General features: G+C 38.4%; 4 protein-coding genes, 1 long non-coding RNA gene and 1 pseudogene across 13 annotated transcripts; 2 read left to right on the plus strand and 4 right to left on the minus strand.

The window, feature by feature from the left end:
* Positions 1-4,348: 4,348 nt before the first annotated feature.
* Positions 4,349-82,331, minus strand: LOC109558385 (E3 ubiquitin-protein ligase RBX1 pseudogene; annotated as a pseudogene).
* Positions 82,332-125,069: 42,738 nt separating this feature from the next.
* TMEM117 (transmembrane protein 117) lies at positions 125,070-731,475 on the minus strand. 3 transcript variants are annotated; one of them, XM_070789240.1, is made up of 9 exons: positions 730,567-731,475; positions 726,626-726,786; positions 706,788-707,092; positions 614,362-614,494; positions 421,753-421,852; positions 338,448-338,545; positions 240,531-240,690; positions 139,904-140,033; positions 125,070-126,830 (listed from the first exon to the last, which is right to left on the minus strand). In XM_070789240.1, exons 3-9 carry the CDS (start codon positions 707,062-707,064, stop codon positions 126,184-126,186), a joined length of 1,545 nt encoding a protein of 514 aa, XP_070645341.1. In that variant the 5' UTR covers positions 707,065-707,092; positions 726,626-726,786; positions 730,567-731,475; the 3' UTR covers positions 125,070-126,183. The 3 variants fall into 3 exon arrangements, with proteins under 3 accessions (XP_070645341.1, XP_019816310.2, XP_070645342.1); XM_019960751.2 differs by lacking the exons at positions 726,626-726,786; positions 730,567-731,475 and adding an exon at positions 716,582-716,849; XM_070789241.1 differs by lacking the exons at positions 706,788-707,092; positions 726,626-726,786; positions 730,567-731,475 and adding an exon at positions 569,250-569,548 and having other exon boundaries at positions 614,362-614,479.
* Positions 731,476-737,292: 5,817 nt separating this feature from the next.
* LOC139183112 (uncharacterized) lies at positions 737,293-757,072 on the minus strand. The gene is made up of 2 exons (XR_011566594.1): positions 755,408-757,072; positions 737,293-745,932 (listed from the first exon to the last, which is right to left on the minus strand). It is a non-coding gene; the product is annotated as an uncharacterized lncRNA (long non-coding RNA).
* Positions 757,073-757,113: 41 nt separating this feature from the next.
* TWF1 (twinfilin actin binding protein 1) lies at positions 757,114-770,376 on the plus strand. Its single transcript, XM_019960754.2, has 9 exons — positions 757,114-757,236; positions 759,063-759,140; positions 761,119-761,297; positions 762,797-762,892; positions 764,369-764,473; positions 766,132-766,257; positions 766,507-766,657; positions 766,828-766,949; positions 768,260-770,376. The coding sequence occupies exons 1-9, from the start codon at positions 757,212-757,214 to the stop codon at positions 768,428-768,430; spliced, it is 1,053 nt and encodes a 350-aa protein (XP_019816313.2). The 5' UTR covers positions 757,114-757,211; the 3' UTR covers positions 768,431-770,376.
* Positions 770,377-787,203: 16,827 nt separating this feature from the next.
* On the minus strand, positions 787,204-816,100 carry IRAK4 (interleukin 1 receptor associated kinase 4). 4 transcript variants are annotated; one of them, XM_019960758.2, is made up of 12 exons: positions 815,974-816,100; positions 810,133-810,302; positions 807,346-807,491; positions 806,382-806,567; positions 805,831-805,991; positions 804,681-804,745; positions 800,234-800,348; positions 799,678-799,787; positions 794,189-794,372; positions 793,004-793,066; positions 788,464-788,622; positions 787,204-788,348 (listed from the first exon to the last, which is right to left on the minus strand). In XM_019960758.2, exons 2-12 carry the CDS (start codon positions 810,291-810,293, stop codon positions 788,313-788,315), a joined length of 1,386 nt encoding a protein of 461 aa, XP_019816317.2. In that variant the 5' UTR covers positions 810,294-810,302; positions 815,974-816,100; the 3' UTR covers positions 787,204-788,312. The 4 variants fall into 4 exon arrangements, with proteins under 4 accessions (XP_019816317.2, XP_070645338.1, XP_019816318.2 ...); XM_070789237.1 differs by lacking the exon at positions 810,133-810,302 and adding an exon at positions 807,150-807,256 and having other exon boundaries at positions 815,974-816,070; XM_019960759.2 differs by having other exon boundaries at positions 815,868-816,018.
* PUS7L (pseudouridine synthase 7 like) lies at positions 815,637-839,240 on the plus strand. Of its 4 annotated transcripts, XR_011566593.1 has the most exons (10): positions 816,146-816,276; positions 819,522-820,447; positions 823,102-823,261; positions 824,868-825,060; positions 827,738-827,836; positions 828,706-828,787; positions 830,580-830,860; positions 833,466-833,646; positions 835,343-835,396; positions 836,570-836,638. XR_011566593.1 is itself a non-coding variant. In XM_070789236.1 (9 exons), the coding sequence occupies exons 2-9, from the start codon at positions 819,535-819,537 to the stop codon at positions 836,894-836,896; spliced, it is 2,109 nt and encodes a 702-aa protein (XP_070645337.1). In that variant the 5' UTR covers positions 815,637-815,759; positions 819,522-819,534; the 3' UTR covers positions 836,897-839,240. The 4 variants fall into 4 exon arrangements, 3 of the variants coding, with proteins under 3 accessions (XP_070645337.1, XP_019816314.2, XP_019816316.2); XM_070789236.1 differs by lacking the exons at positions 816,146-816,276; positions 833,466-833,646 and adding an exon at positions 815,637-815,759 and having other exon boundaries at positions 836,570-839,240; XM_019960755.2 differs by lacking the exon at positions 833,466-833,646 and having other exon boundaries at positions 836,570-839,240.
* The last annotated feature ends 167,371 nt before the right edge of the window (positions 839,241-1,006,611 follow it).

Below are 1,006,611 nucleotides of genomic sequence, written 5' to 3' on the forward strand. Positions count from 1 at the left end.
GAGAGACAAGAAGGCCTTCTTCAAAGAACAGTATATAAAACTAGAAGAAAAAAACAGAAGAGGAAAGACCAGAGGTCTCTTCAGGAAAATTGGAACTATCAAGGGAACACTACAACCAAAGATGGGCACAATAAAAGACAGAAGCAGTAGAGATCTAGTAGACACTGAAGAGGTCAAGAAGAGATGGAAAGAATACATGGAAGAACTGTACAAAAAGATCTTCATGAATCAGATTACTATGATGGTGTGGTCAGTCACTCAGAGCCAGACATTCTGGAGAGTGAAGTCAAGTGGGCCTTAGGAAGCACTGCTGTTAATAAAGCTAGTTGATGTGATGGAATTCCAGCAGAACTATTTAAAACCCTAAAGGATGATGCATATGCCATTCAATATGTCAGCAAATCTGGAAGACCCAGCAGTAGCCACAGGACTGGAAAAGGTCAATCCTCATCCCAGTTCCCTAGAAGGGTAGTGCTAAAGAACGTGCCAACCATTGGACGATTGTACTCATCTCCCATGCTAGTAAGGTCTTGCTTAAGATCTTGCATGATAGGCTTCAACATTAGGTGAACCAAGAATTCCCAGATGTCCAAGCTGGGTTTAGAAAAGGAAGAACTAGAGATCAAATTGCCAATGTTCGCTGGATCATAGAGATATCTAGGGAATTCCAGAAAAACAACCACCTCTGTTTCATGAACTACCCTAAAGCCTTTGACTGTGTGAATCATAACAAACTTTGAAAAGCTTTTAAAGAGATGGAAATACCAGAACATCTTACCTGTCTCCTGAGAAACCTATATGCGGGTCAAGAAGCAACAGTTAGAACCCTGTGTGGAACAACTGATTGCTTCAAGATTGAGAAAGGAATATGACAGGGCTGTCTGCTGTCACCCTGTCTAACCTATATGATGAGTACATCATGAGAAATGCTGGGCTGTTTGAGCTACAAGCTGGAATCAAGATAGCTGGGAGAAACATCAATAACCTCAGATAGGCAGATGATACCACTCTAATGGCAGAAAGCAAAGAGGAATTAAAGAACCTCTTGATGAGGGTGTAGGAGAAGAGTAAAAAAGCCGATTCAAAGCTAAATATTAAAAAAAAAAAAAAAAAAAAAAAACAACTAAGATCTTGACATCCAGCCCCTTTACTGCTGCTGCTGCTGGTGCTAAGTCACTTCAGTTGTGTCCAACTCTGTGTGACCCCATAGATGTCAGCCCACCAGGCTCCCCCGTCCCTGGGATTCTCCAGGCAAGAATACTGGAGTGGGTTGCCATTTCCTTCTCCACCAGCCCCTTTACTTTATGGCAAATAGAAAGGGAAAAGGTGGAACTAGTGACAGACTTCCTCTTCTTGGGCTCTAAAATCCCTGTGGATGGTGACTGAAGCCATGAAATTAGAAGATGATTGTTTCTTGGCAGGAAACTGATGAAAAACCTACACAGTGTGTTGAAAAGCAGAGGCTTTGCCGACAAAGGTCCGTATAGTCAAGGCTATGGTCTTCACAGCAGTCACGTACATTTGTGAGAGCTGAACCATAAAGAAGGTGGAGCACCTAAGAATTATGTCTTCAAACTGTGGTGCTGGAGAAACTCCTGAGAGACCCTTGGACAGCAAGGAGATCAAACCAGTCAATCTTAAGGGAAATCAATTCTGAATATTCATTGGAAGACTGATGCTTGAGCTGAAGTTCCAATATTTTGGTCATCTAATGCAAACAGTCGACTCATTGGAAAAGTCCCTGATGCTGGGAAAGATTGAGGGCAGGAGGAGAAGAGGGCATCAGAGGATGAGAAGTCTGGATGGCATCACCAATGCAATGGACATGAACTTGGGCAAACTTTGGGCGATGGTGGGGAACAGGGAGGCCTGCTGTGCTGTAGTCCATGGGACCACAAAGAGTCAGATATGACTAGGCGACTGAACAACAACAGACAGTGGGCTGACAAAACTCTGCAGCCCCAAGGAGGGCACAGCCCACTTCAGATGTGCCAATGAGGAGAAGAAATGAGGAAGAAAATTCCACAGGATAGAGGCAAGGGGGCACAGAGCACAATGCACAAAAGAATTCCTTCCAGACAGCTGACTCGGGGAAGAATCAAAGATCTTCCCCTGCTCTGTGGGTTAGGAGCCTTCACAACACTTGTCCAACTGGACCACCCCTGATGAGTAATGGCTGTGTCTCCTTGTTTTACCTTTCCAAATGGAACTGTTCTTTTTGATGAACACTAGGGATGGACACTCGGAGAAGGCAATGGCACCCCACTCCAGTACTCTTGCCTGGAAAATCCCATGGACTGAGGAGCCTGGTAGGCTGCAGTCCATGGGGTCACGAAGAGTCGGACACAACTGAGCGACTTCACTCTCACTTTTCACTTTCATGCATTGGAGAAGGAAATGGCAACCCACTCCAGTGTTCTTGCCTGGAGAATCCCAGGGACAGGGGAGCCTGGTGGGCTGCCGTCTATGGGGTTGCACAGAGTCGGACACGACTGAAGTGACTTAGCAGCAGCAGCAGCAGCAGCAGGGATGGACACTAAGTACATAGTCACAAGTCTATGACAATCTGCATCTGACAAGTTGTAGAGCACATACATTATCTAGATCCCACATACATTATCTATACGTGGGAAACTGGGAGAGGATGAAAATTTGGTTACCAGAAAAAGCAGGCAAAGGTGAAAATACTAATGTTCAGCAATATGCACATTCCCTTTTCTTGGACACATAGAAAAACTACATTTCCCAGTGTCCCTTGCAGTTAGGTATGATCAGATAGTTGAGTTCTAGCTAATGGAATGTGGGCAGAAGTGAGGTAGTCTAATTCTAGGCATAGTCCACATAGCATCCGGCAGAGGCCTCCAAAGGCCTAGAATAAAGGTAGAAAACAACAGCCCACAGGCCAAATATTGCTGTCTATTTTTTCAACATATTTTTATTTAAATTAACTTTTTAAAAACAAAAATCATTAGAAGAGTGGCGTTTTTGCCTTTTATATTTGATTTAATAGAAGACAGATGGGGTCTCTTGTCAGCTTCATTTGAACATATTTTGGTTGAAATATAAGGAAAAGTGGACCCCATACAGCCAGGCAGTTGGAAAAGAAATTTCATGAACCTTCTGAAAGTGTTTCAGGTACCCCAAGAGTCCTCAGACCATACTTTGAGAAAGAAAGAAAGAAAGATAGTGCTAAGTCGTGTCTGACTCTTGTGACGCTGTGGACTGTAGCCTGCCAGGCTGCTCTGTCCATGGGATTCTCCAGGCAAGAATACTGGAGTGGGTTGCCATTTCCTTCTCCAGAGGATCTTCCTGACCCAGGAATCGAGCCCAGGTCTCCAGCACTGCAGGAAGATTCTTTACCAACTGAGCTAAGCAGGAAGTCCCAATACTTTGAGAGCCAGTGCAATAAACTGTACTTTCTCAGTTAAGGACTATATTGAATCAGTTTTAGAAAGGGTGATTCCTGCTATGGGCAAGACATTTTAAAGAAATTGCAAAGAGTGGCAGTGGGGAAGGAAACTTGTATTCTCCCATTAACTCAATTTAAATGATATCAATTTTCAACTTAAGTTCATAAATTGCTCTTAGCTAGCCAAGATTACATATTAATTATTTTTCCAAATTTACTTTTTCAAACTAAGAAGAGAAAGCAACAGGTCATACAAATGTTTACATTTTACAGTGGCTTTATAGATTATAAAGCCTCTTTCTGCATCCACCTGATGTCATTTATCTCTTAGAAGCTGCTTTATATAGGAGGAAACCTTGGAGCAGAGAGGGGACTTGCCAAGACTGCCATCAGTAACCAGGCTTCCTTGTGAATAGCAATGTGCTCATAGGACAATTCTGCTCTGGCTCTAATGAAAAAAACATCTCTCTTTCAAAAGCTGGCTTTCCAACCTAGGAACAGGGGACTCTTTATTTATTTTCACTTTTCCAAATGCAAGATATAGCAAATATAAGAGACATGAACTTGACATTTCATTTGACACAGCATGTATTATGGCTGCAGGAAGAGCAGACTGAAAAATACAAAGCAAAAAAAACCAGAATTCTATCTGTTTTATAATTAAGGAACAGTCCGGGTAGTGGTAGTAGTAAAGAACCCACCTACCAATGCAGGAGACTTAGGAGACTCAGGTTCCATCCCTGGGTTGGGAAGTTCCCCTGGAGGAGGCCATGGCCACCCACTCCAGTATTCTTGCCTGGCGAATCCAACAGACAGAAAAGCCTCACGTGCTATGGTCAATAGGGTCTCAAAGAGTTAGACATGACTGAAGTGACTTAGCATGCACAGAGTGAATCATTAAATGAATAATGAAATAATTGAACTTGTAAGAATTCTTTTCTAGTGCCCATACTTTTGGAATTCCCACTCTCTGTCATCCAGGGGACACACCTACCATGTTTTGAGACAGCAGGAGAAGCAGTGGAAATGAAATCATGGTCCCAGATTCCCGATGCAACAGTGCACTCTTTAGAAGTTGCAGATACCTGGTTAGCTCAACATTTTATGGAACGATCATGATGTGGTTCCCGCAGATTGCCTGGTCATCAACCACAATATTCCAGGCCCCAAAGCTACTGCATTCCACTTGTTTCACTTCAAAGCTCTTCTTGCCCATGTTGTCCATGGCGCCACGGGGGGTGTCCACATCCATCACTGCTGCCACATTGGAACCACGCCCTCTGTAGTCCTCACTGCCTTTTTTTGTTCAACCATGAAGGAAATTTAAAAAAAAAAAACAAAAAACCCTGCTTCATTGACTACACTAAAGCCTTTGACAGTGTGGATCACAAAAAACTAGAAAATTCTTAAAGAGATGGGACTACCAGACCACCTTACCTGCTTCCTGAGAAATCTGTATGCAGATCAAGAAGCAACATGTAGAATCAGACATGGAACAATGGACTGGCTCAAAATTGGGAAAGGAGTATATCAAAGCTGTATGTTGTCACCCTGCTTATTTAACTTATATGCAGAGTACATCGTGTGAAATGCCAGGATGCATGAAGCACTAGCTGGAATCAGGATTGCTGTGAGAAATATCAACAACCTTAGATATGTACCTGATACAAATTTAATGGCAGAAAGTGAAAAGAAATGAAAGAGCCTCTTGACAAAAGTGAAAGAGGAGAGTGAAAAGCTGGGTTAAAACTCAACATTCAAAAAACAAAGATCATGGCATCCAGTCCCATCACTTCACGACAAATAGATGGGTAAAAAGTGGAATCAGTGACAGATTTAATTTTCTTGGTCTCCGTAATCACTGTGGATGGTGACTAAGCCACAAAAGTAAAAGATGCGTGGACCTTGGAAGAAAAGCTATGACAAACCTACACAGCATATTAAAAAGCAGAGACATCACTTTGCTGATGAAAGTCTGTATCATCAAAGTAGTCATGTATGGATGTTGAGAGTTGGTCAATAAAGGAGGCTGAGTGCTGAAAAAATGATGCTTTCGAACTGTGGTGCGGGAGATCTTGAAAATACTTTGGACAGCAAGGATATAAAACCCAGTCAATCCTAAAGGAAATCAACACTGAACATTTATTGGAAGGACTGATGCTGAGACAGAAACTCCAATACTTTGGTCATCTGATGAGAAGAGCCAGCTCACTGAAAAAGACCCTGATGCTAGGAAAGATTGAGGGCAGGAGGAGAAGGAGGCGACAAAGGATGACATAGTTGGATAGCACTACTGACTCAATGAACATGAGTTTGAGCAAAGTCAGTGACATAGTGAAGGACAGGAAAGCCCGGTGTGCTGCAGTCCATGTGGGCGCAGAGTCAGATGCAACTTAGTGAACAACAACAAATGAGCTGAAATGGCTTTACATTTTAAAATTATTTTTGAAAATAAGAGTAATAATATTCCACAATGTTCAGAATTATATGAAATTTAAATTCCAGTGTGCAGGTGGTGCAGTGGTAAAAGAATCCACCTCCCAATGCAGGGGGCACAAGAGACATGAGTTCAGTTCCTGGGTTGGGAACATCCCCTGGAGAAGAGAATGGCAACCTACTCCAATAGTCTTGCCTGGAAAAATCCACTCACAGAGAAGCCTGGTGGGATAGAGTCCATGGGGTCACAAAGAGTCAGACAACATTGAGCGCACACATGGCAATGGTCATAAGCAAAGTTTCAGTGGAACACATTCACATTCATTTCTGTCTTGTTTAATGCCCACTTTTATATTATAGCAGAGTTGAATCTGTAACAGAGACCATGTGTGGTATCGTCAGTTCAAACCCATTGGCTGTCTCAGTGTATTCTACATTGCAGTGATGCAGTTATAAACAGCGATCTATATCACTGTACTGTAACTTTTTTTTTGTTGTTTAACTAACTGCATATTCATCAGGTCAGAACTGATGGACTTCATATGGTGCGTGTTTAAGGCTTAGTGGAGTGTGGATTATTTTGTTATCAAATTAGGTGCCAAAGCATTGTGTATTTTCCCAATGACATTTTAGTTGGGTAGACAAAGTAATCCCCACTCCCATACCCCAGATGTGAAGTGAAAGTCATTCAGTTGTGTCCAACTCTTTGCGACCCCATGAACTATAAAGCCCATGGAATTCTCCAGGCCAGAATACTGGAGTGGGTAGCCTTTCCCTTCTCCAGGGGATCTTCCCAATCCAGGGATCCAACCCAGGTCTCCCACATTGCAAGCAGATTCTTTATCAGCTGAGCCATAAGGGAAGCCCAAGAATACTGGAATGGGTAGCCTATCCCTTCTCCAGTGGATCTTCCTGACCCAGGAATCGAACCAGGGTATCCTACTTTGCAGGCAAATTCTTTACCAACTGAGCTGCCAGGAAAGTCAAACCCTGGATATCCATACTCTAATCCCTGGAACGTATGAATTTGTTATTTACATGTAAAAGGAACTTTGCAGACATAAAGTAAAAATATTAAGGAAAAAAAAAGGACTTTGCAGATGCAACTAATTTAAGTGTCTTGCAATAGGTAATTTAAAATTTAATCTCTATTCAAGACTTTATTTATAAATGTTTAGATTAACAGCATTTTGTACATCAAATCAAGGGCACAACAGTGTGAATAAATCCTGTCAGAAAAATAAGACTCTTTGTAAATAAGGGAACTGCATGTCTATAAGCCAGTCTTGAGTTGCTTGACTGATACCTTGTAACTTTTTTTCTTTTGTTTTTGCAAATATATACACACATCAGCAAGTCAGGGTCCCTGGGGGAATCCCTTGGGATGCAACAGTGTAAGCAAAATAGATCGCTGTTAATGTTTTTTTAACAGAATGCACCAAACTGCTCTAGGATTCCCATTATAAAAAGCAGAAATCACTTGCATTTCTATACAACAATGAAATTGTTGCATTTCTATTTTTCTAACAATGAAAAATCAGAAAGAGAAATTAAGGAATCAATCCCATTCACCATTGCAACAAAAAGAATATCTAGGAATAAACTTACCTAAAGAGACAAAAGAACTGTACACAGAAAATTATGACACTAATGTAAGAAATCAAAGTTGACATAAACAGATGGAGAGATATTCTATGTTCCTGGGTGCTGCTGCTGCTGGGTAGGAGAATCAATATTGTGAAAATGACTATACTACCAAATGCAATCTACAGATTCAACACAATCCCTGTCAAATTACCAATGGCATTTTTCACAGAACTAGAACAAAAATTTCACAATTCATATGGACACACAAAAGACCTAGAATAACCAAGCAGTCTTGAGAAAGAAAAATGGAGAAAGAGGAATCAACCTTTCTGATTTCAGATTATACTACAAAGCTACAGTAACCAAGACAGTGATGTACTGGCACACAAAAACAGAAATATAGACCGATGGAACAAGACAGAAAACCCAGAAATAAACCCATGCACCTATGGGTACCTTATTTTTGACAAAGGAGGCAAGAATATACAACGGGGCAAAGACAGCCTTTTCAATAAATGGTGCTGGGAAAACTGGACAGCTGCATGTAAAGGAATGAAATTAGGACACTTCCTAACACCATACACAAAGATAAACACAAAATGGATTAAACACCTAAATGGAAGACCAGAAACTATGAAACAGAGGAAAACATAGGTAGACACTCGATGACATAAATTAAAGCAAGACCCTCTGTTACCCACCTCCTAGAGTAATGGAAGTAAAAACAAAAGTAAACGAGTGGGACCTGATTAAACTTAAAAGCTTTTGCACAGCAAAGGAAACTATAAACAAGGTGAAAAGATGATCCTCGTAGTGGGAGAAAATAATAGCAAATGAAACAACTGACAAAGGATTAATTTCCAAAATATACAAACAGCTCGTACAACTCAATGCCAGAAAAACAAACTCAACCAAAAAGTGGGAAAAAGACCTAAACAGACACTTCTCCAAAGAAGACATACAGATGGCTAACAAACACATGAAAAGATGCTCAACATCGCTCATTATTAGAGAAATGCAAATCAAAACCACAATGAGATTATCACCTCACACTGGTCAGAATGGCCATCATCAAAAAGTCTACAAGCAATTTAAATGCTGGGAAGAGTGTGGAGAAAAGGGAGCACTCTTGTACTGTTTGTGGGAATGTAAATTGATACAGCCACTATGGAAGATGGTATGGAGATTCCTTAAAAAACTAGGAATAAAACCACCATATGACCCAGGAATTCCATCCTAGGCATATACCCTGAGGAAACCAAAATTGAAAAAGACACATGTATCCCACTGTTCATGGCAACACTATTTATGATAGCTAGAACATGGAACCAATCTAGATGTCCATTGACAGATGAATGGATAAAGAAGTTGTGGTACATATACACAACGGAATATTCAGTTCAGTTCAGTTCATTGCTCAGTTGTGTCTGATTCTTTGTGACCCCATGAATTCCAGCATGCCAGGCCTCCCTGTCCATCACCAACTCCCGGAGTTCACTCAGACTCACATCCATCGAGTCAGTGATGCCATCCAGCCATCTCATCCTCTGTCGTCCCCTTCTCCTCCTGCCCCCAATCCCTCCCAGCATCAGAGTCTTTTCCAATGAGTCAACTCTTCTCATGAGGTGGCCAAAGTACTTGGAGTTTCAGCTTCAGCATCATTCCCTTCAAAGAAATCCCAGGGCTGATCTTCAGAATGGACTGGTTGGATCTCCTTGCAGTCCAAGGGACTCTCAAGAGTCTTCTCCAACACCACAGTTCAAAAGCATCAATTCTTCGGTGCTCAGCCATAAAAAGGAATGCATTTGAGTCAGTTCTAATGAGGTGGATGAACCTAGAATCTATTATACAGAGAGAAGTCAGAAAGAGAAAGATAAATATGTATTCTAACATATATATATGGAATCTACAAAAATGGTACTGAAGAATTTATTTTCAGGGCAGCAATGGAGAAACAGACATGGAGAATAGATTTACGGACATGGGGAGAGGGGAGGAGAGGGCGAGATGTATGGAAAGAGTAACATTTGTAAAATATGTAAAATAGATAGCCAATGGGAATTTGCTGTATGGCTCAGGAAACTCAAACAGGGGCTCTGTATCAACCTAGAAGGGTGGGATGGGAAGGCAGATGGGAGGGAGGTTCAAAAGGGAGTGGATATATGTATACCTATGGCTGATTCATGTTGAGGTTTGACAGAAAACAATAAAATTCTGTAAAACAATTATCCTTCAATAAAAAAAAATTTTTTAAGAAAGCTAAAGGCAAAGATAGAAATGAGTCTACAAATTAATCAAATCTTATTTTCCGCACACCCCAAGTTTGGGTTTTATTTAACATTAACTCTACAATATCACCCTATTACTCTATGCATGTTTGCAACCCAGAAAGATGTATTTTTTACTTTGGTGTCTGTTAAAATGGATTTTAAATATATAACTTAAATACTGCAGCTGAGCTAAGTGCATTATATGCTGAGGTTTACTTGTCCTATTTCAAACAACTTCTCAATTCCCAGCCTGAAACATGAAGTCAATTAGAAATCCATGAACAGAAGTGGAGAACTTGTTAAAATATAAGTTTATTGTCTTAAGAAATAAGATTGCTTCCTTTCAATACAGTATTCTCTCAGTGGCCAAATCACCTAGTACAAAGTAATAACTTACTTTGTATCAATATAAACACTGAAACACCATTAGAAACACTTTCCTTTTTACAAAACAATTTATGCTGATTTTATGATGTAAAATAGCCTCTAATACTAAGAACACAAAAAGTATCTTAAATTATTTCCCTGAAGTGTTAAAAATGCACAGTTTAAAATCCCTTAATGAAAGACCTTTAGTAGTTCTGGCTGTCTGGTTCAGAATCTCATTATTCCAAACAGACACTGAGACCATTATTATCCTAGTGGTTCTAAGGTAATCACAATGGCCCTTATTAAAGGGGAGGAAAGATAGTCAATCAGAGGAGAAAATGGAATGATGGAAGTAAATGTTGGAGTAATGTAATTACTGGCTGAGGCCACAAGCCAAAACTCCTCTAGAGGCTGTGAAGGTCTGCCTGCAATGCAGGAGACCCTGGATTGCAGGTCAAGGGTCTTTTGCAATCTTGCAATGCAGGTTCAATCCCTGGATCAGGAAGATCCCCTGGAGAAGGGAATGGCAACCCACTCCAGTATTCTTGCCTGGAGAATCCCACGAACAGAGGAGCCTGGTGAGCTACAGTCTATGGGGTTGCAAAGATTTGGACACAACTGAAGCAATTTAGCATGCATGCATACAGAGGCTGCGAGAGGCAGAGAACTGGATTGTCCCATAGAACCTCTGTAAGGAACATAGACTTTGATTTTAGCCAGTTCGACTCACTTTGAATTTTTAATCTCCAGAACTGTAAAAGAATAAATTGTGTTGTGTTAAGTCACTAAGTTTGTGGTGTTACAGCAGCAATAGGAAGCTGATATTGTGTGTCTTGATATTACCAGAGTACACACTGAAATATTCCCAACTGACAGGAAAATATTGTCCAGAACAATTAGAAAGTTTAAAAACAAAATACCTTAACACAGTAGAGTTCCTTCACAAAAGTAAAGAAAAAATAATTAGGTTGCAACCTAAATAAATTTTCCAATGGCTCATTTGTTAGCCAAGCAAGAAAGCTGTTTACTTATGTTGAGTTAATTAGATTGTGTTTGATTATGGCTGAAAAAAAATGCATCCAGAAAAAAATAATTCAAAGCTATTACCCTTTTGATGAGAACAATTGCTCAAAAAGTTAAGGATGATGGAAACTGAAGGAAAGTTACAGAGCTCTAAATAGCCTGGAGTTAAAACTCCCCTCTGGGTCCTCCCCACCATTGTATACAAAACAAAGAACTCTCTCACCCGAAGGAAAAAAAAGGACATTAAGGTTGATTACATCCAACTCCCAGCAGGTCCCAGCCTCTGGCCTATCTCCAGAATTCCTTGCCCCAGCCGTTTAAGAGATAATTAACCCAAACAACCTTGGAGAAGAACAGACCCCCTTAAGACAGTAGATTTCCATGCCTATATGTACTTACTCTTTTCTTGGGTTAGTGCAGCAGCTCACTAATCTGACTGCTGCCTCTTCCTGCCTCATTAAAGGTGATCTGTTCCTGTAAAGTGCCGGTCTCATTTTTCCAAACCTTGCCTTCTCTACCCTTAACCCTACAGAAACAACATCAAGAGTTGACAAAAACATTAATAATAACGTAGATGATTTTCAGTGGTTTGTTCTTGATCTTTGATAAGTGAATACTACCTGTGCTACCAGCTGCTCATTGGATGTTGAGTTTTAAGCTACTGAATCATCTGAGTAGAAATACAGGTGAGTATCTTTCCAGAGAAGTTGAGAAAATAATAATTCAATACAACATGAAGTGGAATCTTCTAAGATGTATTACAACTGATGATGGTAAAAATCTGTGTGGATCAGAAAAAGGTTCTGTGCACAAATGAACAAAAATAGTGAAAAAATATTTAAAGCCTATGGCTGTTAATTGTCTTATTTATGAGCAAAGTCTTTGCAGAAAGTATTTGAATCTATTATGTGTTGTTGGAACATAAGTATCAACAACATATCCCATTTGCTTTCATGGATTTATCCATGATCACTTCCATACATTTCTGTCAGGAATAGAAACTGGATTTCTTACATTTCCCTACTACATGGTAGTTTAGCAGTGGATGGATGGTTTAGTAGCTTTAATATTTTACTGTCAAATTAAACAGATTCAAAACTGAAATTTTCCTGAATAAGAAAAGCAGTGCTCAGCCACTATTGTCAAAAACTAAATTACTTTGGAAATCCACTTTTTCCACAGAATTGATAATGTTTACTGAATTCAACCTAGAATTTGAAGGCAAAATACCACTTAGGTATGAAACACATACACTATGAAGTCATTTCCATAACACCCTAATGTTTGAGCCACAAGTAATGTCAAGCTGCTTTATATACTTTCTGTACTGTAAATTTAAAACAAAAAACCAAATCTCCACTCCCACACAAATTTGCAGTGATATACTTTTCCAGCTCAGACTCCTGTAGCAGCAATATTTTAGACATAGCAATGCAAGTACAAAAATTTCCTTATTTCAAAATCCATACAGTTGATTTAAGGAGCTTCCTTCTAATCTTCATCAGAAGTGATTAGTTTGCAATGTAATGACAAGTTAAAAGGCAAGAGAAGAATCTAATAGAATCCTAAATCTACGTCTTAAGATATGAATATGGCCAATTAAAATCATACACTCATGGACTGATATCGGTATTGGCAGAACTTATCATGTGAAAAGATGAAATATGAAAAAATATCTTAATACAGAGCAGCATTACTCTACTCTGCAACCATTTTGATTATAAGGAAAGTAATTTTAAGCCTCAATTAAGCAAAATTATATCCCTCAACAAAATAATCCAATTTTTCTCACTGGGAGGCTTGTATTACAAAGAAATATACTTAGTTATTATATTTTTGAATTTTATCAGAACAGTATTTGCTGAAATTTATTTTCTCTCTTGTTCAGTAAATACCTATATAATATATTTGATTTTTCCTCTTGACTGGCAAGGCTTAAAATATTTACTGTCTGGCCCTTCAAAGAAAATGTTTTTTACTTTGATATAGAAGAGGTTGAGCTATCCGATACCAGGAGACTAGAATGCTAATCGCTAGATGGTGAGCTGATCGCTCAACACTCAGTTGGACTGCTGAATAAGAAATTAATTTTCATTGTGGTAAGCCACCAAGGTTTGTGGGTTGTTTGTTGCAACAACCAGTGCTACTTACCGTGACTAAAACAACCTTTTAATTATGATTGAAATTCACATTTAAGGAAACCTCAGAAACCATGAGAATTTCCAGGAAATACTAAGTCACTTTGGGAAAAAGCTATAGATGCATTATCTTAGCAAAGTATTAAATCAGCACAGGGAATTCATCTTTCATTAAGTCAGCCAACATTGTTCAAGGCACTGTGAGGAAGGTTATATGCAAGGTTGATTTGATATTTCTCTGTGAATTATAAATTCCCACTTATTTTTGAACTGAGTAATCTAATGCATTTAAATCAGTTGATCATTAGAAGCCAAATGTAATCATTTGTTCAATGGAAATCTTCACTTAGATGAAGAAAGAACATGCTTTTTTGCTCTTCTAAATGAGGAATTTCTCATCCCTTGGAGTGATGCTAAACTTTTCCTTGCTTGCAAACTAGACAAGAATACATTGTGAGGTCTGAATAGGACATTACTTTGAGATACCCCCAGAGAGAGCACTGGGCAAACTTCTGTAATAAAATGCAGCCACCAAATTGTCAATATTTTGTCCAATTGCATGGAGAACTAGGGAAAGCAAATCACTGAGGAAAGAATTTTTTTTTTCCATTTGGCATTGTGAAGTGAACAATTACCTGAGGTGATAAGTATTTCACTTTCTGATTCAGAATAGAGTCAGGTCCATAAAATTAAATCATATAAGCAAAGCTCAATGTTTCTTTTAAAACCACATATTTTAAAACTATTTTCTAGATGTGTTTAATATGACTATGTATCCTAGGTCTCATCCTGATAATTCTAATGAATTTTCCCCCAAATGTTCCTAAGTATGAGAATCCATTGGGCAAGTGTTTTTTAGTATGTCTGTTTTGGTACCCAGAAACGGATTCATTAGGTCAAGTGAAAGTCTAAGAGTCTGTACTTTCACAAATTCACCTTGGAGGTTAAAGTGGATGTTGCATAATATGAATTGGGTTCACTCAGCCTGCATTTTGCCTTCTTCGACTCTTACAGCTAGAGTTCTGGAGCAAACTATTTGACTATTTAAAATGAACTTGCCGAAAATTTGGAAGGTGAAAGCAAAGTGGAAGACATCTTTCTACCCTTTTTCGGGTACCCTATTTCTGCCCTCAAGCATGGTTATAGTCATGAGTTTTCTCGGGTAATATTTCATTTTCTGTTACCCAGTTTTCTGTGTGTTAAACAGTGGCAGTTTCTGAGGTAATAGTGGGGTCCCTTTTCTCTGGCACAGTTCCAGTGTTGACTTACAGTTCTAGAATGTTACTGGAGGCCCAAACAGGAAAGTATCTGTTTGTATAACATCTAACTATTTTGTAGGCATCTAATTCTCTGCCTCATGTCAGTTCCTGCTTGAAATACCCTGAGCTGTTTCTGTTTCTTAAACTCAACTGTGACTAATAAAGAATATGACATCAATGTTAACACCATGCAGCAGTGAGTTCTAGAGCAGTACAATTGTTTCTATCTCTTAGAAACATTCTTTTCTCACTGTACAGGGATGTGCTTCTGAGAAGATTCATTAATGGCACCAAGATGACCTTGAGATCCTGGGTTGACATTTGGGCAGCAAGTATGCTAGCCTGCTGATTCCCTACACCACCTCCCTTCCCAGCACACACCTCAGAGCATCAAGGATCATAGTAAACCTTTTTACCACTGCTTCCAGGTGTAGAGAAGACCATTAGGCAGAAACCACAGACCCGTACTAGAAGAACTGAAAACTTGATAGATATGGGAAGGCCATCCAAGTATAAACTTCTTAAGGGCAGATAATTTTGACTGTTTTTTTTAAATGTTATAATCATCACACCTAGAACAGTGCCTGACAGTCAATTATAATTACATAAAGCATTTTATTAACTGATGAACCGTCAGTAAAGATTTCTTGAACAATGAATTAGTATGTTATGCCTCGTGTAGTCACTCATGTCCAACTCTTTCCCACCCCAGGGACCATAGCCCACCAGGCACCGGTCCACTCCATGGACTCTGTCCATGGGGAGTCTCTAGCTACCAGAGAAGCACAAGAATACTGGAATGGGTAGCCTATCCCCCCTCCAGGGAATCTTCTCGACCCAGGAATCAAACCAGGATCTCCTGATTTGGATTCTTTACCAGGGAAGCCCAATGAACTAAAAGGTGTATAGTATACACCTATATATAGTATAGTACTAAAGTATAGTACTTTACTTTAGTATAGTATAGTACTAAAAGGTGTTACTACTTCTTATCAAGGTAAAAATTCCAGAGCCTTGTCTTTCTTCAAGGCTTGGATGGTATATTAGGGCTTAAAAAAAAAAAAGGAACGTTCAGGGTATAGAAACAAGCATTGGATATAAGTAGCCTGGAATTTTATTTACCAACCTAAATCTCTGAGTACTATGATTTCCACCTCTTTGCCTTGCCCACTGGGCTGGCCACTCTGAGATCCTATGTTGTGTTTCAAAGCCACTCTGAGTTAGTATTGGTCACAGACTGTCCCTCAAGTTATGTCCTAGAAATGACTCTGGTACCTTCTATTGGAACCAAGCCTAGCTTTGCATGGTTTTAATTTTCTAAGCCCCTTACAACTAAGTAAGTGAAGTGGGTATTGAAGTGAAAGCTGGTCTTAGTAACAGGAACAAAATCTAAATTATCAAAATCAGCATGCACATTTAGTGTCAAGTTACTATTAGGTAACCTAAAATTAAGGCCCAGAACACTAGGCTAGTGCATAAATCCCTTTTGGCGAAGATCAAGATTATCCCAAGAAACTTTCATATGGCTGAGGATTGGTGGTGGACATTGAAATATAAGAGCTAAGATAAGAAGTAGGTTATACAAGTTGATATAAACTCTGCTGCAGAAAATTTTATTTTATTCATTTATATCAGTCCCATTTGCTGACCTTTATCATCAAACATGAATTCCCAGGTTTGAATAGAGGGGAGCTCTGAGACAAGAATACCCAAGCAATATTTTGTCTTGCCAAATGATTTGAATCTTTCTGTTGGGATTCCCTCACTCCCATTATCATTTCTGTATTTACTCTTTAAAACCATGGTCCAATGTGAAAAAAAAAAAAAAAAACCCTTCAGCCCAGCTGAGCTGTATTGGCATTTAAAAAATGACCTATGATTGTAAGATAGATAAAATTAAACATGAAGAAAATATAAACCACATGTAAACTATACATTTCCCTGAGAAAAAACTCCCTTCTAGCCTTCATAAGGCCTGATATATTTTCACCTAACTTGGCTTCCAGCTCTCTTTGATTCATTCTTATTTCCATGAAACAGAATGCACCTGTCCTCAGATATGCTGATAAATTTCCCCATTTTCTTACTTTGGCAACAAATCTTCTATTCTGGTGAATATTAAAGTTGCTCTTATACAACTCAGTCTTTCTAAGGTTTGGCTTCCCTGATGGCTTGGTGGATAAAGAATTCACACGTTATGCAGGAGACACAAGAGATGTGGGTTTGATCCCTGGTTGGGAAGATCCCCTGGAGAAGGGCATAGCAACCCACTACAGTATTCTTGCCTGGAAAATCCCTTGAATTGAGGAGCCCAGCAGGCTACAGTCCAAAGGGTGGTAAAGAGTCAGACACATTGAGTGAGTATGCGCAATGCATGACAGTCTTTCTAAACTGCTTAGCACACATCAAAACAAAAGGCTAGACTTAATTTTTGTGATTCAGTTTCCAACCACTGCTTGAACTTACCAATCAGTGTTTGAATAGCAAACATTTGTTGGAATCCTTACAGGTATCAAGCTTTATGCAAGGTTCTAAGCATATGATCATGAGTGGCCACTGCCTTTCCCATCAAAAAGCTGTCTGTGGTACCATGGATAGAGCCACAAAATCAACTAAAAGGCAAGGCATGATATGACTTGAATTGGGAACTGAATTATCAAAATAATTACCAAATATGGCAGGTTTTGCAAAAATTAAGGTTTAAGATCAGAAGTAAAGAATTAGAGAGTGAACTTACGGTTGCCAGAAGGAAGGATTTGGGGAAGGGATAGCCAGGGAGTTTGGGATGGACAGGTATACACTGCTATATTTAAACAGAATAACCAAAAATGACCTACTGTATAGCACAGGAATTCTGCTCAGTGTTATGTGGAAGCTTGGATGGGAGGGAGTTTGGGGGAGAATTGATACTTGTACACGTATGGCTGAGTTCTTTTGCTGTCCAGCTGAAACTATAACAACATTGTTAATCAGTTATATTCCAATACAAAATAAAAAAGTTTTTAAAAAAATGAAGGTTGAGATTCTTCTCATAGAACAGAGCATTGGATATAGCAAATAGCCATTGTGACATTTAAATTGCAGCAGGACTGGACTGTAATATCTGAGATAGAGCTGTTTTCTAAATCAGATGACACCAGTTTTGAAAGTGGTTCTTTGGTTGTCCAAAAAAAAAGAGTTGATTTAAAGGTTTATATGACTTTGGTCATCTTTCTATTGTTTTATTTTAAATTACACACAAAAATTTCTTTTCTTTGGACAAGGGATAATTAACATATAGTCATAATTTTGACAGTGTTATATCAATATTTTTAAACTTAATATTAAAAATCCAGGGTCACAGTGACTTTAGATAATTTGCATTTAAGTTTTTTATAATCTCTTTGATTTCAAATGAGTAACCTATCAGTAAAACACTGGACTATAGGTATGCAAAGTATTTGGAACTTAAATTTTAATAACAAATAGGTTCTACTGACCTATTCTTTCCAAATCTCTAGAGATCAGGAATGAAGAATGCAGTCAACTTGCAAGTTTTTATTAAATATTCTCTGTACTGTTTAGTGTTTTTGTTAGGGGAAGCCCACTGATTGAAACTGCCCACCCTGGCCAGGCACCATAGTAAGCATTTGCATGAGTTGTTTTATGACAGGAGATCCTGGTAAGGAATATGGAACTAATAAGCCACCACCAACCGGAAGAGTTCAGGAAAGGTCGAAAGGGGACACCGCATGTCCATCCACTTCCCAGAATCCCTCTCACTAGCATCCATCTTGGCTGAGCGATGCGTGCACCACCAGGAAAGACTCTGAATTAGAATGATTGGTCAAAGACCACCCGGAAACTAATCCCATCACCATAAAACCCGACATTGCGAGCCATGTGGCAGAGCTGTTCTCCTGGGTTCCCTTACCTTACTGCTCTCCACCTGGGTGCCCTTTCCCAATAAAATCTCTTGCTTTGTGAGCACACGTGTCTCCTCGGACAATTCATTTCCGAGTGTTAGACAAGAGCCCAGTTTCCGGCCCTGGAAGGAGTCCTCCTTCCTGCAACATTTTTATTTTCAACAATAGACATATTTTCATTAAATATGTTTTTTCATATATTATATATATTTTCATTTCATTAAAAAGTTTATTTAAAAATAATTCTTACAAACTTTCCTCACTTGGGTGCTAAATATTTCCTCTCAGTTTCTCTAACCATGAAACCATTTCACTTGTATTTGGCAAGACAAAGGTGAAGAGTTTTGTTACAAGTCATTGTGAGAATGCATACAACTGTTTAAATGTTTTTGAAACTTTTAAATTTGCTGTCAACACTTACATGGCATCAATGAATAATCCTGGGAATTTTTGAATACTGTTTCCTCATTTTCCTTATGAGATTCAGAAAAGAGAACTGACGTACATAGGAGGATATACTTCCTTAGTTTATGACAATGGGAATATAACCCAAAATGTTAAGACACTTTTATAATAACACAGCTGTCTCTTTAATTAGTTATGAAATAAACACAGGTATCTTTTGAAACAAAAGTTGTAAGTAAAAAATTCCTTATATCCCAGAAGTATAAATAGATCTGTGATAAAAATGATACAAAATCTCAATGTTCTACTTTAGGATATACTAAGAAAATTTTGTTTAACATCAGTGTTGGACTTGAGTGATAAACAAGGTAGCATCTAATCTTAAGTCAACATAATACCCTAATAATATATTACAGTTTTTTTCAATCCATAAGCATTTAAAATTAATTTTTATGTTAGTTTCTGCTGTACAGCAAAGTGAATCAGCTATACATGCCCATCTTTTTTGGATTTCCTCCCCATTTAGGTCACCAAAGAGCACTGAGTAGGGTTCTCTATGCTACACAGTAGGTTCTTACTTTTTTACCTATTTTATACCAAGCAGTGTGTAAATGTCAATCCCAATCTCCCAGTTCATCCCACCCCCTCCCACCCTGGTATCCACTCATCCATTCTCTGCATCTGTGTCTTTATTTCTGCTTTGCAAATAAGTTCATCTGTATTGATTTCCTAGATTCTACATATAAGCAATATATTATGATATTCATTTTCTGACTTACTTCACTCTATACGACAGTCTCTAGATCCATCCACATTTCTTCAAATTCTACTATTTTATTCCTTTTTATGGTTTATGGCAGCAAAAACAAGACTGGGAGCTGACTGTGACTCAGATCATGAAGTCCTTATTGCAAAATTCAGGCTTAAATTGAAGAAAGTAGGGAAAAACACTAGACCATTCAGGTATGACCCAAATCAAATCCTTTATGATTATACAGTGGAAGTGAGAAATAGATTCAAGGGATTATATCTGATAGAGAGAGTGCCTGAAGAACTATGGAGAGAGGTTCGTGACATTGTACAGGAGGCAGTGATCAAGACCATCCCCAAGAAAAAGAAATACAAAAAGGCAAAATGGTTGTCTGAGGAGGCCTTACAAATAGCTGAGAAAAGAAGAGAAGCTAAAGGCAAAGGAGAAAAGGAAAAATATACTCATTTGAATGCAGATTTCCGAAGAATAGCAAGGAGAGATAAGAAAGCCTTCCTCAGGGATCAATGTAAAGAAACAGAGGAAAACAATAGAATTGGAAAGACTAGAGATCTCTTCAAGAACATTAGAGATACCAAGGGAACATTTCTGCAAGGATGGACGCAATAAGGACAGAAATGGTATGGACATAACAGAAGCAGAAGATATTAAGAAGAGATGGCAAGAATACACAGAAGAATTACACAAAAAAGATCTTCCTGACCCAGATAACCACGATGGTGTGATCACTCACCTAGAGCCAGACATCCCAGAATCTGAAGTCAAGTGGGCCTTAGAAAGCATCACTACAAACAAAACTAGTGGAGGTGATGGAATTCCAGTTGAGCTATTTCAAATCCTGAAAGATGATGCTGTGAAAGTGCTGCACTCAATATGCCAGCAAATTTGGAAAACTCAGCAGTGGCCACAGGACTGGAAAAGGTCAGTTTTCATTCCAATCCCAAAGAAAGGCAATGCCAAAGAATGCTCAAACTATCGCACAATTGCACTCATCTCACATGCTAGTAAAGTAATGCTCAAAATTCTCCAATCCAGGCTTCAACAGTATATGAGCTGTGAACTTCCAGATATTCAAGCTGAATTTAGAAAAGGCAGACAAACCAGAGATCAAATTGCCAACATCCAGTGGATCATTGAGAAAAACATCTCCTTTTGCTTTATTGACTACACCGAAGCCTTTGACTGTGTGGATCACAACAGTGGAAAATTCTTAAAGGGAGGGGAATGACAAAGCACCTGACCTGCCTCCTGAGAAATCTGTATGCAGGTCAAGAAGCAACATTTAGAACTGGACATGGAACAACAGACTGGTTCCACATCGGGAAAGGAGTACCTCAAGGCTGTGTATTGTCACCCTGCCCCTGCTTATTTAACTTATATGCAGAGTACATCGTGCAAAATGCTGAACTGGATGAAGCACAAATTGGAATCAAGATTGCTGGGAGAAATATAAGTAACCTCAGATACACAGATGACACCACCCTTATGGCAGAAAGTGAAGAAGAACCAAAGAGCCTCTTGATGAAAGTGAAAGAAGAGTGTGAAAAAGTTGGCTTAAAACTCAACATTCAAAAAACTAAGATCATGGCATCCAGTCCCATCACTTCATGGCAAATAAATGAGGAAACAATGGAAACAGTGACAGACTTTATTTTTTGGGGCTCCAAAATCAATGCAGATGGTGACTGCAGCCATGAAGTTAAAAGATGCTTGCTCCTTGGAAGAAAAGCTATGAGCAACCTAGACAGCATATTAAAAAGCAGAGACATTATTCTACCAGCAAAGGTCCATCTAGTCAAAACTAGTTTTTTCAGTAGTCATGTATGGATGTGAGAGCTGGACTATAAAGAAAGCTGAGCACCAAAGAATTGATGTTTTTGAACTGTGGTGTTGGAGAAGACTCTTGAGAGTCCCTTGCACTGCAAGGAGATCCAACCAGTCAATCCTAAAGGAAATCAGTCCTGAATATTGGAAGTACTCATGCTGAAGTTGAAACTCCAGTACATTGGCTAACTGATGCAAAGTACCAACTCATTGGAAAAGACCTTGATGCTGGGAAAGATTGAAGGCAGGAGGAGAAGGGGACGACAGAGGATGAGATGGTTGGATGGCATCACCGACTTGATGCACATGAGTTTGAGTAGGCTCGGGAGTTGGTGATGTGCTGGGGACCTGCCCCAGCTGATCCAGGGTATTCGAAGGAGAGACGGCCTAGGCGACTATTTATATGCTAATTAGAGATATAGAGAACAATAGAATGAGGATAGCTCAGTAGGAAAATTCAGTGGAGAAAAGAAGCTGAGTAGCTTGGTTTACGCGGGAGACCAATAAAACTTCAAGACAAGAAGTTTGCACCACTTACGTAGGCCGCAGGCGCCCTCTCGAATAGCGGAAGGTGCCTCACCCTAGACACCTTCTCGAGTGGGTCTTAGAAGCCCAGGCATAATTAATAAGCGTGGTGGGTTCCGCGCTCCAGATGGAGACTCAGCTGGAAGTTAAAGGGAAGAATGACATGGGGAGACCAAGCATTGGTGAACAAGGCCCGTAGCTTTATTTTTAACAGGGGCTTTTATACCCTAAGTTACCCATAGAGGATAATAGGGGATGCAAAGTCAGCAGTCTTTGATTCTTATCAAAAACCAAGGTTTCTTTCCTGCAAATTTATCGTATACAAATGGTTTAAGTGATTTACATCATCTTCTGGCCAGAAGGCCTACTAACATTTTATGACTCTTGACAAGGACTTATCAACAAAGACTTATTTTCTCTAAGAGTAATTATTTTAAGGTTTGGCACCATCTTCCAAAGATAAAATTGCATTCCTATAGGGCGGATGTGTAATGGGTTTACAACAAGGAAAATAATTTATTACCTTAAGGGTCTAAAGTTACTAACACCAAGGCCACTACTTATTTTTTTCTATATACCAACTATTAATTAATACACATTCAAGGATACAATTCAGGGGATGTGAAAACTTGGCAACAAGCATTGACTCATCAATGAAATCCTTTACTAGTTTATTCTGACAGTTTTTAACTCTCTGAGAGGCTCTAAGCTATTTGAATATCTTAAGCTTCCCGTGCCTCTGGAGGCTAGGAGACTGTAAACAATCGTATGCATAGCTGCAGGAGTCCGGGTAAACTTGTCAGGCGAGTTAGAGAGCCATCTGAGGGGCTTGGATTTAAACACTCCTAATTGCCCAGGAACTTTATTAATTGGAGCTGTAAGTTAACTCTTTGACAGAGAGAGAGAGAGAGATGGTGGTAGGGGACAGCCCCCAGTAAAGTCAGAGGTGAGAGCACAAAGCAATAAAGTAGGCAGACTCTGGTTTTTTGGGGGAAAATGCTCGAGAATATCCGGGTGGACTCCTGAGGCTCGATCCCGCCTTTGCGTATGCCGAGCCTCCTTCCTCATGACCTTTGTCATGAGTGGAATGCCTCACCGGCTCCCCGCAGTGATGGACAGGGAAGCCTGGTGTGTTGCAGTCCATGGGGTTACAAAGAGTGGGACACTCCTGACAGACTGAACTGAACTCAAGTGTACCACATCTTTATCCACTCTTCCCTTGATGGGCATTACAAGGTTTGGCTCTTGTAAATAGTGCTGTGATGAACACTGCTGCTGCTGCTGCTGCTAAGTTGATTCAGTCGTGTCCGACTCTGTGCGACCCCATAAATGGCAGCCCACCAGGCTCCCCAGTCCCTGGGATTCTCCAGGCAAGAACACTGGAGTGGGTTGCCATTTCCTTCTCCAATACATGAAAGTGAAAACTGATAGGGAAGTCGCTCAGTCGTGTCTGACTCTTAGTGACCCCATGGACTGCAGCCTACCAGGCTCCTCCGTCCATTGGATTTTCCAGGCAAGAGTACTGGAGTGGGTTGCCATTGTACATAAGTCTTTTTGAATTATGGTATTCTCAAGGTATATGCCTAATAGTGGGATTGCTGGATCATATGGTAGTTCTATTTTTAGTGTTTTGAGGAACCTCCATACTGTTCTCCATAGTGGCTATATCAATTTACATTCCCACTGATAGGGTAAGAGGGTTCTGTCTTCTTTATACCCTCTCCAGAATTTATTGTTTGTAGATTTTTTGATGATGCCCATTCTGACTGGTGTGAGGAGGTTGCAGTTTTGATTGGCACTTCTCTAATAATTAAGGATATTGAGTATCTTTTCATGTGTTTATTGGCCATCTGTATGTCTTCTTTGGAGAAATGTCTATTTAGGTCTTCCACCCATTTTTTGATTGGGTTGTTCATTTTGCTATTGAGCTGCATGAGCCATTTGTATATTTTGGAGATTAATCCTTTGTCAGTTGCTTCATTAGCAAATATTTTCTCTCATTGTGAGGGTTGTCTTTTCATCTAGTTTATAATTACCTTTGCTGTGCAACAGCTCCTGTTTCTCTAGGTCCCATTTGCTTATTTTCTTTTCAATTTCATTACTTCAGGAGGTGGGTCAAAATAGATCTTGCTGTGATTTATGTCAAAGAGTGTTCTGCCTATGTTTTCCTCTAAGTTTTATAGTATCTAGCCTTACATTTAGGTCTTCAATCCATTTTGAGTTTATTTTTGTGTATGGTATTAGGGAGTATTCTAATTTCATTCTTTTACATGTAGCTCTCTGGTTTTCCCAGCACCATGTATTGAAGAGGCTGCCTTTTCTCCATTGTATATTCTTGCCTCCTTTGTCATAGATTAAGTGACCACAGTTGTGTGGGTTTATCTCTGGGCTTTCCACCCTGTTTATTTCTGTTTTTTGCACCAGCACCATACTGTGTTAATAATCGTAACTTTGTAGTATAGTGTGAGGCCAGGGAGCATGATTCTTCCAGCTCCATTTTTCTTTCCCAAGATATCTTTAGCTCTTCAGGGCCTTTTGTGTTTCCTAACAAATAACAAAACTTTTTGTTCTAATTCTGTGAAAAATGCCCTTGGTAATTTGACAGGATTTGCATTTAATTATTTAAAGTAATATAGTCATTTCACAAAATCTATTTTTTTAATCCAGTACATAAGTATGTTTTAAATATTCCTGCTTGCAGAGCACTATCTTACTTTACAGAGAAAATGGTTGGGGGAGTTGGAGAGGATTAAATGAAAGTAAAGGACATCGTGTTTTTATTTAAATAAAATCTTCAATATAGAAGTAGGGGAGTGGGGAAGCCCCATGAACAAATTAACTTTCTTGCCAATTAAAAAAAAACAATTTTGTTATTTGCTAAGATATAGTGAAAGACAAAGAACTCCCTAACTTCTCTCTTTTCCGTGCATCCTAGGTTCCATTCCAAGTATAAATATTATACCCCAGTCTTAAAAGAGTTCCAGAATCTTATCTCCTCTTACTACCTCTCCCATTAGGTATCAGTAGCAAAGATCTGGACTCCATTTTTGGATGTCTGACTACTTACCCTTCCCTCTTGCCCTTCTTCCCCAGGTGTTCTCCCTCTGGCACCAGGGGAGAGGCAAACCATGTGTGGGAGCCCACATTTCAGCCCCCTCTGTCTAGCCTAAAGCAATGTCCTTTTCCTGATCTAAGCCATTTTTGGACCATCTCGGGACGCCTACTCAGTTCTCTCCACAAACCTTGTTATATAAGCAATAAACTTTTCCATGCCCCCTCTTAATGTCTGTTGGTGGGGTGAGGGGGTGGGCTGATAATCATGGCTGACATCTGAAATCAGTTTTGGACAGAGGTACAGCCAATGGAGTGACCACAACATAACCCTTGTTTAAGCTACCACGACCTCTTGCCTCAAGTATTGCAATAACCTATATTTTTGGCCTCCCAACCTCAGCTCTTATCCAATTTTTGTCAATTTTTTTGTCTATTTTTTGTCTATTTTTTTACCATTAACCAGGGTAATGGGCTTCTCTCATGGCTCAGATGGTAAAGAATCTGCCTCCAACACAGGAAACTCCAGTTTGATCCCTGGATCGGGAAGATCCCCTGGGGGAGGGCATGGCAACCCACTCCAGTATTTTCAGTTCAGTTCAGTTCAATTCAGTTGCTCAGTTGTATCTGACTCTTTGCGACTCCATTGGCTGCAGAACATGGAGCTTCCCTGTGCATCACCAACTCCCAGAGCTTGCTCAAACTAATGCCCATCAAGTCGGTGATGCCATCCACCATCTCATCCTCTGTCCTCCCCTTCTCCTCCTGCCTTCAATCTTCTCCAGCTTCAGGGTCTTTCCCAATGAGTCAGCTCTTTGCATCAGGTGGCCAAAGTATTGGAGTTTCAGCTTCAGCATGAGTACTTCCAATGAATATTCAGGACTGATTTCCTTTAGGATTGACTGGTTGGATCTCCTTGCAGTCCAAAGGCCTCTCAAGAGTCTTCTCCAGCAACCACAGTTCAAAAGCATCAATTCTTCGGTGCTCAGCTTTCTTTATAGTCCAGCTCTCACATCCATACATGACTACTGGAAAAACTGTAGCTTTGACTAGATGGACCTTTGTTGGTAAAGTAATGTCTCTGCTTTTTAATATGCTGTCTAGGTTGCTCATACCTTTTGTTACAGGAGCAAGCATCTTTTAATTTCATGTCTGCAATCACCATCTGCAGTGATTTTGGACACACACACACACAAAATAATAATAAATAAAGTCTCTCACTGTTTCCACTGTTTCCCCATCTATTTGCCATGAAATGATGAGGCTGGATGCCATGATCTTAGTTTTTTGAATGTTGAGTTTTAAGCCAACTTTTTCACTCTCCTCTTTCACTTTCCTCAAGAGGCTTTTTAGTTCTTCTTCACTTTCTGTCATAAGGGTGGTGTCATCTGAATATCTGAGGTTATTGATATTTCTCCCAGCAATTTTGATTCCAACTTGTGCTTCATTGAGCCCAGCATTTTGCATGATGTAATATGAATATAAGTTAAATTAGCAGGGTGACAATATACAGCCTTGACATACTCCTTTCCCAATTTGAAATCAGTCCATTGTTCCATGTCCAGTTCTAACTGTTGCTTCTTGACCCGCATACAGATTTCTTAGGAGGCAAGTAAGGTGGTCTGTTATTCCCATCTCTTGAAGACTTTTCCACAGCTGCGATCAACACAGTCAAAGGCTTTGGCATAGTCAATAAAGCAAAAGGAGATGTTTTTCTGGAAGTCTCTTGCTTTTTTGTTGATCTAGTGGATGTTGGCAGTTTGATCTCTTGTTCCTCTGCCTTTTTAAAATCCAGCTTGAAGTTCACAGTTCATATATTGTTGAAGCCTGGCTTGGAGAATTTTGAGTGTTACTTTGCTAGTGTTTGAGATGAGTGCAAAGAATGTTCACACCACCTCACAATTGCACTCTGGTTCCTCTGCCTCTTCTAAATCCAACTTCAATATCTGGAAGTTCCTGGTCTTATTCTGAGCATAATTTTTGCTATGCAAGAATTTCAATTGACCTACCACCTCTGCAGGGAATGTAAGGCTACAATCTTCAACTGAGAGCCATGAGCTGTGTTTACATTCAGTAGATGGGAAAGGAGAATCCTGGGATGAGTTGGTCCTCTCTTACATCAAGCACTGCGGTAATTAACTAGAATTATTATTCTACCAGTTGTTTTCCGAATGCTCCTATACTTTGTTTAGATTTCTACCCTGCAATTTTCACATGGAGGGGCTTGCAGGATGCTATTTGAGAAGCTGCAGGTCGTCTCAACTGTTTTCTTTTCATCCTATTGAGTTGACTCCACATGTCAGTCCTTTGAAGTTAGTGGGAGCCCTGTGTTTGCATCCCTTCCAAAGATACGCAGTCTTACTGAAAGCTCATGGGAAAGGGTATGCATTGACTCTTCTTCCAAGCAAGATGGTTTCCACAGAAAACTGCATGAAGTAAGGGTCTCACAGGAACTTCAAGTTTTTACAGTTTAATCTTCCACATATTTCTTTTTGTTAAATCATAATTTAAGAAATAGATTTCAAATCATTTTTAAATGCAAGACTCAAGTATGTGTGATGTGCTGACTAATAGGCCCCATGGAGATATGGTATTATTGCACTTTAAACTTGTGCAATCCTGACACTGGATGTGAAATAAAAGCCTGGCTTTCTATCACCCTGCATTTGAATTAGTGACTTTTAATTCAATTTTTCATACTTTAGCTTTGCCTTTATTTGTAACTCTCTTTGTGACACTTAGCATCCTATGTCTTTATACTTTTACATCTACCATTTTTTATCATGCTATGTCTGGTATTGCAAGCTGGTCTTCCCCAGACTGTAAGCTGCTTGAAGGCAAAGAAGATATTTTTGTGTCATCTCCTTAACAGTAGGCTATATCCTTCACCAATCGAAAATTTCTCTACATGGTGTAAGTCAGCACCCAGGGTTTCTTGGCCTCCATCCCAATTTTCTCTCTATTGAGAAATAGTCACTATAAACACAATAATAATCTTTACTCAACCCCAGATGTCAAAGTAACTCATATTAGGGGCAGAGAGGGGAATACCTCTAGCAGTAAGATTCCATACCCCATACTTAACCCTGGTTCCATCAGCTGTTCTTAGTTAGTGGAGTGAAGCCAAATTCTCCATCAGGAGAGTCAGTGGCTGTTCTCACCATGTTATTAGATTCATATATTCTTGTGAATTATTATTTTCTTTTATGGACTGTTTCTCTTCATCTCTAATAATGCTCCTTTTTTTTTTTTTTTTCTTTTTTCAGTCTTAACATCATCTGATGGTGACCCCATCACGGTTTAAGTGTCTGTATTATAGATTGTTTTCCTACCTTTTGTCTTCAATCTTACATCTAAACTTACTATATCTAGTAAACAGCATACACTTGCTTTTTCGTTTTATAACTAGTGAGAAAACTTGACTTATTACAATATAGTAAAAATGATTACTTTTCCACATTTCCCTAGCTAGCTGTAAGTTTAGAACTTTTAATCTGTTTCACTCCCTTCACATTTGTGTGTGTGTGTGTGTGTGTTACTCTTTTTATGTGAAAAAATATCACTTCATAGTCTTCTGGCTTCTATCATTTCTCTGCCATATTAAAGCAGTCAAAATATGGCCCTGGCTATCTAAATGCAGTTCTCTTGTCTTTGTTTTTAAACTGTTTTATTGTGATATACTTTTATGTAGTTTCTATTTATTCTGATGGGGGTTCTTGAATGAGTGGCTCAATATATTTCATCAATTTTATTGAAAATCCTTGTCTATCATCTATTTAAATATTGCATCTTGTCCATTCCCTTAGTTCTTTCCTATTGAAATTTTGTAAAATAATTATTTTCTTTAATCTGCATAGCATCTTTAACCCTAAATTGCATTTTGAGTGACATTAATATTGCTGTTCCTGCTTTGTTTTTGTTTGTAACTGACTGGTATTTCTTTATTCATCCATGTCCCTTTTTAATAAAATAATTGCATTATTATTTTATTTTATGTAGGTTACTTATAGGGCTTCCCAAGTGGTACTTGTGGTGAAGAACCTGCCTGCCCTTGCAGGAGACTTAAGAGACATGGGTTCAATCCTTGGGTCAGGAAGATCCCTTGTAGGAGGGCATGGCAACCCACTCCAGTATGCTTGCCTGGAAAAATCCCATGGACAGAGGAGATATGGGACAGACAAAACCCCATGGCAGGCTACAGTCCACGGGGTCTTAAAGAGTCAGACCCAACTGAAGCAACTAAGCACACACACACACACACACACACGTTACTTATAAACAATAAAAAGTCAAAGTGTTAAGTGTCAAGTTATGTCCAACTCTTTGTGACCCCATGGACTATAGCCTGCCAGGCTCCTCTGACCATGGGATTCTCCAGGCAAGAATAATTGGAGTGGGTTGCCATTCTCTTCTCCTGGGGACCTTCTGGACTCAGGAATCGAACCCAAATCTCCTGCGTTGCAGGCAGATTCTTTAACGTCTGAGCCACCAGGGAAGCCCACACACCACACAAACACATGTTACTTATCAACAGTAAGTAATATAATATATAAAATATATATAGTCTAACAATTTCTGTCTTCAAACCTTTCACTGGCATATAGTGTAAGAATTGATATACCCGATTCTATTTCTTCCTTTTAATTTATTGCTTCTTTTTTTCCCCCACAATTTGCTTTTTCCTTTTTAAAAACTATTGATGTTTTATTTAGTTTGCTATTCATTCCATCTCTTTCTCCCTGTTTATTTGGAAGTTCTATTGTTCTTTATCAGTAAGGTAGGATCCGCACTGACCTTACCCTAGCGATCCATACACAGATCTCAATCTGTATTCATCAGCTGAAGTACTAACTCTTTGTCTCCATGCCATTAAGCAATTGCTTACTTAGACCACAGGAGAGGAAGCCCCTTGGGTTTTTTCTCCCAGGACCGCAACAGAACTCAAGACTCCCTTTATTCCTACTTGCCAGTAACTTATGGCAGCTGCGTGAATTCGGAACTAAACAGCTCAGAGTCGTTCAGAAGAGGAAGGAGGCTGTATTCAGGTAACCCTGTTTCTAGAATCTCAAGTGCCTCTCATATACTACTTCATTTGATCCTCCCACAGAACATCTTCACAGAACATTCATTTCCACGATGACTGCATTAGGAGAGATAAGCCGTGCTTCACCACAGAGTGGCACACATCTGTCTTTGGAGCTGAGCTATTGGTTTCAGACTACTTTTTCAGGATGCACTCCTTGGGGATAATTTGGAGCCTATTCATTCCTCTCCGGAACTGTCTCTATTCCAATTAATACTCAGATTGGATTAGTTGGGAGTCCTTTCTGTGTAATCTCTCTGTGTCACCTAGGTTCACATCCACACATAGAGACTTCCCATTCCAAGGACTGCTGTGGGTGTGCAGGACAGATATGACAGTGATAACTATTATAGTTACAGCAATCATTACAACATTTTGGTTACTGATTACTGATTGCTCACATTACAACACTGGGCAACTTAAAAAATATATGGTTAATCTTTGCAACTTTACAGGGCAGTGTAATTGTCCTCTTACTACAGATGAGCAAACGAGGGCTTCAGAGAGTTTAAATGATTTGCTCAAATTCTTTTAGATTTTCAGTGGAAGAGCCTGGGTGCTGACCACCTTGGTTTGCCTGTCCTTCCCTCCACTGCATCTCAGGTGCTCAAGCTGGGCTCAGACAAGCTGTTGGTTTCTGCGGAGCCGCCTTAGGGGAGGGAAGGACTGAAGTAGTGTGGTTACAGCACCATCCATGACCCCACCAATGCAGCTCAGAGAGTTCTCAGAGTGAGGATGGGAAGTAGGTGAGAACTGGAATGGAAGACTTTCTCAATTTCTTTGGACTTTGTTCTCTCCGTTAGCACTTCCTGTGTCTGTCTGCCGGGCCATGTGCAATGTAAAGCTATTTTCCTCCTTGTCAGTGTCCCTCTTTTTCTTCCTTTCTCTGTTTCCCTGCTTCAGTTCTGAGCCCTATGTTTAATTTCAGCTGCTAAAGTAGCACGTGATCTCTAGCAAAACTAAAGCTTCAGGAGACTTTCCAGATAAGTGAGAAAACCTCTTCATCTAGCAGAAGTTGGGGCAGTAACTGAGGCCTTGAGAGGCAATGGGGCTGACTGGAGTGAGGTTCTGCTCATAGCTCTGCTCCCCCACACAACATACTACCTTGTTAAGACTAGATGGGGTAGCTCATAGGGCTTAATGTATGTTCTCTCTCAGAGGTACTTAAAGAAAATTCCTGAAGATGACGGCCAAATGGCAGGCTGACAATTGGCCATCCTATCACTCTTAAAAGGGTCTAATCTGTGCCTTGAGGAAATGAAACTCATTCTGGTATGTCTCCATTATATGGGGTAGAATAGACACAGCAAAGATGAAGGCTGTAAAAATTAAATGTGGTATCTGCAGGTCTACTAACAGCTGTTACTGGCTATCAGTTGATGTAATTATATTTTCATCTTTAACTACTCATTTGTACTTTAAAATTTAAATGTATTAACAAGTAACTAGAATTTTTCCTGGAGGCTTTTCCTGGTGTGTGAGTATGTATTTTTAAGCAGATTCATGTTTATGCCCCAAAGTCATCAGCACTGACATGAAAATAAAATTACTGCTTTGGATTCAAGCCCTGAAAGAAATCACTATTGGTTTTCTTAAAAAATATCTTATATCCCTAGTCATTTTTTTTTTCCTCTTTTTTCCTGCATTCATCAGAAGCATCTTCTGCAACCCGTCAAGAGTCTCCCTCCAGGCATATGTAGATACTCCCAGGACAGGAGAAAAGGTGATTTTCCCTAACTTCAGATCAGAGCAGTGCACCATGAACTATTCGTCAAACAAGAGTATTTCCATTAGACTTTTGGTTGCAAGCAACAGAAATCAACTTTAGCTAAATTAAACAAAGAAAAGTTACAGGAAGGATTTGGGGAGCTCACAGAATCCTTGGGAAAAAATGGAGAATCAGGCTTGAACAATACATGAAAATAAAGAAGACTTGGCATCAAGAAACACAAACTGGTGGTCCCATAGGTCAGTCCAGTTAAAGATTTTGTGCAGCCACCACCACTACTGGATCCTTTAGACTTATAACCTTCCTTCTGGAAGTATGGTATCAATTATCCCTGTCTTTTTGTCCAGTTCTCTCAAGATTCAAAGTCCAAGGTGAGAGCATTTGACTGTCCAAGTCACATGTTTGTTGCTGGAGTGTGAGAAGAGGTAGTTTCTGACTCCTTACTCTTCCCCAGTTGGGAGATCCTGCACTTAACGCACAAAGGGGCCATCACCATAGTCAGAAGGATATTCAAATGGTTGGTAACCAAAAAATCCACTTTGGATAGTCAACAATTGCCCAGTTCTGCTTTATTGACTATGCCAAAGCCTTTGACTGTGTGGATCACAATAAACTGTGGAAAATTCTGAAAGAGATGGGAATACCAGACCACCTGACCTGCCTCTTGAGAAATCTGTATGCAGGTCAGGAAGCAACAGTTAGAACTGGACATGGAGCAACAGACTGGTTCCAAATAGGAAAAGGAGTACATCAAGGCTGTATATTGTCACCCTCCTAATTTAACTTATATGCAGAGTACATCATGAGAAACGCTGGACTGGAAGAAATACAAGCTGGAATCAAGATTGCCAGGAGAAATATCAATAACCTCAGATATGCAGATGACACCACCCTTATGGCAGAAAGTGAAGAGGAACTAAAAAGCCTCTTGATGAAAATGAAAGTGGAGAATGAAAAAGTTGGCTTAAAGCTCAACATTCAGAAAATGAAGATCATGGCATCCGGGCCCATCACTTCATGGGAAATAGATGGGGAAACAGTGGAAACAGTGTCAGACTTTTTTTCTGGGCTCAAAAAAATGGTGACTGCAGCCATGAAATGAAAAGACGCTTACTCCTTGGAAGGAAAGTTATGACCAACCTAGATAGCATATTCAAAAGCAGAGACATGACTTTGCCAACAAAGTTTCATCTAGTCAAGGCTATGGTTTTTCCAGTGGTCATGTATGGATATGAGAGTTGGACTGTGAAGAAGGCTGAGCGCCGAAGAATTGATGCTTCTGAACTGCAGTGTTGGAGAAGACTCTTGAGAGTCCCTTGGACTGCAAGGAGATCCAACCAGTCCATTCTAAAGGAGATCAGCCCTGGGATTTCTTTGGAAGGAATGATGCTAAAGCTGAAACTCCAGTACTTTGGCCACCTCATGCGAAGAGTTGACTCATTGGAAAAGACTCTGAAGCTGGGAGGGATTGGAGGCAGGAGGAGAAGGGGACAACAGAGGATGAGATGGCTGGATGGCATCACTGACTCAATGGACGTGAGTCTGAGTGAACTCCGGGAGTTGGTGATGGACAGGGAGGCCTGGCGTGCTGTGATTCATGGGGTCGCAAAGAGTTGGACACGCCTGAGTGACTGAACTGAAGTGAACTTAGATAATTATTCCAGCTTAATTTCACACTATCTTGATGAATCCATCAGATTTCTACACTCCTAGATTAACTGGATAAATGATAACAGTCTGATGTGTCTATGTGTCTATGAACCCTGGCCAAGTGGGGATAGAGGCCCTTCCTATGGGACATACACACATGAGACATCAGTGCAATAATTAGAGTACTTCCTTCTCAAAATAATTCTATGCCCAAATGGCCTTAAAGTTTAGTGAAAAATAAGTGTTTACACCCACAACTTTGAATTTTATGCTTCCTATACAACAATGCCCAATAAATGTTTTTTGAATACATACTTATAAGAGCTACTTTTTATTTGGCACTTAGCTTCATACCAGGCACTGTGAAAAGCAATTTGTATGCATTATCTAATTTAATTGCCACTATTATTATCCTTATTTTACAAATGAGACATCAAGTATAATGAGGTTAAGTAACTTCTTTAGTGTTGCAGACCTAAAACGTGGCAGAGTCTCCAGAACCCTAGTCTGTCTAGAGTGAGCTGGGTATTGAGATACTTCCTCAATGTGTGCTCTGCTCTGAGCTCCCAAGAAATGACATTTTATTTTGGCTGTGCCAAGTGGCATGTGGTAACTTACTTCCCTGATCAACGAAGGAACCTGTCCCCCTGCAGTGGAAGCTCGGAGTCTTAACCACTGGACCACCAGGGAAGTCCCACTGCTGCCATTTTAACTGCAGCTCAACCATCTTTGGGCTCAGTTTTATTATTATCATCAATATAAATGTATCATAGGATAGAACAGAACAGAAACTAGAAATTGTTCTGCCTCTCTCTCTGTATCTATTTTTTTATACAGTCTATCTATACCTTTCTTTTTTTTTCCCCTGGTGGGGTGAGGAGGGTTTTGAGGGGAGCAAATACTATCATCTGCGCTGTGTATGTGCTAAGTCACTTCAGTCGTGTCCTATTCTTTGCAACCCTATAAACTGTAGCCCACCAGGCTCCTTTTTCCATGGGATTACTGGAGTGGATTGTCATGCCCTCTTCCAGGGGATCTTCTTGACCCAGGGATCGAACCAGCATCTCCTGCACTGGCCAGGGGATTCTTTACCACTAATGCCATCTGGGAAGCCCCATACTATCATCTACAAGAGAACAAAGGACTTTGGGACACAATTGGGATTGCTATTTCAAGGAACAGGAGGAAATAGAATTTTCCACTTGGATTTAGAGAGCTAAGATGTCCACATACATAAACCAATTCCTGGACATAAACTTGACATAGAAAAGAATCCATGAATCTTGGAGAGCTTTAAAAAAGAGATAGAAAGAGAGAGAAAGAAAGTTGACAGTTGCTAATTGGTTAATTAGTGCTTCATTAAAATAACTCCAAATTTGAGTGCTCCCAGATGAATAGTAGGAAAAGTAAGCAGGAAACACATTTAATGCACTTAATGAAGTGAAATGCATGTGACTGTTAGTCAAACAAGTAGCTGGTCTGTATTTTCTTGTCCACCCTTTACAAGGTAAGGTTTTCCTGCAGTAATATATGAAAATGCATAGATCAAAAGGGATACTCAATAAATATTCATTCACTTTCCTCCTCCAACCCACTTTACCCCTTCATTCCACGTTTGCAAGGAGAGGACCTGAGGCCACTCCATGTGTTATCAGCAGAGAGAATTCATGCATGCATCTGGTCACTCAACAGCAATTCCTGGAGAACTGCTATATGTCAGGGACTATGCTTGACACTGAGGAAAAACAATAAACCAAACAGACATGGCTCTTGTTCTTATGGAACTCATAGCCTTGCACAGACATATACTTTAAATCAGTTCAGTTCTGTTCAGTTACTCAGTTGTGTTCAACTCTTTGGTACCCCATGGACTGCAGCATGCCAGGCCTCCCTGTCCATCATCAACTCCCGGAGTTTACTCAAACTCATGTCCATTGAGTCAGTGATGCCATCCAACCATCTCATCCTCTGTTGTCTTCTTCTCCTCCCACGTTCAATCCTTCACAGCATCAGGGTCTTTTCAACTGAGTCAACTCTTCGCATCCCAGATGAATGGTAGGAAAAGTAAGCAGGAAACACATTTAATGGACTTAATGAAGTGAAATGCATGTGACTGTTAGTAAACCAGTAGCTAGTCTGCATTTTCATACCCAAGTCCTGGACTTTAAATCAGTGATTGCTTAACAGCTGTCATGATGTGTGCTATGAAGACACAGAATCCAAGGAGTGGAAAGGAAGGGTGTCCAGATCTAGAAATAGTCTCCCTTCTTTCCTCCTCCTTCTTTAGCTATGGATCCCACACCTGATATAATTAGGCAAGAATAGATGAATAGAAGGCTTCCCAGGTGGCACTAGTGTTAAAGAACCCACCTACCAATGCAGGAGACATAAGAGATGCAGGTTTGATCCTTGTGTTAGGAAGATCCCTTGGAGAAGGGCATGGCATTCCACTGCAGTATTCTTGCCTGGAGAATCCCCATGGACAGAGGAGCCTGGAGGGTTACAGTCCATAGCGTTTCAAAGAGTTGTACACGACTGAGCAACTAAGCACTCACAGAGAAGAATATAGTGCTGTCATTGTGCATGTTTGCTGAGTTGTGTCCAACTCTTTGAGACCCTATAGCCCACCAAGCTCTTCTGTTCATGAGGTTTTCCAGGCAAGAATACTGCAATGAATTGTTGTTTCTTCCTTCAAGGGATCTTCCTGACCCAGAGATTAAATCCACATGTCCTGGGTCTCCTGCATTGACAGGTAGATTCTTTACTGCTTGAGCCACTGGGGAAGCCCAGTGTGTAGTACTGTGTGTTCGCATGAATCAGGTTGTGCCTTGCCTTCAGCTCAGGCTCAGACCAAAGCCTTGAAAGGAATTCCACCCAGAGTCCTTAGGGAGTGTACACATTGTTGGCTACTTTGGATTGCCTCAGTCCCCAGGGAAGCTCCTGGCAACACAGTCTGAGCCAGAATCTCAGGTATCCTTAAAATAGGCCAGTGAATGATGTCTGAGATGGCAGATGCTCTGGTTTTAATGTCAGTGAGGATGATGAGGCTGTGTTGTTACACTATATTTTCTGTGTTCTTAGATTTCCACGTGGCTTTATAGCTAAGGAATCGTTCTTGTCCTAGCACTGGGTTTTCAAGAATCTTTGTATCATAAGTATAGAGACATATAAGTGCTAATATGTGTGAGCATCCAAAAACTATTTCTTGACAATAATAGCTAAACTTTTATGAAATACTTACATGCTAAAAGATTTCAGACTTGATCTCCTGAAGGCGTTATTATCCTACTTCATTGAGACCATGAGGCTGTGGGAGTTTTGAAATTTAGTTCAGTTGTTAAAGTGAAAGTGTTAGTTGCTTAGTCATGTCTGGCTGTTTGTGATTTCCATGGACTGTAGCCCACCAAGCTCCTCTGTCCATGGAATTCTCCAGACAGGAATATTGGAGTGGGTTGCCATTTTCTTCTCCAGCGGAAATTCTTTCCTGACCCAGGGCAGATTCTTTACCACTTGAGCCACCAGGGAAGCCCCAGTTCAGTCCCTAAGAGCTTAAATATTTCACTTTGAACAGAAAACTTCAAATCAGGATCTCAGAATTGTATTACTATCAGGGCAATTCTTTTTACTATGTCACCTAAGGCAAGTTATTTAGCTCCTTGGGCAATGGTTCTTAAAGTGAAGGGGTTAAACTAGATAAACTCTAAGATCCTCTCCAGTGGTGCCATCTTTCTAATTTAAACAGATGAATTCTGCCTTCTAATACATAGAAGAGATGTCATTTCCTTCTCCAAATGATGGTCATAAAGAGTTTTAAATCATTTGATTTCCTTATTCAACAGAATACATGAAAAGAAAAAGCTGATGTTAATGAAATCTAGACTGAAGCAGTATTTAGTTTCATTTTTTTTTACAAAAATATTTTCTAATTCCCCGTGGATATTCTTTATACCTGGTTAGATAGAAACTTCAAAAGTGAAACTCAAGTCTTTTCCAATGACTCTAAAATGAAATCCTAATGAGAGTATGTTCTATTATATATGAGTGAGAATTGGGAGGGGGGCAGCTTTCCCCAACCACATTTGTTGCAAGCTTTTGAAAAATGGCAATTTAGATAAAGTTTGTCAGTCTTCCCACTGTGGCTAGATTTCAGACCTCCGGGAAGTTGGAAATGATTATTGTCCTTTCAACTAGAGCATAAGACCAAGTTTAATTTTCCCTGCTTTAGCCAAGATTTGGGGGCAATCATGAAAGAAAAAATATTAAAGTGCCTCTTACAAATTTTTCTGCCTCCAAAGAGAGAAAAATAAGATATTTCATGCTGCACCAGAGAACTGTATGAACTCATTCTTATTTGTAAATGTTAATCAAATAATAAGTATGGATACCTGCAAAGTATAGTTTCTCTCTAATTTGAAATTGGCCAGGTTATTGACTGAGGTCTGAGTACTGATTTTCCATGGACGGAGGAGCCTGGCAGGCTACAATCCACGGGGTTACAAAGAGTTGGACTCGGCTGAGCAACTTCACTTTCTTTCACATTTCAGAGTACTGATCACAGTTGGAGTTTGGTGTGTAATTTGATGTCATTCTTCCCTTTGCATTAATTAGAAGCTGAGTGGGAGCTTTAGGGCTTTCAGTGGAGACAGTGCCTATAATGATTTATTTAAATTCTGACCGTGTTTTCTAATTATGTAAATATCCAATCACCTCTATTGCTGACTTGACTCTTAAGATGTTGAGAACATTTCCTATACATAACATTTGGCAAAGTTTCCAGGCTCCTATGCATTAAAAGCTATGGGAAAATATGTGTTGCAGGGAAAAAAGAATCAAGTTGAGTGCTTTTTTAAATAATTCAGCATTCTTTTGGAGTGAAAATCCAGCAGTTACATTTTGACGTGCTAACCATACATCCAGCTATGTTGAAAATGCTTTTGTTCACTTGGAAGAGCAGAATGTGTCATCAGACCCTCAGTGTCTTTGCATGCAGTAGCATGTAGGGTGGCAGCCATTTCAGGGCAGGAAGTGAACATTGGGTGTTGACTGAATTCAGTCATAAATTTGGAATAACCATATTTTTTAATTTCTAAAATTATTGTCTTTTATTATGTGTTAATACTGGAGCTAATTGTCACCAATCTTTGTTGCATACAAAGTAAAAATGTTACTGAGGGGAAAGTCCTATACAATTATTCAAACTATAGAACAAACTCCTGGAGTTTTTGCAAGATAAATTTGATCCAGCTTTAAAAAAAAAAAAGTCCAGCTTTTAAACATGTCAGTTGGGCAATTAGATTTGCTTATTTATCCTACCTTCAATATTTTTAATGACTTTAAAACTTCCACTCTAGTAAAAGAAGGAATGATTCTAGTAAAAAAAAAAAATCATGATTTTAATTAAATTTTTGTATTATATCATTTTTATTAAATTAACCATTCTGTGCATACAATTTTGTTTTTTAAAATCAAGTTATTACCCTTCTAAAAAATCTCAAACATTTTCTTAAAGGATAAAGTTCAAATTTCTCCATCTGACAATTAAGATCCTGTACAAGTTGGCACTGACTTGTGCTTCCTGCCTTAGTTCTCACTGTTTTGTTTTGTTTTTTAATAAAATTTGTATGTATTTAAGGTGTGTTATGACATCTCACTGGGCCTAAAATTTGCATTTTTCTAGTGATTTTGAGCATGTTTTCTTTTTTTTTTAAATAGTGTATCTTTAAAGTTATTGAAGTAACTATCACAAGTGAGGCATAAATAGCAACAAAGATTAAGAATTTCTTTAGGGAATGGCCACACCTTTTCATGTGCAATTCCAAGAGCAAAAACCAACTGTTAGCAAGCTCTAGTTATTTCTTATCATTATACCCTGTTATTGCTCACTTCTTCCCGAAATTTCTGACTTGCATCTCTTAAAACTCTCTTCTCTGCTCACTGTGTGGCAGTGGCTTTCTTGTTTTCCCAGACACCATAAGGCACAGGCCAACCAACTCCCACCCCTGCCCAAGGGCAGGGCTGCGAACCTTCCAAATGCTGCCCAGCTTGGTCCCACTTCCTGCAGATCTCAAGTGCCACTTATCAGAGACATCTTCCCTGTGCACAGGCCTCAGTCATCCCCTTCCTGCAACCCCTTCCTCACTATCAAACTCTATCTCTCCAAGCTGGTTTATTTTCTTCAATTGATAATATTATTTGACATATATTTACCTATCTTCCCTAACTTATTACACACAACTGTTATCTCAAACTGATATTTTTTTTATTGAAGTACAGTTGATTTACAATGTCGTGTTAATTACTTCTGTATAGCAAAATGATTCAGTTGTACATATATAGACATTTTTTTTTGTATATTCTTTCCCATTATGGGTTTATCATAGGATATTGAATATGCTTCTCTGTGCTATACAAGAGGATCTTGCTGTTTATCCATTCTATATACAAAAGCTTACCTTTGCTAACACCAGCCTCCACCCCTCCCTCAAGCCCCATCCCCTGGCAACCACTAGTCAGTTCTCTACGTCTGTGATGCTGTTCTGTTTCATAGAGAGGTTCATTTGTGTCATATTTTTTATTCCATGTGTAAGTGATTTCATATGGTACTTGTTTTTCTCTCAAAGATAAGTTGGCACAGCCACTGTGGAAAACAGTATGGAGGTTCCCGAGAAACCTCTTTGTTTTGTATGTATTTTATCTGTCTCCTTCGGTTCTATTCTCAGTGTCTAGAACAATGTGACAGTCATTCAACAAGTGCTTATTGATTAAATGAGTGATTGAATTACGATTGATAAAATTCTCTTCAACAATGTGTGAAATGTCCCTATTACTTAAAACAAACAAAATAAAATAAAAAACCCAACAAACCAAAAACAAGAACAGAACAAAAATCCTACCAACACCTCCCACTCAAGCCTTCAAGCTCCACAACTTTTCAGCATAACATTCCAGGCCTCCGGCAGTTGGGCTCCCATCTCCTGATGTAATCTTAACTTTCATGGTGTATTTGCCTCCTGGCTCATGCAATATCAGCTCCACTCCTAAGGATACACCCAGCATCTTGGGTGTATTTCTTCTCACTCTAGGTTTTATTCCAGGAGTAGTATGCATTTCCTTATTTACCTGATTAAATCTTCACTTTCTGCATTAGTTTGCTAAGACTGCTATAACCAAGTATTACAAATTCAGTGGCTCAAACAACAGAAATTTGCTTTCTCACAGTTATGGAGGCTGTATGTCTGAAATCATGTGTCCACAGGATCAGCTTCTTCTGAAGGCTTACAAGGAAGGATCTGTTTGAGGCTCCTCTTTCTTAGTTTCTGGTGGTTTATTGTCAGCCTTTGGTATTCCTTGGCCTCTGCTATACTGCTCTGATCTCTGCCTTTATCTTCTCTGGTGTTCTCCCTGATGTGTGTCAGTGTCCAAATTTCCTCTTTTTATGAGGACATCAGTCATATATATCAGGGCTTCCTTGGTGGCTCAATGGTAAAAGAATCCGCCTGCCAATGCAGGAGACACAGGAGACTGGGGTTTGATACCTGGGTCAGAAAGATCCCCCAGAGGAAGTAATGGCAATGTGCTCCATTTTCTTGCCTGGAGATCCCATAGACAGAGAAGTCTGGTGGGTACAGTTCACTGGGTTGCAAAGAGTCAGACAAGACTGAGTGACTGAGCACACACACAGTCATATGCATTAGGTGGGACCCATCCATTCTTCCCTGGTGGCTCAGATGGTAAAGAATTCTCCTGCAATGTGGGAGACCTGGGTTCAATCCCTGGGTTGGGAAGATCCCCTGTAGAAGGGCATGGCAACCCACTCCAGTATTCTTACTTGGAGAATCCCCATGGGCAGAGGATCCTGGTGGGCTACAGTCCATGAGCTCACAAAGAGTTGGACAGAACTGAGCAACTAAGCACAGCACAGCACACATCCATCCTACCCCAGTATGACCTCGTCTTAACTAATTACATCTGCAATGACTTATATCCAAATAGGATACATTCTGCAGTATTGGGAGTTAGGACTTTAGCATATGTATTTTTAGGGGATACAGTTCAACCCATAGTACCTTCCTTCAAAACCTAGAACAAATATCACTTTCTCCAAAATGCTTTCCTGATTCTTTTAGTGAGAGTCCCTCTCCCTTCTGTGTTCCCATTATGTTTTATTTATAGCTGTATTCTTCCATTGACAACACCTGTTTCACTAACTCATTCACTTATCATTCAATCTTTAAGGGTTTTTAGCTTGTCTCTGGGAACATGCTTTAACTAAGATATGCCTTCTGCCCTCTTGGAGCTCTTAGACTAATGGGAATGAGAGTCTAAACTCTAGAAGGACAGAGATTTTAATCCCTTGGTAAAATTTGGTTGATTTCAATATTTACTCTTTAATTTAATATTGCCATGATAGATACATATAGAGAAGCAATGGGATAACAAAAGAGACAGTTTCCACAGAAGAGACCCCTACTTTTCTCTGGAAAGATCAATAGAAATGTGGCTGACCAGATGGGAAACAACAGAGATTTCAAGCAGAGGTGGCAGTAGTTTGGGGCAGGCATGAAAGAACAAGCCATGCTTGGGATGTTGCAAGAAGTCAAGGATGTTGGTAGTGTAGAAGTATGGGGAAAGGTGGGAGGAGTCATCAGAGAATCAGACTGAGTTCTTCTGAGTCATGATTAGGAAATCAGAATGTTGACTATAATTCTTGTTCTCTACAATTTTGTCAAAAGTCTCAAAATTGAGGGCAGCTGTTAAGAGGAGCAACAGACATCTTGTGAGATCTTATTAAGATGAGTCCAAAAGACTCTTTCTCCCCACCCGACTCCTTCCAGATTGTATAAGAGTTCGGTTTATTGAAGAGAGGATTGATAAAGGCAAGAAATCGTGTGCTTAGAGGAATAGTGTGCCACATTTCTTTTTTCTCTTCATCTTCCCATACAGGAAAAAAGCAAGACAGGTGGAGAGAGACAGCATGAATGAGCAAGAGACATTCAGAGAGGCTGAGAATGCCAGCAAAAAGAAGAAGCCAAGGAGATGCAGATATAGAGAACAGACTTTTGGACACAGTCAGGGAGAAAGAAGTATGGATGATTTGAAAGAATAGCACTGAAACATATATATTGCCCTATGGAAAGTAGATAGCCAGTTGGAATTTGTTGTATGACACAGGAAACACAAAACCAGAGCTCTGTGATGACCTAGAGGGGTGAGAATGGGAGAAAGGTGGGAGGGAGGTTCAACAGGGTGGGGACATATGTGTATCTACGGCTGATTCATGCTGGTGTATGCCAGAAACCATCATAATATTGTAAAGTAGTTAATCTTCTAATTAAAAATAAAATAAAAGACAGTAAAACAAAACAAAAAACAAAAACCACAAGAAGCCAGCATTTTACCCCTATGCTGATGCTTGTTCAACTACAGAAATTCTTAGGCTCTTCCCAGTGGAGGGGAAAGAATTCTTGGGAAACATATGTGAACCTACAGGCTGCATATATTGATATTTCCTGAGCAGAGAACCCTGGAGATGAGAAGATGGGCAGAGCTCCACATTCAGGCAGCAAGGCTGGGAGCAAGGAGAACATCAGTGCTGGTTTCCCACCCAGCTTCAGGGTGGTCAAAAGTGCCTTACAGATGTTCACCCAGGGAAGGGTGAGGGTGCCTCAGGGATAAGACACCATGTGTTGAGTTGCTGGGCAAGTGCTGTCAAGTAGGTGGGTGAGGGGCATGGAAGAGTCCAAAATAGGTTTCCAAGAGAATGCTTCACCAACTGTGAGGATTGTACACTGTGGAGATCTCTCTGAAGAGACCACAAAAATGCTCCACAAGAAAGCCAGCATCTGGATGCTGCTACTGGAGGGCACCACCGGTGATGAGAGAAAGATATGCTTCCTTATGTGATTAAATAACTCTGACCTCTTGTTTTTCTCAGTCTCTTTTCCAAGGAAAATAAAAGACAGACTATGCTCCTCCGTCCCTTTCCTGCTACAGGACCCCTTAACTCAAATTTTAACTCAGACTGGGTAGACGTGTCTTTCCATCTGAACTGCAAACTGGATGTATCATCTTATTCAATCCAATGGATAAGCCTACTACACAGAGCTTATCTTACAGTGGATGCAGAGTTGCTAAAGGTTTTCAGTCAAGGAGATGTGTACTCAAGCTGTCATTGGAGAAGATAACACCAGTAAAATTCTACTGTTCTTCCACAGCCCAGTCATTACTTTGTCAGGTAAGCCTCCTCTTCCCTCACCTCAGTCAATTCTGCTTCTAACATTTACCCACATAGCAGTATCTGTCTCTCTTTCAAAGAGGCATGGGCTGATTTTGCACTTATTATCGACATTCTTTGATAAATGTGCTCTCCCACACGTGTATGGATGGTTAATGAGGATGGAAACTGCCTGCATCTTCTCTTTTGTGCTATTTTATTTTTAGGGCCTAGCATTCGTTCCATAAAAATAATAAATAAAAAGAAAAAATACCTTGTTTTATTGTGCTTTGTCTATTGCCTGCTTCACAGATATTGAACTTTTTAAAAATTGTAGGTCTGTGAAAATCTTGCATCTTCAGATGCTAATTAGCCATTTTTAACAATAAAATATTTTAAAATTAAAGTATGGAATTTTAAAGGCATAATTATATTGCACACTTAATAGGCTACATGCATGCATACATGCATGCTAGTCGCTTCAGTCATGTCTGACTCTTTCTGACCCTATATACTGTAGCCCAACAGGCTCCTCTGTCCACAGGATTCTCCAGGCAAGAATACCAGAGTGGGTTGCTATACCCTTCTCCAGGGGATCTTTTGTATGCATGGGCAGACCAAAAGTTCATGTGGCTGGCTTTATCTAGATATTTGCTTTGTTGCAGTGATCTGTAATGTAACCTGCAGTATCTCCAAGTCTGCCTGTACATATTTGCTATGACTAAGCTGTAAATTCTCTGAAAGTGGAAACTATGCACTATTGGTATTTATGTTACTAAAATTATCTAGAAGATTATTGCACAACTCTTTGTTGAAATTAGATTAATTTTATTAATAAATTACCTTTAGTGATTTTGAAATCCAAGGTATCTGATAATTCCTACATGTTCTCTGGAGTCTCAGGATGTTCCCCTGTCTATTCTGCTCTGCTGGCCTCAGTCAGGTTGTCTTATCTCCTCACGGTTTTGTTACATCTTTGACTCCGTGTGTGACTTTGATTTGAAAAACTACTTGCAAAAAAAATTCGAGGTATGAAACAATGTATTCCTTCAGGAAATTTTTTATTTGCTCTACAGGTACCTGGAGGCATTAATATTCAGGGATCATTTTACGGCAATTTCAGAATTAGATTCTCTGAGTGATATAGATGTTTTTGTTACCAAACAAAAGAGCATGTTCCTGACTTGCAGTGAATCCAAACAAACTGAAACATTGGACTTTAGAGGAGAGAACGGTTTCTTGAAGCCCCAAGCAAGGAGAACAGGTAGTTCACCCTGTGTTCAAAACCCTGAACTCCCTGGTGGGTTTGGGGGAGGAGTTTTTATAGGCAAAATTTGGGATAAGGGCTGTAGGGTATGTGGCTTTCTTCTGACTGGTTTTGTTCAGTCACTAAGTTGTATCCAACTCCATGGACTGCAAGACCAGGCTTCCCTATCCTTCATTATCTCCCAGAGTTTTCTCAAACTCATGTCCATTGAGTCGGTGATGCCATCTAACAATCTCATTCTCTGTCACCCACTTCCCCTCCTTCCCAGCATTTGGGTCTTTTCCAATGAGTCAGCTCTTCACATCAGGCGGCCAAAGTATTGTAGCTTCAGCTTTAGCATCAGTCCTTTCAACGAATATTCAGGGTTGATTTCCTTTAGGATTGACTGGTTTGATCTCTTTGCCATCAAAGGGACTCTCAAGAGTCTCCAATACCACAGTTTAAAAGCATGTGTTTCTCGGTACTCAGCCTTCTTTATGGTCCAGCTCTCATATTCACACATGACTACTGGAAAAACCATAGATTTGACTATACGAACCTTTGTTGGCAAAGTGATGTCTCTGCTATTTAATATGCTGTCTAGTTTTGTCATAGCTCTGTGGACATTTAAGGCAGTGAAAATTTTGTTTAGTCTTCAGCCGTCTCACCAGGATCAGCAAATGTTCCCAGGGCAGACCAGCCATTAGGGGTCTCTTTCTTTTGCCAGTGTTGGCCTGATATTCCTCACTCTGTTATCTCTCTGAACATTTAAGCAGCTCTCTCTCTTTTTTTTTTTTAATCTTGTGTCCATTTTTCCTAGTTGTTCTTAGTGACAGTCCTCAGAGCTGATCCAATTGCCTTCTCAAGTCTATCATTACTGGTTGCTAAATTTTGAAAACCACAATGTTGAACTGATAATGCATTTTGCAACTTTAAAAGAGTGACCACTGGCTTTGGCAGATTTTCAATTAGCCATAGTAGGAATCTTGGATTCTTGCCTGACTACTGGGTAACATTTTGAAAGCTACCAGGAAATGTTAATAAAAATATCAGATTTCAGAGTTCAGCCAAGTGCCTCCTGAACTTCAGAATTAAATTGGATAGATTTAGCTTCAGAATAGATTTAAATTTCTATGCAAGTCAGTCTTAATTCCCTATGAATCTATTTTCATCTTGGTTATGATAAAATGTGAGTAAGAATTAACACTGTGGTAATTTACATAGTTTCCACATTGACTCCACTTATTGAAACAGTAGGATATGTGAACAGGAAAAAAGGAATGGAAGAGTGATGGCCAGACTCTGTGGACAAAGCTTCTTTCTGTGGTGACTATAAGATTATTTATCCATTAATTCATCCAACATTTATTAGAACTCCAAACTGTATCAGGTATGATAAAGGATGCTGGAAATGGGAAGGAAAATTGAAAAAGAAAGCCATGGTTCCTGTCCTCTCAGCAACCGCTTAATGTACAATTTCTCTAAGAATATTCCAAAACTTTCTGACACTCATCAAGAATGTTTTATTTGTTCTACTGCTGAAACACATTTGGAGCGGGTCCCAAAATTAGCACTTCATGGCAACAAGAGATGACCATCTCAGCAAATGCTGAGAGCAGTGACCGGGGTGTCCTGGTCCATGCGCAGGTTGGAAAAGAATTTCCAGACTTGAGGCAAAGTGAAATGAGAATGAAGTTTATTAGAGTGCGAGACGCTGCAGCGGGCCAAGCTCAAGGGAGAACCAACATTGAACAGGGGTCCTTAGTTCATTTTTATACCCAGGGTACAAGGAGTGGGATAGGGGTCTTTGTGAGTCATTTGCTGATTGGATGGAGCCAACACCCCATCCAAGAGTAAGGCCAATACCTTCTTCCTATGGGCTAGGAGGGGAGACAGGTTATACTGCTCAGGAGGACCTGAAATCTATTAATAGTTATAACAGGAGAGGGAAGGACGATAAGAATCTTTTTTTTTTTTTTTCTGTTCCTGCATTCCAAGGCCCTCCTTGGTTTTTAATTTTTTTTTTTTTTCTGTTCTTTCCTCCTTGGGACACCACACAGGGGAAGGAAATGAGAAAGAGTTAGCATAATGGGAGGAGAGTTTGCTGCTGTGCTGTTTGGGTTGGTATGGGCAAAGAACTTGGTCCGCAGGGTCATCCCATGCCCTAGCTTCCACTCCACCGTTTTCCCGTTGTGTTGAAGGACTATTCCCTGGATGAGAATTCCTTTCTCCTACTTCATTTCTCCTCTTGTAACAGGTAAGAACAAAATCTGACTCTATGTTTTATCTGTTTCTTTAACCTTTGCTTTTTGTTGTTTTTGTTACTATAATCACTAAAAAGATATTCTCTATAGCTGTAAGTATACATAAAGGCTGCCTTGGGGAACCCTGCCCCGCTGCCTGAATGTTAAACTAAAGTGCCTTTGTTCAGCTCAACAGGGAAATACCCTGCCCCTGCCCACTTGTGAATGTCTGCAGGAAAGAAGAAATTAACACACCCACTCCACCAGGCTAGTCAAACCAGGAGGTATTTTGCAAGACTTATTGCCTTTTTACTTTATTTCTTCTCCTCCTCCACTTCTCTGTTCTATAAAAACTGGCATCCAGACCCTGATAAGGCAATGGCACCCCACTCCAGTTCTCTTGCCTGGAAAATCCCATGGATGGAGGAGCCTGGTAGGCTGCAGTCCGTGGGGTCGCGAAGAGTCAGACACGACTGAGCTACTTCACTCTCACTTTTCACTTTCATGCATTGGAGAAGGAAATGGCAACCCACTCCAATGTTCTTGCCTGGAGAATCCCAGGGATGGCAGAGCCTGGTGGGCTGCCGTCTATGGGGTCGCACAGAGTCGGACACGACTGAAGTGACTTTAGTAGTAGTAGTAGACCCTGATAAGATGGTATTCTAGGACTCTAGTCCACCATCTTCTCGGATGCTTGGCTTTCAGAATAAAGTCACTATTCCTTGCTCAACACCTTGTCCTCCAACTATTGGTCTGTCATTTGGTGAGCAGACTTAGCTTGGACTTGGTAACACTCGATGGGACCAAAGCAAAACATCACAGTGAGACTTATGCTCAGATGGATGCATCTGTAATGAGATCTGGGTGAGACATAGCACTGTTCCTGACATTTTAATAGATCAGAAGCTTTCATGAAAAGCCAGAAAGAATGGAAATTGTTCAAACTCACTAATTTTGCTTACACTTTAGATTTTTTCAAGGGATTCCTAGAAAGAAAGCAACTGTTGAGCCAAGCACATTTACTAAGTTTGAAAGAGAATTAGAAAGTTAAACAGACTAGCCAAGTTCTGCAGAAATTAATCAGGCTCCTCATATTAGTTCTTCTTGTGTCTTAAAACCAGGGATAAGGCCTGGAAGTCACAATGTCTCTTGCCTTTCTCTCTACTGTAAATAATTCAACCAAAATGACATATCTTGGTGAAGTTTAAATGTTTATGAATAAGCTGCTTGAACAAACATGCCTTGAGCTTGGATGTGGAAACTGCTGCTGCTGCTGCTAAGTCGCTTCAGTCATGTCCGACTCTGTGTGACCCCATAGACAGCAGCCCACCAGGCTCCCCCATCCCTGGGATTCTCCAGGCAAGAACACTGGAGTGGGTTGCCATTTCCTTCTCCAATGCATGAAAGTGAAAAGTGAAAGTGAAGTCGCTCAGTCGTGTCCAACTCTTTGTGACCCCATGGACTGCAGCCTACCAGGCTCCTCCATCCATGAGATTTTTCCAGGCAACAGTATTGGAGTGTGGTGCCATTGCTTTAGACAAATATAAATGTTGTGATTCGACAGAGGCAATCTTCCCTGTTGGCTCAGCGGATAAAGTATCTGCCTGCAGTGTAGGAGACGTAAGTTCTATTCCTGGGTCAGGAAGATCCCCTGGAGAAGGAAATGGTGGCGCACTCCAGGATTCTTGCCTGAAAAATCCCGTGTACAGAGAGGCCTGGCAGGCTATAGTCCATGGGGTTGCAAAGAGTTGGACAAGACTGAGAGACTAAGCAGCAGCAACAGCAGAAAATAAGAAGTGGGAAGATTATAAATGTGAAAGATTTGAGAATTAAAGGGCTAAAATATGAAAGTAAATTCAACTGCCTTAACACCACTGTAGTCCCGAGGAAGCTAATCTGATATTGTCTGTTTTAATTGCAAAATTGTACTGTTTTGTTGTTGGTTTGCTATTATATTAGGTAGCTGATTAATTAATTAAGTAATTGAAGTGAGCTTGGTTGTCCAATTAAATTTTAATTAATACAATAATTGGAAGCAGTCAAAAAAACACATTGCTTAGCAGCAGCCCTCTGGGACCTGCTTTTGAACAGATCAAAATGATTTATAATTAGATGTCAATTATTTACACTGCTGAAGAGCCTGAGGACATCCTGAAAAGTTTATTCTGAAGAGGCATAAACTCCTTTTCACCTGCAACTTCATTTATATTTATTATTAATTTTCTTAGAAAGATACATCCACAGAGAACAAACTAGATCTTTGCTTGTTTTAAAAAATTCTAAACTCATGGCAAGGGAACTAATAGAATGTTCTTTTTTTGGGTTTCCCTCGTAGCTCAGTTGGTAAATAATTTGCTGGCAATGCAGGAGACCCAGGTTCGATTCCTGGGTCAGGAAAATCCTGTGGAGAAGGAAATGGCAATATTCCAATATTCTCCAATATTCTCGCCTGGAGAAGCCCATGGACAGAGGAGCTTGGTGGGCTACATTCCATAGGGTCACAAGAGTTAGACAGGACAGTGACTGAGCATGCCTGAGCATGCATGAATGTTTCATCAACTAGATTGGCTGATTTGTTCCTTCCCTTCCCTCCCACCCCCCGTTTTTTTTTTTTTGGTCTTTCCTTCCCTCCTTCCTTCTGCTATGATCAGGCCACCCAAGATGGCTGTTCTCTTGCTCTCTGTACATTCCCTGCTCAACCAGCCCCTGCCTCACTTACACCCTACTCACATGACTGAACTTCCTCCATGCCTTCTTGCCCTCTGCACATTTAGTGACTGTTCTTATTTTCAGGTCAGAATATCTTCACTGTGATAGTTTTACAAAGAGGTATTAAGGTACATGCTGCTCTACTGGTTTTGCTGGTAAACACTAAGACAACCAGACATCAGTTTCCCTTATAACTGATAACCTCCTTCTTCCCCTGAGAGCAGATGGCTGCCATGTCTTGCCTGCCCTCTGCCATCCACAATGGGCTGTTTCCCCAGGATTCTTTTTCCTCCAATGTGTAAAATACCCTACCCAATATACTACTGATGTATCTGTCACTGTTTCTGAGCTCTTTCTTCTTTCCTGTCTTCTCTTTCTTGCTGCTTCCATCCCTCCATCTTTTCCTTCCTCACTGCTACTTTGTTGGAAGGTTCTGAGCCTTTCTGTTTGTGTGTGGGGATACACGGATTGTTTGTTGAATGTACCTTTCATCAAAGATATTTTATACTCTTGAACTATCATGAGTGTAAAGGAGAACTTGCATGAACATTTTCTCCTTTAATCCTCACAATGTAATGATACTTAGAGAGAACATTTTTTTTTTCCACTTTACTGATGAGAAACTAAGTCTCAAAAAAGCAAAGTATCCAACTCAAGGTCAACTGTTACTAACTAATTGAATTTCTACTATTACAACATGCTCACCAATATTCACCAACTTTACATGCCATAAAATTACAGAATAAAATGTCTGTTAGATGTTTCATGATTATGCTACCTGAGCAGATGGCGGAGTTTAGCCTGCAAATATTCTTTCCCTCTCAGCTCATTCTTCTCTTTTCTATCTTCAGTAGCTAAGAGAATATCAGCATCTCTCCATGTTAGATGAACTTAAAGACTCCACCAATTACAATCTCAAACAGAGAATCTTCTGAAACCCAATCAGAAAAACTCAGAAAGTTTTAAATGGTCTTCTAACTCTCTAATTTTCCCTGCAAAGTTAGAACATTTTTGTTCTAATGTAGATTTTCAACCCAGAGGTCAAAGTTTTTTATATCCCCTATAAGATAAGATGTGGGTCCTTATCTAATGCTTCTTCCATGAAAGTAGACAAAAGAATCACACAATCTAAAGGTAATTCTGACTTGTGATTTTGTTAATGCATCCATGTTGAACCACTTCACCTTGCCCATTATAATTTTACATTTGTACTTGTATAAATGCCCAGACCTAAGCATTTTTTCATTTTAAAAAGCAATTTCTAAAATTTAAAGCTATTTTTAAAATCTAAATCTAAGCTATTTTAAAACTCTAGGCTATTTTTTAAACAAGCACATGATCTGTATTCTTATTCCTCTTTCTGACAATGTTAAAATTTCCTAACTTGATAAATTTGTGAATTTAAAAAATAATCAGTGGGACAGCATGTCCTTCATTAACCTAAGACCAGGTTAAATCCTAAAACAAAACCCCCCAAACTTGATAATAACATTCCATGGAAAGAGTTCTGAAGAGTCAAATATGGTCACTGTTGAAAGAGCTGATAAAGAAAATGGAGATATGACTTTTAAAATACATTAAAATACATATGCATGTATATATTAATGAAAAATATATAACTTTGCATATATATAAAAATATATATATATCAGATCAGATCAGTCGCTCAGTCGTGTCCAACTCTTTGTGACCCCATGAATCGCAGCATGCCAGGCCTCCCTGTCCATCACCAACTCCCGGAGTTCACTCAGACTCACGTCCATCCAGTCAGTGATGCCATCCAGCCATCTCATCCTCTGTCATCCCCTTCTCCTCCTGCCCCCAATCCCTCCCAGCATCACAGTCTTTTCCAATGAGTCAACTCTTCCCATGAGGTGGCCAAAGTACTGGAGTTTCAGCTTTAGCATCATTCCTTCCAAAGAAATCCCAGGGCTGATCTCTTTCAGAATGGACTGGTTGGATCTCCTTGCAGTCCAAGGGACTCTCAAGAGTCTTCTCCAACACCACAGTTCAAAAGCATCAATTCTTCGGCGCTCAGCATTCTTCACAGTCCAACTCCACATCCATACATGACCACAGGAAAAACCATAGCCTTGACTAGACGAACCTTTGTTGGCAAAGGAATGTCTCTGCTTTTGAATATGCTATCTAGGTTGGTCATAACTTTCCTTCCAAGGAGTAAGCGTCTTTTAATTTCATGGCTGTAGTCACCATCTGTAGTGATTTTGGAGCCCAGAAAAATAAAGTCTGACACTATTTCTACTGTTTCCCCATCTATTTCCCATGAAGTGATGGGACCGGATGCCATGATCTTCATTTTCTGAAGTTGAGCTTTAAGCCAACTTTTTCATTCTCCACTTTCACTTTCATCAAGAGGCTTTTTAGTTCCTCATCACTTTCTGCCATAAGGGTGCTGTCATCTGCATATCTGAGGTTATTGATATTTCTCCCGGCAATCTTGATTCCAGCTTGTGTTTCTTCCAGTCCAGCGTTTCTCATGAGGTAATCTGCATATAAGTTAAATAAACAGGGTGACAATATACAGCCTTGATGAACTCCTTTTCCTATTCGGAACCAGTCTGTTGTTCCATGTCCAGTTCTAACTGTTGCTTCCTGACCTGCATACAAATTTCTCAAGAGGCAGATCAGGTGGTCTAGTATTCCCATCTCCTTCAGAATTTCCCACAGTTTATTGTGATCCACACAGTCAAAGGCTTTGGCATAGTCAATAAAGCAGAAATAGATGTTTTTCTGGAACTCTTTTGCTTTTTCCATGATCCAGCAGATGTTGGTAATTTGATCTCTGGTTCCTCTGCCTTTTCTAAAACCAGCTTGAACATCAGGAAGTTCATGTTTCACATATTGCTGAAGCCTGGCTTGGAGAATTTTGAGTATATATATACACAAATATATATATATATATATATACATATATGTATATATATACACGTTAACATCAGTTCAGTTCAGTTGCTCAGTCATGTTCGACTCCTTGCAATCCCGTGGACTGCAGCACGCCAGGCTTCCCTGTCCTTCACCAACTTCCAGAGCTTGCTCAAACTCATGTCCATCAAGTTGGTGATGCCATCCAACCATCTCATCCTCTGTTGTCCCCTTCTCGTTCTGCCTTCAATCTTTCCCACCATCAGGGTCTTTTCCAATGAGTCAGTCCTTTGCAACAGGTGGCCAAAGTATTGGAGCTTTAGCTTCAGCATCCCTTCCAATGAACACCCAGGACTGATTTCCTTCATGATTGACTGGTTTGATTTCCTTGTAGTCCAAAGGACTCTCAAGAGTCTTCTCCAGTACCACAGTTCAAAAGCATCAATTCTTTGGTGCTCAGCACTATTTATAGTCCAACTCTTACATCCATACATAACTACTGGAAAAGCCGTATCTTTGATTAGACAGACCTTTGTCGGCAAAGTAATGTCTCTGCTTTTTAATATTCTGTTTAGGTTAGTCATAGTTTTTCTTCCAAGGGGCAAGCGTCTTTTAATTTCATGGCTGCAGTCAAAATCTGCAGTGATTTTGAAGCCCCCCAAAATAAAGTCTCTCATTGTTTCCTTATCTATTTGCCATAAAGTGATGGGAGTGGATGCCATGATCTTCATTTTCTGCATGTTGAATTTTGGGCTTCCTGTAGCTTAGCTGGCAAGGAATCTGCCTGCAACACAGGAGACCTGGGTTCAATCCCTGGGTTGGGAAGATCCCCTGGAAAAGGGAAAGGCTTACCCACTCCAGTATTCTGACCTGGAGAATTCCATGGACTCTATAGTCCATGAGGTCACAAAGAGTTGGACACAACTGAACAACTTTCACTTCACTACACATTAACATAACACACATACAAGAATACTCTAAGATTCCATCATTTCCAATTAGGTAGGGGGAATATGTTGGCTGATTTACTTGGTAATAGATTAGAGGAGGGCTTCTCCAGTAGCTGAGACAGTCGGACATGACTGAGCGACTGAACTGAACTGAGATTAGAATCAGATGGAATGTTTTGAATTTGGTTCCTTCCTATTGCTTTATTATTATACTTACATTCAATTCTCATTTCTACAATTGGCTAAAACCCTAGTAGAAGAAATGGGCTCGGAAACTGGCAGGTGTCACAGAATCCTGAAACTGCGTGGACATGCAGTGGATACAGGCAACTGCATATATTATAATTGTTGTTCAGTTGCTCAGTCATGTCTGACTCTTTGTGACCCCATGGACTTCAGCTTGCCAGGCTTTCCTGTCCTTCACCATCTCCTGGAGATTGCTCAAACTCATGTCCATTGAGTCAGTGATGTCATCCAGCCATTTCGTCCAATGTTGTCCCCTTTTCCTCCTGCCTTCAGTCTTTCCCAGCATCAGGGTTTTTTCTAATGAGTCAGCTCTTTGTATCAGAGGGCCAAAGTATGTTCTTATTAAAAACTGTAGAAGATTGTGGCTGCAGAAGGAGGTCGTCAAGAGGACATGATCACCAGTTGACCAAAAGGCCAGACCTAGCTGGGCAATCAGGGGCTCCTCATCTCATCGCCTGGTGTTCAGTTCGGTACAGTTCAGTTCAGTCACTCAGTCGTGTCCGACTCTTTGCGACCCCATGAATTGCAGCACGCCAGGCCTCCCTGTCCATCACCATCTCCCGGAGTTCACTCAAACTCATTTCCATTGAGTCGGGGATGGCACCCAGCCATCTCATCTTCTGTTGTCTCCTTCTCCTCCTGCCCCCAATCCCTCCCAGCATCAGAGTCTTTCCCAATGAGTCAACTCTTCGCATGAGGTGGCCAAAGTACTGGAGTTTTAGCTTTAGCATCAGTCCTTCCAAAGAACACCCAGGGCTGATCTCCTTCAGAATGGACTGGTTGGATCTCCTTGCAGTCCAGGGGACTCTGGAGGGTTCAGGATGGGGAACACGAGTATACCTGTGGTGGATTCATTTTGATATTTGGCAAAACTAATACAATATTGTAAAGTTTAAAAATAAAATAAAATTTAAAAAAAAAGAGTCTTCTCCAACACCAAAGTTCAAAGCATCAATTCTTTGGTGCTCAGCTTTCTTCACAGTCCAACTGTTACATCCATACATGACCACTGGAAAAACCATAGCCTTGACTAGAGAGACCTTTGTTGGCAAAGTAATGTCTCTGCTTTTGAATATGCTATCTAGGTTGGTCATAACTTTCCTTCCAAGGAGTAAGCGTCTTTTAATTTCATGGCTGCAGTCACCATCTGCAGTGATTTTGGAGCCCCAAAAAATAAAGTCTGACACTGTTTTCACTGTTCCCATCTATTTCCCGTGAAGTGATGGGACCAGATGCCATGATCTTCATTTTCTGAATGTTGAGCTTTAAGCCAACATTTTTACTCTCCTCTTTCACTTTCATCAAGAAGCTTTTCAGTTCCTCCTCACTTTCTGCCATAAGGGTGGTGTCATCTGCATATCTGAGATTATTGATATTTCTCCTGGCAATCTTGATTCCAGCTTGTGTTTCTTCCAGCTCAGCGTTTCTCATGATGTACTCTACATAGAAGTTAAATAAGCAAGGTGACAATATACAGCCTTGACGTACTCCTTTTCCTATTTGGAACCAGTCTGTTGTTCCGTGTCCAGTTCTAACTGTTGCTTCCTGACCTGCATACAGGTTTCTCAAGAGACAGGTCAGGTGGTCTGGTATTCCCATCTCTTTCAGAATTTCCCACAGTTTATTGTGATCCACACAGTCAAAGGCTTTGGCATAGTCAATAAAGAAGAAATAGTTTTTCTGGAACTCTCTTGCTTTTTTGATGATTCAGCGGATGTTGGCAATTTGATCTCTGGTTCCTCTGCCTTTTCTAAAACCAGCTTGAACATCTGGAAGTTCATGGTTCACTTATTGCTGAAGCCTGGCTTGGAGAATTTTGAGCATTACTTTACTAGCGTGTGAGATGAGTGCAATTGTGCAGTAGTTTGAGCATTCTTTGGCATTGCCTTTCTTCAGGATCAGAATGAAAACTGACCTTTTCCAGCCCTGTGGCCACTGCTGAGTTTTCCAAATTTGCTGGCCTATCGAGTGCAGCACTTTCACAGCATCATCTTTCAGTATTTGAACTAGCTCAACTGGAATTCCATCACCTCCACTAGCTTTGTTTATAGTGATGCTTTCTAAGGCCCACTTGACTTCACATTCCAGGATGTCTGGCTCTAGGTGTGTTAGAGGATATGTTCTGCCCACAGTTCCCACAGTGGAAGCTATTTTCAAGAATGCAGACTTTAGAGAGTAACACCTTGTTGAAACTATCTCGATGGTGTATGTGACTGAATCCCATCAAGGCCTCTAGATAAACCTTTAAAATTCTGGCAGTTACCTGGGTGGAAATCTATTCATCTCTTGGCTGCCCAGGGCCAGTCTCATATGTAAGCTACCTTGCTTATCAAACCTGCCAACTCCCAATCTGGAATGGTCTGTCTCTTTCTTGGGACTCTCTTTGCATGCCATGTATGAGGACCAGTTTCAGATTTTATCTGGGAAGGTTCTGATGTTTTGAACCCACAATGGCTTGGGGGTGTGTTATCTCCTTAAAGGCCGTTGGACAAAACAACTGACAACATAAAAACTGAGTCAAGTTTATTCAGTGATTACTGGCTACTATAGCCTGGGAGACAACCTTTTACAAAGCTCTGAAAAACTTCAGAAGAGGTAAGGGGGACGGTGAGTATATATGTGATTTTGGCAAAAAGGGTACATGCAACCAAGCTCACATCTCAGGAAAAGGTTGCTGCTAGTTATGAGGAACAGGAATCTTAGTTAATGGTTTTAGTGTTTTTCTCAGTATGGGAAGATGTAAGAAACCAGGTTCATAAAAAAATTTCCTCTGAAAATATCTATCTGAAGGCCTGTTCTGCCAGTTTTTCCAGAGTACAGAGTGCCTCATTTCTGATCTCTACCCTGATCTCTATCCTTTCCCCATTCCACCTTCATCTAAATACTCAGAAGATGGAAGTTAAAGTAGGGAAAGATTTCCTCAGGTGGCATTAATGGTAAAGAACCCTCATGTCAATGCAGGAGACAAGTTTTATCTCTGGGTTGGGAAGATTCCCTGGAGGAGGACATGGCAACCCACTCCATTATTCTTGCCTGGAGAATTTCATGGGCAGAGGAGCCTGGTGGGGTACAGTCCTTGGGGTCAAAAAAAGTCAGACATGACTGGGGCAACTGAGCACACACACACTTTCTTGTTTATAATAATTTAAAAACAGAATTATTATAAATGAATTTCATTGGGTCTTTTAGCCACTTGTAGATTCAACTCCTGCAATATTCACCCTCAAGTAGTTCTAAGAAACCCAAAGGACTGCTGCATGTGTTCTCACAGACAATTAAGCCCCCTTGGGACTCTGTTATTTCTCCATTAGGTTCCAAAGATCCCTCTGGGCACAATAATCTTCTAGTAAACTCTTCCATTGCTCCCCCAGGCATCATTGCCAGTGCACTTTGGTCCACAGTAGATAAAAGTTCAGGGGCTGGAACGTCTCTTCCCTTGTGTTAGAATTTGTCAGAGGGGTCCCCAAGCAGCGCTGCCTGTACACAACACTTCCAGAATTTGTATATAAAACTGCTCTTTCAGTTTTTAGTTATCATTTCCTCTCTCTCTAGACATGCATCTGGGCTGGAGATGTATTTGAGTGACAGCCACTATGTACCCAAAATGTTCGTTCTTTTTCAAAGACAAAGACTTTATGGAGGTGTGTCATGCCTGCTTCCTTTTCCCCTTTTTATGAATATGTTTCCAGGAGGCTTCTCAGACCCTGTGAAGAGACTTCCATTAGTGCCATGCCCGAGTATTCTAGACTTATCAGAATGTCAGCACTAGACATAGATTGGACTAAAGATGAAGCCCTTGCTACAGAAATAAGAACACATTGATGGACTAGTAGAACTGAAAAGCTAGTTGGTGCTCTGATGCTTAGGTGAAAAAAAAAATTAATGACCATTTGAGAAGAGAGCAACTCAGTGCCTAATGTCATATTCCTTTGGGGGAAAAGAGTCTGAGGGAAAAACTCTATAATTGTGAGCTAGCTTGGAGCTCCAAATCGACTCCCTCCTATTGACTTCCTCCTAAATGAGGAAGATAATTCTGGATATAGAGGCCTGGTTTTGTCACTTATTGAGTATGAAATCTCTTTTATCTTTAATTTTCTCATCTGTACAATGGAAGATCCTAATAAAATTGGAGAAAACCATGGACTTAGATACTACATTTTTCTTCTTTGGGTAAAATTACATATATAATAATTTTTCAGTCCCTCCTTTCAATTAGTGAAAACATGTGCATTTAAAATTTTTTTTAGTGTGAGAATGAAAACAATATTTTGTATAATACTCTCTGTAACATGTGAACATCAAGGGTCAGGTTGGTTTAACATTTTATATTTATATCACTTTTACAAAGTCAAGATAAGACAGCCCGAGCCTGAATATAGTTCCTTTTTGACAGAAGGCCTCTGTGCCTAATTGCAGCTTTCTTCTGCTTGTTCTTCAGAATGATCTGTTGAAGTTTGCTCCAGGGCCAGGCCTGAATGAAAAGGGGGTGGGGGTGGGCAGGGAGAGGAGAGCACCCCATTGATGCTAGTGTATCTCACTGAATTCTCTGTCTTCTCTTGAGGTCTTGAATGGTACTCTAGGACATTGGGGGAGACAAGTGAGAGATCATTTGCATTTTCTGAGCACCATGAAAAATTTCATCTCTAAGCACTAAATTTCTCAGTCTGATTAAGAAGAACTAGGAATTAAAATGAAGTTAATGGCCCTTCCCTTTGAGCTTACTGAATTCTTTCCCTAAACCCCAAAGTTTACCCCTATTACTGAGTTGCTGGGTGGACTGACTTTGTACACTTTAAAGCACTATATGAATATTTTTAGGGTAGTCAACATGTAAGATGGAATATCAGAGCTGATTTATTAAGCAGCCATATATTGCCAAGATTTAGGACCAAAGTCCCAGTGAAGATTGATGTTATGTGCCAGAAATGCAATATCTACTACAATAGCCTGGAGCTAAAAATTAGAATTCCAACAATAGAATCAATTCTCCATTCTTAACAGGTCCCCTTAATTAAACCTGCAATGATCCAAGAGTCTTTGGGGACTGTTTCTCAGCTGCCATGTCCTGCTCTGCACTGACAAAATGACTGCTGCCATTGAGGCCAAAGATGTGTAAAGTCACCAAGACAAGATGTCCTCCTCTGTGGTATCTCCACTTCGGATGTTTGCTCTTCTGGTCAGTGGAACTGCTGGGTTTGCACTGTGCTCCAGCACGAATTACAAATGGGAAATCCACCCTTCATGGTCCTACAAACCACACTCATCACAGGCTACAGAGAAGGGCTGCCTTTTGCTCCCACTGTCTCTACTGTATTTCACTGAGAAACAGCTGTCAGTCAGATACAGATGTTCCACTGTACATCAATGAAATAGCTCTTTGGAGGGAGGAGCCAAGATGGCGGAGGAGTAGGACAGGGAGAACACTTTCTCCCCCACAAATTCATCAAAAGAGCATTTAAACGTCGAGTAAATTCCACAAAACAACTTCTGAATGCCGGCAGAGGACATCAGGCACCCAGAAAAGCAACCCAACTCTTCTAAAGGAGGTAGGAAAAAATATTAAAGACAAAAAAAAGAGACAAAAGAGGGAGGGACGGAGTTCCATCCCGGGAAGGGAATCTTAAAAAGAGAGAAGTTTCCAAACACCAGGAAACCTTCTCACTGCCGAATCTGTGCCAAGCTTTGGAAGCACAGAGGGCAACATAACAGGGAGAAAAAATAAATAAACAATTAAAACTCGCAGATTGCGAGCCCTACGGTAACTCCCCCAGTGGAGAAGCAGCACAGACGCCTGCATCCGCCATTAGCAAGCGGGGGCTGGGCAGGGAGGCACAGCGCGGGCTGCATCATTGAGAGTAAGAATCTGGCCTGAATACCCTGAGAGCTATCTGAGCTAAATAATTTGGGCTAGCAAACCAGACTGTGGGATATCTACCACGCAAAAAGCCAGCCCTGACCTAAGACCGCCAGGCCCGCGCACGGAACAAAGGACTGAACAGAGATAGCCGGCTGCAGACCTTCCCCCTCCGGTGACAGGCAGCCAGAGCCGGAAGGGGGCAATTGCAGCCCCAGAGAGACATTATCTATAAAACTGTAAGCAGGCTTCTTTGCTAACTAAAACTTCTTGGGGGTCTGGACGGTCAACATCTGCCTGAGAAGGTGCGCCGGTTTTACACCCAGATAACCGAGTGGCGGGGAGGCGATAAGTCGCAGCATTGGAGCTCACCAAACACCTCATCACCTGAGCTGCTCGGACCTGGGAAGAGCACAAAACGCAGGCCCAACTGAGTCTGTGCCTCTGAGGACTACCCGAGTGCCTGAACCTGAGAGGCTTGGACCTGGGAGGTGCATGCAACCCAGGGCCGGCCTCGGATTGTTCCCGGCGGAACAACCTAGAGCCCGAGCAGTGTGGGCAGGGTGGCTACACGCGCCGTGAGCGGGGGCAGACCCAGGGTGGCTGAGGCACTGCGAGCCCACGCCAGTGTTATTTGTTTGCAGCATCCCTCCCTCCCCACAGCGTGACTAAACAAGTAAGCCTAAAAAAATAAAAAAAAAAGTGTCCTCCACCGTCCCCTTTGTGTCAGGGCGGAAACCAGATACTGAAGAGACTAGCAAACAGAAGATATAACAGAGGGAAACGCCTTGGAAGCTACAGGCAATAGATCAAAACCCTGTGGTTACTACAGACTACATAGGAAGGGGCCTATAGATCTTGAGAAATATAAGTCTGACCAAGGAACTAGCCAAAAATGAACTGAACCCACAACACCCACAACAAAACCAAGAAAGTCCTAGATATATTTTTATTATTTTTACGATCATTCTTTCTTTTTTTTTTTAATTAAAAAAAATTTAAGTCCTCTATTGTTCCTTTAATTTTCACTTTTATAACCTATTACTTTGCAAAAAAGAAAAAAAGACCCTATTTTTTTCTTCTTCAGCAAACTTCATATATATATTTTTTATAATTTTTTGACCTTTTTTTTTTTTTTTTTTCTTCTTTTCTTTAACATTGTATTTTTGAAATTCCAAACTCTACTCTAGATTTTTAATTTTTGCTTTTTGGTATATGTTATCAATTTTGTACCTATAGTTTTTTTTTATATAATTTCTGTGGCTTTTTTTTTTCTTCTTCTCTGTTTCTTTCTCTTCTTCTTTTACATAACATTGTATATCTGAAATTCCAAACTCTACTCTAGATTTTTAATTTATGCTTTTTGGTATTTGATATCAATTTTGTACCTGTATTTTCTTTATAATTTTTGTGACATTGTTTTTGTTTGTTTGTTTTCTCTCTTTATTTTTCTTCTTCTTCTTTTTTTTTTTAACATTGTATTTTTGAAATTCCAAACTCTACTCTAGATTTTTAATTTTTGCTTTTTGGTATTAGTTATCAATTTTGTACCTGTACTTTCTTTATAATTTTCGCGACCTTGTTTGTTTTTGTTTGTTCGTTTTTTCTCTCTTTCTTTTCCTTCTTCTTTTCTTTAACATCGTATTTTTGAAATTCCAAACTCTACTCTAGATTTTTAATTTTTGCTTTTATGTATTTGTTACCAATTTTGTACCTTTAAGAACCCAATCTTCAGGACCCATTTTTCACTAGGGAGCAAGATTACTGGCTTGACTGCTCTCTCTCCCTTTGGACTCTCCTTTTTCTCCACCAGGTCGCCTGTGTCTCCTCCCTAACCCCTCTCTACTCTACCCAACTCTGTGAATTTCTGTGTGTTCCAGACGGTGGAGAACACTTAGGGAACTGATTACTGGCTGGATCTGTCTCCCTCCTTTTCATTCCCCCCTTTTATCCTTCTGGCCACCTCTGTCACCTTCCTCCTTCTTCTCTTCTCTGTATAACTCCGTGAACATCTCTGAGTGGTCCAGTTGTGGAGTGCACATAAGGAAGTGACTACTGGCTAGCCCACTCTGTCCACTATTGATTCACCTCATCTCATTTGGGTCACCTCTAACTCCCTCCTCCCTCGTCTCTTCTCCATGTAACCCTGTGAACCTCTCTGAGTGACCCTCACCGTAGAGAAACTTTTCATCTTTAATGTAGATGTTTTATCAATGGTGCTGTATAGAAGGAGAAGTTTTGAAACTACTGTAAAAATAAGACCGATAACCGGAAGCAGGAGACTTAAGTCCAAACCCTGACTCCAGGGAACTCCTGACTCCAAGGAACATTAATTGACAGGAGCTCATCAAATGCCTCCATACCGACACTGAAACCAAGCACCACACAAGGGCCAATAAGTTCCAAGGCAAGACATACCAAGCAAATTCTCCAGCAACAAAGGAACACAGCCCTGAGCTTCAAGATACAGGCTGCCCAAAGTCACCCCAAAACTATAGACATCTCATAACTCATTACTGGACATTTCATTGCACTCCAGAGAGAAGAAATACAGCTCCACCCACCAGAACACCGACACAAGCTTCCCTAACCAGGAAACCTTGACAAGCCACCTGTACAAACCCACACACAGTGAGGAAATGCCACAATAAAGAGAACTCCACAAACTGCCAGAATACAGAAAGGACACCCCAAACTCAGCAATTTAAACAAGATGAAGAGACAGAGGAATACCCAGCAGATAAAGGAACAGGATAAATGCCCACCAAACCAAACAAAAGAGGAAGAGATAGGGAATCTACCTGATAAAGAATTCTGAATAATGATAGTGAAATTGACCCAAAATCTTGCAACTAAAATGGAATCACAGACAAATAGCCTGGAGACAAGGATTGAGAAGATGCAAGAAAGGTTTAACAAGGACCTAGAAGAAATAAAAAAAGAGTCAATATATAATGAATAATGCAATAAATGAAATTAAAAACACTCTGGAGGCAACAAATAGTAGAATAACAGAGGCAGAAGATAGGATTAGTGAATTAGAAGATAGAATGGTAGGAATAAATGAATCAGAGAGGATAAAAGAAAAACGAATTAAAAGAAATGAGGACAATCTCAGAGATCTCCAGGACAATATTAAATGCTACAACATTCGAATCGTAGGGGTTCCAGAAGAAGAAGACAAAAAGAAAGACCATGAGAAAATACTTAAGGAGATAATAGTGGAAAACTTCCCTAAAATGGGGAAGGAAATAATCACCCAAGTCCAAGAAACCCAGAGAGTCCCAATCAGGATAAACCCAAGGAGAAACACCCCAAGACACATATTAATCAAATTAACAAAGATCAAACACAAAGAACAAATATTAAAAGCAGCAAGGGAAAAACAACAAATAACACACAAGGGAATTCCCATAAGGATAACAGCTGATCTTTCAATAGAAACTCTTCAAGCCAGGAGGGAATGGCAAGACATACTTAAAATGATGAAAGAAAATAACCTACAGCCCAGATTATTGTACCCAGCAAGGATCTCATTCAAGTATGAAGAAGAAATCAAAAGCTTTTCAGACAAGCAAAAGCTGATAGAATTCTGCACCACCAAACCAGCTCTCCAACAAATACTAAAGGATATTCTCTAGACAGGAAACACAAAAACAGTGTATAAACTCGAACCCAAAACAATAAAGTAAATGGCAATGGGATCATACTTATCAGTAATTACCTTAAACGTAAATGGGTTGAATGCCCCAACCAAAAGACAACGACTAGCTGAATGGATACAAAAACAAGACCCCTACATATGTTGTCTACAAGAGACCCACCTCAAAACAGGGGACACATACAGACTGAAAGTGAAGGGCTGGAAAAAGATTTTCCATGCAAATAGGGACCAAAAGAAAGTAGGAGTAGCAATACTCATATCAGATAAAATAGACTTTAAAACAAAGGCTGTGAAAAGAGACAAAGAAGGTCACTACATAATGATCAAAGGATCAACCCAAGAAGAAGATATAACAATTATAAATATATACGCACCCAACACAGGAGCACCACAGTATGTAAGACAAATGCTAACAAGTATGAAAGGAGAAATTAACAATAACACAATAATAGTGGGAGACTTTAATACCCCACTTACACCTATGGATAGATCAACTAAACAGAAAATTAACAAGGAAACACAAACTTTAAATGATACAATAGACCAGTTAGACCTAATTGATATCTATAGGACATTTCATCCCAAAACAATGAATTTCACCTTTTTCTCAAGCGCACATGGAACCTTCTCCAGGATAGATCACATCCTGGGCCATAAAGCTAGCCTTGGTAAATTCAAAAAAATAGAAATCATCCCAAGCATTTTTTCTGACCACAATGCAGTAAGATTAAATCTCAATTACAGGAGAAAAACTATTAAAAATTCCAACATATGGAGGCTGAACAACACGCTGCTGAATAACCAACAAATCACAGAAGAAATCAAAAAAGAAATCAAAATTTGCATAGAAACGAATGAAAATGAAAACACAACAACCCAAAACCTGTGGGACACTGTAAAAGCAGTCCTAAGGGGAAAGTTCATAGCAATACATGCACACCTCAAGAAACAAGAAAAAAGTCAAATAAATAACCTAACTCTACACCTAAAGCAACTAGAAAAGGAAGAAATGAAGAACCCCAGGGTTAGTAGAAGGAAAGAAATCTTAAAAATTAGGGCAGAAATAAATGCAAAAGAAACAAAAGAGACCATAGCAAAAATCAACAAAACCAAAAGCTGGTTCTTTGAAAGGATAAATAAAATCGACAAACCATTAGCCAGACTCATCAAGAAACAAAGGGAGAAAAATCAAATCAACAAAATTAGAAAGGAAAATGGAGAGATCACAACAGACAACACAGAAATACAAAGGATCATAAGAGACTACTATCAACAATTATATGCCAATAAAATGGACAACGTGGAAGAAATGGACAAATTCTTAGAAAAGTACAACTTTCCAAAACTCGACCAGGAAGAAATAGAAAATCTTAACAGACCCATCACAAGCACGGAAATTGAAACTGTAATCAAAAATCTTCCAGCAAACAAAAGCCCAGGTCCAGACGGCTTCACAGCTGAATTCTACCAAAAATTTAGAGAAGAGCTAACACCTATCCTGCTCAAACTCTTCCAAAAAATTGCAGAGGAAGGTAAACTTCCAAACTCATTCTATGAGGCCACCATCACCCTAAAACCAAAACCTGACAAAGATCCCACAAAAAAAGAAAACTACAGGCTAATATCACTGATGAACATAGATGCAAAAATCCTTCACGAAATTCTAGCAATCAGAATCCAACAACACATTAAAAAGATCATACACCATGATCAAGTGGGCTTTATCCCAGGGATGCAAGGATTCTTCAATATCCGCAAATCAATCAATGTAATACACCACATTAACAAATTGAAAAATAAAAACCATATGATTATCTCATAGATGCAGAGAAAGCCTTTGACAAAATTCAACATCCATTTATGATAAAAACTCTCCAGAAAGCAGGAATAGAAGTAACATACCTCAACATAATAAAAGCTGTATATGACAAACCCACAGCAAACATTATCCTCAATGGTGAAAAATTGAAAGCATTTCCTCTAAAGTCAGGAACAAGACAAGGGTGCCCACTTTCACCATTACTATTCAACATAGTTTTGGAAGTTTTGGCCACAGCAATCAGAGCAGAAAAAGAAATAAAAGGAATCCAAATTGGAAAAGAAGAAGTAAAACTCTCACTATTTGCAGATGACATGATCCTCTACATAGAAAACCCTAAAGAGTCCACCAGAAAATTACTAGAAATAATCAATGACTATAGTAAAGTTGCAGGATATAAAATCAACACACAGAAATCCCTTGCATTCCTATACACTAATAATGAGAAAACAGAAAGAGAAATTAAGGAAACAATTCCATTCACCATTGCAATGGAAAGAATAAAATACTTAGGAATATATCTACTTAAAGAAACTAAAGACCTATATATAGAAAACTATAAAACACTGGTGAAAGAAATCAAAGAGGACACTAAGAGATGGAGAAATATACCATGTTCATGGATTGGAAGAATCAGTATAGTGAAAATGAGTATACTACCCAAAGCAATTTATAGATTCAACGCAATCCCTATCAAGCTACCAACAGTATTCTTCACAGAACTAGAACAAATAGTTTCACAATTTGTATGGAAATACAAAAAACCTCGAATAGCCAAAGTGATCTTGAGAAAGAAGAATGGAACTGGAGGAATCAACCTACCTGACTTCAGGCTCTACTACAAAGCCACAGTTATCAAGACAGTATGGTACTGGCACAAAGACAGAAATATAGATCAATGGAATAAAATAGAAAGCCCAGAGATAAATCCACGCACATATGGACACCTTATCTTTGACAAAGGAGGCAAGAATATACAATGGATTAAAGACAATCTCTTTAACAAGTGGTGCTGGGAAATCTGGTCAACCACTTGTAAAAGAATGAAACTAGACCACTTTCTAACACCATACACAAAAATAAACTCAAAATGGATTAAAGATCTAAACGTAGGACCAGAAACTATAAAACTCCTAGAGGAGACCATAGGCAAAACACTCTCTGACATACATCACAGCAGGATCCTCTATGACCCACCTCCCAGAATATTGGAAATAAAAGCAAAAATAAACAAATGGGACCTAATTAACCTTAAAAGCTTCTGCACATCAAAGGAAACTATTAGCAAGGTGAAAAGACAGCCTTCAGAATGGGAGAAAATAATAGCAAATGAAGCAACTGACAAACAACTAATCTCAAAAATATACAAGCAACTCCTACAGCTCAACTCCAGAAAAATAAACGACCCAATCAAAAAATGGGCCAAAGAACTAAATAGACATTTCTCCAAAGAAGACATACAGAGGGCTAACAAACACATGAAAAGATGCTCAACATCACTCATTATCAGAGAAATGCAAATCAAAACCACTATGAGGTACCATTTCACACCAGTCAGAATGGCTGCGATCCAAAAGTCTACAAATAATAAATGCTGGAGAGGGTGTGGAGAAAAGGGAACTCTCTTACACTGTTGGTGGGAATGCAAACTAGTACAGCCACTATGGAGAACAGTGTGGAGATTCCTTAAAAAACTGGAAATAGAACTGCCTTATGATCCAGCAATCCCACTGCTGGGCATACACACTGAGGAAACCAGAAGGGAAAGAGGCACGTGTACCCCAATGTTCATCGCAGCACTGTTTATAATAGCCAGGACATGGAAGCAACCTAGATGTCCATCAGCAGATGAATGGATAAGAAAGCTGTGGTGCATATACACAATGGAGTATTACTCAGCCTTTAAAAAGAATACATTTGAATCAGTTCTAATGAGGTGGATGAAATTGGAGCCTATTATACAGAGTGAAGTAAGCCAGAACGAAAAACATAAATACAGTATACTAACGCATATATATGGAATTTAGAAAGATGGTAACAATAACCCGGTGTACGAGACAGCAAAAGAGACACTGATGTATAGAACAGTCTTATGGACTCTGTGGGAGAGGGAGAGGGTGGGAAGATTTGGGAGAATGACATTGAAACATGTAAAATATCATGTAAGAAACGAGTTGCCAGTCCAGGTTCGATGCACGATACTGGATGCTTGGGGCTAGTGCACTGGGACGACCCAGAGGGATGGTATGGGGAGGGAGGAGGGAGGAGGGTTCAGGATGGGGAACACATGTATACCTGTGGCGGACTCATTTTGATGTCTGGCAAAACTAATACAATTATGTAAAGTTTAAAAATAAAATAAAATTAAAAAAAAAACTTACAAATGAAAAAAAAATAAAAAAGAAATAGCTCTTCAAGGTGCCTTTGGATTTTTGACATGTTCTCCTTTCCTTTGTCCTTAGGAAGGGGTTAGACACTTTTATCCAACCCCAAGTGGCTCTTCCCTTTTGTCACTAGCTTTTCCTTTGTCTAAACTATGAACCTCAGTCTTCTATTCCTTTGGGTTAACATTTTTCCCCAAGGACTTTACTTTCAGTTCCCAAAGCAAGTAAACTGATGTTATACCTATTTTCATTAGTCTTCCAGAAGTATTTAGTCAAGTCTGGATTCCAGAGGGAAATGAAAAGACTTACACTGCCAAATTGGGCCTCCCTGCTCTAAGAATAATATCCTAGCCACAGAGTATTGAGACTCACGTGTAGATTCTACACTTTAGGACAGTTTTAGTATGCAACTAGTTGTCTGAGGTGTGTTTCTCTTTGCCTAGCAATGGAATGGAGTACAATCTGTAACTCAGTCGGTTATAAACTAAATTTTCACTGAAACTTTGGTATTTCACCCCACAAGTAATGTTCCTTGAAGGAAAGATGTCACATCTGGAAAAGTGTCTTATCTGCACATCTTTGCTCATTTATTCAAAGACTGTTCTCTAGTATCTACTATGTGCGTGTCCATCAATATTCTAGCTACTGGGTAGAGCAGTGAATAAGATGACAAAGCTCTGGCCTTTACGTTTTTCAGTTGCTAAGTTGTGTCCAACTCTTTGTTACCATAGGGACTATAACACTCTAGGCTTCTCTGTCCTTCACTATCTCCCAGAGTTTGCTCAAATTCATGTCCATTGAGTCGGTGATGCCACCCAACCATCTCATTCTCTGTCGCCCCCTTCTCCTTCTGCCCTCAACCTTTCCCAGCATCAGGGTCTTTTCCAATGAGTCAGCTCTTCGCATCAGGTGGCCAAATTATTGGAGCTTCAGCTTTAGCATCAGTCCCTCCAATGAATATTCAGGATTGATCTGCTGAACAAATAAACATGATAAATCTGGATTGTGATATATGCTATATAGAAAATTGTTTTAGTCATCTTGAGCTGTCATAACAAAATACCATGGACTGGATGGTATAACAGGAATTTATTTCTTCATGATTCTGGAGGCAGGAGATCTGAGATCAGAGTGCAAGCATGGTCAGTTTCACATGAGAGCTCTGTTCCTGGCTTGCAGATGGCTGCTTTTTGGCTATAGCCTCACATGGTAGGGAGGGGCTTCCCAGGCAGCTCAGTGGTAAAGAATCTGCCTGCCAATGCAGGAAGCACAGGTTCAATTTGTGGGTCAGGAAGATCCCTGGAGTAGGAAATTGCAACACTCTCCAATATTCTTGCCTGGGAAATCCTATAGATAGAGGAGCCTGGCCTGGCAGGCTACAGTCCATGAGGTCACAAAAAAGTCAGACGTGACTTAACAACAGAAACAAACAATAGCAACACGTGGTGGGAAAAGAGAGAGAGCAAATTCTCTGGTGGCTTATTTTAATAAGGGCACTAAACCAATCATGAGGGCACCACTCTCACGATCTTATTTGAATCTAATTGCCTTTCAAAGGCCTTGTGTCCAAATCCATCACACTCGGAACTAGGATTTCAATATATGAATTTTAAAGAGGTGCAATTCAGCCCGTAGCATAGCCGAGAAAGTGACAAGCCTGTGAGATGTTCAAATAGAAATTATTCCAGATACAGGAACAGCAAATACAAAAACCCTGAATATCTAAAGAATATAGAAGGTGAATATGACTGGAGATAAAGAGATATTATCAGCTTGGAGTAAGATGGTAGCTCTGGAGAGAGAAGGAAGTATTAATAGATGAAGCAGAAATACAAAAGTATCAGGGTTAATGGATTAGAGGTGGAATATGAGGAAGAGGAGGAATTAAGGTGACTACTGAGCACTTAGATGCACCATTAACTCTAAAGGGAATTGGGAACTTATGACCCAGAAGAGCAAAAGCCACTCTTTATAAGCTCAGGAAATTGGCAAAAAGTTAACCCAAATGATCCCACACAAATCCCTATATAGCTATGGGTTGATCATTCTGAAATATAATAAAGATATCTTCAAAAATACATGTTTTTTTTTTTTCAAAATAAGTCTCTCAGACTTTGAATCTAGTAAAATTAAAACCAAAAGATGGAACTGATCAAAATCAAGTTATGGATCATGTATTCATATATACATTTTGACTTGCCTTCCCTCAATTTATTTCAACTATAAATATGCTCATGTGAGAAACAAGTTATTTCTGTATTAAAATAAATCATGAATAACTATCTTAGTGGTAAAACACCCACTTGCAATGCAGAAGACCACCTACAACACAGGAGACTCAAGTTTGATCCTTGGGTCTGGAAGTTCCCCTGGAGAAGAGAAGGGCTACCCACTCCAGTATTCTTGCCTGCAGAATTCCATGGGCAAAGGAGCCTAGTGGGCTACAGTGCATGGGATCGAAAGATTCAGACACGACTTAGCAACTAAACCACCATCACCATGAATAACCATAATAACATTTATAAATGCTTTGTTCTCCTTTTTAGAGACTTTGAGCATGAATGCGATTGTGCTAAGCAGCTTCAGTCATGTCCGACTCTATGACCCTATGGACCGTAGCCTGCCAGGCTCCTCTGTCCATGGGATTCTCTAGGCAAGAATTCTGTAATGAGTTGCCATTCCCTTCTCCAGGAGGTCTTCCTGACTGAGGGCTCAAACCCACATCTCATGTCTCCTGCATCGGCAGGTGGGTTCTTTACCACTAATGCCACCTGAGAAGTCCACGTTATTAAGTTAATGAACTAGTGCAAATAATTGATCCTGTCAATGGTGTTCTCATTAGGCCCACTTTACAGATGGTGAAACTGAGGCATAGTTAGCTGAAATGAACATTATAAAGTGTTACAGCTAGTAAGCTTAATCCTGGATTAAGGATTAATCACAGCAATCTGAAACCAGAGCTCACTTCACTCTAATGTCTCATTTATGATTAAGAAGGCTAAAGAAGTTTGGGCAATTAATGGGTTAAATACACTTATTTGCAGGCTAATGGTTCTTGGGGAAAAAATTGTAAATGTTTGTAAAAATTATCTGTAAAAACACTTTTATATACTGTGTAGGCTCACATAAAGCATAATTTCCAATTTATAACACAATAAGCACTTTTTCAGGGCAATCCAATGACTTGGTCATGAGAGAAACTGAGTCTACTTTGTGATTTCTCTCCTGGAGTTTGAACACTGGTCATCATCATCCTTTAGAAGTTGTTTGATCCATTCAACTGACTATGACCTGTTAAATTAATTCCAATTAATAACATTTACCTGTTTGTGCAAGCTGTCAACAGATCTATTACTATAAATATGGTAATTTGACAAATCAAAGGCAAAAAATAATTTATTTCTAGAGTGCAGAACTATTGATTGATTTCCTACCATGTGCCAGTTACCAAGCATTGGGTCCTTTCACAGTGTTGATTACTCCTCAGTAAGCACAAGGGCTTCTCTAGTGGCTCAGACAGTAAAGACTCTGCCTGCCAATTCAGAAGACACAGAAGATGCAGGTTCGATCCTTGGTTTGGGAAGATCCCCTGGGAAAGGAAATGGCAATCCAGTCCAGTATTCTTGGCTATGGAGTCCCATGGACAGAGCAGCCTGATGGGCTACAGTCCATGGGGTCACAAAGAGTAGGACACGATTGAGTGACTAACATTCACTTTCAAACACAAGACTTGGTTTCCTGATTTTGGTATAGAGAAAGAAAATGACTGAATTTTTAATATGACAATTTTAGAACCAACAGTGGCTTTATATACAATTCATTTTTTCTCTGCATCATGATATTGTTTTCTTCTAATGAGTTATAGATCAGTGCCCCTAAAAAATGATCCAACTTTATTCAGTGATTTTCTGAAAGAATGTCTCCAAGGTGTCATTATTTGCAGAGAAGGAAGTACTATTAATAAATAGTTGGTGTGCTAGTCCAGCACTGTACTTAATGACAGAGTAACCTGAGACAAGATTTGGGACACAAACTTTTAAATGTTTCATATAATGGAAACTTGCTTTGTGTTCTGAGTGGTGCTCACTAATTAGTGCTACATGTTGTTAAAACTTTTCCAGCATCTCATTTTTATAGACAATAACCTTAGCCTGATTCTTACTGAGGTACCTCTGCTAGTTTTCCTGAACAGGCTGTGTGGAGGGAGAAAAATCAACAGCCTGTTTCTAACCTCAGTGAGATGAACAAGTCCAGGAAGAGACTCAGTTAAGTTTTGTATCCTCCTGACAGTGAAATACATGTTTTTCTTATTTCAGTTCAGTCGCTCAGTCGTGTCCGACTCTTTGCGACCCCATGAATCTCAGCACGCCAAGCCTCCCTGTCCATCACCAACTCTCAGAGTTCACTCAGACTCATGTCCATCGAGTCAGTGATGCCATCCAGCCATCTCATCCTCTGTCGTCCCCTTCTTCTCCTGCCCCCAATCCCTCCCAGCATCAGAGTCTTTTCCAATGAGTCAACTCTTCGCATGAGGTGGCCAAAGTACTGGAGTTTCAGCTTTTCTTATTTAGATACACAGTTTACAAGCCATAATCGACAGTTTTGCAGAACTTCTCAAGGTTAGATCTTGTGGTTCTATAAGGCCTTACTGAGGGTGCTATGAATATATCTATAACCACCCTTTCCTGCCAAGTTCAATTCCATAGAGCTTTCGATCCTTGAATGTGCTCAATAAATGCTAAGGCTAGCTAAGTAATTGGAAGAAAGCTTTCATCACCTGCAAAGCTGGGTGGTAGTGATTTAACAGAGAAATCTGAACAGTCTCCACATGGCAACAGGTACAAGGTTAGAGTGATTGTGTTTTTGATTTTAAATATCTGCCAAATGTATTATGAATTTTAACTTACTTAATCTTGGTGATTGTTAGAGATAGGGATGGGCTTCTCTTGTGGCTCAGCTAGTAAAGAATCCTCCTGCAATGTGGGAGACCTGAGTTCTATCCCTGGGTTGGGAAGATCCCCTGGAGAAGGGAAAGGCTACCCACTCTAGTATTCTGGCCTAGAGAATTCCATGGACTACATAGTCCATGGGGTCACAAAGAGTCAGACACGACTGAGCGACTTTAACTTCACTTCACTTCAGAGATAGGAATAATGGAGGGTTGATTTAATCAGAGCTGGAAGACATTTTTGGCACTTGATCATAACTGATTTATCCTAGTGAGTATATGGCTATTGTTACTCTTAAACTTAAGGCAGAATATACTAGTGGAAACTTACAATGGAGCAAAAACTATACTTTTTATGCTGCTTATCATGAAAGATGCATCACTGTTAAGTCATGACTCCTATACAGAAATAGGAATAGTCCTGGAATGTTATTAAAATGAACACTGTTGGAAGTAAACAGATTTGAGGAGAACCAGACTTTAGTTCATTGTGTTACTACTTACTCTTACCTTTCCAAGAAGAATGTCACCTATGTTCTTTTTCTGCCTTTTTCTCACCAACCTTTCCAGAGCTGTATCACTTTAACCATTTATCCACCTATTCCTGCTAAACTCCTTTTTGCAGGTGTAATGACATAAATTTCCACTAACAATAATTTACAGAATGGTTTGCATCTCAAAAAGAATATCCATTTCATTTCTTAGTGCTGCTCTTTCAAGTAAGATCCATTTAATTCCAGATGTTCATGTGATGAAACTGAGGCTGGGGACCATTGAGCACCATTTTCCATGGTCATGTGCCAATAATCAACAGAGTGGGGAAGGCAACATGGGTGCCACACTTATGTTGCTCTGAATATTTCTGCACATGTGGGTCTGAACCACTTATATCGGAATTGTCTGAGTAGTTTTTCCAAATGGTGATTTCTGGGCTCCATCCCAGAATTACTGAATCAGAATCTCTTGCAAGACCTCATTTGAAGTAAGTACTACAAGTATTTCCAATGCACACTCAGTTTAAGAATCCCTCTATCACACTATAGTACCATTGAGCAAATCATGTACATAAGATTTTGGTTTTATGTTTGTTTGTTTGCTTTAACACAGTTAATCGTTAGAACAAACCTGGTTGTTGTACAGAACAGATATTAACTTTCTGCTTCTCCCTTTCCCCCAGTGTCTTTTAAGATAGATAAACTGAGACAGGGGGAAAGTGATTTGCCCAAAGTCACATAACTTGTCCCAGATTTAAAAGCATTCATGCAGTTTAAAGTGCCGTTACCAGAAACCATTTGAGTAAGACTGCCTTTTACTGTGAACCTATGCTCGATTTGCTATGGAAGAAAATATTGTTTCAGTAATGATCATTTCTGTGGTGTAGTCTGTGTCTATGCAGACTTTGAAGATGTAGTGTAGATTTCTAAATTAGGAGTAATGAGCAAATCTTGAGAGAGTATGCAATACTGCTTTTTGAGAGTGACTTTCTATACAAGTCCCATTTTGTTATATTATTTGTTTAGGTCTCCAAAGGTCTAATTCTAGAAAGAGGAGGTGATAAATTCAAAGCCTCTGCTATGGGTCAATGGGGATGTGTACCCTTTGATTGCGACTATTAGAATGAATGATGCCCTTACAATATGGAAGACATCGTCATTGACTAATGATCTTTTCTGACATTGTTGTCCCTTTTGAGCACTTTCCTATTTGTGGCACTGTGGAAGGAAATCAGTTTAGCATTTACCTAGGATGGCATATTTTATTTTTTGCCATTAAAATTTGGGGGGAAATGACATGAAAATTGTCATTGAAAAAGGCAAGTCACAGATAAAAGAGCAAAAAGACTGTGGATGTTCTGTATTGAATTTATTGGTAACTCATTCTTCCATAACTTTCTCCTCCTCCATCTCCCAAAATGAGTGCAATTGTGTGGTCGTTTGAACATTCTTTGGCATTGTGAATTTGGAAAACTCAGAAGGGCCACAGGACTGGAAAAGGTCAGCTTTCATTCCAATCCCAAAGAAAAGCAATGCCAAGGAATGCTCAAGTAATCACACAACTGCACTCATCTCACACACTAGCAAAGTAATGCTCAAAATTCTCCAAGCCAGGCTTCAGCAATACGTGAACCATGAACTTCCAGATGTTCAAGCTGGATTTAGAAAAGGCAGAGAAACCACAGATCAAATTGCCAACATCCATTGGATCATTGAAAAAGCAAGAGAGTTCCAGAAAAGCATCTACTTCTGCTTTATTGACTGTACGAAAGCCTTTGACTGTGTGGATCACAACAAACTGTGGAAAATTCTTCAAGAGATGGGAATACCAGACCACCTGACCTGCCTCCTGAGAAATCTTTATTTAGGTCAAGAAGCAACAGTTAGAACAGGACATGGAACAACAGACTGGTTCCAAATTGGGAAAGGAGTACATCAAGGCTGTGTATTGCCACCCCGCTTATTTAACTTATATACAGAAATGCTGGGCTGGATGAAGCACAAACTGGAATCAAGATTGTCAGGAGAAATATCAGTACCTCAGATATGCAGATGACACCACCCTTATGACAGAAAACGAAGAACTAAAGAGCCTCTTAGTGAAAGAGGAGAGTGAAAAAGTTGGCTTGAAACTCAACATTCAAAAAACTAAGATCATGGCATCTGGTGCTATCACTTCATGGCAAATAGATGGGGAAAGAGTGGAAACAGTGTCAGACTTTATTTTTTGGGGCTCCAAAATCACTGCAGATGGTGACTGCAGACATGAAATTAAAAGATGCTTGCTCCTTGGGAGAAAATCTATGACCAACCTGGACAGCATATTACAAAGCAGAGACATTACTTTGCCAACAAAGGTCCATCTAGTCAAAGCTGTGGTTTTTCCAGTAGTCATGTATGGATGTGAGAGTTGGATTATAAAGAAATCTGAGCACCGAAGAATTGATGCTTTTGAACTGTGGTGTTGGAGAAGACTCTTGAGAGTCCCTTGTACTGCAAGGAGATCAAACCAGTCTATCCTAAAGGAAATCAGTCCTGAATATTCATGGAAGGACTGATGCTGAAGCTGAAACTCCAATGCTTTGGCCAACTGAGGCAAAGAACTGATTCATTTGAAAAGACCCTGATGCTGGGAAAGATTGAAGGTGGGAGGAGAAGGAGATGGCAGAGGATGAGATGGTTGGATGGCATCACCAACTTGATGGGCATGAGTTTGAGTAAGCTCTGGGAGTTGGTGATGAACAGGGAAGCCTGGCATGCTGCAGTCCATGGGGTCACAAAGAGTTGGACATGACTGAGTGAATGAACTGAGCTGATCCCCCAATGATATGACTCCTTTGTGCAGGGTTCAAGTCCTTGTTCCAACCTTGGGCAACTCTAAAGGGCTCTCCCAGCTCTAGAGCTCCCTGTACACTGGGTAAATTTTGTTGCCATCAAAATAAGAACCTAAAGGATGGTCCAGTCACATCATTGGTTATTGATAGGCTGAGACCAGCACAAAACAGATAGGAAGTTAGAACAGCCTGTATTTGCAACAAGAAAATAGAAGTAACAGATCACAATGGCAAGGAGACAGGAGTTTCCATATTCCAGAGGGATGCTGTGGCTAGTGACTGTGCTAGAACACTGCTGATATGACTTCAGTAATGAAGAGCCAAGGGATATATTAATAAGTCTAGGGACAGGAGAAGAAGGAGAGTTAAAGGATGCTGGCTGATGAGTGTATACCCATGTCAGTCTCTGAACTCTACATCAAGGGTTATTGGACTAAATGTGTGCATGAGATCTCCTGAGGGATCTTCACTGTTCATCTCTTTTATCTGAGCTCTACATTTCCAGTGTTTATTATATTTTTCGCCCTCTGATTCAACCTCCTCTCACTTGTCTCTCCTCCCCAAATCACTTTTCTCCAACCCTAGCACATTTTCCTTAATTTCTTAAGGAGATCAGCTTAGTTATCTGTTTGTCTTACTCCTCATCTATGACCCAAATTGCCCCCCAAGTTATATTGCTAACCTGTAATCTTGTGTAAGTTTTGGGCCCAGAGCCACTTAAAATATCTGTCAAAATTGCAGAAAGTTACAACTCATTTTTATTTATTGTAGATTTAAAAAATTTATTTATTCAAAATATTTGAATATGCTTTCAAGAAAAAAATGTGAGAAAGAGAAGATTCCTTAAATTTAGGAAGTGAAGGGATCCAGTGTTATTAGTTACTCAAGATGAGTTGATTGCCATAATTAGACCTTAATTTTACTGAATTAAATTTTCTGGCATTAGAGAAAAAAAATAAAGAAGATGGGAGAATTATGTAGCACTGATATTCTGGTAGAAGAAAGTATTTAAACTAGTCAACAGAAATTTTTTTCATAAACTAAAGTCAAGCATAAATTTATTGCATGTCATTAAGTAAGAGATGATATGACTTGCAAAAGATGTATATTAATAAATGCTTTCAGAATGGACAGCTCTTAAATCGATGTTCTTTGAAGCTAGAGGGTATGGGCATTGAAGGGCAATTCTGTGGAATAGTGGAAAACACACTGGACTTGGAATCAAAGATCTGAATCTGAATTTTGTTAAACCTTTATAGAAACTCTGATTAACATTTTTATCTCTAAAGAATACTGCTTGTTCATGAGTCTTTCTGTGGAAATAAAATAAATTCATATATATGAAAGTGCATATATTTGCCTGGCTTAAACTAGAAGATAAATCTTTTTTAAACTTGACCTGGGAGGAAGAGGATATGGGAACATATTCATCTATCAACTGCATATATTTTTCACAGGGCATTTAACTTTATTTTTTGAATTTTACATGTATAATTTTCTTTCAGAAATATTATTTTAGAGAAAGAAAAGAGGTTCTTGATCCTGGGATGATCTTGGTCCATAAGGATTCACAGGTTTTCAAAAAAATTAACAAAACAATGGTAATACCACTTTTCTTGATTGTTCTTCTAAGGATGTGCTATTAGCCTCACCTTCTAAGCCAGGGGAGTTTCACAGTGGGCTGAACCCTCTCTGCTCCTGAAATTGGAAACTAGGAGGCTTCATAGCTTGAGGGAGAGCAGAGCACAGGGTCCTTCTTGGACCCAAATAGGGTACTGACAACCTTCCAGATTAGCCCACAGCAACAGAAACTGCTATCCTCTCACTAGCACACAAGGGAGTAGTGCTGCTCAAGAAGTAGCTAGAGGTTTTTTAAAGACCCTATTGTAAATATATCTATGTGTGGCAACAAAATATATTAACTTCTCTAAGGAAAATTAAGTGTCCTTAAAGACATTCAATTATAGCCTCTCAAAGGACTGATTTTCAACTTAAATGTTTAATAAGTGAATATTTAAAAAGAAATGAAATTATTGAGAACCAAAATTCTTGAGAGAATTTTAGTTTCTCAAAATACAGGGGAAAAACACAAAGGTATGCAAATCATCAGGGAATATGTAAAAGACTTGGAAGACAGATTTAATAAACAGAGCATAGACTTAATGGGAATTCCAGAAAAGATAAATGAGTATATGGAAGAAAGCCTATAATTTAAAGAAGAAGAGAAGAAAGAGGAGTGAGAAGAAATTTCACCCAAGCTAAAGAATTACTTGAATCAATAGATTAGAAGGGCTTACTGAGATCCAAGAAGGAAAGATTAAAAAAAAAATAATAATCACATGTACCTAGGGATATCCTGGTAAAATTTTTGAACTCTAAAATGAAGAGGAAAACATATACCAGTTTCCAATAACAATGAAAACTCTTCAAAAGGAAAAACAATTTTGTATCAGGCTTTTCAGTAGCAGCAATAAAAGCTAGAAACAGTGGAAAAAAACCTTAGGACTAATGAGAAGAGATGACTCCAACCTAGGAATCTCTGAGCATGATATTCTCCACTGTAGCTGCTGCTGCTAAGTCGCTTCAGTTGTGTCCAACTCTGTGCGACCCCATAGATGGCAGCCCACCAGGCTCCTCTGTCCCTGGGATCCTTCAGGCAAGAATACTGGAGTGGGTTGCCATTTCCTTCTCCAATTCTCCACTAGTTAGGATGAAAAATTTGAGGATACACAAATTCTAAGAATATGGCATGCTACCACCCTGTCAGAGAAAAATCACTCAAGAATAGACATAAATGGATCCAAACAGAAACTCCATCTTCAAATGGAGATGTGTAAGAGGAAAGGAGTTAGTTTTGAGCAACTAGTTCTGCAGTTGCATAGTTAAATCTAAATAGTTAACAATAGAGTGATTGGAGACACACAAGGAATACTAGATAATGATAATTAAAAAGAAGGAACACCCTGTGATCGGGACAATCCCTAAAAGGTTGGATGGCCCAGAGCATCTCAACGATGTGTAATGAGGGGAATAATAGCCTCCCAAAGATGTCCATGTTCTGATCCCCATGAATGTGCTATGTTACATGGCTATGGGGACTTTGCAAATGTGATTAAGTGATGAATCTTGAGATAGGAAAATTATTCTAGATTGTCAATCTAAGCATATGAGTCACTTCCATAGAAACTTTCCAAGATATGGACAGTGGAAAGTTTTACTACAGACGAATGGTCAAAAATATGCCACATCACTGACTTTCAAGAAGGAGTAAAGGTCCATAAGCCAAGGAATTTGGGAGTCTTCTAGAAATTGGAAAAAGTATCCTTCCCTAGAAGTGAAGTGAAGTGAAGTCGCCCAGTCGTGACCCCTTGGACTGTAATCTACCAGGCTCCACCATCCATGGGATTTTCCAGGCAAGAATACTGGAGTGGGTTGCCATTTCCTTCTCCAGGAGATCTTCCCCACCCAGGGATTGAACCCGGGTCTCCTGCATTATAGGCAGATGCTTTACCGTCTGAGCCACCAGTCTCAAGAAAGGAACACAGTCCTGCTGATACCTTGATTTTAACCCTTTGAAATCTGTGTTAGACTTCTAACCAACAGAACTGTCAGATAATAATTATGTGCTGTTTTAAGTCACCAAGTTTGTAGCAATTTGTTATAACAGCAATAGGAAACCAAAACATGGTAGTGTCCACTCAAGTCAGCTGTACTTAAAAGAAGACCACACTGATACTGATACCACTATATGGGACTAGCCTGATAAATTCTATTAGAAACAGGAATGGGGACTTCCCTGGTGGACCAGTGGCTAAGAATGTGCAGGGGACATGAGTCCAATCCCTGGTTGGAGAACTAAGATCCCACGTGCTGCTGAGCACAAAGCCTGTGCACCACAACTACTGGGCCTGCGTACTATCATTGGAGAATTTGTGCACCACAACAAAATATCTGCATGATGCAACTAGACCTGACACAGACAAATTAATTCATTAGTTAATAAAATAAAAAAGACAGGAATGGTCACTTAGGTTAAAAAAATACACTTAGGCATTGTTACTTATAGGAAATACCCTTAAAACAAAGTAATATCATATTGAAAATGAAGGGATTCTAGTAAAGTTACAGTGGAAATATCAGTATCAGGTAAGAGAGATTTTAAGGCTAAAAGCTCTAAAGAGCAAAGATATTGCAAAATATTAAAGTACTACTTATGAAGACAACAATGCATCATGTATGTCAACCTAAGCAGCTCTTTGCAGAAGTCCCTTTGTCTTGTCACTTTGGCAATGCTATATTTTAACTAACCTTTATACCAGCTGACCCTGTGCTTAACTAACCTCTGAACAAAGCACACCTTTCAAATCTTTTGATCACATGATGACTCAGTTAACCTGTTGATTTTTTTCTCACATTAAAGAAGCAGAAATAAAAAATAAGTAATTAATGGATGAAAAGGCAATGGCAGCCCACTCCAGTACTTTTGCCTGGAAAATCCCATGGACGGAGGAGCCTGGTAGGCTGCAGTCCATGGGGTCGCTTAAGAGTTAGACACGACTGAGCAACTTCACTTTCACTTTTCACTTACATGCATTGGAGAAGGAAATGGCCACCCACGCCAGTGTTCTTGCCTGGAGAATCCCGAGGACAGGGGAGCCTGGTGGGCTGCCGTCTATGGGGTCGTACAGAGTCAGATATGACTGAAGCGACTTAGCAGCAGCAGATCACTTCTCCAACTTCCCCTTCAGTAATCTTGTGAGCAGATAGTGTGAACAGATAGCATTTAAAAAAAGATCACATGGAGTTAACAAGCCTGCACGCACTGGGAGATGGTAAAGAATCTGACCTCCTACCTCAAGAATTAACTGAGATCATTTTCCTTTTTTCCCTTTAAAACATGTATAATATCATGTATGAAACGAGTCGCCAGTCCAGGTTCGATGCACGATACTGGATGCTTGGGGCTGGTGCACTGGGACGACCCAGAGGGAGGGTATGGGAAGGGAGGAGGGAGGAGGGTTCAGGATGGGGAACACAGGTATACCTGTGGCGGATTCATTTCAATATTTGGCAAAACTAATACAATATTGTAAAGTTTAAAAATAAAATTTAAATAAATAAATAAATAAATAAATAATAAATAAATAAAATTAAAAAAAAAATTTTTTTTTCATGGCTGAGTGGAGTCTTCAGAGATGGTTCCAGGACACAAGTTCGAAAAAAGAAAAGCAACCTTTTCCTTTCCTACACTTGTCTCTAGAGTATTTGTTTTTGAACAGTGAGCAGTGAAACCTGAGTTTTGTAATAGTTTTACAAACATATATTTTTAAAACCCTTATTGGAAATGCAAAGAAAATATGATTTTAAAATATAGTCATAATATTTTATAATGTAGTCAATATTTGTTTAAACTTTTTGGACTTTAAAAAAAATCAGTTTTAGTAAAGGAAATTAGAGGGCTTTCTATTTTTCCCCCTAAATCTTATAATAGCTTAGGAAAAATATTGCTTTCTTTAAGAAAGAACTCCAGTTTGAATAACCTCTTGTCTCTGGTAAATTTTTAATTGTACCTCTTTAATGATTCCCCAACGGAGAAGGCAATGGCACCCCACTCCAGTACTATGCAGTCCATGGCTGCAGTCCATGAGGTCTCGAAGAGTCCGACACGACTGAGCGACTTCACTTTCACTTTTCACTTTTATGCATTGGAAAAGGAAATGGCAACCCACTCCAGTGTTCTTGCCTGGAGAATCCCAGGGACGAGGGAGCCTGGTGGGCTTCTGTCTATGGGGTCGCATAGAGTTGGACACGACTGAAGCAACTTAGCAGCAATAGCAGCAGCAGCAGCAATGATTCCCCCAAATCTCCCAGAACAATTGATCATTTACTTTACTCTTTTAAGGGATTAACTTTGAAAATTTGTATTTTACCAGGATGGTGTGCTGGGCTTAGTTGCTTAGTCCCATCCAACTCTTTGCAACTCCATAGACTGTAGCCCACCAGGTTCCTCTGTCCATGGGGATTCTCCAGGCAAAAATACTGAAGTGGGTTGCCATGCCCTCCTCTAGGGGATTTTCCCAATTCAGGGTTCGAACCCAGGTCTCCCACATTGCAGGTGGAGTCTTTACAGACTGAGCCACCAGGGAAGCCTAAGGAGTCGAACCAGAGTCTCCTGCATTGCAGGAGGATTATTTCACAAGGATAGTTTTCTATAATTGTATCTGAATTTTTCTTAGTATTCCCTGATAGTTTTTTGAAACTCTCTCTTATTTTCAGTTCTCCATGATTGGTGTTTACTCTACATTTTCAGTTCCATCTTGCCTTAATGTGCTTCATACTTCTGGCCAATCCTCAGCAAATTACCAATCTCTTCCACATCATCCTTTTCTTTGAATGTTCTCTTGGCCTTCATGCTCTGACTGAATTTAGGTTTCCTCTTAAATCATCACTTCCCTTGAAGCCCTTTTAGAAAAGAGAAATGCTGTGTCCTTCTTACTCTTTACAGTTATTTCTAGACCATTTCCCCTTCTTCCGTACCTCTGTAGAAATCCCAGGTGATATCCTGCAATGTTTTTTTTTTTTTTTGGAGTCCTCTATACCCCATCATCATTTCATGACTATTTTAGTATTTGGCCCCCTGTTATCGCAAAGGGTACCTTTGCCATAAATATATGACCAACTGTTTACATTCTCAACCAAACTGGGGAGAGTTTCTCCTATCTAGTCCTAAATCTTGGTGATTTATGTGTCCTATAGATGACCTTTCCAATGCCATGGGCCCTAGGCTCCTTAATGTCTTCTGCAATATTCTCATCTTTATCTGTGCTTGTGCTACATCCCTCTCATGGAAAATCCTAGGACATGCTACTGCTGATAACTACACAACCTTCCATGCACATGTGTGTGCCCACTACGTCACTTCAGTCATGTCCGACTCTTTGTGATCTTATGGACCGTAGCCCACCAGGATCCTCTGTCCATGGAATTCTCCAGGCAAGAATTCTGGAGTGGACTGCTATGGCCTCCAGGGGATCTTCTCCACCCAGGAGTGGAACCTGAGTCTCTTACGTCTCCTGTATTGGCAAGCGGGTTCTTTAGCACTAGAGCCACTGGGAAGCCTGCACGACCTTGGTAATATGGATTTCAGCACTCCTCTCTGATTATAACCTGTGCTGTGCTTAGTTGCTCAGTTATGTCTGACTCTTTGCAACCCCATGGACTGTAGCCTGGAAGGCTCCTCTGTCCATGGGAATTCTCCAAGCAAGAATACTGGAGTGGGCTGCCATGCCCTCCTCCAGGAGATTTTCCCAACCCATGGATCAAACCCAGGTCTCCCACATTGCAGGCAGATTCTTTACTGTCTGAGCCACCAGGGAAGTGATTATAATCTATTAACTGGTTTACTCTCTCTGTTATCTACATTTCAAAATTCTGTGATTCTATTACAGAGGCATATAATCAAATGGTCACCTTCACAGTATTTCTCATCTTTTTATGTACTCTCTTTCCTTATATGGCTACATCCCATATTCCATCTATTTTTTCTTTTTGTGTACTCTTATCTTCTGTGCCTTTTTCTTCCTGCAACATATTTGTTTGACAGAAGTCTGTTAATGCCAACTCTCTGCCTATTCGAAGTCTATACTCACAGTTTATGTTGTGGTTGGAAAACAGGAAAACTATGTTGACTTTTTCTTCTTCAGTTCAAAACTAGCCATTGTGTTGTCTGCCAATCTGATAGTGTTTCCCTAGCATTTCTCTCATCCTCTCAGACAAGTATGTCACAACTTATCGTCTCCCTTCAGAATTCTAGCACCTTTCATCCCCTCTTATCTAATGATGTTTTCTCTTTCATTGAGGAAAAAAAAACCTGAACCAGTAAGACCTTCCACTCCCTGGAGACCTACAGGCTCACACTGTAGCTCCCTACTCACTACATCTAAACACTTATGCTCTGCCCTCCCACCTGTTTCCATGGCTCTGAGTTACTCTTTCCACCTGTGCTCTAACTGCTTCAGTCTCTCATCTCTGAGAACATCTAGCAATTATCCCTTATTATGCCTTATCTTTCTCTCTCTACTGAGTCACGCCTAGCAACATATAGCATAAAGTAATAATTTCCTTCATAACAGTTCTTCTCATGGTGCTTTTTCTCTTCCAGCTACGTCTCATTTTGCTGTTCTCCCTTTTACCAAGGGATCACCATAGACCCATAGAAACTCAATGTTTTCACTTCCTCCTTTCTCATTCTTTCTAAAACCCCCCCCCCGTAGTCAGATTTTATAATTCACCATGCCAATAAAATGGCTCTTATCAAGGTCACCTGTGGCCCCTACCTTGCTAAACTCAATGACCATTCTCAGTCTCCATCTTACTCAACTAATGGGCAGATTCAACACATGAATCACTCTTTTAAAAAAAAAAGGTTGATTGACTGATTGATTGATTTTTATATTTTTGACTGTGGTGGGTCTTTGTTGCTGTGCAGGCTTTCTCTAGTTGCCGTGAGCAGGTGCTATTCTTCATTGCGGTGTACGGGCTACTCACTGTGGTGGCTTCTCTTATTGTGCAACACAGGCTCAAGGTGTGTGGGCTTCAGTAGTTGCAGCGTGTGGGCTCGGTAGTTGCAGCTCAAGGACTTTAGAGCACAGGCTCAGTTGCTTAGCAGCATGTGGGATCTTCCTGCCCTAGGGATCAAGCTGGTGTCCCCTGTATTGCAAGGCAGGTTCTTAACCACTAGACCACCAGGAAAGTCGAGATCACTCTTTTCTTGAAAAATTGTCATGATTTGGCTTCTGAGACATCATCCTCTTGATTCTCATACTTCACTGGCCATTTACACTTAATCTTCTTTACTGGTTCCACCTAATCTGCTGACTTCTAAATTTCAGAGGATGCCCAGGCTCAATGTTAGAATATCTCTCTACCTTCACTTGGTGATCTCATCTCATCTCATGGCAAGAGGTATCATCTCTATCCTCACTGCTTCTAAATTTATGTCTGTCTTTCCCCTGAACTACAGATTCACATAATACTTCATTTTCTAGGACCAAATCCTTGGAGTCACTTTGACCTCTCTCTTACATCACATAAAAAATTTAATTTGTCAGTAAAAATCTTTTCAGCTTTCTTTGAAAACTACATCAAAAATTCAACCATTTCTTGTCACTCTTCCATAGCTATTTTAGTCCAAATCACTATTATCTCCCAAATGTATTTCAGTAGTCTCCTTTTTTTCCTGACTCTGCTTTTGACCCCCTAGATGCAAATGGCAGATAATGCTACTCCTTAAAATATTCTCCAAAGTCCTAATATTTTCATTTAAAAGTGATCTGTGGACTAACAATCATTGCATCATCTATGAGCTTGTTGAAAGTGCAAAATCTCAGGCCGTATCCCCACACCAATTGAATTCAAATTTAGAGATTTAATGAGATCTTCAGGGAATGGCAGTCCACTCCAGTATTCTTGCCTGGAAAATCCCATGGATGGCGGAGCCTGGTAGGCTACTGTCCATGGGGTTGCAAAGAGTTGGACACGACTGAGCAACTTCACTTCAGGTTGTTCATATTGCAGACTAATGAGAAGAAAGGCCCTCTGAGTTCTGTCCCTCTCCCACACTCCCCATTCTTGCCATGCTCCCCATTGATCCTGCCCTGGAATTGCTACATCCTTCTTTGCTCATTGCTGTTTTCTGAATGCATCTGTCAGGCTTCATCTTCAAGGTCTTTGCATTAACTGTTCCTTCTGTCTGAAATGTACTTCCTCCAGATACCTGCTGTGCTAAGTTGCTTCAGTTGTGTCTGACTCTTTTCAACTCCGTGGACTGTAGCCTGCCAGGCTCCTCTGTTCATGGAACTTTCCAGGCAAGAATACTGGAGTGGGTTGCCATTTCCTTCTCCAGGGGATCTTCTCGATCCAGGAATCAAACCTGCATCTCTTATATTGCCTGCATTGGCAGACAGGTTCTTTACCACTAGTGCCACCTGGGAAGCCCAGATATTTGCAGTGTTCTGTACTCATGATTCCCCTTAAAAGTCACCCTTTCAGAGAGATCCTTGCTGACTACCTCATCTAACAGAGCAACCAAATCCCCACCCCTACATTCTCTTTCTCCTTTTCCCAGCTTTATTTTGCACAGTTGGTGTATTATGAATTTATTTGTTTTTTATATATGTCTCCATGTTAAAATGTAAGATCTATGAAAGCAGGAACTTTATATCATCTACCATGGGAGTCTCTGGTTCTAGCAGGCCATCAATAAAATATTTGCTGAGTTAATGAATAAATGCAATGGGCACCTCAGCTGTACCTGATTCTTTGCCATCTCCTGTGCATACTCTCAGAGAAGGCAATGGCACCCTACTCCAGTACTTTTGCCTAGAAAATCCCATGGGTGGAGGAGCCTAGTAGGCTGCAGTCCATGGGGTCGCTAAGAGTTGGACACGACTGAGTGACTTCACTTTCACTTTTCACTTTCATGCATTGGAGAAGGAAATGGCAACCCACTCCAGTGTTCTTGCCTGGAGAATCCCAGGGATGGGGAAGCCTGTTGGGCTGCCGTCTATGGGGTCGCACAGAGTCAGACACGACTGAAGTGACTTAGCAGCAGCAGCAGCAGTGCATACTCTATGCATGTGTCTTCCCCCATTGTCTTCTATTGAAATGCCATCCAGACCCAAAACCTTCACTCAAATGCTGTGTCTTCCGTTTGGCCGTGCCTAACTTCTCCAGGTGAAAAAAAATTTTTTTTTTCTTTTCTCCTTTCATATTTAACTTTGTATTGTTATGGTAGTACCTACCACATCCTGCCTCACGCTTTGTGTATTCAAATTATCAATTATATTTTTTATCAATTTTATCAAGATAAAAATTTACATGTAATAAAATACACACATTGTAACTGTGTAGTTTGAGGAGTTGACAAAGGTGTACCCCATCCAACCACTAACTCAATCAAGATGTAGATTATTTCCATTACCACGTGGACATCTGTCATCCCTTTTGCAGTCAGTCCCCCTTGCCCCACTGATTCCTGTATCATGTAATGACTAATCAAATTTGTATCATTAGAGCTTACTTTGCCAATTATAGGGCTAGAATAAATCATATAGTACAAACTCATTAGAATTTTATTGCTTTTACCCAGTATACTATTTGAAATTTACCCATGTTATGTGTATCAGTAGTTTCTTCTTTTTTATTGCTGAGTAGTGTTCAATTATATAGATATACCATAATTTCTTTATCCATTCACCCATTGATAGATCATTTAGTCATTTCCAGTTTGGGCTATTTTGAATACAGGCCCAGTGAGCATTTGTGTGGGTGCCTTTTGTGGACATAAGATTTTATTTATTTTGTGTAAATACCTCAGGGTCAAAGAGGTGGATTTTATAAGCACTGCTTATCTATATAAAAATTAATTACATGTTTTTGAAAGTGGTTATATAATTTATACTCCCACCAGGAATGTGTGAGAGTTTATTTTGCATTTCCCTGATGACTAACGATGTTGAGCATCTTTTCATGTGCTTATTGGCATTCTTATATCTTCTTTTATAAAATATCTATTTAAGCTTTTTACTTATTTTAAAAACTGACTTTTCTTATTGTTGAGTTGTAAGAGTGTTTTATATATTATTTATACTAACATCAATTTATTTTCATATGTACTTATATATTCTGAATACAAATAATTTATTAGAAATTGCAAATATTTTTCCCGTTGTTGCTCGCCTTTTTATTTTCTTAAAATCATATTTTAAAGAGCAAAAATGTAAATACTTTTTTTGTAAGTACTATTTATGGTCTAAAAAATCTTTGCTTACTTTAATGTCACCATTTCATAGTCAAGAATTATTTCTAATTCTAGGCAATTTTTGCAGGTATTCAGTGATGATTATATGACTGTTGAATTTAAAATTATCAAAGCTGGCAGAGCATGGCTCTAATGTAGCTAATTGTCATCCCAGTTGTTTAGCTAATGATTAAACATATGGGTGGTCAGCTCAAGTCATATGTGCCACTACCAAAATGGGATTGCTTCTGTCATAATGTTCCTACTAACTGTGATCTTAGCAATCACTCTTCTATAGGCACCAAAGAAGCATAAATTCAGGATCAGTCACATAGCTGGAAGCAATAGGAATCAGATCTGCTTTATGAAAAAATGGATTTGTAGAGAGGATATTGATACTTCCCTGGTGGTGGGTGTGGGATCAGTTACTGGTCAGGGAAATAAAATTTCCCCATGTTGCATGCTGTGCAGTGTGGCCAAAAAAGATAATAATAATTGAGAAAATAATAGTAAAATAAATAACAGAAAGGATATTTAGTAGCTTGCAAGATTTAAGGGAATCTACTAAAGCAGGCTTTGTAAACAGGCAGGAACCTGGATGGCTCTGGAAACCGAAGATTCTAGCCTGATGCTTCGTCTGCTTGCACAGTGGTTTTTGTGGACATCATCTCTGGTGAGTGCGTCCTCTGAACACCTTGACATCTATGGTCTACCAACTGGAGTGAATTTTAACTGTCCCTTAATTTCTGCATTATTTGTTCATAAATCAATATTATGGGGATTCCCAGCTGACACTAGTGGCGAAGAACCTGCCTTCCAATGCAGGAGACATAAGAGATGTGTGTTTGATCTCTGGGTTGGGAAGATCTCCTGGCATAGGAAATGGCAACCTACTCCAGTATTCTTGCCTGGAGAATCCCATGGACAGAAGCACCTGGTGGGCTACAGTCCATTACATTCAGTAATGTCCAACTCTTTGGGTTACAAAGAGTTGGACATTACTGAAGCAACTTAGCTTATATACATGCAATATTATGGGCAGAAATATCAAATCCATTGATTTTTTTGCATGTGTTAAGCGGCATTCTAGGTGCTGAGGATCTCCTCACAAACAAAATATATAGAAGTGCTCTTTCTTATGAAGCTTAAGGTATTGAAGAAAGTACAGAAAATAATGATAAATTTGATAAATAAGCAAAATATATAATAGGGTGATGTGCCTGTTACTAGTTTTCTGGAAGTAAGTAGAGAGTGTATCTCCCATTTTGGCTCCTATAATAATCAAGTGGGCACTTTATCACATATAAATGTATGTGATAATCACCTAATGAGATGTTGGGGAGGCAAAAAGAAAGAAAGAAAAGTATTATAATATGGATATAGTTTAATTTAAAGCATGGATGAATGCTTATTATTCACATTTTCCCAGTAACATTTATTGAACTCTTTATTCCAGATACTATACAAATCACTTTCATATATATTATTATTTCATTTTATTCTAATAACAATGCTATAATCCCTAAATTACTATCCACGTTTTCTTGAGATAAGGCAACTGGGAGTTGAGAATGACTGAACTTATATGAGATTGGACAATAGAATTTATTCCCAAGTCCTTTCATTCTATATCCTGTGTTTCTTTTACTATGCCATTCATTTAGTTAACAGTGAGGATTGCCTACTGGAATTTTGAATGAGAGGAAGTTTCTTGTGTGTTCAACTTCCTTCACATGGTTCCTGTTCCCTACCCTGACACATGATAAATTCCACAAATGTCCCTAATCCAACAGAATAAGCATTAATGATTTTACCTATAGACTTCATTGATATTTCAAAATAATAACTGGCCCCTACTGCAGTTCAGGGCTGATCATTTCCACTTATGGGGATAAGAAATCAGAGGAAGAGAAGCAATTGTTGCATCTTGCACTGACTGATGAAGTGCTTCTCATCCATATCAAGTCAGATCATAAAATACATAAAACTGCATAAAAAAATTACCAGCAAGTAGGAAAGTGTTTCCACTGACCTCAAAAACACTCAAAGTGTCACTAATCTGGGGGTCACAAGAAGGACCATTACCATTGCTTGTTTTCTTCCATTAAGTGTTTACACTTGGCATTCTATTTGGCAGTAAGCTCAAGGTTATGCTGTCAGTGCAAGATCATTAGCTTTACAATTTTGCAAAAAGCATTTACCTTAGCAAATGCTCATCCCAACCAGAGTGAACATGTTTATGTCCAGGTGTAAATTCTGTTGCTGGAAGGTCTGCTTGCTAATTACACCGGCTACTGTTCTTTATTTCTCTATGCATGAATTGGGCAGCAGAAATTCATCAGAAACCTTTTCTTCCTGAACGACATTAGCTGAAGATTTTAGCATAAGCTCGAATTGTTGTGCCTTGGTAAGCAATTTCCTCCTGCCAACTGTCCAGGACAAGGTCTAAGGAGCTGTGCCTCTTTCACCCCAGCATCATCAAGGCAGCTAGAAAAAGTGACAAATGTCTAGGTTTTTTTTGGTTAAAGTGGTGTCAGTTTGAGGTCAGAAAATGTTCAGGCTGATAAATATCTTCACTTTTTTCTTCTCTGAATGCTCTTTGAAAAGGAAAGATGTGCTTTAGAGGGGAGGCAGAGGGGGTTGGTAGATGAAAATAACACTTCAAAGAGCAAGTAGAGCATGGTGGAGACTGTGTTTAGGGCTTAATAGACAAGGATGATGCTGTCTCTACCTACAAAAAACTCCCAAAACCAAACCCTAAAACCCTCAGTCTAGGAGACAGAAGACCATGTAACAAAGTTGTTGCAATATATTGCAATATGTATTTGTTACCAGGATTGGCTCAGGCAATAATAGAGGCCAAGAAGTTCTATAGTATGCTGTCTGCAAGCTGGAGAACCAGGAAAGCTGGTGGTGTAAGATAGTGGAATAAGGAATAAGGTTAGACTTGTGAGTACATTGGAGTGGCTGCCATGTGGAATGTGTTAGAAGGTATGGCAAGATGAGGGGGAGGGAAAGTTAAGTATTTCTAGAGTTCTAGGAAAAAGAGGGAGCTTCTGAATTATGGCACACTTGGTAAGGATATAGTTGAAGTGACATATTGGATATAGAGACTAGATATGTGGAATGATTAAATAATTAAAGTCAGAGAAAGCAAATTGTCTAGGATAACTTCTTTCATTACTTGAGCATCTGGGAACTGTAGGGCCAGTCATCAAATAGGAAATGGATGCAAACTGTTTTAAAGCCAGTTTGGCAGGGCAGAAGACAACAGCTTATTTGGTAAATATGGTATCCTCTGACAGAGCATAGGTAGATGTGTGTGTGTGGGGGGGTGTCTATGCTTTCTCTTACTCACAAATTTGCTACTGGATGGCATGCCACTGTGAAAGCCAGTCAGGCCAAATTCTACTAAAAACTCAAGCATGACTAGCAAAAAGGCACAAGGACTGTTGACATGAACAGCTGACTCACTGAAAAAGACCCTGGTGTTGGAAAAGATTGAAGGCAGAAGGAGAAGAGGGTGACAGAGGGTGAGATGGTTGGGTGGTATGATCGATTCAATGGACATGAACTTGGGCAAACTCTGGGAGATGGTGGGGGACAGAGAAGCCTGTGTGCTGCAGTCCATGAGGTCGTGAAGAGCTGGACATGATTGGCAGCTGAACAGCAACACAAGAACAGTGCCACACTGCATTGGCCACCTGACCAGCACCTTGCAGAAAAGGCTTAGGATAAATGATTCCAGAACATTCTGAGAAAAGGGGCAGACAACTTTCCAGCCTGGTTAGGTTACAGAGTTCTGTGTGGAGGGGGAGATGCCCCCTGTTGGCATGTTAGCCAGAGGCTCTTCAGTTCAGTTCGGTCGCTCAGTTGTGTCTGACTCTTTGTGACCCCCACAGACTGCTGCACGCTAGACCTCCCTGTCCATTGCTGTTGCTGGGTTCTTATTCCCTGTTATTGCAAGTGACGGCTGTAGAACATTCCTAGCCAGTCATTTTTCTTGAACACATTCATATCTTTAATAGTTATTTTTTTAAAGTTCTAATATCCCTTAGACGAATTACTTAATTAAAGGTCTTAGATTTTAATAGTGGTAATTCAAATGTATAGTAACAATGATTGGAGCTTGATTTCTGATGAGATACTTTTAATACTAATAAATCCCCTTAGGGCCTAGAATGAAATTAACTTGTATAACTGTTTAAAACTTAAAACTACTTCACACTGTTTACGTAGTAAAATTTTAATGTAAGTGGTTAAAGTAAATTATCAATAAAATAAAGTCACTCAGTCGTGTCCGACTCTTTGCGACCCCATGGACTGTAGCCTACCAGGCTGCTCTGTCCATGGGATTTTCCAGGCAATAGTACTGGAGTGGATTGCCATTTCCCTCTCCAGAGGATCTTCCCGACCCAGGCATAGAATCCAGGTCTCCTGCATTGTAGACAGACGCTTTACCACCTGAGCCACCAGGGAAGTCCAATTAAATCCCCTTAGGGCATAGAACGGAGAAGGCGATGGCACCCCACTCCAGTACTATTGCCTGGAGAATCCCAGGGACAGGGGAGCCTGGTGGGCTGCCGTCTATGGGGTCGCACAGAGTCGGACATGACTGAAGCAACTTAGCAGCAGCAGTAGCAGCAGCAGCAAGGCATAGAATGAAATTAACTTGTATAACTGTTTAAAACTTAAAACTACTTCACACTATTTATGTAGTAAAATTTTAATGTAAGTGGTTAGAGTAAATTATCAATAAAATAGGAAGGCCTGTGGGAAAGTCTTATCTTTGCTCAGTTGCTAAGTCGTGTCTGACTCTTTGTGACTCCATGAACTGCAGCACACCAGGCTTCCTTGTCCTTCAGTATCTCCCATGAGTTGGCTCAAACTAATGTCTATTGAGCTGGTGATGATGGTGGGAAAGTCTTAGACACACTAAACATATTAATTCAATGCTTCTGATGTTCAAGTATATACATTTGACAGGTACATTTTATCTATCTAAATCTAAAGTTCAGGAGCAAGGTCTTAGAAATGTAGAATTATCCGTCATCAATACAAAGCGTATGGATGAAAAGGAGGGATGAAATGAACTGGCCTGAGTGAAACTAAAAGATGCTTGCTCCTTGAAAGAAAAGTTATGACCAACCCAGACAGCATATTAAAAAACAGAGACATTATTTGCCAACAAAGGTCTGTCTAGTCAAAGCTATGGTTTTTCCAGTAGTTGTGTGTGGATGTGAGAGTTGGACCATAAAGAAAGCTGAGCACTGAAGAATTGATGCTTTTGAACTGTGGTGTTGGAGAAGACTCTAGAGAGTCCCTTGGACTGCAAGGAGATCCAACCAGTCTATCCTAAAGGAGATCAGTCCTGAATATTCATGGAAGGACTGATGCTGAAACTGAAACTCTAATACTTTGGCCACCTGATGTGAAGAGCTGACTCATTTGAAAAGACCCTGATGCTGGGAAAGATTGAAGGCGGGAGGAGAAGAGGACAACAGAGGATGAGATGGTTGGATGGCATCACCAACTCAATGGACATGAGTGTGAGTAAACTCCAGGAGTTGGTGATGAATAGGGAGGCCTGGTGTGCTGCAGTCCATGGGGTTTTAAAGAGTTGGATATGACTGAGGGACTGAACTTTACTGAACTGGAGCAGTATACGGATAAACTACAACTTTGTTTGCATAATCAACCCTGTGTGGATTTCTTGATTTCCATTCTTCATGGATAATAATCAGATTGGCTGCACTCATTGTTTGTATTAACTTATAAATCTCAAATAACCCTGTGAGGTTGTTGTTGTTCTGTCACTCAGTTTTGTTTGACTCTTTGTGACCCATGGACTGCTGCACGCCAGGCTTCCCTAACCTTTACCATCTCCCAGAGCTTGCTCAAACTCATGTCCATTAAATGGGTGATGCCATCCAACCATCTCATCCTCTGTCATCCCCTTCTACTCCTGCCTTCAATATTTCCCAGCAGCAGGTTCTTTTCCAATGAGTCAGTTCTTCACATAAGGTGGCCAAAGTTTTGGAGTTTCAGCTTCAGCATCAGTCCTTCCACGAATATTTAGGACTGATCTCCTTTGGGATTGACTGGTTTGATCTCCTTGCAGTCCAAGGGACTCTCAAGAGTCTTCTCCAACACCACAGTTCAAAAGCATTAATTCATCAGTGCTCAGCCTTCTTTATGGTCCAACTCTTACATCCACACATGAAAAGCCATGCTTTGACTATACAGACCTTTGTCAGCAAAGTAATGTCTCTGCTTTTTAATATGCTGTCTGGGTTTGTTGTAGCTTTTCTTCCAAGGAGGAAGTGTCTTTTAATTTCATGGCTGCAGTCACCATCTGCAGCAATTTTGGAGCCTAAACAAAAAAAGTCTCTCACTTTTACCATTGTTTCTCCATCTCTTTGCTATGAGGTGAAGGGACCAGATACCATGATCTTAGTTTTTTGAATACTGAGTTTTAAGCCAGCTTTTTCACTTTCGTCTTTCACCTTCATCAAGAGTCTCTTTAGTTTCTCTTTGCTTTCTGCCACAAGGGTGGTGTCATCTGCTTAAGTGAGGTTATTGATAGTTCTCCCAGCAATCTTATTCTACCTATTGTAGATAGGAACCAAATCGCAAATAAGTAACTTCCCCAATATCACGTAAGTCCAAAAAAAAAAAAAAAAGAATATGGTGCCTGTGCCCTTTGCACTAAAGTAAAAAATTAAAGTTCTGTTAGCAATGGAGACAAGGGACGTGGTTTTACTAGGGGAGTTAAACCAGTAAACATAGATATTTTCTTTCTTTTCTTTCTAAAACAGAAAATCAAATTACTCTAAATAAAAACTAAATGCTCTCTTCTTGGAAGGCCCAGCCTTGTCTCAGAGCTTAATGAAGCTTCTTAATTAAACAATGTGATCACTGGGAAGAAGCATTTCTAAGTGGCAGGTTGAAGGAGAGGGCAGACAGCAAGAGCAATCCAACTTGGAACTCTCTGGAAATAGTGATGTCCGATTCTCTCCACGAGGGAAGGGAATTAGTTTGGCTCATCAGGAGGTCATTCCTGAGGAACAATAACTCTCCCCAGACAGTCCTCACCAATTGTGTCTCTCTGGATGGCTGTGTGTGCTCTTCTCTCTGCCACACGAGTTCTTGAACTGAATTTGCAGCTCTCCTGGGGCCACCAGGTAGAGAGAAATAGTTCTGGGTCTCAGGTCACAGGGCAGCCCTGGGTCACAGCTATGAATTCTTTGTGTGGTCCCTGAAGGCACATCCCAATGGCTTTTCCTCTGGAGACAGATCTGGCTGCCAGCTCGGTGTAGCCTTTCTTCTCCTTGAGGTGGTCACACAGGCTGGGACCTGTCTAGCGGCTGTGCTAGTGCCTGCGAGGGTGGAGTTTGGTATATCACATTCGCAAGAAAACTTAATTTTAAATTTTTTCTTTTTTTTTTTTTCCAAGATGACTTCATGGACCTGCACAGAGGCAGAGGCTGGGGAATGTGGGGTGTATAAACAGACCAGCAGGGTTCAGGTGCCAGGTTCACCCTTGCCAGCTGTGACACTTGGGGCCATCGTGTCATCCTTCCCTGCCTTAATTTCCTCATCTGTAAAAGGAAGACTAGGGCTTCCTTGGTGGTGCAGTGGTAAAGAATCCACCTGCAATGCAAGAGACTCGGGTTCAATCCTTGGGTCAGGACGATCCCCTGGAGAAGGGAATGGCAACCATTCTAGTATTCTTGCCTGGAAATTTCCATGGACAGAGGAGCCTGGCAGGCTACAGTCCATGGGGTCTCAAAGAATCAGACATGACTTAGTGACTAAACAACAACAAACTAAAGATTATCATACTGTCTACTCCATAGCTACTGAAATGTTAATAGTCCCATGACAGAACATAGGAAGCGTTCAGTAAGTGTCAGCTGCTATTGTTAAATGGGAACCACTAACTGAAACCGCCACCCTGGCCAGGCACCATAGTAACCACTTGCGTGAGTCATTTTACAACAGGGAGTCCTGGTAAACAACACAGAACTAACAAGCTACCACCAACTGACAGCAAGAGTTTGGGAAAGGTCAAAAGGAGAGAGGAGACTCCAGTTCACATGTCCTACCAACCTCCCAGCATCCTTCTTGCTGGAATCCACCTTGGCTGAGTGATGCATGGGCCACTAGGAAGGACCCTGAGTCAGAATAACTGGCAGAGACAACCCAAAAATTAACCCCATTACCATAAAAACCAGAGACTGTGAGCCACCTGGCCAAGCAGGTCTCCTGGGTTCCTTTACCCTCCTTTCTCCACTGGTGCCCCTTCCCAACAAAGTCTCTTGCTTTGTCAGCGTATGTGTCTCCTTGGATAATTCATTTCCCAGTGTTAGATGAGTCCATTCTCAGACCCTGGAAGGGGTTCCCCTTCCTGAAATACCACTGTAATTATTATATGCAGTCAGAGAGTGAAAGTGGGAAGACTTGGCTAAGGCATCCTTTATATAACTCTACCTGTGACTCATCTGTCTGTAATACACTATGAATTAATATCTTTCAGAAATTACATTACGATCTGATAAATAAGACAACTATACTGCAACATGTATTGTATACTTATATTTTTCTATTTAAAGATTTTTTTAAGAAATAAGACAAACTTTTTGGACATAAACCTTAGGATGACCATATTTGATGATGCGGACTGACTCTTTGTGACCCCATGGACTGTAGCCTGCCAGGGTCCTCTGTCCATGGAATTCTCCATGTAAGAACACTGGAGTGGGTTGCCATTTCCTTCTCTCTGTGAACAGGGAGTAATTAAGGTTAAAGGAAGTAATCAGGGTGGGAACCTGATCTAACAGGATTACTGTGATGACAAGAAGAGACACCAGAGAGAGCCCGCCATCTCTCCCTCTCCCTCCTTTCCTCATTCTCTCTCTCTCTGTGTCTCTCATCTCAGCATGCACCAAGGGAACACCAAATGGACACATAGTAAGAAAGTGTCTGCAAATATTGAAAAGAATCTTCAAGAGAAGCTGAATCAGGCAGAACCTCCATGTTGAATGTCTAACTTCCAGAACTGGGAGAAAATTAACTTCTATAGTTTAAGCCTCCAAGTCTAGGGTATGTTGTTATGGCAGTCTGAGCCAATTAATACAGTGTTACAGTTGATGTATTATTTGCCATGTTTGTTATGATTCTCTGTTGCACTCATTCTATTATTTCCTTTTTTTTCTTTTAAAAAAGAACTTACCCTCTTTTTCTGCTTTCTCAGGCCGGTTTGAAATGAACATTTCATATGGTTCTATTTTCTCTCCTCTCTTAGCATACAAATTATACTTCTTTTAAGGTTCTTTTTAGTGGTTGCTGTCATGTCTGCAATGTATCTACCGACTAAGTCTACTTTCATATATCGCTGTACTGCTTTATACATTGTGCAGTCACCTTATAGTCAAGCATTATCACCACCCTCCGATCCTTTAAAACCATCCATCACTCATCCACAAGCCATAATCACAACACAATCAATGATTGTATGTTTAGTATGATTGTTTAGTATGATTTAGTATGTTTAGTATGATTGTATTGTTGACAAAGAGTTATGTGTCATTGTTTAAGAAGAAGAGTAAAATATTTTATCTTTTTTATTCTTTCTCCAACTCTATCCGTTTCTTTATACAGATTAAAATTCTCACCTATATAATTTTTCTGCTCTCTGAAGAACTTCTAACATTTATAAAACAGGTCTACCAGAAATTAATTCCTTCAGTTTTTGTTTAAAAAAGACTCTATATTTCCTTTTTTGAATGATAATTTTACTCAGTACATAATAATAAGCTGATTTTTTTTCAACTCTTTAAATATTTCATTCTCTTATTGCCTGCATGGTTTTCTGACAAGGAGTCCAGTATAATTTTTATCCTCATTCCTTTTGGTGTTAGGCATATTTTTTGTCTTCTTTTACAGTTTTCTCTTTTTCTTTGATTTTTCTGCAGTGTGAGGATGATACGTCTATGTATTGATTATTTGTTATTAATCGTACTTGGTGTTCTCTCAGCTTCCTTTACCTGTGGTTTGGCGTCTATCATTGTATTGCTTCTCATCCTGCTGACTATGCCACTTGCACTGCTGATCCTGTTTGTGACACCAATTGTCTTGCTGTTCACACTGTGTGCACTGTTCGCTGAACCCAGGATAGGCAAGGAACTAGTGAAGAGGCTGCAAGGAGACTCAAGGAACAATAGGAACTGCAGACATATTTATTCTCTCCTGGGTGGCACGGCAGCCATAGCACAGTCTCTCTCCTGGAGGACACAAGAGCTGTAGCAGCAGCCACAACATAACCATAATGCAGCCAAAACACAGCCAGAACATAACCTCATATAACATAAAACATGATATGGCTCCGATGTAGCCCCAGTCCAGCAACAGCCAGGGCTTTCACGGTGAAGCTCACACAGGCATACTGCACAAAGCAGCGAGTGGGCGAGTACCTCATGATGCGCATGTGCAGTGCTATATGTGAGCTCGGCTGTTACATACTACTACTACTAAAGTCGCTTCAGTCGTGTCCGACTCTGTGGGATTCTCCAGGCAAGAACACTAAAGTGGGTTGCCATTTCCTTCTCCAATGCATGAAAGTGAAAGTGAAGTCGCTCAGTTGTATCCGACTCTTAGCGACCCCATGGACTGCAGCCTACCAGGCTCCTCCATCCATGGGATTTTCCAGGCAACAGTACTGGAGTGGGGTGCCATTGCCTTCTCCCTGGCTGTTACATAATCATCTACAAAACATGGGGCAAGAGCGAGAGGCCGTGGGGTAAGGGATCCCTACTGGTGCCATCTTGTTAATTTTCCCACAATCATTGATTTTGGAAAATTCTCAAATATTATACGTTTTAACATTTTTTTCTGCTTTATTTTCTCTTTCTTGTATTCCAATTACATAAGTGTAAAAATACATAAATCTTTTGCACTTGTCTCACAGTTCTGGATGTTCAGCTTTTTAAATTTTTATTATTTTTTTTTGCATTTTACTTAGAAAGTTTCTAATGACATATCTTCAAGTTTACTTATTCTTTCCTTGGCTGTGTTTAGTTTACTGATGAGCCCATCAAGGCATTCTTCATTTTATTTACAGTTTTTAATTTTTAGCATTTCCTGTTTATCCTTGTAGAGTCTTATCCCTGCTTATAGTACCCATCTGTTCTGTGTTGTGCATGTTCTCATTAGAGACCTTGATATATTAATCATAGTATTTATATTCCTTAACTGGTAATTCTAAAATCTATGCCATCTCTGAGTATGGTTATTATACTTGTTTTTTTTCTACCTAGACTGTGTTTTATTCTTGCCTCTTAACATGACTTGTAATATTTTGTTGAAAGCTGAGTATGCATAGGATAAAGGGAATTGAGGTATACAGCAGCTAGTGTGAAGTTTTATGCTAATCTAACTGGGACTTGGGTCATGTTCAGTGCTTATTGTAGCTGTGGGTGGCAGAGGCTTCAGTTTTCAGTTTCCTTTAATGTCCTTGTTTATATTTCTCCTCTAGTCTTGGGTTTCCCAAAGAGTTGCTTCTTAAATATGATTTGTATCTTGCAGATCTTTTAGCTGTAATCCATTATAATGATATTGAAGCCCTACTGATACAATCCTGAGGTTTGGGAGACCAGAAATATTCTACAATTTTATGGTTGAATCTCAATCTTTTAGTGGGTCTGTGTCCCTGACCCATGACTTTTACAGATGTTCTAAAGTTACTTTTTTCTCTCTGTAGGTGAGACAGAAGGGCTAGAAGGACCTGGAGTTGGATAATTACTCTTCCCTCAGGTGGATAAGTATCTGGTAAAGTTGTTTTTCTTAGAGATTAGATTTTTGTTATGAAGAATGGATTTTTCTCAAAATGATTTCTTTCTCACTCTCTCTGCAAGAAATAGGGGAATTTTTTCTTAGCTGCTCAGCATGAGAACTTGGGGATTCTACAAGTTGAACCCTGGAAAGAGTGGAGGGCCCTAAAGACTGGACCTTCAAGCGTTCTCACTGTAAAGCTAGTTTACACTCAAACTCTACCAATGCACCAAAGTTATCATTCAAGTGCTCCTACCAGTTTTTGCCTCCAGTAGCTCCTAATCCAGATAAGTGGATGTCACCTGTGGTTCTCTGTGTTTGGCTATGATCCTCTGTATTTACCTGTCTTTCCCACTCTCAGGGTGACAATTTGCCCCTGCGGCCTCTATTTCCCTGACGTATCTCAGAAAAGTTGTTGATTTTCAGTTAGTTCAGCTTTTTCATGGTGTAAAGGTGGGAGCCTCCAAGTTCTTTACATGTTGTAGCTGGGGCAAGAAATTCATTCATTTAAATGATCAACTGCTTATTTGCTTCACTTGCTTATTATACTACAATTGGGCTTAAGCACTTGAATTAATGATTGCAGAAGAACAACCACTGATTGGTTAAAAACCATTTCAACCTGCAGTGATGGGATTTTATTAGACTTTCCTTCTACCAACTACCCACCAACTTGCCAACTTAAATACCAAAGTCTGTTACTTTCTGGCATGTTCTGTTCAAAATAGGGAAATAATCAACACTGATATATTCCTGCAGGTGGCCTTTAAGAGTAATGCAAAAGAAAGAATATGGTCATAGATCACTTTGCTCTTTAGTGAAACCTTACAACATCCTTTTGGGTTGGTTGCTGAACTGTGGAGACACAGAACCCAAAGAGAATTGCATTCTGCCCACTAGCTCTCCAGGTTTCCTTTCTCAGCGCCAGTGAGTTCTTCTCTTGGACTCACTTTAATATTTCCTTGTTCATGCCCTGCCACCCACTCATAAACCAGGATGTGATCCTGAAACCATCTGCTTCAGAATTAATCTGGGCTATGTGTTTTAAAGTGCTTGCTCTAGATCCTGGGTCAGGACCTTGGGGTTTGAGGCATAGAATCTGGAAAATCAATTCCTTCTTATTCCTGACCTACCACCACCACCATGGTTCCTACATTCACTTAGCACATTTGAGTCAGTTCTAATGAGGTGGCTAAACCTGAAGCCTATTATACAGAGTGAAGTAAGCCAGAAAGACAAATACTGTATATTAACACAAATATATGGAATTTAGAAAAATGGCACTCATGATCCTACATGTAGGGCAGCAAAGGAGACACAAAGAACAGACTTTGAACTCAGTGGGAGAAGGCAAGGATGGGCTTATTTGAGAGAATAGCACTGAAATGTGTACACCAGTGCAAGGTTGATGCATGAGGCAGGGTGCCCAGAGTCTGTGTTCTGAGGCAACCTGGAGAGACGGGATAGGGAGGGGAAGAGGGATGGTGGTTCAGGGTCGGGGGGACACATGTGTACCTGTGGCCAGTTCATGTTGTTGTATGGCAAAAACCATCACGGTATTGTAAAGTAATTATCATCCAATTAAAATAAGTTTATTAATTAAAAAATTCTTAATACCACTGCTCTTACATTAAACACTTAAGAAACCACTAAGTTTAACTGAGTTTGAATGGATCTTCCCAACCCAGGGATTGAATCCAGGTCTCCCGCATTGCAGGCAGATTCTTTACCAGTTGAGCCACAAGGGAAGCCCAAGAATACTGGAATGGGTAGCCTATCCTTTCTCCACTGGATCCCCTTCTCCAGGGGCTCTTCCTGACCCTGGAATTGAACTGGGGTCTCCTGCACTGCAGGTGGATTCTTTACCAATTGAGCTATCAGAGAAGCCCTGAATGCATAGCAGGCAATTCAAAGGTATCAGGTGGATATATACTACCACTTTGCTATAAAGAATATCAAATGAAGATGTGATTCATGCCTTCAAACACTCAAATTCAGTAGGGGAGGCAGAATAAAATGATGAATTACGGTGCTTATTAAACTTAAATACATGTGGTAACAGAAGCAGGAAAGACTATTTCTGAGTAAGGGGATCAGGAAAGATTAGTGGAGGGGTGACATTTACATTTAAGCTTTGAAAGTTAAAGAAGGAAAAGTGTGTGCTCTATGCAGAGGGAACCCCAGGAGCAACAGCAAGGATCTTGGCAATGACCGACAGGGGTGTGCAACTGTGGGAGAACTGGAGAATGAGATGAAACCAGACAGTCAACTGGTGACAGCCCTTGAATTCTAATGTAAGGAATTCTGTTTTATTCTGATAAAAGGAAAAGAAGGATGGGGAGTGGTTATTGAAGGTTTCTAAACAGTGGGTGACGCTGTGAAATATTATGGCAGAAATGTGAAAGCCAAGATCACGATGAAAGACAGGTGGGAGGTTGTGGCAATAATCCATGTGACAGATAATAAAAAGCTAGTCTGGGTGGGTAGTAGTGGAGGTAGAGAAGAAGGTATCTGAACCATATATTAGAAAGGTTTAGATTTGCTGCCAGTTTCAATGTATTTTTTTAAAAATTGAATAATATCAAAGTTGATACTGAGGTTTCTGGCTTCTGTAAGCAGTTGAGTGGTTAACAATAATCAAATGCAAACAGACTTAAGTTAATTGAATGATGTACCCCTCTAGATGCTTCTATAGATAAATGTAGTCTCTAACAATTTGAGATAATGAAGATTATGTATTATGCATTAAGGGTAGCATATCATAATGAAAGCAGATCTTAGACAAAATTCTGCCTCCCACATCAACATTTATTAGATATTTTCTAAATAGGCATGGAAGAGTGCATGCAATCTGTCTTGTAATCTTATCAACATTCCATCTCTGTGTTCTCTTAAGTGACTTAAAACAACTTGCATGAAAGATTCACCTGAGGCAGACTGAACAATATTTTAGAGGCAGAATGTGGTCACTTTTCTAGTAACCATCAGGAAACAAAGATTCTCTGGTTTGGTGGCTGGATCTCAATGGTCCTGTAGGGATTAAGTCTTGAGTGCCTTCTCTGAGTGCCTTTAACCAGATCTGTGAGGTTTTTATTCTGCATTCATCCAAAAATGAGAAGTATCATTAAAATATCTTCATCACTTAAATATTATTAAAATATCTTATTACTAATTTTACCAATGAGAGATGATTTCTGGCATTCATCATACTGTGTAGTAAGATCAGTTCTGAGATCAACATAGTTGAAAGTACTTTGAAGTGCAACCTTTCTGATCTAATGTTAGCTTGCTAGCTGACCCCCCTAGAAATGAGATTTCCTATCAGGACCACTTACTGCCTAGAATATATTTTAAACAAATATGCACATTTTGTATCACCGTGTGTTGAAGAATTTTAAACTAATTTTCACATAACAGCAAGATCTATAATACAAGAAGAGGGATGGTTTTGAGGAAGGAAAAATAATTTGCTTATGTAAATCCTGACATTTTACAAAAATATATAGCTATGCATAATAGGAGGATTTTGATCATTGGAAACAATCTCTTTTCAAATTTACTTATTCTTTGCTTTTTCTTGGTATCATGTAAAATCCTCTGCCAATAGAAGCATACAGCAAAAGCTAAAAGCGGTTTTCCACTAGCGGTTTTCCATTTTTTTCACCCCCACGCTGGGATCTGCATTTGAATAAACTGGTTTTCCAAAGAAGTGAAAAATAAAAGTCCTATCAGAGCAAAACTGGCCAAAGAAATGACACATTTCCACATGTAGGAATTTTAAGTGTGTTAATTCTGAGTGTTGCAGAAAATGAAGCATACAATATGTCTGTAATCAAATTTGATTCAATGGTACTGAGACTTCTACCACTTTAAATTCTATATGTTGCAGGGAAAGCACGAAAAATAAATTCTGTTTGTAGGGCCATGGTAAAGGAACACAATAACATAGGCAAAAAGAATGAGTCGAACTCGGCTAGGATCTCTGATTTCTGACTCCCAGGCCTCCTGCTGTCTTCCCATCACACTACTGGTATGAAGTCAGTGTACAGCACAGAGCAGGCTACACATATTGTCGGGGAGGAAGAAGTCACCTATTTTTCTAGGTTCTTTGGCTGATCATAGAATTAAATTGACATGAGCTAGGTTAACAGGAGAAAATCAAGCAAAAGTTTAATGACACGTATACATGGTAGAGACCCAGGAAAACTAGGAAACTTGCCCAAGATGGCCAAAGCCCTCACCTTAAATACCACCTTCGGCAAAAGACAAAAGAGGATGTTAGGGGTAGTGGTTTGAGACCTCCAAGTGGAAGAAGACAGTTCACAGGGAGATGGAAAAGCAAATGTTTGCTGTGGCAGGCAGAGGGAACAGGACACAGAGTGGACTCTGGTCTCTAGGCCCTGCCTGGAGCTTCCTCCACCACAGCCAGCCCATATTCTTTGCAAACATTTCTGGTGGTATTCTGCAGCCATGAAATTAAAAGATGCTTGCTCCTTTGAAGAAAAGCTATGACAAACCTAGACAGCATATCAAAAACTGACACATCACTTTGCTGAAAAAGGTCTCTATAGTCAAAGCTATGATTTTTCCAGTAGTCACGTATGGATGAGAGAGTTGGACCATAAAGAAGGCTGAGTGCCTAAGAATAGATGCTTTCAAATTGTGGTACTGGAGAAGACTCTTGAGAGTCCCATGGACAGCAAGGAGATCAAATCAGTTGATCCTAAAGGAAATCAATTCTGAATATTCATTGGAAGGACTGATGCTGAAGCTGAAGCTCCAATACTTTGGCCACCTGATGCGAAGAACTGATGCACTGGAAAAGACCCTGACTTTGGGAAAGACTGAAGGCAGGAAAAGAAGGGGATGGCAGAGGATGAGATGGTTGGATGGCATCACCAACTCAATGGACATAAATTTGAGCATACTCTGGGAAATATTGAAGGAGAGGGAAGCATGGTGTTTTGCGGTTCATGGGGTTGCAAACAGTCAGACATGACTTAGCAACTGAACAACAACTACTTGTGATAGCTTTATTCTGGTGACAGACCCTCTGCCTGAATTCTTTTAGGCAGTTAACTGGATAAAGTCAAAGTTTCTTCTCCAGGTCTTTTGAACTTAGAATGTTTTCATCTCAAAATAATCCACAAGCCAAAGAGATGTTGTGGTAGCAAGCTTTGCTCGCCTATGATAACTGTGTATCTATAGATAATTTATATGCCTATAAACTTGAATCTGGCTATACGCCTTACTAGTTCTGCAACATTGCCCACCACATTTCTGAACTTCCCTCAGCCTCAGTTTCTTAATCTGTAAAAAGGAGACAATTATGTCTATCACAGAGATTACCTGGGAATCAAATGAGCTAATGAGTGTGACGTGCTTTAAAAAGAGCCTGGTTTGCAGTAAAGGATTCAACACATGTCACCGTGTGCACTGCTGGGCAGTGTTGGGTGAGACTGAACTCGAAATTTTTGCAGCAGCTGTGGTCCTTTGCTATGGCGACTCTCTTGTGTTTAGGTAAGAGTCTGATGAGTAGTTCTTCTTAGTTAAGTAAAGGCTGATTTCCCTTGAGGAAGAAGGAGCAGACCATTTGGTCATGGACAAGGGAATTCCCTCTCAATTCCCCTTGATATGTAAAGGAGAGTAAAAATATGGGGCCCAGAAACCTCCTGGGAGGGAGAAAGATCTACATCACCTCTTTGAGATTCAATATTATCCCATGCTATTAGTTAGTTATCTGGCAAAAAGGAACAACATGGGCCCTAAAAGGGGTGTGCATCGCATGGAAAGGGAGTCTAGGTTCAATACCAAGTTTAAAAATGCTTTGGAGGCAGAACTGCTTTCAGTCCATCATGACACCAAGGCCGACGGAGTCTCAGAACCCAGCGTCCTGTCCACTGCATCGTGCTTTGTATAAAAAATGACCCTACACTGAGGATAAATAAACTAAAGAGCTCTACTTTGGGAACTCAAAGACAGGAGCAAGGGATTCCTCTTGAGCCTATTCTTTTTAAAGGCTATAAATTCCTAAGGGTGTCATCTTAGCAGTGTGAATCAACCCCTGTGACTAAAAGGGACCGATTTCCAACAGCAACTCCATATGGCAATGAGGAATCAATAATGAAAATGGACTTGGCATTTCTCTCAAATGCAGACAGGACTGAGTGACCTGGGTTAACAATTGGAGTGAGAACACTTTAGAGAGGTGTTACTGGATTCTGGATAATTTGGGCAAGCAAGTTTTTAGTTAGGAAAATGAAAATCATATGATCTGATCATATATTATGTAAAGCTCTCATACCACTTATGTTGCATTCATTAATCCTTCCATTCACTTATTCATTCATTAATTCCTTTACTTATTTATCCAATCGATAGGTATTTATTGAAGATGTTCTTTAAGATAGACAGCTTTGTAAGATATGTTTTTTTGCTATGATGGGTCAATAATCTAATCAACCAGACAAGTTTCATAGAGCAGCTTATAAAAAAATATGATTACATTCAATTTGTTACTCTCTTGCCAATGAAATATTGTATAATATGAAAATCCAAATCATCACTTTGTGCTAAATTATTTCACTTTGTGTGTGTATGTACATGTGTGTGTGCACACATGATTGGCAAGTTTTGTGTTTATAGATTTAGGAGAGGACAGAATACTTAGGCTGATCTGCTTGGTTTTAGTGACTGCTATTTTGGTGTATAAGTTTATTTTGCCAAACAAAATAAAAAATAAAAGCTCTATAACGCACTACTACGTGGAGAAGAAAGCCTTAGAAAGCATGCCCTGGGTGGGATCTTCCTCATCTATCTATGGAGATAATTGGCTCCTAAGGAAGCATTGCTTGTCTTTTCTTTTGATGCCCACACTGAGGAGGTAATGATGAAGACAGCTGGCCTAATCATCTTGTATTCATGAATATCCATACCCTAACACATCAGCTTTTGTGGTTCTAGAATAAATGAATTCCCACCCGGCTTCCTTGGTGGCTCAGATGGTAAGGAATCTGCCTGCAATGCAGGAGACCTGTGTCACAATACCTGGGCCAGGAAGATTCCCTGGAGAAGGGAATAGCAACCCACTCCAGTATTCTGGCCTGGAGTATTCCATGGACAGAGGAGCCTGACAGGCTACAGTCCATTGGGTCCCAGAGAGTTGGACACGAGTGAGCAACTTTCACTTTTCGTGGATTATCAAATATTTCTGCATCTGTTCAATAAGGGGATATTATTAATAGTTCAGTAAAAATAAGGCTGCATCTATGTATGTGTCTGTTTCTTTGCTAATCTTCTATATTTTGCTTTTTGACCTCATGATGCTGGAATAAACATGTTCTTTGGATGGAAGAAGACATCTGACCCAATATTCCCTAATTAATAGACTCTCTGAGAAAGCATCCCGATATCTTTAGAAAGTCTTTCGGCACCCAGGCAGAATGAGGAAGGAGCTCACTGCCTTATTTAAAAATTCCTATTCATAGCAGCATCTTGCTGAAGTATTCTAATCAGCTGTCAGGCACACAGGTCTCCCCACAGCTTCTGGACAGCCCCAAGGCTCACAGAAAGATGGTGGAGAAGGGTCAGGCTGACAGATTGTTTTTGCTGTCTTAACGAGCACAAACTAACTAATTTTGCTGAAAAATCTCTCTGGATTATGACGGACAAAACATCTTTCATAACATGATATGTTTTCAGTGGGCAGTTCAGGCTTCTTCCTGTGGAAGCTGCCAATCCAGCTTACTTGTTCTAGTTTATTCCTTGTCAATTTTTTGCCATGATGACTCAGCCTCAGCAATTTCCCAAATACACAAACATAAGGTTAGAAATCAGAATATGTCATATATATGCACACACACACACACACACACACACACACACTCACACGTATGTGTGTGTATATGTATATATTTCTTAACCTGGGATGTCCAATGATAGAGGCTGACATCAACCGCTGAGTTATTTTTTCTATTTGGTTGTTTAATTTCTCTTTCAGGGTGAATGCTTTCTGCGAGCATTAGCATTTGGTACAAAGACCTTAACACTTTATCACTCCTATGCCTTATGCATATGCCTCCACCACCCTTGACTGGCTTGCCAGGCCACTTGCTACAACATATAAGTCCATATACATTCCAGACATGGGTTATTTTTTCTTTCTACACAAAATATATGACCAGGTAAACCAACCACAGCACTGCCCATTGGAAAGAATTTCTCTTCCCAATGTTTTTCAAGGCCATCCCTTAATGAGCCATATTAGATTTGGTATTCAGCTGACCACCCTATTCCAAGCCAAGCCATCCATAAACCAAGCCTGAGTTGTGGGTTTTGTTTTTTTTTTTCCTTTTAGTTGGTCTTTTGGGATCTGTCATATATCTGAAAAACAGATGAGAAAAGGATACTATCATAATAGAGGTGGATACTGTCTTAGTTCAGGGTGCTATAACAAAATTTCATAGATGGAGTGCCTTAAACAACAGACATTTATTTCTCACATTTCTGGAGGTTGAGAAATTCAAGATCAAGTTACCAACAAGCTTGGTGTCTGGTGAGGGCCAGCCTCTAGGTTCAGAGACAGCTGCCATCTTGCAACATTCTCACGTGACAGATTCCATTCTGGGATCTTCATCTCCTTGTAAGGGCACGTGTCCCATCATGGAGTCCCTACTCCCAAAGCCTCATCCAAACCTGGTTGCCCCCCAAGTCCTCACCTCCTACTGCCATCACACTGGTGATTAAGCTTCCATATATGAATTTGGGGAAGATGCAAACCTTCAGTTCACAGCAGATGCTGTGGTGGTGGGATGGGGTCCGGCTTGCCCTCTTTCGCCCTTATACATGCTCTCTGGTCCTGCCTGTGCCTGAAGCCAGATGTATCACTCTTATCTTATAGTGAACACTTCCTGGGTGTACCCAACCTGTAGTTGGCTTATAAGCAATTGAGCTATATGGTTAAGTGGTGTTCCATCTCTACCAGGGCCTAGTCCCATGTCAAGAGTTGTTTTGCACATGTTTTACACTCTGTTGCAGATGGCATGGTCTTGCTCCAGAAATCCAGGAAAACTGCTGTGATTTTCTCAGTGGGACACGGCACAAACACCACTCAGCCTCTTTTCACATCACTGATGCCTCTGGCACTGTAGAGCCTGTTGATCTTATGGTCCAAGTGGTGGCCAAGTTTTTTGTTCCTCACCTAAAAACTGCTGCAGTCCTTTCTTAATCAAAGCTTAAATCCACTTAAACCTGGAAGCCTTTCATGTTGCCTGCTATATGGACTGGAGCTATGTTCTATATGTGAAATCACATTAGGCATTGTGATTCTTCTTTTCTTTTTGGTGGTAGATCCACGAATTTTGAAGGGGATGTGTCAGTATGTTCTCAACCACTGGACCCTGAAAATTTTACAAATGTATCAGGTACTTGCATTTTCTGAGGGTCCGTATCCTATAGGACACATACCTCTTACCAAGACCTTCTGTATGTTAACCATCTTTTGCTCATTTGGCCCTGAAAGTAGAATGGTGTTGGTAAAATGAGTCAGTGTGAAATTCTGTAGGATGTCTAAATGATTTTCTAATGTCTAATGTCTAATGTCTAAATGAAATTCTGTAGGATGTCCAGATTTCTTTGGACCATGTTTTGATTAAGAGTAAGAGAATTCTCCTTTGATAACACTATAAATAAACACTTCCGTTTGATTCATGTGGATGCAATCTGATACTCCTTTTTAATTTTTTTTAAATTTTGTATTGGAGTATAGCTGATTAACAATGTTGTGATAGCTTCCAGTGGACAGCAGAGGGATTCAGCCATACTTACACATGTATCCATTCTCCCCCAAACTTCCCTCCCATCCAGTCTGTGATACACCTTTTTGGTTAACTTAGAAAATAATGCACTTGATTTGCTATAGGAAGGCTGAGTCCCTGGGCAAAGTGTCTCAGCAGCAGAGACTGGCCTGAGGAGCTGACAGTTGGAGGTGTCTGCTGATCTGGGCAGTTCATCTCCAAGTTCACCACAAGTCATTAAGAGGATGTTATTGGTATTGGTGTTTGGGGACAACTATTTGCAGAAACAAGGTTTCTTTGTTGTTTTTTGTTTTTAAGGAGTGGACCAGACCTAGAACTAAGATACACAATTACCTTTTGACTTGCATGTTATCTATGTATGTAAACCCAGACAATGCTTTCAACTGTGCTGCTGGAGAAGACTATTTTTGGGGCTCCAAAATCACTGTGGATGGTGACTTTAGCCATGAAATTAAAAGACACTTGCTCATTGGAAGAAAAGTTATGACCAACCTAGATAGCATATTAAAAAGCAGAGACATTACTTTGCCAGCAAAGGTCCATCTAGTCAGGGCTATAGTTTTTCCAGTAGTAATGTATGGATGTGAGAGTTGGACTATAAAGAAAGCTGAGTGCTGAAGAATTGATGCTTTTGAACTGTGGTATTGGAAAAGACTCTCGAGAGTTCCTTGGACTGCAAGGAGATCCAAGCAGTCCATCCTAAAGGAAATCAGTCCTGAATACTCATTGGAAGGACTGATGCTGAAGCTGCAACTGCAATGCTTTGGCCACCTGATGTGAAGAACTGACTTATTTGAAAAGACCGTGATGCTGGGAATGATTGAAGGCAGGAGGAGAAGGGGATGACAGAGGGTGAGATGGTTGGATGGTATCACCGACTCAATACACATGAGTTTGAGCAAACTACGGGAGATAGTGGACAGGGAAGTCTGGCGTGCTGCAGTCCATGGGGTTGCAAAGAGTCTGACAAAATTTAGCAGCTAAACAACCCAACACATCTGTTGATTCAGTCTTGTTCAGTCACTGAGTGACTCCTATCCAAATTTATCAGTGTCCCAGGAGAGCCATCCTCAGCAGTGTGATGTGTTCTCATAAGCCAGCTCCTGTTTGGGGTGGTGTGTGCATTAAGGTATTTTTCCCTTCTTATTTGTTGTGTCCAGTTGGCAGGGACAGGACACATTCTGGTCTCTCACCTGCTTCCAGCTCTACTGGTAACCTTCCTTAAATCCCACACCACTGCATGAAGGCCACATGTCCCAGGAAACACAAACTGGTCAATCTCCAAGCCCTGAATCACCCCTGTAACCCTGCTTGGGCCTCCCCCAGAAAAGCTTCCTGCTTCAAGCCAGATAGATTTCTCTGGAACCATGACAACACTGTGACAACTTTAGCAGATTCCGCTGCCACTCCTTCCATCAGATCCCTTGGATACAAAGCATTTCCTGCCTTCTTGAATGATCATTCCCTGGCCCTTTCAAGTGGATGAACTGCACAGGGAAATTAAACCCTCAGCTCTGACTCTCATTTTCCTCAGTGTCAGTTCATTACCTTGCTTTTCAGGTTTGGGCTCTGACACATACTTGAGTCCTTGGGTTTCAGAAAAAGACTCCTCTGCTCTGTCTTTAGAAAAGACAACAGGGAGTGGGGTGATGATGGGGTGGAGCATGATACAGCATACATTCACTGCCTGGAATTATGAGGTTGTTGTTCAGTTGCTAAGTCGTGTCTGACTCTTTGAGACCCAGGGACTGCAGCACACCAGGCTTCTCTGTCCATCACCAACTCCCGGAGTTTACCCAAACTCATGTCCATTGAGTCAGTGATGCCATCCAATCATCTCATCCTCTGTTGTCCCTTTCTCCTCCTGCCCTTAATCGTTCCCAGCAACAGGGTGTTTTCCAACGAGTTGGCTTTTCATATCAGGTGGTCAAAGTATTGGAGCTTCAGCTTCAACATCCGTCCTTCCAATGAATATTCAGGGTTGATTTCCTTTAGGATTGACTAGTTTGATCTCCTTGTTTTCCAAGGGACTCTCAAGAGTCTTCAACACCACATTTTGAAAGCATCACTTCTTTAGCGCTCTGCTTTCTTTATGGTCCAACTCTCAAAATCATACACGACTACTGGAAAAACCATAGCTTTGACTATGTGGACTTTTCTCCATGACATATCTGCTTTTTAATACTCTGACTAGGTTTGCCATCCTCGGGCATGGGGTAGCTCGTCTCGGTCACTGGGTAGCAGTGGACGAGAGGAGCTAGCCCATGCCCGAGTTCAGGGGCGGCGGTCGAGAGGAGCAACCCCACATCCAAGGAGCAGCAGCTGCGCGGGCACAGGAGGGCCGAGAGGAGCTATTTCACATTCAAGGTCAGGAGGGGTGGCTGCGATTCGATACCCCTCCTCCAAGGTAAGGAGCAGTGGCTGCGCTTTGCTGGAACAGCCATGAAGAGATATCCCACGTCCAAGGTAAGAGAAACCCAAGTGAGACTGTAGGGGGTGTGAGAGGGCATCAGAGGGCAGACACACTGAAACCATAATCACAGAAAACTAGCCAATTTGATCACATGGACCACAGCCTTGTCTAACTCAATGAAACTAAGCCATGCCGTGTGGGGCCACCCAAGATGGGCGGGTTATGGTGGAGAGGGCTGACAGAATGTGGTCCACTGGAGAAGGGAATGGCAAACCACTTCAGTATTCTTGCCTTGAGAACCCCATGAACGGTATGAAAAGGCAAAATGATAGGATACGGAAAGGGGAACTCCCCAGGTCAGTAGGTGCCCAATATGCTACAGGAGATCAGTGGAGAAATAACTCCAGAAAGAATGAAGGGATGAAGCCAAAGCAAAAACAATACCCAGTTGTGGATGTGACTGGTGATAGAAGCAAGGTCCGATGCTGTAAAGAGCAATATTGCATAGGAACCTGGAATGTCAGGTCCATGAATCAAGGCAAATTGGAAGTGGTCAAACAAGAGATGGCAAGAGTGAATGTAGACATTCTAGGAATCAGCGAACTAAAATGGACTGGAATGGGTGAGTTTAACTCAGATGACCATTATATCTACTACTGTGGGCAGGAATCGTTAGAAGAAATGGAGTAGCCATCATGGTCAACAAAAGAGTCTGAAATGCAGTATTTAAATGCAATCTCAAAAACGACAGAATGATCTCTGTTTGTTTCCAAGGCAAACCAATCAATATCACGGTAATCCAAGCCTAAGCCACAACCAGTAATGCTGAAGAAGCTGAAGTTGAGCAGTTCTATGAAGACCTACAAGACCTTTTAGAACTAACAGCCAAAAAAGATGTCCTTTCCATTATAAGGGACTGGAATGCAAAAGTAGGAAGTCAAGAAACACCTGGAGTAACAGGCAAATTTGGCCCTGGAATACAGAATGAAGCAGGGCAAAGGCTAATAGAGTTTTGTCAAGAGAACACACTGGTCATAGAAAACACCCTCTTCCAACAACACAAGAGAAGACTATACACATGGACACACCAGATGGTCAGCATCAAAATCAGATTGATTATATTGATTATCTTTGCAGCCAAAGATGGAGAAGCTCTATACAGTCAGCAAAATCAAGACTGGGAGCTGACTGTGGCTCAGATCATGAACTCATTATTGCCAAATTCAGACTGAAATTGAAGAAAGTACGGAAAACCACTAGACCATTCAGATATGACCTAAATCAAATCCCTTATGATTATACAGTAGAAGTGATAAATAGATTTAAGGGACTAGATCTGATAGACAGAGTGCCTGATGAACTATGGATGGAGGTTTGTGACATTGTACAGGAGACAGGGGTCAAGATCATCCCCATGGAAAAGAAATGCAAAAAAGCAAAATGGCTGTCTGGGGAGGCCTTAAAAATAGCTGTGAAAAGAAGAGAAGTGAAAAGAAAAGGAGAAAAGGAAAGATATATCCATTTGAATGCAAATTTCCAAAGAATAGCAAGAAGAGATAAGAAAGCCTTCTTCAGCAATCAATGCAAAGAAATAGAGGAAAACAACAGAATGGGAAAGACTAGAGATCTCTTCAAGAAAATTAGAGATACCAAGGGAACATTTCATGCAAAGATGGGCTCAATAAAGGACAGAAATGGTATGGACCTAACAGAAGCAGAAGATATTAAGAAGAGATGGCAAGAATACACAGAAGAACTGTGTAAAAAAGATCTTCACAACCCAGACAATCACGATGGTGTGATCACTGACCTAGAGCCAGACATCCTGGAATGTGAAGTCAAGTGGGCCTTAGAAAGCATCACTACGAACAAAGCTAGTGGAGGTGATGGAATTCCAGTGGAGCTATTTCAAATCCTGAAAGATGATGCTGTGAAAGTGCTGCACTCAATATGCCAGCAAATTTGGAAAACTCAGCAGTGGCCACAGGACTGGAAAAGGTCAGTTTTCATTCCAGTCCCAAAGAAAGGCAATGCCAAAGAATGCTCAAACTACCACACAATTGCACTCATCTCACACGCTAGTAAAGTAATGCTCAAAATTCTCCAAGCCAGGCTTCAGCAATATGTGAACCGTGAACTTCCAGATGTTGAAGCTGGTTTTAGAAAAGGCAGAGGAACCAGAGATCAAATTGCATATCTGCTGGATCATCAAAAAAGCAAGAGAGTTCCAGAAAAACATCTATTTCTGCTTTTTTGACTATGCCAAAGCCTTTGACTGTGTGGATCACAATAAACTGTGGAAAATTCTGAAAAAGATGGGAATACAAGACCACCTGACCTACCTCTTGAGAAACCTGTATGCAGGTCAGGAAGGAACAGTTAGAACTGGACATAGAACAACAGACTGGTTCCAAAAAGGAAAAGGAGTACGTCAAGGCTGTTTATTGTCACCCTGCTTATTTAACTTGTATGCAGAGTACATCATGAGAAATGCTGGGCTGGAAGAAACACAAGCTGGAATCAAGATTGCCGGGAGAAATATCAATAACCTCAGATATGCAGATGACAGCACCCTTATGGCAGAAAATGAAGAGGAACTCAAAAGCCTCTTGATGAAAGTGAAAGAGGAGAGTGAAAAAGTTGGCTTAAAGCTCAACATTCAGAAAATGAAGATCATGGCATCTGGTCCCATCACTTCATGGGAAATAGATGGGGAAACAGTGGAAACAGTGTCAGACTTAATTTTTTGGGGCTCCAAAATCACTGCAGATGGTGACTGCAGCCATGAAATTAAAAGACACTTACTCCTTGGAAGGAAAGTTATGACCAACCTAGATAGCATATTCAAAAGCAGAGACATTACTTTGTCAACAAAGATTCATCTAGGCAAGGCTATGGCTTTTCCAGTGATCATTTATGGATGTGAGAGTTGGACTGTGAAGAAGGCTGAGTGCCAAAGAATTGATGCTTTTGAACTGTTGTGTTGGAGAAGACTCTTGAGAGTCCCTTGGACTGCAAGGAGATCCAACCAGTCCATCCTAAAGGAGTGGATGTTCACTGAACACCCATCAGTCCTGGATGTTCATTGGAAGGACTGATGCTAAAGCTGAGACTCCAATACTTTGTCCACTTTATGTGAAGAGTTGACTCATTGGAAAAGACCCTGATGTTGGGAGGGATTGGGGGCAGGAGGAGAAGGGGACGACAGAGGATGAGATGGTTGGATGGCATCACTGACTCGATGGATGTGAGTCTGGGTGAACTCTGGGAGTTTGTGATGGACGGGGAGGCCTTGCATGCTGTGATTCATGGGGTTGCAAAGAGTTGGACACGACTGAGCGACTGAACTAAAATGAACTGAGGTTTGCCATAGCTTTTCTTCCCAGGTGTAAGTATCTTTTAATTTCATGGCTGCAGTCACCACCCACAGTGATTTTGAAGCCCAAGAAAATAAAATCTGTCACTGTTTTCACTAACAAGTGACAGGATAAAATGCCAAGGCAGCAGAATGAGAAGACATGAGACATCTCCTCCCTGATGGTTTTCTCCCCACACAGCTGTCATTCCTCTGGATCTCAGGCTTGTGAGACTGTCTTAGATATTTACACTTAGACCCCACACAATTGATTCAGTTAGGGCTGTGTGCCAGTTTTTTCTTCCAACCTCTACAAAACTAATCAAATTAATGGATGCTGCTGCTGGTTCTCATCAAATGTCATTAAAATATAACTCTTTCATGAATAATTCTAAACATTGACTCAAAGCAATTGATTATGAGAACTACATATTTCAAATGGGAAGAATAATTGATGTTTTCAATATGTAAATGTCTCTAAGGAATTCTGAGACACAAGTTAAAGAGTATCGCTATAATCACTGTTCATTTGAGTCCTAGAGCTCCTAGCTTCATGTTTGTTTTCTAATTTTGGCTTCCAGAGAACAACATGTAAAGTCTTGCAAATGTGTTTCATCATCTCTCTTCACTCTGTGGTATCCTTCCCATGGATACCCTGAGTGCTTTGGGTCTTCAGAGAGCTGTGAACTGCTCACAATGCTACATAGAATGAGGTAGTGTACTTCCTTTCTTCTAAAACCAGCATCTCAGAATACATGGTCAGTCATCATGTCACTGCCTATGCAATCAATCACAGTAAACTCACCCATGATAATCTGTAGCAGAAGCAACTGACTATTCAGGTGAGGATATAGAACCTCTGTCTCATGGACTGAAACATGGACTTCCAGTTGCCACTCTAATTGGCTGCTCTTTGTTTTCATTGCCTCTCATGCTTTGTCCTGGTTTGGTTCTCAGCACCTATCTTGAGCCTCCTTTACCTAAGGAATAATTTGTACACATTTTCTGGCTCAATTGTGACACTCCATTTCAATGAGATTTTGGTTAATTTTATGTGTCAATTCGAGGGGCCGTGCATTGTTGCTATTGTTCAGTCACGAAGTTTAATCTTTTTTATGACCCCATGGACAGTAGCTCACCAGGCTCCTCTGTAGCCCACCAGGCTCCTCTGGGATTTCCCAGACAAGACTCTGGAGTGGGTTGCCATTTCCCTCTCTCAGGGATCTTTCCACCCCAGGGGTCGAACCTGTGTCTCCTGAATTGGCAGGTGGATTCTTTAACACTAAGCCAACAGGGAAACCCAGGGCCTGGTTTCCCTAGGGTTGCCTGGTTGCCTAGGGTTTGCTACCATGCAATCTATTTAGGGCTGAAAGATAATGGAAAGTCAGAGGAAGGAGCAGTCCTCTTCCCCTTTCCTGCTTTGCTGATTGAGATTGAATGTCTCATCTCATCTTCTCCTGCCCTCGTACTGAGATTTGTGGCATCAGTTCCACTGGTTCTCAGGCCTTAGAGCTCTGGATTACATCACCACTTTCCTGTGTCTCCAGCTTGCAGAGAGCAGCTATGGGCCTTCATTGCCTCCACTATCTTTTGAGGTAATTCCTCATAATAAATCTTCATATATATATGCACATAGCTGTACATCTTCTATATCTATATGTTCTATTGGTTCTGTTTCTCTAGAGAGCCTTTGCTAGTATACCCCTCACTCCCCAGATCAAATGCAAACATTTATCCTGTTTCCCACCTAACTGAAAGAAATTGTTTGGCTGAGTCCATTCCCTTACAACATTTATCATCAAGGGGCTCAGAGAATTTGAGAACATTATGCTACTCAAGTGAGACAGTTCCAAGTACAAGTATACTGCTTCACTATATAGCTATTCAATCAAATTTTACCTCAAGGCATTGCTATATGCAAGATCAAGGACTTTATAATTGAATAGGCGATTCAGATATGCAAACCTATAAAGAAAGAGAATGTTAAAGACGCTTTGATAGATGACAGTGGGTCATGTATGGGGAGTCATTTTCAGTTTGGAAGGTGAAAAAAGCCTTAAAGAGATGATACTTGAGTTAATCCTAGGGGTCATGGTAGAAAAGGGTATTTCAAACAGGAGACACTGACAATAGCAGGGTTAAGTGATATGGTGGCTCACCAGGGGAGTAGTAAGTAGTTCAACATGGATGGATGATCAGAACCTTGTGGGCATGGAAGTCAGAGACAGTCTTTAGTGCCAGAGAGAATTCTGCACTTTAGCAATGATCCCTGAATTGATGTTTGTGAGACAGTTACCTATGGAACTTTTAAAACTCAGCTCAGTGGCAGTTCTATCCAAAAGCCACTGAGTTTGAACTCCTAGATGTGAGACGTGACTGGGTTTACATTTTGTAAATGCTTCTCCAACTAGAAATTACAAAAATTGTCCCTGTCCTTTATAAGCAGGGAGCTAAAGGTGTTTCCTAGAATCCCTTGTAGTTAGGCAGACCCTGAAACAGAATTTTGGCCAAGGGCATGGGCTTCTGAGGTGGCTCAAGTGGTAAAGAATTCGCCTGCCAATGCAGGAGATGCAGGCAGAAGGTGTCGGTTTGATCCCTAAGTCAGCAAGATCCCCCGGAGGAGGAATTGGCAACCCCCTGCAGTACTGTTGGCTGGGAAATCCCATGGATGGAGGAGCCTGCTGGGTTATAGTCTACAGGGTCACAAAGAGTTGGACACAACAGAGTGACTGAGCACACACACGTGCTGAAAGTGATGTAGGGCACTTCTAGGTCCGTTCCTAAAACTTACTGTGAGATTTTCCTCACCTTCTCTCTTTTCTCACCAGACACTATTTTAAATACACAGAAAACTCTAGAGTCAAGGAACCATTGTTGCAATATGTCTGGATCCCCATATGGCTGGATGGAAGGCCACCCAGTGGACACCTGATTCAGTTGCAACACGAGCAAGAAATGAAACCCTATTATGTGTAGGCATGGGGAATTTGCAGTTGTGCACAATAACATTAAAAACTACTACTGAGCAATAAGTGGTCACTGAAAAGGTGAAGTAATATGACCAGATTTAGGAAAATTGTTTCATTAATGTGTGGAAATGGATTACACTGGATAAAGGCGAGCATTGGGAAGAACGCTGCAGCTATCCTGAGGAGAGATGATGAGATCTCTGTGTGGCAGTCAGTGATAATGACAGACAGTAGGAGACAAGACCTGTGAGACACGAAGTAAATGCAATCTATTCCCACTGGAGACCATTTGGATATGTAAATGGCAGAATCTGCCGGCTTTCTGGCATATTTGAAACTCTAAATATTGCTCATAAAATTCAGGAACATTATAATTTGTTCAAAGATAGTTTTATAGTAATTTCATCACTGTCAAATTGGAATAGTAATTGTTAGAGTTGTCTTTCTCGATTTGGCCATTGCTTTTTCTCCTATCTTACACATTTTGTTTCATTCAAGAGTGATCTTTAAGTACAAATCTTTTCTCATGTTGGTTAGATCGAAGTCAACTGAACTATCCAGATAAAATAATGTATTCAAGGCAAATGTCTCTAAGCTGAATGGAAAACCACAATCCTGTTTTAAAATATCATTCTTTGAAGCACCATGGCTTGGCTGAAGCGGCGCCTTAATGCCATGGGCTATGCAGTTGGGCTTTTTCTGAAAGGCAAGGCTGGAGCAACACCCTGATTCAGAAATAGCTACCTTGACTGCTTGCTAATACAGTTGGAGGATGCTGAAGGGCAGGGGCTCAGGTGTGTGCGTGTTGGCTCTTGTCTAAATGTGAGGACACAAGCCCTTTCACTTTAGGATTTATGAAAGGTGGTGGATTACTGGCACGATGAGAAAATCCTGATAGGAGAAGCTAGTAAAGTGATCATAAAAGGAAGGAAATAATTGAAGAACTCTAGAGCAGAGGAAACCTTGAGGAATAAGTTTGGCTCAGCAGCTCCAAGGGATTATGGTCATTGATTTCAGACAATTTAGCCACTTGCTCCAAACTAAGGAATCTGAACTTCCGTTAAAAGTGAAAAGGGATTACATTGCAGTTTGCAGAGTTCAAAACCACTACAGAGAGACAGAAAACTGGGAACAAACAGGCTAACCACATTCAATGCTGTCTGGAGCTGCTGGTGAAGGCAAGCCCCGTAGCTCCCTTGAAAGATGAGCACTGGAGGGACCTGAACCTCAGGCCTGGGACATTACCTCCCACCTGCACGGATTGTTGCTGTTCACAGGATGTGTTCACATGTAGTCTAAGCTTATTCTTTTCAAAAACTCTGTGAGCTATTCCCATTTTATGGATGAGAAACTAAAGTTCAGAGTGTTCAAGTGTCATATTTTCAAGATCAGTGCTTGCAATACAGCTTGCTCACCTTGGTGAAGACTTTAAATGATAAATTATGGATGATTACTTCAAAATATGGTTGTTTCCAGAGTCCATGTTCAAATTATGCTTTCTAAAACTGGCCAATCACTAAGCATTTTTTATAGTTTAAATATTCATAACTACATATTATTACTCTGGCATCTGCCCGAGGGTTCATTTAAAATATGCAGAGGTCCATTCTTTCCTTTCCCACCAGGAAAGGAAACCATGCAAGAAACCAGTTCCAATGTTGGAGATTGTATTAGGACAAATCTGTGTTGTGGTTCTATAAATGTAGCTTAAATCAGAACACCTGGCAATGAATGCCATTTATAATTCAAACTTACCTGTTTCAATCATATGATTTAACTTGCAAATTGCTTCCAGACAGCTGTTTGAAATTATTTAATCTAGATTCTTGAGAGATAAGAATTGCTAGAAAGCACGCATCTTATGGTGTTACCACTGCTTCTCAGGTCATCCTCACCAAAGATCCTGTTTAAAAGATACTCTAGTTTAGATGGATCTTTATGAAGGATTGTAATGGAAAATAATGGGGCTTTGCATTCAGGCAAATTTGGGTTCTAATCTTAACTCTGTATTTGCTAGCTTTATTATCTTGGCCCAGTTAATAAACCTCTCTGAACCTATTTCATCATCTATGAGATTAAATTAGGGCTTCCCAGGTGGTTCAGTGGTAAAGAATCCACCTGCCAAAGTAGGAGATGCAGCTTCAATCCCTGGGTTGGGAAGATCCCCTAGAGGAGGAAGTGGCAACTCACCACAGTATTCTTGACTGGAGAATCCCATGGACAGAGAAGCCTGGAGGGCTACAGTCTATGGAGTCCATACTTATTCTTAATGGTTAATGGGAGGATTAAATGGGATAATTTGTTTGCACATAGAAAATAATCAAAATGATATAATATTGATATGAAGAATGAACAAAGATCTAGATAGAACAAAATATTTAAGATGAGGAACATCTATAAATTTGTTTTATTACTGTAGTTCTCAACTGTAAATTATAGTGGTCCTCAATCATGCAGGTTAAGCCCTTAAAAAACCTAGTAGTAAAATTACGTGGTGTTAAAAAACTTGAAACCTTATGAAAAATTATGTTAGAAGACAGAGCTTAGAAATAAGCCTATGAAATATATTAGATGTGTTTCATAGTCTCTGAAGTAACTGATACTTCACACTCAGAATCAGTGGTATTTTACATGTGTTAAAATAGTAATAATCCTATCTAACTTTTTTTAGTGTTTCTCACTAAATTTTTAGTGTTTGTCACTAAAAATTTTCAGAACGTCTATCCCAAAGGATCTGCAAGATATTTTTGTTCACAAGATGTCAGCTTTTATATGCTAATAATACACTACAGACGTTGCCCTCATGTCTGATCTCTCATCATGGAAGCTGCAGCCTTTCAACTGTTACATGTTGATTTCGTCCTTCTATTCTCATGTTGCCCCCTCCACCAACACCTATGTCTGTAGTTTGTTTCCAAGGTCTCATACCCCCACTTTTGGGTCTCACCACACTCCCTGGGGCAGATGCGGCATCATTTGAGTGTAAGGATGCTTAGGAAACCATCCAACCTTTTGCATCACCCCCTCAGTTGTATTCAACATCTTTTTGAGTCTCCTGCCTAACAGGCAGGAGTACTGCCCTCATGATAACTTCATGTTGAAGTTCCTTTGACAACAGCCACCCTCCAGTCCCTGAAGTTTCAAGGCGCATTTGCACTAAAACTGCCATTTTTCGTTTCCAAGACTTCCTTGCTGCGTTTCCAGCCACGCTCTACCATCTGCCTAACCTTCTCTTTCTGTTATAAATATCCATGTCATTTTCCAATTATCTTCAACAAGAATGACTTGTAAGCCACAAATGCTACATCTCAACTTCTCTAATTGTTTGATTATACTACAGCCTGGTCCAGCCTGAACGGTAGCAAGCCAAATACACCTGACCTTGGGTTTCTTATCTATGTTTGTTCTCGTTAATCACAACCGCATGTACACAAACATGTTTAAAAATAAAAATAGGGATAAAGAAGAAAAGTGCCAGTTTATCTGTTGCAAAACTAATTCAATTGCTCTCTCCTTCCTAAGGGCAGAGGGGTTAATAGATTATAGAGTTTGGTTCTGCAGAACAAAGCTAGGGGAAATCAGGCCCTAGTGAAAGTGAAAGTGAAAGTGAAGTCGCTCAGTCGTGGCCGACTCTTTGGCTTCTACCGTTCAGGCTGGACCAGGCTGTACTATAATTGAACGGACTCTGTGGGAGAGGCAGAGGGTGGGAAGATTTGGGAGAATGGCATTGAAGCATGTATAATATCATGTATGAAACGAGTTGCCAGTCCAGGTTCGATGCATGATACTGGATGCTTGGGGCTGGTGCACTGGGATGACCCAGAGGGATGGTATGGGGAGGGAGGACGGAGGATGGGGAACACATGTATACCTGTGGTGGATTCATTTCGATATTTGGCAAAACTAACACAATATTGTAAAGTTTAAAAATAAAATACAATTAAAAAAAAATAAAATGTAAAAAAAAAAATAAAGTCAAAAAAAAAGAAGTTGAGATGTAGCATTTGTGGCTTACAAGTCACTCTTGTTGAAGATAATTGGAAAATGACATGGATATTTATAACAGATAGAGAAGGTTAGGCAGATGGAAGAGCATGGATGGAGTTTGGTTCTGCAGAACAAAGCTGGGGGAAATCAGGCCAGATAGCATAGAAAGTCGCATCTCCACCTGAGAGAGAAAAGTCAATAAAAGCACAATACCCAGATTGGGGTTGCATACCCGAGAATGGGAGAAGGCAATGGCGCCCCACTCAAGTACTCTTGCCTGGAAAATCCCATGGACAGAGGGGCCTGGTTGGCTGCAGTCCATGGGGTTTCGAAGAGTTGGACATGACTGAGTGACTTCACTTTCACTTTTCACTTTCATGCATTAGAGAAGGAAATGGCACCCACTCCAGTGTTCTTGCCTGGAGAATCCCAGGGTCGGAGGAGCCTGGTAGGCTGCTGTCTATGGGGTTGCACAGAGTTGGACATGACTGAAGTGACTTAGCAGCAGCAGCACCCGAGAATGAGGGCTTCTCTGGGGGCTCAGAGGTAAATAATCTGTCTGCCAGTGCAGGAGATGTAGGTTTGATCTCTGGGTTGGGATGCATCCCCTGGAGAAGGAAATAGCTACCCACACCAGTATTCTCGACTGGGAAATCCCATGGACAGAGGAGACTGGCAGGCTACAGTCCATGGGGTCGCAGAGTTGGAAACAACTTAGTGACTGAACAACAATAATAACCCAAGAGTGAAATGTCAGTTTGCAGTGAGGACAAGTAAGTGGTAAGAAATGGTAGGGTGCTGAGATTTTGGCTGAGTGTCAGGTAATACAGTTGGCATCATAAACTATCTTCCCCAGTCGCTCAACAGTAAAGAACTCTCTTGCAAAGCAGGATACACAGGAGATGTGGGTTCAGTTCTTGGATTGGCAAGATTCCCTAGAGGAGGGCAAGGAAACCCACTCCAGTGTTCTTGCCTGGAGAATCCACATGGACAGAGGAGCCTGATGGGCTATAGTCAATAGGGTTGCAAAGAGGCAGACATGACTGAAGAGACTTAGCGTGAATGCATGGGACTCATAAGACAGCCAAAGAGTATAACAGAATTGCTCGTAGAGCGCAGTCATGAGATATGACAGTGCTATCGACTCTTACTTTCAGATATGAGTGTCTGTGTTAAACAACTTTCTGTTGTCTTGTCAGCAGGTAGTGCTACTGGACACTACATGTGAAATCTGATGCTATAAAGGTGACAGTGGATTTTGTGTCTGAGGACTCAGAATAAATGAAGGAGAAATAATTCTTAACATTTCTAATAGGATTCACTGATGATCTTAGATGTGCAAGAAGATAAGTGAACACAATAAGGAGCCACCACGGGGAGATGAGATAAATGACTGTGGTTATATGATTTAAATGGGTATGTGATGATAAGATTTATGTCTAGGAATAGATTATAAGGCATAAATTCAAGTGTTTATTTAATTTTCCATTTAAACTGCTAATGAAGTACTCTATGATATAGGATACTAAAATCATGTCAAATTAGTACAATTTCTACACTGCACAGAAGGAAATACTATAATTACTGAACAGTAGAAATATAATTGTTTATAGTCCTTAAGCATCACAGCAATTAAGTCATCACATTTGTTATGCTTTCTTTAGAATTTTGGTTAGTAATTTTTAATCCTCGTCTTTTAACTCTGCATTTCCTGAATTTACTACACATTTTTTAAGTGTCCTTGATAGTCCAAAAGTTTTGGTATTCATAAAGCTCTGTGGAGTCATAACCCAGTGACATAGAAGTCCAGATCTGAGACTAAGCATGGCTGGGTGCGATTTTGACTTTGATTTTATTTCATTTCCCGATCTTTAGTTGGGATAGGTGCAAATGGAATGTACAATACAACAAAAGAGGTAGCAAAAGGAGGGAGACCCATGTGCTGGTGAAAAGGTCAAGAGTGGTCGATACAACTGAATACTGGAAGCCTTTGAAGGCTTGAATCTTGTTTGACCATCAAAATGTCATCCTTGGAAATTATTCCATTTGATACTAAAATTCATGGAAACTTTAAAGACATATTTTCATATCAGCTGATATCCAGTTTCCCCAGGAAACCCCCTACATCACCTGAGCATAGTGCTCCAAGGCTGATGGATTGCTTTATCTCTTATCTTATCTCTGCTGACGAGATTCCTTCATGAAGTCCTTCTTCTGTAAGAGCCATGTAAAGATCCTCAATATTTTAATAAGGACTACATACAGACAATAACACCCACTTTCTAAATCAATTCCTTCTTCATTCTACAAGACAATGACTTTCAGAAAAAAATAAAAATATAGTCTTAAGTGGCATTATCTACTTGTCCCAGAGCCAAAAGTTGAATGCCCCATGCTATGGAGATTTGGTAATGGCCAATGTCCCCACATATCAGGGATAATGTGGGAAGTTCCTTTGCACAGAAGGGGCAATGGGTTACCATGGTGAGCTTGATCTCTGCAATTTTAGTGTCAGAGATATTTATGTTCCTAAGTACCCCATGCATGCTATTAAAGGTAAAAGAAACAGCAGGGGCATGGTTCCAATTGCTGAGCAAACAATGGTAGAAAGATGTTTATTAAAGCTGACTCTCAAGTGACAGATAAATGCATAGTTCTATTATGCATGCTAATTTCAACATACAGCAAGCTTAAAAGCAGATAGATCAAAACAAGAGAGGTTTTAAAAAATCATAAAGACAAAATAGAGCTATGTTGGTATGTGACAAGAAAATAATTCTGCCTTAAAAGTGAATCTTCCTCAATCCCCTCAAGAAACATGTAACCACAATTTATGGAACAAAATTAAAACCAAGTTGGGATTGTCCCATTTCTTAGCTTGCCTGGCTTTGAGTTAAAAAAAAAGGAGGGGGGGGGTGCTGTTGTTAAATTAAGATACAATTGATCCTTCTATTATAAACAAAAAACTAGATCACATAATTACTGATGTATAATTCTGATTTATTAATGTGCGATGTTTAGTTCTTAAAAAAAAGGAAAACAACACAAACACACACACACAAAACAAGCCAATAAACAGACTTTTTCATGCGCATCTTCTTTTCTACCTCACAAAGTTCCATGGCATGATTTTTAGAGGTGTTCCCTTGCTCAGGGTTGGCATACGTTTTTCAATTTTCACTGTCCAGAGCCATATTTACAGAAAGATGTACAAATATTGTAGATGGTAGCCTGCACAACCCTCACATGATTAAAACTTCAGTTCCTTGGTTTTCTAGGGCTTTGTGTAAATGCCAATACACTTCAGAGTTTACCTAACTGTGCCTCTCAACCTTTGGTCCCAAAGGTGAAGGGCAGGATTTTTAATCAGGTAGCAATTTATCTGTAATTAGGAAAACATAATTACGTATTATCATCTAATTGCAATTACTGGTTGGACAAAGTCACATTTCACAAGTAGTGACCCATGCTGGATTAGTGTTCTCCTATTACTGAATTCTGCATCTGTATTTGTATTTGGCAGGAAGCCAATAAAAATTCAAAGGTAATCACTATGCTTCTCTGCAGTCCAGCTGTCAAAGTCACCAACTTCATTGCTGAATAAGAAAGCGAGACATACTTTCTGAACCACATCTTGGCTATATCTGTTTCCTGCTCAGACATCAAGTGGAGATCAAAATAACTGTATACAAAAAAAAAAACAAAAAACCACAAACCCATGTGAAGTAGGTTAGAGAACTGTTCCACGCTTCATTTCTGGTACAGTTAAAAAGTTTAATGTCTCAAGGCACCACTATGGTTGAACATTGGATACGCGGGTAACCAGCTAATCTAGTAGGCTGTAAAGTCAGTAAATAGCTTGTGCAACTGTGAAAAGCAATCTCTAGAGAACTGTTAGATATACTGTAGGCACAGGTATCATAATAATACAAATAGAAAACAATGAGTCCTAGAAAAAGCATGTTGAGCACCGTTGTGGCATCATTTGTATTTCTTTACCTAACGCTATGTAAACCTCACATTTACGAAAGGAAAGACTAACTTCTGAAAGTTACACTCAAGGTTGCTCTTTGTGCTTTCCCCAAAAGTGGATCTAGTTCGTCGGTGTACTTTTAGAAGTCGTTGGATCTCCGTCACCCTCAGTGGTGCTGGTTGATTCATTCAAGTGCGAGCTCAAGTTCTCCGATGTTAGGTGGGAAGACTTGTAGACGATCTCATTGAAGTCAGACCTGATGCACACCAAGGCGGGGTCATTCAGTGGGTCTTCCACCGAGGCCTGGGTGTTTTCTCTTGTGATTCCCATGTCCTTGCTGTGTTCCGAGGGGGATTTTCTTCTCATGCGAGTATAAGTTTTGTCTTGATTCTCCATGCCTTGCTCATTTTTCAAAAACCGTCCAAAGAACCAAATGAAGAATCCAAACCACACAAAAGCTATTAAACTTGGAACAAAAGCCAGACACTTGACATCAAGGCTTGCCCCTATGAACCTGCTGTGGAGGAACATGTCTCCCTCAACATAGGTTTTATTAGTCCGAGGGTTGGTGTGGTTGGACCGCCATTCCCAGGATAGCTTGGTTCTGTTCAAATCCTTTAGACTCTCTGAGTCTTTGACTGTATATATCTTCTGTCCTGGGCCAATATACTGTCCATATTCATGAGGCTTATAAAATATCTGATTCTTCCACATATTAAGATCCAAAATCAAGACGAGAAAGATAATTCCATAGTTAAACCATTTACCTGCATAAAAAAGAAATACTGTGTATTAGTCAAAGACTGATAAAACTGCAATACGGGTTTTCTCCTATAAAATGGAGATAATGGTATTATAGCATGAACTGTTAATGTTTTAGACCCGTTAACAATTTTTTGAGGGTACTATACTGCCATTAAGTCAGTTGGCAAAGGAATTTACTAAATGGATGTTAAGCATGTGAAAATGTAACTCTTGATCCCAGAGCCAGTAATTTATGGTATTTATACTAACTAGACAAAGTCTCCTGGCTTTTAAGGCACCACCACTATACTCTAATTGGGTTTCATGTAGGTTATTCTCCAGAACATTTCAATTAAGGTTTAAAAACAAGTTCTAATAAAATTCTTAGAAAAGTCCAACATATGACTGAATATCTCTTATGGTTTTATAATTATGTCTGGGAAAGAAATAAATCGTCTTGCAACGTAAGCACAACAGTGCATCAATTGAATTCACATTGCTGTTTGTTGGTGACCTGTCGATTAAACTATTAGTCGATGTGGTTCAGATCAATAATCCTTGAGCATTCATTTCAAGACTTTAAAAACATCAAATTCTCATTGAACAGAATCCATTCATCAGACATATAAATATAACCAAAGCTTTAGAAGATATGATTTGGAGAGACTATAATCACTATGACTTCTTTGTAGGATTTAAAAGTCCTATATAAATAAGATATTATTTAGAGACATATTATCTAGTGAAATCTTTGCATCTTTAAATGGAAATAATGTGGAAAAACTTTGAAGGGATACTATATTCCATTATAATTTTTATTATAATTCGTTACAAATTTTACAGTATGAAGTGTTAGCTTAGTAACACTTCATAGTTTTGCTATAGCAAATAATGTGATATATTTACAGATTCTAAAAGCTTTAGTTATTATATATAATGTCAAAATTATTTTGTATTTAAAAATAATGATATTTAACATTATTAAGTTACTGCCCTCACATGACAACTAGGATCTTGGGAAAATGTCTTAAACTAAAACTGGTAAACACGTATTTTGTAATACATACTTCAATAGAACACATAGCTTAAATATGACCTTGGGTAAGGAAAGGAGGTTAGGAAAATATTTTATCATCATTACACATTTTCAAGCTCCTATAATGTGCAAATACGAGGGCTTTCCCAAATCCTCGTCTGGATTCCAAAACCTATTAGCTACATTAACTTGAGTTAGTTGCTTAAATTCTCCAAACTCCAATTTCTTTACAAGCATAAAATAACAGTACTTATTAAAGTGGTTAACATTTCATGAGATTATTATATACTAAGCACAATGTTTGCTATATAAATAGAACTCAGTAATTGTCACTAATATTATCATCAAAGCCTTGCCTAAGTCATGATAATGTCTTCATTTGCATGGAAAGGTACAACTTCTCTATGAAGAGAATTTATTTAAACCACAGGAAGGGAAATTATAACTGCCTGTCCTAAAATCATTCACTATACAGGGTTTATAATATTTGTAATGAAAATTCTTGCCTGAATGATTAGTTTGGCACACCCAAACTATAAATTAAAGTGGGGATGCTGGAAACATCTCCAGATATGAAAAGATGCTTATAACACCTCGTACTGTTAAGTTCAAGCCAGTCCTGCCCTCTTGTATCTTCAAAATGAAAACAGCATCAACCCTAAAATAAATCAAGAAAGCTCAAGCCAGAGAAATTCCACCAAATTCAAAGGCAGGCATCATTGCCAGATATTTATTGTATTCATAATAGACTCTGTGGAGGATACCTTAGTAGATCCTGAGGGCATATATTACTGCCTTCAAGGAAGGAACTTACCATCTTACGGGAAAAACAGAACAGAGACATCAACAGATAAATAATAATAATAAGAGGCCACATCTAAGAGGTGCCGAAGGAGTGATACAAACCATAAAGCTGAAGACATTGAGAAAATGGACTAAAAACTGAGTGCTAATTCTGCAGAAAGGATTTTGAAGGAAGTAGCAATTCATGTGGTCAAGAAAGAAAAGGAGGACAGGGAACAGTTTGGAAAATATTATGTTTCTTTTAGTATATGTTTTTATTATGCTGCAGATAGAATAATGTACAGAAAAAGATCAGCTAATGTGGAAGAGACGGGGCAGAGAGAAGGGAAAGAATGGAGACTGTTGTAGGAAAAGAAGGCACAGCAAAATGAGAGACAGGTGATATGAAAAGTTCAGGGATTCTCATTCAGTATCATAGAGGCACTAAGTTTGTAGCTTTCGTGATTGAAGCAGTTAGGAGAGGGGTTTTGGCTCCTTCTCTGTTGTAGGAGATCCATACTTATTCTCCTTTTGTAAACGACATGGGTTATGAAGCTATGGGGAGGGGAAGAGGTCCTTGAACTTATAGGACTGACCATCAACTTTTTGACTCACAAAGTGAAAAAAGTGAAAGTACTAATTTCTCAGTCATGCCTGAATCTTTCCAACCCTTTGGATTGTAGCTCAACAGGCTCCTCTGTCCACGGAATTCTCCTGGCAAGAATACTGGAGGAGGTATTCCCTTCTTGGGGGATCTTCCTGACCAAGGGAGCAAACCCGGGTCTCCTACGCTGCAGGTAAATTCTTTACCATCTGAGCTCACAAAGTCTCCTTGGAAAAACCCTGTTTAGATCACATTTATCAACTCATGAACAGAGCAGTCTCCCATATGGGGTTTCTGTTTCTAGGGTAATGATGTCAGAAATTGAACATAAGCAGCACCACAGAATCAGAAAGGAAAAGGAGGAATGCTCATGGAGCATAGAGAAGGGTGCTTTTCTGGTGGCTAGAAGATGCTCAGTGAATAACAGTAAAAGGAAAAAATAAATAAAATCAGGGGAAAAAAGTGGTAGTGAATTTACAGTGATCAAACTGAAGGAACCCTGCAGATAGAAAGAGCTTTTTTTCATACTTTCAAATTATTTTCTCTACCCAAGTTGAATGGTGCTGGGTCAGCCTGACCACTAAACATTCACATTAAAAAATCATGTTATGTCACTTCTCAAGTGACCTGGTGTCCATATATTAAGACAAGAGAAAAAAAAAAAAAAAAGAGAGAGAGAGAGAGAGAGAAAAGACAAGAGGAAGGAGACACCAGTTAAAAATGTGTTGCCTGACATGGATACCATTACTCTGCTCTAACACATCTTTACTGATTTGTGAGAGGGGAATCATAGTGACAAAAACTGCAGCCTGGACATCAGCAGATGGAGATCAAATACTCAGTACAATTTGGGTAATGTGTTTAACCTCTCCAGATCTCAACGATTTTAGTTTCAAATTGAGTTAACAGAAATAGATGCCTTCCAGTTCTATGATTCTATCCTCTTCCCCCAAGCCCTTCTATTTGTTAACCATGTAAATTCAATTTTTTGTGCTGTGAAATGGAGAATACCATCAGCGTTGTTGTTCAGTTACTCGGTTATGTCCAGCTCTTTGTGACCCCATGTACTGTGGCATGCCAGCCTTCCCTGTCCTTCACTATTTCCCTAAGTTTGCTCAAATTCATGTCCATTGAGTCAGTGATGCCACCCAACCCCTCCTCTGTCATCCCCTTCTCCTCCTGCCCTCAATCTTTCCAGCATCAGGGTATTTTCCAATGAATCAACTCTTCACATCAGGTGGCAAAAATACTGGAGCTTCAGCTTCAACATCAGTCTTTCCAATGAATATTCAAGGTGGATTTCCTTTAGGATTGACTGGTTGGATCTCTTTACTGTCCAAGGGACTCTCAAGAGTCTTCTCCAGTACCATAGTTCAAAAGCATCAATTCTTCGGTGCTCAGCCTTCTTTATGGACATGACTACTGGAAAAACCATAGCTTCAATTATCTGGACCTTTGTTGGCGAAGTGATGTCTCTGCTTTTTAAAATGCTGTCTAGGTTGGTCATAGCTTTTCTTCCAAGGAGCAAGTGTCTTTTAATTTCATGGCTGCAGTCACCATCTGCAGTGATTTTGGAGCCCAAGAAAATAAAATCTCTCACTGTTGCCATTATTTCCCCATCTATTTGCCATGAAGTGATGGGACTGGATACCATGATCTTAGTTTTTTGAATGCTGAGTTTTAAGCCAGCTTTCTCACTCTCTTCTTTCACCTTCATCAAGAGGCTCTTTAGTTCCTCTTCACTTTCTGCCATTGCTGCTGCTGCTAAGTCACTTCAGTCGTGTCCGACTCTGTGCGACCCCATAGATGGCAGTGCACCAGGCTCCCCCATCCCTGGGATTCTCCAGGCAAGAACACTGGAGTGGGTTGCCATTTCCTTCTCCACTGCATGAAAGTGAAAAGTGAAAGTGAAGTTATTCAGTCATATCCGACTCTTAGGGACCCCATGGACTGCAGCCTACCAGGCTCCTCCATCCATGGGATTTTCCAGGCAAGAGTACTGGAGTGGGGTGCCATTGCCTTCTCCATTTCTGCCATTAGGGTGGTGCTATCTGCATATCTGAGGTTATTGATATTTCTCCTGGAAATCTTGATTACAAGCTTCATCTAGCCCAGCATTTCACATGATGTACTCTGCATAGAAGTTAAATAAGCAGGGTATAGTATACAGCCTTGACATACTCCTTTCCCAATTTTGAACCCGTCTCTTGTTCCATGTCCGGTTTTAACTTTTACTTCTTGACCTGCATACAGGTTACTCAGACACTCATCAAACCACCTCAAAGGATCATCATGATTGTCAACTAAAAAACACAGTCACAACCTGAAAGTAGAGAGCTGTTTTATTTGGAGGGAAGGTTTAAGACTCCAAATCTGGGAAGTAGTTCTGAGAAAACTGGTCAAAGGAGGCAGAAGGGGAAGTCAGGAAGTTTGCAATAAAGGGAGCAGGCAGTTTGAACCTCAAAGATAATGTGTCAAGTTAAGGAATTTAGCATTGTATGTACAGGAAGATATAAGCCTCTGGGCTCACTGCGTTCACTCCTTTCATATGCACTTCAGCTGTCTGGGGCCAATCTTGTTTCCTTGTTCACCTTGCTTCTTGCATTCCCCCAGCCCCTAAGCAATCTCTGTGGGGGTGGCAGCATCTGCTGGATCTCAGTTTTGGGAGTCCTCATTCACATTTGGAGGCCAGATATCGGTGATGATTGTGACATTTCTTGTTTATTAATATGGCAGGAGATATTTTCATTTCACAGGATATAATGAAAAGTTGTGGACCTGCGAGGTGATGCTAATGGTAATGAACCTGCCTACCAATTCAAGAGATGTAAGAGACGCCAGTTCAAACCCTGGATCAGGAAGATCCCCTGGAGGAGGGCATGGAAACCCACTCCAGTATTTTTGCCTGGAGAAGCCCATGGACAGAGGAGCCTGGTAGGCTACAGTCCATTGGGTCACACAGGGTTGGACACGACTGAAGCGACTTAGCATGCATGCAAGCACAATGAGAAGGGGTGTTTGAGAGTTCTCTGAAATATACTGTTTGCCCAAAATGTAGGGTAGTATTATTTCTACAATTTCTTCTTTCTGCTTCTTCAATCCAGTTAATATACAATCTAAGTAGAGAGAAGAGCATGTTAATGGTTTCTAACAAAGATATATTCTCAATGTTTCAGTTTGGATAAAACAGAATGAATTACTGAGCAGTGACATTAATAGGTAGATATCACTGGACCAATTGGGCTCCATGCTGTCTCAGGTGGTAAAGAATCTACCTGCAAGGTGGAAGGCATGGGTTCAATCCATGGGTGGCAAGATCCCCTGGAGGAGGAAATGGCAACCCACTACAGTATTCTTGCCTGGAGAATTCAATGGACAGAGGGGCCTGGCGGGCTACAGTCAGACAGGATTGAGCGACTAACACTTTTACTTTCACTGAACTAATTACCCAAGAGGCCCCAGTGTGAATCTAAATGTGAAAATGCATTGTGAATCAGCATATTTAACATGTTAAAAATCCGTAGCAATTATAATTTGCCTACAGCTTGCAGTAGTATTAGTCCAGAGAAACGCACACAAAATGTGAAGCTAAATAACAGGGTACAGATTCTCCCCATACCCCCACTCCATTTCCACAGCCGAGAGACCACGTGGGGGTGGGGAAGTGTGGAGGGGAGAGCATTAGATGAGGCAGGATTCCTATTGATTTATTTCCTTTTCTGCTTCTGTGAAGGCAGCCTCCCCTTCCCCCCACTGCTGTAGTTGCTCAGTTGAAAATGCAACTGCTGAAAATAGAGAAGAAACAGCTCTTCTTACTTTTTGCATCCTGCCCACCTGACATAACTCCTGCTCCATTTATCCATCCGTACAGAGGAAGGATGTCCATCTTTCTCTAGAGTCCTTTTTTCCATTTTCCGACACAGTGTTTTGTTACCTTCATAATACTCTCTCCTCTTTAAAAAATTACTTTAATGAGATGCAGCAAACTAGAAAGCAAAATTAAGTGGGACAACTCAACTTAGTGTACTTGTCTATGAAGTGAAGGAGTTGAGTTATATAACCCTTAAGATTTCTTCCTAGTCCTAAAAGTCTCCTTGATGAGTCTATGAAATAAACACCGCCTAAACCTTAATGTTTTATGATGGAGTGGAAATCTCACCATTAGAGCAAAAAAGATGCAATATACATTTTTCAGATGGAGAAAGCTTTCCTTAAAAAAAAATGATTGTATATTCTCAGAAATGCTGTTTACCATAAAAAATAAATTTGAGTCTCTGAAATGACTCACATGAAAAGGTGTAAGACACAGAAAAAGAAGAAGACTAACAGTGCTTCTATTGCCATTTTTTCATGTGTGTTGTTGTGAATGTACAGTCAACCAACCATAACAAGAGGTTTGGTATTTTGGCATTAATTGTATGAGAGTTTTTGCATTTCCCCCTGTTGTTTCAACTACACAGCATAATGTAAATCAGCAAGGAGGAAGGGTAAGAACCCATACATTATTTCTATTTATCTCCTTCTCGAAATACCTCACTGTCTCCTTTAATGAGAAATCCCTGCATGGTGTTGTGGGATTGCCTCTTTCCTGTGTTGTGTGCTTGTAATGAATCTTACTGATTGGCAAAAATGATATTATGATGGTAATTTTATCATCTTGCTTTGTGGGAGCTTAGAGAATCCTGGGCTAGTTGATTTTAAAAGAATTCTTCATTAAATATCAGCTGCATTTTAGCATAGGAAATGACAAGAGTTTGGGGAAAAGTGTTATTTCTTTCAACTAAGGAAAAATACTATATGTGCTGATATTTCCACCTATAATGAACCTTTCATAATTCAAATATGCAATTATAATATTAAAAAAAAATCTTTTACTCAGTAGGGTTGCCAGTTAGTGTTGAGGTTGAGCTCTGCTGTTAGCACCTCTATAGCAAGTGGGGTCACCATTTGGGCGGACTCTATGCCCAGTGGTCACGCTCTACAAAGTCACCAGCATCCATTATGTGATCACAGGAAACCCTGACCTTGAAGAAGATGAAGTTTGTATAATTAAATAAATAACAGTGTGCTGTAATAGTTTCCTGGCCACGTTCAATATCCTCTCATTCCAGACCTGATCAGTGTAAACAGGGCACTCTGAGTTAGCGGCTCTTTAAGCACTGGCCCCACCCACCCCCACACCCGCCTTGCAACCAGGTAATTTAAGAATATCCAGAAACCACATTAAATGCTTGCGTCATGAGGAGACGGTTGAGCCAATCGAAGATACTTACTAAAAAGTTTATGAACTAATAAGAACTGAGTTAGTCAATTATCTCAAGACTTAAAAGCAAATGAATATAGCTTCTCAAATGCTTCTCTTGTCATTGTTACTTTCTTAAGTAGGAGACTACTCCTTTAGGACATAATCCAATATGATGAATAGAGGTAGAAACTTGTGATGATGAAAAGCACAAGAAAAGGATGTGACGTTGTACTGAATTCAATTACCATCACACTCTTTCTTGAGACTGGGAACTGTGCTATGCTCATTTCTGTATTCCCTAGATCCTCGTTTAGTTTTAGACACATGTTAAATCAGAAAGTGTCCATTAATCAATAAGTAAAGTCTGAAATACTATGTCCAGAAAAATTTCAAGGAATGAAGTTCTAGATTTTCAAATCAAATGCCGTTGTCACAATGATCTGGTGAATTCTAAGATACTGCTAAAATCAGATAAAGTCTGGAAAATTGGGAAAAACAAACTATTTATGTCTCAAAGAATATGACTAGTTATATATTTCAAGTCTTTCTTCTGGCTATAAAGAGAAATATCTCAAAAGCATTTGAGTTTTACTATAAAAACCCTCATCTATGCATAAATAAACCCAGGACACCTCATTCTGGACAGAACAGACCAGCTTAGGGGCAGCAAGGGCTGACAGGCTATGGGCAGAGCAACCATGGCCTTGAAGAAGATGAGTTTGGGACAAATAAAAGGAATTGTTGCTTTAGGTAGAAGTAAACAGTTAATGCTAGAGCTTCACAAATGTGTTGGAAATGGAAATTGCTGCAGGAAAGGTTCAGAAAAATTCATAACTAATAGAATAGCAAGAGATCCTTGTATGCTTTGGATAAATTCATGATCATTGGGGACTGTCATGGTGAAGAAGATGCATTGCATTTCCCTATAACAAGTCCCTTGCTAATTTTGCCAGACAGAATATTCTGCTGGATGCACCACTGGCCTGCCCTCGCCAGCACTTTCCATGATCTGATTGACACAGGAGAGCTCCTTAAAAAACAATCCTTGGGACCTCATTTGCCAAAAATCATGCACCTATGGAAATAAGACGAAGGACATTATTTTCATGCATTCTTTTCCACAGTTTCACCATTGTGAAGCACCTGTGCCCTCGCTCTGCTCAGGAAACTGAAATAGAACACTGACCTAGGGAGGCTTGTTCACTGCTACATTTTCCATTTTTGCCGAAAGGTTCCCATGGGCATCGTCATGCCAGTAGTGTGAATTCTCTCCTCACAGATGCACGGGCCTTCCTTCTGGCCTTTCCCCCAACCCTCTCCTAATTTACTCAGATGATGGCCACCAATGGGACACTTCTTTTGTCTGACTGGGATGACAGATGGCAGAGCTTCCAACGGGATCCGCATTAATAGGACTTGGGGAGCTTCAGAGTCTGAATTGAGAGGCCATTCCTCTCTGGCCTCCAGAGACTTAGTACATCATATTTTGAATCCATCTTTGCACTCATCTTATAGGTAAAAGGGAAGATGGCGAAAGAGATAATTATACGGTTGTATTTAGCATTTACTTTTAGGAGAATGAACAGTGGACTTGAGCTAAAAGCACCAGTGTGACCAAATCACTAACCATTTATCCCCTTTATTACTGAAGTCAAAATTCCCAGAAAAAAATATTTTAACACACCCTTGGAAAAGAGATGATTTATTTTTATAAGCTGTAGCTCAGCTTATAAAATGAAAGCTCATACATACTGCAGCAAACCATCTGTCGGGGGGGATCCAGATGAGCTAAACAGATGCAACAATTCAAGTTATTTCTGACATGCATAAATAAAACTAGCTAGGAATCAGGATTAAAAAATACTCAAATCCTAAAGGCTTTTAAAATGTCAATGGGAACTCATTAGTGTCAGATAACCCTCTACATATAGAGCATTTCATTGGGAGAGAGATTTTTTTTTTTTTTTCATTCCTAGCTTTGTCTTTCTCGAGGACTCAGAACATAACTGCTATTTATGTAACAGGAAAGAACTCAGAATAGTTGATAAATAATCAGAGAGCTCTCTCTCAGGCTACTTAGTATTTTTTGAATTATAGGGAAAGCAGATTCTGAATGGATAAAAGGAAAAGCTTTAGGTAAAAACAGTGAGAACTTACTGAGTGCTTGCTTCACGGCAGGCAATGCTTTAAGTACCTTGTACATATTAATTAATTTCATCCTCACTGCAATCCTATGGGGTAAGTATCATCACTGTCCCCATTTAACAGATGAAAATACTGAACCTCTAAGAGGTTAAAGAGCTTGACAAGGGCCCTGCCACCAGTTAGTAGCAGGGCTGGAATCTACACACCAAATCTTTACATTCCATTGCCTCAGCATGCACAGAACATCTTTTCCAGATCACAGAGAAATGATAATTGAGACCATCAAGCCATCCTTGATCCTGGAAGAATCCCAGCCATCCCTGTCTAGGCTCTTCTGGTGCAGAACAAACACAGAGAAAGCATTAGACAGAGCTGTCTGACAGTCTGTAGGATCCTTTTCTAGCCCTGTCTCCAGCTTCTTCTGGACCTTTCTCCAGTCATGCTCTGCTTTGGGACCTCCTCTGATTTGGCCCCAGCTCTGAACTTTCTACCTCCTCTCAGATATGCCTTTCTTCCTGACTACCCCATTTAAAAATTTTATTTATTTATTTGGCTGCATCAGGTCTTAGTTGGGGCATGCAGGATCTTCGTTGTGTCTGGCAGGATCTTTCGTTGGCCCCGCACAGAGTCTCTAGTTGTGGTACATGGGATGGCTCAGTAGTTGTGGCACATGGGCTGAGTTGCACTCCATGTGGGATCCTAGTTCTCCCACCAGGGATCGAACCCAGATCCTCTGCATTGCAAGGCAGAGTCTTAACCACTGGACCACCAAGGATGTCCCTACCCCATTTCTATTGAATGTGTATTCTGCCCCTTGGGTTTTGTTTGATAAGGCTTATAGAAAGTACATAAATGCTGAGATGAGAGGAACTCTGATTACAGGAAATGTTTCTGAGTAGCTGTATTTTTCAAAGTATGATCCTCTGGCTACCTGCATAGGCATCACTGGTGGTGCTCCAGAGAATGGCGGATTCTGGGCTCCACCTCATACCTGAGGCATCTGACTCTGGGTGTGTGGCTGATGGATCATTTACACAAGCTCTCCAGGTGATTCCCATACAAACTAAAGTTTCAGAACTATTGACAGAGCGTGTTTCATGCTTAATGATCCCAGGGGTGATTCTATATTTACTGACCAGGAAAGCATTAAGGTCTACCTACAAAAAGAAGCAGAACTTGGAGGAAACTATCAAGCTAGCATTTGTGATTCTCTTGGAAGTTTGTGGGCTACTAACTATTGAGCATGTTAAAATACAACACAGTGCACTATGTTTTAGAGATTTTACCTGGGTTTGCCCAGAAACAACTATTTTACAATATCAAGTAAAGTCAAAGGCCTTTCAGGGCAGATGGGTGGGACTGCAGAATGGCTTCAGCAACCTCTTCAGTCAATTCACAGAACAAAGAGAACAACAAAGACAAAACAAAAGGGGGAACGTTCTGATTTTCTTCAGTTTCCCTGGGTTGAGAAGATCCCCTGGAGGAGGACAAGGCAACTCACTCCACTATTCCAGCCTGGAGAATTCCATGGACAGAGGAGCCTGGTGAGCTACAGTCCATAGGGTCACAAAGAGTCAGACCCAACTGAAGTGACTTGGCACACACACATGCGTTCTTAAGTAGAACATGCTGAATTATGTAAGCTTTGGGCACCACAAAACCTGCCCCTACCCCTGTCTATAAATGACAGCATATATGACAAAGCTACATATAAGAGCCCTGAATTAAATATTTTTAACAGTTTTATTTTCCTTTCCGGCCAATGGACTCTATGAGCCTCCCTCCCCACCTCTCCTCTCCTTTTTTTAAACTTGATGTTCTGCACTCAAATAGGATATTTTTGAAAAGCCTTCTGATAGTCAGAGACAATATTAGTGCCATGATGGTCTGAGACAAGAGCTGATAGTAAGAACAGATGGTTCTGGCAAAAGCCCACCCAAAGGGATATGATGATACCACGTGTGTGATAGCTGTTTTAGAAGTCTGAGAGGGCAGTTGTGCTGCAGAGATTAAGTGGGGACTCTGAAACCACACTATGTGACCTGAACTCAAATTGATTGATTTACCCAGCAAATTTAATAGATGGGCCTCATTCATTTTGAATAGGAAAAGAAACCTGCTGTATCTTCCCTATTCATGAGCTCATTCTCCAATTTAGGAAGGTCGCCTCATGCTCAAAGCAAAAAACAGCCTTCAAGTTGGGAAGCAAAGGTTTTTTTGCAGCACTCAGATGTTCACGTTCTCTGCACTCAGGCTATTTTTATTCAGCAGCACAGACGGTCGTGTAAGCACAGATTTCTTTGGCAGTTTTTATTATAGCAGGTGTAGGATCCTAGGCCATTGTCCTTAAAACACACACGTTCACTACCCGCATTTGAACAGCTTGAGAACTAATGCCATTCTTTATTTGATTATGTAGCTTACTGATTCTTGCTAAAAAAAAAAGAATTATAAAACATAACTCCAAGAAGACTTGTTTAGATGAGAATGACTGAGATGTCATGAAAGAATATTATAATAAATCATATTCAAGCCATTTCAAGAGCAGGACACATTTGAAAATGGAATAATCTAAGCATCCACAAGAGAATGACTTGAGGCAAACATGGAACCTTGCCACAGCAGTTTAAGTTTCACTCAATCAGATGAGAAGTGGCCTGAACTCCCTAAAGGCACGTGGTCTGACTGGAGCTGTAGGATACCATTGTTTTAATCTCAGCAGCAAATGAAGAAGAAAGCACAAAGAGTATTCATGTTAAAAAAATACACTGAGCTGTATGTTGTGAAAAAGAAACCCACCTAATGAGCAAAACCCAGGCAGAGTGGCCTATGGAGTGTGGCAGAGACAGCTAGTGATATTCCTAGGCTAGAATACAAGACCTGATACCACATGGCTACTCAATGGCAGAGCATGTCTCTCTGTTCTCCTTGACTCTGTGTGGGGCTATCTCACTAGGTACTCCTCATGGAATGTGAGTGGAGGTGACATGTTCTATTTCCAGGCCAGGTGGCTAAGAAACAGACAAATTCTCTCAGTCATTTCCCCCATTCTCTTTATTCCCATTTGCCCTCTGGATGCTGAAGCTGAAATTGTTAAAGCACCAGGAACTTAAGTCCAGAATGATGGTCCAGAGCCCCCCACTGATCCGGAACCACCTTGCACTGCTAAGTGAGTAAAACTAAACTATATTGCCAGATGCTTCTAAACTGTTACCATTTTCATTTTTAAAGCAGCCAGCATGACTCTAACCAGGAGACAATCAAATCATGTTCGAAATTTTACCTGTTATGTGAATATGATATTCCTCCTTGAAGATCTTCTGGAAGAAAGGAATCTTGAACTGCATATGAGGAGTATGCAAACCAGGAAGATTTACATCAACGTCTCCCATGAAATGTGGAAATTCCCAGTCCTGTCAGAGAAAACCAACATGACAACATATCTGTGATTTGTTTCATTCCTAAGCAGCAAAACACCAAAAATTGACTTTTTATAAGCACTTATTTTAAAATCATTTAAATGCAGCCAGCTGTTGGGTGTATCTGTTTTGTTCTGTGATGGTTGTTTTATGTACATTAGGTAGCAGTATGCAATCAAAATCAAAATTAAGTCATAACTTATATCCTCAGATTTTCTCTTTAATGTGATAATAAGAAACCAATGCAGAATTGATGTGCATTAATATATTTTTCTTTCTTTCATTATGGAGATCTGATCTTAAATTTTTATAGGAAGGAAGTGATCCATATTTTATAAATATGGGGTAATTTAGTTATTTTTTGTCCCACTATTTTTTAAAAATAAGAAATTTATACCAGCATATTTTCTGTAAGAAGACAAAGAGGATCTAATTCATTTAACCAAGTTCCTCAATTCACATCAAGGGAGTTTTATTAATCATCTGTGCTAGCAACTATATGGAATGGAAAAATGCCAAAATCTTCTGTCCTGTTCTCCTGCAATCTAGCATCAATTTGAACCAAATGATGGAGGGCCTGACATGCTAGCCTGAGAGATGCACAGTGAATTAATCCCAAAACTGTCATTAGCTATTTCCTTGTTGTCAAGGCAAAATCATGTGGGATGACCCTCCTTCTCACAAGGAAGGGAAAAAGATGCAAATGAGGATATTTTTAGGTGACTCATCTGCTCTTGGTTTTTGGATAGAAGCACCAAATTAAAGTTCATAACTAGCATGTGAAGAAGAAATACACTAAATAATGAAGAAACCTTTAAGCTGAATCCATGTTTTTATTTCCAGTAATAAAATTATCCCTAAATTAACAAACAGTTCTATATTTAGTGAATATTTTCTAAAGAACTTGGAGATGAAAAAATAATAAACAAAATATTACTTAAAATTTTTAATCCACTATTTTGACATAAAAAGTTAAATTTTTCTGAGATTTCTCTGTATGAAGCTAACAGAGGTGTGCTGATAATAGTGTGCATGAACATTTCAGGAGTTTCCATAGCCATTCCACTTCCCTCTTTGCAGAAAATTCTGATTAAGGGAGAAGAAACCTTAAAGGAAAGAAGAATATGTGAGTGGTGGTAATCAGGAAAGTTTTCAATGTTTATTAATTTTTGATCTATGGATAACTTTAAGCCAGTTATAAGAAAGAAATACATAAGTATAAAAATAAAATGATGCAATATCATCCCTTACTACTGGTACGTATGCCAGTATCTTGTTGGTCTTGCCTTTCCTGGTTTTTCAGAAATCAGCAGCAAATAGACATGTAATTTTGGAAATTCAGAAAACCCAAAGCACTGACGCTGGATGAATTTGGAATATTTTGATCTAAAATATTAGTAGAAAATGGATTGGAATAATACTTGTGAACTATTGCATTTTATTAAAGTGCACTTTTTTTCATTGATATCATCTTGCTCTATGTTACTCAGAAGACACTTGCAAAGAATTAAAATTAAATTTAGTCCTTAGCTAAAATATAACTGACATCTGCCATAAAAAATTATGCTTGGCAATGATAACCAGAGAATCTTTCACTAATCCAGGATAAGAAACATAAAGCATTATCAATAGAGCAATTCCCTTTCTTACTTCTTGGTTTAAGGAAGAATTTAAGATTAACAGATACACACTACACTGTATATAAAATAGTCATACAATAAGGACCTACTGTACGTATAGCACAGGGAACTATATATAATTCCTTGTTAATGGAAAAAATCTGAAAAGAATCACTGAATCACTTTGCTGTATACCTTAAACTGACACAACATCGTAAATCAATTACACTTCAATTAAAAAAGAAAAGGGAGTGAATACTTCTTGGTAGTAATTGGGCAAGTGTACTTAGTGTACTTTCTTTTGAAAAGATATTCTTGGACTGTTATTGTTTAGCTCTTCATTTCATGAAATCAAAGCTTTCTACTGGGTATGAAATTGATTTTAGTTTGAAAGTAATCTCTAGTGATTTCTTGTATACTGGTATCAAATCTTCACCCCCCCCGCTTCCCCCCCCCAAATAGTTCCTTAATTATATCCCAACTGTACTTGGAGATAGAGGAATTCAGGAAATGAAGACTATAATACAGGAGAAAGTCTTCCTCTTTACCTAGATGACGGCATTCTTTTTTTTTTTTTAAGAGATGAAGGCAGACAGTTTGGGGGAAAATGTGAGAGAAGTATCTTACACCATCTAAGATATTAAAAACAAAGAACTAATAAAAGAGATGATACATAAAGTCTCTTAGATTCCCCCTGTATAATGTCCAGGGGCTTCCCTGGTAGCTCAGTGGTAAAGAATCTGCTTGCCAATACAGGAGACATGGGTTCGATCCCTGGTCTGGGAAGATCCCACATGCCTCAGAGCAACTAAGCCTGTGCACCACAGCTATTGAGCCTATGCTTTAGAGCCCAGGACCCACAACTCCTGAAGCCTGTACACCCACAGTCCTGCTCCACAGCAAGAGAAGTCACTGCAATGAGAAGCCCACACACCACAACTACAGAGTAGCCCCTGGTTGCCACAACTAGAGAAAAGCCTGTGCAGCAAGGAAGGCCCAGCACAGCCAAACAATAAATAAATAAAATTACCAGATTTGGGCTTTAAAAACTGTTTTCTTTAGTCTTTTAACTCCCTGCCTCCACCCTCTCCCTGCTACTCTTATTTTTGTAGTTTAGTTCCTCAGTCCTGTCCTGACTCCTTTGCAACCCCATGGACTGCAGCCCGCCAGGCTCCTCTCTCCATGGGATTCTCCAGGCAAGAATTCTAGAGTTGGTTGCCATTCCCTTCTCCAGAACATCTTCCAAATTTAGAGATCAAACCTGGGTCTCCTGCATTGCAGGCAGATTCTTAAACATCTGATTCAGCAGGGAAGCCCCTAATTCAATTCCTACTCTGCATATTTCTGCAGATGCATTGTTGAATCAGTGTAAATTCTGACCTTGACTTAGAATGGAATGGTAATAATAAACATTGCTACCACTTCCAATACATTTTGGGCTCATCTTAATGGAGGCATCGGAGGGTAGTGATACCTCAAGTATTTTTTTTTTTATATATATATAGGAGATAAAAGAGGAATAAGAATGATATTCTCAATCTCCACCTTCATCTCCAAATCCCACAGGCTTCTTGGGAAGGTGAGATAATGCCTGGACAGCAACTAGCACATTGCTGGAGACAGAGGGAAGGGACAGAGAAATAGTCAACAAGCATGGCTGATTTCCCAGCATCATTCCAAGGTCAGGGTGTTCCTGAGAGTGAAGCAGAGGAAGCAGACAGGTCTGTTTTCAGGAGAATCACTCACAAAGCTGCTTCAGGGTCCAAGTGGGAAAGGACGAAGGTCATCTTCTCCTGCCCTCATCCACTGCACACTGCTGGCCTCCTGAAGTCTCTGATGGGACTTTGGTCAGAGCAGAGTCCTCCCAGAGGGCACCAGGAGCAGGACCATAGGGAAGGTCATTTCTCTCAAAGGGACATGTGAGTGACCTCAGTGGAGGACAGAAGAATGGGAGCAAAGTAATTTCTTGTGCAAAGTGTATCTCACACTGTAGTGACCTCCAGGAATAACTGTGGCAGACTTTCACTGTGATGGGGGAGGCATTGCTACCATGGAGCAGGAGCTGGTAACCTAGCAACATGTGAAACTACAGGCCAAAGAAACCCAAGGACACTTGGATCATACATTTTCAAGCACTGGCAATGCTCTAGCATCATCCTAAGCTACATGCTTATATTTACATACAAAATAACCCCCAAATCTTGCTATTATTAACTCACTTTACAGAAAAGAAAAATTTGCCTCAGAGAGGTTAAATTGTGACAAAATGAGGTAGCCGTCATATGGCAGAGCACAGGCAAAAGAACACATATTTTCTGTTGGGCCATGCTGCCTCTGACTATGAAAACTGATGACCCTTAACTGCTTTTGACTCATTACTAGAATTATTTATACCTGCTATACCTGTTCTGGGGGCTTCCTGGGTGGTAGAGTGGTAAAGAATCCACCTGCTAATGCAGGAGACACAGGAGACATGGGTTCTATCCCTGGGTTGAGAAGATCCCCTGGAGGAGAAAATGGCAACCCACTCCAGTATTCTTGCCTGAATCATCCCATGGACAGAGGAGCCTGGTGGGCTACAGGCCATGGGGTTGCAAAGAGTCAGACACAACTGAGCAACTGAGCGGGCATGTACACTATACCTGTTCTTATTGAGAACCACTGATAACAGTCATTGCATGTTCTTCTCTCACCAAAAGTCAGTTCCATGAGTGGCTTTAAATGATTTCCCCACCCCAACCCCAGAAGTTTCTCGTATTTTGTCCAACCCTAATTTGACCAAGAAGATCAACTGTAACTTCTCCATTAATCAACTGTCCCAGAGGTCGCTGATTTCCAATCAGACTGTTGAGTAGGGAGATTTGACCAACAGGAGATTACTAGCAGGTACTGAGATTCTCTTGGCATCAGAACTATGGATGTATAGCAGTTTCACACACAGATTGTATGTACATGTTATGAAAGCCATGGTGCTCTTTCCTTCTGCATACATCTTAAAAATTATATTTTGAACATCAGATGAAAACGTTGAATTAAGAAAATGACAAAACAAGATGTATTCAGCTACCTAGATTGGGGGTAGAGACAGGTTGGTCCTGTGATTTTTTTTTATAATATGTTCATTTACTCTATTCTTTAAGGAATGCTATCAGTATTCAGTAATTCAAAGCTCCCTTACTACAGTCTCCTCTCAAATCCAACATTGCCTTCAGCCGTCTGTCCCATTTGTGGCTCAGTGATGTGAGAATGATTTAAGTACATTGTGTCACTCACCCTACTCTAGTTATGCTCAGTTTATGGTAATGAACAGACTTCCAACTTTGTATCTTGCTTCATTTATGAGAAACAGCTAATTTTTATTCAGTTGGGTATATTTCCCATATAAAAATAAATGAGAAATGTCATGGTATATATCTACTCAGATTTCTTACATACAAGGGTTTACTTTTGCTTATAGCTATAAAAATCACATTTGAACACTGATGTCCAAATGATGAGTAATTTGGGACTGATGTGTCCAAATGTGATTCCATCCAAGTGTGGCTCTATTATTCATGGATCACATCCGGACAGACTTTCAGGACGGTGTTCAATATATAGTCTCAAGATATCCTGGATTCATCATTTCCTCACATTTTCTCATTGAGGTATACGCCCTGGGCTCCAGGGAAAGCACTTGGTACTGTGCAGAGGAACTCAAGCTTGAAACCAACACAGTTTTGAATTCCCCAACTAGCATTCTATTTCCCAAATCAAATGAAGGGCCCCCCATTTCTATTTAGAGAAGTATTAGGGGATAAAAATGTAATAACAGTGAATACTTTACCCTGCAAAAATGAAACCATGGTTTCAGAACAAAAATCATATTTTAGGAGCAAAGGCTGGCCACTTGGTTTTTGAGAAATTTAAGACACAATTTATATAATAGTTTGCCAAAAGTATACATAACAATTTAGAATAGAATTGACAATAGATTCCTAAATACTGATTAAAAATACCATTTTTCAGTGTAATAATCTGCATATCTCCTCTTTATAGGCATTTAGATTATAAGGATTTAAATGATTACAAAATTCAACTTTTCAGATTTGCTTCTTTCCCTTTGTTAATCTCCATTCTTCCTATTTCAGAACTGAATATAGGTCCATGAATATCAGAACATTATTCTACCCAAAATGCCCCCAGCTTGTAAAGTGCCCTTGGTTTTTCTATGCTTACCGTGTCCTAGCAACAAGATTTTAGATGACAGTGAACAGTGGTGGTCTGAAGAATTGTACTCATGCTTTGGAAGATATTTTTGCTTCTTATTAAGAATCTCAAGTGCCTGATTTCTTTCAGCAACAGTACGCTTCTCCTAATTGACAAAACTGCCATGGTCTCACTTAGCTGAATAAACCCTTGGAAATCTTGATGTACAGTAGATGTTGCTTATTTGTTTGTTTATTACCTTCCTCTCCCATTGGAATGTAAGCCCTAAGGAACATAAGGAATTTTCTCCTGTTTTGTTCACTGTTACATTTCTCCATACCTGTAGTATATACTAAGAACTCATATACTTGATGAATTGATGAATGTTGCTCTTTGAAAGTTAAAGATATACAATTACTTCTGAGTTTCATGTAAATGGAATTTAGTTAAACAGAGCAATAAATATGCGGTTTTGTAAATAATATTACACATCAAACTGAGATTCATTATAATGAAAAAAATGTTTTTTTCCCTATAAACAAGGCGTATTGCAATTACACAGACAGTAATTACTTTTAAGAAACTTTACCATCAGGCCCTGGCATGATAGCAGTGGGTTTTTTAAGATAAGTTTTATTACATCTAGACAGCTTGAAAGATCATTCCTTTAACCCAAAGATTAAGTCATTTGCCAAAGATCACAGAGGAAAGGAGACAGTATATAATGGGAGGAAGAAAGTGGTCAAATTTAAATACTGTTAGATGAGGCAGTTAATATTTGGGCAATTAGTAAAAATGCTCATTGTGATGATCCAAGACATCCTTTTAATTCCCATATAAGTGTAAAGAAGCTCATGAGACACGTTCAACCAAGTCAGAGAACAAGAAAAGAGAATGTAAACCAACATGTGATGAAAAAAGGGAGGATCATTTCCCACAATGGGTGACACTAGGAAGGTGATCAAGGCAACAACGAGTATCAGAGATGCCCAGCAATAAACATGAAGGATATACAAAAGAGAAAGATCAGCAGGTTAATGCTTATAGGTATCTTTTGACAATTATTCTTATAAGTTATACTCTCATTTTCTCCTAATATTCATTATTGTTTTCTCCCCCTCTGGGCAAATGAATTCCATAGTCTTTTGGAGCTCTCTCTTGGTAGTCACTTATTGTATTTAAAAGATTTAAAAGCTTTGGAGAAAAATCTTGTCTTTCTGATTGAAGTAGGCTTTTTTCAATGAGTAGAGTAGATAGCAGATCTCATTCATCACTAAGACAAATCCAAGTCAAACTGTAAATCCTTACTTAAAATGTTGAAAGAAGTTGACTCAAGATTTTTACACATTCTAAGGTATGGATGAACTCTCAGAACTGTTGTTCAAACAATCTAATTCATCCTAAAGGCATATTTTGTAGTGTGGTTTAATGTATTTTCTTCATCAGTAATCCTTTTCACTTGCAAAGGCCAATAGGAATTTCCCTGGCTAATTTTGAAGCCAATGTACTTCAGTGAGATTTAAGTAACAGTTTAGTGCCCATAGAGAAAGCACTATGGACACTATGCTTGAAGGCATCATTCCTTTAAGCACCAAGGTGGAAGAATGTCTGATGAAAAGTATGAGGCCTCATTTACAGATGTCCTGCCCTGGCAGACAGATGCAGTAAAGGACAAAGTAAAAGTCATTCTTGTAAGTGTTTACAGCTAACAGAAATGCATTGTGTGGCCTCTAGGGATAATGGGAAATCAATATCCCTCACCAGGGCAGTAGAGTTCACCAATATGCACCGAAAGAGTGCTTGACATTTTACAGACTCCTATGTGTGTGGGGGGTGAGGGGGTAGGGTGCAGGTAAACCATTGACTAGGACAAGTTGCTGGAAACTAAAGCTAATACAAAGACTAAAGAAACATGGTGTCATAACTCAATGATAGATCCTTTTGGATAAAATCTTCCATCCATCATCAAACAACAACTTGACTTACTTTGCACTTAAGATGAATGAATATTAGCTATATAATAAGTTGATATTTTTAAAATTGAGAGCACCTAAAAACTCTTTTCCTAAAGAGGAAAATGTGAAGGCTGGTGGAAGAAAGTTTTTGAACATCACATTTTCATGTTATTTTTCAGACACTGGCTGCAGTTCAATAGTAACAGCCCTTGCTTATTTTGTGCTTTATTGTATTTGCACATTTGGTATAAAATGTCACTGCTCCAGTTATCTGTTCTGGCTCTATGCATGCTGCCAGGAATGGTCACATACAATTGTCTGAATGACTAATTTCTTCCATAAGCTATATAGGAAAATTAATTGCATACTGTCAAAACAGTAGATATTGTCCTTGGTAAAATTTTAATTTAATATTGAAGTCATTTTTCTCTGTGAAAAAATAATAATAGTGGAGATCAGTGGATAAATATAATTCAATATAAAAATATTCACAAACCATTGAGAGGCTGTAAGGTTGATCTAAATATCAGATGTGTGGTTGAGGTAAAGGGCTCTAGTGTTTCTTGTAATAGGTTCCTTTTTCATAATTTTTTGTCAACAATGTCTCATGGAGCATATATTAGAAGAGAGACCAGTCAATCAGCAAATAGAAATACAGTATGATGTTAAATAGAGATAAATAATCTAAAGAAAATAAAGCAGGGTGAGGGGATGGAGCACAGTGAGTTAGGCATGGGTACTAGTTTTGTTAGTCAAAAGAAAGCTTCTTTGAGGGTGACCTTTGTATGGAGTGCTGACTCATATGAAAGAACAAGCTCTGCACACCTCTGGAGGAGGACATCAGCTAGAAGGAGGAGCTAATACAATGGCCCTGAGGAGGAAATGAACCAGAAATGTTCAAGAAACAGCAAGAATATAAGGGGCATATAGGAGGGTGAATGATGTGGAAAGTGGTAGGTTGGCTGCAGGAGGAATAAAGGCCAGTTGCAATGCGGGAGACCTGGGTTCGATCCCTGGGTTGGGAAGATCCCTGGAGAAGGGAAAGGCTATTGACTCCAGTATTCTTGCTTGGAGAATCCCACGGACAGAGGAGCTTGGAAGACTTCAATCCATGGGGTTGCAAAGTCGGACACAACTGAGCAACTAAACTAAGCACAGCACACAAGATGACTGTCGTAATTTAGGTGTGAGATGATGGTGGTTCAACAATGCTGATCAGGTGTTCAGATCAAGATGTATTTTGAAGTAGCACCAACTGAGCTTCTGAATTTACCATTTGCTCCAGCAACTGGTAAATGACAGTATCATTTACTGAGAAGGTACAATTTGGGGAACCAATCAACTTGTGGAAGATAGGGAGGTAGAGAAGAAATGTAGAGATCTATTTAGAATATGCTATTAAACATTGAGTAGAGGTATTTTGTAGGCAGTTGGCAAACTTAGGGGAGGAACCAAGACTGGAGATGTAGGTACTTCCCTGGCAGTCCAGGGGTTAAGACTCCAAGCTTCCACTGCGGAGGCCCGAGTCCTATCCCTGGTTAGTGAACTAAGATCCCACATGCCATGTGGCATGGCCAAAAAAAAAAATAAAAAAGATTGGAGATGTAGGTGTAGGAGTCACAATGATATAAAACCACAGAGCTGGATAAAATCATCTGGAAAGGGAGTATAGAAAGCCAAGAGAAGATAACCAGGGACTGAACAGTGAGACACACTGACATTTAGAATTTGGAAGAGGAGAAGCCAGTAAGGAAAACAGAACAAGAATGACATGTTATAAGAAGAACAAAAGAAAGTTCATCTTAGAAGCCAGGTGAAAAAAGTGTTTCAAGAAGAAAGAAATGGTCAACTTCACTGAATGCAGCTGAAAGTCTGAGTGAGAAGACTGAAAAGTTAACCATAGGATTCAGCAATGTTAGGACTGTTGCTCTTGATAAGATCCCCAAGCTCCAGAGGAAGCTAAAATTGGAGACAAAAGCCTGACTGCCTGGTTCAAGAGAAAATGGCAAGTGAGAAGTAGAGACAATAACTATAGACCCCTTATGAGGAGCTTTGCTCTCAGTAGGAACAGAGTAAAGAGGCAGGAGAGAGTCTGGAGAGAGACTACAAGTCTTTTAATTTCAAATAAATTAGTGTTAGTATAAAATGAAGTCAATGTTGACTGAGTAGGGGACTCTGAGTGAGACCTGAAATTTCCTTTTTATACTTTCAACAGCTTCTGCAATGGCTAATGTGTGCACTAGCGTGGATGCACTGGTTGTTTACAGCTGCTGTCTACTCTGGTTGATCAATACCTTCACTGTATCAGTAGTTAAATATTCTGACCATCGCTCTTTGTGAAGTCAAGAGGGCTGCTTTTCTGAAACAAAACAAAACAATGTTAGGCTAAGTTCACTGTATCTAGAATGCAATGGAGTTTTAGAAACAGTAGGCTGGATCCTTGCTGCTCTACTAACGTGATTTTCTTCTGTTTTCATCTTTCTCAGAGAAGACAATCACAGAGTGTCTGCCTCTGACCCCCAGTTATCACTGTCTGGTGATAACATGAACAGAAAATAAAACCTTTAGAGCAATGGATTTGAACTACCAGAAATCCCAGGCCTTTCTTCAATGAGTTTTAGGTCAAGAGTGTTCATCCTCTGAGCTCTAGAGAAAAGTTATCAACCCTCAAGTAAGAGAGTAAACACTAGAAAAACAAGATATATAGAGGCAGGTTGGAGGGATGGAAAGAACAAAATACATTTTGTTGTTGGAGAATTATACCTCAGTGAATCTAAAACTTTTCTGAACCTCTTGGTTCAGAGGTCATTGGCCAAGAAAAACCGAAAATACACTGTTTTACTTGTTGGAAACCTAGGAGAGTAATTCTACCACCCTCAGGGTCCTTTTGAAAAATAAGTTTCCAAGCTGGGGTAAAGAAGCCTTGCATGCATGCATTGCACCATACAATTCAATTAATTCAACACTTATTGAATACCAACTATATGCAATGCATTTATTCTCAAAGAATATCAAATGGCATTAATAAATAAACAAACTAGGCTCTTCCTTCTGCAGATATAGACGATGAGGGTCAGTAATGTCACAAGATTCCTCCCATATTATAACCCAACAGACAACTAGTAGAGAAAAGATGAGATGAAATTAAATCAGTATCACTGTGTTTCACTGCATCTCCCTTATTAAGAATTCTATTTAAGAGAAAAAAAATTCTGTTAAGAAGATTGTATTTTCATACTATATTCAGACAAAACAAACCAACATTTATCATAAACTTGCTCTGTATCATGCACTTGATCCACAATAAACCACATGCAAATACATGTGGCAAGGAAAATTTTTCTCATTTAAAAGGGAATAAACTGAGGCTCAGAGAACAGTCAAGTAGCTTGCCCAGTGCTGCACAGTGAGTATCAAAAGGGTTGGTTCCCAGTCTGACTCCAGAGATATTTTTTTTTATACCATATCAAGCTTGTTCATTACTTTTTTCATTATGCACTAACATTGCAACTATCTTCCCACCTAAAAGCCAATTGTCATGTCAATGTGTATTTCCCTTGGATGCTAACTTACATCTGTAATTAAAACTTTCCTGCTTGTATATTTTTGAGATTAGTTTTTTGCCAGTTGCTTCATTTGCTATTATTTTCTCCCATTCTGAAGGCTGTCTTTTCACCTTGCTTATAGTTTCCTTTGTTGTGCAGAAGCTTTTAAGTTTAATTAGGGCCCATTTGTTTATTTTTGCTATTATTTCCAATATTCTGGGAGGTGGGTCATAGAGGATCCTGCTGTGATTTATGTCGGAGAGTGTTTTGCCTATGTTTTCCTGTAGGAGTTTTATAGTTTCTGGTCTTACGTTTAGATCTTTAATCCATTTTGAGTTTATTTTTGTGTATGGTGTTAGAAAGTGTTCTAGTTTCATTCTTTTACAAGTGGCTGACCAGTTTTCCCAGCACCACTTGTGCAAAACCAATACAATATTGTAAAGTAATTAACCTCCAATTAAAGTAAATAAATTTATATTAAAAAAATAAAAATAAAACTCAACATTCAAAAAACTAAAAAAATAAAACTTTCCTGTTAGTGGTATGTTGTAGCTCATCTTTAAATAATATTTTCTTAGAATTATCTTGGTACCTGCAGCACAGGAGGAGGGAATCCTGTCTCATTTCCATTGCAAAGTCAAAGAATGGCAGTGGGTCTGTATTTACCCTGCAAGTCATTGACAAAGCCGCAAAATACGCAGGCTGAGGTACATGTTTAACTCTAGATGGTTTGTGCTGTGCTGTTCTCAGTCACTTTGGTCATGTATAACTCTTTGCCACCTATGGACTGTAGCCTGCTAGGCTCCTCTGTCCATGGGATTCTTCAGGCAAGAATACTGGAGTGGGTTGCCATGCCCTCCTCTAGGGGGATCTTCCCAACCCAGGAATCAAACCCATATCTCTGGTGTCTCCTACATTGCAAGCAGGTTCTTTACCCCCTGAGCCACCTGGGAAGCCCCTAGATGGTTTATGGCCATCTTAGAACTTTTACTGCCAATTCATAGATTTGGCTCTAAATTCAGAATACTTGTAGTAATGAATACTCTCTCCCCAACTTCTTTGCACTTCAGTTTTCTTACCTGAGAATATTTTCATCATACTCTGATGGCAGACTCCTGTATCATTGCACTAGAAAACAGGATTAATTTGGGGGTGATTTGGTGCCCACTAGTGTTGACTTTTCCCTAGTGGCTCAGATGGTAAAGAATCTGCCTACAATGTGGGAGACCCAGGTTCATTCCTGGAGTTGGGAAGATCCTCTGGAGAAGGGAATGGTTACCCCCTCCAGTATTCTTGCCTGGAGAATTCCATGGACAGAGGAACTTGGAAGGCTACAGTCCACGGGGTCACAAAAGTCAGATGATGATGAGTGACAAACACTTTGACTTCAGAGTTGGCTATTAAACTTTGCAACTTCCTAAAAAGACACAACTTTTATGTTGCTTTGGAAGTTGAATAACAGTGAGATTTGTGTTTCTAATGCATTGTGGCTTAACATATCATTAAGTGGTAAAATTTTATAGTATGTAGGTGACTCAAAGGTAGCACAAAAACACGAGAAAGAGAACTATATAAGAACAATATAACACATTTAATATATATTATCTTTATAGCTTTCTTCCTTGTGTTTATATATAAATATGGTTATATGTATTATAATTTTATGTAATGTGTGTAAAGAAGGCTGAGTGCCAAAGAACTGATCCTTTCAGATTATGGTGTTGGAGAAGACTCGTGAGAGTCCCTTAGACAGCTAGGGGATCAAACCAGTCAATCCTAAAGGAAATCAACCCTTTATATTCATTGGAAGAACTGATGCTAAAGCTGAAACTCCAATACTTTGATTACCTGATGCAAAGAGCCAACTCACTGGAAAAGACCCTGATGCTGGGAAAGATTGAGGGCAGGAGAAGAGGGGGCAACAGGGGATGAGATGGTTGGAGGGCATCACTGACTCAATGGACCAGAGTTTATGCTAACTCCAGGAGACAGTGAAGGACAGGGAAGCCTGGTGTGCTACAGTGCATGGGGTTGCAAAGAGTCAGACATGATTTAGAAACTGAACAACAATACAAAAATATATATATTCTGCATAGCTCTCTAAAAAATCTATTTTATCTCAAGTCTTCCTTATTCTATATGTCATTGAAGTTACTGTGTTTCTGGGAACCTCTCCAAGGATTAATTTTTCTTGTTCATAATTATGACAGGTAGAAGATTACACAATTTTTATAAATATAATGTTATTAATAATCCATTTAAAGCCTATCTTGATATTTTATTTTAAACAGAATTATCAGTGTAAGCAACATTGAAAAGTACATCACTAATATTATGGGATTGAAGCCCCATATAATATCTCTGTGCAGTATATTAGATTTCTAATGAAATGTGTCATGTTTAGAAATATTACAAACAATATCCTGTGGAAACAAAGTAACAGTGAACTTTGGGAAGGTGGTAAAAATTATCAGAAAATAATTTTATACTACCTCAGGATAATATCTCATAAAATTTTTATTTGTAAAAATTGGTAAGCTTATGGTTCTGAAAATTGACGTTTAATGCACAGAAAAGCTACATGAAAGCAATCATAAAAACTAAACATAAAACATAAAATTTTGCCTTCAAGCATTCAATTGTACTTGGTAAGTCATAGGTAAATTTGAAATTATTACATTTGCAGTTGCCAAAAGCTTTGTTTTATGGATACCTGTAACACATATACATAAATGAGTTAATATGTTATTTTTCCTATATAAATCCAGGTGCACTTGATTTATTACTTCTCACTAGAGGAGAAGTTGGCCAATCCACATCATTATGAAACTGTTCAGGCAATAGACTATCTTCGGAAATTTGTTTTATAAGGTTCCAAATTGTTTTACAAAGTTATAGCTCGCTGACAGATTCCCCACTCCCACTCTCAATTCAGAGATACTGAGTTTTTAATAATTGTATTTCTCTTTTAAATAATAAATCCACTCTTTAACAACTAAATACCCGTACTAAACACTTCAAAGAATCAGGTATCATTTGCCTTTCAATATAGATACACGATTGCCTTAGCTAGAAATGCAGACTTCTTCATATTTCTTTTCTGGAAAAAATACAGACAAAGAATGCTTGGGTGTTATAATGTAAGCAACTACAGGAAATACTAATTAACTCAGAATCAGTGAAAGATTTCAACTGTATTTCCTGAGGCTCAATTACATACAGTGAGAAAGAATATATATGATTATAATTAACTATTTTTCTTTTTCAAGTCAACGATTATGATTTAGTATGCCCTCACTGACAATTATATAGCATGATCTATAGGTTACACATTCTATGATCCAAAATAAAGATATGCCCTCTAAAGTTACTTAAATGTAAGGAAATGGATTTCCTTTTACTAATATTATTAACCATTCTGCTTGCCATCCCTCCATCCAGGCACTGAAACATGAACTATTATGACAAACAGCCAATATTCAATGAGCTAATGAAACAGGCTCTGCACCAGCATAGTTATTTACATATGTTTGCTTATTTTATCTTTAAAATAATGATACAAGGTGAGTTTTTCTTTTCCCATTTTGCAGTTATGGAAACTAAGGTTCAGAAAAGGTATTGGACTTACTTACTATAAGTGGAAAAGTAGCAACCAAGCCCTGGTTATCTCAGTCTTATATCTGCTGTTTTTTAAACCCCATTTAGAAGGATGAATAGGAATTTAGCATATCTTGCTTCTAAATGACCTACTACTGTCTTGGTTTAATTACTACTCTTTTTTTTTAATGTAACTTGTCTTTTCCTTTCATGACATCATCTTTTATTAGCTACATATTTGTACACATGGCAATTTGTCACGTCAGCCCCTCTTTTCCACATTGGCCATATAGTAGTATCTCCAAGTTGATCTACTTCTAGGCTCTACCTTCATGAGGTTTACAGTTTGAATGTAGCACAAATACACAAACAGAATAATATCAGAAAATGATTAGTGCCAAAGAGAAAATAAGCTAGGATGATTGGCTAGGAGAAGTTACTTTAAGTAGGGCTAGATAAGGTCTCTAGGTAGATTAACCTCTCGAGTGAAAGGTACCAGGTAAGGTGATGTATGCTATGGATGCAACAGGGAACAAAACAGACCAACAGAGACCCCACTCTCAAGTATAATAACTTAAGTTGAGAGGGCTTCCCAGGTGGCACACTGGCAAGACATGGGCTCTACCCCTTGGTCGGGAAGATACCCTGGAGTAGGAAATGGCAAACCACTCCAGTATTCTTGCCTTGAAAATCCCATGGACAGAGGAGCCTAGTGGGCCCATGGGGTTGCAAAGAGTCAGACATGACTGAGCACAATAGCACATGCAGAGAGAGCAAAAGATGAAAGAACTAGAGTCAACTAGATGAAATGAGGTAAAATTAGTAAGTGCTGTGAAGGAAATAAAGTGAAGACTAAGAAAGAGAATAACAAAGAGACCACTCAGGAAGCATCCTGGAAGAGGTGATACCTGATCTGAGAACTGAGGGTGGAATTGATTCAACCACACAAAGAGAAGAGAATATTGTGCAAAGCAAGTGCTCAATTCTCTACTTTATGAGGGTATTCTGCTTGGTCCTTGGGATACAATAGTGAAAAAAAGCCTATGGACACTATAATTTATTGGTGTTTGTGAACAAGTTGGAGATGAATCAAATAATGATGGAAATAGAACCCCTTGTTTAATATATTGTTTGCAGATATCTTTTCTCATTCTGTAGGTGGCCCTTTCATTTTGTTGATAGTTTCTTCTCTGTGAAGATGTTTAGTTTGTTACAGTCTCATTTGTTTATTCTTGTTGCTGTTTCCCTTGCTTGAGGAGAAATATACAAAAAATGTTGCTTAGACTGAAGTCAAAGAGCATACTTTGTATGTCTTCTAGAAGATTTATAGTTTCATGTCTTACATTTAAGTCTTTAATTGGTTTTGAATTTACTTTGACTATGGTATGAGAAAGTAGTCCAGTGTAAGTCTTGCATGTAACTCTCCAGTTTTCCCAAGACTATTTGCTGAAGAGTCTTTTTGCCTTTGTATATTCTTGTTTACTTTGCCATAGACTAATTGCCTATATAAGTCAACATTCAGAAAACTAGGATCATGGCATCTGGTCCCATCACTTCATGGGAAATAGATGGGGAAACAGTGGAAACAGTGTCAGACTTTATTCTTTGGGCTCCAAAATCACTGCAGATGGTGACTGCAGCCATGAAATTAAAAGATGCTTACTCCTTGGAAGGAAAGTTATGACAAACCTAGATAGCATATTCAAAAGCAGAAACATTACTTTGCCAACAAAGGTTTGTCTAGTCAAGGCTATGGTTTTACCAATGGTCATGTATGGATGAAAGAGTTGGACTGTGAAGAAAGCTGAGCGCTGAAGAATTGATGCTTTTGAACTTTGGTGTTGGAGAAGACTCTTTTGAGTCCCTTGGACTGCAAGGAGATTCAACCAGTCCATCCTAAAGGAGATCAGTCCTGGGTGTTCATTGGAAGGACTGATGCTGAAGCTGAAACTCCAGTCCTTTGGCCACCTCATGCAAAGAGTTGACTCATTGGAGAAGACCCTGATGCTGGGAGGGATTGGGGGCAGGGGGAGAAGGGGATGACAGAGGATGAGATGGCTGGATGGCATCACTGACTCAATGGACATGAGTCTGTGTAAACTCTGGGAGTTGGTGATGGACAGGGAGGCCTGGTGTGCTGCGATTCATGGGGTCGCAGAGTCGGACACGCCTGAGAGACTGAACTGAACTGACTGAAGTGTGAATTAATTTCTGGGCTGTCTATTCTACTTCACTGATCTGTATGTCTGTTTTCCTGCCAGTACCGTACTGTTTTCATTACCATAGTTTTGTCCTATAGTTTGAAATCAACTTGCACTATAGTTTGAAATTGCTCTTCTTTCAGCCTGTTCTTCTTTCTTAAGACTGTTTTGTCTATTCAAGGTCTTAAAATTATTTGTTCTGGTTCTGTGAAAAATTCCTTGGTATTTTGATAGGGATTGCATTGGATCAGAAGATTGTCTTGGGTATTACGATAATTTAAAAAATATCAGTTCTCCCAATCTAGAAGTACTGTGTATCTTTCCATCTGTTTGTGTTACCTTCAATACCTTTCATCAGTTATCTTACAGTTTTCCAAGTACAGGTCTTTTACTTCCTTCGTTAGTTTTATTCCCATGTATTTTATTATTTTTTGATGCAATTGTGAATGGGACTTTCTAGATGTTTTTTCTTTCTGATAATTTAGTGTATAGAGACACCACATATTTCTGTATATTAATTTTATATCCTGCAATTTTATTAAATTCATCAGTGAGTTCTAGTAGTTTTTTACTGGTGTCTTTAGGATTTTCTATTTATATAGTATGTTATCTTCAAACAGTGACACTTTTATTTCTTTTCCAATTTTGATTACTTATATTTTTCTTGTCTCATTTTTTTGTGGCTAGGACTTCCAATACTATGTTAGATAAAAACTGGCAATGTGAGAAGTTTTATCATAAATAAATATTGAAAAATTTCAGATGTTTTTCTGAATCTATTGAAATGATCATATGATTTTTACTCTTTAATTTGTTAATGCAGTGTATCACATTGATTGATTTGTTGATATTGAAAAATCCTTCTATCTCTGTAATCCCACTTGATCACGGTGTATGAACCTCTTAATTGTTAGATTTGGTTTGCTAATGTTTTGTTGAGAATTTTTGCCTCTATGTTCATCAGTGTTACTGGTCCATATCTTTTTTTGTGATATCTTTGTCTGGTTTTAGTATTAGGGTGATGCTGGTTTTGTAGAATGAGTTTGGATGTACTCCTTCCTCTACAATTTTCTGGAATAGTTTGAGAAGGACAGATGTTGATTCTTCTCTAAATGTTTTCTGGAATTAACCTGTAAATGTCTGATCCTGGACTTGTGTTTGTTGGGAGGGTTTTTTTTTTTTTTTTTTTTGTAACGAATGATTCAATTTTGTTATTGGCAATTAGTCTGTTCATACTTTCGATTTCTTCCTTTTTCTAGTCTTGGGAGAGGGTACATTTCTAGGTATTTGTCCAATTCTTTTAGGTTGTTCATTTTATTGATGTATAATTGTTTATAATAATCTCTTGCTATCCTTTGTATTTCTGTGGTTTCAGTTGTAACTTCCCTTTCATTCCTGACATTACTGATTTCAGGCACTTTCTCTTTTTTTCTTGATGAGTCTGGCTAAAGACATTTTTGTATATCTTTTCAAATAACCATCTTTTAGTTTCATTAATCATATGTATTGCTTTTTAGTAGCCATTTCATTCATTTCTCCTTTGATCGTCATGATTTCCATTCCATCTACTAACTTTGGGTTGTATTTGTTCTTTTTTTCTAGTTCATTAGGTGTTAGGTTAAGTTGTTTGAGATTTTTCTTGTTTCCTGAGGCAGGTTTGTATCAATATAATCTTCCCTCTTAGAACTGATTTTGATGTAGCCCAGAGCTTTTGGATCATTTTGTTTTCATGTCATTTGTTTCCAGGTATTTAAAAATTTCCTTGTTGATTTCTTCAGTGACCCACTGGTTGTTTAGAGCACATCGTTTAGCCTCCATGTGTGTATTTTTGCAATTCTTTTCTTGTAGTTGACGTCTACTCTCTCTTTTTTTTTTTTGGTTATTCTGCTTGAGTAATTTCCACTAGTCTTTCTGTTCACTGATCTGTTCCTCTGTACTATTTAATCTACTATTGATTTCTTCTATTTTTTCTTTTTTTTATTCATATTATTTTTCAGCTCTGCTTGATTCTTTTTCACATCTTTCTAATTCTGTTAAAAACTTCTAACTTCTTACTCTGTTCATCCATTCTTCTTTGAATTCTTTGAGCACCTTTATGATCATAATATTAAACTATCTTTCAAGTATTTTGCTTATCTCCATTTTGCTTAATTCTTCTTCTGGGGTTTTATGTTACTCCTTCATTTGGAACATACTTTTCTCTGTCACCTCATTTTACTTAATTCACTGCTTTTCTTTCTTTGTATTTGCTAGGTTAGTTTCATATCCTGATCTGAAGAAATGACCTTATGTAGGAAAAGTCCTCTGGGGCCCAGCAGGGCACTCCTCTCTGTCATCAGAGCTATATGTTTCAGGGGTCCTCCTATGTGGGTTATATGGGTCCTTCTGTTGTGGTGGGTTGTCTATTGTGGGCAGTGTGGTAGGAAAGCTGGCCACTGGTCTGTTAACTATCTGACCTTGCCTTGTGTGGAGGGTGCCAGCTGCTGGTGGGCAGGAATAGGTTCTGGTGCAGCTGGCTGCACTGTCAGGGGCATCCTGGTCCTGGGGCTGGCCCAGAGGCAACTGGTTATGGAGCACTGGGGGGTCCTAAGGCAAGTGCTGACCCACTCATGGGTGGAGGTGGGTCCTAGAATGGCTGCTAGTTGTGAGGTCCTGAGACCATGGTTGGGGAAGGGTTGCATGGTTGGTGTCTGCCTGCTATTGGAAGGGGGGGTGGGTGGGGAAAGGGGAGGGGTCCAACATGACAGAGCTGGTGATGATCTGCTGGTAAAGCCAGATCTTGACACGACTTTCTAAGAGATCCAGGATGTTCCAGAATTGGTGTTAACCTGCTAGGGGGTGGGGCTGAAGCCCTGGTAGCACCAGCATCCCTGGCAGCACCAGCCTGCTGGAGGATGGGCTATGTGTTGACATGGCTGGCTGTAGGGCTTCACTAGTCCTGGGGCTGGTGGCTGAGGCTTACTCCTGGGGCTAATACTGGCCCACTGGTGGGCAGATCTGGATCCTAGGGTCTCTGGCTATAGGGCCCAGAGGTTTCAGAGGTGGCTTAAGCCTGCTAGTAAGTAGTTTTAGGGCCCAGGGAGTTGTACGGTTAGTGCCAGCTGACTGGTGGGTAGAGCTGTGTTCCAGGGTCTCTGACTGCAGAATCCTGGGGCTCCTGGAGTGACTGTTGGCTGGCAGGTGTATAAGGCTGGGTCTGGGCTCTCTGGTGGGTAAGACCTGGTCCTATAACAACTGGGGGCTTGGGGCGTCTTAAGACAGCTGGCTTGCTGATGAGTGGGGCTATGTCCCTGCCCAGTTAGCTGTTAGACCTGAAGTGTCCCAGGACTGGTACTGGTAGGCAGAGCCAGCTCCTGGAGTGAGTAAGCTAGAAGGCAGATTCCAAAATGCTGCTTAATGGCACCAGTGTCCTTGTAGTAGGATGAGCTCCCCAAAATGGCTCCTGTGAGTTTCTATGTCCCAGGGTGTTTGAATTGCTTCCTCCCTATCCAAAAGGTTTTCCAAGATCAATGAGTATAGATTACCCAGCTTGCTTTCAAATCACTGCATCTACCTGGGGTCATAGAGCATTGAGATTTTGTGTTAGCCCTTTAAGAATACAGTCTGTATTTTTCATAGCCCCCTGGCTCTCCTGAAAGTAAGCCCCACTAGTCTTTAGAGCCAAATGTTCTAGGGATTCAGCCTTCCCCATGTAGGACCCATGGGATTGAGAACCTGATGTGGATCTTGGACCCCTCAGTTCTTAGGAAGAACCTCTGCAATTGTAATAATGTTCATTTATGTGTTATCTAACTGGGGGTGGGGTGGGATGGGTCTTGACTATATTGTGTCTTCATGCCTCCTATCTCACTGTGGTTCCTTCTTTCTATCTTTAGCTGTAGAAGTTCTTTTCTCCTTCTCTCCAGGTCACTCTCATAGATAGTTGCTCTTTGAACAATTGTAATTTTGGTGTGTCCAGGGCAGGAAGTGAGCTCAGGGTCTTCCTACTCTGCCATCTTGGTCATTTCACCAGATCCTCTTTTCTTATAACATTTTGACTTAAGTTCTTTTTTTCCTCAAGATAGATCCTCTTACTAGAATATGTAGTAAAATAAAAAATGCAACCTATAGAGCTGCCACAATGTTCAATGCATATTATTTGAACATTATTGCTAAAGCTATAAAAATATGAATAATTTGCATATTTTCTGTGAGCTAGTAGAAATGTTTTTGGTGTCCTACATAAACCTAAGTCAATTTGCAACACTGCTTTCAACTATAGAACAGTTAAACATGTGCATATGAGTTAAGATCCATAAGAATATTGAGAAAAGTGATTAAAACCTCAGGATTCCTAAGTCCATGCTTAACACTATATGCCTTACCCATATCTAAGCTACTATTGACTTCATACTCAAGTTATCATTTAGATTGATGGTCATTTAGAGTAACATCAGCCTGGCAGTTTCCTCGGCCAGTATTTACATCACATTTCAACATTTTTTAATGTTTACCTTAACCAAAGCCAATATTTTTTATCCTTGAGTAGAAGTAATGATTTTGGTAAATGACTATGGCATAAATCAGATAACCATATAAAAACTCACCACTGAAAGCAGTTATGTGCATATCATTTCCCCCAATGCCTCTATAATTAATAAGAAAACCACAATCTTATTTACCTCCCTGAAATGGGACGTTAGGTATTGCTATTCACATACACACCTAATTATTTTCAGAGAACATTTGGCCATGTAAATTAAAAGGGCAGAGAAATTATCTGTTCTATCCAAGTAAATCTATTTTCCTCCATCTGGTACAAATTTGTGTTTTCTATGAGTCAACTTTCTCTTTTCTATCTGGTTTCACACTATCAAAGTAATTAAATTAAACACATGATGGAAAATAAAATCAAACCACTTGTTTGAGCGTTGACCTAAAAATTGATTTTTCACTTTTAAAGTGGCTGCTTTGCCAACCTATAAACATAGTAAGTCTTTAGACAGATTTATTTTCTTACTATTTCTTTTTCTGACTTACATGCTAATTTTGGAGTATGTTTATATAGACTTGTTATAATATACATCCATATTAATCTGATAATTCTGCATGTGGAAATCTTTCTACTAAGGAAATAACTTAAAATAAAAAAACCTTGTGCATAGTTTCAATTTATTATTACTCAATCTAATGAAAAAAATAGAAACAAACTTAGATAGAAGAGTAAAACTAATTATGGCATATCATTCCATGGAAAATTGAATAAGCTTCTCAGAATTATAATTATGCAAACTTCATGACATATTGTTAAGTTAAAAATACATAATTTATAAAATTGAATATACACTATAAGTATAATCTTGCCTATATACAGTGAATAAAAATCCAAATTAAAAACTAGCAATATGGAGATAATATACCAAACTTGTTCTGTTATTGTGGTAAAATTACAGATGGTTTAAAAAGCCCTTGTTTTTCAAATTTCTAAAGTTATCACATTTTATTTTAATTTTATAGCTATAATATTTATAAGCACACTCTAGACATACATTTTCCAGAGCAATTCCTTTTTTAAAAAAAAAAATCTCTTTAATTCTAATAGTCAATTTCTTTCTTTAAACTCTAACCTTATATTGTCTTATAAATCTTGCTTTTATTCAGTCATGCTTTTATTTACTTTTGGTTGAAGCAATTCCTTTTCAGCTCTGGGTTCAAAGGGGATATAATATCACCTGCATTCTCCCAATGTCCCCAGTGTGCCGTGAGATTTAATGAGATACCACATCCGTGCAGCACTTTAGACTCCATAGAGAAAGATGCTATATAAAAACAATGCATTATAATTATTTATATTTTATAAAACACACAGAGATATTAGAGCTACAATTTACCACAAGCAGACAGGGCTGGACTCAATCCAAATGCAGGCCAGACAATGTCCCTTAATGCCAATCCCTACAAGGCAGGAGAGGGAGGAAGTTACTCCCTGCTCTGAGAGCACTAAAGGCAAACCCCACTCCTGCAATGTTAAAAACGTGATACTTTGGTTTTTATGTACAATCTTCTAAAAATTACAGTGTGTCATTTGTGTTTGCTTAATATACTGTTCTCCCTGGCTCTGCTGAGTTCCAACTGAGTACATCCTCAATTATTTATGAGAAATAAGCTTCCAGAACCAGGGTTAAAATTCAGCTATTATTCATTACTAGAAATCATCAGATGATCTGAGGCATTGTTACTAAGGAAGAATAACACAAGTTCTGAATTGAATTAGAGGTCATTTAGTATAGCCACCCCTTATCTCATGTACAAATCCCTTAGCCACCTGCTCATAAGTGGTCAATCACTTTCTGAGCATTTGTAGAAAAGGGACACTTTTACTTTCTAAAAAAAGCTCTGACACTTAGCATGTTCTACTCTGCATACTCAACTAGACCCTGCCCACCATTGTTCTGCTTTCTGAAACCGCTCTAAGTATCCTTCCTCTGACTTAAGTTCTTTCACTATGCTTTGCTTCTTTGTTCATTTGTTTAGCCAACACTTACTTTGCAGGTATTGTGTAGGCTCCCTGTGAAGCTCTGGGAACAAACAAGTTTGATACGTCTCTCTCCTAGTCTAATGGGACAGAGACACCAGGATAGAAAAATCATCAAATATGTTAAGTGCTATGTTGCAGGTAGAAAGTAAAATGCCAAAGGATGGAGTACCCTGCCTGAGAGCATTTACAAAGGCTTCCCAGAGAAGGTGATCTTTGTCTTCTGTTGAAAAGATGACCAAGATGGTTAATATTCTATCAACTGAAGCAATTGTCAAAGAGCATAAAAAATAGGTGTGAATGGTCCAGGCTTGTGCAGGGAAGGGTGAGAAGTTCAGTGTGGTTGAAGCTGAGTGGCAGGGATGGGGCTGAGGGACCAGCTGAGGGCTTTATTTCCAACACTTCCAAGATTGGACTTTATGCAACATGCAACGGGGCCAATAGAGATTCTGGAGCTGGTGAATGATGAGATCAAATCGGTCCTTAAGAAGATGACTGTAGCAATAATGTAGGAAGATTAATGATTAGAGTAGGGAGAGTCTTATATTAAAAAGTTACTGTAAAAGTCTATGCAAGGCATGATGAGGCCAATGATAGGAATTTGGGAGTGAGATTTGAAAAATTAATGTTGGTATTGATGTCAATATATTGGATATAAGAACCAAAGGTATGTAAGAAACAAAAATAGAATCTGAATAGATGGTGACATTATTAACAACAAACACACAACATAGGAGGCAGAGCAATTTGGGGAACAATAGTAAGGTCATAAAACAAGTTCTGATGGCAAGTATGAGACTCCTATGGGATACTCAGTGGCAGTGTCCAGAAGTCAAGTGGTCTATTGGTCTACAGCTTGGGGAAGAGGTCAAAGCTGAAAAGAAACTAGAAAAAAATATTCCAAATAAAATAAAATACAATTGTTTAGAGGAACTCAGTTGAATACCTAGTGAGGCGCTGAGATGATACCCCTTATCTTGTTAATTCTGCTGACTCCATGAGCTCATTCAAAAGACAATACTATAAATACTCTAAATGAGAAATGAATGAAAGGAGCTTAATTTAACTACACTTTTCTCCTTTATAACTTACATTTGGGTTTAATTTTGTTGTTGTTGAGTGTGGTTCTTTTCCTGTATCTGTTTTACATGTAATCTTGTCACTATCATTCTTTTCTTACTCATCTGTCTTCCCCAAGGCATCTCCAGAAGAAAAGGATGTTGAGGCATTTTAAGACTTCTTATTCTTAAAAAATTGCCTCATTATCCCCCACCCTCTACCACACATACACTATTGCTGGGAAGTTGACCAATGAGTCTCACAATTGCATATGAACTTGGTTCTCTCTCTTACCAAGTGGCATCTACCTTTTCCATTTCTTTCTTTTTGCCCCCTGACTTACAACAGACATTGACCATAGAAGATAATGTTCATGAACCTGCTAGGAAAATACTGGGAAGACACTGAAGATTCTCATTAGCCTAGAATTTCTAGAACTGCTGGTTTTGCCTCCTGCTAATGACTGTTTAAAATGTTTTCAATTCTGCTTCTTCTCAGGCTGATCCAGCCTCCTGCTTCAGGCATTCTTTCTGTTCCTATGCACTCCATTCTTGTGGTGCTATATATAGCTTACTCTATCAAGTTCCTCTATTCCTTCCATAGGATGGATTATTTCCCCCCAGTTCTCCCCAATCCATCATACAAATGAACTCCTCACAAGCCAGTCCCTAAGGCCTGTCCATACATATCTGATCGTATCTGATTCAAGGGAAATACAGATTGAGTGATCATGGGTAATGCCACATGTTTCAAACAAAATAACTAGGTAGAGTTTATGTAATTTCCAAATAGCCAGTGGAAAGGAAGTTTCAAATAAAACAGAACTAAATCTCTTTTTGTTTTAGACATTCATTTTGACAAATTCAAAACACTATCTCATTACTAAATACAAACACAAACTTGATAATTGTAAAGCAATATAAACCAAAAGATACAGATTTCTAAACAAATATATAGACCTGAAAAGGCCAAGTTATATAAGAAAAACTCATGTTTCAAACTACTGTGCATCATTTAAGTTTTACAATACCATGCATAAAATTTTAGTTTCCTCAGCCTTTGGAAATAATAATAAAAAACAGCACTGTATATCCATTTACTTTGGGTCTGCTGATTTTATTACTTTCAATACTAATAAAAAGTTATATAAGTATGCTGGTCAGATTAATTCTAATTTCATGCTTTTCCCAATGATTATGGTTTTGCATAGAATTTTCAAAAGAACTGAGATGACATAAAATTTCTTCCTATGACTAATTCTCTTTATAGCTTAATACTACTAAAAATTATTCCCCAAATTGAAAGCACTTAACTTTCCTTTCAGTAAAATGTTCTTTTTTCAGCTTTTAGTTATCAAGCATATATATCTGTCTTAAGAAACAAAAGGGGAAAAGGCAAGTAAAGTAAATAAAAATGAAAAGAAGATAAATCTGTTCACTAGTCTCCTAAATGACCCCAATGCAGAAAAGGCTTTACTGAGGGCGATTGCTTGGGAAATGCAATTTCAGTGTTTTTGTGTGTGTTTTTTTTTTATGCCATTGGTGATATATCTACCAATTTCAGTGCTGTGTAGAGAATAGGAACGTCATTCTAAAAGCAGTTCTGATTTTAGAAATCACTTGGGATGAACTGTCAGAAAATACTCCAAACTATGTTCTAATTGCTATAAATTCACTTGAATTTTGACAAAAACAATAGCTTGATTTTAATTTTTATTAAAAATCCACAAGCAAAAGATAATTATTTTTTCCCTGTGTGACTCATATCAGATTTCTGTATCAGAATCCGAATTTATTTGTATGGCTTGAATGATTTAAAAAAGTATGGCAGGCAAGACTTTCCTAAAGAAGATAGGCTATTCCCAGAAATGAACTATTTTTAGAAGAAAGAGAAAATGATAGAGTTTTTAAGAAAGTATCAATGATATGGGCATATACTTTGGATAAAAACTGGGTCAGTTGGAAACATAACCCATTGATTGGCTACTTTACCTTTCCTGTCTTTCATTTCCTTAAATTGACATTTGAAGCCAAGACCATTACACCCTGCCTATTAGGAGCACCCTTCTATGTTAAGTTGGCTGATTTAGTCTTTCTTCTCTGCTACATTGTAATAACTTGAAGGCAAGAACTATGTCTTATTCATCTTATATGTTCTTAATGCCTGATATAGTTTTGAGAACAGAGTAAGAGGATAAAAAATCAATTGAAAGAATGAGTGAGTGAGTGACTGAATCTGTTCCCTAAGGCAGCTGCATTTTACTAAGTCAGGAAAAAAATGACAGATTAAGTCCTCAGGGGGAGAAGGATGCTACTTCCAAAAGAGTGCTCAGCACTTCTCTGGGAACCTAAAAAGTAGATTCTAGAATGTATTCTCACATAACGAGACATAGAACAGCATCCAGCACTTTGATCTGTTCAATTGCCAAGCTGTGGTTAATAATGGAGGGATACTACAAGCACTTCGAAAGAAACAACTTGTACTGCTTAAACCAACATATTCTAAACAAGCTTAATTTTCTCCATTATGAATTCTGCTAAAACACCCAGACAACCTGATTCCAGTTTTCATAGTTGTTAAAATAACTACATTATTCATATTTTACTGAATGGGTGACTTTTTTTAAGCATGTTTTGTAATAAATAAATTTACTTATTGTTTGTTCAAACAAACAATAGAAAATTTGTGTAACAGAGGGCCTGAAGAATGAGTTAAATTGATCTATCATCTACTAACTTTCATGGAAAAAAATTAAACACAGATTTGCAAAAGTTTGAAGATATTCTATCACACTTTATGATCTAAGCCTTTGAAAGTGGTAAGGAGATGTATCATTGGTATCAGTCTCTGGTATTTTAAGAGGGACAAAAATGCAGTTTGTTTGAAGTCTTATACCAGTGAATGTCTGTTATCAATGTATACTTGACTAATAATAATAATAAAGTTTCAGTACTCACTGTGATTAACAAAGGCTTTCAACCCCAAATTTTTATTATCTCACTGGCATAAGACTTTAAACCTAGAGATACAGGCTAGGATGTAAAGGAATCAGCTCTTTAGCAAAAACAGCACTCTTTAAAGATGAGGAAAGTGAGCCTTGTAGAGAAATATGAACTCTGATGGGAAAAGAGGTCTAGCCTATTGTAATAATCCTAATGCTTTACTTCAAGCTTCCTTCTGTGTCTTGGGTTTTTTTTTTTAGTTTGGTTCTTGCTGTCATCAGCACAAATTGCCCCAAAGATACAAAAGTCTCCTTTTCTTAATCTAAAAACAAAAGCTACAGTTGAAATAAAATGCTTTCCCCTTTATTCTTTTTCATATAACTAGGTCTAGCATTAACAGTCCAAAGAAAATTTAAGAAAATAATTGAGATATAAATTCAATAAATACAAAGTTAGATATAATGCACATACTTATATATGTGGTAATTAATAATTAATACCATCACCTACTAGGCACTACGAACTTTTTATCCTATGTGTTCTATCTTAAACTATGCTTTGGTAATTTCTGAGATGTCCTTAGTGTTAAATATTGTTGTTCTTTTAAGAAAATCTCCATAAAAACACTTTTCATAGCCTCCCAAACACAACTCCCAAAGGTCCCTCTATTTTTGTTTTTCAAACACAACGCCCATATAAGATTCTAACTAGAAGCTGAGTCAAGTACTTTCTATTACTGTTGGTCCCTGTTTGTGATTAACCCTCTTACTAAATCATAAACATATCCCTCTGAGGCCATGATGCTCAGGCTTGACTCACTGGATACTACTCTTACAGAGTCGCTTCAATTGCTCTATGTGCTTGTGTGCTAAGTTGCTTCAGTTGTGTACAATTCTACATGACCCCATGGACTGTAGCCTGCCAGGCTCGTAGGTTCCTGGCAAGAATACTGGAGTGGGTTGCCATTTCCTCCTTTGGGGGATCTTCCCGACTCAGGGATTGAACCTGTGTCTCATATCCCCTGCATTGGCAGATGGGTTCCTTACCACTAGCACCGCCAGGGTGCTACCACTAACACCTCAATTACTCTACAGTAAGATTCAAATATAGGTATTTTTTTAAAAGCTCAAGAAATTCTAATATGCAGCTGATTTGAAATCGTTGCTCTTAGAGCTGACTATAGAAACATTTTATGGAAAAATTCTAATGATAGGGACAGCTACTATTTTTGCACTTATTATTATTATTATTATTTTTACTATTTCTTTGAGTTTTAAAAAATGTTGTCCTGTCACTTTGATCCAAAGATTGGTAACTCTTGTAAGAAAAATCATCTCTATTATTAAGCAAAACACAACGTTCCCTAAGAAGGAAGTGACATTTTACTTGAAAAATGCTACGACCCTAAATTATTTTGGGAACAGAGCCAGATATAAGAAAATTAATTAATTACCTTGATGACTGTCTCTTCAGAATTCTCCTGTGGAGTGTTTGGAGTTTATGTTGAGAGTTCCCTTTGCAACTAAATACATACTTAAGCATTCTACCAGAACTGTGAGGTTATGCTGCAAGATGGGAATCATTCAGAGAAACTAATACCTTTTTCCTCTGTGAATACTTAAAACTTAAGTGCCTTTGAGCCCAAGAGTATTCTTGCGTCCACATCAGAGATTTTTATGATTCTATCACATTTGTGAGTTTTTTGGAGTTCAAATTTATTTCTACATCTGAGGTTTAACATGCATGGCTTTGAAATCCTTCCAGAATCTGTTACTTATGGGGAAAATTTCAAACTTTTAATTTAGAAAACTATTCACCATGGAATAAAATATTAAAGGATAGGTAAAAGTGATTTAATTGCAAAATTACACATACACATATGGTGTGTGTGTGTGTGTCGGTGTGTGTGTGTGTCTGTGTGTATATGTAAAGACAGACTGAATAAAAATCTTGATGGAGAAAATTAACAAATTATATTCAGTTGCCTAAAGAAATGGCAAATCAATGTCCTTATCAGAGAAAAAGCAATTAAAATTAATTCATTGGCTTCTAAAATGATCTCTTCTCACATGGCATCCCTTGGAGGAACATTATTTTCAATGATATGCTTACTTAATACAACTATTTGCAAAGGGACAACCACTTCAGTGAGCTGAAGATTTTACTTACATCTGGCCTATTGCATCTTTCCTCTTGTGTTGGAAAACTTAGTTAAAATTCACATAGACTGTCCGCTAGAGTAGGCACTCAACTCTGAAATCACTCTGCTGACTCAAATTGTGTTCTGGAGGAAATTGGTCAAGCTACATTTGACACAATGAAGAGCAACTCAGCAACATATGCAGAAGTGACATGGCCTGGAAAACGGAACCAAGCATGTCCTGCTGCTCCAACTTCAACTATCATGCAGTGTATGCAAGAGTCTAAGAGACAAACAGACTTATGAGTCCTTTCACTGCTGAGAAAAGGAAAAAGAGGAAGAGAGAGAAGAAGAAGAGGCTCTGTCATGCATCTTGTGTGCTGCACACTGCCTGTGTATTTTGAACAAGAGATTATGGACAACCACACTCTGCATTTTGAAGTAGGATGACCCAAACCCTATTAATCCATTTAAAGAGTGAAGGACATGGTACAGGCATCATTCTGTAGGAACTGAAAGTTGATTTAGATCCACCCTCATGGAACACTGCAAGTGGCATACACCATTACCAAAGCAATATGTCATTTATAAATTAAATACACTGCCAAACATTTGTCCAAAATAATCTTTTCTAGAGCATAATAAAAGGAGAGCAGTGGGAACAAATAATAGAGGCCTGGCTTTCCAGCTAAGACCTACATTGAAATGATGTAAGTTAACTTATTTAAAGGTAATCAAATTAAACAAACAAAATGATTTTATTTTTATGGAATGGATAGAATTTTAGAAGAAAGTAATTCAATGCTATAAAGGACAACACAGTTTCACAGATCTCAATTTCTTTATTTGTTAAAAGATGAAACCTTAGTTAGTAGATGATCTGTGAGGTCCCTTTTACCTTTAAAATATTCTGTGCTTCTACAAGTGAGATAAATTATTTAGTAGAGGATAAGAAGCTATATTGTCCCTAATTGTCATTTTATTTGCAAACCATAAAAAAAGAGACAATTAACAGTACTAGGCTCACTATTCAGTATACTTTCAATTTTAAAATGTAGAATTAATTACATCCTTATTGAAAAATAACATTAGCAATCAGAAAATAAAGTAATAATCATGATATGTTGACTATGTAAATGAATCACAATTAGCTCTCTGTTCACCTTAATCCTTAAAGACTTTGGTACTAGTCTGTCTGGTCTGTCTTCAGCCTTCACTTTTCCCCTCATTACCCTTGAGCTCAGCACTGACCAAGCCAGGCAACCTCCCAGTCCAGGTTGCCCTGCCAGCGTGACTCCATCAAACTCCCCATCAAGGCCATGGACATGGTTCTGACTCATGGTCTACCAAACACACTCAAGGATGATCAGCTTAGTGCCAAACTCTTCCCACCAAAAATATTATTTCAGAGAGATGGTGACACAGCACGTGTGAAACTGTGGACATTTAAAGCCAGTCACTATAAGAGTATCTTACTGATTATCATTTACTGATTTTAACTTTTTTTGTTTCTTTTAAATTGTGGTAAGATAACATAAAATTGACCATCTAATACATTTTTAAGTTCAGTAGTTTTAAGTACATTGACATTGGTGTATGACCTCATTAGCATCCATCTCCAGAACTTTATCTGCCCAAACTGAAACTCTTGTATTTAATGAAATAATAACTCTCTATTCTACGCCCCGCCCCCTCAGCCCTTGGCAACTACCATTCTACCTTCTGCCTTTACGAATTTGACTACTCTAGGTATCTCACATCGGAGAAGGCAATGGCACCCCGCTCCAGTACTTTTGCCTGGAAAATCCCATGGATGGAGGAGCCTGTTAGGCTGCAGTCCATGGGGTCGCTAAGAGTTGGACACGACTGAGCGACTTCGCTTTCACTTTTCACTTTCATGCATTGGAGAAGGAAATGGCAACCCACTCCAGTGTTCTTGCCTGGAGAATCCCAGGGACGGGCGAGCCTGGTGGCTGCCGTCTATGTGGTCACACAGAGTCGGACACGACTGAAATGACTTAGCATAGCATAGGTATCTCACATAAGTGAAACATATTATACAATACTTGTCTTTGGGGGATGAGCTCATTTGATATCAACTTTTGATGTAAATTAGTTACAGCAGGCAGATAGCTACATATCAGCAGAGAAATGGGGGCAGGAGCCAGGTGGCAGGAAATCACACAGTGGGGGCCCATAGGCAGACAAAGGAAAGCAGGAAATGACAGGAAATTGGGTGATAAGAGTTTAGCAAAGAAAGGTGGGGAAAGGTGGGAATCTCTCAAGTCCAAAAGTAACCTTTTGCTCACTTTGCTGTCCTTGCTGCTGCTGCTGTCACTTCAGTCGTGTCCGACTCTGTGCGACCCCATAGACGGCAGTGCACCAGGCTCCCCCATCCCTGGGATTCTCCAGGCAACAACACTGGAGTGGGTTGCCATTTCCCTCTCCAGTGCATGAAAGTGGAAAGTGAAAGTGAAGTCGCTCAGTAGTGTCCAACTCCTAGCGACCCCATGGACTGCAGGCTACCTGGCTGCTCCGTCCATGGGATTTGCCAGGCAAGAGTACTGGAGTGGGGTGCCATTGCCTTCTCCTTACCTTTCTCATAATGCACCAACACCATGACACTTCTTTGTGTGTTAGTCACTCAGTTGTGTCCAAGTCTTCACGACCCCACTCTGTGATCCCATGGTCTGGGATCCCATGGACTGTTGCCCTACAGTCTCCTCTATCCATGGAATTTTCCAGGCTAGAATACTGGAGTGGGTGGCCATCCCCCTCTCCAGGGGATCTACCCAACCCAGGGACTGAACCTAGGTCTTCCACATTGCAGACTGATTCTTTACCATCTGGGCCACCAGGGAAGCCCAGGACATTTCTGATTTAAGCTAATGGGGGCAGAAATCCCTCCTCCCATCAGGAAAATGGAGCTGGGATGAAAATCAGGGAAGTCGACCCCCAAACTCCGCCTTCACCAGTGAGTATTCCACCCCTTCATTGTATGCCCCTCATAACTAGCTTGCCAAAGAAACTCAATGTGGCAGCTCCTCACCTGCCTGCCTGCTTTCCCTCTAAGAGTGTATCCTTGGTTAAATAAATTTTCACTTTATCTCTCTGCTTCATCTCCCAATTATTTTGTGATGAAGAAAGAACCTCAAATTCACCACCAACAACAATTTTTTTAGGTGAATGTGTAAAACTGGAGGAGAATCACAGTTCTAATTATGGGCTATTAATAGACAACCACTTAGTTTTAGAGAATTTGCTTCTCATTGTAGGAAATAAGGCCTGAAAAGGAGAGTTGGAGCTGATTTCTGGGTTGCAAATATTGTCTCCTTTACCACTTCCTTCAAGCTGGCTGTCTCTTTTTCTTCACTTCTCCCTTATTTGTCAACGATGTTAACATCCTTCAAAGTCTTAGTGTCTCCATCTAAATTGCAAAGGGTTTTGTTTCTTAGATTATTGTAAGAGAAGAAAAGCACGTTTTTGTCTCCTACTAATAAAGCAAAATATCATTCAGGTAACCAGCTAACTCTTCCATTGTTAAGTATTTAATGAATTTTTTTTTTTTTTTTGACTAGGCAGCACCTTTTTTTTTTTTCTTTGACTAATCAGCAGAAGGAGAAGGGGACGACAGAAGATGAGATGGTTTGATGGCATCACCGACTTGATGGACATGAGTTTGAGCAGGCTCCAGAGTTGGTGATGGACAGGAAAGCCTGGCATGCTGCAGTCCATGGGGTTGCAAAGAGCTGGACATGACTGAATGACTGAACTGAATCAGCACCTTATTTCTGCTTTATTTATCCTCTGTTCACCCTTTGTACTAGGAACATTTTGCCTAGATATGCAAATCGTTGCAGGCTGACCTTGATAAATGGTCTGTGTTTGTGTAACTTATATTAGTTCAGTAATTGTTTGGAACAGAGGCCAGAAATCTTCCCAAGGGTATTAAACATTCACTTTCAGGACTTGGTGGTCTGAGGAAGGGAAGGTGAGACCAAAGTTGCTTTACCATCTTTGCTCCAAGGTCATATCTCCTCTTGCTGCCTACAAGCAGCTGTCTTGAATCCATCAGCTGGAAGCAAGCTGAAAAGAAGGGAGTGTTCCCTGGATTTTCCAAGATGCTAAGATGTGGTAAAGCTGGCTAACCTTTAGAAAAATAGCAAAGCCAAATGAAAAAGGTGATAAAAGTGGTCCTGTGGCTTTTAGACATGACTAGCAATCTGCTGTGGTTCTGCTTTAAAGAGCTAGTTCCCCAGAAGAGTTCTTGGGAGACTAGTTGGCTGACTGCTAGCTTTGCAACCTATTTTTAAGTTTGTTTTCTTATATAGAACTATCTCTTTTTTATCTTTTAAAATATCTAAGGGCTCTCACCAACAGTGAATACCAGAAGGATTAGGATAACCTCTAAGAATCCTGAGTTTTTAAAAATTTATTTTATTGAAGTATAGTTGATTTACAATGTAGTGTTAATTTGTGCTATACAGCATAGTGATTCAGATATATATATATATATATATATATATATATATGTATATATATACATATACACACACACATTCTTTTTCATGAAGGTTTATTACAGGATATTGAATTGGTTCCCTGAGCTTTGCAATAGGACCTTGTTGTTCATTCATTCTGTGTATAACAGTGTGTATCTGCTTATTCCAAACTCCCAATCCCCCCATTCTGCACCTCCAACCCCCTTGGCAAACACAAGTCTGTTCTCTATGTCTGTGAGCCTATAGAATCCCAAGCTTGATCTCTTTCCCTTTGCTCCCCTTACCTGACAGGAGGCTTAGTCCTGAACAGCTTTCTGAACGAGAGAATTCACTACTGACCACAGCAGCCTCCTCAGAAAGCCTTGCTGCTTAGCATTTTTTTCTTCCATCAATCCAAAGCTGTTTCCTTTAATATCCTCCCTGACGCCATCCTATCTCTTGAGCCCACAGCCAACACACTCTCATTCCTTTTCACACTCTCTTTCATGAGCACTGCTGTAATTTCTACCCCAGTTCCTCATTCAACTAACTATATAACATATCCGGATGCCTGTTCTGGCAAGACTGCAAATTCCTTTGTGACGTGGTTACTTTTTCTAACATGTTCTGGCTAGCTCACAGACCAATCTTAGAAGGTAGTGCCTATATCTGAACCAAATGCCAACCCAGTTCATCCCCTCAGGAAAGAGTGTGACAAACACCAACCCTGTTCTAGATGCTATGCTGCTTTTAAAATATGAAAATGTGCATATGGTCAAAAATTCAAACATGCCTATAGACATATGTGGTAGTGGCTGTTTAGTTGCTAAGTTGTGTCTGACTTTTGCAACCCCATGGACTGTAGCCCGCCAGGCTCCTCTGTCCATGGGATTATCCCAGCAAGAACACTGGAGTGGGTTGCCATTTCCTTCTCCAGGGTATCTTCCCAGATGTGGGATTGAACCTGCATCTCCTGCATTGGTAGGTGGATTCTCTACCTATGAGCCACCAGGGAAGCCTATAGGCATATGCTGCTAAGTCATTTCAGTCGTGTCCGACTCAGTGTGATCTCATAGACTGCAGCCCACCTGGGCTCCCCTGTCCCTGGGATTCTCCAGGCAAGAACACTGGAGTGGGTTGCCATTTCCTTCTCCAGTGCATGAAAGTGAAAAGTGAAAATGAAGTCGCTCAGTCGTGTCCGACTCTTAGCGACCCCATGGACTGCAGCCTACCAGGCTCTTCCGTCCATGGGATTTTCTAGGCAAGAGTACTGGATGCCTCTAATTTAAAAACAATCCCTCCCCTCCTTCAAAGCCTCTAGCCCACATCGCCCCCCAGCACTGCTCCACCGCCTCCACTGCCCCTCCACCACCCCAGCAAAGGCAACTACATGGTATCTCTTAAGAAAACAAATTCTTTACATGCACAGCTAAGTAATTAAATGGCTAGAGATGAGCTGTTTCTTCCTCAAGCCTCATATATTTTAACAGGAAAGGCCTTCATAGCTGGAAATTGGCTAAAAAGTGAGTAGGTAAATGTGCTAAAATAGAGTTGTGGTGATACTGGCTAACCTTTCCAGAAAAGTAGCAATTATAGGCAGATTACAGTGTTCATAAATGAGGTCCTATGGCCTTTATATCTGATGGGCAAAAAATGAATGATCTTTACTTTGATTGTTTTTTCCTAAGTTATGAGTGAAGTTGAATCTCCTTTAATGTTTACTGCTGCTAAGTCGCTTCAGTAGTGTCTGACTCTGTGCGACCCCATAGACGGCAGCCCATCAGGCTCCCCTGTCCCTGGGATTCTCCAGGCAAGAACACTGGAGTGGGTTGCCATTTCCTTTTCCAATGCATGAAAGTGGAAAATGAAAGGGAAGTCGCTCAGTCGTGTCCGACTCCTAGCGACCCCACTTACTGCAGCCTAGCAGGCTCCTCCGTCCATGGGAGTTTCCAGGCAGGAGTACTGGAGTGGGTTGCCAGTGCCTTCTCCTTAATGTTTACTACCCATTTACATTTATCAACTATGTCTTTTACTCATTTTTCTCCTTAATATATTGATTTCACCTAGAAGTGATTCTGGTGTTAAATATTTAGGTTGAGATCCAATTCTATTTTTTTTTTTTTGCAAACACCTAGCCTGTTACCTCAGCAGTTATTGAATAATTTATTTTTTCCCCACTGATGTGAAATATCAACTTCATTTTACATTAGATTATTTCTATATATCTTTTAGATGTGTTCTAAATCTCTACCTTAATCCAGTGAATGTCTATTACTTCTTAATGCAGAAACTATTTTAGTTATGGTTTCATGATGTATTTTAATATCTGGCTCAGATATTCACAGCTAATTTTGCACATATATTTTTTTCATTTTAAATGTAGAATTGTCAGGTCCAAAAAAATCTTGTTGATTTGGGAAAAAAAAAATATATATATATATACTGTAATACATGTATTATATATTTATATATCTTACATATGATTAAAAAACATTAAAATACTGGTGATATTGAACCTTGCTATTTAAAACAGAACATGTTTTTTCTTATATATATTTATAAATTATATGTTATATATTTATGTTTATTATATATCATATATAATTAATTATTATATAATATATAAATATATAAAAACCTATAATATCTAAACATATTTGTTTTATTAATATTAACAATATATATTTATTTATATATTATTATTAAAAATATATTTACATGTAAACATATAATTATATTTTATTGTTATAAAATAATATATTTATAATATATAAAATATTATATATTATTATATAATTATTAATATAGAAATATTATATAATTAATTATATAAAACTATACATTACATTTATTATTACTTATATATGAATACATGAATAATTATATTCATATTATATATAATTTATAAATATATATATGAAAAAGCAATGTAAAAACATGTCCTGCTTTGAACGTGTGCTCAGTTGTGCAGTCGTGTCTGACTCTTTGCGACCCCATGGACTGTAGCCCACCAGGCTCCTCTGTCCATGGGATTCTCCAGGCAAGAATACTGGAGTGGGCTGCCATTTCCTTCTCCAGGGGATCTTCCTGACCCAGGGATCAAATAAGTGTCTCTTGCCTCTCCTGCATTGGCAGGAGGATTGTTTACCACTGTGCTACCTAGGAAGCCTGCTTTTAATAGCAAGGTTCAATATCACCAGAATTTTAATATTTCTTATATATATTTATATATATTTCTAGCAGGAATTTTCAAGACCTTCTTCACAGAAACATTTTTATTAACTTTATGGGAGTTGGTATATCTTTTGTTGTGGTGGTTGCACTTATAAATGGGATAACATTATATTGTCTAAGTGGTTACTGATTATAGAAAAGCTATTTGATTTCTATATATTAATTTTAAGACCAAATATATTTCTAACACTGTTTCTAGTTTTGTTTGTGCTGATTCTCTTGGTTTTCTGAGCATATGACCCTACTAACCAAAAACATGATAATTCTGCTTCTTTCTTTATACTTCTGATTTCTTTCTCTTGGTTAATTTATTTGGCTACCATTTCCTAAGCAGTGGAATTATAGTACAGCAGATGTTTTAGATCGTTCCAATCATGGCCATTTCATTCCCTTTTTAAAATGACTTATTGCTTGCTAGAGGCTAGGAAACTAAGCCTTTAGCTTAGTTCCTTAGATCCAACCTATAATCTAGCTCACACTGAAAAGAAGAAAATGTCTCCTCATGAGATTTGGAGGGTGGAAGCAAGGCAAATTGTGCTGTGCTTCTGGTCTGTCGATACTGTAAACCAGGAGCACCATCATAGACGTTCTGCGGTTTTCTCAATCATACAGAGACCCTGTGTCTAATGCCTTCTTTTGTAGGTATTGAGAGGTAGCGGGCAGAGCATCTGTTTTGCTGCCATAGGTCATACCTGAGATGGTGTGGTCGTGGAGCCAGCTGTTGAGATTGCTGGATTTCCCCTACTTCGTAATCCCAATGGTGGCAGCAGCTCTCCTGGCAGGCCAGTTTTAGACGGGAATTCTGGGTGACGGACTTGGAAGCTAAGCCTAGATCTTGCTCCACAGTCTTCAAACCATTTCATAATCACTTCTGCCATGTGACCATATCTAAATACTAATATTAGTTAGAATGGCTTCTGTTATCTGCCAACCAACTCTAATGATAGAACACCCTTATCTTGTTCCTAAATTGAAAGACAATGCATTTAGAATTCTAATATTTAGCCATTAAGTATGTTGTTGGCTTTTGAAAATGTGTGTGCCTATGTGCACATATACAAATATATTTGCACAATGCTTTTGAAATACTTTTGAAATTCCTTTAATTTCCTCTATATTCATGGTTATTTACTCTTCTTATTTATAATTTTATGGTCTATTTTTTCCTCCTTAGTTGCTTTAGCTTCCTGCTTTGAAAAAGCCAATTTATAGTAAATAAATATCCACTATCCATCCACTGTTTTAGAAAAATGTTCTATATTGATACATGTTACTTTAAAACCTGTTTTCCACCATCTTTTTCATGTGTGTCTCTGTGTGCACACACACATGTGTGTTTTTAAAGAGTAGAAGCCACCTTTTACTTCTGTTAAGTTTCATCTTGTTAGATTTGGGCTAGAGTTTTATAATCCAATATATTATCTATACCTTTCAAGTTAGTTTCATCTGCAAATTTGACCAGAATGCAATTTACTTAGAAAGAAGTTAAATAGGAGAGGATTAAAAATAAAAGTCTGCTGCAAACCTTTAGAAATCACATTAAAGACTGACATTGATTTTTTTAATTAACATATTAAGTCCAATCTTCAATCAGTTCTGAACCCACTAAGCTATGCTCACACCTATCCCACATTTCTTTGCCTTAATTTAGATCAAGATGTTGTGTTAAATTTCTCAAATAATTCACAATTTCCTAGGAGGTCAAGACCCATTTTATAAAATAATTGTTTCAATACATTTTTAAAAATGCTTATTATAAAAATATTTTAAAAACAAATTTCTACAAATCTCAGTTCTAACGTAACACCTATAGTATCCCTTAAAATCAAAAATTTATCTATTTTAAATATTGCCAGCATTTCCCCATCATAGATCAGTGGTTCTTAATCATTCATAGCTGCTTTCTCTGTTCTGTCAGTTGCAAAGGAATGAAATATTGTTAGACTGCACATATATTTATCAACACTTAATTTATACAATTTTGTCCAAACTATTTTGCACTTCTCAACGCCAAAATATTTTGAATGCCTATGTGTCTATATAAAGCATATATCTAATAAATACAATAAATATATTTACACATAAACACATAAACTCAATTATAAGATGTACTAACAACTTAATAGTCATTTTTATGATGAAAAGAATATAGGAATAAAGTATTAAGTGTATCCACTGGCTTTTGAGATACAGTTAGATGTGAAATGTGGGTGTTAGAATGGCATACATGCTGTGACTCTGACTCCTAAGGATCTCTTGCAAGGCTGGTTGTCCCCATCTCCATCAGAAGATATATTATTTTCCTTTGCAGACAAATGTGTGATTTGGTCCTTTCGAAATACAGAGTCAGGTTTCCAGTCTACAGCAGAGGGTGTCTCTCAAGGATGGAGGCTATGATTGACAAGAACTGGGATCACCCCCTCCACCTCCTTGTGCCTCTTCAGCCCCTCCCAGCAGCTCTGGTACATTCTTATTCTACTGGATGCCATGAGGTGTTTTCTACAAGTTCCCACAACCACAAAGGAATATTATACACAGCAGAAAGGAGTAGAAGTTACTGAAGGGGTTGAGTTTCAAATAATAACTTAAAAGCTCAAAAGGGGACGACAGAGGATGAGATGGCTGGATGGCATCACGGACTTGATGGACATGAGTCTGAGTGAACTCCAGGAGTTGGTGATGGACAGGGAGGCCTGGCGTGCTGCGATTCATGGGGTTGCAAAGAGTCGGACACGACTGAGCGACTGAACTGAACTGAACTGAAACATTTATAAAGTATAGTCATAAAGTGCTCTTACTCAGGTACTTACCAATATGTACTTACTCATGAGTGATATCATATTTTACATATAGACCTTATTGGGAAAATAAAGGCTTAGTTTAAAAAGAAAAGCCTTTAAAATGTAACTTTCAAGCTTTTCCAATGCCTAATGGAGTGCTTTAAAACCCAAAACCAGGAATCTAGGAATTATTTGCTTCTGGTTTCCAATAAAACTTCATTAATCAACACAAATCACTAAAAATCAGTAAAATGTCATAAAAGCTTGCATTCTATTTTCCTGAAAAACTAACTGTGTAATATCTATAGTGATGGTTAGAAAATGAAATGGATTAGACATGTCCTAAAATACAAATTAGTAGTTCATGGCAAATAGGAAATACATGTATGTCTGTATCTAGGTATAAAATATATGTATAACAGTGGTTTAGCTTGCATGAGAACTTTTTATTCCTTACCATCAATTCATTTATTTATTCCTCTATTTTAAAAGAATCATAAAGTTTATTATTATTACGATCCACTTTTTACAGACAAAGACAATAGGACTTACAGAGGTTAAGAAACTTGCATAAGATAACAATTAGTAAATGGGGATCAGGGTTTATCCCAGCAAATCTGAGCCCAGGATCTGTCCTCTTCAGCACAAATACTACATGGACTACCCTAAAGTATTTGGCAAGAAATTGTCACCTGCGTTGTTCTCTGGCCAAAAATTATGAATCAGCTAACAGAACTCAAGAAATTAAGTTAAACATGTTGATTGCCATGTCTTAAATTCACTCTATTTATAGGAAACATATCCCCAGGTGGTGCAGTGGTAAAGAATCTGCCTGCCAATGCAGGAGATGTAAGAGATGCAGGTTCAGTCCCTGGGTTGCGAAGATCCTCTGGAAGGGGAAATGGCAGCCCACTCCAGTATTCATGTCTGGAAAATTCCATGGGTAGAGGAACTTGGCGGGCTCCTCGTGAGGTCACAAAAGAGTGGGACATGACTTAGTGACTGAGCATGCATGCATAACACTGCTACTATTTAATAAATTTTAGTTTTAACTTTAATGATACAGATTTGAAATTCAGAAATTCTTCCTTTTAATCCTGACTCTGCATTACCTAGATGATCCTGAACATGACAACTAATCTCTCTGAGTATCTGTTTTTCTGTAAATGGTACTCCACCTGCTTGATCTGTTAAGATGATCAATGAGGTAAAAGAAATGGGCGTGAGTTAGATAATAAGAACATGATTTAAATAAAAAGTATTATTCTAAAATGACCTTGTTCATTGTCTTACTTCTTTTAGACTTTATTCTATCCTAAGAGGGCTTCCCAGGAGGCACTAGTGGTGAAGAACTCACCTGCCAAGGCAGGAGACTTCAGAGACACAGGTTCAGTTCTGGGTTTGGAAGATCCCCTGGAGGAGAGCAAGGCAACCCACTCTAGAATTCTTGCCTGGAGAATCCTCATGGACAGAGGAGTATGGCAGGCTACAGTCCATAGCGTTGCAGAGTTGGACACTACTGAATTAGCATGTACGTACTATCCTAAGAACCTACCTTAAACTTCTAGAAACTTTATTATGAGCATGTAAGTTTCATGTTCAATGCCACCAGAGGCCCACATTACTAAATCTGTCAAGTATATGTGCCTCTAGGTTTTTTCTTTATTAAAATATTTAAACACAACTGATGTAAAAATTAAAAAAAAAATCTGAGCCAAAGCTGGTATAAATTCTGAATCAAATGAGTGGCTTTTTTTCCCCCTCTATCCCTTAACTCTTTGTATTTCTAATCCTTACTTTCTTTCAGGGATTAAACTACACTAAAAATCTCTTCAAGAAAATCAGAATACCAAGGGAATATTTCATGCAAAAAACATAATAAAGGGAAGAAACAATATAGACCTAACAGACACAGAAGATATTAAGAAGAGGTGGCAAGAATACATGGAAGAACTATACAAAAAAATCTTAATGACCCAGATAACCACAATGGTGTGATCACTCACCTAGAGCCAGACATCCTGGAGTGTGAAGTCAAGTGGGCCTTAGGAAGAATCACTACAAACAAAGCTAGTGGAGGTGATAGAATTCCAGTTGAGCTATTTCAAACCCTAAAAGGTGATGCTGTAAAAATTCTGCACTCAATATGCCAGCAAATTTGGAAAACTCAGCAGTGCCCACAGGACTGGAAAAGGTCAGTTTTCATTCCAATCCTGAAGAAGGGCAATGTCAAAGAATGTTCAAACTACCACAAAACTGCCCTCATTTTACATGCTGGCAAGGTAATGCTCAAAATCCTCCAAGCTAGTATGTGAACCAAGATCTCTCAGATGTACAAGCTGGATTTAAAAAGAGCAGAGGAACCAGAGATCAAATTGTCAACATCCTCCAGATCACAGAAAAACATCTACTTCTGCTTCCTTGACTACCCTAAAGCCTTTAACTGTGTGGATCACAACAAATGGTAGGAAATTCTTAAAGAGATGGGAATCCCAGAACACCTTACCTGCCTCCTGAGAAACCTGTAAGGAGGTCAAGAAGTAACAGCTAGAATCAGACATGGAACAACGGACTGGTTCAAAATTGGGAAAGGAGTATGTCAAACCTGTATATTGTCACCTTGCATATTTAATGGAGGAGCCTGGTAGGCTGCAGTCCATGGAGTCGCTAAGAGTGGGACACGACTGAGCGACTTCACTTTCACTTTTCACTTTCAAGAATTGGAGAAGGAAATGGCAACCCACTCCAGTGCTCTTGCTTGGAAAATCCCATGGATGGAGGGGCCTGGTAGGCTACAGTCCATGGGGTCACTAAGAGTTGGACACGACTGAGTGACTTCACTTTCACTTTTCACTTTTATGCATTGGAGAAGGAAATGGCAACCCACTCCAGTGTTCTTGCTTGGAGAATCCCAGTGATGGGGGAGCCTGGTGGGCTGCCATCTATGGGGTCGCACAGAGTTGGGCACAACTGAAGTGACTTAGCAGCAGCATATTTAACTTATATGCTGAGTACATTCTGTGAAATGCCAGGCTGGATGAAGCACAAGCTGGAATCAAGATTGCTGGGAGAAATATCAATAACCTCAGATACGCAGATGACACTGCCCTTACGGCAGAAAGTGAAGAGGTACTAAGGAGTATTTTGATAAAGGTGAAAGGAGAGTGAAAAAGCTGGCTTAAAACTCAACATTCAAAAAACCAATCATGGCATCTGGTCCCAACACTTCATGGCAAATAGGTGGGGAAACAAAGGAAACAGTGACAGACTTTAGTCTTTTAGGCTCCAAAATCACTGCAGATGGTGATTGGAGCCATGAAATTAAAAGATGTTTGCTCCTTAGAAGAAAAGCTATGGCAAACCTAGACAGCATATTAAAAAGCAGACACATTACTTTGCCGACAAAGGTCCGTATAGTCAAAGCTATGGTTTTTCCAGTAGTCATGTATGGATGTGAGAGTTGGACCATAAAGAAGGCTGGGCACTGAAAAGTTGATGCTTTTGAACTGTGGTGTTGGAGAAGACTCCTGAGAGTCCCTTGGGATACAAGATCAAACCAGTCAATCCTAAAGGAAATCAGTCCTGAATATTCATTGGAAGGATTGATGCTGAAGCTGAAGCTCCAATACTTTGGCCACCTGATGCGAAGAGCCGACTCATTGGAAAAGACCCCGATGCTGGGAAAGACTGAAGGCAGGAGAAGGGCATCACAGAGGATGAGATGGGTGGATGGCATCACTGACTCAATGTATAAGAGTTTGAGCAAACTCCAGGAGATGGTGAAGGACAGGCTAGCCTGCAGTCCATGGGGTCTCAAAGAGTTGTATATGACTGAGCAATTGAACAATAACAACTTTCTTTTGTTACCATGCTGTACTTAAAGGGGCTTCCCTCATAGCTCTGACAGTAAAGAATCTGCCTGCAGTGCAGGAGACCTGGGTTCAATCCTTGGGTAAGGATGATCCACTGAAGAAGGGAATGGCTACCCACCAGGACTTTTTCTTGGAGAATTCCATGGACAAAGGAGCGTGGTGGGGCTACAGTCCATGGAGCCACAAACAGTCAGACATGGCTGAGTGAGATAATGCTCACCTATTTAATTTTCTGTCAAAAGATAAGGCCATTCAAATGACTCATTATTTATTGTGATCACCTTCCTTCTAAACCTTCTCCTAACTTGCCTTATTACGGTTTTTGTGAGCTTTCTTTTTCTTGAATGAAAGATTCTTTAAATTCTAGGCACTTGAAAAGATGTTCAACATCACTAATCAGCAGGGAAATGCTAATCAAAACCACAATGAGATGTTATCTCACACCTGTCAGAATGGCTATCATCAAAAAGAATACAAGTAATGAATGTTGGCAAGGATGTGGAGAAAAGGGAACCCTCCTACTATGCTGGTGAAAATGTAAATTGGTTCAGACACTGTGGAAAACTTTATGGACGTTTCTCCAAAATGTAAAAATAGAATTTCCATGTGACCTAGCAATTCCACTCCTGGGTTTATATCCAAAGAACTCCAGAAAAAGTTACATGTACCTCAATATTCATGGCAGTGTTATTTACAATTACAAAGTATTTAAGCACTTTAAGCATCCATCAACAGATAAATGGACAAAGATGTGGTATACATCCATACACACACACACATGTACACACAATGGAATGCTACTTGTCCATAAAAAAGAATGATATTTTTCCATTTGCAGCAACATATATGGACTTGGAGGGCACAGAGGAGCCTGGTGTGTTACAGGCCATGGGGTCGCAGAGTCAGACGTGACTGAGCGACTAACACTTTTTCTTTCACTTTCACGATAAGTAAAATAGATCAGACACTTTATAACATCACTTGATATCACTTTATGATACATGGAACCTAAAAAATAGTAAATAAAACAAAAAAGAAGCAGACTTCACAGATGCAGAGAACAAAGTAGTGGTTCCCTGAGGGGAGAGGAAGAGGTGGGGAATATTAGTAGAGGATTTTTAAAAAGGATTATTATAGGATTATATGAAATCATATGTATGAAACTTCTAAAAATTGTAAATGGCTCCTCTTGATTTTCAAGACCCTTCATAACTTGACTTCAGGCTTCAGCTCCCACCACTAACTACCATGCATCCTGCTGGACATACTCATTATCTTCCCATGTGTTCTGTCTATTCCTTTTTCTACTCTGTCAACTCTCTTTCAGTTTTCATACCTCATTTTATGATGCCCTTCTTATAGTATCTGATTTTTGATTGTGTTTTAGTCTTGCTCTCTTCACTTGACTATAACTTCCTTAAGGTGAAAGTTCAGCCTACATGGTTTTTCAGAACATTTTTATGGTGCTAAGCACATAACTGGTGATCTTTTTTCTGTCTTAGGTGATACACCAAATACTCTCTTGGCAGTGTGGTGCCTATTAAATGTCAGGCACTGTGTCAAGCTCAGATGTGAGGGGGGTACTATTCGCCTGCTCACAGAGAACATAGTGTGGGGAAGGTTCAGTCCTGTGCACACACATTCAGTAAACAGTGGCCTGTTCTTTTTAGGGGGCCTGGGGGACTGACAACAGACCAAACCTTGGGTACTCAGAGCAGGTTTCTCAGAGGAGGTGACCCTTAAGTTAAGAATCCCAGAAAGAATAAGAGTCAACCATGTGAAACAGGCCCTAATTTAATTTTTCAGCTTCCTATGATGATTGAGCTAGAAGGGATTTGGAATTGGCCTGAGGCCCAGAGCTGCACCCTGACTTTTCAAGCATCTCACTTGCAATCACATTCTCCTAGCTCTTAGTTTGGTGGGTTTTCCATTAAGACACATGACTTTACTCAGGCAAGCTAATGACATGTATAATGCTATTTTCCTAAAGTCAATGAATCCATGCCCTTAATTACACTCCTGGTCAAACACTTGACTTGAAATAAAATGTGGTAAATTGAACACCAGTATTTCCACCACAGGTAAAATTCTATATTGTAATTACCTGTCTTTGACTTGGATAGAATTTGTAAGAATATTTAAGAAGAAGAATGCAATTTTTTTTAGGCATTAAGAAAAAGTTTGTCATCAAAGGAGCAATGGAGAGAAAGGACACTATTATTTACTTAGTGCTTGTTGTATGCCAGGCACTAACAAATCTAGTTTACAGTCTTAAAGAGCTGTGTTGGGGTAAATACAACAAAGTCCTTTTATAAATGAGAAAATTGAGATTTCAGATAATTTAAGCAATCTATCTCAGGACAAGGAAGGCATATTTGAAAATCAAGCTTATATCCATGCAAAGTCCTGTGTCTTTCCCTATAGTACCTTCTTCACCTAGTTGATTGGTCAGAGAGGTAATCTGTAATCAAGCTCTGCAGATCATACCAGGTCCTGCCTTTCAACATTCTCATATCTTCTTGTACTTTTCCATAAGAAAAATCACCATAGTTTGTTCTTTTGTATATATTTCTATACTTCATTGATTAATACCTAGTTCTGCCACTAGATTCCAGGCTCCAAAAGGGCAATGCCATTTTTATCCACCACATTTAATGCCCCAGGCCTGGCATATTGTTGGCGGTCTGAAGCAAGAAACTTGGGAGTGGTTGATCAAAGACACTTCCAGTAAGAACAACACAGTCTCAGAGAGGTGAAAGATGTGCAAGTTGCTGAGCTGTTTTTGACAACACAATTGTTGTTTGTTGGTTTGAAAATATTAAGCAACACTCTCTAGTAATCTATAACACTTATCAATTATAATAAAAATACATATAACATGATAATAAAACTGTCAATACACAAAGACCTATTTTAAATTTGCTAGTATCAGTTGCAACTGAAAAGGTATAGCTTTACACAAAATTATTTTTAAGATAATTTAAAGTTACAGATATTTAAAATCCTCTGGTATTAGTTAAAACTATGTATACACACACTCAAATGCCTGACTAGAAATAAATAGTATTCAATATAAATGGAATATCAATATTTCCATAGTGATATAATTCTACATTTATGTATGGTGGTGGTGTAGTCACTAAGTCATGTTCGACTCTTGCAACCCCATGAACTGTAGCCTGCCGGGCTTCTCTGTCCATGGGATTCTCCAGATAAGACTACTGGAGTAGGTTGCCATTTCCTCCTCCAGGGGATCTTCCTGACACAGGGATCAAACCCAGGTCTTCTGCATTGCACGTAGATTCTTTACCAACTGAGCTACGAGGGAAGTCCAAGTATATACATTTATGTATATGTAGTTTAATATCATTTTTACAAGCCTTTGGCTATAAATTCATTCTGCCTAAAAGAAATTTCATAGGATTATGTTAGTGCCTGAGATCCTATATATTAATGATGCTGGGGTCATAAATTTTAACTTAAACTACAGTAGGGTTCTACAGAACAATTTCATTAGTGGTCATATTATTAAAAAATATTTAAAGACAGTCTTAAATAAGCACATTTAGTTTTAGTTTCATTTGGCCCAGTTCTTTGATACAGAACAATCTGGTATAACACAGTGAAAGACTGACTCATTAGTCTAAATGAGGAGATATTTTTTTCACCTTCTATTAAGAAGTGAAATGCTCTGCAAAAACTTATTCCATTTCTGCAAAGTGAAGAAAAGAAGAAAAGGGATTAAAATAAAACATTACGTAATTTATTTCTTACAGCAACACTTGATAGCAGGTTGCTGACCCCATCATTTAACTAAGGGGAGCCAGAGCCCAGAGATGTTCCTTATGTTCCTCATTGCCCCAGGGCTGGGAAGGGACCCATGCAGAGTGTGCCTTCACTGGGCCTCAGTTTACATACATGTAACAGAAGAATAATCAGTGCCTGATTTATGTGATAAGTTAGTAACTGTGATGCCTCCAGCACAGAGTTGATTCTTGGTTGCTGCTACTGCTAAGTCACTTCAGTCGTGTCCAACTCTGTGCGACCCCATAGACAGCAGCCCACCAGGCTCCTCTGTCCCTGGGATTCTCCAGTCAAGAACACTGGAGTGGGTTGCCATTTCCTTCTAGGCCTGGAAAATCCCATGGATGGAGGAGCCTGATAGGCTGCAGTCCATGGGGTCACTAAGAGTCGGGCACGACTGAGTGTCTTCACTTTCACTTTTCACTTTCATGCATTGGAGAAGGAAATGGCAACCCACTCCAGTATCTTTGCCTAGGGAATTCCAGCGACAGGGGGGCCTGGTGGGCTGCCGTCTATGGGGTCGCACAGAGTTGGACACAACTGAAGTGACTTAGCAGCAGCAGCAGCAGCAGCAGGCATTCATATAATTATTGAGTTAATATTACTTTAATGAGCTAAATCTATTTTTGGAAGCATAGGTAAAACCCATGTGCCCAAGGTGATAAGAATGAAAAATTTCCTTGTCAGTCCATGGGTAAGTGTCATTGAGCATTGTGGTGGAGCTGGATGCCCTGAGGGACAGAAGCGTGGCAGCCGGCAGGGATCTAGTCCCCAGACAGCTTCCCTCTGGATGGGAGGGAGAAATCCAGTGTACAAGAAAGGGTATCCGACACTGTGAGTAGTAAAAAATGTTGACTTCTATAGGAAGGGTAGAAAGGTAGTCAATACTGTCTGTTCAATTTCAATGAACCTCACTGCATCATTAATTCATGAACAATTACCCTGTGATCCAAACTGTCAACAGTTAAGCTTAAATTGACAAGAGGTTCCTTCTTAATTGTTTAAAAGCTCTTTAACTGTTCGGCATGCAGGCTGAACATAGAAAAAACAAATATGAAACCCTGAGGAACACTGAAATGGGCTAGAGCTTAACAGCTATTAGTGTTAGGCTGGCCCCAAAGGGGACTCTTGGCTCATGAAATATTGTTATTATTAAAGTTGACAAGGATCTCGGACGACCTACTATGTCATGTGACAGTTTCTGATTTGGCACCCATGGTGCTGTGTTTATACTATAGTGCCTTTGCTTCTGCAGAGATTAAAAAGACACTTAGACAATCAAGAAATTTGAAAGGCACCACTTCTGTGACTCATTGGCTACAGGAAACAAAGAAAAAGGAAAGGACAAACTTAAAATAAGCATGCCAGGACTTCCTGGTAGTCCAGTGGTTAAGACTTCGCCTTCTAATACAGGGGGTCCCAGTTTAAATCCTGGTTGTGGAGCTAAGATTCCACATGCCTCATGGCCAAAAAAACAAAAAAAAAACAGAAGCAATAATGTAGCAAATTCAACAAAGACTTTAAAATTTGTCCAAAGAAAAGAGAAATCTTAAAAATCATGCCAATAGGGGAAAAATTAGGCTTTAGCCTTTATTTGATCTACAAATCAAATATTGAAGAAGTCACCTCTATACAGAAACTGACCAATTCACAAATGGTATGATTCCAAACTTTGTTTATATACTGGTTCCTGGGCAATCAAAGAATTTGTGGTTCATACTAGCTGAACCACATTTTACAATTTAGCTGTTGAGATACTATGAGTTTTAAAGAAATGTAAAATAGTATAAAATAGTACTGTGACCTTACAGTAACATAACAAAATGGAGACCCTCTGGCTGCTATTGTCCAGAAAGAGGTTTCCTTTGACCCGCGAGTATGGCAGCAGGCATGGTTATGTGTGGTCAACATGTGGATGGTGGCAAGGTGGTAATATGTCCTCATCTACCCAAGAGCTGCCCATGTATACGGGATTTCTGTATATTCAGTTCAGTAGCTCAGTCATGTCTGACTCTTTGTGACGCCCATGGACTTCAGCATGCCAGGCTTTCCTGTCCATCACCAACTCCTGGAGTTTACTCAACTCATGTCCATCGAGTCCGTGATGCCATTCAACCATCTCATCTTATGTCATCCCCTTCTTTCCCTGCCCTCAATCTTTCTCAGCATCAGGGTCTTTTCCAATGAGTCAGTTTCTTCACATCAAGTGGCCAAAGTATTGGATTTTCAGCTTCAGCATCAGTCCTTCCAATGAATGTTCAGGACTGATTTCCTTTAGGATGGGCTGGTTGGATCTCCTTGTAGTCCAAGGGACTCTCAAGAGTCTTCTCCAACACCACAGTTCAAAAGCACCAATTCTTTGGTGCTCAGCTTTCTTTATGGTCCAACTCTCACATCCATATATGACTACTGGAAAAATCATAGCTTTGACTAGATGGACCTTGGTTGGCAAAGTAATGTCTCTGCTTTTTAATATGCTGTCTAAGTTGGTCATAGCTTTTCTTCCAAGGGGCAAGCATCTTTTAAATTCATGACCACAGTCACCATCTGCAGTGAGTTTGGGAGCCCCCAAAAATAATGTCTCTCACTGTTTCCATGTATTGATAACTGGTTGTTCTTGTCTTCAAATTTTTCATAACTTTAGTGAGTATTTAATTATAATCAAGAGCTTAGACCTATACAATATGTAGCCCCTAGCTATTGCGGGCTAATAGCCCCAAGTACTCATGGGGCTATTGAGTATTTGAAATTGGGACAGTAAGAATTGAGATATGCTATTAGTAGAATTAAGAAAGAAGGCTGAGCACCAAAGAATTGATGCTTTTGAACTATGGTGTTGCAGAACACTCTTGAGAGTCCCTTGGACTGCAAGGAGATCAAACCAGTCAATCCTAAAGGAAATCAGTCCTGAATATTCATTGGAATGACTGATGCTGAAGCTGAAACTCCAATACTTTGACTGCTTGATGCAGAGGGCTGACTCAATAGAAAAGACACTGATGCTGGGAAAGATTGAAGGCAGGAGGAGAAGGGGATGAAAGAAGAAAAGATGGTTGGATGGCATCACTGACTCAGTGGACAAGCTCAGTGGATAATGAGTTTGAGCAAGCTCCAAGAGATGGTGAAGGACAAGGAAGCTTGGCGTGCTGCAGCCCATGGGGTAGCAAAGAGTTGAACATGACTGAGCAACTGAACAGCAACAACAAATCAGTAGAAACTACACACTAATGACTTAGCATGAAAAAGGAATATAAAACACCTTAAGTTTTATATGGATTACAAGTTAAAATGATAGTTTTCTAGATATATTGTATTCAAATATATTATTAAAATTAATTTATATATTTCTTTTTAAAAGTATGGCTACTACAAAACTTAAAATTATATGGATCATTCACATTGTATTTCTATTGGACAGAGGTGTCTTACAGTATAGGAACTTAATGTAAGTAAGAACAAACCTCCCTAAGAGGTTACAGGAATCCTAGGATTATTAGGAGGCAGAACTCTAAATAATTCAGAAATAAAGCTTTTCTTTTAACTGATACAAAAATGTTTATAACTTTAAAGAAAAACAAGAACGGCTCATCATGCAGTTCAGTTCATTTCAGTTCAGTCGCTCAGTCGTGTGCGACTCTTCACGACCCTATGAATCACAGTATGCCAGGCCTCCCTGTCCATCACCAACTCTGGAATTCACTCAAACTCACGTCCATCGAGTCAGTGATGCCATCCAGCCATCTCATCCTCTGTCATCCCCTTCTCCTCCTGCCCCCAATCCCTCCCAGCATCAGAGTCTTTTCCAATGAGTCAACTCTTCACATGAGGTGGCCAAAGGACTGGAGTTTCAGCTTTAGCATCATTCCTTCCAAAGAAATCCCAGGGCTGATCTCTTTCAGAATGGACTGGTTGGATCTCCTTGCAGTCCAAGGGACTCTCAAGAGTCTTCTCCAACACCACAGTCCAAAAGCATCAATTCTTTGGCACTCAGCCTTCTTCACAGTCCAACTCTCACATCCATACATGACCACAGGAAAAACTACAGCCTTGACTAGATGGACCTTTAAGGTTGGCAAAGTAATGTCTCTGCTTTTGAATATGCTATCAAGGTTGGTCATAACTTTCCTTCCAAGGAGTAAGCATCTTTTAATTTCATGGCTGCAGTCACCATCTGCAGTGATTTTGGAGCCCAGAAAAATAAAGTCTGACACTGTTTCCACTGTTTCCCCATCTATTTCCCATGAAGTGATGGGACCAGATGCCATGATCTTTGTTTTCTGAATGTTGAGCTTTAAGCCAACTTTTTCACTCTCCTCTTTCACTTTCATCAAGAGGCTTTTTAGTTCCTCTTCACTTTCTGCCATAAGGGTGGTGTCATCTGTATATCTGAGGTGATTGATATTTCTCCTGGCAATCTTGATTCCAGCTTGTGTTTCTTCCAGTCCAGCATTTCTCATGATACTGGAGATCAGTGGAGAAATAACTCCAGAAAGAATGAAGGGATGGAGCCAGAGCAAAAACAATACCCAGCTGTGGATGTGATTAGTGATAGAAGCAAGGTCCGATGCTGTAAAGAGCAATATTGCATAGGAACCTGAAATGTCAGGTCCATGAATCAAGGCAAATTGGAAGTGGTCAAACAAGAGATGGCAGGAGTGAATGTAGACATTCTAGGAATCAGCGAACTGAAATGGACTGGATGGACTGGAATGGGTGGATTTAACTCAGATGACCATTATATCTACTACTTCAGGCAGGAATCCCTCAGAAGGAATGGAGTAGCCATCATGGTCAAAAAAGAGTCCGTAATGCAGTACTTGGATGCAATCTCAAAAACGACAGAATGATCTCTGTTTGTTTCCAAGGCAAACCATTCAATATCACAGGAATCCAAGTCTATGCCCCAACCAGTAACGCTGAAGAAGCTGAAGTTGAACGGTTCTATGAAGACCTACAAGACCCTTTTAGGACTAACACCCAAAAAAGATGGCTCATCATTAGGGAATGCAAATGAAAACTACTTTACATCTATTACAAGGAGTATTATCAAAATCCCCCAAAACAGCAAGTTTTGAGAAGATTTGGGAAACTGGAACCCTTGGGCATTATTGATCGGAACTGGAAATGGTACAGTCACCGTGGAAATTGATATGGTAGTTCCTCAAAATATTAAATTAGAACTACTATATGATATTGTGATTCATGGAGTTGCAAAGAGTCGGACACGACTGAGCGACTGATCTGATCTGATCTGATCTAATGGCAATTCCACTTGTGTTACATATACAAGATAACTGAAAGGACTCATGTAGATATTTGTCCACCCATGTTCACAACAGCACTATTCACAATAACCAAAAGGCAGAAGCAATTCAAGTTTCTGTGATGGATGAATGGATGAACAAAAGTGGCATATCCAAACAATGGAATACTGTTGCAGTTCAATCGCTAACTCTGTCCAACTCTTTGTGACCCCATGGACTGCAGCACACCAGGCTTCCCTGACCTTCACTATCTCCTAGAGTTTGCTTAACCTCATGTCCACTGAGTCAGTGATGACATCCAATTATCTCAACTTCTGTCACCTGCTTCTCCTCCTGCCCTCAATCTTTCCCAGCATCAGGGTATTTTCCAATGAGTTGATTCTTCTCAAGGGAATATTTTTCAGTCTTAAAAAAGAGGGGAATTCTGACATGTGGTGCAACATGGATGAACCTTGAAGATATTGTATTAAGTGAAAATAACCAGTCACAAAATGCAAAATATCATACGATTTTACTTTTATGAAATATATAGTGTAGTCAAGTTCATACAGACAGAATGTAGCATAATGGATGCCAGGAACTGAGGTGAGGTGAGAATGAAGACTTATTGTTTAATGAATACAGAGTTTCAGTTTTTCACATGAAAAAATTATGGAGATGGATAATGGTGATGATTGTGTTAGCAAAAAAAATATTCTGATGCTATTAAAAGGGCAGCTTTATTCAGAACTATTGCAGTAGGTGCCAAGACCAGCATAATAGGGGAGAGATATTGGGCTCAACTCTAAACACAGTAGAGACAAATGGGAATTCATATCTAAGGAGCAGAGTGGTTGGGGAAGAGGGTGGGACGTGGTATCAGTAGATGGAAAATTATTAATAGGACACATCAAGGATATGGAATTCTTACTAAACCAATTTAACAGGATCCTTGAAGAAGGCAGCCAGGAGTGATTAGATAAAGGTCAAGCAGTCACTCTAAGCTGACGTAGTAGGATTTTTGCTATAAAGGGCTAGGCAGGCTTGAGCATAAGGCCAAGGCAGGAAGTCTAGCAGAGGAGAGCTCTTAGAGAAGGCTTACTAGGCTCTGGTCAAGGAGAGTGGGTGCTATGTGTACGCTAAGTCACTTCAGTTGTGTCCGGCTCTTTGCGACCCTATGGACTGTAGCCCACCAGGCTCCTCTATCCGTGGACTTCTCCAGACAAGAATACTGGAGTGGGTCACCATTCCCTCCTCCAGGGATCTTCCCAACCCAGGGATGGAAACTGCATCTCCTGTGACTCCCGAATTACAGGCAGATTCTTTACCGCTGAGTCATGGGGAGCCCGGTCAGGCAGAGAGTCTTTGTCAACTGTACAATAATGTGAATATAGTTAAAGCCACAAAACTATACACTTGAATGGTTAAATTGGTCAATTTTATGTTATCATTATTTTGCCACAATAAAAACAATTACCAGAAAAACCAAGCTATGACTCATACCCATCATGGACTTCTCTTCTCTTTTTCTCATAGTCTGAATTTTAAAAACTTCAATTCCATCTCTTAATAAGGCTAAGGGCTTTGTCTTTAAGACAAAATCTCTGTCTTATATCAGTGTCTCAGTATTTTAAGAAAATTAATTTGGATGAAAACTTTCTCTTCCAGGTTTTGTATTAATCTTTACTATCCTCGACAAGTTTTCTGAAAATGTTCCAGTTTTACAGGAATTTTTCTGAACACAATTCTGGATAAGTCAGCTGAGCAGTTCAGACTAGAACTAAATTTATCATGTCAAATTTGAATTGATATTTCTTTTAGCATAGCCCTAGTTCCTATTAAGTTTTTTGGTTTGTTTGTTTCTTGGCAGCCATAGCATGATGATGGTTCATATTCAGCAATAAGATGTTTTCATGCCTATTGTTACTAAGTCTCTATTCTGTATGTTTGCAGCTTGATTTTTCAAAACCCTTACACTTCTTCATAAATAATTTAAAATTACGTTTGTCTACTGTTCTAGAGGTGTGGTGTTCAAATATTTTGAACAGTGAAACTCTGAGAGATACTGTATAGGAATATGCAAACAAACATAACATTTTCCATAACAAAATGGAAGGTGTTCTGATTGAGGTGGATAGTCCCACTTCCATTTACCACCAGTTTTAAGGTCTTGGTCTCCCCCTCAGCTGCCTCTGTGACATATCTGCAAAGCTAGAGTTTTGGAAATGCAATTGTGTCTATATATATTAAGATATATTTTCTTACTTCTGACATCATATCATTCCCCTAAATTCCTTAAGCAACTCACTCTGATTTCAAGAGTCATCGAGGTAAGGCATCATGGATGCAACAGACTTTGTTCATAATCTCTCTTTTAAAAAGCAAAAGAGACACTGATGTATAGAACAGTCTTATGGACTCTGTGGGAGAGGGAGAGGGTGGGAAGATTTGGGAGAAAGGCATTTAAACATGTAAAATATCATGTATGAAACGAGATGCCAGTCCAGGTTCGATGCATGATACTGGATGCTTGGGGCTAGTGCACTGGGACGACCCAGAGGGATGGTATGGGGAGGGAGGAGGGTGGAGGGTTCAGGATGGGGAACACATGTATACCTGTGATGGATTCATTTTGATATTTGGCAAAACTAATACAATTATGTAAAGTTTAAAAAAAAAAAAAACTATTTCTGACTTTCCCTTTACCTCGTAACACTGGGCTTTTTAATGGTCTCTGAACTCCCTGGTAATGAGAAGATCTTTCTATGAAAGGAAGATTCTAGAATTCACTGAAAACAAATGAGCTGAAATGGTAGCAAAAATTCAAGATGCACATTAGGGAAAAATGATCCATATCTCAAGCAAAGATAGCTTTTAGTTATGGATTATAACACTGATTATGACATTTGTTTTGCCTGGCTAGAATTTGCCCGGCTAGAATTAGAATGTCTAGTCTGATATAACAGTTTTCCAAAAGTAGCTGAATGAATGAACTATAAGAGCTAATAGTTTTCTCATAGCTACATTTACTTACTGGCTGAATAAAATGCACTGTTCCTTAAAGCTTCAAACTCTATGTAGAACTGACAGGGTTAGTTTTGCTGAAATTCTTGGTAGTTTCCATAATCCATGGCAAATGAAGTTAATTCAACTCAGTATATATTTATGGGAACTCTTACTGCATCACATTGGCTAAATGGTGGTGATTCTAAGATAAGTATGATGGCTTCCACCTTCTAGTGCACCCTGCACTGCTTTGGAACTTGCAAAGGAAATCAGCCTTAGCTAGTACAATTAGTATCAACTTTCAGGATATTCTATAGTCAAAGCATAAAAGGGTTCTTAATCACCTTGAGAAAAAGCTCGGGTTTTTGATCAACTAGAGATAATGTCAAACTGCATTAGAATGACAAGTCTACTATTTAGAAATTATTTAGCTGGCTCACTGCTTTACAGAGAAAAACACATTTTTTTTTCCACAGAAGTTTACAGAACTTTTCACAGAAGTTCAGGCTTGGGTCTGGCTAATTAACTCATGTGTATAATGTTGAGGAATACATTTTTCTTAATGGGCATTTCATGACAGCTCTCTAGCCAACTCTGAAAGTGTGGAGATATGGGATTAAAATATTGAGAGCTTCTGACCCCCAATTGTGGGTTTCTTACTGACTCGGAACTTCAGCTGCACAGCACACTGATATCTGAAGGAGTGACTCCAAATATAATAATACGCTTGAGTAATTTGCTTCTAGAAAAACTACAACTCCTACTTCAAACTGCTGTGCAACAATAAGAAAAAATTTTCTTCTAAACAGTGGAAAGGAAAATTATCCATTAATGGCCACAATGAAATATAAATATAACAGATGCTAAAATACGTAACATGCTCATTATCCCGACATTCACTGATTAACTATGCACATTCTCTTTTGTTATGCAAAAACATGCAGCCGCTTTATTGAACATTATAAGGATTCCTAAGCAAGTAAAAATGAGCATGTCTTTCAGTTAACATGCTGTATGACACCAATCAAATTTCCAATGGAAGCATAAACATCTTCCACTTAATCATCTCGGCAAAAATTATGCGTTTGATTCAGAACACAATGCTACTACTCTTCTATATAAGTCAGGAAAATTTAATTATTTTCCTTTATACTTATCCTCTTAAACATAGTTTTATATCTGAATGCACTATAAATTCACTTGAATTTCAGTAACTGTGAAAATGTGAATTATGCAGTTGTGATCCTTTCTCCAATTTTTAAATATTCACTAAACTCTTCCATTTAATTTTCATTAATTCTTATTTTCAGAAATGTTGAGAATCTTAGAATAAATGATATGTATTTATTCATCTTTGTAGCCCCAGTACCTAGTCTATACCTAATAAATATTAACTACATATTAATATATGCAAGAGCAGATAAACACATCTTTGAGTGTTTCAATGACTTTTTTCTGAGTAAGGTCACAGTGGTGAGACTTCAGAAAAAAGGTCATGTGAGAAATGGACTCCCAAGGATTCTGGGCCATTTGGCTCAGGGCAGAGGGAAGGGAAGATCTCTGTTAATAGATGGGATAACTTGTGAAACTCAGGTTTGAGAAGGAGGAAAGACTCATGAACCTGTCTAGAGTTTTGAGAAAATTCAAGCCCTCGTTTGGGCAGCACATTGATGACTGTGGAAAGGGCTCACAGGAGTAAGTGTGAGGCTGCCGAATGAGGCTGGGGTTGGGAGGGCTCTCATAGGATGCAGGGTTCTCCTAAAGACAACCAGAGCCATAAGAGATTCCAGAGAAGTGACATGATGAGAGATGCTGTGTAAAAGGAAATTCAAGGTGGGAGATGGATCTGATGCTCTGAACTTCAACACACTCTTCTTAGTACAGCCTTCTGGTACAATAGAGAATGGTTACATGCTTTGTTCCACTTGACAGTGGAAGGTAACCAGTATGTTCCTTCCTAAAGTCTATGCTTTAAGCCAAACATCCCATTCCCTCCATCATTCCTTTGTCATTCTGGTTCTCGCAACAACATCCTGGTTGTTGACCTTTGGGCACGCTCTCTGGTTTGTCAATGTCTCCTGAAACACAGTGCCCATAGTTTAGCATCAGGCAGAACCCACAAAGGAAAAGATTGATAGATTTCACCAGACCTAAAGTGAAAATTGGGAGAAGGCAATGGCACCCCACTCCAGTACCGTTGCCCGGAAAATCCCATGGGTGGAGGAGCTTGGTGGGCTGTAGTCCATGGGGTCGCTAAGAGTCGCACATGACTGAGCGACTTCACTTTCACTTTCCACTTTTATGCATTGGAGAAGGAAATGGCAACCCACTCCAGTGTTCTTGCCTGGAGAATCCCATGGACAGAGAAGCCTGGTAGGCTGTAGTCCATGGGGTCGCACAGAGTCGGACACGACTGAAGTGACTTGGCAGCAAAGTGAAAATAGCTGCAAATTGAACAAACTCAGCCACAAACAAAAATGTGAGTCTCTGATTACCTGCATCAGAATCATATTTGGGCCTTCTATGATTCAGACTCCAGAATCTTATCCTTACCTTTTATATTGTATTTTCTATGAGCAGTGCTCAGGAACTTTCATCAAACATGCATGTGCACACACACGTATGCATGCACACACACAGCCACTCCTCACCACATGCAGACATGCTAGGTGATTCTTGAGCAGACTCAAGTATGACAACACCAGCAGATAATCATAGTAATAAAACTCAGGACAAATATTTATGATACATGTAACAAGAAAAGAGGTCATATCTTCAATGTGCAGACAGCAATTGCAGCCAATGAAGAAAATAGTAAGCATCTTAATAAAAAGTGAACAACCAACTTATAAAAAGAATAAATATAAACATCCAATTGAGAAGGAAAAAATGACCATCCTTACTACATGTCTACCATCCCTTATATTCAATAACGAAGTAGAAAAGCTCTGAAAATAAAGATTTTTCCAGCATTGATACAGTAGTAAAATTTAATCTGACTTGAGCTCATTTGGTGGTAAAACCTGTCATGAAGAGAGGGCATTGATGGTCTCTGTATGTTGTACTCGTTGTGGATATTCATGTTTCACTGCAGAGAGATGCAGAAGAATGTTTTTGTTTATAGTTGACTATGCTATCTAAGGCCCCTTAAGGTGGTTGGAGAATCAACAGTTCTGTATTATCTTGCTGAAAGTCAAAAAGAAATCCCAGTTTTAAGAGTTGAATTAATGATCATGGACATATGTAATTAAAGCAATGTATATAAAAATAAAATACTCTTTTTTTGCCAATCAAATTGGAAACTATTAATACAAATCCAATATTCTTTGCTGTTGAGGTGAGTGGTCACCTTCTGGTGCTTATTATGGGATTATAAAGAAAATAACTTACAGAGGGCAATTTAGCTGAGCATATTAGAAGTCATTATAATATGCAACACTTTTTACCTAGCAATTCAACTTCTGAGAACTTATCTCAAGGAAATAATCACTATGTCATGTTCATTGAAGCATCACAAATAGTAATAAAATGGAAACAAATGTTTAACAATAGGGAATCTGTTAATACCATCACTGATAAAATTATAATACATTAATTAAAATAATTTTTTGAAAGAACATGTAATGATATGGAAAATTTTAATAATATTGTGAAGTAAAAAAGCATTTTACCAAACAATAATAATGCAGAGGATGATTCTGTTTGGGGTATATAAGTTAAAGTCTACAAATAATGATGAATTTATCTGTAAGATTATATTATAAATGATTTTATTCTTTATTCTGTTCTGTGCTTTCCAGTATTTTTTTTTCCAAAAACTTGTAACCTTTTTGTAATTTAGGAGTCTATACTTGAGGAGTGGAGATTAAGAAGGTGGAGTAGAAGGACATGGAGCTTACCTTCTGCCACAAATACATAAAAAATATGTCTACATAGGGAACATTCTCACAGAAAACCAACTGAAGCCTGGCAAAAGATCTCTTACACAGCCAAAAAGAGTCACTGTAACTGGGTAGGATTCCTCCCACCACCAAAAGAAAGGCTTCATGGTAAGACCTATGCCTGTGGAAGAGATCTGTGGAAGAGGAAAGGCTCCCTTGCTCAGGGAATGCCCCCTGTCAGGTGAGAGGCCTCCAAGGACAGATAGTGACCTGGTGGGGACTGAATCTGCTCACACAGAGTGTGCAAGTGCTGGCTTGCCCAGAGGGATGGGCACTGATGGCTGCCAGGCACTGTACTTCCAAGTTGGAAACCAAAGATGGGCGGGACTGCTGATATGCACAGGTGTTAGGCGCTGAAACGCAGGCTTCAGTGGATATTCCCTGGGAGAAGACTCAGTCTAGCTGCACAGAGACAGCCAGAAGGGCCTAGAGTGTGGTCCTGGGCCGTCATTGTTAACGTGTGCAGAGTGGGATGCAGTGCCACTATAGAAGCTCCAATATCACTGGGCACAGGAGAGGCATGGGTCTGCCATAAGAACCCCTTTGTCAGCGTGCTCACCAGGCCTGGCTCCAGCAGCAGCAAGCTTTGTGAGCTCACATAGGACGGAAGGGGGCTGACATCTGAGCCGATCATCGTCTCTGCTAGGGGGAACGGGTCCAAGGGCAGGTCCAGCAGTGGCAGACATCGTTGGTGTACACACCGAGTGGCGGGCAGCATCACAGAATTTCACATCCTAGAGACAGACCCTGTAGAGGTGTACTCAGCCATTCCTTTCCCTACAGGGGTACTCCAGTTCCACTGATCCCATACTGCGGCTTGGAGCCAGATCTGGGGGCTTCTATTCCAACTGTGGGGCCAACCCTAACCCCAACAGATCTGTGACAGCCACAGAATGAAAAGATCTTGCCCAATATCCAGTTCGGGTTCTAGTCACCATAATACCAATCAATCACAGCCCCTATCAAGGGGATAACAGCCAGCATACTCTGAGGAAAGACACAACAGGCATCCCCCTCAAAAACAACCTTCATATCAAAAATATTGGACTCACACAGTCTATGCTGGGGTGTGTGTGTGTGTGTATGCTAAGTGGCTTCAGTTGTATCCAGCTCTTTGAGATCCTAGCTCATCAGGCTCCTCTGTCCATGGGATTCTCCAGGCAAGAACACTGGAGTGGGTTGCTGTACCCTCCTCCAGGGATCTTCCTGACTCAGGGATTGAACCTGCACCTCTTATATCTCCTGCACTGGCAGTGAGGTTCTTTACCACTAGCACCACCTGGGAAGCCCCTACAGAGGGATGCTGCCACATAAAAACAGCCCTTCAGGACCATAGTAGATAATTGTTTCTCCTAAACTCATAGAGACATAGAAACTTGAGTAAAATGAAAAAAGCAGAGAAACTACTCCTAATCAAAAGAACAAGAGAAATTCCCTGAGAGAACAAAGAGTAAAATAGGTCTCATCAGTCTACCAGATGCCAAGTTTAAAAAGCAGGTAATAAAAATGCTAAGGGAATTAAGGCAGATTTTTTTTCAAAAGGAAGATTCTTGACATAAATGCCGATCACTGTAACAAGGAACTAGAGACTATAAAGAGAAGCCAATCAAAATTAGACAACTCAATTGCCAAGATAAAAAGTGAGCTTAAAGCAATGAATAGCAGACTAAATAATGCAAAAGAATGAATAAGTCATTGGGGACATGCAATAATGGAAACCACCCAATCAGCAGCAGACAAAAAGACAAATTAAAAAAAAAAAGTAAGATATGAGATCTATAGGACAATATAAGGTGTGCCAATCTATGTGTGATAGGGGCTCCAGGAGGTGAAGAAAGAGAAAAGGGGATCAAAAATATATCTGAGGAAATTATGGCTGAAAACTTACCAAACCCAAAGAAGGAATTGATATCCAGGTACTGGAAGCATATGTGGACATGCTCAGTCATTTCATTTGTGTTTGATTCTTTGAGACCCTATGGACTGTAGGTTGCCAGGCTCCTCTGTCCATGGGATTCTCCAGGCAAGGATACTGGAGTGAGTTCCCAGGCCCTTCTCCAGGGGATCTTCCTGACCCAGAGATAGAACAGCGTCTCCTGCATTGCAGGTGGATTCTTTACCCACTGAGCCACCTGGGAAGCCCTACAGAAAGCACATAGTGTCCCCAATAAGATGAACTCAAATAGACCCACACCAAAACATATCATAATTAAAATGGCAAAAGTAAAAGAAAAGGGGATTCTACAACAAGCACCTACTATACCTACTACATAGCACAGGGAGCTCTACTGAATGCTTTGTAATAACCTATATGGAAAACGAATCTGAAAAAGAACAGATATATGTATATGTGTAACTGAATCACTTTGCTGTACACCTGGAACTAACACAACATTGTAAATTAACAATACTCCAAAATAAAATAGAATATTAAAAAATAAAAACAAACAAAAGAGAGAAAAGATTCTAAAAGTAGGAAGAGAAAACAAAAAGTCAGCTACAAGGGAACTCCCATGAGGCTATGTGCTTATTTCACTACAGAAACTTTGCAGGCCAGACGGAAGTAGCAGGATATACTCAAAGTCCTGAAAGGGAAAATTCTGCCACCTAAGATACTCTATCCAGCAATAATATGATTTAGAATAAAAAGAGAAACTAGAAATTTTTCAGACAAACAAAAACGAATAGAGCAATGCTAAACCTGCTCTAAAAGAAATATTGAAAGGTCTTCTTGAATAGAAAATAAGCAAGAATCTATAGGAAAGATCCCACATTAGACAATATAAAAGGCAAATATATAAAAGGACTGAAGATCACTTAAATATCAGGGCCAAGATTGAAAGACAATCAAGAATTTTAATGTAATTATAACCATAATTAACATCAAAATGATAAACATGAAGATATAAAATAGGACATCAAAAATCACAAAATATGGAAGTAAGGAGTAAAAATGTAGATCTTTTAGAATGTGTTTCAACTTATATGACTATCAGCCTTAAAGCACGTAGATATAGTTATGGGTTAAATTTGAAAATCAGGGTAACCACAAATCATAAAGATACAATGGATTCACAAAACCCTAAAAGGAACTTTAGCACAATACAAACCATCAAATCACAAAAAGAAAAAAGCAAGAACAACCACAAAATCACCTGGAAAACAATGTTTAACATCACAAGAAATACATGCTTATTAAAATTTACTTTAAATGCCAATGAACAAAATGATCCAATCAAAAGAACCTGTAATATGCTGCCTACAAGAGACTCACTTTGGAGAGAAAGACACATATAGACTGAAAGTGAGGGTATGGGAAAAGGTATTTCATGCAAATGGAAATCAAATATAAGCAGATAGAAATTATCTCAAGTATCTTTGCTGATCACAGTGATGTGAAATGACATCAACTGCAAAAAAAAAAAAAACAAGAAAAAAATGATTACATGGAGATAACACAACATTCTACTAAAAATCAATGCTTCAATGATGAAACCAAAGAGGAAATCAGAAAATACCTTGAGACAAATGACCATGAAAACACAACGATATGAAATCTGTGGCATTCAGCAAAAGCAGTTTGAAGAAGGAAGTTTGTAGCAACAAAAGGATTTCCTTAAAAAAGAAGAAAAATTTCAAAAAACAACCTAACCTGCCACCAAGAATAACTAGAAAAAGAGGAACAAACAGAGCCCCAAATCAGCAAAGGATAGATTTAATAAAGATCAGAGAAGCGATAAATAGAGAACACAAAACAATAGAAAAGATCAACAAAACCATGAGCTGACTTTTTGAAAAGTAAAATTGACAAATGTCTAACCAAGAATAATACAGAGAGGACCCAAAATAAACACGAAAAGAGGGAAAATAATAAATATTACAGAAGTCCTCTTCCTGTCTCACAGCCTTGTTATGGCACAGGGACTTCTGTAACTCAAAGAAGCTATGAACCATATCATGCAGAGCCACCCAAGATGGACAGGACATAGTGAAGAGTTCTGACAAAACGTGGTCAACTGGAAGAAGGAATTACAAACTGCTCCAGTATTCTTGCCATGAGAACCCCATGAACAGTATGAAAAGGTGAAAAAAAAAGACACCAGAAAATGAGCCCCCCCCAGGTTGGAAGGTGTCCAGTATGCTACTGAGGAAGAGCAGAGGGCAATTACTAATAATTTCAGAAAGAATGAAGCAGCCGGGCCAAAGAAGAAATGACACACAGTTGTGGATATGCCTGGTGGTGAAAATAAAGTCTGCTGCTGTAAGAATAATATTGCATAGGAACCTGGAATGTTAGGTTCATGAATCAAGGTAAATTGGACATGGTCAAGCAGGAGATGCCAAGAGTGAACACTGACATTTTAGGAGTCAGTGAACTAAATTGGACAGGAAGGGGCGAATTTCATTCAGATGACAATTATATCTACTACTATGGGCAAGAATGCCTTAGAAGAAATGGAGTAGCTCTCATTGTCAACAAAGGAATCCAAAATGCAGTAATGGGGTACAGTCTCAAAAACAACAGAATTATTTCAGTTCATTTCCAAGGCAAATCATTCCAAATCACAGTAATTCAAGTCTAGGCTCCAATCACTGATGCCAAAGAAGCTGAAGTTGTCTAATTCTGTGAAGACCTACAAGGCCTTCCAGAATTAACACCAAAAAGATATCCTTTACATCATAAGGGATTGGAATGCAAAAGTAGGAAGTCAAGAGATACCTGGAATAACAAGCAAGTTGGGCCTTGGAGTACAAAATAAAGCAGGGAAAACGCTGAGTTTTGTTAAGAGAACACACTGGTCATAGCAAACAACCTCTTCCAATAACATAAGAGATGACTGTACACATGGACATCACCAGATGGTTAATACTGAAATCAAGTTGATTACATTCTTAGGAGCCAAAGATGGAGAAGATCTATACAGTCAGCACAAATAAGACCTGCCACTGACTGTGGCTCAAATCATGAGCTCCTATTGCAAAGTTCAGGCTTCAGTTGAAGAAAGTAGGAAAACCACTAGGTCATTCAGGTATGACCTATAACAAATCCCTTATGAGTATAAAGTGGAGGTGATGACTAGATAAAAGGGATTTGATTTCATAGACAGAGTGCCTGAAAACTATGGATGGGGGTTGATAACACTGTACAGGAGGCAGTTACCAAAAGCATCTCCAAGAAAAGGAAATGAAGAAGGTAAAATGACTGTCTGAGAAGGCTTTACAAATAGCTGAGGAAAGAAGAGAAGTGAAAGGCAAGGGAGAAAGGGAAAGATATACTCAACTGAATGCAGAGTTCCAGAGAATAGCAAGGAGAGATTAGAAGGTCTTCTTAAATGAACAATGCAAACAAATAGAGGAAAATCATAGAATGGGAAAGACTAGAAATCTCTTTAAGATAATTGGAGATATCAAGGGAACATTTCATGCAAGGATGGGTATGATAAAGGACAGAAACATTAAAGATCTAACAGAAGTAGAAGAGTTTAAGAAGTGGCAAGAATACACAAATTTATACAAGAAAGGTCTTAATGACCAGGATAACCATAATGGTGTGGTCACACACCTAGAACCAGACATCCTGGAGTGTGAAGTCAAGTGGGTCTTGACTTCCTTGTAGGAAGCATTACGACAAAGCTAATGGAGGTGATGGAACTCCAGCTGAGCTATTTAAAATCCTAAAAGATGATATTGTTAAAGGGCTGTATGCAATATGTAAGCAAATTTGGAAAATTCAGCAGTGGCCACAGGATTGGAAAAGGTCAGTTTTCATCCCAATCCCAGAGAAGGGCAATGCCAAAGAATGTTCAAACTACCATGGAATTGCACTCATTTTACATGCCAGCAGGTTATGCTCAAAATCCTTCAAGCTAGGCTTCAGCAGTACATGAACCAAGAACATTCAGATACACAAGCTGGGTTTAGAAAAGGAAGAGGAACCAGAGATCAAATTGCCAACATTCTTTGGATCATAGAAAAGCAAGGGAATTCCAGAAAAAACATCTACTTCTGCTTTATTGACTATGATAAAGCCTTTGACTTTATGGATCACAATAAACTAAGGAAGATCCTTCAAGAGATGGGAATACCAGAATATTTTACCTGTCTCCTGAGAACCTGTATGCAGGTCAAGATGCAACAGTTAAAACCAGACATGGAACAATGGACTGATTTAAAATTGGGAAAGGAATACAATAAGCTGTATATCATCATTCTGTTTACTTAACTTATATGCAGAGTGCATCATGTAAAATGTTGGGCTGGATGAATCACAGGCTGGAATCAAGATTGCCAGGACAAATGTCAATGACCTCAGATATGCAGATAATACCACTCTAATGACATAAAGTGAAAAGGAACTAAAGAACCTCTTGATGAGAGTGAAAGAAGAGCATGAAAAAGCTGGCTTAAAACTCAACATTAAAAACCCTAAAAAAAAAAATAATAATAAAAATAAAAACCCTAAGATCATGACATCTATTCTCATTGCTTCATGGCAAATAGAAGGGAGAAAAATGGAAACAGTGATAGATTTTCTTTTCTTGGGCTCCAGGATCACTGAAGATTGTGACTGTGGCCATGAAATTAAGAGGTGCTTGCTTCTTGGAAGGAAAGCTATTACAAGCCTCAACAGCATATTAAAAAGCAGAGATATCACTTGGCCAACAAAGGATTATATAGTCAAAGCTATGGTTTTTCCAGTAGCCATGTAGCGATGTGAGAGTTGGACATAAAGAAGGCTGAGTACTGAAGAACTGTGAATTTGCTTTTGAACTGCTTTTGAATTGTGGTGCTGGAGAATACTCTTGAGAGGCCCTTGGACAGCAAGAAGATCAAACCAGTCAATCCTAAAGGCAATTAACCCTGAGTATTTATTGGAAGGATTGATGTTGAAGCTGAAGCTTCAAGACTTTGGCCACCTGATGCAAAGACCCTGATGCTAGTAAATATTGAAAGCAAAAGGAGAAGGGGGTGTCAAAGGATGAGATGGTTAGATAGTATCACTGATTTATGGACATGAATCTGAGCAAACTCCAGGTGACAGTGAGGGATAGATGAGCTTGGTATACTGCAGTCAATGGGGCTGCAAAGAGTCAGACATGACTTAGTGACTGAGCAATAATAACCACAGAAATATAAAAAAATTGTAAGAGAATATTATGAACAGCTATATGCCAACAAATTGGACAATGTAAAAGAAAAGGTCAAGTTTCTAGAAACAAACTCTCTGCCAAGACCGAGTCAAGAAGAAACAGATAATTGAAGATATTAATAGCTAGAAGTGAAGTAGAATCTAAAGTAAAGAAAAACTCCTCCAGAACCAGATGGCTTCACTGGGAAATTCTACCAAATATACAAAGAACATATATCTATCTTTCTCAACCTACCCAAAAAGACTGAAGAGGAGAGAACACTCCCCAAATAATTCTATGAATCCACCATCTCCCTGATATCAAAATCAAACAAACCCACTCAAAAAAAAAAATTGCAGGCCAATATATTTGGTGAATATAGATGCCAAAATCTTCAACAAAATATCAGCAAACTGAATTCAACAATACATTAAAAGGATTATACACCATGATCAAGTGGGATTCATTCCAGAGTTGCAAGAATGATTCAACATATCCAGATCAACCAACTTGATACAGCACATTAACAAAAGAAAAGACAAACACCACATCATCTGAATAGATGCAGAAAAAGTAAGCACTTGAAAAAAAATTCAACAGTGATTCACAATAAAAACTCTCCCCAGTGGGTATAGTGGGAACATATCTCAACACAAAAGCCCTTAATGACAAACCCACAGTCAGCATAATACTGAAAAATGAAAAGCTGAAAGCCCTCTTGCCACTAACCCAATACTGTAAATCAATTGTATTTCAATGAAATAAAGTCAATACATTTTTTAAAATCTATTTTTTTATTGAAGGATAATTGCTTTACAGAATTTTGCTGTTTTCTGTCAAAGCTTAACATGAATCAGCCATAGGTACACATATATCCGTTCCCTTTGAACTTCCCTCCCATCTCCCTCCCCATCCCAACCCCTCTAGGTTGACAGAGAGCCCCTGTTTGAGTTTCCTGAGCCATACAGCAAATTCCTGTTGGCTATCTATTTTACATCTGGTAATGTTAAGTTTCCATGTTACTCTTTCCATAGATCTAACCCTCTTCTCTCCTCTCCCCATGTCCATAAGTCTATTCTCCATGTCTGTTTCTCCATTGCTCCCCTGTAAATAAATTCTTCAGTACCATTTTTTTTAGATTCCGTATATGTGTATTAGAATACAACATTTATGTTTCTCTTTCTGACTCACTTCACTCTGTATTATAGGTTCTAGGTCCATCCACCTCATCAGAACTGACTCAAATGTGTTCCTTTTTATGGCTGAGAAAACAAAGATCATGGCATCTTGTCCCATCACTTCATGGGAAATAGATGGGGAAACAATGGAAACAGTGTCAGACTTTATTTTTCTGGGCTCCAAAATCACTGCAGATGGTGACTGCAGCCATGAAATGAAAAGACGTTTACTCCTTGGAAGGAAAGTTATGACCAACCTAGATAGCATATTCAAAAGCAAAGACATTACTTTGCCAACAAAGGTCCGTCTAGTCAAGGCTGTGGTTTTTCCTGGGGTCATGTATGGATGTGAGAGTTGGACTGTGAAGAAAGCTGAGCACTGAAGAATTGATGCTTTTGAACTGTGGTGTTGGAGAAGACTCTTGAGAGTCCCTTGGACTGCAAGGAGATCCAACCAGTCCATTCTGAAGGAGATCAGCCCTGGAATTTCTTTGGAAGGAATGATGCTAAAGCTGAAACTCCAGTCCTTTGGCCACCTCATGCGAAGAGTTGACTCATTGGAAAAGACTCTGATGCTGGGAGGGATTGGGGGCAGGAGGGGAAGGGTACGACAGAAGATGAGATGGCTGGATGGCATCACTGACTCGATGGACGTGAGTCTGAGTGAATTCCAGGAGTTGGTGATGGACAGGGAGGCCTGGCGTGCTGCAATTTATGGGGTCACAAAGAGTCGGACACGACTGAGTGACTGAACTGAACTGAACTGAACTGAATATTCCATTGTGTATACGTACCACAACTTCTTTATCCATTCATCTGTTGATGGATATCTAGGTTTCTTCCATGTTCTAGCTATTGTAAATAGTGCTGCAATGAACAATGGGCTACATGTGTCTTTTTCAGTTTTTGATTCCTCAGGGTATACACCTAGGATGGGATTGTTGGGTCATATGTTGGTTTTAGTCCTAGTTTTTTAAGGAATCTCCATGCTGTCTGTGTGGTTGCACAGAGTCAGACACGACTGAAGCGACTTAACAGCATACTGCCTTCCATAGTGGCTGTATCAATTTACATTCCCACAAACAGTGCAAGAGCTTTCCCTTTTCTCCACACTCTTTCCAGCATTTACTGTTTGTAAACATTTTGATGATGGCCATTCTGACAGGTGTGAGGTGATATCTCATTGTGGTTTTGATTCGCATTTCTCTAATAATGAGTGATGTTGAGCATGTTTTCATGTGTTTGTTAGTTATCTGTATATCTTCTTTGGAGAAATGTCTGTTTAGGTCTTTTTCCCACTTTTTGATTGGATTGTTTGGCTTTCTGGCATTGAGTTGTATGAGCTGCTTGTGTATTTTGGAAATGAATCCTTTGTCAATTTTTTCATTTGCTATTATTTTCTCCCATTCTGAGGGTTGTCTTTTCACCTTGCTTATAATTTCCTTTGCTGTGCAAAAGCTTTTAAGTTTAATCAGGTTCCACTTGTTTACTTTTATTTTTATTTCCATTAGTCTAGGAGGTGGATCATAGAGGATCTTGCTTTGATTTATGTCATCGAGTGTTGTGCCTATGTTATCCTCTAAGAGTTTTATAGTTTCTGGTCTTACATTTAGGTCTTAAATCTATTTCAAGTTTATCTTTGTGTATGGTGTTAGGAAGTGTTCTAATTTCATTCTTTTACACATAGCTGCTCAGTTTTCCCAACACTATTTAATGAAGAGGCTGTCTTTGCCCCATTGTATATTCTTGCCTCCTTTGTCAAAAATAAGGTACCCATAGGAGCATAGGTTTATTTCTGGGTTTTCTATCCTGTTCCTTTGGTCTATATTTCTGTTTTTGTGCCAGTACCATACCGTCTTGATGACTGTAGCTTGGTAGTATAATCTGAAGTCAGGAAGGTTGATTCCTCCAGTCCATTCTTCTTTCTCAAGACTGATTTGGCTATTTGGGGTTTTTTGTGTTTCCATATGAATTGTGAAATTTTTTGTTATAGTTTTGTGAAAAATGTCATTGGTAATTTGATAGGGATTGCACTGAATTTGTAGATTGCATTTGGCAGTATAGTCATTTTCATAATATTGATTTTTCCTACCCAGGAACATGGAATATCTCTCCATCTGTTTATGTCATCTTTGATTTCTTTCATCAGTGTCTTATAATTTTCTGTGTACAGTTCTTTTGTCACCTTAGGTAAATTTATTTCTAGACATTTAATTCTTTTTGTTGCAATGGTGAATGGGATTGATTCCTTAATTTCTCTTTCTGATTTTTCATTGTTAGTATATAGGAATGCAAATGATTTCTGTGCATTGATTTTGTGTCCTGCAACTTTGCTATTCACTGATTAGCTCTGGTAACTTTCTGATACTATCTTTAGGGTTTTCTATGTACAATATCATGTCATCTGCAAACAGTGAAAGCTTTACTTCTTCTTTTCCAATTGGGATTCCTTTTATTTCTTTGTCTTCTCTGACTGCTGTAACTGGGACTTCCAGAACTATTTTGAATAATAGTGGTGATAGTGGACACCCTTGTCTTGTTCCTGATCTCAGGGGGAATGTTTTCAGTTTTTCACCATTGAGAATAATGTTTGCTATAGGCTTAGCCTATATGATCTTTACTATATTGAGGTAGGTTCCTTCTATGCCCATTATTTGAAGAGTTTTAATCATAAATGGGTGCTGAATTTTGTTAAAGACTTTTTATGCATCTATTGAAATTATCATATAGTTTTTATCTTTTAGTTTGTTAATATGATGTATTGCATTGTTTGATTTGCATATATTGAAGAATCCCTGCATTCCTGGAACAAACCCAACTTGATCATGGTGTATGAGCTTTTTGATGTGCTGCTGAATTCTGTTTGCTAAAATTTTGTTGAGGATTTTTGCATCTATGTTCATCAGTGATATTTGTCTGTAGTTTTCTTTTTTGTGTTGTCTTTGGTTTTGGTATCAGGGTGATGGTGGCCTTGTAGAATGAATTTGGAAGTGTTTCTTCCTCCACAACTTTTTGAGAGTTTTAGAAAGATAGGCATTAGCTCTTCTCTAAATGTTTGATAGAATTCTCCTGTGAAGCCATCTGGTCTTGGGTTTTTGTTTTTTGGGAGATTTTTGATCACAGCTTCAATTTAAGTACTTGTAATTAGGTTGTTCATAATCTCTATTTCTTCCTGGTTCAGTCTTGGAAGATTGAACTTTTCTAAGAATCTGTCCATTCCTTCCAGGTTTTCCATTTTATTGCCATATAGTTGTTCATAATAGTCTCATAATCCTTTCTATTTCTGCATTGTCTGTTGTAACCTCTCCTTTTTCATTTCTAATTTTGCTGATGATTCTTCTCTCTTTTTTTCTTGATGAGTCTGTCTAAAGGTTTGTCAATTTTATCTTCTTAAAGAACCAGCTTTGAGTTTTATTAATCTTTACTATTGTTTCTTTCATTTCTTTTTCATTTATTTCTGCTCAAATCTTTATGATTTCTTTCCTTCTACTAATTTTTTTTTTTACTTCTTTTTCCAATTGTTTTAGGTATAAAGTAAGGTTGTCTACTTAATGATTTTCTTGTTTCTTGAGGTAGGCTTGTATTGCTATAAACTTCCCTCTTAGAACTGCTTTTGCTGTATCCCATAGGTTTTGACTTGTCATGTTTTAATTGTCATTTGTTTCTAGAAAAATTTTTTATTTCCCTTTTGATTTCTTCAGTAACCTGTTGGTTATTTAGAAACGTGTTGTTTAATCTCCACGTTTGTGTTTCTTACAGCTTTTTTCTTGTAATTGATATCTAGTCTCATAGTGTTGTGGTCAGAAAAGATGCTTGATACAATTTAAATTTTCTTAAATTTACTGAGGTTTGATTTGTGACACAAGATGTGGTCTGTCCTGGAGAATGTTCCATATGCATTTGAGAAGGTATATTCTTCTGCATTCGGATGGAATGTCTTGAAGGTATCAATGAGATCCATCTCATCTAATGTATCATTTAAAACTGTGTTTCCTTATGAATTTTCTGTTTTGATGATCTGTCCATTGGTGTGAGTGGTGTGTTAGTCTCCTCCTATTATTGTGTTACTGCAAATTTCTCCTTTTATGTCTATTAAGGTTTGTCTTATGTATTGAGGTGCTACTACATTGGGTGCATAGATATTTATAATTGTTATGTCTTCCTCTTGGATTGATTCCTTGATCATTACGTAGTGTCCTTCCTTATCTCTTATAATCTTCTTTATTTTAAGGTCTATTTTGTCTGATATGAGGATTGCTACTCCAGCTTTCTTTTGCTTCCCATTTGCATGGGATATATTTTTCCATCTTCTCATTTCAGATTATATGTGTCTTTAGGTCTGAAGTGGGTTTCTTGTAGACAGCATATATATGGATCTTATTTTTGTATCCATTCAGCCAGTCTATGTCTTTTGGTTGGAGCATTTAATCCATTTACATTTAAAGTAATCATTGATATATATGTTCCTGTTGCCAAAAATGGCAAAAATTGAGAAAACTTAATTGTTTGGGGTTGATTTTGTAGATCTTTTTTCTTCTCTTGTATTTCTTGACTATATAAGTCCCTTTAACATTTGTTGTAAGGCTGGTTTGGTGGTACTGATTTCTCTAAACTTCCGCTTGTCTGAAAAGCTTTTTATTTCTCCATCAATTTTGAATGAGCTCCCTGCCAGGTACAGTAATCTTGGTTGTAGATTTTTCCATTTCAGTACTTTAAATATATCCTGCCATTCCCTTCTGGCCTGCAGAGTTTCTGCTGAAAGATCAGCTGTTAAGTGTATGGGGTTTCCCTTGTATGTTACTTGTTGCTTCTCCCTTCCTGCTTTTAATATCCTTTCTTTGTGTTTAGTCTTTGTTAGTTTGATTAATATGTGTCTTGGCGTGTTTCTCCTTGGGTTTATCCTGTATGGGAATCTTTGTGCCTCTTGGACTTGATTGACTATTTCCTCTTCCATGTTGGGGAAATTTTCAACTATAATCTCTTCAAAATTTTTCTCATACCCTTTCTTTTTCTCTTCTTTTTCTGGGACCCCTGTAATTTGAATGTTGATGTGTTTGATATTGTTCCAGAGGTCTCTTGAGACTATCCTCAGTTCTTTTCATTCTTTTTAATGTATTCTGCTCTTCAGAAGTTATTTCCACCATTTTATCTTCCAGTTCACTAATTCAGTCTTTTGCCTTAGATATTCTGCTATTGATTCCTTCTAGAGTATTTTTAATTTCAATAACTGTGTTGTTTATCTTTGCATGTTTATTCTTTAATTCCTCTAGGTTTTTGTTAATTCTTGCATTTTCTCCATTTTGTTTTCAAGGTTTTTGATCATCTTTACTATCATTATTCTGAATTCTTTTTCACTTAGTTTGCTTATTTTCTCTTCATTTATTTGGACTTCTGTGTTTTTATTTGTTCCTTCATTTCTGTAGTATTTCTCTGCTTTTTCAGTATTTTTGTAAACTTACTGTGTTTGAGGTCTCCTTTTCCCAGGCTTCAAGTTTGAATTCTTTCTTCCTTTTGGTTTCTGCCCTCCTAAGGTTGGTCCAGTGCAAGCTTCCTATAGGGTGAGATTTATGGTGAGTTTTTGTTGTTTGTTTTTCCTCTGATGGGCAAGTTTGAGTGAAGTGGTAATCCTGTCTGCTGATGACTGGGTTTGTATTTTTGTTTTGTTTGTTATTTAGATGAGTGTCCTGCACAGGGTACTACTGGTGGTTGGGTGATGCTGGGTCTTATATTCAGGTGGCTCCTTTGTGTGAGTTCTCCCTACCTGATACTCCCTACTGTTAGTTCTCTGGTAGTCTAGGGTCTTGGAATCAGTGCTCCCACTCCAAAGGCTTAGGGCTTGATCTCTGGTCAGTAAAGAAGACTCTACAAGTGGTTTGTTATGGCATTAAGTGAGATTAAAACAAACATCCAAAAATGAGAAACCAAAGATGAACCCCAGACAAATGGCAGTCACAAAATCAGTCAAATGATAATTAAAATAATGGGATATACACATACACATATACACCCATGAGCAAAGTCAAAACAGTCCAACAAAAATAAATACAGGAGATTGATCCAGCAAACAAAGGTAATAAAAAATTATATTTACCAGTTAAGAACAAAAGTAACTAAAGCACAAACTGAAAACAAAACTAAAGCAAGGTGCCAAGTGGGGAATAAAGCAATGAAAACAAAATTAACAAATATGTTGAGAGGACAGGAAAGAAAGAAAAAAAATAATAGATATGCAAAGTTAAATAGAGGTACATGGAGATTTATATACATTAAAGACTAACCTCAAGTGGAAAAGAACAGTAGGAAAGGCAAACAAAAGAATAAATGTAGGGAAAATATAACAGGTTTAAAAAAATTAAAATTAAAATTACAAAAAAGAAAAAAAAAAAAAACACAGAAGAAGAAAGAAAATCAGGGAAAAAAAGGAAAACCCCCCAGAACTGCAAAAGTCTAATGTAGAGAGGCAGAGGTTTATAACAATAAAAAAATGTGACTGAGAAAAAAAAAGAAAAAAAAAATTCAAAAGCTTAATTAGATTTCATAGTGCCAATAAAATCGACAACTCCAACAGCAGGGCGGGGGTGGCGGGGGCGGGGGGAGCGGGTGATTTGAGGGAAAAAAAGAATCTACAGAACAAGTCAAAACATAAGAATAATAAATGTATTTCTTGAGTCACTGCTGTCAGAGTCCTTTCCCTTGCTGCGAGTCACAGTCCACCTCACCTTCCTAGGATGCCCTCCAACACTGTGCTGATTTCTGGACCTGCTGTGGGGGCAGCTCAGATTCTAATCTGGTCCTGCTCCTGTGTGTTCTTGCCTCCAATGTCCACAGCTATCAGAACTAGTGCGTTTTCTTTTGTGGGAGCTTGCAATGATTTTTTATATATTCCAGAGACACAGAGTCTGCCTAGTTGATCATGTGAATTTAACTTACAGCTCGTACAGCTGGTGGGAAGGTTTTGGGCTTTCTTCCTTAGTCACACTGCCCCTGGGTTTCAATTGTGGTTTTATTTCCATCTCTGCATGTGGGTCGTCCACTGGGGTTTGCTCCTGAGGCTACACTGGAGGACTTGGGTTTGTCCCTGTGAGGCCCAGGGTTTGTCCCTGTGAGGCCCAGGTGTGGAGGTTGTGCAGCTGCTTGGGTTGCAGGGGTTCTGGCAGCATCAGGTACTCTGGGGAGTTGTTGGCTAGGGCAGCAGGAAACACAGTGCTCTAGAAGGATTCCCTTCTAGTGACCAGTATTGGCCAATACGCTCCAGTATTCTCGCCTGGAGAATCGCCCTCCCTGACAGAGAAGCCTGGCAGGCCACAGTCTACAGTGTTGCAATGAGTTGAACACAACTGAAGCAACCCTGCACGCATAGATGTAAGACTTTTTTTGCCTGTGGTAGCTCTGCCCCAGAGACAGTTGAGTGTGAAGGTGGTGCAGCTGCTTGGATTGTGGGGACCCTGGTGGCGCCAAATGTGCAAGGACAGGGACTGCCTCCACCACAGGAGTTATGGCCCTATCACAGTCTTTTTTCGAGCCTCTTGTAGCTGGTGATCAGAAGGCCCTTTTGGCCAGTGTTTATCCTTAGCTCTGCCCATGCAGGCACTTAGAGGGCTTCCTTGCCTGGGGTCCTTCTCTGTTGTTTGGCACATCAGGCACATAGAGGGGCCCCCCCTGGCTGGGGTCCTATCCTGTAGATCGGCACATCAGGCACTTAAAGGGGCACCCTGGGTGGGATCTGCTCTGCAATTCAGTGCTCAGGTGTTTGATGGGCCAGCCTCTCTATTGTTAATTTACCAGTGCTGGCTTGTCGGGGGAGAGAGTCTATGGTGATAGCTTCACCCCCTACGTGGGACTCAGCAGTATCCCCTCGCTTCCATAGCTGCCTGACTTTCTTCCACAGGTATTTCCCACCACAGTCTCCTCCCCCACATCCCCTCGATCCATCTCTTCACAGTAAATAGCTGTCCTCACCTCACTGGGACTTCTCCACAATCCCCAAACTCCAGCTCCCAGCCACTGCACCTTCCAGGGGACCTGCGTCCCTGTCCGGGGTATGTATAGCTGTGGCAAGGACTGTCTGATTCTTGTTCCATTTAGGCGGCCACAGACCAGCTGTTTCATTATCAGTCTGACTCTGACAATTGCCCCAATGTGGGGATAGGACCCCTGCTTCAGTTCCCCGACCCCCGCCGAGGGCAGGTACAGTCCTGCTAACACTCCTGTTTTTCCCCCCAGTTCCTTTGTCCTACCGAGTTTTGCGTGGGTCTATACACACTTTTCCACTGGTCAGGTGTTCTTGTCTGCTCTCAGCTGGTGTTCTGCATGCACCTCTGTGTCGGAAGGTGTATTCCTGATGTTTCCGTGGAGAGAGATGTACTCCATGTCCACCCACTCCCCTGCCACTTTGTTCTCAAGTCAATACATTTTTAATATAGTACCCCAAACTTAACCCAATTCTGCTGAAATATACTGACCATTAAAAAATAACACGTTTTATCTTGTATACTTCTATTAGTATAGTCTAAGTCAACATAACAACAGATGAATTAACAATATATTTATAATTTGGTATACTACACACAGGCTTTCATATAAAGCATAATTATGATAATGATGGGCTTCTCTGGTAGCTCAGCTACCCACTCTACTATTCTTGGGCTTCCTTGGTGGTTCAGACAGTAAAGAATCCATTTGCAATGCAGAAGACATGGGTTCGATCCCTGGGTTGGGAAAATCCTCTAGAGGAGGGCATGGCAACCCATTCCAGTATTCTTGCCTGGAGAATCCCCATGAACCGAGGAGCCTGGCAAGCTCCGGTCCATAGGGTTGCAAAGAGTGGACAAGACTGAGCAACTATGCACACATGATAATGATAGTCATAGTAATAACGATAAAACATTATAGGAAAATAAAGCTAATGAAATTACAGGCAACCAGAAGCTATGCTGCCAACAACACTTCTCCAGGGAGAAGTGCTTCTCATGTCTCACCTCCTCTTCCTCCCATAATGACAGGAATGGCTTAAAGGTGTGGGAAAACAAAAACAAAAACAACACCCTCTAATTTTAAAAGATGGGGGTAGAGAGGTTCTACCTCAAAATAGAAGTTTGATAATATGAGCATTTTCTTTTACTCTCTAAACACAGAGATTATTGACCGTATGCAAAAATTGTGTACAGAAACAGGAGTAACAAGGCATGGAACAATAGAGAGTAATACAAATAGCTCCTTTATGATTCCAGAGCACAACAAAAGTCAGAGACTTTTAATTTATTTATAGGGCTAACATAACCAAGATAAAAATTAGCAGGAAGGAAAGGATACACACATCTCACTTACAAATATACTTGCAAAATTGACTGCAGCAGTATATTATAAATAATGCACTATCACAAAGAGCAGTAACTCTAGTGGTATAAGGATGGGTCAAAGTAAAGAAATATTCTCATGGTTTACTACATTAAGAGTGCAAACTAAAAAACATACTAAGAAACAGCACCTCTATGACATTGAAAAGTTGCTTTATTTTATAAAACATTCACCATAAATTCCTAGGCTTCCCAGGTGGCACAGTGGTAAAGAACCTGCCTACCAATGCAGGAGACAGAAGAGGCTTGGGTTCGATCCCTGGGTTGGGAAGATCCCCTAGAGGAGAGCATGGGAACCTACTCTAGCATTCTTGCCTGGAGAATCCCATGGACAGAGGAGTCTGGCGGATGACAGTCCATAGGGTCGCAAAGAGTCAGACGTGACTGAAGCAATTTAGCACACACACACACACAAATTCCTGATTAAAAACTTAGCAAATGCTTTTCTTAATGTGTTAGACACCAACAGCAAAAATGAAACAATGATCAAACAAATCTGTAAGAAAAAAAAAAAAAAAACAACAACTAGAACCTCAGTAATGACTAGTATCAGCTCATGTGCTTGATGTTCATAAAACAATTTTAGTATCGATCAAATATCTAGCAGAAGGAAATAAACTCAATCTAACTAACAATTTAAAAAACTGAAACACAATAAGGTATTTTTGACCTATGGACTAGCAAAAAGATTTAAAAGAGCAATAATATCCCATATTAGCAAAGATTGGAAAAAGATGTTAGTTTTCTATCACTACTTATTAAAAAACTACTACAAACTCATGCCTTAAAACAATACAAATTTACTATCTTATAGTTCTGGAAGTCAAAAGTTCAAAATGGTTCTCATGGAGCTAAAATGAAGATGTTGGCAGGCCTGTCTTTGTTCTGGAAGCTCTAGGAAAAATTCACTTCCTTGTTTTCTGATCCTAGAATCTGCCTGCATTCCTTGGCTTATTGGCTCCCTTCCTTTACGTGCAAAGTCAGCAACACTGGGCCAACTCTTTTTCAAGCTGCTATCCTTCTGGTTCTGCCTCCCTCTTCCTCTTTGAAAGATCTTTGTAATGACATTGGGCCCTCCTGGGTGTTCTAGGAAAATCTCCCTATTTTAAGGTCAGCTGATTAGAAACCTTAATTTTAGTGCAAACTTAATTTCTCTTTGCTGTATACCTTTACATGTTTGGAGGTTCCAGGGATTAAGATGTGGATATCTTTGTGTGTGTGTGTGTGTGTGCGTGTGTGCTGGGGTGCATTTTCTGCCTACCACACAGGGTATCTTCAGTCACTGTTCAGTTCAGTTCAGTCGCTCAGTCGTGTCCGACTCTTTGCGACCCCATGAATCGCGGCACGCCAGGCCTCCCTGTCCATCACCAACTCCCAGAGTTCACTCAGACTCACGTCCATTGAGTCAGTGATGCCATCCAGCCATCTCATCCTCTGTCGTCCCCTTTTCCTCCTGCCCCCAATCCCTCCCATCATCAGAGTCTTTTCCAATGAGTCAGCTCTTCACATGAGGTGGCCAAAGTACTGGAGTTTCAACTTTAGCATCATTCCTTCCAAAGAAATCCCAGGGCTGATCTCCTTCAGAATGGACTGGTTGGATCTCCTTGCAGTCCAGGGGACTCTCAAGAGTCTTCTCCAACACCACAGTTCAAAACCATCAATTCTTCGGCGTTCAGCCTTCTTCACAGTCCAACTCTCACATCCATACATGACCACAGGAAAAACCATAGCCTTGACTAGATGAACCTTTGTTGGCAAAGTAATGTCTCTGCTTTTGAATATGCTATCTAGGTTGGTCATAACTTTCCTTCGAAGGAGTAAGCGTCTTTTAATTTCATGGAGTCACTGTTGGGGGTGTATAAATGATTATAATCTTTCTGGCAGATTGACTTTAAAATGTCCCTGTAGGTTACTGTGCATCATGGGACTATAGTTGTATATTAATTAGATTTGTAAGTTCCTTTTAAAGCAGAGCTTTAAAACAGATCTCAAAAGAATTGTTGAAAATATTTACACTGGCCCTCCTCCACCTAGTTCAGGGGCTGATGATCTACTCTTTCTGACTCAAAAACAAGTTACAATCATTCAGATAAGGGAATAATTTTCTAAAACATTCAAAAACACATCAGACTTATTCTTACTGAGGGGTGAGGGCATCAGAAAGCCATTTTAGTGTTGAGATAAAGTGTCCGAATGAATTTGAACAGAAAAGGTGAGAGTGTTCAACACTCTAGATCTCTGGGAGTCAATAATTTTAGAGAAGTTTCATTATACATTTAGGTATTTATCTTTTGGGGGACCATCTCAGAAAATACACATTGTATTACAAGAGAACTCTAGCAGTCAAACAGAAAAGGTTTCTGAGCTGCTAATCATACAAATGCAGACAGAATTAACACCTGGACCATGCTGAAGATGATAAGTTTAGTGTCTTCTCCATGACAAGGCTTGTCTCATAAACTTCAAGTAATTTTATTCTAGTGAAATTATTATCTTTTTGTATTTCATTATACTCTATCTCACACAGCTGTATATATTTCCAGTTAGAACATCTCATTTTATTAGAATTCTTTTTTCAAGTTCTCCCACTTTACATTGTTAAAATCTACAAATTTTTCCCTCTCTTCATTAAAATAAATCATAACTTTTCAATTATAATTTTATTATAAATAACTATAGCATAATTTTATTATAAAATATAGTAAACATATATTTAAAGGTATGTTTGTTACTAAGTTTGAACCTTTGTGTGATTCTATATTAAATACCAAGCAGACTTATGTCATTATTAACATTATGTAGTAAGGAGTTGAAAATAGATTATTGTTAGTTTTATAAATTAATAAATTATCATGGATTCTCTATGACTATATTTAGGATTACGAGCTTTTAAAATTTTAAGTATTAATTCATTTTGTATAGTCTTCTCACCCTCAATAACAGACATTTTTACCTAATGTGAAAGCAAGTTGTTGTTTATCTATCACTCCATTCTCAAGGAAGCCCCTCTGCTAAGTCAAGGCTCAGTCATAATATTCTTACCTCTTTTCCTTCTTCCAGGAATTATAAAAAATAAAAAAGATTTGTCATGCTCAGAATCTCTCTCTGATGACTTTTAAATCAGAATTTTTCTAACCTATTTCATAATACAGGGAGGAACAATCATAGCACCACATTTTTTCACTCTTTCAGCCTCTTTTCCAGCTGTCTATAAGTGGTATATTAATGGTGGTCGTGGAGGACACCAGTTTCAGCTAGAAGAGTTTACCCATGCCAAAAATGGGCTCAGGGAAAAACACAGTAAAGTTAGAACAAAGACTGCTCTGGATTTGTATTGTGCCCTGCAAAATATCAGATGATAAATATTTCTAGAACCCACACCACATTTAATGTATAAGTTGTCTAATGTCAACAGGACCTTAAAGAAACCCTGTAAAAACAAACATTTGCTTTTAGATCAATAGAAATACAATTCTCATGTAGAAAACTTATGCTAAGTTGCTAAGTTGCTTCAGTCATGTCCAACTCTGCACAACCCCATAGACGGCAGCCCACCAGGCTCCCCCGTCCCTGGGATTCTCCAGGCAAGAACACTGGAGTGGGTTGCCATTTCCTTCTCCAATGCATGAAACTGTAAAGTAAAAGTGAAGTCGCTCAGTCGTGTCTGACTCAGCAACCCCACAGACTGCAGCCCACCAGGCTCCTCCGTCCATGGGATTTTCCAGGCAAGAGTACTGGAGTGGGTCGCCATTGCCTTCAGCTCATAAAAGTACACTGGCCCCAAAGCCTAAAAAGATAAAAAATCACTTCCATTTGTAAATATTGTAAAACTTTTCATTTAAAACATGATTAATGAGTCCCAGTGACTTGTCAGGTACTGATCTAGGTGCTGGTCTGAGTTTAACCAACACCTCTTGAATATTCTCTATATTTGACTTAACTATGTCATGTAATTCTCACAACTTTTGAAATAATGACATAGTTATATACACACAAATGAATAAGGAAGGTAGGTGAGAGAGAAACATCTTTTATATTTCCCAGTTTTGTTTTGTTTTGTTTTGTTTTCACTTGAGTGACTAAGTTGATAGTAGTCTGAGGGATTCATGATTGGTTTGTTTTAAATATGATAACCCAGAGAAGTTCTTGGAACATGTAGGAGTATATAGGTAGTGGGCAGTTAGATATCCAAGTCTGACATTCAGCAGAGGCATCTGGATTTGAGAAAGATTAGAGAAAGACCAGCTTAAATGGAGGACTTGATGCCATGATGGGGAGGAAACTGTCTTGGAAAAATAGCTGGGAAAAAAAGATAAAGAGGCTAGGGAAGAACCTCAGGGTATACTGATATATCAAGGCCATGAAAGGAAACAAACATATAATTTGTCTGTGCGCTAATAGGTAGTCCCATGGAAATCAAACAGGAAAGAATTTCAACATTCAATAATTAAGAAGCAGTCATAAGATAAAGTGAATGTCCCCATCAGATCTTATTTCTGCACTTACTCATTACATGTAAGGACCCACTAATTTTCATATATGTATAATCAGAATATACCTTGGCCTCCATGACCTTGTCTTTCCCCTGAATCTTGTGCAGAAGCCCATCTTGAACTGAAAATAGGATGATGGGACTGGGGGAAAACAGTGCCAAAATGATTAGAGAATATTATATATATTTTGAAATTTCATTGAGAAGCTGGATATAACACTGAATATGACAGAACCAAACTTTCCAGAAAATCCTCTCTCTCTCCTAAGTTCTGTTAGCTGTAGCAGCTGCCATCTCTACGTCTTCTCTCTTTCTTTTCCCACAACAACTCCTTCTAACCCTCTGGCTCCTACCATCCTACTGCACATGCAGAAAGTTCCTCTATGTCCCCGAGTTTCCTAATTTTGCATCCATACTATCATCCTATTCATTAAAACAAAAGATATCTTGGCATCTAGTCACTTTAGAAGGAATGAAAATAATTATGAACAACCAATTTTCATTACTTTCCCCAGGCATACTTTTGTGTAGAAATTTGTTATAAAATTGAGAAATTTATACTTCTTTGGTTTCATGCTATTCTATTCTTCTCAACTTGCAAATTAAATGTACTCAGCTATCAAACAAATATTAAACAAATAAATGGTAAGCATCTCAGAAATACATTTTTCAGCAAAGGGATATTTAAAAAATATATTTTCATCAAAAATTAGATAAAAATGCAATTCATACATATTTGATGTTAACTGTTCAACTTTTCACAATATACACCACAAGAATGATGTATTTTCATAGGGGAAATGCAAAATTCAGAATAATTCCCCAAACTTCATCAAATGTGATAAATTCTGAGTACCATCTGGCAATGTGAATTTTCTTAGGGTTCTTTTATGTAATTTTATGTATAGCCATCTGAATTGTAGTAACTACAGACATTCACTTATAACTAGGACATTACCTTAGAGCAATCAGTTTCAGAGAAATCCATTTGAGCAAATAAAAACTCATATTCATAGGCCAAATCCTCTAGCTATAAGAAAACCAGAAAATCTGCATTTTTAAGTGGCTCCCAGGTGACTGGAGTCACAAGAATCATCTGTAATGCCTAGTAATCCCTTGGTTCCATTGTATATTTCTAAATGAGAAACTTCTGGCAATCTCCCTATAGTCAGAGAATTCACACTTTTGTAAGTTTTGGTGATTCTTCCAAACAGGTAAGGGTTTAAGTCATCCCCTTAGTGTACATCTCTATGAGCAGATTATGGATGCAATGCACTGAGACTTTAGCCTCTTTATGTATCATCACATTACTATAGTTTTCTGTGTACGTGTACTCAATAGTTCAGTCGTGTCCAACTCGTTGCAACCCTATGGACTATAGCTTGTCAGGCTCTTCTGTCCATGGCATTTTCCTGGGAAGAATACTAGCATGGCAAAGATAAATTCAAAATGTATTAAAGACCTAAATGTAAGACTAGAAACTATAAAACTCTTAAGAGGAGAACACAGGCAGAGTATTTTTATGATATAAATCCCAGCAAGATCCTCTATGATCCACCTCCTAGATTAATGGAAATAAAAACAAAAATAAGCAAGTGGGACCTAATTAAACTTAAAAGCTTTTGCACTGCAAAGGAAATTATAAATGAGGTGAAAAGACAACCCTCAAAATGGGAGAAAATAATAGCAAATGAAACAACCGACAAAGGATTAATTTCCAAAACATACAAGCAGCTCATACAAGTCAATACCAGAAAAACAAACAAGCCAATCAAAATGTGGGAAAAAGACCTAAAGAGACATTTCTCCAAAGAAGACATACAGATGACTAACAAACACATGAAAAGATTCTCAACATTGCTGATTATTAGAGAAATGCAAATCAAAACTACATTGAAGTATCACCTGACATGGGTCAGAATGGCCCTCATCAAAAAGTCCACAAACAATAAATGCTGGAGAGAGTGTGGAGAAAAGGGAATGCTCTTGCACTGTTGGTGGGAATGTAAATTGATACAGCCATTATGGAAGACGGTATGGGGATTCCTTAAAAAACTAGAAATAAAACCAACATATGACCCTGCAAACCTACTATTAGGCATATACCCTGAGGAAACCAAAATTGAAAAAGACACATTCTAGTTCATTACAGTAATATTTACAATAGCTGGAACATGGAAACAACCTAGATGTCCGTTGACAGATGAATCTTAAAAAAGCTTTCATCATATATATGATGAAATATTACTCAGTATAAAAAGGAACATATTTGAGTCAGTTCTAATGCTGTGGATAAACCTAGAGCCCATCATACAGAGTGGAATAAGTCATAAAAAGAAAAATATTGTATACTAACACATATATTTGGAATCTAGATGGGACTGAAGAAATTATTTGCAGGGCAGAAATGGAGACATCAGGAGCATATTGGGCGACTACTGACTTGGGCAGTTCATCTTTCAGTGTCCTATCTTTGCCTTTTCATGCTGTTCATGGGGTTCTCAAGGCAAGAATACTGAAGTGGTTTGCCATTCCCTTCTCCAGTGGACCACATTCTGTCAGACCTCTCCACCATGACCCGTCCGTCTTGGGTGGCCCCACATGGCATGACTTAGTTTCAATGAGTTAGACAAAGCTGTGGTCCATGTGATCAGATTGGCTAATTGTCTGTGATTGGGGTTTCCATCTGTCTGCCCTCTGAGCCCTCTCTCAGTGCCTACCATCTTACTTGGTTTCTCTTACCTTGGACGTGGGGTATCTCTGCATGGCTGCTCCAACAAAGCATAGCTGAAGACTTTAAGGGACTAGATCTGAAAGACAGAGTGCCTGATGAACTATGCATGGAGGTTAATGACATTGTACAGGAGATAGGAATCAAGACCGCCCCCAAGAAAAAGAAATGCAAAAAAGCAAAATGGCTGTCTGAGGAGGCCTTACAAACAGCTATGAAAAGAAAAGAAGCGAAAAGCAAAGGAGAAAAGGAAAGATATACCCATTTGAATGCAGAGTTCCAAAGAACAGCCAGGAGAGATAAGAAAGTCTTTCTCAGCGATCAATGCAAAGAAATAGAGGAAAACAATAGAATGGGAAAGACTAGAGATCTCTTCAAGATAATTAGAAATACCAAGGGAACATTTCATGCAAACATGGGCTCAATAAAGGACAGAAATGGTATGGACCTAACAGGAGGAGAAGATATAAAGAAGAGGTGGCAAGAATACACATGCAAATCAAAACCACTATGAGGTACCATTTCACGCCAGTCAGAATGGCTGCGATCCAAAAGTCTACAAGCAATAAATGCTGGAGAGGGTGTGGAGAAAAGGGAACCCTCTTATACTGTTGGTGGGAATGCAAACTAGTACAGCCACTATGGAGAACAGTGTGGAGATTCCTTAAAAAACTGGAAATAGAACTGCCTTATGACCCAGCAATCCCACTGCTGGGCATACACACTGAGGAAACCAGAAGGGAAAGAGACACATGTACCCCAATGTTCATCGCAGCACTGTTTATAATAGCCAGGACATGGAAGCAACCTAGATGTCCATCATCACATGAATGGATAAGAAGCTGTGGTACATATACACAATGGAGTATTATTCAGCCATTAAAAAGAATGCATTTGAATCACTTCTAATGAGGTGGATGAAACTGGAGCCTATTATACAGAGTGAAGTAAGCCAGAAAGAAAAACACCAATACAGTATACTAATGCATATATATGGAATTTAGAAAGATGGTAACAATAAGCCTGTATACAAGACAGCAAAAGAGACACTGATGTATAGAACAGTCTTTTGGACTCTGTGGGAGAGGGAGAGGGTGGGATGATTTGGGAGAATGGCATTGAAACATGTAAAATATCATATATGAAACGAGTCGCCAGTCCAGGTTCGATGCATGATACTGGATGCTTGGGGCTGGTGCACTGGGACGACCCAGAGGGATGGTATCAGGAGGGAGGTGGGAGGAGGGTTCAGGATGGGGAACACATGTATACCTGTGGCGGATTCATTTTGATATATGGCAAAACCAATACAATATTGTAAAGTTTAAAAAAAAAAAAAGAATACACAGAAGAACTGTACAAAAAAGAACTTCATGACCCAGATAATCACGATGGTGTGATCACTCATCTAGAGCCAGACATCCTGGAATGTGAAGTCAAGTGGGCCTTAGGAAGCATCACTATGAACAAAGCCAGTGGAGGTGATGGAATTCCAGTTGAGCTATTTCAAATCCTGAAAGATGATGCTGTGAAAGTGCTGCACTCAGTATGCCAGCAAATTTGGAAAACTCAGCAGTGGCAACAGGACTGGAAAAGGTCAGTTTTCATTCCAATCCCAAAGAAAGCCAAAGCCAAAGAATGCTCAAACTACCACACAATTGCACTCATCTCACACGCTAGTAAAGTAATGCTCAAAATTCTCCAAGCCAGGCTTCAGCAATACATGAACCGTGAACTTCCAGATGTTCAAGCTGGTTTTAGAAAAGGCAGAGGAACCAGAGATCAAATTGCCAAAATCTGTTGGATCCCAGAAAACATCTGTTTCTGCTTTATTGACTATGCCAAAGCCTTTGACTGTGTGGATCAAAACAAACTGTGGAAAATTCTGAAAGAGATGGGAATACCAGACCACCTGACCTGCCTCTTGAGAAACCTATATGCAGGTCAGGAAGCAACAGTTAGAACTGGACATGGAACAACAGACTGGTTCCAAATAGGAAAAAGAGTATGTCAAGGCTGTATATTGTCACCCTGCTTATTTAACTTACATGCAGAGTACATCATGAGAAACACTGGGCTGGATGAAGCACAAGTTGGAATCAAGATTGCCAGGAGAAATATCAATAACCTCAGATATGCAGATGACACCACCCTTATGGCAGAAAGTGAAGAGGAACTAAAGAGGTTCTTGATGAAAGTGAAAGGGGAGAATGAAAAAGTTTGTTTAAAGCTCAACATTTGGAAAGCTAAGATCATGGCCTCTGGTCCCATCACTTCATGGCAAAGAGAAGGGGAAACAACAGAAACAGCGACGGACTTTATTTTCTTAGATTCCAAAATCACTGCAGATGGTGATTGCAGCTATGAAATTAACAACACTTACTCCTCGGAAGGTAATTTATGACCAACCCAGACAGCGTATTAAAAACCAGAGACATTACTTTATCAACAAAGATCCGTCTAGTCAAGGCTACGGTTTTTCCAGTGGTCATGTATGAATGTGAGAGTTGGACTATAAAGAAGGCTGAGTGCCAAAGAATTGATGCTTTTGAACTGTGGTGTCGGAGAAGACTCTTGAGAGTCCCTTGGACTGCAAGGAGATTCAACCAGTCCATCCTAAAGAAGATCAGTCCTGGGTGTTCATTGGTAGGACTTATTTTGAAGCTGAAACTCCAATACTTTGGCCACCTGATGCGAAGAGCTGACTCATTTGAAAAGATCCTGATGCTGGGAAAGATTGAGGGCAGGAGGATAAGGGGACGATAGAGGATGAGATGGTTGGGTGGCATCACTGACTCGATGAACATGGGTTTGGGTGGACTCCGAGAGTTGGTGATGGACAGGGGGGCCTGGCATGCTGTGGTTCATGGGGTCGCAAAGAATTGGACATGACTGAGCGAATGAACTGAACTGAACTGAATGGAGACACAGACATAGAGAACAGATTTATTAACACTTTCTGCTTCCCTGCTTCCTCTTCTCTCTTCCTCCTTGTTTTCTTTTTAGCCCAGTTTTGTTTACCTTGCAAATTCTACCCTTCTTCATAGCTTGTTTGTCATTTCCACTAAGAAAGGTTCTTACTATGGTAATGGACCCAATCTCTAGGATCACTAGACTAGATTGGACTTTGAGCCACTATCTATTCAATATTCCTTAAGGCTCATCTTGCATGTTAAACTCCAAAGTGAATGGACATTTGACTTAGAAACTACAGCTGCAGGGGGAGGAAGGAGTGGGTGGGATATATGTAGAGAGTAACATGGAAACATATGTTCACTTCAGTTGCTCAGTCATGTCCGACTCTTTGCAACCCCATGAATCGCAGCACGCCAGGCCTCTCTGTTCATCACCAACTCCTGGAGTTCACCCAGACTCACATCCATCGAGTCAGTGATGCCATCCAGCCATCTCATCCTCTGTCGTCCCCTTCTCCTCCTGCTCCCAATCCCTCCCAGCATCAGAGTCTTTTCCAATGAGTCAATAAAGGACAGAAATGGTATGGACCTAACAGAAGCAGAAAATATTAAGAAGAGATGGCAAGAATACACAAAGAACTGTACAGAAAAGATCCTCACGACCCAGATAATCATGATGGTGTGATCACTGACCTAGAGCCAGACATCCTGGAATGTGAAGTCAAGTGGGCCTTAGAAAGCATCACTACGAACAAAGCTAGTGGAGGTGATGGAATTCCAGTGGAGCTATTTCAAATCCTGAAAGATGATGCTGTGAAAGTGCTGCACTCACTATGCCAACAAATTTGGAAAACTCAGCAGTGGCCACAGGACTGGAAAAGGTCCGTTTTCATTCCAATCCCAAAGAAAGCCAATGCCAAAGAATGCTCAAACTACCACACAATTGCACTCATCTCACACGCTAGTAAAGTAATGCTCAAAATTCTCCAAGCCAGGCTTCAGCAATATGTGAACCATGAACTTCCAGATGTTGAAGCTGGTTTTAGAAAAGGCAGAGGAACCAGAGATCAAATTACCAACATCTGCTGGATCATGGAAAAAGCAAGAGAGTTCCAGAAAAACATCTATTTCTGCTTTACTGACTATGCCAAAGCCTTTGACTGTGTGGATCACAATAAACTGTGGAAAATTCTGAAAGAGATGGGAATACCAGACCACCTGATCTGCCTCTTGAGAAATTTGTATGCAGGTCAGGAAGCAACAGTTAGAACTGGACATGGAACAACAGACTGGTTCCAAATAGGAAAAGGAGTACATCAAGGCTGTGTATTGTCATCCTGCTTATTTAACTTCTATGCAGAGTACATCATGAGAAACCCTGGACTGGAAGAAACACAAGCTGGAATCAAGATTGCCGGGAGAAATATCAATAACCTCAGATATGCAGATGACACCACCCTTATGGCAGAAAGTGAAAAGGAACTAAAAAGCCTCTTGATGAAAGTAAAGTGGAGAGTGAAAAAGTTGGCTTAAAGCTCAACATTCAGAAAATGAAGATCATGGCATCCAGTCCCATCATTTCATGGGAAATAGATGGGGAAACAGTGGAAACAGTGTCAGACTTTCTTTTTTTGGGCTCCAAAATCACTGCAGATGGTGACTGCAGCCATGAAATTAAAAGACGCTTACTCCTTGAAAGGAAAGTTATGACCAACCTAGACAGCATATTCAAAAGCAGAGACATTACTTTGCCAACAAAGGTTCGTCTAGTCAAGGCTATGGTTTTTCCCGTGGTCATGTATGGATGTGAGAGTTGGACTGTGAAGAAGCTGAATGCCAAAGAATTGATGGTTTTGAACTGTGGTGTTGGAGAAGACTCTTGAGAGTCCCCTGGACTGCAAGGAGATCCAACCAGTCCATTTTGAAGGAGATCAGCCCTGGGATTTCTTTGGAAGGAATGATGCTAAAGCTGAAACTCCAGTACTTTGGCCACCTCATGCTAAGAGTAAAATAGATAACCAATGGGAATTTGCTAACAACTGAGAGGGGTGGAATAAGGAGCGAGACGGGAGGGAGGTTCAAGAGGGAGAGAACATATGTATACTTATGGCCGATTCATGTTACTATTTGGCAGAAACCAACACAATGTGTAAAGCAATTAAAAAATCAATCAATCAACAAATAATTTTTTTTTTTAAAGAATACTAGTGTGGGTTGTCATTTCCTCGTCCAGGGGATCTTCCCGACCCAGAGACTAAACCTACGTCTCCTGACTCTCCTGCATTGCAGGCACATTCTTTCACTTGAGCCAAGTAGCTAAGATCAAAAGAAGCCTAAATGACTAATTGTAATTCACAGCATAAGTCTGAAATACTTCTTAACCAAATTATTTTCTTCTAACCAGATTATACAATTTCAATATGTAAAAATATCACATTTCAAGTGCCTTTTTAAGACTATCATAAAAATAACATGGGTCAGGAAAACATTGTCACACTGTAGATGAGAAAAAATGAAGTGACTTAACCAAGATCACACTTTAGAGTCCTGCCTCTAGTCTGTTGTAGGAGTGTTCCCTTCATTCACGAAGCTTTCTGCTCTATGTCAGGTGCTTTGCTTTGGACATTACTGGAGTATATTTGTGTATATTAATTCATTTGATAGGCACAATACTACAAGATCTGAAAAAACTATGGGCTTTGGAATTATAACAGCTGCGTGTTTTTTTTTAATCCCAATTCTGCTGAAGTCAGACTCTGTGTACCTTGGGCAGTTTCCACTTTGCTCATTTGTTAAATTATAGACAATAACACTATCAATCCTGTAGGAGGGGTTGAGAAGATTAAATAAGATATTGTGTGCCTAAGCATCCAGGTCTTTGCCCAGAATATAGTAAGTGCTCAGTGAATGCTAGCCTTTTACATTAGTTTCTACCCAGTATTTCTCAAGGCTCATCTTGCATGTCCAACTCCAGAGTTAATGGACCTTTGACTCAGAAACTACCTATCACATGGTCTCAACTACACTTTGCTCTCTCAAGACTGCTCCTTTGAAAATGGCTTGCACTATGGGAATGGAGATATACAAACACAGAGGAGCAGAGAGGAGCCTTTCAATTGCTAGATCCCACTTGTGGGTCAACTGGTGGGTCAAGTGCTCTTCATGAGGACGTCTTACCAGTTTGTTGTTCTACAACAAACCTATAAAACTCTGACCTGTAGTATAATACTTCCAGTTTGAAACTTGCCCCCGTGAAGCTGAGGGCCTGATGAAATGACTGACTGTGTTAGTTTTCAACATTATACTTTGTTTTATCATGTATAATTGATGCAATGACAAATGGCAACACAATACTTGAGGCCCAGGGAGAACCATGACACATACGCACAAAGACAGGGTAGGGGCCAGGGCTGGAACACTCTTTAGGGGCGATGATCAAGCACTGATCATTCCACAGCACCTGGAAACAATGAATCCGTTGGAAAAATACTAATTTAAGGGAGTTCTGTTTTGCTGCCTCAGTGTGGCTTTGAAAAAATTACTTCTAATGTGCAATAGTGTAGAAGTTATATCTTCCTAGTTTTTAAAAATCATATTCTGGCTCTTTTTTAAAAAAACAAAATACCTCGGGGTCTGAAGCATTTAAAGGGGGCTACCACTTGGAAATCTTATAATTCCTTCAAGCTACCTTCTCCCCCACATAATCCATAAAGACTTGCGTGATCTTTCCTGCTCACAGTAACCCCTCATAGACCTTCCCACTTGTTTTAAAACTGTGATCTATTTCATACGCTAGCCAGAGTGTTAGTTTTATTTTCAAGTGAGTGTGTTTGTCATACACTTGCAATTGAATTCTAAATTTTATTTTGCCTGATAACCCCAATGCTTCCAGTTTACCTATCACCTTCTGCCAAAATCTGTTCTCTGGCACCTCCTGCCTGCTTGGTTGGCCTCCGTCATGCTGCATGGACATGACTTATGGTAAGTCTGTCTGCTATTTGGAGACCAGTTTCTGGGACTACTAATTAATATATTGAGGTTCCCCTCTGTGATTATCCTCTAACTTTTCTTTTTAAACAAAATACCTCGGGGTCTGAAGCATTTAAATGGGGCTACAACTTGAATGTCTCTATTATCCACTTGGACCACCAATGATGTCAGAAGCACAAAATGGTGACAATAAAGCTGCGATTCGATCTCCTAGATACATATCATGAAGAGAACCAGCATTTATGGCTAATCTAGGTATTATTTAAAGGATAAATCCTTATTTCATATCATCATGTCGACCTATGACACAAATTACCTTTACTGTGTTTTCAAACAGGAGTGTAGAAATTGCATAAGGTAAATAAAAAGATATAAAACGAATGCGAAGAGGAGTTTTAAATACTTTGAAGAAAGTTATATAAAGTATTTCCAAAGCTGAAGAAGATGCTAAAACTGGAGGACAGACATTTAAACAACCCTTTCTAAGTAAGCTGTAAACAAAACAGTTGAAATAACTCATCCTAAAAATATATGCCAACTTATCAAAACACTATGGCTATTTAATTAAAATAGCTTAATGCTTGTTGTTCTGCCCCATGTTCTAAAGGAACTGATTCCACTCTCAAAACAAGTGCCCTACTAAAGTCAGGTGAATGGAGTTTTTAAATAAAGTCTATCAAGAGATACAATGTCTATTTTTTTTAATAGTCAATGATGCATGGAACAGAAAAAAAATACAATTTAGATTTGTAAATGTAATTCAGTGAAATGATTGTTGAATGTAATCTTCATAATTACTTTTTCAGTGCATTAATAATTACTTTTCAGGACATATTACTTCTCTCTAAGTGCTTTCCAACTAGACCAAAGAGTCCTTTTTAATATTTAACTGAGCATTTTATTCAGATTTTTATTTGGGTATTTAATTACTGTAGGATCATACTTCAGTGGAAACGACCTAATCTGATAGTATTGATGGTTCATTCTGCTGTTCATAAACATTTTACTTCTTGAAAAATCTCATATTCTTTGGCTTTCCTGAAATAATGTTATGTTTTATTAAACATAATAAAGGGATTATGCTTATCCCTTTATTTATTCTTTCATTCAGCAAAATATTTATGGTAAAGCTGCAACATACTGAACATAAATTAGCTGTGAAAATGAAAAAATACATTTCCTCTCCTTGAGCTCCACATGTTACAGGAGGAAAGTAGGTATGTAGGTATGAAAGTAATAGGCAGGTGCATAGATAAATTACAAAAAAAAGAAGCACTGATGAGATGCATCAACAGTGTTTTCACACATATTCACCAAAATATAATCCTTAAATCTCTTTTTTTCCCTTTAAAAGTCTCTCTTTTAAAAGATTTCTCTTATCACCCTGAAATACATAAAGCTACTACATATACAATGAATATTTCATCCATATTATCTATCTATATGTATATTATATATAATATACATATAAATCTAAGAATCACACAAGGTATTGAAAGAAGATTTCTAGAGGACAGGCTGTTAAAGAGAAGAAAAGTTCAAGGAAACAAATATGTGTTCAAAACCTCCCTGTATTTACCTGTAAATTCTAGCAATTTAACTCATGACTTTATCCACCTCCTGGGCACTTTGTTCAACAGATGTTATCTTGATGCTAGGCTATACCAATCCAGGTGTGAAGCTCAACAGTTTTTTAATCTTCCCACACCAATCCATCCGAGTTCAGTTATGCGAAGCATTTATGATAAATGAAGAATAAATGAAAATTTAACAATAGATATATCACCTCACACACTAGCAAAGTAATGACTCAAAATTCTCCAAGTCAGGCTTCAACAATTCATGAACTGTGAATTTCCAGATGTTCAAGCTGGTTTTAGAAAAGGCAGAGGAACCAGAGATCGAATTGCCAACATCTGTTGGATCATCGAAAAAGCAAGAGAGTTCCAGAAAAACATCTATTTCTGCTTTATCGACTATGCCTAAGATTTTGACTGTGTAGATCACCACAAACTGTGGAAAATTCTGAAAGAGATGGGAATACCAGACCACCTGATCTGCCTCTTGAGAAACCTATATGCAGGTCAGGAAGCAACAGTTAGAACTGGACATGGAACAACAGACTGGTTCCAAATAGGAAAAGGAGTACATCAAGGCTGTATATTGTCACCCTGTTTATTTAACTTCTATGCAGAGTACATCATGAGAAACGCTGGACTGGAAGAAACACAAGCTGGAATCAAGATTGCTGGGAGAAATATCAATAACCTCAGATATGCAGATGACACCACACTTATGGCAGGAAGTGAAGAAGAACTAAAGAGCCTCTTGATGAAAGTAAAAGAGGAGAGTGAAAAAGTTGGCTTAAAGCTCAACATTCAGAAAACGAAGATCATGGCATCCAGTCCCATTACTTCATGGGAAATAGATGGGGAAACAGTGGAAACAGTGGCAAACTTTATATTTTGGGGCTCCAAAATCACCGTAGATGGTGATTTTAGCCATGAAATTAAAAGACACTTGCTCTTTGGAAGAAAAGCTATGACCCACCAGGACAGCATATTAAAAAGCAGAGACATTACTCTGCCATCAAAGGTCCATCTAGTCAAAGCTATGGTTTATTCCAGTAGTCATGTATGGATGTGAGAGGTGGACTATAAAATAGGCTGAATGCTGAAGAATTGACACTTTTGAACTGTGGTGTTGGAGAAGACTCTTGAGAGGCCTTTGGACTGCAAGGAGATCCACTCAGTCAATCCTAAAGGAAATCAGTCCTGAATATTCATTGGAAGGACTGATGCTGCAGCTGAAACTCCAATACTTTGGCCACCTGATGCAAATAACTGATTCATTTCAAAAGACCCTGATGCTGGGAAAGATTGAAGGCAGGATGAGAAGGGGTCAACAGAGGATGAAATGGTTGGATGGCATCACTGACTTGATGCACATGAGTTTGAGCAAGCTCTGGGAGTTGGTGATGGACAGGGAAGCCTGGCGTGCTGCAGTCCATAGGGTTGCCAAGAGTTGGACAGAACTGAGCAACTGAACTGAACTGACAGCATCATTGGCCTCTGTGGTCATCACCACTGCCTAATCCTGCCCACCTCCACCCACTCACACACACTGGAAATTTTTATTGGCTCCTCCACTCACTCCTGCCTATATCTATCTTTCTAGCCTTTCACCTCTCCTCTGCCTTGTCTTCCTTCTTTCACTCTGTCTCTCTTCTTGTCTAGTAAAAACAGACAAGAATGCCAGAATGTTCTCTAGCTTATCAAGAGGAATTTCCTTCTCCTAAAGCCTTCATATCAGCAACTAGATCTTGGGAGGGTAGGTTAGTTGAATTTAAAAGTGTCAAGGCAGGAATTTTTACTTTCAATCTGAATAATTCATCTAAATACAGTCTTTTTCAAATATCTCTATTTTTCTACTCATATCTATTCCATTAAATTGTGAATTCCTCTCTGCAGCTACAGACTCCTGTGCACTGTGTTACTGATCTTTGATCTCCTTTCCCCTATCCTCTGTCTCCAGCACCTGGTAAGATGAACACTAGAAATGAATTTTTGAATGTTTTCTTATCTTAATGGAACAAAACTGAGTTCTCACATTGATGACTATGATACTACTCCTAGTTGGAAAATTTTTCTTGTTTCCTGTTCTGCCTTCTAAAATTCAAGATGCCTGTTTTAATTTAATCTCTTCTCTGAAGGTCCTCTGTACTGTTCTGTCTACACTGCTCTCTCTCTTTTGCTTATTTTTCTTTTTTGGTGAACCCCTAAGACACATTTTGTTCTTTGCTTACTGTGTGTGTGTGCTAAGTTATTTCAGTTGTGTCTGACTCTTTGAAACTCTATGGACCATAGCCCAGCATGCTCCTCTGTCCATGGGATCTCCAGGCAAGAACACTGGAGTGGATTGCCATGTCGTCCTCCAGGGGATCTTCTCCACACAGGGATCAAACCAACATCTCTTATGCTTCTTGCATTGGCAAATGGGTTCGTTACCACTAGTACCACCTGGGAAGCCCTTGCTCACCAGACAACATATATTTTTAATTCTTATATGTCTTAGGTATATCTTTTCTTCAATATAGCAGAAAAGATGAGTAGCTGGGATATATGTGCTTAGTCACTCAGTTCTGTCCGATTCCTTGTGACCCCATGGACTGTAGCCTGTCAGGCTCCTCTGTCCATGGGGATTTTCCAGGCAAGAAGACTGGAGTGGGTTGCCATGCCCTCCTCCAAGGGATCTTCCCAACCCAGGGATTGAACCCAGGTCTCCTGCACTGCAGGTGGATTTTTTTACCACCTGAGCTGTCAGGGAATCCCAGGTGGAATATAACTGCAGATTAAATACTTAATGAAGGAATTCAAGGAGTATATAAAAGTTAAATGACATAAACAAATTTGAGACAAGATTTCCTCAGAGGGAGGGTTCTTTACAATTTTCTTCTTGTGTTCTACAGTAATGTGTGATTCATATGAGTCATATTATAGTTTATTGGCATCTGTTTATGTCTTAGTTCTAGTGAATTTACCAAAACTCAGAAAAATGTGATACAACAAATAGTATTCACAAAAATGTAGAAAAATTCTATTTAAAAGTCATAAAAATAAATAATTGTACTTTCTCTGAAAATATTCAGAATGGGCCTACTAGTCCTGTTAATATAAAATCTTTATAGCCATACTATAAGATTCTAATGGTTTTTTTTTAACCAAGCATTAAAATATCTTTCAATCATATAAGTTGAATTTTCCTACCATTAAAAAAGCCTAGAATCGATTACTTTTAAATCACTTAAACAATTCTAATGAGGCAAAACCTTTTAGTAAAACTACTTCTTCATTTCCACCAGTTTCTCTACTTTTCTATTTCTCTTTTGTTAGAAATATGTGGATATGAAGTGGATTCGATCAGAGCTTAGTTGGTTATGGACTTGTTAGGACGTTTGTGTTAGATATTTTTAAAAGCTTGAATATACATGCCTTCTGAGGCTCTGATTCCTTAAATCCACTCTCTCACCACATGTAGTAGTTCCTTGAACTTCAACATGATGCTCCCAGAGGGGGACCAAGTTTGCATGAAACTCGGTGCCAAAATGCCACTACTTTATCCTCATCAAGCAGTTATTACTCTGAGTCTTTTGCTGCACATGTAAGGCTCTGTGCTAGAAAGGCTCCAGGGATAGATAGTTACAAGCAATGGCTTATGCTCTATGGAGCAGGAAAAGGTGTAATGCTGATTTGCAGGTTGGGTAAAATGTGCTTCAGGAGTTGCAAGGAGGAAGTCATCCCATGGCTTTAGTGAGGGGGCATTGGAATGGTATTCAATGGTCAAGTCAAAACAAGCAGAACAGGACAGAGAGACGTGATCTGGGAAAGAAACAGAGGATCACAGGCATCCTGGAATAAAGCTGCTGGGGTCAAGTAACAGTCCTCAGGGCTGGGGCAGAGCCAGATCATAGAAGATGTGAGAGAATACACAGATAAGGTCAGACCACATAGGGCACTAACAGAGAGCTCCTGGAGTCTGGACTTCATTCTTTGACAACAGGAGTCACTGACAATATTTTTGGTTGAAAAGTGACATATACAGCATGATGTTTCAGACTGGAAGCTTAGGAGGGTGAGTTGTATAGGGCATATGGGCCAAAGGGACATCTGGAGGCAGAAGGTTCAACTGGAGATTGGTTTACAATAGTACAGAGGAGAGTCAGGACTGGAATGGTGGCAGAGGAATGAGAAGAAAAGATAAGGTTGCTAGAGGCATGCGTGCTCAGCCACTTCAGTCATGTTCAGCTCTTTGCGACCCCAAGGACTGTAGCCTGCCAGGCTCCTCTGTCCATGGGACTCTCCAGGCAAGGATACTGAAGTGGGTTGCCATGCCCTTCTCCAGGGAATCTTACTGACTCCAGGGATTGAACCCTCAGCTCCTGTGTCTCTTGCACTGCAGGCAGATTCTTTACCCACTAAGCCACCTGGGAAGCCCCACAAGAGACATAGCAATGATGAATCAGTATGCCTGGCTGGCTTACTAAGGGTTGAGGGAGAGAGCAAAGAAGTTAATCAGACCTCCTCTGGGGGGGCCTCATCTTCGACTCCTCCTTGTATTAGACACCTATTAATCTGGTTTTTGAGGCCCAACTTATCCCCCATTTATCTTTAGGACTGCTTCACTCCCAACAGGACACAGACAGATGCAGGACAATCTAGTCCCTGCCACTCCTTCCCTGGAATCCAGAGGTAGACCCAACAGCCAGAGAGCAGTCTCTCTCTCAGATGCTGACTGTGGCCATCTTCTTCCATGTGAACTAGAAAGCTGAAAAAGCTGCTTTACAGCAAAAGAGAATAAGAAAGTAGAAGTGAAGAAAAAAAAAAGAGAGCTGGAGAATAAGAGCTTGGTCTGGGCTTCCTGTTACACTTTAGTCTCTGCTTTCATGTGCCACTGAAATGCTACTGCATACCTCCTCTTTAATTCTGCAGGACAGCCTACTCATGCAGCCATACATTTCCCCCTTTCCCCTTTGACTGCGTTGGCCTGGCAGGGTTATTGTTACTTACAGCCAAAACAGTCCAAACTGATATATTCCTCAGCAGAAACCCTCTATCTTCAGTCAAGGTGTTCTGGGCACTCTCTGAACACTTCAGTATTTACTGACTCCACACTTTCATGCCATTTCCTGCATCTAGAATGCCTTTCCCTTCCAAATCCTGCTGACTCTGCATGCATAAATCCTGATTACCCTTCCTTTCATCTCTCTCTTTTTAAATACTCTTTGAGTGACCCATAACATCTGCAAATTGTAGTATTACATTTTCCCACTTCAATCCCTGATTTTAGCGAAACTATTGGAAGAATAATTAAAACTATATAAAGAGGGTAAAAGGTAGTAGATGGTAGTAGGAAATCAAGACATTTATGCTCTGACATATACAAATGAAAAGATAATGGTCTACTTGGCTGTGGATACTTCTGACACTAAGATGGGTTCAAGAGCTCCAGTAGGCCACTTGGGCAAAGTAGATATTTTACAAATGATAGTATATTCATTAAGAGGAGTGTTAGATGAAAGAAAATAAAAATCGTCTTTAAACAACTAATGCATGACACATTATTGTGTAAGTGCTATAAACTCAATTTTACAAATATCCAGAGGAGGTCCTACAGCAAGTGAGAGACAGGGAACCTTGCAAAGGCTTCCCTAGGGCTTTCTTCACTATGCTAAACTATCACACAGGAAATACAAAAATGTATGTCAAATTTTAGATGAGACAATAATTCAATTTTATTTAATTCTTAAAAACTATTATGTATTTTAAATTGTCACCCATTAAAATAATACTATTTGCTGGTGGCCCAGACAATAAATAATCCTCCTGCAATGAAGGAGACCTAGGTTCGATCCTTGGATTGGGACGATCCCTGGAGGAGGGCATGGCAACCCACTCCAGTATTCTTGCCCGGAGTACCACCACGGACGTAGGAGGCTGGTGGGGTACAGACCATGGGGTTGCAAAGAGTTGGACACAATTGAGTGACTCAGCACAGCACAAAATAATAATATATCCTAAGAACCATCTTGAGTCTCATGCCTGGGCTATGTTATATACCAAAACAAAGAAACAAAAACATAACCCCCCTGAAAAACAACACCAATAACCACAAAGCAAAACAGATTGTTATTCTCTTTCAAAACACTAAAGAATATCTTTTATAAAGGCATCTCCTTGCCTCTAGAAATGAGAAAACCAGTCTAGTATCCTGTGAAATCTCACATAACTTCTGAACATAATGAAGTTTATTTTCCCTTCAGCAAAGGAGCCTTTGTTCTGGTGACTTACAATGCCTCTGGAGAGGAACACACAAAACTGCCTTATGAAAGCAATAAGAAAATGTCTAGCAAATGGACGGACATTTAATGAACAAGACAAAGTGCCAAGTAATAGTTAATGTCTCTTTCTGCTTGACTCAAAGGAACATCCCTAAGACCCCAAAGCATTCACACCAGAAGATTACATGAGTAGCACCGGTTAGCACAAAGCCACTGTACAAACAATCTGTTGCTAAGCAGGGCAGAAATACTGTTTACATAAAAATGGAATGATCTCTTGTGGATACTGAAAGAAAGTGATAATTTCCATAACCAGAAAAAGCATTTTTATATTATTCTATTTCAACTGCTCTAAAACCCTGAGTTGCTTTGGCAATTGCTTATCCTGGCTTCGTTGGTTTTATATCATCTTCATCTCTGCAGCTTTCTATTTACTAAATGACAGTGATTTTTTTTTTTTCCCCTGAAGCTTTGGCAAAAAACAAAACTGTTCTGTATGGTTTCCAGGGCCACCTTGCAACGGTCATACAATGACTTTTTGGTGCCCCTCTCATAAAAGCCCATTTGGCTTATACGCCTAGTAAAAGTGCTGAAAATATGATTAGAGAAGGCTCCATTAATAGCTACTGCAAACTATGCATTTCTTTAGCTTTATGCAGCCTTTCACTGAATAATGTTTACAATACAGAGAACAAAGCTTGGGGTGGCTTCAGGAGAGGAAGAAAATACAAACACACTTACCTGCATTACAATAAGGAGGTCAAAGACCAAGATGAAAGAAGCCAGAAAGGCTCTGGAAACTTCATCACTGGGCAAAAATCCCCGATTCAGCTTGTCCCAGCTGATCCAGTCAGTTGTAATGACAAGTACAACCACAGACGTCAGAGTAAAAAGAACCGTCCTGCAAGGAACATGACAGTAAAGAACACTAGAGTAATAATATAAACAGTGGGGAGTGCACATGATCTGCTATATTAAACATCTACCCTTTGCCAAGTACTCATCCTAAGGCATAGTCCCCAAAAGGAAGATGAAAAAAGAAGCAACTTGAGCTTTCTTTCAAAAGTAATTAGAAAAAGGTATGATAGTATCTCTTTGAAGAATTTTCCTAAAGAAAAATAAGGCACTGATTATAGAACAAATAATTAGAACAAAATATTATAAATAACCTTACTTAGTGCACTATATATTCCAAAGAGAGCATTGGCTGTAACTCTCATTATATACATATTGTTTCACTGAAGGTGGCAGATATACACAAAGCATATGGGTAAGAAAGTCCTTGAATTCCATGATCATTCTAAAAAGAGAGAATATAGATAGATGGGTCTCCTTCATCGTCCCCATAGCCTGACGAGCTCTGTAGAGGAACCACTTCATGCCGAATGCATAGTCTCTTCTCATGGGACTCATATCATAGATCACTTGGGGCCTAGTGACCTATCCAGGTCACACAATGTCTGATTCCCCCATCCCTAGTTATAAGATATTGTGTGTGTTAGTTACTCAGTTATGTCCGACTTTGTGAACGCAGGGACTGTAGCCCACCAGGCTCTTCTATCCATGGAATTCTCCAAGCAAGAATACTGGAGTGGGTTGCCATTCCCTTCTCCAGGGGATCTTCCCAACCCAGGGATCAAACCCAGGCCTCCCACATTGCAGGTGGGTTCTTTACCATATGAGCTACTAGGGAAGCCCATAAGATATTATGGGCCTGAGATTTTTCTTTTATATATTTTTGTAGCCTCCATAAAATCTTACACAATTATATAAAGAAGGAGTTCAAAGAACATTTGTTGAAACTGTAACAATTATCAAATAAAGTCTTAAAGAAAATACTTCAATTGGTCTTTAATATTGATATTCAAAGTGAATCTGAAATGTGGGCAGTGAAAAAGCAATCGGCCAGAGAATTGTCCATAATGTAGTAGAGCCTCTGCTTTCAGAGTGATCTTTGTACAAAGATATTGTTTTGAATTATAAGAAGAAGAATGAAAAAGAAAAATATTCTGAAAATGATTTTAATGTAAAGGAATAAATAGAATAGAGAAAAGAAAAATGGAATAATATTAATCATCCTAGAATTCTCTTAACAACTGAACAAAATACAAATTTCTAAACTAAAACTTGGAATTTCCTTTTTACAACTTTCTATTTGGAACAGGTTATATTTTGATAAAATGAATATAATGAACTCTTCTTTAGATTTTTACCCTATGAATAGAAAAGATACATTTTTTTAATTTTAGAAAATAAAAATTTATTAAAATTTATTAAAATTGCAGACTCTAAAGAACTTGACTCATTATCTCCAAAGTATATAAATTAAAAATTATCTATGCTACTGTTTAGAACATCTTTGAGCATTTCCTGAAATCCAAATGGATTAAATGAACATGAGAGAAATCCTAAATAATTATTAAACTACAACAGAAAGAAATTGCAAATATTATATAGTCAAACATAAGAACAATGGAATTTTAAACAAATTTTAAGTCAATTTGTTTTTGTCTTTTTGAGTTTGAGAAACTTTAAGCAAATTTGAATCAAATTACAATTTCTTTTGTCAACAAAAATTTAACAACTTTCATGAAGAATAGATAGATATTGACTATTTTTTGAAGCTCTTTTTTGGTAATAAAGGTATTTCCTCACCACTCTTGGCTTTTTATATGTGTGTTTCACAAGGATGCTATGAATATATATACTTCTTAGTATACACTGTATAACAGTTGTTCAGTCACTCAGTCTTGTCCAGCTCTTTGCGATCCCATAGACTGCAGCACGCCAGGCTTCCCTGTCTGGTACAAGGTTGGTAAATGGTTGGGATCCCAGTTCTCTCAAGCTCGTCCTTTTCTGCCTATTTCACAAGGCTCCCCCACCTTCCTGTTATCCAGTACGAGAGGGTGAAGTCTTGGTGAAACAGGGTTACGGCTCCAAGGCTAGCATCCATCCTGTTGGTCTGAGCCTGGTTGATAGGTTAGTATTTTTAATGTCATTGCTGCACTTTCCCCAAGAGACACCTGAAATCTTATTTTTGTGAAGACAGTTGATTACATAGGAATTCATATTTAATGTTACCCCATTGGTCTAAGTATGTAAACTGATACTGTAAAATTAAATATTAATGCAGAGGCATATTTTTAGGTGACAAAATATGAGATTTTGAAATAAGTGTTTGATGAATAATCACAAGCCTCACCTATTAAAAAATTCACAAGAGTTATTTTGTTTTTAAATGTATTTTATTGAAGAATTGTTGATTTACAATGCTGTGTCAATTTCAGTTGTACAGCCAGGTGATGCAGTCACACATACACACCCCCCACACACACACACATACATATATATATTATTTTTCATATTTTCCATTATGGTTTATCACAGGGTACTGAATACAGTTCCCTGTGCTATACAGTAGGACCTTGTTTTTTATGCACTGTATATAAAATTGTTGCATCTGCTAATTCTGAAACTCCCAGTTCATCCTTCCCCTTTCCTTGTTAACCACAGTCTGTTCAAGGGAGTCATTTTTACTCATGCTAATAATCTCACTGTGAATTAAGTCACTAAAAGTAATCATTAAAACTCTTTGGTAATTAGAACTTATCATAATATCTGTTGTAGAGCTTCAGAGCTTTATAGAACTTCCTGAGACCAGAATGTCTCAGAGCTTCTTGAGACCAAATGTATACCAATTCATGTCTTAGATGTTTAGTTTATTTTATATATTTTATTTAGCCAATAAATAATAATACTCTTCCTAAGAGCTTTTCCTAGGTGCTTTCCTGGCTTTATTAATTACTTCTGTTTTGACAAAGAGTATTGCTACAAATCTCAAGAGAAAGTTACTGATAATATTTTATTACTCCAAAGAGAAATTAAAGGAAGTATTCTGCCTGATATTTAATATTTAATACTACAAAAAGAATAAAAATGGCAATCATTAAATATGAATGCATACAGCTCAGAGAAGGAGCTCTAAAAATAAAGTCAAGAGGATGGAATATAGAAAAGGAAAAGGGGATCAAAATCCATTAATTGGTTATTCCACCTCCAAAATTACATTCAATGCCTTATCTAGACATAGATAAGATATAGACAGTTTGTGGAAGCAAAACTGTTGCTTGTGGTTTGTTTTTCTGAGCCACCTCTTATAAAACTGATGGATTGTACCATGCTATGATAATTCAGTTAAAGCATCAGTTTCAAAGAGCCATGACTGTATTAGGTTATACAAAAATAGTCACTTTTATGTGAAACTTCTATGAAGGAAACAGTAACAATAACAAATTACTATTATAGTCTTGGGCTTCCTAGGTGGCTCAGTGGTGAAGAATCTGCCTGCAGTGCAGGAGACGTGGGTTCGATCCCTGGGTTGGGAAGATCCTCAGGAGAAGGTAATGGTAACCCATTCCAGTATTCTTGCCTGGGAAATTCGACAGAGGAGCCTGGCACATTACAGTCCATGGGGTTGCAAAAGAGTCAGACACAACTAAAAAACAACAAAAAATTATAGTCATGCCACCTGCAATGTGTCAGGGACTGGTATAGGAGCCTTACACAAATTAACTAGTATAATTCTTGTGTGTGTGTGTCTGTGTATAATTCTTACTACAATCCAATATCGACTAACTCCAAATTGCAAGTGCAGAAACTGAGAGAAAGTTCAGTTAACTGAACCTGTGCTATGGATTTTATCAATTATATAAAATAAAAGATATAAGATGACTCATACCCAGGCTGACTCATGAAAATCTGTGTCATAACTGTTGTACATACTGCCTCTCCTTTGAAGCACTTGATTTTACCCTCTCGTTACTAGATCCGTAGCTAAGATCTCACTCATTTTCCATTTTTATTATTAATGTAAGTATAATGTTGGAAAGTTATCATCCAGGAATGCTTAACATTGAAAAGTAAAAGTGGCACAGCCTCCAACAAGAACTGACAGGAAATGGTTAATAGGGATAGTAAAAATGGAAGTGAAAGTGGAACCTCATGGATGCTAGCCATCAATGCAGCATCCTTTGGTTTTTATTTAACCAATATGGTTGAAAAGATGTTTACTCTGGATCATGATTCTTGGGAGTTCCAACTTCTCTTTTTAAATAGCATCCAATTAAACAATTATCTGGATTATTTCCTTTCAAGCTGCAGCCAGCAGCAGCAGGACATCCTGGCTCATCAATTCCACTGTCTCTGGTTTCTGGCCACCAGTCAAACAGAAAGAACTCACACATAATTATCAGCTCAAGTGGTTAGTCTCACTTCCATGTTTTCAAATTTCCAGTGTGTTTGCTTTCCCTCAATTGCTGCTAACTCCTCTTAAATTAATAGGAATTAGAATGTGAGACCAAGAAGGGTTAAAAGAGCTTTTCTAATTCACTGCTTCCCAATCTTTGGGGTGGGTTCCTGGGAACCACAGGGTTGCTATGGAATTGTGAATTTATATGTGCACTAGGAGTTGTCAGTTAAATGAGAAAATTAAATGCTTCCAGAGAGGTTAGGGAACTTGCTCATGTCACAGGGACTGCCAGGGACAGAACTACCATGAGAACTGACTCTGAGCCAGGACTTGCGCTGTAGTAAACTACTTTCTCTCTTTAGCTAAAAATCTGCAGATATGCTAAAAAATTTAATATCATATGGATCTCATCTGTAAACATACTTTATAATCGACTCAAATATCTATTATGTATGTTGATTGGAAACAGAGTAGTGCATGTAAATGAATCAAGATAATTCCCCAATAGTGGTTTAATTCATAGTCTTAACCATTCTTTCACTCTAATTTCTTGATTTTTGAAAAAATGCTGAACTTCTATTTTAAGTAACTAAATTAGTTAACATTGCTTTTCCTCTTCCGTTCATAACCACTGTAAGACAGACTTATTGAACAGTTAAATAGCCTGAAATCAGAGATTAAATCAAGAGAGAGAAGAATTGGCATTGAGCTTGGATTATCCACAGAGGGCTAACTCAGTGTTAATCATCACACAATTTCATTTTGACTAAACCAGGCAGCAGGGATGTAGAGAATCTCCTAACTCATATATTATATGTTGAGTAAAACAAAATCATCAAAATTTGATCATGTTTTATCCTACTAAAAACAGCAATTTCATGTGATTCAACATAATAAATGTTTTCATATGTTTTACTAGATTAGCCATTACTCATGTTCTAAAATGTTTATAATCTTTTACTCCAGTCATGAATATCATATTTTTTTCTGATTATGTTGCACAATTACTGTAACAGCTAAAAGAACTAAAAATCACTTTAATTTCTTTCTATAGTACTTGTGTTAAAATGTTGGAGCTCAATCAAAACAAGTTAGATAGTATTTTATAATTTCTCATAAGAAAATAAAAATCTGTGAATCTTATTAAAAATGAAAATTCTAATGTTATCACTATAAAAAAGAATGAATGCATGGATCAAGATGGCAAATTTAATCTTACAATTTAGTTATAGTTTGATATGTTAAAGTACTAAACACATAAAATGAAATGTGACATGCCAATAGAATTTAAAATGATTTAATATCATTATTTCTCACCATGTTGTTTAGAGGGGAAAATAAAACAAGCAGGCATAAATAGAAGAATACTCTTCTTTACTTTCCATTGTAAAACTGAGAGCCAGTTCAAACATCCAGTTCCATTTGGAATACCAACTACCAGCACACAGAAGCTGTGACTTGAGAGATGGCCATGAGAGAATCCTGACACTTTCCATTTTGCTTGTTTTAATGATCAGTATTACCACTGCAACTCTGTAAGTAAAACAATCACCACTTGGGTCCTCCAGCCAGCTCATCCTGAAATTCATGGGTTTACTCAGCACCATCATCTAGCTAATGAAGTCAAGATGGCTCCTTAGAAGTCCATAAGGAAATGATTTTAGTGTCCTTCCTGTTTCCCACTCTTAGGAGCAAGAAGCACCAAGGGAACACAGAGGTGATGCTTGCTTAGTGACCTAGGGAAAGGACACAGCTTCTCACGTGGCTTTCTTTAATGCTACAGTCACTTCTTGGCCAACCTGAACACATGTGTTAAGATAGGATCCTGTGAAACAAGATGCAGTTATTAAACTTTTCTTGTTTGTGGCTCTATTGGGATTTGGAGACGGTAAAGGAAATTATTAGACTTTAATGTTGTCCATTAAACTATACGTTTATGTGTTATTTATCTTTATATCTCTCTATTATTCCATGAAGAAAAGTGCCCTGAATACAGCAGGAGCTCAAAAAGCAGTGAACAAGTTGAAATGCAGAAGCTACTTAGCAACACTTGTTTCTGAAAGGGCATGAAAGAGGTGGCTGAAAAAGGTACCTCTGGGTTGGGTCATCTGGCCATGCAGATTGTAATTTATGTGGACAGGGTCCTGGCATGCTAATCTACATAAACAATGCCCCTTGGAGTTCTGCGGTGTCCAACCATTGCAACTTAATGTGGAGTCCTGGCCATTGGCAATTTTGACATCAGATCAGATCAGATCAGTCACTCAGTCGTGTCCGACTCTTTGCGACCCCATGAATCGCAGCACGCCAGGCCTCCCTGTCCATCACCAACTCCCAGAGTTCACTCAGACTCACGTCCATCGAGTCAGTGATGCCATCCAGCCATCTCATCCTCTGTCGTCGCCTTCTCCTCCTGCCCCCAATCCCTCCCAGCATCAGAGTCTTTTCCAATGAGTCAACTCTTTGCATGAGGTGGCCAAAGTACTGGAGTTTCAGCTTTAGCATCATTCTTTCCAAAGAAATCCCAGGGCTGTTCTCCTTCAAAATGGACTGGTTGGATCTCCTTGCAGTCCAAGGGACTCTCAAGAGTCTTCTCCAACACCACAGTTCAAAAGCATCAATTCTTCGGCGCTCAGCCTTCTTCACAGTCCAACTCTCACATTCATACATGACCACTGGAAAAACCATAGCCTTGACTAGATGAACCTTTTTTGGCAAAGTAATGTCTCTGCTTTTGAATATGCTATCTAGGTTGGTCATAACTTTCCTTCCAAGGAGTAAGCGTTTTTAATTTCATGGCTGCAGTCACCATCTGTAGTGATTTTGGAGCCCAGAAAAATAAAGTCTGACACTGTTTCTACTGTTTCCCCATCTATTTCCCATGAAGTGGTGGGACCAGATGCCATGATCTTCATTTTCTGAATGTTGAGCTTTAAGCCAACTTTTTCACTCTCCACTTTCACTTTCATCAAGAGGCTTTTGAGTTCCTCTTCACTTTCTGCCATAAGGGTGGTGTCATCTGCATATCTGAGGTTATTGATATTTCTCCTGGCAATCTTGATTCCAACTTGTGTTTCTGCCAGTCCAGTGTTTCTCATGATGTACTCTGCATATAAGTTAAATAAACACGGTGACAATATACAGCCTTGACGAACTCCTTTTCCTATTTGGAACCAGTCTGTTGTTCCATGTCCAGTTCTAACTGTTGCTTCCTGACCTGCATACAAATTTCTCAAGAGGCAGATCAGGTGGTCTGGTATTCCCATCTCTTTCAGAATTTTCCACAGTTTATTGTGATCCACACAGTCAAAGGCTTTGGCATAGTCAATAAAGCAGAAATAGATGTTTTTCTGGAACTCTCTTGCTTTTTCTATGATCCAGCGGATGTTGGCAATTTGATCTCTGGTTTCTCTGCCTTTTCTAAAACCAGCTTGAACATCTGGAAGTTCATGGTTCACATATTGCTGAAGCCTGGCTTGGAGAATTTTGAGCATTACTTTACTAGCGTGTGAGATAAGTGCAATTGTGTGGTAGTTTGAGCATTCTTTGGCATTGCCTTTCTTTGGGATTGGAATGAAAACTGACCTTTTCCAGTACTGTGGCCACTGCTGAGTTTTCCAAATGTGCTGGCATATTGAGTGCAGCACTTTCACAGCATCATCTTTCAGGATTTGGAATAGCTCCACTGGAATTCCATCACCTCCACTAGCTTTGTTCGTAGTGATGCTTTCTAAGGCCCACTTGACTTCACATTCCAAGATGTCTGGCTCTAGATCAGTGATCACACCATCGTGATTATCTGGGTCGTGAAGATCTTTTTTGTACAGTTCTTCTGACATAAGAGGTGGCAAATGAAATTGCCACATTCCTTTTAGTGGCCTGAATTTCTCTAGCTGTGTCTGAGTGATGTTAGTTTACTCAGAGGTACTTAAAAGTAGCTTATTGATATAGAGCACAGTTAGTTTTGGTCAGAAGAAATCAAATTAGTTTCTCTGTGTTTTGTAAGAACAAAACACATGTTTTAGAAAAAATTACTTAGTACACTGCAAAGTTCTTTGGATTTGGCTGTGTCATCCATTATTAATTATCAATGACTGGCACATTAGTGATATTTTAAAAACAGTAAGAATAAATCAATTTATTTAATATAGTTAAGCTCAACATTGAGAAAACTAGGATCATGGCATCCGGTTCCATCACTTAATGGCAAATAGATGGGGAAACAGTGGAAACAGTGTCTGACTTTATATGTTGGGGCTCCAAAATCACTGCAGATGGTGATTGAAGTGAAGTGAAGTCTCTCAGTCCTGTCCGACTCTTAGCGACCCCATGGACTGTAGCCTATCAGGCTCCTCCATCCATGGGATTTTCCAGGCAAGAATACTGGAGTGGGTTGCCATTTCCTTCTCCAGATGGTGATTGCAGCCATGAAATTAAAAGATGCTTACTCCTTGGAAGGAAAGTTATGACCAACCTAGATGGCATATTAAAAAGCAGAGACATTACTTTGTCAACAAAGGTCTGTCTAGTCAAGGCTGCGATTTTTCCAGTAGTCATGTATGGATGTAAGAGTTGGACTATAAAGAAAGCTGAGAGCTGAAGAATTGATGCTTTTGAATTGTGGTGTTGGAGAAGACTCTTGAGAGTCCCTTGGACTGCAAGGAGATCTGATAAGTCCATCCTAAAGGAAATCAGTCCTGGGTGTTCATTAGAAGGACTGATGTTGAAGCTGAAACTCCAATATTTTGGCCACCTGATGCGAAGAGCTAACTCATTTGAAAAGACCCTGATGTTGGGAAAGATTGAAGGCCGGAGAAGGGGATGACAGATGATGAGATGGTTAGATGGCATCACTTAGTCAGTGGACATGAGTTTGGGTAAACTCCAGGAGTTGTTGATGGACAGGGAGGCCTGGAATGCTGTGGTTCATGGGGCTGCAGAGTTGGACATGACTGAGCGACTGAACTGAACTGAACTGAGTGGAGGAAAAGTGCTTATTCCTCACCTGCCCCCAAGCTCAGATACTTTCGTGACTGATGGTACTTCCTCCAGTATTTACAGAGCAAAGGAGGAGACCTGTGCAATGCAAAATTAGGTTTCATGGACCTAACGGGCATGCTAATTCTGTTTCTTAGTAAACTCACCAACCCAATTTTTCTTCCTAGTGAATTACCATGTACATACGAAATAACTCACCAATTCAATAGAAGAAAGCATGTGAAACATACTCTATTAATTGTTACCTCAGGTATAAAATGTTACCACAAATCAGTAATGAAAGTGGTAATAAAGATAAAGCTATACATAAATGCCTATTAACTACAAATAATGCCAGCAAGAACTATACCCCTGTTTGTTTATTTAATGAAAATACAATGAGAGCTATGATATTCCAAACATATTTTTGACTTTTAAAAATGCCAAGCAGAAATTTTGAGTTAAACATACCAAGTTTCATGTTTTCCTGTTAAATTTACTTTTTAAAAAAGAAGAGAAACTAGGATCTTACGGGGTAAGCAGAACCCAACTACGCTTTATTTGTTTTAAAAAATGGGATGAATTTATATACTGGGTTAAAAATGGAGGTTCAGGTAAAATTACATGACTTCGTTGAAGCCAAGATGTTTACATAAGTCAAGCCAAGGCCAAAAGTATATTTTCAGTATCTTTTCAAATATCTCTTGAAGATGTGTTATCAGGAGACTGTCCACTGGGAAGAATGCTTTCAGAACTTAAGTACTCCTGGAAGAAAGAATCTTTTCAAAGACATTGGGGATAATGTAATAGCTAGGAAAGCAGATATTACAAACATAAAATACTTTTATGAAAGAAGATGACAAAATAGACCACAGGAATAGAAAAATTCCCAACAGTCATACAAACATATGTAAAGGAAATTATGTCATATCACAATGGAAGATCAAAAAATTAGTATTAGGATTCATAAGAGACATGCTCCATTCTTGAATTCTAACAGAAAAGATTTTTTAAAACATCTAAAGCTTTATTACTGCAGATATATATTTATTTTCTCTTGGGAACCTGTGAAGAATCTTTGATTTGTTTATAAATAATTCAGGACAAACTAGAAAGAAAAAAAAAAAAACTTCACTAAAAAAGAGGGAAAGAGCATGTCAGCATTAGTCAGAGAACCAACTTAAAAATTTGATTTAATTAATAGTAGATTGCTGGCATTTGAAAAGTAGGTCATCCATCTTATCTGGTCAAATCAGTGGAGAATTTTGAAGCTGTGTAAAAGTGTAATTTTATTAAGAATTTAGATAGCTCCTTGAGAAAATAATGCTATTTCAGGTAATGTACAAGATTGACAAATAGTATTGCTTTTCGAATAAGAAAGTCATACTGTAACACATGCATGGACACAGAAAATTCAAGAAATATTTGAGTATGTAAGGCACAGACATAAATTGAAGGGACATAGCACTGATCTTTGCCTTTAAGGAACATATCACCAGCTAAAGGAAGGCAACATACACAAACAAATCCAAAGTTAAGCAAAAACCATGCTGCTATGGAAGTTTTCAGGAATATCTGATTTATTTTTATTCAGGTATGAAAAGTAGCTAGGACATTTAATGAAATTGGACTTAAAAATGAGCAGATTGCAATAGTGGAATGGATATTGCAGATAAAATGCAAATTTGAAAGAAAATATGGAAATAGTAGTAGTGAGTAGTAGTGAAACATTTAGGAAGAGTGACAGATATTTCCAAAGTTTCTAGACTGTGTGACTAAAAAGATTGTGAAGTCATTCACTGAAGTGAGAAATATGAAAGAAAGCAGGAATGAAATATTTTGAATCCTGTTTTGAACACCTTGTTGAGTTTAAGGGGCTGGTAGGACATCCATATAGAAATGATCAATAGTCAGCTGGCGATAGGAATTTGGGCCAAGGAAAGATCAGGCCCTGGATTTTGGTTCATTCAAATACAAGTAATTGTTAAAATTTTTGTGTATTTAGTTGCTGAGTCATGTCCAACTCTTTTGTGACTCCATGTACTGCAGCCTGTCAGACTCCTCTGTCCAATGAGAGTTTCCAGGCCAGAAAACTAGAGTGGGTTTCGATTTCCTTTTCCAGGGGATTTTTCCCCACCCAGGGATTGGAGCCATGGCTCCTGACACATCTCCTGCATTGCAGGTGGATTCTTTATTTTTGAGCTAACGTAAGAACCCATAATTATTAAAAACATGAAGCTTAATAAGATTTTTCAGATAAAAAAAGGAAAAAAAAAAAACCCAGAAAGTCAATGACAGAATCTTAAGGATCATCTTTTTTTATGGTATATCCAGAGATGGTTGGTGGATGAGAAGGCCACAGACATATGACATGATATATGAAGAAATCCAAAATAAAACAATACTTTAGGGGATTTCCTTGGAGGTCCAATGGTTAAAAATCCACCTTCCAGTGCAGAAAACATAGGTTCAGATTCCACAAGACAGAGGGCAGCTAAGCCCAATAAGAAAAGCCGGAGAGTTGCAATGAAGAACCAGAGGGCCACGATGAAAACGCAGGGCAGCCAAAGAAACAACATTATAGAAGCCAGAAAGATAATTTCAAGAATGAATATGTGGTCAAAACAGCCAACTACTAGGTAGAGGTTTTACAGGATAAAGACTGAAGATGGACCACTGTTGAGGACGCTTTTTTCTTTAACATATAGACTCCTTTGAAAATTGCAAAATTGGATGTAAACTCAGACATGGGCCTAATTTGTGTTCTGCTCCCAGGATCTCTATTAGCAAAGAGGAAGAGACAATTGAGGAAATTATCTGGAAAATCAATTTAAGACCATTTGGTTGCAATTAACCAGTAATTGACAATTTTATTGGTATTTACTCAAATATCTCAAGCAAAATCATCATTTTGCTGAATAGCTTCAGTCCTGGAGGGAAGTTGAAGCACAGACTGAGAAAGAATAGAACATAGACAATTGCAGTAAAGCATGAATGGTATGGTTATAATGATACAGAGGATAAAATATATATGCATATATATTTGAAAGGAAAATTAATAGAACTCATGCTAAACCTGGATGATAGTTATTGAAATAGGGAAGCTGGAAAGAAAGTTGGTGTGAGAACAGATTATGAGCTGTCTTTCTTTAGAGAGCCAAAGAAACCTACATACCCTCTGGTATTTCGCTGGGTGCTGGGAGCAGGCAAAATCTAAGAGGACCTTCAGTGATCCTTGTCCGTGTACAATCTCCTCCCTTTGAGTCTGTGCAGAATCTACAAATATTGTGAGATATCATTCTTGTGATTATATTACTTTACCTATCAGAAGGGATTTTTGCATATTTAATGAAGATTACTGATTACTTTGCCTTTGGTTAACCAAATGGGAGATTATCTGGGTGGGCCTAACCCAACCACATGAGCTCTTTCAGAGCAGAGAGTGGTAGCAGTAAAGGGAAATGGAGAGCTCTGCAGTGTGAGAGGGAGGCTTCTCTGTTGTTGACATGGAGGGGGTCATTCTCCTCTAGGAGCAGGAAGCAGCCCTGGCAGGCAGCACAAAAATGGGGATGCTAGTCCTATAATCACAAGGAAGTGAAAGCTGCCCACAACAAAAATGAGCTTGGAGAGGACCATGTTTCCAGATGAGAAGCCAGCTGACAACCCGTCTAAAGTCTGAGCAGAGAATCCAGCCACATAATACCAGACCTGACCTACAGGATATAAGAAAAAAATACGTTGTTGTTTTTTTAGACACTAAGTTTGTGGTAATGTGTTATGAAGCAATAGAAAACTAATACAGCTCTAGAAATTTAGGATTCTTGGAATCCTAAAACAATTGCTTACTGGAAATATTTCCAGGCTAGATACAGAATAGAAATGCTTAGCTCTTGATATCTGACATAATTGAGATCAGTCAAAATCGTTACCTATCCAATCTGGAAAATAAACTCAGGCTTCCGTGGAACATCTATCCACAGGAAAATGCTCACTTAAATTAAAAAAAAAAAAAAAAAATTAGCCTTAGAAGAAAACTTGGCCCAGCTACTTGTCTTCAAATGCACAAATAATTGTAGAGGGAAGGTCCTTTCAATGTCTTTTCTTAAAATATAACAAGAGAGAAAGATGCTTTCAAAGTGCATTCAAGCATGTTAAAATGCCATCTAATACCTAAAAGCAATTTCTCTTAGTTAAATTTAACTATCTTTGCTCTAAAAGGTTATTAGTCAGGATCTACTCTATGAGAAAAGCTCTTCATATATATTAAAAAGAAAACGTGTCAAAGGAAAGACAAAAAATGGTCATAGCTTAGAGTACTTATTTATGTGTACTCAGAAGAGTAAGGCTTAATTTTTTATCTCTGAAATGGTGACAATGTTTATGATGATGATGAAGAAGTAAATGATAATGATAGCAGTTATAATGTAGTAGATAGTATATTATTGCACTCAATTCTCATATAATCAATCCTATGAGGTAAGTACTATTAATCGCCTCATTTTGCATAAGGAACACTAGACTTTCAGAAATTAAATAACCTGCCCAAGATCACAAAGCTTAGATTTAAATCAAATAGGGAGCTTAGATTTAAATCGGGGTATCTCTGGCTTAGGGGCTTCCCAAGTGGTGCTAGTGCAGGAGATGTAAGAGATGCAGGTTTGATTCCTGGGTTGGGAAGATCCCCTGGGGGAGGGCATGGCCACAGACTCTAGCATTCTTGCCTGGAGAATCCCGTGGACAGAGGAGCCTGGCGAGCTACAGGGTCTCCAAAGAGTTGGACACCACTGAAGCAACTGAGTGTGCATATAGGTACATCTCTGACTTCAATGCCAAGCTTTCAGCCGCTTTGCTATTCTGGCTTGCCTATTTATGACATTGTGAGGGATATATATATACGATAAATGAACATTTTAAATATTGTTTTTACATTTTAAAGACAATAATCCAATCATTCTTTAGTCTTATTTCTCCAAATTATTCAACAGGTATTCAAGCATAAAGCTAATATATATTATCTCATTCTCAAATAGTTAAGGAAATTTTCTTTTGAATTATAAGACTTAAATGTTTTTTTTTTTTTAATTAGAGATGATGTGTTTAATACACAAACCCATATTTCTCATTGGTAATAATTTTCTGTGCTTTGTTTGGTGGCACTATGAGATAAAAGGCCATCTACTCTGATGTGCTCATACAGGCAAAGAAATATCTGATTTGGCCCAATGGAAACTTGGAAAGTATTCTCCATTAATCTAATGAAATTAGGTGATTTTCAAAACTTCTCATCATATTATGATAATTTCAAGAAATTTAAAGGATCTGAGGTGCATGAGTCTCTGGTAGGTAGTTTTCAAAGGGAGGTTTTTTCCTGTGTTTTTTTTTTTTTTTTTAATAAATAAAATTTGGATGAACTGAATTCATCCAGTTCAAACATGTACATTTCACCAAGTCTACTGTCCTCATTCCTTAAAGCTACGGTTTAGGTACTTAGCTCTCTAATACCATCCATTCCTCATCTAAGAGCAAAAGGCTCTAGTGCCACTCTGCCTTCCTTTCCAGTTTAGAGATTTTAGAAGGTCATCCCTTTTCCTTCATTTCCACTGTTAGATGTTATATTCTTTTCTCATGCATAGATCATTCAACACTGATGATGTCACATGAATTTAACTGCGTGTTTGATAACAAGATGTTGGGACTGCGTGAGTCCAATAAGCACTATTATAGCACAATGGATGGGAACCTTCAAAAGAAATGTCAAACCTCTATTTTTCTTATGTTTGTGATAATAGTTCAAACTGTTCATTGTGGGATATAGGAGGCTAAAATGTTGGTACTAGCTAGTGGGGACTCTTTCTTCCTACATTCTTCCTGTTTCCAGACCCTAGATGGGCCACCTTGAGAAGAGGTGAGATGTACAGAGAAGGTGGGATTGGGGAATGCTGCCATAGAGCTGAAGCTCAAATACAGAACAGTACAATCAGTTCAGTTCAGTTCAGTTGCTCAGTTGTGTCCGACTCTTTGCGACCCCGTGAACTGCAGCACGCCAGACCTCCCTGTCCATCACCAACTCCCGGAGCTTACCCAAACTCATGTCCATTGAGTTGGTGATGCCATCTAATCATCTCATGCTCTGTCATCCCCTTCTCCTCCTGCCCTCAATCTTTCCCAGCATCAGGGTCTTTTCAAATGAGTCAGCTCTTTGCATCTGGTGGCCAAAGTACTGGGGTTTCAGCTTCAACAACAGTTCTTCCAATGAACACCCAAGACTGATCTTTAGGATAGACTGGTTGGATCTCCTTTAAGTCCAAGGGACTCTCAAGAGTCTTCTCCAACACCACAGTTCAAAGGCATCAATTATTTGGCACTTGGCTTTATTTATAGTCCAACTCTCACATCCATACATGACTACTGGAAAAACCATAGCCTTGACTAGATGGACCTTTCTTGGCAAAGTAATGTCTCTGCAAAGCACAATACATAGAGACCAAAAACTCAGCCATAGAAAAGAAGGAAATAATGCCACTGCAGTAACATGGATGGACCTAGAGATTATCACACTAAGTGAAGTAAGTTAGAAAAAGAGAACTACCATATGATATCATTTATACATCGAATCTAAAGTTTGATACAAATGAATTTATTTACAAAACAGAAACAGACTCACAGACATTGAAAACCAATTTATGGTTTCCAAAGGGGAAAGGGAGTGGGGAGGGATAAATTAGGAGTTTGAGATTAGCAGATACAAGCTAATTTATAGATATAGATAGATATATAGAAATAGATATAGATGTATGTTAAATTAGATAAACAAGGTCCTGCTATATAGTACAATAACTGACATTCTATATCTTATACATAGGGCTTCCCTGGCGGCTCAGTGGTAAAGAATCTGCCTGCAATGATGGGGACTAGGCTTTGATCCCTGGATCAAGAAGGTCCCCTGGAGGAGGAAATAGCAATGCACTCCAGTTTTCTTGCCTAGAAAATCCCACGGACAGAGGAGCCTGATGGGCTGCAGTCCGTGGAGTTGCCAATATTCGGACATGACTGAAGCAACTAAGTTTCCTGGCTCATCTAATAAATAAACCATAATGGCAAAGAACTTGAAAAAATATGTGTGTATATATATATTAGCTTTATCCTTGAATATCTGTTGGATAATTTAGAGAAATAAGACTAAAGAATGACTGGATTATTGCCTTTAAAATGTAAAAACAAGCATGCTGCTGCTGCTGCTAAGTTGCTTCAGTCGTGTCCGACTCTGTGCGACTCCATGGACTGCAGCCTACCAGGCTTCTCCATACATGGGATTCTCCAGGCAAGAACACTGGAGTGGGTTGCCATTTCCTCCTCCAATGCATGAAAGTGGAAAGTGAAAGTGAAGTCGCTCAGTCGTGTCTGACTTTTAGGGACCCCATGGACTGCAGCCTACCAGGCTCCTCCATCCATGGGATTTTCCAGGCAAGAGTACTGGAGTGGGGTGCCATTGCCTTCTCTCAAAAACAAGCATAGATTATGGCTATTTGAAAAGATAGGTTTGGAAAGCTATTTTAGGATCAAAAGTCATACATTTAATTTTTACCTTTTCTACCAATAGCCTTTGTTGTAGTGGTGCAGTTAGGGACTTTTAGCAAATATTAAACCCCAACTAGCTGAAAATTTAGAAATCTATTGGCTTCCCTGGTAGCTTAGACAGTAAAGCATCAGCCTGCAAGGCGGGAGACCCAGGTTCAATCCCTGGGTCGGGAAGATCCCCTGGAGACGGAAATGACAACCCACTCCAGTACTCTTGCCTGGAAAATTCCATGGACAAAGGAGCCTTGTAGGCTACAGTCCATGGGGTCGCAAAGAGTCAGACACAACTGAACGACTTCTCTCACTCACTTTTGGATATCCAAAGATAAACATCTTTTACATCAAGATGATAAATTGCGTTCTTTTGTTAACTACTTCAAATTCCATTGATATTTTAGTGATGATCTACCCACTCCAGTGTTCTTCCTGGAGAATCCCAGGGACAGGGGAGCCTGGTGGGCTGCCGTCTATGGGGTTCCACAGAGTTGGACACGACTGAAGTGACTTAGCAGCAGCAGCAGCAGCATAAAAGGAAGAAAATCCATAATAGCAAGGAGAACTTGCAGGAGAAAGATTTTGATAAATTTTCAGAGGAAGAAGATAATTGGATTTGGATATGTGTGATTCAGAATGAAGGCAGCAGGAGCAGAGGCACAGACAGAGGCTTGGTAGGCCTTCGTTTCAGTAAGATTCCAGGGAGCTCAAAGCAAGGAGACAGCAGGTATGAAAACCAGGAGAGGTGCAGTTGGAATAAGCCTGATAGAATTCTCTTTATTCTCTTCTCCTTCTATCCATGGTTTTGGGCAGCTATTCGAGTATAAAAGAAGAATCTGTCTGACATTGGTACTGGTTACATGGTCTTCACTGAATGTCAGATTTAATGTCATTGCCTTAATTGCATAATCAGTCATTTTATTTGATTCTTCAGTGGATCAAATTTAAAATATAACATATAATTTAAAAATCATTAGTGGGTTTACAAATGTTGATCTGAATCAATAGATGAAACATGGAAGGCAATTACAGTTCCAATGACAAGCGTGTAATTAACCTCAACAGTATAAAAAAAAAATGTAGCTGATAGAAGTGTGAAGAGTGTGGAAGGGCAAAAAGGTACAGAAAAACATGGAGCCATTATTTAAAGGAAAGAAATAGAAGAGCCAATACTAAGAAAATAAATACGGAGCACTGCAGAGTGGGCTGGAGGGGCATTAGAAGGCATCGAAAAAGTGAAAGTGAAGTCTTTTGGTCATGTCTGACTCTTTGCGACCCCACGGACTGTAGCCTACCAGGCTCCTCCACCCATGGGATTTTCCAGGCAAGAGTACTGGAGTGGGGTGCCATTTCCTTCTCCAGGGGATCTTCCTGACCCAGGGATGGAACCTGGGTCTCCCGCATTGTAGGCAGATGCTTTTACCATCTGAGCCACTAGGGAAGTATAGGAGAGTAAATTTGCTATGTTTTGATAGTTTGTTACTATTATTGTTTAAAGTTCATGCAATTAAAAAGTGGGTCAGATGGTAAAGAATCTGCCTGCAGTGCAGGAGACCAGGGTTTGATCCCTGGGTCTGGAAGATTCCCTGGAGGAGGAAATGGCAACCCACTCCAGTGTTCTTGACTGGAGAATCCCATGGATAGAGAAGCCTGGAGGGCTACAGTTCGAGGGGGTGCAAAGAGTCTGACAGGACTGAGAGATTAACCGTTTCACTTTCAGTACAATTGTTTAGGATTAGAAAAAACAGAACTAAATACAGGAAGAGTTTTAAATGGCCACTGTGAGGAGTGAAACTAGAGGTGGTAATGGTTTGCTTTTTATTTTATGTCTTTTTGTGCCACTTCAATTTTTGTTTTTATCATAATGCATGTATCAGTTATAGGGCAATAAAACATCACATAACAAACTGCAAAACCATTCTAGTCTAAATGCCAGACAATAGAGCAGAAGAAATCATCTCTTAGGCACCAGACTTCTATAAAGTTAATATTATTATATAACATAGGAGAAAGTTTCCCAATTCATTTAATGTCTGAAAAAGATAGAAACAAAAGGGTCAATCTTAATATGAAATTGTACTCTTATTATTAAAGTTCAAGGAAATTAAAATTTTAACCACAAAGAAATACTTCCACACACCTACTAGTTTGACAAAAATGTAAGTCTGACAATACCAAGTTATCAATGAGGATATGGAGCAGTGTGAACTGAATTATGTTGTTTAAACTATTATACCACTTTCGAAAACCATTTACTGCTATTTAATAAAATTGAAAATGCCCACAGTATACAAGCCACAGTTCTTGCGATGACACTAGAATATTTCTAGCATAATTGATCATAATGACTAACAAAAAGATAATTAGAGGCAGCACTAATTCTATGGATATGTAAACTACCTTGTATTAATGCAAATAAATATTTACAGTGATGAAAATAAATAATGCACACCAACAACACAGGCTTCCCAGGTGGCTCAGTGGTAAAGAATCCACCTGTCAATGCAGGAGACGCAAGAGATGCAGGTTTTATCCCTGGATCAGGAAGATTCCTTGGAGTAGGAAGTGGCAACCCACTTCAATACTCTTGCCTGGAAAATTCCATGGACAGAGGATCCTGAAGGGCTACAGTCCATGGTGTCACAAACAGTAGGACATGACTGAGTGACTGAGCATGGAGCACACCAACAACACAGAGAGAACTCAGAGATGTAACGTTGAGTAAAAAAAGCAAGATGCAAAAGAATATATACAAGTCACGTAAACGTCAAAATCTAAAATATGTAGAAATTAAACAACACACTCCTAAATAGCTAATGGATCAAGAAAAAATTGCAGGGGAAACCGCAAAATATTTTAAAATGAATGAACCAAAGACACAACAAATAAAATCTTATCAGATGTGCTGTTTACAGAAAAAGAGCTGTAAATGCCTATGTTTAAAAAGATCTCCAACAAGTAAGTTAACTTTGCACGTTAAGAAATTAGGAAATGAAGAACACTAAAACCAAAGCACAGAATGAAGGAAATTGTTGAGAAAGGCAGTCAACTGATGATTAATGTGTATGTGTGTGTGTCTGTGTTTAATGTCTTTATTGCGTTTGTTACAATTTTGCTTCTGTCTTACGTTTTGGTTTTCTGGCTGTGAGGCATGTGGGATCTTGGGTTCTTAGCTCTCTGACCAGGGATCAAACCTGTGCTCCACGCATTGGGAGGCAAGGTCTTAACCACCAAACTGCCAGAGAAGTCCCCATAAAATGTGTTTTATCCATACATGGAATGTTCTTTGACAATAAAATGTAACAAATTATTAATAAATGATACATCATGCTGCTGCTGCTGCTGCTAAGTCGCTTCAGTCGTGTCCGACTCTGTGCAACCCCATGGACTGCAGCCTACCAGGCTCCTCCATCCATGGGATTCTCCAGGCAAGAGTACTGGAGTGGGGTGCCATTGCCTTCTCCGGATACATCATAAACAAACCTAAATACTATGCCCAGTGAAATAAATCATTCATAACAGGCTACATACATGGTTCCATTTGTATGACATATCCAGAATAGGTAAATAAGTAGACAGAACACAGATTGGTATCTAAGGGAGGAAAAAATGAGGAGCAACTGCCTAATGAGTACAGGATTTTCTTTTGGGGTGATGCAAATGTTTTGGAACTGAATAGAGGTGATAATTGTACATTTTGAATATACCAAATGTTACTGGTTGTATACTTTAAAATTATTAAATGTTTATGTCAATTTCACTTCAGCAATAAAATAATAATAAAGGTTGAAAAAAGGCAAAAACATGTCCTGAATTTGTTCACTTGTCTCCATGTCCATTACTCACACTTTAAAGAACTGTCCTCTCTTATTTGGACTACACGGACATGCTTAGTTACTGCTTGTAGTTTTTGACTCTGTGATATGTTGCACAGAGCACCAAAATGGCCTGTTTAACATAATCCAAGTTGTATTACTCACTTATCCAATGGTGTCTCATTATACTTGGAATGAAATCCAAAACCGTCCCTTCTATTTACATGATCTCACCTTTTCCTATCTCCAATATCATCTGATACCATTTTCACTCAGGCCTATTCCGTGTTCCTAGATACATCAAGTTTCTTCCTGCTTTGTGGCCTTTGAATCTCTATTCTCATTTTTGCTTTTCTGGTTTCTCATCATACAGTATTCAGCTTAAACCTCAGATAAGTGTTCCCTGAACTCCCAATCAAAAACAGTCACCCAAGCATTCTTTTTCATGTCATCCTATTTTACTTCTCAAGAAGACATCTTTGCAAAGCTGTTATTTTTTCTGTTGCTTGTTTTTCGTCTGTGTGTTCATCATTCACTATCCCTATCTTACATTTTCTGCAATTATACTGCCTGGCTTCTAACTCCAGCTCTGTCACTTTGGGAACAATTTACATTATCTGTACATAACTCGTAAGGTTGTTGTGAGGATTTAACAAGGTAATGTTTATACAATGCTAAAAATATTGCTAGTTTTAATATATGCTAGTTACTATTATTACTAATATTTATTTAGGTTCTTTCAGTGAATATCCATATGCATGGTGAAATTCAGTATTTCAAATATGTAAATATAATGGACAACATGTAGTCAAAGCACATCTTTATATGTTCTCCTTTTGTGGGTTTTATGTTAGCTGGAAAATCACCTGTTTTGTCCAATCTCTGTTGCTCTCTGAGTAATACCCATACACATACACACTCAATAATCAAGGTTGCCCATGCTGTCATCCACTTCCTCTGCAAAAATGAGGTGAGAGTTCTCTTCTCCTCTATGCCTTCCCTTATATCTTCTCATCAATGTTATTCTCATCTGAGGGATCTCTGAGTAGGCTTCTCACTCCGGCCCCACCAACACACACACCACACACACACACACACACACACACACACACACACACATCCCTTCCTCTCAGAAACACTGCCCCATGTTCCCCGAGCCTAAGAGTTAAGGTAACAGATATTCAGGGAAATAGCACTGCTAGTGGGTCATTCACCCACTCCAGGGGTCTTGCCTGAAGAATCCCAGGGACGGGGGAGCCTGGTGGGCTGCCGTCGCACAGAGTCGGACATGACTGAAGCGACTTAGCAGCAGCAGCAGCAGCAGTGGGTCATTCTGAAGCAAATGGTTCAATGTTCACATTTGTGATTTGTGAAGAAAACAAATGCCAAAGGGTGAAGCTTAATTAATAGTTACAAAATCAAGGTGGTGAGAGAACACACTGAAAATGGATTCTGAATTTCCAGCGAGGGGTAGATCTTTTAGGTAGACAAAAGAGATAGAAACAGTGAATGAGAAACAGATGAAAAATAATGTATTCAGAAAGAAAAATATGCTACCTCATAATTCTCTGGTTGCTCAGATGGTAAAGAATCTGTTCTTAATGTGGATGACTGAGGTTCGATCCCTGGGTCGGGGAAGATCCTTTGGAGAAGGGAACGGCAACCCACTTCAGTATTCTCGTCTGGAGGATTTCATGGGCAGAGGAGCCTGGAAGGCTATGATCCATGCAGTTGCAAACAGTTGGACATGACTGATCAATTAATATTTTCACTTTCAATCACCCATTAAACTAATAGTTCTATCATATTAACTGTACCTCATATACAGTCAGTGTTAGCTTGTTTGTAGGTATACTGAAAATTCTTTAGAAAGCCATGAAATTGAGTAACATTTTAGAACCTAAAACAGGGATTCTAATTGTAAAATTGAAATGCTGTAAAACAGTAAACAATTCAATTACTTTGAAAATGTTAATGTGATCCTCCAGAATATAAAATGTACCTTCAATGAAATAAATTATGAACTATAAGAATATGACCTGATTATTTTGTTTTAGCCAGTGAAGGGTGCATTTTCCATTTATGCTTTTCATGTACAGTAACATGTTTTTCCATTTTTCCTTACTAGAGGCATAATGACAATTAAGTCCAAAAAAGCTATCTCACCAGTGATGGCAGCTCAGTGAAATGGCCAATTATCTCCAGGGTTAGCCATCTCATCTAGATGGAAATATCTTGCCTTAAAGGTGCCATGTCATTCAAGAAATGCTTAAAATGATAAATGCAGAACTGATCTCATGCTTTTCTAAATGGCATAAGAAATCATATTAAACAAACATACAGAGAAATATTACATTTCTAAAAAAACTTTAGGTTATACATAAAAGCAATTCTGAATTTATTTTACCATATCATTAACTTCCCAAATTGAAAGTATTTTATCTATGTCAAACACCAGCCTATTTAAATTAAAGTGTTAACTTATAAATGCCACTACCTCTCGGTGAAAGAGCAAAAACCATAGCTTTCTACAAAGCACAATTTCAATAAAAAATACTACCTAAAAAATAGAGCAGGGATTAACACAAATTCTGGTCAAGAGATTTTTCCTGGCTTCCATTCTTGAAGTTAACTGCTTCATTTAGTAAGAGAGCAATATTAAAAATGAATCTCATTTCATGGAAATAGTGGTATATCATATTAATTGCTATAAAATTGTACAAAATGGAACACAAACCACATGAAGCCTTACTCTGGGAGCTATAAAGTATTCATAACCATTACCTTTGTGCCTCAGACAAGCCATCTCCTTCATCTTCCTCAAGCATACGCATTTGTGGAAGCAACAGGAATGAACAGAATTCTCTATTCTTTTAGTCTCATTGAGTGAACAAAGGGCTTCCCTAGTGGCTCAGGTGGTAAAGCATCTACCTCCAATGTGGGTGACCCAGGTTCAATCCCTGGGTTGGGAAGTTCCCCTGGAGAAGGGAGTGGGAACCCACTCCAGTACTCCTGCCTGGAGAATTCCAAGGATAGAGGAGCCTGGTGGGTTATGGTCCATGTGGTCGCAAGGAGTCAGACATAACTGAGTGACTAACACTTTCTCTTTGGGCTTCCCTGATAGCTCAGTTGGTAAAGAATCCACCTGTAATGCAGGAGACCCTGGTTCCATTCCTGGGTCAGGCAGATGCGCTGGAGAAGGGATAGGCTACCCAAACCAGTGTTCTTGGGCTTCCCTTGTGGCTCAGCTGATAAAGTATCTTGCCTGGGTTCAATTCCTGCCATCTACTTCCAAAAGAAAACTGAGCTTTTACTTCTTTACTATTACAGTTACCTGTTACAAAAAATAAATAATGTTTATTTTCAAATTTATAGAAATTGGAACACACATACATACACATTACATAATATGTGCATGTGTGATAAACTGAAAAAATTGTGATACAAATTTTAGAATATTGACTATAGTCAGTATAATACTTTTTTTTACTTTTAAGACAGAACTTGTCTTTAGTATAAAAAATGTTTGGGAAAAGGCCTGAAGAAGTTGGCTCACACTTATATTAATCCTTAAGGATTTCTCTTTTATATAAAGCCCTTATGGATTTTCTTTTAATAGCAAAACATTGGCTGTTTACATTCCAGTTGATTAAACAAAGTAATTTTCCAACTTTGAATAAAAGTCATTGTCTTGTAATTTATACTCAAATCAATAAAGAATTACAATAAGGTGAATTTCACAGAGTGCAAAGTAAAGAAAAAAAAAAAACAAAACACTATTCCAGAACTTCATTCAGAGGGGCTTGCTTTTGAGCTTTACTATAAGGCTTTGTTCCAAATTCCGTTCAAAATGCTGGCACATGTAAAGGTTTTTCAAACACTCCTACTTTTCAATTTACTACTCAACTGGGAAAATTACAGTGGTTTTCTTTACCAGTTAAATGGCTTAATATCAACAGCAGGAGTTATTGAACACCACAGTATTTTCTGTCTATGTCCTATGATTAAATTGGACTGCTTCGTTAAGCTTTACTTTTTTATATGACTTTTTTGCATAACAATAATACAAACATTTGCAGCATTAAGTTTTTCAAATAGACACCTTAAGTAAATGTGGTACCAAACAGGCCAAATCTTCAATGATATCTAAAGACTTTCTAACTAAGATAATAAAACTCCAGAATTTTGATTCTATAGGAACCAAAAACTTCAGATTTTATGCACTTTCCATATTATATTTTGATCAATGGTGTTGGTATGGAAAATTAGTTTCCGAGTTAAGCAGACCTATATTTAATCACAACTCTACTACTTACTAATTATGTGATAATAAGCAAGTTATTTACCCTCTTCGAGCCCCAGTGTCTTCATCTGTGAGAAAAAGATAATATCTACCCTGATTTCCCTGGGGGATGGTTGGTGGCGAACAAGACTGTGGATTAAAAGGACATGGAGTCCATCTGTGGACTACGTGTGAAGCAGTTCTCACTGAAAACTGACTTGGTGGAAAAACTCTTGTTAAAAAAAAAAAACAAAAACACACACACCAAAAACACACACAAAAAAATTCTTGTTTAAAAAAAAAAAAAACAGAATCTGGCAGAAAGGCATGAGGAACAATCCAGTTGGGACCTGCACCCCTAAGAGGTCTATGTTATATTAAATTGCTGAAAGGGAAGGCCAGCAACCTAGGATACTCTACTCAGCAAGTTTATCACTTAGAACTGAAGGAGAGATAAAGAACTTTTTTGACAAAGGAAATGTAAAAAGAGTTCACCTCTATTAAACCCACCTTAAAAGAAATGTTAAAGGGTCTTCAGTAAGAAATAAATATCTATATGGAAGAAAAAAATCTCACTAGTAAAGGGAAATATATAATAAAGGCTGTGGATCAACTTTACTGCTGCTGCTGCTGCTAAGTCACTTCAGTCGTGTCCGACTCTGTGCGACCCCATAGACAGAAGCCCACCAGGCTCCCCCGTCCCTGGGATTCTCCAGGCAAGAACACTGGAGTGGGTTGCCATTTCCTTCTCCAATGCAGGAAAGTGAAAAGTGAAAGTGAAGTCGCTCAGTCGTGTCTGACTCGTAGGGACCCCATGGACTGCAGCCCACCAGGCTCCTCCGTCCATGGGATTTTCCAGGCAAGAGTACTGGAGTGGGGTGCCATTGCCTTCTCCGATCAATTTTACTAAATAATATCAATGTGTTCTACTTATAAGTATTTGTACTTTTATATTTTTAAAATTTATATCTTAAGGACAGTAAACAGTGTAATTTTGTAATCTGTATATAACTACTACTAAAAAATAAAGGAAAATTCCACGACAAGCTGTGAAGAACTCAATTTATCCGATTAACAGAGGTACTAGTACATTGAAGTATATGCTATATAAATTCTAATATGCAACTCATAAAAACAAACCAAAGTATATTTAAAGCAACTTGTTAAAATCTTTTCTTCTTTTTACTGGTGGAGTATGATCAAGATGCTTAACCTCAAGATTTATGCCCATCTGCTTCTCTTCCAGCAGATGGAGCTATAATTAGCATATGGTTTCTCACTGTAAAACTAGTGGGAAGTTAGGAAGTATGGAAGATAGTTTAAAAAAATACTAAACTAAACTCTATCCATGAAGTGATATCTGTCCTTTTTTTTTTTTTCCCTTCTAAATTTGTATAGCCTGAAGTAACTAACAGACGCAGAAGATATTAAGAAGAGATGGCAAGAATACACAGAAGAACCATCAAAAAAGATCTTCATGATACAGATAACCATAATGGTGTGATCACTCACTTAGAGCCAGACATCCTGGAATGTGAGGTCAAGTGGGCCTTAGGAAGCATCACTATGAACAAAGCTAGTGGAGATGATGGGATTCCAGTTGAGCTATTCCAAATCCCGAAAGATGATGCTGTGAAAGTGCTGCACTCAATCTGCCAGCAAATTTGGAAAACTCAGCAGTGGCCACAGGACTGGAAAAGGTCAGTTTTCATTCCAATCCCAAAGAAAGGCAATGCCAAAGAATGCTCAAACTACCACACAATTGCACTCATCTCACACACTAGTAAAGTACTGCTCAAAATTCTCCAAGCCAGGCTTCAACAGTACATGAACCATGAAATTCCAGATGTTCAAGGTGGTTTTAGTAAAAGCAGAGGAACCAGAGATCACATTGCCACCATCTGTTGGATCATTAAAAAAGCAAGAGAGTTCCAGAAAAACATCTATTTCTGCTTTACTGACTATGCCAAAGCCTTTGACTGTGTGGATCACAACAGACTGTGGAAAATTCTGAAAGAGATGGGAATACCAGACCACCTGATCTGCCTCTTGAGAAATCTGTATGCAGGTCAAGAAGCAACAGTTAGAACTAGACATGGAACACAGACTGGTTCCAAATAGGAAAAGGAGTACGTCAAGGCTGTATATCATCACCCTGCTTATTTAACTTCTATGCAGAGTACATCATGAGAAACGCTGCACTGGATGAAGCACAAGCTGGAATCAAGATTGCTGGGAGAAATATCAGTAACCTCAGATGTGCAGATGATACCACCCTTATGGCAGAAAGTGAAGAACTGAAGAGCCTCTTGATGAAAGTGAAAGAGAGAAAAAGCTGGCTTAAAGCTCGACATTCAGAGAACTAAGATCATGGCATCTGGTCCCATCACTTCATGGCAAATAGATGGGGAAACAATGGAAACAGTGAGAGACTTTATTTTGGGAGGCTCCAAAATCACTGCAGATGGTAACTGCAGCCATGAAATTAAAAGACACTTGCTCCTTGGAAGAAAAGTTATGATCAACCCAGACAGCATGTTAAAAACAGAGACATTATTTTGCTGACAATGGTCTGTCTAGTCAAAGCTATGGTTTTTCCAGTAGTCATGTATGGATGTGAGAGTTGGACTATAAAGAAAGCTGAGCGCAGAAGAATTGATGCTTTGGAACTGTGGTGTTGGAGAAGACTCTTGAGAGTCCCTTGGACTGAAAGGAGATCAAACCAGTCTATCCTAAAGGAAATTAGTCCTGAATATTCATGGAAGAACTGATGCTGAGGCTGAAACTCCAATACTTTGGCCAACTGATGCGAAGAACTGATTCACATAGAAAAGACCCTAATGCTGGGAAAGATTGAAGGTGGAAGGAGAAGGGAACAGCAGAGGATGAGATAGTTGGATGGCATTACTGACGAATGGATATGAGTTTGAGTAAGCTCTAGGAGTTGGTGATGGACAGCGAAGCTTGGTGTGCTGCAGTGCATGGGGTTGCAGAGAGTCGGACACTACTGAGTGACTTAACTGAACTGAACTGAAGTACATGTTGTTATGGCAAATAATGGTCATCGATATAGCCAGCCATGTATGGCAAAACCAATACAATATTGTAAAGTAAAATAAATAAATAAATAAATAAATCAATGAGTAAAAAACACACACACACACAAAAATGAATTCACTCTGAATAGTATTTTCCCCAAACACCACATAAGAAATAATGTACAGTTTTTTTTTTGTATTTATTGTAGGAAATAATAGATGATATGACCAGTGGTTTGAAAATAGTATTAGTGCCTACAAAATGGAAATTTTTTCTTACTAAAGACCTCTTTTTGATAAGTAACAATTATAGCATGTTTTAGGTACAATTTCTTTTGATGGCATATGGCTTCTCATCTAAGGAAAAGTTTAAAGGAGTTTTTTACATCTGTGCACCTGATGACCAAGGAAGGATCTGAGGAAAAGTTTAGACCTCTCCTAGCCAGAAGAGAAGTCGGAAAATCACAAGTGAATTTATAAGGCACAATTTCATAAGAATTCTTATTGTAAACACAGCCGTGACTACAAATTACTTAAGAATGTGCTTTCTTACTTTTCTCTAGCCATAGATAACTGTGGGATTATTTGGTGGCCAAGTCCAGTCTTCTGGACAGCAGTATGTGCCTTGGAAAAAAACTAGTCCCTGTGTGTGTGCTAAGCCACTTCAGTCATATCCAACTCTTTGTGACCCTATGGACTGTAGCCCACCAGACTCCTCTCTCCATGGGATTCTCCAGGCAAGAAAACTGGAGTGCGTTGCCATGCACTCCTCCAGGGACTCTTCCTGACCCATGGATCATATCTGTGTCTCTTATATCTGCCTGCAATGGCAGGCAGGTTCTTTACCACAAGCGCCACCCGGGAAGCCCACCACCAGTCCCTACCTTGGCCTTGTAAGCTGATATGGGAAGATGTCCCACAGCCAATTCGGACCCGTAAAGCAAATCAAAATAACCTACTTGTCACAAGAGTCAACACAATATTCTAAGTGTTCTCAAATGTCATGTACCTCTGTAATCATTTTCATGTTGTTGTTGAGTTGCTAACTTTGGGTCTGACTCTTTGCGACCCCATGGACTGCAGCACACCAGGCCTCCCTATCCTTCACTATGGCCAGAAGTTTGGTCAGGCTCATGTTCATTGAGTCAGTGATGCCATCCAACCATCTCATTCTCTGTTGCCTCTTTTTCCTAATTTTCATGTTAGTTTAAAAATTTTTTTCATAAAGAAATTTTTCATTATTCATCAAATATTAGTAACACTAGATATGGGTAAGGGTATAAACAATTTTGGAGAAGGCAGTGGCACCCCACTCCAGTACTCCTGCCTGGAAAATCCCATGGATGGAGGAGCCTGGTGGGCTGCAGTCCATGGGGTCGCTAAGAGTCGGACACGACTGAGTGACTTCACTTTCACTTTTCACTTTCATGCATTGGAGAAAGAAATGGCAACCCACTCCAGTGTTCTTGCCTGGAGAATCCCAGGGATGGGGGAGCCTGGTGGGCTGCCATCTATGGGGTCGCACAGAGTCGGACACGACTGAAGCGACTTAGCAGCAGCAGCAGCATAAACAATTTAATGAACTTTTATAGTGTATATTTAGATTCCAATGCATTTTTCTCTAACTCTAAGAAATAATTTTAGTTCCAAGATGCTAATGTTATTTTTTAATATGAGCACTGTTATTCTTTAAACATTGTAATGATACATGTGCACAGAGATATCAAAGTGCCCATCTCAATGAATGTCATGATTTATTGTTCTGCAGTTATATATTTAACTACATACTAATTGTAGAGCAGCTAAGGTTGGAGAAATCTGGTATAACTGTTGCCCATAATCATCCTAATCATGATCACCACCCCTAAAGATTAATACACTTCTTTGGCATCACACCTTGATACAAGTCAATATCTTAGTAGATTTCCTGAAAAGCCTTGATATAGAAGAAAGAAAACCAGTTCACAATAAAAATAAATAAATAAATAAATAAACATGGGCTATAAGGACTCTAATTTAGTTTTGAATCCTGACTCAGACACTTAGTCACTCTATAATATCACACAAGTTTTTACGCCATCGCAGATTCAATTTCCTCATTTACACCTAGGATTAGTTAATAACTGTATCATTGTGTGTTGAGAAAAGTAAACGTGTTAATTTACGTAACTCACTCAGGACACTGTAGGGATTCATATTGTAGGCTGCCATATTGCATAACTAGAACAACGAGTATAAGGCTTGACACCTCATAGAAGGACCCAGCTCAGGCTATTAGGAAAGCAGTTCCTCCTCGTATGTAATTTAGTAAGAAAATAATTTGGAGGTGAATAGAGAAGCATATTTTCACTCAAATGTTTTGTACACAAAGACAGAAATATAATACAAGTCACAAATGTGAGCCACATACATAAATTTAATTTTCTAGTCACCACATTAAAAAAAGTGAAAGTACCTTGAAGAAACCATAATTTAAAAAGATACATATACCCCAATGTATATCACAGCACTATTTATAATACAATAGCTAGGACATGGAAGCAACATAGATGCCAATTAACAGATGAATGGATAAAGAAGATGTGGTACATATATACAATGGAATATTACTTAGCCATAAAAAGGAACACATTTGAGTTAGTTCTAAAGAGGTGGATGAACCTAGAGCCTATTATACAGAGTGAAGTAAGTCAGAAAGACAAAAACATTGCATATTAATGTATATACCTGGATCTAGAAAGATAGTACTGATGAACCTATGACATTAAAAGACGCTTACTCCTTGGAAGGAAAGTTATGTCCAACCTAGAAAGCATATTGAAAAGCAGAGACATTACTTTGCCAACAAAGGTCCGTCTAGTCAAGGCTATGGTTTTTCCTGTGGTCATGTATGGATGTGAGAGTTGGACTGTGAAGAAAGCTGAGTGCCGAAGAATTGATGCTTTTGAACTGTGGTGTTGGAGAAGACTCTCGATTGTCCCTTGGACTGAAAGGAGAGAGATCCAACCAGTCCATTCTGAAGGAGATCAGCCCTGGGATTTCTTTGGAAGGAATGATGCTAAAGCTGAAACTCCAATACTTTGGCCACCTCATGCGAAGAGTTGACTCATTGGAAAAGACTCTGATGCTGGGAGGGATTGGGGGACAGGAGGAGAAGGGGACGACAGAGGATGAGATGGTTGGATGGCATCACTGACTCGATGGACACGAGTCTGAGTGAACTCCGGGAGTTGGTGATAGACAGGGAGGCCTGGTGTACTGCGATTCATGGGGTCGCAAACAGTCGGACACGACTGAGCGACTGAACTGAACTGAACTGAATAGAGACATAGACACAGTTAACAGACTTGTGGACACAGTGAGGGAAGGAGAGAGTGGGACAAATTGAGAGTAGCACTGAAACAGACACATTACCATATGCAAAATTCGACAGCCAGTGAAATTTGCTGTATGATGCAGGGAGCTCAAACCCAGTGCTCTGTGACAACCTGGGGTGGCAGGGAATGGGTGGAAGGAGAGAGGGAAGTTCATGAAGGAGGGACATATGTATACCTATGGCTGATTCAAGTTCATATATGGCAGAAACCAACACAATATTGTAAAGCAATTATCTTCCAATTAAAAAATAAATTTAAAAAGTAGAACGGTGACTGTTAAAAGCTTTTTTGGTTTTTAATTTTGTTTGTTTGTTTATCGCTGGCTGCACTGGGGCTTTGTTGCTTGCACAGGCTTTCTCTAGTTGCAGCGCTCCTCTTCCCTCTGGTGTGCACGCCTCCCTGTTGTGGAGCACAGGCTGTAGTGCACACACTTCAGTAGTTACTGCTTGTGGCCTCAGGAGCTGTGGCTCATGGGTCCAGAAGGCAGGATCAACTAAGCACAGGCTTAGTTGCTTCGCAGCACTTGGAATTTTCCAGGACCAGGGATCAAACCTGTATCCCCTGCATTGGCAGGCAGATTCTTATACACTGTGCCACCAGAGAAGTCTGGTGACGTTTATTTTAATAATACATTTAGTCCAATGTATCTAAACATTTTCATTACAACCTATAATCAAGACAAACTTAGGGGGTTGATATTTTACATTTTTTTTCTTACTAAAGCCTTTATACCCATCGTATGCTTTACACTTAATGCACATCTCTGTTCAGACTCATATTTCACAAACTCAGTAGCCACTTCTTCCTGATGGCCCCATGCTGGAAAATGCAGACTAATGAAACACTCGGATGAGAGACTTAACTGATCACTACTCACCTCAGCATTCCAGTAGCCTGTGAGCACAGCCACTACTGTGCATGTTAATTCTTTTATATGTGATTCTCGAGGAAATCTATCTTCTTCACTGAGATGCCTTAAAAGAAACACTGACTATTGAATTGTGAAAAGCTTTCCAAGGTAAAATGTAATTACAAATGTTTTGAACCCATCTTTAATGTTTCTTCAAAAGGGTTTGAATAAATATTGATTCTTTCATCTAACAAGGTTGATTTTTCTCCTCTAAGAGTTTAAATAAAAGAAATGTCAAAACACTCTAATTTTTTCCCCTGGTGATGCCTTAATGTTAAAAATATTTCCCAGAATATACACCATATGTCATCAGGAAAGAACATTTTTTTTTCATAAGTGAATGAAACTTCATAATCAGCCATATGAGCCACAAGTCTTTCAAACTATTGAAAGAAACAGAACAACCATTATTCAATGAGGCCATGTCTGTCCATATTATTATAGACAGTAATTGCCTAATGTAACAAGAGCTAATGTCAGAGGAAAAATATAAACACGTATTTTTAAAAACACTGGAATGAATACGGAGCTTCTTTTAAGCTTCGGAAGGGTCTGAACTACTGTCTAACATCAAACATGATGCCACAGATTTATTTTGTTCACAAATGTCTACCTTATGCTTTAGTACCTGCTGAGTTGAAATCAAAGCTAAGTTAAACCAAGACATTCTTAGTAAAAAGGTAGTTAAGTTTCCATCATGAAAAAGTAATATTTGAACCATTTTTAATACATAGTACAATTTATTTTTTTTATTATACTGAGGTATAATTGACAAAAGGGCTCCCCTGGTGACTCAGAGGTAAAGAATCCACTTGCCAAAGCAGGAGACAGATGTTCCATCCCTGGGTGGGGAAAATCCTCTGGAGAAAGAAGTGGCAGCCCACTCCAATGTTCTTGCCTGGGAAACCCCACAGACAGAGGAACCTGGGGAGTTATACTCCATGGGGTCAAAAAGAGTCAGACACGACTTAGTGACTAAACAACGCCTTGACAAAAACTGTATATATTTATGGTATGCAATGTAATGTTTTGATAAACATATGTATTGTGAAATGATTACCACAATCAAGCTATTTAATAAATCCTTGACCTCATATAGTTGTCTTCTTTGTGTATGATGAAAAAATTTAAGACCTAGTTTCAGTAAATTTCAAAATAATAAATTAACTATAGTCACCATGCTGTAGAGTTCCAGAACATTTTTATTTTGCATAACTGAAACATGGTACCCTTTGACCAATGCCTCTCCATATGTTTTCTCTTTATGTAAAGGTAATAAGCATGCAATGGACGTGAACTTGGGCAAAGTCAAGGAGATGGTGAGGAACAGGAAGGCCTGGTGTGTTGCACTCCATGAGGTCGTGAAGAGTCAGACATGACTGGGTAACTGAACAACAAGAAGCATTAATAACCTCTAGGTTTTATGAATCTGCTTATTTTAAAGATATGGGATACAAATTATACTAAAGGAAAGTATGAAAACTAACAAAGTTATGACTGAACAGTAATGAGTTAAGAAAGTTAAGAAATGTTATAGCAGAAAGAATTTTGTCTCAACTGAAAAACCTATGTGCACAATATATACTTTATTGAAAATAGAAACACCACATTTTCTCATGGATTTCCTCCTTATTGCATATTATAACTCTTTGTTCTGAGAAGAACATGCAAACAAAAAGTCTCTCCTCAATGATGTGTTCTGTTTCACTGAGTAGAACCAACGTACTGAGAGTCCAGTGGTGTCCGGATTGGAGTGGCGTTTGAGAAAGAGAAGTGTCTCATGGGTGTCCAACATTCGCTTCCCCTCTTTTCCAATGACTTAGTACATGTGCTTTTTGAGGGACTGGAGTGTGCCCTCCTCCAGGGGATCTTCCCGACCCAGGAATCTAACCTGAGTCTCTCATGCCTCCTGCAATGGCAGGCGTGTTCTTTACCACTAACACCATCTGGGAAACCTTTTCTTTTATGTGAGGAAGGGTTAACTAGGATGGATAGGGGCCATTTGTCAGGGTAACAGGAGCCAGCCACAGACCTGGAAATAGGAAAAACCTATGCATGAAACTGGGCTGTTTATCCAAATAGTGTCCAAGTTATAAACCCTTTTGAAGAAGACTTAATACCAAACAAATTATCATCACATGCTGGGACTGGTAAAACACAATACCCTGTAGAAAAAAAAAACAAAAAAAAACTGCATTTTTAAAGATAATGAAACTGCTTTTAAGGCATTGATATTTTATTAATCCAAATAATGCTATTTTCAGAAACAGAAATCAAGTAAAATAAAAGCCTATGCTATTTTATACTTTTTAATTGTATCTGTAAATTCTTTTTGGGGTTTGTGACATCATACTAAATTCTAATGCATTATATTACTACTGGCCATAACTTTTGGTATAAAATGCAAGAATGCATGATAATATAAGGCACTAAAATTCTACATTGAATAAATCTACATCAAAATCCACATGAAATACTCATGTATTATTTATAAGAGTAATTTCATCTTGTGATTCTGATCAAACCATAAATAATGAGATGAGGCCAAAAATGAAATTTAGCTTTATTGAAATATGTAATTGCATATTTCTTCCCTTTTTCATATTCAAAAGGTTAAAACATGACATTTGGGGTCCACATTCAATACTAACTTAAGTATAATAATGAGATTCTATATAACTGACCGACAGAACTTTAAATATAGCTGCATATTGAACCTATTATACAGAGTGAAGTAAGCCAGAAAGAAAAACACCAATACAGTATACTAATGCATATATATGGAATTTAGAAAGATGGTAATAATAACCCTGTGTACGAGACAGCAAAAGAGACACCAATGTATAGATCAGTCTTATGGACTCTGTGGGAGAGGGAGAGGGTGGGGAGATTTGGGAGAATAGCATTGAAACATGTATAATATCATGTATGAAACGAGTCGCCAGTCCAGGTCCGATGCTCGGTACTGGATGCTTGGGGCTGGTGCACCGGGTGACCCAGAGGGAGGGTATGGGGAGGAAGGAGGGAGGAGGGTTCAGGTTGGGGAACGCGGGTATACCTGTGGCGGATTCATTTCGATATTTGGCAAAACTAATACAATATTGTAAGGTTTAAAAATAAAATAAAATTTTAAAAAAAAGTGCAGAAATGCAATAAAAAAACAGAAAAGGTATGCTATTTCTTTAAAACATATATGTTGCCTATTATATAAATGAACATACAAATATATATTAAATTTTCATATAAACTTCGGTATATATATATATATATATAGTATCTTATCTTTCTATGTGCATATAGGTGTATACGTAGTATGTGGGTATATTGTTGTTGTTCAGTTGCTTAGTCATGTCTGATTCTTTGTGCCCCCATGGACTGCAACATGCCAAGCTTTCCTGTCCTGAGTTTGCTCACTTGTGTCCATTGAGTTGGTGATGCCATCCAACTATCTCATCCTCTGTAGCCCCCTTCTCCCCTTGCCCTCAATTCTCCCCAGCATCAGGGTCTTTTCCAGTGAGTCAGCTCTTTACATCAGGTGGCCAAAGTATTGGAGCTTAAGCTTTAGCATCAGTCCTTTCAATGAATATTCAGGGTTAATTTCCTTTATGATTGACTGGTTTGATCTCCTTGCTGTCCAAGGGACTCTCAAGAGTCTTCTCCAGCACCACAGTTCAAAAGTGTCAATTCTTTGGTGCTCAGCCTTCCTTATGATCCAACTCACACATCCACACATGACTACTGGAAAACCATAGCATTGACTATATGGACCTTTGCCAGCAAAGTGATGTATAAATTTGAAAACAAAGTTTTTTCAAAACTGCTGACCACAAATGATGCCCCTAAGTAGTGTTTCCAGCAATGTAATTGGAGCTATAAATGACTGATATGAATAATGTAATATCAAATGCCCTTGGGGATCTAAGGCTTATCTGGATTAGCTCCCTAAGTCAGTTGATCAATAGCACACTTCATTTAATAACAATCCTATAGTGGTCATCAGTATCCAGTGATGTATCCTCATTTTGAAATATGAAAGGATTGTTTTTCAAAACTTATTTTCCATTTTAAAATTATGTTTTAATGCTCATAGTTATAGAAAAGCACATAACGGAAGATAAAATTACTCCAATAATAATTTGATGGATGATTTCCTGCTAGTGCTTTGTAATTATTTGATTTTATTTCATTTCAGTATTTTTTCTGTAGCTATATGTGCATACCTGTGTACGTGCAATGCATGTGCCCACGTGTGTGTGCTACAAAACTATTATTATGCCATTTCCAAGTTTGCATCCTGATTTTACACTAAACTTGTTACACTGTGGGTATTTTTATCAGAAAATGTTAATGTTCTTCAAAAATATTATTTTAGCTAAACAGCTAATGTTAAATAATATTCCATGACAAAAGTTATTTAGCTTATTTAGACTTGCTATTTGTTTCTAATATGTCAGTATTATGGACCCTAGTCAATATCTAGTATTTTATTAACTTATACTTTTACAAGCAGAATAATTACTGAGTCAAAAGTTATGATTATTTAAGGGTACTTTCTGTATTTTAAAAGTTGTTTCTTAGAAAGTTGATTCAAATTATACTCCCCACCAGCAGTGTATGAGTGTCTATTTTTATCTTATACAGTAGAAACTTAAAAAATATCTAGGCCAATTTGATGGGTGAAGATGGTATCCTGCAGTTTTCATTAGAATGTCTGTGTTCAATAATCAAGTTGTTAATTTTACATGTTGTTATTTTTATGTATTTTCTATAAACTTTATTTTCATAGTGTTTTTCAAATTGATTGACTCTTTAGTAAGAATATTAATCATCTCCTTTTAAAATATGTTCCCAGTGTATCAATCATTTAAAATGTTTTAAAACTTTTCTATTGAAAATGTATATATAAGCAAATATACACAGATATATATTATTTAGTCAATATGTCAGTCTTTTGACTTGTTATTTTTTTCTTTTTTTGATTAGAAATTTGTTGAGTTTACTTAACTATTCATAAGCCATTCTAATCTATGTCTTTTAATTTTTTGTTTCATAACGGTTACTATTACCTTACTTGAATTGTTGCCTCCCTCTCTTTTTTCTTTTTGGTCAAATAGGGTAAAGGGAAAGAAAGGAGGATCAAACAATTTTTTTCCCAAGATCATTTTCCAAGATTCTCTACTGACAAGACCTTTATTCATGTTTATGTAATGTTTCTCTTTGATTGTGTCTGTGTATTTGTAAAGGTTCATGTAGAAGGTGTCAGTATAGCATAACGGCTTTTATGCATTCTGAAATCACAGTGGATATTGTGGCTCTTACACTTACTAGTGTGTGGCCTTAAACAATTACCTAATCTGTCTGCTCACACGGCCTGCATGTGGGTAACAATGTCAGCCTCACACAGACGCCATGAGAATGACATGGAGTCAACATATAAAGTGCCTAGAGAATACAAACTTCCTGCTGAATTAATGGAGTCACTCAAACAATCGCAGTTTCTAATTTCCTTGAGCCCATTATGTACATTTGTCTTTAGGAAAAGGAGCTCCTTACAACCAACACTTGAAATTCAGCAATTCTGTTCTTGTGGCTTAGAATGTGGGGAGGCTCATGTAAGTCTATTGCCTTCCTACCTTCACCACCCACTGACTAATTATTTATAGGAAAAATAATTGCAGGTTTCTTAGCATAGTGTTTAACAGCAACTGGTTCATTCCCTACTTCCAAACTTTTTCCATCCCTTAACATGTTTATGCTCCAGTTTTCTAGCTTCAGTATGTTGAGTGGATGGCTGCTTCTTGCCTTAAGGTGCCTCCTTAGGGCAGAATGAATTGTGCATAAACCATAGGAGCCCACATTTTAAGTTGATCACCCTAAATATCCTTTCCAAATATGGTGAAAATTTCAGTAATGTGTATGCTAATATTTGCAGCTGTTTTTTGATTCTGGGGCTAATATGAGAATGTTTTAACTGTATAATTGAAAAAAGATAATATATCAGGTCAAATATGACCTCTCTAATGCACAGATACTCACCCTATTCATTAATGTTTCATTACCAATGTGAAAAAGTAACCATATTGCAATAAATGTATCACATCAACACATTGCATACTTCAGACTTACACAATATGACTTGCCATAATTTTATCAACAAAAAATAAGTTTTAAAAATTCTCAGTCATTTATTTCTTTCCTGTATTTTGATAGGTAATTTTTTAAAGATATAAATGTAATATTAGACATACCATTTAAAACCATACTTCAAAAATGCATTAGGTGCAGACAAATACTATTTGATTCCCCTTATACCAGGTAGCTAGAATGGTCAAATTCAAAGAGTCAGAAGGTATACTGGTAGATGCCAGAAGCCAGGGGGTGGGTACGAGGAGGAATGGAGAGTTAGTGTTTAATGGCAGGAGAACTTCAGTTTAGGAAAGTAAAAACTTGGGGAGATAGATGACAGTGAGAGTTGTACAACAATGTGAATGTATTTAGTGCCATTGAACTGTACAGTTAAATATGGTTAAAACAGTGTGTTTTACATTATATTTTATATTATATTTTGCCACAATAAAAAACACTTAAAAAATGCATTGGCTCTTGACATTTATGTTACAAGCACTGATTTTTTTTTAAATTTTTAATTAGAGGCTCAATAGAGGACTGCATTCTTATCTTTCTCCTTCACCTTCTTCTCCCTTTCTTTCTCCTCTTTCTTAATTGTTGTCTTCTTTTTGCTAAACAACAACTATCAACAGCAACAGCAATTGCTCTCATTTTGCTGGAGAACAATAAATATTTTTTCTTGGACAGGGATAGGTGACTCTGACATTTCCTTAAATGCCTTTAATGCCTACCCAGTGTCAAACACCCTTAGATGCTTTCTACAACACTGTGGAAAAAGTGAGGCTCAGAAGGTTAAACAAAGTGTTCTAAGTCTTTCAACTGAGAAAGGTATTTCATCTCAGTGTAAATCAAGCCCCCATCAACACCCAACTCAAAGACTAGGAAGCAGTACTATAATGTAAAGATGAATCAAGAGATGTGAAAATGAAAAGAAGTCCTAAATAACAGAGATGGAGCAGGACTCCATAAAAAATGGCACTTAAGGTGAATTTTTGGATATGTATGAAGGTGAATAACTGGAAAAGGGAGGAAGGCCCTCTAGGGAGAGTGGAACATGGTCCATATCCCCCACTTCCCAGGAGAGCATGGAGAGCTTGTGTTCTTGTCCCACAAGCATGGAGAGCTTGCGTTCTTGTGAACAGGTGGCAGGTAAGCTGGTTTACAGATGTTCAAAGATGCAAACAGTAAATGGAGGTGGACCTGATGCCTATAGAGCCTTGAACACTATGCTAAGAATCTGCACTTTTTTGTTGCTGTTGGTAATAAAGCTGAAGGGAGCGGGTGGTGAGGCTGGGGTGGGGATGATCTCTGGGTGGCATATTACTATTTTGAGAATAAAGGTTTCTGAGAGTGATCTGGTCCATTCAGCATTTTAAGAAGCTAGTGCTAGATGCTTTGTTATTTACTTGTCTGTGACCTCAGAAATGCATGCTTGACTTACCTACAGGTAAATATCTTTAACACCATTTTCTTTAACCATCTAGAGTACAGAGTCACTAACTAAAAAATTAGTTAGGAGTGTTGGTAGATTCAGTGTCAACTAATAAGATTATTCAATATTTATAATTATTCGATAAGTTAATTACAGTTTTACATATATGTGACAGAGCTATGAACTATTTCCTCAGTGATCTGCGACAATGGTGACTATGCTTGGTCTCATGTTGCCATCACAGACCATTAAGTGCCAGGTCTCAGGGGAGCTGAATTTATTATCTTATAAGCACCTTTAGGATTTCCTCAGTATAAGAAAACCATCCAACTGATGGCTGATAGGCCCCAAACGCTAGGGTCCTAAAAGAAGTTTTGAAAGCAGGGCATTTTCACAGCTTATAAATTGGCCATGACAGAACTGTCAGTAACCACCTTTTAAATGCCTCCCTGGGATTTCAGGTTTTCATTTTGGAAGGTCTGTTTTCATTTTATATCCAGTTAAATTATGGTGATGCTTCAGCTTTTTCCTTTAATAATGCTGTAAATCTATTTCAAAGACGAATGCCTGGGCTTTGTGGCTCCTCCTCAGAGTTGTCACTCACTCTGGAGCGTGGCTTTGGTCCCTGCAAAGCCATTTTCCCAGGATGAGATTATATGTAAAGGGAAAATGGTAGGGGCATCCAGCAGAGCAGTCATGCCACTGAGAACCCCCTCGAAACCTTGACCTTCTTTGGATATTTTGCCCATTATATGGATTGTATTTGTTTGATAATTTCAATTCCTGCAGCCTAGAATAATAAGCAACAATGCCCAATGAGAGATTATGAGTATAGCCCCACATACATTTGAATAGAAATCCCCAGAAAAACAAACAAAGCAACAAAGCAATTTCTCCATTAAATATGTTTATGTTCTTTGCAATTAAAAAAAGACTAGAGCACGAAAGAAAATGTTGCCTTCTCATTCTGTTGCCTTTTTTTTTTTTTTTTTGCAAAAACCTTTTTTATAGTTGATTTAATCAGTAATATTACAATAGCTGCATTACTCACTAAGGACATTGAGTGCAGCTAGTCACTAGCACACAGACTTCTCTTTGTGAGAGGGAAGAGTAATAATCTGAAGATACAGATTACAGCAATAATATAAGTGAGCTATAATTTGAAGGCCTAAATGCCACTGCTGTGAGCAGAAATGGGAGTTTTGCTAATGCCAATACTTTCAATTAAATGGGCTGAAGATTGTCTGGCATACTCTTAATAGTGCCCAATTTATTCATGAGGCAGTTCTAGGTACCTGAATGCTAATCCCAAACTTCTATTTTCCCTCCTCTCTTGCACTTCTTTAAATGATTAAAATAAACATTGTTTCTGACTGATTGTCAGTCAAAGCTCCGTGCAGGATACAGTGTATACAAGGCCCAGAAACGTCTTTAGACCATCAAGCATCAGCTCACTGGAAGGTGCGGAATAAATTAAACCAAAAATATAAACCCTTGGTTGACGTCTTTGAACTTCTCAGCAAACATTCTTCATACATATTTAATTGCTCCATTGAGACTGTTACTGTTTGGAGAGGTTCCAAGCATTATTTCCATTCCATTAATTAGTAAGCTTTCAGAGTGTCTACTCCTTAACCCAAAATGATTGAGTCTATAAATGCCTTCCCACTTACTGACCTGCACGCTAATTGAGTTTGTATATAGATTAAAAGAAAAAGTGTGTTTTCAGAAATTGTTCAAAATACATGACTGTCATTTAAATTCCTTGTAGCAGGAGAAAATGGCATGTCGAAATGGTGACACTAAACATCTTGTCTGAATTGACTTTTTAAACAGGATGTGCAGCAAACAAAGTTACAGAGGCTGGAAAAAAAGAAGCTGAAATAGATTTTTCAATGCAAAAGCACGCTGTCTTCTTTAAAGAGGGAATAAACACTGTGGCTACATTAATATCTTATTCTGCAAATTTCTAGCTTTCCTTCATGTGGTAAATATATTTATAGAAGGAAAACATAAATTTCTTGTATTCAGAAACAGAAAGCTGAAACACAGAATATATTATCAATATCATTTAGTTCTACTCAAGGAAGAAAGCTAAATGTTTCTTAACACTCTTTGATAAAATACTTAAAAATGGTGAAGTATTTCCAATGGGGGGTACATTACCCCCCGAGCAAAGTAAAATTTATACCTTCATATATATGTTGTTAAGACAAAATAGAACTAATGAATTTTAACTTTATGCAGTTCAACTTGAGAAACTGATCTTATAATTTTGATATTTATTCACCTCTTTGCTATCCTACAGACTGTGGTCAAATTAAAATTCTTAAACCTCTAGACTAATATAGAATGAATGAAAGCATTTTCTATAAAATGATGCATTAATGATTGTTTTGACCCAGCACATATGGAGTTATAGAAATGTTATGCAGTGTACATGTAAGACATTTCTTTTACATGGTCATTTCCATCTAAGAATGTAAGCTAAATTGAGATTATAGAAAGTCCCATTTTCCTGTTCCTTCTACCATTTTCGCCTAATAATCATGTCCAGAGTTCTCAGTAGTACTTTCTTAGTTTCCCCCCAATTTTTCCCTTAAATAATTAAAATTAAAGAATAAATGGTTTGAATTCATTCATATTTAGTATTTAATTTGATTTTTAACCTGAGAATGTAAACTCTTAGATAGTAATGACAAATAGAATCCTCTCCAGGGTTTCTCAGGCATGGCCTTCTAATTAATTGATCCCAGCTTTAAATTATACAAGAAAGTAACCTAGAGGCCATTTTTGCATATTCTATGCAGACGTCACTTCTAATATGACCTAACTCTGATAATGCCAGTATTGAAAAGACAATGAACAAAAAGACACAAGATGAATTAAAAATCAAATATCAACACAAGAATATTAAGGACTTTTAATTTCTACAATTATCTACTATTGATTGAGAAAACGTGACTAGATGACTTCAGGAGAATGTTAAAGATATCAAAAAAGGAATTTCTGTACTATATGCAAAACAAAAAAAGCAAGGAAGGGAGAGAGTCACTGGTAAAAAGAGAACAGTTTCTTAATAAAGATGTCAATAGGATTTTTAAGTATCATAAGCTCACTCTAAAATAAAATACCTGTTTTAATTTTATCTAAAATAGTTAGAACAATCAAGAAAATTCAGAAAATGAAAAACAAATGTGGACCACTCCTATATAAAGTACAAAGTTCCACTAATTAATACAGTTTATTTTTTTCAGAGTATAAATAAATGAAATATAGACTAAAACAATGGAAAACATCAATGAAACTAAAATCCAGTTCTTTGAAAAGATAAGCAAAATTGATAAACCTTTAGCCAGACTCATCATCGAAAAACAGGAGAGGGCTCAAATCAATAAAGTGAGAAATGAAAAAAGAGAAGTTATAATGGACACCACAGAAATCCATAGGACCATAAGAGACTACTATAAGCAACTATATGTAAATAAAATGGACAACCTGAGCAATTTAGTACTGATAGGATGAAAAATGTGCAGCACTAAAGAAAATTTAAGAGTTCAGAGATTAGACTATAAGTACTGAAGTATTTCAAATCTGTGAGGGAAAAGAAGGCTTGGTCAACAGATAGTGGTAGGACTACAAGATTTTCGGTAGATCTCTAAGTTAAACTACATAAAAATAAAATATTTCTGCAAGGCAAAATACCTGCCACAAAACCCAAAAAGCCCACCGTTACCAAATAAAAAGGAAATTATCAATACCATCAAATTAAGAGGAATAAAAGTCAAAACTAAAAGGAATCACCACAGATATATGGTAAAACCAATACAATATTATAAAGTTAAAACAAACAAACAAACAAACAAAAAAAAACTAAAAGGAATCACCATTGTTAATCTAACAAAGGCATGGATTAAAAATTCTGATAATATGCTGTGTTGGTAAAAATGTCTAATAAAATACAAATTATCAAATAATCTCATGCATTACCAGTGATAGTGCAATTTGGTACAACTTCCAAGAAAATAAATTCATTATACCTATTAAAATTAAAAGTGTATATGCCATTTAGCCCAATAATTACATTTCTAGTGACATATACTGTTTCATACAAATATGAAATAATATATGTTAAGAAAATATTCACTGAAAACATTTGAAAACATATAAATGTATATGAATGGGGGAGTGGTTAAGTAAATTATGGTTCATCTATGATGTGTGGAAATATATAAAAAATATATTATTAAACAAAAAGCATGTGATGAACAAATGTCTATAATACACTCTCATAACACTAGTATACAATAAACAAAGCAATTAAATATATACATGTATATATGTATAAAATATAAATGTTCCCACATCATTTCTAAAATGATATAAAAGGTAGTTAGCAATAGATTCCAGGAGAACTGAGTGACTGGGAGATGAGACTGGAGAGGATGAAAAGATCACAAGTTGTTGCAGTCTGTTCTCTCCTTTTCCAAAGGGATAAACATGTGATTATTCCATATGTGCTTGGCAGCCAAACCAAGAGTGGGCATGTAATTAGAGTTAGGCGGTTTGGATGTAAATATTAGTCATATGTGCAATTTTGGGGAGGTGCCATTAAAAGAAGAGAGAGATGCGTGCACTTACTTAGTCCCTTCCCCTACCCACAGACTGAACTGTGAAGATTCAAACTGGATTTTCAGTATCTACCTTGGCTTATGAGTTACAATGCTAAAGAGCAGTGCAGCAAAATGTGAAAAGGTTGGAAATCTGCAAATCATGCATCATTGTACTGATCCTGGATTGCTCACTTCTGGAGTCTTTCAAGCCACTGTTGATCTTAGGTTTCTGTAAATCTGACTTTACATGATCCTAACTAATATACAAGCCGGAATCAAGATTGCTGGGAAAAATATCAATAACTTCAGATATATGGATGACACCACCCTTATGGCAGAAAGAAAAGAGGAACTGAAGAGCCTCTTGATGAAAGTAAAAGAGGAGAGTGAAAAAGCTGGCTTAAAACTCAACACTCAGAAAACCAAGATCATGGCATCTGGTCCCATCACTTCATGGCAAATAGATAGGAAAACAACGGAAACAGTGAGAGACTATTTTCTTGGGCTCCAAAATCACTACAGATGGTGACAGCAGCCATGAAATTAAAAGATGCTTGCTCTTGGAAGAAAAGTTATGACCAACTTAGCATATTAAAAACCAATGACATTACTTGGCCAACAAAGGTCCATCTAGTCAAAGCTATGGTTTTTCCAGTAATCATGTATGGATGTGAGAGTTGGACCATAAAGAAAGCTGAGTGCCAAAGAATTGATGCATTTGAACTGTGGTGTTGGAGAAGACTCTTGAGAGTCCCTTGGACTGCAAGAGATCCAACCAGTCAATCTTAAAGGAAATTTGAAGGTCCGATGCTGAAGCTGAAACTTCAATACTTGGGCCACCTGATGCGCAGAACTGACTCATTGGAAAAGACCCTGATGCTGGGAAAGATTGAAGTCAGCTGGAGAAGGTGACAACAGAGGATGAGATGGTTGGATGGCATCACCAGCTCAATGGACATGAGTTTGAGCCAACTCCGGGAGTTGGTGATGGGCAGGGAGGCCTGGCATGCTGCAGTCCATGGGGTCGCAAAGAGTTGGACACAACTGAGTGACTGAACTGAACTGAACTAACAATAAATAGACCAACCAAACAGAAAATCAACAAGGAAATGTGGCATTAAATGACATATTAGGTCAAGGGAACTTAATAGATATATATAGGACATTCCACCTAAACTAGTAATATGCACATTCTTTTCAAGTGCATATGGAGCTTTCTAAAGGATAGATGATATATTAGGGCAGAAAATAAACTGCAATTAACTCAAGAACACTGAAATTACATCAAGCATTTTTTCCAACCACAAGGCTATGAAACTAGAAATCAACTATAAGAAAAAACTGCAAAAAACACAAATGCATGAAGTCTGAAAAACATGAAAATAAATAACCAATGCATCTCTGAAAATCAAAGAGGAAGTCAAAAGACACCTATAGACAAATAAAAATAGAAACATAATGTTCCAAAACTATGGAATGCAGCAAAAACAATTCTAAGTCCACCTCAGGAAACGAAAAAAATCTCAAATAAATAATTCAACCATAGGAACTTGAAAAATAAGCACAAATAAAATTCAAAGACAGTAGAATAAAAAATTATAAATATCAGAGCAGAAATAAATGAAATAGAGGCAAAAAGATAATAGAGGAGATGGATAGGATTAAGAATTGGTTCGTTGAAAAGATAAACAAAATTGATAACTTTTAGACAGATTCTTCAAGGAAAAAAGAAAAAAATAGAGGGCCCAGATAAATAAAAACAGAGGGAAAGATGAGAAATTACAACTAACACCACACATACACAAAATATCATAAGCAATTACTATGAAAAACTAGCAGCTAACAAATTGGACAACGTAGAAGAAATTAATGAATTCCTAGAAACACACAATTTTCCAAGACTGAATATGGAAGAAATAGAAATTTTAACAGACCAACAATTTCATTAGTAATGAAATTAAATCAGTTATCAAGAAACTCCCAATAAACAAAAGCCCAGGAACAAAGGGTTTCACAGGTGAATTCAATCAGATATTCAAAATAATATTAATATTTATCCTTCTCAAACTATTCCAAAAAAATAGAGGAAATTTATTCTCTGAGGTCATCACTACCCTGATACCAAAACCAGAAAAAGACACTGCAAAATTAATAAAGTTATAGGCCAATGTCCCTGATGAACATAGATGTAAAAATCCTCCACAAAATATTAGCAAACTGAATTCACAGTACATTAAAAGGTTTATACTAAAAGCATTTCAGCTAAGATTAAGATCAAACAAGGATGCACACTCTTGCCATTTTTATTCAACATAGTATTGAAAGTCCTAAGCATAGCAATCAAGCAACTAAAAGAAATAAAAGCCATTCAAATTGGAAAAGAAGTAAAAGTGTCACTGTTGGTAGGTTACATGATGCTTATATATAGAAAGCCCTGTAGATTCTACCAAAAAACTATTAGTATTCATAAATAAATTCAGTAAAGTTTCAGGATAAAAAACTAATATATAAATGTATGCAGTATTTTAAACACAAGTAATGATCAAAATGGATTAAAGATCTCAACGTAAGACCAGAAACTATAAAACTCCTAGAGGAGAACATAGGCAAAACACTCTCTGACATACATCACAGCAGGATCCTCTATGACCCACCTCCCAGAATATTGGAAATAAAAGCAAAAATAAGCAAATGGGACCTAATTAAACTTAAAAGCTTCTGCACATCAAAGGAAACTATTAGCAAGGTGAAAAGACAGCCTTCAGAATGGGAGAAAATAATAGCAAATGAAGCAACCGACAAACAACTAATCTCAAAAATATACAAGCAACTCCTACAGCTCAACTCCAGAAAAATAAATGACCCAATCAAAAAATGGGCCAAAGATCTAAATAGACATTTCTCCAAAGAAGACATACAGATGGCTAACAAACACATGAAAAGATGCTCAACATCACTCATTATCAGAGAAATGCAAATCAAAACCACTATGAGGTGCCATTTCACACCAGTCAGAATGGCTGCAATCCAAAAGTCTACAAATAATAAATGCTGGAGAGGGTGTGGAGAAAAGGGAACCCTCTTACACTGTTGGTGGGAATGCAAACTAGTACAGCCACTATGGAGAACAGTGTGGAGATTCCTTAAAAAACTGGAAATAGAACTGCCTTATGATCCAGCAATCCCACTGCTGGGCATACACACTGAGGAAACCAGAAGGGAAAGAGACACGTGTATCCCAATGTTCATCGCAGCACTGTTTATAATAGCCAGGACATGGAAGCAACCTAGATGTCCATCAGCAGATGAAAGGATAAGAAAGCCGTGGTACGTATACACAATGGAGTATTACTCAGCCATTAAAAAGAATACATTTGAATCAGTTCTAATGAGGTGGATGAAACTGGAGCCTATTATACAGAGTGAAGTAAGCCAGAAGGAAAAACACCAATACAGTATACTAACGCATATATATGGAATTTAGAAAGATGGTAACGATAACCCTGTATACGAGACAGCAAAAGAGACACTGACGTATAGAACAGTCTTATGGACTTTGTGGGAGAGGGAGAGGGTGGGAAGATTTGGGAGAATGGCATTGAAACATGTAAAATATCATGTATGAAACGAGATGCCAGTCCAGGTTCAATGCATGATACTGGATGCTTGGGGCTGGTGCACTGGGACGACCCAGAGGGATGGTATGGGGAGGGAGGAGGGAGGAGGGTTCAGGATGGGGAACACATGTATACCTGTGGTGGATTCATTTTGATATTTGGCAAAACTAATACAATTATGTAAAGTTTAAAAATAAAATAAAATTAATTAAAAAAAATAAATATCTATACTGGTAAAAAAAAAAAAAAGAAAAATTAAGAAAACAATCTTATTTTTAATTGCATCAAAAGAATAAAATACGTAAAAATGAATTTAATCAAAGAAGTGAAAGACCTACACCGGGAAAACTGTAAGACATTGTTGAAAGCAATGGAAGAAGGTACAAATGGAAAGAGCTCTTGTATTAGAAGAATTAGCATTGTTAAAATGTCCATACTACCAACAGCAATCTGCAGATTCAATGCAATCCTTATCAAAATCCCAATGAAACTTTTTACAGAAATAAAACAAAAGATCCTAAAATTTGTACAGCACTACAATAGACCTGGAGTAGCAAAGAAACACTGAGAGAAAAGAACGAAGCTGGAAATATAATTCTTCCTGCCTTCAAATTACTTTACCTCAAGCTATGAGTGCTCAGTCACTCGGTCGTGTCCAACTCTTTGCAACCCCAAGGACTGCAGCCCACAGAGCTCCTCTGTCTATGGGATTCTCCGGGCAAGAATACCAGAGTGGATTGCCATTTCCTTCTCCAGGGGATATTCCCCACCCAGCGATCACACCTGTGTCTCCTTTGTCTTCTGCATGGCAGGCAGATTCTTTACCACAGAGCCACCGGGGAAGCCTACTATAGCCACCTCGAGCTATAGTCATCAAAATAGTATGGTGTGAGAAAAACTGCCAGACAGACCAATGGAACAGAATTGAGAGCCCAGGAATAAACTGACCCATATATGGACAACTAATTTACAACCAAATAGAGGAAAGAACATACTCAGAAAGGACAGTATCTTCCAAAAGTGGCATTGGGAAAACTAAACTACCGCATCCAAAGGAATGAAACTAGCCTACTCTCTCACACCACTCACAAACATAAACTTAGAATGGATTAAAGATTCAGTGGAAGACCTGAAGCCATACAACTCCTGGAAGAGAACATAGATGATATCCTATTTGACGTTGATCTTAGCAATATGTTTTTGGATCTGTCTCCTCAGGCAAGGGAAGCAAAGCAGAAGTACACCAATGAACCTACACCAGACTAAAAAGCCTTTGCACAGTGAAGGAGACTATCAGAACAAAAAAGTAACCTACTGAATGGGAGAGGGTATTTGCAAATGATCTATCTGATAAAGAGTTAGTGTTCAAATTATATAAGGAAGTTATACAACTCAATTAAAAAAAAACAACAGGTTTACAAATGGGCATGGGTCATGAATTGACATTTTTTTCAAAGAAGACATACAAATAGGTGATAGACACAGGAAAAAAATGTTCAACATCATCATTCATCAGGAAAATGCAAATTCAAACCACAATGAGATATCATCTCATATCTGTCAGAATGACTATCTTCAAAAAGACAGCAAATAACAAATACTGGTGAGGATATGGGGAAAACAGAAACCTTGTACACTGTTGGTGGGAATGTAAATTGGTGCAGCCATTGTGGAAAACAGTATAGAGATGCCTCAAAAATGAAAAATAAAATTACCATACAATCCAGTAATTCTGGGTATTTAGAAAACACAAAAACACTAATTTGAAAAGACATATGCTCTTCTATGTTCACTGCAGCATTATTTACAGTAGCCAAGACATAGAAGCAACCTAAATGCCCTTCCACAGATGAATGATTAAAGAAGATGTGGCATATATATATATATATATATATATATATGAATATCACCCAATCATAAAAAATATTGCTATTTGTGACAACATGGATGGGGCTACAGGGTACTGTGTTTAGTGAAATTAGTCACACAGAGAAAGACAAACATTGTCTGACCTCACTCCTATGTGGAATCTACAAACAAACCAAACCAAAACAAAAGCAAAATGGAAACAGATGAACTGACAGTTACAAGAGAGGAATGTGAAAAAGGTGAAGAGGGTTAAGAGATACTAACTTCCAGTTATAATAAGTCAGGAGGATATAATATACAGAATAAGAAATATAGTCAATGTATTATGATAATTTGGTATGGTGACAGATAGTTATGAGACTTATCATGGTGACACTCTCATAATGTATTTGATTGTCAAATCACTATGTTGTACTCCTGAAACATAACACTGTATGTCAACTATACTGTAGTAAAAACAGGATCAACAAAGACAAGGCTAGTTCTTTGAAAAGATACTACTATTCAGAAACTGTAAAGAATGATAAAAGAAAAAATAGACTCACATAAGTAATATCAGGAATGAAAAAGAACCATGGCTACAAATCTTGCAGAATATTAAGAACAAGTTTATGACAAAATTTGAAAACATAGACCAAACTGGATAAATGCTGAGATAGGCATAATTCATCATAACAAACTTAAGACAAAACTTAAAATGTGACTATAAATCAGCCTGTAACAATAAAATAAAATGAATATCTACAAAGAAAATACTGGAGAAGGAAATGGCAACCCACTCCAGTATTTTTGCCTGGAGAATTCCATGGGCAGAGGAACCTGGCAGGCCACAGTCCATGGGGTTGCAAAGAGTCAGACATGACTGAGTGACTAACACAAAGAAAATATTCTCACAGGAAAGTCTCTAGACTCAAATGCCTTCAGTGAGTTCTGCCAAATATTCAAGAAGTGAAATAATTAATTTTACTAAAATTATTATTTAACTAAAATGAAATCATTTAAAAAGAACAAAATTCTAGTTTTATATAAATGCTTTCTGAGAATAGAAAGAGAGCATGTAATCCCCAACTTATTCTACAATGTTAACATAACCAGAATATATACACAAGGGCAGTGTAAGAAAATAAAAATAGAGGTCTATAATATGTGTAAACCTAGATGCAGAAATCCTAAAGAAGTATTAACAATTGAATTCAGTGATGTATCATCTAATGCCTATCAGAGTGGCCATCATCAAAAAAACAGAAATAATCAATGTTGGCAAGGATATGGAGAAAAGGGAACTCTTGTACACTGTCGATGGGGATATAAATTAATGAAACTACTATGGATAACAGTATGAAAGTTCCAAAACCTAAAAATAGAACTACCATATGATCCAGCAATCCCACTCCTGGGTATATGCCCAAAATAACAAAAACAATAATTTGAAAATATCCATGCGCCTGAATCAATGCTCATAGCAACACTGCTTACAGTTGCCAAGATATAGAAGCAACCTAAGTATCCATCAACAGAAGAATGGATAAAGAACATGTGGTAAAGCTGTACAAGCGAATACTATTCAGCCATTAGAAAGAATGAAATTTTGCAGCAACATGGATGAATTTGGAGGGCATTATCTAAGTGAAATAAGTCAGACAGAGAACAACAAATACGGTATGATATCACTTATATGTGGAATCTAAATAAATACAACAAACTAATGAATATTTTTTTAAAAGAAGCAGACTCAGATACAAAGAACAAATCAGTGGTTATCAACGGGGAGAGAGAAGAGTGAAGGATAACACAGGGGTAAAGGATTAAGAACTAAAAACTATTAGATATAAAAAAGCTACAATGATATATTGTAATATATACATATATATGTATGTATGTATATATTGTTATAAGTTGTATAAATACAAGATTATGCAGATTGGTTTAATATTAGAAAATTAATCAATGTAAAAGAATGTTCATAAAAGCACTATGAGTAATGTAAAATAACTTGAAAACACCCTCAAATGTTCTTCCAAGTGACAATAAACAAATTATGCTATATTCACACAATATATTTCATTCAGTAGTCCAAAAAGATAATTATATATACATGCAATGTACGGGTAAACTTAAGCAGTAAAATATTATGTGAAAAAGTAAGTGCCACCATGATATCTTTTTAATACAAATAAAAAAGATATAAAATGGTTTAAAAAAGAAAATAAAAGATTTCACAGTTATTTTTTGCTTGGGTGGGCAAGGGAGGATATGGAAGCAGGGCTTGTAAGTAAATGTCAATTATCGTGAGTGATATAGTGTTGCTTTTCATGGCAGTGCTACACAAATTTAACATATTAAAAACAGTCAATTAAAATAATTATGTGAATACCTAAGACGATCATGAAAGAGCCAGAGATGTTAGTGTCCTGACTCAAGAATTATGATTAATCTATATTCTATATACTTCAGGTTCCAAAAAATCTTTTAAGGAAAATATAAGAAAATCAATCAATGTAATAGATCACGTTAACTAAAAATTATATAATCAAATGATTATCTTCAGAAGTACAGAAAATCATTTTATGAAATTCAACATCCATATATAATATAGTTCTAAGTAAACTAAGAATGGAAAGAAAATTTATTAATCTAATCAAATCAAAGTACAAATAAGCCTACTGCAATTACCATACTTAATAAAAATATTATTGACGTCAAGAACAACTCAACTCTGCTCACTCCTACTCAAGTGTTGTATTGGTGGCTTTAGTCATCAAAGTAAGGCACAAAAAAGATATAAAAGGTGTAAGGACTGAAAAAAGTAAAAATAAAAACTATTGTTATTCATGAAAATCCAGATAAATTGCATATAAATCATTAAAATTTACTAAGAGAATTTTATTAAGCTTGATGGATACAAAGTGGACACAAAATCAATATATAAATCCAGTTTTATTCCATGTACCAGCAAAAAAATATGAAATGAAACTATCAAAAAGACCATAATTTACAGTAGTATCCAAAAATAGGAAGTGCCTCGTAACATATCAAAATTGTGTAATTTACTGAGAAACATTTTAAAAAGACCCAAGTAAAGGAAAATGTATTCATGTTCAAGAAATGGAATTCAAAATGGTTATAATGTAAATTCTTCACAGATTGATCTATCAGTTCAGTTCAGTCGCTCAGTCATGTCTGACTCTTTGCGACTCCATGAATCGCAGCATGCTAAGCCTCCCTGTCCATCACCAACTTCCGGAGTTTACCCAAACTCATGTCCATCGAGTTGGTGATGCCATCCAGCCATCTCATCCTCTGTCGTACCCTTCTCCTCCTGCCCCCAATCCCTCCCAGCATCAGGGTCTTTTCCAATGAATCAATTCTTCGCATGAGGTGGCCAAAGTATTGGAATTTTAGCTTCAGCATTAGTCCTTCTGATGAACACCCAGGACTGATCTCTTTTAGAATGGACTGGTTGGATCTTGCAGTCCAAGGGACTCTCAAGCATCTTCTCCAACACCACAGTTCAAAAGCATCAGTTCTTCAGTGCTCAGCTTTCTTCACAGTCCAACTCTCACACCCATACATGACTACTGGAAAAACCATAGCCTTGACTAGATGGACCTTTGTTGGCAAAGTAATGTCTCTGCTTTTCAATATGCTATCTAGGTTGGTCATAACTTTCCTTCCAAGGAGTAAGTGTCTTTTAATTTCAAGGCTGCATATAGTTTCAGTGAAAAGTTAAAGTCGCTCAGTCATTTGACTCTTTGCAACCTCATGGACTGTAGCCTGCCAGGCTCCTCTGTCCATGGAATTCTCCAGGCAAGAATACTGGAGTGGGTAGCCATTCCCTTCTCCAGGGAACCCAGGGACTGAACCGAGGTCTCCTGCATTGCAGGCAGATTCTTCACCATCTAGGCCACAAATCTCAATTTTGGTGGGGAGCAGGGAACTGACACATGAATGTAACTAGATACACTCACCAAGGCATGTTTAAGTCTTACAAACATAATTAAGAGTGAAAGAAGGAAAATATAGAGCATGATTATATAAATCTTAAAAAGGGAAAGAACTAAATCATACTGTTTAGAAATTCATGTGTGATTTGGTAAACTTTTTTTTTTTTTTTTAAGCAAGGAAATAAAATTCAAATAGTGGTTAACTTGGTTGTGGAGGGAAGAAGATAAGGAGGCTTTAACATGAAACAATCATTGGTGGGCCTCTGGGACGTTGATGTTATTATTTTTTTCTTGACTTAGTAGAGGATACACAGGTGTTCACTTTATAATTACTCATTATACAATATGTTTAAGTCTTTTTCTCTGTGTGTGTTTTATTTCGTAATTTTAAAGAAAAGATTTTCAAGTGCTCCAGGCAAAGGGGATAAAATGTATAAGGATACAAAGGCTAGTGATAGTATCAAGTCACGTGGAAATCAAAGACATTCATATGGCTAGAGGGAAGAGTGTCAAGGGAGTTGCGGGTGGGAAGTGACAAGGGATAAGGCTAGAGTCAAACATAAAATTGACTTTGAAACCCTGCTACAGTCTGAAGTCAAGAAACCTCCAGCTCCATTTTTATTACCACTGCTTTGGCTACTTGGGGCCTTTTGTGTTTCCATACAAATTGTGAAATTTTTTATCTTAGTTCTGTGAAAATTGCCATTGGTGATTTGATAAGGATTGCATGGAATCTATAGATTGCCATGGTAGTATATTCATATTTACAATATTAATTATTCCATACAAAAATACGGTGTATCTTTCCATCTGTTTGTGTCATCTCCAGTTTATTCTTACAGTTTTCAGTGTAAAGGTCTTTTGTCTCCTTAGGTAGGTTTATTCCAAGGTATTTTATTCTTTTGGATGCTATTGGGTACCCATGTAAATGGGATTGTTTCCTTGATTTCTCTGATATTTTGCTATCAGTGTATCAAAATGCAACAAATTTCTATATATTGACTTTGTATTCTGCAACTTTACTAAATTCATTTATTAGTTCAAATAGTTTCTTGGTGGTTCTTTAGGATTTTCTATGAATAGTATCATGTCATCTGCAAACAGTGACAGTTTTGCTTTTCTTTATCAATTTGTATTCCTTTTATTTCTTTTTTTTCCTCTGATTGCCATTCCAAAACTATGTTGAATAAATGTGGTGAAAATGGACATCCTTGCCTTGTTCCCTATCTTAGAGGGAATGTGCTTTCAGCTTTTCACCGCTGAGAATGATGTTTGTTAACTGTGGTTTGTCATATATGGCCTTTATTATGTTCAGATCAGATCAGTCGCTCAGTCGTGTGCGACTCTTTGTGACCCCATGAATCACAGCACGCCAGGCCTCCCTGTCCATCACCAACTCCCGGAGTTCACTCAGACTCACGTCCATCGAGTCTGTGATGCCATCCAGCCATCTCATCCTCTGTCGTCCCCTTCTCCTCTTGCCCCCAATCCCTCCCAGCATCACAGTCTTTTCCAATGAGTCAACTCTTCGCATGAGGTGGCCAAAGTACTGGAGTTTCAGCTTTAGCATCATTCCTTCCAAAGAAATCCCAGGGCTCATCTCCTTCAGAATGGACTGGTTGGATCTCCTTGCAGTCCAAGGGACTCTCAAGAGTCTTCTCCAACACCACAGTTCAAAAGCATCAATGCTTCGGCACTCAGCCTTCTTCACAGTCCAACTCTCACATCCATACATGACCACAGGAAAAACCATAGCCTTGACTAGATGGACCTTTGTTGGCAAAGTAATGTCTCTACTTTTGAATATGCTATCTAGGTTGGTCATAACTTTCCTTCCAAGGAGTAAGCATCTTTTAATTTCATGGCTGCAGTCACCATCTGCAGTGATTTTGGAGCCCAAAAATAAAGTCAGACACTGTTTCCCCTGTTTCCCCATCTATTTCCCATGAAGTGATGGGACCGGATGCCATGATCTTCATTTTCTGAATGTTGAGCTTTAAGCCAACTTTTTCACTCTCCTCTTTCACTTTCATCAAGAGGCTTTTGAGTTCCTCTTCACTTTCTGCCATAAGGGTGGTGTCATCTGCATATCTGAGGTTACTGATATTTCTCCCGGCAATCTGGATTCCAGCTTGTGTTTCTTCCAGTCCAGCGTTTCTCATGATGTACTCTGCATATAAGTTAAATAAGCAGGGTGACAATATACAGCCTTGACGAACTCCTTTTCCTATTTGGAACCAGTCTGTTGTTCCATGTCCAGTTCTAACTGTTGCTTCCTGACCTGCATACAAATTTCTCAAGACACAGATCAGGTGATCTGGTATTCCCATCTCTTTCAGAATTTTCCACAGTTTATTGTGATCCACACAGTCAAAGGCTTTGGCATAGTCAATAAAGCAGAAATAGATGCTTTTCTGGAACTCCCTTGCTTTTTCCATGATCCAGCAGATGTTGGCAATTTGATCTCTGGTTCCTCTGCCTTTTCTAAAACCAGCTTGAACATCAGGAAGTTTACGGTTCACATATTGCTGAAGCCTGGCTTGGAGAATTTTGAGCATTACTTTACTAGCGTGTAAGTTCCCTTTATTCCCACTTTATGGAGAGCTTTTTACTTTAAATGGGTGTTGAATTTTGTCAAAAGCTTTTTCTGCATCTATTGAGATGATCATATGGTTTTTATTCTTCAGTTTGTTACTATGGTGTATCCTATTGATTTGTGGATACTGAAGAACTCTTACATCATTGGGATAAATCCTTCTTGATCATGGTTGATGATCATTTCAGTATATTATTGGATTCAGTTTGAAATCCTATTAAAATTTTTGGAAGTTATCATAAGTGCCATCTTAAGTGGAAGCCATTGAAAGGCTTTAAACAAAATAGACATTTTATTCTGGCTTCTGAGTGAGGAATGGATTAAGAGTGAGCAAGGATATTGTCAGGAAGGCAAATTAGGTAGCTATTATGGTATTTCAGAAGAAAAGGGGTGGCAATCTGAACTAGGGAAATGGCAGAAAGGACAGCAAATACTGGGCAGATTATTGGATATAGTGATGATGAATAGAAAATAAAAGTAAATTGATGATAGTGCCATTCTGATACAGAAAGAGAGAGAATGAGAGAGACAGAGAGACAGAAGGTGGGCTGGAAGGGAGGAGAAAAGAGCAGAATAGAACAGAAAGTTCCCTTTGGGAGACTCCCAAAATGAGATATTCATTAATCACCCATTTGGTACATATTTATTGGATGTCTGCTGTTCCAGGCACTGAGAATATAAAAGTGAAACAATAGAGGCTCTGCTCTTATGAAACTTTCATAAATCTGAATCTCAGGTAAAACCCAGGTGGAGAGAGAAACTGGAGCCATCATTTGCTTTATACTTTGCATTTTGGGAATACAGAATTAATAGTGAGTGAAAGTAAATATTTCTAGAAAGCCATACCATGTGATTCAGTAAGCTGGACAAACAGCAAACTGAAAGACTAATTATAATAGGACAAGATGGCATAATTAATTTGAAACTAATTTAACCTGATCGTTATTCAAAAGCAGGGAAATGAGTGTCAGCTCCTCTGCTTACTCACTATATGATATCAAACAATTCATGGACCAGACCACTCTTGTTTACTCATGTACCAGTGTTGAAAGTGTTATTTTTCAGTTGAGTTTGACTCTTTGCGATCCCATAGACTGTAGCCTGCCAGGCTCCTCTGTCCATGGGATTCTTCTCTCTGTGCCTCCTCATGTCTATTTTTCCTCCAAGACATTTTCTGAATCTATGAACACCTCTCTATCTCTACCACAACCTTTTTTGGTGCAAGTCAATATCATGTCTTGCCCAGGTCACTGTTTTTCATATTACCTTCCTATAGTTCATTGTCTACAGAGTAACTAGAATGATTATTTTTAAATATTGACTGAAATTTCACAGTAGCTTTCTGCTCTACTCTTTAGTGACCCTCAGACTCCAAACCACATCTTTTCCTCTACTGCCTCTTGGAGTTACCTAATTTTGAAGGACTTTCCGTAACTTTTTCACTCCCTGTAAGCCTCACTGGGTTTTTTCTATTTTTAGAACAGGGCATGCTTGCTCCTATCGCAGGGCTTTTGCATGACCCATTTCCTCTGTGTGGAATACTTTCTCCTGATCTTCATATGGCTGGTTCCTTCTTGTCATTAAGTTCTGTAATTAAGGATCCATGGGAATTTCCCTAATGATACAGTGTAAAGTGGCCCCTTTGGGTCATCACCCTGTTTTGTCTTCTTTATGGCAAAAACCATTATGGGTTTTTTAGTTCTTTGCTTTCTTGTTCAGTTTTACCTGTATAACTTCACCAGAATGTAAACTGCAGGTTTACCAGGTACCTTATCTGATTTTTCTCGTATCTGTTCAGTTTCTAAAACAGTTACACACAACAGGCAATAAATATTTACCAAATTAATAAATAACCCCCCCCATGTCTGATATGTCTGCAAATCCTTACAGTTTTCCTTCCAAAATATATCTCGAATCAAGCTATATCTTTTCATCTCAGCTGCTTCCTGAGAAACTACCACTGTCTCTCTCAAGGATGCCTGTAATGCCCTTTTAATTGATCTCTTTCTTTCCTTTAGCAGCTAGGGCAACCTTTACAAATATAAATGAAATCATATTGCACATCTGTTTAAAAGTGTCTAGTGACTTTCCATCTTCCTCAGAACAAAATAGTAACACCTAAACTGATCCAGGCTCTGACTGCCCACTAGGACTCCCATATCACTACCTTGCCCATCCCAATATCTGGTTTTTGTCTCTCCTTAACCTGACTAGTTAACAAAACTTTCTGAATGTCAGGTTCTTCAGCTGTAAAACTGGTGTTTCTGAAAAGGCATAAGAAGTTTCACAAAGCTTCACAAGTATTTACTGGACACCTGCCATATGTCAGAACCTTGCTGGGTCCTGGGAACAGAAATGTGAACAGGCTCAGTCGCCACTTTGGAGATCAACATGTAAGTAAACAGACCACATGATGGTGCAATTAAAGCTGTAACAGAGGGAACGCTGGGTGACATGAGATCAAACAGCCCTGGAAGGGTTTGCCGAAGAGGAAACAATCCTTGAAAGGTCGTTTACAGGTGGTAAAGTACACTAGAGACACAAAGCATGTAAGTTAGCATTACTGTTCAAATATAGAAGTGAGTATAAGGTTTGTTTTCAGGAAAGTTTGCTCTTCCTTAACACATTTTTTAAAAATATATTTCATGATTTATTTGCTGGTGGGGATTTGTTTGGGAGAGGGTGTTTTCCTTCCAAATCCAGTGGATGAGCCGTGCACATTTCTGGGGCCTCTCTGGGTGGGGGTATCCAAGTTCTGTCCACCTTCTCCCCTAAGTGGGCTGTCACTGGGCGTTCAGGGAGGATGGCAGCACCTCACGCAGCAGCCCTTCCAGGGTGGCCTGGTACTTTTCCAGCTGCCTGGAGTTCATCCTCATTCCAATTTCCACAGGAGCAGTCAGCTTGATAACTTCCTGTTTTTCTTCCCAGGGCTCCGCGGGGTCCACAGGGCCCACCTCCTCTGACCTCTGCTGTACACTCAGGGATTTCTTTGGACCCTTGTACTTCTCCTTTTCCTAGGGGCCGGTCACAAAATCGTGTAAAACTCACCCTCTCTCAGCCACTTGTGGCCCTTTGGGGTTTCTATTTGGAGTGCTAAGGGGCCTTACCCGCCCCACCCCCACTGCCGACAGGCCAAAAGAACCCCCTTTCCCAGGTGCCTCTCTCCCAGGGCTTCTCAGACACCCAGTGACTTCACATCATCCTCGGATTTGCCCACCACCCTTAACACATGATTTTTCCAGTGGTCATGTATGGACGTCAGAGTTGGACTATAAAGAAAGCTGAGCACCAAAGAATTGATGCTTTTTGAACTGTGGTGCTGGAGAAAACTTTTAAGAGTCCCTTGGACTGCAAGGAGATCCAACCAGTCCATCCTAAAGTTCACTGGATGTTCACTGGAAGGACTGATGTTGAAGCTGAAACTCCAATACTTTGGCCATCTGATGTGAAGAGCTGACTCATTTGAAAAGACCCTGATGCTGGGAAAGATTGAGGGCAGGAGGAGAAGGGGACAACAGAGGATGAGATGGTTGGATGGTATCACCAACTCAGTGGACAAGCTGTTGCTGCTGCTGCTGCTAAGTCACTTCAGTAGTGTCCGACTCTGTGCAACCCCATAGATGGCAGCCCACCAGGCTCCCCCGTCCCTGGGATTCTCCAGACAAGAATACTGGAGGGGTTGCCATTTCCTTCTCCAATGCATGAAAGTGAATAGTGAAAGTGAAGTCGCTCAGTCATGTTCCACTCTTTGCAACCCCATGGACTGCAGCCTACCAGGCTCCTCCGTCCATGGAATTTTCCAGGCAAGAGTACTGGAGTGGGTTGCTACTGCTTTCTCCCAGTGGACATGAGTTTGGGTAAACTCTGAGAGTTGGTGATAGACAGGGAGGCCTGGCATGGTGCAGTCCATGGGGCCGCAAGGAGTCTGACACGACTGAGCGACTGAACTGAACTAAACACATGATTAGGCAGAAAAAGCTGTCTGGGTAAACTGAATTTCTAGCTAACTTGCAAAGCCATTTTGTTCCAACTTGTGAATATTTCAAAAATCTAATAATCCACTTCTTTCTTTTGTAAGTATAATAGACTAAACATGATTGAATCTTTTCTTCCATGGCTGCAAATAATAAAGTGCCCCAGGGTCATGTTTCTGCAAATCAACCATGGCTGTGACTCTGTAATGCAAATACTGAACATGTGGGAGATTAGACATGACATGGGATGAGCCGATGGCATCCAGACCTTAGAAACTGCGTTTGCAAAAATCTATGGCATTAGATTATTTTTGTATTACTTAACTCTTTATTATTATTTTTAATAAAATTCATTGTTTGGGTATTGGGATCAGTTGGGCTAACTTTTTTACTATATTTATATTATGCATCTGCTAGGGCTGCCATACCAAAGGACTACAGACCAGCTGGCGTGAAAACCAGAAATTTATTTTCTCTCAAGTCTGGAGCCCTGAAGCCCAAGATCAAGTTGTTGGATGGCTTCTTCTAAGGCCTCTCTCCTTTATCTTCTCCCTGTGTCTTCAATGATCCACCCTATGTGCACCTGTGACTTAATTTCCTCTTCTAATAGGAACATAAGTCATATTGGGATATGGTCCATCCTAATGACTTAATTTAAACTTGATAACTATTTAAACTTAAATACTATTAATTACTTACTGTCAAATTTTGAGGTATTGGGGGTTAGTACTTTTAATATGAATTTGGGGAGATATATTCAGGCCATAAACATGTATATGATATTTGTATATACATGACATTTGTATAGATATACATGTTACACATGTATTTTCCATATTATATATCTATATTTTGAGTTCAGTATATATACTAATTTCACTGGAGTTTAAGTGAGGCAAACTCTCTGTACTTCAGGGTAGAAGAAAATCTATGATACTAAAGTATTAGTCTCATACTATTAGTATGATACTAAAGTATTAATCAGACATGACTGAGCTCTGAACTGAACTGATGAAACTAAACCCAGGGGGTCTGTTGGTTGCAATTATAACTTGTTTAGAAAGAAATAATTCATTCTATTTATGCTATTTTAAAGGCATTTCCAGTGACCTTTATCTCTGCCCTCCATCCTGTTCTTATCCAGAAACAGAGCCCATATCTTAGCCCAATGCCCACTGACATGGAGGAGATGGCCATGGTATCTTAACAAACTACAGTAAGTGTATAACGGCAAGTCATTCCACATGACTCTGGGAAAATGTGGAGGCCCCTCCAAAGGACAAAAGGATTTCTTGAAGGGGGCTACATGATATTCTTCTATTTCTTTCATTAAACATGTAGAGCACTGTATAGACATAGAATCTACATGTACCTTGATTGTTGTTGTTCAGTCACTTAGTTGTGTCCAACTCTTTGCGACCCCCATGGACTGCAGGACACCAGGCTTCCCTGTCCTTCACCATCTCCCAGAGTTTGCTCAGACTCACATCCACTGAGTCAATGATGCCATCCAGCCATCCCATCTTCTGTCATCTCCTTCTCCTCCTGCCCTCAATCTTTCCCAGCATCAGGGTCTTTTCCAATGCATCAGTTATTTTTATTAAGTGCCAAAGTATTCAGCTTCAGCTTCCACATCAGTCCTTCCAATGAATATTCAGGGTTGATTTCCTTTAGCATTGACTAGTTTGACCTCCTTGTCATCCAGGGAACTCTCAAAGCACCATGATAAGGTGAAACAAACATGAGTATGTGTTTTTAAAACTGTTTTATGACATTAGTTAGAAGCCTGAGTTTCTTCCTGTGTATAACAAGGATGTAACATCTAGTTCATTGGGTTTCACAAAACTTAAGTGTGATAATATATTTAAAACAGCAACTGCAGTACAGTCTCAGAGATATTAGTATCCTTTCTCCTTCTCCCAATCCAGTCCAGTAAATTCAATCCACTGTGGACACAATTTTGTTAAAGACTATTGCTGCAGAGCAGATGAATAATCAGGGATTGCTTAACTGGAGTCTTCTACAGCAAGGACAGATTTACTATAAGCAATGATGCTAAGTGAGCAATTCATTAACCTCAGAGACCTTCAGTTGGCACCACAATATTTTGCATAAAAAATTACACCATTGTAAAATCACTGGTGAAGATATTTATATACTAAAATTGCTTTAATGGTAACAAATAATAAACTGTCTTCATGTAACATTTGTGTGAAATTAGAATCCAGTTGAAGATTATAGGATTTATACACACACACAGACATACACACTCACATACCTTATATAAAAGAAAATATAAGCTCATTTATTCACGAGGATAAAAACACACACACACACACACTGAATTGCTGTTGATAGTTTCAACCTTGGCAACATTCTGTTCTTTTAATTCCGGTAACTCTATTGCTGCACTATTTTTGCAATGCAACTGGGGTAATTCAAATGTATGCCAAGTACATTTGAATGTGGTTTCATGGCAGTTTTTTGGCCTGTCATTTCCTTTCTCTGATACTCAAATTTCATTTCATTAAGTACTAAGTTGCTTCACAATACATTACAAGAGAATCTCAGCCAGCATTTTAGAAGTGAGGGGAAACCTAAAAGTGGTGTGCTCTTGCTCATTTGAGTAAAGTATTTTTCTTTGAACATGTAATTTTTGTTCTCTTCCCTACCGCACATTTAGCACTCCACACCAAGACACATGAAAACGCTGCCCTGAGACAGTGCAGCATGTAGTAATTCTACTTTATCAGAGCTGCAGATGTGAATAAAACATGCATATCCTGGGGCACTGAGCTCAGCATTCCCTTCCCTTAAGGATGGAGGGAAGAGTGGAAGCCTGGTGGTACAGGTGGCTGCTCTGCCCTAAGCTTCTAGAAGATGATGTTGGGGACACATGACCTGGGAGAGCTGAGGACGACTGAAATGCAGTGAGCTTGTGGAGAACAAAGCTATGGTGATGTTTTTTAAATTCTCCACTTTTCCTACAATGACAGCTGCACTCATTGATTTATCATAGGGAATCACATAGCCTCTGGCATGGTTTGGTTACTAAAAGAACATTCAGAAGAAAGGCCAGCTTCACAAAGGGACTGGGGGATCACACTTACACAGTAGGGTTTCAGAGGCAAAAATGAAGCTCCCAGTGACTTCCAAATCCTACTTCACATGCCTTCTAATACTTGAAATTTTGCCAAAGGAAATTTCCTTTTAGCTTAAGACTTTGTTAAAAAACAAACATTTCTAAAAATAATTACTGATTCTTGGCTGTCCCTTGTTCTGGACATGGCACAGATGAAGCAGGGTAGAGAAAGGTGATCAAAGAGTATGTAGATTTGAGGTAGATGGAAAAAGAGTCCAATTTAAAGTATTGTACTTTATGGGTTCTTAGGTAGATTGACTGTCTGCAATGTGGGAGACCTGGGTTTGATTCCTGGGTTGGGAAGATCCCCTGGGGGGACGGGGTGGCAACCCTCTCCAGTATTTTTGCCTGGAGAATCACCGTGGACAGAGGAGACTGGCAGGCTACAGTCCATGGTGTGACAAAGAGTCGGACACAACTGAGCGACTAAGCACAGCACAGCACAAAGCAGACTGACAATGATTGAAAATCCATAAAGTCTAAAACTGACTTTATCTACTTGAGTAGAATAAAGATGATATTGCATGAATCAATAATAAAACTCTCATAGACCAAGGACTATGATCAAGTCAATATATGTTCATATGTGTCTGCATGTGAGTATACATATGTGTGGGTTTATGTGCATCTGTGTGTGTACCTAGTGTGTGTGCATGTGTGTACACATGCAGGGGTGTTGTACTTGTGTGTGTAATGTATAAGGGAGTTAAGGCAAAGGCAGGTAATAGATTTCAGAATGAAGCTGCAGGTGTTTTCCTTGCACAAGAAGGGAAGCAAAAGGGGTAGGTCACGGGAGAGGAATATTTATCAAAAAAAGATAAAGGAACACTAAGCTTTGTAAACAGTGCAAAGTTAGTAAGATGCAGGGGAGGTGTGCTGACAGCCAGGGTGATGGATCACATCCCAGGAAGTCCTCATCTTCTGAAAAGGTCCAACCAACTGGCAGGGTGAGAGAGGCAATCATACTTTTCAGAAGCTTCTTGGTATTTCTTTCTGAGCTAGTTAATTAAGGTGAAACTCGTGTGAATGGTAGGAGGCACAGCCCTAAAACTTGTAGGAAACTCATGGTTTATGAAGAAGGGAACACCTTGGATACCTAATGTTGATTCATGGTGATGTATGGCAAAAAGCATCACAATATTGTAAAGTGATTATCTTCTAATTAAAAACATTTTAAGAGTGGCATATTCTTAGCAGCAAAGTAAGTGCCAAGTTGGAGAAAAATAGAATATTTTAATAGCCTTTGTTTGGAACCATGTAAAAAACATAGGTAAATATTCATTTTGGTGGTAAGAAAGACACACTGAAATATGTGTTTTTTAAAAAATGCGTAAAAACTGAAGCACCAAGTTCCAAATAATGGTCAAGTTAGACCCCCCCCCCCCCCCCATGAGGAGAGAAGGTCTGGGGTGGAGACTGAGGGTTCTTTAACACAGCTGAAGGGCCCAAGTCATCTACAGGAACGCTGGCATTATATTGCTGGAATAATAAGAACTTAGTATAAGGAAATTCCTAGGGAGTGGCCCAGGGACTGGGGACTAAATGAAAGTTCAAGGAGAATTTTCAAATTCTCAGTTCATGACTTTTCCCCAAAGTTCATAGTTTCAGCACCTTCTTGTATCCACAACCACCACACATGATTTACAGAATAAAGTATTCTGAAAAGATTTAAATTCCTAGGAAGTGTAGCATAGAGCATTATAGCACTGCTTGCATGCAAGGTCAGGGCAGAGATGCAGTGAGGATTATATTCTGAAACTATGGAGGCTTCCCTGGAGTCTTGGACAGTAAAGAATCTGCCTGCAATGTGGGATATCTGGGTTCTATCCCTGGGTCAGGGAAGATCCCCTGGGAAAGGGAATGGCAACCCGCTCCAGTATTCTTGCTTGGAGGATTCCATGGGCAGAGGAGCCTAGAGGGCTACAGTCCATGGGGTTGCAAAGAGTCAGACGTTGACTGAGCGACTAACACTGACTGACTGACTAAGCCAATATACTTTAATCCTTGGCATCCCTGGCAATTCCTAGTTTCTATTATCTCAGGGCTCCTCTATAAAGAGCCCTGGCTGTCTTGAACAGAAGAGTAGAGATAATACAGGACGGATACAATATGAATGGAAATAGGAGAAATTGGCTTTTCCAGCCATGAGTATTAGAAGTAAAAGAAAGATAGAAGACAGATGAAGAGACCAGGCAGCAAGTATCCTAACCCCCTATACAATCCAGGGTCCATTTTAAGGAGGAAGTAGTAATGTGTAGAAATGACCACATAAAAAAGAAAGTACTCCAGCACATCAGGGTTTCCCTGGCTGTAGTCCAAAGAAAGCGGCAGGTCTTTCTTACAAAAGAATGCTATTACAGCTTTAGGACATTGCAGAGGGGTAGGGCTATGTACAAGAGATTAAACCTGCTCCAAATACCTCCTGGAGAGGACAGCACAGGCCTGCAATCAAGACAAAGGGGTTGTTGAGACTTGAGTGGGAAAAAGCACATGGAATCCCTAAGTAGAAAAATACTTTAAAGGTCAGACAGAACTAATCGTATGTCAGTCACCTCTGTCCACAGATAAAGCTAAATCAACAACTCTACTGTGGAGATCTACAAAGATACAGAGCCTTCCCTCTCCTCTATCATCAAGTAAGGCAAGAAAGTCTAGAGGGGAAAGGAGATCTGAAAAAATTGAACATTAACCCCAAACAGACAGACTTTAAGTAAGAATGAGTCCTCTAAAAGTGACCATTTAGATCCAAAGCCTCAGAAGTATCATTAACTAGTAATTTAAATTTTTTGATCATCTCCCAAACCTACAAATCTTAGTAACTGGAAGCAGGCTTATAAGGAAGGCATGATAGAGATCACAATATATTCTAACTTCTTTACCTACCTATAACACATATATGTTTGAGATATCTCTACATTGAGATGGGAATGAGATCAGTAAATAAAACAGAAAGCCCATAATTATAATCTTACTGTAAGGCTAGAACACTGGCTATATGAAGCCTGTGGCTGCTACAGCCAGGAGGTCATCCAGAATAGGCATCTTCTCCCATAAACAACTGAGTTTACTTAACAATTTGGCAGAAGGCCCCTCAAAATGTTAGAAAAGGGGATAAATGGCCTTTTCTTCTTTCTGATCTTATAATGATACAGTATTTAAAAACTGAGCCCAATTAAATATAAAATGTTTTTAACAGGACAGCATTTTAGAGATGTATGGGGTCAATCTATATGCTGCCAACATGGCTCATCACTGATGACGTTAAGCTTGAACACAGAGCTGGGGTTATGTTTGCCAGAGTTTTCCATAGGCAGGTGACCTTTTTCACCCTTTCCTTACTTTACCCTTTGGAACCAAGACAAAGACTTCGGCCTGAATTCAATGAGTGAGCAGTTGAGCTTCACTATCTTGAAAGAAGGAGTTTCTCCATAAATTATTTAGAATTCTTCTACATGGGAGACTATCTTCTTCATTTATTTATTCAATCACGTGCTTGCTTGCCTAGTTGCTCAGTCGTGTCTGACTCTGTGACCCTACGAATTGTAGCCTGCCAGGCTCCTCTCTCCATGGGATTTTTCAGGCAGGAATACTGGAGTGGGTTGCCATGCTCTCCTCCAGGGGATCTTCCCAACTCAGGGATCGAACTCATGATTCCAGTTTCTCCTGGATTGCAGGCAGATTCTTCACCCACATTGGGGAAGCCCATTCAATCATTTATGTCTATTCAATATTGATATGAACTCATGAATACTTATTTGATACTTTGAGTCACAATCCAGTACTATTTCATTTATCTTGCTGATTAAATTATTCTAACTTCGGTCATTAGAAGCTCTTTCAAATTGACTCATGAGTCCCTTTGACATGCCTCTTATTTTGTTTTTGAACACTTCCTTAACTTTTGGTTCCCAGGGCTTCCCAGGTGGCTCAGACGGTAAAAGGGTCTGCCAGCAATGTGGGAGACTTGGGTTTGATCCCTGGGTTGTGAAGATCTCCTGGAAAAGAAAATGGCAACCCACTCCAGTATTCTTGCCTGGAAAATTCCGTGGATGGAGGAGCCTAGTAGGCTACAATCCACAGGGTCGCAAAGAGTCTGACACTACTGAGCAACTTCACTTTCACTTTAACTTCTAGTATACGTCAAGATACTCTAGGATCACTTTACATATTATCTGACCCAGATCTAGGGTTGACCATTTCTCCCAAGTACCCTGATTTCTTTCATTGAAGAAAAACATTAGAAATCAAGATTTGGTCAGTAGGTGTGCTTTTTGCTACCAGAGTGTCATTCTGCTTAAGCCCTCTCAGTGTACAGAACAGGAAATATATGTATATATTCCAACCCATATATACAAATGTACCTAAAATTATTTCTGAGAGTATACATCTGTCTTTATATTAAACTAAACATGAATTTATACTGATATTTCTGACTCTAATCTAGTACCACATTGCTCATTGTAACCTCACCCACCCACCTTGCTTATTTCTAACTTTCCAATTCCACAGTTAGAAATCCACTGAAAACCATGCACCATTCATTTATTCATTGATCAACCCCAGTATGCATGTGAAGCAGGCTCAGAATTACTAACCCATATCCCCATGAGAAATAATTTTACCAAAAAAATAATTATTTATCTCTAGCTCCTTTTTTCTTGGTTTTTCACTTCCCAACCAAAACAGTTTCCCACATTTACTTAGATCAGCATCTTTTTAATTCATCACCACCTTTCATGTCATTAAATATCCTGCCAAAGCACAGCTTTTAATGGCTGGATAGTTTTCCATAAAATAAGCATGCTAAAATGAACATTTCCTTACAATATTACTTGGAGTTGCTTTAATCAATATTCTGAACTCTTCATGTCTGTCCAAACACATAGATAAGTTTAGATAAGAAAATATCTACATAGAATGATAGAGTTTCAGAATCTCAAGAACTTTGGATGTCATCTAGTTTATTCCTGCAATCAGTACTGAATTATTCTCTCTTGCATATTTTCTGAAGAAATATTAAATTCACTATTTTCCATGGAGAAGGTCCTTTGACTAGCTATAATATTTAATATCTTCACACTTCTAGCATCCCCTAGTAAAATGCTGCGTTTTTATTGTAGTTGTTAGTGCCAGCTTTTAGGACATCAACTGTAATCTTTATCTTCAACCTTGCAAATATGTTTTAAAGAAATGAAGTCCTTGAAATTCCTGAAGATAAAATAAGAAAAACAGCTACTGCTTTTTCATATAAACACTTCAGTGAAGATTCTGTTAATACATCATGCTTTTTTGGCATATTAAACTATATATTGTACATCTTCTCCTTGCCTAATACCTATAATTGAGAAAAAATGATATACAATTATACTAATTTAAACTACACAGAATGTTCTGATTATTACTATTGGCTTATATGACCTGTTACCTTAACATATCCAATCATGAGCAAGTTTTTTTAGTCTAAATTATATCGATTAAAAATAATATAGAGAAGCAATGTGATATAGGAAACAAAAGTATATTAAGCAAGGAACCAATAGTCCTGAGTGCTCACTGGCATAGAGATAATAATTTTGATACCTTGACAGGTCACTGAACTGATTTTTGTTTTGATTTCTTTGTCAATAATATGAGAGTATTAGAACAAAAGTAGATAAACTCAAAGGATTCTTGGACTTGTCTCTTTTTATCAACCCAAATTCATTTGCAAGAAGAAAGAAAAGGTTACAACAACTTATTTGTGAAAATGTGACTAATAATTATTAACTGTGATAAATGTCTTAAAATCTGTGATTAAATGAGGCTTCTCAGTGTGATTTTGTGCAAGTTCTGAAATCAGCCAGGCTGCTCTTGAACCCTAGCTACAACCTCTGTAAGACATAGATTTTCTTTAAAGTGCAGATAATGATAATTATTACCTTTCAGAGTGGTGGTGTGGATTAAATGAAACAATGACAGTGAACACCCAATGCTGGCCACATAGGAAACACTCAATAAATGATACTAATTTTGGAATAGATTTCTAAGGATATTTCAATAGTGAGGCAATAACAGAAAAGTTAATATGGTTGAAACTCATATAAAAAAGACTTGAAAAAGTGAAAGTTGCTCAGTTGTGTCTGACTCTCTGCAATCCTATGGCTGGAGCTAATTTTCCTATGGAGGTTTGGACTCCTGTATGGTTCATATATGGGCTTCCCTGGTGGCTCAGTGGTAAAGAATCTGCCTGCAATACAGGGGACCCAGGTTCAATCCTTGGGTCAGGAAGATCTCCTGGAGGAGGAAATGGCAACCCCACTCCAGTATTCCTGCCTGGGAAATCCCAAGGATAACAGAGCCTGGCAGGCTACAGTCCATGGAGTCACAAGAGCTGGACATGGCTTAATGACAAAATCACCACTGTCATGGCTCATATACAATACTCTGGGTAGGGTAATAGCTACTTAGAGGTCAAGACCAGTCCTGGATTAATCACCACAGTCTGGCAGTAACTCAGACTCATAATTGGAAAAGTAATTATTACCCTGTGCCAGACTCATTCAGAAGACTCCAGTGAGAAATATGGTGGCCTGAACCACAAAGAATCAGGAAGAATAGCAAATGAAAAGATAAAAGATCCTTAAATTGTACAAATGTCTGACAATTGCACACACTAGCAAAGTACTGCTCAAAATTCTCCAAGCTAGGCTTCAACAGTACGTGAACCATGAACTTTCAGATGTTCAAGCTGGATTTAGAAAAGGCAGAGGGACCAGAGATCAAATTGCCAACATCTGTTGGATCGTTGAAAAAGCAAGAGAGTTCCAGATAAACATCTATTTCTGCTTTATTGACTATGCCAAAGACTTTGTGTGGATCACAACAAACTGTGGAAAATTCAAGAGATGGGAATACCAGACCACTTGACCTGGTTCTTGAGAAATCTGTATGCAGATCAAGAAGCAACAGTTAGAACTGGACAGGGAACAACAGAATGGTTCCAAATAGGGAAAGGAGTACATCAAGGCTGTATATTGTCACCCTGCTTATTTAACTTATATGCTGAGTACATCATCAGAAATGCTGGATTGGATGAAGCACAAGCAGGAATCACGATTGCTGGGAGAAATATCAATAACCTCAGATATGCAAATGACACCACCCTTATGGCAGAAAGCAAAGAAGAACTAAAGAGCCTCTTGATGAAAGTGCAAGAGGAGAGTGAAAAAGTTGGCTTAAAGCTCAACATTCAGAAAGCTAAGATCATGGCATCTGGTCCCATCAATTCATGGCAAATAGATAAGAAACAATGGAAACAGTGAGAGACTTTATTTGGGCAGGCGGCTGCGACTGGCGCACTAAGCACGGGCGAGAGGAGCTACCCCATGTCCGAGGTCAGAGGCAGCTGCCAAGAGTGCCAGGCTGTGATGGCGCAGGAACGGCCGAGAGGTGCTACCCCACGTCCGAGGTCAGGGGCGGCGGATGAGAGGAGCTACCCCCCGCCCAAGAAGCAGTGGCTGCGTGGGTGCAGGAGGGCCTAGAGGAGCTATTCCACATTCAAGGTCAGGAGGGGCGGCGGTGAGAAGATACCCCTCGTCCAAGGTAAGGAGCAGTGGCTATGGTTGCTGGAGCAGCCGTGAAGAGATACCCCACGTCCAAGGTAAGAAGGTAGGTGTTGCAAGAGGGCATCAGAGGGCAGACACAATGAAACCATACTCACAGAAAACTAGTCAATCTAGTCACATTAGGACCACAGCCTTGTCTAACTCAATAAAACTAAGCCATGCCCGTGGGGCAACCCAAGATGGGCAGGTCGTGGTGGAGAGATCTGACAGAATGTGGTCCACTGGAGAAGGGAATGGCAAACCACTTCAGTATTCTTGCCTTGAGAACCCCATGAACAGTATGAAAAGGCAAAATTATAGGATACTGAAAAAGGAACTCCCCAGGTCAGTAGGTGCCCAATATGCTACTGGAGATCAGTGGAGAAATAACTCCAGAAAAAATGAAGGGATGAAGCCAAAGCAAAAACAATACCCAGCTGTGGATGTGACTGGTGATAGAAGCAAGGTCCGATGCTGTAAAGAATAATATTGCATAGGAACCTGGAATGTCAGGTCCATGAATCAAGGCAAATTGGAAGTGGTCAAACAAGAGATGGCAAGAGTGAATGTCGACATTCTAGGAATAAGTGAACTAAAATGGACTGGAATGGGTGAATTTAACTCAGATGACCATTATATCTACTACTGCGGGCAGTAATCCCTCAGAAGAAATGGAGTAGCCATCATGGTCAACAAAAGAGTCTTAAGTGCAGTACTTGGATGCAGTCTCAAAAACAAGAGAATGATCTCTGTTCGTTTCCAAGGCAAACCATTCAGTATCACAGTAATCCAAGTCTATGCCCCAACCAGTAACGCTGAAGAAGCTGAAGTTGAATGGTTCTATGAAGACCTACAAGACCTTTTAGAACTAACACTCCAAAAAAGATGTCCTTTTCATTATAGGGGACTGGAATGCAAAAGTAGGAAGTCAAGAAACACCTGGAGTAACAGGCAAATTGGCCTTGGAATACAGAATGAAGCAGGGCAAAGGCTAATAGAGTTTTGCCAAGAAAATGCACTGGTCATAGCAAACACCCTCTTCCAACAACACAAGAGAAGACTCTACACATGGACATCACCAGATGGTCAACCTGAAATCAGATTGATTATATTCTTTGCAGCCAAAGATGGAGAAGCTCAGGCTTATGGACTCTGTGGGAGAGGGAGAGGGTGGGACGATTTGGGAGAATGGCATTGAAACATGTGAAATGTCATGTATGAAACGAGATGCCAGTCCAGGTTCAATGCATGATGCTGGATGCTTGGGGCTGGTGCACTGGGACGACCCAGAGGGATGGTATGGGGAGGGAGGAGGGAAGAGGGTTCAGGATGGGGAACACATGTATACCTGTGGTGGATTAAAAAAAAAAAAAAAGAAAAAAAAAAAAAAGATGGAGAAGCTCTATACAGTCAACAAAAACAAGACCAGGAGATGACTGCAGCTCAGATCATGAATTTCTTATTACCAAATTCAGACTTAAATAGAAAAAAGTAGGGAAAACCACTAGACAATTCAGGTATGACTTAAATCAAATCCCTTATGATTATATAGTGGAAGTGAGAAATAGATTTAAGGGCCTAGATCTGATAGACTGAGTGCTGATGAACTATAGACTGAGGTTCGTGATATTGTACAGGAGCAGGGATCAAGACCATCCCCATGGAAAAGAGATGTGAAAAAGCAAAATGGCTGTCTGGGGAGGCCTTACAAATAGCTGTGAAAAGAAGAGAAGCAAAAAGCAAAGGAGAAAAGGAAAGATATAAGCATCTGAATGCAGAGTTCCAAAGAATAGCAAGAAGAGATATGAAAGCCTTCCTCAGCAATCAATGCAAAGAAATAGAGGAAAACAACAGAATGGGAAAGACTAGAGATCTCTTAAAGAAAATTAGAGATACCAAGGGAACATTTCATTCAAAGATGGGCTCAATAAAGGACAGAAATGGTATGGACCTAACAGAAGCAGAAGATATTAAGGAGTGGCAAGAATACACAGAAGAACTGTACAAAAAAGATTTCATGACCCAGATAATCATAATGGTGTGATCACTCATCTAGAGCCAGACATCCTGGAATGTGAAGTCAAGTGGGCCTTAGAAAGCATCACTACAAACAAAGCTAGTGGAGGTGATGGAATTCCAGTTGAGCTATTTCAAATCCTGAAAGATGATGCTGTGAAAGTGCTACACTCAATATGCCAGCAAATTTGGAAAACTCAGCAGTGGCCACAGGACTGGAAAAGGTCAGTTTTCATTCCAATCCCAAAGAAAGGCAATGCCAAAGAATGCTCAAACTACCACACAAGTGCACTCATCTCACACGCTAGCAAAGTAATGCTCAAAATTCTCCAAGCCAGGCTTCAGCAATATGTAAACTGTGAACTTCCTCATGTTCAAGCTGGTTTTAGAAAAGGCAGAGAAACCAGAGATCAAATTGCCAACATCCACTGGATCTTGGAAAAAGCAAGAGAGTTCCAGAAAAACATCTATTTCTGTTTTATTGACTATGCCAAAGCCTTTGACTGTGTGGATCCCAATAAACTGTGGAAAATTCTGAAAGAGATGGGAATACCAGACCACCTGATCTGCCTCTTGAGAAATCTGTATGCAGGTCAGGAAGCAACAGTTAGAACTGGACATGGAACAACAGACTGGTTCTAAATAGGAAAAGGAGTACGTCAAGGCTGTATATTGTCACCCTGCTTATTTAACTCATATGCAGAGTACATCATGAGAAACGCTGGGCTGAAAGAAGCACAAGCTGGAATCAAGACTACCGGGAGAAATATCAATAACCTCAGATATGCAGATGACACTACCCTTATGGCAGAAAGTGAAGAGGAACTCAAAAGCCTCTTGATGAAAGTGAAAGTGGAGAGTGAAAAAGTTGGCTTAAAGCTCAACATTCAGAAAACGAAGATCATGGCATCCGGTCCCATTACTTCATGGGAAATAGATGGGGAAACAGTGGAAACAGCGTCAGACTTTATTTTTCTGGGTTCCAAAATCACTGCAGATGGTGACTGCAGCCATGAAATTAAAAGACGCTTACTCCTTGGAAGGAAAGTTATGACCAACCTAGATAGCATATTCAAAAGTAGAGACATTACTTTGCCAACAAAGGTCTGTCTAGTCAAGGCTATGGTTTTTCCTGTGGTCATGTATGGATGTGAGAGTTGGACTGTGAAGAAGGCTGAGTGCCAAAGAATTGATGCTTTTGAACTGTGGTGTTGGAGAAGACTCTTGAGAGTCCCTTGGACTGCAAGGAGATCCAACCAGTCCATTCTGAAGGAGATCAGCCCTGGGATTTCTTTGGAAGGAATGATGCTAAAGCTGAAATTCCAAGTACTTTGGCCACCTCATGCTAAGAACTAACTCATTGGAAAAGGTCCTGATGCTGGGAAAGATTGAAGGAGGGAGAAGAAGGGGATGACATAGGATGAGATGGTTGGATGGCATCACCGACTCAGTGGACATGAGTTTGAGTAAACTCCAGGAGTTGGTGATGGACAGGGAGGACTGGCCTGCTGCAGTTCATGGGATCTCAAAGAGTTAGACGTGACTGAGTGACTGAACTGAACTGAACAGAGGAGATGGTAGAGGATCACAGACCTGTATGTAGGATACCAGACTGTGCTTATGACATCTTCACATTCTTAAAATACTTTTTGTTTAATGTTTTGTACTGGTATTCTGGAACATTTTGGACTCATTAACCATGACAAAGAGAAATGAAAAATGTGTTTCTTATCATGCTTGGCCAAAGCTGTGGTGATGGTGGCAGGAATATAAATGAGAGAACCCCAAGGGAAAGGCAATACCCCAAGGGACGAAATTAGGGCTACTCATAAAGATGAGCCTCCCACACACACCAGGATGTCCTCATTCCAGGGCAATTCTCTACTAAAAAAATGTAAGAAGGCCCTAGTTTTGTTTATCCAGAGAAGGTAATGGCACCCCACTCCAGTACTCTTGCTTGGAAAATCCCATGGACGGAGGAGCCTGGTAGGCTGCAGTCCATGGGGTCGCTAAGAGTCTGACATGACTGAGCGACTTCACTTTCACTTTTTGCTTTCATGCATTGGAGAAGGAAATGGCAACCCACTCCAGTATTCTTGCCTGGAGAATCCCAGAGATGGGGAAGCCTGGTGGGCTGCCGTCTATGGGGTCGCGCAGAGTCGGACACGACTGAAGTGACTTAGCAGCAGCAGCAGCAGTTTTGTTTATCAAAGAAGATTGTACTCATTTATTCTGGCATCAGATACTGAACAAATGTTTATTACATAGTCAGTAGGCCCTGGGAATACTGAGCAAAACAAAACATGATCCCTTCCTTGAACTCACAGTTGGAGGAAAATGGTAAGAAAACCACAAAAAATGCCAACTTTCTTAACATAATTGGGAATAAAAGCCTAAATTATAAATCCCTGTCTCTCATTAGAGATTAGAGGCCTCTAATTATCTTCACCTCAACCCCCGGGCACTCAGCATCCGGCCAACACTGTTGCTTTTCTGGCTCTGAGTTTGGAGCCTAGTATGGTCAATAGGCCTCTGGCAGTTCCTGAGAGGCAACCTTGCCCTTTCAGGTAAATCCATGTGTGTGTGCACCTCATGGGCTCAGTCAGTGTGTTTAGCTCAGCCCAGTGCCTCTAAGAACTATGGACAGTTCCTGCTTGGAAACCCCAGCCCTATGACAAGATTCAGATCAGATCAGATCAGATCAGTCACTCAGTTGTGTCCGACTCTTTGTGACCCCATGAATCGCAGCACGCCAGGCCTCCCTGTCCATCACCAACTCCCGGAGTTCACTCAGACTCACGTCCATCGAGTCAGTGATGCCATCCAGCCATCTCATCCTCTGTCGTCCCCTTCTTCTCCTGCCCCCAATCCCTCCCAGCATCAGAGTCTTTTCTAATGAGTCAACTCTTCGCATGAGGTGGCCAAAGTATTGGAGTTTCAGCTTTAGCATCATTCCTTCCAAAGATGACAAGATTATTCATATATAAAAAATGTTTCTTTTTGCCAGATATCCATGTGGACATAAGAATGATAACTATTCCAGTTTTCTCACAAGTACTCTTTTTTGCTTTTTGCTGAATCTTCCATGATCTGAAGGTTCTAGTTCTCTGTGCTTCTTGACTTCTGCTTTCTTCAAGGGCCTAATTAGATTCAATTTCCTCTGGGACTATTTCCATGACAACTTTAATCCTCTTTTGTAATGTTCTATTTCCAAATGGAACTCATGGTCAGCATGAGATAATTTCTGTTGATGAACCATCTCATATGACATGCAATAACTGTATTTGCATTTTGATTTGTCCAAATCAACTGCATGGATCTTGGGAGCTGAAATCCAATACACGTTTTCTCTCTCTTCTACAATTTGAGCCCAACATGGAATCTATTTTAGCAGCTTATTGAATGCTTGCTTAAAGTACTGCTGATTCTGAACTACATAAAACAAATATATGGACAGGTTTAAAGAAGATTGGCAGATAGCAGCATTTACTTCTCACAAGTTCACTGAGCCTAACTGAAAATGTGTTACACTAAGAATACATTCAATTTCTAAATGTACATATTATAAGAAAATATTTATAATGTGATGTGCTATCTAAAGGTCATCAAATCTTGAAAAAGTTCTAATAAATCTTCAAAGATTAATGAAAATGTTTTATTTCAGCACTCATAAAAGAACATGCATCTAAAGAATTCTAAAGAGGTTTGACAAATAAATATATTGCATATTTCTGTAATGAGTACTAAACCAGATTAAAACAAAACAATCTTTTAATTTTTTTTTTTATCTCCCACTCTCTCTCTTCATATAAAGGACATTATTGAGACTACTGGTGAATTTGGAATAAGGTCTATAAATAAAACATATCAATGTTAATTTTCTGATTTTGACACCTGAACTGTGTGAGAAAATATCCTTGTTTTAGGAAATAAAATATTACTCTTTCTTAAAAGAAAATACTTCTAGGAAATACAATAGAGTACTTGTCCTTTCCTGAAAGAAGGACATTCTCTAACATGACTACTGTCTAATTGTCCAAATCAGGAAATTAATATCAATACATTCAGTTCAGTTCAGTTCAGTCGCTCAGGCGTGTCTGACTGTTTGTGACCCCATGAATCACAGCACACCAGGCCTCCCTGTCCATCACCAACTCCCAGAGTTTACCCAAACTCATGTCCATCGAGTCGGTGATGCCATCCAGCCATCTCATCCTCTGTCGCCCCCTTCTCCTCCTGCCCCCAATCCCTGCCAGCATCAGAGTCTTTTCCAATGAGTCAACTCTTAGTATGAGGTGGCCAAAGTATTGGAGTTTCAACTTCAGCATCAGTCCTTCCAGTAAACACCCAGGACTGATCTCAGTACATTACCCTTACCTAATTATATAGCAAGTGAGAAAGAATGATAAAGCAAATGATTTTAAAATTTGTCAGCTGAGGAACATGGATGAAAGGTATGCAGGAATTCTTTTTAATATTCTCACAATTTTGTAAGCTATAAATATTTCAAAATAAAAACATGAGATTTGTAATACAAATCAGCAAAATATTTAAAGTATTATTTATGTTGCACATACTGTCTTAGTGGGTCTGCTATCACAAAATACCATAGACTGGCTTATAAACAACAGAAAAGTATTTCTAACAGTTCTGAAGTCTGGAGAATCCAAGATCAAGACGCCCGAAGATTCAGAGTCTGGGAAGAGCCTGCTTCCTGGCTCAATGCCAGTCAGCTTCTTGCAGTGTCCTTACTCAGTGGAAGAGGTGAGGAAGAAATCTGGAGCCTCCTTATTAAGGGCACTAACCCCATTCATGAGGCCTCCACTCTCATGACCTAATCCCCTCTCAAAGATCTCACCTCCAAATGCCATCACACTGGTGATTATGTTTCAACATATGAATTGTGGAGAGACACAGGCATTCCGTTTATAGTACATGCCTATGTAACATCTGTCTCCTACCTCTAAAGTCTCTTAACATTCTTATTTTATCTCTTGAAGTATATTTTGTTCCAAATTTTCAGGCATCCCAAATCTTTCCTCCCTAACCACACATCCTCTGAAAATGAAAGCCCCTCATTCCATTTATAAAACTCAGAAGTGGAGGCGGTCCTAAGATGGCAGAGGAATAGGACAGGGAGACCACTTTCTTCCCCAGAAATTCATTGAAAGAACATTTGAACGCTGAGTAAATTCCACAAAACAACTTCTGAATGCTGGCAGAGGACATCAGGCACCCAGAAAGGTAGCCCATTGTTTTCAAAAGGAGATGGAGAAGTCTTGAGGCTACTGTGAGAATAAGACTGAAAACCAGAACCAGGAGGCTTAAGTCCAAATCCTGAGAACAGGAGAGAACTTCTGACTCCAGGGAACATTAATCAATAGGAGCTCATCAAACGCCTCCATACCTACACTGAAACCAAGCACCACACAAGGGCCAACAAGTTCCAGAGCAAGACATACCACACAAATTCTCCAGCAACACAGGAACATAGCCCTGAGCTTCAATATACAGGCTGCCCAAGGTCACACCAAATCCACTGACATTTCAAAACTCTACTGGACACTTCATTGCACTCCAGAAAGAAGAAATTCAGCTCCACCCACCAGAACACCAACACAAGTTTCCCTAACCAGGAAACCTTGACAAGCCACCCATCCAACCCCACCCACAGTAAGGAAACTCCACAATAAAGAGAACACCAGAAAGTGCCAGAATACAGAAAGGCCATCCCAACACAGCAATATTAACAAGATAAAAGGCAGAGAAATACCCAGCAGGTAAAGGAACAAGATAAATGCCCACCAAACCAAACAAAAGAGGAAGAGATAGGGAATCTACCTGATAAAGAATTCTGAATAATGATAGTGAAAATGATCCAAAATCTTGAGGACAAAATGGAGTTACAGATAAATAGTCTGGAGACAAGGATTGAGAAAATGCAAGAAAGGTTTAACAAGGACTTAGAAGAAATAAAAAAGAGTCAATATATAATGAATAATGCAATAAATGAGATAAAAAACACTCTGGAGGGAACCAACAGTAGAATAATGGAGGCAGAAGATAGGATAAGTGAGGTAGAAGATAGAATGGTAGAAATAAATGAAACAGAGAGGAAAAAGGAAAAATGAATTAAAAGAAATGAGGACAACCTCAGAGACCTCTGGGACAATGTTAAACACCCCAACATTCGAATCATAGGAGTCCCAGAAGAAGAAGACAAAAAGAAAGACTAAGAAAATACTTGAGGAGATAATAGTTGAAAACTTCCCTAAAATGGGGAAGGAAATAATCACCCAAGTCCAAGAAACCCAGAGAGTCCCAAACAAGATAAACCCAAGGTGAAACACCCCAAGACACATACTAATCAAATTAACAAAGATCAAATACAAAGAACAAATATTAAAAGCAGCAAGGGAAAAACAACAAATAACACACAAGGGGATTCCCATAAGGATAACAGCTGATCTTTCCATAGAAACTCTTCAGGCCAGGAGGGAATGGCAGGACATACTTTAAGTGATGAAAGAAAATAACCTACAGGCCAGATTACTGTACCCAGCAAGGATCTCATTCAAATACAAAGGAGAAATCAAAAGCTTTACAGACAAGCAAAAGCTGAGAGAATTCAGCTCCACCAAACCAGCTCTCCAACAAATGCTAAAGGATCTTCTCTACACAGGAAACACAGAAAGGGTGTATAAACTCAAACCCAAAACAATAAAGTAAATGGCAATGGGATCATACTTATCAACAATTACCTTAAACGTAAATGGGTTGAATGTCCCAATCAAAAGACAAAGACTGGCTGAATGGATACAAAAACAAGACCCCTAAATATGTTGTATACAAGAGATCTATCTCGAAACAAGGGCCACATACAGACTGAAAGTGAAGGGCTGGAAAAAGATATTCCATGCAAATAGAGACCAAAAGAAAGCAGGAGTAGCAATACTCATATCAGATAAAATAGACTTTTAAACAAAGGCTGTGAAAAGAGACAAAGGAGGACACTACATAATGATCAAAGGATCAATCCAAGAAGAAGATATAACAATTATAAATATATATGCACCCAACATAGGAGCACCACAATATGTAAGACAAATGCTAACAAGTATGAAAGGGGAAATTAACAATAACAGAATAATAGTGGGAGACTTTAATACCCCACTCACACCTATGGATAGACCAACTAAACAGAAAATTAACAAGGAAACACAAACTTTAAATCTCACAATAGACCAGTTAGACCTAATTGATATCTATAGGACATTTCATCCCAAAACAATGAATTTCACCTTTTTCTCAAGCACACACAGAACCTTCTCCAGGATAGACCACATCCTGGGCCATAAATCTAGCCTTGGTAAATTCAAAAAATTGAAATCATTCCAAGCATCTTCTCTGACCACAATGCAGTAAGATTAGATCTCAATTACAGGAGAAAAACTATTAAAAATTCCAACATATGGAGGCTGAACAACACACTGCTGAATAACCAACAAATCACAGAAGAAATCAAAATATGCACAGAAACGAATGAAAATGAAAACACAACAACCGCAAACCTGTGGAACACTGTAAAAAAAGTGCTAAGGGGAACGTTCATAGCAATATACGCATACCTCAAGAAACAAGAAAAAGTCAAATAAATAACTTAACTCTACACCTAAAGCAACTAGAAAAGGAGGAAATGAAGAACCCCAGGGTTAGTAGAAGGAAATAAATCTTAAAAATTAGGGCAGAAATAAATGCAAAAGAAACAAAAGAGACCATAGCAAAAATCAACAAAGCCAAAAGCTGGTTCTTGAGAAGATAAATAAAACTGACAAACCATTAGCCAGACTCACCAAGAAACAAAGGGAGAAAAATCAAATCAATAAAATTAGAAATGAAAATGGAGAGATCACAATAGACAACACAGAAATACAAAGGATCATAAGAGACTACTATCAGCAACTATATGCCAATAAAATGGACAACGTGGAAGAAATGGACAAATTCTTAGAAAAGTACAACTTTTCAAAACTGAACCAGGAAGAAATAGAAAATCTTAACAGACCCATCACAAGCAAGGAAACTGAAACTTTAATCAGAAATTTTCCAACAAACAAAAGCCCAGGACGAGATGGCTTCACAGCTGAATTCTATCAAAAATTTAGAGAAGAGCTAACACCTATTCTACTCAAACTCTTGCAGAAAATTTCAGAGAGAGGGAAACTTCCAAACTCATTCTATGAGGCCACCATCACCCTAATACCAAAACTTGACAAAGATGCCACAAAAAAAAGAAAACTACAGGCCAATATCACTGATGAACATAGATGCAAAAATCCTTAACAAAATTCTACCAAACAGAATCCAACAACATTTAAAAAGATCATACATCATGACCAAGTGGGCTTTATCCCAAGGATGTAAAGATTCTTCAATATACACAAATCAATCAATATAATACACCACATTAACAAATTGAAAAATAAAAACCATATGATTATCTCAATAGATGCAGAGAAAGCCTTTGACAAAATTCAACATCCATTTATGATAAAAACCCTCCAGAAAGCAGGAATAGAAGGAACATACCTCATAATAAAGGCTATATATGACAAACCCACAGCAAACATTATCCTCAATGGTGAAAAACTGAAAGCATTTCTCCTAAAATCAGGAACAAGACAAGGGTGCCCACTTTCACCACTACTATTCAACATAGTTTTGGAAGTCTTGGTCACAGCAATCAGAGCAGAAAAAGAAATAAAAGGAATCCAAATTGGAAAAGAAGAAGTAAAACTCTCACTGTTTGCAGATGACATGATCCTCTACATAGAAAACCCTAAAGACTCCACCAGAAAACTATTAGAGCTAATCGATGAATATAGTAAAATTGCAGGATATAAAATCAACACACAGAAATCCCTTGCATTCCTGTACGCTAATGAGAAAATAGAAAGAGAAATTAAGGAAACAATTCCATTCACCATTGCAACGAAAAGAATAAAATACTTAGAAATATATCTACCTAAAGAAACAAAAGACCTATATATAGAAAACCATAAAACACTGGTGAAAGAAATCAAAGAGGACACAAATAGATGGAGAAATATACTGTGTTCATGGATCAGAAGAATCAATATACTGAAAATGTGTATGCTACCCAAAGCAATCTATAGATTCAATGCAATCCCTATCAAGCTACCAACGGTATTCTTCACAGAGCTAGAACAAATAATTTCACAATTTGTATGGAAATACAAAAAACCTCAAATAGCCAAAGCAATCTTGAGAAAGAAGAATGGAACTGGAGGAATCAACTTGCCTGACTTCAGGCTCTACTACAAAGCCACAGTCATCAAGACAGTATGGCACTGGCACAAAGACAGAAATATAGATCAATGGAACAAAACAGAAAACCCAGAGATAAATCCATGCACCTATGGACACCTTATCTTTGACAAAGGAGGCAAGAATATACAATAGAGAAAAGACAACCTCTTTAACAAGTGGTGCTGGGAAAACTGGTCAACCACTTGTAAAAGAATGAAACTAGAACACTTTCTAACACCATACACAAAAATAAACTCAAAATGGATTAAAGATCTAAGTGTAAGACCAGAAACTATAAAATTCCAAGAGGAGAACATAGGCAAAACACTCTCCGACATAAATCACAGCAGGATCCTCTATGACCCACCTCCCAGAATATTGGAAATAAAAGCAAAAATAAACAAATGAGACCTAATTAAAATTAAAGGCTTCTGCACAACAAAGGAAACTATAAGCAAGGTGAAAAGACAGCCTTCAGAATGGGAGAAAATAATAGCAAATGAAGCAACTGACAAAGAATTAATCTCAAAAATATACAAGCAACTCCTGCAGCTCAATTCCAGAAAAATAAATGACACAGTCAAAAAATGGGCCAAAGAAGTAAACAGACATTTCTGCAAAGAAGACATACAGATGGCTAACAAACACATGAAAAGATGCTCAACATCACTCATTATCAGAGAAATGCAAATCAAAACCACAATGAGGTACCATTTCATTCCAGTCAGAATGGCTGTGATCCAAAAGTCTACAAGCAATAAATGCTGGAGAGGGTGTGGAGAAAAGAGAGCCCTCTTACACTGTTGGTGGGAATGCAAACTAGTATAGCCACTATGGAGAACAGTGTAGAGATTCTTTAAAAAAGTGGAAATAGAACTGCCATATGACCCAGCAATCCCACTGCTGGGCATACACACCAAGGAAACCAGAACTGAAAGAGACACGTGTACCCCAATGTTCATCGCAGCACCGTTTATAATAGCCAGGACATGGAAGCAACCTAGATGTCCATCAGCAGACGAATGGATGACAAAACGATGGTACATATACACAATGGAGTATTACTCAGCCATTAAAAAGAATACATTTGAACCAGTTCTAATGAGGTGGATGAAACTGGAGCCTATTATACAGAGTGAAGTAAGCCAGAAAGAAAAACACCAATACAGTTATACTAGCACATATATATGGCATTTAGAAAGATGGTAATGATAACCCTGTATACAAGACAAAAGAGACACAGATGTATAGAACAGTCTTTTGGACTCTGTGGGAGAGGGCAAGGGTGGGATGATTTGGGAGAATGGCATTGAAACATGTATATTATCATATGTGAAACGAATTGCCAGTCCAGGTTGGATGCATGATACGGAGTGCTCGGGGCTGGCGCACTGGGATGACCCAGAGGGAGGGGATGGGGAGGGAGGTGGGAGGGGGGTTCAGGATGGGGAACACAGGTACACCCATGGCGGATTCATGTCAATGTATGGCAAAACCAATACAATATTGTAAAGTAATTAGCCTCCAATTAAAATAAATAAATTTTTATTAAAAAATAAAAATAAATAATAAGTAAATCAAGCCAAGAGGAAAAATGCTGTTTGCTTATTAGAAAAATGAAACAAAAATAAAATAAAATAAAATAAAAAATAAAACTCAGAAGTTTGTAAATACTAAAATACAAGGCCCTGTACAAAGTGAGAGACCATGCAACACATATGTACTAATTTAAAAAATGAAGAAAAAGTGCTTTTCTGGAGTTTCATTCTTATTCTAAATAACAATGAAAAGGATAGTCAAATATATGGTTTTTCCAGTAGTCATGTATGGATATGAGAGCTGGACTATAAAGAAGGCTGAGCCCCAAAGATGCTTTGATGCTTTCAGATTGTGGTGTTATATAAGACTCTGAGAGTCCCCTGGACAGCAAGGAGATCAAACTAGTTAATCCTAAAGGGAATCAACCCCTAATATTTACTGGATGCTGAAGACCACTTTGGCCACCTGATGTGAAGAACTGACTCATTGGAAAAGATCCTGATTCTGGGAAAGACTGAGGGTGGGAGGAGAAGTGGGCAACAGAAGATGGAATGGTTAGATGACATCCCTGACTCAACGGACATGAGTTTGAGCATACTCTGAAAGATAATGAAGGACAGGGAAGCCTGGCATGTTGCAGTACATGGAATCACAAAGAGATGGGCACAACTTAGCAGCTGAACAACAACAACAATACTGGTATAAAGTTTTTTAAAATGACATTTTATATTTAGGAAAATAACATAATGTTTAATACCCATATGCAAAAGTTCCCCTTTCTGTTTTGAGCCAAAGAACATTTAAAAAGTCAAGATAATACTTCTCAACTATGTCCTTCCATAATTGACCATCTTAAAATAAAAGATGGCCCACCAAAGTCAGAAGTGCTTGGTTAACCTCAAAAACAGTGTTGGTTTGTACAATATAATCTGACAAAAGCTGAAATTCAGGAGAACTGATGACAAGAAACCACCATGGAGTAGAAGAAGAGTAGAGATGACAGTGTAATTGGCAAATGGCAAGGTAGAGAGTGTATGCATGCTAAGTTACTTCAGTCATGGCTGACTCTTTTTGACCCTAAGGACTATACCCACCAGACTCCTCTATCCATGGGATTTCCCAGGCAAGAATATTGGAGTGGGCTGCCATTTCCTCCTCCAGGGGTCCTTCCTAATCCAGGGATGGGAACCAAATCTCCTGCATTGCAGGCAGATTCTTTACCACTGAGCCACCAGGGAAGCCCAAGGTGGACAGTAAATGTGGGCAATCCTTTCAAGAAATATGAGCTGAAGAGGGAGAGAATTGGAAAAGGTTACAATACCTGGTATTTGTTTTCTTCTTAGAACTTATCATTATTTATAATTTTATTTGCTTATTTATTTTTACTAAATCAACAATCTAGTTGGTAAGAAAGACAGCAAATCATGTGAGGCAAGAACTATGTATGTTTCCTGTTTACTGTTGCATTCACATTAGAAAGCCTAATACAGGCAATAGTGTGTTATTCACTCAGTTGTGTCTGACTCTTTGTGACTCCACAGACTGTAGACCACCAGGCTCCTCTGTCCATGGAGTTCTCCAGGCAAGAATACTGGAGTAGGTTGCTATTCCCTTCTCCAGGGCATCTTTCCAACCCAGGTTTGGTCTCCTGCATTGCAGGCAGATTCTTTACCATTTGATGAATAAATGAGTGAGACAAGCTTGCATGTTTCGTTGATCACTCCGGAGCAAAGCTTTGTCCAGCTTACACATAAAGACACTGGTTCTTGTTTGGTTTCTGAAATGTGAGTCACTCATATGCCCAGCCATTATAATCAGATTTTATTTAACATTTAGGCTACATAAAGGGCTTCCCTGATAGTTCAGTTGGTAATGAATCTGCCTGCAATGCAGGAGACCCTGGTTCTATTCCTAGGTCGGGAATATCCGCTGGAGAAGGGATAGGCTACCCACTCCACCACTCCAGTATTCTTGGGCTTCCTGTATGGTTCAGCTGTTAAAGAATCTGCCTGCAATGCAGAAGACCTGGATATGATCCCTGGGTTGGGAAGATTACCTGGAGAAAGGAAAGGCTGTATTCTTTCCTGTATTTTGGCCTCGAGAATTCCATGGCCTGGAGAAATCCATGGGATTGCAAAGAGTCAGACATGACTGAACAACTTTCAATTTCACTTTAGGCTAAAAATACACATGTGAGAACAAACTTAGTCTCATCTGATCTGACACTTGCCTATACATTCTATCTCTAGTTCATCAGAAAGCTTCCCAGGTGCAACATCAAGCATCAAAGCAGTTCAGTCTTTAACATGGTTAATGAATCCATTCTTTCTTCTAAAGCAAGAAGGTACAGGGAGATCTGCCCAGCAGGGGAAAATGTAGGAATAGGATATTCTGAAAACAAGAGGGTGCATTAAGGAACCAGAACTGCTGGGGGGAATTCAGAAAGAAAGAAACTGTACATGGGTGATGACTGTCCCAGGCCTCAGCTTGTCTTGGATGAACCTTGCCCTGTATTCTTTAACTGCCTTAGTTTTGATCAGTGGCTCATGAAATAAACAATGATTCATTCCTAGTTGATAACAGTAAAAGATCTGCCTTGCAGAGAACGTTGAAGTATCATTTACCAGCAATCCTGGTTTGAAAACCAATCAATTGTGAGCTTCCAACAGTGAATGATATACCACAGAGACTGAGTTGGTGGCTCGCCCATCTCAGCACTGAATGTAAACCAAAATAAATCATGGGCACTAAACAACCAGCTGTACTTGGTGACACTGAGACTTTGTTGTTGTCTCATTCAGACTGCAAAAAGCTGATGGACAGTTAGGATGGGAGTAATTTAAATAAAGATTGACAGCTCTTCTGAAATACTAATTATCTCCTGAATAGGAAACTTTAATTCTAACAGGCAGGTTTTGACCAAAGCCCACAAAAACAAACACTTTTTTTTTTTAAGGAGGACTTTTTATGCTAGAAGAGACAGTTTAAGGCATTTGTACTGTGGTACTTTGCATATAAATATATATACAGGATGAAGATAAATACCTTAAAATATTCTACTAATAGTTACTAGGGAAATAGAAAGAGTGAAGATAATATTTGGGCTTTCTAATAGGTAGAGTCATAGAAATACTTGGAATTTTGTTAATATGAAAGACTTGCATTTTTACTCTATTAGAGAAAGTGGGATAGGGTGCATTAATGAGAAAGAAGGAAAAGACCAGCAAGGGTTCCTACACTGCTGAGATGAATTGAGTCACTAAACTTGGTTAAATGCTGCTTTTTTTCTTCTAGAATTTATTGTTTCTATATTAATTTTGTGCATTTATACTATTATATGTGAACTCAGGGACCTTAGAAAACATGACCTATACTTTAGAAAGTATAGGCCTCCCAGCCCAGGGGAGTACTCCATATGACCAGTAAATTTAAAACAAGAGGAATAATTCTGTTCTATCAATAACTGTTACACAGAAAAACTATGCAGTATTTCCAACCCATTATTAAAGGGCATTTTCTTTCAAAGATTTATAAATCAAAGGATTGTTCCTGGGCTCAGGGTTGCTATTCCAGGCTTAGCAATTAAAGTAAAAGCCTATAATGGGGAGGTTCATGTGTGCTAAGTTCCTTCAGTTGTGTCCGACTCTGTGACCCTATGGACTATAGCCTGGCACACTCCTCCATCCATGGGATTCTCCAGGCAAGAATACTGGAGTGGGTTTCCATGCCCTCCTCCAGGGGATCCTCCCCACTCAGTGACAGAAGCCACATCTCTTACTTGTCCTGCACTGGCAGGCAGGTTCTTTACCACTAGTGCCACCTGGGAAGCCCCATAAGAGGGAAGTACTAGTAAGTAAGATACACCAATTTACTGAATTCCTTTTCCTTAAACTTAACTCACCTTTAAGAGATGAGGGAAAGATCCTAAATTTAAAATTTTCAGGGTCAGTGTGTGGCTAATGTTAAGTCTCCGTAGAAACATATCCCATGATATTTTAATTGACAATTTAGTGTAGGTAAAGCACATAATTTATAACCAAGACGATTTTTTTAAACTTAAACATTTCTAAACATTTTTCAGAAAATAACTCCTAAGCACTATCAGTCTTCTTATAAACATATCAGTTAATCAAAAAGTCAAAATACTTTTAATTATCCTCATCATTTTCAGTGAAGTCTTCTATCTGAAGAAATTTTCAGTAATGTCATAGAGTATCTTAGATTTGACAGTCCTCACCAAAGTAGTCAACATGACAAGGGTATATTTAATGCTTACTGTGTACCAGGAACACAGTCCTAGGGACATGGTAAGATGCTGTCATGCTCTCAAGTAATGTGATCTGAGCAGAAATATGGAGAGAACTGAGTCACCATTTGACTTTAATACATTTCTTTAAACTTTTAAAGATTTTTAATTTAAAACTCTATTAACTATTTATTCTCTATCTTCCTACTAAAACATGAAAATAACAAACAGTAAATTGTCACCACAGAATTTAAGAGCTTTTCATTCAATATCTGGGCAGCAAATAATTTGATATGAGCTCTATCTCTTGGGGGAAAAATGAATATGCTCTGGATGAAACAAATACATTAATAACCAAATCAGTAAACTATATTTAAATTTTCCTGGGAAACATTAATTTTTAAATATAAATGTTCCTCTAATTTTCTCTCTTACCTTCTGAATTACCTCACTGTTCTTCTTTCCTCCTCTTCTAAACATGGGTTTACCCTTGATACAAGAGAGGTACAAATCTGGAATCTATCAGCAACATTCCAGAAAACCATTCTTGTCAAGCTCATCACTGATGGTAATTTTAGAGTGAAGTCCCATTGACACTTTGCATTTTGATCTTATTTGATATATCACCAGCATTTCACTGTTGACATAATTGTCTCTTGACATTCTCTCTTTTCTTGGAATCCATGAAACACCTTTTTTGGAATTTTCATTCTTTTTGTCCCCTCTTTCTCTGTCTTCTCTGAAGATGCCTCTTCTGCCTGCTCCTAAATAAAAGAGCTCTGCAGGTTTATTCTAGCAGATCTTTTCACTCTGTGTGTGTGTGTGTGTGTGTGTGTGTGTGTGTGTGTGTGTGCGTGCGTGCGCACACGCGCTAAGTCGCTTCAGTTGTGCCATACTCTTTGCAACCCTATGGACCATAGCCTGCCAGGCTCCTCTAACCATGGGATTCTTCAGGTAAGAATACTGGAGTGGGTTGCCATGCCCTCCTCCAGGGGATTTTCCTGACTCAGGAATCGAACCCATTCTCTTATGAGTCCTGCATTGGCAGGCAGTTCTTTACCTCTTGCGTCACCTGGGAAGCCCTCTTTTTATTCTACACTCACTCAAACACTGTATATAAGTAGATAATGACATCTACAAAAGTATAAAAATGTAAATCAAAATACAAACGTTAGTTGTATTTTTGTCTCGACATCACTCCTTAGCTTCACGTCCCTATAGAGAACTGCATAGTAGGTATCTCAACTAGTACAAGAACATGCTCAAGTCTGGATTTGGTATACCTCTACTTAAGACTTAGTCCTCCACCGGGATCTCCTATCTTAGTGAGTACCATAATCATCCTTTTAGTGGCTCAGGCCTAACCACTCAACAATACCCTGAACTTCCACATACCTAACCAATCATCATGTTTCTGGCTACTCCTTATCCTGGACGACATCTCACCCCTAGGTAAACCATCCCTATAGCTCACCTCAAACAATATCACAGCACTTACAGTTGGTAGGTATTTCCTTCTACTACCATATTTCTCACAGGACAGAACATTATGCTGTCAGAGTCCTTATTTTCTCTTTCAAAGTTGTATTCTCAGCATCATAGAGAGCACCTGGTGCTCATAATACCAGTTGTAACATCTCCTGTTGTTCATTTGCTCATTTGTGTCCAACTCTTTTCAAGCCCATGGACTGCAGCACACTAGGCTTCCCTGTCCTTCACTATCTCTCTGAGTTTGCTCAAACTCATGTCCATGGAGTCAGTGATGCCATCCAACCATCTCATCCTCTGTTGCCCCCTTCTCCTCCTGCCCTCAATCCTTCCCAGCATTCAAGGTCTTTTCCAGGGAGTCACCAGTTTGCATCAGGTGGCCAAAGTATTGTAGCTTCAGTTTCAGCATCAGTCCTTTCAGTGAATATTCAGGGTTGACTTTTTTCAGGATATACTGGTTTGATCTCATTGCTTTCCAAAGGACTCTCAAGAGTCTTCTCCAGCTCACAATTTGAAAGCATCAGTTCTTTGGCACTCAGCTTTCTTTGTGGTTCAACATCCATACATGACTACCGGAAAAACCATAGCTTTGACTATAGGAACCTTTGTCAGCAACATGATGTCTCTGCTTTTTAATACGCTGTCTAGGTTTTTCTTTGGAGAAATAAATGGCAACACACTCCAGTATTCTTGCCTGGAAAATTCCATGGACAGAGGAGCCTGTGGACTACAGTCCACGGGGTCGCAAAGAGTCAGACATGACTGAGCAACTGTGCATACATAGGTGTGTCATAACTTTTCTTCCAAAGAGCAAGCGTCTTTTAATTTCATGGCTGCAGTCAGCATCCTCAGTGATTTTGGAGCCCAAGAAAACAAAAGCTGCCATTGTTTCCATAACATACCATTCAGTTCAGTTCAGTCGCTCAGTCGTGTCCGACTCTTTGCAACCCCATGAATCGCAGCACGCCAGGCCTCCCTGTCCATCACCAACTCCCAGAGTTCACCCAGACTCACATCCATCGAGTCAGTGATGCCATCCTGCCATCTCATCCTCTGTCGTCCCCTTCTCCTCTTGCCCCCAATCCCTCCCAGCATCACAGTCTTTTCCAGTGAGTCAACTCTTCGCATGAGGTGGCCAAAGTACTGGAGTTTCAGCTTTAGCATCATTCCTTCCAAAGAAATCCAGGGCTGATCTTCAGAATGGACTGGTTGGATCTCCTTGCAGTCCAAGGGACTCTCAAGAGTCTTCTCCAACACCACAGTTCAAAAGCATTAATTCTTCTGGGCTCAGCCTTCTTCACAGTCCAACTCTCACATCCATACATGACCACAGGAAAAACCATAGCCTTGACTAGACGAACCTTTGTTGGCAAAGTAATGGCTCTACTTTTGAATATGCTATCTAGGTTGGTCATAACTTTCCTTCCAAGGAGTAAGTGTCTTTTAATTTCATGGCTGCAGTCACCATCTGCAGTGTTTTTGGAGCCCAGAAAAATAAAGTCTGACACTGTTACCACTGTTTCCCCATCTATTTCCCATGAAGTGAACATACCATAATACCAGGTAAAACAAAGTAGTAACAACTGACACACATGGTAAGTAATAAAGCCAGGACTGAAAGTCAGGCAACCTGCTCCAGTTGTGCTTCTAACTACTTCTAACCATATTGTACCCAGTGCTTAAGCATTTACTTAAATAAGTTAATGACAATAAGACTTTTTCTTAATTCCGCAAAATTATGTATCGAAGGGCATGTGTATTAATGGCCAGGCATAAATATATGATTGAGAGTTAAATCCCTAAGGCATAAATATAAAATCTACTTTTTACATGAAAATCACCAAGTGATATAACACATCAGTCTGACAAAACAGTAATGCAACATCAATCATCTATTTATCCAGCAGTAGGAAACTCAACATTTAACAAGAAAACCAGGTGAAGCATATCCTTGGATCCATGCACTGTGAAGTAGCCAGATTTAAATAGAGCCTGTTAACTTAGTGTAGTGTATAAGGTGAAGGTGACTGATTCAATAGGTACAGTTACATGACCTGGGCTAAAAATGTTCTGCTTTTCCTCACAGAGGCAGCTTTTAATTAAAGATAGACAACTGTATAAAGAGGCATGTTGATGTGGAAGGAAGGCTGAAGGCAAAAAGACAAAATCCATCCAGAGAGAAGATATGGGCTCATTTATTACTTGGGAAGTGAGGCAAAAAAACTGTGCATACTCTAGTTGCCCCTGGAACCTTTCATGAATTATTGTCTACTGCAAAAATTTTGCTATAATGATGATGGAATTATACAGAACATATTAAATTATAATTAGTATCCTCTCTATTAAAAATCAATATGCAGTACTTTTCTAGTTAAAAATGTAGAGTCAGAGAATCTTGAAGTTTGATGAAAATTTTAAGTGATTTATCTTTTTTCTCATTCAATGTGAAAATCCTGTATAGCATCCCTGAAGGATTATGTAGTAGTCTTAGCAGGAATACTTCCACTGATGGGGAATTTAGCAGGACATCAGGCAGGCTCATTCAGCACTCAGAGGCTCATGTTATTAGGGCATTCTTTCATACTTGGACCTAAATCTGTTTCATGGGACTTACACTCATTGACTCATATCTTAGTCCACTTGGGCTGTAATGGCAAAGTATCACACACTGGGTGACACATATACACCAGACATCTATTTCTCACAATTCTGGAGGCCTGAAGTCCAAGACGAAGGTATCAGCATGGTCAAGTTTGGTGAGACCCTCCTTCCTAATTTATAACTGGTGCCTTCTCAGTGTGTCCTCACATGGTAGAACGGGCTGTGGCCTTTTTTAATAAATGCACCAGTCCCATTTCTACAGGCACCACCATCACCACCTAAGCACCTCCCAAAGGTCCTACAGAGGACATCGAGAGTTCAACATAGGAATTTTGGAGGGACACAAACATTCAGACTAAAGCAGTCCATATTCTGCTCTCTGGAGTAAAGCAGACAGAATTACTCTCTAACACCTTAATCTTACAATAAAAAATAGCACTGCAGAGCTGAAAAGGACTGCATGAAGTAACAAACATCCCTTTTACAGAAAAGAAAGTGGAAACTCAAAGTAGAAATATAGGACATAAATCTGGATATTAGTAAAGCTATTACTAAAACCCTTCTGACTGATATTTCCCTAATTCTCCAGTCCTTTTTATTACTTTATTTCATTTATTATTATTGTTATCATGTTACTCTCCCACACATATATATATTAAGATAATAATAATTTCTTGATTAGCTCTTGTCTGGTCAAATAACCTTGTTAGACTTGAGTAATAACCATAATACTCAAAGTAGAAAAACCAGCATCAGCTCATTTGTTTCTCAGTCAAGAATAAAGATAATCATGATCAAAAGTTCCCAGCCCAAACCATAAGGGCACTAGACAAAGTACTTTAAAAAATATATATAAAGTGAAAAAGTTAGTTTAAAACTCAACCTTCAAAAAGCTAAGATCATGGCATCCAGTCCCATCAATTCATGGCAAATAGATGGGAAACAATGGAAATAGGGAGAGACTTTATTTTTTTGGGCTCCAAAATCACTGAAGATGGTGACTGCAGCCATGAAATTAAAAGACTCTTGCTCCTTGGAAGAAAAGCTTTGACCAACCTAGATAGCATATTAAAAAGCAGAGACCTTACTTTATCAACAAAGGTCCGTTTAGTCAAAGTTATGTTTTTTCCAGTAGTCATGTATGGATGTGAGAGTAGGACTACAAAGAAAGATGAGCACCCAAGATTTGATGCTTTTGAACTGTGGTGTTGGGGAAGACTCTTGAGAGTCCCTTGGACTGCAAGGAGATCCAACCAATTAATCCTTAAGGAAATCAGTCCTGAATATTCGTTGGAAAGACTGATGCTGAAACTGAAACTCCAAAACTTTGGCCACATGATGCAAAGAACTGACTCATCGGAAAAGATTCTAATGCTGGGAAAGATTGAAGGCAGCAGAAGGGGATGACAGAGGATGAGATGGTTGCATGGCATCACCAACTGGATGGACATTAGTTTGAGCAAACTCCAGGAGTTGGTGATAGAGAAGCCTGGCATGCTGCAGTCCATGGAGTTGAAAGAGCTGGACATGACTGAGTGACTAAACTGAACTGAATCATCAAATACAGAAAAAATGAAATGCAATCTCTTCTATGCAACAGAGTAGAATGGAAGAGGTCGGTTATATCCAGACACACATAGCCATACACTATGCTTTCCAAGTCTAAGCATCTAATTAATCACAGGCCACAATTTTTACCAAATGCTTTGGCACTATAACATCTGCACTGCCATCTTTCTAGCCTTCATCATTGGTTTCCTTGCCATTTTCTCTCCAGCCCTTAAAAGAGAAAAATTTTCACCTTCTGCTGTGACAGCACTCCACTTTTTAGGGTACATAAGGACAGGCTGGTTTTTGTTGCCCTATCAAACATCCCCAAATCTCAGTGGCTTAACATTTGCAAAGACTTATTCCTCACTTACACTACATGTGTTTTTAAGGATGCTGGCTCTATTCTGGTCATTCATGGAGCCTGAATGACAAGGGCTCCAGCTAGACTCAAACTCCAACAGTGGCTACCAAGAAAGGAGCCATTTTCAATGCTTCTCATTGGCAATTAAATGCTTCTACTTAGAGGTAACCCATGTCTCTTCCACTCACATTTTAATTGGTCAAAACAAGTCATGTGATCAGAGGGTGCAAAAAAGTGCAATCCTCTTAATGTGTCTCCAGGGCAAGGAACTGAAGTATCTGTGAAGCTCGAATGACCCACCAGCTCTCCCAGTTTCTTCTTCCATTGATTCTCCTACTAATTACAGAAGAGTGTCTTCCCTTATTTTTTAATATAAGACTTTGGGAAATATCTTTGCAACATGTTTTCCCTCAAAAGCATATAAATTATGTCTCCAGAGAGTAAATAGAGGAGGGAGATGGACGCTAACATAAGTATTATCCTACTTGTTATTTTATGTCCATGTTTATGTACATTTACTTCAGATACAGGTGAGTGAAAATAGGCTTTGGGAGTCCCTCTGGAAATTAGAACAGTATGTGGCATTAACTTGGGGCTTCCCTGGTGGCTGAGACATAAAGAATTATCCTGCAACGCAGGAGACTCGGGTTCGATTTCTGGATCAGGAAGATCCCCTGGATCAAGGAATGGCTATCCACCACAGTATTCTTGCCTGGAGAATTCCATGGACAGAGAAGCCTGGAAGGCTACAGTCCATGAGGTTGCAAAGATCAGACACAACTGATCACACACACATTACAGCATTAATTTAGGATTTAGATTTTAAACTTGTATTCTTTGTAGTTAACAAAAGGCCTGGGAATGGGGCTTTGGAAGGGTAGTTCTATAGTCTGTCCTTTTGCATTTAGTATTTTCAAACCTACCATAGTTGAGTCTCCTCCAAGGCTTAAAGGCCCATGAAATAAATATACCTTTACACATTTACTGAAAGAAAGAACCATTGCCTCCAGTGTAGAAACATCTATTACTAAGAATCAAGGAAGAACTTAGCCACATAGTTGTAAATGAAATACTTTCTGACAGAATCAGAAATGTGAGTTAAAGCAGCTACATATAGGTAAAAGGTAAGTTTACAACAACATAATTGCATGTTGTAATGTTTAAACTCTGGCACACAATCACACTGCAACTTATAAAGCCTTTCCTTTGCAAAATTTCTTTACTACAGATTTCTTTTGTTTACATAAATTCATCTCTCCTTAACTAGGGAAAAACCAAAAAAAAAAAAACCTCTTTTTGAATGGGTGACACAGAGTACGTAAATACTATCTTTTATTTCATTTAAAACCTTGCCAATGATTTCTATATTTTTATCTCCTAGAGCTAAAAAAACAAATGTTCTTTATACTTGCTAAATCCCTTTTATCTGAAAAGTAGAAACAAAAAAGGAGATTTCTTTGTTTCCCACATAATTTCCTTATTCACCTTTTTACATCAGATTTTCCTTTTTTTTAAAACCATGAATACTGTTGTCAAGATAATCTGACTATATGTAATGGATAAAATAGGAAAAAATATGTTCAAATTGGTATTTAAATTTTCCTCCAGTTGTTTTATGCTCTCCATGCTCTGAAATATAACAATGAAAAATCATCTCTCAAATATATTATCTAATACACAAAGTATGTGTTAGTTGCTTAGTTGTGTCCGACTCTTTGCAACTGTAGCCTGCAATAATCAATGGGCTGCCTCTGCCGATACATTTAATACTACAAAATATCTGTAAACGTAGTAAATGGATTTAAAAAAAATAAATGACTATCTTAGTCATTTATTTTTGGCCACTCCAAGGGGCATGTGGGATCTTACTTCCTTGATCAGGGATTGAACCCATGTGCCCTACAATGGGAGCACTGAGTCTTGACCACTGGACTGCCAGGGAAATCCTCCACAGTAAATGGATATTTTAAAAGAGACATAGCCCATAAACACTTTCAATATTACAGTTTATCTCCTTTTAAATCATGGTTCTTAAAATCCCTGTACAGAATTCTATAGGGTAGAATGATCTTCCAGAATTTCACACTCTTATTTAGCATCATTACCTAAATAATGATTAAGGATAATCATTTGGAATTTGCACACCAATGTATCCTTGGTTTTTCTAGAGATAATCTAGTGTAAAGATTAAGAATTGGAGCCTTAAAGTCAGAGACCTATACTTATAGTAATAACACTTACTTATAGGGTTATCAGGATGAAATGAGTAAATACTCAGCACAGAGACTGGAGCAAAACATACCTTCAGTAAATACATGCTATAATTATTATATTATATATTATCTGGTCAAGCTACATGGGAGCTTACAAATAGGAAAAGATATAAAGTTAAATGCATCATAAAAATAGGCCACACTTGACTTATAGAGACAAGTTGTGAATAAACATCTACAAAATCATATTCATTTTTATAGCAGTAAAAAATTTTTGTTTACTTGCTAATAATTGAATTCAAAATACTGTATATCGAAAGCAATATTTAGTAATATTGCTAAAGCATAAAGATAGCTTAGAGTGTACACTTTCTTCCAAGTACTTGGTGACCATGATTTTTGGAGTCTGTACATGAAAAAATAAAATCTCTGAATTAAATCCAAGAATAAAGAGATTTTATTTTTTCTTTTTGAAATGCAGGTAAGCAGTATGCACTTTATGCAATTTATGAAGTTCAAATTATCATCAGTTACAAGGCTTCTGAGTGTCAGAGTAGGTAACTTTTCACGCATCAGGTTGAATCCCCGTGCTTGCGTGGTGTCACACAGCCTGGTGAAGTGCCCTTCTTGCTGTTTCTGTATTCCTACCATTTCTGTCTAAGCTTGTTCAAATATGTATAAATAACATTGACTCCACCAAAAAACAAAGTTATATAAGACATGGATTGTTTTCTCATTGCAATAATTGGGCTGGACAACTAAAGGAAATTACATAAAGAAGTGCCAATGAGCCAGATGTGATCTGTAGCGAATTTCCCTCCGTGTAGGATTTCTTCAAAGCAAAATTACATCCTGTCAAATATGTTGGAAATTCAGTATTTACTGAATTTTATATCAGATTTCACGGAAAAGTCTAGCTTATTTTTACTGAGTCAAAAACCTACTTACCTCTGATAAAATCTTATTTGCTTTACTGTATTAGTAAATGTATCTCTTGTAAATGGGTATATGCAACAATGTGTAGGCAAAAAGTGATTAGTTAGGATAATGGTTTTCATCATTTCAATGATGGAGCATAGTGTCCACTAGAAATGCCTCTCTAGTTAGAATTCTATATATTTAAAGAAAACTAAATCCAACTCAAGTCCTTTGTGAATGAGGCAAGACACAGTCAATAAATGAAACAGTCTCTTACCAGAATAAAATGATTCTAACATTTCCTTTCTTCCAGAAAGCTCTTGCAGATTTTCCCCAATCAGGATAGGGTTTGTCCTGAAGCATCATATCAGTGACCTGCAACAATGAAAGAAACTTATTAGGCACTTTCATAAATAAATCTTCCATTCAGCTTTAAAAAAAAAAAAATATATATATATATATATATACACACACACACACAAATTATATATATATAAAATCCACATTTTTCTAAGAATAAAATATGTATTTTAAAATTAGAACACATGCAGAGATAAAAATTACAAGGATATATTTCCTTCAGTTAAAAGTTTTCACAGTTCATTTGACTTTACATAATGAATGAGCATATTCAAGGTCGTTCAACATATCAAATAGTGCTATTTTTTTTAAAACACATCCATCAAGATGATCTTATATAAGGAAGCATCTTAAGATACTGTTAACTTCTCCATAGAAACAAAAACATAATATTTAAATTAAATGCCATATTCTTTTAAAATGTTTCTAAATCAGAAACTCCAAAATTCAAATATTTCCTGATGTGTTGAGATTTTTACCTATACTACTAATCAAAATAGTGACTTCTTTTTTCTCCCTTTTCCCTTTCAATGGTATGAACCCTTTTAAAAATGTATTTATTTATTTATTTTGCTGCATCAGGTCTTAGTAGCAGCCCATGTGATCTTTCGTTGTGGCATGCTGGCTCTTCTCTAGCTGTGGCACATGGGCTAGTTGTCCCGAGGCATGTAGGATCTTAGTTCCCAGATCAGGGACCAAACCCATGTCTCCTGCTTTGGGAGGTGGATTTTTTAAAAATGGACCACCAAGGAAGTCCCATGACTTGAACCCTTTACATGGCACATTTATTCTAATTATCCAGCATTTTCTCAAAAATGCTATACCTCTTTTTCTCACACGCACAGATTCTGACATCTTGGGTAAAGTCACATCACCACTGTGATGCTTTTCCCTGTTCCTTCCAACTGTGGTTCTTGAGTCATCCTTCTTATGTCACAGATCCCTTTCCACCTTCTATTTTACTCATTTATGTACTATTTCCCTCTCTTCTCTACATTTTAAAATTCTTGAAAGTGAAGATTTGTTTTTGTTGCCTTTTTAATGTCTTAAGAATCTTTTACATAAAAGACTTCAAAATATTTGCTCAAAGAAGATACAAGGAAATGAATTGATATAAATGCATGCTTGTTTTTACAAATGCATTAACAGCTAGATAGGGGTAAGAGGATAAGAGGTACAAATTCTTATATATAAAATAAATAAGCTAAAATGATATATTGTACAACATGGGGAATATAGTCAATATTTTATAATAACTTTAAATAGAGTATAATCTATAAAATACTGAATTATGTTGTACACCTGAAACTAATATAATACTGTAAATCAACTATGCTTCAATTTTAAAAAGCACAAAAATGCATTAACAAAGTAAACTGCTCACTGGCCACATCTCATATTAATAGTTTCGAATATTAAAAATAATCATAAGTAAATAACTGATTACAAAAGTATTTTTAAAAAGCTGATAGATGGGGAATCTACTTTTTCTAATAAAAGAAAATGTATTGTGTATATACACACACATGTTCCTTTTTTCACAAAATATACCTTCCTTTTAAGAGAATAGTATTTCATTAATTATATATTTAATTTATAGAGTTCAAATTAAAACAAAACAAATTCAAAATTAAGAAAATATATAGGATGAGATATACTGAATTGAGTAAGGAAACATTTTCATCATCAACTAAAATATACTTTTTCATGCTCTCTTAAAGTGTTAACATTACATTTAAGTGTGACTTCCAACAATGATCTGACTGGAATGGAATGGGTGAGATTTAATCATTTATGATAAAAGATTTTGACTGGGTAGAGGGGGGATGCCTTCTGGATCAGTGACCCCTTCCATACCACTGGAATTTCTGTGGAAGGCACACCAATTCTCAGGCAAGCCCATCTTGATGTGCTGTACAACATCTAAGAAATGGTCTCTAAAAACACTCACTAGCATGCTAGTGACTAAGATGAAATCAGAACAGAGGGTAAGGAGCCCAGTCTCCAGGAAATATTCACTCATTTCTTCTTTATAGTCTCTTTTCAATATCACTTCTTGGATAGAACTCCCAAGCTTCTCTTGGTTGATGAGAACCAAAGCAAGTTCATGGACCATCACTGAGTAACACTGTGAATTTATTATACCTTTGTCTAACTCAGGGCTTACATCAACTTTGTGTGTGATGTGGTTGTACTACTGAATCTGAAGATTCAAGCATAAGTAGTCTTAATACAAACTTTCAGTTTTTTTCTTTAAATTGTTAATGACTTTGGTAATTGTGAATGCAAGTGATATGAATTCAAAAGGAAAAACACTTGTTTCATTTACTTTTAAAGGAAACTTATTTATTAATGACACTATCATTTATTTTCTTCATGACACTTTACAATTACAAGATTTTATTTTCTCACTCAGACTACTGCCTATAGATTGTATCTTCAATCAAAAAAGATTCATGATATTTAACAGAATGAACAAAGGGAAGATGATAGAATAAAAGCGAAACATGAATCAAGTGAGTTACATGCTTACGAGAAAATGAGCAAAGACAAAAGCAGAGATATTTAAATTCCATATATAATTGGGCATAAAAAGTTTTATATCATAACTCCCCTTAAGGAAAGAATTGCTATTCTTCCAAATATAATGACTTCATCCACTATTCCTTCATAACCGTCTTGAATAACAATTCTCTTGTCAAATTTTATTTTTTACAAAACCTCAAGGTTAAGTAAATAAATACTTAAATAAATATTTCATGTTTCACCAGTTTTGTAACAGATTTAATTAATTCTGTTCAACAATATTTATCCTGTTTCAGAAAGTGGCTGCATGGTAATAAATATTTTCAAGGTACAGAATGATTACTGGGTGGATTTTATTCAATTTTCAATGTTTTCTCCAGGGCACTTTCTGGGAAATACTTATTATATTTTCTAGAAGGAGGCAATCTGCTGCTATATACCAATTATTACAGCAGCATGTTTTGTAAAAATGACATTCAAGGATAAAGGCTTTTTTCAGGAAAACGGCAAGATGAGGCAAAGAACATTTTTCTAATGCCAGACAGCTGGTCTTTTTCACCCCCAGCTCCAACTCTTTATTTTAAGTCATATCATCAGATCAATGTCAGGTCACTAGCAGCTAAATTGGCAGGAGCAGAGACAGTCATTAAAGGGATGCATTCAATAAAGAAAAATCCAATTACCTTCTGCATTAGAGAAATCAAATGCATTTCTTGTGTTGGTCAAGGACAGTCTTTGTGGGGAAAGATGCAGGAAAGGGGTTGCTGAGGACAATGCAGAAAAAGGTTACTGTGTAACATAAACACAATGCAAAACTTGCTGATGCTTCTAAGGAAGATTATTAGAATTTGAAATTGTGGGACTTTCTAAGCCGAGAGATATTTGTTTAACTCTTTGAGTTCCACAGTTGTTCCCTTACCCTTTCCTGTTTACTAGGTCTTTGCACAAAATTTAGAACTTCATGGACTTCCCTGGTGGCTCAGACGGTAAAGCGCCTGTCTACAATTCAGGAGACCAGGGTTCGATCCCTGGGTTGGGAAGATCCCCTGGAGAAGGAAATGGCAATCCACTCCAGTACTATTGCCTGGAAAATCCCATGGACAGAGGAGCCTGGTAGGCTACAGTCCATGGGGTTGCAAAGAGCTGGGCATGACTGAGAGACTTCACTTTTCACTTTCAAGAACTTCATTATGTTCCTTATTGCATTATGCCTTGAAGGTAGTTTTACTCAGTAGAATCCAAGCTTATTTTAAGGTTTGATAAATGACAATGCACTCCAGTATGCTTGCCTTTAGAATTCCATGGACAGAGGAGCCTGGCAGGCTATAGTGCATTGGTTGCAAAGAGTCAGACATGACTGAGCGACTAACACTTTCACTTTCACTTTCATTGTGCAACTGGACCAGAAACATGAATATCGAGTTGTTGGTTTTTGTTTTTTTGTTTTTTTTTAGTTCTTTAAATGTTTGGTAGATTTCACCAGTGAAACCATTATGTCCAGTGGGCTTTTATTTGTTAGGATATTTTTGATTACTGATTCAGTTTTCTTACTAGTTATAAATCTATTTCTTTATAATGTAGTTTTTTGTAGGTTTTGTGTTTCTAGGAATTTCTCCACTTCATCTAGATTATCCCACTTTTTGGTGTATTGTTGTTCATAATAATCTCTTATAATCCTTTTTATTTCTGTAGAATCAAGAGTAATGTCCCACTTTCATTTAGATTTTAGTAATTTGAATATTCTCTCTTATCTTAGGGAGAAGGCAATGGCACCCCACTCTTAGTCTGTGTGGCTAAAAGTTCATTATATTTATTGATCTTTTCAAAGAAAGAACTTCTGGTTTCATGAATTTCTGTATTGTATTTCTACTTTTATAGAGAGGTAGATGAATATCGAGTTTTAAAAGTCAGTGTTGTTAGTCGCTCAATCGTGTTCAATTCTTTGTGACCCCATGCACTATAGCCCACCAGGTTCCTCTGTCCATGGACTTCTCCAGGCAAAAATACTGGAGTGGGTAGCTATTCCCTTCTCCAGGGGATCTTCCCAACCCAGGGATTGAACCAGGGTCTCCTGCATTGCAGACAGGTTCTTTACCATCTGATCTACTGAATATGAAAGAAAGTAATCTCTACAGGAATCTAAGTGAAAACTTTGCTCCTGTGTGAGTTGAGTATATGTGATTGGAGAGTAACAGGGCAGCGGGAAAATAACAATGATGTCAGTAACACCTTACATTTGCTAGTGAACTTAATGGATTACAAACTCTTAGATGTACTTTACAAACTCTCAGATGTACTTTTCTTAACAATTGTTCAATTTTATGTTGTTATATCCCATCTTTTGTCCATAGAGAAAGAAAAATTAGTGACCAGGGTTACACTAAAGTACTATTAATATTTTGTTCAGCAGTTAGCCTGCTCTACTTCTCATCCATGTTTTATCTCTAACCAGCTTTAGATTGGAGAAGGAAATGGCAACCCACTCCAGTGTTCTTGCCTGGAGAATCCAAGGGACAGGGGAGCCTGGTGGGCTGCCGTTTATGGGGTTGCACAGAGTTGGACACGACTGAAGTGACTTAGCAGTAGCTATAGATTTGGGGCAAAATAATCAACTCCTCTGTGTCTCAGTTTCTTATTCATCATCTCTCTGTGTTAGTTTCTCAGTCCATGGACTGTAACCTGCCAGGCTCCTCTGTCCATAGGATTTTCCAGACAAGAAGACCGAAGTGGGTTGCCATTTCCTTCTCCAGGGGATCTTTCCGACCCAGGGGTCGAACTCAGATCTCTTGCATTGTAGGCAGATTAGATTCTTTACCATCTTAGCCACTGTTCTTCATCTAAGGACATATAATACATATTAACAGGTGTTATAATAGTAATAATTGATGTTTTGTGGTTGATATCTGGAACTTCTACCCAATCATTCTGCTTCCTGTGACTATGTTGAATAACTGGATTTGGAGTCAAAGGGATTGACAGTCAAATCATCACTTCCATAAAGACAAGACTATCATATACGAAGTGTTAGAAAATGATTAAAATGTCCTATAATGTTAAAAATATGTTATAGTTTAAAATTGCTGTTAAAAAGTAAGGCAATGGAGGTCAGCAACCAAAGGCTGCAACAATCTAAGACGGTTTCCTAGAAGATTTATGTAATGTAACTGAGCATTCATTTGCATTTTAACATTCCCCACCTTTTCCAGTCTTATTTTCTTAGCCCAGTTATACATGCAGGTACTCAAATGTAGGTGGTGGTGGTGGTTTAGTCGTTAAGTCATGTCCGACTCTTGCAATACTATGGACTGTAGCCCACCAGACTCCTCTGTCCATGGGATTTTCCAAGCAAGAATACTGGAGTGGGTTGCCATTTCCTTCTCCAAATGCAGGTACTACATACAGTTTTATGTTTAGCATGTGATATTACTCAAAATACTGATTATTAAGGATACAGTATCAAAACATAATAACAATAACTGTAGTTACATAGTGCCTCTCTTGATACAGATATTATGCAGTGAAGTATTATTTAAGGGATATAGCGCTATTCTATTAAGCATATATGTTAGCGGTATTAATGAACCAATTTACACATAAAATTTTGCATTCTCATTTGAAACTTTTCTCCATTTAACCATATACCTTGAATATTATACAACAGAACATGCAAAGCTATTTAAATAATTTCTTCCTTTATTTTTCTCTCCTATATCTTATGAGCGTTCTACTGAAATATGGGCCTCCCCGGTGGCACAGTGGTAAAGAATTACCTGCCAGTGCAGGAGATGCAAGAGATTCAGGTTCCATCCCTAGGTTGAGAAAATCCCCTGGAGTAGGAAATGGTTACTCATGCCAGTATTCCTGTCTGGAAAATTCCAAGGACAGAGGAGTTTGGTGGGCTACAACCATTGGGGTCGCAAAGCATTGGACACGACTGAGTTCCTGAGCAAAAAAACACACACTACTGAAATATAAAAGGTTTCTATTTTTTCTGATTATTATCTTATAGTAACAATAACCCTGTATGCGAGACAGCAAAAGAGACACAGATGTATAGAATAGTCTTTTAGACTCTTTGGGAGAGGGAGAGGGTGGGATGATTTGGGAGAATAGAATTGATACATGTATAATATCACATTTGAAACGAATCGCCAGTCCAGGTTTGACGCAGGATACAGGATGCTTGGGGCTGGTGCACTGGGATTACCCAGAGGGATGGTACAGGGAGGAGGTGGGAGGGGGGTTCAGGATGGGGAACACGTGTATACCTGTGGCGGATTCACGTTGATGTATGGCAAAACCAATACAATATTGTAAAGTTAAAAAAAAAAACAGCAAAAATAAACTTCATTTAATAGATGAATTTTATTATTTCTTTCAATGTTATTTACTCCCTAGTACAGTTCAATTCAGTCGCTCAGTTGTGTCCGACTCTTTGCAACCCCATGAATCGCAGCACGCCAGGCCTCCCTGTCCATCACCAACTCCCGGAGTTCACTCAGACTCATGTCCATCGAGTCAGCGATGCCATCCAGCCATCTCATCCTCTGTCGTCCCCTTCTCCTCCTGCCCCCAATCCCTCCCAGCATCAGAGTCTTTTCCAATGAGTCAACTCTTCGCATGAGGTGGCCAAAGTACTGGAGTTTCAGCTTTAGCATCATTCCTTCCAAAGAAATCCCAGGGCTGATCTCCTTCAGAATGGACTGGTTGGATCTCCTTGCAGTCCAAGGGACTCTCAAGAGTCTTCTCCAACACCACACTTCAAAAGCATCAATTCTTTGGCGCTCAGCCTTCTTCACAGTCCAACTCTCACATCCATACATGACCACAGGAAAAACCATAGCCTTGACTAGATGGACCTTTGTTGGCAAAGTAGTACAACATTGATAAAATTTTTTTGTTGATTATTCTCCCTCTGCCTTCTCCCCCTTCATCACCTTATTGTACTTATTATCTTATTTTTCCTATTAACTTTTTGATTTGCAAAATATCTTAAATCCCTATTTTCTTTATCACCTTTAAATGATATCTTTCCCCCTCATCTAAAACAGATGAGAACATCAGAATATTATATTTTCTTATATCATATATCATTTCTATGTTGTTATGGTTTGGGAATACATCTACACTCTAGTCTCTAATCAGAAGCCATGTAGTTTTTGGACCTTAGTCCTGTAAACAAATTGCCTCAGCGATCTTTTCTAGCACTATAGCTAGAGTTTTTCCACTACGTCCAATGCCTGAACTTTTTTCTACAATACATTCTTTGGGGAGGTTCATGATAACAATGCAGCCTACAAGCAAATTCTTTCTTTACACTCCAATTCAGTTCAGTTGCTCAGTCGTGTCCGACTCTGCGAACCCAAGGACTGCAGCACGCCAGGCCTTCCTGTCCATCACCAACCCCCGGAGCTTGTTCAAACTCATGTATATCAAGTTAGTGGTGCCATCCAACCATCTCATCCTCTGTCATCCCCTTATTTTCCTGCCTTCAATCTTTTCCAGCAACAGCGTCTTTTCCGATGACTGAGTTCTTCGTATCAGGTGGCCAAAGTATTGGAGTTTCAGCTTCAGTATCAGTCCTTCCAATGAATATTAAGGACTGATCTCCTTTAGGATGGACTGGTTGGATCTCCTTGCAGTCCAAGGGACTCTCAAGAGTCTTCTCCAACACCACAGTTCAAAAGCATCAACTCTTTGGAACTCACCTTTCTTTATGGTCCAACTCTTACAGCCATACATGACAACTGGAAAACCCATAGCTTTGACAATGGACATTTGCCGGCAAAGTAATGCCTCTGCTTTTTAATACACTGTCTAGGTTGATCAAATCTTTTCTTCCAAAGAGTGTCTTTTAATTTCATGGCTGCAATCACCATCCACAGTGATTCTGGAGCCTAAGGAAATAAAGTCTATCACTGTTTCCATTGTTTCCCCATCTATTTGCCATGAAGTGTTGGAACCACGTGCCATGATCTTAAACAAAGTCTAGGAGGCTACAGTCCATGGTGTCACAAAGAGTCATACATGACTGAGCTACTAACACACACAGGAATTAGGCAGAATATGAAGTTATTGAATCACAATTGTTTTCCATAGAACTCAGGGCATTTTTTCCTTATTTTTAATATTCATATGTGTTAAATTTTATTTTATTAGGCTGTGCTGGGTCTTCATTGCTCTGTGCAGGCTTTCTCTACTTGTAGTGAGAGGGCCTACTCTTCGTTGAGGTGCTTGGGCTTCTCATTGCAGTGGCTTCTCTTGTTGCGGAGCACAGGTTCTAGGGCCCGCAGGCTTCAGTAGCTGTGCTACATGGGCTAAGTAGTTGCGGCTCATGGGCTCAGTTAGTTGCAGTTAGTTAGAGCTCGTGGGCTCTAGAACATGGGCTGAGTAGCTGTGGTGAATGGGTTTAGTTGCTCTGCGGCCTACAGAATCTTCCCGGAACTGCAATAAAACCCATGGCCCCTGCACTGACACATGGATTCTTATCTACTGCCACAATGTAAGTCCTAATTTATATTTATTTTTCACTGGAGAAAAACTGTTTACGATATTGTGTTGATTTCTGCCATATAACAATGTGAATCAGCCAGCCCTCAGTTCAGTCGCTCAGTCATGTCTGACTCTTTGCAATCATAACACTATTGAGTGATGCCAAGGAGAAATATCAGAAAACTGGAGCCTGAATTTTTTTTTCCTTTTTTTTTTCACAAGTGAATTGGATTTTTTTTATTGCTTGGAAGCCTACAGTATTTTTTTTTAAGTGTAATAATTTTGCTAAGTTTTTTGTTGTCTGTCTCTTTTCTAGACACAACTTGCCTTTTAAGTCTAAAGATTCAAGTCTTTCTTTAGTCTATTAAGTCTTTGGGGCATACTTTTACTTTTTCTGTCTTCGATGTCTACACCTCTTTTTAATTTTACCCCCTCAGTCATATCCTGTACTTCGATTTTGGGTGTGTTCATGAATGTTTCTGGAGATTCCAATTTGACTTTTATTCTTCTACTTTTTCTCTTCTGCATCTTTCCTTGAGCCTTTTGGTCTCATTTCTTGTATTGTCTTATACCGTCCTCTCTAAATTCTTGTTTGCCTCTAAAGTCTTGCTTTGAAATCTTATTTTATAAAGAAAATGATTTCTCTAATTTTATTAGTTCACTGAGATATTTTATCAAAATTTTCCTCTGGTTTGTGGTATCATTTTTCTGGTGGAGGATTCAACTATTATTGGACTTTCTTGTTATTTTCTTCCTTTTTCTTCTTTTTTTTTTTGTCTTTTTTTTTAAATTTAATTTTATTTTTTAACTTTACAATATTGTATTGGTTTTGCCATATATCATAATGAATTCTCCACAGGTATACATGTGTTCCCCATCCTGAACCCTCTTCCCTCCTCCCTCCCCATACCATCCCTCTGGGGTGTCCCAGTGCACCAGCCCCAAGCATCCAGTATCCTGCATCCAACCTGGACTGGCGACTCGTTTCATACATGATATTTTACATGTTTCAATGCCATTCTCCCAAATAATCCCACCCTCTCCCTCTCCCACAGAGTCCAAAAGACTGTTCTATACAACAGTGTCTCTTTTGCTGTCTCGTATACAGGGTTATTGTTACCATTTTCTAAATTCCATATATATGCGTTAGTATACTGTAATAACAAAATTCTCATACTGGCTCCTTTAGAAGGGATTGCCAGCTGAATGATGTGAGTTGCTCCTAGATTAGCATTCTGCAAGAGGCTCATGTTGATGGTGGCAGAGCCCTCTCCCAATCACAACACCTATCCCCATGGAGAGAGTTAAAGCTTAGGCAGGCAGTCCAAGGCTTTTGAGGAGGAAGTGAACATTCTCACTTATGCTTTCCTTAAGCCTTGTGCACAATGTATCTTGCCCAAGAACTAGCCTTGCTTCAGGTCCAGAACTAATGACTACACGACACAATGTTTTACTCATAGAAATGCTTTTTTTAGGCTCTATGCTAATGATTTTAATTGTGACAAATCTTGCCTGGGAATGTGTTTCTCAAGACTTGTCCCTCCAATTACACAGCAACAGTATATCTCACCCAGAGACTTTCACCTAGAACCCATTCTCCCTGGCTAATCTTGTGCCAAAATTACCTCGGATGTGTGCCCTGGGAAAGGATCTGGTGGAATGTTTACAAACCTTTAGGTATTCTTTTTATCTGTTCTCAGCAGCCAGTTGAGAAGTATATAAGGCCCTGCTTAAACTAATGAGGGTGGGTACTCTTTCTATGCCCTTCTGGTGTCTATGTCAGAAGCTTTCTCTGTCCTGTCACTTGAAAGAAAATTTTGCTGCACAAAGCTCTGAGTGACTGAGACCTGTCGTTGGTCCCACTGTTAAATCTTCTTCGGAGACCACAAATCCAGCAACACCATTCAAAGTAAGCTATCACCATTATTCCAGGCCTTTCAGGGAGTACCACCTACCTTGGAGAATTGTCCTTTGCCATCTAAGCCTGAGATCAGTAGCCATCATATCTCCACTTAGCACTGTCTTGAAACATAGCTGACTGTCACTACATTTGGCAACCCTCCATCACAGATCAAGTATTTGATTTACTCCTCTTTAAGATAAAGTTGGAGAAGGCAATGGCACCCCACTCCAGTACTCTTGCCTGGAGAATCCCATGGATGGAGGAGCCTGGCAGGTTGCAGTCCATGGGGTCCCTAAGAGTCGGACACGACTGAGCGACTTCACTTTCACTTTTCACTTTCATGCATTGGAGAAGGAAATGGCAACCCACTCCAGAGTTCTTGCCTGGAGAATCCCAGGGATGGTGGAGCCTGATGGGCTGCTGTCTATGGGGTCGCACAGAGCGGACACTACTGAAGCGACTTAGCAGTAGCAGCAGCAAGATATAGTTAGAATCTTTGATACTTATACTCTACACTCTGAGTTCATTGCCTATATCTCCTATCTTAAAATAAAAATTCTATATTACTATTTAAAGTTATTATTAAGAGGCTTCTTTACAATGATATGTATTTTTGGCAATTTTGAGACCATCAAAAATAATTACTACATCTGTGATATACTTGTCTCCTTTTTTAATAGTATCTATCAGATGACCTAAATAACATTCAAAGTTCACTTTTATTTAACATTGTTTTAGCTTAATGCCTTCCCCAAATACAACTTTATTCAAAATAAAATAATTAAACATAATATGCGATTTTATAGTTATTTGAACATAAAGCAGGTTAAGAATTTCTGAGAGATTATTTTGAAGAAAAGCTTTGCTTTATATTCAGTATAGTATATATATGTAACAAAATTTTAATTAGGTTATGTGGCTACCTATATTTATCAGATAAGTGAAATTTGAAAAAGTGTTTAGTTGATGGAATGATAAGCATTCTGTAAGAGCATTAATAATTTTCATCTCTTAAAGGTAATAATGCTAATCATTTTCCAGTAGTTTTCCCATGTCATGAAAATTAGAGCAAAATATGCTATCAGCAGGGACTTCCAAAGTGGCTCACTGGGTAAAGAATCCTCCTGCAATGCAGGAGATGCAGGAGATGCAGGTTTGATCCCTGGGTTGGAACAATCCCCTAGAAGAGAGCAGGGCAACCCACTCCGGTATTTTTGCCTAGAGAATCCCATAGACAGAGGAGCCTGGCGGGCTACAGTCCATGGGGTCACAAAGAGTTGGACACGACTGAAGTGACTGAGCAGCACATATGCTATCAGCATATGCCATGGCATATGATGATCTTCATGGATTTCTACAATTATTTCTTAAACACTTGAATAAATGTCCTTGTATAATTGTTATTATGACCAAGATTTGTCTTTTGTTTGTTCATTTTTAACTTCCTTGTCCAAGTAAGAAAGTAAATTCATGTTGATATATGGCAAAACCAATACAATACTGTAAAGTTAAAAAATGAAAAAAAAAGTAAATTGAGATGATCAGTAATGTAATAATTATCCACTAAAGCTGCAATGTTCTTTCCCTGACTTTACTGATGCTACTTTTATTTAGATTGAGGTATATCACACATATTAATTTGTACATATTAATTGTACAAAATTCTTTAGGTGGAATTGAGCCAGTATTTGGAACTTACTAAGCAAGAATTGTCAGTTAATGCCAAATATTCAATACCAAGCAAATCCACATTTTGGCATGTGCTTTGAAATTCCCTACAGTGGTTCATTCAGGGACAAGATGAGAAGTTATAAAGTTCCTTCAATTTGTAATATTGAAGGAACTATTTTTGAGGGCTTTAGTTGCCCAGAGAATTATGGTTCAAGACACACTGATTTACCAATAGCTAAAGCCAACATCAAAATGAGTGAATCTTCACATACCCAGGCCAAGAAGAAAGACTGCTTATCATTATGAATAACATGAGCATGACAGTGAGTAAAAAGTCACTGGTCACAAACCAGGAAGTGTCAGCATTTAAATTGGACAGGAGGAAAAGATGGTGAGCAAGGCTCCAGTATTTCTTGAAAATGTTCATTTTACTTCTATGTTTCTAAGAAGATTGATGGGAAGTCTCTGTTCATACTGCAGCCATATATCCCCAAATTTCTCCCACCATCATCAGAATTGGAGTAAGGAGTCGGACTCTTTTTTTTTTTTTGCTTAATGTTTGACTACTGACTACTTTTAAGCCTCACCATCCACTCTTCTCTGGATGGTAGAATATTCCTTTTCTTCCCAACCCTGTCCCTTCACTGCTTGGGAAGCTAGGAAGACACAGAAGATATATAGTCAAGATTCCAAAAGAGGTGGAAAAGGTCTTTATCAATGCCTGGAAAAATAAAATCAAAAACAATTTCAAACAAGAAGGATATTCAGTTTAAGATGCATGCTACCAAACATTATCCATGTGCATAATATGTTTGGTTTATTACAAATTTATTTACAGATAAATTAAATAAGGACATGTATTAATCACCTACCTTAAAGAGTGAACAGGAGTACACTTTCAAGTGCCTTATTTGTGGTGTTGCTACACTGTGTAACTCTGGGGGGTGGTGTGTGGTGGCCTCTGGACGTTGACAGTGCCCAGCCTGTGTATTTTTATGTGGTATTCCTGTTTTATTGGTATCTCTGCATCACTTATAGCCAAGTATTATTTTCTTATCCTCCCTCATAGGTCACTCCATATGGAAACAAAGTCCAAATGTTTCGTTGACACTAGGGAAATACTGTACCATATAGGATAATGCATGTAGTTTTCTCCCTTTCATTGCCATCTGACCCCCGCTGCACACACCATACCACATACACAGGTGCACACATACAATCTGCCTTATACAACAGCACTTCCAGTTGAGAAAAAGAAAGAGTCAAACTCCAACCAGGAAGGATTATGCATGCTCACTGAGGTACATGAGCTGAGTATACAATTAAGTAAATGGAAACCAAGGACGAAAGTTTTCTAAATTACCTAGTGATGCCTTGAATGAATTGCTACAAGAAATATCTGAAAATCACTGGCAAACATCTATTGGTGAACATTAAACCTGGAATGTATTCTACAGCTTTTTAGAAGCACAACCAGGACTTCATATAGCATGAATATTAATGCACCTGCTTATTATCTCCAATGATAGTTGCACTGCTTTTGTGATGTATTGCACCTTATTGCTGGATCCCTCCTGATTTACAATGAGTCATGGGCTGTTTTATTATTAAGTAAGGAAATTAGGCATGTCTCAGAATATAGAAGCATTTAGAAAAAGATACCTGAATAACCTGAATACAGAAATAGACACAATCTAAAAGTACCTTCCCAGGCAAGGTCTGCAGAGTTCCCAACAGTGTGTTCACAGATGCAAAATAAATATGATGTGCCCCAGTACAATTTGCTGTCTACCACACTGAATTATAATTTAGAAAAAATGGGAAGCATGAAAATTACTACTGGTTTTTCTAAGCAAGAAGCCAACAGAAAAATATTTACACTATCTTCTAACATGCTATTCCTTATGAGTGGCTAAATTATTAAATGATAGTAGCTCAAAATTACATGGTTAAGAATTTATTTTTGTTTTGTGACTTGAAGGAATAAGTAGCTTTCAGTTTCCAGACTTTCCTTATTTTTTTAACATAGATATTTTTGTTACTAGAGAAATTAATTATACAAAATAGGCCATGTTACGATAGCTTTGTAATTGTACATATGAATGGATGCCCAATAGAAAGACAAAGAAAAGATGCTTTCAGAAATGTGATTATAGGAATCATTATTCATCAACAGTCCTTATATCATAGAAAGAGCAAATATCTCCCCAAAGGGAAATAAAAGTCATTTTAAGGACCTCAGCATTCTAGTTTCTGAATGATACATCTATGACAAGCTGGTTCTAATGAGAGAACCAATGGAACTGGCTCAGTCTCCCAAACCCAGCACCATTATATAGCCTGCCATATTGCTTGCACAAAATTTATCAAAATATTTCAGTCAACTCTGATAGGTGGCAAATCTCCAGACCTCAGTTGACCTAACATTCCTATTGTTAGCAAATAGTAAGTCCAAGAAAAGGAACTTATATCAACCATCTGACATAGCCACCTTCATTGGTTGTCCATATTTTCCATAAATTTGAGAGATTATCAAGTAAGGCAGCCATCAAGTAACATACTTTATAAGTTTAAGCAAGCATTATTTCCATGCTCCACTGTTGCCTGAAGACAGATAGACTAAATGTTTGGGTGACATAACAGCAAGCTCAGAGTTCAAAAGCAGCGACCTAAATATGTATCTTTGCAATAGGATTATTATTTCAGCATTCATTGTCTAAAAGTAAAACTAAGTATTTTCATTTCTAATAAAAGTAAAATATTGGTTTTAGGGCATATTTTAAAATTAAACTCAGGAAGTATCCTTTAACCAAGCTGTTTTCTCTTGTTAATATATCACATGCAGCTACATATTTAAGATGTTTTAATTAAAATTATTAAAAATTATATTTATATCAAAGAGCATATTATGTATATTAAGGCATTAAAAATACAAATAAATAGTACAGCATGTTCCCACTACTAACCTTGGAAAAAACAGAATAAAAACAAAGACTTTTAAGTCCTCTGTGTACTCATCCCTAGTCAAATTACCCTAGGGTAACCACAGTTCTAAACTTTGTATTTTATAATTCCCATTTTCCTGTTTTTCTTTGTGGTTTTACATCATCTGGTTGTAAACATAAATATAATAAAATATTGATAGTTATCTATATTGTACATTTATAAACAGAATAATATCGTGTGTTTTTCTTGTATCTGGCTTTTAAAATTAATTTTGCTGATATTTATCTAGAATAGAGCATATAGTTATACTTTAATATTCACTGTATCTCTATTGCTAATTTATTTTTCATTTTTCACATGGCTTATTTGTGCCTTTTTTCTTATAATTTTGATTCATCTCATAAAATTTTTTTTAATTTTATTAGGTTTACAAAATTTTCTTGGTTACTTTAATTTCTCTTATAGTACCTTAGTCTTTATTATATGAATCTCTGCTCATATATTTCTTCCTTATCTTTTAAAACTGATTCTCCTGTTTTTAATCACCATAAGTTCTTAATACTGAATACTTACTCATTTTCAGTATCTCTTTTTAAATATATGTATTGATATTATGATGGTAGGTGTATCAGTTACTAAATTCTGTCAATTTCTCCGTTATAAATTTTGAAGGTATCTTATAGGGTACATATTAGCTTAAAATTGTTACGCGTTCCTGGTGAATTCATTTTATTCATCACAATGTGGTAACTCTTCTCAACTCTAAAAATGCCTTATTTTCCCTTCCAAACATCCATTCAGCTTGATATGATGCAATTATATCAATTTTATTTTGGATAATGTTTCTTAGTACATATTTTCCATTCCTTTATTTTCAAAATTTCTCTTTCTTCATATTTGAGGCATGAGTTTTGAAAACAGCATGTGGAAGACAGAATTCTTAAAAGAAATAGGAATACCAGGCCACCTCACCTGCGTGCTGGGAAACCTGTATGCAGGTCAGGAAGGAACAGTTAGAACCAGACATGGAACAACAGACTGGTTCCAAATTTGGAAAAGGGTATGTGAAGGCTGTACATTGCCACCCTCCTAATTTAATTTATATGCAGAATACATCATGTGAAATGCTAGGCTGGATGAAGCACAAGCTGGAATCAAGATTTCTGGGAGAAATATCAATAACCTCAGATATGCAGATGACACCATCCTTATGGCAGAAAGTGAGGAAGAACTAAAGAGCCTCTTGATGAAAGTGAAAGAGGAGAGTCAAAAAGCTGGCTTAAAACACAACATCCCAAAAACGAAGATCATGGCATCTGGTCCCATCACTTCATGGTAAATAGATGGGGAAACTGTGACAGATTTTATTTTCTTGGGCTCCAAAATCACTGCAGCCATGAAATTAAAAGACACTTGCTCCCTGGAAGAAGATTTGACCAACCTAGACAGCATATTAAAAAGCAAAGATATTACTTTGCCAACAAAGGTCCATCTAGTCAAAACTATGGTTTTTCCAATAGTCATGTATGGATATAAGAGTTGGACCATAAAGAAGGCTGACACCAAAGAACTGATGCTTTTGAACTGAACTGAACTTTTGAACTGAGAGTCCCTTGGACTTCAGGAGACCAAACCAGTCAATCCTAAAGGAAATCAGTCCTGAATATTCATGGGAAGGACTGATGCTGAAGCTGAAGCTTCAATACTTTGGCCACCTGATACGAAGAACTGACTCATTGTAAAGACCATGATGTTGAGAAAGATTGAAGGCAGGAAGACAAGAGAATGACAGAGGATGAGATGGCCGGATGGCATCACCGACTCGATGGACATGAGTTGAGCAAGCTCTGAGAGATGATGAAGGATAGGGAAGCCTGGGGTGCTGCTGTCCATGGGGTCGCAAAAGTTGGACATGACTGAGCGACTGAACAATAGCAAGGTAGAATTCTAAGAATGATCCCCATTGATCCTTGCCTGTTGGATCCAAAGAATTCTGCCAACAAATTGAATGAGCTGGGAAGTGGATTCTTCCCCACCTTCTCCAGGTAAGAGCTTAGGATGGTCAATACTTTGATTTCAGACTTGTGAGATCTGAAACAGAGAATCCAGTATAGCTCATGTAGATATCTACCTTCAGAAATCTGCAATATGATTTTGGGTTAAGCTGTGAAGTTTGTGATAACTTGTGCAGAAACAGAAAACTAATACACAGCACGTAGCTTAAAATTGCTTTAACCTAATCTGTCAATCTTGCCCTTTAAAAAATAACTGTCCTTACTAACATAATTTATTTCTACCGCTTCATTTTTTATCCTTTATTGCTTCAACTTTTCTTTTTTTCTTTCATTTTTGCCTTTTTTCAGATTGTTAATGTTGTTCAGTCATTAAGTCATGTCCAACTCTTTCTGACCCTGTGGACTGTAGCACACCAGGCTCCTCTGTCCTCTACCATCTACTGGAGTTTGCAGAAATTCATGTCCATTCAGTTGGTGATATTATGTAAACATGTCATCCTCTGCCGCCCCCTTCTCCTTCTGCCTTCAATCTTTCCCACCATCAGGGTCTTTTTCAATGAGTCAACTCTTCACATCAAGTGGCCAAAGTATTGTAACTTTAGTTTCAGAATCAGTTCTTCCAATGAATACTCAGGATTGATTTCCTTTAGGCTTGACTTGTTTGATCTCCTTGCAGCCCAAGAGATTCTCAGGAGTCTTTTCTAGCACCATAATTTGAAAGCATCTTTCAGACTGATTTTTATTTGTATTTCATTTCTTTCTTCTCCATTGATTTGGATGCTATAGTATTTATTTCTGTTTACTAAGAATTTGCCCTAGAAAGTTTACCCTGTATACAAAAATACCCAGTCACAAAAAGGAATGAATCGAGTCAGTTGTATTGAAGTGGATGAACCTAGAGCCTGATATACAGAGTGAAGTAAGTGAAAAAGAAAACCAAATACTGTATATTAAAGCATGTATATGGAATCTAGAAGAATGGCACTGATAAACCTACTTGCAGGGCAGGGATAGAGACACCAATGTAGAAAATGTACGTGTGGACATAGTGGAAGAAGGAAAGGGTGGGATGGATTGAGAGTTGCATTGACATATATACACTATCATGTGTAAAATAAGTAGGTAGAGGGAAGCAATTGTGTAGGAAATTCAGCTCCATGCTCTGTGCTCTGTGATTGACTTAAAGGTGGGATGGGGCGGGGGAAGGGAGGCTCAAGAGGGAGGGCATATATGTATACTTATAGCTCATTCCCACCGTTGTACAGCAGAAAGCAACACAACATTGTAAAGCAATTATCCTCCAATTAAAAATAAATCAAAAAATAAAGTTAGAAAACAAGTAAAATCTAGTTAATCAATATCACCATTCTACTCCCAAACAATTCAATGAATGTATAGGGACTGAACTCACCCCTTCCCACTTAGATGCTAATTTGTTCAGAATCTTAGTTTCATTTGGCTTTTATTATCACCTGCCTATTTTTTAACAAATATGTCATTACGGTACTTTTTCACAGTCATTTTTGCTTATATTTAAAAGCATATTAAACATTTTTTGGTCCATATATACCTTCTCTCATCTGTTTGCTTTTTTAAAAATCATTTTTCTTGCATCTTAATTATAATGTTGCCTTGAGAAGTTTCTTTAGTAGGAGTTTGTAAAGATAAAGTTTGCTTTACTTTTTTGGAAAGTTTCTACTTGGTTTTTTCATTACAAAACAATTTTTACAATGTATGCTATTCTAATTTTCTTTTAGCTCATGGAAGATATTCTCCTGGACTCCTTTGTTGCTGGTTAGAAATCATCAATCCATCATTTCAGATAACTTGTTTTGTTCTCTTGTTACATCTAAGGATATTTTTTCCTTTGATAATATATATTTTCACTCTCACTTGTCTAGGGATTGAAATTTTGAATTTGTTGTGATTTTGGAAGCTGAAAATTCATAATTTCAACAATTAGGGAAAATTGAAACCTTTTTTCCTTCAAATATTACTTCATCCATCCTATGTCACCTTCTGGAATTTTGATTAGAGGCACATAAAATCTTGTTACTTCATGTCTTTTACCTTCTTTTAAGTGTTTTCTATTTCTCTGTACATCATTATGGAAAATATATTTTGGATGTATTTTATACTTTAATAATTATAATTATCTATCTTTGTTTAATATGCTCTTTAATTCAACAACTAAAATTTTCATTTCAATCATTATATATTTTTATTCCTAAAAGTTCTGTTTGAGTCATTTTCAAATTACCCAGTCTTTCATTCCTTAGTTATATTTTCAATTTCTTTATTTATTGAATGTATTATTTGAAAATATATTTTTATGTTCTACATGGAAAATTCTAAAAACTAAACTTTGTGTGGGTCTGTTTCTGCTAGTTGTATTTATTGCTAGGTAAAAATCTACCTGTAATGCAGGAGATGCAAATTTAATAAGCTGTCTAGGTTGCTCATAACTTTTCTTCCAAGGAGCAAGCATCTTTTAATTTCATGTCTGCAGTCACCACCTACAGTGATTTTGGAGCCCCCCAAATAAAGTCTCTCACTGTTTCCATTGTTTCACCATCTATTTGCCATGAAGTGATGGGAATGGATGCCATGATCTTAGTTTTTCTGAATGTTGAGCTTTAAGCCAATGTTTTTAATCTCCTTTTTCACTTTCATCAAGAGGCTCTTTAGTTCTTCTTTGCTTTCTGCCATAAGGGTGGTATCATCTGCATATCTGAGGTTATTGATATTTCTCCCAGAAATCTTGATTCCAGCTTGTGCTTCATCCAGCCCATCATTTCTCATGATGTACTCTGCATATAAGTTAAATAAGCAGGGTGACAATATACAGCCTTGACGTACTCCTTTTCCTATTTGGAACCAGTCGGTTGTTCCATGTCCAGTTCTAACTGTTGCTTCCTGACCTGCATACAGGTTTCTCAAGAGGCAGGTCAGGTGGTCTGGTATTCCCATCTCTTGAAGAATTTCCCACAGTTTTTTGTGATCCACACAGTCAAAGGCTTTTGTGTAGTCAATAAAGCAGAAGTAGATGTTTTTCTGGAACTCTCTTGCTTTTTTGATGATCCAACAGATGTTGGCAATTTGATCTCTGGTTCCTCTGCCTTTTCTAAAACCAGCTTGAACATCTGGAAGTTCATGGTTCATATATTGTTGAAGCCTGGCTTGGAGAATTTTGAGCATTACTTTATTAGCGTGTGAGATGAGTACAATTGTGCAGTAGTTTGAGCATTCTTCCGCATTGCCTTTTTTAGGGATTGGAATGAAAACTGACCTCTTCCAGTCCTGTGGCCACTGCTGAGTTTTCCAAATTTGCTGGCATATTGAGTGCAGCACTTTCACCACATCATCTTTTAGGATTTAAAACAGCTCAGCTGGAATTCCATCAAATCCACTAGCTTTGTTCATAGTGGTGCTTCCTAAGGCCCACTTGACTTTGCATTCCAGGATGTCTGGCTCTAGGTGAATGATCATGCCATCGTGATTATCTGGGTCATGAAGATCTTTTCTGTACAGTTCTGTGTATTCTTGCCACCACTTCTTAATATCTTCTGCTTCTGATAGGTCCATACCATTTCTGTTCTTTATTGAGCCCATCTTTGCATGAAATATTCCCTTGGTATCTCTAATTTTCTTGAAGAGAAATCTAGTCTTTCCCATTCTATCGTTTTCCTCTATTTCTTTGCACTGATCACTGAGGAAGGCTTTCTTATCTCTCCTTGCTATTTTTTGGAACTCTGTATTCAGATGGGTATATCTTTCCTTTCTTCCTTTGCCTTTCACTTCTCTTCTTTTCTCAGCTGTTCATAAGGCCTCCTCAGACAGCCATTTTACTTTTTTGCATTTCTTTTTCTTGGGGATGGTCTTGATCCCTGTCTCCTGTACAATGTCACAAACTTCCGTCTGTAGTTCATTAGGCACTCTTTCCATCAGATCTAATCCCTTAAATCTATTTGTCACGTCCACTGTATAATCGTAAGAGATTTGATTTAGGTCATATCTGAATGGTCTAGTGGCTTTCCCTACTTTCTTCAATTTAAGTATGAATTTTGCAGTAAGGAGTTCATGGTCTAACTCACATTCAGCTCCCGGTCTTGTTTTTGCTGACTGTATAGATCTTCTTGACTAGTCTTCTCTTCTGTTGTTGGAAGAGGGTGTTTGCTATGACCAGGGCATTCTGTTGGCAAAACTCTATTAGCCTTTTCCCTGCTTTATTCAACTGCCTCACCATATTCCTAGTAATGATTTAATTTTTCCACACCTTTTCTATCACCCTCACACAGAACATGACATTTTAAAAGATTCCAAGTTTTCATCTTTAATCCTAGAGAGGCATGACTAAGATCTCAAAATAATTAATTCTAGAATGAATAAAGCTATTTAATACTTTTCAAATGTGCATAGACAAGTAAACTCATAGGTTCTGTGTTTTGTTTTCAAGTCTATAAGTACAAAGCTGGATACACTGGAGAAATGCCTCCCCTTCCAACACATACCTTATTTCTATCTTAATTGATATGAAGCAGAGAAAATGCTAATCAAGTTTTCACTTTATATCTTTGGGAGTTTAATATATGGTTTCTGATAGTCAATTAACACGCATTTTCTCCATGATCTTGGCATTACTATATTCCCAGTATGGGGAGCAGAAGGTGCTTGATAATTGATCCAGTGTGACACTGTGGCAGAGCTGAGATGCAGACTAAATGCCAGTATGTCCGATTCTAAAGTCCAAGCTGTTAGCCAGTGTGCCCTGTGTCTACTTCATTAATATTAACGATGTTTTACTTCAACAATTTACCATCTATTTTTAGACTTTTTAGAAGCATATTTTATTTATTCAATGCATTCAACCAATACTTCACCTACATTAAATATACAATAATTTGCAGAGCACTCTTATTAACATAAGTTCCCATGTGTCCGTAGCCATTCAATAGTTTGACACTCTTCATTTAACAAATGGGGAAGCAGACACAGAAGATTCATGACATGCACAGAACAGTTTAGTATTACAGTCAAAGTAAGCCATTTTATTCTTAATCCTCTCTCTTCCCTGACACTTACATTTGGAAAATGACAATACCCTTTAGAAAAGACTGAAAATACTGAACATCTACCATATCCTTGAGAGACAAAGAGTCGTAGCAGGAAACCCAGGCCAGAGCTTCAGTGCGAAGGATCTTGGATGCTATATGTGGCCTCTGATTCTGCTATTGAAGACTCTGTTACTGGAGAGAGAATGATGTCGACACACGATAATCCTGTTTCCTTTTAACCCATTCCCTGGTAGCTCAGATGGTAAAGAATCTGCCTACTATTCAGGAGACCCTGGCTCGATCCCTGGGTCAGGAAGGTCCCTGAAGAAGGGAATGGCAACCCACTCCTTGCCCTGAGAATTCCATGGACAGAGGAGTCTGGTGGGCTACAGTCCATGGTCACATAGAGTTGGACACGAATGAGTGACTAACACTTTCTCTGGACACTGGTCTAGTCCACTAAAATTGAAAATATGTATTGAGGAAATTGTATAAAAGAGGGGTGATTAATGTATTAAATCTGAAAATTAGGAAGAAACATTTTAGAGCCACAATTTAGTGTCAATCTTACCCTTATACATCCCTCTTTATGTGAAAGCTGACTCTGATCATAAATAAAATAAAATAAAATGTGTATCCACTGACTCATTTATTTTTCATCACAAGATTTGGAAAATGTTTATATATTTTACAAGTATTTATTAAATCTTTCCTTTTTAAAGTTTTGACAACCACACACTGATGTACTTCTTTACATACGGAAAAACAATTCAGCTGCTTTTTCAACTCAATTTAAAGCAATGTTCAGTTTACTAAATTGAAAAAGGCAATGGCACCCCACTCCAGTACTCTAGCCTGGAAAATCCCATGGATGGAGGAGCCTGGTAGGCTGCAGTCCATGGGGTCGCTAAGAGTCGGGCACGACTGAACGACTTCACTTTCACTTTTCACTTTCATGCATTGGAGAAGGAAATGGCAACCCACTCCAGTGTTCCTGCCTGGAAAATCCCAGGGATGGCGGAGCCTGGTGGGCTGCCCTCTATGGGATCACACAGAGTCAGACACGACTGAAGTGACTTAGCAGCAGCAGCAGCAGTTTACTAAATACTCACTGATCATTAACTCTGTGGCTCCCACTAAGTGCTATGATAATTCGCTGGTTTGTTTCAAGTTGTTCATCCTAATAATGAGAATAATAAGCCCTGTGTCCCTCACAAGATTGTTGTGAGCCTTGCGGTGACTAATTTTATGTGCTAACTTGACTGTGCTAAGGAATACAGATATCTGATGAAACATTATTTATGAGTGTGTCTGTGAGTGTGCTTGCAAGAGATTAGTATTTGAATTGGTAGACTTGAGTAAAGAAGATAACCCTTCTATTGATGGGCATCATCCAATCCACGGAAACCTTGAATAGACCATCAGGTGGAAGAAAGGTGATTTTCTTTTTTTTTTTTTTTTTAACTTCTGTTGGGACATTTATCTTCCTCTGTTTTTGGCCATTGGTGCTCCTGGTTCTTGGACCTTCAGGACTTGGACTGGGACTTATACCATGGCCCCCTGTTCTGAGGCCTTTCAACTTATATCAGTGAACCCCTGGCTTTCAGACTCTCTGACTCCCTGGCATTCAGACTCAGATCAAATTATACCACTGGCTTTCCTGGCTCTTCAGCTCCCAGATGGCAGATCATGAGATTTTTTGGCCTCCAAATCTCAGGAACCAATTCCTAGAATAAATATTCATATATATATCTATATATCTATATATCTCTCTATATATATCTTATTAGTTCAGTTCAGTTCAATCATTCAGTCATATCCAACTCTGCAACCCCATGAACTGCAGCACACCAGGCTTCCCTGTCCATCATCAACTCTCGGAGCTTGTTCAAACTCATGTCCATCGAGTTGGTGATGCCATCCAACCATCTCATCCTCTGTCATCTCCTTCTCCTCCTGCCCTCAATCTTTCCCAGCATCAGGGTCTTTTCCAATGGGCCAGTTCTTTGCATCAGGTGACCAAAGTATTGGAACTTCAGCTTCAGCATCAGTCCTTCCCATGAATATTCAGGACTGATTTCCTTTAGGATTGACTAGTTGGATCTCCTTGCAGTCCAAGGAACTCCCAATAGTCTTCTCCAACACAGTTCAAAAGCATCAATTCTTCAGCACTCAGCTTTTGTTATAGTCCAACTGTGACATGCACACATGACAACTAGAAAAACCATAGCTTTTTTGTTGCCATAGATGGACCTTTGTTGCCAAAGTAATGTCTCTGCTTTTTAATATGCTGTCTAGGTTGGTCATAGCTTTATTCCAAGGAGCAAGCGTCTTTTAATTTCATGGCTGCAGTCACCATCTGCAGTGATTTTGGAACCCCCCAAAAAGTCTCTCACTCATTGTTTCCCCATCTATTTCCCATGAAGTTATGGGACCAAATGTCATGATCTTATATATATATTTGAACTGTGGTGTTGGAGAAGACTCTTGAGAGTCCCTTGGACTACAAGGAGATCCAACCAGTCCATCCTAAAGGAGATCAGTCTTGGGTGTTCAAAGGAAGGACTGATGCTGAAGCTGAAACTCCACTACTTTGGCCACCTCACGTGAAGAGTTGACTCACTGGAAAAGACCCTAATGCTGGGAAGGATTGGGGACAGGAGGAGAAGGGGACGACAGAGGATGAGATGGCTGGATGGCATCACTGACTCGATGGACATGAGTTTGGATAAACTCCGGGAGTTGGTAATGGACAAGGGAGGCCTGGCTTGCTGCTATTCCTGGGGTTGCAAAGTCAGACATGACTGAGTGACTGAACTGAACTGAACTGATATATATCTCCTATGTATGTGTGTGTGTGTGTGTGTGTGTGTGTGTGTGTGTATATATATATATATATATATCCTATGTGCAGAGATATATCACTTATGTGTATGTATATGTATATATATATATCACTTATATATATATCTACTATATATATTTTTTATATATGTATGTATACAGACATGTATCTCTTAGGTGTATATATACATCTCCTATTAGTTTTGTTTCTCTGGCGAGTCTTGACTAATACAGGCTTGGAGGAAAAGATACTATTAAGTGAACCAATACGTAAGGTCATTATTGAACAAAATAAGCATATCAGGTGCCCTCAAGGAGATTAGAACCAGGAAGTAGAATATACTCAAATTGATTCACTGCAGGACAGAAGAAAATGTCAGCTGAGGCCCTTACAAGTCTTATCATCTCTTATCTAAAATTTATTGGGGCCAGATATATTGTAAAATTTAGAATTCTTCAGATTCTAGAAGGGAAATGTCATAGACATACAGTCTATCAGGTATCACTTCCACAATAAAACGTATTGTGTTTCTGTAACAAAACACATGAGTCCTCACAACTGTTGGTGTAAATAAAGGACACAAAGAGCCTCATGGCAGTTCAGATGTGGTTTTGCCAAAAAATTAAGCCAATGTAGGTTTTGCCATGAAGTGAGTTATAAAATCTTTTTTTCTTTTTTAGCTTTCAAAGCTTTTGAGATTTTTGAATTGCAGATAAAGAGTTATAAATCTCAGGAGTGTGTAATTGAAACAAGTATTTCTCATCCTTTTCTTACTCAATTTATTCATTTCTCCAGATTTACATAGATAAATGGGTTCTCTTTCTTTCAAAAGCCAACAACAGGCATCAGAATCACCTAAGCAATGTTCTTGTCACAGGGTTGCTGAGTCTCACCTCAGCTCTTTTGTTGTTCAGTCACTAAATTGTGTCCGACTCTTTGCGACCTCATGGACTGCAGCACTTCCCTGCACCCAGGCTTCCCTGTCCTTCATTGTCTCCTGGAGTTTGCTCAAACTCACATCCATTGAGTTGGTGATGCCATCCAACCATCTCATCCTCTGTCACCCCCTTCTCCTCCTGCCCTCGATGTGTCCTAGTATCAGGGTCTTTTCCAATGAGTTGGCTCTTCACATCAGGTGGCCAAAGTATTGGAGCATCAGCATCTTCCCTTCTAATCAATATTCAGGTCTGATTTCACTAGGATTGACTGGCTTGAGCTCTTGACTCTCAAGAGTTTTCTCCAGGACCACAATTCGAAAGCAACAATTCTTCAGCACTCAGCTTCTTTATGGCCCAGCTCTCACATTCACACATGACTACAACCATTGCTTTGACTATATGGACCTTTGCCACCAAAGTGATGTCTTTCTATCTGACTCAAATAGGGCTTCCCAGGTGGCACTAGTTGTAAAGAATCTGCCTGCCAATGCAGGAGATATAAGAGAAACATGTTCGATCCCTGGTTCAGAAAGATCTCCTGGAGTGCGGAATCGCAACCCACTCCAGTATTCTTGCCTGGAAAATTCCATGGACAGAGGAGCCTGACAGGTTACAGTCCATGAGGCCACAACTGAGCACACTTGTTTAATAGCTTAAGAAAATCAACAAAAAAGAATGTTTAATTAAGTTAACCACTCCTCAAATCCAAAATTGAAAATCAAAACTTAAGCATTTTGCATGTTAGATTTTACAAGTATTAGAATATCATGAAAGTGGGTTGTCCATTTCATTAATTCTGTATTTTGAGTGGCCATCTATTATTACTTTCCCTAGCTGGACACTTCTGTAGTTCACACTGTGTACACAGCTGATGTGGACTAATGCTTGATCTACAGCTGGTCCTGTTTGTCATCTCTGTTCCTTTAATTGAGAAATTTAATCAGCTCTTGGCATAATTCTATGAAGCTCTGTCAAAAAGTCATGCTAGGTTGCTTTTCATTTTAGAACAGGTAATCCCAGAATTTCACACATTTTCATCCATCTTATCTAGTATGTCATTTTTTTCTTTCAGAAGAAATTATTTAAACTGGATTTTTATTCATAAAAACTAATTTTTCTTTTTTCTTTTTTTTTTAAATTTAACTTTATTTATTTTCGTTAGAGGCTAATTACTTTACAATATTGTATTGGTTTTGCCATAGATCAACATGAATCCGCCACGGGTGTACACGTGTTCCCAATCCTGAACCCCCCTCACACCTCCCTCCCCATCACTTCTATATCATCTTATAGTGATACAGAGAAGTTAATTTTCATAGTACTTCTAAGTTCTTTCCTTGTGTTGAAGAATAGCAGCATATTACTGCTTTTCTTTGCCTATTTAAGGCTTCTGAACCTTTTCCCCTTTCCCTTTTACAAAAGAGATGTTTAAGCATTGTAGGTTGCTGAGATTTCTTTTGTTGTTCTGAGGAGTAATAAGATGACATTTTAATTTTTATTTCAGGTATAGCATGTTGTCATATCCCTTTGTATGTTACAAACAACTTAATAAAATTCATGCTCATGATAATATAAGCCTAAGGTAAATACCTTTATGTCCAAGAGTATACTGTTCTATAAAAGAAAATCTAACATTCTTTTAGCATCTCTAGCTTATCAAAACCATTCTCACAAACCATTACATGTTTTTCACAGTGATAGCAAATCTTTTCATACAATACAGAGGAAAACCATTTTCTGTAGCAGCACTTGACTGAAAGGAAAATTCCCAGCAAGTAGCTATTTGAAATCAGTACTGAGAATGTAAAATAAGTCCATTCCTAATTATGGCAATGAATTGGACATGGGAAATGTTCACTCATTTATTCAATAAACATGAATTCACCATATCCCATTGTTCCTAAGTACATAAATAAACATATGTTCCAATAAAAGAAAAGAATGATCAATGTGCTAATGCACTATTCTAGATTCTTGGGCTACATCAATGAAACAAACAAAAATTATGGTATTAACATTCTGTTGGTGTTTAGTTGCTAAGTCCTGTTTGACTCTTTTGTGACCCCATGGACTGTAGCCCTGAGGTTCCTCTGTCCTTGGGATTTTCCTAGTGAGAGAAGCATTTAAACAATAAAGAAGTTACATATTATAAAGTGATAAGTGACACGGAAAAAAGAAAAACATAAGCATGGTAAGACAGATGGGTGGGCCAGGGGCAAGTAGCAGCCCAAGATGGGGGTGACTGCAATTGTACTTGGGGGGGAAGGACAGGCTTCACTGAGATGCTGGCATTTGAGCAAAATGGACAGAAGGTGCAAGATGCCAAACACAGAGCAGCAGGAGCAAGGAGGCTTGTCAGGAAGGTCTGCTGGTCTCCTTAGTTAGAAATGCACAAGCAGGGCTGAGTTGCTCTAGAAACCATGATAACACCCATAACTCTCAGTTTCTCTTTCCTGAGTTAAGGGGCCTTTGAATGAATTAAGCATTAAGATGCAATAAGATGGAAAACCAGTATCAGAAAAACAAGAAGGAAAAATGAATTAGGATTAGCAGCAAACAGTCAGCAGAAAAGCAAAGTCAAAGTCGTTTATTAGATGCTCAAATGGAAGATAACTAAAGTTACTGAAAGAGAAAACAGAACCGCAGGCCTAAAAGAGGAGCCCAAATCAGGAAGAAATAAAATCAGATATGGAGATGTAAGTAGCTCACATTGGCCCAGTAATTTAATGTTATCTTCAAGGCCTGAGCGTAAGCCTTTCATTACTATTTTCCTGTACAATACACCTTTCAAATTTGTCCTCAAAGAGGCACTATGTACAAGTTCTTTCCCCAAACACTAGGTTAGATTTTTTTTTTACTTCATTTCTTAAGCAATTCTCAGATCCACCTAAAAAAAGGATTTAATGTTATCAGCTGCCTCTTGAAATAGAAAGTTAGCATATTGATTCTTCCTTAGACCTCATGGACAGACAGATCAATGCTAAGTAAATCATTGGTTAGAGCTCCATAATGAGTCAGTGAGGATCTCACAAAGCATCTCTCTGTTCAATACATTCATATTTACACCCTTACATGAAGCAGCCTTCTCAAAAATCATATACTAATGGTCCAGTGTGGTTTCTTAAGAACAGCAGATAACTGATTTTCAAATACTGGGACATAGTGTTTTGCCTGAGAAGCTGCCTACTTCTTTGTTTGGTTTAATTATATTTATGACCCAAGATTCAGCACAAATACAATATGCCCATTTCCTCCATTAGACTGGGAGTGCCTCTAGGTTACAGATCCCAATGTATTCAACCTGAACCCCCTCACACTTTGCTTGGCACACAGCATTATTTTGAAAAACATTTCTGGGTCTGTTTCTGCTTTGTAAAAAAGTTCATTTGTAGCATTTCTTTTCAGATCCCACATATAAGTGTTATCATATGATATTTCTCTTCCTCTGCCTGACTTACTTCACACAGTATGACAATTTCTAGGTCCACACAGATCAGATCAGATCAGTCACTCAGTCGTGTCCGACTCTTTGTGACCCCATGAATCGCAGCACGCCAGGCCTCCCTGTCCATTACCAACTCCCGGAGTTCACTCAGACTCACGTCCATCCAGTCAGTGATGCCATCCAGCCATCTCATGCTCTGTCGTCCCCTTCTCCTCCTGCCCCCAATCCCTCCCAGCATCAGAGTCTTTTCCAATGAGTCAACTCTTCGCAAGAGGTGGCCAGAGTACTGGAGTTTCAGCTTTAGCATCATTCCTTCCAAAGAAATTCCAGGGCTGATCTCCTTCAGAATGGACTGGTTGGATCTCCTTGCAGTCCAAGGGACTCTCAAGAGTCTTCTCCAACACCACAGTTCAAAAGCATCAATTCTTTGGCGCTCAGCCTTCTTCACAGTCCAACTCTCACATCCATACATGATCACAGGAAAAACCATAGCCTTGACTAGACGGACTTTTGTTGGCAAAGTAATGTCTCTGCTTTTGAACATGCTATCTAGGTTGGTCATAACTTTCCTTCCAAGGAGTAAGCATCTTTTAATTTCATGGCTGCAGTCATCATCTGCAGTGATTTTGGAGCCCCCCAAAATAAAGTCTGACACTGTTTCCACTGTTTCCCCATCTATTTCCCATGAAGTGATGGGACCGGATGCCATGATCTTCATTTTCTGAACGTTTTCTGAACATGGCATCATGTTGAGCTTTAAGCCAACTTTTTCACTCTCCACTTTCACTTTCATCAAGAGGCTTTTGAGTTCCTCTTCACTTTCTGCCATAAGGGTGGTATCATCTGCATATCTGAGGTTATTGATATTTCTCCCGGCAATCTTGATTTCAGCTTGTGTTTCTTCTAGTCCAGCATTTCTCATGATGTACTCTGCATAGAAGTTAAATAAACAGGGTGACAATATACAGCCTTGACGAACTCCTTTTCCTATTTGGAACCAGTCTGTTGTTCCATGTCCAGTTCTAACTGTTGCTTCCTGGCCTGCATACAAATTTCTCAAGAGGCAGATCAGGTGGTCTGGTATTCCCATCTCTTTCAGAATTTTCCACAGTTTATTGTGATCCACACAGTCAAAGGCTTTGGCATAGTCAATAAAGCAGAAATAGATGTTTTTCTGGGACTCTCTTGCTTTTTCCATGATCCAGCGGATGTTGGCAATTTGATCTCTGGTTAGGTCCACACATGTTACTGCAAATGGTATTATTTCTTTCTTTTCAATGGCTGAGTAATATTCCTTTGTATATCTGCACCACATCTTCCGTATTCATTCCTCTATTGATGGACATCTAGATTGTGTCCATATCTTGGCTACCGTAAACAGAGCTGCAATGAACATTAAGGTGCATGTATCCTTTCAGACCATGTTTTTATCCAGATATATGCCCAGGAGTAAGGTTGCGGTGTCATAAAATAGCTCTATTTTTAGCTCCATACTGTTTTCCACAGTGGCTGTACCAATTTACATTTCCACCACAGTGTAGGAGGGTTCTTTTTTCACCACACCCTTTCCAGCATTCATTGTTTGTGGATTTTTTTTTTTTTTTTTTTTTTGATGATAGCCATTCTGACTGGTGTAAGGTGATACTTCATTGTAGTTCTGACTTGCATTTCTCTAATAATTAGTGATGTTCAACATCATTTCACATGTTTTTTGGCCAAGAATGATCTTATGGTTACCAGAGGAGAAGGGTGGGAGGAAGGGATAGTTAGGGAGTTCAGGACAGACAGGTACACACTACTATATTTAAAGTGGATAACGAACAAAGACCTACCATAAAACACAGGGAACTCTGCTCAGTGTTATGTGGCAGCATGAATGTGAGTGGGATTTGGAGGAATATGGATAAATGAATATGTATGCCTGAGCCCCTTTGCTGTCCACCTGAAACTATCACAGTATTGTTAACTGGCTATTCAGTTCAGTTCAGTTCAATTGCTCAGTCGTGTCCAACTCTTTGAGACCCCAATGACAGCAGTTCACCAGGCTTCCCTGTCAATCACAACTCCTGGGGCTTGTTCAAACTCAAGGCCATTGAGTCGGTGATGCCACCCAACTATCTCGACCTCTGTTGTCCCCTTTTCCTCATGTGTTCAATCTTTCCAAGCGTCACAGTCTATTCCAATGAGTCAGCTCTTCACATCAGGTGGTCAAAGTATTGAACTTCAGCTACAGCATCAGTACTTCCAATGAATATTCAGGACTGATTTCCTTTAGGGTGGACTGGTTTGATCTTCTTGCAGTCTGCTGCTGCTGCTGCTAAGTTGCTTCAGTCATGTCCGACTCTGTGCGACCCCATAGACAGCAGCCCACCAGGCTCCCCCATCCCTGGGATTCTCCAGGCAAGAACACTGGAGTGGGTTGCCATTTCCTTCTCCAATGCATGAAAGTGAAAAGTGAAAGTGAAGTCGCTCAGTCATGTCCAACTCCTAGCGACCCCATGGACTGCAGCCTACCAGGCTCCTCCATCCATGGGGTTTTCCAGGCAAGAGTACTGGAGTAGGGTGCCACTGGACTCTACAGAGTCTTCTCCAATACCACAGTTCAAAAGCATCAATTCTTCAGTGCTCGTGTTTCTTTATAGTCCAAATCTCACATCCATACATGACTACTGGAGAAACCATAGCTTTGACTAGATGGACTTTTGTCAGCAAAGTAATGTCTCTGCTTTTTAATATGCTGCCTAGGTTGGTTATAGCTTTTCTTCCAAGGAGCAAGCGTCTTTTAATTTCATGGCTGCAGTCATCATCTGCAGTGATTTTGGAGACCAAAAAAATAGTCTCTCACTGTTTCCATTGTTTCCCATCTATTTGCCATGAAGTGATGAGACCAGATGCCATGATCTTCATTTTTGGAATGTTGAGTTTTAAGCCAGCTTTCTCATTCTCCTCTTTCACTTTCAAGAGACTTTTTAGTTCTTCTTCACTTTCTTCCATAAAGGTGGTGTCATCTGTATATCTAAGGTTATTGATATTTCTCCCGGCACTTTTGATTCCAGCTTGTGCTTCATTCAGCCTGGTATTTCACATGATGTATATAAGTCTGCATATAAGTTAAATAAGCAATGTGACAATATACAGCCTTGTCATACTCATTTCCCAATTTGGAACCAGTCCATTGTTCCATGTCGGGTTCTACCTGTTGCTTCTTGACCTGCATACAGACTTCTCAGGAGTCAGGTAAGGTGGTCTGCCATTTCCATCTCTTTAAGACTTTTCCACAGTTTGTTGTGATCCACACAGTCGAAGGTTTTGGTGTAGTCAATACAGCAGAAGTAGATGTTTTTCTAGAACTCTTTTGCTTTTTCGATGATCCAATGGATGTTGCATACTTCAACTCTGATTCCTCTGCCTTTTCTAAATCCAGCTTGAACATCTGGAAGTCCTTAGGTCATGTATTGTTTAAGTCTAGTTTAGAGAATATTGAGCATTATTTTGCTAGCGTGTGAGATGAGTGCAATTGTGCGATAGTTTGAACATTCTTTGGCATTGCCTTTCTTTGGGACTGGAATGAAAACTGACCTTTTCCAGTCCTGTGGCCACTGCTGAGTTTTCCAAATTTGCTGACATATTGAGTGCAGCACTTTCACAGCATAGTCTTTTAGGGTTTGAAATAGCTCAGGTGGAATTTCAGCACCTCTACTAGCTTTGTTTGGAGTGATGCTTCTTAAAGTTCACTTGACTTCACATTCCAGGATATCTGGCTCTAGGTGAGTGGATCACACTATCGTGGTTATCTGGGTCATGAAAATCTTTTTGTATAGTTCTTCTGTGTATTCTTGTCACTCCTTCTTAATATCTTCTGCTTCTGATAGGTCCATACCATTTCTGTCCTTTATTGAGCCCATCTTTGCATGAAATGTTCCCTTGGTATCTCTGATTTTCTTGAAGTTATCTCTAGTCTTTCCCATTCTATTGTTTTTCTCTATTTCTTTGCACTGATCACTGAGGAAGGCTTTCCTATTTCTCCTTGCTATTCTTTTGAACTCTGCATTTCAGGGTATATCTTTCCTTTTTCCTTTGCTTTTCACTTCTCTTTTCACAGCTATTTGTAAGGTCTCCTCAGACAACCATTTCGCTTTTTTGCATTTCTTTTTCTTGGATATGGTTTTGATCACCACCTCCTGTGTAATGCCATGAACCTCCATTCATAGTTCTTCAGGCACTCTATCAGATCTAATCCCTTGAATCTATTTGTCACTTCCACTGTATAATCGTAAGGAATTTGATTTAGGTCATACCTGAATGGTCTAGTGGTTTTTCCTTCTTTCTTCAATTTAAGTATGAATTTGGCTATAAGGAGTTCATGATCTGATCCACATTCAGCTTCCGGTCTTGTTTTTGCTGACTGTATAGAGCTTCTCCATCTTCGGCTGCAAAGAATATAATCAATCTCAAATCCATGTTGACTATCTGGTGAAGTCTATGTGTAAGGTCATCACTTGTGTTGTTGGAAGAGCATGTTTTCTATGACCTGTTCATTCTCTTGGCAAATCTCTGCTAGCCTTTGCCCTGTTTCATTTTGTACTCCAAGGCCAGATTTACCTGTTACTCCAGGTTATTTCTTGACTTCCTACTTTTGCATTCAAGTCTCCTACGATGAAAAGAACATCCTTTTTTTTGTTTTTGGTATTAGTTCTAGAAGGTCCTGTAGGTCATCACAGAACCGTTCAGCTTCAGCTCCTTTCGCATTACTGGTTGGGGCATAGACTTCGATTACTGTGATATTGAATGGTTTGCCTTGGAAACGAACAGAGATCATTCTGTGATTTTTGAGACTGCACCCAAATACTGCATTTGGACTCTTTCGTTGACTATGAGGGCTACTCCATTTCTTCTAAGGGATTCTTCACCACAGTAGCAGATATAAAAGTCATCTGAATTAAAATTTCCCATTCCAGTCCATTTTAGTTCATTGCTTCCTAAAATGTCAATGTTCACTCTTGCCATCTTCTATTTGATCTCTTCCAAGTTACCTTGATTCATGGACTGAAAAGTCCAGGTTCCTATGCATTACTGTTCTTTATAGCATCAGACTTTACTTCTATCACCAATCACATCTACAGTTGGGTATTTTTTTTTACTTTGGATCCATCTCTTCATTCTTTCTAGAGTCATTTCTCCACTCTTCTCCAGTAGCATATTGGGTAACTACTGACCTGGGGAGGTCATCTTTCAGTGTCATATCTTTTTGCCTTTTCAAACTTTTCATGGGGTTCTCAAGGCAAGAGTATTGAAGTGGTTTATCATTCCCTTCTCCGGTGGCTATATGCTAATATAAAATATAAAGTTAAAAAAATTACTGAGGACCAAACATTATAAATATATGGCCCTTGCCTTTCATGGATTTTCAAATATTGATAAATGATTAAATGAAAATATAAATATTAGGCTAACAACATTAGCTCTAAAGGGCATAATATGAGAAACTATATATAGTCAAAATTCCTCTTTTAGCATATAACACAAAATACTGTATTTTTGAAAAATATAAAAAAATGAGAATTTTGCTTTAACAAACATATAGATTAAAGTAACCAGAGAAAATATAAAGACCATAATGACCTTTATATTTTTTCCTATTTACTTCTGTCCATCTAGATTAGCTTGATATGGGGAATATAAATATGCAAATATAAAAGTCTGGATACAATTAAAAAGCACATATATATTAAAGAGTTTTAAGAAGCCTCCCCAGTGAGAGTCCATCTGTGCAAGAAACTAATAGGTACTAGAAAACTTGACTGCCTTCAGAATTAAATGAGGATGCTTAAATATAAAATTACTGCTGGTTTAATATAAGATTACTTTCTATATACTCCCAGGTTCTCTCACTTCAAATCACTCCTGAAGCGAACATCAGGCATGCCTAAAGAAATGGTAATTCCTTAATTCCACCAGAGAACCACTACTGATTCTTACTCACATGAACTGAAATTTAACGTGTTTCTGAAGCACTGACAGAGTAGTAATGATTTGGGAGATTGGAGATGAAATTACTTTTGCTTTTCTAGTGTAATTATTATTTATTCATATCTTTTACAAATTTATAACTTTCTTCCTTTTGGTTTTCTACCACAGAGTTTTTACAAAATGAAGGCTGCTAAGGTATTCCTTCTATTAGGGACAGTAAAATTAGTCTTCCTAGATATACAAGGTGGCTACTCAAAATTATGTTAAACTGAACAGAATTTTGAAAATTACTAGATTTTTAAACATATGTTTCTTATTAAAATATGCTATTATGATAGTGAATCATTCTCATTTCACCTATCCTGATACATAGAAAAATTTGTTAAGTGTGGCAGAACATATGGGGAGGTTTGAAGGCAAGCAATGTACACATGCATGTCTCTCTCTCTGTATCTTTTCATGTGCATTTAGCAGCTCAGACAGAATTTGCTAAGTTGGCTATCAATTAAAGAAACAAGTTGTAAAGTGAAGAACACTGCTCTCATTTAACTTTTCTTTGTTCGCCAACCCTACATTTCTGAAGGAGAAAATGTTCTGATTACTGTCATTGAGGCATAAGGTTCAGTGGGAAGGCAAGTCAACAATGGTTGCTTGACTCAGCTGTCAGTATTGGTGTTGTAAGGACTAGGATTTCCCATGATAATTATAAGAGCAGACATCAAAATCCTAACCACACCTCATTATCACAACTCCCAAAGGCCCTTTTCACAAAGTGGAGGTCTTGGCAGAGATTCTAGGCAAATCCTCTGCTGATCATTCTCATTCTTCCTGCATAAATGCCCTTTGAAGTTCTTATTGGATACATATCATTATCTGGCTTATATTCCTGCAGAACCTTCTGGTGACCTGTTTTTAAATTTCTGCTGTCTGTTAGAATGGTTGATAGGTGGCAAGTGAGAAAAGACATTAATAACAACACTGTAAGAACATAGGAGCTTATCTGTATGTATTAGGGTAGGTCTGAGAATGAACAAGAGATCCTATAAACTGATTAATCTCAAACATCAATCAGATTCTTTTCTCTTGTACACCACGTTACACAGAAGTGGGCAATAAATAAATGGCCCCAAAGCCATGATATCACAGAGCAGAGACCCTCCACCTGTTTCAGGAAATAGACTGCAATTCTATGGCACATGCAACAACAGCCAAGTGGACATGCAGCTAATAACAGGGAATGCTTGGATGAACAGTTGCATATTTATATTTACCGAATCATGTAGCATAGTCATTAATAATAATTCTCTCATATGAATGAGAAAAATATTATAAATACACCAGAATTTAAACTGTTACTGTCTCTACCTGAGGATTATTGGCAATGCTTTGTTTTTTAATTTGTATATTTCTGAGTATACTAACTCACACAATCCTACATATGAAAAAACATACAACACAATAATTGATTACAAATAGTTATAATGAGGTCCACAGGAGTCTTTTAATACCCTAAATATGAAAAAAGTAAGCGTATATAATAAGATAGGGTAGGCAACTAATAGATCTAGAAAGTTATTTTAACTTAAAAATTTGGAGGAAGAGAATTTTTTTTGTTTAATTAGACATCAAAAGAAATTCTTTCTATGTGTAAGATTGAGGTGCTTCTGGCCAACTCATCAAGCCTTTGCCAATCGTGGAACCAGGCTATGAGATACCTTCAAATAGCTGCATGTCTAGGCATGTCAGGGTGTGTGTGCCTGAATTATCTATCAGGCTCTTTTCTGTGTCTGTAATAATGTTATCACTCCTCAAAACCTTTTAGTACATAGAGAGGACATGGTGAAATGTCAGGTAGTTCTTTCTGTCATTGTTGCTGACAGATCTTACTAGATAAGACAGAGGGATATGAGATGCATGTGGTTTGATGAGGGAATATTGATGATAATAAGGTGACAATTGAGGCAGTGATGGGAACCAAAAATGTGTGCTCGTGCATATTACCCAGGGCTAAGTTAGTACCAGGAAGTGGTCACCCACCTAGAGGCCACGTTTCCTGAGCCCTTCCTGCAGCTGGGTGAGGTATCTGATTAGTTCTCAGTGGAACGTGAGTTGAAGTGATTTATTTCACTTCTAGGTGATAGTAGTTATGAGTGGGTATGCTTTCTCCACCTCCTTTTTATATTCTACCTAGATAAAGAAGACAATGAGATTTGTAAGGAATGGCATCTTTTCCCAAATGGAAAGAGTCCAAGTCCCTGAATCACAACATGGAAGAAAGTGACCTGCCAACCAACATGACCCACACTGACTGTTATATGGTACTAAAATCTTGGAGTTACTTGTTATCACTGCACATGTTCCCCTAAATAACACAACGATGAAGCTATCAAGTCTTAACTGACTACTTACTATGTGCCAGGCATTTTGCCAAGCAATTTACATACTCTCTTCCATTTAAAGTGTTTCTCAGATTTTGAGACGTAGCTATGTCATCTTCTTTTAAGGGTAAAAAAAAAGAAACATAAGATAGAAGAACTGCATAATTTATCAAGGATAATTAAAATATTACATCTTTTGTATGGGAGGTTTGAGAATCTTATTTAGGATTTCTCACTTTTCTACACCTGCTCATAACAGTGTGTATTTACAGGCTTGAAATTGGTTGAATGACCTTATCCAAAGAGTTTGATTAATGAAATGACACCCACCTAGAGGGAATGCTGAAGTTTAATATATCAGTCAAGGAACTGGATGACAAACAGTTCTATGATTCAAACCAGCAGGTGACAGGGCACTGGCAGAATAAGTAGACTAGATTAGAAAAAATGATCAAAGCATGTATTTTTTAAAAATGCAGACATGTCTTGGGTTTTACAAGTTAAAATAAGGTTAAATATAATTTCTATCATCATAGGCAATAAAAAAATTAGAATGGGAGAGGCATGGCTTAACAGTAGCCTATGTAACAAAGTAAGTTTTCAGTACATTCAATATGAATGAATAAATTGGTGTGATTATTAAAAACAAATGTAATCTTGGCCTAAATTACTAGTGTACCTAAAACATGAAAGCTGATAGTATAGTTATTTTCTGAGTTGGCTGGGCCATAGCTAGAGTAATGATTTATAGTGCAAAATCCACATTTCAAGACAAATACTGACAAAATACTGACTGGGATATCAAGCCATCTTGAAGTCAAGTCAACTGAGAAATGACTTGAGCTGTAGCTATTTGCCTTGAGAAGAAAATATTTAGGTGAATTATGCCATGTACCTTTAAATATATAATAGGAAGTTTTGGTATGTCCATAACAGTTGGAGCAATAATCCAAAACTATAAGCTTAAGAGAAGTTATTTCAGGTCACTGAAAGGAAAAGTTTTCAAATAGTCAGACTTATCAAGACATAGAAAGGGTTCCCCAATGAGGTAATGAGTACTCCATCACTGGAGGCATACAAGCCTATTCTAGACAATTCATTGGCACAGTTGTAGGCACCAATCCAGTGATAATCAAAATCAGTAACATTATCATGACATTCTCTTTCAAAACTGAGAAACCACAACTAAATGGATAAGTGTAGATTTTAATCAACTCACAGCTCAACCAGTCTTCACTTTACAAGGTGTAAATACTGAATTATTAATAACTTTCCTGAGGCATGGTGAATCAGGGGATGCAAAGATCTAAGAAAAAGAAGTGTGAGGAGTTTCTGGCTGAGTATATCCAGCTTGCAACCATTAATTAAATTTTCAACAGTCCATTTCATGTTACCTGCAGAATCACAGCCACAGGCAAATGTAGAACACAAATAAGTTATAAATACATAAACATTTCTATTACACTCAAGGTTTGTGATTATACATGTGGAAAGGGTAGATTGCTTTAAGATTTAGGTGATGTGACTGGCAAGCGATTATTCATGTGGCATTAAGCTTTAAATGATCTATAAGAGTAAATCTTTGGTGTAAAGAAGAAAAGGAAGACAGATGTTCAATATTTGCCCAGTATATTTTTGTTCATCCAGCAAAGTTTGCAGATTTAGATAACTGACCATTCTGCCCCCAAAGAATTGAGTATCTTTGTCTTCTAAAGCATTGTTTCCTTCCTAAAATGGTCTGCACTGCATTATAAACAATGCTTCTATAATAAACCAGTGAGAAACGGGCTTTTCTTACTGGAAATGCTACTTGCATCTCTTTAATGGTTTGTAACTCAATCTTTTAAGTCTCAGAAATGCAGCTGGGATAACAAGTTTGTCAACATGAGTTATGTGATGGGTCTTAGGTATTTTACAAGCCACACTTAACTTAATCCCTTTGCTTTCTGAGCTGGTCCTCCATTACACTGTACCAGAGTTCACAGTAGCCATTTTTTTCTCTTCTTAACTTGGTCACTCTCTTCCTATGTTGTTTTATAAAATTCTTTGAGGGCAGCATTTTAATTATATTGAGACCATTATATAACATTTTTTTGCATCACCAGCTAGAATTTCAGTAGTGGAGCAAGGCAGAAAGTGAAATGACTATGGAGTCAAGGGTCAGCTCAGTTCAGCCACTCAGTTATGTCCGACTCTTTGTGACCCCATGGAATGCAGCACACCAGGCTTCCCTGTCTATCACCAACTCCTGGAGCATGCTCAAACTCATATCCATTGAGTTGGTGATACCATTGAACCATCTCATCCTCTGTCATGCCCTTCTCCTGTCTTCAATCTTTCTCAGCATCAAGGTATTTTCCAGTCAGTTCTTTGCATCAGGTAGCCAAAGTATTGGTTTCAGCTTCAGCATTGGTGCTTCCAATGAACAGTCAGGACTGATTTCCTTTAGGATGGACTGGTTTGATCTTGCAGTCCAAGGGACTCTCAAGAGTCTTTTCCAACACCACAGCTCAAAAGCATCAATTCTTCAGCTCTTAGCTTTCTTTATAGTCCAACTCTCACATCCATATATGACCACTGGAAAAACCATAGCTTTGACTAGATGGACCTTTGTTGGCAAAGTCAAGTGAAGACCAATCAATTTTAGTTTTCCAACAGAATTACTTTTTAAAGGAAAAAAAAAACACTTCCTTTTAGTTTAGTAAACCAAGGTTAAAATGCTGAAAACAAGCTCTCTGTTAAGTGTCCCTTGGGGTTGTTCATTGAACTCTCTTCTGCACGCCTCCCACCCAACAAACATAAGGCAGAAATTTAGTCATTCTGAACTTCAACTAACATGCTTGAGGCCTATTGGGTGATAAACTTTTAAATGGTTAGATAGTATCACTGACTCAAAGGACATGAATTAAAGCAAATTCTGGGAGATAGTGGAGGACGGAGAAGTCTGGCATGCTACAGTCCATTGGGTAGCAAAGAGTCAGACATGACTTAGTGACTGAACAACAACAGCAGGTGATAAACTATATACAAGATGATGGGGATCCATAGATTAACAAACCGTAGATCCAGTGAGGAGTGCACAGCTTAATAGGGATCTCTATGCATGTGATTACTAGCTAACATTATACTATGGAAGTTAGCACTTCCATACTTAAGCACTAATGAGATACCAATTACACATCTCAGTTTAACAACAATGTATGATTCACTCATTCAGTCATTTCACAGACGAATTTATTGAACACCTACCATATGCCAAACATTACATTCTAGGTGTTACATGTATAGCAAAGAAAAAAGACTTTTTTAAAAGTCCATGCTCTAGCAGAGCTTAAATTCTACTGACTGTAGTTAGCCCCAAGTGAGGCAAGCATTTTCACATGCCAGTGGTGGAAGCACACATTAGTAAAATGCTCAAGAAGAAATTCTGGAACACATATAAGATTACATTTCTTCTTTCTTAAAAATCAAACAGACAAAAAACTTTCCTTAGTTCCACTTCATTCTTGAGCTCCCATGTTATCTCTCTTTTTTCACAAACTTCTTAATAAATCATTTCCACTTACTGTTCCTCGGACTTCCCAGGTGGCTCAGGCAGTAAGGAATCCACTTGCAATGTGGGAGAGCTGGGTTCAATCCCAGGGAATATCCGCTGGAGGAGGGCATTGCAACCCACTCCAATGTTCTTGCCTGAAGAATCCCCATGGACAGAGAAGCCTGCCAGGCTACAGTCCATGGGGTTGCAAAGAGTCGGACACAACTGAGCAACTAAGCACACACATACTGTTTCTTATCTTCACTTCCCACTTAACCCAATCATCTCCAAGTCATTTCTATCTCATAACTCAACTGAACTAACTTCACACATATCACTAAAGACCATCCTTTTCAATTGAACCAGTAGTCCATTTTCCAGTATTTTGCTTGCATGATTCTCAGCAACAGTTCTCACTGTTGGTCACTTCTTCCTTTTAAAGTTCTCTGTCCTTTGATTTATAACATTATTCTCCTGATTTAGTCTCATTTGTGTTGGAGCTTTTATTAATCTATCTTTCATAACTATACCTTCTTTAACTAGCCCCAAACCCTGATGCTCCTTGGGCCTTTATCCTAAGCTATCATGTTCACCTCACTTTACACTCAGTACGCCCACCAACCCCCATGACATCTATAATCATCTGTCGGAAACAGATGTCAGAATACGTATCTCCAACAACGTACTCTTGCCAAGTAATGAGCCTTCAGGGATCTTTCAGCCCTCTCAAACTCAGCATTATAATCCCCATCCTCATTCCCAATAAATTCCTCCTTCTCCAGTGCTCTTGGTCTCACTGAATAACATGAAGATCTTCCCAGTTTTATAAGCCAGAAACAAGGGTCACCCTTGACTCCTCCCCCTCTTCAGTGCCCACCACTAGTTACCACAGCATTTTCTCAACACAGCCTCCAACCTATCTCTCAAATAATGCTCCCATCATTCTGTCTCTACCATCAGATCAGATCAGTCGCTCAGTCGTGTCCGACTCTTTGCGACTACCATAATCACCATCTTCTCTGGCCTGAACTCCTGATATTTCTGCATTGACGCTTTATTTTCTCCAAAATAGAATCCATTTTCCTGCTAAAGTTGTGAGCAAATTTGCTTAAATAGTTTCTTATACCCTTACAACTCAAGATAACTACCATAGCCTTAAAAAAAAAAAAAAAAAAGCCTTTGACAGCTGGTCCTTCAGTCTCTGCAGCTCTTTCTCCTCTTTACTCCTGCACTTCAGGCAGAATCCTGAGACTTCAAGGTCCTTATACTTCTCTGAATCTCTCTTTGGATTTTTTCATTTTGTTGCTTCTCCCCAAGGTTCCATATTCTTGCTGCCAATGCCACTCTTCCACCCAAAGACTGATTTTCATTCTTCACATGCCACCATTAAAAAAAAAGTGTCCTGAACTCCTCAGTTTAAACCAGGATTTTCTGATGTGTGATAATCTCATTAAATAAGTTCTGTATAATGCTTATCAAAATGTTTGTCTAAATGCTCAATACATTTTGATATATATGTTTCTGTTAAATTGTAAACCCTATTAAAGAACAGATCATGTGTATCTTGTTTGTAAGTGTATCCCCAGAAACTAATACACCATTAGTTATAAAATATACATTCAATATATCTTTGTTGAAATGATTATATTAAAGTTATTCATACTCTGACCAAAAAACTAAATATAAATAAAAATGTAATAGGCAAAATTTCACTGCCATGTTATACATTAAGTCAAAAGAAGTAAACAATTTAGGTTACAAAACTCAAAGAATAATAAAGTACATTAGAGCAGAGTTTAGAAACATTTTCTGTGAAAGGGATAGTAATCACTTAAGATTTTTGGTGTTTATAACTTCTGTCATAACTTCTCAACTCTGCAAGTGTACCACAAAAAGTCACACACAATATGGAAACAAATGAGTGTTGCTGCATTCCATTAAAACTTTATTTACAAAAATGAACAGTAGGTTGGATTTGGCCCACGGGTCAGAGTTCTCTGACTCCTTTAGTAAAGTATCTGTACAATAGTATATTTGGCAATCTTTAAGGAATGGGAGAATTTATTTCAGATGACCATTATATCTACTGCTGTGGGAAAGAATCACTTAGAAGAAATAGAGGAGCCCTCATAGTCAACAAAAGAGTCCAAAATGCAGTACTTGGGTGCAATCTCAAAAACAACACAATGATTACTGTTCATTTCCAAGGCAAACCATTCAATATCACAGTAATCCAAGTCTATGCCCCAATCAGCAGTGCTGAAGAAGCAGATGAATAGTTGTATGAAGACCTACAAGACCTTCTAGAACTAACACCCAAAAAAGGTGGCCTTTTCATCATAGAGGACTGGAATGCAAAAGTAGGAAGTCAAGAGATACCTGGAGTAACAGGAAAATTTGGCCTTGGAGTGCAAAATGAAGTAGGGCAAAGGCTAATAGAGCTTTGCTGAGAGAACGAACTGGTCATAGCAAACACCCTCTTCCAACAACACAAGAAGACTCTACACATGGACATCACCAGATGGTCAATAGCAATTTCAGTTTGATTATATTCTTTGCTGCCAAAGATGGAGAAGCTCTATACAATAAGCAAAAACAAGACCAGGAGCTGAATGTAGCTCAGATCATGAACTCCTTATTGCCAAATTCATACTTAAATTGAAGAAAGTGGGGAAAACCCTAGATCATTCAGGTATGATCTAAATCAAATCCCTTACTATTATACAGTGGAAGTGACAAATAGATTCGAGGGATTAGACCTGATAGAGAGCCTGAAGAACTATGAATGGAGGTTTGTGACATTGTACAGGAGGCAGTGGTCAAGACAATGCCCAAGAAAAAGAAATGCAAAAAGGCAAAATAGTTATCTGAGAAGACCTTACAAATAGCTGAGGAAAGAAGAGAATTAAAAGGCAAAGGAGAAAAGGAAAGATATACCCATCTGAATGCAGAGCTCCAAAGAAAAGAAAGGAGAAATAGGAAAGCCTTCCTCAGTGATCAGTGCAAAGAAATAGAGGAAAGCATTAGAATGGGAAAGACTAGAGATAGCTTCAAGAAAATTAGAGATACTGAGGGAATATTTCATGCAAAGATGGGCACAATAAAGGACAGAAATGGTATGGACCTAACAGAAGCAAAAGATATTAAGAAGAGGTGGCAAGAATACACAGAAGAACCACGCAAAAAAGATCTTCATGACCCAGATAACCATGATGGTGTAATCACTCACCTAAAGCCAGACATCCTGGAATGTCAAGTCAAGTGGGCCTTAGGAAGCGTCACTGTGAAAAAGCTAGTAGAGGTGATGTAATTCCAGTTGAGCTATTTCAAATCCTGAAAGATGATGCTGTGAAAGTGCTGCACTCAATATGCCAGCAAATTTGGAAAACTCAGCAGTGACCACAGGACTGGAAAGGCCCATTTTCCTTCCAATCCCAAAAAAGTCTAATGCAAAAGAATGCTCAAACTACCACACGACTGCACTCATCTCACATACTAGCAAAGTAATGCTCAAAATTCTCCAAGCCAGGCTTCAACAATACATCAACCATGAATTTCCAGATGTTCAAACAGGATTTAGAAAAGGCAGAGGAACAGGAGATCAAATTGCCAACATCTGCTGGATCATCGAAAGAGCAAGAGAGTTCCAGAAAAACATCTACTTCTGCTTTATTGACTACGCCAAAGCCTTTAACTGTGTGCATCACAATAAATTATGGAAAATTCTTCAAGAGATATGAATACCAGACCACTTTGCCTGCCTCTTGAAAAATCTGTATGAGGTCAAGAAGCAACAATTAGAACTGGACATGGAACAATGGACTGGTTCCAAATTTGGAAAGGCTGTATATTGTCACCCTGCTTATTTAACTTATATGCATAGTACATCATGCAAAATGCTAGGCTGGATGAAGCACAAGCTGGAATCAAGATTGCCGGGAGAAATATTAATAACCTCAGAAACGCAGATGACACCACCATTATGGCAGAAAGTGAAGAAGAACTAAAGAGCCTCTTGATGAAAGTGAAAGAGAAGAGTGATAAATTTAGCTTAAAACTCAGCATTCAAAAAATGAAGATCATGGCATCCAACCCTATCCCTTCATGGCAAATAGATGGGGAAAAAATGGAACAGTGAGACACTTTTTTTTGGGGGGGGGTTGGGGCTCCAAAATCAGTGCAGATGCTGATGACTGCAGTCATGAAATTAAAAGATGCTTGCTCCTTGGAAGAAAAACTATGACAAACCTAGACAGCATATTAAAAAGCAGAGACATTATTTTGCCAACAAAGGTCCATCTAGTCAAATCTATGGATTTTCCAGTAGTCACATATGGATGTGAGAGTTGGACTACAAAGAAAGCTGGGCACTGAAGAATTGATGCTTTTGAACTGTGGTGTTGGAGAAGACTCTTGAGAGTCCCTTGGACTGCAAGGAGATTAAACCAGTCAATTGTAAAAGAAATCAGTCCTAAATATTCATTGATAGGGCTGATGCTGAAGCTGAAACTCCAATACTTTGGTCACCTGATGGGAAGAACTGACTCATTGGGAAAGACCCTGATGCTGGGAAAGATTGAAGGCAGAAGGAGAAGGGGATGACAGAGGATGAGATGGTTGGATGGCATCACCAACTCGATGAACATGAGTTTGAGCTAGCTCCGGGAGTTGGTGATGAACAGGGAAGCCTGGTGTGCTGAAGTCCATGCGGTCACAATGACTGAGCCAAAGAATTGACTGACTGAAAAATATTTACAAAGAACGTTCAATAACATGCTGTGATCATAATTTTAAGAAAACTGAGACTCTGCAAATTGTACACAGAGATTTATTCAATATGGTTAAAAATATAGGCATGGAAAAAAGCTTGAAAATAAACAAATCGAATGGTAAAAGCAGTTACCAGCAAGTCATAAAGGTATGGGAAAATACCCTTCAAACTTTTCTAAATTTTCTTAAACAGTAACCACTTATTTTACATTTATAAATATATATGGAATGCATCATTTTAGTAATTAGGAAAAATAAACATTAAAGATCTTTCAATGTAAAGAAAATTCACCCATAGAAAACTAGAAGAAAATAAGGGGAGTTTATTCAATCTGACCTCTTGATAAAGGAGGATTGTCTATGCTCTTGTCTATTCATTTTGAAAAGAAATTTCAAAGAAAAACACTGAAACATATAACAAAATCAAAACATTTTATAAAAAAAATTATTTAAAGTACCAAAACCAAATTGGCATGTTTTGTGCAGAATGTACAAAGATGAAACAGTAATATAATTTCCGTAGTAAGTACTTATAGATAATAACAGGAAAAATTCTTGTGTTCTAAGTGATCAAAGAATAAGTGTCAAAACAGACAATTCATGAAGTTACATATATCTCACAAATGCATGGAAAAATGCATATTGTTACTCAAAAGAAGGCCATCAAACTAAACATCAGGGTAAATGGTTCCCAACTATAAAAATTCATTGCAAAAATACTTTGAATTTGTATTCTGAGCAAAATACATGAAGTTATTACATTAATAATATAAGATCAAAAGATATTTTGAAAATTACAAAAATTTGCCATATAGGTGGGTATGCAAAAGTGAAAAAGAAATACTGGCAGTATTATGTGTTGAATTATGTCACCCTAAAAGAGAGTTGGACTGTGAAGAAAGCTGAGCACTGAAGAATTGATGCTTTCGAACTGTGGTGTTGGAGAAGGCTCTTGAGAGTCCACTGGACTGCAAGGAGATCCAACCATCCATCCTAAAGGAGATCAGTCCTGGGTGTTCATTGGAAGGACTGATGCTGAAGCTGAAACTCCAATGCTTTGGCCACCTCATGCTAAGAACTGACTCATTGGAAAAGACCCTAATGCTGGGAGAGATTGGGGGCAGGAGGAGAAGGGGACGACGGAGGATGAGATGGCTGGATGGCATCACCGACTAGATGGACATGAGTTTGGGTGAACTCTGAGAGTTGGTGATGGACAGGGAGGCCTGGTGTGCTGCGATTCATGGAGTCTCAAAGAGTCGGATACAACTGAGTGACTGAACTGAACTGAACTAAAAGATATGTTGAAATCGCTTCCCATAGTACCTTATTTAGAATGTCAACTTACTTGAAAATAGGGTCTTCACAGATGTAGTTAGTTAAGATGTTCCACTGGAATAGGGTTCAGTTCAGTTCAGTCGCTCAGTCGTGTCTGACTTTTTGAGACCCCGTGAATCACAGCACGCCAGACCTCCCTGTCCATCACCAACTCCCGGAGTTCACTCAGACTCACATCCATCAAGTCAGTGATGCCATCTAGCCATCTCATGCTCTGTCATCCCCTTCTCCTCCTGCCCCCAATCCCTCCCATAATCAGACTCTTTTCTAATGAGTCAACTCTTCGCATGAGATGGCCGAAGTACTGGAGTTTCAGCTGCAGTATCATTCCCTCCATAGAAATCCCAGGGCTGATGTCTTTCAGAATGGACTGGTTGGATCTCTCTGCAGTCCAAGGGACTCTCAAGAGTCTTCTCAAACACCACAGTTCAAAAGCATCAATTCTTCGGCGCTCAGTCTTCTTCACAGTCCAACTCTCACATCCATACATAATCACAGGAAAAACCATAGCCTTGACTAGACGGACCTCTGTTGGCAAAGTAATGTCTCTGCTTTTGAATATGCTATCTAGGTTGGTCATAACTTTCCTTCCAAGGAGTGAGCGTCTTTTAATTGCATGGCTGCAGTCACCATCTGCAGTGATTTTGGAGCCCCCCAAAATAAAGTCTGACACTGTTGCCACTGTTTCCCCATCTATTTCCCATGAAGTGGTGGGACCGGATGCCATGATCTTCATTTTCTGAATCTTGAGCTTTAAGCCAACTTTTTCACTCTCCACTTTCACTTTCATCAAGAGGCTTTTGAGTTCCTCTTCACTTTCTGCCATAAGGGTGGTGTCATCTGCATATCTGAGGTTATTGATATTTCTCCCAGAAATCTTGATTCCAGCTTGTGCTTCATCCAGCCCATCATTTCTCATGATGTACTCTGCATATAAGTTAAATAAGCAGAGTGACAATACACAGCCTTTATGTACTCCTTTTCCTATTTGGAATCAGTCTGTTGTTCCATGTCCAGTTCTAACTGTTGCTTCCTGACCTGCATATAGGTTCCTCAAGAGGCAGGTCAGGTGGTCTGGTATTCCCATCTCTTTCAGAATTTTCCACAGTTTATTGTGATCCACACAGTCAAAGGCTTTGGCATAGTCAATAAAGCAGAAATAGATGTTTTTCTGGAACTCTCTTGTTTTTTCCATGATCCAGTGGACGTTGGCAATTTGATCTCTGGTTCCTATGCCTTTTCTAAAACCAGCTTGAACATCAGGAAGTTTACGGTTCATGTATTGCTGAAGCCTGGCTTGGAGAATTTTGAGCATTACTTTACTAGCATGTGAGATGAGTGCAACTGTGTGGTACTTTGAGCATTCTTTGGCATTGCCTTTCTTTGGGATTAGAAGGAAAACTGACCTTTTCCAGTCCTGTGGCCACTGCTGAGTTTTCCAAATTTGCTGGCATATTGAGTGCAGCACTTTCACAGCATCATCTTTCAGGATTTGAAATAGCTCAACTGGAATTCTATCACCTCCACTAGCTTTGTTTGTAGTGATGCTTTCTAACACCCACTTGACTTCACACTCCAGGATGTCTGGCTCTAGATGAGTGATCACACCATTGTGATTATCTGGGTTGTAAAGATGTTTTTGGACAGTTCTTCTGTGTATTCTTGCCACCTCTTCTTAATATCTTCTGCTTCTGTTAGGTCCATACCATTTCTGTCCTTTATCGAGCCCATCTTTGCATGAAATGTTCCCTTGGTATCTCTGATTTTCTTGAAGAGATCTCTAGTCTTTCCCATTCTGTTGTTTTCCTCTATTTATTTGTATTGATTGCTGAGAAAGGCTTTCTTATCTCTTCTTGCTATTCTTTGGAACCCTGCATTCAGATGCATATATCTTTCCTTTTCTCCTTTGCTTTTTGCTTCTCTTCTTTTCACAGCTATTTGTAAGGCCTCTGGGAGGAGCTACCCCATGCCGGAGACCAGGGGTGGTGGCCGGGAAGACCAACCCCATGCCCGAGGCCAGGAGCAGCGGCCGGGAGGACCAACCCCATGTCCAAGGAGCAGTGGCTGTGCGGGCGCAGGAGGGCCTAGAGGAGCTATCCCACGTTGAAAGTCAGGAAGGGTGGTGGTGAGGAGATACCCCTCATGCAAGGTAAGGAGCACCGGCTGCGCTTTGCTGGAGCAGCCGTTTAGAGATACCCCATGCCCAAGGTAAGAGAAACCCAAGTAAGATGGTACGTGTTGCAAGAGGGCATCAGAGGGCAGACACACTGAAACCATACTCACAGAAAACTAGTCAATGTAATCACACTAGGACCGCAGCCTTGCCTAACTCAATGAAACTAAGCCATGTCTGTGGGGCAACCCAAGATGGGCAGGTCATGGTGGAGAGATCTGACAGAATGTGGTCCACTGTAGAAAGGAATGGCAAACCACTTCAGTATTCTTGCTTTGAGAACCCCATGAACAGTATCAAAAGGCAAAATGATAGGATACTGAAAGAGGAACTTCCCAGGTCAGTAGGTGCCCAATATGCTACTGGAGATCAGTGGAGAAATAACTCCAGAAAGAATGAAGGGATGGAGCCAAAGCAAAAACAATACCCAGTTGCAGATATCACTGGTGATAGAAGCAAGGTATGATGCTGTAAAGAGCAATATTGCATAGGAACCTGGAATGTCAGGTCCATGAATCAAGGCAAATTGGAAGTGGTCAAACAAGAGATGGCAAGAGTGAACGTCGACATTCTAGGAATCAGCAAACTCAAATGGACTGGAACGGGTGAATTTAACTTAGATGACCATTATATCTACTACTGTGGGCAGGAATCCCTCAGAAGAAATGGAGTGGCCATCATGGTCAACAAAAGAGTCTGAAATGCAGTACTTGGATGCAATCTCAAAAACGACAGAATGATCTCTGTTCGTTTCCAAGGCAAACCATTCAATATCACAGTAATCCAAGTCTATGCCCCAACCAGTAATGCTGAAGAAGCTGAAGTTGAATGGTTCTATGAAGACCCACAAGACCTTTTAGAACTAACACCCCAAAAAGATGTCCTTTTCATTATAGGGGACTGGAATGCAAAAGTAGGAAGTCAAGAAACACCTGGAGTGACAGGCAAATTTGGCCTTGGAATACGGAATGAAGCAGGGCAAAGACTAATAGAGTTTTGCCAAGAAAATGCACTGGTCATAGCAAACACCCTCTTCCAACAACACAAGAGAAGACTCTACACATGGACATCACCAAATGGTCAATACCGAAATCAGGTTGATTATATTCTTTGTAGCCAAAGATGGAGAAGCTCTATACAGTCAGCAAAAACAAGACCAGGAGGTGACTGTGGCTCAGACCATGAACTCCTTATTACCAAATTCAGACTGAAATTGAAGAAAGTAGGGAAAACCACTAGACCATTCAGGTATGACCTAAATCAAATCCCTTATGATTATACATTGGAAGTGAGAAATAGATTTAAGGGCCTAGATATGATAGATAGAGTGCCTGATGAACTATGGAATAGGATTAGTTAGTCCTTAACCCATTATGACTGGCATCCTTTTAGGAAGCAGAAAGAGACACAGGGTGATGGAGAAAGGCTACTTTATAAAGATATAAAGATACAAGGGGAAAAGTCAGTCATGTGAAGGTGGAGGCAGAAATGAGAAAGTATTACGCCACAAGCCAAAGAATGCCTAGAGCCCCCAGAAGCTAGGAAAAGGCAAGATCCTACTCTAGGTTCTTCAAAGGGAACATGATGCTGCCAACACCTTGATTTCAGTTTTCTAGCCTCCAAAACTGTGGGAGAATAGTTCTTTTTAAACCTTCTATTTTGTAATTCTTTATTATTGCAGCTCTAGGAAATAAATACAATTAGTAACAGAATTGACAATGCTGAAACAACCTCTGAAAACTGTCCCTCAATGGTTTTCCACTGTGCCTTGTGCAAAAGCCATCCTTTCAAACAGTCTTCAAGACTGCCTGATGTGGCCACTGCTTACCACCCAACTTCATCTCCTAAGCACTTCTGCCTGGCCCACTATGCTCCAACCACACTGGTCTTCCTTGAGTCCACTGAATCCACCAATGACTTGGCTGCCTCAGGCCTTTGCGCACATTGTTTCCTCTGCTTGGAATACTCTTCCTCCACTTTCTCACTGCCTGATTCTTCCTCAAACTTCCGGTCTGAGCAAATATTTTACTATCTGTGACCAATACCTCTAAGTTACCATCCCCTGATATTCTCTATCATAGTGCTCAGCTTTTAAAACAGAGACTATTAGAGTTGGGGGAGTCCTGCACAGATGTGGTATTCAGAGAGAGCCTCTCAAGAAGGAGACGTGTTAGCCCACTGAAGGAGCAAAACATTTTTATTACTTATTAAATACCATTGCTAATAAGCATAACTTGAGCAAAATCTCTTAGGAATCAAGTTGGCTAACTGTATTGAAAGTGAAAGTGAAGTTGCTTAGTCGTGTCCGACTCTTTGTGACCCCATGGACTGTAGCCTACCAGGCTCCTTGGTCCATGTGATTTTCCAGGCAAGAAAACTGTATTAAGAGGCTTAAAAAATGCGATCTAAATAAATAAATGGGGGAAGGAGGGATAGTTCTCCCTTTCAAAAGAAGTCCAATCAATGAATATAAAAGGAAATGAGGGAAATATAAAATTGCCACTAGGCAAATACCACAGTAATAATTGCTTCAGGCAAAATCCACTAATGGATGCTAAAAAGACTGGGCAAAAGTTTGAAGAGAAATAGAAGTATTTGTGTTGTCTTAAGAGTTGACTCATTGGAAAAGACTCTGATGCTGGGAGGGATTGGGGGCAGGAAGAGAAGGGGACAACAGAGGATGAGATGGCTGGATGGCCTCACTGACTTGATGGAATTAAGTCTGAGTGAACTCCTGGAGTTGGTGATGGACAGGGAGGCCTGGCATGCTGCGATTCATGGGGTCACAAAGAGTCGGACACGACTGAGCGACTGAACTGAACTGAACTGAACTGAAAGTTATATTTCGAGCCACGAAATTAAAAGAAGCTTGCTCCTTGGAAGGAAAGCTATGACAAACCTCAATAGTGGATTAAAAAGCAAAAATATCACTTTGCTGACAAAGGTCCATATAGTCAAAGCTATGGTTTCTCCAGTAGTCATGTACGGATGTGAAATTTCAACCATAAAGAAGGCTGAGCACTTAAGAATTGTTGCTTTAGAACTGTGGTGCTGAAGAAGATTCTCAAGAGTCCCTTGGACGGCAAGGAAATCAAACCAGTCAGTCCTAAAGGAAATCAACACTGAACATTCATTGGAAGGACAGATGCTGAAGCTGAAGCTCCAATACTTTGGCCACCAGATGCAAAGAGCAGACTCATTGGAAAAAGACCCCACTGCTGGAAAAGATTGAGGGCAGGAGTTGAAGAGGGTGATAGAGAATGAGATGGTTGGATGGCATCACTAACTCAACAAACATGAGTTTGAGCAAATTCCAAGAGATGGTGAAGGACAGGGAAGCCAGGTGTGTTGCAAAGAGTCAGACATGACTTAGTGACTGAACAACAACCACAAAGTTATATCCTCAAAGTTTTTTTCTTTTTTGTCAATTACAAAGAGAAAATGTGAAATTCTGGATCAAATCTTGGAACAGAAAGAGGCACTGGCAGAAAAACTGATTAAATTCAAATAAGATCTGTGTTTAGTTAATAATGTTATACTAATGTTAATTTTCTCTTTCATATAAGTGAATTATGGTTATATAAGACATTAATATTAGGGGAAGTGGATTGGAGGATAGAAAGATACTCTCTGTATTATTTTTGAAACTCTTTTGTCAGCCTAAAATTATTTCCAAAAAAAAAATAGTTTAAAACAAACAAACAAAAAAATTAACTCACAGGGAAAAGAGTGCATTGATCCATCAGGATATAAATTTTACTGGTTTTCCCTCCAGAAGGTAGAAAAAATCTTACTTGGTTCTTTTAGACCTTATTGGCCTAAAATGAATGTGCATATTTCTACATAAAAATTCATTTTTAAAAGAAAAATGGAGTTGAAGTCTTATATTTTCTGATTTCAAAAACTACTACAAAACTATAGCAATTAAAATAATTTATCATGGCATACAGACAGACATAGACCAATGGAATAGACTAGAGAGTTCAGAAATAAACTCTCACATATATGGTCAAGTGATAAACTCTCACATATATGGTCAAGTGATTTTTGAAAAAGATACCAAGACCATCAACAGTGAAAGGACAGTGTTGACAAAACTGGACATCACATGTAGAAGACTGAAGTCAGACCCTTTCCTTGTGTCTCATACAAAAATTAACTCTAAATAAAAAAAACCTAAACATGTAAGAGCTTAAACATTAAAATTTTAGAGGAAAAAAATAGGAGAAAAGCTTCATGACACGGGATTTGACAATGATTTCTTGGTTATGACACTTGAAGCACAACAACAAAACAAAAAAATGATAAATTGTACTTCATCATAATTAAAAACTTTTGTGTATAAAAGGACAATATCAACAGTGAAAAGGAAACTCATGGAATGGGAGAAAATATTTTCACAACATATATCTACAATGGTTTCATATCCAAAATATATCAAGAACTTCTACAACTTAGTAACAGGAAAGTGAATGTGAAAGTCACTCAGTCCTGTCTGACTCTTTGTGACTCCATGGACTATAGCCCATCAGGCTCCTTTGTTCATGGGGTTCAGGCAAGAATAGTGGAGTATTCTTCTCCAGAGGATCTTCCTGACCCAGGGATCGATCCCATGATTCCTGCATTGCAAGGCAGATTCTTTACTGTCTGAGCCACCAGGGAAGCCCCAGGGAAGACGATCTGATTAAACATGGTTAAAGGACATAAGTAGACATTTCTCCAAAGAAGATATCAGATAGTCAATAAGCACAGGAAGATTCTCAACATCACTAATCATTAGGGAGATGTAAATTAAATCCACAATGAAATACTTCACATTCAATAGGATCAGATCAGATCAGTCAGTCAGTCGTGTCCGACTCTTTGCGACCCCATGAATTGCAGCAAGCCAGGCCTCCCTGTCCATCACTAACTCCCGGAGTTCACTCGGACTCACATCCATCGAGTCAGTGATGCCATCCTGCCATCTTATCCTCTGTCATCCCCTTCTCCTCCTGCCCCCAATCCCTCCCAGCATCAAAGTCTTTTTCAATGAGTCAACTCTTCGCATGAGGTGGCCAAAGTACTGGAGTTTCAGCTTCAGCATCATTCCTTCCAAAGAAATCCCAGGGCTGATCTCCTTCAGAATGGACTGGTTGGATCTCCTTGCAGTCCAAGGGACTCTCAAGAGTCTTCTCCAACACCACACTTCAAAAGCATCAATTCTTCGGTGCTCAGCATTCTTCACAGTCCAACTCTCACATCCATACATGATCACAGGAAAAACCATAGCCTTGACTAGACGAACCTCTGTTGGCAAAGTAATGTCTCTGCTTTTGAATATGCTATCTAGGTTGGTCATAACTTTCCTTCCAAGGAGTAAGCATCTTTTAATTTCATGGCTGCAGTCACCATCTGCAGTGATTTTGGAGCCCAGAAAAATAAAGTCTGACACTGTTTCCACTGTTTCCCCATCTATTTCCCACGAAGTAATGGGACCGGATGCCATGATCTTCGTTTTCTGAATGTTGAGCTTTAAGCCAACTTTTTCACTCTCCACTTTCACTTTCATCAAGAGGCTTTTTAGTTCCTCTTCACTTTCTGCCATAAGGGTGGTGTCATCTGTGTATCTGAGGTTATTGATATTTCTCCCAGCAATCTTGATTCCAGCTTGTGTTTCTGCCAGTCCAGCGTTTCTCATGATGTACTCTGCATATAAGTTAAATAAACAGAGTGACAATATACAGCCTTGACGTACTCCTTTCCCTATTTGGATCCAGTCTGTTGTTCCATGTCCAGTTCTAACTGTTGCTTCCTGGCCTGCATACAAATTTCTCAAGAAGCAGGTCAGGTGTTCTGGTATTCCCATCTCTTTCAGAATTTTCCACAGTTTATTGTGATTCACACAGTCAAAGGCTTTGGCATAGTCAATAAAGCAGAAATAGATGTTTTTCTGGAACTCTCTTGCTTTTTCCATGATCGAGCAGATGTTGGTAATTTGATCTCTGGTTCCTCTGCCTTTTCTAAAACCAGCTTGAACATCAGGAAGTTCACGGTTCACATATTGCTGAAGCCTGGCTTGGAGAATTTTGAGCGTTACTTTACTCACGTGTGAGATGAGTGCAATTGTGTGGTAGTCTGAGCATTCTTTGGCATTGCCTTTCTTTGGGATTGGAAGGAAAACTGACCTTTTCCAGTCCTGTGGCCACTGCTGAGTTTTCCAAATTTGCTGGCATATTGAGTGTAGCACTTTCACAGCATCATCTTTCAGGATTTGAAATAGCTCAACTGGAATTCTATCACCTCCACTAGCTTTGTTCGTAGTGATGCTTTCTAAGGCCCACTTGACTTCACGTTCCAGGATGTCTGGCTCTAGGTCAGTGATCACACCATTGTGATTATCTGGGTCATGAAGATCTTTTTTGTACAGTTCTTCTGTGTATTCTTGCCATCTCTTCTTAACATCTTCTGCTTCTGTTAGGTCCATACCATTTCTGTCCTTTATCAAGCCCATCTTTGCATGAAATGTTCCTTTGGTATCTCTGATTTTCTTAAAGAGATCTCTAGTCTTTCCCATTCTGTTGTTTTCCTCTATTTCTTTGCATTAATCGCTGAAGAAGGCTTTCTTATCTCTTCTTGCTATTCTTTGTAAATTTGGGTAAGAAGGCTAATTTCAAAGACAGACAACTTGGAGAATTCTGTGTAGAAACTGCTCTTAACCATTCAATGAGGAAGATTTTGCCAAATGCTTAAATCTGTGTGAACATAGTCTGACTAGAGGGCTAATAGTTTTTTAACTGCAAGGCTTATAGCAGCATGACCACTTAAGTAGTATTACATGTTTACTTCAGATAATTTGATTTGTCCATCTAGAAACCAACAGGGCTTGTGTAATTCACCCCATACAGACAACTTGCCCAAATGCAAGCATTTTCAATGTTTAGTCTGGTTTCCCCAGGAGACTATTCTTAGTAAGGAGATTCAAGTTGACTCTGGTCCAAAGACAATGTGAAGCTTCACTTCTTCCACAAAATATACTGATATGCCTCCCCTAAATATTCATTTTTACAGATTCACTTAAAAAAAAAAAAAAGCTCAACTGAAGTTCTTAGTGCTACTAACCATGAAGATGGTTTAACGTAACATCCAGAATTGCTTAACTTAAGCAATTCTCAGAATACAGACAGTGTCACTGTATTCACTTCTGCTGCTCTAACTGCCCACTCAACCACAGCTAAAATTGCCAGTCTCTTAATTCAGAAATCTCTTTATTAAGGCATTTTCTTAGGTTATTCTTTCCATGTCAAAACTATTATTCTACATTTCCATCCTACTGTCTTTGACCAGGGCTTTTGCCCATTTGCTCAGAATGGCATGATTCTGTGCCTTTGGATTACATTTTGACCCCCTGGTGCTGAGATCTCTCTAGTCTCCCTCATTTCATTGTGGTATCCATGGATGATGGAGGAGACCTTATGCCCAAACCCACCCTAGCTCCTGCCTATGCCCCCAGGAGTCTTGGGAGCCAATTCAATTAACTTGGGATTCTCTCATTTGGGAAGGGAGAAAAACAAGAGGCTGTTCCAATCTAGGGCTCAGCACTAAGTGAAATAAGAAAATGCTTCAGAAACAAATCCAGGTGACTTGGTGAATTATGAGGAGTGGCTTCAATGATGCTAAATACCATTAGAAGATTAGATATGCTTGTCTTAAAACAAAAGTAATCACGATGCTACCTAGAATGTTACATTTTACAGCTCCCATTTCTGAATACTAGTTAATCAATGGCAATCCAACAAGGTTTAAAATTAATATAGCTTAATGATGCTCATCATTTCCTTCTGGGCGGAGTCATGAAATAGTTTTTCTAAACATCATTCTAGTTTAAAATAAAGACAGCTTTTCTCTTTTCATGCTCAATGCTATAAATGCTATAAATGCACAAAACTGATGACTATCAAAAATCTTTATCACTGTACTTTCAAAGGTGTAACACATTTACCTATTGCTTCTAAAGCAAAGCATGCAAAGATAAGAGCTTATTTACAGACTGGTTCTATTACCTTCTTGAAATTTTCATGAAAGATCATTTCAGAAATGCAGACTCCAATAAAGACAGAAATTCTATTCTATTACTAGATAAATGTAGAGCTCTTTCTAAAAAAAAAAAAAAAAAAAGGAAGGTTTTAGAGCATTTTTTAAGCTCTCCATATCCCTAGATGTTATGTCATGGAATCATCTTGTAGACATAGGTATTAAGGATGTTTGAAAAGCCTTGGTGAGCAATTCAAAAATGATGCCCATACTGCTGAAGAATTTTAGTCTTATTTCTTAAATGTGCTGGTATCTAGGTTTCTGTTTAAATGCAAACCTTAGGAATTTGCTAAATTGCTCTCTTTTCTTCCCAAGAGGAACATGTAAACTTTGTAGCAAGCCATCTCTAAAGTTTTCTAGCTTATTTCTTCAACTGGCAAATGCCTTCTGTAAGAAGGTAAGTGAGCCAGAAAAGAGGGCTGAGACTGGTCAGGAAGTGTCTTTAATCCTTGAAATGGCAAAACAGAAATTAACTACATGTATTTATCCAGTGCTGCTGACCAGTCAAAATATACAGATAGCATCAGTGAAGATTCCCTTGGGTACAAAAATAACTTGGAAAAGGCTGTTTGTTTTTAATCTATGATTCAATACTGAATTTTGAGAAAGGCAAGTCTATAATACCAATGGAGATGACTGCACAACTAGGTGCATATTAGTCTACACTTACGAAACAGAGGCAAGACAACATCAGAGATGCTTTAAATGGAACAGGTCCTCAGGTCTCTGAGTGATCAGTATTTATTCAATCTGAGAACTCTCATAACATCATCTGTGCATTCATTCACTCCATCTTAATGCTACAAATAACAACTGGAAGACAAAAGTCTATTTTCTGGAGCTCAAATACAGCATACTCCTTTTCTTATTCTTTAAATTCTCTTTCATGGTTTCAAATAATAGGCAAATTCTGATGACTCGCAAAGAGCTGTTTAGAGCCCAATTTAATTTCTGTATTCAACTGCTGACTCACTCTTATACCTGGATGTCCCATAGACACCTCAACCAAAAACTGATCTCAATACCTTCCTCACCACTTAATTCTCACCTTCTTGAATTATGGATCTTGGTGATAAGGATCTAACACATTACCTGGAACAAGTATGAATCAGAACAAACTGAAAAATTCCTAAAGAGATGGGACTATCAGACCACCCTAACTACCTCCTAAGAAACCTATGTGCCAGTCAAGAAACAACAGATTAGAACTGGATACTGAACAACTGACTGGTTCAAAATAGGGAAAGGGTATGACAAAGCTGTATATTGTCACCTGCTTTTTTAACTTCTATGTAGAGTACATCATGCAAAATGCCAGGCTGGATGAATCACAAGCTGAAATCAAGATTTCCAGGAGAAATATCAACAGCTCAGATATTCAGATGACACCATTCTAAGGACAGAAACTGAAGAGGAACTAATGAGTCTCTTGATGAGAGTGAAAGAAGAGAGTTAAAAAAGCTGGCTTAAAACTCAACATTCAAAAAACTAAGATCACTGCATATTGTCCCATTACTTCATGGCTAATAGAAGGGGAAAAAGTGAAAGAAGTGACTGATTTTATTTTCTTGAGCTCCAAAATCACTGTGGATAGTGACTGCAGCCATGAAATTAAAAGATGCTTGCTCCTTGGAAGGAAAGCTATGACAAACTTAGAGACCATGTTAAAAAGCAGAGACATCACTTTGCCAACAAAGATCCCTATAGTCAAAGCTATGGTTTTTCCAGTAGTCATGTACAGATCTAAGAGTTAGACCACAGAGAAATCTGAGGCCTGAAGAATTGATGCCTTTGAAGTGTGGTGCTGGAGAAGACTCAAGAGTTTCTTGGACTGCAAAGAGATCAAGCCAGTCAATCTTAAAAGAAATCAACCCTGAATATTCATTGGAAGGACTGGTGCTGAAGCTCCAATACTTTGGCCACCTGATGTGAAGAGCTGACCCATTGGAAAAGACCCTAATGCTGGGAAAGATTGAATGCAAAGGAGAAGGGGACAGCAGAGGATGAGAGGGTTAGATAGCATCACTAATTCAATGGAAATCAATTTGAGCAAACTCCAGGAGATAGATAGAGAAGGATAGGAAAGCCTGATCACAACAGACAACACACAAATACAAAGGATCATAAGAGACTACTATCAGCAATTATATGCCAATAGAATTGACAACATGGAAGAAATGGACAAATTCTTAGAAAAGTACCATTTTCCAAAACTGAACGAGGAAGAAATAGAAAATCTTAACAAGGAAAATGAAACTAATCAGAAATCTTCCAGCAAACAAAAGCCCAGGTCCAGACGGCTTCACAGCTGAATTCTACCAAAAATTTAGAGAAGAGGTAACACCTATCCTACTGAAACTCTTCCAGAAAATTGCAGAGGAAGGTAAACTTCCAAACTCATTCTATGAGGCCACCATCACCCTAATACCAAAACCTGACAAAGATCCCACAAAAAAATAAAACTACAGGCAAATATCACTGATGAACATAAACGCAAAAATCCTTAACAAAATTCTAGCAATCAGAATCCAACAACACATTAAAAAGATCATACACCATGACCAAGTGGGCTTTATCCCAGGGATGCAAGGATTCTTCAATATCCACAAATCAATCAATGTAATACAGCACTTTAACAAATTGAAAAATAAAAGCCATATGATTATCTCAATAGATGCAGAGAAAGCCTTTGACAAAATTCACATCCATTTATGATAAAAACTCTTCAGAAAGCAGGAATAGAAGGAACGTACCTCAACATAATAAAAGCTATATATGACAAACCCACAGCAAACATTATCCTCAATGGTGAAAAATTGAAAGCATTTCCCCTAAAGTCAGGAACAAGACAAGGGTGCCCACTTTCACCACTACTATTCAACATAATTTTGGAAGTTTTGACCACAGCAGTCAGAGCAGAAAAAGAAATAAAAGGAATCCAAACTGGAAAAGAAGAAGTAAAACTCTCACTGTTTGCAGGTGACATGATCCTCTACATAGAAAACCCTAAAGACTCCACCAGAAAATTACTAGAGCTAATCAATGAATATAGTAAAGTTGCAGGATATAAAATCAACACACAGAAATCCCTTGCATTTCTATACACTAATAATGAGAAAATAGAAAGAGAAATTAAGGAAACAATTCCATTCACCATTGCAATGAAAAGAATAAAATACTTAGGAATATATCTACCTAAAGAAACAAAAGACGTATATATAGAAAACTATAAAACACTGGTGAAAGAAATCAAAGAGGACACTAACAGATGGAGAAATATACCATGTTCATGGATCGGAAGAATCAATATAGTGAAAATGAGTATACTACCCAAAGCAAGCTATAGATTTAATGCAATCCCTATCAAGCTACCAACGGTATTTTTCACAGAGCTAGAACAAATAATTTCACAATTTGTATGGAAATACAAAAAACCTCAAATAGCCAAAGCAATCTTGAGAAAGAAGAATGGAACTAGAGGAATCAACTTGCCTGACTTCAGGCTCTACTACAAAGCCACAGGACAGTATGGTACTGGCACAAAGACAGAAATACAGATCAGTGGAACAAAATAGAAAGCCCAGAGATAAACCCACTCACCTATGGACACCTTATCTTTGACAAAGGAGGCAAGAATATACAATGGAGAAAAGACAATCTCTTTAACAAGTGGTGCTGGGAAAACTGGTCAGCCACTTGTAAAAGAATGAAACTAGAATACTTTCTAATACCATACACAAAAATAAACTCAAAATGGATTAAAGATCTCAACGTAAGACCAGAAACTATAAAACTCTTAGAGGAGAACATAGGCAAAACACTCTCCGACATAAATCACAACAGGATCCTCTACGACCCATCTCCCAGAATATTGGAAATAAAAGCAAAAATAAACAAATGGGATCTAATTAAAATTAAAAGCTTCTGCACAACAAAAGAAACTATAAGCAAGGTGAAAAGACAGCCTTCAGAAAGGGAGAAAATAATACCAAATTGACAAACTAATCTCAAAAATATACAAGCAACTCCTGCAGCTCAATTCCAGAAAAATAAACGACCCAATCAAAAAATAGGCCAAAGAAGTAAACAGACATTTCTCCAAAGAAGACATACAGATGGCTAACAAACACATGAAAAGATGCTCAACATCACTCATTATCAGAGAAATGCAAATCAAAACCACAATGAGGTACCATTTCACTCCAATCAGAATGGCTGCTATCCAAAAGTCTACAAGCAATAAATGCTGGAGAGGGTGTGGAGAAAAGGGAACTCTCTTACACTGTTGGTGTGAATGCAAACTAGTACAGCCACTATGGAGAACAGTGTGGAGATTCCTTAAAAAACTGGGAAGAGCACTGCCATACGACCCAGCAATCCCACTGCTGGGCATACACACCGAGGAAACAAGAAGGGAAAGAGACACGTGCACCCCAATGTTCATCACAGCACTGTTTATAATAGCCAGGACATGGAAGCAACCTAGATATCCATCAGCAGATGAATGGATAAGAAAGCTGTGGTACATATACACAATGGAGTATTACTCAGCCATTAAAAAGAATACATTTGAATCAGTTCTAATGAGGTGGATGAAACTGGAGCCTATTATACAGAGTGAAGTAAGCCAGAAGGAAAAACACCAATACAGTATACTAACGCATATATATGGAATTTAGAAAGATGGTAACGATAACCCTGTAAGCGAGACAGCAAAAGAGACACAGATGTATAGAACAGTCTTTTGGACTCGGTTTGGCGGGGGGTGGGGGCGCGGGCGGGGAGGGATGATTTGGGAGAATGGCATTGAAACATGTATAATATCATATAAGAAACAAATCACCAGTCCAGGTTCGATGCAGGATACAGTATGTTTGAGGCTGGTGCACTGGGATGACCCAGAGGGATGGTATGCGGAGGGAGGTGGAAGAGGGCTTCAGGATTGGGAACACGTGTACACCTGTGGCGGATTCATGTTGATGTATGGCAAAACCAATACAATATTGTAAAGTAATTAGCCTCTAATTAAAATAAATAAGTTTAAAAAAAAACTATGAATTGATGAAAATACTTAAAAAAAAAAAAGATAGGAAAGCCTGGCATGATGTAGTCCATGGGGTCACAAAGAGTAGGACATGACTTAGCAAATGAAAACAAATAACAAAATTTAATGAATGAATTAATCTATCCTAACCATGGATCAACAGGGAATAGGGAACAATATAACAGGAGCACAAACTGAAGGATGGAAACTGAATGATACCATAGCAATAACAATAACTAATAGGCAGTAAGTACTTCCTATGTGCCATATGTGGTAGGCATTTTTCTAAGTGCTTTGTCTACATTAACCCATTTAATCTATACGCTTATTGAATTTTAACTGTGAAGCACTGTACTAGAGTATAGCACACACATATGCATTTAGAAATGATAGCATATACAATTATATTGATTTAATTCACAAATCACCTACAAACTAGACATTACACTCACTTTCCTTTTAAGGAAATGAAATGTTTAAGGCAATAAAAATAATAACAGCTAGCATTTATGACGGCCCAAGTTCCACACTAATTGTTTTACAAGGATGTAGGTATCAGTTCATTTTACTAATACAGAAACTGAGGCTCAGATCATGTAACAGCTAAGTAATAGGACTGAGATCTGAACCCAGACCTTGGCAAACCCAACAATATTTTCACTATGAATAAAAAGGATGAACTTATCTCTATCATTTTTTGTTTATTAAGACAGAGACATTCAGAAACATTTTCATCAAAGCACCATTACAATCACAGACCTCCAGGAATTAACTTTTATTTGCATTAAATATAAAATGGGAGGAAATTGTATTTTTGGTGTCAAGTAAATGAGATGTTATTCAATATCCATAATTATCCCATTGCCCAAGGCTCATGAAACTTCTTGGTTGTAATCACTTAATAACTGTGTAACCTTTGGCAGACAATGCCTCCATTTCTTCAACTGTAAAATGGGAGTAATAATACATATATATATTTTAGCACTGGGTTTAAATACATCAATAGATTTAAAATATTTTGGGCTTCCCTGGTAGCTCAGCTGGTAAAGAATCCACCTGTAATGCAGGAGATCCCAGTTTGATTCCTGGGTCAGGAAGATCTGCTGGAGAAGGGATACTACCCACTCCAGTATTCATGGGCCTCCCTGTTGGCTCAGCTGGTAAAGAATCCCCCTGCAGTGTGGGAGACCTAGTTGATCCCTGGGTTGGGAAGATGCCCTGGAGAAGGAAACAGCTGCCTACTCCAATATTCTGACCTGGAAAATTTCATGGACTGTATAGTCAATGGAGTTGCAAAGAGTCTGACACGATTGAGTGACTTTCACTTTAAGTCACCTTAATTTACCAACAATGGGGAGATGGTTAGTTTGATGAAAGGGGATATGTAATGCTCACTCTCAAACAAGATTCTTTGGGCTTCCCTGGTAGCTCAGCTGGTAAAGAATCCACCTGCAATGCAGGAGACCCCAGTTCCATTGCTCAGTCAGGAAGGTCCACTGGAGGAGGGATAAGCTACCCACTCCAGTATTCTTGGGCTTCCTTGGTGGCTCAGCTGGTAAAGAATCTGCCTGCAATGCGGGAGACTTGGGTTCGATCCTTGGGTTGGGAAGATCCCCTGGAGAAGGGAAAGGTTACCCACTCCAGTATTCTGGCCTGGAGACATCCACGAACAATATAGTCCAAGGGGTTGCAAAGAGTTGGACATGACTGAGAGACTTTCACTGAAAACATTTAGAAGGGGCTCTGGCACATGAGCGCAATAAGTTTTACATGTGATTGTTGTTACTATGGCAACTACAATAATTTCTTTGGAATCACCAATTAGAATCAGAGTGCTGACAGAAGAGCTTCATAAACAGTACAATAAAATCCAATATTATTCAGTGGTTGTATTCATAGAAAACTATGTACAACTCAAAATTTTAAAATATAAGTAACAGTTTTAATTAAAATAATACTCATTGATGGATTATTTTGCACTTTAACCAATGATTTCCTTTTATAATTTATTTTCCAAAATGAAAAATTTTTAAAGTAAGGGAGAAAACTTGATTTTTATATACTATCTTTCCTCCAAAATGAATTATGTATACACACACACACATTGTTGTTATTTATTCACTAAGTTGTGTCCAATTCTTTTTGTGGCCCCACAGATTACAGCCCATCAGGCTCCTTTGTCCATGGGATTCTCCAGGAAAGAATACTGGAGTGGGTTGCCATGACTTCCTCCATGGGATCTTCCCGACCCAGGAACTGAATCTGTGTCTCCTGCATCTTCTGCATTGCCAGGTGGATTCTTTACCATTGAGCTACCTGGGAAGCCTATATATATATATATATAGTAAATATAGTAGCAACAAAAAATCTGTTTTTTTTTCCAAATACAGATACAGAAGTTTGCATGTTTTGCAAATATTGCTTCAAAGCAACATTCCTATATACAGTGACTTCTGTTCTAACAGCACGTAAACATAGATATGTATTCACAGAGAAATGTTGACTCATCAAGGGTCCAACGTTGCATACATTCATTACTTAAAGAAACAAAATGATTAGTCAAACAAGGACTGTTTTTGACAAGGCAGATTTTTCTTAAATATAGGTGGGTAGTTTTTCTCAAAAGAAAACTTAGGTCATATACATATTTCTAAATGGCAACTGTAATATTTGCAAATAACTGTTTCCAGTGCTCCAGCTTGGGATTAATTCAAATTTACCCAGGAATTGGGGATGAAGTCCAATATATGTATCACTCATTTGGAGGCTTCCCTGGAGGCTTAGGCAGTAAAGAAACTGCCTGCAATGCAGGAGAACCCTGAAAAGGGGAATGGCTCCCCACTCCAGTATTCTTGCCAGGAAAATCCCATGGACAGAGGAGCCTGGTGGGCTACAGTCCATGGGATTGCAAAGAGTTGGAAATGACTGAACAACTAATATTGTACTTTTCACTACATATATATATATATATATATATATATATATATATATATATGGAGAAGTACGTGACCAAAATAACTTAGATGTTCACTAAGATAATAACTGATTCGGTGATTTAAAAGAGTTAATGCTGTTTGCAAATGCATGAGCCTTATTCCAGGGAGCAGCTTGGATATTTACACATGCTCAGTCTTTTATTTTTATCCTTGGAACACCTTCAGGAAATGTCATGTTGTTTTGCAGGTTAGTGGCACGGTCCTGCTAATTTACAATCTGCCGCTTCTCTCACAGTCTTCCATTGGCCAGGGTTTTTGTCCTTTCATCCGCTCTCTGATTTGAAACTAGGAACCTGGGTGGAGATGCACATTATTCTAAACTGCCTACATTTGTTTCTGTACCTTCTCTGTCATTTCCACATCAGCACTTTGTTTCTCACCATGCAATCTGGTAGCCTGGATTCTTTTTTCAAGTCACTTTTAGTATCTCAAGAACCATCCCAATTAAGTTCATTCTTTTGATGACTGCAACAGATTTACAAGTAATTAATAATAATTTTGTCAGCATTTTTATTTTTAATGATATGTTTAGGGAAAACAGGTAATACACTGAAATTTGAGGGTATCAAGTGCTAATTCGTAGGCATGCAGAAATTACATGACTCACAGTTTGTTACCAAATCTTGTGATTATCTGGCTGCACATTATACTTATGAATTTCAAGGATGAATGGGTAAAGCCTTCATTAAAAATTATGGACCCACGGTTTAGGAAAAAAAAATGCTAACATTGAAAGTGGGGCTAACATTTGGTAAGCTTTCAAAAGCACAGCTCTGCAATTGTTTCAGCCTGATTAACCATTCATACCTTTGCATTCATTTTAGAAAACTAAACCATCTGACTTTGCTTTTGTTTCTTAAAATAATAAAAAGAGAGAGAGAGAAAGGTTTTTAAAAAGTAAATAATGTGATTGGACACTGCAGTATGTTGTTCCTGCAGGAAAAGGGAACAAGACCTCAAGTCTAACAAGCTGGCAAATAATATTTTCTGAAGGGATGGACAATTGAAGAAGGCAGAGATTTTAAGGCAGTAACATAAGATGGTAATTATATATGAAGAGGAGCTCTTAGCATTTTGAGGCTCTACAGGTACCTGCTTTCCATGAAATATTTTTCATTCACCCTGACTTCCAATTACCCCAATCACGATAGAAGTTCGCCACAGATTGTCTCCCCTCACCAGCACAGGCCATCACATAGGCATCGGCCCAGTCACTCAGGCTGCTGGCATCCATCCTGTATCCTGCAGCCCTAGCTCCTCCTCATCTTCTCTGCTTGCACATTAGCCACAATCTGTCAGCCAGCTGTACAGCAGCAAGGAAACCAGAGAGCAGGGCAGCCACACACAGCTATTGACAATACAGTCAATAATCACTTTTCCTATTGTGTAGAATCTCTGTAATTGACTTTTACAGGCTTTGCTCATTCTTTTAAAAGTGTCCAAATGAAATTTAATTTTACGATAACATTTTTAAAGTTTATTTTCCATCCATACTCAAACACCCTATATGCAACATTTAATACTGAACAATATAGGATTAAATTTCTTAAGATGTCATGGCAACCAAAGATGAAATTTGAATTTGAATAAAAGAAGTTGGCCTCCCTTAAAAATCTTCTCTTAGCTGGAAAGAATGCTGATATAATTTTATGTGGAGTCTTGTCAAGTGCATTCAAGAAATGTCAAACTATATTTTTAGCAATGGAGTTTGCTTAATCCCATAAGACTCTCTCTTGCCTTTATGTTGACAAATGAACAGGACTGAAATATCAGGGATCTGAGCTTCTGTCAAGATCCACTTCACATCAAAAGCTGTTGTTCTTGTGCAGCTGTTTTCTCAAATCTTCCAAATTAAAATCTACACTTACCTTATCTTTTGATTCCCCTGGGTTTTCTATTGAATTCCTTTGTTGTCACACCTTAATTGACTCCAAGCTTTACTGTTATAGACAAGTCAATGAACTGTTGTGGAAACATAATGTGGCAGGAAAATCAGATGAGAGGCTCTTGATAATTGTCATTGACTAGGAAAATGTCATCCTTATGCATCTGCTTCTCAAGTTTGCTTCTTGAATGGCATATTTAGCCCAAACTTCCTCCCTTCATATTTTTTTACATATAACCCATTTTAGAGACTATAAAATTAGTATTTTCATAAAATCTGCAACCTGGACCCTACTAAAATAAAAAGGACTAAAAATATATGGCAAGAGATCTTTTAAAATGAGTGTATTTTTGCCTCTAATCTTGATAGAGGAATTCTAATACTATCAGAACTAAGAGCCCATCAGGAGAGAAAAATTATAAGATAAAGTTTGATGGCAGTTCAAGTTTTAAATTATCTACTTTGCATCAAGATTACACTTTAAGATTCAGCATTCTTCAACACTACTTTTTAACCACTTATTTCAGTAAATATGAATTCTTATTTACCCAAGATAGTCCCATCATCATTCGGAGAGTTTAACTGACAAAGTATTTGTTAAAGAACATAAGCCTTTCAGTGGGAGTTTTCATCATTAAACATATTTCATGCAGTTTATATCTTAATTCCTATAAGCAAAGGAGACTCTAGCAAATGATATAACATTAGCATCATGCCTATTTATAATTTAGAGTGAGCTACTTAAGGTTGATCTCATTTTTTAAAAAACTTATAAAATGGTGAATATACAATCTTGATGTTAGTTCAGTTTAGCTTAGTTGTGGGAATGACAGTACAGTATAGTAAAAATAAAAAGATGTTAAAATTAGTAAAAAAAAAAAAAAGTCTTCATTCAGAAAATGCAAATTGTGGACTATATTTTAAGATGTTCTCATTTATGAAACACTATAATTTTTAAATTAAGTAACACTAACAATATGAACAGTCATAATTCCACATGCTTCATTTTTATCTCACAGCAGTTCACAGTCATATTCTCTAAGAAATAATTATTAAAAGTAACCCACCCTCTGAGCAAATGGCAACAATACTTAGTGCAACAATACTCACTAACATTTAATGGAAGTAAAGAATCAAATTAAAGCATGTAGAGAATTGGGGGAGTGGGTCATTTGCTGGTGGGAGGGTGGGCTAAAAGGAGCTTTATGTAGAAGATACTCTACAAGAATAGGCAAAATGATGACATGACTATCCTTCTCCATCTTATGAACAGGGTAGGGGATGCCTGTCCTCTCTGGAGAGGCAGACTTCTTGATTAATTTGTGCCAAAGCCAAGGCAGATGCTACTGGTTAGCTTTTTAGCAAAGCTGGTGTATATTCAGGACAGTCTGCTGTGCATATCAGAAGGAAGTCAAAGTTGCTCTGTAAGAAGCCCAAATCAAGTTCTAGACATACACCACTGGAGGCGAGGGGAAATGTGTAGAGCACTTACATCGCCTTGTGGCAATGTGTGCGCCTCTGGGGTGCTGCAACTCAATGAGAAGACCAGCCCTCTTCTCATCCATTCTGCCTCTTCATTCCCTGCTTCATCCCTATCTTGGACAGTCTCCCAGCAGCAACACGAGATTCCTTCCTTTGATTCCCTTCGGCCTTAATATCAGATGGTTATGACCCTAAAGAATATGTCAAAGTACTCCCACATCAAACTTACTGGAATCACCTAAGAGAAATGGTCCCAAACTTGCCCGCACATCAGAGCTCGAGGAATCCCACACCCAGATTACAATCCAGACAATTTAAGTCCCCTCCCTGTTGGCTCAGGCATCAGTGGTCTTTGAAGCACTCCAGGAGATTCCAAAGAAAGACAAATTTGGGAACCACTGCCTTGTGAAATGCAGATTAAAAAAAAAAAAAAAAAAAAAACCTGACTGGGGCTACCAGTTAAACAATAAGCTTGGTTCACTGTACATATTTAGAAACTGCCTCAGAGCGCTATGGATATTGACACCTTAGTGAGATTTGCACAGTGCATTTTCATTAGGCACCCACGTGCACATGGTTTCCTTAGGATGAATCAAAGCTAGTCAGTCAGCCAACAAATCCAGCGTGTGTGCTAGGTCTCTTGGTACCCATGCTGGTAATGGTGAGCCTGACCTCAATAAGCGTTTCATTAACACTTGAGAAAGTGTCACTGGGAAAATGTGTTTGCCTACTTGAGCCTTCACTGTTTGGGTGAGATGAGCGCTAAGTGGTAAAAGGACTGGGGTTGTTCTCATCAGCTGTGGTTAGAGCATAGGTACTTCCTGAGTCCCCTACATGTCAGTAGTCCATCACCAAACAGGGAGACCAACCCTTAGAGAATGGATCAGTTTAGGAGGTATGATTGAGACGTTCCAAAATGGCACCTGCCCAAAGTTCACTTCTCTTACCCGTCTCTCTGTGCTCATGTCATGTGTCAGTCTGCAGCTTCAAGAAAGCAAGAAGCAGGTAGCAAGTGGGTAGCATTTGTGCTGAAGTTACAGCCTTCTTCTCATTCCTGGTATTTTTGCACTAAACTGAAATTTTTTGTCTCTTTGTGGAAATATGCTCTTTGGTTCAACACCACTTCTCTTCCACTCTGCTACTGCATACCCTTTTATCTCATAGCAGATATTTCACACTGTACTAGAGTGGCCTGGCCCTCAGAGCATTTGAAGTTGAAACTCCAGTATTTATTATTTATGCAAGTTTAACACAGAAAGCCACTGTCACTCATTGAAACTTCACCACAAACTGATGACTTAGGATACTGAAAGAAGGTAGGGAAGATCTGAATAGACTAAAAGATGGTGCAGGACAACAGTTCCTACACAGCATGAATACCCACCAACTCAGCAAGTCTTGCGAAGGGCTGGCTGGGGCAAGGCACTGAGGAGATTCCTTTAATAAGAGGAGGTTAACACTAAATGCAATGATTTTAGAACTCCATTTTACAATATTTAATATATTCTAATGTTTACTTCATCACTCATTTGTTATTACTCTGTAGGTGATTTTGTTGTTTAATTGCTAAGTAATTTCTGACCCTTTGCAACCCCATGGACTGTAACCTACAGGTTCCTCTGTCCATGGCGATTTTTCAGGCAAGAATACGGAAGTGGGTTGTCATTTTCTTTTCCAAGGGATCTTTTTAGATCAGGGATCGAATCCACATCTCCTGCATTGGCAGGTGGATTCCTTACCACTGAGCCACCAGGGAAGCCCCCTGTAGTTGCTTACTATTAATATGTACTTAATAGGTGAGATTAATGAACAAGGGATGAAGTGTCTTAGGTTACTTTGCAGCATCAAAATTTGGTAAAATATTTTTAAATTACACTTAGAGACAACTTAGTTCATGAGTTTTATCATGTAAAAATATTTGTAAAAATAAAAAGATAGTGGGAATGTAGCAAAAATATGGTATCTGTGGAAATGTTTGGGCTAAAATTGTGCTAAAAATAAAATTGTACAATCCTCTGTTTAGTAGAATACATTCTTAGCTTCACAGGGCTTTTGACACTAGAGAACGTATTTTCTCAAAAATATTATGATCTACGCACATGTGTGCTAAGTTACTTTAGTTGCGTCCATGTCTTTGCAATGCTATGGACTGTGGCCTGCCAGACTCTGTCCATAGGACAGAGAGTTTGGAGACTTTCAAGATTAAGAAAGTAAAATATGTGAATAGGTACCAAGAATAATAATTCTGCTTGTATTTTAAGTGTTCATATAATCAAAATAAGATTTGTAAAATATATATTTGCTTTATTACACATGAATATATGTTATTTTTGTATTTTAGAAAAAAATTATTTTTAAATGGTCTTTGAAGAGACATTTTATATCTCTACCAAAAGAGTAAATCCAATTTGTTGGTAAAAGAAATATTTCTCTTTTTTTAAAATTTTTATTAAAAATTTTTTTTCAACAATTTTATAATTTTAATTATCCTTAGTCCCCTTTTAATACTCAAAAGCATTATATAATAAGGTTGTAAAGTATGGGCTCCCCAGGTGGCTCAGGGGGTAAATAATCCACCTGCAATGCAGAAGATACAGAGGATGTGGGTCCAATCCCTGGGTCAGGAAGATCCCCTGGAGGAGGGCATGGCAGCTCTCTCCAGTATTCTTGCCTGGAGAATTCCATAAACAGAGGAGCCTGGTGGCCTACAGTCCATGGGGTCGCAAAGAGTCAAACACGACTGAAGCAACTGAACATGCAGTCATAGTAAAGTACTAAGTCACTATATAAATATGCATTTAATGAATAAATGAGTTTAGATATCTAGCATATGCTTAGACAGAAAGTTGATACATTCTGCTAATCTTTATTGAAGCAAAATAAGATGCATTATGGTTTTTTGAATATGCACTTGGATTTGTCAATAATCTTCCATTGATTTTGTCACCTCTAGTTAAAATTGAAAATGTCAAATAGAAATTAGGATAATTATATGATAAGTCAAGCGAAAAAGTACTCAGATCTTGAAAATTATTAGCTTTCATTTTTCTTCAATAGCTACAAGTTCACAGTATCTTTTTCATGATGTATTTTAAAACCTTTATTAGAGGTGCTATTCTTTTCAATAAAAATGGAAGGCTACTCTCCAGGTTTCCTATTTCATCTCAATCACTTGACTCATTTAGGTAATACTTCTCAAATATATTCTCAGCAAAGTAGTCAAGAATAATTTGGAATTTTTAAGTTGGTATGGGTGGTATCCTGACTTTCTTTCTGTGATCCCTGGTATCTAGCATTAAAGGAACAACTGATGTGAACTTAATCTTCTGTTCTATTTAATATCTTCATAAATGTCAAAGGTCATTTATTTTATGTTATACTTAACTGAGAAGTCCCATTAGTATTGTATGTTCAGTTGAGTCCTTTCCTTGTGCAGTAGCATGTTCAGGAAGCTACATAAGGTATTTCATTGAGCACCTGGCAGTCTAGTGAAGGATACTTGAGTCAAGCTTAGGTCTGGGATAAAGAGCAAAAGGAAGTTCTTTATTTCCCAGATTTCAGATATATAAGAACAGAGAAGAATATATGGCAAACATGGTTTTACTTAATCATTCATTATCAAAATATTCCCTCTGCTCATTCAACTTCAGTCTCTTGAAATATGATGTATGAGCTTTTACAAAGAACAGCAATGAAACATAAGTACTAGTACTTCATTGCTATAAATTTCATTTTGATGTTTATAGAACATTTAACCACAAATGCAACATACACTGTGAATATAAAAAATCTTTACTGCTCAAAAAAATCCTTGAGGCAAACAACTGCTTAAAGGATAACAATTTCATGTAAACAAAACACTTGGGACTTAAAAAATCAGGAACTGAATTCTCTATCTTAAAAATATCACATAAAACTATTATTCTACTTTCTTCCGGTCTCAGAAATAAGAAGCTTTCAAACACCTATATTTGTTAAAAGGGAACAGGAAAAATGTCTGAGTTTTCTAAAGTTTAAAAATATTAGCCTGGCTGAGATGTGAGGTACTATCACTTAGTACCTAAAAAGATACGCGCTCCCCTCTCCCAACTAACGAAAAAATTAAACAAATTTTATGGACACACTGGCAGAAAAAAGTATCAAACCCACAAAAGCTAAATTCCATGTCTTGTTAATGTTTATGATTAAATACCCTCAAGAAAAGTATTTCACTTGACAGGATAGTATAGTAGTTGAAAGCATTGAAACTAACTGAAATTTTACATACACATACGCAAAATAGTGCTTAACCCACAGAAAAGGCACTAAACTAAAAAAAAAAAAAGTGTAAAAGAGAAATAATCCAACTACTTTCAAAACTACTACATAAAGAAGCACATAGCTTCTTTTTTGAGGGTTCTGAGCTAATATTAATAACCAGCATTCATTTCACTATATAATGGACTTTCAGAGGAAAAAAATATCAATGTCTTCTAGCTTTTATTTAAACCTCAGGCAAATGATTGATAAATGGTGCTCTAAAAAGTGTGGAATATTGAGTTAGAAAAATCACAACAAATGTGCAGACAAAAAGGACACCTGCCTTTAGGAAGTACAAACCAAGTAATAGAAATATAGTATGATGAAAAGATGCTGAAATTAATTAGGGATGGAAAAGATGAATGTGAGCATCTTCTGCCTCTAGTGGGAGTGTCTCTCTATAAGAGATGTCCATAGTATCTTTCACATCTTAATGTAGCTCAATCCAATGCATTTCCTGGTACCTTTCATATGCTTAGAATAATATATTCCATAAATTTTTAATAAATAAATATAAAGTACATACAGAGTATAACATACTATGGAATTTCTGATAGATACTGAGCTTAGGAGAGTTACAGCAGAGACGGACTTAGTGCCTCTATTCTTAAATATCTATATTCCATACTACAATCTATTTTACTCAGAAATCCTTTTTTTTTAACATCATATTCTGTTAGTACTTTAAAAATCCAAGAACCCTAAAAAACAAAAGACTCTTGATCACTATTTGTGATGCTATCAGAAAATAGGAGGTTAGACTCTCCAGTCTTATTAATTTTTTAGTAAGAACGTATTATTTTGAAGGAACATGAAACACAATGCTAAAATATTTATAGATACATTAAAATATTTATACATGCAAAGTCAAAATGACCATATTTGCTTTACTCTAAATTTTCCAAATAAAATGGAAATGTAAAAAATATTTCCTTCCTTAGTTTTCTCATTTCAATCAAATAATCAAATGAACTGACAATGTTTTTTTGACAGTGATGGGTGCCATTCAGTATAATGTTCTTGGGTTTTTTGTGTTATAGTCAATGGTGTGTCCCACCCACGTCCCCTTCACCTACTGGTATACTCTAATCCCCAGGAACACAAAACCTGCCCAGTGGTTCAAGTCAAGAATAGACTACCTGAGACTATGACCACATCTTTGCTCACCTCCTTCCCCATCTGTCCCTTGCTTCTCTCAGCTCCTTACAGATTTCCCTGAAGAGCATTTCCTCAATGTGCTTCCAAATCCACTGGCATACCCTTTACTGTGATATCTCACTTAAGAGAGAAGCTTCATAGAAAGATAGCATATTACTTATTTAAAGGATTGATCCAGTTTCCAATTTCACTGTATAAAATAATGAAAAGCAATGTAAGTTTACCAAGCATGGAGTAGACTACAGTCATGAAATAGCCTCAATGAACAGGCAGAGACAGCAAAAGAGAAAAATCTCAGAATAATGCTGGGCTCTTAGGTCCAGCTCCAACAGTTGTTCAGTCTCTAAGCCATGTCTGACTTTCTGCAACCCCATGGACTGCAGCACACCAGGCTTCACTGCCCTTCACTATCTCCAGGAGTTTGCTCAAATTCATATCCATTGTCTCCGCTATAAGTCTCCATTGAGTCAGTTATGCCATTCAACCATTTCGTCCTCTGTCACACCCTTCTCCTGCCCTCAATCTTCCACAGCATCGGGGTCTTTTCCAGTGAGTCAGTTCTTCCCATGAGGTGGCCAAAGTACTGGAGTTTCAGCTTCAGCATCAGTCCTTCCAATAAATATTCAGGGCTGATTTCCTTTAGGTTTGACTGGTTTGATCTCCTTGCTGTCCAAGGGACTCTCAAGAGTCTTCTCCAGCACTACAATTCAAAGCATCAATTCTTTGGTACTCAGCCTTCTTTATGGGTTCAACTCTCAAATTTGTACATGTCTACTGGAAAAACCATAGCTTTCTTTATACAGATCTTTGTCAAAAATTTGATGTCTCTACTTTTTAAATCACTATCTAGGTTTGTCATAGCTTTTCTCCCAAGGAGCAAGTGTCTTTTAATTTCATGGCTGCAGTTACCATCCACAGTGATTTTGGTGTCCAAGAAAATAAAATCTGCCACTGTTTACATTTTCCCCCATCTATTTGCCATGAAGTGATGGGACTGGCTGCCATGATCTTAGTTCTTGGATGCTGAGTTTTAAGCCAGCTTTTTCACTCTTTAACCCTCATCAAGAGGCTCTTTGGTTCCTCTTCACTTTCTATCATTAGAGTGGTATCATTTGCATATCTGAGGTTGTTGATACTTCTCTCCACAATCTTGATTCCAGCTTGTGATTCATCCAACCCAGCATTTTGCATATAAGTTAAATAACCAAGGTGACAATACACAGTCTTGACATACTCCTTTCCCAATCTTGAACCAGTCCGTTTTTCCATGTCCAGTTCTGCTGCTTCTAAATCTGCATGCAGGTTTCTGATTTTTCCCTTCAGTTTTCATATATACTTGTTCAATGAGTTTGTTGACTATGGTCCTTCTATTCAATGTTTCACAGTTTACATTATTTTATTATGATGTTCAGCAAAGCTATTAATGCTACTTCATTTTAGATATTAAATCAATTCAATTATACTCTTTATTCTGTCATTTTGAAATATCAGTGTAAAGAAATAATTAGAAAACTGGCATTGATCATAATATGAATTAATAAACTCAATTTCAAAAAGAATAACAAGCTAGATGTGATGTTGGTTATATTCTAGGTTAGTGTTCACTGACAAACTTAGCATTTGCAGAACAGTCCTCAAAATAATGATGTGCATATAACAGAAAAATTTGAACTAAATAAACTATGACTAATTTGGTGAAATGAAAATAGTATAAATAATCACACCCTTTCCTTAGTAAGCATGCAATAAACATGGGACAATAGAAAAACTCACCAAGTTTCAGGTATGTATTCATAATTACAAAATTTATTTCATATTTTCTATGTTTAAGCTAGAAAGAAGGGATGGTATGGGGAGGAAGGTGGGAGGGGAGTTCAGGATGGGGAACACGTGTACACCTGTGGTGGATTCATGTCAATGTATGGCAAAACCAATACAATATTGTAAAGTAATTAGCCTCCAATTAAAATAAATAAATTTATATTAAAAAAAATAAAAAGCTAGAAAGAATAGTTTACTCTTGAATGCTGCAAAGGTATTTCTCATCTCTATTCTGTTCTAGATTTGTAAATAAATACTAACCCAAAAGTATAAATTATTTTCAAGTATATACCATTCTTTAATTATTTCTGCCTCTGTCCACTGAAGTTTAACCAATTTTCTGTCTTATATAGTACAGTAAAAACTCTCTGCTTAAGTGGTTGAAGGGATTTATCTCAACCTAGTTTTCTTCCATTGCCCCCAGGAGCAGAACTATGCCCCTGAAAGCAATAATGACCACTCAAGAAACCTTCTGGTGGGATCTGAGAAGCTCAATCTTTATATTGCCAAAGATTGTGTATTGTATAAAAGGTTACATCACCATTCAGGAAAATGATACACTTGAACTTATTTACAAAACAGAGAGACTCAAAGACATGGAAAACAAACTTATAGTTACCAAAGGGGCAAAGGGTGAGGGATAAATGAAGAGTTTGGGATTAACGTACCCCTACTGGGGGCTTCCCAGCTGGCGCTAGTGGAAAAGAACCCATTTGCTAATGCAGGAAACCTAAGTGATGCTAGTTCAATCCCTGGGTTGGTAAGATTCACTGGAGGAGGAAATGGCAACCCACTCCAGGATTCTTGCCTGGAAAATTTCACAGATAGAGGATCCTCACAGGGCTGCAAGAGAGTCGGACACAACTGACTGACTAAGCACATACTCTATAGATAGCTAACAAGGACCTACTATATAGCACAATGAACTACAATCAATATCTTGTAATAACTTATAATGCAAAATAATCTTAAAAAGAATATATATATATATATATATATATATATATATGCATACTGAGTAAAGTGAGTCACAGAAAGACAAATTTGATGACATCGCTTATATGTGGAATCTAAAAAAAGATACAAATGAACTTACCTATAAAACAGAAATAGAGCTACAGATGTAGAAAACAAACCAAGGGGGTAAGGGGTTGGGGGGGTGGAAATTGGGAGATTGGGGTTGACATATACAGACTACTATATATAAAATAGATAATGGCCTATATGGAAAATATAGAATTTTAAAAATGAGTGATGTATGTGTAACATGTACTTTGCTGTACACCTATAGCTACCACAATCTTGTAAATCAACCATTCTCTAATAAAAATTTTAAAAACAATTGATTGCTTCCATTCAAGGGTCTTTCCTAGCTCATGTCCTCCTGATTATGGAAACAGGCTCAGCAGGAGGAAGTGCACAGCCTTATTGTCAGAAGGTGGGAAGGGAGCTGGTATATGAAAGTGCCCCAAATAGTACAGCTCCCATCCCTCCAACGTTGACAATACTTTAGAATGCCCATTTTATAACACAAAGTGACAAAACTGAACAAGAAAAGAAGATAAAGGAGTTACTGCTATGTGTTCTTACAATACATCTATTTATTCCCACAATAAATATTTCTTGAGCACTTTTTTAATCCCTGTATACGCAGTATGTGGTTTTATGATGTAGGGTGCTTTATCATGACATTAGTGTTTACCATCAGAACTGTCTTCACTTTATTTTTATCCTTCTTCACCTCTCTACTAGTGGTAAAATCCTATCTGCCAATGTAGGATACGAAAGAGACTTGGGTTCGATCCCTGGGTCAGGAAGATTCCCCTGGAGAAAGAAATAGCAATCCACTCCAATATTCTTGCCTGGGAAATCCCATAGATAGAGGAGTCTGGAGGGCTATATTCCACATGGTCACAAAGAGTCGGCATGACTGAAGCGACTTAGCACACACGCAAGCACCTCCCCACAGCCATGAACTTCAAACCTAGAATGTGATGTCCCTGTCACTATCATGAGCCATGTACCACCTACTGCTGTCAAAGAAAGTCACCAGAGCAGGAGGAATCAGGAGCTAAGGAAAAGGATGATGATTTAGGCATAGATAGATAGGAAGTAAATTTTCTTCTGATGAGGGACAGAAGCAGGTGTCATCACCATGTCTTCAAAAATCCCCTGTCACTTTACACCTCAGCAGAGCTGTGACCTCTGTCTTTCAAAGGGGGAGGTGGTCAAGCTGTGGTCAAGTCCCACAGCACAAGTTCATGTGCTGTGGGACTGTCCAACCCTCCTCAACTCCCTGCTTAATGGCCCAGAGTGTGGGCAAATATGGGGATACATGGCCATGGTGTCACAGAAGACACCTGTATTTTTGCTTTCCTTTCTCTGCAACACAGTTGCAGAGAGTTCCTTCTCTGTAACTATTAACATAAGGGGCCGGCTCAATGCTGAATTAAACAACTGGTCATTTTATATATTTCTTTTATCCTAATTTTTAAAAAATCTATTTTAAAAAAATAGCAACTTTAACCCTGACACATCGCCCTCTGCCCAAGGCATACAACAGAGTCTGGAATAGCCAGGACTGCCAGGGAATTGAACCAAGCAGAGCCTGACACTTGGTAGTGTGAGGGCCAAAGATTTTTGCCAGATTGGTTCATATTGGCCTCACCTGTGGATTACATAAGTTCTGATGTGCCTTTTAAAACCAAGGGAAACTTCTGAATTATTTCCACCAGAGAAAAATTCTCTATTTTTAAAATATAATATTGAAAGGCATACTTTTATCGGAAATGTAAATAATCACTTGCTTTTCCACAAGTCACCTTCATCATTGATATTCACTTCATGATGAGAATTCTTTGGACAAATGAAGGTCAAAGCTTCCCTAGGCTCCTCTCAAGAGGAAAACTATTATTTTTTTAAATGTTATCAATGCACACATATGTAGACATATATTTATATGGAAACGTACTGCCTAGTCAGTGAATAGAAATGGGAATAGAAATGATGTGCTCTGGGAATCCTCTCTGTGTGACTGAACTTTCAAATCAGGAGAAAACTTTTTTTTCCATCTCTGTCCCTGTGACTAATGGGAAAAGGTCAGTTTTTCAGATAACATAAGCAGAAAGGGATTTTTATTCTTCCTCGGTTTACAGAAAGGAAGAGATGAGAGACCTCAGAAGGTTTGCTGGCTTAAACCTGTAACACAGTTTTCTTGACTCTCAATCTATTCTTAATCTACAGTATAGGAAAAGGTAAAAAGTTATAAGGTTAGCTAGTAAAAAATAGAAGAAATTAAAGTACTAAATTTAAGAGAAACTCTGAAGATCATCTGGATGATGGAGAGAAAGACTACAGATTGAACTATGGAATTATTGGTATTCCCTTAAACCACAAGAGTAGGGCAGAAGACTGCATGGTAGAAATCCAATCAGGAAGGGTTAAAGGTCTTTGGTCAAAGTCATACCCTGCATTTGCCTCTCAGTGCGGCCCAGACATTGCACCCGACATTATGGTTCAAAAGAAAAATAGCTTAATTATAAAAATAGTATAACCAGTAAATATGGGGCAGAGCTATATATACAGCCTGTGTATGTGTGTGTGTGCTCAGTCGCTCAGTTGTGTCTGATTCTTTGTGGCCCCATGGACTGCAGACTGCCAGATTCCTGTCTGTGAAATTTTCCAGGCAAAAATACTGGAGCAGGTAGCCATTTCCTTCTCCAGGGGATCTTCCTGACCCAGAGATCAAACCTACCTCTCCTGCATTGCTGGTAGATTCTTTACCACTGTACCACCTGGGAAACCCCTATATGGCCTAGGAAACACTATTTTGTAGGAAAGTCTGAGGAGAAGTTGGGTGGAATTGGGTCACAAATAAATAACGGTGTCATCATGGAAAAGAAAATGGTTTCTGTATCAAATGGCTGACTTGAGCCTGCAAACTTCAAAGCAGACCTATGTTTTGTTAGTCTGTTGCTTCTCCCCTGCCTTTGGTAAGGGTCAGCGTCAGGCAGAGGTGAAAAGGAAATGAACCATGAGCAATAGGTAGAAAACTTCAAGTACCTGGACCCCAGGTCTGAGATAAGGTGGGATTCTTATGCTCCTGGAGCTTCAGAGGAGGGATAGAAAGTCTCCAAAGCCTAAAGTTTGGATCGATGACCTTCCTTTGCATTACTTCAAGGGACTGGGACCAGTCAAGAGGATGGGGGTTCAAAAACATGAACAATAACAATAAAGCACTTATATCTCCCTTAAACATCAGCATTTTAAGTCTGGTCCCAGGACCACACATTTAATCTTCACAAAAAAACCAGGAGCACCAATAGGAACTATTAATCCTTTTTAAGACATGTGCAAACTAAGGCTCAAAGGATTGTATATTATTTGTGGAAGGTCAAACCATAGGTGGCAAGATTAGAGAATCCAAATTTCTGAATTGATTCAGTTCTCTTTTGCATTTTATTAAGTAGCCATCATAAAATGAGTCAAAATCATAATTCGCAATAAATGCAAAACTTTCCAAAAGGCATCACTTCAGATTTTAAGGAAATTACAAGTTTAAAGTTGATCTTTCCTTTTAAACAGTTTGTCCCAGTGGAAACAGATGAGGCTGCCTGGTCTTAATGTCTAGCTTATTCTCATTCTTATTTCTAGTGATTACAAACAAACAACATTTTCAAATTTCAATTTTAAAGTTAATAAAATGGAAAGCATCTGGTAATGGGTTCTGATAACATTATAAAATTAAATAGAGGAGGGAGGAGTTTCAAAAACAGGCTAGGCAAACTCTTTTATGGTCACTTGATACTTTATGGTCACTTGCAAAATGATGACAGTAGTTGCTATTAAGAAATTGCTTCCTGTGCCCTGAAAACACCTGTTTCAGGTAAGAAACAAAGCTAGGAACAGAAATGGCAGTAACACTTGTGACAATCGCCCTGCAGTATCAGAAACACATCTATAGGGCATGTCCCTGCCAAGTTGTGTTTAATTTGGGCATGATCTTTCTTTTGGTAGGTCCTCTCATATTTAAGTGAATGAATTTGAATAAAGCTAATTAGGATTGCCTACACTTATGAAAGGTGTCAGTGAATGCTAAAGTGTTCCATTTTTATAAGCCCAGGTGGCTCAGTGGTAAAGAGTCCGCCTGTCAAGCAAGAGACACAGGTTCGACCCTTGGATCAGGAAGATCTCTGGAGAAGGAAATGGCAACCCATTCCAGTATTCTTGCCTGGAGAATTCCATGGACAAAGGAGCCTGGTGGGCTATAGTCCATGGAGTCGCAAAGAGTCAGACAAGACTTAGCGACTAAACAATAACAACAACGCTCTTTGCATCCTGAGACTCTCTTATAAGCTTATAGGACCCAGAGCCTTTAAGCTACATAGTGTCTTTAATTAACTCAGTGGTTAAATACAGAAATTACTCTCCTGGCAGATGAGCCCAGCATGAAACATGGTTTGTCTAATTGCTGCACACACAAAGACTGATAAGGCACAAAAGAGACTAAAATAGATAACTCTCAGAACTCCTCAGTTACCATTAAGTTAGTAGGTTCAATAAGGAAAAGAAATGCAGAAAACCATTTTTAAAGTCCTTAAGGATACTTCATAGGTCTTATCAGACAGCCCAAACAGTATTTCTTACCTTAAAAGTAAACATGTCAAAAACAAGCAAACAATCCTTATAAAATTATTTAAATTTTCCCAGAAGAGTTTTCCATTAATTCGATGAATGTGTATGTCCCACATACATGCATATATATACACACACACACACACACACACACATACATGTCTATACATATGCATATATACACACATAAATGTGCTTTATATATAAATATATCTCAGTAGACAGTCATCATTGGTATTATAATCGTATTGATGTTTTTTCCTGAGGTAAACAGATATTGCATATAATCTCTAGATTTGTATTTCTCATGAATTTGTTCCCCTTGCAAGAGAGGTAACTTCTGTCCTAAACCATGAAAAATAGTGTGTACTGAATAAAATCCAATTCACATTAGTTGAGAAAATAAAACTGTATCTTTAACCCTTGGGAGGACAGAGGAATGATGTAACAAAATAAACAGCACTGCTACATCAAAAAGGGGCTGGGCTGACAGGAAGACCAACAGTTAGAGCTCAGCATTTCCAGTGACTTACTGCTTGGAAAATTAGGGATAACTGGACTTGGATTATCTAACAAGCCTGTTACTGAAATGACTGTTTAAATTTGATGAAATAAATGAGACTTTCTCATGTTTGAGGGCTTTGCACAACTGCAATAATGCTAACCATGAAAACAAGATCCTTCTTTTTTCACTTTGGAATGTTATTTGAAATATAACATGAAATAAAATAATTCATGAGGCTATTGGTTTAAAAAGAAAAATAGTGTGTATAACATTATGAACATGTCTTCCATCTGACAGTTGAAATGGGTGAAGTTAAAATTTCTTACCATCCAAGCTGTGACAAAGTCCCCCATCCAGGTCCCTACTGCAGCTAATTTCATGAAACTTTCATTTCGGATGCCCATATAGTCTGTAATGATATATGCTCTGTGGAAACAAACACACAAGACATTGTCCAGACTCAGAGAACCATACAGTCAAAGCTTTCTGGTTCAGCAACACTCAAAAGGGAATTTCCCCCCTTTTAACAAACTTTCTTGCTTTTGTCTCACCAGATGCGCTTATAAATCTGAAAGGCTAGGAGGAGCTCTGAGGGTGTCTGGGTCAGTTCCAATTAGATTTGAAAACTGACTGTGGCTACACCAATTACCATGTGCCTTTCATTTTTGCGCTGTAAGGACTGACAACAGCTTTTGGAAAATCAAACAGAAATACTCAGCAAAGGCATCATTCCATGCTCACTCAAGTATGAGGAGAACAGAAACAATTCCTGAATTAGTGTAACTAGAAAGGAAGAGAAGAGCTCACTTTCCTCCAGTTCTGTCTTCTCAAAGTCAGAACTATTGAAAAGATGCTGGGAGTAAGTTTTAAGTATAATGTCATATCTGAAAAATGTTCAGAAGAAAGTCAAGATTTGGGAAAAATTTCCACGTAGGGAAGCGATGTAAAATTTTACTCAAATACATGTGACTTAAATTATTATTTAATAGCAATGGCCAGATTCCACTTCATCACTTGGCATAGCTAGTTATTGTTTGCTTGCTATTAAACACAAGTTTATATTCCTCAGAGCTCAAAGAAAGGTTCAAAGGTACACCTGACTATTAAAAACAGGTAATAAGATCATGCTTATTGCTTATTAAGCATTTTCATTTTCTTGTTTGGTAGTGAAGAAAATCCTAACTATCATTTTTCCCATTTGTAATTTCACTAAGAAAACTGGGATTCAAAAAGATCACTTACCCTGCCCAATGAATACCATGTAACTAATGAATGGTACCTAGGAACCAAATTTCTCTGTACATATTTTTTTTAATTCTAAGTATTTTTTTTACTCAGTTTTATTTTACTTTAAATTTTTTTCCTTTTCTTAAACATGATAATACCTATACAACTTAGAGTACCCATTAGATTAACTTTAAAACAATATGCAGTAAATAAATGTTTGTTAGTTATCTATTGAAACTATGAAGAAGCACATTTTTGAAGTCATTGAGAGTTAAACTGCTTCCAATTCAGTTGTTTTTTCTAGAGTTATTTCAGATAGTTTTTTTATCTGATATTTAAATGTACAGATATTTACACAGATATTTAAATGGTTTTTAACAACAAAAACAAACTTAAGAATTCTTAACAACTTTTTCCATGTGCTTCATCTACTTACTTTGGAGGGGCTATGTACATATCTTAAGGTCTCATCTCAAAATTCTGGGTCTTATTCCATGCGTTTCCATAATAGCCACACACACACAAAAAACAAGCTACCAAAAACTGCATACTAGCAATGTGCTAGAGATTGTTATTAGCATTTTAAAAACACAGTCCCCATCAACTTTCATATCAGAACAACGAAATGTATTGTTATTCCCATTTCACAGATATGGAATTAAGGCTTTAGAGAGTTTTTGCAACTTTCTCAAGTTTAAGCATCCAATGAATGGACAAGATTTGAATATAAATTTGATTGACTCCCAAATCCATGCACTTAACTACTGTGCTATACCTTCTTCCTACAACTGTTAGTAGAGATATAAAAAGCACAAAGAATATCTCTGTCCCCCAGTATTTTAATAAGACAGTGACAATCAAGAATTACTTCCTGTGGGGATAATTCATAATAAGATGCCAAGAGAAGCATCCAGAAGCTACAACTCCCTAGAGCTACCATCAGGTCTTGGATTCCCACTTATACTGAGTTCACCCATCTAAGCAGCTCTGGGTCATTGGACTCAGGGTACTATAGAATAGTAGCTCTGTTAATTGTCCAGCTTTTTCAATGACACTTACATTGAAGATTTTGTTCAATGTTATATCTCTACCTGTTCAGTCTGCCAGTTAATTCCAGAATACATTGGGCTAGGATAGAAATTCCTGGCTACATTCTTTGTGGTTGTATAGATGTATGTAAAAGAAGGCATGATTCTTCTATTTCAGTATCTGAAAACAAGGATGAGATAGTAAGCATGCAACAGACTAATGATCCAGCCAAAAACCCTAAAAAAAAGAAACAAAATATAAAAATAACTCCCCAAATCTACTTAAAGTCATCTAAGAGCTGATGAAGCAGTGAAGAGAAGAAAAATCAAGATACCAGATTGGCGAGCATTACAGGAAAGTTAACTGTATTTTCTCTGGGGACATTAGCTGATTCCACGTGCAAGGCAAGAAGACGAGAACCTGGATTTTGCCTGGGCAGAGAACAGTCTCAGTAGGTTAAAGAGGCAATGTTTGAAATTTAAGGAGCCAAGATTCTTGTGAGAAAGGAGATGCTCAGAAAAGAGTAAGATACACAGCCAGTTTTCCTTTCAAGACTTTTGCCAAATTATGAACTTTTGCACAAGGAAAGCTGAGAGACTAAGCAGAAAGTCTATAGTCTATGGCCATACCATCCTGAACGCACTCCATGTTGTCTGATCTCAGAAGCTAAGCAGGGTTGGGCCTGGTTACGACTTGGATGGGAGAACGTCTCTGTAAAGCATAGCAGAGGTCTGGCTACTTCATGCTGAGGAAACTATTATAATTCAGAAAATTCTGAGAGAATGGCCCAGGATATACAAGGGTATGGAAGACTAAAGAAAACCTGTGATGAAACTGTCCTTGTTGAAACTGTAAATCAACCCTTATCCAGTCCATTGCATGACTGAATTAAGGTGATCAGCTTCTATTCTTTGCACTTAACAGAGGAAAAAGTGAACCTTTTCAGGAAGAATAAAATATCATCTATTTTTATTTATAAAATCCATCATTCAATCAAAAGTTACTAGGATGTCAAGAAACAAGACCCTATCAAGATCCTGAAAACCAAGAGAGTAAACAATAGCTAAAACTATTCCATAAGTTCCAGGAGGACTGCAAGTCATTTTTATCTTTCCATTCTTTCCACTGTTGATACCCCAGAGCCTAGAGCACTGCCTACAAGGGGTAAGTAATCAGTAAACATCTGCTTAATTTATGAATTAACAAAGGGACCCAAGTTATTCATATTTATTGATATATTACACAGGTAAACCAATATATACTAAATCCTAGAAATAGCAATAAAATAAGATTGACATGAAGAATTTTTACATGTTTTCAAATTGTTTTCTGTGTTTACTTCACTTCTCCAACTACATTTGTATCTCCTTGATGGCAAAATAACTATCCTATATTCATGTAGAAAGATACATCAGCACAAAACAAGAGAATGTCCCTCCTCTGCGGCTGTGGGCACATGGTGAGTACTGGATGCCATGATAATGCAGAGGACATAGCATAGAGAATTTAATTAAGAATAAATAAATTAATATATTTAAAAGTGAAGAGTGATATTTAAAATTTATTAGTTATTCTAGACATTTCTCCAAAGAAGACATACGGATGACAAACAGGCACAAGAAAAGATGCTCATCATCGCTAATCATAATATTAGAGAAAAAAAACTCAAAACTACCTAGAGATATCATCTCACACTGGCCATCATCAAAAAGTCTACAAACAATAAATGATAAACCGACTATAGGAAAAAAATCCTCCTACACTTCGGTGGGAGTGTAAATTGGTACAGCCACTATGGAGAACGATACGGAGTTTCCTTAAAAGGCTAAAAATATAGTTACCATATAATGCAGCAATCCCACTCCTAGGCATATATCTGGAGAAAAACATGGTTTGAAAGGATATATGCACCCTAATATTCATTGTAGTGCTGTTGAGAACAGCCAAGATATGGAAGCAACCTAAATGTCCATTGACAAATGAATGGATAAAAGCGATGTGGTACATATTATACAGTAGAATACTACTCAGTCATTAAAAGGAATGAAATAATGTCACTTGCAGCAACATGGATGGACCTGGAGGTTGTTGCATTAAGTAAAGTCAGACAAAGAAAAATATCATAGGATATGGCTTATATACAGAATCTAAAAGAAAAACTGATACAAATGAACTTATTTACAAAACAGAAGTAGAGTCACACATGTAAAAACAAATTTATGGTTACCAAGGATAAAAGAGAGGGAGGGATAAATCAGGAATTTAGAATTACATACACACACTCAGTTCAGTTCAGTTCAGTTCAGTCGCTCAGTCGTGTCCGACTCTTTGCGACCCTATGAATCGCAGCATGCCAGGCCTCCCTGTCCATCACCAACTCCCGGACTTCACTCAGACTCACGTCTATCAAGTCAGTGATGCCATCCAGCCATCTCATCCTCTGTCGTCCCCTTCTCCTCCTGCCCCCAATCCTCCCGGCATCAGAGTCTTTTCCAATGAGTCAACACTTCGCATGAGGTGGCCAAAGTACTGGAGTTTCAGCTTTAGCATCATTCCTTCCAAAGAAATCCCAGGGCTGATCTCCTTCAGAATGGACTGGTTGGATCTCCTTGTAGTCCAAGGGACTCTCAAGAGTCTTCTCCAACATCACAGTTCAAAAGCATCAATTCTTTGGCGCTCAGCCTTCTTCACAGTCCAACTCTCACATCCATACATGACCACAGGAAAAGCCATAGCCTTGACTAGATGGACCTTTGTTGGCAAAGTAATGTCTCTGCTTTTCTAAACCAGATAAACAACAAGGACCTACTGTACAGCACAGGAAATTCTGCTCAAAAATCTGTAATAACCTAAATGGAAAAATCATTTGAAAAGGAAATGATGTATGTATAACTGAATCACTTTGTTGTACTCCTGAAACTAAGTACTATAAATCAGCTAATGCCTGATACAAAATCTTAAAAATCTCCAGGTTCCTCTGTCCATGGGACTTCCTAGGCAAGAATACTGGAGTGAATTGCCACTTCGTTCTCCAGGGGATCCTCCTGGCCAGGGACGGAACCTGCATCTCCTGTGTCTCCTGCAGCACAGGCAGCTTCTTTACCACTGAGCCATGAGAGAAGCTTTTTTTAACAAAAACAAAAACAAAAAAGAACATATTGTATCAAAAAATTTAGCAGTTCTAAATTTTGCTGCTCTGGACAAATGTAAAGAAGAATTACAAATAGGCTAACCTGCCATAAAAACTTTCAACCACAAGTTCACTGATTTGCATATTCATTAACATTTAACAGTATTTCCTACTCAGGTTGTAAAGGACCCAGTGTGTATATATCTATATTAGCAATTCTGGCCAGTTTGAATATCACACTGGACTCTGAAAAAGTGAAGTTATGGAGCTTATACACTCAAGAGTTTTTGGATTCTGATTCAAAATTAAATTTTATTTGCTAGGAGCCACTGTTACAGTTTCAGTTTTGTTCAGTTTTAGCTAATTATTTCAACTATGCATACATCTTTGTTTTGCTTTGTGCTTTAACTGGTTATCTGTGCATAGATCTAAAAAAGCCTGCACTCCTATCAGCCTTGCAGATAAACATTTATCATTGATATTTTCTCTAAAAATTCTAAAATAATTTCTTTTCAGGCTACAACTTCATCCCCTTCTCCTTGAGATTGCAAGTTTAACTGTCAAATCCATAACATAAATGTGGAAATGTCAACAAAATCTTGGAAAGGCTCATAATCATTGTAACCTCAAAACATGAGCTACTAAGCTTATTGCACCTAATGAAACATATGTGCTAAATGGCCATAAACTAAACAGACTCTAACATGGACTATAAAACATGGACAATAAAATAATAATATAAAGAATTGTCCCTACAGGTGAGAGTCTTGAGCACAAGCAACAAAGGCTGCAGCTTACTTCAGTCTATTACTTATATGTAAGTGGATTCAGTCAATGCCAGGTGATTTAGGAGCTGAATCTCTGAAAGTTTAACAAGAGGCAGTAAACATAGATCACCAACCCAAAATGGATTCATGCTTCACTGAAGATCCATCTGTGGCCAGCTGGATTCATAATGTCACAGCTGTCTCTCTCAGCCACGTTTGGGCAACATAAACAAGATTGGGGGCATCACAAACAAGTAAATCATGGATAAGGAGTTGACTTAACATGAGTACAGACCTGTATTAAACAAAATGAACCTGAGGCAAAAACTCTAAGTGCTCTTAAGGCTTGAGGTGAAAATCTGTCTACATAAAATGCCAGAAATTAAACATATTATGATATTAGCCTTTCTTAATTTTTTTGTAATGAAATGATTAAAAGTCTTCAATTCAGTCACTTGTTCAACTATTATCCAAATAACCACATTTTAGTATTTCTTTTAAAAATTTCTACTTCTTGACTATTAAAAAACTTAGAAGGAAATCAATACATGTGTAAGGACTTTCCAAGAAAGACCTAGGGTATGAAGCTACAGAGCAGAATCCACTGGAAGGTGACAACTATTGCAGACAATTGTTAGGGACTGTATGTGTGCTTAGTCGCTCAGTCGTGTGTCCGATTCTTTGCGATCCCGTGGACTGCAGCCCACCAGGCTCCTCCTTCCATGGGATTCTGCAGGCAAGAATACTGAAGTGGGTTGCCAAGCCCTCCTTCAGATCTTCCCAACCCAGGGATCGAACCCAGGTCTCCTGTATTGCAGGTGGATTCTTTACCAACTGAGCCACCAGAGAAGAGCCTAGAGTGACTAAAACTGCATCTGAACCTAAAAATGTTTACAAGTAAAGTTCCAACTCAAATTCCCCAACTTTAGCTATTAATTTTCTCTAATTTCTCTACAGAAGACATATAAGACTGCAGATGGCATATTTATTGGACAAACCCACCCTGAGTGCTAACACATGCACATTACCTCAACTCTTCCGTTCATTCCTTGTCTTGCTTAAGCCTACTCAGTGAAATTCATTTGTAGTAGATACAGAAACCTTAGTATAACATCAATTCCTCCCTCTCTTTTATCCTCAACATTTGGTTAATCAAATGTAACCTTTCATAAGGTTATTTCTGATAGGTCCTCAAACTACATTGTTTTTCTGTCATTATTTCTACCAATATCTTATCTCTGTTCATAACCATCTCTAATCTTAATTACACAATAGCCTCCTGTTTCCCTGTGATTATCCTCAACTTATTATAGATTCTTTACTGCCACTATGGTAAATTCTGGGAAATTAAAATGGTGTACCAGAAGAGCAGGAGTCCTAGAACCAGAAAGTATTGGGTTGACAAACCACCTTCCCACTCTATGACCTGGGATAAATGACTAGCTTGATAATAATCCATTCCCTTATCTGTAGCATGGGATTAAGAATATCTTTCCCTCACAAGGATTTCTTGAGGATTACATGAAACAAGGAATATAAAGTTTCCCCCTAGGGCACAGGCCCCACTCTGATTCCTTTTTCTTTTTTTTTTTTTTTTTTCTCCTACCCAGTTATGTGAGGATTTTCTTGTCTTCTTGGGCATCCGAAGTTTTCTGTTGGTGCTTACTAGCTGTTCTGTGTGATTCATGCCACTTGTAGATATATTTTTGTTGTTTCTATGAACGCAGGCAAATTCTACTTCCTACTTCTCTGCCATCTTGTATGACCTCCCCATTTTTTTGCTTTTCTGGAACACTAAATTATTTTGGAAATGGGAGCTAGTAGGTCAGAGATCTATCCCTTATTTGCATATCTATTATGAAACAGTTATGATGTGCTGTGTGTGCGCTCAGTCATTCAGTCATGTCCAACTCTTTGTGACCCCATGGTCTGTAGCCTGCCTGGCTTCTCAGTCCATGGAATTCTCCAGGCAAGAATACTGGAATGGGTAGCCATTTCTTTCTCAGGGGATCTTGCTGACCCAGGGATTGAACCCAGGTCTCCTTCATTGCATTCAGATCCTTTGACATCTGAGACTCCAGAAAAGCCCTTCTTGTAGCACATGAATTTATATTACATAAGCATAGTTCATATTCACTAAGTAAACTGACATAGTTCATTACTCACTAAGTAAATCCCTATAGTCTCCCTATTTGCTAGATCATGGACCCAATATTTGTAAACTCAGAAGTTTCCAAGAGGAAAGAAATAGCATCCCAAAGTTAGGTATCACTTCCTGGATTATCATCCAGCACCTCTTGTCTAATAATTTCTTCAACCCATTATCACATTTCCCCGGTCCACAGGGCAGGCTTGGAACATAGGTATCCTGTAATAAGAGTAAAGCATGGCAATTTACTCCAGTATCCTTGCCTGGCGAATTCCATGGAAGAGAAGCCTGACAGGCTGTAGTGCACAGGGCCACACAAGAGTCAGACATGACTGAAATGACCTAGCAGGCACCCACATACTGGCATAACCAAATTTGCTGATATCCTATTTTTTCCCTTTCCTGGTAATTTAGAATCAGGACTCAAAGAGAGAAAGAGGAAATCTCTTTCCAGGAGGTTGAATGAAGAAAAGCCCAGTAATTACTGATGACAACAGTCTATCCTCTGAGAGTTGTTCTTGTTGTTCAGTTGCTCCTTGTGACCCATGGACTGCAGAATGCCAGGCTCCTCTGTCCTCCCAGAGTTTGCTCAAATTCATGTTGATTAAGTTGGTGATGCTATCCAATCAATTCATTCTCTGCTGCTCCCTTCTACTTTTGCCTTCAATCTTTCCCAACATCAGGGTCTCTTCTAGTGAGATTCACCTTTAGCATCAGTTTTGCCAATGAATATTCAGGATTGATTTTCTTTAGGATTGACTGATTTGATCTCCTTGAAGTCTAAGAGACTCTCAAGAGTCTTTTCTAGCACCACAATTCAAAAGCATCAATTCTTTGGCACCTAGCCTTCAACTCTCACAGCCATATGTGACTATTAGAAAAACCATAGCACTGACGATTTTCTCTACTTCTTTGCATTGTTCATTTAAGAAGGCCATCTTATCTCTCTCTGCTATTCTATGGAACTCTACATTCAGTTAGGATATCTTTCTTTTTCTCCCTTACCTTTTGATTCTCTTCTTTCCTCAGCTATTTGTAAAGCCTCCTCAGGCAACTAATTTGCCTCCTTGGATTTCTTATTCTTGGGGATGGTTTTGGTCAGCACCTCCTGTACAATGTTATGAACCTCCAACCATAGTTCTTTAGGAATTCTGTCTACAAGATCTAATCACTTGAATCTATTAATCACCTCCACTGTATAATCTGCCTGCAATGCAGGAGACCTGGACTCAAATCTCTGAGTCGGGAAGATCCCCTGAAGAAGGAAATGGCAACCCACTCCAGTATTCTTCCCTGGAGAATTCCACAGACAGAGGAGCCTGGTGGGCTACAGTCCATGGGGTCGCAAAGAGTAGGACACAATTGAGCAACTAACAACCTCAACTGTATAATCATAAGGGATTTGATTTAGGTCATACCTGAATGGCCTAGTGGTTTTCCCTACTTTCAACTGAAGCCTGAGTTTTGCAATAAAGAGCTCATGATATGAGCCATAGTCAGCTTCCAGTCTTGTTTTTGCTGACTGTATAGAGCTTCTCCATCTTCAGCTGCAAATAATATAATCAATCTGATTTTGGTATTGACTATGTGGTAATGTCTATGTGTAGAGTCATCTCTTGTGTTATTGGAAGAGAATGGTTTCTATGACCAGCCTATTCTTTTGACAAAACTCTGTTAGCCTTTACCCTGCTTCATTTTGTAATTCAAGGCCAAACTTGAATCTATTCGTCACCTCCACTGTTATTCTGCATATCTTGATTTCCTACTTTTGCATTCCAATCCACTATGATGAAAATGACATCTTTTTTTCTGGTGTTAGTTCTAGAAGGTCTTGTAGGTCTTCATAGAACCAGTCAACTTCAGATACTTTGGCTTCAGTAGTTGGAGCATAGACTTGTATTACTAGGATATTGAATGGTTTGCCTTGGAAATGAACCAAGATCATTCTGTTGTTTTTGAAACTGTACCCAAATACTGCATTTTGGACTCTTCTGTTAACTATGAGTGCTCAGTTCAGTTCAGTTCAGTCACTCAGTCATGTCCAACTCTTTGAGACCCCATGGACTGCAGTCCGTCAGGCTTCCCTGTCTATCACCAATTCCTGGAGCTTGCTCAAACTCATGTCTATCAAGTCAGTGATGCCATCCAACCGTCTCATTCTCTGTCATTCTCTTCTCCTCCTGCCTTCAATCTTTCCCAGCATCAGGGTCTTTTCCAATAAGTCAGTTCTTTGCATCAGGTGGCCAAAGTATTGAAGTTTCAGCTTCAGCATAAGTCCTTCTAATGAATACTCAGGACTGATTTCCTTTATGATTGACTGGTTTGATCTCCTTGAAGTCCAAGGGACTCTCAAGAGTCTTCTCCAAATCCACAGTTCAAAAGCATTAATTCTTCAGTGCTCAGCTTTCTACTCTTTCTGCTTTGTAGAAGAGGGCCACTCCATCTCTTTTAAGGGATTCTTGTCCACGGTAGTAGATATAATGGTCATCTGAATTAAATTCACCCATTCCTATCCATTTTATTTCACTGATTCCTAAAATGCTGATGTTCAGTCTTTCCATCTCCTGCTTGACCATGTCCAATTTACCTTGATTCATGTACCTAAGATTCCAGGCTCCTATGCAATATTGTTCTTTATATCATCGGACTTTACTTTCACCACCAGACACTTGCACATCACTTCTGCTTGACCCAGCAGCTTCATTCTTTCAGCAACTGTTAGTAATTGCCCTCCACTATTCCCCAGTAGCATATTAGACACCTTCTGACCTGGTCGGCTCATAAACTGCTATCATATTTTTTCCATACTGTTCATGGGGTTTCCCAAGCTAGAATACTGGAGTGGCTTGCCATTTCCTACTCCAGGGGATCTTCTTGACCCAGAGATCAAACTCACGATTTCTGCCTCTCCTGCACTGACAGGTGAATTTTTCACTGCTGCACCACCTGGAAGCCCTTAACTATTCTCCAAGTAAAAAATTTAGAGCTTAAAAATGCAGTTTTGAATACTTTGTTCAGTTTTAACAATCCTTTTTTTTTTTTTTTTTTCCTTTTAGAAAGGAATGCCACTAAATGTGCTGCAGGAAAAAGGATCGTCCTTTTTTTTTTTTTTTTTTCCTTTTAGAAAGGAATGCCACTAAATGTGCTGCAGGAAAAAGGATCGTCAGTTTGGCTGATAGACTTAGGTTAGTTTTCAGACTCCTCCTAAAAAGAACAAGGATAAATATATTGTGCCCACTCTTTATGATGCTGCTTCAGACAATGAGGGGAGCTTTGTTTAAATGTCAATGTACTATTTACATATATGCATTTTCTAAATGTGCTAAAGTTTAAAATAAGATTCTTCTCCACAGTTAAAAATAATGTATATACATATTTTAGTTAAAACCAATATGTTGAATGTGTCTCCACTGAGATGCAGGATACACAATGAGAGAGTGTCAACTGAGTGACAGGGGGTATCTGTGCATTTAACAGATAAAAAGTAGATAAGAGGTTACATCTCTTAGACTGCTAATGTAAAGGGAGCTTGATTTTTAAATAAAACATGTTGACAAAAGACTAAACAAAGACAGATAAAGTGTAGCTTAGAGTAGAGGCTGCATCTCTGACAGATCAAAGATTTTCACAAGTCTCCTACAAAGTGTCAGGAGAAGGTAACAAAAAGATAGGCTTAAGTAGACATCAGAGTAAAGAATACAGAGCTGAGAAAGCTTCACAGAAGCTTGTGAGAGGAGTCTAGAATTGAGTTTGCCAATAGTATGGGTGATTTAGGGTAGCAAATATAGGACTCTTCAATATTTTCCAGATGTCAAACCCTACTGATGTGTCAGCTAGCACACACTTCTGCCCTCAAACGTCTCTGGGCCTGGGCCTTCCATCTAAGAGTCAGGCTCACTCATGGGGCCTCTCTTTGGCTAATTATGAATGCCCAATTATTACCAAATGTGCTTCAAATTAGAAGTGAGATCAATCTTATTGCTCTATAAATTTGCTCTGCAACTTCAGTAATTATATAACTTCTTTGATTTAATAATAAAGAATTTCATTCTCTGATTTTTACAGTGTTTGCTTCACAGGCTATACCACCCCAGCCTATGGTAACAAGAAAAGGAAATAAGGCCACACTTTCACCCACTTGTGAACATTTCAAGTACATCCAATTTTCTCCCAAATAATTCAGAGAGATTTCATAGAGTTTCACTTGTGCTTTTAGAACTAGTACTTTTAGCAACTTTTTTCCAGTTGATACAGATGTCAAAAATGGTACCAAAGATATCCTCTCTTGTATTGATGTCCGCTAAAGTTGTTATTGCAACTATTTATGTTGTTAGTGTATGTGTCAAGACCCAAAGGTACACTGTACTTCTGTCATTGTGCCCTATGCCACCTTCCCCAATTCTGAGATCAGTCATCAATGTACCCACATTATTATCTTAGTTCTATCCCAGCACGTCCTAATATCAACAGTGCTGCTGATACCCTAAAGCTTCAAACACCCACAGAGAATATGGGAAAATGCTTAGTATTTATTATTTTAATTAACATTGGCTTATAACATTATATAAGTTTCATGAGTACAACATTATATTTCAATTTCTGTATACACTACAGCATGCTCCCCACCAAAATTTTAGTTTCTGGAGAATTCTGCCAAACATATAAAGAGCTAGTACCAATTCTTCCCAAACTATTCCCAAAATAGAAAAGCATGGAACATTCCCAAATTCATTCTAGGAGGCCTAATACCAAAATCAGATGGAGGCACTACCAATAATAAAAATTAAAAAAAGAAAGATAAGAAAATTACCAGCCAATAACTCTGATGAATATAGATAAAAATCCTTAACAAAATACTGGCAATCAAATTCAATAATATGTAAGAAGGTTCATATACCATGATCAAGTGCAACTTATTCCAGAGATGCAGGAGTGGTCCAATAAACATAAATCAAATACTGTGATACACCACATTAACCGGACTTTCCTGGTGGCTTGGTGGTAAAGAATCTGCCTACAATACAGGAGACACAGGAGACATGGGTTCAATCTCTGGATTGGGAAGATCTCCTGGAGGAGGGCATAGCAACCCACTCCAGTATTCTTGTCTAAAGAGTCCCGTGGACAGAGGAGCCTAGTGCACTACAGTCCACAGGGTCGCAAAGAGTCGGACATGACTGAAGCAACTGAGCACGCATGCATCACATTAACAAAAGGAAGGATAAAAATTATATGACTATATACCTAGATGTAGAAAGACCATTTGGCAAAATTCAACATTCGTGATAAAAATCCTCATCAAAGTTGAGGTAGAGGGAACATATCTCAACATAACAAAATCCATTTAAGACAAATCCACAGCTAACATCATACTCAATGGTGAAAACCTGAAAACCTACCCTCTAAAATCAGGAAAAAGACAAAGATGTCTACTCTCACCACTTCTATTTAACATAGTATTGAATTTTTGGCCACAGCAATAAGACAAGAAAAAGAAATAAAAGGTATCCAGATTGGAAGGGAAGAAGTAAAACTATCACTATTTGAAGATGACATGATGCTATATACATAGAAGACCTGAAAGTGAAAAGTGAAAGTGAAGTCACTCAGTCGTGTCCGACTCTTTGCAACCCCATGGACTGTAGCCACCAGGCTCCTCCATCCATGGGATTTTCCAGGCAAGAATATTGGAATGGGTTGCCATTTCCTTCTCCAAGAAGACCTGAAAAACTCCACCCAAAAGACTATTAGATCTAATAAAGGAATTCAGAAAAGCTGTGGGATACAAGATTAATAAACAGAAATCTGTTTCTTTTCTATACACTAATAAGGAACGATCAGAAATAGAAAGTAAGAAAACAATCCCATTTAATATTACATCAAAGTGAATAATACACCCAGGAATAAACGAGGTGAAAGACCTATACTCTGAAAATCATAAAAGTTTTGATGAAGGGAATAAAAATATGATAAAAAGAAACAGAAAGCTATCTCATGCTCTTGGGTTGGAAGAATTAATATTGTTTAAATGCCCATACTATCCAGAGCAATCTACAGATTTAATGCAATCTCTATAAAAATACCCATGACATTTTTCACAAAACAAAAACAAGTGATCCTAAAATTTATGTGGAACCACAAAGACCCCAAATTGCCAAAACTATATTGAGAAAGAAAGAACAAAGTTGGAGATATCATGTTTCCTAACTTCAGACAGTACTGCAAAGCTATCCCTGGCGGTTCAGTGGTAAAGAATCCTCCTGCCAATACAGGAGACACAGGTTCTATCCCTGAATCAGGAAGATCCCTGGAAAGGGAAATGGCAGCCCACTCCAGTAGCCTTGCCTGGGAAATCCCCTTGACAGAGAAGCCTGGTACAGGCTACAGGCCAGGGAGTCATAAACGAGTTGGATACAACTTAGCGACTAAACAACAACAAGAATGACAGTAATCAAAACAATAGAGTACTGACACAAAAACCGACACACAGATTGACAGATCAACAATAACATAAAAGGAGCCTAAAAGTAAACCCAACACATGCTTAATGGGCTTCCTAGATAACACTAGTGGTAAAGAACCTGCCTGCCAATGCAGGCGATACAGGAGATGCTGGTTTGATCCCTGGGTCAGGAAGATCCCCTGGAGAAAGAAATGGCAACCCATTCCAGTATTTATGCCTGGAGAATCCCATAGAGGAGCCTGGCAGGCTACAGTCCATGGGGTTGCAAAGAGTCGGACACAACTGAGCAATTTAGCACTCATAGTACCCATGCATGCTTATGATCAGTTAATCTATGACAAAGGAAGCAGGAATATACAATGAAGAAAAGCCAGTCTCTTTAATAAGTAGAATAATGAAATTAGAAGATTTTTCTCACACCATACACCAAAAAATGGACTCAAAATGGATTAAAGACCTAAATATCAGAGCAGAAGCCATTAAATTCCTAGTAGAGAATGCAGGGAGCACACTTTTTCACATATATTGCAGCAATATTTTTTTAAGTTCATTTCCTAAAGCAAAAGAAACAAAAGCAAAATAAACAAATGAGACCTAAAGTTTTTGCACAGCAAAGTAAACCACTGATAAAGTGAAAAGATAGCCTATTAAATTGGATAAAATATTTGCAAATGATACATCTACTAAGAGGCTAATATCCAAAATATATAAATAGCTCACCCAACTCAATATCAAAAAAGCAAACAACCAATTAAAAATACACAGAAAACTAAAATAGACATTCTTCCAAACAAGACACACAGCTGCTTAATAGGTACGTGAAAAAATGCTCACCATCACTAATCGTCAGAGAAATTACTGTATCGATGATTTGCAGTTATCTTCTCTCACCTTAGGATTCACATGTAAATCCAAGGGGACAGGAATAAAATATGTTATGATTTATTCATATAATTCCTTTCATTTTAACACTTGCCCATTGTCCTTAAGCAAGATATCTTTGTTTTAACTGCCTATTCAGTGTTATTTTCCAGGAACCATGTGTAACAGTACTTCAGAGGCAGGGCTGCATGTGAACTTGGTGGAGTGAGAAGATGTGCTTCTCCTCACCAAACTCAAACGATATGACAGTATAGGAAGAGAAGAATGAACTTGCAAAGTGGGAGAAGAGATAACTGAAAATGAGAAATATTAATAAAGTTTTTACAAAGCAGATTGAGAGATGATGATGGTTTCAACTTGCCCTGTAGTATGAAATTCTTTGGGGATATTAAGGAAGGACCTAATTCTGTTTCTCAACCTCGACAATACTCAGGGACTGGAGGAGGTTCAGTATGGGATTGGAAATCCTGCATGACAAGTAGTTTATATACTTTCTTCCAGTCAATACACACAGAAAATGACTTGTGTCTCACCTAGCTAAGAAGGACATTTGCTAGCAATATCTGGAGAAATTCCAGCAGAGTTAGACACCTTAATGAAAACAGAAGCCAAAAATTTATATTTTTTTATATTAAACAGTGAGTCCCATTACCTAAAATACTATTTATATGGGTTAAAGACAAAGTTCCATTTCAAAAAAATTGACCGGTTCTGACCTTCCCCCAAAAGTCATTAACAGTTGAGGATCACCCAGTGAGATAAGCCAATTCCCATAGACCACAATCCCCTTCTACTTGAGTCTTACTGGTCACAAGCCTGTCTATGCACAGAGACTTTCCAATCATCTTTTATTGCCCACTACTGAGAATGAACACACTTCACTCATTACCATGTATTTGAGGTAAATTTTTAACAACAAAAAGCTCAAAACTAAATAAAAATGAGGTACTTAGAGGAAATAGACAATACAAAAAGCAGAGAAAAAGTGTACAGATAGAATAAAAATACTTTCCTGATATGCAAAGTAAAAATTCAGTTATATGCTATCTACGCATGGCAACCTAATCCAGTATTCTTCTCTGGAGAGTCCCATGGACAGAGGAGCCTGGTGAACTACAGACCATGGAGTTGCAAAGAGTTGGACATGACTCATCAACTAAGGACAGCACATGAAAAATACAACAGGACTTCCCTAGTGGTCCAGTGGTTAAGACTCCATACTTTGAATGCAGGGGGCACAGATGTGATCCCTGGTCAGGGAACTAGGGGCTTCCTCTGTGACTCAACAGTAAAGAATCTGTCTGCAAGGCAGGAGCCACAGGAAACGTGAGTTCAACCCCTGGGTCTGAAAGAGGGCATGACAATCCACTCCAGTGTCCTTGCCTGGAGAATCTCATGGACAGAAGAGCCTGGTGGGTTGCAGTCAGTGGGGCTGCAAAAAGTCAGACACAAAGGAAGCGATTTGTACGCACACACACACGTAGGGAACTAAGGTCTCAGATGCCAAAAAGAACTCAACCAACCAACCAAACAAAAAATGTAACTTAAACTAAGATTACATAAGTGTTCAAAGAAAAATAGTAAAAAATGTTTAAAAAGTAACATGCAAACAATAACAAAAAGAAATCTGGTATAGCTATAGTAACATCAACTAATGCAAAAATATTATTATAAATTAAGAGGGAGCCTTACTAATGACAAAAATTAAACCCATCAGGAAGATACAACGTGCCATCAAAATTTAGGAATTAAAGTAAATTAATAAGACAGCAAGAAAAAAACAAACACATTCACACACACACACACACACACACACACATATATGTATACACACACGCACACACAAGTCCAAAATACACATTCTTTTAATGCAACAAAGAATATTAGGCATATTGGATATAAACAAGGCAAACATTTACAAAAAGAAAATGAAAGAAAATAAACAAGACTACAAAGCAAATCTCAAAATTCTTAATGACTGAATCACATAGAAGATATTCTTTGACCATGATGTAACTAGACCATAAATCAACAATAAAAAGCTAACTTGACAATCCCCAGATCTTTGGAAACTAAGAAATATACATCCAAGTAATATATAAGTCAAAATCAAAATCTCAGTGGGACAGAGAAAATATCTTGGACTGGAAAGTAATATAAAATATCATGAGGTATGCCTAAAGCCATGCTTGAACTTTCAATTTTAAATAAATATATTAAAAAAGAAAAATGCTAAAAATTAATGAATTAAAAATATTTCTCCAGAAATTAAACAAGTAGTAAAATAAACCCCCAAACGATGAAAATAATTTAAAAATTCTAAAAATAGAATTTAAGTGGAAGAAAAAATGGAAATATACAATAGATAATAAGGTGAGTGAAGTTGGTCCTGTGAAAAGACATAAAATTGATAACTCTCTAGCAAGACAGGTCAAATATAAAGAGAGAAGGTACAGATAAAGATTTCTGAAAAGTAAATATGTCACAAATGAAAAAGGGGCATTGCTAAAGATCCTGCAGATATTAAACAAATAATAAGAAGGCATTTTTATGAAATTTACATGAAATCAACACAGTAGAAAAACACTTAAACAAATACCCAAAATGTACATAGGAACAAAAAAAGAATTTTAAAAAACAGATCTATTCACAAACTTGAATTTATATATAGAAAGTTTTCCACAGGAAAATTCCAGGCCCAGATGTGTACATGGGCACCTAGAGAAATAAGCAGTAATGTTTATAGTATCATTATTTATAATAGCCTGAAACTGGAAACAGCATGAATGTCTATCAGCAGAAGAATGGATAAATACATTACAGCACAGTCATACAATGGAGACTATTCAACAACGAAAATGAACAAATTACCACTATACAAAGCCTGGATGGAGCTCAGAAACTTACATAAAAGTAGCCAGACAAAAATAAAAGAGAACATGCTGTATGATTATAAGTATATAAAGCTCAAAACACAGGAAAAATGAAACTACAGTGATTAGGGAAGTATTCTAAGCAGTAAAACTACAAAGAAAAGCAAGAGCAAAGAGCATACAAGTGAGATATGGGTTACTTTGGAGAAACAGAGGTTTATTATTAGGAAAGACAGTCAGAGGGTTTCCAGGGTGCTGGCAATTTCTTTGTTGTTATTTAATACAAATGGTAATAACATGGGTAACATGGAGTGTCACTTAAAAATATTTCAGTCAGTTCAGTTCAGTCGCTCAGTCGTGTCCAACTCTTTGCGACCCCATGAACCGAAGCACGCCAGGCCTCCCTGTCCATCACCAATTCCCGGAGTCCACCCAAACCCATGTCCATCGAGTCGGTGATGCCATCCAGCCATCTCAACCTCTGTCATCCCCTTCTCCTCCTGCCCTCAATCTTTCCCAGCATCAGGGTCTTTTCAAATGAGTCAGCTCTTCACATCAGGTGGCCAAAGTATTGGAGTTTCAGCTTCAACACCAGTCCTTCCAGTGAACACCCAGGACTGATCTCCTTTAGAATGGACTGTCTGGATCTTCTTGCAGTCCACGGGACTCTCAAGAGTCATAAGAGTTGGGGTTCTAGGTGACTCAGTGGTAAAGAATCTGCCTGCAATGCAGGAGATACAGGAGACTTGGATTCGATACATGGGTGGGGAAGATCCCCTGGAGGAGGGCATGGCAACCCACTCCAGGATTCTTGCCTGGAGAATCCCACGGACAGAGGAGCCTGGCGACCTGTAGTCCATAGGGTCACACAGTCAGACATGACTGAAGCAACTCAGCATGCATGCAGGCAATAATTAAGTTACATTTGTGTGTGTTTTATATGCTTTTATGTACATATGTTATTTCCATATTTAAAAAAAATTACCAAGAAGAAAGTACTTGTTATTATAGAAAAGATTAAGAAATGGTAGCTATTACTGTCATAGATGAAACACTGGGCTAGCAAAAGATAAACTCAGCTTTTGGGAGAAAAATTATTTTTAGGTTGAATTGGAAGGTCCCACAAAGGGAAGAGGAAGAACAAGAGAAAATTCCTGAAATATGAGCAAGTCTGCATGTATTGGAGCAGTGCAAGTAGTGAGCTATCTTGGCTAGAGCAAGCACAACATAAAAGAATCATAAAAGATGAAGCTGAAAATTAATGATGTGGGAAAGGGCACTGAGTACCCACAAGGTAATTCAGTCCCTGTTTCAGAGCCTGTGGACAATTCACATTTGGAATTCAGACTGTTTTGAGTTTCTTCCACAAGGCATTGCATTTTAAACAGCTTTCTGCTTTTTAACTAACCATGTTTCTTGGTATCTCTTAATGGAAAAGTGGTGATATAGCCTTATCAAATGCAAGGACTACCATTTTGCCATCCATAATGCCTGATAATGTAGAGATTAAATCAAGTGCCATTTGAAAGACTCATAAACGTGGAGATCTGCTTCACTAATTTCAAGGGATGAAGGAGAAAGTCACCCCAAAGCACATGTTCCCTCAATTCCAGGAAGAATCATGCTGGTAATTTTCCAGATGTTCCACACATCAGGATAAGAAACTTACTGGGGAAGGGGAATAGGAAAGAGTATATTAAACCTCTGAGACACTTGCAAAATTTCTCCAAGATCCCTGACATGCAGAGCTGATCACGGGGGAGGAAATGGGTCCATCTACTCTTCAAGAGGGGAGGTACACAGGCTTGTGAAGGATGTGACTGTAGCCCATGGGTAGGACAGAATCCCAAGGCCTCCCCAAACCAAACCTGCCAGCAAAGTGTGACTGATGGGAGCTCTTCTAAACTTCTAAACATTCTGAAGGGGGATATGCTCATGGCCCAGGTCGTGTCTGGGCCAGGGAGGGCTCTAAGGCATAGTGGATAGGAGTGTGTGTAATGATGTGGGTGCAAGCTTCAAATGACATATTACATGGCAGCTAGACCCAAGAACAGTAGAAGAATAATCAATAGCTTCCTTGATGGCTCACATTTGAAAAAGACCCCAGGGAGTCCACAGTGAATCAGGTAAGGCACAAAATTTAAGGTCAACTTGGTACGGAAAGAAAGTTGAGCACCAAAGCATTGCTCCTTTTGAACTGTGGTACTGGAGAAGACTCTTGAGAGTCCATTGGACTGCAAGGAGATTAGACCAGTCAATCCTAAGGGAAATCAATCCTGAATATTCATTGGAAGGACTGATGCAGAAGCTCCAATAATTTGGCTAACTGATGCAAAGAACTGACTCCTGGAAAAGACCCTGTGCTGGAAAATACTGAAGGCAGGAGGAGAAGGGGACAACAGAGGATGAGGTGGGTGCATGGCATCACCAGCTCAATGAACATGACTTTGAGCAAGCTCCAGGAGTTGGTGATGGACAGAGAGGCCTGGTGTACTGGTGTCCATGGGGCAAAAAAGAGTCAGACATGACTGAGTGACTGAACTGAATTTGGTAGGTTAAATTTAAAAAGGGAGACTAGACTCCTCGCTAATGAATGCAGAAAGAGTCTCAAGTCATTAATTTGAAAAGTTAAAATAAATCAGGACCAAAGTTGTACTCTGAGTTTATGAAGCATTCATGCCACCAATATACAATGCCATAGATTTCTGCCCAATCAGCTTAAATCTGCTGGGTGTATATATCATCCTCCACAAATACTAAAAGCATAGGCTTTGGGTAGGAATTAAAGGTCTATCTGCCTAGAGACTTCTCTTCAGTCACTTCAGATAAAAAAAGCATATCCAACCCTAAAAAAATGGCCACTAAAAATGCCTCCCAGGCTGCAATTTAACTTGAAAGAGAGGGTCAGTTACTTATTCATTCTTCTGGCAATACTGATTGAACACCTCCCGTATGCCTGGAAATGTGTGAGGTGCTGGGAATACAAAGATAAACAAGATGTGGTCATTACCATTTAGCAAATGAAAAAAGACATGCAAATGAGTCAACAGAGTCCTATGTGGACAATGCTGTACACCAGGGGAGAAGCAGAGATGAAAGACTCCCAATTCTTCTGGTGTGAAAGAGAGGGGCCAGGAAAGAGCAGGCTTCACAGAAGAGGGACAGAGGAGGGAAGATGTATTTGAAGTATAAGGAAGCAGATGTACAAAGTCAGAGAGAAATGAAAGCAGCAAGCATGTTAAAGGGAGCAGCAAGGGCCACTCAGAGCTGCTGCCAGATGCACAGTGAGACAGGAAGAGGGGCCAGGAAGCCAGGGCTGTATCACGGAAGGCTTTGCACAGCCTTCACAATCTGCTTCTTAAAATACTTTACTAAAATGGGAGCATCAGAAAAAAAAAAATTCCAACTCCCATATCCTAGCATTGACCTGGATGTTATCTACTTCATGTCTTTAAAATGCTTTCCATTTAGGAAACTGTTATCAGTAAGAGTTATCCAGAGAAAGAGATCAGTAGGAGATGATACATAGATAAAACAGATAGACAGACAGCAGACAGATAGACTTAGAAAGACAGACGCGCATACATACACATGCACATACAAATATACATAAACAAAAAGATTTCTTTCAAGGAGCTGGCTTATACAATTGTGGGGACTGGCAAGCCTGAGGTCTGCAGGGCAGGTCAGTAGTTTGGAACTTCTTGGGAAGGAACTGATGCTGCAATCATCAGGAAGAATTTCTTGTTTCTTTGGGAAACCCATTTTTGCTCTTCAGTCAGTTCAGTCACTCATTCGTCTCTGACTCTTTGAAACCCCATGAAACGCAGCAAACCAGGCCTCCCAGTCCATCACCGACTCCCAGAGTTTACCCAAACTCACGTCCATTGAGTCGGTGATGCCATCCAACCATCTCATCCTCTGTCGTCCCCTTCTCCTCCTGCCCTCAATCTTTCCCAACATCAGGGTCTTTTCAAATGAGTCAGCTCTGTGCATCAGGTGGCCAAAGTACTGGAGTTTCAGCTTTAGCATCATTCCTTCCAAAGAAATCCCAGGGCTGGCCTCCTTTAGAATGGACTGGTTGGATCTCCTTGCAGTCCAAGGGACTCTCAAGAGTCTTCTCCAACACCACAGTTCAAAAGCATCAATTCTTCGGCACTCAGCCTTCTTTATAGTCCAACTCACATCCATACATGACTACTGGAAAAACCATAGCCTTGACTAGATGGACCTTTGTTGGCAAAGTAATATCTCTGCTTTTGAATATGCTATCTAGGTTGGTCATAACTTTCCTTCCAAGGAGTAAGCGTCTTTTAATTTCATGGCTGCAGTCACCATCTGCAGTGATTTTGGAGCCCAGAAAAATAAAGTCTGACACTGTTCTACTGTGTCCCAATCTATTTGCCATGAAGTGACGGGACCGGATGCCATGATCTTAGTTTTCTGAATGTTGAGCTTTAAGCCAACTTTTTCACTCTCCTCTTTCACTTTCATCAAGAGGCTCTTTAGTTCTTCTTTACTTTCTACTATAAGGGTGGTGTCCTGGCAATCTTGATTCCATCTTGTGCTTCATCCAGCCCAGCATTTCTCATGATGTACTCTGCATACAAGTTAAATAAGCAGGGTGACAATATACAGCCTTGACGTACTCCTTTTCCTATTTGGAACCAGTCTGTTGTTCCATGTCCAGTTATAACTCTTGCTTCCTGACCTGCATACAGGTTTCTCAAGAGGAAGGTCAGGTGATCTTGTATTCCAAACTCTTTCAGAATTTTCCACAGCTTATTATTATCCACACAGTCAAAGGCTTTGGCATAGTCAATAAAGCAGAAATAGATGGTTTTCTGGAACTCTTTTGCTTTTTCGATGATCCAATGGATGCAAATTAGAAGTTGCTGCTTTTTTCCATTTTAATTAAAAACTGTGAACTTGACACCCGAGGTCAGAAGCAATAGCCGAGAGGATATACCACACATCCAAGGTCAGGAGTGGCAGCTGTGAGGAGATACCCCACATCCAAGGTAAAAAGCTGTGGCTGTGCTTTGCTGGAGCAGCCGTGAAGAGATACCCCACGTCCAAGGTAAGAGAAACCCTAGCAAGATGGTAGGCTCTAAGAGAGGGCATCAGAGGGCAGACAGACTGAAACCACAATCACAGAAAATGAGCCAATTGGATCACATGGACCACAGCCTTGTCTAATTCAATAAAACTAAGCCATGCCATGTGGGGCCACCCAGGATGGATGGGTCATGGTGGAGAGGTCTGACAGAATGTGGTCTACTGGAGAAGGGAATGGCAAACCACTTCAGTATTCTTGCCTTGAGAACCCCATGAACAGTATGAAAAGGCAAAAAGATAGGACACTGAAAGATGAACTCCCCAGGTTGGTAGGTGCCCTATATGCTACTGGAAGATCAGTGGAAAAATAACTCCAGAAAGAATGAAGGGATGGAGCCAAAGCAAAAACAACACCCAGTTGTGGATATCACTGGTGATGGCAGCAAGGTCCGATGCGGTAAAGAGCAATACTGCATAGGAACCTGGAATATTAGGTCCTTGAATCAAGGCAAATTGGAAGTGATCAAACAGGAGATGGCAAGAGTGAACATCAACCTTCTAGGAATCAGTGAACTAAAATGGACTGGAATGGGTGAATTTAACTCAGATGACCATTATATCTACTACTGTGGGCAGGAATCCCTTAGAAGAAATGAAGTAGCCATCACGGTCAACAAAAGAGTCTGAAATGCAGTACTTGGATGCAATCTCTGAAACGACAGAATGATCTCTGTTCATTTCCAAGGCAAACCATTCAATATCACGATAATCCTAGCCTATGCCCTGACCAGTGACACTGAAGAAGCTGAAGTTGAACTGTTCTATGAAGACCTACAAGACCTTTTAGAACTAACACCCAAAAAAGATGTCCTTTTCATTATAGGGGACTGGAATGCAAAAGTAGGAAGTCAAGAAATACCTGGAGTAACAGGCAAATTTGGCCTTGGAGTACAGAATGAAGCAGGGAAAAGGCTAATAGAGTTTTGCCAAGAAAATGCACTGGTCATAGCAAACACCCTCTTCCACCAACACAAGAGAAGACTGTAGACACGGACATCACCAGATGGTCAACACCAAAATCAGATTGATTATATTCTTTGCAACCAAAGATGAAGAAGCTCTATACAGTAAGCAAAAACAAGACCGGGAGCTGACTGCAGCTCTGATCATGAACTCCTTATTGCCAAATTCAGACTTAAATTAAAGAAAGTAGGGAAAAGCACTAGATCATTCATGTATGACCTAAATTTTGATTATGCAGTGGACGTGAGAAATAAATTTAAGGGACTAGATCTGATAGACAGAGTGCCTGATAAACTATGGACAGAGGTTTGTGACATTGTACAGGAGGCAGTGATCAAGACCATCCCCAAGAAAAAGAAATGCAAAAAAGCAAAATGGCCATCTGAGGAGGCCCTACAAATAGCTGTGAAAAGAAGAGAAATGAAAAGCAAAGGAGAAAAGGAAAGATAATGCAGAGTTCCAAAGAATAGCAAGGAGAGACAAGAAAGCCTTCCTCAGCGATCAGTGCAAAGAAATAGAGGAAAACAACAGAATGGGAAAGCCTAGAGATGTCTTCAAGAAAATTAGAGATACCAAGGGAACATTTTATGCAAAGATGGGCTCAATAAAGCACAGAAATGGTATGGACCTAACAGAAGCAGAAGATATTAAGAGGTGGCAAGAATACACAGAAGAACTGTACTAAAAAGATCCTCATGACCCAGATAATCACGATGGTGTGGTCACTCACCTAGAGCCAGACATCCTGGAATGTGAAGTCAAGTAGCTTTAGGAAGTATCACTACAAACAAAGCTAGTGGAGGTGATGGAATTCCAGTTGAGCTATTTCAAATCCTGAAAGATGATGCTGTGAAAGTGCTGCACTCCATAGGTCAGCAGATCTGAAAAACTCAGCAGTGGTCACAGGACTGGAAAAGGTCAGTTTCATTCCAATCCCAAATAAAGGCAATGCCAAAGAATGCTCAAACTACAACACAATTGCACTCATCTCACACGATAGTAAAGTAATGCTCAAAATTCTCCAAGCCAGGCTTCAGCAATACATGAACCATGAACTTCCACATGTTTTATGTGGATTCAAAAGCTGGGTATTAGGGTTTACCTGAGTTTACACATAAAATAAACCAGCACGAAGTTACTCCCAGTTTACAATTTTAGATGTACTTGTTTTTATGTCCAAAAATCTAACTCCCATCAACATCTGATACAACATTTTTAAATCTCTATGATTGTAAATTTAGAATGTAACTCAGAATCCTTGTAGCATTGCCTCTATTCTCCCTAGCACACATACACACAAAAATATAAATAGAATCTCATGAAATATAGATGATACTTTTCATCAATACTCTGAGAAGTCCATACTGATTTAGCTAAACTTTAATATTTTATCATTCAAAAATATTGAATAAATACTGAAACAGTACAGTAGTTCTGACATTTTAATTCCATTTCCAAGAACTCAGACCTGTACCTTAATCTATAATGAGTTCCATTTGAGTATCATTCATGCTCAAAAATATGCTTCTAGACATCTTTATAGAGTCCTTGCGAACTTTGTTACAGGGCAGAAGAGGGCATGGGACATGCCTCTCAGCCTCTTAATAGTGGTTGCCATGTATGTGTCCCAACAACCAGAAACCAGGAAGCGAGCTGAGCAGTCAGAGTCTGAACTGGGATTCTAAATCAAGGATTAACAGATAACTAAGGTCTATTTAAAGTTTCTCAGCCAATTGAAAAAAATCAAATCAGCAGCTCCAGGGAGGAGATTTAATAGAAACATGGTCACCAAAGTACAAAACCAGACCATGTCCATAGGCAGGCACAAGGGAAGCTGGGAGCAATGCCTGAGGCGAAAAGTAGACCCTCTGGTTACACATATGGTTAGCTTTTCATCTAGCTCCTGGAGCTACAGTGAGGGCATGATTGGAGTGCTTCAAATGAGCAGAAGAATAGGCCCCAGGGAGGTCTCCAAATAGATATCAGTGTTGGAGCTTGGTGAACCTTACCTGATTTTAATAGACAACGCATTAAGTGCACACACATAAGGAAAACCAAGCACATGGCACCTTTTACTTAACATTGCATTGACAAAGATGTCAGTGGCTTTAGTTAGTCTAACAATACACATGCAAATCAGCTGCCCTCAAAATTGAGAACAGAAGACAGCAAAGAGGAAAACTATTATTTCTACTAATGTCAAGTATTGGTTGTCTTTTTAACTAATTGTCCCTTTTCCTCTGAACTTGTCTCTTTGCAATACACTTTTACCTGATCTGCAAACACACCATCAAGGGCACCAGGTAATGCATGGCCCCCATCTCCTACCATCTGCTTTGACTTTTCCCTCTTCAAGCGCTTTAGTCATCAATATATTGACTTTATGCCTGACTCTTCCTCTCTGCCCAGACTGACATTGGTTCCCAGGTCCTTCACCAAGGCTAACAGGTGAGCCCATTCCATCCTTTAGTTCTGACCATGCTCCGCTCATCCTCAGTCTCTGTGACATCTAGACTCACCCCAGGAGCTTTTAAGAAACACCATTGACTGTACCCCTTTCCAACAGAGTCTGACTTAAGCTGGTGTGGGCTGCAGACATCAGCATTTTTTTAAATTTCCTGGAAATGCTAACACTCAGCCAGACTTGGAAACCACCACTGTAGCTAAGGCCTCTTTACACTACTCCTGGTGGTCTGGAAGGCAATTTCGGGCAAGCATCAAGATCACATTGATCTACAAAGGTTCTTGGGGGTCACTACAAAGGACCCCTGTAAAGCAGAATATATTCTAAAAATCGTAAGCTCCCTAAGAGTTATAAGCACCAAATGACACATTTAAGTACACTTGGACAGATGAAAAATGATCAGAGCTGGAGCTTATGAAAAGGAAACATTTACAACCTCCTGACTTCAAACAAGGCCCTCATTTATTCATTAGATTGAGTGCTCACCAATCTCAATCAGAATAATAGTCAATCTCATTCAGAATAACCATGAACATCCCACCATCAGGAGACATCTAAACTCTGCTCATAGTGCTTGAATTCTTTTAGCTGCCAAAGTTCCTGATGCAAGCTCATGAAAAAATGATGGAAATATCAAAGAACAATCTGCTTCAGAATCACTGATTTAAAAGCGCACAGCATATGATGACATGATTTTACCTTTGATGATTAACAAAACCAGAATTTATTTAAATTAGAAACCTTCTGGTTGAAATGAGCTATGATCATGGGGATGTGCCTGGCATCACTACATTCAAAGTAGAATAAAAAAAAAAATTTATATAGCCACACCCTAACTGCTCTTATTCACTTTGGAGTTAGTTTTCCAATAAGATTAACTATGGGACAAACATGAATTATGAGTCAAGATGAGCAGTTTAATATTATTTTAGGTTCTTTAGAAATGTGACAGTCATTCTGCTAATGGCTGCTTTATATCCCCCAATGATGCCTGAAAATGGGAAAAATAAAACGCAAGAATTGTGCTTTAAAACCACAGACAGAAATGAAACTACTTGTGATGAAACAAAAATATAACGAGATTCGTCCAAAGGGGGTTATACAAATAAACTGATAAGTTTAAAGAAGTAGGAAGGTTCTGATTAGTTATCCATTTTATACATAAAGCAACTACGGATGAATGCTCAGTTGCTAAGTCATGTCTGAATCTTTGCAACCCCATGGACTGCAGACAGCCAGGCTGCTCTGCCCATGAGATTTTTCCAGACAAAAATACTTACTCCAATAAAAATTAATTTTAAAAAATAGTACTAATATCTGGAAAATAAAGGCTGAAGAAAAAAAATTCAATGCATATTATTTTAACAAAATTATATATTGTATAAAATGATATACTGCATATGATATACTTACCTAGAGCTAACTAAGAAAGAAAAAGTAGAAGACAGAAGAAGATGGCTGAAGAGTAAGACAGGGAGATCACCAGCCTCCCCACAAATACATTAAACACTCATCAAGATATGGAACAACTACTACAGAGCAACTCCTAGGTGACAGCAGAAGACCCCAGGCCTCCCAGGGGGGCAGGTTAAGCTCCCCAAAATGAGGTAGGAAAGAGGATGGAGACATACAAAGGGAAAAGATGGAGAAATCCTGGATGGGACCTTGTGCCACAAGGGAAGGAGGGAGTCCTGAAACAGGAGGAGTTCCTGTGCACTGGGAAGCTCCCTTGCAGGTGGGCCCAAGGGGGAACTGTGGAGTCTTGGAAAACCAAGCAAAGGAGGGACTTAGAGGGCAGAAAACAGAGAAAAGCTGCACTTTTCAGCCCATGAACAGCTCACAGACTGTGGAACCAACCAGACGGTAGGCTCGGGGAATAAGAAGCCCATAGAAGCCCTGCAGCCTGTGGTGCCAAGAATGGGGAGGCATATAAACTTCTCCAGCACACGCAACCCTTGCAGCACAGAGGGAAGGCCAGCATGCCAAGAGAGGGGTGGCATACAAACCTCTGCAGTGCACAGAAATTGTGAGGTGCAGAGGGCAGTCCAGTGAGCCCGAGACAAGTGCACATTAGCCTCGCAACACAGAGGGAGGGTTCAGGGGGCCAAGGCAAGTGCACACAAGACCTGTGACACAGACGGTGAGCTCAGGGGGCTGAGGGAAGCCCATACAAGTCTCCACCATGCAGAGGCCACGGTCGGGGAGACAAGAAAATATCCACACAAGTCCTTATCTAGCAAGCTTCAGCCAGCAGAAAGGGCAGGATCAGGGAAGAGAAGCACTGGCAATGATTCCAGGGATAAGTAGGAGGCTGGCAGCAGTGAAGATATGCTGAGAGGGCCATTTTGAAGCAGCTGCAGAAATAGATGTGTCTAATACTGCCAAAACCAGAAGGACTGCCCAGAGGCACACTGAACTCACAGACACCCCAAAACCTGCCACTGGACACTGCACTGCCATTCAGAGAGATGAGATCCAGATCCATCACCCAGAACACAGGCACAAGCTCCCCCATCCAGGAAAACATCACAGGACACTAACCCAACCCCATCCACAGGGGCAGATTCCACAAGCAAGAAGAACTAAGACCTTGAGAATCTTTTTTTTTTTTTCCTCATAAATCACACTGCTTATTCCCCCTATATATTTCTATCTTCACATTAGCCTTTTGTGATGCTATAGTTTTCCTCTTTGTTTTTTCTTGTTTAAAAAAAAAAATCATTTTAAGATTTCTTTTTTCTTTTCACCCTTTTTTTTGCTGATTTTTCTGATTGTGTTTTGATATATTCAACTGCTTTTCTTATAGTTCTTTACTAGCTGTGGCTGTTCCTGAATATATATAAATCTTTTTCACATATGTCTATTTATCATTGCTTTTCTATTTTTCCTTTACCCTCTTTCTCTCTTTTTTTGTCACCTTCTTTTCCACCCCCTCCTTTTTGCTTTTCCTTCCTTTCTCCTTTAGCTAGACTTATCAAGAAAAAAAGGGAGAAAAATCAAATCAACAAAATTAGAAATAAAAAAAGGAGAGGTTATAACAGACAACACAGAAATACAAAAGATCATAAGATAATATTATGAGCAACTAAATGCTAATAAAATGAAAAACCAAGAGAAAATGGACAGATTCTTATAAAGTTCAACCTCCCAAGACTAAACCTGGAAGAAATAGAAATTATGAACAACCCAATTACAAACACTGAAATTGAAACTGTGATCAAAAGCCTCCCGAATAACAAAACCCCAGAGAGCTTCAGAGGAGAATTCTATCAAACATTTAGAGAAGAGCTAATGCCTATTTTTCTGAAACTCTTCCAGAAAATTACAGAAGAAACACTTCCAAACTTCTTCTACAAAACCACAATCACCCTGACACCAAAACCAGACAAAGACAACACACAAAAAAGAAAATTACTAGCCAATATCACTGATGAACATAAATACAAAAATCCTCAACAAAATTCTAGCAAACAGAATTCAACAGCACATTAAAAAGCTCATATACCATGATCAAGTAGGGTTTATTCCAGGGATGCAAGGATTCTTCAATATCCACAAATTAATCAATGTGATACACCATATTAACAACTTGAAAGATAAAAACCATATGATCAACTCAATAGAAGCATAAAAAAAAGCTTTTGACAAAATTCAGCACTATTTATGATAAAAATGCTTCAAAAAATGGGCATAGAAGGAACCTACCTCAACAAAGTAAAGGCCATGTGTGATAAGGCCACAGCAAACATTATTCTCAATGGTTAAAAACTAAAAGCATTCAATCTAACATCAGGATCAAGACAAGCATGTCCACTCTTCACCATTATTATTCAACATATTTTTAAAGGTCCTAACTATAGCAATTAGAGAGAGAGAAAAAAAAATAAAAGGAATCCAGATTGGAAAAGAAGAAATAAAACTCTCACTGTTTGCAGATGACATGATCAGTTCAGTTCAGTCACTCAGTTGTGTCTGACTCTTTGTGATCCCCTAGACTGCAGCACACCAGGCTTCCCTGTCCATCACCAACACTCAGATCTTGCTCAAACTCATGTCCATTGAGTCGGTGATACCATCCAACCATCTCATGTATACATAGAAAACCCTAAAGATATGATCAGTAAATTACTAAAAGCTAATCAGTGAATTCAGCAAAGTCACAGGATATAAGGTCAATACACAGAAATCACATGCATACTTATATACTAATAATGAAAAGGAAGAAAGAGAAAGTAAGGAATCAATCCCATTCATCTTTGTAATGAAAAGAATAATATATCTAGGAATAAGTCTACCTAAGGAGACTAAAGAACTGTATACATAAAATTATAAGACACTGATGAAAGAAATCAAAGATGACATAAGCAGATGGAGAGATATTCCATGTTCCTGAGTTGGAAGAATCAATAGTGTGAAAATAACTATACTACCAAATGTAGTCTACAGATTCAGTGCAATCCCTATCAAATTACCAATGGCATTTTTCATAGAACTGGTACAAAAAAATTCACAATTCATATGGAAATACAAAAGACCCCAAATAGCCAAAGCAGTCTTAAGAGAGAAGAATGGAGCTGGAGGAATCAACCTTCCTGACTTCAGACTATATTACAAAGCTACAGTCATAAAGACAACATGGTACTGGCACAAAGACAGATATATAGATCAATGGAACAAGATAGAAAGTCCAGAGATAAACCCATGTACCTGTGGGTTTTTTGACAAAGCAGGCAAGAATAAACAATGGTGCAAAGACAGCCTCTTCAATAAGTGGTGCTAGAAAAACTGGACGGTTATATTCATTAGAATGAAATCAGAACACTTCTTAATGCCATACACAAAGATAAACTCAAAAATGGATTAAAGACCTAAATGTAAGAACAGAAACAGAGGAAAACATAGGCAGAACACTCGATGACATAAATCAAAGCAAGATCTCCTATGACCCACCTCCTAGAGTAATGGAAATAAAAATAAACAAGTGGGACCTGATTAAACTTAAAAGCTTTTTCACAGCAAAGGAAACTACAAACAAGGTGAAAATACGATCCTCATAACTAGATAAGATAATAGCAAAGGAAACAACTGACAAAGAATTAATTTCCAAAATATACAAGCAGTGGATAGAACTCAATACCAGAAAAACAAACAACCCAATCAAAAAGTGGGAAAAAGACCTAAACAAACATTTCTCCAAAGAAGACATACAAATGGCTAACAAACACATGGAAAGATATCCAACATTGCTCATTATTAGAGAAATGCAAATCAAAACTGCAATGACTACCACCTCACACCAGTCAGAATGGCTGGTCATCATCAAAAAGTCTACAAATAGTAAATGCTGGAGAGAGTGTGGAGAAAAGTGACTGCTAGTGGGAATGTAAACTGATACACCCATTATGGAAGACAGTACGGAGATTCCTTAAAAAACCAGGAATAAAACTACCATATACCCTGAGGGAACCAAAATTGAAAAAGATGCACGTACCCCAAAATTCATTACAGCACTATTTACAATAGCTAAAACATAGAACTTCCAGATGTTCAAACTGGTTTTAGAAAAGGCAGAGGAACCAGAGGTCAAATTGCCAACATCCGCTGGATCATGGAAAAAGCAACAGAGTTCCAGAAAAACATCTATTTCTGCTTTATTGACTATGCCAAAGCCTTTGACTGTGTGGATCATAATAAGCTGTGGAAAATTCTGAAAGAGATGGGAATACCAGACCACCTGACCTGCCTCTTGAGAAACCTGTATGCAGGTCAGGAAGCAAGAGTTATAACTGGACATGGAACAACAGACTGGTTCCAAATAGGAAAACGAGTACGTCAAGGCTGTATATTGTCACCCTGCTTATTTAACTTCCATGCAGAGTACATCATGAGAAACGCTGGGCTGGAAGAAGCACAAGCTAGAATCAAGATTGCCGGGAGAATTATCAATAACCTCAGATATGCAGATGACACCACCCTTATGGCAGAAAGTGAAGAGGAACTAAAAAACTTCTTGATGAAAGTTAAAGAGGAGAGTGAAAAAGTTGGCTTAAATCTCAACATTCAGAAAACTAAGATCATGGCATCTGATCCCATCACTTCATGGCAAATATATGGGGAAACAGTGGAAACAGTGTCAGACTTTATTTTTTTGGGCTCCAAAATCACTGCAGATGGTGATTGCAGCCATGAAATTAAAAGACGCTTACTCCTTGGAAGGAAAGTTATGACCAACCTAGAAAGCATATTAAAAAGCAGAGACATTACTTTGCCAACAAATGTCTGTCTAGTCAAGGCTATGGATTTTCCAGTAGTCATGTATGGATGTGAGAGTTGGCCTGTGAAGAAAGCTGAGCGCTGAAGAATTGATGCTTTTGAACTGTGGTGTTGGAGAAGACTCTTGAGAGTCCCTTGGACTGCAAGGAGATACAAATAGTCTATTCTAAAGGAGATTAGTCCTGGGTGTTCTTTGGAAGGAATGATGCTACAGCTGAAACTCCAGTACGTTGGCCACCTGATGTGAAGAGTTGACTCATTGGAAAAGACTCTGATGCTGGGAGGGACTGGGGGCAGGAGGAGAAGGGGACAACAGAGGATGAAATGGCTGGATGGCATCAGTGAATTGATGGACGTGAGTCTGAGTGAACTCCGGGAGTTGGACAGGGAGGCCTGGCATGCTGCAATTCATGGGGTTGCAAAGAGTTGGACACGACTGAGCGACTGAACTGAACTGAAAACATGAAAGCAACCTATATATCCATGAACAGATGAATGGATAAAGAAGCTGTGATACATATATACAATGAAATACTGCTGCTGCTGCTAAGTCACTTCAGTTGTGTCCAACTGTGTGCGACCCCATAGATGGCAGCCCACCAGGCCTCGCTGTCCCTGGGATTCTCCAGGCAAGAACACTGGAGTGGGCTGCCATTTCCTTCTCCAATGCATGAAAGTGAAAAGTGAAAGTGAAGTCGCTCAGTCGTGTCCGACTCTTTGTGGCCCCATGGACTGCAGCATACTAGGCTCCTCTGTCCATGGGATTTTCCAGGCAAGAGTACTAGAGTGGGGTGCCATTGCCTTCTCCAAATGAAATACTACTCATCCATAAAAAGGAACACATTTAAGTTGGTTCTAATGAGGTGGACGAACCTAGAGCCGGTTATACAGAGTGAAGTAAGTCAGAAAGAGAAATATAAATATCATACACTGATGCATACATATGGAATCTAGAAAGATGGTGCTGATGACTTTATTTTCAGGGCAGCAATGGAGAAATAGACATAGAGAAGAGACTTATGGACATGGGGGGAGGGGAGGAGGGAGACGGTGAGATGTATGGAGAGAGTAACATGGAAATTTACAATACCATATGTAAAATAGATAGCCAACAGGAATTTGCTGTATGACTCATGGAACTCAAACAGGGGCTCTGTGACAATCTAGAAGGGTGGGATGAGAAGGGAGATGGGAGGGAGGTTCAGGAGGTAGGGGACATGGGTATACTTATAGCTGATTTTATGTATAACAGAAAACCACAAAATTCTGTAAGGAAATTATCCTTCAAATAAAAAAATTAAGTTCCAAAAAAAGAAAAAATATTTTCCTTTCAATACCTACCAAAACTTATGGATGAACAAAATTATGTGGCAAACAATCTTTCTAGTCTTCTCCGGCTCATATGCATAGTAACCTCCAGCCAAACTGACTCCCCCTTGCTTTTCTAGTTCTGTGAGATTTTGCACAAGGCTGTTCCCTATGCCTGAAATAGCTTCTTTTATCTTTTCAGCAGTCAACTGTTGCCTATCTCTTGAAATGAAGCTCCAGTATCAGTTTGTCTTCCTTGTCCTCTTCTACCTTCTAAAGCAGAGTTGGGTGTTCTGTCTTCTAAATCACAGCACTTGTCCCCTTGGTTAAGGCACTTAATAAACTTTTGTTGGTTAAGTAAGTCTTAAAAAGGAATGTGGGTCATTATTCTCTGAGAAAGGGACTGGCCTGAATATAAAATGTTATTACTTTTCATATATATATGTTCCCTTTATTTTGTTGATTTTCTTCGTTAAGGTAAAAAAAGGTTCACTATTAAAACATAAAAAGCATTAAAGATTGGAGGGAAGATATGATCTGACATTTCATTATTCACAACAACTATTACAATTTCCTTCCAATATATTTTCTACATATTTTCTAAAGAAAAATATTAAGATGTGGGTAAAGACAAAATGTGGCAGAAGACTAGAGAGATGATAGATAACTAGATAGATAATAATTTATAAAAATAAATTACACAATGATTACAAAGAAGACAACTGATAATCAATACACCCCAATAAATGTATAATGCAAAGATATAGTAAGAAATTTTACTGATAAGATCTCTTGACTTGAAGCAGGAAGTACTTGAACAAGTCAAATAGTATCATTCTGACATTTTTCATGGTAAAGTCCATAGTAATGACTGACCACAAAGATAAAAGATTTGTATGCCCAATATAAATGACATTAAAATGATGCTCTAAATTAAGTGGGAAGTTATTTCATAGTTCTTTTATCTTTCTCACCCTCACTAATGAGAAGCAAAACACCCTGGTTTTGTCTCAAACTCCTAGTGACTTCAGGATCAGACATTGCATATTGTTTACCACTAGCCAATGCACCAGCAAACCCAGGCAGAGGAACTCTGTCAAGGGTATGTCCAGAAGCCCTGGGACAGAGTGGATAGATATTGGGGACAGAATCAATTATGGTGCAATTGATTCAACTCATGTGTTATGAATAGTAAAAGGCACTGAGATAGACAGCTAAAGATTAGAGAGGACAATTGCAATGCTAAGCAGAAAGTGCTATAATTTAAAAAAAATAAGCTATAACTCAAGGAAGGCTTTAATGTAGAAATGGCATCAGAATTGAAATTTAATGTATGAGTCAATTTAAGGAAGCCAAGAGGAACAGGGGGAATTTCAGGTGTGAGAATAACTAGGCAAGAAAGATCATGATGCATTCAAGGAACTCAAAGTGCTAGGAAACTGAAGCCCAAACCAAGGGCTACTTCATAGAGAGCATCAGAGTGATGACAGATGAAGATGGAAATGCAGGTAGCAATTAGATCCTGAGGAAAGAATTGTTTACATTTAATCCTGAATGCAAAGGGGGCTTTCACTGATCCGAGGCTTGTATATCAGATGTCAGTTTGTATTCTATTGATACTAAGCTGGCAGCAGCATGGAGGGTTGATTGATAAGGCCACAATGAGGTGAAATTTGACTAGTCAGGAGACTGCCAAAACAAGTTAGTTGAAAGACAGGCCTGACTAAGGAAACAGCAGCAGAGAGGAGGAGGTAGAGACACAGTCAAAGCTAACAAGGAACAAGAACCGACAATTTCCTCATTTGCAGGATGAGGATGCTAAGAGAAAGGATGGACTTAAGAGAAACTTTTGTATTTCTGCTTCAGCAACTGAGTAGGCAGTGGTGCCATTCATCAAATTAGAAAAATACAGGAAGAGAAGCACATGTGAAAAAGGAGATACACTCAGTATTGGAAAAGCTGAGATTTATCTTCCTGTGGAACACTGGAGACATGCAAAATAGGTAGCTGAATATACGAGTCTGTACTGGAATGAAGAGAAGTATGTAAGAGCACTTAGGTTAGAGGTACAGTTTGTTCTTTACAGTTATAAAAGTGGGTAAAATTCCATAAAGAAAAAAAGAGGAACTGAGGTGAGAATCCCAAGAATATCAACCTCAAAACAATTGGAAAGGGAAAAATAATCCAGGCTGCCTAAAGAGATGACTGACCCAAAGATAGAATCTTTCCAGAGACAGAAAAATTTTGGAGTATACTGATGAAATATAGGGTTTCCTGGGTGGCTCAGCTGGTAAAGAATCTGCCTGCAATGCAGAAGACCCCAGTTAAATTCCTGGGTCAAGAAGTTCCCCTGGAGGAGGGAGAGGCTACCCATTCCACTATTCCTGGGTTTCCCTAGTGGCTCAGATGGTAGAGAATCCGCCTGCAACGTGGAAGACCTGGGTTCGATCCCTGGGTTGAGAAGATCCCTTGGAGGAGGGCATGGCAACCCACTCCAGTATTCTTGCCTGGAGAATCCCCATGGATGGAGGAGCCTGGCAGGCTATAGTCAATGGGGTCACAAAGAGTCAGACATGACTGAGTGACCGACTAAGTACAATGAAATATAACAAGAAATTCAAGAAAATGGAACAAAATAAGAAATTTAATAAAGAGAAAATAATTGACAGTATGAAATACTTAAGTGAGGTGAAAAATTAAGAGTTGAAATATAACTGTTACATTTAACATTCAGATCATTGTTGACCTCAACAGAAATATGCCATTGCTTGAGTAGAGGCAAATATTAGAACATAGTGAATCTGATCACATTTAGGAAGAAATTAAAAGGAGACCATGAGTATAGGCATTCACTTTAATTCCAAAAGCCTGGCTATAAAGGGACAAAACGACACACTGATAATTAGGCCTTATAGGCTTAAGAAGAGACACACAATTGTGTTTCTAATGGAGGGAAGTGAATCAGAATTCACGTTATCCTGTATCATGGCTATTTCTGTACATGATGTTTTTTCTCTAAGTTGCTTTACTGCAGAGGGACTAACTCAGATGTGGTAGTGGGTCAACAAATGTTACTTATCAATGAGTAAATGAATGAGGCAATCAATCAGAAAGAGTGTGAAGAATATAAAGAATATTGTATTAGAAGTACACCCAGACTTAAAAATTATAGAAGCAACCCAATGTCACAGAATAAAACTGGAAGGGGGACAAGTACATCTGAGAATTAGTTCTGCTGCTGCTGCTGCTGCTAAATTGCTTCAGTCGTGTCTGACTCTGTGTGACCCCATAGACAGCAGCCCACAAGGCTCCTCCGTCCATGGGATTTTCCAGGCAAGAGTACTGGAGTGGGGTGCCATTGCCTTCTCCGGAGAATTAGTTCATCTGACACCAAAAAATGTTGCATGACTTTAGTTTAAAAAATTCCAATAATATGATGAGGAATGACAAAGGTTCTGATTCATCCCCAAGTCTAACAGACTGATCATAACACTGAGTTAAGCAGAAGTCTAAGGTTCTGCTTTACTCGGGTAGTGGTGGATTTTAAGGGATCAGCAATGTCTGCTATGTGTGCAAAAAGAGGAGTGGGTGACGCACATGCTACATTACTCCTGACCCCCAAAACAGTTCATGCACCCAGCTCTGAAAGGTAAGAAAATATGTGATTCGTTTCATTTTTCTGAAAATTTATTCAGAATAAAGTTTTAAAAAGAAAATCCTACAGTGAGTTGAAGGCTAGAGAGATGTTTTATGCATGGATTGTTTCAGATTCTTTTTTTATAAAAACCAAAACTAGCATAGCTACAAGTCTCCATGTAGGAATCTGGGAGAAGCAGCATTTAATAGCAAATAATACTGTTTGCTTTATTACATAACACTTAGAAGAACTGAATGTGTTCCCACCTCTACCCTGTACACCATCTACTAGTACTACTTAGGCAGTGACTTTTCAGCATCCATGATGCTCAGTGGACACTCTTTTATTAATCTCAGAAGACTGCTGTGATGGAGGTGTGTCATAAGTATGATTAGCCTTACTGACTAGAGGGGAAACAAAGCTCAGAATAAATTACTTTCAGAGGCTACTGAGTGAACCAGAAGTGGATGTGAGAATGGTTTCTTTGGTCAAGCAGAGTCAAGACCTGATTTAGGCATATGCTCAACTATTCAAGAGTTGTACTGGACTCAGTACCTCTGAGTTATTGCGTTCATCCAATACATTGCTAAAAAAAGAAACAGTCCTACATGCAGAGATGAGCCCTCTATGAGTTTTATCTTGCCACAAAGTAGTGCAATTTGCATAGAGGCTCATCTGCAAGCACTAGCAACTGCTTCATTCCTGACTGCCATTATGCAGAGAAAGAAATACGGAAGAAGTTGCCATTTTTCTTTAAAATAGAAACAACTAAATAATATGTCCCCTTTGGCAAAAGTGATTAGTGAAACAAATAAAGAGAAAGAAAGGATCAACTATTCCTTTTAAATTCTATCTGGTGAATGCATTGATCACAGTTCAACAAACACATCTGTGAATAAAGATTTTTGTCCATTTTAAACTGTTGAGAAGATCTTACTTATTTTACTATGAAGTGTCAGAATGAAAAATAAATAAAGTTATAGACTCACATAAACAAATACTGAAAGGCCTATTTGGCCCCTAGAAGTCAGGTCAGACACTAATGATTTTTTTGTCATGTTATTAAATTGGTTCAGTGTAGGAAATGAGAACTCTTATAAGCTCTATGCTACAACCACTGCATATCGTGTCTCTAGAATATGAAAAAAAAATGTTTCATAGATATAATTCTGGCCATCTGTTCACAAAGAAAATAAGACTGTTCTATAAAAGTTCATTTTAATTTTAATATTAATGCTTTTTCAAAGAAAATATGTGGATTGAGCAGATGTCCAAAGAGTTCTTGAATTTCTAGTATTTTTTGAACTAAATTAAAAAAAATCGTATTTCCTAAAATTACTTTTTCCCTTATTTTTTTGGTAGCTGTTAATACTCTGAGCTCTGGAGGCATGCAAATCTAGATTCAAATTCTCACCCTACATCTTACTATCCCTGAGGAACATGGAAAAGTTTGTTTCTTATCTGACTCCTAAAATATATTCATTAAATGTGGCTTGTCTGCTGTTGTTAGTGTTTTATTATACCATCAAAAATTTATTATACTTTATTGAGAGGTAGACAAGTAATCATTCATTCTGACTGCCATCTAAGGAAGATAACTTATCAGTGCAATGCTAGTAGTAAAATAGCTTAAAAAAGAGAAAAGGGATATAGCATAATAAGTAAAATACTGCATAAGCTCTGTTTTACAAAAGAAAGTCTACTTTTCTATGAATGGGACTAAAGAGTCTCGAAATCTGATAAAGGAAATATTCTAACTATAACTGGAACTCATCTTTTATTCCTCAAACAAAATACTCAATATCACTCTGTCAATTATTAATTTGATGTCAAGTATTAATTTGGATTATATAAATAGAAGAAATTTTCCTTATTTCCCTTGTATTTTCCAGAGATATATTCTATAATTGTTACTCAATATTATAACAATATATAATTGTCCTTCAATGCAACAGACAAATTGGAACAGCTAACCCACTTATGGCATAAAGCAAAGAAGAACTAAAGAGCCTCTTGATGAAAGTGAAAGAGGAGAGTGAAAAAGTTGGCTTAAAACTCAATATCCAGAAAACTAAGACCATGGCATCCGGTCCTATCACTTCATGGCAAATAGATGGGGAAACAGTGACAGACTTTATTTTGGGGGGCTCCAAAATGCTGCAGATGGTGACTGCAGCCATGAAATTAAAAGACAGTTGCTGCTTGGAAGAAAAGTTATGACAAACCTAGATAACATATTAAAAAGCAGAGACATGACTTTGCCAACAAAGGTCCATCTAGTCAAAGCTATGGTTTTTCCAGTAGTCATGCATGGATGTGAGAGCTGGACTATAAAGAAAGTTGAGTGCCAAAGAATTGATGCTTTTGAACTGTGGTGTTGGAGAAGACTCTTGAGAGTCCCTTGGACTGCAAAGAGATCCAACCAGTCCATCCTAAAGGAAATCAGTCCTGAATATTCATTGGAAGGATTGATGCTGAAGCTGAAACTCCAAAACTTTGGCCACCTGATGCGAAGAACTGACTCATTGGAAAAGATCCTAATGCTGGGAGGGATTGGGGGCAGGAGGAAAAGGGGCCGACAGAGGATGAGATGGCTGGATGGCATCACTGACTTCAATGGACATGAGTTTGAGTAAACTCTAGGAGTTGATGATGTACAGGGAGGCCTGGTGTGCTGCAGTCCATGGGGTCACGAAGAGTCGAACATGACTGAGTGACTGAACTGAACTGAAGTTATAACAGAAAGAAAACTGGAGTCCAGTTTCCAAAAATCTTAGTCTCTGTCAATAATAGTCATGTCTGACCTAAAGCAAGTTATTCACACTCTTAGAAAATTGTGTCTGCTTTCAAACATTTAAAATGAAGATAATACAAATCATAGGGCCTTTGTGGGGTTTAAATGAATAAATAAATAAGATGCTTTAGTAACATCTAGCAAATGATACTGGCTCAATAAATGTTTGTGACACACACATGAAAAATTCAACCTAAACACTACTTAATTGAAAACCTTTAAATAATATAATTTTGATTAAACTGATTGTGTGTGCTCAAAATAATTTTAAAAGTAAAGGAAGAGAGAAATGGAGGGCGGGAACCCAAAGCTATAATTTAAGTGACTTGATTTGCAGTTACAGGTAATATCACTAATAATTCTACCTTATAGCAACATTAGTCACACTCAGTTCCCAATAACCATTCCAGGGCAGCTAACATTTGGTAGCACCTGTTGAAACAGTAGTCCAGAGTGGTTATTCATACACTGGCAACTCCACCTCTGGCATACAGTGACCACTCATCCTTTCTCTTGTCTTAATTTCTTCTCTCCTACACTTCAAGAACGGTGTCAATTTCACTCTTCTTCCTATAGTTTATATTACAAAGCTCAAGTTCTGGGGTTAGCTGGGTCACAATGTACCTGTCATGTTGGACACTAGATTGTTCTCTTCAACTATGACATGAATTAGTTTGGAAAAAAAAAAAGGAACAAAATTAAATTACCTTTTAACTTCTAAAATCTGGTAAACACCAGATTTTTTTAAAAAGTTAAGGATGAAATACTGTCTCGGCTCAGGACAAAAGAAAAATGCAGCCATGTGACTCTCACAAATAACATGAGCGTTAGTATCTGTCACCTCATTGCCATGTGGATTTTAGTAGTAGGTGCTGAGATCCATTGGTCTGCCAAGTGATAGGATTCTAGTGGAGGTTGCATCCATGAAGAGTCAATCTTATTAAAAGATAAGGGGAAATCTGTCCCAAAGGCTGAAAACTAAAAAAGGAAAGAGAAGAATAGGAAAAAAATCATAGGGAATAAATATGAGGTGACATTATTGAAAGACAAAGCATCAGTAAAAGAAAGAAGGGACATCCACACAGAAGTAGAAAGACTCTGTAACAGCTACAATCTATGAAATCCCAGAGGTTAGAAACGGGTCAAAAGTGAGCAGGGATCTGTGTTTCTCAGATCAGTTCTATGATTAATACCCCTTCCCTTGGACTTCCAATATCAGGCAATACAGGAACTTCTCTCGTCAAATGCTCTGTTCAAAACTTGTAGAAAAAAATCTTCTCAAAAGGAAAACATATAAAATTTACTAAAAGAAGTAACTATATGGAAGGAAAAAGAAGATCTCAGAGAAAGTAATCATAAAACTTTTATCCAAAAAAGTGGCAACAGAAAGTTTCAAAGAAAGTGGTCATAAAACTTCTCTGTCCTCAACTCATTGCTGCTATTGTTTAGTTGCTGAGTCGTGTATGACTCTTTTGCCACCCTGTGGACTGTAGCCTGCCAGGCTCCTCTGTCCATGGGATTCTCCAGGTAAGAATACTGGAGTCACTTGCTATTTCCTTCTTCAGGGGATCTTCCTTACCTAGGAATCAGACACTCATCACCTGCTTGGCAGACAGATTCTTTACCCCTCAACTCATTACAGAAATAGAAACTTTCCTCTAACCCCAAATATTGTAATGCCAACCAAAAAACACAATGAATTTGAGATAAGAAGAGTAGAATGGTAGTGTTTGGACCATTTCTGAAAAACATTTGCTTATACTGCATATTGGGGCTGGAGGATGGGACAGAGATATTGGCAGGTAGAGAGAAAACGAGGAGAGAACAAAGAGATAGAAAAACAGACAAGAAATAGAAATAGAGAAGTAGAGAGACAGAAAGCCAGAGAGAGACATTCAGAGAGATGAATAGGGGCAAAAAGAGACAGACTTACTGAGAGAAAAGGGCCTGCACAAGATCCCTAAGTTACTTCTCTGCATGCAGGCCACTTTATACCTAAACTGGTTGGATGGAAGTAAATATATCTTTTTAGATCTATAGATAAACAAATTTGGGGACTTTCATGAATAAACAATTCTACATAGCCAATCCCTTATCTGGGAAATATAAATTTCCTTTGGCAAATATAAATCCTACATGTTTTTCTGTGTTTTCTTCTCAATATTAATGGAGGATGGTCTGAGTTTATCCTCTAGGAAATAATTTTTCACTCTTATACCTCCCCTTAGGCTTTTCTTCTCTTGGCTGAATAATTATTCTTCTACCTGTTTTCCATGGTTCTAATTTTCTAAGCTTTTAATTATCTTTATTGGTTTCCTGAGCATCCTCTGCCAATCCCTTCAAGCCCCCCTCAGAATGATCTAAAAACAGGAGCCACAGTGAGCATGTACAGATCACTGTACTGTGCTTGGAGGAAATTCACCAGTTACACAGGCCACTTTTCCCTGGGCCATCACAATCTCCTCTTAATACAGACATTGCAGTTACTCTTACTGTTATCAATGGGGAATAGGGCATAAAAAGATTAAAGCTACTGGAGACTCAGACTGGTAAGTGGACAGATACATGGGCAGGATCAGGAGTTCAGAGGTGTCAGCCTCTGTCAGAGAGGAGAGAGAAGGGACATGAGGCAGGGATGGGAAGCCTGACTCAGGAGGCTTGTGTGCCTTCAGTTCAATAAAGTCACTCAGTCCTGTCTGACTCTTTGCAATCCCATGGACTGTAGCATGCCAGGCTTCCCTGTCCATCACCAACTCTCAGAACCTGCTCAAACTCATGTCCATTGAGTGGGTGATGCCATCCAACCATCTCATCCTCTGTTGTCCCCTTTTCTTCCTGCCTTCAATCTTTCCCAGAATCAGGATTGACAGGTTTGATCTCCTTGCAATCCAAGGGACTCTCGAGTATTTTCTCCAACGCCACAGTTCAAAAGCATCAATTCTTTAGCACTCAGCTTTCTTTATAGTCCAATTCTTACATCCATACATGACTACTGGAAAAACCATAGCTTTAACTAGACAGACCTATTGCAGCCGAGGACGAAGAAGCTCTATACAGTCAGCAAAAACAAGACTGGGAGCTGATTGTGGCTCAGATCGTGAACTCCTTATTGTAAAATTCAGACTTAAATTGAAGAAAGTAGGGAAAACCACTAGACCATTCAGGTATGACCTAAATCAAATCCCTTACGACTATACAGTGGAAGTGACAAATAGATTCAGGGGATTCGATCTGATAGACAGAGTGCCTATCCTCCTCCCAAGAGGGCTTATGTGTGCCTTGGTGAGGACTTTTGTTTTATTCATTGGGCAATGTATGTTTTGATAGAGTGGAGAATGAGGCTTGTCTTAAGGGGTGACTATTCTGGCCACTGTTATAGTCTGATCTGGAGTTGGTGGGAGAGGTTTGTGCCCAATGATTAGGACTTTCAGTGTTTCTTGAAACACACTAGGTGAGAGGTGATGAGTCCCAAATCAAGGCAAATGCTATAGAAATGGAAGATGTGAATCCACATTCAAGGGCCATTAACGGATAGAGGGAGGAGAACCCATGAGAGAGACTGAGAGCAAGCAGTCAAAGAAGCTGGAAGAGAATGGGAAGAGTGGCACAGAGGCTGCCAAGAAGCTCCAGGACCTGCGCTTGGTGGGTTGCTGTGGTGACCCAAGGGGCTGCTTGTTCTGAGCAGTGGGAGCGGCAAACAAACTGCAGTGGGCTGAGTCAGAAGGACATAGAGATAAAAACTGTCCAATCTGGGAGTCTTACGTTGATAGTGAGGAAATTTGAGGGAAACTGAAGGCTCAGAGGAGTTTTGCTCTGGGAAAAGTTACAGGTCGAAGAGAAGAAGCAAAATATGAGCAAAGTATCATCAAGCATTACATTTTTATGGATGAAAACACATCAGAACTTGGCAATGAGTGAGCCTTAGCTAAAAATAGAATGAATTGGCACTAAACACTGCTACGATATGCTGTATCTAAGCATTAATATGTGCAATAAATCTGAGATGATTAGGATATTTAAGTGGAATTTATTTGTCTTGGCATGTATAGATATTTTTATATATTCCAAACTCTAACTAGCACTGCCCATGCAGAAAAAAATGACCAGTGCTACAAATACAAAGAATAAACCTCAGTTCTAACACTCAGTTCAGTTCAGTTCAGTCCCTCAGTCGTGTCCGACTCTTTGGGACCCATGAATCGCAGCACGCCAGGCCTCCCTGTTCATCACCAACTCCTGGAGTTCACCCAAACTCATGTGCATCGAGTTGGTGATGCCATCCAGCCATCTCATTCTCTGTTGTCCCCTTCTCCTCCTGCCTCCAATCCGTCCCAGCATCAGGGTCTTTTCCAATGAGTCAACTCTTTGCATGAGGTGGCCAAAGTATTGGAGTTTCAGCCTCAGCATCAGTCCTTCCAATGAACACCCAGGACTGGTCTCCTTTAGGATGGACTGGTTGGATCTCCTTGCAGTTCAACACTACTGGTCACTATATATCACTACTCCATGTATTAGCAGGTAATAGAATGCTAGTGATTCCCATCTGGCATGTTTATGAGGTATGAAATAACCCATGTTTTAAGTTTTTAGCTTCAACATTATTTTCAGTACACCATATAATATGAAAGTACCTAGCACTGTGTCTGGCCCATTATAGAGGATAAATGTATTGAGCTAAACTCTGTCACTATTTTTGGAGTCCTTAGTTGACTCATTGGAAAAGACTCTGATGCTGGGAGGGATTGGGGGCAAGAGGAGAAGGGGACGACAGAGGATGAGACGGTTGGATGGCATCACTGACTCGATGGACGTGAGTCTCAGTGAACTCCGGGAGTTGGTGATGGACAGGGAGGCCTGGCGTGCTGCGATTCATGGGGTCGCAAAGAGTCGGACACGACTGAGCGACTGATCTGATCTAATGCCTGAGTGCTGTGCTCAAAAAGAATCTTTCAAATTTTAATATAGTATTAAACACTTCCTGAAAGCTTCTATAGTCTACATTCCAATGTTCTCCTACAATCTATAACTTGCATTCCCCTTAATGCAGTGTCATCTCATCTCACGGCCCTCATCTCATGGCCACATACTTCCTTTGCTCCCAACTTGCAACAGTTTCTAGGTTCATTTTAGCTTTTCTACCGATACCAGTTTTTCTTGGTGGACTTTTTCAAAGTTCTGTTCCATATACATATGGCAAACTGATATTCAGTTTCTTTGTCTCCACCAATAGCATCTGACCCTGAAATTCTGACCTCTAGACTTCAAAACTGTGTTGTATGGAGTTCTAAGCCAGGATTCCACCAAACTCATCTGTCCTTCCAGGCTTCAGCTAGAGTCTCTCTATGTTTATCAGGTTCACCGTATTTTATGGAAAGAGAGTTTACTACTAGTTTGGAAAAAAAAAATCAAAATCAAATGCTATTAAAATTTTTAAACATCCTATTATGTCACTGTTTTTCACAAACCTAAGTAATGACAAATAAACAAATACCCCAGTACGTATACCATAAAAGTATTCATGTTCCCATTTCAAATTTGGATGAAAAAGTACAGTGCTAATAGTAATCTCTTCAACCAAGTCCACTGTGAACTATAATAACATTTAGGTTAATAAAAGCAAAATATCACTGAGATCTGCACAGGACAATGGTATAAATAGATACAGTCATCAGGCACAAATCTATTTAAGTATTTTGTGCTGGAAAGTCCCAAAAAATAAGAAGGAAAGAAAAATGCTGATACCAAGACAAGACATTTTGTTAAAGGATAATTAGTTGCTGCTCTACTTACAATTTCCTTAAAAAAGGGCAGGTAATTTCAGGTTTCCTTTTCTGTCTTTTTTAAATATATAGCCTGAAGTTGGCTTTGCCTATAACCAAATAACAGCAGATTTCTAGGCAGATGGACCGGAAACAAAATAAAGCAAATTAACACATCATGAGACCACTCTGATCCCTGAACAGGAGAAACATACATAAGATGATGGGCTGGCCCTTTGCCACCCATACCTGAGGCAGGAAATGCCTGGGATAAGATGAGATCAAGGAATGACACAGGGAATCACTAAGAGGAAGCAAGAAAAGAAGAGCTTATCTATTCCATGGCTAATTTAAAAGTAATATTTCTCAAACCCATGCTCTATATTATTTGAAGAAACTGAGCAAGACCGATTCCTTCCAGAAATGTTAAAAGCGAACTAGAATAGCTAGCCAGAAATATTGGATGTCGCCAAGTAGCCAATCTGGCTATTTCTCAAGAGATCAAGAGACTGATGATAGTATATGGTCTGGACCCCAGCCTCCAGACTCAACAACCTGATTTTGGCAGCAGTCTAAGAAAGGCACCATCCCAAAGGGGTTATTATATATTATAATATATTAATAATACAGAGAATGCTAATGTCCATATCTCAAAAGGGAAATATAAATATCACAAGGACTAAAGTCCTCATATTTGTTCAACTAGTGTATTCTTTCCCAATCAGCAGACACATCTGGGAAACAAAATTATGACCAGAAACCTGTATGGTTAGCATGAACTCAAGCAACATCAGTTAGATAATTCAGTTCTTTAGTAATAAAAAACAAAAGTACCTGCTGCTTCTGTCTTCAAAGGAGACATGCTCTGGGCAATGAAAAAGGGTTATCACTGACACCCTCTCTCCTGGACAAGGTCAGGCACATCATTCCAACAGTGACTTCAATGACTATAATTCTTATGTGGGGGTAGGTCATTGTCTTCTTGTCCATCACTATGTCCTGTGTCTGGTGTCTGGTAGGCGTTCAATCTAGATTTGTGGGCTGAATGAACTCAACTCACCTTTTTCTATGTTTGCAAGGCTAGCCAATTAACATTATATTTTCAAATACATTAATATCCAATCAGGTTATTGTAGAACTTGCTGACCCAGGGAAATTTTATTCTAAAGATGATTTTATCCATATCTGCTCTGATCTATTAAATATGAACTCTCAGGAGAGATAGCTTATATTCTTTATTTCAAAATTCATTATGGATGCATCTCTGAACTGTCCCCAAGCATCATAAACACTCGCTTTGACCTATTTCAGATTATTTCTGGTTTACATAATTCCAGTATGGCTACTAGTGAAGATCTAGAAGCCATCTTTGAGTCATGGGAATTAACACTTACACTGGAATTAAGTGGGAATTGTGGGATTGAGTCTTTTCTTCTCTCTTTCCTCATCATCCCCAGTGCTGCTTTTCCTCAACTTTCCTTTGAATCTAAGAGCCCATTTTAAATTCTCATTTCTACTCCTGTACTGACATATACTCACTATTCAACCTCCATTCCACTCTATTTCTAATAAATAATTTCTATCTCTCATCTCATGTTTCTACTTATTTCCATGTTGTCCCATCAAATTTCTATCTGTAAACCACTCATCCCCTCATTCAAAAGCATCTTCAATGCAAATTTTATGCAAGGTGACTTCCCAATCCTCATCACTGGATGAGTTTGTTTATTTTTTCTCAATGGTGTTGCCAAGGAATTGTCTGACTTGAAGATTCCATATACAAAATGCCAGAAAAATATTAAACTGAATAAAGCAAATAAATATATTGATACTTCAGGATCGGATTCTCATTAAAAGACTGGTATGTGATTGTGTAATGTTTGTTTTAGTGGGATAGGTATGTATATAATAGGCAAATGCTGTTCCTTTACACTGCTTACCACATTGCAGACGCAGAAATAACAAGCTATAGTGATGTAGTGAATCCAATGCCTGACATCAGTGCCTGAATAATGTATTTTTTTCTTATCATCCTCCACCAAAGAAAAAGCTGATCATCATGGCAATAACATAACTAGTTAATTAACTAATCTTGATGATATCATACAACTAATATAAAAATGTGATGGTATATAAATATTAAACAATGTCATATATTCTCAAGCAAATAATACTTGTTGTTTACAAATTAGTTACTGTCTAAAAGAATCTCTGACACAGTAGGAATTTTGAAATTTTAATTCCTTCTCAAAGCTTTTCTCTTCAATTGAGTATATACTATATACATAAACTTACACATGTGTGCACTTTATTTCTCTAATTTCTTCTGTTCATTAATTGCTAATTAGTGAATTTTGAGAAAATTCAAAGCTTAAAATGGATGCCCACAGGATGAATTTTCTTAGTAATAATGGAATTCTTGATGTATCTTCATAACACGAATGGGAAGAATTAAATATCGAACAAGAAAGAAAAAAATCTAAAATGGATGTTCCTATTGATTCAATTATGCTCTTTCATCAACCATCTGATCTTGCTCCTTCTGCTAGAGATGTCAAAGATAATTTTTAATACTTTTTACTAATGTATTTCCTTCATCACTCTTCTAGGGCTTTCTATATAATCAGCAAGCTGGCCAAAATAAAAATTTAGAAACCATTACTATTAATAAATGCAGGCTCCTGGGTAAAGTGTCAAAACATTTCCAAAGGGCCAGATTTTAACCTCCTATTCATTCCACTTACTTCTGTCCAATTACTAAATGCATGCCGTTCTAACTGAGGTGCACATTTTTAAAGTTTGACATTGACATGGACCACACAGCGATCATAACTGGGCAGAGGCCCATGACTTACTATGATTTATAGTCTGTCATTGAAGCTAATGCACAGTGAATGGTTCAAAACCCTCTTTCCTTTCTCCAGCCCTTTAAATGGAATCAAACACAGGCACAATATTAATTTTAAACTTAACTTACTCTAATTGAATGGCAATGCTTTATTACAGTCATGTATCAAACAAGGACCATAATACATCATAAATGCCATAGAGCTAAAGCAGATCCTTTTGAGCTTTGCTTTTCATCCTCCTTATTTTTTTTAATCCACAGCACTTGAAATACCACCATTAGTATATTAATTAGTAAATTAGCATTACTAAATTATCCCTATACTAGAGACAGCATTCTTAATGATATGCAAACCACTTCACACGTCTTCAAACAGATATCATAGAAACCCATAGCTAAAGGAATCTTAAGTGGTCATCCAGTCTGTAAGCCTCTTTCAACAAGAATTCATTTTCTCACATGTATTCCACATCTCTGTCCCTTAGATGGTTTTGTCTCTTAGTGGCATCCAATACTGGCTTCCCTGGTGGCACAGATGGTAAACAATCCACCTGTAATGCAGGAAACCTGGGTTCAACCCTGGGTCAGGAAGATTCCCTGGAGAAGGGAATGGCTACTCAGTCCAGTATTCTTGCCTAGAGAATTCCATGAACAGAGGAGCCTGGTGGGCTATAGTCCATGGGGTTGCAAAGAGTTGGACACTACTGAGTGACTAACACACACACACACACACACACACAGCATCCAATATAAAGTAATGAATTGATTATATTTCTTTTTCCAAACATTTGAGTAAAAAAAAAAAAAAAACATATAGTATGTGATCTACCCTCTTAACAAATTGTTCACTGTATAATACAGTATTCTTAACAGTAAGCGCAATGTTGTACAGATCTCTAAAATATTTTCATCTTGCATAACTGAAACTTTACACTCATTGAACACCAATTACGTAATCACCATTTTACTTGCTGCTTTGACTGCTTTATGTATCTCACATAGCTGGAGTCATATAGTATTTTTTCCTTCTGTGACTAGCTTATTTCACATGGCATAATTCCTTCAAGATTCATCCATACTGCTGCATATGATAGGATTTCATTTTTTAAGGCTAAATAGTATTCCAGTGTGTGTGTGTGTGTGTGTGTGTGTGTGTGTGTCAATGTCAAACTCTCGGAGACCCCATGGACTGAAGTCTGCCAGCTTCCTCTCTCCATGCGATTTCCCAGGCAAGAATACTGGAGTGGGTTGCCATTTCCTTCTCCAGGGGATTTTCCCAACCCAGGGACTGAATCTGCATCTCCTGCTTGGCAGGCAGATCCTTTTACCACTGAGCCACCAGAAAAGCACAGTGTGTGCGCATGCGGTGGTGGGGGCTGGAGGGGGGGTGGTTCATGTATGGCTGTGTATTTCACATTTTCTTTACCCATGCATCTATCAATGGACATTAATATTATGTTCAAATTTTAGCTACTGTGAAAAATGCTACAATGAATATGAGAAAACAAATCTCTTCCAGATCCTGATTTCGATTCTTTTGGCTATATATCCAGAAGCAGAACTGTTGAAACATATGATAAGTTGTATTTTTAATTTTTTTGAGAAGCCTCCATACTGTTTTCATAGTGGCTCCAGCATTTCACATTCCACAAGCTTGCACAGTTTTCCATTTTCTTCACATCCTCACCAACACTCGTTTTTTCTTACTTTTTGATAATGGTTGTCCTCACTGTGACGAGGTGACATCTCACTATGAGATGACATCTCACTATGGTCTTACAGAATAGAATTGTCATAAAAACAGATATAGAGATCAAATGAAACATCTAGAGAAATGAAAATAAATGAAACACATAGAGAATAGAGAGCCCAGAAATAAATCTACACATATATGGTCAACTGATCTTCAACAAGGTCACAAAGGGGAAAGGATAGTCTCTTCAACAGGTGGTGCAGGTAAAACTGGATTTCTACATGCAAAAAAAAAAAGAAAAGAAAGAAAGAAAAATACACATCATATACAAAAATCACCTCAAAAGAGATTAAAACTAAAACTTAGTACCTGAAACTGTAAAAATCCTAGAAGAAAACAGAGGCAAAAATCTTCATGACATAGATCTTGGCAATAGTATCTTGGATATGACACCAAAAGCACAGGCAACATAAGCAAAAATAGACACGTGAGACTACATCAAACTAAAAAGTTCTGCACAATAAAGGAAACAGTCAGCAGAGTGAAAAGGCACCTAAGGAATGGGGGGGAAATTCACAAACCAAGGCAGTGGGAATTTGCTGTATGACTCAGAAAGCTTAAACCAGGGCTCTGTGACAAGCAAGAGGGGTGGTGTTGGGTAGGACGTGGGAAGGAAGTTCAAGAGGAAGGGGACATACGTATACCTATGGCTGACTCATGCTGATGTGTGGCAGAAACCAACACAATACTGTAAAGCAATTATCCTTCAATTAAAAATGAATACATTTTTTAAAAATTCAGAAACCATATATCTGCTGAGAAGTTAATATCCAAAACACATAAGCAACTCTTACAGTAAAACAGAATAAAACTTAATTTAAAAAGGGCAAATGCTGTGATGCTAATCATTTATTAACATATAAAGTGCATCACATCAGTATGTTGTACACCTTAAACTTATCTAATAGTAAATATCAACTATATCTCAATAAAGCTGGAGGAAAAAAAAAGGGCAAAAGACATGAACAGATGTTCCTCTGAAAAAGACACAAAAATAGTAAATAGTAAATGAAAACAAATGTTCAATGTCACTAATCATCAAAAAAATGACATGTTCAAAAGATCATATTCAATGAAAAAAATGATGATGGGATTGATTTATAACTCCCCAGATAAAAAGGAACTTCCTATAGTTGAGCTGAAAAATCAGAAATGATTTTTGTAAATATCTGTCTGACTTTCACTGTAAATATCAGAATTGGCCTAAAATGAAACTGTGAGGTCTATGCTGACACCCTCTATTTCCCTTGAAAAGTATCCTGGTCTCAGAATTGAAAGAGACACATGTACTCCAATGTTCATCGCAGCAGTGTTTTCAATAGCCAGGACATGGAAGCAACCTAGATGTCCATCAGCAGACAAATGGATAAGAAAGCTGTGGTACATATACACAATGGAATATTACTCAGCCATTAAAAATAATGCATTTGAATCAGTTCTAATGAGGTGGATGAAACTGGAGCCTATTATACAGAGTAAAGTAAGTCAGAAAGAAAAACACAGTATACTAATGCATATATATGGAATTTAGAAAGATGGTAACCATGACCCTATATGTGAGACACCAAAAGATACACACATGTAAAGAACAGTCTTTTGGACTCTGTGGGAGAAGGCAAGGGGGGGATGATTTCAGAGAATAGCATTGAAACTTATGTATTATCATATGTGAAGCAGATCACCAGTCCAGGTTCGATGCATGAGATGGTGCTCAGGGCTGGTGCACTGGGATGACCCTGGTGGATGGGATGGGGAGGGAGGTTCTGGATGGGGAACATATGTGCGCCCGTGGCCGATTCATGTCAATATTTGGCAAAAAGCACTACAATATTGTAGAGTAATTAGCATCCAATTAAAATAAATTAATTAATTTAAAAAAGAGAAAAGTATCCTGGTCTCTATGACTCATATTAATAAAAGCTATACAATTACAGGATTTATGATAAAAATGGGATTGATGAAAGTGGTAACAATTAGAATACTAAAATGATAAAAGAATTTCCTGGCTTGATACTTTAGGGCACTGGGCATGATTAATTTAATTTGAATAATATGAGAAAATCTGTTGTTATTCTTCCTTCAGAAAAAGCAATTTAGCCTAATCCAGCTCAAAGCCATACCAGTATTTTTGTAGATCCAGAACTTTATCATGCTCACCTTGAACTTTCATAGGCTCTCCCCCTCTCTGGAACACTTGTCCTCTCTTCTTACCCCCATTACAGTCTAACTTCTAATCATCTTTCAGATTACAACTTGTAAATGTCATTGCTTCAGTGGAACTTGCCTGCCCCCAACACTTCTTCATACTAGGTCAGGTCAATTTATCATCCCAGACCTTCAAAGCACCCTTACTCTTTTTTACAGCACCTGAAAATATCATAATTACAAAGTTACTTTGTTGTAATAAATGCTCCATGTGCACAGGATTTTGTTGTTTTAGTTGCTCAGTCATGTCCAACTCTTTTGTGACCCCTTGGGCAATAGCCCTCCAGCCTCCTCCATACATGGAAATTTCCAGGCAAGAATACTGGGGTGGGTTGCCATTTTTTTGTCCAGGGGATCTCCTCAACCCAGAGATCAAACCTGAGCCTCCTACATTGGGCAGGTGAATTCTTTACCACTGAGCCACCTGGGAAGCACACAGAGGTAATATCTGTCTTATTCTGTCCATGTCTGTCCCCTGGCACAGCATTCATGCTCAGCAACTATTAATAGAAAAAAAAAAAAAAAAAAGTAACCAATACTCAGTCACTCAGTCTCTCAATCTCTATGTGGATAGTGCTGACGTTCTTCCACACAGCTTGAGTTCTCTGGTTCTCTATTTTGTCTGCCTACTTTTTAATGATTTCAGTATTTTTTGTTCCTATGAGCTGGCTTCCACAATGGCTATTCCTTCGGCAATACCACACTCTTAAGTGTGGGGTGAAAGGTGATGCGATTTCAATGCCTTTGGGTGTTCCCTAGGTGCTGATAAAGTAATATCATCTACATAAGCCAGCATTAAAGTACATCCTCCTCCACCTCCTAGGTGAGTTGATTTCATCACAAGTCACTCAGGAAAACCTCCAGTTCTAGGTTTCATGCCCTGCCTGGTACTTGGGCCACAGTACTGAGCTAGTTGCTCACTGGTTCACTCTGAGACAGTAACATCTTTTTAAAAATTAATTTTCTCCCTCTCCCACAGAGTCCAAAAGACTGTTCTATACATCTGTGTCTCTTTTGCTGTCTTGCATACAGAGGGAGAGGGTGGGTTGATTTGGGAGAATGGCATTGAAACATGTATAATATCATATATGAAACGAATCACCAGTCCAGGTTTGATGCAGGATACAGGATGCTTGGGGCTGGTGCACTGGGATGACCCAGAGGGATGGTACGGGGAGGGAGGTGGGAGGGGGGTTCAGGATGGGGAACACGTGTATACCTGTGGCGGATTCATGTTGATGTATGGCAAAACCAATACAATATTGTAAAGTAATTAACCTCCAATTAAAGTAAATAAATTTAAAAAATAAAAAAGAGAAAAAGTGCAATCCAATATACAGTAGGTACAGATTTTTTCAAATATTGTTTGATTCTGCTTATATGAGGTACCTAAAACAGACAAATTTGTAGAGTCAGAAAGTACACTGGTAGATGTCAGAGATGAGGGAATAGGATGGGGAGGAGGAATGGGGAGCTGGTGTTTAATGGGGACAGTTTCAGTTTAGGAAGGTAAAAAATTCGGGAGATGGATGATGGTGAGAGTTGCACAACAATGTTAACGTACTTAGTGCCACTGAACTGCACAGTTAAATATGGTTAAAATAGTATGTTTTATATTATGTGACTTTTAACACAATAAAAAAAACTTTAAAGAAAAAAAAACAAAAACAAAAAATAATAAAATAAAAGTTAAATAAACTCCATTTACACATATGAGAGACTGATTATGATACAATAATGTAGTGAAACAGGACTAAAAGGATTCTGATCATATCTTCCATCAGTAAAAATATTTTAAGCATACTCAATATATTTTGGTTATCTGTTTGAAATTATATAATACTTTGATTAGTAAATATAATGTGAAATAGACATACAAATGAAATAAAGATGAATAGAAGTTGTAAAAAAAATAAAATAAAATAAATAAAATTAATTTTCATTGGAGTATAGTTCCTCTACAATGTTGTGTTGGTTTCTACTATACAGCAAAGTGAATCAGCTTTATGTATACATATATCCCCTCTTTTTTGGATTTCCTTCCCATTTAGGTCACCACAGCACTGATTAGAGTTCCCTGAGCTCTACAGTAGGTTGAAACAGCAACATTTTGATAGAAGATGTGATTGAGAAATATACTTTCAGAAATTGTATGATTTTATCAGTATGTGAAGGATCCAGAATGCAATAACAACCTACACAAAGTTGACCGCTTAATCCCACACACTGTGATACGAGAATGACTTATTACTATACTCAGCTTTGGGCCGTTTTATTATAAAGAGAGGTAGCTGACATGTATCAGATACTTCACTGTGATCAGCCCAACCATTATCTGCTACTAGTGAATCATGCTAATTCATATTCCAAGATGTATCATCTAAGCTCAGTATTTCCTGTCACTTGGGGCGGTTATATTTGCCCCCTCATCAGTTCTACAAATCTCATGGCTTATAATTAATCTTCTCAGACCCCATCTTTGTTGCCAGAAAATGTGGGTGTAGCATTTGCAAGCCTCAGCTAACATATCCAAATAGATGGTTACAGCATAGCATGAATAAAAACTGATGACTGGACTACATTTATCAGAACTTTTTACAGGCTAGCAGAGAGGGGAAAACCGGGTACTATGCAATGTTCAATTGTTTCCGGTTTTTCTACTCAAGCTTCTCTTGGGTAAATATAATATGACTGCTGTCCTTCCCAAAGCCTTGAATTTTGAAAAGAATACAAAGTTGATTGTATGCTGCCCTCTTTTGTGCCAACTGACTCTGCAATGCTGAGAACAGAAATCTTTTCCTTTCTGACCTTAACATCAATCAGTGGACATTGTCAAACGTGACATTTTATTGTCCCTTCCTTAATGGCATGCTGTAAATAGAAACATTATTGTTATAAATTGTTCTTTGAAGTTTGACATTGTACAAATTGCACTGTGTACTCTATTTTATTAAATGGTGAAACTCAGCAGGCTTTCTATGAGGAGGCCAACCTGTGATACTCTGTTCTCCTAAGAAATGAGGACTGTTGGCAGGCTAGGCAAAAGGTCTCATCGTAACCATTCTGTCAGCAAATAAGTCATAAAATCTTTTCTTAGAATACATGTCAAAGCATTTATCCTGATCTTTAATACATGGTATACCATAGAGAGGCAATACACTATATCTCAGCATGGGTTGGTGCCTGCACACAGCAAAGAATCAACACATAACTGCAGTATCAAAAATCAGTGGTGGTGATGGTGGTAGTTTAGTCTCTTAAGTCGTGTCTGACTCTTGTGACCCCATAGATTGTAGCCCACCAGGCTCCTAAGTCCATGGGATTTTCCAGGCAAGAATACTGGAGTGGGTTGCTATTTCCTCTACCAGGGGATCTTCCTGACCCAGGGACTGAACCTGGGTCTCCTGCTTTGAAGGTGAATTATTTACTTCTGAGCTAAGAGTACACACACAAAAAAAGGTAACAGGATGGAAGTAAAGATGGAATCAGGCATTTTACTCTATTTAAAAGGATGTTTAAATAAATAGCAAATATCTGAATATATGCCATATTTAAGGCACCAGGAAAGATGTATGGAATACAAAGAATGACAAGACTGTCTTCATAGAGCTTATGGTCTAGCTGGATAAGTATCAGATAAACACATGAAACAGTAAGAAAGAAAGAAAGTATATGACAAATGACTGCTAGTCACAATATATGTTTAGGACAAGAGTTTGCAAACTATGGCTCCTTTATATAAATTATTCTTATAAATTATTTGTATGTGATTTTATTGGAACATAGCCATGCTCACTTTTAAAAATACTATCTATAACTGCTTTTGTGCTACAATAGCAGAATTGAGTAGTTGCAACAGAGGCGTTATGGCCAACCAAACCTACCACATTTACTGCCTTTACTGAACAAGTCTGTCAACCCCTACTCTTCTAGATTGCTTTGCGCTGGCCAGGTAAAGAAGGGTTCAAAGTATGGGCAGAAGCCAGTGCAGGAAGGAATGAGGGAGGAATATTCTGAGCTGAGGGAACCAAACAAACAGAAGTACAGAGGTGGGCATCTATGGGTTGAAGTGATAGAGAGACCCACCTGGCAGCAGGGCGATTGTCTGAAGAAGTGGTGACCATGTGGAAATGGTGTTTTTGAGTTGGGTGCAAGAATAACTAAGCGCCTAAATGCCAAGTGAAAAAATGAGGACTTTCTCTTCATAGTCAGTAGAAAGGAGCTTTATTATGATAATTATTGTCAGGTGTTTTGCTTTGTTTTAGCAGATAAGTAAATCAAATGAAAGACATAGTCAAGAATATATTACCATTTTTTTTTATCTCAGTAAAGCAGTCATTTTATTTCATATAACTAGATAAGTTTACTGTGGAGAAAGGAAAACCATTAGCTTTTTACACCATTTCTATAAATGTATCCTTCCTTTTCATTCATTTCAAAGAAAATTTAACATTGTTATTTATAGTTTCTTACCCAGAACATACTTGGGTTCCTTACACCTGTGATCCATATTTTCTTCATGTTTATTACTTGAAGAATCAAAGCCCTGAGCAGCAACAGAGATAAAGAATGATCTTTGGCCCCATCCTTTTTGGTTTACAGGGTGTATGGTGGTGTCATTTTGATATGCCCAAAGGTTAAAGCTTAAAGACAGTACAGAAAGTGCAGTCCTCCAAAGAGGTAAATACACCAGGGCCCGCTCCCAGGGAAATGGTATTTGATACTTGTGCTCCTGGCCATCAGCCATTTGAGTCTAGTGCCGGGGCTACAGGTCAGCCTAGGGAAAGTTTAAACAAGTCTGTTGAAGTATCCACTGACTCTTGAGTGGTGGCCAATTACTATTTTTGGCTATCAGGCCTCTCTGAAATGTACATGTACATGTACATTCAAAGGTAAAAACTCATGATGGATGCAATCCCAGGATCCAAATAAGAAAGACCTCCAAATCTGTGGGTTACCCATGAACAAAATCCACCTCTCAAGTGTTACCCAGCAATAGCTAAATCAGACATCACAGGATATCTCTAAAGTTACATGGAGAATTCAGGTCTGCTTCCAATCGAATGATGCTCTAGAGAGTGTTCTGGAACCTGATTGAACTCAACTAACCTAATTTCATGGAGAATTTTCAAGTTACACAAGTATGAAAGGAAATATGTTATAATGAAAAACGCACAGGCTCTGCAATTGGAAGAACTGAATTTAATTTTACTCATTGAGCTCTCTTGAGCCAATCACTTAATTTTCCTGAATGTAATCCTTTTTTCCTACCTGCACAATGACATCTCACAATATTATTGGGGGAGGGAGTCAAATGGAAAATATTTGTTAAACTGCATTGCAAACTTCATAATAATTTATGAAGTTTAATAATTTATAAATATTTATTACCACTTCACATTTTATACAGCAGTTTCTAAAGTAGTGTCCAGGGGACCCCTTATCATTATTTGTATTCCATACATCTTTCCTGATACCTTAAACATTGCATGTATTCATCTCACAGACAGCAACTACTGAATGCAATTTTCATAAGTTCTGCTAATATTAGATGGTAACAGAGAAGCAAAAGTCTCAGAGAAGTTATCCCATATAAGGTTTCCTTTGTTGCTCAGTTTCTAAGTCATGTCCGACTCTTTCCAACCCCATGGACTGCAGCATGCCAGGCTTCCCTATCCTCCACTATCTCCTGGAGTTTGCTCAAACTCATGTCCATTGAGTTGGTGATGCTATCTAACCACCTCATCCTCTGCTGCCCTCTTCTCCTTTTGCCTTCAGTCCTTCTCAGCATCAGGGTCTTTTTCAATGAGTTGGTTCTTCGCATCATGTGGCCATAGTATTGGAGCTTCAGCTTCAGCATCAGTTCTTCTAGTGAGTATTCAGGGTTGATTTCCTTTAGGATTGACTGGTTTGATCTCCTTGCTGCCCAAGGGACTCTCAAGAGTCTTCTCCAGCACCACAATTCAAAGGCACCAAATCTTTGGCGCTCAGCCTTCTTTATGGTTCAACGCTCACTTCTATACATGACTACTGGAAAAACCATAGTTTTGACTATAGGGACTTTTGTCAGCAAAGTGATGTCTCTGTTTCTTAATATGCTATTTAGGTTTGTCATAGCTTTCCCTCCAAGGAGTATGCATCTTTCAATTTCATGGCTGCAATAATAGTCCACAGTGATTTTGGAGTCCAAAAAGATGAAATCTGTCACTTCTTCCATTTTTCCCCCTTCTATTTGCCATGAAGTGATGGTACCAGATGCCATGATCTTAGTTTTTCAAATGTTGAGTTTTATGCCAGCTTTTTCACTTTCCTCTTTCTCTCCCATCAAGACACTCTTGAATTCCTCTTCACCTTCTGCCATTAGAGTAATATCATCTGCATATCTGAGGTTGTTGTTATTTCTCCTGGCAATCTTGATTCCAGCTTATCCTTACTTCTCAGAAACTGGATTTAAGATGGACTCTCATTCCCCCTGGGAACATTGGTTTAAATGTCTGATGATACCAGCAAAGTACAGTTCTCTTTTATATAGAAAGCAACAGCATGGAGAATATATTTAGCATGTAATTCAACACAGTCACTGTTATGCTACTTTAAACACACGAAGTCAATGAGCAAATTAGATTTAGCATGGGGGCCTGCGGTACAGTGAGAAGCTCGGAAAAGAAAAGGCATTTGGGAATTCAAGTCATCACATTAAGTAAGAAAGATGAAGTGAATAATTATCTTCAGATAGTGACATTTTCTCATAAGGATGAAGAAAAGAATGAAAAACCCCTATCAGGGAAAGCTCATACTTCAAGGAATAGATTTTCCTCTTATATTTGAAATATCACTTTAAAGCACAATTTGGCTTTAAAGTTGCATTTTAAATAGATATAATAATTAACATAATGATGTTTAAGTAGCTTTTATATTGATACAATGTTATCATTGACAATGGCATAATGACATACTACTAGGAAGGGCTTTAAAAATAAAAATGACCTACAGATATGATAGCAATGACCTAAATAATTATCATGATGAACTTTTAAATTCAATGAATATTGGAAGACTTTTCAAAGTACCAAGTATAATATAAATGCTAATTAATTAGCATAAAATAAAAGTGTCAAGCCAAGTTTAGTACTCAACTTGTCCCAATAATAGACATATTAGAATTAAAAGGCTTTAGGATGAAAGATCACTCTTAGCTCTGGTTTAAAAACATAAACATATTTCCAGCTAATATATAATGGAATATATATATGGTTTAGTCTGGTATCTACCTTTCAACAGAATATTTAATCAGAAATGAGCATTCTTTTGGTGGAGATCATAATTTTAAATTGGATTTTAATAAAAATCAATAAGAAAAAGACAAATGACCCAATAGAGAGGGGAAAAATGGACAAAAGACATGACAAGACACAAGATATTTCACAAAAGAAGAAATATGTAAAAGTAATAAAAATATAAAGGTATTCATTCTTATTAGTAATTAGGGAAATGAAAATCAAGACTATAGTGATATCATTTTACACACAATAGATTGGCACAAATTAAGAATTCTGACAATACCAAGTGCAAGGGAGGATGTAGATTAAATCAAATGTTGCTGGTAATAAATGTGCATATGCATTTTTAAAACAATGTGCCATATAGTAAAAACAATTTGGCACTATATAGTAAAGTCATTATTTGGATAAACCATGATCTTCCATGCTTAAACTACTCTTCACTATATGCCACAAAGAAATTTTGCAAATGTCAGAAGACACTTACACTAATATTAATAGCAGCACAGTGAAAAATAAGGCAGTAAACAAACTTGCCCAAATGTCCAAAGATAGGATAATGAATAAATAGCTTGTGGTATATTCACACAGTGGAATATTTTACTGCAGAGAAAATGAATGAAAGTGCCAGATACAGTATCAGGGATAGAAAAAAAATGAATAAAAAAGTTCAAAGATAAGCAATATTGACAATAGTTGGGCGGAGAGGGGGGAGAGTTATGATACATGAAACTGTTTTTTTTTGTTGGTTGAGCCATGGCTTGTGGGATCTTAGTTCCCCAGCCAGAGATAGAACCCAAGCCCTCAGAAGTAAAAGTGCTGAGTCCTAACCACTGGATAGCCAGGGAATTCCCCATAAAACTATTTTAAAATAAAAGCATGGGAATAACAAACACAAAATTCAAAATAATGTCTAAAGGGATCCAGGATACTAGTGTTCTGATTCTTGATGTGGGCAGTGGTGTTCATTATATCATTGTGCCATATAACATACCTGCATGTTACATGCATTATTTTGTATTTGTAAATTGGTATATTTAAAACTCTTTAAAGATTTACATGTAACACCATGTTACATACTTATCATTTCATTGTTGTTCAGTCACTCAGTATTGTCCGACTCTTTGTGATGCCACGTACTGCATGCCAGGAAGCACGCCAGGCTCCCTGTCCTTCACCATCTCCTGCAGCTTGCTCAAACTCATGTCCATTGAGTCAGTGACAGACAGATTAACTTTAAATCCTATGGAAATCCTATGGAAAACAGTAGCTATAGAACCTATAAAAAGTATTTCCTTCATACACACTTAGAGATCATGTAAAGTGATCAGAAGTATCAATTATATTTCAGATTTTCCTAGTGAAAAAACTGAATTTAGACCAAGAGACTCTTAAAAATGTTAACTGCTGAGTTCTTTTCTAACTCTTACTCAAATTGCTATCAGAGACACAATAAATAGCATGAATACAGCTTTTATTTTGTATCAGTGGAAATAAAGATTAATATGGTTCAATGTCATTCTAAAAGAATTATTCTAGTTATTTTACATATAAGCAAATAGTCATTTTTTGTCCAAACAATCTTTTATTTCAAATATATAGCTTACTATTTCATAAAGAGAAGTTAGTCTTTACCTAGGAAACTTTTTCTCATATCCCTGTTTGTTCTAAAAGGTTTTAATAGTTTCTCAGATTAAGATTTATACAACTCACTCCCTCTCATGGTAATGTTGGCTCTGGTTCCAAAACCTCACTGTTGTACATGTGACTTATTACGTTATGCTGATGTGATTTTATTAATGGAATTGTGAGACACTGTTTCTAATAAGCACAACTTCCAGTAAAGCACCTGCTTGATAGGATTAGAGATTTATTTGTTTACTAACTCCGTCAGAAGTTTTGCATTTTGGACTTACTCCAGCCTTGAAAGAAGTCACAAAAGAGTCATTAACTTTAAAAATAATTATAATCAATAATCGTGGAAGCCTCAGCTTCAGAACCTAGAAAAGTGTCAACCAGAAGAAAGTCGTTCTATAGCAGAAAGCTAAGATTTATATTCCAAAGCCATCTAATTATTGATTCTTTCCAAATCAATTTCTTTATGTATAAATAGATGATTACAGATCACAGAAAATTCTGTGTCTCAGTGAGAACAGTCACAGAGATTTGCATATATTTTTAATACTGCATGGCACAGAGGAACCATAAAAAATGAATTGGAAACAAAAAATGTTAGAACACCATGCATCTAATTAGGATTACATTTAGCTGAGTTAAATCAGACACAAATATGGTTTGTGATTTCACAACTGTATTGTTTTCAAATTTATGGCAATTAATTGCTTCAGGGAGATGACAAACATGACTAAATTAAACATGTCTTCAAAACTATGTATTTACTGGGAACTTACTACATGCCATGCAAATGCTAGAGCAATCAAACATGTTATGATTACCCATTCACAATGTTAGCTCATAAATAATTATGACAAAATCATTATGCCATAAAGTCAAATTTATTAAAAAACTATGTACTTTTTCAGTATACCATTGTAGATCAAAATCAGAAACTAATTTAGGACAGGAGTTGGCAAATTTTTCTGTAAAGAGTCAAATAGTAAAGATTTTAGGCTTTGTACAGATTGTCCCTATGGCATCAACTGTGCATCAGTGGGTGCTAAGTCACTTTAGTCGTGTCTGACTCTTTGCAACCCTATGGACTGAAGCCCACCAGGCTCCTCTGTCTATGGAATTCTCCAGGCAAGAACACTGGAGTGCGTTGCCATGCCCTCCTCCAGGGGATCTTCCCAACCCAGGGATCGAACTCACGTCTCTTCCATCTCCTTTCTCCATTGTCAGGGGGGTTCTTTACCACTAGGCCACCTGGGAAGCCCCACTCCACTATTTCAGCATAAAAGCAACCATACACAATAAAAAATATATAATGGACAATACATAAATGAATGAGCATAGCTATAGTGCAGCAACACTATTTATGGGCACTGAAATTTCATTCTCATAATCTCTACATGTCATGAAATATTATTTTTCTCTTTTTTCAACCATTTAAATATGTGAATACCATTCAAATTATTCAAATTTTCTCCTGTAATTCTGTAAATATCTCCTCTGTTTAGTTGGTTGCTAAAAGTTTTGGGGTTAATTAAAAAGAGCATCTTCCAGTTGCTTATTACTAGTGACAATTCTTAAAGGGCAGGCAGGACTTGGAAAGACAGAGTTGGGTTAAGAGTATTTCAGTGAAGAAGGCAAATTTCAGTGACAATCCACAGCCTGCGTGGATTAGAAGATACATTAGGAATGGAAAAGAGTTTGTCTGAAGCCAAAGATGTCTGGAGCGAACTACGGAAGAATAAGGACAAGGCAAGTGGTGAAGGGCACAGACAGCAGATCAGGGAGTTTGGGTTTCAGAGGTGCTGTAGCATGAAGGTTGAAAGCACAGATTCTGGAGTCAAACTGCTGTCTCCTGGCTCTGACCCTTATTAGCCGGGTGACTCTGGCTCGGTCTGTTTCAGTTTCCGCATTGACAAGTGTGGACTATGATAATGCTAAACTCATTAAAGGACAGGGAAGATTAAAACAGTTAAGACATGTAGCACCTGGTATGGAATACCTATTCATAAATGTTAACTTTAAAATAAATGTAAAAACCATTCTTAGCTCATGGGTCATACCAAACTAGGCGGGATTTGATCCATGAGCCATAGTTTACCGAACCTGGCTTAGATATAAAGTTATTCTTTTAGAAAAGTCTTTTTCCAAAAGTTACCAGCTTTTTGCATGACACTGAAAAAAATTTGTCCTTCTCATATGGCTTTAAAAGTTCTAAAATGGTACTTTGGATAGAATTACTAAACCTCAATATTCTTCCAGGAAAAATTCCTTTATTGCATTTAATTTGAATTCATTTTTAAAAGTACCTCTCTGAGGATGATGAATATTGTAATGTCTCCCTTTGGTCTTATAAAATCTGATGTTGAGTTCACCAGATCTGCCTTATCCAAAATATCTTGATGTATCTTTATACAGTAGAAATGAAACATGTTGAAGCAAATATATTGTAAATTGAGTCAAAGTGCCTTCCCTGTGGTTCATCCAGTCATGCATACATTCTTGAGTTGCCCACTGAGTACATCCTTTGCCACGTATGACCCACCATGGATGAACCAGCTGTGTGTGATAAACAGTGTCAAAATGGAATATCCAGCTGAGGAGAGTCACTTTCCTAGAATGTTAAATAGTCCTTTCATATGTGCTGCATGACATCTATTCTCAGCCAGCTCATCTACTTTAAATTATTTGATACAGTTTTATTAACTGCTGCTGCTGCTTCTGCTAAGTCGCTTCAGTCGTGTCCGACTCTGTGCGACCCCATAGACAGCAGCCCACCAGGCTCCCCCGTCCCTGGGATTCTCCAGGCAAGAACACTGGAGTGGGTTGCCATTTCCTTCTCCAATGCATGAAAGTGAGAAGTAAAAGTGAAGTCGCTCAGTCGCGTCCGACTCTTCGCGACCTCATGGAGTGCAGCCTACCAGGCTCCTCTGTCCATGGGATTTTCCAGGCAAGAGTACAGGAGTGGGGTGCCATTGCCTTCTCCCTTATTAACTGCTACAAGAAATCAAATAACACATGTATACCTGTGGCGGATTTATTTTGATATATGGCAAAACCAATTAAAAAAAAAAAGAAATCAAATAATTCTGTGGGATCTTAAATATTTATGGATAGTTGGCACATCTCTCTGCTCCAACAAAACATTCCTTGAAGGAAAAAAAGGGTGCTAATAGTACGAAAATGTCTTTTAAACAAATGGTGTTCCATTTATTAAAATTAAACATTTCAAGTAATTACAACATTTCTTTTTTTCTGAGTTTTTATCAACACAGAAGGTACAGTGATTTAATTCCTACACTTTTCCTTTCTGAATTTTGTCTCTTGATTTTACATTTCTTTTGAATTACTAGCTTTGTCCCTCAAATTTCTTTTGAGTTTGTGTGTTATAACAACATATTTCAGTATCAGAAAATTTCTAAAGCTATGTCTATGAGAAGAAAATACTTTCTATGAATAAGAAAATTTAAGATATGTAGCAGGACCTGGAATTGTTAGCAAATTGAATAATAAAACAGCGCTGCAGGAATCATTAGTGTGGTGTGAAGTACTCTGCCAAAATCATGAAGCAGTAACATTTTCCAACTTTTTCAAGGTCACAACTACAAGTGAAATTATCTTAATGTTTCTAAATTGTTCTTAGAAGGTAATCTTCGTTTTAAAAAAATGTTTATAGCAGAGTTTGGCAATTTAGCAGATGATATTTCAAAATGAGAACAAAATCTTCCAGGAGTCATTCTCTTCAAATCAACATAAAGACGCAGTGAATTAACAAAGCTCAGGACTAAAGCATGACACTTATCTGGTCACTTTGGGGGCTAGAAAGTGTATAGTTCAAGCTATTGTTTAACGTTTCTAAGTGATAAATTTAGCTCAGACCATTCCAAAGTAAGCCTCCCAAAAAGTCTTCAGGCAAATACTCTCATATAGGCTATCAACCAAAATGGTTCAAACATTAAATGAAAACAAAACTCTCCAAATTTGGCAAAAGTCAAAGCAGAGTTCTTGACCTGTTTGCAGCAAGTTATACCTGTGGAAATGCCAGCTTAGTAGTTTACTGAACTACTCGGAGTAGTTCAGTAAAGAAATAGGTTAGAGGGCGATATAAATGTGACTTATTTAAGCAACTGTTCTAATGAACACTTTCCACTGCCTTCAGCAGGTTAAGAATATTAAAGCTTCATTCCTGCTGAGCATGCCTGGATATTTTCTATTTGTTAACTCCCCAGGAACTTGTTGTAATGTCCCTTGGTGAGTATAAGATGGTGTTATATTCTGTAGTTGCCAGCTGGTAGGAGCAAAAACACCTGGGCAAGGTACTTGCTAAATGGCATATTTCTTCTCCATGGCAGGCACTGCAGGCTGAGAAATCTGCTTCTCAGTGTTACATTTTTTTAAAATACACTGTACCAAGTGTCAAACCAATAGTTTACATCCTGTCTTTACTTTCCTTCCTAGAAATGGGTGGTGGCTTTTGTTTCTGTTGTTTTTGTCTCTTCCGTTGGGCTAGTGAATCCACAATCAGTTCTTTCCTTGTAATTATTATATAATTTTTGTTAGTTTGATTAATATGTGTCTTGGTGTATTTATTCCTCCTTGGGTATATCCTGTATATGACTCTCTGCACTTCCTGAGTATTTTCTTTCCCAAGTCGGGGAAGTTTTCAACTATGATCTCTTCAAATATTTTCTCGGGCCCTTTCCCTCTTTCTTCTTCTTCTGGGACCCCTATAATTTGAATGTTGACACATTAATGAACTATAGAAATAATCTCTGAAAGTACTGTCTTCCATGATCAGCTCTTTATCCTCACTGCTCTCAACTACAAAGTTCATCTATTAAGAAGACAACTATCTTAATCTATGCATTACCAGAAATTAAGATATTTTTGTGGACACTGATTACTCAACTACATAGCAGTACTGGCTAACTGGGAATATGTGCCAATTTGTTATCCATATTTAATTCCACAGTATAAATATAGGATCATGAACAGAATCCTTCACTTGCATACTGTATATTAGTCACCCAGTCGTGTCTGACTGTGACTCCATGGACTGAAGCCCACCAGGCTCCTCTGTCCATAAAATTCTGCAGGCAAGAATACTAGGGTGGGTTGCCATTCCCTTCTCCAGGGGATTTTCCTGATCTAGAACATTCAAACCAGGGTCTCCTGCATTGCAGGCAGATTCTTTACCATCTGAGCCATCACTTTCATACTAAATGGCCTTCTACTTCATGAGCTGTGAGGTGTTAGCAAGAAATAAAAACCTTTCTAAACACCACAGTAACAATCCATTATCATTTTTTATAAGTAAGGGATGCATTAGTAACATTTCTACTGAGGTTTATTTTCCCTTGCTTTTGGTGTTCAGATTATGATTTGCTAGAATGTTACATGGCCTTATTGGACTTCCCTAGTGGCTCAGACAGTAAAAAATCTGTCTGCAATGCAGGTGACCTGGGTTTGATCCCTGTGTTGGAAAGATTCCCTGGAGAAGAGAATGGCTACCCACTCCAGGATTCTTGCCTGGAGAATTCCATGGACAGAGGAGCCTGGCAGGCTACAGTCCATGGAGTTGCAAAGAGTCAGACATAACTGAATGACTAACACTTTCATTTACATTGCCTTAAATATATAATCGAAATACAATTATTCCCAACATTAATTAACAAAATAAAGGAGGCTCATTTGTCAAAGTAACCTATATGTCACAGACCACAATAACTCAGAATAGGGTCTTAATTTTCTCAAACCCACCTTTCTCTGATGCCATTTCCTCATTAGCTTTTAAAGTACTTCTAGCCCCTTACAAAATCCATTCCAATTATTTCTTAGAGTGTGCAGAATGTTTCTCACCTGTGTTTTTCATCCAGGGCCTAAGGAAGCACCTGACATCTGCCATTCTCCTCCACTTCCTCCCAGGATAATGTCAGTTCATTTTCATGGTGGTAGTGGCTGTGAGTGTATCTGCTGCTTGCTCTTCGAGGCCCTTTAAAACCTCAAAGGGAACTTTATCACCACTGTCAACACTGCCCCTGGCACTTGGCCAATGCCAGTCCCCTAAGCTGTGACCCTGATGCCATGATGCCAGCACCAACATGGTGGGACCACAGCCCAATTTTGCTGACATAAAGAGAAACAGTCTCCCTAATTATCATGCCATACTACCTGACCATGGTTCCATGCATCTTTGCCTTATGCTTCTAATATCTCCTAGATACTCTCATTTAAAAGAGCACTTTTATTTGCCCCCACCCATGGCACATGCCCACAGCTGGCTAAACCAAAAGACACTAAGAGGAGTGAACATCATGTGATGGCCAAGGTCAACTTTCCTCCTTCATAAATTAAACAGTTCGGATTAAGCTCACTGCCTGACTCTACCTTCCCACTGGCATGCCCTTTCCTAGGAGGAGTCCATGCACCCTAAGATGAAGAAAACTATCCCTGTTTTATAAATTATTAAATTTTTTTATAAATTTAAAAATAATAAAATAAGGATTAGAAACAAGATCTGCTATATAATTTGTGAGACCTTGTGCCAAATGAAAATGCAAAAGCTCTGTGTTTGAAAAATACTACAAATTTCAAGATAGGGACAGCAGAGAATTAAACCAAGGGCAGAGTTCTCTTTAAAGAAGGCTGAGCACCAAAGAACTGATGCTTTTAAACTGTGGTACTGGAGAAGACTCTTGAGAGTCCCTTGGACTGCAAGGAGATAAAACTGGTCAATTCTAAAGGAAGTCAACCCTGAATACTCATTGGAAGAACTGATGCTGAAGCTGAAGCTCCAATACTTTGGCCATTTGATGAGAAGAGCTGATTCATTGTAAAACAAAACAAAACAAAAAAACCTGATGTTGGGAAAGACCGAGGGTAAAAGGAGAGAGGGTGGCAGAGAATGGGATGGTTAGATAGCAACACCAACTCAAAGGACATGTATTTGAGTAACCAGGAGATAGTGGAGAACAGAGGAGCTTGGCGTGCTGCAGTCCATGGAGTCACAAAGAGTAGGACATGATGTAACAGCTGAACAAGAACAAACGAGTCCTCCTGAGTACCAGGCCCTGGGTAACTGGAGACTACACATCCTTGAAGCCAGCTCTGCACAGAGAAGTGAAGTAATTTACACAAACCCACACAGCTACTGTATGCCTAAACACAGAGATTTGAAAACAGAGGTCTGACTATAGCCAGCATTATGTGCCCAGATTCAAGGTCGCCAGGATCTCTATTCCTTTTGCAATATCACCATTATCCTTCAGACGTGAGAGCACAACTCAGGTTCAAGATGGGAATCACAAAGTAACCTTGTTCTAGTTTATTACATAGAGACAAGTTTACCAGTGAGCCAGTATAAGAAATCAGCACTTAGCATCAAGGAAAAAGCACAAGGAAAGGGTAAATTAAAAATACTCCGTTTCTGGGAAAATTGCATGGACATTTGGAGTATAGAAGAAATGGACTAGGAAAAAATAATGCATTCGTGTACATGGAAAATAGCTTGCATCCCTTTCTATATTTTGTTTTAAATAACTCAAAATTAGGGATGCTCCCATGTTCTGAAGGATTCCAGGAAGTGAGACTAACCTTCATAGAAAGATTCAATTTACCTCTTTCTCTGAAATTATATTGCTGTTTCTGAGACACTGTGAATTATTTAAAGAATCACAATTTTTACTTAAATGCAGCTATTAAACACTTTTCTGCTTTAAGACAAAAACTGTTGATGTAGTTTTTGACAAAATCCCAAGTCAGACAGATCTGAAATTAAAGCCTCATTTATATCTATTCAGTTCAGTTCAGTTGCTCAGTTGTGTTGGACTCCTTGCCACCCCATGAACTGCAGCACACCAGGCCTCCCTGTCCATCACCAATTCTTGGAGTTCACTCAAACTCATGTCCATTGGGTCGGTGATGCCATCCAGCCATCTCATCCTCTGTCGCCCCCTTTTCCTCCTGCCCCCAATCCCTCCCAGCATCAGAGTCTTTTCCAATGAGTCAACTCTTCACATGAGGTGGCCAAAGTACTGGAGTTTCAGCTTCACCATCAGTCCTTCCAAAGAACACCCAGGACTGATCTCCTTTAGAATGGACTGGTTGGACCTCCTTGCAGTTCAAGGGACTCGCAAGAGTCTTCTCCAACACCACAGTTCAAAAGCATCAATTCTTCGGCACTCAGCTTTCTTCACAGTCCAACTCTCACATCCATACGTGACTACTGGAAAAACCGTAGCCTTGACTAGATGGACCTTTCTTGGCAAAGTAATGTCTCTGCTTTTGAATATGCTATCTAGGTTGGTCATAACTTTCCTTCCAAGGAGTAAGCGTCTTTTAATTTCATGGCTGCAATCACCATCTGCAGTTATTCTGGAGCCCCTAAAAATAAAGTCTGACACTGTTTCCACTGTATCTATTACTTACTAGCAATGAAACCTTGAAGAATTTACATATCTCTCTGAGCGTTATATCTATGATTGAGTGAGATGATGCTTAATAAATGATCATTCAATAACTATTCATCTTTATTTCTTTGCTTTATGTTAAACATTTAACTTTTCTCATAGCGTTTGCATGACTGAGTTTTTGTTAGCTTAGTTTTATAGGCTCTATGAATTTATTTCTGATATTAATTAGGAAACAACTAATGATGGGTATTTAATAAATACAAACTATCATTATGCTGCCTACATATTCAATTTACCCGGGACAAGCCCAGTTGACACGCATCTCAGCTTAGTTATTAATAAAGAATCCCTTTTTATTCTCAAAAGTATCCCCTTCTGAATCACAGATGTTTTGATCATCCTGGCTATAAAGCAACTGGTATAACTTCAAAAGTTACCAGTCCTCTCATTCCAGATAAGCTGTTTTTAACAAAAATTGTTCTTGTTTAATGGCTTTGGCAAAAATCAGTCAGAAAAGAGGGAAATAACAGTCATTCATCAACACATGCTTAATTGGCACCTGCTTCCTGTAATCCCTTCATGAGGCATAAGAAGGCAATACAAATGAAAAACAAAAGCTCTATCATTAGATTTCTTTTTGTCTTGTATTTTTCTTGCCTTTCCAAAATAGTTCATGTACCAGAAACTTTATTAAGAACCATGTTCCTAGATTTAAATAATCACATATCCTTTAATTTTCCCTTACAAAAATAATTGTTCTTTTTCTTCTATTACTTACTTTTTAAATATTTCTGGATTTGTGTAGCTCAAAATAAAGAACTGTACACTAAAGATCGATTTGAATATAGAGTCAGAGGGTGGCATCATGCTGTGTCTATACCACACGGTGGGGACTGGCTCTAGGAGGCTGCTTCCAACACCTCTCCTCGCTACCATCTCCACAGCACATGGTGCTGCCCTGACCCACCTGGTGCCCATTGCAGTGCCTTGCTTTTCACCTTTAAAGACATATCCGTGTCCCTTTCTATACTGTTGGCTCCTCGTGGGTTTTAGGAAAATCACAAAAATAATAGTGTTAGTCACTCAGTCGTGTCCGACTCTTTGTGACCCCATGGACTGTAGCCCACCAGGCTCCTCTGTCCATGGGATTCTCCAGGCAAGAATACTGGAGTGGGTAGCCATTCCCTTCTCCAAGGGATCTTCTTAATCAGGGATAGAACCCGGGTCTCCTGCATTGTAGGCAGATTCTTTACCATCTGAGCCACAAGGGAAGCCACCATAATAATAGTAACTGAAATTTATTAACTACTAAATATGTGTCAAATCCTTTATATTCTTTATTTACTCTTCGGAAAGCCTCTAAAGTTTTACAGATTATTTTTCAAAAGCGAGGCTCAGAGGAAAGAAATAACTCAGCTGGGTTCACCCTGCTAACAGGAATCAAAAGCAAGTATGACCCAGAGTTGGTTTGACTCTTTAAGTCTATGGTCTTAGTACTGTTCTTCTTTACATGACCCCAAAATACACAGAGTTCTCCAGGCACAGAAAATAGAATTCTCCAGGTAACAGGCATCATAAATGCTCAAAAGTAATTTATTTAATCATATGTTTAAATAAGCTTACAACACAGAATAGATAAACAAATTTTAAAGGTTTTCAACAGGAAACCAAAGACAATGAGGTTTTCTAAATCAGTTCTTTTAACCGTAAATCATTTCTCAGCTTAACACCCAGCACATATCCGACAAGCAATACACACTCAATAAACATTTGTTGAATGACAGAACAAACTTATGTTCAAGACTACAGCCTTGGGACTTATGTTCTGTTTTATTCTTTGTGTTGCGGGCTGAGCTCCCTATTTAAAACAAAGCCCTTGCTCAACCTGGGCCCAGTGTCAGGCCTGAGTGACATCCCGGGGACCTGAACTATTGGCCTCAATGCAGATCTAGTGAATTTAGTCAGAGAGACAAGAATCTATCACAAAAGTAACTCAGAACCCAGGAACCTAATTTTTGTCAGAAAAAGGCAAGAGACAAAAGATGCCCTTCTCTACTAAGGATTCAGAAAAAAAAGAAGCAATGGGGATGTGAAGTCTGTTAGTGACAAGGGCAGTATTTTTAGCTTCCTCTGAGAATCTTTTCTAGTGTGTCTGGCTGTGTGAGTGAAATAAAAAAGTACAGAATGAAAATATGGAGGGAAATAATAAATACGTTTTACATTTTCCTCTTCTGCATTTGTTTCAAATTTCTGTAATCTTACCTAAAAGGGGAGTTACTTTACTTCTTCTATACCGTCTCTTATTCTCAAAGTCAGATTGGAATACATGGGAAAAGCCTCTATTGGAGAAAACCTGTTTATCTTCATCTGTGAGCAGTGCATCGGTCTGTTTTCTCTCAATTCCTGGATGTGAAACTGGAAGCCTCCTGATTTCTTGGTACTGTTCTGACTAGTGAATTTCCACTTTGAGCAATATTTCTTAGAATGTTTTTGCAGAGAATCTGCATCAACATTATCTGGATATTTACCAAGTGGGGATTTCCAGACTCTGCCTCACCCCAACTTAACCAGAGCCTCTGGGTTAGAGTCCAGAAATCTGCATCTTAAAAGAAACTCCCTAAATGATTTTTAAGCACATAGATATTTGAGACCCAACCACACTGACCTTAAACCAGACCATGACAAATCTCATTTATAGGATAATTATAGGATTACCTATTTCTGAATTCAGTCCCTGAGACTTCCTTGAATTTTACCACCTTTTCTAATTTTTCTCTAGAGTCATTTTGTTTGTTTGTTTTTGCCAGAGTGTTTATGACACAGAAAACTATTAGTATTTAAATGAGTAAAATATGCTTGCATCCAAAATTCAGTTTTTGGTTGTTTATTGGTTGTAACTTTAAGCAATTTAATCATCTGTATGGTTTAGTTTCTTTATTTGTAAAACACAAATAGTAGTAAAACATAGTAACATCTCACACATTGTTGAAAGAATTAAATGCAGTTTGTTTTCTCAATATCATAAATAAGTTAAAAATTCCATTCCTTACAGTTTTTTATATTTTTATTCCTTATATCTAATATGAGGGCCTTGCTGTTCTTTCTTAGCCAAGTTGGAGCCTTGGGTCATTAATTATTTCAGTCCCAAGGTCTCTCAGATAAAGCATCAGTCTTGTGAAAGGGAAGGGTGAATGCATACCTGGACAGAAGATGGATCTAAGGCTGAAGAGCTACATGAGCCCCTGCCAACTACGTCCATTCTGAGACAGGAGGAAAAATGTTTTTCTGACACAGAGAGCGGCTGCTCTGCTTCTCAGAGCCACTCGGAAACCCAGCATCGAGCACATAGCAACAGAAAACCACAGATTTAGTCAGAAGACAAAGGGCAATTGTTATTTTTATAAAATAATCATGTAACTCACAAAATTAATAAAAAGATACTGCCTTTGCAAAACGTTCTTCTGGTGCATGTTAAACGTTTCTTACAAAAAAACATTCTATCCATGAATTTTCAGCAACTCTTCTACTGTGTCACAGACCAGGAGACTGACTCTGCCTCTTCTCTCTATAGAATAATGTTTTTCCATACTCCTTAACTTTCTGCATTGCCCCAAGGAGCTCAGATCTTGTGTAACCAAGGGAAAAAAAGCTACAGAGTGATTACAGTCCACAACCCTTCAGAGACAGCAGGTGCCCTTCAGTAGTCTCTCACTGGAAAAGGCTGGATGCACAGAGAAATGCATCAGCCAGGGAAGAGAAGCCAGGCTTCTCATAACAATTCTAAAGTTAGGTGGTGCCAGGAATAATGAATGAGAGTCAGTGATGTGTTTTGTTGTCCATGTGTGTGTGATCAGTCGCTCAGTCACGTCTGACTCTTTGGACCCCATGGACTGTAGCCTGCCAGGCTCCTCTGTCCACGGAATTTTCTAGACAAGAATACTGGAATGGGTTACCACCTCCTACTCGATTCTTGTCCATAGTGAAAGCAAAAGTCGCTCAGTCGTGTTGGAGTCTTTGTGATCCCCAAGGACCATACTGCCCGTGGAATTCTCCAGGCCAGAATACGGGAGTGAGTAGCCTTTCCCTTCTCCAGGGGATCTTCCCCACCCAGGGATCAAACCCAGGTCTCCTGTATTGCAGGTGGGTTCTTTACCAACTGAGCCATGAGGGAAGCCCAGGAATACTGGAGTGGGTAGCCTATCTCTTCTCCAGTGGATCTTCCCAATCCAGAAATCGAACCGCGGTCTCCTGCATTGCAGGTGGATTCTTTACCAACTGAGCTGTCAGGGAAGCCATAATTTGTCACCAAAGGCCCAAAGGGATGTCACCCAAGGCCCAAAAAAGCCCTACACACCCTGCCCTTTGAACTCATGGACTTCATTGCTGGCCATCTTCCCCTGAGTTGTTCTACTCCTTGGTATTGACTCAACACAGCAGGTACATTTTTATTACCTCAAGACTTTTTTTTTTTTTTAATCTTTTCTCAGCCTGAATGTTCCTCCCATCAATATCTGCAAGGCTCATTCCCTTTCTTCTGCCAGGTCTCTGATAAAATGTTTTTACCTTTCAGTGAGGCCTTTCCGCTACCCAAATTGCAAAAAATTCCACTGCCTACCCTTGTTTTACTTAACCATGTAATGTTTAAAATTAATACAGATTCATATATTTCAAAAAATCTATAGGTTTCCCTCAAAAAGTTGATTTAATACTTGAGGGTTTATTCTTTTTTGAACTGTAAAAAGATTAACAACATTTTAAAAAATTATTATTTATGCCACAACATCCAAAAAAAAAAAATTGAGGTACTTTAGAAAACAAGCCACATACATAGTACACCATTACATAAATGAGCATTATTAAAAGTTACAAGGAGTAGAGATTTAAATGGTGGTTCCCCATTTTACTTATTTTAAATCCTTTGGGTGGGCTCAAACTCCTTGTTAAGAATCAAGAAAAACAACTGTGACAACTGACTGTCATGCCAATTTACATTTTAGATACTCACATCAATTTACAAAACCGTTTGCACGAAATATTTACAGTCCATATTCTTAAAGGTTTGGGGTTGCCTTCAATTAGGCAATGGCTTCAAATCAGAATGGGTGACACAAGTAACTCAAAATAGTTAGCTTGTTTATGCTGATTCACCAAGTGAGTAGGAAGATCAACAATTCCAGAGAATGCTTAGAGCAGCATCTCTTGCTTCTAAAGTTAAGGCCCATTCCCATAATCTCATTTACTTACCCCCCAAATCCTTGCCAGACTCTGCCCCCATCATTCTCAAAGATATTAATTGGATCTCAAAATTTATTTACTGTTTACTTCATTTGCATGTGATGTTTTCTTTATAGCCTCATTAACATGGAGAGAGGGCCCATAAAACAAGGGTAACAATGTAAATTGCTTCCCCACCTTGTAATAGGGATGAATATATCTGACTCTGTATCGGGCCCATTTCTTTTATTTTAACCTTTGCATACTATTGCTATTGCTACAAGTTAAGAATATTGCTTATAGTCTGAAAGTATAAAGGATAGTCCATTCTCAAGGCTCTGACCTTTAAAGGAGTAACACTTCCCCATTTATATAAAGAGTTGCAGTAGTCATGTATGGATGTGAGAGATGGACCATAAAGAAGGCTGAACACCCAAGAATTTATACTTTTGAACTGTGGTGTTGGATAAGACTCTTGAGAGTCCCTTGAACTGTAAGGAAATCAAACCAGTCAATCCTAAAGGAAATCAATCCTGAATAATCATTGGAAGGCTGATGCTGAAGCAGAAGCTTCGATACTTTGGCCACCTGATGCAAAGAGCTGACTTGTTAGAAAAAACCCTGATGCTGGGAAAGATTGAAGGCAGGAGGAAAAGGGGAGGAGAGGACGTGATGGTTGGATGGCATCACTGATTCAATGGACATGAGTTTGAGCAAGCTCCGGGAGATGGTGAAGGACAGGGAAGCCTGGTGTGCTGCAGCCCATGGAGTCACAAAGAGCCGGACAAGACTGAGCAACTGAACAACAAAGAGTTGCAGAACAGAGAATAGTATTTGTCATCTCAGAGGTTTACAGGAACATCATGACCTTATGAGCCTGGACAGATGCAAGAGCAAAGGATTCTGACACCAAGAAGGCTGCAAGAACCAACTACCTGCCTCCCCTTTTAGTACAAAAGAAGCCTGAATTCTAACTAGGTAAGATGGTTCTTTGGGACACTAGTCTGCCACCTTCCCAGTGTGCTGGCTTTCCACATAAAGTCACTATTCTTTGCCCTAACAACGTGTTTCTCACTTTACTGGCCTATCAGAAGGTGAGCACTATGAACTTGGACTCAGTAACAACTTTACTGAATTTCAGCTATAATTGTTTATCTATGCAAGAGTGGGATTTCTTCTTTATTTCATTTCTGCTGCTTGCCACATAAACTCTTTATTGGTTTTAAGGAAAATTTCAGTTCAAAAGTTTTTATGAAGTCCCCTTACCCTGAATGATTTACATAGTTTTTTACAAAATAAGATTTTTAATTTTCTGGAGTTTTATCTTTAATCTAAATAAAAAATAATCTTATATATACATTTCTCTATGAATTATCTATTCATTTTTTTCTAGAAATAATTACTGGGTGGCCAAGATAGTACAGTAATAAGACCCTAAGTTAACCTCTTCTCATAAGCACACCAAAATTAACAATGTTTACAGAACAACTATTGATGAGAATGACTTGAATATTAGAAAAGGTTTTCTACAACTAAAGATTCAAAAAAGAAGCACAATAAGATGGTAGGAGGGACAAAGATCTGGTATAATCAAGACCTGCACCCCAATATAATCAAGACCCAGTATAACAGGCAACACATGAACAGGAGGATAAGCACAATTGCTGAGGTTCTCCTCAAGGTGCCAGGAGCCTATACTGGGCTCACCAGCCTGGTGATGTTAAATGGGAAAGACACCTGGTTTTGAAAGCCAGTAGGAACTTTTGTACAGGAGAGCCAGGGGCCTATAGGAAACAGAGGCTCTGTCATTAAAGACTGAATAGGAAATCTCACACACTCTGAGACCCAGTGCATATGCAGTAATTCATAAGGAACTTAGGTTAGACCCATCTGCTGATCTGAGAGGGCTTCCTGGAGATGTAGGAGGAAACTGGGACTCCCCATGGGGACACAGACCTGGCAACAGCCATTTGGGGGAACTCCTCTACCATAAGAACACTGCTGCTGGAAGTGACATTTAGGAGTCTTCCCTCTAGTTCTATCAGTGCAGGGGCTTACCCACCCACCAGCCAGCTGGCATCAGTCTTGGGACTCCCCAGGGCTGAGCAGCCAGTCTTGCTGGGACTCAGCTCTGCTCATCAGCAAGCTGGCAGCATCTCTGAGCCTCCTGGGAACTGCTGGTAGTTGCTGTAGGACCTGGTCCACCCACCACTGGGACAGCACCAGTCCCAGGACATCCTGGCCCATGTCACCATCAAACTAGGACTCAGATTTGCTCAGCATCTGGCTGACTTCAGCCCTGAGCCTTCCAAGTTTTTGAAGCCAGATGTACTGGGACCGAGCCTTGCCCACCAGAGGGACAGGAACTACCACATCAGATAGGGCCTGACAGCCAACCAGGCAGGAGCCCAGTCTCACTAACCAGTGTGCCCAGAGTAGTCAGCCCCACCAGGACAGAAAGCCCACACAATCCACATAGGGGGCACCCCTAGAGCTCTGGGGACCAGAGTGAATGTGCTCCTGAGCCCCAGAGGCCGTCTGCTACATGAGGCAACTTCTATAAGAGCAGAAAATGTAACCAATCTACATAATATATAGAATTAAAAACAGAATTTTGACAAAATGAGGTGAAAGAAGAATATATTCCAAACAAAGAAACAAGCTAAAATCCCAACAGAACAAAGTTAAATGAAAATAAGCTGTTAAAGACTTCAAAGTAATGATAACAAAATACTCAACAAACTTGGGAGAAAATGGATGAATATGGTGAGAAGTTCAACAGACAAAAAATGTAAAGAAGAACCAAACAGAGCTAAAGAATACAATAGCAAAAAAAAAAAAAAAAACTAGAAGGAATCAATAGAAGATAGATAATATGGAGAAACAAATAAACAATTTGGAAAAGAGAGTAGTGGAAGCCACCCAAGTTGAACAACAAAACAAAGTTCTTTAAAATGAGGAAATCTTAAGGGATTTTCAGCACAACATCAAGCCTAAAAATATTTGCATTATAGGGATCCCAGAAGAAGAAAAAGAGAGAAAAGAGAATTTTTGACGTTCTCTAAAAACTTCTCTAACTTGAGAAAGGAGACAGATATCCAGATGCAGGAAACAGAGACTCACACCAAGACTCATTGTGATTAAAATGGAAAATATTAAAGATAAAGAGAGAAACTTGAAAGAACTAAAAGAAAAGTAGTTAGTTATCCACAAAGGAATTCCCATAAGACCACCAGTTGACTTTTCAACAGAAATTCTGCAGGCTAGAAGGAAGTGGCATGATACAGTTTAAATGATGAAAGGGAAAAAAATCTACAATCAAGAACACTATACCAGGTAAGGCTGTCATTCAGAACTGGAGGAGAGATACAGAGTTTTACAGAGAAGGAGAAGTTAAACAAGTTTAGCACTACTAAATTAGCTTTACAAGTAGATTCTCTAATCAGAAAAGAAAACCACTAGAAATATGAAAACTGTGAAAGGAAACATTTCACTGGCAAAGACAAATATACAGGAAGGTAGTAGATCAACCACATACAAAGCTAGAAAGAATGTTAAAAGACAAATGTAGCAAAATCATCTATATCCACAATAAGTAGTTAAGGGACACAGGAGACAAAAAGACGTAACCTAAGATGCCAAACATTACAAAACTGATTGAAAGTTAGGAGAAGGAAATAAGTAATAAAGATCAGAATGGGAATGATGAAAGAGACACTTTAAAAAGGAACTATCAACAAAACAAAGATCTGCTTCTTTGAAAAGATAAATTTGATAAACCTTTAGCCGGAAGTAAACAAAATTAGAGAAAGAGAAGTTACAACTGACACCACAGAAATACAAAGGCAGAGACTACTATGAAAAATTATATGTCAATAAAATGGACAACCCGAGAGAAACTGATGAAGTCCTAGAAATTTACAATTTCTAAGGCTGAAGCATGAAGAAATAGGAGAGAAACCACAAACAAATTACCAGTAATGAAAGTGAATCGATAATCAAAATCTTGCCAAAAAAAGGTCCAGAATGAGACAACTTCACAGGTGAATTTTACTAAACATTTAAGGAAGAGTTAACACCCATACTTTTCAAACTATTCCAAAACTACTGAAGAGGAAGGGATGCTTCCATATTCACTTTATGTGGCCAGCTTCATCCTGACACCAACATCAGGCAAATATACCAATAAAAAGAAAAATCAAAGATCAACAACACTGATGAACATAGATGCAAAAATCCTCAACAAAATATTAAGAAACCAAACTCAACAAATGATTCTAAAATGGGTACAGCACCACAAAAGACCCCAAATAATGAAAACATTTAGGAAGAACAACAAAGTGGGAGGTATCCTGATCCCCAACTTCAAAGTATACGATAAAGTTAAAAATAATCAAAAAAAGTATAGTACAGGCACAAAAACAGCCAGGTGGACCAATGAAACAGAATAGAAATTTCAGAAGTAAACCTACAGTTATATGGTCAACTGACCAAGAGCCAAGAATATACAATGATAATAAGACAATCTCTTCAATAAATGGTGTTGGAAAACTGGGCAGCTTAACATGCGAAAGAACAGAACTGGGCCACTTTCTCACAGCATATATAAAAATAAACACAAAATGGATTAAAGACCGACATGTAAATCCTGAGATCATATAACTCCTATAAGAAAACATAGGCAGTACACTTTGATCTAGTCTTAGCAATATTTTTGTGGATCTGTCTGCTCAGGCAAGAGAAACAAAACTGAAAATAAACAAACGGGACTACCTTAAAAAGCTTGTAGACAATGAAAGAAACCACCAACAAAATGAAAAGGCAGCCTGCTAAACAAAAGAAGATATTTGCAAACAATTTGTGTGATAAGGGGTTAATATTTAAAATATACAGAGAACTCATAAAACGCAACTTGAAAAAAAAAAATACCAGATTAAAAGAGGACCTGAATGGACATCTTTTCAAAGACACACAGATTGCCTGCAGATACATGAAAACATACTCAAATCACTAATCATCAGGTGAACATAATCAAAATCACAATGAGATACCACTTCACACCCATAAGAATAGCTACTATCAAAAGACAACAAATAATAAGTGTTGATAAGGGTATGGAGAAAGTGAACACTTGCACTGCATCTGGGATTGTAAACTGTACAGCCACAATGAAAAACGGTACAGAGTTCCACTAAAATTAGTTCCACTTCTGGACATTTTTTGAAGACACAAACACTGATTTGAAAAGATTTATACACCTCTACGGAGAAGGCAATGGCACCCCACTCCAGTACTCTTGCCTGGAAAATCCCATGGACCGAGGAGCATGGCAGGCTGCCGTCCATGGGGTCGCTAAGAGTCAGACACGACTGAGCGACTTCACTTTCACTTTTCACTTTCATGCGTTGGAGAAGGAAATGGCAACCCACTCCAGTGTTCTTGCCTGGAAAATCCCAGGGACAGCGGAGCCTGGTGGGCTGCCATCTATGGGGTCGCACAGAGTCAGACACGACTGCAGCAACTTAGTAGCAGCAGCATACACCTCTATATTCAGTGCAACATTATTTACAATAGTTAAGATATGGCCTACCAGGCTCCTCCGTCCATGAGATTTTCCAGGCAAGAGTACCGGAGTGGGGTGCCATTGCCTTCTCCGAGTCAAGATATGGAAGCAATCTAAATATCCAGCTGTAGATGAATAGTCAAAGAAGACATAGTGGATATACTTTTCCACCACTAAAAGAATGCAGTATTGCCATTTGGGACAATGTGAATGGACCTAGAGGGTATTATGTTAAGTGAAATAATAAGAAAACATAAGAAAAAGACAAGTACCTTAAGATTTCACTTATATGTGGATTCTAAAATACAAAACAAGTGAACCAACAGAAAGGAAACAGACTTCTAGATACAGAGAACAAACAGGTGGTTGCCAGAATAGAGGAGGATTGGGACTTGAGTGAAATAAGTGAGAGAGATTAAGAGGTCCAAAATTCTAGCTATGAAACAAATGAATTACAGGGGTGAAATGTACAACATGAGGAACATAGTAATATTGTAATAACTTTGTATGGTGACAGATGGTAACTACACTTATCATGTTGATCACTTTATAATGTATAGAAATATGGAGTCATGATGTTATACACCAGGAACTAACATAACTGTTGTAGGTCAATTATATTTTAAAAAGTAAATAAATATGCACTGGACTCAAAGAATATCCAGAAACTATTCTAGGCACTGAGGATAATGGTGAAAATAACCAAAGCCTATGCTTCAAGGAGTTTATGTGCTACGCTTAGTCACTCAGAGATGTCCGACTCTTTGCAATCCCATGGACTGCAGCCCGCCAGGCTCCTCTATCCACAGAGACTCTCCAGGCAAGAATACCGGAGTGGGTTGCCATGCCCTCCCCCAGGGGATCTCCCCAACCCAAGGACTGAACCCAGGTCTCCCACATTTCAGGCGAATTATTTACTGTCTGAGCCACTAGGGATGCCCAAGAATACTGGAGTGGCTGGCCTATCACTTATCCAGGGGATCTTCCAGACCCAGGAATCGAACTTGGGTCTCCTGCATTGCAGGCGGATTCTTTACCAGCTGAGTTACCAGGGAAGACCCATGGAGTTTATAGTTTACTATTATTTTTAATTTTAATCTTTATCCGATTATATTACTAAAACTAAGATAACAGGGATTTTGTAGTTGTGCACTCAATTAAGCATAAGCCTACTACTGCTTAAAACTGAAGAGAGAACAAGTAGTTTGTTATATCACATTGGAAATCATACCATTCAGGAGAGAAACGGAGAAGGCAATGGCACCTGACTCCAGTACTCTTGCCTGGAAAATCCCATTGATGGAGGAGCCTGGTGGGCTGTAGTCCATGGGGTCGCGAAGAGTCGGATACAACTGAACGACTTCACTTTCACTTTTCACTTTCATGCATTGGAGAAGGAAATGGCAACCCACTCCAGTGTTCTTGCCTGGAGAATCCCAGGGACGGAGGAGCCTAGTAGGCTGCTGTCTATGGGGTCGCACAGAGTGGGACATGACTAAAGCGACTCAGCAGCAGCAGCAGCAGCAGCAGCAGCAGCAGGAGGAGAGAAAACACTTTTAAAAATGGATTCATCACCTGAGTCATTATACATATGAATTGCAACACTTTCATAGAAATCTTCACCAGTAGACTTGCAGAACTTGCACACACCTTCTTCAAAGAGCCATTTGACAAAATACTCTTGCAATTAAGTAACTTTAGCACGAGTTAGTAGCAGAATCATGAATTTGTTTTTGACTTAAATCACAAGTCCTAAACTTTACTGAAATAAGAAATTAGCATGAGCTTCCAAATACTTCTCCACTGAAAAACATACATGTTATGCAAATAGCTAATGTTTAAATTAACTTAAACTCAGCATCAAATTTAAGCAGAAACTCTTTAAACCTTTTCCAAAACAAAACAGAAATAATGCCAACTGATTGACATTGTCTCCGTGGCTTTAAGGAAAAACCTTCACCCAACCTATTTAATTCTGGCTTCATTCCAGAAGTTTATCATCATCTCTCTTTTTAGAGGATCACCTCATGCTCTGTGGTTTTCTTTTTTGATCCAGTAAGTAAGTCATAGGTCTCCCTTCAGAACTGTCGCTCAACAATCGCTTCGAAGAGACCCCCAAGAGGCCCATAAATTCATCTTGGCATACAAATATATTACTAATCTCCCTACCACACAGTTTTTCCTTTAAGAAATTATTTTAAATTTCCCTCCTTCCTTCTGATTAATGCCATATTTGAAAGGAACAAGCCTATTAATTTACAGCCTCTTCTTTGGTTGCTCCTAGCAACCACCTTTAGCCACTTTCTTCCCTTAGAGTCATGCATCCTTTATAACATCAGAAAATTGCACAGAATTTTAATTTGCCTTATTATATTTCCCAAAAATGAAATGAATAAGAACAATATACAGAGTGAAGAAATAAAACCAAGAGTGACAATTTTTTGTCCTCTTTAACCGCATAGAAACTAGTTTTTTAAACAGGCTAGTCTATGGGAGATTACTTTGAGCAGTAAGACTGCATTTTGAAAGCAAACTGGCCTTGCTCATAAAATATTCAAGGTTATGCAGAGACTACAAACTGCCAGTGAGGGATTTAATGGATCTTCAGCATTCTTTCATACTCTTAAAACTCTCTTCTTGCTTCAAAATAGAAATACATCTACACTGAAGAAATACTAATATACAGGCCTCATATTTTAGTGAATAAAATGATCAAAGATTCTTGGAGACAGTATTTGCAGTCTGAGTCTCTTTGCTAGTTCTAAGAACAGTCACTTCTGTTGGAGGTGGGACCCTACTGTTTCAGTTTCAGCTAAATGTTACAACTGTTCAAGGGAGAAAAGACATCAGAACTCCAAGAGCAAGATGCACTGCACTCTTTGATCCATTAGTTGGAGAGTTAATGTTTTTTAAAAACAAAGGATTAAAATTATATTTTAGGATCACATCTTAAAGCCCTTTTAGAAACTGGACCTAAAATCACGATTATCCCATCCTTATGGCCACAAGTAAACTTCAGGACATTCTTTCCATTTCAGTAAACTGTTGAAGCTTTTTGTCACAGCATTTATCAAATACTCTCTAGAGAGAGAAACATATCGGCCCACCTCATCTTTTCTTGTTAGGCCATGGCTCATAAGTCACTAAGTAAGTACAGCTTAGCTGTCTCATTGTCAGGGGACTCCCATATTCCAATCAGCTGAAGTCCAGAGAAGACTCAATCTGGTTAAAACCATGGCTCCCAGGTCCATCCCTCGGTGGAACTTTAAACATGAAAGTTCACCTTCTCAGCGGCAGTGGGTAGAGAAAATGACAAGAAACATATGTGATACAGCCCATAAGAGCAAAATTGTGAAGTAGTCAATATGGAGGGTGGATGACATTTGGATTATTCCACCAAAGGTAGAGTCTCAGAAGCAAAAAATGGAGATATTTCATAAATGATATGAACACCTACATAGATACTTAAATTATTAGGTGTCCTAAGACACTTATATTTAGTTAGTGGAAATTTCTTTTTAAATAAAACTGTCATATACCTTGCTGATACATTTGAAGGAAACATACAGTCCTTATCTAAATATACCCCTGGACTTTATCCATTTCTACTTCAAATGGCAACATTGCTAGAAAAATTTATAAAACTAATACAATAGCATTGGAAACTATCTTTCTCTGTTCCTTGGCAATCATTTTATTCACTTGTTTACTCATATGGGCCAAAACTTTTGCCTTCCTCCAAAGTCCAACATTCAACTGTGCTTCCTCACATCTATTGTTTGAGTCCATCTAATCTCACGTTGCATCTTCAATCTCTTCTCTCTACCACTTCCTTCTTCTACCCCAGAAGTTTATTAGTTCGACTATTCTAATCTTAAAGCAATATGAAACAACCATAACAAATTAAATGCTCATGACATATGGGCCCTCCTCCTTATGAAATGACTACTTCAATACTTCACAAACAGTGATGTAAATCTTAGAAGAAAACAAAACCAACTAATAGTACCAAGTATATCTTGAATTTTGCGGTTTTACTGGCATGTGTAAGGATAACAGGAGGTGTCATGTCATACAAAGCATAGATTTTTCACACACACACACACACAAAATCTCATTAAACACGCTTTTTTCTGTCTCTTTTCTTGACCCCGGCCACTATACCTTGCCAGGAAATCCACCAACCAGAAAGAGCTGAGACTAAGCCTTTCCTCTTTCTCCCTAATTTATCTTGCAGAGTAATTTTTATTCAATATAAAACATAGCCCAGCCAAGCTCCAGCAGCTTTCTCTCAAACATCTTCTCGGAGAAGTTCTTCCTATCTTACAAAGATGGTCTTATATGAGCTACTAAGATGATAACATGATCTCATGTCACTACCCAAAACTCCCTCTGACTCCAGACACCAAAGACCTACTATCATATTTCTCTCCTGCACTGCCCAGTTTCCCCAGAGAATAGAGGGCCTCAGCCTCTGATTTTTAACCATGAATTCCTCGTCGTTTCCCATGCAATGAATCTTTTCAGCTCTCAACTGAAACTATTTTCTTGACCTTCATCAAAGATCTCTTAACAACCAAAGCCAATGGGTTTGTCTAATTTTCTTTTTTTGTGTATCTTCTCAGAACCACTAAAAACCTTCCTCTTTGAACTCTTGCCTTGGGGATATGATCATAAAAGCAGAGCTCGTAGTCAAATAATCCCTGGTGCAAATCCAACTTTGCCACTTAAAAAGTGCATGGATGGCCTTATTTAATAACCTCCTTATTAGAAAAGCCTCTCTGTTCTGGAATTTGGTGATAGTGTTTCATTGGGTTGTTATAAAAAATAAAGTGAGTTAAAGTCACCCATACAGTGACTGAACCTAGTATAAAGAAAGTCATGCCTCCCAGCACAGTAGACAATCTTCTGTTTTTCTTTCTCCTTTTCCCTCAATGACCATTCTTTTACTCTTTTTCATTGGTGTTGCCTCCTCCCGTCTGCTAAATGTGAGCATATGCCAAAGTTAGCTAAGACCTTGTACTTTCCCCTTTGTCCTGTCCTCCTCCTCCTCTTCTTCTGTCTGTTAGCTGCTGTCTCTCTCTCTCCCTCTGACCATCCCTCCCTCCCTTTCTGTACATCTCTCTGTGTTTCTTTATGTATGTGTCTCTCTCTCTATTGCTGTGTATGTCTCTAAAAACTCAGCAACTAAATGGCTTTGATATATACAGCCCTACACTTTCTACTGTGCCTGCTTCTTCTCTTAAAATCTCCTATGTCTAAAACTGAATTATCTTCTTACCTTTGAAAACAGTTCCTCTTCAGACAAATTTTTCTCTATAAATGTCACCACTGTTCTAGCAAGTAATATTACTTAACTATTTCCCCAATGGCTAGAAGATGAAGTCCACAGTTTTCTGGGTATATCAGGCTGAAGCCCTCTACCTTTAGCCTCCAATCTCAGCTGTTCCTCCACTGACTGTCAGAAACATCAAGTGAGGCCCTGCTGCGCAGCTTTTGCTCTTGTGGGGCCTCTTGTCAGAATAATCTCTGCATTTCCCCCAACTTTAACTTACATACCAAGCCCCTTCAAATACTAGACTACCTCTCCCTTGATTCTTCTTCAGTTCCTCCAACTTTCCCCCTGAATGACTGCACTGGATTTTGTTGATACCACCCTTTTGCACCTCATCTGAGTTTCTTTACATAGTTTGGTAAAGGAAAAGAGAGACAATGCTAGAAAACAAGAAAAAATGAAATATTTATGAAGTCTCTCTTATACCTTAGTCACTGGGCTAGGAGTTTTCACTAATCCTCTCAATAATCCTAAAAAGTAGATACCATTGTTCTATGTGTAATTGTTCCAGGGCTAGGAGCCTTCATATTTGTCATAATTGGAAATCATTTGATGATACTTACTTTCTCATGTTTCAAATCCCCAAGTTACTTGGGATAGTCCTTGCTAAAATGTGTCATAACAGAATTATATAGCAACGTATAAGCTATTCTCACTATGTTCCTCTTATTTAGGCTGTCACCATTTAGCCGAGTGCGAGGATGGGTCTGTAACTTCAGTCCATAAAGCTGTCACTACGATCCTCATGGACAATTTACAGTGACATGCCCATAGGCATGTCAAGAAGAAATACACATAAATGTCATAGTCAAATGCTTGGTGGCAATTTATTCTGCTTTTTCTGTTGCTGTAATTTTAATGAGCACACTGCAAGTTCTTATGTGGGGCATGCAATCCATTAGAGAAGGTTGCTGTACACACCATGTAGGTACTTGCCTGTCACAGAGTGATTTGCTGACAACACGAAAAATATGCCTTATTTCTTCAATGTGACAAGAGACAAAATGGTGCAAACTTTTGTAAATGACTTACAAAATGCTGCCATGACTCATTTAAGCTCTTTTTTTTTAAGTAAGGACCTCCCCAAATGGAAAGAGCAAGGTTATCACATGTTTCTGAACTACTGAAATACATTTGCTAGCACAAAGATTGGCAGAATTGTCGCAAACGATGAGCTTCTCTCCTCAGAATAATGGGGACTCTGGAAAAAAATATGATATATAACTCTTCCACAGCTATTTCTATGTTTTATCTTTATCTTAAAGAGATTTTGATAAAGTGATAGGAAGGTGGGTATCAATAAGCCATTTCCTTATAAATGTACCTGTTATTCTAATTTCTTTCTAAACTGTAGATGCTCTGAATAAACTGAAATACATTATTTCCTTCTTTAGTTCATACAATGATTTCTCTGATCTGCAAAACTGACAAAGGAGAACGTATAAAATACATTGACAATACAGTGAACCAAGAAAAGCTGAAGGAAAGATCTAAAAGCTGAATGCATATGAATCGACACAGCTTCACATCCTCAACTGCAGTTTACTGCAATAACTGTATGCACATCACAGGAACCAATCCCCTGCCAAACAAGGAACACTTTTTAGAATGAATGTAGCTATGTGGATTTTTTTTTTTTTTAATCACCATGACAACTTTTACTCCTTCAGTATATGAATTTGCCAACTGCTTGAAACAATGTAAAGGAAGAAGTATCCTGAAAATAAGAACCTGTTCTTGGTTCATCTTTAAATGGATAGTGGAGAAAAATACAAAAACCCAAGAAAGTGATTACATTAGTATTCACAGCATAGAAAAACTGATTCAGGTAAGATTACCTACCAGTGCCTTCCTGGGTAACACCTGGTGAAATAGCTTTCTGTTGTGATTATAGAAGATCATGTTCAGTGAGAAAAATACAGGTTTCAGATTTTGTCATACTGATTTGACTATCTCTTGTTGTATAAGTGAGTTTTCATTTTTGACTAGAGGCTGCTGAGATTCTTAGTGAATATATTATTTTGAGCAAGTTAAAATTGTCCAGTAAATGATGTCAACAACAAGTATGATGGCTGTTCTAGAAAAGAGTACCTCTATTTCCTACATCGTTATATTGTTGGTTTTCTCCAAATTAAAATAAACAATGAAATACAGCTGTTCTCAAATAGCTTATTATCAACACAACTGAAATAAAATAAATGTTTCAGCAATGATTTATTTTTATATAGAACAACCTCGGTTAAACAAAATTGGAAAAACTGGTGAAATCCTGACATTATGAATTGAAGCCTATAAAAGCATTAGATAGATCAGATTCAGTCACTACTGCTTAAAACACTGACACCATTTAATGTAAAACAAATCAGCTTCATGCAAGCTTTGTTATTCAGTTTTATCTTGATATATATTTTATAATTTTATTTCTAGATAAACAAACCAAGAAATATAGAAAAGTCTATGGATTCCCCTGCAGTTATACAGCTCATCAATGGCAGAGTTTGGCCCAGAGTCTAGATCTCTAAACACTCTGAAGAGTGTTCTTCAGGTTGCCCTCAATAATTTAAATTGCAATTGTCATTTTTTTTGACAAATATTCAGTTTTCTAATCTATTAGCTGGCCCTGTATATTTTATCTTTTTACCCAAAACACATAATTATAGTATTGACTTTTTTAATAGACTTTTTTAAAAAGATTTTTTATGTGGATCATTTTTTTAAAATTTATTTTGAATGGAGGATAATCACTTTACACATTGTGTTGGTTTCTGCCATACATCATCCAGATGGCTAATACACACATGAAAAGATGCTCAACATCATTCATTATTCAGTTCAGTTCAGTGGCTCAGTCGTGTCCGACTCTTTGCAACCCCATGAATTGCAGCACGCCAGGTCTCCCTGTCCATCACCAACTCCCGGAGTTCACTCAAACTCAGGTCCATCGAGTCGGTGATGCCATCCAGCCATCTCATCCTCTGTCGTGCCCTTCTCCAAGACATGCAACTCAAAACTACACTGAGGTATCATCTTACATGGATCAGAATGACCATCATCAAAAAAATCTATAAACAGTAAATGCTAGAAAGGGTGTGGAGAAAAGGAACCCTCTTGCACTGTTGGTGGAAATGTAAATTGATCCAGCCACTATGGACAACTATATGGAGATTCCTTAAAAAGCTAAGAATAGAACTACCATATGACCCACAATCCCACTACTTGGTATATTCCCTGAGAAAACCATAATTGAAAGAGATGCACACACCCCAATGTTCACTGCAGCACTATTTATAATAGCAAGGACATCAAGCAACCTAGATGTCCATTGACAGATGAATGGATAAGGAAGTTGTGGCACATACGTGGATCATTTTTAAAGTCTTTATTGAATTTGTTACAATACTGTTTCTATTTCATATTTTGGTTTCTTGGTCATGAGGCATGTGGGATCTCGTCTCTCGAACCTGGGGCTGAACCCTCACCCTTGCACTAGAAGGTGAAGTCTTAACCACTGGACCACCAGGGAAGTCCTAGCACTGACTTTTTATGGCAAATTTTCTCTCAAACCTCTGAGACATTATCTGACACCATATGCTGATTTAGAGGAGAACATCTTTTACTCTCTTTCAAGATATGAGTGTTGTACACACAAGCAATTTGTGTCCGGGGAGTTCACATAGCATTTCTTCGATGATAGCCCCTTATTAACTCCTGAAACGACTTATTCCCTGTCGGTCTGTCATTATCTTGTGTATTTGCATATTATTTGCCTCCCACTAGAATTTCCTTAAGAGCAAGGTTTATATTTGTCTTATTTAGGCATGAATCTCCAGAACAGCAGCAGGACTGTAACTGGCACATAGTAGGTGACCAATATACTTTTTGTTGAATAAGTGATTCATTCAGAAAACACCCTTATCAACTTGGTAATTTAGACACGTACCTTACATTTCTAGTGGAGTCAGGGGGTCACATAATACAGCATCCACATTTGATTTAACACTTCAAAGTAATATATGAGTTTTTAAGCTGTATAAATGGAAGAATCATTATTTAAAGCAATTTCCTTCTATATTCCTAGGCACGGGCTCTCTCTGGCTTTCCCTTGGAGAGTCTGAGATAACTCATAGTCATGAGACTTGCTTTGATCAAGCTGTGGCATCCATTCCTCCACCCTACACATGGCACCTGCTTGTGTCTGCTCTGTGTAACAGCTCATGCCAACCTTAACAGGAACCCAAGCTTCACTCCATGAAAGTGAAGTGAAAGTGAAGTTGCTCAGTTGTGTCTGACTCTTTGTGACCCCAAGGACTATACAGTCCATGGAATTCTCCAGGTCAGAATACTGGAGTGGGTAGCCTTTCCCTTCTCCAGGGGATCTTCCCAACCCAGGGACTGAACCCAAGTCTGCCACATTGCAGGAAGATTCTTTACCAGCTTAGCCACAAGGGAAGTCCAAGCCTTATTTCATACTTGATTCATTAAGCCTTAGATGACCCAAACAAGGCTGCTATTTCTCAATCCTTGAAATCACAACATAGGCTCCATTGATAGCTTCACTTTCTGAAGGCAATTTTCCCCAAACTTCAAATTTGTGGCTTCCTTCTTGTCTTTGATTCCTGGTTTAAGGGATTTGGAAAGGTATTATGTGTTGAGCATAGAGTCTGAACCAGACTCCCTGGTTTAAATTGTGAGACCCCATCACTTATAGCTATGGAAACGTGAGCAAGTTACAAAACCTCTCTGTAGCTCAGTTTCTTGGTCTTCAGAACTGGGATAATAATACAGCTTGTCCCAGAAAGTTATCATGAAGACTTGAGATTATGTAAAATACATGTGCTGTGTATATTTATAGTTACACTTATTCACACACACACACATCACTTAGTGCCTGGTGCAAATGTTAGTTGTTGTTATCAGGTTGAATGGACAACCTATTTGCTCATTTTTTTCTCCTGTGTCATACACTTTTCTATAGATGTCTTTTAAGTATAAATTTATGTTAAAATACAAAAGAGACAATCAAGCTCAAGTCTCTGCTATCTGCTAAAGTTGCGACACATACACTTTTTAAAAGCTGTATTCTAACACCCACAACTGCTTAAAATTCCAAAAATTTTCCAATTCTATGTTCAAGTAAGTGTAATCAAAACTTTTAAAATTTAATCTCTAGAAGGAAAAGAAATCAAAATTTAAGCTAAAATGTTAGTTTGACAAATGATAAAGTTTGTGTTGGAAACATCTTTCCCAACATGGTATAAACAGGTAGTTTGAGAACTGAAGTTTAAAAGGAGGAAGCAATAACCTCATTCCCTGATTCTGAGAATAAAATTAGTGGGACATTTAAAAAACAATTTTTTAATGTATTTAAAAATGCTCACATATGTGTTTTCATGTATGCATCTATAATTCCACTTCTTACAACTTATCCTGAAATCAGTGCATGCATGCTCAGTTGTGTCCATTTATTTGCAACCCCATGGACTATAGCCAGCCAGGCTCCTCTGTCCATAAAATTTCCAGGCAAGAATACTGCAGTGGGTTACCATTTCCTCTCCCAAAGGATCTTACCAACCCAGGGATGGAACCCACATCTCTGGGACCTCCTGAATTGACAAACAGATTCTTTACCAACCATGCCACCTGTAAATCATGACTGCTACCAATTTGGATTATGATTTTGTTTTAAAAAATAAAAAGCTGGAAACAAGCTGCCAACAAAGGAATGTCACTTGGCATGTGGTTCTAAACAAAGTAAGTCATTAGCTACTGTAGTTGCTGACCTTCAACACACACTGAAAGCAGTTTCAGGGTAGTGATCAGGAACAAGGCATTCTGTGCTCTGGCAAAACTGGCAGAACAGGTCTTCAGATAGTTTTCAGGAGAAAATTTTTAGGAACCTGATTCTTGCACCTTCCCATACTTAGAGAAGCACTAAAATCATTAACTAAGGTCTCTATTACTCATGCCTAGCAGCAATCTTCTCCTGACATGTGTGCATGGTTGCACATACCCCCTTCACCAAACTCCCGTGCAGACTGACCCCACCCCTTCTTCTGAACAATTTCTCAGTGCTCTCTGAGAGGCTGTCTGCTGGGCTACAGGCCTCACTAAGACACTGAATAGACTTGACTCACAGCTTTTATACTGTGTGTTTTCTTTCAGTCAACAAAGCTAAAAGTATAATAATAGGTTACATACTTTTTGGATTAAATGTGTGATAAATTGTTTAATAATTGAATTGCATAAAATATTTAAAATGTGAAAATGGTAACATACATGAAGAAAACAGGATCAGGATATACAGTAGGACAAAATTTTTGCTCAAAGAGCATGTGTATTAATATATAACTTATTTAAAATACATTTATATAAGCACTCAATATCCAGGTTGTTCTAGTAGTAAAGAATCCATCTGTCAATGCAGGAGACATAGAGACATGGTTTCGATCCCTGAGTCAGAAAGATCCCCTGGAGGAGGGGGTTGCAACCCACTCCAGTATTCTTGCCTAGAGAATCCCATGAACGGAAGAACCTGGCAGACTACAGTCCATAGGGTGACAAAGAGTTGGACATGACCAAAGCAACATAGCCCACACACACACAATTTATTTCAGACACTGTTCTAACACTTTACAGATATTAACTAATTTAATATTCATATCTACCCTATAAGAACGTTGTTATTATTGTTACCACTTTACAAATGAGGAACATCAAACACAGAGAGGTTAGCAAATCCCCCTGGCATCACACAGTTAGAAAGTGGACATGCCACGATTTGAACTCAAGGGTTCTGCTCCAGTGTCCACGCTCTTTTCACTAAACTTTTTTTCTAAGACTGATTTTTGACTATCCATATTTTAAATTTTTCTACAGTGAATTTCTGTTATTTGTAGAAAAACTGTTCTCAACATCTAAATGTTTATTCTTTCCCAAAGTGTGCATTTATTTTCATGAAAAAAAGATGTCATAGATGTAAATAATCAGTAGAGATTTAAAAAGGTTTTATTTTTTAATCATGTGTCTAATTTTAATCTTTGTCTTTACTTAACAAAATAAGCTTCCTGTTAACTTTGTAAATTAGTCTGTATCATAGATTTATACTTGCCTTCATCTTAGTTGTTTTCTATGTTAACTATATGAATTTAAACCATACCATTGTTAAGCCAGGAGATAGGAGAACAAGCCTCAGATCTGCCTCCCTGAAAGCAAGGGGCTCAGGATATTTATGGGATAAAGAATAAAGAAATAGGTCTAAAATGTGGGGAATGTGGGAAGTATGGGGAAAAGTGACTGAAAACGGGTGTAATAATTGTCATTCTGTGTGGGTGTGGCTAAGTGACAGGTCTCTAAATGTTCAAAAAGGGACGTGCTTACTAGCAAGATCTGAGAGTGGAGTTTTCGGCCCCCTGACTTCAAAAGGTCACTGAGTAGTCACGCACCCATGCCCATCTGGAGGGTAAAAGATCCTATTCAGTCTTTACCAGCTCAGTTCAAACTAGACACAGCTGACTCCAAGTTGATTGAAAACAACTCAGGTAAACACCTTATTATGTAGGTGACGTGCCATTTTGAGGACATGCAAGTCTTTTGTAGCAACAATTAAAACAACATTGATTAGTGAAGGCAGATGAAATGGATTTGATTAACGATCACCATCAGTTTTACATGTGGCTCTCTGCTAAATATCTAGGTAGGGTTCACACAGGTTAGCTTACAGTGTGGCCAGTCTACAGACTATGGTGGTATTTGCGGGCATACAGAATAGGACAGGTCTACCTCAACAATCTTTCTGTTATCTAAAATATCATTCATCACACAGCCTAATTCATAAGCCTAAAAGCTAACAGAACTTTGTGCTCCAAGTGACAACCCATACTTCTGATCTTTAAACATTTCTTGCAAAGAATTCCAGTTTCTAAATTATATTATGACATCTTTTTTGAAAGATGACATATGGTTTTTAAGATAACCTCTCCATGCAGCTTTCATAATTATTATAACCAACGTTTTGATGCAGTTCAGTTGAATTTCAAAACTGATTGTTCATATATTCAGGGAGATTTGCAAGAACATCAATTTTCAGATTATGGAAAAGGGCAGCCTTTTGAGAAGTCTCAATATCACCCCAAGGCTTTCTTCAGAGTCAAAGCAGTTTAGTTCCCTCAGATATGTTTGAAAATTTACAAATTACTAGATAAATTATTCCTTTCTAATCTTTGATTAAGATTTACAGGCACACAGATTCTTTCTAAATACAAATCTTTCAAAATAATAAAATATTCTTCTCAATATATGCTTTGGTACCCAGGGAATCACTATTCAAATTGGTTCACCAAAGGCAGAACCTTCGCGGTGTTTACAGCAAACGTTAAAAACATGTCACTAGTTATCAAAGATGTCATTTTTCAGCAAGTGCTTTGATCTGAATCGTTTCTTTCACTCATGATTACAAAATGCCAAAAACATTTAAAGTGGTCTCACCCAAATGTAAAGGTCACACTTCTATATGAACTAACATTTACATCAGCGTAGTTCTGTTGCACTTTCACTGTTAACAGAACATAAAATGGGGTTCTTCCTGTCTCACTTTTGGTTGGGGCTTTAAACAATAGGCACCCATCACTCCCAAATTTCAAGGTGATGGTGTAATTAAAAAAAAAAAAAAAATGATCTTTGTCCCAGGCTCCAGACTCAAAGCTTCAAAAGTCTTTGGGTTTCCTAAGTCTCTTGTTTCTCATACAAGCCACTCTGGACTATATGAAGTTTACGCTAGCAAAGTGACCCATGGTGGTGGGGGAGAGGGGGTATGGCCAGGTAGCTTCTGGATGGAAAGGCTGGTGGCCAGAGAAACCAACCACAGGATTAGAGGGTTAGAACTTTCAACTATACCCCACAACCTCCAGGGAAGCGAAGGGGACTAGAAATTTAGTTCAATAACATTGCCAATGAATTAATCATATCAATGAAATAAAACCTAGATTACAGCTCTCAACACTGAGGATTGGAGATCTTGGTGAACATACTGATGTGTTCTGTAGGTATGTGCCTGGAGAGGGCCTAGAAGCTCTGTGCTCAGGAGCTTCTAGAACTTGCTACTCTAAGTATCAAGTTATCTGACTGCTCATTTGTATCCTTTATAATAAAATAGTCTCTGTAAGTATAGCACCTTCCTGAGTTCTGGGTCATTCTAATGGATTTTCAAACCTGAAGGGGGAGTGTTGAAATTCCTGAATTTGTAACCAAATTGGACAGAAGTGCAGACAGCATTGGAATGGAGGACTTGCAGTTAGCATTTTAAATGAAAACAGTCATGTGGAACTCAGACCCTTAAGTTGTAGGGCCTGTGCTAACTAGGATAGTTAGTAATTGAATTGAATTAAATTGTAGGATGCCCAGTTAGTATTCGGAGAAGGCAATGGCACCCCACTCCAGTATTCTTGCCTGGAAAATCCCATGGACAGAGGAGCCTGGTAGGCTGCAGTCCATGGGGTCACTAAGAGTCGGACATGACTGAGCGACTTCACTTTCACTTTTCACTTTCATGCATTGGAGAAGGAAATGGCAACCCACTCCAGTGTTCTTGCCTGGAGAATCCCAGGGACGGGGGAGCCTGTTGGGCTGCCGTCTATGAGGTCGCACAGAGTCAGACACGACTGAAGTGACTTAGCAGCAGTTAGTGTTAGAGACCACTAAAGAAACCTTACAAAGGAGGTGATCAAAAACCTCTTCAACAATCCAGAACTGGACACCCACGTCTAAGACAGGAGAGACCAAGATGAGACGCTGTAAATTACAAGAGCTCTTTGTATTCCTTGGGATCAGGGAGTGATGTTCTTGAATGTTAAGTCCTGGGAAAACAGAATCAGAGAGATTCATACCTGTCTTCCAGAACTAAGACGATATACACGGTCTACACCTGAGAAATCTAACAAGGAAGAGACGCTGGCTACCTGACCCAACAGCCTCGCTGAGAGTTTTCCTTGTACTGAGAACAGACCGCAGCTGCAGAATGAGCTAAGCTAAAGGGTTTGTAACTCTTTGCCCTGGGTCAGATAAAGGACATGCTTCAGAGGGCCGACAAGAGTTATCTTAGATTCTAGCCAAGAAGGTCCCTGGAGACAGAATGGAGAGACCAGAAGTGTCTGGGAAATGAGGTTAGAACCAGAATTGATAGAAAGAGAAATCCACATCAAGGGAATTATAAGGGAGAAATTCCCAGCAATGCTGCATCAGGGTCTTCAAGGAACCACAGAGCACCCACGACCGCCCAGAGAGTGCCAACAGAGAGAGTCAAGTATGACTTTCCTACCTCTCTGCCCTTCCTTTGCTGGAGGAGCCAGAGGCGGCTGAGAAAATTGGGAAAAGAAATCAGAGTGCTAGGTGATGAAATAAAGGGGCCAACCACTGCCTATTTCCCACAGTCAGCCTGAAGCAACCCGAGTCAAAAGGAAAGAGGCTTTCACTAAGCACATTGGGAGGTCTGATTATTGCCCGTGACCCAATGAGCCTGCTTCAAGGAGGACTAGAAGTAGCCAAATGAATTTATTTTTTAAAAGATGCCAGAAAAGTCATGGGATATGGGCTCAGTTTCATCACAAAGGATTGGAAAGGGTGAACAAATCCCATAGAACCTTGCCCCCAAAATGCCTCAAACATATTGAAGGAAATGAATCATTCAATGATATAAATGTCTTCCTATAACTTTACCAGCATTGCTAATATGCTCTGTTTTATTATGTGCCACACACATTTTATCTACACGATAACTCTATGAACTATGGGCACTATTATTTTCATCTTTATATTTGATAAGGAAACTGAAACTTGGGAAAATGAAATAACTTACCAGTATTCCATATCTACTTAGGGGCAGAGCTGGTATCTGAATCCAGATCATTTTGACAGCAGTGATGATGCCATTCATTAATGTATCACATTAGCATGCCAATTGAATGTCAATTTTTAAAAACATATTGATGAAGCAGATAATGATGATTAAGTCCATATGATTTCTTTTAAAGTTGCTACTACATATTCAGGTTAGTTGCTTCTCTATTAACTTGAATAATAAGTGGTGAGCATGTGGGACATGGCCATTCAGGGACTAATGCCCCCACCTTATCCCCCAACTCACCAGGGCTCCCATTCACCCAGTCATTAGTTACCATTTTACGGATTTTAGCTTCTTTATCAAGACAATATGATTTCTATTGTCAAGTAACTTGATTACAGAAAATCTAAATATCATAGATGTTCCTAAGTGGCTTCCTGATTTTCCACTTGACAGGAAGGGAAATATGCAGCGAAAGAACACATAATGCTCAAATTTCCTCTTACAACATTAGTTCTCCCAGGGTCCAATTTTACAATAATTTTTAATTATTATACCTCCAGGCTTCCAGTTTACTTTATTATTCATTTATTCCTGAGAAATGAAAAGAGGTTTGACATTCCTTGCATATATATATATATGTGTGTGTGTGTATATATATAGCATAGCTTTTGCTACTGTTGTTCATTAGAACAAATGTGGATATTATCTGTTATTGTCATCATCATTGTTATTATCCTCCCTCTAGTCTTGCCTGAAAAATCCCATGGACAGAGGAGCCTGGTGGGCTGCAGTCCATGGGGTCGCTAAGAGTCAGACACGACTGAGTGACTTCACTTTCGTTTTTCACTTTCATGCTTTGGAGAAGGAAATGGCAACCCACTCCAGTGTTCTTGCCTGGAGAATCCCAGGGACGGGGGAGTCTGGTGGGCTGCTGTCTCTGGGGTAGCACAGAGTCGGACACGACTGAAGCGACTTAGCAGCAGCAGCAGCAGCAGCAGCAAATTGCTATAGCTACTGTTAGCTGGGGGGATGGTTTGCAATACCTCTGACATTCCACAGGGTTTATCATATTTTAAAACTGCAAGCTCCCCTCAGGACATCAAGGGTATCCGTGTGTGTGTGTGTGTGTGTGTGTGTGTGTGTGTGTGTGTACGTGCATTTCTTTCACCATTTCGGATCTCCCCACCCTGAACTTTATATACAGTCTGTGACACACTGGGGAATCCTTCGACTCCACAGAATGTAACACATAAAGGGATTATTATTGTTATCTTCAATTATCTCAAATCCCAAGGATTGTAATAAATAAAAGCTCAGGAATAATGAAATAATAAATTTTCATTTAGAAGAAGTAGCAATCTGAATATCTTTAATACATGCCATCACTCTCACTCCTAAACTTCCCAGAACATGGGTGATATTGCCCTTGAATGTCCTCAGGGCTGTCAGTAAGATTAAATCTTCCCTCTTTACTGATGTAAATTCTTAACTCAAAGGAATATAAGACATCCTTTGTGAAACAAAAGGTGACAGATAAAAATGGTTTAAGAAATTACTCTTTAGAACTATATTATTAAGCAGCAGATCTCTGAAGGGTTCTCTTACCAGACTCAAAGTTCCTTGAGATATTGTACCTAGCAAGCACGATGCCTCAAAATAGGCTTGTGCCATCAATATTAGATTTTTAAAAGATTTTTAAAGGGGAGGCAGAAACAAATCCAGAGAGATGGGGACAAAGAGCTGGTAGAGACAGTCAGGAAAGAGGTTTATCTATGCATCAACTTTTCAGTACCTAAAGTCAGCAAGGTAGACTGACCTGCTTTAAGCTCTCATTGCTTTAGCTGCCCTTTGGAAAGCCCCATCCAGCAAACAAAGGCTGTGGTCTGTTTTCCCCAACTACCCAGCAGCTCTGTCCCCTGCTAGGTTCCTAGCTTTTCAGTGCCCCACCCCCACCTCCACAACTCTTCACTCCAACTCCACACCTTACCTCCCTTCATTCTGCAGTAGAACTGTGAATTAATGATTGCTTTGACCTAACTGTCCCTCTATCCCTCTGGCTGATCAAATATTGACTCCAGTTAACATTTTTGTAAAACTTGCCAAATAAAGCTTTATTATTCACTGAGCATTGATGATCATTTGCTCTGGAATGTTTTTTATTTACAAGGTGACAAAAATCAAAAGTTAATTTTTTTGCCTTTTATTTGATATGAGGGTACAAATGATTACACTCTTACATTTCTTAAATGATATAACTATATTTAAAATAAATTTTGTTTCAGTTTTCTTTATGTTTCCCATAGTTTTAATTGTGTCTTATAATATATAATTTTTTTAAATTTTATTTTTAAACTTTACATAACTGTATTAGTTTTAATCCTTAAAAATATAAAAATGTCAAGTATTTATACTCTTTCTAATCTGAATCCCACAATACTACTTTGCAAAACTGTAATCATTTATTTATTATTTAATTCTTCAAGTTATACCTGAATGTGTGTTGTGGGTAAACATCATTTTTAAAAGCAATGTGAAATTTTAGATGAATAATTTTGTAAAGAAATTTTTAAGGCCATTATTTTATGCATGAATACATATACTTGTCTATTGGTACTCACACATAACTTCTCACAAGCAAAGAAATAAAGACATGGATAGGGCCTAACACAGGGATTCTCCAACTACCATTAAAATTAGGATGGAATTATCCACTGTTTAATATACATTTTCTAATACTGTCCATTCAAATATCAGTACTGTGCCAAGAGCTATAAAGAATATAAAGGCAAACATCATTACATCATTAAACATCACTCCTATGAAATTCTGATTTGTTATAATACTATTTATTTTGGAAGTGTTATTTTTTCCAGAAAAAAAAACACCCCAAATGGTGTGTATTTATATTTCCTATGCTTTGAATGTTAATATGCTCACAGCCATTAACAGCTAGTGTGGACAAATACACTTTGCATGGTTTTGGCCAACTGGTATTACTTTACCATGTTAAAAATTTTCTTAACCAATGAGCACACTACCTTGCCAGGAGTAGAAGATACTTTGAAACACTTATTGTTCATTTAACTGTGATCTCTATTTTTGCCCTGTATTTTATGCTATGAAAACAGTTTTAATCTGTAACAGCAGGAAAAAAAAAAAAGATTTCCAAGTGACAATATACACCAAAATTTGTCAGATTCTTCTACAGCTGTTGTATAAGTGTATAGGAATATGTATAGCCTTTAATGTATACAAAAGAGAAAGCAGAATACAAAAGAGAAAGAGGAATACCACTAACATTAAGAGGGAAAAAAAATCTTCATACAAACTCTTCCAGAGAATAGGTAAAAAGGGAACTTTTCTCAACTTATTTTAGGTCAGCATAATGCTGATATTAAATTCTGATAAGAAATTGATACAAAAGGAAAATCAGAAGTCAGTTTCACCTACGGACAAAAATGCAAATACTCTAAACAAAATATCAGCCAACTATACCCAGTAATGGTGCACTTTGATCAATTTAGAATTTTTCCCTGAAAACCTAGCACTTTGGGTTTTACAGTGTATAATCATGTAAGGAACTGTAGACAAAGCCTATGGAGTATGAAAATTAGCCAGTAAAATCACAGACTCCCGAAAAAAGCAAAAATCTTGAAAAAGTAATACTCTCTTGAGAGTCCTTTGGACAGCAAGGAGATCAAATCAGTCAATCATAAATAAGTTGACCCTGAAAATTCACTCGAAGGACTGATGCTGAAGCTGACACTCCAATATTTTGGTCACCTGATGTGAAGAGCCTACTCATCGGAAAAGATCCTGATGCTGGGAAAGATTGAAGACTCTTCAGAGTCCCTTAGATAGCAAGGAGTTGAAACCAGTCAATCCTAAAGGCAATCAATCCTGAATAATCATTGGAAGGACTGATGCTGAAGAAGAAGCTCCAATATTTAACTGATACAAAGATCTGACTTATTGGAAAAGACCCTAATGCTAGGAAAGATTGAAGGCAGGAGGAGAAGGGGATGATAGAGAATGAGATGGTTGGATGCCATCACCGACTCAATGGACATGAATTTGAGCAAACTCTGGGAGATGGTGAAGGACAGGGAAGCCTGGCATGCTGCAGTCCATGGGGTCACAAACAGTCAGACATGACTGAGCAACTGAACAACAACAGCACTCTCTACAAAATAATAAATTAGAAAATAAAATACACCCTACAGAGGGAAATAAAAGAAAAAAAAATTGTCTTGAATACAGACAGAGGTAAGGGATTTGGAGACTGAATTCACAATATTATGTGGTCAAAAAATCGCAAGCCAAGATATTAATACCAAGTAATACAAGGTTACTAGAGGCTATAGTTATGTGTGAAGCAAACTCACCTTCTCTCTGCAGTAAAGCACTTTAAATGCAAAACAAAAAATTCTATCGACTCCTAAGTTCAAGAGTCTATATTATACTAACATGAGGAAATAAGCAAGCAGAATATAGAAATAGAAGAAAACAACAATAAAATCATACAAAAAATGTTGAAATTATATTCAGCATGTAATCTAATATAAAATAACTATGTTTAATGATATTTGAAGAATTCTTTTGCCAAGATTTTAAGAGATCATTAAAAATAAGTATATAAACTTTGGCAGATTTCCTGAAAAATCTAATAGAACTTTAGGACTTAAAAACTACAATGATAAATGCAAAAAAAAATGAATAAACTAAAAGTCAAGTTACATGTAGCTGAAAGGAGAATGAGTGAAATTGAATACAAATAAGAAGACATGTACTTAAAAGTAGTTAAGAAGCTTAGTGTGGTCAAAGAAAATTGCCTGTGTGATACAGATTCTGTAAAGTTTTCTGAGACTTGCTTTATAGCTGACCTATTAAATGGCCAATTTTGTAAATATTCCATGTGACTTGAGAATATTCTGTATTTTTATATTATTCAATGGAGTGCTCTATTTTCTTCCAGTAGATCAAGTATGTAATTATGTTCACATACATTTATTTTTCCTGTGTACTTATTTTTCCATGTCTCCTTTTACTTCTGTCAATCATTGTTCTCTGTATTGTGATACTATGTTACTAGGTATGTGAAAAAATACTACTAGCAAGTTAAACATTTTTTGTTACATAGTATTGATATAATGATCATCTCAATAGATACAGAATAATCATATAAAATTTAATATGACTAATGAAAAAAGGAAACAAATTCTCATCTAACTATGAATAATACAAAGCTTTTTGTCTAAGAAGATATCAAAAAGAAAGAAAATCTTATAGCACTCATTGAAAATCAGAAGGAAGAGACTTTCATTACCACTAAAATGTACTGGAGGTTCACATCAATGCAATAATAGAGCAATAAGGTATAAAATGTATAAGAACTGTTAATGAAGAAATAAAGCTGTCATTATTTACAGATGATAAGACTGTCTACAAAGAAGCCTAGAAGAATGTACATATAAATTATCCCAGTTAAGAACAGATTATAATCAGTTTGCCAAATATAAGGACATTACATAAAACTTAATTGCATTCCCATACACCAACAAAAAGTACTAGAAAACTTAATTTTACAAAGTGAGAAAAGCCATCTAGAACAGTCACACAAAACATAAAGAATCTAGACAGTGGTACTCTGCAGTCAGTATGTACAGCTTGCAAAAATTCATTGCTAAATTTTCAAGAATTGTGCAAGTCAACTGTTAAAGCCATTGTTAAAAATTAAAATATATAAACATACAATTAAATACCTAGCTGCATTATTACATTTTGCCATTATTTGTGACCTTGAGGTTATTTGCATTTACTATTTCTGTTTGGTGGAATACTATACAATAGTGTGCTACTTCATATCTCTTTCTAATTCTACATTCACATTAATATTGGGCCAGACAAAAAGTTCATTCAGATTTTTCCATAACTTGGCTCTAGTAAAGCTTAGTTGCCTTTAACTTCATTTGAAATAATTTTGTTAGATTGTATTATGACAGCTGTCATATCAGTATGCATTAAAGAAATTCTCAAAGTTGGTGAATCTTTGTGTGGCCATTTTAACATTGAAGATGGAAGGAAAGAAGCAACATTTTGGCATATTATGCTTTATTATTTCAAGAAAGGTTGAAATGCAACTGAAATGCAAAACCACATTTGTTCAGTGTATGGAGAAGGTGCTATGACTGATTAAACATGTCAGAAGTAGTTTGCAAAGTTTTGTCCTGGAGATTTCTAACTGGATGCTGCTCCACAGTCAGGCAGACCAGTTGAAGTTGATAGCTAACAAACTGAGACATTAATTCAGAACAATCAACATTATACCATGCAGGAGATAGCTGACATATTCAAAACATCCAAATCAAGTTTCAAAACTCATTTGTACCAGCTTGGTTATGTTCATTGCTTTGATGTTTGAGTTCTATGTAAGTTAAGCTAAAAAACCTTCTTGACCATATTTCTGCATGCAATTCTCTACTTAAACATAACAAAAACATTTTGTTTTAAAAACAAACTGTGCTGGATGATGTCAAGTGGATATTACATAATAATGTGTAATGGAAGAGATGGTGGGGAGAAGAGAAGTGAAATAAACCACCACCAACCATGCATGGCTCAAATGGTAAAGAATCTGCCTGCAATTTAGGAAACCCAGAGTTGTGAAGATCCCCTGGAGAAGGGAATGGCTACCCATGAGAGAGGAGCTCGTGGCAGGCTACAGTCCATGGAGTGGCCAAGAGTCAGACATGACTGACCGACTAACACTTCACTTCAACCACAGCAAAGTCTGGTCTTCATCCAAAGAAAGTGATGTAGTGTATATGGTAGGATTGGAAGAGTAGTAGTGTCAGTCACTCAGTCACATCCCCATGGACTGTAGCCTCACCAGGCTTCTCTGTCCGTGGAATTCTCTAGCCAAGAATACTGGAGAGGGTAACCATTCTCTTCTCCAGAGGATCTTCTCTACCAAGAGGGTGAACCCTGGTCTCCCACATTGCAGGCAGATTCTTTATCATTGCACCTCCTGGGAAGCCCAACAGGATTGGAAAGGAGTCCTCTATTACAAGCTCCTTCCAGAAAAACAAACGATTAATTCCAACAAGTACTGCTCCCAATTAGAACAAATGAAAACAGCACTTGATGAAAAGTATTCAGAATTAGTCAACAGAAAACACATCATCTTCTATCAGGATAACACAAGACCACATGTTTCTTATATGACCAGGCAAAAACTGTTATAACTAGGCTGGGAAACTCTGATTCATTCACCATGTTCACCAGACATTTTACCTTTGGATTTCCATTTATTTCAGTCTTTATAAAAGTTTCTTAATGGAAAAATATTCAATTCCCTGGAAGACTGTAAAAAGCTCCCAGGCACATTCTTTGCTCAGAGAGTGAAAAAGTTTTGAGGACACACAATTATGAAATTGTCTGGAAAATGGCAGAAGTTAGGGGAGAAAATGGTGAATACATTGTTCAATAAAGTTCTGGGTGAAAGTGAAAAATGTGTCTTTTATTTTTATTTAAAAACTGAAGGAACTTTGTACCCAACCCAATAGCCTGAAATTGGCCATGGTAGGACAATTTATACCATGAAAATCAGCAAACTCTAAAAACCATTCCTCTTCTCCCCTAAGCTCAGAAAACCTACTGTGAAACATTTACCAGGATATCACTGACCCAAGGAATGAATCTATCAAAAGATATAAATGATATCTATGGTGGATATTATAAAAATTAATTTACTGAGTACCTACTGTGTATCTTTAGGAAATAACCAAACAGATAAAAGTCTGCTCTCACTTCTAACAATTTGTTATATGGGGTTAAACACTACGTGAGTAAAAGAGGATTACAATTTTAAGTAGGCCAAACCTCATTGTGAAGGAAAAAACTAAAGAAAAGAATAGAGAGAGGAAAAAAACTAAACAAATGAAAAAATATAACACATTCAGGTTTTCAACCTCCAAATTTGAAATATATAATTTCACCACCAATCTTTCTATACATGAATTGTGATGCCAAATAAATACATCAAAAGTTTTTGGTAGAACTTAAGAATCTAATTCTAAAATTTACAAGACAGAGCAAAGCTCCAAGAGTAGTCAAGATTTTGAAGGAGAGAAAGGTTGAGAGCTTTTGTTTACTAATGCTAGTTTATTATAAAGTTATAGTAATTAAAATAACAGGACCATGTTAGAATAAAGAATCTGGAAATAAATCTTCACAGATTTGGAGGACTGATATATACTAGAGATAGCATGAAAGACTGGATGGGAAGGGCATGGGGGACTAGTGTTACTAGTGCCTAGACAAACAGGCATTCTTTAAAAACAAAATGAGTGAACAAAGAACACCGGCCTTATATCTCATACCACACATAAACATCTAATTCAAGTTGATTAAGAACTTAAATGTGAAAAAAAAAAAAGCTTTAAAATATTTAGAAGATAGGAGAATGTCTTCATGATCTCAGCTATAAAGGGTTTCTTAAACAAGAACTAGAAACACATTAATCTGTGGAGAAAGATAGCTAATAAACTCAACTACATTAAATTAAAAACTTTTATTTATCAACAGAACAACCCAAAAAGTGAAAAACAAACTACAACAGAGTCTAAAAAGAAATGATACAAATGAATTTACAACACAGAAACAGACTCACTGACTTTACGAAGGTGCTTCTGGTTGCCTGGGTGAAGAATGGAAGGAAGGGATAGTTAGGGAGTTTGGGATGGGCGTATACACACTGTGCTTAAAATGGAGAGCCAACAGTGGATATGACACAATTGCACTCATCTCACATGCTAGTAAAGTAATGCTCAAAATTCTCCAAACCAGGCTTCAACAGGACATAAACCATGAACTTCCAGATAATCAAGCTGGTTTTAGAAAAGGCAGAGGAACCAGAGATCAAATTGCCAACATCCATTGGATCACTGAAAAACCAAGAGTTCCAGGAAAACATCTACTTCTGCTTTATTGACTATGCCAAAGCCTTTGACTCTGTGGATCATAACAAACTGTGGAAAATTATGAAAGTGATGGGGATACCAGACCACCTGACCTGCCTCCTGAGAAATCTGTATGCAGGTCAGGAAACAACAGTTAGAACTGGACATGGAACAGCAGACTGGTTCCAAACAGGAAAAGGAGTATGTCAAGGCTGTATATTGTCACACCCTGCTTATTTAACTTATATGCAGAGTACATCATGCAAAATGCCAGGCTGGATGAACCACAGGCTGGAATCAAGACTGCCGGGAGAAATATCAATAACCTCAGATATGCAGGTGACACCACCTTTATGGCAGAAAGTGAAGAGGAACTAAAGAGCCTCTTGATGAAAGTGAAAGAGGAGAGTGAAAAAGTTGGCCTAAAGCTCAACATTCAGAAAACTAAGATCATGGCATCCGGTCCCATCACTTCATGGGAAATAGATGGGGAAACAGTGGAAATAGTGTCAGACTTTATATTTTGGGCTCCAAAAACACTGCAGATGGTGATTGCAGCCATGAAATGAAAAGATTCTTACTCCTTGGAAGAAAAGTTATGACCAACCTAGACAGCATATTAAAAAGCAGAGACATTACTTTACCAACAAATGTCCATCTAGTCAAGGCTATGGTTTTTCCAGTAGTCATGTATGGATGTGAGAGTTGGACTATAAAGAAAGCTGAGCACCAAAGAACTGATGCTTTTGAACTATGGTTTGGATAATACTCTTGAGAGTCCCTTGGACTGCAAGGACATCCAACCACTCCATCCTAAAGGAAATCAGTCCTGAATGTTCATTGGAAGGACTGATGTTAAAGCTGAAACTCCAATATTTTGGCCACCTGATGCAAAGAACCGACTCACTTGAAAAGACCCTGATGCTGGGAAAGATTGAAGGTGGGAGGAGAAGGGGATGACAGGAGATGAGATGGTTGGATGGCATCACCGACTCAATGGGCATGAGTTTGAGTAAACTTCAGGAGTTGGTGAAGGACTGGGAGGCCTGGCGTGCTGCAGTCCATGGGGTCGCAAAGAGATGGACAGGACTGAGTGACTGAACTGAACTGAACAAGGACTTACCGTATAGCACATAGAAATCTGCTCAATGTTATGTGGCAGTCTGGATGGGAGGGGAGTTTGGGGAAGAATGTATACATTTGTCTGAGTCCCTTCACTGTTCCCTTGAAACTATCACAACATTTTAATCAGCTATACTAAAATACAAAATAAAAAGTTTTCTTAAAAAGGCCCTATAAAAATTATATGACAACTGGGATTTGCTTGAGGGTGGAAGAGTGGATTGTGGGGAGAGATATAGTTGAAGTAAGAGTAACCATAAACCAGAGAAAACTGATACTATTGTAGCAAAGCAATGGCTCCCATGCTCAGGGCACTCTTCTCTAATTTTGTTATGTTTGAAATGTCTCGTAATAAAAGATCTAAAAGACTATAAATTGAAAGAAATTATTAATGACACATAAACCTAGAAAAAAGGATTAACCTTCAAAGCACTTGAAGAACTCATAAAAAATTTAACAAGATAAAGAATTCAATGGCAAAAATGTGGAGATGGGGCAACAAATACATTTTCCATAGAAGAATATGAAACATCACTAAGCATAAAAAGACACTCCATCTATAGTCAAGGGAATGAAAATTAAAACCCCAAGGAGATACTATATTATATCTACTAGATGGGAAAAAGTTTAAAAGTTTGATGAGAAGGTGAATAAATAAAAGTTGATCCACAGCTGATAGATATGTAAATTGGAACAGGCAATTTAGAGAATAATTTGGTGATATCTGACAAAGTGGAGATGCACAGAACCTACAACCTACAATTTGATTCCTACTTAAGAGCCTTGTGATGAAAGGAGAGTGAAAAAGCTGGTTTGAAATTCAACACTCAAAAAACTAAGATCACGGCATCCATTCCCATTACTTTATGGCAAATAGAAGGGGAAATAGTGCAAACAGTGACAGGTTTTATCTTCTTGGGCTCCAAAATCACTGCAGATGGTAACTGCAGCTATGAAATTAAAAGATATTTGCTCCTTGGAAGAAAAGTTATGATAAACCTAAACAGCATGTTAAAAGGCAGATACATCACTTTGCTGACAAAGGTCCATAGAGTCAAAGCTATGGTTTTTCCAGTAGCCAATTACGGATGCTGAGAGTTGGTCCATAAAGAAGACTGAGCACAGAAGAATTTACATTTTTGAATTATGGTGCTAGAGAAGACTGTTGAGAGCCTCCTGGACTGCAAGGAGGTGAAACCAATCAATCCTAAAGGAAATCAACCCTAAATATTCACTGGAGGGACTGATGCTGCAGCTCCAATAATTTTGCCACCTGATGTGAAGAGCTGGCTCTTTGGAAAAGTCCCTGATGCTGGGAAAGTTTGAAAGCAAAACGGGAAGAGGGTGGCAGAGGATAAGATGGTTAGATAGCATGACCAACTCAATGGACATGAATTTGGGCAAACTCCGGGAGATAGAGTAGGACAGAGAAGCCTGGTGTGCTACAGTTGATGGGAGTCGCATAGAGTCGGACATGACTTTGCAATTGAACAACAGCAACAATATTTTCTAGCTGTATATATGTACACAAACAGACATGTATAAGAATGTTCTTATCAACAACGTTCGAAATGGCAAATTTCCAGTAAGAATAGAAAGGAAAAATTATATGTGGTATTTTTCTCAATGTAATACAGCAGTGAAAATGAATAGAACTTAGTCATGAACAACAATATAGATACATCTCAGACAAATAGTTAAGTGAAATAAAGCAAAGCTTAAAACATACATTATCCATATTAAGTTCCAGAAATGCAAAAATAAATAATATATTCATCAAAAAGGATTTATATGTGATAATATATGAAGAAATTCAAATGATTATGAAGCAGAAGTAGATTTTTTTTCTGGAATTCTCTTGATTTTTTAGGTTTCTCAAAATGTAAAATAATCATTCATTTTTAATTTTTAATTTTAATTTTACTTGAGTGTGATTTGTGGAGTCACCAGCTCTGGTAGGTTTTTAATCACTAAAATGTGATGCGAGCCCTCTTTCTTGGCAATGTTCTTTAGTACGAGACTACAATCTACCATAGCTACCAAAAACTTAAAATTCTGCATCTGCATGACTTTAGGAGCAGTCACCATAAACTTAATTGCACTAAAAGTCACACATATATTTTAATTTATTTGGACTAATTTAACAACTATTATTATGTTGATTAAATCATTATTTTATTATTAATATCTATCAATATTCAAATCTAATACCAATACTATAACATGCAAAGCCAAATTTTATTGATTTACTCATGAGACCAGAGAAGGCAATGGCACCCCACTCCAGTACTTTTGCCTAGAAAATCCCATGGACAGAGGAGCCTGGTAGGCTTCAGTCCATGGGGTTGCTAGAGTCGGACACAACTAAGCTACTTCACTTTCACTTTTCACTTTCACTTTTCACTTTCATGCATTGGAGAAGGAAATGGCAACCCACTCCAGTGTTCTTGCCTGGAGAATCCCAGGGACGGGGGAGCCTGGTGGGCTGCCGTCTCTGGGGTAGCACAGAGTCAGACACGACTGAAGCGACTTAGCAGCAGCAGCAGCAACCCATGAGACCCCTAAAAGCAAGGACAGAGTCCCTATTTTCATCACTCTCAATGTTTGGTCCCTGTGAATTTCCTTTACTTTCTTATGGCCTCAGCTAATTATATTAGTAATGTTGTTGGCTGTATCTTATCCAGCATTTCTAGACATTTGTAACAGAAGGGTTTTTCTGATATAAAATCTATCATAAAAAGTGAAAGTACAGGTTTCTCCCACTGTCTAAAAGTAGAGCTCCTATGAAACCTTTCTAATGCTGAAAAAATGCAAAGTAAGGAGCAGTTACCTTAGGACATATTTTGCTAATGGATGGACAAAATAATTAAAAAAAAAAAAAAAAGCACTAACGCCCAGAAACACATTTCAAAGCTATAGCAGCTTGGTGCTGAGATGCTGCCCACAGTTCCCAGGAAAGGAGTTTGGCAGTGGCTCTCATGATGATGCAGAGTGTGCTGTCTCCATAATGACTCAGTGCAACAGAACAAACCCTAAACCCTATTTTCACTGTCACCTTCCTTACAAAAGCAAGATTCCTTTCGGTTAGTGAAAACAAGTATTGATGTCGGTCTTTCATTAAAGTGAAGCGGTGTACAGCAAAGCAGAAAAGCAGGAAATAGCTGTATAACCCCTTTCCTAAGAAAGTATGAATTTTCCATCTCCTTATTTTTCTCATCTTTCTTTGGTTGAGGGATTTTAAAATGCACACAGTGCTCTAAGATTAACAGCACCAGAGAAAGAATGAATAATACAATAATGACACAAATGATTTTTGCTGTTGACAAGGTACATGAGAATAAAAAGCAAAATCAGTACATCTCTTTCTCCACTGAACTGAAGAAAACATCAAATTCTATTAATGGTCTTTGATTCCATCCTGAGAAAATCACAAGCATCCTTCAGCTGAGGGCAAGCTGAGTACATCTGTTTGGCAGAACCCCATCTAGTTCATTACCCATCTCCAATCAAGGCGAGTTACATTAGAATCATTTTTATTAGATTCTATTCAGTCATCCTTGAAGGAGAAAGAAGAAACCTAGAAACTGATGTCAAAATATGCTTCTACACTTAGAAAATCCTTTCTGTTGAAGAGATTAAGAGAATTACCCCCAAATATGGAAGTTATTTTTAAAGAAATGTTCAAATCCCAATCACAGTGTATGACCTTGGGCAAACCACTCCATAGCTTTAAGAACTCAGCTATTTCACCTGTTACTGAAAAATGTGTGAGGAAAATCAGGAAATGCCCTAATGGTACGACATGGTATGGTTCTACCAAGGACATGTTATGAGGATCAGAGGATCGGTTTTCAGAACTGGCACAATATCATGGCATAAATCTAATCCTGAACACTGATTCACTGGTTCATTGATTAATTTACCTCATGCCTATGTTCTAGACTTAGGCCACACGCATGGAAATATGTATTTTTTAAAATAACAATAACCTATACCTCATCATTGGAGAAGGAAACAGCAACCCACTCCAGTATTCTTGCCTGGAGAATCCCATGGAAGGAGGAGTCTGGCGGGCTACAGTCCTTGGGAGTCACAAAGAGTTGGACATGACTGAGTGACTTCACAGCAGCATATGTCATCATACAGCTTACTGACAGTAAATAACAAGTGTACACTTCAGATACAAAAAGAAAAGCTAATAGTGTGTGACAGCTAAGTCTAGACTTGACAGAGGGCCCAGAGGCCTGGACTCACACATCAGTCATCTCTAGTTTTGAACACTTTCATGAGTACCACTTGTAAGGCATACTGACAGACAGTATGTCTGGAGTTCTCAAATGTAACTCTCTACTATTCACTCACTGTTAAGAAATTTGATGGAAGTATAATAAGCCAAGGTGCTTCCCTGATGGCTCAGAGGTAAAGAATCTGCCCACAATGAAGGAGTAACAGGAGACACAGGTTCAATCCCTGGGTCAGGACGATCCCTTGGAGAAGGGCATGGCAACTCACTCTAGTATTCTTGCCTGGAGAATACCATGGACAGACGAGCCCGGAGGCCTACAGTCCATAGGGCTGTGAAGAGTCAGACATGACTAAAGGGACTTAGCACGCATACATGCCTGTGACAAGCCAGAGTGATAACAATTACTGCATGGTAATATTTATTATATTTAAAAAGAAAGAAAATTGAAACAAATACAAACAAAAAGTACAAAAGTGGTTGCCAAGGGCCAGAGAGTGAGGGAAACAGGTTGGTAAAAAGGTGCAAACGTTCAACTATAAGATGAATAAGATCTGAGGATCTAATATATCATTTTGTTGATTATAGTTGATAACATTGTTGGTATAATTGAAATTTGCTAAGAGGCTAAAACTTAACTGTTTTCAAAAAAAAGAAATTTGAGTACAACATAGAGCTTGACATCATGTGCCTCACCATATGATGCAGTGAGCCAGAAACACCTCTCAGGTAACATTCCTGACAAAACTGAATCCAATCACGAGGAACCATCAGATAAACCAAATTTACAGATACTCGACAACACTACTAAATTATCCTTTCTTGAAATGCCAAGGTTTTAAAAAGCTAAGGACCTGATATGAAAGGAGAATAACGAGATGTGGTATCTAAATGCAATGCGTGATCAAGACTTGCATCCTGGACTCATAAAACAATAGCCAGGATAGATGTTAATGGAACTGATGTCAAAATTTGGATGTGAACTGTGGACTAACCATTAATATCATATCAGTGCCAAGTGCCCCAATTTTTACAATTGTCTTATGTTTATAAATAACAAAAAACTGTTTAAAGGAGACATTTTTAGAAAGTAAGTCAAAGTATTTGGAGGTCTATATATAATAACAATAGGTATATACAAAGATAAAATGATAGGGCAAATACAGCAAACATATTAATAGTGAATCTAGATATCTGGGAGTTCTACTATTTTATCATTTCTTTATAAGTTTTTCTGCTAAGTCACTTCAGTCGTGTCCGACTCTGTGAGACCCCATAGACGGCAGCCCACCAGGCCCCACCATCCCTGGGATTCTCCAGGCAAGAACACGAGTGGGTTGCCATTTCCTCCTCCAATGCGTGAAAGTGAAGTCGCTCAGTCGTGTCTGACTCTTAGCAACCCCATGGACTGCAGCCCATCAGGCTCCTCCATCCATGGGATTTTCCAGGCAAGAGTACTGGAGTGGGTTGCCATTGCCTTCTCCATTATAAGCTCCATTATAAGTTTTAAAACATGTCAAATAAATGGAAAAGAAAATAACTGGATATCTTAATCAAGGATCTGAGAATATAAAAATGTTCCAGGTAGACATGGTGCCCAGCTTAATACTGCAGAGGAGAAAGAAAGTTTTTTTAAGTAACATATATAATAAATGATTATAAATTATGTCAAAGCTATGCTTTTTCCAGTAGTCATGTATGGATGTGAGAGTTGGACCATAAAGAAGGCTGAGAGACAAAGAATTGATGCTTTTGAACTGTGGTATTGGAGAAGACTCTTGAGTGTCCCTTGGGCTGCAAGGAGATCCAACCAGTCAATCCTAAAGGCAATAAACCTTAATATTCATTGGAAGGACTGGTGCTAAAGCTGAAGCTCCAATACTTTGGCCACCTGATACGAAGGGCTGACTCACTGTAAAGACCCTGATGCTGGGAAAGATTGAGGGCAAAAGGAGAAGGGGGCAGCAGAGGATGAGTTGGTTGGACAGCATCACTGACTGAATGGGCATGAATTTGAGCAAACTCTGGGAGATAGTAGAGGACAGAGGAGCCTGGCATGCTACAGTCCGTGGGGTCACAGAGAGCGACTAAACAACAACAATTATAAACTGTGATAAGTGCTACAAAAAAAAACACAGTACTTAAATAAAAAATAACAGGAGCAAGTAGGAAGTGGGAACCAGTGGGAACCGTCAGTGGGAACTAATGATATAAAGGACAGGGAATGTCTTTCTGAGAATGGGACATATATGTAGACACACATGGAAACCTCAGAAAAAGCACCAAAGGCATATAGGACAGCATGTGCTAAGGTCATGAAGTGGTCTCAGGTTTTTGATTACAGTCTAAATTTATAAGGAAAGACAGAAAGAAAAATATGGCAGTAGGGAACCAAAGAAGCAGAAGTATAAAATCAGAATAGCCATGGTATTATTTTGGACATATGGGCATGCTTCAAACAAAGGAATACCATCATAGACATCTAGAAAACAGCCAGAGTAAGGAAAAAGCCAGTGCTTCTCATTCAAGTGAAAGAGTCAGGAAAATCACAAGCCAAGAAGTGATAAGTCATAGACTAACAGGATCACCTACAGCTGCACACTAGTCAATATGCTTTATCATGCAAAGAGTGGACAAGGTTTTTGGTCTCACACTGATTTGTGTTGACAACTAAAGAGTAACCACTTGGGGAGTCATCCTTGAAAGAGAAGGACAGGTGACCTGAGCAATCTGAAATTTCCTCCAAATATATATATAAGTGGTCCACGTAGGCATGGATATCCCTCTGACTGTTCCTGGATTTTATATTTCAGTCAGAATTGCAGCTGTGTAATGAATCTAAATTTGGAATCATATCACATACATAATTGACAGAAGATTTGAAACACCATCTGTTACCATATTTAAACTTCAGAAATCTTCTAGAAATGTTCCTTTCTCAAAGAAAGAAGATTCTTTAATACAAATTTTGTAGAATAAAAAATGAGATGTTCCAGCATCATTGAGGCTGCCAGCATCATTTTTTTCCCTAAAAAACAACATCTGAATTCACAAATTGTCCCAGTATTTCATTACTAAATGTTCCTAACTCATGAAAAGTCCTTTCAACACATTAATAGAGAAATGAAAAAAAGAGGAATTTCTCTCTTCATCCTTGTTTCCTACCCTTAAATAAGTGAATTCAGTTTTAACATTTACTCATTTCTCCGTATCTTCCATTTGCCCACATAGTTTGTTTTCCTAAATTTACACATGTGTTAAAGTCTCAACTCTGCCTATTTTTTTGTTAGGCTTCCTTCTTCTCAGAAGGAGAAGCCTAACTAGGATGAATATTTATGAAAAGTTAAACAAATCTCAACTTTTCTAGTTCCTTCCTAAATGAAAACCAGCATTGCATGTATCTACACAGTTGTATATTCCTTGCTTATGATGATCAAATGCTCCTAAATTGTATCTGCTCAACCTGCCTTCTCCCTCATTGTGTGCTAATGTTGACGTAAAAATTAAATCTTTAATGTATGTCAAAATTTACAGGCATTTTTTCATCTACTCCTTACAACCATTTAAGAGTTACAATCCCCATTCTATACAAGAGGAAAGTAGAACCTAGCAAAATCAACTTATTTATCTGAGGTCATTCACTCTTTTCATTACTATATAAGAGTCCTATCATATAAGTGGTGTAGCAACCTATTCATCTTTTAGCTATAACAGAAATTTAATCTGTCTCTCTCTCTCTATATATATATATAGAGAGAGAGAGAGAGAGAGAGAGGCAGTTTAGTCGCTAAGTCATGTCTGCAACTCCGTGAACTGTACCCACCAGGCTCCTCTATTCATGGAAATTCCCAGGCAAGAATACTGGAGTGGGGTGTCATTTTCTTCTCCAGGGGATCTTTCTGACCCAGGGATCAAACTCATGTCTCCTGCATTGCAGGCAGGTTCTTTACCAACTGAGGCACCAGGTGTGTGTGTGTGTGTATATATATATATATATATATATATATATATATATATATGTATATAATACACACACATATGTATGTATATAACACACACATGTATGTATATAACACACACATACACATGTGTATATATATGTATGTATATAATACATACATATGTATATAATATATGTATATATTATATATGTATGTATGTATATAATACACACACATACACATATATATATCTCCAAAGATATACATATGTGTGTATGTATATATTTTACACCTACATTGACTAATGGTTAATTTTCCATATGTTAATAAAAGTCTAGGAAGAAATGTTTGGGTAAATTTGCCTCTCAATCACCATAATACCTTGACTTCTTTTCATTTGTTACTTGTTTTCCCCTCTTTGCCTTCTTCCTCCCTCTCTCCTTCTATCCTTCTCTCCCTGCTTTCCTTCCTTGCATTTGTTCAGCTGTATCCTGCTTTCTTCCCCAAAAGACTTATAGTGTAACTATGTGTGTCATATAATAGACATTAAATAATCTCCTTACTTTTTATTAATAATTTGTTTTTATCAGCGCATATGGTCAATCCATGCTCTCTAAATCATTCATCACAGAAATCAACACTGTAAGGTTAAGGAGTGCTCTCTTTCACATCTGCCTATCCAGAAATAATATTTTTATTGTATACATTTTCCAGGTCACCCTATTTTATTTGATTTCATTTTCCATCACTGGCATTTCTGTTGCTCAGCATATAGTCTAAGTAGATGTGCAAATTGACTTCTTTATTTTAGCTGCTCTGTCTTTGTTGTAACCCCCTTAATGCCATGCACTAGACCAACTGCACACATCTCCTGATAACTGCACTTAGCAGTATTATGCATTGGTTCACAAAGAGTAAATGTCAATAGTTCATTGTGTATTCTGATCCCACTTCACCATGCTAATCTTCTGGAAAGGGCTTCCTGTCCTCATGAGGACAGCTTTTGAAACACTAAGTCACCTTACTGTTGGTGTTCAAGCACAGTCTGTTTTTTCTGTTAAGAGGATCGAGTTTGTCAAACCAACGTGAATTAAAGCATGAAAATCAGCATCATGTTTGAGCCAGTGAACTGTGGTCTTATAATTAATGTGTTTCTTCTTTTGTAGTTTTTACTAGATACTAGAACTCATTGATGCAATTCATTGTCTAGAAATTAAATTAAAACAAGAAGCCTCCTTGGTTTTTATAAATTCATCTCTGTACTCAGGTAATATTTTTGTGGTATGAGTATAATATATGTGAAGACTACATGTACATGAACCATAAAAAATGGACATATGAGAATTATTTTGATCATTAGAGGGATTTTTATTTTTGAATATTATATTTTTTAATATTTCACACTATTCACTTTCAGAGTTGTCTTTCACATAAATGCAAAATTATTCCCGAAGTCCTAATGGCTTTTTAAAACTGAGTATCATCTACTCTGAGACATTTACTCTGAAACATTTTGCTTCTATCATATGCTCACATTGCTCATGACACTTGTAGATAACTTATATGATACTTGTATTTCACTTCATTTTACCAGTGAAACATATACATAATACACATTTATGTCTCTGTTCTAGAAATATTTGAAGGAGAATTCTTTTGATCCTCAGAGAAACTCTATGAAGGAAGTAGTACTGTTACCTTCATTTGGCAATAAAGAAAATGAGGTTCAGGGAAGTTCCCCTAGGTTGCCTAAGCTGTATGGCCAAGCTCTGAATACAGAGTCTATCTTCTTAATTTCATAGTGTTTTAGAGTTTAGTGGGACTTCCTTCGTGGTCCAGTGGTTAAGACTTTGCTTCCCTGGTGGCTTGGACAGTAAAGCGTATGCCTGCAATGCAGGAGACCTGAGTTCGATACCTGGGTTGGGAAAATCCCCTGGAGAAGGAAATGGCAACCCACTCCAGTACTTGTCTGGGAAATCCCATGCACACAGGAGCCTGGTAGGCTACAGTCCATGCAGTCGCAAAGAGTTGGACACAACTTAAGTGACTTCAGTTCAGTTTAGAGTTTAACAACTTATTTTATGCCCTTTTTTTTGTCACTTCTGTATTGGCATGAGAGCAATAAAAAGAATCTGGCTTTGAAACCTAGGGAGCTTTTATCTTAGGAAATCCATGGAACTGGGAGAAACAGAGATTCCACTCCTGGGGGGCACACACCAAAATCCAGGGGGGGAAAAGCAGTGACCTCATAAGAGATTTGGCCAGGCCTATCTTCTAGTATTGAGGGTGTCATGTGGAAGCAGAGGGTGACTGTGGTTCATTGCAGGGACAAAGATGGTGGCAGCAGCAATTCTGGGGCATATTCACTGGCATGAACCCTCCTAGAGGCTGCCATTAGCCCCACCTCACAGCCTGTAGCTCCAGTGCTGGGATGAATCAGGTCAAACAACTAACAGGGAAGGACCAGAGCCCCATCCACCAGCAGAAGGCTGCTTAAAGTCTTCCTGAGGATGGTCCTGTCCATCAGAGAGATAAGACGCAGCTACACCCAACAGTTGGAGTCCCTCCCATCAGGAACCCTGCACAAGCCTCTTAGACAGCCTCATCCACCAGAGGGTAGACAGCAGAAGCAAGAAGAACTATAACACTGTAGCCTTTGAAACTGAAACCACAATCACAGAAAGTTAGGCAAAATGAAACCACAGAGGAATATATCTCATAGGAAGGACCAAAATGAAACCCCAGAACAACTAAGTGAATTAGAGATAGCCAAACCACCAGAAAAAGAATTCAAAATAATAATACTAAAGATGATCCAAGATATCAGAAAAAAAGTGGAGACAAGGATTAAGAAGATGCAAAAACTATTCAACAAAGACCTAGAAGAACTAAAGAAAAAACGGAGATTAACAATACAATAATTGAAATGAAAAATACACTAGAAGGAATCAATAGCAGAAAAACTGAGGCAGAAGAATAAATAAGTGAGCCGGAAGGCAGAATGGTGAAAACCACTGCCCCAGAACAGAATAAAGAAAAAAGAATACAAAGAAATGAAGACAGTCTAAGAGACCTCTAGGATATTAAATGCACCAACATTTGCATTATAGGAGTCCCAGAAGGACAAAGAAAGAAAGTACCTAAGAAAATATTTGAAGAGATAATAGCTGAAAACTGCCTTAATGTGGGAAAGTAAACAGTCACCCAAGTCCAGGAAGTGCAGAGTCCTAGCTAGGCAGGATAAACCCAAGGAGGAACACACAGGACACGGAGTGAAGCAACCAAACGCACGCGAATTTGAGTTTGATGCCAGCTAACTATCTCAGCCTGCTATGGTGTGAACATAGAGGTCTTGTTAGGCCAATATGTACACAGATGCCATCTTTGGGTCATTTACATAATAATATACAAATCTCCACTTGAAAGACTAAATGTCAGTTACTTTGTGCAGTGGAAAAGAATAATAATTAAATACATGAGTTCTCCTTCTGTTTATATTTTTAACAAACAAGCTGATAAGTTTTGCTCTGATTTCAGACTCTGAGTAGAAAAAAAGAAACATCTAGGTTTTTCAAGCTTTGCAATTTCTATCACCAACCTCAGTACCACTAGAAATCATGGCATAGATTTTTGGTTTAACAAACTGAGGAGTAAACTGAAGAAGAATTTTGGATTTTGTTATTTCTGTGTATCGTAGCCTCTGTTCTGTTTTGAGCATTCTCCTAAACAGAGCAGAGATTGTAGGCTGAGTTCTAGCTGCTAGCTGATTTTAGCAAACTGCCAACTCCTTAAAAATATCCATAAAATACCCTGACTATTGAAAACTCAAGAATGTTTTTAAAATCTTTAGGGTTTAAATGGAAACTCCCTAGTCCCAGATTTCAATCAGCTTTCATAGCCTGGGAGTTTGCCCAGAGTTTGAAGCGTATTTACTTAAATATTCACATAAAACTTAAGGATTAAAAGGCATAAATGATAATGTTAAGCTATTTCCTTCCATTTACAGATGGGAGTTAATGATGTCCCCAAATCATAACACTAGATGGTAACCAATGATAGACTAGAAGTCAGGAATCTCGAATTCAAAACGAGTTACTGAGTTCTACTATGCCATGCTACCACTTTATAAATCTCACAGCTGGTCTTTGACCAGAGGAGGAATATACCAAAAGCAGTATGAAGCATAACACCATGTGTTCTTCTGAGAACACTGATTCTTGCCAGATTGGGCTCCATGTAAATTAAAGACATGAAGAAACTGATTCATTGATCATGAATACCGCTAACACAGAAACTTACCATGTTTGCTGAAAGAGTTAAGCTGCGGACCCACAGAGAATAAATTAGTGGTTACCAATGGGGGCGAAGGGCCATATGGGGTAGGAGAGTGATAGATACAAACTACTGGATGTAACATAGGCTCAAGGATGTACTATACCTACAACGTGGAGACTATAATCAATGTTTTGCAATAACTGTAAATGGAAAGCAACCTTTAAAAGTTGCATTCAATCTTTTTTAGAAAGAGTTAAGCTGTTTCTCTTACCAAATATATCATCATTGGATTTGTCCAAAAGATCTGGAATTCTTTAATCCCAGCTTGTTCTTAATTCTAAATTTATTTTTAATTAGTATAGTTAATAACTGCAAATTTATAAGGAAATTCTATGAGCAACTGAAATATTTCCTGTGCTACAGAGTGGTAGAGGAGGAAGGATTTCTATTTGCTGAGTACTATCACCAATCAGCTTCTATCACAATGTGACAGCAATCATTCTGTTTACAGAAGAGAGGCTTCATTCTGTTTCAAAGAAGCTTTTTTTCTGAAGTTGGGGGTTATACATGGAAAGAGAAAAGTGAAAGCAGCTAGGGGGATTCATTATTCATGATTATAGAACCTTTATTAAAATACTTCCAGAGATATAATTCCATTTTTCAATAATTAGGAATGCATGCAGCATGAAAGGTAACATTTGACCAGTTGATAATCTATACATATTTAAGCTGATTGATGAACCTGTCATTTTAAAGAAATAAAAGTTAACACAAAATTATGTTTATGAACTAAATCATTACATAAAACTTAAAATAATGGCCACACTAAACTTGAATTTCTTTGTTTAAATGCCTTTATCCAGAAGATAAAAGAGGAAGAAAAGGAAGATGAGGAGAAGGTAGAGAAATGTACAGTGAAGAGACTTCCAGACCAGTAGGAAAAAACTGGGTCCTGGTCCTGATTCCAGGGCTTTTTAACTGTGCAAATATGACTGAGTCAATACCTTCTCAAAGCTTTGGTTTCTATGCGGCCTCTCTCAGGGCTGCTGTAGGTGAGCATGCTTGGGAAATATACTGGATCTTCCAGCAGAGAACTGCCAGTATGCAGTCACTCAGGGAAGTCAGACTGCTGTCAGATTTGCCTGAAATGATCATTGCCTTAGGTTTTGGCATGTTTCACATTCTGGGGGAACAATGAGTCTCGTCACACCAGACGAGCTTGTCCCACGATCTGGGGGAAAAAATGGCTGCCTTTCATGATAAAGCCCCACAAGAAACAACAGTCTTTCATACAGAAACACAAATAAACAATAAAAAACTCCACAGGTAATTAGGATACTTAAATCATCTGCTTCCTTGACCTTTGCCCAGAGCTGGGAACCACTGACTTAGATGAAGTCTACTCCCGGTTAAGTGCAGCTACAAGAGGGGAGAGTTAATTATCAAGAGTATTTTCTGGATAAAATAATTGATAAGGCCCTAGGAGCTATTTTTCAAGACATATTATATGCTGTTGAAAGAATTCATAATAGCAGAAGTCCCCATTTATATAACAACCAATAGAAAAAAACATACAAAGAGTTAGTCTAATCATAACATTTTTCTTAAAATAAGTGTCTCTAAATTACTCAGGTCATTTCTAATTAAAATTATTTCAAATGCATTTCATCCAATATACCCTATTCACCAAAAGCTTTAGAAAAGTGTTGAAAATTTGAGTTTTTATCGTACAGTTATAGTTCAGCAAATTCAGTAGGTGTAAGATTCAATTTTGACCTTTCCTTAAAGCGTACATGTCATTTTCAAATGATCTGAGAGAAAATCCAAAGCTTAGGAACGAAGAAAATATAATGAATCTCTTCAGTGAAAGGGTTCTTCCTTTATTCAATCAGCAAATACTCCTTTTTGTCTTTTGTAACCACTTCTGGAAGCCTACTTGACTAGCTAGGGTTAGCACAATTCCACACATTTTGATGTTGCTTCTGTAAATTCAAGACAAAGGCAGAAAGAGTTTGTGTCTGGGCACAGCTGCATCTCACAGTATGAAACGAAGCCCAGCAGAACGGTCTCATCACCACAAACAGCCAGCACACAACAAATTGGGAGTGATTAATGTGTGATCCACCAACTAGATAGTCTAATTAAATAACAGTGGTTAATTGCTAATTAGTATGTGACTTATGTAGACAGAAGCGCTTAGACTTGTCAAATGTTAAAAAAAACACTGAAAAAATCAAAGTGCTGTCATTTTAATGATATATTTTAAAATGATGCAGCAGAGTTGGAATTTTTTTTGCCATCATCTGTCTAGTCAAAACACATATTGGAAAACTTGTTTTATCTTTCTAAAATGGATTTCTTCCTTCCATTTAAATAATAATGTTACTTTTGATGTTGTGAAAGGCTATAAGCACTAAAATGAAACAGTATTTTGATGTGTGTATAGGGGGGTAGTGTAATTTCTATTACTCATTTAAACGCCAGCATATTTGAAATGTAGCCACTACTATTCACCTGGACACAGCTGGTTCTCACTTCTTAGATATTTATTTTCTGTGTACTTAGAAAGACCTGGTTTCAACCAAAACCCCCTCTATTTAGTCAGCCCAGTAACAGATATTCAGAATATGTAAATCTACCGTTCATGAAATTCACTGTCTTTGGGGGCTAAGGTGGGGCCTGCAGGATCTAAGATTTGCTTTTGAAAACTGTGGAAGACTTGCTTCCACAACTGTGAGATTTGGGAGTGGTGTTTTCTTTCTTTCTTTCTTTCTTTTTTTTTTTTTTTTTTGGCTTCTATAGAAAAAAACACCATCTGTCTCCTCATTACCCTTAAAAAAAAAGAAGGAAAAGAAAAGCCTGAGATGGCATACTGATGCCAATCTTTACTTTCAATTATTTATCATCTAAAAAGAACATACATGGAGGTTTCATGAATAATGCTTTCCCCTTTTGTAGAAAGTGTAGTGGAAACGCTACACACATACCCCTAAATGGGCAGATCAGATCGATGCCCATCTTCACTAAACATTATTTTTTCATAACCTCACCAAACAAACCAACTAAATACCTTTCCTGTCTCCTTGGTGATAGTGACACATGTGCTGCCTTAAAACAAAAACCCATAAACAAAAGATTGCAGTCTAAAATCACAACACATTCGCCTGAAAGAGGCTTGCGGATGGAGGGCCTACTGCATAATTTATCAGTGTGTGGCCTGAATACCACCCTCCTCAGAATCACACAGAATCACTGAGGATGCTTCCTGGCTCTCACTCTACACCTCTGGGAACCTGCATTTTTGATGAGCACTCCCAGGTGATACTGATACAACCTAACTTTTGAGGGCAATTACGGTGTTTACCATCCAGAGAGGAAGAGCCTTTCACCCACCCATCTTAAGACATTGTGCTCACCCTTTTCCTCCATCCTCATCCCCATGAGCTCTGAAGAGAATAAAGAAAACTGATTTTCAACTCTGAGGAGAGGGATGAATGGTGCTGTTTCCCATCTAGGTTAGAATATTCACGAATTGAAATGTAGACTAATGGAATGAAAGCCCTAGAGAAAAGAAAACTGGATATTCCAGAAATAGTCATTAAGTTAGGAGGACGGAAGTGGCAGTGGGAACCATTCCCAGTGCAGGGGGGACAGAGGGGTGATTGCGGCGGACAAGGGGGTGGTCCGTGCCCTCCTGGGGAGTGAGCTGAATGAACTCCTGAGACTAGATCCAGGACAGTTGCTAAAAGAAATCACCCTTGCAAGCTCGAGGCCAGGAGGAAATAGCTGCACGCATACAGCTGGCTGGACAGATGGCTGCCTCTTAACATAAAGGAAAAAAAGGAAGAAATGCTCCTGAAGAATACCAGGTGGGGAAGCAGAGGGCCCATATGTAGTGGTCATCAGAAAGCAAAGCAGCTAACCTGGCTCCCATGAAGCAGAACACAGTCAACCCCACCCTCGGCCACAACAGAAGGGGGGAGGGGGCCAGTGCCAGCAGTCTAGCTAGTGGGGGCACCCGCAGATTAGCAGCTCATTGCTGACGGTTTCTGTTCTATCATTTCTGAAGGAGCAGAGACTGCAGCTTTGTAATATTTCTAAGCCAGTGGGCTTCTGTAATTAAATTGACCCCTCGCCCCGCAAAAACCTCTACATTCAGTTTTTCTTAACCCCCGTACGTATAAATGAGTTGTATAATTTTACCGGGGCTTTTCTGTTGTTTTGTTATTTTTTCTTTTATACAGCAATCTCAGTTACAATGTGTATTCAATGGACTATTAGGGGTTAACTTAGGAACATATCACTACTCTTTTTATTGATTCTATGAGAAAAATGCATTCTGAGTTCCAAAGTAGTAATTTAAAAACAGAATCTTGGAACAGTACATGTGGGTAATTGAAGACTTCCTGTACAACTAAATTCAGACAAGTTGAATCTCCTGAATAGATGTCTTTGGTACAAGTGTTTATCCACAGTGCCCTCTAGTGGTTTTAATTGCCATTTCAACACACACCAAAAAAAATGAAAAAGTTCTCTGAGCAAATCCTTTCCCATATTTGAAATGGCTATACGTATTTAGAAGTCTCAGAACCATACAATCTAAGAATCTCATATCTGAGAAATACTAGTAAATATCATTTGAGTTTATTATACAGTCAAAATTTAATCACTGTTCACTTGATCATGACACAAAAATATGTTATTTGAGGAATTAATCTAGGTCTCCCTTGGTTTCGTTCTATTTAATTAAGAACATCAGTATGGACACAACAAGCAATTTAAGACAGTTTTTTTTTCTGATTTGAATTTTCTATTTTCTTTTTGTTTTTTTGAAGTCCAGTTTCCTTTCTTCCGAATGATGCACTATTCCCCTACAAATGTTAAAGCTAGTTACAGAGTAATAACAGCCAAAGGAGAAAAATGTTTTCCATGATAACTTCATCACCTGTGTCTAAAATCTCAGATCTCTGATTTAAACATTATTACTGCAGTCACCCAATTTGCTTTTTTCTGAACTGAGTCTCCATGGTTTTTCAGATAACCCTCAACAAATAAAACCTCCAAAGTGAAGTTAACAGTAGAAATTATGGCAGGCTTTGTGCTGTCCTCAGGCTAAATGCAAGATAATTTACCTTAAGCTTAATTAAATTATATTATTTTCACATACTTATCACTGTATTTCACAGGATACAACAAATAGGGTTTCTAAAGAAAGATCACAGTAAAGAGAACAAAGAAAATGAGGGAAAAAAGAAGACAGCCAACATGAAAGCACAACATTAAAGAAAAAACAGTAATAACCAAGAATGGAAATACAAGTGTTTATTTTCCCTGCAACATCAAGGTGATTAATCAAGTTTCAAAAGATACACAACCCATGGTGATGGGTAATGCATCATAGCTTTTGATTATGCATTGAGCTACTTATACTTACCAAGTCAAAAGGTTAGGAAGTTGGCTATTACATAGTACTTTGGTTTCCAGAGTGCTCCTCCAGAACCAGCAGCACCAACATCATCTGGGAACTCATTAGAAATTCTCAGGGCCCACCCCCAACACTGTCTAAATCTGAATATCTGGGTCTTCACACACCTTGCAGGTGATTCTGATGCAAACTACAGCTGAGATCCACTGTGATGGTAGATCAAATACTGACCTTAATTGGAAGCGGAATTCAGAAAACCTGTATTAAGTTTTGTGATGATTCTGAGCAGCCTGATCTTAGGCATCAGTTTCCTCATCTTTGTAAACAAGACGGTAACATCCACCTGATGATACAGGTAGCAAGCTCCTTAAGACTACTAGTGCTTAAGCCTACTTACCCATTCATTCATATTTTTAAATACTGATTGAGCATCTACAGTGTTCCAAGAACTGTTCTCTATAAGATGCTTGGGATCTATCAGTGAAGAAAAGAGTGAAAAATCTCTGCTTTCCTAGAGTTTATAATTCCAGTGGAACAAAACACACCTTAAACAGTAAACATATTAGTTTCCTAGGGCTGCCGTCACAAAGTACCACAAACTGGATGGGTTATAGAACAGAAGTGGATTGTCTACAGTTTTAGAGGTCTGAAACCTAGCTGTCAGCAGGGTCGGTTCCTTCTGAGAACCGTGAGGCAGGAGTCAGTTCCTGGCCTCTCTCCTTGGTTTGTAGACAGCTGTCTCTTCCCTGTGTCTCTCAATCATCTTCCTTCCACATGTGTCTATCTCTGTGTCTCTTTTTTCCCTTTTTGTGACACGGGTACCAGTTGTACTGAATTTTGCCTGCCCACTGATCTCATTTAACTCAGTTACCTCTATAAAGACCCTCTCTCCAAGTGGTTACCTTCTGAGGTCTTAATCCTTCTGGGGATTAGGACTCCACCATATCTTTTATGAAGAAGATACAACCTAACCCATAACATGCATTAAATGAAGGAATTCTCAGTAAGTTAGATGATAAAGCATGCTAAAGAAAAAAATCAAGCAGGATATTTGGGTTCGGGAGCACAGGAGTTGAATCAGGATAGAAGTTAAATAAGGCCAAAACAGGCCTCAGTGGTTAGCTGATATTCAAGCAAAGACATGAAGAAGGCTTTGTAGGGATGTCAGAGAAGAGACCCAAGCACTAATAAATGGTTTCTGTGTCCACTCGGTGTCTGATTCATCATTACCCTTTGTCTTATCCAGCTCTTTGCTGTGTGCTGTGCAAAGTGAATCTACACAGGGGATTGGTCTCAATTCCTGGAGAACAGTGCTCCCGACTATTTTTTCTCAGTCTCTTGTTTTGAGAAAACCTGGAGATTTTTGCTGAAAGTCACTTCTACCAACTTCCTAAAAGTCTGAGAAACAAGGATCACTAAAGCCAACATATATTTCCCCAGGACATCAAAATATCATCTTCTGTGAAACCAAAACAGTAATGTCAGGGTCTGTTTCACCATGACTACTTCGCTAGTCATTAATCTGATTCCTGGAATGCAGCTTATTGTCACCACCACATTACCTACCTTTCCTAAAAACAGAATTTCCTATGAAGTTTCCCTTTCTAAATATTCAAGATTTCCTGAAGGATACTGTTCACCAAATGTAGACATCATTATGAAAAGTTTATATGTTATACTTAAGTTTCACAGAGCTGAGCTTTAGAAACTGAACCTCATATTCTTCCAACCGTATATTTCTACATATTTTTTCATTATTTTGATTTCCTACAATGCATTACAGATGTGCTCTTTACATGACATAAGTGGCTGTGTGTTTCTCCTGAGGAGAAGTGAGGGGGTATGGTAGAAATACTACTGGGTAGCAGAGGGCCTGAGTTCAGTCCCAGCAGTTAATTTACCCTGAGCCCTTAGGGTCAGTTGCCTCAACCTTAAATAGGTAAATAAATAAGGGGAAATCTGTGTAGCTCTCAGACTTCCAGCTGACATCTACACACCTGAAAGAAAGGACACACTTCCATCACTATCAGAGGTTCACTAGGACATTGCATGAGGCTGCAGGTGGAGGTTCAGAGAAGGCAATGACACCTTACTCCAGTACTCTTGCCTGGAAAGTCCCATGGACGCAGGAGCCTGGTAGGCTGCAGTCCATGGGGTCGCCAAGAGTCAGACATGACTAAGCGACTTCCCTTTCACTTTTCACTTTCATGCATTGGAGAAGGAAATGGCAACCCACTCCAGTATTCTTGCCTGGAGAATCCCAGGGACGGGGGAGCCTGGTGGGCTGCCATCTATGGGGTCGCACAGAGTCAGACACGACTGAAGTGACTTAGCAGCAGCAGGTGGAGGTTAAGGGTAGAAGAGTTTTATGAAAAATTCCACATAAAACTGTGACATGTTTAAGACCAAGATAAGCTGTAATCTCACTGTTATTTTTCAACACCACCACCTGCCTCTGGTCCATCTAGTCCCTGAGCCCACCCTGAGACTGGTGATTCATGTACCAACGTTACTAGTACCATCACCATCTCCAACAGCCCACTTCTCTATTACCACTGCTCACTGCTATACTATTACTCCTACGGTTAGTGTTGCTTGATAGAGTGCTCATTATATGAGAGCCACTATGCCAAGTATTATGCTTACAATGTTTTAGTCTATAGTCCCATGTGTGCAAAAATATCACTTTATTTTTGTTGTGATAGAAATTCCCACCTCTAACTCATATTCTGCCTGGAAGCACAAACTTCATATTAGTCCTGATAAATGCACCTCAATGGCCCAGGTCTAAGGCCTTCTGCTCATCTTTCTTATCTTCTCAGCCTCCCCATCTCGCCTGACCTGTGGAGGGGACATGTCCATATCACTGTCAGAGGCAAGGGCAGAAAGGAATTTGTTACTCTCTGCATCAGAGTTCCCACTGGAATTCTATAAGGTCGCCTGCCCATTCACTTGCCTTGACCCATCTATCTGCAAAGATTTCTGTTCTGTGACCACTATGTTCTAGGAATGAAGAGGCTAATGAGCGTGGATTCCCACCTCCTACAATGATTAATACATAGGGCTCCCCTTCTTCAAAGCCCTCGAGTGTGTCTGAGGAGACATGTCTTCCTGTCTACTCCCCTTCAAAGCCTCCTGGCTATTCTCAGTGGCCATCATCCACAGGTGTCTTACTGTCTTATTTCTAATGATGGTTAGTTCTATGAGTCAATTTGAATAACCCAGTTTTTCATACACTATTCTAGGTGTTGCTATGAAGGTATTTTGTAGATGTAGACATACCATCTCGGAGAAGGCGATGGCACCCCACTCCAGCACTCTTGCCTGGAAAAGCCCATGGACTGAGGAGCCTGGTAGGCTGCAGTCCATGGGGTCGCGAAGAGTTGGACATGACTGAGCGACTTCACTTTCACTTTTCACTTTCATGCACTGGAGAAGGAAATGGAAACCCACTCCAGTGTTCTTGCCTGGAGTATCCCAGGGACGGGGGAGCCTCGTGGGCTGCCGTCTGTGGGGTCACAAAGAGTCAGACATGACTGAAGCGACTTAGCAGCAGCAGACATAGGATATAAAATCAGTTGTCTTAGTCTCAATATTGTATGGGGGCATCATCTAATGCATTCTTCCTTAAGGCCTTAAATGAAAAATAGAGGTTTTGCTGAAGAAGAATAAATTCTACTTCCTGACAGCAGCATCAGCTCTTGCCTAAGACTTTCCAGCCTGCCGGCCTACTCTACAGATTTGAAACTCACAATCACATGAGAAAATCCTTGGTTGAGTATGTGTGGTGCGGCGTGTAGTGTGCAGGGGTGTGTCTGTGGTGTGTGCGTGCATGTGTGTGGCATATATGTGTGTGTGGTATGTTTTTTGTGTGTGTATGGTGTACATGCATGTAGTGTGTGTGTATGTTTGCGGTGTCTATATGTATTTGTGGTGTGTGTGTAGTATGTTTGTGGTGTGTGTGTGGTATATGTACATGTAATGTGTGTGTGCATGTCTGCAGTGTGTGTATGTTTGTGGTATGTGTGTGTGGTAGGTTTGTGGTATGTGTTTGTGGTGTATATGCGTGTGTGGTATGTGTGTGGTGTGTGTGTGTGGTATGTTTATGGTGTGTGTATGGTGTATATGCGTGTGTGGTATGTGTGTGTGTGGTGTGTGTGTGCATATGTTTGTGGTATGCATGTGTAGTATGTGTGTGTATGTGTGTGCATTCACTCCATCCCCCACTGTTTCTGTTTCTATGGTGAACCCTAACTAATATATTTCTCCTCCTACTCTCACTTCTTTAAACTAAAGAATTTTTATTTTAATATTTGAAAATAGCATTCTATTACATGTAAATTATAAGCTGATCTGGCATCCTAACTACTGTATATGATAGATACTTTTATCCTCACTTTGCAGATAAGGGAATTCAAGCTTAGAGAGGTGAAATAATTTGCTAAAGGTCAGTCAGCAAGCTGCAAGCAAGTGTTGGCTCATCTCCAAATCGCTGGTCTTGCCCATTGGCTGATATACTCTAAAATTAGTCTTTCCAGTGGCTGTTGTTTGGCATAATTTTATGTATCAACTTGACTATATCACAGGGTGCTCAGATTAAACCTTATTTCTGAATATGTTTGTTAAGGTTGTGTCCTGATGAGACCAGCATTAGAACTGGTGGCCTCAGTAAAGCAGATGGCCCTCCCCTAAGTGGATGGACAGCATCCAATCTGTTGAAGGTCTGAATAGAACAAAAACAGCAGAGGAAGGGAGAATCTGTTCTCTCAGCCTGACTGCTTCAGCCAGGGCATCAGGCTGCTACTCTTGGACTGAGACATGCACCATCAGCCCTCCTGGTTCTCAGGCCTTTGGACCAGGACTGAAATTTACACAGAAGGCTTTCCAGCTTATAGACAGTAGGTCATAAAACCTCCTAGCCTCATAATCACATGAGCCAATTCCTTAGAATGAATCTCATTTTTACATATATATATATATTTTATCACATATATTATACATAGTTTTTATATTTTCTCATAAGTATGTATTCAGTTCAGTTCAGTTCAGTTGCTCAATCGTGTCCGACTCTTTGTGACCCCATGAATTGCAGCACGCCAGGCCTCCCTGTCCATCACCAATTCCCAGAGTTCACTCAGACTCACGTCCATCGAATTGGTGATGCCATCCAGCCATCTGATCCTCTGTCGTCCCCTTCTCCTCCTGCCCCCAATCCCTCCCAGCATCACAGTCTTTTCCAATGAGTCAACTCTTTGCATGAGGTGGCCAAAGTACTGGAGTTTCAGCTTTAGCATCATTCCTTCCAAAGAAATCCCAGGGTTGATCTCCTTCAGAATGGACTGGTTGGATCTCCTTGCAGTCCAAGGGACTCTCAAGAGTCTTCTCCAACACCACAGTTCAAAAGCATCAATTCTTCGGTGCTCAGCTTTCTTCACAGTCCAACTCTCACGTCCATACATGACCACTGGAAAAACCATAGACTTGACTAGACGGACCTTTGTTGGCAAAGTAATGTCTCTGCTTTTGAATATGCTATCTAGGTTGGTCATAACTTTCCTTCCAAGGAGTAAGCGTCTTTTAATTTCATGGCTGCAGTCACCATGTGCAGTGATTTTAGAGCCCAAAAAAATAAAGTCTGACACTGTTTCCACTGTTTCCCCATCTATTTTCCATGAAGTGATGGGACCAGATGCCATGATCTTCGTTTTCTGAATGTTGAATTTTAAGCCAACTTTTTCACTCTCCTCTTTCACCTTCATCAAGAGGCTTTTTAGTTCCTCTTCAATTTCTGCCATAAGGGTGGTGTCATCTTGTATTTCCTATTGGTTCTTCTTCTTTGAAGAAACCTGGCTAATACAGCATACCTACATGCTAACATATCTGCAGTGACACCACAGCTCCCACAGACACACTTCTCCAACTTTCCCATTCAACCCTGCTTGGGATCAGTTTCTACAACCACACTTTGTTTTTTAATGCATTTCAGTTCTTTGACTGAATCTAGGGATCTGTGTGCATGCCTGGTCAGTTACTGTCGTATCTGACTCTTTGCGACCCCATGGATTGTAGCCCACCAGACTTCTCTGTCCATGGGATTTCCCATGCAAGAATACTGGAATGGTTTGCTATTTCCTACCCCAGAGGATCTTCCTGACCCACAGATCAAACAAGCATCTCCTGAGTCTCCTGCACTGGCAGGTGGATTCTTTACCACTGCACCAACTGAGAAGCCCAGAGATTTGCAGTGACAGCTATACTCTTGGCTGGAGCTCTGACAACCTTTCCAGTCCTTCCCTTTCTCTCTTCCAATGTCTGGATAACCTTGTCTTCATAATTCTCAAGCAGTAATTTACATCCTATATTTAGAGCAGAATCACTATGCTCCTTGCAAAGTGATCTGAATATTGTACCAGTTGAGATGGATTTTTATCTTTGATCTTATCTTGACTACTGGATTCCACAACCCTTTTAAACACTGACCCATTTGGCCAAGCAGTGAGCCCCACTACTAAAAAGAATGTTGTTTAGTCGATAAGTCATGCCCAACTCTTTGCAACCCCATGAACTGTAGCCTGCCAGGCTCCTCTGTCCATGGGATTTTCCAGGCAAGAATACTAGAGTGGGCAGCCATTGCCTTCTCCAGGAGATCTTCTCAACCTAAGGATCAAACTCATATTTCCTGTATTGCAGGTGGATTATTTACCAGTGAGCCACCAGGGAAGCCCTTACTAAAAAGAATATAGTTTCCTTATCACCCTCTCTTTCCCAGTGCAGGTTGAGGGAACCATGCCTACCACTGAATATGTTGTGAGCAGTAGTATTAGAGTGGGTATAAGCATGGACTTCCAGAGAAGACAGAGTCGAATTCAGATCTGGGCTCCATCAGTTATGTATGTGACCTTCAAAAAGGTATCTTTTAAGAGATTCCTCATATGTAAAATGGAGACAACAATAGCAATGGCATCAATTAGAAGAGTAATGGTAGAAGTAACTAAAAAGTCTCATTAATAAAAATTAAATGAGAAAATAACATCAAGTGCCTAAATTATTCCAGGCCTATGACAATCACTCAGCAAATATTAACATCAGTGATGATGTAATGATGATGATGATGATGAAATATCACAGGTTCCACGTAGATGATCTTATTTCTAAAACTTCAGAGTTATGCGGAAATGGGGAGAGCAAAGGAAGAAACAAGAAGCCAAGCATCTTTAATAAAGCAGTTGATAACTAGTCCCAGCTGTGTGAGAAGTAGTCTGGTCATTACTGGCAGGGCATTCATTGACAGTGCTGTGCGGTGCCATGCTAAATCACTCAGTCATGTCTGACTCTTTGTGACCCTATGGACCATGGTCCACCAGGCTCCTCTGTCCATGGGATTCTCCAGGCAAGAATATTGGAGTGGGCTGCCCATGCCCTCCTCCAGGGCATCTTTCCAACCCAGGGATAGAACCCATGTCTCTTACGCCTCCTGCATTGTCAAACAGGTTCTTCACCACTAAAGCCACCTGGGAAGCCCACATTAACAGTAGGTGGGAAACACAGAAACACAAAGGCACTTTTTCTTCACTGTTTCATATTCAGTTCTCTGCTCCTGTACCAGGAAAGAAAAAATAAAAAATTAAAACTAAAATTAACAGGTGCCTATGTATCATTTCTCCTGTTCTTGCTGCTATTTTTGTTGGAGAGAAACACATGGAAATAGAAGTTCCAGAAAATCTCTGCTCCAGGAAAACGAATGTTAATTGTCGAGTGTGCAGACCTTGGAGTCAAATATATCTGAGTGCTATCACGATTCTACCATTTTCCAGCTTACCTAAGCTCTCTCAGCCTCAGTTTTCTCATCTATAACCTCCAAGGTTAATGCGCTAGTCAAAATATTTTGTAGAAAGCAACAGAAACCCAGCTTAAATGAGCTCAGGGTATCAATAGAAAGTTAGAGCATATGAGTCATGGGAAGCCAGAAATAAAGATGAGTTTCAAGAACAAGTGAAACTAGAGACACTGGTGGGGTCCTTTTTTCTGACTCTTGTATCTGCTCTCTGCATTGTCAATTTAATTTTTTCTTACAAAGACCAACAATGGTACAGTGGTAAAGAATCTTCCTGCCAATGCAGGGTTTGATGCATGAGTCAGGAAGATCCCCTGGAGCAGGAAATGGCAGCCCACTCCAGTATTATTGCCTGGAGAATCCCACGGACAGAGGAACCTGGTGGGCTATAGTTCATGGGGTCAGGACGAGTCAGACACAGCTAAGCGACTGTGCACACCCAATGCACACAGGACCCAGCCAACAAAGCCAGTGAAAGCTGCCAGGGCTTCAGAGCAATTCCAAGTTTAAAAATTTCCTGGGGAAGCACTCCAATTAGCTGAGTTTAGCCAGTGCACACCTCCAATCGAACCAAATAAGCCAATGGGATATGGTTAAATAAGAATGTGGTTTCTCCTAGAGCAGTGGGGGACTGGGAATAGGAGCCAAGACGATGCTAGGAAGAAAATCTCACAGATATCCACTAAATTTATATATATATATTTGCCTGAACCAGGTCTTAGTGGCCACATGCAGGATCTTCAAACTTTGTTGCACCATGTGGTAATTTTTTTTTAAAGTTGTGGCATGTAGGATCTAATTCCCAGAATAAGGATCAAACTTGGGCCCCCTGTATTGAGAGCACAGAGTCTTCTTATTCACTGGACCACCAGGGAAACCCCCTAGATTTATATTTTCAAACCCCTTAAATATAAAAATAATACTTATAAAATAATGTTTTTAAAATTTTAATGTACATTTCAGTGAAAAGGGATACATTAAATTTAAGTAAAAATGGTTATAAAATTGAATATAGAGTACAATCTAAATTTTAGAAAACAATATATACTAAAATCACTGTAAGAAAATGCACTAAAATATTAACAGTGTTTTTCATAGATAACAGAATCATAAATAATTTTCATTTTCATAAAAATGTTTTACTGTACTATATTTTTTCTTAAACAGGACTTATTATTACTTACACAATCAGAGGGCAAACAATAAAAGATTTCTGTTATTATTCTTGCTGTTTTAATATCATCTATTCCATACATGGTTCAGATTAATTCTGCTGTATCTAAGACAAGTTCATACCCAGTTAGTTTACCAGCCTAGTAACAACCCTAGAGCCTAAGACAGAAGTTTTATAAATTCTCTTGTGCCTTCTATAGGATTTGTGAAATTATCTGGAGAACATGTACTTATTTAAAGAGAGACCTACAAGATGAAGTTTTCAGAGATGACCATTAAAATCCCATAGGTTGCTAATTTCATAATCTGGCTGTGTATTGTTACCATTATTGCTTCGGTGAGTTTTGAGTTAACAGCCTGGGACTTATGATCATTCAGTATTCTATAGTCCAGAGTACCAGCTAGACTAGCTAATGAGAAGACAACTAACTACTGGGGCTGCTTTCCTCTCTGAAGGCTACTCCAGCTCTCCAAAGGGTGTGGGAAAATAGTTTCAGTTTATCTGGTAATGGTACTGTCAGTTTCTGTAAAACCACCAGGCATCTAAAAAAAACCTTTGGAAGACACCAGTTTTCAAAAATGGTCATCTCATGGGGGTTAAACAAGAGCCCTAGAGGTTCAGAGTCAAAGATGGGGTTAAAGGCCAATTTTGCAAGCCGTGTGACCTTCGGCAAATTCCTTAATTTCTGAAGTCTCAATTATCTCACCTATAACAAAGATGCTGCTCCTAGTACACAACAGGATTGCTATGTGCACTAAAACCTGCAATATACATATGATGGACTGGGACACACCAGGCATGAATCAAAACTCCATTTTCCTCCTTCAAGCCCCATCCCAACCCCCTTCCTTCTCTTCTCTCCCAGTCCTAACAAGGCCACTGCCTAACAATCATATGTCAGATAAGTAAATACAAAATGTGATTTCCTTTGAACACATATATTCATGCTGACAAAGGGAGATAGAAGCCTTTCAATTCATTGAACAGGAAAAGGAGCATTGGAATGTACTATTAGCTAAAAAAGAAACAAAAATATGAGATGGCAGAACCATGTAGCTATTGCTGATCTCCAAAATCCTGGACTTTACTAGTTGTTGCTTATGTGTAGGCCTGTTTGCTTGCTTTCCAATCTCTGGTCCTCAAAAATAAGGTCATCAGGCTTAGGAAGACAACTTACATCTCCTTAATCTAGCTCTCAAAAGAGTTAAAACATATTTAATTGAGCCGAGGTATATAATATTGATAGTAATAGATATCATTAAAATATCCACTGTATAGATATATAATGTCTTACAGGAAGTAGGTAGGAAGTAGCTGAGTAGGGAATACACTCTGGCACAAGGACTACAGTTTGACTAACTGATGCCCTGGAGTTTTATTTGAATACCTTTCACTCCAGAAAGAAAAATCTTCTAGCTCAAGTACTTTCAGCTCTGTGCTCCTTTCTCTGCCTACAAGTCAGGGCACAGTCTTCCCTTTCTGTAACTTTTATCATACTCTTGGTATGAAGCAACAGTTTCACTCTGTTGTCTATTGTCATTCAACATACATTTACCTAGTATCTACCATGTGCCAAGAAAAGGACCCTAGAGAAAGACAAGTAAATAAAACATGATCCCTCATCTCCAGGCTCTTGAATTTAGAGGTGGGAAGTGACAAAAAGGTTACTGTAGCTCTATGTGGTAAGTAGGAAGGAATGTAGGAATAAAAGTCTTTGAAAGCACTTTACAGATCAAATTACTTACTGGTAGAGGTGAATAAATTGAACCTTGACAGGAGAGTAGGAACAACGCCTTAGGGAAGGAAGTAAACAGGGTCAGGTGATGGGAAGGATACTGCAGCTCAGACAAGGGGTGGAATGGAGGCCCAGGCCAGACCTGGAGACCTGGAGAACTGCAGACCTGAGAAAGCATGGAGAGCTGACATATCATCTACATTTCAGAATGTGGACTATGTTAGAGGACAGATGTAGTATAGATAAGTCTGAAGAAGCAGTTAGGGGCTGGATCAAGGACACTGTCAGTCATATAAACCAGTTAATACTGAAGTATATGCAGAGCAGTGGCTATTAAGATGGTGATTAACATGCTCAGTTTGCATTTTAATTTCTCTTTTGTTTCTATATGGGAAAATGGACTGCAAAGGTAGAGGCTAGAAACAGATCAGTGTGGAGGCTACTTCAGTAGTTCCAGTGAGAAGTGATGAAGGGCTGATGTAAGGCAATGGGGTGGAGAACAAATAATTAACTCTCTCTCTCTCTCTCTGTCATCTTATACATAGAAAACAATTGTCATCCAGTCCATAAGTCATGTCCAACTCTTTGTGACTCCATGGACTGTAGCATGCCAGGCTTCCAGGTCCTTCACTGTTTACCAGAGGATGCTCAGACTCATATCCATTGAGTCGGTGATGCCACCCAACCATCTCATCCTCTGTCGTCCCCTTCTCCTCCTGCCCCCAGTCTTTCCCAGCATCAGGGTCTTTTCAAATGAGTCAGCTCTTCGCATCAGGTGGCCAAAGTACTGGAGTTTCAGCTTCAGCATCAGTCCTTCCAATGAACACCCAGGACTGATCTCCTTTAGAATGGACTGGTTGGATCTCCTTGCAGTCCAAGGGACTCTCAAGAGTCTTCTCCAACACCACAGTTCAAAAGCATCAATTCGGTGCTCAGCTTTCTTTATAGTCCAAACTCACATCCATACATGACTACTGGAAAAGCCATAGCCTTGACTAGATGGACCTTTGTTGACAAAGTAATGTCTCTGCTTTTTAATATGCTGTCTAGGTTGGTCATAACTTTCCTTCCAAGGAGTAAGTATCTTTTAATTTCATGGCTGCAATCACCATCTGATTTCCTTTAGGATTGACTATTTGATCTCATAGCTATCCAAGTGACTTTCAAGAGTCTTCTCTAGTACCACAGTTCGAAAGCATTAATTCTTCAGTACTCAGCCTTACTTTTTAAAATATTAACTTATTTTAATTGGTGGTAATTACTTTACAATATTGTGATGGTTTCTGCCATACATCAACAAGTGGTCCAATACTCACATCCATGCATGACTACTGGAGAAACCATATCTTTGACAACAAGGACTTTTGTTGGCAAAACGATGTCTCTGCTTTCTAATATGCTATCTAGATACTCTGGTTTCTCTTCAGAGAACAATAAGAATTGAGATTTATTGAGCACCTACTATATGTAGCAGGCGCTCTCCTATATGTTTTAGGTTTGACTCATTTTGTCTTCAGAACAATTCCTCATCATGAGGAATTTGAGGTTCAGATGAGGAATTTGAGGTTCAGATAAGGAAAATGAGGTTCAGAAATTAACCTGGCCAAGGTCCTCAAAATCAGACATTATCTTCTATTTCTTTCATTATATAACATATAAAATAAATTTGTATACAGGTTACTACTACTAAGTCGCTTCAGTCGTGTCTGACTCTGTGCGACCCCACAGACGGCAGCCCATCAGGCTCCACCATCCTTGGGATTCTCCAGGCAAGAACCCTGTAGTGGGTTGCCATTTCCTCCTCCAATGCATGAAAGTGAAAAGTGAAAGTGAAGTCGCTCAGTCGTGTCCGACTCTTAGCAACCCCATGGACTGCAGCCCACCAGGCTCCTATGTCCATGGGATTTTCCAGGCAAGAGTACTGGAGTGGGGTGCCATTGCCTTCTCCGATACAGTTTAATATATACATATATATATGGTGCCCAATAAATATTTGTGCATTGGGTATTATAATTATTCACTAGTGGAACAATGTTTTTTGAAAAGAGATAAGTTTTCATCTCCCAAAGTGCTCAAGCAGAGACTGTGTGATGACTTGTCAAGCATGTTTTAGAACAAAATCCTGCTTTCTATGTAAGCTTCCAGAAAATTCTAAAGCCCCCAATAGCACTAACATTTCAATGACTGTATGATTCAGTGAATTTGAAGGACAAACACCTGCTAGTTAACAGAAAAATACCTGAGCTTGTAAGACTCTCCATTAGTAAGAAAAATTACCACTAATCTCAAACACACTTATAGTCACCATTTTCTCCTCTGTTTACTATTTCTGATTTTTTTTGTCAGTGCTTCTTATACGAGTGGATGAAAGAAAATATCTTACTGTACCAGTATACATAAGGATACTTACATCACACATATTTCTTTGGAAATCCTCTCAAAGTGTAATAGAGAGAAAGAGATATTTTATCAGTATTAAATTCCTCTTAGGTACATTTTAATTTCCTAAAGCACTGGGCATGTAATAATATGCTAATTTTCATAGACAATGCAGCATTTTAGAGTGGAATTAGGAATATATTTTGAGGAAAGATTGGAAATTTCTCAAGTCAGGAAACTATGCCTTTATTGCTTTTCTGCTATTAACTTGCTCTGGGATTTTAAGCAAGTCCCTTAAGCCTCTCTCAGCTTCATTTGTACTTCATTTGTAAAATAAGGACTAATGCTTAACCACTACCTCACCAGGATATACTGAAAAAATAATCTCATACACACAGGCAAGATACTTTGAGATTTTTGAATCAAAGATCCAGCAGATTAAATTCTAACTAATTTAAATGAATTAAAGATGCATACAAATGAAATAATATACAGCATTATACAAAACTTTTACAGTGTGAGGTATAAAAACATTTAAATACAAGATCATTTTCTAAATGTTCTCACCTTTTAAATTAAAAGCACTCATCTAAATTTCATCTTCTAAAACTCCAGAAGATAGTGAAATAGCTCATGATAGTATTTTAAAAGGAAATAAGGAGTTACCTTGAAGTCATTTTTGGATGATAAAATGGTTTACAATCTAATTTCTGAAACTGCACAGGAAAAGACCTCACATTTGCTTGACCCTCAATACCTACATTTGTCTACCTATGTCATGTGGGTTTAAAGTGGGCAAAGGGTTAACAGCTGCCAGGAAAGCTAGAGTTGTAGACTGAGGGGGTGATGATCCATTGCTCTAACACCCTTCATTCCAAGAATTGCCTTTAAGAGGCTGTTTTGTGTTTTTGTTTTTAATTATTTTTCTTACAATTAACATCTCCTTAGGCAGATCAGCTTCTACATTAGGAAATATTGGCCTTGATTTATATACTAGGTTAAATCTTACCAGAGGGCATGTTTCTCATTTTGGAGATACAGCCTAAAATGCTATCTGAGAGCAAGTATATAATATAGTCATTATCTCATTCAAACATATTGCCTTTAAGGTATTCAGATATAATACAGAAATAAAAATCTCTTTCTTTGGGAGTCAGGAAATGCTACTAATGGTGAAGATAAAAGAGATTTTAATATCTAAGCTCATAAATGTAGGTAAATCATTCCATGTTGACTTTTAAGAATAAAATCTGAGGTATAAATCAAAATATTATAATAATTGTTATTATTATTACTATTACTAGAGAAATAGAGGAACACATTCTATGGAGCTGGCATTTGCTAAAAAGAGTTTGACATTTTAGAAGACTTAAGCAGCTAAGTGCAGAATCCCCTAACAGAGAGAACAATTGTCCAGAAAATACATATATTCAAATTAAAGGAGGTCATCAATCTGACTGGAATCTTATAAGTGAGAGCTGAAATCTCCAATACCCAAATGTTAAGCTACATTCACATATTATCAACCAGGTTTTGAAAAAGGATAGACAAACCAGCCATGGGTAGAATAAACTGTAAAATAATGAATAAAATTACAGTTAAATAAAATACAGCAGTAGAGAGATTCTAGACCTTACACTTTTGAACCCAAAACTAAATTTCAAGTACAAATGAGTTATTAGGAAAGCATAACTGCAAAACTGCCACCGGCCCAATTCCAATTCCAGTAAGGTCTGAATCAGGGCAGTGACTGGAAAGCAATGAATAAAACAATCATATCCCCAAGAATAACAAATTCTGAAAACCCACCCCAGAAATATGAAAATAAAGTTGGCGTGAATAAATTGTGCCATCTGTAATTCTATTTTCAAAATATTTTATAAGGACCAAATAATGAAAAATTGGATGTAACATTTGCTATCTTATTAGCACTTGCAAAAGGGTCAGTAAACACCCACACTGTTGGAAAACGATACTTTCCACTGAGCATCTTTGCTTAGAGAGGGTATTTGAATCCTCTTGAAAACATCACCCTCACATAGTTACTACCTATCAAGTGACATTGCTTTTGAGGTGATATCTATTTCCCATGCCCAACTTAGAAATTCAATGAAAAAAAAGTTGCCTATAAGGAAAAAAAGGAATGCTTTTTCATTTATGTATCACACTTAACAAACACTAAAATACATACAACAGTTTGGAAAAATGCCAGTTATGATTCTGAGCAACTTCTAATTGACCTCCCAACCTATGTCCCATGTAATTCCACTGGTAGCTATTGTTAAATATTTAGTGTAGTGCTTTATAGAATTTCTAAAGGCATTATAATGTATCATACTTCCTCATATCTTAAGGTTTTCAGTCAAATCTACAGCAGTTTAGCAATAGCTTTCCTAAAAACAACAAATTAAACACTAATATATTAGTGTAGTATAATTATAAATTATGACACTGACAAGTTTCAGTCATTAAAACTTGAAAAATATATGACATATATGGAATTTATATATGCTAAATCTTGTAACTCACACTCTTTTATCTTGTGAAAAGTAATTCTAAACCAAGGGTTAAACAACACAAGCATATAAACCTATATCTCACTTTTGCAAATGCTGTCAGGCATCTTCTATATTTTTTAATCAACAAGTGAGTCTTATGTGCCCTACTCTGTGGGTACACCACAGAGTATCTTATTTTATTCATTTATAAGAAGATATTTAACTGAAACTTTTTCTATTACATTTCAAGAGTTCATGTTTTCCAAAGCACTAATACCTTTCCTAAGACTAAGATGCTAAAGAAGTTTTAATGGAAAAGGAGTATATTATTTTAGTTGTTACAAAATTAGAATATGGTACAGTATCCTGAGAGATTGAAATTGGTGGTTTTTTATGATTAACTGCAGGTATTAAATACAGTTGAAAACAAGATTCCACCTCATTTTCAAACACTCATGTGTTTTCCTGCCAAATATAGAAATGAGCTTTAATTTTCAACTTTCTGGAGGAAGCCAAGAAAGACGTAACTTGTGCATATGACAGTACTCAGAAATGGCTAACACTGAATCATCACAGAATGTAGGCTGATAAATGAACTCATTTTGCTTTCAAAAAATAATATGTATACTCACCCTAACTTCACAAAAGAAGAAATGCATGTAGCCAATGTTATGTACGCTAAGTCACTTCAGTCGTGTCTGAGATCTGCAACCCGATGGAGTGCAGCCGGCCAGACTCCTCTGTCCATGGAATTCTCCAGGCAAATACTGGAGTGGGTTGCCATTTCCTTCTCCAGAGGATCTTCCCCACCCAGGGACTGAATCAGGTTCTTTACCACTAGCGCCACTTGTCACTAAGTGTATTAAAAGTTCTAACTCATTAGTACCTAAAGTAAAACAAATTAAAATGAGATTCAATTTTTGTCCATTGGATTATTATTCTTTAAACTGACCTGAGCACACAAGACTCCCAAGAAACTAATTAAAAACTGTAAGCTGGTTCATCCTACCCTCAACCACCACCAAACACTAATTCAGCAACAATTTTCAGAAAAATTACTTTTGTGAGAAATTCAGAAACTATTTGAAAGGCCCCTATACATCAGAGAATGCAAACCCAGACTTAATGAAGCCAGCTGGGAGATTCTGGATAATCTCTTGTCAGAGTTCTGTCCCTGGTACAGTGCCATATGTTCAGGAAGAGACTCCTAACCCCCAGCTTCACTCAAGAAGGAAAAGGGATTTTTTTCATTTGTCCAGCAGGGCCTTTCCAGAAAAATGATTTCTATCTTGACTGTCAGACTTTGATGTGTTCAGCACAAACTAGCCACCAGGGGAAAACGGAGATGGTGTTTTGGGCTGGTCAACACCATAGATCTTGTCCCTGCTGAGCACAAATGAGTGGATAAAAAAAAAATTCTATCTTTGTTTCCCCCTGGGGAGGGAACTCAACATTCAGAAAACGAAGATCATGGCATCTGTCCCATCACTTCATGGGAAATAGATGGGGAAACAGTGGAAACAGTGTCAGACTTTATTTTTGGGGGCTCTAAAATCACTGCAGATGGTGATTGCAGCCATGAAATTAAAAGACGCTTACTCCTTGGAAGGAAAGTTATGACCAACCTAGATAGCATATTGAAAAGCAGAGACAGTACTTTGCCAACAAAGGTCCGTCTAGCCAAGGCTATGGTTTTTCCTGTGGTCATGTATGGATGTGAGAGTTGGACTGTGAAGAAAGCTGAGGGCCGAAGAATTGATGCTTTTGAACTGTGGTGTTGGAGAAGGCTCTTGAGAGTCCCTTGGACTGCAAGGAGATCCAACCAGTCCATTCTGAAGGAGATCAGCCCTGAGATTTCTTTGGAAAGACTGATGCTAAAGCTGAAACTCCAGTACTTTGGCCACCTCATGCGAAGAGTTGACTCATTGGAAAAGACTCTGATGCTGGGAGGGATTGGGGGCAGGAGGAGAAGGGGACGACAGAGGATGAGATGGCTGGATGGCATCACTGACTCGATGGACATGAGTCTAAGTGAACTCTGGGAGTTGGTGATGAACAGGGAGGCCTGGCGTGCTGTGATTCATGGGGTCGCAAAGAGTCAGACACGACTGAGCAACTGAACTGAACTGAACTGGGGAGGGAAAGTGTTGATCCCTGTGTCCAGTGATGCAACTTCTTTGGGACCACCCAAAGAACTATCATCTGTCTTGCCAATCTTGGAGCTCCAATGAGCTCTGACATTCCAGCAGCCCAGGGGAGAATGAAGGTGACACCTTGGATTGATAGATACCACAGATCCTCCTCTTTGTTCAGCATATCATGAGCAGATGAAAAATCCTAACTCTTAGATTCCCCCCTGGGAGAGAAAGTTGATCCACATCCAGGGCCCTAACTTTTTAAGGGATACCTAAATAATTAGCATCTGTCTTACCAGTTTTGAAGCTCTGACAGGTCAAGCACAGTCTAGCACAGTTTGGGGGAGAATAGAGACAGCAGTTTGCACTGGTAGGTTCTATAGCTCCTCCCCCCACATTCCCTAGTTTACCACAGGACAAGTGGGCTAAAACAAAAGCTGCCTACTTCAACCTCATGAAGGAAACAGTTCATAGAGTCCTCCAGAATCCCTGGCAAGGGTGCTTGATGGGGTCTTTTTCTGTACAAGCCTGCTCTGTGAAGACTGAGATAGGTGTCTGGTTTGTCCACTGCATAGACAACCAACACACAGGGTCAAATAATAATAATAATAATGAGGAATCAGACAAAGATATCACAAGCAAAGGAATAAGACACAACTTCAGAATCTGACCATAAAAAAACTTGTATGGTTTATCTTACAGATAATTCAAAATGATTGTCATAGAGAGGTCAAGAGAACAAAGCACAGACAAAGGGAGAATTTTAACAAAGAGATGAAAAATATGTTTTAAAATAACCAAACAGAAATCATAGAGCTGGAAGGATGCACTAATTGAAATAAAAAATTCACCAGAAGGTCCAACAGCAGACTAAACAGAAGAAAGAATTCATAAACTCAAAGATGTATCACTGAAAACAATTAAGTCAAGGATAAAAAAAAATGAAAAAGAGTGAAGAAAGCTTAAGGGATCTATGGGACACCAACAAGTGAACTGTTATATTAGATTTTTAGAGTCCCAGAATGTGAAGAGAGAAAGGGAAACATACTCAAAGTAATAATGGCTGAACATATGCCAACTTTAGGAATAAAAAAGAAATCCACACTAAGATATTATAATCAACTTGTCAAAAGTTAAAACACAAAGATTAAATAAATTAAAAAAAAAAAAAAAACACAAAGAGACAATTTTGAAAGCAGCAACAGGAAAGTGACTTTGTCACATACAAGGCAACCACCATAACACTGTAGGTGCATTTTTCAGCAGAAACATTGCATGTCAGTAGAGGGATGATATATTCAAACTGCTGAAAGAAAAACTGCCATCAAGGAATGTAAAAAATAAAAATCACGATTGTCTCAATAGATGAGGAAAAGCATCTAACAAAATTAATGATAAAAATCTTTCAGGGGTGGGGGGGAGTGGAGCAGACAGTGAAGCCCATAACACTATGTAAGGAGAAAAAAGACTAATATTATTTTATTTTATTTTTTGGCCATGCTGCATGGCATGTGGGATCTTAGTTCCCCAACCGGGGAACTAAAGGGAGAGAACCTTCACTCCCTGTAGTGGAAGCAGAGTCTTAACCACTGGACCACCAGGTAAGTCCCAGAAAAAGGCTGATTTTAAAATAAAATAAAACTTATGGAAGTGAAAAACACAATCTGAAATTTAAAATTGATAGGTTAAAGAGTAGAAGTTTGGTTCAAAGTTTTGAGAGGTAATTAGTAACCTAGAAAGCATCTGTGGACAATTTACAGTACATCATAGAAAGTCACAAAGATAGAAAAATAAGATTTTCTTATTTTTAAAATGAAATAATTAAGAGGTAAAGAAAATATGATAAAATGGTATAATATATGTCTTATTGAAAGTCAAGAAAGGATATTACAGAAATGAGAGAGAGACAATATATACTGGGATAATAGTTGAGAATTTTCCAAAAATCACAAATATGTTAATTCCATTATTTGGGAATTGCAAAAAATTCTAAACAAGATAAATGAAAATAAATCCACATTTAGATATATTATAGTGAAATGCAGAAAACTTCAAACACAAACAGATTATAAAAACCATGAAGGACACAGAACAATTATTATCTAAAAAAGAATAAAAATTACACAGATATTAGTAACAATAGATATAATAGGACAACAGAATATCTTCAAAGTGCCAAAGGAAAATAACAGTCATTTCTAATTCCATATCTAGCTACATCTTCATTCAAGAAAAGAAGGCAAAATTTTTATAAAAAAATGTATTTATAACAAAAAGTTTATTTCAATTACTTCTAAGTACGTTAATTGCAGGTGATTTTTGTTTCTTCCTTATACTTTTTGTGTTTTAAAAAATTTCTACAGTGAGCTAATGTTGCTTTTAACATCTAATATTTTAACATTAACAATTACCATTAAACAGAAGCAGCCAAGATGGCAGAGTAGAAGGACCCTAGAGGCCACCTCCTCTCACAAGCAACTAACTGCAGAATTATTAATGTAAAAGACTGAAGCTTACCAAAAAATATCTTCTACAACTAAAAACATAAAGAAGGAACTACAAGATGGGGAACACATGTATACCTGTGGCGGATTCATTTTGATATTTGGCAAAACTAATACAATTATGTAAAGTTTAAAAATAAAATAAAATTAAAAAAAAAAAAAGAAAGAAAGAAAGTGGATATGAGATACAATTAAATCCCACACACCCTGGGTAGGAGACCCACAAACTGGAGAATGATTATATTACAGAGGTTGTCACACAGGAGTGAGAGCTCTGAACACCATATTAGGTTCCCCAGCCCAGGAGTCCAGTACCAAGAAGAGGATTCCCCCAGAGCATTTGGCTTTGAAGGCCAATGGGTCTTGATTGCAGGAGTTCCACACAATGGGGTGGGGGTGGGGGGCGGGGAATAGAGACTTCTCTTTAATAGGGTTAGAGAAATTTCACATGCATCAGGACCGCCCCCAGCAAAAAAGCAGTAATTTAATAGGAGCTTGGGCTTCCCTGGTGGCTCAGACGGTAAAGCATCTGCCCGCAGCGCGGGAGACAAGGGTTCAATCCCTGGGTCGGGAAGATCCCCTGGAGAAGGAAATGGCAACCCACTCCAGTACTCTTGCCTAGAAAATTCCATGGATGGAGGAGCCTGGTGGGCTACAGTCCATGCGGTCGCAAAGAGCTGGACACGACTGAGCGACTTCACTTGGGCCAGACCTACCTGCTAGTCTTAGAGGGTCTCTTGGGGAGGTAGAGCAAGGGGCTGTGGAGGCAGCTATGATTCACTCTGGGGATAGAGATGCTGGTGGTGAACATATCAGGGAGTATTCATCTGCATGAGCTTTCCTAGAGGCTGACATCTTGGCACTAAGACCTGGCCACATTCAATAGCCTATAACCTCCTTTGCTTGGATGCCTCAGGCTAAACAACAAACTGGGTGGGGACACAGCCCTACTCATCAGCAGACAGCCTAAAGACTTTCTGAGTCCACAGCTACTTCTAGACAGAATGCTACCCACCAAAGGGCCAAGACCCAGCCTCACCCACCAGAGGGTAGACCCCAGAAGCAAGAAAACCAGAGTCCTATAGCCTACAGACCATATCCACAAACAAAGGCCAGATGGTTCCTTGCAACCAGGTTGTCCTTGGGTTACGAGAAGGGGCTGCATTGCTAGGATGTAAAGGATATCACCTAGTGAGGGCCACTTTTCAAAGGTCAAGAAATGTAACTCATCTACCACATATGTAAAAATACAAACAGCAATTCACAGAAAATGAGGCAACAGAGGAATATGCTTCAGAGGAAAGAGTAAGATAAAGCCCCATAAGAATAACTAAATGACATACAGATAGGCAATCTACCCAAGAAACAGTTCAGACTAATGATCATGAAGATGGTCAAAGCCTCAGGAGGAGAACAAATACACAGGGTGAGAAATTAGAAGTTTTTAACAAAGAATTAGAAAATATAAAAGACAGCCAAACAGAAGTGAAGAATATGACAACGGAAATGAAAAATATACTAGATGGAATCAATAGTAGGCTAAATGAGGCAGAAGAGCAGATCAGTGAGCTGGAAGACAGAATAGTGGAAGTCACTATTGCTTAACAGAAAAAAGAAAAAAATAATGAAAAGAAATGAGGACAGTATAAGAGATCTCTGGGACAATATCAGATATGCTAATACTCACATTATAGGGATCCTGCTGCTGCTGCTGCTAAGTCATTTCAGTCGTGTCCGACTCTGTGCGACCCCATAGACGGCAACCCAACAGGCTCCACCATCCCTGAGATTCTCCAGGCAAGAACACTGAAGTGGGTTGCCATTTCCTTCTCTAGTGCATGAAAGTGAAAAGTGAAAGTGAAGTTGCTCAGTCGTGTCTGACTCTTAGCGACCCCATGGATTGCAGCCTACCAGGCTCCTCCATCCATGGGATTTTCCAGGCAAGAGTACTGGAGTGGGGTATCATTGCCTTCTCCGATAGGGATCCTAGGAGAAGAGAAAGAAAACGAGCACCTAACCATGTAATGCAAATATTTACTGACATAAATGGAAAACTTGATAATAACACAATAGTAGCAGGGGACTTTAATACCTACCTAAATCAATGGACAGATCATTCAGACAGAAACTCAAAAATAAAAAATTAAGCTTAAATAACACATAGGTCAACTTATTAGATACATACAGAATATTACAACCAAAAGCAGAATAAACATTCTTTTCAAGGGCACATGAAACATTCCCCAGGATGAATATTATTTGTTGTTGTTGTTCAGTCACTAAGTCATTGTCTGACTAATTACGACCCCCATGAACTGCAGCATGTCAGGCTTCCCTGTCCTTCACTATCTTTCTGAGTTTGCTCAAACTCATGTCCATAGATTCAGTGATGCCATCCAACCATCTCACCCCTCTGTTGCTCCTTTCTCCTCCTGCCTTAAGATTTAAGAACTTAAGACTGAAATTATATCAAGCAGCTTTCCAACCACTATGCTATGAAACTTGAAATCGACTACAAGAAAAAATGGCAAAAAAATACAGAAATGTGGAATATAAACAATATAATAGCAAACAAACTATGGATCACTGAAGAAATAAAAGAGAAAGCTAAAAAAATACCAGGGGGCAAATGAAAATAAAAACACAATTCCAAAATCTATGGGATACAGCAAAGGCTGTTCTAAAAGGAATGTTTAAAGACATAAAAACCTACCTCAGGACACAAGAAAAATCTTAAATAAATGATCTAAGCTTACATCAAACAGAGCTAGAAAAAGAAGAACAAACAAAACTCTAAGTTAGTAGAAAGAAGAAAAAAGTAATGATCAGAACAGAAATACATGAAGACTAAAAACAGTAGAAATGATCAATGAAACTAAGAGCTGGTTCTTTGAATATAAACAAAACTGACAAACTTTTAGCCAGACTCATTAAAAAAGGTCCCCAAAATAAAATCAGAAATGAAAGATAAGTTACAACTGACACCACACAAATACAAAGGATCATAAGAGATTACTATGAACAATTATATGCCAACAAAATGGATAAACTGGAAGAAATGGATAAATTCTGAAAAGCATACAATCTTCTAAGACTGAATCAGGAAGAAATAGAAAATGTGAACAGACTAATTACTAATAAGTTGAATCAGTGTTCAAAAACTCTCAAGAAACCCAGAACCACACAGATTCACAGATGCTGTCTATGAAACATTTAAATAAGAGTTAAAAATCATCCTTCTCAGATTAGAAAAAACTCATGAGGAAGAAATGCATTCAAACTCATCCTAAAAGTTCAGTGTCAGTCTGATAACAAAACCAAAGACATCACCTAAAAAAGAAGAAAAAATAAAAAGAAAGAAAATTACAGGCCAATATTACTGAATAACAGAGATGCAAAAATCTTCAACAAAACATTAATATTAGCAAGGCAAATTCAACAATACATTAAAAGGCTCATGTGGGATTTATGATCAAGTGGGATCACTTCTCATGATCAAGTGGGATTTATCCCAGATGCAAGGATGGTTCAATATCTGCCAATCAATCAATGTGATATGCCATACTAACAAAATGAAGAATAAAAAGCATCTTTCCTCTCAGCAGATGCAGAAATACCTTTTGAAAAAAATTAAACATATATTTATATGACCAACCTAGATAGCATATTCAAAAGCAGAAACATTACTTTGCCAACAAAGGTCCATCTAGTCAAGGCTATGATTTTTCCTGTGGTCATGTATGGATGTGAGAGTTGGACTGTGAAGAAAGCTGAGCGCCGAAGAATTGATGCTACTGAACTGTGGTGTTGGAGAAGACTCTTGAGAGTCCCTTGGACTGCAAGGAGATCCAACCAGTCCATTCTGAAGGAGATCAACCCTGGGATTTCTTTGGAAGGAATGATGCTAAAGCTGAAACTGCAGTACTTTGGCCACCTCATGCAAAGAGTTGACTCTTTGGAAAAGACTCTGATGCTGGGAGGGATTGGGGGCAGGAGGAGAAGGGGATGACAGAGGATGAGATGGCTGGATGGCATCACTGACTCGATGGACGTGAGTCTGAGTGAACTCCGGGAGTCAGTGATGGACAGGGAGGCCTGGCATGCTGCAATTCACGGGGTCGCAAACAGTCAGACACGACTGAGCGACTGAACTGAACTGAACTGAACTGATACTAAAAACTCTCTACAAATGGGTAAAGAGGGAGCATAGCTCAACATAATAAATGTTATTTACACAAACTTAAGGCTAAAATAACACTCAACAGTGAAAAGCTGAAAGTGTTTCCTCTAACATAAGAAATAAGACAAGGATGCCCTCTCTTGCCACTTTTATTCAACATAGTATTGAAAGCCCTATCCACAACAATCAGACAAGAAAAGGTATCAAAATCGGAAAGGAAGGAGTAAAACAGTCACTACTTGTAGATGGCATGATACTATACATAGAAAATCCTAAAGATGCCTCCAAAAGACTACTAGATTCATTAATGAATTAAGGAAAGTTGCAGGATAAAAATGTGCAGAAATCCATTGCATTTCCACCTACTAGTAACAATCTATCAGAAAGAGAAATTAACAAAACAATTTACAATTGCATCAAAAGAATAAAATATCTAGGAATACAAGTAATCCACAAAGTGAAAGACCTGTACTCTAAAAATTATCAGATAATGATGACAGGAAATGAAGACAACACAAATAAATGGAAATATAGTCCATGCTCATGGTTTTGAAGAATTAACACTGTTAAAATGGCCAGCTAACCAAGGAAGATTCACTGTAGTCCTATCGAAATACCAATGGCAACTGGCACAGAACTAGAATGAATAATTCAAAAATGTGTATACAACAACAAAAAAGCCTGAATAGAAAAGGCAGTCTTGAAAAAGAAGAACAAAGCTGGAAGGATCACACTCTGATTTCAAACTATAGTGCAAAGCTTTAGTAGTGAAAACAACATGGTACTGGCACAAAAGCAGTCACAAAGATCAGTGCAACAGAATAAAGAACCCACAAGTAAATCCACATTCATAGGGTCACTAAACTACAGCAAAGAAGGTGAGAATATACAGTGGGGAGAAAGACAGCCTCTTCAGTAAATGGTGCTGGGAAAACTGTAAAGGTACATGCAACAGACTTCCCTGGTGGCACAGTGGATAAGAATCTGTTAGCCAATTGATGGGACACAGGTTCGATCTCTGGTCCAGAAGGACTTCACACGCCACAGAGTAACTAAGCTCCCGCGGCACACCTATGGAGCCCACGCACTACAGCCTGCACTCTACCACTACTGAGCCCAGCTGCTGCAACTACTGTAGCCTACGCGGCTAGAGGCTGTGCTCCACAGCAAAAGAAGTCACTGCAATGAGAAGCCCACACACTGCAACAAACAGTAGCAGGGCTGCTCACTGCAACTAGAGAAAGCCCATGCCCAGCAACAAAGACCCCACACAGCTTAAAATAAAAGTAATAACAAGTAAATAAATTTTTTAAATGGACTAAAGACTTAAAGGTAAGACCTAAAGCCATATAACTCCTAGAAGAAACCACAGGCATACTGGAGTAAGTTCTTTGATATTAATCTCAGTAATAGTTTTGGGTGATCTGTCTCCTCAGGCAAGGGAAACAAATGCAAAAATAAATAGGACTATATCAAGTTAAAAACCTTTTGCATGAGAAGATATCTGCAAGATGTGTATGCTGAGAGGTTAATATCTAAAATATATTAATACAAAGAACACATAAAACCCCATATCAAAGAGGTAATCTGACTTAAAAATGGGCAGAGGACCTGAATAGACATTTCTTCAATAAAAAAACATATAGATGGTCACCAGACATGTGAAAAAATGCTTAATTTCACTAATTATCAGGGAAATGCAAATAAAAATAATAATGATATATCACCTCACACCTATCAGAATGGCTATCATCAAAAAGACAACAAATAACAATAGCTGGCAAGGATGTGGAGAAAAGGGAAACCTTGTGCACTGTTATTGGGAATATAAATTGGTATAACCACAGTGAAAAATCGTAGAGTTTCCTCAAAAAATTAAAAATAGAGTTGCCATAGGATCCAGCAATTCCATGTCTGGGTATTAACACAAAGAAAACAAAGACAGTAATTTGAAAAGATAAATTCATCACTGTCGCCTGTAGCATTATTAACAACAGCCAAGATATAGAAACAACCTAAATGTTCATTAATAGAAGAATGGATAAAAGAAATGTGATGTGTACATATATGTATATACATACACACAATGGAGTATTATTTAGGCATTAAAAAGAAATCTTACCATTTGCGTTTATGGTTATATGGATGCATATAGGGTATTATGCTAAGTGAAATAAGTCACACAAAGAAGCACAAATTACCGTATTTCACTTTTATGGGCAAGCTAAAAAATAAAACAAATGTAAAAACAAAACAAACTCATAGATAGGGTGAACTAACTGGTAGTCATCAGAGCAGAGGGAGTTTGGGGATTGGGCGAAATAGGTAAAGGGGATTAAGAGGTACAAACTTCCAGTTATGAAATAAATAAGCCACAGGGATGTAATACAGGACATAAGGAATATAGTTAACACTTTAATAACAGATGTGTAGGTGGTGACCACACTTATTGTGGGGATCATATCATAGTATATTCAAATGTCAAATCACTGTGTTGTAAATCTGAAACTAGGATACTATTGTACATCCACTATATATCAGATAAAAAAATATTAAATGGATTAATAGAAAACTGAATCATTTATGTTTAAATGATGGACAGTCAAGGGGGTTTTTGTATTCAGTTGTTTACTGTTTGGTATAACTTTGCAAACAGTAAAGGTACTTATAACAAAAGCACAATTTTACAAAGTAGAAAAAGAACCTAAATATATAAGTATTCATTCAAAGGCTCTTACTCTTTTCTGATGAAATCTGTTATCCCAAAATGACAATTGAAGACAAGTGGGAGAGTGAGTTGCAATTCAAGTGTAATGGGTTTATAACATTGTATAACAAAATATTATTAAACTAACAAATTATGAAAATGAAAGTCACTTGGTCATTTCCAACTCTTTGTGACACTATGGACTATACAGTCCATGGAATTCTCCAGGCCAGAATACTGGAGTGGGTAGCCATTCCCTTCTCCAGGGGTCTTCCCAACCCAGGGATTGAACCCAGGTCTCCCTCACTGCAGGTGGATTCTTTACCAGCTGAGCCACCAGGGAAGCCCAAACGAACAAATTATAGAAGCTTCAATTTGGAGTGGCCACACTGGATCTCTTCTAATGGTTTGTTCTCCTGGCATGTGCTCAAGTCGCTCAGTTGTGTCTGACTCTTTCACAACCCTATGTTATGGGCTGTAGCCTACCAGGCTCCTCTGTCCATGGGATTTTCCAGGCAAGAATATTGGAGCAGGTTGCCATTTCCTCCTCCAGGGGATCTTCATCACTTAACAGGAATCCACGACTCCTGTGTTTCATGCAGTGGCAGGCAGATTCTTTACCACTGAGCCACCTGCAGAGCCCTCTTCCAGCATAAACTGTTGTTTGTGTAGCCGCTTCAGTCATGTCTGACTCTTGCAACCCCAGGCACTGCAACCCACCAGCTCCCCTGTCTATGGAATTCTCCAGGCAAGAATACTGGAGTGGGTTGCCATTTCCTTCTCCAGGGTCCAGCATGGATGAGCCTATTTTATCAGCAGTCCAAAGTGTGGCCCAAGGAGCCAAAACAGGAGTCCTGCTGGGGTTCTATACTCAGTTAATCTTGCTTTGTTTGGGAAATTACCTTGTTTTAATCACCTTCATTTTCAGTTTCTATCATTTGTTTGCTAAAAGCATTTTTTTTTTAATTGACGTACCTGGCACTAATTACAAGCTGCCAATGCAAGAGACATAAGAGACATGGGTTCGATCCCAGGGTCAGCAAGATCCCTTGGAACAGGGCATGGCAACCCACTCCAGTATTATTGCCCAGAGAACCCAATGGACAGAGGCGTGTCGACGGCTATGGTCCATAGGGTCACAAAGAGTCAGACACACCTGAAGCAACTTAGCACACACGTAGCTCAGCTCTTTGCGATATGCCACATTTTAGAAAAGTATCACCTTTTTTGTCTGACTATTGCTTTCACATGAATATAAAGATCTGACCTTGTAATTTTCAATATTTCATTGCAATTTTACTAGCATTTGGGCTCTGGAAGAATCCTGCTGTTTTCCTTGCAATAAAATGACTTTAAAATAACTTTCCAGCCCACACTTTACTTGGAGAGCACAGAAGATGATGGCTCTAAAAAATCTCTAATCAATATCTAAAGCACTCTTGAGAATTTCAAGTTACTGTTTGAATTCTTTGCATGCAGAGATTTGTAGGAATTTATGAACATTTTCTATTGTTTTCTATCAAATGATTTCCAGTTTATTAATTTGCAATTTTTACTCATATTGGGTAAGTATGAAAAAAATAATCTCAAAGGGAGAAGCTTCAAATAAACTCATCGAGCAGAAACTTATTTCAGTTCAAGAAACTTCTAATAGAAATGCTCTTATTCTGTTGATATTTCCTTAAAAGTCTTTTCTTTTCCCATGTTTAATGGAAAGGTTCCATTTTGCAAATAAAAGAAGGCATTTTGGTATGTGTGCTGACTTTAAAATGAACATTTCATTTTGTACAATTGAAGAAAAATGAGATTAACAAAGAAATAGTAAGAGATTGCGATAGGAAGCTCTCCCCGCACCTCTTTCAGACACCCAATCTGAGTAACAAATGTTTCAGTTCAAACCACAGTATTGCATCCAAACTATTTCAATGCCTCTTTTGCTCTTTATTGGTTTCTAAAAGGGTTTATCAATAAGGAAAATTTATGTTCTAATCTCTTCCACTCTGGAATATCAAATCTTTCCTAAGGTCATGATTTTGTTTAAGTCTCAAAGAAATGTTAGTAGATGCTGATAAAAAGAGATTAACTGCAGTGGAAAAGGTCAGGTGCTCATCACCTGATTAAAACACTATGTCAATGTAATATAGTAGTCAAGGTACACCTTTCAGATAAAGCAGGAATGGGAAATAGTAGTATATTTTTAAATCCCCCTGGTTATGAGCATTCTGGTTTCATACACTCAAGGGAGGCCATATGGGCTAATAGAGTGGCTTGAAAGCGTTTGGAAACCTATCCATTACAAGAATTTTATTATGCATTGTGAACCAACACATAAGAATAAATACAGTTTATAAAAGAGTGCCTATCCTTAATATGTATCATAACTAATATTTTCTATTCTTTTTTTAAAAAATCCTGTGGCACAACATTGTAAAGTTAAATAAAATAAAATTTAAAAATAAATAAATAAAATAAAATTAAGTTAAAAAAAATGCTTATTGAGACCACAGACTTATTAGCTGCGACCTTACACAAGGTTTTTAATCTTGTCTTTCTTAATTTCAGTCTTCTACTCCAAGTCACAAAATTAAATGAGATAAAGTATGTGAAGTTCTTAGGACCATGAACTCTCAATGTATTAATATTTTATTCCTTCCTGTCCACACCACACTTTTACTTTCTTTAGAGTCTATGCTCATATTACATTGACAAAAATAAAAAACTAAATGCCTCAAAAATTAAAATAAACGTACACACAAATAAACAACTTAATTAATCACATCTCCTTGCATCCATGACCCTGCATCATCCACTTCCTTACCAACAAATGCCTTCTTTTGACCAATGATTTTAAGCAAATATGACATAAACAGAGGCTTAAAAATTGCTTTTTCATTAGACTTTTTTTCCTGCTACTGGGAACTCTCTCTGGCAACTTTTGAAATGCTGCCACCATGCGAACAAGCCTGTACAAGCCAGCTGCAGACTTGTGGTCCAGCTGACAGCAGAAATGAACAAATATATGAGTAAGGTCATCCTAAAGCATGTCAGACTACAGCTGAATGAGATGGGCAAAGGAATATCCACCCTGAATTGCTGACCCATAGATACACAAATAAATAAAATGGCTATTTCATTTAAGCAACTATTAAATAAGTTGGCTTTAAGCCACTCAATTTTGGGGTGGTTTACTGTGCAGCTTTTTCAACTGCATAGTTCTCATTTTTATAGTAAGATTTTAAAAATAAGAACTTGCTTGAAAAGATACACATTAAGAAATCCTTAACCAGGGGAAATGAGGTCAAAGCATGTTATTTTTTTCCAAGAATTCATGTAGCTCAAGTCTTTGACGGCTGATCCTAAATAAAATATATATTAATAATATGTAAATATGCTCTATTTTCTGACTAGTGATATCACAAGAGAAGTAAAAGAAAGACTGTTTTATTCCCAGATTACTTCCAGGAGAGACTGCAACTGAGGAATTTGTGGTGTGATTTTTCCTGAAGAAACACGGCAAAGTAATTTTTAAAAGAAAATAGAGACCTTTCCCTAGTATGAGCAAAGTGAAAAATATTACAAAGGCATTTCAAAACTTGTCAGGTATATATAGGGAAAAAATTTACTAATATACAAATTAAATCATAATAAGTTCACTATTAATTTTTTTAACCTTGTATTTTGTATTGGGGTATAGACAATTAACAATGCTGTGATAGTTTTGGGTGAACAGCGAAGGGATTCAGTCATATGTATACATGTATCCATTCTTTCCCAAACCACCTTCCCATCCCAGCTGCCACACAACACTGAGCAGAGTTCCACGTGCTGTGCACTAGTCCTTATTTTTGGCTATTGATTTTAAACACAGTGTGCACATGCCCATCCCAAACTCCCTAACTCTCCTTTCCTCCCATCCTTCTGCCTCCCAGCAACTATGAGCTCAGTCTCAAAGTCTGTAAATACACCATTAATTTACGAAGAAACTTCACACTGGGCTTCTTGAATACTTTATAGAAACCTGATCAAAATAGGCAATTTTAAAATATGGGTCACACTTATACGTGGAATCTAAAAAAAATTATACAAATGAACTTATTTACAAAACAGAAATAGATGCAAAGACATAGAAAACAAATTTAGAGTTACCAAAGGGGAAAGGGGTGAGGGGAGGGATAAATTAGAAGTTTGAGATTAACAGATACAAACTACCATATATAAAATAGATAAACAAGGTCCTACTGTATAGCACAGGGAACCATACACAATATTTACAATAAGCTATAATGGAAAAGAATCTAAAAAAGTACATATATATATACATACATATATACACACACACACACATATAACTGAATCACATTATTATATACCAGAAACTAATACAACATTGTAAATCAACTATACTGTAATTTTTAATTAATTAAAAAATAAAAATTTAAAGAATGGGTCATAATAATGTACTTCATGAGAAATCTAGGCGATAAAGCACACATATAGGGTTCAGGCAAAAATAAAAGTATCTTAAAATAACTAACTACAGGCCTATTGGATTTAACTATAACTTGATCCAAGGTACCATCTTTTAATGTGTTTAATTAGAAGGGAAATGGCCAGAAAACAAGAGAGTGTGGGTTTCTTGGTAAGACCTGTCTTTTTTTATACCTAGTAAAGAGGGCACCTGTCAAGTCAATGGGTCCACTGAGTCTGCCTTTTCATACTGCTCACGGGTTCGTGAACTGTTCACAGGCTTCTGAGTCTGTCTAGCAGGCCTCTCCCTTTTGTGGAGATGGAGGCATTAGAACCGATGTAAGTAAACAGTTGTGTACCTACTCCCCTTTGTTCAGTTGCACACTCACCCCAGACCCTTCAGACAATTTGAATTCAATATTGTATTCTTCAGGAAAACTATTTAAGCTGACCCAATTTTCCTACAAAAAACATTTGTAGTTTTGTCCTAAAATAATAAATTCACATTCCTACTTGTAGATTTTTAAAAGTACTGTTTATATAAAGAAAGCTGAGCACCGAAGAATTGATGCTTCTGAACTGTGGTGTTGGAGAAGGCTCTTGAGAGTGCCTTGGACTGCAAGGGGATCCAACCAGTCCATTGGTTGGATCCAACCATTCCTGAATATTCATTGGGAGGACTGATGTTGAAGCTGAAACTCCAATACTTTGGCCACCTGATGCGAAGAGCTGACTCATTTGAAAAGACTGTGATGCTGGGAAAGATTGAAGGTGGGAGGAAAAGGGGAAGACAGAGGATGAGGTGGTTGGATGGCATCACAGACTCAATGGACATGAGTTTGAGTAAACTCTGGGAATTGGTGATGAACAGGGAGGCCTGGTGTGCTGCAGTCCACGGGGTCACAAAGAGTCAAGACACGACTGAGCAACTGAACTGAACTGAACTAGTACAAGTAAAACTACATATAAAATAAATTTTAAAATTGTACAAATTTTAAAAATTAAAAGCTATATCTCCTGAAAAGGTAATTTCCATAGTAGAACTCATATTCCTCCTTATTTAGATGTCATTTTATGAGGCAATATTTTGCTCTGCTGCAAACATTAATGTCTCCTTTTTTTCATAACAATAAAGGATTCTGGACTTAGAAAAGACCTTAGAGGTCATCAGCTTTAACCAGTCACCCAAAGCAAAAATCTTTTCAGTATTCTCCTTGACAAGTGGTTTGCTAATAGCTGTTTGAACCCTGACAGGGAGCTAACTCATTGTTCTACCAACTAAAATAGTCCCTTTAGTTTCAAATGGCTTTAATAGTTTAAAAGCTCTTTCTTATATTAAACCCAAACTGATTCTCTATAACTGTGATTCATTCATCTTTTCTCTTTTCTGTCCTTCTGGCACTTCAAAGATTAAGACTACTCCCAATTGTACATGACAGCTCTTCAAGTATTTGAAGACAGAGATAACATTCCCAGGACTAAAATTCAGATTTAACAGTTCCTCAAATCAAATAGTCAGAACATTCTTTATTAGTTTGGTCTGGTCTCCAAGTACAAGCAGATGGCTGATTAACTTTTTAGTATATGAAATGAGACCTGATCAAAATGTATGAGACGTGGTCTGCTACTGCTTGAGTATGATTCTTTTCCTTATTTTGGAAAACAACTCTACGTATTACAGCATGAGCTATCTTAATAGTCATTTCACACTAGTGATTCCCATTCAGCCTCCAGTCAGCTAAAACCTTAAGAGCTTTACTAAACAAGCTTCCATTAAAAGTACAGCCTGGTACTGATGAAATTATTTTCAGGCATCACTGGAGACACAGATATAGAGAACAGACTTATGGACACAGTGGATGAGGGGAGGAAGGAGTGGGTGGGATGTACAGAGAGAGTAACATGGAAACTTACACTACCATATGCAAAATACATAGCCAATGGGAATCTGCTGTTTGACTCAGGGAACTCAAACCAGGGCTCTGGAACAACCTAGAGGGGTAGGATGGGGAGGAGGTGGGAGGGAGGTTCAAAAGGGAGGGGATCTATGTATACCTATAGCTGATACATGTTGATGTTTTGCAGAAACCAACATAATTCTGTGAAGCAATTATCCTTCAATTTATGGTATGGGGAGGGAGGAGGGAGGAGGGTTCAGGATGGGGAACACATGTATACCTATGGCGGATTCATTTTGATATTTGGCAAAACTAATACAATTATGTAAAGTTTAAAAATAAAATAAAATTTAAAAAAAAAATAAAAAATAAATAAATAAATAAATTTAAAATTTAAAAAAAAGTACAGCCTGTATTTTTCCGGTAGAATCCAAGTGTAGGATCTAAAGTTGCCTCTAATTTTCCTCTTGTTACTTTCAGCCCATTACTCAAGTCTATGCATACATGGTATGTGCACACTCAGTGGTGTCTGAGTCTGCAACCCCAGGGATGGTAGTCTGCCAGGCTCCTCTGTCCATGGAATTTTCCAGGCAAAAAGTACTGGAGTGGGTTGCCATTTCTTTCTCCAGGGAATTGTCCCAACCCAGCGAATCTGTGTCTCCTGCATTGGCAGACAGATTCTTTACCACTTGCAGCACATGGGAAGCCCAAGGATTCTTAATTAATTTGGTTCAGTTCCTCAGCCTCTTTACCATCATCCACACTACTGATAGGCTGATAGGCCAGGGGAAGACCCAGAGCCCCATAGCATACCATTAGAATTGCTAAGCATCATCTGGCTATTGATATTTTTAACATGTGCTTCTCCCTGTAATCCTAAAACCAAAACACTCTACATATTTTTTTCAGTATAAGATAATGAATTGTTATCATAAAGGCACTGGGTTTCTGGCAAAAATCATCTTTGTTTAGTTGAGAATGCAGTGTACCATGATAGCCTGCTATAATGTTTTCTATTTAAATCTTTAAAAAATAAATGTATTCATACATTATACTAATAATCACCAAATGAATCCTATAAGGCAGGCATTATTATTTTTATTTTATAGCTGGGAAAACTCAATGTGGCTAAAACTTCAGGTTCTCTGGAGTCAGAAAACCTGTGTTTGAATTCTGACTGTGTCCAACACAATATTAGCTACTTAACCTTTGTTAGCCAACTCTCCTCCTAAGATTTTCATGAGCATTAAATAAAATGATACATACAAATCATGTAACACAGCACTTGGAAAATAGTAAAGTCTTAATAAGCATTATCTATAATTATTATAGCCAAAGACAAGAGAGTTAGAAAAGCATCAGAGGCAGGATTTGAAGCAGAGCTTGACCTCAAAGCTACTACAAATATGCCTAGTCAAGGACACATACAACTAATATTTTTTTTCTTAGAAAATACAACCAGTCTTCCTGATCCTATCATTTGATGTCATAGAAAATAAAAATAGGATTTTGAGATTGGTAAGAGAAACAATGGGAAAAAAGACATAATCTACTTAGAGATTTTATAGTGACAACTTAAGGATAAAAACCAGGCTAAGGTCTAGGCAGAGGAATCAGAAATCAAATTGCCAAGATCTCCTGGATCACTGAAAAACCAAGAGAGTTCCAGAAAAATATCTACTTCTGTTTCACTGACTATGCCAAAGCCTTTGACTGTGTGGATCACAATGAACTGCGGAAAATTCTGAAAGAGATGGGAATACCAGACCACCTGACCTGCCTCTTGAAAAATCTGTATGTAGGTCAGGAAGCAACAGTTAGAACCGAACATGGAACAACAGACTGGTTCCAAATAGGAAAATGAGTATGTCAAGGCTGTATATTGTCACCCTGCTTATTTAACTTATATGCAGAGTATAAGAGAAACACTGGGCTGGATGAAGCACAAGCTGGAAGCAAGATTTCTGGGAGAAATATCAATAACCTCAGATATGCAGATGATACCACACTTATGGCAGAAAGTAAAGAAGAACTAAAGAGCCTCTTGATGAAAGTAAAAGAGGAGAGTGAAGAAGTTGGCTTAAAGCTCAACATTCAGAAAACTAAGATCATGACATCTGGTCCCATCACTTCATGGCAAACAGATGGAGAAACAGTGAAAATAGTGGTAGACTTTATTTTGGGGGGCTCCAAAATCACTGCAGATGGTGACTGCAGCCATGAAATTAAAACATGCCTTCTCCTTAGAAGAAAAGCTATGACCAACCTAGACAGCATATTAAAAAGCAACCATTACTTGGCCAACAAAGGTCCATCTAGTCAAGGCTATGGTTTTTCCAGTTGTCATGTATGGGCATGAGATTTGGACCAGAAAAAAAGCTGAGCACCAAAGAATTGATGCTTTTGAACTGTGGGGTTGGAGAAGACTCTTGAGAGACCATTGGACTGCAAGGAGATCAAACCAGTCCATCCTAAAGGAAATCATTCCTGAATATTCATTGGGAGGACTGATTTTGAAGCTGAAACTCCAATACTTTGGCCACCTGATGCGAAGAACCAACTCATCTGAAAGACACTGATGCTGGGAAAGATTGAAGGCGGGAGAAGGGGACAACAGAGGATGAGATGGTTGGATGGCATCACTGACTCAGTGGACGTGAGTTTGAGTGGACTCCGGGAGTTGGTGATGGACAGGGAGGCCTGGTGTGCTGCAGTCCATGGGATTGCAAAGAGTCAGACACAACTGAGCAACTGAACTGAAGAACTAGGTCACAAGATCAAGATGAGTTACAAGGTAGACAAGCAGTAGTTCAAAGCAGGACATTCATGAGGCAGTAACAAATTCCTCTGCTATTAAGTATTTGAGGGCAAATATGAATGGCATTTTTATTTTTTGGGTTACCATAAATTTTCGTGACTTCTCTAACCTTTCTGGGCCTTAGACTAAGGCCTAAATTTATTATGGGGGTCTATTTTTATTATAGGATGAGAAATGAGAGATATTGGTCAAAGGATACAAAATTACAGTTATGCATGATGAATAAGGTCTAGAGATCTAAAGGTTAAGAAGATAAATTTATTATGCATTAAATTCATTATTCATTAGCATGACATAATATTAACAGACATATCAATATTACTCATGATAAAAATCTCAAAAGAAGACATACAAATCTTCAACAAATATGTATTTTCGAACATTCAACATCACTAATCATCAGGGAAGTGCAAATCAAAATCACAATGAGACATCACTTCACACCTCTTAGAATGGCTGTCATCAAAAAGAGAAAAGATAACAAGTGTTTTTGAGGACATGGAAGAAAAGAAGCCCTCCTAAACTGTTGTTAGGAATGTAAATTGGTGTAGCCATTATAGAAAACAGTATGGAGGTTTCTCAAAAAATTAAAAATAGAACTACCATTAATGATCCAGTAATTCCATGTCTGAGTATGTGCCTAGAGGAAAGAAAATCATTATCTTAAAGAAATATCCATGTTCATATCAGTGTTATTCACAGTAACCAAGATAGGGAAACAACCAAATTGTGTCCATAGAATGATGAATGAGTGAAGAACATATAAATTGGAGAAGGCAATGGCACCCCACTCCAGTACTCTTGCCTGGTAAATCCCATAGACGGAGGAGCCTGATGGGCTGCAGTCCATGGGGTTCGCGAAGAGTTGGACACGACTGAGCGACTTCACTTTCCCTTTTCACTTTCATGCATTGGAGAAGGAAATGGCAACCCACTCCAGTGTTCTTGCCTGGAGAATCCCAGGGACGGGGAGCCTGGTGGGCTGCTGTCTATGGGGTCACACAGGGTCGGACACGACTGAAGCGACTTAGCAGCAGCAGCAGTCACAATATTTATGTATATCAAATCATTACATTGTACACATTAAATATACACATTAAATATAACACAACTTCTGTCAGTTATATCTAAATAAAGCTGGGGAGGAAGAATATAAAAATACAAAAATACGTAATTGTTTACTTTATGGTTTTCTAGTAAAAGAAATATCTATTTCTATGTTGTAACAAAGTTGAGGAGGCTGTATTAAATACATGATAACCGGGATAAAAGACAACAAAAATGTTCATCTGGAACAAGGTAAGGTAGGACAGAGGGAGAGATCAAAAATGTGCTTATCTTAGTTACTCAATGAAGAAGACAAAGAGAATTAGGAACAGAAATTCAGTTCTTTCAAGAAAACAGAAAGAAGCATTCTTCTACTATCAGGTATCAGTCAGTCTAATGTGTATTTAAGCACTAAGCACTCTTTTAAAAATATGTTAAAGAATCAAGAACTCAGAAATACAGTAAGTCCATCACAAAGTTTACTTTCCAAAGAATAATTCCAGCTTCATATTCTTTCATTTTAAACAAACAATAACATCAATATTATCCTATAGAATAAAAAGGTTTCTGAATAAAATCAATTTTTTTCAGTTTTTATTTTATTTTTTAACTTTACAATATTGTATTGGTTTTGCCATATATCAAAAATTCTGAAGTTTACGTAAAGTCTTTAATACTGGGACTCAACCAGAAATGTTCAGTCAGGGCTTCTCTAGACACTGAGATTAATGACAAAAGACGGTTAAATGCCACAGTTCTGTGTCAGGTGATGTCAGACAGGATGACACAGACAGATCTTTCCAGAGTATAACAAAGGCAGGAAATTCTTCCAACTGTGGCTTCAACTCAAATGACTGAAGGGTATAGAAAAAGTTACTTTATTCTGTTTAATTAAACCCTATTTCTCTTGGCTGACAACTAGAATGGTTCTGTGGAAAAGACTAGGCTACATAGAATTCTTCTACAAGCCATAAGAATTCTTGTTTAATATACCTAAACTGACAAAATTATGCAAAACTATCTTTTTTTGGCTTTGCAGGTACCTCAATATCAAGCAAATATCACTATTTTAAAATAAGAATTCATTAAATTATGGCATATAAAAATGGAACATAATCTTGATTTAGGAATAGTTTAACAAGTTCACCTGCAGTATTCTTTAAATGCTAGGCATCCAAAGAAGTATCTCAATAAGAATAATGCCATCTCAGAAACTAATCCCAAACCAAGGACCCAAGGTTACCTGAGTAGGCTTGAATGAAAAGCTCTGCAGCAGTAAGCATATGGAAGTCCCAAAGTACATGCCATTGCAAAGGGCTGCTGGTCTTGTTTCAGAGTTTTACTTTTGATACACTCCAAAGTATTAACTATTGTATAATATGGAAAAAATGATTTCAAAATGTGGTGCTGGAGAAGACTCTTGAGAGTCCCATGGACTAAAAGGAGATCAAAGAGTTGATCTCAAAGGAAATAAACCCTGAATATTCATTGGCAGGACTGATGCTGAAGTTGAAGCTCCAATACTTTGGCCACTTGATGCAAAGAGCTGACTTTCTAGAAAAGATCCTAATGCTGGGAAAGATTGAGAGCAAGAGGAGAAGGGAGCAACAGAGGATGAGATGGTTGGATGGCATCATCAACTCAATGGACACAAACCTGAGCAAACCCCAGGAGATAGTAAAGGACAGGAAAGGGTGGCGTGCTGCAGTCCATGGGGTCACAAAGAATCGGACATGACTTAGTGACTGAATAACAACAACAAAACGTAGTGAAAAACAAACTGCCAACAACAAAATATCATCACTTAAAGGGGTACCTCACTTTGCATTGCATAAACACTTTCAAAACCATCATCATCATCTCTTATCCTTCTCAAAACAAGTCTAAGAGGTAGTCTACAGATATGTACACTGAGGCTTAAAGACTTAAACAATTTGCATAAGCTCTGACAACTAATAAACAGAGCCAAGACTCAAAGCTCCACCATCTTATTGAGAAACTTACATTTGCCCAGTTACAGTTACTTTGTCTCCACATCCCCTAAACCTGCAACCACTGTCCATTATTCCAGCTCCAAAGTCTTATCTTCTTGGTTCCTCTATACACGCTTTCACTTTCTAAAAAGAGCAAGAAATATATGAAGGAAAATGTAACACTTTCCAAACATGTTTATCTATAACAAAAATTATATTTCTCCATGAAGAAAAAAAAAATACAAGAAAGCCCAAGGAAATGGTCAGAAATCTAGAATCACCACAGAAAATATATCAGAGCACATGCCCTATTTGTGCTCATGGTGATCAAAATGGCCACAAACAAACCTTCTTCTGAACTGCTGCAGTGAGGAGTACTAACTGTAGTTATCTGACCCACACAAGGTTTCAAATTTTGCCCTGCACACATTAACACCATCCATGATCAAGCAAGCTAAAATCACACATGAATCAAAATTAAAAATTGGTTTCACATAGCCAAGTTTGCATCTGGTACCTTCAGACAGATATCAAGGTACACTGATGTGAAATTTAAAAAAAAAAAATGTTGTAAAAAGAAAAAGTATGCATCCATCACTTAACCTGGAATAAAAACTTTTGGCTGAAAAGCAGCTTCATATTTTCATCCTATCTACAACTCCCAGTCATGGAGGAAAGCTGACAAAATATGATAAGTGAGTTGAAAAGTTTTGAAAGGTTTACTAAAGCTAAAGAACTAAATAAGTAAAATGCCAGTAGTAAACACAGTAGTTCTGTAGACACATCACTCCTACAAAAAATCATTCAAAACACATTATTTCATTAACATGTGATCAGCGTATTACTTTTTGATGGGTAAATTAATGCCACAGTATTATGCCCCTGACTTTTCATAAGATTTCCTGTATGTTGGACATTCATTCTCTGGTAGCAATTTAGGCAACTGAGAATTATGTTTTCCATTCACTGTAGTATCATTTAAAATGTCAGCCTTTGTGCATGATTCAGTCATCTCTTTGTGACCCTATGGACTGTGGCCTGCTGGGCTCCTCTGTCCGTGGAATTCTCCAGGCAAGAATACTGGAGTGTGTTCCTACTGGAGGGGGTTCCGTTTCCTACTCCAGGGATCTTCCTGACCCAGGGATCAAATGCATATCTCCTGCAGTGCAGGCAGATTCTTTATCACTGTGCCACCTGGGAAGCTATCTGTGATTCTGTCACCTTTATAGCCTATTTAATAATAAATCTTTTAAAAAGAAAATTCAATAATCCATTCAATCAACAAATGCTCATTGAGTACTTATTTTGTGCCAGGTAGACATCTCACTAGGTGCTGTCAATATCACAGCAAAGAAAATAGGCAGAACACTGGCTTTAATGATACATTAGACTGGACTGAATTAATAGGTATATACAGAACATTCCATTCAGATCACACATCCTTTTCAAACATACATAGAATATTCCCCACGATATATAGCATGTTAATTTTTTTAAAAGCCTTGACAAAGTTAAAAAGATTAAAATCTTATCAAATAGCTTTTCTAACCACTATGGTATAAAACTAGAAATCAACTGCATGAAAAAAACTAGAAAAAAACTTCAAATACATGTAATTTAAACAACATGCTAACAAACAACCAATGGATCACTTAAGAAATTGAAAGAAAATGAAGAAATAGCTGGAAACAAATGAAAATGAAAATACAATATTCTAAAATCTATGGGACACAGTAAAGGAAGTTCTAAGAAGGACAGTTTTAGCATTATAAGCCTACCTCTGAAACAAGAAAAATCTTGAATAAACAAACTAAACTTACATCTAAAGTAACTAGAAAAAGAAGAACAAACAAAACCCAAAGCTAGTAGAAGGAAAGAAATAATAAAGATCAAAGAGGAAATAAAATTAAGAATTTTTAAAAAATAGAATATTCAATGAAACTAAGAGCTATGTTCTTTGAAGAGACAAAACTGATAAACCTTTAGCCAAACTTACCAACAGAAAAAGAGAAAGAGTCCAAAGAAATAAAATCAGAAATGACATAGGAGATATGAAAACCAACCCCAAAATACAGAGGATCATATGAAATTACTACAAACAGCTATAAATGCCAATAAAATAGACAATCTAGAAAAAATGAGTAGCTTCTAGAAATGGACACTCTTCCAAGACTGAATCAGAAAAAAAAAAAAAAAAAACAGAATATGAAGAGACCATTTACCAGTAAAGAAATTGAATCAGTAATAAAAAACTTCCAAACAGTTCAGGACTTCTTTTACAGAGAAGAATTCTACAAAACATTTAAAGAAGAGTTAATATCTTTCCCAAACAATTCAGAAAAATCAAAGAGGAAAGAAGTCACTTTCAAAGCATCAGCCCAATACTAAAAACAAAACAAAGATACACACATACACATATACATACTCTTACAGGCCAGTACCATTCATGAACACAGATGCAAAAATCTCCAACAAATATTAGCAAATCAAATCCAACAATACATTAAATGTATCATATACCATAATCAAGTTGGACTTTTCCCAGGGATGCAGTGATGGTTCAATATCCACATATCAACCAATACAATACATCAAATTTACAAATAAAGAATAAATATCATACAATCATCTCAATGGATGCAGAAAAAGAGCTTGTCAACATCAATTTATGGTAAAAACACTCAATAAAGTGGATATAAAGGGAACATGATGTAATAAAGGCTGTATATGACAAAGCCATCTAGAAGCATCTACTCTAACATCAGGAACAAGACAAAGGTGCCCACTCTTGCCACTTTTATGCAACACAGTATAGAAAGTCCTAGCTACAACAATCAGACAAGAAGAAGAAATAAAAGAAATCCAAATTGAAAAGGAAGAAGTAAAATTGTCACTGTTCATAGATGACATGATACTATACATAGAAAATCCTAAAGACATCACCAAAAAACTATTAGAACTAATCAACTAATTCAGTAAATTTGCAGAATGCAAAATTAATATATGAAAATAAGCTGCATTTCTATACACTAATAACAAACTATCAGAAAGAGAAAAATAAGAAAACAAACCCATTTACAACTGTATCAAAAAGGAAAATACCTAGGAACAACTATAACAAAACGTAGGTTAAAGACCTGTACTCTGAAAATTATAAGACACAGATGAAAAAAATTGAACACAATACATACAAATGATAAGATATACTGTATCCATGGGTTGGAAGAATTAACATTGATAAAATGATAATACTACCCAAGGCAAGTTACAGATTCAATGCAATCGCTATCAAAATACCAGAGGCATTTTTCACAGAACTAGAACAAAATATTCTAAAATTTGTATGGAAATAGAGCCACAAAAGACCCTGAATTGCCAAAGGAAACTAAAGAAAGAAAAATCAGAGGTACCAGGCTCCCTGATATCACCTGTACTCTCTGGTACTGGTACAAAAAGATCAATAGGACAGAATAGAGAACCCAGAAATAAAGCAAAACTACACAGTCAATTAATTTACAACAAAGGAGACAGGAATGTACAATGGGAAAAAGATAGCCTCTTAAATATACATGCTGGTAGACGTGAATAGCTTTGTGCAAAAAATCAAACCAGGCTACTTTCTCATACCATATACAAAAATAAACACAAAATAGATTAAACACTTTAATGTAAGACCTCAAACCATAAAACTCCCAGAAGAAAAGCTAAGCAGTAAACTCTTTGACATCAATCTAAGTAATATTTTTGGTTATCTGTCTCCTCAGGCAAGGGAAGCAAAAGCAAAAATAAACAAATGGGATTACATTGAACTAAAAATCTTTTGCACAGTGAGGGAAACTATCAGCAAGACCAAAAGACAACGTACTGAATGGGAGATGGTATTTCCAAATGATATGGTCAATAAAGAATCAAGTCCAAAACACTCAAAGAACTCATACAACTCAACAGTAAAAAAAAAAAAAAACAGAAAAGAAAAAAAAACTAATTAAAAATTGGGCATAGAACCTGAATACACTTTTTTCCCAAAGAAGACAAACAGATGGCCAATAGTCACATGAAAAGATGCTCACTTAGTAATCAACAATCATTTGGGAAATTCATATCAAAATCATAATGAGTTACCACCTCACATCTGTCAGAACGGCTATTACCCAAAAGGTAACAAATAACAAGTCTTGGTGAAAACGTATGGTGGGAATGTAAATTACAGCTGCTACAGAAAACAGTATGGAGGTTCCTCAAAAATTGAAAAACAGAACTTCCATATGATCCAGCAATTTCACTTCTGGGAAGCAACCTAAGTGTTCATACATAAAAGAATAAAGAAGATGTGATATCTATATACACAATGAAATCATACTCACCCATAAAAAGATAAAATATTTCCATTTGTCATAGCATGAATGGATCTAGAGGGTACTATGGTAAGTGAAGTAAGTTAAACAGAGAAAGACAAATGTCATATGACCTCACTTACATGTGGAATCTAAAAAGCAAACCAAACAAACAAAAAATTAAAACAGAATCAAACAGTTGGCTCCCAGAGGAGAAGCGGGGATGCAAATAGGTATAGGGGATTAAGAGGTACAAATACCTGGTTATAAAATTTTAAAAGTCATGAAGATGCAATTTATAGCATAAGCAATATGATCAATAATACTGTAATAACATTGTATGGGGACAGATGATTACTAGACTTATCATGATGATCAGTTCATAATGTACACAAATGTCAATAAAGTGCATTTTCACCTAAAAAAATTTTTTTTAAACTACCACCCTCATAAAACTCATAATTTGATGGGAAATATATACAAGTAAAAAGCTAATTAAAACACAGTGTGCTAAATATTTTATGATGTGGATGACGTGCAGAGTTATGCAAATATAAGGAACATTTTACCTGACCTTTAAGTGTTAGGAAGATTTTCTAAGAAGATGACATCTAAGCAGAGACCTGAATAGATAGAGTTAGCCAGAGGTGAGAAAGATAATGTTCTATTTACAGAACTAAAAGTTCACTTTGGATAGAACTTAGTCTTTGGGCAAAAGTAACAAAAGAGCATAATGACAAGGTAAGCTGGGGCCATATTATTTTGAGCCTTTTAAGCCATGGAAGAAGTTGGACTTTATTATGAAGACAATGAAAACTGAAGAACTGTAAGCAGGAATATCTGCGTTTTAAGAGGAATCACCATAGTGTGGAGAATATTAGAAGGGGTAGCTGTTGCAGAATCCAAGGAAAAAACCATAGGGGCGGAGCAGTAAGGACAGACCTAAGTAGATCCATTTGAGAGGTATTTAGCAGGTAGAATCAAAGAACCTTTGTGACTTATTGCATGTGTGAAATAAGCAAACAAAAGAAAGAATGAACAGTACCTAAGTGCCTGGACTTGGCAACTGGTTAGATACTAGTGCCGTTCACTGTATGGAACGAAGCAGGGCTGCGGTGCGGGATTTAAGTTGAATTCAATTTGGGATTTATCAAGGGTAAGTATTGTTGAGATGCTTGAATGGATATTTATGGCAGTTAAAATGATATGCATCCCAGAAGAAAAATAAGGGATAAATATTTTAGAACTACTGACGTAAGAATTGTCAATCAAGCCAAGAGGATGAGTCTCATACAAGAAGGCTGATGAGAGCCGAAAGAAAACTAAAAGGCAGTATTTGAGAGGAGAGAATAAAAAGAAGAGGGGAGTATATGGACATAGAAACCAAGAATATAGAGCACCTCAAAAAAGCAGAAATAATACTAAGTGCCAAGTGCTGGAGGGAGAGGTCAAAGAAAATAAAGACTAAGAAGTATCCATTAGATGGTTTGACAGGAGGTGATAGGTGACAGTGTGGATTTTATTTATTTTTTTTTCTAATTTTATTTTATTTTTAAACTTTACATAATTGTATTAGTTTTGCCAAATATCAAAATGAATCCACCACAGGTATACATGTGTTCCCCATTCCGAACCCTCCTCCCTCCTCCCTCCCCATACCATCCCTCTGGGCCGTCCCAGTGCACCAGCCCCAAGCATCCAGCATCATGCATCGAACCTGGACTGGCAACTCGTTTCCTACATGATATTTTACATGTTTCATTGCCATTCTCCCAAATCTTCCCACCCTCTCCCTCTCCCACAGAGTCCATAAGAATGTTCTATACATCAGTGTCTCGATTTTAGACACACGCGGAACAATGGCAAGATTTACAACAGAGAGCAAGCCGATGAGATGGGTGCTAAAGCCTTTTACATGAATAATAGAGAATAATCAGCAAGTTGCTAGATGACAGGTTGGAAGAATTACAAAGTGAGTGCCAGAAGCCTTGTGGGGGTTTTATATGAGGGCAGGCTATAACTTTAAATTAATTTTTAAAGGCATGATAATAAATTGCAGCCCACTAACAGACATCTATCACAAAGAGTATCTGCTCCCATCTTTACCTGAAACCATTATGTGAATTTTCTGCTTCATTCTGCAAAGTAAAAGGGTATTCCCATGGCTCTGTTGTGCTTTCTCTGACTAGGAATGCTATGACATTACTAGCTGAAAGTATTTTATCATATCTTTTTATATTTCTGCTTATAATATAATTCTTACTTCCTGAAGTAAAATTCAAACTCATTTCCTGCTAAAAGGATATACATATACATCAGTGTGTCACACAAAGCTCACGAGGAAGTGTTAGGTGATTTTAGCTAAGAATTATTTGCTCAAGAGCAGGCTGCAGTAAAAACTGCCAAGTCTGGAAATAGTTTTAAATATATGTGTACTTTCTCATGCCTAACTTAAAGAGCATTACACAATTAGTCCTCAATTAAAGTGGTATATGGCACCTGTAATCTGATGACTCAAAGAATTTGCACTGCTCTAAAGAAAGAAATAGAAAAGACCTGCAGAGTTTTAACTACCCCTATAGTCAGAACAGGATGAGAAGTTGGCTTGAATTAATCTTCCTTCACCAGGTTTTCAAGTCAAATATACATCTTTTTAGTAACAAACACTTAAAAAATAGGTTGTCTAACAACAAATCATGGAATTACATAACTGGAAAACTTTATTACCTGACAATTGCTTTTTCCTTGATCACAAGTAGAACTTTATATCTAAGAGAAACCATCCATCTGCAGAAAAAAAAACTGGCAAAAACTTTTGCCATGATGCTTGATATTGTTGAAAAAGCCCAATAGGCAATACACTCTCCTTGGAAACTAATGACTTCCACTTGGGTGCCACAGCTACAATGAGGTTAGTCCTTAAGACCAGAAATAAAGACCATACTGAGATACTGGGAAAGAATCAGCTCACTAAAATTCATTATTCTAGTTACTATAAGAAAATTACTAGGAAGGTCACTGAGGGTCTTCTTTAAGACAATTCATAGAAAAATTATCTCTGACTTCCATAAGAAGACGAATAGTGCCTCTAAAATCCACCATATGATACACTATACAGTCTGTGCCTGATCAGTTCAGTTCAGTTGCTCAGTTGTGTCCGGCTCTTTGCGAACCCATGGACTGCCGCTTGCTAAGCCTCTCTGCCCATCACCAACTCCCGGAGCTTACTCAAACTTATCTCCATCAAGTCGGTGATGCCATCCAACCATCTCACCCTCTGTCATCCCCTTCTCTTCCTGACTTCGAACTTTCCTAGCATCAGGGTCTTTTCCAATGAGTCAGTTCTTCGCATCAGGTGGCCAAAGTATTGGAGGTGAAGCTTCAGCATCAGTCCTTCCAATGAATATTCAGAACTGACTTTCTTTAGGATGGACTGGTTGGATCTCCTTGCAGTCCAAGAGACTCTCAAAGTCTTCTCCAACACCACAGTTCAAAAGCATCAATTCTTCAGTGCTCAGCATTTTTTCTGGTTCAAATCTCATGTCCATGCATGACTACTGGAAAAACCATAGCCTTGACTAGACATACATTTGTTGGCAAGGTAATGTCTCTGCTTTTTAATATATTTTCTAGGTTGGTCACAGCTTTTCTTCCAAGGAGCAAGCGTCTTTTAATTTCATGGCTGCAGTCACCATCTGCAGTGATTTTGCAGCCCCCCAAAATAAAGTCTCTCACTGTTTTAATTGTTTCCCCACTTATTTGCCATGAAGTGATGGGACCAGATGCCATGATCTTAGTTTTCTGAATGTTGAGTTTTAAGCCAACTTCTTCACTCTCCTCTTTTACTTTCATCAAGAGGCTCTTTAGTTCTTCTTCGCTTTCTGCCATAAGGGTGGTGTCATCTGCATATCTGAGGTTATTGGTATTTCTCTCAGCAATCTTGTTTCCATCTTGTGCTTCATCCAGCCTGGCATTTTGCCTGATGTACTCTGCATATAAATTAAATAAGCAGGGTGACAATATACACCCTTGACGGACTCCTTTTCCTATTTGGAACCAATCTGTTGTTCCATGTACAGTTCTAACTGTTGCTTCTTGACCTGTATACAGATTTCTCAGGAGGCAGGTTAGGTGGTCTGGTATTCCCATCTCTTAAAGAATTTTCCAGTTTGTTGCGATCCACAGAGTCAAAGGGTTTGGCATAGTCAATAAAGCAGAAGTAGATGTTTTTCTGGAACTCTCTCACTTTTTTTATATCCAAGAGATGTTGGCAATTTGATCTCTTGTTCCCCTGCCTTTTATAAAACCAGCCTGAACATCTGGAAATTCACAATTCACATACTGCTGAAGCCTGGCTTGGAGAACTTTGAGCATTACTTTGCTAGTGTGTGAGATGAGTGCAATTGTGCAGTAGTTTGAGCATCCTTTGGCACTGCCTTTCTTTGGGATTGGAATGAAAACTGACCTCTTCCAGTCCTGTGACCACTGCTGAGTTTTCCAGATTTTCTGGCATACTGAGTGCAGTACTTATACAGCATCATCTTTTAGGATTTGAAATAGCTGACCTGAAATTCCATCACCTCCCCTAGCTTTGCTTGCAGTGATACTTCCTAGGGCCCACTTGACTTTGCATTCAGGATGTCTGGCTCTAGGTGAGTGATCACATCATCGTGATTATCTGGGTCGTGAAGCTCTTTTTTGTACAGTTCTTCTGGGTATTCTTGCCACATCTTCTTAATATCTTCTGCTTCTGTTAGGTCCATATCATTTTTGTCCTTTATCGAGCCCGTCTTTGCATGAAATGTTCCCTTGGTATCTCTAATTTTCTTGAAGAGATCTCTAGTCTTTCCCATTCTATTTTTTTCCTCTATTTCTTTGCTTTGATCACTGAGGAAGGCTTTCTTATCTCTCCTCGCTATTCTTTGGAACTCTGCATTCAAATGGGTAGATCTTTCCTTTTCTCCTTTGCCTTTAGCTTCTCTTCTTTTCTCGGCTATTTGTGAGGCCTCCTCAGACAACCATTTTGCGTTTTTGCATTTCTTTTTCTTGGGGATGGTCTTGATCACTGCCTTCTGTACATTGTCACAAACCTCCGTCCATAGTTCTTCAAGCACTCTGTCTATCAGAACTAATCCCTTAAATCTATTTCTCACTTCCACTGTATATTTGATTTAGGTCATACCTGAATGGTCTAGTGGTTTTCCCTACTTTCTTCAATTTAAGTCTGAATTTGGCAATAAGGAGTTCATGATCTGGGCCAAAGTCAGCTCCTAGTCTTATTGTTTCTGACTGTATAGAGCTTCTCCATCTTTGGCTGCAAAGAATATAATTAATCTGATTTTGGTGTTGACCATCTGGTGATGTCCATGTATAGAGTCTTCTCTTGTGTTTTTGGAAGAGGGTGTTTGCTACGACCAGTGCATTCTCTTGGCAAAACTCTGTTAGCCTTTGACCTACTTTGGCCAAACTTGCCTGTTACTCCAGGTATCTCTTGACTTCCTACTTTTGCATTCCAGTCTCCTATAATGAAAAGGACATCTTTTTTGGGTGTTGGTTTTAGAAGGTCTTATAGGTCTTCATAGAACTGTTAAACTTCAACTTCTTCAGCATTACTGGTCAGGCTACAGACTTGAATTACTGTAATATTGAATGGTTGGCCTTGGAAATGAACAGAGGTCATTCTGTCATCTTTGAGATTGCATCCAAGTACTGCATTTCGAACTCTTTTGTTGACTATGATGGCTATTCCATTTCTTCTAAGGGATTCTTGCCCACAGTAGTAGATATAATGGTCATCTGAGTTAAATTCACCCAGTCCAGTCCATTTTAGTTCACTGATTCCTAAAATGTGGATGTTCACTCTCGCTATCTCCTGTTTGACCACTTCCAATTTACCTTGATTCATGTACCTAACATTCCAGGTTCCTATGCAATATTGTTCTTTACAGCATCGGGATTTACTTCCATCACCAGTCACAGCCACAACTGGGTGTTGTTTTTGCTTTGGTTCTGTCTCTTCATTCTTTCTGGAGTTATTTCTCCATTGATCTCCAGTAACATATTGGGCACCTACTGACCTGGGGAGTTCATTTTTTGGTGTCCTATCTTTTTGCCTTTCCATACTGTTCATACTGTGCCTGATATTATCCATTAATTATTTGCTCATCTCTTTGGGACTGCTCTAAAGTCTCCCTACCATCAACGTGGAAGAAGACAGTCAGAAAAACATAGCTGAAAATAAAATTAGTGCAGATAAAGGTAAAGTGGAGGAAAGCAAAGAAAAAAACTCACACTCCCATACATTCACAGGGATTGTGTGGCCCTTCTGGATGTGTGTGTACGGTAAAAAATCCACCTACCAATACAGGAGGTGCAAGAGATGTGGGTTTGACTCCTGGGCTGGGAAGATCCCCTGGAGAAGGAAATAGCAACCCACTCCAGTACTCTTGACTGGTAAATTCCATGCACAGAGGAACCTGGTGGGCAACACTCCATGGGATCGCAAAGAGTTGGACATGACTGAACGACTGAGCATGCATTCATGGGTGTATATAGCGTTCTTTCTGAATGTTTTCATCACATATAACCCTCTGTTTTAAATAGTGTATTATCTACTGAGGAAAGCAAATTACTCCAAAATGTGGCAATTTAAAAATAGCAAATATTTATTATCTCACAGTTTCTGGGGATCAGGGATCTGAGCACAGTTTACCTGGGTCTTCTGGCTGAGGGTCTCTCACACGCTAGAATCACCATATTGGCTGAGCCTATAATCTTCTCCAGGCTTGTATGGGGAGGATCTGTTTGCAAGCCCACTCACAGTTATGGGCAGGCCTCAGGTCCTTGCTGCCTGCTGTTGGCAGAGCTCCTTGCCAGATGGGCTTCTCCATAAGACAACTCTCAGTGGGGCAGTTTGTTCCCCAGAATAACGACTAGATGGAAAAGAGGAGGTGGGGAGGGGCAGGAAGGGGAGAAGAGGGAAGACCGAAGTCTAATCTTGGAATTAACAACCCATCATTTATACATGCTCAATTCATTAAAAGTAAGCCACTAGATTCAACCTACAATTAAGGAGAGAAGAACACAAGGACTTGAATACCAGGAGAAGGGTCACTGGGACCATGTCAGACACTGCTGATTGCACACACAGTTACAATCATATTCTTATATGACATGGACACTTATCTAGTATTACTGGGATCTCGGAGGAGAAAATGGGGCTTTGGGAGTTCCCTGGAAGTCCAGTGAGCAGTTAAAACTCCACCTTCCAATGCAGGGGGTGCAGGTTCAATAACTGATTGGGGAGCTAAGATCCCACATGCCTTGTGGCCAAAAAAACTAGACATAAAACAGAAGCAATACTGTAACAAATTTAATAAAAACTTTAAAAATGGTCCACATCAAAAAATCCTTAAAACAAAAAAGAAAAAAAATGGGGCTTCATAATACTGCCTGAAGCAAAATGGAACTGATTTTAACTTCCTTAAAACTTAGCCATGGGTGCAGAAAATGGAATCAAATTTGTCTGTCAACCCTTAACTTTGGCCTTTTTTTGGCCAATCACCAAGGCCCTTTCTGAGGCTTCACTGTGAATATGGATCCCTATCATTTCATTTTTTGCTTACGAACTCATTCTTACTACATTTTAACCTGATATCCACTTATTCCTGGAAAAGAGCAATGAGATCTTTAATCTTAAAATAATTTCATGGTCCTTATTATAATAGAGAGTGAAAGTTACTCAGTAGTGTCCGACTCTTTGTGACCCCATGGGCTGTACAGTCCATGGAATTCTCCAGGCCAGAATACTGAAGTAGACAGCATTTCCCTTCTCCAGGGGATCTTCCCAACCCAGGGATCAAACCCAGGTCTCCCACATTGCAATGGATTCTTTACCAGTTGAGCCACAAGGGAAGCCTAAGAACTTGACTGAAAATTAGTTCCAACCAGGGATTCTCAGTGCACACATCAAGGCCAAGACTTTCCTCTAGAACAGAGAAGGAAAAATAGAAGTGAAAGAGTGAGGTTCCCATTGTGGACTCTTCCCAGGCTCTCAGTTCTCCAAGCAGAACTACATATTCAAGCAATATTTAACAAAAGTGAAAAGGTTCAGACCACTGAGCAGAATTTGAAAAGACAGATACATTTGGCAAGAAAAATAGCACTTTACGGAAACATTAAAAACAAAGTAAACTAAATTCACAGAAATACATGGGCAAATCTATTTTGACTGCCTCTTGATCCTTCTGGGCACATGAGAACTTCCTGGGTAAGTACATATAAAAGCAGGCAGAGAAATCCATACAGCAGATGGCTCTAATCCAAGCCAATTTACACAGGTCACCATTTCTCAGCCCAGTACTTTCTCTGGGCTATGATGGAAGAGATAATATATTACATACGCAACCATGTGATTTACTATCTACCCTGGCTTCAACCAAAGCCAGGGAAGAAGCACTGCTATGTGCAGTGCTATGCCCAGAAGCTTTCAAGCTCAAGCTTAATTTAATTCTTTTTTTCTTTTTTAATTTAAATTCTTCTGCTCTCATGACCTCATCCTTTGCCTTTAGCAAACTCCTCCCCTAACCTTCCCATAAGTAGGCGTTGACGTGAACACATATTTTTCTACTTCCAGTTATTACTTCACTCACACTAAAATATTACTTGCTTGGGAAAGGGACCCTGTTGCCAGGGAAACCAGGAGTGCTTAAGTTCAGCCTCAGTTGGCTCCTCTATACTAACTGATCGAATTCCAGCTGTGTTCTTGACTCATCTCAATTTTGTACACCTAGAATGTAAAAAAATTCCATGATACCTCTGATTTATTATAAATTTTATCAATATCTTCCTAAGATCTCACTGACCTGTGTCTCTTCTCCTGAATTTACTAACTTCCCTCATTTATTTCTATTAAATAGGGATGATATTCAAAGTGTTTAGGACAGACATAGCAAGAGACGTATCATTCAGAATGGATGTATTCACCAAATTGGTATGTATACTAGCTGTAAAAAGAATTGAACCAAGGCCATGCTACCATCAGTCTAACGAACCTTGGTACCATTCCTTCCTGCTATCAAATAGATTTCTCTTCCAATCAATCATTAACTGTCTGATTGACCATTTAAAATTATCACCATATACAAATGAGTATTAGAGTTTGATGAGAAATTCATCTATGCCTTTTATGTCAAATTACAAGATAATGACTTTTTAATCATTTTATATCTATTCCCTTCACAGGAAGAAAGACACTGTGTTAGAAGGTGGAGAAGTCTATTAAAGGCACTTCATATAGGAAGGATAAGTATGATATATTTTTACTAAGTAGAATTCATTTGTTACTAATACAGACACTAATCTATACTGACCGATACATCTTAGCTTTAAGATCTTTTCCTTAGAGTTTCCTATTTAGTCTCCTAATTCTGAGACACATACTTCAGTGGCTTTCAAAATGAAGTCCATAAACTTCCTCATATTGTACATAAAATTTGAGACTCTGGGAAAGAGGGTCCACAGTGATCATTAGATTCTCCAAAACTCCTGATGTCAGCTCTATCTTGTTGCAGATTTTTTCAAAAACTTGTTGCTGATTCTTAAGTAATCTATACACTTAGTCTACAACCATGACAGGTAATCTCTTGTTGCTGACCTTGACTTGGATCTCCTAGTCCAAGATTCTTACCTTATCTTTGTAACCCATCATCACCCATTGTCTGGCCATGATTAAATTTGTCTGTAACCTGCTTCCTGAACCAGCTCTAGAAACTTCTTTGACCCCAAGGAGATCAATCTCTATAACTGGTGATTGGTACTCAAAGTGAGTGAGTGAGTGATAGTCACTTAGTCGTGTCTAACTCTTTGTTACCCTATGGAAGTACTCAAAAAGTGTATTTTTAAATCAGTGAGGCCAACTTCAGGAAAATTAACAATGTCAATAGTCTGGTTTTGTCTGAGACCCTGTTCCTAAGAAACATAAAGAGAAATGGCTATTGTGAATTTTAATTAAGAACTGTCCCACAGCTTGAAGGTCTAATAATAAGCAAATTCCCTGGAAGCAATTCACCAAATGGGTGCACAAATTTATCTTCTTTACTAGTTTAGGTTACTGAATTTTCATAAATTTACCCTAAACTGACTCACCTGTGGATAGTGTGGCGAAATGATAATCAACACCATCTTCTCCAGACACTTAAATTGTTTAAGATGCTGACTTAGCTTTCTCCTTTCTTCTAAACCTTGATGTGCATTAACTTGACATAATCCCCACATAAATATCACATCTGTTGCTCACTTAACACCTACAAAATCTTAATTATTCCTCGGTTTTATGTACATCCACATATTCAATTAAGATGACTTTGTAAGGTTCATTTTATACATACTGCTGCAATTTCTTCTCCCTGGGTAGTTGTAAGGTTCATTATATACATACTGCTACAATTTCTCTTCCCTGGGTACTCATAACTTTATCTTCAGTGAATTATTTTAGGTACTTAACTTTAAAAGTTTTCATATCAAATTCTCTAATAAAAGTAAATGACTTAACTAATAAATAGATTTGATTATCTAATAATTAACATTTATATATACACATATATGTATATAAGTATATTGAATATCTATTATATATAATGTATGTTTTCAAATATATTACAATAACATAATACACATTAAAAATAGTTTATGAAGAAATGAAGCAAACAAATCTATTTATTTTTTGCTAAAAAAAATAATCATTTTATATGTGATATATATTTTTTCCTATTAACTGCACATGATGTTGAATATTTTACACTTCTCAATATACTTGAGAACCATCCTCCTAATCTTTTAAAATATGTATTTTTAAGCAGAGATAATTAAAATATTAGTCTACAAAATATAAGTTAAAATCTAATACCTCTTTACTTTCTTCAAATTTTTTTATTTTATTGATCTTTTATTATAAATGATGCAATACAGTATTTTTTTATTAGGTAAGAACATTCATTTAATATGTTGCTTAAATCAGGACAGGTCTTTGAGCATCACTGATGAAAAACAAAGAAAAGAATAGCTTGTTGCATTCATAAAGATGTGTTCCAGTAGCATTTGAGCCAGGTGCTATGTATTACATGCACTGATTTCACTTCTAAATCAAGTAAGTTTATGATTATGTATGATGTTTTATGACATAGAAAATTACATTCGATGCACAATACTAGATGCTTGGGGCTGGTGCACTGGGACGACCCAGAGGGATGATATGGGGAGGGAGAAGGGAGGGGGATTCAGGGTGGGGAACGTGTATACCTGTGGCGGATTCATTTTGATATATGGCAAAACCAATACAATATTGTAAAGTTAAAAAATAAAAGAAAAAAAAGAAAACCTACAGGTGACAAGCATTGATTTGGGTATTTTTTATGAAATTGATAGTAATTATTATAATTGATGATAATGCAATAAGATCATTGCCATAAAGTATATCACTTCATTATATTAACCAAAGTACTTGCCGTTATTATGACAACTGATATTTAATGAGAGCTAAAGATTTGATAAAGTGTTATGTTTTTCAATTACTGTAACAGCAACTTGCATTTATCAGGAGCTCATTATATAGCAGGAACTACATCAATTGTTTTGTTATCTCTGATTGTCACAGCAACACAAAGGTAGGTACACATATCCCCATTTTATGTTAGAGGAACTCAGGCTCAGGAAGTAAAGTTTACCTAAGGTGACAGAGTTAAAGGGTGTCAGGACAAAAGTCCGTACTCTTTCTACTACACTGCATTGCCTTCGATACCAAGCAAAACTAAAGGCAACCAAGATTTTTGGCAATCTTATGTTTAATTTTATGTCCAACCTAGATAGCATATTGAAAAGCAGAAACATTACTTTGCCAACAAAGGTTCGTCTAGTCAAGGCTATGGTTTTTCCTGTGGTCATGTATGGATGTGAGAGTTGGACTGTGAAGAAGGCTGAGCACCAAAGAATTGATGCTTTTGAACTGTGGTGTTGGAGAAGACTCTTGAGAGTCCCTTGGACTGCAAGGAGATCCAACCAGTCCATTCTGAAGGAGATCAGCCCTGGGATTTCTTGGGAAGGAATAATGCTAAAGCTGAAACTCCAGTACTTTGGCCACCTCATGCGAAGAGTTGACTCATTGGAAAAGACTCTGATGCTGGGAGGGATTGGGGGCAGGAGAAGGGGACGACAGAGGATGAGATGACTGGATGGCATCACTGACTCGATGAACCTGAGTCTGGGTGAACTCCGGGAGTTGGTGATGGACAGGGAGTCCTGGCGTGCTGCGATTGATGGGGTCGCAAAGAGTCGGACACAACTGAGCGACTGAACTGAATGTTTAATTTAGCTTGTTACTCCAATATAGAAGTATGCATTTCCCCCAGGTTAATAATAATAATGAGGAAGGTGATAACAGTAATATAATAAGAACCCTCTCACAACAACCTATTTCTGAAAAGAAAAAAAGGAAACTAACTTTTTTGAGTTATTTTTGCCAGTAAGTAGCTACAATGGGGTACAATCCAGATATCCGATTCCTGGGTCAGAATTCTTCCTCAGTAACAAGCGAGGATGAGATGGCTGAATGGCATTACTGATGCAATGGACATGAGCTGGGGCAAAATCCAGGAGATGGTGAGGGACAAGGAGGCCTGGCATGCTGCAGTCCATGGGGTCATGAAGAGTCAGACATGACTGAACAACAAAACCAACAAGAATAACAAGCTGATAAACTAACAAGAGAGTTGAAATAAGCAACTACGAACAATGATCACAGAACACCTGGTAAGTGTGTCAAATCAATGTCAATTCTAGACAGATGATAACGCATTCCCATAGAGTAATAAGGATGCAACAGAATAATAAGGAGATCAAACCAGTCAATCCTAAGGGAAATCAGTCCTGAATATTCATTGGAAGGACTGATGCTGAAGCTTCACCTCCAATACTCTGGCCACCTGATGTGAAGAACTAACTCAATGGAAAAGTCCCTGATGCTGGGGAAAGATTGATAGTGGGAGGAGAATGGGATGACAGAGGATGAGATGGCTAGATGGCATCACCAACTCTATGGACATGAGTTTGAGTAAGCTCTGGGAGTTGGTGATGGACAGGGAAGCCTGGCGTGCCGCAGTCCATGGAGTCTCAAAGAGTTGGACACGACTGAGTGACTGAACTGAACTGAATAAGGATGCAAACTTAAGTATGGTTTTCATTATTGTTTTAAAATTTTATCAATTTAACCAACACTAGAGGTAAACCTGTGACAACTGAGACACACTGTACTCTTTTACCTTTATATTAATACTATCAAAACTAAGTAATGTGCAGCCAGTAGTATTAAAAGCAGCCACCTGAGTCTTGCTGCTCTACTGCCTCTGGCTAAATAAGTCTGCTCTCTCTCAATCTCCCTCCCTTTCCCCTTTTCTGTCTCTCTCACCAGCCTCCCTCCCTAGGTCAGCCCTCTTGACCAGACTCAGTCTTCATTTGCAGCTTTCCTTCTCACCAGTCCATTCCAGGCAACCAGCTCTGCACCTCCCTCCCAGCCTTAGTAATTAATTGTGCTATTATTGTGAATTAAATGTACAAGCAAGTCAATGTTTAGCCTAATTAAGAGTGAAGCCAACAAATTATCTAAAGCACCACTCCAGCAGAATTTGCATTCAGCCTTATATTAGTAGCCAATCAGGCTTTTCAGCTATTGATTCAAGCACTTCCAGACTTCCTTAAAAGCCTCGTACAGCTAGGCCTTCTCCCCACCCCAGCTCCTCAACCTTACACCAGGCCTCCATCCTTTACCCATCCCTAAATTCAATGTTTTATTACATACCACTGAAAGGAGTCTCAGAGCCCTTTTTTCATTTACTACAGTTTAAATGGATAGCTTTGCACTTAATAATTTTGTCAGTTTAGGTTATAGGAAAACTGTATTGTTTAACATTATTAAAGACTATTTAAATTTTTTCTTGTCATTTGATCAAAATAAATTAATCACCTTTCAAAACAGATAAACAAACTCACAAAAATACTCCTTCCACAGCATGTAGCTACCAGTAGGTCTCCCAACTTTGTATTTGAAGAGCAAACGAAAACCACAGTTCTTAACAATAAAAACATGTAGCAGGGCTCCTACTTCTAGACTACTGGTGACTAGAAAGAAGTCTGACTAAGGAAACTAAAAGCTTTAGTGAAGGTTTTAAAAATAGTGAATTTAGTAAAGAAAAAAGTACTGCCTGGAGTAAAAAATTTCACCCTGATTTTTTATATTGGGCTGCAACCTACATCCCTGGCAACAGAAGCTGAGTCTTTTCTGATGCAATGTATGCACACCCTAATGTACCAGAGTATGATCATTCTTAAAAAAAAAAAAAAGGATAAGAGGGTGACAGGCAAAAGCCTCGGGCAGCTGCACACGTGGACTATCCAAAGCATTATTAGATCTTGAATGATTTCATGCAACCTACAGACAAGTCTAGGCTAGTCTCTCACTCGTTTCTCTGATTCATCCTTGCTTGCTTCTGCTGCCCTCTCTATACATACAAGCCATTCATCTTGGATTTTAAAATAGTGTCCATTTTAAATATTCTCTCCTGTCACCTCCCCTCAACCAATTACTCTTACCACATCCCCCTCACGGACAGTACTCACCGTGCTCATTCAGTGAGTACTCCAGATAAGTTCTTACTAAAATGTAAAGAAAGAAAACAGAAGAGAGAGACAAAGTCTCTTCCACTGTCATCACACCCACCACCTAATTCTTACCTCCATTTTCTAAATTGCCTGAATTACTTTGTCTTATTTCTCAAATTCTGTCAGTGTAATACTTAACACATATTAACATATTAATTAATAAATGTAAAACTCCCCAGGAAAAGGTTCTGTATCAGGAAAAATAAAACATTTCTTCGTGATTAACACTAGAAAAGATCAGCTTCTTCATATCCTGTCCTAAATACTATGTACTCTTTGGACACTTATTAGTTCATGGAGGAATTTTTTATCAGTAAGTCAAGTGTCTCATTTCTTCAGTGCTAAACACAATATTTACCCTTGTAACACTAGAATAAGTCCATAAACACAGAAGTGTATGTGTTCACTGAGATGTTTATATGCACTATATTTAAACCTGCTTTAGAACATAGAAGGGGCCAAACACATCACAAAATAGGTACTTATAAGAGAGCTCACTATGTGGATTTCTTAAAATGGCCATTAACCACTGAGAGGGCAAATATTTCAACACCAAGTTTCAAAAATTCAGAAGGAGGAGGAGACTTCTTTTCAAAGGAGTAAACCTGCTTGTGATACATTGAAAACAGGCAGTGAGTGATGAAAACATGCCCTTTGCTGCCATCAAGTGGTCCTTTTTGGAATCTTTTTCTATATAAGCCTTAAAGAAATGGCAACCCACTCCAGTATTCTCGCCTGGAGAATGCCATAGACAGAGGAGCCTGGCAGGCTACGGTCCATAGGGTCGCAAGAGTCAGACACGACTTAGTGCACTGTCTCAGCTCAGTTCAGTCACTCAGGCATGGGGTTGCATTTCATGCAACCCCATGGCCTGCAGCATACCAGGCCTCCCGCTCCATCACCAATTGCTGGAGTTTACTCAAAACTCATGTCCATAGAGTCAGTGATGCCATCCACATCTCATCCTCTGTCCTCCCCTTCTTCCGCCTTCAATCTTTCCCAGCATCAGGGTCTTTTCAAATGAGTCAGTTCTTCGCATCAGGTGGCCAAAGTATTGGAGTTTCAGCTTCAGCATCAGTCCTTCCAATGAATATTCAGGACTCATTTCCTTTAGGATGGACTGGTTGGATCTCCTTGCAGTCGGGGAACTCTCAACAGTCTTCAACAACACAGTTCAAAAGCATCAATTCTTCGGTGCTCAGCTTTCTTTATAGACCAACTCTCACATCCATATATGACTACTGGAAAAACCATAGCTTTGACTAGACAGACCTTTGCTGGCAAAGTAATGCCTCTGTTTTTTAATATGCTGTCTAGGTTGGTCATAGCTTTTCTTCCAAGGAGCAAGTGTCTTTTAATTTCATGGCTATAGTCATCATCTGCAGTGATTTTTGGAGCCCAAAAATATATAAGCCTCAATCTCGGTGCAAATGCTTTGCTTTCCCACCAGTTCATTTCTTACACATTACACATGTGGAAGAAAAGCAATGACAAACCTAAATAGTGTATTAAAAAGCAGAGACATCGCTTTATAGACAAAGGTTCATATAGTCAAGAGTTCATATAGTCATATAGGCAAGAGGAGAAAGGGTCAACAGAGGATGAGATGGTTGGATGGCATCACCAACTCAATGGACATGAGTCTGAGCAAACTCTGGGAGATACTGAAGGACAGGGAAGCCTGGCATGCTGTAGTCCATGGGGTCACAAAGAGTCGGACTGAGCGACTGAACAGCAACACATGTGTTAGCCTTTGAGGGGTCTGAAAAAACCAGGTAATCATTCCGTAAATTAGGGCTTAATAGTTTCCATTCTAAAAAAATTCCATTAGTAAGAAGCTCTTCAGAAAGACAACATTAAAAGGGATTTGAAGTGTCCAAACACCGAAAACCCTTTCCAGCCCTACATGACTCAGTTTCTACTAGTGAGGCCCTCAATCTGGACCGGGAGCACAGCCCTCCATTTCTGCCCACAGAGAATTTCTAATAGATTGGCTTTGACACACCTAATGAACACAAGCAATTTAAAAAATTGGAGAGAGATTCATTTGGAATCATTTTTAATCAAGTCCTATAACTCCAGGAGAAAATGGTTTCCTGTTTCTTTCCTATCGGTGTCTCACTGCCTTGAGGCTTTAGTCTCGTACGTAAAGAAGGCAGCACACCGTGGAATGTGATTACTACATAACCTTAATTTTAACTTGGTTGATTGCTCTGCCCCTTTTTCTTTGAGCATCTTCGTGTTTCTCTCCCAAGAGATAGTTAATTAAATACACAGCTGAATGAAAGGAGAAAGGATAATTGCTATTTTTAAAACATGGCACAATGCCATGGCCGCAGCCCCTTCATTTCTGAGAACAACAGCATTCATCTTAGAGTATTGGTTCTCTTGATTGGAACATGTAGCAGTATGATTTTGGTTATGAAACGAAAAGCCCCAGTAAATCAAAGTGGACACAATTTGAGGAGAGAGGGAATTAAATCGCTCTGTATAAGCAAACAGAAGCATTCTGGAAGTTTTTTGGGGGTGGGGAGGTGCTCCAGAGAGAAGCAGAAACTTTAAACTGGGAGAAAAGAGCAGCCAGGGAGATTTGGCGGGTGTTCTGAATCCAAAAGAAAATGTATGAGAAAACCACAAATCACACCTATGGCTATGAGTTCTTGGAAGATTTTCTGTGTTCCACCTGTTAGGTAGGTAGAATAGGGAAAAGGAATCCAAAATGGCAGTGGCTAAAAGACAAGGAAGGTCAAAGGAAGGTCAGAGGACCAGAGTGAAAACTTCAAGCAGAACAAACAGCACTCCTGGCTAAGCCCAATTTGCATAGGGCAGGCCCAGGTGGAGGAAAAAACATATAAAAGAAGGAGCCAAAGCGCTTTCTCTCGGACTCTCTCTCCCGCGTGCATGCGCTCTCTCTCTCTCTCTTTCTCTCTCTCACTCTCTCTCTCACTCTCTCTCCTTCCCTCCCCACGCACTCCTCCACTCTCTTCTCTTCAAGTCTTGGATTCTCCTGCTATCTTCTAAATAAAATAGAGCTGTAACACTGATTTGCCTAAGAGCTGTAGCACGGTTTGTCCAAGACCCAAGAGCTGTGACGCACCGAGGGCTTTAATGTCCGTCGCTCCAAATCTTTGTTGTGACGAGACAAAGAACCGAGGAACATACACTCGCGTGACACACCCAAGGCCTGCTCTAAATCAAACTTCCTAGATGCTCCCTATGCCAGTGGTTATGTGTTTCCAGCCCATCCTTTTTCTCAGAGGCAGCTTGCAGGACCATCTAATGTGGAGGATTCCATTTCAGTTTCTCACTTATACGACCCAAGTCCCTTGTTTCTAATCCTGACATGAAAGTTAAAACTCAAGTCCTTAAGTCACTGCCTCAGTGTCACTTCATAGACTCACTGTCTTGGTGTTCAGATCCTTCTTTATTATTGGCCTCAGGGTTTTTCTTTATCTTTGGGTAAGCTCAACTATGCACTTATAAAGAGTTTATCAGGGTGTGGGGAAAACTGGACAGCTACAAGCAAAAAAATAAAAGGGGACTACTTTCCCAAACCATACACAAAAACTCAAAATGGATTAAAGACTTAAACGTAAGACCTGAGACCATAAAACTCCCAGAAGAAAACATAGGCAGTATGTTCATTTATATAAATCTTAGCAATTTTTTTTTTTTTATCTATCTCCTTAGGCAAGGGAAATAAAAGTGAAAATAAACAAATGGGACTACATCAAACTATGAAACTTTTGTACAGGGAAGGAAACTATCAACAAAATGAAAAGGCCACCTACTGAATAGAAGATATGTGCAAACAATATATTTGATAAAGGGTCAATATTCAAAATATACAAAGAACTCCTATAACTCAACATTAAAAAAAAAAAAAAATTAACAATGGGCAAAGGACCAGAATACACATTTGGTCTCTAAAGACACACAGATGACCAATAGGCATGTGAAAAGATGCTCAACATCACTAATCATCAGAGAAACACAAATAAAAACCACAAAAAGATACCATCTCACACCTGTCAGAATGGCTATCATCAAAAAGACAATAAATATCAAGTGTTGATGAGGAAGTGAAGAAAAGGGAACCCTTGTGCACTGTTGGTGGGAATGTAAATTGGTGCCACAATGAAAAACAGTATGGAGGTTCCTCAAAAAACAATTAAACTAGAACCCACTCCAGTGTTCTTGCCTGGAGAATCCCAGGGACGGTGGAGCCTGGTGGACTGCCATCTCTGGGGTTGCACAGAGTCGGACACAACTGAAGTGACTTAGCAGCAGCAACCATATGATCTAGCATTATTACTTCTGGGTATCTATACCCCAAAAATAAAAACACTAATTTGAAAAGACATATGCACCCCTATCGAAGAAGGCAATGGCACCCCATTCCAGTACTCTTGCCTGGAAAATCCCATGGATGGAGGAGCCTGGTAGGCTGCAGTCCATGGGATCATGAAGAGTCGGGCACGACTGAGCGACTTCACTGTCACTTTTCACTTTCATGCATTGGAGAAGGAAATGGCAACCCACTCCAGTGTTCTTACCTGGAGAATCCCAGGGACGGGGGAGACTGGTGGGTTGCTGTCTATGGGGTTGAACAGAGTCAGACACAACTGAAGTGACTTAGCAGCAGCGGCAGCATGCACCCCTATAGTCATTGCCCAGCATTATTTATAATAGCCAATATATGGAAAGAACCTAAATATCCATCCACATATGAATGGATAAAGAAGATGTGGTATTACATATACAATGGAATATTAATCTTAATAAAATAAATGGAACTTTGCCACTGCAACAAAATGGATGGATCTAGAGGGTATTGCACTAAGGGAAATGAGTCACAGAAAGTAAAACACTGAATGATCTCACTTTCATGTGCAATCTAAAAAACAAAACAAAGACACAAGAAAATAAAGTGAAGACAGTTACAGAGAAAACAATAGGTGTTTGTCAGAGGGGAGGGAGGTGATGGGATTGAAATAGATGAAGGAGATTAAGAGGTACAAACTTCCAGTTATAAAATAAATATGCCACAAATATGTAATATAAAGCATAAGGAATATGGTCAATAATACTGTAATAACTCTATATGGGGACAGATGTTACTAGACTTATCATGGTGATCATTTCATAATGTATGCAAATGCCAAATCATTTAGGCAGTACATCTGAAACTGATATAATATTATCCACCAATCATATTTCAATCAGTCAGTGTTAATCACATATAAAAAATAAAAATAAATAATATGAAATGAGAGGGGGAAAAGTCTAAGGCAGTACTGTATTTTTAAGCATCTCTAAATGTCTTTTAGGAGGAGAAGTTTCAGGTTAGCTAGTCGGCAACCTTGTAAAAAGGAAATTGTTTATAGAATGTCTAGATGTAAAACTCTGCCCAGGCTGAGAGCCTTCTCTGCAGCAGAACCCTCACCTACAATCTCACACATTAATGGAAGATAAACTTAGTTTCATCTTGGTGACTTAAAGAATAAAGAGGTTACCACAGCAGCACTTTGGCAGCAGGAGGTACGGAGCAGTGAAAGCAGAATAATCAAAGATTAGAGGAATAGGGATTGTCTGAACCTGGGTCCCTTTAGCCCATCTCTAACTCTCCTTTTACCCCCTTCATCTCATCACCTTTCAGCTTAGCTCCCCACAGGCAGCTGAAGCCATGAGTGAGTATATATATATACCTCAGGGAATTCGTTGCAATCAGAACTCTAGAAGCAGGCAACTTGACTCTTATCAAGTAAGCTGTGGCTAAAACTATTGAAGTTCTGATCAGTTAAATCTAGGGATTTTGTTCTTGGTAACAAGGGATCAAGGGACTCTGGTTGAGCCTAAATTTACAATCAATTATAAAATTGGGGTGGGGGGAGGAGGAAAAAAGCAAATCATTCTAGGGAAACATCTTTTTTTCCTGTCTTAAATCCTAAATTCACTCTTTGTAGGCCTAACAGCTTCTGTTCTAGAAAGGAGTTCTAAACTACATCAACAAAAGTTTAGCCTTCATAGAAAATCCTTGAAGTCCTTTTTGGAATGGTTCTAAACCAATATTCCTAGAAAGATCTAAAGACCAGTACACATAGGAATCCTCAATGCAAATCAGATACAGGGTAAATAATCCTGAATTCCTCTCTACCACCAGCAATCCTCTGATAGAAAATCTGTCAATCATGATATCTCTGAGCCTGCTATCCTTCCTGTACCCTCTGGCTCCATCATTCCCTGCCTTAAACAGGAGAAGCAATGCCTCAGATAACATGGAGCATCTACCTCAAAGGCACAGTGGTATCCACCCGCTCTGAGAACTGATTTTCCTCAAGGTTTGCAGTCCTACATTAAAGCACTCACTAGTTCAAATGACATGTGTCAAAATAATTAATAATGTATCTTTTATAAATGGAGATTTAATTTTTTAATCTGCAGAAATAAACCATTTTTCCTTTGGTTGGACTTCTTTTTCAGTGGTACCATTAAAAACGTCCTCTCAAGAAAAGATCCTTTTCAACAAAGATGCAGCCTATTGGTGAAGAAGAGTTCAAGAATTACAGAAGAATATGAAATACTATATTTAGTCTGAGAATAAAAGACAATCACCTTCCATTTTACTTAGATAGATACATATAAAAAATTCTAAACTATTCTCTTCCTGCACATACCTACTACTTCTTTCAATTTTCAAATTCCGTTTGAATGATAAAAATACGAAGAAAAAAGGTTCCATATGGTGTTGGAACAACAGGATCAACCATCCCTCAAATGTGTGCTAACCTTAGGGCAGGCTGTATTACTAGAATTCACTAGTTAATGGCTCAACACCTTCTCTATTATTGCTTGAGTGATGAAACCTCTCTGGTCCTCAGTTTCTTGATCTGTAAAATGGAGATAATAAAAAAATACCTATTTCAGAGGGGCCTTGTGAGGTCTGAAACAATTCAGGTCTGTTACTGAATGGTCAATTCTTGCTAGCTCTCACTAAAATTAGCTTTATTATTAGCTATGGAATGCTTTACAATGTGCCAGGGAATCTGCATTGCTGCATTTACTACTTTTAAATCTGCTTCTTTCTTCAGAATAAGCACTTCTGATTATCACAGACCTCATTTAGTTCCATTTAAAAAAAAAAAAAAGAGTAGAATCAAGTGAAAAGTCAACTTCTAAGAAAAGGATATATTTTACATACAAATGGTATTTAATATTTTATTTCCAGCAACAGCTTAGAAAGAGTAAGTTTTACATGGATCCCCTCCACTTCTGGCCCCAGGGATGAGAAGGCACAATTCTCTTCAGACTTTTTTTTTTTTTAACTTATTTTGTATTGGGGTTAGCCAATTAACTAACAGTATTGTGACAGTTTCAGGAGAACAGTGAAGGGACTCAGCCATACATATACATGTATCCATTCAGAGACTTTCAGCTGTGTTAGGTAATTCCAAGAACACCATTACCCGTTTCATTACACAGGTACTGCTCTAAGGCTGAGGCTTATTCTGACTAGCCATGGGTTAGAATCTGCAATTCCGCTATTTAAAAATAGACCCAGTAGGAATGGCATCATTTGAAGCCCAAGAAATAACTAACAGATGATGGGTTTTAATAGCTTCCTAAAGCCTGAGTGTTTGATCTATTAAACAATCACATTCTTGAATTTACCACTTGTGAGTATGGACTAAAGTATAAATCTTGTGAAATACCTGCTTTTCCTTGACTATTCATCTCCTTTAATGGTGCGGGGAAAAACTAATAAAGTTTTAATTGAGCTATCCCTCTCAGCATTGAAGAGTGGTGGCTAAAATCTATACATAACATCAAAACAATTGCACTATAGAATTGGTCAACAGAAGTGCTTTTACTACATTTAGAAGAAAAGGGTATTAGCTGGCTTTCCAATCTATCAGGGAGAATAGATCAAAACTTTCCTTAGGAACTGTTTCAGTGCACAACAAATATCTAAGGTGGTTTCTTATTGTCACTAATCTAATTCTTAACGCTGTAAATTAAGCCATTCTCCTGTATTGTGCCCTTAAAACTTAAAAAGAGCAAACCAATAATTGGAGAAGTGTAAAAAAAATCTACAATCTACCTGTTAGCACATCTTCATGCCATGGTGATTTGATTAGTGATTTGATAAGTATAGATTACAACCCTGGACTTAATACAGAGTGGCCCACTTTTAAAATGGCCCATTTATAACAAAGGTCTCTCTGTTGGAACTGCCAGAGAGTTAAAAAAAAAAAATGCCACCACTATAAAAAACTTTTTTTTAGCCATGAATTGTAGAGCACTGAAATTGTAAGAGACCTTCATGGAGACCTTCATTTCAGCACAGTTCTACTGATTGTGTGACTATAAACAAGTCAAGATTTCCTGATTCTCATACTCTGTCACTATAGTAAGATGACTGCCTGCTCTCAAACTACCCTAAGAGAAGACCTAAAGAATAAGGGACACAATATAAGTATTATAAAATGCTATAAGCTTCTTGGAGAAAAGACTCTAAATGTCTTAAGTAAGAAAAATTCATAAATATCTTTTAAGATAGAATATTTGTAATGAAGATTCAGGCTACCACAAACTAAAAAATTATTGAATTCTTACGAGTTTCAAATATAACACTCACCACAGGAGAAAGGGGAAAGATAACCTACCCCATTGTCCCATCCATTAGAAGAATCGTGTTGTATATGTGAGAAAAGATGAAGAGAAAGAGAATTGTGCTGAAGAACATTGTCATCCATGATCCATGATCCTCACGAAACATTTTTAACCGGAGCAACTGACCTGCAATATAATTATTATTGGATATCAGTATACATTGCAACTCAAAATACATACAGCATTGTTTTATTTTAATTAATTTCTTTTATCTCACTAATATTCTGAAGTCTTTGCCCCTAGCACTTGTCTTACAGGAGAAACTACTACCTAAGATCCTTATTGCTCTTTTGTAAATAAATGATGAAGTCCATGACAATCTCCACCTCATCATCCTAGAGCAAATACTAGCATGAAAATCTAGTGTACAGAGAGCACTCATTATGCTGGCATGAAAATAAGATTAATTAGAATACTTACCTTATATTTTTTACTTCAGAAATATGTTTTTGGTTCATTTACTGAAACTACTTAAGTAAGGCGAATGGTAAAGATGTTACATAAATTCTTAATTCCCTTTTGTTCCCACAGGCCCATTCCCAGTACTGGTCAGATGATAGGCAAACTTCACTTATGATAAAGTACATGAATATGCGAATGGTAAAAATGAAGTCTCTATCATAAGAGTCAGAAGGCTTATTAGCCTTGCTGCTGCTGCTGCTGCTAAGTCGCTTCAGTCGTGTACAACCCTGTGCAACCCCAAGACAACAGCCTACCAGGCTCCTCCATCCATGGGATTTTCCAGGCAAGAGTACTGGAGTGGGGTGCCATTGCCTTCTCCTTAATAGCCTTACTCGTACCTAAAATATCCATTTCACCTACAGGCTGGTGCACAAGTGTGTGTGGTGTGTGGGGTCTGGTAGCATGTACACGTGTTATGGAGTCAGTGTGGTTCCCAGCAAAACATGATTTCTAACCATGCCTAATATTCACTTACAAAGATAATTACTAAAAATGGAGAGAATGGTCTATTAATCTATGGCAAAGGAGGCAAAACCACACAATGGAGAAAAGACAGTCTCTTCAACAAGTGGTGTCTGGAAAACTGGATAGCTACACATAAAAGAATGAAATCAGAACACTCCCTAACACTGTACACAGAAGTAACTTCAAAATGGATTAAAGATCAATATGTGGAGCTGGAAACCATAAAACTCCTAAAGGAAAGCACAGGCAGAATACTGTTTGACTAAAATTGTAGCAATTTTGGATGTGTCTCTTAAAGTGAAGGAAATAAAAATGGGACCTAATTAAAGTTAAAAGCTTTTACACAGATAAAAGGTGATGGTGGTGCAGTCACTATGTCCTGTCCGACTCTTGTGACCCCACAGCCTGTTAGGCTCCTATGTCCCTGGGATTTCCCAGGCAAGAATCCTAGAGTGGGTTGCTGTTTCCTTCTTCAGGGGATCTTCCAGACCCAGGGATCGAATCCAGATCTCCTGTATTACAGGTAGAATCTTAACTGACTGAGCCAAAGGTAACCACCAACAAAACAAAATGACAACTTGGGAGAAAACATTTGCAAATGATATGACTGACAGTGAGTTAATATCCAAAATACATAAACAGCTCAAACAAGTGGACATCAAAAATTAGTAAATAAATAACCTGATTTAAAAACAGGCAGAACACCTGAATAGATATTTTTCCAAAGAAGACATGCTGATAGCCAACAGACACATGAAAAACTGCTCAGTATCACTTATCATCAGGGAAATGCAAGTCAAAACTAAAATGAGATATCATCTCACATCTATCACAATGGCTATTATTAAAAAGAAGACAAATGACTAATGCTGGCAGGGATGTGGAGAAAAGTGAACCCCTTTACACTACTGGTGGGAATGTAAACTGGTACAGCCACTGTGGAAAACAGTATGGAGGTTTCTCAAAAAACTAAAAATGGAACTACCATTTGACTCAGCAATTCCACTCCTGGGTATACAACCAAATGAGCCAAAAAACACTAATTCAAAAACATAATACATGAATCCCAATGTTCATAGTAACATTATTTGCAATTGTTAAGATATGGAAAAAAACCTAAGTGTCCATCAACATATGAATACACACACACACATACACACACACACAAAGGAATAAGGCCATAATGAAGAATGAAATTTTGCCATTTGCAAAAACATGGATGAACTTGGAGGGTATTACACTAAATAAAAGTTAGACCAAAAGATAAATACTGTATGATATCAGTTATATGTAGAGTCTAAAAAATAAAACAACCTAGTAAACATAATAACAATGAAAAAAGCAGACCCACAGATAAAACAAACTAGTAGTCACCAGTGAGAAGGAAAGGGGAGGGATTAAGAGGTACAAACTATTATGTATAAAATAAGCTACAGGATATACTGTACAACACAGGGAATGTACCCAACATTTTATAACATCCATAAGTGGAGTATAACCTTTAAACACTGTGAAACACTACATTTTATACCTATAACATATAATACTCTACATCAACCACACTTCAATAAAAAAAGAAAAAAATGTTAAAATGCAAATACTTCAAGGAGGAAAATGTATTAAGATGAATACTAAAGTAAAAACTACTGGTATCATAAATAGGCCAGATAAATATTTTGATTTATGATAAAGAGAACTGACAGCACTCATATCCTGAAAGGTAAGGAAGATTAAAAAAACAACAAGATTAAGAAAAAATAAACACAGGCCATCCTGGTTTCTCCTAAGAGGAAGTTTATCCAAATAATGAGAAAGAAGATGATGCACATATAGGAACTACAATTAAAATAGGGTAGGTCTGAAATCTTACAATAAAATTTCTCATGAGAGAAAACATTTCTTTTTGATGATATGTCAAAGCTATGGAGAAAATATGTATATTTCCATCTGGAAAATATCTCTCTAGGGACAGACAGTAGCTCTCACATAAGCTTCTGAGCATAGGAAGAAACCATCTTTTAAGATTTAACTAATTTTCCCTCATCCCTTTCTGTTATTAAAATAGCACTTTAGATTTCATTTGGAAACCATTCCAGGCAAGAGTGCTGGAGTGGGGTGCCATTGCCTTCTCTGAACAGAAACATTACCCCAGCTAAAACTTTAAATGGAGCAAATATGGGAGATTTGGTTACCTCATCTGGTTTCTTGGCCTGTACAAGAAAAGCAAAGGACAAATCTGAAAGTCAGAGGGAAAGTGAATTACAACTGAGAGAAGAATGTGGAAAATGTTCTACTGAAGCAAAGGATACTGATGCTGCAAATTACAGCATTATACAACTTGTGATAATTGAATCAATAATTATAGAAATCGAGGGAATTGCAAGTCTCCACACAACACCTTGTTGGGAATATTATAAATAGATATTAAACAGAGAATGCTTGAGAGTGAAAAATCCACGCCATAAATATCTTAAAGCAAACTGCAAAGAATATCATTCATTCTTTGAACAGATATTGAATGTGTGTTTTTTACATGCCAGCTGTGGATCAAGGTGCTAGAGGTACAGCTGTGAGCAAGGCAGGAAGATGTTCAAAGTCAACCGTCATTTGAGTAGTTAATGAAAATCTTATTTTAGACTGATGGACTCAGTGTTCCCTTTGCTGCAAGTCCTTCAGCCTTGATCTATTTATTTAATTCAGCAGTTGATATGTTGAAGAACTGCTAAGACCAGAAATTAGAGTTCTTTGAAATTAAAATGTGAATTTCTTTCCTAACATATGCCTATGTCAAAAATTTCACTAATGGATATACTTTAAAAGTCAAATAATAATGCCGGTGACTCAAGAGTGCTTTGCAAATAAAATACAGTGGATTAACTGTACATGACGACTGAAATAATAAAGAGTTAGTAAAATGAGAGATGTGCCAGGATCATTTATGCTGTCATTGCCGAACTCATTGCCTGGCACTAATTTCAGTCATTAGAGCCATTATAATGAAATGGCAGGTTAACACGACTTGCAATTCACTCGAAACACACAATAAAAGAACTTCAATATATGAAGGCCAGATCCAGAGTGACCCAAATGTTGAGTCAAATCATACTAAATAAAAAAATTTCCCATAAGCTACTTCAAGGTTAACTCATTGAGTGACCATCCTAATGCTAGAAATATGTATACACAGACTGTCATCAGCTGACTCCCCATCAATTTGATCAAACCAGGAACCTCAGAGTTACCTAAGGATGTCACATGGAAGTGAACTATCTCTACCCTGTGGTGTGACCACTCACACATTTGTTTTCCCTGGGACAGCAGTGGCTTGTGACTGTTGTCCTGGCATAATTATTACGAGTGTCCCCTTCCTTTCTGTATTGGTTTGGATAGTAAGTTATATGCCACCTTTCTTATAGGTAAAAGAATTGAGAATTTTTTAACACTCTTCTTTAGAGGAGATTCAGGGAGATACCTGAGTGAAAACAGTCAACTGAAATAAAAGACATCACTACGAGGGATATATCACTGACAAAGTGATAAATGACTTTTATTTTAATCCTATGTATATTTGTAAATCTTAGTGTATATTTATGTTACTAATAAAATGTGTCTTGGACTGTATGGGCCATCACCTTTGACATGGTCAAGGTAATTGGAAAACAAATCTTAAAACTATCAGCAGCATTAAAGTGGTACACAAGCCCATGCATTAGAAGAGAGGGTTGGAGGGCACAGTGATTGTTACAAATGTTGGTGCACAGTACTGAAATAGTCTAGAATCTCAGAATCTTTCCTGGAGATACAGTAGGTTTAGAACCACTAAGATTCATAAGATTCTAACAAGGATAATGACCTAAAAGCTAATTTTAAAATAGATGATGGCTCACACGAATTGTGGAAGATGGAAGTAGATAGGTGTAAGAGAATTTAGGGAGAAACTACTTTGTTTCTTGGCTTTTTTTGCTGCTGTGTTCTCATTAGCAAAAGAATAAAAACGAAAATTTGCTCTTTACCTCACATCCAGACTTTGATGCTAAGTTCTGGGTCCCTTTTCTTTAGAAGTAGTTTTCAGCAGGAGACCTTGAACAAAGAAATAAACTAAACAACCTCAGAGGAGAAGGACTAGAAGCATGTGTGCTTCCGGTTAAGAGATGGGGGTACTCCTGGCAAGTTGTTGAAGCAAGGTTGAGTGGAGGGCTTCTAGATTCAGAGAGGATACAAAGATTCTGGTCTCCAAGGTGGCAAAACCTCACTTAGGTTTGAGTCCATGGATGCTGGTGAAGGCCAAAGTATCAAGGGTCATGGCCTTGGAATTCAAGTAAAGATACTGAGCTGGCCTCAGGGGAAGAGCAACCAGTAGAGCAGTCACCCACTTTCATCAGGAACACAGCAACCTGGGTAGGATTCCAGCAGTCTGTTGGTGGAGGTCATCAAGAGGGCATGACATCTGGCTGACCCAGGAACAGAACCGGGGCAATGAGAGGTTCCTCATCCCCATTCCTGGACTTGGGATATATGCTGCCCACTGGTTCCCCGTGCTTGTATGCTAAGTCGCTTCAGTCGTGTCCAACTCTTTGCGACCTCACAGACTGTAACCTGTCAGGCTCCTCTGTCCTTGGGATTCTCCAGGCAGGAATATCAGAGTGTGTTGCCATTTCCTCCTCCAAAGGGTCTTCTCAACCCAGGGATCGAACCTGCATCTCCTTCGGCTCCTGCACTGCAAGCAGACTCTTTACTGTTGAGCCACGGAGGAAGCCCACACTGTTCCCCTAACGGGAACCATTTCCAAGAACACAGTCTTAGGAGAGAAATGTGTTTTTGAGACCATCAGGATGGACTATGTGACTGAACCCATTGAAGACCTCTGATTCTGGTGTGTAGATGCAGAGATCTTCTGTCTTGCAACCACTCAAGACAAGCCTCACACATAAGTTCCTTTGCTTGCTAAGCCTACCAGTCTGAAGAAGTCTGCTTCATGCTTTGGTTTGTTCCTTCCCTCCTTGTACAGGGCCAGTTTCAGATTTCACCAGGAAGTTCCTGAGGTTGTAAACCTATACTCTTTTAGATGGCATCATTGTGCCAAAGACCATCACCCAAGCAGCAATAGTAGAGGGGAAGCTCAGGTTAATGCAGACTCAAGGATTTATTTCCAGCACCCAATAAGCCTTGGGACTGCTTTGAATTTTAGAGATAAAAAAGATGCTCTGAAAATTACCAATTCTGTACTCTCTGTTCACCTAAGTAGGAAGTCTGAGCAAGACACTTAATTTAGAGGAGAAAATGTGGCATTACGCATACTACCCTGACCAGGAAATATGAAAGGAGGCACTTTCCACAAGAAGATGCCAAACTGAAGCTAACACTACTATTCATTAAGTCTTCTGCTCCAAAATCTCCTATATACAATGTGTCGATTACATACATAATGTCTATGTGCAACTACTTAATGTATACACATATACATAAATATAATTTGCAGTTATTTAAAGGAATGTATTTAATTTGCTGCAGTCAAAATTCAGTCAAAGTCAGCACAGCAGGCATTCTACATAACAGCACGAATATTTTATGTTGCCAGTAACAAAAACAATGGTTCCAAACCCTTGCTTTTTATCACTCAGAATACTTGGGCTTCTGATATACTCCAAAAATGGTGTTACAAAACATATGTTAAATAGACATCATTGTAAAATTTAAATAAATAAAATAGAAAACTAGTATCAGCTTAAATGATAATAAGTTGATCTTGCGGTTTTTCTCGAGTTGTGGTGGGAAGCTTAGGGTTTCTCTCAAGTTGTGACAGGGACCTCAGGGAACCCGCTCGTGTTGCCTCCGAGAAGTCGGGTCTCTTCTCGCGTTGCGAGGGGCACGTCGGGATTCCTCTCGAGATGCTGCAGGCGAATAGGGCCGTGTCTCGAGTTCAGTTGGGAAATTCAGTGTACCTCTCCGGCGGTGACAGGGATCTCGGGCTTTTTATCAAGGTTCAACGAGGGAGTCAGGCCTCGTCTGGTGTCGAGGCATGGAACTCTGCATTCCTCGCGAGTTGTCCAAGGGTTGTCAGGGCTCCGGTTGAGTTCAGGAGGGAAATTTGAGCTTTTTCTAGAGGATCAGCACGGGAGACAGGCCTCCCATCCTGTTGTGTGGGGATACTTTGGCTTCCATTGGAGCCAGTGAAGGGGAATCAGGACTTATCTCGAGCTGAGGGGGCACTCGGTGTCCTTTTTCCTTGAAGCAGGATCGGCGGGGTTCCACTCGAGATTCAACAGGTGAGACAGGCTTCCTCTTGTGGTGCGAGGGGAAGGTGGGATTCCTCTTGAGTTGAAGCAGGAAATGGGCCCTCATCTGCAGATGAGATGGGAAACACGGTGCTCTTGTTTTGTGTGCCCCCTAGATTTATTTTATATTTGCCCAATAAAACCCCAGCTCTGACTCAGAGCTACAATTTGCTTTCTCCAATTTCAGTAAACTTATGCGGGAAAAGCTACACAAATGGGTTGATGCACTACTACAGAATCAAGATCTCCAACCTCTGCTGTTACCACAGCACTGCACATTAATACATCCATTTTAAATTACACCTCAAAGCTCCTACTAAGCCTCTTTCACTCTCAGAATGTGGCCTTAGTCTCAACCTCAAGAAAATATCACTACCACTAAATATGACTTCCTTCAACTTTCTTCCCACTCATGTACATCCATCCACTTATCCACTTTCTCTGCTATTCCTACTATATTCTTTTGTACTTTTCTGTGCTCTTCCTGCAAAAACATCACATGTACTTTTAAAACCATAGGCTCCCCTGTTTTGGTGCCTTGCTTCAGCAACCATCTTTTCTCTCCTTCTTGTGTCCAATCTCTCTCTCTGGGTTCTCTTCCCTCTGCCTCTTAAGCTTCTTAAGTCCATCCTAAAAACAGTGTTTTCTTGACCTCATGTCCTTAAACTACCATCCATTCAATTTCCCTTCTCAACCAGACTTCTAGAGAGTAATCTTCATCAGTCCCCCTCATGAGGGGGACATACAATGCAAGCACTATTGAAATTGTTCTGGCAAATGTTAATGGTCCCCACTATTGCCAAATATAGTAGAAATACACTGGCCTTTAATTTACAGGCTGTGTCTGACACAGCAGTTATCCATTCTGTCCTTGCTGATACTCTACTTCTTTGGTTTCCCAAACACCAAACATTCCTTGTGCTCTTTCTACTTTCTTGTTTATTCTCATCAATTTGTGGGGCATCTCTTCCACCTGTCACATAAACAACAATGTTCCCCATGGTCTGTCCCCAGTCTTTCCCTTTGTCATATCCCTATAGAGTCTCATCCACTCTGTGGGTTTACTATCCAGTATCTCCAGCATAGACTTTTCCTCCTGACCTTCAGACTGGAAGAACAATCTACCCGCTGTATTCCTGGATGTCCTACTGTCAATTCAAACTCAGTATACAAGAAAGAATCCAGGATGTCGTGGTGGGCCAGTGGCTAAGAATCTGCCTGCCAGTGCAGGGGACATGGTTTCAATTCCCAGTCTGGAAAGATTTCACATGCCACGGGGCAACTGAACCCATGCACCACACTCCTGAGCCCCCATGCCCAACTATCGAGCCCATTCACCACCACCACTGAAGCTCACTCATCTCGAGCCTGTGCTCTGCAATACGAGAAGCCACTGAGACTGGAAAGCTTGTGCAGCACAAGGAAGAGTAGCCCCCGCCGGCTTCAACTAGAGAGAGTCTGAGCACAGCAAGAAAGACCCGGCACGGACACAAAATAAATAAGTTAATTTAAAAATAAAAGAATTCAAAATTTCCACCTCTTGTCCCAACAATACAGTTTACCTATGACTCCAGTCTGATCTTTCCCATCCCTAAATCCACCCCTACTTCTGACTTCATCATCTTATCATTTTCAAAATGACAAGGTTAGATTCATTCTCAATTTTTGATTCCTGCACACTTTCCATTTCAATCAACAGTCTTATTATTGTATAAGCTTCAATGCATGCTCTTCTCCCATAATTTGTTGCAGTGGGACTGTGGCAAAAATCTGACTGATCTTCCTTACTCCAGCCTCTTTTCCCATCTCAATCCATCCACAATAGAGCTAACTAAAATATAACTATGGTCATCCTACCCCTTCACTTTAAATCTTTCAGTGATCACTCCTCACCTAAAGAATAAAATTCCAGTTCCTTACCCTGGTATAGAAGGCACTGCTTGACTTGACCCAGGCTCATCTCTCCTCTCTCACCAGCTTTCCCTCTAGTTCCATCAACACTAAACAGACATCAGTTCCCTACGTTCATGCTGAACGCCCTGCTTGGGGTACTCTTCTTCCTCCCTCACTTGACTAACACCTATGTTTCCCGTGGGCCTTAAAATTAAGGTCAGACATGATCTCCTCTAGGAAATCTCCTTCACTGTCAAACATTTCATATACTGGAGTAATAGCCAGAAGAGCTTACAGGATTGATTCTCACAGGAGGTAATAATGCTCCTCCAGTGAAGACAAGGCGATATGGGCGCAAGTCAAGCGCGGGGTAAAGGGGTGGGTTACATGGCTTTTATCTCGAGGACTGTTTTGTTAATGAGAGATAAGTTCAAACTCTGCTAACTCAAAAGTCTTTAGGTTAAAAAAAGGAATCACTCTTACTCGTTAAGAGAAAAAGTATTACTTATTATATTTTATCTATCATTGCATGCCTCTCTAATATATAAAATGAACCCAAGGTAACACACTGATAAGATTCTTTAACATTAATATTTAACATTTTAAATATTAGCATACTTGACAATTAATATGTTCTATTTCTTAGGTCTAGAAGAGGATAAAGGGCAAAATGAAATTGGATCAGAGCACTTAAAATTAATTGAACTTCACTTCCAATAAGACTAAAATAAGTATATGAAGAATTCATGACTGGTTTGTATAAATGTATAGTTTATAAGAAAATGATATTTTAAGATTTACTGATTTTAAAATGCTAACAGAATAAGAATAACAATTAGAGAATTAGTCCATGAATAGGACCCCAACAAAGAAAATTATATAACAAAACACACCAGAATATCATTAGGGATGAAGGCTATTCTAGTTAGACAAACACAATTGTATATAATAAGTATAAAATGATGAAACTTTTCTATCCTAAGGACACCATTTCATTAATATTCAGATCAAATCTCCTTACTTCAGTGTACTAAAAGAATTTAAAAACATTGAACAGACGGCTATCATTCCTTATTAGAAGTAGGTGTTTACACAGAAAATATTTGTGATTCATTGAGTTTGACAGAAAATCAAATATGGTGAGTTGAAACATAATTGTGTGTGAAACTAAAAATCATAATATGCATTATAAGTATAACATGTATATTATAATATGCATTATAATGTACATTTCAAAAGGTTCTAAAAAGAAAGGAGAATCAGACCACGTGCTCCACCATCTCCCAGAGTTTGTTCAAGTTCATGTGCACTGAATCAGTGATGCTACCTAACCATCTCTTCCTCTGCTTACTCCTTCTCCTCTTTCCTTCAATCTTTCCCAACATCAGAGCCTTTTCCAATGAGTCAGCTCTTCGCATCAGGTGGCCAAAGCGTTGGAGCTTCAGCTTTCGCTTCAGTCCCTCCAATGAATGCTCAGGGCTGATTTCCTTTTGGAATGACAATATCATCACTATTATTAAATTTTTTGCATCATCATTATTATATGGACACCAGCTTTGGAAAAAAATAACATTTATACTTTTAAACTAGGTTTTAATTTAGTGTTGGGCATTCTATTGATCCAACTGAAAAAGAAAAATTAAACTGTCAAGACTAATCCCTTGAAGGCTGATCCATTTTTCCAAGCAATCCTAATCAATACAAGGCTCATACATTGGCTCCTTGATCATAGGTGGTGATGGGACAGGAGGGACTGGCCCTCCCACAACCATACATATTGGGAAAGTTGGGAAGGCAAAATAAAGCCAGGAGCCAAAATTCTGCCATGTCCCCCAGGTTTCCTATTATTTGTATCCATGTATACATGACTTCATCACAACAAACTGGAAAATTTTAAAGAGATGGGAATACCAGACCATATGACCTGCCTCTTGAGAAACCTGTATGCAGGTCAAGAAGCAAGAGTTAGAACTGGACATGGAACAACAGACTGATTCCAAATCAGGAAAGGAGTATGTCAAGGCTGCATATTGTCACCCTGCTTATTTAACTTCTATGCAGAGTACATCATGAGAAAGGCTGGGCTGGATGAAGCACAAGCTGGAATCAAGGTTGCTGGGAGAAATATCAATAACCTCAGATATGCAGATGACACCACCCTTATGGCAGAAAGTGAAGAAGAACTAAAGAGCCTCTTGATGAAAGTGAAAGAGGAGAGTGAAAAAGTTGGCTTAAAGCTCAACATTCAGAAAACTAAGATCATGGCATCTGGTCCCATCACTTCATGGCAAATAGATGGAAATAATGGAAACAGTGATAGACTTTATTTTGGGGGGGCTCCAAAATCACTGCAGATGGTGACTGCAGCCATGACATTAAAAGATGCTTGCTTCTTAGAAGAAAAGTTATGACCAACCTAGACAACATATTAAAAAGCAGAGGCATAACTTTGCCAGCCAAGGTCCATCTAGTCAAACCTATGGTTTTTCCAGTAGTCATGTATGGATGTGAGAATTGGACTATAATGAAAGCTGAGCACCAAAGAATTGATGCTTTTGAACTGTGGTGTTGGAGAAGACTCTTGAGAGTCCCTTAGACTGCAAGGAGATCCAATCAGTCCACCCTAAAGGAAATCAGTCCTGAATATTCATTGGAAGGATAGATGCTAAAGCTTTACCTCCAATACTTTGGCCACCTGATGCAAAGAACTGACTCATTGGAAAAGACCCTAATTCTGGGAAAGATTAAAGGCAGGAGAAGAAGGGACAACAGAGGATGAGATGGTTGGATGGCATCACCAACTCAATGGACATGAGTTTGAGTATGCTCCGGGAGTTGGTGATGGACAGGGAAGCATGGCATGCTGCAGTCCTTGGGGTCTCAAAGAGTCAGATATGACTGAGTGACTGAACTGATACATGACTTCTGCCTTCTATTCTGAAATTGGTTTTCATTCACAGCTTTCCTCTTTCATTCACAAGTCCTCTAACTCATTGAGACTGGCTCCTTGTATTTGCAAACTTATTATTTTTCTACCCATTCCACTTACAGATTAATTAAATAACAGTGTTAAAAATTTATTAACAGGTTAGCAATTCCAGATATAAGAAGCTTGGAAGTAGCCACTTAACAAGCAAAAAGCTGAACAGACTGAAAACTCAATAACTTTTCTAAGACCGGTAACACAGGCGAGGTCAAACCATTACAGAAGCATACAGGTGAGTACAAAGAGTCACAGCTGATTACAGCAAAAACTTATTAAAAAAAAAAACACACACACACACACAAAAAAAAAACTACCTTGGAAACCAGGCAGTGCTGGCATAGGAAAGCCTAAACTGCAGGCTCAGTGTGTACAAGTGCTCTGCTGTGCTGTGCTAAGTCGCTTCAGTTGTGTCTGATTCTTTGTGACACTATGTACCATAGCCCACCAGGCTCCTCTGTCCATGGGATTTTCCAGGCAAGAATACTCAGTGTGTGCAAGACTGAAAGTTAAAAACTCCAGACACCTAGCCATGGCAGGGGTGGGAGGGAGGCTCATTTTTAAAACGCTCCAGAACACTCTATTCTTCTTAATAATGACTGCCCTCAGGAGAAGATGCTTCACCATACCTAATGTGCTAAGTTTCAATCAGAATCTAAGTGATCTGGAGGAAAAGAAATGCCCAACTCCAGGCCTCTCAAGCTATCCTCTCCAGCCTTAAGGAACTGTGGGATAACTAAGAAGTACATGGAGGTTCAATCCAGAGGCGTAGGCTCACTGAAAACTGAGACCTAATTACAGAACTATAAAATGCCTCCTTTCCTCCACATCTTACTGCCGTACTACCAAAGGCCTACGTATACCTGGTACATCATGTCCAGCTATTAAGAAAAAAAATTACAAGGCATACTCAAAGACAAAAACAGATTTTGATGTTCATGTTAGTAGTTCATATGGAAAATTCTTCATTTTGTTGGTAATATTTTTTCACAATAAAAATATTTGTTTTACACCTTTGTTGAGCACCTACTATGTGTCTGGTTATGTTATATAATATAAACATAATGTAATATAAATATAATTGTGAAAACACAACAAATGTACATTTTCATGTATTGCAAAGGGACCAGGAAGGAAGAAGAATAGTAAGCTAAAATATAAAGCTACTAGTGAGCACATTTAAAATCTGGTGTTCCTTTAGGGCCATGGCCCATAAGAGAGCTAAGAAAATGAAGTTAAGCCTGGAGATACTACATATTAGGAAATGAACTTGCATCTCTACAGTAAATCAGGATCCTCCAAAGAGTCTACAGTTGTCCTAAAAGAATAGTGTCTCCTGGACTCCAGACTTGGCAAACCCAAATGTATTCTAGAGGAAAAGAAACCTAATTTAAATCCTCAGAATTCCCATAGATCATATTATTAAAATATGAGTTCAGAGTTAATATTCACCAAATACAAAAGGAAATGTTACCATGCATGAGTTGAGAGAAACAGCAAATAGAATATTTAGACCACACAAGGACTTCAGATTTTCAATTACCAAACATACAGTATTTAAAATTGGCTGTCTCAACACATGCCAGCATTCCTCTACATTCTTAAACATATGAATTACAGTAATAAATTTTAATATCTTGTTGACTAATTATGTCAACAGTGCCAATTCTGGCTTTGTTCTTTAATTAATTTTTCTTCTCATCATAGGTCATATATTCTTGCATCTTTGCATGCCTGAGAATTTTTTTTACTGAAATCCAGACATTACGAATTTTCATCTTATTAAGTGCTAGATATGTTTGTATTTTTATTAAGCACTTTTGGGTTTTGTTCTGAGATGTATTTAAGTTACCTGGAAATCATTTGATCCTATTGAGCCTAGTTTTTCAGGTTTGTTAGGTAGAATCAAAGAAGCCTTTATTCTAGGGCTAACTTTGTCCACTATCACCCCTCCACTCTACCTGATGCACCATAAATTCCAAGACTGCCTCTCTGACTTGTGGGGACACAAACTATTCTTGGCCCTGTATGAGAGCCAAGGATTTTACTCCTGATCCTTTAGAGTGGTTCCTTCCCTACCCTGAGTGGTTTCCTCACAGGTATGTGCTCATTGTGACTCAATTGAAGACTTAAGAGAGATCTGCAAATCTCTGAAGTTATTTCTCTGTGCTCCTCTCTTATTGCTGTCTTTTCCTCTTGAGAGATTTTCTGATTTTCAGGGACCATATGGAATACTGTGGCTTATAATCTGAGGCAATCACAGGGTGAGACAGAAATTGAAATTCTGGCTACCAACTACTAGAACACAAGGGACCAACTACCAGAAAAAGGAAAACTCAGAAAGTAAGCCCCCAATTCTAGCACAATTTCCGGTAGTGTATTTGCTGACACCTAAACTATGGTGGGCTGCCATCTATGGGGTTGCACAGAGTTGGACACAACTGAAGCGACTCAGCAGCAGCAGCAGCAGCAAACTGTGTAGATGAGAGGTATCAACTACAAATGGGTACTTGCCATGGGCACTTGCCATCTCCCTCTACAAGGATTAAATCATGTGTGCTGCAGCTTCGGATTTTCAACACCCCTTGAAAGGAGTTTAGAGTTGAGAACAGAGATGAGGCATTCTGTGCTCAGAGAAAAACTGGCAAGACAGGCCTTCAGATAGTTAGATATTTTCAGGAGTTGATTTTATGAGCCCAATACTTGTATCTCCTCATCTACAAAAGCGCTAAAATCCTTCATGGTGACAACTGTTCCTCATGACCAGAAAAAGTTTCATAAGACTAGTAGGCAACTTCAGGAGAAACAAATGCTCGATTGCATGTGTTCCTCTTCACCAAAGTCACACATCTACTGTCCTCCCCCCACACCTCACTGGGACAGTTTCTCAGCACTGTCTGAGGTGCTGACTTCCGGACTGCAGTCCTCATTTTGCCACAAATAAAACTTAGCTCTCAACTTACATGTTGTGTGTTTTTTTAAGTCGACAGAGGTAAGACCAAGTGAAAAATAACTGATACAAGAAAATCCCTAAATATAGGTTCTAGTAGTCTCATAATGCTGATGAAACAAAAGCTGGAATTCAGGATACACCAAATCAGAATACACCAGGAACTCTGAGTGCAGTCCAGGATATCAGATGTGGTAAATAAAGGGCTGTAACACAAGACGACAAACCAGAAACAGACCAGTCCAAAGTCTAAAACTCATTTTCTGTCTGCATTCAAGAAGAAAATTAAATCTTCCCTAGGAGGATTATATCTTCATGAACCTATTCATGAAGGTAATTCACATATTACCTTTGACTTTCAATTTTTAAAGAAAACAGGTACACAGGAAAATAAGATGAGGAAGATTACTTAAAACCCAATAGGAAAAGACAGATAATATAAAGTGGTTAATGATGCACACAGATATCAAAATAACTATAATTACTATGCTCAAGAAAACAGATTAAAAGATTATGAATTTTATCAAAGAACTGGCATCTATTTTTGAAATCAATTTAAAAGTCAAAAACTGAAATTAATGACTAAAATTAAAAATTTTAAACAGCAGGCACATATGTACACATTGTATAATCCCATTTATATAAATTTCTAGAAAATGCAAACTAGGCAGAAGAGTAGTTGCTTGAGGTTTGAAGGGATCAGAAAAAGTAATTACAAAAGCTCATGAAGAAACGTTTATCTTGACTGCGGTGACAGTTTCACAGATGTATACATATGTCAAAACTTACCAACCTGTACACTTACACATATGTACTTTATTGTATGCTAATTATACCTTGATAATATTGTTTTAAAATAAAACAACAAGGGACTTCCTTGAAGGTTCATTGGTTTAGAATCCATGCTTCCATTGCCAGGGGCACAGGTTCGATTCCAAGCCGGGGAACTAAGATCCCACATGCCATGCAGTGCAGCCAAAATAAATTAATTAATTAAATAAATAAAACAATTACACTATCATTTAGGTTTAACACATATGTGGAACTTATGACAAAAATATGTCTAAAGGCAGAAGGGATAAATGGAGTTAAAAGCTATAAAGGTCTTGTAAAGTGTTGACAATATTAATCAAAGGTAGACTCTAATAAGTCAATTATGTATTTACACTGTAGGGTGATCACTAAAAGAATAAAATATGTATCATAAACAAAGAAATAGAATGAGAAGAAATAAAATACAAAAATTGTTTTATTTATTTAAAGGAAAGCAAAGAGGAAGAGAAAAAACAGAAAAATACTAGACAAAAAGCTAGTGTGTAGCAAAATGATAGATTAAACATGCATATATTGATAATTACACAAGGGCAAATGCACTAAAATTGTAATTAAAAGACAACTGTCATAAGGATTTAAAAAGTAAAGGAAAAATAAAACTTGAGAGTGTTTATCTTCTACAGACCTTCAAAAAATTTCTAAAGGTTGTACTTCAAGGAAAATGAACCAGACTCTGGGAATGACTTCATTTCCACAGAAAGAAATATCTGAGACAAGAAAGAATGGTGAGAAAAGAAACTGACCAACACATATCAAATCTACACAATGTTTGTATAATATAATAAAAATATTAATGTGGAATTAAAAAAAAAGAACCAGAATACTCAACAACAATCCCATATAAGAAACTGTTGACTTTAGTTAAAACATTCTAATAATTTTTATCATTTGGGAGGTGCTTAAAACATCAATTAGCTGTAGAGTTGCTAGGTTTTTAAATTTTACTTGAAATAGTGATATTTCAAGGGTAGACACTAAAAGAGTAGGTATTGAAAGTATAATTTATAAACCAAAGGAGGAGTAGAGGAGGGGTAGAAAAGTGAAAGAAACAGAGAAATGGACAAAATTTGTTTATCCTCCCTTCCCAAAAAAAGGACAAAAAGAAGGAAAAGTTACATAATAGGAAAAACACAAAAAAGTGGGAGAATCAGATCACAATATAAAAGTAATATATTGACCATATATAGTATAATAATTGTTAGAAGATAGAAAACTGACAGAAAAACGAAATCAAAGATGAATGCTTGCAAGAGAGACATGAGAATATAGAAAGGTTGAAAACAATAGGTATAAAATTGTGTATCAGACAAAACTAACCAAAAGAAAGCTAGAATGGGTATGAATTCTAGACGAATAGATTTTAAGTGAAAAAATAATATTAGGACTAAAGAGGGTAATTACATAGTGACAAACATTAAATTCTCCAGGTAAATACAATAATCTTCAGGCCGGCACAGTACATCATGTAAGATAAATTCAAACTATATAAAACAAAATCTGATAGAACTAGATGGAGAAATTAAGAAACCTACTGCACAGTGTGAGATTTGAACATCCCTCTGTTATTTATTGATAGGTCATGTAGACAACAAACTTTAACAAACAAACAGAATATCTGAATAATAAAATTAAAACTTGACTTAATAGACATACTGAACTCTGCATATAGCAATTAGAGAATGCATACTCTTCTAACATGCATTGAAAACTTTACAAATTGATCATGTTACAAAAGAAATCTTAGCAAAATTCAAAGATTAGATATCACACAGACCACAGTTCCAAACACAATTAATCAGCAATCAATAAACAAAGTTAATGATTTTTATATCTCACAGTCCAGAAAATTTTAAAATGTATTTCAAAATAATTCACTCATAAAACAAAAATTCTAACCAAAGTGGGGAAATATTTAGAATTGAACAATTTTTTTCAACAGAATTTACTTGTACATTTTCCATTTTCTATAATATTTGAAGACATAGGATAGCTTTGAATAAGCTTTCTACAATACTGTGTTTTAAGCTTATCCAGTAAACTAAAATGTGGTACAACTTTTACACAACTTAGGAGATTAAAAAAAAAAAAATCTCCACAAGAGAAAACAACTGAGCAGCCCTGGTTTAAAACATTTTCCCAGAAAAAAACAGATAAACAATTGCATCAAAAGGCAGTTTTCAAATATTTAAATTACACTAGGACTCCTTTCCAAAAAATTCCATATCAAATATGTAGAATGCCAAAAAAAAGCATTACAAAATGGGAAATTTAGTCACCAATTGCTTACATTACAAAAGAAGGCCTGAACTCACCTAGAAAGCATAGTAAAAAGCAGAGACATTACTTGCCAACAAAGGTCCATCTAGTCAAGGCTATGGTTTTTCCAGTTGTCATGTACGGATGTGAGAGTTGGACTATAAAGAAAGCTGAGCACCAAAAAATTGATGCTTTTGAACTGTGGTGTTGGAGAAGACTCTTGAGAGTCCCTTGGACTGCAAAGAGGTCCATCGTAAATGAGATCAGTCCTGAGTGTTCATTGGAAGGACTGATATTGAAGCTTAAGCTCCAATACTTCGGCCACCTCATGTAAAGAAGTGACTCATTTGAAAAGACCCTAATTCTGGGAAAGATTGAAGGCAGGAGGAGAAGGGGACAACAGAAGATGAGATGGTTGGATGGCATCACCGACTGAATGGACTTGAGTTTGGGTAAACTCCAGGAGTTGGTGATGGACAGGGAGGCCTGGCGTGCTGCGATTCACGGGGTCGCAAAGAGTCGGACACGACTGAGTGACTGAACTGAACTAAACTGAGGCCTGAACATCTATAAACTAAATATTCAACTTAAAGAAAAGAGAATATACCTGGAAGGTGATATTAAATACAAGAACAAATAATAATTAAATTGAAGGTAAAAATAAAATACAAAGAATCTACAAAGCTAAAAATGTTGACATTTTATAAAACAGACAACTCTCTTACCAGATTAATGAATAAAAAAAGGGAGATGGCCGAAAAAAGTACTATAAATGAAAAAGGTACATAGTCACAAACACCAAAAAAATGGGATACAAAATGAACAAACTTTTTGAAAAATATTTAATGTGCCAAAAGTGATTAAGGAAGCATAAAACTTGAATTATTCTAAAACCATGAAAAAAATTCTTCAGTAGTTCAAATATCTTTCTGTAAAGAGAATGTCATATCCGGACAGTTTGATAAGGCTCTCTTTTAAACATTCAAGTAACAATTAATTTCAATCTTTCAAAAACTCTTTCCTCTAGGACTTTATAGTTCATGAAAATATCTATTTAAAAGAGTAAATATTGACTAAGATGGCTAATGCTAATTTAAACTGGAAATTCAGATGTTGTTATTTTTTCTCAGACATATTCCATAGCTTATGAAAAAAATTTCTCAGAACTTAAGCACTGCAGTTCCTGAAATCCTATAGGCTACAAGCTTGGTACAAACATCCAGTTGGAAGAGGGTAAAAGAGGGCTGAATCTATAGTTACAGAGCACTTTACATAAAATGTAGGAAAAATCAATTATCCATGTTTGGGAGGGATATGCCAGGGTGCTTTTTCCTGAGTTAGGTAAGAGTTTCATGGTGCCCATTTTAAACTGAAACATTTCATTATCGTATCAAAGATACCTTGACAGGTGTTTGCAATGAATAATTCCAAGACATACAAAACCAAATCTCATTTTTCTCAACGTATATTTAATGAGCACAAAGATCAACAAGGGCTTCCCAGGTGATGCTAGTGGTGGAGAACCCATCTGCTAAGGCAGGAGATATAAGAGCTGAGAGTTGGATCCCTGGGTCAGGAAGATCCCCTGGAGGAGGGCACAGCAACCCACTGCAGTATTTCTGTCTGGAGAATCCCCATGGACAGAAGAGACTGACAGGCTAAAGTCTGTAGGGTTGCAAAGAGTCGGACATGACTGAAGCAACTTAGCACAGCATAGCACATAGGTTAACAATAGTCCAATTTCAGTATTTTTTTCCACAAATATTATTTATGCAGCTCCTAAAAGTACTGGGGATACATTTGTTTAACACATACCATGTTGTGCAGATTGTGGCAGGTGACTAGTTTGAGCCTAAAGCTGGGATTCAGAGAGGTCTGATGAATTTAAAGGAAAAAATTCTAACAACTTAAATAATTTTATCTTCTTGAAATATTCTAGCTGAGTATAAAAAGAAATAGGCAAGACAACACTGCTTCTAAAGCATATATTACCATGAAGCTCAGCCCATGATCCAAGTATGAGCCCTGTGAGACATGGAAGCATCATGCTCTTCGGGTACTTAGGAATAAAATAATATGCAATTCAGAGATGCAAACAGAAACATTTTTTCCATTCTTGGGTGGAAATTGGTACAAATCTAAAAGAGGAAGGATTTCATGGAGTTCATCTTTATTTTAGCAGTTTGAGAGATTATAATTTTGGGAGCACTAGGAAACCAGACGGAGAAGGCAATGGCTCCCCACTCCAGTACTCTTGCCTGGAAAACCCCATGGACAGAGGAGCCTGATAGGCTGCAGTCCATGGGGTCGCTAAGAGTCGGACACGACTGAGTGACTTCACTTTCACTTTTCACTTTCATGCACTGGAGAAGGAAATGGCAACCCACTCCTGTGTTCCCTGGAGAATCCCAGGGATGGGAAGCCTGGTGGGCTGCCATCTACCGGGTCGCACAGAGTTGGACACAACTGAAGTGTCGGACTCAGAGTCAGATTGAAGCAACGCAGCAGCAGCAGAAAACCTGAGGATAGGCATGGATCTCAAACTGAGTAGGTTAAAACATGAAGCCATAGCAATGGAAGCACCAGCCTCTACTAGTCCCAACCCCACCCCACCTCCAGGCAGTGGACATCAACAGAAGGCACTAAAACAGAATACAGATTCATAAGCCTATATCATATGACCCTGGGGACTGCAAGAAATAAATGTTTGAGATTTAGAAGAAGGCTGGAGTGGATACATGTATATGCATGGCTGAGTCCCTTCACTGTTCACCTGAAACTACCACAGCATTGTTAATCAGGATTGTTAATACAAAATAATTGTACTTTATAAATACAAAATACAAAGTTAAAAAAAAGAAGCTTAGAAATTAGAGGTTTCAAAGAGTCAGTGAAATTGCTTTACGCACATAAATATGACCCTCTGTTGCTGTTCAGTTGCTCAGCTTTGCGACTCTTTGCAACCCCATGGACTGCAGCACGCCAAGCTTCCCTGTCCTTCACTATTTCCCAGAGTGTATAAATATGACCCTCTAACCCAATTTAATACCTTTAACTAAAATAAACATTTGTAAATTGACAGCCAAACTCCAAGGTGGCTCCTACCGAGTCTCACCTCTTGCTAGTTATCCTTTGTGTAGAATCTTCTCACACTGAACTGTGACTGGCTTGTATGACAGGTGATAAATTGTTGAAGTGACAATAAGTGACTTCCAAGACCAGGTGTGAAAGACACTGAAGTTTCCACCTTGGTCTCTCTCTTGAATTGCTCACTCTAGGGGAATCAGCTGTCATGTCTTGGGGACAATCAAGTGGTAAGGAACTGAGGGCTCCAGCCAATAGCTTGCACCAACTCGCCATCCACTTGAGAGAGTCATCTTGGAAGAGAACTTTCAAGACAAGCCTTCACATACCTGTAGCCCTGGCTGAAATAGTCACACAACCTCATGAGACATCCCAAGGTGTAACCAGCCAAACTCCTCCCAAATTCCTAACCCAGAGAAAATGTGACATCAAAAATATTTATTATTGATTTAAGTCTCTGAATTTTTGGATAGTTACCTAGCAAAAAAACTCTAAGCTCTGTAATTATCCTGACAGCTAATAGGAGCCACTTGAGAATCAGAAGCATGGAAATAACAAAACCTAATAAGATATATGATTTATGATGAAAGATCTAATATCACAAAATAGAAAATAATGCTTACTTTACCTTAATAAAGTGTTTGACATTATGATGACAGAGCAAAAGAAACTTTGTGGAAAGAATCTTCACAGCATGAAAGTCTTGATAATTGAGTAATTTTAAAGGGCAACCTTTGGGTAGAAAATGTCACTAATGATATTTTCTTTTGATCGCTACTATAATTCACATGATGTGTCATTTTCTTACCATATTTTATAACGTTTTAGCCAGAGTTTTGATTCATATATTACCAATAAAATAAAAAAGATAGGAGTTATTTTAAAGGATCTATGTGTGTCTATATTTTAAAGGATCTATTCATTATTATTATTTATTATTATTATTTTAGAGGATTAGTTATTTTAAAGGACCTATTCATTCAGTGTCCATGCAAACTGAATGAATAATAATACATTATAATTTAGCTGTTAGGGGTACTTTTTCATCTTTGAGCATGCAAGCAATATTGCTTTCAAGTTTTAATCTAGTAACGTTTACAATTTATCTCTGATATAAAAAGAATAAACAAGCAAAACAAATAAGGAACCACATCATACTCCGGATTGCCAACAAAATGCATTTTACAGAAAAGAGCTAAACGTATACAGCCCATTAGAATCCACTGTTCCATTCTTGTTTGAAGTCCTACTTCCATAGAATCCACTTTTTATTTAGTTCTTATATAATATGTGGACACATACGTAGTGTTATGGACTTCAAGGCTGTGTTATAGGTATTTTATTAAAGAGTTACTTATGTAGCTTTATTATAAGGTTTGATGGAAATAATTTAATATTTAATATTTATATATTAAATATTAATATATATGCAAATTTGTATATGTAAATTTATTTCCTATCCTGAACATCACAACTGTTTCTATGACTTAATCACTGTAGAATATCACTGACATTTATTTTTCTGTATGTGAAGGCATGAAAATCTGTGGTTAGAATATTGGTATATTTCTCGATACTTTCAATTCAAAGAACTGTTTGTCCTCAAAGCAGTTCCATGACTATACAAAATGAAACTATTTTTGTGGCATATCAACTTGAAATTATGACAGGAAATTTTGTTTTTAATCAAGTATGCAAACCAACAGTTTCAGAGATCCTGGTAGGAAAATCTTTCCAAATATCTCTTTTGAGTTAGTCTCTTGTACAAACTTGAAAATAGTTATTCTTTAGTGTCTAGGGGAAGTAATAACTTATGATGCATTGGTGATGATGAATACTGATATTGTAACAGGCTAGATGTTACAGTGATTTATCATTAAGACTTAGATAAAACAGTGATACCTATTACAGGAGCATATTGGGAATCATTTGTGTAATTGCAAATGTATGACCAGATGTCATCCTAATTTGCACACCAAATACATGAAAAAAAAAATTTTTAGGTAGTTGTTAAATGCAAAGTAATACCTGAACTCTTGGCTATTCCTTTTATTAAATATACCAAGATAAATGTGTTTTCATTGTCCATACCATTTTTCCTAACCACCAACTTATCACAAGAATGTCTATTCCTACCCCAGGTTGTTTCCTTCCAAGTAGAGAATGCTCCACTGGCTATACCACTTCTAACCTCTCTCCACTTACAGGGCAGAAGTGACATAGCTGACTGCTCATTTTGGAAGAAGAAAATTGGCATATACTGTTTAGTGCCTTTTCTCTAGAGACCTGGTTTCTCCTGGAGAGCACAGCAAATTCTGCTCTGCTCCTCCAGGGGAGGCATATCAGTGCAGTACTGCCTGGGACTGGGAAGCCTATAACTCTAGAGCTGAGTGTTGGGAAGTCCCCTCGCCTGCAGATACAAGCTACGCATACTCTCCAGCTCACAGTACCCCAGAATAGAGATATTATCTTGATCACTATAATATTTATGTCTTACTTCTTAATTTGTTTGGAACTTGGGCAGAGATGAGGGGTGTTTCTTCCTGGATCTTCTAAAGAATTTAAAAACATCAGTGATTAGAATAACTAAAGACCCCACAAAATGACAAAATAAAACCATACAGACACCAAGCAGCATTTTCATGAATTCCAACTTTTATACTAATGTAAACTACCTCAGTTGTTTGAGTTACAATAACGAGATTCAGAGAATTTAAGCAAAGTTTACATTAATAAATCAACATGGTTTAACCAAGAAAACTTCAAAGCAAAGCTGATTTCTAGACCAACTGAAACCTAATATTAAGATGATGTCATGCTAACATAAATTCACCAAATTCATCACTTTACTGTAATGCCTTTACTTAAAAAAATCCCACAGACATTTAAATGACTAAATATAATTAAGCCTGAGGCACCAATAAGGCTAGGTTTGCCCTCATGTTAATTTCTATAGCATTCTCTATTTTCCATCACCATCAGGAAATCATCAAGAAAGTCCTTAAGTTCAAACAAAAAATTCAAAAGAATTAGGTTCATAATGAACCTCTACAGACAATGAAGTTACTGCTCCATTCTCTATACAGTCCTTCCTACTAACAGAATCCATTGCAAGCATACTGCTTTCTAACACCAAAGAAAGGAATAACTAGGTAAATGTTGATAGAAACCAAAGTTTGTGAGATATATTTGATTCAGTGTTAAATCCAACAAAAAGACTCACTGTGTTTTTCTCTGGTTCTGCTCACAAGAGGTGTTCTAGTGTAGGCAATCTGGAAAAATAAAGATTTAGGACTAGGTACAGTAGAGACTCTAGAGAGTCCCTTGGACAGCAAGGAGATCAAACCAGTCAATCCTAAGGGACATCAACTCTGACTACTCATTGGAAGGAATGATGCTGAAGCTGAAGCTGCAATACTTCGGCCACCTGATGCAAACAGCCAACTCACCGGAAAAGACCCTGATGCTGGGAAAGACTGAAGGCAAAAGGAGAAGAGGACAGCAGAGGATGAGATGGTTGGATAACATCACTGATTCAATGGACATTAACTTGGGCGAACTCCGGGTAATGGTGAGGGACAGGAGGCCTGGCAAGCTGCAGTACATGGGGTCACAAAGAGTTGGGTACAACTTAGCAACTGAACAATAAAACAACAGTAGAGTTCGGGAAGAAAGCTTACCTTAAAAGCATGAGTGTGCAATTTGGGAGATGTGTGAATAACAAGAGGAAAGAGGCCAAACAGAGGAAAAGATGGAGAAGCAGCTAATATAAAAAAGTCATTGAATGGAAAGAATGTCAACTGAGTAAAGAGGTAAACCTCATTTATCCAATGAATATTTATTGAACAACTCTCTATGTAGAACCCGATCTTAACTGCTGTATGAATATAAAAACTGTTCCTTCCCTCAAGGTACCTAACATTTAGTTGGGGAGATAAGACACACAGTAACAAAAAGAAAATAACAATTGCATTGTTATTTAATTTATGATAATAGAGAAAAAAGAAGAAAGAATGGAAGACAGTGGGGAAAGCAAAACTTGTACTGATTCTTCTCTTTGCCAAGGTCTTTCACACAATATCTCATTCAAATGTCATAGTAAGCACCACATACGATTCTTCCCCAATAACAGATGAGAAAGTAAAGGCTCAGAGAAATTACATAAATTGTCTAAGATCATGCAAGTGGAAATCAGATATCTTGAATCTAAAGCTAGCTCTATCAGATTACAAACCTCTTTCTCTTTTAAAACAATAATTTTTTAACATAAACTGTATATAAAGAAAACCAAGCACTGGAAAATGAGCAAAATATAATTCATTCATCTATGCATCCACCACGTATTTATTAACTACCTTCTCTGCTGAAGTACATGCATGTGCTGTGCAGAAATGATCAGAAAGAAAACAACGTGCTACATTTTTGGAGTTTCTAGGCTATTGATAGGTAGTTGAGTAGAGACAGACTGACAGCTCAACAAATGGAAATAATGCAGAGCTAAGTAAGAAAAGCACACACACACAAAAAAAATATAAAATGCTATAGGGCTCAAATAAGGACAGAGACATTATTTCAAGAGAACCAACTAAGTATAATAGAAGATGGAAAAGTGGGCAGGTTTATTATAACTAGAGTCAAAAACTCCAGTTATGAATGACACCATGAGTAAAAGATATGTAAAGCAAGTACAGATCAGTTCAGTTCAATTCAGTTCAGTTGCTCAGTCGTGTCCGACTCTTTGTGACCCCATCAATCGCAGCAAGCCAGGCCTCCTTGTCCATCACCAACTCCCGGAGTTCACTCAGACTCATATCCATCGGGTCAATGATGCCATCTAGCCATCTCATCCTCTGTCGTCCCCTTCTCCTCCTGCCCCCAATCCCTCCAAGCATCAGACTCATTTCCAATGAGTCAGCTCTTCGCATGAGGTGGCCAAAGTACTGGAGTTTCAGCTTTAGCATCATTCCTTCCAAAGAAATCCCAGGGCTGATCTCCTTCAAAATGGACTGGTTGGATCTCCTTGCAGTCCAAGGGACTCTCAAGAGTCTTCTCCAACACCACAGTTCAAAAGCATCAATTCTTTGGCGCTCAGCTTTCTTCACAGTCCAACTCTCACATCCATACATGACCATTGGAAAAACCATAGCCTTGACTAGATGGACCTTTGTTGGCAAAGTAATGTCTCTGTTTTTGAATATGCTATCTAGGTTGGTCATAACTTTCCTTTCAAGGAGTAAGTGTCTTGTAATTTCATGGCTGCAGTCACCATCTGCAGTGATTTTGGAGCCCAAAAAAATAAAGTCTGACACTGTTTCCACTGTTTCCCCATCTATTTCCCATGAAGTGATGGGACCGGATGCCATGATCTTAGTTTTCTGAATGTTGAGTTTTAAGCCAGCTTTTTCACTCTCCTCTTTCACCTTCATCAAGAGGCTTTTCAGTTCCTCTTCACTTTCTGCTATAAGGGTGGTGTCATCCGCATATCTGAGGTTATTGATATTTCTCCCAGCAATCTTGATTCCAGGTTGTGCTTCTTCCAGCCCAGCATTTCTTATGATGTACTCTGCATATAAGTTAAATAAGCAGGGTGACAATATACAGCCTTGACGTACTCCTTTTCCTATTTGGAACCAGTCTGTTGTTCCATGTCCACTTCTAACTGTTGCTTCCTGACCTGCATACAAATTTCTCAAGAGGCAGGTCAGGTGGTCTGGTATTCCCATCTCTTTCAGAATTTCCCACAGTTTATTGTGATCCACACAGTCAAAGGCTTTGGTATAGTCAATAAAGCAGAAATAGATGTTTTTCTGGAACTCTCTTGCTTTTTTGATGATCCAGCGGATGTTGGCAATTTGGTCTCTGGTTCCTCTGCCTTTTCTAACACCAGCTTGAACACCTGGAAGTTCACAGTTCACGTATTGCTGAAGCACAAGTACAGATCAATGACTAACAAAAACAATAGTTTAAATGCAGTATAAGATAAAGGAAGCAGGCTACAGGAGGGAAAGCAAAAAGGTAACTGGAGTCAGGCTGTGGGAGACTTCAAATATCTAAGTATTATTTTATCTAAGTTTCATTTTAAAGTATTATTTTATCTAAGTTTCATTTTAAACACAGTGAATAACTGGGTTTTCAAAAAGAGAAGAGGCATTCTCTGAGTTATGCTTCAGAAGATATATTCATACAAAGTTATCCACATTGTAAAGAATAGATTTTAAAATGCCTATTGAAAGAGTACAAGTTTGAATTGGTATGATGGCAAAAAGAAAGAAAAAAGGAGGGGGTAGGAAGGGGGTACAGGACATTTAAGGGATAAAATCTATACAATTTGGCAACTGATAGCCTATTGAGTATAAAGGAGAAAGAGGTCAGAGAGTGGCTTCAGCATTTCAAACTCAGGAACCTGGGAAATGGTAATGGCAGTAGCAGAAGACGGAAAGATGCAGAAATGGACAGCTGTCAGAGACAAATCTGGAGTTCTAGTAAAAATCTCAGAATGGAGAGGTCCTAAAAGAGATAGAAATAACATGAGTGACGTTGGCCCTAAAGATATAACCTTGAACTTCATCAAGCCAGAGCCAATCAGTTTATTCTACAGAGTACATAAAGTCAAGAAAGAGAGAACATCCGTTGAGGAAAGAAGAAAAGAATGGAAATGAGGGCTAGGGACACAGCATGATCTCCAGTGTCTGAATCATAGAAGCTTGAGTTTTTGAATCACAGAAGCAGCTATGTCATCTAGTTCCCTCAGTACTTATAGGAAACTGGAAGATAAGAAACAAAAATGGAGGCAAAAAAGAAGAAAAAGCACAGTAATACAGTAGATAACATTCACTATGGAAATCAAATAAGGAAATATCAAGGAGAGTATGGTGAACAGTATCAAATTTTATAGAAATTAAAAAGAATGAAGATAAAGAGGACTCGGTGTGAAGATAGTCATTTGAGACTGAAGAAAGCATTTCCAGAAGCAGGGTGAGAATGATACAGTGGCTTTGAGTGCTGACTAAGGCAGACAGTTGCGAACTCAGTAGAACACAGGATAATCCCCAGTGTCAAGGAGGCAGGCACAGAGGGAATTCCTGGCCGTCCAGTGGTTAGGATTCTGTGCTTTCACTGCTGAGGGTGTGGTTTCAACTCCTGGTCTGGGAACTAAGATTCTTCAAGCCATGTGGATCAGCCAAAAGAAAAAAAAAAAAAAAATGCATATAGGAGGCTGACACAGAATCAAGAGCAAACAGACCCACATGAAGAACTGCACCAAGCAAGTATCAAAATTAGTTTAAAAAAAGAAGAAAGAAGGGGCAGGGGTTGGTGGGGGAAGGAAGGAAGGAGAGGGAGAGAGACAGAGAAAGGGAGAGGGAAGGAAAAAAATCAAAGAACAGGTCTAGAGTCCAGAAAGCATTTATCTTGAAATACAGAATCAGAAACAGCTTCTAATTAACTACTCGATTATACAAAGCCAAACAGAAGGATTAGCATGGTGAAATAACCTTTTGTTTAAGCAGTGATTAATTCTTAAGTGAGGCTGGCACTGAAAAACTTTGCTGTTAACCTTAGTAGGAATTTGGCAACAAGTTAAAAAAGAGATTTTTTTTTTTTTCAAAATGCCTGCAAGAGACATTCTAAAAATGTTCTAAAAATAGAACAAAAAATATGATTGCTGACTACATAAAAATAACCATCAACCTTCATCAGACTACACCAGATGGAGCCTGCATAAACAAAAAGGGCACAGTCACTTATTATCAAAATTAAAAAGAAATGCTTGGGCAAAGGCAGAATGATGTCTCTGGTAAGGTCTATGATCTGCCAGGATTCCTACAGCACCATGGAGGCCATAATTTTGTCAAACAATGTGAGTGTGTCTGGCAGTTATGTTCTATCACAGGCTGTGTCCTTGATAAGAGTATTCTGGTGGATCAGAAATTGAAACTGAAGGATTCCCCTCCTCACTAGAGAAGAGTAAGGTATCTAACAAACTAGTGAGGATGACTCAGTGCCACAGACCAAGAGGCTGGAATAGAGATCAGAGCAGAAATCTAAATCAACCTCAACCAACCAAGGTCTAAAATCACAACCTGTCTATACAACCAGACAACAGGACAAGGGCATTGCTGAGACTCCTCACTCAAGCTAAAACATTCTATGAGTTTATAAGTCCTCATGAAACTTTTTGCTTTTTTGCCTGATAAAAGTCTTAAAAGAAACCTAATATTAGAAGCAAGTAAAATAATTGGCTTAAAAAATCAGGTAAGAATTATGAAATGTCCTGGTTTTATTTTAGCCCGTGAAATTTTTAAAAAGTAAACTAAAAATTATACACATACATTTATGATATACATGATGAGTATATCATCATGATGAGTAAGAAATATCAATAACCTCAGATGTGCAGTTGACATTACCCTTAAGGCAAAAAGCGAAGAAGAACTAAAGAGCCTCTTGATGAAAGTGAAAGAGGAGAGTGAAAAAGTTGTCTTAAAGCTCAACATTCAGAAAACGAAGATCATGGCATCTGGTCCCATCACTTCATGGCAAATAGATGGGGAAACAGTGCAAACAGTGACAGACTTTATTTTGGGGGGCTCCAACATCACTGCAGATGGTGACTGCAGCCATGAAATTAAGAGACACTTGCTCCTTGGAAGAAAAGCTATGACCAACCTAGATAGCATATTAAAAAGCAGAGGTATTAATTTGCCAACAAAGGTCCATCTAGTCAAGGCTATGGTTTTTCCAGTAGTCATGTATGGATGTGAGAGGTGGACTGTAAAGAAAGTTGAGTGCTGAAGAATTGATGCTTTTGAACTGTGGTGTTGGAGAAGGCTCTTGAGAGTCCCCTGGACTACAAGGAGATCCAACTGGTCCATCCTAAAGGAAATCAGTCCTGGGTGTGTATTGGAAGGACTGATGTTGAAGATGAAACTCCAATACTTTGGCCACATGATGGGAAGAACTGACTCATCTGAAAGGACCCTGATGCTGGGAAAGATTGAAGGCGAGAGGAGAAGGGGACAACAGAGGATGAGATGGTTGGATGGCATCACTGACTCAATGGACATGAGTTTGAGTAAACTCTGGGAGTTGGTGATGGACAGGAGGACTGGCAGACTGCAGTCTGTTAAGAGTCAGACACGACTAAGCAACTGAACTAAACTGATGAGTAAGGGTGAGGGCTCAAGAAACAGACCATAAAGGCTTGAATTCTGGTTTACTTACTGCCCACTGGGATGACCGACAGCCAGCTATGTAACCCCACCCCACCTCTGGGTCTTCATATGCCAAATGAGGGTAATAATATTAACTGTATCTTAGAAGAAGGCAACGGCACCCCAGTCCAGTATTCTTGCCTGGAGAATCCCAGGGACAGAGGAGCCTGGTAGGCTGCAGTCCATGGGGTCGCTAAGAGTCAGACACAACTGAGTGACTTTACTTTCACTTTTCACTTTCATGCATTGGAGAAGGAAATGGCAACCCACTCCAGTATTCTTGCCTGGAGAATCCCAGGGACAGGGGAGCCTGGTGGGCTGCCGTCTCTGGGGTCACACAGACTCGAACACGACTGAAGTGACGCAGCAGCAGCAGCAGGATTGTTAGTACCTGATACATGGCATGCGCTCAAGGTGAGTTATTATTTTATCTCTACATCAGTGAATCACATTTGATCTCTGCACGCAACTCACCACATTTACAACTAGGCATAGAAAGGTCTTAAAAGTGGTTTCAGATAATATGAACATGCTCTGGAAAGCTCCACCCCTAACTTGGACCTAATTATAGCAGCAAAGAAGGATGAGCCACTAGGAGGAACTACAGAGGGAAGTGTAAGCACTGGATGTATGCATACTATGTCGCTTCAGCCATGTCCGGCTCTTGGCTACCCATGGAATGTAGCCCAACAGGCTCCAATGTCCATGGGCGTAACATTGAAGCATTGGGCGTAACACTGAAATTGTATCAGCCAGAAGAAGCCTATATCTATTTTAGGACAACAAGAAGTCAGAAGGAAGGAGAAGCTTTGCCCAGTATATCTACCTGGCTTATGCTTTAGCCCCTTCGGCCCTAGGGAAAATATGAGTCCTGTGAGGGAGTAAGAAAATTGCTACAGATAATCTTTGACTTCTCAGTCCCAAGAACTGTAGGGAGAGCCCCACCAGGACCCAGCAGTTACATATTCCAGCGGCAGTGATGCAAAACACTTCACTGGGTTCGCCTTTCTAACAATGTAGAAAAATGTAGGGACTAAGATGTTCATATTGTAGTGATGTAACTAGTTTTAAAAGGTGGCATCTCATGAACATCCTAAATGTTCAACCAAATATCAGGGTGCAATAAAGTGGCAAAATCATACAGCCATTAAGATGAGTGCAAAAATGATGTTTAATGGCCTGGAAGGGGTAGGACTATGATAAATATTGAATATACAGTCTAAGTGCACGTGTTATTCATAGAACACATGTAAAAATATTAACAGAGGTGGTCTCTAGATGAAAGATTACACGAGAAATTTTCTTCTCTGAATCTTGCTGCTGCTGCTAAGTCACTTCAGTCGTGTCCGACTCTGTGCGATCCCATAGACGGCAGCCCACCAGGCTCCGCCGACCCTGGGATTCTCCTGGCAAGAGTACTGGAGTGGGTTGCCATTGTCTTCTCCCTGAATCTTGCTACAGTTTCTAAATTCTATACGATAGTCTTACTTTAGCTTAATAATTTAAGCAATTTTTTAAACAAAATAAAACATTTAACATAGTTTGGGTTAAGTCACTGAAAACATTTGGCAGTGAAGAGCAAACAGCTGGGACAAGGAATCGCCCCTCACGTCTCCATTTCCCTTTGAACCTTTCTCCCTCCAAGCTTTCCCTCTTCTGATGGCCAAAGAGATCAGTATAGTCAGACTGCCCCAAAATATAGCCGGAGAGAGAAGAATGAGTTAGGAGTAGCTATGAATTTAGCCCCCCCCTTTCCCTGACACTATTCACCATAATGGGCACTGGCAGTTCTTTCTCTGGATCAAACTGAATTGTTAGTGCTGGAGGCAGGAAGTAGCAATGTCTGTAGTAGCAACGGTGAATTGTGGTCATATCCTCCCATTTAAAAAAAATTTTTCCTTACCCTCATTTCCCCCTCTATGTGAAGATAATATCTACTCAATAAACATTACTGGATTTTTCTCTCCTTCCCCCTTCCCTTCCTGTCCCTTCCTCCCCTCCTTTTCTTCCTTCCTCTCCCTCTCCCTCCCTGCTTCCCTCTTTCCCCTTCCTACTTCTTTTTTTCTTTCTTTTAACAATGAAAGCAAACAATTCTTTATGCCCCCCTGAGCTATCCTCCAATTAGGCAATTCTAGGGCTAGTAGACAGCCAGTATCCTAGGACAAGGGTGCAATAAACCCTTTTGTGGTCAAGCAAGAGTGTTTGGCTATGCAAAGTTATCACTGATTGGGGTGTGCATCAACTAGTATAAAAAAATGAATGGAATTTGAAGTTAGAGAGATTAATTGGTCAGGGGACAAAAAAGGGCAATAAAGCTCTAGAAACAAAATTACGGTGAGGCAAAGAGAGCTGTGGGCTGATAAACCAGACTCAAAATAAGATGTCCAGGGTCTATAGAAGAGGAGTGATTTTGGTCTGTCCTCCATTTCCAGCCACCTGTCACACTGCTTGGACCCCAGGGGGCGATGGCTGGTCACAGGAGTATTAACTGAAGGGGAAAGCTAAGTGTGGATTTCCTTCAGTAAATGTCACTGAGGACTGGGCCAAACCTCATTCTTAGGACAATGGGGAGGACCTGCACCTTGAGGGCAGTGCAGAACAGGGCTACCTGTGGGCCTGAGAGGGACTGTCATTCAATACTGACAGGGTATGGATGCAGAAAAAGAAATGGTGTAACACTGTTCGAGTATCAGTGCTTTGCTTTGGAGATGAAAGTCAATCAGACCATCCTTTTATAGTATAAGCTGCTGGGGCTCTTAAGCAAATCAGGAGGAGAAGGAAATCCCCAAGGAGATGCTGTATACTTTCTGATATGCAGATGTATAATTGGTTTTAATTTATATTTTCAGGGGGGAAGCGAATTTACATCACTGAGTATTATCAAGTGATCCATAACTATTACATTATAAACAAGTCAAGTAAGATCAAATCCCCACTATCAGAAGCTTTCAGCTTCCTCTCCTTTCTATCCCAACATTCCCATATACCCAAATTTTTTTTAGACAGAGCCAATCAATTTAAAATTGAGTTGATTTCACGAATGAGCACAAGAAGAATAAAGATGAGCCACTACGACTGCCCAGTTTCATCAATCCTGGCACCCTTCCACATGGAGATTGATCAGTTTGAGACTGTAAGAGTAACACATTGTTCCCCATGTTTCTCTCTACCATGCATTTAACCAGAGGCCTACAGCTTCAATGGCAGGAACTGTGTCTCTTCTGTTCCCCACTGAATACCTAGCACAGTGCTTGACACACAGTAGGAACTCCAGGATGATTTGAGAAATGAATGAGTTAGTTCAAGCAATCACCATATCATACTTGCAGCAAGGAAGAATAAGAAGTGAACACAATCTCAAGGAAGAATGAGGAGTGTGTTCATTTTCATTGAGATTCTTAAGAGACCTGCAGGTAGGAGAAGGGGAATTAAAAGACTTACAGAGAAGAAGAGGAGCAAAACCAAATCAGAGTCAGAACAAGTTTACTAACTCCATTTTTTTCTCTGTAGGTACATGTTAGCATCAAGCCCTCCAAACCTATCCTTTCCTTACCCTCCCTTCTGGCTCCAACTCTTCCACACATCAATTATATATCAGGTTGCAGGATCTGGGTTTGCACTTAATTAAACGTAGCCCAAAACTTCTCCTGTGTTCCTCTGTCTATCCCAAGATGCACCAGAGAAACAGTGAAAAGGATAGAGCATTTCTACCTTTCACATCTAGGTACTTATACCTAACATCCCCAAAACATGGGAGAATTAAGTTTATTGAAATGCATCAGTATAAATAGAAGATCTCATGATACCTTTTATCTTATTTGACAGGATATATTTAATATTCTTACTTGCAATACTGCTGCTCTCAATTGTATTTCTATAAACAAATAAAAATAATTATTTTTCTTTTTGCCATGATGGAAGTGAACAAAGTGCTTAATGAAAAACATAAGTCAAGAGTTTCCTTTATTCTCATATCAAAGTATATTGCGTGACTCTGTGCCTTGCACAAATCCAATTTATATTGATTTCTTAGAGATAATATAGTCGAGCAATAATGGCAACTTGTCACACAATGGCAAAAATGGGAAAGATTCATAAACTTAAGAGAACAACTGGGTCTTAGAGTAACAGTTGCACGTGGTCAAATATACCTCTAACTGCTTCTGCTCCCCTGCGTCCAATTCCCATGCAAATGCCATTTAGATAGTCCCAGCTTTCCATAAAGAAAAGTCCTTCTGTTAGCTCCCTTCCCCTTGGACATCATATATGTCCTTTATATTACAACATGACAGGACAAATATCCAAGACAAATTTTATTAACCTTTGTAAACATGTTGATAGTAAAAAGTTTAAAATATTATCATAAAACTATGACTTTTTTATCACTAGACATTATTTCACTTAATATTTGTTAAGCATAAAGCACTTTTCTGTGATGGAAGATGAATCAGAATCAGACACTGAGCTCAAAAATTTGAAGTCTCGTATTATAGTTCTGCCTTTGAAGTCAGGTTATCTAACCAGAGTCCAAGAACCCGTAGACAGTTCATGAATAAGCTTTTGAACCCAAGTCACCTGCACTGCAGGTGGATTCTTCACCATCTCAGCCACAAGGGAAGCCCGAATAAGCTTTCAGAGGCTTATTAAGGCAAACACATTATGTGTGTGTTAAATGTTGGTATGTCCATTTGGCAGGGTCAGATGTTTGATAGGTATCAAATTTTCAAAGGGATCGGTGGCCCCAGCGAGGTTAAGAATGACAAACTTGGAGCTTATATAAAGAATTCCATCTCTCAAAACATTTCCAGTTGCTCGAAACATTTTTTGAACTTTTCTTTTGGGATGTTTCAAAGCCTAGGACATCTTTAGTGAATAATTTCAATGATGCCAAGTTTTCCTCGGAGTAGGGAAGGATAAGTTATTCAAAATCATAGTGAAAAACTATGATCGGTAAACACTTAAACTGTGCAGTTTATTTCTGGTTGAAATGAAAATATAAAGAAATGAGCCTAATTTCCTTGTAGAACAAACAGGAAATGAAAGGCTACATGTTAACTGAAAATCACATGGAAAAGCACCATTAAAACATCAGCGCATGTGCTCAGTCTCACCAACTCTTTGCAACCCCATGGACTGTAAACTGCCAGGCTCCACTGTCCATGAAATTTTCCAGGCAAGGATACTGAAGTGGGTTGCCATTTCCTTCTCCAGACCCAGGAATCGAATCTGCATCTCTTGCATTTCCTGCATTGGGATTATTTACTGTTGAGCCACCGTGGAAGCCCCCAAAACATTAGCACCTTAAGGATAATATTAACCGAGGGGGGGAAATCATATTTTTTCATTCATTGAACAAATATTTATTGAGTGTCTACCATGTGCTGAGCATTCTTGTCAATGCTGAAAATACAGACAAAAAATACAGACAGAAATCCTAGCCTTCATGGAGCTTCCATTCTACTATCTTTATTTTTTTTTTTTTTAGTTTTTTTTTTTAATTTAATTTTATTTTTTAACTTTACAATATTGTATTGGTTTTGCCATATATCGAAATGAATCCACCACAGGTATACATGTGTTTATTTAATAATTCATCTAACGTGAACTGATGACACCACCCTTATGGCAGAAAGTGAAGAGGAACTAAAAAGCCTCTTGATGAAGGTGAAAGTGGAGAGTGAAAAAGTTGGCTTAAAGCTCAACATTCAGAAAATGAAGATCATGACATCCGGTCCCATCACTTCATGGGAAATAGATGGGGAAACAGTGGAAACAGTGTCAGACTTTATTTTTCTGGGCTCCAAAATCACTGCAGATGGTGACTGTAGCCATGAAATTGAAAGACGCTTACTCCTTAGAAGGAAAGTTATGACCAACCTAGATAGCATATTCAAAAGCAGAGACATTACTTTGCCAACAAAGGTTCGTCTAGTCAAGGCTATGGTTTTTCCTGTGGTCATATATGGATGTGAGAGTTGGTCTGTGAAGAAGGCTGAGCGCCGAAGAATTGATGCTTTTGAACTGTGGTGTTGGAGAAGACTCTTGAGAGTCCCTTGGACTGCAAGGAGATCCAACCAGTCCATTCTAAAGGAGATCAGGCCTGGGATTTCTTTGGAAGGAATGATGCTAAAGCTGAAACTCCAGTACTTTGGCCACCTCATGCGAAGAGTTGACTCGTTGGAAAAGACTCTGATGCTGGGAGGGATTGGGGGCAGGAGGAGAAGGGGACGACAGAGGATGAGATGGCTGGATGGCATCACTGACTCGATGGACATGAGTCTGAGTGAACTCCAGGAGTTGGTGATAGACAGGGAGGCCTGGCATGCTGCGATTTATGGGGTCACAAAGAGTCGGACACGACTGAGTGACTGATGTGATCTGAATGTGAATTGATCAGCAGAGACATCACTTTGCCAACAAAGGTCTGTATAGTCAAAGCTATGGTTTTTCCAGGAGTCATGTATGGATGTAAGAGTTGGACCATAAAGTAGGCTGAGCACCAAAGAACTGATGCTTTCAAACTGTGATGCTGGAGAAGACTCTTGAGAGTCCCTTGGACTCAGTCAGTCCTAAAGGAAATCAACCCTGAATATTCATTGGAAGGACTGACACTGAAAATAAAGCTCCAATATTTGACCACCTGACGCGAAGAGCCAACTCACTGGAAAAGACCCTGATGCTGGGAAAAACTGAAGGCAGGAGGAGACGGGGATGACAGAGGATGAGATGGTTGGATAGCATCACTGACTCAATGGACATGAGTTTGAGCAATCCAGGAGATACTGAAGGACAGGGAAGCCTGGCGTGCTGCAGTTCACAGGGGCACAAATAGTAGGACATGATTTAACAGCAGAATAACAACAACTGCATGCATAAGTATTAATAGAAATAAAATAGAAAAAGTAAAATAGAAATAAAAAGAAAATATGTTATAAAGAAAATAATGTTTAGGTAGAAAAGGTAGTTTCAAAATACAATGTAATGCTTAACATACTAGTAAAAATATTTGGTAAAAATGAACAGAATCATTGTAACCACAACATGGAAATAAAGAAATAAATTATATTATGAGCATGATAATGCTAAGAAAATATATTTTAACTATATGCACTCATCTGATCTCAACAAAAGCAATAGAAAAATTTTAGGGATTTGGGAGCAGAGGACCATAAGAAAACATGCAGAGAACAAAAACAATGTTGTCAATGAGAATAGGCTGGAGGCAGAGTTCATGCCTTTCCCTATAAAGAATAAGATGTTAGAGCTAGACCCAGGAGTTCATGGAAATGTTCATGGAAAATGAAAGTTCTTGCTCCAAGCCTAAGTAACTTTCGTAAATTAAATGGATGAATTAGTCTTCATTCTTCTCTAATTTGGACACTTCAGGTTATTTTTTTTTTAATTTTTTAATATAAATTTATTTATTTTAATTGGAGGTTAATTACTTTACAATATTGTATTGGTTTTGCCATATATCAACATGAATCTGCTACGGGTGTACACGTGCTCCCCATCCTCAACCCCCCATCTTCCTCCCTACCCGTACCATCTCTCTGGGTCATCCCAGCGCACCAGCCCCAAGCATCCTGTATCATGCATCGAACCTGGACTAGCAATTCGTTTCATATATATTATACATGTTTCAATGCCATTCTCCCAAATTATCCCACCCTCTCCCTCTCCCACAAAGTCCAAAAGACTGTTCTATACATCTGTGTCTCTTTTGCTGTCTCACATACAGGGTTATCATTACCATCTTTCTAAATTCCATATATATGCGTTAGTATACTGTATTGGTGTTTTCTTTCTGGCTTACTTCACTCTGTATAATCAGCTCCAGTTTCATCCACCTCATTAGAACTGATTCAAATGTATTCTTTTTAATGAGTAATACTCCATTGTGTATATGTACCACAGCTTACACTTCACGTTATTTCTAACACACTTACACTATATAGAAAAGGTCGAGACATGGCATTTTTCTGATATTATTCTCACACACACACTTGAATAAAAAATTACAAGTGGTTTTAAAAGTATATGTGAATTGATTTAACAGTTGATGTAATGAGAGTTCTGTAATGGGAGAAAAATCTAGACCCATGGAGTCTGTGAGGAAGAGGAGGGAGATGATCCTGCTCCCCACTCCCCATCGGGACTGTCTCCCGCCTTCCCGTCACATGCCTCAAAAACTCAACTGGGTACATACTGGGGATGAGAAAAAGGACAAGTATCCTCATGTGAGTACTAAGAAACTCATCTGATGCCCATCAACTGAAGCCACCATTTCAAAGCTTTCACTAAAATTTTAGAGAGCTAGAAATCTTGATATTGGACATACACGCACAGAGAGAGAGGCTTAAAAAACAGATTTTGATGTGTAAATACTGAAGCAAACGCTATTTTTGGAATGAAGAAACTAGAACAATAAAGGGACTAACCCGCTTGGTATAATGACAAGAAGTTGGTTTCCTTGGATACAGTGAGTATTAGCTGTATGATTGCTTTTCCATCTTCAGATGGGTAAAGGATCAGAGAGATGGAAGCTAAGACACTCACCTGGGATGGTAAAGTGGTACAAAAGAGTTGGCCAGGACCTCTCCTATGAAAGGGCATGGTGAGGACTCTAGGACTAGTAGTATCAAAATCTATTTTAATACATGCTATAGGTAATCTAATGTCCTCATGCAATCTTTAGGCCTGAAGTTAACTGTAGGTTAATATATGCAGGTGGAACTGAAAAATATTTCCCTGGTGAGTAAAGATTTTTCTTCAGGCCATGGAAATTCAGTGGCAAATCTAAAATCAAGTCATCATCAACAAATCTCTCTGATTCAAACACATTCTACTCTGCCATCTAGATTTGGAAACAGAATAATGCCTTCTCTATTTAACCATGACTTTTCCCACTAATTTCAATGCTTGTTTCACTCGCAAATGAAAGGGACATTTTCCCAATCTTTTAAAAACCAATTGCCCACATTATAAATAGTTGCCAGCAATTCAAGGTAATACTGGGAAATTCCCATTTAAAAGATGAAGATATCATTTAAAACACTAATATCACAAAGGATTTTAAATTAAAAAGTTGTTTTTAAGGAAATAAAATTTCTTTTAGTGAACAATTTTAAGAATCTGGTTTATTCTATGATTTTGAAAAAACAATTTCAAATCATTCTTTTTAATTTGTGAGGATGCTAAATCGCTCAGGTAAACTGATTTCAGAAAACATGAATTGCTTCTTTTCTTAAATTATACTACCTGGCAAGATGATCATGCATTCACTTAGATAAAACATAATGCTCTGTAAATGCATATTATAGTGCATTAAATAGTTTATATCATTAAATATGATAGTGATTAAAGAATTGAGCTTTTGTGGAAGAGAAGTTGAGTACGTAAAGGAGACATTGAGGCAGAAGTTAACACTCAACCACTCTTGGTGGTAGGAAGATTAAAAAGGATAGGATTCTTGTTTCAAGAGGTCAGACAACCAGATAGCCATGGCTAGGCATATAAGTGGCCCAGACTGAGCTGAGCTGCCAGAAAGAGGGTTGCTTGGCTTGAATCACCTCCAAAAAAAATCACCTCCACCGCCTGGCAGAAACTTGTTTTAAAAGCACAGTTATATCAGACATTTTTACATTTTCTGTAATGTTAGGGCTCTTGAAAGGCCCATATCTCAGGCTATTAAGTGTTCCCTCATTCCCTTACCACTAACCTTTTCATCTTTATCTAAAAATCCACATCAGTGGGTTATATCTTCCAAGTATTATAAAAATTTTTAATGAAACTGAAAGCACACTATTAATGCAACACATGAAAATAAGTCTAATAAAATTTTCTGCTGCACTGATATTTCCATTTATAAAAAGTGGGATGACTCATTCCAATGTCTCCTCAGCTAATTTTTATTTTTCTCTGCTCTATATTCAATAACTCCCTTTTGTACTCAATTGACCTCAGGTCCTCAACACTCAATTTCTTACAAGTTTTTATTAAAACTGCAGCAGAAGCAGTAATCAGTAGTGTTTAGTGACCTTTTCCCACCCAGTACTAGAGAAACCATATTTTCCTTTTTATAATTTCATGATATCCATTTTCTTTTGACTTGGAGCCAAAAAAAAATACAATACTTATTCTAAAAAGTACCTGCCAATTGGTACCAAAGAGAGGTCTGATATATATTTTATTCTTGTTCTAAATGTAACCAGACACTAAAAAATCCAGTACATTTCAGGAGATATTAAAACTGGTAAGACTAAAATTACTAAGGTCTCAATTTTAAAATTCCATTAATAGTTCATGAGTTTTCCAGAAAAGGTCAACTAGAAAATAAAGGTCTTCAATCCTTTAGTCTGTAATTGAGTAGAAATAATTTATTGGTAGCACTTGTTTTTCTACTTAAAGGTACTGTTGGACATTTGTCCTTGCCAAGCTACTGTTGGGTTTTAATCATTTATCCAGTTTTTCAAGATAATATTGAAATCTAATTTCCCAAATTACAAGCTACTATTTTTATTTAATGTCATTTGAATAGTGAATGGCTTGTTCTCTAATTTATCAATTTAACAGAAGTGTTAAATAGCACTATATCTAGGTCTGGCTCCTCTACATCACCATATATCTCTCTAACTTCTTCTAAAACACTGATAGTCACCTTTGGTGATATTACTGTGGTCTGCCTGCTTCCAATATGCTCCAAACCCATAGGTCCTTTCTGCAGAGGGGGAGCCACTTAATCTCTCCTGGATGTTCAGTCTTACCTTAGGCTTTGGACCAACGGCATCCTTATGAGACAGAAACTCTGGCTCAATGTAGGGCACCAGATATCAAGTCAAGCTTACTTTTAGTCCAACTCTGATAACTGATCCTTTGGCAAAGTTTTAACAATTAGACTTCTGGCTTGTTCCTGAAACCTAGTCCCAATTGATCCTTTAGATGTGGTAACTGGGTCTCTTGCTCACATCCCTCTGCGCCTGGTTTCTCTGTCCTGATAAAACCATTACGTCTGTGCTCTGTATACAACAGAGCACCTTCCTGAATGGACTTCCTCCCAATGTCTGGAGTTATGTCCTGGTCCTATATCCCATCCCAACCTCAACCTCTTCCACTCAAGGGCACGTCTAGTTCCAACTTTCAGATCCTCTAAACTTCTGGTCCAATGGAGTGAGCACTGCCATGCCTGACTCTTCTCAAGATACACAAAACCAACTGTAAATTCACCAACATACTGTTAAAAAGGAAGGCATCTGGGGAAAAAAAAAAAAAAACTCTTCTATGCTACTGGTGGAAATGCAACCTATTCCATTCTTTTCAAAAAGCTATTGTATGATTTGTTTTCAGATTTTTTAAAAAAATTCTATTATTTTGACTCAAATAATTCCCAAAGAGTCTCCTCTTAAAATGTCAGACATTCAGGCAAAGATTTATACACAGAAATGCTTCATTTTTATCAACAGAAAAAAATGACCTAAGTAATCAATGAAATTTGGCTCAATAAATTACAGGATAGCTATATGATAAGAAATCTTATAGTCTTTTTAAATTATCTTATAAAACTTAATAAAATGGAAAAAAATCAGAATCAAAATCGTATTCTGGTTAGTCATGACTGGTGGAATGGTTGTTCAGTAGGTAAGTTGTGTGTTCAAATCTTTGTGACCCCATGGACTGCAGCATGCCAGGCTTCCCTGTCCGTCACTATGTCCTGGAATTTGCTCAAATTCCTGTCCATTGAGTTGGTGATATCTAACCATCTCATCCTCTGCCGCCCTTGTCTCCTTTTGTCTCCAATCTTTCCCAGCAAAAGGGTGGAATGGTAGAAGAATTTAATTTTCTTTCCTCTCTCTCTCTTGCATGCACATTTGGTTCTATAGATATCAAAAGCTCTATACCAAGTAAGTATTGCTCTAAACCTAGAAAAATATAAAGAATATAAAATATTTTTAAAGCATGAGAGTATCTTCAAGTATAATAAAGAATCTAACTGATTTCTCTTTTTCATTGGTTAACAGGGATGGTTTCCCAAAAAGAGTCACACTCAGTGCTGTAACCTTAATCTGCCTCTGTGTGGTGCCAACTCCTATCCTCAGAACTCTAAGGCTTACTAAGATCTTACGGATCTTAAGACAAAAGCAGGCAAGAAAATACACCAAAAACACTGTATCTAAATACCTTATTCAAATGTAATACAATGTAGCAAGCTCCAGCTGTCTAATCCCACCAGTAGATTTTTTAGATTTTTACTGCTATTAGGAGAATCAGACAACTTTAGAACAGATTGAGAAAAGTGTAGGTGGGCTCCAAATTTCAAAATAAAAACTCACATTCATTTCTCACCCAAGGGATTAATATAAACACTGAGTGCTATTGATTTGACCAGCTTTATATTAACATACATATGAGGATAAAACAAGTACACATGAATGGTATGACAAACCTCCCCAGAGACAAGAAAAATAGCTGTATAAGGTTACAAATCTATACAGTGGTAATCCAGCTCTGATGGCCCCCAAAGCTCATTTTCTTTCTCATACACTACTTAGCTAATGAGGCTACTAATTCGAGATAGAACAAGTATAAAGTACCTTGAACTGTGCTATGCACTGGGCAAGTGCTCAATAATGATAGTTATTTTTACAGCTGCTGAAAATTAGTGATTTTGTACATTCTCACTTCAGAAAGAATTAAAATGTGGTAAAAATATACCTTCTCCAAAAAATATACCTAAAATGAATTTAAAAAGTCTTCTATTCATTGAATTAGCCTTTATTCATTGCAAAACACAGTTTTCCACATGAGTCCAATATGTAAATTTCATTATGTGGTAAATTTCTGTTTATTCAGAATGATCAGGGAATAAGGCTGTTTAGTACTGCTACTTCAAAATGCAAATATAGACTACCAACGTGTTACCCAAGAAAATTCTCTAACATACACTGAAAATAAGTTTGTCTCTTGATAGTCCAGGAGACAGTTTAGAATCTTTCACAAATCATGAAATTGCCACTGTGGTCTAGACAGAGGACCCATCAGTAAAGACATTCAAGAAACCATACTCTACACAATCCAACTTTCTCTTCATGCCTTACAAAGTTCATTACTATTAGGATGGCTTCAACTGGAGCTAAAAAAAATATTTTCAGTTTCTTAATTAAATATACTCGGTACCAGACTTCAAGCAATATGAGTTTCAAAAAACAGCACAATCATCAACTCTCTCATGTGATTGAATTTGGCCTTGTATTGAATTCTCATTAGTCTGAAAGGTTCATGTATGGGGGCAGAGGCTCCATTCTCAAGGTCTTTTTGATAACAGATATAATGCTTGGTTATCACATATATTTGATAGATACTCATTCACTGACAGCTGCTCCATGCCAAGCGGAAGATGACTGCTGTCTTCTTTGGTGGGACTAAGAATCTGGAAGTTCCTGAATTAGTCAGATAGGTTGCTTTTCCAACTACCTGTAAAGCCGCTTTCATCTTAAAGTCAATTCTACCTTCTGTAGGTCTCAGACTCTCTGGTTCTACTGCAAAGGTTAACAAATCAGTTCAGGAGTTGAATTTCAAAAGCAGTGTTGTATAAGAGAAGCAGTCTGGTAGAGCACAAATAACTACTGTGCTGGACACTGTGAAGTAAGTTATCCAATACCGACATCACAAGGTGCTCTCACCCATACAGAACTGCTGAGGGGACACAGTATTAGGTCAACAAGATCAACTCACCACTGTGACTCTGCAGTCACTATTTTCCTACATCCTAGAATCTAAAATGGATTATAGGTGAGATGAAAATAGCCTCCCACTCAGTAGACAGATAAAGGCCAGGTCTAGAAATGTGAACTTCAAGTAGGGTCTACTCCTATTAATTATGACTCAAGTAGGGTCTTTTACCAATCATCCTTAATCATAATGTATTCTGAAAGTCTAGATTAACACTGAAAACCTAGAAGGGTATAAATAAAATTCTTGTTATGTTACTAAGAGAAACATAACACTATTAAAAGAAAATAAGAAAGTCATGAGGACTCAAATTCATAGGATTAATTTTAAAATTATCCAGTAGCTGTATGAACTCATCTGGAGGGAAGGATTAAGAATTCTGTTTTGACTAGTTACGTTTCATATGCCAATAAGCAAACAGTGGAATTTAGAAGTCAAGACTAAGGAGGCAAGAACATACAATGGATTAAAGACAATCTCTTTAACAAGTGGTGCTGGGAAAACTGGTCAACCACTTGTAAAAGAATGAAACTAGAACACTTTCTAACACCATACACAAAAATAAACTCAAAATGGATTAAGGATCTCAACATAAGACCAGAAACTATAAAACTCCTAGAGGAGAACATAGGCAAAACACTCTCTGACATACATCACAGCAGGATCCTCTATGACCCACCTCCCAGAATATTGGAAATAAAAGCAAAAATAAACAAATGGGACCTAATTAAACTTAAAAGCTTCTGCACAACAAAGGAAACTATTAGCAAGGTGAAAAGGCAGCCTTCAGAATGGGAGAAAATAATAGCAAATGAAGCAACTGACAAACAACTAATCTCAAAAATATACAAGCAACTCCTACAGCTCAACTCCAGAAAAATAAATGACCCAATCAAAAAATGGGCCAAAGAACTAAATAAACATTTCTCCAAAGAAGACATACAGATGGCTAACAAACACATGAAAAGATGCTCAACATCACTCATTATCAGAGAAATGCAAATCAAAACCACTATGAGGTACCATTTCATGCCAGTCAGAATGGCTGCAATCCAAAAGTCTACAAGCAATAAATGCTGGAGAGGGTATGGAGAAAAGGGAACTCTCTTACACTGTTGGTGGGAATGCAAACTAGTACAGCCACTATGGAGAACAGTGTGGAGATTCCTTAAAAAACTGGAAATAGAACTGCCTTATGATCCAGCAATCCCACTGCTGGGCATACACACTGAGGAAACCAGAAGGGAAAGAGACACATGTACCCCAATGTTCATCGCAGCACTGTTTATAATAGCCAAGACATGGAAGCAATCTAGATGCCCATCAGCAGATGAATGGATAAGAAAGCAGTGGTACATATACACAATGGAGTATTACTCAGCCGTTAAAAAGAATACATTCGAATCAGTTCTAATGAGATGGATGAAACTGGAACCTATTATACAGAGTGAAGTAACCCAGAAAGAAAAACACCAATACAGTATACTAATGCATATATATGGAATTTAGAAAGATGGTAACAATAACCCTGTGTACGAGACAGCAAAAGAGACACTGATGTATAGATCAGTCTTATGGACTCTGTGGGAGAGGGAGAGGGTGGGGAGATTTGGGAGAATGGCATTGAAACATGTATAGTATCATGTGTGGGACAAGTCGCCAGTCCAGGTTCGATGCATGATGCTGGATGCTTGGGGCTGGTGCACTGGGACGACCCAGAGGGAGGGTACGGGGAGGGGGTAGGGAGGAGGGTTCAGGATGGGGAACACAGGTGTGACTGTGGTGGATTCATTTCGATGTTTGGCAAAACTAATGCAATGTTGTGAAGTTTAAAAATAAAATAAAATAATAAAAAAAAGACTATGAAGGCTGTGTGCATGTGTGTATGAAGTATATTTAATAGTCACCTTCATAGAGATGACAGCTGATACCATGGGAACAGAAAATAACAAGAGAAAAGTATGAGCAAAGAAAACGAAACCCAAAAGAAAAACCACTGGGAATGCCTGTATTTCATAGGACAAAAAGAAAGGCAAGCACAGAAGGAGATGTCAGGAGAGGGGGGAATCAAAATAATCACTGTTTTAAAAGCCAAGGAAAACATACATTTTTAAGAATGTGGTCCATCAGTTTTAAAATGTAATGAGAGACAGAAAAATGTGGATTGAAAAAAGATTGAATCTGGCAACATTTTGGTCAAAGCATTTTGGGTTGCAAAACATATTCAGGTGAATGTATGTGATCAAGACCATGAGATCAAGATCTCAGTGATCATCTGAGAGGCAATCTCATAAAGAAATAAACTAAAGTGAAGTTCAGACTTAGAGGAAGTTGAACTGTGGAACAACTAGAACCAAAGCCACACTCTCAGAGTCTCTAATTGTTGTCTCTCTCTTTGGGCACAGACCAATATGGTCATATGACTCAAAAACATATAAAATTATAGGGCAAACATCTACCACAAACTGAAACTTCCCAGTCTAAGTGCAAACTCATTAGAAAATCTGAAAGGCTGATAAGCTGGAGTTCAGCTAATGAGTTCATCAGCCTTGGTTCCTGTGCACTTTTCCAAGTCCAAACAACTGCAGCAAGGGGAAAAATGATCACAGGCCCTGGAGACAATCGCAGTCACCAGGGCCTTCAGCAGAGGCCATGACTGAGGCAGAATTCTCCTGTGTAGAAGGCAGGGACCAAAACAGATATGTTTGTTTCTGGCAAACTGGAAGCAGATGTTATAAAGTCATCAGTGTTCCAAAAGGTGGGGGTGCATATATCATAAACTGAACCCAAATTTTTCTTCTTGCTGAAGATCAATAGAGTAGGAGACCCAAAGAAGTTGTAGACAACCATCCAATTACAAACTGTGAACAATACAAAACCTACAATATAAAAATGACAAGATGACCAGAGAAACAAAAATGACTTCATAGAGGAGGTGACATTTTTTCTGACATCTGAAAAATGAGTAGATTTTAACAAGAGATGGGAAAAGGAAGTGAAAGAGGGATGAGGCCCCACCTAGGAGACACCATCTCTAAATGCTAGTATGAGAATCCCTCAAGGGTGAGGAACATTTCCTGCTCACCTTTATATCTCTAGTGCCTCGTATCTCACAAAGTAGCATCTCAATCTATATTAGTATTTTAATATTAATAAGTATAAACAAAAAGAAACTAGAGGGAAATATCAGCAAAATTATGAGAAAGTTTTTGGGTCTGTTGATAAGACAAGAATACCCAGTACTTAACATGTGAAAAGTGAAAGCACAGTCACTCAGTTGTGTCCAATTCTTTGCGACCCCATGGACTCTAGCTCACCAGGCTCCTCTGTCCATGGGATTCTCCAGGCAAGAATACTGGAGTGGGTTGCCATTCTCTTCTCCAGGGGATCTTCCCAACCCAGGGATTGAACTGGGGTCTCCCGCATGGTGGGCAGATTCTTTACCATCTGAACCACCAGGGAAGCCTTCCACTTAAAAGTGTAATGAGAGGTATAAATGGAAGGGCAGATTTATGACCATACTATGGAGGGCCTAGGCATTAAACCTCAATATGGTATATCATTGCCCTGGAAATAAACAGGATAAATTACAGGCCTATATCTGCCAGAAGTTCTCTAGACTGGTCCTCATCTGTAATATGAGGATGGCAAATTCTCTCCATACACCTCAGACAAGGTTATAAGAATCAGACCTAAAAATGGATGCCCCTGCTGAAGGATGAAGGATGTGGAGACAGAAAAGAGCCAAGAAGAACTGAGGGAGTCAACTAGCCATCTTGAAAATGGATCCTCGAGTCCCAGGGACTCTAGCTGATGGCACACCAGGTGAATGATGTAGCAGAGCCCTTTCTGCATTTCTGGCCCACAAATCATGAGCAACGTAAAACTGGTATTTTAAGTCACTAAGTTTAGGTTAGATTTTTAGGTAGCAATAAAGTAGTAGAAAAAAAATAGAGAAATCAATCCCAAAGTGGAAAATAGGGAAGCATTCATAGAAAAGGAGTTTTGAAGAATAAGTAACATTTGGATGCAAAAGAACAGTTAAAGGGGACTGTAATTTTTCATAAGACTTGAGTATAAAGTCAATCATGACAGTGAGGGGAAATGTATCATATTTAATTAATGGCCAGAGACTTATGCTGAAATAAATATGGAATATATAAGAGGAAATTTTGAGAAATTTTTAGTGGGAATGAGACTGGTTCAAGATCAAAAATGTGTTGAAGGCCAAAGTAAGATATCAGAACTGCATATTGTAGCCACTGGGTGACAGCAGTTCTTAAGAAGTAAACTGTCCTAATACCGTCTCATCACTCCACAGCTCCCTCTCTAGTCCAAGCCTCCAAGACATCTTAAGACTTCTACAACTGAGTGTCCTTTTTGACAGCAACTAATATGATCATTTAAAAATATAAGTTAGATTATGTTATTCACTATTCCAAAAGCTTTAAGAAATTTCCATCACAGTTAGAATAAAATTCAAGCTTCTTAACCATGGTCTCTGAAAAGAGCCCATATAATCCAGTTTCTATATCTTCAAACTTATCTCCTTCTATTCTCTCACCTTCGCATTCCACTCCAGGTACATTAAACATGGTGGTTTCATTCTAGGCATTTCACTGGCTATTCTCTATGCTTAGATGTTCTTTTGCGACTCTACTAAAATTTCACTTCTTCAGACAGGCCTTCCCTTGTGACTCCATCTAAAACACCACCCACTCTATCTCATTGGTCTTTATCTAATTAAGCTGCTTTATTTTATTTCATAACCTTGATTACCACCTGACATTGTGTTACCCAAAATAGGAATTTTATCTATTTTGCTCATCACTGCATCTCCAATACCTAACACCGTACGTAATGCATTTCAGATATTTACTAAGCTTTTAGTGAATGACTGATGTCAGAGCTACTCTTTAGGAGGAGTGTGCAGAAAAGACTTAACATAGCAGTCCTGAACAGCAATCTTTAGAAAGGCCAGCTGACAAAGCTGGCCCTTGGCTGACACATGGGAATTTGGATTTTGGAAGAGTTCCTGTCAACTATAACTAATAAGGCTGTCTCACCATAAACTGTTTGCATAAATAATATGACTATGCTAAAAGCATGCTTTCCTTCTGGGAGTCTGGAATTTGGATATGCACCAGAGGCAGACAGTGCCTATATGACCATCCCTCAATTAAAACTCAGGGCACTGAGTCTCTAATGTGCTTCCCTGACTGGCAACACTTCACATAGTTGTTACAACTCCTTTCTGGAAGAATTATGTGTGTTCTGCATGCCTTCACTGGGGAAGAACTCTGGAAGCTTGTGCCTGGTTTCCCAGGTTTGTGCCTCACGTAGCTTTTCCCCTCCTGGATTTTGCTTTGTATCCTTTTGACACAATCACAGCCATTGAGTAGTACATACTGTGGCCTCTGAGTCCTGGTGAATCATCAAAACTGGAGCTGGTGTCGGGGAACTTCCCAATGAAGAATATTCTGCCAGCAGCTTATAAACTGGACTTGAGGACTGAAGTAACTATGAGCAAAGAGGCCAGTTAGGAAAGAATCTGCTTAAATGGTCCAAGAAAAAGGCAAGGTGGCAGCAGTGGAAGCGAAAAGAGATTAATATGGGAGTATAGTTTCCTAGAAAAAAAACTGCAAACTTTTAACATAAGACATTAGATTACAAGATTACTGGGAATGGAGAACTAAGGAAGATGGGTACTAGATGCAAACTACTCGGACAATGGAGGGAAAAATTAAGAAAGTATTGTGGTTTTAGGGTAGCCTGACTGTAATATAAATACATATATATATATATGTATATATATATACACATACATATGTATATACATATGTATATTAAAGTGAATATCAGTATACATGTAGAAAGCTCGAAGATGCAATAGGTATTTTCCAAAGAAAACATTTAAGAGATGGAATTAAGAATGGAAATAAGGACTTATTTAGTATAAATGTAAGTTATTCTGTGAGCTCAGTGAGGGCAGGGACTTCACAGGGTTTGTTCTTTGGTATATTCTGAGCACCTAGAAGAGAACCTAACATGTGGTATGCACTCTTCTACTCAAGAAAGATGAGAGGTCATACAAGAAACACACAAAGCTTGAAATATGGGAGGATGCAGAGACATCAAATATAATTATCTCACACCTCTCAGTATAGTAAGAGGCTGCTAGGTTTAGAGGAGGATGGCCCAGGAAAAGAAGAGGTAAGGTCCATGATCAACTCTCGGGGAAAGTCATTAAGAAATCAATAAGAGAGTAACTAAAAGTACTTTCTTTCTACCCAGATTTCCTCTTCAGATAAAAAGAGAAACATGAATCTAAAATACTCTTAGAATATATGTAACATAATATCTAATTGGGCTGAACTGAATCACGGCCTTATTTAATAATATTCATAATAAAATAATCCTTAAAGTCCTTATCCCTAGGCCTAAAACCTGAGGAAAAAAGACACTGGTTTTATCTTAAACGCATCCAGAACGGCTGGACATACAAATGACCTTCATTTAACCTGGAGAGGAAAATAATTTTATTAACAAATTTTCAACAGTGGTCTTCAAAGCAAAACTAAAGTGTGGAAACAGTCAACCTAGTATAGAAGTTGCAAAGGGAACTGTTACCATTTGAAAGAGAAACAAAGAAAATTAAGCTGCAAACGGTTTATAACTGGTAGGAAAACAGAACATAGGAAATAATTCCATGTGTGCGTGCTCAGTCATCTCAGTTGTGTCTGACTCTTTCTGACTCCATGGACTGTAGCCACCAGGCCCCTCTGTCCATGGGATTTCCCAAGCAAGAATACTGGAGTGGGTTGTCATTTCCTACTCTAGGGGATCTTCCTGACTCAGGGGTCAAAACCAAATTTCTTGTGTCTTCTGCATTAGCAGGGGCATTCTTTACCACTGAGCTACCAGAGAAACCTGTATTAAATGTTACTTTTCTAGTACATCATGAGAAATGCTGGGCTGGAAGAAGCACAAGCTGAAATCAAGATTGCAAGGAGAAATATCAATAACCTCAGATATGCAGATGACACCACCCTTATGGCAGAAAGTGAAGAGGAACTAAAAAGTCTCTTGATGAAAGTGAAAGAGGAGAGTGAAAAAGTTGGCTTAAAGCTCAACATTCAGAAAACAAAGATCATGGCATCTGGTCCCATCACTTCATGGGAAATAGATGGGCAAACAGTGGAAACAGTGTCAGACTTTATTTTTGGGGGCTCCAAAATCACTGCAGATGGTGACTGCAGCCATGAAATTACAAGACACTTACTCCTTGGAAGGAAAGTTATGACCAACCTAGATAGCATATTCAAAAGCAGAGATTACTTTGCCAACAAAGGTCCGTCTAGTCAAGACCATGGTTTTTCCAATGGTCATGTATGGATTTGAGAGTTGGACTGTGAAGAAAGCTGAGCACCGAAGAATTGATGCTTTTGAACTGTGGCACTGGAGAAGACTCTTGTGAGTACCGTGGACTGCAAGGAGATCCAACCAGTCCATTCTAAAAAGGCCAGTCCTGGGTGTTCATTGGAAGGACTGATGGTGAGCCTCAAACTTCAATACTTCAACCACCTCATGCGAAGAGTTGACTCATTGGAAAAGACCCTGATGCTGGGAGGGATTGAAGGCAGGAGGAGAAGGGGACGACAGAGCATCTGGATGGCATCACCAACTCAATGCACATGAGTTTGGGTGAACTCCAGGAGTTGGTGATGGACAGGGAGGCCTGGCATGCTGCGATTCATGGGGTCTCAAAGAGTTGGACACGACTGAGCAACTGAACTGAACTCTCCTTTTTCTAAGTTACTTGTCACCGGAAGTGTCATGGATGCTAGGAAAACCAACCAGATCCCCCTTCAAAACTGAAGGATCTGTTTTCCAAGCTGCTGGGAATGCTGTCAGCTACCAGCCCCAACTCTCAACCCTCTCGAAGAATGGTCCTTTAATGAAGAGCTACCTCACCCAGGGAATTGCTCCCTTCCCCACTCTCATCCAATGATTGCCTGGAAGGTGAAAGATTTACCTGTCGTTCTAAGAATGAAATGTAAATAGAATCTTTGTATTACTTTTTTAAAACAATTTTATCAAAGTGGTTATCAAAGTATATCCACCTCCTAAATTTCTTTTATTTAAAAAAATTAAATATGATTAAAGTGCAAAAGCATACACCTGACTTTCAAAACCACTATTTCAGTTCCACCATTAATCCATGTGAGCTTAGACAACTTAAATGCTTTAATTCCCAGTTTCTTCACTATAAACAAAAAGATAATAGCACCTATCTCATCAAAGTGTTCCACAGGTAAACTAAGGGGATATACACAAAAGTGCATAGTAAGAGCTGGACAAATACCTCTTCCCTTCTCTCCACTCATTACCAACAGGGCAGGAGTTTAAAGTTGCTTTCCCATAACAGCCATGCATTTACACTGATGATGCAAACTCCTAATAATTAAGAGCATGCAACTATGAATCATGTGTATAATTCACTGATAATACAGCTGATCATTAAGATATAAGAAAGCAGTATTCATACTATATAGAATCTGATAAAAAATAGTCACTTAGCACTTACTGAGCATTTACAATATGGCAGGTACAGTTTGGATTGTTTTTATATACTATATTTTATCTTCAAAAAAAAGATACTATGAGGTAGGTATGCCCTTCAGCAATATGAAACTGATGATGCTTAGAGAAAGTAAGTAAATTGTTCAAGATTATCCATCTGTTAAGAGGTAGAACCAATATTTAACTTAATTTTCCTGCATATAGATATTTATATTAATGTATAAGATCTCTTTTGCTTTACTCTTCTACAGATTTGCCCCATACAGACCTCTGGCATACCAGCAATACAAAGACACACAGAGTCATCTTAGAGACCACAGTCTGCAGAGCAGAAAGAAGCAATCCTTAATCCCCAATTTGCTCTTCAATCTACTCTTGAATCCCACATTCCCTCTGCTTCCATGATTAGTCCATGGAATCTGTCTTCTCGTCCCTGTCATCCTTGAGTAGACTGAACTTTATCTGGCCATTGTAGTGTAGTGAGGCTACGGCAGCCCTCACTCTGATCCCAAATGACTGTAATTTCTGCTATTCCTTCTGGTCCTCCAGGTCTGGCAGTGAGAGGCAGCTCATTATTAGATCTGCTGGGATCAGAACTGTGGGGGCCCCTGTTCTGAGCTCCCTGTCTACACTGGCTCAAAATCCTGGTCACAAGGTAGACCGAACACTAAACAGACTCTAGTTACACCTTTTTAAAGAGCAGATTTAGTTTAGTTTCTTGTAAATGCCCCTATATTTGTCACCAAAGGTTGCCTTCCAACTGTTCAAATTTTCATGATGCTTTCATGCATCATGAAACAGCAACCTGCAACAATCTGTTTTAATCAGTTTTGTGTACATTGCAGAAAATAGCAGGCAGAAAAGTACATTCTTTATTCTTAGCCTGAACTAATCATTACTCTCCCTTGCTATTTACAAGATACCAAATAACATTTTCTCCTAGGAAATCTCCTCCTGAGAACTGGATTCTAGCTTTGTTTCAAGCAGCAGTCCTGACTTCCTGTCATGCTGGAGAATGACAGCAGGGGCAATCATTCAACGCCTCACTGAAAATAGGTGAGTCTCTTCCATCTCTATCAAGAGCAAAACAGTGAGGAGGAGCTGCATCCTGTTCTCTTTGAAGCACTCACGTGTTGACAACAAGCCTATCTGGGCATGGGGCACCTTGATCTCAAAGACTGTCCTTACAGAGCCCGCCCTAACTAGGACCAATACACACAGAGCTGAATTGTTCACACCAAAAGAGGCCAGCTAGCCACCCTGCGCTCAAGTGACTGAGATTGCTACTAATCCATGAGATGTCTGTTGGCTCACTGCCTCGCTTTCACAAAGGGGATGGGATAGAAAAACAAAAACAGTAGGAAAGGAGCAAGAACATGCGAGATGGTGGAAAAAGTTGCTTGGAAGACTCCACTGAAATGGATACTTGATTAAAAAAATATATATATATATGTATATATATATATATTTGTTGTTGTTGTTCTCCTGAAATGACATGGGTCAAGGTCTCTCATCAACAGAAACCTTTACTAGAGGCTACGAAACAAGCATAGATTTCTGGAAACGCTAGACAGAACTGAATAATGGTCATCATTAAAACTAATATTGTAAATTTAAAAGTTGATTTTTTGGGGAAAGTGAGTTTAAACGAAATTCTTATTCCATTGAGAACTGATCCATCTAGTAAATAAATAGTATGCAATATTAAATAGTGATTTTAAAGTCTGTTCCCACACTGAAATTCATGAAGGCTTTTTAATTAATAAAGCAATAAATGGCAATAATATTTTCATAAGAATGGAACAATTATCTCAGCTCTTTGTTGTCAATATGGGTAACTTCTGTCTCCATTCTCTAATGCGGCAAGGCCAACCTTATGCTTCCTTCTTATGACATATTTGGTTGGCTAGTTCCTCGGTTTTGAATTGTCCTGGTATCTGTGTTATATTTTCATAATCGGAATGGTTTTTCATATAATTGTTGGATTCCAAAAAATGTAATATGTATAAAACAAACAAATTTTAGAAATAGGCTACTAGGGTCTCCAAATGAAAGGAAAATCAAACTGACCCATTCCCTCCTAGCCATTCTTTATATGTAGTTTCTCTTACATCAGCTTAAAAAGGCAATAAATGCTTTGGAGAATTTTGGTTAGCTGAATGGCTGGATGTTGCCTCATCTAATTGTTCTGCTAGACTTGGTTGAGAAATCTATTCTGTTCTCAGTATTAATATCCCAGTGATCTAGCAGTTATTTTTGACAGGCTTTGCATATGAAATGGGATGATGAAGAGATATAAACTGAATAATTAATCTTCATATGTACACATGATACATCAAGAAGAAACATTAAAAAGCAATAAATATATGAACCAGACTCTTTCAATAGCTTCCCTTTTTAAAATTTACATCTACAAATAACTAAAATCAGTTTCAGAGAATTTAATATAAATTGTTTGAATCTTTTCTCCCTCCATTATCCAACAGTGCTTACTTGTTTGGATCAAATAATTTAAACACTCTTGCTTTGCAAATAAAAAGGGCAAAAATATAGAACTCTTTTTATAATAAAATACAAATTATCTCAATTGGAAATTTGAGAAAGGAAAAAATAGCTCAAGAACTTGAATGAGAGCTTTATATTTTTAAAAGCACACCAAATCAGAATGCTATTATCCTGTCTCAACTTCAGTATCACATAACTAAGAAAAATCAGTCCCAGAACTGAAATAAGCCCTAGTTGTGAACGAAGATGCTACAGAGAAGTGGACATCTTTATTGTTGGTCTTAGTTTCTTTCTCCAAATGTCTGCAATAAATTACTTGACTATTCCAGGATCTTAAAATCTACAATTGATGGCTGAAATAAGCTGCTATACTCAGTACATTCCACAAGACGGTGCCCTGTCCCTAAGAAGAGCCTCCTTTCTGTACATAGCTGAACTACAGAACGCTCATGCTGTCTGACCCAAAGCGAATTTAAAGTCGACTTTCTACAAATGAAACCTCTAAGAAATTAGCAAGCCCTTGAAATAATGCAATTTTTGATGTTAAACAATGAAAATTATTGCCTTTGGAAATTGCACATCTCCCTAAATTGCTCTAAAATTCAGGGGTAAAATGAGGGAACTCAGTGAAGAGGAGCTAAGCATAATACAACTATCCCAAAACTACTTATAGCAGTACTGTGCAACAGAAGTATGAGAGTCTCACATGTCATTTTATTTTATTTTTTTTATATCCTGTCTCTCTTTGAGCCTCTCATACATGGTGGGTCATTTTCCCCACCAAATGGCTTAACATATAATTCCATATAATGAGAGGCTTCCTATGTGGCATTTTAGTGAATTTCTCAAAGCAAGGATTGAATATCCCCTGTATCAAAATATGATGATGCAAACAAAAGATTTTCTCAAACATTTACTGAACCAAAAATTTAATTTTCTGTATAGGACAACTTTAAGTCCCCTGAGAAGTTTTAAATAACTTTTACTTTCAAGAGAATACACACCCCCTGGCAACCACTAACCTGTTATCCATCTCTGTAATGTCACCATTTCAAGAATATTATATGCAATTGTAAATGTTTTAGTAATCAATCAAGAAAATTGAGTGAAATTGATTGTAATATTATATCTTACTTAATCAATTTATCTGAAATATCATTCTAACATGCAATCAACATAAAAATTATTAGTAAAATATGTTATATCTTTTCTGTGCTCATTTTGGTGTGCACTTTACAACTTCCAACACATCTCAGCTTATACCAGCCTCACTTCACATGTTCAACTGTCACACGCAGCTAAGGCCCCCACCCAGGTGAAGGATTGTAACTACAGAATGAGCACAAGATTCCCATAACACTGCCCTATTACCTCACCACCAACCAATCAGAAAAAAGTCACATACCCTGCAGCCCTCATCCCAAATCTTGTCCAAAAGAATTATTCCCTGAAAATCATCAGAGAGTTCAGCTTTTTTGACATGAGCCATAAGCCACCAATTCTCCTCGCATGGCCCTGCAATAAACCTTTCTCTGCTCTAAAAAAGAGAGAGAGAGAATCTAACCAAACAATTTACAATTAAAAAGTTAAAGCCTATTTTTTAGAGTCAAATAACATATATAAACAAAAATGCAAATAGATTATTTCTTACCCTCACTACTGACACAAAGAAATTAACAAATGCTTTCTTCTTATAAATGATATAAAAATAATTGATCTAAATTCCCTCATCTCCATAAGCTTTGAACTGAAGACTAACTTGTGCACACTAAGTTGCTTAAGTCGTGTGTGACACTGTGCAGCCCGATGGACTGTGGCCCGCCAGGCTCCTCTGTTTGTGAGATTCTCCAGGCAAGAATATTGATTGGAGTGGCTTGCCATGCCCTCCTCCAGGGGATCTTTCTGACCCACGGATCGAACCCGTATCTCTTATGTCTCCTGCATTGGCAGACAGGTTCTTCACCACTAAGGCCATCTGGGAAGCCCAAAATAGATCCTACCCTTATTTAATAATATCTATGTTACTGACATAGCCAGGTATAAAATATATAAGAAGAAATGACAGAGCAAATAGTTGAAAATTCACACATACATAATATGGGTATTACATGTCATGCCTATAATAATAATAAAAACAAAGATCAAGGATTATAAAGTAAATTTAACAAGCATCTTTTCATTATAGGTTGTAGAACTCTCTATTTAACCAGCCCTGATAGTTGGAACTTTCTAGTTCCAGACAGAAAAAAGCATAAATGGCCTATTTATCAATCCTGATTCTTTTTTTTTTCAAAATAGGCTGCACTTCTACATGAAGAATGGGAAGTTGATACAAAAGTATTCTCAACAAAAATGAAAAGGATTGACTTCTCATTAGGACATAAGAGAAGTTGAAACCGTTCATTTTTGTTAAGAATCCTTTTTAGGACCTAAAGTCCTGCCTGAAAGTAGGCTGGGTTTTATTTTTCTTGTCAACAGGAGCACAAGTTTAAAAGACAACCTTGTTTCTTTTACAAGATGGGTTTATGAGCACAGTGAAATACAATCTCTTTGTGAACCTGCAGCAGCAAGAGGTCACACATTCTGGCTCAATGGAAAAGCGCCTGAAGGAAAGCACTGCCTCTGGGCCTGCAGGCAAGTCTTCAGGGACCCTCTGAGCCCAGTTCCAAGACACAACCAGCTGAAAGTGGGCAATACAACTCTTTCCTTAGGATCTGAACATCCAGAACGAGTGGGCACTCATCTGCAGTTCCTCATGCTCCCCAAGCTAATTTTACAAGAAAATTTTGAAATTGGAAATGAGTGACTCCATGCTGATTTTCTTTATGCACAGAAAAAATAAAAGATAAAAATTCAAGTTAGTGAGAAATTAAATTTTTAATAATCCTCTAACCATGTAACATGGTTAGTTACATGTTATATTCAAGTAGTAGTATCAATATATAGTTCAGGAAGTTATCAAAGTAATAAAAAGAAAAAAAAAACTGAGGAAGAAAATAATGCCTTGGAGTGCTATGCAAATTTATAGGAGCTTTTACATCCAACTACTTAATCTTCAAAAAACTGTAGAACTGAAGGCAGTTATTACTTCAGCTTATAAATGAGAAAACTTAAGACTCAGAAAGTCTCCTACTGAAAGCTGATGAAATGAGGAATGTAAAAAATAAAATGCTACTTGAAAAATGTTACAGACACTAGAGGGAGGCACTCCAGTGACTTGAAGGAAGTTTTTTCATTTATTTTCCTTATATATGAATTCTTCTTCTGTCCTGGTAAAACAGATTTCCTTTCTCAAGGTCTATTACAACCTTCGTGTACATTTTTTCCAGCCAGCCAGAATCACTCTCAATTGAGCCATGGAGGCTCAGCAGCAGCTTCTATAGCAATGTGGCTCTGTGGACCAGCAGGCTCTCAATTATTCAAGATAACACAGAAAGGCTCGGGGATAGATTACCCCAAATGCAGTAGGAACAAATTAACAGTTAGCTGAGTTAAATATACTTAAATAAGTGAATGTTTTAACCTATGCATACTGATAAAATATACATTGATGAAATCTGCAGAGAGGAGTTCAGGGTTCTCCTTAAAATACAGCAAATGGGTGAAAGATGATGATTCAGAATCCAGCCTCTCTATGGAAAAGCCACAGCCCACATCAGACCTGTAATGAGGAATAGGTAAGAACTGCCCCTCTCTGCATGTTAACTACTGATACACTTGCCTCAATGAATAGCAAAACTAACTTATTTACTGCTTGGGGTCCTGTACTGGCACAGCTTGTAAAAGTTTGCTTCAGAGAGATGTGTTACCCTCACTGACCTCACCAAGGAGGGGAGCTGGCAATGGGATTATAGACAGAATTATATACTGATATATATGGTGTCACCAATAACCACCATGGAAGATTTTCATTTCCATTTCACCAATTTCATTGAGTACTTTAAATTTTTTGTTCATAAAGTTTTATAGATGCCTTAAAATTATTGAATAAAAATGTTTTAAAGTTTATTGATTATAAAGTTTTAGAAAATATAAGATAAAAATCTGCCTTATTCATTTAACCTATGTTACAACTCATATAGGGGCTTCCCTGGTAGCTCAGCTGGTAAAGAATCTGCCTGCAATTCAGGAGACCTGGGTTCGATTTCTGGGTTGGGAAGATCCGCTGGAAAAGGGATAGGCTACCCACTCCAGTATTCTTGAGTTTCCCTGGGGGCTCAGAATGTAAAGAATACTCCTGCAATGTGGGAGACTAGGGTTCAATTAGAGTTTAAGTTCTGAAACTCTTACAGGAGAGGAATAATTTCAACATATACCTTGGATAAGTCTATTTATATGTGCAGCTGAAACACAACCATATTAAAATAAAATAATGGTAGTGTTTGGATCCCTAATCTAATAATGTTTAACAAACTTATTCATTAGTCAGTATGTATGACTAGCATTTATGATCATCATTTATAATTCAGCTCAAATATATTTTGTTTTGGCTAATCAAGAATAAGCACAGCTTTCCAGGGACCCATTTCAATAGATACTTTCAGAGTATCACTTGGTACACATTTCTAAACTGATCATATATTATATTTAAGTCACTGTGCTGTATCTTCAGGGGCTTTCAATTATCAAACTCTTATCCATGAGCAATAATCAATTTTATTTTTTAAATAAAGTAGGTATTTACCTTTGTTATTTAAATTACTAAAATGTCTCATTTTAAAATGATTTTTCTACAGTACCATGCTTTAAAATTTCTAAAACATACAAAAAATTTTCCCTTTAACTGTTTACTGTTTTCCTATGTAAAAATAAAATTTCAATCAAAATCTCATAAACCTAGTGAGTTACCAGAAGCACAAATTTAGCTACATCTTATTGTTTCTACCCTATTTGATTCTCATATTTTTAGCTGCTACAAAATTTGTTCCTTCCTCTTATCTACCGAAAATTATAGATTAGCTCTAAAAACTTCCTAAATTGATACACTTTTGCTATTTCATCCACTATTTCCACTTCTGAAAAACTGGTTGCTTGACATGAACCAGGCCAGGATGCAAGCAGGTTTTTTCAGCAGTCTTTCTGAGGATGATTGCCTCTGAAAACATCAATAACTGGATAAATCCCAATAGTTTAGCTGTTTCCTGTGTAAAATAATATAACAATTAAATTAACTACAAAAGTCATCCCGACTTCACAGCACACTCTTCAAAGCTCTGAAATTCCTCTGGGGACTGCAGGAAGCTCTCTAGTCTAGAAAGCAGTTTGGATAAAAGTTACAGTGGTTTCTCAGAGCTGTGATGTTTTTCCTAATTTTTGTCTTTTTATTACAAAAGTAAAATTTCTTTATTGTAACATGTGACAAAAAGATAACATTTTAAAAGCTGAGTCTATCTTTTCACAAGTCTATGTTCAAACAAATTTTAAATATATATACATATAAAGTGTGATTCCTGGAGGAGGGCACGGCAACCCACTCCAGTATTCTTCCCTGGAGAATCCCCATGGACAGAGGAGCCAGGAAGGCTATAGTCCATGGAGTCATAAAGAGTCAGACACAATTAAGTGACTAAGCACAGCACAAAGTGATTATATGTATATATATATATGTGTGTGTGCTTTTTGGTTTTATAAACACAAAATTACACATACATAATTCTGGACATCACTGTGGGTCAAGAAATATAATTTTAATAACCACATAATACTATTAATCCACATTTGTCAGGGAACGTTTAACAGGAAGATTCCTGTGTGCTGTTTTCTGTCTTTCATAAATCCTCTGTTCCTTATCAGTTCCTGGTTAACGGAACAAGTGGAGCGGCACGCTGCTCCCAGGACCGAGGTCATGAGATAAAACACATGCGTAGATTTCCTTCAGTAAACATTCTCCTTAGGACAAAACTGCTTAGTCATGACCCTCTTTCTTGAGATATGGATTGTCTTCTGACCTTATGACCATTGCTAATTCCTTGTTTCCTTGATAATGGTTGCTGTACATTTGGTTTTCTGATCTTTATCACTGTCAAAAGAAATTCCTTGTATAATAGCCTATATATACTCACAGAAAGATCATTAAAGCACCCTTCCTCCACCAGAGGCTTGGGTGCCCATGTCTCTCTCTCTCTCTCTCTCTCTCTCTCTCTCTCTCTCTCTCTCTCTATCTCTTTCCCTCTGGCTAATCCTCTGGAGCGTGGAAACCCGCCAAGCTCACTCTCCTGCCCGGGCTTTCAAGACCTCCTCAAGAGGATGCCCTGAGCCTTCGTGAGTGGTGCAAGCCCTGCTATAGGGTTTTATTGGTTCTCTGCATAAACCAGGGAATACTAGCTTCTTTCTCTCTTTCACTTTCTTATCATCGACTACAGACCACCAGGTTCCAGTCCATTAAAGGACCACAACACACATTTTATTCAACTTTTTCTTATTTGTTGTCATTCTCATTGATTTCAGCTATTTTCTGCTACAAGTCCCATAAATGTTCAAACATACGTTTACATAAAACCAGTTTTATTTCTAAAGTATAAAGTGTGAAAGTGAAAGTGTTAGTCATTCAGTCATGTCCAACTCTTTGTGATCCCATGGACTACAGCCTGTCAGGTTCCTCTGTCCATGGGATTTTTCCAGGCAAGAATACTGGAGCTGGTAGCCACTCCTTTCTCCAGGGGATCTTCCTGACCCAGGGACTGACCCCAGGTCACCTACATTGCAGGCAGATTCTTTACCATCTGAGACATCAGGGAATAGATTCTCCCAATTAATAGGTCAGAGAGTACAGCTGCTTTCTAATAAACATACTTCAAGTTGAAAATAAAGTTTATAGGACAAATAGGACAGATATTAAGATTCCAATATTCTCACCAATAGAATATAACCAGAAATAATCTGTGCCACTTCCAGGCAGAGGTAGTTGCAAATAAGTGTGCCTTTTCCAGGGGCTTACTTGGTAGCTCAACTGGTAAAGAATCTGTCTGCAATGCAGGAGACATGGGTTTGATCCATGGGTTGGGAAGATCCCCTGGAGGAGGGCATGGCAACCCACTCCAGTATTTTTGCCTGGAGAATCCCCATAGACAGAGGAGCATGGTGGGCTACAGTCCATGGGGTCACAGAGTCGGACACGACAGAGCGAATATACACAATACAGCATGCCTTTTCCATCCTCTTGTCCTCTGTCTGACAGCTGGATATAAATGAAAGGACTGCCCTTGAGACCCATATGTTGAAGATCAGCCTAAGTTCCTGAATGACCCTAGAGATGACAGAATACCACCAAAGGAAACTGAATGGACAGCCCAAACCTGCCCGAGGCCAGCCATGGTGAGGAAGAGGTGGAACACTTTGGGTAGGAGCCAACAGATGAACCAGTCAAAGACTGTGACAGCCCAATCAGCCACACCTGAATAATCTAAGAGAAACCAAATAATGAGTTTTATCAGCTGCTAATCTTTACCATAAGCGCAAGACAGACAAGAACCAGAATGAAAGGGACAAGGCCACAGAGACAGGATGAGCCACTGGACACCATGCGGATCATGAAAGGCACACTCTTCTACCATAATTCAAGATGACATTTTGGAGAGGGAGAGGAAATCTGAAGTAATGAGTTTACCCAAAGGGAACAAGTCAATCAAAACTACCCGAACAAGGCATTTGAATTTGAACAGACTAAAAGTTTAAGCTGTTCAAATTATTCCACATGAGTAAGTTTAACAAATGAGACTAAAGGCAGAGGTTCTAGCTATGCAGTGGATTGGGTCTGTGGATGCACATCATTCTGAAAAATTAATAATAAGGGAAAGAAAAAAGAGCGAGACATAAAGACAAGGCAAAACAGCCTCACATTTTTTCCCTTGCCCATTGTTATCCAAACTCAATAATGGTATGATAATTTGTCACTCTTGCTTTCAACAATAAATAAAGCAGCCCAACATGTTCTTGTTCTAGGCCCTGTCCCAAAATAGATTCTTTGAATTTTAAGCAGCTAGATGATCAATCCAGCCAAAATCATAGTCAAAGGAAAGAGCAAATGAAATAAAGAGACTGAGAAATGAATTTATGAAAGAAACGCTATTAGACAGAACTCAGCATGACTTTTAGAATGGAAATGAGAAACACAGAATCCAAATTGAATTGCCTGAGCTACTGAAGCATAAAGCAGTAACATATCTCAGAAGAAAAGATGTGGATTTCCAGTTAAAACTCAATTACATCTGGCCCACGGGTCTGAGCACCCAGGACTATGTTTACTAGGAGACATGCAGCTACTAGATCTCCTAGAAACCTCAGCTTAGCCCTTTCGGCTTATCCTCTTATCCTACTAGACTCTGACTCTGTTTATATACACCTTGTACACCATACCACAGATCAGATCAGATCAGATCAGTCGCTTAGTCGTGTCCGACTCTTTGCGACCCCATGAATCACAGCACGCCAGGCCTCCCTGTCCATCACCAACTCCCGGAGTTCACTCAGACTCACGTCCATCGAGTCAGTGATGCCATCCAGCCATCTCATCCTCTGTCGTCCCCTTCTCCTCCTGCCCCCAATCCCTCCCAGCATCAGAGTCTTTTCCAATGAGTCAACTCTTCACATGAGGTGGCCAAAGTACTGGAGTTTCAGCTTTAGCATCATTCCTTCCAAAGAAATCCCAGGCCTGATCTCCTTCAGAATGGACTGGTTGGATCTCCTTGCAGTCCTAGGGACTCTCAAGAGTCTTCTCCAACACCACAGTTCAAAAGCATCAATTCTATAGTGCTCAGCTTTCTTCACAGTCCAACTGTCACATCCATACATGACCACAAGAAAAACCATAGCCTTGACTAGATGGACCTTTGTTGGCAAAGTAATGTCTCTGCTTTTGAATATGCTATCTAGGTTGGTCATAACTTTCCTTCCAAGGAGCAAGCGTCTTTTAATTTCATGGCTGCAGTCACCATCTGCAGTGATTTTGGAGCCCCCCAAAATAAAGTCTGACACTGTTTCCACTGTTTCCCCATCTATTTCCCATGAAGTGATGGGACCGGATGCCATGATCTTCATTTTCTGAATGTTGAGCTTTAAGCCAACTTTTTCATTCTCCACTTTCACTTTCATCAAGAGGCTTTTGAGTTCCTCTCCACTTTCTGCCATAAGGGTGGTGTCATCTGCATATCTGAGGTGATTGATATTTCTCCTGGCAATCTTGAATCCAGCCTGTGCTTCTTCCAGTCCAGCGTTTCTCATGATGTACTCTGCATATAAGTTAAATAAGCAGGGTGACAATATACAGCCTTGATGTACTCCTTTTCCTATTTGGAACCAGTCTGTTGTTCCACGTCCAGTTCTAACTGTTGCTTCCTGACCTGCATACAGATTTCTCAACAGGCAGGTCAGGTGGTCTGGTATTCCCATCTCTTTCAGAATTTCCCACAGTTTATTGTGATCCACACAGTCAAAGGCTTTGGCATAGTCAATAAAGCAGAAATAGATGTTTTTATGGAACTCTCTTGATTTTTCCATGATCCAGCAGATGTTGGCAATTTGATCTCTGGTTCCTCTGCCTTTTCTAAAACCAGCTTGAACATCAGGAAGTTCACGGTTCACTATTGTTGAAGCCTGGCTTGGAGAATTTTGAGCATTACTTTACTCGCATGTGAGATGAGTGCAATTGTGCAGTAGTTTGAGCATTCTTTGGCATTGGAATGAAAACTGACCTTTTCCAGTCCTGTGGCCACTGCTGAGTTTTCCAAATTTGCTGGCATATTGAGTGCAGCACTTTCACAGAATCATCTTTCAGGATTTGGAATAGCTCAACTGGAATTCCATCACCTCCACTAGCTTTGTTTGTAGTGATGCTTTCTAAGGCCCACTTGACTTCACATTCCAGGATGTCTGGCTCTAGGTCAGTGATCACACCATCGTGATTATCTGGGTCGTGAAGATCTTTTTTGTACAGTTCTTCTGTGTATTCTTGCCATCTCTTCTTAATATCTTCTGCTTCTGTGAGGTCCATACCATTTCTGTCCTTTATCGAGCCCATCTTTGTATGAAATGTTCCTTTGGTATCTCTGATTTTCTTGAAGAGATCTCTAGTCTTTCCCATTCTGTTGTTTTCCTCTATTTCTTTGCATTGATCGCTGAAGAAGGCTTTCTTATCTCTTCTTGCTATTCTTTGGAACTCTGCATTCAGAGGTTTATATCTTTCCTTTTCTCCTTTGCTTTTCACTTCTCTTCTTTTCACAGCTATTTGTAAGGCCTCCCCAGACAGCCATTTTGCTTTTTTGCATTTCTTTTCCATGGGGATGGTCTTGATCCCCGTCTCCTGTACAATGTCACGAACCTCATTCCATAGTTCATCAGGCACTCTATCTATCAGATCTAGGCCCTTAAATCTATTTCTCACTTCCACTGTATAATCATAAGGGATTTGATTTAGGTCAGGAAGGGCGGCGGTGAGGAAATATCCCTCGTCCAAGGTAAGGAGCAATGGCTGCGCTTTGCTGGAGCAGCCGTGAAGAGATACCCCACGCCCAAAGGAAGAGAAACCCAAGTAAGACAGTAGGTGATGCAAGAGGGCATCAGAGGGCAAACACACTGAAACCATACTCACAGAAAACTAGTCAGTCTAATCACACTAGGACTACAGCCTTGTCTAACTCAATGAAACTAAGCCATGCCCATGGGGCAACCCAAGACGGGCAGGTCATGGTGGAGAGATCTGACAGAATGTGGTCCACTGGATAAGGGAATGGCAAACCACTTCAGTATTCTTGCCTTGAGAACCCCATAAACAGTATGAAAAGGCAAAATGATAGGATACTGAAAGAGGAACTCCCCAGGTCAGTAGGTGCCCAATATGCTACTGGAGATCAGTGGAAAAATAACTCCAGAAAGAATGAAGGGATGGAGCCAAAGCAAAAACAATACCCAGCTGTGGATGTGACTGGTGATAGAAGCAAGGTCCAATGCTGTAAAGAGCAATATTGCATAGGAACCTGGAATGTCAGGTCCATGAATCAAGGCAAATTGGAAGTGGTCAAACAAGAGATGGCAAGAGTGAATGTCAACATTCTAGCAATCAGTGAACTGAAATGGACTGGAATGGGTGAACTTAACTCAGATGACCATTATATCTACTACTGCAGGCAGGAATCCCTCAGAAGAAATGGAGTGGCCATCACGGTCAACAAAAGAGTCTGAAATGCAGTACTTGGATGCAATCTCAAAAACGACAGAATGATCTCTGTTCGTTTCCAAGGCAAACCATTCAATATCACAGTAATCCAAGTCTATGCCCCAACCAGTAATGCTGAAGAAACTGAAGCTGAACGGTTCTATGAAGACCTACAAGACCTTTTAGAACTAAGACCCAAAAAAGATGTCCTTTTCATTACAGGAGACTGGAATGCAAAAGTAGGAAGTCAAGAAACACCTGGAGTAACAGGCAAATTTGGCCTTGGAATACGGAATGAAGCAGGGCAAAGACTAATAGAGTTTCGCCAAGTAAATGCACTGGTCATAACAAACACCCTCTTCCAACAACACAAGAGAAGACTCTATACATGGACATCACCAGATGGTCAACACCGAAATCAAACTGATTATATTCTTTGCAGCCAAAGATGGAGAAGCTCTATATAGTCAGCAAAAACAAGACCAGGAGCTGACTGTGGCTCAGACCATGAACTCCTTATTGCCAAATTCAGATTTAAATTGAAGAAAGTAAGGAAAACCACTAGACCATTCAGGTACACCATACCACAAACACTCCACATATACATATACACGTATTCTTCCCCCTCATTCCTTTCAACCCCTTGCCCTGGGGTTTAACAAATGATACAAATAAACTATTTGTATTTCTTTTTTAAAAAATACATCATTTATATAATACCTTGGTGCAACCTGTATCTAATAAATCACTGAGGTTTAACTTGTTTTTCACAGAGGAGAATTATTACAGTTGGTATTAATCAGTCCAGTTCCCTTGAGGATCTTTTATTACTTGAGAAACTAGGAAAGAAACCTTATCAAATATCAAATGTTATTTACTAGTGAGAAAACATAATTCCCTCCTGGTTCCCCAGAGTTTAGGCCATCCTGGCATCACTCCATCCCACAAGATCCAATTTGGTATCACCATTACCCTTCCAGAAATTGGAGGTTTGAGTGTGTATTTAGATGGTGACAAAGCCAGTACATTAGACAGTAGCTCAGATTAACTCAACTGATATGTATAGTGGGTTATTTGTGTGCCAAGTACTAACAAAGGACTTAAACTGAAGAACAAGTCAAATTAAAAAGAACACAAAGAATGCAGGATCGACAATCCAAAAACTTGCTTAGATTAAGAACAAGAAGAGGGAATAGAGATTGGAAAAACAGACAAGATGAGGCTATCTTCCAGGATTTAATACTGCTGATAAATCTTTCTGGCCTCTCACCCCTGAAGAGACAAAGTCCATAATTCCTTCCTATTTATTGTGACAGAAAAGCAGAAGGTTCTCTTTAGTCTTCATTAAGTCTCTCTAATCTTTAGTATTTTCACTCCCTCCTACAGAATTATGAAGTAAGAAAAGTTTAGTCCATTAGTCCAAAGGAAAAAACACCAACAATTACCAAAGTGGGAGAAACTAGGATAGGAAGACAAGAGTAAAATAAAGAAATGAAAAGAAGTCAAAACAGATGAAAGGACAGTGTGTAAAGATATGTATGGAATTTTCAGTTCAGAGTAAAAGTAAGCTACTACAAAAACAATTTTGGGCTTCCCTGGTGGCTCAGAGGTTAAAGCGTCTGCCTGCAATGCAGGAGACCTGGGTTCGATCCCTGGGTCGCGAAGATCCCCTGGAGAAGGAAATGGCAACCCACTCCAGTATTCCTGCCTGGAGAATCCCATGGACGGAGGAGCCTCGTGGGCTACAGTCCACGGGGTTGCAAAGAGTCGGACATGACTGAGCGACTTCACTCACTCACTCATTCACTGGCTGTAATGATAAATAAGGAAAAATTATTGAAAGAATAAAGGGAAATAAAGGAGAATGCAAGTATATGAAATTACTTGCAGATAACTTTAAAGTAGAATAAAAAAAATGCAAGAAACAAAAACAAAATAGCAAAAATTCAAGGACTGATCTTGGTAAAAGGCAAGAGACAAAATTTCACAATGAAACAGGAAGTGACAAGAAAAGGTAAGAAATAAAAGCTAACCAAAAAAGAATACGGTAAAAATGAGTAGAAAAGTAAAGAAAGAAAAAAAAAACTTTAAAAGATTAAAATGAAAATGAGCAGCTTTTTAATGACATAAAACTAACTAAAATGTTTTCCTGCTTTAGTTTAAGTCTGATTTTAGTTAATATCCATGACAAGCAAAAACAATAGCAGATTCAAACTTTTTATTAAATTTGATATGAAAAATAACTGATAATTTAGAGCTTCATCAAAACTGTGAACATCTGAATGTGTTGGATGAGCTTGATTCCTTTATATTACACATTAAACAGATTTCAGATATATGTAGATATACTCTCATATACGAAAAGGTTTTGATTAAAGTAGATCCTTATAATTAACTTTCTAAATAATTCCTATGCTGCACAGCACTTGCTAAATGTGCCAGCTTATACTGTACTAAGAAGCTTCTTTAAAAAGAAATGTAAGATTTTCTTTTATTTTTAAACTGAATGATAACACTCTTAAGAATTTAAATCTATAAAGCATTATCATTCCATAAAAAGAATAAAATAGAAGCAGTTTTGATAACAAACACTGTCTCTATTTTAAACTATCAGCACATTTAATGACTCTTTATTTGCGACATCTTTCTGTCTGTGTTCAAACATTCATCTCTACTGAGCACCCACTTCTTAAATTTTTGTTTCCCATGGCATCTTTGAAGAATTCTCTACTGGTCTTCCTCCATCCTCTTCAGCTACTGCCCCTACATTTTAGACTCTGACTTTATGATCTTCTATTTCAATATATTTTCCAATGCAGTAAAAATACCTCATTTGTATCATCATTTCTTTCCTTCTTTCTCTTTGCCAAAAAGAATCAGAAGAAGAAAAGCAGGCTATAATCTATGGATATTACACAAACTGCAGAATGCTTGCAAGGATATTAAGAATTCAAAGATGGCTAAATTTTACTTCAACATTATTTCTTTGCATCATGGAGCAAGTCACACTGTAATACTTGATGGTAGAGTAGGGAAACTCATTATTATCTTAAATGTCATAATTTAAAGATGGAAAGATTCAAAAGTACCTTTGCAACTGGGGGATTGTCAACAAATCATGCTCAACCCCTTTAAGTAGGTCATATAATGATTTATAATCTTTCATTCTTGAGTAAGCTAGTTCTCTGGTAACATTAAAACACACATACCTGGTAGATAATGAGAAGTATTTGGAATTTTCAACTAAAAATTAGCAAATTAGATGCCTATAAGAATTTTCTTACTTCTTAATACCTGCTGTGTCACTGTGTTCTCCACTGGCCAAATAGGTACAATGCCTTAGTCACAGGTTTTCTACAATTTTTTCACTTATTTTTAGAATAGTATCTGTGCTCATAAAAATGGTCTGTGCCAATACTGTTTTCAAGCCAATCCTTGATTACTATAGGATATAAGCCCAAAATGGAAAATGATGAGCCTGTGGTTTGTATATGTAGCAGGTAGTTCTGAAGACAGGGAACTTTGAAAAGCCTTAGTCACAACTCATCCCATGAAACAGCGAAGACTGTTACACTCATTTACATCAAGTCTTTAAGAAATTACCACTTATGATTTAATCCCAATTACATATTTAATAATAAACAAATATGTTGACTAAGGAATTAAGGAATTAAGATAGGACCTAGAAAGCTGATAAGGTGCTTTTTTCTATCAGAACAACACCTGAATGAATTGTTGAAGATCCAATAAGACCTAGTACTGTACTCTGAACCCAGGGAAAAAATATCCCTCATAAATGCTTAGAAAAATACCTCTAATTAATGTTTCATGAAACATTAACTTCTTGTTGACATATATCAATTACCAAATCAAATCAATATCAAGTCAACCTGCTCTCAAGTGTTGCAAAATTGCTCTGTAAAAGCTTAAACAGCTGTATTAAATCTTAGTCACTGTTGTGCAGCCAAACTAGACATTTTATTCAGAGTTAATTTTTAGTCTTAAACGCACGATACCAATGAGGATGAAGCTGTAATGAGAAGGTTGCTTCTTTGAATCATCTAACATAATAGACACCTGCCTTCACTCACTCATCTATTCATGTGCTTCAAGAAATGCTTATTAAATCCCTACAATGTGCAATATGCAAAGGGTTTATACAAAGACAAATCAGGAAGGAGGCAACGTTTGAAATAAACTGTGATGAACAGGTAAGGTTTGACATGTAGAGATGTAAGGGAACAGACAGCATGACTTCGAAAGGCAGAAAATGATGAGGCAAGAACAGGGAACAGAAAGCAAGACAACTGGGCCTCATATTTCAGATTTTAACCTATTGTGTTTTACTCTGCAAGCAGAAATAAAATGAGAATAAGACACTGACTGATCACAGTATCAGAGTACACATTTGAAAGCATGATTCAGTTTGCCCACAAGTTTCTGTCACTTGTGGGAAGAAAACAGCCGGGTTCTGTTAAGGTATACAGCATATTTGTAGAAGGTAATTATTCCTGAAATTCTCCTTCATCTCTCCATGTCCTTACCACAATAAACATCTGACATTTTATTTTGGTTTGCAAAGCTCTTGGAACAATGCCAGGCACATAACTACTATACAAGTATTAAATAAATGAATGAATAAATCCTTGAATCTCTCTTTTGCGTACAGAATAACACCAAGTCCTCAAGGCCACAAGAAATGGGAACATTTAACCCAGGAAATTTCTTTGTGGACAGACTTTTAATAATGAATTCAATTTATTATATCAATATAAAAGTTATTCAGATTATTTATTCTTATTTCAGTTTTGTTAAACTAAGTCTATTAAATTTATCCGTTTCTTTTGTGGGGTTTGGGGGAAGTTTATTGGCATAAATAAATTGGTATTCCCTGTATTTTAACATGTTTAGAAATTGTAGTGACATTCCCTCTTTAATTTTTGATATTGGTAAACTGTTTTCTATCTTTGCTTCTTGATCAATCTTAGTATAGCTTCAACTCTTATTTTGTCAAGATAATCAACTTTTGGCTTTGTTAAATTTGTGCATCGTTTGTCCTTTTTCTCTTTCTTTTCTGCTCTTATCTTCACTATTTTCTCCTTTCTAGTTACTTTTTGTTTTTCTTTTCCTAACCTCTGAAGGTGGGAACTTAATGCAATGATTAAAAATCTTTTTTTTCCCCTAATATAAGCATTTAAAATATAAATTTACCTCTAACCATTACTTTTGTTATATCCCATAAACTTTGATGTTATATTTCACCATCATTCAGTTAGAAACATTTGCTAATTTCCCTCCTAAATTCTTCTTTGATCATACGCATTTAAGAATGCTTTTAAATTTCCAAATCTTTTCTGATTTCCTGTGTGTGCACTGTGTGCTTTGTGTTTTTGTTTATTTCTAATTTCACTGTGATCAGAAAACATACTCTGTGCTAGTATCTTTTGAAAATAATTTGAACTGTTTTACATTTCAAATAGTAAATGAATTAAATAAATAAAAAATCCTTCATTCTCCCTTTTCCTTAGAGAAGAATAAACCTTGATGACTATTCCATTCCACTTGAAGAGAATGTATATTCTGATGGTTTTTGTTTGATGCTTGATATTAGTTTTAAAATAGCTTATATTTTTATTAAATATTCTAATTTAATTCTATAAATTATGAAAAGAACAATAAATCTATACAACTTTATTTACAGTTTTGTTTTCCTCCCTTTAATTCTGTTAGTTTTTGTTTCTGGTGTTTTGAATCTCTATACTTGGGTGCATATATATTTGCTGTATCTTCTAGATGAATTGATCCGTTCATCATTTTGAAATGTATGCCCTGGTTCCTCTGTCTGATAGTAAGACATTCACACCAGTTTTCATATACTGTCTAGATGATGTATTCATTTTCCATCCTGTCAACCTCAATTGCTCTATGCCTTCATACTTAAAGTACCTCTCTTACAAACAGTGAGCACATGCTTGGAAAAAGCTTTTTAAATTCAGTGATGACAATCTCTGCCTCTTAATTGGAGTGTTTAACCTTTTTGCATAGAATCTAATTATAGATATCATTGGGTTTAGGTCTACCACTCTGCTATTTGATTTATCCTTACCCCACCTGTATACTTTGCAACTTCTTTCCTGTCTTCTAGCATAATCAAAAATTTTTAATTTTAATTTACTTCCTATTTAGATTTCTCACCTATCCTCTTTGTATTATTTTTCAGTGATTGTTCTAAAGATTGCAACACAACTTCTTAACTTACTTACCGTAGTCTAAGATTAACACTGTGTCAACTCATGTAAAATATGAGAATCTCACTACAGTATAGTTTCATTTACCTCCATCCTTTGCATTATGAGGACTTCCCTGGTGGCTCAGATGGTAAAGAGTCTGTCTAGAATGCGGGAGACCCAGGTTCGTGCCCGGGTTGGGAAGATCCCCTGGAGAAGGAAATGGCCATCCACTCTAGTACTATTGCCTGAAAAATCCCATGGACAGAGGGGCCTGGTAGGCTACAGTCTATGAGGTCACAAAGAGTCGGACACGACTGAGCAATTTCACTTTTTGTGTCATATATTTTATAAAGTTTCATAATATTATAATATTTCCTTTATATATCCAGTTTTAAAGAAATTAAAAGTAGAAAAATAGTCTTCTAATCTATCCCCATATTTATGATTTCTAGTGCTCTTCAGTCTCCTATAGACTTTAGTGTCTGTCTGCTTTCACTGCTTTCCAAGTTAAAGAAGCTTCTTAAGCATTTCTTATAGGGAAGGTCTGCTAGAGATAAGTGTCTTTATTTACCTTCATTTTGGAAATGTATGTCAGCTGGATTGAAATTTTTATTTCAGTAAAGATATTTTCTGGTCTTGTTGGCAACAAGAAATTAGCTATCATTCATACCATTATTCCCCTATATAAAATATGACTTTATTCTCCAGCTGCTTTCAAGATTAACATTTTATCTTTGATTTTAGCAGTTTGATTATGAACTTGTTAGTGGTCTTCTTTGTATTATCCTGCTGCTGCTACTGCTGCTGCTAAGTCACTTCAGTCGTGTCCGACTCTGTGTGACCCCATAGATGGCAGCCCACCAGGCTCTGCCAACAAACAATGCACAAACACTGCTTTAAAGTCCTTGTCTGCTAACTGAGTTCTAGGTAATCTAGGTATCTGTTTCTATTAACTACTTTTTCTTTGGACTATGGGTAAAACTGTGCTGGGGTTTTGGTTTTATTTTTGTAAATAAAATCAATTTTTATTTTATACTGGACATTATACATGATACATTGTAGAGACTCTGCATTCTGCTATCTTCCTCTAGAGTGTTGATTTCTTGTTCAACCATTCACTTAAATTATTGATTAATTATCTTGAACTTGTGTAGGTTTGATTTTATACTTGGATAGGATGGATCTATGTTGGTTTCCTCCTCTGGTCTGAGGCAAATCGTGTAGCCCTAGGATACAGCCTTTTAAGGGGCAGCCCTTCTGAAGTTTCAGTGGAAAGCCCAAGGTGTTTACCGATTCTTCTAACTTCAGTTCAGTTCAGTTCAGTCACTCAGTCGTGTCAGACTCTTTGCGACCACGTGAATCGCAGCACGCCAGGCCTCCCTGTCCATCACCAACTCCCAGAGCTCACTCAGACTCACGTCCATTGAGTCAGTGATGCCATCTAGCCATCTCATCCTCTGTCGTCCCCTTTTTCTCCTGCCCCCAATCCCTCCCAGCATCAGAGTCTTTTCCAATGAGTCAACTCTTCTAACTCAGCAGGACTCAAATTCCAAACTTTTTATCCAGTGGTGGACAGCCAGTAATATCTCCATCCAGCTCTTTAACCCACCAGCTACAGTGCTTTTATTGGGATTTTTGAAGAGTCCTCCAAGAATGTACAGCTCAGAGTACATTCAAGCATAGTTTACACATAAAATACAGGGCATGCCACTCTGTGGATATGACTTTTCCAGGATTTTCCTCATTACATTGCAACTGCTCTATCAGCCCTGAATGGCATATTTTGAATTCTCAAATCCAAAGAATTGTGTCTTTCTACTGGAGTTATAGCTCTTCCCCCACTTAACAGACTGAGAAACACCTTCAGCATTAAAGCTATATATACATGGATCTCACCAGTATGGCTCCCTTTTATCAAGATTAAATCCTCTCTGTTTCTGCCTTCTTTTGGTAATTCTCCAGTGACTTAAAATAGTAGTATTGGGGGAGGAGGAAGCATAAAAAGTTAGAATTTCTATCTGCAGGAAAGTTAGTCTGATATAAGCTACTGCATATTACTAGAACTGGAATCTCAAACACACCCAACGTGTACTGAATACATATGATTATAGATAGGCATTTCAAACTCAGTGTGTCCAAAACAGAGACATGATTTTTCATATCCAAATCTTTTATTCTCCCAATCTCCCTACCTTATTAAGTAGTGACACAATCTACCCAGTTACTCGAAAATGTACACACACACACACACGATCCCTTTTTAAATCTTATGAGTATCACCCACATTCAATCTATCATCAAATCCTATAGAGTCAACCTCCAAAATGCATCCTAACCCCATCCACTTCTATCTCCATACTACTGCCCTGACCCAAATAGTCACTATAAAAACCTAAATCAGGTAATGTAATTTCTCTGCTCAAATCCCTATGCTGGCTTAGTCTTAAAATGAAATAAAATTTGTAGACTTTTGGATCGCAGCCATTCGGACTGGTGTGAAATGGTACCTCATAGTGGTTTTGATTTGCATTTCTCTGATAATGAGTGATGTTGAGCATCTTTTCATGTGTTTGTTAGCCATCTGTATGTCTTCTTTGGAGAAATGTCTATTTAGTTCTTTGGCCCATTTTTTGATTGGGTCATTTATTTTTCTGGAGTTGAGCTGTAGGAGTTGCTTGTATATTTTTGAGATTAGTTGTTTGTCAGTTGCTTCATTTGCTATTATTTTCTCCCATTCTGAAGGCTGTCTTTTCACCTTGCTAATAGTTTTCTTTGATGTGCAGAAGCTTTTAAGGTTAATTAGGTCCCATTTGTTTATTTTTGCTTTTATTTCTAATATTCTGGGAGGTGGGTCATAGAGGATCCTGCTGTGATATAACCACTATGAGGTACCATTTCACACCAGTCAGAATGGCTGCGATCCAAAAGTCTACAAATAATAAATGCTGGAGAGGGTGTGGAGAAAAGGGAAGCCTCTTACACTGTTGGTGGGAATGCAAACTAGTACAGCCACTATGGAGAACAGTGTGGAGATTCCTTAAAAAACTGGAAATAGAACTGCCTTATGATCCAGCAATCCCACTGCTAGGCATACACACTAAGGAAACCAGAAGGGAAAGAGACACGTGTACCCCAATGTTCATTGCAGCACTGTTTATAATAGCCAGGACATGGAAGCAACCTAGATGTCCATCAGCAGATGAATGGATAAGAAAGCAGTGGTACATATACACAATGGAGTATTACTCAGCCATTCAAAAGAATACATTTGAATCAGTTCTAATGAGGTGGATGAAACTGGAGCCTATTATACAGAGTGAAGTAAGCCAGAAGGAAAAACATCAATACAGTATACTAACGCATATATATGGAATTTAGAAAGATGGTAACAATAACCCTGTGTACGAGACAGCAAAAGAGACACTGATGTATAGAACAGTCTTATGGACTCTGTGGGAGAGGGAGACGGTGGGAAGATTTGGGAGAATGACATTGAAACATGTAAAATATCATGTAAGAAACGAGTTGCCAGTCCAGGTTCGATGCACGATACTGGATGCTTGGGGCTAGTGCACTGGGACGACCCAGAGAGATGGTATGGGGAGGGAGGAGGGAGGAGGGTTCAGGATGGGGAACACATGTATACCTGTGGCGGATTCATTTTGATATTTGGCAAAACTAATACAATTATGTAAATTTTTAAAATAAAATAAAATTTTTAAAAAATGAAATAAAATTTATTTACCATGACCTGCCAAGTCCTACAACATTAGCTCTTACCTACTTCTTCCTTCTCCCTCTTCAGCCTCCATGAACATCCTTGATGTTTCTCAAGCATACCAAAAGAGATTTTTTTTTCAATTTTTGATTTTTTTATTTGCTGTCCCTTTAATTTGAAGTGCACTGCTTCCAGATTTCCCTTGGCTAGCTCCCTCTCACCATTCAGGTCTTAGTTCCAATCTAACCTAGTCAAGGGGAGCTAATCTGACCACTCTATTTAAAGCAGGCTCCACATACAGCCCAAGCATTTTCCATCAGCTCTCTGTCTTGTTTTCTTTATAGAATTAGCATTATTTGAAATTATCTCTTTGTAAAATTGGGTTTATTTTTAAATTACTATATCAGTCAGGTTATGCAACGACAATAAACAACTTCAAAATTTCAATGGCTTAAACACAAAGGTTTATTCCTTTCTCATACTACATGTCCACTATGGGAAAGCTAAGAGCTCTATTCCACACTGCCTTCACTCTGGGACTCTGAGCAGCAACTGCCTGGAAGACCGCTGCTTGCTCAGGAAATGAGGAAACAAAGCCGGAGGGTCTTGCATGTGCAATCAAATGCTCTAGATCAGAAGTGCTACACATCATGCCTGCTTACAAGTAACTAGTCAGTGTTAATCACAAGAGTTATCACAAAGTTAATCACAAGACCGCAAAGTACAATCCCAATGGAGAAGGGTGAGACAGAAGCATCTGATGAACTGCATGAATGACCACAATTGTTTCTACCCCACCAGAGTATATGACATATGAGAAAAAGAATCTTGTTTTCTTGTTCCTATTATTATTCACCATTGTATCCCCAGTGCCTAGAATTGGGTCTCCCACATAACAGGCACACTAGAAATATCTTTTGAAGGGATATATAACATCTCTTTTATTAATCTTTCTTGGTTATCTAAGGCTAGAAAATCTAGATTTGCTCAAAGTATTCTGTCTGAAAATCTTCCTCCACCCACTGCTGGTAGTTTTCTGAGAAAGAGTAAAAATAGTCTTCTTTCATTTTCAATTTGATCTACCATCTAGAATTTGGCAGTTAAATAAATTCTCTGTCTTGGTTTAAACAAACGCTTATGTTTACAAAATTCAGTGATCTGTTTAGGTTCTCAATAGAAGCAGGAAAACAACCTAGGAATAAATGAGTAGGGTCATTTTTCATGTGACTAAACCAACAGACTTATGGCTGGGGTTATAAAGCAGAAAAAACCTGGGAAGGGCTGTGAACCTCCATCTCCACAACACCCGACCCCCTAATATGAACAGAACATCTATTCATCCCTAGAGAAAAAAAGATGCTTTTTCTTACTCTATGGGGGAAATATGAGTTAGGACAGACAGTTGGGACTGCCCCACAACTGATGCCTTCAGTAACATCTTCTCCCCCATACTGCTAAAAACACTACTACAGAGTTAACACTGCTGGCAGAGGGATACGAACAGGCATGGAGTTGGTGGTGTTGAGTGGCTAAGACGTGTCTGACTCTTTGCAACCCTATGGACTGCAGCACACCAGGCAGAGTAGAGTGCCTTTAAAATTACTTAAAAACTCACCCATCCTTTTAAAAAAGCAGCTTTCTTCCTTTCTATATCCCACTGGAGGGGGGTGGGCACCCCCATAAAGAAGCATAATGGAGAGTTCAGAAGAGTAAAGAAATTGACAGAACAAAAGTCACGAATTGTGCAGTATTTAACAAGCAGCAGGGCTCAAGAGTTTCATTAAAATAACAATTTTAAATACAGTATATCTATATTAGGAACGAAATTCTTAAAGCTACACTGATGTGTTTGCTTATTATCATTTCCCGTTTCCTTAAGGGAAAAGGGCTGTTTACAATGAAATGACTGTAATCTTGTCAGTACATGTCAACCCCACTCCTATTTTCTGCTCACACTGCTCAGCCTCTTTGCTGCTCATCAAACACTCAAAATAACCTACTGCCTTGGGGCTTGCTCTGCTCTCTTCTTTTTTAGTTTCCTCCCCAGAAAGCTACTTGGGTTTCTCATTCACCTGTTTCAGGCCTTTGCCCAAATGCCACCTTTACAGAGAGGGAATTTCAGCAACTTCCCAGGCTCCTCCCTAAAGTTCTCCTGCTTTATCTGTTGCCACAGAATTTATTGCCCTCTGACATAATATGTAATAACTTGCTTATTGTACATTCTTCCCCCTAGAATCTAAACTCAATCAGGGCAAGGACTTTGTATTGCTCAATGCTGGATCCCCAGAGCCAAGACAATGCTCAGTAAGCATTTACTGAACAAACAAAATCAAGCCCTAAATAATTAAGGCTGTCATACTTTTCAAGTGAATTGAGACAAATCAAAGAGCATGATTTAAAAAAATAGACAACAGCAGGCAAACACTAAGCCTCAAAACAGAAATTCAATGCTGTATCTTCACAGTTTTATATATATATATATATATATATATATATATATATAAAAGCATAAATCTGCCTTTTCCTAAAGGTCTTCTAGTGTTACAAATAACCAGAAAAATACATTCATTTCTTTCAGTAAACTGAGAAAAGAAGGTAGGATGATCTAATGATAATTTAAGTTTTAATCTTAGAAATGGATCAATATGTTTTATGTTCAATAAATGATGGGGCATGGACTCAGGAAACAGAAGTACTTAAAATGAAGATTTTATTTTTAAAAGGAAAAGAAGAATGAGCGTGCTAGGACTCCCTTCACACCCTCTCCTCCTTCCTTTCCTGATACTCCATCTTCATTGCCACTTCTAAACCAAGCCTTGCTTATCTGAGTTCAGGTGTACCCGAGCCCTTGCAGCACACCTCCTGCCTCAAGGCCAGCTGATCCTGTGTTCATCTTCCTACAACAGTATCTTGATCTTGTCATCTTGTCATCAAAATGTTTGATTTTCTTCTTTGATTTCACATATTTTGGGAGCTGGGGTTTTTCCTCACTACAATATTACACTACTTTTGTAATTTAAAATTAAAACAGGCTGGACATGCTCAGGGAGGCCTGGCGTGCTGCGACTCATGGGGTCACAAAGAGTTGGACACGACTGAGCGACTGAACTGAACTGAACTGAACTGGACATGCTCCATGACTTGCTATGGTTCCAAAATAAATTTTAAGTTTCTGAACTTTACATTCAATATTCTCCACAATTTGCCTTGCAACTTCCCTTTCCTGCCTCCAGTCAACTCACATCTGCTGCTGCAGATTCTCATTCTATCTCAAAACCATTTGTCCTTTTCCTCACCACAACTTTGTGCTTGCCCAGCTTGGAATGCCCTCCTCCATCCAGTAGAATTCTACCGGAAGTACAAGGGAAAACTCAAGAACTGTTGTACAAACGTGGTCAGATACACACTTTCTGAGAAATGGTGAGTTTGCCACTATTAGAGATGCTCAAATGCTGGCTGAAAATATAAAAAGGATGCTCTTACTAAGTCCATTCACTCTGAGATGCTATGGTTCCTGTGAATTCCGAATTCTATTACAAAGATTTATTTAACCATTTATGTTTAGAACAGACTGTTCTGTTTAAAATCAGATCAGATCAGATCAGATCAGTCGCTCAGTCGTGTCCGACTCTTTGCAACCCCATGAATCGCAGCATGCCAGGCCTCCCTGTCCATCACCAACACTCGGAGTTCACCCAGACTCACGTCCATTGAGTCAGTGATGTCATCCAGCCATCTCATCCTCTGTCATCCCGTGCTCCTCCTGTCCCCAATCCCTCCCAGCATCAGAGTCTTTTCCAATGAGTCAAGTCTTCACATGAGGTGGCCAAAGTACTGGAGTTTCAGCTTTAGCATCATTCCTTCCAAAGAAATCCCAGGGCTGATCTCCTTCAGAATGGACTGGTTGGATCTCTTTGCAGTCCAAGGGACTCTCAAGAGTCTTCTCCAACACCACAGTTCAAAAGCATAGACCCCTCAAAATAGACTGCCCATCTTGCTTACATGGCAATTATCACATGCCAGCACTGACGTTATAGTACAGCTGTATTTTTATATATGTGTCTAATCTCTCAGCTCATTGCAACCTCCTAAAAGACAATGTTTCATGGCATCTTGGAGAAGGAAATGGCAATCCACTCCAGTGTTCTTGCCTGGAGAATCCCAGGGACGGGGGAGCCTGATGGGCTGCTGTCTATGGGGTCGCACAGAGTCAGACACGACTGAAGCGACTTAGCAGCAGCAGCAGCATGGCATCTAGCACTGTCCTTTGCAAATGATAGGTACTCGGTGTTTATTACTGATGATGCTGAAAAATGGTACAGTTCATACAGGAAGAAAGAGTGGATAGGTCAAGAAGCTGCAAGAAATCCCATTTTATATTCTCTCATGAGATGGTCAGCCAGGTGCAGTCACAATAGGAAACACAAGGAGAGACACAGGAAAACATCATACTCATATGTTCTAGATGGACAGTCGCTGCACGCCACAAGGGGGCCACACAGGGAGAGGGGCATGGAAGGCCAAGGGAGCAGGCTCAACCAGCCAGGCAGGGAGCGAAGGACCCATGGGCAAGTACCTTTACGGGGGTTGGGGTCAGGTACACAAAACATGTGATGGATTTTATTGGTGTGTTTGAACGTCACTAGGGCTTCCCAGGTGGCTCAGTGGTAAAGAATCCACCTGCCAATAAGGGAGATACAGATTAGATCCCTGGGTCTGGAAGATCCCCTAGAGGAGGAAATGGCACCCCATTCCAGTATTCTTGCCTGGAGAATCCCATGGACAGAGGAGCCTGGTGGGCTACAGTCCTGGGGTCGCAAAGAGTCAGACACAATTTAGCAACTGATCATGTGTTCATTGAATGTCACTAGGTCACAGTTTAGGGAGTTCAAAAAGAGGGACTTGTGGCAGAGGCCAGCCTCCTCACCCTGGTGCCCCTGGTCACCTAGGTCAGGTGTTTGTAGGAATGTGGCAGCAGCAGGAGAACATGAAGTTTAAAATTCACAAACAATCAACTTACAATACAAACACTCTGGGGCTGGTGGAAGGGAAGTTCTGACTCACTCTCCCAAGTTTACATGTCTGCTCACGCACTTACTCTTAGCGGGCCTATCCATTTCGATGGGCATATTCTCAGGAACACACAAAGAATCATGCAAGCACAGACAAGGGAAATCCTGACGTGTAATCACATTCCCCTGGAATCTGGGGAGGAAGTAAAGTCCAGCAAGGCTGTGAGATGACTGATGGCTACATGAGCAGAGACCATCGTGCTCAGATCTTCCAGGTCAGCACCAACCACAGGCTCTTCCCGGAAAACTGCACGACATTCTGCGGGGTCAGCTAAATGACATTCTTCGTCCAAAACAGAGGGCTGGTCAGGCATGAGGGGATGCCAGGAAACATCCCTGCACACGGGCAAAGTGGAGCGAAGCCATGGGGAGTGGCTCTGCAAAAACCAGTCCTGAGGCAGGCGAGGCTTGCAGGCTGTCAGTTCACCATCTGGGAACCTGAATAGGCGCATGTCCGGGCACCAGGAGACTTCAGTTTATGTTCCAATTTTACAACTGGCTACTGCTGTGACCTTGGAGCCAAGCTAATCAACCCTGAACATTTCTGTTTATCCATCAGCAATAAGTCTGGGTCACAGCCATGATAAAAATAAAAACCGAAAACAACAGGACTACTTCAACCACCACTGATATTCAAAATCAAGTGTGCAGCTTCAAGTCTACCACTGAAAGCAACTAGAGTTTGTCTTTGGCAAGGCTATGCACCTCATGTTCCAGCCTGATTCCCTGTGTTCCTCCAGTTCTTCTTTTCTTCTCCCCTTCTACCTAGAACTCTGCACAGCAACACAGCTACCACATCAGAACACTCTCCAGCATTCTCCCATCCACCAGCACTTATCTTCGGAACCTAGATCTCCCAAGGATGTCCACTGTTAACATCTCTGTTAGTAGCATCTCTCCCAAGTAGCATAACACTTCGACCCAGTAAAAAACCTTCAAGAAATGATTCTAAGGTATGGGTATTAATAAAAGAGAAAAGAAACAAACAAGGGGAAACTTTTATTTGTCAGTACTCTTTCAAATCACAGTCCCCTCCCACCCAGGACTATTCTACTATTTGAAAAACAAAACCTCAGCAGTGTGATTCTAAATGAAAAGTGATCAAGCACTCTTCACTTCAAATTTTACTAAGTATTGTTTAACTGGTTAGTTACATTTCGCTCATCGGTGGAAGCAGTTTCTCTTAGCACCATGTGTGTGGGGGGAGGGGGTCTCTCTGCTGCAATCAATTCCATTTGATAGATGCTTTCTTAAGAAATTTCTACCATTACCTCCCATAAGTAGGAAATGAGAAGAGAAAGTGGAGGCCACTATTGACTCTGGAAAGGAAAGGGTGCCTTGGCCCCTGAATGACTCATCTCTACCGAGTACGGTAAAAAGTACCTAGAAAGGTACTTGGTTAATAATTGCTTAATTACCATGCCCTAATCTGAATTAGTTTTAGGAAGTCCTTGAGGTATCTTTTATAGTGTTTGTGTCCTCTGTCCTATGGGAAGCAGAGCAGCCAGAGGATCCTAACACATTGGAAGCTGCGGCTGATGCCCTTTAGTGCTAATGGATGCACAGCTGGCTGCGCTGCAAACTAACCGAAGGCACCTAAGAAGCAGGTGTGGGGAGAAATGGCCACAGACTTGCAGTTTCCAGCCTCACCTTCCTTGCCTTCTCAAAGACAATGAACATTAAAGTAACAGGAGAAATTTTTTGGAAAGGGCTGCCAAGTTTAATAACTCTCAGACATCAAATTCCCCTATGAAGAGGGGTGTTCCTTGGGGATTATTTTAATGCTAAACGTCAATCATTTTCCTAGCTTACATTTCCTAACTTCACATATCAAAATCCTTTGCTTTTTTCCTCCCATATTAAATGCCACTCCATGCAATGGTGTAACATTTTCTTCAATATGAACTCTGTGGTCACTCTGAAATTATTTTACTCTACAAAAAGGAATCATGTGCTGACAATTCAAGTGTCTAGAAAAATGAAGACTCTGGTACTGTGTATACACAGTTGAGAACGAAGATGGTGATAAACATTTAAATAGTATCTATCATGAGTATCAAACATGATCTTGTATCTTGAGAAGACAAAGCTTAAAACTATGGATATTCTATGTAAATAGCATTTTGTCTACATATATGGCATTTGTTCTCCTCCAAAATGAGGTACGTAGCATCTTGAGAATGCAATACTAAAAATAAGTCAATTGGACAATCACTTTGGGTAATAATAAATACACATATTTTTAATGTACTATAAACTATCAGAATAGTTATTATCAACTTTCAGGGTCATTTATACTATTCAGCTATTGAGATCTCAAATTAGCACAAAAGAGATTGGATCATATTAACATTATTGCATTAAATTAATAATTTTTCCTTATAAGATATCTGATTAAATCTGTTCATGTTTGACATTCCTGTATCCCGAGGACTATCTTATCCACACTTTCTGAAATGTCTGAATATTTTCTATTTTGAAATGATAAAATCATATGTATAACTCAAATACAAAGAAAAAAATTTCAAACTAGACTTAAAGCCAAGACAACAGAAAATAAACAAGCTTTTACCTTTATTAAATCCATTAAGTGACAAAACATTGTTGAGTTACTTGGTATTTTATAGGTGACAGGCTTTTGTTTAAATAAAATGAAAGGAAAAAAATTCCTAGAATTTGTCTCCTCAAATTTCTAGATGTTTTGAGAATGCTGTATTTAGCACTTCCTGTTTAAAACTAAAACAGACCTAGGTACACAGAAGACAGCAAACTCTTAATATTTTGCATAATATAAACACAAGAAAAAGAAACCTTCAACATGTATTTTTCTTTTGTTTCTTATCAGTCAAATCATTACTTTTTTCATCACAGCCTTTGAAAAAAGAATCATGATTTCTATGCAGATAGATACCATGAGGAAACCAAAGATTTATATGAAACTTTGCTTACAGTCAAGTACAGATCCATTATCCAATTTCTGTAATTAAAACCAAAAGACTCTATCTTTGCAACCGATTTACTAGCAAGACCTGACCAAATCTGAATTCTTGTTGTTGTTCAGTTGCTAAGTTATATCTGACTCTCAGCCACCTCATGGATTGTGGCACTCCAGGCTCCTCTGTCCTCTACTATCTCCCAGAGTTTGCTCAAATTCATGTCCATTGAGTTGGTGATGCTAATTAACCACCTCATCCGCTGCTGCCCCCTTTTCCTTTTGCCTTCAACCTTTTGATTGAATTCACTTAGCAGCAAAACCTAACCTGAGCCCATCTGAGCGGGTTTATAGCCTTTATACCACTTCAAGTGACTACATATACATTCAGCTACAGATATATTGATGTATTTGATGATGGAGTATATCTTCAGTCCTGTAGGGCAGTGAAGTCACTCATCTATGTCCGACTCTTTGTGACCCCATGGACTGTAGCCTACCAGGCTCCTCCGTCCATGGGATTTCAAGGCAAGAGTACTGGAGTGGGTTGCCATTTCCTTCTCCAGGGGATCTTCCCAACCCAGGGTTCAAACCCAGGTCTCCTGAGTTGTAGGCAGACACTTTTACCCTTTGAGCTGCCAGGGAAGTCTATTACCATAAGTACAAACACTGAAATCTTAAACACATCTGGTCTCCAGGTTTGGGTAAGCAGTGGTGGGCCTGGATTAAGATATGTGAATGCAATCTGTGCTTACTGAGTACAGGTCAAAGTAAATTGGGTTTTGCCTTTGTTCTTATTACCTGAACCTATCATTTACTGAACTCATTATCTCTAACTGGATTCTCCTAATGACTTTCTTTTTTTAATAAGATTATCATTCCCTTAGTCAACAATACCAGCTTTCCTAGATCCCCATTACTTCACCCTTACTCTCACCTCCTCACATCTCATTAGCTGTGGAAGCTGCAAAAGGTTCCAGTACCTCCCACTCTGTTGCCCACTATCTCACCCCTATGCCAGACCGGCCTGAGTGAGAAGTCTCAAGCATGAGGCTCCCAAAATACTTTCCTACTCCTTTCAGTTCAGTTCAGTCGCTCAGTTGTGTCCGACTCTTTGTGACCCCATGGACTGCAGCATGCCAGGCCTCCCTGTCCATCACCAATTCCCAGAGTTTACTCAAACTCATGTCCATCGAGTTGGTGATGCCATCCAACCATCTCATCCTCTGTCACCCCCTTCTCGTCCTGGCCTTCAATCTTTCCCAGCATCAGAGTCTTTTCCAATGAGTCAGTTTTTCGCATCAGGTGGCCAAAGTATTAGAGTTTCAGCTTCAGCATCAGTCCTTCCAATGAACACCCAGGACTGATCTGACTTAGGATGGACCAGCTGGATCTCCTTGCAGTCCAAGGGACTCTCAAGAGTCTTCTCCAACACCACAGTTCAGAAGCATCAATTCTTCTCCTACTCCTTTCTACTCCCCTAATCTCTCTCCCTCCAATTTCCAGTAGATTCTGCTTCAAGATTAATCCTGTAATCATCTCCCATCTGTTTGGATACTTTCCTTGATTCAAATATTGCAGTGATAAAGTCCAAAGTCTGAGACCACCATATAAGACAAAGAATTTAGACTCAGCCTATCTTTCCACTGTATCTCCTGTTCTTTCCTAACACAAACCATTCACCCCAGTCAAAATGAGTATGACCTCCTCAGTTTTGCTCCACTCTAAAAAAGAGCTAAATTGTTCTCATTTCTTTTGCCTACACCATCTACCTCATGACGTGAAATCTGTAATGAATCCTTTGCTTCATATTTGATAATTTTAAACTCACTCATGCTTCAGACTCCCTTAAATCCCACATTGGCAGCAATTTTCTTTCCCCTTGTTGGTCCACTGTGACCTCCCTTTTTGAATTCCCACAGCTCTCACTATCTGTTCTATTCATTTGATACTTGATATGCATTTCCTGTATTATCAAAGTAATTAATTTTTCATGCATATGTATCTTATCTTTAACCAGACTTTAAATTCCCTGAGAGCAGGGGCCATGTCTGATATCTTATAAATGAACAAATGAATACTCTTCTATAGCTTACAATAAAAAGGCAACACTGGCAAAGATAACATGTAAAAGACAAAAAAAAATTAATGTATTTATTCATTCAGATTTATCAAATAATACTATGTTCCAGGCATTGTTTTAGGCACTGAGGATTAAATGATAAGCAACAAAGCATTATTCTTGACCTTGTGAGGCTTATGGTATGGCTAGGAAATAAAAAATTAATAAATAATTTATACAAATTATGTATATGTGTGTTTGAAAAAAGGAACTAGACAATATTAACAGGCCCAGAATCATTTTTATACACTATACTAGTCAGTTCATTCTTAGTCGACCTGCCCTTCACCCACATTGCCTGCCCTTCATCCAAATTAAAAAGAAAATTGCAACGAATAGGCACTCTGCAGATGTTAGAAAACAAAAAGAAACAAAGGAATACAAATAGCAGGAGCAGTCTGTTTGAGAAATAAGTCTATCACAATCTTGATGTTTTAATATCCATCCCTAGATAAAGCTATTCAATCAGAAGGTATTACTTAGACTGATCACTTCTTAAAAGTTATACTCTAAACCTTTAAGAAAGTTCATTTTAAAACACAAGAATATGAAATCTACTTCTGCACTTGCCACCTCACCATTCAGTGTTTTCTATATTAAAAAAAAAAAAAAAATCTCCTTACTAGAATTTAGGGCAAGAAATTCCAGAATTTACTGCACAGAAAGATTCCCCTATGAAATTCAATCTGCATCGTTTCTGTCATTTTGGATATCCAAAGCTATGTGATGTATCACACACTCCCTTTTGTCCAGCCTCTAAGGAAGCACAAAACCTACAAGGGAGCAAAACTCATGAAATCAAAACATATTTGATTCTATGGAATCATTTTCTACTCTAGAAACATATGTGCTAAACACAAATGCTTTGTAAATCATTTCAATTCCTTTTTTGGAATAAAAATGATTTCTTGGATAAGCTCAAAAAATCAAGTTCCCCTTTTCATATGTTTTGTTGTTGCTGTTCACTTGCTCAGTCGTGTCCAACTCTTTGCAACTCCATGGACTGCAGCACACCACGCTTCCCTGTCCTTCACATCTCCCAGAGTTTGCAGCATAATAAGCCTTAGTGGCATAATAATTTCAGGTTTCTCTATTGATGGATATCTCAAATAAACAATTCTATAAAAGGCATTATTTAAATTCATGCTTAATTTTTTAAACAATGGAATCATCCAAAAAAATGGAAAACAGAGGCACTGGAAAAGTACAAACTGATAGTCCAATGAAATCCAATTTTTGTAAATCCTAATATAATACCTCAACAAGATTCAGTGTTAAAACTAAAGAAATTTAACTGAAATGTATTAATTCTGATTTCACATGTGCTCTTAAATTATATTCTACATTTGGGAAATTTGGGATTTGTGACCAGTCTGAAATCTTACAAGTTTAGTGCTAATATGTAGGAAAACCAACTCCCTCATTTTATTCCAGTCATACAGCACAGGTGAGAGGGGGATAGTTTTAAATGCATGTAATCATTTCTGTCTCTGATAAAAAGCAGTTTCCAATTTGCAAGAGTTGGTATTTTAATTTAGGACAAATCCCACTACAAACTATAAATCATGACAGGGTTTCATGTTATGAACTAAATTGCTTATAGTTTTCATGTCTCATAAAAATAAGATTTATATCCAATGAACTGTATTCAATTGTGTGCTCATACAATCATTCACTCTTCCTCACACACGCTTTAAAATGCCAATATTGTGTTGACCTTCTAAAATATACTAAGAGAAGACTTTTCATAATAAAATAAATGAGGGAAAAGTCAACAAATTAGTGAAATGAAAGGGGGAGTGACATTCTATTTAATATTTTTATTTCATTAAAGAATTACAAAAAAGGAATCTGTTTACTTGGTCAAGCAATAATTTTGATTATTTTGTAAACCATCCCAATTTCTATAACAAAAGTGTCTGTGCTTGTAGTGAACAATCCCATAGCTCTTAAGATACATAAACCATCATCACCATTACCACCACCTACCACAAGCTTGCATCTACAAACTGCTAAAGGTTTAAATATGGCCTTTTTAAAAAATGAATTATGTACAAAAGGGAACAACGATGAAAACATTCATCACATTCCAAACCAATGCAGGTGCCTGCATTAAAATGTGGATTCTTTTCCACAAGGCTGCATGGCTATCAGTTCCAGAGTTTCCTCCTGTATGTGCTTTGGTGCAAATGGACACAGTGGGAGCTGAGAGAAAACAACTTCATCTGATAGGAGGGAGTCAGAGAAAGTATCACAGAGAACATAATACTTGAACTTGGATATGAAGGAAAAAGAGAAATTGGCCAAATTAACAAGAAGGGGACAAGCATGATGAGCACAGGGAGCACGCATGCAAAGGGACAGAGAATTGAGAAGACAGCAGGTTTGAGAACTAGCAAACAATTCCATAGCATGTGGAAAGAGACCAGGTTAAAAGTCAGGCAGGAGCAGACAATAATGTGCTTTGAAGTTTTGATTTTTTCCTGTAGCTGATAGGAGCCATTTACCCATGTTAAAAATATATATATATATGTATATATATATTCTAGTAGCAAAATCCAGAATGAGTTGGAGGAGGAGAGAACTATTAGGAGAAAATGACCAACAAGAATTTGTGAGTGAAAGAAGAAACAACAGCCATGGAGAAAGAAAGGAGGAGACTAGTTTGGAGTTCATTAAAAAATTAAATCAGGAGTCCAGTTATCTTATCTAGTAATCACCAACAGTTGCTGAAGATTATTATCCCTTTTCTAATACCCCACATAATTTCATAGACTTTTAATAAGGGGAGAAAAGAAAAAAGTAACTTACCAAATAAAAGTGATAAAGCTGACTATTCTATAAAATCTTATCTATTGTAAGAAAAAAAAAAAAGAGGACATACTTTTGCATTATTTTAAAATAACTTGTAGTCAATAAACTACATGAAATCTAGAGTGATTTTTTTTCAGGGGTGAATGATATCAGTAAGCAAATTAAAAAGCCATGACTAAATGTAATTTTAGTATAAGAGATAAGACCACAAAAGAGTAACTTAACAAAATGTAATAATTACAAAGCCAAATTATCTGCCTGTATTATTAAAACCATTACCTTCACCTAAATTTTCTTTTTTTTTTTCACCTTATGATTTTCATTCAGTCTTTTATACATAGGCAGATAATCTGGTTATTGGATATTCTGGAAAAACTGGATGTTCTAGTCTGAATTTGCATTAGTTTTCTATATTGAGCAAATTTATGGAATGGGTTACAGATACATCCAGCCATTGCTTATAACTGACATCTATTGTTCTGCTTGTCTAGCACCCTTCACCCATCTTTAAAAACTGATCATCTCCTGCTTACCCTTCCTCTTGACCTCTTATATCCATGTGATTAGTATCATAACACCACACCTGTTCAATGTTCAGTGGATGGCCCAGCTCATATCCAATTCCTAGTTATCCTTCGTATCAATGACCCATCTCTCCATTTAACTTTAGGATCCACTATCTTCAGAACATACCCTAGTTGAGAATCACCACTAACAAATGGCTGTATTTCTGCTACAACATGCCATCTAACCACATCCATCAGTCCTTCCCCTTCTCTGAACAGGAGTACCTGTTCATCAGTTAGGTTTTGTCCACATCTTCAGGCCCCTGTCCACTCCTCCCAAACCATTGTCTTCCCCACCTCCTTTCCACGTCCAGCCAGAACCCTCTGCTAATCATATCAACAACTCTTTCCCTAGAACTTTCCATTTGTTTTCCATCCTTTGTTTCTAATACAGCAAGCCTGAGCATTCCCCAACCAGATGAATCACTCAAATTCTGTGCCAGGTAACAGAACTCTCACAGAGAAAGCTGCGCCACTATTCAGATTGCTGTCATTGAAATTTATAGTGACTAACCACCACAGCCCTTGGCAATCATCAGTAAACCCTGTCCTAGTCAGTTCACATCCACATTCCCTACTGTAACTCTTTCAAACGTTGACCACTTTCTGGGATAAGAATCCACCTTCCCATGCATGGGACATGGGTTTGATCCCTGGTAAGGCAACCAAGATCCCACATGCCTCTGGGTAACAAAGCCAGCCCATGAGGGACAACTAGAGAGAAGCCCACGCACTAAGACCTAATGCAGCCAAATAAATAAATAAGATTTCTTAAAAAAAAAAAAAATGCTGACCACTTTCTTAAGCCCTTGTTCATCAATCCCTCTATCTTTATCGTAAGCTCTTCCTTCCTCATAGTGAAACAGAAATCTCGAGGTGGGAGGACACTCCCCTCCCCACTCCTCTGCCTCAAATATACCTACTAGAGTATCAACCTTGATCTCACTCATGATTATCTCTGAGGAACTAAGTCTCTCTTACTGTCCTAAGACCACTATTTGTGCCTGGGTCCTAAGTCACAAACCAAAGAAACCTTCAGAGATACTGTCTTCCTTCTATATCTTTACCTGTGCTTCAATCTAACTTCTTCCCCCACAACGACAAGCAGGTCAATTAATCTCACCTCTCAAAACCACCATCACCTGAAATAAAAACAAAATCTCCCCTTGGCCCCTTTTCCAGTTTTAGCTACTTCCCATTTCCTCATCAAATTTCTTGAAACCACATATTTTATAATAAATATAAAAGATATACATTTTCTATGTTTATGTAATAGAAACAGATGGCTACAGTTTGAGGAGTAGAGATTGAGAAGAATATACATGTAACATTATGTGTATATAGGTACATATATTTTTGTTTATTTCCTAAACCACTGCCATCTGTTTCTAACCAAACTTCTAGACTGAAAATAACCACACTGTTACCTATGATCTTATAATTGCTAAATTCAAAGTTTCATTGCTAAATTGTCTTCCTAATTGACCCAGGAGCATTTAAAACTTTATTTCCCCCCACAGCACTTACCACCTCTTTGCATTTTATACATTTATTTGATTAGAACATTTCTCCCTTCTGTAGAATGTGTTTATGAGGGTAGATACACTGCGTTTTCGATTCAGAGTCTAGAATAGTGCCTGGCATAATAAGTAACCAATGAATTTGTTGAATAAATAGTACCCACCTCCTGGCCAAAATAGTTTGGACCAGAGGTAGGAACCACATCCAAACTGAGTCAACTTTGTTTAAACCTAAGAGTTTAAACTCGGGGACAAGAGTCAAGACATTCTAAGTGGATATAAACTGACCTTAAGGGTGAAAAGAAAAGAAAGCAGATATGATAGAGAAGTTGAGACAAAGAACATCCTTTGTCTCATCATCCAGATAGAATTCAAGCCTCGTTTCCATTTATCCCAATTATCAAAACAAATTCTATCCCTGGTCTCTGTGAAATATCCCAAAATCCATATAGTAAGTTATTTTTAAACATAAACTAATTTAGTCTCTTATTCTGTTGCTTACTACCAAGAGATTCCTTACTATAATAGTGGTCTCTGGTTGACCAGGATGCTCAAAATAAACATCTAGAACCAATGTTCAAAATTACAAAAACAAAAAGGAAAGAAATGAAAGTAACAAGTTAGAGTTCCCATTCTAATTCCCTGAATGAACAATAGGTGTAAATATATGGGCAATGGTTAGCCTACTTTAATGATACGGAATCATTCTGTTTATGATTTACAAACCCTTTATGACATTACACTTAGGTACTACTTCTGGGAAAAGAGCTATTTACACATCTTCCTGAAGTAAGATTTCACACATTCATTTTAGATGTAACAACTTTTTTTAAAAAATTAAGTTTAGAACTAATTTTATCTCATGCTAATATTCCTCAGGCAATAGACAAGTACACCATAGACAAGTACAGGGAATATCTGAAGAACCAGAGCTACCAGAGCACACAGCAAATTAACGCTGGAAGGCAAATGAAATGCATTCTAAACCGGCATTTAGAAATAACAACGCTCTATCTTGGAGAATAGAATTTAATAATTACCTACATTACATTTCATGGGTACTTACCAAACAAACGCCGATGGAATAGAAATTTGCCAGCTATTAGTCCTATGAGAATGGCAAGTAGCCATAGAAGCACCTTCAGAAGCCTCCAGCCAACTCCTCGAGGATATTTATTTGTTACAAACGAAAAACAGTTTCCAACAACAATAACATTGGCTTCTGTTTGGCTGTGAGAAACTGGGTCCTCCGCAAATATTAAGAAGTTAAAGAAGATCACCAAGTAAGCCACGATCATGCGAGACCAGGGGTGCTGGAAATAATAACGGAAGTCTTTACCCATCCTTCAAAACTTCACTTCCACGGTTCACCTGCAGAGAAAAGATACACGGCGTTAGAGCAAAAAACAAGTAGTCCCTCTCTTTCTGTTACCCGTTCAGATTCACAACAACTCAACAAAGAGGGATTTGGAAAAGATCAATTCCTAGTTATGGTACCAAGACAAGTCTGAGACTGAGAACAGTAAGTACTGTCCCTTCCCTGTTACCTCATCATACTTCTGATCAAATGAGGACTTAGGGAAGTAAAAGAGTAGGGAGAGAGAAAGGGATATGAGAGGGCAGACTGTGGTCTGAAATTGGAATGATGACTCTTCCTATTTTAGATAATCATTTTTATGTTTTAATCATAAAACAGATCATTTAAAAATTAAACACAGAGGTAAACTGATCACCAACTAACGAAAAATAAATATCCTCTTCTACCCAAATCCTTCTCCTTGGAGTTAAGATCCCTTAATAATTTTGTGCCTATACTTTCAGATCTTCTTTTTTTTTTTAACATTGAAAAATGTGTGCACATGTACAGACTTTTATAAAAATGTTCAGTCTTCTTTGTCAAATAATTTCAGCACAGAATAAGTTTCATGAAATAGCTAAGTCTATGGCAGAGTAGTTGCAGGCAGGAGAACTTGGGGAACTCTGCTTGTGTGAACTGAGAAGGAAGGCAAAGATTTCGCAGAGGAAGACAAACTCAAATTGGAGTTTGGAAGATCTATAGAATTTTTTTCCCAGCGAAGAATGCACATATGCTTAACCTAGGTGCATGCAAGGGCCTAGAGGCACTGCAAAATATGTAACATGCCTAAAGAGCAAGGCCCTAACACAGACGTGTACTTCAAGTACAGAAGCTTTCTTAAAATGCTGATACTCAGGCCCCACCCCTAAATCTTGCTCAGCTCCTCTGTTTTTCCTCTTTGGGGGCCAGTCTGCCCATAGGAACAAAAGCCTTTCTAGGTCCTCCAGGGCTGGGTATGGGTGACTAATTTATCTAATTCTGGGGTTCAGTCTTGGTGAGCCCATATGGTGCTCACACTAAGCTGTAACTCTTTTCTTATTCAGCAATAAAGCTGATTAAATTTAGGATAATAATAAAATTCTCATTTTACACGTAGCTAAAGATACAAAGATCAAGTCACAAGCCTGAATTAACTTGAAGTTAACGGAAAATCTGAGAATAGGCTCCAAGGCTGCCTCCCAAGTTCCAGTCCAACATTCTGGGCAGATGAATATCAATTAAGACCACAAACTAAGCTAATGAAGACTTGGCTTAATTATTTAGAAAAGTTATGGAAACACACAAAAAGACTGGCAGTAAAATTTAGCAACACAGACAGTCATTGTGCCTTCTATTCATAAAACTTTTAACCAATTTCCTTCTTCATAAATACTCTGAAATATCTGTTCTTAGGGGCTGGAGTTCAGATCACTAAGGGATGGCATTTTTTTTTTTTTTCACATTCATCACCCAGTTATAGACCTACATTGTTCTCACACCAAAGAATGTAGATAAAAGTAGTTAAGAACAAAGACAAACATCATGCATTTTCACAGTATTCAATACGCAAGAATGCCAGAAGGGGCCAGCTGTCAACTCAATTTCATGCAAAATCTTTGGAAGTGTCCAAAGACCACTTTTAGAAGAGAATACACAGAAACACCTCAAGGCCAATGAGTCCTGAAGCAGAAACAGTTGCTATATGCCCATCAGAACTGTACAGGGCTGTCAGCTAAGAAGTTAGTTTCTCTGAAACTTCTACCAGTGAGGAATTCTGGTGTGGTTCCCCCATCAACTCCCTTCACCACCCACACACAAGCAAGGCAGCCGCATGTAGACAACTAAATACATATAACTCTGACTCATTTTTAAATAAGTGTTTTGTGGAAAGTAGGCATATATTTATTTTATTGTTGTTATTTTTAACTTCAGAATCTTGCTTTGTGGGCTCTGTAATTTCCACATGTCCAAACTGAGTTATAACATTCAAAAAAATTTGGAGGTAGCTGTTCCTCTCCAATATTTATATTGTTTCAAGAGAGAACTGTAGTACTGAACAACAACCCTGCCTTAGTACAGGTCCCAACTCCCACAGCCATGCTATGCATGCTACTACCACTCCCTTATGAATGATAAGAAAACAAAGAAGGGACTTCCCTGGTGCTCCAGTGGTTGGGAGTCCACCAGCCAATGCAGGGGACGTGGGTTAGATCCTCGTTTGGGAAGATTCCACAGTTAAGCCCATGAGCCACAACTACTGAAGCCTGTGTGCCTAGAGCCTGCGCTCTGCAACAAGAGAAGCCACCGCAACTAGAAGCCTGCATGCTGCAATGAAGAGCAGCCCGCTTACCGCAAGTGGAGAAAGGCTGTGCACAGCAACAAAGATCCAGTGTGGCCACTAATAGATTCATATTATAATAATAATAACAGAAAACAACGGAACAGAGCAGGTGCTGCCTATTTAATTAACAGATTCATGAGCAGAAGAGCCGGGACTTGAATCAAAAGCCATTCCTGGCCCTTGATTTCTCTAATACACCCCAACAAATCTGGAAATGTTTCAAAAAATATTTCCAATCATGTTTACAGCTTAGTCTTCATTTCCTCTAACAGATTCATTGACTTAGACACTAGCCGAGTGAATAGGATAATCTGGTCTTATTCTTTTATGGTAAACATGTTTACATATTCTTGTCTCATACTCCAAAGTGGAATCAATGTCTCCTAGTGGGCCCCAAATTTCAAAACTTACATAACCTGAACAACAGCGCTCATCTCCGCTTCCTGACTCCCTACGTGAGGAGGCTGACAAAAGTTTGCCTAGTGATACCAGCCTGTTGTCCAGACCACCAAAACTGCTTTCCCCTCTGTACTTCCCATAAAGCATTCTGATGATCAGTACAAACGTTCGGTGACTGTACTGTTAACCCAGGATTGAGGCTGTTCAAACTGACTATGCTACAGGGTATACGCAGTCTAAAAACATTTTAACTTTTTAAAATTCAATTCTGCTCCCATATTGAGCTTTTATCTTAAGTAAAAGTGCTTTTATCTTAGCACTTAGCAGATCATAGTAAAATTATCTGTTTATGTATTTGTCTCCCTCTCTAGATCACAAAGTCCCCAGGGAAAGGGCTGTTTACTTTCAGGGCATAGCACAGTGCTGGCCTCATAGTAGGCAACCAAAAAACTGGATAAACTGAGTGGAACTACAAAAGAGAAGCCCCCTTGTATAAATGAGATGAGAAGAAGGCAGAGCAACCTGCCATTCCTTCCACTAAGGAAAGGGAAGAGCAGCTGAATCCAAAGACTTCAAGGATGATGGGCCAGTAACAAGCACTGATACACCCTCAACCCCATCCCTACAGCTACCATCCCATTTCAGCACCAGGTTCCGCACTGTTCTCATTATTACTAAGGCTAACATTTATTAAAGACCTACCACTTTGCAGACACTATGCTAAAGGGCTTTACAAACATCTCATTCAAATTTCATAGCAACCTAATGAAGAGATACTCTATCGGAAGCAATGTTTAAACTGAGTTTAGTAGCTTACATCAAAGAACAGAACAAGCCTACGCCAGAGCCAGGATTCAAATTCAAGCCAAGTGCCTTCAACATTCTATACTACATCTTCTCCACACAAAGTCATAGATTCCAAAATCTTGCCTTCTTTCATGTTGTTTAGAAAGTTCCTAATAATAAAGCCAATTGACATAAAAGATTCATACTGCTTCTAAGATAAATGAATCTACTACTACTATTCAAACTGACTTGATACCATGATTGGAAAGAACTGGGATCATGTGACTGACCAGGATTGCTCTAATTTTTTTCCTTCTCCTTTGAGCATCAGTATAAGTAGTTGAGTTGATCTGATTGTCCTTTTGCAATGCATCACTGACATTCATTCTGATTTTCCAACTCTACTTATACAGAACACTGCACCTCTGAGAAATGGACTAATTCACACTATTCAATTTCCTCTCATAATAATAAAATCATGAGCTAGATGCCACCATCAGTATCTTTCAAGCCACTGCTTTCACCAACAGCAGTGACAGGCTGAAACTTTATTCCCTGCCTGATAATCCACAGGCCTTCAGTCACGGTTTATACACTAGAGGGACTGGTATCTGGCGTAGATATCAGAAATGTAATGCGTTTTACTACAAGCCAATATTTTACCTGGTGAAGTAAAGCGAAAGTGTTAGTTGCTCAGTTGTGTACGACTCTTTGGATCCCATGAACTGTAACCCTCTAGGCTCCTCTGTCTATGGAATTCTCCAGGCAGGAATCCTGGAGTGGGTAGCCATTTCCTTCTCCAGGGATCTTCTCAACCCAGGGACTGAACTTGGGTCACCTGCATTGCAGGCAGATTCTTTACCATCTGAGCCACCAGGGAAGCCCCATTTCACCTGGTACTCACAGCTAAGAATGGAAAAATGGAAAGTAGGTAATTACATGCGAGTTGGGAGGAGGAGCTCAGGAAAGGACGTCTGGGACAGACATAGAGACGTATCAGTAGTTCTGTGTGGCTGGAACACAGAGCACTTGGGGGTACCCTCGGATAGTTAAGGATAATCTGGGGCTATTTTAAGGAAGATTACACAAAAGTAATGTTCTTTATTTTACTGATTGGAGACTATAGAATCAAAGTTTTCAAAGCAGAAGAGCAGTACAGTTGCTTGCAGCAGGGTTTTGAAAGATTTCTCTGCCTACTTGGAAAAAGACAAACTGCTAAGAGGCATGATGAAAATGGCAACGCTAGCTGGGAGGCAACTCCAACAGTTTACATTAAAGATAAGCAAGTATTGGACCAGGGGAACATCAAAGCCCTGCTAATTGTTTTAATCATTTACTTGATTGGACCAAAGCACCCTGCCTTCCTTACTTACTGGGGTTTTTCCAAATAAGTGAAAATCTCAAGGACTTCAAGAGTACAAATTTCATGTTTCCCTCAGCAGGAACCCTGGCTCAGGTTATGCTTTATGCATAATGACAAGTATGAGCAAGATGGAGTGTATCACTTTCATTAAAAAAAAAAAAAAGTACAAGTTCATATGGCAAAGTCCTTGATGAACTAAAAAATTATGCTATACAAAAGACATTATTACTAGTGAAGTGCCCCCAAGGTCCAGCTCTGCTAATGCAGGTCTTAGCATCTAGTGATACCTAACCAGGTAATATGAACATCATTTGCACTGAGCAGCACTGTGCTAGGATTAAAAAAAAAGAATTTCTCCAAATGTTTTGAAGCTCCTTGGTATTTATGTCTCAAAATTCACCTGGAACTCTTCTTAACTCTTGTCAAAGGGCTTATTAAAGATGACTGTGCCTGTACCCTGCCAAAAGTGTGAACTTTATTTCAGCACCTTGAATCTAATTTCTTGAAAAATAATTGTTAAAAAGATTTCTTGTACTTTGTTTTTTGTGGTATGCACTTTGTGCTTCAGACAGCTGTGTGTGGGATACTTCTTGGCTGTTTTAGTACAAGACAAAGTTAAAGGTTATTTACTTCAGTTACCTAGCTATAGTATTATATTAATGTATGTAAAGCTCTTTGCAGTTGACAGAACACTGTTTATTGATATAATCGTTTCATTTACTCCCTGGGAAATAATCACTTCAAAAATTGCCTATCAAAAGGGCAGACAGAGCTTTAAATTATTTAATACTATTTCCTTAAAAGATAAACAACAACAGCCTATGTTTATATCACATTTTACCTCTTAATGTTTTTATCAGGTGAAGTCACATCATTAGAAAGACTTTACACAAACAATCAAAAGCATCAGGAAGGCAAAATAAATGGTGATGGGAGAAATATGGTCCATTTCTACCTGACCTGCTGCTGCTGCTGCTAAGTCACTTCAGTGGTATCCGACTCTGTGCGACCCCACAGACGGCAGCCCACCAGGCTCCCCCGTCCCTGGGATTCTCCAGGCAAGAACACTGGAGTGGGTTGACATTTCCTTCTCCAATGCATGAAAGGGAAAAGTGAAAGTGAAGTCGCTCAGTCGTGTCGGACTCTTAGCAACCCCATGGACTGCAGCTTACCAGGCTCCTCCGTCCATGGGATTTTCCAGGCAAGAGTACTGGAGTGGGGTGCCATTGCCTTCTCTGTGCTACCCACTAGCAAATCCTTAACCACTCTGAGATTCCACTTCTTCACCAGGAGAATCCTAATGAAAATACTTTCCTCACAGGGTAGTAGTGGAGACTAAAGGATATTTCATTTGTAAGTGCCTGGTCAGTTTCAGACATTGCCTTATCTGAGGACCACTATTAAAATGCAAGTGACTCCTGGTCATTCCCATTAAACATGAGCATGGAAATAACATCAACTCTATATTATATTTACTAAGTGGTTTTTATATGCTATTCTCAGTGTCTCGGGATTTTACTATAACACAAGGATGAATATCATCCTATTTTAACAAATATTGAAAATGAGGCTCAGAAAGCTCAAGCTACTTGTCCAAAATAATATATAGAAAGTGGTGAAGTCCAGATTTGCTAATTCCATACTAATTCCATAATTTCATCATTCACTTGTTCACTATTCACTATTCACATATTCACTGTTGCATATTTGTGCCAAGCACTGGCCTACATGTGAAGGTTACTAACAAACAACACCCCTGTTGCCTTGAACCTTAGGATCTAGATTGAGAGAAAAAGACATTAAACAGAGAAAAATGAAACAGACAGTATTTTAGAAAGTTATAAGTTGATGGAGAAAATGAAAAGTTAACATGGGTGTCAGGGACGTTAAGACGGTCTCACTATAAGGTGACAGTTGCAGACGTGAAAGAAGGAAGTAGAGCAAGCAGACATCTGAGGAAAGAATGATCCAGACAAAGGGAAAGGCCTGAGCTGCACATGATTAGTGCATTTAAGGAAAAGCCAGGAGGCTAGTGTGACTGGACAGCATGTGTGTGCAGGGGAGTACAAAGGGACTAGAGATCTGGGAGACAGTATCATGATCAGGCCTCGAGGCCATCCTACCACATGGGCTTCGCTCTGTGCAAATGGGGGACAGAAGAGTGACGCAATCTGACCTGATACTTGGAAATGTACCAGATTCTGGATACATTTAAAAAAGAAGAGATGACAAGATGCACTGATGGACCGGATATGGACATGACCTGACAAACCCCAGAATGGATTTGCCATTTCCTGAGATGGGAATGCATTTCCTGAGATGAATACCTCTGGAACAGATATAGGCAACATAATAACTAACATTTTAGAGTGCTTTTTATATTTGGGGCTCTTGGCAAGTACTTTTCATGCATTATCTCAATCAGCCCTTAGACCTAACCTTTGGATTTACCAGTGAAGAAACAGAGTTTTTAAAAGGTTATCTGCCCAAGGTCATACAGCTACCAACTGGGGGAAGCAAGCAGAATCACCTCTTTATGACCCCAAAGTCAATACTCTTAATTATTATGTATTTCCTACACTGAAAAGGATAACCTAAAAAGTTCCAATGGGAAGGAAGCAAGGGTAAGAACTAGGTGGTGACTTATACCTATGGGGCACTCAAAAAATCTTTGCTGATGGATGAATAAGTGAAAAAGTAAATGTGTGGATAACAGTTGGGTAACAGACCAGACTTGTGTGAGGGGGAAAAAAAAGCACTGAAGATTCTATACCAGACAGAGCAGACTCTTGATAATGGGATATCCAAGTCTGTAAAAAGAAAAATGGCAGAAGGTGAGAAAACCAAATATATATATTTGCCTGGACCAGTCCTGAGGTAAAAATAGGTCTTAGTTTACTATTTAAATTGTTGGATGAAAAGGCAAGCATGAGGAAATGACATAGTATTTTACATAATGCAAGTGTTTAATACAGGTTTTAAAAATACAAAGAGCAATAATAACAGAAGTAAAGTTGGAACTTCTCATTTTTTAGTCCAATACAAGAGACCACACAGCCTTTTAAATAAAAAGCAACCTTTTAAGTCAATCAATGAAACCACTATAAGTGGCTTTGCACAGATATCGGGTCTGTACTTGTGGTACCCTAGCTAATTTAGAGGATCACATCCATAAATCACTTCCTAGACTTTCTCTTCACATTGTTCCAATATTTAAATTACTTTTTTTCCTTGTTATCACCCTCCAGTCTTTGGGATAACAAAGCACTGAACCAATGCAAGTTTTTAAAATAGAAAACCTGAAAGCAGAGCAGGTCTGAGGTTCCCTCTAAACATGACATTAGCCAACTTTCCCATCAAAACGGCCTCTTCATGTCCTAAGTCGAAAAATCATCAACAATTAATTCTTTTAAAATATTTAGACTTTCTCTTCAGTGACGTGTTGATAAAGAATTGTCATGATCATATTCCAGACACAACGCCAAAAAAAGTAAGAGTTAATGAATAAAATAAAATCTACTCATATCTGAAATTGCTTTTTAACTGACCGACAATATGAAGAAGCAAATTAAATACAATAAACAAGTACTGGTTTCTGAATATAAGGCTCAGATGAAGGTGGAGTGGAGTGAGAATAAGTATCTGAGTCAAAATGTCAAAATCCCTAATAACCTTTAAAGTACGAAGATTGGGGAAGGAAGAATAGAGTTAGAGAGTATAAACATGATAAAAATTCAGTGTTTTACAACAGAAATAGCTCTTACAGGGACTCCACTACGCTTTATACTCAATAAACTGGAAGAACTTTATTCTGAAGACGAAACAAAATTCTGAAATCTTCCTAGAAGTTCTTCTCTGGATTTCAAACAATGTATCATTTATAACTAGAGGGAAAACACATTTATTCAATGTACTTTAACTCAAAAAACACTTTGTTGATCATGAGACTTCTATCTACACATAAATACTAAAACAAGCATGTGATGTTTACTAGCATCTCTCTCATACACACACACTCGCTTATTGTTCCACAGCGGGTAGAACGAATAAGGGAGCCAATGTGGACCCACATGGGTCAAACACACTTGTGGGCCTCCGGCATTTTCAGAAGTAGGAATAGATAAATAGCTTTATTAATCATGATGAAGGTGGTAAACACTCAAAGGTGCTCAAGTTTTGTGCGGTCTGGGGGGTTTTGTTTTTAAGGAGAACAGTCCTGAACTACAACCTGTTAATTTAATTAACGCACAATACTGGAGCTTTCACTCTGTTCGCATCCCAGGAATCACTGAAGCGAGGAAAGTTCGCCGTCCATCCTGGTGACGTCCCTCACCCCCCGGAGCCCGGGAGTTTGAGAGTACCCCCTCCCCAGCCCTCCCCCGAGCCTCCTCCGCCCTTTCTCAGGAGGCAGGTGCGCGCTCCCCTCCCGGCTACTTCACCGACCCCTCGGCGCGCCAGCCCCGGGAAGGAAGGAGAGGAGGCGCGGGGCAGCCGGCCGGGGGCCGCGGCCGGGGCCGCAGTCGCGCGCAGGGACGAGGAGGCGGCGCGGCTGCGGGCGGCCGGGCCGGGAGGGCTTCGCAGCGGCGAGACTGACAGGCGGGGTAGGCGCGCCGGGCGCCCGGGCCGCGTACTCACCGAGGGGGCCGCGCGGACTCTGGGCGTCCGCACTCGGGAGACCCGGTGGAGCGAAGCCCTCTGCCGCGCTCGCGGCCTCTCTGGGAAGCGCGGCGAGACCGGCCAGCGGCGTCGCTGCCGCGGCTGCTGTCACCGAGCTATAAATACTGGCTCGGCCCACACCCGCCGCCGCCTACGCCAGGCGCCCTCCGCAAAGTCCGCCGGCCGCGGGCCGGGCAGCCAGAGCCGGAGCGCGAGGGCGACGGCGCCGCGCCGATGACTGCGCCGGCTCCAGCTGTGCGGCAGCCTCCGCAGCTGGAGGCATGGCCTCCCGCCGCCCCTGCCCCCGCCCTCCCCCTCCCGTTCCCTCCCCTGGCGCCCGCGCCGCGGGCCGAGCGCCTGGGCCGAGCTGCCCGGCCCGGCCCTCCTCTGCAGAGAGCGCGGCGGCGAGCGGGGGCCGACTTTGGTACCCAGAGCAGTGCGGGTGGCGGCCGGGGGCAGCCGCGCTCCAGCCTAACCTGTCAGCAGCAGTCCCTTCCCGGGGGAATCGGAGATTTCTTATAAAACCCACCATCCTGTGGAGAACCAATGAGGTTCCCAGGTGGAACGTCCTCTTAAGAGCTGCAAACTTTCTAAAGCAGTCAGGTCACAGGGCATCCTTTCTGCTTTTGTCTGTTGGTGTGGAGGAGTGGGGATGGGGAGAGACAGAGACCACAAGGATGTGACAAAGTCTCAAACTTACTTTCCAGCTTGTCTGGTTTCTCTCTCTTGCTCTCTCTCTCTTACACACACACACACACACACACACACACACACACACACACACACACACACACAAAGGCTAATATATTCAAACATGCATACACATGTTTATAAGCACGCATACATTCATACAAACATAGAAATGAACAGATAAATGTACACATGCATACATATATATTCATATATATACACATATAAATGCATAGGCACATTTACACACACATGTATACAGAAGCACACACAAGCACAATTTTTAACGGTTTTGCAGCCTGAAGCTCAGAAAACTAACATTCTGTGGTGCTTAAATGATTCACTTGCAGCATGCAGGAGGAAGACCCCCTTACCACATTTGACCGGTTCCTTTCTTCTTTCCTACTGTATGTACGTGTGGCCTTTGTTTCTCTCCCTACCCAATAACAATTGCTACCTCAGTTTACAGGTTGCTTATAATGTATTAAAAGCTGCTGTCAGGGATACTGATATTCTATGCTAATGGAAGTGATCACTAGTTTGTCTAGTCAAATGGAAAATGGGACAATTTATAGCTACTTCCCAGAGAAGGCAACGGCAACCCACTCCAGTACTCTTGCCTGGAAAATCCCATGGAAGGAGGAGCCTGGTAGGCTACAGTCCATGGGGTCGCTAAGGGTCCCACACGACTGAGCGACTTCACTTTCACTTTTCACTTTCATGCATTGGAGAAGGAAATGTCAACCCACTCCAGTGTTCTTCCCTGGAGAATCCCAGGGACGACAGAACCTGGTGGGCTGCCGTCTATCCGGTCGCACAGGGTCAGACACAACTGAAGCAACTTAGCAGCAGCAGCAGCATAGCTACTTCCAGTAGCAAACTTGGGAGGAGAATAGCCTCTCTCCTGGACTATCAGCATGATTCAGGAATTGATTGGGCAGCAAGAGGGAGAGCTGAGATGTCAGCAGATTTTGAAATGGGATAGAGAGAGCCATTCCCAAGTCCTGCAGTGTAGCTAGCGTACACAGGGTTCACTGGGCGTCCACTACCATACTTCTCACTGTTTGACATGTGTTCTGCTTCTAAGAATGAACACATAAACCCCCATTGTAATCAGTTTGTGATCATCTTATTGAACTCTCAGCATAGTGAAGCTTTCACAAGTTTCCCCAGGAATAGCTGTTTCCTATGCTTGCACTTTGTACATTTTACTGTGACATTTTTACATGTGCTGTACTTTTTTATGTCTTTACCTCCCCCATTAAGCTATAAATGCTTTTGAGGGCAGAGACTAAATCTTACCATTGCATCCTCAATACTGAACATACCGAGTTATGGTAATGGCTCAATAAATAGCAGATTAATTCCACAGTTTAACCATTCGAGTCTACCATCCTTTTATATTTAAAAAAAAAAAAAAAAAAACTTGTTAAACCATGTAACTAATTAACATGAGCTCCATATGCTGTATCTGGTGCTTCCCAGGTGGCAAAGAGGTAAAGAATCCTCCTGCCAATGCAGGAGACACAGAAATACGGGTTCAATCCCTGGGGAAGGAAGATCCCCTGAAGTAGGAAATGACAACCCACTCCAATATTCTCAACCTGGGAAATTCCATGGACAGAGGAGGTTGGTTGGTTACAGTACATGGGGCTGCAAAGAGTCAGACATGACTGAACAACTGAGCACACACACCATATGCTATATATACATATATATATATGCCACTGTACCAGCAGGAAAGTCCTATATTTTAACTACAGTTGATTTATAATATTATATTAGTTTCAGATGTGCAGCATAGTGATTCAATATTTTTATAGATTATACTCTATTTAAAGTTGTTATAAACTAAGGGCTATATTTCCCTGTGCTGTACAATATATATTTTAGCTTATTTATTTTATAAGGTATAAACATACTAGTTTATACGTCTTAATTTCCTACCCAATGTTGCCCTTCCCTCCACCCCTCTCCCCACTGGTAATCACTAGTTTTTTCTCTATATCTTTGAGGCATTGTTACATTCATCCGTTTGCTTTATTTTTTAGATTCCACTCCATGTAGGGGTGACAACATACAATATTTGTTTTTGTTTGACTTATTTCACTAAGCATAATACCCTTCTAGGTCCACCCACGCTATTGCAAATGGCAGAAATGTTTTTTTTTTTTTTAATAGCTGAGTAGTTTACTGTTGTAAATATATACCACATCTTCTTTATCTGTTGATGGACACTTAGGTTGCTTCCATATATATCTAGGCTATTGTAAATAATGCTGCTATGAACATTGGGTTTCCCTGGTGGCTCAGATTGTAAAGGATCTGCCTGCAGTGTGGGAGACCTCGGTTCGATCCCTGGGTTGGGAAGATCCCCTGGAGGAGGGCATGGCAACTCGCTCCGGGATTCTTGCCTGGAGAATCCCCAAGGACAGAGGAGCCTGGCAGGCTGCAGTCCATGGGATTGTAAAGAGTCTGACATGACTGAGCGACTAAGCATGCACATGAACACTGGGGTATATGTAACTTTTGAATCCATGTTTTTGCTTTCTTCAGATACATACCCAGGAGTGGGATTAATGGATCATATGCTAATTTTCTTTTTAGGTTGTTTTTTGTTTTGAGGAACTGTTTACTATAGTAGCTGCACTGATTTCATTCCCACCCATGGTGTAATAGAGTTCCCTTTTCTCCTTATCTTCACCATGTGTTATGTTTTCCTTACATCTTCATTTAGAGCAAGAAGTCTTCAATCAATTAAAACTGGAAAATCTTAAAACTTCAAGAACTGTGCAGCATAATACTGAGGCCTGTGGCTTATTAACTACCCCACCCCCCAAAAACAAGCCAAATGAAAACAAAAGGCACCTTTCCTATCCCTGAAAGATAGTGTGTACAACTCGTTGTATTTCAAAGGAGAATGAGGTGAAAATCATTGAGCAACTTCTCTTCAGATTACTTGAAAGAGAGAACTTGCTCCACTCTATGACTGGTTAAATTACACAGGTGTCTACTAGAATGAACTTCAGTTAATCAGAACTGAAATGTCTGGCCCCTTTACATGGTGCTGTTACCCTACCTTTAGATCCCTATCTTCTTAACATATGGTCTGGCTTCCTTTAATAATAATTTTAAGAATAAGCTTAACCAATATTTACTAGTTGTTCTTAACTGAGAGGTCTCAAGTTTTAAAGAATACAGTTCTCCAGAACCACTTCAAGGCAAAATATTGAAATGAGCAGGATTTTCTTCAATAACAATGTTCCCTCTTTACCACTGATCAAGAGGCTTGTGTCCTTTGCTTTGGTAAGCCAGGGTCTTACCTGGCAGGCTCAAACCTGCCTACAAGGGTCTTACCCACCCAGGATCTCCAGTTCAGCCCTAACAACCAGACAGGGCAATAGCCTCTACATTTGATCTTTCTCACAATAACATGCAACAATAAAAGCCTGATTTATTGACGGCTTATTGTGCACCACACCCATTTCATGTATTAAAATGTTAAAATCTCTGCAACAGGCCTGTGAGATAGATAGCTGCTGTTAGTTTCACTTCCAAGTTTACCTTTGAGGAAAGATACTCAAAAAGACTGAGCAGTTCATACAGGATCTCATGACTAGTCCAAGTGGTGGAGTAAGGATCAGAAACCAGTCAACAGATCTCATCAGCCCACATTTCAGTCTCTCATCTTATACTTCCTCCTGTGTATCTCAAAAGGGATATGGGTTTTTACAGTTAGAGATCTGGAATAGGGACTATTGGTGTTGAATCTGGTTCCACTACAACCCTAGCCACACCCTGAGCAAATTGCTACTATAAAATTACAGTAAGAATCCCTATTGCTTCTTTTCTTCATCATTAGGTTACTGTTATCCTTATTCTCTAGTCTCTTTCCATCCCAGTTGCTACCTACCACACAGACCTATTGGGAGTTTTAAATGCCGTAATATGTATAAGACACCTATACAATACCAGTTACATAATGGGTGCTCAATAAAGGCCATTCTTCCTTCCCATCAAACTTTATTGTGCTATGAAAACCTTCTTTCAGGTCAAAGTCTATTGGTCCAGTACACAAATGATGATTGCTTACTCATAGAAATTAATCATTTCTCTAGTGTTGGCCAGCAGTGTTTGAAAATGGTATAGACACAAGCCCCAGAAAGAAGCCAAGATGGCAGGGCTATGTATCTCCCATTAGCCCATCCATATTTTAACCAAACGACTCCATTTCTTTTTTTATAGGCAGCAAACTGACTCCAGTTTCAGACAACGTCTGGGCCATGATAGAAATAGTGGAAGTAGGAAACTCTCAAATGAAAACTCTCCAATCATCTGCCTACTCCACCTCCTCAAGCAGAGTCAACCCTGCCGATAGGCTTAAAATGTGTCTTGTTTACATATAATGTCTTTGTAAAATCCAACCGAGTGCAGAAATTAGAAGTAACCACATGAGATTATGTTTTACTGTTTACCTCATCCCATTAGACTAATAATAGAGCTATACTCCATTTGAAAAAAAAAAGAAAAAGACAAGCTCAATATACATTTCGAAATTTGGTGAAAACTTTTTATCACACCAAATGATCCTCTCTAAATGGACCTTTGAAACCAAAAGGAAACTATAGGAGGAAGCCTCTGTAATCCATACCAAGTGTACCAGGAAACCCTTTCATCAATGATTTGATGAACTCCAAGCAAAACTATTTTTAACTTCCAATAGGTCAGTCAGAATGATATTAATTGCACACTCCAAACATAAACAGCACAATTTCCTTGTTGCCAAAGAGGCAAGAATAGAAGTTTGAAGCTGATCCATAATTTTCTTCTGGTATTTAAAGGCCAGTGACTCTATTGCCAGGATTCTTCTCAGCAATCCTAACTGTGAATGTCTATCCCAGCATGCAGCATACTCTGATATATTTTAGTTAGTCCGCATGTCCTGAATTTTGCTTGGGGAAAGATGATCATCGCATGTCTACTGCTTGGACCATTAGAGCCTTTGCTGTGGGATCCTGGTTCTGCCCAGATAGTGGCAATGTGATATTAAGCCAATTACTGAACATCTCTATACATTAGTAGTACTTGCCTTATAGGCTGTTAGAGGGATTAACTAATGTGTCTTACACTTTTAACATTTGGCCTGGTTCATATTAAGTTCTCCATAAATGATCTTCTTATTATCATAATTATTTATCTCCTCCCTGCCCTGCTTATATTTCCATGGAGTTTCTTTTACCAAATGATTCACCTAGCCCCCACTTTAGCCTATTAAGGGCTTGGCAGAGGGATTTTTCTGTACAGGTTTTAAAACAAGAGTCATGCAAACAAAGCGTAGACTAGCAGTCATAGGAAGAATAGAGCTGTCACCTGCTTAGTGGCCAGCATTTGCCCTGTCTTATGCCCATCCTGAAGAATCTGCATAAATGCAGCAGTTCCTTCAAAGGGCCATTTCTTGTACGATGACAGAGAGGGTCAATTGTTTCACTGCCCACCCACTTTAGTTCTTTTTACTGCCTCTTCTTGATCTCTCCCCTCTGCCTCACACCCACTCTTACATATACAGAGGCCCTAAGAACTGACCAGCCCTTCACTTCCAGGAAGCAGCTCTTGACTGAGGTTGGGGATGACTTCATCCACAGGAATGTGACTGCTGGTTTTAAATGGCAAATTTGCCTTTGGGAAGTTTTGAGTTGACTTTCACTTTCTTCCTGCTTCATTTCTCCTAAAACAAATGGCTTTTTTTTTTTTTTTTTCTTCTTCAGACTGTTTCCAGTAGATCCACTTAGACAGGTTTCATAGACAGTCCAAGGGGGAGAGGCTAGATTTGAGGGACTTTGAAACTCTTTAGCAGCTTCAGCTGCATGCAACAAATTCTGATAAGTTCTCTTTTCTTTTTTATTCTGTTAAAATATTTTCTAATTTTCCTTGTTACAGCTTCTAGATACACCTATCATTTTAGAGTGGATATTTAATTTCCAAATACATTTTTTTAAGTATCCTTGATATTAATTTCTCATTTTGATACTACTTTCTCATTTAAATGCTTTCTTCCCTGCAATCACCCTCTGTGTTTTTTCAGCCTTCTAACTTGATTGAGGCTTTCAATAGTTAACTCAAAGATCTCTCCTGGTAAGTGTCACATTGTACTTGAAAATATGTGGGTTATTTTCAGATATCTTTTGATATTGATTTCTAACATAATTCCACAGTGATAAGAGAACAGTTTCTGTTTGATTTCAATACCTTTAGAGCATGAAATTTTTGTACCTTGTTTTATGTCCCTAGAGATGTTCCAATGTCTCCTGGTTTACAGTCTGTGGGAACTTGAACAGAATTTGTATCCTACTCTTGTGTGAAAATTGTATAAATCTTAACTATGTCGAATTGGTTCATAGTGCTTTCCAGATCTACTATATCCTTCTAATTTTCCAAATATTCATTCTATTAATTTTTGAGAGTTTGATATTGAAATTCCAACTAAAAATCTTAATTTATCTACTTAAAAATAATGGTAACATATAGTGGAATATATGTGACTATGTTCTGTATTTTCCAAGTCTCCTGTAAATGTGTTATCATAATTTAAAAAAACACGAAAGAGAAAAAAAATGAGGAAAAAAACTCTCTTGATTTCACGTAAAGTACCAAATACACCACCCAATCTATAAATCTATCCAAAGCAACTAGTCCATTAAAACACTGCAAGGTGCTGAGGTTTCAAAGATAAACACAGCATGTCTGTCTCCACAAGAAACTCATCATGTAAATAAGCAGACAAGAGATGGATTAAAATCACCATAAATACTAATGAAAGGTGACATGTGATGAAGGCCAAATGCATTCAACTTGACCATAAGGTCTATACAAATTTGAAATAGAGAAAAAAGCCATCCTTATGAATTGCTGTATCACACCAGATGGAAGAAGATGTTTGAAGCAAACACTGAAGGATAAAGAGAATTTAGATAAGCAGAAAAGGGAGAAAGAAGAAATGCCAGGCAAAGGGGAATACACAGAAACGATGCTCATTACTCATAAGGTTTGCAGTCAGTACACACTGAAGCAGAGGAGAAAGAGAGAAAAGACCAGGAGGAGAGACAGTGGGAAGAAGGGATATGGAGAAGAAGCTGGAAGAATCAGGAATGGTATGGCCCATTCACAGGAAAAGGTTGTATGGGATAGTGAATAATGTCTTTGAAGAAGTAGGGAAAGCCAGTTTGTTGAAAAAGAACTTTTCAGTTCCAGTTATTTTAGTGCTAAGAGCCTCAGGGCAGGAAGATAGGATATGGGAGAGTAAAACAAAAGATAAGAGAAATAATTAGCAGCAGGAATTTTTAAAATTAAGAAATGAAAATGATTTACTTCTGTATTTGAAGTAAATACAGAATGTAGCCATGAAATGAAAAACAGTAGCTTAACTCTGCCCATAGACTAGAAGGGCTGTTCTCCCTGCCTCCTTCCCCAACCCTCGACTGTCTCAACTTTTGGAAAAATAAGGAGGGGCTTTGCAAGCCTTTTTTTCAGTGCCTAAGTCCTCTCTTCCATCATAGCTGCTCAGCCCAGAGGCCTGCCTGGCCCACTCCTCCGAGTTTTAGGGTATCATTAAAAAGATAAGTCTGTGCAAACAATGACAGGTAAAAGTGTCACTATTTAAGGATGACATAATATTCCATATAGAGAACCCTAAAATCTCCACCCAGAAACTATTAGAGTAAATGAATTCAGTAAGGTTGCAGGATACAAGATTAATATATAGTAATCTGTTGAATTTCTGTATGTGTGTATGTGCTCAGTCACTTCAGTCATGTCTGACTCATTGCGACCATTTGGACTGTATGTAGCCCACCATGTTCCTCTGTCCATAGGATTTCTCAGGCAGAAATAGTGGAATGGGTTGCCATTTCCCTCTCCAGGGGAATCTTCTCAACCCAGGGATTGAACTCATGTCTCTTATGTCTCCTGCATTGGCATCTGGGTTCTTTACCACTAGCGCCACCTGGGAAGCCCGAATTCCTGTATACCAATAATGTAATATCAGAATGAGAAAAAAATTTTTTAATTTATTTTAAAAATCACATCAAAAAGAATAAAATATCTAGGAATAAACCAAGGAGGTGAAAGATCTATACTCTGAAAATGGTAAAACACTGATGAAGGATATTGACAATGATATACAAAATGGAAGATAACCTATGCTACTGGATTGGAAGAATTAATATTGCTAAAATGGCCATATTTCCCAAAGCAATCCATAAATTTAATGCAATCCCTATCAAAATATCCATGACATCTTTCATAGACTATAATAAACAATCCTAAAATTCACATGGATAAGAATATATGATATGCATACACAATGGGATTTTAACCATAAAAAGAATGAAATTATGCCATTTGCAGCAATGTGGATGGAGATGTAGGTTCCATCACTGGGTCAGGAAGATCCCCTGGAGTAGGAAATGGCAACCCATTCCAATATTCTTGCCTGGAAAAATCCCACAGACAGAGGAGTCTGGTGGGCTATATCCATATGGTTGCAAAGAGGTGGACACCACTGAGCAACTGAGCACGCACATCCCTTACATGGGCCTGTACACTGTAGAAGAGAATGCTGAAGCCTTATGAAGTTAGACTTTAAGATAATACTATACTCAGGGAAATAGGTTGGACAGGGAAAGACAAAAACTGTATGATATAATATATGTGGATTAAAAAGTACAAATAAATGTATATGCAAAATGGAAACAGACTCACAGACATGGAAGACAAACTTGTGGTTACCAAAGAGAAGAGGGGAGGAGAAAGGACAAATTAGGAGTATGAGGTTAACATACAAACTACTACACATAAAACATAAGCAACAAGGACATATTTTATAGCACAGGGAATTATAATCATTATCTTGTAATAACCTAAATGGAGTATAATCTGCAAAAATACTGAATCACTATGCTGTGCACATTAAACTAATATAATATTGTAAATCAACTATATTTCAATAAAAGTAATTAACTTTTTAAAAAGGATAAGTCTCACAGAAAGCATTATCTTCACTTAGTCAATCAGGTATTATGATACTTAACTTCAAAATATTGTAGACTAATTTATATGGTACAATCCACATCCTTTTATCTACAAGTAAGCAAATTACCTCCTGTCTTCATTGTATTTGTTTCTTAGGCTGCTGTGACAAATTACTACAAACGGTGGTTTAAAACAACAGATACTTACTTTCTCATAGTTCTAGGGCCCAGAACTCTGAAGTCAAGGTGCCATCTTGACTTCAGGGTCTTCTCTCTCCAAAGACTCTAGGAGAGAATGTTTTCTTACCTGAAACTTCTAGTGGTTCCTGGTGTCCCTCAGCTGGTCAGCTCTATTACTCCGATCTCTGCCTCCATCTTCATGGCATCTTCTCTCCTGTGTCTTTGTGTCCAAATCTTCCTCTCTTTTCTCTTATAAAGATACAGTCATTGGATCTTTATAAGTGAAATCTAAAAAGAAATGATACAAAATGAACTTATTTACAAAACAGATACAGACTCACAGGGTTGGAGAATGAATTTATGGTTGCCGGGGGGAGAGATAGGGGATCAACGTGTATATATGTTTTCCATGAAATGGATAACCAATGGGGTCCTACTGAATAGCACATGAAACTCTACTCAATGCTATGTGGCAGCCCGGATGGGAGGAGGGTTTGGGGGAGAATGCATACATGTATGTGTGTATATATATATATATATATATATATATTTATATAGCTGAGACCCTTTGCTATTCACCTGAAACTATTACAACATTGTTAATGAGCTATACTCCAATATAAGACAAAAAGCTTTTTAACATATAAATAAATCAGATACAGTCATTGGATTTAGGACCTGCCCCAAATCCAGCATGATTTCATTAATTACAACTATAAATACCTTAGTTTCAAATATAATCACTTCTGAGTTACCAAGTAAATCTGAATTTTGGAGGAATTCAACCTATTATAATTATATTCACAAATAAGCAGGTATCCCCTGTCCAAATATCATGGTTTTACTTGCAGTACTGGGTTATTCCTCCAATATAGGGTAAAAATACATGGGAGAAGTCATTTACTCAATGATAAAATGTTTTTTGTAAATATCCCTCTGAATAATGTTATCCAATCTCTCACATTATGACTTCAGCATTGTACACCCCTGGGTCTTTTTTGCTTCTATTTGGAGAAGTATATTAGGCCTCTAAATGCCAAAGTGCTGAATGTTATTTAAGTTTCCGTTCCAAAATGTAAAACCATCATTTTCAGGAAATTCTACTGTGTCAGATACTTCTCTTGATGTGGTGGTGAAAAAAAAACAAAGTTTATGCTCTCATATAGCTTGTTTCAGTGAGTGTATAGGTGGTTAACACAAAAGGCATAATGGTAAAACTTCAGGCAGTGAGAAATGCGATTAAGAAAAGTAGGTAGAGGTGGGAAGGCCAAATTAGGGGCATGGGATTAAGAGATACAAACTACTATATATAAAATAGATAAGCAACAAGAAGATACTGCATAGCACAGGGAATTATAGCCATTATCTTGGTAATAACTTTTAATGGAGTATAATCCGTACACATACTGAATCACAGTGCTGTACATCAGAAACTAATACAATATTGTAAGTCCACTACACTTCAATGGAAAAAGAAAAGAAAAACGGGAAGAATCAGAGCATAGAGAAAGATATGGAAATTTTGGAAAGGGTGGCCAGGGCAGATTTCTCTTGAGGGATATTTGTGCAGAATACTTAAGGTAGGTCCTTGCTGCCACAACCTTCTGTCTATTTCCTTCATTGCATTTTTGCTAGAGGTCCTAAGTAATCCACATACTACATTAAACATAATGTTCCTGCAACATAGCAACAGTTCTTCATGTCAAAGGGGTTTTCTGTGTGGCCAACCTAGCACAGATCGATACATCTGTGGTGTACATATTTGCAATCACTGCACTGTTCCAGGCACTTTTCTACATGTAGGCAGAAACAGAAAATACACAGCAAAACTCCTCTGTATCATGTAACTCCCCTAGAATGATGGGAACTTGCCTTCTAGCATTTGACACAGAAACAGAAACCTGGGGTTTGATCTCCAGCTCTCCTACATCCTTCTTACCCTTAGAAAGCCACTATATACTCCTAAGCCTCAGTTTCCAAGTCGGTAATATAAGGAAATTACACTAGACAATCTCTGAATGCCCTCCCGACTCTAGCACTGCACTGTTTTAGAGGAGGTGGCAACCTGATTTACTACACCATAGTTAAAAATTATTTCAATTCAGGCAGCCATCAATATCCCTGGAATCCTAGATCCTAGGGGGATCCCTAGCAGGGATCCTAGATCCTGGGATCTGTAGTTAGGTGGGTGGTATGATTGTGGGAAGAAGATGACAATATCTATTTTGAAGCAGAGGTCCGAGTTGGCAACCGGTTAGATGGGGAGCAGATTTAGCCTCATGGAGTTATGGAGCTGCCAAAAACTAGACAGAGAATTCAGTGGCTTCAAGAAAAGATTGAGTTAATACATATGAAACACTTAGAATAGTGCTTGGCACAGAGTAAACCTCAATAAATAAAGTTATTATTATTGGCGTATCCCAGAAGAACTAGGTTACACTTAGAAAGCCACAGGAGGATAGTTGAGCAGACATGGCAAAGAGCTGGATAGGAAAGCAGCTGATTGGTGGGCATGCTGTTGCCCACCAAATATAAACCCTTGCACCCTGAATGCTAGTCCCTACCCACCAAAGGTACAAATGCAGATTTCTAGCTTGGGCAACTATGTTGATGATGATGCACTTTAGTGAAATAAAAAAATAAATCTGCATGCAGGCTTTAGAAAAATAATACATTTGGATTCAGACAATAAGCTTGAGATATCCAGGTAAAGACGATGGAGATTTCCAGCAGGCAGTTGTGTATGCAGACCTATAACTTAGGCAAGAAACCCAGACTGAAATAACAGATGTGCCAGCCAACAGAATCCATTATGAGTCAGTGTTTCTAAAGTGTGGTCTCCAGACCATCTGTGTTACAGTAAACTAATGTGGGTGTTAAGAGCAAATTCCAGAACCCACCAACTGAATCAGAATCTCCTGCAGTGTGTTTAGTAATTTTAATAAGCTCCTGAGTGATTCTTATGTACAATTTAAGTTGGAGAAACATAGGTAGAGGGAATTATTGAAGTTATGGCTCTGTTGGTGAAGTCGCGTAAGAGAATGCAGGAGAAAAGGCAGCCAGGGAAGCCTTGTTGATACAGCCTTGCAGCACGTGGAATTCCATCACTTCATGCCACCTATTTTTTTTTTAATTTAAATTTATTTATTTTAATTAGAGGCTAATTACTTTACAATATTGTATTGGTTTTGCCATACATCACGTATCCGCCACAGGTGTACACGTGCTCCCAATCCCGAACCCCCCTCCCACCTCCCCATGCCACCTATTAAGTGAGTAGGGCTCAACCTCAACTTCACATTAGGGTAATCTGATGCTTGGGACTCATCCCAGACCAATGAAATCCATCTATCAGAGGGAATGTGGCAGGTCCTTTCCCTCCAAAGTCCCAAATAGTTGCCCTATATCAAAGCTTGCAAACTGGTGAACAATTAGGCCTGTTAAATTATTTTCTTTGACCTCACAATACTCTAAAATTCTAACTTGGGGTCCAGCAACTAGGACCCTGTGCTTCCAACAGCATAGGGCACAGATGCATCCCTGGTTAGGAAACTAAGGTCCTGCATGCCACATAACAAGGTAAAACAAAACAAAACAAAACAGAAAATTCTAACTTAGTTGCAAATATTTAAAAACAAATAGATTTCACATTTAAAAAAATGAAAGCCTAGCTTCTCAGAAAACTTAAAGAACTGGCCTTGCTGTGCCTATATTCTTAAATGGCAAAACAGCTGCTCCAAAATGGCCTTCTCTAGTCATTTGAGTTACCTGCCTGGACCCCTGACCTCTGAAGGCATTTGAGTCCTATAATATACTCAATCGAGGGGCTTTATCGTCTCAGTTTTCCCCACCCTCTGCATACCAGTCCCCTCGAATCCTAAGTACCTCTTGTCACTGACCCCAGTCCCCCTGAGCATGGCACAGAGATAGGAAAATCACATAAAACAGGCCCTACCTCACCTTCTGGTTTTACCCTCTGATTCACAGGCCACTTCCTGGAGCTGGAGTCACCAACATCTCAGGTCACATGGAGAGAACTGGGGCAGCTGTTCTGGGAGCAGCACTCACCTCAGGCCAAGGTGAAGCCTGACACCGACACTGATACCACTGCTTTCTACAGGCAAGGCGAGGCTCCTTGCTGCCACGAATCAGCGACACCTGGGTTCCCGGGAATGAACCCTCACCTCAGTAAATCACTCTTCTTTGGGATGGAGCAGCGCTGGTTTCTTTATCCAGAAAGCTTCCTTAGGTCCCTGGAAGCCTAGATTCAGTAAGAGAAATTTGAGAAGCGTGGCCTGCTCAGTGATAACGAACTTCCTTAAATCTCTTGTTTCCCTTATATCCACAAATACCAGCAAACGGATTAGTCATTACTTTTGAAAGTAGCAATACTGGACATCAGCATATAATTTTTAGTGTTTTAGTGCTGTGAGGATATATATATTAATATAAGTAATTTGTCGCTTAAAACTGTTAAGCTGGCACAAAGTATTTTCTATCTGCAATAACAGGGAAAAACTTGAAAATTAGCATGTAAGCTGATCTGCAAAGTGTTTTAACTAATTTGTCAGATCAGATCAGTTGCTCAGTTGTGTCCAACTCTTTGAACCACATGAATCGCAGCACGCCAGGCCTCCCTGTCCATCACCAACTCCCGGAGTTCACTGAGACTCACGTCCATCGAGTCAATGATGCCATCCAGCCATCTCATCCTCTGTCGTCCCCTTCTCCTCCTGCCCCTAATCCCTCCCAGCATCAGAGTCTTTTCCAATGAGTCAACACTTCACATGAGGTGGCCAAAGTACTGGAGTTTCAGCTTTAGCATCATTCCTTCCAAAGAAATCCCAGGGCTGATCTCCTTCAGAATGGACTGGTTGGATCTCCTTGCAGTCTGAGGGACTCTCAAGAGTCTTCTCCAACACCACAGTTCAAAAGCATCAATTCTTTGGCACTCAGCCTTCTTCACAGTCCAACTCTCACATCCATACATGACCACAGGAAAAACCATAGCCTTGACTAGACGAACCTTTGTTGGCAAAGTAATGTCTCTGCTTTTGAATATGCTATCTAGGTTGGTCATAACTTTCCTTCCAAGGAGTAAGCGTCTTTTAATTTCATGGCTGCAGTCACCATCTGTAGTGATTTTGGAGCCCAGAAAAATAAAGTCTGACACTGTTTCCACTGTTTCCCCATCTATTTCCCAAGAAGCGGTGGGACCAGATGCCATGATCTTCATTTTCTGAATGTTGAGTTTTAAGCCAACTTTTTCACTCTCCACTTTCACTTACATCAAGAGGCTTTTGAGTTCCTCTTCACTTTCTGCCATAAGGGTGGTGTCATCTGCATATCTGAGGTGATTGATATTTCTCCTTGCAATCTTGATTCCAGTTTGTGTTTCTTCCAGTCCAGCGTTTCTCATGATGTACTCTGCATAGAAGTTAAATAAGCAGGGTGACAATATACAGCCTTGATGTACTCCTTTTCCTATTTGGAAGCAGTCTGTTGTTCCATGTCCAATTCTAACTATTGCTTCCTGACCTGTATACAAATTTCTCAAGAGGCAGATCAGGTGGTCTGGTATTCCCATCTCTTTCAGAATTTTCTACAATTTATTGTGATCCACACAGTCAAAGGCTTTGGCATAGTCAATAAAGCAGAAATAGATGTTTTTCTGGAACTCTCTGTTGGCAATTTGATCTCTGGTTCCTCTGCCTTTTCTGAAACCAGCTTGAACATCAGGAAGTTCACGGTTCACATATTGCTGAGGCCTGGCTTGGAGAATTCTGAGCATTACTTTACTAGCGTGTGAGATGAGTGCAATCGTGCGGTAGTTTGAGCATTCTTTGGCATTGCCTTTCTTTGGGATTGGAATGAAAACTGACCTTTTCCAGTCCTGTGGCCACTGCTGAGTTTTCCAAATTTGCTGGCATATTGAGTGCAGCACTTTCACAGAATCATCTTTCAGGATTTGAAATAGCTCAACTGGAATTCTATCACCTCCACTAGCTTTGTTTGTAGTGATGCTTTCTAAGGCAGGCCCACTTGACTTCACATTCCAGGATGTCTGGCTCTAGGTCAGTGATCACACCATCCTGATTATCTGGGTCATGAAGATCTTTTTTGTACAGTTCTTCTGTGTATTCTTGCCACCTCTTCTTAATATCTTCTGCTTCTGTTAGGTCCATACCATTTCTGTCCTTTATCGAGCTCATCTTTGCATGAAATGTTCCTTTGGTATCTCTGATTTTCTTGAAGAGATCTCTAGTCTTTCCCATTCTGTTGTTTTCCTCTATTTCTTTGCATTGATCACTGAAGAAGGCTTTCTTATCTCTTCTTGCTATTCTTTGGAACTCTGCATTCAGATGCTTGTATCTTTCCTTTTCTCCTTTGCTTTTTACTTCTCTTCTTTTCACAGCTATTTGTAAGGCCTCCCCAGACAGCCATTTTGCTTTTTTGCATTTCTTTTCTATGGGAATGGTCTTGATTCCTGTCTCCTGTACAATGTCACGAACCTCATTCCATAGTTCATCAGGCACTCTATCTATCAGATCTAGGCCCTTAAATCTATTTCTCAATTCCACTGTATAATCATAAGGGATTTGATTTAGGTCATACCTGAATGGTCTAGTTGTTTTCCCTACTTTCTTCAATTTAAGTCTGAATTTGGCAATAAGGAGTTCATGGTCTGAGCCACAGTCAGCTCCCGGTCTTGTTTTTGCTGACTGTATAGAGCGTCTCCATCTTTGGCTGCAAAGAATATAACCAATCTGATTTTGGTGTTGACCATCTGGTGATGTCCATGTGTAGAGTCTTCTCTTGTGTTGTTGGAAGAGGGTGTTTGTTATGACCAGTGCATTTTCTTGGCAAAACTCCATTAGTCATTGCCCTGTTTCATTCCGTATTCCAAGGCCAAAAACTCCAGGTGTTTCTTGACTTCCTACTTTTGCATTCCAGTCTCCTATAATGAAAAGGACATCTTTTTGGGGTGTTAGTTCTAAAAGGTCTTGTAGGTCTTCATAGAACCGTTCAACTTCAGCTTCTTCAGCGTTACTGGTTGGGGCATAGACTTGGATTACTGTGATAATGAATGGTTTGCCTTGGAAACGAACAGAGATCATTCTGTCATTTTTGAGATTGCATCCAAGTACTGCATTTCAGACTCTTTTGTTGACCATGATGGCCACTCCATTTCTTCTGAGGGATTCCTGCCCGCAGTAGTAGATATAGTGGTTTTCTGAGTTAAATTCACCCATTCCAGTCCATTTCAGTTCACTGATTCCTAGAATGTCGACATTCACTCTTGCCATCTCGTTTGACCACTTCCAATTTGCCTTGATTCATGGACCTGACATTCCAGGTTCCTATGCAATATTGCTCTTTACAGCATCGGACCTTGCTTTTATCACCAGTCACATCCACAGCTGGGTATTGCTTTTGCTTTGGCTCCATCCCTTCATTCTTTCTGGAGTTATTTCTCCACTGATCTTCAGTAGCATATTGGACACGTACTGACCTGGGGAGTTCCTCTTTCAGTATCCTATCATTTTGCCTTTTCATACTGTTCATGGGGTTCTCAAGGCAAGAATACTGAAGTGGTTTGCCATTCCCTTCTCCAGTAGACTACCTTCTGTCAGACCTCTCCACCATGACCTGCCCATCTTGGGTTGCCCCACGGGCATGGCTTAGTTTCAATGAGTTAGACAAGGCTGTAGTCCTAGTGTGATTAGATTGACTAGTTTTCTGTGAGTATGGTTTCAGTGTGTTTGCCCTGTGATGCCCTCTTGCAACACCTACCTTGGCGTCTTACTTCGGTTTCTCTTACCTTGGGCGTTGGGTATGTCTTCAGGGCTGCTCCAGCAAAGCGCAGCCATTGCTCCTTACCTTGGACGAGGGGTATCTTCTCACCGCCACCCTTCCTGACCTTCAATGTGGGATAGCTCCTCTAGGCCCTCCTGCGCCCGCACAGCCACGGCTCCTTGGATGTGGGGTTGGTCCTCCCTGCTGTCGCCCCTGGCCTCAGACTTGGGTTGCTCCTCTCGGCCAGTACACAAAAAATAAATTTTGTTTTAAATATTTATTTTTAAAAATAAAACTTATTCATACAATTTTGTTTGAGATGGTTTTTCTGCCTTACTCAAAACAGTGTTTTTGACCATCTCACCTCCTAGTTCGAGTAAATAGGTATTATGAAGAAAAAATTAGTAGAGTTTTTGGAGTTATTAATAGATATACAGGCCTGAGTTCAAATCTTATTTTTGCTATATACTTTATCTAAAACAGATAATCTTGTCTAAAATATTTAGCTAATAATACGTAAGTTATGGAACACAGTGAATTAAACAAAACAGAAAAATATCTGGCATATTCTGGTACATCTATTATCTTCTTTTTAAGTTTCATTTCCAGGGATAACAGGTCTCATGAAAAGCCTCACATGTTTACAATATAATTCCTATATGAATACCTCACCAAAATTTTAGTGGAAAAGTTCATCAATGCCTTTGAGTCCATGACTTTCACTCTAATACATTTTATGGGTTCAATTGTATAATAGGCCTAATATTGTTATAATTACCACTACTGAATAGAATTCTCTGTACATAAAATGACTGTCAAATTTCAATGGATCACCACTTCAAACAATATTTTAATTCATTCTTCTAGCAAGCATTTACTGTGTACTGTAGAAACAACTAAGATAGCATTATCTTACATAAGATGTATTATATAAGAAGCTCATCTTTTAAAGAAAAAGACCAGTATTATTATCATTCTATTACAACATAGAACCTGAGGAATAAGTAGTCTATGAACCACTAGCTTTGCCTAGAGACATAGGACTCACAGAAGTAGTAACAGGTGATATTACAAGATTATTATGCAAAGAATTTTATCATTACAAATAGAGAATATTTTAATAATATGTTACTTGTACATTATTTTATATTAATTTGTTTTCTTTTCTATGAACCCACAGATTGCTTTGTGTATGAATGCCTTGTCCCTAAATAGATTTACTGCATTTGAGAGAGGTAAATCCAGGGAACTTATAAAAAAGATTCTATTTCCAAAATATCATACCATATAACTTTTTCATAAAATATTTGTTAAATATAATAAAAATGTTACAGTGCTCTTTAAACCTTTAAGAATTTTATAAATATTAATTATAGCTATTTTTAAAATTATTAAAGTCCATTTTATCATGTAACTGACTTATGTTACAACATTATCACTACTGAACAAGCAATAATCATGAATTTACCTGAATCTACAAAACCAAAGTTTTTGTTACTTCATATGAATTTCTCTGTAGGACTTAATAGCAAGAAAAGAAAAATCTTGTTTTAATGTGGGTGTGGGTGATTATCTGGGTTCACACAACCCAGATAGCTATGTGGCTACCTTTCCACAGCTGGCCTCTCATAGAAGTCAGCTCACATTTGTCCCTTAGTAAAGATACACATGGGGCTTCCCTGGTGGCTCAGTGGTAAAGAATCCGCCTACCAAAGCAGGAGACACAGGTTCAGTTCCTGGCTTGAGAAGATCCTCTGGAGGAAGCAATGGCAACCCACTCCAGTATTCTTGGCTGTGAAATCCCATGGATAGAGGAGGCTATCGGGTTACAGTCTATGGGGTCTCAAAAGAGTTGAACATAACTTAGTGACTAAACAACAACCAAGATACACATAAGCACGTGGGCTGAATCTTGTGTGCTCAGAGAGAAGTCTTGAATTCTTGAGTATCAGTTCCATATCCACAAATGCCCAGCTCTCTTAAAGTTTACGGAACTTTATGAGGCTCAACATCTTTTACTTCTTTGTAGTTGTTCCCATGAAAGAGACAAACAGAATCATGCTAAGCCTGCACCCACATGGGGGTACCCACAGCTAGTTCACCCACCATGGTCTTCTTCTATACCCTCATGGCTGACATTTAAGAAATACACAAAATAAATTACTAGAAAAATTTATCTTCCTTGAGGAGGTCCAAATTCCTGTCCTTCCCCACTAGTGAAACACCATGATTTAATAGTAGTCTTGCAAATAATCACATTTGAAGTATGACAAAGGAGAATTAAAAGGGGAGTCAGGGGACTTTCCTGGTGATGCAGGGGGTCCGGGTTCAATCCTGGATCAGAGAACTAGATCCCACATACCACAATAAAATATCCCACATGTAGCAACTAAGACCCAGTGCAGCCAAACAAATAAAATAAACCAAAAAAAAAAATTTTTTTTAAGATACATCCCTTTAGGAGAATGGCATTGAAACATGTATAATATCATATATGAAAGGAATCACCACTCCAGGTTTGATGCATGATACAGGATGCTTGGGGCTGGTGCACTGGGACGACCCAGAGGGATGGTATGGGGAGGGAGGAGGGAGTAGGGTTTGGGATGGGGAACACGTGTATACCTGTGGTGGATTCATGTTGATGTATGGCAAAACCAATACAATATTGTAAAGTAATTAACCTCCAATTAAAATAAATAAATTTATATTTAAAAAAATTTTTTAAAAAAAGGAAAGGAGCCAAGAAAGGTGGGTTTAGTCAGCTCTGCCAATGCAGATACTGCCAATCTGTATCACCATAGATAAATTTATAAATCTCTGTGCCTTAGGGCCTCAGGGCACCCAGGTTTGGAATTTCATGTACTTAACGTGTACTTTTACTAACATACATACACAAGATTTCTTCATGTGAACAATAGGGGTATTGGACACACAGACAATTGAGCTTATTTAATCTGTAAGATTCTATAGTTATAAATAATTTATACCAAGTGGTAATAAATGCAAATTTTATTTATTTTGTTTTTCAAAACATCTCACAGATAGACAGGTTTGGTAAAGATTTAAATAATTTATTTGTTACTCTGTGTTTTTGAGGTTAATTTGTCTTATATTTATGGGAGAGCAGTGTTCTTCTTCCCAATGATTTTTTATTATGAGGACAATAACATGGGCAAGATGCATGAAATTGCATATCTGCGAAATAAAGAATGCTTGTTCCTTATTTTTCTACAGCAATGCACTGATTCTACATGGATTCCTTTAATTACATGCTCGTAAGAACTAGAGAGCTGGAATATCTGAAAAATATGCAATGGATAAACATAGGCTTTTTCTTCTTTTTCTAATTTTATCTTACCATACTTATGCAACTGCCTTTATCTAGGAAATATAAGCTTAGATTGCTTCCATATAGAAAAGGATAACAAAATGATTAGAATGACAATACAACTCTTTCTAGAAGTCCCCATCAGCCTAAAGAGTTATGTGCTGTAACGATGCATATTTCAATTTAACCACCTAGTCACAACTAGGATAATAGAGAAAATCAATGCTGTTGGATTAAACATGCCTTCTGAAATATCATTAGGGGAAATGCAACACTATTCCAAGAAACAAGATAGGGAAGTTCGTCTTACAGTGAAGTCTGCCACCAATCAAGCTTTAGAATTGAAAATCAGAAAAACCTGCATGCAGTAGATACTCAGAGACAGGTAGAGGCCCGTATTCTTTTTTTCCTTCACTAAAGTTAAGAAAAAAAAAAAAACAAGTAAAAGCATGGCATAGACTGTGTCTACACTACTTCATAGAAAGTAAACGATTAGGTCAACAAACTAGTTCAACAAAGACTCCTCCCCCAACTTGTTTAGTGACTTAATCAGTAGCTGTGACCTAGTGCTGCCTCTCCCTCTACAATTCAGTCTTTGGCTTAATGTTAACCTCGTGTTCTCAATGTATGTGGTTCATTATGGAGAATTAAGGAAACCCCATACTGAGAGGTAATTAAAGTTGAAAGAACAAATGACAAAGCAGGAAAAGGAAAATGATGAAAAAATATCAAGAATGGAGAGATGTTATGAAGATATGTAGTTCTTTAAAATATCATGGACATACACATACCTCTGATCTCTATTTCTCACTCCATTAAAAAATAAATCAAAATCTGAACTGAGCCCACAAAGGTGGTATTAAAATGTTAAGATTAAGAGAATTGATAAACAATTAAAAAGAGAAGGCTAAGGTGGAGAGGAGGGAGCACAGACTCCTTATAAATTAGAAAACATTTGTTTAAAGTTCATTTTATTTTTAAGTAAATGTAATGTTGAAAAATGTCAGCACATACTTTTATGTACTTTCTATTCCCCATAGGAATTTTGATTCACTCAAATATCTAGAACTAAGCATGCATAAATGGGTAGAAGTGAGAATCTATTTGTATAACCTTATCTGCAAGTTTTAAAATGCAAGTAGGGAAAAAAATCTAAGTCCTAAGTGCACTCTTAAGGTGGACTTCAGAGTCTACAAATTCATTAGAGAGGCATCTTTGAAAAGCAAGACCTTCTTCTCCTGTATTTTTGAGCTGCTAATTAAATGCAAGCATATACCTGTTCTCTAAGTACACATCTTTAAGAAGATAAGCCAAAGTGGCCATAAAGTTTCTTTGCTTATATGTTTTTTTAAATAACATCATCACTCATGAGATAAACTGAGAAGCAGCTCTAAATTTAGATCACAAAACTAATCTCTCTGAAGAATAAAACTCTTATGTTTGCATTAATATAGCTGATACAAGTAAATTTTATGCTAATAGGAAATAAGGAAATAATTCAGTGTTCAGCCTGAGTTTAGGAAAAACTGTGTTTTTATAAATTCTGCATTGGTGCTAAGCAGAATCAAACAATTTAATGAGTGTTCCATCCAAAATACCCCAAGACAATTGTGTTCATATACTAACATAATTTATAGTCTGAAAAATAAAACTTTTTAAAAAAGCTCAAAAGAATGGTGTAGTCCTTGTCCATTGACTCTAAATTATTTAAACAGTTTCCACTGCTTTCAGGAGGAGTGGAAGCCTTCCTTAGTTGCTGTCTAAATTCATGAAAATCCTAAGCCCATTCCAGTCCTTTAAGGCCATAAACTCAAATTTTGCTCTTGTCAAGTCAGAACTTCAAAAGGAAATAAACAAATGTACATATTCTTCTCTATCATAAAACAACCTCGATTCTTCTTCCAACAGGACTTTTTATTCAATAATTACTTTTTAAGCATAACTCTAACAGGAATATATTTCCCTTATCAGCTTGTTATCCTTTCAGGTAAAGCCAGTGCCTTTGATAGAGATCCATTAAAATTACTTTCTGAGAATAGGTTAACAGTTATACTGTCTACACAAATTGCTTTTTCCAGCAACTTAAAATTATATAAATTTGTATTCAATTGAATCAATTAGTCTTATTTTTAAAGAGCATATTTGAACCAATATTTATATTCACTTACTTATTGACTTTTGAAAGGCCCTTTATCTGCTCAAGTGCTCCAAAATCCAGTGTGCTCCTTGACAACTGAAAGGGTTAGGGAAACTAGGCTATTTCTGTATCGTTTCACAGCTCCTAGCTTCTAGATAACTTCAATTTATTTTAAACTCTTCATGAATTTAGGTTTTGTGAAAGTTCAGTTATACCCTTTTGCAATAAAATTAATATTAATATATATCAGACATCAGAGAAAATAATCCTTACACCATATCACAGTTTGGGTTTCAGAAAATTTATTTTCGGTAATTTCAACAACATTACCCTAGAGGAAGAAATGGCAACATATTCCAAATACTCTTGCCTGAAAAATCCATGGACAGAGGAGCCTGGTGGACTACAGTCCAAAGGGTCTCAAAGAGTCGGACACGGCTGAGGCACAAGCTCAACAATATTAATATGTTTCTTTAACTCTTTAGTTCATGATAGGTAAGTCACTTTTAAAAAGTAATAATCATAATGCAGCTAGTTTTAGAAGCTTAAGAAATCTGGAGAATTTGTAAGACACTGGCCATTTGATAGCTAAGTCTTTTCTCTCTTTGCAACTAGCTTCTAAATCCAGGGTTCACCAAAATCACTGTTCCCTCAGCTACTCTTTTATCTCAGTCATCTCCCCAGAGTTCTAGGCTGTCACGGGTAATGCGCAGGAGGTGAATACTGTAGAAGAAGAGAGAACTGTGGGATGACAGTGCATGTAATGGGGCAGAACGCACAGCCCACTGTTATCCCTCACCATCCAAACAGCATTTTGTTTACCTCCTCCCTTCCCCCAAAGCTGACAATCCCAGATGACTGCTCAAAAGCCATCTGAAGTGGTAGACCCCGGCTTTGAGTTTAAAATCCTTTACAACCTGCATACAGAATAAGTATTTAGAAATTTCTTTTATAACACAGAAGCATCCTACAAGAGTAGGAGGCTTACTCAATGTATGAAGAATATGCAAACAAGCAGATGTTTCATTTAGGCATTCTGAAATTTGACACACTATAGCTTGAGGCCATAAACAGTTAAAAAGTACAATACACTTTAAGGTGGCAAACCGAATAAATGGAGAGCTTTACTACCACTTTCTCCCACTGCCCTCCTGCCCTTTGCATAACCAGCTGTCTGGTCTCTTGATTTAGCATTGTCCTCTGTTCAAAATGATGCTGTGGATGGCTGATGGTGTTGTTTTGCATGTGTGCAAGTGTGGCAAAAAGACACTGCGTGACCAGCAGTTCTATCCATCGGGTGTATGTGGGAAGGCAGCCATTTGGTTTACGGCTGTGGTAGCAATTTTCACAGCCTGTTACTGTTTATGGCTTTGGGCTCTTCACCTTGCATGCTACCTGACACCTTGACTCCAAACAAGTGACCTATTTTTCTTCACTTCATGATCTGCTGTTGTTGTTTCCTGACATTTTAGAGCCAGGCTGCCTCATTAGAAAACATACCTCTGTGAATCCTTATAACACCTCTCCTGTCTTCAGCAATCCACTCCACTTCAGTTCCTCAGACAGCTGATACTTGGGTATTCTAGCATCAGAACTCAGACAACTGGTGTGGGTGGGAGGCAGGGAAAGACTTCTGACTCCCTAAATGTATCTCACAACCTGTCATATGACTCATTATTGCTAAGGCACTGGTGATTTACATCCAAAGTTAAAGTGTTAAAGGTCCCCATAAATGATATCTGGAAAGGATAACCAATAATATCATAAAAGTCACTATGCCTTTAAAATCTACTCTGAGCTAGCCACTGTACATAGTTGTCCTTAAAACTCCAAAACTCCTGCAAGCAGTTATCATTGTCTTGTATTCATTATACAGATGAGGAAAGTGAGACTTCCAGAAGGGCTAAGTAAATTTTTTCAGGATGATATCTAGCAAGTGACAGGATGTGATTCAAACCCAGGACTGATTGATCCAAAGCCCAAGGCTGCCACAGGATACATTGATAATGCAGCTGAACAGCCCTGGTCAGTCATTCACACTGAGCACAGGAGCTGGGCTGCTCTGTAAATGTTTAATGAATCTGTGAATGAGCACCTTGCTGTGAATTAGTTTACCGGGCTGGCTTCCGGTTACCTGGCACGTATTGTGAACAAGTGACAGCCTGGACAAGTTCACTGGGTAGGAGGAAGGAATGGCCCCCCAGAGCAGAGGGCCCAGCACCAGTAGGCTCGCATGAGACACCCTCCAGAGAAACCAGGGAAGAATCACAAAATTACTGCAATGTTACAGGATGGCAGTGAGGAGAACAGAAAGAAAAAAAAAAAACCAGCAAAAATAAGAAAGTACCAAAACAACTCGGGGCTCTGTTGTAGCTCAAAGAAAGATCCCTTTCTTACCTGCTTCAACGTCTCACTTTCTCAATGTCTTGAACAACTTCAATGTCTCACTGCCATCACACAGTGAGGCAGTCATGGATGTGAGCTTAAAACCAGAGCTTTCCCCTCTGGGAAATACAGCCTCCCATATGCACATTCAGACTTTAAATTCTTAAAATGCAATTTACCTCACTTTGAGCTGTATTTTTCTCATGCCCATTACCATTATCTCAATGTATTTCTCTTCTGGACTTGAATTGTAGAACAGAAAGATCTATATCCTCTTGAACACCATATAATCAGGTTACCCAAGGTGGCTGTTTTCTTGCTCTTTGTACACTCCTGCTTGAGCAGACCTTACCTCACCTACACCCTACTCACAGGGATGACCTTTCCTCTTTAACCATAAAGCCTAATTAGTACATGCTGACATACTTGCTCTTGGCCCCAGCTAGAGATATTTCTAATCTTTAGATCAGAACGTCTCCACCATGATAGCTTATCAAAGGCAGGGGTGAGGGGCCTGCTCCTCTACTGGTTTTCCTGGTAACTGAAGAGTCAACTTGACATCAGTTCCCCCATAACTTCATCCCTCCCTGGTAGCAAAGACTGCCATCATATCCTGCCTGCTATCTGTGGTAGATGTTACTCCAAGACCTACTCATGAAACTCGGCTCTTTCACTGAGTCTAGCCCTTCAGTCTTGAGGCTGAGGAATTACGGGGCTTACAGTGTGCAACGCTTATTCTAGCGCCAGAGGATCCACTGGGGAAATCTCTATTTCTCTTCACTGTTAACAAGCTAGGATAGTGACATGAAAACATGAGGGCACTGACAATGGCTGTGGGAGGAAGTAAGGGAAGGAAGGCAGATGGGATGAAAGGCTAGAAGGAGGGAGGAAAAACAATTTTTAAAAATGAACAGGATCAAAGGTAAAGTGGGTTGGAGGTTACTGTGTCTAGAGCCAGGGAAAGTGAACCGTGACTTAACTGGACCTGTGCTGTCATCCTGTGAAAGAATGGTTCAGGAAGAAACAGCAGCTAGTGAATAAGGGCTGTGAAAAGAGCTTCTATGAGAGGGAGCCTAATGAACCCTTACAGGAGACATGGACTGATGAGGGCTCATGTGAGCTGCCATGGCAAAGGGCTACAGTATAAAGAAATAAGCTGGGATGTTATTTCTAAGGCAGGGAGAAAAAAAAGGAGAGCTCATGCCATGAAAGGTGAGAAGGAAAACCAGTTCAGAAAACCTGAATGAGAGCCAGCATCATCGGGAAGGCTGGTAAAAACATTATTGTGAGGGCAAGAGGGATGGACACTGAGCCAGTGACTCACGTGACTCCAAGTAGAACAGTTCTATAGTGAGGCTGAATGAAGCCGGACCTGGGAACCAAGTGGCAAAGTCAGCTTCTTCTTAATGACAGACCAGCCTAGCTCTAGGATCAAAGTAAACCAATTTAAATAAGATTGATCAGAGAATCTCCTGGCAGTCCAAAGCTTAGTACTCCCCGCTCTCACTGCCAAGGGCACAATCCCTGATCAGGGAACTAAGATCCCACAAGCTGCACAGTGTAGCCAAAAAAGCAAAAAAAAAGTGAAAGGGCTAGTGACAGACTGGCAGGTAGGAATGAGAAGTACATGGAAGGATCTATTAACCAGTGAAACCTTGGGCCAACCTAATGACTGAATAGTAAGCACAAAAGTAAGAATTTGCCATTTCTTTCTCTGGTATACCAATCTACCCTTCACTTTCCTTTTACTGTATTTAATCCAAGGTGCACATGACTTGTATTAAAATGTGCTGCACGGCAGTGAGTAAAGAGAAAGAAAAAGGATGAATCCTCACGTCTCTGAGGAGTCCTTGGTCCCATTCCACTCAATTCTGCCTGCAATGCAGAAGACTCAGGTTCAATCCCTGGGTCAGGAAGATCCCCTGGCTGGAGAAGGGAATGGCTACCCACTCTAGTATTCTTGCCAGCAGAATCCAATGGACAGAGGAGCCTGGCGAGCTACAGTTCATGGGGTCACAAAGAGTTGGACAAGACTGAATCATTAACACACAGACACATCTTGTGGTTACACAGCATGTAGAATACCAACTAGCGATAATATCACCTTAAAATTATCTGTATCCCTTGCTTTCCAAATTCTCACTAATTGTTATCCTAAATTCAGGAACCAAAGGAATTTGGATAACACCACCTCTCACTTTACAAACCTGCTATGCCAGGTCTCAGTGAACTAAACGAAAGAGTTTTGGTGAAACGAAGTGTCTCACTTATGAAATACATTTGGCTGCTAATAATGAAGACTGGCAATAACAGTGGCTTAAATAGGAAGGAAGATGTTATTCTTATATGTAAAGGAAGTCTGAAGGTAGGCATTCTAGATCTGATACTAGAAAGCCACAGTCAACAGGAACCCAGGCTCCTCTCCTTCTTTTCAACTCTCCAAATCTGTGGCTTTTTTCATCAAGGTTACCTCAAGTCCAATACAGCAGCTAAAGCTTCAGTTATCATATCCTCATTCTAGTAGGAAACAGGAGGAAGTGGGAAATTAAAAAGGGTTCTCACCAGCTATTTGGCTTTGGTTTAAGAAGCCTGTCAGGACTCACCCAATAGCTTTTCTATCTCATTGGCCAGAATTTAATCACAAAGTCACATCAAGCTGCAAAGGAGATGGAAATGTAAATTTTATCTGGGTACCTAGCCATGTCAATAAAATCTGAACTTTCTTGTTAAGGAAGAATATTGTCTAATACCCATCAGTCTCACCAAAATATATTATTAATGCATTAAAAATACATATGATCCAATATAATTATTTTAATGACTTTTGAACAATCCCTTTCCTGGAATTCATTGTATGACTGTTCTCATCATTAACATATAAAATGTTAGTTAACGCCCTGCTGCTGCTGCTAAGTCGCTTCAGTCCTGTCCAACTCTGTGCGACCCCATAGACGCCCTAACATCCCTAAATAAAGCCACTACATGGACTTAGTCTACCACTGAAAAACAGAATAGATGCACTGAAGCTTTAGTATAAAGTCTTTGTTATGGAACTGTACTTAGTAAAAAGTTAATCCATTTTGGATTCCAACCAGGAAACTATGGTTTTCACACACCTCCAAAGGGTAGTTAAGAATGTGGGTGAAGAGGCCTTAATTTTCCCATAATCTTGCTCAGCTCCAGCTCCACCCGTCCCCCAATTATTTGATATGAACAGTTTTCTCAAATTAATTTCACACACAGAAACACACACACAAGCACAAAACCGACTGCTAGTAAGTTCAACTTCACAATCCCTTGCACTGCTTTCCAGCCAGACTGCAGATTCCAGCCCTAAATTCCTCTAATATGGAAATGTTGAAGCTGCCTCTGTTGTGACTACAAAATTACTTAAAAGGACATAGATGGTTGTCCCCCATCTAGGAATTAGTATTAGGCTTTCTCATGTGTGCCATTAAAATGTTAGACCAGCTTTTAGGGGTTAATTAGAATCACCAGCAGACAAGGCAATGGCACCCCACTCCAGCACTCTTGCCTGGAAAATCCCATGGATGGAGGAGCATGGTGGGCTGCAGTCCATGGGGTTGCTAAGAGTCGGACACGACTGAACGACTTCACTTTCACTTTTCACTTTCATGCACTGGAGAAGGAAATGGCAACCCACTCCATTGTTCTTGCCTGGAGAATCCCACGGACCGGGGAACCTGGTGGGCTGCCGTCTCTGGGGTCGCACAGAGTTGGACACGACTGAAGCAACTTAGCAGCAGCAGCAGCAGCAGAATCACTAGGAAAGACAGAGAAACAGGGAAAGAAAGAGCACTTGATTTTCAAAGGAGTCTGCAAACACTCCCAATAGCCATTTAAACCATCCTACCCACACGAAGACATTAGAGATAATGAGAATGAGGTTCAAGATCCCATTGCTAAGGCACTTCTTCAAACTGGGGTGAAAATCCCACTATAAATAATGCATTAAAAAGCTGGGTGCTTTGTGCTTCCCTGCACTTTGATTCCAATATGGATCCTTATCATTATAAACAGCTCTTTTGAACCTGAGTGTTCACTGTTTCTTTCATTAGAAAGTGCTTAAGATTACTTCAGCCTAGATTTCACTCAGGGAGACTGACAAAGAGATATTATTTGCTTGAACTGATCTTTAACCCAAACTATTCTGTTTCCTTGGTGATTCATTCAAACACAGAGCCCCACTGAAATGGAAGAACCTTCTGTAATATACTCTATTGTGTTCAAAGTTTTAGCAATCTTGCCAGGTGTTTATTACAGATTGTTGGGGGTTATAATTACATGCATAAAAAATTGTTTAATGCTTAAGCCTTATTTTTTTATGACCAAAGTTTTTCTTTTTCTTATTTGATGCTGTATAACTCTAAGGAAATGTAAATAAGACAAAGCAGTTGGTGATACTGTGGTTTTATGGACCTATGTAAGAAAACAAGATGGATCAGTGGGTAAAGAAACCACCTGCAATGTGGAGACACAGGAGACGCAGGTTCAATCCTTGTGCTGGGAAGATCCCCAGGAGGAGGGCATGGCAACCCACTCCAGTATTCTTGCCTGGAGAATGCCATGGGAGAAGCCTGGCAGACTACAGTCCATAGGGTTACAAAGGGTCAGACATGACTGAAGTGACTGAGCAGCACTCATAAGAAATCAATACTGGATCAGTACTTTTGATGTTTGAAAATTCAGTATAACTTTACTTGCCCTGTTTTTAATCACATTATTTTGAAACATACTGCATGCTTCATACTATGCTAAGTCAATTCAGTCGTGTCCGACTCTGTGTGACCCCATAGACGGCAGCCCACCAGGCTCCCCCGTCCCTGGGATTCTCCAGGCAAGAACACTGGAGTGGGTTGCCATTTTCTTCTCCAGTGCATGAAACTGAAAAGTGAAAGTGAAGTCACTCAGTCGTCTCCGACTCTTAGCGACCCCATGGACTGCAGCCTACCAGGCTCCTCCATCCATGGCATTTTCCAAGCAAGAGTACTGGAATGGGGTGCCATTGCCTTCTCCGATGTTCATACTATATGCTCTAAAACTATAGTACTGTGTTGAACTTAATTCCAACTAGCAGATATGAAACCTAACATATGTTGAGCACCTAATATATGTCAAAAGCTTTATAAAATCATATGTCCATGACAATCATGAGACATTGATATTGGCATAAGAGAAAAATGAGGTTCAAGTTAAAAATTTTGTTCAAGAACATATAGATTCTGTATGGCTCTCTTCTCCTAAAACAAGGTTTGTTCTTTAGGAAGTTCAGTTCAGTTCAGTTGCTCAGTCATGTCCAACTCTTTGCAACCCCATGGACCGCAGAACGGCAGGCTTCCCTGTACATCACCAACACCTGGAGTTTACTCAAACTTATGTCGGTTGAGTCGGTGAGGCCCTCAACCATCTCAGCCTCTGTTGTCCCCTTCTCTTCCCACCTTCGATCTTTCCCAGAATCAGGGTCTTTTCCAATGAGTCAGTTCTTCACATCAGGTGGCCAAAATATTGGAGTTTCAGCTTCAATGTCAGTCCTTCCAATGAACATTCAGGACTGACTTCCTTTAGGATGGGCTGGTTGGATCTCCTTGCAGTCCGAGGGACTCTCAAGGGTCTTCTCCAACACCACAGTTCAGAAGCATCAATTCTTCGGTGCTCAGCTTTCCTTATAGACCAACTCTGATATCCATACATGACTACTAGAAAAACCATAGCCTTGACTAGAGGGACCTTGGTTGGCAAAGTAATGTCTCTGATTTTTAATATGCTGTCTAGGTTGGTCATAACTTTTCTTCCAAGGAGTAAGCGTCTTTTAATATCATGGCTGCAGTCACCATCTGCAGTGATTTTGGAGCCCCCCAAAATAAAGTCAGCCACTGTTTCCATTGTTTCCCCATCTATTTGCCATGAAGTGATGGGACCAGATGCCATGATCTCAATTTTCTGAATGTTGAGTTTTAAACCAATTTTTTCACTCTCCTCTTTTACTTTCATCAAGAGGCTCTTTAGTTCTTCTTTGCTTTCTGCCATAAGGGTGGTGTCATCTGCATTTCTGAGGTTATTGATATTTCTCCCAGCAATCTTGATTCCAGCTTGCACTTCATCCAGCACAGCATTTCTCATGATGTACTCTGCATGTAAGTTAAATAAGCAGGGTGACAATATACAGCCTTGATGTACTCCTTTCCTGATTTGGAAGCAGTCTGTTGTTCCATGTCCAGTTCTAACTGTTGCTTCCTGACCTGCATACAGGTTTCTCAAGAGGCAAGTTACGTGGTCTGGTATTCCCATCTCTTTCAGAATTTTCCACAGTTTATTGTGATCCACACAGTCAAAGGCTTTGGCATAGTCAATAAAGCAGAAATAGATGTCTTTCTGGAACTCTCTTGCTTTTTCGATAATCCAACAGATGGCAATTTGATCTCTGGTTCCTCTGCTTTTTCTAAAACCAGCTTAAACATCTGGAAGTTCACAGTTTATACACTGTTGAAGCTTGGCTTGGAGAATTTTGAGCATTACTTTGCTAGCATAGAGATGACTGCAACTGTGCGGTAGTTTGAGCATTCTTTGGCATTGCCTTTCTTTGGGATTGGAATGAAAACTGACCTTTTCCAGTCCTGTGGCCATTTCTGTGTTTTCCAAATTTGCTGGCATATTGAGTGCAGCACTTTCCCAGCATCATCTTTTTTTTAGGAAAGCCTAAAGCAAATAGTGCAGCTCTTTATAATAAATTATCTCACAAAGTGAAGAAGATTTGCTTTCGTGAAGTTTCTTATTCAGAGACAAGGTAGATGAATGATGCTTTATGCTTTATTTGTATACCCAGCATATACAAACACATGGACTACACACATTAATGATGTACATATTGTTTTCTCTTTCATTGTATAAAAACTTCATGGAGGATGTGAGAGCTTATATGTCATTATGTGACAACTGACCAGACAGATCTAGGTCGGAAGTCCTAAACTACTGGCAGATAGGTCAGCTATGACCCGAAGTCATGGATTTTGGTTTGCTTTTGTTTTCTCACTCACTTGGGATTTAAAAAAATTTAAACAGGAACTTTATATAAAATCCCAATTTCTGAGTTTCCTTGAAAATCAGAAGATTGGTTATCTGGGCCCAGACTCCCATGGAGCATCAGTCAGTTGAAACTGAGTATTTGCAGCTCCCTTTCGATGGAGCCTGTGCTCCATCTGGGTCCTGCAGCCTCCATCTGTCAGTTTTATTCATTTATGTTATTTAACTGTCCTTGGGATGCTATGAGTTTGTGACTTCTGAGGTTCTAAGCACCAGCTCCACCAAATTTTAAAAAGCAGAAATTCTAAGATTGTCAAATCCAAGATACATCTCCCCTCTTATAGTAATTGCATTTCATTCATAAAACAGTGTGTATTGGCTAAACTAGCCAACTTGGCCCAGGACGATTTGATACCTAAGCCAAGCAGGCTTAATCATATGCTCCCCTAGGAATCTGAAACTTAGAAACAACTATTTAATCTCTGCATGTGGCTAGAACTGTGACTGTAAATTGGGAAGGGCAAGGTGGTCATACTCTATCATTGAGTACATAGAGAGATCCCATTAGGAAAGAGAGTGAAAAAGAGAGAAGCAGAAATGAAGCCAGGCCCTGTATCCTTATAATAAATCTTGTTATTTGCATACATTGTCTTAAATGGTTTCCGTCTCTTAGAAACATTTGCCCTAGTCTTGAAAGCTGATGACTTCCTCTCTATGATTCAATTTTCAAATTTCTGAAAGTTAAAAAATAAAACCTGAGAATACATCATTCAGCCTGTCAGACAGGATTATTTCAGTGCTCAAACAAGGTTATATGTTTTCTTTCAAAACTTTAAGTGTCAAACCATTAGTCGCTCAGTCGTGTCTGACTCTTTGCAAGCCCATGGACTGTAGCCCACCAGGCTCCTCTGTTCATGGAATTCTTAAGGCAGAAACACTGGAGTGGGTTGCCATTCCCTTTTCCAGGGGCGAAGGGATCCCTTCTCGACCCCGGGATCGAACCTGGGTCTCCTGCATTGCATGAATATTCTTTACTGTCTGAGCCACCAGGGAAGGCCCTTAAAACTTTAAACCGTTATACAAATCTAAGGGACTAGTATCATGACAGTTCTGATAAATGTTAAGCAACTGGAGACTTAATGGATGAGAAAAAGTGGGAAAATATTCATGGTTAGAGCAGAAGATTCATATATATAAATAATAAGAATAAGAATACATAATTTGACAGGGCCAACAATAAGGTGCCACTGTTTTATATCAGTTAGTTTCTAAAGAAATAGGTAGCATTAGAATATGCAATTTTTATAACTGTCTGAGTAGTCATTGCTGAAAACATAATTACCATAAAAATACAGGTTTTTTAAAAGAAGAATCTTACAATACAGATTTTTCAAAAGAAATTTCATTAAATTGCATACACTAAATGGAACTGTCTCCAAACAGTTGTTTTACTGAGTAGATATACAATCATTTTAATTACCAAAGAATCATAAGGTTTGATAACTTAAAAGAACATCCCTGAGAAACTGCTCAGCACTCATATTTTGCAGTTCCACTGAGGATCAGTGACTTAGCAACATTCATTTCCACATGTAAAATGAAAATCATCAAGATTTTTTAAATTCCAGAAATGTTTACAAACACAGTGATCATGATTATATCCCCAATTTCAGAAACAATGTAATGAATGAAAGGACAATTGAATGAATGAGTAACAGATACATGTGAGATGCAAAAAGCAACAAGATAAAGTCCTTGGACTACATGGTCTAATAGGAAGATGGGTCAGTTCACATGCATCTTTGACTACAGGAAAGAGTAAGAGAGGTGCTAGAACAGACACATGAAATGCTAAAGGTATTTGAAGACATAAGACTTCTTATATATTAGAGATTGAAAAACGGCTTCTTGGAAGTTGATAGGACTCCAAAGGGTGGGTTAACTATTAAAAGGTAGAGACAGTGGAAACTGGGCATATAGCTAGAGAGTGAGGGGTTGTCTTCCAGATTAGTAAAACAGCAGAAGACAACATGTAATGTGGGCCATAGGCCACTGTTAGAAAAGATACTGCAGAGAGCCTTGGGTGCCAAGATGAGGAGTTTGGACCATGTTCTGTAGGCAGTGGGAGCCAATGAAAATCAGCATGTGGGAGACTGACCAGTTAGAAAAGCACTTCAGGAAATGAACTTGACAACTGAATGTGGATTTGTTCATGTAGGGCTGATACAGAAAATAAAGCAAGGTAAGAAGAGTAGAGCAACAAGACACAAAACAAAGGAATCCAAACAAACAAAAAGGGAACCTAAAAATGGGTTCTGCTTTCAGAAGCAAAACCAGCTGAGTCTGTAAGAATTGGAAAATAATTGACAAGTTGAAAGATATATAAGTGAGGGATTCCCTGATGGTTCAGTTGGTAAAGAATCTGCCTACAATGCAGGAGACCTGGGTTCAGTCCCTGGGTCAAGAAGATCCCCTGGAGCAGGAAATGGCTACCCACTCCAGTATGCTTGCCTGAGAAATTCCATGGACAGAGGAGCCCGGGAGGCTCCAGTCCATGGGGTCACAAGAGTCGGACATGACTTAGTGACTAAATAACAACTATGTTAATTTTGTATGGGATACCTGCGACGTGGTTATTATAAGCAAAGTCTCCTAGGTCTGGAGGCAGCTGTGTGGCAGGTTAGAAGGACCTGCTTTTAAGTGATGATATCACACTGAGAAATACTGAAGTCTAGAGTAGGGCTATCTTGATGAAGATATAATTAATTCATTTTTCATAAATATTGACAAATGAGGTAAAGACGACAAAGGAGTTAAAGGGTATTAGGGTTCTCCAGAGAAACAGAATCAACAGGATGTATGTATACATGAAAGGAGATATTTATCTTAAGCCAATGGCTTAGGCAATGGTGGCGACCTGACGAGTATCAAAATTTCTGATGAGGTAATCCCACAGACTGGAGATTCAGGGGGAAGTTTCCATATAAATCCAAAGGCAGTTAGATTGCAGAATTTCTTCTTGTTCTAGAGTTTAGTATTTGTTCTAATAATGTCTTCAACTTATTGCATGAGGCTCATCCACATTATGGAAGACTATCAGTTTTATCAAAGTCTACCGTCTTAAATGTTAATCTCATCCCCACAATATCCTTACAGTAACATCCAGGCTGAAGTATGACAATAATACTATGGATACTGTGGTCCAGCCAAGTTAAGAAGATCAGTTAAGTGCAGTGTCAAAAAGAAAAAGGAGTATATCAAGAAGAAGCAATCATCAAGAGTATCAGAAGCCTCAAGCATTTATAGTGGACACTCCAAAATATATGTCTACATCCTAATTTTGGAACCTGTGAACGTTACTTTATTTAGAAAAGGGATCTTTGCAGATGCAATTAAGTTTATTGAAATGAAATTATCCTCGATTATCTGCTGCTACTGTTGCTGCTGCTGCTAAGTAGCTTCAGTCCTGTCCGACTCTGTGCGACCCCACAGACGGCAGCCCACCAGGCTCTCCCGTCCCTGGGATTCTCCAGGCAAGAACACTGGAGTGGGTTGCCATTTCCTTCTGCAATGCATGAAAGGGAAAAGTGAAAGTGAAGTCGCTCAGTCGTGTCCGACTCTTCGCGACCCCATGGACTGTAGCCCACCACGCTCCTCCATCCATGGGATTTTCCAGGCAAGAGTACTGGAGTCGGGTGCCATTGCCTTCTCCATGGATTATCTGAGTGGGTCTTAAATCCAATGGCAGGTGTCCTTATGAAAGTAAGGCAGAGGAAGATTTGATACCCCAGACGAGGAGGAAAGCAATGTGACCACAGAGGCAGAGATTAGAGTGCTGCTGCTGCTGCTAAATCGCTTCAGTCGTGTCCGACTCTGTGCGACCCCAGAGACGGTAGTCCACTAGGCTCCCCCATCTCTGGGATTCTCCAGGCAAGAACACTGGAGTGGGTTGCCATTTCCTTCTCCAATGCATGAAAGTGAAAAGTGAAAGTGAAGTCGCTCAGTCGTGTCCGACTCTTTGCAACTCCATGGACTGCAGCCCACCAGGCTCCTTCATCCATAGGATTTTCCAGGCAAGAGTACTGGAGTGGGGTACCATTGCCTTCTCCAGAGATTAGAGTGATGGGGCCACAAATCAAGAAATGCTACCAGCCACCAGAAGCTGGAGAAAGTAAGGAAAGATTCTCCCCTAGAGTCTCAAGAGGGATGGCAGCTATGATTTTGGACTTCTGGCCTTTAAAACTGTGACAGAATAAATTTCTGTTGTGTAAGGCAGTCTACTTTGTGCTAATTTGTTCAGTTCAGTCGCTCAGTCGTGTCTGACTCTTTGTGACCACATGAATCGCAGCACGCCAGGCCTCCCTGTCCATCACCAACTCCCGGAGTTCACCCAGACTCACATCCATCAAGTCAGTGATGCCATCCAGCCATCTCATCCTCTGTCGTCCCCTTCTCCTCCTGCCCCCATTCCCTCCCAGCATCAGATTCTTTTCCAATGAGTCAACTCTTCGCATGAGGTGGCCAAAGTACTGGAGTTTCAGCTTCAGCATCATTCCTTCCAAAGAAATCTCAGGGCTGATCTCCTTCAGAATGGACTGGTTGGATCTCCTTGCAGTCCAAGGGACTCTCAAGAGTCTTCTCCAACACCACAGTTCAAAAGCATCAATTCTTCCGCACTCAGCCTTCTTCACAGTCCAACTCTCACATCCATACATGACTACAGGAAAAACCATAGCCTTGACTAGACGAACCTTTGTTGGCAAAGTAATGTCTCTGCTTTTGAATATGCTATCTAGGTTGGTCATAACTTTCCTTCCAAGGAGTAAGCGTCTTTTAATTTCATGGCTGCAGTCACCATCTGTAGTGATTTTGGAGCCCCAAAAAATAAAGTCTGACACTGTTTCCACTGTTTCCCCATCTATTTTCCATGAAGTGATGGGACCAGATGCCATGATCTTCGTTTTCTGAATGTTGAGCTTTAAGCCAACTTTTTCACTCTCCACTTTCACTTTCATCAAGAGGCTTTTTAGTTCCTCTTCACTTTCTGCCATAAGGGTGCTGTCATCTGCATATCTGAGGTTATTGATATTTCTCCCGTCAATCTTGATTCCAGCTTGTGTTTCTTCCAGTCCAGCGTTTCTCATGATGTACTCTGCATATAAGTTAAATAAGCAGGGTGACAATATACAGCCTTGAAGTACTCCTTTTAGTAGCTATAGGAAACTGATTAAAATATCTGAGAATAATACAGTTGATTTTGCTAACAAGAAGAAAGACATGATGGATGAATGGATAAACAAAACATGGTATAATACATACACTAAAATATTATCTAGCCTTTAAAAGGAAGGAATTCTACATGCTATACATGGATGAAACTTGAGGACAGTTTGGTAAGTGAAATACGCCAATCACAAAAAGATAGCTACTGTGTGATTCCAATTATATGAGGTACTAAGAATAGTCAAACTCATAGGGACAGACACAGAATGAATTAGCCAGGGCCTAGAGGTTGAGTTGGAATGGAAAGTTATTTAATGTTGATATAAAGTTTTAATTTTGCAACAGGCAAAGAATTTTGGTGATTGATTGCATAACAGGCGATTGTATTTAACATGACTGAATTGAACATTTAAAAATCATTAAGATGGGAAATAGTATGTGTATTTTATCACAATTTTTTAAAAAAGATAAGGTGTGAAGTCATGTAATTGGTATCACATTAAAGATGCAAGCAAGAGAGATTAACCAAACAAACAAGATTTCTATCATAATCTAGTCTCTTAAATAGGTAAAATACAAGAACCACTATTGAGTCTACGTACTCAATAAACCATTTCTCTAAAGTTAATACAATAACCTAACCTGAAATGAACAGCAGACATAATAAATTATGAAATTTAAGTGTACTGTCAATATTGACCAGAAACATTTTCATAAAACATCCGATGAAGGCATCAAGAATCCATTTGCTAAGGAAATTATCTGACTACATGTAGAAATGCTGATGGACAGTTTAAAAAAAAAAAAAACATTTTGGCCATGCTGTTCACATCTTAACAAACATCTTCCCTCCTCAGATTTCCTGTTTTGCTACAGGAATTTTGTTGTTTCATAAACAATGCAGAAAAGTCCCTTGCAGTTTTAACTCAAACTACTATACTGGCAGAAAAAAAAGCATTATCTGGCAGATGCTGTGGTGGTCTTATCCAACCTACCTGGACTTTCTTCCTCTTCAGGGTTGAACATACAGGGATCTTTTCTAAGGATCAATATGGGAAAATTAATTTTTCTCATCTGTACATTTGAGTAATGTCAACCTCCTTAAGCAATTTTCCCTACTCACCAGAACATGAGTCAGTCAACAAATTGCAGAGGCACTCTCTGTGCTCAACAATGCTATGAAAACTGGTAAATCAGGGTGAACTGTCGTGTCAGGAAGAATTTGGTTAGAATGGAACTCCTCCTTACGTTTTTTAAATCCAAACAAGTTATAAAGCTCAGATTAAATTTTGGTTATAAAATATGAAGATGTGTTTGAGAAATAACAGCCTAAAAAACAAGGAACAGAAAACAGCAATCTATTTTGCTGTGAACCCCATTAAGAAAAGCAATTACCTACCGGCTAATTAAAAATGTCACATTTCAAAAGTGATTTTGTTAACTTGACCTTGTATTATCGGTCTGTACAAAGTATTTGTTGATAATCAGATTGTACATTTTTATACTTGTCAGTTCAAGGCCCTAAAAACAAAACACCTAGCTTTCTACCTAGAAAATTATAATCCAGGAGTCCTAGAAAAGTAGTACAAAAATAACCACCAAGATTATCCTTAGAGGGATTTCCCTGGTGGTACAGTGGAGAAGAATCTGCCTGCCAATGCTGGTGAAAGGGGTTCGATCCCTGTCCAAGAAGGTTCCACATGCTGTGTGCCCATAGCTTGCACACCACAAGCTTGCACACCACAACTACTGAGCTCACACTCTAGAGCCCACGAGCCACAACTACTGGAGCCTGAGCACCCTAGAGCATGCATGCTGCAACTTCTGAAGCCCATGCGCCTTAAAGCCTGTGCTTCGCAGCAAAAGAAGCCACCACAATAAGTCTGTGCACCCCAACTAAGCTACGCGCAGGCTCCGCCCCCCACAGCTAGAGAAAGCCCATGGGCAGCAACAAAGACCCCGTGCAGCCAGAAATTTAAAAAATAAATTATACTTAGACATGGAAACACATATTCATAAAAGCACAGAATGGAAAATAGTTTTTAATAATATGCTACAACTTTATCCTCACAAATGAATCTTGAATGATGGAACTGACCACAGAGGAGTACTCAAGTCAGCTAATCTTTTTACTTTCAGTGGCTGTTTCTTTTTGGAATGAAGAGAAAGGAAAACCTTATCTCTAAATGGGCCCAACTAAAGAAAAAAAGGTAAGTCTGAAATTAATTTAAAAGCCTTTCAAATTTTGATGGGAAACTGCCTATTAATTCTTTTTTAAAAATCGGGAGGTGCGGGACCCTTTACATTAAATTGTACACACAGCAGAAGAGTAAACCAAGAAGGATATCTTGCACATCTTTTTAAAGCTGAAAACTTTTCAGTAAAACGTTCGTTTCCGTTTTTGAGCATCCTTTTGCTGAACCAGTGAAAGGCGCTGGCAGGGCAGACCCCAGAAAGGAAAGCTATCTTGCCAGCCCTGTGGTGCTTCACGGTGGTGGAGCCGGAGAAGCGGCGGCAAACACCGGGGACAGTGACCCTCGGCAGAAAGCTGGAGCAGCTGGAGTTGAGGGCCGAAGGTGTGGACCTGCAGTCCCGCAGCTGGGAGACGGTCCGGGTGACCGGAGGCGGCGGGAGCGCCGGGGGCGCGCAAGAACGCCGGGGGCCTAGCGGGGCGGGGCGGTGGTGGGTCGCAGGCCGATGACGCGCCGGGGCCGGCGGAGGAGCGGCCACTTCCTGGAGCCGCCGGCCGGGGCCACTCGCTGCACTCAGCGCTGGAGCCGGGAGCCCGCGGCCGCCGCCATGTCCCACCAGACCGGCATCCAAGGTAACGGCGCCGGCGCTGCCCTTGGGGAAGGGGCTCCCCGAAGGCCCCAGGCAGGCCGGGCGGGGCCGTAGTCGGGCCCGAAGCACTGGGAATCTGTGTCGGGGGCGAGCCGGGCCTCTGAGTCTCTCTGCGCTCCCTTGTCCCGGGCGCTCTCGGCCTGCCTCCGTCCCTGCCCGGGCCCGGCCGCCGCCACGTTGCGGACGGACCCGAAATTCGCCGGAGCGAAGGAAGTGGGTCTGGCGGCAGCCGGGGTGAAGGGGGCGTGCCTGCAGCCGCAGCCGACCGTAACCCAACTTTACGGGTTGGGAAGACCTGGAGCCGTGAAGGTGACTGGGGTCCCTTTATTGTCGAGAGACAGGCGAATTTTCTTTTTCACGATCCAGAAGAGTTGTTACATGATTTGAATTATAAAAAAGAAAGATGCGGGAATCTTTTTCATTTCTACTAAGAATGCTTCCCAAACTCTTCCGCGCTTTCTTCCAAAAATGGGAACATCAGCACCGTTGTATATATCCTAAGTAGGAGGTGTCTTGGTCGTTCTTAGGTACTCCTCAGGGAACTGAAAAGTCTGATCTGTGTGGCATCGTATAATTATCCCATTCAGGCAGTTGAATGTGCAATTTTAATTGACCTGTGTTATTTCCTGGCTTGCGAATGGGCAGTTTGAAAGCTCTCACCTCATCAGAATCAAATAATATGTCCCGGGGTTACTCGCGATCACTTAACGAGTTCTAGTGTAAACACAAGATCTTCCTGTTAATAGACAACGAATCTTTTCCCCAGATGAACATCTAATTGTGTTTTGTTCGTAAGTCTTTGACACCACCCATACCTCCTCCTGCGCACACAAAGAAAAGCAAAATAGTCTCGAATCTAAAAGCACTCTTTTATTTGCGTTAGTTTTGATGCATGGATATCTAATTACTGACTTTGATGCTTGAGTCTAATAGCAAGCACTATTAAAAGTGGTTCTTGCTGTCAGTATACACCCCAAGAACAAAATCAGAAGGAAATTGAAGTTTTAATAGCACAAGGGAGAGGTTATTAAGTATACATTTGCTCAGTGAGATTACTCCAGCTTTTTGAGAAATACGAGTCAGAAAAGTGTGATCACAAGTATAAACTTGAAGGAATTTTATTGACTTCAATCAGGATAGGGCATTTGATGTTTATTGTCATCTTTAAACATGAAAATGTAGAAAATGAATTGATGAAGAGGGTGTTTTTATTTATCATAAACTTGAAATTGGACCAGAAGAGAATGAAAGCAGATTTTCAGCATTTTCAAACAATCAGTAAAGGTATTTCTCAGATTTGTAATTTGTTCATTATTGGGTTTGAGAAACTTTAATATATTCATTCCCAATTCTAACATAGCTAGAACAGGTTAGAATTAATACACTTTTAAAACATACTTATGTTTCTTAGCTGAATATGGGGCTTCGCTGGTGGCTCAGTGGTAAAGAACCGACCTGCCAGTGCAGGAGATGTAGGTTTGATCCCTGGATGGGGAAGATCCCCTGGAGAAGGGAATGGCAACCCACTCTGGTATGGTGCCTGGCGGGCTACGGATTAGGGGATCGCAGAAGAGTTGGACATGCATGACTTAGCGACTGAACAACAACAGCAACAACAAAAGCCGTGTTCAGTGTCTGGTATACCTTTTAAGTTTTATAATTTAAATTACTGTTAATAAGAAAATATTGCATACTCAAGATTTTTTCTTTGTATTATATTTCATGTTTTCCTTATTCAATTAGCATTATTATTGTAGCATTAGAAAGTATTAATGCATAAATATTACTTTTCGGTATCTTTTTGCACAGCAAGTGAAGACGTTAAAGATATCTTTGCCAGAGCAAGAAATGGAAAATACAGACTTCTGAAGATATCTATTGAAAATGGTTAGTTAAACCTTTTTTGTTCTTGAATTATTGGGTGTTATGTTTTGAAGCTAAGTCATTCTCAGTGATTTGGACTATTCATAAATGTGAAGCAGGTTCAGAGCTTGCCTTCAGTTAACCTGGATCCTCTATATTTTGGGCATTTCCTAAAGGCCCCTGCTTACCTTCTGAATTCTCTAGTTGACTATCAGGGAAACAAAAAGATGTTGGTTTTGGTGTGACATATTCCTCTCACTTTTTTGTGTCTCAATTTCTGTATTGCAATCTGTATCTAATGTCAGTGCTTGCAGCTCTGGAATGAAAATCAGTAACAGGCAATTATCTGAAAAATAAACAGTTATTTGTGAATTATTTTTCAATAAAGTTAGTTTGAAGTAGAAAGAAAGGGTTTTAAACTGCCTGTTTTCTCAACTTGATTGTAATGTTTGCTGCAGAAATGATTCCCTTTTCTTGTTATGGGAAAAAGTTCTGAGAATATAACAAAGTGTAAATTGATCCTTTCAAAATAAAGCTGAAAGCAGGGAAATTAATTGGGTGGGAGAGTCTTTTAATTTGCCTGGTTTGAGTATGAGTAATTAAATTATAATTATTTAATCTCAAATGAATATGTTAAAACATCCCATTGGCCTAATTTCTTAATTACCTTGAAATATTTTGCTTTGGAAAAATACCTTGTTCTTTCATAAACTGGAAGTAAATCTAATTTGGTTTCCAGTTTCTCTTATATGTTAAAATAGTTTGAAAAATATGCAGTTCTGCATATGTTAACACACTCAATGAGAATAAACATATACTGTAAAGTAGTCTGTTTTAGAACTATTGAACTAAAATTTTAAGTGTTATCACTTTCTAATTGACTTAGTCAAGTAAGTAAAATGGAAAAGTTGATATAACTCACATCTCTACAACAGAAAAATGACAATATTTTGTCTGTCACTTCTCTGGTTTTTTGTTTTGAGAAAAAATTTTAAATAAGGAAATTATGAAGAATAAATGACAAATACTTCCATCCTTCTTAAATTAATAACTGCTAACATTTTATCAATTTGCTTCAAACCCTTTGTAATTTGATGTTTAAACAACTGTACTTTCCGACCTTCTCCTGAGGAAACTATATTAGGAACTTTTTTTGTATGTGCAATCCCTAAATAACATATAGTGCTGTTTTTGAGTTTTTAAGTTCATATGAACTGATGTCTTTTTCTGCATCATTCCTTTTCTGTAAATATTATTTTTATAATTAGTTTTGATAGAGGCTCATTAATTCTTTTTAAATATGAATAGAATTTTATCATATGACTGCCACATATTTTATGTCCCTTCTCTTACTGATGAACATGTGGGCTATTTTCAGTTTCCACTGTTATTTTATAGTGCTGCAGTGAATACCTTTGTATATATGTGCAAGAGATTCTCTATGCAGAATACAGTCTTGATTCTCCCAATAGTGTCTCAAGGTGACTGTACCAATTTATGCTTGTGGACAGATTTTTAAATTTGTAGTACTGTGGCCAAGTAGGAACTAAACCTGTTTTTATTTAGTATTTCTTAACTGTGCAATTCAATGTTAATTTCAGAAATCACACCTTTGAGTGGTAGGAAGCTTAGTTAAATACATTTTGTTGATACTTTATAACAAACATTTGGAAAATAGACTATAACTACCCTTTCTTCAACCATCCAACTCAGCTATTTATAATCATTTTTGTCTGTACCTTTCTTGTTTTTTTCATAACATTATTTTACCTATGCTGGTCATAATTTTTACTTTTTAATACTTCTTTATATTATATTTTTGTATATACTAATATTTTATTATATATTCCTATATATTGTATTGTTACAGCCAAGGTCCTTTTCATATATTGATGTGAATAGACCAATTAATAATTACATATTAATTTATTCTTCTATTCTTCATTATTCTACCATTTGGTATTTCAAACCATTTATGTGTCTTAAAAATTGTTCTTCACAGAGAAACTTGTGATTGGGTCGTGTAGGAAGCCTTCAGATTCCTGGGATCAGGATTATGATTCCTTTGTTTTACCCCTGTTGGAGGACAAACAACCGTGCTATGTATTATTCAGGTTAGATTCTCAGAATGCCCAGGGATATGAATGGATATTCATTGCGTGGTCTCCTGATCATTCTCATGTAAGTAATTTTTGGTAACATGTTTAACATTAAATGGAGAGGGAAATGGCAACCCACTCCATTATTCTTGCCTGGAAAATCCCATGGACGGAGGAGCCTGGTTGGCTATAGTCCTAGGAGTCTAAAGAGTTGGAGACGACTGAGTGACTTCACTTTCACTTTCACATTAAAAGCTAGAAAATTTTTTTCTGAAATATTCCTAGGCCAAGAAAAAGTTAGGAAGCAATAGTCTTTCTCATAAAAGGGAATGATGATGGGAAAAAGTCCTTGGATTGGTAATGTAGAACCAAGGATAATTTACTGAGATTCAGAAATCTTGACCTTGATTGAAATCAGAAGAATTATTATTGGTTTTAAATTTAAAAATTTGTGGCTATTATAAATGACTTTCTGGACCTCTCTGAAAAATAAAGGTTGCTATTTTGCTTTGAGCATAATAACAAATAATTTTTACAGAACTAACTGAGCATTATATGAAATATTCTTAATAGCTACTATTCAGGTGATGAGCATACATACAGATAAGTATTTCTTTTAGGAAAGTTGAGTGATGGTGGTTTAGTCACTAAGTTATGTCCGACTCTTGGACTCTTGCGACCCGTTGACTGTAGCCGGCCAGGCTCCTCTGTCTATGGGATTCTCTAGGCAAGACTACTGGAGTGGTTTGCCATTTCCTTCTCCAGGGGATCTTCCCGACCCAGGGACTGAACCTGGGTCTCCTGCATTGCAGGCAGATTCTTTACCAACTGAGCTATGAGGGAAGCCCTTACGTGTTAGAACAAAAAAATTAATATGTGGATACAGTCCAATATTTTAAAGACTTAATTCTTTCTTCTTATAGAAAAATAATAATTTTAAAGTTTTGTAGATATCATTCTCAAAAGTCATCCCCTCCTTTAACTCTATATATCTTGTTTGAAAGAAATACTGAATTTGACAGTGCAGAATTATGAAATGATTTCTATTTTGGCAGTTATCTTTAGTAGTTCCCTGTAGATGCTATAAATATCAGACTCCTTAATAATAGTATATTTTGTAATTCTTTTCATCTTTGTCCCTCATAGAATGTTTTATGCCATAGTTATGCCATGAATATTTGATTTTTAATTAGTAATATCTCACCGAGACTTGCTTTGAGTAGAATGTCACTATCAAGATTACTTTATCTCAATGACTTTAAAGTAATGTTTTAAGTAGCTTCTTTTAATTATTGAACTCATTTTATACTTTGAAAAAATGAAGAATTTTTTAAAATTTAGCTTTTTCTACTTTTTGAGAAATGGCTTATAAGTTGAGATCTACCTTAGTAGCTGTTGATGTTTTAGATGCCAGTGTTATGATGCCTGTCTGTATCCACACATTTTAGCATGTTACACTTGATGGACTTTGTCACAGTTTATTTTTAATGTGCTTGACGGTTTTAAAACATTCATTAAATGCTATTTTTGTAATGATAGTTTTCACCTGTAAACTTACAAGTAAACTTTCACAATTGCTAGGTTCGTCAGAAAATGTTGTATGCAGCAACAAGAGCAACTCTGAAAAAGGAGTTTGGAGGTGGCCACATTAAAGACGAAATGTTTGGAACAGTAAAGGTACAAAACTTATATTTTATATGGAGTCTATGTGTTGCAGTTAAAATGCTTAAAGAACTTCTAGGTAATGGGGTAATTAATGTGAATTCTGATTGGTAAATCTGTAAACATAAGAATAAGAGAAAACGTTTCATATGATATCCATATTAACTGAAACATACAATACTCACCCTTTTAAAATATGTTGACATCTCAGTTTTCAAATGCTAGAATCTCTCTTCGAGATAATTTAGTTCAACCCCTCATTTAGTTCAATCTTTTCATTTTAAGGACGAGTTAATAGGCTCAGAAAAATGAGCCTATTAAAAGAAACAGTAGTTAAACTACTTAAAAGAAACAGTAGTTTTTAGGTATTTTGAACATTAATACTCATAATATGGAAGCGATAAATATATTATTTAAACTGGAATATTGAGAGGTAAATTGATGATTGGGGTAATTGTTGATTAATATGTATGTTATGATTAAGAATTTACTTCATTATAGAATTTGTATGGTAAATACATGTATTTGTACATATACCCCCACATTCAGAAAATCACACTGTATTTTTTGAACAGATTTTTTGTTTTGTTATTCAGAGCTTTTATTGTGATTCAGTGAGTATTACATTCTGATGGGTAGAGCACAAGACTAGCTGGGAATGCTTTGCTTATTCACACTAGTTGTGAAGTGGTCTGGTTTCTCAATTCTAGTTTCAGTCTTAAAACCACAAAATGTTGATGAGAAGTAAATTTATTTGGAGTAATTTTTCTTTTAAATAAGAACTATAATTATTTTCTATAAATAATTATATAAAATAAGAACTATAATTATTTTCTATAAATAATTATAGTACAGAATTCATAATCTGAGGATGTTGATTATTAAATAATCATGGGGAAGGCTTCCCCAGAAGGTTAGTAGTAATTGTCCTGTAGACTTGAAGCATGATCAGGTTCATCATGTGTCTGGCATTACCACCACCACACTCATTCAAAAGAGTAGTAATTATAAAGCTTTAGGAAATGAAGCATAGCTACTCTCCTTAAAACTTTTTGAAAACTGTAGAGTAGAATATTTTTTAAAATAGAAAAATAGTAAGATTCTTGTTACCATTTATTTTCAATTAAAATATTTTTTGTTAAATTAATAATTTTGTTTTTCCCAAAGTAGCCTCACCGGAGAAGGCAATGGCACCCCACTCTAGTACTCTTGCCTGGAAAATCCCATGGATGGAGGAGCCTGGTGGGCTGCAGTCCATGGGGTCACTAAGAGTCGGACACAACTCAGTGACTTCACTTTCACTTTTCACTTCCATGCATTGGAGAAGGAAATGGCAACCCACTCCAGTGTTCTTGCCTGGAGAATCCCAGGGACGGGAGAGCCTGGTTAGGCTGCCGTCTATGGGGTTGCACAGAGGCCGACACGACTGTAGTGACTTAGCAGCAGCAAAGTAGCCTCACAACTAGTAACAGTCAATTTCTGTGCTTACAGGAAGATGTATCATTACATGGGTATAAAAAATATTTGCTGTCACAGTCTTCTCCTGCCCCACTGACTGCAGCTGAAGAAGAATTAAGACAGATTAAAATTAATGAGGTATGTTACCATTTTGAAATCTTGCAAGAGTTGAAGTGCTTAAAAGTATTGTAATTTTTAATTAATAGATGAAGAGGTAACTGGAGAATAAGTTGAATAGCTAACATTCTGTTCCATTTAGAGACAAGACCATGTTCAGTGTGTTTTTAGGAAAAAGTTGGAAGTAAATATTAAACTTCATGTCAGTTTCATAAATAGCTTTCTCCTGTCTTTATAATGTATGGGTTAGATGAGTAATCCTGTTAGAAGTACAGCTGTTCTTAATTTCATACTTTGAATTCTAAATAAGTGGGAAAAGTATATGTTACTTACATAGTGTGAGGTATATGATGTCTAATAAGGTTGCCTGAGGAAGGTTTGTTTTGTTATTTCAGAGAATACTAATGACTAAAGAGAGTAAAACATATATGCTATAGTGTGTTTAGGATTTCTAGAGGCTCTGTAAGTTGTCTATGGGCACTGCCTGGATGGGTGTGTGCACATATATATATATATATATATACACGTAGGAGATGGTTATATGAGTACTTGTTTAGCACATGGGTCAATAAATTTCATCCATATTATAGTTTATCATTTCTAATGTATTTACTGCAGCAATTTTAACTTAGAATAGCTACTGTATTTCTACTGGAATTTTACAGAAAAGAACAAGTAGCAGAAACTACTGTTTACTTCTCTGAGTAACAGACTAATAAGAATCAGTCTGGAAAATGAGTATTATTTATATTGACCTGATAGCAAGGATCTATCATTATTATTTTAACTCAAGTTATCAGAGTATGGACTTTTACATGACTTTTTTTAACAAGTTTGATAGTTTGTTTTATTCCTTGCAATCAGAACCCAGAGGATCTTATTGGGGTATGCATTTGCATATGTTCTATAATGTTTTCATTATCCAATGCCATTTATGCTGTAGAATCTCCATTCATTTTTTTTTAAGTAAACTTTCAATTTTGACTTTGTTGCAGTACTGCAAATGAGACCCTATACTAAAATATCATTTATTGAGTGTAAAAGTCTTAAATATGTGCATTGAAAGCTTTCTTGAAGTACTCTTCTTCCAATACATGCACACCCATGTTCTTAGGAATGAAAGCTCTCAAGTCTGGAACTTCTGCAGTAGTACAATTTGTTGAGCTATGTTGTGTCTTTGTATATTGTTTGTACTCCTTTCAACTCTGCATGGTGTTTGTGTTGCACTTTGTGTCTAGAGGAACAAAGTTCTATATATATTGTATTTATATCACAGTGTTCATAAGTTTTATCAAGTAAAATATTATAATTAAAAGTATAATCTGAAGATACTTCAAAGAGCTTGTGTGTAGCTCATGGCAGTTGTGCCAAACCAAACATATAAACAAAGTCCTGCTAACATTGCACACTCACTCAGATGTTCACTTTTGGCATTTTCATCAAAATGTGGCATACACTCTGCATGTTGACAAAGTGCTAGCAGAACCTGAGATGAATGTGAACAATTTGCCTTCTAAGTTCATGGTGTTTTAAGTGTTACTTTTAATTATATTAAAATGGGCAGAATTAATTATATTAAAAGGGTGGAATGGCACTCACTCTGTAGAGTTTAGGTTTTCTTTGCCATCTGACACTGCTTAATGCTAAAATTCATCAGTAAATTGAATCTGTCATACTAGGTACAAACTGACGTGAGTGTGGACGCTAAGCATCAAACACTACAAGGAGTGGCATTTCCTATTTCTCAAGAAGCTTTTCAAGCTTTGGAAAAATTGAATAACAGACAGCTGAACTATGTACAATTGGTAAGAGACATATGATTATTACGAAGTGGCTTCTCTCTTCAGTACCTTTGGCTTGTATTAATATAAGGTTTGTTTTTAATGGATTTTAAGTCTTTATTTTTTATTCATTGTTTTTAAACTTAAAAAAGCAAATATATTCACTGGAAAAAGTGAAATTATGTAACTTTCTCCTTATCTCCTTGTTTTTTTAATTATAAATTTTAAATTTCTGTGTATCTATTTTAATAAGTATTTTGTTTCTATTGACAGGAAATAGATATAAAAAATGAAATCATAATTTTGGCCAACACAATAAATACAGAACTAAAAGATTTGCCAAAGAGGATTCCCAAAGATGCAGCACGTTATCATTTCTTTCTGTATAAACATTCTCATGAAGGAGACTATTTGGAGTCTATAGGTATATGGTACTTTTTTTTTAACATGTTGCTTTTTGTTTGCTGATTGGCATTTCATCACTATATTCTTTCTTATTTCTTGGCCAGAGGGCTTAGTTGTAGTTTTACAAGATTTAGTATTTGCTTTAATTGATATGCTGCTAATTGGATTTATTATTATTTTAATTTACAGTTTTTATTTATTCAATGCCTGGATACACATGCAGTATAAGAGAACGAATGCTGTATTCTAGCTGCAAGAGCCCTCTGCTAGAGATTGTAGAAAGACAACTACAAATGGACATCATTAGAAAGGTAGTTACCTAATTATTTATCTAATTTATTTTACCTAATTTATCTTATTGATATATTTAATACCTATTTAAAATTCTTCAATTTTTATTACATTTTTATTGTTTTTCATGTGATTCATGATGTACTGAAATTTGTAAACAAAAAGGTTTTTTTTTTTTTTCCTTGTTCTCATCATGAATCCTTAGGAAATCCTCTTAAGTGCTTGGGGATGATCTATTATGATCCCAGCCTCCCTGTAGATCTAATGTTTAGCCACAAGGTACATGTGGCTATTTAAATATAAATAAAAATTAAATGAAATTTAAATTTCAGTTCCTTAAAAACACTAGCTACATTTCAGGTGCTCATTTTAGCTAACGTGGCCAATGGCACTGTATTTGGTGCAGAATTTCGAGGATAAGTCCACATTGCAGAAAGTTCTGTTGGACAGTGCTACTAAAGCTGCATGTTTCTTATTTTCTCAAGACTTTATTAGTAAGAAACCACAGTCTTCATTTATAACTTCTCATGGGATGTTGAGAATCTTTCCAGTTGTTGGGAAAGAAGAGTATGGGCATAACATAAATTTGGGGAACTAAGTTCAAGTTTTCTTAAATGCAGGTGAGTCATGGGGAAACATATGGTTTATTCTTGACCTCTTCAACTCTTAAAACACAGGTCCTTACAAATTACCAGTGTTTTAGATACTGAGCATTCTAAGAGCTTTTAAAGTTCTTAAGAATCACCTATAGCAGGGGCTGGCTCACTCTTTCTACCAGAAGACCAGATAGTAAGTATTTTAGGCTTTGCCAGACCACATATGGTCTTTTTCACATATTCTTGTTTTATTATTTTGTTTTTTACAACCCTTTAGAAATGTAGAACACACTCTTAACTTGAACAAGATTTGTCCTGCAGGCCACGGTTTGCCAACCTGTGAAACAGAGTGATTTCAAGTGACCCAAGTGATGAAGGCTCCATTAGTAATGTTTCTGGAAAATATATAGTGTACTAAAGCAGAACAACTTAAGAATATAGTGATGATTCCTACTATACTATTTTTAAACATTAGTTAAAATGGAGAAGAAAGAACCAGACAGAAAATAAATATAGTGGATTATATATTCAAGCAACTCTATTTAGCTCCCACCTCCTCCCCCCAAAAAAGAGTCAAGTGAACTATTTTCGTATGGTCCTAGGTTCTTTCTTGCTGGAATGGGTATTATGTATTTATCTGTGATCATTCACACCTGCAAACGTTGTTTGTATTAGGTTTTGAATGTTGTGTTTTTTCATACTGCATCACACTTTGCTAATTTCACCTCTTACAGATCGAGATAGACAATGGGGATGAGTTGACTGCAGACTTCCTTTATGAAGAAGTACATCCCAAGCAGCATGCACATAAACAAAGTTTTGCAAAACCAAAAGGCCCTTCAGGAAAAAGAGGAATTCGAAGAATAATTAGGGGTCCAGCTGAAACTGAAGCTACTACTGAATAAAGTTATTATAATACTAGTTTTTTAAGAGTCCAGCTTTTAGTACAGGAGAACTGAAATCATTCCATGTTGATACAGAGTAGAGGGGAAAATTGTACTTTTTGAAAATTAGCACTTTTCACTTCTGTATGTTTATAAAATTAATGTTAAAGAAGACTTATGATTTCTGAGTTAAATCTAGAAAAGAGTTCAATATAATGATGTTTAATTTCATCACAGTTTTCATAGAGTGATTATTCCACAGTTTTCATATAATTCTTAAAATTTTATACAGTTAGGCCAATTCCAGAAAAGGCTAATGTCCAAAAGTAAGATACAAGTCTTATTACTGTTTGATGATACATCTTTTTTTTTTTTTTTTTTTTTAAGGGAGAAAGACCTTAAAATATTCATTCCACTTAATGAATACGTTAAGGACCAGGTTAGGTTATTTTCTAAGCTGAAAACTTCATGTGCCTAGGAAAAAGTGGAAAGTTGCTTGCTCTGAAGAGCAGTGCTCACTCAGACCGTGGGATCATATCTGCAATGTTTAGACGGTGCTTTATTGCAGCAGTCTTTTCTATTTGACTTTCTGGTTTTTTAAATGGCTTTAAAGTTGCAGAAGATCAGCTCACTCTGAAGCCTTAAGGGTACTAGATATTTTCTATACTATAGGACTTCTGATGATGTTGAAAGACATGTTTAAATACCTTTATTAAATTCTCATTGTAGTGCTATAAAATTTTTTCCATTTCAAAAGTAATTCATTTCATTATATGTAGTGTGAGACAAAATATTTATGTTTAATTGAATATCAAGTTAATATTCGAAAGAAAACAAAACTGATGTCAACAATATTGAAAACATTTTAAACATCACGATTGATTTGTCTAAAACCATACACTAATAGGCAAATTGTGTTCTTTATCACTTTTGAATGAATGTCCAGATTTAATAAAATTATTTTAAAGTCCTGGTACTCATCAGTCTAACACAGATTAAGAATATGTTTCAGTTTATATCATATTTCAAAACACATTTAACTGTTTCCTAAAGCTTTACATTTTTAGTTACAACCTCCAGAGATTTTGAGCCTCATTTTCTTCAATACTTGAAGTAGAGGGAGCTAGAACACTTCATCATGTGTAATCTGATAAACCTGCTGCAAGAGCCATAATTTTGAGGACTTTTCTAAGTGAATTGTGGGGATCCAGGATTTAGAATTTCTTGATCTAAACTTGCATAAAGGAAATACCAGACATGCACATTTCATAGTATGAAATAAGAAAGTCATTTTTACACTTTATTATCTAAGGTAATATATGCACCTTTCAGAAATCCAATGTGTGTTCAACTAAAGCATGTTAGAATAATTATGAGTTGACAGATTTTGTTTTTTTCCTAGAATTAAGAGTATTTGTGTGGGGTTTTGTTTGTTTACAAATAATCATATTTGCATATTTAAACATGCAAAATAAGTATGGTAATGTTGCACTTTTTTATGAAAGAGTTAAGTTTTTCGGTGGGTGCACAGACACAAACACATACACACTACTGCATCGAGAATCCTGGAACTGTTGACTAGAGACCAAGCTGCTGACGCTCTTCTTTTCAGTCGGGAAGAATGTTAACCTGTCATATGGTATAAAATAATTTAGTAGTGAATGTTTTTCTATACCATCCATGTGCAATTATACTCTTAAACTCTATTACACTACATGCAAGTGAACATTCCAGAATATAGATGTGATGATATAATCTTTAATTATTAAACCAATGATTGTTGAAAATCAGTGATGCATTTGTTATAGAGTATAACTCATTGTTTATGTTTTGGGTGATGTCATAACAATAGAAAGTGAATAAAGTATTCCCAGTAAATTTATATAGCAGTGAAGAATTACATGCCTTCTGTGGACATTTTATAAGTGCGTTTTATATTGCAATAAAATTTTTCTCTTTAAATTGCATCCTAAGTTGATTTTTTAGTATAACCTTTCTTTTTTAATGTTTGGACAAGTCTACATAATGCAGTTGGCTTCCCTGGTAGCTCAGGTGGTAAAGAATACACCTGAAATGTGGGAGACCTGGCTTCGATCCCTGGGTTGGGAAGAGCCCCTGGAAAAGGGAATGGCTACCCACTCCAGTATTCTGGCCTGCAGAATTCCATGGACTGTATAGTCCACGGAGTTGAAAAGACTTGGACATGACTGAGCAACTTTCACTCAAATAATGCGATACCTGTTGATGGGTTAGAAATCCATTCATCTGTTAATTAACCTATCTAAGTCAAAAAGGATTTTAACTAGTTTGAAACCTAAGCAGGTTGTATCAATGGAGTGCTTAATAGATGAGAATTTCCCACTTTTGCAGCAATAATGGAAATGCCATTATCAGTTACTTTCTACTGTGATAGCAGCAACCCAGAAGAGTAGGGTGACCAACAGACTTGACAGTAAGCTGTTAAGAGACATTCATCCAACAAATACTGAGTGCATTCTAGTTTGCAATAAAGGATCAAATCGATCCTTTTTAGTAGGGCTGTATTACAAACTGGATGTCTTTGGTAGCAGTTTTACCACGACAGAATTTCATTAAAAAGGCTAATTTTGAGAACTATTTTAAAAGTTAAATTCTTTAAGGCATTTCTGCTCATTTCTGCCTGAGGTTCTTATACTGGAGTTTGGTATATACATTCTTTCACGTGTTTTCTTTGCATATATGATCATACGTTAGAAAGATTGGAGGGGTTTTTGTTTCTGTTTTTAAAATAACACTGATTCTAGGGCTTCATCTCCAGAGATTTTGATAAAGAGTAGGTGGGCGCAGGAATCACAGTTCCACAAATGATTCATGGGTAGCCATGACCGGGATACAGTTTGCCTTAAATGATATAAATTGAATGTTTCCCTCCATTCAGTCCACAAACTATTCCTACCTATTGGTCTATAGTGGTTATGATTAACAGTGATGATTGGCCCATGGCTGTCTCCACATCCCTTGATCAGTCCAATCAGCTCAGCTGCTGGCAGGACCACTGAAGGACCAAGCATGTGGCTGCTGCCTCAGGAAAACTGTGCTGTTCCTCGCCCCCTCTCTCCCAGTATCTATGTGCCTTACGCCCTCATTTAATGCAGCCTCTGCTCAAGTGTCACCTGCCTAGAAAGGTCTTCCCTGGCCTCCCAAGTCTGATTGTACTTCCTGTCCTCACACCTTAAGCCTGCTTTATTTTTCCTCAAAGTACTTAAGAAATATGTATCTATGTTGCTTGTCTCCACACAAGTTTGATGGCTTTTACACTGATACATCCTCAGCACCTGGAACAGTGTCTAGGACATAGTGGATACTTCATTTGTTGAATAAATGAAATGAGATTTTACCTTTCCTTGGACAGTGGGGAAAGAAGCACATTGAAGCAGTGATAGGTTCAGCACAGTGGCACTGGCCTCCACTGCTGTATTTCTGGGCAGGGCAAATGTCACTAGCACTTACCCAGCCTCTTGCCTTCAGAAGACCATAGTTTCTACCCCAGGAAACTCCAGTATTGACCCATTCCTGAGTGGACTGTTCTGTGAAGACCAATTTCTACTCAAGAGCTAGTGCTGATCCATTACATCTGTGTTTGCTAGAATTCAGTCAGACTGTTCAGTTCAGTCACTCAGTTGTGTCCGATTCTGTGACCCCATGAATTGCAGCATGCCAGGCCTCCCTGTCCATCACCAACTCCTGGAGATCACTCAAACTCACGTCCGTCGAGTCGGTGATGCCATCCAGCCATCTCATCCTCTGTCATCCTCTTCTCCTCCTGCCCCCAATCCCTCCCAGCATCACAGTCTTTTCCAATGAGTCAACTCTTCGCGTGTGGCCAAAGTACCGGAGTTTCAGCTTTAGCATCATTCCTTCCAAAGAACACCCAGGACTGGTCTCCTTCAGAATGGACTGGTTGGATCTCCTTGCAGTCCAAGGGACTCTCAAGAGTCTTCTCCAACACCACAGTTCAAAAGCATCAATTCTTCGGCACTCAGCTTTCTTCACAGTCCAACTCTCACATCCATACATGACCACTGGAAAAACCCTAGCCTTGACTAGATGGACCTTTGTTGGCAAAGTAATGTCTCTACTTTTGAACATGCTATCTAGGTTGGTCATAGCTTTCCTTCCAAGGAGTAAGCGTCTTTCAATTTCGTGGCTGTAATCACCATCTGCAGTGATTTTGTAGTGTCTTATAAACCTTTTATTTATATTTTAAAAATCTCTTAACTGGTATCTCTTCCACCTTTCCACTTCTAGAGACTTGAGACGGAAAAGAACAGGAACTTCAAAGATCTACTCTCCACATACAAATAGCACCCACACCAGCAAAGGAAGTGAAAGAGGAAGAGGTCTGAAGGATCCGCCAGGTCTGGGTGAGGGAGAGGGGAAGGAAAGAGGGACAGGCTGAGGGGTGGGTCTCTTAAGAAAGGAACAGAGATGGGGCGACAGAGATGTCTCTTAGTTTGAAGAGGCTGGAAAGTTCTCTGAGGCCCCTCCCCTTCTCTTCCGTCCCACTCGACCAATGCTGGTGCTAGGGCAGGGGGTCTCCTTGTGCCCCCTCCACATTCATGGCTTCATGAATGGAGGTGGGGTTAAATTAATTTCTTAGTCTCCTATTATCAAGCTGCATGGATCAGAGCACACAGGTCATGTCTTTGTGTGTGTGTGTGTATTTGTGTGAGAGAGAGAGATGCTGTCACATCCTGGCCACATGACTGCATCAGTTATGTATTGCTACCATACTACATGTAGCTACAACTGCCCCTAGATGAAGTGGTTTAAAATAGCAATTACTTTCCACAAGTGTCCTGGTTGGCTGACCTCTCTCACATCCGTGGTCTGCTGGCAGGTTGGTTGGTCTAGAATAATATCAGCTGAGATGTCCTTGCTCAGTACGGTCTCAGCAGCAGCCTGTTAGCCCTGGCTTGTTCTCATGGCAGTGGACAATGATTCAAGAGACAGAGAAGAGAAAAGTAGCGCACAGGGGCTCTGGAGACCCAGGATTGGAACTGATATATCACTTTGTCTACAGTCTATTGGCCACAGCAAGTTACAAGACCATTCTGAATCTGAGGACCAGAGACATGAAATTTACCTCTTCATGGGATGAATTATAGAAGTATATTGCAAAGGGCGTGGGTCTAGGGAACAGTGGAGAATTGCTGTCTAGCACAATGAAAATGAGTGAGAAATTACTTAAACTTGGCATCAATTTTCTCAATAAGAAAAAAAAAAAATAGGACCTACATTATAGAGCTATTAAATGTGATCCTGCTGTAGACATAATGCTTGGCCTAACAGTTCAGTTCAGTTCAGTCTCTCAGTCATGTCTGACTCTTTGCAACCCCACAGACTGCAGCATGCCAGGCCTCCCTGTCCATCACCAACTCCTGGAGGTTATTCAAACTCATGTCCATTGAGTCTGTGATGCCATCCAACCATCTCATCCTCTGTCATTCCTTCTCCTTCTGGCCTCAATCTTTCCCATCATTACGGTCTTTTCCAATGAGTCAGTTCTTCACATCAGGTGGCCAAAGAATTGGAGTTTCAGCTTCAGCATCAGTCCTTCCAATGAATATTCAGGATTGATTTCCTTTACGATGGACAAGTTAGATCTCATTGTAGTCCAAGGGGCTCTCAAGAGTCTTCTCCAACACCACAGTTCAAAAGCATCTTCGGCGCTCAGCTTTCTGTATAGTCCAACTCTCACATCTATACATGACCACTGGAAAAACCACAGCTTTGACTAGACAGATGTTTGTTGCCAAAGTAATGTCTCTGCTTTTTAATATGCTGTCTAGGTTGGTCATAACTTTCCTTCCAAGGAGTAAGTGTCTTTTAATTTCATGGCTGCAATCACCATCTGCAGTGATTTTGGAGCCCCGCAAAAATAAAGTCTGTCACTGTCTCCCCATCTATTTACCATGAAGTGATGGGACCAGATGCCATGATCTTAGTTTTCTGAATGTGGAGCTTTAAGCCAACTTTTTCACTCTCCTCTTTCACTGTCATCAAGAGGCTCTTTAGTTGTTCTTCACTTTCTGCCATAAGGGTAATGTCATCTGCATATCTGAGGTTATTGATTTTTCTCCTGGCAATCTTGATTCCAGCTTGTGCTTCATCCAGCCCAGCATTTAGCATGATGTACTCTGCATATAAGTTAAATAAGCAGAGTGATAATATACAGCCTTGACATACTCCTTTCCCTATTTGGAACCAGTCTGTCGTTCCATATCCAGTTTCAACCGTTGCTTCCTGACCTGAATACAGATTTCTCAAGAGGCAGGTTGGGTGGTCTGGTATTCCTATCTCTTTAAGAATTTTCCACAGTTTGTTGTGATCCACAGTCAAACAATTTGGCATAGTTAATAAGCAGAAATGGATGTTTTTCTGGAACTGTCTGGCTTTTTCGATGATCCAACACATGTCAGCACAACAGTTAGCTCTCAACAAATGACAGGGAAGATGATTATGATCAATATGATGACAGACAGCATAGTAAAGTGCACAGACCGATGTCAGATGTCTGAGTTAAAATTCCAGCTCTGCAATTTACTAGCTGTGTAATATTGGGCAAGTTACTTTTCTTCAATTCCCTCATTTATAAAATGTGGATAATATTATCAAATTCACAGGATTGTTATGGGGATTGTTGTTGTTGTTTAGTTGTTCAAGTGAAAGTGAAGTCGCTCAGTCGTGTCTGATTCTTTGTGACCCCATGGACTGTAACCCACCATGCTTCTCTGTCCATGAGATTTTTAGGCAAGGATACTGGAGTGGGTTGCCATTTCCTTTTCCAGGGGATCTTCCCAACAAGAGATCAAACCCAAGTCTCCTGCACTAATAGGCAGATTGTTTACCACTGAGCCACCTGGAAAGCATATACTTATTATGTATTATAATATTAGGGATAATATATTATATATTTATTGTTAAGATTATATATCAATATAATTAACATTACTATCTAATATATATTATCCTATATATAAGTATATATTTATATGGCAAGAATACACAGAAGAACTGTACAAAAAAGATCTTCACGACCCAGATAATTACGATGGTGTGATCACTGACCTAGAGCCAGACATCCTGGAATGTGAAGTCAAGGGGGCCTTAGAAAGCATCACTATGAACAAAGCTAGTGGAGGTGATAGAATTCCAGTTGAGCTATTCCAAATGCTGAAAGATGATGCTGTGAAAGTGCTACACTCAGTATGCCACCAAATTTGGAAAACTCAGCAGTGGCCACAGGACTAGAAAAGGTCAGTTTTCATTCCAATCCCAAAGAAAGGCAATGCCAAAGAATACTCAAACTACCGCACAATTGCACTCATCTCACATGCTAGTAAAGTAATGCTCAAAATTCTCCAAGCCAGGCTTCAGCAATACGTGAACTGTGAACTTCCTGATGTTCCAGCTGGTTTTAGAAAAGGCAGAGGAACCAGAGATCAAATTGCCAGTATGTGTTGGATCATTGAAAAAGCAAGAGAGTTCCAGAAAAACATCTATTTCTGCTTTATTGACTATGCCAAAGCCTTTGACTGTGTGGATCACAATACACTGTGGAAAATTCTGAAACAGATGGGAATACCAGACCACCTGATCTGCCTTAAGAAATCTGTATGCAGGTCAGGAAGCAACAGTTAGAACTGGACATGGAACAACAGACTGGTTCCAAATAGGAAAAGGAGTTCGTCAAGGCTGTATATTGTCACCCTGTTTATTTAACTTATATGCAGAGTACATCATGAGAAACACTGGACTGGAAGAAACACAAGTTGGAATCAAGATTGCAAGGAGAAATATCAATAACCTCAGATATGCAGATGACACCACCCTTATGGCAGAAAGTGAAGAGGAACTAAAAAGCCTCTAAAGTGAAAGTGGAGAGTGAAAAGTTGGCTTAAAGCTCAACATTCAGAAAACGAAGATCATGGCATCCAGTCCCATTACTTCATGGGAAATAGATGGGGAAACAGTGGAAACAGTGTTAGACTTTATTTTTCTGGGCTCCAAAATCACTACAGATGGTGACTGCAGCCATGAAATTAAAAGACGCTTACTCATTGGAAGGAAAGTTATGACCAACCTAAATAGCATATTCAAAAGCAGACATTACTTTGCCAACAAAGGTTCGTCTAGTCAAGGCTATGGTTTTTCCTGTGGTCATGTATGGATGTGAGAGTTGGACTGTGAAGAAGGCTGAGCACCGAAGAATTGATGCTTTTGAACTGTGGTGTTGGAGAAGACTCTTGAGAGTCCCTTGGACTGCAAGGAGATCCAACCAGTCCATTCTGAAGGAGATCAGCCCTGAGATTTCTTTGGAAGGAATGATGCTAAAGCTGAAACTCCAGTACTTTGGCCACCTCATGAGAAGAGTTGAGTTATTGGAAAAGACTCTGATGCTGGGAGGGATTGGGGGCAAGAGGAGAAGGGGACGACAGAGGATGAGATGGCTGGATGGCATCATTAACTCGATGGACGTGAGTCTGAGTGAACTCCAGGAGTTGGTGATGGACAGGGAGGCCTGGCGTGCTGCCATTCATGGGGTCGCAAAGAGTCGGACACGACTGAGCGACTGATCTGATCTGATCTGATCTAAATATATATATAACACAAAAGCATTAGTGGTGGAACTGAAGGACTATGTAAATACATATACACACATATTTATGTATATCCTGGATAATATTTTAATTTCCTTGTCATTTCTTTTAGCATATTTTTTAAGTTATTCTCTTAGAGGTATCCTGGGGATTACAATTAACATCTTAATTTACACAAAAATCTAGTTTCAAGTAATATAAACCTTATTTCAATAATATACAGAAACTTTGTTCCTGTGTAGATCTATACCAGCCCCCTTCTTTGAACTATTATTGTCATATAAATTACATCTTTATGCACTGTGTCTGCCAACACAGATTTATAATTATTGCTTTATGACATTTATAATCATTTGGTTTAGTCACACACACACAATACTTGTGATGCCTCTTACATTTACGTGTATAATATTTTTACTGGTGTTTTTATTTCTATTTACATGCTGTGGATTATAGTTAGTCTCTAGTATTCTCTCATTTCAGCTTGAAGGATTTCTTCTTTTCTCAAACGGCAGAGTTTCTTCTGATAAATTCTCTCAATATTTGTTTATCTATCAATGTCTTATTTTCTTCAATATTTTAGAATTGTTTTGTTAGAATTACTGGTTGACACTCTTTCTTTCAGTCCTTGAATGTCTGTGTTTTCTGCTGAAGAATTAGATAATGAGCTTTTTGAGGATTCCTTGTATCTGCTAAATCTCTTGCTTATTGCTGCTCTCAAGATTGTCTTTATTATGATGTATGTGGGAGTAAGATCTCTTTGAGTTGATTCTTCTTGCAGTTCTTACTTTCTTGGTTGAGTGGCCTAACGTTTTTCATCAAGTTTAGTGAGTTTTTAACCATTCTTTCTTCCAATATTCTTTCTAGCACTATCACACTTCTCCTTCCGGAACTCTCACTATACATACTTTGGTCACCTTGAAGCTGCCCAACAGATTTTTGAGGATCTGCTCATTTTTCTTCATTCTTTTTCTTTCTGTTCCTCAACTGATTTCTCTTCAAGATTGATGATTCTTTGTTTTTTTCCTGCTCAAATCTAGTTAGACCCTCTCATGGATTTGTCATTCCAGTTATCATACTTTTCAACTTTGGGATTTCTCTTTGCCTTCTTTTCATGATTTATATCTCTTCATTGATGTCGTGTATTTGGTAGGACACTGTTCTCACATTCTCCTTTAATTCATTATACATAGTTTCCTTTAGCTCTTGAACATATTTAAAATACTGATTTAAAGTCTTTGTCTAGTAAGCACAATATCTAGGCTTCCTTAGGTACAGTTTCAAGTGACCTTTTTTCCCCAGATATGAATCATACTTTGCTGTTTATTTGCATGTCTAGTATATTTTTACTGAAAGCTGGGAATTTAATATGATATAATGTGGAAACTCTGGACATCAGGTTGTCTCCTCCCCAGGGTTTGTTGTTGTTGCTAATTGTTTGAGTTGTTGTTTATTTAGTGATTTTATGAGCTAATTTTGCAGAGTTTGCATTCTTCATGATATGTGGCCATAGAAATCTCAACCCAGCTTAGTCATCAGCTGATGAATGGATAAAGATTGCTTGATGTCTGACACCAATAAATCCCCCAGTTTTTGCCACAGGCTCCGTGTGCACCTTGAGACACATCATCCACACTCAGTCAGGCAGTTTAGACTCTGCTTTAGTTTTCACTTCCCGCTTGTCTAGAGCCTGAAGGTCAGCCAGAGGTTAGAGCTTAGGCCATCACAGATTTTTTGAGCATGCACACGGCCTTTACACATGTGCATGGCTTTCTGCGTCCCCAAGGATGTGTTGAAGACCTTTCAAAGCCATCATGGAGGTCTTCTCCCTCAGTTTTTCCTTTCAAGCATTTTAGCCTATTGTTTGCACCAGTGGTTATTCATCATTTCAGGCAACTGTGATTAAAACATTTGCCAGCTACCTGATTTAGACAGAGAAGCCTGGCAGGCTACAGTCCATGGGGTCACAATAGTCAGGCACGATTTAGCAACTAAACCAGTGTGTGTGTGTGTGTGTGTGTGTGTGTGTATATCTCAATGCTGCTCCCTCATTCATCCCCCACCCACTTCTGCTTCCTCCCCTGTATCTGCTGTATAGTACAGGGAGCTCAGTTTGATGCTCTGTGATGATCTAGAGGGGCAGAATGGGAAAGCGGAAGAGAGGCTTAACAGACAGGGCATACGATACAGCTGACTCACGATTTTGTATAGCAGAAACTAATACAATTTTGTAAAGCAATTACATTCCAACAAAATAAATAAAATATACTAAATTGATATATAAATTTCCCAGTAAATGGTTTTGACAATGACTCCACATAAAAGCTTTTAGTGATATGTTAGCTTTAGTCACATCAAATAGAGGTAAACCTTTGAACAGAGTCTTCCAGGGAACCGCAAGACAGGTTAAACAATTGTAGTTCTTTCAGAATCAGGCTGTGAAGAACTGCAGTTCTGTTCTGTTCCCTCTGGTACCAAAAATGCAGGCTATTTTTTTTTTTTTTTAAGTTACTACTGAGCTAGGAAGCAGGGGATGGGAGTAGGGTAAATTAAAATGCCACAAAGTTTGTTGTCTTTACTGAGATTCAGCTGTTTTCCTTGAATAAATGCTCATGGGGTTGCTGCAAGCCTTTGATTAATTTCCAGTTCTGAAAAAGTCAATTCTGACAATTTTTGCTGGCCTTTATTTTTTTTATTGAGAGAAGAATTTTTAAAGCTCCTTTGCCATTTTCTAGGCCCGAATATTCAAGGGCTGATGCTATTATTCTTTCTTGGCAAAAGAATAATCTTGGTATGGCAGGGCTTCCTAATACGTAAGAGAGTTAAGTAATAGTATGTTCCCTTCACTAACTTATGAATTGATTTAAGAATATTTGACCAATGAATGCCAACAATGGAAGTGATATTATTTTTAAACAGATATTGGTCAGCATATCCATATTTCTAAGATCAATATTCATTAACTTATAATAGTCAAACTCTGTTATGGTTATAAAGGATGCTAGTCTTTGTCTAAAATATATTATGGGATATGATTTCTTGACAATAAAAGTTCTATCATTATTTACACATTTTATAAAGGAGAGGATGGGCTAAGGATGTAGTCTCCATTAACTTTTTAATTCTTTTATTTTCCAGGTTTACTGAGATAAAGTTGACACATAACATTGTGTAAGTTTAAGGTGTATAACATGGTGATTTGATACACTTACATATTGCAAAATGATTACCACCATACTGTTAGCTCCTTTCTAATTCTTAAAAGAGGTAAAGACACTATCTGGCTGTTAGAATGGCTATAGCAGAAGAAGGGGCCTGTCACAATCTAGAGTTTAGATATCAGTATTATGGAACAGCCTGAGATGATCAGTCTCTGAAGATTTAATTCATACCACCTAATTTTCAAAATACTTCATTATAAACCAGAATGTGATTTTCCTAATCATAAAAATACATTCTGGACATTGCTGGTGGCACAGTAGATAGGAATCCATTTGTCAATGCAGGGGACACGGGTTTGATCCCAGTTCCGGGAAGATTCCACGTGCTGCAGAGCAATTGAGCCTGTGTTCCACAACTACTGAACCCACATGCTGCAACTACTGAAGCCCGTGTGCTCAGAGCCTGTGCTCTGCAACGAGAGCGGCCACCGCATTGAGAAGCCAGTGCACCAAAACAAAGAGTAGCCCCCGCTCACTGCAACTAGAGGAGGCGGCTCACAGCAACAAAGACCCAGTGCAACCAAAATAAATAAACGAAACTAAAAAAAAAATTCCACAGTAAAAACTGATATGTAGATTACCACAGTCTTTGTCACTGTACATTATCTTCCAAAAGGTGAACCCAGACCAAAAAATCAAAATTAAAAAAAAAGACTGCCAGATAAACATGGCATTAGTGCAAAGCAAAGGATTCCCAGGTGGCTCAATGGTAAAGAATCCACCTGCCAGTGCAGGAGATACAGGAGACATGGGTTTGATCCCTGGGTCAAGAAGTTCCCCTGGAGAGGAAATGACAATCCACTTCAGTATTTCTTGCCGAGAAAATCCCATAGACAGAGGAGCCTGGCAGGCTACAGACCATGGGATTGCAAAGACTCGGACATAACTTAACAACTGAGCACACACGCATACTGCCAGGCAAACAGATTAGATGACCTTAACTACTATCTTCTCCAAATTACCTTGATGCCTAAATAGCCAGAAGAGGAAAACATCTGACATAATCTGAAACACAGTATTCCTTTTCCCAGGATATTAGTAGTAGAAACTTTATAACAAAATCTTCTTGGCTCACTGAGACCCAGAGGTCTCTGATAACACAGCCTAACACACACAAAAAACTGATTCAGTTTAGGTTTTTTATTTTCTTTTTTAAAGTTACAGTACATTCTAGTAACTTCTAAGACTTACACTGGTAGCCTCCTTTCTTTCTTTTTTTTTTTTTTTTGAGCTTGGGTGTTGTTAAATGTTCCTTGTGAAGGGAATCTAGGACAACACAGAGTGTTAATGTTTTCTTAAGAGTTCTCATTACCTGATGCTGTTTTATTTATTTACTTGTATGTTATCATTATCCAAACACAGAGTTTCTCTTGAGAACAAGGACTTTGGATATATACATTGCTTTTTTAAGTGCCTGTGCCTCAGAAAACAATCAATAATCGTTGAACTTAATGATTTTTGTTTTAGGTGAGAATATTTCATATTTTTTCCTAATTTCATCTAAGCATTAATTTTGGAGATTCATTATGGTTGCCTCCATACTGTCTATTATGGAGACTAGAATGTGAGTGATTAAAAAGTCAATCTTACCTGTGTCCATTCTTATAGTGGGATAGTACAAACTTTAGAAGGAGTATGGGGAGAGGTTGGTCAAAGGGTTAAAGTTTTGGTTATAAAATACATAAGTCTGCAGGCTCTAAAGTACAGCATCGTGACTAAAGTTAGTAATACTGTATTATATACTTGAAATTTGCTAAAATATTAGATGTGAAGTATTCTCACCACACCAAAATAACTAAAAAGGTTACCATGTGAGGTGCTGGATGTGTTAATTAGCTTGACTGTGGTTATCATTTCACAATGAACAATTGGGCCCCTCTACCCATGGGTTCTGCATCTATGAATTGAAAATATTTGGGAAAAAAAAATTCCAGAAGGGTCAAAAAAGCAAAATGAATTTGCCACATTGGCAACTACCTACCTATTTACATTGTATTTACAACTATTTATATCATGTTTACATTGTATTAAATAAGTAATCTAAGGATGATTTAAAATATACAGGAGGATGTACATAGGTTATATGCAAATACTATATCATTTTATAGAAAGGACTTGGGAATCTATGGATTTTGGTATCCACGGGGCCATGGAATCAATGCCTTGGGGATACTGAGGGCTGTATATCACAGCATCATGTTGAACACCTTAAGTATACACAATTTTTTCAACTATACTGTCATAAAGTTGGAAAAAATAGAATAAATGCTTACTTTGTTGCTTATTTAAGTTGGCGTAAAACTCAACATTCAGAAAACTAAGATCATGCCATCAGACCCATCACTTCTTGGCAAATAGATGGGGAAACAAATTTAAAGACTTTATTTTCTTGGGCTTCAAAATCATTACAGATGGTGACTGCAGCCATGAAATTAAAAGATGCTAGCTCCTTGGAAGAAAAGCTATGACCAACCTAGACAGCATATTAAAAAGCAGAGACATTATTTGGCAAAAAAGGTCTGTCTAGTCAAGGCTATGATTTTTCCAGTAGTCATGTATGGATGTGAGAATTGGACTATAAAGAAAGCTGAGTGCCGAAGAATTGATGCTTTTAACTGTGGTGTTGGAGAAGACTCTTGAGAGTCCCTTGAACTGCAAGGAGATCCAACCAGTCCCTTCTGAAGGAGATTAGCCCTGGTATTTCTTTGGAAGGAATGATGCTAAAGCTGAAACTCCAATACTTTGGCCACCTGATGCGAAGAACTGACTCACTGGAGAAGACCGTGATGCTGGGAAAGATTGAGGGCAGGAGGAGAAGGGGATGACAGAGGATGGGATGGTTGGATGGCATCACGGACTCAATGGACATGAGTTTGAATAAGCTCCAGGAGTTGGTGATGGAAAGGGAGGCCTGGCATGCTGCAGTCCGTGGGGTTGCAAAGAGTCAGACACGACTGAGAGACTGAACTGATGATTATTTTGAAAATGAAAAAAGGAATTATAGATAGCTGGGACCTATAGTCATTTTATATAGCTATAGAACCAAAAGCTGAACAGAGCAATAAATGCTTTGTGTTTGCTTAGTCACTCAGCTGTGTCTGACTCTTTGGGACCCAATGGACTACAGTCTGCCAGGTTCCTCTGTCCATAGGAATTCTCCAGGCAAGAACACTGCCTGATGTGGGTTGCCATGCCCTCCTCCAGGGGATCTTCCCAACCCAGGGTTTGAACCCAGGTCTCCCACATTGCAGGTAAATCTTTACCAACTGAGCCACCAGGGAAGCCCAATAAATGCTTTAGAATGTCTTAAATCTGTCTTAATTATATGTCAGGAAAAGTAAAGAAAAACATTGACTATTTTTTTCTATTATCTGCCTGTTCCTCTTAGAATCTAGAGAAATTTAGAATAAAAAATTTAGTTGGCTAGTTGGCAAAATTCAATGGGTCAAAAATACAGGGAAAAAAGCAATTGTTCTTTCTGGTAATGGGGCAGGCCACTGGTTCTCAACCCTGCTCTCATTACTTATTGGTTTGCACAATCAGTTGTTGGAGGCAACACGAAAAGTTCACATCAAAGTCTCCACCAAACAGTTTTTTCAAAGATCTGATTTTTTCTGTTTCTATAAAAGATTAGGGGGAAGCATATTCCAAAGGCAGTTAAGAAAATACTTCGACTAGATGTCACTACAGGCCATTAAATCTGCCTCGAGGAAACAGTGAAAAGAGCTTGTACATTACATTGTTCTTCTCAGAACTTTAGTCAAGTCCTGTTCAGCTGCGAGTTGAGGGCGACCTCTCTGTCATTCATTCCCAGAGCTAAGAGTCACACAAACTCAGGGGTCCACCATGCAGCACATAACCATCGGGCATGAAACAGCACAGAATCTTGCTTTGGAATCTTGGATCTATTATACTGCTGCTTTCAAAATAGTTAAGACACAGTCTTAACCTGAGAGAGAAGTCATATCTAATTTTGGTAAGTCTGGTATCAATTCCATGTAACTGAATGGAAATATCTACCAAATTATATTGTGAAATTTTCAAAATCAGTGAAATGGGTTACTCATTTAAAATTTTTTAATATAGTTTGGACACAGTCCATAACAACTATATACATGCTATTTTATACATATGCTTTTTTTTTTTCCTGGAGGAATGAAGATCAAATTCTAATATTTCAATGCCAGCCAAACTAGAGAAGGCCTATTGAAGCTGAAGACGACACCAGTGTTCTTGGCATTTTTACTCAGAAGAATTTATATCTGTATAGTTAGTGTTTTTCTGAAAATAAATGATTTCCTGACTTTTCCCCAGCAGCATTGGAGATCCTGCTCACCTGATTAGTAATAACATTTGTTTTTATTTAACCAAGCAATGACATTCATTTTTATTTGACCAAGCAATTTTCTTATTTACCTTTCTTCAACAGAATCCACTTTGCTCATGAGAAGAATAGTGGTGGAGGAGTTCCTATTCACTTTTCTGCTTTTTTTTTTTTTTTTACTTTTTGCTGATAATATGATTTTATATATAAAAAACTACAAAGGGTCAGCAACAATAAAACTCTTGGAACTAATCAACAGTTTTAGTGAAGTTGTAGGATACAAAAGTAACATACAGAAATCAGCTGCATTCCTTTACAATAATGATGAACCACCTGAAAAAAAAGTAAAACTATCCCATTCACAATAGCATCATAAATAAAACATTTAGAGTTAAATTTAACCAAGGAACTGAAATATCTGTATAATTAAAACTCTAAGATTTGCTGAAAGAAATCAAAGACGACACAATTTTTTTAAACCCCATGTCCATGGAATCAGATCAGATCAGTCGCTCAGTCATGTCCGACTCTTTGCCATAAAATGTATAGGCTTTAGAATTTGAGGAAATGGGGTGAGCATCCCCGCTCTGCCCCTTGATTAGCTGTGTGTTTTTTAACAAGTCATTTCTCCTCTCTCTGCCTGCTTTTTCATTTGTAAATCACAGTTAATAGACTCTTTCTTATAAGACTGTTCTGGATATGGAAGCAGATAATCCAGGGAGAGCATTAAGCACAGTTTCAACAACAAAGAAAAATTCCTGAAACATCAGCCAAGCCACATCAGGCAACTGGCCTATATATAAAGGAAATGCTGAGCACAGAGTAGATGCTTATGAAATTATTTCTGACTGATAAATAGGGTAAAGGGAAGGTAACCTGTCACGTGAGAGCTCTCAGAGAACACAGTGGAGGAAGCCAACTTAATAGAGATTGAGTGTGATGGAGCAGATTAGGTACTCTGTGCAATCTTACAGAACTAAGAACATCACTTCTGCTACCTTTTGGCTCTTCCCCTGCGGAGAGACAGGGTCTTAGCTAACAACACACATCCTTCTCTTCTCTCTGAAAGCCCATTTCCTGAGCAAATGCATGCTTTGGAGAGGTGGTTAGCGAACAACCCAGATCCCAGGTTTAATGGACAATTTCTTTAGGGTGAAAGTGAAGGGTGGAGCATCATTTTCTGTCTTTCCTTTTCACCCCTCCCCCACCTCTCAAACAACCTATCTCACAGTCATTAACATCCCAACCGTGCAAGAAATCTCAACTGCATGCAACACGAGAGCTTGCTACATCTATACTGTGGGTATCCTCTTTTTTTTTTTAATCCTATTTTTGATTTCTAACCACTTTCATTTTGCAAAGACTCCTTTGCCAAAGGCAGGATAAATAAACTTAGACACATCCTGTCTCTTTGACATCTTTGTTTATCCATAAACTGTCAAAAATACAGATGAAAATCCACTGAAGAGTGCATGAAGCGGTTAGACAAAGGCCAAATGAGACTTGCATAGAAGCTTGATGTTAGGGAAGATATTATCTAAAATGATACCAAGCCAGCTTGGTATGATGACATGAATAAAAATTAAAGTTACCAACAAAAGATGACCAACTAACTCAGTTAAGAATAGACTCAATTGTGTAAAAAAGTAATCATGGAAAAAATCAATGTGAGAAAGCCTCTGTCTAGTCAGTAGGAAACTGACTGCACCATTCAGTTGCTCAGTCATGTCCGACTCTTTGTGACCCATGAATCACAGCATGCCAGGCCCCCCTGTCCATCACCAACTCCCGGAGTTCACTCAGACTCACGTCCATCAAGTCGGTGATGCCATCCAGCCATCTCATCCTCTGTCGTCCCCTTCTCCTCCTGCCCCCAATCCCTCCCAGCATCAGAGTCTTTTCCAATGAGACAACTCTTCACATGAGGTGGCCAAAGTACTGGAGTTTCAGCTTTAGCATCATTCCTTCCAAAGAAATCCCAGGGCTGATCTCCTTCAGAATGGACTGGTTGGATGTCCTTTGGGATCCCAATAACCATGAGTTAAGTTAGTTGAGAGGTGGAGGAAGACTGAGGAGAAAGAGAGAACGCTGAGGGGTTAAGAGCATAGACTTAAATATGAGAGTGGATTTGAAACCTGGCTCCTCGTTTACCTTTTTATTTCAAGAAATAATCAAATTCTCATTATATTTTCAAACAGCATAATTTTCAGTTATAAGCCATACTGGACCTCAAATTATGTGGGTTCCTAGTGAGACTGTTATTAAGTGATTTTACTTATTTTCCTTTTCCACTAGCAAACATTTCTTTTTGCTTAAATGCTTAGTTTATAAAGGTGATTTGAAAAGTGTACTATCTTTGTTTCCCAAGAAAGCATTTAGGAAAGTCTAAATAATATAGAGGACAATCATCTTCTACTATAGCTCACTCTGCCCATTCTTGAGAGGGTTAATGAAAGAACTAATGATATCAAGATTATTGAATGAATAATTGCAGATAACCTGGTATTGTGGATATAACCTATGAACATGGTGCAATGTCCCCATAGGAGAATCATGGGAATCTATATTCATTTTCTGTTGCTGCATAAAAAAATATCACAGACTTAGTAGCTTATAGCAACTCATTTATTATCTCACAATTTTGTATGTCACAAGTCCAGGCACAGAAATCCATGTTTGCTACTGAGGGTCTCACATGGCTGAAATTTAGGTGTCAGCAGGGGTTATGGTATTATCTGAAATTTGAAGTACTCTTCTAAGCTAATTCAGGTTTTTGGAAAATTGAGTTTCTTGGTCTTACACAACCATGGTTCCAGATTTTTCTTGCTGACTGATAGCTGGAAGGTAGCTCTCATCTCCTAGAGGTTACCAGTATTTTATAGCCAATGTGGCCTTCCTATAACATGGTAGCTTACTTCAAGGTCCACAGGAGGATCGCTCAGACTTCTTGTAAGAGCTTACCTTATTAGGTTAGGCCCCTAAAACAGCATCTTCTTATTGATACTCAAAGTCAGCAGATGAAGGACCTTAACTGCATCTCAAAACACCTTCAAATTTGCCACATAACATAATCTAATAATGGCCACATGATCATGGGAGTACCATCAGGGCATAACTGGCTTATGGTGAATGATTGCTAATGGCACACTGTGAACATGACCCTATAAACAAATGAAAACTATAAAAGGATTTTATAATTATTTATATAAACATTAAATTTTATATCCCTTTACAAGTTACAAAGTGCTTGTACATACTCTGCATCATGCCTACCTGTTAGAGAGGCACAGTAGATATTAATCCAATATTACATGTGAAAAAAACAAAGCTCAAAGCAGCTAAGACATTTCCCAAATCTTTACAGAAAATTAGAAGTAGAGTCAGGCTTCAGCACAGGGTCTTTCCACCCTATAGTCCTGTCCTCTGTTTAGCTAATTCTGAGTTTTCAACCTGTGTTTGCTGAGGTTCCAAGGAGGTATCTCAGGGATTACTGTAAGAACTTAGAGTGACTCTAAGAAAGTTGGGTTAAGTGCTGCAACAGTGGTTCGACTATTGTTTGTCCTCTATATTGTGAGTTCTACATAAGCTTTAATAACCACTGCATTTCACCATGCTGCCTTATAAAAGATAAAGAATACTTACAAAAAAACCCTTTAGTTTAAAAAATGATTTAGATAGCTGTATATAAAAATCCAAGAGTCTATTCCAGTAAAGTTTTAAGAACCTGTCATTTCTTCTAGCAGCTGTTGAACCTTTTATAAAGAAAGAGAAAACAAACGCATTAAATAATTGATTGGAAATGTACACATGGGAAAAAATGACAGACCCCACCTCCTTCACATTTTAAATACATGTAAAAATGAATACCTTCTTAATGTCTGGTCTCTTATTTTTCTTTTCATGCAGACACTGACTGGCAACAGAGTACATGGTTTCAATGGAAGTGGAATCAATGTCATTCATCTTCTTATCAACATAATCTTCAATTGTCTTTTCTTCATCTTCAATTTCTTCTTTAATATCTAGCTTTAAGGCAAAAGTTAAAACTTTAAAAGTTTCAAATAAAAGAGAAACAAATCAGGTAAATTCATAAATGTATTTATAAATAAATACAAATTATATGTATAACTAAATTAATATTACTATGTTATAAAATAATACATTTAAATTATTTAATCTACATTATAATAACATTTACTCATATTTACTATCTGCTGTTGTAACCTTATTAAGAATTAAGGACATCTAGGACAAACTCTATTTATTTACTTACTTATATAAATACATACATATCTCCTTCCTAGAAACGTTTAGCCATTTGCCTTCGGATTTTTGTGTTTATGTGTATTCCTCTCACATGCTCATTAGCAGCCCTTACTAGGCTTCCAGCACAGTGAGGTCTACTCCTCTGCTGTGCTCCCAATGATGCAATTCCAACTCTGAATGCAGATCTTCCTCTCTGCACAAGCACACTGCTCTATGGGTACTTACACTGTTGAATCAAGAGAAAGAGGGAGGAGGAAAAAGGGGGCAAGGCCACGATGAAAAGGTAACGAATACAGAGAGAGGTGGAGAATGAGAATGCTGTAGTGGTTGAGCAGTGGTCCCCCAAAAGAAACGTCCAAGTCCTGATCCCCAGAACCTGTGACTATAACTGTATTTGGAGAAAAAGGTCTTTGCAGATGTAATTATGTTAAGCAATTTGAGATGAGATCATCATCGGAGAAGGCAATGGCACCCCACTCCAGTACTCTTGCCTGGAAAATCCCATGAAAGGAGGAGCCTGGTAGGCCGCAGTCCATGGGGTCGCTAAGAGTCAGACACGACTAAGCGGCTTCACTTTCACTTTTCACTTTCATGCATTGGAGAAGGACATGGCAACCCACTCCAGTGTTCTTGCCTGGAGAATCCCAGGGACAGGGGAGCCTGGTGGGCTGCCGTCTATGGGGTCGCACAGAGTCGGACACGACTGAAGCGACTTAGCAGCAGCAGCAGCATCCTGGATTACCCAGGTAGGCCTTAAATCCAATGATAAACATCTGTATAAGAAAGAAACACAAACACATACACACACACACACAGAGGGGAAGACAATGTGATCACAGGGGCAGACAGTAGAGGGATGTGGCTACAAGTCAAGGAATGTCAACAGCCACTGGCAGCTGGAAGAGGCAAGGGAAGACTCTCCCCTGGAGTATCCAGAGGGAATGGTGCCTGGACAAAACTTTGATTTCAACTTTTGGTTTCCAGAACTATGAGAGAGTAAATCTGTCATTGAAAGTCCTATTTTTGTGGTGGTAATCTTTTTCCCTCCTATATTTTTAATCTATACACTTTCTCTGTAAAATACAACCAACATCCAAAGCTTTAGTATGCCTGTACATGAATGGCTCAAAAACTGTAACTCCAGCCCAGGGTTCTTTCCTGACCTCCAATAACCAATGGAACAGAAGATTTATTTCATTGATAAAGACAAAATTTCACTATGTGCTACAGAGAAGCCTGGTGGGTTACAGTCCATGGCGTTGCAAAGAGTTAGATATGACTGAGCATGCATTCACACTGTATAAAATATTATGAAAATATTAACTTTTCATAATAATTGGAGGCTTTATGTATATACTTTACTGTAAAATATTAGATACCATGTAGTATTCAGTTGGTAAAGAATCTGCCTGCAACGCAGGAGACCACAGTTCGATTCCTGGGTTGGGAAGATTCACTGGAGAAGGGACAGGCTACCCATTCCTGTATTCTTAGGCTTCCCTTTGGCTCAGCTGGTAAAGAATCTGCTTGCACTGTGGTAGACCTGAGTTCGATCCCTGGATTTGGACGATCCCCTGGAGAAAGAAAAGGCTGCCCACTCCATTATTCTGGCCCGGAGAATTCCATGGACCGTATACTTCATGGGGTTGCAGAGTTGGACATGACTGAATGATGTGCACTTTCACTTTTCAATATTCATTATACATTTCCAAGAACCCATGGCAAGCTTTATAATATATACTTATATAATGGACATCTGTAGCAATATTATAATATAGGGTTTTTCTTAAAAATATGGCATGAGCCTTTGAGAAAATATATTATACCTTTTGACCTTCTAATCTTTGTTCTAGGGAAATAATCTGGTATACACATGTCTGAATTTGTCAGGGTGGTTTGTCCCATTAGAACACAGAAATTAGAATAAAGTCAGTGTAGGTCTTACAAATAGCTGAGAAAAGAAGAGAAGCTAAAGGCAAAGGAGAAAAGGAAAGATATACCCATTTCAATGCAGAGTTCCAAAGAATAGCAAGGAGAGATAAGAAAGCCTTCCTCAGTGATCAATGCAAAGAAATAGAGGAAAACAATTGAATGGGGAAGACTAGAGATCTTTTCAAGAAAATCAGAGATACCAAGGCAACATTTCATGCAAAGATGGGCACAATTAAGGACAGGAATGGTATGGACCTAACAGAAGGAGAAGATATTAAGAAAAGGTGGCAAGAATACACAGAACTATACAAAAAAGAACTTCATGACCCACATAACCATGATGGTGTGATCACTCACCTAGAGCCAGACATTCTGGAATGTGAAGTCAAGTGGGCCTTAGGAAGTATCACTATGAACAAAGCTACTGGAGGTGATGGAATTGCAGTTGAGCTATTTCAGACCCTAAAAGATGATGCTATGAAAGTGCTGCACTCAATATGCCAGAAAATCTGAAAAACTCAGCAGTGGCCACAGGACTGGAAAAGGTCAGTTTTCATTCCAATCCCAAAGAAAGGCAATGCCAAAGAATGCTCAAACTACCACACAATTGCACTCATCTCACACGCTAGTAAAGTAATGCTCAAAATTCTCCAAGCCAGGCTTCAATAGAACGTGAACTGTGAACTTCCAGATGTTCAAGCTGGTTTTAGAAAAGGCAGAGGAACTAGAAATCAAAATGCCAACATCCGCTGGATCACTGAAAAAGCGAGAGAGTTCCAGAAAGATATCTACTATTGCTTTATTGACTACACTAAAGCTTTTGGCAGAAAGTGACAAAGAACTAAAGAGCCTCTTGATGTAAGTGAAAAAGGAGAGTGAAAAAGTTGGCTGAAAGCTCAACATTCAGAAAACTAAGATCATGGCATCCGGTCCCATCACTTCATAGCAAATAAATGGGGAAACAATGGAAACAGTGAGAGACTTTATTTTCTTGGGCACAAAATCACTGCAGATGGTGACTGCAGCCATGATATTAAAAGTTTCATGCTTGCTCCTTGGAAGAAAAGTTATGGCCAACCTAGACAGCATATTAAAAAGCAGAGACATTACTTTGCCAACAAAGGTCCATCTAGTCAAAGCTATGGTTTGCCCAGTAGTCATGTATGGATGTGAGAGTTGGACTAGAAAGAAAGCTTAGTGCTGAAGAATTGATGCTTTTGAACTGTGGTGCTGGAGAAGACTCTTGAGAGTCCCTTGGACTGCAAGGAGATCCAACCAGTCCATCCTGAAGGAGATCAGTCCTGAATACACATTGGAAGGACTGATGCTGAAGCTTCACCTCCAATATTTTGGCCACCTGATGTGAAAAACTGACTCATTGGAAAAGAACCTGATGCTGGGAAAGGTTGAAGGCAGGAGGAGAAGCAGACAACAGAGGATGAGATGGTTGGATGGCATCACCGACGTGATGGACATGAGTTTGAGTAGGCTCTGGGAGTTGGTGATTGACAGGGAAGCCTGGAGTGCTGCAGTCCATGGGGTTGCAAGGATTTGGAAATGACTGAGCAACTGAACTTAGATGAGGTATTTGAATAATTTTATGAAAAACATATGTGGTGGTATTTATGTAAGTTTTTAACTTTATAAGACCCTGTAAGTTCTTAAAATTTAGAATACAGGAAAACAAGGCATGGCATAACTTTCCTGTAGTTTTAGCATTCAGTTAGTCTATTTATATAATTGTCAATGAATCCCTATATAATACACAGGTAAAATTTTCTATAATAACTTTATTAAATAGTATTCCACAATAGAAATGGAGAAAGAATTTTATTAGCAATTCTAGTCTGACAGAAGTTTCTAATGAAGAATGTTATTTTTCCTCTGAAAATGGTATTAGTAATCACCATGAAAGTAACAAAATAACAATACACTAGAGGAGATCTCAGAAATCATACAGCTCCATTGTGATTTTAGCTACAAAGAAACTAGACCATAGACTATATCCGTGTCTTCTCCAAGCTTCACAAATATTTCATGGCAGAGCTCAGATTAAAAATAATTGATGCTTTTTCCATATGCCACTATGTAATTGCCAACAGAAAGATTGCCAATAGAAAATGACATTTCCAGATGCCAAATTTACCCACATAAATTTAGATTATAAATGAAAGAGAAAAGAACTAGAAAAATGAAATCTTTCAATTACCAATAACTGAGGTTCACGGTGTTCATCCACAGCTGGAAGTCCAGTTATTATTTCTAGCAAAACCTAAGAAGAAAGTAAAACCCATAAATATGACTCAAGACAACATATAGAAACTGGAAGGAACATGGCTCTTGATTATGAAATCGAATGAACCATTTCCACACACTACATGACTTTTAGGCATGAAAGTGGAAAGAACACAAGCTGTGGTCATTTCTTACCACCCTTTCTTCCCTGACACCTCAGAACTCATGCATCTCCTACGCAGTTCTTTAATACTGGCAACTTACTAAACAATCAGCCCCCCAAAATATGTGTTCTGGACATACTCTTTTTCCTGTCTTGCAGAAGATATTTCACAAGAATGATTTTCTCTGGCTTTTAGGAGAATACTATTTTCTAAACCTCAGGCATATCCTACGAACTTGTGCCTTAACTTCACAGTGTTATGACAGTAGACATCCATAAAAGAAACACATATGAGTGTAAAAGACAAAGGATTTTCTAATTCTCCAACCACTCCCACCCCACTCCTTACACCATCATAAAAGGTTATTATCAAACTGGTAGATCAGAAAATGCCACAACATATTTCCTTCAAAACATTTCCTCTTTAACATATGACACGAACATGCATACTGTAGGACACAATTTATATACTAAGTTTCATGCTAATTCATGTGGCAAAAATATTATTTCTTACAGTAATTTCAGAAATCAATTTAAAAGCCTTACAAATTCAGAGAAGTTTTTATTACTTTCTCATTTAACTAGAGGTTAAAGTGAGCAATTTACATCTTTACATATGAGAGCTAAGCAACATAGGTGTATTCAAAATATTCTATTTCAATTTCACAAGTACAGCCAGAATGATTATTGTTACTAATTATATATATAGTAAAATATAATATATTACAAGTATGTGTGCATGCATGCTAAGTTGCTTCAGTTGTGTCCAACTCTTTGCGACCCCATGGACTGTAGCCCACCAGGCTCCTATGTCCATGGGCTTCTCCAGGCAAGAACACTGGAGTGGGTTGCCATGCTCTCCTCCAGGGAATCTTCCTGACCCAGGGATCAAACCCATATCTCATACCTCCTGCACTGACAGGCAGGTTCTTTACCACTAGCACCACCTGGGAAGCCTATTACATGTATACATAAATACATATATATGAAACTTACCACACCAAAGCTGTAGATGTCAGATTTGGGTGTAATTTCTCCTCGCAAAGCTTCAGGTGCCATATAAGCTGTTGTTCCCACAATTCTGCTAGTCATGACTGTCTGGGCAAACTTCTCAGAAGCCCGTGCAAGCCCAAAGTCAGATATTTTGGCTGTAAAGTCTTCATCTAATAAGATATTTGCACTGAAAAACAGTTTTTCTTTTTCAACAAATCAAATAGTTCCTTAGGAAGGTATAACACTGTATGTATTTACAGAGTATTATATTTTATAATACACATCATAAAAGGTTGAATTTATGTAAATAAATCTAGATTAAGGATTATAGCTAAAGAATAATAAAACTGTCTTCTTTTTTGTTTCTGTAAGGAAAATTTGAAAAAAAAGTGAAGTAAAACACTTCACATTAGTGATATTTTTATTATTTCACAAATAATTTATTATAGGGCAACTATCCTCAAAGTATGCTAAAGCACCCTTCTTAATTCCTCCCCTAAAATTTCTCAATTCATTTAAAAACAAACTTCCAACCAGAGTATCTCAACTGTATCATTTCTTAGGGAGTACTCTCTCTGAAATCTTTTGAAGAGGAAAGAATATGGCTAAAAGATCTTAATTCATTTATTTTATGCATTTGCTCATACAATCAGACTTTCATTCAACAAAACTTTATTGAAGACCCGCAACGTGTTACAGTATTTAAGCTCAGTGCTGGGCATGGGGACAATCTCAGAATCTTGTCTGTGACAAAGGTATAGAAATAATTTTTTAAAATTCCTAATGGTGATATTAGGTACAAAATGCTGAGAGAACAACTGTGTGTGCAGAAGAACTGAAGAAAACTTCAAGGAGAAGGTGAAAAGTGTGTGTAGTCTTGAAGGGTTATTAGAAGTTGAGGTTACTGAGGGAAAGAAAGGCATTTGAGGCAAATGGAACAGAATGGACACAGTGATGAAAACAAAAAACATGCTCAATTTGAAGAACTGGTGTCAATGGAATGTGAGGAGAACTTGAACTTTATCCTGGAATCAACAGAATGCCAGCTAAATGTTTCATAGTGGGGAATGATGTTATCAAACTTGAGTTTCAGAACCACAACCTGGCAGTATATTAGAGCATAGCTAAGAATTGGCACACACCAATTAAAGGATGACCAGGAGAGTTTGTAAAAAAGCAAATAAGAGATAGTGAAAGTGTAAATAAAGGCTGGGGAGAAAAGGAGGTGCAAATTCTGAGGTACACTCAACAGAACCTTGTAATTTGTATGGTATGGGGAATGAGGAAGTCTTTAGCTTAGAAGATAGGATGAATACCGACTTCACTTGATTAGGAAAGAAACACAGAGAGAAGAATTTGGGTTGGACGAGAAATGAATTTGACTTCTAACATGTTGACTTAGGAACTGCTATGGAACACTGTGGTAGGGTGATTTGGTCTGCACACACTGAAAATATAGGACTGGAGGCTAATGATATAGATTTGAGTCACCCATACGGAGGTAGCAGTTGAAGTCAACATATCCCTCAGTAAGAATATGCAGGATTAACAGAAAAGACAATGAGGTAGCAATCAATTAGAATACACATCAGTTAGAATACACATCAGTTAGAATACACCGAATAAGGGATGGGAGATGGTGTATCTTCTCTTTTCTAAGGCCAATCCCTCTATGGGACTCCTTTCTACATTCTCAGGAACCTTGTTCTATAAACTATCTCACTTCTCTCTTCTGTTCTATCACGTCCCTCTTCCCACAGGCATAAAAGCATGCTTTGGTCTCTGCCATTTAAAAAAAAATTTTTTTGCTGAATAACACATTGATTTCCAGCTATCCCCCTTCATGGGCTAAATAAAAGTGTCTCATCAGACTTGTCTATACTCATATTTCACTCTCTCCTTAGTTCAGTTCAGTTCAGTCACTCAGTCATGTCCAATCTTTGCGACCCCATTAATCGCAGCACGCCAGGCCTCCCTGTCCATTACCAACTCCCAGAGTTCACTCAAACTCAACATCCATCAAGTCGGTGATACCATCCAGCCATCTCATCCTCTGCCATCCCCTTCTCCTCCTGCCCCCAATCCCTCCCAGCATCAGGGTCTTTTCCAATGAGTCGACTCTTTGCATGAGGTGGCCAAAGTGTTAGAGTTTCAATGTAGCATCAGTCCTTCCGATGAACACCCAGGACTGATCTCCTTTAGGATGGACTGGTTGGACCTCCTTGCAGTCCAAGGGACTCTCGAGTCTTCTCCAGCACCACAGTTCAAAAGCATCAATTCTTCGGTGCTCAGCTTTCTTCACAGTCCAACTCTCATATCCATACATGACCACTGGAAAAACCATAGCCTTGACTAGAGGGACCTTTGTTGGCAAAGTAATGTCTCTGCTTTTCAATATGCTGTCTAGGTTGGTCATAACTTTCCTTCCAAGGAGCAAGCATCTTTTAATTTCATGGCTGCAGTCACCATCTGCAGTGATTTTGGAGTACCCCAAAAAAAGTCTGACACTGTTTCCACTGTTTCCCCATCTATTTCCCATGAAGTGATGAAACCAGATGCCATGATCTTAGCTTTCTGAACGTTGAGCTTTAATTCAACTTTTTCACTCTCCTCTTTCACTTTCATCAAGAGGCTTTTTAGTTCCTCTTCAGGTTCTGCCATAAGGGTGGTGTCATCTGCATAGCTGAGGTTATTGATATTTCTCCCAGCAATCTTCATTCCAGCTTGTGCTTCATCCAGCCCAGCGTTTCTCATGATGTACTCTGCATACAAGTTAAATAAGCAGGGTGACAATATACAGCCTTGACATACTCCTTTTCCTATTTGGAACCAGTCTTTTGTTCCATGTCCAGTTCTAACTGTTGCCCCATAACTGTTGCTTCCTGACCTGCATATAGGTTTCTCAAGAGGCAGGTCAGGTGGTCTGGTATTCCCATCTCTTTCAGAATTTTCCACAGTTTATTGTGATCCACACAGTCAAAGGCTTTGGCATAGTCAATAAAGCAGAAATAGATGTTTTTCTGGAACTCTCTTGCTTTTTCAATGATCCAACAGATACTGGCAATTTGATCTCTGGTTCCTCTGCCTTTTCTAAAACCAGCTTGAACATCTGAAATTTCGCGGTTCACGTATTGCTGAAGCCTGGCTTGGAGAATTTTGAGCATTACTTTACTAGCATGTGCGATGAGTGGAATTGTGCAGTAGTTTGAGCATTCTTTGGCATTGCCTTTCTTTGGGACTGGAATGAAAACTGACATTTTCCAGTCCTGTGGCCACCGCTGAGTTTTCCAAATTTGCTGGCATATTGAGTGCAGTACTTTCACAGCATCATCTTTCAGGATTTGAAATAGCTCAACTGGAATTCCATCACCTCTACTAGCTTTGTTCATAGTGATGCTTTCTAAGGCCCGCTTGACTTCACGTTCCAGGATGTCTGGCTCTACGTCAGTGATCATACCATCATGATTATCTGGGTTGTGAAGCTCTTTTTTGTACATTTCTTCTGTGTATTCTTGCCACCTCTTCTTAATATCTTCTGCTTCTATTAGGTCCATACCATTTCTATCCTTTATCGAGCCCATCTTTTCATGAAACTACCACCTGAATTCTGACCCAATTACTACATGGAAATAGATTTCCCAAAAGTCACTAATGACCATCATGGCACTAATCAAATGCCTCATTAAAAGTGTTTTAAAATGTGTCATTTTTCAGTCTTCATTCTGACTTCCAAAAAGCAACTGGAAATTTGGACTAATCCTTCTCAGGCAACTAACTCTCTTTCCTTGTTCTCAGGGATACCACACTCTCCTGGTTCTCAGCTTCCTTGCATACTTTCTTGGATTCCTTTTTAGACTCATTTTGTTCTACTTGGCCATTAAGTCTTAAAAGTTCCTCAGAGCTAAATCTTGTAACCTTTTCCTAATCTATCTTTCTTAAAGTTAAGGTAACTATATGCTAGCTCTTCAACCTAAGTAACATAAGTAACACAGAAATTGATATCTTCCAACATGTATGTCACACTGATTAACATCTCTACTCACTTCTGTATCTTAAAGGAACCTCTAACACAACATGTACAAAAAAGAACTCACATTTTCCACTCCCAATCTTGTCCTCTTTCAGTGCTTTCTCTGTAAATGAATCATGCCACAATCATTCCAGAATGCTGTTCTGGAAGCCATAAATCCTGCTGTCCTTCCTGACATGTTCCTCTCCCTGAATGCCACCCACCATGCTGCAGCCAAGAGTAAGCAAGAATCTGTTCACATTTCTTCATATAAACTGTTACCACCAAATCTTCTATGACAGGCTCCAAGCTACCCTTTCTTACAAATGAGTCTCTATACTCATCAAAGTGATCTTCTCAAAACTTAACTATGATGCCACATTCCTCCTTATAATTATTCAATGGCATTTGATTATACTTATGATAAAATTAAAGCTCTTATCTTGGTCTATTACGTCCTACACAGGGCTTAGCTCTCTGCCTACCTTATAATTTTATCTTATCTATCAATCACTCCTTCAATTTCTGCACTTCAGTCATTTATTTCACCTCCTGTAATCCATCATGTTCATCTGAACACTGGTCTCACAAATGTGCTTCCTTATTCCCAGAATACTCTTTTTCATATTCTATGCTGCTGCTAAGTCACTTCAGTCGTGTCCAACTTTGTGTGACCCCAAAGTCAGGAGCCCACGAGGTTCCCCCGTCCCTGGGATTCTCCAGGCAAGAACACTGGAGTGGGTTGCCATTTCCTTCTCCAATGCATGAAAGTGAAAAGTGAGAGTGAAGTCACTCAGTCGTGTCCGACTCTTAGTGATCGCATGGACTGCAGCCTACCAGGCTCTTCCATCCATGGGATTTTCCAGGCAAGAGTACTGAAGTGGGGTGCCACTGCCTTCTCCATATTCTATAGATGTCCTCAAATTGTGCTCACTCATGTTTTGTTCATTCTTTGGATCTCTGCTTAAGTATAATTTTCTCAGGGAACCTTTTTTAATACTAATTGTATAGACTATACACTAAAGTTCTACTATTATTTTGTGATTATCTGGTTGCTGACAGATGCTACAAATGCTACTGTTGCTAACTATACCATCTACAGTACCTGTCGTACAGTGGATGCTCAATTAATATTTGTTAACTAAATAAATACATAACAAGGAAGATAACTGAAATGTACTCATGAAGAATGGAAGTGATTCAAAAAAGAGTGATGATCCAGAAATAAGAAAATAATTCTGACAAGAAGAACAGAATAACATACTGTGAAAAACAAACAAAAGAAAAACACAGGTTACTTAGGATGAGTACTAGAAATAGGTCACTGGGTTTGAAATAAGGGAGATTATAGACGTCCTTAGTGAGATGAGCTTTCATGGCATGTTTCAAGTTAAGAAGTTCATGTCACTAGTGAATAGAAACAGTGAGAGAAAATTATTCTTTAAAGACAGTTCTCCAAAAGCTTTTTAAAGGCAGCATTTACCTTTTAATATCTCTATGAATATGATGGTTTTCATGTAAATAACTGAGGCCATTAGCTGCACCCTGGGCAATCTTGCATCTCATGTTCCAAGAGAGTGGGGGAGTACCATCCTTACGAAGTAAGAAACAAACCAATTAAAAATAAAAGAGGAGAATTAAAAAGATCTATAGAAAATATATAACAGAACACTTCTTCTAAGCAGCTACTGACCATATTATTACATTGCTAAGAATTTAGAACTACCATTTTTTAAGTTGTTAAACAATAATAGCTAAATAAGATCAAATGGAAGTTAGCATTTCTTATCAAACAATAAAAATATATGAGAGCATCTTCAAAGTCCAGCCTTGACTGATAATTTTACATTTTAGATTATCACCTGATAGAAAGGGAATTCCAATTGTTTAAATAACAACTGTATAGTTTTCACAAACTAGGAAAGATATTAATAGATTTTAAAAGATTTAAATAGGTTTAAAAGATTCTGTCACAGAGAAAATATTAGAATCCAACACAGAAACAGGAAGCCAAACAACCTAATAAAAAAACATCTTACCAAGCAAGACAGTCTGTCCAGCAATGAACCATTGGGCATGTAAACATATACTAAGCAGAGGTCATCTCCATCACTTGAGAAACCAAGTAATTCTACTAAGTTTTCATGTTGACACCTGTGGCAAATAATTTTCCATTCAAAATTATTACGATATATACACATATTTACCTGAAGGTTATGTTATTCAATTTAGAGCTTTAAAAGAAAAAAGAGAAAGAAATAACTATATGCAATAGAGTTCGACTGTCAAGAAGGATGAGCGCCGAAGAATTGATGCTTTTCAACTGTGGTGTTGGAGAAAACTCTTGAGAGTCCCTTAGACTGCAAGGAGATCCAACCAGTCCATTCTGAAGGAGATCAGCCCTGGGATTTCTTTGGAAGGAATGATGCTAAAGCTGAAACTCCAGTACTTTGGCCACCTCATGCGAAGAGTTGACTCGTTGGAAAAGACTCTGATGCTGGGAGGGATTGGGGGCAGGAGGAGAAGAGGACGACAGAGGATGAGATGGCTGGATAGCATCACTGACTCGATGGATGTGAGTCTGAGTGAACTCCGGGAGTTGGTGATGGACAGGGAGGCCTGGCGTGCTGCAATTCATGGGGTTGCAAAGAGTCGGACATGACTGAGCGACTGATCTGATCTGATACATTATTGCAATGTGATATGTATGTTTCTAAATCTTTATATATGTTTATTATAACTGTTTATAATTTTCTGTAAACAGTTCCCTTTCAGTCAATATTAATCAACATAATTTTGATTTTAAAATTAAAGACCAATAATTCACATATAATAGTTTGGTTAAGAACTAGGTAGGTGTTTACCTTTGTTTCACATAATTTTTAATGATAGTGCAAACAAGATTTCAAGAAGTGTGTTGAAATGTGTACAATAACCCTTTCAAGAATTTTCAAACACATTCAAAGCACTGACTTACAGATATCTGATTTTCAATTACATCTAATTTATACATTTTTGATCTTTAATAGTATCTGGTTATTTATAACCTAATTTGAGAAGACTCTTGAGAGTCCCTTGGACTGCAAGGAGATCCAACCAGTCCATTCTAAAGGAGATCAGCCCTGGGTGTTCTTTGGAAGGAATGATGCTAAAGCTGAAACTCCAGTACTTTGGCCACCTCATGCGAAGAGTTGACTCGTTGGAAAAGACTCTGATGCTTGGAGGGACTGGGGGCAAGAGGAAAAGGGGATGACAGAGGATGAGATGGCTAGATGGCATCACCAACTCGATGGACATGAGTTTGAGTGAACTCCGGGAGTTGGTGATGGACAGGGAGGCCTGGCGTGCTGCAATTCATGGGGTCACAAAGAGTTGAACACGACTGAGTGACTGAACTGAACTGAGTTTCTTTATCTACTTAAGAGTAATAAGACTAAATAAAGCTTAAGTATAACAAAACTGCAGGCATCTATGGTACAGTAAGTACAAAGATATCTGGGCTCAAAGTCCTAAGTTTAAAGTACAGCTCTGCCACCTCCTGGAAATGTGACCTTTTACAAGTTAACAGACTCACTGAGCCTCAGCAACTTTCCCTGGTAAATGTGGGTAATAATGCCTATTATGTAACATAAATGCTGTGAGAATTAAATGAGCAAATATATATGAGAGCCCTCTGGCTTCCCTGGTGGCTCAGTGGTAAAGAATCAGCCTGCCAAGCAGGAGATGCAGGTTCGATCCCTAGGCTGGGAAGATCCCCTGAAGAAGCAAACGTCAGCCCACTCCAGTAATTTTTGCCTGGAGAATCCCATGGACAGAGGAGCCTGGCAGGCTACTGTTTATGGGGGTCACAAAAGAGTCAGACAGGACTTAGTGACTAAACAGCAACAAACATGAGAGCCCAGAATATATTCTATGAAGTGCAAATTAAAACAGCAAGTATTCCATTTTCCACCAAATTGGCACACTTTAAAAATGAGTAGGTAACATTTTCTGAGTTTATACTAAAAAGGCATGGGGTACTTGATTTACATGCTTTGTTTTACTTAACCCTTAAAATAACTTAGTGAAACATTTCATTATTAAAATAATTATCCCATTTTACAGATGAGAAAACAGACAAGAAATTTGGCTGAGGTCATTCTGCTAGTAAGGGCCAGAGACTGACACTTATTTTAAAAATAGCAATAATATTTAATGGTAGTGTGGTAGCAGTTGTGAAATTGCAATAAACTGCTGGTAGAAGTATGTGAAGTGAAAGTCACTCAGTCGTGTTTGACTCTTTGTGGCCCTATGGACTGTAGTCCACCAGGTTGCTCCGTCCATGGGGATTCTCCAGGCAAGAATACTGGAGTGGATTGCCATGCCCTTCTCCAGGAGATCTTCTGGACCCTGGGACTGAACCTGGGTCTCCTGCACTGCAGGCAAATTCTTTACCATCTGAGCCACCAAATTATTATAACAATTACAAAGTCATTTAGACAAATACTCAGAAAGTCTTTAAAAAGTTCGTGCATTCAGAACCAGTAATTCTTCCAGGACTGTCTCCTGATGAAAAAGGCAGATTTGCACTTAAATATTTATGTACAAAGAGATTTTAAGACATTTTAATTTGTAATACTGAAAATTAGAAACAAATATGGAAGGGTAATGGTTAAATAAAACATTTGTGTATATATGCTGGAATGTTATGCAATTAATTTTAAATGTTTCAACATGGAAAAATGCCACACACTCATCATGAAGCAAGTACAAAATACTAGCAATGGTTATTTCTGAGTGATATATTCAAGGAATGAATATTTTCCTGTATTTTCCAGATTATCTATTTTGAACAAGTTACTTTTAGGACTGGAGAGTGGAGGTAGGGGTAGAAAGAACAAATCTTGGACAATCTTTTTATTTTCTTCAGTGTACATTATTTTTACTGAAAAAATTAATTCCAATCTATTCTTTCTTTCTTGAAGTTAAGCAACTAGAATTGGCGATTTATAGCAACGGGTCTAATGAGAATAAATTGGTAAATACTATTAAGGATTTATTTCAAAATCGCAAGTTCTGGAGTTAGACAGATCTGGATTTGAAACCCACATATTTATGTTTAAGTGACCTTGGATAAAGTTATTTAATGTTTCTGTATTTCAGTGGGAAAAAAAAAAGTGTGTGTATGGCAGTTGTTACAACAATTGTGGTTATAACAATGGTTAATGCATTACAGTTTTTGGTCTATTGTATAGAAGGTGAAAAAGAGGAGAGTAAAAAAGCTGGCTTAAAATTCAACATTAAAAAAACCTAAGATTATGGCATCTGGTCCCATCACTTCATGGCAAATAGATGGGGAAACAATGGAAACAGTGACAAACTTCATTTCTTGGGCTCCAAAATCACTGTGGACGGTGACTGAAGCCAATAAATTAAAAGATGCTCGCTTCTTGGAAGGAAAGCTATGACAAACATAGACAGTATATTAAAAAGCAGAGACATCACTTTGATGACAAAGCTCTGTATAGTCAAAGATGTGGTTTTTCCAGTAATTATGTATGGATGTGAGAGTTGAACTATAAAGAAGGCTGAGTACTGAAGAATTGGTGCTTTCAAACTGTGGTGCTGGAGAAGACTCTTGAAAGTCCCTTGAGGGAGATCAAGCAAGGAGATCAAGCCAGTCCATCCTAAAGGAAATGAACCCTGAATATTCATTGGAAGGACTGATGCTGAAGCTGAAGCTCCAATATTTGGCCACCTAATGTGAAGAGCTGACTCACTGGAAAAGACCCTGATCAAGGAAAGATGAGGGGCAAGAGGAGAAGAGGGAAAGAGGTTAAGATTGTTGGATGGCATCACTAATGTAAAGCACATGAGTTTGAGCAAATTCAGGGAGATAGTGAAGGACAGGGAAGCCTGGTGTGCTGCAGTTCATGGGGTCGCAAAGAGTCACACACGATTTGGCGACTGAACAACATATACTCAAGTATCAATCACTATAATTATTAGAATAAATTTCCCAATTTGTTTTTCCTTCTCTTTCTGACAATTTTCAAACATACTGAGTCAATGGCTTCTAAACATTCTTGCATATAACACTTCCCTGGTTTATGGTGTTAACATATCAAATGGACTATTTGCCATGTATATATTAATATATAAATATGCATTTATACACACATGCATATATATACTATAATTTACCTCTCATAAATTTTGGGAACAGAAAACATGATAATGGAATCATAGTTCCATTATCAACTATTTAGATAGTTGAAATTCCATATAATAATGCCATGATTTAGAATAACAACTGCTGTTTAATCTACACACATATGAGTGAATATATGTAGCCACAGAATTGTAGAGTCAAAGTTCTGTCAAGTTCGTTAAACTATTTTAGCCTATATTTGAAAATATCACCAGTTCATGGCACACTCTGGGTAAGAAACAGGTCCTTTCTTGTTCTGCTCTCTTCCATGGTACCATACTGCCAAATTAACTTACTTTGCCATTACTTTTATTTCTTGATCAAATTGTTGTTTCAGTTCTTCAGTACTAATGTCAACCATCTAAAAATATAAAATAATATACAATATAATACCATACAATACCCAGAGGCTCCTAAAGCTAGAAGGGATACAAGAGATCATCTGTCAGATCCTGCTTTTTTAAAAATATGTAAGTCATCATTCTCCCCATTTTATAAACAACTGAGAACTAAAAATATTAGTGATTTGCTCAAGGTCTCATGGCTGGTTAACCAGAAGGAAGAAAACCATATAACTCATGTAACTACATATACTTCAGTGATTCATTGTGGGAACAAAATGAAATAATAAGAGATTTTACTGTATAAACATTCTGAAAAAAAATTCAGTGTGTTAGAAAACATAAGCAATTTTGAAGGCAAAAAGAAAAACAAGATGTGCAAAAGTATTTGCAACATATATGACAAAGGGATCTTTATTATAAAAAATGCATTGTATTGATATTTTAGGATAAACAATAGATTTAAAATATAAGATATTCTAATAGAAATGTGAACAAAGGGTGCAGATGAGAATTTTTAAAATTTTTATTGCAATATTTTCTAAACTTTATTTTTAAATGAGAAAAGAAAATAAGGAAGATATTTTTATAAAATTTTCTTAGAATCTTAATGTTTTAATATTGATTCTACATGGAGCACTGTGTAGAATTCAGCTTCTCTATTTTATGAATCTCCCCAAATTATGTGTATAATTGTATGTATGTGAATATAACTACATTCTTGTAGAGATAGTGTCTGTAGCTTTCAACAAAGTTTTAAATGTTAAGAACTGCCAATTTAGAATGATGTTTACTGAGAGAAAATACACAATGAAATAATGTTTCCTAAAGATTAATTTAATATTTATTATTCCCTCATAGCTAGTTCGTAAAGAATCCGCCTGCAATGCAGGAAACCCTGGTTTGATTCCTGGGTTGGGAAGATCTCCTGGAGAAGGAAAAGGCTTCCCACTCCAGTATTCTGATCTGGAGAATTCCATGAACTATACAGTCCATGGGGTCGCAAGGAGTTGGACACGACTGAGCAACTTTCACTCATTCACATACAGCACACTAGGAAACAACTCTTCCTGTAATTTTTTCTCTTCCAGAAAATATAACTTACTGCTGCAAGCTTCTTCACTGCTACAGTCCTGTTGTTCACGTAGCCTTTATACACAACTCCAAACCCTCCTTCTCCCATTTTGTTACCACCAACAGAAATGGGCCGTTCATCAAAGTTATTTGTGACATCCTTCAATTCAAAAAATGAAAAACTGTGAAAACCTGTAATGTCAATAGAATAATAAAAAGAGTGCTTCAGTAAAAAAGAAATTGGTTTTCATAATTCCAGTATTTTCTCAATTTGGATATTTCATACCTATGCAAATATTTAAACTCTAATCACTTACTTTCTTTATAAAATGATCCTTTCAAACTGCATAAATATTTACTTCTTTTTTTTTTTTCACAGCTTCTGTGGTTGTTCATATGTCCTATTACATCTACTCACCTATAACACTAAAACAATGAAGACACCGCCTAATAAATCAGGAGGAAAACAAGACCACAGAAGAGCTATTGCCAGAGTAAATAAACAAAAGGAGAGCTTTATTTTAAAGCAGTGATGGTCTCATGACAAACTCACTAGCAGAAAGCATGTCAAATATTACTTACGTGTATCACTAAATTCTAAACTTGTATTTTCTGGACTTGAGGAGTCAGGTAGCACATAGTTTTGTTCAAGATTCTCATCAGATATCACAGATGTCCTGTCTTTGCCACAGAGGGGCTTCGGTTTCTGCTGAACTGCTACTACAGTGACTTTAGAAGGCAGTGTATTAACATTTTTGGGTACAGCATCTAACAAGTGAAATAAGACACAAGTTGTTGTTACATAAGAAGAAGTGTTCATGAAAAAGTTAAATTAGGAAATCAATTTACTTAACATTATTCCAGTTTCTGCCCATTAGCCCCCTATTTTCATAGCACTCATGAGAATTTACCTAGTAAGAATTTGTAAATTTGGATAAGGATGGGCAAGGCAGTGTTTCCAGAAAGTGGCCTGTAAGTCACTTGCAGCAGAAGCACTGAAGTACCTGTTTTAAAACACTGACCTTGAACTTAATTCAAGAATTCTGATAATGAGATCTGGAGTAAAGCCTGGGAAGTTACATGCTTATCAAGAACTCCAGGTGATTCTTATGCCTTCTGAAGGGTAAGAATTACTGGTGTAAATAGCATCAAAGGGAAAAAGTAGTTGATGGGGAAGGAAGGCAACCAGACACGAACCTACGGGAACACAATGTAAGAAATCAGAGTCCCATCAGGGTGGAAGTTGAGGATGAAAAAAAGCAAGAGCTTTTTCTCATCATTCTAAACTTCCTATTGGCATAAAACTACCTGACTTTAACCGCATGTTTAGACTGAATCCTGAAGTCTTACCAGCTTCAGGATTTTCTCAGCAGCAAGTTTGCAGCATCTGGGGTGCTTGTTAAAGAGTTGGGGAGAGTTGAAAGAATGAAGAATCTTAAAGGTAAGGTTCATCTACTCTGAGAAAAAAGTAAGAGAAGAAACATTCCTATTTCTGTCACTTGTCTTTCCATCCTAGTCACTGATACAGTAGACACGCTCAGTTTACCTGGTAGCAAAAGACTTGCAGGGGCAAAAAACTCATTTTGGACCAAAATATCCACAAGATCACCAACTGTGCAATTTGTGGTGCCCCAGTCAAACAGTAACTCACACGTGGGGCTTTTTCCAATTTGCAGTAATGCTTCAAATCTCCTTAAAGCAAGTAACAGAGAAATAAGATTAGTATGTAAGCAGAGTTAACACATAAGTATTTTCCAGTACTCTTCCCTGGAAAATCCCACGGATGGAGGAGCCTGGTAGGCTGTAGTCCATGGGGTCGTGAAGAGTCGGGCATGACTAAGTGACTTCACTTTCACTTTTCACTTTCATGCATTGGAGAAGGAAATGGCAACCCACTCCAGTGTTCTTGCCTGGAGAACCCCAGGGACAGGGGAGCCTGGTGGGCTGCCGTCTATGGGGTCTCACAGAGTCGGACACGACTGAAGCGACTTAGCAGCAGCAGCAGGTATTATTCCCCTCAATCCCCCTCTTGTCCACAGCACTTCCTATGATTAAAAAAGAAAGGTGCAGAAAGAGAGTCAGCAAGAATTACAGAGAACAGGAAAGACAGGCAGAAGGAAGAAAAGATGCTGAAGGTGATAAGTTGACAGACACTGAGTATTTACAGTGGGCTACAGGATGCAAAACATGAACTCATATAATTCTCAAAGACACTGTGAATATCATGCTAATGTACTGAAGAGAAAGCATGAGAGGTAAGCAGTCCACAGTCACACAGCCAATAAACTTGTATACAAACTGAGATTCAAACTGATATCTCACTGAACACACAGGTGTACTCTCAACATACTAAGCTATACTAGTTCCCTACATGACTTATTAACACTGTTAGTCATATGATGTTTAATAAAGCAGGCTGCTTAAAGAAATAGAAAATACATACACTTGGAGAATTATTCCTTGGATCTTAACTATATTCCATTTCAACTGAAGGAAAAACAGATCAGGTTTTCATGAAAAATGTCTTTATATATAGTTGGTGAGAAGTTGCTGTATAACATAGGGAGCCCAGTCTGGCACTCTGTGATGACCTAGAGAGGAGGGATGGGGGAAAGGAAGGGAGGCTCAAGAGGGAGGGGATATATGTATAATTATGACTGATTTGCATTGTATGGCAGAAACCAACACAACATTGTAAAAATTAAAAAAACATAAATAAAAAAGAAAAAAACTATCAATAGTTTTGAAAGTAATATTTAAAAACCTAGAAAACTTAGCTCTCCCTGTTTTTTCCTGAAAATTGGTTTATTTCAAAAAATTTCAAACCTACAGAGAAGTTGAAAGGAAAATACCATGAGCAACCACCTAGATTCACCGAATGACCAGGTAATGTTTAACTGTGTTTATGCCTTCGCCCTCTCCCTCTTCATCCCTGTGTCTGTGTGCTCACTTTACAGAACTTAGACCAGATGTGTAGTAGAACTCTCACAGTCTAGATTTGTCCAACTAATCTCTCATGATTAAATTCAGATGAAAAACTGTTGGTAAGAACATTACTTAGATGACAATGTGTCCTTTACACTGCACCACATCGGGGGCACATAACGGCAGTCTGTACCAATACTGATGACACCAGCTGGATTACTTGGTTAAGGAAGTGTACTGCAGATTTTTTCTCTGCAAAAGCATCTTTCCCCTTTGCAATTCATAAATCATCTGTGGAATATACTTTGAAATCGTGTGGGTATCTTGTTCATCAACACCCTTTTGCCTTGGGGTTTCAGCACTCGCTGATGAGCCCTCCATAATCAATTACTCACTGGTAGTTGTAAATTGGTAATTTTCTAGTTCTCTTATTCTTTCAATATTTGCTGCCATTATTCTGTAAAGAAGAGTCTTTTCTCCTCATTCCCTCAACTATGCTTTCAGCGTTTTTTTTGTTTTTTGGCTGTGCTGTATCGCAGTGCTCAGGCTTCTCCAGTTGCAGTAAACGGGCTCTAGAGCACATGAGCTTAGTAGTTGCTGCACACGTGCTTAACTACTCATGCCTGGTATGTGTGATCTTAGTTCCCCAACCAGGGATCAAACCCACGTCCCCTGCTTTGGAAGGCAGATTCTTAACCACTGGACCACCACGGAAGTCCCTTCTCCCAAGGTCTTTAAGTTAATATCAACAAACTGTCTACAAAAATGGTTTCTGAGGTTTAAATTTAAGCTTCCTCCAAATAATTTAAGATGCTCATCCTTCACATGAGAAAACATTTCCTGGAAGGACTAATATGAAAACTAAGGTTTCAGACTTTTTTTCAGGGTAATGCTGAAAGTCACAAATAAATTTATTTCCCTTTGCTTCCAGAGACATATTTTGACATGAGTTTGGGCTGAAATAACTGACAAAAACAAAATTTGTACTTATATCTCACACTGAATTAAGTACAGACAAATAGAATGGAATTTTTCTGAAGATAGTGTTGAAAAATCCAGGGTAAGAACTAAGAAGTCGATTTACAGATGTATACATGTACAAGCAACTTTAAAACATTAATTTGAAGAATTCCCCAAATACACCATTTAAGTGAATTAGAGACTCATACATGAATTTAACTGTAAAAACTTATTTGCAAGATCACAGTATTGACCTGGCTGATATATTGGAGAATGAAGCAAAAGTTGCAACAAAAAAAAAAAAAAAAAAAAAGAGGGGGGATTTATTACTATACCTCCCTTAGAGAGAGGTTTATTTTCTGAACTGCAGCATTAGACAGTATTTGTACCTATTAATCATTCTAAATTGTGATGTAAGAATTTAAAAAGAGAAAGATTTTTATGTTACCTTATGTGAAACTGATTGTATCTATCATCACCAGATGGTTTTTTAATAGCGACTGCTAACTTCTTCCATCCTTCTTGAGGATCAATAAAATCGGACAGCTTTCTAATTAGTCCAAGACTGAGGCAGCGCACGTATGTTGATGCTGTTATGGGTTTGTTCATATTTTATTCCTAAAATATTGAAAATTCTCATTAAAATTTTACAGTAGCTTTAGTGATGACATCTATAAGCTTATACATCACACTTTGCTCTAACATAGGAAATGCTGGCAACTTATTACACTGTAATAAAGGAAAACTCCAAGGTCAAGACATTGATATTTTAGTCTTTCTCCACCTCTAAATATTAATTAAAAATTACAGGATTATTTTTTTCTGACATTAATATTTTCTAAGTGAAATTTACAAAAAGGTGCAAAAAGTGTACTTTTTCATAAAAATTCATGTAAACAATATTCAGGAATAAAATGTATTATGAAAAATATTTTTCTCAATCTGTATTTCTTTACTAGCAAATATTTATGCAACATTCTTTGGTAGAAGTAAAAAAAAAAAAAAAGTCCTGAAATAATTTGCATTGCATTCAAAGATGGTCTATTCACTACCTTTTATGTAACATGTTCTTCCATGACTCTGCCGCAATTTTTGAGTCCATCAGACTTGCCTGATGACAGTTCATTCCCTACTAAGGTGAACCCTGTGGTTTGCCACCTAACTACTCTTGAGGCAGAACTTTTATTTGCTCAGTCCCCTATTCTTCTGCTACTCCATCCTGGAGAGCTGTAGCTAGAGACAAACCTCACAATTTTTCTTGTATACCAGCACTGCTGAATATAGCTGTGGAGAACGGAGTAACTGAGCAGACTGGTGTGAATATAAATTTAGGGGACCCCTTTTCACTGGGCCTTCAACACTGCTGTTTATCCTTTCACTTGCCTTTGCTCATCTCCCTGAGTGACTATTTCACAACTTTAGCTTTCCCCATAATTTATCTGATTTCAACCTCACTCGTTCTCAGCAGGCCAGTGGCCTTTCCTTCTAATTAATCAAAACAAGTAGATTTAAATACTCTCCTATTAATTACTCTACTGCTCCCTTACATACTTTTATTTTAAAAGGGCAATATAATTAACTTGGGAGTAAAGACTAGATTCATGTGGTATGAAATTCAGATGCTACAAAGGGTAAGAAGAAAGAAGTCCTCCTGTGTCTTAGGCTCCATATTGGCAGTCTCTTCTCTGCGGCCTTCTTTGATCACATCTAGGTAGGTCCACCTACTCTCAACCTAATTATCTTTCATCACTGCACAATGTGTTTGTAATCATATATTTATTTGTTTAGCTGCTTATAATGGTCTCTGCCATTAGACTATAAGCTCCATGAATTCAGAGGTAATGTTCATTTTATTTATTAATATATAACTAATTACTAGCATACCCCAGAAATTGGTATTCAGTATTACAAAGGAATGAATTTCTTGCCCATGCTAGGTGACTTATATATTTCACTTGATCTTCACAGTGACTAAGGCAGGGCTGGCATCTCTATTTCATGAAAGTAGTAAGTGAAAGTTCTTGAACCCAGGGCTGGCATCTCTATTTCATGAAAGTAGTAAGTGAAAGTTAGTTCTTGAACCCATGTCTGACTCCAAATCCATGTCATATATCCCTGTTTCTCTAATTCAATTCATTGTTCATGTCATTCTCTTTTCTAGAAAGACCAGTCATTTCTTTTCATTCATTCATACACTTAATAAAGATATATGTCAGGCTTTGCACTAAGTGATGGGAGCTACAGAGAAGAGAAAATCTTTGTTTTCAAGCTTCTCAGTCTAATGGGGGATATAACTACTTACACTCAGTATAAATGTTACAAGAAGTGTTAGCAGTGTCAATGGGGCCCAGAGGAGAAGCATCAAGGAAGGAAGTCTAAAGAGTCTGAAGTCTGAAGACAGATTTGAGTGGGTGGGTAGTTGGGAGGAATGAGAATAAACCCCAAAGGGAATTCCAGGCAGCAGGATTAGCATGGGAAAGCGTGGGTTAGGCTAAGGCCAGGATTTCGGTATGGCTGGACCCTAGGATACGTCATTAAGCAGTAAAATATGAAGTTGGAGAGGTAGGCGGGCCAAGTCATCATGCCCTTCATATACTACAATGGGAAATTCAAGTTTCATACGAAAAGGTACAGGGGAGCCACTGCATGATTTAAGGAAAGGTGGTAAGTGATCTTATTTGGTTAACTGGATTCCTCTGGATAAAACTTGAAGGGGTGCATATTAAGGAAAGAAATCAGTTTGAAAACTTTATAATAATCTATAAAGGAAAGTCTTAAGAAAGCATTCAGTCAGGGAATGGAGAAGAAACAGCTTCAAAGATTTGGGAGGGAAACCACAACATTAGAAAGATGGGAAACTGAGGAAAACAAGCTGATTCCTAACTTTTTTGGCTTGGGTAATTATGTAGATGATAGAGGAAATAATATGTCCAGTTCTGCATGCGTGCTTGCTCAGAAGTTTGCAACCCTACAGACTATACTCTGCCAGGCTTCTCTGTCCACAGGATTTTTCTGGCAAGAATACTGGAGTGGGTTGCCACATGTTCAGCTCTGGTCAAAGTTAAATGTGAAATATCTACCTCTAGCACCATCTGGGGAAGCTGGCACTAAGTAGCTAAATATACAGTCTGGAGATTAGGATAGAAGTTTTGGTAAAGAATCCTCACATATGAGCATTCTCACATATTCATATATGAATAGTTGGCTGAAGCAACAAGAAATATGGGCCTGCCTTTTAGGAATATAAAGACTGTGAGGAATGAAGAAGAAAAAAAAGAAACTTTAAAAAGAGTATTGATAAGTCATGGAAGCTAAGAAAACCAGGAGAGTAGCATAGCAGAGATTTCTAGAATGGGGTATAGATTTGGTATAAAACTCCCTGAGAGATCACATAAATACTGATGGTGTGCTCAATTTGGGAACCAAAAGGCCTCTGGGTGACTTAAGAACAGTTTTGGTGGAGCAATGAGTGTATAGTAAAAATACATTTTCCAAGAAGACTTTGGGTTCTTCCACAAGCCAACTGTGACTAGCGTCAACAACTCAATTTCTCTGGACTTCGGTTTCTTCATCTGAAAACCGGAGATGGTCGTATCTAAGAGTTTCTGTATAGATTAAAAATCAAAAGATGCCTAATTCTATCAATAATAAGTGATCAAAGAAAATGTAGTGATGATTATTGCAAGGCAGAAGTTATTCTTTTGTCACATTTATAAAAAAGAAATGTGCAGAGTTTTATTTAAGCTCAATTTCAAAACAGCAGTGAAAGGCAACCAAAGGAGAGGAAGTGGAAATAAGAGGTCTGAGAACACAGCTAAGCTTTTCATGGTGACTGTCATGTTACTAAGCATAGTATCCTTAATATGCTTATAATCTTCCCAAAATACATTATTCACTCCCATGCTTTCTGCAGTAAAGTACTGTAGATAACCATTTACCTAGATCAAAAGTGGTTGTCCGTTTTTGGACAACCCAACACCATCATTATGAACAAAAGCCTGTGATACCTTCTAGACCTAATAGGTTATACAGGGCTGCCCTTCTCAAAGTGGGATGTTTGCTAATATGCCATAAATCAAACACAATATATTAATACCATCCTCAAAAATCAATTTAACTTAATGGTAAGTAATTTCAAACATTTTGGATATATTTTTTAAAAACCAAAATATTATTCATTTATGAATATTTACTGAATCTCTATTTTGTACTGGATATTGATCCAGGTCCCTGGAGATAAAGCATTAGGAAAATAAGAAAAAAAATTAACTGAATTCATGGAGTGAGTGAAGTCGCTCAGTCGTGTCCAACTCTTTGTGACCCCATGGACTGTAGGAGCCTACCATGCTCCTCTGTCCATGGGATTTTCCAGGCAAGAGTGCTTATATTCTAACAGATGAAGATGGGTAATAAACATTTACTCTACAGTACATTGTGCTGTGTTAAGTTGCTACAGTCATGTCTGACTCTTTTGTGACCCCATGGACTGTAGCCCAACAGGCTCCTCTGTCCATGGGATATTCCAGGCAAGGATACTGGAGTGGATTGCCATTCCTTCTCCAGGGGATCTTCCCAACTCAGGGACAGAACCCGAGTCTCTTACGTCTCCTGCATTAACAGGTGGGTCCTTTACCACTAGCGCCACTGGGAAGTCTTTATATGATGCCAAATGAAAAGGAAAACAAAAAACAAAAAAACTGAGAAGGGGTTTTAATTTTCAACAGAGTACTCAGAGTAGGCCTCAATAAGGTGCCATGGGATTAAAGGTTTAAGGGAATGAGAAAGCTAGCCACTGGGATATCTGTGGTAAAAGTTTCTGGGCAAAAGGAATAGAGACTGTAAGGGTCTGGAACGGGCTCACTGAGGAACCACAAGGAGACAGACTGGAGAAGAGGGATCAGGAGAGCAGAGTAGAAGAGAGGGGTAATGGGGCCAGTCCCCTAAGGTCCTACTTCATTTTCATCTTCTGAGGGAGATGAGAAGACAGGGGAGATTTTTGAGAAGAGGACAGACACGCTCTATACTTAAAAGGACATCGGGGACTGCTGCGGGAAATTATTGTTGTTTAATCGCTGTTTAAATTATTGTTGAATAAAGTATATTAAAATGAGGGCAGAGAAGCAGGAAGAGATCAATTAAGTGAGTACATCAATAATCCAGGTGGGAGGTGCTTGTGGCTTACATCAGAGTGGTAGCAAAGAAGGTAGAATTCCTAGGATGATGGATATTTTCTGAGGTAGAAACCTCAGAAATCACATAGAATCCTGTATGCTACTATGAAGGGTGAGAAGTTGGCACAAAGGTTTCTGGCTTGAACAAGCTTCCTGACCTTTACAATAAGATGGAGAAGACTGTGAAAGGAGCATGTTTAGCCTGGAAGTTCAGGATTTCTGTTTGGACAGGGTTAAGCAAACGTCAAATGAACGTTTAGCATGCAAACAAAAGAAAAAAGAAATCTTAACTTTCTGACAGGTCTCTTCAAGGATTACCCCCAGAAAGGGAAAAGGCAAATCTGAATATTCTCTGCTCTCAGCTCTTTAGGCAGAGACGTTTTTGAGGCACTTGTTCAGTTGCTAAGTCCTGTCCCACTCTGCGACCCCAAATAGCCCACCAGGCTCCTCTATCCTCCACTATCTCTAGGAATTTGCTCAAATTCATATCCAGTGAGTCGGTGATGCTATCCAATCATCTCTTCCTCTGCCACCCCTTCTTTTGCCTTCAATCTTCCCCAGCATCCCATCCTAAATGGCTAAAAGGCTTTCTGGGGTTGCTTTTCATCCCTTTGTTCCCTCTCGTTTCCAGGCTGTCGGTACCCTTTCCCCATCTGATAACGTACTGACAATGCCGCTCCACTTTCTGTTTCCTGGAAGCCTGAGAAACCAGCTAATTAGAATCTTGTGGGGGTTCAGAATGCTTTCCACGCGGCCAGCATCTTTGTTGGGCGCTGGTCCTACTTCCTGGTTCCGAGGAAAAGAGATTTCATTTCGTAAACAGGGTTCTCGGAACACACAGCCCGGGAATTGAGAAACTCGAGGCGAGGTCCGACCATCGAGTGACACCTCTCTTCGCCCCACGGTAACTCCACCGGTCCCACCAATTTTCTAATCCCTAGGGACCCACCCAAGTCTTTATCCTGGAGCAGGCGCTGCCCACGCAACCTACTTCCCCTCTAACTTTTCTCACTTGGGCTGAAGAGAAGTCGATTTTCCTTCCTCCACAACCCGGAGGCCGGGGCGCAGACCTCGGACACTTCGCGGAAAAGGTGGCGCGCAAGTCCGGAACCCCTTACCTGCCCGGGCGCAGGGCGCAGGGGCGCACAGGGCGCCGTGGGGCTGAGCCAGAGACCTAAGGACCCAGGTACTACGAAGGGCCGGGGCGTGCCCAATCCGTCAGGTCCCGCCCCCGCCTCGCTCCGCCCCCTTCCTCTTAGTGCTTCCCCCTCGCAGCTCCACTGCATGAAAAATCCCGGAAAGGCGCTTCTTTAAGTAGGAGCCTGTCCCTTTAAATACTCTTCTGTCGGAGACTAGCTAGTTTTTGGTTTCCGGGCATGCGCACGGCGTGGTGCGGAGGAAACCCTTTAGCTGGACTTGAGGTAGACCGGGATGTGCTTCTTGGCGCCACGTGGGCTTGTGCAGGGGGCGATGACTGTATTGGCATTGAGATCCTGACCCTCGGTCCGCAAGAGGAGCGCGATGTGAGCTAGTATCGCGCCTTGAGTTAGGCGGGGATGGGGGTGGAGAAGACGGCCGTGGAGCCAATGGCTGTGTCGGGGTGCTTTTGAAAGCGCCTGAAGTCTGTGCTGCAGGAGTCAGTTCTGCTGGTTGGTGGCAGAAGTAGGAGTGAATTAGGTGGAGCATTGGCAGTGGAAGGAACAGGAGGAGCTACTCTCCTTTTTAAACATCCTCCTAGACTCTGCCCTTAGCCACAATCCAAATTCCGAAGCCTTGGGTCAGCCAAACTGCCCCCTCCTTGTCCGCCCGGCGGGCTTATCGACACATCTGTTGCATGGGAACTCAACTTTGTGTGGGTTCCTTGGCTGCCCTTCAGCACGGTTCCACTCTTACTAAGATGCTTGGTTGTAATTCCCTCATCGTTGTATTCTCAAATTGTTCTCCTATGCCACTAGCTTAGAATGTTTTCATATCTTCTTCTTACAGCTGAGCTCTTGATCCCATCTTGCTGCTTTCGATCTCCTCCAACTGTTCAACAGATTCATCCTGCTCAGTACTATTAGTCCAACTGTTCAACAGATTCATCCTGCCTAGTACTATCAGTCATCTTCCTAAAACATCTTTTAGGATTGTGTTATTTTCCTGCTCAGACACCTCCAGTGGCCATCAATTTACCACTCAATGGATTCTAAGCTCCTGCCAGCGCATTAACTGTTTTACCTAGTTCGGCGCTAATCCGGCCATATTTTCCAGAACTGTGCTAGAAAACACTTTGTCCTACTGCTCTGTATCTGGGCTGTTCAGTTTTTTCTTAACACGTTGCATAGTTTGCTTATGCCTTTGCCTCATTTCTGTCTCCTGAACTGTTTTGAAAATGTGGCCACTTCTTACATTATGCTTTACTGATTATTCTAGGCAAAAGTTGACCCCCTCTTTCTTCCTCTTCACTCTTACTGCTCTTATTTTGTACTAGTCATTTTATTTATTCAATAATCATTATGGATTGTGCCCCTACTGTGTGCTTGATTCTGTTCTAATTGTGAGATAATCAGTGAATAAAGCAGACAGGGTTCTTGCTTTCATAGAGCAAACATTCTAATTGGGGTAGGTGTATAGTAAATAGTGAAGTAAAATGATTAAATAGAAATGATATGCAGAAAATTAAATAAGATTTTATGAAAAATAGTGACTTGCTGGTTTCTTCCGATTATCGGTCAAGGAAGATCTCTTTAAGGATATTATTGAAGAGGAATTGATTTAATCAACAGGAACAGTTGGCATAAAGGAACTGAAGAAGGCCAGTGTAGCTGGAGTATAGTGGATAATGGGGAAAGGGTACAGGTTAAATTTGGAAAACAGAGTTCAGAATCTTAGAAGTCTTTGGAAGCCAGGGTGTGTATTTTGGATTTTATTATAAATGTGATTAGAGGGTTTAAATAGGGTTGTGATATGATTTAATTTTCCTTTTTATATCATCATTCTGGCTACTATGTGGAAAATTGACTATGGTGGACTAGTAATAGAAGCAGAGATGAGAGGCCTTCACAGTGTATAAGAATTTCTGGAATGGACGTATTAAAATAGAGGTGATGAACGGGCAGTAGGGATAATCAGAGAGCCAGATGCTTAAAGGTGATGCAACTTTTGGTGATGAGAAAATCAAAGCTAAGACCGAGACAAAGTGGAAGGTTTGAGGTTGAGATTAAGGAACTGAGGGACTGTGATGTTAAATGGATCATCCATACGGATGGTCTTGGAGGTCATGCTGGATAGTATATTTTAAGCTAGGTATTAAAGTCATTAGTGAGTGAAGAAGAATTGTCCTGGGACCAGAGAGAGGCTGGCAGCAAATAGTACAGTCCGATGGCATGTACTTCAAAGGAAATGGGATTTGAGGAGGTAGAGGAGGAAGAAGTGGTTTGGAAGGAGCAGTGGCAAACACGGAAAATATTTACAACCTGCAGGTCCCCAGGTGGGTATGAAAGGAAAAATAGCTGTCACATAGGAGGACTACAGAAGCAGCAGCCCGAGGGGAAATATCCAGGTTTCAGTTCAGGCAAGAAACTGAGGAGTCTGTGCAGGAAATTAAGGAATGAGGAAAAATAAATATATCCTATTTATTTCCTAGGAAAGTAGAATATTAGGAAATTTCTGTGAGTTCCACATTACAGAAAGGATGGAGTGGAAGTGGTTTTCTAAATTGGTTCAGATGAATAGAATACACTGTAGAAATGGGATGAAGGTCCAGATGATGTATTACCTGGAGAGCATGATGAACGCAAAGAACGGAGCAGTACCAGTTCCTTGGGCATTTTATCTCTCCTGAAACTCTGTGTGATAGCCATGGGTTACGCGAAGAGTGAAGGTTGCTTCAAGAAGCTCTGTAAACGTGTCTTCTCTCTGATGCCAGAGAGAGATGGTTGTACTTTTCTTATGGGTCAACTGAAAAAGTTTGTATCCAAGTTTTCATGAAGGTTTAAGGTCCAAGGTTAACATAAGCCTTCCTTGAACCCTAATCACATTGCATGTTGGTTTTATTTAATTGTTTTTTTTGGCCATGCGCCTTGGAATCATGCTTAGCAGATCTTAGTTCCCTGACCAGGGATCAAGCCTGCACCCCCTGCATTGAAAGCTTGGAGTCTTATCCACTGGATCACCATGGAAATCCTGCAAATTGTTTTTAGTACTTCATTATATGTCAGTGTGGACTGTGTATTCCTGTCTTCTCTTCAGCCTTTCCCCCACCCCTATCCCTCCATATATTAGTATCTAGTCACAGAGTCTCTGAAATTAACTGGAAATTTAGGTTTCAGGGGTGGAGTTCAGACAAATTGTTGTAAAAAAAAAAAGTATGTTCTAGTCTCTTTTTGTTGGTCTACCAATGATATTTTAAAAGTGAACTTGAAACTAATCCTTTTAATCCTGGAATTTTAATAGATGAAAGCCTGGAGTAGGTGAAGAGTCAAGATGCAAATTAGCAGACATGCCATCTCGGTATAAGAGTCAAAATACACATGATATATAGAAATAAATTAGTAATGTCATTTAAGGGGACTCGGAAGGGAGAGAGAGAGCAGAAGTAAATAAATTCTGCAAACCTATTTCTTTTTTTGTTATCCAGATTTTTTTTCTTCCTGGTAATTGATCACCTCTTTTTCTTTTGTAGGCATTGTTCAAGAATGGAAGAGGATACAGATTTCAGAATCAGATTTAGTTCTTTGTGTTTCATAACTGATCATGTTGGTTTTTGTGGCACCATAAAAAGCTCACCAAGTGACTTCATTGTTATTGAGATTGACGAACACGGAGAGTTAGTTAATAAAGAGAGTGACAAACTTGTTTACGAGGTTAGTAAAGTACTACCTGAGCCAAATACTTTGGCTAAAAAAGCAAAACTAGATCTTCAGATTTTATCTTTTGAAGAGACAAGCAATCAAGAAGTCAGTACTTTGGCTGGGAGCTCCAGTGATGACCACAATTTTGTGCCTTGTTCAGAAAAGGAAGCTCCTATCAAAGATAGAACTTACAAAGGTGAAGAAGAAAATGTTGATGTATTAGGCTCCTTGTTAGATGAAAAAACGAATGAATTACTGAATCAGTTTGCCTGTGATATAAAAGAGAAGTGGGACTCTAAAACTGAGCTAATTGGACCATCTCCTGAATTCTCATTAGGCAGAATCCTTGACAAGAACCAGAGGGCTACCTTGCATAGTGCTATTAGGCAGAAATTTCCTTTTTTAATAACTGTAGGAAAAAACAGTGAAATTGTTGTAAGACCAAATCTTGAGTATAAAGAACTTTGTCACTTGGTATCCGAAGAGGAAGCATTTGACTTTTTTAAATATTTGGATGCAAAGAAAGAAAATTCCAAATTTACCTTTAAACCTGATACGAACAAACAGCACAGAAAAGCTGTCCACCATTTTGTCAACAAGAAGTTTGGAAATCTTGTGGAAACCAAATCCTTTCCTGAACTGAATGACAGTGCTGATAATCCAAATGTAGTGATAACTGTAAGATTTCGGGTCAAGGCACACAAGCACCGGAAGAGGTCTCTTCTTGAAAGCCAGGGAAGAAAAGATATATACACAGGTAATAATACATCATTACCATTTTCTTAGGTAAACTTAGATAAAATTGTGTGAAATCTGTGTAATTTCAAATGAGTTAAATAGACATGTCCAGAGGGATATTGAAAACAATATATGGGTCCTTTTTTAAGTGGAAGATAAGCCTTTCAAAATACACTAGTTGTAAAATATTAACCTTATTGATGAAAGTGTGGTTAACACGTTTATAGTTAATGTAGTTACAAATGTATAAAGTTAAAGAATTACTTTGGTTAATACATCTCACGGGGGTGAATCTTGATTTCACATTTTGAAAGTTATCTTAAGTATTTGGAGAGAAGTAAAATATGTTTGCTGTACTTGGGGAAGTGGAGAGAATACCTTGTAATCCGGAACAGCCGGACTTTATAGCCTATGGAAAGAATCCTGCAGACTTACAGGGAGTTCCTTTGTTTGACACTGTCCATCTTTTAAAGAAGAGTTTCTCAAAATTTTGCATTCATATAATCATCAAAAGGGCTTGTTGAGAGAGATTTCTGAACCCTGTTATCAGTTTCTGATTTTTACTCTGTGTAATATTTTCTTGGTCTGTTTTTCACAGTTTGCAGTTCCTAGCCAGGCTGTTCCTATACTTTTAAGATATTTTAGTGATGTCTGTCTAGTTCCATAGATTTGGTATATTTAAAATACTATTATTTTTTTCACATTATTACTAATTGATACTCAAAGTTTTGGCTCCAGGACTAGGATAGTTCTTGTAAATTATTATGGATCTCAAACAGGTTTTGCTTATGTTGTAATTATGTTTAACTTATTGGCAATTTAAAATTAATTTTTAAAAATATGAATTTATGTTTATCGATGAAGGTGGTCAAAAGGTACATACTCCCAGTTATAAGCAAGTCCTGGAATATTGTGTACAGACAGCATGATTGTTGTTGTTTTGTCACTAAGTCGTTTCCAACTCTTTGCTATCCCTCTGGCTGTGGCCTGCTAAGTCGTGTCTGACTCTTTGGGACCCCATGGGCTATGGCCCTCCAGACTCCTCTGTCCATGGGATTTCCCAGGCAGGAATACCGGAGTGGGTCACCATTTCCTTCCCCAGGGGATCTTCCCAACCCAGGGATCAGACCTGTGGATTCTTTACCACTGAGCCATCAGGAAGCCTGTATAGTATGGTGACTATAGTCAATGATATCGTATTGTATATATGAAAGTTGCTAAGAAAATAGATCTTAAAAATTGTCATCACAAGAAAAAAATTGTAATTATGTGTGGTGATAAATGTTGACTTATTGTGGTGGTCATTTTACAATATGTTCAAATATCAAATCATTATTGCAGATTTTTAAAACTTTTCATAAATAATATACACCCTACATATTTTTGAAACTTGCTGTTTCCATGTTTTTAGAGATTCTTTATACAGAGATATAAAGAACATACAGATCTTTCTTTTCTTTTAAACATGATTTCTAAAGAATAGATATTATAAGCTTTTGTTTAGCTATTTCATTTATTCAGAGATAGATGGATTTCACATCCTTCTGCTTCCTGAGTCAGGCTTATGTTAAATGTTCATTTTTCTTAGAGTGCTCCTCAAAAAGACTCTTGTAGCTCCTGATGATTGTTACAGGAGTTGAACAAAACAGAAATTATTCTGCAGAATACTTTGAATATCCTTTCCATGATCTGAGGGAAGAGGGCAGTACTTTGAAGTGTCATATGTTTATGGTGAACTGAGGACTGAGATATTTTCTTACTGTTAATGTTGGTAGGTTATATAGGCCAACAAGTTGGCAGGGGTTGGGGTTAGTGCTTGGTGGTAATTGTTACTGGGCTTGTTCCTCCTTCCACTTTTGCAATCTCATTATCACCTTCTCATCTAATAGACATTTGAAGGATCTACCATGAGGCAACAAGCTCTGTTTTATTTACTGATTTCCTGGCCTGGAACTCCCAATCTACAGGGCATACAAACTTAAAGAGATAAATTATGGCATGGTGTTCAGTGTCATGATGTAGATAATGACAGCTTGTGAAGACATGTAGGTTTAAGTAATCAACTCCTTGTAACGTTCATTTTTTCATCTATTCAACAAATATTTGAATACTTACTATGTGTTAGTCTGAGGGTATAATGGTCAATGAAACAAACATGATCCCTACTTTGGGAGCATTCAGCCTTGAGAACCTGGAAGGAATTTGAGGGAAAACTACTGTGGCCCTTGGATCTTGAAGCATGAAAAGAAATGTGGCAAATAATAAATGGAGGGAGCATGTGTTTTAGACAAAGGCCCTCAATGCACGCAAGTCCACAGCAGTGAAAGGCTTTAGTTCATCCAAGGATTGTGACAAGTTCTCTGGGTTACAATTATAGGATATATAAGATAGCCCAAGTGCAGACTGGAGGGGTGGATTAGGGCCAGTGTGAATGCCTAATCAGGGAATGTGGATTTTTTTTTTTTTTCTGTAAGCCTTTAGTGAACCAACTAGCATTTTAAAAATGAGAGCTGAAATCTGTGAGGTTTGTATTTTACTGACTATATTTTGGTTAAAAAATACTCATCTAAATTAATGATTTGACTCACTATAATGATCTGTAAGTTTGCTAAGAATGTAAATGATGTATTTAGCTGCCTTTTTTTGTAATTGAGAATTTTTTGTTTGTTTCAGCTTTTACCCTACGAAAAGAAAATCTAGAAATGTTTGAAGCAGTTGGTTTTTTAGCTGTCAAACTTGGTGTGATTGCTTCGGATTTTAGTTATGCAGGACTTAAAGACAAGAAAGCCATCACTTATCAAGCGATGGTGGTTAGAAAAGTGACACCAGAGAGGTAATAAGATGTTTAAAGGATAGAATTTTATTTTCTTATTGCATCAAATAAATAAATACTAGATTAAAAACTGAGACTAATACTGGGAGCATATTAACCTCACTATCAATAGTAATTGATTATAGGCTTATTGAGCAGCATATTCTGCATTAATAGTATAATTATCTTCTAAATAGACTTTTATTATTGTAAAAGTAATACATGTTTATTGTAGAAGTTTAGAAAAATATAAAAAAATATTAAATGTCACTGAAATTTCTCTTACACAGAAATAACCACAAAAACATTTTGATCTGTTTCAGATATTTTTCAGAGACTATGATATATGCAGATGCTACAGAGGCCTTTTTTATATATGTGAAAATTGTACTGTATATGTACTTTGTATTTTACTTATAAAATTAAAATAGTATTTTTAATGAAAATTTATGTCATGAAATATTTCAAAGTCATGTTTATTATATGGACTAATTTGTTTAACTTTCCCCTGTTTTGGGATATAGAAATTTGTTCCAGTTTTTCACTGTAAATACTACTATGATTAATTTTATTACACTTAAATCTGTGCCTTGTGGATGCTTTCCTTAAGGTAAAGTTCAGAAAAGTTGAATCATTGGACTAAAATTCTGTCTAACTTGACATATTAAAAATATATTAATCTTTGGTCATCAGATATTTAAGCACTATTTTCTGGTAAATATTTTTAAGTTCTTATATGAGGGACAGAAAAATGTTTATGATTTTGTCTATGTGGTCAAAAAGTGCACTGTACTAAGAAGGAATGACTTTAGATGTTGAAAGGTATTTAGATGTTAAAAACTGCTTTTTAACCATCAAAGACAAAATAGTTTATTAGTTTCTAGGAGGACAGAGTAGTTTGATTTGGCTTATGGGTATGGAATTTTAATTACCCTTTAACCAATAGTAAGATTTTAGCAGATGCAGAAAATCTGAAGGTATTTTGGAGGGCCTGTAAGCAAAAGAGTCTGCCTGATAAAGCAGATGGTTCCTTTAGGGACTACAGAAAATATAGATGTAAAGAAAAATTTACATCAGTTCTTATAGGATCTTAGAAGTTAGGATAAGACAATTGGGATCTAATGTTGGTGAAGAACTGAAAACTTGAGTAAAGAAGTGTTCAGAGCAGAATGTTAGGAAAGTCCTCTGGCGCTAGTGGTTTTTTGGTAACATTAGAGGAAAACTGAGGAGGAAAGGAGCAAAGTCGAAGGACAGAAGAGCGAAGAACAGTTAAGGGGTTCTATCACTTGAACTACGGAGAAGTCAGAAGGCTACATAGAGTGATAGCATTAGGAATATGTGTTCCAGTTCTTAGAATAACTCTGTTAATATAATCCTACGATAAAGGGTTTTTAGTGCACATTTGTTGAATTAAAGATGTGTTTTTGAAATAATCCCCCCAGTTTTTCAGTATTCCAGTATAAGTGGTTGTCTGCCATCTGTCATTTAAACTTTATTTTAAATTAATTTTTTGACATTTTTAGCATTTTAAACATGTTAATAATTTTTAACATTAGTTTAAACACAAACTATTTTTTAAATGTAAGAGTTAACTGAATCCAAATAATAAATGATTTATCATTCATAGGTTGAAAAATATTGAAAAAGAAGTTGAAAAGAAAAGAATGAATGTGTTTAACATTCGTTCTGTAGAGGATTCCCTTAGACTTGGTCAGCTCAAAGGAAATCACTTTGATATTGTCATCAGAAATTTAAAAAATCAAATAAATGATTCTGCAAACCTGAGAGAGAGAATTTTGGAGGCAATAGAAAATGTTAAGGTAAGAAAACTGCACTGTAGAGTATTTTGGGAAAATCTTTATTTACATTAAGATATGAAGGGAAGTATTTTGTACATTTTCTTTTTATGTGCGTGTATAATTATTTAAAAAAATGATAACTGGGTCCATTTTACTTAGTTTTTATTTTTCTTCTTAGTATATATCTTTGTATTGGAAAAAACACAACGTTAGTGTAATTAAAAAAATTGTATAGACTCTCCCAGTTGGAAGGGTAAAACCTATCTGTTTAAAAGGACAGATTTTTTTTTTTAGTGTCTGCCATTTAGAGTAGTATTACAGGCAAAGAGATTAATTTGAGGGGAGACTTTGTTCAGCATTTCTTTTCAGAAATCTTTGGTAAATAGTTTTTATATTACTTTCAAAATGGTTTTTCTTTTCAATCTAATTTTGAATTTTGTTTCAATGTATGCAAATGGTAAATCATATACATTTTACTATTCTTACAGTAAAAAAAATTACTTACTGTAAGTTTTAAAATGATATTTGCTGGGCATCTAAATGTGCACATATAGCCATAGCCTTCATTCTGATCATATAAACTGTGGGTCAGCAGACTTTTCTCTGTGAAGGGCCAGAAAAGAAATGTTCATGTTTTGTAGACATATGGTCTCTGTTGCAGCTACTCTAGTGGCTATTGTGTGGAAGCATCCATGAACCATACATAAATGAATGAGCATGGCCGTATTCCAGTAGAACTTTGTATACAAAAACAGTGGTTACAGGGCCAGATTTGACTTGTGGGCCAGTTAAATAGCTTGCCAACCCCTGATCTGGACCAGAAATTCTCAACCTAGGGTGTTTTTAAAAAATTTCAATAATCTGTTTTTTCTCCCAGACCGATTGAATAAGAACATTTGGGGATATAGCTTAGGCATTAGCATTTAAAAAAAATCTCCCTAAGTGATTCTACTCCACAGCTAACATTGAGAAACACTGCTGCAAGTTTCTGACCACAAAGACCTTTTCATACAATTTTACGCCTGTCCAACAGGAAAACAAACAGAAACCAGATTTTAATCACTATTATACCTAACAGTCAGGAAAATATCTTCACTAAAGGTATTAAAATCCTCACATGGTTATTTTTTCCTTTTCTCTAGACCTGCCTAAGATTCTTTATTTTTTTTCTTTTCCCCCTGTTAAACTATTAGAAAGATATCTCTTAGAAAAGGGAGTGGGGCTTTCTGAACTCTGATGTTATTTATTGCCCATCTTTCATTTGGTACCTATTCATATACATTTTAAAATCTCCGTAGGAATAATCTTAGATTTAGCCAACTTTCCTTTAGTTTTCATGATGAGGGGAAGTGAGCTGAGAAGTCCTGAAAATAAGAAATCTTTGGAGTTTTGTTTTAAAGGGTTGTAACTCAGATTGCTATAACATTTTATTGCAATCAACCCTGAATAACTTGGCAGGGGTACTTAAAACTCTTCTGGTGTTTTTAGCATATTGTCTAATGTTATTTTTCCAAATTTGAAATATTTAAAAGTATTTAACTGTGAGACTTAATACAGGGGGTACTTATTCTATCTGCAGTTGATCTTAGTGGCATGAGTTCAGGATGCAATTTCTTGTGTAGCATGCTGATTACAGATTATCTTTTATTTGCATCTTTTATTGAACAGTCCTGGAGTTGGTGCTCGATAATCATCATTGAATGAATACATTAATATATTCCCCCCATAGAGTGAGTGTAGAGAGCTCTTTTGTCTTTCAGGAAACCATATGGGCCTGTGGTTTGCTTTGTGAGGACATGTTTAACCACCAGCCAGTGTCCTCAATGGTTGCAATAGTAAATAGCAATTTTCCGTTCCTACCGAAGTGATGCTGTGCCATTGTCTTGGCCCAGACTTTCAGAAACTGAGATAATCGAAAAACCAACCATTATATACAAAAAAGACAGGACTTGCTGGGTTTGAAAATAAACCTGCTTCGTATTTCAAGCATCTGCAGACAGTCGAATCCTCGGAATCAGGAGGAGCTTCAGGTATCAGAGCAGATGCAGTACTAGGTAACCAGTTCATCCAAGTTTTCCCAGAGCTTTCTGATTTTAGCACCAAGAATCCCACATGCCAGAAAACTCCTCAGTAATGGCAATGAAAAGCTCACATATTTTTAAAGATTTTTCACTTATTTTCTGATTTTCAATCATTTATTCTTTTCCTTTGTATTCTTTAACCATATAGTGTTTCTCAGCCCACTTGGTATCTGTGTGTGTATTGCCAATTACAGGACTCTTTTATTACAGTAAGGACAAAGAGAAAGACTGGGTTACATATTTTGACACAATAATTGTATTTATTTATCTTAGTTTGAGACTGTAACAAAGAACCATAGGCAAGGTGATTTTTAAACAAGAGAAAATTACTTATAGTTCTGGAGGCTAGAAGCCTGAGATCAGGATACCTGCCTGGTCTTCTTATTGTATTCACATGTGGTGGAAAGAGAGTCGGCTAGCTCCACCACCTTTTCTTATACGAGTTCTTATCCTATTTATGAAGCCACTATGCTCATGATCTAATTATCTCTTCAAGTCCCTATCTCCAGATACCATCACACTGGAGGTTAGAGTTTCAACATGTGATTTTTGGGAGGACACAGACATGAGAGTATAGTAATATATTTTTAATTAACTCATTTTTTGTGTGTTTATAGAATAAAGGGTTTGTGAATTACTATGGACCACAGAGATTTGGGATGGGAAGGAAAGTTCACACAGACCAAATTGGATTGGCTTTGCTGAAGAGTGAAACGGTATGGATTCTGAAAAGATATGAACTTACCTGTTTTGTCAGGTGTACTTATTACATGAGCCATCTCATTGCTTTCTTAACCCAGCATATAAATGGATGTATACCCCCATATATATGTACTGTACATCATGTTTATTGAACAGCCACTATGTTCATGATATCACTTTATAGCAAAACAGATGCTGAGTAATATTTGTATGAATGAACGAATAGTATAAAAGAAGAATGAGTTGGAGGCTAGATTGAATGCCCTGTTTTAAGATCCTTTCCTACTCTAAGATGCATACTTAGAAATAAGTTGTGGTACTGGAGACAGTGATAAAATACAGGAACTAGTAGATATGTCTTTTTTTAAAAGGAGTATCTTTTAATCTGTTTGTGTTTTAAAAGAAAATATTAAAGTTGGGGATTTTTAAAACTTTTATTTACATTTATTTTTTTAAAATTTATTTTTAAGACCAAAGACAAAGAGTTCTGAAACTTGAGAACACAAATGAAATTAGTGGCTTGCCACTTGCCTATGCTTGTTCTCTCCCCCTTTTTTGTTGTGTGTGGTAGGTCAGCCTGAGTTTTATGCCATCACTTAATACTGTGTTCTTACTTCTATGATAGAGGCAAAAAATGACAGAAGAAGATCTATGGAAGTTGTGTCAACCACTTTTCCAGTCCATAAGATTTTAAATCTGTGTATTAGGTTGCTTTGCACTGGAGGTTAATTCTAAATTGTTTAGCTTATGAATGCTTAAAGATAGAATTGCCATGTCAAATATCATGTTAAATGCCTATTCTTTCAAGATGTACCTTTTTTTTTTTTAAGTAAGTAATTTTTCATTTTCATCTGATATGTATTTGCTTGTTTGGTCTTTAAAGGTGAAGGCTGTAAAATTGTTTTTTACACCAGAAGATTTGGATGATCCTGTAAATAGAGCAAAGAAATATTTTCTTCAGACTGGTACTTTAAAAGTTTCTTTACCTCGTATATAGTTAGGTAGATATACAAGAGTTATATCATCAGGATAGCATTCATTTCTACATAAATGTGATAAGAAATAGACTGTAATATATTATATATTTAAGCATTTTTATTATGTGCCCTAGGTACTCCATTTTTATGGGACTTTTGTATAACTCTTGCTTTGGGGCTGGGTGAGGGGAAAGATGCTTTATGAGTTTTTCCTGGCCTAAATCCTCAAAAAAGATAAGAGTTCCCAGTTCTAAACTGACATTGATAGAAGTATAATTCACTGCAATCAGGAGGCTGAAAAATAAACTAAATAAAAGTACATTTGTTATATCTGGTACTTTGTGCATTGTTTTTGATCTAGTCTCCATTTAGCCCTGATTGCTAATTTTGAAAACTTTAGCTAAGTATATGTAGAATAGTTAATGAGAAGCACTAAAAAAAATTTGTTGAGTGTGGTTCTAGAGTCAGTCTACATGGGTATAATACAACTTTAATACTTCCCAGCATATAGTCTCGTGCAAGTGATTTAGCCTCATTGTTTTAGTTTCTTCATCTGCAAATTGAAGCTGCTGCTGTTACTGCTGCTAAGTCGCTTCAGTTGTGTCCGACTCTGTGCGACCCCATAGACAGCAGCCCACCAGGCTCCGCCGTCCCTGGGATTCTCTAGGCAAGAATACTGGAGTGGGTTGCCATTTCCTCCTCCAATGCATGAAAGTGAAAAGTGAAAGTGAAGTCATTCAGTCGTGTCTGACTCTCAGCGACCCCATGGACCGCAGCCCACCAGGCTCCTCCTTCCATGGGATTTTCTAGGCAAGAGTACTGGAATGGGGTGCCATTGCCTTCTCCGAAATTGAAGCTAATGATACCTAAAAGACTGTTAATATTTAAATAAAATAATAGATTTAATGCTGTTAAAATAGTGCCTGGCTTATTCTGAATACTGAATAAATGTCATGTGTATTTAAGTAATAACAACAACCATAAGATTTTAGATTCATTAAATATATGATCAACATATATGTGCATATTAAATTTCACTTGCATAGAAATAAAGGACATCAGTTTCTAATATCTCCATTATTTTTAATTATGTACATATTGCATATATAATGATTAATAGGTGAAAAATATTTTTATACCACACCCAAATCTATAAACCATATGAGCATTTCACATTGTTATGAGTGATCTAAGTAATACTAAACAAAGTTCAAAATTACATCTATTGAGAAAATAATTTCCTTATGGCAGTGGTTGTTAAACTTTAGTGTGTACAAGAAACCTGGTGCATTTGTTAAAATGCTTACTCCAAGGCCCTACCTGAATAAGCAGCTTTGCCATGGAGTCCAGTAATCTAATTTTAAAAAGCATGCTGAATAGTAGAATGACTGAATAGTATACTTGAAGGATCCAGATGTCAACCCTTTCTTATTGAAAAAATTTTGTCAAATGTCCATAATAGCTCTTTAAAATCTCAGCTCAGGAACTTATATAATGCTTTAAAAAAAGTGTTCTAAATAATTGCAAATTAGTTAATCTCCATCCTGACATTGGAGTTACTAATGTGCTCTTTTTAAAGCAGGGAAAGTGAATGAACCATATGATTAATGATTTTTAACAAACAAAAAACCTCTTCAAATGTAGCTCTGGTTTATAGTTGGTGCTGAGCCTTATCTTCATATGCAGGTTCCCAGGATAGCTCAGTACATTTAGAGAGCCTGGTAAAGCTCTTAATAACTGGCCTTTGAATAAAAGGAACTGACTGATCTCTTTGTTTCAGAGGATGCTAAAGGCACACTTTCCCTGATGCCCGAATTCAAAGTTCGGGAGAGAGCACTGTTAGAGTCACTGCATCGCTTTGGCGTGACGGAGGAGGGCTACATCCAGGCGTGGTTCTCCTTCCCCCATTCTCTGCGCATATTCTACGTTCATGCATACAGCAGCAAAATCTGGAATGAGGCAGTGTCTTACAGACTTGAAACTTACGGCTCAAGAGTTGTGGAGGGTGACTTGGTCTGTTTGGATGAAGATGCTGACAATGAGCAATTACCAAGTAGTAAAGTAAGTATCATTTCATCAAGAGTTGTTATGTATCAGGAGCACTTATTTTCAGAAACTCTTATTTTAGAAAAAATTTAAAATTAAACATGCTTTTTTTTTAACTTTTTATTTGCTCATCTGCTTCTACTCTGCTGTCAGCTGACACTTAACATGCCATTAAATAGAAGTATAAAAATGGTCAGTGGTGTGAAGTGAGAGTTACAAAGATAGTAAGCCTTCCTGAAAAGAACACGTTCTGTAGAAAATTACACAAGCAATTCATGAATCGGGCTTCCCAAGTGGCTCACTGGTAAAAGCATCCGCCTGCCAATGCAGGAGATGCAGTAGATGCAGTTTCCACCCCAGGTCGGGAAGATCCCCTGGAGGAAGAAATGGCACCCCATTCCGGTATTCTTGCCTGGAGAATCCCATGGACAGAGGAGCCTGGTGGGCTACAGTCTGTGGGGTTGCAAAGAGTCAGATAAGACTGAGCAGCTGAGCACACACCCAATGCATGAAACAGGCTCCTTAAAAATCCAAAACAGTGCAGATGGAGATGTCATTCCTGCCACCACTCTGTTGTGATTTCCTCTGCCACTATCAGAAAATCAACCTCTTTTGGCATATTTCCTTCTAGACCATTTTCTATGCTTTCCCATAAATATCCACAGAAAGTGGATTTTTATTGTTAGTTAACAATGAGGAAAATAAGTACAGAACTTTGAGACTTGAAACTCAAACTATGAAAAGGAAAAATAATAAAATTTCTATAATAATGCTATATAGGATATGAAATGTCGTTTCTTTCATATAAGTGTGGTTTTACAATTTGTTTTTTTCTCGCTTAACAATATCTTAGAGACATTTATATTAATGAAATATAATTTGTCTTATAAAATTGATCCTTCCGTTTCCTCCATGGTATTTTGGATATTGGTATTTCCAACTAGTATTTTTTATGGTATTTTAATCTCTGTGAATTTGACCTACATAATAAAATTGAATTCCATCAATCACATAAAGAAATTCATTTCATAGCATTGTAATGCAAAAAGAGACTATTCATCATGATCTTAATTCAATCTCAGAAATATATTTTAAAAAGAAAAAAGAAAAAATATCTTTAAAAAAGAAAAAAAAAGAAAAAAGAAAAAGAAAAGAAAAAGAAGAAAGAAAAAAAATAAAATAGAGTAAAAAATAAATAAATAAAAATAAAAATTAATGAAGGGATTTGAGTAGTGCTTTTGTATATAACATCATAAAATCATTGAACTTTAGGGGAGAAAAATATGTTAGAGACGTCTTTCTAATTCCCATTTCATAGAAATGAAAATTGAGGCCCAGACTGGAGAGGAGACAGGTTAAGTGATGTAGGTAGCAGAATTCAGAAGACCTAGTTGTCTGATTCCTAGCCCAGCTTGGTCTCTACTAGAGAAATCAAGGGGTGTAGAAAAGTGTCAGCATACAGAGATAGGGCATGGTCCTATTTTTCAAAAATGGAGAAAAAATAGACTCTGAACTTCGCATAAAGGATGATTTATCTAAATTAACGGCAGAGTTTTAGGTGTATAAGTTAGGATTTTGTTTGTTTGTTTGTTTCAAGTGATAGAAGCCCACCTCAGACTAACTTAAGGAAAGCAGACAAGAATTTCTTGGCCCTCATAACTGAAAGTCCATGATTGATTCAGGTACAGCTGTTATGAAGGGGCTTAAACAATGTCCTAAATCATCCATTTCATTTTCTTCATCTTTCAGCTCTGCTTTCCTCTCTGTTAGATCCATTCTTAGTTTCTTCTCCAGAAAAGAAGTCTTTTATTTCCTAACAGTTTCAGTCAAAGCCATGAAATTGAGTCTCAGAATGGCTTGGTTTGTGTTCCCTGTCCCCAGACCAGTTACTGTGGACTGCAGTATGTGATTGGCAAAGCCTGTGTTCCAAGGACTTCTTCCTGGAACCATCCCACCCAAACCACATTCAAGAACTGGGAGGGAAGCTCCCAGGAAATTGCAGATACACTATCAGAAAAGGAGTCAAGGCTGAGTGATGAGTGAGCCACAACAAAGAGGTCTGCTTTACTATTCTATTAAATGAATGACTTGTGAATATTTAGATAAGAAAATGAGGGACTTCCCTGGTGATCCGGTGTCTAAGACTCTGTGCTCCCAAGGCAGGGGGCCTGGGTTCCATCCCTGGTCAGGGAATTAGATTCCACATACCGCAACCAAGAGTTCTCATGCTTCAACTAATGTTCACATACCACAATAAAGATCCTGCTAGCTGCAACAAGATCGAAGATCTTGGCGTGCCACAATTAAGACCTGGCACAGTCAAACAATAAAATATAAGAACCATTAAGGGAAAAAAAAAAGTGATCACTAGGAGCTTCATTAAAAATGGTCATTTAACTGAGACACAGATTCTGAAACTGTGTAAAAAGAAATCTAGCAGCATCTTAGGTTTTATTTTACCTCATTTAAATGGAAGAAGGGCTATGTCAGTTAATTCCATTTTGATAAATAATGAAAAACATTCAGTTTTTTTAATACCTTTCAGAAAACATATCCTTTTTAAATATTTCTTGGCAATGCATTATTTAGTAAGTCAGCCATTTCTAATTCAAATTTTCAGAAGTTCACTTTGACAAGATATAGCAATAATCTCTGAAATGCATGTGTCTCATAAGACTTCAGTATTCTTGCCTGGAGAATCCCATGGATGGAGGAACATGGTGGGCTACAGTCCACGGGGTCGCAAAGAGTCGAACATGACTGAACGACTTCACTTTCACTTTCATAAGACTTTGTTCCAGGTAACATTTGCAAGGATATTTTTGTGATCAGGATTTTGTCTGCTTTTCTTTCAGGAGATATAGGAGAAAAGAAAACATTTTCTCTTTCACCTTTTGCAGAGTTTCCTTTTATTAGCAGCGAAAAATATCTGTATTTTTAAAATTGATTATTTATACTTTATTAGTTAGCACTGAGAAAAGAAAAGGCAAGAATTGGAGGCTCAGGACATAAAATATGGAAAATCTGGAAAAGGAAAAAAAAATTAATTGTAGAATATTTCATGTTGCACATCTACATTAAAAATTGTAGGAAACTATAGGAAACTAATCTGAGTCCCTTTTCAATAGAATTACTAGGCCTACTGCTGCTGCTGCTGCTAAGTCGCTTCAGTCGTGTCCAACTCTATGCAACTCCATAGACGGCAGCCCACCAGGCTCCCCCATCCATGGGATTCTCCAGGCAAGAGCACTGGAGTGAGTTGCCATGTCCTTCTCCAATGCATGAAAGTGAAAAGTGAAAGTGAAGTTGCTCAGTCGTGTCTGACTCTTAGCGACCCCATGGACTGCAGCCTAGCAGGCTCCTCCATCCATGGGATTGGCCAGGCAAGAGTACTAGGCCTACAGATGTAGCTTAATTTCAGGTGACTTGGCAGATTTTCATAATTTTTTTGTGAGTAAGATGGAGAAATGTGAATTAGACAATGAGAAAATCACGTGAATTCATCTTTCTGGAGCTGCCATACGACAAAGAATGGTTAGTTCATCAGTTGATATCAGCTTGGAGGGAGCTCTCTAAAGAGAGCTACAGTGTTCTGTACTTGAAAATGTTTGTTCAGTATTTTCACCAATTGCTTACATTGTAGTATTTTAGGAATGCTTATGATTTTGTGAAAGGCAAAGAGCTGGAATTGATGATGCAAGAGAGATCATAGCCCCATGTATTTTGGTCAGATCACATCTAGAGTATTATGTCCATTTCTGAATGCAGCAGTTAAAATGGGTTATTAACATGTAAACAAACAAATAAACCCAAAATGAAAAACCAAAAAGGAGGGATATTATTTATCTGAGTAGGGAGAATTGGGAAAGCAAGCAAGTTTAGAGAAGATCTAGGCATTATATGGTGAATGCTTTAGGAAAATGAGACTGTGTAAATCCTCATGGAGTGATGGTAGCTACCTTTATACTTTTGAGCTTTCATGTCTCAGGGAAATCAGAATGATTTATTCTGTGTCCTAGAGCAACATTTCTCAAACTTATCACTCACTTCTTTTTTTTTCCCCACGTACGTGTGACAATTATTGCTAGTCTATGGAACACATTTTGAGAAGCACTATTTCTCATAGAATACTATGATACCTGTTGGGGACAGAGGTTGGAGAGGGATTTCATGGAAACAGATTTTTGATTCAGTGTAATAAAAAAAAATTCTTTGCTATTTAGAAAAAGATGATTGGTAACTGAGGTGAAGGTGTTGCTTCAGAGCGATATGCTGCCCCATTCTCTGTTTCCCCTGCAGTTATCGGGTTAAAGCAAGAAGAATCATTCTAATTTTTAGGTAGTCTGCTCCTATAGAAACAAGCTGTGAAAAGATCTTATTTGAGTTTGAGTATATTCAGTTAAGAAGTTGTATTATACGTAACAGAGTTAGGAAAAGTTGAGGGAATTTGGAACATTTGAGAATCATCTGTATTTTCATCATGTTTTTAAAAAATAGGTTCATCTGGTAACCGAAGAAGAGGAATCAGCTAACACATATGCAATACATCAGGTAAACTTGCTTAAAAATTAGTATCATTTAGATTTAAATGTAGACATTGTGCTGAAAAGACAGTGTACTAACCATTTCTCCTCCCCGCCTCCTTTTTTTCTACCACTTTTTATTCAGATATACTTTATATACAATAAAATTCACTTCTTATAGTTCTATGAGTTTTGATAAATGTAGACAATCATATGACTACCACAAGAATCAAGATAAAGAACAGTTTCCCGTCTCCCTCAAACTTCCTGTGCCCCTTTGCAGTCACCTCTCACCCCTGCCCCAGCCCCAACTCAGCTATTTCCTGTGCTACAGTTTTGCTTTTGAAAGAATGCCGTAGAAATGGATTCATATAGGATATGTGATTTTTTGTGTGTCTGGCTTCTTCCAATGAGCATAATGAATTTGAAATTTTCGTGTTGTATGTATTTGAGTTTTTTACCTGGTGCCTTTTCCTGCCTACATTTTGGTTCCAGTTAAAGGAAAAATATCTAGAAGTCATCAGCAAAGGAGGAAACCTCCACAAAATGTAGTTTACTCATGAGCAGCTGAGAAAATAGACATTAATTTTGCAGCTTCTTGAGTGCATGTTTTTATTAATAAGTAAGCAAGGAAAATGGAAAATTGTCAAATTTTCTGTGATTGAGCAGTAGGGATTATTCTTTTTGTTCCAGAAAGAATATGCTTTTAGCATTGTATGACTGCATAAAGATTAAGTCTGTTGGGTAATTAGATGTACCTCAACTTCTTGTTCCATTTCTTCTACCTTAACAGCAATTTGTCAAATAATATCTGACTTGAGTTGGTTACCTTGTTAACTAAGAGTCCTTCTTGATTTCAGTTATCTCTTCTTTTTGCCTGGTAGCATTAAAAAGAATCAAAATAGTGTAGTATACAGTGGCATGTTTTAGAGTGATTGCAATGTTTGTATTCTGAGTGTGTTTTTACATATTCAAGTGCCAGTCATAAAAGTAAATTTAAAATATGATCGCATATGGACTTCCCTGGCAGCCCAATGGTTAAGATTCCATACTTCCACTGCAGGGGATGTGGGTTCAATCCTTTGTTATGGAAGTAAGATGCCATGTGCTATGCAGGGTGGCCTAAAAAAAAAAGAGAAATGATCACATATTTTTCTGAAGGCTGTTTCATGTACCTTTTTTTTCCCTTTCCCTTGCATAGGTGGTCCTTCCAGTGCTTGGATACAATATTCAGTACCCTAAAAACAAAGTGGGGCAGTGGTACCAGGAAGTACTCAGCAGAGATGGACTACAGACATGTAAATTTAAAATACCTACCCTGAAACTGAATGTTCCAGGATGCTATAGAAAGATTTTGAAACATCCCTGTAATCTCTCATACCAACTGATGGAAGACCATGGTATTGATGTCAAGAAGGAAGGTTCCCACATTGATGAAGCAACTTTATCTCTTTTGATCTCTTTTGATCTTGACGCTTCGTGTTACGCTACAGTTTGTCTGAGGGAAATAATGAAGCATGACTTTTAAAACTGATACCCTTGATATAATCATGTATGTGCCACTTTTTAAAGGAAAGTGAAAAGGGAGCTAAAATTTCTTGAGTGTCTACCATGTGCTATGAGCTTTATAATTATCTCCTTTAATTATACACTGTCCCAATGAAGTAGGAATTTGATACTTACATTGAAGAGGATGTACAGCAAGTGGCAAAATCTGAACTTAAGACTCCAAAGCCTTTGTTTTTTCTATTATCTAATGTCTCGATGATCTTTATTCTGTGCTGTAAAAGTAAAAATCTTTCTGGACTATTAGGAGCATACTGCAAGATAACATTAAAGAAGGTGACATTAAAGAAAAACTTTTGGAGTAATGTTTATATCCTCAGGCTACTTGCTTAAAATGTTGATGAAACTAGGTTGTAATGAAAACATATGGTTGAAGAGAAAGATAAAAGAAGCATTTTGTTAATTAGTGCCATTCTTTTCTATTTTTGAAATTATTGATCAGAACAGTACTTCAGGAAAATATTATCCCTGTATTTATTAATATGATATCCCAGGGGTAAAAAATTACCCCTTTTTGAAATAAATGATCTTTGATGAACATTGAAATAAATTTTTATACAGTTTCTTTATTTTGACATGTACTGACCCCTTTTTTGTTATTTTTTTTCTATCATCTAGAACATAAACTTTTAGAGTCAGATCTGCGCTCAGACTCCAGCTCTGACACTTACTAGTGACTGGGTATTATTGATTCTTTTTAAGGCTCATTTGAGGAATCAAGATGGCACCAACCTCATAAGCAACAAATAATAGAATTATCTCCACCTTTTTAATGTTGCTAGAGGAAGAAAACATTTTACCCATTCTGAAATTTAAATATGTGTTAATTTGTTTATTTATTTTAATTGGAGGATAATTACTTGACAATATTGTGATAGTTTTTGCCATACACTGACATGAGTCAGCCATAGGTGTACATGTGTCCCCCAGTCCTGAACCCCCTCCCCCCTCCCTCCTCTGGGTTGTCTCACAGCACTGGCTTTGGGTGCCCTGCTTCATGCAATGAACTGGCACTGGTCATCTGTTTTACATACGGTAATATACATGTTTCAATGCTATTCTCTCAAATCATCCTACCCTCACCTTCCACAGAGTCCAAAAGTCTGTTCTTTACATCTGTATCTCTTTCCCTGTCTTGCATATAGGGTCATCGTTACCATCTTTCTAAATTCCCTATATATACGTTAATATACTGTATTTGTGTTTCTGTTTCTGACTTACCCCACTGTGTGTAATAGGCTCCAGTTTCATCCACCTCATTAGAACTGACTCAAATGCATTCTTTTTTATAGCTGAGTAATATTCCATGTGTGTATGTACCACAATTTCTTTATCCATTCATCTGCCAATGGACATCTAGGTTGATTCCATTTATTATAAATAGTGCTGCAATGAACATTGGGGTACTTGTGTCTTTTTCAGTTCTAAATATTTGTTAGTTTAACTATTCCATGTGACAAATCTCTTTAACCATTTTATATCAGTTAAATTTGGGAGGAAATGGAATATACTGATTGGAAAAATCTGAGCATTCTTTTATTGCCGGTAGCGTTACATAATGATTTAAATTTAAAATACTGTAGAGAGTATTATATGTTAGTAATGTGGTACTTTTATATATTTAAGTGAGTCAAACCATTTTGGATATATTAACATAAGGAAATAAAATTCAAAAGAAGGAAAAAACTATATGCAATGTGAGATTTGCTTAGTGTAACATTTTTATGTATTAGAAAGAATCAGTTTGAAAGTCCAGCATTAGCTAACCTAAAGTAAAATGAGATGGAACAATTTGATGGCAAAACATATAGGTATTAAAAATGAAGGTTTTATGTATGTGAGAAAATATTGCCCCTCAAAAGTATATGTAAAACACAAATGGAGTGTATATACTAAATGCAGCTTTTACACAGGAGGGGCACTTCAGAATAGTGATTAAAAGCATGGGTACTGGAGACAAACTCCTGTAGTTTGAAGCTTGGCTCTGCCGTTTACAGCGGTGTGGCCTTATTAGTTTGTGTTTCAGTTTCAACTTCTGTAAAAACAGGGATGGTAATAAACATACCTCTTAGGATTATTGTGATGATTTTTTGAGTTAATATATGTAAAGCAGCTTAGAAAAGTGCCTAGCACTTAGTTACTGTTAAATAAATACCCACAAATCCAAGTTTGGAAGGGAACAGAAAGAAATGAAAAGGCCATTCTGTTAAGATCATAGAATGTTTGGAATTTTTTTAATACTAGAAGATTCCTGTTTTGTCTTTATATATTTTAATAATTAATAAATTCAGGACACAAAAATTGCAGATTGTTGTACTGTGGATTTTCAAAATTACCTTTATTACCTAATGGTCATTGAAAATGAAACGATGCTGTATTAAGTAGTACAAAAAATTAGAAATAATGTTTTAACTTTTGCATGATAAATTACATCTTGTAAATATAATCTGAAAGTGAATTACTAAATAATTAAATCCCAGTTTTCTTTCCGTCCCTGGGATTCTTCAGGCAAGAACACTGGAGTGGGTTGCCATTTCCTTCTCCAGTGCATGAAAGTGAAAAGTAAAAGTGAAGTCGCTCAGTCGTGTCCTACTCTTTGCGACCCCATGGACTGTAGCCCACCAGGCTCCTCCATCCATGGGATTTTCCAGGCAAGAGTACTGGAGCAGGGTGCCATTGCGTTCTCTGGGGTTCTGATTAGAAAATATGAGAGTATTAAAAGTGTGCCATCATTGACAGTATTTTCTTTGCCTCTAGGTGGCACTATAATTTTAGCTATCTTTATTTAGCACTTGGGCCCTGTGTAAAGAAAGGATCCCTAAACTTATTTCCAGTTACCATAAAATGTATTCAGATACTGTTCATGTGGAAAATTATTTAATATACTAATAATATTTGCCATGTTATATTTTCCCCAGTAAGGACTTGAATAGACCTTGGACCAAACGATGAGTAGTCACCTAGGGTTTTGCAGTTTTTCTGGAGCATTTTAGGCTTTCAGAAGCGTCTTTGTATTAGCTTTAATTTTCAATGTAATATTTGAAACTGAGCAATAGTGACTCAGGCATACTAAGGTAAAACAAATTTAGATCTTTTATTAAGATTAAAAGCACTTGGATTTTTTGTAAGTTATAATAAACAAGTCATATGCAACCTTGATCCAAGTAACATTTGCTGAGTGTTGTGACAGGCACTTCCACTCCTCTTGTTGTAATCCATGTTTCCACCCTGTAGGTGGGTAGTGTTTTCCCTGTTTTTGCAAATGAGAAAATATCTGAGTGGTTTATTGACCTGTTCAAGTTCAAGCAAGATGGCATTTGATTGAACTTCATTATGCTTCTAGATCAGCACTGCTTTCATCCACTTAAATTTGCCTTCTGAAAACAAGTTTTTGGTTAATAATAATTTCTATTTCTAGCAACTTAGTATTTCTTGATATCGACTAATAGGCATATTGGGGCATGTCTTGAGAGAAAGAAAATTACTTTTGAGATTCTGAGAACAAAGTAAAAGTGATAGGAGATCATTTAGGGAATTTCTAAATCATTTTGGGGTGTTTTCTAGAATATTTTGGGACTTGTATCTCAATGATATGCAACGCCGTTATAGGCTATTGAAGGTTTCTTTAGATGATACCTGGTACAATATTAAGTTTCATTGAAAAAGTACAGTGAGAATTGTTTTGTTTTCCCAGCACTCTTCCAACCTTTTCATCAACCATTCTGTTTAAGACAAGGAGAAAGCAGACTATTTCACATTTACATATCACCTGCTGGGTTTACCTTTTTAACAGAGCTGGTGGAGGCCCTAGGCTCAGGAGTCCACCAGGCAATAATATCTAACGAGAATCTCATAATACTGCTGTGTTTTATTGACTTTATTTTTCTAGGTACATTTTTTTTTTGGCCAATAATATTGGTTTTCCACATTTTTGATGTTTCTTTGAAAAATAAGTTTAATTTTAAAAAGAGGAAATCAGTGTAAAGGTAATAAGCACCTACTAGGGTAGATATAGCAGTAATGAAAACAGCAATACATGAATGACTGAAGTCTGGGAAACAGTGAGAGTACCTGGACTCAGAGCCGGCCTGTCGCTGTGTTATGTGTACCTTTAGTAACCCACTGAATTTCCCTGTTGTGGTGTCAGGTGTGAAGTAATGTTAGTAATCATTTTCCGGTCCAGAACAGCATAGCATCAAACAGAATAATGAAAAATACACAAATTCAATATATTATAAGCACAAGTACTAATGATCACATGTCATATCTTAAAATTGTACTGGTAGGGATTTTCTTTTAGAAAATCTTATGAAACTGCTAGTGTCTAGCACATAGCAAATTCTTAATAAATGTAACTAGTGTTATTTTAGTTAATATTACATTACTGGGCTCTCTGTGGAAGGTTTTATAATTGAATGGCTAATGAATTTCCCTTGAGATCTGATCTGACTCTGTCTTAGCATAAAATGATTATAATTCAACACACTTTTAGATTTATTTATAAGTAGAACTACATATTTCTAAATCTGGGAATTCAGCAGTTCATTCAAATTTAGATCTTTAATATCTGGGTCAGTGTTCTTCAATATTTTCCACCTGAGAACCACCCTTAAGAGTCAAAGAAGAAATGAAGCTGCATATAACAATGGAAAACTTTTTTGCATTAATGTTGGGATAGGAGAAGAGGTTGGAGGGAGATATGGAGAGGAAGGAAAATAGGACTTGTCATATTTTTTCTTTATTTACTTCTGAAACTAAAGAAAGAATACTGAAATTTTAGCACGTGTAAGGTGAGGAAGTTGAGGAAGTGTAAGGTGAGGAAGTTGAGGCATTATGATTGCATTTTTTCAGAATGGTCTGGTTGCTCATGCCAACATATCACTAGAGAGACAAAAATTTATGCATTGTATATCTTCACTATACTAATGGTGGTTAATGTAAATAGTTTATTAATTAATTTATCTACTTAATTATTTATTTAACCATGCCACATGGCTTGTGGGATCTTAGTTGTGGGTCAGGGATCAAGCCCAGGCCCTCGGCAGTGAGATCGTGAAATCCTAACTACTGGACTGCCAGGGAATTGCCAATATAAATAGTTTAAAATGTAGTACCTGTGCTATAGATTTTGCTTTCAGATTCAGAAAGATTCTTAAGGATAGCTTGATGTCTTATGGTACTGTTTTAATTTATTTTCCTAAGCCCTTCTCCCTTTACCTATTTTTGATAGGCCACAAAACATGCCCCGAAATTCACAGCACTCTGTAAGATGCAATGGGGAAAGACAAATAAGTAATATCCCCGCCTTTGAGGGATATCCTTGACAATATCATTTGATTTGAAATGCCATCTGCAAGAAGAGTATGCAGACTACTAGATGGCGAAGAGAGAAACGAGTGGTGTCTGCATTTCACTTCCGGCTCTCTGTAGGACCAGTAATAGGCTTCTTGACCTCTCAGCACCTCATTCTGAATCCTTAAATGATACTTATATTAGCATTTCTAAGCATTGTGAGATCTCTTAAAATATGCTTTCAACTATTCAGTCTAGATGCTGCTTTCTAGAAAGCTTCTTTCTAGAAAGTTTAAAGAATGGAAAATGGTGTTAATGGAGTTAATCTTGTGTAATTTCAGTGTGGGCTATCAGGAATACCTTTAAGTAAAGAAAATGACTCTAATTTTCTTAACCAATTCATTTTCTCAGCGACTGAGAGGCAGGAGCTAATTTACTCTGCCTGTGTACACAGACCCTGTCTTACTAAAGGAAAATTTTACTTATGGAGAGAAGTCACTATACCCATGAAATTATTTATATTTAGACATTGGAAAATAGGGCAAAATATAAGAAACATTAAATTGACTTTCTTTTTTCAGTTTCCTTCTACATACTCAACTCAATTACTAATATTTTCTGTTACAAAGAGGAAATTTAATCATGGAGTCAAAACAAGAGCTATTTGGTTGTTTTTAGGGGAAGAGAACAAAGAGCTGGTCACTCCTCATTTGAGGGTGTTTGAGCAACAAGATGAGTGGGGAGTGGAGAGGGTTAGGGACTCGACTCTTTCTGCTTTGATTCCAAGTCACCCTTTTCTGGTAAGCCTTACTGGCATTTTCTTAGACTCGTTAAGTCAGAATTCCGAATTTTTCACTACAATAGGGTTTTAATCTTAGCTGATTATTGTTTCCACCCCCACCCCTGATCATAAAGGACTAGTGTTTGTTTCTGAAAAGGGAAGGTTAAGACTCTTTCTATTAACATAACCTTTATAATTTCCTTAGGCTATGATAAAATGTGCTGGGTTTTCTTGCATATAATTTTCAAAAGGAAACTAGTTTTTCCATGAAATATCTTAAGAGAAATTAATAGATTTTATGATATGTAAATAATAACAATGCACGTTTTATATTTAGAAACCAGTGGACAAACTGAGAAGCAGTTATTCTGAATTCTGAGAGCATTCTTCCAAGGCATTGAAAGAGAAAACTGATTTCATATGAAGCATTTGATGATTTGTGTTTTTAATGTACATATTGTCTCTCGTTTTGATTGTTGTTATAATTTTCTAACTGACTGCCCCCATTCTTCACTCTAACTGGTCTATCTTTGTATAGTAATGTCAGTTACCCTCCTCCCCCGCCTGAAAAGTAGAAATCTGATCCTGTCATTGTGTTGAGACCATATAACACTTCTGTGGCTTCCCAGTATTAATGGAATGAAAATCCAAATTCCTAAACACAGCACATGTAGACCTGCACAGTATGGCTTCAGATTATCTTTCAAGTGTCATCTGCCTCCTGTTCTGTGAAACATACCTTTTGTTCAGTTCTGTTTGTTCCTTTCCAAATATAGCAAGTTTTCTCATGTTTTGCCTCTCAACCTCCCCATTCCTCTCTGTTTAGGCTTAATAAATGTCTCATCTGTAAAATCTGTGTCCTTACAACAGTCCTACGTCATGTTATACTTATTTGAGTGAATATCTGGTCATCTATACTAAGTATTCAAGGGCATTCATTTTTATACCTCAGGTACCCATCCATGCCTCATACGTAGCAGGCTTATTAATTTACACCTAGGTAAATTTACTTGGTAAGTATATGTATCTCAGGAAAATTCTAAAATAGTCTTTTATCCTCACAGAAAATTTAGAGTATTAGAATTGATACTCCTTATAATGCCTTTCCACTTCTATGTGAATTGCGAAAATAATTTTAATCTCTTCATCTTTGTCATCACTACCTATAAAATGACTACTTTTGATTTAAATATTAAATGCATTGCAGAATTTCAATTACAACTCAGAACCAGCTCTCAGGGAATGTAACCAACCTCATTTTACAAGTTAAGATTCTAGGGCTTGAAGAGGTTAAGTAACTTACCCTAGTTTTCAAAGAATATTTACCCTAGCTCTCCTTGTTTTCAAGCCTGTGGTGATAAATACTTTGCTCTGCTTGTTCCTAATGCAAAGTCTCTCAGTGCAGTTTGCTTGTTAACTAGTGATTAATTTCTTCCCATTTCTGAATTTGCATGCCGATTTCTAATAGTTTATGACATTAAGGCAAGTTGGGGGAACATAATGATAATGGGATTTTAATCATTGAGTACTATGTATTTAACATTTTACATCTTACCAGTAAGTACTTATCTGTGGGTTAAGTACTGTTATTTTTATTTTATAGATGAGGGCACAGAGATAGAGTGCAATTAAGAAACTTGAGAAGGGTAAAACATAGAGCCAAAGCTGAAGCCCAGATACTTTTTCTTGTAGAATCCAGAGACTCTTAAGCCATGAACTTGGTTTGAACTTAAGTGGTAGTGATTCCATGTCATAGAAGCTAGCACAAATGTTCTCTTGAGGAAACTTATCCTTGGTTTCCCATTTATGTTCAGACACTAAGCAGCACAGAAAAAAAAAAAAAAGAAGAAGAAGAAGCAATACATCATGCATGAGTGTCAGCAGAAACAAAAGATGGTATAAATAGACCTTCAAAATTCCGGACATGGACTTCATGTTGACTACTTTTAAAGAAGTAAGAAACAAGCTTGAAAAGATGCAGGAAACAAGAAAATTAAAATACTATCTAGCGTATTTGAAAAAGAACTAATATACTTTCCAGAAGTGAAAAATGTAATAATCAAAATCAGTTTTCATCATGAGTTTAATAACAGTACACAAAATTGAAAACAAAATCAATTCAGTTTGTTCAGTCACTCAGTCATGTCCTACTCTTTGCGACCCCATAGACTGCAGCATGCCAGGATTCCCTCTCCATCACCAACTCCTGGAGCCTGCTCAAACTCAAACTCATGTCCATTAAGTTGGTGATGCCATCCAACCATCTCACCCTGTTATCCCCTTCTCCCACCTTCAATCTTTCCCAGCATCAGAGTCTTTTCAAATGAGTCAGTTCTTCACGTCAGGTGGCCAAAGTATTGGAGTTTCAGCTTTAGCATCAGTCCTTCCTATGAATGCTCAGAGCTGATTTCCTTTAGGATTGACTGGTTTGATCTCCTTGCAGTCCAAGGGACTCTCAAGAGTCTTCTCCAACACCACAATTTAAAAGCATTAATTCTTCAGCACTTAGCTTTCTTTATAGCCCAACTCTCACATCCATACATGACTACTGGAAAAACCATAGCTTTGACTAGACAGACCTTTACTGGCAAAGTAATGTCTCTGCTTTTTAATATGCCGTCTAGGTTGGTCATAGTTTTTCTTCCAAGAAACAAGCGTCTTTTATTTTATGGCTGCACTCACCATCTGCAGTGATTTTGGAGCCCAAGAAAACAAAGTTTCTCACTGTTTCCATTGTTTCCCCATCTATTTGCCATGAAGTGATGGGACCAGATGCCATGATCTTAGTTTTCTGTATGTTGAGTTTTAAGCCAACTTTTTCACTCTCCTCTTTCACTTTCATCAAGAGGCTCTTTAGTTCCTCTTCACTTTCTGCCATAAGGGTGGTGTCATCTGCATATCTGAGGTTATTGATATTTTTCCCAGCAATCTTGATTCCAGCTTGTGCTTCATCCAGCCCGGCATTTTGCAAGATGTACTCTGCACATAAGTTAAATAAACAGGATGACAATATACAGCCTTGATGTACTCCTTTCCCAATTTGGAACCAGTCTGTTGTTTTGTGTCTGGTTCAAACTGTTGCTTCTTGATCCGCATACAGATTTCTCAGGAGGCAGGTAAGGTGGTCTGGTATTCACATCTCTAAGAGTTTTCCAGTTTGTTATGATCCATACAGTCAAAGGCTTTAGCGTAGTCAATGAAGCAGAAGTTTTTTTTTTTTCTTCTGGAGTTCCCTTTCTTTTTCTATGATTCAACAGATGTTGGCAATTTGATCTCTGGTTCCTCTGCATGTTCTAAATCTAGCTTGGATATCTGGAAGTTCCCAGATCATGTGCTGTTGAAGGCTGGCTTGGAGAACTTTGAGCATTACTTTGCTAGCATGTGAGATAAGTGTAATATATGGTAGTTTGAACATTCTTTGGCATTGCCTTTCTTTGGGATTGGAATGAAAACTGACCTTTTCCAGTCCTGTGGCCACTGCTGAGTTTTCCAAATTTGCTGGCATATTGAGTGCAACTTTCACAGCATCATCTTTAGGATGTGAAATAGCAAAATAGTAAACTAAAATATAGGCCTAAAGAAATCCAGAATGAAACAATGAGGTTAACAACAAGAACAAAAAAGTGCAGAGATGAGACATGAAGGTTACAGTGAGAAAATTCAAAATGCATTTCATTGGAATCTGAAGGAATTGAATCTGAAAAAAAATAATAAGATAAAGACAACACTTCAACAGATAGTGGCTGAGAATTGTCTGGAGCTAATGAGACAGTAAAATACAGATTTAAGAAGTCCAATAAATCCCAAATAGTATAAATAAAAATAAAGCCACTTTGAGACACATGATAGTTAATATGTAGTATATCAGTAATAAAAAAAATTTTTTTTAACATCCAGGTAAAGATTATTCTCAGGGTATGATATCTAATTCCAGAGTAGCGATGAAATATATTGAAATAACTCAAAAAGCTTACCACCAGAAGAAATTAAAACAAAAATAATCCTCAAGACACGATAGAGGATCCCAAATCAAAAGCCTAAGGTAGAGGAGCAAGTGATGAACAAAAAATGTGGTAAATATGTAGTTAAATATAACCAAGAGTTGACTTGATAAAATGCTGATGTCTATAATATCTTTGAGGTTAAAAAAGATGATAAACTAAAACATAGCACCTGGGAGGGAACTAAAATGTATTAACAATATGTTTATCTCTAAAAATGGATAAATATACTGATTAATTTTTGTTAAATTGGAAAGATGTGGTATAATGTCTATAATGATCACTAAAAGAATAAAAACAGTCATAACATCCAAACTAGGTGCTAGAGGATTGCTCTAACAATTTGTGCTCCTCAAATTAGAGCTGTATGATTAGTTGATAAGAGACATTTGATTAGATACAAGAATCATTTCCATTGTCATGAAAAATTTTAACATTGAATTTTTTTTTAAAAAATAGGAAGAGTTAATTTCTTCAAACATGATTTCAAGCATTTTAAACTTTGAATATATGATGGAACAATGGATTGGTTCCAAATTGGGAAAGGAGTACATCAAAGCTGTATATTGTCACCTTGCTTATTTAACTTAGAGTACATCATGCAAAATGCTGGGCTGGAGGAAGCACAAGCTGGAATCAAGATTGCTGGGACAAATATCAATAACCTTAGATATGCAGATGACACCACCCTTATGGCAGAAAGTGAAGAGGAACTAAAGAGCCTCTTGATGAAAGTGAAAGAGGAGAGTGAAAAAGTTGGCTTAAAACTCAATGTACAGAAAACTAAGATTCATGGCATCTGGTCCCATCACTTCATGGGAAATAGATGGGGAAACAGTGGAAACAGTGAGAGACTTTATTTTCTTGGGCTCCAAAATCACTGCAGATGGTGATTGCAGCCATGAAATTAAAAGACACTTGCTCCTTGGAAGAAAAGCTATGACCAACCTAGACAGCAAAGGTCTGTCTAGTCAAAGCTATGGATTATCCAGTGGTCATGTATGGATGTGAGAGTTGGACCATAAAGAAAGCTGAGCACCGAAGAATTGATTCTTTTGAACTGCGGTGTTGGAGAAGATTCTTGAGAGTCCCCTTGACAGCAAGGATATCAAACCAGTCAATCCTAAAGGAAATGAGTCCTGAATATTCACTGGAAGGACTGATGCTAAAGCTGAAACTCCAATACTTTGGCCACCTGATGTGAAGAACTGACTCATTGGAAAAGACCCTGATGCTGGGAAAGACTGAAGGCTGGAGAAGAAGGGGATGACAGAGGATGAGATGGTTGGATGGCATCACCAACTCAATGGACATGAGTTTGAGCAAGCTCTGGGAGTTGGTGATAGACTGGGAAGCTTGGTGTGCTGCAGTCCATGGGGTCACAAAGAGTTGGACACGACTGAGCAACTGAACTGAACTGAAACTTTGAATGATTGTAAAAGATTTAAAAATATTTAAAATTTTCCCACAAAATGTATGTATGTATGTGTGTGTGTATATATATATATGCAGTATTTACTATTTTCTGTACACTGTCACTTATTATTCTCTTAATCATAAGTTTAACCAGAAAGTGTATGGATGTTGCTATTTCACACACAAAACCCATGATTAAGACATGATTAGAGAAACAAGCTCAAATTCTTTATTAAAATTTTGAAAATATTTTTTACCTTTATATATTTTCAGTACTTACTGTCTTCCACAGTAGGTGTATTTTATTTTTCTTATATTTATATAAACAGAATACTTTTTCCTTAATTCATACTCTTGAATTCTTTCTAGCCTCCTTTAGTGTGATACAAATATTTTCTACCTATGAAAGAAGAGACTGGGAACATTATATTATATAGAGCCAGAGAGAGTGTATGATCATTCTGCATTTTAAAGGCTATGTTAAAAACAAAAAAATATTAGAAAATATATGTATATAAATATGACTACTCATAGTTATTTCCTTGTGTTTCTCCTTTACTTTTCTTTCTCTTTGGTTCATGCCCCCATGCTCTGAGTCTACATTTGACAACTGCCTTGATCAGTTCCATAGCCACAAAAAGTCATGTCGTTGGCTTCATAAGATACTTCTGTGACCTTTGTACTAATGGTTTCTTGGTATTCCCAGAAGAAAACTCAGTAGGAGAATGCCTTCAACTTCAATGCCTGCTCTAATTTCACAGTGAAATATATCCTAGGACTTATAACCCCTTTGTCACACATCTAACTCCACTAAGTATTCTCCATGTTTTAGTGCTCTAAAGAAAGCTGGGGACTATTTCAGAATTTTCTCTGCCTGTTTCTGAAGTGTTAGAATGTTTATTTTTATCATGCAGTCACTTTCTAGGTGACTAATCAAGTAAAGCAATTTGACAATCAGCCTAATTGCTCTAGTAATTGCAGTGGAATAGAATTTCTCCTAGTTGGAGCTCTTAGGAAATATTTCACATGTGTTTAATAAGACAAATTAGAGAACTGAACAGTTAAATCCTCAGTTACTGTTTTTATAATTGGGTTTAATGTCATCCAAGAGACATTAAGTCCTATAAGTCATTAGGTCTCTGCCAAAACACCTTCAGGTGACTTGTGATATGAATGTGGTTGTGTACCTGGGCTTTTTCACCCTTCTCCTGAATGGAAATCATAGCAATATGCAATAAGGAAAATAGCATTCTTTAAAATCAGCAAACAATATGATAAGCAAATTTAAAGTGCATGTAAATATTGCCAAGAGCAGTTTTTACTGAAAAAAGTTGCACGGTAGGGAGTGGGGGGAAAAAGTGACAGAGAGTTCAGTAACAGCAGATCTCAAAAACAGCAAGAAATGCTTTTTCTAAATATGAGGGGTGTACCCTAAAGATAAAAATTCAGTAGGTAGGCTGGTGGCAAAAATACTGCCAAACCTGGTTTGAGGCTAAAAAAATCATCTCAAATAAAGATGTTGTATCAGTACTTGTAAGAAGCAGAAGAGAGAATCTTCGAGTCATAAATCATGGAAGATTATCCTGGCCTTACCCTCCTAACCAAGAACCTCCTGCAAATAACTGGCCCAGGAAAATTCAAGTCATTCAATACTGAGTAACAAAGAAAACTGTCAGAGTCTCAATACAAAGATGAATATGTGGCGGGGTGGGTGGGGAGGGGGGGAAATAAACGTGTGGAAAAGAGAAGCAAAACTCACTAACAGCCTGCAAAAGAGTGACCGTAAGGAAGATAAAAATCGTGACACATACTTTTATTTTTTGGTAAAGCAATCACTTCCATGAAAGAAGACAAAAAAGAGATGTAAGGAACTTCCCTGTCAGTGGTTAAGACTTCATGCTTACAATGCAGGGGGTGCTAGTTCCATCCCTAGGTGGGAAACTTAAGATTCCGGATGCCATGTGGTGTGGCCAAAAAATTAAAAGAAATGGAAGAAGAAAGAAAAGAACATAGGAAATATAAGACACGATAAATGGAGGATGAGAAGAAACCTGAGAGCAGATTTCAAAAAAGGTGCAGAAGACAAAAACAAAACCATCAAAGAAATGAAGATGAAATTGAAGCAAGTACTAAAAACAGTAGACAAGTAGAAGAATATAAGGGACAAAAAAGGTAAGGAGAATGAAATTGAACTCTCCTAAATATTTGAAGACTTACATACACACAGAAATGACAAAATATTAGTGGTTAAGATGTCCAAAACCTTTGTGTTTGTGATGACAAGAAAATCTGGGACAAAATAAAAATTATGCTTTTCTCAGTTCGGTTCAGTCGCTCAGTCGTGTCCAACTCTTTGCGACCACATGAATCGCAGCACGCCAGGCCTCCCTGTCCATCACCAACTCCCAGAGCTTACCCAAACTCATGTCCATCGAGTCTGTGATGCCATCCAGCCATCTCATCCTCTGTCGTCCCCTTCTCCTCCTGCCCCCAATCCCTCCCAGCATCAGGGTCTTTTCCAATGAGTCAACTCTTCGTATTAGGTGGACAAAGTATTGGAGTTTCAGCTTCAGCATCAATCCTTCCAAAGAACATCCAGGACTGATCTCCTTTAGGATGGACTGGTTGGATCCCCTTGCAGTCCAAGGGACTCTCAAGAGTCTTCTCCAACACCACAGTTCAAAAACATCAATTCTTCAGCTCTCAGCTTTCTTCACAGTCCAACTCTCACATCCATACATGACCACTGGAAAAACCATAGCCTTAAGTAGACGGAACTTTGTTGGCAAAGTAATGTCTCCGCTTTTGAATATGCTATCTAGGTTGGTCATATCTTTCCTTCCAAGGAATAAGTGTCTTTTAATTTCATGGCTGCAGTCACCATCTGCAGTGATTTTGGAGCCCCCAAAAATAAAAGTCTGACACTGTTTCCACTCTTTCCCCATCTATTTACCATGAAGTGATAGGACCAGATGCCATGATCTTCATTTTCTGAATGTTGAGCTTTAAGCTAAGTTTTTCACTCTCCTCTTTCACTTTCATCAAGAGGCTTTTTAGTTCCTCTTCACTTTCTGCCATAAGGGTGGTATCCTCCGCATATCTGAGGTTATTGATATTTCTCCTGGCGATCTTGATTCCAGCTTGTGCTTCATCCAGCCCAGCATTTCTCATGATGTACTCTGCATGTAAGTTAAATAAGCAGGGTGACAATATACAGCCTTGATGTACTCCTTTTCCTATTTGGAACCAGTCTGTTGTTTCATGTCCAGTTCTAACTGTTGCTTCCTGACCTGCATATAGGTTTCTCAAGCTTTTCTAGGGAATTATAAAAGAGTGCTGTATGCCAGGAAGTGCGATGGACTGAGTACTGGGGTGAGATGAGTTCTTAATAGTTAGTTATTAACTAACTATTATTAGTTATTTCCATATTTGAGGGTAGGTAAACCCACTCTAATTAAACTGTGGGCTATCCTCAGAACAACTCAAGCCCCAGGAAGATTCAGAATAAACAGCCTTTCTTTCCAACAGCCAAATTAGGAAGGAACTTGTACTGTTTGAGAAATAATCTAAAATACTGATGAACTTTATATTTAACACTGGGGATGAAATTTTAAAAAATAAAACAGTCAGTGAAGCCAGAAAATATGATCCATAATTAAGAATAAACAGTGGTGAAATATTATAGTTTCTGTTAAGACCAGAAAAAAAAGGTAGTATATCTGCACTCATCACTTTTGTTATACTAGACATCCTAGCCAATGGATAAAGCAAGGAAAAGAAGTGCATAAAGTTTGGAAAGGAAAAATTAAATTTTTATCTTTGGAAGGAAATATGATTTTATACAAGAAAATACAAAGAAATCTACAAGAATAACAAAAAAATAGCTGGAACTAATAAATGATTTTAGCCAGTTCACAAACCACAAACTCAATGTACGAAAGTCAAGATTTTTTCCATTTAATAGTGATGAATAATTGAGCAGTGGTATTTTAGAAACAACACTATTTACAATAGCGTGAACACATGAACTATTTAGGAATATGTTTAACAATGGCTTCCATGTCCTATATATCATTAACAAGAGAATATTTCTGAGAGAAAAAAAAAGCTAAGAAAATGAAGATAGGTATGATATTCATTAAGTGGAAGACTCAATTTCGTTAAGATGTCAGATCATCTCACATTGGTATGTACATTTAATGAAATAATAATCAAAACACAGCCAACTGTGTAAAAAATGGTACAAATAATTTGGAGTCCTATATGGCAATTTTTCATATATTTAAACATATCCTATCATATGAGTCAGCAGACCAATTCTTAAATATTTATTAAACATTAATGAAAATATACATCCACAAAATTTTACAAAATGTTGTACAAAAATGTTCACAGTGACTTTGTTTGTAATAGTCAGCAATTGGAAACAACCCAAACATGTATACAAGGAAAATGGATAAAGAAATGGTGGTGTATTCAGACAATAAAAGGAAAACTTTAACATACATGCAAAGGCATTTATGAATATCAAAAGTATTGTATTGCATGAGGGAAGCCAGGAACAAAAGAGAACATGTGTTATGATTCCATGTATATAAAGTTCAAAGAATGCAAAATAAAGTGTGGTAATAAAAATCAGAACAGTTGGTGTTTCAGTGTGTATGCGTGTGTGGTGGGGGCAGAAGGGAGGGAGGTTGGATCTAAGGCCAGCAGAGAATATTTTTCTGTAAACAAAGTCTTCTGCATCTTATTTGGGATGTGGTAAATGGATTTATAAATTTGTTAAAACTCATTAGACTGTATACATTTAAGATTTGTACATTTCACTATATGTAGGTGCTACTTGAGTAAAATAGCATGCCTGTGGCAGTCACTGAACTCTTTCACTCAGCTGTCCCTTCAAAAGTGACCCTGCCATGTGGCAAGCCATTCCGCCTATCACCTCCAGCTGCAGCATCTTCAGAATATGCTGACGCACTGGAGCTGACATGTTCTGTCTGCTACTGCAGCCAGTAGCTTGGATGACATGGATAGCAGAGACCCCTCAATGGGCAGTGTCTCTGTAGACTCCTCTGGACTGGTCATAATGTTTTCAGGGAGCTGCGTTAGCCTGAGGCTCTTTCCTAACCAGCTGTCCTTGCTTTCTCCTCTCTTTTCTCAATTTTCTGACCTGTACCATGGTCCAAAAGCTTTTCTGTTCTACTTCTGTTTCCTCTCACCTTAGCTTTCAGAGACAGTATCCTTAGTGATCTCTTGCATGTCTAACTCCATCTTGGTTTTGGACACAAACTTTCAATTAAAGAGTAATCTGGGATAGAGATGAGGCCCAAAACATTTATCAGTACATTTATAATGGCTTAATCCCAGAAAAGTTTTTTTTTTTTTGGAAAGATATCACTCTTTGTGCTATTATGCTATGTGCAACAGGTTCACCCAAAACAAATATTTTTAATGGTTGAATATGTGAACAAAGGCAAATGCCAACAGAAAGAAGAAGTCATGATCTTAATATCAAATTGAAGTCATAGTCTTAATATCAAGTTAAGAAGTCTTAATATCAAGTTAATGTTCAAAACGCATTAAGAAGAGGACATTTGCATTTTGACTGCATGAGGAGACATTCCGGATGCAGGTAATTTTTAAAGGCAACTGACAAACTTAAGGATTAAAGAGAGTTAGGTGAAACTTCCCTTGTAAACAAATATTTGAACACGCAAATCATTCTACAGTTAATTTAGTAAACTTTGTAGATGAGACAAAAATTTTAATTTATATTGTATAGTCTTGGATCCAGCTCTCTCTTCAAAAAGTTATCTTCTTTAATAACCAAAATATATATTCCGAGAAACTTTTATAACATCTGTTTCCAATAGCTATGCATATTTCCAAAGTAATTCAAGTCCACTCCCGGCATTTATCTCATTTGAAACTATACATTTATTTCTGTGATCATTTGATTAATGTCTCATCATACAACGGCATCCATGAGGGCAGGAGCGTTATTTTTTGGTTGATTGGTTGTCTTACTTGTATCATTGTACCCTTCATATCTTACACACAGTGTGTGGCACATAGTAGGTCCTCAATGATTCTTATGGATGAGTAAATGAAGAACAGAGCACAATAATATTGGCATAATTCTTTCTGAAGGATTACAGCTAAATTTATTCCTTCTAGATGCAAGTCTTTCTGGAAACAGAGAGAAGCTGTTCTCACTTAATTGAGTCATCTCTTCATTCAACAAATATTTATTTAGTTGGCAAACACTATGCTAAGCATGAAATATACAGTGATAGCAGGAATAGATAGAAATTCCTGCCCTTGAGGAGCTCACAACCTGGTAAGTAACTGCTTAAGAAATTCTCAGTTCCCTTTCTAATATTTTATGTATAGCTATAATTATGTATTTGTAGTAGTACTATATCAGCATTCATAAGCTCTTTTCTTATTCAATCCTCAAACCACAAATGTCATCTCCATTTCACAAATAAAGGAACAGTTATAAAAAAGTTATGTTTCACATAAATTAGTTCATGTTATTTTAAAACATATTTATTGAATGCTTACTGTATTTCAGGAACTTTTACAGGGTATGGAAATGCAATAAATAAGACAGAGAAGGACACTTCTAGTGGGAGGTTGCAACAATAAAGAAGTAAAAAAGCAAATTTTAATAGCTTTAGTATGACAGAAGAAATGATCAAGCGATGGAATTAGTAAACAGAGGGACTTCAGGAGAGGACTCTCTGAGGCAGTGACACTGAAATTAAGAAGGTAGGAATTAGATAGGACATTTGAAGAGTCATGAAAAAGAAAGCCTTCATACGAAAGGCAGAGTGGAAGGCATTGGGCAGGATATGAATGAGCTTAGCATATTCAAGGGGGGAAAACGCTAATGTTATTGGGGCTATGGGTTACATGGTATGAGTGAAGATTCAGGATGATATGAGTCAGATCATATAAGTCCCTACAGACCATGGATCTATTCTGCATGCATTGATAACTCAGCTAATGGGAATTCACATAACTAACTTAGCATGGGTATTCACAATTGAAGATTTCTTAGCAAATATAAAGTAAGGAAATTGTGGTTAAACCTGATTTCAAAGAAAACATAGATTCAATAGAGAAGCTGAAAGTGATTATAATCAGCTGGGTAGTTTCCCTTAGGTTGATGAATTGCCTTGTAGACATTAAAAGTGGTCTCTTTCAGAAGTGTGTGGCGGGGGCGGTGGGGGCGGGGCGGCGCTAGGGGAAGGGTGGAAATGCCCAGGAGACCTGAGCATGTCATTCCTTAGGACAATTTTTAAGAAGACGAAGACTTCTTGTCAGCAGGAATAGGATGTAATAAGAGCTTCTGAGTTTGTAGAATTTAAAAGCAAAATATCCCACATCTTAAGGAAAAGAAAAAGGAGAGTGGTTCTGGTCCTTTATGTGATAAAGAATGGAAACAGCCCTGTATGACTCAGGAATCAAGTGTGGGCAAACTTTGTGGGGTTTTCCCTGCATGAATGAGCTCATACTTTTTTCCTGACCTAAGGCTACCTGAACAAGTGTGTACATCATATGAACAAAGGCTGTCTATTGCACTAGATTTCAACAGTAGCACCAGGTACCATAAAAAAACAAGAGCAAAAATGGCTCTCTGCTTCAGTGTGGAAGACTTTTCTACTGGGTAAAGCCAGGATTTTTTTGGAGAATTCAGGGGAAAGGAGGATCCCAAAGAGAGATGCTGCACTTCCTACTGAAGAGGCAGATATGGGCGTAAGGAATTAATTAGAAAAATATAGAAGTGACCACATGCATATACCCCAAGTCTACATGGCAATTTGTAAATGTTACATATGCCACTAGAATTTTGGCTTGTCTGTGGGATCAAAACAATTTGTGGCATACAAAATTTGAGATACAGTAGCTCCTTCAGAGTCATAAAATCAGGCTAATTCCAGAGTTTGTGTTTAAAGGTAGTATTTTTTGAAAGTATAGAATATCTATTAAACTCTACACATGAACATCACCAGATAGTCAACATTGAAATCAGATTGATTATATCCTTTGCAGCCAAAGATGGAGAAGCTCTATACAGTCAGCAAAAACAAGACAGGGAGCAGACTGTGGCTCAGATCATGAATTCCTTATTGCCAAATTCAGAGTTAAATTGAAGAAAGTGGGGAAAACCACTAGACCATTCAGCTATGACCTAAGTCAAATCCCTTATGATTATATAGTGGAATTGAAAAATAGATTTAAGGGACTGGATCTGGTGGACAGAGTGCCTGATGAACTACAGACGGAGATTTGTGACATTGCACAGGAGGCAGGGTTCAAGACCATCCCCAAGAAAAAGAAATGCAGAAAAGCAAAATGGCTGCCTGATGAGGTCTTACAAATAGCTATGAAAGGAAGAGAAGTGAAAAGCAAAGGATAAAAGGAAAGATATACCTATTTGCAGAATTCCAAAGAATAGCAAGGAGAGATAAGAAAGCCTTCCTCAGAGATCAATGCAAAGAAATAGAGGAAAGCAATAGAATGGGAAAGACTAGAGATCTCTTCAAGAAAGTTTGGAGAAGGCAATGGCAACCCATTCTAGTACTCTTGCCTGGAAAATCCCATAGGCAGAGGAGCCTGGTAGGCTGCAGTCCATGGGGTTGCGAAGAGTCAGACATGACTGAGCGACTTCATTTTTACTTTCATGCATTGGAGAAGGAAATGGCAACCCACTCCAGTGTTCTTGCCTGGAGAATCTCAAGGATGGGGAGCCTGGTGAGCTGCCGTCTATGGGGTCACACAGAGTTGGACATGACTGAAGCGACTTAGCAGCAGCAGCAACAAGAAAATTAGAGATACCAAGGGAACATTTCATGCAAAGATGGGCACAGTAAAGGACAGAAATGATATGGACCTAACAGAAGCAGAAGATATTAAGAAGAGGTGGCAATAACACACAGAAAAACTGTACAAAAAAGATCTTCACGACCCAGATAATCACGATGGTGTGATCACTTGCCTAGAGCCAGACATCCTAGAATATGAAGTCAAGTGGGAAAGCATCATTATGAACAAAGCTAGTGGAGGTGATGGAATTCCAGTTGAGCTATTTCAAATCCTAAAAGATGATGCTGTGAAAGTGCTGCACTCAATATGTCAGCAAATTTGGAGAACTCAGCAGTGGCCACAGAACTGGAAAAGGTCAGTCTTCATTCCAATACCAAAGAAAGGTAATACCAAAGAATGCTCAAACTACCGCACAATTGCACTCATCTCACATGCTACTAAAGTAATGCTCAAAATTCTCCAAGCCAGGCTTCAGCAATACGTGAACCGTGAACTTTCAGATGTTCAAGCTGGTTTTAGAAAAGGCAGAGGAATTAGAGATCAAATTGTCAACATCCTCTGGACCATGGAAAAAGCAAGAGAGTTCCAGAAAAACATCTATTTCTGCTTTATTGACTATGCCAAAGCCTTTGACTGTGTGGATCACAATAAACTGTGGAAAATTCTGAAAGAGATGGGAATACCAGACCACCTGATCTCCCTCTTGAGAAATTTGTATGCAGGTCAGGAAGCAACAGTTAGAAGTGGACATGGAACAACAGACTGGTTCCAACTAGGAAAAGGAGTACATCAAGGCTATATATTGTCACCCTGCTTATTTAACTTATATGCAGAGTACATCATGAGAAACGCTGGGTTGGAATAAACACAAGCTGGAATCAAGATTGCCAGGAGAAATATCAATCACCTCAGATATGCAGATGACACCACCCTTATGGCAGAAAGTGAAGAGGAACTAAAAAGCCTCTTGATGAAAGTGAAAGAGGAGAGTGAAAAAGTTGGCTTAAAGCTCAACATTCAGAAAACGAAGATCATGGCATCTGGTCCCATCACTTCATGGGAAATAGATGGGGAAACAGTGGAAACAGTGTTAGACTTTTATTTTTCTGGGCTCCAAAATCACTGCAGATGGTGACTGCAGCCATGAAATTAAAAGACACTTATTCCTTGGAAGGAAAGATATGACCAACCTAGATAGCATATTCAAAAGCAGAGACATTACTTTGCCAACAAAGGTTTGTCTAGTCAAGGCTATGGTTTTTCCTGTGATCATGTATGGATGTGAGAGTTGGACTGTGAAGAGGGCTGAGCATCGAAGAATTGATGCTTTTGAACTGTGGTGTTGGAGAAGACTCTTGAGAGTCCCTTGGACTGCAAGGAGGTCCAACCAGTCCATTCTGAAGGAGATCAGCCCTGGGATTTCTTTGGAAGGAATGATGCTAACGCTGAAACTCCAGTACTTTGGCCACCTCATACGAAGAGTTGACTCATTGGAAAAGACTCTGATGCTGGGAGGGATTGGGGGCAGGAGGAGAAGGGGACGACAGAGGATGAGATGGCTGGATGGCATCACTGACTCGATGGACGTGAGTTGAGTGAACTCCGGGAGTTGGTGATGGACAGGGAGGCCTGGCGTGCTGCGATTAATGAGGTCGCAAAGAGTCGGACACGACTGAGCGACTGATCTGATCTGATCTGATCACCTGAAAAACCTCCACAGAAATTTTCTGTTGTAGCCACTCAATATCTGATTCCTTTTTTTTTTTTTTTGGCTGCCAGACTCCATTACCGTTTCCTAATGGCACTCTGATTTGCTGTTTTCAAACTAGCCACCTTTTTTTGTGTGAAGTGTTGCCATGATGGAAACCCAAGTGCTTGATTAGTTCCTAAAGAAAACAAAGAAGTTCATTTGCTATTCTTGCCAAATACTTCCTCTAACCCTCCCCAGTAGTGCCAAGAGTAAGGTAAGTACCTTAATAGGACTAATCAGTTGCTGTCCAGGGACAGAGTACTTGAGTGACGTAATGAGAGATAGAAGAAACTTGTTTATATTTGAGCATTTATGGTCACATGGGATTGGGAAGACCTTGTTGCATTGTCTGGTTCCACTTTTCCAACCTTGTTCTTTAGCTTTCCCTAAGGGCATGTATGCTACTCATATCATTATTTTCTTTTGACTTAATTTAGCCAGGTTTGGTTTCTGTTGCTTGTTACGAAAGAATCCTAAATAATACACAAGCCATGCCAAGGTCTTCCTCACTTCCCATTCCTGTAAATAAATCCTCTAGGACTACAAGTCCTACTAGGAAAATAGATAGCAAGCTGATAATGAAATGCTCATCACAATTTTAACAGTGGAATGTATTACTCCTGCCAGAGACTGTTTGCATTTTCATAAGAAATGCTTCAGTGGAAAAAATGTTTTGGTAACAGTGTGGTAAGGTCTTACCCCAAAGTTGCCCAGGGACCACTTAAACGGTGTTTCTCACATTTTTAACGCAACAGCATTCCCTGTGACAGTTTCAGCAGGAGCCAAAGGGCGAGGAAGAGGGATGGAGACGAAGACGGCAGGAACTGTTCTAAGTTCCATGTTCCCTAGAACCACCTTGTAACTTAAGCACATTTTCCTTTTCTCTTATGTATGTTATATTTGTGTTTCTACTTTTTGAGTTTCGACTTAGTGCTTTCAAAATATGAGACAGCAAAAGAGACACTGATGTATAGAACAGTCTTTTGGACTCTGTGGGAGAGGGAGAGGGTGGGATAATTTGGGAGAATGGCATTGAAACATGTATAATATCATATATGAAACGAGTCACCAGTCCAGGTTCGATGCACGATACTGGATTTTTGGGTCTGGTGCACTGGGACGACCCAGAGGGATGGTATGGGGAGGGAGGAAGGAGGAGGGTTCAGGATGGGGAACACATGTATACCTGTGGCGGAGTCATTTCGATATTTGGCAAAACCAATACAATATTGTAAAGTTTAAAAATAAAATAAAATTTAAAAAAAAAAGAAAAAAAAATATACAAGTGGGATAAAAAAACAACAACAACAAAATGAGTAGATGACACAATGCAGTTTTTATAGTTTGTAAGACCATATTGTGGTAAGATTTATCAATTTTTTCAATAGTATATAAAAAAAAGTCCTAAGATTCAATTTTTCTCTTTCTAACTTCTCTTTTCTTTCTTTTTTATTTTATTTTTTTAAAATTTTATTTTTAATTTCAATGCCATTTATTTTAATGCCATTCTCCCAAATTATCCCACCCTCTCCCTCTCCCACAGAGTCCAAAAGACTGTTCTATACATCAGTGTCTCTTTTGCTGTCTCGTATACAGGGTTACTTCTCTTTTCTTAAGGCCAATGATAACAAGCATTTATGAAACCGGATATAATTTTATTAAACCTTAAATCTGAAATAAGCATTAAAATCCAGAAGTAATATTTTAAAATAAGGGGTTTTTTTAGTGTTATAGTATTATTTTGCCTAAATAAATAAATTTTGTCTAAATAAATACAGTCTTTATAAAGATTATGGTTGTGTTCATTTTGGCTTACATTTTCTTTTATTGTTTTTTGGTTTCTGGTTAGTATATCCCATTGTTGTTTTTCAGTCACTCAGTCATGTCCCACTCTGCGAACCCATGGACTGCAGCATGCCAGGCTTCCCTGTCCTTCACCATCTCCCGGGCTTACTCAAACTCATGTCCATTGAGTCAGTGATGCCATCCAACCATCTCATCCTCTGTCATCCCCTTTTCCTCCCATAGACATTTATTTTAACCATCCCTCAATTAGCAAAATAGAAAATTATTTTATAGTATTCTATATGTTCTATATCTAAGTGAAAGTGAAGTCTCTCAGTCGTGTCTGACTCTTTGCGACCCCGTGGACTGTAGCCTACCAGGCTTCTCCGTCCATGGGATTCTCCAGACAAGAATATTGGAGTGGGTTACCATTTCCTTCTCCAAGGGATCTTCCTGACCCAGGGATCAAACCTGGGTCTCCCGCATTGGAGGCAGACGCTTTAACCTCTGAGCCACCAGGGAAGCCCCTCTATATCTAACATATATAGAAATATATATATATATATATATCTAACATATTTCTATATATTAATTATTTGCAGCTATTTTCCTCTGATACAATGACATGTAAGCAACATTTAACATTTCTATTATATTTAAATTTTTTATCTCTTCCTCTAACATAGATGGACTAAGTAATCTGAATATCTATGCCTTATATTTCTAGCCTTATTATTTTGCCATTTTCTCCTTTTCTTATTCCTCATTTGATTAGTCAATTCCAATCATTGCAAAAGCATGCCTCAAGTCTTTTCTCTTCCAGGAAGTTCTTCTAAGAATGTTCCAGCATAAACCTCCGTATCTCTAACACTCATCTAATATGAATTATGTGTTTCTTTGTGATAGTTTTTTTTTTTATGTTGTCTCATTATTTAACATTCCACATATTTCCCCTTCAACTAAATTGCAGGGTCCCTGAGATCAGGGACCGAGGCAGTAGAGCTAAGTATTTTAGGATCACAGACTTTTTAGTTACAGTGCTTTGAGTGAATCCCTGCACTCTATTTCCCTGACAGCTTCTCTAACTTGTTTCTTCTGCTGCTTAAAACCACTGTAGAGTAAATGTCCACTTCTATTTTTCAATAATATGTACTATTTACATAGCATTTGAGCACAATTTATTGAATTTGATCTTGATAATATTCTTTTAAATATACATTATTATCCTCATTTTATAGACAAAGATCCTTTTGTTCAAAGAAACAAGGATGTTGCATAAGATGATAATGTGAGAGGTGGAACCAAGGCTTGAACCTTAGGGCATTCATCTACACCACAGTACTTGGCATACTGATGGTATTAAATTAGGTGATTGATGAGTTGTCTCTTGCTGAAAATTTTTTCCGACTTGGGCATTTCTTACATGTAAACAACTGTGAATATCTTTGAACTTCTCCCTACTCATTTCCCTACAAACTTCCCTCTTCCTACTTCAAGACTTTCAAGACAGGAGAGGATTAATTTTGTATCAGCTACCATTTCAGTATGTCTAATCGGACCCTGAAATTAATTTGAAATTTCCTGCTTGACTTGAAAAGTCATTTTGTGTTTTCTGACCTCATCTCTTGATCACCTTGCTGTGACTGCAGAGCGAATCACTCTTTCATGTTCACTGCTCCATCGCTTACTTCCTTTCTTCCCCTTGAGCCATTACATATGTCCCTCTGTACAAAATATGTTTCTTGTTGTTTGAATCTGTTTTTAATTCCAGTCTTCAATCATCCTTCATTGCCTGGAGTACTTACAGCTTGTCTGAAAGCCCATTTGTAATTTTACCCCTTTACTTTAGATTTCTTCTCTCTTTCTCTGTTTTCTCTTTAGGAATCTTGTTCTATTGATTTTCTTATAGTATTATCTCTATATCTACTGTTTGTTCAAACTTTGCTATTTTTCTCTTCTCACTATAGCAGAATGAGTTGAAATTTATCTGTTAATCACACACATATTGTTAATTAGAGTTCACTCTGTAACTATATGGACTGAAAAAAAAAAAAAAACCTATCTCTGCCTCTTTATTTTTTATCAATCTAAAGTTTAAAAACTAGGATTTTATTCTGTTTTAAATATGATAGAATTTCAGGAGTAGGTAAAATTTGGGTAAGGTAGAAATTTCTGTGAAGACTTGGATAGATTGCATCAAAATAAATAAGCTGCTTTTGGTGTAAATGTGGTGCTCAGTATCTGTTAAAGATTTGAGACAGAGGCTCTCTTTGTTGGTCTCTCTCTATTTCTGTCTCTCTCTTTATCTCTGTTACATAGGAAAATCAGGATATTGCCTATCTCTGTATGTTGATTGCTTTTTTTTCTCATAGCAGCGTGAAAACACAGTGGATGTGATGATCCAAGTTGCCTCAACCTCTTTCTTAGATTATTGCAGTTTCAGGGTTTATCAGGCCTAGAGGCAAAAAGGAAAACAAACAAACAAACTCCATATTCTTACATATGAAACCAAATTGTCTTATTTCAGGCTCCCATGTAGAATATATATAGTTTATGCATTATGCTTGAGAAAATGCAAAACTAGTCAGTAATACTTAATTCTACCAGAGTGAGAGTGTCATACCATGGTCTTCACTAAATTGGCTTATCTCTTGACTTTAAGGGATCCTATTCCCTCATGGCTCAGATGATAAAGAATCTGCCTGCAATGTAGGAGACCTGACTTCAATACATGGGTTGGGAAGATCCCCTAGAGAAGAGAATGGCTACCCACTCCAGTATTGCCTGGAGAGTTCCATGGACAAAGGAGCCTGACAGGCTACAATCCCTGGTGTCACAAGTAGTCAGACATGACTGAGAGACTACATTTTCATGACAACTATTGTGATCTTATATTTCATAAAATCCTATCATGCTCATAAATTAGCTCAAGAAAGTCTAACATACCTGGAGTTTGGATCCCTGTATCAAGAATTTCTTTATTGTTTAATTGTTTTACTCCTTCTTCCCAGACAAGGGTATCTGAAGTTTCAGATCAGTTGCTTATAATGAGATAAATTCTAGCCCTGTGTTAAACATATGGGGAGCTCTAAAATTACAGACTCCTCAGCTCAATAATAGACCTCATTTTTACTGTTGATTATCCATGACTGTTTGCTTAAAGCCTTCTAATGGGAACCTAAGCCCTTTAGGGAGAAGGAAATGGCAACCCCCTCCAGCATTCTTGCCTGGGAAATCCCATGGACAGAGGAGCCTGGTAGACCACAGACCATACGGTTGCAAAACAGTTGGATGTGATTTAGCAACTAAACAACAACAATAAAGCCCTCTGTGCTAAACTCTTTGACGTGAGTTTCAGATCTTCTATGGCCCAGAATCTCTAACCTTAGGTCTCATTCTTCTAGTGTGTCTTCAAATCCTCCCGGATTCCTGACCTACTGATTTCTAATCAGGGTCCAAGTACTGGCCAACTCCAGTCTACCTTTGCTAATTTTGTTGACCTGGATCTTTGCCTGCTTAGATCTTCTTTAGTCGCAGCCTTGATGACTCTTATGACCACATTTTTACTTCTGTCTCTGTGAACTCCACCTTTTTCATTTCTATCTAAACTGTGGCTAAGCCCACCAGTTAGTCATTCTACAACTTGCACATTATGTGTGAGGAGAAAATGCTGTCTGATGATGTAAAGAACTATATTGCATAGGAACCTGAAATGTTAGGTTTGTGAATCAAGATAAATTGTACCCGGTAAAGCAGGAGATGGCAAGAGTGAACATCAACGTTTTTGGAATCAGTGAACTAAAATGGACCAGAATGGGAGAATTTAATTCAGATGGCCATTATATCTACTACTGTGGGCAAGAATCCCTCAGAAGAAGTGGAGTAGTCATCACAGTCAACAAGAGTCCAAAATTTAGTACTTGGGTGCAATCTCAAATACAACAAAATGATCTCTGTTTGTTTCCAAGGCAAACAATTCAATATCACAGTAATCCAAGTCTATGCCCCAGTGATTCATGCTGTGGAAGCTGAAGTTGAACAGTTCTATGAAGACCTATAAGACATTTTAGAACTAACACTAAAAAAAGATGTCTTTTCATCATAGGGGACTGGGATGCAAAAATAGAAAGTCAAAGGATACCTGGAGTAACATGCAAATTTGGCCTTGGAGTACAAAATGAAGCAGGGAAAAAGGTAATAGAATTTTGCCAAGAGAACACACCAGTCATACCAAATATCCTCTTCCAAAAACACAAGAGATGACTCTCCACATGGACATCACCAAATGGTCAATATTGAAATCAGATTGATTATATTCATTGCAGACGAAGATGGAGAAGCTCTATATATTCTGCAAAGACAAGACCTGGAACTGACTGTGGCTCAGATCATGAGCTCTGAACTGCAAAACTCAGGTTTAAATTGAAGAAAATAGAGAGAACCACTAAGCCAATCAGGTATGCCCTAAATCAAATCCGTTATGATTATATAGTGGAGGTGATGAATAGATTCAAAGGATTAGATATGGTAGGTAGAGTGCCTGAAGAACTATGGACGGAGGTTCAAAACACTAAACAGGAGGCAATGACCAAAACCATCCCAAAGAAAAAGAAATGCAAGAAGGCAAAGCGGTTGTCTGAGGAGGCTTTACAAAAAGGTGAGGAAAGAAGAGAAGCAAAAGGCAAAGGAGAAAGGGAAAGATATACCCAACTGAATGCAGATTTCCAAACAATAGCAAGGAGAGATAAGAAAGCATTCATAAGTGAGCAATGTGAGTAAATAGAGGAAAACAATAGAATGGGAAAGACTAGAGATCTCTTCAAGAAAACTGGAGATTTTTCATGCAAAGATGGGCACATTAAAAGACAGATACAGCAAGAACCTAAAAGAAGCAGAAGAGATTAAGAAGAAGTGGCAAGAATACACAGGAGAATCGTAAAAAAAAAAAAAAAGGGCCTTAATGACCCAGATGACCACAATGGTGTGATCACCCACATGGAGCCAGACATTCTGGAGTGTGAAGTCAAGTAGGCATTAGAAAACATTACTATCAACAAAGCTAGTGGAGATGATGGAATTCCAACTGAGCTATTTCCAATCCTAAAAGATGATGCTGTTAAAGTGCTGCACTCAATATCCATGCAAATTTGGAAAACTAAGCAGTGGCCACAAGAAAAGGTCAGTTTTCATTCCAATCCCAAAGAAGGGCAATGCCAAAGAATGTTCAAACTACCACACAATTGCTCTCATTTCACAAGAAGCAAGGTAATGCTCAAAATTCTTCAAGGTAGGCTTCAACAGTACATGAACCATATCAACAACCTCAGATATGCAGTTGATACCACTCTAATGGCAGAAAGCAAAGAGAAGCTAAAGAGTCTCTTGATGAAGGTGAAAAAGGAGTGTGAAAAAGCTGGCATAAAACTCAACATTCAAAAAACTAAAATCATGGAATCTAGTCCTATCACTTCACGGCAAATAGAAGTGGGAAAAGTGGAACTAGTGACAGATTTTCTTTTATTGGGCTCCAAAATCACTGCAGACAGTGACTTCAGCTGTGAAATTAAAAGACACTTGTTCCTTGGAAGGAAAGCTATGACAAGCCTAGACTGTGTATTAAAAAGCAGAGACATCACTTTGCTGACAAAGGGTCATATAGTCAAAGCAATGGTTTTTCGAATAGTCATAAACAGATGTGAGAGTTGGACCATAAAGAAGGCTGAGCGCTGAAGCATTTGTGCTTTCGAATTGTGGTGCTGAAGAAGATTTTTGAGAGAGTCCCTTGCACAGAAAGGAGATCAAACCAGCCAATAAAGGAAATCAACACTGAATATTCATTAGAAGGACTGATGTTGAAACTGAAGCTCCAATACTTTGGCCACCTGAGGCAGAGAGCCAACTCACTGGCAAAGACTGATTCTGTGAAAGATTGAGGACAGGAGTAGAAGGTGGTGACAGAGGATGAGATAGTTGTATGGCATCATCGGCTCAATGTACATGAGTTTGAACAAACTCTTAGAGATAGTGAAGGACAGGGAAGCCTGGCATGCTGCAGTCCATGGGTTTGCAAAGAGTCGGACACGACTTACCAACTGAACAACGAGAGGAGAGTAAATAGGCAAGGAGGAATCTCTGCCACCATATATGAGTTACTTTAGGTTAAGGGTTCTCTGGAAACAATAAAGATTGAAATATTTAATTACTTTAATTAGTCATTTAGGGATTTTATAAAGAAGTCATAAAATTTTAATATAAAAATTACAATATGACTATATATCACAACCTACTATGCATTATGTCAATTTTGCTATTGAAATATACTTGGAATTAAACATACAAAAAAATAAGTGAAAAGAGTAACATTAGCCAGAACTTCTAATTGTTAGTATACCAAACAAGGTCAAGTATAAAGAACTGCTCAAAGTTATCTGAAGTTAAAATAAAACTTCATAGTACAGTAACATTTTAGTAATTTTATATTTCTACATTATTGCTTTGAGTATGGGGGGAAAATGATGAGAAAAAAACAGGTGCTTGAAGCAGATCAGATGAACTAGAAATTTGGATGAACACCATTTAACAGAAGCTAGGGGCTAGTGGGCTAGCATCAAAGAGAATCAGAAGTATGGTATATATATATATACAGTGAAATTTAGTCATTATTCAGTCATTAAAAATGAGAATTTGCCCTTTGTACCTATATGGGTGACCTGGAGGGTATTATGATTAGTGAAATAAATCAGACAGAGAAAGAAAATTATTGTACATCATTACTTATATGTGGAATCTAAAAAAATAAAACCATCTAGTGAATATAACAAAAAAGAAACTAACAGAGATGTAAAGAACAAATTAATGATTATCAGTGGTGAGAAGAAGGCAAGGAGGGGCAAGATAGGGGTAAGGGATTAAGCGTGAAGACTACTACATACAAAATAAATAAGCTACAAGTATATACTGTATAGGACAGGGAATATAGCCAATACTTTATAAAAACTTTAAATGGAGTTTAATCTATAAAAATTTTGAGTCACTGTGTTGTACACCTGAAACGAATAATTGTGAATCAAGTATACCTCAACTGAAAAAACTCAAAGAATTAGGAAGATGTAAATGGCACCCCACTCCAGTACTCTTGCCTGGAAAATCCCATGGACAGAGGAGCCTGGTAGGCTGCAGTCCATGGGGTCTCTAAGAGTTGGACACGACTGAACAACTTCCCTTTCACTTTTCACTTTCACTCATTGGAGAAGGAAATGGCAACCCACTCCAGTATTCTTGCCTGGAGAATCCCAGGGACGGGGGAGCCTGGTGGGCTTCCATCTATGGGGTCGCACAGAGTTGGACACGACTGAAGCGACCTAGCCGCAGCAGCAGCAGCAAACATGTTGCAGACAAATATTTACAACAAATACTGACTGTCACAATGTTAGATTTTGCATTTCTTTGACATTTGCATATTGTGATGAATAAATTATGAAATGAGGGAGAAATGTCCAGTAACTTATGTTCTACATGTAAAGAGAATATTAAAGAATGTTTCAACTTTCAGTTCAGTTCAGTTCAGTCGCTCAGTCGTGTCTCTTTGAGACCCCATGAATCACAGCACGCCAGGCCTCCCTGTCCATCACCAACTCCCGCAGTTTACTCAAACTCATGTCCATCGAGTCAGTGATGCCATCCAGCCATCTCATCTTCTGTCGTCCCCTTTTCCTCCTGCCCCCAATCCCTCCCAGCATAAGAGTCTTTTCCAAAGAGTCAACTCTTCGTATGAGGTGGCCAAAATATTGGACTTTCAGCTTTACCAACAGTCCTTCCAAAGAACACCCTGGACTGATCTCCTTTATGATCGACTGGTTGTTTCTCCTTGCAGTTCAAGGGACTCTCAAGAGTCTTCTCCAGCACCACACTTCAAAAGCATCAATTCTTTGGTGCTCAGCTTTCTTCACAGTCCAACTCTCACATCCATACATGTCCATGAAAAAACCATAGCCTTGACTAGACGGACCTTTGTTGGAAAAGTAATGTCTCTGCTTTTCAATATGCTATCTAGGTTAGTCATAACCTTCCTTCCAAGGAGTAAGCGTTTTTTAATTTCATGGTTGCAATCACCATCTGCAGTGATTTTGAAGCCCAAAAAAATAAAGTCTGACACTTTCCCCATCTGTTTCCCATGAATTGATGGGACCAGATGCCATGGTCTTAGTTTTCTGAATGCTTAGCTTTAAGCCAACTTTTTCACTTTCCTCTTTCACTTTCATCAAGAGGCTTTTGAGTTCCTCTTCACTTTCTGCCATAAGGGTGGTGTCATCTGCATATCTGAGGTTATTGATGTTTCTCCCGGCAAGCACAATTCCAGCTTGTGCTTCTTCCAGCCCAGTGTTTCTCATGATGTACTCTGCATATAAGTTAAATAAGCAGGGTGACAATATACAGCCTTGACGTACTCCTTTTCCTATTTGGAACCAGTCTGTTGTTCCATGTCCACTTCTAACTGTTGCTCCCTGACCTGCACACAGGTTTCTCAAGAGGCAGGTGAGGTGGTCTGGTATTCCCATCTCTTTCAGAATTTTCCACAGTTTATTGTGATCCACACAGTCAAAGGCTTTGGCATAGTCAATAAAGCAGAAATAGATGTTTTTCTGGAACTCTCTTGCTTTTTTGATGATCCAGCGGATGTTGGCAATTTGATCTCTTGTTCCTCTGCCCTTTCGAAAACCAGCTTGAGTATCTGGAATTTAACAGTTCACATATTGCTGAAGCCTGGCTTGGAGAATTTTGAGCATTATGTTACTAGCGTGTGAGATGAGTGCAATTGTGCAGTAGTTTGAGCATTCTTTGGCATTGCCTTTCTTTGTGATTGGAGTGAAAACTGACATTTTCCAGTCCTGTGGCCACTGCTGAGTTTTCTAAATTTGTGGACATGTTGAGTGCAGCACTTTCACAGCATCATCTTTCAGGATTTGAAATAGCTCAACTGGAATTCTATCACTTCCACTAGCTTTGTTCATAGTGAAGCTTTCTAAGGCCCACTTGACTTCACATTCCAGGATGTCTGGCTCTAGGTGATTGATCACATCATCGTGATTATCTTGGTCATAAAGATCTTTTTTGTAGAGTTCTTCTGTGTATTCTTGCCACCTCTTCTTAATATCTTCTGCCTCTGTTAGGTCCATACCATTTAGGTCCTTTATTGAGCCTATCTTTGCATGAAATGTTCCCTTGGTATCTCTAATTTTCTTAAAGAGATCTCTAAACTTTCCCATTCTGTTGTTTTCTTCTATTTCTTTGCATAGATCTCTGAGGAAGGCTTTCTTATCTCTCATTGCTATTCTTTGGAAATCTGCATTCAGATGCTTATATCTTTCCTTTTCTCCTTTGCTTTTCACTTCTCTTATTTTCACAGCTATTTGTAAGGCCTCCCCAGACAGCCATTTTGCTTTTTTGCATTTCTTTTCCATGGGGATGGTCTTGATCCCTGTCTCCTATACAATGTCATGAACCTCCGTCCATAGTTCATCAGGCACTCTATCTATCAAATCTAGTCCCTAAAATCTATTTCTTACTTCCACTGTATAATCATACCCTTATTTGATTTAGGTCATACCTGAATGGTCTAGTGGTTTTCCCTACTTTCTTCAATTTAAGTTTGAATTTGGCAATAAGGAGTTCTTGGTCTGAGCCACAGTCAGCTCCCGGTCTTGTTTTTTCTGACTGTATAGAGTTTCTCCATCTTTGGCTGCAAAGAATATAATCAATCTGATTTCAATGTTGACCATCTGGTGATGTCCATGTGTTTCAACTTTGTTGATTTCTTACTTCATTATTAGTATCTTCTGTTTTCTAGAGTCTTCTTTTTCACTTGTATTTGCAAAATATGAAAAATGTGCTACACATTTCCCCCCCAAAAATGCTCTGCTTAATTTATATTTCACTTTGGGGAGGGAAGCTTACAGGATTTTTAATGTTTTTTCACTTGAAAAGACTGAATTTTCAAAGGCTATTTTCCAACAGATGTCATTTATTAAATGGTTATGTTTCCTTATTAATCTTAACATTTTTCTCATCTGTCCTGCAATGAAAATGTAACCAAAATAAGACTTTATGGACAGTTTGAAGCATCTACTGGGCGTTCCTTTCCTTTCTTTGCCTCTGGAAGCATCCGTGTCTTAGAACAAGAATGGAATGATAATACGAAGAGGGCTTTTTTGGTCTCTTCCTCTACCATTGCTAGGAATTTTAAAAGTCGATATGTGTTTTGTAGTACACAAGTGTTATTTGTTGGTCACTATAATGTGAAGTCAAGTGGGCCTTAGAAAGCATCACTACGAACAAAGCTAGCGGAGGTGATAGAATTCCAGTTGAGCTATTTCAAATCCTGAAAGATGATGCTGTGAAAGTGCTGCACTCAATATGCCAGCAAATTTGGAAAACTCAGCAGTGGCCCCAAGACTTGAAAAGGTCAGTTTTCATTCCAATCCCAAAGAAAGGCAATGCCAAAGAATGCTCAAACTACCGCACGATTGCACTCATCTCACATGCTAGTAGTGTAATGCTTAAAATTCTCCAAGCCAGGCTTCAGCAATATGTGAACCGTGAACTTCCTGATGTTCAAGCTGGTTTTAGAAAAGGCAGAGGAACAAGAGATCAAATTGCCAACATCCGCTGGATCATGGAAAAAGCAAGAGAGTTCCAGAAAAACATCTATTTCTGCTTTATTGACTATGCCAAAGCCTTTGACTGTGTGGATCACAATAAACTGTGGACAATGCTGAAAGAGATGGGAATACCAGACCACCTGATCTGCCTCTTGAGAAATTTGTATGCAGGTCAGGGAGCAACAGTTAGAAGTGGACATGGAACAACAGACTGGTTCCAAATAGGAAAAGGAGTACGTCAAGGCTGTATATTGTCACTCTGTTTATTTAACTTATATGCAGAGTACATCATGAGAAATGCTGGACTGGAAGAAACACAAGCTGGAATCAAGATTGCCAGGAGAAATATCAATAACCTCAGCTACAGATGACACTACCCTTATGGCAGAAAGTGAAGAGGAACTCAAAAGCCTCTTGATGAAAGGAAAAGTGGAGAGTGAAAAAGTTAGCTTAAAGCTCAACATTCAGAAAATGAAGATCATGGCATCTGTTCCCATCACTTTATGGGAAATAGTTGGGGAAACAGTGGAAAGTGTCAGACTTTTATTTTTCTGGGCTCCAAAATCACTGCAGATGGTGACTGCAGCCATGAAATTAAAAGACACTTACTCCTTGGAAGGAAAGTTATGACCAACCTAGATAGCATATTCAAAGCAAAGACATTACTTCGCCAACAAAGGTTTGTCTAGTCAAGGCTATGGTTTTTCCTGTGGTCATGTATGGATGTGAGAGTTGGACTGTGAAGAAGGCTGAGTGCAGAAGAACTGATGTTTTTGAACTGTGGTGTTGGAGAAGACTCTTGAGAGTCCCTTGGACTGCAAGGAGATCCAACCAGTCCATTCTGAAAGAGATCAGCCCTGGAATTTCTTTGGAAGGAATGATGCTAAAGCTGAAACTCCAGTACTTTGGCCACCTCATGCGAAGAGTTGACTCATTGGAAAAGACTCTGATGCTGGGAGGGATTGGGGGCAGGGGGAGAAGGGGACGACAGAGGATGAGATGGCTGGATGGCATCACTGACTCGATGGACGTGAGTCTGAGTGAACCCCGGGAGTTGGTGATGGACAGGGAGGCCTGGCGTACTGCGATTCATGGGGTCGCAGAGTCGGACACTACTGAGCGACTGATCTGATCTGATCTGATCTGAACATTTTGTGTAATAAAACTCACTTCTTTCCAAACTATTCCTTTTTAAGCAGAAGTTTAAATGAGTTAAAAGTAATTTATCCTTCCCTTCTCCTTTTGTTTGCGTACCGGGGTTGGACGGGACAGAATGCATGTATCCGAGAGTGATGAGATGCTAACAAAGCCAAGACAGTGCTGTCCGTCTACACTTAGGGGAGAAGAGTCTCCAAAATAAATAAATAAATAAAAAGAATATATATAAGAATATTTACATAGACTTGTGGGATCTTTGTTCCCCAACAGGAATTGAACCCAGGCCCTCCTCAGTGAAAAAGTACTGAGTCCTAATCACTGGACTGCCAGGGAATTCCATAAGTTAAGGCTGTTAGTTGCTCAGGCATTTCCGACTATTTGCGACCCCATGGACTGTAGCCCACCAGTCTCCTCTGGCCATTGAATTCTCCAGGCAAGAATACTAGAGTTTTCATGTTGTTACAGAGAGTCTTAATCACTGGACCTCCAGGGGATTCCCCAAAATGGATATTCAATATGAGAAGGAGGGGGTTCTTTAAGAATCAGAAGGCAAAATACCTTTATAAGCTTAAAACAAGTGAATAGGATTTTCTTGGTGGTCCAGTAGTTAAGAATCTGCCTGCCAATGCAGGGCACATGGGTTTGACTTCTGCCTTGGGAAGATTCCACGATACCACGGGACAACTAAGCCCATGCTACATGCTCTAGGGCCTGCGTGCCACAACTACTGATGCCCACACACTCTGGAACCCATGCTCTGCAACAAGAGAAGCCACTGCAATGAGAAGCCTGCACACCACAACTATAGAAAAGCCCATGTGTGCAGCAACAAAGACCCAGCACAGCCAAAAATAAAATTAAATAAAAAATTAAAAGTTTAAAAAATATAAAGTGTAAAAAATATAAATAAAACAAGTGAACATATGACCACATTGATTCAGCAGCTTCTGGAGGTCTTGGAGGTGGCCAGTGTGAGGGCAAGGCCCTGAAGTATCTTTAGCTTTGTGGTAAGTTTGCCTCTGCTTGTCCCCAGGGCTATTTATAGTATGTATTATACTTCGTGCTGTTTTTGCCACTGATTTGTGTTATACCTCACCTGGTCCTCTATTTGACTTAATGAACTTTTTGGGCTAAGTGTTGAATTTGTTATTTCACAGAATAGAAGTCTGGCAGTCTGGCCCAGGCTTAGGACTCTTGCTAGAGAGCCTGTTTTGGTCCATGTATTGGAATCTAGAAACTGCCCTTATGTTTTCTATATAAGAGATTGTAAGGTGTTTCTGACTTTGATTTTTTGGAAGGAGAATGATTAATGGATAATTTTCCCATTGTAAAGAACCATGATAAATTGTGTCCCTTCATTCTGTATGTACTGATTAAACAGAATATTTCAAGTATATAAAAATCCAAATGCCATGAAATGTAATGACTATAACCATGTACAACATGCGAGCACTCACAGCTGGATTAAGAAATAGAAAGTTGGGTATGTTGATGTGTGTGGGTGTATACGATAATTTTGTCAGATTAACTGGCAAAGGTTTTCACTCAAAAACAGAATTTCTTAGCACTTTATATATATAGGTTATTGAAATACAGTTTAATTATAAAGAAATGGGATTAATTTTTAGATAAATAGGCTTTAAAATGAATACTTTTCTCTAATGGAGTTATTTTTGGAAGTGATATGCTTATTCCTACAGTATTGAAATACTTGTTTTAGAATTTCCTATAGAATTTGTTTTATAAATACATTATGTTTGTGTATAAATATATATATGTATATACATATACACAAACACACATGCATGCACATAGAGTTTTGTTTCTTTGACCTATGTGAAAAAATGTACAAAATCATACTATCGTGGTTATATTCACGTGGAAAGATGGAAGGGTAAAATAAAGAAAAATAGCACATACTTAGATAGGGGGACTCTCTCTCCACATTCATCTATAATTAAGTGCATTCCATGCCTTGTTTTTGGAGCATTTTACTTTGGAATTTGAAAAATTAAAAAAGATTTTAAAGGGCATTTAGGAAAAAAATTCATGCAAAAATAGTCAGGAAAATTTTCAAAATTAGGATGATAACCAGAGAATTTATCCTGTCATTAACATATATTTTAACATATTAACATAAGTCTTCAGCAATTAACATGTATTATACGAATATGCATTATGAAATTAAATGCTATTGTATGGTGTAAGACTAGACAAGTCGATGGGAAATGAGCCCAGGTATCTGTTATGATTCAGTATTTGGATTCAGTACCACATAAAATCACTGGGCAGGGTCACAAAATAATAACAGCAGTTTACTGGGCACCAGGTGCTGCTTTAATCACTTGATACATATTATTTAATATTTAATCCTCACCTCACAATAACCTTATGAGGTTGTACTGGAACTATTTTATAGATGTTGAAACTAAGAGAGATTAAACTTGCCAAAGATCATACAGGTGACAAGTGAGAGGAGAGTTTTGAACCCAGGCAATATGGCTCCCAACCCCAGCTTCTAGGCACCGTGTATTATCACCCACAGTGAGTGCGTGTGTCTGTGCTCAGTCACTCAGTCATGCCTGACTTTGTTATCCTGTGGTCTGTAGCCCGCCAGGCTCCTCTGTCCATGAGATTCTCCAGGCAAGAACACTGGAGTGGGTTGCAAATTACCCACAGTACATCTTTCCAATTATAAATGCTAGTTATTTTAAAGCATTTCTAGCACAACATGCAAAATTATTTTTAAGATTTTTTCACTTTTTAAATTGCAATCTTTATTTACTGATTACATCTAAAATATTTCACATTTCAGTTTCTTTTTTGGTAAATTGTCTGATCCCCCTGATATGTTCAGCTTTGCTTATTTATTTGTAAGAATTCTACCCATATTAAAGATATTAACCTTTATTTGTTATATATACAATAGTCATATTCAAATCCATTTATTTCCTACAAAATGGAAATCCAATTATTTCCTACTTTGCCCCTGTTTCATCAACTGTATCATTTCCAATCTTTGTGCACAATCCTTACTATTCAAGGTATTAATTTAAACACCTTTCAGTGGGGCATTCCCTGAAACCCTAGATGATGACAGCCTCCTTGTCTAGGCAACCAAAACACCCTGTACTTCCTCTCTTAAACACAAATCATACTTTTATTTATTTGTCTAAAGTGTATCCATTTTAATAGAGGATAAATTATCTGAGTACAGTCATCTTGGCAATCTTATATGCATCTTGCCTGTCCCAAGAAAATCCCAATAAAGGCTCTGGCCAACACTTCCTTTTGTGTTTTTTGTTTCCTGACCCAGTGGTCCCCAATTTTTGGGCACCAAAGACATATTTTGTGAAAAACAATTTTTCCACAGACTGGTGGGTAGGGATTGTTTGGGGATGATTCAACTGCATTATGTTTATTGTGCAGTTTATTTATAGTATTATTGCATTGTGATACATAATGAAATAATTATACAATTCAACATAATGAAGAATCAGATAACCAGGCATTAAATTCTCTTAAGGAACTCACAACCTAGATTACTCACATATGTAGCTCACTGTAGAGTTTGCACTCCTATAAGAATTTAATGTGGCCACTGGTCTGATAGGGGGTGGAGCTCAGTCTGTAATACAAGCAATGGGGAGCAGCTGTAAATACAGATGAAGCTTTGCTCACTCACCCACTGCTCACCTTCTACTGTGTGGCCCAGATGGTATCAGTCCGGGGCTCAGGGGTTGGGGACCCCTGTCCTGAATGACACTGGTACTTCCTCCTGTGACTCTAGTGGCATATGGTAACCCCGCTCTCTGTGAATATAATAAACTTCCTTCCAAGCCTCATTTTGTCTCTTCTTGTGGCTACACTGAGTTTATCATACCATACACAACACATACATTCTTAGAACACTATTTCTAGAGCTAAGGACACACTTGGCACTCAATATTTAAGGGATAAATATAGATGGCCATTTGGGAAGATGTATAAAAGTTCAAACTTTGACTCAGCAATTTCTTTTCTACAAACTTAAAAAAATTTTTTTTGTTGTAGTTAAATTATAATATTGAGTTAGGGGAAGAACAAAGTATTCTTTCAGGTGAAGAACAAAGTGATTTAGTTTTATATATATTTGATTCTTTTTCATGATAGGATATTGCAATGCTGTGCTGTACTTAGTTGCTCAGTTGTGTCCAACTCTTTACAACCCCGTGGACTGTAGCCCGCCAGGCTCCTCTATTCAAGGGGATTCTCCAGGCAAGAATACTGGAGTGAGTTGCCATGCCCTCCTCCAGGGGATCTTCCCAACTCAGGGATCTAACCCAGGTCTCCCACACTGCAGGCAGATTCTTTACCGATTGAGCCACCAGGGAAGCCCTGATAGGATATTATGAGATATTAAATATATTTCCTTGTGCTATACAATGAATCTTTTTTATCTATTTCCTATACGGTAATGTGTATCTGTTAATCCCAAACTCCTACTTTATTCCTCCTCCTCTTCCCCTTTGTAATCATAAATTCGTTTTCTACATCTCTGAGGTTTTTTTCTGTTTAGTAAATAAGTTTATTTGTATTGTTCTTTAGATTTTACACAAGTATTTTAAAGGAAATAACTGCATAATTTTATAAAGATTTACAATTGAGGTGGCTTATTACCTCATAGTGATAACAATAGAAGAAAATCTGAATCACATAAATTTCTAACAAAGCACTGATTAAGTTGTGGTAAGATCAAGAACAGAAATTATGCAGGCAACTAATATTAATTTGCATTAATATTGTTATCTATTAGTATATTAATATTTATTAACATGAAAATATGTTCATATTTAAATTTTAAAACATTATAATTCAATTAGCAATAATAATGATAGCTTACACTTAAATAGTTTGTCCTATTTGTGACAGAAGACTAGGTGTGACTGATAATATTTTCATAAATATATACTTGAATAGAAAAATGTGTGGATATGTAATATACCAAGCAGTTCATTTTTGACTAGGATGAGAAATAATTTTCTTTAAAATTTTTTTCTACTATGAATATGTAAAATCAATAGAGCTATACAATATCAGAGAAATTTAATATTTTAAAAGAGCTGAAAGTTTTCTAGAGGTAAGTAGTATGGATAAGGCAGATAATGCTATACTGTATGTAATTTATACAATAGTAAGGTTGATTTTCCTGATGACTTATAAAGTGGTCCTACAGACATTTCCAAGAAATGGTCCCAAGATACATTGATCGAGAGCAGTAGAGCAATAATGAGTGTACTTCCTCCAAGAGGACCACTTTTACAAAAGACAGCTTTTACCTCAATAAGTAAATGTTGCTATGGCTGTTAAAAAGGATTTTTTATATTAATTTTTAATTGGAGGATAATTGCTTTACAATATGGTATTGGTTTCTGCCATATATCAATGTGAATCAGTTATAAATATACATATGTCTCCTCCTTTCGAGCCTTCCTCCCAACCTCTCACCTCATCCCACCCCTCTAGGTTGTCACAGAGTGCCAGGTTGAACTCCCGGTGTTATAAAGCAACTTCCCGTTAGCTAAGGAGACCAGCCCTGAGCATTCTTTGGAAGGACGGATGCTAAAGCTGAAACTCCAGTACTTTGGCCACCTCATGCAAAGAGTTGACTCATTGGAAAAGACTCTGATGCTGGGAGGGATTGAGGGCAGGAGGAGAAGGGGACAACAGAGGATGAGATGGCTGGATGGCATCACTGACTCGATGGACGTGAGTTTGAGTGAACTCCAGGAGATGATGATGGACAAGGAGGCCTGGCGTGCTGCAATTCATGGGGTCGCAAGAGTCGGACACGACTGAGCGACTGAACTGAACTGAATGTATATTGTCACCCTGCTTATTTAACCTATATGCAGAGTACATCATGTGAAATGCCAGGCTGGATGAAGCACAAGCTGGAATCAAGATTGCCAGGAAAAATATCAATAACCTCAGACGTGCAGATGACACCAGCCTTATGGCAGAAAGTGAAGAAGAACTAAAGAGCCTTTTCATGAAAGGGAAAGAGGAGAGTGAGAAAGTTGGCTTAAAACTCAACATTCAGAAAACTAAGATCATGGCATCTGGTCCCATCATTTCATGGCAAATAGATGGGGAAACAGTGGAAACAGTGAGAGACTTTATTTTCTTGGGATCCAAAATTACTGTAGATGATGACTGCAGCCATGAAATTAAAAGACGCTTGCTCCTTGGAAGAAAAACTATGACCAACCTAGACAGCATATTAAAAAGCAGAGACATTACTTTACTGACAAATGTCCATCTAGTCAATGCTATGGTTTTTCCAGTAGTCCTGTATAGTTGTGAGAGTTGGACTATAAAGAAAGCTGAGCGCTGAAGAATTGATGCTTTTGAACTGTGGTGTTGGAGAAGACTCTTGAGAGTCTCTTGGACTGCAAAGAGATACAACCAACACATCCTAAAAGAAATCAGTCTTGAATATTCATTGGAAGGACTGATGTTGAAGCTGAAACTCCAATACTTTGGCCACCTGATGCGAAGAACTGACTTGTTTGAAAAGACCCTGATGCTGGGAAAGATTGAAGGCTGGAGGAGAAGGGGATGACAAAGGGTGAGGTGGTTGGATGGCATCACCGACTTGATGGACTTGAGTTTGAGCAAGCTCGGGAGTTGGTGATGGACAGGGAAACCTGGCATGCTGCAGTCCATGGGGTTGCAGAGTCAGACATGACTGAGCGACTAGACTGAACTGAATGTATATGTTTCAGTGCTACTCTCTCAATTTGTCCCACCCTCTCCTTCCCCTTCTGTGTCCAAACTCTGTTTTCTGTGTCTGTCTCTATTTCTGCCCTGCAAATAGGTTCATCAGTACTATTTTTCTAGATTCTATATATATGCATTAATATATGAAATTTGTTTTTTCTTTCTGACTTATTTCACCCTGTATAACAGACTCTAGGTTCATTCATCTCACTAGAACTTATCCAAAGGCATTCCTTTTTATGGCTTAGTAATATTCCATTGTATATATGTACTACAGCTTTATCCATTCATCTGTTGATGGACATCTAGGTTGCTTCCATGTCCTAGCTATTGTAAATAGTTCTGCAATGAATATTGGGGTATATGTGTCCTTATTTCAACTATGGTTTTCTCAGGGTAAATGCCAAGTAGTGGGATTACTGTGTCATATAATAGTTTTATTTCTAATTTTTTAAGGAATCTCCATACTATTCTCCATAGTGACTATTATCAGCTTACATTTCCACCAACAGTGCAAAAGACTGCCCTTTTCTCCGCATGCTCTCCAGCATTTATTATTGGTAGTTTTTTGATAATGATAGTTTTGAATTGCATTTCTCTAATAACAAGTGATGCTGAACATTTTTTCATGGGTTTGTTTTCTATCTATCTCTATGTCTTCTTTGGAGAATTGTCTGTTTAGGTCTTCTGCCCTCTTTTTGATTGAGTTGTTTGTTTTTCTGGTATTGAGCTGCAGGAACTGCTTGCATATTATGAAAATTAATAATTCGTTAGTTGTTTCATCTGCAATTATTTCCTCCCATTCTGAGGGTTATCTTTTCATCTTGTTTATAGTTCCCTTTGCTATGAAAAGGCTTTTGAGTTTAAATATGTCCTACTTGTTTATTTTTGTTTTTATTTGCATTACTCTAGGAGGTGGGTCAAAGAGGATATTGCTGTGATTTTTTATTTTAAGTGTGTTTTGCCTATGTTTTCCTCTCTCTTATAGTATCTGGCCTTACATGTAGGTCTTTAATCCACTTTGAGTTTATTTTTGTGTATGGTGATAGGAAGTGTTCTAATTTCATTCTCTTATAGACAGCTGTCCAGTTTCCTCAGCATCACCTATTGAAGAGGCTATCTTTTCTTTATTGTGTTTTCTTGCCTCCTTTGTCAAAGATAAGGTGCCCACAGATGTTTGGGTTTATCTCTTGTTCATTGATCTGTATTTCTGTTTTTGTACCAGTGCCATATTGTCTTTATAACTCTAGCTTTGAAGTATAGTCTGAAGTCAGGAAGGTCCTGACTTCAGTCCTCTAGCTCCATTTTTTTTTTCTCAAAATTGCTTTGGCTATTTGGGATCATTTGCATTTGCATACAAATTGTGAAATTTTTTGTTCTAGTTCTGTGAAAAAATGCCATTGACGATTTGGTAGGGGTTGCATTGGATCTGTAGGTTTCTTTGGGTAGTATAGTCATTTTCACAATATTGATTCTTCCAATCCAAGAACATGATATATCTCTCCATCTGTTTGTGTCATTTTTAATCTCTGTCATCAGTGTCTTATAGTTTTCTGTGTACAAGTCTTTTGTCTCCTTAAGTAGGTTTATTCCTAGGTACTTTATTCTTTTTGTTGCAATGGTGAATGGGATTGTTTCCCTAATTTCTCTTTCTGATTTTTCATTGTTAGTATATAGGAATGCCAGGAATTTCTATATACTAATTTTATATCCTGCAAATTTACTAAATTAATTGATTAGCTCTAGTAATTTTCTAGTGGAATCTTTAGGGTTTTCTATGTAACACACCATATGTAAGCACACCAGGCTTCCCTGTGCTTGACCATCTGGAGTTTGGTCAAATTCATGTACACTGAGTCACTAAAACTTATCAATGCTGCAATGTACTGGAGGTAGGATGAGTGGAATAATTTCTCCCAAACATATCATGTGCTAATGCCTGGAACCTGTGAGTGTTGCCTTCTATAGAAAAAGGGAGATAGGGAGGTTATCTTGCTTTATCTTGATAGGCTCTAAATGTCATCACAAGTGACCTTATGAGAGAGGCAGATGAAACTTAGACATAGAAGAGGAGAAAATAGTGTGACCCTGGAGGCAAAGATTAGAATTATGTGGCCACAAGTCAAGGAGCATAGTCAGTCACCAGATACCGGAAAAGATAAAGCATTCTCCCCTAGAGCCTCCTGAGGGAATATGGTCTCCTTGAAATGTTCATTTAGAAATCCTAGGCTTCAGACCTATGAGAGAATAAATTTTGGCTATCCTAAGCCATAAAGTTTCTGGTAATTTGTTAAAGCAGCTGTAAGAAACTAATAAGTCCTAGTTATATATTCATGATACTTGAATCTGGCTTATTTTTATTCTTTGAACAATATTCTAGGGAAACAAGGAACAAAGCTAATGCATATTTTTTAAAATGGAAACTAATGCTACTAGTTTAGTAACATATACTGTTTAAAGAGGCATGCTGCAGTCCATGGGGTCACAAAGAGTTGGACATGACTGAGCGACTGAACTGAACTGAACTGATAATTCATATACCATAAAATTCACCCTTTTAAAATATAAAATACAAAATATACTTTGTTAAGTATATTAATAAAGTTATAGAACCATTACCACTATCAAATTCCAGAATGTTATCATCATCATCTTTGCCCAAACAAACCATATTCCCATTAGCCGTCACTCCCAATCAGTCCCTTATCCCAACCCCTGGCAATCACTAGTCTACCTTTTGTCTGTATGAATTTGCCTTTTCAAACATTTGATATATTGAGTCAAGCAATGTGTGTATTTTTGTTTCTGGCTTCTTTCACTTAGCATAATGTTTTCAAGGTTTCAACATATGTAAACATGTTGTAGTGTATTTCAGTTTCATAATTCACTTCTTTTTGTGGTTGAATAATATTTCATTGTATAGATATACCACATTTTGTTTATTCCTTCATCAGCTGATGAACACTTGGGTTAGTTATACTATTCGGTTATTAGGTTCTATAACATTCATCTGTAAGTTTTTATGTAGACATATTATTTCATTTCTCTTGGTTGTATACTTAAGATTGGAGTTGCTGGAGCATATGGTAACTCGATATTTAGGTTTTTGAAGAAATGCCAAACTTTTCCAAAGTAGCTGCATCATTTCATATTTCTACTAGCAATATATGAGGGTTTGATTTCTCTGCATCTTTGCCAATATTTATTATCTCTCTATTTGATAGCTATTCTATAGTATGATGTGGCATTTCATTGTGGTTCCAGTTTGTATTTCTCTCATGATTAATGACGTTGACCAGTATTCCATCTACTTGTTGGCCATTTATATATTTTCTTTAGTGAAATGTCTATTCAAATCACTGAGCCATTTTTTTTAATTGGGTGGTTTGTCTTTTTATTTTTGAAATGTAAGTATTCTTTATATTCTAGATAAAAAGCTCTTATCAGATATAAGATTTACAAATATTTTCTTTCATTATATGGGTCGTCTTTTAACTTTCTTTTTTTTTTAGTAGAAAAGATTTTAACTTTGGTGAAGTCTAATATATCTTTGTTTTTCTTTTGTTGCTTGTGCTTTTGGTGTCATATTTAAAAGTGAAAGTAAAAGTCGCAGTTTTGTCTGACTCTTTGTGACCCCATGGACTATAGAGTCCATGGAATGCTGTAGGCCAGGATACTGGAATGGGTAGCCATTCCCTTCTCTAGGAGATTTTCCCAACCCAGGGATCAAAACGAGGTCTCCCGCATTGCAGGCAGATTCTTTACCAGCTGAGCCACTAGGGACACCCAAGAATACTGGAGTGGATAGCCTATCACTTCTCTAGAGGATCTTCCCAACCCAGGAATTGAACTGGGGTCTCCTGCATTGCAGGTGGGTTCTTTACCAGCTGAGCTACCAGAGAAGCCCATCATATCTAAAAAGCCAATGTCTAAATCAAGGTCACAATGATTTGTGCTTATGTTTTCTTCTAAGAGTTTTATAGTTTTAGTGCTTACATTTTGTTCTTTGGTGAATTTTGAGTTAATTTTTGAATATGATATGATGTGGGTCAGAAATGGCAACCTACTCCAGTATTCTTGCCTGGAGAATCCCGTGGACAGAGGAGCCTGGCAGGCTATAGTCCATGGGGTCGCCAGAGTCGGACACGACTTACCGACTAAACCACCACCACCATGAGGTGGGTCTAACTTCATTCTTTTAAATATGGATATGCATTTGTCCCAGCAAAATTTTTTGAAAAGACTACTCTTTCGCCATTGAGTTTTCATGGCACCTTTGCCAAAAATCCTTCCATGTAAAGGTTTATTTCTAGACTCTGAATTCTATCCCAATGGTATACATCTAGCTATGCCAGCACCACATTGTCTTGATCATTGTAAATTTGTAGTAAGTTCAAAGTCAGGAAATGTGAGTTCTTCAACTTGTTTCTTCTTTTACAAGATTGTTTTGACTATCCTGGGTCTCTAGAATTTCCATGTACATTTTCTAATTTCTAATTTCCATGTGTAATTAGCTTGTCTACTTATTCCATAGAGCCAACTGGGGAATTTCCCAAAATTACATTGAATCTGTAGATCAATTTGGGGCATATTGCATCTTGACAATATCAAGTCTTCCAATCTATGAACAATGGGTACCTTTCTATTTTTTTAGGTCTTTAATATGTCTCAGTGGTGTTTTCTGGTTTTCAGAACACCTCTTGCTTTTCCTTTGTTATTTTTTATCCTAAGTATTTTATAATTTTTGTAATATTGTAGTTGGAATGGTATCTTTTCTCAGTGTGTTAGTTGTGAATTATTTGATGAACAGTTTTGATGGGTTTGTATTGCATGATATTTTAACTGTTATGCTTCTATGAAAAAAAATGACATCACAACTTTGAACAAGACAATTTTATGTGAAAGGCCAGCCAGACTATTTTGGCATTGTTCTGTTGCTACTTATATGCTAAGTTCATACTTTAACCCAATGTATCCCAAACTTCATCTTCCTTTCTGCCTTCATGACTCTTGTCATATCTGCATGGCATTTAATCTATTTTTTAAAATATAATCACTTTTTAAACTTAAATAAATTTATCTAAAGGAAATTTTATATCAAAGATTTAGGGAGCAAATACATAAATCACTTCTAATATGTATTACTATAAATTTATTATCATTAAAATGTTTTTTTTTGTACTCCCTAAACTTATTTTTAGACAATGATGAGTTTGCTACTTTTTGGGAATCTCTTCTATAATCTCTTCATCTTAATTTACTGGATAAAATAGAAATTTTCCTAAATTTTATTTTAAGGTAGCTAGGTTATCCCTTTGTGACATGAGGCAGAGATTTAGAGTCATTATTAGAACATCTAGACAGAAAACAGGAGTAATTCTTCCAGTTCTTCATTTTTTTGCCTAAAGAGTAGCTAAAGGATATATTTCAGTTAGTGATACTCTCATGAAAAAAAAATCTGCTCTCATTCAATGCTCCATGGATTACATCATGCTGCTATCTGATAAATAGAAATAATTTCTTTCTAGAGGGTAGAGACTGTGTATTTAACTTGCCTCATACAGCATGCAGCATAACATTATGTTCATTTGGGCACTTAATAAATGCAAGTTGATGATATAATGCATTTGTTAATCACCAATCATCCTGAAAAATAATGATGTCCCCAGAGCTGATGGGTCCACCCCAGAGTTTTTTTATTGAGGGTAGAACATGATGAGAGGCCTCCACTTAAAAAGAAACAGTAGAAAACTTGTTCAGCTTTTCAACAAAAAGAGGGAGCTTTTGTCTTTGATAATTAAATTTCTTTTCAAAGTTAAGAATTACCTGAATGTTTATTTAAGTTGGAGAATAATAATATTTTTTTAAATAAAAATTTAAACATTTTATCCAGAAAAGAAAACACTTCATCTCTCTGGATTTTTAAACAACTTTTCAATAGAAACCAGGCCACAGGATCCTTGGCGCTAAGAATTAGTTAAGGGTTAAGAGGTAGGGAAACACACTCTGGGCTATCTCTTGATGCGAGAGTGTTGATACATTTAGAGAAACACCAAAATTAGCATTATTTCACTCTTCTATTTACCTGCAAGCACTTCTGCCTCAAACTCCCAGTTCAGCATCTGTGAAGCAAAGGACAGTCTTCAAGAAGGAAAGGCCTTTATTAAATTATTTTTTTAATCAGTTATTGCCATGGTCTAGCAGCAGGATTGCTAAAGGATTAGCTATATTCTGACTAGTTACTGCTAGAAATGCATGATTTATGTAATTTGACCTTGAGTATAAAATTTCATAGATGGAGCACTTTGGGGAAAAAAAAGAGAATCCATGCAGCTAAAGAAAGGTGAGAGGATATCATTTAAAAAAACACACAAGAGTACTTAGGAAGCTTTATTATCAAATATGTATAGATTGTGAATTACTTTATAGACTAGTACCATGTTTCTGTGTGCCTGAAAGATACACTTGAAATGAATTATAGTGGTTTTTAATTTACTTTTTAAATTTTATTAAAGAAACAATGAGAGCCTTTCCCCTAAGAGCAAAGAGTTAATTGTACTGTGTCATGACCTGCATTTTTCCTATTTATAAAATGTGCATTCCTATATGTGTTTTGATTTCATTGTAACCTTGATTGAAGAGTTGTTAGCTTGATTAAAAGATGATAGGGCATCTATCTGACTAGTCATCTAAATAGAAATTCCTGCCTAAATGTGACAGGAAACTTCTTGATCAAATGCCCAGACTAAAGGTAATGTAATTATTTGTCTTCCTGTTAAAAATGCCTTTTATAATTCAAGATGTTTGGATACTTGAATGCAGTGTTTAGGATTAATGAAACACTCAGTATTCCTAAAGCCTTAAACATCTATAAGGCTATAAATTTGGTTTGTTTGTTCTCCTAAAGACAGAGAAGTTTGACTAAAGCATCAAAGTACAAAGTCTGGAGGATGAACTGTTTTGCAAGAGCAAAATTAAAACTATATCTACATTTCTTTTCTGAGATATTTTTTTTAAGAATAGCAAATACATCAAATAAGAAAGACAAACAGAGAGATCTGTGTGCTTAAGCAACAGAAAATTGAAGTGAATAGCTAAAAAATCTAAGGTCAGGTCTCTTGATGCTGGGAGAACTCAGCCCTTTCGCCGGTACATGTACAGTTTTGCTTTCATATAGTGAAGGTTGTTGGATTAATATGCCAGCAAATTTAGAAAACCAGCAGTAGCCACAGGATTGGAGAAGGTCAGTTTTCATTCCAATCCCAAAGAAGGCAATGCCAAAGAATGTTCAAACTACCGCACTTTACACTCATCTCACACACTAGCAAAGTAATGCTCAAAATTCTTCAAGACAGACTTCAGCAGTATGTGAACAAAAAACTTCAAGATGTTCAAAGTAGATTTAGAAAAGGCAGAGGAACCAGAGAGAGACCAAATAGCCAACATTCGTTGGATCATAGAAAAAGCAAGAGAGTTCCAGAAAAATGTCTACTTTTGCTTCATTGACTATGCTAAAGCCTTTGTGTGGATCACAAGAAACTATGGAAAATTATGAAAGAGATGGGAATACCAGACCACCTGACCTGCCTCCTGAGAAACCTGTGCGCAGATCAAGAAGCAACAGTTAGAACTGGACATGGAACAAAGGACTGGTTCTAAATTGGGAAAGGAGTACGTCAAGGCTGTATATTGTCACCCTGCTTATTTAATTTATATGCAGAGTACATCATGAGAAACGCTGGGCTGGAAGAAGCACAAGCTGGAATCAAGATTGCCGGGAGAAATATCAATAACATCAGCTATGCAGATGACACCACCCTTATGGCAGAAAGTGAAGAAGAACTAAAGAGCCTTTTCAGGAAAGTGAAAGAAGAGAGTGAAAAAGTTGGCTTAAAACTCAACATTCAGAAAACTAAGATCATGGCATCCAGTCCCATCACTTCACGGCAAATAGAGGGGGAAACAATGGAAACAGTGAGAGACTCTACTTTAGGGGTATCCAAAAATCACTGCAAATGGTGACTGCAGTCAAGTAATTAAAAGGTGCTTATTCCTTGGAAGAAAAGCTATGGCAAACCTAGACACAATATTAAAAATGTAGAGACATTGCTTTGCCGACAAAGGTCCATCTAGTCAAAGCTATGGTTTTTCCAGTAGTCATATATGGATGTAAGAGTTGTATCATAAAGAAGCTGAGTGCCGAAGAACTGATACTTTAGAACTGTGGTGTTGGAGAAGACTCTTGAGAGTCCCTTGGACTGCAAGGAGATCAAATCAGTTCTGAAATTCAAAAAAGCAGTCCTGAATATTCATTGGAAGGAGTGGTGCTGAAGCTGAAGCTCCAATACTTTGGCCACCTGATGCGAAAAACTGACTCTTTAGAAAAGACCCTGATGCTTGAAAAGACTGAAGACAGGAGGAGAAGGGGACGACAGGATGAGATGGTTAGATGGCATCACCGACTCAATGGACATGAGTCTGACCAAGCTCCAGGAGTTGGTGATGGAAATGGAGGCATGATGTGCTGCAGTCTATGGGGTCACAGAGAGTCAGACATGACTGAGAGATTGAACTGAACTGAACTGATCCTGTGTCTTCTTGGTACTGGGCACAACAAATCCAGCCCTCGTGCACCTTTGCCATTCTCTTTCTCTCCCTCTTTCTCCTTTACTTTTCCTCCCAATGATTTGGGTTTTCAGTGCTTGTTAAAGCCCATTTTCATATTCCTGTTGGCCATTTGTGTTCTTTGGGAAAGTGTCTATTCAGTTCCACTGTCCAGTTTTTAATCTGATTGTTTGTGTTTTGGCTATTGAGTTGCATGAGGTGCTGATATATTTTGGATAGTAAACCCATATCAGAAAACAGATTTGTAAACATTTCTCTAGGTTGATTTTGCATTGTTTGATGGTTTCCCTTGCTGTGAAAATCTTTTGCTTTTTAGTTTGAATGGCCCCTCTTGTTTCTTTTCACTTCTGTTGTTTTTGCTTTTGGTGCCAAATTAAGAAAAATCATTTTCAACACTGATGACTGATTTTATATGATAAAAATAGACAAATGGGAATATATCAATATTTTAAAATGTGTGTTTATCAAATGACACAATCAACAGATTGAAAGGCAACCTATGGAATGATAGAAAATACTTGTAAGTCCTATGTAAGACAAGGGCTTCCCTTATAGATCAGTTGGTAAAGTCTGCCTGTGGCACAGGAGTCCAGCTGCAATGCAGGAGATCAAGATTCGATTCTTGGGTTGGGAAGATCCCCTGGAGAAGGAAATGGCAACCCACTCCAGTGTTCTTGCCTGGGAAATCCCATGGACAGTGGAGCCTGACAGGTTACATTCCATGGGGTCACAAGAGTCAGACATGACTTAGTGACTAAATCACCAGCATGTAAGAGAAGGGGTAAATATTTGGAATATATGAAGAATAATTACAATCATATGGAGTTATCAGTTCAGTTCAGTTGCTCAGTTGTGTCCGACTCTTTGCGACCCCGTGAATCGCAGCACGCCAGGCCTCCCTGTCCATCACCAACTCTCGGAGTTCACCCAGACTCACGTCCATCGAGTCAGTGATGCCATCCAGCCATCTCATCCTCTGTCGTCCTCTTCTCCTGCTGCCTCCAATCCCTCCCAGCATCAGAGTTTTTTCCAGTGAGTCAACTCTTCACATGAGGTGGCCAAAGTACTGGAGTTTCAGCTTCAGCATCATTCCCTCCAAAGAAATCCCAGGGCTGATCTCCTTCAGAATGGACTGGTTGGATCTCCTTGCAGTCCAAGGGACTCTCAAGAGTCTTCTCCAACACCACAGCTCAAAAGCATCAATTCTTTGGCACTCAGCCTTCTTCACAGTCCAACTCTCACATTCATAGATGACCACAGGAAAAACCATAGCCTTGACTAGACGGACTTTTGTTGGCAAAGTAATGTCTCTGCTTTTGAATATGCTGTCTAGGTTGGTCATAACTTTCCTTCCAAGGAGTGTCTTTTAATTTCATGGCTGCAATCACCATCTGCAGTAATTTTGGAGCCCCAAAAAACAATCCACTGTTTCCCCATCTATTTCCCATGAAGTCATGGGACCGGATGCCATGATCTTCGTTTTCTGAATGTTGAGCTTTAAGCCAACTTTTCCACTCTCCTCTTTCACTTTCATCAAGAGGCTCTTCACTCTCTGCCATAAGGGTGGTGTCATTTGCATATCTGAGGTGATTGATATTTCTCCGGGCAATCTTGATTCCAGCTTGTGTTTCTTCCAGCCCAGCGTTTCTCATGATGTATTCTGCATAGAACTTAAATAAGCAGGGTGACAATATACAGCCTTGACGTACTCCTTTTCCTATTTGGAACCAGTCTGTTGTTCCATGTCCACTTCTAACTGTTGCTTCCTGACCTGCATACAGGTTTCTCAAGAGGCAGGTCAAGTGGTCTGGTATTTCTATCTCTTTCAGAATTTTCCACAGTTTATTGTGATCCACACAGTCAAAGGCTTTGGCATAGTCAATAAAGCAGAAATAGATGTTTTTCTGGAACTCTCTTGCTTTTTCCATCATCCAGCGGATGTTGGCAATTTGATCTCTGGTTCCTCTGCCTTTTCTAAAACCAGCTTGAACATCAGGAAGTTCATGGTTCACGTATTGCTGAAGCCTGGCTTGGAGAATTTTGAGCATTACTTTACTAGCATGTGAGATGAGTGGAATTGTGTGGTAGTTTGAGCATTCTTTGGCATTGCCTTTCTTTGGTATTGGAATGAAAACTGACCTTTTCCAGTCCTGTGGCCACTGCTGAGTTTTCCAAATTTGCTGGCATATTGAGTGCAGCACTTTCACAGCATCATCTTTCAGGATTTGAAATAGCTCAACTGGAATTCTATCACCTCCACTAGCTTTGTTCGTAGTGATGCTTTCTAAGGCCCACTTTGACTTCACATTCCAGGATGTCTGGTTCTAGGTCAGTGATCACACCATCGTGATTATCTTGGTCGTGAAGATCTTTTTTGTACAGTTCTTCTGTGTATTCTTGCCACCTCTTCTTAATATCTTCTGCTTCTGTTAGGTCCATACCATTTCTGTCCTTTATTGAGCCCATCTTTGCATGAAATGTCCCCTTGGTATCTCTAATTTTCTTGAAGAGATCTCTAGTCTTTCCCATTCTGTTGTTTTCTTCTATTTCTTTGCATTAATCACTGAAGAAGGCTTTCTTATCTCTTCTTGCTATTCTTTGGAACACTGCATTCAGATGCTTATATCTTTCCTTTTCTCCTTTGCTTTTCACTTCTCTTCTTTCACAGCTATTTGTAAGGCCTCCCCAAACAGCCATTTTGCTTTTTCGCATTTCTTTTCCATGGGGATGGTCTTGATCCCTGCCTCCCATACAGTGTCACGAACCTCATTCCATAGTTCATCAGGCACTCTATCTATCAGAACTAGTCTCTTAAATCTATTTCTCAATTCCACTGTATAATCATAAGGGATTTGATTTAGGTCATACCTGAATGGTCTAGTGGTTTTCCCTACTTTCTTCAAATTAGGTCTGAATTTGGCAATAGGAGTTCATGATCTGAGCCTCAGTCAGCTCCCGGTCTTGTTTTGGTTGACTGTATAGAGCTTCTCCATCTTTGGCTGCAAAGAATATAATAAATCTGATTTTGGTGTTGACCATCTGGTGATGTCCATGTGTAGAGTCTTCTCTTGTGTTGTTGGAAGAGGGTGTTTGCTATGATCAGTGCCTTTTCTTGGCAAAACTCTATTAGTCTTTGCCCCGCTTCATTCCGTATTCCAAGGCCAAATTTGCCTGTTACTCCAGGTGTTTCTTGACTTCCTACTTTTGCATTCCAGTCCCCTATAATGAAAAGGACATCTTTTTGGGTGTTAGTTCTACAAGGTCTTGTAGGTCTTCATAGAACCGTTCAACTTCAGCTTCTTCAGTGTTACTGGTTGGGGCATAGACTTGGATTACTGTGATATTGAATGGTTTGCCTTGGAAATGAACAGAGATCATTCTGTCGTTTTTGAGATTGCATCCAAGTACTGCATTTCAGACTCTTTTGTTGACCATGATGGCTACTCCGTTTCTTCTGAGGGATTCCTGCCTGCGGTAGTAGATACAATGGTCATCTGAGTTAAATTCATCCATTCCAGTCCATTTCAGTTCACTGATTCCTAGAATGTCGACATTCACTCTTGCCATCTCTTGTTTGACCACTTCCAATTTGCCTTGATTCATGGACCTGACATTCCAGGTTCCTATACAATATTGCTCTTTACAGCATCGGACCTTGCTTTTATCACCAGTCACATCCACAGCTGGGTATTGTTTTTGCTTTTGCTCCATCCCTTCATTCTTTCTGGAGTTATTTCTCCACTGATCTTCAGTAGCATATTGGACACCTACTGACCTGGGGAGTTCCTCTTTCAGTATCCTATCATTTTGCCTTTTCATACTGTTCATGGGGTTCTCAAGGCAAGAATACTGAAGTGATTTGCCATTCCCTTCTCCAGTAGACTACCTTCTGTCAGACCTCTCCACCATGACCCGCCTGTCTTGGGTTGCCCCATAGGCATGTCTTAGTTTCATTGAGTTAGACAAGGCTGTGGTCCTAGTGTGATTAGATTGACTAGTTTTCTGTGAGTATGGTTTCAGTGTGTCTGCCCTCTGATGCCCTATTGCAACACCTACCGTCTTACTTGGGTTTCTCTTACCTTGGGCGTGGGGTATCTCTTCACGGCTGCTCCAGCAAAGCGCAGCCATTGCTCCTTACCTTGGACGAGGGGTATCTCCTCACCGCCGCCCTTCCTGACCTTCAACGTGGGATAGCTCCTCTAGGCCCTCCTGCGCCCGCACAGCCACTGCTCCTTGGACGTGGGGTTGGTCCTCCCAGCCGCCGCCCCTGGCCTCAGGTGTGGGGGCGTGGGGTAGCTCCTCCCGGCTGTCACCCCTGACCCTGGACTTGGGTAGCTCTTCTTGGCGGTTCCTGCGCCATAGCAGCCTGTTCTCTCGGCTGCTGCCCCTGACCTTGGACGTGGGGTAGCTCCTCTTGGCCGTGCTTAGTGGAGTTATAGCTCTTCTATGTTTTTCAGTTGAATGATTTGCCAAATCAGATTTTAAGTTATTTGTAAAAATATTCTAAGAATATAGTGTACCCATATGTACAGATGTGTCTGATAATTTGTTATGTACAGGGGTATTATGAAAATGAGACCTTTTTTATTTGATCTGTTTTTCTCAAATAAGAAAAACTAGTAATATTTTACATCAAGCTTATAAAGTTTGAATTATTCTTTGTGAATGCAACTAATTTTTATAAATAAATGCCAAGTTTTATGAGCTTCCCTAGTAGCTCAGTATTACACAATCCACCTGAAATGCAGAAGACACGGAAACTCAGGTTTGATCCCTCAGTCAGAAAGTTCCCCTGGGGAAGGAAATGGCAATCCACTCTAGTAATATTGCCTGGAAAATTCCATGGACATGGTGGGCTACAGTCCGTGGTGTCATAAAGAGTCGGACACAACTGAGTGACTAAACAACAATAAAAGTCATAGCTCTTTCTTCAAGCTCCTGGTTTGTAGACCCACACTAAGACTCCCCTCTCATACTTAATTGCCATAAAAATATGTATATATATATATATATAGGAATTTAGATTTTTATGTCCTGTGACCATACAACTTTTAAGTAAAAATAGTTTAAGTTTTCATTATGAATATAAAACTGATAAAGTACATACATTTTGATAATGAATGGTAAATACAAAAATAAACTTTTATTGGTAATGTATCGCTTAATGAGATGGAAATTTTGCTAGCTCTACTAATTAGTTTGTGTATCCATAGATGATTATCCATGCTAAGTGTATTTCCTGAAACAATATACTAAATAGATTCAGGATGGATGAGAATTATGTTTTCCCTTATAAAGAGGAAAATGGCTATCATGAAAGGGGCTATGGGCAAGAAAAAACTTGCCTTTTTATGAAAGGCACTTTCTCAAGTAAAGTCTTGGGACATTGTGGAGTCCTTTTATAACCAATTATTTAAAAAATATCTATGAAGATTACAGTGATGCTGCTATGAGCCAAGGAGTGACAGCAGACATCAGCATAGGTAATGCATACAGAGCTATAAGCTTAGCTCAAGCCTCAGGCTTTCTGCTAGACTGAGCTTGTTGCCTGCAGAATGCTAACTTGAAGGTATCTGGACACAACCAAGAGACCTGGAGAGTATTTCAGAGAACCTAGATTTTCTTCAAGGTATACCAGAGGCTTTGAAATTGTGAATGAACTAAATTAATTTAGAGGCTATGCCATAGATTGAGTGACATTAATTCATTTTTGTAATCTTTAAACTGATTTTCTACAGGTAATACCCTAATTGTGAAATTTGGCTCCAAAGTAAAATTTTCTAAATGCTCTAACCCTCTGACAGTTTTATCAGTATCTTTTTTTAGTTTTAAAAATTCAGAGAAGGAAGAAATGAATAATTACTCTTAACCTATGACCCAGAACTAATAGCTGTTAACATTCAGGCTTTTAGGGATGTATTTTTGGTCTTTTCCCTTTGTGTATTCTTTAGTTTTAGTTTCCCATGGCTGCTGTAACAAATCAGCAGAAACTGGGTGACTTAAAACAACAGAAATTTATTCTATCTTAGTTCTCAAGAACCTATGTCTGAAATGTGTTCCACCAGGCCAAAAACACAAGATAGTTTCAGGTCTGTGCTCCCTTTGGATGTTCTTGGAGACAATCCATTCCTTGTCTCTTCTATTTTCTGGTGGCAGCTGCTATTGCTTGGCTTGTGGCTATGTCTCTCCAGTCTTCAAAGTCAGCATCTTCAAATCTCTATTCTATCTTCTTATTGCCTTCATCTCTGTGTCAAATCTCTTCTACCTCTCTGTCATAAACATGCTTTTCTTTTTTTAAATAAAATGGTCTAGCCACTTAAAACTTAATTAATTAATTTTACTTATGGTTGTGCTGGGTCATTGCTGCCGGCCGGCTTTCTCAGCTTGCGGAGAGTGAGGTCTTCTCTCCAGCTGTGGCGTGTGGGCTTCTAACTGCGATGGCTTCTTCTGCTGAGGAGCATGCGCTCTAGGCATAAGGCTTCAGTAGTTGCAGCATGCGGGCTCAGTAGTTGTGGCACACGGGCTTAGTTGTTCTGTGGCTGTGGAATCTTCCCAGACCAGGGATTGAACCTGTGTCCCCTGAATTGGCAGGTGGATTCCTATCTACTGTACTGTCAGGAAAGTTCCTATAAACGCACTTATGATTGCACTTAGAACTCTTCCAGATAATCCAAAATAATCTCTTCATCCCCAAATTTTTAGTTAATTCACACTTTCATAATCTTTTCATATAAGAGAATATTTATAGGTTTTGGGATTAAAATCTGATATCTTTGATTGGGGGGCATGTTCAGCCTATGACCCATATGAGTATATAGACCATTTAAGTTAAAATTTAGGATGTTGCTGATAAAGTTAAAATCCCATGTGGTGTTTGCTCCCAATTTCAACCCTTTCTACATTCCCTTAGAAGTCAACCATGTTTAGCTTGTTATCCTTTTAAGAACCTTTTACCTTTCCATACATATACATCCATAGGAAATGTAGGACTTTTTTGTGTGTAAGTCCCAAAATGTTAAATAGCTATTCTGGTCATTTTTGCAACTTGGCTTATTTTTACTCAAAATTTGGGGGGATGAAGTTGCATTGACATAATTTTAAAAAACACTATTTTGTTAAATTACAGCATTTCATCTTTAATATGTACCGCATTTTATCTATCCTATTATTTATGGATGTTTAACTTATTTCTAATTTTTGCTGCTATATACAATATCCTCATACAGACATCCTTCAGTATGGACATGTACTACTGAAAATGTATGAAAGAAGGGCTTTCCCTACAACCTGACATACATACTTCATGTTCTCAGATATCTTACATTTTTTCAGATTATTAATCAAGACATATACATTACTGAGGTAAAATTAGTTTTATTTTCCATTTTGTTTGCCAGTTTTCAGATGCTGCATATTAACTCTGCCACATTTTCTCCATTTGTTTCTTCTGTCATGTAGCAGTTTATTTTATATGCGTAAGTCTGTTTATTTTGTCTATTCTATACAGTGAGATAAATTTTATATTAAGTCATTCTATACGTTAAGTGCCTTCTTCAGAGCACTTGTTTACACTTAAATTGCTCACTTGTTCAAAACCTCTTTCCTGCCATTATAATAGAAATTCTATTGATTTGTTCACGTTTGCATCTCAGCACATAGAATAAAATCTGGCACATAGTAGATGCTCAGTATACTGTTATTGAATACATTTGTTTGACTGGTCAGCTAATACAGTCATTTTCAGTGATATTTTCTCTGATATATTATTATCTTTGTATGTGTGTTTATCTCTAGATATATAAATGTAGTAAGTCTTCTACTTATGAATGAGTTCTATTCTGAGAATGCATTTGTAAATCCAATTTGTTCATAAGCCCAACAAGTTAGCCTAGGTACTCAACTAACACAATCAGCTAATGGTACCATAATAGGTTTATAATACGTTACACACACATAATATGTACATAAAATCACAAAAAATAAAGAAAACATTTTTAATCTTGTGGTACAGTTACTTGAAAAGTATAGTAGTACAGTACAGCAGCATGGCACACAAGGGTGGCATGCATGTTCACATCTTTTAAAGTTCACAACTTGAAGGTTTGTATGTAGGGGACTTACTATAGTTAAAATATCTGGCCTTAAACTAGAGCTGAGAACTGCTTCATAACGTTGGGAGGCTTTCATATTTTTGTATATCTTGTGAGCAGAGACACTGGCCTTTGTTTAATACGATTGGCCTTTGTTTAATTTTGAAGGATGCTTTTATACCAGAGGTGGCCCATGGATCAATTTGGCTCGCCATCTGTTGTTGTAAATAAAGTTTTATTATAACTCAGCACATCAATTTACTTACATATTGTCTATTTCTGCTTTCATACTACAATAACAACAGTAGAGTAATTGCAACAGAAACCAGATGGCCTGCAAAGCCTAACATATTTACTACCTGTTTTCTTTACAAAAAAAAAAATTGCTGACAAATAGCCTTGGAGATAGAAATAGTATCTCCCTCAAAACAAAGGCAGGTTTCTTTGTTGTCAATATAAAAATATGTTATTCTTTGCAAGAAGGTCAGACAGGCTTACTGCCCATTATGAAAGATTTCAATTCCCTAAGCTCAGGATTTCAGTCCTGTAATGTAACCTACCACATGTGCAGATATCACTAGCTCTCTGTACATCACCCTATGTGGATGGGGCTCAGGGACACAGGAAAAATGCTGATATATAGCCCACTGTTATTGCTGTGACCAGCAAACTTTGTCTTTTATTCCAGAGATTCCTGTCTTCCACAAGCATACAGGAAACTGTGACAGACTGATTTATTAGCTTCAAGTAGGGTAAAATCTTGGGCGTTTCATACTTCTTGACTGTAATATCTATCAGAGTTTTATTTTTAAGATTTAAAACTCATATATCTATTGACTGCCAAAAAATTCTCTGTTAACCTATAACAAGTTACCTCTAATATCATAATTGTGATATTAACAGCTTCCATTAACATGCATTTAGAAATTTCTGTGTTGGATCTCCTCTGCCACATAGTCTTGACAGTTTTTTATATCAGTGTCACAAAGGTAAGGACATATCAGGCTAAATCTTCTTTAACAATGTGGAGTGTAATTGTAATTTGTGATTTTTTTTTTTTTTTGGACTTAGATATATTTTTAATCTGATCTTCCTAAAAAGACAAAAAGTTTACTACATTCTCAGTTCAGTTCAGTTCAATTGCTCAATCCTGTCCAATCCTGTCCGACTCTTTGCAACCCCATGGACTACAGCACGCCCGGGCTTCCCATCCAGCACCAACCCCTGGAGCCTACTCAAACTCATGTCCATGGCGTCGGTAATGCCATCCAACCATCTCATCCTCTGTCATCTCCTTCTCCTCCTGCCTTCAGTCTTTCCCAGCATCAGGGTCTTTTCCAAAGAGTTGGTTCTTCACATCAGGTGGCCTAAGTATTGGAGTTTCAGCTTCAGCATCAGTCCTTTCAATGAATATTCAAGGCTGATTTCTTTTAGGATGGACTGGTTGGATCTCCTTGCATTTCCAAGGGACTCTCAAGAGTATTCTCCAGCACCACAGTTCAAAAGCATCAATTCTTCAAAAGCATCAACTCAGCTTTCTTTATAGTCGAACTCTCACATCCATACATGACTACTGGAAAAACCATAGCTTTGACTAGACAGACCTTTGTTGGTAAAGTAATGTCTCTGCTATTTAATATGCTGCCTAGGTTGGTCATAGTTTTTCTTCCAAGGAGCAAGTGTCTTTTAATTTCATGGCTGCAGTCACCACCTGCAGTGATTTTGGAGCCACCCCTCAAATTAAATCTCTCACTGTTTCCATTGTTTCCCCATCTATTTGCCATGAAGAAGTGGGACCAGATGCCATGATCTTAGTTTTCTGAATGTTGAGTTTTAAGCCAACTTTCTCACTCTCCTCTTTCACTTTCATGAAGAGGCTCTTTAGTTCTTCTTTGCTTTCTGTCAAAAGCGTGGTGTCATCTGCATATCTGAGGTTATTGGTACTTCTCCCAGCAATCTTGATTTCAGCTTGAACTTCATCCAGCCTAGCATTTTGCATGATGTATTCTGCATATAAGTTAAATAAGCAGGGTGACAATATAGAGCCTTAACATACTCCTTTCCTAATTTGGAACCAGTCTGTTCCATGTCCAGTTCTAACGGTTGCTTCTTGACCTGCATACAGATTTCTCAGGAGGCAGGTCAGGTGGTCTGGTGTTCCTATATCTTTCAGAAATTTCCACAGTTTATTGTGATCCACCCAGTCAAAGACTTTGGCATAGTCAATAAAGCAGAAGTAGATGTTTTTTTCTGGAACTCTCTTGCTTTTTTGATAATTCAACAGATGTTGGCAATGTGATCTCTGGTTCCTCTGCCTTTTCTAAATCTAGCTTGAACATCTGGAAGTTCACTGTTCACATACTGCTGAAGCTTGGCTTGGAGAATTTTGAGTATTACTTTGCTAGTGTGTGAGATGAATGCAGTTGTGCAGTAGTTTGAACATTCTTTTGCATTGCCATTTTTTGGGATTGGAATGAAAACTGATCTTTTCCAGTCCTGTGGCCACTGCTGAATTTTCCAGATTTGCTGGCGTATTGAGTGCAGCACTTTCACAGTATCATCTTTTAGGAATTGAAATAGCTTAACTGGAATTCCATCACCTCCACTAGCTTTGTTTGTGGTGGTGCTTCCTAAGGCCCACTTGACTTCACATTCCAGGGTGTCTGGCTCTAGGTGAGTGATTACACCATCATGGTTATCTGGGTCATGAAGATCTTTTTTGTATAGTTCTTCTGTGTATTCTTGCCACTACTTCTTAATATCTTCTGCTTCTGTTAGGTCCATACCATTTATGTCCTTTATCGAGCCCATCTTTGCATGAAATGTTCCCTTGGTACCTCTAATTTTCTTGAAGAGATCTCTGCTGCTGCTGCTGCTGCTGCTAAGTCGCTTCAGTTGTATCCGACTCTGTGCGACCCCATTAATGGCAGCCCACTAGGCTCCCCGTCCCTGGGATTCTCCAGGCAAGAACACTGGAGTGGGTTGCCATTTCCTTCTCCAATGCATGAAAGTGAAAAGTGAAAGTGAAGTTGCTCAGTCGTGTCTGACTCCTAGCGACCCCATGGACTGCAGCCTACCAGGCCCCTCCACCCATGGGATTTTCCAGGCAAGAGTACTGGAGTGGGTTGCCATTGCCTTCTCCGGAAGACATCTCTAGTCTTTCCCCTTCTATTGTTTTCCTCTATTTCTTTGCATTGAGCACTGAGGAAGGCTTTCTTATTTCTCCTTGCTATTCTTTGGAACTCTGCATTCAAATGGGTATATCTTTCATTTTCTCCTTTGCCTTTAGATTCTCTTCTTTTCTCAGCTGTTTGTAAGGCCTCATCAGACAACCATTTTGCTTTCATTTTTCTTGGGGATGTTCTTGATCACTGCCTCCTGTGCAATGTCATGAACCTCTGTTCATAGTTCTTTAGGCATTCTGTCTATCAGATCTAATCCCTTGAATCTGTTTGTCACTTCCACTGTATAATCATAAGGGATTTGATTTAGGTCATACCCGAATGGTTTAATGGTCTTCAATTAAAATCTGAATTTGGCAATAAGGAGTTCATGATCTGAGCCACAGTCAGCTCCTGGTCTTATTTTTGCTGACTGTATAGAGCCTCTCCTTTTTTGACTGCAAAGAATATAATCAATCTGATTTTGGTATTGACCATCTGGTGATGTCCATGTGTAGAGTCTTCTCTTGTGTTGTTGGAAGAGAGTGTTTACTATGACCGCTGGCTTTTTATTTGGCCACATTTGCACTGTTCTAATATTGCATATTTACTTGATGCGGTGTCATTATTGATTTTCTTGGTTCTTAATTCCATTTTTTTAAAATTTTATTTTATTTTTAAACTTTACAATATTGTATTAGTTTTGCCAAATATCGAAATGAATCCACCACAGGTATACCTGTGTTCCCCATCCTGAACCCTCCTCCCTCCTCCCTCCCCATACCCTCCCTCTGGGTCGTCCCAGTGCACCAGCCCCAAGCATCCAGTATCGTGCATCGAACCTGGACTGGCGACTCGTTTCATACATGATATTATACATATTTCAATGCCATTGTCCCAAATCTCCCCACCCTTTCCCTCTCCCACAGAGTCCATAAGACTGATCTATTTTCTTAAACTCTGTCATCATATCCAAATCTCACAGATGTTCTTCTTTATAATCCACCAGGTCAGCTTTTCTCTCTCCCTGAGACATCTGCAAATTTATTGTATATTTTCAAGATTTGAAGAGAAATATTTCTTATCTATTGGGAGAAAATCACTATTTTTGGTAAATCATTAGTTTTTTAATGTACTCAAGTAATTAACCTAAAATTTCACAGTAGAAGAACACGATCATTTCCCACAATAAGTATGACAGTATTCATAGCTTGAAGAGCAGAAATAAGCATGGAAGAGATCCTTTGGCTTCAGGTAAAAGCATGTTCCACCTGAAGAAATAAGAAGATAAAGAAAAACCACAATAATTTTTAACATTGGACTTGTTGGATATAAGATATAAAAGTAAGTTTTATATTATCTAAACACAATCTGATTTTTATAAAAAGGCTATAAGAAACTTCTTTACACACACATTTTTCATTAATCTAGCCTTATAGTTTTTATCCTTTTACAATAGTTGAAATGATCTCTCATAGTCAAAGCAAAGTTGTCAGTATGTTTTTGGAAAGATAATGGGTCACAGATGATGACATGAATCCTCATGAACTTTTTTTCTTATAAAAAGAGTTCATGACCCTTCAAGATAAGCGATTTTACCATGGAAATAAGGGATAGTGAAGGAGATCCTATTTCAAAAGTAAATTTTCATCTACTTTAACATTTGAATGGAATTATGTTTTTCTATAATAGATTTTTTTTTAAGCCAGAACCTAACATGATTACAGATGTTTAAATTAATGTGAAGAATGTGTTCCAAACAGGAAAGATGTTTGAAGGGGACACAATTATCCTTATCTCTTTTAGCAATATAAAAAATGGTTACAAGAAATATGTTTCTTAGTTTTTTTTTTTTTTTAGGATTGTGCGCCCTTGAGCTAACCAGTCATTGTATTTTTTTTATTGCCTAAGAAATTATTTAGATTAATAATCAGTGAGAAGAAATGATTGCTAGAGACTTTAAAATAAAATAGGTAATTATACTTTGCTAGTAAGTGTTGCTATATTGGTCAACTTATGCCTGTATGCCTTTCATAATAGCTACGTATCAAGTTACCCATGGGCCAGTACTATGACTACTAAGAGATTTGATCACTAACTATTCATGATTTTACCTTTCCACATTATGACTTTCCAACATTTTATCTAGTGTTAACCTCTTCTTTCCTAATAGCTTTCCTGGAATTAGTGCATCTGCTCTATTTCTTCCATGCTTCCCACAGTTACACCAGAGGTTGCAGGTATATTATTACTAAACTTTAATTTCTTTGCTGCCTGCCTGGCATATGGACAATGTATTTCTGCTCTTGGACTGTCTGGAAATTCAACCATTTCTCTTCACATAAGCTAAACCCAGTTTCAATGATGACAGCTTGGCCACATGCCAAGATTTTGCTTTTAGTTATTCTTCCCTGGTTATTTATTATAAACCATGCATCACATGTAGTCATTAGGAAAATGTTATCAGTTGTAAAGAGTGAAAACTTTAATAAATTTTAAAATGTGGCAGTGAAGAATCTTATTGCTTACTGGTTAAAACTAGAAAAAATATCCTCATGTCCCATAAGTCAGACACAGATAATGGCACCAGCGGGGTTTCTGACATTTAAATTACAAAAGAAAATTTAAAATTAAATTTTAAAAAGAAAATTACAAAAGAGTATTTAAATTACAAAAGAAAAGTTTTTATTTTTATAATACTTGTTAGATTTACATAAAACCAACCTGATCCACACAATTCTATGATTAGATAATTTTTAAATTCCATTTATAGTTGATGAGCTTAAGTTTTAAGAATAAGGACTTGTTCTAGGAAATATATTTTGTGAGTTACAGAGAGGGTTTCAAATTCTAGTATTTAGCTTCTCTACAACAGCATGCCTACCTTAACAGAAAAGATGTAAGTTATAAGAGGAGAAAAGAGGAAGAGAAGATATTCATGTTCAGTGTAAGTCCCTGATCTTTTCCTTTTTTTTTTGGCCAGAAAGTATCTTTTACTATTCCAAATTATTACTAAAATGTGTTTATTTGAGGAGGATAGAAGGCGATTTCAGGCTTTTCTATCCATTTCCATTAGAATGGATTAATTTATTACAGTTATTACTTCAATTTAGCCATTTTGGAAGAATTCAGTTTGTTGGTGGTCAAAACCTGCAAAAGTCTTTTTTAATAGGAAACAGGGATTTGCCTTGAAGGGAGTTGTGGTGTGCTGACTAGTAAGATGGGGAGACAGAAGAATGTGGGAGTTGAAAGGGTATGAAAAGAAACCCTAGACACATATAGCCCCTTCTCTTCTGTGCTCAGGGCCTGGGATGGAAGGCAAGGCTAGGGTTAGCAAAATGATACTCTGATTCAATTTTCTTTCCTGCCTCATTCATCTTATCCTGGTTCTGCTTGATTTCCAGAAAGCCATTGTCAAAAGATAAGGTTTCACAGTGGAGCCCTCCTGTTCATGTCAGTTAAGAGAGCAGTGTGTTGTGGTGAAGATTGACAGGGGTGAACTGAACTGTGGGCAGGGAGGCGGAGGTCGGAGCTGCCTCTTGTGCTTTGCTCTATCACTAATGGGAAGCAGATAGTCCACAAACGTCTTGTAAAGGCTCAAATCTACCTTAGGCAGGCACTGTAAGCACTGTTATGGCCTCCTTTATCCTATCTTTATCTTATGAGATGTGGACCTTTCAAAAGGCAACAGCATTTTTAAAACATGCTTTATTCTACTAAGACTTATCTGAATTGGAATTACTGAGTTCCTTCCTAGGATCTGGTTATGTGCCACTGCACGTATTTGCCCTTCACAGACCCATTCTTTTTTGTTTGTTTTTTCCTTTCTTTGCTTTAAATCAATTTATTTTAATTGAAGGCTAATTACTTTACAATACTGTGGTAGTTTTTTGCCATACATTGACATGAATCAGCCACAGGTGCACATGTGTCCCCCATTCCAAATCCCCCTCCCACCTTCCTCCCCATCCCATCCCTCTGGGTTGTCCCAGTGCACCGGCTTTGAGTACCCTGTTTCATGCATCGAACTTGGACTCAGATCCAATCTTTTATAATGACTTAAAGGGCTTAAGGGGCAGCTGTGTATTTTATATAGGAAGAGAGAATTCTTTATAAAAAGACCTCATATTTGGTGAGGAAATTTTACCTAAATTGAAATGCAGTGAAGGAATTATAGATTCTATTTCAATTTAATAACAGGTCCTTTCAAACATGAAGTTTTATTTAAAAGCTTAACTGTACCTTTGCAAGTAGAGTAACTTTTCCACACAAATTCCTTTTCATTCATGAGTTCTTTCCTACTTAGAAAATTTCCATTCCTTAATCATTTATATTCACTCAATGATAGGATTATATAAGAATTAGAGATAAATTCAGCAAAAGATTAAAGAACACAGTTTTTCATGAGACAACATCTTTAAACTATTTTTAGAAAGATTTGATAATTTAAAACAAGTATTCTTCATTTTAATGCTTGGTGTTCTCTGATTTTGTGGACTAGATCTTAACCAGTAGGCTGCAAATTATGGGACGAGTCAATGAATGCCCATGTGGGATTATAATTCATAGACAAAGACAAATAGTAATTGAAATGATTTATTTGGGTGAATTCAACATATGTATTACTATTTTGTAAATTTCTACCGCCACCGCCGCTAAGTTGCCTCAGTCGTTTCCGACTCTGTGCGACCCCATAGACGGCAGCCCACCAGACTCCCCCGTCCCTGGGATTCTCCAGGCAGGAACACTGGAGTGGGTTGCCATTTCCTTCTCCAATGCACGAAAGGGAAAAGTGAAAGTGAAGTCGCTCAGTCGTGTCCAACTCTTTTGCGACCCCATGGACTGCAGCCCACCAGGCTCCTCCGGCCATTGTAATTAGCATATTACATTTTCTTCTTAATCTGAGGACACATTTGAACTTTAAAACGTACTGACAGTTTACAGTGAGGTGAATAGCTCACTGTAATCCAAGACAAGTGTTTGACAAATGCAAAAACTGCTCCTCAACTTTTTGCCCCAAAGGGGCAAGTTAATTTAAATACTTTCCTGTAGAAAAGCCCTAATTTTCTACCATCTTTCAGGACTCTTATGGTACTCAAGCTCCAATTATTGACTTGTATATTCATATGTTGTTTAATTCAGACCAAAGTGACTACAAAGGAAAGGCTTTGGGCTATTAGGTGAAGATTACAATCATGTTCTTATTGGTGTAGAAAGGGTCAATTGTGAATTTTTTCTGGAAAGAATCTATCTCCGTCTCTTTGTTGTATATGAGGTTGAAGCTGTAGTGATTAGTAAGTTTCTCTTCATGGGTTTGCGAGAGAGTAACAGATAGCTTACTACCCTTGTCACTCATTTTCTAAAATCTGAAAATTCTGATTTATCTTGAAGGCAAAAAGGTGATCCTACCTTTTTAAAAGATGAGCAAGACAGGTGTCAAATTTGTAGCTATTTCTGCTTTCAAAACACAACTCATTAAGATGCATCAAAATCACTTAGAATGTTTCAACTTAGTGGAAGGTGGAGTTGGCAGCAATTTTAATTAATTTATTTTCAGGTAAATTCACTGAATTAGAATTTGTGATAACAAATACATTAACTTTATAGACTATTTAAAATTTTGGTAATAAGAATGTTTGCAGTAAAAATAGTAGGCAATATTCAACCAATTAAAAAAATACAATGTTTCTTTAAAGCTTTAGCACAGCAATTGTGGATATGCAAATTATTTTGATAAATAAGAATATTGCATATATTAAAAAGTGGAACAGAGCATCTATTTAGAAATATATTATCAGAGGAGGAAGGCGCCAAAGAAACATAGTGATTAGAGAGCCAGAAGTGGTTATTGTCAAGGGAGAAAAGTCTGGAGAAGCTGTGGAAGTGAGCAGAGTTAATGAAGCAGAAAGATCCAGAAAAAAATAAAGACAGAAAGATGACATTTCATTTGACAATTTAGAGTTTATTGGTGACTTTTCTGAAAGCAATTTGAGTGGAATGGTGCAGTTGGAAATCAGGTTGCTGAGGCTGAAAGACAAAATGGAATGTGAACAATTAGAGATGGAAGATTAGGTTCATTTTTCAAGTCTAGTTGGTTAAAGGCAGGGTAGGGAACCAGGAATTTATAGGGCTGAGGGGGAATTTTAGGGATGAAGGTAACTAAGTGTTTTGTACACAGGAGAGAAAAGCCCACCTTCAGGAGGGAAGGTAAAAAGAAAGGAGATAAATAATAAAAATATTATTGAAGTATTGAAATGGAAAATAAATACTTAGAAGACCCAAATTCCTTTATTCCATTAATACAAATGGAGTTACACCAAGAAGCAGTTTTTTTTTTAATTGTTTAAAATTCAAAATTAGGGCAAGGAAAAATAATTTCTAAAAATCATAAAAGTATATTTATATCTGAAGTTTATTGAAGATGCATACTTTCCCAGGCTATTTTAAAAAATCTTTTCATCATTCTTTTTTCTTATCAAATTTCACTTAGTTGGAAAGTGTTTCCTATTTCCTATTTTGGAGAAGAGTTTAGATAAAGTCTTTTTTGGTGGTGGTTTATTCACTAAGTTGTATCTGACTCTTGTGATGCCATGTACTATAGCCCACCAGGCTCCTCTGTCCATGGAATTCTCCAGGCAGGAATCCTGGAGTGGGTTGCCATTTCCTTCTCCAGGGGATCTTCCCAACCCGGAGATTGAAACTGGGTCTCCTGCATTGCAGGCAGATTCTTTACCACCACCAGGGAAGCCCTTGGATAAGTTTAATATTTCCTAAATGTTTAGTTAAACTCACCAGTTTACCAGTTAACTTCTCCCTCCTTTTTCTTTGTGAGAAGACTTATTATTATCTATTTCATGTAATGATGTAGAAATACATATATTTAGAAATATAGGACTCTAAGTTTCTACTTCTTTGTCAGTGTTGATATGTTGTGTTTTTCTAGAAATTTGTCTATTTCATTTAAAATTTTAAGTTAATTGGCATAAATAGTTTAGATCGTGGCATCTGGTCCCATCACTTCATGGGAAATAGATGGGGAAGCAGTGGAAACAGTATCAGACTTTATTTTTTGGGGCTCCAAAATCACTGCAGATGGTGATCGCAGCCATGAAATTAAAAGAGCGCTTACTCCTTGGAAGGAAAGTTATGACCAACCTAGATAGCATATTGAAAAGCAGAGACATTACTTTGTCAACAAAGGTCCATCTAGTCAAGGCTATGTTTTTTCCTGTGGTCATGTATGGATGTGAGAGTTGGACTGTGAAGAAGGCTGAGCGCCGAAGAATTGATGCTTTTGAACTGTGGTGTTGGAGAAGACTCTTGAGAGTCCCTTGGCCTGCAAGGAGATCCAACCAGTCCATTCTGAAGGAGATCAGCCCTGGGATTTCTTTGGAAGGAATGATGCTAAAGCTGAAACTCCAGTACTTTGGCCACCTCATGCGAAGAGTTGACGCGTTAGAAAAGACTCTGATGCTGGGAGGGATTGAGGGCAGGAGGAGAAGGGGACGACAGAGGATGAGATGGCTGGATGGCATCACTGACTCGATGGACGTGAGTCTGAGTGAACTCCGGGAGTTGGTGATGGACAGGGAGGCCTGGCGTGTTGTGATTCATGGGGTCGCAAAGAGTCAGACACGACTGAGCAACTGAACTGAACTGAACTGAACAAATATTGGTAGGAAATATAAATCATTCCTTTTATTGGCAATTTGTACCTTTTCTCCTTTTCCTTGGTCAATCTTCTCAGAGATTTACAAATTTTATTAGTCTTTTCAAAGAATAAACTTTTGGCTTTGTTTATTATATTTCACTGATTTCTGCTCTTATTTTTATCATTTCTTTTCTTCTACTTTCTTTGGGTTCAATTTGTTATTCTTTTTCCTAACTTTCTAAGATAGATACTTAGATAATCTATTTTAGTCTTTTTTCTAATATAAGCAGCCCATAGGGTGCCAGAGTCGAGCGCCTGAGCACTCACGCACTACTTGCATAACACGATATTTGAAATATCATATGTTCATTATGATTCAGATCAAAGTATTGTTTAAATTTGTATATTTCATGTTCAACTCATGGGCTATTTAGAAGTGTATTCCAAAGTGCGAATATAACTTAATGACAGACTTTCCTTGAGGCACAGCTCTACGTGCGGAACAGGGCTTCCTTGGTGGTGCTAGTGGTAAAGAACCTGCCTGTCAGTGCATGAGACCTAAGAAATCTGGGTTTGATCCCTGAGTTGGGAAGATGCCCTGGAGGAGGGCATGGCGACCCACTCCAGGATTCTTGCCTGGAGAATCCCATGGACAGAGGAGCCTGGCAGGCTACGGCCCATAGGGCGCCAGAGTCGAGTGACCGAGCACTCACGCACTACTTGCATAACACAAGATTTGAAATATCATACGTTCATTATGATTCAGCTCAAAGTATTTTTTTAAGTTTGTATATTTCATGTTCAACTCATGGGTTATTTAGAAGTGTATTTCCAAGTGCAAAGTGTCTGGGGTTTTAAAAATGGTATTTTGGGTATTGATTTCTAGCTTAGTCCTATAGAACTCAATTATTTTAAATTTGTTGTGATTTGCTTTGTTACTTAGCATATTGTCAGTTCTGGTAAATGTTTTATATATGCTTAAAAATAATGTATATTCTGAAGTTTGAGGTGAGGTGTTATGCTAATTAGGTCAATTTGATAAATGTCTTATTCAAATTGTCTGTGACTTCACTGTGTATGTCCTTGTTGCATCAGTTTCTAAGTGTGTTAAAATCTACCCTTATGATTATGTATTTGTCTGTTTGTCCTTTTGATTTTTGTCAAATTTTGCTTTATATACTTTGAGGCTGTGTTACCACATACATAACAAATTTGAATTTTACATTTTTTTTTTTTAGTGGACTTACACTTCCACCATAATGAAATGTCTCTATTTCTAGTAATGGTCCTGCCTAAAAGTTTATTCTGTCTGATTCAGCTAGATAAGTATAGCAATGCAAATATATTGCTTCTTACAGTTTATGTCTGTATGGTATAATATTATCTACTTTAAAAAAAATTTTGATGTTTATGTGTTTTTTGATGTTTCTCTTGTAAGCATATGTTGTTCACTGCAAAGTGATGTCTCTGCTTTCTAATACCCAGTCAGGTTTGTCATAGCTTTCCTTCCAGTGAGCAAGCATCTTTGAATTCGTGGCTGCAGTCACCATCCACAGTGATTCTGGAACCATTAGTTGTTATTTAATTTGTTCTAGGGGTCCTTGAGTTATAATTGCAGTATTTAATTCTTTTAAATTGTTAATTATTGGTATATTTAGCTTAAATATATTTTTATTTATTTTCCTGTGTTTTATTGGCCCTGTCTTCTTTCTTTAGGGTTAATCATGTAATTGCTATTGTTTCATTTTTTTAAAAAAATCTCAGCAGGTAAGAAGCAAAAGAATGAGAGATACACTCATTTCATACCTCATGTACTTTCATGGAATCACTTTTTCTTTTTCCTGTATTTTAAAATGGCTTTTGTAAAAATAAAGCTGTCTATTTTGCTCAGAGTTTCTGAGAAGTTATTTTAGATAGTTTATTACAGAATTTTCTAGTATCTTCACATGAAATCAATGAAAGTTATTTTTTGGATCACATTTCAAAAGAATCATTTCCAACAGGTAGGGAGTTGTGGCAGAAGTTAAATATGCGGATTTAATCTTGAAACTGAGAGGAGATCATAACTGCTTGATTGTTGCCAATGACTCAAGATTAGCGTTCCTTTTACAGGAAAAGTCTGCCTCAAATCAATAGGATAAAAAGGTAAACAAAAAAGAAGTCAAAATAACTATTATGTTATGCCTGAATAAATAATTATAGCTATCTCAACATATAAAGGGTCAATTGCTCCTTTAAATACTTCAGAGGTGGATACATAATTATTGTGTATCTTGGTTCTTGTTTTCTCTCTTACTATAAGGACGGACGATGCAGCAAACACCGAAGTCTTTTTTGTTATTGTTCCAATACTTTTTCCCATTAGACTCTGGGCAAATTTCTAAAAGTATCTGTACCTATCTGTTCTGTCAATGTGTTTGGACTGCAGAAGATAATTATGAGATACACTGAAACCTTGATTTTATGTTGTTTATGAGCCACTGAAATTTCCAGTTTTGTTGTAAATCATCTAATCCAGTAGAAGCAAATGGAATTTATCGTAATTCAGGCCTTTTCCCACCCAACTTTAAATTTGGCTTTGATTTCCTCAGCTGTTGGTTAAGAGTTTTTGATTTCATGACTGAAATGATTTCATTTTCATTTCAATTAAAAAAATGTTTGCACGTGGTTGTTTCCAGGAAGTGAAGGGCCTCCGGGGTCTGTTACACTTTATCCAGAACCAGAAACTCTGTATCCTGAGGTCATTTTCATTCTACTGATGGTGAAGAAAAGCAGTGACACAAATACAGATTTCCCTCCTCTGTTCCTTTATCCTATCCCCAAATGAGCCCAAACAACATAAACTGACTAAACTCTTCTACACAGATGAAATATGTTAAGAATGATAAATCAAACAGGACACACACAAAAAAACATCTCTACGCACCACAATAGGTATTTAATCAACATTTATCTAGCACTTACCATGTGCCAGGCCTTGTGCTAAACATTTCTAAGTGTTAACTAGGGCTTCCCTGGTAGCTCAGACGGTAAAGCGTCTGCCTACAATGTGAGAGACCCAGGTTCGATCCCTGCGTCAGGAAGATCCCCTGGAGAAGAAAATGGCAACCCACTCCAGTACTCTTGCCTGGACTGAGGAGCCTGGTAGGCTACAGTCCATGGGGTCGCAAAGAGTCGGACACGACTGAGCGACTTCACTTAACACTCCTACGACTAAATAGCAACAACAAACACCCCTACGAGGTAGATACTGTCATTATTCCCCACAGTTTCCACAGGAGGAAATGTAGGTATGTGAGAGGCTGAGAAAACTGGCAAAGTTCACAAACCCTCTAGCAACGGAGCTGAAATTCCAGCTCTTCCATCTGTGTTCCTAACCGCTTAATTGTGCTGCAGCTCAGTAAATGATGATGCGTTTATTGATTATTTTAAGTGAAAAAAATGATGGCTTGGTGAGTCTGAACTTACAGTGAGTTCTTCGCTTTACCGTTAGTGTGTAGCCTCCTGGCCTGTCTCCCTCATTAGAGGGTAAAAACATGTGAGGAAAGGAACATTATCTGATCTATTAGGTTAGCCAAAAAGTTCATTTGGGTTTTTCTGTAAGATGTTATGGAAAAAAACAAACAAGCTTTTCGGTCAAACCAATATCTTTGTATCCTTTGAGTTTTTAGCAAACCACACTGTAAACATTCAACCATTTACAGTCTAAATAGAGTCTTATTTGCAGATGAATTACTAGTCCTTCCTTATAAACCTCATATTGCCCTGAATTGAGCCAGGAGGTGTCACTCACATTGTATATGTGGCACACAAAGGGCAAATATTATTAAAATGGATAAATATATAATATAACAACATATTTAAGGCATTCATATGTGTAATTGTTTTTTGAACAGCTGTCAATTTGGGAATATATTTTTTATTATGTATTATGAAGTAGAACTTATTCTTCCAATCCTTTTCCTATATTATGTAGTTTTTTTCACAGTTAAACTTAGAAAATACTATTTCACATGAGAATGCTGACCAAAAATAGAAAAAAAAAAATCAATTTTATTAGGAATATTCTAGAAAAACTGAGGCAGTCCAAGCCATGCCTTTAGTTACAGCTGGGATGACTGGCCAGTGAGGGCTGCAGGAAGGGGGCTCACTGGTTCTCTTCACATGAGGACTGTGAGTACAATGGGGCCACAAACTGCTTCAAAAATGAGAAGCCCAGCATTAATCTTGGAAGAATGTTTTGAACCAGAACAATAATATCAGATCACAGAAAAGTGTTTGGAAACCACTGGGCTAGCTGAGCTTCTTGAGTTTGACTACAAATTACCTGATTCTGGAAATACAAACAACCACATAGCTGCTGCTTGCAAACCATTTGTGCTATAGCTTCAGAAATAAAACTAACAGGAATGAAAGAATACAAAAGAAATAAATGCCAAATAAGTGGACAAACTCTATAGAGATCAAAAGGTTTGAGACTAATAGAAAGTTTAAAAAGTAGGAGAGAGAGAAATCTCTCATTGTGGGAGTCAGAGCATGAATACAGGCACCAAGGGTTGGGTTCATCATAGATCACGCCAATGCCAGCGGGGGCTTACCAGTATAAGTGGAATGGGTCTTACAGAAGAATAAAAAATGTTAGCTATGTAAGAAAGAACCAAATTAAACAGGTCAAGAAAGTTAGGCAGCAGAATTGGACTATGGACTGTGATGAATGAACATGTATATATTTTTGAGGAGCTGAATGATTTTACTTAATTTCTTTGTGTGTGTTAGTTGCTCAGTCATGTCTGACTCTTTGTGACTCCATGGACTGTAGCCCACCAGGCTCCTCTGTCCATGGGATTCTCCAGGCAAAAATATTGGAGTGGGTAGCCTTTTCCTTCAAGGGATCTTCCTGACCAGGGATCAAACCTGGGTCTCCCACATTGCAGACAGATTCTTTATTGTCTGAGCCACCAAATTCAGTTCAGTTCAGTCGCTCAGTCGTGTCCGACTCTTTGCGACCCCATGAATCGCAGCACGCCAGGCCTCCCTGTCCATCACCAGCTCCCGGAGTTCACCCAGACTCACGTCCATCGAGTCAGTGATGCCATCCAGCCATCTCATCCTCTGTCATCCCCTTCTCCTCCTGCCCCCAATCCCTCCCAGCATCAGAGTCTTTTCCAATGAGTCAACTCTTTGCATGAGGTGGCCAAAGTACTGGAGTTTCAGCTTTAGCATCATTCCTTCCAAAGAAATCCCAGGGCTGATCTCCTTCAGAATGGACTGGTTGGATCTCCTTGCAGTCCTAGGGACGCTTAAGAGTCTTCTCCAACACCAGGTTCAAAAGCATCAATTCTTCAGCGCTCAGCTTTCTTCACAGTCCGACTCTCACATCCATACACGACCACTGGAAAAACCATAGCCTTGACTAGACGGACCTTGTTGGCAAAGTAATGTCTCTGCTTTTGAATATGCTATCTAGGTTGGTCATAACTTTCCTTCCAAGGAGTAAGCGTCTTTTAATTTCATGGCTGCAGTCACCATCTGAAGTGATTTTGGAGCCCCCAAAAATAAAGTCTGACACTGTTTCCACTGTTTCTCCATCTATTTCCCATGAAGTGATGGGACCAGATGCCATGATCTTCATTTTCTAAATGTTGAGTTTTAAGCCAACTTTTTCACTCTCCTCTTTCACTTTCATCAAGAGGCTTTTTAGTTCCTCTTCACTTTCTGCCATAAGGGTGGTGTCATCTGCATATCTGAGGTTATTGATATTTCTCCCGGCAATCTTGATTCCAGCCTGTGCTTCTTCCAGTCCAGCGTTTCTCATGATGTACTCTGCATATAAGTTAAATAAGCAGGGTGACATATTCAGCTTTGACAGACTCCTTTTCCTATTTGGAACCAGTCTGTTGTTCCATGTCTAGTTCTAACTGTTGCTTCCTGACCTGCATACAGATTTCTCAAGAGGCAGATCAGGTGGTCTGGTATTCCCATCTCTTTCAGAGTTTTCCACAGTTTATTGTGATCCACACAGTCAAAGGCTTTGGCATAGTCAATAAAGCAGAAATAGATGTTTTTCTGGAACTCTCTTGCGTTTTCCATGATCCAGCAATTTGGTCTCTGGTTGGCAATTTGATGTTGGCAATTTGATCTCTGGTTCCTCTGCCTTTTCTAAAACCAGCTTGAACAACTGGAAGTTCGTGGTTCACGTATTGCTGAAGCCCTTAATTTCTTTAGTATGTGTATTTATTAGTACTATGCAGAGGATCTATAAGGAGTGAATATGTCAGATGTAGTCAGGGCTGTTAAACACTTAACAATTGGCTGTCTGGGGGGAAACAGGCCCTGATTGGTAATATTCACTGACTTCTGTGGCATAAATACCCCCAACCACAGCCAGCTTCAAACTACTCACACTGAATTCAGAATTGAAATGTGCACAGTCTGGTCTTGCCAGCTGGTACATGGCAGCTCCAGCCCACTCCTGTATAATCCCAGTTCTCACAATTCTTAAAAGTGAAGTCTTTGTAAGAGTTGTCCAGCAATATTGCTGAAGGTAACTTGGCAGAGGAAGCTATCTGGCTGTTTGCTGTATCTAGGCATAAAGCAATATGTAGAAATGGTAGCAGTGGAAATGGGGAGAAAAAGATGGATAATGAATCATTTTAAAAGAAGAGATGGCTGGAATTGGAAACACAACTGTGGGTGATGAAGGGAAAGTCAAAGATTGACTTCAGAGCATTGAATTCAGGATGCTGGGAGAACTATTATTAGGAACAGAATGGTTAGTATATTAGCTGTCCCTACTCTCCACGCATGTGCCCTTTCACCCCAGCAGCTGAGGCTCTTTCACTTCTTTTTTTGGCTTAATCCTACCCCAGGCACTGGGAATAATCTTGGCCTATGCAAAGAAAGTGCTTAAAAACTTTATGAGAAGCAGCTGTGTGATAAAATAAACTGAACCAAGTCCTGTGTTCAGGGACTGAAGGTTTGGTTTCAAATCTGGGCTCTACTGCTGTTGCTAAGTCACTTCAGTCGTGTCCGACTTTGTGGGACCCCACAGACAGCAGCCCACCAGGCTCCCCCGTCCCTGGGATTCTCCAGGCAAGAACACTGGAGTGGCTTGCCATTTCCTTCTCCAATGCATGAAAGTGAAAAGTGAAAGTGAAGTTGCTCAGTCATGTCCGACTCTTAACGACCCCATGGACTGCAGCCTACCAGGCTCCTCCATCCATGGGATTTTCCAGGCAAGAGTACTGAAGTGGGGTGCCATTGCCTTCTCCACTGGGCTCTACTACTTGCTAGCAATATAGCCTTTGACAGTTTGCTTCCAATAATTAGCCTTTAGTTTCCTCATCTGAAAAATTTGGATCATTGTGATTAACATTTCACTTTCATATCTACTATCTCATTTAATCCTCAAGACAACCTTGTACAGAAAGCCAGGTACTATTAATTCCTCATATTCCTCATGAAAAAAATCCAAGTTAGAGGATTTAGGACTCATAGATAATGATATGGAGAAGGCAATGGCAACCCACTCCAGTACTCTTGCTTGGAAAATCCCATGGACAGAGCAGCCTGGTAGACTGCAGTCCATGGGGTCGCTAAGAGTCGGAAACGACTGAGCGACTTCACTTTGACTTTTCACTTTCCTGCATTGGAGAAGGAAATGGCAACTCACTCAAGTGTTATTGCCTGGAGAATCCCAGGGACAGGGAAGCCTCGTGGGCTGCCGTCTATGGGGTCGCACAGAGTTGGACACGACTGAAGCGACTTAGCAGCAGCAGTAGCAGCAGCAGCAGCTAGTGATAGAGACAGGAATCCAGGTGTTCTGATGCAAATGTTAATGATTATTATACTTTTAAAAATCCTGACTATGGGCCAGGTATTTTGTATGTGCTAAGCATTTTCCTTATATCAATATTATCCCAATTAATCTCACCATCACATTGTGAGCTACAATCTCTATATAAAGAAGTTGAGGTTTAGAATTGAAGTAAACTGTCCATATTCAGTGGAGAAGGCAATGGCCACCCACTCCAGTTCTCTTTCCTGGGAAATCCCATGGACAAAGGAGCCTGGTGGGCTGCAGTCCATGGGGTCGCAAAGAGTCGGACATGACTGAGCAACTTCACTTTCACTTTTCACTTTCATGCATTGGAGAAGGAAATGGCAACCCACTCCAGTGTTCTTGCCTGGAGAATCCCAGGGACGGGGGAGCCTGGTGGGCTGCCATCTATGGGGTCGCACAGAGTTGGACACGACTGAAGTGACTTAGCAGCAGCAGCAGCAGTCCACATTCAGAAAGCTATTTTTTAGTGAAATCCTTGTGTTCTTCATGACACACTAGCATTCTCACTCTCTTTTAAGGGATGGTATATCCAAAGTTGTAATAAAAATTTAACTCCACTGTGGATTTCATTTTATTATTCAATCTGATCTGAATTAATTATTCATAAATATTACAAATATATAAATGGTACAAGAGTTCAATCACCATATTTTAAGAAAGTCATACCTTTACCGCTCTAAACCAATATATAAAAATATATTTTTCAGAACATGTTTTAATCATTATTTTAATTAGAAGAATGGATGCATAATTAGACATTACAATTAAAATCAACATTAAAACTTATAAACATTAAACTTATCAACATCAAACTTACAGACATGATTTTAGGGGCATGATTCTTTTTGCATTTTTAAATGTATATTGCAGACAGAGCTTAACATTTTAGAAAAAAGTATGCATTTCTAGGAGCTATGGAAGGGAGTATCATTTCATAAAATTTCAAAAACTGTTTCCACAAATCAAGAAATAAATTTAAATGATACAATTAGTAGATAGATTCAATTTCTTTCAAAGAAAGTATTTCTGGGAAGTTCCTGAGGAAAATATCATCTGACCAAAGGTCATTCAAACTGCCAGGATGCAAAAACAAACTTAAAGTATTTCAGGAAATTATATTTAAATTGCTTAATTATCAGTTTTTCCTATAAAACTCCAATTAAACATAAATCCAAGAAGTGTGTCCAATTATAAGTTTATACAATTAAGTCTATTTGTAAAATTACAGATTATTGGAAATAAAAAGGCTAGGCAAATTTCTTCCTTTCCTGGTACATTAGAAAAAATTGCTTTATGACATAACCTCAAATTTGTAATGTGTCCTTTGAAAAGTCAACCTTATACTGTTATACCAATGTCTTTGTGCATGCTTAGCCGCTCAAATTGTGTCCAATTCTTTGGGACCCAATGGACTGTATTCCACCAGGCTCCTCTGTCCCTGGGATTACCCAGGCAAGAATACTGGAGTATTCTCCGTTCTCCAGGAGATCTTCCTGTCCAAGGAATCGAACACATTATTCTATATCTAGAATGATTGAAAACAATAATCTATTCGTTTTCATCTTCCAAACTACCTTTTAGAATCATTTAAATCTAAACCAAATATTCTTCAGACTCTAAAATCAAATTCTAAAACTGTCATCTTAACTTGTATTATAAAATTTTCCCTAAGTAGTATTTTCTCAGGAATGTAAAAAAAAGAACCTATGAAATCCACAAAAATTTATCATTCTTTTATCTGTCTATATCTCAGAATGGGTTCCCCAGGAACTCAAAAGAGATTAGTATATGGAATAAGTATTAGGGAGCATTCTTCTAGGAAAAAATGAGGTGACAGAAGTGTGCAGAGAAACAAGTGGAGCTACGTCATGGCCCCAGTGCTAGTCTCAGGAGTGGCTCTGGAACTGAAGTGGTCCTTCAGATTATCTGGAGTTGGCACAAGGACGCTAGATCTTTAATTCTTTGTAGATTAGTCATTGGATGTGAACTGACCTTGGGGCTTCCCAGGTGGCGCTAGTGGTAAAGAATCTGCCTGCTAATGGAAGAGATGCAAGAGACACAGGTTCAATCCCTGGATTGGGAAGACTCCCTGGAGTAAGAAATGGCAACCCACTCCAGTACTCTTGCCTGGAAAATCCCATGGATGGAGGAGCCTGGTAGGCTGCAGTCCATGGGGTCGCTAAGAGTCAGGCACGACTGAGTGACTTCACTTTCACTTTTCACTTTCATGCATTGGAGAAGGAAACGGCAACCCACTCCAGTGTTCTTGCCTGGAGAATCCCAGGGACAGAGGAGCCTGGTGGGCTGCCGTCTATGGGCCTGCACAGAGTCGGACACGACTGAAGCAGTTTAGCAGCAGCAGCAGTGACTAAGATCATGTGGACTGGTCTTGGAAGTGGAAATGATCTCAAGGGAGGCAATTTTTTAAGCTAAAGCTTTCTACATAAAGGTGGCTGTTTTCAGGCCACACTCTCAGTGGCTCTATTCTTACTTGTTACGACTTGATTTCATTACAGACCAACCCCCTCCACCCTGCCCCCAGTCAGAGTTGAATCCACCTGTAGACTTGCTTTGTATAGCCCTTCACAATGTTTCAATAAAATCATAAATTCATTGGCTTCATTTGAAAACAGAGTTTTCACATGAATGTTCTTGGGTTTTCTGGAAAAAATCAGAAAGGCTGACAATTCTTAGTGAAAACACTTCCTCTGGCAAAAATAAGCAGCTGCCCCTTTGTATAGGTAGGCTGCCCAGTGCTCATCACTCAGGTCATATACACATCTAGCATCCCTAGGGCTCCGAGCTTGTCATACATACTCTGCTCCTCCTGAGCTATAAAGAACATTCTCCAGCCTGTCCCCAGGCTGCACTATTTCACATCCTTTAAGAAGGAAGTGCAAAGGATCAATCTTTCCCTCTCCAAGGCTCCAGTTCCTTCTTAGCACAGCTCTGGAGTCATCTGGTTCTAAAAGTATCCTGGGGCCTCCTCAAAGGCCAGATCTCCCCAGATAACTAACTTGTTCCCACGTGAGTGGGGCAGTTTTTCCCAGGTGGCAATAGTGGTAAAGAACTTGCCTGTCAATGCAGGAGATTTAAAAGACAAAGGTTCAATTCCTGGTGGGGAAGATCCCCTGGAGGAGGGCATGGCAACCCACTCCAGTATTCTTGCCTGGAGAATCCCATGGACAGAGGAGCCTGGCAGGCTACAGTCAACAGAGTCACAAAGAGTTGGACACAACTGAAGCAACTTAGAACACATTCATGCTTTTAGGAAAACTCCTCAGAACCAAAAAAGCTTTTATTATATATTTCTGACAGGGCCATGGCACTGCTAGGCAAACGTTTACATAACTAAGGGAGATTGTGTAAGTGGTTCTCCACAGAATAAGGAAGATCTATCTCTTTCAAGTAACTTATCCTTTGGATAGAATAATCTGTGGCCTCATGGCTCCCACACTTAAGTGAGTCTTCACTAAAGAAAGTTACCTATTCATTCTGTGGCGGGTAACAACCACTAATAGGATTCTTTGCTGTATATGTAAAACAATTTTAACACAGAGAAAAAAGTATTACAGAGATATGAGCCTGTTAGTTTTAATTTAGTTGACAAATTTTAATAGACTCAATGATTCAATTAATATTAAAGTAGTGAACATTTTCTCTGATAATTGTCACATTTAAATGTTAAAACTTAGGCAGTCTTGCCTGAAAATGAAACAGCACTCAAAAATCTTGTGTAATTTAAAGTTCTTATACTACAGCCATTTGCCAGAGCCCAGTTTTTCATGGCTAGGAAGGCACACTTTCTTTTTCAACATTAAAAAGTACTAGCATGAAAGGATACATGTCTTCTTGGTTTTTGTTTCATAATATAATATTATATGACACTAGAGCTGAAAGAGTTTTTAAAGATCATCTAGTAGAACCAAAGTATTTCATTTTTGCACATTAAGCCCTTGACAGATGTTTTTAGATCTAGTTGTATTCAACTAGTTTCCATTATGTTTCTAGGCTTTGATCTAGAAGATTCTTTATCTGTGGTCTACATATTAATAAAATGAATTAAAAACCATTGCCTTTCATCTCCTAAAGCAGTATGTGTGATTCACTTGCTTAGCCCTGCTTCTTTTTGGTGATGTGTCATTCCTCTTACCGGTTCCTGGTAAGAATTCTTTTTTTTTCCTTGATGAACCAGTTCCTTTATCTTTTTCTACAAAAGGGTCGGCAGATGTCACTTCACATTTGTCAAGCCTAAAGCACATAATCTTTTTAGCATGGGATATTTTTAAATATCTTCCTGGGGCTTTCTCTTTACCATCTTAATCCTCCAAATTGCTAAGTAATTGAATTACGTAATCAAGAAACATTTGCAAACTTTGGGAAGAGAGCATGAACTCTATATCTCATTTCCATATACATGGGACCATTCAATGACTGATTTGGGGCAATTCACTCAATTGTCTGAAATAACTATAGTTTCAGAATTTAGGGCAACCATATTTAAAATTTAAACACAAACTTTTAAGATTTAGATATTTAAGTCAGTATTTTAGAGTTATCATCGGTTCGTGCTCAGTCGCTCAGTTGTGTCTGACACTTTGTAACGCTATGGACTGTACCCTCCAGGCTCCTCTGTTCACAGGATTCTCCAGGCAAGAATGCTGGAGTGGATTGCCACTTCCTCCTCCAGAGGATCTGCCCAACTCAGGGATCGAACTGGCTCTCCTACAGCTCCTGCACTGGGTGGTGGATTCTTTTACCACTGAGCAGCCTGGAAAACCCTCTTAAAGTTACTGTGGGACAGAATAAATATGACTATAAGACAGTTGATATTTCTGTAAGACAGTACTTAATAATATTTAAGACACTCACTTTTCACTACAGTATTAAAGGAGAGAAGTTGAAAAATAATTTTCCTTACCTTTGGACGTAGTATCATTCTTCTATTGAAAGTGAAAGTGAAGTCACTCAGTTGTGTCCAACTCTTTGCAACCCCATGGACTGTACCCTACGAGGCTCCCCTGTCCACGGGATTTTCCAGGGAAGAATCCTGAAGTGGGTTGCCATTTCCTTCTCCAGGAGACCTTTCCAACCCAGGGATTGAACCCAGGTCTCCCACATTGTAGCAGATGCTTTACCATCTGAGCTACCAGGGAAGTCCTTCTTCTGTTATTCAATGTTTAATCTGATCCTTAGGAAAACTAGTTTAAAACATGTAGTTAATACTTTAATTGATCCCTGGGAGAATATGTAATTTATCACAGACTCACAATCAATTAAAAAATATATTTCCTAGAAATTCAAATAGTTTGAAAGAATTTTGTAATTTAAAGTTTAAAATTAGTCTTGCCTTAAAAATTACAGTAATGTGTTCCAAATATCATGTTGACTTCTTCATATGATTATGCTTTTTTTTTTAAACAAAAGCTTCAAAGCCAATAGGTTTGTCAAATAAACAATGCAACAGATGGAAACATTATGTTGGCTGTGACTTTGAAATACCGAATTGATAATCTATTATTTTCTGTAGTCACTGTATGTATAATATAGTTTTACTAGTTTTACTTTGTCACTATTAACCATTTCTGTGTACAAAATGTTAATGGAAACATCAAAATCTTATTTTTGAAGTTATTTTAAACTTGATTTTTAATATGAATGACATACCAGCACAGCTTATATTCTGTTCTGTGTGCTCACATTCAGTTGCTTCAGTCCTGTCTGACTCTTTGAGACCCTGTGGACTATAGCCCATCAGGCTCCTCTGTCCATGGGATTCTCCAGGCAAAAATAACTGGAATGGGTTGCCATGCCCTCCCTCCAGGGGATCTTCTCCATCAGACTGAAGTCTCCTGCATTTAATGTGTTGAATTTGGGTTCTTTAGTGCCGCAGAGGCACTGGAGAAGCCTGTATCAAGAACTAACAACCTAAAATTAACCAATATGCACCTGAAATGGTAACATTGAAAAAGGTATAAAAACTGAATTCCTGGAAAATTTTAGGAATTTTGGTTGCATCTTCGATGAGGTTATTGTTACTGCTATTATAATTAAATTATGGTCTTTCCTTATCAAGCCTTAGCTGAAAGTAAAATTTCCTGATCAAGTTATTAATTACTAAATGTAAGGAAATGCTGACAACTCATAATTTAATCATCAGAGAAGTAATAGTTCTGTTATAATTAAAGGCTAGTCTAATCAAACAAATTTATAAAATTTGCTTAGTTTAATTTCAAGGGTATGTTTATAGTGTGGTTTGTTTGATTAGAAAATCATTTTTTGCTTTCCTCTAGTGGAAATTAAATATCTCTTCCAGGAATATATATTATTAACCTACATACAAGATGTTAGAATGTAAGGCAAAGTTTGTTAAAACTCTCAGAGTCAGAAAATTTAATATATCTACAAGTATTGGGACTAGTGAGATTTGCTGAATGAGGATTTCCATACGATTTTTTTTCTACAGTGGTACAGACATTACTAAATAAATCTTTCTTGCAGTTTATGAAATTTCCTATAAACAGATTATCCTGTACGTTTTGGTAAGGGTTCATTTTGTTACAGTCTAGTCTACTGCTATTAATTCTCATTGTATTATCCAAATATTCTCACCATATTATCCAAATAGTTTTAATGAGTTAGTTACATTTAACATGTTTGAGAGAAATGTCCTTACTTGTATGACCTACAAAATTATTTGAGATTCATTTCCTATGACTCATTTAACTGATTATTGCCTGTGCTTTCCCAACCTTCTAGGGTGTTTCTCCTTAACGGGCTAGATCAGCATATTCATTTTTGCATAGTTCAATTTTCATCTTCCTTCCAAACATTCAGCATTTAAGAAGCAGCACAAATCAGATTTTTTTTTGAGAGTGTGGAATCCAACCTTCCAGAAGTGAGTATTTGGACTCCTAAGTGGAAGTAGAGTGACCGGGCCTGGGTTTATACTATACTTGCTACTGCTGCTGCTGCTGCTGCTAAATTGCTTCAGTAGTGTCCGACTCTGTGCGACCCCATAGAAGGCAGCCCACCAGGCTCCCTTGTCCCTGGGACTCTCAAGGCAAGAACACTGGAGTGGGTTGCCATTTCCTTCTCCAATGCATGAAAGTGAAGAGTGAAAGTGAAATCGCTCAGTTGTGTCTGACTCTTAGCGACCCCATGGACTGTGGCCTACTATACTTACATGTTCTCAACCCCGCTGAAACCAGTTCTGAAAGTTTCATGGGGCCTTGTGAACTTTGGATTCAGGATTGCCACTTCTTCAAGGGTGCTAAAAATTTATTTAATTTTTCCATGAGGACTGAGGAAGTGTTATGTTAATGTTAAAGTGTTAGTCTAATGGTCAGTGTCAGTCTAATGATCAGTGTCCATTAGAATAAAATCCTTACACTTGATCTAACCACTGCTCTGAATCACAATCCTGGAGGCAAAGGGAGTTCTGATGAGGCTTAGGAATGCTACTGAAATGATTAACTATTAGACTTTCCTTTCTCAGAGCAAACTCTCATATTCTTTCTGGGTTGAATAGGGATGTTGATCACATTTTACATTAGCCATTTTGTATTAGGGACTTAACTGGTGGCTCAACTGGTAAAGAATCAACATGCAATTCGGGAGACCTGGGTTCGACCCCTGGGTTGGGAAGATCCCATGGAGAAAGGAAAGGCTACCCACTAGACTATAGTCATAAGGGATTTGATTTAGGTCATACCTGAATGATCTCCCTGGAGAAGGAAATGGCAACCCACTTCAGTATTCTTGCCTGGAGAATCCCATGGATGGAGGAGCCTCATGGGCTACAGTCCACGGGTTGCAAGGAGTCGGACACGACTGAGAGACTTCACTTTCACTTGAATGGTCTAGCAGTTTTCTCCACTTTCTTCAATTTCAGTCTGAATTTGGCAAAAAGGAGTTCATGATCTGAGCCACAGTCAGCTCCTGGTCTTGTTTTTGCTCACTACAAACAAAGCTAGTGGAGGTGATGGAATTCCAGTTGAGCTATTTCAAATCCTGAAAGGTGATGCTGTGAAAGTGCTGCCCTCAATATGCCAGCAATTGGAAAACACAGCAGTGGCCACAGGACTGGAAAAGGTCAGTTTTCATTCCAATCCCAAAGAAACGCAATGTCAAAAAATGCTCAAACTACTGCACAATTGCACTCATCTCACACACTAGTAAAGTAATGCTCAAAATTCTCCAAGCCAGGCTTCAGCAATACGTGAACCGGGAACTTCCAGATGTTCAAGCTGGTTTTAGAAAAGGCAGAGGAACCAGAGATCAAATTGCCAACATCCGCTGGATCATGGAAAAAGCAAGAGAGTTCCAGAAAAGCATCTATTTCTGCTTTATTGTCTATGCCAAAGCCTTTGACTATGTGGATCACAATAAACTGTAGAAAATTCTTCAAGAGATGAGAATACCAGACTACCTGACATGCCTCTTGAAAAACCTGTATGCAGGTCAGGGAGCAACAGTTAGAAGTGGACATGGAACAACAGACTGGTTCCAAATAGGAAAAGGAGTACGTCAAGGCTGTATATTGTCACCCTGCTTATTTAACTTCTATGCAGAGTACATCATGAGAAATGCTGAGCTGGAGGAAGAACAAGCTGGAAACAAGATTGCCAGGAGAAATATCAATAACCTCAGATACGCAGATGATACCACCCTTATGGCAGAAAGTGAAGAAGAGCCTCTTGATGAAAGTGAAAGAGGAGAGTGGAAAAGTTGGCTTAAAGCTCAACATTCAGAAAACTAAGATCATGGCATCCGGTCCCATCAGTTCATGGCAAATAGATGGGGAAACAGTGGAAACAGTGGCTGACTTTATTTTTCTGGGCTCCAAAATCACTGCAGATGGTGACTGCAGCCATGAAATTAAAAGACGCTTACTCCTTGGAAGGAAAGTTATGACCAATCTAGACAGTATATTAGAGAGCAGAGACATTACTTTCTCAACAAAGGTCCATCTAGTCAAGGCTAAGGTTTTTCCAGTAGTCATGTATGGATGTGAGAGTTGGACTATAAAGAAAGCTGAGTGCCGAAGAATTGATGCTTTTGAACTGTGGTGTTGGAGAAGACTCTTGAGAGTCCCTTGGACTCCAAGGAGATCTAACCAGTCCATACTAAAGTAGATCAGTGCTGGGTGTTCATTGGAAGGACTTATGTTGAAGCTGAAACTCCAATACTTGGCCACCTGATGGTAAGAGCTGACTCATTTGAAAAGACCCTGATTCTGGGAAAGATTGAGGGCAGGAGGAGAAGGGGATGACAGAGGATGAGATGGTTGGATGGCATCACCGACTCAATGGACATGGGTTTGGGTGGTCTCCGGGAGTTGGTGATGGACAGGGATGTCTGGCGTGCTGCGCTTCATGGGGGTTGCAAAGAGTCGGACTCAACTGAGCAGCTGAACTGAACCCACTTGAGTATTCTGGCCTGGAGAATTCCATGGACTGTATAGTCCATGGGGTTGCGAAGAGTTGGACTGACTGAGCGAGTTTCATTCTCACTTTTTTATATTAGACTCTCTTCACAAGTGATTTATATGTGTACCATGATACACATACACATATATCCATGACATGTATTTTTATTTTGGAGAAGGAAATGGCAACCCACTCCAGTGTTCTTGCCTGGAGAATCCCAGGGACAGGGGAGCCTGGTGGGCTGCCGTCTATGGGGTCGCACAGAGTCAGACACGACTGAAGCTACTTAGCAGTATTCTTATAGTATATTTACATATTTAGCCTACTGCAGCAGTAGGCTAAATATGTAAATATACTATAAGAATACTCACTTAGGGATAAAATGCCTCTGGATAGAAATGTCAGACTAGCCTAAAGATTAAGTAGTTTTTAAAAATCCTTGTTGTCAAAAATGTATGTCATTTTAATGTATAAAATAAATATCTACAACTGTGAAAGAAAGAGAGAATAGGAGGGAGGAAAGGAGAGAGGAAAGGTGAGAGATGGATTAAATGCTGACTACATTTGTATTTGTAGCATCCAACAGCATTACAACCTGAAAGAATGTTAATGACCTTCTATGCCAACCCCTTCATTTCACTTGAGAGGCAAAAAAAGCTCCAGTGAATTGAGATCTGGTTATATCTTTTGTTCCCTCTGAACTTATCAATTTGAGAAAATTTTAGGGACTAGGAGAGTAGAAATGGTAAAAGAAGAATGAGCAAATCAAATTGAGGACGCTTGCTACCTCTGAATGACTCTTGCAATCATGGTAAGTGCTCAGATATCTATATTAACATTGACGGTATTTAATAGCCTTGTCTCATGGTCCCGTTTGGATGACAAGCATATTTACATCAGAAAAGGCTTTTCTAGATCCTGCAGACCTATTCTTTCCAATGCTGCATCCATCCTAGCTGAACCATTCCTGAGGGAGGGAGAAACAAAAAACTTGTAGGAAACCAAGAACACAGAGTCTACATTCTGGGATGTGTTCTTAAAACATGCTTCTATGTCTAAGCTCCTGTGAATTTTCTTTCAACTTTTCCTTCACTTACCTTCTTGCCCCCTTTTTCCTTTCAGATTTTCTGTCAAAACCCTGTTTCGATTTTAATGTACAATGCAAATGCTAATTCTTTGTGATATTTGTTCAAATGCTCCCAGTAGATTTTATTGTATTGTCTTCTGTTGTATTAGTTATTTGCATGTCTGCCTCATCTGTTAAGTCACAGAGCTGCCTCTGGAACTAATGGGTGATTTAAAGGTAAGTGGTATAAGTGGATTTCAGACCCCTTTTATGTTGCAATTGAGAAGAACCACTACAATGTCTTGGATATAACTGTTCAGCCTCTGAAGACCAAAGTTGAAAAACCACTACCAATATTTTTAATGACTGATTAAAAGTCATGATTTTATTATTTTTATTATTATTTATTTAATATTATTTATTGAAGGATTATTTTATGCATTTCTATAATTTGGTGATCTTGGAATGAATAGTTTCCAATGAATTAATAAATCAGTAGTTATCCAATCAGATAAGATAAAAGAAATCTACTGCATTTTAGCTTAAAACACAATGAATACACTTAGCATTGCTGCTTCAACACCAGTCTTTCTCAAATGTTAAACTGGGAGAAAGATAGGCCCTCAAATGTTGGGAGTGTCAGGGAAGAGAAAGACTCAAGGCCCATGGAATTGATTTATGAGGAAGGGTGGTGAGAATTTATGGAGTGGAAACTGACAGATGGTTCACGCTTTTTTTTTCCTTCCCACAATCAGCCCTCCCTGAGCTCCTGCTGGAATATTCATTCTGCATATTTGCACAAAGGCCAAAAGATTTGGGGAAGCTCTGCTGAAGTCACATGCAATGATGACTCTCGGCTTCCCATCTATAGATTCATACTTGTGGGTATTGTGGGTGATGAGTTTTTCTTCTTCTTACAAAACTGTCTTACCAGACATAATTTAGCAGAGGCTTGGGGAGTCACAGGTGTGCTTTTTAAGCGTCTAGTCTAGACAGAAAGTATAAAAACATTAGTCAACCTCTTTGAATTCATTTAAGTGAATCATGAGTTAATGTCCTTCAAATCCATTTAATAAAGATAAGTCACTAATATTTTTCCTTCTTTTAAGAAACAGTCATGATTGAAAAAATATTCTTTTAAAAACCAAGTGTGTTTTAAAAAAGCTTATTTATATTTCAACCTGCTTAAACATTTCAGTAAAGTAAAATGGAGCTTGTAAAATATGTACTTGATTCCATAAGGTTCTTGACTTAATTTAATTTTGCTTAAAATGTAAAATGGATTTCTAAACATATAGTACTATTGAACCGGGAAGTTGAGTTTAAAAGGAACTTTCAGTTCAGTTCAGTTCAGTCACTCAGTCGTGTCGGAGTCTTTGAGACCCCATCAACTACAACACACCAGGCCTCCCTCTCCATCACCAACTGCCAGAGTCTACACAGACCCATGTCCACTGAGTCGGTGATGCCATCCAACCATCTCGTCCTCTGTCATCCCCTTCTCCTGCCCTCAATCTTTCCCAGTGTCAGGGTCTTTTCAAATGAGTCAGCTCTTACCATCAGGTGGCAAAAGTACTGGAGTTTCAGCTTCAACATCAGTCCTTCCAATGAATACCCAGGGCTGATCTCCTTTAGGATGGACTGGTTGGATCTCCTTGCAGTCCAAGGGACTCTCAAGAGTCTTCTCCAACACCACAGTTCAAAAGCATTAATTCTTTGGTGCTCAGCTTTCTTTATAGTCCAACTCCCACATCCATAGATGACCACAGGAAAAACCATAGCCTTGACTAGATGGACCTTTGTTGGCAAAGTAATGTCTCTGCTTTTTAATATGCTGTCTAGGTTGGTCATAACTTTCCTTCCAAGGAGTAAGCCTCTTTTTAATTTCATGGCTGCAGTCACCATCTGCAGTGATTTTGGAGCCCAGAAAAGTAAAGTCAGCCACTGTTTCCCCATCTGTTTGCCATGTGACCAGAAGCCATGATCTTAGTTTTCTGAATGTTGAGCTTTAAGCCAACTTTTCCACTCTCCTCTTTCATTTTCATCAAGAGGCTTTTTAGTTCTTCTTCACTTTCTGCCATAAGGGTGGTGTCATCTGCATATCTGAGGTTATTGATATTTCTCCTGGCAATCTTGATTCCAGCTTGTGCTTCCTCCAGCCCAGCATTTCTCATGATGTACTCTGCATATAAGTTAAATAAGCAGGGTGACAATATACAGCCTTGACGTACTCCTTTTCCTATTTGGAACCAGTCTGTTGTTCCATGTCCACTTCTAACTGTTGCTTCCTGACATGCATATAGGTTTCTCAAGAGGCAGGTCAGGTGGTCTGGTATTCCCATCTCTTTCAGCATTGTCCACAGTTTATTGTGATCCACACAGTCAAAGGCTTTGGCATAGTCAATAAAGCAGAAATAGATGTTTTTCTGGAACTCTCTTGCTTTTTCCATGATCCAGCAGATGTTGTCAATTTGATCTCTGGTTCCTCTGCCTTTTCTAAAACCAGCTTGAGCATCTGGAAGTTCACTGTTCACGTATTGCTGAAGCCTGACTTGGAGAATTTTGAGCATTACTTTACTAGCATGTGAAATGAGTGCAATTGTGCGGTAGTTTGAGCATTCTTTGGCATTGCCTTTCTTTGGGATTGGAATGAAAACTGACCTTTTCCAGTCCCGTGGCCACTGCTAAGTTTTCCAATTGCTTACGTATTGAGTGCAGCACTTTCACAGCATCACCTTTCAGGATTTGAAATAGCTCAACTGGAATTCCAACAACTAGCTTTGTTCATAGTGATGCTTCCTAAGGCCCATTTGACTTCACATTCTAGGATGTTTGGCTCTAGGTGAGTGTGAGAGATCCCACCATTGTGATTATCTTGGTCGTGAAGATCTTTTTTGTACAGTTCTTCTGTGTATTCTTGCCACTTCTTAATATCTTCTGCTTCTGTTAGATCCATACCATTTCTGTCTATTGAGCCCTTCTTTGCATGAAATGTTCCCTTGGTATCTCTAAAATTCTTGAAGAGATCTCTAGTTTTTCCCATTCTATTGTTTTCCTCTCTTTCTTTGCACTGATCGCTGAGGAAGGCTTTCTTATCTCTCCTTGCTGTTCTTTGGAATTCTGCATTCAAATGGGTATATCTTTCCTTTTCTCCTTAGCTTTTTATTTTGCTTCTTTTCACAGCTATTTGTCTGGCCTCCTCAGACAGCCATGTTACTTCTTTGCATTTCTTTATCTTGGGGATGGTCTTGATTCCTGTCTCCTATACAATGTCCTGAACCTCCAGCCATCATCTAATCTAACTGTCTTCCAATTCAAGAACCATGTAATAACATATAATAATGTAATCCTCATATGTTGGCTTTTTTGTTGGACGATTCTCCCTTCGGTAAGCCAGCTACCCTACAAGATAGACAATTTGTTGTTGGCTACTTTCTAGTTTTTCTTTTTTTTTTTTTTAATTAAACAATTTTAATTAATTTGTTTTCTTTTTCAAGTTCCAATCTGCCTATAGGAATGATATTACCATAGATCAATATTTTTTCTATATTCTGCAAGTTTATAGATGTTTAATCTCTCTCCAAGAAAGGTTCTTTAAGTATGTGAAGGGACATATTATGCCTCTGCTTCAGACTTTTCTAGATTATGCATTCATACTTCAAAATCATTTTTCATGTAACATTGATTGATCCCTGGATCCTTTCAACCTAGTCACATTTACCAGGAACCCTTCCTAGTTTGTCAGTGTTCCTTCTATATTTATGATAATGCTTTTATACTAATTTTTGATAACCTTAGATATTTTTAGAAATCTAAGTACTTTGACTTTAAAACAAGACACCAAAAGATAACTTGTAAATAAAAATTATTAAAGTTTACTATTAAGTAATTGAATACTTTTTCTGATATTCTGCACTATACATTTACAGGCAAAAAATTCACCTCCAAGTTCTTCAGTCTAATATAGAATAACTATTTCCAGCTTTACCTAAGTAAATCTGCCATTGTCAATGCACACAAACCTGCTAATATTTTGCTATGTATATTTGCATGTGTTCTTTCCACTGACAATTCTCATTTCCTCAGAGAAGCCTCATAAGTAAGCTCCTTTTTCCCTTGACCCTTGAACTGAATTTTTTTCCTCTTCCATGTACTTCATCAGGCCTGAGGAAGAAAACAACATTCTGTTTGCCACTATTAATAAACAACCTTTCTCTTTTTTTGAGGTTTATACCATTTTCTTTTCTTATTATCTGCATATAGATGGGCTTCCCTGGTAGCTCAGCTGGTAAAGAATCTGTCTGAGATGCAAGAGACCTAGTTTGATTCCTGGCTTGGGAAGACCCACTGGAGAAGGGATAGACTACCCAGTCCAGTATTCTTGGGCTTCTCTGGTGGCTCAGCTGGTAAAGAATCCACATGCAATGCAGGAGACCTCATTTCGATCCCTGGGGTGGGAAGATCCCCTGGACAAGGGAAAGGTTACCCATTCCAGTATTCTGGCTTGGAGAATTCCATGTATTCTGTCCTGGAGAATTCCATGGACTATACAGTCCATGAGAGTCATTAAGAGTTGGACTGAGCGACTTTCACTTTCAAATTGTCAGTAACACCATCTATTAACTTCTAGGACAACCTCTCTTCTTCCATAAGTAGTTAGATCACAGTGCACTTATCTCCATTTTATACATATTACATTGGAATCTCACCATCTCCAGTGTTTTACATGTCCATCCCATTTTCCCCATCTAGCTTCACAGAGCTTGAATAATTCTTGCTTGAATAATTCTTCGCTGGCAACTTCCAATGAAGTTGGAAATTGCCTCTCCTGTAATTTTCACTGATCAATCCTAACTTTTGCAGCTTCTTCAAACTTTTACACATTCTGTAAAGAGGCAGGCATTCGGTTGCATTTCTATCTTCATTTCTAAATCTTAAGATCTAAAAATAATGTATCTGCCTTGAAGTGCTTTATCTTTCTAATTTTGGGATCTACTGAACCTGCATTGGGTACCCATTGATTCTTGAATCCTTTGACTTCGCTTAATTCTCTCATTTCATCATCTCTTTAATTCCATCTTTCTTTTTATAGACTGCTTCCTATGGCCAGCTATTTCAGTCAGACTTTTACAACTTCTCTACAATTCCCATTCAGATCTTAACTTTCCTTTTTTTTAGTTTCCACTTGCTAGGTGGTAATTATTGATAGTCAAAACTTGACTGACGAATTCTATGCACTTGTATTATTTAGCTTCAATTATCTAATTGTTTCATTTGTAAGGACTGAGGAGATACTATATGGGCCAGCAACTGTGCTGAGTCCTAGCTATGGAAAGAGGAATTCAATTCAGTTCTTGTCTCTAAGGAGGTAGCAACCTAATAAGAAAAATAGTCACAAACAAATAATTTTATATCCATGAAATATGCTGGAATGTAGGGAATTTCAATAGTCAAAGGTATGGTTTTTCCAGTAGTTATGTAGTAGTACATAACATGTTGAGTAGTCTTCTGAAGAGAAGACTCTTGAGAGCTCCTTGGACTGCAAGATCAAACCAGTCAATCCTAAAGGAAACCAACCCTAAATATTCATTGGAAGGACTGATGCTGAAGCTAAAGCCCCAATACTTTGGCCACCTGATGTGAAGAGCCAACTCGGAAAAGACCTTGATGCTGGGAAAGATTGAAGGCAAAAGGAGAAGTGGGGCAGAGGATGAGATGGTTAGCTAGCATCAATGGACTCAGTGGACATGAACTGAGCAAACTCCAGGAGATATTGAAGGACAGGGGAGCCTGGCGTGCTGCCGTCAGTGGGGTTGCAGAGTGACTTAGCAACTGAACAACAAAAACATAACAAGAATAATTCTGCCTGAGTGTACAGGAAGTAGGAAGTTTTCAGAGAAAAAAAGAAGTATGACTTTTTTTTCAATATCTTGACCTACCTTGACTGATAAAATATTTTCTCATGTGCTCCAAAGATTGAGTGTGTGCAGAGAGGAGGAAAGGCAGGCTGCACTTCATGAATGAGAACATAAAGCAGTAAGAGAACATAACCAGTAGTTAGGACTCAATGCTTTCACTGCCATGGGCCCGGGTTTGATCCCTGGTCAGAGAACTAAGATCCCAGGAGCTGTACAGTGTAGAAAAAAAATAAATTGTGGAAATGCAGAGAGGGTTACAAACCTAGAATGAAGATAATCAAAATAAGATACTGAGACAATAATAAAAAGACAGAATTGAGGAACATTGAAAATATTTTTATGCTCAAGAATTTCAGATTTATTTTATAAGCCAGAATTGCCAGGCTGGAGTTCTATGAGCAAGAGTTTCCCATGTTTTCTTCCATGAGAAATGTCTTTGTGATCATATTTGTTGTTTGTTGCTTAGCTGTTAAGTCATGTCCAACTCTTTAGTGATAATATGAACTGGGAAAATTGTATAATACTTAATCCTTCTGAAGTATTAATAATTCACATTCATGCATTAAAACTTATGAAATTCCTGTATGAATAGCTATTTTGTTTAACCCAGGATCTTCTAATGCAATCAGGTGATTTCTCCTTCCTCCGAATCCCTCCTTGTTGTTTAAATGGTGGCCACTTGAATAGGGCAAACTCTTGGCATCTGAGCATTTTTAGGAAAACAGATGTCTGTGGCATATATTTGCTGAGGTATCATTTTGAATTGTGAGTGCTTCAAGGCTGATGTGTGAGCATGAATCATAGAGCAGGTAAGAAAGTCTAGACAGACATGCAGAATCTGAGGACTTCAGGGTAACAGTACTGCTCTCTGTGATATCTTATTTCATTTAATTGTCAAAACAACCCTGCAATGCTTGTATTATTATATCAATTTTAGCTAGGAGTCACTAATAAAATTGTATGCTGGTATTTAGAGATTGCAAATGTCTTTGGGCACGTGTAATAATTTCAAGATCTACTATATTTATTTTGTCCTTTATACTAGTTTGCATGCTTTTTGTAGTCAAGGCTTCATTTGATGGCTCTATTCTTCTTTTTTTGTTTTACTATCTAAATTTTATTTATTTTTTAAAATTTAGTTTATAGTAGTATGATGATATATGTGTATATATATATATGTATATATATATAAGTATATATATATATAAGTATATATATATATATATATATATATATATATTCTTTTCCATTGTGGTTTACCATAGGATATTGAACATAGTTCTCTGTCCTATACAGTAAGACCTTATTGTCTGTACATCCTACATATAATAGTTTGTATCTGCTAACCCCAAACTCCCAGTCCATCCCTCTCCCGCCTTGTGATGGCCCTCTTCTTCTACCACCTTCAGTACTTTGGACAATTTGTTGAAACCTTTAACTTCTCACTCAGTGTCTGAGAAATGAGTTAATACTATGGTTTCAGAGAGAGGAGGTTATATGGTATACATTGACTGGTTAATTTGAGGGGAAACATCTAAGAGGAAAGTACTATATGGTGAAAAAAACTAGTAGAGCCAGAGCAATGAAAAATAAACTTCAGGTAACATAGTTATGAATTTAAATGCAATGAAATATTTTCAAGATCCACTGGAAGTTTTATAGGAGAAGTATAACAAGAGATATGCCTCCATGGACAGAAGAGCCTGGCAAACTACAGTCCATTGGGTCATAAGAGTTGGACATGACTTAGTGACTAAACCACCACCACATAACAAGAGTAAATTAGTAGTTGCATTTTAACTCACTAAGTTAAAAAGATATGCCATTAACTGAATACCATTAACATTTAATAATGAAAAAACACTGCCAACTCCAAGCCCAGTGAAAATTGCTCAGCATCCAGGAATGGCAGTAAAGATTGAATAGAAGTGGCAAATTAAAAACATATAGACAAACTTGCATAGAAATAACTGCTGAATTGCAATATGTATTAGTTTGCTATGGCTGTCATAACAAAGAACCACAGACTAGTGGCTTAGACAACAGAGATTGGACCCAACTGTGTCCAAAATCTAGGTGTTGGCAGGGTGGGTTCCTTCTGAAGGCTGTGAAGGAAGGATGTGCCCAGGCCTCTCTTCTTGGCTGGTAGTTAGCCATCTTCTCTTCACTTCATCTTTTGGCCATCTGTGTATCTGTATCCAAAATTTCTCTTTTTATGATAGTCTTATTGGTATTCTTGCCTTGAGAACCCCATGAACCGTATGAAAGGCAAAAAGATAGGACATTGAAAGATGAACTCCCCAAGTCAGTTGGTGCCCAATATTCTACTGGAGAAGAGTGGAGAAATAATTTCAGAAAGAATAAAGAGATGGAGCCAAATAAAAAACAACACATAGCTGTGGATGTGACTGATGATGGAAGTAAAGTCCAATGTTGTAAAGAGCAATATTGCATAGGAACCTGGAATGGTAGGTCCATGAATCAAGGCAAGTTGGAAGTGGTCAAACAGGAGATAGCAAGAGTGAACATTGATATTTTAGGAATTAGTGAACTAAAATGGCCTGGAATGGGTAAATGTAACTCAGATGACCATTGTATTTACTACTGTGGGGAAGAATCCCTTAGAAGAAATGGAGCAGCCATCATAGTCAACAAAAGAGTCCAAAATGCAGTACTTGGATGAAATCTCAAAAATGACAGAATGATCTCTGTTTGTTACCAAAGCAAACCATTCAATATCACAGTAATTCAAGTCTATGCCCCAACCACTAATGCAAAAGAAGCTGAAGTTGAATGGTTCTGTGAAGACCTACAACACCTTCTAGCTACAACTAACACCCAAAAAAGATGTCCTCTTCATTACAGGGGACTGGAATGCAAAAGTAGGAAATCATAGCTACCTGGAGTAACAGGCAAATTTGGCTTTGGGGTACAAAATGAAGCAGGTCAAATGCTAACAGAGTTTTGACAAGAGAACGCACTGGTCATAGCAAACACCCTCTTCCAACAACACAAGAGAAGACTCTACACATGGACATCATCAGATCGTCAATACCAAAATCAGATTGACTTTGTTCTTTGCAGCCAAAGATGGAGAAACTCTATACAGTCAGCAAAAACAAGACCAGAAGCTGACTGTGGCTTAGATCATGAACTCTTTATTGCCAAATTCAGATTTAAATTGAAGAAAGTATGGAAAACCACCAAACCATTCAGGTATGACCTATATCATATCCCTTATGATTATACAGTGGAAGTGATGAATAGATTCAAGGCATTAGATCTGATAGACAGAGAGCCTGAAAAACTATGGACAGAGGTTCATGACATTGTACAGGAGGCAGGGATTAAGAACATCACCAAGAAAAAGAAATGCAAAAAGGCAAAATGGTTGCCTGATGAGGTCTTACAAATAGCTGAGAAAAGAAGAGAAGCTAAAGGCAAAGGAGAAAAAGAAAGCTATACTCATTTGAATGCAGAGTTTCAAAGAATAGCAAGGAGAGATAAGAAAACCTTCCTCAAAAAAAAAAAAAAAAAAAAAAAAAACGAAAGAAAACCTTCCTCAATGATCATTGCAAAGAAATAGAGGAAAGAAATAAAATGGGAAAGACTAGAGATCTCTTCAAGAAAATTAGAAATACCAAGGGAACATTTCATACAAAGATGAGCACAATAAAGGACAGAAATGGTGTAAGTGAGAGTGAAGTTTCTCAGTCCTGTCCGACTCTTAGCGACCCCATGGACTGCAGCCTTCCAGGCTCCTCCATCCACGGGATTTTCCAGGCAAGAGTACTGGAGTGGGGTGCCATTGCCTTCTCCCGGGCCTGAAAGAAACAGAAGATATTAAGAAGAGGTGGCAAGAATACACAGAAGAACTGTACAAAAAAGATCTTCATGACCCAGATAATCACGATGGTGTGATCACTCACCTAGAGCCAGACACCCTGGGATGCGAAGTCAAGTGGGCCTTAAGAAGCATCACTACAAACAAAGCTAATGGAGGTGATGGAATTCAAGTTGAGCTATTTCAAATCCTAAAAGATGATGCTGTGAAAGTGCTGCACTCAATATGCCAGCAAATCTGGAAAACTCAGCAGTGGCCACAGGACTGGAAAAGGTCAGTTTTCATTCCAATCCCAAAAAAAGGCAATGCCAAAGAACGTTCAAACTATTGCACAATTTCACTCCTCTCTCACACTGGCAAAGCTCAAAATTCTCCAAGCCAGTCTTCAACAGTATGTGAATTGTGAAGTTCAAGTTGGACTTAGAAAAGACAGAGGAACCAGAGATTAAATTGCCAACATCCATTGGATCATTGAAAAAGCAAGAGAGTTCCAGAAAGACGTCTACTTTTGCTTTATTGACTATGCTAAAGCTTTTGTCAGAAAGTGATGAAGAACTAAAGAGCCTCTTGATGAAAGTGAAAGGGAGAGTGGAAAAGTTGGCTGAAAGCTCAACATTCAGAAAACTAAGATCATGGCATCTGGTCCTATCAGTTCTTGGCAAATAAATGGAGAAAGAGTGGAACCAGTGGCAGACTTTATTTTGGGGGGTTCCAAAATCACTGCAGATGGTGACTGCAGCCATGAAATTAAAAGACACTCACTCCTTGGAAGAAAAGTTATGACCAACCTAGACAGTATATTAAAAGGCGGAGACATTACTTTGCCTACCAAGGTCCCATCTAATCAAAGCTATGTATGTATGGATGTGAGAGTTGGACTATAAAGAAAGCTGAGAATTGAAGAATTGATGCCTTTGAAATGTAGTGTTGGAGAAGACTCTTGAGAGTTTCTTGGACTGCAAGGAGATCCAACCAGTCCATCCTAAAGGAAATCAGTCCTGAATATTCACTGGAAGGACTGATGCTGAAGCTGAAACTCCAATACTTTGGCCAACTGATGCAAAGAGCTGACTCACTGGAAAAGACCCTGATGCTGGGAAATACTGAAGGTGGGAGGGGAAGGGGATGACCAAGGGTGAGATGGCTGGGTGGCATCACCAACTGAATGGGCATGAGTTTGAGTAGACTCTGGGTGTTGGTGATGGACAGGGAGGCCTGGTGTGCTGCAGTCCATGGGGTCGCAAGAGTCAGACACGACTGTGTGACTGAACTGAGTCTTATGGACTAGGGCCCATACTAATGATCTTGTTTTAACTTGATTACCTTTGTAAAGGCTCAGTCTCCCAGTAAGGTCACATTCTAAAGTTCTGGGGAATAGGACATCAATATTTTGATGGGGAAACAATTTAACCCATAACACAATTTCCATGAAAATCTTGGATAAGAATAGCAGGAATTGAAAGAGGAATTAATTTAACACTTACTTAATGAATTCAGTTGCTGCTGTTCAGTTGCTAAGTCATGTCCCACTCTCTACAACCTCATGGACTGTAGCACACCAGGCTCCTCTGTCCTCTACTATCTCCTGGAATTTGCTCTAACTCATGTCCATTGAGTTGGTGATGCTATCTAACCATCTCATCATCTGCCACCCTCTTCTTGTCTTCAATCTTTCCCAGCAACAAGGTGTTTTCCAATGAGCTGGCTCTTAAAATCAGGTGGCCAAATTATTGGAGCTTCAGCTTCAGCATCAGTCCTTCCAAAGAATGTTCAGGGTTGATTTCCTTTAGGATTGACTTGTTTAATCTCCTTGCTGTCCAAGGAACTCTCAAGAGTTTTCTTTAGCACCACAAAAAAAGCATTAATTCTTCAGCACTCAGCCTTCTTTATGGTTCAACTCTCACATCTGTACATGAGTATTGGAAAAACATAGCTTTGACAATATGAAACTTTGTCAACAAAGTGATGTCTTTGCTTTTTAATATGCTGTCTATTTTTGTCATCGCTTTCCTTCTAAGGAGAAAGCATCTTTTAATTTCACAGCTTCAGTCACCATCTGCAGTGATTTTTTAGCCCAGGAAAATAAAATCTGTCTTTGCTTCCACTTTTTCCCCTTCTATTTGCCATGGAATGATGGGACCAGATATCATGATCTTAGGGTTTTGAATGTTGAGTTTAAGCTAGCTTTTTCCATTTTCCTTTTTTACCCTCATCAAGAGGCTCTTTAGTTCCCCTTTACTTTCTGCCATTAGAGTGGTATCATCTACATGTCTGAGGTTGTTAATATTTCTCCCAGAAATCTTGATTCTGGCTTGTGATTCATCCAGCCTAGCATTTCCCATGATATACTCTGCATATGTTAAATAATCAGGGTGACAATATATAGCCTTGACATACTCCTTTACCAGTTTTGAACCTGTCAATTGTTCCATGTATGATTCTAAGTGTTGCTTCTTGACCTGTATACAGGTTTCTCAGGAGGCAGGTAAGGTGGACTGGTACCCCTATCTCTTTAAATATTTTCCACAGTTTTCTGTGATCCACACTGTCAAAGGCTTTAGCATAGTCAATGAAGCAGAAATAGATGTTTTTCTGGAGCTCCTTTATTTTCTCCATGATCCAACGGATATTGGCAATTTGATCTCTGATTCCTCTGCCTCTTTGAAACCCAGCTTGTACATCTTGAAGTTCTCAGTTCATGTACTGCTGAAGGCTAGCTTGAAGGATTTTGAGCATAACTTTGCTAGCATGTGAGATGAGCATACAATTGTACTAGTTTAAACAGTCTTTGACATTACTCTTCTTTGCAATTAGAAAGAAAAAAAGACTTTTCCAGTCCTGTGGCCACTGCTGAATTTTCCAAATTTGCTGACTTATTGAGTGTATCATCATTTAGGATTTTAAATAGCTCAGCTGGAATTCTAACACCTCTACTAGTTTTGTTCATAGTAATGTTTCTTAAGGCTCCCTTGACTTCACACTCCAGGATGTCTGGCTTGAGGTGAGTGACCACACCATCATGGTTATCCTGGTCATTAAGACCTTACTTGTGTAGTTCTTCTGTGTATTCTTGCCACCTCTTCTTCACATGATCTTAGCCAAAAAGCCAATAAGCGATTGCCACCTCTTCTTAATCTCTCCTGCTTCTGTCTGGTCCTTGACTTTTCTGTCCTTTATCATGTCATCCTTGCATGAAATGTTCCTTTGATATCTCCAATTTTCCTGAAAAGATCTCTAGTCTTTCCAATTCTATTGTTTTCCTTTATCTCTGCAATTTTTTTTTTTATTTAAGAAGGCCTTATATTCAATACATCAAACTAAGTAAAGATGTATCTTCAAGGGTCTTACAGTCTCTTGGGTGAGACAGATAGATAGGTAATGACAATACAATTTATTCAGAGCTGTAATAATAATTTTCAAAGAATTAGCTAAGGCAACAAGAAGAGAGAGGTAAAAAGAATGAAGAATGAAGAAAGGCATCAGTGAGGAGATCACTTTAGGTTTTAGATGATATGAAGATGCTTAGAAGATAAAATTGAGGAGAAAGTTCTAACCAAAAGAACCATAAGAGTTATTTTGAGTATTGTCAACTTGTTTAATGTAAAGTACATGTTGGAAATAAAAGACAAAAAGCTTGAAAATTAGATAGGAAGCCTACCATGACCAAGAAGGTCATGTAAATGAGAACCACTGAATCATTTTAAGTAGAGAAGTAACATAAAAATATCACCTGGAAGGCTGTTTCCAGGATAACTTGGAAAGGAATAAAGCAGAAATAAAGGAGACACAGATAAGAAAACATTTCACTAGTCAGATGAGAGACCATGAGGTCCTTGATGAAGATTGTAGCAGATGGAGAACAAAGTATGAAGAGAGGACTTAATATGGTGGAATTGACTAGATTTAAGGAGCAAAGTGTGGAATTAGGTGGTTATTTAGATGACACCTAGATCTATAAATTGAGCATTTGGGTGGATAGGTTTGCATTAAATGAGGTAGGGGACACAAGAACTAAGATTTGAAGGTAAAGATAATTAATTCTGTTATGAACATGTTGAGTTTTTGATGTTTGTGAAGGCATCCAAATGGAGATGTTTAGTAGAGACTGCTGCTGCTGCTAAGTCACTTCAGTTGTGTCTGACTCTGTGTGACCCCATAGACGGCAGCCCACCAGGCTCCCCCATTCCTGGGATTCTCCAGGCAAGAACACTGGAGTGGGTTGCCATTTCCTTCTCCAATGTATGAAAGTGAAAAGTGAAAGTGAAGTTGTTCAGTAGTGTCTGACTCTTTGTGACCCCATAGACCCCAGCCTACCAGGCTCCTCCACCCATTGGATTTTAGTAGAGACTAATAATACATATTAAGAAGAATAAGGGAGAGATCAGGAGTAGAGATAAGATCTGGTAGTCATCAGTGTACATGTTCACTCACTCACATAGCAAATATGTATTGGGTGCCTAATAGAAACCAAACACTGTGTTTTGATAAGTATTAAAGCTAGGAGATTGGATTGGGTTATCCTAGTGAAAATGTGAAATAAATATAACTTGGGCTCTGGGAAACACCAATATAAAGAGTAGCATAGAGAGAGGAATGGATAAAGTGGGTTGAGAATGAACAGTCAAAAATTAAGAATGCAAAAATTGGAGATTATCTAGAAGGAAGAGATTATCTACAAATTCCATTGTAAGACAATTTTGATAAAGACTTTAAGGACTTGAACCAGTCAGAGTTTCACCAGGAAACAACTGGCTCCTTCAAATGGGGTAATTAAGAAGTATGCGTGTGTGTGTCTAAGAGAGAGAGATTGAGAGACTGTGCTGTAGAAGAGATCCTCCTGACGTGTACCTCCCGCATATATTCTGGTCTCCTACAGTGACTCTCACTGACAAAACTCAATGGGTTGCCAGAAGGAAAAAGAAGAGCAGTTGAGGAGGTTCATCTAGGTCAGCTTCCTTGAGCAACAAGCAAAATGGGAAAGAGTAGAGAGTAAAGTTGCTGGGGTAAAGAATATTCCTCTCAGGTTTTAAAAGAGATTATTATATTTGGCAATTTGAGAAGCTAGCTCACAGTAGGCTGAGGGGTTAATGAAAAGTGTGAAGCATAGATACATCTCTAGGCTTTCAAAATGCTAAAGTGAGAAAGGAAGGGAAAAGACAAGTCTTAGCTTTATGAAGATGCAGTGCTGATGCAGAACCAAGATGAGAGAGATTTGGTGATATATTGATGTTTAGGCTGAGTGAAAAGAGTGAAGAGATACATATCTGATAAGGCAAGGTCTAAGGGGACTTGAGGGGGTAGGTCCCAGAATAGGAGGAAAGAGGTACTTTTGGCCTTCTCCAAGCCAAGTGCTATATTTATGAAATGAATATATAAAAATATGGTAGAAAAGGAAACAATGGGAATCTTGGCAGGATGATGGTTCCATGAATGGCTGTGATCACCTCTCAGAGCACTTAACTCCCAGGCTGATATAGCCAACTGTAGTCCCCAGTGGTGACAAGTTCTTTGAACCTTATCTACTGCCCAGCTTAGGTATGTTTTTATGTAGATACAATCTTCAAAACCTCATCCTTGAGGGATGTCTCCAGGAAAAGTCAATATCTCAGACTCCTTGATGGGCAGAGGGACACAACTAGTTTTTCTGTTTTAGATGTTGCTCAATTATCTGCTTTTCTCTATGCTTTTCTTTTTCTTTTCCCTCTCTTTCCTCCTCTCAAAATTCAACTTTGGTTCATTTTCATTGTCCAAATGTACAATCTAACCTTGAGTCTACTTAATCTTCCAGCTTCACAGCTCACCACCAACTGGCATTCTCTTCCATATTTGTTATTTTCAGCTTTACACGGTAAATCTGATTGACTTAGCTCTACTTTTCCTGTGTAGTCTTTCATACCAAAGCATGTTATAGACTTCTGGTGGACTTAGTGTTGGGTTACCTTAGTGTTACTTGCTGACACCTATCCAGCTATCTGTGGTGTGAAGAGGTAAAAGCATATTGTTTACCCGGTAAAACTGTGAGAGACAGAAGATCCTCCTGGGGAGAGTCTGATAGAATAGACATTCCACAGATCGTTTTTGTAAAGTAGAATTTAAATATCTGCTTCAACTCATATATTTCACTCCTTGAACAACGTTCCTTTGAAATTCACCAATACTCATATTAACCAACTTTGATATTGCATTTTTAGGCTTGGTGCTTGTGGTATATAACTTCTAATTCATCTCAATTTTATATGCAAGCATGTTGAACTAAAGTAATCATATTCACAAAGTCTCTGTGTAGTCAAAGCCATAAATATGTAAGATTTCATTATAGCAAAGAAGTAATGCAACACTGTAGACAGTGACATAGTAATTCAGAGAGCCTAGCATATATTTATAGTTGACATTGCACATTGGGTCTCTTTCTGCCTCACTTAACTCTGGGATTAAGATTTGAATCTGATCTCCTTGTCCTTGAGTTTATCTACCTCTTTTCAAGAAAACAAATGATTTCTGTCTAAAGCTAATTATAATTTACAGGCAGTAAATTTACCAAATTGCTTCCAGATCTGCACTTTTTTATTTTAAGAAGCAGACTAGAAAGAAATATTTGTTCTTTAAAAAGAATCACTGCATTTGTCTAAATGTACATTTTCTTTAGCTACGTATGCTCAGTTAATTTTCTTTTGGTTGAAAATGGTGCCTAGAGAAACTTGGATGAGTTAGAATGGACATTGTTTTCTGCAATTACCTTACAGGAATGCAAATTTATTTGTGAGAACTGGCAAACACACAACTTTCTGGGAAAGTATTTTTTTTGTTGTTGTTATGACTATGACTTTAGGCAAACTCTGGGAGATAGGAAAGGACAGGAAAGCCTGGCATGCTGTGGTCCATGAGGTTGCAAAGAGTTGGACACAACTGAACAACAACAAAAGAAGAGAAGGACTATATAATTTATCTCCTGTTTCAATATGGTTTGATTGGCAGTGGCTGACTTAGGGCTCTTTTGAGAAAAAAATAAAGAGTGAAGGAAGTGGGATATAGGGAACTGTTCCATGGTGATCTCTGCTATATGTATGGAATGGGTGCTATGCCTCCCATCCCAATATTAATGCCATAGCAGAAATAGATGAAGAACATGTCTACTAAAAACAAACATGTCTGTAACAAACAAAATTTGAATAGGATAAAGCATGTATGACTCTACGTATTGATATATACTCTCACGTATGACTGCATATGATTCTCTGATCCACTTACATATAGACTATCCAATTAGTTATCAGAGGCTTTTGAAATGGGAAAGGCATACGCTCATTCTCTTACTTCCACTGAGGGGACTGTTTGGATATGAGGACAATAGGGCCTTGTTTTGCTCCATTCCCAAGTACAGATCCAAAATAAAACTCCTAATACTATAACAAGACTCCAGATGCAAAGGAAAAATAGCCTTTCTAGCTTAAGGAGGGTAGAGTGAAAAGAGGCTGTAGAATGGGTCCTGAGGCAAGAGGTTGAAGATAAGAAGTTAAAGAAAGGAAAAGTGACACCATTCTGTATAAGAAATAAGCAGGAATGTGATTATGGTGAGTAGCAGAGAAGATAATACGGGAGAGTGGAAAGAGAGAGATCAGGCACCATGTTGGGGGCCTGCAACTTAAATGTAGTCAATAGGGGATTCCTGATTCTGGGGCAGTAGAATTTTTAACAATAATGGTTCTAGCTTTCCATTCTATGACATCATGTAAGCTCTCTTTATCTTCATAAACAAACAGTGTAAAACAATCAGCGTGAACATTTTGGAGGAAAAGACGCTTGTTTATGTAAGCTCTGTTAAAAAAAACACCCACAAAACCCTATACTGTAGCTATTGTAAAATTGCTCTTAGACCTTATTTGGTCCACATTATTGTAAATCAATTCCTAGAAAGCTTAGATTTCTGTTTCTTGTGATAGGGTACAATTTTCACTTTCCCCAAAGAATTCCTTCACACAAGACCAGAGAGGTAAGGTGGACTTTTTCTTTTATTTGTCTAACTACTATAGAGTAAACTAACTTTTAAGAAATATTTTTTCCTCAAATCCATTTAAAAATAAGTATGCGTTGGACTTCCCTGGTGGTACAGTGGTTAAGAATCCACCTGCAAATGTGGGAGACACAGGTTTGATCCCTGGTTCAGGATGATTCCACATGCCACAGAGCAGCTAAGCCTGGGCACCCCAACTACTGAGCCCAGGAGTCACAGCTACGAAAGTCCATGTGCTCTAGAGCCCATGCTCCACACCAAGAGAAGCCACCACTAAGAGAAACCCGTGCATCACAATTAGAGAGCAGTCCCCTATCACCACACCTGGAGAAAGCCAACGCACAGCAATGAAGACCCAGCCCAACCTAATAAATAAAATTTTTAAAAATGCATATTTGTGCATTATGCTCACTACTATACTCCCGGTGATCAAAAACAGTTTTTGACACTTAGCCAGCATTCAATAAATTCTTATTGAATAAAAAGCAAGTAAAAATTTTATGATAAGTTAGTTTTACTACATGTGATGCAATCTGATATAACCTAGACAAGCTGCTAACACATTTAATTTTTAAAATGTGAATCACTAAACTTAGTATATGACGAACAAGTGGTCATGATCCACAATTTGAGAAACATTGATTTAAACAATAAGGATGGGATTTCTGTGTCCAGCATGATTATGTAAGCCAACTATAGCCATATTTTCTACTAATGACAACTAAAATAACAGACAAAAAAAATAAATAAATAAAACTATCCGAGGACTCTGAAAGTTTATTTTTTGAGGAATGGATTCAAAACTAAAGGCACAAGGTATATTTCCCATTTTTTTTTTCTCTCTTATGCTTTGCTGCAAAGGTAGATCCCAGTCACGGAGCAGCATATAATGGAGTGGATACATGAGGGGCTAAATCGTCGATAGAAAGTCCATCCTTATAATCAGAAAAATAGCAAAAGAGGCTCTGGGGACTGGAGAATGAGGAGATAGTCTCAAAGCAGAGAGATCCAGAGAAGAGATACTTTAACTCTGTGTATAAACTTGCAGATATCTTGGGCTCATTTTTTTTTTTTTTTTTAACTATAGACAGGCTCAAACAAACATAGAATGTTTTTAGCACTGAACCAAGATTTGAACCACCACTCACAAAAAGTGAGAAGTTTAACAAAGAGAAAATATAAGGAACCAAATAGAGCTGAAGATATAATAGTTAGAATAAAAATACACTAGAAGGAATCAGCAGTAGATTTAGATGATACAGAGGAACAGATCAGCAAACTGGAAGACAGGGTAGTGGAAATCACCGCATCTGAATAGAAAAAAGAATTTTAAAAATTGAAGATACTTTAAGAGACCTTAGGAATAGCATAGAGTACTAACATTTATATTATATGGGTCCAAGAAAGAGAAGATAGAGAAAAGGGAGCAGAGAACATATTTTAAGACATAATAGCTGAAAAATTCCCTAACTGGGGGAAGAAAATAGACATCCTGGTTCAAGAAGTACAGAGAGTCCCAAACAGAAACAACTGAAAGAGTATCACATCAAGATATATTGTAATTAAAATGACAAGATTAAATATAGAAAGGGAAAACAACAAATTATATACAAGGGAACCCCCATAACACTATCAGCTGACATTTCAGCAGAAACTCTGCAGGTCAGAATGTAGTGGCATGATACATTTAAATTAATGAAAGGGCAAAACTCATAACCAAGAGTACTCTACCTGGGAAGGCTATTCAGATTTGAAGAAGAGATCAAAAGTTTTACAGACAAGCAAAAACTAACTGACTTCAATAACACAAAACCTTCTTTATAACAATGTTGAAAGGACTTGTATAAACAGAAAAGATCACAGACATAGGAATATTAAAATTACAAAAGAAAAATCTCATTGGTAAAGGTGAACATATTGTAAAAGTCATAGATCAACCAGTAGTAAAGTTACTAGGAAGGTTAAAAGACAAAAGGAATAAAATCATATCTATCCACAATAAGTAGTTAAGGGATGCACAAAATGAAAATATGCAAAATATGATGTGAAAAACAGTAAATGGAAAGGGAGGAAAATTCAGGGTTGTTAGAATACTTTCAAACTTAAGACATATGCACACACACACTCACACCCTTCATGGGAACCACAAACCAAAAATCTGTAACAGATATACACACAAGGAAATTTATACACATAAAGAGAGTCATCAAATCACAAGAAGAGAAAAACAGAAGAAATGAACAAAAAAAGAACTATAAAAACAACCCACATACAATTAACAAAGTGGAAATATGTGAATATGTATCAATAGCTATATTAAATGTTAATGGACTAAGTGGTCCAATCAAAAGATAGCTGAATGGATACAGACTGAAAGGGAAGGGATAGAAGAGGGTATTCCATGCAGGCGAAAATAAAAACAAAGCAAAGGTAGTGTTACTAATATCAGATAAAACAGACTTGAAAACAAAGACTATAATGTATATGCAACCAACATAAAGACACCTAAACACATAAAGTAAATATTAACAAACATGAAGGAAGAAATTGACAGTAACCCAATAGTAGTTCAAAGCCCTCAAGAACATCAACAGATTAATCTAACATATTAAAAGGATTATACATCACAAACAAGGGGTATTTATCCCAGGTATGCAAGTTTAGTTTGACATTTGAAAAGAAATTCATCATATAACTGACTAAAAAAGAAAAATCACCTGATTATATGGAATAGATGCAGAAAAGCCTTTAGTAAAATCTGACAACCATTTATGATTAAAATACTTTCAACAAAATAGGAATAGAGGAAAATTTCTACCTTAAAAAGAATACATACAAATTCACCTGTAGCTAACATCACATTTAATAGGGAGAAATGTGAGTCTTTCCTGCTAAGATTAAGAGGAAAACAAGGATGTTCCCTATCATCACTGCATTTCAATATCACACTGGAAGTCCTAGCTAATGCAATAAGTTACGGAAAAAAAAAAAAAAAAAAACCCACAAAGGCTATACAGAATGGGAAGAAAGAAATAAAACTGTCTTTGTAGATGACATGATTGTTTATGTAGAAAATCCGAAAGAAATTATTAAAAACAACAAAGCAAAACAAATGTTGGAACAAATAAGTGATTATAGCAAAGGTGTGGATAAAAGGTTAATGTACAAAAGTCAATCAGTTTCCTATATATCAGTGATGAACAAGTGGAATTTCGGATTAAAAACATATTACTGTTTACATTAGCTTTCCCCAAAATGATAATTTAGGTATAAACCTAACAAAATATGTACAAGATCTATGAGGAAGACTATAAAGTTGATGAAATATATCAAAGAAAAACTTAAATAAATGGAGAGATATTCCATGGTCATGGATAGTAAAACATACTATTGTCAAGATGTCAGTTCTTACTAAGTTGAGCTATAAACTCATTGTTATCTCGGTCAAAATGCCAGTGAGTTATTTTGTGGATATTTACATACTGATTCTAAAAGTCTGCATGGAGAAGCAAATCCCAGGATAGTCAACTCAATTTTGAAGCAGATGAAAGTTAGAGATCTGCCACTATGAAACTTCAAAACTTACAATAAAGTAACAGTAATCAGGACAGTGTTGTGTTAGCAAAGAGATAAGCAAATAGATCTATGGAAGAGAACAGAGAACACAGAAACAGACTCCTTTAAATATAGTCAACTGAGATCTGACAAAGGAGCAAAGGTAAAAAAAAAATAGGAAGAAAAATAGTCTTTTAACAAATGGTACTGGAACTTCTGAACATCCACATACAAAAAGTCAATCTAGATACAAACATTACACACTTCATAAAAATTAGCTCAAAATGGATCATAGACCTATGCAAAACTATAAAACTTCCAGAAGATAACATAGGAGAATATCTAGATGATCTTTTATGATACAATATCAAAGGCATAATTCATGAAAGAAATAATTGATCAATTGGACTCACTGAAAATAAAATCTTCTGCTCTGCATAAAACGATATAAAGATAATTATAAGACAGGCCAGGGACTGGGAGAAACTATTTGCAAAAGAAACATCTGATAAAGAAAATACTGTTATTAAAAATATGTAAAAGTGGACATCAAGATGGCAGAATAAGAAGATGTAGAGTTCACCTTCCCACACAAACATATCACAAATGTATCTCCATGTGGAACAATCCTCACTGCAAACCAACCCAAAACTGGCAGAAGAACTCTTACACAGCCAAGGCTGTAAGAATGATATACCTGGGCTTCCCTGGTGGCTCAGGGGTAAAGAATCCACTGGGCAATGTAGAGGACATAGGTTCCATCCCTGGTCCAGGAGGATCCTACATGTTGCAGAGCTACTAAACCTGTGCATCACAACCATTGAGCTAGCACTCTAGAGCCCATGAGCTACAACTACTGAAGCCCTTCTCTGTGCTCTCAACAAGAGAAGCCACTGAACCACAATGAAGAGTGTCCCCCACTCGCCTGAATTAGACAAAGCCCATGATCAGCAACAAAGACCCAGCACAGCCAGCCATAAATAAATAAGTAAAAACTAAAAAGAAAGAAGGAAAGAAAGATACTCACAAAATTGTGCCTGAAGGGAAGAAAAGTAATCATATAGGGACCTGTGCCCCTGGTAGGAAAATGGAGACTGCGTGAGCAGACATCCATTATGGGAAGTGGCTGAGTTGAGCCACAGTCTGGGCATCCTAATCCTGGGGTCCAATGTAGAGGGACAAGTCCCCTTGTCTGGTTGAATGACTGCTGGGTCATAGAAAGGCTGGAGAAAGCTGGACTCTGCTCATAAGGAGAGAGGTCTTCCACAGCAGCTGCTGGGTTTCCTGTGACTACCACTCTGCACACCTTAGCTCGAGCTGAGCAAATCTCACTCTCTCCAAGCCACAGTGTGGCACTAGATCTGGGGCTAGAACCAGGGAAAAGACTTGACTGTGGGATGCAGAGGTGACCTAGCCCTGGGGTGGAGTTGGGGTAGAGCAGCAGCCATTTTTGGTGCTTACGCAGCACCACAGAAGCTGCCAAAATCTCTGATGGCAGTCATTCTACCACAACTAACCTCCTGACACATGCTGAGATTTCACGCGGGTCCCTGCCAGCCCTGAGAAGCACTTTCGCAAAAGGGTGGGGGTGGCAGAGGCAGGGGCAGTGACCAGTGGCTATGGGAGACAAAGGAGGCTTACACCCAAGGCTGCATATGAATGGAGCTCCAGATGCCTACACAAGAAGTACACTGGACCTCTGTCTGTGGGGGTTGGAGGGCACTCTCTTCAGCACTCCCCTCCTCTGGGGCAAATGTCCTGGTATGCGGAGAGGGAAAACACAAACTTAAAGGAAACAAAGCTAGCTCAAGCCTGATGCTCAGGGCTTCTGCTCCAACAACTTGGGCTCAGACTCCACCTTTGACAGGGTGGTGATGGCCACTAAGCAGAGAGGAAGTCCGGCCTCACACCCAGCACAGGACTAGCCCCGCTACCCCAGCCACACCCTCTACCAAGGTGGTAGCTGCATGTACAAATTGAGAAAAGACATAACTGGTGTCCACATCAAATCCAGCCCTCCCACCAAAGACATTGAGCACACACAGTCTGTAGAAGAACACTCCCACAGGAAGACATCCCTTCAAGAACTGAAATAGGCAACTATTTCACCTAAATTCAGAGAGGAAGAGAAAGTTAAGAGGATCTTCACAGGGGAATTCTATCAAACATACAAAGAAGAACTAATACCTATCTTTCTCAAACAATTCCAAAATATTGCAGAGATTGGAACACTCCCAAATTCATTCTATTAGGCCACTGTTATCCTGATACCAACCCAGACAAAGAACTACAAAAAAAAACCCAAATGACAGGCCAATATCTTTGATGAATACTTTAAAAAATCTTCAAGAAAATATCTTCAGATGGCAAATATTCTTAAGATACCCAAACTGATTTATAAAATCAATGCAATCCCAATCAAAATTCCAGTTGTTTTTTTTTTGTAGAAAAACATTTTCATAGAACTTTCATGGAAATTCAAAGGAGCTAGAATAAACAAAGCCATAAAAAAGAAAGTTGGAGGATTTACCCTAGTAAATTTCAAGACCTACTGTAAAGTTAGTTTGCTATTGATGATAAAATAGACACATTCATAAGCAGAACAAAACAAGAATTTGAATGGGAAAAAATAATCAACCCTTACTATACACCATACATAAACATTAGTTTAAAAACAATCTAAATGATCTAATATAAAATGATAAAATTTCTATAGGAAAATAGAGATGAAAACATTACCCTCTATCCAGAATATATAAAGAACTGTTTCAAGTAAACAATAGACAAACATAACAGAAGATAATATGCTCAAAGTTGTTAATCATCAGGGGAATAAATACAAATTAAAACCACAATGAGAACTCACACAAAATAATGTCTAAGATTTGAAAAACTCACCCAAACTGGAAACAACCCGAACACCCATCAAAAGAATAAATCCAGAAGTTTTTGTATAGTCAGACAATGAATACTATTCATCAGTAAAAAGGAAGATATTTTCGGCCTTCCCTGGTGGCTCAATGGTAAAGGATCTGCCTGCCAATGCAGGGGGCATGGGTTCAATCCCTGGTCCGAGAAGATCCCTCATGCTGCAAAGCAACTAAGTTGTCCTTCATGCTGCCACAACTACTGAGCCTATGCTTGTGCTCTAGCGCCTGGGAACCACAGCTGCTGAGCCCACGTGTCACAACTATTTGCGCCTAGAGCCTATGCTCTGCAACAAGAGAAGCCACTGCAACAAGAAGTGCATACACCCCAAGGAAGAGTAGCCCCCACTCACGGCACCTAGAGAAAGCCTGCACACAGCGAAGAAGACCCAGCACAACCAAAAGTAAAGAAGTAAAATTATAAAGTGGGAAGATATCCTCAATACACATAAATACTTTAGTGAATCACAAAATGGTTATGCTGAGTGAAAGAAATCTGGATACAATAAAGCACATGGTCTATAACTCCACTTGTATAATACCCTAGAAAATGCAAACCCATTTATAGGGACAGAAAGATCAGTGATTGCTTGGAGACTTCATGAAGGGAGGGATGGATTACCAAGGGTCACATGATAACTTTTGGAGGTGATGGAAATGTTTTTTTTTTGATCGTGGTGTTCACGGGTGTATGTGCGTTTGTGCTCAGTCACTCAGTTGTGTGACTGTTTGTGATTCTATGGACTGTAACCACCAGGCTCCTTTCTCCATGGGATTTGCGAGGCAAGAATATTGGAGCAGGTTGCCACTTCCTTCTCCAGGGCATCTTCCCAACCCAGGGATCAAACACATGTCTCCTGGATCTCCTGCAGTGGCAGGCAGATTCTTTACCATGGAACCAATACTATGTCAAAACTGATCAAACTATAGACTTTAAATATATGAAGATTTACCTCATTTATATACCTTAATTATAAAATGAAACAATATCAGTGGACATTCTTTGTAGCTCTATACCAAGCAAAAGCAAACCTTGTTTCTCCCAAAAAAAAAAAAAACTAGAATTTGATGCTAAAATATTAATTTTAGGGATGTATACTAAATGCATATAGTATGTATATAAATAAATACATATTTAATATTTATTGTGTACATTAAATCATAAGCTTCATGGAAGGTAAGCATTAACCATAACATTTGTATCTCTGTCTTCCATTGACCTGGAACAGAGACAGTAATGGAATTTTAATGCCTTTTTATGAAAGCATCTTTTATTAGACTAAAAAAGTTGGGGCAGTTTATCCCACCTTTCCTATTTAAGATCTATTGAAGAGTGTCAAAAGACCAAAAATGCATAAACCATATTGAGATGAAAAAAGAATGGAAAATTACCCAGAAACATATCAATAAAACAAAAATATATCTCTGCTAAGAAGACCATCAGGGTACTCTCAGGACATAAATTTATAAGAGCCTTTCAACTGAAACACACACACACACACACACACTCCACTTTTATCTTTGCAATAAATGAAAAGGAGAATCATAAATTGGAGACCCCTCACACTGTATTTAAAAGTAACCTACAATTAACTTTAAAACAAGTTACTTTATCCAGACTAACTGAAGGGTAAAAGCTTTGAAAACACTCAGCTGTTCCAGTCAGTGCTTTTATGCATTTAAGTAATGGGCCATGCTTAGCGATGCTCTGTTTTCTGCCCTACACCAGGCAAACCTGTGTTGGGCTGTGACTTGAAACCCTATGCCCCTGCACATTTGTTAAGTTTGAATTCCAGTTGATGATCTCTCGGTCACTTGAAATCTTCCCCTAAATTTTTGTTGTTGTTGTTATTATCCTTTGGCTGATGTTCTCCAAAAACAAACTCCTAAAGAAACTCGGTTTTTCCTCCTAACGCTGACTCAGAAGAAATGTTCCCTGTTGTTTGTTGATTTTTAACTCCTCTGGGTGGCAGTGGAGAGGCTGAAGCGAATGGATTTGTCTCAAAACAGAGGGTATTTGTACACAGTTTTATGTTACACAGTACATCAGACACTTCAAATTCCAAAGTGCTGTTATAATTTTTAAATAATGCATCACTGAAATTTAGTCTTAGTGTAGAACATTCCAGTCCTCCACAAACATTTATGAGCCCCATTTTTTCCCGCTTATTAAACAGGAATCTTCCTGGCACATACATCGTGCTGTGCATCCTAGACAAATAAACTACTGTCAGATGAAATTAGTAAAATTTAATGCATATTCATGCAAGGCTGCAAACAAATTTAATACCCACTATAAATAAATAAAGATCTTTTGATGTCAGGATGTGAAATTTCGGTCATCTTAAATTTTTGAGTCTCAATACAATTTAACATTGATTTGTTAAGGTAGTGTGCATTTTGATTGCCATTAGATCTAGTGAAATGATACACAGAGGCGGTTTTGCAGCTGTGGAAAGGATTACCAATAGTTTTGCCCCGCCAACAGTTAGCACTCTGAAAGAGCGTGAAATACTGCAGTTCATTGCTCTGTGTGAACATAATCGTTATACTGAGCTGCCTTGTAAAGAACTGTGATCTTTGAATTTTGGGAGTTGCTTAGGCACTGCAGAAATGAAAGAACAGTTAACTGGGAAAGTTTTAAAATTGGCATTGCAAAATAACTTTCCTAAAATGATTACACTGAAAGAAAGAAATGAGAAGAAACACCCATCCCATTCAATTTTCATTTTGCTGAGACTCAAGGAATGAGATTACAAAATTAAAAACTAAATTTTTCTATCAAACGGTAAGCATCTAGTTTGAGATGAGTAACAGAACTCTCTCACTGGAACTTTTTATTTCTTTGGCTCCCTTCATTCATGGAGAGAGTATGAGGAAAAGCAAGTAGTAAGCTTAGTGCCTGTGGATTTGGTGCCAAGCAGCGTCTGTGAAACAGAACAGAGAACATTTGCTTCTCTAGCAACTCCTCCTAGGAGTCCACACTATCTCCCTAAAACACATCCTTTATGTTCTGTGGAATCTCAAGTTCACTGCTGAAATTCAGCTTCGTTACCAGAGGAGGTTCTGATCTGCAGTGGGAAAATACATCCTTACTTAGAGCATTCGTAGATCACAAGCATGGCAGGAATTTGTTAGTTAAATTGATCTCATTTATTCATTTTTTAAAAGATTGCATTTATTCAATCAAGGAGTTTGGAACTGTTTCATCATACTCTTCACTCTATCCTTCATATTTCTCATTGTTTTATTCATTTAGTTTATTTAAACCCCACTGTTATTTTTCTTTGAAATCATTTTCATGATGAACTATGGAACAAAGGCTGTTAGAGGTGTAAGGGGTTTGTTAAGTCACTTCAGTCGTGTCCAGCTATTTGCGACCCCATGGATTGTAGCCCACTAGGCTTCTCTGTTCATGGGATTCCCCAGGCAAGAATACTGGAGTGGGTTGTCATGCTGTCCTCAGAAGGGGCTTTAAGGATCATCTAATCCAATATTCTCACTTCACAGTTGAAGAAATGAGGGTTCTGGACATGAAGCTAGTTGCAGAGCCCAGAACTAGCTTTCTAAGTCCCCAGTTTGTAGTTAATGTTCTTTCTGTCTTTCCTTACTTGCTCTCAAGACACATGATCTCTCCTTTTTGGGGGGTGAGGAAACTCGAGCTAAGTTTTTACATTGGCAGCCTTATGTGTTATAATGGAAAGGCATCAGTAATCCTGCTTGAAGCAACATTTCTTCACTGCTGGCAAGTATGCAGGGAATTTCCACCATTAGATCATCATCAACAGCAGCAAAAAAAGATGTCTACTGTTTCTTATGAATGAATGTTGGGTCCAACACAAAGATTTGCCCTTTGAAAACTCCTACAATGATTCTGGCAAATGGATATTCTGTCCCTTGTCCCTTACCCTTGACATTCATTAGTCCCAACACATTTCATCAGATACAAGGAAAATTAGAGTCATCTTTTCTTAGGATATTGGTCACCAGTCTTGAAGAATGTTCAAGGGGACTTCTGATATTATACTTCCTAAGTGTGTAGATTGCACAATGGTTCTAAACAGATACTGTATTAATGGTTTAGAAGTAATTGGGAGGAAAATAGGAAGGAATGAAAGAAGAAAGGGAAAAAGATAAGAAAGACAAAACTGATGGGAAAAAAGAAAGTCTGAATACCATTAATTGCTACAGGCTTGAGTTTTTCCTAACTTGGATATGGCCAAAATGACAAGTTCTATGAGTTGATAGGGCCATACAAAATTTGTCCAGACTAACAAAGGAACTCAGCATTAAAATGAATTTTCATTAGATTATTAAATGAGCTTGAGTCCATAAGAATAAAGAAATTGAAATTAGGGTTTTTCTAAGATAATAATAACCAAATAAAGTGAATAGAGAACTCATGAGCTTTAACCACAGCTAGAAATTTCCCTATCTGGTGCATCATTGTCTTCTGGTCACAAGTGGGTTTAGGATTTCCTTGTTACTCTACTGCTTTGGCATAGGTGGAATGGAACACGTGGATTCCTTTTATTTATTTATTTGTCTATTTCTTTGTAGTTTAAAAAAATTTTATTTATTTATTGTTTTTGGTTATGTTGGGTCTTCATTGCTGGGCACAAGCTTTCTCTAGTTGAGGGGAGTGGGAGCTACTTTCTATAGTTGCAGTATGTGGACTTCTCACTGCAGTGGTTAATCTTGTTGCAGAGCACGGGCTCTGGGGACTCAGGCTTCAGAAATTGTAGCTCACAGGCTCTAGAACATGAGGGCTCAGTAACTGTATTACACAGGCTTAGTTTCCCTGCTGCACGTAATTGTCCCAGACCAGGGATCGAACCTATGTCCCCTGCATTGGCAGGTAGATTTTTAAACATTGGACTGCCAGGGAAGTCCTATTTATTTGTAATTTTTTTCTTAAAAAATTTTTTTAAATTTATTTATTTTTAATTGAAGGATAATTGCTTTACAGAAGTATGTTGGTTTCTGCCAAACATCAACACGAATCAGCCATAGGTATACATTTCCTAATTTAGTGTCCTTGAAACTTCAGTGTTGTATAGATAAAATGTTGTCATCCATGATGAACAGAGTGATAGCTTCTGGAATCACTGTATAATAATGGAAAAGTAGGTTATGCTGGTTTTGTGTTTTTAAATTTTTGATATACATATATATTTTATTGAGATGTAATTGACATACAACACTGTTTAAGGTATACAATATAGTGATTTGGGTTACATACATTTTGAAAGGATTATCACAATAGGTTTAGTGACATCCATCATCTCATATAGATACAATATTAAAGAAACAAAAAAAAACTACCAGGATTGATTATATCAGGGAGTAATTGTATCAGGGAAAGAGCAGGGATGAAGTCAGAGTCTCCAGTGTAGACCTTGATAACTGGATGAATGATGATGACATTCAATGGACAAAATACACTGAATAAAGGAGCACAGGGGGAAGAACTCATTTGGATTTGGAGATAAAAAGTAGGACAAATGCCGGAGATCTGGCAGGTAGTTTCATATATGGGTCAGAAGTCCAAGCGAGAGGTCTGGGTTGAATAGAAGATTTTGGGGATTGTGAGTTTAGGGATTTAACTGAATCAATGAGAACAGAAGCTACTCCCTATGGAGAGTATGAAGTTGAGAATTAATGAGGACTGAAGGCTGACATTGGGAGAACACCTACATTAATGAGATCCTCAGAAAAAAAATGCACAATTTGACTTCTACTATGTAGAGGAATAGCAATTAGTTAAGATGGTGGTGGTCAGGTTCTCTCCCCATGTCCTCTCGCGGTCACCCCACATCCTGTAAACAATGACTTCGCATGGTTATGTAACAGCTGAGATCACTTAGAGCAACACGCATCCGCGCCATGATGCACTCGCTTGACCACATGCCCCCTTTGTTCTGTATGCCTTTATAAGCACCACCTGAAAATCTCTTGCTGCGGTGGCAGTAGCAGCCATTAGAGAACAAAGCATGTTTGCAGTTCCTATGGCTCCTCAGATTTTTTCCAGCTTCCCGACTTGAGCTCCGTCTACCCTGGGTTCAGCGATCAGCGAGACCTATGGTGACAAATTTTTAACTGCTGAATAACAAAATAATAGCTATACTGTATAATTAGCTCAATACACTGTTTGGTCCCCCATACTTCGATTCTTTTAAAACTAATATATATTTCAGTAAGTATCAAATGACTCCAATCCTATAAGTATATTCAGCAGCATCATCATAAACAACAAAGTCAAAGCTCTAACAGCTAGATGGAGTGGATCCCATATGCCTCTTACCCTAAATTGGTGACATATGTATGTGGGCTCTTATCTCATTAGGCTCGTGATGTCTCTACAGCAGGTGTCAAAGCAGCAATCAGACAAGCTGATTCTGCATGTCCACACAGCTGGCATTCTTCACCCAAGCACGTGGCTTCATTCTTCCTTCTTTCATTCTTTATTGGTGCTCTGTCTTTGAACACCTAACAAAAATATTTCAAGGACATGTAGCAATTATAAGATATTCATTGACCTGCAGCAACAGAGTTAAAAGTAATAAGGGTTGCTATGAGTTAAAAGCAATTATGCTGTTTTTAAGGAAGCATATAAATGGAGTCACTGTTAGACCCCTGTGAACAGTTTGTTTAGAATACTTTAAAAAAGATAATGGATAAGAGGGGAAAGACAGTGGAAGTAAATTAAAAGAAAAAAGAGTAAGTAAAGTTGCACTTTTTTTTTTTTTTTTTTAGGTCAGTACTTTGGACACCTGATGCAAAGAACTGACTCATTAGGAAAGATTGTGATACTGGGAAAGATTGAAGGCAGGAGGAGGAGGAGACGACAGAGGATGACATGGTTGGATGGCATCACCGACTCAATGGACTTAAGTTTAGCAAGCTCCAGGAAGTTGGTGATGGACAGGGGGGCCTGGCATGCTTGGCTTCCCTGGTGGCTCAGACGGTAAAGCATTTGCCTGCAATGCAGGAGACCCGGGTTCGATTCCTGGGTTGGGAAGATCCTCCGGAGAAGGAAATGGCGATCCACTCCAGTACTCTTGCCTGGAAAATCCCATGGACGGAGGAGCCTGATAGGCTACGTCCATGGGGTTGCAAAGAGTTGGACACGACTGAGCTACTTCACTTTCACTTTTTCAAAGTTGCACTGTCAACCATCAAGTATTATTTGGCTATACCCTGAGAGTTAAGACATTTTATTTCTCTCATATTTCAGAAATAGTTTAAGTGTTCTGTTTGCTCTGTAGATTTAATGTAGTTAGAAGTCAGGTCTCTGCTATTGTCTCTGCTAATCTCCTGCTATTGCATGCCAGTGAAACAGGATATTATTTTAAGATTAGAAAGACAATTTGTTTATTTTACATCCACATTTGGGGAAGAATACACGTTAGCCTTTTATTGCCATATACTGAGAATCACTGCCATGCACAGAATTATAGCCGTTCACATCAATGTGAAGGCTCATAGGACCACTAGAGCAAAATGCATTCTCTCAGATTGGAAGCAGAAGTGGTGTGTCCACTGAATAAATTCAGACTCCATACTTAATCCAAAAAACAAGATACACATTGACTCTTGATCTGAGGGGGGAAAAGATCATCAGTTCAGTTGGTCACGCAGTCATGTCCAACTCTTTGAGACCCCATAAATTGCAGCATGCCAGGCCCCCCCGACCCCGTCCATCACCAACTTCCTAGAGCTTGCTAAACTTATGTTCATTAAGTCGGTGATGCCATCCAACCATCTCATCCTCTGTCGTCCCCTCCTCCTCCTGCCTTCAATCTTTCCCAGCATCGGAATCTTTTCTAATGAGTCAGCTCTTTGCATCAGGTGTCCAAAGTACTGGAGCTTCAGCCTCAGCATCAGTCTGAAAAGGATCATAGTCAAGTCACAAGGCATCTGTGCCCGGACAGCCCTTCCCCATCTTTGGTCATAGCATGGCTGACTTGACATTAGCCAGGCCATCTTCCTGTCTATAGCTTTGTCTGTGCTGTGACAGCTGTGCTTGTGTACCTCGAGCAAAGAGCGAAGGACTGAAAGAAAAGAAACACTTGCTTACAAATGTCTTGCTTTAAAACTAGGAGGTCACAGCACAGTTACACCAAACCTGTCATAGGGCTATGTGGACAATGGCACCCAGAGCAATGCTCTTAGAAACAATGTGTTTCTAATGACTTAGCCAGTGTGACACTTCTAAGTGTCACATATGTTTTTTTAAGTTGGAATACGTTTTCCTGTTATATCTTAGGATACCTAGTATGACTGGAAGCTTTTATCTTACAGTACATTTTCTTTTATTTTCATAGCATTTATAATTACCAAATATTTGTTTCAAAGACTGATAGTCTTCTTCTGTGTGCAGTTCAGATCAGTTGCTCAGTAGTGTCTGAATCTTTGAGACCCTATGGACTACAGTGGGTCATTATTTACGGTTTTAAACAGATTGAAAAATACATATCTTGAGATAAAAACTCTTTGCACAAGTAAATCAACCTAATCTATAATAGTTTAAATGTGTCTATGTTATTTCACACTGTGAAAGAGAAATTTTAGGTCTAAATAAGTAGGGGTAGTATCTTCAACTCTGACTTTGAGGTACTTTCTCAAAGTATTCTGTCACTTTTGGAAACTGAGTGGGGTTTTTCTCCTGCAGTTACATCGCTATAGTTCTCTGGCCAATTCCAGCTTATTCCACCTGTCTTACTGCACCGCCCAGAGCATGTTGAGCAGCAGATGTTCTGCTGAGAACTTGATGTGATTAGCATTCTGAGTCCTATCCATCTTTGTTTTAAAGGAGGTACAATTTGACCTATTAATTTTTTCTACATTGGATGTGATGTCTGTGTAAAGGCAAGATCCTCATTCACTCCTCTATGGAATTCTGGGGTATATTTAACATTATTTTCCAAATCTCTTATGTGAACAAATACATCAGTATCTTTCATTATCCATAGTTTGACCTACCAGTCCATTATTTTGCAATTCTGTTCCATTTTGCAGAGTACTATTTGAAGTAGTTTATAGATGACATGTTTGGAAAATACAGCATGTGTTCACTGAATCAGCTAAGAGGAAAACAACTTTAAGGATTATTTATGACCTAAAGCATAGACTTGAATTAAAAAAAAACAACAATCACTTTATAGTGACATTATGAATGCTTTCGAAACCCATCCTAACAAAGCTCTACTTGACTGTTACTGCACATACTGATTCCTTTAGTGATGAACATATTTTTTGTAAACTCAATATGCACGTGGTAGCAAGCAGCATTTCAAATGAAGGAAAATGATAAATTTGTCCTTATGTCTCCTATATAAAATAGAAAGGGAAATATTTTTGTCATTTAATAAAAGAAAAATGGAAAATAAGTGTGCATAATCCATGCAAAATCATATCAATAAGCCTGATATTCACAGTTATCTTGATTCTAGCTTTGTGCTTCCCTTCTGGCCATGGCAAATATTAACCACCTTCTGATCTATCGTGGTGCCCCAAAGATGAACAACTGAATGAACTTCTTCTCATATTGTTTTCACTTTAATATCTTTTTACTTTCATGTTAACATCTGTCTAAATGCTCCAGATAATAATCATATTTTAAAAGAGACTTTTGGTGGCTCAGCAGGTAAAGAATCTGCCTGCGATACAGGAAACTTGGTTTTGATCCCTGTGTCAAAAGTGATCAAAGGGAATAGCAACCCATTCCAGTATTCTTGCCTGGAGAATTGCATGGACAGAGGAGCCTGGTGGGCTACTATCCATGGGATCACAAAGAGTTTAACACGACTGAAGATAAAACTAAATTCGGCAGCTAATCTATAAAGAACAATATTTAATATGCCAGCAAATTTGGAAAACTCAGCAGTGGCCACAGGACTGGAAAAAGTCAGTTTTCATTCCAATCCCTAAGAAAGGCAATACCAAAGAATGCTCAAACTACCACACAATTATACTCATCTCACATGCTAGTAGAAGTAATGCTTAAAATTCTCCAAGGCAGGCTTCAGCAATACGTGAACCAGGAACTTCCAGATGTTCAAGCTGGTTTTAGAAAAGGCAGAGGAACCAGAGATCAAATTGCCAACATCCGCTGGATCATGGAAAAAGCAAGAGAGTTCCATAAAAACATCTATTTCTGCTTTATTGACTATGCCAAAGCCTTTGACTGTGTGGATCACAATGCTGCTGCTAAGTCACTTCAGTCATGTCTGACTCTGTGTGACCCCATAGACATCAGCCCACCAGGGGTGTCCCACCCCTGGGATTCTGCAGGCAGAACATTGGAGTGGCTTGCCATTTCCTTCTCCAATGCATGAAAGTGAAAAGTGAAAGTGAAGTCGATCAGTCATGTCCGACTCTTAACGACCCCATGGACTGCAGCCTACCAGCTCCTCCATCCATGGGATTTTCCAGGCAAGAGTACTGGAGTGGGGTGCCATTGCCTTCTCCAGTGGATCACAATAAACTGTGGAAAATTCTGAAAGAGATGGGAATACCAGACCACCTGACCTGCCTCTTGAGAAACCTATATGTAGGTCAGGAAGCAACAGTTAGAACTGGACATGAAACGGAACAACAGACTGGTTCCAAATAGGAAAAGGAGTGCATCAAGGCTGTATATTGTCACCCTGCTTATTTAACTTCTATGCAGAGTACATCATGAGAAACGCTGGGCTAGAAGAAGCACAAGGTGAAATCAGGATTGTGGGGAGAAATATCAGTAACCTCAGATATGCAGATGACACCACCCTTATGGTAGAAAGTGAAGAGGAACTAAAAAGCCTTTTGATGAAAGTGAAAGAGGAGACTGAAAAAGTTGGCTTAAAGCTCAACATTCAGAAAATGAAGATCATGGCATCTGGTCCCATCATTTCATGGAAAATAGATGGGGAAACAATGGAAACAGTGTCAGACTTTATTTTTCTGGGCTCCAAAATCACTGCAGATGGTGATTGCAACCATGAAATTAAAAGATGCTTACTCCTTGGAAGGAAAGTTATGACCAACCTAGATAACATATTAAAAAGCAGAGATATTACTTTGCCAACAAAGGTCTGTCTAGTCAAGGCTATGGTTTTTCCAGTGGTCATATATGGATATGAGTGTTGGACTGTGAAGAAAGCTGAGCGCTGAAGAATTGATGCTTTTGAACTGTAGTGCTGGAGAAGACTCTTGTGAGTCCCTTGGACTGCAAGGAGATCCAACCAGTCCATCCTAAAGGAGACCAATCCTGGGTGTTCATTGGAAGGACTGATGCTGAGGCTGAAACTCCAATATTTTGGCCACCTCATGCGAAGAGTTGACTCATTGGAAAATACTCTGATGCTGGGAGGGATTGGGGGCAGGAGGAGAAGGGGACGACAGAGGATGAGGTGGCTGGATGGCATCACTGACTTGATGCACATGAGTTTGAGTGAACTCCAGGAGCTGGTGATGGACAGGGAGGCCTGGCGTGCTGTGATTCATGGGGTCGCAAAGAGTCGGACACAACTGAGTGACTGAACTGAAGTTAACTGAAGCTATTTTTGTTATTTATACCACTGGGTACAAATATTTAATTGCAAGAAACATTATTATTCAAATATGAAGCAGTATGAGGTAAGGTACATTGTGCCTTGTACATCAATTTGTACAAGTACTAAACCAAATCCTTACTGCTCATCAGATATTCTTAAACATATTACCAGCATTTATAACTATCAGAAATTACTGCATTTAGTTGTTGATTTATTATTTATCTCCTATTATGAATATGTAAATTCCAGAAGAGTAGGGACTTCTGATGGTCTTTCCCATTGCTCTATCCCAGGGGCTGTATCTCCAGCAATGACACAGACAAGATACCCAGGAAATATCAGTTGAATGGATAAATAAATGAATAAATGAATGAATGAATGCTATATATCAGGATCTGCATCTGGGGTCTAGAAGATACCTACATCTTCCTTCTAACTGTTTTATTTAATAGTTGGAAAAATGGAGTTTAAAGGGGATGAAATAGCTTGTAGCAATCTATTTGGGATTATCAGTAGTACAGGAGGTACTAAAATATGGTCTCTTAATTCCTGGTCTAGTGAACTTTCAAATGCAATTGAACTTGATCATGAATGGCAGTGATTTTTCAGATGGAAATGGTAGAAATTACTTCTCCAATTGAGGGGCCTGGTGGGCTGCAGTCCATGGGGTTGCTGGGAGTCGGACACGACTAAGCGACTTCGCTTTATTTTCTCACTTTCATGCATTGGAGAAGGAAATGGCAACCCACTCCAGTGTTCTTGCCTGGAGAATCCCAGGGACGGGAGAGCCTGGTGGGCTGCCGTCTATGGGGTCGCACAGAGTCGGACACGACTAAAGCGACTTAACAGCAGCAGCAGCGATCCTAATTATAATAAATTATAGTAATTAGACTACTGTGTATGAATATATGTATACAAAGAACTGGTAAATGAAGATACAAATTTGAGTATACTGTCTAATAATAACAATTAGTTGTTGTCTAATTACAACTATGTGCACCATATCTATGCTAATTAATAAGAGCCAATGGACGTAAATGGTTATAAGTTGAAATAGATTTGACTTTTTCTATAAAATTAAAATTAATGAAAGATCATTCTTATTTTAGCTCTTAGAAATTCTGCTTCTTGCTTCTTTTTAGATAATGTTAGCTTCTGGTATTAATTTGAACATTGTTTGGAATTATTTGTTATTCATTCAAAGAGTTTGTATCACAATATAAATGTCCACACATAAAACTTGTGTCTTCTGATGTTAGTCTCCTTGAAATCCTGTCTGTTATTTCTTCTGTCTTTCCTATACAGATACCATTCCCCAAAGAAATCTATTGCTCTTATACTTTTAAAAATCTTAATTTGCATTTTTTACAGCGATGAGTCATTACAAATATATTTTTACGATAGCTTACGATCACTGATGATAGATAAGCTGGAAGGAAGTCTCCTGAATATTCCAAGAGGTAAGGGAATATTTCAGGTCAAAATCTTTCCACAGTGTAACGACTAAGACTTTCCACACTGTAACTACAGAAACAGAGAACTTTCACCTGGAAGTAGCATCTTATTCTGAGCTTTCTCCCAGACTCGCATCAGTTAAACTTCCTTGACTTTGAAACTTTATCATATAGTTCATTAACAGACCTTCTTCAAATTGATTGGAAACCTAGTATAATGTGATGTCCAGGTTAAAATTCAGTAAGAAATACCAAGGAAAATATCATTTCTATATCATTTTCTTTGATTTTCACTTTTTGAATCTTTGAACTATGTCAGTCCTTAAAGGGCCTTGTGCTGACAGGACTAAGTGAAAATTCTTCAGAATGCCTTTCTAAAGGTACCTCCGGGTCGCTTTCCCTGTGCAACTCCTTCTTACCCCTGGGCCTTGTTTGCCGTAACCCAGGAGGTCATGTGATTTTTCCACTCTCCCTGACACTTACCATGTTTTATTCTCTGCTTAAAACCATCTTCTACTATTTCTGTGCAAACCCCTCTTTTAATACCCAGTTAATACCTCTATCATACCATTATTTTCTGCCTTCTCTCTGTTCTCCACAGAACATTTGTTACTTCCTTCCTTACCACACAGTATTTTACATTTACCTCTGATTACATTGTATAGTGATTGAAAAAATGTCTAGGCTGGTAACAGACTCAGTAAATCTGTTTGAATCAGAAACTAAGATTGTTTCTGTTTCTACAGGGTCTAGAACAGTATCTGGCACTCAGTAAGATCTCAAAAATTAATCAGTGAGTCATGGGTACATGAAGGAATTCATTAGCGACATGAAACAAATGATTTATTATCTGTATTAATTTGCTAAATGTGAAAAACCTGGTAAATACAGAGATTCCTCCATATGACTTAAATAAAAACATTTGAAGCATATAAAATGCCAAGAAAAAATTAACATTGTTTCAACTTTGCACATTTAAGCATAATAAACACATGCTATGATTTAACAGCTCAAAATAAAGGTGAAAAATTAGCACACAACCATCTGTTTTATGAAAAACCTTGAAAAATTGGTAGATCTCATTGTCCTCAAAAGTTTTAGTAATTTTTACAGTAAGAATAAAGGTCAAGGGATGTTTATTTCAGTTTATTTGAGATAATATAGACTATTCAAGGATGTCTATTGGTGGATCCAAAATTGGAATATAAATGAGATTTTGCTACAGTTAATGTATAGAATGTCTGTTTTATTTCACTGAAATTTTCCTCACTCAATACTTTGTCTTTTCCATTCTCCTTCCCACTCCCTGGAGAGATGAAGTTCTTTCCTTTTCACATATGTGCTCAATATGGAAACTAATTATTTCTTCCTGATATTGTAAGCAATGATATATAAGGATGTGTATTCATATACACACATTTATTAATTAAATATTATGAGTAATATGTAATACTAATATCTTTGAGTACTTATATGGAAACTTTTGCCAAGAGGCAATGTCTCATTTATTTCTTATAATTCTCTTTCAAGAAAAGTATTTCATGAATCAAGGCTCAGAGATAGCCTCCACTGGGAGGTGCATTAAAAAGGCAATGGAGTGTCTGAACTTTTAATTTTGTTAACCAGCAAAGAATCCTTTACAAGTTGTTCACAATTTTCTCCATCTGGAGATGGAGCTGTCAATTCACCAGTGGAAGAGATTTTGATTTGGTGGTGGAGGTTATGGGAACCACCAGAAGCCAAGCTTAACTTACACGAGTGTAAGACAAAAATCCCCTAATGTTCCTGGAAGAAATGGTGACCGAACCATGAACTTGAAAGATAATGCTTCTGCTGAGATGTTAGGGCTTCTATTCAGTACTAAACACTTGACACTTTCAGCAGGACCATTCCACACTGAAGACAATCTCCCACCAAATCTGCTTTTAAATTTCCTAATGCCTAAAAATACCGATAATTCTTGGGGGAAGAGAGACAGACAGAGAGAGAGAGAGAGAGAAAGAATTTTCTTTTTGCCTAAACATTGCTGTTACAAGGTCCATAAGAGTAGACTGTAGCAAAAAAGCACAGACCTGATTTCTTCCTCTTTGTGCAGGGAAAACACGACACTAACTTGACTTCACTTTGGTATCCCACACAGTGTTCTTTAAGGCTGATTTAGCTGTCTTTGAGAACCATGCTGGGGTGCCCACTGTTGTTTCCTTCTCTGGGCCATGGGGCCCAAGCGCACCTGGTGAGTGCTGAGGGGGCTTTTCTCCCTGAAGAAGTGTGTGTTCTCACTGTCGTGTTCCCATGGAAGCTTTGAGGGAGGGGGAGGCTGAGGCAGAAACAGAAGCTGCGCGTGAGCCATATGGAGTTTGGAATTTGAACTCTTCTTCCTTTGTCTAGTACTCTGGGTGGTTGGTCTAGGAACCAGAGGTGATGTTGACATCTAGTTTCCCATTGCTGGGTGGAAATAAAAGGAAGGCCACTTCTAGTGTTGGGTCCCACATACTTCCATTACTCTGGGGTATCAATAATTTCAGTAGTGACTTAGCCGTGTCTAACCGAGAGTGAGAACAGGGTATTAAGAGAACAACCTGGCAGAATACTTGGGAGGCAAAAGGAGGTGACCTGCAAAGCTCTGGAGCAGGGGAAGTCCTGTATGAGGGGAAATACAGATTTGCAGAACATACTGCTACTGCTGCTGCTGCTGCTGCTGCTAAGTCACTTCAGTCGTGTCTGATTCTGTGCGACCCCATAGACGGCAGCCCAACAGGCTCCGCCGTCCCTGGGATTCTCCAGGCAAGACCACTGGAGTGCGTTGCCATTTCCTTCTCCAATGCATGAAAGTGAAAAGTGAAAGTGAAGTCGCTCAGTCATTTCCGATTCTCAGCGACCCCATGGTCTGCAGCCTTCCAGGCTCCTCGGTCCATGGGATTTTCTAGGCAAGAGTACTGGAGTGGGGTGCCATTGCCTTCTCCAGCAGAACACACTAGCATTGCTTAATGTGGTGATTTTCTGTTGTATCAACTCAGCTTCTATAAAATAACCTTCCCAAGAATTCCTTTTCAGCATGTTTTGAAGTTAGGATTGGCCAGGGAGAGACTGGAAGGCACACATGAAACAGCAGCGACCACGCTCTGAAGGTCAGTGGAGAGCGCCAGTGCTGTGCATTGTTGCTGATCTGCTGGCCTCGTGTGTGGGTGTTGGGCCACCACTGGCCTGCAGCCCTGCAGCTTCCCCCAAGTCTTCCTTTAGCTTCTTAGCTTCCTGGGCCAGGTGGGTGTGCAGCACCATGGAGAAAGGGATGAGCCCTTTCTTCAGGTCATCCACATCTCAAGTTTGGAGACGTTGGAAGACAGATGTGGGGTCTACTTTTTACTTGTGGCTTCCAGTTTGTCCTTTGGAGTACCCTTTTGCCCTCACATATTCCCGTTTCACACCAGACTCTGGGCACTGTTGACCTGCTGGCACTTCAGACCCATCATCAGATGCACAAGTATCTTCCATTAAATTCTTTGTCAGCTCCCACGATTTCATAAGGACCAATCCCTATTTTAAAAAATCCCTTATTCTATGTCAGTTATAGCATTTTCCCTTCCCTGATCAAATGCTAACTGATACACTTGAGGAAACCCACAGACTAGAGAGAGGCATCTGGGTTGCATATGTTCTCAATAAAAATGTTTGGAAATACTGTGAATACCTGCAATTAGAGAGAATGATTAATACACTTATGAATCACAGTTCTATTATCATTCCCTTTGAAGGGTAATCATTTATCATCTTAAATAGGACTATATATTATATGTCAATAATGTCCAAGGATAAGCCAGGGACATACTGAAAATCCACGTGACATTACAGCATAATTATCAAGTTCAAATTCAAATATGCTCATTTAGTCACTAAGAACTCTGCTAAAATTTTTAGTTTAAACTTACAGATGATTAGTGTTCCATTCCATTCAGTTTTTTTTTAAGTGCTACCACTCCTATTTTACTGATCAAAGCAGGTCAGATAACTTTGATTACGTTCAAGAGATAATCATTCTGTATGTCCAGAAGTAGGAAGAGATTGAGAAATACTGACATGCATCAACAATAATTATCAATTAAGTTCTCCTAGTTCTTGATCAGTCCCTCCACATATCCTATCAGCTTCAAACCACATTCACTATGCCAGACACTGTATGCAAGGGACATAATTATGCAAAACAAAGATAGCCCTTTAAACTAGCCAGTTTGGGCATTCATTACTGTGACTGACAGCTGAAAGTAAGACTCAGAAAGCCACATCTTTTGAAATCATTTTTCCAGGCCTCTGCTCTGGCTCTTGACTCCCAGGATTTCAAATCCTTAGCGATACACTCTTAGATTCCAAACTTGCTTCTGCTTCTCCCATCTGTTTGGAGACCGCTGATTTTCAACTCATTTGTATTTCAGTTTCTCATTGTGCTCTGCTTTTTCCTTGCCTCTGACATCTGAAGCCTTTTCCAGTTCTGCCCTAGGGAATCCAAGGGATAGATCAGCCCCACCCCGTCTCTTGCTGAGGAGGTGTGATTCAGGTAAGTGAGGACACAGAGGTGAAATACAGATTTGTAATATAATGAAACAGTGCTATACTGTTTATGTATGAAGTGTTACAAATTCATCAATGCTGATGTAATCAGCATTGTAAAATGTGACCCCCATCAACTTCCTGCCCCGATAGCTATGTATTTATATTTGCACTCTGTTATTCTTCCATTCATTCTACAAATATTTATTATGCAACCAGCATATGCCACCCACATATGCTGCTTTCCTCCACGGTACAGATACCTCTTCTGCTGTTTCAGATTACCACCTTGGCTTTGGGGATACAGTAGATAACAGTGATTAGGCTGCTGCTGCTGCTAAGTGGCTTCAGTCTTGTCCAACTCTGTGTGACCCCATGGACAGCAGCAGGTACAGTTAATCTGCCTGAGTTCAAGTCTTGACTCACACTGCTATCTGCTTAAGTTTTTTCATCCAGAAAATGAGGATAATGACATTTACCTCTTAGGAGTATTGTTAAGGTTAATACAAACAATGCTTTGAAGCCCTACCCTAGTGCCTGGAATGGTTAGGTAAATACTCGGTAGGTATAACTGTTATTATCATGAACGACCCCATCTTTTCATCTGCTATATGACCAGTTTTTCATTTTGTTATATTTTCAATCGTTTTTATTTATTCCTTCTACTCCATACAGTCTACAAATAAATGCTCCTGTCTCATTTATCAATAAATGTCCTCCATTCTATGTATCTCTCAAGCTTCTATTCTAGTCATTCCTCTTTCCTTTAGGATCAGAATACTTAGAATATTGACACTATTTTTTTATTTCCTTATATTCAGTTCAGGGCTTCCCTGATAGCTCTGTTGGTAAAGAATCCTCCTGCAATTCAGGAGACCCCAGTTTGATTTCTGGGTTGGGAAGATCCCCTGGAGAAGGGCTAGGCTAACCACTCGGGTATTCTGGCCTGGAGAATTGCATGGACTGTATAGTCCATGGGGTCATAAAGAGCCGGCCAGACACAACTGAGTGACTTTCACTTTCAGCTTCATTTCACTTTGAGCCCTTTCAACCATGCTGCTGCCTTGACTTCAAAAACTCTATTAATTTTCAAGTCCAAAGATCAAATTGGTCCTCTTTAATTTGACTTACCACATGTTTCCTGAAATTTTCTTTCTTTGACTTTTGCACTCTGCTCTTTCTGGTTCTTTGTCCCATTTTGAACCATTTCTTCTCCTTCGCTTTTGCAGAATCCTCCTATTCATATGCAGTTGGCTAGAGAATTCTGCCATTTCAACATTCTGTACACATCTCATATCTTTCCCTTCTTCTCTTTTCATACAAAGTTTCCTTGGCCCAGATCCTTATTGTATTTTATCTGAATCATTGCAATAGTCTTCAAATTGGTCATACTGTTTAGTTTCTTGACCCTACTCCATGTTTCTTCTATAGCAGTGATTTTTCGAAATACAAATATAATACATTTTACATTTCCCAGGCCAAAGCAGTATAGAGATAAATATATGCACAACATCAGTATCAAAATAGTTTTTCTCCTCTCCCAAAATTCAGTCTACTCATGCAAAAAAATCAGGAAAATTCCAATAGAGGAGAGTCCTACCATCTACCTGGCTAGTTCTCCTCAAAACTGTTAAGGTCATTGAAAAAAGGAAAGTCTGACAAAATATCACAGCTCAGAGGAGCCTAAGGAGATGTGACAACTAAATGTAATTCTAGATGGTGTCCTGGATAAGATCACAGAGCAGAAAAAGGACATATGGTAACTACTAAGGAAATCTGAATAAACTGTTGGCTTTTGTTAACAATCATATATCAATATTGGTTAATTAATTGTAATATAGGTACTGTATTGATATAAGATGTTAATAATAGGGCAAAGCAGTGAAAACTCTCTACTATCTGGTCAATTTTTATGTAAATCTAAACTGTTATGAAGAATAAAGTCTATTAATAAAAAATAGTATTCCTCTTTATATTTCACTGACCCCTCCCCATTGAGAAATCTCTAGATCTCTCAAATTCTTCTCCAACGTGGGAGCTTGGGGGGCTGATGGCATTCCGTGTATACTCTGAAGTATGTAGTCTTTTGGTCATCCATTATGTTCCTTCTCCCTTATTCTACCTCCTAAAGAAAAAAGAGAATAATGTTTTCTGCTGAAAGATCTGGAGTCCTCGCCAGGGCACTGATGCCAATGATGGTGTCCAAAGTTTAAGGCTCCAGTGTCCTTGCAAAGCAGCCAGTACCTTTCGTCCTGCCAAATCTACTGACTCCACTGCTGTTGATTTGATGGTATTGTCTTGGGATCTGAGATTCTCATGGGAATCTTGTGAAACAGTCCTTTTGTTTATTTTTTTGAAAAAACTTAAAAGCCTCTTGATGAAAGTGAAAGAGGAGACTGAAAAAGTTGGCTTAAAGCTCAACATTCAGAAAACGAAGATCATGGCATCTGGTCCCATCACTTCATGGGAAATAGATGGGGAAACAGTGGAAACAGTGTCAGACTTTAGTTTCTGGGGCTCCAAAATCACTGCAGATAGTGATTGCAACCATGAAATTAAAAGGTACTTACTCCTTGGAAGGAAAGTTATGACTAACCTAGATAGCATATTGAAAAGAAGAGATATTACCTTGCCAACAAAGGTCTGTCTAGTCAAGGCTATGGTTTTTCCAGTGGTCATGTATGGATGTGAGAGTTGGACTGTGAAGAAAGCTGAGTGCCGAAGAATTGATGCTTTTGAACTGTGGTGTTGGAGAAGACTCTTGAGAGTCCCTTGGACTGCAAGGAGATCCAATCAGTCCATCCTAAAGGAGATTAGTCCTGAGTGTTCATTGGAAGGACTGATGCTAAAGCTGAAACTCCATCACTTTGGCCACCTCACACCAAGAGTCGACTTCATTGGAAAAGACCCTGATGCTGGAAGGGATTGGGGGCAGGAGGAGAAGGGGACGACAGAGAGATGGCTGGATGGCATCACCGACTCAATGGACATGAGTTTGGGTGAACTCCAGGAGTTGGTGATGGACAGTGAGGCCTGGTGTGCTGCGATTCATGGGGTCGCAAAGAGTTGGACACGACTGATCGACTGAACTGAACTGAACTGATTTTATTTTTAATTGTAGTTTCCTCCCACTCCCCACCCCCAACACCACACAGCATGTGGGATCTTCCCCCTAAGCCGGGTTGGAACCCATTCCCTCTGCAGTAGAAGCCTGGAGTCCTCACCACTGGACCACCAGGGAAGTTTCTGAAATAGTCTTGTAGATTCCTCACTTGTCATTACAATTCTTTCTTCTTGGACCTCAGGCATCAACCTACAGGGACAGGAGTTAAGGATAATCAGCGCTGCAGACACTGCATTGCTAAGCTTAAAGCACTGCTCTTCTGTCACTGACTTTAAGAGTCCTAGGAACTCTTGCTTCTTACAGATTGACTTATTTTCCAGGATGTTTCTTGATCACTCGTGCAAACAGACTGCTGAGGGTCTGCACCACTTAGTCCCCCAAAACCTGTCCAGACATGTCTGAATCTGAGGGAGAAAACAGCACAGGCTCAAGTTACATAAATATGATCATGTTGTCCTGCTGTTTAGAATTCTTCAATGCCTCTTTTCTCTCCACTTTCCATGACCTCACAATGCACTCTCCAATATGGTTTAGTAGATCTCTCTGGGCTCAGCTGGAGACAAACCCTACCCTGACTCTCTAGTCTAGTGATGCTGAATTACTTTAAGCAACACATTTCATACATTAGACAAGCTTCTCATGTCTGCATGCTTTACCCGTTATGTCCAGAAGTAGCACATTTTCTTTATGTATTTTCACCACTGTATTAGTCTTTTGTATTAGTTACCTATTGAGGTTTACAATGAGTATTTATTATACAGTAAGTCCCTTACATATGAATGAGTTCTGATCCAAGAATGCATTCTTAAGTCCAGTTTATTTGTAAGTTCAACTAAGTTAGCTACTGCTACTGCTAAGTCACTTCAGTCGTGTCCGACTCTGTGCGACCCCATAGATGGCAGCCCACCAGGCTCCCCCGTCCCTGGGATTCTCCAGGCAAGAACACTGGAGTGGGTTGCCATTTCCTTCTCCAGTGCATGAAAGTGAAAAGTGAAAGTGAAGTCGTTCAGTCGTGTCCAACTCTTCAAGACCCCATGGACTGCAGCCTACCAGGCTCCTCCGTCCATGGGATTTCCCAGGCAAGAGTTCTGGAGTGGAGTGCTACTGCCTTCTCCGTAAGTTAGCTAAGTACCCAACAAACACAATCGACTATATAGTACTGTACTGTAATAGGTTTATAATACTTTTCACACAAATAACATCAATATATAAAAAACAAACATACACAAAAAATAAAATATTTTTAATCTCCCAGCACAGTACCTTGAAAAGGACAGTAGTATGGTACAACAGCTGGCACACAGGAGCTGGCATCAAATGAAAAGGCAAGAAAAGTTACTGACTGGAGAAGGGAGAGGAGGTGGGAGATGGTAGGGCTGAAGAACTGTCAGCGATTGAAGACGGAGGGCAAACTGCAATTTCACTCACACCTGACTTTGATGGAAAGCGTACTTCCATCTTTGAAAGTTCACAACTTGAAGGCTAGTATGTAGGGGACTTCAGTTCAGTTCAGTCGCTCAGTCATGTCTGACTCTTTGCGACCCCATGAATTGCAGCATGCCAGGATTACTGTACCATAATTTCTGTGGGTCAGGAATCTGGTCATGGCTTGGCTGGGTTGTTTATCCAGGGTCTCTTACAAGGTTGTGATCAAGGTGTTGATCAGAGCAGTGGTCTCATATGAAGTTTCAATTAGGGGAAGATCTACTTTGAAGCTCACCCACCTTGCTCTTGGCCAGTTCAGTTCTACATAGGCTGAGGGACTGAGGGCCTCAGTTCTTCATTGGCTTTTGACACCAGCCTCCTTCAGTTCTCTGCTATGTGGCCCTCATAGGTAACTCACAGCATGGTAACTGGTTTCCACCAGACTGAGGAAGACAGCAGGAGAGAATGAGCAGGGGAAAACAAGTCTTTTGCATTCTAATAACAGAGGATTACTTTAACTTCTTTAAAGGGACTTCTCAAGTGGCTCAGTGGTAAAGAATCCATCTGCCAATGCAGGAGATGAGGGTTCAGTCCCCCTGGAGGAAGAAATAGCAACCTACTCCAGTATTCTTGCCTGGAAAATCCCATGGACATAGGAGTCTGGTGGGATATTGTCCTTGGGGTCGCAAAGAGTCAGAGAGTCAGACATGGCTTAGCACAGAGGCATACAACTTCTTTAAAGTGATGGGATACACCTGTTAGAAACAAGGCACTAGGCTCAGCCCACATTCAAACAGAGGGGATTATACAAGACCTGGAACACCCAGGCTGGGATCATTGAGGATGTTCTGTGATTGTCCTGTGGCAGCAATAAATCCCACCCATAATTGGTTTGCACGTCCAGACTGATGACACCACACATGCACCAAGATGGTACAAAAAGGTTTATTACTCACATAATGGGGTCTTCCTGAAGAAAGTAGGGCAGGCATAAAAGCCAGTCTGGAATGTCTTGAGAGAAGAGAGAAGACAGTGGCTTTAGTTTTTATTATAGTGAGGAGGTGGGGCCTTGGTCAGGGTTCCCACGGGAAAGGGGTTTGGATAGTTTAAACTTTTCCACCGGAACCAGTGGATGGAGCCCCAAGGCTTTCTCACTGTCTTGCTCTGATATGGGTGGAAGGGAAAGGGGGAGAATAGGGCATGAGAGGTGTCAGGAATCAAAGAGCAAAATGCAACTGAAGTCAGACTCCTTGTTCCATGAGGCTATTTTAGAGGCTGTCTACTGTATCCATTATCATATAGTTGCTTATTTTACTTATTTGCCTTTTATAAGATAAGAATGTATTTTAATTTATTTTTATGTTTATTATTTATGTTTTATGTTTATGCAGTGCTTGACATATCATGGTCACTCAATAAATGGCTGAATGAACAACTGAATGACTGCATATATAGACTCTCCCTTTCCTCTTGATTATTATTTATCCCCTGTTGTATGCCTATTGATGTTTTCAAGATTCAGCTCAGGAACTATCTTCTCTATGATGTTTTTCTGGACCTATTCCTCCTTGCCCCCTTTGCCCCCTTCTAGAATTGATCACCTTCCTATTTGTGGTCAACCAGTCTGAGCACAGATTTTTGTCATAGAACTGATGTACTAAGTGGCATTTCTTTCTTTCAGAACTGTATCCCTTGATAGTTTGAAAGCTCACTGAAGGCAAGAATTTGTCTCATTATAAACATTTGTACCCAAAGTATCTAGTATGATATCACACATAGATGTTCAGTTACTATTGCACAAAGGGTTCAGTTCATTCTCCCAAGGAGAAAGGAGTAAGACAAAGCTGCAAAAAAGTGGATATTTAGTCTGGATATTGAAGAATACAAGCTTGACATGTAGGGACACAGGATCGGGGAGACTTTAGAAAGAGAATAATTTAGACCCACTGAGTAGCAGTAGCAAAAACAATAAGTTACAAAAAATCATAGTGTAATAGTAAGATTTAGCTGGTTCGAGATGTGGCTAAAAAGGAGGTTCACGTCCGGGTTGTGAAACTTTGTAGGCTAGATTAAGAAGGGCAGAATGTCTCTTTATGATAATGGGGTTTTAAAACTTGGGTGCAGCTGTTAATGTAACTAAATCTATTTCAGGAAAACAATTTTGATGGCAGAGTAGAATGGATTTGAGTAGGAAGTGACCTGGAATCAATCAGGAGTAGGAATTTGTGGTTTCACTGGGACAAAGTGAACTCTGCTTGTGGAAAATCAGAGTGTAGATAGTAGGTAAGCACCAGCATTCTGAGCGATGCTGAGAGGAATCCAGTGCTCTGATATTTGCGAGATGTGAACAACAGAAAATTCCACTGAAAGGATTGTGAGGGTATATACGCAACAGAGATAAAGAATAGGGAAGAATCAACTAAAGAAGGAAAGATTTACTCTGATTATCTTGATAATTGATCAATTGGTATCCCCAGTAAGAACTTTAGCTCACTTTCAGTTTTGGATACATATACTATAAGACTAATGAAAGAAAACAAAAGAAAAGGAAAAGAACTTATGTTTATATAATACGTATATTATGCCCAAAGCATTACAATGAATACAGTATACAGTTTTTCCTGTTTCTGTGGTACTAATTTCATGGAAGTATATTATCTCTCCAACACTCTTTTTCTATTCTGAAGGAATTATTTCATTTTTCACATGTCAAGTCTCAAAACTATTTTCTAATATGGAATTTCACAGCCCAAGCTTTGTGTTCAAAGAAGAATGTTGCAGTTGTTAGAGGCTAGATTATCTTCCTGGAAAAGAAGAAATAGACATGCTTCCGGTCTTTGGTATTCCTTGTTTAAGCTGGAGTCTGAAGGCACCATGCTTAGAATCCACAGCCATAGACGCAGAAAAAGTCACCTTAATAGTGAGGCAGAAAACAGGATAAAGAGGTGCCCAATAGCTCTATTTTTACACTACTCTAGCCCTTCCAAAGAGCAGCCGAAGAATTGTGCAGGGAATATTTTTCAAGGATTTTTAACATTTCGGATTTGGCAAAATCTCAGATTTCACCAGATACTTTAGTAGGACCTCTCACATAATTTCAGTTGTAATTTTATTGTTAGATGATTAATAAAAATGCAAAATAACAAAATGCTTTTCTGAATTCAGTAAGCCTTTTAAATGAATTTATAGTCTACTATACATTTGAAACATTAGTAATACCTGTGTTAGTGTGATAGTAGGGTTTATTCAGTTGTACATTTGATTTATCTGAACCTTTTTAGTAACTTCATTGCCCTAAACAAGTTTTTGACCCACAGGTTAGAAACTAACTTGATCCAACTTCCTTACCTCACAGATGAGGGAACAAATGATTTAGAACAGGTCATTTACATGAATTGCTCAAGGTAACAAAGAGTTCTAAAGGCGGGGTAGAATCTGGAATTCCTGACCTTTAGACCAGTTAATACCAAATTAGCCGAAAACATTAGACCTATGAACATAAAGGCAGAATTAAATTATAACATGTTTGATAAATGGTCTGATGTATCAATTCTACTCTTCAGAAGGTGCTCTCAGATGCTGAATTCCCTGGCATGTATGACATGTCATACTAGGCCCTATATTGCTACTGAAAATTAAAAATTATTTTCCTGATTTGAAACAAGCTACACACAGAGTTTAAAAATCTAAGTATGAGAGAGTCTATCTACCTGCTTATGTATATATGCCCAAGAACTTGGTACTGTGGCTCTGTTTCTTTCATATTCATTTTTTCTCTTAGAGTGTAGGAAAGATGAATAAAGAAAATAAAAGCCAGAATAACTTGGCTTGCAGGAAGAGGAGCTAAAAAGGGTCAGAAGGGTAGACATTTGAGATGCTCAACCTGTGTGTGGATGGCTCTGTTCCACTGATCCCACTGGAGGAGTGTATTTGAAGTGGCATAATAATTAGGCTCAAAAATTTACCCTCAGTGTACCCTTCAAACAAAAAGCTTGGGTTGAACCTTGTGGCAATTCATCTCAGTCATTTTTAGACCTCTGTATATTACAGCTGCAGAAGAGAAGTCTCGAGAGAACGAGGTTTTCTCCTTTTTGAGACCTAACATTGCACATTTTCTGATTAACCAGAGTGTTGGTAAAAACCACTTCCCTTTAAATTTCATATTGGTTATTTATTCTTTATGATTAGACCATTATGATTAGCCATTATGATTAAGCCATCAAAACCACAGCATAAAATCATAATTAAGCCTCATTTGTTTGAACTTACACATGTCTTAAAAACCTTATTATTAGATTCAGTATCTGCAGACAGCAGTATAAAGTTTTCCTAGCCGGATTCTAAACTGTATGTATTATTTGTTTCAAATAATCAAAACTAGGAAATTATAATGACATTACAGAGTTAAAATACAGTTGTCACTTCTTTCATGAAATATATTAAATATTTGTCTTTCCTTGATTTGTGAATGGTTTTGAAATAAATATAAGTTTGAATCAGATGAAATAAAGGTTTGAATGCTATTTCTTTAGAGCAAAGTTAACATATAATCTTATGTACAACAGACAGTATTGTCAATCAAAAAGATCTTAAATATGCTTAAGGAATATGGCTTTCAACAAGCAACCACTTGCTGACACTTAAGATAAGCACTTTAGAAGCGCATGAGAGTATAATGTTATGTTCTGGCACGGAGCCAGAATGTTTTATTTTCTTACCAACATTTTATTTCCCTGAACTCTAAAAGAAGTGACAGGTTATTTTGTCTGTAATGGTGGTTATTTTCAACTTCAAAAACTTTTCTGTGATCTTAAAACCTTATAATTTGTTCACAGTTACAAGTTAATACAGGCACGGAGCAGCATCTGTATGCAATTTTAGCTGAGAGATAGAGTAGGAACTTCTAGTCCTTCCAAACTTATTTCATTAGACATGCATTATTTAGGACAAGCATAGTACTGAGTTAGCTTGTGTCTGATCTGTTGGAAACTGGAAACATGGACATTTAGTCTTTTGACGGGGTGGGTCTTGGCGGTGTCCCCCATTGGGCTAGTTCTCTGTTATATGGACAACCAGGAAGAAGGGCAGAAAAGGAGACATTATACAAAAGCTCTTTCTGCCAAGCTGTGTTGTAGTGCTTTCTCGTAGGCTAAATCACCTAGTGAAGGGAAAGTTGCTCAGTTGTGTCCAACTCTTTGTGACCCCATGGACTATACAGTCTGTGGAATTCTCCAGGCCACAATACTGGAGAGTGTAGCTCTTCTCCGGGGGATCTTCCCAGCCTAGGAATCAAACTGGGGTCTCCTGCACTGCAGACATATTCTTTACCAGTTTTCAGCTTCCCTTATAGCTCAGTTGGTAAAGAATCTGCCTGCAATGCAGGATACCCCTGTTCCATTCCTGGGTGGGGAAGATCACCTGGAGAAGGGATAGGCTACCCAATCCAGTATTCTGGCCAGGAGAATTCAATGGACTGTATATAGTCCATGGGGTTGCAGAGTCAGACACCACTGAGCAACTTTCACTTTCTTTACCAGTTGAACTACCAGGGAATCCCTATATCACCTATTTCAGCTCAGTTCAGTTCAGTCGCTCAGTTGTGTCCAACTCTTTGTGACCCAATGGGCTGCAGCACACCACGCCTCTCTGTGCATCACCAACTCATGTCCATTGAGTCGGTGATGCCATCCAACGATCTTATCCTCTGTCGTCCCCTTCTCCTACTGCCTTCAATCTTTCCCAGCATCAGGGTCTTTTCCAATGAGCCAGTTCTTCACATCAGGTGGCCAAAGTATTGGAGTTTCAGCTTCAGCATCATTCCTTCCAATGAATATTCAGGACTGATTTCCTTTAGGATGGACTGGTTAGATTTCCTTGCAGTCCAAGGGACTCTCAAGAGTCTTCTCCAAAACCACAGTTCAAAAGCATCAAATTTGGAAAACTCAGCAGTGGCCACAGGACTGGAAAAGGTCAGTGTTCATTTCAATCCCAAAGAAAGGCAATATCAAAGAATGCTCAAACTACCGCACAACTGCACTCACCTCACATGCTAGCAAAATAGTGCTCAAAATTCTTCAAACTAGGCTTCAACAGTACATGAACCACGAACTTCCAGATGTTCAAGGTGGATTAGAAAAGGCAGAGGAACCTGAGATCAAATTGCCAACATCCATTGGATCACTGAAAAAGCAAGAAAGTTCCAAAAAACGTCTACTTCTGCTTTATTGACTATGCCAAAGTCTTTGTGTGGATCACCACAAATGATGAAAAATTCTTCAAGAGATGGAAATACCAGACCACCTGACTTGCCTCCTGAGAAATGTGTATGCAGGTCAAGAAGCAAAAGTTAGAACTGGACATGGAACAACAGACTGGTTCCAAATTGGGAAAGGAGTATGTCAAGACTGTATATTGTCACCCTGCTTATTTAACTTCTATGCAGAGTACATCTTGCGAAATGCCAGGATGGATGAAGCACAAGCTGGAATCAAGATTGCCAGGAGAAATACCAATAACCTCAAATATGCAGATGACACCACCCTTATGGCAGAAAGCGAAGAAGAACTAGAGAACCTCTTGATGAAAGTGAAAGAGGAGAGTGAAAAAGTTGACTTAAAACATCACCTAAGTCTGCAACAAAATTCACCTCTCCTTTGCTACATCTTTTCAGGTGTTCCTTCGCTGGGCATTGCCATGACACTACCTTTTTGAGTCTGCCCTTCCAAGACAGTGACTAATATACTCCAGCTTTCTCTGTTCCTTTTTTCCTTTCAGGCATTGTTCAACAGCCTTACCATGGCTTTCCAGAGATGCAGGACTTAACATAAAGTAGTCTGAGAAGAGAATTAAAAAAAAGTATTGTGGGCAAGGCTCTTCAAACCACACAGAGACTACTCTGCTTTCATGAAGAAATAAATCCCGTGAATAGTCCTATGGAAGTGAAGGTAAAAAAATTTTCTTTTTAATGTTTATTTGAAAAGAAGGGAAGAATAAAAAGAATGACTGCAGTGTTTTGTTGAAGTCTTAATTATAAAAAAATATATGGAGTTGGGAGGCAAAAAATTTGTAATAAAGTTGGAGATGGTCTATTACTTATATGATCTTAGGATAAATGCTGGCAATGTCAATTTAAAGATCACAAGTTGGAGAAAAATGATAGGAACAGTATCCACTTTTTGAAAATTAACTGCCTTATTATATTCAGTCTTTATATTTGCATTTGTGCCCAATGTTAAAGCAAATGATTAAAGCAAGTCTTCCCTGATAGATTATTAGACAAATTTGGTGGGTAAAATTTTGGATGGAGTAGGCTTTCTGAAGAAAGCTGAAGGTGAATCTGTATCACTTAAAAACAAAACCAGGGACTCTGCTTGTTAATTTCCATGCAAGGTTCTGCCGACTGGCAGTCAGGACAGGAACTGGGGTGCTTTGTGGTGGCAGCAGAAGGCTGGCAGTGAAAAGTATATAACAATGCCCCTGTTTTCTGTTTCCAATTCTTGCAGCATAGAGCTGGAATCCAGAAAATGTGCCGCTTTGAATAATTCAACTTTCAAGTCTGTTGGTGGTTCATGACAATTTTGATTTTACTTTTCCTTAACATTTTATTCTTTGCTTAGTTTTTGCCCCTAGTTGTTGGTTTTTTAAAATTCCTCTTCCTTAAGTTCTTTGATTTTAAGAATCAGTGTGATGATCTTCTTTAGAAATATTAAGCAAGGCTATTGAGTCAGAAACAGGATATACAAAGAAAGATATATGATAAAAATCAAAGACAACTTCTAAAATAAGAAATCAGCCTGAATTTTACAAAGCTTTATGGATTTATAATGACTCTCTCACCCCTCGCTAATGTTCTAGGAGAGCTTTAGAGCTCAGTTCTTACCCAGAATCTCCTTTGTAGATAACAAGCTTGACATGCTTTAAATATTTACAGTGGGGTCCCAGAGTGTTACTGAAAACAATGCAGCTTCTAGCATATGGACTATGAAGCCAGAATCTTCATTACTGTCACACATGGTGACAGAGTGGAAATAAACAGTCTAAAACAGGCAAGTCTGGAGAGGCTAGATCAGCTAAAGGATGATAAACATTCACATGTGTCCTCCCAATATGTGTTTTATTACATACGTTTGCATTTTCTTCTGACTTAAAAAAAATAATTTTTGTTTAAACAGCAGGAAAATGTTTAATGAAGACAATGTACACTGAAAAATGGAATTACTATTTTCCTAATAAAAATTTTCTTTCTGCCTCTCTCTCTCTTAGACACACACACACACACATCTCTGAGCTTATCTTTGCTGGCCTTCATTCTCTTCTCCTCCATGCTGGCTTTTTCTCCACATGATCGTGAACATGGCTGGGAGCAGCAGCTCCAATGTTGTTAACATGGTAGGTTTGTTACTGTGAGGAAAGATAGGGTCCCTGTGTCTGCATATGACATTTCTATGGAAAAACGCTGATTAACCAAAGTTTGAGTCTTGTGTCAATCCTTCTTACCAGTCCCTGTTGCTAAAACAATTGAACCATTTGAATGGCAAGCCTGATTCATATGCCCAAGACTGGCAGCCTCACTAATATCAAAAGTTAGAGCCACGGAGGATCAGGTCCATCAAAGAAGAGCTGCATTTACTTGAGGAAGGGGAAAGGGGCATGTTCAGCAGGTAAAGATACAGGTGGCTGAAAGTGAGAGTGAAAGTGTTAGTTTCTCAGTCATATCTGATTTTTTGAGACCCCATGGACTGTAACCCACTAGGCTCCTCTGTCCATGGGACTCTCCAGGCAAAAATACTGGAGTGGATAGCCATTCCCTTCTCCAGGGGATCTTCCTGATTGAACCCAGGTCTCCTACATTGCAGGCAGATTCTTCACCATCTGAGCCACCAGGGAAACCCAAAATATCAAATTTAATTTTTTTGTTGTTGCACCATGAGGCATATGGGATCTTTGTTCCCCAACCAGGGATATAACCTGTCTCGCCTGCAGTGGAAGCGTGGAGTCTTAACCACTGGATCACCAGGGAAGTCTTTAAAAGTGTTAGTCATTCAGTCAAGTCCAACTTTTTGTGACCCCATGGACTATAACCCGCCAGGCTCCTCTGTCCATGAAATTTTCTGGGTAAGACTAATGCAGTGAGTTGCCAGCCCATCCTCCAGGGGATCTCCCTAACTCATGGATGAAACACAGGTCTCCTGCATTGTGGGTGGATTCTTTACCGTCTGAGTCACCAGGGAAACCCTCTACAGAAAATTAAGGGTACAAGCGGAATTGCCAGACACACTGTTTTGCAAGAACTGATAATGGGATCTTCCACAGAACATGACGACATCCTTATTATTTATTTAATGGACATTTATGAAGTGTCTCCAACTGTAACCCTTGACATTCAGTTTCTTCTGTCTTGGAATATAGGAGTGAGCAGTAGGTGAAACTCAAATACAAATCCCTTTCCCTGGTGGAGTGATTTACTCAAGTTTCTTGCACGTTAGGGTGTCCCCCTATAGCCATAAAAGGTTGTTTCTCTAATTCCAAAGTAATTCTGTAATTTGTCAGAGGCCACTGCTACTGGTATGTCATAGGATCACAGTCACACGTGGTCTGTTGACTTCCTTTCCTCTGTGCCTGTTCATACACTGAGCTCACACACTTGCTGCTCGGCCTCTCATGACACCCATACAGACAGACCAAATCACAATTCAGGGTTTGTCATCTTTCCTCGGATATCATGCCCATATCCTCATGCTTTTCAATACTTTATTTTTATCCCTGATCACTCTCACCTTCAGCTGAAATAAGAAATAACTTTATTCCCTCCAATGAAATAATTTTTAAAAACTTTTTATTTTATGTTGGAGTATAGCCAAGTAACAATTGTGATAGTTTTGGATGGACAGCAAAGGGCCTCAGCTATACATATACATGTATTCATTCTCCCCCAAACTTCCCTCCCATCCAGGCTACCACATAACATTAAGAAGAGTTCGATGTCCTCTACAGTAGATACATGTTGGTTATCCATTTTAAATACAGAAGTGTGCACATGTCAATCCCAAACTCCTTAACTATCCCTTTCCCCATCCTTCCCGCTGTGGAAACCGTATGAAAAAACTCTTAACTGGCTCCCAAATAGCATCATTGCAATGCCTTAGAGATAAAAATCCTTTCTTAAGTTCAGTTTCTTAAATTTTTCTCCTGAGGTTTCTAAACCCAGGTATTGGGAACTGGTACCACTTATTATGGATCTTTCCAGTTTGTCCCTGGTGCGTATCTGCTGCTACCTCAAGACTGAGTCTTACCACCTCCACACCGTTCACTCAGGTTCATCTGAAGACCACACCCCTCATAGGTAACTAGATTTGCTTGACCCTGGACTTGTTCAAAGGTCTCAGTCACTGCTCGTTTAAGCAGACTCTTTGAATCTTCATGTAACTGGAATCTGATAAATCCATCTTTTTATTTCTTGATAAATTGAAAATTGGGAGTGAATGTACATTTGGAGCTTTTGTCTTACACCCTTTCTACATGGCTAACTATAATACGAAACAGAATGAAATAAGATCAAAACGAAAAGAATACAGAAAAGGTCAGGCGAATACAGACCAGGGACTAACTGATTCCAACTGGGGGAATCAGGTAACATTTAAGAAAAAGTGATATTCGAGCTGAACTTTGAAGGGTGGTTGGATTTTGATTGGGGTTATGGAAGCATTTCAGCTTGAGAGACAGAGTTGTGACATTCATAGTAAGTTTGGGGAAATAAAAGTCCACATCAACAGAACTTTGTAGGGCCAAAATGTATTCTTAGAGATTTATTTAAATTTTCCTCTTCATAGTGGGTCCAAATACAAGTTAAAATACTTATATGTTGGAAAATGAATACAGAAAATAGATTTTTGAATCCCTTCCATGAATACTGAAGAGTTCAATCTTAACTGGGAGGGAGCAAGCATTAAAAAAAGGGTCAGAGCAAGGAAATAATATTTATTTTGGAAAAGTATTATTGAAAACAATGCAAATGTTGGATAAAGAACTGCTAGACTGAAGATAAGGTGACCAGTTAAGAAACTACAGGGGAGACCCTCTAGTCATCTGTTGCAACCCAAGGAGGCCTGTCCATGTGGCAGGCAATACCGAGTTTCCACTGAGTCAAAGATCTCTGTTGTGTTTTTCTACACTGGCTTCTGGAACTCAAGTAAAGGCCCTTTCATTCTGGGTAAAATTCCTTTTGGTAGATTGGACCTAGGCTGGTCTTTGGAGAGCAATAAAGCTCTGAGCCTTTGGAGTGGGAGCACTGACTCCAAGGTCCTAGACAAGCAGAGAACTAATGCCGCCGCTGCTGCTGCTAAGTCGCTTACCAGGCTCCCCTGTTCCTGGGATTCTCCAGGCAAGAACACTGGAGTGGGTTGCCACCTCCTCCTCCAATGCATGAAAGTGAAAAGCGAAGGTGAAGTCACTCAGTTGTATCAGTCGTGTCCGACTCCTAGCGACCCCATGGACTGCAGCCCACCAGGCTCCTCCACCCATGGGATTTTCCAGGCAAGAATACTGGAGTGGGGTGCCATTGCCTTCTAGGGAGTATCAAGTAGTGAGAACTCACACAAAGGAAACCACTTGAATACAAGACCCAGCATCACCCAACCACCAGTAGCATTCTGTGCAGTACGTCTCATCTAAACAACAAACAAAACAAAAATACAAACCCAATCATCAGCAAACAGGATTACCACCTCACTCAGCCTTGCCAATCAGAGGAAAAACAAACAAACAAAAACTCAGCACAAATCTCACCCCATATGAAGCTTACACAAACCACTGGACCAACCTTAGGAAGGCAGAAACCAAAAAGAAGAAAGAATTCAACCTTGAAGTCTGGGAAAAGGAGACTTCAAACACAATAAGTTAAAAAAAAATAATGAAAAGGCAGACAAATACTACACAAATGAAGGAAAAAACTAGAAACACAGAAGTCCAAATAAATGAAGAGGAAATAGGCAAACTACTTGAAAAAGAATTCAGAATAATAACAGTAAAGATGATCAAAAGCCTTGAAAACAAAATGGAGAAAATGCAAGGGTCAATTAACAAAGACCTAGAAGAATTAAGAAACAAACATACAAACAACACAACTACTGAAATTAAAAATAGTCTAGAAGGAATCAATAGTGGAATATCTGAAGCAGAAGAACGAATCAGTGAGCTGGAAGATAAAATGGTGGCAATAACTTCTGAAGAGCAGAGTAAAGAAAAAGAATGAAAAGAACTGAGGACAGTCTCAGAGACCTCTGGGACAATACCAAATGCACCAACATTCGAATTATAGGGGTCCCAGAAGAAGAAGAGAAAAAGAAAGGGTATGAGAAATTTTTTGAAGAGATTATAGTTGAAAATTTCCCCAACATGGAAAAAGAAATAGTCAATCAGTCCAAGAGGCACAAAGAGTCCCATACAGAATAAACCCAAGGAGAAACACCAAGAAACATACTAATCAAACTAACAAAGACTAAACACAAAGGAAGAATACTAAAAGCAGCAAGGGAAAAGCAACAAGTAACATACAAGGGAAATCCCGTATGCTTAACAGCTGATCTTTCAACAGAAACTCTGCAGGCCAGAAGGGAATGGCAGGATATATTTAAAGTACTAAAAGGGAAAAATCTATAATCAAGATTATAGGACCCTGCAAAGATCTCATTCAAAATTGATGGAGAAATAAAAAGCTTTCAAACAAGCAGAAGTTAAGAGAATTCAGTACCACCAAACCAGCTTTACAACAAATGTGAAAGTGACTTATTTGGTCAAGAAATACAAGAGAAGAAAAAAGATCTACAAAATCAACCCCAAACAATTAAGAAAATGGCAACAGGAACATATGTATCAATCAGATCAGATCAGTTGCTCAGTCATGTCCGACTCTTTGTGACCCCATGAATCGCAGCACGCCAGGCCTCCCTGTCCTTACTTTAAATGTAAATGGATTAAATGCTCCAACCAAAAGACACAGACTGGCTGAATAGATACAAAAACAAGACCCGAATATATATGCTGTCTACAAGAAACCTACTTCAGACCTAAAGACACATATAGACTGAAAGTGAGAGGATGGAAAAATATATTCCATGCAAATTGGAAGCAAAAGAAAGCTGGAGTAGAAGTTTTCATATCAGAAAAATAGACCTTAAAATAAAGAAGATAACAAGAGATAAGGAAGGATACTACATAATGATCAAGGGATTAATCCAAGAGGAAGACATAACAATTGTAAATATCTATGTGCTCAACATAGGAGCACCTCAATACATAAGGCAAACATTAACAGACATAAAAGGAGAAATTGACCGTAACACAATAATAGTAGGAGACTTTAACACCCCACTCACACCAACAGACAGATCATCAAAACAGAAAATTAATACAGAAACACAAGTCTTAAATGATATATTCGAATGAGGTGGATCTTATTGATATTTTCGGGGCATTCCATCCAAATGCAGAAGAATACACCTTCTTCTCAAGTGCACATGGAACATTCTCCAGGATAGACCACATCTTGGGTCACAAATCAAATCTCAGTAAATTTAAGAAAACTGAAATCATATCAAGCATCTTCGCCAAACACAATGCTGTGGGACTAGATATCAATTACAAGAAAAAATCTGTAAGAAACATGAACACATGGAGATTAAACAACATGTTTCTAAACTAACAGGTTACTGAAGAAATCAAAAGGGAAATAAAAAAATTTCTAGAAACAAATGACAATGAAAATATGACAACTCAAAACCTATGGGGAGCAGAGAAAGCAGTTCTAAGAGGGAAGTTTATAGCAATACAATCATATCTCAAGAAATAAGAAAAAAATCAAACAGACAAAATAACTTTACACTTAAAACAACTGCAAAAAGAACAAAAAACCCCCAACATTAGTAGAAGGAAAGAAATCATAAAGATCTGAGCAGAAATAAGTGAAAAAGAAATGAAAGAAATAATAGTAAAGATTTAATAAAACTAAAAGCTGGTTCTTTGAGGACATAAACAAAATTGATAAATATTTAGCCAGACTCATCAAGAAAAAAGAGAGAAGAATCAAATCAACAAAATTAGAAATGAAAAAGGAGAGGTTACAATAGACAATGCAGAAATACAAAGGATTATAAGAGACTATTATGAACAACTATGTGGCAATAAAATGGATAACCTGGAAGAAACAGACAGATTCTTAGAAAAGTTCAATCTTCTAAGACTGAACCAGGAAGAAACAGAAATTATGAACAACCCAATTACAAGCACTGAAATTGAAGCTGTGATCAAAAAACTCCCCAAAAACAAAAGCCCAGGACCAGATGGCTTCACAGAATTCTATCAAACATTTAGAGAAGAGCTAATGCCTATCCTTCTAAAACTCTCTCAAAAAAATTGCAGAGGAAGGAACACTTCCAAACTCATTCTAGGAGGCCATCATCACCCTGATACCAAAACCAGACAAAGACAACACACAAAAAGAAAACTACAGGCCAATATCACTGATGAACATAGATGCAAAAATCCTCAACAAAATTTTAGCAAACAGAATTCAGCAACACAGCCAAAAGCTCATACACCATGATCAAGTTGGGTTTATTCCAGGAATGCAAAGATTCTTCAATATACACAAATGAATCAATGTGATATACTATACTAACAAATTGAAAGATAAAAACCATATGGTAATTAATATATGCAGAAAAACCCCTTGACAAAATTCAGCACCAATTTATGATTCAGTTCAGTTCAGTTCAGTTGCTCAATCATGTCCAAATCTTTGCGACCCCATGAATCACAGCACGCCAGGCCTCCCTGTCCATCACCAACTCCCGGAGTTCACTCAGACTCATGTTCATCGAGTCAGTGATGCCATCCAGCCATCTCACCCTCTGTCGTCCCCTTCTCCTCCTGCCCCCAATCCCTCCCAGCATCAGAGTCTTTTCCAATGAGTCAACTCTTCGCATGAGGTGGCCAAAGTACTGGAGTTTCAGCTTTAGCATCATTCCTTCCAAAGAAATCCCAGGGCTGATCTCCTTTAGAATTAAAACTCTTCAAAAATAGGCATAGAAGGAACCTATCTCAACATAGTAAAGGCCATATATGATAAGCCTACAGCAAATATTATTCTCAATGGTGAAAATCTGAAAGCATTCCCCCTCAGATCAGGAATAAGACAAGAGTGTCCACTTTCACCACTATTATTCAATATACTTCTGGAAGTCCTAGTTACAACAATCAGAGAAGACAAACAAAAGGAATCCCGATCGGAAAAGAAGAAGTAAAGCTCTCACTGTTTGCAGATGACATGATACTGTACACAGAAAATCCTAAAGATAGTATCCGAAAATTACTAGAGCCAATCAGTGAATTTAGCAAAGTTGCAGGATACAAAATCAATACACAGAAATCACTTGCATTTCTATATACTAACAATGAAAAATCAGAAAGAGAAATTAAGGAATCAGTCCTATTCACCATTGCAACAAAAAGAATTAAATATCTAGGAATAAACTTACCTAAGGAGACAAAAGAACTGTACACGGAAAATTATAAGACACTGATGAAAGAAATCAAAGGCAACATAAACAGATGGAGAGATAGTCCATGTTCCTGGGTAGGAAGAATTAATATTGGGAAAATGACTATACTACCAAATGCAATCTACAGATTCAGTGCGACCCCTATCAAATTACCAATGGCATTTTTTACAGAACTAGAACAAAAAATTAAACAATTCATATGGAAACACAAAAGACCCTGAATAGCCAAAGCCATCTTGAGAAAGAAGAATGGAGCTGGAGGAATCAGCCTTCTTGACTTCAGATTATACTACAAAGCCACGGTCATCAAGGCAGTATGGGACTGGCACAAAAACAGAATTATAGACCAATGGAACAAGATAGAAAGAACAGAAATAAACCCATGCACCTATGGGTATGTTATTTTTGACAAAGGAGGCAAGATTATACAATGGGGAAAAGACAGCCTCTTCAATAAATGGTGCTGGGAAAACTGGGCAGCTATGTGTAAGAAAATGAAATTAGAACACTTCCTAACACCATACACAAAGATAAACTCAAAATGGATTAAAGACCTAAATGTAAGACTAGAAACTATAAAACTCTTAGAGGAAAACGTAGGCAGAACACTCAATGACGTAAATCAAACCAAGATCATCTATGACCCACCTCCTAGAGTAAAAGAAATAAAAACAAAAGTAAACAAGTGGGGCCTGATTAAACTTAAAAGCTTTTGCACGGCAAAGGAAACTATAAGCAAGATGAAAAGACAATTCTCAGAATGGGAGAAAATAATAGCAAATGAAACAACTGACGAAGGATTAACTTCCAAAATATACAAGCAGCTCATACACCTCAATGCCAGAAAAACAAACAACCCAATCAAAAAGTGGGGAAAAGACCTGGGCTTCCTGTAGGAGATGCCTGAATGCTTTTCCTCTGTTGGAGGCTCTTTTGTGGCTCCTCTGAGACCCACCCCCATATTGTAACCCCCAGTTACAATATGTTACCTCCATATTGTAACATCCCCTGTCATGGGTGATACTTTCTCCAGCTTATCTTTCAGGGCAACGTTCAGCTTTTCAAGATCTGTCCTGGAGTAGAGCCAGCAGAGTCTTTCTCTGCTGGATTCCCACCCCACAACCAGACAACTCTCTTAGGCTAGGATCTGGCTTACTTCAGTGACATTTGTTTGGTCCACTAGAGCTGGGCTCTGGATCCGTGTCCTACCAAGCTCTGGAAACACAAGTTGGTCTTTCCTACTACCCCACCCTCTTCTCTCTACTCACCTAGCTGCCAGAGGCCACTGCGCCAGATACCACTGCAACTCTGCTCCAGGGGTGCATCTCATACCTAGGCTCTCTGCCCTCTGAACTCCAGGGATTCACTAGATTTTCTCAAGGACTCTTCTACTTCACTCTTGTATTATACCAGGATGAATCAAGGGGTTTATCCACTTAGAAAGAGGCATACAATGGGAGAATGAGATGTCTGTTTACCTTTCCTTTTGAGTATGCCACTTCCAAAGAATGTTCAAACTACCACACAATTGCACTCATCTCACTCTAGCAAAATAATGCTCAAAATTCTTTAAGCCAGGCTTCAACAGTATCTGAACCGTGAATGTCCAGATGTTCAAGCTGGATTTAGAAAAGGCATAGGAACCAGAGATCAGATTGCCAATATCTGTTGAATTATCAAAAAAGCAAGAGAATTCCAGAAAAAACATCTACTTCTGCTTTATTAACTATGCCAAAGCCTTTGACTGTGTGGCTTACAACAAGCTGTGGAAAATTCTTTAAGAGATGGGAATACCAGACCACCTGACCTGCCTCCTGAGAAATCTGTATGAAGGTCAGGAAGCAACAGTTAGAACTGGACATGGAACAATGGACTGGTTCCAAATTGGGAAAGGAGGAGGAGGTCAAGGCTGTATATTGTCACCCTGCTTATTTAACTTACATGCAGAGTACATCATGTGAAATGCCGGGCTGGATGAAGCATAAGCTGGAATCAAGGCTGTCGGGAGAAATATCAATAACCTCAGATATGCAGATGACACCAGCCTTATGGCAGAAAGCGAAGAAGAACTAGAGAGCCTCTTGATGAAAGTGAAAGAGGAGAGAAAAAAAGTTGGCTTAAAACTCAACATTCAGAAAACTAAGATCATGACATCAGGTCCAATCACTTCATGGCAAATAGATGGGAAAGCAATGGAAACAGTGATAGACTGTATTTTTTGGGGCTCCAAAATCACTGCAGATGGTGACCGCAGCCATGAAATTAAAAGACACTTGCTCCTAGGCAGAAAAGCTATGACCAACCTAGACAGCTTATTAAAAAGCAGAGACATTACTTTGCCAACAAAGGTCAGTCTACTCAAATCTATGGTTTTTCCAGTAGTCATGTGTGGATGTGAGAATCAAAGAATTGATGCTTTTGAACTGTGGTGTTGGAAAAGACTCTTGAGAATCCCTTGGACTGCAAGGAGATCCAACCAGTCAATCCTAAAGGAAATCAGTCCTGAATATTCATTGGAAGGACTGATGCCCAAGCTGAAACTCCAATACTTTGGCCACCTGATATGAAGAACTGACTCATTGGAAGAGACCCTGATGCTGGGAAAGATTGAAGGAGGGAAGAGAAGGGGATGACAAAGGATGACATGGTTGGAGGGAATCTCCAACTTGATGGATATGAGGTTGGGTAAGCTCTGGGAGTTGGTGATGGACAGAGAAGACTGGTATGCTGCAGTCCATGGGGTTGCAAAGAGTTGGACATGACTGAGAGACTGAACTGAACTGATGCCACCTCCATCAGTCTATCCAAAGATTGTTCTTTGCTCCCATCACTAGGAATTCATCTTGTTAAAACCCCTAGGGAATTTCTAATGAAATTCTATCCTGATCTTCTATAGATTTTTAGAAGTGATGACTTCCAGAACAGTTATGGTAAGTCCTGTTATGCTGAGTCCTTTAGATCAGAGACATAGTACTTTTCATCCATTGACCTCAGATTTGGGACCTCAGCTGAAGACTCAAGAATGGAGTAGAAGTCCTATTTACTATGTCGGACACGACTGAGCAACTGATCTGATCTGATGCCTAAATTATGTTTATGTGAAAATAAGCACATTATGTTGGAGAAGGAAATGGCAATGCACTCCAGTAAACTTGCCTAGAGAATCCTATGGACAGAGGAGCCTGCCAGGCTACAGTCCATGAGGTCACAAAGAGTTGGACACGACTGAGCGAACAAGCACAATCAGCACATGCCTAAATATGAATATGAGTTGAAAGGTTCTCCAGTAGGAGTGTGGGCTCTGGAGCCAGAGAGGCAAGATCCTCTGCTGCTTCTTAGATACATGACGGAAACACCCAGTACTTCACTTCCTTGAACTGAAAAATGGAGTGCTATTTTTTTCCCATCTTCTGTGAGACAGTACTGTGATAAATAAATGAATAATAAATTTAAAGAACTTAGGTTATTGCTTGAGCATAGTAATATTAACTACTATTATTGTTGTTCAGTTGCTAAGTTGTGTCCCACTCTTTGTGACCTCATGGACTACAGTGTGCCAGGCTTCCCTGTCCCTATCTATCTCCCAGAGTTTGCTCAAATTTGTGTCCATTTAAATCAGTGATACTATCTAACCATCTCATCCTCTGTCACCCCCTTCTCCTTTTGCCTATAATCTTTCCCAGCATAAGGGTCTTTATCAATGAATCAGCTCTTTGCATCAAGTGGCTAAAGTATTTGAGCTTCAGCATCAGTCCTTCCAATGAATATTCAGGGTTGAATTTCTTTAGGATTGACTGGTTTGATCTCCTGGCTGTCCAAGGGACTCTCAAGAGTCTTCTCCAGCACTACAGTTTGATAGCATCAATTCTTTGGCACTCAGCCTTCTTTATCATCCAACTCTCGTATCTGTACATGATAACAGGAAAAGCCATAGCTTCGACTATACAGACCTTTGTCAGCAAAGTGATGTCTCTGCTTTTTAATACACTGTTTGCCATAACTTTCCTTCCAAAGAGCAAGCATCATGGCTACAGCCACTGTGATAGCAGAGTCCAGTGATTTTGGAGTCCAAGAAAACGAAATCTGTCACTGCTTCCACTTTTCTTCCTATTTGCTATGAAGTGATAGGACCTACTGTTACTTTTTTCTATTTTTGATATTCTCCCAAATGCCTCTTATAGTGGTATTTGTTTCTTGCTGCTGTCACGTTACAATAATGGAATAATAGCAAAGATTATTATGACAGAATTTCTTTCAAATATCTGAGTTAAAAATATGTCCCTAAGTTATGAATTACAATAGATCCATTTCAGTTTGGTCAAAATTGTTAAGATCAAAAATGGATCCAGTCACTTAGCTAAGGGTGAATTTTGTTCATTGAGTCAATGAATTGGTATTAGGTGGTATTTGAAATTATGGTATTTTAAATTAATAAAATTACATTAATATGGAATTAATGTATCAGGGTTTATGCTTTTAAGAATGGATAAGAGATCGCTGGGCTAGGGATGAAGAGACCTGAGTTCTATTCATCGGTCTACGATTAACAAAGTGTGTGAATATAGATAACTCACTTTATTCCCCAGGCCTTGGTTTCCACATTAGACAAATGAAGGGTTGCACTAGATAAGAAGACAGCATGGGGAAGAGTAGACTCTGGTGACAGAAAGAGCTAAACCAAAATGAACCCTGACACTTACCAGATCTGTACTCAATTAGCAAGTTATTTCATCTCTTTAAGTATAGTTCCCTTTGTACAAAAAGAGGATGCTAATAGTGCCTGTCTCCCCTGGTTGTTGTAAAGATTAGAGAGTTCATCTAAAGTGCTGAGCCCAGAACATGGCACATAATACATATCCCAGAATGTCATTTTAATAATGACTAACTACTGTTATTTCTGGTTTCATGATTAAGTCCTTGGATCACCACCTGAGGATGTGAAATTTGTATCTGTACTGACTGCATTCCCTGAGGTCAGGCCTCTGTCATTTGGCTACTGTCTCCTACTTTCTCCTGACACAATAGTTAAATATGATGATCTCCTTTTAGTAAGTGTACCTGGATCTCTTTCAAATCATATTCTTTAGTAATAAGCTAAAAGTACATGTATGTCTTTCCACATGCAATTTGCCAGTAAGTAATCTACCCTTCCAGAGAAGGCAATGGCACCCCACTCCAGTTCTCTTGCCTGGAAAATCCCATGGACAGAGGACCCTGGTAGGCTGTAGTCCATGGGGTCACTAAGAGTCGGACACGACTGAGCGACTTCCCTTTCACTTTTCACTTTCATGCATTAGATAAGGAAATGGCAACCCACTCCAGTGTTCCTGCCTGGAGAATCCCAGGGATGGCGGAGCTTGGTGGGCTGCCGTCTATGGGGTCGCATAGAGTCGGACACGACTGAAGCAACTTAGAGAGAGAGAGAGAATCTACCCTTCTTTTCCTTTCACTGATGTGTGTGCATGCTTAGTCGTTCAATTGCATCTGACTCTTTGCAACCCCATGGACTGTAGCCTGCCAGGCTCCTCTGTCCATGGAATTCTCCATGCAAGGATACTGGAGTGGGTTGCCATGCCCTCCTTCAGGGGATTGTCCCAACCCAGGGATCAAACCCAGGTCTCCCACAATGCAGGTGGATTCTTTACCGTCTGAGCTACCAGGGAAGGCACTTTACATTGATATTTTATACTGATTTTTTTACACTGATACTCTATACTGATTTCTTTTGGTCTTGAAGACAAGTGACCAATGTTTTGTTTTCACAGTATATTGAAGAAACCCATCCCCTAGCAAAACCCATAGCAGTGATTTAAATAAATATTTATCAACATTTATTGTCTGGTATGTGCTTGGCCCTGTTAGATCCTGGGGCACAGTGTCAGAAAGGCATATCTCTGGCCTCAAATAGGCTTACAGTGATTAGTTCCTAGAAATATGAGAAATTTGGTGTGCTTTCCAAAAGGTTGTATATGCATGTATTTAAATAGGTCTTTAAGGCTGGCAAAAATAATTTCCAATAGGTGATATAACCTTAGGAATATTTTAGAAGGCCATTTTATTTTTCCTCAATTGGTTCTAGTGGTTAAGAACCCACCTGCCAATGCTGGAGACATAACAGACACAGGTTCGATCCTGGGTTAGGAAGATTCCCTGGAGGAGGGCATGGCAACCCCACTCCAGTGTTCTTGCCTGGAGAACCCCATGGAGAGCAGTCTGGTGGGCTATAGTCCATAGGGTCACACAGAGTTGGACATGACTAAAGCGACTTAGCACCCACCCAATATTTTTTTCTACTAGGTGACTAGGTCCTGCTGAAGAAAGTGGCCTAAACATGGGTTTGGTGCCAGCATAGACTCCTCTCCAGCCTTAGGTGGCTTCTCAGTGCTTTTTGGCCATCCTTAAATATCTCCCCCAGAAGCTCCTTCTGTGCCCTCATCAGGACCAAAACCTTTCAGACTTTCTCAACTTATCTGACACTTCTCATCTGCTTCCTGACCTTCCTTTTCAGAAGGTGACTTGGTTACTTACCTTAGGGTGAAAGTCTAAGTCTGAACGTAGAATTCCCTTAACTTCCTGCCACCACGTTGAAATGTTAATTTGGGTTATAACCTACCCTTTACCACCTGGGTATCTCTTTCTGTCCACAGCCAGTCCACCTGCTTCTTCCCAGGATACTATCCTCGCCTGCCTCTGACTTCTCTCAGCCTTCAACTGTTTGCTCTCTACTAGCTCCACCCTGTTAGTGTTTGAACATACTCAAGACACTTCTGCCTTTTAAATGTTTAAAAAACAAAGCCCTTTTCAAGTATATGTCTCTCAGATGCCATTCTCTCTTTGCAAAGAAGTTATTTGAACTTCATTCTGAACTCACTGTCTGCACCTCCTCACCCCTCCTCCACATTAATCCTACTCCAGTTTTCCATCAGTGGCTCCATGAAGGTCCTCGATGATTTCCTTTCTGTGAAATCCAATAGATATTTATCACTCCTCATTTTATTTGACCTTCTTACTTGACTACACCTGTCCTCCTGGAAATACTTTGGTTCTTAAGCAATCTAATTTTGAATCATATTTCAACATTCTGTCCTGATATTTTGAGACAGCATTTTATACCATCCCAACAGCTCTTTATTCGAACTGTGATGAACCAAATGTGCAGAGGTAGGCATATCTCTATGCTTGTTACTATATTAAAAAAAAAAAAAGATATGATGTCAGAGCAGAGTGATTGAAAGAAAGAGATTGGGAGAGGAAAAGAGAGAGAGAGGTGATAGATGTTTTCAATATGCTTTGAGAATTGTTGGGCCAGATTTTGAGAGAAGAGGTTGCTGGGGATCTCTGGTTACATGGCATTCAGGCACTACTCTGGAAAAAATAAAACCCTGAGTATTATTTTAACTCAAAAGAAAGATAAAGTGAGAGGGAATTTAAATAAGTTCACATGTGGGGCTTTGTAATAATAAGTGCAAAATCATGCCTGCCTGTTCTTACTGATTAGTCATAGATGTGGTTTCCATGGTGATTTCACACATAGGCAGAGCTCACCACCCTGCTCCTCCTATCTTCATTCTGGCTTACATTAAATGAGACAAAGCACTATCAAGAATAATTAACAAATATTACAGTGCTTTAAGCTCTGATCCAGATTGTGGAAAACCACTGTCAAAAATAGGTAACTTAGCTTACCAATCCTTACTTTGTATTCATTCAAGGAAACAGGGATCTACGTATTTTCCAAATTTCCAACTTCATATGGCTCAAGCTCAGCAGGAATGTTAGAATTCTTGCTTACTTCTGGAAGAAGGGAGAGAACGATTGTGAGAGATGATATCTGGTTTGCGTTTCAGCAGCATTTCTGTTCTGGATACTACAAACTTTGTGTGTTCTCAGCATTACCTCAAAGATAATGGAAAGTTACAATAGCACCTATTTGTATTTATCTAAAGCTACATAAGAGAAGGCAATGGCACCCCACTCCAGTACTCTTGCCTGGAAAATCCCATGGACAGAGGAGCCTGGTAGGCTGCAGTCCATGGGGTCACTAAGAGTCGGACACGACTGAGCGACTTCCCTTTCACTTTTCAGTTTCATGCATTGGAGAAGGAAATGGCAACCCACTCCAGTGTTCTTGCCTGGAGAATCCCAGGGACGGGGGAGCCTGGTGGGCTGCTGTCTATGGGGTCGCACAGAGTCGGAAATGACTGAAGCGACTTAGCAGCAGCAAAGCCACTTAAGTGAAAAAAGGCTATATAAAGAATTGCTTAGAAAGATATGTGTTCAAAGTGATTCCTAAGAGTTCATTTAATTTAGCTGTGCTTGATAGAAGATAGTTTTATCTTTTAATTATATATATTGGATAATTTTGGTCAAGCAGATTATTGGTAGATAGATAGGTTATGCTTACAGTTCTAAAAATATTTTCACCTAAAATATTAAACAAAACATATTTGCTTTTACTGTACTATGTGATAGGGACTATTCATGTTTCTTAAAACAGATTGAAATAATTTTAAAAGAATTTTTCTTGGAGCGAGCCACTACAAAAGAAATTTTAAGGTCCCCAGTGGAGGCCTTAACATGTATTTGAATTTCCAATACCTTCACTATTCAACTGAGAGTAAGTCTGGTAAAATATGTAACTTGGACAATGGGTTAATAAAATGTATATAGCAATAAAACAGGTAAAATGATTTTCTTATATGGCTCATAATTGGGTTCTGAAACCTACACTTTCCCAAGCATTTTTCATGCACTTGCAGACAAAATTAGGAAAAAGCAAACAACCAGAAAATAATACAGAATTATACTTGCTTCATAATGTCTTTCTTAAATTTTCTGTAAAAACAGCATGCTTTTACATGAAATACATTTTCTGTCTCAGTTTACACAGGTGAGTACATGAAATAACGGAGACCCTGCATTTCTGTTGAGTCTATTTCAGTTTTTATTACCCTTATAGTTAAAGGAGTTCTTTTTATATTTGTGTGCAGTGTAAAAGGATGGAACCAAAAAAATCAGTGTGCATAAATCTTATTTCTATAAAACATCTCAATAATAGTTGTGAATTCTTTTCACTTCAATGTGTTTGTGAAACTTGGTTGACTACATGTAATTCATCTGAGCTGCACAGACCTGCATTGGATGGAGAAATATTGGTTTCAGCTTGTGGTTCCCACCATATTTTGTTTCATAAAGGAGTAAAGAATTTCTTCAAGTTCCTGTATTATATCCCCAAATGCATATCTAATATCCATATTGACCTATTTCAGCCCACAAACTCTTCCACTCCCTGGAGATTGTGTGTTTTTTATACTTTATTTCAAGTCATAAAGTTACAGAGACATAAAATATTAGGCTTGTAAATGGTCACCAAAATTATCCAGTCTTGTCTTAATAATTTATTGATAGAAAAACACACTGAGACCTCAAAAGGCTAAGTAAAGCGATTTGACATGTTTGCTCTTTTTTTGTGTGTGACATTGTCCTTGAGTATCTGTCTAATTAGTCCACATTTTTATAAAATAAATGGTTATAATTTTTTAAAAATGTGACAATGTGTGTCGAAATGAAATGCCTGGATGGATTTTTGCTCAGTGTCATTTTCTCCTGAGTGCAGGCATGTACTTGGCTTTTTGCAAACACACTGGTTAGAATCTTATATTTAAACACTCGGTCATCATCTTGTTAGCCTGATGGGTTTCCAGGCACCTCCCCAGATAGAACAGAGTTGTATTATTAGCTCCTCCCTTGCTTCCAGAGTTTTGTAATTCAAGATGAGCTGGGTAAGAGCACTCTTTCTTCTTCTGCCCTTGGGAAGATAACATCCTTTCCTTCATTGGTTTGCTGAAGGCTCCTTGCCTTATTTTCACTCCATCCTGGGGGCATTTCAGCTTATTTAGCATTCAATCATGTCACTGGGGTAAACTTCAAGAATGGCTCCTGTGTTTTCTGATCTTCTGCCATTTTGTTCCCTGGTGAAAAACTACTGGTTGTATGCCACAGTGCTCATTTCCAATTTAACACCTCCTTAAAGGAAAGCTATTTTTACTTTTTCTAAATGTAGTACATCTTTGCTCTCGTTGGAGAAGACTCTTCAGAGTCCCTTGGACTGCAAGGAGATCCAACCAGTCCATTCTGAAGGAGATCAGCCCTGGGATTTCTTTGGAAGGAATGATGCTAAAGCTGAAACTCCAGTACTTTGGCCACCTCATGGAAGAGTTGACTCATTGGAGAAGACTCTGATGCTGGGAGGGATTGGGGCCAGGAGAAGAAGGGGACGACAGAGGATGAGATGGCTGGATGGCATCACTGACTCAATGGACGTGAGTCTGAGTGAACTCTGGGAGTTGGTGAGGGACAGGGAGGCCTGGCATGCTGTGATTCATGGGGTCGCAAAGAGTCGGACATGACTGAGCGACTGATCTGATCTGATAGGATTTTAAATAAAGCTTGGTGAAAATAATTTTTCCTGACATTTTCTATCCTAATAGATTGCTAGAATTTTGTCTTATTAGCAAAATGAATTGAACAATATATTATTTAAGTCCAGAAGGAAGCATTTTGTTTATAGGTATCTTTATACTATAAACAATCAAGAACTTGCTTTCAATAATTTTTGACCAAAAGACCAACTTTTAGGAGCAAGACACATAAATTCATGATACTTTGCAGAATTCCAATTATAAAGGCCATTTAAACAGAAACAATTGTGTAAATGTTTTGAAAAACTTACATCCTTTTAAACCAGTTGATGCTTCCAATTCTATTTAATTTTTCATGGACCATTATTATTTGTTTCCATAGAAACTCAGTTGATATATTCAGTGTGAATCCATTGTGTCCAAAATACTTCTATCAAATAATCCTATAATGTTTATACAACCTACAGAAGTTATTTTTATCAGAATTTTCCTGACAATTTTGGCTTGTGAGATTTCTAGTCATGACTCTAGTTTTGGATTAAATTGTGTCTGGAGTTAAATATTTATCTTAAAAGATTATTTTAATATTTAATTACCTGAAGTTCTTTCCAATTTTTTCCATATAGCAAAAAAATAGTGAAGTTTCTTTATAGTAACATGTTACTCTAAAAATGTCTATTATACAATGTATTGCATCACATATACACAGAAAAATGATACATATCATCATTATATGAAAATACACAAGATTTCAGATATATGAAATTTCACAAACTACCTGTACAACTAGAACAAAGATAAAGAAATAAAAAAGCACCAGCATCTTAGAAGCTCACCCATCTTTACTTCAATCTTTATTCTCCCCATCCTGAAAATTAGCCACTTCTAATAAATTGACTAGTTTGCCTGCTTTTGTATATTGCAAATAGATTGACTCATTTTGTATGCACTATTTTTTGGGAGGAGGGGGCTCTAAGTCTTTCTCTAAATATTTTTTCGGTGAGATTCATTTGTGTTGGTGCATGGAGTTGTAGATTACACATCCTCAGTCCGTCTAATTCCACTATGTACATATATCACAATCAGTTGATCTATTTTACTGTTGATTGGTTTTGTGGTGTTTTCTCATTTTTGGCTATTGATTGCAAAAATAGTGCTGTTGTGAACATTCTTGTACATGTCTCTTATGTCTCTTCTTGAACTCACCAATGCGTTTCTTGTGAGAATATACTCAAGAGTTATATACTATGCATATGTTCAGCACTTTCTAAAGTGGTTGTAGTGCTTTGCACCCCCAGCAGTGTCTGAGTATATCAAGTCATTATCACCATTTGGTACTTTTCATTTTTTAAATCTGTTTATTCTGTGGGTATGTGATAAAATGTGTAATTTTAAAATTGTGTGTGTTTTTTATTTTAATCTGCACTTTCTTGTTGGCTAATGATGTTGAGCACATTTTCCTACATTTATTGGCTGTTTTGACATACTGTTTAACCAAATATATTTTAAATATTTTGATTATTTTTATATTTCATTGTCCATTTTTTTATTTCAAGTTTTTTCTAATATATTCTGGTTACAAATTTTTGTCAGATAAATGTACTATAAATAATTTCTTCCATACTTTTCATTCTCTTAATAGTGTCTCCAACAGAAGTTCTTAATTTTATTGTAATTCCAAGCAAAATTTTTACCTGTGTATATTTAGAACAAGTCCTTTGTCACATACACGATTTGCAAAGCATATCTTCCACATTCTTTATTTTTCTAATGGTATCTTTTGATTAATGAAAGTTCTTAACTTTACTACAGTCATTTTTGATTGACAGTTTTGTATCCTTTGTAAAAAAAAAAGTTGGGGTATAGTTGCTTTACAATATTGTGTTAGTTTCTGCTGTACATCAAAGTGAATCAGCTATATATATACATATATCCCACTCTTCATTTTCATCTCAGTGATTCTCTCATGATCACCTTCCTTTCTTGTTTCACTCCCTTCCCTATTCTCAAAAAACAGTTGGGAAACTTATGCACATCTAGGATGACTGTGTCTTATACCTCAACCACCTTTTCAGACCTGTCTCAGTTTTAAACAAGCTAAGTGAAAGAAACAATATTTTCTGAAATACGAATATTATTATCAATACTGTTTTATGCAACAGATTGTGCTTACTGTAAATCTTTCTTGACAAAATCTACAGACTGTATTAGGAGGATGAAGAAAGAAAAGAACAGAGGAGACTCTTGGAAGCAGCATGTTGTTTTCCTGAAAAGTCAGAACAATTGCCTGGTGATAATGAGACATTTAAATCAGATTAGCTTTCCAAATGATTTAGATGTCACTCTGCAAAGTATGGATCTTCCCTGTAGCTCAGACAGTAAAGAATCTGCTAGCAATGCAGGAGACCTGGGTTCAGTCTCTGGGTTGGGAAGATCCCCTGGAGAAGATAATGGCAATCCACTCTGGTATTCTTGCCCGGAAAATCCCATGGACAGAAGATTCTGTAACCCACAGAGGCGGGTTACAGTACATGGGGTCACAAAGGGTCAGATATGACTGAGCGACTAACATTACCACTATGCCCTCCTTCTTGGACTTCCCACCCACCACCCCAACCCCACCCTTTTAGGTCATCACAGAGTACTAAGCTGAGTTTCCTGTGCTATGCAATAGCTTCCCACTAGTTATCTATTTTACACATAGTTGTGTATATGTGTCAACTCCAGTCTTCCAATTCACTCCACCACCTCTGTCGTGTCCATAGGTCTGTTCTCCACGTCTGTGTGTCTATTCCTGCAAATAGGTTCATCTGTACCATTTTTCTAGATTCCACATGGGAAGAATACTCTTTAACATAAATCACAGCAAAAATTTTTTTGACCCACCTCCTAGAGTAATGGAAATAAAAACAAAAAATAAACAAATGGGACCTAATTAAACTTAAAAGGTTTTGCACAGCAAAGGAAACAATAAACAAGATGAAAAGACAACCCTTAGAAAGGGAGAAAGTATTTGCAAATGAGAAAGAAAGAAAAGAAAGTGAAGTCGTTCAGTTGTGTCGGACTCTTTGCTACCCCATGGAGTATAATCCACTAGGCTCCTCCGTCCATGGGATTTTCCAGGCAAGAATACTGGAATGGGTTGCCATTTCCTTCTCCAGGGGATCTTCCCAACCCAGGGATTGAACCCAGGTCTTCTGCATTGCAGGCAGATGCTTTAACCTTTGAGCCACCAGTGAAGCCCATTTGCAAATGAAGCAACTGACAAGGGATTAAGCTCCAAAATATACAAACAGCTCATGCAGTTCAATATTGAAAAACAAACCACACAATCAAAAAATGGGTTGAAGATCTAAATAGACATTTCTCCAGAGAAGACATACAGATGGCCAAGAGGCACATGAAAAGATGTTCAATATTACTAATTATTAGAGAAATGCAAATAAAAATTACAGTGTGATATCACCTTACCCCAGTCAGAATGGCCATCATCAAAAAAAATCTACACACATACAAAAAAATCTACAAACTATAAATGCTGGAGAGGATGTGGAGAAAAGGGACACTTACTGGACAGTTAGTAGGAATGTAAATTGATACAATCACTATGGAGCACCGTATGGAGGTTCCTTAAAAACTAAAAATAGAACTACCATCAGTTCAGTTCAGTTCAGTCGCTCAGTGGTGTCCGACACTTTGCGACCCCATGAATTGCAGCACACCAGGCCTCCCTGTCCATTACCAACTCCTGGAGTTCACTCAAACTTAAGTCCATTGGGTGGGTGATGCCATCCAGTCATCTCATTCTCTGTCATCCCCTTTTCCTCCTGCCCCCAATCCCTCCCAGCATCAGAATCTTTTCCAATGAGTCAACTCTTCGCATGAGGTGGCCAAAGTACTGGAGCTTCAGCTTTAGCATCATTCCTTCCAAAGAACAGCCAGGGCTGATCTCCTTTAGAATGGACTGGTTGGATCTCCTTGCAGTCCAAGGGACTCTCATAGGACCCAGCAATCCCATTACTGGGCATATACCCTGGGAAAGACATGATTCAGAAAGACACATACATCCCAGGGTTCTTTGCAGCACTATTTATAGTAACCAGGACATGGAAGCAACCTAAATGTTCATCAACAGAGGAATGAAGAATATGTGGTATATGCATATAATGGAATACTATTCAGCCATAAAAGGGAACAAAATTGGGTCATTTGTAGAGATGTAGATGGAACTAGAGGCTGTCATACAAAGTGAAGTAAGTCAGAAAGAGAAAAACAAATATTCTATATTAACACATATATGTGGAATCCTTTTAAAGAAAGTTTTGCTGATCCCAAGGTCACATATATATTATGTTTTCTTTAAAAGTCTACTGCTTTATCTTTCATATTTAGATATGCAGTAAATCTGGAATTGATTTTTGGGTCTGTTGTGAGATAGAGAATCCTCTTTTAATTATTACTATTTAAGGGATACATGCCCATTGTAGCTAAAATTAAGAATACATATTAATTATGCTCTACCATCCAAGAATACCATCACTGACACTAGTGGGTATCTTTCCATACATGTCTTTTGCTCTCATTTCTTAGTTTTATTACTTAGTGATACTGTTGTAAAAGTTATTATTTTTTTTATTCCTCTCATTTATGAACCAGAAATAAGATGTCTAGTTTTTTGTTTTTTCCCTTGGAATCTCTCCCTTATCACCCATGACAAAAAACAAAACAAATCAAAAAAAGTTTGCCACTAGGATAATGTAACTACACATATTTAAGCTACACATATTTATAGACTAACTTCTCAAGGAGACTTTTGAGTTTCCCTTTTGTGGCAATTTTCTTCGTTTGTGGCAATTTTCTTCCACCAGTCATTTAGACACATTATCTTTAGTATAATTTAAGAGCCTATAGTTTGTTTTCTAGTATTTTATTCTGCTTGCATATTTATTAATTTCTTCATTCTGTTTTCCTTTAATTTTTAAATAATATTTGAATTACTTGCTAAATTATTTTTTCCTTTATTTTTTAAAGTTATCTGAAATTTTAAAATTAAATAAATTTCTTCTGAGTCTTGTTTTACTTTATCCCTACTATGTTCAGCTTTTTATTATTGCTGATATTCTAAAACAATCTTTTAGAAATCTTTAGTATATGTTTTCTACTTGACCTAAGAATTATTTTAAAACTCTCTCTAGAAGCATCTTTAATTTTTCTGCTTTTGTTATTTTTTTATTTTATTAGACTGTGGTCAAAGAATACTGTTGCTGTCAGAACTATTTTTATTTATTGGAATTTATGCATGTTACATGCTTATATAAAAGTCATATCTCAAGATACAACTATTTTATTACTTATGTTATTTAGGTCTTCTGTATTCTCACTTATGTTCTTGCCCTCTGCTATGTCATGAACTGATGGATGTATTTTAGAAACTCCTGCAATTAATCTGTTCTTTCTTGTATCGCCTTTTAATTCAATTTCTACTATGTGGTGTTTGTTTCTATGCAATATGGTTTTATATTTAAAACTGTGATGTATTTGTATTTTATTTTTCATCTTTATTGTTCAGTCGCTTAATCATGTCCAGTTGTTTGCAACCCCATGGACTGCAGCACGTCCTTCACTATCTCCCGAAGCTTGCTCAAACTCATGTCCATTGAGTTGGTGATGCCATACAACCATTGCATCCTCTGTTGTCCCCTTTTCCTCCTGCCCTCAATCTTTCCCAGTATTAAGGTCTTTTCCAATGAGTCGGCTCTTCGCATCAGGTGGCCCAAGTATTGGAGCTTCAGCTTCAGCATCAGTCCTTCCAATAAATATGCAGTGTTGATTTCCTTTAGGATTGACTGGTTTGATCTCCTTACAGTCCAAGAAACTCTCAAGAGTCTTCTCCAACACCACAGTTCAAAACCACCTTACTTGGTACAATTTTCACTTTGTTCTGTTACTCAACATTTGTTTCAATCTTAGCTTCAACTTAAAATTATTCAAAACTATCATTCATTTTGCCATCATTTACCTATCCTCTCTGCATTTTGGCCGCCAGAAAAATATTCTCTGAGTTCTTGTATATTCAAAATTGTTTGTCTATTGTCTGTACTTAAAGGATAGTTTGGGTGGGTACAATCCTTGTCTCATGTTTTCTTTCCTCAAGTATGTATATTAAGGCTATCATTCCACTGTCTTGAGATGTTAAATGTTACTGTGGAGAATGTGAATATAACCTATTTATTTTATTCTCATAAATAATATTTATTTTATCTGATTGGGTAAAAACATTTCTATTTGTTTCAAAGCCCAATAACTTTATTAGGAAATGTCTTGATGTTGACCTTTTTTGTCAATTCCTTTGTAGCCAGTGTGTCTTTCTAGATACACTGATTCAGGTGTTCTATTTCAACAAAAGCTCTCCTGAATCATGACTTTAACAATTTTTTTTTTCTGTTCTTCTGTATTTTTTTTTTCCTTCAGGGATGACTCAAAATACATGCATGTTGATTTCTAATACATATCTTTTTATTTTTTCCTCCCTAATCTGTCCATTCTTCTTTCCTTCTTTTCTTTCCTGCCATAATTTCCATTTCAACATGGTCACTTTCCTCATTTTTCCAAATTCTATATTTCTTAATATTTTTCAATTTTTTCTTAAACTGTTTTCAATTTTGTTTTAGTTGTGATGCTCCCCCCACTTCTTTTCTAAATTTTGCTAGAATATATTTTATTTCTTCCTTTTATCTTTCTATACTGTCCCTCATTTCCTGTATTTCTGATTTGAGGTCTAATTTCAAAAGAAATCTCTTCATTGTTTTATAATTAATTCTAAAATATTTGGTCACAATTTTTATCTGCTCCATAACCAGATTTCTCTGACCTTCTTTTTTCCAGTGGTAGGTAAATTTTGATCCTCTTTCCCAGCTTGCTTCTTAGAGTATATTTGCATTTATTGTGGGCAATCCTTAAGGAAAAAAAGCCATCTTTGAATTAACTGAATTTTTCTGGACCAGCTCAGCTACTTGTTGGGGTTGAGAGGTGCAGGCTTTCCAGCTACTTTCTTTCTGTCTCATCACAAAGCTTCCTATAGCTCTGGCTCCTTTTTTATTGTTTGCATAGCCTGTTTCCTCTGCTTCTCTTGACAAAACATGGTCTAGGAGAACTCCTGCTAATGAACCTGTTCACATACTCAACTTTTGATGTTTCACACAAGGTCTATAATTTTCAAAAAACAGGGCAAATACTCATCTTAAGAAAGTGTATTTTCCCCTCATATTACTTGATATCTGTGCCTGCCAAGCCTTCTTTCTCCTTTGTGAATATTTTGTTTATTTCTTTCCTTTATTTCTTTGTTTATGGTAATTGTTCTATAACCTTGGAGTTACCATTATCCTTTGTTTTTTAAAAGAATTTCCAGAAGAAGGCGAACTATCCAAATTTATGCAGCAATGTTCATCTTTTAAGTTGACTTTTCCACCATAATTGAAGAATATGAACTATGCCAGTCTTTAAAAACAGTGCATATGCATGTGAGACATTCTACAAGAATAAGGAAAGAACCATCCAAAAGAATCAGAAGTAATAGTGCCCTTGGCTCTTATAGGATTAGAAATAGTGTCTGTTCCCACTAACCAGACTGCAAAACCTTTCCATTCATAAGCATTCATGCACACAGGTCTTGCCTCTAAATAATTATTATTATAATAATACATAAGGGGAATAATTATCCCTATATTGAGCACTGCTTCACTGTTGCTTAATGCATTTTAAAAGTAGAATCAGAAGGGATCTAACTGCATCCCAGAACAAAGCTCAGGAAGATTTATAGGAATACAAACACATGTAGCACCCCAAAATATTCACAATATTCCCAGATGTAATATTCACATCCAATCAAAAATTATCAAGTACTCAAAGGTGCAGGAAAGTATGACCAATACTGAGGAAAAAAATCAATTAGTCAAAACTGGACTAAGAATTTTGTTCATATGTTAAAAACAGACATCAAAAGAATGATTGCAACTGCATTCCATATGTTCAAAAAGTTGAGTAGAGGCATGTAAACTACAAAAAAGACCCAAGCTAAAGTTCTAAACTATAGCTTGTGAGACAAAAGATACATTGAATAGGATTACTGTCAAATTAGACACTGCAGAAGAAAAGACAAGTGAATTTGAAGACAGCAAAAATAATAAACCAAAATGAAACACAGAAAGGAAGAAATAGTATTTAAAGAACTGAGCCTTAAAGAGCTATAAGACAATTTCATTAAATTTCATATATGTATAATTAGAACCTTTAAAGGAGAAAAAGGAAAAATTAAAAAAAAATTTTTGAAAAAATAATGGCTCCCAAGTTAGCGCATTTGATGAAAATGATAAACTTGCAGTCCCCCAAATTCAATGAACTCCAAAAACAAGACACATGAAAAAAATCGCCTCAGGGTACACCATAAACAATTCACACAGCAATAGTGATCAAGAGAGAAAATCATAAAAACAGTCATTACAAAGATACCCCATATACAGAGGATAAGGATGACATACCTTTATTGGCAAAACACTCAAGGAAGAAGACAATAGGTCAAAATCTTTAAATTATGAAAGTGAAAGTGAAGTAGCTCAGTTGTGTCCAACTCTTCGCGACCCAATGGACGGAAAGAGAAAGAAAAAAAAACCTCAACTGAGACTACTATTCCCAGAAAAAAAAGAAGAAAATAGGAAACAAATAGCAGGATAATAGAGTTGAATGTAAACATTAATTATATTAAGTATATATGGCATAAATATCATAATTAAAAGAAAGATGATAAGATTGGCTGATCAGTTCAGTTCAGCTCACTTGCTTAGTTGTGTCTGACTCTTTGGGCCTCCATGGACTGCAGCACGCCAGGCCTCCCTGTACATCACCAACTCCTGGAGTTTACTAAAACTCATGTCCATTGAGTTGGTGATGCCATCCAACCATCTCATCCTCTGTCGTTCCCTTCTCCTCCCACCTTCAATCTTTCCCAACATCAGGGTCTTTTCAAATGAGTCAGCTCTTCGCATCAGGTGGTCAAAG

The sequence above is a fragment of the Bos indicus genome, chromosome 5 (assembly GCF_029378745.1).
Source record: "Bos indicus isolate NIAB-ARS_2022 breed Sahiwal x Tharparkar chromosome 5, NIAB-ARS_B.indTharparkar_mat_pri_1.0, whole genome shotgun sequence".
Taxonomy (NCBI): domain Eukaryota; kingdom Metazoa; phylum Chordata; class Mammalia; order Artiodactyla; family Bovidae; genus Bos; species Bos indicus.

Coding starts and splice junctions, on each gene's coding strand:
- PUS7L (XM_070789236.1), top strand. CDS start 819,535: ATGGAAGAGGATACAGATTTCAGAATCAGATTTAGTTCTTTGTGTTTC. Junction 828,788..830,579: donor GAAATATTTTCTTCAGACTG/GTACTTTAAAAG, acceptor TCTTTGTTTCAG/AGGATGCTAAAGGCACACTT. Junction 830,861..835,342: donor AGCAATTACCAAGTAGTAAA/GTAAGTATCATT, acceptor TTTAAAAAATAG/GTTCATCTGGTAACCGAAGA.
- TWF1 (XM_019960754.2), top strand. CDS start 757,212: ATGTCCCACCAGACCGGCATCCAAG. Junction 762,893..764,368: donor AAATGTTTGGAACAGTAAAG/GTACAAAACTTA, acceptor CTGTGCTTACAG/GAAGATGTATCATTACATGG. Junction 766,258..766,506: donor AGCTGAACTATGTACAATTG/GTAAGAGACATA, acceptor TTCTATTGACAG/GAAATAGATATAAAAAATGA.
- IRAK4 (XM_019960758.2), bottom strand. CDS start 810,293: ATGAACAAACCCATAACAGCATCAACATACGTGCGCTGCCTCAGTCTT. Junction 799,788..800,233: donor TGGACAGACTGTCTTGCTTG/GTAAGATGTTTT, acceptor TTACTTCGTAAG/GATGGTACTCCCCCACTCTC. Junction 788,623..793,003: donor ACCGTGAACCTCAGTTATTG/GTAATTGAAAGA, acceptor TTTGCCTTAAAG/CTAGATATTAAAGAAGAAAT.
- TMEM117 (XM_070789240.1), bottom strand. CDS start 707,064: ATGGGTAAAGACTTCCGTTATTATTTCCAGCACCCCTGGTCTCGCATG. Junction 614,495..706,787: donor ATTCCATCGGCGTTTGTTTG/GTAAGTACCCAT, acceptor ATTATATTGCAG/GTCAGTTGCTCCGGTTAAAA. Junction 126,831..139,903: donor ATATCATATTCACATAACAG/GTAAAATTTCGA, acceptor TTTTTTATGCAG/GTAAATGGTTTAACTATGGA.